This window comes from Sus scrofa, chromosome 3 (genome assembly GCF_054392235.1).
Source record: "Sus scrofa isolate SSC_HxYL_T2T_F1_AM1 chromosome 3, Sscrofa_HxYL_maternal_Yorkshire_Landrace_v2.0, whole genome shotgun sequence".
Lineage (NCBI taxonomy): Eukaryota > Metazoa > Chordata > Mammalia > Artiodactyla > Suidae > Sus > Sus scrofa.
The window spans coordinates 124,935,660-125,870,000 of NC_139385.1; the positions used below are offsets into that span (position 1 = coordinate 124,935,660).

At 45.3% G+C, this 934,341-nt stretch overlaps 9 protein-coding genes, 9 long non-coding RNA genes, 1 other non-coding gene and 2 pseudogenes across 99 annotated transcripts; 14 read left to right on the forward strand and 7 right to left on the reverse strand.

Annotated features, from left to right (window-relative positions):
• Positions 1 to 1,541: 1,541 nt before the first annotated feature.
• On the reverse strand, positions 1,542 to 604,338 carry HADHB (hydroxyacyl-CoA dehydrogenase trifunctional multienzyme complex subunit beta). 4 transcript variants are annotated; one of them, XM_085015831.1, is made up of 16 exons: positions 604,301 to 604,338; positions 33,524 to 35,183; positions 33,371 to 33,415; positions 27,470 to 27,569; positions 22,123 to 22,167; positions 18,375 to 18,474; positions 13,986 to 14,073; positions 11,328 to 11,515; positions 10,822 to 11,002; positions 8,895 to 9,016; positions 7,679 to 7,758; positions 7,559 to 7,606; positions 6,371 to 6,458; positions 5,837 to 5,911; positions 4,968 to 5,132; positions 1,542 to 2,406 (listed from the first exon to the last, which is right to left on the reverse strand). In XM_085015831.1, the coding sequence occupies exons 2-16, from the start codon at positions 33,588 to 33,590 to the stop codon at positions 2,371 to 2,373; spliced, it is 1,428 nt and encodes a 475-aa protein (XP_084871957.1). In that variant the 5' UTR covers positions 33,591 to 35,183; positions 604,301 to 604,338; the 3' UTR covers positions 1,542 to 2,370. The 4 variants fall into 4 exon arrangements, with proteins under 4 accessions (XP_084871957.1, XP_084871958.1, XP_084871959.1 ...); XM_085015832.1 differs by lacking the exon at positions 604,301 to 604,338 and adding an exon at positions 41,678 to 41,728 and having other exon boundaries at positions 22,123 to 23,759; positions 26,487 to 27,569; positions 33,524 to 33,598; NM_001348972.1 differs by lacking the exon at positions 604,301 to 604,338 and adding an exon at positions 41,678 to 41,806 and having other exon boundaries at positions 1,551 to 2,406; positions 33,524 to 33,598.
• On the forward strand, positions 9,442 to 9,746 carry LOC146404918 (non-histone chromosomal protein HMG-14 pseudogene; annotated as a pseudogene).
• HADHA (hydroxyacyl-CoA dehydrogenase trifunctional multienzyme complex subunit alpha) lies at positions 42,028 to 86,296 on the forward strand. 4 transcript variants are annotated; one of them, NM_213962.2, is given in 20 exon segments: positions 42,028 to 42,149; positions 47,199 to 47,240; positions 47,334 to 47,404; positions 48,621 to 48,754; positions 51,327 to 51,465; positions 52,712 to 52,831; positions 55,920 to 56,022; positions 66,474 to 66,596; positions 67,497 to 67,615; positions 69,323 to 69,379; positions 71,063 to 71,172; positions 74,635 to 74,769; positions 76,766 to 76,937; positions 79,260 to 79,346; positions 82,847 to 82,987; positions 83,395 to 83,463; positions 84,210 to 84,405; positions 84,986 to 85,100; positions 85,545 to 85,690; positions 85,786 to 86,296. In NM_213962.2, coding segments are annotated over 20 exon segments (2,292 nt in total). In that variant the 5' UTR covers positions 42,028 to 42,082; the 3' UTR covers positions 85,932 to 86,296.
• Positions 88,032 to 106,228, reverse strand: GAREM2 (GRB2 associated regulator of MAPK1 subtype 2). Of its 3 annotated transcripts, XM_003125325.6 has the most exons (6): positions 105,988 to 106,228; positions 102,780 to 102,920; positions 93,829 to 93,959; positions 92,037 to 93,101; positions 90,890 to 91,059; positions 88,032 to 90,418 (listed from the first exon to the last, which is right to left on the reverse strand). In XM_003125325.6, the coding sequence occupies exons 1-6, from the start codon at positions 106,097 to 106,099 to the stop codon at positions 89,386 to 89,388; spliced, it is 2,652 nt and encodes an 883-aa protein (XP_003125373.3). In that variant the 5' UTR covers positions 106,100 to 106,228; the 3' UTR covers positions 88,032 to 89,385. The 3 variants fall into 3 exon arrangements, with proteins under 3 accessions (XP_003125373.3, XP_084875918.1, XP_020943393.2); XM_085019792.1 differs by lacking the exon at positions 105,988 to 106,228 and having other exon boundaries at positions 102,778 to 102,912; XM_021087734.2 differs by lacking the exons at positions 102,780 to 102,920; positions 105,988 to 106,228 and adding an exon at positions 94,747 to 94,927.
• Positions 130,882 to 212,589, reverse strand: RAB10 (RAB10, member RAS oncogene family). 4 transcript variants are annotated; one of them, XR_014839455.1, is made up of 7 exons: positions 211,922 to 212,589; positions 159,788 to 159,848; positions 142,415 to 143,450; positions 141,732 to 142,026; positions 137,215 to 137,909; positions 136,765 to 136,866; positions 130,882 to 133,400 (listed from the first exon to the last, which is right to left on the reverse strand). XR_014839455.1 is itself a non-coding variant. In NM_001243060.1 (6 exon segments), coding segments are annotated over 6 exon segments (603 nt in total). In that variant the 5' UTR covers positions 212,049 to 212,579; the 3' UTR covers positions 130,882 to 133,316.
• Positions 155,830 to 155,936, forward strand: LOC146404919 (U6 spliceosomal RNA). Its single transcript, XR_014842662.1, has one exon. It is a non-coding gene; the product is annotated as a U6 spliceosomal RNA (small nuclear RNA).
• On the forward strand, positions 245,938 to 250,484 carry LOC106509872 (uncharacterized). Its single transcript, XR_014842515.1, has 3 exons — positions 245,938 to 246,131; positions 248,597 to 248,753; positions 249,908 to 250,484. It is a non-coding gene; the product is annotated as an uncharacterized LOC106509872 (long non-coding RNA).
• Positions 251,541 to 258,283, forward strand: LOC146404920 (uncharacterized). The gene is made up of 3 exons (XR_014842481.1): positions 251,541 to 251,792; positions 257,148 to 257,391; positions 258,153 to 258,283. It is a non-coding gene; the product is annotated as an uncharacterized LOC146404920 (long non-coding RNA).
• On the forward strand, positions 263,880 to 302,731 carry KIF3C (kinesin family member 3C). Its single transcript, XM_021087738.2, has 8 exons — positions 263,880 to 266,010; positions 284,273 to 284,374; positions 285,017 to 285,139; positions 286,251 to 286,369; positions 286,826 to 286,942; positions 299,561 to 299,669; positions 299,843 to 300,015; positions 300,250 to 302,731. The coding sequence occupies exons 1-8, from the start codon at positions 264,475 to 264,477 to the stop codon at positions 300,341 to 300,343; spliced, it is 2,373 nt and encodes a 790-aa protein (XP_020943397.1). The 5' UTR covers positions 263,880 to 264,474; the 3' UTR covers positions 300,344 to 302,731.
• On the forward strand, positions 314,097 to 314,522 carry LOC102158845 (large ribosomal subunit protein eL42-like; annotated as a pseudogene).
• Positions 333,006 to 469,177, forward strand: ASXL2 (ASXL transcriptional regulator 2). The gene is made up of 12 exons (XM_003125333.7): positions 333,006 to 333,343; positions 380,157 to 380,239; positions 416,259 to 416,367; positions 419,940 to 420,090; positions 431,054 to 431,169; positions 435,070 to 435,199; positions 436,755 to 436,898; positions 446,908 to 447,071; positions 451,010 to 451,106; positions 454,212 to 454,317; positions 457,180 to 457,894; positions 462,397 to 469,177. Exons 1-12 carry the CDS (start codon positions 333,008 to 333,010, stop codon positions 464,875 to 464,877), a joined length of 4,632 nt encoding a protein of 1,543 aa, XP_003125381.6. The 5' UTR covers positions 333,006 to 333,007; the 3' UTR covers positions 464,878 to 469,177.
• Positions 398,214 to 403,982, forward strand: LOC146404921 (uncharacterized). Its single transcript, XR_014842525.1, has 2 exons — positions 398,214 to 400,874; positions 401,631 to 403,982. It is a non-coding gene; the product is annotated as an uncharacterized LOC146404921 (long non-coding RNA).
• DTNB (dystrobrevin beta) lies at positions 517,305 to 765,296 on the forward strand. Of its 50 annotated transcripts, none has more exons than XR_014842418.1 (21): positions 517,305 to 517,495; positions 547,100 to 547,167; positions 560,799 to 560,879; positions 564,852 to 565,065; positions 587,664 to 587,749; positions 597,479 to 597,633; positions 607,997 to 608,102; positions 612,168 to 612,334; positions 651,152 to 651,276; positions 685,837 to 685,914; positions 702,374 to 702,463; positions 706,284 to 706,371; positions 718,082 to 718,167; positions 719,241 to 719,354; positions 725,518 to 725,614; positions 731,394 to 731,414; positions 755,131 to 755,290; positions 756,108 to 756,197; positions 759,293 to 762,417; positions 763,108 to 763,141; positions 764,931 to 765,296. XR_014842418.1 is itself a non-coding variant. In XM_085019802.1 (21 exons), exons 3-20 carry the CDS (start codon positions 556,214 to 556,216, stop codon positions 763,110 to 763,112), a joined length of 1,794 nt encoding a protein of 597 aa, XP_084875928.1. In that variant the 5' UTR covers positions 517,305 to 517,495; positions 547,100 to 547,167; positions 556,174 to 556,213; the 3' UTR covers positions 763,113 to 763,141; positions 764,931 to 765,296. The 50 variants fall into 50 exon arrangements, 44 of the variants coding, with proteins under 44 accessions (XP_084875928.1, XP_084875923.1, XP_084875924.1 ...); XR_014842419.1 differs by having other exon boundaries at positions 764,999 to 765,296; XR_014842422.1 differs by having other exon boundaries at positions 759,293 to 759,346; positions 763,108 to 764,566.
• LOC146404922 (uncharacterized) lies at positions 617,185 to 623,272 on the forward strand. Of its 2 annotated transcripts, none has more exons than XR_014842524.1 (2): positions 617,185 to 620,260; positions 622,255 to 623,272. It is a non-coding gene; the product is annotated as an uncharacterized LOC146404922 (long non-coding RNA). The 2 variants fall into 2 exon arrangements; XR_014842523.1 differs by having other exon boundaries at positions 617,499 to 620,260; positions 622,250 to 623,272.
• Positions 625,381 to 628,439, reverse strand: LOC146404923 (uncharacterized). Its single transcript, XR_014842526.1, has 2 exons — positions 628,079 to 628,439; positions 625,381 to 627,838 (listed from the first exon to the last, which is right to left on the reverse strand). It is a non-coding gene; the product is annotated as an uncharacterized LOC146404923 (long non-coding RNA).
• Positions 688,649 to 699,072, reverse strand: LOC146404924 (uncharacterized). The gene is made up of 2 exons (XR_014842522.1): positions 696,988 to 699,072; positions 688,649 to 691,216 (listed from the first exon to the last, which is right to left on the reverse strand). It is a non-coding gene; the product is annotated as an uncharacterized LOC146404924 (long non-coding RNA).
• On the reverse strand, positions 741,539 to 748,932 carry LOC146404925 (uncharacterized). Its single transcript, XR_014842516.1, has 3 exons — positions 748,592 to 748,932; positions 742,868 to 745,782; positions 741,539 to 742,821 (listed from the first exon to the last, which is right to left on the reverse strand). It is a non-coding gene; the product is annotated as an uncharacterized LOC146404925 (long non-coding RNA).
• A 25,387-nt stretch (positions 765,297 to 790,683) lies between the features above and the next one.
• Positions 790,684 to 897,934, forward strand: DNMT3A (DNA methyltransferase 3 alpha). 16 transcript variants are annotated; one of them, XM_085015306.1, is made up of 24 exons: positions 792,855 to 793,006; positions 794,414 to 794,892; positions 818,188 to 818,444; positions 831,826 to 831,930; positions 846,724 to 846,994; positions 852,930 to 852,973; positions 853,397 to 853,543; positions 879,008 to 879,223; positions 879,433 to 879,591; positions 880,014 to 880,121; positions 880,347 to 880,503; positions 880,782 to 880,931; positions 881,036 to 881,080; positions 881,805 to 881,884; positions 882,403 to 882,515; positions 882,854 to 883,037; positions 883,220 to 883,304; positions 885,404 to 885,549; positions 886,255 to 886,345; positions 886,534 to 886,682; positions 887,743 to 887,828; positions 889,831 to 889,900; positions 890,613 to 890,731; positions 891,354 to 891,975. In XM_085015306.1, the coding sequence occupies exons 3-24, from the start codon at positions 818,382 to 818,384 to the stop codon at positions 891,493 to 891,495; spliced, it is 2,730 nt and encodes a 909-aa protein (XP_084871432.1). In that variant the 5' UTR covers positions 792,855 to 793,006; positions 794,414 to 794,892; positions 818,188 to 818,381; the 3' UTR covers positions 891,496 to 891,975.
• LOC146404926 (uncharacterized) lies at positions 865,955 to 875,652 on the reverse strand. Of its 5 annotated transcripts, none has more exons than XR_014842491.1 (3): positions 874,697 to 875,652; positions 869,727 to 871,372; positions 865,955 to 869,403 (listed from the first exon to the last, which is right to left on the reverse strand). It is a non-coding gene; the product is annotated as an uncharacterized LOC146404926 (long non-coding RNA). The 5 variants fall into 5 exon arrangements; XR_014842495.1 differs by lacking the exon at positions 865,955 to 869,403 and adding an exon at positions 874,142 to 874,242 and having other exon boundaries at positions 870,347 to 872,992; XR_014842493.1 differs by lacking the exon at positions 865,955 to 869,403 and having other exon boundaries at positions 870,347 to 872,992.
• Positions 873,974 to 874,236, forward strand: LOC146404927 (uncharacterized). The gene is made up of 2 exons (XR_014842518.1): positions 873,974 to 874,082; positions 874,171 to 874,236. It is a non-coding gene; the product is annotated as an uncharacterized LOC146404927 (long non-coding RNA).
• Positions 892,464 to 897,934, forward strand: LOC146404928 (uncharacterized). The gene is made up of 5 exons (XM_085020129.1): positions 892,464 to 892,488; positions 893,107 to 893,506; positions 895,710 to 895,838; positions 896,161 to 896,303; positions 897,367 to 897,934. Exons 1-4 carry the CDS (start codon positions 892,464 to 892,466, stop codon positions 896,207 to 896,209), a joined length of 603 nt encoding a protein of 200 aa, XP_084876255.1. The 3' UTR covers positions 896,210 to 896,303; positions 897,367 to 897,934.
• Positions 897,935 to 934,341: the final 36,407 nt, after the last annotated feature.

Sequence of the window (934,341 nt, forward strand, 5' to 3'; positions counted from 1 at the left end):
TGAGTTTTTCTTGATCTTAAAACTTGGCTATGGACGAAGATTCATTATTGACCATATTCTGCTATTAAAGAGCAATGGTGCTATCAACATCCTGGTACACGTCTCCTGGTACTCATGAGCAAGTTTCTTCAGGAAAAATATCTAAGAGTGGAAATGCTGGATAACAGACCATGTCATATTCAAATACACAAGATAATGCCAGACTGTTTTCCAAGTGGTTGTATCAATTTGTATTCTCACCAGCAGTGTATAATAAAGTTCCTACTGCTCCACATGCCTCACCACAGCCTCGGCATACGGAAGTTCCCAGGCTAGGAGTTGAGTCAGAGCTGCAGCTGCCGGCCTACACCACAGCCACAGCAACACCAGATCCCTGACCCACTGAGCGAGGCCAGGGATCGGATGCGCATCCTCATGGACACTAGTTGGATTCGTTTCTGCTGCACAAAGGTGGGAACTCCCCTCATTATAATCTTAATTTGGTTTTTCTTAATTACTAATGGGCATCTTTTCATGTTTATTTTCCATGTGTATATTATTTTTTAAAAATACCTGTTAATATCTTTTCCATTTTTTACTGAGTTATCATTCTTCTTATTCATTTATAGGAATTCTGTATATAACCTGGATCCTTTGTAAAATATATCTATATCATATACATCTTGTAAGATGTATCTCTAACATATACACGACTGATATGATAGATATACCTTTGTAAGATACACACACACACACACACACACACACACACATCCTTTGTAAGTTATACCTGTATCTTTGCCCTATTTGTGGCTTGTCTTTCTGTTACATGAAAAACAAATGCTCTTAATTCAACATAGGTCAATTTATAGATCTTTTCTTTTATGGTAACATTTTAAATGTCTTATTTAAGAAATCCTCCCTGCCCCAACCTATGGTCACAGTGGTATTTTTTTTCTAAATTTTAAAAAGATTTTTACCTTTACATTTAACTTATCTAGAGTTGATTTTTGTGATATGTAAATATAATGGCTCACAGTATTAAAAACTCACATGATGGTGAAATTCCCAAAGAAATGATGCTGGAACCCTCAAATAACCTCTTAAGAGGTTAGCACTTGCTCTCTTGCCCACTCTGTCCCTGGACTAGAGCATTCTTTTTTGGGCCATGCCTGCAGCATATAGAGGTTCCCAGTTTGAACCTAGGGTTCAACCCTTTGATTCCTAGGGTTTGAATCAGAGCTGCAGCTGCTGGCCTATATGATAGATATGCAACGCCAGATCCAAGCTGCATCTGCAACCTACACCAAGCCCACAGCAATGCCTGATCCTTTGACCCACTGAGCAGGGCTAAGGATTGAACTCGAGTCCTCATGGATATTAGTTGGGTTTGTTACTGCTGAGCCACAACGGGAACTCCTATAGGATGATTCTGAATGCCAGTAGCTCTCACAGACCTAAACAATATTCACATAAATGGTTGTAACTTGAGACTTTTGCTTCTTTAAAGTACCAGCATACATGCTATTTGATGCAGTCAGGTTGTCAAAAAACTGAGAGGGTTTCTACTGTGTTGATCGAATTTTTAATATTTCTTTACACTTCATTAAACCTGGTAAATAGAAGCATCTCCAGACAGTGAAATAAATGTAGGTCACTTGGACAATGGGTTGGCAGGGACCGGAGGCACAGCGGTATTCTAAAGCAGGAGCTTCTTTATGTTCTTAGCAGCCTCATGGTTGACTCAGACGGTTAGAAGTTACAAATGAGTAATCAAAGGCAAAAGTCCGTTCCTAAGCCCATCTCTTTAGCTTTAACCTCTGAAAAACAACCACCTTTAACCTCTAACAAAACATAAGGCAAACAGTTCTCTAATACTTCTCCACTTTATTAAGGTTAACCAGTATGGTGTGTATATATCTAAACATTTACCGTAAGTTTTCAGTGATGTTTAGATTCTGAATTCTTTCCATAACGAAGTTAATTTAGGCACATTGGTTTGTATTTTATAGAAAACATTTATCTTTAGGTCACAAATAGGAATGAGTTATATCATTTGCAAATGCTACAAAGATGACTCCAAATTTCAGCTCACCTCTTTCCCAGATTCCATCCACCCATTCAGTCTTTAAAGAAAATAGAGACAACTGTTTAAACTTCTCACTGTGAGAGATTCTAGTAACTAAGAAACTCCTGAAAGAGTAGTAAGCCATGATTACTGGAAAGCTCAGAACACCAGCAAGGCATAATTGCAAAGTATTTAACAGAAGGCCACAAATTTTGTTTTCCCAAGAGGAGCTAGAAACTAGACATGTCACTGAATGGTGCATTGAAATGGCATTGCCTGGGTGAGTGTTGCACAGAAACTCCAGGTCACCTCTCCTTGATCTATCACTTTGGATAGGCTTCCACAATCATAGCATGGCCCTGTAAAGGAAAAAAAAGTTCATTAGAGCAATGAAAGGCAATGCATCCTGCCAGTATGGAGGCAGCAGAGGACAATGGGGCAAGCACAGGGTTGGGAATTTAATTCTGGCTGTCATTCATTCCAACACTGTGTGATCTCGGTAAAGTTATTAGCCACACTGAACCTCAACCTGCTCTAGAAAATGGGACTCATGGTGCCACTGCATAGTGTTTTCTGAGCATTAAGTTAGAGAGCACACAATGTGCACATGTATATACATTCACTCATGTATATATGTGTACACGTATGTATCAGAGTCTGTCTAGCAGAGTCTGATTCCTAGTAGATGCTCCTTAAGTGGCTGCTATTAAAATAAGCCACGGGGGCATTTTTAGCTGTATAAAAATATACATGTTACAGTGAATGCCAACATCAGTTTTTTCTCTCTTTTGGATGAGAAAACTGAGGCTTTGAAAGGTTCAGTTATTCATCCAAATCCACAAAGCTCTTAAGCAGCAGGACCAGGATTTGGAACCTGTTCTCCTCTTTACTACTCCGTACAGGTAAAGAAGATGACCTCAAGTCCCAGAAAAGAAAAAGGCAGAAAATCCCTCCCCAGCACTACACACAGTGCCACGTACTAATCATCTCCCTCGTTTAGACCTAGTACAGACATGAACAATTCCACGAGTCTCAATCCCATCCGATAATCATAGTCATTCTAACTTTTGGACTGCTATCAAACTAGTTAATAGCCTAACTAATCTCCCTGCTTCTAGATTCAATTCAACCCCCACAAATATTTACTAAGCAGCTATTATTTACAAGGCACCAAGATGAACATGGTGTGAGCACAAAGATTTGCTACCTGGTCTCCATCCTCAATCTAGTACACACTGTAGTTGAGAACAAACTGTTCAGGATCTTGAAACCGGCACAAGAAAACAAAACGACAGGGATGGGAAGGTTTGCCTGACTTGGGGTTGTCCTAGAAGGACCCCTAAAAAGGTAGAACATTTTTTTCTCCTGTTTTATTTAAACTTGTTGTTTTCATGTTCCAAATCCTTTATACTGCTCGAGATCTGTGGCCCTCTACGGGGGGTGATTTTGCTCCCGACCCTCACCACAGGACGTTTAGCAATTTCTGGGTGTCCCAAATGGGGGTATATGGCAAGAGGGGGTGGGGGGGAGTGGTCTGCTACTTGTATCTAGTGGGTAGAGACCCTGTTAAATATCCTACAACACACGGCACAACCTCTCCCCCACCGAGAAAGAATCATCCGGCCCAAAATGTTACTAGTGCCAAAGCTGAGAAATACTGCTCCAGGTCCACGAAGAGGGATTCCTCCTCTGATCTAATCTTGTTTGTGGCACTCATTTGGCCCTGGATGAGACAATGCCAAGTTTAATCTAGTCTCGAGGATGCATCAGCTCCCTCCTCATGAGACTGTAAACTTCTGGAAGAAAGCAGTGATACTGGGTCTCATTCTTTGTTCATCCACAAAAGCATCTAGTATTATGTTATTTATACTCTCTGTGCTAGATTTAAAAAAAAAATTAGGGAACAAGCAGTCAAAATCCAAGGACAGTAACCTCTGAGGACTATGCACGAGGCCCAGTGCTGCACCCCAGGCATCTCCTTCATTTAAGCTTGTCACAGAAGGGGGAGCAGTGCTCAGGTCTTGATTGACCACAGTCTTCTGTAAACAAAACTACACAGAGTACGAAATGCTTTTCATCGTGCAGTCTAAAATGTTCCAACCTAAAAATAAGTGACCCCTTGCTTCTTCAAAGTCTCTGAGGAAAAGCCTAAATAAAGGCTTTTAAATGGAAGATGTTTATACTTTTACTTATCTTACTTATTCATCTTGATTAGCAACAGAAAAGTCTCTGTAATCTGGAGAAAAATCAAAATCTGTTTCCATTAGGGTTAAAAAAAAAAAAAAAAAAAAGACTACAGCCAGCTTTCCTTTTGGATTTTATTCCCACAATAAACTGTAATGCAAGTAGAGCTGACAGAAGAACAAAATCTGTAGGAAAACAATTTCCCCTAGCTAAATAGCAATAAGTTATCCAGAGGTAAATTAATTCTCTGCTAAGGTACAGTTCATTTCTCAAGAAAGACAGTTTACCTCTTGGAGGGATTTTATAGCTAAGATTTCATGGTGACTAGATAAATGAACGAAATTTTGTTAGTAATGAAGAAAATATATCCAGGTGCAAATCAGGACAGTGTCTGATGAGGGGATTACAGACGATTCTAATTTTTTACTACATATTTTTTGTATTTTTCATAACTTTCATCATAAATATGTATTACTTTTATAAACAAATTATGAACACATTATTTTAGGGGAAAAAATAGCTTGGGTTTAAATAGCACCTTCCTTTCAAAGTACTATCAGAATTAAAGCTGTACTCGCCTCCCAAAAATGGGCTGCTTTTTTTCCGCCTGTCTGCCATCAGAAAGACTGCTCTAAGACTGTTTCAAACTAAGGGAAATCAAACATTCTTGGATAAGTTTGTTTTGTTTCCAAGAAAATGCTTTTCTGGAAGCTCCTGTGCAGTGTCTGTGACATACCTGCCCTCCAGCTGCACAGGCAGCAACTAAACCATACTGGCCTCCTTCTTTCCGTAACCTGTTGGCAGCTGTCATGACCAACCGACAGCCAGTGGCTCCGAACGGGTGTCCCAGGGACAGTGATCCACCCCAGTTGTTAAACTTCTCCAAAGGAGGTGATCCAACCTGGCTCCCACAAAAAAAGACACAAAAATAAAGACCGGTTGACTTAAGATAAGAACCAGGGGTTCCGGGCGTGCCTCAGTGGAAACAAATCTGACTAGCATCCATGAGGACTCAGGTTTGAGCCCCGGCCTCACTCAGTGGGTTAAGCTTCAGACGTTGCCATGAGCTGTGGTGTAGGTCGCAGGTGTGGTTTGTATCTGGTGTTGCCACGGCTGTGGTGTAGGCCGGCGGCTACAGCTCTGATTAGACCCCTAGCATAGGAACCTCCATATACCTCGGGTGCAGCCCTAAAAAGACCCAAAAAAAAAAAAAAAAAAAAAAAAAAAGAATCAGACCAGGCTCTTAGGAACAGGAATTAACAACAATAGAGGGAAATAACTAAGTTAAGATACATCACAAGTTATTTTACTGCAAAAGAAAGAAATTCTACATCAATTCTAAAGGTAAGAGGTCCATTTACTTTTTACCCACTGTCAGAGTGGATAAACAAAAGACAACTTTATTGAAAATCTTGCTTTTATTTTTTCTAAAGAATTTCCAGGAGCTATTTTTCAACAAAGAAATATATATTTATTTATATGTAATGAAACACAACATTCTTCATAAGAACAAGCTTTCTATTCATATTTTTTATTAGCAGGTGACAAAGCTCCAAATATTAAAGTGCTTTGAAAATTCAAGCAAATTTGTAATCAGAAACTTACCTTGGCCTTTCTACCCATGTAGTTTTGGGCAAACCAGTCAGAATCCATGGCTTTCAAATTAGCCAAAATCTGACCCTAGAAGGGAAAATAACTCAATAAGCATCTTGTGAGGAATGCCCCTTGAGGCTTTCTTTGACACATGAATTTGTCTAATTCTAAAGCTAGGCAAATCTTTAAGTCAGTTTTGAGTGAAAATTTCCTAATGAAACAATCCAGCCAGTACTTTTGAAAGGCCTCTAGGAGACAGCTTCAAAAGATGTTTTTCCACAGAGGCCTTAGAGCCCTGCCATCATGCCCTTCCCGGCTGTGCAAGTCCATACTTCAAAGACAGAGCTCCACACTCAGGTTGCCTTATATGACCACAGTCCTTTGACAGTTGCCCTTTTTTGGCCACACCTGCAGCATATCGGAGTTCCTGGGCCAAGGATTTAACCCATACCACAGCAACGACCAAAGCTGCTGCGGTGAAGATGCTGGGTCCTTGAACCACTGAGCCACAGAGGAACTCTGATATGGGCCTTTAAAGTGACTTACTGAGAAAGCTTCGTGAAATTCAAAAGCATCAATATCATTCATCGTTAATCCTGCCTTTTCTAGAACTTTTGGTGTAGCATATGTCGGTCTGAAAAGAAAACACAAGTGATATAATGTTAAAACTTTAATTTTTAACCTAAGAGCTCCTTCATATTCCCCAAGTTGAATTTTACATAATTATTAGAATGTCCTTCACTCATCCACTGATTCTACTGTGCAAATATTAAATGTTGGTGATAACAACAGTGAATTGAACAGATATGGCCTCTGCCCTTGGCAGTTAATATTCCGGACTCAGAGAAGCAGATAATAAGCAAGTAAACAATAAAAGAAAAGGACAAATTAATAATGTGAAGAGCTAGAAGAACACAGAGGTCAAAGGGCAGAACCTAAGAAGGGGCGTGCCTCGTAATGGGATATAATGGAGGCTAGGGAGGTTAGTCTTATGAGGGAGGGAGAGGAGTCTAAATATAAGGAGGCTTTTACAAAAAGCTATTCTGAAGATTGTGTAGCAGAGTATGCAGCAATATGAAAAAATGCTTATGACATCTAGATGTAAAAAAAATTCAAAGTTGTATATATATTTTAAGTAGGAAAGTATACGGAAAAGTAGAAAATAATCCCAAACTATAAAATGATAAACCAACATAAAGGATTACTATTATTTAAAAAATTCCAACTCACAAACCAGTTATGAACTCAGAGCTTAACATACTTCTTTTTTCTCTGTGGCCACACCTGTAGCATGCATAAGCTCCCAAGCTGGGGATCGAACCTGCGCCACAGCAGTGGTCATGCCAGATCCTTAAGTGCTAGGCCACCAGGGAACTCCTTAACGTACTTTAAAATCCATTTAATAGGAGTTCCATTGTGGCGCAGAGGAAATGAACCAAACTAATATCCATGAGGATGTGGGTTTGAACCCTGGCCTCGCTCAGTGGGTTGGGGATCCAGTGTTGCTGTGAGCTGTGGTGTAGGTTGCAGACACGGCTCGGATCCTGAGTTGTTGTGGCTCTGGCATAGGCTGGCAGCGTAGCTTTGACTTGACCCCTAGCCTGGAAACTTCCATATGCCATGAGTGAGGCCCTAAAAAGCAAAATAAATAAATAAAATAAAATAAAATTCATTTAATAAATGTGGATATCTGCATTTTAAAATTATAATACACAGATATACATTGCTACCTACCCGAGTAAAAGCTGATCTTTCGGATCCTGAGACACGTATGTGAAATCCCTAGGTAAAAAATAGAGAGGGGTTAGTTCTAGCACTAAAATAAACCAGAAGGTAGGTGAACATTTACCTTACCTCAGATATGCCTTCGGCTTGTAACCCATGGCCAGAGCTTTTTCCTCTGCCATAATTAGCACTGCGGATGCACCATCGGTCTGAAATGTTAACCAGAACAAAAATGTTAAATTCTGCAGCCTATCTAGCAGTCTTTCTATAGCCACCTAAATTTATCAACTAATGATACTTATACAGTGATTCTATATAATAAAACCTTTTCGTTTTGTCCACCAAGTTATAATTTTCTCACACACACACACACACACACACACACACACACACACACACACTCACCCATTTGGGGGAGGATGAGGATAAAATAGACTATTCAAAAAGTACCAAAATTTTTAAAAAAAGTACCAAAATTATCAAAATAGATGAGAGTAGGTAATTCTAGAAATATGTACTCATAATAAACTAAGTCTTTTGCTTTCAGTACAGAATAGGAGGAATTTTATCTATAAAACAATCTCAAGAAATATCTTATGTACTAATTTAATTTTACATTTTCTGGAGTGTTTCTCAGCTATTTCCTGCCTATGGCTTCTAGGTGATTTTCTTCTATTTATAGACTATAACAAGCAAAACCTTGACAGGAGAAGAAATAATGGACAGCTGAGAACAGAAGCACCATGGTCTTCCTGGGTTCACTATATTACAACCAACCGTTTTTACTTAATTCCAGCGCCGAGCACAGGCAGTTTTTTTAAGGTGAAGAGCCTGAAGAGGACACCTTTTCTATCAGAGTGGTGACTGAATCAGGTGACTTCTAGGACTTTAAAAACTATGATTCTGGAGTTCCCATTGTGGTGCAGTGGTTAACGAATCCGACTAGGAGCCATGAGGTTGCAGGTTCGATCCCTAGCCCTGCTCAGTGGGTTAAGGATCCGGCGTTGTCGTGAGCTGTGGTTGTAGGTTGCGGACGTGGCTCGGATCTGATGTTGCTGTGGCTCTGGCGTAGGCCGGTGGCTACAGCTCTGATTCGACCCGTAGCCTGGGAATCTCCATGTGCAGCAGAAGCAGCCCTAAAAAAGGCAAAAAGACAAAAACAAAAAACAAAAAAAAAACCAAAAACAAAAACCTATGATTCTATTTTAACATTATCTTTGCAATGAGTAACTATACTTTTTTAAGCATCTATTCATAATATACACAAATACCATTTTAAGCTTTTCTACTGGGACTATCCAAATCTTTAAGTCACTAGTAAACACATATAGTATACAATAGTTACCAGGAATGAAGAATTTGCAGCTGTTACTGTGCCATAGGGCTTGATGAATGCAGGTTTTAGTTTGGCCATCTGCTCCAGGGAGGAAGGACGAATGCCATTATCTTGAGTAACTGTATCTTTTCCTATAAGAACATGAACTTTTTAACTCTAAGGAAAAGCAAGCATTATATATCTTCTCTAGAGAAATATGATTTAAAACCTAAAGAACAAGTAAAACGGAAACCATACCTATTCACTAAAAAGAAAGCCTTTTATTAATATCAAGATATTATCAAATTGGAAAGTAAACTCTTAAAACATTTGGGAAATAATCTAAATGACTTAGCATAAAAAGGACACCCTATTTTCTTAAGATATTCACATTCGGCTCTTCTATACAGAAGACATATGAATGAAGAATTTTAAAAATAGGCATGCCGGTCCTCCCACCGCCCCCGCGCGGGTCCCAGCAGTTCCGGCGGCGGGAGGGGCGGCAGCGGCCAGGCAGCCCAGTTCTGAGAAGGCTCTGGGCGCGCCTAGGACCGCAGGCACCCGCCCCGCCACCACGATGCCCAAGAGGAAGGTCAGCTCCGCAGAGGGGCAGCAGCAGAGGAGCCCAAGAGGAGACTGGCGAGGTTGTCAGCTAAACCTGCTCCTGCAAAAGTGGGAACGAAGCCACAAAAGGATAGGATAGGAAAGGATAACGCTTCAGACAAAAAAGTACAAACTAAAGGGAAAAGGGGAGCAAAGAGAAAACAGGCCAAAGTGACCAAGCAAGAGATGAAAGATCTGCCTGCAGAAAACGGAGAAGCTAAAAACGAGGAGAGCCCAGCCTCTGATGAAGCAGGAGAGAAAGAAGCCAAGTCTGATTAACACCTCACGGCCAGTCCTGTCACTGGTTCCTGTGTCCCTTCTTGTACAATCCAGAGGAATAGTTTTATCAACTATTTTGTAAATGCAAGTTTTTTAGTAGCTCCAGAAACATTTTTAAGAAGGAGGGAATCCCACCTCATCCCATTTTTTTAAGTGTAAATGCTTTTTTTTTTAAGAGGTGAAATCATTTGCTGGCTGTTTATTTTTTGGTACAAACAGAAAATAGTGGGATATTGAATGTGGGAGGCTTTGATTGTCTTGGGTGTCAGCTTAACATTCCATAGATGGGGAAGCTTTTATAGCCTATAATACAAAGCGTACCAAATGGCAATTTGGAGTCAGTTGTGCATTTAACGTCTTGAACACTTGAAATTACTTCTCTTCCCATGTTGTCTTTAGTAGAACTGCTTCCTAAAGCAGACCAACCGTGACCTTGGCTCTCCTTGTCAGAATTGTGTGCACTCTGTAACACCTTTGGTCGTGGTAGTCCAGTTTTCCTAGTAATTTTGTTAATGTGCTATGAAAGACTGAACATTTGAGTATGTAGTGTATATATTAAATTGTGAATTAGTCGGACTTATAATAGCATATCAACATTTGAAGATATTGGTACTTGATATCCTGGTAAGGAAAATTTGCCTCCAGATGTTAAGCTGCAAAGTCACTGGAATAACTGTTGAGAAAAGAATCATATGATTTTTTTTAGATTTTTGGTACATATGTTAAGATTGTGTACAAATTGAAATGTCTGTGTACTGACCCTCAAAACAACCAATGAAATCTCAGGTATGAAAGAAAAAAGAGAAAAATAGGCATGCACATAAGAACTAAAATGCATTTGTAAGATCTAAAGGAGGCCTATAAAGATTTCTCTTTTTAAAATGTTTACCTATTGTTACAACATAAATTGAAACTTGAGTCCATGTTTAAGAATAAAGGCTGAGTATTTTGCAACAAGAACTAGCATGTTTACTGAAAAGTCTTGTGAGGTTTCTGGAGTTTTAGGAGAAATTCAGAATTCCCTAACGAACATCATGGAGCATTTCCCTTTACAAAGCTGAGCGAACTGTTTTACCTGGGACTTTGAAAGGCACAACATCAGAAAGAAGTCCTTCATCCTGTGCCTTCTTGGCCAGGCTGTGTGAGCGCAGCGCGTACTCATCCTGCTCCGACCGAGAAACAGCAAAGGCAGCAGCCAGTCGGTCTGCAGAGTGGCCCATGGTCTCACTGGTGGAGAACTCGGCCACTGCAGGGAGCTAGGAAAGGAGACATTCGGGACCAGGGACACTGTTAACAGGTAATATACCACACCTAGGGCTACTATCAATCAAGGCCAAGACAAGGGAAGCTCTTTGTGAATGGGGCATCTCGAAAAAGGGCTTACACATTCAAATCTTCTAACCACTATTCCTGTTTTTCCCCCCATCTTGACCAAATAATTAACCTCTCCCTGGAACTAACCGAATCTGCAACTATTAGAGCATAACAGAACCCAGGCTGTTTTAACCTAATTCTAAGCCTCTGCAGTGAGATGCTTTGGAAACAATGAGTCTTTACGTAATAAGCATTCACAAGTCTTACCTCAGGTGATAGGAAATTCAATCTGAATTTAGAGATTAAAGACAGTCGCTGACCCAGAGTCTTGGCCTTATTGAGATCAAGCATCATTTTCCTCATTTTCCTTGAATGGCGAATAGGGATATCGGACATTAACTCTACACCACCTGCCACAACCACATCAAACTGGCCGGAAGCAATCAGGCTGACACCTAGAGGGCACAGGTCACACGTACATGAGTATCTTCTGGAGAAATTAATAGGCCATTGGTAATTTAAGCGGTTTGGTTTTTTTTTTTAATTGAAGCTTCCTTATTTAAAAACTTACTTGGTTTTGTTTTTGTTTTTTGTTTTTTTGGTCTTTTTAGGGCTGCACCCACAGCATATGGAGGCTAGGGTCAAATCGGAGCTGTAGCCGCCGACACACACCACAGTCACAGCCACACAGGATCCAAGCCACGTCTGTGACCTACACCACAGCTCATGGCAATGCCAGATCCTTAACCCACTGAGTGAGGTCAGGGAAGAACCTAAGTCCTCATGGATCCTAGTCAGGTTCGTTAACCACTGAGCCACAAGGGGAGTGCCTAAAAACTGTATGATTGTTATTAGCACTGTATATCTGTCATTAAAGTTTTTATCTTTTTAGAGGGATTAGGATAATTTTTTTAAAGTATAATTCATTTACAATGTTGTGCCAATTTCTGCTGTATAGCAAACTGACCCAATCACATGTATATATATGTATATATATATATACATTCCTTTTCTTTTCTTTTTTTATCTTTTTGCCATTTCTTGGGCCGCTCCCGCAGCATATGGAGGCTCCCAGGCTAGGGGTCGAATTGGAGCTGCAGCCACCGGCCTACGCCAGAGCCACAGCAACTCGGGATCCCAGCTGTGTCTGCAACCTACACCACAGCTCACGGCAACGCCGGATCGTTAACCCACTGAGCAAAGGCAGGGATCGAACCCGCAACCACGTGGTTCCTAGTCGGATTCGTTAATCACTGCGCCACGACAGGAACTCCAATATATGCCTTTTTTTATATTATCTTCCATCATGGTCTATCCCAAGAGACGGATACAGTCCCCTGTGCTATGCAGTAGGACCTTGCTGCTTAGCCATTCTAAATGTAGTAGTTTGTATCTACTAACCCCGAACTCCTGGTCCACCCCACCCCCTCCCTCTTTCCCCTTGGCAAACACAAATCTAGGATAAATTTTTTTTGGGGGGTCTTTTGAGGGCCGCATCTGCGGCATTTGGAGGTTCCCAGGCTCGGGGTCGAATCAGAGTTGTAGCTGGCAGCCTACACCTCAGCCACAGCAACGCCGGATCCTTAACCCACTGAGCAAGGCCAGGGTTCGAACCTGCATCTTCATGGATACTAGTCAGATTTGTTTCTGCTGAGCCACGACAAGAACTCTGGACAAATTTTTTACATGGCTAAAAATACATTCAATGCATTAGAAAAAATCAAGTTTCTTTCAGGCTATACGGACATCAACTTCTAGAAGTATCCACTGAACCAACTCTCAAATCAGTTTCTAAACTGGAACTTTGGGCATATTTTATAGGCTCCCAGCTTTGGCTTCCATAGTGATTTTTTTCACATAAAAAGAGAATTTCAATTTCTAGCATAAGCTAGAGAAATTCTAGCTTTCAGATGTGAGGCAGCCCCCTTCCCTCTTCCTGGCCACTGGCAGGTATGTGTCACTCTAACTGAAAGTGTTCACAAGCTGCGGGGGGTGGAGGATGCCCCCGTTACTGCCTCTGGCTTCATTCCCTGCCACGTCTGAGGTGGGCTGGCCAACCTGGCCTTGATGTTACGAAGATACCATGTGATTATGATGTATTTCAGGTTTCCTGTCTTTTCACAATAAGAGCTAATACTGCACAATGTCCCACAGATTTGCTAAGTTTGTTAGGAGAATTTGTAACTAACTGGAAGAATGTCAAGATGTAGGGAGAAAGCAGAGGAAAGAGTTGCACCATCTAAAGCAGTGATTCAGGGAATTCCTGTCGTGGCTCAGTGGTTAATGAATCCGACTAGGAACCATGAGGTTGCGGGTTCGATCCCTGGCCTTGCTCAGTGGGTTGAGGATCCAGCATTGCCGTGAGCTGTGGTGTAGGTCACAAAGGCGGCTCAGATCCCGTGTTGCTGTGTCTCTGATTAGACACAGCTGGCGGCTACAGCTCTGATTAGACCCCTAGCCTGGGAACCTCCATATGCCACGGGAGCAGCCCTAGAAAAGGCAAAAAGACAAAACAAACAAAATAAATAAATAAAGCAGTGATTCAACATTGTGGCGATGGCGGAAGGAGGAAGGTCACAACCTCCGCAGGGAGGATCATATCAGAATCACCTAACTTTAAAACCTAGCAAGTTACAAATTTCTTTGTGCCTCAAATCCAGAAGCACCCCTCCAGTTGATAATCCCTGCCACAGCCAGCCACATTACTGCCAGAGAAACTGTAGGAATAGTTGCATTCCTCAAGTAGGGAGAACAAGAAAAAGGTTGAGAACTACTGTCAAAAAAAAAATTTTTTTTTAATGTTACTTTATTTTTTTGAAACACACAAATTCAGAGATCATTTATTTCTGTGAAGAGCTGTCTTTAATGATCACATAAAAGACAAAAGAGAGCCAACATGTATCTTCTGTTTTCAGAAAAACATACCTGTGGTCATGGCTTGGTTGGAAGAGATGCAAGCCATGGTGACAGTGTGGGCAGGAGTCTTGTCAGAGAAGCCAGCTCCAAGGGCAGCCTTCAGGAAACACAGTGAATGAAATGATCACTTATAAAGGAAGGGCTACATGGAGGTCCCGTCGTGGTGCAGTGGTTAACAAATCCGACTAGGAACCATGAGGTTGCAGGTTCGGTCCCTGCCCTTGCTCAGTGGGTTAAGGATCCGGCGTTGCCGTGAGCTGTGGTGTAGGTTGCAGACGCGGCTCGGATCCCAAGTTGCTGCGGCTCTGGCCTAGGCCAGTGGCTACAGCTCCGATTGGACCCCTAGCCTGGGAACCTCCATATGCCACGGGAGCAGCCCAAGAAAAGGCAAAAAGACAAAAAAATAAAAAAATAAAGGAAGGGCTACACGTAAGTGATGCTTTAAGCAGTACTTCACTCTATGATAAAAAAGGAAAGGATTCGAGTTTAACATTCCACAGAATAATATTTAAAATAAAATTAAGCCCATAATAGAAATGGTTTACTAATTTTTCATCTAGCCATTAACTGATAAGCACTCTGCCAAAGTCCTTGCGGCCGTTTTCTTGTTTCTTTTTTTTTTTTTTTTTTTTTTTTTTTTTGTCTTTTTGCCATTTCTTGGGCCGCTCCTGAGGCACATGGAGGTTCCCAGGCTAGGGGTCCAATCGGAGCTGTAGCCACCAGCCTACGCCAGAGCCACAGCAACGCGGGATCCGAGCCGTGTCTGCAACCTACACCACAGCTCACAGCAACGCCAGATCCTTTAACCCACTGAGCAAGGCCAGGGACCGAACCCGCAACCTCATGGTTCTTAGTCAGATTCGTTAACCACTGCGCCACGACGGGAACTCCCTTGCGGCCGTTTTCTATGTGCTATATGCAAGCCTAGGAGACTCTTGTATCCCGCCTCATTTCTTAGCAATGCTTTTCTCAGAGCCTTCAAGGATATAATTTGATATTAACTTGTTTACATTTTCAAATTAACTTAAAGGAGGCCTGTTAAATACAGTTGATGGAAATACATCATGGGGTGGGTTCCTCATACCTATGTTCCTACAGTTAAAAGGCTCAGTAGTAAAGCAAAACTCATCAAACACGAAAATAATTTCTAAAGAATTGCCCACTCACGATGAGATTCCCACACAGGTCCCTGCCTGCTCTACATTTGGCTCTTCATTCATCGCTACCCTGACTGCCTGATACTTTAACGGCACTAAGCAGACTCAGAGCAAATATAAAGTGGAGAACATGCCAAATATGGAGGGGTTCAAGTCAATGAAAGAAAATCTGGAAAACCACCTGGACCACAGGTGAGTGCACCAGTTAACAACAGGAAAAGAGGAAACCGGTCAGGATGAATGACACACCAGGTGCTCAAAAGAGAATAATGTGATGAGTCTTGAGAAAAACTAAGGCCCTTCATTAATCTTGCAAATACGGCCCCTATTACCATGGCACAGCAAAAGTCAAAAATGAAATGAGAGGGAGTTTCCATTGTGGCTCAGCAGTAACAAACCTGACTACTATCCATGAGGATTTGGGTTTGATCCCTGGCCTCGATCAGTGGGTTAAGGACCTGCTATTGCCATGGGCTGTGGTGTAGGTCTCAGACACAGCTCGGATCTGGCATTGCTGTGGCTGTGGTATAGGCCAGCAGCTGTAGCTCCAATTCGACCCCTAGCCCTGGACTTCCATATGCTGGGGGTGGGGCCCTAAAAAGACAAAAAAAGAAAGAAAAATGAAATGAGAACATTATTATACTTTTAATGAGGAAATTATGCTGCCAAAAAAATAAATGCCTGATTCCATTTTTGCATGTGTAAAGAATTCATGCATCGGTTAAAAAAAATACTTTCATTAAAACAAAGTTTCACTTTAAAACAAAGCTCTCCGCACAGCAGGTTAAGGATCCAGGGTTGTCACTGCAGCGGCTCAGGCTGCTGCTGTAGTGTGGATTCGATACCTGGCCCAGGAGCGCTCTGGTGCCACAGGTGCAGCCAAATAAATAAATAAAAACAGAGCTGTCAATACTCCATGACCCCTCTACCACCATTCACTGGGAAATTCTGGTTCTCTTCAGGGGAATTTATTTTCCGTGGCTTTTTTCTGAAACTATTTAACTACCCTCAGAATATAAGATCTACTATAAACGTTTCCAAAGCTGAGATGAAAGGGATTCAATGCTTCTTAATTGATTTTTAGCTTCATACGTACACGACTTGTACTATTTACCACATTTACCACTATGTGCCACAATCTATAAAAACAGAAATGTGTTACAAGTGTTCCTGCAACACGGCCCTACTGGCCTTTCTAGGTAGGCCTGATACAAAATGTTCAACACACTTTGCTGAAAACTGTCCCCCGGCAATTGCACATCAGCCTCTCAGTGTAAACCAACCCAAAAGGAAAATAGAGGCAAGTCTCGGGGGCTGGGGAGAACTTCCCAGTGGGGCAGGTGTAAAGGGCACTCAGGTCATAATAGCCTGATCCTCACGAGGCCCTTGGTAGCGTGTGCCACATCCTTGGCCCCAGCTGACTCTCAGGCCTGAAGGAACTTTAAATAGAAGTGGCTGCTAGTGAACCTTGTCCACATGCTTCTATTTAAAGTCTAAGTGGCTCTCCCGGCAAAGCTTATGCTCCTGGAAGTACAAAGAGGAGAAAGGAGGAAGATGCCTCTTAGTGAAGCTGGAGAGCAGGGAAATATGCTGAGGCCTTTCAGTAAAGTCAGGTTCCTGGGAATTCAGCACCAGAAGCCTTTCAGGATTCCATCATTATGTTATCAACACAGACAACAAATTCTTAAAAAATTCTCTAGCTCCAAGTAATGATAGCTTTTAGGTTACAGACAACTTTAGAGAAACATTCTTATAGCACAGCTCCTCAATTAAAATTTAGTATTAGTATTTGTCTCTGCCCTGATGCCTGGTACTTTAGATGGGACACTGCAGATTCACTGCAAAACTGAGTTGGAAAACATGCCAAATATAAGGAGTGCAAGTCGATGACATTCTGGAAAACTGCCTGAACCACAAGTGAGTCATGTCAATCAAAAACTAAGATTTTTTTCCAAAAAAAAAAGAAAAAAATCAGAAAAAAAAAAAACCCATCATGGCTTTAAGTGTTGGGATAGAATAGAAATGGAAAATTTAAACAGATTTAATATTTATTTTTTAAGTGCTCATCTAAGAGTCACTTTTTTTCAGATAATGAAAGTTAAAAAATGTATTACGAATAACTGATATACTCCTAAAATTGCCGTATTCAATACATTTAGAAGTGTAAAGGCTCAAGATAAAACCAAAAAAACAGGAGGGGTAAAAGCCTTCTTGTTCTTCTTTCCTGCCTAACAACACACAGTGGTTGATTTTTGTGAACTCCTGTAACACCTGTAACACTAGGGCTTCAGCAGTTTTAACGTTTACTGATAAGTGAAAAAACACGGGGCAAAACAAATACTTTCAATCCTGCTCATTTTCCCTTCTCTTAGCTGAAGTTATGGACGTTACTGCTCTTCCAACTATACTGAACACCATAACATGACAAGCACAAACTTGTCTCTGTGCTCTGGAGCTAACTTTATCCAGTCACTTTCAAAATGAAATAAAGCCCAGAAAATGTATTTGGACTATTTATTATGAAATGCCTGGAGGACATGCCACAGAAGTTTCCGAGGCCTGTGATTATCTCGTTTGTCCAATAAACACTACATGGAGCTTTGCCAAGTAGGGTAAAAGTAAACTCCTGTGAAATAGCTTTTAAAAAAAACCCGCCCTATGTGTCATCTAGTCAATGGAAACAAATGAATAAGCACAGCTACCTCTAACAAAAACCATACTATGAAATAAGTTCTTTGCAAAGTGTTGAAATTTTAAGTTAATTAAGAGGCCATGATACCTAACATCACTAAAAGTCACATTAGCCATGCTTTGCCATAATATCTATTTTCCTAAAAGAAAAACAAATGAACATAACCCAAACCAGCTCAAATAATTGATGTGATTTAGTGTATAGTATAAATACAGTATAAATACAGTGTATGTCATTTGATTTACAGTATAATTCTTTTATTTTTAAAATTTATTTGATTTATTTTGGCTGCACCCACAGCATGCAGAAATTCCCAAATCAGGGACCAAACCCACGGCACTGACATAGCCAGACTGCTAACCTGCTGAGCCATTAAGGGACTCCTATAGTTCTTTTAAATACAAAATAATTCAAGTAATAAAATCACATTTTAAGTCAAATGTAACTTCAACAAATTTTAACAGATTTAAAGAACAAATTTTATTAATTAAAATTTAAGTAGATCCTCCTATAAATCTCTTTAAACAATGTACGGTTTCTTTAACTCACCTCTCTAGCCACATTGCTTGTTTTCACTTCCTGTATAACTGTGCCAAAGACAAGATAATCAACAACGTCCTTTGGGACACTGGTCCGATGCAACAAACCCCTGAGAGCGGAAATCCAAAGCAAAGAAACATTTTACACATTCAAAATAATGTCACAGATCATCACATAAAACAATACAGTTCTTTAAAAAGGTTAACCTTGAATTTAAAGGAGTAAAGACTGTATCTTTTCCTTAATTTGATAAACATGCAGCACCATGTCAAAGAAATGACAAATGATTTACAAAGTCAAAAGGTGATGCTCTATTGGCAATGAGAAGTTAAATAGGAATAATTAAAAATAATTAGAATATATTCTATAAAAATTTTGAAACAAACAACAACAACAACAACAAAAAAAAGACAAAAAGACAAAAAAAAAAAAAAAAAAAAGAAAGGAGTTCCAGTCGTGGCGCAGTGGTTAACGAATCCGACTAGGAACCATGAGGTTGCGGGTTCGGTCCCTGCCCTTGCTCAGTGGGTTAACGATCCGGCGTTGCCGTGAGCTGTGGTGTAGGTTGCAGACGCGGCTCAGATCCGGCGTTGCTGTGGCTCTGGCGTAGGCTGGTGGCTACAGCTCCAATTAGACCCTTGGCCTGGGAATCTCCATATGCCGCCGGAGTGGCCCAAGAAATAGCAACAAAAAAGACAAAAAAAAAAAAAAAATTTTGAATCACCATGTTGTACACCTGAAACTAATATAATATTGTAACTATATCCCAATAAAAAACAAAAGAAAAAATAATTTGGAATATGATAAAACAGATGCGTAAACCAATGTTTTCAGTAAAAAAAAAAAAAAAAGACAAACAAATAGAAAATTAAAGAGAGGAAATAAAATCCCACTTATGATTAAATCTTAAATATCAATATAAACACATAATTTTTTTTGGTCTTTTTTTTTTTTGCCTTTTCTATGGCCACAACTGTGGCATATGGAGGTTCCAGGCTAGGGGTCTAATCGGAGCTGTGGCTGCTGGCCTACACCAGAGCCACAGCAACGCGGGATCCGAGCCGCGTCTGCAAACTACACCACAGCTCACAGCAATGCCGGATCCTTAATCCACTGAGTGAGACCAGGGATTGAACCCGCAACCTCATGGTTCCTAGTTGAATTCGTTAACCACTGCACCACGACGGGAACTCCTAAACACATAATTGAAATAATATAATTTTTCTAATCCTGCTCACTGATAGAGACTAGCAGTAACACTCCCGTAGAAATGAGCACATCTGGAACTCAGACTTGGGTTTCTAAATGCCATTTACTAGTAAAAGAATTAGCTCTTTTTGTTTCTTTTTCGGACACACCCATAACATATGTAAGATCCCAGGCCAGTGACTGAATCCAAGCTGCAACTCACGCCACAGCTGCAGCAAAGCTGTATCCTTAATCCACTGTGCCCAGCTGGGGATCGACTGGCACCTCCACAGAGACAAGCCAGATCATTAACCCACTGTGCCACAACGGGAACTTCAGGAATTAGCATTTTTAAAAATGGCTGACACCAGGTCAGGCAAAGTAAAAAGTGAACCTCACTGATATTTTTTGTGCCAAAAATAAGAAAGCACTCAAAGCATATCAAAAGTAGGAACAAGGAACACACTTATCAAAAATTCATCAAACTATATACTAAAAATCTGTGCATTTTACTGTACACAAATTACACTCAAAAAACAATATTATGCTAACAAACCAATGCGACATGGGAGCCAACTTGAAGGAGCTCCCACAAATTATATATGGGACAATCTGAACTTCAAAAAGAATCATGACCATACTGGCTAGAACAGAATAAATAACTAAAAATCCGTGTCTACATCATCTTAAAAAGAAAAAAAAAGAGGAGTTCCCGTCGTGGCTCAGTGGAAACAAATCTGACTGACATCCATGAGGACGCAGGTTGCTCAGTGGGTTAGGGATCCGGTGTTGCCGTGAGCTGTGGTGTAGGCTGTGGACGAGGCTTGGATCCCACGTTGCTGTGGCTGTGGTGTAGGCCGGCAGCTACAGCTCCGATTCGACCCCTAGCCTGGGAACCTCCATATGCCATGGGGTGCAGCCCTAAAAAGACAAAAAAAAAAAAAAAGTATGAATAAACATCTGCATACTGAAATATAGAAAAATGCAAAGCTTCTAAGGACAGAAACTTATAAAATACCTTTAAAAAAGAGAAAGAGGAAGAGATTCAGTTTTTAAAAAGAAGAGGATAATCAGTCAGAAGATGGAAGGAAAATTATAAAGGCATAACATTAAGAAGTCAAAGGAAGATAGTTTCAAGTACAGCATCAGTGTCAAGTGCTATAGAAGACAGACCGTGAGGCCTGAGAAAAGATCGGTGCATTTTGTGATGACAAAATCATTATTAAGAGAAGTTTCCAGGAGTTCCCACCCGTGGTGCAGTGGAAAAGAATCTGACTAGGAACCATGAGGTTGCGGGTCCAATCCCTGGCCTCGCTCAGTGGGTCAAGGATATGGCGTTGTCATGAGCTGTGTGGTGTAGGTCGCAGATGCAGCTCGGATCCTGCGTTGCTGTGGCTGTGGTGTAGGCCGGCAGCTGTAACTCTGACTGGACCCTTAGCCTGGGAACCTCCATATGCGGCAGGAGTGGCCCTAAAAAGCAAAATAAATAAATAAATAAATAAATAAATAAATAAATAAATAAATAAAAGGTTTCCAAACTATAGCTACTCTGGAGCAATGGGAATGGAAGCAATCATTTCAGGATTAAGGAGAATACATGAATAGCAGGGAAAGAGAAGCAACTGCTGCTTTCATTCATTAATTTTATTTTTTTCTTTTTACAGTTCCCAGGCTAGGGGTCAAATCAGAGCTGGAGCTTCCGGCCTACACCACTGTCACCGAGGTAGGTGCATCTGTGACCAGATCCTTAGCCCACCGAGCAAGGCCAGGGATCCACCCCGCAACCTCATGTTTAATAGCTGGGTTTTTAACCTGCTGAGCCACAATAGGAAATCCTTTCATTCATTTTTAAAGTCTGGTAGGAAGAGAAACAGAACAAGATGGAAAGAAAGGTCCACTCAAAGTATTTTCAAACTAGGAAAGACCTGTGGCAGGTTGAAGACACAAAGGCAAAGCATCAGTGGAAAATGAATGACCGCACCTTACATGCTGACTCTCAGCACATTATTCTTCCATCTCAAGTGCATGTAACCACATCTAATTTTATATTTTTATTGGTTTGCACATGAATCTTAAGGTCTCATTCTAAGCTTCTTTCTAGATAAACACACGGTGCCCCTACCCCATCAGGAGTACCAAATCCAAGGATACTCATGTCCCTTAAATAAAATGGCATAATACAGCTGATCCTCTGTATACACAGGTTCTGCACCTGTATTTGGATAATTTGTTCAGCTATCCTTGTACAGTAATAAAGTTTCTAAGATAATCATCAAATATATGTATTGTATTTAGCCTGATGGATCTAATCCTACATTGTTTACACCTGCAGCTAGCTACAGTACTCATTAAAGAATACTGTCACACCAAGAGATTGTCAAGACCGCATATATGGCTAAAATGAAGAAAAAATGAATCTTTTAAAATCTAATATGTGCTCTTGATCACCATGTAAAAGTTAACATATCCAAGACACGGAAATTCTATTAAACATGCTATTTCAAGGCTAAAAACGGGAAAAAAGTGCTTTTAATGAAATAAGAACTAAAATAAAATTATATATACTTACAGAAGCGCTGCTCTAGCCAAATCATGTGGCATCAGCTCTTTATATCTGGGGAAAGAAAATAAGTAATTTAAACCAAAGCCTAGAGCTTTAATAAAAAGTGTTTTTCACTCCATTTGAAATACAGAAAGAAATCAACATACGCTGCTGTAAATGCACTTATCATTTCAAACAAAGAAAAAGTATGACTTTGCTATTTGTCATCCTTAAAAATCTGGCAAGGCTTGACTCCTATTGAGCTAGCTAAGAATCTAACAAAAATCTGGCCCATTATCTTACTGTTCAGCATGACATATGTTAAATAAATATTCTTTTTTATCCTTTATTTTTTGGCCATTCCCACAGCATGCAAAAATCCCAGGCCAGGGATCAAACTCACGCCACAGCAGTGACAATGCTGAATCCTTAACAGGGAACGCCAGTTAAATACTCTTTAAACTAAATCCCCAACTTTTCATTTCTCCTTTATTTTTTTTAATTCATTATTTATTTTGTGATGTTTAAAGTGACATGAGGGATATACCAGGACTTTTAAAGAAAATTTTGTTTTGAAGTAATTTGAGGTTTACAAAGACCTGGACGGACAGAACAAAGTTGCCAATATCTTACATAACCATGGTGCACTTGTCAAAAGTAAGAAATACTGGCACAATACCATTCACTAAGCTACTAACTTTACCTGATCTCATCAATTTTTCCACTAATGCCCTTTTACTGGTCTGTCCCAGGATCCAATCCATGCATTTAATAGTCATGCCTCCTTAATCTCCAATCTGTGACAGTTTGTCAGTCTTTCCCTGTCTTCTCGACTTTGATACTTGGGACACTGAGGTTATGAATTTGGGGAAAGAGTATAACAGCGATGAAATGCCCTTCCCATTGTTTCTCATCAGAGTACATGAGAGCAACACAACTTATTACTGGTGATGTCGGTTCAAGTGGTACTTGCCAGTTTTCTCCACTATTTTACCCTTTCTGAACTCGATTTGTCACAAGTGAGTCACTATTCTGGCCCTTACTCAAGGGAAGATGAATTACGCTCCATATCCTAGAGGAAAAAGTAACAAATAACTTGCGGACACATGTTAAAATCATCACAGTAATTAATAAATATTTGGAGGGAGAGAGTTTGAGGCTATGCAAATATCTTGTTTCTTCTCAACACTTCTCACCATTAACTTCAGCATTCATTCACAGATCCTGGTTGCGGCAATTATTCCTATGGTGTCCTAATGGTGATATATTTATTTTCCTCATTCCTTCTACATTAACTCATGCAAATTCTTCAGTAAGAAAGATCTGTCCTTTCTCATTTCTTTATTCAATCATTTATTTAGATTAGATTACACTCAGAGATATCTAATGTATTCTTTTGGTTATGGTATAATACTTTTATAATTTATTTATCAAATTGTTCTAGGGTTGGTCACTGGAAGTTATTTTAGGTTTATCCTGAGTCCTACTGATATGCCCCATTATTTTTTTTTCCTTTGGCTTTTTTTTTTTAGGGCCACACCCATGGCATACGAAAGTTCCCAGGCTAGGGTCAAATCAGAGCTGTAGCTGCAGGCCTACACCACAACCATAGCAACAAAGGATCTGATCCCCATCTGCGAGCTATACCACAGCTCAGGGCAACGCTGGATCCTTAACCCACTGAGTGAGACCAGTGATCAAACCCACATCCTCATGGATCCTAGTCGGGTTCATTAACTGCTGAGCCATGAAGGGAACTCCTGATGTGCCCCATTTTTAAAAGCACTTCTTTACTTTCTGGTACTACGAAATGCTCCAGGCTCATCTTGTATTTCCTTTGGGCCAGCTCTAGTCATTCTTCTAGGAAGCCTGGTTTTTTCTATTGAAGAATAAATATTTAGGAACCAAGAGCTAGATGTGAACTCTGTTTAAATGTAAAAATTAATAAAATTAATTCTCTTTATTTATTTTTGGCCAGCCATCAGCACATAGAGTTCCAGGCCAGGGATCATATCTGAGCCACAGTTGCGATCAAAGTTCCGCAGCTGTAGCAACACTGTGGCTGGGGATCAAACCTGCATCCCAGGGCTCCCACGATGCACCACAGTAGGAACTCCAAAATTCCCTTTATTTTTGTCAAAGATTTAACCAAGAGGAGTTCCTGCTATGGCACAGTGGGTTAAAAATCCCACTGCAGCAGCTCAGGTCACAGCTGCGGTTTGGATTTAATCCCTAGCCCAAGAAACTTCCATACACTATGTGTGCAGCCATTAAAAAAAACTAACCATTGGCTTAAATAAGAATATTCATTCTTGAAATTCCTGCAAACCAAAACCTAAAAATCAAAAAATGCTTTTATTTTCACTCTGAATCACAGAAGAATCATTAGTAATTTTAAAAATCTGTAATAGGTAAAACCAGTTCCCTCAAATTTAAAGCAGAATAATTTGGGAGAAAGCTGTGTGTCAAGTTTAAAATGTCCAAACCATAAATTCCTTATCATTTTATAATCTTTATTCTCCTGCTCCTACACCCCTCTCTTCCAGGATGACTACCAAATCCCACCGCTGGCGGGTGTTCCTAGGAGTGCTTCCAAAACACTTTTTACCTCTTAAGAAGGGCCTGGTTTTTCAAATATCATAAGTTGAAAGCAAAGCTTCTTCCAATTAAACAGAAAAAGATCTCCTTTTCCACCTAGAAAATGATGATCTTCTATTACAGAAGACTCACTGGTCACCTCAACCATAAGCTTAGTAATATAACTAAACAATTTTTCTTCTTTATAAATTTCTCCCTCTATATTATTTTCAGTCACTTTTTCTTTTTTCTTTTTTTTTTTTTTTTCCTTTTCAGGATCGCACTCATGGCATAGGGAAGTTCCCAGGCTTAGGGTCAAATCAGAGCTGCAGCTGCCAGCCTACACCACAGCCATAGCAACACCGGATTCTTAACCCGAACCTGCGTTCTCACGGATACTAGTCAGGTTCGTTACCACTAAGCCACAGCAGGAACTCACTAGTCACTTTTTTCTTTACGTGAATATTGCCTTAAAATTTTTGGAGTTCCTGTCGTGGCTCAGTGGATACGACTCTTGACTACTATTCATAAGGATGCAGGTTCAATCCCTGGCCTCGCTCAGTGGGTTAAAGATTCGGTGTTGCCGTGAGCTGTGCTGTAGGTCTCAGATGCAGCTCAGATCTGGCATTGCTGTGGCTGTGGCGTAGGCCAGAGGCTGTAGCTCCAATTTGACCCCTACCCTGGGACCTCCATGGGTGCCATGGGTGCAGCCCTAAAAAGACAAAAAAATTTATTCTTTCTCCTCTACTAACTATAATTTCTTACATTACTCAACTAAATTACTCATGAGCTCTGTCTTCTTTCTCTATTAGGATCCTAAATTAAACTAAAACATAACAAAAAACAACAAAAGGAATAAACCCTATATCAATGTATTGAATATCTCAAATCAAACTTCATGCAAATACCAATTATCAAAGCAAAGGTTTAAATAATATACGCAAATGATATAGTTGAGCATGTTTATGTTTTTTAACAGCTAGTAAAAAAGCTGGAATCAAACATATACACAATATACAAACAGCCCTTACAAAAAAATAGTTTTCCCAGCCAAGAACTTTCTTCTCTGGATGCAAGTGTCTTTTCCCACCCTGCTATTGCTGAGTAAAGGGAGGATCCTCTCGCCTCACTTTCCTGCTGCTAAAGCTTCAGATGCTTACTCTTACTGCTGTTGTGTCAGTATACGAAAAATATTACAGGGAGAAATATGCTACTATATTTAGAAAAAAGGCTGAATAAAGAAACTTCGTGACCATTTACTTACATAAGAAAATACTCCCTAGGTCCTAAATTATTGTTTAAAAATGAACATTTATTGTTTGTGACTGTATGTGCACACACACAAATTTGTATCTTCCACAAACGGTGGAAATATACACACTGCTCTGCACCTTGTGTTTTACACCTAACATATCTTCATGATCTTCCCATAGAATGATAGGTCTCATTATTTTTAGCACAGAAGGCTAGGTCTCATTATTTTTAGCAGATGCCTGACATTCCCTAGCATGTTTTGTTTTATTTAGGCCACGCTCGCAGCATGTGGAAGTTCATAGGCCAGGGAGCAAACCCATGTCATAGCAGCAACCTGAGCCACAACTGACAATGCTGGATCCTTAACCTGCTGCACCATAAGAGAACTCTCCTAGCATGCTTTTAAGTAAGTGACTGCTTGTTCAAAATACAAACATCCACGGAGTTTCCACTGTGGCTCAGTGGGTTAAGAACCTGACAAAGTCTCCAGGAGGCTGTGGGTTCAATCCCTGGCCTCAGTCAGTGGGTAAAGGATCCAGCATTGCCCCAGACTGTGGCACAGGTTGCAGATGTGGGCTTGATCTGGGGTTGTAGCTGTGGCTGTGGCGCAGGCCTGCAGCTGGAGCTCTGATTCAGTCCCTAAACTGGGAACTTCCACATGTCATAGGTGCAGCCCTGAAAAGAAAAAATATGAATATCAAAACAATCTAAACTGAATAGAATTAATGTTTCATTTAGTTTGAACCTAGTTACCAAAGTCCATCATCAACTTTTAAGACAGACTGGGCTTCACCTGGGGACAAAAAAGCAGGAGGAAAGTCTAGGAAGAAGAGCAGCTGGGTTCTGGGGAGCTTGGGGACTCATCTAGAACCATTCTCGTTCCATATATTTGGGGCTGTGCTATACCAGGGTTTGGATCAGTACATCAGTTCCAATTCTTATGATTTGCAGGAGGCCAAAGCAGCAGATTAGAGCCCCTTCAGAATGCTCATGGGCCTGCATCCTCAGTTTTCAAACCCCTGAAGAGGCACAGAAACAAGGTACTTATCTTCAGACCAAGAAAGGATACTGCTGTTGGAAGGAAGCTATCTGGTCCCGCACTAGGTTTTCAAAATAGAACTTATTCAATATAACACTACACTAGCTTGCTCATGAGAAAGGATCAAAGACAAATTTTGCAATATTATTTCATCACTGACTTGAATTATTCTGTGTTAAATTTGTGGAAGAGTTATTTATATATTAGTCCCCTGGCAATAGGATTATCTACTGGGTTACATTTACAAAGATCACTTTTGGAAGTGCCTAAAAAAAAGGAATAAATACACTACACGGGGTGATGGATGTGTTAGTTAACTTGATTGTGGCAACCCTTTCACAATGTACATAGACATTAAAACATCACCTTGTATACCTTTAAAGATTCATGTACAACTTAAATGTATACAGTTTTTATTTGTTAGTTATACCTCACTAAAGCTGGGAAGAAAAAAGAGATACAAAGAAAGAAAACGCAAGTAACACACAATCACTTCATACTCACGAAGTGCCTGACTGCAAGAATGGAATGCGAACACCATCCACCACCACAATATTCCTTATATTGGGTTTGGCTAAGGTTTTCTTCGATTTGGTCTGGACGGCTTTAAGATAAGGTTCAGAGAACAATTAATTAAAATATATGAAGTCGGATGATTTTTTATTTTTAAAGACTGACATTCTAAGAATTATATATAATTATATCATTCAATGCCAAGTTGCATTTGCCATTTACCAAACTACTTCAACTTAAAAAAAAGGGTTAAGAAATTAACTAGCATTTACATTTGTTTATACCATTAACAAATTGTTTCTTTTATCAAGTGCTTGACAATCTATCCCACTGAAAGCAACCAATTAAACCTGACCTTAATATTAGAAGTTACAATAAGTGATATCATTTACTCTTCACACGGCTTAACATTCTTGCCTTTCTATGAAGAAATAAAGGCCATTTGGTTGGTGACTACCGCTATTCCACAAAAACCCAGAATGTTTCCTGAATCTGACTCAATTTGTCTAGTTATTTTCTAAAAACAAAAGAGCAACCTTTCTGTAATTTTTTAATTAAAAAAGATTAATATATGCTGGTGATTTTTAAAAAAGAAAAATAAACAATACTAAAATACGGAGAGTCGGGGAGTTCCTGTCGTGGCGCAGTGATTAACGAATCCAACTAGGAACCCTGGGGTTGCGGGTTTGATCCCTGGCCTCTCTCAGTGGGTTAAGGATCCGGCGTTGCCGTGAGCTGTAGTATAGGTTGCAGGTGCGGCTAGGATCCCACGTTGCTTTGGCTGTGGTGTAGGCTGGCATCTACAGCTCCAATTCGACCCCTAGCCTGGGAACCTCCATACGCTGAGGGAGCAGCCCTAAAAAGACAAAAAAGTAAAATATAATAAAATATGGAGAGTCGGAGCTCTCTTGTGGTGCAGCAGGTTAAGGATCTGGTGTTGTCACTGCAGTGGCTTGGGTCACTGCTGTGGTGCGGGTTCGATCCTGGCCCAGGAACTTCCATATGCCGCAGGCACTGCCAATAAAATAAAACACAGGGATAAAACCAGAATTCCCTTTTTATGCCCTCTGCTGCCATATAATTTCCCTCCCAGAGGCAGATATTGCTAATTTGGTGTATATTACTTTCACATTTTTTTTTCCTTTAATGCATGTACATGCACATACTTGGGTATTATGTTTACTCATCTGACAATATAGCTTGGTATATTTCTATGTCTAAATGTATTTCATTCTTTTGTTATTGTTGTTAATGTTGAAATTTAACTGCCATCATCACTCTTTTATTAATAGAGACAGAGAAAAATCCTAAAGCATAAAATTTTAACAATCACTTGCCACTTACGTCACAGAGAACTATTCATGACAAATATCTATAACTAACTTCAAGGAAATAGTAGTCAAAGCTGAGAGTCATGATGAAATGGGATACAGATATTCCCTCGGTAGCTCAGTTGGTGAAGGAGATAAAGGCACAAGGAGATTAGCAAGGAGACTGTAGCAAAATCAAGCATGTGATGCTAAAAGCCGATGAAGGCAGCATCACTGTGAACGGAAAGGAAGGGACGGAAAAAGAGATTTTATAAAGGAGGATATGGAAAGAAAAGATTATAAAGGAAGCTTAGAGGCTATGAACATCTAGCTACTCTATATAAACAGTAAGACCTGGTTTGGGAAGAAAAATGACTTAAATTTTAAGTCATAGTAACTTTGAGGTGATGGAAGACACTCAGGTGGATATGTCCATTTAACAGATAGCTAGAAATGCAAAACTGAAGCTCTGAAGTGAGGTGTTGCTGAGAGAACAATGAGATATACACATTTTAGAAGACAGAAGAAAAGCAGAGACATATATGACAGTGCCTGCTCACCCACAGCCCCCTCTAAACAGAACTGCCCTATTTAGTCTCTGCAAAGAGGCAACCACAGACATCATGTCCCTAAGCCCCCAGGCAAAGCTGATTAGATTCAGACTGGGCACCAAACCATCAAAAGTCAATTCACAGAGAGGCCAACCAGTAACCTATGTCATCTACCTACCAGCGATAAGCTGCACCAGTCAGATTCTCTCTCTTAGGAACCCAAGCAAAGCATGGAGAGAAATACCAATGAGTGGAAGCCAAAAAGATGCAATGACGAAGAACCAGTGTGATAGTAAAGTGAAGTCTTTGTAAGTCAGAGTTATGGAGCAGCAAAAACCCAGAGTGAGCAAAGAAGCCAGCAAGAAGAGTGAAGAAGAATATTAAAAAGAGAAGCAGAAAGGCCAGGAGAGCACTGGAGTGTGGGGCCATGAGCAAAGTAGCTGCTTGGTTCCTAATGCCTCCCCAGCTGCAGTACTCAAAGCCTTCTCATCCTGAACCTGAGTGGGTCCCTTACTCACGATAACAGACACTTGGCTTTGTGATCTCCCCACATTCAGAGGGCAGGGAGACGATGTGTGACAGAAGGTAAACTTGAGAGGCAGTAGGAGAATCAGGAGAGACTGGTGCATGAGAGCAAAGATAGCAGAGTATTGAGGAGCAGATGATGGTCAAACGCGTCAACACTTGAGAATAGGAATGAAAAAGCCACCATGTTTCAAGATTTGCAGATTACTTGTGACTGACTTTGGAGAGAATAAAGTGATGAGAAGAAAAGTCAGATGACATATCATCATGTCATTCTACTTTTTAAGAACTGGCCACATGTTCCTTTTATACACTTTCAGATAAAATTCAAATTCCTAATGAATTCCTGGCTTTACTTAGTTCCAAATGAATGACTCAAAAGAGTTTCCCACTACTTCTCACCATGCAGTGAGATAAGCAACCCCCCAGTTCCCCGGAGCCTTGCTCATTTCACCTCCCTGGCCTCATTTATGTACCCTCCCATCTGAGTGGCTCCTTTCTGTCCATCTAATTCTTATCCACCCGCAAGGCCTAGTTCACATTCCACCTCCTAGTAAAGCCTTCATTGATAACTACAACTACCTGTAATTCCTGCCTCCAAACTTGCATTGCAACTTCTAGAGCAAAAATTAGCTATTCCAAACAATTTAGCATATTATAAAATAATTAAAGTAATGCTACAAGCCACATTAAAGATAATATTTACTATATATTGAACTGTCACCCAAAGGACTCTCATTCTATTTCATGTGCACACTGGCTCCTAACCACATCAGAATTTTCTCAGGGTCTCCTTTATCTATTCCACAGTGCTGTGGGCACTCAGGAGCAATGTGTTATAAAAAATTGAATGGAAGGTTAAAATATCTGGGTTCTAGTCCCTACCATGGACAAAAATTTCTTATTTGCAAATATGGGAGCTAGACTAAATGACCTACAAGGCTCCTCCCAACACCAAACTTAGTTTTCTAATGGCTGACTGATAAACATTCTGTATTTCATAAATACGATTAAAATCAAAGCAGATAAGAGATGTGTACTATACCACTGCTATATACATACATATATGTGTGGATATAGATCTATAAATATAGATATACAGATGGTCCTCAACTTTCCATGGTTCAACTTATTAATTTTTAACTTTAGGAAGATGCAAAAGCAACATGCATTCAGTAGAAACCGTACTTTGAATTCTGAATTTTCATTTTTTTCCCAGGTTAGCAATATGCGATATGATACTCTCCCATGATGCTAGGCAGCAGTGAGCAGCCACTCCCAGTCAGCCACACAATCACAGGGTAAACAACTAATATACTTTTGACCATTCCATTTTTCCCTTTTAATACAATATTCAGTAAATTACATGATATTCAACACTTTATCATAAAATAGGCCTTGTGTTAGAGGATTTTGCCCAATGTGTTCTGAGCATGTTTAAGGTAAGTTAGGCTAAACTACAAATTTTGGTAGATTAGGTGTATTAAATGCATTTTCTTTTTTTTTTTTTTTTTTTTTTTTGTCTTTTTTTTGCCATTTCATGGGCCACTTTCGTGGCATATGGAGGTTCCCAGGCTAGGGGTCTAATCGGAGCCATAGCCACCAGCCTACGCCATAGCCACCAGCCTACACCAGAGGCACAGCAACGCAGGATCCGAGCCGCGTCTGCGACCTACACCACAGCTCACGGCAACGCCGGATCGTTAACCCACTGAGCAAGGGCAGGGATCGAACCCGCAACCTCATGGTTCCTAGTCGGATTCGTTAACCACTGCGCCACGACGGGAACTCCTTAAATGCATTTTCGACTTACAATATTTTCAACTTAGGATGGGTTTATCAGAATGAAAGTCAAGTAAGATGCAAAGTATATACAGACATAACTACTGAACAAGTCATAATTTCTCTCACTTACATTTCCAATCTGATGACTAAAAACATCAATAAAATTAGTACCACTCTAATTCCTTCATCCTAAGAGTGCCATCAAGTATAGTAGTCACATGAGCTTGAAGAGAAATTAGCTATAAAATTACTGCAACCTAAACCTCTTCAGCATGGGCACATGCCCGCTCCTGCTCCCTCCCCTCAAATCAGCTGGTCACATTCCTCTGTCTTATCACACATCTTCTTGCACCACTATCATCATCAACATGAACACAAATCACTTGAGGGCAGTGTTAGACCCCAGAGCTTGTGTCTTACGAAGGCTTACAATATAGTTGAGGAGACAGAAACACAAAAATAGTTTAAAAGCAATATAAAGAAGAATATTCCAAAAGCCAGCAAAAATGCCTTCCCTCTGTTGCTATTCAATGTGACCATCTCCCAGCTGACAAGAATCAGATCTCTCTGTGTGATCTCAAAGCAAAAGATCTGAATAAACATCAAAATTAGGAAAAAGGTGAAATGAGAAGGGAATAATTGGTTGTAAGGTTAATACTAATCTACGTTCTAGTTAGAATTGAGAGAATTCAGAAAATATATTTGTTATATGACAACATGAAACTTTTCTAGGTGTGATTAGGCAACAGACCCCTGAAAATATACTATATGTAAAACAATATAAAAATACCATCTTTTACTTATATTGGGTTTATAGTTTTCAAACTTCTTTGAAATATATTCATACTTACTTGAGGTTAACAAGGCTAAAATTGTAATTCTCTTTTAGACAAAGAAACTAAAGCACAGGGAAGTATCCCTTGAAGGCCAAACAGCCCCACAAGAAGTAGAACTGGAACAGCGTAGTATCTTCCGAATCCTGGTAAGGCACTTTCTCTATTAAGTTATTATCCAAGTAGAAATACCATAATGACACCAAACTCAAAAATCATAGGTCAATATAGGACCCAGGCAAGGAGAATAATGGTATGAACCTGTCAGGGTGTTTAGCACTGGCCATTGAAGACACATACCCACAACAAGTTCTGCAAAAGTATGTACTCAATAGTGAAGAAGTCTAACTCATTGGGTTTACCAAGGTCTAAAAGACCATACAAAATCAACAAATTTCCATCCTTTTTTCATTTCATATTGACTAAACCTTCTTTCATTAACTAGTTTCAAGGTCACATCTACTTCAGGTACAGGTCCTTCTGCACATGGACCTCATTAACAGAGAAACCTGTCACTGGAAGTTGAGTAAGTTAACTCTGGGCTCCACAATAGTCTCCAGAGGGTTTGTGAGCTAATCATCTCCAGGGCTGACAGCCAGTAGCTGAGAAAACTGACCAGCAAGGTTCATGGAACCTCTGTGACTCCATCAGGTTCCAAGTCCCAGAAAGCAAAGTCCTGCCAACATCCTTGAGCCCAACCCTACACCATAATCTATTATTATTGATTGGTCCTATACTGTTTTAATTTGAAGGCAATAGTGATGTTCAGGTTGCTTATAGAAAGGGGAGAGTTAGCAAATTAGTTTTGGTGTTTATTCAAAATTCACAAATCTAGATTCCAGAATTTAACATTTAAATAGAAAATGTTTCTTTTACAAATTACTATACCTGCGGCAGCTTGCAGCTGGGAGGAAGAGCTCAGAGGTCTTAAAGCTGGAAGACAAAATAAAGTGCTTACAAAAAGCAGTACAATACCATGTCTATGCAAGACGCTTACATATCCAAAGCTAATCTTAAAAAGAAAGAACAAATACAACTTACAAAATCTGAGGGCCCATTTTGATGTACTGGGAAGACTTTTAAAAGTGTAAGTCAAGAGGGACGTCATTGTGAAATCTAAAAAGAGAAGAACAATAAATAAATAAGAGTAAAATACATTCTGGGTTATTTGAACAATCCGTAGTTTATTCTGTAGTCTATGATCGCTGATATCTCGTCCATGGCTACTACAAAATACTCTAAAACTCACTCTACTGCCAGCTACCTTTTCTCTAATATTAATACTATTATAGCTACACTGACATAGCTTTCATGGCATGCAAACCACTAATCTAAGCATCAACCCCTCTAATCCTCACAATGACCTGTGGAGTAGGCAAGGGTGATTCTCATACCCTTTGTAATAGATGAGAAAGAAACTGAGGCATTCAGGGATTGAGTGACAACTAAGACACAGAGCTGAGATCTAAAGCCAGGCAATCTGCTCCAGAGTTTATGCTCTTCTCTAGGGTCAAAGGGGAAGAGAAATTGCTGGACAGGTCCATGAAGCCACCAACATGAACTTCCTGATTCTGATGGTTGTACTGTGACTGTGTAGTATGCCTTGTGGAAAGTTTCTAGGGAACATTTGTAGGGAATACATACTAAGGTATTCAGGGGAGATATCACCTCATACTAGTCAGAATGGCCATCATTAATAAGTCCACAAATAACAAATGCTGGAGAGGGTGTGGAGAAAAGGGAACCCTCCTGCACTAGTGGTGGGAATGTAAGCTGGTACAACCACTATAGAGAACAGTATGGAAGTACCTTAGAAAACTATACATAGAACTACTACATGACCCAGCAATCCCACTCTTGGGCATATATCCGGACAAAATTTTCCTTAAAAAAGACGCATGCACCCACATGTTCACTGCAGCACTATTCACAATAGCCAAGACACAGAATCCATCCAAATGTCCACTGATAGATGACTGGATTAGGAAAATGTGGTATATATACATAGTGGAATACTACTCAGCGGTAAAAAAGAACAAAATAATCCCATTTGCAGCAACATGGATGGAATCAGAGACTCTCATACTGTGAAGTAAGTCAGAAAGAGAAAGAGAAAGACAAATACCATATGATATCACTTTTATCTGGAATCTAATATATGGCACAAATGAACCTTTCCACAGAAAAGAAAATAATGGACTTGGCGAACAGACTTGTGGTTGCCAAGGGGGAAGGGGAGGGAGTGAGAGGGATTGGGAGCTTGGGATTAATGGATGCAGACTATTGCCTTTGGAAGGGACTGGCTATGAGAACCTGCTGTGCAGCACTGGGAACTATATCTAGTCACTTATGATGGAACATGATAACATGAGAAAAAAGAATGTATACATGTATGTGTAACTGGGTCACCATGCTGTATAGTGGCAGGGGGGAAAGGTAAAAAAATAAAAAATAAAAATAAAATTGAGAAGTAGCATTAAAAAAATATTCAGGGGGAGTTCCCGTCGTGGCGCAGTGGTTAACGAATCCGACTAGGAACCACGAGGTTGCGGGTTCGATCCCTGCCCTTGCTCAGTGGGTTAACGATCCGGCGTTGCTGTGAGCTGTGGTGTAGGTTGCAGACGCGGCTCGGATCCCGCGTTGCTGTGGCTCTGGCGTAGGCCGGTGGCTACAGTTCCGATTCAACCCCTAGCCTGGGAACCTCCATATGCCGCGGGAGCGGCCCAAGAAATAGCAACAATAACAACAACAATAACAACAAAAAAGACAAAAGACAAAAAAAAAAAAAAATTCAGGGAAAGTGCAGTATCACGTCGTAACTGCTAAAAGAAAAAAAAAGTTCTATATGATGGAAGATAGTTTAAAAAAAATAATGTATATATATATGTACAACTGGGTCGTTCTGCTGTACAGAAATTGGCACAACACTGTAAATCAACTGTTCTTGAATTTAAAAAAAGAAAAAGAAAAAAGTTATATACTATGCTAGCTACTTTTTTTTTTAGGGCCACACCCACAGCATATTGAAGTTCCCAGAGCTAGGGGTCATATCAGAGCGGCAGCCGACTGTCTACAGCCTAGGACCTGAGCTGCATCTGTGACCTACGCCACAGCTTGCTGCAACACTGTATGAGGCCAGGGATCAAATCCATGGCCTCAAGGATAATAGCTGTGTTCTTTAACCCATTGAGCCACAAGGGGAACTCAACATACTTGCTACTTTTTTATAAACTCGATATTGTTTCAAAATAATAAAACTGTAAAATAAAAACCCTTACATATTAAAAATATTTAAAACATATTATACACCTCCCTAAACTCCCAAAATTGAGTTCATACAAATCAGTAAGAGAAAAATGGGCAAAGGATACGAGAAAACCGTTCACAGAAATGGAAATACAAATGGCTTTAGAGACATGAAAAGATGTCCAATCTCATTCATAAGAGACATACAAATTAAAAGCACACAGAGATATAATATTCGCCTCAAAGGTCCGATAGTCATTGTGTGGTAGAGTCTACACAAACAGGCACTCTCACATATTGCTGTTAGGGGTGCAACCTGAAGCACCTCCACTGCTGTATCCCTCTGGAGGGCAATTTGGCAACTGACTGTCAAAAAAACCACAACTGCATCTAACTTCTGATCAGCGATTCCACTTCCATGAATTTAATTTACACAGTTGGTCTGGGTAAACAAAAGGATACGTCAGAAGTAACAAGATGTTACTTTGAGATTAGGCTATAAAAGAGTGCAGCTTCCGTTGTGGTCTGTCTCTCAGATCACTCGGTCTGAGGGAAGCCAGAGGGCACATCAGGAACTGCCCCATGAAGAGGCTCACGAGGCAAGGAATTGACACCTCTTACCAACAGCCATGTGTGTGAGCTTGGCAGTGGATCCTCTAGCACAGACAAGCTTTCAGATGACTACAGCCCCGGCCAACATTCTGACGTCAACCTCATGAGAAACTCTAAGCCACAACAACCCAGCTAAGTAGCCCCAGATTCCTGACCCTCAGAAACTGTATGAGACAATAAATTTTTATTGTTTTAAGGTGCTACATTTTGGAGTAATTCATTACACAGCAATAACTAATATAAAAGCCTTGTTTAACCTCTCTTAGGTCTTCACAGACTAAAGAGAGATGCCCTGTGGTTTCCAAAAAGAAAAAAAAAACATCGCATTGGCCAAATATGTCCACTGGAAAAAGATGGAGAAGTCCAACCTCCAGGCTCATCAGATTAGAATATTCAAGGGACTCTAGCCAAGGAGTCACAAATTGGCCCATGAGATGGACACCACTTTTCCAGAAGCTACATTTGATGCCACTTGAGTCTGGAACATAAATCCCCATAAGTAAAGTTCACCTTGAAATGAAATTCATGAAAATAGTCAAGAAATCAGGGAAATGGCTAATCACTTGGGGAAAAATTAGATCCATACCTCACACTGTAAGTACAAATTACTGATGAATTAATCTAAATATATATTTTTTTTTAACTTACTACAAGAGGAGTTCCCGTCATGGCTCAGTGGTTAATGAACCCAACTATTATCCATGAGGACATGGGTTCGATCTCTGGCCTTCCTCAGTGGGTTAAGGATCCAGCATTGCCGTGAGCTGTGGTGTAGGTCACAGACATGACTCAGATCCTGTGTTGCTGTGGCTGTGGTGTAGGCTGGCAGCTGTAGCTCCAATTCAACCCCTCGCCTAGGAATCTCCATACGCCACAGGTGCGGCCCTAAAAAGACAAAATAAAGGGAAAAAAAAAGATCTGATTAAGTAAACATTTAAAGTATCTTCACAGGAGTTCCAGTCATGGCTCAACAATTTAAGAACCCGAATAGTATTCATGAGGATGTGGGTTTGATCCCTGGCCTCCCTTATTGGGTTAAGGATATGGCATTGCCATGATCTGTGGTGTAGGTTGCAGACGCAGCTCAGATCCCACGTTGCTGTGGCTGTGGCGTAGGCTGGCAGCTGCAACTCTGATTCGACCTCTAGTCTGGGAACCTCCATATACCACACGTGGGGACTTAAAAAGAAAATAAATAAATAAATAATAAATAAATAAAGTATCTTCACAGCAAAACATAATAAAATAAAGTTAAAAGGCAAACAACGGATTCAGAAAAAATACTTAACAACACGAAAAACGAAGGGTTAATACCATAATCCATAAAGATTTTATACAAATTACAGGAAAAAGAGGAACAATCTGTAATGGAATCTGTGGTTTTTCAGCCCCATTATCCATTTCACCCCATTACGTAGCTGCCACATGTGGTCTACACGGGATTGAATCTAGCTCAACTCTGGGGTTTAAATCAATCAGAATAATCTCATTCTCCTTGCTAAGATTATTGGTTCAGGAAACCAAGGCCTCAAATACTCATATATGGTATTGCCTTGCCCACTAGTATCAATTCAGGGATAGTCTAGTCAGTACGACATTCAAGTCTTCTGCCTGGAATTCTGAAACACAAATCTTCTCTCCTTCTGAAACTTGGCATGGCTACAAGTTGCAAACATGATAAAAACTAGTTTTAAGGCAAGAGCTGGTCTCAAAGGAGGACAGAGCTGAGAATTCAGAAAAAGAATCCAGAGCCCTGATTGAATCATATCTGAAACCCACTCTCCCATTATGCATTTCTGTTCCATAAGAAAATAAATCCCCTTTATTAAACCAATTTCAGTTGCAGTTTCTGTTATTTGCGACTGAAAGGCTCCTTCCTGAAACAGGACCAAAAGGAAAAATGAGCAAATGAGCAATTCACAGAAGAAATAAAAATGTCCAATAAACAAAAATTTAAATGTTCAACCTCACTAACAAAAGATTTTTAATTAAAATAAAGCATCAGGAGTTCCCGTCGTAGTGCAGTGGTTAACGAATCCGACTTGGAACCATGAGGTTGCGGGTTCGGTCCCTGCCCTTGCTCAGTGGGTTAATGATCCGACGTTGCCGTGAGCTGTGGTGTAGGTTGCAGACGCGGCTCGGATCCCGCGTTGCTGTAGCTCTGGCATAGGCTGGCAGCTACAGCTCCGATTCGACCCCTAGCCTGGGAAACTCCACATGCCATGGGAGCGGCCCAAGAAATGGCAAAAAGACAAAAAAATAAATAAATAAATAAATAAAGTATCATTTGGGGGTTATCAGATTGGCAAGAATTAAAAATTGGTTAATATATAATTCTAGCAAGAGTAGATCTATTTAGGCCCTTCCACATAGAGGTGTAATTGCTAAGGCCTTTTCAGAAGGCAATTTTTAGTTATCTCTCAGATTTTGATTTGTGAATTTATTTCTTTTTTTATGGCCACACCTACGGCACATGGAAGTTCCTGGGCCAGGGATTGAACCCGAGCCTCTGCAGCAACCCAAGCCACTGCAGTCAGATTCCTAACGTACTGTGCTACAGTGAGAACTCCTGAACTGTAATTTTTGAGCCTAGTAATTCTTCTTATTGGTCTTTAAGCAATAGAAACATTCAAGGTGTATATACAGCAATCATAGATCTCTAGCCAATACAAATATTAAGGATGTAAACACACATAGTAGAAAACAGCAAACATTCCATCCATGTTCAGTAATTTGTAAAGAAAATTGAAACGTAATGATACATGTATATACGGAATGGAAAGATGTCCACAACATATATTAAATGAAAAAGCAAGCTGCAGAACAATACATATAGTAAAACTCCATTTTATGACAGAAAGAGAGATGAAAATCCATGAAGCTGAGATAAAGAGGGGCTTTCACTTTATATTCTTTTGGGGGAGGGTCACACTCCTGGCACATGGAAGTTTCTGGGCCAGGGATTGAACCCATGCTTCAGCAGTGACCCAAGCAGCTGCAGTGACAACACTGGATCCTCAACCCACTGTGCCACAAGAGAACTCTAGTATTTTATATTCTTCTGTCTTCTTAAATTTTTTACAATGAACATTTTCTTTTTAATGTATGGTATAAATCTAGCTTTAGGAAAATTTGCATGTAATATCTTACAGGTAAAAGTATACAAATGCCTAAAAAATGTCCAGAAAAATACACAGCAAATGTTAATAGCAGTTAGCTCTGGGTGGTGGAGTTATTGGTGTATTTATTTTCTTTAGATTTATCTGAAGTTTTTGAAAAAAATTAAATAGAATATATATTCCCTCAATAATTAATAAAAAGTAGAGCGAGGTTTCAAAAGAAAGAACTAAGCAAAATAGCCTGCGGGAGAGTTGACTTAGTTACTGCCATTTGCTTTAAGCTTTAGGAAATATATTTTGACTCAAGTATTTGGAGAGCATGCCAGGCTTGAGTAGGTTGTGAAACTATGGAAAGATCCATGAGGTAAACAAGTAATGAAAGCAAGATGGACTGGCTCTAACAGCTCATTAAGACACAATCTACCATGTCCTTAAGAGCACACACACTAAAGGCAGACCATCTAATCCAAATCCTGGCTCTACCCTAGTTGTTATGACCTTAAACAAGTAACTCAACTTGCAAAAAGGATTCTTGATGACCTCCAAAGGCCATTTTCTTTCTCGGTTTTAAGAGTAAAATGTAGATAATTCATCGGTAAGATACACCTATAAACTGTAGATAATTAAAGTGCCTACAACTCATAGGGTTGTCATGAAGAATAACTAAATCAATAAATACATAAAGCACTCGGTACAGTGCCTGATGCACAGTACGGGTTATACACGCGTTTGCTATTAACATTAGTGGGCGATGGTATAAACACACTGAGTTCCTCTTTCTGTAAACCACAGTGAGAAGGAGCTGTTTCTGCCCTTGATGGAGCTTAGGCTCTTGTTGAGAATACAGGGAACCAAAATTCAAGAGCCAAAAGAGTGATCTAAATCAGGCGCTGGCAAACTACAACCCCAGGGCCTCTAGCTAATAACCGTTTCTACAATTTTAAAGAGTTGGCGAGCAAAACAAATGAAAGAATATATGACAGAGATGGATGTGGATTGTAAAGCCTAAACTATTTACTCTCTGGCCCTTTACAGAAAAAAGTTTGCCACTGCTGATCTAAACAATAAATGCTACACTAAATTAGAGGCCGCAAGAGCATTATGAGGGAGGAGGCAGCTTTGAACTGTAAAAGCCTTATGAGTTGGAGGGCTTTGGGAGGTCATCAAGAATTCCTTTTACTAATTAAGAGATCACTGGTCATCCAGTTTCTGCTTAACATGATCACAGTGATGGAGGACTCACTATATGACTTGAGCTTTAAACAGAAACCTTTTCTTCTTTCTTTCCATACTCCTCATTTCAGTCTCAACTTCCTTGCCATTTCCCCCGGCCTCTTCTCTGCCTCTTGAACAGTCAATCTGGTGAGCGGTGAGACTCAAATTTATGTCTCATTCTTGGCTTTGCCAGCTACCAGAAAGTTGACATAATCTCTGAGCCCCTAAACTCCACTTACAAAATGCAAACTACAATTTTGGGATATGAAGATTCAATGAGATGGCAGCGAAAGGGCCTACGAGGTCCCCTTTTTTGGAATCAATCGCCGGATTCCAGGACTCCAGACTATTTTTCCAGCACAAAAACAGCAATCATGCACTGCAGAGTTCTTGACTAGAAGTTAGTAAATGTAGGCTCTAGTCCTATTTCTACCAACTGTAGCCACTCTGATTCATGGGCTTCACCGATAGAGTGAAGGGGATAAATGACTAGATGATCTTCAGGTCCCTTCTGGATGAGAAAATAATCTTGAGCACTGGATCTCAGAGCAGGGCACGGCAATGTCTCAGCTCCTCCCAACTTGAGTCCCCAAAAGCCATGAGACAGAGTCCCACTCCCAGCAGCATAAAAGAGGTATCCTCTGGCTCCAGCCGAATCTCTGTAGTCGACCTGACTACAGGCAAAGCGCATGAAACAACAGTGGAACACGGGCCAGCGTTTTAAACTAACACGCACACAAATCAACAGTTTGTTAACTTGTGATGACAAATTAAACGAGCCAGGGGACACCGCTGCTCAGAGCTACGACAACGCGAAGCCAAATTACTGACGAAACTGCACCGGTACGGGAGACTCCACTGAGACGCTTCCTTCCGTCCCCTCGAACTCCACTCCCCCATGGAGGAGGCGGCCGCGGGCCCTGGGGTAGAAGGTGGGAAAGGAAGCGCGGACGGAGCCGGGGGGCAAGGCCAGGCGGAGAGCCGAGCGCACGCTCCTTCTCACCTTAGTTCGCGTCGCTCAGGCACCTGCTTCGGGAAAGCTTCGGACTCAAGTGACAGGACCCGTCGGGGACCAAAAGACAGGTCCTGCCTAGGAAGGACCCCTCACCCGGCCCGCTGGCTCCGCGAGCCACGCCGGCCTCCCGGGCTGCCCTCCGGCTGCCTGACTGAAAAAAATGTAACTCTGCCCCCTCCTCCCAGGGTCTTCTTCCTTCCGGCGGAGAAAGTGTCCTTTTCGTCCCGTTAGCCGGAAGCCAAGGGCAAGGTTAAGGGGCCAGCGGCAATTCGTCACCGGGGTTTCAGTCAGGCAGTACGTCGGACGCCTGGCCAGGGGCAGCCGGCGGGAAGAAAAGTCCTCTGGCTGCCACCAGCTCCAGCAACTTTCCAGTTTCGTCCTCTCCTGCTCAAGATGGTCGCCTCCCGGGCAATAGGCAGCCTCCGTCGCTTCACTGCCTCCCAGACGCTCCGCTGCCCAGGTGAGGCCTGCTTGAGGGCAACCTACGGTCCTGGCCAGAGACCTGGACTTTATCGCCGCAGCGCTGCCTGCATCTCCTGGCTCAGGAAGCCAGCGTTGGATGAGGGAGAGGGTTGCTGCTGTGGGACCCAGTGTCTTGTTGTTTACTGGCGCAGGGACTGATATTTTCTCTCAAGTCCTGCGGCGATTTCAGACTCCGTAACCGCTGACGTTTCTGAGTTCCATCCACTGGGTCTGGCATCTTCCGCAGGTCTCCCCGTATTTCCCTTCATGATGGCCTTGAACCTGTCCCTACTAGATGGAGAGGTCCAGGACGACTAGGACAGCCTAGTCTGTCACATCTTTGTGGCTCCACAGCACCTTGCCTGTAAAAGGAGGTATCTTAAAACCTTCTTGTATGAAATTAACCAGCCTTTCAAATTACTGCCACTTCCACACCCTTTCCCTCAAAACCTTTTTTTGTACCTATTACCACACTTTAATAGGAAACTCACCTGTTGCAGTTCCATAATCCCAGTAGGAACCCAGTATAATGCGTTGACTTTCTCAGGGGAGGTCCTGCAACTTGCAAGGAGAAAACTTTTTTTTTTTTTTAAACATGAAGATACTTAAGGAACAAAATGTTAGATAATTTTAACAACTATTTCTACCCTAGTTTCTAACAATACCCAGGTAGCTTTCATTAGCTATATTGTCTTTTTCTCTTCAAACTGGCAAGAGAAAGAATTAAAGTGGATGATTGTGGAAAATCAAGCATTTTCCTTCCACCTCAAATCTTTAAGGTGAAATGTGATTTTTTTTATTGCATGTTGTATTTAACTCTGCTTACTTAACTAGTAATTTCATTTATAATATGCCTTCCTCCTTCTGAACCACTAGGGTAGTACTGTATGCTGTTTTAGTGCCTGGAATCTCCCTTTACTGTAAGGGATTGATTAAATGATTGACTCTTTTCTGCTTTCTTATTTCAACCACTGTTTTTAGGCTCCACAGGACTCTGTGTGTGTGTGTGTGTGTGTGTGTGACTCCCACTCATAATATTACAAGAAGGTGAAATGTTAAGAGTGGGGAAAGGGATTAAGGAAAAAGAATCACCCATTCTCTTACTACTCACATACCTACTGTTAGCATTTGGTCATGTTACCTGACAGTTTGATTTGTCTGTTTTCCACATTTTTGATTTAACATTTTAAAAATATCAAATATATATTTTTGAACTTTCCCATCCATTGCTCTTAAGGTAATTCAGTTAAAAGCATTAAATTTGGAGTTTGACTTGTGGGTTTGAATCTGGCTTTGTCTTTTACCCTCTCTGGTGACCTTACCCCTGATGACCTTGGACAATTAATGTATATTTCTGTTTTCTCCTTTGTGAAATGAGGAATAATACCACCTTTTGAGCTTTAAAAGAATTGTTTTAAGTGTAAAACAGCTTTTCTATGAAGTAAGTGCTATTATTAATGTTAATAAGCATTAGCTATTATTAACACTTTTTTGCCCTGAAGAACTGTGATTTATGTATATCTGATAATTTTTAAAGTAATGTTTGTTTTACATGTGTAGTAAAAAGTTACAAGCTTGGTTCTTCTATATTTTTTTTGTGTAGAAGTATATATACATACACATGTGTATATATTTTGCATTGGTCTTTCCCCAATAAAGAAAATATGGCTTATTATAGTTATTGCCTCTTTTAGTAGCAATTTATAGATTTTTGAAAAAAGTCCAGGGAGTTCCAGTTGTGACTCAGTGGACACTAGTATCCATGAGGATTCGGTTTCAATCCCTGGCCTCGTTCAGTGGGTTAAGGATCCAGAAATTCCCAGGCTAGGGGCTGAATCAGAGCTGTAGCTGCCCGCCTGCACCACAGCCACAGAAATGCCATATCTGAGCCGTGTCTGCAAACTACACCACAGCTCACAGCAACGCTTGATCCGTAACCCACTGAGCGAGGCCAGGGATCAAACCTGTGTCCTCAAGAATGCTACCACTGGGAGTTCCCGTCGTGGCGAAGTGGTTAACGAATCCGACTAGGAAACATGAGGTTGCAGGTTCGGTCCCTGCCCTTGCTCAGTGGGTTAACGATCCGGCGTTGCTGTGAGCTGTGGTGTAGGTTGCAGACGCGGCTCGGATCCTGCGTTGCTGTGGCTCTGGCGTAGGCCGGTGGCTACAGCTCCGATTAGACCCCTAGCCTGGGAACCTCCACATGCCACGGAAGCGGCCCAAAGAAATAGCAAAAAGACCAAAAAAAAAAAAAAAAAAAAAAAAAAAAAAAAAAAAAAAAGAATGGCCTCGATCAGTTAGTGGTGTCGCTGTGAGCTGTGGTGTAGGTTGAAGACTCAGCTTGGATCTGGTCTTGCTCTGGTGTAGGCCAGTAGCTATAGCTCTGATTTGACCCCTGGCCTGGGAACTTCCATATGCCAAGGGGTGGGGCCCTAAAAAAAAGCAAAAATAAATTAATCAACGAGTTAAATAAATTTGACTCTCACTTCCTTAATTCTGTCCCTTCCTCTGGGATTAAATATTGAGAAAAACATGATTGTTACAACCAAGGTAACATTTTCATATTTGACACTTGCGTCAGCAGAATACAGCTCTCTCCACTGCTATAATCTTAGGTCTTGTAGGTATCTTCTTGAGTTAAATTATTTAAACAATCAGAAAGTAGGACAAAGGTTTCCATCTGTTTTGCTGCCTCAGTAAATATAGGCTAAAGTTCACCCAGCCGCTCTAAAGCAAGCTCTCCTAATTAGGTAGTGAGTAAGGCTGAAATCCAAAAGTAAAGCTGTCTTGTACTTCATCTTGATTTGGTTGACTGGTTTGAAATTGTTTTCCAGATATGTTTGTACATTTACTGATTTTCTGTTTGTTTTCTGCCTCTCTTGATGTAGAGGAGGTTTTGCGTATGGATGTGGGCCAAAGGTAGCTTAGTGGGTAAGAGTTTATAAGCTGATGAACACAAACCTGTTGTCTCAAATATTTGGTCTTTAGAATTGTAGCTCCCACCCAAACCCTTTCACCTGCTTTGTTCTCTTTTTGTTAGGCACTTATCTTCTAACATATCTATTTCCGTATTTATGTTTCTTGTTTAATCTGTCTTTCCACTTCCTCCCTCCCACTCTGCATTCCAGATCAGTGCATTCTCACTGATGCAGTTTACACTGTTCTAGCTAGACTTGTCTATTACCTGGCTCCTCTCCCCCTGCAATTTCTACTTTTCAGACAAACTCCTTTTTATGCCAGGCCTGTTTTCACCTCCTCCACAAAGATAGGGATTTTTGTCTTTCTGTTCGCTCCAGGTGCCTGGAACAGCACATAGTAGGACATACTAGATTTTGGTTGTGGAATGAATGACGATGAGATGATGTTGGAGGAGCTTACAGTTTAGTTGGGGGCAACACATGCTGCAAATGCACTAGAGACCAGAACAGTGAATAATAAAGATAAAAATTCAGACAGGGAAGGGAAAGATCATTGTACTCGGATTCTCCAGATAGAGCTTTGTGGAGCAATTATACAGATGTAAAGAGGGAAGAGGAATAAATACAGATGATGCAGATTTCCAGTGGGGGAAAAGCAAAGAAGGAAAGTGTGTCACTAGTGAGGTGGAGGTAGTGGGGTTTGAGGAGATGGCTGGCTTCTATCTTAATTTACTTTGGTGCTTTGACATACAGGTATTTTTATAATCGTTATATCACTTTGACTTCTATCTTTATAAGAACACTGAAATGCTTTAAGATCCTTATACACTGTCATACAGCTAGTAAATGATAAACTTGATGGTTGACCCCGAGTCTTTGGCTCTCAAGGCCTTTGCACTTTGAGAGCTGACTTGGATTGCAGAAAGAAATGCAGACAGAACCAGAGATCACCCCACTTTGGTCCTGGTGCCATCTATATAGTTTTTGTTTGTTTGTCTGTTTGTTTTTTGCTTTTTAGGGCCACACCCGTGGCGTATGGAGGTTCCCAGGCTAGGGGTCGAATCAGAGCTGTAGCCGCCAGCCTACACCACAGCCACAGCAACGCCAGATCCCTAATCCACTGAGTGAGGCTAGGGATCGAACCCGCAACCTCATGGCTCCTAGTTGGGTTCGGTGACTGCTGAGCCACGACAGGAACTCCAAGTTTTCTTTTTGTAATACTATGTTGTTTTGCATTTGGAAGCAATATTAAGCTGCTCTTTTCTGTGCTTTCCTCTCCCTCTTCCTTTGAGAACTGCAGGATAGAGAGAAACATGGAGCCTCTAGTGCCCTTTGATTTTACTTTTTGTGATACTGGAAGGTTTATCTCTCCATAAAAAATGCAAGAGGACCTGCCTGGAGAACATGGTTGAAATATATTTGGAGCTAACAGTACGGATTGCTTTGTAGATTCCTTGTTTTTTAATGTATTTGTTTCCTATTGCTGCCCTAAATTTCCACAAACTTGTTGTCTGAAACAGTACGAATTTATTATCTTGCACTTCCAGATGTCAGAAATGAGTCTCACTGGGCTAAAATGAAAAGTGTTGGCAGGGCTGTGTTCATTTTGGATCCTCTAAAGAAGAATCCATTTCCTTGCTTTTTCTGGCTTCCAGAGGCTGCGTGCATTCCTTGACTTCTCCAAAGCCATGGGTTCTCATGCTGCATTGCTGGTTCTCTTTGCCTTTTTCCTCCCCGTGTAATTACATTGGGCAGACCTCAGTAACCCAGCCTGATCTCCCTGTGGTAAGGTCAGCCAGTGAGCCACCCTAATTCCATTTGCCCCCTTTATTTCCCTTTGCCATATAACCTAACATACTCAGTTTCTGGGGACACATGGACATCCTTGAGAGGCCATTTGTCTACCTGCCACATTTAGTATCCAAATAGTCACATGACCTGATAATTAAAATAAAAAAGATAGGGTAGTAGTCACAATAATGGTCTAGAACACATTGTTTTAACATTTTTTTATAGTTTTTGTTATAGTTCTTTGTTTTGTTATAAACTCCAGCTTTGTTATAAAAAGCAAGTACTGTAGAAATTCTGTTTTGTGTAATAATTAGTTTTGAAATACCTTTTTCTTACAGGGTACATTTGCCGCAACTTTACAAGGTCTTCTGCTTTGCTGAGTAAGTTTAATTTCTCATTGACATGCTTACATTGCTTTTTATACTTATTTAGCAATAAATGTATTTACAAGTAAATTTTCCTTCTCTTTTTAGCCAGAACCCATATTAACTATGGAGTCAAAGGGGATGTGGCAGTTATCCGAATTAACTCACCCAATTCAAAGGTACCTAATTTAACTTGCTGCAGTTTCTTTCTGCTCACTACATTCATTAATCCAGTCTCAAATGGCAAAGAAATGAATCCACTGATTTGGCAGTAATTCTATCTTACGAACTTAGAGTTTTTCATAGAGTTGGAGCATTTTGCTCAAGCAGAGGTCCTTGGTTAAGAATTGCTTCTACTTGACCTGAGGTGTCAGATTAACGTCAAGGATTGATAAAACTAGCCTTCTGCTACGCTGTAGAATGACATGGCGGTTTATTAGATAAGAACTAAAGCGCAAGCTTTATTTATAAAAACTAAAGCTGACCTACCCATCTTAGCTATGCGATTATTAAGTCAGTTTTCTTTAGTACTTGCCTGTCATGAGTCACTATTGATAATAAGTTGGCTGGATTATGCATCATTGTCCTTATGTGTCCTAAGGAACTCGAATGACTCAGTGAAGCTCACATATTGGAAATCAGTTTCTGTTAAAAGTGGAGCTTCATTTGTTTTTGGCACCTTCAACAAAGCATGCAGCATTAATCCAGTCTTTTGCCAAAAAGAGCTTTATTGCAGGAGCTCATCCTTTCGTCCCACCTAAAGTTGGTGGAAAGATTTCATATTTCCGAAATTTTGTTACCAGCAGCCTAATTGAAGTAGGAAGACCTACCTAGAAGCAGTTAACAACTGTCACAAATTAAGGAAACTAAGAGCCAGTTCCCCTCACTAAAGTGAATCTTGGCATTTACTGAGCAATGATTCAAACTTAAGGTATTTTATTAGAATTTTCTAAGTTGAACATCATTCATACTCTAAACCTAAAGATAAGTGCTTTTAATATACAATCCAGTTTCAACAAATATTTTAAAAATTAAGATTCCTATGTCTAATTTCATTACTTTTTTTCCTTAACATTATACAAATTTTTTCCAAGCTGATAAATGTTTGTAGACTTATGTGTAGCCTGCATATGATTCAAACTCTTAGGAATATGACCTTCCTTAGGAATATGAGGTCCTCCTTGGAGTAGAACTATATTTAAAGGGAGAGGTGCTTACTCTTGGCCCAAGCACCTAATAAGACAGCTACTGTTTCTTCCCCGTCTCTCTTTCTTTTAGCAATATATTTCTCCTGAGTAAGCATATTTGCTTAAATCAAAATAGCATTTGATGGTGATTTGCACATCTGTTACTTTAAATTTAAATTCTTAGTTTATATGTATGTCCCTTTGGCAGGTAAATACTCTGGGTCAGGAACTGCATTCAGAGTTCATAGAAGTGATGAATGAAGTCTGGTCTAGCAGTCAGATCAGAAGCGCTGTCCTTATCTCATCAAAGCCAGGCTGCTTCATTGCAGGTGCTGATATCAAGTAAGTTTTGGGAAAGTTGAAGTCACCTTTTATCTTGGCTAATAGTATGATTTTTAGGCCTAATCACTTCTCATTTTAAAATAAGGTAGAAGTAAATTTTCTCTAAAAGTTTTTTTTTATTTTCATGAGTATAATAAAAAGTTGATAAAAATGAAGGGCTTGTTGCTTAAAACTTATAAGACCAAATATACCCTTTCTTTAAAGAGGTTGAAAGCAGTTCAAGGAGCAATATTTGAATATAATTTAAAACACTATAAAACTGGAGTTGCCATTGTGGCTCAGCAGTAACGAATCCAACTAGTATCAAGAAGGACTCAAGTTTGATCCCTGGCCTTGCTCAGTGGTCTAAGGCTCTGGTGTTGCCATGAACTGTGGTGTAGGTCACAGACATGGCTCAGATCCCACATTGCTATAGCTATGGCATTGGCTGGCAGCTGCAGCTCCAATTCAACCCCTCACCTGGGAATTTCCATATGCCATGGGTGCAGCCCTAAAAAGACAAAAAAAAAAAAATACCGTAAAACTAACAATGAGAAGCCCCTTTTTTTTTAATCCATCAGCCCAGCAAACATTTAAAAAGTTTGAAAATATCATGTTAGCAAGGACTTGGGAAATGAGAAAGTTAAATATTAGTAGGAATGCAAATTGCTATAGCTACTTTGGAGAGAAATCTGTTAACATTTAGGAAAACTGAAAATACATGTATCATATAATGAAGTGATACCTCTTCTAGGTATATATGCTAGAGAAATCCCACCCTCTGTTTTTAAGGACCCATCCATGAAGATGTTCAGTCCTATGTAATTTAAAAATAATGAAGAATTCGAATCAAGCTGAATGTTATTCATTAGGAAAATAGATAAGTATACATGGAATACTCACAAGATAAAATACTTAAAGCTGTTTAGAGGACCCAAGTAGATCTACAGCATAATGTCAGAACTCAAAAACATAATGTTAAGGAGTTCCCTGGTGGCTCAGTAGGTTGAGGATCCAGCATTGTCACTGCTGTGGCAGAGGTTTTGATCCGTGGCCCATGAATTTCTGTATGCTGCAGTTGCAGCCAAAAACAAACAAGCAAACAAACATAATGTTAAGTTTAAAAAAAAGCAAGTTGCAGAATTTTGATATAGTATAGAGTTTATGTAAGCTTTTTTTTTTAAGGGCTGCACCTGTAGCATATGGATGTTCTCAGGTTAGGGGTCCAGTTGGAGCTGCACCTGCTGGCCAGCGCCACAACCACAACACCAGATCTAAGCTTCGTCTGTGACCTATGCTGCAGCTCACAGCAATACCAGATCCTTAACCCATTGAGCCAGGCCAGGGATGGAACCCACATCCTCATGGATACTGGTCGGGTTCATTACCATTGAGCCACAATTCGAACCCTATAAACATTTTTAAACCGTGCATGAGTACTTCTCTGTGTTATTTATGGATACAAATAAAATGTAGTTGATCTGAAGAATACAGTACAAACATGAAAAGGTTGTTTCAGGGTAAATGAAGTGGCTGGTAGAACTTGAGGAGGTCAAAGGGAACTTTACCAATACAACTAATATTTTCTTTTTTTCTTCAATGATGTATATATGTGTATATAACTTGTTTACAATTTGTTACAAAAATGAGAAATGATGTCTTAGGGTTTAGTTTAATGGGTTAAAAGGTTAATAGTTGTTAATTCTGTCAAAGTATGGGTATTTGTTATATTATTCTTTGCATTTTAGGCATTGATAGCCAGCATTATCAGTTTAGTAATTTGTACTTAAGGTGTGTGTATATTTTTAAGCTTTGTTCACTATTGTGTTTCCTTCTTTGTTTATGTATAGTAATTAGAAATTTATGTTCTGTTTGTTTAATGTTTATTTTTTAGAAAAAGCAGAATTATCTCTATCAAGTGCTTTTTCCTCTAGTTCTGGTATTTAAGCCTAGCCAGACACTAGTGTACCTGGCAATAGCTAGCTAAATCCCCAGGTGAATACTTGCAGCTTCTGTGAGGCTAGCTGAGCAACTCCAAGCATATAAAATGCTTGGTGAAAAGTACAAAATCCGCAGCTTAAATGTGTTCAGAAACAAAATAAGTAGCAAGTAAAACAAAATGAAATTAAAGGTATTGAGGACAACAATATTGTAATAGATCTTTTTTAATCATTAGGAGATCTGTTCAAAGGTTTTAGATCCGTCTAAATAATGTGAAGCTTTTCCATTCTGTCACTTCGATTGATATTTAATCTGAAAGCTACCTGATAGTGAAAATGTTTGATCATGAAAATATTTACCAGAAGATGATTTTCTCATGCACAGAGCTTTGTAATCTAGTGATTTGTTGACAAAACAAAAATATGCAGCCTATTTTGCTCCATGTTCTCTGAATCCAGAAATTTAACACTCTTTATAGAGAGAGGATGTCATTGATATTAGTGCTATCTGAGGCAAAGTCATTCTTAAACATCTGAATATTAGAAGATTCACTACCAAATATTGATATATGATAGGATAAGGATATGGTGGATGAAGTATTACACAAAGTAGGTTGTAGTTTCATTTTTTTTTTTTTTTCTGTTCTCTACAGCATGTTATCAGCTTGCACGACCTCTCAAGAGGTAACGCAAATATCACAGGAAGCACAGAGAACATTTGAGAAACTTGAGAAGTCCACAAAGCCTATTGTGGCTGCCATCAATGGAACCTGCTTAGGAGGAGGACTTGAGGTACACGTTTATTCTAAAGCCATTGTGATACAGTCCAGACTACTGTTGGATTCACCAGCTGCAAACCTTTAGGCTACTATTTTGCCTTAGAGAAGTTGTTGAGGAAGAATCAGCTTTTTTTTAATTATCAAACTTCTAGATAGGTTTTAATCCTTACTCTCATGACACCAAGCACGTGAATCAAAGTGTCATGTTTTCATTTATAAATTGAGAAGGTTTGAACTAGATCTCTAAGGTCTCTTTCAGTTCTAGAAAAGCTTCTTCAAGTTTGCAGGGCAAAGATTCAGAAGTGTGATTCATGCTCTTGAGCTGCTCAAGTCTAGTTGAGACACATGATGCATGATATACGTCGAGCGTTTTGTGAGTAGTAAAGATGGAAAGACAAGGTTTGAGAGAAGAGAGGCCTACCAGATTGGAGCATGTAGGAAAGAAGGGGAAAAGAAAATAACTTTTAGGAGTTCCCGTCATGGCGTAGTGGTTAACAAATCCGACTAGGAACCATGAGGTTGCAGGTTCGGTCCCTGCCCTTGCTCGGTGGGTTAACGATCCGGCGTTGCCATGAGCTGTGGTGTAGGTCGCAGACATGGCTCGGATCCTGCGTTGCTGTGGCTCTGGCGTAGGCTGGTGGCTACAGCTCCGATTCGACCCCTAGCCTGGGAACCTCCATATGCTGCGGGAGCAGCCCAAGAAAAGGCAAAAAAAAAAAAGAAAAAGAAAATAACTTTTATTGAACATTTGTCACACACTGCGTTCTATACCAGACACATTCGTGTGTATTAATTAAGGAAACCAGTGTTTGGTCCTAAAAGAGAGCAGAATTTGATTAACCAGAGAGTAGTGGAAAGGCATTCCACATGTGCCCTGGTGCGAGCAAAGACAAGGATAAACAGAGCCTAATTAGGACACCATAAATAGGCCTGCTAAATTGAAGAGTCTCTATAGGGTACAGGGCTTCTTAACCTGGAGTGCATATATAATTATGTATACATTTTTCTATTGAGCATATTCCATAGCTTTCTGCAGATTTTCAAGGGAATCTGCAACCTAAAAAGAGGTCAGTAAATTAGGGGGAAAGTATGAAGTAAGGCCAGAAAAGTAAATCGTAGAATGCATCAAATACCAGCCTAAGGAATTTCAGTTTATTCTGTGAGCACATTCCACTTTGTAATCTTTAGACCCTCACATATCCTAAGATACTATAAAGTTACATTTTCTAACATTCTAATTTTCTTTCATTTGTTTGAAGCTTGCCATTTCGTGCCAGTACAGAATAGCAACAAAAGATAAGAAAACAGTATTAGGGGCCCCTGAAGTCTTGCTGGGAATCTTACCAGGAGCAGGAGGCACACAAAGGCTACCCAAAATGGTGAGTTTATGAACCCCATGTGACCTCGAGAACCTTGGTACTGTATGCCCCTTCAGATCTGCTTCCTCCTGTACAAAAGGCGTCATGTGGGTATTTACTGTAAAATTTAGAAACCAAGTAACATATGAATATATAGGATCAATAACATTTTACTCCTGTTAATTTTTTATTTTTTTCAATTGTACTTTTTATTTATTTTTTTCAACTCCTTGATCAAAATTATTGATCAAAGTCCTTTGTTAAGTCCCTAAAGAAGGAAGGAGATAAATAAAATACATCTTGCTTTTTGGGACCTATATTTAAATTTGTTCTTCTCTGCACAGTGTGATCTTTTCAGTTTTTCAAATTCCTGGATCTTATTTCCTGATAACTGTTAAGAGGCAAACTGTTGCCCTGATTTGGATGACCTCGCTGTATTCTGTACAACCAAAAGAGACTGACTCATCAGGCCTTTGCTTTTTTTTTTTTGGCCTCCCCTTGGCAGCATATGGAGTTCCCAGGCTAGAGATCAGATCCAAGCAGCAGCTGTGACCTAAGCTGTAGCTGCAGCAACACCAAATTCTTAACCCACTGTGCCAGACCAGGCCGGGGATTGAACTTGTGTCCCAGCGCTCTCAAGTCACCGCCGATCCCATTGTGTCCAGGCTTTTAAAAAAAATTTTTTTTTTTTTTTTTTGTCTTTTTGCCCTTTCTAGAGCCACTCCTGCGGCATATGGAGGTTCCCAGGCTAGGGGTCTAATTGGAACTGAAGCTGCCAATCTACACCACAGCCACAGCAGTGCCAGATCTGAGCCGCATCTGCAGCCTTCACCACAGCTCATGGTAATGCCAGATCCTTAACCCACTGAGTGAGGCCAGGGATTGAACCCGCAACCTCAGGGTTCCTAGCAGATTTGTTAACCACTGAGCCACAATGGGAACCCCTGAATTCTTAAAGAGAATGGAAGGACAGTGGGACCTGGAGGCTGCAGAGCAATCTTAATATCAAACTTGAGGGTCCACTGAACCTCATGGCCTTTGGCACAATAGATTCTTCAGTGAAAACAACACTCAGCAGAAATACCCTTTGGAGAGAAGTTGATATGAGCTGGACACAGAAATGGGGAAGTTTATGTTATTTGTTTTCTGATAATAGTGTCCATTTCTTCATAGGAATGGTCAAGGGGATTTATCAAAAGTATGAATAAGCCTATACATGTGTAGAAAATATTGCTGAGTTTCTTTTGTTTTGTTATATTTGGTTCTTAAGTGGTGCTAGAAGCCATTCTTACAAAGCCCTAGCTGAGTTTTCTTTTTGTTTTTTGTTTTTTTTGCCTTTTGTCTTTTCTAGGGCCACACCCACAGCATATGGAGGTTCCCAGGCTAGGGGTCGAATCGGAGCTGTAGCCGCCTGGCCTATACTACAGCCACATCAGTGCAGGATCCGATCTGAGTCTGCAACCTATACCACAGCTCATGGCAATGCCGGATCCTTAACCCACTAAGCAAGGCCAGGGATCGAATCCCCAACCTCATGGTTCCTACTTAGATTCGTTAACCACTGAGCCACAATGGGATGAGTTCTCTTTTTGTCAAGTTTAAAATCCTCTCTAAAGACATTGTCAGGGAGCTCCCTGGTAGCTCAGTGGGTTAAAGATCAAGCATTGTCACTGCTGTGGCTAGGGTACTACTGTGGCGCAGGTTCGATCCCTCGCCCAAGAACTTTGACATGCCATGGGCAAGGCCAAAAAAAAAAAAAAAAAAAAGATGCATTGTTAAGAATATCAGGTTTCTGGAGTTCCCATTATGGCACAGTGGTTAACGAATCCGACTAGGAACCATGAGGTTGCGAGTTCGGTCCCTGCCCTTGCTCAGTGGGTTAACGATCCGGCGTTGCCGTGAGCTGTGATGTAGGTCGCAGACGCGGCTCGGATCCCGAGTTGCTGTGGCTCTGGCGTAGGCCGGTGGCTACAGCTCCTATTCGACCCCTAGCCTGGGAACCTCCATGTGCCACGAGAGCGGCCCAAGAAATACCAAAAAAAAGACAAAAAAAAAAAAAGAATATCAGGTTTCTCAGAGTCTTTACTAATTCCAGTATAGGAATTTTAAATATTTTACAAATGATAGAGAAGAAACTTGGAATGACATAAATGTGCAACTTTAAGAAACGTGAATTTTTTTCCGACTTATCAATCTATGTACAGAAATCCTATATATTGAATTAGAAGAGATATAAAGATATTTTTACTTCAGCAGGAGGTTTCTAATCTAAAATTTACCTAAATGTCAGAGTTCCCATCGTGGCTCAGTGGGAAAAAACCTGACCAGAGTCCATGAGGTTGCAGGTTCGACCCCTGGCCTCACTCAGTGGGTTAAGGATCTGATCTGGGCATTGCTGTGAGCTGTGGTGTAGGTCGCAAATGTGGCTTGGATCTGGTGGTGTTGTGGCTCTGGTGTAGGCTGGCGGCTACAGCTCCAGTTAGACCCCTAGCATGGGAATCTCTAAATGCTGCAAAAAATAACATAAAATAAAATGAAATGTGTGTTAGTGTGTAAAATTTCACAGATTTGAAGTTCCCATCATGGCTCAGTGGTTAACAAATCTAACTAGTATCCATGAGGACCGCAGGTTCAATCCCTGGCCTTGCCCAGTGGGCTAAGGATCTGGCATTGCCGTGAGCTGTGGTGTAGGTTGCAGACACAGCTCAGATCCTGCATTGCTGTGGCTGTGGCACAGGCCAGCGGCTACAGCTCTGATTTGACCCCTAGCCTGGAAACCTCCATATGCTGTAGGTGCGGCCCTAAAAAAAAGCAAAAAACAAACAAAAATTTCACTGATTGATATATAGTATAAAAATCTGGTTTGACTTATCTCATTTTAACATTTATTTTGCTCAGTTGGATGATTTGTAAATATTTTTGGCCACACCCATGGCGTGTTCCCAGGCCAGGGGTTAAACCCATGCCACAGTAGCGACTCAAGCCACTACAGTGACAATGCTGGATCCTTAACCCAGTGCACCACAAGGGAACACCCGGATGATTTGTAAACTTTAATTGTCACTCTGATATTTTTCTCCCTCTGCTCTAATCCTTGCCTGCCTGTTAGGTGGGTGTGCCTGCTGCTTTTGACATGATGCTGACTGGTAGAGGCATTCGGGCAGACAAAGCAAAGAAAATGGGGCTGGTTGACCAACTGGTGGAACCGCTGGGTAAGTGTTTATAGACCTCAGAGTTGAGCCTTATGAAGTTACTTATTTTCTTAAAGAATTAATAATATCTTGAATATTGGTTAGAGTGAAACTCAAACACTTAAGAAATGAGTCATTATTCTGAAGAGTGAAGTTTTCTAAAAATAGCTAATACTAAATCATTTTCAACATCACCCCAATTTCCATTTTATGTTATTTATAATTAGTTGTTTCCAATTTGGGGCTATTGTGAATAAAGCTGGTCTGAGCATTCATCCACAAGTCTTTATGTGGACAAATATTTATGTGGGCAAATATTTAATTTCTATTGAGCAAATACTGAAGAATAGATTGGCTGGACCATGTAATAGATATTTAGCTTTTAAGAACCTATCAAACTGTTTTTCCAAAGTGGTTATACCACATTGTGGTTTTTGTGGGTTTTTTGGTCTTTTTGTCTTTTTAGGGCCACATCCACGGCATGTGGAGGTTCCCAGCCTAGGGGTCTAATTGGAGTTGTAGCTGCCGGCCTATACCATAGCCACAGCCAAGCGGGATCCAAGCCATGTCTGCGACCTACACCACAGCTCACAGCAACACTAGATCCTCAACCCACTGAGCAAGGCCAGAGATCGAACCCGCAACCTTATGGTTCCTAGTTGGATTCGTTTCCGCTTCGACATGACGGGAAGTCTGCCACTTTGTGTTTTTACCAGCAGTTTATGAGAGTTCTAGTTAAAAACCACTTTGGAGTTCTCCTGTGGCACCGCAGGCTAAGGATCCAGCACTGTTGCTGCAGTGGCTCGGGTTGTTGGTGTGGCACAGATTCAGTCCCTGGCCCAGGAATTTCCACATGCCACAGATGCAGCCAAAAAATAATAAATAAATAAAACCACTTCGCACATTCAGTCTTTTTTTTTTTTTTTTCATTTTTTCAAGTTTTATTGAAGCATAGTTGATTTATAATTTGTGATAATTTCTAATCTACAGTCTTTTTAATTTTAAATATCCCAATGGGAGTGTAGTAATATCTTATTGGAGTTTAATTTGTATCTCACTAAAGACCGAAAATATTGAACTTATTTCATGTGTTTCTTTGCCTTCTATATATCTTCTGATGAAGTGTCTGTTCAAACGTTTTGCCAACTTTGTTTGAGTTGTTTTTCTTACTATTGAGGTTTCAGAGTTTATATATCAGGAGATATATGAGATTTGTGATTTGCAAGTATTTTCTCTCTCTCTCTCTGTGGATTGTCTTCTCATCATCTAAGGGTAGAAACTCTTAATTTTGATGAAGTGCAGTGTACCAAAGCCCTCTTCTATGGATCATGCTATTGGTGTTTTAGAAATTTTTTCCTGACAAGATCACAAAGATTTTCTCCTGTTTTCTTCCAAAAGTTTTGCAGGTTAGCTCCTACATTTTGATCTGTCTACTTCAGGTTAATGTTTATATATGGAGTGCTGTAAAGACTGATTCATTGTTGTTGTTTTTGTGTATGTGCTTATGAGTATCCAAATATCCTGGCACTATTTCCTGAGAAGACTCTTCTGTCTCCATTGAACTACCTTGATACCTTGGCAGGAACTCAGTCGACTTTCTATGTTTGGGTCTATATCTAGATTTTCTATTTCCAGTTGTTTATGTGTATTTACTTAAGATGGTATCACACTGTCCTGATTATTATGTTTTGTAGTAAACCTTGATATCAGATAGTGTAACCCTCCCCACCTTGCTTCTCTTTTTTCAGTGTTATCTTGCCTTATCCTAGTTTCTTTGCACTAACATAAATTTTAAATCATCTCATCCATATCTACAAAAACATCTGCTAGGATCTTGATTGGAATTGCATTAAATCAGGGAATCAATTTGGGGAGAATTGATATTTTAAAAATACTGAATCTTTTCATCGTGCACGTATTATAACTTTCTATTTACTAGGTCATCTTTAACTTCTCTCAGCAGTTTTAAACTGTTCATTGAACATATCTTACACACATTTTGTTAAATTTATACCTAAGTATTTTGTGTGAGGCAAGGGATCAAACCTACATCCTCATGGATGCTAACTGGGTTCATTATCACTGAGCCACAATAGGAATTCCCTCCTTTTTCTAATTTCTTAAGGCAGAGGCTTAGATCATTGATTTTAGGCCTTCTTTTCGAACATTAACGTTTAAAGCTGTACATTTCCTTCTTGGCATTGCTTTATCTGCAGTTTTAATTTTGTTTTCAATTCCATGAAGGTCAAAATATTTTTCAGATTTCTCTTGCGATTTCTTCTTTGACCCATGTATAATTTAGAAGCATGCTATTAAATTTCCAAATACCTGAGGATGTTTCAGATATCTTTCTGTCTTTGAGTTCTAGACTAATTCTGTTGTGATCAGAGTACAGTTGATCCTTATTATTCGTTGTTGCAAATTTGTTGATTCACTACAATTTGTCATAACTCCCAAAATAACACTGATTCTTTTGCAGTCATTCTTAGACATGCACAGAGTGGCAAAAGATTCATATCTCCTAGAGTTCCTGCATTGGTACAGTGGTTTAGGAGTCCAACTACAGTGGCTCAGGTTGCTGCAGAGGCCCAGAGACAGTGTGTTAAAGGATCTGGCATTGCCCATGGCGTAGGTTGCAGCTGCAGCTCAGATTTCATCCCTGGCCTGGGAATTTCCATATGCTGCAGGTGCAGCCATAAAATGAAAAAAAAAAAAAAAGATTCAAGTCTCCCAATGTACATGTTCCCAGCTGAAGTCAAGGCAGCATCTGCCTTCTTATTTCAGCTTTTATAAAGCCAGTAAGGACACTGTGTTCTTTTTACAGTCTACTTACTGCCATGTTTTTCTCATTTTTGTTTGTGACTTTGCTGTTTAAAATAGTAAAAGCTAAGAATGGAAAGGAATTGAGTCAGTAAGGGAAAATGTCTTTAGGGTTTCTCTTTTCTCTCCCAGTAAGGAGGCATTAGCAGAGGCACCTGAAGAAGACCTCGGTTTAAGGTCACATATAAAGAGACTTAGGAATGAAGGCATTTGGGCTCGGAATGAAAATGTGTTTAGGAGGATAGCCAGTCAGGGAGACCTGAGTCACTGACTGCAGTTCCTATTAAAGACTGCAGTGTGTTGGCTGTGCACCAAGTCTCGTGTGGAAGGACAGCTTTCTCCACGAGGCCTGAGAGGTAAAAGCCCTTATAATTGCCTCTGCTTGGGCGGAAATTCCCCAGCTGGCTGTGGTTCTTGGCCTAGTGAGTGACCTTCATTCTGAAAAGGCCTGGTCCACTAGGAGTCCTGCATGAATGGGTTGTTGTAATTTTCCATTAACTAATTAGGTCCCAGTAGCGCCGAGAGACACCCAAAGAGATCCCCTATTGGAGACACACTCTCCCTTGCCTCCATTGTAGTACTAACCCAACTTCCTCTGGTAATCGGGATTAACCACCCTAGCCAGAATGGTAATCCCTTCTCTGCCTGTATCGTCAGAGGCATGAGGAGCCCAGAGTGGCCAGATGGCAGTCTCATCTTCCAATTCAGTAGAATCCTTGTTATGTCACCTAGTGGAAGCATTACCTCCTTTGAAACTAAATCCTCTAGACCAGCAGAGCCTAAGGTTATAGGGACAGAAGCATGGTTTTTTGCTGATAGATCACTAGGGGTAGTAGCAGAGCCATTTCTATTTGTACTCGATTCTCAGCCCCTTGAATTCTTTCTATGGAAGAAACAGCACATATTGGAGGTTAATTGAGGGCATTTACAGGGTCCTGGATGACATTGCCCCAACCTCACGGAGTACTACCACCTCCCTAGCACTGTAACTGAGTCTTGAAAAATCTATCCCACATTCTGTTCCACCGTGTGCTTCACAGTGATGGGGCACCGGGGGAGATCAGTGCATTTCTTGAGCATGGCCTGTTGCCACTCTTCATTTACCATGAAGTGAGTTCCTTGATCAGAAGCAGGGTGGTATGGGATACAACGATGGTGGGTAAGGCATTCCGTAAGTCCACGAATGGTAGTTTGGGCAGATGCATTGCCTGCCAGGCAGGCAAATTAATGCCCACAATAACTTTCTATTCTAGTAAGAAAAAGCTGCCACCCTTTCCATGATGAAAGCCATGCAGTGTAATCAGCCTTCCAGGAGGTAGTGCCTGATCACCTTGGGAGAGTCCTGGTAAGAGGCAGCCAGCGTTGGTCTCCTCTGCTGTTGGACACTGAGCAGTGACTGTAGCCAAGTTGGCCTTGCTGAGTAGGTGTTGCTAAGCCCATGCTCAACCTCTGTCTCCACCATCATGGCCACTTTGTTCATGAGCCCACTGGGCAGTGACAGGAGTGACTGGGGAAAGAGGCTGGCTGGTGTCCACAGCATGGGCTTCTGCACTCAAACATTAAAGTCTCCTAGGAGATCACCCTTTGCTGACCGTTCGCATGAATCACAATATGTTCACATTCTTCGCCTACTCATACAGGTCTACCCACATACACATTCCCCAGATGTCCTTGTGTGTTAGTCAGTTAGGGCTGCCATAACGAAATTCCACACAGTGGGTGGCTTAAACAATAGAATTGGATTTTCTCAGAGTGCCCTGGTGACCAAGCGGTTAAGGATCCAGCATCGTCAATGCTCGGGCGTGGGTTTAATCCCTGGCCCAGGAACTTTTGCGTGCCGTGAGCATGGTGAAAGAAAGGAAGGAAAAGAAAAGAAAGAAATTAATTTTCTGATACTTGTGGAGGCTAAAAGTCGAAGATCAAGGTGTTCTCAGATTTGGCGTCTTCTGAGGCCTTTCTTCTTTGTGTTCAGATGGCTGCTTTCTCTCTGTGTCCTCACTTGCTCTCTCCTCCACATGCGTCCCTCATGTCTCTTCTGTGTGTCCCAATTTCCTCTTCTGAGGCCACCTGTCAGATTGGATAGAGTCCACCCTGACAGCGCCATTTTAACTTAATCACCTCTCTAAATAATCACCTCCAAATACAGTCACATTCTGACGTACTGGGGCTTTGAGCTTTAACATAAGAATTTTGAGGGGATACAATCCAGCCCTTAATACCTTGTCACCAGTTTTCCTTTCATGTTCTTGCTAAGTTTTTGACCATCTAACTAAACTGTGGATCAGTATACACTCTTATCTCTGGCCTGTGGATCAATATGCACTCATCTCTGGCCAATTTTCCTTCCAAGTAAAACGAACAATCAAGTACACTGCCCAAAGTTCTGCCCACTGGGAGGAAACCCCTTTACCACTGTCCCTCAGGGCTGTCCAAGGAGGAAACTGTCGGGCCTCAGTAGTCCACTTTCAGGTGGTGCCTAGGTAGCCCACAAAGCATCTCGAAACCAGAGCTGGGTTTTCTCTTTTGCAGTCAGCTGGCCATAGGGAAACCCTGCGGCCCTAGTGCAGGCTAAGAGAGAGGAAGGGTACTTTGGCTGCTTCCTCATGCAGCTTGTTCCTTTAGGGTCTGCTTGAGGCCAGTCTCAGGTATACCACTTCCATCTGATAACGGAGTGCTATTGTGCACACCCAATTTTATGGCTTAGTGGGTCGGACAACATCCATGTCATGATGGGCAGCTCAGGTCACCTGGTAACTTGGTGGCCCTTGGTTAAGCTTTGAGTCTCTACTAAGGCCCACTAAGAAGCCAAATGCTGTTTCTCAGTAGGAGAGTAATTATTCACAGGGGATGGTAGGGCTTTGCTCCAGATTCCTAAGAATATGTACTGCGATTTGCCTATTAGAGAGGCCTGCCAAAGACTCCAGACAGCATCTCTATCATCACTGGTGCTTCAGGCACCTTCAGGCAGGTCTGAATCGTATGGCCTAAAGAGCAGAACAGCTATTTCTTGTCCTGAGCCCAACTCAAAACTAGCAGCCTTTAAGTTTCTCAGTAAAAGGGCTAGAGTAGCACATCTAGATAAGATGTCACCTCCAAAATCCAAAGAGGCCCACTAGGTGCTGTAGTAGGAGGGGCCAGATGCAGCAACTTATCCTTCACCTTAGAAGGAATGCCCCATACCACTGGACCCCTAGAAATTTCACTAAGATGGATATGTCTAAAGTGGTTGGCCCTTCCAGCTCACCGGGTCCATTCAGTGCAGCATCAGCAGTGTCATGAACCAGCATGGTGGCTTGTGGAGGAAAAGGCATCAAGGTCCCTGTGGACTAAAGTATGATTTATGGCTGCAGAGTTGATCACCCCTGAAATAAGGTATGTTACAGGCCTTTCCAGCGGACAGCAAACTGCTTCTGGCAGTCTTTTCTACCCGCTCTCAAGGAAAAAAGCGCCTTCCAGATCATTCAGTGCACAGCGAGCAAAATGAGATGTGTTGATAACTTGCTGGAGCAGTGAAACCACATCTGGGTCACCAGCTGCAGTTGCAGTTACCGCTGGATTAAGTTTGCCGTAGTCCTCTGTCATTCTGTAGGAACCATCTGTTTTCTGCACAGGCCAAAACACGCAAGGTGAGTGAGGATGCAGTGGGACTCACCACCTCTGCATCTTTTCAAGTCCTTAAAGGTGGCACCAGGCTCTGCAGCCCCTCCAGGAGTGCAGTATTACTTTCCATTTACTCTTTTTCTGGGTAGAGGCGGTTTTAGTGGCTTTCACTTGGCCTTTCCCATTGTAATAGTCCTTATTCCGCATGTCAAGAAGCTAATAAGGGGATACTGCTAGTTGCTGAGGGTGTCTGTTCCAATTATGCATTCTGGAAATAACAGAACAAGTTCAGGGACCCACTAGGCCCACTGTGAGATAGAACTAAGCTAACAATCCTTTGATCACATGACCTTATAAATCCCCACTCTGACTGGTGGACCACAGTGCTGTTTGGGGTCTTTTGAAATTAGTGTCAGTTCAGAGCCAGTGTCCATTAATCTCCCAAAAGTCTGATTATTTTCCTTTCCTCAAAGGAAATGACTGTAGAGTCCCTTTGAGGAAGATTAACGGTATAATCCCTTCAAGGAGGTACGCCTCCCCTTTATTCAGGAGGTTCTGGCTCTTTAAACAGGCTCATTTCTGGGAATTGACAAGGGTGATGACTCTCTTTGGTAATTCAAGTTATGTTTACTAGACCTAGAATTTTTTTGAATTCAGTGGGCTACTCATCTGATTCTTTTCTAGAAATGATCAACTAGCCAACGCCATAGGTCTCCTCAAATCAAAGTATTCTGATTACTGCTTTAGTTCCGCTGTCCATTTTGGTAACCATGCCCAGCTTGCTTTGGGCTGTAAAGTGTTGCTCCTTGGCCCCTGCTACCCCAGAATCCCATTATCCCCACCGCATTTAGGGGTCCTAGTTGATGGTAGCAGTTCCCACTGTGGGTTCTGACCTAGAGAGAAGAGCAGCCACAGAGCTCTTCAAGGATGCTCCCTCCTAAATGGATTCTCACAGTCATGGTGCAAAGTGTGTCCTCTAACCCTCCTGGGGTAGCTGAGCAGGTCCAGCATGATCAATCCACGCTTGCATTCCAGTTTCTTACGCCTTTCATACTCTGTCCCCTATACTATACCAACACAGTGCTGGCATTTCAGTTTCATTTAATGCTGTTTGTTTTCTATATGTTCCATCTGTTCTTTTTTCCTTTTTTCTTCTTTCTGCTTCCCTTTGGATTAATCATTTCTTATCTTCACTTTTGGACTTTGACTTTGTTTTACCCTTTTAATGGTTGCTGTAGGATTTACAGTATGCATCTTTAACATACAATCTGTCTTGAAATCATACATGATTTCACAATATGGGGTAAGAACCTTAAAGCGTATACTTTCATTTTCTCCGTCCTTTTACTGTTGTTATACTTCTGCATGTATTGTACATTCCTTAGCATATTGCTATTTTTGTTTCAAACAATTATTTTTTAAAGAGTTTTTTGTTTTTTGTTTTTGTCTTTTTAGGGCCGCACTCAGAGCATATGGAGGTTCCCAGGCTAGGGGTCGAATCGGAGCTGTAGCCACCGGCCTACGCCAGAGCCACAGCAACTCGGGATTCAACCATGTCTGCAACCTACACAACAGTTCACGGCAATTCACGGCAATGCTGGATCCTCGACCCACTGAGCAAGGCCAAGGATCGAACCTGCAACCTCATGGTTCCTAGTCAGATTTGTTAACCACTGAGCCATGACGGGACCTCCTAAAGAGATTTTTGAAATGAGAGAAGATTCTTTTCTGTTTGCCCACATTTTAATATCACTTTGGTGCTCTTTATCCTTTGTGTAGATTCAAGTTCCTCTCTGGTTTAACTTTCCTCCAACCTGAAGAACTTTCTTTAACATGCCCTATAGTGTATGTCTGCTGGTAGTTAATTCCCTCACTTTTTGCTTTGTTTTAAAAAGTATGTCTTTGCTTGTTTGTTTGTTTATTTTTGGCCACATTTGCAGCATGCAGAAGTTCCCCAGCCAGGGGTCAAACCCACCCCACAGCAGTGACAACACCAGCAACTCTAAAAAGTCTTTATTTTTTGCTTCATTTTTCCAAGGTAATTTTGATGGGTATGGAATTCCAGATTTCCACTGTTTCCCTTTTGGTACTTTATGGATGTCTGCTTTGTGTTATCACTTGCATAATTTCTGATAAAAAGTCCATTGTCATTTTTATCTTTGTTCTCTTCTCCACCCCTACTCCAGCCATCCCCAAACTGCTCTCAGGTTTTCCCTCTGTCACTGATATTAGGAATTTTTTTATGATGTGCCTTGGTTTTAGGTGTGTGTGTGTTTAGTATTTGTTTTGCATGGGATTCATCAAGTTTCTTAGATAGTGGGTTTGGAGTTTTCCTCAAAATTAGAAGCTTTTTGACTATTTTTTCAAATATTTTTCCACCTTCCCTACCCCTTTTCTGAGATTTTAGTCTTACGTATGTTAGATCACTTAGTATTGTCCCAAAATCAAGCTGTTTTTCAGCCTGTATAGTTTCTATTGCCATGTATTCAAGTTTCTTGATCTTTTCTTCTTCACTGTATAATTTACTATTGAATTAAAAGATCCCCTGTATCTTTTGTTTTAGGTATTTTTTTCTACTGTATTAGAAGTAACATCTGGTTCACTGTTATGTCTTCAATTTCTCCTGATTATGTTTCTGCTTTCTCCTACCTTCTTGAACATTTGGCATGAATTTAAAATAGCTTTCTAACATTGTGTCTCCTTGTTCTGTCTTCTTATTTCTGCACCTGTTTCTATCAGTCAGTTGGTCTCCTAGCTATAGGCCATTTTTTTTTTTTGCTTCTTTTTATGCCTTTATGATGGTTCTTGCCCTGGCCTCAGGTCGTTTTCTGTCATGCGTGTGTAGAATGATACTTGGCCAGAGTTTCAAGAGGCCCCTCTATAGATCTCTGGAGCTCTCTTTTGTGTAGCAACTGTTACCCAGTATTCTTCACAAATTCCAGGTGCCTTAGCCTCCCTACAGGCCACACCATGACTTTCATGGACCCTGTGCACTTTTGTCATTCAGAAGTTTGGGGCTTAGTTCTTTTTCTTCCTCCCAGACCACAGGGGCTGAAAATAGGTCACATGTCCGAAGGAAAAGATTGCCTGCATGTTTGCTGTAGGCCTCTCCCTCTACCGGGATTTCATTTCCTATATGCCATAAATTGCACAGGATTGTCTTTTCAACCCCAGCCACCTCTTTCTCCAGTGCGGCTCTTACAAGCTTTTAATTGAGAGCCTGGTTGGTATCAGTTTTCATAGCCCTGTAAGAACAGCTTTTGGGTTTTTCGAGTCTTGCTCTTTACCCTCCCGTAAGTTTAACATCAGGCAAACGCCTCCAGTGAAAAACCAGTTTTTGGCATGTCCCTCTCTCCATAGATGTACTGCATGTGCTCAACATTATGACACTGTGAGAGATTCATTCCAGCTTCCAGCCTCTTGTACCACTTTAGAGCTTCACAGACGTTCCATGGGGAGAACGAGCGTGGTGTTTGGTTTCCTCTAGCCCTGACCTCTTACATGTGATCACCAAAAACTCTGATCATTTCACTTTCCCTCAGTAGCATCCTCTGCTTGAGCCAAGTCCAGTGTTCAGCCCAGGCCCAAAAGCATCATGTACTCCCAGAAAAGAGAATGTCCAGCAAGCATCAGCTCACCTCCGATAGGCTCTTCCCACTCTGCAATTCTGTTCATGTAATCCTTGTTGCTTCCAAGCTCCTCAGTGTCTTTACAAATATGTTTTTGCAGTTGATTCATTTTTTTTTTTTCCAGTTTTGCAGCAAGGATATAGGCCTTATGAGACGTCCTACATCCAACTCAGAAGTGGAAGCCAGACGGATAGGGCTTAAGACTTGTTTTCTACCTGGAGTAGGTTGTTGTACCTTCACTCAACGTGCCTTTTCTTTGAGTCCCTAGTTCTTGACTCTGCTGCCTACCAGCTCTGGTCTGACTTAGAAAGCTGCGCTGAAAGTGTGTGCCAGAGCCTATGGCTTTGGCCTGCCTGGGTTTTCGCCCACCTGGGACTGATCCAAGCCTGACTTAATTCCTGTCTGTTGTGCTCATTTTTGCAGGACCAGGATTAAAACCTCCAGAGGAACGGACAATTGAATACCTAGAAGAAGTTGCAGTTACTTTTGCCAAAGGACTAGCTGATAAAAAGATCTCTCCAAAGAGAGACAAGGGACTGGTGGAAAGTAAGTGTCATTATTAAAGAACAAAAGCGAAGCTTCTTTCCACGGAGTTTAATTTTAGTTGCTGTAAATTGGAAATGAGGAAGAGATCAGTGCATTATTTACTCTTAAGTGTAGAATCAGCCTTAAAGGGTGCTGGAACTCTGCCCTAGGCACGGGTCCTGGACCTTACACTGGGTAAAGACACTGGCCGCCCCTCAGCATGTGGAGTCCTCGGGCCAGGGATCAGATCCAAGCCACAGCTGTGACATAAGCCACAGCTTCGGCAACAGAGGAGCCTTAACCCACCGTGCCGGGCCAGGGATGGAACCTGTGTCCCAGCACTCTCAAGATACCACTGATCCAATTGCACCACAGTGGTGGCTCCAAAGACATCTTTTTAAAACTTTATTTTGGAAATGTTAAAGCAATACCCAGATAGTATAATATGATAGTGTAATAAGTGCCCATGTACCCAACACCCAGCTTTAACATCTATTGAGTAATGCTTAAAGAGGTGCTGAGGTTGGAGTTCCCGTCGTGGCGCAGCGGAAAACGAATCCAACTAGGAACCATGAGGTTGCGGGTTTGATCCCTGGCCTCCCTCAGTGGGTTAAGGATCCGGTGTTGCCGTGAGCTGTGGTGTAGGTCACAGACGCAGCTCGGATCTGGTGTTGCTGTGGCTGCGGTGTAGGCCTGCAGCTGTAGCTCTGATTAGACCCCTAGTCTGGGAACCTCCACATGCTGTGAGTGGGGCCCCAAAAAGCAAAAGAAAAAAAGAAGTGCTGATGTTGAAATTTAGATTGGGTGTATCAGAGTAAAGAGCACTTCGTTCAGGTCACTAGGTTCCCTCCATTTTTATGGAGTTTACAGACCAAACTAACCAGGAAGGCCGGGCTCTCTCTAAATCATTTTACTTTACAGAACTGACATCGTACGCCATGAGTATTCCATTTGTCAGACAACAGATTTACAAAAAGGTGGAAGAAAAAGTACGAAAGCAGACCAAAGGCCTTTATCCTGCGCCTCTGAAAATTATCGATGTGAGTCTTGCCCCCGTACTCGCACATTTCTCAGCTTTCTTCCTTCTGTCCAAGCAGTGTTCTGTTGCCATGGTGAACCAGGTATCCCGTAGGAAGGTTCTTCATGTTGCTGTCAACCAAAAATAACAGGAGAGCAGAGCAAGCTGTGGGGATTTCTGTAAATGAGTATTTGGGGAAATCAGTGCCAGGCATGCTTCTTAGTTGACGAGCTTGAAACTTAGCGAGGTTGTGAGATAAGTTTTAGAAGTGTTGAGATTAGATACAGCAGAAAATTCAAGCAACGGTAATTTAGACAAAGAAGTCAATAGGAATATAGATTTATGTATTTGTTTTTAATGTCATTCCCAGCAAATGCTGGTGATTGAATACAGGGTTATTTCTTTTTTTTTCTTTTTCTTTTTTTTGTCTTTTTGCCATTTCTGGGCCGCTCCCGCGGCATATGGAGGTTCCCAGGCTAGGGGTCGAATCGGAGCTGTAGCCGCCGGCCTACACCAGAGCCACAGCAACACTGGATCCGAGCCATGTCTGCGACCTACACCACAGCTCACGGCAACGCCGGATCATTAACCCACTGAGCAAGGGCAGGGACCGAACCCGCAACCTCATGGTTCCTAGTCGGACTCGTTAACCACTGCGCCACAACGGGAACTCCGGGTTATTTCTTTTATACTTGCCACTGTACTTAGGATAGTACTTACCCCAAATGTTAAATTGAATTTCACAGAGTTCATGGTTAATGTGATCAACTAAATTATGTTCCTGAGGAAGAGTGAATGGGGGAAAAGGTGCTGAAAGTAGAACTTTGGGAATTTGCCCACATTTGAAGAACAGGAGAGGAGCTGGATGAGTAGTTTAAGCAGGTGGAACAGGAGTTAAGGGGAAAAGGTAAACCTATTACTGGACTTGGAAAGGGAGGATGACAGCCTTTCTCCAACAAAATGACAGGATTCAGAGGTAGATAAGGAGGTGGAGTTTGAGCTGTGGAACCTCTGTGGTCTTTTCCTAGTCCGACTTTTTTTTTTTTTTTTGTCTTCTTAGGGCCGCACCCATGGTATGTGGAGGTTCCCAGGCTAGTGGTGAAATCGGAGCTGTTGCTGCCAGCCTACACCACAGCCACAGCAACGCGGGATCCCTCATGGATACTAGTCCGGTTCGTTAACCACTGAGCCATGACCCCTATTCTGACTTTTTAATTCTCTTTGCCTTCTATTTTATTTCCTTCCATTTTAATGCTAGGTTTAGCAATAGCCTCAGAGATAGAGAATTAAGTCAGTCTTAAGCAACCAGGCCTTGCTCTTTTTCTTTTTTTCTTTCTATTTTTTTTTTTGTTTGTTTGTTTTAATGGCCACTCCCAGCATATGGAAGTTCCTGGGCCAGGAATTGAATCCCAGCCGCAGCTGCAACAGTGCCAGATCCTTAACTCACTGTGCTGAGCCAGGAATTGAACCTGCACCTCCATAGTGACCTGAGCCACTTCAGTCAGATTTTTAACCCACTGCACCACAGCAGGAACTCTTTTTTTGGGGGGGGGGAAAGCTCAGCCTGTAGCAGCAAAAACGCCCAGTCCTAACCAGGAGACTACCAGAGAACTCCCCCCTTGATTTACTCTTTGAAGACTGACGGCACTGGCAGTTTTTTTCAGCATTGTTGTGCATCTCACCAATCCAGTCCGACAAAGAACAAGCAAGCGCTCTCTCTGTTTTTCAGGTAGTAAAGACTGGGATCGAGCAAGGGAGTGACGCCGGCTATCTCTCTGAATCTCAGGTAGAGTTATCTCCTTTCCGTGTTTTATTAGACGCGGGAAAAACAAGATCCAAAACACCGTGTATAAGTGAAAAAAAAAATATTCAAAGCCTAGTGAAAAATGTTTTCTTCCAGTGGTTTTCATTCTTATGATTAATCTCAGTGATTAAGTAGATGTTAAGAAAACCCTGTCGGTCCCCAGCTATTTGAACTTGACCTCAGTAATGAGGATATGACCAGAAAGAGCAGGGGCAGACTTAGAATCCTTTCAGAAGGAACCATTTGGAAGTTTTTTGTTCTGTGCTTCGGCTGGTTTTGTTGTGAAAAAATGAATACACTGATAGAAAATATGGTTCTTACTTGCTGGGGCCTAGAAGAAAACTGTGAAGCCCAGCCTCCCTTTGGCGAATTAGGAAATGAAGGGAAATGGTTTGCAGCCACTAAAACTAGAAGACAGAGCCACACACGAACCAGCCTCAGCCCTTCCACTTTCCTAACAAGTTGGTGGTAAGGTAGATTTTAGTGGTTTACATGGCTTTGAAGTTTTAAGCAATCATTGAAGGATGATTGCTCTTCAATAATAGGACGAAAGATATCTGAAGAGCTCAGGACAAGTTCCAGAGAGAACATTTCTAGTCCTGGGTTGCTTACTGCAGTGCACCCTGATTTATTCTTTTTTATTATAACTAGGTACACATATACATATGTACAGAAAGAGTGAAGCACATTGGACAAATTAATAATTAGCCCGTACATACAGTATTTTCGATCCTACTTATCACATCCTGCTAAATTCATGACCACTGATGAATATCTACCCATGGTTTGAAAATCACTGGTTTATTGAATAGAACCTATTAAATAATAGAACCTACTCTTTAATGTTCTTTTCGGACATGAAGGCAACACTATTAGAGGGATTCCTTCCTTGAAATGCCATTTGTAACCATGTAATCATAGCAGTAAATTCTAATAATATTGATGATGGTAATAGTTAACCTGGAGACCCAAGTCATTTTACTGGTATTCTTATTTACTTCCCACAACAATATTGCAAAATACATATTATTGTCCCCATTTTGAGGATGAAGTAAGCTCCACAACTGGGAAATGGCAGAGCCAGGATTCAAACCCAGTTCAGTCAAATCCAGGCTCAAAAGCCCATGCTTTTAAGCACTCAGTTGAGACTCACTCTCTGTAAGTGTTAAGGTACTTTTCAAGTGGTGGGTAGCATGTGGGGCAGCCTGCTACCCTGGCAAGAGACCTGGAGTTGGGAGCCATACTACCTGGGTTCAGGTTCTGTTTCTGCCCCTTTGAGACAGTGTGGTGTTGAGCAAAGTCGCTTAATCTCTCTCGACCTCCTCTGCCCAATCTTTAAGTGGGAGAGGTGGTTGAGATGATTGGTCATTTTGGCTCTGACGCTCTGATTCCATGGAAGGGTTGTCACAACCTCTGGTGTAGGGAATCTGAGAGCTCACTTAGATCCAAAACCTTTTCAAAGCAGTAGTTGGAAGTGGTACCAATGAGAGTGAAAGAAGGACCATCAGCAGGAGACAGATGTCTCCAGCTTAGGCCCCACTAAGACCCCAGGGGAACTGAGGCTTTGCGTGTGTTACCTCTGCTCTGCAGAGAGACCAACCCAAAGGAATTCACGTCCCCAAGACTGGGAAGCTCTACCTTTTCTTGTTCCCCTTTACTTTCTAGAAATTTGGAGAGCTTGCAATGACCAAAGAATCAAAAGCCTTGATGGGACTTTACCGTGGTCAGACCCTATGCAAGAAGAATAAATTTGGAGCTCCGCAGAAGGAGGTTAAGTAAGTTCAACTCTACCTAGGAAGCCCTTGTGGATCTCAGTACATGCTAAGTTTGTAGACGTCTTGGAGATCTACAGAGCTGCATTTATACCTTCCGTCTTGCCCTAAATCTCTTCTGCCCTGAGCACTCTAGATCCTATTCCTGCCAAGGACTTTTTGGCTTTCAGAGTTCTGTCTGCTGAGTTTCTCCAGAGTCCTGTGGTTCCTATAGAGGTGTTGTTGTCTCACTGTTGCTGTCCCCCCGAAGTCTGGTTTAGGTTCCCCCTTCCTAAACCAGATCCGCACACTGTGTCCTCCTTAATACCTTATCTCTCCCTGTGACTTGACATAACCATCTCCAGGAACTCTGGCTTCTCCCTCATTAAAAAAACATAAAGCCTGATTCTAGGCCTTAAAGGCCTGTCCTTTTTAGCCTAAGCATTTGAGAGTCTCCTTGCCTGTTTCATATCTCTTCTCTTCAGCGAGCTTGTCAATGTTATGCTGCCTAAGCAGCTCTTCAGCATCTTATATTTAGTATCAACCCTCAACTCACCTTGCTCAGTGGTTCTCAGCCTGGGCAGTGTTGCCACCAGGGGACATTCAACAATGTCTGGAAACCTTTTTGGTTGTCATGACTGGGGACAGAGGGATGCTACTGGTGGCTGGAGGCCAGGAATGCTGCTGCACATCCTGCAGTGCACAGGATGGCTCCACCACAACGAAGTATCCAGTCCAAAATGCCCGTGATGCCAAGGCTGAGAAACATTGTTCTGGCTGAGTTTGGGGAGTGGGATTTATGAAAGCAGCTGGAGATTACAGTCCATACCAGAAGAGGAGATGGATAAGAAGTCCAGGTGAGGAGTTCCCGTCATGACTCAGTGGTTAACGAATCCGACTAGGAACCACGAGGTTGCGGGTTCGATCCCTGGCCTTGCTCAGTGGGTTAAGGATCCGGCATTGCCATGAGCTGTGGTGTAGGTTGCGGACTCGGCTCGGATCCCGAGTTGCTGTGGCTCTGGCGTAGGCCGGTGGCTACCACTCCCATTAGACCCCTAGCCTGGGAATCTCCATATGCCACCAGAGTGGCTCTAGAAAAAGCAAAAAGACAAAAAAAAAGGGGGGGGGGAGTTCCTGTCGTGGCGCAGTGGTTAACGAATCCGACTAGGAACCATGAGGTTGCGGGTTCGGTCCCTGCCCTTGCTCAGTGGGTTAACGATCCGGCGTTGCCGTGAGCTGTGGTGTAGGTTGCAGACGCGGCTCAGATCGTGCCTTGCTGTGGCTCTGGCGTAGGCTGGCGGCTACAGCTCCGATTCGACCTCTAGCCTGGGAACCTCCATATGCCACAGAAGCGGCCCAAATAAATAAATAAAGAAAGAAAGAAGTCCAGGTGAGAGAGAGAAGATTCTAGCCAAGAGGGCTGATTTCCAAATAGAATATGAAGTACAACCCGTAACTGCTGCTTCAGCTCAGGGGTGATCTCTGTCAGTCAGTTGCCTGTTTTCCACCCAGTATTGACAGTCTCGCGTTCAGTAGGTGATATAAAGTACTTCCATGTTGCAGTGGAATGATGGTGGCCACTTAAATCTGCCTCTCTTCATCTATCCTACAAAAATTACTCTTAAATTTAAAATTTTAAATTGTAAGATGCTTACTCTTAAGAAACCTGATTAGCCACTCCAGATTCTTACTCCTACCTGCATATAACTCTTATTGTTATATGCAGATAGTATATGATATCACTTGGAAAAGCTGTTTTGTGTACCAGATACAAAAAAGGCAACATGCATATGAAACTCATGTAAGATAAAATAAGAAAATGAGAATCAAGATACTTAAGCTTATGAAAATTTTGCCCCCAAAATGACCACAATGCAGAAGAAAACCATAGAATGCCTCCAACTTGAATTATATATCCTTAAACTAAATAAGTGGTTACAGATAAGAAGAAATCACTTTGAATCAAAAATTCGAAAACTCTGGAGTTCCTCCTGTGGCACAGTGGGTTAAGAGTCCAACTGCAGCTGCTCCAGTTGTTGTGGAAGTGCAGGTTCTATCCCCAGCCTGGCACAATGGGGTAAAGAAGCCAGTGTTGCTGCAGCTGTGGCATAGGTCACAGCTGCAACTCAGATTCAATCCCTGGCCCAGGGACTTCCATATGCCTCAGGAGCAGCCATAAAATGGGGGGCGGGGGGGGGGGAGTTCAAAAACTCAGAACTAAATGGACAGAAAAACATGAGATGTTGACCTAATTTTTTTGTTTCTTTGTTTTGGTTTGGTTTTTGGTTTTGGTTTTTTTTTGGGGGGGGTTGTTTTTGCTTTTTAGGGCCACAACCATGGCATATGGAAATTCCTAGGCTAGGGGTTGAATCTGAGCTGCAGCTGCTGGCCTGCGCCACAGCAATGCTGGATCCGAGCTGAGTCTTCGACCTACATGGACGCTTATATCAACGCCAGATCCTTAACCCACCGAACAGGGCCAGGGATCAAACCCACATCCACATGGATACTAGACAGGTTCTTAACTCACTGAGCCAAAGCAGGAACTCCAAAGTTGACCTAATTTGGAAAATAAATTGAAGAAATATGTAACATTTTAGAAATGAAGAATAGGAGTTCCCGTCATGGCACAGTGGAAATGAATCCAACTAGGAACCATGAGGTTGCAGGTTTGATCCCTGGCCTCGTTCAGTGGGTTAAGGATCTGGCGTTGCCATGAGCTGTGGTGTAGGTTGCAGACGCGGCTGGGATCCGGCGTTGCTGTGGCTCTGGTGTAGGCCGGCAGCTGTATCTCTGATTGGACCCCTAGGCTGGGAAGCTCCATATGCCATGGGTATGGCCCTAAAAAGCACAAAAAAAAAAAAAGAAAAGAAAAAAGAATAAATTATTATAAAGTGTGTGCAAGTCAGGACAGATTGAAAATTTAATAAAGAGCGTTTATGAAAGGGCATTCCGCTTCCTGCTTTCCCAGTTGTCAGTAATATTTCCACTTTTGTCTCATTAGGCCTTTTCCCCCTTACCTTGGGTAATAATTTAAATTCTTTATCTGTTTTCTCTATTTATAAATTAATTTTTTGTACAAAAAATGCATTCTTATTTTCCTTTTTATTTATTTATTTGCTTTTTAGGGCCTCACCTGTGGCATATGGAGGTTCCCAGGCTAGGGGTTGAATCAGATTATGGCTACCAGCCAACCCCACAGCCACAGCAACGTGGGATCTGAGCCAAGTCTGCGACCTACACCACAGCTTGGAGCAGTAGTGGATCCTTAACCCACTGAGCGAGGCCAGGGATCAAACCTGGAACCTCATGGTTCCTAGTCAGATTCATTAACCACTGAGCCATGACAGGAACTCCTAAAAATTACCTTAAATGCTTTATTGTTGTCCCTGCTTTTGTTGGTCTATTGGATGATAACCCAGGCAACCTCCCACTTTTACTGAATGAAGGGTTTTTACCAAAAGTTACTTCATCCTCTCCTTCCAGGCACCTTGCCATTCTTGGCGCAGGGCTGATGGGAGCCGGCATTGCCCAGGTCTCCGTGGATAAGCACCTAAAGACTATACTTAAGGATGCTTCACTGCCGGCGCTGGGCCGAGGACAGCAACAAGTGTTCAAAGGGTAAGCCTGCTCTCTGCCTTTGCCAGGAGAGAACACGCTCCGTTTTTGGCCTTCGTCATTTCCTTTTTCCTACTGCATCCTCTCATTTCCTTTGATTTTTAGAAACGGTAATTCCTTCTTTCACTTTTTTTGTCGTTGTTGTTACAGATACTATAAATCATTGGCATCATTAGTCTACAGTCTTTGAGAACAGAACATGTGTTAGACCTCTTTAAATGCCAAATAGTTTATATTTGGCTAGACCAGAAATTCTCATGTTTGTGAATTTTAACTACTACGTGGTTATGGAACACTGAAACAGCATGACTCTGTGTCCGCGTCTGTGATTGGGATGGGAGGAATTGTGTGTGATTGCACGTTGAAGGCAGGGCTGCGATCAGAACTCCTGAACCTCGTATTTCCTGACTGGCGTTACCTTAGAGAAGCAGTTAACTGATTTGGCTCCACAGGTCTAGATCTTCATGGAACACACACACACAGAGACACACCCACACACACAGTCACACACCACCCATACCCACACATACACAGACACACACCCATTTTTCAGAGGAGAAAAATAGAGCAGCAACTTGACCAAGCTGGGGATTGGTTTCAGTTCATTTCTCTGGTCCTGCACTTTGACTGTCTTACATGTAACTTTTAGCCAAGTGAGCTTTTTTTGTTTCTGAAATGGACTTATGTAGCTTAAGCATGTCTTTATGGCTTTTCTGCAGAGAAGCTCATATGCTGCGATTGTGGTGGTAGTGCTACCGTAATGCTATGCAGGACCTGGCAGGCAGATGGCAACTGACTTCCTGTAAGATAGCCAGGCGGAGTAGTCAAAGATTCTGACCCCCAGAATGGCACGTGCTCACCAACAGCACTGCCCTGAGACGAGCAGGCAGGCGTTCCCAAACAGCATCTCACACAGTCCCCAAAGTGACACATTGCTGCTCTAGAACAGCTTCCCCCTCTGCGTCGCTTTTGGACCCAGTCCTGGGTTTCCTTTTTTGCCTTAGAAACATCGGGCTCCGTCCAGTGAGTGCCGCTCAACGTACTGCTGACTCAGGACACGTATTTCTTGTCCTCTCTTGGGAATAGTTTCATTAGGCATCAGAATTAGGGCAGCTAGTAATGTTTTGGACTCTCAAGTGTGTTGTTGGCGGACTGCTGACATGGTTGTCAGAAACCAGGTTATTTGGATCCACTCTTTTAGGACTTTAACTGACTACTCCTTTGAACTTACGCTGTGGCTTTAATTTTTCTTTTGGTTAAGGAAACTAGTGAATGGGGTGTAGCTTCATTCTGCATTCATAGGAAAACCCCAGGTCATTTATTCTCAAAGTGCGGTTAGATTAAAACCTAAGAGGGTCTGTTTCCCTTGGCAGTAACAACTAATCAGTTAAGTGACTGAGAAGCAGGAACCCTTTTTAGCTCTCTCTTGGAAAGAAGAAACCTTGCGTTAACAGTTTCTGTGATCAGTGTGATGTGCGACTAGAAGCTGCCTGGGAGGTGGATTCAGAGTATAAGCAACACCGCGCGGTCTCCGTCCTCCAGTAGATCACAATTGAAGGATAACAGAACGAGATGTAAGCAAGTGGAAACTCACGCAGGCTAGGACCTGAGTTGACCATTTCCCATGTTGTAGGTGGAGAGTTACTAGAGCTGCTCTTCTGTTTGGCCATTCTGGGTTCATGGTTACTCCCCTTGACCAGTTTAACTGTTTTATTAATGATAACATCATTTTTGCAGATGAGGCGTTTGGAGGCATCTCGTAGTAGAAAGAATGTGATGTGGGTTCAAGTTGTCTGGAATCCTAGTCCCCTCCCTTCACTAGCTCTTGGACCATGAGTCCCTCTGAGCCCTTTGAGCAGCTCAGCCCCCTCAAAATGGGAGGAACACGACGACCCCACTGAGTGCGTGAAAGGCACGTAACACACTCTGACCCACAGACACTCAATGAATGTTAGTTTCCTTTTCGGCCCCCCCCTGACTAGAAATGTCTTTTTTCCAGACTGAATGATAAAGTGAGGAAGAAAGCACTAACATCATTTGAAAGGGACTCCCTTTTCAGCAACTTGACCGGGCAGCTCGATTACCAGGGTTTTGAAAAGGCCGACATGGTGATTGAAGCTGTTTTCGAAGAGCTGAGTCTTAAGCACAAAGTGCTCAAAGAGGTAGAGGCGGTAAGTGAGGGGCCTGCCGCACTGAGTCCTGGTGCAGCGGGTGGAGAACACAGACGGGGGTTGCTTAAGGAGGTGGAGGGAACTCGTTGTTCTGGGGCCATTCATTCCCAAACATAAGTTTTTATGTGAACCTGTGCACACTGTATGTTACAAAGGTCAAGTCAAAGTCCTCAGAGAAGACAAGTAGGAGTTCCCATGCGGCTCAGCTGGTTAAGGTGCCAGCGTTGTCACTGCAGCAGCTTGGGTTCAATTCCTGGCCAGGGAACTTCCATATTCTACGAGTGTGGCCAAAAGCAAACAAACCTAAAAGAGAAGGAAGAGGATTCCGGTCAAGTGATATGCGGACTATGAACAAATGAACACAGTAGTTCCCGTTGAAACATAAGTGTTGAGAAGCAATGGGACAGAACCTGTTAGGGAAAGAGAATGAAAAGCGGAGGCGTTTGATGTGCTGGCGTTGTCACTGCTTAGAGGCAGGCACCGGGGAGAGGGAGCAGACGGAGATGGGAAGGGGAGGTATTCAGCAGATAAGTGAGAAAAGAGCAGGCAGGTTATTGCTGAAGGCAAAACCCAGAATGTCGCATTTGGGAGTTCCCGTCTTGGCTCAGTGGTCAGCAAACCCGACTAGCATCCATGAAGACGATCCTTGGCCTTGCTCAGTGGCTTAAGGATCCGGCATTTCTGTGGCTGCGGTGTAGGCCGGCAGCTGCAGCTCTGAATCGACCCCTAGCCTGGGAACCTCCATATGCCGCGGGCACCACCCTAAAATGACAAAAGCCAAAACAAAGGCACATTTGTTGTGGTCATCTGTGTAACATGTCAGGGGGCCTTTACCTCTTTAGTGAAGCGAGTGAAATCATCTAAGGTGGGAGATACTCCAAGTTACTCAGAGAAGAGTGAGGTCCAGAGCAGACCCCTCTTTAGAAAACCAAAGAATGTCAGGCGAAAGACCCTTAGGAGGGCATCGAGTCCACCCCCCCCCCGCCCCCGGCCCCGCTTTCCTTAGAGGAAAACGTTAAAGCGGAGTCCGCACGGCGCTCCTCACGGATTTACAGCTTCTCCTCCTCGTCACAGAACTGAAGAGACCCACGGCTTCGAGACCTTCCCAGACCTCGTCTCCAGCCCCCTCTGCCTTGGTGTCTCCTTTGCTGTCTGCACTGTGTCTCAGTGTTCTCTGGGCATGTGACGGGCCCCCGCAGAGACAGCTACCTTTCCGCAGTTGTGCAGGTCGGGCAGGGCGCTGCCCAGGCGGCTGGCCCTTAGCTCCGTGCGCCCTCCCAGCAGGGGCACTCCTGGGACCGCCCTGGGCGGAAAGATTGCTGAGGCGCCTGCCCTCCATCAGGGTTCCAGCCAGAACTCCCCTGCAGCAGGGCCGCCGGCTTCCAGGAGGGCCAAAGCAGAAGCCAGCGGGCTTCACAAGGCTGGGGCCGAACTGGCAGAGTCACTTCGGCTGCTTTCTGTTGGCAAAAGCAAGTCACAGGGCAGCCTGGATCTAAGGGGAAGGGAGAGACTCTGCCTCTGGATGGGAGGAGAGAGACACCTGGGTGAGGAGGGGGCATCGCTGCCAGCCATCTTTGGGGACATTGGTCCGCTCTTCACAGAGAGCTCTGCCAACGCCACTGGACCCCACACCGCTAATGATGCAGCCTGAGACTGTGGTAGCTTTCTGACTGTCAGGCCCCCCTTTGGACTCGCATTATACTTTTGATGAAATAAGGTCATGGGCTCTTTAACACAAGGCTACTGCCAAGCCAGGTCTTGTGCCTTAGGTGCCTCTCCAGGTCTTTTTTCTCTTCTTTTTTACAAAATCTTAATGTAGTGCTTTACCTTCACCCTCCCTATAATTGATCTGATCTTATACTCACCTTTTCAGGGTGTCGAATATTTCTGGACCCTTGATTCTCATGTCTGGTGTCAGGCTTCTGCCTGTCACAGATTTGCACACATTTGACAGGTGTGCCTTGCATGTTTTTCACTCAAGCATCTGAATAAAAACATGAATATGTTTGGGCAGTGGGCAGAAGGCTGAGACAGTCTACACTAGAGACTTCTCGGGGTTGATAAAGCTAACAGTTAATGGCGTTCATGCACTGTGGGTATAATCAGAGTGGTGTACCAGTTCTTGGTAACACATGGTAAAGTATCAACTAGGCGGGCACATCGTGGCTTGTTCTTAGAAAAGTGAAGGACGGGGTGTCTTCTGTCTGATCAGTTCTGGGTGAGCGGGTGGGCAGCGGCCGGGTGTCACTCATTGGCTTTGCTTTGGACGCTCGTCGTCTCCCAGGCCCTCATGACACGTTCCTAAATGCTTTCCTCCTGCAGGTGATTCCAGATCACTGTGTCTTTGCCAGCAACACGTCTGCTCTCCCGATCAGTGAAATTGCTGCTGTCAGTAAAAGACCTGAGAAGGTAAATTCTGAACAGAGGAAAACCCTGAAATGTTTTACTGCACCAGCCTCATTGATGAAGGCTTAGAACATGAGAAGGGACTGGTATGGACTCTGAAGTGGACGAGGGTGCTGATGTAGTCCCCAAAACTGGGCGCAGAAAAGACCAGTGTGAGATGCAGGAACAAGTGAAGTCCCACTCAGGTAGATCTTTGTGGTGATCTGCGCCCCTAATAGGGGTTATTATTCAGCTTCAGGCTATAAACCCTTCCTTTATTCCAGGTGGCCCTGGTGATAGGCCCTAAAATAAGACGAGATGCTCCAAACGGGCACCTTCCTGTGGAGCAGACTCTGGTGACTGCCTGGGTTGGGTTTGGTTCCAACTCCAGAGCCAGGTGTGGAAGATCAGGGGGTGTGGTGGGATGGGCCCACCCACGGCTTTGCTGAGACCTCCTTCCCCGGGACCGAGGGGCAGCTGTCGAAGCACCTTCAGCGAGTATTTGGAATGATGCTTCGACACTTAGCTTTGGGCTTCTGCGCTCTACCAGGAAATAAGGTGAAATCATTCAGGTCGAAATAAAGCAGTTCACCTCTACGGAGGACACCAGTTAGCTGCAGCGAACCAGAACCAGGCAAAAGCAGACAGGAAATATAAAAGGCCTCTAAGCAGCTGAAACTGTTAATGCAAAGTCCATGTACTAAAAGTCTGGGGTTCCCATTGTGGCTCAGTGGTAATGAACTGGACTGGTATCCATGAGGACACCGGTTCGATCCCTGGCCCCACCCGGTAGGTTAAGGATCCGGCATTGCCGTGAGCTGTGGTGTAGGTCGAAGACATGGCTCAGTTCCCACGTTCGCTATGGCTGTGGTGTAGGCCGGCAGCTACAGCTCTGATTCAGCCCCTAGCCTGGGAACTTCCATATGCTATGGTTGCAGCCCTAAAAAGACCAAAATAAATAAATACCAGAGTCTGTTTATACCTATTCCAATAGCTTGCTATCGCAGGGTAATCTCATTTCCTGGCACACGGTAGATTAGAAGTGATGTGGGCCTGATAGAGGAAGGCTCAGTGATGGCAGGAATAGGTCCGGGGAGAAGGGGCAGCAGATGGTGTGGCACAGGGGGAGGACTCAAACACGGTGTAAAGGCAGGTGGACGGTCTGGCCCTGTTACATCACTCAGAGCGCCTCCTCAGCATTAAGGTCAGCAAGGAAGGCCTGTTGGGCCTTTGATGCTAGCCTCTCATTCTCCCCAGTGGAGAGGAACAGGCATCACTTTGCAGGCCTCGCCCTCAGGGAGCTTGAACAGCTTTTATCACCTGCTTGCCTATGTCGTTCCTATAAGAGTAAGGGGTGGGGGGCTCCCCATCAGCTGGGTTTGCCCGGCACTGACAGCTTTTGCAGGACACAGGCCCTTCAGTACTGCAACTGGGAAAGTTCTAGTAATCCAGGACAACGTTGGTCACCTTTTGGCACACTTTTTTGGGTGATGTAAATAGATTTTGCGTGGGGTACTGATTACGTGGGTATTTATACAGTTGTCAGGACTCATCAAACTGAATACTCTTAAGATCTGTGCATTTTATTGTACATAAATTATACATGGTAAAGACGAATTCCTTTTGCTCAGGAGTGCAGTCAGGATCAGGTCCTTTCTTTTAAGTATTTTAGACATAAGTAGAAGAATAATTTAAATGTTAGAAGCAACTTTTGGATTGCTAAGTTGGTATAACATGTAAGTGACTGTGCGTTACACAGTAGCAATAGCAAGTGGGCGGGCTATAGAGACGGGCCGACCTTGACGGAATCCCACTCTGCCATTTACGAACTGACCCTCAGCTGCTAATTTTAATCTTATTTTTATTTATTTATTTTTGTCTTTTTAGGGCCACACTCATGGCATATGAAGGTTCCTAGGCTAGGGGTCGAGTCAGGGAGCTGTAGCCACCGGCCTACACCACAGCCACAGCAATGTCAGATACGAGCCGCGTCTTCCACCTACACCACAGCTCACAGCAATGCCGGATCCTTAACCCACCAAGCCAGGGCAGGGACCAAACCCGTGTCCTCGTGGATACTAGTCAGATTTGTTTCTGCTGAGCCACGAGGGGAACTCCAGAGCTACTAATTTTAACATCCTGATAGCTCTCTTCCTCAAATAGGTAATTAGACTGACTAGTTCACAGAGTTGTATTGGATTAAATGATAAATATATTAGTGAATAATGGATAGGAGGCAGGCAGTAAATGGTAGATATTAGTTTTACCTTATAGCTAAAGTGGGGGCAGGGAGGAAGCAAAACTATAAAGTGGTGGTAGACTTCTTTCACAATTCAGCTGTGAAAACTATCTAATTGTTAGCATCATGAGGCTGTTCTCAAGTTTACTATGTATCAGAACCACCTGGAAGGCTTCTTAAACACAGATCTGGGGAGTTCCCGCTCTGATGCAGTGGGTTAAGAATCCGACTGCATCAAGATCCAGCATTGCTAAAAGCTGTGGCATAGGTCACACATGTGGCTTGGATCCAGTGTTGCTGTGGCAGTGGTGGAGGCCCCAGGCTATTATGTGGCCATTAAAAAAAAAAAAAAAAGGATCTGACTGCAGTGACGACTTGGGTCGCTGCAGAGGCGTGGGTTCAGTCCCTGGCCCAGGAACTTCCATATGCCGAGGGTGCAGCCAAAAAAAAAAAACCAACACTGATCTGGGCCTTTCCCCTGGAGTTCCTTATTCAGTGGGTCTGGGGAGGACATAAGAATTTGCAGCTCTGTCATTCCCAGGTGATGCTAACGCTGCTGGTCAGGGTACTTGAGTTTGAGAATCACTGGTTTTATGAGCCTTAAGGGAATTTGAGTGTAAAGAAATGTTATTTAAGCCCAGCATGGTCATCCCTCAGTATCCGTGGGGGATTAGTTCCAGGAACCCCAGCAGATACCAAAATCCACAGAAGCTCAACATGCTGAATAGTACAGTGAATACAGCTGACCCTCTTTATCCTCAGATTCAACCAAATGGATCTGTGGTTGGTTGAACCTGTGTATGCAAAATCCGTGGATACGAAGAGCTCATTGTATCCTGATGGTGAGACCCATCTCTGTAAAACCCAAGCACATCTCTGAGAGTCCAGCCTATTAACTGATTCTTCTGCCTGTCTTTCCCCCCATAAAAAATCGACCTCTCACTCAAACCATCAGCATGATCAGTATGAATGGAACCCTCCTTTGTTCTTCCCCAGTAAATCTAATTTGGCCTTTAGCGGAGATTTTGGCATTAATTGTTGGTAGGACCCATTGCCCTTAATGAAAAGCCCTAGAAGCAGGTGGAAGAGAATTCCAGTCAACTGTCCCTTGAACTTACGGACTTTTCATCAGAGAACCATGGATCCAAACCCCTTGACTGTATCAAGCCGTGTTTCTGTATTGCAACCACCTTTCTCTGCAGTGCTTTCCCAGCAGGAAAGAGGGCTGTCCGTTTCCCCTCCGAGGCCTTGAACCTGTCTTTGGTCTCCTTTGTCCCCTTGCCAGGTGATTGGCATGCACTACTTCTCTCCTGTGGACAAGATGCAGCTGCTGGAGATTATCACCACTGAAAAAACCTCTAAGGACTCAACTGCTTCGGCCATAGAAGTTGGTCTCAAACAGGGGAAGGTCATCATTGTGGTTAAGGTAAGGAGCTGAGTTTCAGAAAAGTTCTGTGAAGCCTCCTTCTATTTCCAGGCTTATCTGTAACTCTTCAGGTCACGTATGCCAGCTTTTGATGTGATTTCCCCTTGTTTGTCTGCAGGGTGGGCAGGGGTGTGATTGTACCTGTGAGTCAAGCTCTGGGATGTGGCGAGTTCTCCCCACCATTCCAGACCTTTCAGGGGGCACTGAGATGATCTCCTGTGCTCTTGGATTCAAGCCCGACTGCCCCTGGCTATGGCTCCCCCTGCAGTTTAATTTTTAAAGTGTATAATTGAGATTAGACACCACCTTGAATTTTGCAATGACTTCTGGGCGAGAGAGACCGCTTTCAGACTCGGGCAGTGCCCGCAGCTGAGGGGCCCGGGAGCTCATGTTCTCTCCCTTGGCAGGATGGACCCGGCTTCTACACCACCAGGTGCCTCGCACCCATGATGTCTGAAGTCCTCAGAATTCTCCAGGTCAGTATGGGTCTCAGGATGGTCGCAGCGTCTTCCACTCCTTAAACTAGTTTTCCAAACTGGCAACGCCAAGATGAGGAGCAGGCTTCCTCCTTCTAATACACCAACTCCTGGCTCTTCTCCAAGAAGGCCCTTTGGGGCCCTCCCTTTGCACACAGTGCTGGCGAGTCACGGGCTGATGCTGCACTCAGCGGGCAGAACAAGCTCTGCTCCCTGAGCGTCCTCCCTGCTCCGGTCAGCCGCAGGCCTCCCGCCGTGCTCTCGGTGCTGTTTCCACAACCCCATCCAGAGCGGGCTCCATTTGGTCTGATTGAGGCTGCATCTGCATCTGCCGCCCTCGGACCCCCTGGTGGCCTTTAAGGTGGCTCACCACAGGGCAGGGCCTGGCCGGGCTCTTGCAGACCAGGGGCCCCGGCTCTGCAGCCCTGCTCCTTGGTGACGCCTCTCCCCTCGGCACCAGGAAACAGCCCTGTCTGGCCTGGAATCTGTTATTCTTGAGATTCAGGATTGCAAACAAGAAGGGAAGGAATGCTTTGTTCATCTCGAGACTTCCTTCAAATGCTGTAGGTTAGGGAAGGCTCAGACTTCCCCCTGCGGCTCCTCAACTGTGCTTCCCTGAGCCAAACAGTCCCGGCACCTGGGAGTAAGTGGGTGCTGCACACGGCCGCCTCCGAGGGGCGCACAGGGAGCCCTTAGGGGAATCTGGGCCGGCCTTCCCTGAGGCCCCAGCCTTACTTCCCATCCAGGAAGGAGTTGGCCCTAAGAAGCTGGACTCCCTGACCACGAGCTTTGGCTTTCCTGTGGGCGCTGCGACGCTGATGGATGAAGTTGGCATGGATGTAGCGAAACACGTAGCGGAAAATCTAGGCAAAATCTTTGGGGAGCGGTTTGCAGGTGGAAACCTGGACGTGCTGAAGCAGATGATATCCAAGGGCTTCCTGGGTGAGTCGCCTCAAAGAAGCATAACGAGCGCCAGTAGTGACAGAGCTCCTGAGCCCAGCAGTCACCCAAGGCCCGTGTGAAGAGTGTGTTTCCTATGGAGCCCCCTGTCACAGGGAGTTTTCGAATGATTTCCTGACCCTCTTCTCAGGCTGGGCCTGTGGCAAAAGGTAGAACCCTGGCCACCTGAGGCTCTGCCATTGCCCGAGCGGTGTGCCATCAGCTGAGATGCTGCAGGAGCATCGCACCCAGGTCTCCGGGCTGTCTGGCCACCCGTGTGGAGGGAGTCAACCTCTAGGTGCAGGAGCGTGTAGCTGAGGCTCACCAGAGAGGGGCTTTCGCTCTCGGCAGAGTCGCAGCAAAATCAGCACGAGGCCTGGTGAGGCACAGCTGGACATTCCACCTCACCCACATGGCCTTTCCCGCTGAGTCACACAGATTTCCAAGCTCCAGGAAATGCAGGCTCTTTTTCCTTCTCCACCAGCTCTTCTGACAAATGCTAATTTCTCGGGTAGGCCAGATACACAGGTTCCGGGCCTGGGATCTGAGAGCTGGTAACGCTCCCTTTCCCTGCGTCTTTCAGGTCGCAAATCTGGGAAGGGCTTTTACATCTACCAGGAGGGAGTGAAGAATCGGAATGTGAATTCTGACACGGAGAGCATTTTGGCAAGTCTGAAGATACCCTCTCGGCCTGACATGTAAGTTCATTGGAGGGACTCTTGCTACGGAAGCTTATTTCCCATCAGCCCGAAGCTTCTCCAACCCCCTGTGGTCGGTTTTGTTATGATGATACCTGACCAGAGAGAACATTCTGAGGCTTGGCACTCTTTGCCCTTCTATACTCCACCTCGTTCTCTTCCAGGCACCAGGGTAAGGACTGCACCCGAGCCTTGGGAAGCCCCCTTGGGAAGCCTTCCCTCGGAGGGTCCCGGAAAGCACCTAGAAAGATGGTTTTCCTAGGCCCCTTGCAGTCAACAGCTGCTTGGTGCCGGTTTCAGGCTAATTAGGGCAAGTTAACTGGGTTTCAGGTTAATTGCTTGGAGTTTGACCAGGGCCAGCCCTCACTCCCAGTGTGCACCGGGGCTCCCACCTCCTCCCCCCTTTGCCCCCTCTTCTACCTGAGTGTCTCTCCCTGTCGGCAGCTCTTCAGACGAAGACATCCAGTACCGCCTGGTGACCAGATTCGTGAACGAGGCTGTCCTGTGCCTGCAGGAAGGGATCTTGGCCACGCCTGCCGAGGGCGACATCGGGGCCGTCTTTGGGCTCGGCTTCCCCCCCTGTCTTGGAGGTCAGTCGGTTGGTCTTGCCCGTTGGGGAGGTGGCTCGCTTTATCCTAGGGCTTGGTTCGCTTCTCCTTCAACTGAGCCCCCTTCCTCCACTTAGGGCCCTTCCGGTTTGTGGATCTGTACGGGGCTCAGAAGGTCGTGGACCGGCTCCGGAAGTACGAGGCCATCTATGGGAAACAGTTCACGCCGTGCCAGCTGCTGATTGACCATGCCAGCAGCCCAAATAAGAAGTTCTTCCAGTGAGCGAGCCTCCTCTCTGCTCACTCGCCCCCTGACACCGACAGCGGCAGCGCTGGCTCTGCCCAGAGCAGCATCTGGACTCATCACAGGAACCGGGAGGAAGACAAACTCGGGCATTGGGCGTGTGCGATTAAAGTGCCTTCGGCCATGACCAGCTCTCCCTGCGGGGAAGTCTGGCTGTAAAGTAGTTTCTGCTTCATGTTGGCAGGTGGAACCCCTGTGCTCAGGAATTTACAGGCCCGATGCCCAGAGAGGCAGTGACTCTGGGCCATCCTTGCTGCCTCTCCCTCCTGGGAGCCCAGTGCTGGTGAGGGCCCTTCTGCACCCGGCCATACACTTAACAACAAAGACCCAGCTCTTTAGCAGCCTCTCTGCCTGCCTTTGTCTTGCTTTGTCTTTTGTCTTTGTCCTTCTGGTTTAACCCCCTTTCCTTCAAGGAGTGAACTGGAATAAAGCCCTGTGCTTTGGAGGTGGGAATGTATTGGAAGAGTTTGGGGTGGCACCTTAAGAAAGAAACTGTGAGGATGGAAATGGGATTTTTTTTTTTTTTTTTTTTTTTTTTTTCTTTTTAGGGCTGCGCTTGTGGCACATGCAAGTTTCCAGGCTAGGAGTTGAATCAGAGCGCAGTGGCTGCCGGCCACAGCCACAGCCGATCTGAGCCACATCTGCAACCTCTGCCACAGCTCACAGCAACGCTGGATCCTTAGCCCATTGAGTGAGGCCAGGGATTGAGCCCACATCCTCATGGATACCAGTCAGGTTCTTAACCCACTGAGCCACTATGGGAACTCTGGAAAGTGGGATTTGAGGAGACTAAAGCCTTTTAAACTGACTGTACATAAACGCCCACGGGGGAAGAGGCTCTTGCTAACCTGAGCAGACTAAGAGGTCCAGAGGACCAGCACCTAAAGGAGACTCCGCTCCCAAACTGCATGTCCTCCTTGCAGTTTTACCTTTTTTTTTTTTTTTTTTTGTCTTTTTGCTATTTCTTGGGCCGTTCCCATGGCATATGGAGGTTCCCAGGCTAGGGGTCAAATCGGAGCTGTAGCTGCCAGCCTACACCACAGCCACAGCAATGCTGGATCCTTAACCCACTGAGCAAGGCCAGGGATTGAACCCGCAACCTCACGTTTCCTAGTCGGATTCATTAACCACTGCGCCATGACGGGAACTCCAGTTTTACTGTTTTCTTGGTGTGACTTGTTCACGTGTGTGTCTCAGGATGTCAGGTGAGCGGTAAGCAGTAGCGGTGACATTTTCCTGGTCAGTGTGTCCTGCCCCGAAGCAATGGAAAGTGGACGGTGCCCACATGGTGATCATGGGCAGCCCGTGGGAGCCACCGCCACCCCCACCCTGCTAGAGCCTCCACTGCTCCCCTGCCCTGCCCTCTGGTGTGGAAAGCTCCTGCCCCTGTGTTCTGGCAGCAGCAGTAGCCAATCTGAGCAAAGAGCTTCGGGGCTCCTCACTGGGTCTGGCAGGAGGATCCACACTTGAGTGTGGGCAGAATCCTAACTCCGGTCCCATCACACTGTGCAATCTCAACTTTGAGATGCCACCCAGTCCCCCTGCCTCTCCTCCAGTTGCGAGTACTTCAAATAGCCCCCTGGTGCCAGCTCTGCTGTGGGGACTGGCAGGCAGGGAGCTTACCCCAGCTCAACACTCAGAGTCTGGTTGCTAGGAAGCCAGACCAAAACCAAGGCGTCTCTGAGTCAGGGCTTTCGGTGACTCAGAAGGTAGGGAATTGATCCTCTACACCAAGGCCGTGAACAGGCTTCTGGGGGTGAGGGGTCTGGGCAGCCTCAAGGCAGGCGTTTAGACAGACAGGAAGTTAAACCTGGGTGGTGACTTGAACTTTGAAGTGTGACCTTTCCAGCAGCAGCAGCACTAGGCAGGTGTGAAAGGTTAGTGAGAACTGAAGGTTCTTAGTAGTTTAGGGGCCCATGGGGGGGGGTTCAGAAGGGAACGAGGGCAGCTCTACCAGCTGTCTCTGAGGAACGAGTGGGCCCAAGCACACACCATGTCCTCGCCTGCCCTCGGGCACGGCACCACTCGGCCCGGTGGCCTTCTGAAAGCACGCAATTGACACCAGGATTCCACCTGCGCTGCTCTTCAGTGGTCTAGCATTTATTTCACTTGAGGATTCATTCAGTGATTGGCAAGGAAACCAAATGTCACAGCATCCCAGTTTCTGTGCTCTCCCTCCTGACTCCCCTGACCTCGGCGCCGAGGCAGCCCACTTGGGCGTGAGCACTGGCACAGCTTTGTTACTCTTTAGGCAGAAATAGGAAATAAATATCTTGTAAGGCAGACGAGAAGGCGGGTACCCTGGCCCAGACACTAGGGATTAGAGTGGTTCTGGTAGGTGAGGACAGCCCTGAGTGCTGCCAGGTCGCTGTGCTTGAGATCCAGGCCACCAAGACCTGCTCTTGGTGAAGCAGGTGCACAAGTGCAGAAGGATGACCTCCAGGAGGGAAAAAGCAGGTTTTCCCGAAGCTACTATGCTTTTTCCTTCCTCCCCATCCCACTTGTGCCAGGGACAGAAAACCAGGGCAGGACACCGTGTGTTCACCAGAGTTAAGTGATGGGACAGAAGATGGGTGGGAATGACCGAAGGCCACCTGCCTCGAGAACCAGGGAGCAGTCACCCTCAATCCACCTGCTCTTCCACGGAGTCTTCCTGGACTGGACCCAACAGGCAGGATGCGGGCCAGCTGCAGTGAGCTCAGGGCAGAAGCCAGGGGGCGGCAGACGTGGGGGCGCATCTGGCTCCCTAAGTAGGTCCAGAGCAGAGCTGTGCTCTTCCAAAGCCGTCGCCCACCAACCGGAACCCAGAGGTGGAGCCCCAGGTGCGGCGGCACAGGCTGGTACTCCGTGCACCTGTGTGCAGGGCCAGGGCCGCAGCACACGGTGGCGCGGAGGGAAAAGGAGGGCATCTCAGAGATAGAGGAATCGGCACCCTGATGCCGGGGCAGCTTAGGCCAAGAGCCCACAGAGCACAGAGAAGAGAGGGCACTTGAGGAATCTGTGCTTAAATGACGGCCCGTGCCTTCCCTTGTCTCCAGCCCGCACCTACGTACGAGTCGTGAAGTGCACAGTGTCAGCGCAGCACTGCAGCAGGACAGAGGGAGCTGTGAGGTCACCACGAAGGCCAGCTTTTGCCCTCCCCTGGGAACCGCAGCAGGGTGTCACCAGGCCCACGTGTGCACTGGTGCCTCCAGCCCCTTTCCCGCGTGCTCTGCCAAGGCAGGACGCAGGCAGGGGTCTGGCCCAGAGCACCCTGTTTCCGGGCGTGTCTCCCCTGGATGCACTCCGCGCGGCTGCTGAGCAGCCTCAGTCTTGGCCCAGGTTCTCCCTGCAGGCAGGCCCCGCCTCTGGGCGCGCTGGCCCCCTGCAGACCCAGGGCTGGCCCCCGGGACCTCCGTGCTGAAATCCAGCTGAGCAGCTCCGAGCTGGGACGTCAGATTTTGGGCCGCCAGCCTTTGATGAACTGCATGATCTTCTTGACCTGCAGCTTGGTGAGGTGGAAGTCGTCGGCCAGGATGTCCTCACTGAGCTGCACGAAGATGCTGCCGTCAATACGCTCTCGGGCAAAGCAGCTCACCACGTCCTCCGAGAGCCCGATGAAACGCAGGCTTCGGGAGACCTCCTCCAGGGACAGTGCAGACAGGTCCGCGGGGGGCTGCCAGGAGGAGGCATCCCGGCCTCCCCAGCCTGGGGTCCCATCCCGGGGACTGGCGGGAGGCCCTTCGAGGCGCCCCTGGGTCAGGAGGAGTCGTGCTCCACCGGCCTCAGGTCCCTGCAAGGCCGCTGGGGACAGCGGGGCAGGGACCTGCCGCAGCCCCAAACCTTCGGGCTCAAAGGTCTTGGAGGGTCCAAGGGGTGGAAGGCCAGGCCCAGGCCCAGGTGCCCCCACAGCTCTGGGCTCCTGACAGCGCAGCAGCTCTGGTTCTGGAGAACTGCCCCGGCCCAGCTCAAAGGGATCGAAGGGCTCCGGGGCCGGGTCCTGCCACTCGGAGGACGAGGAGGAGGAGGTGGGACAGGAGGAAGTGGGAGCAGCTGAATAGGCCTGGCCTGGCGAGCCTGGGCCTGGGGAATAAGCGGGGCTGGAGGTAGCCAGGGGGCCCGAGGTGGCCGGGGGCCCCGAAGAGGAGGCCGCTGAAGGGCCTGTGGGGTAAGCAGGCCCGGAAAAGGGGTTGAGAGCTCCGAACGGAGCAAAGCGTTTTTGGGGGTGGGAGGGCTTGAACAGAGCAGGCGGGCAGCTGTGATAGGTCTTGACGGGGGTGTCGCTCCCCAAGAGGGAGGCAGCTCGACTGCTCAGGGGCTCTCCGAGGGCTCGGGAGGCCTGGCTGGGCTGCGTGGTCGAGGGCAGGGGTCCTGGAGCTGGGCGGCTGGAGGACTCGCCCACCTTGCAGTCCCCCCAGGTGCAGGGGTAGCAGTAGAGGGAGTAGGCATCCGGTGATGGGGAGCCACTGCCACTGCGGGAGCCCGCCCTGTGGGCAGAGAGACAGACACGGACAGGAGGGTGAGCAGAGCAAGAGGGAAACTGGACAGGGTCTCGCACACCACACGGCATGCCACTGCTCGGCCAGGTCCCAGAGGCCACCGCTCTGATCCCAGCAACCCTGGCCCGGCCCCCAGTGGCCATCTGGGATGGCCCTAGTCTTCCTTCTGCACCCCCCCCGCCCCCACCAAGCAAAGTTAAACTAAACCGAACTGCGGAGAAAATGTGAAATAGCAAGGAGCACTCCATCCTCTGGCGGATCCCAGTCCGGAGGCAACCAGAGCCCTGCTCCCAGCCCATCGGCATCAGCAAGGAAAGGAGCGAACTGAAGCAGGGAGTCCCAGCCCTCAGCACCCGCTCCCTAGGTACCGCTCAGCAGCCCGCGCCCTCGGAAACGCCCCACCCTTCCTGCCTCCATCCAGCAGAGGAGGACCAGGACCAAGAGAAGGAAGGGGCTCACCCATCCTGGAGGCCAGAGGAGTAGTAGGAGAGGCTGGAGCTGGGGGAGTGGACAGGCTGCAGCTTGGGGAAGCGAGGGGGCACCGGGGGGCTGCCCGAGAGCCGGCCGCTGCCGCTGCCACCCCGGGGAGGCACAGGTGGGGCGTTGAGCAGGCGGCACTCCTCCTTCACCTGCAAGCACAGGGTCCTGACTCTACCCTCTGTCCCCAAGCAGCTGAGGGGGGCGAGGGGGGAGGTGTCTGGGACTGACACTGGCCCACTTTGCCAAGAGGCTGCCTTGCCTTACGCCCCAGCTGCTCACCCACCCACCCGGCTCCTCCTAGTCTCTCCAGCCCATTTCATTCATCGAGAGCCCACAACATATACACTGTCTCCCTTGGCCTTGAAAATCCACCACGAATGTATAAAAAAAAAGAAAAAAAATAGATGTAGATCAAAACCAATCAGTTAAACAGACATATTCCCTCCTCAAGGAAAGGGAGAGAAAAAAGAAATGAGGAACAGAAAGAGAAGCACAAGTATCTGCCACCTAGATCCCTTCCTTATAGGTCAACAGTCAAAGTGGACCCCACGCGACGTTCAGTCCGTAGTCTGTGGACGAGCTTGGGTGGAAAATTCTGTCTTAAACAGATAACTGGGTTTTCTTAGTGCAGGACTTCTCAGAGCCTTTATTACATAAACAGTCTGTGGCACCAAAGTGAGGAGGGGGAGGGCTGGGAATCCCAGACTACATTTGCTAAACTTATTTCACTATAGAACCTTCTTTTCACTGTACGATGTGAGGGACTTCTGTTCTGTGGAACCTTCTGGGTAATGCTGTTGTGGGCTCATCCCCCATTCGCTAAGGCTGGGGACCTGCTGGCATCCTTGTCCCCACAACTCCCAAAGCCACCCGTCCCCGGTATCCTTTCCTGCAAATGCTCCTGCATCTCTTTCCTCCTTTGCTTCTCCCCTTTCCCCACCTCGGCCTCCCTCGGTCACACCCTCCAGGGGCTGGAGGCTGAGATGTCCAGGCTGGGGCCCAGGAGAACTAGCTTTTCCAGCCCAATCCCCGCCTCCTGGATGGGCAGTCACCTTCCTGGAGGATGGTGCCCACAGAGCTCAGCGTCCCGCCTCCCACCCTCCTGGCCTCCACCGCGTCCACTCACCGCCTCGGATTTGGGAGGCACGGGAGGCGGCGCCGCCTCGGGCTCCAGGCGGGGCGGCCCGGTGGCCCCGAAGGAGATGAGGTCGGGCCCGGGCAGCGGCCGGGCCCTGCCCTCGGAGAGGCCCTCGGCCGCCTGGTGCGTCCACAGCTCCTCGTAGGGGATCTCGACTGGCGGCGCGGCGGGCTCGGGCGCGCCGGCCCAGTCGGGGCTCATGTACTCCTGGTCGCCGTCGCCGGTGGGGCCGGGCGCGGGGGCGCGGGCGGGCGCGGGGGCGCGCGGGGGCGCGGGCAGGCAGAGGCGCGCGCGGCGCGGGCTGGCGCAGTCGTCCGCCAGCTCGGCGGGAGCCTCGCGCACGGCGGTCGAGTACTCGTCGGGGTCGAAGCGCTCGCGGCAGTAGGAGGCGCTGTCGCGCACCAGGCGCTCCACGCGCGGGTCCCCGGCCAGCAGGCCCTGCGGCAGCGCGAAGCGCGGCGTGTCGGTGAGCAGCAGAAAGTGCAGCGGCGCCGGGCCCTCGCGGCGCAGCGCCAGCCCCAGCACCACGGTCTTGGAGATGATGCTGACCAGCTTGTAGCAGTGGCCCTCCCGCACCGGGTGCAGGTCGTAGGGGTTGCGCGGCGGCCGGCTGGGCACCAGTACGTTCACCGGGAGCCGCACGCGCTCGATGATGGCGCGCACCGTGTGCTCGCCCTCCTGCATCTGCAGCTCCAGCGGGCTGCGCGTGCTGAAGCGGCCCTGGCACTGGAAGGGCAGGCTCAGGCTCTCGTTGGTGCGGTGGTTCATACAGATGAGGCAGGGCATCTTGCCTTTGATGGGCCTGGCGCCGCCGCCGCCGCCGCCCGCGGCCCCCGCGCCCCCTGGACCCCCGCCGCCGCCGCCGCCGCCGCCGCCCACCCCGGCCAGCGCCCCGGCCCGGCCCAGCTTGCGCAGCAGGGTGGTGAAGCGCGAGCGCTCCTTGGTGGTCTTGGCGCACAGGATCTCCGCCTGGCCCATGAGAGTGAGCTCGTCGCCCGCGTGCAGCGTGAAGTTGTACACCTCGCTGTCCTCACTGAACTCCCCCGAGACCACCTGGGGATCCCAGAAACGGGACAAGGCCTTAGCCAGCGCCCCGGTTAGGCCAGTCCCAAGAAACCCTTCGCAAACCAGGAGGACTGCCCTCCTCTTGGGTCCTTCCCAGGTCTGAGACCAGATCAAGAGCGCTGGACTGGGGACCGTCCATCCTGGAGAGGCCACGTGGTGGCTGTGCCGCCTTCAATGAGTTACCTCCTGGGACCTTAGTTACTCTTACTTGGAAGAATTGCTGTAAGAATTAAATAGACTATATGTACAGTGAAATACTTAGAAAATATTCACTATATGGCAACTTTTGTTAGCGATTTCTCACAATTAGGGCAGTAATAATCCTCCACCTAGTCAACAAGACAACTCTGAAGAAAAATGAACTGAGGGATAAGGAAAGAGTCTGTAAGCAATAAAGAACTAGCTGCACATGAGTAGGGCACCGCGCCACGTGTCCGCCACAACCACCAGCCCTACCAGCGGATGCTAGGCCGGCTGCCCTGAAAGGTGCCCAAGGCAGGGCGTGACCCTCCACACACTGCTGCTTCCCCGCCTTTTGCAGGAAGTTCCTGGGCCCAGTTCCAGGAAGTTCATACGCCCACCCAAAGGCTTTCGAGGGGCCGCCACAAGCCACACGGTGACACTTCTACCTCCCAGAACCCTCCAACCAGGGTCAGGCTTGCCTCCCAGGATAGCGGAAACCCAGAGGCACCGTGCCTGTGCGGGAAGGACTGACCTTGACACTGAAGGTGATGGCTTCCATCACAAAGATACGGTCGGGGAAGACGCTGGCCACCTCCTCCACGCTGCTAAAGTACCTCACCGGCTCCCGCACATCCCGGGCCTGCTCCAGCAGCTTGAACTTGCCTGCACGGGCGGGAAAGCCGGCTGTTAAGGTGGGCCTGCTTGCATCCCAAGAGGCCTCACGGTCCGCACTTCTTGCCCAGCCAGCCCCTCTGGAACTCAGGTGGGCAGAAGGGCAGGTTTGCACTAGTGGAAGGAGCTGGGCAGCTGGTTCAAGCCTCAGCAGGGTGGTGAGCACAGATCCCCGGCAACTCAAGCCCAGCACTCACCCAGGGGAGAGCTTATGCGTGTGTGATAGGCCCACTCAGAGAAACCCAAGTGCAAACTGGCACCCACACACTTGGATGCAGAGCTGTCCTCCGGCCAAGCGTGAGTGTGGCACTGCGGATGCTGAGTTCCTAGCTTGGTCTCAGCCCCACTCTGCTTTGCTGTGACCTTAGACAAATCCCTTCCCCTCTCTGGGGCTCTAAGTCCTCAACTGAGGAGGCTGGAGCAGATGATCGTGGGCCTGCCCGGATCTGTCATCCTGCGCCTCGCCCTTGCGTGGCTAACCTACACTGACGCAAGGCTCTGGAGGCCCCTGAGAGCCACTCTGATCTCTGCCCTGTTCCCAAGCCCTTCCCTGGTCCAACGGCCAGCCCCACTGTCCCTGAGGCCTCTGATCTGAGCCGAGCAAAGCCTCCCTCACACGAGGCCCTCCGAAACCTGAAGTCCAGGGCTGTTGCGGCTGGCTCAGCAGCTGCCCTTCACACACGCAGACTTTAAAGAACGATGAGAATCCACAAAGCTGACACCACTCTGGGTAACTGTCTGACCTCGCTGGCTGCACACCTTTTATGTGCCCGCCTACCTGAGCACAAAGAGGCTGTGAACCACCCCGGCATCTGGACAGATGGCCTCTTCCCGGGCCTCACAAAAGGCAGAGAGTCTTGTATAGGCCAAGAGAAGACAAGGTGACTCCTTCGCTTCTGCTGTCATCCTGGTGGTTGCCGCCGTCAGAGTCCCATTGATTCATCATCCCACAAGCATTTCTGGAGCACCCACTACAAGCCAGACACTGGTCCAGGCCCAACTGGGCATGCCAATCTGGGTAAGTTACAGTCTGCCCTCGAGAAAATTCAGATAGAGTGTGTGATGGCAGGATGTGACAGATGCTACAACAGAGCCATGACAAAAGAACCAGAGGACCACTGCGAGGGGGGAGACCTGCCTGAGGGTCTGAGGGGGTCTGAAGAGTGAAGAGTTTTACACAACGGACATTCCACGTGGAAGACACAGCACATGCAAGACTCGCGGAAACAGACTGCCTGCCCCAGATGGCGAGGGCTGATGCGGACAACGACTGAGTCATGAGAGGCTCTGGGTGCCAAAGGGTAGGACTTTGCTCCCTAAGAAGGAAGCCCACGGGAGTGTTATGTGCAAGGAGAGACCAATATCCAAGCTGAACGCCATCAAGACAACAGGGACAAGGAATTCCTGCTGTGGCGCAGCAGGCGGATGATTCAGCTTGTCTCTGGCATTGCCGGTTTGATTCCCAGCCCCTGGAGTTGTGGCAGCTGTGGCACAGACTGCAGATGCAGCTTGGGTTCAATCCCTGGTCTGGGAACCTTCACAGCTGCAGGTACAACCATAAAATGAGAAAAAAGAAAAAAAAAAAAAACTTTATTTTGGAGTTCCTGCTGTGGCTCAGTGGGTTAAGAACCCAGCATAGTCTGTGTAAAGATGCGGGTTCAATCCCTGGCCTCACTCAGTGGATTAAAGATCCATAAAGTATACCATAAATAATATGGAAGAGGAAGAGGAAATGAACAAACATCCAAAGACAAATCACGAGAGGGGAAGGAGAGGAAATTTCGGGAAGGGGAGCAGGGGGAGGGGGTTTTGGGGGAGCTGATGGGGAGGGTACTTGCAAGGGCGGAGGCGACCTTGGGGAAGGTGGTTCTGGAAAGTGGCCTGGGGCTCTTGCAAGAGCCAGCGCAGGACCTAGTGTGGGGGGCTGGAGCAGTCAGTGAAGGCTGTCCCTGCGGGGCTGCTGAATTCTCCCCCCGGCCCTCAGTCTCCTGCAGGAGCCGGTGCGACGTTTCCCTCCAGCGGAGGGAGACACACATCAGTGTCTGGGGCTGCTGCCAGAGCAGCTGCAGCTTCTCCCTGCAGGCCTGGTGAGTCCCCATGTGGACCTGGGCCTGCTGCAAGAGCAGCTGCAAGTTCTCCCTGCCCGGGTTGTGTCTTGGCCTCTGGCTCCATGTCTCCTGTTGGAGCTTCAGGCTGGGCCTCGGGGCGGGGGGGGGGGCGGGGGGGGCAGGCAGGCCATCCCATAGACTCAGGCATAGGTGGACTCTGTCCTCTGTGCCAGAGCCAGATGTGCTGAGCTCCCCATGAGCTCAGCAGAGGACCCCGGGGAGCAGCCTGTGTGGAGTTTCATCTGGAGGCCTTCTGCCTTCCTCGCCCAGCTCCTGGCGGGTCTCGGGCAGGGGCTCTGCAATGACAGCGAGCGGCAGAGGGCCTGGCCCCGAGGCGTCAGAGCTCTTCAGGGCCATTATCTTCTCGCAGCTTCTTCTGCTCCCTTGACCTTCTGCTCCCAGATCAGATGAGGCCTTGTCTGCTCAGACACTCCCTCCCTGGGAGGAATGAGACTGGAGGGCTGGGGGTACAGCTCGTGCCCAGGGCTCATCCCTGACTCTCAACACCCACCTTCTCCCCAGCCAGCTTTGTCCTGGGGTGTGGACGGGACCCGCCCAGCAGGCATCCAACCCCTCGTCAGCCTGCTCTTGCTTGAGGCAGACCCACTCACCCCTCCCAAACCCCTCTACACACAATCATCCAGGGAGGGGACACAGGGCTATGGTGTGGGATCAGAGAAGTCCCTGCGCTGGGCTGGAGCGCCCCCTCCCTGTGCGACCTCTGGGTCCCTGCGGGCAAAGGCCCAGAGGCATCTGCCCTGAGTTCTGATCCATTTTCTGCTGGTTTCGCAGATGTTGTCTCTGCTGCGCCATCGGCCTCAGGAGAGTGGGACACAGCAGAGCAACTCCACCCCTCCTCTGTCCTCTCTGAGAGAAGTGGGTGCCTGGCTCCCCAGGTTCCAAGTCCTGTTGGACTCTATTGCCAGGGGAGTGAGGTCGCTTCCTGGGGTCCGCTTAGCTGGTCTTCCTCCTTCCACAAAACTCCCCAAGGGTACCTCTGGGCTGCTACAGCTCACCCCCCGAACCCCACGTTCTAGTTCTGTGAAAAATGTCCTTGGTATTTGGATAGGGATTGCACCGAATCTGTAGATTGCCTTGGGTAGTACAGTCACTTTGATAATATTGACTCTTCCAGTCCAAGAGCATGGTGTATCTTTCCATCTGTTTGTGTCCTCTTTGATTTCTTTCATCTGCATCTTATAGTTCTCAGAGTACAAGTCTTTTGTCTCTTTGGGTAGGTTTATTCCCAGGTTTTTTGTTTTGTTTTGTTTTGTTTTTGGATGCGATGGTAAACAGGATTGCTTCCCTAATTTCTCTTTCTGCTCTTTCATTGTTAGTGTATAGAAATGCCATTGATTTCTGTGTATTAATTTTGTGTCCTGCGACTTTGCCAAATTCATGGATGAGCTCTAACAGTTTTCTGGGAGCGTCTTTAGGATTCTCTAGGTATAGTATCATGTCATCTGCAGATAGTGATAGTTTTACTTCTTCCTTTCCAATTTGGATTCCTTTTGTCTCTTTTGCTTCTCTGATTGCTGTGCTAGGACTTCCAAAACTATGTTGCAGAGTAGTGGCGAGAGCGGACATCCTTGTCTTGTTCCTGATCTCAGCGGGAATTCTTTCGGCTTTTCACCCTTGAGAATGATGTTGGCTGTGGGTTTGTCATATCTGGCCTTTGTTATGTTGAGGTAGGTTCCCTCTCTGCCCACTTTCTGAAGGGTTTTTATCAGAAACGGGTGTTGGATTTTGTCGAAGGCTTTTTCCGCGTCTACTGAGAGGACCATATGGTTTTTATTCTTCAGTTTGTTAATGTGGTGTATCGCACTGATGGATTTGTGGATATTGAAGAATCCTTGCATCCCTGGGATAAATCCCACTTGATTATGATGCGCAATCCTTTTAATGTATTGTTGGATGCAGTTTGCTAGTATTTTGTTGAGGATTTTTGCATCGATGTTCATCAGTGAAATTGGCTGTAATTTTCTCTTTTTGTGGTATCTTTGTCTGGATTTGGTATCAGGGTGATGGTGGCCTCATAGAATGAGTTTGGAAGTATCCCTTCCTCTGCAATTTTTTGGACTAGTTTCAGAAGGATAGGTGTTAGCTCTTCCCTGGATGTTTGATAGAATTCTCCTATGAAGCCATCTGGTCCTGTTTGTTGGAAGTCTGGGGTGGTTTTTTTTTGGGGGGGGGTTGTTTTTTTTGATCTTTTTGTCTTTTCTAAGGCCGCCCCTGTGGCATATGGAGGTTCCCAGGCTAGGGGTCTAATTGGAGCTATAGCCACCAGCCTATGCCAAAGCCACTGCAACGTGGGATCTGAGCCACGTCTGCAACCTACACCACAGCTCACAGCAACACTGGATCCTTAACCCACTGAGCAAGGCCAGGAATAGAACCTGAAACCTCAGGATTCCTAGTCGGATTCGCTAACCACTGAGCCACAATGGAAAGTTTTTTAATCACAGTTTCAATTTCAGTACTTGTGATTGGTCCATTCAACTTTTCTATTTCATCTTGGTTTAGTTGTGGAAGATTGTACTTTTCTAAGAATTTGTCCATTCTTCTAGGTTTTCCATATTATTGGCATATAGTTGCATGTAGTAGTATCTTATGATCCTTTGTATTTCTGTGATGTCTGTCTCACTTTTAATTTTTTTTTAATTTTTTTCTCCTTTTCATTTCTAATTTTATTGATTTGAGTTCTCTTTTTTTCTTGATGAGTCTGGCTAAGGGTTTGTCAATTTTGTTGATCTTTTCAAAGAACCAGCTTTTCGTTTCATTGATCTTTTCTATGGTTTTCTTCGCTTCTATTTTCGTTGATTTCTGCTCTGATCTTTATGATTTCTTTCCTTCTGTTAACTTTAGGTCTTATCCATTCTACTCTCTCTAGCTGCTTTAGATGTAAAGTTAGGCTGTTTATTTGAGCTTTTTCTTGTCTCCTAAGGTAGGCTTGTATTGCTATAAACTTCCCTCTTAGAACCGCTTTTGCTGCATCTCACAGGTTTTGGAGTGTCTTATCTTTGTTGTCATTTGCTTCTAGGTATTTTTTTATTTCCTCTTTGATTTCTTCAGTAATCCACTGGTTGTTTAGTAGCATGTTGTTTAATCTCCATGTGTTTGTGGTTTTTGTAGTTTTTTTCTTGTCATTGAGTAATGAGTTCTTGAAAAGAACTGAGTGAAGAATAAAAATGAGCAGACCAAGAGGTATGCTGAAGAGAGCCTCGCAGACTGTGCTGCCTGATGATGAGTGGGGTGGGGAGGAAGGGACTCAGACCATCAGCCTGGTCAGAAGTGGAGACAGCAGAACTGTTAACGAGAACTCAGACCCTGAGAGCTCCCGCTGTGGCACAGTGGAAACGAATCTGACTAGTGTCCAGGAAGATGCAGGTTCAATCCCTGGCCTCACTTAGTGGGTTAAGGATCCGGTGTTGCTGTGAGCTGCTGCTCCCTAGCCTGAGAACTTGCATATCCATAGGTGCAGCCCTAAAAAGCAAAAAAAAAAAAAAAAAAAAAAAAAACCAAAAAACAGAAAAACAAAAAAAACCTGGGACCCTGGAAAGAAGGGAGTTGTGCGGCATGGGCCAAGCCGAGGGAGCCAAGTGAAGTCCTTCAGGAGGTGCTCCCAGCGCAGCTGAGCGAGTGAGTGCCGAGCTTGAGGGCCCCCAGTCAGAAGGTCACCAGCCCACAGGAGGCAGCGGCGGCTGTGGGGCAGGCAGGATAGCTCAGGGAAGAGGACGAACAGAAGATCTCGACCCTTTGGAGACCCTCTTTCCAGAATATTCTCACAGTATACTCCTAGCTGGCACACACACACCATTTTGTATACAGTATGGGAGTTCTTGGAGCCCCACCCCATGCAGAGTATGAAGAGCAAAGGGCTGGGGCAGAGCCTGCAGCATCATCTAGGAGCTGGAAGAGTGAGAATAAAGAAAAAGAGGGGGAAATGCCCAGGAGAAAGCTGGAGGGAACATATCCCACCCCCACCCCATGCCGTCCACCCCACCCACTCTGAGATCCTGGTGGGAAGAGGCCTCAGATGTGTCAGGGCCCCAGAGGGCAGCAGGGAGACACTTGAGAGGGAACCTGGCACAGAACAGGGGTCTGCGGGGGCGGGGGGGGGGGGGGGACCCTGAGTCACAGGTCAGCGACCATCCAGCAAGAATAGCCCCCTTCTCTTACCCGCAGCCTCCCCCATATCCACACACAACCCCCCAGACCCAAGCAGCCAGTCAGGGAGAAATGCCCCCTGCCCCCTGTGGGGAGAGCTGGAGCCAAGTCAGGGCCGGAGCCGGGAGGATGTGGCCGCGAAGAAGATCGATGTAACCATGGTAGCCAGCACCACCCCCTCCGCCACCGCCTGAGCCCAGCCCCGGTCCTCACTGCCCGGAGGAAGGAAGGGAGTCCTCCCGGGAGCCATGTTCTGGCCTCTGGAAGCCGTTTCCTCCTTCTGCAGCCCCACTGGGGGCAGCTTCCTCTCCTGCCTCCCCCATGAGAGACCCTGAGGTCCCCGGCGGCTCTCGGGACCTGCCCTATTCTGGCCTGCCCCCTCCTCTCTGCCCTTGACTCCCAGAGCACGCTGGTGCGGCCCTAACCACCCTGCCAGCCTGAAACGGGGTCTTGTTTGTCACCCCTCCCGGCCAGCACCTGACCCAGGGCAGAGGCTCTGTAAAAAAAAAATGGTAGGTAAATACACAGACTACGGAGTCGGACGGACCTGGCTGAATCCCGGCTCTGCCACCTGCCACCTGGGTGGCCTTGAGCAAACGGTTTCACCTCTATGGGCTTGGGTTTTCCCGTCTGTAAAAGAGAAGCACACTGCTTGGCTCACGGGGGCTGCCCAGTGCTCCGCAGGGCGGGCGGGGGCTGAGAGCAGCGCCGCGCGGAGGACTGGACTGGACGGGGCGGGGCGGGGGCGGGTTGTCCCCGAGGAGCCAGGGGTCCCCGCCTCCTCGCGCAGGGTGCCTTGGTCTCGAGGCCCAGGCGGCGGGCGTTGGCTCAGCCCTACTTGGTGCAGGGGCGCCGGCCTGCGTCCCCCTCCACGGTCCTCAGCCGCCGCTGCCGCCCGCGCTATTATTAATTCATTAGGAGGAGCCGGCGGCCAGGAGCTCTGCGCTTACAGCTACCTCGTTACCCGCCGCCTCCGAGGGGGCCTCGGCCCCCCTGCCCCCACCCAGGAAGCTGGGGCTGGGGATGAGAACCCCCGTAGGCCAGCTGTCACCCCAGGAGCACCGTCCTACCCAGGCATTCAGGAGGCACCAAAAGAGATGGGGGGCGGGGGGGGGGGGCAGGAGTCCCATGGACAACTTCAGAGTCCCTTGGGAGGCTTTGCGCCTTGGCTTCCCGGATTTTAAAGACACATCCGAAATGGCACTGTTCCTGAAGTCACATTACTGTCAGCGAGGGCTTTGTCCACTCTTTGCTTTTTTTTTTTTTTAATCCTAAGAGAAAGACCTGGGACCTCTCCCTGGACCAATGCCAGATAGCGAGGCTGGGCGGTTTCTAGCTTGGGTAGGCCTCTCCAAGGGCTCCAGGCCCAGAACAGAAGCCTGGCTGGGAAAGATACTGGAAAGAGTTTCCACATCTTTTAAATGGGCTGTGGGGGCTACAGGAATAGCAAGTTCACAGGGTCCTGTCAAGAGCAGAAGCCCTGTAAAATGCTTGGTCCTGTCCCACCGGCTCAGGAGAAACCCAGGCCGGGCCAGAGGGCAAATGACCTACCAGTGAGAAAGGGACTGAGAGCAAAGGAGTCCAGCCTTTGCTGAGGGTGAACAGCAGGTGCACACAGAACTGGGCTAACTAACCCCAGGAGCTTGGTGAGACTTTCTCACAGCATTGCTGTGAGGATGCAACGATGCAAACGCTCAGCCCAGCCACTGGAGCGCAGCTCGTGCTCAGTGTACAGGACCGGCTCACATGGAGGCATTTCCGGAATGTGGCCACCAGACTTGGCATCCCTCCCCCATAGTGGACAACAACCCTGCATCCCTCATGCAGGGAAGCACCAGTCTAGGAGTCAAGATACCTGCCTTCCAGCCCTGGCTCTGCTGCTCACTAGCTGTGTGACCCTGGGCACGTCACTTCCCTGCTCAGGCCCCTTTTTTTAGCAGCAGAATCCTTTCCCTTCAAACAAAACCTTAGGACATCAGCAGCATATATAAAACAGATAAAAGTCAAAAGTCATTAGCATCATCTTAAAAGTCTAAAAACTCAACATTTGGGAGTTCCCGTCGTGGCTCAGTGGTTAACAAATCCGACTAGGAACCATGAGGTGGCGGGTTTGATTCCTGGCCTTGCTCAGTGGGTTAAGGATCCGGCGTTGCTGTGAGATGTGGTGTAGGTCGCAGACACAGCTCGGATCCTGTGTTGCTGTGGCTCTGGTGTAGGCTGGCAGCTACAGCTCAGACTGGACCCCTAGCCTGGGAATTTCCATATGCTGCAGGTGCGGCCCTAAAAAGCAAAATATAAAATAAAATGAAATGATTCAAACCAGAAACCCAGGGCTCTAGAAAGCAGTGTGAAAACCACTGGGCCCTAACTCTAACCTTAATCCTAATTACCTCTCTGCCAGCCAGGACCTCGCTCGTCCCTTCTGCTCCAAGGAAAGGCAACAGCTTCTGCCAAGACTCCCTCTGACTCCCATGCCCAGCCCCCACCCTTCACCCCTCCCACCAGCTCTAGGACATCTGTCCCTGGCTGGGCACACCTGGGTACTGCAGGGGGATGTCAATCTTGGGCCCGATGACGTAGTGGCCCTCCTCCAGGGTGTGGGCTGTCACTGTTGTCCACTGGCGGCAGGAGTGAATGAGCAGGATGTCTCGCTCGCTGACGCCCTCGGCATACTCCCCTGGGAGGGGAACGGAGGCGAGAGGAGGAAGGACAGACAGAAAGAGACAACATTAGGAGGGGCAGAAAGAATAGGCGGGGCGACCTCCTCGCCTCCTCACCCAGACCCTGCCTGGGGACAGCTCCCCATGATCCCTGTCCAGGCCAGCAATGCTCATGGGACAGGCGGGCTGCCAGCTGTGACCTTGGAGCTGAATCAAGCTCCATCTCCCGGGCCTCAGGCTCCCAAAGGGGCCCCAGCAACCAGCCCAGCCGCCGTCCCGCATTCATCATCCGCCTGCACTGCGCTGCCTGCTGTCCCGGCCCCTGCCCTCCAGGAGCCCTGAAGGGGAGGTGGGAATGGATGTGAACAGAGAAGACAGGCCAAGTTGGAGGCGCTGAGTGGAGGCCGTCTGAGCGCTCAGGTGGGGGCAGCAAACTAGCAGGGGTGGGGCCTCAGAATCACCTGAGCTCACACCAGCAGTATTCCCAGCCCCTAAATCAATGCCGAGGGCAGGGAAAGAGGGCCTTGCTGGGGGCAAAGAGAGGACCAAGAAGGCCCCGTGCCTTGTGGGTCCCAGCTGGGAGGGGCCCCCCAGAGCCATGGGGGTCAGGAGAACGGCAGGGCTTAGAGGAGCTGATCCCGCGCTCTCTGGGCAGCCCCTTCCTTCCCAGTCACTCTCCAGGCAGCCTCCGGCATCCCGGAGACCTCAAAGGAGAAGGGAGAGAACCTGATAGCCCCCGCCCCATCTCAGAGAAGCTGCTTCTCGGTACTCCCTCCTTCAGCCCTGCATCCTCCCAGTCTTTGGAAGACAGTGACGATGGTGGGGGGGGGGTGGCTTTTAAAGCGGAGGGGGAAGCTGCACTGGGGCAAAGGTGTTAGGAGGGGCCTGGGCCCCAGAGGCTCCAACCCCAGCAACGGTTTCCAGGAGAGCAGGCTGGCCTAGCTTCCAGGAGGCCTGCGAGCCGTCTCCTGGATGCAGCTGGTGGGGAGGGTGGGGGTGGGGAACGCCTCCTTCCCAGCCCCCGTCGACCAAACTTACTCAATTTTTGCCACCCAACCAAATGGGAAATGGTTTACTCGGCTGGCTGGGGACTCCCTGAAGTGTGTTCATTTGGTGGCAGAGAGCAGGGTGGGGGTGTTTGGGACCTTGGAGGAGGGCCTGGCTCCCACTCTGTGTAGTATATGGATGTGGGGGGAGGGGGTCTGAATCTTCCCCCTAAATTCCTCACCTCCCACTCTGCAACCGCCTTTCAGAGCTCTCGTAAGCCCCTTCCGCAGGGATGCAGGCCACAGCCACACAGGACACATACCCACAGCCACGGCTCATGGTCACCAGGGTTGAGCCAGCAGAGCACAGCCACATGGCCCACAGTGAAAGGGGCTTGTCACCCCAATGACCCAATTCGGTCCCATGGTCCCACCAAGGGGCGGCTCGCAAATGCACAGGCACGTAGGGAACTTCACGACTTCAAGACATGCTTTTCTTTCCTTTTTTTGCCACACTCTCAGCATATGGAAGCTTCAAGGCCAGGGGCTGTATCCGAGCCACAGCTGAGACCAACGCTGCAGCTGCAGCCACAGATCCTTTTAACCCACTTCGAAGGGTGGGGATCAAACCCATGCTTCCACAGAGACTCAAGCCACTGCAGTCGGATTCTTAACCCACCGCACCACAGCAGGAACTCCTCCAAAACGCACTTTTGATCACATATTCACACCCGCAATTTTGATCACAGAAGCTGACCACAGCCATAGCCACCAGGGTCACAGACAGACCGCTGGGCCATCACACCCCAGCCCTCCTTCAAGAAGCCTGCAGCCCAGCAGCAAGACAATAAACTGACCATTATAACAGATGCACAAGAGCAGACAAGACAAGAGTGCCAGAGGTGTCAGGGGAGACCAAAGGAGGCGTGCCAGACGGGGGAACTCAAAAAGGACGCCCTAGGCGGGGGAGATGCCAAAGAGGATGTGTGGGAAGTGGCGGGGCAGAATCTAGGGCCAGCCTATTCCATTCACACGAAGACACACACAGCCTGGCTGTTGACATGGGCAGTCTCAGCATCACACGCTGACCATCCGGACAGCAAGACACTGCAGGGCCGGGCACCCCTGCCCGACGGCCCAGGCCTGGACGCTCTCACGGAGCCCTCGCCTGGGACCCGCTGACGCTCACTGTGCCGGCTCCTCGCCGCCGCAGGTCGGCGGAAGGGCTGCCCGGCTTCACTCGCGGTGAGGCGAGGAGCCTGTGGCCGCGCGCCCCATTAGCATTCAGGGAAGCGAGTGTGCCAGCGCGGGCCAAACCCCTATTCTTCTCACACACAAAACCCCCGGCCTGGCTGCCAGCCCCGACTCCTTCCCCTCCCCCAGCCAAGCAGCCCCCCTTCCCTCCAACAGTCCCCTCGCTCCGCACTGCCTCTCGGGGGCCCACAAGCATCAGCAGAGCCGCCCTGGCCCCCGGGCCCCAAAGAGAAGTGGGGCGAGATGTGGGGAGAGCCGGGGGCTTGGGGGGCACGCCCGGCGGGAAGCCTTGCTCAGTCTAGCCCAGAGGTGGCTTGCCGTCCCCGAGGACCGGAGGCTGCTCCTCCGGCCGCGAAAGGAGGGTGCGAGAAGCGCCTCAAGAGGGACCCAGCGGGGCTGGGGGGCGGTAGCGGTGGGAAGACGGAGTTCGGGACCCAAGGGATGCGGGAGGATCGAGGTGAGAGGCCGGAGACAAAGGCCTGCAGGGGGGCGCCGCCCGGGCGGGGGTCTGAGGCTAGCGGGGGGGAAGAGGGTGCACCGACGGGGCGGGCTCGGTGGCTCCGCCGCGCTCCGGGCGCCAGCTGGGCCGGAGAACTCTGTCCCGGGCCCAGCCCCAGTCCCTGTCTCAGGTTTCTGTCCCTGTGCCTCTCCGCGGGACCGGGGAGGAGGCGGCCCCTGGCTGGTGAGCCCCGGGTCTCCGGGGAGGGGCGCCAGGAGCGGCACTGGGCCCGCGTCGGGGAGCAGGAGGGCAGGGGCCGCATCCCCTCGGCGCCGCTAGCACCTGCCGGGAGGGTCCCCGATGGCCCCGCGGTCGCCCAGTCGCCCTTCCCCTCACCCTCGGTACCTGGCCCGAGGCAGGCGAGCGTGGGCAGGCGGCAGCGGCTGACGATGAGGTCGAGCGGGAAGGCGCCCATGCTCCAGCGCAGGCCGGCCAGCCCAGCCGCCAGCTTCTCCATGGCATGGGCGCCTCCGGGGCCGCCGTCCTGGGGCCCCGACGGCCAGTCCCTCGCGGCCCGGGCTTCCGCGCCCGCCGCCACCTCCTGGGGCCGCCGCGGCGCTCGCTGCCTGGCTGCCGGGCAGGGGCTGCGGGCGTCACGTGGCCGGCCTCCCGGCCCGGCGCCGGCCCCCGCCTCCCGCCCCCCGCCCCCCGCCCCCTGCCCCACCCCCAGCCCCCGCCGCCGCCGCCAAGGCCCGCCTCCCGCCCGCCCCGCTCGCCCGCCCCCTCCTCGAAAGTCCAGGTGACAGCCGGGGACCAGGCACCCCAGGCCGGCGCCTGGAGGGAAAAGGAAGGCTCGAAGCGGCATCCGAGGGGTCGGGGGTGGGCGTCGGCCTCCTCTTCCCGGTGGAGTGTGTTCGGATCCGCTTCCCGGCTAAGAGGTGCGCCTCTCCGGGCCTCCGTCCCACGCCAGGTCCTGCTTGGCTTCCTAAAGCTTCTGCCTGGCATTCAGCCGCTGCGATCCTAGCAGCCGTTGCTGCCTCTAGGACATCTTTCACCTCCAGCCTCAGCCGGCGTGGAGAGGCTGTCTCATTAACCCCATTTTACTGAGGAGCAAACTGAGGCTCAGAGAGGTCAGGGGCAGCTCGACTTGAAGCTACGTTTCACTACAAATCCCACTGCCTTGCTGGGTTGTGGGAAGACTAATAGCGCCCCCTCCACCCCCGCTGTATAGTGCACCTCCCAGGTTACCAGCGACTTCTTACTGACCGTCACCAATAGCTCCAGCATAGACACAGGCTGGTGTTTCTGGAGGCTCCATGGACTCTAGTCCTCAGCCTTGGTACCCCAGGTAGGCCCCCATCCACACATACACACAAACCTTCTCTTCCGAGGTGACTGACATCCCACATCCCATTACCTGAACCCCAAGAGAAGATGAACACAACTTAGCAGGAAGAGACAATTCAGATCGCTTGATCGAGCTCCACCTTGTGCAGAGGAAAGAGAGACTCCAATAGCAGAAATGCTTTGCTCCAAGGTCACACGGCAGAAAGGAAGCAGAGCTGTGGCTGGAAGGCAGGCCTCCCACCTCCCAGCCAATGCTAACTCCATGACCTGGCCTAGCCAGCACCCAAGAAGGCTGAGCAGCTGGCCCTCAGCTTTTTCTTCCTTCAGCCACCACAAGGCTGTGACTTGGGGTAACCTGATTGAAAGAACTTACTTGAGTCTATGCAGCTGGGGTGGGCTCTTCTCTAAGGAGGTGGGAAAGGGAAACGAGCCAGAGGGAAGAAGAAAATAGAGAAAGGTGAAAATACCGGGAGTTCCTGTTGTGGCTCAGTGGCTAACAAATCCAGCTAGGAACCATGAGGTTGCGGGTTTGATCCCTGGCCTTGCTCAGTGGGTTAAGGATCCGGCGTTGCTGTGAGCTGTGGTGTAGGTCACAGATGCGGCTCCGGATCCGGTGTTGCTGTGGCTCTGGCATAGGCCAGCATCTACAACTCCAATTAGACCCCTATAGCCTGGGACCCTCCATATGCCACCAGAGCAGCCCCAGGAAAGCCAAAAAAAAAAAAAAAAAAAAAAAAAGAAAAAGAAAAAGAAAATACTGGAATCCAGGAAGGGAAAGGAGGTCCAGGGAGAAGAGTCACGGGAGTAAAAAGGGGCCTGACTTCGAGTCACTTGCCTTTCCCTCCCCTGCAGTCTCTCAAGTTTCGATACAATTTGTCATCTAAGCTAGGACAGTTTGAGAGTGAAGGAGGTGCTAACAGAGACAATAGGCACAAACCAGGACAGTGGATGTAAACCAGGACCAAGCCATATGGTCACTGTATGTCTGAAAGAGGCCTCTGAGGCCCGATTGGTTTTTTTGTTTTTGGGGGGGTTGGATTTTAAGGCCACACCCACAGCATAGGAAGGTTCCCAGGCTAGGTGTCGAATCGGAGCTGTAGCTGCCAGCCTATACTACAGCCACAGCAACTCGGGATCCAAGCCTCATCTGTGACCTTCACCCACAGCTCATGGCAACGCCAGATCCTTAACTCCCTGAGCCAGGCCAGGGATCGAACCTGCGTCCTCATGGATGCTAGTCAGATTCCTTTCCACTGAGCCACAACAGGAACTCCCTGAAGCCTGATTTAGAGGCTACATCTGCAGTGGCTTCTCGTGCTCAGCGTCACTGATTCACCTCTGCTCTTGATTTCAGTTTCCAGCTAAGCCCTTCCACCCCCGCAGAGGCATTCACGGGCATTCTATTTGAACAATCACACTTGAACTCTGTATTTCTGTCCCAGCTGAGGACATCACCTTTCACCTGGTTCCTCTACCTGGAACTCTCCTTAATCCTTCGATTCCACTGTCCACCAAGTCCTGGCGAGGTTACTTCTGTCACGTGTTGTGTGGCCCTTCCTTCTCCAACACTGCTGTCCTAGCCTGACTGCAGCTCCCCCTCTGATCTTTCCTCCAGGCTGTCCTTCAGATTTCATACCCAAACCCCTGTAATTCTGGATTTGGGCTGAGTCAGGGACCACAGAGGTGTGAGACATCCATCAGAGCTACCTAACGGGTTGGCCCCACCTCCTAAGTGTTGTAGAATGTTCCAGAGCCTTTCCAGGGCTTTTTAACTATTGGCAAATCTCCAGGGACCTCTTCAAGCCCAGACACATATATCCCTTGATTTGTTTAGGGCTTAGTGGTCATGTAGGAAGGAACTCAGCTTCACTTAGAGTCAGAACCATTTAGATCTTTCCTTGGGCTGAGACTGCTGGGAGACAGCTGGCAGGACTAAGAGCCAGAAAGCACCCTGAGGGATGAACACAGTGGCCAGGCCTCAACAGAGAGGCCAGACGGAGTGGCTGGGGCTGGACATAAGAGAGCGGGGGGCTGAGGTGAGGTGTGAGGCAGATCCTGAGGTTTTGGCCTCTGGGGGGGTCTGTGTGGGGGACAGAGAGGGCTGAGGGGCAGACGCAGGCCTGGGTCGCTGGGATCCCAGCTGCTCTCCCATGTGGTCCACCTCTGACAGGGTTGGTGGTGACAAATAGAAGGTGACGACAAGCAGAAGGGAGGACAGACAAGAGGTCAGTGGTCTGGAAGAGGAGGCAGGGAGGGAGTCATGGCCCTGGCAGACCCTCGTTGTTGGCCTAGATGCCAGGCTGTGGTGGAGGCTGACCAAGCTGCCTATGCGTGGCCAGAGTGGTCAGTGGAAGAGAAAGATGATGAAAGCAGCTGGCAGTGGCTTGGGTTCTGGGTAAAACAACCCCACCCGCTCCAGCTAGAGATCTGAAGGACCGATGATGGCCTTCTCTGAGCCCATGAACTAGGGGAGGCCAGAGAACATTTGGGTAGCAACTCTGAGAGTTCTAGGAAAGACGGTATCCAATTTTACTTTCAGAAAATTCTAAATGCAGGGGGTTCCCGTTGTGGCTCAGAGGGTTAAGAACCTGGCTGATATCCATGAGGACATGGGTTCGATCCCTGACCTCGCTCAGTGGGTTAAGGATCTGGCATTGCTGTGGCTGTGGTGTAGGCTGGCAACTGCAGCTCCAATTCAACCCCTAGCCTGGGGACTTCACATATGCTGCAGGAGCAGCCCTAAAAAGAAAAAAAAAGAAATAGAATTCTAAATGTGGAGATAATAATATTATGAATCCCCCTGTACTCACCTCCCACCTTCAGCACGTATCAGCCCACAGCTGATCTTATTTCTGTTTGTTTCCTTTTCTCATAGAATTTTTCTTAGAAAAAGCTTTATTGAGATATAATTCACAGACTATACAATTCATCCATTTTAGGTGTACAATTCAGTTTGTTTTTTGTGGTTTTTTTCTTTTTTGGCCACCCACCCAAAGACATAATGGCGCTCCCGGTCCTGGGACAGGCAATGCTGCATCTTTTAACCCACTGCACGGGGCCAGGAATGGGTCAGGGATCGGACCTGCATCTTAGTGCTACAGAGATGCCGCCGATCCTGTTATATCACAGTGGGAACTCCTAAGAGTCATTGTTTCTAGTATATTCACCACGTTTTTGTTTGTTTGTTTTGTTGTCTTTTTAGGGCCACACCCTCGGCATATGGAGGTTCCCAGGCTAGGGGTCGAATCAGAGCTGTAGTCGCTGGCCTACGCCAGAGCCACAGCAACGCAGGATCCGAGCCAAGTCTGTGACCTACACCACAGCTCACGGCAACATCTGATCCTCAACCCACTGAGCAAGGCCAGGGATTGAACCCACAACCTCATGGTTCCTGGTCGGATTCGTTAACCACTGCGCCACGGGGGGAAATCTGTTCCTACATTTTCATACAAATAGACTAATAAAATACACGGTCTGGCTTCTTCCACTTAGCATAAATCTTGAGATTCACCTATGTTGTCACATATCAGTACTTCATTACTTTTATGGCTGAATAATATTCCAGTCTATGGATATATTACATTTTATCTATTCATTAATGAGTTGATGGACATTTTGGTTGTTTCCACTATTTTGGCATCATGAATAATGCCGCTGTGTCACGCTGTGTCGTGCTGTGACATGTTTCCACTCCTACCTTGGGGTGGAATTGCTGAGTCATATGGTAACTCTATGTTTGACTTTTTTTTTTTTTTTTTTTGGTCTTTTTGCCTTTTCTAGGGCCACTTCCCGCAGCATATGGAGGTTCCCAGGCTAGGGGTCCAGTCGCAGCTATAGCCACTGGCCTACACCACAGCCACAGCAATGCGGGATCCAAGCCGCATCTGCAATCTACACCACAGCTCACGGCAACGCCGGATCCTCAACCCACTGAGCAAGGCCAGGGATCAAACCGGCAACCTCATGGTTCCTAGTCGGATTCGTTAACCACTGCGCCACGACGGGAACTCCTATGTTTGACATTTTGAGGAACTGCCAAACTGTTTCCAAAGTGACAAAACCATTTAACATATTCCCATCAACAATACACAATGGTTCCAAACGCTCTGCATCCTTCCCAACATGTATTGTGTTTTTAGTTATATCTGTCCTAGTGGATATAAAGTGGTATCTCACTGTGGTTTTGATTTATATTCTTCTTAATTAATGAATAATGATGCTGGGTATCTTTTCATATGATTGGTGGGTATTTTGTATATTTATTTATTTATTTTGCCTTTTAGGGCCACACCTGTGGCATATAGAAGTTCCCAGGCCAAGAGTTGAATCAGAGCTACAGCTGCCGGCCTACGCCACAGCCACAGCAATGCAGGATCTGAGTCACGTCTGTGACCTACAGCACAGCTCACAGCAAGGCTGATTCTTAATCCACTGAGCAGTGACAGGTGTGGAACCCGCATCCTCATGGACTTGTCGGGTTCATTACCACTGAGCCACAATGGGAACTCCTTATATATTTTCTTTGGAGAAATTACTATTCAAATCCTCAGCCTATATTGAATTCGGTTATTCGTCTTTTTTATTGGCTGCACCCACAGCATGTAGAAGTTCTTGGGGCAGGGATTGAAACTGTGCCATAGCAGGGACCCAAGCCACTGCAGTGACAACACTGGATCCTTAACTCCCCACATCACAGAAAACTCCAATTATTTGCCTGTTGTTGTTGAGTTGCAAACTTTCTATATTCTGGATACAATCCTTTATCAGAGATATGATTGGCAAATATTTTCTCCCTTTTGGGGGGCTGTCTTTTCACTTTATGGTATTGTGTGCAACACAAAAGTTTTTTATTGTGATGAAGTCCAGTTTATCCATTTTTATTTCCTTTGGTTGCTTGTGCTTTTGCCATCATATGTAAGAGAACATTGTCTAACTCGAAGCTATGGAGATTTACTTCTATGTTTTCTTCTAAGAATTTTACAGGAGTTCCCGTTGTGGCGCAGTGGTTAAACGAATCTGACTAGGAACCATGAGGTTGCGGGTTCGGTCCCTGCCCTTGCTCAGTGGGTTACCGATCCAGCGTTGCCGTGAGCTGTGGTGTAGTTTGCAGAAGCGGCTCGGATCCCATGTTGCCGTGGTTCTGGTGTAGGCCGGCAGCTACAGCTCCGATTCGACCCCTAGCCTGGGAACCTCCATATGCCGCGGGGAGCGGCCCAAAGAAATAGCAAAAAAAAGACAAAAAAAAAAAAAAGAATTTTACAGTTTTAGCTCTTACATTTAGGTCTGTGATCTACTTGGACTTAATTCTTGTGTATGGTGTGAAGTAGGGGGCCCAACCTCATTTTTTGCATGTGGATATCCAGTTGTCTCAACACCATTTGTTGAAAAGCTATTATGTTCTCTCCCATTTAGTTGTCTTGGCACCTTTGTCAACAATCAATTTTTTTAATTACTCAATGAATTTATTACATTTATACTTGTACAATGATCATCACAATCCAATTTTATAGGATTTCCATCCCACAACCGCAGCATATCCCCCCACCCCCAAAACTGTCTTCTTTGGAAATCCTAAGTTTTTCAAAGTCTGTGAGTCAGTATCTGTTCTGCAAAGAAGTTCTGTCTGTCCTTTTTTCAGATTCCACATGTCCGTGAAAGCATTTGATGTTGGTGTCTCATGGTATGGCTGACTTCACTCAGCATGATAATTTCGAGGTCCATCCATGTTGCTAAAAATGCCCAGTATTTCATTCATTTTAATGGCTGAGTAATATTCCATTGTGTATATATATGTACCACATCTTCTTGATCCATTCTTCTGTCGATGGACATTTAGGTTGTTTGTATGTCTTGGCTATTTAAAATAGTGCTGCAATGAACACTGAAGTACATGTGTCTTTTCCAGTCATGGTTTTCTCTGGATAGATGCCCAGGAGTGGGATTGCTGGATCAAATGGTAATTCTATTTTTAGTTTTCTGGGGACTCTCCATACTGTTTTCCACAGTGGTTGCACCAATTTACAATCCCACCAATAGTGTACCAGGGTTCCTTTTTCTCCACACCCTTTCCAGCACTTACTGTTTGTAGACTTTTGGATGATGGCCATTCTGGCTGGTGTAAGGTGGTACCTCAGAGTGGTTTTGATTTGCATTTCTCTAATGATGAGTGATGTTGAACATCTTCTCTTGTGTTTTTTGGGCATCTGTGTGTCTTCTTTGGAGAACTGTCTGTTTAGATCTTCTGCCCATTTTTTGATGGGTTCGTTTGGGTTTTTTTGGTATGGAGCTGCAGAAGGTGTTTATAAATTTTGGAGATGAATCCCTTGTCAGTCACTTCATTTGCAAGTATTTTCTCCCATCCTGTGGGTTGTCTTTTTGTGTTGTTTAGGGTTTCCTTTGCTGTGCAGAAACTTTGAAGTTTGCTTAAGTCCCATTTGTTTATTTTTGTTTTTATTGTCATTACTCTCAGAGGTGGATCTGGGAAGATGTTGCTGTGGTTTATGTCAGAGAGTGTTTGGCCTGTGTTTTCCTCTAAGAGTTTGATAGTGTCTGGTCTTATATCTAGGTCTTGAGTCCATTTGGAGTTTATTTTTGTGTATGGTGTTAGGGAGTGTTCTAATTGCATTCTTTTGCATGTGGCTGTCCAGTTTTCCCAGCAGCGCTTATTGAAGAGGCTGTCTTTTCTCCATTGTATATTCTTGCCTCCTTTGTCATAGATTAGTTGTCTGTAGGTGTGTGGGTTTAATTCTGGGCTTTCTGTCCTGTTCCATTGGTCTCTATTTCTGTCTTTGTGCCAGTACCGTATGGTTTTGATTGTCAACAATCAATCGAATATAAAGGTCCTCATAGAAATTTGAAAATATCTTATGTTATCTTATCATTTCATCTATAAATATTTCAATACGTATCTGTAAAGACAGGAACTTTTTTATGAAATTTAACTGCAAAGCAATTATTACAACTAACAAACTAACAATATTTTCGTAGTATCATAAAGTTTTAGTCGATGTTCATATTTTCCCAAAGGTCTTATTGGAAAATTTATTTACAGTCTGTTGGAATCAAGTTCCCAATAAGATCCATAAATTCGGTGCAAATTTATTTGTAGAAGAAATTGTAGTCTTTGTCCTGTGGTGTTTCTCACAATTTAGATTTTGTTGATTCAGTCCCATAGGGTAGTTTCGCACATTGCTTTGTCTTCTGATTTTCTCTAAATTGGTAGTAGAATGTACAAAAGAAATCAAATTCCAGTTGTTGGAATTCCCATCGTGGCACAGCGGAAACAAATCCGACTAGGAACCATGAGGTTGTGGGTTCGATCCCTGGCCTCACTCAGTGGGTTAAAGATCCGGCGTTACCGTGAGCTGTGGTGTAGGTCCAAGACATGGCTTGGATCCTGTGTTGCTGTGGCTGTGGTGTAGGCCGGCAGTTACAGCTCCAGCTCCAATTCAATCCCTAGTCTGGGAACCTCCATATGCCATGAGTGTGGCCATAAAAAGAAAAAAAAAGAAATTCCGATCGTTTGGGTTTTGCTTTTTTGGCATAACTATGTTATAGAAGGTGGGGGTCCCTCCAGCAAGTCACATAATGTCAGATTGTCTCCATTTCATAATGTCAGCAGCCACTGTTGATTGTTACCTAAGTGTCATCTTCCCTTTAAAACATGTAATTTCCCAAGATAGGACTGACTCATCTTTTCTCAGTGTGCACACGACACCACGGAATTGATTGTGTTGCATTATTAGCCACACCTCCCCCATTGTCTCTATTCACGTGGGATTCTCCACCGGAACTCACATGTACTTGGCTTAAGGCAGACATCAGCAGATAAGGCACAGTGGCGTGGTGCTGAGAGGATGACATCTGAAGTTCCTTGGCTATGCAAAGTGACCATCTCTTTCTCGTGGTGGCAAGAGCCAGGTGTCAACATTTCAGGAATTTCACAAGTAGGGTATTAAACACAACTATTATAAAAAATTAAAGTATAAAAAGTTATAAATAGGAGTTCCTGTTGTGGCTCAGCAGGTTAAGAACTTGACATAGTCACTGTGAGGATGAGGGTTCAATCCCTGCCCTCACTACGTGGGTTAGGAATCTTGAGTTGCCACGAGCTACAGTGTAGGTTGACAATGTGGCTCAGATGTGGTGTTGCTGTGGCTGTGGTGTAGGTCAGCAGCTGCAGCTCCAATTCAACCCCTAGCCTGGGAACTTCCATATCTGCAGGTGCGGCCCTAAAAAGGAAAAAAAAATCATAAATAAGCAGATTATATTAAACAACCATAATAAATACTTAAAACATTACTTTCTCATTATTTTATCACATTTACATTTTTAATGCGGTTTTTTTTTTTTTTTTTGTCTTTTTCTCCTTTTAGGGCCGCACTGACGGCACGTGGAGGTTCCCAGGCTAGGGGTCGAATTGGAGCTACAGCTGCCAGCTTACACCACAGCCACAGCAACGTCAGATCCGAGCTGCATCAGTGACCTACACCACAGCTCACGGCAACGCCGGATCCTTAACCCACTGAGCAAGGCCAGAGATCAAACCCACAACCTCATGGTTCCTCATGTTTCCGCTGCGCCACGATGGGAACTCCTTAATGCTCTTTGTCTATTGTTTCTACTGCTCATTGCTTCCCAACTTTGTTCAGTGATGCCATGTTGATGGCTTGAAACAGGCCATAGTAGGAATATTTATACCATGGAAATTGGCAAACACTATGAATTAGGATTTTTTTTCTAGAGAGTGGTTATAAAACATTAACTAGTATACCATTGTCTCTCGTTAAATGGGGATAAAAATAGTACCCACTTCGTGTAGGATGTACATAAAGCACTGGGCACGGTTTCAGATACACATTTTAATAAATGCTTGTCATAAATTTTATTACTTATATCTCATCTCATCTGTGGGCTGGGGAGCTGAAGGCAGCTGTTATTAGACATTACTAAGGCAAATGTACCATGGAGGGCTACACATGCATTAGAAATTGTGCTGGGAAAGTTAATAAATAGAAACCTCATTTAAAATGGAGTCAGGGAGTTCCTGCTGTGGCTCAGTGGTAACGAACCCAACAAGTATCCATGAGGACATGGGTTCCATCCCTGGCCTCGTTCAGTGGGTTAAGGAACTGGCGTTGCCATGAGCTGCAGCGTAGGTTGCAGTTGCGGCTCATATCCTGTGTTGCTGTGGCTGTGGTGTAGACCAGCAGCTGTAGCTCTGATTTGACCCCTAGCCTGGGAACTTCGCATATGCTGCAGGTGTGGTGGTAAAAAGAAAAAAAAAAAAAAGAAAAAAGAAGAAAAAAGGATTTAAAAAAAAGAAAGTCAAAATAGAAATACCACATGATCCAATAATTCTGAGTGTATAGCTAAAGGCAGGGGCAGTGGGGGGTGGGGGAGATGGAGTCAGGAGGCCGGAAGGGGAAGCTCTCCCACCCTACTGTCAATTACAGACCCAACAGGAAGAGACTGTACCTTTGCATTGCTAACTGGGAGAAGGTTACTACTCTACTAGGCATCGGAAAAGAAAAGAAGCATTTCTCCCTGCCCGTTAACAGCCTAGCGAATAAGAAACTGTCACAATTCAGCCAATGAAAAGGCACTATACTTTGAATTCCCACCTTCGTCCAATGGAGACTTTGTTTATAACAGCCCTTCCCCATTATCCCTTCCCCGCTATAAAAGTTTGCTCTCCTTTGCTCTCCAGACTTGCATGTGGTTCCCTGTAGATTGCATGTCCCAAATTGCAGTTCTTTCGCAGTTCCTGAACAAACCCATTTTGCGGATAAAAACAGCTAGCTGTTTTATTATTTTAGGTCAACAATGCTTACAAAAGAATTTAATTATTGGGGAAATTTTCACAGGATAGTGTTATGTGGAAAAGTCACAATATAACCTTTCATGAATGAATGAAAGAACTACAAGAAAAGGAAAATTAAAGGAAACATGCTGTAATTTTCAAAGTGTTTGGGTCATGAATGAATGATGTTGTCTCTCTGCTTTCTAAATATTTTCTAAAGTTTGACATGGCAAGGAGGCACTTGTTTGATAATTAGAAGCCAGTTTCAAACTTATAAACGAGGGAATGGGATTGATGGCATTTGGGTCCCTGCCTACCTTCAACGTTCTGATAGTTGAATATTCATCAAGCAGGCATTTCACTACTCAGCAAAGCTTGTCCCCTCTGGGGTGAAGGCCTGCTGGGCTCTGGGAGAAAGGAGGTCCAGATGAGTGTCCATGGGAGAGCAGGTCCCCCACGGTGGGGCAAAGCCACATCACCGCCTCATAGGCACCCAGGGAGAGGACCACTCTGTGCCCTCATTCCATCTGTTTCTTTGATAAAAGAAATTCTCTTACTCCCTCTTTAGTTCAATGTTAGGCACTTATTACTTGCACGAAATATCCAAGGCCCTTTGATTTATGTCGTTTCAACATTTTGTTCAAAGTGTTTTCAATTCTCCTTCAGATTGTCTTCTGCAATATTAAAGACTGTATGTTTTTTTTTGTTTTTTGGGGGGTTTTTTTGGTTTTTTCTAGGGCCTCAACCGAGGCATATGGAAGTTCCCAGGCCGGGGGTCTAATCAGAACTGTAGCCGCTGGCCTTCACCAGAGCCACAGCAACGCCAGTTCCAAGCCAAGTCTTCGACCTACACCACAGCTTATGGTAACGCCGGATCCCTAACCCACTGAGCGAGGCCAGGGATCGAACCCGAAACCTCATGATTCCTAATCGGATTCATTAACCACTAAGCCATGACGGAAACTCCAAGACTACATGATTTTTTTTTTTTAATTTTATGGCCACACTGGTGGCATATAGAAGCTCCCAGGTCAGGGATCAGGCCCATGTCACGGCAGTGACCTGAGCCACAGCAGTGACAATGCCAGATCCTTAACTACTAGGCCACCAGGGAACTCCTGGAGTATACAATTTAAATAGTATTAAAGCTGACCCAATGAGTGACTCCAGCTATGTATTACACAGACTTGGGATTGTGACTTGTCCTCAGGTATCTGTCAGCTGAATGCTCACATGGTTGGCGGCAGGGCTGTGGTCACATCATTCTTACAGCAGCTGCCTGCAATGTGCAACAGAAATAGGAAGCTAGAATTTTAAGTTTTGGTCAATAGTGCTGAACACAGTAAATCAAACTCTGCCTCTAATAAGTTGGGTATTTTTTTAGTGGATATGCTTTGTTTTTGAGTAAACAGTGCATGTTTATCCAAAACAAAACATTTTGACTCTAAATACTACTTTAAGCTTAAGAGAAATCACAAGTGATCATTTCATTATTTTCATTATTCCATATTTTTTATTTGTAAAATTTCTTCTACTTAAGCTTCATAGTCACTAAGTTTGTTTTGTTTTGTTTTGGTTTTGGTTTTTTGTCTTTTTAGGTCACCCAAGACATATGGAGGTTCCCAGGCTAGGGGTCAAATTGGAACTGTAGCTGCTGGCCTACGCTACAGCCACAGCAAGGCCAGATCCGAGACACATCTGTGACCTACACCACAGCTCATGGCAATGCCGGATCCTTAACCCACTGAGCAAAGTCAGGGATTAAAACTGCGTCCTCGTGGATACTAGTCAGATTCATTTCTGCCAAGCAGCAACGGGAACTCCTAAGATTTTTTTAAAAGATGTTTTTAAACTGAAGCTTCACTATCCTTTTCATATTTTGCTTTTAAATGGTGGGGTTTATCTTCATGATATAAATTTCAGAACCCTTTAAAAATGCATTTATTCGTAAACTTCCTTTGTGGTACAAAGGAAGGATCCAGCACTGCTGCAGCTATGGCGCAGGTTTGATCCCTTGCCCAGAAACTTCCACAGGCTGTGGGTGTGGCCAAAAAAACAAGCAAATAAACAAACCAATCAAAAATGACTTTATCCAGGAGTTCCTGTTGTGGCACATCAGAAACGAATCCGACTGGGAACCATGAGGTTACGGCTTCAATCCCTGGCTTCGCTCAGTGGGTTGAGGATCCGGTGTTGCCGTGAGCTGTGGTGTAGGTTGAAGATGCGGCTCAGATCTGGTGTTGCTGTGGCTGAGGCATGGGCTGGCAACTACAGCTCCTATTAGACCCCTTAGCCTGGGAATCTCCATATGCCATGGGTGCGGCCTACCAAAGACAAAAAAAAAAAAAAAAAAAAAAAAAAGGACTTTATTTAAATAATTTTTCACAAGTGAGATTTTTGTGCTACTTGTCTTTCATACCATTCAGAAGCACACTTGTCTGAATAAACATTTCAAATGGCCTTGGTATCATCTGGGTCCAAATGACAGCAAATACTGAGCCAGAACTGTAGAAATTGTCCAGCCTCTTCTGGGTAAATCAAGTCAACGAACTAGCTCAGGCTCTGACAGCTTCGCCTTTGTCTGCTGAGACAGATTGTCCGAAAATTCCACTGAAATTCCAATCCAAGCAATAAGACAAATAGATCAATGGAAGAGAATACAGAGCCCAGAAATAGACACAGGCAAATACAGTCAGCTGATCTTTGACAAATGAGCAAGGTAATCAAATGGTGAAAGAAATAATAGTTTCTTCAACAAATGGGACTGGAACAAGAGGACATCCACGGGCAGAGAGAGGGAATAGCTAGACCCACAGCTTACACCCTTCCCCAAACTTAATTCAAAGTGGCCCATTGACCTAAATGTAAAAACAAGACTACGGAACTTGCAGAAGATAACATAGGAGAAAAATCTAAGTAAGCATGACTCATGAAAGAAAAAAACTGCTAAGTTGGACTTTGCTAAAATTAAACATTCTTCTCTGCTCGTCTGGGCAACAGATAGAGCCTGGACAATTTTCATGTTCCATTGGTCTCTGTGTCTAACTTTACCCCACGACCATGTTGCCTGGGTTTTGGTTTTGCTTTTTTATTGAGGTGTAATTGACACATAACATTATTAGTTTCAGGTGTACAACACAATGATTTAATATTTGTATACACTGAGGCATGATCAGCCCAATAATTCTAGTTACCATTCATCACCATACGGAGTTACTGATGTTTTCTTTGTGACGAAGATGTTTAAAGTCTATTCTCGTAGCAACTTCAAATATACCATAGGATATGCACTATATTCTCTATGCTGTACATTGTATCTTCATGTCTTATTTTATAATTGAAAGTTTGTAGGAGGGGAGGGAATGGGAGGGATCGGGAGCTTGGGGTCAATGGATGCAAACTCTTGCTCATGGAATGGATTTACCATGAGATCCTACTGTGTAGCACTGAGAACCGTGTCTAGATACTTACAACGCAGCATGACAATGCGAGAAAAAATTATGTATACATATAAGTGTAACTGGATCCCCAAGCTGTACAGTGGGAGGAAAAAAAGTGTGTTGGGGAAATAACAATAAAAAATAAATTTAAAAAAGGAAGAAAGAAAGTGTGTATCTTTTGACCACTTTTACCCATTTCACCCATGCTCCACCCTCTGCCTCTGGCAAACACCGCTGTGTTCTCTGTATCTATGAGCCTGGCTTTTTGGAGTTTTTCGTTTTGTTTTGCCTTGCTTTGTTTTTAGATTCTACATGTAAATGAGAATATCACTTTTTTTTTTCTTTTTTCTTGGAGAAGGAAAAAAACAGCTTCATTGTTTTGCCAGGCAAAGGGGGCCACAGCAGGCTAATGCCTTAAAGACTGTGCCCCAATATCACACTTTTGATTCCTGTAGCTTTGTAATATGTTTGAAATCAAGGAGTGTGAGGCGTCCAGCTTTGTTCTTGCTCAAGATTTTTTTGGCTATTCAGAATCCTTTGATTCCATATGAGTTTTAGGATTTTTTTTTCCTTCTCTATGAAAAAATGTCATTGAAATGCTGATAGGGATTGCATCTTACCTGTCGACTGCTTTGGATACTACTGCTGTTTTAACAGTATTTGGTCTTTCAATCCATGATTGCAGGATGTCTTTCCATTTATTTGTATCTCCTGTAATTTCTTTCAGCAATATTTTGTAGTTTTCATTGTACAAGTCTTTTCACCATCCTGGTTAGGTTTATTCCTAGGTGTTTTATTCTTTTTGATGCTATTGTAAGTGGGATTGTTTTCCTAATTTCCGTTTCTTTCTTTCTTTCTTTTTTGGCTGCACCCATAGCATCTGGAAGCTTCTGGGCCAGGGAATGAACATGTGCCACAGCTGTGGCAATGCCAAAGCCTTAACCCACTGTGCCACACAGGAACTTCCTTAATTTCTTTTTTCAAATGTTCGTTTTTAGTGTATAGGAAAGCAGCTGATTTGGGGGTGTCGATTTTATATCTTTGCTGCACTTGTTTATACTGTTTTTGTGTGTATGGAATCTTTAGTGTTTTCCACATAAAAGATCATGTCATCTGCGAACAGAGATAATTTTACTTCTTCCTTCCTAATATGTGTGGCTTTTATTTCTTTTTCTCGCCTAATTGTTCTGACTAGAATTTCCAATACTATGTTGAATAGAAGTGGCAAGAGGAGTTCCTGTCGTGGTGCAGCAGAAATGAATCCGACTAGGAACCATGAGGTTGTGGGTTTGATCCCTGGCCTCACTCAGTGGGTTAAGGATCTGGCGTTGCCGTGAGCTGTGGTCTAGATCGCAGATGCGGTTCGGATCTGGCGTTGCTGTGGCTGTCATGTAGGCTGGCAGCTGTAGCTTCGATTAGACACCTAGACTGGGAACCTCCATATGCCACGACTGTGGCCCTAAAAAGCAAAAAAAAAGGGGGGGGGAAGAAATGGGCATCTTTGCCTTGTTCCTCATTCTAAAGGAAAATTTTCAATTGTTCACCATTGAATATGATGTCATCTATGAGTTGACATGGTTTCCTTCTATTCCTAGTTCACTGAGTGTTGTTACCATGGACGTGTGTTAAATTTTGTCAAATGCTTTTTCTCTATCAATGAAATGATCATGTGATTTTTGTCCTTCATTCTGTTAATGTGATGTATTACATTTATTGATTTTTGTATACTGAATCATTCTTGTATCCCAGGTTCTCGTAGCATAGAATGTTTTTGTTCTTTCTCAAGATTTTTTTTGGCTATTCCGAATCCTTTGATTCCATACGAGTTTTAGGACTTTTTTCCTTCTCTATGAAAAAAATGTCATTGAAATGTTAATAGGGATTGCATCTTACCTGTAGACTGCTTTGTCTAAAGTCCCACCTTGTCATAGTGTAGAATGTTTTTGACATGCTGTTGAATTTGGTTTGTTATTATTATTTTTTTTTTTAGGGCTTCACCCACGGCATATGGAGGTTCCCAGGCTAGGGAACAAATAGGAGCTGCACCTGCCGGCCTATGCAACACCACAGCAATGCCTGGTCCGAGCCATGTCTGCAACCTACACCACAGCTCATGGCAAGGCCAGATCCTTAACCCACTGAATGAGGCCAGCGATCCAAGCCGGTTCCTCTTGGATACTAGTCGGGCTCTTTACCACTGAGCCACAGTGGAAACTCCCTAAATTCTTGATGATGATCTCAAAGTGATGGGCCTGGGGAAGTTTCTTTTTCTTTTTTTACAGCAGCACCTGTAGCATATGGAAGTTTCCAGGTCAGGGGTCAAATCGGAGCTGCAGCAGCAAGCCTAGGCCACAGCCACAGCCACACTGGATCTCAGCTGCATATTTGACTTACACGGCCACTTGCTGAAACACCAGATCTTTAACCCACTGAGCCACAGTGGGTTCCCGGGGAAGTTTCTCGTGCCTCAGTGGAGAAATGCAGTTCCCAGGAATGGTCACAAGATGGCTCAGTGACTCTATATTTAATTTATAGTTTTTCCATGCCCACTGCTGCCAACCCACAAATTAAGAGTATTGTGAGTAATCCAGCAGAAGGGAACCACAGAATCACAGAATATTTACATTGGACTGAGTCTCTGAGGGCTTCCTAGCTCACCTCCTTTTAGAGACAAGGCAACAGAGATTCACGGGAGCAACCAGCTGATACTCTATCTGGAGGTAGTCATAGGAAGAGACTGGGCTTGAATTTTAACATTCTCTTAAAGTTCTATTTGAAGTTGTTTTTAAAGTGCAATACAAATGTGAATGCATGAAAGCGGGGGCGGGAACCGGGAGGCCAGTGCAGTGGGAGAAAGACCAGAAGGAATTCACTGGTTTTTGGACCACAGGTCCTGCGCTCCAGCTGCGTGAGCCATGTGCACAAAGGACTGTGAAGTCGTAAAGGCGACGAGACAGGCTGCCTGCCCACCAGAGCTTAGAATCTGGTAGGGAGATGAGCCAACAGAAGACAATTAACCACAACAAAGAAAGTCTGCAATAAATGCCCAGTGAAAATGAAGCTCAGGGAGTTCCCATTGTGGCAGAGTGGAAATGAATCTGACTAGTATCCATGAGGATGCAGGTTCGATCCCTGGCTTCGCTCAGTGGGTTGGGGATCCAGCATTGCCGTGAGCTGTGGTGTAGGTCGCAGACACAGCTCCTGAGTTGCTGTGGCTGTGGTGTAGGCTGGTGGCTGTAGCTCTGATTCAAGCCCTAGCCTGGGAACTTCCATATACCTCAAGCGTGGCCCTAAAAAGCAAAAGAAAAAGAAAAGAAAAGAAAAGAATATGTAGCTCAGAAATGCTCTCCTCAGAATGGAGAAGAGAGAAGTCACTTCCCTGACCTCGGAAAAACAGATGGCAATGTTACAGGTTCGATCCCTGGCCTTGCTCAGTGGGTTAAGGATCTGACATTGCCGTGAGCTGTGGTGTAGGTCACAGACGTGGCTTGGATCCCCTGTTGCTGTGGCTGTGGTATAGGTCGGCAGCTACGGCTCCGATTCGACCCCTAGCCTGGGAACCTCCATATGCTGTGGGTGCAGCCCTAGAAAAGGCAAAAACACACACACAAAAAAAAAATCACCTATGGCTTTTGTTTCAAGGAGAGGCTGAGTAGAGCCTGGGGTGGGGTGCAGAGGGGGAGAGTATGCACTTGTTCATTAGCTGTGCATGGGGATCACATAGGAAGGTAAATTTAAACACCTGTAAGACCCTAGAGACCCCGTGTTAATTGGGCTGGGGTGCAGCCTTGGCATTGGTATTTTTATTTTTTAACGTAATTTTATTTTTTTGCTGTACGCACGGCATGGGCCAGGGATCGAACCGTGCCACAGCAGTGACCCAAGCCATGGCAGTGACAACACCAGATCCTTCACCTGCTACACCACAAGGGAACTCCAGCATTGGTATTGATCAAAGTGCCTCACAGGTGTTCTAATATCCAATAAAGTTTTAGCATCACCGACACAGGGGACATTTGTCATGCTTTTTGTCCATCTACCACTTGAATCTTGTGCCTTGGAGTCAGAGCCCAGCCCCCACTTCTGAAGCTGAAAACAGAGGTACTCCCTTTCCACCCCTCCCCTGGAATCTGGACACCCTCCACCAACCAACTCAGACTTTGCAGCAAAAGCTGCATGAAATGAAGACATGGAGGCTGCACCATACTGATTTAGCAAAGATTTTGCCTCAGTGGCAGCTACGTTATTTCAGTGACAAATTCTTGTGGCGTGATATTGAGCAGTGGGCACTATAGAGCCTTGGCCAGCCAATTCTTTTTTTTTTTTTTTAATTTTATTTTATTTTTGTCTTTTTGCCTTTTGAGGGCCGCTCCCTCGGCATATGGAGGTTCCCAGGCTAGGGGTCGAATCGGAGCTGTAGCTGCCAGCCTACACCACAGCCACAGCAACGTGGGATCCTCGCCGCGCCTGCAACCTACACCACAGCTCACAGCAACATTGGATCCTTAACCCACTGAGCAAGGCCAGGGATCGAACCTGCAACCTCATGGTTCCTAGTCGGATTCGTTAACCACTGAGCCATGACCGGAACTCCTGACCAGCCAATTCTGAATCTGATTCTGAGGGCGGGTCTTGGCGGCACAGCCTTTGAAACTGGTCCTAAATATTGTGATATCATTTTAAACACCCATCCCCACATGCTCACATTCAGCATCCTTTGTGGTTAAATACAAGTTTTAAAACCCACATCAAACAATTGCGTAGGTTAATGTATTGCTATAAGGCAAACACCCTTGTAAACAACATCCATGTCAGATAGGATTTGCTATCCCCAAAACCTTCCGTGTCCCCACCACTTATAGCTCCTCTATCCCTGCTAAGAATATCCCTCCCTGATTTTGGAGTAATTGTTTCCTTAATAGTCTTTGTAGTATATTACTTCGGTACTTTCCTAAATACATTATGATTTAGTTTTGCCTGCTTTTTTCCCCCTTTCCTTTCTGTGTTTTGTTAATTTACAACCTCTCTCTGCCCTCTGAAATTTAATTATGGAAGAGACTGGATCAATTGTCCTGTCAAATTTACTAGTCTGGATTTCGTTGGTGGATCTAGTTTAATATATTCCTCTGTCTTCAGATTTCCTATCAATTGGTAGTTGGATCTAGCTAGATCAGAGGTTTAATCTGACTGTGGTCATATTATATATATATATATATATATATATATATATATAAAATCTTCCTGGTCAGAAGATACATCAATGTCTGGAATTCTCTATTTTGCTGAATCTCTTTGTGACGTTACTATCCATTCCTAGACCCATTAATTTGCCAGAGGTTGCAAAATAGGAAAATTCTGTCATTTTTTTCCTTGTTGAAATACTTCTCTATAGAGAAATTTCACCTCATTTACTATTGCTGGGGAGAAAAATTTTCTTTAACCGCTTAGATTTCATATTTGGGGCTTGCAAATTAAACTGACAAAAGACAGATTAGTAAAAGAAAGGCGGATTTTTGGAGTTCTTTTCTGGTGCAACGGGTTAAGGATCCAGCATTGTCACTGCAGCGGCTTGGGTTGCTGCTGTGCCATGGGTTCAATCTCTGGTCCAGGAAATTTTATGTGACGCGGGCGTAGCCAAAAAAAAAAAAAAAAAAAAAAAAAAAAAGTTAAAAAGAAAAGGTAACCTCACATATGAGGGGCCTAGAGTTTGAACTGGAAAAATGATCCCTATTCTAGGAATTTATTCTTCAACGATTTATTTCCTAGGTAATACTTAAGTGGCCTGTTAGGAGGAAAAACAGTGTAGCCTATGTTTGCGTTTTTTTGGGGGGGCTGCGCCTGCAGCATGTGGAAGTTCCTGGGCTAGGGATCGAACGTGCACCAGATCAGTGACCCAAGCCACTGCTGTAACACACCAGATCCCTAACCCACTGTACCATGAGAATTCCTAGTTTGTGTAAAGGGGGATGAGGGAAGAGCCGTGCTGGGTTCACAGTTGCGGACTGTGGACACCACACAGGAAGGCACACATAGCAGCCCTGTGTCCTACCCTTTACTCTAGGTCTGTCTCCCTCGCCCCAGGAAGCTCACCTGGAGGAAGCACTGCTCAGTTAGTATCTTCTTCACAGAGATGTTTCACTCTGCAGCATCTGCCTTCGAAATCCTTGGGACCCAAATACTTTGGGTGACTGACAATGCGCAGCTTCAGAGGCTACAATGCAATAGTACTTGGGTGTCTCAGATAAGGCACAGGTGAAATGGCCTCTCCTTGGCCTTTTACCATTTTTAAAGCAGTATCAATCAACTCTGCTACCTACACATCTGGTGTCTAAAGCAAATGGACCATTTTCATTTAATCCGAAATACCTGCACTTCAAGCACTCACAATAGCTTAATCCTGGATCAGCCACTCTCTAGCACCAGTCAAAAGACCAACTGAGAGAGTTCCCTGGTGAGGCAGTGGGTTAATCAGGCGTTATCAATACTGTGGTTCTGCTCACTCCTAAGGAGCAAGTTCAATCCCTGGCCTGGGAATTTCTGCATGCCATGGGTGCGGCCAAAATAGAAAAGATCAATTGAGTCCATCTCAGTGTAATAAGAATGGTTAGTTACTTTGTAAGAAGCAATAAACTGGAGTTCCCTGGTGGCTCAGCAGGTTAAGGATCTGGTGTTGTCATGCTGTGACACAGGTTCGATTCCTGGCCCAGGAACTTCCAAATGCCATAGGCGTGCCCCCCTCCCCCCGAGAAGCAATAAACTGTCCACAGCAAGTCAAGTCATAAAGCTACAAACCTAGACTCTATTACTTAAGCTCCCTGTAGAAATGTCATCAACTTACGATACACTCTTGTTTTACTGAAATTTAAAAAAAAAAAAAATAGAAGCAAATCTATGCACTGGAGACATTTCACTTTGTAGTTCAATGATGATTAATGGTTTCTGAAATTTGGGCTAGACTCCCTTTCCTTTGCAACTTTTTTTTTTTTTTGGTCTTTCTGCCTTTTCCAGGGCCGCTCTCACGGTATATGGAGATTCCCAGGCTAGGGGTCCAATCGGAGCTGTAGCCATTGGCCTATGACAGAGCCACAGCAACGCGGGATCCGAGCCGCGTCTGCAACCTACACCACAGCTCACGGTAACGCCGGATGTTAACCCACTGAGCAAGGCCAGGGATCGAACCCGCCACTTTATGGTTCCCAGTCGGATTCGTTAACCACTGCGCCACCTCGGGAACTCCTCCTTTGCAACTATCATGCTTTCTTTGACTACATACAACAGGAAGACACTATTTCCTTTTATCTTGGTCCTGGAAATTTCAGACCTAAATTCAGTGTCCCGGCAAAACCCGTTGACTTGGAGCACTCGGCCCTACTTGGCTCTTTTTTTTTTTTTTTTTTTTTTTTTTTTTGGCTTTTTGCTATTTCTTGGGCTGCTCCCGCGGCATATGGAGGTTCCCAGGCTAGGGGTCGAATCGGAGCTGCAGGCACCGGCCTATACCAGAGCCACAGCAACTCAGGATCCGATCCGAGTCTGCAAACTACACCACAGCTCATGACAATGCCTGATCCTTAACCCACTGAGCAAGGCCAGGGATCGAACCCACAACCTCATGGTTCCTAGTTGGATTCGTTAACCACTGCGCCACGACGGGAACTCCCATTGGCTCTTGATCTCAGGAAGTCACACTGATCTCAACTCCTTCTGGGAAGTTAGCATAAACTATATCTAGCTGCCCTTTTCCCCCATGAATTATTTCACTATTACTCATTGCTATTAATTTCACCATTAATAAGTAGCCAAAGTCCCCCTCAAAGGACATGGCCTTGGAAAGCCAGTTAAGAGGACTGTGAAAAACAACGGCATCATCTACTTCCAGCCAAAAGATGGCTTGAAATAGAAGAAAACAAAATTAACAAGGTGGCGAGGGTAATACAGGTTTGAAAAAAGGGGAAAAAAATGTAGTAAATTAAGCTAAGTACTGTTTTCAAGTGATTGCTCTTCATCAGAGATAGCAAGGTTAGCTATTTAACTTAGTAAAGGAAGGCTTCATTGCGGCATTCCATCTTCCTGTTGGCTCTGGCACCTGGTTATTACCTCCATTATACTCAGTATAACCAGACCTTAGGACCTTATCCAGAGAAAATGTGATATGGTGAAAGTGAAAGTAGAATGGCACTGGCATCAGGGCTGGTTCAAAAATCCAGCTGCAGGAGTTCCCGTTGCGGCTCAGCGGGTTAAGAATCCAACTAGTATCCATGAGGACATGGGTTCGACCCTGGCTTTGCTCAGTGAGTTAAAGGATCCGGTGTTGCTGCGAGCTGCAGTGTAGGTTGAAGACACGGCTCAGAATGCAGTGGTTGTGGTGTAGGTGGGCAGCTGCAGCTCTGATTTGACCCCTACCCTGGGAACTTCCATATGCCCAGGGTGTGGCCCTAAAAAGACCAAACCCAACCCAACCCAACCAAACCAAACCAAAAGGCAAAACAAAAACCCAATCCAACTCCAACTGGCTGTGCAACTTTAAGAAAATTACTTTGCCCATGGTATGTGGAAGTTCCTAGCCTAGGCATCAAACCCCCACCATGGCAGTAACTAGAGCCACAGCTGTGACAATGCTGGATACTTAACTGGCTGAACCACCCGGGGAAATCTGTTACTTAATCTGAGTAATCCAAGACCGTTTTTTTTTTGGGGGGGGGGTATGCCCAAGCATGTGGAAGTTCCTGGGCCAGAGATTGAATCCCGCCACACCAGTGACCTAAACCCCAGCAGTGACAATGCAGGATCCTTATCTGCTAGGCCACTAGAGTATTGCCTGTTTCTTTTGTAAAAAGTGTTCTATTTCACCAGATTGTTGATAACATCACCCAAAGAACCCAGAGAAGTACTATAAGTACTTAGGTGGTTTCCTAGTAGGCAAGAAATATTCTCTGCCACTCACAGTCTCCTGTGCATTAACTCTGCCCTTTGTTATCATTTTCTGGGTCTTTTTCATATCTCAATTAATGCAGCAACTTCCTGTCTCTAGGACAGCTTCTCCTCTTCCAGCCCATCTAGACTTTTCTTCACTCAGGCCTCACCACTCTCCAGGTCTCACCAGGACTCTCCATCCTCTACCACACTGTCCAGCTGGACTTCCGGTTTCCCACACAGGCAAAGTTTGTTTTTAATTTGCTCACTGTCCCTTCTCACCCTCCATTTAGCCCTAGCCATTCGATCTACACATCTAAAAACCTATTCATGCCCCTGCCCCTCAAAGACCACCCCAACTATGCTCACCAACTAAACTAGTTCTTCTTATATATTCTTTACAGCACTTTATATTCTTTATAGAATTTAAAGCCTGGGTCACAACTTTTGGCTCCTGTATGTTTAGCTGATTATTGCTTCTGCTTCCTAATCTAGATTTTAAGTATAAAGGGAGAAGCCATGGTTTGTTTTCCCATACCAATCTCAAAAGCAGAATTGGGAGTTCCCGTCGTGGCGCAGTGATTAACGAATCGGACTAGGAACCATGAGGTTGCGGGTTTGGTCCCTGCCCTTGCTCAATGGGTTACCGATCTGGCGTTGCCATGAGCTGTGGTGTGGGTTGCAGACGCGGCTCGGATCCCACGTTGCCGTGGCTCTGGTGTAGGCCGGCAGCTACAGCTCCAATTTGACCCCTAGCCTGGGAACCTCCATATGCCACGGGAGCAGCCCAAGAAATAGCAAAAAAAAAAAAAAAAGAAAAAAGGCAGAATAACAGGCCCCACCCTAGATTCACAAAGTATGTTGATGGAAGTATACAGGGAAGCATTAAAAATTAGGTTTCGCGATTCCATTGTGGCTGAGTGGTAATGAATCTGACTAGTATGCACAAGGACATGGGTTCAATCCCTGGCCTTGCTCAGTGGGTTAAGGATCTGACATTGCCGTGAGCTGTGGCGTAGGCCGCAGATGAGGCTTCGATCTGGCATTTGGCCCTTAGCCTGGGAACGTCCATGTGCTGTAGGTACCACCCTAAAAAGCCAAAAACCAAACAAAAAGCCCCTCCAGGTTTATAAGAACTGCAGTGTTGGAATTCCCTGATGGCCTAGTGGTTAAGGATCTGGTGGTATCATTGCTGTAGTGTGGGTTCGATCCCTGGCCTGGAAACTTCCCTAAATCTCGGTTGTGGCCCAAATAGAAACCCCTGCAGTATAAGAAAACCTCTATATATCCTTCCAGCAGAGATGATTTTGCAAACAAATATTTACCTTATTTATTAATAAGTCCTTAATACAGAATCAAACATTTCTTGCACCAGCAATGCACATTAAAAGAGCCAAAGTTGTTGCTCATGGCTCACAAAAAAGGAAACACTCCATTTGTCAGGTGAGAGGACAGTCACTGCTCCAACAAGGATTCATCCGCCAGCAATGGCTGCCTTACCCGGTGTCTCACCCGGGTAAGGAGCTGACCTCAGCTGCAGTTGGCCTTCGGGCATGTTCTATACTGTTGGCTGTGGAGTGACTGTGGTTGTGCTCTCTGACCCCAGGATGATTCTGCTTTTTAAAGGCAGTTTCTTCCAAAGACAGCTCTTGAAATTGCCTTCTCAGCTTTCCCTAGGTTGAAAAAAATTATTCCCCTTCTATTTCTGCCCCTCGAATATCCAGTATGCTATTCTGCACTATTTTCAGAAGGAATCCTTCATTTTAAACTCCGTAAACAAATGAAAACCAAGCCACACAGTTGGAAATCAAGTTTTGTTTTTATATGAACAGAAGTAGACCATCTAGAAATATTTCAGTTTATTTAAATTGTTAAGTAGAATATGAAACCGAATTTGTAGCTAGTACCAGAGAATGGACTTAACTGTTTGGTGTTTAATGAGAACAGCTTCTACACAGGATCCCAAGAGACTTACAGAAAAAGGGGCAAAGCCCTAATATTAAGCAAATAAAATTCATGTTTCAAACAGGTTATACAAAAATTGATTTTTACTCCATTTCCCTTTTTTTGATATTTAGAAAGTGCAGATTTAACAAAAGGTAGCCATATCCTTTCTATGTACAATGCCGATTATAATTACGCAAACAACAAAACTGTCAGTCTGTTACCCAAAAATCCCAGTGTTTAGCTCTCAAACCTTAAGTCACTGAATTGAATAAGGATTAAGGAGGGTTAAAAATAAAAAAGCTACTGCCACATTCCAGATACAGGAAAGCAACACATTAAAACTGATCTAACCAACAGCAGATTTAACCTAAAACGTTTTGCTGAGAAGCTTAACATCATTTGTTATTTTTAGTGGAAAATTAAGGATTATTTGGCAATGCTGCTTTTACTAGTAGTAAACAATGATAAAGTCAAGTGAGGGGGAAACCTAACAACAACAATAACCAGTGAGGCATATAAAATTGTTTTTAGGGCACTATCTGAAAAATTCATGGTTGTTCAGAGCAGATATGTCCCTATGTTGTTTCTGTGAGCCAGAGGGCATTAAAATGCTACCCACGATACAGAAAGACTTTTCAATGGAAGCTGCTGTCCTAAACTCAGCCTCTGCTAGAAATGAATCATGCTATTCACAATTATTTCAACAAAGGTATCATCTTAGGATGCTAGCAGCAGAGCAAACGTAACTTACCCTATCCTAATGATAAGCAATGAAGCAAAACTAGAGAAATGAAGTGAAAAAAGGACAGGATGAGAGAGAGCTAGAGTATCTTATCTTTACATGAAAAGCCTTTGTTGTCCTTTTCCCAAATCCATGGTAATACAAGTTTTTCAAAGGGATGTGAAGATAGGACTTAAAATTAATAATAATCTAAAGTACTTCTAAATCTTAAGGTAAAGACAACTTAACACTGAAAAAGTGTTCTTCAAAGGCCAAATCTCAAGATATTTGGCAAACATGTTAATGAATTTCACTCCTCCTTCCCACCTTATTTAAACAACCTTTACCGGGCTACCAAACTGCTAGAGGAGTTGCCAAAATGGAGACTACTCAAATTTAGGTTAAGAGATTTATTCTAGGAAAGTGAATAGGCGATACACCTAATTAGAAAGACAAACCACAACACCCTCCAAACACTAGTGCATGCAATTAACTCTTCCATTTCATAAACTCAATGGAGAGACAGGAAGGAAACAAAAAAGGGAAGGAGAAGAGGAACATGAAGTCGAACAGCATATGAAGGAATCTGGGACAGAAGCATTAGGGGAGAGAGAAAATGAGGAGGGGACATAGTTAACTGACATTTGAGAGGAGGCAGTTAGAATTTATCTTTCAGTTTACTTAGCAATTTAAATCAGTGCTTTATGTTAAACTTGACAAACCTACTAGTTTGACTCTTTCATTTTTAAATAACCCATACCACAGAGTGGTGGGGGAGAAGCAAATAAAGCAGCATGCAGGAAGAGACACAAGGAAGACGTGGCCAAGGAAAAGAACTGGTGGCAGGAATAGTTTTAAATATCAAGGCCACTGAAAATGAGACTCAGCAAACCAAAGCTATCATTTCTGCATTACCCTTTGTCCTCAATTAACTACTTTGAAAATTACAGCCAAGCAAACCACAAACATTTTAATGCTTTATGTTTCGATGATATGTCTCCTGCACATGCTTCCACCAAAACAGAAAGAGGAAAAACCAAAGAACTTCCTTTCCACATAAGGCACAGGACAAAATTAACCCCATTTACATATTCAAGGCAAAAAATGAGTGTTTTCCTGGCTTTTGTTTCTTTTGCTATCACATGTCTATAGATTATAGGGACTCAAGCACATTATCCATGACAGAAAATTCCACTGTTGTACAAAATAAAATTGTTAATTCTAACTTTTATTCTTATACAATTTGCAGAATAGAGTTGAAATGATTGCTATCGTTTTTAATGTTGATAAGAACTGGACTATAATACAACTGAAATGCAGTGGTGAGCTGAGCAAGTACATTTAAAAATGAACTCACAGACATGATTTTTCTATACATTTTTTTGTTTGAAGAAAATTATAAAGTCAGCAAGCAGTCACGGATGAAAGAACAAATAAAATAGGTGGATTGGAGTTAAGATGAGGAACAAAAATATCTATTTAGAGTTAAAAATGGACAGAGTGGTTTATTTTGCAGCAAGAAGAGAACACAGGGTGGTGGATGGCGACTGATGGAACAGGAGAGCGCTCAGCAGCATTTGCTCTTCCAGCCTGTCACGCCTCCTCCACTGCTGATATCTACGTTCTCACTGTTGGGCTCTTTTACAGGGGTCTGGAACAAACAAGGAAAGCAACCCATGAAAAAACACTGCCATGGATCAATCAAGATTCAACAGAAATACTTTCATAAATGTTAGCTTACGTAACAAAATGCAATTACAGTCACAGGAGATAGGTTTTTTCCCCCATGCAAAGTAAAGAAATAGAAGCTTTGTTTTCGATCTTCATTTTCCCCCTTTCTTCCCAGATGTGAAATGTCCAGAAGCCTCCTGGCTTCCCTCTGCAGAACTTTTTTTTGTCTTTTTAACACCCACGGCATATGGAGGTTCCCAGGCTAGGGAATGAACAGGAGCTGTAGCCACTTGGCTACCCCATAGCCACAGCGAGGCCAGATCAGAGCCTCACCTGTGACCTACACACAGCTCACAGCAATGCAGGATCCTAAACCCACCAAGTGAGGCCAGGGATCAAACCTGGGTCCTCATGGATATTAGTCAGATTCGTTTCCGCTGAGCCACAATGGGAACTCCCCTCTGCAGAACTTCTGAAATCTTCTCTGCTCTAACTCTTGGTTAGAGAGGTATGTCATCTTCCACCCCTGACCCCAGGTACTCAGGGGTAGAAGTACTTAGTACTTAAAAAGTACATCAGCAAGCTTATGTGTAAAACCAATGTTGGATCATGTCTAACTTCAGAGAAGTAAAACAGCCCTCTTTTGTTTAGTTTCACTTGTCTTTTGAGACTGTGGAGCTTGTATTACTGGAGCATTGCTTTAAAAAGTCAATATTAACTATGGTGTACTAACTTTAAGTGGAGGAAACTGGGTGGGACAGAATGCAAAGCCGTATAATTCGTGTTAAAAATGGATATGGGAAAAAAATAAAAATGAGAGACACCAAAATGTTAACAGAAGTAACCTTAGGTAACAGGTTTATGAATGATTTTTTACTTTCCTCTTTGTACAATCCTGTATTTCCCCCAACATCCTAAACATTACTTATACAGTCAAAAGAATATACTATTTTCAGTGGACAGTCTATACTATACATGTGAAAGCAAAATTTACTTTAGGGATAGTGTATCTATGGTAAAGTGTATAAATCTTAACTGCACTTGAAAGATTTCCAGTATATGCTGTGAAACCACCAGGTCAAAATATAGAACATAATATGCCCCTAAAAAGCTCCCTCGTGTCCCTTTCCGGTCAGTACTACCCCTCCTGGAGGTAACTGATACTCTGATTTCTATCACCATAGATGAGCTTTTTTCTGTTCTTGTTCTTTTTTTTTTTTGTCTTTTGTCTTTTTGTTGTTGCTGTTGTTGCTATTTCTTGGGCCGCTCCCTCGGCATATGGAGGTTCCCAGGCTAGGGGTTGAATCGGAGCTGTAGCCACTGGCCTACGCCAGAGCCACAGCAACGCGGGATCCAAGCCGCGTCTGCAACCTACACCACAGCTCACGGCAACGCCAGATCCTTAACCCACTGAGCAAGGGCAGGGACCGAACCCACAACCTCATGGTTCCTAGTCGGATTCGTTAACCACTGCGCCACGACGGGAACTCCTAGAAACTTATTCTATACACTAACAACAAAAGATCAGAAAGAGAAATTAGGGAAACAATCGCATTTACCATCACATCAAAAAGAATAAAATACTTAGGAATAAACCTACCTAAAGAGATAAAAGACCTGGACTCTGAAAACTGTAAGATGATGATGAAAGAAATCAAAGATGACACAAATAGGTGGAAAGATACACCATGCTCTTGGATTGGAAGAATCAATATTATCAAAATGATTGTACTACCCAAGGCAATCTACAGATTCAATGCAATCCCTATCAAATTACCAAGAACGTTCTTCACAGAACTCAAACAAAATATTTTAAAGTTTGTTTGGAAGCACAAAAGACCCAGAACAGCCAAAGCCATCCTGAGAAAGAAAAATGGAGCTGGAGGAATCAGGCTCCCTGACTTCAGATTATACTACAAAGATACAGTCATCAAAACCATATGGTACTGGCACAAAGACAGAAATAGAGACCAGTGGAACAGGACAGAAAGCCCAGAATTAAACCCACACACCTACAGACAACTAATCTATGACAAAGGAGGCAAGAATATACAATGGAGAAAAGACAGCCTCTTCAATAAGCACTGCTGGGAAAACTGGACAGCCACATGCAAAAGAATGCAATTAGAACACTCCCTAACACCATACACAAAAATAAACTCCAAATGGACTCAAGACCTAGATATAAGACCAGACACTATCAAACTCTTAGAGGAAAACACAGGCCAAACACTCTCTGACATAAACCACAGCAACATCTTCCCAGATCCACCTCTTAGAGTAATGACAATAAAAACAAAAATAAACAAATGGGACTTAAGCAAACTTCAAAGTTTCTGCACAGCAAAGGAAACCCTAAACAACACAAAAAGACAACCCACAGAACGGGAGAAAATACTTGCAAATGAAGTGACTGACAAGGGATTCATCTCCAAAATTTATAAACACCTTCTGCAGCTCCATACCAAAAAAACCCAAACGAACCCATCAAAAAATGGACAGAAGATCTAAACAGACAGTTCTCCAAAGAAGACACACACATGCCCAAAAAACACAAGAGAAGATGTTCAACATCACTCATCATTAGAGAAATGCAAATCAAAACCCGTATGAGGTACCACCTTACACCAGCCAGAATGGCCATCATCCAAAAGTCTATAAAACAGTAAGTGCTGGAAAGGGTGTGGAAAAAAAGGAACCCTGGTACACTGTTGGTGGGACTGTAAATTGGTGCAACCACTGTAGAAAATGGTATGAAAATGGTATGAAGAGTCCCCAGAAAACTAAAAATAGAATTACCATTTGATCCAGCAATCCCACTCTTGGGCATCTACCCAGAGAAAACTATGATTCGAAAAGACACATGTACTCCAATGTTCACTGCAAGCCAAGACATGCAAACAACCTAAACGTCCATCCACAGAGGAGTGGATAAAGAAGATGTGTACATACACACAATGGAATATTACTCAGCCACTACAAGGAAAGAAATAACAGCATTTTTAGCAACATGGATGGGCCTAGGAATTATCATGCTAAGTGAAGTTAGTCAGTGAGACACCAACATTGTATACTATCACTTACATGTGGAATCTAAAAAAAGGACACAATGAACAGACACTGACTCACAGACTTTGAAAAACTTATGGTTTCCAAATGAGACAGGTTAGGGGTGAGGGAATATGCTGGAGGTTTGGGATGGAAAGGCTGTAAAACTGGGTTGTGATGATCGTTGTACAACTATAAATGTAATAAAATTCATTAAAAAAAAAAAGTTCAAAGATGTTCAACTGTGACACCAAGCACTTTAGTGTAAAAAAAAAAAAGAAAAAAAGGAAACTTACCTTTCGAAGGATATCTTCAGCTAATGTGAGAAACGCCTTTTCAATGTTTATATTTGCTTTTGCACTAGTCTCAAAAAATCTAATACCATGCTCTCTTGCAATCTAAAACAGAAGCAAAATATCATCATAAAATTATCAAGCATATGTTGCCAAGTGATGACTTTTGCATCCTAAAGGAAATAATAATACTATTCTAAAGATAGCGGTCTCAACCAGGTTATCTAAAACCAACAGGTTATTCCATTGGGTCAAGACCCAAATAGTCAAGGTCCTTCAAAAAAATAAATAAACAAAAAATTCAAACAATAAGCTATCATTTCCAACATCATTTTTTAAAAGGATGTAAACAGCTCAAGTGCACTCCATTACCACTACTTGTAAAAAACATCAAATGCAACACCATCTTTACAGAGAAAGGGCAGCATATTAGTTTCATTCAGAGCTTTTTACCTGTTCTCCTTTTCCTTTAGGAACAACTCTTTTATCATCCATATCACACTTGTTTCCTAGTAACATTCTTTCCACATCTTCGTTGGCATGCTAAAATAAAACAAAAATTTAATTTATACACTACCATGAATTATGACTTAATAAAAATGACTCTATTTTTCTCAATTTATGGTGTCATTCCTACGATCTGAAAGTTTTAAAGAAGTCATCCTGAAACAACATGCTAAAGCTAAAAGCCTACATAAGTTCTTTTTTTGGAGGGTGTGGGGGGGAATGCCCATGGCATGCATAAGTTCTAGAGCCAGTCATCAAACCCTCACCACAGCAGGGACCCTAGCAACAGCAGTGATGATTGATAATGCCAGATCCTTAAAACACTGTGCCACCAGGGAACTCCACAAATTTTTAAATTACCTAGAAATATAAATATAATTCCTAAGATATATTGAATTTTATTTTCCCCCTATAGGAGGCTGGCTAGTTTCTAAATACAATCTCAAGAAGAAAGGATTTACACAAGAGGCCTGAAATTACAATTTTTATTTACATATAATCTATATCAGAGCTGGATCATGATTTTAGATAATGTAAGAAGCCTTACTTTAAAATTCTTTTTTTTTTTTTTTTGGCGGAGGGTCTTTTTAGGGCCACACTTGCAGCATATGGAAGTTCCCAGGCCAGGGGGTGAAGTGGAGCTGTAGCCACTGGTCTACACCACAGCCACAGTAACACCAGATCTGAGGTGCGTCTGCAACCTACATCACAGCTCATGGCAATGTTGGATCCTTAACTAACTGAGTGAGGCCAGGGACTGAGCCCGCATCTTCATGGTTCCTAGTCAGGTTTGTTAACCAGTGAGCCACCAAGGGAACTCGTGGGAAATGTTTTATATTAGATTTGGCAATGATTTCTCAGATGGCAAAAGCACAGGCAACAAAAGAAAAAAATAAATCCATTAAAATTAAAACCTTTTGTGTGTGTGCAAGAGACACGGGCCTAATCTCCAAAATACACAAACAACTCACACAACTTAACAACAAAAAAACAAATAACCCAATCAAAAAATGGGCAAAGACCTAAATAGACATTTCTCCAAAGAAGACATATGGTTAGCCAGCAGACACACAAAAAAATACTCAACATCACTAATTATTAGATAAATACAAATCAAAACTACAAAGAGATACCATCTCACACTAGTCAGAAAGGCCATCACTAACAAGTCAATAAATAACAAATGCTGGAGATGGTGTGGAGTAAAGGAACCCTCCCACACTCTGGGTGGGAATGTAAAGTGGTACGATCACTATGGAAGTTCCTCAGAACACTAAATACAAAACTACCATATGATTCAGCAATCCCACAAATGGGCATATATCCAAATAAAACATTCATTCAAAAGATACATGCACCCATATGTTCATCACTGCCCTAATCACAATAGCCAAGGCATGGAAACAACCTAAACGTCCGTCAACAGATGAATGGATTAAGATACAGTACATATACACAATGGAATAGTACTCAGCCATAAAAATGGACAAAATAATGCCATCTGCAGCAACATGGATGCAACTAGAGATTCTCCTATAAGCGAAGTAAGTCAAAAGAGAAAGACAAATACCATATGATATCATATGTGGAATCTAAAATACAGCACAAATGATCTTGTCTACGGTATAGAGACAGATCAAGGCCATGGAGAACAGACTTGCAGCCAGCGGAAGGAGGGAGGAAGTAGGATGGATGGGGAGTTTGGGGTTGGTGGATATAAACACTTATATTTGGAATGGATGGGCAATGGGGTCCTACTGTACATCACAGGGAACTGTGTATGACTGGGTCACTTTGCTGTACAACAGAAACATTTTTAAAAAATTAAAAAAAACTTCTGTGTGTCAAAGGTCACTATCAACAGAATGAAAGGGCAACCCATAAGATGGGAAAAATATCTGCCAATCATCTATCTTTGGCCCAACGTACCCTTCTTTGAATATCCCTACAGCCAATATAGTTATGCTCTCTGGACACCAAAAGTAACTTATGAGACTTGACTTGCCTTAAATATTGAATCTATCATACTCTTTCCACCAGCCCCATCCTTATCTGGATAACTTATACTCATCTCCTCAGGTCTCAGCTTAAATGTCACTACTGCCCATTTCAAGGCTGTTGTTTGGCTATTGTGGATTCCTTGAATTTCCATATGAATTTTAGCATCAGTATCTCAACCCCTACCCTCTACCCAAAAGTGGCAGCTGAGATTTTGATACGGATGTCACTGAATCTGCAGAACACTTGGGGTAGTACTGCTGTTTCAACAATGTGAAGTTTTCTAAGTCATGGGATGTCTTTCCAGTATTTAGATCTTCTTCAATTTCTTTTACCAACATTTTAAGGTTTTCAAAGTGTATTAAGTCTTACACTTCTTCAGTTAAAATTTTCATTTTTTTGGATGCTATTATAAATGAAATTATATTCTTATTCTTGGATTATTCACTGCTATAGAAACATAATGATTTTTGTTGGATGCTATTATAAATGAAATTATATTCTTATTCTTGGATTATTCACTGCTATAGAAACATAATGATTTTTGTATATTAATCTTGTTTCCTGTAACCTTATTGAACTTGTTCATTAGTTTTTAGGTTTATTTTTTGCTAGATGGGTATAGATTCCTCAGGAATTATATACAAGATCCCATCATTTACAAGTAACAGTTTTACTTTCCAATCCAGATGCTCTTTTTTGCCCTGTATCTAAATGCCCTGGCTAGGAGTTCCCGTCGTGGTGCAGTAGTTAAGGAATCTGACTAGGAACCATGAGGTTGCTCAGTGGGTTAAGGATCTGGTGTTGCCGTGAGCTGTGGTGTAGGTTGCAGACGCAGCTCAGATTCCGTGTTGCTGTGGCTCTGGCGTAGGCTGGCGGCTACAGCTCAGATTCGACCCCTAGCCTAGGAATCTCCATGTGCCGCGGGAGTGGCCCTAGAAAAGGCAAAAAGACAATAAATAAATAAATAAATAAATGAACGAATGAATGAATGCCCTGGCTAGAACCTCCAGTATAAGGTTAAATAATAGTAACCAGAGCCAGCATCTTGACTGAAGGGGGCAGATATGTTGTTGTCTCTGTGGGATTTTCAGATACGTCTTTTAGATTTTGTCAAATGGGTTTATGTCTACTGACATGATCACATGGTTTCTGTCTTTTACTAATGTAGTATATTATATTGATTGATATCACATGCTGCATTCTTAGATTTTCTAAGACACGGCTAAGTTTTATGTATCTTAGTTCTCATGCTGGGAAACTTAAGCCATCCAGCCTACTGAGTTAAATATATAAGCCTGTGGTATAGTAAAAAAACATATTTTTGGTTTTTGTCCCCATTCCTGGCACAATGCTACTAACTTCCTGAGTGACAGGAATGTCTTTTATTATTCATTACAAGCCCCAAATTTATGCTAGTAAAAGACTCCTGGGTAACAAAAACAAAAAAACAAAAAGGAGTTCCTGTCGTGGCTCAGTGGTTAATGAATCCGACTAGGAACCATGAGGTTGCGGGTTCGATCCCTAGCCTTGCTCAGTGGGTTAACGATCTGGCATTGCCATGAGCTGTGGTGTAGGTCACAGACACGGCTCGAATCTGGCATTGCTGTGGCTATGGCATAGGCCAGTGGCTACAGCTCCAATTAGACCCCTGACCTGGGAACCTCCCTCCATATGCTGCGGGAGCGGCCCTAGAAAAGGTAAAAAGACACAAAAACAAACAAACAAACAAACTTGGAAACAATGAGGTTAGGGTATCTTCCAGGTTAGCGAATATATCAAGTGCCAAGAGGGTGGTGACATGTCCAGAGATAGCCTGGAAGTTCTGCATTTTCCAACTCCTGTTCATTGTCTATGCATTTCTTCTATGCATTTAACTATCCAGAACTGTATCCTTTATAATAAAATCCTAAGCACCCTGCTTTCCTGAGTTCTACGAGTCATTCTAGCAAACTACTAAATCCAAAAATGGGTCATGGGAACCCCCAAATTTTCAGACAAGTCAGAGAGAGGTGCAGGTAGCCTGGGGACCCAGAACTTACATTTGAAGGAAGGACAGTCTTATGGGACTGAGTCCTTAAACCTGTGGAGTCGGACGCTAAGACTGGGTAGTTAGTGTCAGAACAGGACTGAATTACAAGACATCCAGCTGATGTCACAGAATTGGAAAATTGATTGTTGTTGGAACACTGCATAGTCTCTCTATAGAAACTGCTCATTACACGTACTACATAAAGACTAAGGAAATTAAAAACTGGAGGATATTTTTGTTTTAAAATCCGTGTGTCATTAACTGATTAATATTGGCTTAAGACTTGGTTTCCAGCCAAAATTTGCTTTAATGAGTTAGTCTTTAAAAAAAAAGTTCCCACTGTGGTGGAGTGGGTTAAGGTTCAGACACTGACTCTGTAGCAGCTCGGGTCACCACTGAGGCACAGAGCAGTGTGTTAAGGATCCAGTGTTGCTGTAGCTGTGACATATGTCCCAGCTGTGGCTCGGATTCAATCCCTGGCCCAGGAACTTCTATATGCTGTGGGTGTGGCTAAAAAAGGGAAAAAAGGGGAGTTCCCGTCGTGGCTCAGTGGTTAACGAATCCGACTAGGAACCATGAGGTTGCAGGTTTGACCCCTGACCTTGCTCAGTGGGTTAAGGATCTGGCGTTGCCGTGAGCTGTGGTGTAGGTTGCAGATGCAGCTCGGATCCCATGTTGCTGTGGCCCTGGCGTAGGCTGGCAGCTACAGCTCCAATTAGACCCCTAGCCTGGGAACCTCCATGTGCCGTGGGAGCGGCCCAAGAAACAGCAAAAAGACAAAAAGACAAAAAAAAAAAAAAAAAAAAAAAAAAAGGAAAAAAGGATTAGTCTAAAAAGAAGAGTTACTCTTAATAAAATTCAAAGCACAGGAGGCAGCAGTAAGACATGAAAAATAATTTCCAACAAGAAGCTATTTAGGAGTTCCCGTCGTGGTGCAGTGGTTAACGAATCCGGCTAGGAACCATGAGGTTGCGGGTTCGGTCCCTGCCCTTGCTCAGTGCATTAAGAATCCGGCATTGCCGTGAGCTGTGGTGTAGGTTGCAGACGTGGCTCGGATCCCGCGTTGCTGTGGCTCTGGCGTAGGCCGGTGGCTACAGCTCCTATTGGACCCCTAGCCTGGGAACCTCCATATGCCGCGGGAGCGGCCCAAGAAATAGCAACAACAACAACAACAAAAAAGACAAAAGACAAATAAATAAATAAAGGGGAAAAAAAAAAGATTAAAAAAAAAAAAAAGAAGCTATTTATACTGTAGCACAGAAACAGACATGCTTTGACACACAACTTTATAAAAAGTGACATCTTCACATGCAATGACATGGCACTCTTTTTTGAGTTAGGTTTTTACCATATTATACTCTGTATCTTTCAAAATGTCTAGAAGTAATATGACATTTCCATAACTTAACAAAAAATTACTATTGAAAATGTAATTCATTCATTAAATAAAAACTCATCAAGAAAGAATTTACTTAGGAGTTCCTTTTGCGGCTCAGCGGAAACTAATCTGACTAGTATCCATGAGGATGCAGGTCTGATCCCTGGCCTTGCTCAGTGGGTTAAGGATCCACCATTGCCATTAGTTGTGGTGTAGGTCACAGAGGTGGCTCGGATCCCAGGTTGCTGTGGCTGTGGTGTAGGCCGGCAGCTGCAGCTCTGATTGTACCCTTAGCCTGGGAACCTCCATACGCCTTGGGTGCAACCCTAAAAAGACAAAAACAAAACAAAAAGAGAAAGAGAGAGAATTCACGTAGGTGTGTAAAGCCATTGGTAGCTTCTATTTTTAAGATGGCTATATAGTTTTTGGATAATTTGGTAGGTGATTACCTTGGATGTGGTTTAAGAGCTGCTCAAAATTTTAAGAAAAGGGTAGGCAAAAAATAGCAATACCCTGTAAGAGGTGGAAATACTCAATATGCCATATCCTAAAGAGCAATTACAATACTTATTCTATTCTAATTAACCAAGTACACAAATGCATTATGTAAGATTTATGCAATTTCTAGGTCTTACCTCATCTATGTTTCTAAGCCATTTGCTGATGTTTTCAAAACTTTTACCATTGGTGATGTCATATACTAGCATGATACCCATTGCTCCTCTGTAGTAGGAGGTTGTGATCGTGTGAAATCGCTCCTGGCCTGCTGTGTCCCTGAAATAAACAGCCAAAAATTTGTACTGAGCATTTTAATATTACTATATTAAAGGGAAAAACAGTAAAATAATTTGGTAAAATAGAGACTAAAACCCACCACATGACACAAAGCAAAACAGAACCACCATTCACTTAATTCTTAAATTGCAAACAATTAAGTTTATTCATAAACATATATATATGTATAAACTTTTTAGCCTAAGGAAATTAACAACATGATACTGGATGAAAATCTGAAAGGGAAAACAGTATAAAGTGACATATAAAACTCTTGAAATTCCATTTAATTAGTGATCTAGTTCCACAATGTAATACAGAAGCATGTGGAATTCAGGACTATATCATAGTATAACCACATTTATCTTTAGAATCATTCACCAAAAAAGTCATAAAGATAACTTCATTTATAAATAATAAGATAGAAATACGTAAATAGTAGTATTTTTCAATGTCTTCAAGCTAAAGATTTAAGATACATATATTGCTTCTGTAATTTTTCCCTCCTTTGCATCAGCAATTTCTTTTCTTCACTTTATCTGTTTTAACAGCCACAACTGAGGGTTAGAGAAGTGCCCAGGCCAAGGATTAAATCTGAGCTGTACCTCTGAACTACACTGCAGGTGCGACAACACCAGATCCTTAACACATGTGCCAGACCGGGGATCGAACCTGCACCTCCATGGCAAACTGAGTGGCTGCAGTTGGATTCTTAATCCACTATGCCCCAGCAGGAACTCCTGTTTATCAATATAATTAGCACATGTACATGTTTTAGTTCTCTTCTGTCTTTTTTCTTTTTTTGCCACCCCTTGGCATGTGGAGTTCCCAAGCCAGAAATCAGATCCAACTCAGGGTTGTGACCTAAGCCGCATCTGTGGCAATGCTGGATCCTTAACCCACTGTGCCTGGCTGTGGACTGAACCTGCGTCTCAGTGCTCCCAGGACGCCGCCAATCCCACAGCAGACACTCCTAGTCTCCCCTATTTAAAAAAAGCGAAAGTCAAACAAAAAAATCCCACTCTCAAGCCCAAATCCTTCCAACCACCACTGCATTTCTCTCTTCCCCTTCCCAGTAAATTTTTTTTTTTTTTCACAATTTTTCAAAGAAAAAAAAATAACTGGAGTTCCCGTTGTGGCTCAGCAGGTTAAGAAACTGACTAGTATCCATGAGAATTTGGGTTTAATCATTGGTCTCGCTCAGAGGGTTAAGGATCTGGCATTGCCAAAAGCTGCGCTGTAGGTTGCAGATGTGGCTTGGATCTGGTGTTGCTGTGGCTGTGGTATAAGCCAGCAGCTGAGGCTCTGGCCTGGGAACTTCCATATGCTGCAGGTGCAGCCCTAAAAAGAAAAAAAAAAAATTAACAATAAAATAAAATTAACTATACAAGTCCTCTTGCAGAGCAATGGGTTAAGATCTGACATTGTCACTGCGGTGGCTTGGGTTGCTGATGTGGCACAGGTTCAAATCCTGGCCTGGAAACTTCCACATGCCATGAGTATGGGGGAAAAAAACTAACTATAGCCTCACAGGAAATTTCAAAAACAGTACAAAGAAATCCTTCACCCAGCTTTCCCAACAGTAACATCTTACATCATAGTATAAAGGCAAAACCAGAAAAGTGACATTGGTACAATCCACAGCCCTCATTTAGAGTTCACTTCTTTTACATGTACTTATACACATGCACACATGTATAGTTCTCTGCAATTTTATCACATGTATAGATTTGTATAGTCACAAACAAGGCAGAAAACAAACTGTTGCATCACTTCTCCACCACTTATAGTCCCTAGACCCTGCTGGCTAATAATGTTTTCCACTTCCATAATTTTGCCATTTCCAGAATGTTATACAAATGGAATCATGCATAATGCAATCTTTTGAAATGGTCATTTTCACTTTTTCCAGCAAAATGCCCTTGAAATCTATTCAAGTTGTTGCACATAACACTAGTCTGTTTCATTTTATTGCCAAGTAGTATTCTACGGTATGAATGTATCACATTTTTTTAATCACTCACCCAAGGAAAGACATATGGGTTGTTTCCAGTTTGGGGCTATCATAAAGTTGTTATGAGGAGTCCCCATCATGGCTCAGTGATTAACGAATCCGACTAGGAACCATGAGGTTGCAGGTTCGATCCCTGGCCTCACTCAGTGGGTTAAGGATCCAGCGTTGCCGTGAGCTGTGGTGTAGGCGGCTTGGATCTGACGTTGCTGTGGCTCTGGTGTAGGCTGGAGGCTACAACTCCGATTAGACCCCTAGCCTGGGAACCTCCATATGCTTCAGGTGCAGCCCTAAAAAGGCAAAAAGACAAAACAAATAAAGTTGCTATGTATACTCATGCACAAGTTACTGTATATACAGACATTTTCATTTCTTTGGGATAAATACCCAGGAATATCATTGCTGAGTTATATATGTTTAACTTTATAAGAAACTGTCGAACTTTTCTAGAGTGGCTATACTACTTTCCATTCCCACTAGCAGTGTGTAAGAGATATAGTTTCTTTGCATCATCATCAGCATTTGGTGTTCTCAGTATATTTTATTTTAGTTGTTCTCTAATAGGTCATGTAGTGATTATCTCATCCTTTTCAGTTGTATTTCTCCATGGCTAATGATGAACATTTTTCAGGTAATTATTTGTCCATATATCCATATATCCTGTATGGCGAAATGTCTATTCATGTCTCTTGCCTATTTTCTAATTGGATAGTTTGACTTTTTATTTTTTATTTACTTTTTTAAAATTTTATTTAATTTTTTTTTGTCTTTTTTTTTTTTTTTTTGCCATTTCTTGGGCCACTCCCGCGGCACATGGAGGTTCCTAGGCTAGGTCGAATCGGAGCTGTAGCCTCCAGCCTACGCCAGAGGCACAGCAACGTGGGATCCGAGCCGCATCTGTGACCTACACCACAGCTCACGGCAACGCCGGATCCTTAACCCACTGAGCAAGGGCGGGGACCGAACCGGAAACCTCATGGTTCCTAGTCGGATTCGTTAACCACTGTGCCACTACGGGAACTCCTAGTTTGCCTTTTTAAAGTATTAGTGTTGAGAGTTCCTTTTACATACAAGTCTTATGTCAGGTATGTGGTTTAGAAATATTTTCTCTAAGTCTGTAGAATTTAACTAGTTTTTTTCATTCTTTTGACAGGTTTTTTTTTTTTTTTTTTTTAATTTTTTGGCTGCACGTGAGACATGTGGAAGTTCCTGGGCCAGGGACTGAACCTGCACCACAGCAGCAACCCAGGCCACCGCGGTGACAATGCCATATCCTTAACTCAATGCGCCAAAAGAGAACTCCCTGACAGGGCCTTTGTAGAGCAAAAATGTTCAAATTTTGTTGAAGTCCAATTTACTGATTTTTTATCTTTTATGGGTTGTGGTTTAATGTTATGGCTACTCTTCATCTAATCTTAGGCTCCAAAGATTTTCTCCACTGTTTTTTCCTCAAAATCTTATGGTTTTACTTTTTTATTTTTGTCTTTTTAGAGCTGCATCCACGGCATATGGAGGTTCCCAGGCTAGGGGTCTAATCAGAGCTGTTGCTGCCCGCCTACGCCAGAGCCACAGCAACACGGGATCCGAACCACGACTGTGACCTACACCACAGCTCACGGCAACACCGGATCCTTAACCCACTGAGCAAGGCCAGGGACCAAACCCCCGACCCTCATGGTTCCTAGTCCGATTCGTTTCTGCCGCGCCACGACGGGAACTCCCTGCATTTTATATTTAAATTCATGATACAGGTTGAATTAATTTCGGTGCTATGTGAATTCTAAGTAGAGTTTCATCTTTTTGCTCATGGATGCCCAATTGCTCTAGCACTGTTTATTGAAAATGTAAAGGAAATAGCCTTTCTTCATTGAATTGCTTTTACACCTTTGGCAAAAAACAGGAGGCCATGGTTCAATCTATTTCTGGCTTTTTTATGACCTGTGTATCTATGCCTCCCTCAATACTACACTACCTTGACTACTGTAGCTAAATAAAATCTTAAAATCAGTAGACTGATTCCTCTCACTTATTTTTCTGTCAGAGTTGTCTTAGCTATTCCAGCCTTTTCATGTACATTTTAGAACAAGCATGGCTACCCCTACCGGAAAAGCCAAATCTTCCTGGCAATCTTTTTTTTTTTTTTTGTCCTATTAGGGCCACACCCACGGCATATGGAGGTTCCCAGGCTAGGGGTTGAATCAGAGCTACAGCTGCCAGCCTATGCCACAGCAACAGCAACTCAGGATCCGAGCTGCATCTGCGACCTACACCACAGCTCATGGCAATGCCAGATCCTTAATCCACTGAGCAAGGCCAGGGACCGAACCCACAACCTCATGGTTTTTAGTTGGATTTGTTTCCGCTGTACCACAATGGGAACTCCTGACCACTTTCTCTTAAAATTTTTTATTCTGGAGTTCCCAGGTGGCACAGCAGGTTAAGGACCTGGCATTGTCGTTGCTGTGGCTCAGGGTTGCAGCTGTGGCTATGGTTTGGATCCCCAGCCTTGGAGCTTCCATATGCCTGGACCACAGCCAATAAACTAACAAACAGAAAAAAGAAAGATTTCATTCTTATGATTTTTTAGATATAATGTTTCTGCTCATTCTCAGTTTATTTTGTTTGTTTGTTTTTGTCTTTTTAGGGCCTTGCTGGCAGCATATGGAGGTTCCCAGACTAGGGGTCGAATCAGAGCTACAGCTGCTGGCCTATGCCCACAGCCACAGCAAGAGCAGATCCAAGCCACATCTGTGACCTACACCACAGCTCACCACCACGTGGGATCCTTAACCCACTGAGCAGGCCAGGGATTGAACCCACATCCTTATAGATGCTAGTTGGGTTCGTTACTTCTGAGCTACAACGGCAATTCCCATTCTCAGTATCTTTTGTTGGCATTCTAACATTTAAAGATTTAAGAACTGACATTCTCTACACAGTAGCCAGAGTGATCTTTAAACACATGTTTGATAATATAATTTTTCTACTTAGTTTCCAGTAGCTTCAGTGAGGAAAGAATGGAGCTCAAACAACTGGCTATCTTTACACACACGAAAAATGAAATTGGACCCCTTCTCACACCTGACATAAAAATTAATTTAAAACAGATCTAAGACCTGTACATAAGAGCTAAAACTACTAAACTCTTAGAAGAAAACAGAGAGGAACATCTTCGTGATCTTAAATTTGGCAACTTACTAGATATGCTCCATGAAGAGCAAAAGCAACTGAAAAAAATAAACTGGATTTCATCAAAATTGAAAAGTTTTGGGGGTTCCCGCTGTGGTACAATGGGATCGAAGGTATTTCTGCAGTGGCGGGAACATGGGTTCAATCCCTGACCTGGCACAGTGGGTTAAAGGATCTGGCACTGCAGTTGTAGGTTGCAGCTGTGGCTTGGATTCAATCCCTTGCCTGGGAACTTCCATATGCTGCAGGTGTGGCCACAAAATAAAAAGGATTTTGAAAAATTATTTCAAAAAAAATTTTTTTAAATAAAAAAGAAAGTGGAAAGAAAATCCACAAAATGGAAGAAAATATTTGCAGATCCATATATTTATAAGGAACATGTATATGCAGAATATATAAAGAACTCCTACAACTCAACAATATAGGATACACAATTTTTTTTTTTTTTGTCCCCAGGCTAGGGGTCAAATCAGAGCTGTTGCTGCTGGCCTACGCCACAGTCACAGCAACACCAGATCTGAGCTGCGTCTTCGACCTACACCACAGCTCATGGCAACGCTGGATCCTAACCCACTGAGCGAGGCCAGGGATCAAACCTGCAATTTCATGGTTCCTAGTTGGATTCATTTCTGCTGTGCCTCGACAGGAACTCCAGATACACGATTTTTATCCAAAGAAGATACACGTGGCCAATAAGCACAAGAGGATGTTCAACATGGTTGTTAGGGAGTTGCAAATTTAAAACCACTTCACAGGCTTCAGGATGGGTATAATCAAAATACCAAATAATAACATATGTTGGTGAGCACTAAGATAAATTGGAACCCTCTAACTTTGTTGATGGGAATGTAAAACTGGAAAACGGTCTGGCAGTTCCTCAGAATGTTAAACATACAGTTACTAAATGACCCAGAAATCCCACTTCCGGTACATAACCATGAAAAATGAAAGCATAGGCCCACATAAATAAGAATGTTCAGGAGTTCCCACTACGGTCAAAGGCACTGGTGGCATTTCTGCAGCACCAGGACAGCACAGCCCAGCACAGTGGGTAAAGGATCCATCATTGCCACACCTGTGGCATGGGTCACAACTGTAGCTCAGATCTGATTCCTGGCCCAAGAACTCCATATGCTTTGCAGTGGCCAAAAGTGGGAGGGGGGGGAGAATGTCATTAACATTATTCATAATAGCCAAAAAGTTCAAACAACCTAAGTATCCATCAATTGTTGAATGGATAAGAAATATATCCATACAATGGAATGTTATTCAGCCATAAAAAGGAAAGAAGTACTGACATAAGCCACAACATGGGTGAGTCCTGACAACATTAGAAAGAAATCAGACATAAAAGATCACTTATTATATAATTCCACTGACATGAAATGTCTAGAATAGGAAAATCTAGAGACAGAAAGCAGATTAGCGGTTGCCGTGGCTGAAATGTTCATGCAGGATGAGCAGAGGCTGCTAAAGCGCACAGGGTTTCTTTCCAGGAGTATAAAAATGCTCTAAAATTGTGATGTTGGTGAATATACCTTATAAATTTACTAAAAACTATTTAGTTATACACTTTATATTCTGACCACACCCACATCATGTGGATGTTCACCGGCTAGGGATCAAACCCACACCACAGCTGTAACCAGAGCCACAGCAGTGATGCCAGGTCCTTAACCCACTAAGCCACAAGGGAACTTCTAATTGTACACTTTAAATGGGTGAATTATAAGGTATGCAAATTACATCTCAAAGAAGTCATTACAAAACAAAAAGGAAGTTCTCATTGTGGCTCAGTGGAAACGAATCCTGACTAGTATCCATGAGGACACAGGTTCAACTGGGTTAAGGATTTGGCATTGTCGTGAGCTGTGGTGTAGGTCACAGACACAGCTTGGATCCTGAGTTGCTGTGGCTGTGGCATAGGCTGGCAGCTGCAGTTCTGATTTAACCCCTAGCCTGGGAACCTCCATATGCCGTGGGTGCAGCCCTTAAAAGAAAAACAAAAACCAAAAAGACAAAACAAACAAATAAATGGAAAACATTACTAGGCTTAAAAAATAAACCAAGGAATTCTCTTGTGGTGTAGCGGGCTGAGGGTCTGGTGTTGTCACTGCAGTGCCTCAGGTTGCTATGGCGTGGATTCGATCCCTGGCCTGAGAACTTCCATGTGCTGCAAATGTAATAAAAACCAATTCCAAAATTCTATTATGAAGTGTTACAGGATTTGCACTTTTCATCATCTCCCCAAATTTTGAGGCGCTCTTTCCCTGACAGCTAGAACCACATTTTTTTCCCATGTCTCCCAATTCACAAGCTTCGTGCCACCTGAGAGCTTCTATATTAGTTGTGCCCACAGCCTGTACATAGTTGGCACTCATCTTTGCATTTTAACCATCACCTTATCAATGAAGCCTTTTCTGCCCATCCAATTTAAACAGTCATCTAGCCTCTTTCCATTGCATTTCCTTACTTTACTTCTCTACAAAGCACTTACTATAGATTTATTTACTGTTCTCTCATGCCCTCTAAAATGTAGGTTCCATTAAGAGATTTGTCTGTATTGTTCACTGTAGAATCCATGTATCTACATGATGATAAGCACTCAAATGTTTGTTAATGAGTCAGTATTTCAGAATCTTACCTCGCAGGTTCTTTATTAAACTTAAGAATCAGGGCATTCCAAGTTAGATGACTCTTAAAAACATATATATATATATATATATACACACACACACACACACACACACATATATATATAAATAATCCTTTTATGCCTAAATGTATGAGCAGCAAGGAATATAACAGGACTACCAATACATTCATATTCCTTACATTTAATAGGGGTGTGCAATACATGTTCATATGTCTGCCACCTATCTATCCATCAATTCAAATGTGCACCAGGTGTTCACTGTGTGCTAGGCATTATGCAAGAGTAGTACATAAAGAACATGGTCTGCAGTCAGATCCAAGTTTATCCTTAGGTTCTATTCCTTCCAGCTGGGTGACCTTGAAGAGATTTAACCTCTCTGGATCTTTGGGGGTTTTCGTTATGTTTCCCTTTTTTGGACACCCCACAGCATACAGAGCTGTGGGGCAGGCACTGAATCGAGCCAGAGTGTTATGCCACAGCTAAGGCAACACCAGATCCTTAACTCTCCATTCTGGACTGGGGATTGAACCCGTGTCCCTGCCACTGCAGGGATCTCACTGTGCCACAGTGGGATAACCCCCAAAAATCTATAGTATAAAAATATCCAAAAGATCCAATAATATCATTATATGTGACTCAAAATTTGTTCTTAAGATGTCCTAAGTCAAAGCCATCTCTGCAGATGCTCTATATGTCTATGGTATTCAGAGCCATCTCAAATTACTATCTGTCTATGCTTAAAGCTGTAATTAAATTACTTCACAAGGAAAACTCTGGGTTTGCCCGAAGCCTATTTCTGCATAAAGGTAAAATAAAATGCTTTTTCTTTACAAGTTAAAGATTTGGCTGGACTTTTCAATTTTTTAAAAAGAATTGCAACTCTGTCACATTAATTTCTGGAATTAGACTTCTTCAGAGGGTGAAAAGTGCCAAGAAGAGAAAAATTAGGTAAGGAGACCAGGGCTAATGTTGAGAATGGTGCAAGCAAGTGAATTTTTTTTCTTTCTTTTTACAGCTGAACCTGTGGCATATGGAAGTGCCTGGGCCAAGGGCTGAATCAGAGCTGCAGCCTATGCCACAGCCACAGCAATGAAGATCCAAGCCACATCTGTGACCTACGCCACAGCCTGAAACACCAGATCCTTAATCCACTGAGCCAGGCCAGGGACTGAACCCGCATCTTCACAGAGGATGACTGAGCCACACTGATGACTGAGCTTAATCTTCTGAGCCACAAAGGAACTCCAAGAGGAAAGCGGTTTTTTTTTTTTTTAACAGTGAGAGGGTGAGGGTGGGGTTAATGGTTTTTTTTTTGGGGGGGGGGGTTGTTTGTTTTTGTTTTTAATGGCCGCGCCACTTTTTTTTTAATGGTGGCATATGAAAGTTTCATGCCAAGGATTGAATTCGCAAGCAAGTGTAATTTTAAACAGGGTAGAGGAGGTGAAACGAATGAGGAGGTGAGCCATATAAATACCTTGGAGTGACAGTGTTCCAAGAAGGAGGAAGAACAAGTGCAAGTGTCCCGAGGCACAGGTGAAGAACAGAAAGGAGAGCAATGTGACTGGACTAGGAGTGAAGCCAGACTAGGAGATCACAGAGGTGGGGGGAGGGAGTGCGGATGGTGTAGGATGTTCTAGGCCTCAGCAAGGAAGGACCTTGGCATTTCCTCTGAGCGAGACGGGGAGTCTAGTGCAGGGTTTTACAAAAAGAAATAATGTAGCTTGGGTTTAAAAAATTATTCTGCCTACTGCGTTAAAAATAGGTGTGTGTGCAAAAGCAGAGTTAGGAGGTAATGTAACACCTATCCAAAAAACTGCCAAAAGACACACACACACACATTTGTGTTTATATAATTATAAACATTCTTAAACCACAATTTTTATAGTGCCTTAATATTAAGCCAACAAATCAGAATCATTATAAATAGCTTTATGAAAACTTACAGTGTATTAGTTATGATCTGTTCCTTCTTGCTCTGCCACTTTTTTTTTTTTTTTTTTTTGCCACATTTGTGGCATGCAGAAGTTCCAGGGTCAGGGATCGAATCCCTGGCCACAGCTGCAACCCAAGTCACAGCAATGACAACAACACTGGATCCTTAACCTCCTCCCGATTTCTTTACATTATTTTTTTAAAAGAAAAACAATTTTTTGTTGGTAGCCAGCCCTCCCTGCCCCTCTTTTTTGTCAGCCACCAAGAAGTTTAAGTAAATTTTACAAATTAAGCGTGGCAAATAAGTTGTCCTTTAGAAACAGTATATTTATGTCTTACATTTTATCTTTTATTAATCTTACCCATTTAGTTACAAGATGCTTTAAAACAGGTGTTGTTTTAAACGCTTTCATAAAAGAAAAAGATTTGTCTAATAGCTGAAGCAGTTCATTTCTTAACTGACAAAAAGAAGTATAAACTAACTAATAATTCTATCCTATTAGAGAGGGGTTGAAGTCTCCTACTAAAATCAGGCTAGAAATGTACTTCTCCAAGACAAAGAATGCACAAGACCTGGGCTTCCTGCAGTGTCTAACAGCTATAACGTAGGAGGGATAGAAAAACCGTACTTCAGTTTTTGTCCTAAGTAATAACAAATGAGGGAGGAGATCTTCCACAGCATTCCACTGTGAATACCACCCTCGACACTGTCTAACACTCCTGGAACACTGTTACCTCCAAGTATCAACAGGGCTCACATCCCCATCCATTCACATTACACAATTGGCAAATTACATCACTCTTCAGTGTCAAATCCACGACTGAATTCTCCACCAAGAAAGAACACAGTGCAAAAAAAACTACTTAGCTAAATCCAAATCAACGACACCTGGAGAGGAAAATTTATAATAATGCTGCTTAGTCTATTATGTAACATATTAAAATATTAATGGCCCCTCCAAAAAGAAAGATAATCATTGTTTAGGTTCAGAGTTTTTGCTTCGATTGATGGCATACTACTCCACCTGTTCCTTGATTTTTGTCCTTTCCAAAATCTCTTACAATCTATCTCTCTTCTTTTTATACACTCTCCTTGCTAAGTCTTTTAAAATTATCCCCTTCTTAGATTGTCATAATACCAGCCCCTACCCATTATTAAGCCAATCAACAATTTATTTCAAATCAGCAAGTTCCTGCCTCAACACCTCTAGACTAATTGGTGACCCTTTACCCAAGGCTAAAAATAGCCATAGCTGCTAATTCATGGTCAAGTTATTTTTAGGTCTGCATATACACATACACCCAGGACAAAAGACAGTGGGGTTGACTCCAATCAGCAAAAGTAGGTCTTTATTATCTGAAGAGCAATTAAACATTGTATATGTTCACATTATCTTTTCATGACACTAAATCACAGGTTTTTGAGCCTGTTTTTAAAACCACTCACTTGGTTTTCCTCTATTAATTTTTTTTTTTTTTCAAAATCTCACCACACACAGTACAGGTTTCTGAAATTATAAACCAATTAGCAAGAGAATTTTCCTTACATAAACTGAAGGAATGTTGTAAAATCCTATTTTTTCCCACTGACATATAATGAAAGGGGTGATATATTCTTAGGAACTAAAATAGCATTATTTCCTTAATTGTTAGTCCTACACACAGGGGTAGGGAGCTGTGTACTGTGGCTAATATGACGCTTATTTTTAAACTGGGCACTGACAGCACTAGAACAGGCCAGAGACAACACTAACCTGCCATGCAAGGCAGAAAGCCCAAATTTCCTAACATCGTGCTTTTGTAACATAATGAAGTTACTCCTTACTTTATAAATTAGGATGTTAAACTTCTCACATTGAGAAATCCTATTTTAACAAGATCTGGATTTCCTCACAGATAGACAATTTCTCTACACCCAAAATACCATGAGTTTCAATTATGCTCATCTTCATCCCCCAAAAGGATCCAAAGTCAAAAGCCTGATGCTAGCTCTTGCAGAGCTTACATTCCAGTGAGGACAGGAAAAAACAAGTAAATAAATATATAATCCCAAATTGTGATAAATGCTAACAAAGCAAACAGGGTAGAGGGATGAAGAATGCCCCAAGGGGGAGGGAGAAAGAAATCTAATTAGAATGATCAGGTGGCCCTCTCTACAGAGGTGATGCTTAAGGTGAGTGAGGAGTGAAGCATCAACAGAAATCATCTAAGTCATTCAGTCAACAAATATTTATTCAGCATCTACATCTGCCAGGCTCTCTGGCTTGGATCTGATCTCTGGCCTGGGAATTCCAAAAAAGAAAAGGGGAAAAGAAAAAAAAAAAAAAAAACCCACAAACAGCAATTTGAAAAAACAAAAACAAAAGGCAGACTTGAAGCAACTCAATGACTGTTTTCCTGGCAGGACCCATACACTACTTAATCTATGGAAAATATAGACAGCAAAAGATACTGTGGTAGAATCTTTCTAGAGATCTGGGATTTAAAAAGTCACAGCTGCTTCTCTATCAGCCAAAGTTTAATTTCAGGCCTACACACATGTGCCTTGGACAGGTCAGACCCTTATGCAACTAAACTAAAAGATTCCTGGAGTGCTCGTTTCAGCAGCACATATACTAAAACTGGAACGTTACAGAGAAGATTAGCATGGCCCCTGCACAAGGATGACATGCAGATTTGTGAGCATTCCATAAATTTTTTTTTTTTGGAGTTCCTGTCGTGGTGCAGTGGAAACGAATCCGACTAGAAACCATGAGGTTGTGGGTTTGATCCCTGGCCTCACTCAGTGGGTTAAGGACCCAGTGTCGCTGTGAGCTGTGGTGTAGGTTGCAGACTCGCTCGGATCCCGCGTTGCTGTGGCTCTGGTGTAGGCCGGTGGCTACAGCTCCGATTTGACCCCTAGCCTGGGAACCTCCATATGCCACAGTAGCGGCCCAAAGAAATAGCAAAAAAAAAGACAAAAAAAAAAAAAAAAAGATTCCTGGAAAGTAAGCAAGTGAAGATTGTTCAGGTAAAGAAAAATAAAACAAAGCTTTAGCACAGACTAAAGAGAGTTTCTAAAACTAATACTCAATCACAGAATAATTTTTTCCTGCTGAAACAAGAATCTGAATATATTCATTCAAACTAAAGAGACATAAAAATCACTGTGCTTTTTAACAGCAATTGAAAGCAATGCACTAAAGTTGAGAATAGCATTTGAACTTTGGTATTATCCTAAGTTATGAGTAATAGGGTTTTTCATGCTTTAAAAAAGCCTTCTCGAATTACTGTGGCATATCCCAAGATCCCCTAACCTGAAGCTATGTGACTTTTTTTTTCCTACCTGGATATTAGCATGCATGTCAACTTAAGCAAAGAAATAAAATTAGCTGGCATAATGCTAACATCTTAAAAACAATTAATCACTAATTTTAACCACTCATTCCTTATCTTTTAAGAAAATGGATATTTCACATTATTTTATTTTTTTGATCTTTTTGCCATTTCTTGGGCTGCTCCTATGGCATATGGAGGTTCCCAGGCAAGGGGTCTAATCGGAGCTGTAGCCACTGGCCTACGCCAGAGCTAAAGCAACTCAGGATCCGATCTGAGTCTGCAACCTACACCACAGCTCACGACAACGCCAGATCCTTAACCCACTGAGCAAGGGCAGGGATCGAACCTGCAACCTCATGGTTCCTAGTCGGATTCGTTAACCACTGAGCCATGACGGGAACTCCTGGATATTTCACATTAAAAGCAATCAGTTATATGAAAATCCATACTAAATCAAACTTTCCTTCTGAAGTGTTTTGCTTAAGAGAGTTTCTACTAAAAATGTCTACAAATCAAAACAACTCTAAATTAGAAATATTGCCATTTCTGTGCAATACTTGAGTTTTACAGGTACAGTGTAAATATTTTCTAGGTTAATCTTAAAGGCCACACTGGAGGACTTACTATTTCAAAAGAGCATCTTCTGAGGAACGCTCTCTTTTTAAAAACAAGTATTAGTTATTTGTTACTGTTTACTTCTAAAAACTCTAGACTAAAATGTTAAGTGGAGGGGAAAAAAATGTTTAAAGTCATAAGGTCAAGAAACAGAAGGCAAAGTTTGTGGAAGACAGTATAGGAGGAGGAATAGAATATATTTAGTAGCACAAAGGTTTTATATAGTCTATAAAGAAAAAAATCTGAAAAAGTATTGTTTTATATGATTCTGCTTCTGTTACAAACACACAGATACATGTACACTAAGTCACAATGTAAAGTGTAACTTACCTACTGTCAAAAAGTTAGAAAATTATATGGCTTCAATTGTGTACAGAGGGGCTACAATTGAAAAGAGAACCAATCAGTGTAGCAGAGTCTAGGAGAGGGCTTGAAATACAGATGTTATGCAGGGACAAAGTCATAATAAGATGTGAGGCTAAAAATAAGAGGGAGAGGGGCTGGCTGAAATTCAGAAAAAGTAACTGACATCCTATCCCTTGCGATCACTTTAATTATAATGAAACGATATGAGGCATGTGTCATTTGCTAAGTTTTTCCCAGTTAAGGAAAAGTCCAAATTTCATTCAAATTTGTTTTAAATTTTAAAGATTTTATAATGATTGTACTTCTATTATATGGTCAGGTAATGAAGACATTCTGGTTAGACATACCCTATTCTTCTAATTATATCTAGTTTTCTGGGACATTATTCTCCCCCAAGTGTCCCCCTAAGTCTCCTACTATGGCTTTGCAATTCCTTTTGCTAACTAACTCCTCTTTTGCTTGAAACTGTTACTATTTTTAAGGTTACAAGCCTCATAATGGGAGATTCCCAAATAATAACAGCTATGATTTCTTGAATGTTCATTGTGCACTGGAGACTGCTTTACGTGTACCACTTATTTTTCATAACTACTGTGACAGGTTCTATTACAATAAAGCCCAAGATGACATGAATTCAAATTTAAGATTCCTACTGACTGGCAATGAAGAAAGAAAAATGATGGTACCTATTAAGAGCAGCAAAATCAACTGAGAAACTATAGTATTTACAGGAGGCAGTATAGTAATGCCACTCTCAACCCTATATTCTGATCATGGAAATGCAGCATCCCGGCTCTGCTACTTACATGCTGTAAGACCTTGGTTAAATTATTTCAAAATGCCTCCATTTATCTATAAAACAGGAATAACCCCACAGAAAAGAAAGCATTGCCTATACAAGGACTTATAGCAGCTTTATGGTGAATAAACAGTAACAATGGAATACTACTTAACAATAAAAAGTAATGAACCTATTATTATTATTTTTTCTTTGGCCATTTCTAGGGCTGCTCCCTCGGCAGGTGGAGGTTCCCAGGCTAGGGGTCGAATCCGAGCTGCAGCCGCCAGCCTACGCCAGAGCCACAGCAACGCAGGATCCGAGCCATGTCTACGACCTACACCACAGCTCACAGCAACGCTGGATCCTTAACCCACTGAGCAAGGGCAGGGATCGAACCCGGAACCTCATGGTTCCTAGTTGGATTCGTTAACCACTGAGCCACGAAGGGAACTCCAGTAATGAACTTATTGATACACATAAAATCATTGATAGTTTTCAAAATAATTATGTTCTGTAAAGCCAGACACCTCCCCCGCCAAAAAAAGACACAAAACATATTATATGATTGTATTTGTATATAGTACCAGAAAATGGAAACAAGTTTATAGTGACGGCAGAAGAGTGGTTGCCTAATGACCAGGCATAGGGAGGAAGGAGAGATTACAAGGCTTGAAGAAACTTGTGAGGTGATGGGTATGTTCATTATACCCATGAACATGGGTGAGAAGTTCACAGATTTATACATATGTCAAAGCTTACCAAACTGCACACTTTATAAACATGTGTGGTTTACTGTATGTCAGCTACACCTCAATATGGCTGTTTAGGGAAATAAAAAAGGAATAACGTACTTCACAGGGTCACTGTGATCAATGATCACTAATATTCACTGAAAAAATACTACCATTATAATTTTAAAGCCTATGATTCATTCTTGAAAACAAATTTAAAGAATTTTATTGTACTTCTGTGGGGCAAACCCTATACAAACTAATGAAAATAATAATGCCTATAAAAAGTTACACATTAAAGATAAGTATTTTAGCTTAAGACTCTCAAAGCAACAAAAAGATTGTATTAACTTTCAATACTGAGTGCTACTGAGCCAAATATTGGCCTAACAGCACTACCTACATTATTTCATGTAATCCTTGTAACAATTTTTGTAGATAGGTGATATTATCTCCAGTTTACATATTAAGATACAAGGGCCTCACAGTGGTATGTATGTAACTTATCCAAGTTCATACAGTAAGTGGAAAAGGGGTTTTACTCAGCCAGATCTCATGGACTCCAAAGTCCATGGCAACAATTTTTTTTTTTTACTTCACTGAAAGAAGGTCATCTGATGGATGGCTTAGAAAGCGGAGTCCTATAGAATCTAAAGAGTTGACAAGGAAGGATTTCACTGCCTAACCTTTAGAACTTGACATTCTACTACATAAAGTAAGTAAATTAGCATCACTTACCATATCTGTAGCTTGATCTTCTTTCCTTGTAATTCAACTGTTTTGATCTTAAAGTCTATTCCTACAACATAGAAAAAAAAGGTAAATTGTATCTATGGCTCTGAATTTGGCTATACTAAAATTAACTGGTGTAGAAACACACTTTCAAAATTCGTTTGGTTCTGGAAATTCACCATGGATGCAATTCTGAGCAAAAGTGTCCAATTTTAAACCTGAGTAATATAAGAGCCAAAACAGTAGAAGAAATAGTTATACAGAGAGTTTTTAACAATTAGGAAATTTAGGATTTTTTAAAATATCTAATACTGGAGTTCCCTTGTGGCCCAGCAGGTTAAGGATCTGACGTTAATCACTGCCACAGCACAGGTTAAATCCCTGGCCCTGGAACTTTTGCATGGCTCAGGTGAAGCCAAAAACAAAACAAAACAAAACAAAAAACCTTAATAGCTTAATGCAAAAGAATATAAAGATGTTTCCTATTAGAAAAAATACATATAGCCTTCACTAGCCTGCAGAGTGATACTACCAGGGGAGTTCCTGTTAAGGCGGGGCGGAAATGAATCAGACTAGGAATCATGAGGTGGCAGGTTCAATCCCTGGCCTCGCTCAGTGGGTTAAGGATCCAGTATTGCATGAGCTGTGGTGTAGGTCGAAGACGAGGCTTGGATCTGCCATTGCTGTGGCACAGGCCGGTGGCCACAGATCCAATTAGACCCCTAGGCTGGGAATCTCCATATACCATGAGTGTGATCCTAAAAAGCAAAAAAAAAAAAAAAAGAAAAAGAAAAAGAAGGAAAAACTACTACCAGGGATAAAGAGGATCAGTTCACAATTATAAACAGGTATATTAATTAGAAAGCAAAAAACACTAGATGTTGGAGTTCCCGTCGTGGCGCAGTGGTTAACGAATCCAACTAGGAACCATGAGGTTGCGGGTTCGGTCCCTGCCCTTGCTCAGTGGGTTAAGGATCCAGCGTTGCTGTGAGCTGTGGTGTAGGTTGCAGATGCGGCTCGGATCCTGCATTGCTGTGGCTCTGGCGTAGGCTGGTGGCTACAGCTCCGATTCGACCCCTAGCCTGGGAACCTCCATAAGCCGCAGGAGCGGCCCAAAGAAATAGCAAAAAGACAAAACAAACAAACAAAAAAACAAAAAAACACACTAGATGTTTATGTATCTAGTAGCACAGAGCTTCAAAGTACATGAAGCAAAAGTACTGTAGTTCCCCTAGGATCTGGTGCTCTTTAACCAACTCAATCTTCAGCTTGACCCTTTTAGCTTGTTTCCCATACCAAATCAAAAGGAAAAAAGGGCCATTTGTCTGATATTTATAAACCACAGACCATGTCTAGAGTCCATATTTTTGTTTCTCCAGGAATTACTGGGAAAAACATCCTAAAACAACCTGGTTGTCAAGACCAACTCTGAATAGGACTGAATAACCACAGTTAGGCATAAAATTTGTTAATTAACCTTAATGACAAACCTGAAAACCAATACTATTTCAGAAAACTTTCCTGAATAGAAATGAAGTTAGGATAGTCTAAGAACTGTAAACCCTTTGGGATGGAAACCAGGTATGACTGAAAACTTTGAAGAATTAAGGCTGTTTTAAGCCATCTACCTAACTGTTAAAGACAGAAACCTCATCCAAGACTCCTTGAGTTTCCCTCTTGATCTCATGTTGTCTGTCCTCAAACTAATTAGCAGCAGTGGAAGCAGTTTTTCATTCTCTTCTGTACAAAAACTCTGCTGGTGTTCCTACTTCTCTGGTCACTCTTTGATCTTCATTACTGATTTCTCCTCATCTCTCTGATCTTTTGTAAAACTTGGGGTACCTTCTCTTTTCCTTAATTTCATGGCTTTAAATTCCACATACACACTGATAACTCTGAAATTATCAGAGCCAAACTGTTTCCCTGAACTCTGAACTTAAGATATCAAGTGCTTATTGGTTATCTCCAAATACTATCTTTCACACAAAGACTAAAAGTCCTTAAAACAGGAGTTCCCGTCATGGCACAGTGGAAACAAATCCGACTAGGAACCATGAGGTTTCGGGTTCAATTCCTGGCCTCCCTCAGTGGGTTAAGGATCCGGCATTGCTGTGAGCTGTGATATCGATCGCAGACATGGCTCCAGATCCAGCATTGCTGTGGCCGCCAGCTGTAGCTCTGATTAGACCCCTAGTCTGGGAACCTCCATATGCTGCAAGTGCGGCCCTAAAAAAGCAAAAGAAAAACAAAAACCAAAAACAAACACAAACAAAAAAGTCCTTAAAACAGTCTATAAGGCCCTATACATTCTGCCCTTCTGCCCCTGTCCACTCTTGACCTCAGCATTTTCTGTATTCTCTTACTGGGATCTAGCTAAAGGCATTGGCTCCCTTGTTCCACACACAGCTATGAGGCAGATTCCCACCTCAAGGCCTCTGTATATGTTGTTCTCTCCAACCTGGTAAACTCCTCCTTCCCCAGGCTACCATATTCTAGCTGCAACTTTTCCTCATGCAACTTTTCTTACCTTTTAATACTTCTTAAATATACAGCATATATTTATTTATTCCTATTTTTTGTCTCCCCTTTGCCAAAATATAAGATCCAAGAAGGGCAGGGATTTTTATCTGTTTAATCCTATTAAATTCCCAGTACCTAGAGCTATACCTGACATATAAGCAGGCATTCAAGAAATAGTTGTTGAATAAAAAAATTCTAAAGATAGTAAAAGGGTCCCTGAGAAAAGACATAGATACTCCACTTTAGGGTGAAACACACTACTTGACAAGCTCCACACTTGTCCACCTGGCTTCCAATCAGCTTTTCAGAGCCTCAGGCCAAAACATGAAGGACAAAGATTCCACTGAGATATCAAAATAAACAAGCAAAACCAAAAAAGGAAATCTGGAGGAAACAGGGACAAGGCAGAGGAAAATATATAGTTCTTTTTATCATCTCAAAACCTGATGGACAGAGTTGGCTCAGCGGTCAACGAACCCAACTAGGACCATGAGGATGTGGGTTCAATCCCTGGCCTTGCTCAGCAGGTTAAAGATCTGCATTGCCGTGAACTGTGGTGTAGGTCACAGATGTGACTCGGATCCCACGGTGCTGTGGCTGTGGCACAGGCCAGCAGCTGTAGCTCCATTTTGACCTCTAGCCTAGGAACTTCCATATGCCTCAGGTGTGGCCAAACAAACAAAAAACAAACTCATGACGGAAGGGAAAGGAGAGAAAGGAAAAGAATCTGAACTATAAAAATCTTGGAAATTAAAAAGGTAGGAATAATATATTCAGCAGAAAGGCTATAATAGAAAACTGAGATCTCCTAGAAAATACAACAAAATGACAAAGAATGGAATATACACGAGATAATGACACGTTATAAGCCCAAACCAGGAGGTCTGACATCTAACTCATAGAAGTTAAAGAACAGAGAAAATAACATATAGAAAACAGTAATTTAAAAATTATGCAAAACAACTTAATAGAGTCAAAGGAATTTATTTTAGACTGAAATACCCACCAAGTGCCTAGAGTAATGAACAAAAGAGCTATATCAAGTTATATCATCATGAAATTGCAGGGCTAAAGATAATTTCAAGAATAAGTATAACATTATAAAAGCTTACAAGAGAAAAAAACTAAGGCATATTAAAGAGTTAAGAATAACAATTCTGAATTACTCAACGGCAATGTGAGACTCCAGAATACAAAGACAATGTGTTTAAAAAGTATTTTCAACCTATATACAGCCAAAATCAAATGAGAGCATAATAAAAGCTTTTCCAGACACGAAAGTTCTCAAATATTTAGCTTCCATGCATCTTTTCTAAGACAACTACTAGGAGACGTTGCTTTACCAAGAATAGGAAGGAAAGAAATCCAGTAAAGACTCATGTAGGAGTTCCTGTCGTGGCGCAGTGGTTAACGAATCCGACTAGGAACCATGAGGTTGTGGGTTCGATTCCTGCCCTTGCTCAGTGGGTTAGGGATCCGGCGTTGCCGTGAGCTGTGGTGTAGGTTGCAGACACGGCTCGGATCCCGCGTTGCTGTGGCTCTGGTGTAGGCTGGCAGCTACAGCTCCAATTGGACCCCTAGCCTGGGAACCTCCATATGCCGCGGGAGCAGCCCAAGAAATAGCAAAAAGACAAAAAAAAAAAAAAAAAAGACTCATGTAAAGGGCAGTTCAAACTGACCTAGAGAAGCAACCAGTAGAAGAGAATGAAGACAGAAAACAAAAGGACAGAATAAAATGCTAAGGAAGGTACCCCAAGAGGGTTTGTCTCCTAAGAGGGAGAGGGAATAAAACTGTATTAATAGAATGTGTATGAAAAGAAGAATTCAGAGGGGTCTGTCAATTATGTTGTAGAGTTTGAGACAAAGTATAAATAATACCTTGAAATCTAAGCATATGTAACAATGAAGGGACTGTAAACGACAGTAAAAACAGAAAGCTGTCTGAGAAAGGAAATGCAATTGTAGTATATTACTTGGTTTAGCAGTTAACAAAAACATGTGTTATAACTATTTGAGAAGATGAAGGGAGAGGCACCAAGAATGCCTGGTGGTATTAGCGTATTCAATTCTCATCTTCGGTAACAGTAACAAGAGAAAAGGTCTCAAATTAGCTTTTTTAAAAAGTCAAAAACATGTGACATGGGGATATGGGGTTGAATATAGAATAGGGCAAAAAAATGTCTGTGAAAGATAACATACAGATGAGGATGGGGCAAGGATTTATTGTTGCTGCTGCTCTTGTCATAAACCTTAAAAGTACTAACATCTAAAATTCTATAGCTGTTTTTTTAATAGAGACAAAAATTAGATTAATAGAGGAGGTATTACCAATGTCCTCTCCACTTACTCAAACACTCCAATTTGGTCACCAAATTTCTAGCATGGCCCCAAGCCACCCCTGCAGTTTCCTTCTATAGTCTCTCTCAAACATAACTTTTACAACTGTGCACTTCTTCCAAGTATATACCTTTGTCACTCCAGCATGTACATTCCAAACCCCAAACATTAATACTTAAGAGTAGAAAAGGTTTTGATATAATTTAGGGATTAGAGCAAAATCAACAGCTCAGCTACCAAGAGAAGCTAGGAAAATCTATTACCCTCTAAGATTGTGCCAGGAAGAATCAGATTCTCCTGTAACACTATCATTTGTTAAATTACCACAGACTAGAGCAAAATCACAGGATTTGATCCAACCAGTGATTCTTTTCCAGGTTTTGCTTATGTAAAAACATACCACAGGAAATCCGGAAATCCCCACTTTTTATAGATTCCTGGGACCCAGTTCAAACGAGTATTTCAATTTACCACTGTCTAAATCATTTATCAATTTTCAGCTACTCAGGAAAGTGAGAAACAATATCAGCCAAAACATTTTTTTAATTTTTTTTTAATGATGTTGCAGAAGCACCACCCAGTGGCAAGAAAAGCAACTGCAAATTTTTATCTTGTCTTTCGTCCTTTTTAGGGCCGCACCCTTGGCATACGGAGCTTCCCAGGCTAGGGGTCAAATCGGAGCTGTAGCTGCCAGTCTACGCTACAGACACAGCAATGCCAGATCCAAGCTGTGTCTTCAATCTACACCACAGCTCACAGCAACTCTGGATCTTTAACCCACTGTGCAAGGCCAGGGATTGAACCTGCATCCTCATGGATCCTAGGTGGGCTCCTTAACCACCTAGCCAAAACAGCAACTTCAGTAACTGCAATTTCTAATCACCATACAAATATGTTCTCCAAAGCTTGGCTTCTCACGACATATAAATACATAGTAATTAATGCAGGTAGAAACAAATTATATAATAAACTCCAGACAACCAAAGTTTAACAACTTATAGCTAAATGATCAATACCTATAGGGTTTTGTTTTGGTTTTTTTTTTTTTTTTTTTTTGTATTTTCTAGGGCTGCACCCGTGGCATATGGAGGTTCCCAAGCTTGTTTAATCGAAGCTGTAGCCGCCAGCCTACGCCACAGCCACAGCAACATGGGATCCCAGCGGTGTCTTCGACCTACACCACAACTCACAGCAATGCCGGATCCTCAACCCACTGAGCAAGGCCAGGGATCGAACCTGCAACCTCATGGCTCCTAGTTGGATTCATTAACCACTGAGCCATGATGGGAACTCCAATACCTATAGTTTTTAACAAGTTAAAAATCAAGTGTTTTCATGACAATAGAACAGAAGAATGACACACCTACAATCCTTTGAATGTAGCTTAGTCCACAATTTGAAGACCTAAGTCTAGTCCTAGCTCTGTCATTAACAGTACAAATTTTTAAAAGGAACTCTTCCCAATATGGATATTAGCTTCTTTATCAGAATGCAAATGCGAAATGCAGAATGCAAAAAAAAAAAGTTCCCTCTAAAGATCCTTCCATACAATAGCCATTTTGAGAATTTACAATGTACCAGGCACTGTTTTAAGCTTTTGCATAGATAAACTCATTAAGTCAGCAGAAAAATCCTAGTCCATATTATTTCCACTCTACAAGTAAAGAATAACATAAGAACCATAGCAGCAGCAAAAAAAAATTCACTGACATTAACAGTCACTGGATATTATTCTAAGCACTTCACATATACTATCTCATTTAGTAGTCACAAAAATCCTCTGAAAAAATATGAATATGCCTATTGTACAGAAAAGAAAATTTACAGTAATTTACTTAAGGTTACAGAATTAATGGGTGGCAGAACCAAGACTCAATTCTATGTCTATCTGATTTCTGACCACACATAACCTTAACCTATCTTCTACTAAAGTAAAATTCACATAATAGAAAATTTACCACTTTAAAATGCACAATTCAGTTTATTCACAATCCTGTGCAACACCTCTATCTAGTTGCAAAACATTTTCATCGCCTCAAAAGGCAACTCCATAGCTTTCCATTATTTATCCCTCCCATCACTTCCCTGGAAACCACCAGTCTCTATTCTGCCTCTATAGCTTTACCTATTCTGGACGTCTCATATAAATGAGAGCACGTAACACGTGATAGTTTGTGTCTACCTTCTTCCACTCAGCATATTTTCAAGGCCCATCCACACTGTATTACGTATCAGGATCTCATCACATTTTATGACTAAATAATATTCCAACATATATATAAACACCATAATTTGTTTATCCACTCATCTGCTGATGGATACTGGGGCTGTTTCCACCTCTTATAGCAACAGTGTTGCTATAAACATGTATGTATGTGTTTTTTTGAGTACCTGTTTTGAATTCTTTGGGGTATTCATACGGAGTAGAAATGCTGGGTCGTATGGTAATTTGACGTTTAACTTTTTGAGGAGCCGATGTTTTCCACATGTGGACAGTAACATAATGTCTTTTCTATCAAAGGAAATCTTGGTTACTCTATTTTGCTCTGTTTTGGCTGAAACACCCCCTGCGACCCCCTTCCTTTCTACCTCTTCCCAGCAACAATTTGTTTCAATGAGCCAACCGGGAAGAATGTGCACCCTGACCTGACCAAAGGGAAGGGGACAGGTACCTCACCTGCATTAGGCATAAATAGGGGACGGTCCTTTGTTTGGTGCGCACGCTTTTTGGAGCACCTGAGTCCTTCTGCAGAAGTAAAGAGCCCTGTCCAGATTTCTCCTTGTCCACGTGTCTCACTTTCCGACACTGACGACCCGAGCCAGAGTTATCTTAATTTCCAACACACAGCAGCTGCACCATTCTACATCTCCAGTAGCAACGTATGAGGGTTCAATTTTTCTACCTCCGAAATAATCATTTTTTTAGGTCATCCTAGGGGGTGCATATGAAGTGGCGCTAGATTGTAGTTTTGATTTGCATTTCCCTAATGACTAATGGTGCTGAACAGCAGTTCATGTGCTTGTCGGCCATTTGATATCTTACCTGGAGAAACATCTATTCAAGTCCTTTGCCTCCACAGCTTTTATCTTTTTTGGTCCCACTGCATCAGGCCAGGAATTGAACTCAAGCCATCACACAGACAATGCCTATCATTAACCCACTGAGCTACAACAGGAACTCAAATTTTTAAATCAAGTTGTCTTCTTATTAAGCCATAAGAGTTCTTTACAGCTTCTGGATACTAGATCTGTATCAGATACATAATTTGCAAATATTTCCTCCATTCTGTAAGCTTTCTTTGCTTTCTTAATTTCCTTTGGTGCATAAAAGTTTTCAATTTTGACAAAGTCCAATTAAATTATATATTTTTCTTTTGCTGTATGCTTTTAAGTCCACTGATAATTTTTGAAATTTATGAGGTGGAGTAATAAGTTCCTGGGAATCGAGAAATCATTGACAAAACCAAAGCTAAATTCAACTTTTTGCAACCACATGTTTGAGTTCTTTTTATCGCTGAATAGTATTCCGTTCTGTATATACACCACATCTTAATCCATTCATCTGTTGATGGATATTAGGTTGTTTCCATGTCTTGGCTCTTGTGCCAATATTTATCATTTATCCTCTTCATTTCTTTGTGTAGATGTGAGTTTCCTAGTGGAATGCTTTCTTTGCCCTGAAAAACTTTAACATTTTCAATAGCACAAGACTTCAGGTAAGAAAATCTCTCAGCTTTTGTCTGGAAAATGTCTTTCTTTTGGTTTTTGGGTTTTTTTTTTGTTTGTTTGTTTGTTTTTTTGTGTGGCCTCTTTAGGGCTGCACCACGGCACATGGAGGTTCCCAGGCTAGGGGTCAAAATGAAGCTGTAGCTGCTGGCCTACACTACAGCCACAGCAATGCCAGATCTGAGCCACATCTGTAACCTACACCACAGCTCACAGCAATGCTAGAACCTTAACCCACTGAGTTAGGCCATGGACCGAACTTGTGTCCTCATGGATGCTAATCAGGTTCATTTCCGCTGAACCACCACAGGAACTCCTTGGCTTCATTTTTGCTTTTTTGTTAGGACTGAATTCTAACAACACATTTTTCCTTTCAGAGTTTTAATATGTAATTCAATTGTCTTCCAGCTTCCATTGTTTCTTTCTCCACCCCACCCCCCGCCCCACTTTGGGAGAAATGTAGATTTAAGAAACTTTTTTTTACTTCGAAATTATTTTATAGAAAAGTTGCAAAATAGCTCAGAGTTCATGCATACTATGCATCCAACTTCTGCTAATATTAACGCTAACATCACCACAGTACTTTTATCAGAAACAATAAAGTGACACCAGGGAGTTCCCACTGTTGCAAAGGTTTGATCCCCAACCCAGCACAGTGGGTTAAAGATCTGGCATTGCCACAGCTATGGCACCATTCAGTTTCAGTCCCTAGCCACAGAACTTCCATACCAGGGTGTGTGGGAGGAAGACACTGGTACCATGCAAGTGATTTAACTACAGACCTAATCCACCAATTTTTTCATGAACGTTGTATCCAATTCAGGTTCCCACTTTGTATTTAGCTGTCATGTGTCGTTACTCTTGTTTGATCTGTGAGTTCCTCCATCTTTTCTTGTCTTTCAGGACTTTGATACTTTCAAAGCATATCAGTCAGGTATCTTATTGAATTCTCCCTCAATTTGGGTTTATCTGCTGTCTTCTCATAATTGGAGTAAGGTTTTGCATTTTTTGGTAAGAATACCACAAAATACCACAAAGGTACTGTTTTGCTTTCTCAGTTCATTTTATCAAGGAGTATATTATGTGAATGTCTTTCTATGGTATTAACCTTGATGACTTAAGATGTTGTCTGGAGAGTTTCTCTCTCCACTGTAAATTTATTATTTTTATTTATTTATTTATTTATTGGTCTTTTCTAGGGCCGCTCCCACAGCATATGGAGATTCCCAGGCTAGGGGTCTAATCTGAGCTGTGGCTGCCAGCCTATGCCAGAGCCACAGCAACATGGGATCCAAGCCGTGTCTGCAACCTTTACCACAGCTCATGGCAACGCTGGATCCTTAACCCACTAAGCAAGGCCAGGGATCGAATCCACAACCTCATGGTTCCTAGTCGGATTCGTTAACCTCTGCACCACGACGGGAACTCCTCCACAGTAAATTTATTGTTTTTCCCTTTGCTATCAATAAATTTCTTGGACAAAATACTTTGGGACTATGCAGCTCTTTCTCACCACACCTTCATCCTCTGATTTTACCTCCTATCACAACCTGTGACAATTATTACTGTAGTATTTAACTAATAGTGATTTTGTGTTTCAGTCATTGCTTCACACTTACTAATTGTAATTTTTCATTTACAATTTGTCCCTTTCACCTACTACCTACCCTGCTTGTTTGTTTATACATACCAATATGGACTAATGGCTATTTTAATTTATTGGTAATAATGCAATACTATAATTATTTCATTCCAGCTCTGGGCAGTAGAAAAGCTCTTTCAGGTTAGTTCATACATCCTTTTGACATATCCCATTCATTTGGGAGCACTTCTTTGTCTTCTGGCACCAAAGATGCTCCAGGATCATCTCATATTTCCTATACCCCAGTTCTAGAATCAAGCCGTTCTTTAAAGAGCCCCAGTTCCCTTTACTGAAAAATTGTATGTAAAGTCCGAGATCTGGGCACCAGGCAGGCTCACTGCTACTGAAGTGTCACTGTTTCTTCCAGGCCTTTCCAGAGGACAGAGTGAGAAAATACATTTGTGCATACTGATCCAGCATATATACACATCTCTATTTCCATAACCATCTGCACATATAATACATAAAACCAGGAGTTCATACTAATAATTCTGATTCCAATTGAACTAATCTTCTTTTCCTTACCTGTAACCTCTTTCTTCAACAATTAGAAACCTGGCTCTCATTACCTAAAATGTATTTACTTATTTGTTTAATCCTAGTATATACATAAAATAGTTTCCCTCACCTCTGTGAAAAATCAGATTAACTAAAATATATGTTTACATTTCTTTTTATCTTTAGTCTTACAATAACCAGTTAAAATACTGTTTTCTAAAGTTACTTTTATTATTCTTTTCTTCCTCCTCAGTGTGGTTATGCTGCTCATTTGCTGGCTTATGCTGTTTAATGAAAAGTCAACAGTTGTTCATACCTTTGTCCCTCTGTGCTTTTTTTGCTCTGGCTTCTTTTAAGATTTCTCTTTGTGACTGACTTTTAGCCACTGGATTAAGATGTGTCTTGGAGTTCCTGTTGTGGCTCAGTGGTTAATGAATCCAACTAGGAACTATGAGGTTGCAGGTTTGATCCCAGGCCTCGCTTCAGTGGGTTAAGGATTTGGCACTGCTGTGAGCTGAGGTGTAGGTCACAGACACGGCTCGGATCCCGGGTTGCTGTGGCTCTGGTGTAGGCCGGTGGCTGCAGCTCAGATTAGACACCTAGCCTGGGAACCTCCATATGCCACGGGTGCAACCCTAGAAAAGACTGGGGAGGAAGAAAAAAAAAAAAAAAAAAAAAAAAGGATGTGTCTTATGTGATTTTCTGTTTATCCTACCTAGGTCCATAAATCTATAGGATTATAGTTTTTGTCATTATTTGGATAATTTTCAACCATTATTTCCTCAAATACTTCTTCTGCAACCATGGCACCCCCACTTCCCACCCTGAATTCCAAATACACATGAAACAACTTGATAATGTCCCACACATCACTGAGGCTTTTTCCCTTTTTCCCCCGACTTGTTTCCCAGACTTTTCCCCATGCTTCATTTTGCATAGTGTCTATTACCTTACACTGATCTTTCTTTCTGCAGTTTCTAATTTGCTCTTAAGCCCATCAGCTCAATTTTTCATTTCAGATATTGTGATTCCCCAGTTCTAGGAACTCCAACAGTCTTTTTTACACCTTACATTTCTCTCATGTTCATGCTGTCCTTTAAAAGCTTCAATGTATCTGTCTTCTAAATTCCATTACCTCTGTCACTTCTGGGTCTGTTTCCATCCACTTATCTTTCTCTTAGTTAAGGGTCACGGTTTCCTATTTCTTCATAGGCCTAGTAATTTTGGATGAGATGCTCAACATTTTATATTTTTATCAATGTGTGGGGTTTTTGGCCACACCCACAGAATCTTTGGGTTAGGGATCGAATCTGAGCCACAGCAGTGATCTGAGAGCCACGGCAGTGACAACGCCAGATACGTAACTCACTGAGAGACAAGGGAATTCCAATGTATAATTTTTTTTTTTTTTTTTGGTCTTTTTAGAGCTGTACACGAGGCATGTGGAAGTTTCCAAGCTAGGGGTCGAACTGGAGCTGCAGCTGCCAGCCTAGGCCACAGCCATGGCAACACCAGATCTGAGTCTGCAACCTACGCTGCAGTTTGCAGCAACGCCCAATCCTTAACCCACTGAGCAGGGCCAGGGATCAAACCCACATCCTCATGGATACTAACCTGCTGAGCCACAATGGAAACTCCTTTTTAAAAAAAATTAATTTATTGAGGGAGATGGGATTAAGATGGCGGAATAGAAGGACTGGAGCTCAGCTTCTCTCCTGAAAACAACATTTACAATCAAATGCTGAGCAATCTTCAACCAAATAGACCAGAAACCTTAAAAAAGATATCCTACTCCAGAAGACAAAGAGAAGGCCACATCAAGAGGTAGGAGGGGTGATTTCACAATATAAACAACCCCATACCTCCCGGGTGGGAAGCCCCACAGACTGGAAACTCACTGGTTCACAGAGACTCACCTACAGGAGTGAGAGTTCTGAGCCCCACATCAAACTCCCACATGTGGGGATCTGGCACTGGGAGAAAGAGCCCCTGGAGCATCTGGCAATGAAGGCCAGTGGGGCTTGTGCACAGGAGCTCCACGGGACTGGGGGAAACGGAGACCCCAGTCTTAAAAGGTGCACAGACTTTCATGTGCACTGGGTCCCAGGGCAAAGCAAAGTCGCCATAGGAATCTCAGTCCAACCTCACTGCAGTTCTTGGAGGACCTCCTAGGAAAAAGGGGTGAATGTGGCTTGTTGTTGTAGGGGAAGGACATTGGAAGCAGAGCTCTCAGGAATATTCAGCAGCATGCCTTTCTCTGGAGGTGGCCACTTTGGGAAAACCTATCCAGTGCTCTCTTCTCAGGGCTGAGAAGCCCCAAGGCAAACAACAATCCAGGTGGGATCATAGCCCCGCCCCTCAGGAAACAGGTGAAGGCACACAGCCACCTCTAATCTCACCCAGAGACAAAGCCCCACCCACCAGAGGGATAGGAATCAGCCCCACCTACCAGTGGGCAGGCATCAGTCCTGCCCCCTTACCAACTTCAGCCACAAGGGGGGCAGACACCAGAAGTAAGAGAGGATACAACTCTATCATCTGTAAAAAGAACACGACACCAAAAACCTATAAAAAAGAAAAGACAGAGAACTATAACTCAGATGAGGGAGAAAGAAAAACCCCAGAAAATCAGCTAAGTGATGAGGAGAGTCTCAGCCTCCAGGAAAAAGACTTTAGACTGTTGATGCTGAAGATGATGCAAGACACTGGAAGTAAACTGGAGGCAAAGATGGATAATTTACAGGAAACACTGAGCAAAGAGATACAAGATATAAAACTTAAACAAGAAGAGATGCAAAATACAATAACAAAACATTCACTAGAAGCAGCCAACAGCAGAATACAGGAGGCAGATGAACGAATAGCGAGGTGGAAGACAGATTAGTGGAAATTACAGATGTGGAACAAAAAAGAGAAAAAAGACTGAAAAGAAACGAAGAGAGTCTCAGAGAACTCTGGGACAACGTTAAACGCACCAACATCTGTATTATGGGGTGCCAAAAGGAGAAGAGAGAGAGAAGGGGACAGAAAAACTATTCCAAGAGATAATAGCTGAAAAATTCCCCAACATGGGAAAGGAACCACTCACTCAAATCCAGGAAGCACAACAAGTACCATATAAAATATACCCAAGGAGGAATACCCCGAGACACATATGAATCAAACTGGCCAAAATTACAGACAAAGAGAAAATACTGAAAGCAGCTAGGGAAAAGAAACAAATAACACACAAGGGAACTCCAATAAGGTTATCCGCAGATTTTTCAGCAGAAACTCTGCAGGCCAGAAGGGAGTGGCATGATATACTTCATGTGATGAAAGGAAAAAACCTCCAAGATTACTTTACCCAGCAGGGCTCTCGTTCACATTTGAAGGAGAAATCAAAAGCTTCACAGATAAGCAAAAGCTAAGAGAATTCTGCAAAACTAAACCAGCTTTACAACAGATACTAAAAGAACTTCTCTAGACAGAAAAGAAAAGGCCACAACCAGAAACGAAAATACCACAAATGACAAGGCTCACCAGAAAAGGTATATATATAGTAAAGATATGAAATCATCCACACACAATTATACCACCAAAATCAGAAATCGTGAGAAGAGGAGGGTACGAATGCAGGACACTGGAGATGCACTTCCAGTTAAGAGACCAACAACTTAAAACAATCTCATATACATATAGACTCTTATATCAAAACTTTAGAATAACTGCAAACCAAAAGTTTACAATTGATACACAAACAAATAAGAAAAATTAACTCAAATACTACGCTAAAGATAGTCATCAAACCATAAGAGGAGAGAACAAGAGAAGAAGGGAAGAAAAAAGAGCAACGAAAACAAATTCAAAGCAATTAATAAAGGGAGTTCCCATCGTGGCGCAGTGGTTGATGAATCCAACTAGGAACCATGAGGTTGTAGGTTCAATCCCTGGCCTTGCTCAGTGAGTTAAGGATACAGCATTGCTATGAGCTCTGGTGTCGGTGGCAGACGCGGCTCAGAGCCCGTGTTGCTGTGGCTCTGGAGTAGGCTGGCGGCTACAGCTCCAATTAGACCCCTAGCCTGGAAACCTCCATATGCCACAAGAGCAGCCCAAGAAATGGCAAAAAGACCAAAAAAAACAAAAACAAAACAAAACAAAAAAGGCAATTAATAAAATGGCAATAAGAACATACACGTCAATAATGACCTTAAATGTTAATGGACTAAACTCCCCAAACAAAAGACACAGACTGGCTGAATGGATACAAAACAAGACCCATACATATGCTGCCTTCAAAAGACCCACTTCACTTCTAGGGACACATACAAATTAAAAGTGAGAGGATGGAAGAAAATATTCCACGCAAATGGGAATCACAAGAAAGCTGGAGTAGCAGTACTCATGTCAGACAAAGTAGACTTTAAAATGAAGACTATTTTAAGAGATAAGGAAGGTCACTACCTAATGATCAAAGGATCAATCCAAGAAGAAGATAAAACAATTTTAAATATCTAAACATCCAACATAGATTCACCACAATATATAAGGCAATGAATGGCTAACAACCTTAAAAGGACAAATCGACAATAACACAATAATAGTGGGGGACTTTAACAGCTCACTTACAGCAATGGACAGATCATCCAGACAAAAAATTAATAAGGAAACACGGGCCCTGAATGAAGCATTAAACCAGATGGACTTAATAGATATTTATAGGACATTCCTTCTAAAAGCAACAAAATACACATTTTTCTCAAGTGCACATGGAACATTCTCTAAGATTGATCACATCCTGGGCTAAAAATCCAACCTTGGTAACTTTAAGAAAATTGAAATCATATCAAGCATCTTTTCCAACCACAACGCTATATGACTGGAAATCAACAACAAGAAAAAAACACTAACACGTGGAGACTAAACAACATGCTACTAAACAACCAATGGATCAATGAAGAAATCAAAGAGGAAATTAAAAAATACCTAGATCCAAATGACAACAAAGATACGACACTCCAAAACCTACGGATACAGCAAAAGCCATTCTAAGAGGGAAGTTTATAGCAATACAAGTCCACCTCAGGAAACAAGAAAAAGCTCAAGTAAACAACCTAACTTTACATCTAAAGCAGCTAGAGAAAGAATAGACAAGACCTAAATTTAGCAGAAGAAATCATAAAGATCAGAGCAGAAATCAATGAAATAGAAACGAAGAAAACCACAGAAAAGATCAATGAAACGCAAAGCTGGTTCTTTGAAAAGATCAACAAAATTGATAAACCCTTAGCCAGACTTATCAAGAAAAAGAGAGAGGACTCAAATCAATAAAATTAGAAATGAAAAAGGAAAAGTAACAACGGACATCACAGAAATACAAAGGATCATAAGAGACTACTACATGCAGCTATATGCCAATAAAATGGAAAACCTAGAAGAAATGGACAAATTCTTAGAAAAGTACAATCTTCCAAGACTAAACCAAGATGAAATAGAAAAGATGAATGGACCCATCACAAGTACTGAAATTCAAACTGTGATTAAAAAACTTCCAACAAACAAAAGTCCAGGACCAGATGGCTTCACAGGCGAATTCTATCAAACATCCAGAGGAGAGCTAACACCTCTCCTTCTGAAACTAGTCCAAAAAATTGCAGAGGAACGGATACTTCCAAACTCATTCTATGAGGCCACCATCACCCTGATACCAAAACCAGACAAAGATACCACAAAAAGAGAAAATTACAGCCAATTTCACTGATGAACACAGATGCAAAAATCCTCAACAAAATACTAGCAAACTGCATTCAACAATACATCAAAAGGACTGCACATCATAATCAAGTGGGATTTATCCCAGGGATGCAAGGAATCTTCAATATCCGCAAACCCATCAGTGCAATACACCACATTAACAAACTGAAGAATAAAAACCATAAGATCCTCCCAATAGATGCAGAAAATGCCTTTGACAAAATCCAACACCCATTTCTGATAAAAACCCTTCAGAAAGTGGGCAGAGAGGGAACCTACCTCAACATAATGAAGGCCAGATATGATAAACCCACAGCTAACATCATTCTCAACAGTGAAAAGCTGAAAGAATTCCCGCTGAGATCAGGAACAAGACAAGGATATCCGCTCTTGCCACTATTATTCAACATCATTTTGGAAGTCCTAGCCACAGCAATCAGAGAAATAATGGAGACAAAAGGAATCCAAATTGGAAAGGAAGAAGTAAAACTATCACTATCTGCAGATGACATGATACTATACCTAGAGAATCCTAAACACACTCTCAGAAAACTGTTACAGCTCATCCATGAATTTGGCAAAGTCACAGGATACAAAATTAATAGAGAAATCAACTGCATTTCTATATACTAACAATCAAAGATCAGAAAGAGAAATTAGCGAAACAATCCTGTTTACCATTGCATCCAAAAGAATAAAATACCTAGTAATAAACCTACCTAGGAGTTCCTGTCATGGCGCAGTGGTTAACGAATCCGACTAGGAACCATGAGGTTGCAGGTTCGATCCCTGGCCTTGCTCAGTGGGTCAAGGTTCCAGCGTTGCCGTGAGCTGTGGTGTAGGTCGCAGACTCGGCTCAGATCCCGTGTTGCTGTGGCTCTGGCGTAGGCCAGTGGCTACAGCTCCGATTCGAGCCCTAGCCTGGGAACCTCCATATGCCGCAGGAGTGGCCCAAGAAATGGCAAAAAGACAAAAAAAAAAAAAAAAAAAAAAAAAAACCTACCTAAAGAGACAAAAGACCTGTACTCTGAAAACTGTAAGACAATGAAAGAAATCAAAGATGACACAAATAGATGGAAAGACATACCATGCTCTTGGATTGGAAGAATCAATATTATCAAAGTGACTGTACTACCCAAGGCAATCTACAGATTCAATGCAATCCCTATCAAATTACCAAGAACATTCCTCACAGAACTCAAACAAAATATTTTAAAGTTTGTTTGGAAGCACAAAAGACTCACAACAGCCAAAGCCATCCTGAGAAAGAAAAATGGAGCTGGAGGAATCAGGCTCCTGGACTTCAGGCTATACTACAAAGCTACAGTCATCAAAACCATATGGTACTGGGGGGAGTTCCTGTCGTGGCTCAGTGATTTAACAAATCCGACTAGGAACCATGAGATTGCAGATTCGATCCCTGGCCTCGCTCAGCGGGTTAAGGATCCAGCATTGCCATGAGCTGTGGTGTAGGTCAGAGATGAGGCTGAGATCCCGCATTGCTGTGGCTCTGGCGTAGGCCAGTGGCTACAGCTCCAATTGGACCCCTAGCCTGGGAACCTCCATATGCCACGGGTGTAGCCTAAAAAGACAAAAACAAAAACAAAAACAAAAAAAAAACCCTCTGCCTCAAATAATGATCATGATCCCTACAAAGCTACTCCAATTATACTTCAATGATCTATTAGGTTATACACTACACATCAAGAGCATTGATTGAATTCGCTCTAGGAATTAAGAAAGGCAGTATGAGTTATACTTATGCAGAGTAACATGGTCTCTGACTCTGCCACATACTAGCCATGTTGCACTGGATAAAACTCTATCCTCTCTAGACTTGTTTCCCTCATCCACAGCAGGAATTACAGTTTCCATCACCAATATATTGTGAGGACTAAAGAAGGATTAAATGTGAAAAATGCCTACAATGGCACACAAAAAGCCCTCAACTGGAGTTCCCGTCGTGGCTCAGTGGTTAACGAATCCAACAAGGAACCATGAGGTTGTGGGTTCAATCTCTGGCCTCACTCAGTGGGTTAAGGATCCAGCATTGCCATGAGCTATGATGTAGGTCACAGACATGGCTCGGATCTGATGTTGCTCTGGCTGTGGCGTAGGCCAGCAGCTGTAGTTCTGATTTGACCCCTAGCCTGGGAACCTCCACACATCTCAGGTACAGTCCTAAAAAGGAAAAAACAAGCAAACAAAAAAGAATGTTTGATCTGTAGAAAGGTGAGGTACTAATAAAATTTAAGCATAATGTTCTCTGATTTCTTGCAATGTTCCACTTTCAGTTATCTCATCTTGGCATCTTTTTTCTTCTACTTTCTAGGAAGCATATATTCCCATACTGCTGTATGTAGCTCTTTCAAAATTTAGAACCAGGCCTGTCTCTTCAAGATCTCCAAATTAATCTGTTTCCACTCCCAACAAATATGGAAGAAGAATCTCTGCCTTTTTCCCCAATTTCTTATCCCCCCCAGAGGTCCCTGGCTTTTGTTACCATTTTTGTTTTATCTAACACATATTTATATTCTGCTTACTATGTGCCAGACAAGTTCCAGGCACTTTCCAAACACATTAACTCATTTACATCTCATAGTGGCTTAGGGTTTTGTGGATGATCAAACTAAGGCACAAAAAGGACAGGTAATTTATCTAAGGCTAATTTACACATGGCTACTAAGTCTCAGGACTGGTTCCCCCCCTCCACCCGCATTATGGTTGGTTTACAGTGTTCTGTCAGTTTCTACAGGACTAGCATTTTAACTTCAATGGTTTAACTCCAATGCCCAGGCACTTCACTATGAATGCCATCGCTTCCATTTTCGATCTTTAAAAAAAAAAAAATCTACACTTACAGAATGCCTGTACAAGAAAGAACAATGGTTCTCCCTCCTTTATAGGACCAATCTTAGGCTGCACCCAGGTGAAGGAAGACAAACATGGAAAGATTTAAGAGTCCTCAGGATCCAAATATAAACTACCAATGATAAAACAGCTTTTCACTTCACTGTTCCCTTTTAAAGGCTCAGAGTAGTATATAAACTATTTTGCCTATCAGTTAAGTCACTTTTCTTCAAATCTCTTAAAGAAATGTTGCTTTATTCTCCAATAGAGGCATTACAGCTGGTTAACACTACATTTCTCTAAGTGCAAGACTCTACAAAGCATCTCTCAGGCCATGCTAATATAGGAAGCGCAAAGACAATCCATATCAACTCCTTAGTACAGCTCTTAACACATTAGTTGGCCTAAATGTTACAGACAGGAAATGAAGGCCAAGAGATTAAGTCACATGCCTTTTTTAAAAATTGTTAACAAAGCTAATTTTCTGTCTCTAGTACAAGGTTCTGTCTACTACTACACTACCAAAAGATTATTACAGAACAGAACAACGAATAAAGTATTTCAGTGTACAGTGGTTTAAAAATTGAAGGATTCAGTCAACTCAACTCTCAATTTCTCCATTCCATAACTTCCATTAACTGCTCTTTCTTCTACTCTTTGTGCTACAGGATGATGACAACAGGCAAAAATATAACAAGTTCAAGTCCATTCTTTTTTTTTTTTTTTTTTTTTTTTTTTTGCCTTTTCTAGGGCCGCTCCCGCAGCACATGGAGGTTTCCAGGCTAGGGGTCTAATTGGAGCTGTAGCTGTCGGCCTATGCCAGAGCCACAGCAACTCGGGATCCAAGCCAAGCCGCGTCTGCGACCCACACCACAGCTCACGGCAATGCCAGATCCTTAACCCACTGAGCGAGGCCAGGAACCGAAGCCGCAACCTCATGATTTCAAGCCCATTCTTTACTCAGTTTTTATCGACCTCCCATTAATTGGTTATCTTGATTATCTTTCATTGGCAGGTATAGAATAAGAAACTGTTTTTCCATTTGAGGGTTCCTAGACTGCTAAAAACAAAGCATTCTACTTATAAACCATTAAAATTCTAATTTTACAGAAATTAACAACTGTAATAATAATATAGAAAGCATTAATTCCAAACTACCTAAAAGGAATATCTTCATTTGCTCCTATTTCCTGAAACATCCCATATGCCACACTGTGATAAATGACTCTGTTCAGTGACTCCGTAACACGCCTACAGGAAGGTCTTCGTTATCTGGATTCCAAGTCACAATGTTGCAAAAAGAACCTAAAGTTCTAACAACATGAAAATATTAATAAATTGGCAACTTACTAGCATCTATCCCTCAGCCACCACATTGATATTGTTGGTATGTCTCTCACCAGATATTCCAATAACACAGTAAAACTTAACTATAAATAGAGATTGGAAATCCAGTAAAAGATGCACTGAAAAATGACTGGAAAGAACCAAGTCACTGACAGAACAATGGATCATTAACAAATAAACAGAAATAGGTACGGATGATAGCATATGTGAGCCTAAAATTAAAATTATATGAACAAAGGATTAAGAGAGTCCCTTGAAGAAACGAATAAGACATTTTTTAAAAAATGTCAGAGGCTGCTTCATTTATTTTTTTAATTTTTAAAAATTTTGGCTGTGCCTGTGGCATGTAGAAGTTCATAGGCCTGGGACTGAATCCAAGCCACAGTAAAGACCAGAGCCCCAACAGTGACAACGCTGGATCCTTAACTTGCTGCACCACAAGAACTTCACAAATAAAACTTTTAAACTTTTTGTGTGTGTGTGTCTTTTAAGGGCCACATCACTGGCATATGGAGGTTCCCAAGCTAGGGGTGCAATCGGAGCCACAGCTTCTGGCCTACGCCACAACCACAGCCAAGCCAGATCTGAGCCACATCTGCAACCTACACTACAGCTCAAGGCAACACTAGATCCTTAACCCACTGAGCGAGGCCAGGGATTGAACCTGTGTGCTCACGGATACTAGTCAGATTCGTTTGGTTGAGCAAAGATGGGATCTCCCTAAATATTTTTTTGTTTGTTTGTTTGTTTGTTTTTGGTCTTTTTGCCTTTCCGAGGGCTGCTCCCACAGCATATGGAGGTTCCCAGGCTAGGGCTCGAATTGGAGCTGTAGCTGCTGGCCTACACCACAGCCACAGCAACGCGGGATCCGAGCCGCGTCTGCAACCTACACCACAGCTGACGGCAACGCCAGATCCTTAACCCACTGAGCAAGGCCAGGGATCGAACCTGCAACCTCGTGGTTCCTAGTCAGATTTGTCAACCACTGCACCACAACCACTGCACTCCTCCCTAAACATGTTTTTAATGACTCTTTATGTTCATACTATAAAAGTCAAAAATAAAATTCAAGAATTCCATTTTATAATTTTGTCAGAAAAAGTACACCAACCTTTTCAACACTAGATTCTAAGTGCTAAACAGTAATCAAGAATTTAAATTATAATCTAAATTTTGTCAAATACAAAACAAACTTGATTTCGTAAGATCAAATTTCATTTCTCAACAATTTCCCAACATTTTTGTTTTCCATTACGTGCTAGGAAATTTCCTTTTATGTTTTAAATGGATTCCCTTTAAGTGACTTTTCTCAGTTCCATTATTTCCTATATTATTCTATCACTTGACTTTTCATTTTGTGTTAGTCTATATTACTAGACCATAAACTGAATTAGAACGGACCATATAAAAAATAAAAGACTGAGAGTTCCTGTTGTGGCTCAGCAGTAACGAACCCAACTAGTAACTGTGAGGATACGAGTTCGATCCCTGGTCTCCCTCAGTGGGTTATGGATCTGGCGTTGCCATGAGCTGTGGTGTAGGTCACAGACGCAGCTCCAATTTAACCCCTAGCCTGGAAACTTCCATATGCCACAAGTGTGGCTCTAAAAAGCAATAAAAAAAATAAATAAAATAAAGGAGATATACCACCAGTTCGCAAATATTTTGTTCTGAGGACCCCTTTACCATTTCTTCTTTTTTTTTTTGTCTTTTGTTGTTGTTATTGTTGTTGCTATTTCTTGGGCCGCTCCCGCGGCATATGGAGGTTCCCAGGCTAGGGGTCCAATCAGAGCTGTAGCCACTGGCCTACGCCAGAGCCACAGCAACGTGGGATCCGAGCCGCGTCTGCAACCTACACAGCACCACAGCTCACAGCAACGCCGGATCGTTAACCCACTGAGCAAGGGCAGGGACCGAACCCGCAACCTCATGGTTCCTAGTCGGATTCGTTAACCACTGCGCCACGACGGGAACTCCCCCTTTACCATTTCTAATATTACTAAAGAGCCTGCTTTTGTTTATGTAGATTATGTCCATTTATATGTACCATAGCAGAAATTAAAACTAAGGAAATTAAATATTTACTAATGTATTTTAAAATAACAATAAACCATAATAACATTTATGAAAAATAACTGTATTCTCCAAAACAAAAATAAACTGTGATAAGAGTGGCCTGATTTTATAGTGCTGTAACCTTAACGTCCAACTTAACAGACCACAACTGAATTTTCTGCTTCAGGATTCAGTCTATTGCAGTACGTTGTTTCTGATTGAAATATATGAAGAATATGAAGTACAAAAAAGAAAGTCTAGTTACATACAGCTATGTGGTTGGAAAAAGGAGGACTGTTTTTTTTGTTTTTTGTTTTTTTTTGTCTTTTTGCCTTTTCCAGGGCTGCTTCCGAAGGCATGTGGAGGTTCCCAGGTTAGGGGTCTAATCAGAGCTGTAGCCACCGGCCTACGCCACAGCCACATCAATGCAGGATCTGAGCCAGGTCGGTGACCTATACCACAGCTCACGGCAACGCCGGATCCTTAACCCACTGAGCAAGGGCAGGGACCGAACCCGCAACCTCATGGTTCCTAGTCGGATTCGTTAACCACTGCGCCACGACAGGAACTCCTCGTATTCTATTAAATCTATCAGTTACTTTACACTTGGAGTGAATCTTTTTATCCATGAATGATTTTATAACATCATTGGGAAAACATTGGTTAAAAAGCTACATAGCTCTTCCAAATTTTTTTTTTTTTTTTTTTTTGTCTTTTTGCCTTTTCAGGGCCACACCTGCGGCATATGGAGGTTCCCAGGCTAGAGGTCTAATCGGAGCTGTTGTCACCAGCCTACGCCACAACCACAGTAACGGGGGATCCTTAACCCACTGAGCGAGGCCAGGGATTGAACCTGAAACCTCATGGTTCCTAGTCAGATTCGTTTCTGCTGCGCCACGACGGGAACTCCCCCAAATGTTGACATGTCTCATTACATCATATGAAAAAAATTACATCCGTTAATATCACCATGTACTTCATCAAGAGAATCTCTTAAGAACTGGAAAGCTGTCAAGCTCATGGAGGCAGACCCAAGTTTTCCAAAATTCTAACTTTAATTTAAAAGCATGAGTTTATCTCGCAGACGCGGCTCGGATCCAGTGTTGCTGTGGTGTAGACTGGCGGCTACGGCTCCGATTAGACCCCTAGCCTGGGAACATCCATATGCCGCAGGAGCAGCCCTAGAAAAGGCAAAAAAAAAAAAAAAAAAAAAAAAAAAAAAAGCATGAGTTTATCACTGGCAACAAATACTATCATTTCACTGATCTGAGAAAGTGTCTGCCAAATATTCACGTTTGAATAACATAGAATATCAACTGTTCTTTGAAGGATAAATGCTTTCCATGAAAAAGGTGGCCAATTCAAACAACTGTAAGTGTCCTTCCTTAAGACCACCCTCACTGTCACAGAATAAGGTAGAAGTGTTTTACATTTACTTCCCATTTTGTCACAGAAAAAGACGTGTGTTCATGGGTCAAGATTTAATAAGATTGAAAACTTTTTGCTTCATCAAGGACACTCTTAAGTGAAATACTGTTTTTCTCCTCTAAATCCAGTGGTGAAGAACGCAATGACTAGTTCAACTTGGTGCCACTGTCTTGACTCACACTAAGAACAGTAATTTTACACATCATTGTTTTTTGTTCCATGGTGAAAAATGGCAAATAACATCTCAGAATTAATATGAAAATAGTTTTGACTTTCTGGTCAAAAATGATGCCCAGGTAGGGTCTGGGGCGATCCAAATTTTAAGAACCCCAGAGGTACACTAACATTTGTTGAGAATATATGTGCTATACGATGTTTTGGATGCTTCCATTATATATTTCATTTGCTCCTTCCAAGAGTCTTGGAAGATTTTTTTAAAAATAGATAAGGATATTTAGGTGGAGCCGAAAAACAAATCCAAATGTTTTTAATTGCAAAGCTTTCCACTTTCATGTTTGAGACCTGGCTCTGATATATCTCACATATTATTTTCAAGTGCAGGTCATTAAACTTTGCTTTATTACATGTGAAATGATAACAACTACCTACCTACCTTGCCCTCTTCACAGCACTTCACAAGGCTCATAAGAAGGAAAGTAGTACTCTGGGAGTTCTCGGCGTAGTGCAGTGGAAACGAATCTGACTAGGAACCATGAGGTTACAGGTTCGATCCCTGGCCCTGCTCGCTGTGTTAAGGATCCGGCATTGCTGTGAGCTGTGGTGTAGGTCGCAGACACAGCTTGGATCTGGCGTGGCTGTGGCTGTGGTGTAGGCCAGCAACTACAGCTCCCATTAGACCCCTAGCCTGGGAACCTCCATATGCAGTGGGTACAGCCCTAAAAAGACAGAAAAAAATAAAGAAGGAAAGCAGTACTCTAAAAATTTAATACTGTTTTGCTCAAATCACAATCTCATGATTTAATCTATAACCTAGACTTCCCCACTACTTCCCACTGAGCTCTCTACCCTATTCTCTGAAAAAAGCAGATTTTCTGAACTTTCCGGAAGAGCCAAAAGCAATTCCTTCTTACTTTGTGAAAAGGTCAAGAATATACAGATTCAAGTTCAAAGAGTCCAATCACTAAAATCAAAGAGCTCTCATAGAATACATGTAGCTATACAACCATTATAGCTCAATATAATAGGCAGTGAAAAGAAAAGATAAATCTAAGACTAATACACACATAAGTACAATGCTCCAAAGCTAAGACAATTACCAACAAAGCTATCTGACCAAAGTTTTTTAAACTTTTTCCTATCTACATTAATATCTTCAAGATATGCCTCAAAAGTTTAAATTACGGGGAGTTCCTGTTGTGGCTCAGCAGGTTAAGAACCCTACACAATGTCCATGAGGATGCAAGTTCATTTCTGGCCTTGCTCAGTGGGTTAAGGATCCAGTGTTGCCACAAGCTGTGGGCCTAAGTCGCAGTTGCAGCACAGCCATTGCTATAGCTGTGCAGTAGACTGGCAACTGCAGCTCCGATTCGACCCCAGCATGTAAATTTCCATATACCATAGGCGCTGCAATTGAAAAATAAAGTCTAAATTATGGAAAAACATAAATCTGTAAATGCTGGAACACTACAATTGAACAGTTCCAGGGACAATTAAAATCCTTTTTAATTACAGAAGCAAAGATGCAGTTTTACTGATGCAACTAGGTAGGTGCTTGCTACTGGTGACAGAACCATAGATTCAACACCGTTCTGCTGCAGAAAATTAGGACCAACTTTATTAAAGCCAACTGTTAGGCATAAAAATGCCAAAGCATCTCAGTGCTGTTCTGAGGGAAAAGAGGCTGTAATAGACACTAAGAATATACTAACAGCTGAAATATTAAAAAGTATATGAGATTATAGACAGGTATAAGGCAAATCAGAAATTCTTAAATTTAAAGTTAACAACAAATCTGCATGAACTGATACACTAACTGCTCTGCAAAAAACCTTTTCATAAAAAAACAATTAAAAAACTAAAAATAATAAATCATGCAAATAACAACTGTTTCCTCTGATTTCTACAGAAGAGGCATAAGATGTCATTAAGTTTGCTTAACTGGCTTTAATTAAGCCTTGCCCACAGCCTGAGAAAATGACTCAGCAAGACTCAGCCTGTATGTTAAATGGAGTTAAGAGATTAACACTATTAAGTTAAACACACATTTCTCTAACACGCCCAATTTATAAAGAAAGAGGCTCAGAGGTTAAAACACCTGCTCAAGCTCACAAAGCAAATTAACCATGATTAGAACTCTGTCCCCTGGCCCAATATTCTGGCTAATATATTGGGCACTAAAAGATCCTTTCCAAAAAAAAATTAAAGGGTCACTGTCATGGATACCAACAGGCACTTTCACATATTCTTTCTCATGACTCTTAAAAACAGCAGGGTAAGAATCTGGCATTGTCACTGCAGCAGCTTGGGTTACCATTGTGGCACAGGCTTGATCCCTGGCCCGGGAACTTTGGCATGCTGCAGGTACTTCCAGAAATAAATAAATTAATTAAATAATTAAATCAAATAAGTTTAAATTCACCTTTGATAAGTCTTTCACAAGAAAATTCCAAGTCCAATCCATTCTACATATTGTCTGGGCCAACCATCCTTTTTAAAATTTAAATCTAACTATCACATCCCTGCTTAGATCTTGAATGGAACTCAAACTGTTAGCACAGACTACCAGGCTCTGGATGATCTGGCCAACAGCTACCTCTTCAACATCTACTGCTTCTGCTTACCAGAAAGACCTCACCTACAACACAGAATTTCGGTTCTTGAACTAGAAAACCTCCTTTACTCACCAAGGACCTTTTCCTATTTCCTCTGTCTGGAATGTTCTTCCTTCACTCCTCAATCTTCTCTAACTTCTAGTATCTCATATATCAATATAAATATCAATCTTGACACAACTTAGAATAGATTTACAAGGAGATCCTGCTGAATAGCATTGAGAACTTTGTCTAGATACTCATGTTGCAACAGAAGAAAGGGTGGGGGAAAAAATGTAATTGTAATGTATACATGTAAGGATAACCTGACCCCCTTGCTGTACAGTGGGAAAATAAAAAAAAATTATAAAAAAAAAAAAAAGAAAATTGAAAGACCACTGCAAACCAGCTATACTGGAAAAAATAAAAATCATTATACAAACTAAAAATAAGTAAATAAATAAATATCAATCCTCAGGACCAAATTCCATGACCCATTCCCTGAAACAGATTAAGAACCTGTTGGGAGTTCCTGTCGTGGCGCAGTGGAAACAAATCTGACTAGGAACCATGAGGTTGCAGGTATGATCCCTGGCCTTGCTCGGTGGATTAAAAATCCAGCGTTGCTGTGAGCTGTGGTGTAGGATGCAGACACAGTTCAGATCTGGCATTGCTGTGGCTGTAGTGTACATAGGCAGCTGTAGCTCTGATTAGACCCCTAGCTGGGAACATCCATATGCCACTGGTGTGGCCCCAAGAAGCTAAACAAACAAACAAACAAACAAGAACCTTTTTTTTTTTTCTGATTTCACAATGCAATTTATATTCATAGCAATTATCTAATTAGAAAGTTATTCTGGTTTGGTGTTTTTGTTTGTTGAGTATCTATCACCCCCATATCTAAATGCTGCAAGGACAGTGATCATTATGTCTTTATGACCATAATAGTCTTCATTTGTGATGTTTCCCAACGGCCTATCCTATTTTACTATCAGTCTCAGATTTCACATTTTTAACAAAGTCGCAGTAAAGTAAGTGGAGAGGGTTTGACAGACCTTAAATTGGTACTAACTTCTGCCAAGATCTTACCAAGTAGTTATGTGAGATAACTGTTCAGTGTAAACAGTTATCACTTTTTAACATGGGTTACATCTAAAAAGATGACCAGTGATAACCTGTTGCTCTTTCCCAACGCTTTACAAATGTAAAATAAGCTGACATTTCCCTTTCCAGCATGGCAAGCTGATAGCAAGTGTAGTAGAAAGAAGCCAACTCCTTCTGGTTTTAACAGATGTTGGGAGAAGAATGTTTGAAGTTGCTGCCTCAACAAGATGCAAGAAGCCATCAGGCCACCAGTAAGTGGGTTCACAGAGTATAGAAAAGAGAGTAAAAGTGCTTTTGCTATAATAATTTTATCATTTATTATATAGTATGACTCTACACTAATCTATAGATTTTGCAGTAAGTCCTTTAAGAAACAAATCACTCAGAAACAGTTTAAAGTGATAACACTGACAAGATGAAACAAATCTGAAGCAGTATCAGCATTTACTTCAAAAGGCAGTAGTTACTGGAGTTCCCGTCGTGGCGCAGTGGTTAATGAATCAGACTAGGAACCATGAGGTTGCGGGTTCGACCCCTGGCCTTGCTCAGTGGGTTAAGGATCCAGCGTTGCCGTGAGCTGTGGTGTAGGTTGCAGACGCGGCTTGGATCCCACATTGCTATGGCTCTGGTGCAGGCTGGTGGCTACAGCTCTGATTAGACCCCCAGCCTGGGAACCTCCATGTGCCGTGGGAGCGACCCTAGAAAAGGCAAAAAGACAAAAAAAAAGTAGTAGTTACTGTAAGACTGTGCCTAAAGATGACAGTAATATATGCGGCTTCAAAAGATGCCTTAACAAAACATTCTGTGAAGTTTAATTTAGGTCAACTAAGTGTTCAAAATTAATTTTTCGTTTTTCAATTCCAAGTTTTCTTGTCACTCAAAAAACTTAAAAATGAATCAGTAATTATTAATCTATTGGCTTCATCAGCAGAACAACTTGACAAAAAGATAACCATGTTTAAAACAGAAAAATTATCTCATTAAGAGCATGGTTTTCTTCATCTAATTTATGAAATCAAAGCAAAACTTTTGCGAGTTCCCTGGTGCTCTAGTGGTTAAGGACTCAGCATTGTCCCTGCTGTGACTCAGGCTCAATCTCTGACCTGGGAAGTTCTATATGCCATGGGCACAGCCCAAAAAAAAAAAACCAAAACCAAAAAAAAAAAAAGCTTTTGGCACTGAAAACAAAACACTGTAATTTGAAAACTACATGTAAGAGGATAGTTATATATGAACACTATGGCCAAAAAAAAAAAATATATATATATATATATATATACACATACACACACACACACACATACATTTCGGCCATGCCTGCAGCATGTTTAAGCTCCTGGGCCAGGGATCAAACCCGTGCCACAGCAGTAACTGCTGCAGTGACAACAACAGATAACCTGCTGCGCCATGAGGGAATACCATGCTTTTTAAATTTTTTGAAAATATATTTTCAAAGTCAGTCCCAAGGTCATTATAGGTGCTCTGTAAAAACACCAAATAAGCCTTCATGTGAGCAATAAACACGAACAGAAATCACTTTAAGGCATACAGTAAAAGACTGGGGACTTTCTAGCAAGGCTTTGTTTCACAACTGGACTTACCATGCAAACCATAGAGATATTGGAACTTGAGTGGCTACTAGTTTTGTCATACCCCCATTATACTAGGCACATCCTGCCCCATAAAGTTTTGTGGATAAATAATAACAAAAATAAAGCTTTTCTAAGTTCATTCTGAAGGTGAAACATCTAATACCATGTGAATGCTTCTGTGAACTGGGTTAAAAATATATATAAGACTGAAGCTACATTTTTTCTTTTTTTGTTTTTTGTCGTTTTAGGGCCGTACTCGAGGAGGCTCCCAGGCCGTACTCGAGGAGCTTCCCAGGCCAGGGGTCTAATGGGAGCTGTAGCTGCTGGCCTACACCACAGCCACAGCCACTTGGGATCAGAGCTGCGTCTGTGACCTACACTACAGCTCATAGCAATGCTAGATCCCTAATCTACTGAGTGAGGCCAGGGATCGAACCCACATCCTCATGGATACTAGTCAGGTTCGTTAACCACTGAGCCAAGATGGGAATGCCCTATATTTTTTTCTTTTAGTGATTATAAGGATATAAATTCCGGTGGAACACAGTGTCATGGTAAACAATATTTCTACTAAGCTTAAAAAAAAAAAAAACCTTTAGAACAGAAAATATACTTGGAATGACTGTGGGATACATTATTCATAACTGCATATCAAAAGGCTACAAGTCTACCAAGCGAAAAATATGCTTAAGATGTTAAACTTTAGAAATACAAAGTGACTCAACTAGAAAACTTATGATCAAGCTGCTAATGACATATATGAATAGGCAGCATGTGATTTCTGTTTTACATGTCACCAATCACATTTTAGAAATGTTTGCGCCTTTAAAAAATTATTTCATAAATCTACCTAAGTTTCCTACAATGGTATTTTTTTTTTTAAATAAGTGAGTCTTCTAAATTTTGCTTTATTTTTAAAAAATCAGCTACAAGTACTTAATGAAACTATTCAATGAAGTAGAATGCCAAAAACATCTTCAGGCTTTGAAATCTTTGGCAAGTTGCAGTTATTGAAAATAAAAACGTGCAAACAGGGAAGTGCCAAATGAAATTTCCAATTATATAGTTCCAATATATAAACCTTTAAACACGACTTAGAGGACTACAGAAAATTCTGTTTAAAAAACACATCCAGGGAGTTCCCATCGTGGCGCAGTGGTTAGAGAATCCGACTAGGAACCATGAGGTTGCGGGTTCGGTCCCTGCCCTTGCTCAGTGCGTTAACGATCCGGCGTTGCCGTGAGCTGCGGTGTAGGTCGCAGACGCGGCTCGGATCCCGAGTTGCTGTGGCTCTGGTGTAGGCTGGCGGCTACAGCTCCGATTCAACCCCTAGCCTGGGAACCTCCATATGCCGTGGGATCGGCCCAAAGAAATAGCCAAAAGACCAAAAAAAAAAAAAAAAAAAAAAAACAAAACACATCCAGGAGTTCCTGTTGTGGCACAGCAGAACTGAATCCAACTAGTATCCGTGAGGATGTGGGTTCAATCCTTGGCCTTGCTCAGTGAGTCAGGAATCCAGCAGTGCCGTAAGTAGCGGTGTAGGTCGCAGATGCAGCTCGGATCCCAAGTTGCTGTGGCTGTGGTAGGGGCAGGCAGCTATAGCTGTGATTCAACCCCTAGCCTGGGAACTTCTATGTGCCTTGGGTATGGCCCTAGGAAAAAAACAAAAAGCAAAAAAACAACCACATCCTTCAGAGAAGTACAAGGATATGGCACTAGAGGTACAGCTAATAAAGGTACATGACTACAACACAAAGAATATTCTGCAGGGATCATGTTTTTAATAATCACATACTTGATACTAAAAAAATAGTTTTACTTTAATGAATATTCATTCAAGAATTAAAAATTCTTATTTTTAAAAAATTTTGGAATAGATTAATAAAAAGTTACTAAATATTTCAACGAATTATGTAACCATTTTTAGCACCCCTTTCACTCTCAAAAACTGTTCATTCTGGATGATAAATTACATGGTCACTACAGCCATCAAGCATACTCAGTTTTGATTACTCTCTCTCCAAGCCCTAGTAGAGTGCCTATAGTGAGTATGTTTGCTGACTGAAAAGCCATCCCTTCAATCTTTCCAGTAGAGTTTATATGGATTAGTATAGACTTCACATAAATAAATTCACAAATAAAGGGGAGAAACCCCCATCCCCATCCTACCATTAACTACTTCAGTTAAAGATATCAATTGGGGAGTTCCCGTTGTGGTGCAATGGAAATGGATCCAACTATTATCCATGATGATGCAGGTTCGATCCCTGGCCTCACTCAGGGGGTTAAGGATCCAGTGTTGTCATGAGCTGTGGTGTAGGTTGCAGACATGGCTCAGATCCTACATTGCTGTGGCTGTGGTGTAGGCTGGCAGCTGCAGTTCCAATTTGACCCCTAGCCTGGGAATATCCGTATGCGGTGGGTGTGGCCCTAAAAAGGAAAAAAAAAAAAATATATATATATATATATATATCATCAGTTACTAGTTGCTTAGCTAAAAACCTAACTGGTCCCTTGATCTCACCAATCTTGTGCCCACCATCTAACCACAGAAAATCTTTAATATCCTAATTCTCACATTCCCAGCTCAGACCCTCATCAGCTCTTTCTCAGATTCTACCCATTATTTTGCAAATCTGTCTCTCTGCCTCCACTAACTCCCACGTTTGGTTTGGCCAGCACTGTTTTGTTGAGTTTTTTAGTTTTTTAATAATTTCACTTTTTAAAAAATCTGTATTTCTAGCTTCTCTGGTAAAATATACTGAAAAGAAGATGGGCTTTAGAGTCTGAGGGATTTGGATGAACAATTCTGGTTTCACCATGTACTAGCTGTGTGATCTTCTTGGCTCATCTACCTAATGTTTCCAATCCTCAATTTTCTTATTAGCAAAATGGGGATATACAAATTTCCCCAGGAGTTCCCGTCGTGGCACAGTGGTTAACGAATCCGACTAGGAACCATGAGGTTGCGGGTTCGAACCCTGGCCTTGCTCAGTGGGTTACAGGATCCGGCATTGTTGCGAGCTGTGGTGTAGGTTGCAGATGCGGCTCAGATCCTGTGTTGCTAAGGCTTTGGCGTAGTCCGGCAGCTACAGCTTTGATTCGACCCCTACACCTTGGGAGCCTCCATATGCCGAGGGAGCGGCCCTAGAAAAGGCAAAAAAAAGACCAAAAAAAATTTCCCCAGAGGATTACTATGAGAATGAACTGAAATAATGTACAGGCATACCTTGTTTTACTGCATTTCACTTTACTGTGCTTCAAAGACACTGCACATTTTTACAAACTGAAGCGTTTGTGGCAACCCTGGGTCAAGCAATTCTACTGGCACCATTTTTCCAACAGCACTGCTCACTTCCTTTATCTACATCACATTTTGGTGATTCTTACAGTATTTCAAAGTACTGTGTGTTTTTCCAGAAAGCCACAATAAGGCAAGTATCACCATAAAGTGAGTCACAAGAATGTTTTGGTTTCCAAGTACATGTAAGTTTTGTTTATTCCATGCTGTGGTCTACTCAGTGTATAATAGCATTACGTCTTTTAAAAAAAAAAAAGTACATACCTTAATTAAGATACTTTAATGCTCAGAAATACTAACCATCATCTGAGCCTTCAACAAGTCATAGTAGTAACATCAAAGATAAAGGATCCCAGATCACTATAGCAAATATAACAATAATGAGAAAGTTTCTGAGATATTGTGAGAATTACCAAAATATGACAGAGACACAAAGTGAACAATGCTGTTGGATAAATAGACTTTGCTCAATACAGAGTTGATACAAAACCTTCAATTTGTAACAAGTGAAGAATCTGTAAGGAACAATAAAGCAAAGTGCAATAAAAGGTATGCCTGTAATGAGTGAACTTAGGACATGACCATGGTGGTGTGGCCTGAACTATGTACTCCATGCAATTCCAAACCAGTAGAGGTGTGTATTTTTTTTTTTAATTGTGGTAAAAACACATATCATAAAATTTACCATCTTAACCATTTGTATGTATACTGTTCAGTAGTGCTACGCATATTCACGCTGCAGTGCAAGAGATCTCCAGAACTTTTTCATCTTGCAGCTGAAACTATATACATTAAACAATAACTCTCCTTTGTCCCTTTCCCCCAGCCGCTGATAAGCAACAATGGACATTGGGTTCCTTCCACTTCCTGGCTATTTTTACTGGTGCTGCTACGAACATGGGTGTACAAATATCTCTTCCAGATCCTGTTTCAATTCTTTAGGATATATACCCAGAAGTGATATTGCTGGATCATACGGTAGTTTAATTTTTTTTAATTATTCAACTAGTTAGGATAATCAAAATCCCAAAGTATTCACAGTATTTGCCCCAACAAACTCTTGGAAATATTTACAAGGTACTTCTCAAATTTTGCACTATGGTTTTTTTAAAAAAAAAAAATCCTTGGAGTTCCCGTCGTGGCCAGTGGTTAATGAATCCGATTAGGAACCATGAGGTTGTGGGTTCGATCCCTGGCCTTGCTCAGTGAGTTACAGGATCCGGCGTTGTCGTGAGCTGTGGTGTAGGCTGCAGACTGGCTAGGATCCTGTGGTGCTGTGGCTCTGGTGTAGTCTGGTGGCTACAGCTCCGATTGGACCCCTAGCCTGGGAACCTCCATATGGCATGGGAGCAGCCCTAGAAAAAGCAAAAAGACAAAAAAAAAAAAAAAAAAAAAAATCCCTAAAACAAAGGGATATTTAAGGCATATTTCTTTATGCCACTAAATGTCAGAAGTGAATACAACTCTAGTATGTTGTGTATGCTTATGTATATTTGTTTACTTGATATGTCCACCTCCCGGAGTTCCTTTGTGGCTCAGCAGTAACGAACCCAACTAGTATCCATGAGGACGGAGGTTCAATCCCTGGCCTCGCTCAGTGGGTTAAGGATCCAGTGTTGACGTGAGCTGCGATGTAGGTGGCAGATGCTGCTAGGATCTGCCATGGCTGTGGCTGTGGTGCAGTTGCAGCTCCAATTTCCCTAGCCTGGGAACTTCCATATGCCGCAGGTGTGGCCCTAAAAAAAAGAAAAAAAAAAAAAAAAAACATGTCCACCTCCCCCACTAGAATATAAATTCCATGTGGAAAGAATTTCATTTAGTTCACCACCACATTCTAGTATCTAGCACAGAGTGGGCACTCAAATATTTGTTGAGTGCAAAATGAATGCATTAATAAAACCACCAGAAATATATTACAACTCTAACTTCAAGTCTGTTGAGGCTCCTAATAAGTAGTATATTGTTAAAGTTCAGAAAGTACAAGCTTCCAAACTGGCTGGTTAAGAGTGAGCAATTGGTGCTTCATGTTATAACATCAACAAACTTTTATAAGGCATTTATTATGTCCAGGGAGCTACACTAGATACATACAAAACTGTGTTAGATGTGATCTATGATTTCAATTTACAGTACATAAAAATGGTAAATAATATGGAGAGGTCAGGTAAGCAGATACAGTGAACAGGAAAGACTTCACTGATAAAATATTTGAGGAGGCACTTGGAAGAAATGAGGGCATAAGCCACGCATCTACCTAAGGAAAGTGGTTGAAGACAGAACAAGTGCAAATGTCCCGCAGGAGGAGTACGCCTGGCAAGTTCAAAGAAGTGCCAAGGCAGCTGAAATATTGCAGATTGGACAAAGCAATGAGTTAGGAAAAGAAAATGAGAGCAAAGAGAGAGTAGGAAAACCAAATGACACTGAGTCCTATATTCTCACTGAGTGAGATGGATAGCCACTGGAAAGTTCTGAGCAGAGGAGTGACATGACATCAATTAAATGTTAAATGAGTTATTGTAGGTGTCTCATCAATAAGAGACTGTAAAAGAAAAGAGGAAGCAGAGACACCAGTTAAGAACCCCCAATCGTGGGGAGTTCCTGCTATGGTGCAGCAGGAACGAATCAACTAGTACCCATAAGGATATGGGTTCGATCCCTGGCCTCGCTCAGTGGGTCAGAGATCTGGTATTGCCATAAATGTGGTGTAGGTTGCCAATGTGGCTTGGATCCCACGTTGCTGTGGCTGTGGCACAGGCGGGCAGCTGTAGTTCCAATTCGACCTCTAGTCTGGGAACTTACATATGCCTCAGGTGCAGCCCTAAAAAAAAAAGGGGAGGGGGGGTGAAATACAAAGAAGGACCCCAGATGGTTCAGCAGGTTAAGGATCCGGTGTTGTCACTATTGTGGCATTGGTTCAATCCCTGGTCCAGGAACTTCCTCATGCCATGGGCAAGGCCAAAAAAAAGTTGATTTGTAATAATCCAGGCAACATGATGATATCTCAGACCAGGACGGTAGCAACAGAGACAGTAAGAAAGTGGGGAAATTCAGAAAGGAGAGCCAAAAAAAGCAACTTGCTAATGTGGGAGAGAGAGGGGCATCAAAGCTAACTCCAAGGTTGCTGGTCTTAACAAATATCTGAATGAATGCCCTGTGGTCCAGGCCCTGCGCTGGTTGTCACACTATTCTATTTAAGCCAATCAATTTTGCAAGGTAGACATTATTAGTCTCTATCTAAAGAGGTTCAGAACGATTTTAAAACTGGCCTGAAGTCAAACATTTGTAACACATATTAATTAATCCTTTCATTTCTTTTCACTACACTATCCTCTCCTTACCACAATGGCCATTACTTAATTTCCTTTCTAGATTCCTATCCTATCCACACGTAAATACTGGCATTCCTCACAGTTTTTGAAGGTCATCTCTTCTCACTTCATACTCACTGAAGCTACTATGACTTCAACTACTATAATTTCTCCAGACTAGATTCCACTCCTTACCTTCTAAACATGACACCGGAATGTCCAATGGACATACTGACCTAGAAATCCTGTACGCATACGTCCCAACTCAAAAACTTATTATTATGCCTGTGAAATCTACTCCTAGTTTGCATATTCCCTAGATCAGTGGCACCAATTCACCCAGCCAGTGAAAGCATCAGGAATATGTGACATGGCTCTAATCCTGGCACTCACTATTCTAGCTATAGGATGAAGTACAAAAGCTTACTGCCAGATCATTCAAGGCCCTTCACAGTTGGCACCATGTAATTTATAAACACTTTATGCCCCAGACCCAAAATGCTCAGGTAATTGATGAAATCGTTATATACCTAATGGAACACTATGCAGCAGGTTTTTTTAAAAAATGAAGAAACTATTTAATACCCATGAGGAATGATCTCCAAGATACACGGTGGGGGAAGGGGGGAAAAAGAGTAAAATAAAACTATTTCTGTAATGTATTTAATAGTATAACTTTAGTTCTCAAACTTCAGCTTGTCTGGAAATCATCCAGAGAGCTCTGTCAAAATATAAATGGCTGTCCCACTCAAGGAGTTTCCGATTCAACAGATTAAAAGTAAAACATGAGAATTTGCATTTCAGCAGGTTTCCTGTTAAGAGATCCACACTTTGGAACCACTATCTTCCCAGTCACTGCACATTTCAAAAAATGGACCAGTCTTTATCATCTTTAATGAAAATCAACCCATCAGAGGTTGTTTAAATTTTGTTGAGAAAAGCCAAATACTGTCTTAAAAGTAAATCATCCGGGAGTTCCTGTCGTGGTGCAATCGTTAATGAATCCAACTAGGAACCATGAGGTTGTGGATTCGATCCCTGGCCTTGCTCAGTGGGTTAAGGATCTGGTGTTGCCGTGAGCTGTGGTGTAGGTTGCAGATGTGGTTGGACCCCGCATTGCTGTGGCTCTGGCATAGGCCATCAGATACAGCTCCAATTAGACCCCCAGCCTGGGAACCTCCATATGCTGTGGGAGCGGCTCAAGAAAAAGACCAAAAAAAGAAAAAAAAAAGCTAATCATCCGCTAAAGCAGATCATGGCAGTTATGTTAAAAAAATTAACAGACAAAACAGAAGGAGGATGAACTAAGTTGTAATAGTACTCCATGGTACACTTCAAAATCTACAAAACAACATATGCACAGTTGTACTGCATATATCATGCAATACCAACGAGGCACACTGACACCGTTACTTTCAAAAAGATGTGTTTTACAGAAGAGTCAATAATAAATCTTTTAAATTTTTAAATTATTTACTCTTGAAATTAAGTTAGCTATAATGCTTTCCTTAATGTTTAAGACCGTCACTTTTTTCTTTCCAGCCTCTGACTTCCATCAACCAACAAATTCACCTGACAATAGATGACAAAACAAACTGTATATGAAAATTAGTTCCCTAAAAAGTTCCCACTGAGGGAGTCCCCATCGTGGCTCAGTGGTTAACGAATCCGACTAGGAACCATGAGGTTGCTGGTTTGATCCCTGGCCTTGCTCAGTGGGTTAAGGATCTGGCGCTGCCGTGAGCTGTGGTGTAGGTCGCAGACGTGGTTGGATCCCGAGTTGCTGTGGCTCTGGCATAGGCCGGTGGCTACAGCTCTGATTAGACTCCTAGCCTGGGAACCTCCATATGCCGAGGGAGCGGCCCTAGAAAAGGCAAAAGGACAAAAAGAAAAAAAGTTCCCACTGAACTGAGCAATTTTAAACTCAGCAAATTTGTTAAAATTCAATAGAAGATGAGGAAAAATGGCAAAATGTTTGAAGAAACAGCCCATTAAGGGGGAACATTTTTATAGGGCTAAATTTTTTAATTTTTTACTACAGTTGATTTACAATGCTCTGTCAATTTCTGCTGTATAGCAAAGTGACCCAGCCATACATCCATACACATTCTTTTTTTTTTCACATTATCCTCCATCATGTTCCATCACAAGTGAACAGATATACTTCCCTGTGCTATACAATAGAATCTCATTGCTTATCCACTCTAAATGCAATAGTTTGCATCTACTAACCCCAAACTCCCAGGCCCTTCCACTCCTTCTCTCTCCCTCTTGGCAACCACAAGTCTGTTCTCTATGTCCATGAGTTTGCTTTTTTCTGTAGATAGGTTCATTTGTGCCGCATATTAGATCCCAGATATAAGTGATATCAGCCCCACTATTTTCTCAATGGAGGCATAGTACATTAAGCTCATAGATGACTTTTTGGAAGTCCATCTTAGAGGTTAGGTGAAAAGCCAGTTAGGTATAAGCCACTAAGGCGCTATTTATGGTTCTGACATTCACACAACTGTGCTAACCTTCTTTGAATCCATTCAAGATAGAGAAATTATTCTGTAAATGTTTCATTCAATATGAAAAATAAAAATCCCTATGTTTATCCCCCAAACTGGTTCACTTATATTTTGAAGGATAAACCTCCAACAATCCTAGTACTTGAGAACTAGTGAATAAATCTACAATTTACCTTACCCATGCTCATCATTTTGTTTGAATTATATTCACCCTCGGTCTTTACATTTCCATCAATGTATCCTAACTTCCTTTTTTTTTTTTTTTTTTTTTGCTTTTTAGGGCTGCACCCGTGGCATATAGCAGAAATTCTGAAGCTAGAGTTTCTAGGGGTCAACTCAGAGCTAGAGCTGCAGTCCTACACCTACTAGGAGGTTTCAAACTAGCAAAAAATCAAGAGCAAGATACCTTATTCAATGCCAAATGCTATAATATATGGCACACAGTGCTATCCTCCGACAGAGATGAGTTTGCAGAATCATTTGGTGCTCAGTATTCTATAAAATAGTAGAGTTCAAGAGCAAAAGACTGAAATTTAAGACTACAGTCATACTTTGTTCAAAAAGCAAAAAATATTTTTCCTCCCCAAGTAAATCAGCCAGGAATTATACATCTAAAATTAAAGCTGTTTCCTTTAAATGACACTGTCTTGTTTATTTTTTCTTTCTGGCCGAGCCGGGACGCATGCACAAGTTCCCAAGCCAGGGATACAACCTGTGCAACAACAGCAATCCAAGCTGCTGCAATGACAATGCCTACTCCTTACCCTGCTGCACCACCAGAGAACTCCTAAATGGCACTGTCTGAATAGTAGTGGAACTACTCTGATTCCCTACTACGTTCATTTGACTATCCTAAATAACATATATATCAGTATTTTGAGGACAGAATGGATATTTACAAAAACAGTAGCATAGTGTTGTTCATCCTTAATTATACTGGATGTTATTAGTTGTTTTGTTTTTTTGTTTATTTGTTTTTTGGGGCCGTACCTATGGCATATGGAAGTTCCTGGAGCTAGGGGTTGAATCAGAGCCACATCTGCAACAGTTTGTGGCAACACCCGGATCCTTAACCCACTGAGCAAGGCCAGGGATCCAACCCTCATCCTCACTGATACTAGTCAGGTTCCCACTGAGCCACAACAGGAACTCCTGGATGTTATGAGTTAAAAAGTGAATCAAAAATCATTTGGAATGAAAACTTTCTTTAAATTCCAGTTAAACTAGCGGAGAAAGATCTTTCTAACCCCTTCTCTCTAAAGTCACACCAAACACTAAGGAAAACAAGAAATACAAATAAAGTATACCTTCACTTCAATGAATAGACATTCTAACTAACCAGAACAGATAATGATAAATAAGTTTATGACTTCAGAATCCACTGATGATGCCAGTGAGCAGCAAGCCAAGACTCAGAAATCTAGAAAGGTCTAGCAATAGGAGGTATAAGGTACCAGTAAGAAAGTGAAGGCCTGATTAAAGATTTATATAAGGACATCCCAAGACCTAGCCTCTGTTTCACCCCACCAGATATTATCACACTTCAAGACCAAGAAGGGGTCTAAAGATTTATTCTCTAGGAAATCTGAAACAGATATACTGAACTCAGGAACAAGAAGCTTAATGGAATGTGAAGAGGAAACTAAAAACTGAGAGACTAAAAGGCCCACCCATGTTTACAAAGATCTTTTTTTTTTAGGGCCGCACCGGAGGCATATGGAGGTTCCCAAGCTAGGGGTGGAATCAGAGCTGTAGCTGCCTGCCTACGCCGAGCAAAGCCAGGGATCGAACCTGCAATCTCATGGTTCCTAGTAGGATTCGTTTCCACTGCACCACAATGGGAAGTCCCTGCAAACATCTTTTCAAAGACCTATTCTTTTTTTTTTTTTTTTTTTTTTTTTGTCTTTTTGTCTTTTTAGAGCCATACCAAGGCATATGGAGGGTCCCAGGACAGGGGTCAAATTGGAGCTACAGCTGCCGGCCTACACCACAGCCAAAGCCACACCAGATCCAAGCTGCGTCGGCGACCTATACCACAGCTCACCGCAATGCCGGATCCTTAACCCACTGAGCAAGGCCAGGGATCGAACCAGCAAACTCATGGTTCCTAGTCAGATTCGTTTCCACTGTGCCATGAAGGGAACTCCAAAAAGACCTATTCTTAATTATAAATGTATACCCTGAAATCACCAATCATCTGAGGAAGGCCTCTAAAATATATAATAAAACAAACATGGGGTAGGGGTTGAAGATGGGTATGGAAAACGTGAAGGAAAAAGACAGCCAAGGGAGTTCCCGTCATGGCTCAACGGTTAGCAAACTTGACTAGCATCCATGAGGAGGCGGGTTCAATCCCTAGTCTTGCTCAGTGGGTTGAGGATCTGGCATTGCTGTCAGCTGTGGTACAGGTCACAGATGCGGCTCACATTCCGTGTTGCTGTGGCTGTGGTGTAGGCTAGCGGCTACAGTTCCGACTGGACCCCTAGCCTGGGAACCTCTATATATAGTCATGGGTTCAGGCCTGAAAAACAAAAAGATCAAAAAAAAAAAAAAAAAAAAAAAAAAAGACAGCCAAGAAAAAGAAGAAAATGTCAAATAATGTATCTTCCAAGAAAAGATACTGTATTCATAAAATAAGAATAGAATGCTTGAAAAACAAATTTTAAAAAAGAAAAAGCACTAGAACTTAAACATATTCAACAGAAAAGTTAGAAAATAAAGTCAAAGAACTTTCCCAGAAAATAGAACAAATTAGCAAAACTGGAAAATAAGAAATTATACAATCAATCCAGGAAGTCCAATATCCAACTAAAAACAGAAAATAAAGGAAGAAAATCATAGGAGGGAAAACTTGAAGGACCTGGATAAGGCCCTCCAAGTATTGGGAACATGGGTTTATTTTTTAAAAAGACCCCCCCACTGAAGTACATAATTCTTTATGAGGAATTCAGCAAACTTAAAAATCTAAAAACTTCCAGAGACAAACTAGGCCATAAACAATGGATAAAGAATTGAAATAGTATTGGACTGGCCAGCAACATCAGAAGCTAGAAGACAAAAGGAAGCTTAACTGTAACCTGTCAAACTTTTAATCAAATGAAAGGAAAGAATTTAGACATTGTCAAATTAGAAAGTCTCAAAAAACTTCCTTTGCCATGCACCCTTTTTGCAAGAAGCTACTAGAGGATTTTATGATTCAAGCCAATAAACCAACAACAATATTTCACAAAAGAGAGAGGCTAAAGGAAGAAGAAAGACCTAGAAGAGAGGTCCAGGAAAAAAATATACATTATCTCTGATGGTTTGTGCAGAAATTCATTTTGAAAGGCTGTTGGAGGATGGAGTAAGACTTGATAATGGGTAAAAGAAATTAATCAAATATAGAGATCTTTTAATTTCAGAGAAAAAGAAAGAGTCATAATAGATTATTTAGCTTGATAAAGAATATTCACATGGGCATATTAATGCAAGCGCTGGGTATCAATTTAACAAAAAACTGGAATAAAGAGTGGGATGAGATTATAAAAGGTTAAAATTTTCATCTAATATTAATGACTCAAGAAATGGCTGTATAGCCTATTATTTGAACATACAGAGACATATAATAGAAAAGCTAGAAGATGCTTCTTAAGAACAGAACTGGAAAAAAAGGAACAGGACTGGAGATGGAGAGAAGGGACAGGAGATTGCTTTTTTTTGTTACTATAAATCTTTTAGCAATTTATTTATCTTCAGATATGTGTACATATCACTGATAAAAATTAATTTTAAAAATCTTTCAGAAAGCATAGAATAAATTATTAACAGAGTCAATCACTAAGTCAACTTTCAATCCTATAGAGTCATACAGGATCTCTGAAGGCTTCAGAATATCTGTATCAACAGAGTGAATATATGAGACTTTCTAAAAAACCTGTTCATTCAGTAATGGTACTGGAGCAACTAGATATCAAACCAAGGGCAAAAAATAAAACGTGACCTAAACCTCATGCCCTATATAAAAATTAACTCTCAAAATATATTAGAGGCTCACATGTAAAACATTAGACCACAGAACTCTTACAAAAAAAAACTGAAAAAAAAAACCCTCTGTGACCTAGAACTAGACAGTTCTTAGACACCAGAAGCATGATCCATAAAAAGAAAAAAAAATAATTCAATTCCATCCAAATTGAAATTTTTGTGTGCGAAAGCCCTTGTGGAGAAGAAAATAGAAGCTATAGACCAGAAGAAAATATTTGCAAACCACATTTCCAACAAGGGGCTAGTATCTAAAATGTATAAAGAACTCTTGAAACTCAATAGTAAAAAAGAAAAACAATCCAATTAGAAAATAGGCAACTGAGAGAACATTGTAAATCAACTATAACAGAAAAAATAAAATCTTAAAAAAAAACAAAAAGAAGAAAGAAAACAGGCAACTGGAGTTCCTGTTGTGGCTCAGCAGGTTAAGAATCCGATTAGTATCCATGAGGATGCGGTTTGATCCCTGGCCTTCCTCAGTGGGTTAAGTGCCACAATCTGTCGGTAGGTGCAGTTCAGATCTGGCATTGCTCTGGCTGTGGCACGGGCTGCCAGCAGCTACAGCTCCTGTTCCACCCCTAGCCTTCAAACTTCCATATGCTGTGGGCGGGCCCCAAAAAGGCAAAAAAAGAAAACGAAAACAGGCAACTGACCTGAACAGATATTTCACCACAAAACATAAAGATGGCAAACAGAACATAAAAAGATTTTGAACATCTCTGGCCACCAGGGAGATACAAATTAAAACCACAATGAGATTATCACTACACACTTCCAAAATAGCTAAAACACACCACTACCAAATGCTGGTGAGGATGTAGAAAAACTGAATCACTCATTTGCTACCGGCTGAAATATAAAATAGTATAGTCACTCTAGAAAGAGTCTGGTAGCTTCTTATAAAACTAAACATGCGACAAAAAAAAGAAAAAAAAAAAGACAAGCAGACAAAAAAACTAAACATGCAATTACCATATGACCCAGTAATTGCACTATTAGGCATTTATCCCAGAGAAATGAGTTTATGATCATACAAAAATCTATACACAAAAATTCACTGAAGCTTTATTTATAACAGCCAAAACTTGAAAGAGCCCAAACGTTCAATGGGAGAATGGTTGAACAAACTGTGGGGAATGCATACCATGAAATACTACTCAACGATAAAAAAAAAAAATATTGATGAACACAACTTGGGTGAATCTCCAGGGAATTGTGCTGAATGAATAAAAGCAAATCCCAAAAGGTTACATCCTATTATGATTCCACTTATATTTGTGAGTGACAAAATACTATACATACAGGATAAATTTTTGGAGGGGAGAGTGGGGGTGGGGGAGAAAAGGGGGGAGTTGCCTGGCAGCCTAGAGGCTTAAGTATCTGGCCTTGTCACTACTGCAGCTGGGCTGCAGGGGATGGGGGGGGTGTCTACTATAGTGCAGTTTTGAACCCTGATCCAGTAACTTCTGCATGCTGTGGGACACAGCCAGAAAAAAAAATGAATACAAGGGATCCTTGTCCCTTGGAACTGTTCCATTCTTGAGTATGGTGGTGGCTACATGAACCTACACAAATGACAAAACTGTAGAGAATTTAATACACACACACAAATGAGTACGTAAAACTAAAGAAATATGAATAAGATTGATGTGCTGTGCCAGATGACAATATCCTGGTTGTGAATTATACTATAGTTTCACAAAATGTTACCACTGGGAGAAACTGGGCAAAGTGTACAAGGGATCCCTCTGTAACTTTTTTTTTTTCTTTACAACTGCATGTGAATCTACAATTGCCTTAATAAAAATGTCAGTTTAAAGAAGTCTGCATAATCATTGCTATTGATATGAAGAAAACAAATCAGCACTGTCCTCTGTTCTGATTTTGATACGTTGTACTTTTTGGGTCTCCAGAACAATGGTTTTTTTCCATTTTTGAATGTTTTATAACCTTGGATGCTCTGTTTCTGGATCATACTAGAAACTTAGTGTTCCATCACCAGTTGCTGTTTTCCTCAAAAACATGATTTTTCATCTCTGGAAAGAAGGATAAATATCAAGCAATCACTTTTGCTTGTAACCCAAAATATATGGCACTATCTTCAAAGAAAATATTTTCTTCATTTGAGATCTCCCTTAAGATGAGTTTTCTTCTCCAAAATTTCTCTAGTCATCTTTTCAAATTCTTTTTCTTGGGAGTTCCCTTGTGGCACAGCCAGTTAAGGACCCAGTGTTGCCATGGCAGTGCCTGGGGTGGCTTCTGTGGCTCAGGTTTGATCCCTAGACTGAAAACTTCCACATGCCACAGGGCACAGCAAAAACAAAAACAAAAAAAAAGAAGAAAGAAAGAAAAAAATCCTTTTCTTATGGTCCAATTTTAAAAACTTATTCCAGGAGTTCCCGTCGTAGCGCAGCGGTTAACAAATCTGACTAGGAACCGTGAGATTGCGGGTTCCATCCCTGGCCTTACTCAGTGGGTTAAGGATCCAGCGTTGCCGTGAACTGTGGTGTAGGTTGCAGACTCGGCTCGGATCCTGCATTGCTGTGGCTCTGGTGTAGGCCAGTGGCTACAGCTCTGATTAGACCCCTAGCCTGGGAATCTCCACGTGCCAAGGGAGCGGCCCCAGAAAAGGCAAAAAGACAAAAACAAGACAATAAGAAAAAAATAAATAAATAAATACTCATTCCATTAACCCCCAATATTCATTTATTTGAAGGAAGCAAATCCCTAACCTTTACAATACTTTTTTCAGTCTTACGGGTTCAAATGTTCTCAACACTCACTAACGCTCCTTTACATTCTTCCTTTATGACTGAAACATCTCCATAAGCAGTTTTCTCATGTAGCTCTCTTTAGTTAATCACACAATTCATATTCTGTGCTAAATAACAGTCTCTTATTTGTAAATCAACACTCAACTTGCCCCTATTTCTCTGTTAATCCTAGCTGCACCAACTACCTCACTACGTGGGCAACCCTGTACTGTTAAATAGATGTCCAGTATTTCTCCTACCATTCTTTACCTTTTATAAACCAAACAGGAATATCAGTATTTCCTTTGCCACATCTTGAACACCGCTATACACCATAATTCTTGAAAAGAAAATAATTACTTCTAACATTGTAAGCTCAGATCTGCTGTGTTGCACTGTGTTTGCGAAGAACAGGTAACCTGAACAGACCCCTTGATATCTGGTGCTGATACCTGTTATTTCCCCACTTCTGTCAAATCAAACACAAAACAGCAACAACAAACTACTGTAACTCCACTCTTCAAATTCAAATTAATGAATCAAAACATTTTCACTAATTAGCTATATAATCTCTTGCAAGTTACTTCAACTCACCCTTGTCAGTGTCCCAACTCTTAATATTCACTGAAGGTTTTGTCCCTATCTTAATATTCCTTGATTCTAACATTCCAAATAGTTCTATGTAGATACAAAAACAAAAAATACGAACCCGCCTCCAGCATCGCAAGTACAGACCAGTGATAATAAAGTATGGCCAAGTACCTTAAAGGATCCTCTTGACTTAAAAGACCACACTGGTTAACAGCAGTTATCACATGAAACAGTAAGGAGCTGTCTGTGATTAAATGCTCTTTTAGAGAGCTGTGTCAAGGGTCAAAGAGTTTTTGTTTGTTTGGGGGGCTTCTTTTAATAGTTTATACATAAGAAAATTTACCATTTAAACCATTTTTTTAATTGCGGTAAAAAAAAAAAACATGTAATGGAAAGTGTACCAACTTAACCAGTTTTAAATGCGTAATGCAGTAGTGTTAAGTATATTCACAACCTCCAAAACTTTTTCTTCTCACAAAACTAAAACTATATCCATTTAACAGCTTCCCACTCCCCCCTCCTCCCAGTTCCTGGGAGACTATCCTTCTACTTTCTAACACTCTACTTTCTGTTTCTATGAATCTGACAACTTTAAATACCTCCTATAAGTGGCATTATGCAGTATCTGTCTTTTTGTGCACTGTAACCATTTTTAGGTATACAATTCAGTGGTATTAAGTACATTCACATTGTTGTGCAATCATCACCACTATCCATCTCCGCAACATTTTCATCTTCTCAAACTGAAACTCTGTACCCTTTAAGCAATAATTTTCCCCATTAACTGAAATTCTGTACCCATTAAGCAATAACTTCCCATTACCAAGTCCCCAGGCCCTGGTAACTACTATTCTACCTTCTCTACGAATTGACCCATTCTAGGTACCTCATATAAGTGATTTAGACAGTAACATTTGTCATTCTGTGGCAAGCTTGATTCACTGAGCACAGCGCTTTCAAGATTTATCCATCTTGTAAAATCTATCAGAATTTCATTCTTTCTAAGGCTGAATAAATACTCAAATGTGTGTACATGCAACATTTCGTACATCTGTTCATTTGTCTATAGACATTTGGGTTGTTTCCACCTTTTGGTTGTTATATAGTACATGCTGCTAAACAGATAATAAGTGTCAATGAGGATGTGGAGAAATAGAACCCTGGTGCAATGCTAGTGGGAATGTAAAATAGTGCTGCCACCATGGAAAACAATATGGTGATTTCTCAAAAAATTAAAAATAGAAATATCATAAGATTCAGCAATTCCACTTGTCGGTATATACCCAAAAGAAATGAAAGCAGGGACCCAAATAGATAACTGCATGACAAAGTTCATTTCTGATGTCAGTCATCCTAATGGGTGTGAAGTAACAGTGGTTTTGATTTGCCATTTCCCTAATGATTAGTGATGTTGAACATCTCTTCATGTGCTTACTAGCCATCTGTGTATCTTCTTCAGAAAAATGGGCAGTTTTTAATGAATCCTAAAACTATGCAAATGAAATTCTTTAGGCAGCATAAGCCACTGCCACAATGTCACAGCCAAGTCCAGATATGTTTAATATGAATAAGATTTTGCTCATTTCTCTAAAAAGCAGTCTATCCAAATAAAATGGGTTCAGTTCGATTTAATCAACAAATTCTTAAATGCAAGTTAGAAGAGCCATCCTGCTCTTCCAAAGCTTACCAAAAACACTCAGGACAACAAAAAGGGTGCATTCATTCGTTATACCTATCCCAGGGACTTTACCAATTTAATTTTTACACGGAACCAAGAGACTCCATTTCTCAATGAAAGATATTTCCTACAGGAAAAGTAACATGAGTCTAAGGGTAAAGAGAGGATTAATAATACCAAAAGGTAGCATTTTCAGTAAACAGCCCACTAAAAATTTATGCTTTGGGGCAGGTCCAGGTAACAATAAAATCACTAAAAAGGGTAATGCTGGAGTTCCGTGGTGGCTCAGGGGATTAAGGATCTAGTGTTATCACTGCTGTGGCTCAGGTCACTGCTATGGTGTGGGTTCAATCCCTGGCCTTCTGTGTGCTGCAGGTACGGCCAAAAACAACAAAAAAGGGGTATGCTTTCCTGACGGCCAAAAACAACAAAAAAGGGGTATGCTTTCCTGACGGCCAAAAACAACAAAAAAGGGGTATGCTTTCCTGAGCTCATACTGTCAAGAGGGTGACAGCCAAATCAACCTATGAAATTTGCTCATTCGAAACTAGTAACTCTTCGCAAATACTTCTCAAACAATCTGAATTTCCGAGACCGGTTTTACACTAAAATTACTCTGTTAGCCAAACAGCTAACATTCTTAATAAAATCTGATCCCAATCTACCACACATATTTAATGCTCAGAAAGTAGGTAGAAAGGACAGTATTAAAATAAAACTAGCCAATTCTAGAGGATCCTGATTATACTTGCTACCTGCCTGCTTGCATTATTTAACATGCCCCCATTAAATGCAGGGATTCTTCTAGTTGCTTAGCATCTATCAATCTATCAGTTAAAAAACAAAACAAAAAAAAAAAAAAAAAAACAAAAAAAAAAAACAAGCAAGCAAAACTCTCTGCCTTAGTGCAGCTTATATTCTAGTGCCCTTGGATTCGCTTTGAGATTTCTGAGTGTGGAACATACCAGTAATTTGTTGTCACAACTCTGCAGTAAGTCTGACCATAAGCAACAAACACAACTTCTGGTATAGATGCACAGGAATTGAAAGTATACAGAAAAATTTAAATACAGTAGTCTTTGTAAGCACCATAAGCCTATAAAAATTATTTTAAGAATCAATAATCAACAGGTAACTAAAATGACTGTGCCTAAAATAATGAGGGCCAGTCTTCATTCAGCAGGCTGGCTCTATTGAACACCTGCAAGGTAACTACTTCTCTGCAAACCTCAAGAGGTTTTAACAATCAAATGACAATTCAAATTCATTATCATTCATAATTAGAGAATGCTCTAGGTTTTTCAAAAAAGCAAAAGCAGGAGTTTCCATAGTGGCTCAGTGGTAATGAACCCAACTAGTATCCATGAGGACTCAGGTTCAATCCCTTGCCCTGCTCAGGGGGTTGAGGATCCAGCATTGCTGTAAGCTGTGGTGTAGGTCGCAGATACAGCTCGGATACAGCACTGCTGTGGTGTAGGATGGAAGCTACAGCTCCAACTCAAACCCCAGTCTGGGATGTTCCATAAACCACAGGTGCAGATCTAAAAAGACCAAAACAAAAAAAAAAAAAAAAAGGCAAAAGTAAAGCAAAACAAAAAAAATCCTAGTCAACTGCCTAAATTTACAATGTCCTAAAAGTATCACACATTTAATCATCTGCACATTAGCCAAGTGGTGAGTTTGGCGAGTTTATACTCTTTACACATGCATTGTCCAATGCGGCAGCCACGTGTGACTACTGACCACCTGAAATGTGCCTAATCTAAACTGAAATGATCTATAAATATAACAGACACACACTGAAGAAAAAGAATGTAAAATGTCTCAACTATTTTTTAATCTTGGCTACATAATGGTAAAACTTTGAATAAAATGAGTAAAATATACTATTAAATACTTCTTTTGGAGTTCGAGGCTCAGTGGTTAACGAATCCGACAAGGAACCATGAGGTTTTGGGTTCGATCTCTGGCCTCGCTCAGTGGGTTAAGGATCCAGCTTTGCCGTGAGCTGTGGTGTAGGTTACAGACACGGCTCGGATCCCGCATTGCTATGGCTCTGGCATAGGCTGCTGGCTACAGCTCTGATTAGAACCCTAGCCTGGGAACCTCCATATGCCGTGGGTGTGGCCCTAGCAAAGGCAAAAAGACAAAGACAAAAACAAAAAAACTTCTTTTACCTTTTAAATGTGGCTACTAGAAATATTATCAATGAGATTTACGTTATATTTCTTCTGGATGGCACTGGTATAAGACACCAGTAGACTTTAAACCTGTACACAGAGCTAACACGTGCAATGTGCTGGAGCAGTACTCAGAATGTTACACTGATGTATTTATTAATTTCTCAGTCTACAATGTTCAACATATCTTATATATCAAAATTCAATCATATCAAGCATTTTTATATCCTATAAGATGACATAATGCACCCATTACATAAAGACGAGAGTAGAGAGTTCCCTGGTGGCCTAGCAGTTAAGGGCTAGGCGTTGTCACTGCTATATCTGTTCAATCCCTGGCCCAGGAACTTCCGCATGTCCGGGCGTGGCCAAAAATAAAATAAATTAAAAAAATAAAAATAAAAAGACGAGTGGACAGAGTTAATGTTTTGCTTCCTACTCTCCGCCTCTACTTCTACATAGGTTAAAGCTGACCATATGAATTAAATCCTTGATCATACTATAGGTTTATTCTATGTTCCCTTTTCCAGGAAGGCCCTATATCACCACTCTGATCCAATTCCTACTTACCCTTCAGACTTTATTTTAGACATCATCTCCATGCAAGCCTAATTTAGGCTAGTCACCCCTCCTCCCTATGCTTACCCCTACTATAGCACTTTCCACTCTACAGTCATTGTCCTCACTAGACTGCTCCTTAGGAGGTCTATTGTGTTCACCACTTATCTATTCCCAGTGCCTAAAACACCACCTAGCATTAGGTGCTCAATAAATATTTGCTGAACTATCTAACCACCTGACCCACCCAGCTACAGCTAAAAGTGTAACATTAAAAGCAAACCTAGTGGTAGGAAGTGCTACCCACAAGTAGAGAACAAGTTTTAAGTTTCATCAAATTTATAACAGGTCTAGAGAACAGTATGACACTCAGGAAATAATGATTACAATGACCTTTCACCCCCCTCCAAAAAGGGAGTAAAATGAAAATCCATTTACAATGATCCCTCGCCCAACTTTAGCATAATTTGCTTTGAGAATTAACTGACAAATATTTCTCACAAGAAATCCAAATCAATGATTCAAAATGCTATATACACTGTTTGAAATCAGTTTAGTTTTGACAATTCCCAGAGTTCAAAGAGGACTGCAGCTGCTTTTTAAAAATCGTTTCAACATAAAACCAATTACACTTAAACATGGTTTTCATTGCACTGACCCACGGCTGCGTGCAGGGCCCCAACTGACAGAGACAACTACGTGCCCTTTAAGGTATTGGGGGGGGTTCACATACAACTCTTTTAACAAAATTGATTTTAATGCCACTAAATTTTCTTAGCAAAATCAAAAGGGACTTTCCTACAGGCTTCTCTCTTCTCAAAGGGGAAACCGACTTAAAAGGTCAATCTTTAGCTCTTACTTTCACAATAAATAATTCTGAAACATGAGGTGGAAGTACATTAGAAGTCCTAAAGCTATGACTGGCAAACAATTCCCTGTAAATTCCAGTGTAAAAAAGAAGGGAGAACTTCATTCTTTCAGAATCGAGGACAGAAACTGATCAGCTTCCATTTGCTTACCGCTTCTGTTGATGTCTCAAAAAGCACTGTGAGCCAACATACCAATAGAGTCCCACCCCAAGCACGAAGAGCCTCCGATTGTTTGACACATCAATGGATTAGTCAACGCGGGGCAACTCGCTTTTCCTTTCTAATTTGCTTTAATTATTCCTCACACAAACCCTTAAGTTTACTCTAAGTTATGACCATATGGAATCTTCTCTTTGCCCTCAAGTATATGAATTAAGGCCTTTGCCAAATGACTCCTACTGCTTCACTCCCAGCCATCAAAATAAATCCCTTACAAATATCGTACATCTAGTAACGCCACACAAACATGGAAAAAGCCAACCCAGTCGTTTAAAGAAACAGGGTTCTGGAACGTTGTTAATGCTGCATATTTTGTAACAGCAGTCACTGAGCAGAGTGGGAGACCTGAAAGGAAAAGAACCGATGGAGAGCATGGGAAGACCCCGCCCCAGAAAGCTCGAGGCTTTCAAACAGTAACTTGGGTCTGTCGCTTGGAATCGGAATCACTGAAACAAAGGCGTATATTACGCGAAGCAAGATGTCTGGAGTTAAAGAAACGGTTTGCAGCTGCAGAGACCGTACGCCATCCTCCCACAGGTCTTACCTATGGTGGAAATAAAGGTGGTGTTGAAGGCATCATCCGAAAAACGAAAAAGGACGCAGGTCTTCCCCACTCCCGAGTCCCCGATCAGGAGCAGCTTGAAAAGCAGGTCGTACGTCTTCTTCGCCATTGGGAGGAGCGGCTCAGGCTCTCGCCGCCGGCGGCCCCAAGGGATCAGTCCCTCTCACTACGGACAACTCCTCGCTCAGGCGTTCTCAGGCCGGAGGACCGGGGAGGCGTGGGAAAAAGGAGGGCTCGAGAGGGCGCGGGCGACCTAGGAACGGCTTCGTCGAGGAAGCCTCGACGGTGGCGGCGTCCGGTGCCTTCGAGGGCGGCGACCACGGCTCCGCAGCCTCTCCCAGCCGCTCCGCCCGGTTCCGGGGAGTCGGTCGGGACAAAATGGCCTCCCCTCCCCCCTCAGGGCTGCTCGGCCGGGACGCTCCCACGGGCTAGAGAGCAAGCTCGGCCGTCGAGGGAGCGCGGCGGGCGTGAGGACAGTCTGTCTGTCTCTCTCTCTCTCTCTCTCGAGCAGCAGCAGCAGCTCCGCGCTAGGGCGCGGCGACGGCAGCGAAGGAGGACCCGGAGCCGACAAGCTCAGCTACATAGCCACAGGAAGCCGAGCCGCCCCGGCCAGAGCCACCTTTTCCCCGTGCCCTCTCACGCCGGCGTGCGCGCTGCCTGAGACGCACGCAAGGACGTACGCCCGCCCTCTCCTCGCGCCCTCACTCTGCGGCCCGCCTCTGCGCACGCGCGCCAGGGGGTATGGGGGCACGCGGGGGCGGAGAGTGAAGCTCCAGCTCTCTGGGCCTCGGTCTAAGGCCGGGCGGAGACGAGAGAGAGGAGGGGCGAGAGAGGGCGAGGCCGCGGGCGCGCTCCCTGTGGCCGCCTGATAGGGTGCGCGGCGTTGTGAGCACGCCCCGCGGGGAGGCGCTGCCTAGTGACTGCGCAGGCGCGGCACGCTGGAGTAGCCCCTTGACTTCCCCCCGTTTTCCTCCCGGGATCGCCCTCCCGGCTGAGCGGAGGATGCTTTTCGCCGCGCTTGACGCGTGTGTTGAGCTGAGAGTCTTGGGGCAGCCACCGGCTTGGGTGGCCATGTGTTCCTGTGTAGCCATAGCCCGTATATGCTAGAAAAAGCAGCGCCCTGGGTCATTTAATAGCCTCTAAGCTAAAATGAGGCGCATTCAGGAGTGCCGTCCCTCGTGGCTAGTCATGGCCTGGGAAACATTACGGCTCCATCCCGGTTTGCTTAAGGAGCAAGAGTTGGCGTTCAAGATACCAGGAGTTTGAAATGGAAAAAACTGGCCGCGCTGCTCAAGCTGGGATGATGTAATCTGCCTTCTAGGGCGAGGAACAGAGGGCCGAGGATCACCTGGGCGTTGGGAGCACCTCCCGCCAAGTGGAAGCCTCGGTGCTGTGCTCTACATGGAGAACCAGCTCCAGAACTTTAGCCACCTTTCGGAGTAAGGACGGCCCAAGAGCACTATACGGAAGCGGGACCCTTCCCTTCGGCCGGAATTGAACCACCAGCGTCCCAAACTGAAGGATAGTGAAGCCAACCCCAACCCCAAGCTGCCTCTTCCTTGACTATCATTTCTTATGGCTAACACCCTTTCTTCCCTCTCCTCAGCCTCAGGTAGTTTAAATATTACTTTCTGTAGTTTAAATATTCATACTCCTGCCCTACCTTTTTTCTGGGTGCTTTGTGGCTCTAAAACACACCTAGGGTGTGATGGCAGAGTAGTCGAACTTGGTGGGCTGGTTCAGCCTGCTGCAGGAGAAAACCCTGAGACATCTTGAAAGCAAGAAACAGAGATAGAGAGAAGTAAAAACTGCATTTTTACAACCCACCCCCCACCAGCAAAATGTGTATTTATTAATCTTTTTAGGGCTGCATCTGCAGCATATGGCAGTTCCCAGGCAAGGGGGTGAATTGGAGCTGCAGCTGTCAGCCTAGGCCATAGTCACAGCAACACGAGATCGGAGCTCTCCTGGTGACTTACACTGAAAGCTTGCAGCAATGCCTGAGCGAAGCCTAGGATCAAACCTGTATCCTCGTCTATACTATTTGGGTTCATAAACCGCTGAACCACAACGGGGATTCCTGTTCATTTAATATGTAATTAAAATTAGTTTTTTGGGCAGTTAGGGTAATCGTGTTTCAGTCTCCCATTCTTTTTTTTTTTTTTTTTTTTTTTGGCCCACACCTGTGGCACTTGCACCGCAGCAGTAACCCCAGAACCACAGCAGTGACAACACCAGATCCGTAACCTGCTGAGCCACCAGGGAATCTCAGTCTCCCATTTTTGAAGACTTGTCTTATACTCTTCCTCCCCAGCTACCTCTAAAGCTTCATTTCTGAAGCTGCCTGTCTTCTCTAATAATCTTACTCTCCAGTTTGTTTCTGTGATTGCTCTTGTCACTTAAACCGTATACTCTATGAGTCATTCTTTCTCCAGTTTGGAATGTCTTATGAGGATAATACCAACAATTCTAAAATAGCCTAGCCATGCAAATCACAAATTGAGCTATGATCGGTGCTTCCCAGGTTTGTCATCATTTCAGTCATAACATTCAGCATGTCAGGAACATCTTCAGTGTTAGCTTCATTCTTCCTTTCAAAATAAGCTCGATTAACTCAAACCCCAATGTTGTGAGGCATTTTAGAAATGTTATGATTTTTAAATGTAGGAAGCCTAATTAATTCTACTACATAAACATTGGTGATAGTGGGCAGCTAAAAATGAAAATATTTTTTTTAAATTTATTCTTAGAATTCCCACTATGGCACAGGGGTTAAGAGTCCAACTGCAGCAGCTTGGGTGGCTGCGAAGGCAAGGGTTCGATGCCTGATCTGCCATAGTGGGTGAAGGATCCAGTATTGCTGCAGCTGCAGCATGGATTCAGTCCCTGGCTGGGAACTTCCATATGCAATGGGCACGGCCATTAAAAAAATAATAATTATTCTTTATCCCAATTGTTTCCAATGGTTTTATCAGCTAGAGTGCCTTTTCTCAGTGGACTCAGTATTCTGGAACTTTGGGAATTAATTATATTTATTAACAAATTTTATTTATTCTTGGGTCAGGATCCTAAAAGTTTAGAGCTGTCATAGCCTTTTTCTTTTTCTTTTTCTTTTTTTGGCCACAGTGTTCAGGGCCTTGATGTGGGATCTCCATTCCCAGACCAGGGATTGAACCTGAGCTATAGCAGTGAAAGTGCTGAGTCCTAACCACTAGACCACCAAGGAACTCCCTGTTGTAGCTTTTTGTTGTTGTTGTTGTTGTTGTTGTCTTTTTGCCTTTCCTAGGGCCGCTCTTGCAGCATTTGGAGGTTCCCAGGCTAGGGATCTAATCAGAATTGTAGCTGCTGCCCTACGCCACAGTAACATGGGATCCGAGCCACGTCTGCAATCTACACCACAGCTCACGGCAATGCCAGATCCTTAGCCTACTGAGCAAGGCCAGGAACCGAACCCGCAACCTCATGGTTCCTAGTCGGATTCGTTAACCACTGAGCCACGACGGGAACTCCTGTTGTAGCTTTTAAATCATAATTCAACTCCTGCACATAATTTACAGCTGAGTCTAAGGCTCAGAGAGGTTAGGGACTTGCCAGAAGTCATGCTGATAGTGGCAGAGCCAGCACTATATGCACAAGGGAAAAGGGAAGAAAGCCTCTCCAGGACATCATATTGCATGAAGGTGAGAAGTGGGAGGCTCAGCCAGTACCGAATATTTGGCTTCCCTAAAGTTAATTAAAGGTTTTGCTAGAGTAAGGCCTAAGCCTCAAGCCCTATCTGCCACTGAAGGCCACAGAGTGATCAAAGCATGAACTCTGCCTCTAGAAAAAAAAGAATAAAATGACAGTCTACGCAGACCTAAAAGGTAAACCCAAAGTTGCGAAGTAATATAATAGTTGAAACTTGGTGAAAGAAAATGCCAATTCACTACTAGCTTAGGGTTTATACCTTTTTAAACAATTGCTCCATGCAGGATCTGGTCCAAATATTGGCAAAACCAAGCGAGAAAATAGGTATATTTATATGCTCACACTAGAAATTAAGGTATTATTTCATGGTTCCAATCTTCAGCTTCAACTTCCAGAACCTGCCTCTACTGCATGTAAGAAACCCTTGCCTGAAAAGACATTGACTCAGGAAGGTGTCTGTCATTCTTCCCACATATATTTTTGAGTCTCTGTCTCTACCACTTTAATGCCACTTGCTCTCTCTCTTCTTAAGAATGCAGTCTTCCCTTGAATGGCAGCTGCACGGCTTGTCATCACCTTGAGGTCTCTGGACTTTGCCTGTTTACTGCCACCTAGTTCCTGTGTTCACACTCCCATTTTCCCCTTTGGGCCTTCCTTGAGGAAGGTCTTTGTTTGACCTTCCTGATGCTAAGTACTGATTGCCCAGAGGCAACCACTGTTCTTATCGCCACAGCTTGCCAATGTTCTCTGCTTGGTATCTTGATTTAGTCCTGCCTCCTGTTAGAGAATTATTGCCCCTTGAGCCTTCCCCAGCTGTGTTTGTCCTAGTCTCCTCCAGGAAAATCTCAGTTCAGTTAAAAAAATCACACATTTGGGGGAGTTCCCATTGTGGCTCAGTGGGTTAAGAACCTGACTAGTATCCATGAGGATGCGGGTTCGCTCCCTGGCCTCGTTCAGTGGGTTAAGGATCTGGCCTTGTCATGAGTTGTGGTGTAGATTGTAGATGCAGATCTCGTGTTGCTATGACTGGTGTCATAGGCTGGCAGCTGCAGCTCTGATTTGACCCTGAGCCTGGAAACTTCCATATGCTGCAAGTGCGGCCCTAAAAAGAAAAAAAAAAAAATCACATATATTTGAGACATAAAACACATCCTATTAACCCCTGGGGATCTCTTAGACGGGAAAAGTTTTCCCCTAAATCCATCTTTGCAACTTTATACCTTTTCTAAAAGTGATTATCAACCAAGCAAGACCCCTAGCCAGGCTAGAGACTGTATTTACATTGACATATTAAAACGTAAATATGTAAGTTAACCTCTTTTTTTAACATCTAACGGAAAAAGAATCATCCAAGGCAAAGGGTGAACTATATATTAAAGTAGTAACTGCTCATTCATTTTTAGAAAACAGAGAGCACCAGGAAATGAACAAACGTAGTGGTTCTCTGTGAAGAGGTGCATAGTAAACCCCTAGATGGATCAATAGAAAACAAGGCTATAAGGCACACGTCCTCTGTCAGAGGAAAATTGGGATATTTATGGCAGCAGGGTCAGAGCTCTAAAGAGAAAAAAAGGCTTTAGATAACTGAGAGTAAGTGCAGAGAGCACAGGGTTTGGCAACTTGACTTGCATGAGATGATTGGAAAAAATCCTAGACATCACTGAAAGGACAGAATAGAGTTGGAGATAAAAGGCATTTCCTAAAGGCAAAACCCAGGGGAGCATTGGCAAAGTGAAGAAAGAGGTCTGCTCACAAAAGACCTGGAACCCAAGTGGACCAGAAACTTAGATCTCTCCAGAAAACTGTATCCCAAGTGTCAAGACCTAGAGACAGGAGTTCCCGTCGTGGCGCAGTGGTTAACAAATCCGACTAGGAACCATGAGGTTGCGGGTTTGATCCCTGGCCTCGCTCAGTGGGTTAAGGATCCCGCGTTGCTGTGGCTCTGGCATAGGCCGGTGGCTACAGCTCCGATTGGACCCCTAGCCTGGGAACCTCCATATGCCGTGGGAGCGGCCCAAGAAATGGCAAAAAGACCAAAAAAAAAAAAAAAAAAAAAGACCTAGAGACAGATTCATCAGACTTAAAAAGACAATGACAGGAGTGGCTCATCAGGTTAAGAATCCAGCATGGTCACTGCTGTGGCTCTGGTCACCACTGTAGTGTGGGTTCTATCCCTGGCCCAGGAACTTCTGTGTGCCATGGGTTCAGCCAAAAAATAAATAAATGAGACAATGACAAGAGGGAAATGCTTTAACCCTCTGCTAAGCCAAGAAATACGAAGCTACACTTACAACTTAGAAATTCATAGGCTTGTGGCATGGTATAATGGAGTCACAGTGATCTGATCTTGAGTCCTTGCTCTGTCTTACTTTAGTTGGGTCATCTTAGACCATTACTTATCATTCTTTTTTTGTTTTTTTAGGGCCGCAGGTGCAGCGTATGGAAGTTCCCAGGCTAGGGGTTGAATTGGAGCTGCAGCTGCCGGCCTACACCACAGCCACAGCAACGCAGGATCTGCACCACATCTGCAACAGACACCACAGCTCATGGCAAGACCTTAACCCACTGAGCGAGGCCAAAGACCAAATTCACATCCTCATGGATCCTAGTCAGGTTCGCTATAGCTGAGCTATGACGGGAACTCCTACTTATTCTAAACTTCAGTTCCTCATCTGGAAAGTGAGGTTATCAGTAGCTACCCAATTCAAGCTATTGTAAAGACTTAAGGAATCGATGTAAAGAACTGGGCAGGAGGACAAGCAGTTTATTAAACATTGATTCACTTCCCCCTGCAAGATGTAAATCATCTAAGGAAGCACTGCTGTATCTCCTATAATACCCAACCCAGTATCTTGCATATGATAAGGGCTCAATAAATATTTGGATTGAATTCCATCTGCATTAGAAGAAAGCTTGGAAGTCATCTATACTAATTTCCTGCTCCATGGAGAAATGCGCTAAACAACCTCTGGCCCATTCAGCCTCTGAGTGAACCCGGCCAGTGAGCTTGCTGATGCCAAGAGGGCTGACTGCAGGGCTGGATATTTCTGACAGGAGAGTGTTCCACATACTGAGTCTAAGTGTGCTTCCCTCTAATACCAACCACTTGTTTTAATTCTGTCCGCTGGAGCACCGCAGAGTAAACCTTTCCCTACCTTCACATGACAGCTCTTCAGCTATTGAAAGATAGCATTGGCATTTTCCTTTATGCTGCTCCAAGCTAACTCTCTTCATATAAGGTGACCCTCAGATAACTTTGAGTGCCATCACTCTGATTTGCATATGTCCCTTTTAGAACATGACCTCCGTAATTAATCACTCCACTGGGTTGAGAAAGTAAGCCCGTGAAAATGCCCAGATCAGACTACCACCAGGCTTACCATAGCAGTAAGGGATACTGTCTAAGGCTGAGGTCGGTCATTTGGTGCCTGATTGTGAAGAAACTGCCTTTATCAACCAGTAACCATTAAGTTACTAAAGCCATTCCATCAGTTATCATATAAATTACACTTTACAAATATAAACCTAAAATAGACAAAGGAGAGGAACGGGCAATTCACAGAAGTAAGAGAATACATGAAAAAAATGTTCACATTTACTTGTCATCAGAAATTCAAATTAGAACAACAAGATAAGTTTTTTTGCTCATCGAATGGCAAAAATTAGAAAGATGGATAATATCAAGTGTTGGTGAGAATATGGAGCATCAGGAACTCTCATGCATAGCTGATGGGAGTTCAATTTGGTCCAGCCATTCTGGAAAGCAGTCAGGCAATATTTAATAGATGAAGTGCATGCCTGTGATGCAACAATACTACTCTTGGGTGTGTCTCGGAGAAATTCTCACATAGATTCATCACAGCTTTCTTTGCAGCAGCTAGATGTTGAAATCAATCTAAGTGTCTGTTGCTAGGGGAATGAGTAAATAAAATGTGGTGGCTGCACATTGAGTTAGTCTAGATCATTAAGAGTAGACTTGGGTTTGAAAATTGGCTAATTTGAAAACTCAGACCCAAATCAAGATTTTTATCACTTCAGGAGTTCCCATCATGGCTCAGTGGTTAACGAATCTGACTAGGAACTTCAAGGTTGAAGGTTTGATCCCTGGCCTTGCTAAGTGGGTTAAGGATCCGAGCTATAGCTCAGATTCAACCCCTGGCCCAGGAACTTCCATAGCACGTACAGCCATAAAAAGAAGAGGAAAAAAAAAAAAGGAGTTCCCATCGTGGCTCAGCGAAAACAAATCTGACTAGTATCCAGAGGACACAGGTTCAGTCTCTGGCCTTGCTCAGTGGGTTAAGGATCCAGCGTTGCCTTGAGCTGTGGTGTAGGTTGCAGACGAGGCTCAGATCCCACGTTGCTATGGCTCTGGCGTAGGCCGGTGGCTACAGCTCCAGTTAGACCCCTAGCCTGGGAAAGTCCATATGCCACAAGAGCAGCCCCAGAAATGGCAAAAAGACAAAAAAAAAAAAAAAAAGATTGTTATCACTTCAATTTATTAATAAATTAGCAAGTACATGAAGAATAATGCCTTCCTAGTTCCTCACAGACACGTGCCCAAATTCTAGTGATCAGTTTAGGCCATTCAGGGGGAGAAAATTGGTCTAATGAGTTCAAAGTCAGGACTAAGTTTTTGTAAGATTAGGCTTTGGGAGGGGCTAGGAGAGCATTCATGGGTCTAACATCTACCATGTAGGAAAATTGCTGTTATAAACCATTGGGTCTATAGGCAGACCTGCCCGTGCCACAGAATACTGTATAGCAATGTGAAACCACCAGCTAGCTACACAGTCAGCAACTAGGGAACCGAAACAAAGGAAACACAAACTGATTTATAGTACAGTGCCATTCATGTAAATTAAAAACATAAAGCTATACTATTTAATAAGGATTCATACATATTTAATAACATCCATCAAACCCGTTAGAGGAGGGACCTGTGGAGAGTGAGGGCAATGAAAGAGGAAGCAGGGGAAAATAGAAAATGAAATAAAAGAAGATGAACATTGTCCAAACTACAGATGTCAGTAGTCAATGTGCTAAGAAATAAGGAAGATGATTAATTCTGCCTCCAAAATCTAAATTTAATTTTTTTTTTTTTTGCTTTTCAGATCTGCGCTTGAGGCACATGGAGATTCCCAGGCCCGGGATCGAATCAGAGCTACAGCCTCCAGCCCATGCCATCACCACAGCAACACCAGACCCTTAACCCACCAAGCGAGACCAGGAATCGAACCCGTATCCTCATGGATACTAGTCAGATTCGTTTCCGCTGGGCCACGAAGGGAACTCCCAAGATCTAAAATTTTAAACAAAGTTCAGGTGAGGAAGGGATTAAAATTGTACATGGAAGAGTTCCCTTCGTGGCTCAGTGGTTAACAAACCTGACTAGTATCCATGAGGACTCGGGTTCAATCCCTGGCCTTATTAAGTGGGTTAAGGATCTGGCATTGCTGTGAGCTGTGGTGTAGGTCAGTGGCTACAGCTACATTTCAGCCTCTAACCTGGGAACCTCCATATGCCATGAGTGAGGCCCTAAAAAGACCAAAAAAAAAAAAATTTTGATAAATAAATTAAATTAAATAGTACGTGGAAATAGAGGAAATTGGTATTAATACTCCTTGTAGATATCAGAATAATAGCCAAGTGAGAAAAAGAAACCTAAATATTTGGTTTAGTTTGATAAAAAGACTACAGATTCTGGCTGTTTGCTTTCACGCCTAATTGCCACATAGCATAACAATAGACAGATTTTACATTTGTGACAAATTTATTTGACCACGTTGATTTGATCACGGAAGCCTAGACTTCATGGAATTGTCTGTTCACAAATTTTGTACTCTGCTTTCAGCTGTCACCCGTCAGCCCTTGCCCAGCCCTGTCTGGTTCCAGCTTTTCGAACTAAGCACCCAGTTATTTGCAGGCTGCCCCACCTCTTTCCTGGAGGCAGAGAGAGGGTAGAAGCACAGGGTATCAGAAGCTCTCATGCTACATACCAGTTGAGTGAGACACTGCCAAGATAATATCTGAGCTCAGACATCTCTTTTGTCCAAAATACCCCTAGGAGGAAGCCGGGCTCTCTCCCATGTAGCTTGCGCATCCAGCGTTCCACTGTCTTTTGCCCTACCTCAGGGCTGGGGTATCCCTGACAGCCAAGTGGAGATTCGGTTTCGTTGCCTTGTTCCAAACAGTGCTTACCAGTCCCTACCCCTCACCCACGTTCACACTCACTTCCTTGTGTATTGAACAAGGTCTTTGGCTGTGCAGCACTGAACTCCCTTCATTCTATTACAAAAATCTCTACCATGAGTTTTCAGTATGCAGAACCCTCCTCCCACTATTTTCCCTTCCCCAGCCCCACCTCTATCACACCCCCAAACACACATCCAGGCTGTGGAGACAAGAGCAGGGCTCTTAGTCTGAAGCACCAGCCCCAAACCTTGACACAGGGGCCAAGGACACAAAGGAGCAGACACAGTGGGACATGTACTGAGAAGGCAGTGGGGTACAACAGCAGCACCTGGCTTCCAGAGCATCTGTGGACCCCAGAACTAGGTGGTATCCTCTGTCCACTGCGGGCCACAGGCTGCAGAATCTATTGGTGTCCAGAGAGGGCAGTGAGGGCCTCCTGGTCTGGCCTCAGCGTGCATGTGTGGCCTGCTTCTGCACCCCAATTCCTTAGTCTAGTTCTCCAGCCTCCCCAGTAATTCTGAGCGCGTCCTAATAGCCTTTCAGTAATTTTATTTTCTGTTTCTATTTGCCAGAGTCTGTCTGTGTCGCAACCAAGATTCCTGACTGACACATTTGTTTCTGGTAGAACTCCTACGGTGACCCCAACTTTGCCTGACATTCCCACCACGTCCATTTTTCCTGTCCCATCTCACGCTGGCGTTGCCACTTGGAGCTGCCATACCTCTGCTCAAACCTGGCCCCTGTCTGCCAGTCTCTCTCCCAAGGCCACTGTAATTTTGAGCCCTCTTCCCCGTGTCCCCACTGCCTCCCTCTAGCCCCGGTCCTAAGGCTCAGGCACCCTGGGCTCCCACCCATCCAGAGGCCTGAGCAGCTGGGCAGTCATCCTAACCCTGTTACGATGTCAGCACTAGACTTAGTGCCGACAAGGGAGAGACTCCTCAGGTGCTAGAAGGGAGGGTCACTGGGAGGAAAGAGGGGCACAGGCAGAGATGGGACAGTAGCAGAGACATTGCCAATTTTTATATTTTATCTAGTAACACAGTTGTCATTTACTGAGTTCCTGCATTGTTCTGGCCCTATATATGCATGACCTTACACTAATACTTTGAAGTTGAGACTATCGTAATCCCCACTTTCAGAGGAGGAAACAAGAGCTTTGGGATTTGTTTTTTTCCCCCCCTTTTCTTTTTTTTCTGAAACAAGTGTTTAAAGAAGTGAAGAGGTAGCGATCTCTTATGACTCCGTGGATTGGTTGGTGTTGTCACTTGTCACTGCAGTGGCTCAGGTCACAGCTATGGTGCAGGTTCAGTCTCTGGCCTGGGAACTTCCACAAGCCACAGTTGTGCCGCCTTTCCGCCACCCCCCCCCCAAAAAAAAGGAAGAAGCAGTAAAGGCGGATAGAATGAGATGATGCCTGGGATCTCTTTTCAAATAATTGGAGGAATGGGAGATGAGTAGGATGTCGATGAGACAAGATTGCCTGTGGGCTGTTTAAGCTGGATAACAAATATATGGAAATTCATGATACTGTTACATCTAATTGGTTTGTATTTGGATTTTTCCATAATTCAAAGTATGTTTTTTCTTTTAAGTTAAGAAACTCAATCAAACTCATACCAATAGTATGTGATAAAGTTAGGTTTTGACTGCAGGCCCTGCTTACTTCAGCACCTACTCACTTAACCTCTACACTGCATTGCTGGCAAGGTACCTAAAAAGATCTAAGGGGCAACGATCGCTATTTAGAGGATTCAAAGGGAATTCAGAAGACCCTTGACTAATTTCTGCTCCTGTTTTCTAGGTACATTAAGGCAAGAACCAACAGGGCATGGCCAGGCTATTAATTCCGTGTGCCTACAGCTTATTATGAAGAAGATGCATTCGTTTTCTCTGCCTGCTTCTGAGTAGGTGCAGAAGCAGCCCATGAGAGAGCCGTTGGCAGCCAAAGTTTTCTAAAAACACCCAGGCAACAGCTGTCCTTGGCTGTCACCTGACTTGCCAGGCCCTGAGTCAGCACCACTCCCCCACCCGGCCTCCCCTGCTGAGCCAGATCTGACTTGCCCTTTCCTGGCTGGGCCAAACCGGTTGGGCCAGCCCTGCCCCATCCCAGCATCCTCCTCAGGAGGTGACTTCTTGCTCCCTTACTGTCACCTGGGGTCCCACCCTTGCACTGTGCTTGTCATCCAGAGCAGCACCCTCATGCCTGAAAGTTTAGCCCTCCCTGAGGGGAGTTGAGAGACCACCCCTGAGCTGCTGGAGACAACGGGGAGGCTCTGGAATTGGTCCCTGGGCCCTAACATCTCCTTCTATTTACCGAAGAGCATCATCCTTCTCTTGGTGACTCTGGGATTTGCTTTAGGAGAAAAGCAGAAGAAAATACAAAGACTCTAGAGGAGGATTCCACACCCAGGTTCAAGCCCAGAAGAGAACAGGGCTGGGGCAATCCGAAGACCAAAGTCTTGGCCTGGGTTTTTATGGAGAATGTTCCTTGTCCTCTTCTCATACCCTTTTCTCCGCCTAGTCCTGAAGCTTCTGTGAGCGCTGACACAATACATCCCCCAGGTGTTGGTGCCCTGTGTCTAGAGGATACAGACACTGACCCCTTTGCTAAGTCACTAAGGTTGGCCTTCTCCCTGACACCAGCTCCCTCCATCAGGCATCCTGGACAACCTGCTCTGAATCCTGGCCCCAGACACTTAGGTATGTGTGACTTTGGGCTGATAACTGACTTCCATGAGCTTCAGTTTTTATATCTGTAAAGTAGGAAGGAAATATCTACCTCGTAGGTTTATTGTACGGATCAGAGAAAGTTGTGTGTCTGTAGCACTCAGTAGGTGCATGGCACCCATCAGTCTCCTTTGCTCTGCCTGGGGATTGGCTTCTGCTCAAATTGGACTGACTGCGAAGCTTTCAGGCCTGAGACCAAGTGCTGCCCCAGCTCTTAGGACTTGACGCTGGGCATTCAGACCTACTTTCCCTTGATTTCCACGTGGGCCAATCATTTTCTGATCATCTGCCAGCACAGACCACACTACACCACTGTCCTGACTCTGCGATTCTACACATTTTTTTTCTTTTTAGGGCAGCACCTGTGGCATATGGAAGTTCCCAGGCTAAGGGTCAAATTGGAGCTGCAGCTGCCAGCCTACACCACAGCCACAGCAACTTGGGATCCGAGGAGCATCTGAGATCTACACTACAGCTCATGGTGACGCCAGATCCCCAACCTACTGATTAAAGCTGGGGATCGAACCCACATCCTCATGGATGCTGGTTTCCACTGAGCCACAAGAGCTCTACTTCTTCCCTTTCTTTAGCTTCCAAACTCTTTTTTTTCGGGGGGGGGGGTTGTCTTTTTGCCTTTACCAAGGCCGCTCCCTTGGCATATGGAGGTTCCCAGGCTAGGGGTCGAATTGGAGCTGTAGCCACCGGCCTACGCCACAGCCACAGCAACACCGGATCTGAGTCGCGTCTGGGACCTACACCACAGCTCACGGCAACACTGGATCCTTCACCCACTGAGCAAGGCCAGGGATCAAACCTGCAACCTCATGGTTCCTAGTCGGATTCATTAACCACTGTGCCACGACAGGAACTCCTAGCTTCCAAACTCTTGAACGTGAATGTTCCAGCACCCATTCTCCCAGCATCATCTTGTGCATATCCCCAGTTTCTAAAGACCCGCTGCCTTGAGTCTCCCTCACCCAAATAGATAGCTAGCTCCCCCCTCTCCCTTCTCCCTTGCCCCTTTTCTGGCCAAGGGGAAGGTGTTACAGCTTTCTGACCAGGATCAGGGCTTTGTCTAAGCACACCAGTGTTTAGTCCCTCTGAAAATGGACTAGGAGCCACGATCGGCCCAATATTCCAGGTCTGGTTTGATCTGGTATGGTAGAAAGCCTACCACACCTCATGGTGTTCATAGTACTGGGGTTAATGTAGGCTAAGTATATAATAGGACTTAGGTAACTGCATCATGGTGTTGACTGTTTTAGGTTTGTGGCCAACTAAAAATCCTAGACTTTTATCTATGAGCTACAGGTGTATCCAACATTTTATACTGTTACTGCTGATTTTATAAGATCTGATTTAGTGTTATGTCTATTCATCTCTACTAACATTTTGTTGTCAAGATTATTTTGGTGTGTTAACAAATAGTTGCAAAGAAAAAAGTGGCAGGGGGGCAACTTGTAGAATAAAGGAGACTTAACATATGAACCAGTCACAGTGTATGGGCTTTGGATCCCAATTTAAACAAACTGAAAAAAATTTTTTCTTAAATATTCATGAGACAATTGGAAATTTGAAAAATGGATATTTTATGATATTAAGTAAGGAACTGCTGGGTTTTCTTTTTAGGTGTGATAGTGTTAGAGTTTTGTTCTTTTTTTTTTTTTTTGCTTTTTAGGTCCACACACCCGGCGTATGGAGGTTCCCAGGCTAGGGGTCAAATCGGAGCTACAGCTGCCAGCCTATGCCACAGCCACAGCAATGCAGAATTCGTGTCCACTGCATCATGACACGAACTCCTAGAGTTTGGTTCTTAAAAATAGGATAGGAGTTCCTTCTGTGGCGCAATAGGTTAAGAATCTGACCGCAGGAGTTCCGTCATGGCGCAGTGGTTAACGAATCCGACTAGTAACCATGAGGACACAGGTTCGATCCCTGCCCTTGCTCAGTGGGTTAACGATCCGGCGTTGCTGTGAGCTGTGGTGTAGGTTGCAGACACGGCTCGGATCCCGAGTTGCTGTGGCTCTGGCGTAGGCCAGTGGCTACAGCTCCGATTCGACCCCTAGCCTGGGAACCTCCATATGCCACAGGAACAGCCCAAGAAATGGCAAAAAAAAAAAACAATATGACCACAGTGGCTCAGGTCTCTGCCGAGGCACAGGTTCAATCTCCACCTGGCAGAATGGGTTAAGGATCTGGCGTTGCTACAACTGTGGCTGGTGTGGGTCATAGTTCTGGCTCAGATACAATCCCTGGCCCAGGAATTTCCATATGCCTGGGGTGTAGCCAAAAAAACAAAAACAAAAACAAAAACAGGTGTCTGGAATTTGCTTCAAAATGAAAGAAGGGAAGTTTGCATGGGGGAATAGGAGAATCAAGATTAGGCATGAGTTGAGGAGTTCCTGTTGTGGCTCAGAGGAAACAAATCTGATTAGTAACCATGAGGTTGCAGGTTCGATCCCTGGCCTCACTCAGTGGGTTAAGGATCTGACATTGCCATGAGCTGTGGTGAAGGTCACAGGTGCGGCTTGGATGCTGTGCTGCTGCGGCTGTGGGATAGGCCAGCAGCTACAGCTCCAATTCAACCCCTAGCATGGGAACCTTGATATGTCTCAGGTGCAGCCCTAAAAAGAAAAAAAAAAAAAAAAAAAGATTGGGCATGAGTTGAAAAGTGTCAAAGTTGATTGACTGGTAGATGGGATTTATTATACTGTAATGTCTACATTTGTGAATGTTTGAAATTATCCGAAAGAAAAATTAAAAGAAAATTATTTCGGAAGTTCTCTTGCAGTGAAGCCAGATAAGGATCTGGCATTGTAATGGCAGTGGCTTGGGTAACTATGGCATAGGTTTGATCCCTGGCTCAGGAACTTCCACATGCCACAGACATGGCCAAAAAAAAGAAAATTATTTTGAATCTTGCTTCTGTTATCCAGTATGTAAACTACTCTTAGTCCTGTAACCTCCTCCATCTAATGAGTGTGATTTCTGTATCTGTATATAAGTAGTTAATAAACAGTTCGACCAGGTCAAGACTAAGAGCAGACCTTTGTGACCCACCAAGAACCGCTAGATTGACCTATTTGGGGTCCTTTTTGGAAACAGCCAATGAATGAACCATGACTCCACCTTAGCTCAGTTATCCAGTCATTGTTTACAAACATATCATGAAAGACTTGTCTAGTGCTTTGCAAAAATCAAAATGCAAAATGCCCAGGAAATGCCCCTCGTGGCTCAGTGGTTAACAAATCTGACCAGCATCGATGAGGACACAGATTCAATCCCTGGCCTTACTCAGTGGGTTAAGGATCCAGCGTTGCCGTGAGCTGTGGTGTAGGTTGCAGACACGGCTGGGATGCTGCGTTGCTGTGGCTGTGGTGTAGACTGGCAGCTACAGCTCTAATTTGACCCCTAGCCTGGGAACCTCCATATGCCATGGGTGCAGCCCTAAAAAGCAAAAACAAAAAAACCCAAAAAACAAAAAAAGCAAAATGCCAAGCATTACTCTTATCTGCCACTTTTGCTATCTATTTTTTTAAAATAGGTGTTTTGATCCATTTGTTTAAGTGAATTAATGTTGGTTCCAACTATCCATCTTTCTTTTCTAAAACACTCAATTGTTGGAGTTTCCTGGTGGCTCAGCAGGTTAAGGATCTGGTGTTGTCACTGCAATGGCTCAGGTCACTGCTGTGGTGCAGGTTTGATCCCTGGCTCAAAAACTTCTACATGCCATGGGCGCAGCAAAACAAATCAAAAATAAAAGCAAAACACCCAAAGACAGCTTGTTTTAAATAGCCCAGTTTTGACATTTATAGTATTAACAGTAACGTCCTATATCTTGTCCCCTACCCTAATGGTGGGCCCATATCCTCCCTGGCCACACATATAACCCAGGCCACAACAGTCAAAGTCTAATCCTGGATTTTTGTAGGGAAGCACAATCCTTCCCCACTAAATTAGTTTGTAATCCCATAGATACTTGTGGCCATCTCACCATCACTCGGGGAGAGACTGCCAAAAAATGAAGCTAACACAGAGGAAAGCAAAGCCGAAGGATAGAAAGAAAGGATTCTTGGATTACATCATTCGAGCCTCACGACTTAGCTATGCCTAAAGCCAACAACCCCTGTAATTTTCAACTTTGTGAGCCAATATATTCTATTCTTTTCTCGAACCAGTTTAAGCTGGATTTCTGTCACTTACAAAAGAAGTCCTGACTAATACAGTGTGTGTGTGTGTGTGTGTGTGTGTGTGTGTGTGTGTCAGTTGAGCAATGAAATGCATAATATAAAATGTTTCCTTTTGTGTAAGAATTGTTTATATGTTCATGTTGCATATGCAACACTTTAAAATAAACCTTTTTTTTTTTTATCTTTTTGTCTTTTAGGGCCGCACTGGCGGCATATGGAGGTTCCCAGGCTAAGGGTCAAATAGGACCTGTAGCCGCTGGCCTACGCCACAGCCACAGCAACGCAGGATCTGAGCCTCACCTGTGACCTACACCACAGCTCACGGCAACACCAGATCCTTAAGCCAATGAGCAAGGCCAGGGATCGAACCCAAGCCCTCATGGAGGCTAGTCGGGTTTGTTAACCACTGAGCCATGACGGGAACACCTAAAAAAAATTTTATTGCGTATCATTCATATACCACAAAATTTGCCCTTTGAAGTATATAATTAAGTGGTTTTTAGTAAAGTCACAGAGTTGTACAACTATTACCACCACCTTAATTTTAGAACTTTTTCATCACCCTCAAAAGAAACTATCCATTAGCCATCTCGTCCCAATGCCGATGCCCCCCACAACCTTCCTTTAACCCCTACTTTCTTTTTTCTTTTTTTTTTTTTTTTTTTGTCTTTTTGTTATTTCTTGGGCCGCTTCCGCAGCATATGGAGATTCCCAGGCTAGGGGTCGAATTGGAGCTGTAGCCGCCGGCCTACGCCAGAGCCACAGCAACGCGGGATCCGAGCCGCATCTGTGACCTACACCACAGCTCATGGCAACGCCGGATCCTTAACCCACTGAGCAAGGGCGGGGACCGAACCCGCAACCTCATGGTTCCTAGTCGGATTCGTTAACCACTGTGCCACGACGGGAACTCCTAACCCCTACTTTCTGTCTCTGAATTTGCCTATTCTGGACGTTTCATATAAATAGAATCATATAACATGTGGCCTTTTGTGACTGGCTTCTTTCACTTAACATAACGTTTTAAAGGTTCTTGCCTGTTGTAAAGTAGATCAGTACTTCATTTCTCCTATAGATGAATAATATTTCATTCTGCGGATAGACTGCATTTTGTTTACAGTTCATTATTGATGCATATTTGTGTTGCTTCCACGTTTTGGTTATTGCAAGTTATACTGCCATGGACATTTATGTGCAAATTTTTATGTGAAGGTATGTTTCGGTTACCTTGGGTCCATACCTGGGAATAGAATGCCTGAGCCATATGGTGACTTCCTGTTTAACTTCTTAAAGATTGTCGAACTATTTTCCAATGTAGCTATACCATTAAATTCCTACTAGTGGTATATGAGGGTTCTAGTTTCTCCATATCCTCAGCAACACAAGTTATGGTATGTCTTTTTTATTTTAGCGATCCTAATGAGTTGCTGGTGAGCTGTGGTGTAGGTCGCAGATACGGCTCAGATTCCGTGTTGCTGTGGCTGTGGTGAAGGCCAGCAGCTGTATCTCCGATTCGACCCCTAGCCTGAGAACCTCCATATGCCGTGGGTGCCGCCCTGAAAAGACAAAAAGACCAAAACAAATAAATTAAAAGAAAACCAAAACACCATCACCTAATACAACATCAACAAGATTTACTTCTATTTTGTCTTTGAAGCATTTTATAGCTTCTACATGTAGGTCTATGATCCATTTTAAGAGGGTTTTTTTGATATGGTATGAAGTAGGGTGGTCCAACTTTATTATTTTGCATTTGGCTGTCCTATTGTCCCAGCACTTTTGTTATATCCTTTCCTCAGTGATACAGCATTGTTTTTGTAACCTTTTTTTTTTTTTTTTTGCTTTTTTTAAGGGCCCCACCTGCGGCATATGGGAGTTCCGAGGTTAGAGATGGAATGGGAGCTACAGCTGCCGGCCTACGCCACAGGGGCAGCAACTCAGGATCCAAGCCACATCTGCGACTGACACCACAGCTCATGGCAACACCAGATCCTTAACCCACTGAGCGAGGCCAGGGATCAGTCCTGAAACCTCACGGTCACTAGTTGGATTCGTTTCTGCTGCACCACAACCAGAAGTCCTTTTTTTTTTTTTTTTTTTTTTTTTTTTTTGTAAAAGCGTTTTACTTAGAATGATATTAATATGAGTTTATATTTTCAGAACACACCCAGTTGCTTCTGTGAGCGATGTGGCATGCTAGAAATGGGTGAGGAGGGTGATTTTTCCTGTGGGTAATTAAACATTTGACTATAGGACATGATGAGCATGTGTACCATGCTGCCCAAATGTACCTACGCATCATAATCATCTGGGGAAATTTTTTAAAATGGGAATTCCCAAGCCCCGCCCCAACCTACAGCATCTGAATTTCTTGGCAACATTCTGTATTTTATATATATATAACATCATAGAACATTAGGGCTGGAAGAGCCCATAGAGTCATAAAGTCACCTCATTTTCTTTATTTTTATTATTATTATTATTATTATTATTATTATTATTTTGGTCTTTTTGCCTTTTCTAGGGCCGCTCCCGCAGCATGTGGAAGCTCCCAGGCTAGGGGTCGAATCAGAGCTGTAGCCACCGGCCTATGCCAGAGCCACAGCAACGCGGGATCCGAGCCGCGTCTGCGACCTACACCACAGCTCATGGCAACGCCAGATCCTTAACCCACTGAGTAAGGCCAGGGATCAAACCTGCATCCTCACAGATACTAGCTGGGTTCGTTAACCACTGAGCCACAATGGGAACTCCCTTCCAGTACATTCTTATTCAACAATATATATGACTAATGAGATTTTACTGAAAGCTTCATGGGAAGATAGAGAAGAGGATTACATCACAGACCATGATGCGAAACTACGTTAGATCCCTCCATTTGACTAGCTAGACCTGTTCTTCCTCCCAAAGTTTCCTCTCTTGGTACCATACTGTCGGGTCTCTCCTCTTCATCCCTCCTTCCAAATAGCTTCAGAAGTTCCTTCTTTTTTCCAAACCATTCAGCGATGGTCTCAAGTTAATACACACCCAACAAAGCAAAATTACCATAGCTTCCCAAAAACTAGCCAGCTGTTTTTCCTCGAGCATGCTCCTTGGGAAAATGAGAGGTGTCTCTGTTGATCCCATGGTCATAGAGCAACATCATATGATTTATCATATCACAGATATCTCCTGAAAGCTGCTTAAGAACTAGACACTGGAGGGAGTTCCCACTGTGGCTCAGTGGGTTATGAACCCAACTAGTATCCAGGAGGATGTGGGTTCGATCCCTGGCCTTGCTCAGTGGGTTAAGGATCCAGCATTGCCGTGAGCTGTGGTGTAGGTTGCAGACACGGCTGGGATCCTGCGTTGCTGTGGCTGTGGGGTAGGCCAGTGGCTACAGCTCCAATTTCAACCCCTAGCCTGGGAATCTCCATATGCTATGACTACGGCCCTAAAAAGCAAAAAAAAAAAAAAGATCTTTAATTGTAGAGGTCAAAGCACAACTCCTGAGGCACTCAACTTCATAGTCTTCAGTGTCTGTGTTTCAAAGCTCCGTAGGACACATGAAAAAGGTCCCTTATTTCATTTTTTAAAGATAAGGAAACTGAGGTCCAGTAACAATGAGTGACTTTGCAACTCAGTGGAAGGTTTTGAACTGGGATCTAGGGTGGTTTATTTTAGCAGGATATGTGAAATTATGGCTGAAATCTCACTGGGAAGCCACAGTGGAAAATGTAACCAATAAGGGACACTCTGTAATCCCGGACACTGTAACGTGAGGTCCAGCCTAAAGGACTGAGGCGTTAGGACTGATAAGGAGCACGGAGAAGGGGGTGTGGGAGGGGACGGACCATCAGTGTTTCTCCCACAAGGACAGGAAATGGATGGCAGTGTTGGGCAAGGCAGGATCCTGTTTGGCAAGGACCGCTGTCCCCATGTGGGAAGGCATGACTCATGGGGTGCCACGGTTCAGGGACACAGTCTCTTAAGATCTTCCAAGTCCCCTTAGTCCGACTCTGTATTTACCAAGCAACTCTCAGATTTACTTTCGGCTTCTAAAGTACGCCTTCCCACAGAGTAAAAATGTGCTGACTAGGGTTTCTTCAGGCCTATTGTCAATTATATTTTATAGGATGAATGAATAATGCTGTATCTCGTCACTCCCTCATGAGTTCAGTTTAGAGAAAGTTTATTCATTCAATATCAATTCCACAAGGGAATTCCTGTTGTGGCTCAGAGGTAACGAACCCCACTAGGATCCAGGAGGACTCCAGTTCAATCCCTGGGTTAAGGGTCCGCCGTTGCCATGAGTTGTGCTGTAGGTCGCAGATGAGGCCCAGATCCTGTGTTGCTGTCTGTGGCTGTGGTGTAGGCCAGAAGCTGCAGGTCTGATTCAGCCCCTAGCCTGGAAAGCTCCATATGCCCTAACAAGACCAAAAAAAAAAAAAAAAGTAGCAAGATGTAATGGAAAGATGAGCAACCTTTGAATATCAAAGCACAGGAATGCAATTCCTTCTCTGAGTCCTCAGCATAGGCCAGATGGAAAAGGAGGGGCCTGGGAAGGAGCCATGCTAGGCTGCAGTCTCCTGCCGTTTGTTAGCACCAGTGTGAACTAAAAGACTGACATCTGTGCTGACCCGGGAGAGAGAGTGCCAGAAGGAAGAAGGAGGCCTCGGGTGGTCCAGTATAAGGGACCAGGGGAAGCTCTATCTGCTGTATGAGGTGGGCTGGCCCCAGGGATGGAAGCAGCCAATATGGGGCACTTACCTAACCCCCAAACTCCTCCCGGCACTGTGTGGAAAAGTTGACGTGGAGACTTGGTACACTATAACCAGCATTTGGGAGAGTCGGGGAAGAAAAGAGATTTTCTGCCTCTACTTATTATTTCTCAGGTGCCTGGAAGGGGTTTCTCCTCAGGAAGTAGGAGATGTTTTCGGGATCTTTACCCAGGGCCACCAGGTACAGTTGTTCAGAGAGTGCACTGCACAAAGGCATTGCCTTGAGGGAGGCAGCATTCACGGCCAGATAGACATATACCAACCCGACTGAGAATGGGCAAGCAGTTGTAGACGTTCTAGGCCATTGCTTAGGCCTCCTGCCTGGAGCAGCCCTGTGTGTGTAAACCCCCACTTGTACACACAGCCATCACAGACTTGACAGCAAAGGCTTGCACACATAGCCAGTGCACAGCCACGTCTGTTTCAAAGGCACTGTGGGTGGGCCTGAGGTCTCTTTTCTCACCACCTGTTGCTCCAGAGGCCCAATTTCTAACACTCTGCCCCCCCCCCACTCTAAACTTGACATAGTTCACCTAGGAAGTTGGGGGAAGGGTGAAGTTGTGGTGGGTTCACAACTTGACAAGGGAAAAGAAGTGGCATTAGGCTATGTGTGAATGAGCAAGGGTATAAATAGGCTGGAAACCAGCCATAGGTGCTTCACCCTAAGACCCTGACAGGCTGCCAGGAGTCTGGAGTTGAGTCAACACATGCTACTGCACAGCTTGTGCCAACAAAGTACTGACTTAAAATGTTTCTGTTTTGGGTGGGGTTTTTTGCTTTTTTTTTCTTTTATTGAGGGCTGCACTCACAGCAAAGCCGGATCCAAGCTTCACAGCTCACAGCAACGCCAGATCCTTAACCCACTGAGCGAGGCCAGGGATTGAACCCAAGTCCTCATGGATACTAGTCAGGTTTGTTACCACTGAGCCATGACGGGAACTCCTTAACATATTTTTAACTCGAGGAAGGGAACATTTTTCCTAATTTGCAGAACCTAGTGGCAGCCCTGGCCTTGCCCTATATATTTCCTCCCTTCTTTTTACATCTTAAAAAGTTGTATAACTTCTTCTTCCTCTTGGGTTCCAAGAAGACAAGTTCTGAAAGGCAAGTTTTCCTGTTTCCAAAATCTCAGCGAGCATAACACATTAAATAAAGCATATGAAAGACCTTTGAAAACAGAAAATACTAGTCAGTGATTGCAAACTTTTAAGCACACTGAAGGTGGACAGGAAGCCAGAAGTTAATCTACATGTGTAAAGTGAGCCTTTATTTATTTACTTTTTTCTGTAAGCTTCAGTGAGGTATAATTTGCATACAGTAAAATGTACCAATTTAGTGACCTTTTTTTTTTTTTTTGGCCACACCCAAGGCATGTGGAAGTTCCTTCTGCCAGGGATTGAACTTGCACCACAGCAGTGACAGTGCCGGATCTTTAACTGGTAGGCCACCAGGGAACTTCCTAGTTCAATGACTTTTGACAAGAGTGTATAGATGTACAGCCACTGCCACGATCGTGATATAGAACATTTCTATGCCACCAGAATGTTCTGGAGTTCCCGTTGTGGTGCAGCGGCAACGAACCCGACTAGGATCCATGAAGATGTGAGTTCCATCCCTGGCCTGGCTCAGTGGGTTAAGGATCTGTCATTGCCATGAGCTGTGGTGTAGGTCACAGACGCAGCTCGATCCCAAGTTGCTGGGGCTGTGGTGTATGTGGCGGCTGCAACTCCAACTCCACTCCTAGCCTGGGAACTTCCACCTGCTGAAAGTGTGGCCCTAAAAAGCAAAAAAAAAAAAAAAAAAATTCCCTCGAGGCCCTTAGCAGTCAACCCTTTCCCTCTAATCTCCAGCCCTTGGCAACTACTTATCTACTTTCCATCACTATTATTTTGCCTTTTCTGGAATTTCATGTAAATGGAAACATACAGTCTATAGTTTCTTGCGTCTGGCTTCTCCCTCTTGGCATATGCTTGTAAGAGTCATTCCTTATGCATGTATCAGTAGTATTTTTTAAATTGCTGTAGTATTTTTTTAATTCCATCAAATGAGCATATCACTGATTGTTCATCTATCCATTAATCATGGACTTTTTGTGGTGTTTCTGGTTTTTGGCTATTTAAAAAAAAAAATTGGGGGAGTTCCCGTCGTGGCTCAGTAGTTAACGAATCCAACTAGGAACCATGAGGTTGCCAGTTTGATCCCTGGCCTTGCTCAGTGGATTAAGGATCCGGCATTGCTGTGAGCTGTGGTGTGGGTGCTGCCCTAAAAAGACCAAAAAACCCCCAATATCTTTGTTGAATATATGTGTTATAAAATTTTTCTCATAGTCTCCATGGCTTGCTTTATTCTTTTCTTTTCTTTTTTTTGTTTTTTTTTCCTCTTTTTAGGGCTGCACCGGAAGCATATGGAAGTTCCCAGGCTAAGGGTTGAATTGGAGGTACAGCTGTCAGCCCATCCCACAGCCACAGCAACACAGTATCCAAGCCGCATCTATGACCTACACCACAGCTCATGGCAACGCTGGATCCTAACCCACTGAATGAGGCCAGGGACGGAACCCACATCCTCATGAATACCAGTCAGGTTCATTTCCGCTGTACCACAAGGGAACTCCTCTTTTCTTTCTTTCTATTCTTTTTTTATGGCTGTACTGCACCATATGGAAACTCCCAGGCCAGAGATTAAATCCAAGTTACAGCTGTGGCCAGATCCTTTAACCCACTGCATTGGGCCAGCATCAAAACTCCACCTCCACAGTGACCAGAGCCACTGCATTTGAATCCTTAACCCACTGTGCCACAGGGGGAACTCCAACTTTTTTATCTTCTTACCCATGTCTTTGGAAGAATAAAAATTTTAATTTCTGTGGAGTCCATTTATCAATTTTTTTTTTTCTTTTTAGGGCCACACTCGCAGCTATGGAAGTTCCCAGGCTAGGGGTTGATTTGGAGCCTCAGCCTACAGCCTATACCACAGCACAGCAATGCCAGACCCAGGCCAAATCTGTGATCTATGATGCAGCTTGCTGCAACCCCAGATCCTTAACCCACTGACTGAGGCCAGAGATGGAACCCACATCCTCATAGATACTAGTCGGGTTCTTTTTTTCTTTTCTTTCTTTTTTTTTTTTTTTTTTTTTTTTTTGGCTTTTTGCTTTTTCTAGGACTGCTCCCTGGGTATAAGGAGGTTCCCAGGCTAGGGGTCTAATTGGAGCTGTAGCCGCTGGCCTACACCACAGCCACAGTAACACTGGATCCCAGCCGCATCTTTGACCTACAGTACAGCTCATGGCAACGCTGGATCCTTAACCCACTGAGCAAGGCCAGGGATTGAACTGGCAACCTCATGGTTCCTAGTCGGATTCATTAACCACTGAGCCATGACGGGAACTCTAGGGTTCTTTTTTCTTTTCTTTTTCTTTTTTGGCTGCCTCACAGCATATGGAGTTCCTGCCCAACTCGTCGGGTTCTTAACTCCTTGAGCCACAGCAGGAACTCCCACTTACCAAATTTCTAATTTATAATTTGTTATTTTGGTGTCATCATCTTTGCCTAATTGAATGTTACAAAAATTTTCTTCTGTATGTTTTCTAGAAGTTTAAAATAGTTTTAGGCTGGAGTTCCCATCATGGCACAGTGGAAACGAATCCAACTACGAAACTTGAGGTTTTAGGGTGGATCCCTGGCCTTGCTCAGTGGGTTAAGGACCTGGCATTGCCATGAGCTGTGGTGTAGATTGCAGATACAGCTCGGATCCTGAGTTGCTGTGGCTGTGGTGTAGGCTGGCAGCTGTAGCTCTGATTGGACCCCTAGCCTGGAAACCTCTATATGCCGCAGATGTGGCCCTAAAAAGCAAATTAAATTAAATAAATAAAAATAAAATAGTTTTAGGTCTTTGATACATTTTGAGTTAAGTCTTATTACTCTGTGAGTTATGTGTCAAGGTTATTTTTTCCTGTAAAGCTATCCTGTTGTTACAGCATCATTTGTTGTGAAGGCTCTCATTTCTCTATTGAATTACACTTGCACTTTTATCAAAAAAATCCGCCGATCCCTTCCTGTTGTACAGCACAGGGAATTATGTCCAATCTCTTGGGATAGAATGTGATGGAAGATAACATGAGAAAAATAATGTATATAGATGTATGACTGGGTCACTTTGCTGTACAGTATATATTGACACAGCACTGTAGATCATCTCTAATTAAAAATTCTTAAAAAATCAACTGATCTTGGGTGAGAGTCTTCTCCTTGGTGTGTTCTGTTTCCTTAATCTATATCAGGGGCTGGTAAGTCCTGCCACTACCCGTTTTTGTAAATAAAGTTTTATTTGAACTTCATTTGAGATTATATATGAGGTATAGCCATACTTACCCATTTTTGCATTGTCTATGGCTACTTCCATACTACAATGGCAGAGTTAAATAGTTGTGAGAGATACCTCATGGCTGCAAAACTTAAAATATTTATTATCTGACTTTAAATAATAACTTTGCTGGAGTTCCCATCGTGGCGCAGTGGTTAACGAATCTGACAAGGAACTATGAGGTTGCAGGTTTGGTCCCTGCCCTTGCTCAGTGGGTTACAGGATCCGGCGTTGCCGTGAGCTGTGGTGTAGGTCGCAGACACAGATCAGATCCTGCATTGATGTGGCTCTGGCGTAGGCCGGGGGCTACAGCTCCAATTCGACCCCTAGCATGGGAACCTCCATATGCCGCGGGAGCAGCCCAAAGAAATAGCAAAAAGACAAAAAGACAAAAAAAAAAAAAAAGAATGACTTTGCTGATCCCTGAGCTATATGTCTATCCTTATGGGAATACTACGCTCTTGTTGCTTTCAAGATTTACTCTCGATCTTTGGCTTTGAGTAGTTTGATTGCAACATACCTTGGCATAGGCTTCTTTGAGCTTATTCTGCTTGGTATTTGTCATTTTATCTAAATTTTCTCTTTTCTATCAAAATTGGGAAATTTTCTTTTTTTTTTTTTTTTTGTCTTTTTGTCATTTCTTGGGCCGCTCCCGCGGCATATGGAGGTTCCCAGGCTAGGGGTCGAATCAAAGCTGTAGCTGCCAGCCTACGCCAGGGCCATAGCAACACAGGATCCGAGCTGTGTCTGCAACCTACACCACAGCTCACAACAACGCCGGATCCTGTAACCCACTGAGCAAGGGCAGGGATCGAACCCGCAACCTCATGGTTCCTAGTCGGATTCATTAACCACTGAGTCATGATGGGAACTCCAAAATTGGGAAATTTTCAATCATTATTTCCTCTGTTTTTCTTTCCCACTCTCTCCTGTCTCCTGGTATTCCAATTATATGTATATTTGGCCATGAGATATTATCTGAGAGTTTCTTCAAACTTTTTTTTTCCCTCAGTATTTTTGTCTTTGTAATTCACCTTGGATAATTTTTTTTAGGTTTTTATTTTTTCTGTTATAGTTGATTTACATTGTTCTGTCAATTTCTGCTATACAGCAAAGTGACCCAGTCATATATATATATATATATACTCTTTTTCTCACATTATCCTCCGTCATGTTCCATCACGAGTGACTAGATATAGGAGTTCCCATCGTGGCTCAGTGGTTAACTAATCCAACTAGGAACCATGAGATTGTGGGTTTGATCCCTGGCCTCACTCGGTGGGTTAAGGATCCGGTGTTGCCGTGAGATGTGGTGTAGGTTGCAGATACATCGCGGATCCTACATTGCCGTGTCTCTGGCGTGGGCTAGGGTCTACAGCTCTGATTAGACCTCTAGCCTGGGAACCTCCATATGCCACGGGTGTGGACCTAGAAAAGACAAAAAGACAAAAAAAAATTGACTAGATATAGTTCCCTGTGTTATACAGCAGTGTCTCATTGCTTATCCACTCCAAATACAATAGTTTGCATCTACTAACCCCAAACTCCCAGTCCATCTCACTCCCTCCCCCACTGCCTCGACAACCACAAATCTGTTTCACCTTGGATAATTTTAATTGATCTATCTTCGAGTTCACGGAGTCTTACTCTCTCATGTCTGTTTAGCTATTGAGTCCATCCAGTGAAGACTTTATTTCAGGAATTGTATTATTTAGGAGTTCCCTTTGTGGCTCAGTGCTTAACAAACACAACTAGGATCCAGGAGGATGCAGGTCCAATCCCTGACTTTGCTCAGTGGGTGAAGGATCCGGCATTGCCAGGTCCTGTGGTATAGGTTGCAGGTGCAGCTCAGATCCTGTGTTTCTGTGTCTGGGCTGTGGCTGTGGCAGCAGCTGTGGCTGTAATTCGATCCCTAGCCTGGGGACCTCCATATGCTGAGGGTGGGGACCTAAAAAGCAAAAAAAAAAAAAAAAAAAAAAAATTATATTATTTAGCTTCAGGTTTCCTATTTGGTTCCTTTTTATTGTTTTTGTTTCTTTGAGGAGAATTCCAATTTCTCTGCTGAAGTTTGCATGCCTTCAAACAAATTTTGTTTTATTTTATTGAGGATAACTAATAGCTGCTTTAACATTGTTGTCTGTTGGACTTCCCATTGTGGCTCAGCGGAAAACGAATCTGATTAGCATCCATGAGGACGCTGGTCCAATCCCTGGCCTTGATCAGTGGGTTAAGATCCAGCATTGCTGTGGCTGTGGTGTAGGCCAGTGGCTACAGCTCCAATTCAACCCCTAGCCTGGTACTCTCCATATGCCGTTGGTGCAGCCCCCAAAAGACAAAAATAAAATAAAATAAAATTATTGTCTGTTAATCCCACTATCTGTTCATCTCTGGGTTATACTTGATTGATTTTTCTCTTGAGAGTAGGTTTTATTTTCTTTTTCAAATCAAAGTATAGTTGATTTATAATGTTGTGCCAATTTCTCTTGTATATTTTCGTGGTCCTTCATTTGCAGATAATTTCAGATTGTTAATTTTGCAAGTGTTATGAATGTTAATTTGTGGAGCTTCTGGATGCTGTTATTGTGGTGGTTAATTTTATGTGTCCAGCTTGGGTGGGTTGCAGTGCCTATGTATTTGCCCAAACATTATTTTGAGTGTTTCTACAAAGGTGGTTTTTGGATAAGATTAATATTTAAATTGGTGGGCTTTGAGTAAAGAAGATTACCTCCATAATGTATGTGGGCCTTATCCAGGAGACCGACCTCTCCTGAATAAGAGAAATTCTGCCACATACTATCTTAGAGTCAAACTACAACTCTTGCCTGCATCTCCAGCCTGCCATGATAGCCTGCAGATTTTGGATTTATCAAACCTCCATAATTAAGTGAGCTAATTCCTTAAAATAAATCTCTCAGTTTCTCTCTCTAAACAGACATGCATCCACATAGACCGTTGGTTCTGTTTCTCTGGAGAACCCTGGCTGGTACAGTTATGTTTCTCCAATGAGCATTATTTCCTTTGTTTTAGCAGGTAATTTTCTTGGGCAGGTTGGAATGGCAACCTATGTCTTTCTTTTTTTCTTTTCCTTTCTTTTTCTTTTTTTTTTTTTTTTTTTTTTTTTTTTTTTTTTTGCTTTTTAGGGCCACACCTGCAGCATTTGGAAGTTCCCTGCGGTTGAATCTGATCGACAGCTGCCAGCCTATGCCACAGCAACGCAGGATCCAAGCCACAGCTCACAGTAAAGCTGGATCCTCAACCCACTGAACGAGGCCAGGGATTGAACCTGCATCCTTATGGTTCGTTACTGCTAAGCCACAATGGGAACTCTGGCAAATCCTATTTCTTTATTTTTCTTTTTTTTTTTTTTGCTTTTTAGGTCCGTACACACGGCATGTGGAAGTTCCCAGACTAGGGCTTGAATCGGAGCTACAGGTGCCAAACTATACCACAGCCACAGCAAGGCGGGATCTGTGCTGTGTCTGCAACCAACACCACAGCTTACGGCAACACCGGATACTTAACCCGCTGAGCGAGGCCAGGGATTGAACTCGCATCCTCATGGAGTTCATTAACCACTGAGCCACGAAGGGAACTCCCTCAAATCCTATTTCTTATGCAGCATCTTCATCCTTTGTTTCTATCATTCGTCTTTAGCTCAGGTATTTTGAGTCTGTTCTATGCCTGTGTGGTTCAAGTGTAAGTTAGAAATATGAGTAGACAGAATTCAGAGATCTCCTCTCTGGTTCTTTCCTTTCTTGGGTTCTACTCTCTTCAGTCTTTACTATTTTCCTGAATTCTTTTTTTTCCTGTATTGTCTTTTTTTATTTTATTTATTTATTTTTTTATCCCATCTGTAGTTGTATAATGATCATCACAATCCAGTTTCACCGGATTTCCATCCCACAACCCAAGCACATCCCCCCACCCCCCAAACTGTCTCCTCTAGAGACCAGAAGTTTTTCAATGTCTGTGAGTCAGCATCTGTTCTGCAAAGAAGTTCCGTCTGTCCTTTTTTCAGATTCCACATGTCAGTGAAAGCATTTGATGTTGATGTCTCATGGTATGGCTGACTTCACTCAGCATGATAGTTTCTAGGTCCATCCATGTTGCTAAAAATGCTGGCATTTCGTTTTTTTAATGGCTGAGTAATATTCCATTGTGTATATGTACCACATCTTCTTGATCCACTCCTCTGTCGATGGACATTTAGGTTGTTTCCACGACTTGGCTATTGAAAATGGTGGTGCAATGAACATCGGAGTACATGTGACTTTTCGAGTCATGGTTTTCTCTGGATAGATGCCCAGGAGTGGGATTGCTGGATCAAATGGTAGTTCTATGTTTAGTTTTCTGAGGAATCTCCATACTGCTTTCCACAGTGGTTGTACCAATTTACAATCCCACCAACAGTGTAATAGGGTTCCTTTTTCTCCACACCCTTTCTAGCACTTACTGTTTGTAGACTTTTTGATGATGGCTATTCTGGCTGGTGTAAGGTGGTACCTCAAATAATGGTTTTGATTTGCATGTCTGTCATAATGAGTGATGTTGAACATCTTTTCATGTGTGTTTTGGCCTTTCCTGACTTATTTTTTCTGGTTTCCCAGGCCATAAGGACTGTGTTTTTTCTAGTTTGTTTATGGCATGTGGAAGTTCCCAGGCCAGGGATGGAAGCCATGACACAGCAATAACCTGAGCTACTGCAGTGATGATGCTGGATCCTTAACCCACTGTGCCCCAAGAGAACTCCAGTTTTACTTGGCCTTGGGCTCAGTCTTTCTGCTTCTGTTCACTTTCCACTAACTGCGTGGTACCAGCTCCAGTTCAGTTTGCTTCTGGCTGGGCTGCTTTGTGTCCTCCATTCAGTCGGCAAGGTGGGTCAGAGCGCTAAGTAGAAAGTCTGTCTGATTCTGTTCCCTCTCTGGTATCTTCAGGTAGTCCCTTCTTGCTTTGACCCTAGATTTTATCATTATTTTCCGAAGGGAAGAGTCATGTGGCAGAGTCTTAATCACAGCCAGAAGCAGAGTCACAGCTTTCGTGTTTCTGAAAAGGTCTATTTCACCTTCATATTTTTTGGGGGGGGCCACGCCCGAGGCATAGGGAGGTTCCCAGGTTAGGGGTCCAATCAGAGCTACAGCTGCCAGCCTACACCCCAGCCACAGCAACGCAGGATCTCAGCTGTGTTGCGACCTACATTACAGCTCATGGCAATGTGGATCCTTAACCCACTGAGCGAGGCCAGGGGTCGAACCCACAACCTCATGGTTCCTAGTCAGATTATTTTCTGCTGAACCACGACAGGAACTCCGGGATATTTTTGTTCTTGATTGGTATTTGTTTCTCCCAGATCTTGCTTTTTTGGCGGAGGGCTACATTTGCAGCATATGGAAGTTCCCAGGCTAGGAGTCTAATCGGAGCTGTTGTTGCCAGCCCATACCACAGTCACGACAATTCCAGATCCAAGCCTCGTCTGCGACCTACACCACAGCTCACAGCAACGCCGGATCCTTAACCCGCTGAACAAGGCCAGGGATCAAACCCGCATCCTCATGGACTAGTCAGGCTCTTAACCCACTGAGCTGCAACTGGAAACTCCTCAACAAAGGTCTCAAACTCCTGTAATAGCTGTTTTAATGTCCTTGTCTACTATTAGCGGTATAATTTTTAGATCTGATTATACCTTTTTTTTTGGCCATGCCTGTGGCGTGTGGAAGTTCCTGGGCCAAGGATTGATCCTGCACCATAGCAGTGACCCAAGCCACTGCAGTGACAACATTGGATCCTTAACCCGTTGTGCCACAGGAGAATTTCTCACCTCCCATATAAATAAATAGAATGTCACAGCACCCCAGAAACGTCATGTTCCTTTCCAGTCATTACCTCTTCTCGCAGAATAACCACTATTCTAATTTCTAGCACCATAGTTCCTATTTTTAAACTTCATATAAATGGAGTCATGTAGTATGTACTCTTTTATTTATGTCTGGCTTCTTTCACTCAACATTGTTTGTCAGCTTCATCCATGTTGTTATATGAAGCAATAATTAATCCATTTTCATTGCTGTATAATATTTCATTTTATGAACATACCACATGATTTAATTCTACTGTTGACTGGCATTTATTTCCAATTTGGGGGCTCTTGTGAATAGTGCTGCTATGATTGTGCTTGCATTTTTTTTTTTTTTTGTATACATACGTATGTATTTTTAGGACTAGAAGTGCTGAGTCATAGGCTAGGCATCTTTTCTGCTTGAGTGGACACCATGAAATAGCTTTCCAAAGTATTTATCTCAATACTGGTAGGGTTGTATGAGAGTTCTGGTTGCTCCGTCGTCGTCTCACCAGTACTTGCAGTTATTTCTTTTTCATTTTAGTCATTGTGATGGATTTTACTTACATTGCCCTGTGGAACACCCTACAGGCGTAATAAAACTACCAGGAGAAAAGAGCTAACAGTGCACTAATTTGAGACTCCTATATATGAGGGCTTTATTCCCACTGGCTTTGAGCATTCCTAAAAGCATTCTGTTGTACATTTGTGTTTCTCAACATTATTTGAGAAGAATTTGAAAGCTACGTGTTTGGTGATTCACCAGGTGAAGATATGGTAGAAGGTAAGGCAAACAAGGGTATTCTTGGCAGAGGAAGCAATATATGGAAAGGAAATTGTAAACAACCAGGCTCAGGGCCGCCTGGCCTAACTGTGCAAGGTTCTCAGAACTGCTTTTCCTTTCTTTATCTATGCAAATGGCACCTCCAGGAGTTACACAGTGCTCAACCCATGCCTCTGTACATATGCTTGTCATGGTCAGGGATGATAAGAAATTTGCTGTGACTGGAGGGCAGGGTGGGTAGGGTAGAGAAACAGGAGAAGCCAGATCCAGAATTGGGGCAATATAACTGACTCAGAGTTTGACAGCAGCTTACTTTAAGACTCCACCCCACCCCCACCCCTACAAAATGAGGGATTGTACAAGCTTCCTCCTCTTGGATCCCTCAGCCCTCTGAGCCCACAAGGCTGCCACTGAACTGGGGCCGAGGTGAAACCCAGGCCAGGAAGGAGAAATGCTGAGCATGTTCCATCTTGTCTTGCTACACGACTCTGGTCTCAGCAAGTTGAGGAACCAACGCCCTGTCCTTCCTCTCTCTTGGGCTTCCTCTCTTGTCTGCAGCCTCAGCATGCGCCTCTGCCTGGGAAAATTGGATAAACCTGGATGGGAAGCCATGTCCACCTACCATCTAAGTTGGTATTACTGAGTCACTGAAGGTGGTTTCTGAAGGCACAAGAAAGTGAAAGGAAAATCCCAGGTCCTCCTACACATGGCCTGCCAGAGTGAGGGGTGTCCCTCTGAAAGAGAGACACTTTTTGGGTTATCACTCTCTGTAAGCCTTCATCGCAGTGTGTGGGGGGGACAGGGGGGGAATGCTTATTAAGGGTATTAAATGGTTGAAGTAGGGCCTCCCCGTTGGGCTAGAAGGAACAATCCATTGTCTGTCAGAGAGGGCATAGTCTCTTCTGGAAGGTGAGGTTCATCTTCAAGCTCTTTCTTTCCAAAGTGTATTTCCTAAAGTAGAAACTGGGACTAAGTAGAAGGATTCCCAGGAATAGCCAAGCCAGACTCTCTCTTGGCTCCAGCAAAATCGGAGTAGTTCTAGAGAGAGAAGTGGTGAGACGGCACCTCCCAAGGAGGAGACCAAAGCCAGGACAAGGAACCCGAAAGGTGCCACAGTTGCATCAGAACCCTGGGCCTAGAGTATGTGTGACAATTCCAGATGTCAACCGGAGATTTCGTCCTGGGACTAAGTTAACTTACACTATGAGTATATAGCTTTTCAACCTATCTTTTGGGCTTATTTTTCTCCTTCACAAGGTCAAGATGAACTTAAATCAACCATCAGGGATACACAGCACACTTAAAATGGGTTCCCTATGGCTTAGGGCTTACGAGGAGCGGAGGAGAAGAGACACAGGGCCTCCCCTCAAGGGGGCTACAGAGTAACTGGAGAGAGAACAAGGTGTGTGAAGGGCCTGAGGAAGTGTACAACTGATATGATTTGTTGTTTCTATTTTAAGCCCAAATGAAAATTAGCATGAACTCCCCGAGCAGACGCCAGCTGGGCAACAGTGAGAGTGTGAAGCATCGCGGGAGGAGGGGAGGAGCTGTCCTGATCCTGGGACTCAGTACTGTTTCCAGTGCATCCACAAGTGTTGATCCACGCGTGAACTGTCCGATAAACCACAATACCCCTAAAAAGTGAATCAATAAGGTAATGAAAGCCCTTACCTAATTAAATGCTAAACTGCATGGGCTGAGGGGATCCACAGGTACCCAAGCAGCTCCAGGTGCTAGGAGAGGTCCAATTCTCACTAGACAGGGCCTGAAGGGAAGGTAGGCTTGGGATAAACAAACAACATTCCGGACAGGTGAACAGTGTGGGGAAAAGGCAAAGAAATAAACACCTTCCAAATCACTCTCATTTCCACTGAATCTTATGGGTTTGTTTATTTGTTTGTTTTTCATTTTGGCCACCCCATAGCATATGAACCACAGTTTTGACCTAAGCCGCAGCTGCAGCAACACTGGATCCTTAGCCCACTGTACTAGCTGGGGATCCTACCTGCATCCCAGAGATCCCAAGGGGCTGCAGATCCCATTGCACCATGGTCAGAGTTCCATTTTAAAGTTTTCAAAGAATCTCTATAGCCCTGATCTTTTTTTTTTTTTTTTTTTTTTTCTCTCTCTTTTTAGGGCCACACCTGTGGCATATAGAGGTTCCCAGGCTAGGAGTCGAATTGGAGCTGTAGCCACCGGCCTACGCCACAGGTACAGCAACATAGGATCCAAGCCCCATCTTCCACATACACCACAGCTCAGGCCAACACTGGATCCTTAACCCACTGAGCAAGGCCCGGGATCGAACCTGTGTCCTCATGGTTACTAGTCAGATTCGTTTCTGCTGAGCCACGATGGGAACTCCACCTGATCTTCTTCTGATCTTCCCAGCAGCCTCAAGCAGTTGGCAGAACAGAGATTCCCACTCACAAGGAAAGAGAACTGAGAGTATCTGTTGAGTTTGTTCGCTCAGCCTCCCTCTCTCCCATCTTCTGCATCTAGCATCCTAGTTTTCCTTGAGAATCTCTCTCTCTCCACTCTCAGACCAACCAGGGTTCTGACTGTACCCCTGAATCCAGGGTAGACCTACCCAGACCTAATCTACCCCTGGCCACAGTAGTTCAGGGATGGGCATGTGACCCAAGAAGGCCAATGAGACTCATATCCAGAACCTTTGCTGGAACAACTGAGGAAGAGAATAAAGCCAATGGACAGGAAAGCAGAGCCAGGAGGCCATTTCCTAGTGACATTGTTTGGGTGCTTAGATCCAGCTGTTCCTGAAGCTGTATTTATCCTTGGATTTTTCTGAGAGGTAGGCCATTACATTTCCTTCTTGATTTAAGCCAGCTTGAATTTGGTTTCTGTTACTTGCTACTGACAGAGTCCTCGTTGATTCAGAAAGCTTACACAAGTATTTAAATTCTGAACTTGTCTTCTTAGACTAAGTATAATAACTGGCATGATGGGAGGGTTGGAAAAGGGTTATTAAACACAGGGGGGCCAGTCTGGTGGGCCCTGACGCAACAACAGGCTGGGGACTTAGACAAGGAATAGGGAGTCGCAAAAGGTTCTTGAACAATTTAAAAAGAGACATCTAGGAGTTCTTTCATGGCTCAGTGGGCTAAGGATCTGGCATTGTCACCGATGTGGCTCTGGTTACAGCAGTGGCATGGGTTAGATCCCTGGCCCAGGAACTTCCACATGCCATGGGCATGACCAAAAAAAATTTTTTTTAAAGAGAGAGACAGTCAAAGAAAATACCCATACAGGCAACATTCTGTTTCTTTTCTTTCTTTCTTTCTTTCTTTTTTTTGTCTTTTTGCCTTTTCTAGGGCCGCTCCCGCAGCAGTATGGAGGTTCCCAGGCTAGGGGTCTAATTGGAGCCATAGCCGCTGGCCTACACCAAAGTCACAGCAACGCGGGATCCAAGCTGCATCTGCAACCTACACTACAGCTCACGGCAACGCTGGATCCTTAACCCACTGAGCAAGGTCAGGGACCGAACCCGCAACCTCATGATTCCTAGTCAGATTCATTAACCACTGAGCCACGACAGGAACTCCCAACATTCTGTTTCTTAACAGAGGGAATAGTTATAGCCCACATGCACTCACTCTAAATTATGCATATATGTTTTGTACTCTTCTGAATACATACATGATATAATTCTCAAAATGAAAAAGAAAATAATGTGGACGTGGTAGTCTACAGAATGGGATGGAGAAGAGACACTTTGGAATCAAAGACGCAGGAAGGAAGCTGGTGCTGAGATGGAGGCTGAGGGTGAGGAAGGTGTGGAGTAGACCATTGAGAGTAGGGATGCAGGGGGAGGAGAGATGAGAGATGCTTCCTGCGTGAACGGGGCCATGAGCAAAATATAGCTCCAGATATTGATAATGATGACAGAGGGTAGTTGAGAGGGAAGGACCTGGCTGGGGTGCGTGGTTACATTTTGAACCTGTTCAGCTGGGACCATCCAAACTGTGGGTCTATAATATCATTGGGTGGAAGGAGCAGAAGCCTGGTTGAGTTAACTCAAGTGGGGATCTAGAAACTCAGAAGCAGACGCCCTGGAGCGCACGTGGTTTTTGTTCTGCTCTTCTCACATCTGCCGACTAGGTTCTTCTGCTTCCTCGGAGGGAGGGCCCACCTAGCAGAAGCTGGAGAGCCCTGGGAACCCCGCAGGGAGGCAAGGCCACTTCAGAGCAGCCTGATGGAGGCATCCTTGGAAAGTCTGTCACAGCTGTCTAGCAGTGACCTGCTGGGTGATGAACAGGTAGGTCCTGGTGGGGACAAGGTATAAAGTCTGTGTTCAAGGAAAGCCACAGAAAAGAGGGCCTGGTTTTCGTCTGGGCAAGGGAAGCAGCAAGACCACGATCTAAGATGGGAGGATGCTGATGTGGACGAGGGTGCGGAAAGGCCTTGTAACCAGTGACATTCTCTGCAGGACCCTCTTTCTCAGCCCCCCTCCAACTGCCCTACGCCTCCATTCCTTCACTTCAAACTCCTTAAAAGCTGCCCACGCTCCCTGGCTCACCGTCTCCGCACTCCTCCACCCTCAGCAGCAGGCCTGCCCAGCTGGCCCCCCTTAGAAGCACGCTGCAAGGTCTCCAAGGACTTTCTGGTCACCATATCTAGGCAACAGATACTCCCAGCTCTAATCTTGTTTCGGTCATTCATTGTTCATTCATTCAAAGAATATTTGTTAAGCACCAACTTTTTGTCTGGGGCCGAGGATATGATATTGAACAAGATCCACTAGGCAGAACTTCCCTACAGAGACACTGTCTATTTATTCCTCTTAAGATGCCACACACTCATGTGCACACGTACTTGCTCTTTCTGTTCACATCTTCCCCAAAGCCTCTGACTAGGGACTCAGCTGCCAGGCATGCGATCTACATGCAACACAGACAAATGGGAAGGAAGTTAGGTCAGTAGCCTAAGGAAGCTGGGGAGGAAGGGGGCCAGACAGCCTGGAGGGGCACCCCAGGATGTACACATCAGTCACCTGGCCATTTGCTAGTGGCCTGGGGAGTGTGTAACTCGGAATGGCAGGCACCCAGCAGAGAAGGGCACGCTGCCAGAATCTCAGGTTCTGGCGACTTCAGGCAGTTCTCGAGGCAAGGCCCTTCCCAGAGGGCCAGGGAGGGACCAGGGGACCGGTTGCAGCCTTTGGGGAGGCCAGCAGCCTGGGCACAAGACCGCTACATCATACTCCTTCGCTGAATCCTGGCCTTCCTCCTGGAGCATGAAGCTCCCAGAACTGTCCCGTGAAGCAGGGAGTCTCTGAGCCAGACCCTGAGTTCTGGGCCAGATGCCGGCATCCTATAAATCCAAGGAGCCAGCCCGTCAGGGCTCCAGCTGGCTGACCACCCAAGGGCCCAGGTGATGGAAGGGCTCAGAATTTTCCTTTCTTTCTCTTCCTAGGGAATTATATAAAGTAAATGAACAATATAGAAGAAAAGGAGGAAGAAGATGGGGGAAAGAGAAGAGGAGTAGAAGGAGGAGGTGGAGAAGAAAGCATTGTTTTTTAAAAGCCCAGCCCTGAACGTAAAACCTTTGAATAACTTCCCATTGCTCGTTGGATAATCACTCCCCCCTTCACACCTCTCCCCGTCTCTCCCCACCCCTTCCAGTTATAGGAGGTTTCTGGGGCCTGCTAGGATGTGTTCACACAGCCCTGTGGGAAATTGCCCCATGGGGTTGCAGCAACTGAATCAGGGGGAGGGGGTGGGGGGTACCATAATGGGCTCTTCGTAAGGAGCATAGAGCACTGCACGAAGCGGGGTTTGGTCCCCGGTCTGTGACTCTAGGACCATGGGAAAATGACCGTCTAAGCCTCCTGTTCTTGGCCTGGGCAGTGAATGGGGAGAATGCGCCCTGTCCTGCCTGCCTTACTGGGAGGCTCAGGTGAGATAAAGAGCCTAGAAACCTTTGTGAATTATCCAGTGCTGAACAAGTAAGGGATTGCTCCTACTACTGAGTAAACTACCTTGAGAAGTGTCAGAAGCCCGCCTCCTTCATCTCTCAGTGCTTTTCTTTCTAATAATCCTTTATGTCATTATAACACTTGATGCCTTTCAAAGCACTTTTACATGTATATTGTTATTTGTGGTGCCACATCTCGGTGCAGTGGCCAGGCAGGGCTACCCCTTGCTGGGCATATAAGGACACAGGCTCCGAAGGGTGAAGTCACCAGAAGGCCCAGTATCACGGGGCGCGTGGTGGCAGAGCCAGGCCTGAGCTCAGGTTTCCTGACTGCAGCCTGGGGCCTGCTCCCAGCTGCTGGAGCCGCTCTGCCCCCAGCATGTACCAGCTGTTGTTCTTTTAGATTCTAAACCTCTCAGAGGGTACAGGCAGGGTCTTCTTAGGGGATTAACTTCCTCATGGGAGTTAGCATGGGCTCTGGGTGGCGCTATTTCAGGGTACACTTGAGCTTTTGACAGCGAGAGAAGCTTGGGTTTGGAAAATCTACGCACCCAGGCCCACAGGAGGTTGCCCAGGTTCCTTTGTCCCTCCTCTGTGACAGTGGTCAGCCAAGAGTCAGGCCAGAGCTGGGCCTCCAGGGCTGAGTCTGGCTACAAAGTGTGCCAGTGCCTTGCGCTGCTCAGATGACATGGGATGGCTCCCTCCACGCCATCCAGCCGCTGGGGCAGCGCAAGCACAGAAACACAGGCCTGCTCCCTGACCTGGAGCTGCTCACAGCTGCAGGGACAGCAGCCCATGGGAAAAGAACAGCGCAGCGGATGGGCGGGGCGAGCACCCTCTCAAGGAGGGGGCGGGGGCGCAGGCCGGGGGTGGGGGTGGGGGGCGCCCAGTTAAGAGACGAAATGAACTCCGAAAGTCCAGATCTCTGGGGGCTGGGAGGCTCTGAGGAAGCCTCCAGGCTGAGGACACCCGCCTCCCCCTCCTCTAAGTCGGTCTCCGGTCAGACTTGCAGTTAGTGAATCACACCAGGAAACCGCCTCTGCAACATTCCAGGATGCACAAGCCAGGCCCTGGGTCTGACTGCTGATTGGTGGTGGTGGAGTCAGGGGAAAGGGCACCAGACCGGCTGTCTGGAGATGTGGGCCGCTGCGCCCCACTCCACACACGAGCCAGACAAGGCCGAGAGATTGGGGCGCGTTTGCTGTCAAGGTCAAAGCCTCGGTGGCCCGAGTTTGGCTTCAACTCAGGTCTCCTGAATTTCTGCTGTAGGAACCTCCACTCTCGTCCATCCATAATGATGACAAGCATTCCAGAGAGAAGGCCCGGGGCGGCAGAGACGATCTGGAGTTGAAGAGAGAGCAAGGCGGCAGTGAGAGCACGCCAGGTCAGCAATACCTCGGTCCCACCACGACCTCCACTTCCCTTCCCTGAGTCCCAGAGGGGCTGAATGAGGCTGAGAAGAGTGATGGGAATTGTTCCCATGACATTTATAATAGTTAAAAAAAAACCCCAAAAAACAAAAAACAGAGACAGCCTAACTGTGCAATAGGGGGTGTGATAGAAAATAAATCATAGGAGTTCCCGTCGTGGTGCAGTGGTTAACGAATCCGACTAGGAACCATGAGGTTGCGGGTTCGGTCCCTGCCCTTGCTCGGTGGGTTAAGGATCCAGCTTTGCTGTGAGCTGTGGTGTAGGTTGCAGACGCGGCTCGGATCCCGCGTTGCTGTGGCTCTGGCATAGGCCGGAGGCTACAGCTCCGATTCGACCCCTAGCCTGGGAACCTCCATATGCCGCTGGAGCGGCCCAAGAAATGGCAAAAAGACCAAAAAAATTAAAAATTAAAAAAATATAAATAAATAAATCATAAATGTAAGTACCTGTTCACAACAATATAGCTTCTAGAAAGTAATATAGAGTGTCTTTATGACCTTGGGGTAGAAGAAAGATTTTTAAGCAAAACATAACAAGTGCTAGTCACAGAAAAAGACGGATAAATGTGTCTATAGGACCATTAAGGAATTGGGTTATGAAAAGGTACCACGAGCAGAATGAAATGTCAAACCACAGTGAAAATGCTTGCATCGCATATAAGCAGCAAAAGGCTCAAAGCCAAAATACAAAAGAACTAAAAAAAAAAAACTCTTAAAAAGCAGCAAGGAAAAGACAGGCAATGCAGTAGAAAAGTGACCAAGAGACTTGAAGGGGCAATTCACAAAAGAAGACGCAGAAAGGTCGTGTCCTAACGTAAAAGTTGCTCAATTGTATTTGTTGTCAGGAAAGTCCAAGTTAAAACCTCGGTGAGGAGTTCGCTTGTTGCACAACAGGTTAAGGATCCGGTGTTGTTACTCCAGCGGCTTGGGTCAAGGGTTCGATCCCCGGCCTGGGAACTTCTACATGCCACGGATGTCGCAAAAACAAAAGCAAAAAATCTTATAATGAGATACCAAATATCTAAAAGTAAGAATGCCAATATTAAGTGTTTGTTCTGACCTGAGCTGGTCCTGGAACTGTCATACACTGCTGGCAGTGCATCTTGTTATTCCCACTTTGGAACACTCTTAGACATTTTTAACTGATGTTGAAAATTTGCATTCCCTATGACCTGGCAATCACACCCCCGGGTATATGGGCAACGGAAATGTGGCTAGTGGGCATAGGCGGTATGAACAAGAATGTTCATAGTGACATACCTTATAAAAACCCCAAACTGGAGTTCCCATTGTGGCTCAGCAGTAACAAACGCAACTAGTATCCATGAGGATGCGAGTTCCATCCCTGGCCTCTGTCAGTGGATTAAGGATCCTGCGTTGCCGTGAGCTGTGGTGTAGGTTGCAGACATGGCTTGGATCCTGAGTTGCTGTGGCTGTGGTGTAGGCCAGCAGCTATAGCTCAGATAACGACCCCTAGCCTAGGAACCTCCTTATGCTGTGGGTACAGCCCTAAAAAGACAAAAAAAAAAAACAAAAAAACAAAAAAAACCCCCAAACTGGATACAACCCACACGTCCATCAAGAAAAAATGACAGGTGGTACATTCACACAGTGACATATTACACTGTAGTAATGGATGAACAACAGCCTGACACAGTATTTTGGATGGCTCTCTCAGATAAAAGAGACCGGAAAAAAGTCAGACACGAAAAAATACACACTGTATGAGTTTGTGAAAAGCTCAAAAATGGACAAAATAAAATAATAATCTTTAGATGGTAAAAGAAACAAGTGATTACCATGAAAGCCAGGAGAGAGGTTCCCTTAGAGAGGAAGGAAGGGATTGTGACCACAGAGGGTCCTGCAGAGTCTCTGGGATGCTGGAAATATTCTATTTTTGACCTTGGGTGGCGGGTACTCAGATGTGGTTTTAGGCTAATTCTTTTTGTTGTTATTGCCTTTTTTTTTTTTTTTTTTTTTTTTTTTTTAGGGCCAAGACTGAAGCATATTGAAGTTCCCAGGCTATGGGCTGAACTGGAACTGTAGCTGCCAGCCACAGTCACAGCCACAGCAGCATGGAATCTGATCTGCTTCTTCCACCTATACCACAGCTCTAGGCCAGATCTTTAACCCACTGAGTGAGGCCAGGGATGGAACTCTCATCCTCTTGGACACTATTTGTTACTGCTAAGCCACAACAGGAACTTCCTAGGCTAATTCTTTAAGTGGTATATTTATGTAATGCGACTTTCCGAGTATGTATTTTATTCCACTGAACTATGTGAAATTGGCAATATTCAACCATTTTAACCTAATAATTAAACCTAATGGTGATTTCATATGGTTCGACCTGAAACAATAAAAAATAACTTAGGAGTTCCCATAGTGGCTGAGCAGTAACGAATCCAACTATGTCCATGAGGACGTGGGTTCGATCCCTGGCCTCGCTCAGTGGATTAAGGATCCAGCATTGCTGTGAGCTGTGGTGTAGGTCGCAGATTCCATGCTGCTATGGCTGTGGTGTAGGCCGGCAGCTGCAGCTCTGATTTGACCCTTAGCCTGGGAACATCCATAGGCCACAGGTGCAGCCTTTAAAACCAACCAACCAAACAAAACGATGGTCCTGAAGGCTTTTGATAACTTCATTCACTCATTATCCATCAAACAAATGTCTGCTGGGGGCTTGTAGTGAACCAGGTATATTTCTAGGCACTGGGCTACAGAATAAAATTCTGTCCTGGGGCCCACCTTCTAATGGGAAGCTAATGTAAATCAGACATTGACCCATGTAGAATGGCATATTGTGGTAAGTGCTATGAAGAAAAACTAAGGCTATAGAAGGTGATGAAAAGAGACTTAGGTGGCACAGTCAAAAAGGCCTGTCTGAGGAGATGACATTTGGAAATGCATCTGAATGGAGTGAGAGAGAGAAACCATGTGCAGCCATGGGAGAAAAAGCCTGCAGCCGAGGCAAGAGCAAGGGCACAGGCCCTCCGGCTGGAATGTGCCCCGCAGGACTGAAGAACAAGGAGGCCAGTGTTACGGGGTCAGAGCGAGGGGAGGGGAGAGGATGAAGACATGAAGCGGCAGAAGGAACCAGGGACCCATCGCAGAAGGCCTGTGTGGCTTGGCAAGGGACCTCAGCCTTTATTCCAAGAGTGATGGGGGGGCCATTGGAAGGTTGAGAGCCGGAGGTGGTATGATTTGATTTTTAGTTTGGAAGGAAGACTGGCTGTTCTGTGGAGGAGGGTGTGAAAGGGGGCGTGGGGGGCATGTGGAAGCAGAGATTCCTGTTAAAATGCTACCGTAGTGTCTGGGCAAGAGATGAAGGTGGCATGGACTAGGGTGGCTGTGGTGGTGACACAGTATTTTGGAGTCAGGACGGTAGATTTTATAGGTAGAGTCTAGGTAGAATTTTTTTTAAGTCTTATTCGAGTATAGTTGATTTACAAGGTTGTGGTAATTTCTGCTGTACAACAAAGTGATTGGGTTATACATGTACACATATCCATTCTCTTTCAGATTCTTTCCCCACATACAGATAGAATTTTTTGATGGATGGCGTGCAGGGAAAGAGGAGTCAGTAAAAACTATAATATTTTCCTTTTTTTTTTTTTTTTTTTTGTCTTTTTGCCTTTTCTAGGGCTGCTTCCCGTGGCATATGGAGGTTCCCAGACTAGGGGTCTAATCAGAGCTGTAGCCACCAGCCTACACCAGAGCCGTACTTCGACCTACACCACAGCTCACAGCAACCCCGGATCCTTAACCCACTGAGCAAGGCCAGGGATCGAACCCGCCACTTCATGGTTCCTAGTCGGATTCATTAACCACTGCACCACGACGGGAACTCCAATATTTTTCTTATTAATAGGATACACAATTCTGTATATAGTATGGTCAAAGCTCTTCAAAACGTGTCCTTAAATTACTTCCATAATGAGAAACTTAAATATAGCAGAGCCTAAGAAATGCAATTGGGGAGATGCGATATTTTCATAGATGAATGGATAAGACCATAAAAAAGCAGAAGGTAATTGCCACTGGAAGTAAGGAAAGAAGAAAGAGACCCCAGCAGCCTGGAGGAAGCAGGAAAATCTTTACTGAGGAGGCTGGAGTTGAAATGGGTGTTGAAAGAAGATGGAGTTAGTTCAGGTGGAGAGCAGGTTGAGAGCTAGGTTCCCAGTACAGGCTGGCAGAAAGAGCACTGGCTTTGGAGTTAGAAAAATTAGGCTCAAGTCCCAATATAGACACTTAACACTTGGGTTAGTCTGAAGGTTAGAGAAAATATCTGTACCCCATCTGTTAGGTGCTTAGTAGGGGATAGCTACTAAGGACAGCTCTTTTTTTTTTTTTTTTTGCATTTTCTAGGGCCGCTCGCTCGGCATATGGAGGTTCCCAGGCTAGGGGTCTAATCGGAGCTGTAGCTGCCAGCCTACGCCAGAGCCACAGCAACTCAGATTCCGAGCTGCATCTGCGACCTACACCACAGCTCAGGGCAACGCCGGATCCTTAACCCACTGGGCGAGGCCAGGGATCGAACCCGCAACCTCATGGTTCCTAGTCGGATTCGCTAACCACTGTGCCATAATGGGAACTCTGACAGCTCTTTTTTAATATTCAGATTTTTTATTTTAAAAAAATTTTTATTATAGTTGATTTACAATGTTCTGTCAATTTCTGCTGTACAGCAAGGTGACCCAGTTATACATTTATATACATTCTTTTTCTCCCATTGGCCTCCATCATGTTCCATGACAAGCAATTAGATATAGTTTCCTGTTCTATACAGAAGGGCCTCATTGCTTATCCTCTCCAAATGCAATAGTTTCCAGCTACTAACCCCAAACTCCCAGTCCGTCCCACTCCATCCCTGTCCGCTTGGGCAACCACAAATCTGTTCTTCATGTCCATGCGTTTGTTTCTTTTCTGTAGATAGGTTCATGTGCACCACATATTAGATTCCACATATAAGTGATGTCATATAGTATTTAATACTCAGATTTTTAAAAATTTTTCAAGTTTTTCTATTCTTTATTTTGGGCCTTGGGGTTGGGAAGTCGACTCAAATTCCATTCACCCCAAATTATAGTAGAGACAGGAGAAAGTAAACTGTTGGGAAAAGAGGAGCCATTAGTAATCTGGACTTGAATGCAACGTTCTTAAATTAGATAATCTCATAGTGATTGAGAGCCAGAAACTTGGCGCTCATCCAGTGATGTTGTCACATTGTCATGTCCCCCTCTGCTGGTAGAATTTCATTTTGCAAGATAAACCCAAATCTTGAATTATTTGCCTCTGAAAAATTGCAGGCCCCAGGATTACTGAAGAGCTAACTCTCCTTCTTGGGAGAGTTATTGTCTTACCCTAACTGTTGCTGAGACCATACTGGAAGAAGATGCTGGTGTGGGAATCCCCTGGGAAAAAAAGAATTTTCATTGTCAAAGGAAATGCAGCAAAGAGAGCTTCTTCCTACCAAGCCAACAATGAGTTTGGACTCCTAGGAAACCATCATTCAAACCAGGATTGAGAAGCAACCGTTCCTCCATCTTCATGGTGAGCTCTCCCTACGGCCTGAGGGAAAGACCCCTAGGGTTGCAGGTTTGGTGCCACTTGGTGACTGAATTTCCTTCCTTAGTCTCTTAGTTCAGCCTGAAGCTGAGTCCTCACAATATGGAAATATTAATATTTTCCCCTTTTTGGGGGTTGATGTGAGGCTAAAGCAAGTAACATATATTAATTATACTCTGTTAACTGTGAATCACTCTACAAATCCCGGAGTTTATTACAGTCACTTCTTTGTTTTGCCTCCCCATTTTCTTGCCCTGAAGGTCATAGACCATTCATTCATTAGCTTAGCAACCGATATTGATAACCTAAAATATAAAGAGTACTGTGCTAGATATGGGGAAAGGAGACACGAAGACAGAAATCACAGCTCCCATCTTCAAGGGGGCACACAGATGGTGAGGAAGATGGATTCAGTTAACCAGAGTACTAGTCAGACTCTGCCTACTGTGATTAGTTAAACAGCGAGCTATAGAGTCATGAGGAAAGGACAGATTAGTCAGGAGGCAGAATCAGGAGAGTCAGAGGTATCCCAGAAGAGGTGATACTCATACGAAGCATGAATTCATATTCATTCATTCATCTTTCTTTTAATTATTTACAAACAAGATTTATTGAGCATATACTTTGTGTCAGGAGTTAGACTCCAGATGGTCCCCAACTTACGATGTTTCAAATAATGATTTTTGACTTTCCAATGGTGAGGAGGCAATATGTACTCAATAGAAATGATACTTCGCATTTTGAAGGTTGATCTTCTCTGGGCCAGCGATATGCACCATGATCCTCTCTTGCGGTGGCCAGTGGCAGCAAGACACAGCTCCTGGTCAGCCCTGCAGACATGAAGGTAAACCACTGATTCACTTACAACCAGTCTGGTTTTTTGTTTTGTTTTGTCTTTGTTTTTCTTTTCCTTTTTAGGGCCCTGCCCGCAGCATATGGAAGTTCCCAGACCAGGGATGGAATCGGAGCTGTGCTGCTGGCCTATACCACAGCCACAGCAACAAGGGGATCCAAGCCGCGTCTTCGACCTACACCATAGCTCACAGCAACACCAGATCCTTAACCTACTGATTGAGGCCAGGAATCGAACCCTCATACTAGTGGGGTTCGTTACTGCTGAGCCGCGATGGGAACTTCACAACCATTCTGTTTTTTATTTTGTACATCATTGAATAAATCCCATGAGATATTCAACACTATTTTACGAGAGGCTTTGTGTTAAATGGTTTTGCCCAACTGTGAGTGATGTGTCAGAGCATGTTTAGGGGAGTCCAGGCTAAGTGATGATGTTCAGTAGGTTAAGTGTATTAAATGCATTTTCTGGTTTTTTTGAAAGATTTTTATTTTTTCTATTATAGTTGATTTACAATGTTGTCAATTTCTGCTGTACAGCAAAGTGACCCAGTCACATACATATATATAAACATTCTTTTTTTGTTAAGATTTTTATTAAATGCATTTTCTTTTTCTTTTTTTTTTTTTTTTTTTTTTTTGCTTTTTAGGGCTGCACCCACAGCATATGGAGGTCCCCAGGCTAAGGGTCAAATGTGGCCGGCCTACACAACAGCCAAAGCAACTCAGGATCCGAGCCGTGTCTGCAACCTTCACCACAGCTCAGGGCAATGCTGGATCCTTAACCCACTGAGAGAGGCCAGGGATCAAACCCACAACCTCATGGTTCCTAGTTTGTTTCGTTCCACGACAGGAACTCTCTATTAAATGCATTCTCAACTTAAGATATTTTCAATTTACGGTGGGTTTATCAGGTTGTAACCCCATCATAAGCTAAGAAAGATCTGTAGGGATGAAGTTCCCTGGTGGCATAGTAGGTTAAAGATTTGGCGTTGTCACTGCAATGGCTCTGGTTGCTGCTCTGGCACATGTTTGATCTTGGGCCTGGAACATCCATGTGCTGCAGGTACGGCCAAGAAAAAAAAAGAGCAGGTATCCAGACAAAGATGGTGAGGATGCAGCAGAGACAAGAGTGTGTGAGGGCCCTCTGGTAGGAAGTGGGAAGGGAACTGGAGAAGACCATTGGAAATCGAGTACAGAAAGCAAGGTGGGAGTTCCCGTTGTGGCGCAGTGGTTAACGAATCCGACTAGGAACCATGAGGTTGAGGGTTTGATCCCTGCCCTTGCTCAGTGGGTTAATGATCGGGCGTTGCCGTGAGCTGTGGTGTAGGTTGCAGACGCGGCTCGGATCCCGAGTTGCTGTGGCTCTGGCGTAGGCTGGTGGCTATGGCTCTGATTGGACCCCTAGCCTGGGAATCTCCATATGCCGCGGAAGCGGCCCAAGAAATAGCAAAAAAAAAAAAAAAAAAAAAGAAAGAAAGCAAGGTGGAAAGTGGCCTGAGATGAGACAGGAGATATGAGCAGGTCCCAGGTCAAGTAGGGCCTTGGGGATTGCATTAATGATTTGGACTTAAAGAGCAGTGAGAAACATCGGATGTTTTAAAGGAATGTTCTTATTTTTATATTTATTTTGGCCATGCCTGAAGCATGCTGATGTTACCAGGCCAGGGATGGAACCCACACCACTGCAGCAACCAGAGCCACTGCAGTGATGACGTCAGATCTCAGTGCCACAAGAGAGTTCCCAGACAAGTTTTTTGTTTGTTTGTTTTTTAGATCACTTTATTTTTTTAAAAAAATTTTATTGTAGTTGATTTACAATGTTCTGTCAATTTCTGTTGTACAGCAAAGTGACCCAGTTATACATATATACATTTTTTTCTCATGTTGTCTTCTATCATGTTCTATCACAAGTACTTTTGAAGGAATACTTTATAGAGAATGGATGGATGGAGATAAGAGCAAACCTAAGGTGACCAGATTGGAGGCTATCATGGGAGGCCAGGCCAGAGAGTATGATGGCTTGGATCATGATATTGGGTGTGGAACTGGAGAAGAAGACATTGATAAGTCTGGGAAATATTTAAGAAGTTGAGTTGATAGGATTTGGTGTTTGAATAGACATGTTGAGGGGTGGGGAAGAGCTGTTTACAGAGCTAGGGACCATTCTTGGAGGAGCAAGTTTGGAGGAGAGAATGATGAGTTTGGTGTGAACACGTAGAATTTCAGGTACTTGAGAGCCCTCCAAGTGGCTAGTCCATTAGAGAATAGGATCTATAGAACTAGAGTACAGAGGAGAAGTCCCGACTGGAAATACAAATTTAGGAATCATTTAGCCACTAAGTGAAGCCATAAGCTGTAGTGATCACTAGAGGGTGGCATTGGAAGAAAAAAAGACTTAGGACAAAGCTTTGGTGAACTCCAAAATTAAATGTTGGAGATGAAAGAGATCAGTTGGTTAAGGATGGCTGAAAAGGGAGACGCAAAATGTAAACAACCTTAAATGTAAAGTACAAAAGGGGTGTTACCATCGAGGCTTAGCACAAACCAACCCCCATGAAGACGTAGGTTTGATCCCTGGCCCTGCTCAGTGGGTTAAAGGATCTGGCATTGCCATGAGCCGTTGTGTGTGTTGTAGATGGGGCTCAGATCTGGCGTTGCTGTCGCTGTGGCAGAGGCCACGAGCTATAGCTCCAATTTTATCCCTAGCCTGGGAACTTCCATATGACAGAGGTGTGGCCCTAAAAAGCAAAAAAATAAAAAATAAAGTACAAAGGGAATGCAAACCACTATTTCTTCTTCTGTTTTTAGGACTGCACCCTCGGCATATGGAGATTCCCAGGCTAGGGGTCGAATCGCCAGCCTATGCCACAGCCACAGCAACGCGGAATCCAGGCTGTGTAAGTGACCTACACCACAGCTCACTGGCAACGCCAGATCCTTAACCCACTGAGAGAGGCCAGGGATCGAACCTGCGTCCTCATGGATGCTAGTCAGATTAACAGCTGTGCCATGACTGGAATTCCGAAAAGTACTATTTCTTTTTCTTTTTCTTTCTTTTTTTTTTTTTTTTTTTTTTTTTTTTTTGCCTTTTCCAGGGCCACACACGTGGCATATGGAGGTTCCCAGGCTAGGGGTCTAATCGGAGCTGTAGCCGCCGGCCTATACCACAGCCACAGCAACTCGGGATCCGAGCCACGTCTGCGACCTACACCACAGCTCACGGCAACGCTGGATCGTTAACCCACTGATCAAGGTCAGAGATCAAACCCGAAACCTCATGGTTCCTAGTCGGATTTGTTAACCATTGCGCCACGACGGGAACTCCTGAAAACTACTGTTTCTTGAATGGCTTCTATGTCCCAGGAGTTTTCACATACATTATCTCACTTAATCCTTATGTTCACCCTGTAAGCCTTCCTATCCTCACTTTTCCCACTGAGAAAATAGCTGTTCGGAGAAGTCGAATAATTTACTTATGGTCATGCATCTTGTAAACAGTGGGATTCCAGTCACCCTCCTGTGTTGGAGGATTTGGTCAAGTGCAATGCCAGGTGGTGACATCGGGTGTGGAGAACAGGGCCGGGATCCCCCATATCCATTGCTGTAGTGCCAAGCGGCTAAGCCAAAGCAGAAAAAGGGTAGTCCAAAAACCAAGGCCAAGAGCAACAAGAAAACAGTTCAAGAGCCAAATGGTCCATTCAGAAGCCAGGTCGCCAGAGCCAAGAGAGGTTAGTCTACAAAGCCAAAACCTCACCCAGTAATTGGTCCAAAAGCCAAGTCCATCACAAACAGTAGAACTTGATCAGAGAGAGGGCTGGGGAAGGCTGAGAAACTTCGGAAGAGGAGAAGCCACCCGCTAAGTATCAAGCTTCCAGTTGAGCTGGCCTTTGGGTCCTGGGGATTTGAACATGGGGAAGACGTAAAGAGACAGATTTTATAGAGTTGAAGAACTAAACAAATAGGCCCTCTAGAGAATAACATGCCTGGAAATATTTTGTGGAAAGATTCTTCTGGTGCCTCATTGAAGAAGAGCCTCGGGTTCAGATAATGGCAGGTCCTCTCTCTTAATCTTATTTGGAGAGTAAGGACAACTCAGACCCTGTGCAGATTCGGTTACCCTCTGCAGAGTGGCACATGGGTAGGAAACTAGCTGGGTCCCTGGACTTGAGGAATGATACCTGATTTGTATCCTAGAGGGAAAAATATGAAGACCCCATAGTGGAACACCAAACACAGAGCTGGTCTGTCCAGGATACTCGGGAAAGCCGGAGCTGCCAAGGAAGCCAAGCCAAGTCACGTGCATGTATGAAGGGCTTGCTTGAAAATGAGTCTTCTCCTTGGTACAATATGTTTTGATCCATGGTTTCATTTGAGCCTCACAACCACTTCCTGAAGTATTATTTCTCTCCCCTTCTCCAGGTGTTTTAAAAAGATGAGGAAACTAAGGCTAGAGCAAGTTAAGTGACTGCCCGAATCACATAGCTGGATGGAGATCAGAACTGCAGCTTGAGTCCAAGTTTTGCTTCATGCAAATTCTGCGTCTCTTTCTGTTAAGGAAAAGAGACAGATCAGGGAAGGCTTCACAGAGGAGGAGGTGCTAGAACGACCCAAGTGGCAGGGCACCAAGTACAGAAGAGTAAACAGGGTCCTCTTGGCAAAGGCACAAAGATGCAACGCAGCCCAGCCAGAAGGAAACACACGTTGTAGGAAACAAAAAATGGTTGCTAGAATTGTGAACTCTTTGGGGACAAGAAGGTCCGGTTCCTAGAATGTGGCCTGGGGTTTAGCAGGCTCTGGATAACTGTTTGAAGGACGGAATGTCTGGGACAGAGATTCTCTGTAGGACGGTAACCAGAAGTGTGGCTGAGAAGTGGCTGGAGTCAGAAGAAGGAGATGCCTTTATACAATATGGAAGGCTGGTGCTGGAGGAGGGGAGGGGGATCAGGGTGCAGGTGAGGAGCGGATCTGAGGAGAGAATCAGCTGGAAGGTGGTTCCAGGAGAGAGAGAAAAGGAAGAGCATAAGTCAACCAGGGTGGGGAGAGGAAAGACAGAGTCAAGAAACATTTAGGAGTTAAGAGTGCCTAGCAACACTCTGACGGGAGTGTAGGGATGGCATGTAGGCATCCACAGGCAGAAAGGCAGGAGCAGGGGACAGAGGATGCTGGCTGTGGAGGAAACAGGAGTGAGTAGTGGATACCAGGATTCTCCCCCAGGTAGGCTGCAACCTCCGCAGTCACTCCTGGGGTTGCTCGCCTGAGAGGGCGGGGCCTCCCAGACTGGAAAAGTCATTAGCAACCTGCCAGAACCGGGTTAACAAAGGCAGGACTACAACTCCCAGCATCCTCCGGCACAGTGGGGTGACGGCGGGCGGTGGCTGCGCTGCACCCGCCCGGTGGGCGCTGGACCTGGGACGGCACCCGAGCCTGTCATTCCGAAGGGGTCTGCGGGGGTGCGGGCGGGCGATGCACCCGGGTCCCCAGCGCACTGGCCGCGCCGGGCTCGCGTCTCCCGCCCTACGTCCCCGCCCCTTGCCCCACCCCAGCCGGGCGGCTTAGCTGGGGCCGCAGCGCGGCGGCAACATCACTCTCGCCGCCGCTGCTCCGCCCCATCCCCTTCTGTTTTTCTCTCTCATTCTCCGGTGGCGACGGCGGGGAAGGCGGAGGCAGAGGCAGCAGCAGCCGCGCAGGCTGCAATGAATGATCCCCCAGCTGGGGGGGAGGACTCCAGGTGAGCCTCTGCCCTCGGGAGGGCCGGGACCCCCGGCCGCCCAGGACCTGCAGCCCCCGCCATGGATCCCTAGAGGAGGAGGAGGACGAGGAGGAGAAGACAGTTCTGCCGCCCACCCCCATCCTATTTTCCTCTTCCTTTATCTCATTGTTGCCGTAGCTGTTTACGGCAGCGTTCCCTCTGCCCCAGCATGGGGCGGGCTCCGGGCACTGCCATTCGGCAGGCGCTGCTCCTGCGGCTGCCCGGGGATTCTGCCTAATTCTCCCTCCCCAGCCCGTGCAGCGAGGACCGGAGAGCAGTGGAGGCCCGGACTGCAGCAGCGGCAGGGCCACCTCCCAGCATCCCCACCCTAGGAGGCTGCATGCGGATTGAAGAACGGCGCCTGGGGGTTGGGCTGGCCCCGCGGATCCGGACCTAGGGAGGACAGCAGGACCGCCCAGGCTGCGGAGGGGGCCGAGGGGAGGCAGGAAGGACCGAGCGGCAAGATGGCCAGTAAAACCAAGGCCAGCGAGGCCCTGAAGGTGGTGGCCCGGTGCCGCCCCCTCAGCCGGAAGGAAGAGGCTGCTGGTCACGAGCAGATCCTGACCATGGACGTGAAACTGGGCCAGGTGACCCTGCGGAACCCCCGCGCTGCCCTAGGGGAGCTGCCCAAAACCTTCACCTTTGATGCCGTGTATGATGCCAGCTCCAAGCAGGCAGACTTGTATGATGAAACCGTGAGGCCCCTGGTAGACTCGGTGCTTCAAGGTTTTAATGGCACCGTGTTTGCCTATGGACAGACGGGCACAGGCAAGACCTATACCATGCAGGGGACCTGGGTGGAGCCTGAACTGCGCGGGGTCATCCCCAATGCCTTTGAGCATATCTTCACCCACATCTCCCGCTCCCAGAACCAGCAGTACTTGGTTCGGGCCTCCTACCTGGAGATCTACCAGGAGGAGATTCGAGACCTGCTCTCCAAGGAGCCTGGCAAGAGGCTAGAGCTGAAGGAGAACCCCGAGACGGGTGTCTACATCAAGGACCTCTCCTCCTTCGTCACCAAGAATGTCAAGGAGATCGAGCACGTGATGAACCTGGGGAACCAGACTCGGGCGGTGGGTAGCACGCACATGAACGAGGTCAGCTCTCGCTCCCATGCCATCTTCGTCATCACCGTGGAGTGCAGTGAGCGTGGCTCAGATGGCCAGGACCACATCCGTGTGGGCAAGCTCAACCTGGTGGACCTGGCGGGCAGCGAGAGGCAGAACAAGGCAGGCCCCAACACAGCTGGAGGGACAGCCACACAGTCCACAGGGAGTAGCGGTGGTGGGGGAGGTGGCGGTGGTGGAGAGAGGCCTAAGGAAGCCTCCAAAATCAACCTCTCACTGTCTGCCCTGGGCAACGTGATCGCGGCTCTGGCAGGCAACAGGAGCACCCACATCCCCTACCGGGACTCCAAGCTAACCCGGCTGCTCCAGGACTCTCTGGGGGGGAACGCCAAGACCATCATGGTGGCCACCCTGGGCCCAGCGTCTCACAGCTACGATGAGAGCCTGTCCACCCTGCGCTTTGCCAACCGGGCCAAGAACATCAAGAACAAGCCCCGGGTGAACGAGGACCCCAAGGACACACTGCTACGGGAATTCCAGGAGGAGATTGCGCGCCTGAAGGCCCAGCTGGAGAAGAAGGGGATGCTAGGAAAGCGGCTCCGGAGGAAGAGCAGCCGCAGGAAGAAGGCCGTGTCAGCCCCAGCCGGGTACCCGGAGGGGCCGGTGATTGAGGCCTGGGTGGCGGAAGAGGAGGATGACAATAACAACAACCACCGCCCGCCGCAGCCCATCCTGGAGTCAGCCTTGGACAAGAACATGGAGAATTACCTGCAGGAGCAGAAGGAGCGGCTGGAGGAGGAGAAGGCGGCCATCCAGGATGACCGTAGCCTGGTGAGCGAGGAGAAGCAGAAGCTGCTGGAGGAGAAGGAGAAGATGCTGGAAGACCTGCGGCGGGAGCAGCAGGCCACCGAGCTGCTCGCAGCCAAGTACAAGGTAAGGGCTCCAGGGGTCCCAGAGGGATCTGGGCTGACAGGCTCTTCTTTGAGGGACTGTGATGTGGCCTGAAGCAAAGTGTCCTGCCCTCCTGCCAAATGCTCCCCTGGAGAAGCCAGGCAAATTCCTGCAATTCTGGGCTACTGGCAGAGCCTCCAAGGAGCACCTAGGAGAACACACACACACACACACACACACACCCCAAAGCAGGCAGGCGGTCTCTCAAGCCAGTGAGCTTGGGCTGGCCTGACTTGCCGCCTGTCAGTCTCTGCCGGTGGCCCCCGTATTGGTCAGGTCGGTGGCCAGTCAGGCAGGCCCTCAGCCTCATTTGAGTGTGAGCTCCCACTCTTGCATCGCCTCCTCCCTTGGGACATCCTCCCTTCGAGGCACCATCAGCCCTCACCCCACTTTAATACCTGACATTTACATCTCGCGTCACAGTTTGTAAAATGCCCCTCACACATGATCTCATTGATCCTTACAGTAGCCATCTGGGGTACTGGTTCTTAAACCCCCATTTTACAGGTGAGAGTCTAAGGCTCAGAAAAGTGGCGTGACTGAGGGTCCATCCCACAAGGTGGCAGAGCCACACTGACATCCGTGGCCCTGGTGCTTTCTCAGTTCTTAGATGGCGAGGTGGGACTCTGAGGGGATCGGGCTCCCAGTGGAGGCAGTCAGCTTGGCCCACGTGGTGCAGGGCCGTTGCTTGGAGTCCTAGGAAGGAGGTCATGCAGAGGGTCGGAAAGAACCCAGCTCTGCACCGGAGACCTGGAATCAAGGCCAAGCTGGACTGCAGTGACCTCGAAGTTGCTTCTTCCTTTCTCCTAGTCTCAGTTTCCCTTTTTGTAAATTAGAAGCTTGGTCCTGGTCATCTCTGAGGTTCTAATCTGAGAAGCCAACCAACTGACCCCCACCTCCAGGCCTCATCCCAGTAAGATCCAGTTCTCCCATTGCCCTGGGAGACATCAGGGCCTCAGCATCCTTCCTGAGCTTAGCTCCCTCCAGGCCCCGGTGGAGCTAAGCTACAGAGGGACCCCCACCCCCATCGCCTGGCCAACCACAGAACTGTTCACTTTCAGTGCTGCAGATGCCACAACTCAGGTTCCAGGCATTTCCAGGTCCCTGGAGCCCTTAACACTGAGAGTTGGAGGAAAGACACATAGAACCAGACCATGACCTGGTGGGGAGAGCAAAACCTCACCATCTCTTATTCCCTCTCAGGAGCACAGGCTGGGGTGCAGGGGAGCCCCACCTGGAGATGGAGAGTGGCAGCCGCTGGAAGAGAGACTGATGGGCTGCGTGCCATTGTCTGTGTTATGAGAACGTGCTGCTGCACCAGGGCCTCTGGCCTTGCGTATTTAATATTTAATTCACCTCCAGGAGCTCCTCGGAGAAGGGATCAGGAGCCTGGCACATTGGGAGCCATCCTGCGAGAGGCAGGATGTAAAGGCAGGACAGTTAGGACTCAGCTGTCCCGAGGAGGAAGGGAATCCAGGCAGCTTGTGCTTTCCATGGGAATCTGACATGGGGACTCTGTCGTCAGTTTCATTACAAGAGCCCCCGCATCACCCCTTGCTCCCCTTCCCCACCCACCCTTAAAGCTGGGAGGCAGCAGATGCTGAGAGAGTGCACTTCAGCCCCGAGGAAATGGGTGGGAGGGATGGAGCGAGGGATCCAACGGATCCTTCCCATTGGGAACAAGGTGATCTCCCATTGTTGGCCACTCGCTGGTAAGAGTCTTGGATCCAAGGCCATGTAGGGCGTAGATAGCAGGGCAGTCAAGAGATCAGGGCGGCCAGCACCAGAATTCTTACATCAGAGGCATAAGCCACAGACACGTCCATCTTACAGCTGCCCGGGGCCTTGGAAAACTGAGGCCCAGGCTTGCTCAGGGCTGCACAGGTGAGTGAGGGAGAGCCGGACTCTTTACAGTGGGTCCAGCTTCTTTCCGTTTCACCCGGGTCCTGGTATTGTTGTCACCTGTGCTCCTTGATAATCAGAATAATTGGTTTTATTGCAAGTGTTTATATTTTATTCTCATGGAGTCCTCCCAGCAACCTCAAGAGATGGGTATTACTATTCCATTTCCGTGATGGAAACCAAGGCAGGGGAGGGTGAGTGACAGTGTCGGTGACCCGGGCTGATAGGTGACAGAACCAGGACTGGAACCCAGGTCTTCTGAGGCCCCCAGACCCAAGTCTGTTCTTCCCAAGTATTCTCGGATCCCTCCATGTTTGCTGTCTGTGTGACTCAGGGCGAAGGCCTTGGCCTCTCCAGGCCTCAGGTTTCCAGTCGCCTAATGAGAAGTCTGACACAGCTCCCTGTGGACCAGGTGAAATTGTCATCATGTGCCCGGCTTTCAGATATGACCGAAGCAGGAGGGATGCCTGGGACATTCCAGGGAAATGATTCCACATCCTGGAACTTCTTTTCACACCCAGCTCAGGACACACAGCAGCCAGCAAGCCCAGGATGAACCTAGCCAGAGGACCCCAGCCTCCCTAGAGTCCCTCAGGCACCGCTGGCTGAGCGTTGGGTGTTTCTAGGATGGAGGAAGCAATTTGAGGGCTCCCAAGAGATCCTCAGGGTAAAGAGGGGCGGAGCTTGTTAGAGAGAATCCCAGACCTGCCTGTTTCACGCAGGGTTGTGCTGAAGATTGAATGAGCTCATTAGCATGCGGACGTTCAAAATAAGTGGAAAGTCCTAAATAAATGGAGGGCATTGGCTGCCCCTGGGTGGCTTCTCCAGGGGTCCAGTGATCTCCAGGACTGACGTCTTTGCTGTTGGCTTCACGCTTTCCTTCCCCTGCCATCCCAGCTGCCTTGCCCTAACCTTGTAGCCCTGGGAGCAGAGCCAGGAGAGAAAGATCTAGGAGCCCTCAGGAGGTGGGAGCTCTGGTCCCTCCTGGAAATTCACTGAGCTTCTGCTCCCCATCCGTAGCACCCTCAGCTCCCACTTTGTGAGTTATGACGTCAACGCCCCTTCTCGCCTCCCCGCCTTCCTTCTTCCAGTTCACACCACCCCCCGGGGGGCGGCTGAGCGGTAGCTGGTGCGACCCAGTGCCCTCATTCACTCTCTCTGACTCATCTTAGAGTCTGTGTCGCCTGCTGTCCTTGCCCGCCACCTCTAGGCTCCCCGTTCCCTTTGTTCTCCCCTCGCTGTGTACAAACACCACGCCTGTCTCCGTGGAGTCTCCTTTCATCTCCACCTCGGGCCTCAGGGGTTGGGAGGGTGGGCACATGTGTGCGGGTCTGTGAGCGTCATCAGTGCCTTGTGTATCAGTAGCCGTCAGCCTTCCATGCTTATGGGCATCTGGAGCGCGGGCTCGACCAGAGAGGTAGGGGGAGTGGGTAAAAGTCACAGACAGACCCACAACTGAGCTTGTGACTCCGCACAGTGACGGCTGCAGTGTTTGTGCACAAAGCACGGATGGCGGTGAGGACTGGGGTGCAAGTAGACCGATGGACAGGAGGCCCCCCTTAATTGTGCAAGAAACATTTTTTTTTTTTTTTTTGGCTGTGCTTGTGGCTTGTGGACGTTCCTGGGCCAGGGATCAAACCTGCACCACAGCAGTGACAACTGAGCCACAAGGGAACCCCAAGAAACATTTTTTAATGACTGTTTTAATCTTGAGCTTAATTTTTTGAAGGCTCGGATTAGATGATTCCTAAAGCTTTGATTCCAGATACTTAGAGGGAAAGAAGAGTATTTTCAGGAGTTCCTGTTGTGGCTCAGAGGTAACGAACCCAACTAGTGTCCATGAGGATGATGTGGGTTCAATCCCTGGCCTCGCTCAGTGGGTTAAGGATCCGGCATTGCCACAAGCAGCAGCATAGGTTGCAGATGTGGCTCCGATCTGGCATTACTGTAGCTGTGGCATAGGCCAGCAGCTACTGCTCCGATTCTACCCCTGGCCTGGGAGCTTCCATATGCCACAGTTGCTGCCATAAAATTTTCTTTTTTTAAAAAAGTGTATTTCGTGGAGGCAAGGGCTGCAGATGACACAAAATGCAGGCTGGAACTGGAGAGAGGTCAGGAAGAGGTAAAACACTGCTTGTTGATCCCCAAGTAAGCAGGTTTGGGGATTGAGGAGCAGGGGGTGCTTGGCTAGAGCTCAGCTCCCTCTATGAACCCTCTGTGGTCCCTGCAAGAGGGCTTGCAGAAGCAGCCCCAGAAGTCGGGGGGGTGAGGTCGCCACAGAGAGGACGGTCTGCTTTGCATCTTTACTATACACTTTGTGGGTCCCTCTCCCTCCTCCTGTTTATCAGCATTGGGATTAACCATAAAGGGTTATGCAGGAGACGAGTTTCAAGCCTGAGAAACAGCGGCAATAGCAAGAATGATGCCATTTATTTAACACCTGCCATGTGCCAAGCATTATGCTATATATTGTATACAAATCCGTTCATGTAATCCCCACAAGCACCTTCCAAGAAAGGTGTTATTACTGTTCCCATTTTATACATGAGAAAACTGAGGTTTTGTGACTTGTTCAAGGCCTCATGGTTTGTCTCTGGCAAATCTAGTTGAGCCCAGGTTGGCCTGATACCAACTTTGATCCTCTTTCATGCTTAAAGAATTAGGAATATCAGGTTGGGAACTAGTTGATTGGGAGATGGTAAAATTGACAGGAGTTGGTGAAAGTGTGTTGAATTTGAGGCGACAGGGTCCAGTGGGCAGCTGGAGGCAGAACAGGGGAGTTTAGAAGCAAACACAGGGCTAAAAATTGAGTCTGGAGGTCATTTTTATTTTATTTTTTGTCTTTTGTCTTTTTATGGCTGCACCCGCAGCATATGGAAGTTCCCAGGCTAGAGGTCTAATTGGAGCTATAGCTGCCGGCCTTCGCCAGAGCCACAGCAATGCCAGGTCCAAGCCGCATCTGTGACCTACACCACAGCTCAGGGCAACGCCCAATCCTTAACCCACTGAGCGAGGCCAGGGATCGAACCCGCAACCTCATGGTTCCTAGTCGGATTCGTTTCTGCTGTGCCACAACGGGAACTCCCTGGGGGTCATCTTTAGAAGAAGGCTCAAATGAGACCCCGGACCCCTGGTCTTGATCCTCTCCCTTTATGTAAGTGAGTTCTAAGTCAAGCTCTCCTCTCCTGGTCTTTGCTGACCTTATTTTGTGGAGTGCTCTGTTCAGAGCACGGATTTCAGGTCAGGCAGGCCTGGGTTTAGTGATTTACTAGCTTTGGGACTTCAGTTTCCTCATCTATAAAATAGGATAATAATAGTACTGATGTTATAGTGCTATTGAGAGGATGAAATGAGATAATCAACATTAAAGCACTTTGCACAGTTCCTGGCATGGAAGTGTTCGGTAAATAATGATGGTTTATTACTGTTATCTTTGACGGCCTAACGGGTATTGTCACATGACTGTCTTCCTGATATGTTAAACACATCCCATTTTAGTCTCGCGTTCGAGGCCTACCAGCATCTGGTTTTAATATATCTCTTCCATCTTGCCTGCTTAAGTGAGCCATAGGAGAACCTAACAGCCAACTGGTCTACCCCATACTTTGGACGTCGGCTGGACCTCACTGCCCTTCTGCTCGTGGCACAGTTTTTGTCTTCTAGATTGTCCTGGGAACCAGGGGAACCCTGGGAGCTGGTTAAGCTCAATGTAAAGAACTTCTTAGTAATTAGAATTGGTCCATTTCAAGAGATATTGGGCTCTGATCCCTGGAAGTGTCAAAGGAGAAACTGAGTATCAGAGTTGCTCTAAAGAGATTCATGTGCCAGAAAAGCCATTGAGCGAGATGATCTTTGAGTCCCCTCCTCTTAAAGGTCCTTAATTGTTAGAAATAGTATTTTTGAAGCAAAATATAAAATGTTCAAGGCACCTTGAAAATTAAGATGTAAGGATTTAAATGATAGTTTATGAATTCAATCAACAGTAGGATATATTTCCCGGTTTCCATCTCTATGTCTTATTAGAGGAAGACAATGAGAAGAAGAAGAAAAGAGAGAGAAGAAGATGGGAGGAAAGCTAGGAAAGAAAAAGAGGGGGACAGTGAAGAGGAGGAAGAGAAGTGGAGTCCCAGAGCCGGGGAGAAGGAGGGGAGAGTGTGTAAAGGGATGGACAGCAGGGTTTGGGGGAGAAGAAACCCCGTTTGGGAGAGCGAGTGCTCTGGAAGAGAGCCTGAAACACTCAGTATCATCCCACAGCCCTGATCTCGAGCTTAGTCTCCAAATAGGGCTGTATCCAGGCTCTCGAGGCTCCCCAGTAATTCAGGGGGTGTCTCTGTTCCTAAAGCTGGTCTGGTTCCTTCTTCAGGTCCCCAAGGACACCAGCCCCATGCCAGACACCCCCATTCCCGCCCCCGCTTACCCACTATAGCGAGTGACCAGAGCACCAAGCTGGGTCTGGCATCTAGGTCAGAGTCCACGGCTTCTTGGCACCGAAGGGAGCAGTGACTTACACTCCTTCCTGCCCCTGGCCGCTGTGATCGGTTAATAGAATTTCCATAAGCGGGTGCATTTTGTAATATAAAGGTTTGACCAGCAGGAAGTATATAAGACTAATACACTTCTGTTCAGAGGTGCTAGGATTCAAGTTATGTCGGGGCTCAGCAGCCTTTCGGTCCCGTGTTGGGTTTCTCTTGATGTGTGCTGGCTGCAGAAGCGTATCATCATTTCGCCCTTAGTCATTTCCAGCCCCCGGATAGTGCAAGATTGGATGAAGTGGCTGTGAGAATGTTCTCATTGTGCTCTGAGGACTAGGGGAAGGGCCTGGAATCCAGCTGGAGAGGGGCACTCCCTCCCATCTGTGCCCTGCCAGCCTGCTGTCCCTGGCCAGCCTGGGGCACTTCTGGGGCTGCCTGGGCCTGAGAGCTGCTGAATCAGGTGTCCTGGGTAGATAAGAAAATGGCCTCTCTTCCCACTATTCCATGCATGGGGAAGGATTCCTTCAGCCACGGGGGTGCACAAGGCAGACCCCTGTGCTCAGAGCTTATGGGGCACCTGTACCTGCACTGGTGGTTCCGTGTATCTAGAACTTTTAATATCCGAGAAATTCTTGGGCATTAACTCCTGGTCAGACTGAAGAGTTACTTTCTAGTTGTCTCCCTTTCCTTCCAGACGTACTCAACAGAGGGGGACCAGGCCCTGGGTTGAACTGTTTCTGCAGTGGTTGGTAATGGATCTGTAGTCTTTCTCCTTTTTTCAGATGAGCCCGCAGAATAATAATAACAATTGTAGGAGTTCCTGTCATGGCTCAGTGGTTAACAAATCTGACTAGGAACCATGAGGTTGCAGGTTCGGTCCCTGGCCTTGCTCAGTGGGTTAAGGATCCGGCATTGCCGTGGGCTGTGGTGTAGATCGCAGACGTGGCTCGGATCCTGCGTTGCTGTGGCTGTGGTGTAGGCCAGTGGCTACAGCTCCAATTCCACTCCTTGCCTGGGAACCTGCATATGCTGTGGGAGCGGCCCTAGAAAAGGCAAAAAGACCAAAAAAAAAAATTGTAATAATAATAATTGTAAGAAATAGCTACCATTTCTTTCTTTCTTTTTCGTTATTTTTGGCCACATCAGCAGCATGTGGAAGTTCCTGGGCCGGGGATCAAACCTGAGCCCCAGCCCCAGCAGCGACCAGAGCCACCACAATGACAACACCAGATCATTAACCTGCTGCACCACCAGGGAACTCCACTGTCATCTCTTTAGTGCATGTTTAATGCCAAGGACTTGCTGTATTCTTCAGGTGATTGTTTTGTTCAGTCTTCAATGGCACCATGAAGTAGCAGGTTTGAATCTCCATGTGACAAATGGGATACTGAGGCACCTTAAAGAAGGAACAACCCAAGGCCGCGTGCCTGTAGGGCATTAGTGCCAGAATATGAGCCTCTGCCTGCCTGACTCCTCGGCCCATGATCTTCACCGCCACACTGTAGCACCAGCCCGGAAAGAACGGCTTTATGCCAAGGCCCTGGCTAATAGGCCGCACTGGGATCTCTGGTCTGCTGAGATGCTTAAGTCATCCCTGTCCTTCCACGTGATGCAAACCCCCAGCCTCTGACCTCAGCCTAGAGCCATTCATTTATCAACACATCTTTTTGAACACCCCGGCCAAGAATGCAAAGCAGTATAGATGGTCAACTTTGCCTTTAAATTATTTAAGTTTCTGGAATGAATCATGAAAACTCTCGTGGTTATCTCTAGGGATTGTATAGGAAGGATTTTTATTTTTCACTTTATACTTATTATTTTTTACAACATGCATATTTTGCTTTGTTAATTAAACAAAAACAACTCTAAATTTTTTGGAGAGAAAAATATTTTTAAAAATGCATGAACACATGGTTGGAAGAGTGGCTTAAAGGTAATGGACAATTGAGAGAAATCCGCGGTTGAAAATAATTCTCAGTGATACCCAGTTATTGATAATCCCGTGACCTTGGACAAGTCCCTTCCCCTCCCAGGGACTGTAAGAAAGGATCAATAGATGCTTCCTTGCTTTCTGCACCACTTGCTGATTCACCTTGGAAGCAGCGGACCAGGAGCTGCTAGAGCTCAGCCTGGATGAAAGGCAAGGAGGGCTGGAGAGGAATGACCAAGCATTGCCTGGAAGCTGAGCCCGAATGACCCAGGATCTGTGAAATACCGAGTCTGCACTTTGCACCTCTTTAATTCTTATCCAGATCTGACCTTGCAGCCTTCTGTTGCCTGGCTGGGTTTGCATCCCTATGCTGGAGAGAGAAACCCTCTAGCCCACCACAAACAAGGGAGGGAAACAGGGGAGAAAGATGAAAGTAAGCATCAGCTCCAAGGTGCTTGTGGTTTTCTCACTCAAGTAGATAGGCTGATTTTTTTTTTTTCTTCCTCCTTCTATTCTCCAAGGTGGACTGAAGAATTTCTAGACATCCACATCCTGTCTACAAAGCTGGGAGGAGAGTCCAGCGCACCTCATTCCCCAGATATGTTTCCTGATCTCTTAATTGTTCCTTCTTGATGAGAAAAGTACTAGCATTTGAAAGACCATGTGTGTTGTGGGTTTTGCCATCCAAGGAGACCTAAGGCAGGAACCTCAGACTCAGTCTCCCGATTTATGTCCCCCAGGGGCAGAGGCCCACTGAAAATGACACTCTTTTTCCCATTGCCATTGTCTCTTTCATGTCTCTTTCCCTTACTGCTGGTTCCTCGAGATCTACGGTCAGGGCGCACAGAAGGAGAAACAGGTCTGGGATGGTAGGAATGGCTGTGTTTCCCAAGAGGTGGGAGCAAGGAGTGCTGCACTAGTTGTTTTGTTTTGCTCTCTGTGGTGAGCGGTGGGTGAATGTCAACCAGGCACTGAAACAGCCAGTGACCCCTGCCGGTTGATTGTATGTTACCATTTACCAAGTGTTTTCACATCTGTTATCCAATTCACCATTCTGACCCCAAATCTGCATGGTTAGTGGATATTTGCCCCTTTTTGCAGATGAGAAAACTGAAGTCCAGGAGCTGATGCCCTAGATTCCTTAGCAAGTGGGATGGTAGGTAGAGTGTGTTCCAGGGTTCAAGTTCTTGCCTGACATGCTCACTGCTCTTTATATCATCCACCAAGGAGCTGTGAGGGGGCCCTTCCCGTGAGAGTATCTCTGGGGGACCCTAGTGATACTGACCGCCGCCCCTGAAGCACTCACTAAAGAGCTCCATCCTGCTCATCTCAGGCCCCCCTGAGAGCTTCACACAGAGTCTTCAGCAGACTCCTGTCTATTTCACCGGCAAGAGAATGAAATGCTACCCTGAGCTTTCCTGATGGTTCCTGGGTTAGCAAAGGTGCAGATGCCAAGTGCTGCTTTCCTCCAAGGTACCTTCCTGCCTGAATCCAGGAGAGGCTGTGGAGCAGGAAAAAGGACACTGGGCTTGGAGTTAGGAGACAGGTGTTTAAGTATCACTTCTGCCATTTACTGGCTCCATCACCTCTAGCAAGTCACTTCACCAGTCTGAGCCTTAGTTTCCTTCTATGTCCGAGGGGGGGAGGGGTGGCGGGCGATCATATCCATTATCTCATAAAGTTGCTGTGATGATGAAATAGGAGGATTAATGCAAAAAGGACCCAGCCCAGCCACAGACACATGGCAAGTCGCGTCTGAGACTCCCGTCTCCTGCAGAATGTCATAGATTAGCTGGCAGTGGCAGGGCAGAGCCTGTTTGGCTTCTTTGTAAGATCATAATTGATGATATCGCCTCAGAAGGATGGCTGGCTGGGCCTGGCTGTCTCCGATCTGGCTTTCCAGATCAGCACTTAACGCTGAGTGCTGGGCCTCCTTTCTCCTCCTAGTTTTTTGCACTTCAGTTGCTTCTGGAAGAGGAAGAGGTGAGCAGCCTCTGAGTATCCCAAGCCATGTCTGCAAGTTGACCTGGCCCCTGCGGTGGTCTTGGCTGTTAATTGTCACAGCAGCTAACCTGCCTCTAATATCTGGAATAAAGACCCTAAGGAGAAAAAGCAAAGGGGTTAAGAACCCAACTAGTATCCAAGAGGATGTGAGTTCAATCCCTGGATTCACTCAGTGGGTTAAGGAACCGGCACTGACACAAGCAGCCGCATAGGTTGCAGATGTGGCTCGGATCCAGTGTGGCTGTGGTGTAGGCTGGCAGCTGCAGCTGCAATTTGACCCCTAGCCTGTGAACTTCCATATGCCTCAGTGTGGCCCTAAAAAGGAGAAAAGAAAAAAAAAAGTCCCTAATCAAATTGGGAAATTATTTGCCAAGTACAGAGTCAATATAGGAGCAGATATATCTACAGATTGCTTAATTATGAGACTGCAGGCTTAGAATACGCCATCTCTGGGCCTTGGTGAGAGCAGAGGGGGTTGGGGGTTGCTGATTCTCTTAGCTATCCTGGGATTTGTATCCCTCTTGCAAGAGTCAGACCATGTCCCTGGAGCTCCCAGGCCTGTCTTTTCTGGCCTGTGCAGCCTCTGCTGGCCTTTTAGTTACACTGAGCTTATTTAGAAGCTGTAGAACCAAACCCAGTCCTGTTCACAGGCCCCTCCACCCGGACTTGCCCTGAGGAATCACTAAGGTGACATTGACCAGGGCAGCCAAGCGCTCTAGGGAATTCTCCCCGGGGACTAGGACCCCCGCATTCCCCTCCCCTCTGCTTAGAACCCCCTTGTCGGAAGTGGGCCTAGGGATTTGAGGCAGCTCTGTGAGAGTGCTAAAGACAGAGCTTTCTGAGGGAAAGGAGGAGATGGCCACTGGGATCCTCAGAGAAATGGGGAAAATAAAAAGCAAAAGCAGGAGTTCCCGTCGTGGCTCAGTGGTTAACGAATCCGACTAGGAACCATGAGGTTGCGAGTTCGGTCCCTGCCCTTGCTCAGTGGGTTAACGATGCAGCGTTGCCGTGAGCTGTGGTGTAGGTCGCAGATGCGGCTTAGATCCCGAGTTGCTGTGGCTCTGGCGTAGGCTGGTGGCTACAGCTCCGATTCAACCCCTAGCCTGGGAACCTCCATATGCCGTGGGTGAGGCCATAGAAAAGACCAAAAAAAAAAAAAAAAAAAACAAAAGCAAAACTAAGCTTGTTTCTAAGCAAATAATTGAAGTCGTGCATGACCTATTTCAGAGCATGGGGGCGGAGTAGGCAGCAGTGGCTTGAGACTGGGGAGAAGAGGAGCTGAGAACCTGCATCTGGATGGGGCCCCACCCCCCGGATTTCGGGCCAGGACCACCCCCCTCTTCTAGCACAAGCCAGGTTCTGTCAGGCAGGCTTGGCCGACAGTGTGGGCTGGGCCCGTGGGCAAGACCTGGCAAGAAACCAGTGAGGCACATTCGGTTGTCACTCAGGCCACGTCTGCGCTGGGTCCCAGCAGGGCAGACGGAGAGGCAGTGGGGCAGTGGACAAATGGAAGGGGGTGATAGGGGCAGTCAGACATTGTCCAGAAACGTTCTTCATGGAGCTCAGGCCCCAGCCGGAAGGAGAGATGCTGAAACAGAATTCTAGGTCCGGGGAGGAGGCCTAACATGAAGGCTGATAGAAGCAGCATAGAAACCAGTCCTGGGAATCATATCATGGGGGTGGCGGTGGCGGAGGGTTGGGACTTGGAGGCCCTGGTAGTCTTGGCTGATGCATCAGATTCCAGGCCTGACTGGCAGCTCAAACACTGCCTGACAATGTCAGTTTCTTGAACTAGGTATGGGGAACTGGAGAAGGTGGGGGCTGAAGAGACAAAGAATTGTTTTGAGTCAGGTCCATTTCCTCACTTTACAATCAATGCCCCCACCCTCCTCCCCACCAAAGTGTGACAGAGCATGTCGTAGGAGTTCCCCCTTGGCTCAGTGGGATCAGCAGTGTCTCGGCAGCACCAGGATACAGATTCAATCCCTGGACCGACACAGGGGATTAAAAGGATCTGGCGTTGCTGCAGGTGCTGTGTAGGTTGCAACTGCGGCTCAGATCTGATCCCTGGCCTGGGAACTCCATATGCCATGGGGCGGCCCAAATAAATAAATAAAAATTAAAAAATAAGGAGTTCCCGTCATGGCGCAGTGGTTAACGAATCCGACTAGGAACCATGAGGTTGTGGGTTCGGTCCCTGCCCTTGCTCAGTGGGTTAACGATCCGGCGTTGCCCTTGCTCAGTGGTGTAGGTTGCAGACGCGGCTCGGATCCCGCGTTGCTGTGGCTCTGGCGTAGGCTGGTGGCTACAGCTCCGATTGGACCCCTAGCCTGGGAACCTCCATATGCCGTAGGAGCGGCCCAAGAAATAGCAACAACAACAAAAAAGACAAAAAAAAAAAAAAAAAAAAAAAAAAAAGAGCATGTTGTAAAAACAGATCAGATTTTACAAGCCTACTGCAAAAGTAGAGAGAATATAAAATAAACGGGAAGCTCAATTTTATACATATTATTATAGCATCAGTTAAAAATCATGAGAGGAGGGAGTTCCTGCTGTGGCATGGTAGGTTAAGAATCAGACCGCAGCGGCTAGGGTCACTGTGGAGGTGAGGGACTGATCCTTGGTCCAGCACAGTGGCCTGGCATTGCTGCAGTTGCAGCTCAGATTCAATCCCTGGCCCAGGAACTTCCATATTCCTCAGGAGTGGCCATACAATTTAAAAATTAATTAATCAATGATAGGAGTTCCTGCTGTGGCACAGTGGGTTAAGGATCTGGCATTGTCTCTGCAGCAGTGCAGGTTTGATCCCCAGCCCAGGGTAGTGGGTTAAGGATCCCATGTTGCTGCAGCTGTGGTGTAGGTCACAGCTGTGGCTCAGATTCGATCCCTGGACCAGGAACTTCCATATGCTGTGGGTGTGGCCAAAATAATAATAATGATGATGATGCTAATACTTCATTATCATGATACTGTAATAAAAGTGGTTCCATTATTTATTGTTGGCAGTAGTTTAAGTGGTATAAGCTGTAACCTGACAGTATATTCCAAGATATGCAAAATGTCCATGACCCTTTGTTCACTTTTGAAATTTCCTTTTAAGTCATTTAAAAAACAAAAAAAAATGTATGAGTGTTTATTGTAAATATTAAACAAACAACTAAATATCTTATAATAGGGTTAACTAAATATATTATAAATTATTCAATCTAAATATTATGCAATCATTAAACTTATCATAAACCTTACGGAAGTAACAGAAAATTCTTGAGGTATTTGATACTGGAAATAGCAGGACATAAACTTATATTTATACCATGTATGTAAATGTGAAAAGATGAGGCGTTCCCATCATGGCGCAGTGGTTAACGAATCCGACTAGGAACCATGAGGTTGCGGGTTCGGTCCCTGCCCTTGCTCGGTGGGTTAACGATGCAGCGTTGCCGTGAGCTGTGGTGTACGTTGCAGAAGCGGCGGCTCGGATCCCGCGTTGCTGTGGCTCTGGCGTAGGCCGGTGGGTGGCTACAGCTCCGATTCGACCCCTAGCCTGGGAACCTCCATATGCCGCGGGAGCGGCCCAAAGAAATAGCAAAAAGACAAAAAAAAAAAAAAAAAAAAAGATGAGAGTATGTGGAAAAATCTGGAAAAAAGGTAATTAGTGACGAGGAATATGTGAAGGTTTTTTTCATTTTATTTCTGTGATTATGTCAATGTTAGTGCAATTTTTTTTTCTGAAAGTAAAGACAAAAGGTTGAAAATGTGTCCCCAGAATCCCTTAATGAACTGTGAAGTATTTAATCCAGTTCTCCTGAGATATCACATTCCATAAATGTATTACTTTCTGTAAACCGAACTTCGCTGTGTCCTAAAAACTCAAGGTATAAGCTCTTACTCTGTACCAGGGATTGATTGGAAAAGTCTGGATCTTTCCTTTTCACACCTGTTTTTTTTTTTCTTTCTTTTTTTTTTTTTTTTTTTTTAGGGCTGCATCTGCAGCTGCCGCATATGGAAGTTCCCAGGCCAGGGGTCAAATCAGAGCATCAGAGAGCAGCTGCTGCCGGCCACACAGCCACAGCCCCAGCCCCAGCCACACGGGTCTGAGCCGTGTCTGCGACCTACGTACGCCAAAGCTCACAGCAACTCCAGATCCTTAATCCACTGAGTGAGAAGGCCAGGGCTGGAACCCATATCCTCATGGGTACTAGTCGGGTTCGTTACCACTGAGCCACAACAGGGAACTCCTCCATACCTGTTTTGATGCTGTTGTTTCCAGGTCTATTCTCTTAACCTTTCTTTGTCTTTGCAGACTAAAGAGACCTATTTTTTTTTTTTTTTTAAGTCTCTTATAATAGCCCTTGGATGGTTTTAGCCGCCCTTCCCTGGATCTTTCTTTTCTCTCCTTCAAGTCCCTGGAGATGCAGTGAGGGAACTATACCCGGTACTCCAGATTCAGCTGCATCATAGTTTTATATTAGGGTAGAATGATTTTTGTCTTCTTTCCAAAAAGCCCTCATGATGGTGCCTGGCCAGATGCTATTGGCTTTTTCAGCTGTGGCAGCATATTAAGTCAGTGTCTTCTGGGAACAATAGAGAATTACTCGCCCCTTTCCCCTCCTTTTTGGGGTTTATAACTGATTGCATTTAATGAGTAGCACTAGGATTACTTTTCCCCAAAACGGAAAACTGTAATGGAAGATCACTTGCCATTTTTTTGTCAGCTCACACAGCCTAGAAGATTCTCTTGCTCTCTATCACCTGCAAGGATTTTGGGGCATCTGAGAAGTTGGTACTTCACCTGTGCACTCTTTCTTTTCTTTTTCTTCTCTTTTTTTTTTTTTTTTTTGTCTTTTTGTTTTGTGTTGTTTTCTTTTTTTTAGGGCCGCACTCACAACATATGGAGGTTCCCAGGCTGGAGGTCGAATCAGAGCTGTAACCACCGGCCTACACCATAGCTATAGCAACCCCAGATCCGAGCCACATCTTCGACCTACACCACAGTTCACGGCAACGCCAGGTCCGTAACCCACTGAGCGAGGCCAGGGATTGAACCCACATCCTGATGACTGTTAGTGGGGTTCATTACCACCAAGTCACAACAGGAACTCCCTGTGCACCCTTTCTTGCAGGTTTCTACAGAGATCAGTCCCACCATTTAACCCTTGAACATTTTTCTGTCTAGAGAGATGCCTGTTTGTTTCCTTTCCCTAATCCACCTTCCTCTTCTGAGCTGTACTCCCCTTTCTCTGTCTCCCCCCCGCCACTTAACTTTGAATAACCTCTGATGTAGAACCTTGCCAGGAGCATTTTAACCTCTAAAGTTCTGGCCACTGGCTTCCCCAGAATAATCTACCTTGTCCCTAAAAGAACCCTTGGAGAGCGGAGTTCCCGTTGTGGCGCAGTGTTAACGAATCTGACTAGGAACCATGAGGTTGCAGGTTCGGTCCCTGCCCTTGCTCAGTGGGTTAAGGATCCGGCGTTGCCGTGAGCTGTGGTGTAGGTTGCAGACGCGGCTCGGATCCCGCGTTGCTGTGGCTGTGGGGTAGGCCGGTGGCTACAGTTCCGATTCGACCCCTAGCCTGGGAACCTCCATATGCCGTGGGAGCGGCCCTAGGAAAGGCAAAAAGACTGGAAAAAAAAAAAAAAGAAGAACCCTTGGAGATTAGTCCAACATGATTTCCTCTTGTGGGAAACGTGTTGCTTTTCTTTCAGCGGTTCTGCTTCCTAAAGCACACGACACAGTGTCTGCGGGAAGAAGAGCTTGGGCTTTAGATCAGGCTGACGCAGTCTGGATTCTCCGTTTAATTTTAATAGCCTTGACATGACTTTGGCTGGATTATTTAATGTCTCTGAGCTTTCATCGGAAAAATGATGATGCTAACAGTATGCCCCTTAAAGCAAGTCACGTAAGTCACCTGGGGATCTCAGATGCTGGTTCACTAGCCTTGTGTGGGGCCTGAGATTCTGCATTTCTAACAAGTTCTCAGATAATGCTGATTCTGGGCACCACTAAAAGCCGTAATTCTCAAATTTGACAGTGCACCCAAATCCCCTGGGAACCTTTAAGTCCCACGGATGCCCGGACCTCACTACCTGCCCCGCAGTTCCCATGTAACTGGCAGGGGGGTGTAGCCTGGGCACTGAGCCTTTTAAAAGCTCCCCGGGTGATTCTAATGTACCTCAAAGCCTGCGCCCCACTGCTGCAAGGGTTCTTGGTGGGAGTAGATGTGAGACACCTGGCACATAGCGGGTGCAGAGAAAGGAATGGTGTTCTTCCCCTTGGCTCCTTGCCCTGTGCTTCTCTCTCCACCCTCATCCCCAGTTTGCCATCAGGCAGAAAAAGGCAGCCCAGCGACCATCACCCTGTGCCTTCCTTAGTGGCATCTTCTCTAGAGAATCTGGCTTGGGAGTTCTCACAGCCCGTCATGAGGGGAGGGGACCAAGGTTATCCTGCTGTGGGGCCTGCCACTGGGAGGTTCAAAAGGTCCCCACGTGATTCTCATATGCAACTAATTTAGAGAACTAGTGTCTTTCTATTAGGTGACAAAGCGTGAAGAACACTAAGGCCACATGAAATGCCCAGGGAAGTGCAAGGACTCGGGGCTGGAGTGGGCACATCTGTCCTAGAATGGGGGACCAGGCTAGACACCAGGTCCCCCACAGTGCCATTGCACGGTGAGTTAGAGGGATCCCTTTTCCATGGCCTACAGCAGCAAGGGGCTTCCTCCGTGTGCAGGCAGAGATGCTGCCTTTCCTCTGCTTCCTCCCTCTTCATGCTCAGCCCGTCCGTCCTGCCAGGCTTCCCAGATGCCCAGACCTTGCTACTCTGCCCCTTAGCCCGTGCGTGTGGGTTGACCGATTGAAGGAGGAGAAGCTGGCAGGATAAAGACCCAGCTCCGCCCTGGAGCAGAGAGGCCAGAGAAGGGACCCAGAAGCCCCCTCTGAGACTACCCCAAGGATTCCTTTCTGTTCATCAAACGTGTATTGAGCACTTACTTTGTGCCAGGCACTGTGCTCAGCCCCAGGACTCTGAGATCCGAGTCAGACATGATTCCTGACCCGAAGGAGCACACAGTCTGGGAAGAGAGTAGAAAAATGTCCTGGTTATTGAGGCTCAAGGGAGGAGCTGTGCAGAGTTGAAGGAATCAGAGAATCTTCCCCAGATGCTCAAGCTGTGTCTGGCAGAAGTGGCCCCTTTCCAGGGGGACGTGGAATAGGGAGAGGAGCCGGGTGTTGTGAAAAGGCACAGCCTGTTCAGGGGGCTGGGATTCTTTCAGCGAAGCCAGATACAGAACATGATGTGTAGGGAGCAAGCGAGGCCAGCGGTCATTGGGCCGAGACCCCGCACTGAGGGGCTAGAGCCCAAGCTGCCTGGATCATCTCCAAGCTCATGCTGCTTCTGGCTCCGTTAAGCCCCAGAGTGCTGCTGAGTCTTCTTGCTTTGGCTTCTCTTCCACTTTCCAGCTGCAGGTCAGAGCCCTTCCTGCTGCCCGTGTGAGAGCCCTCTTCCTGAGTCAGGAGCCAGTTAGCTAAATGGCTGGGCTGCCCAGGGACTGGATCCCTGCCTCACCGCCCTCTGAACACCAGCCGGGGCTGGTTGCCAGGATTAGATTGCCACCCGCACTCCCTTCTCAGGCATGATGGACCAGCCTTCCTTCCGTATCCAAAGCCGAGGGACCAGGTGCCCTGTATCCCCTGAGGGGTTCCCTCCCTTTGTCTCACCTGATGGTCCTGCCAACAGTGGGAGCCTTGTGCTGGGGCCCAGGAGGCCAGAGGGGGAAACCTCATGCTCTATGAGCATCACGAAGCTCCATCTGGGACACCTCTTGTGTCCCCTCCTGGAAGGACCACAGAGCAGGGAAACCAGACCTCTCAAGCTGGGGCTGCTGTGGCCCTTGGAAAAGCCCCAAAGGCCATCTCCTCACCCCTCTTGTGTCCCCAGGCCATGGAGAGCAAGCTGCTCATCGGGGGCAGGAACATCATGGATCACACCAACGAGCAGCAGAAGATGCTGGAACTGAAGAGGCAGGAGATTGCAGAACAGGTAGGTCTGGGGGCTTCAGGTTCCTGAGGGGTGGGGGGCAACTGGCCTTGGGGTCACATCCGGGGAGCTTAGGGCAAAGAGCCTTCATGGCCTCAGGATCCCTGGAATTGCAGTGCTGAGAATCCAGACCTGCCACCCTGTGTCCGCGGGTCCACCCTCCCGGGGGCCTGGCAAGTGAGAAGTGGTGGCTCTCTGTGATGTCTGCCTCCACGGGGCACCTGGTACTGAGGCCTGGGCCTTCCACAGGGTGTAGTTCTTTGCCACCTGAACGACTGTGTCCTAAATCATCAAGAACCACCGTTTGTTGGTCTTGTCAATTAACTGTGATGCTACACAGGAAAGGCTGAGGCAGCTCGAGAGCCAGTATGCTGGCCTCAGTCAAGGTGGTTGACACCCCAGCTGTGAAGGCCAGGGTCTCCTGGCAAAAGGATGGTCATACGAGCTGAGCAGGTTCAGATAGACTCCCTGAGGATGGGTGGGCACAGTGAATGTGGGCCTGGGACGGCCCCGGCTCCCTTCTGGCACCTGTAGCCGTGACACAGCCGGGGTCTGTGATGGGCACAGCGAGCCTGTCCCCCAGGCTCCCTTGAGCCACCCCAGAACATGCTGCTCCACTGAGCCCCATGCCCTGCCTTGGCCTAGAAACGCCGTGAGCGGGAAATGCAGCAGGAGATGATGCTCCGAGACGAGGAGACCATGGAGCTCCGGGGCACCTACACGTCCCTGCAGCAGGAGGTGGAGGTCAAAACCAAGAAACTCAAGAAGGTGAGATGCCACAGCAGGACAGGGTCAAGGTGTGTGTGCGGCCCAGCAGCCTCTGCCCGAGACAGTCACCTGCCCAGGGGGAGTGTGGTTTAGCGACCCTTCCCCATTTGGCTTGAACTGCTGATCCCCTGGGGTGCACCACCTGGTGCTGGGGCGAGGAGCCGAGGGAGGGGGTGCTGGTTGGGGCGGGATGGAGCCTTTTCTCCTGTGCCAGGCGGGACCTGATAGGCGGGGAATGCTTTCACTTCTGCTTCCCGGGATTGCCATCCTCACGGTCCTGGGTAACGTTCCCCCTTTACTGTGTGTCACCAGTGAGTCACAGTTGGGCTCACCAGGCATAGAGCAGGCCAAGGGAGTGGCGAGGGGGACCGAGGAGACTCGAGCCCAGGAGAGCTCCGAGAGGGAGCACCGGACTCTCCAGCATGAGAATATCAGCCACCAGGACCCTACAAAGTCCTTGGCTGGGGACAGGCGCCTACCTGAGCTGAGGTTCTAGGGCAGGAAGCAGCAAATTCCAGCCTGGATTCTGGAAAGGACGTGAAGAGTCCTTGGGATCGCTGAGGTGGCTGCCCCAGAGCAGGCGGGGCAGTTTCCAGGGACACACCTTCCAGCAGGTTAGGAGTGGGACAGCCAGGTCACCCACACCCCTCCCTTCTGAGGGCTGCTGGAGAGGCGGGCATGGGGTTGTGTCACCTTCCAAACTGGCTGAGGCCCCCTTCCTTCCCGGAGCCCTGGACCAGCAGTCCTGATTCTTGGGGCCTGATCCTGGCTCTTGTGTTACCTGGTCATGTGACCTTGAGCAAGTCTGGGCCTGAGCGTGCTCACCTGTCAAGAGGGTGTTGGACCAAAAGGTCCCATGGGTCCCTTCAGATCTGAACGTTGCACGAGGTGGACAGCACCTGAGAGAGATAGCCAGCCGGTTAACAGGCATAAGAGGGACAGGGCTGCCTTCTGAATAACCCGCTCCCAGTGATGGTGGGGCGGCGGGGAGCTCCAGGCGTGGGCCCTGGCCTCATGCTGGGAGGAGCTGGTGGACTCTGAGCCCGCAGCCTCTGGGGCCCAGGCTGTCTGCGCTGGCCGGAGCCTCCGAGCTGCCCCTGTCCCCACGCAGCTCTACGCCAAGCTGCAGGCGGTGAAGGCGGAGATCCAGGATCAGCACGACGAGTACATCCGCGTGCGGCAGGACCTGGAGGAGGCGCAGAACGAGCAGACCCGGGAGCTCAAGCTCAAGTAGGGCCCCTCCTCTTCCGGTTCGGGGTCCTCGCAGCGCCCCGCAGGCGGTACCGCTCCCCGCCGGGCTCCTCTCCTTCCCGAAGGCTTCATTCTGTCTACTCACCCTTGAGTCCCGGCCCCTTAGGAACAGAATGTGTCTGAGGGATGCAGGAGGGGCCCATCTGGGGTCTCTTCGACCCCCTGTTTCCTCCTTCCTTCCTCCACCTGCATGTGATGACCCGCAAGGTGCATGTTGGGTGCTGCCCAGAAGTAGCGCCTAAGGCCCCGAGCTCTGCATTAGAAACGTGATTTTCAAGCGCTAGTACGTCTCCAGGGATCCCCTCCCCCACCTTTTTGGTTTTGCCACCTGTTTCCTCTGCCTCTTTGCTTTTCGCTTTCTCATCCTTCGACCTTCCCATACAGCGGGTGGTCTCACCCCCCCAACCCCCCTCTCTACCTCATCCCTGCTCCCAGGTACCTCATCATCGAGAACTTCATCCCCCCAGAGGAGAAGAACAAGATCATGAACCGGCTTTTCCTGGACTGTGAGGAGGAGCAGTGGAAGTTCCAGCCCCTTGTGCCCGGCGGAGCGTGAGTCTCTCACCCTGTTGTCTGGGCCTGGGGACTCGCCCCAGCTTGGGAGCGGTCGGGGGCCTGTGCGGAGAGGAAGGTTTGGGTGGATTGCGGAGGGCTGGGAAGGATGCCGTCGGAGGACGGGGTGCTCAGGCCCTCGTTCCGGGTCTCCACGGAGGAAGGGCGTTCTGATAAACGCAGTGGTGCTTTGGCCTGGGATACAGAAAATACCCAGGGAGGGACCTAAGGAGGGCAGGAAGAGCATTCCAGCCTCTTGGCAATCCCAGGGAGTGCCCACATTTGGCCAGTCTGGTGAATATTCACTTATCTGAGGCCCAAAATAGCCACAGTCGGTCATATTGCTGAGCACTCTGTGTGCGTCGGGGTTGTGTGAGACTTTGCAGGCAGAAGGTAAATCAGGCACAGTCAGAGCTCACAGTCCAGTGGAGAATACAGAGAAGTAATCAGATCAGGAAGTGATAGAGCCCCACTCAGCTGGGTGATTCAGCATTTCCACCTGTTTCCACAACCTCGCCTTGAGGCGCCATTTGCGTGCGTTGGCTGGGTATGGAGCTCCCTCTGCTGGTGGCCATGAAGAACGAGACTGGATGTTCAAACCCAGCGGAGGGACTGTTGCACCCAGCTGGCCCACTGTCCCTTAATTGAAAATCTGTGTACAGAGGTGCTCAGCAGGCCGGACACCAGTGCACTTCCTTGGAGATTCTTTGCTTTATCTATCCCAGGAGTATTAATGCCAGGAGAGGTCAGGAGTCTCTCCAAAGCTCGGGTGGGAGGCTAACTGAGTGGTCTGCAGCTTCTCACTGGAGCATCAGATGCCTGCTTAATCTGTCTACCTTCTGAGGGGCTCATCCTCCTGCAGGCAACACGACCCAAGTTTGTAAATGTCAAGGTCATAAGTCAAGGGCTTTTCAGTGGCATCACTTTGTGGGGGTTTTGGTGTGTTTCGTTGTTGGTTTTTTCTTTTTTCTTTTTCTTTTTTTTTTGGCCGAGGCCATGGCATATGGAAGTTCCCAGGCCAGGGATCAAACCTGTACGAAGTTGCAGCCTGTGCCACAACTGTGGCAATGCTGTCTCCGTAACCCTCTGTGCCACAAGGGAATGTCCTCAATGGCGTCACTTTGGATTTAAAATAAACCTTCAGGAGTTCCTGTCGTGGCTCAGTGGTTAACGAATCCAACTAGGAACCATGAGGTTGTGGGTTCGAGCCCTGGCCTTGCTCAGTGGGTTAACGATCCGGCGTTGCTGTGAGCTGTGGTGTAGGTCGCAGACACAGCTCGGATCCCAAGTTGCTGTGGCTCTGACAAAGGCCGGCAGCTACAGCTCATATTAGACCCCTAGCCTGGGAACCTGCATATGCTGCAGGTGTGGCCCTAAAAAAAAAAGACAAAAGACAAAATAAAATAAAATACACCTGCAGTAATACCTCATCTAACACAGAAGTTCTCCATCCTGGTTGCAACTAGAATCACCTGTGAGTTGGTCTCCAGAGAATCTGATTTTAAAGGATCTTGGGCGGATCCCTGGACTTAAAATTTTTTTTCGAAGCTTCCAGCTGATTCTACAGGGAAGCCAGGCTGAAAAACTACTACTCCAGTGCCATCTGCTGGAGGAGGATGCTGGTCTGTAGGGTTATTTTGTGTTTTCAGAGTTCTTGAGTTGAAGGTTGTAGGTGGAGGAATTTCTTTACATTGAATAGTGACTGGATGAAAGAGGCTCTGAGAAGACATGTAGCTTTTTTTGTTTAATTTTTTTTTGGGGGGGGTGCTGTGCTGGTGGCATACAGAAGTTCCTGAACCAGGGATCAAACCCAAGCCACAGCAGTGCCAATGTGGGATCCTTAACCACTAGGCCATCAGGGAACTCTCTAGTTTTTAACTTTGAAAAATAAGGACTGAGAGACCAGTACCAAAAATTCCAATAAACCCTTCACCAAAGCTCACCAATTGTTAGCATTTTGCCACTTCTTGCTTTATTCACACACACACACCCAACCATTTGAGATTAAGTTGCAGTCAACCCTTTCCCCATATTTCCTAAGAATGAGGACATTTCTCTTACATAATCACGGTACAGTGATCAAATTCAGGAAATTCTGTATTGACACAAGACTATTACATAAACAATTTTCAATTTTAGCCGGTTATCTTAATAGTGTCCTTTATGGCAATTTCCCATCCCCTGCCCATACCCCACTGGCCCACCTTTGGAGATGCATTGCACTTAATTGTCCTGCCTCTTATGTCTCCTTTAATCTCAAACCAAGAAGGGATCTTGCGTTTTGAAAGTTTCATGCTTTGGAGGAGTTTTATTCATTTCTCAAAACATTGTCCCTGCCATTTTTACTTGACCGCCTAAGCACACAATCCAAACTTCAAAGCATGGTAAGTGCTTTGCCTGAAGCTAAGATAAGCTTTCTGCTTAATGTTTATGAATTTCCATTCTTTTTTTATAATGATTTTTATTTTCTCAGTTATAGTTGGTTTACAGTGTTCTGTCAATTTTCTACTGTACAGCAAAGGAACTCAGTCACACACACACACACACACACACACACACACACACACACACATTCTCTTTCTCACATTATCCTCCACCATGCTCCATCACAAGTGACTGGATATAGTTCCCAGTGCTCTACCGCAGGATCTCATTGCTTATCCACTCCAAAGGCAATAGTTTGCATCTATTAACCCCAGATTCCCAGCCCATCCCACTCCCCGACCATGGCAACCACAAGTCTATTCTCCAAGTCCATGATTTTCTTTTCTGTGGAAAGGTTCATTTGTGCCATAGATCAGATTCTAGCTATAAGTGATACCATATGGTATTTGTCTTTCTCTTTCTGCCCGACTTCACTTAATATGAGAGTCTCTGGTTCCATCCATGTTGCTACAAGTGGCATTATTTTGCCTTTTTTTTATAATGATTTTTATTTTTTCCATCATAGCTGCTTTACAGTATATTTTGTTCTTTTTTATGGCCCAATAGTATTCCTGAATTTCCATTCTTTATTTATTTTTTCTAAGTTTACTTTCTGCCTTTTACATAACTTTTAAATTAAAAAACTTTTTAGAGGAGTTCCTTAGTAGCTCAATGGGTTAAGGATCCAGTGTTGTCACTGCTATGACTTGAGTTCAGTCTCTGGCTCCTGAATTTCCACATGGCACAGGCATGGCCAAAAAAAAAGCTTTTAAAAAGCTTCTCTCTCTCTCTTTTTCCCTCTTCACAAAAATAAAATAGTTTGCATATACTGAGAAACCATTTACAGATTTTAAAAATTAAAACTGCTATCTTAAAAGAACTTAAAAATTTGGGGGGGGGGGAGTTCCCATCGTGGCACAGCAGAAACAAATCCCAGTAGGAACCATACCATGAGGTTGTGGGTTCGATCCATGGCCTTGCTTATTGGGTTAAGGATCCTGGGCATTGCCATGAGCTGTCGTGTAAGTCGAAGACACGGCTTGGATCCCAGGTTGCTGTGGCTGTGGTGTAGGCCGGCAGCTACAGCTCTGATTGGACCCCTAGCCTGGGAACCTCTATATGCTGCCAGTGTGGCCCTAGAAAAGACAAAAAAAAAAAAAAAAGAAAAAGAAAAAGAATCCATGCTACACTGGTGAAGACGCCAAATCTTAACCACTGGACCACCAGGGAACTCCTCTTAATAACTTTTAGAAAGAAAGAAGTCCTCCAGAATACATCTTTGCTTATTGCTGAACTATTTATTGCCTTTCCTAGCCTCTTATTCCTCTTTTTGTTTTAAAGGTGAATTTATGCTCTTTACATGCTCTGTTGTGGGCCGCAGAAAGCCCCCTGTTCTGGGTGGGGCACCGTGGAGGTAGTTGCCTGTAATGTTATTTTCCCACCTTTGCTTTTTCTTCCGATTTCCATCCGAATCCCTCTTGCTCTGGGAAGGTAATGCGAAGTGAGAAAGAGGCCGTGTTTTCTTTGCCATTAGGAAGCCTGAAAATTGAGATCATTCCTCAAAAGCTGCCTTCTTTACTTACTTACTCTGCAGTGTTTTCCACACTCTGGTGAGAACCGGTCTCAACACACATACCCATGTGATGAAAATTGACCTAAGTTGCATATGGTTGCTCCCCAGCCTGTGTTTGTGCATCTACATCAGCAGCATTTCTAACTGGAACCCAAAGGGACTGTGTTGAGGCATTGGTGGTTTAATGGTAGAATTCTTGCCTCCCAAATGGACTGGGTTCCCTTAAAATGGTACATTATACATATAAAGATATAATCCATTCTCAAGATTTTTCAAAATTATGGTTAAGTGTATTTACAACTTAACCATGCTGTTTTATGCAGAATATGTATGTATTTCCTTGGTATACATACAGAGTGTATATTTTGTGTAGAAAATATCAAGCTATATCTGTGTCAAGATAAAAAGTATTAGGAGTTCCCTTCGTGGCTCAGTGGTTAACAAACCCCACTAGGATCCACGAGGTTGGATGCAGGTTCGCTCAGTGGGTTAAGGATCCAGCGTTGCCGTGAGCTGTGGTGGAGGTCACAGTCGAGGCTCGAATCCGACGTTACTGTGGCTGTGGCTTCCGTGTAGGCCAGTGGCTACAGCTCCAATTCAACCCCTAGCCTGGGAACCACCATATGCCATGTATCTGGCCCTAAAATAGCAAAAAAAAAAAAAAGTATTAAGGCAATTGTGACATCACAGTGTTTTCCACTGTATTTAAATACAATCGATATAAACAAGTGATATAAATTTCTTTAAGAACAAATTCCAGGAGTTCTCTTGTGGCTCAGCAGGTGGAGGATCTGGTGTTATCACTACAGTGCCTCAGGTTGCTGCTGTGGCATGGGTTCGGTCCCTGGCCCGGGAACTTCTGCATGCTGCAGGTGCAACTAAAAAAGGAAAAAAAGAAAAAGAGTCCAATAAATAAGTTACTTCAAAAAGACTTATTTTAAAAACACCAGGTAATGGAGCTCCCGTCGTGGCTCAGTGGAAACGAATCTGACTGGTATCCATGAGGATGCAAGTTCGATCCCTGGCCTTGCTTAGTGGGTTAAGGATCCAGTGTTGCCCTGCGCTGTGGTGTAGGTCGAAGACGCAGTTCTGATCTGGCGTTGCTCTGGCTGTGGCGTAGGCCGGAGGCTACAGATCCGATTAGACCCCTAGCCTGGGAACCTCCTTATGCCACGGGTGTGGCCCTAAAAAGACAAAAAAAAAAAAAAAAAAAAAGCAGGTAATCAACTCTATGCTATTCTGAATTACTACTACAAATTATTTTCTTTTTTTCAATGTCACTGTCCATTGTCTGATAACTGCAATAAATAATATTTATCTAGGAGATCCTGCTGAGTAGCATTGAGAACTTTGTCTAGATACTCATGTTGCAACAGAACAAAGGGTGGGGAAAAAAATGTAATTGTAATGTGTACATGTAAGGATAACTTGATCCCCTTGCTGTACAGTGGGAAAATTAAAAAAAAATAATAATAATAATATTTATCTTAGGACCTTTAAAGAATCACGAAAATACAAAAGAAAAGGCATAATATGAAACAAATTTTTTTAAAATTTTATTTTTGTGTTTTTAGGGCCACGCCCATGGCATATGGAGGTTCCCAGGCTAGGGGTCGAATTGAAGCTGCAGCCATCGGCCTACACCAGAACCACAGCAACTCAGGATCTGAGCCTCGTCTGCAACCTACACCACAGCTTACAGCAATGCTGGATCTTAACCCACTGAGCGAGGCCAGGGATCGAACCCACGTCCTCATGGACACTAGTCAGGTTCATCACCACTGAGCCACAGCAGGAACCCCCTGAAACAAATTTTTTTAATTAAATTTTTTTTTAGCAGCAGTTGGTGGTCAAAATGAAGTCAGAACACTTCCCTCCTAATTGAAACTCCCAAGGGTGATTGTGACTCAGCACAGAGAGCCCCAGGGTAGCACTGCAGTGTAAGAGTCACTGGCCTGGACCTCCTGGATCATCTGCCCCCAGCCCCTCCTTTCAACAGGGGAAGGCTTGGGGTGGGCGGGGGGCAGTGCTTGGATGCAGCTTCACCCATTTTGAGGAGCCCTGAGGTCTGAGGCTATAGAACAAAATGCGTCTCTGGGAGGAATCGGGTCCCACTGTTTGCAGCAGAGCTTAATCAGGGCTGAAAACCTCTTTCTTCCCAAAGCATATTTAACTAATCAAGCCATTGTCCCACATGCTCAAGTCAAGTGTGGAATATTTTGTTTCACTTGAGCCTGTGGTATTCTGGGGATGAGAACACTGATGGCTGCTCAAAGGGAGAAGAAGACAGCATTGTCAGAAAGAAATTACCTAATGTCATGCTGTCCCTTTTGGTGGAAAACACCCCCCGGCCCACCACCAAGCATTTACCCCACATGCTCTTCCCGGCAGCTCTGTTGGGGAGTTCTTGAAACACACTCTGCTCTGCTCCTGTCAACTTATTTTGGAGGTCTGTCCCATTTTCTTTTTTCTCCACTATCTCTGTGCCATGGCTTGTTGATACCCAGTAACTTCAGGTGCGGTGCCTTCCACAACCACAATTTTGTGTTAGAGTTTCTTTGGGGGACAAAAAAAAGAAAATTTCTGCAGCCATCTGCAGCAACCACTATTTTACAAGTATGACCTTTTATTTTTGCTTTTTCATAATAGACTTCATTTTTTAATTGCGTTTGTTCAAAACTGCCTTCTAAGGGTTGTGTATTTGGCAACGTCTGTAGCCCATGGTTTACAAAGTTCTGTTTGTAACTTTAGCCCTTTGGCCTTTGCAATCTCTGCCACCCTGCATTCTTTTCAGAGGCTTCATGGTGCAGTAGAGACTGCGTTTGGGACTTAGAGCATTCTGAATTCTAGCCCCTGCTCTGCCTTGGGAAGGTTGTTTAACCTCTCTGAACCCAGGTTTCTTCACTTGCAAAGTCAGGACGATAAAGTAAAATAAAAATCCCTGCAGGGTGGTCGAGATTGAAATGAGATGATGTGTGGGAGGCTGTAGGTCAATACTTGGCACAGAGGAGATGATCCAGAAATGGTTCCACTCCTACCAGTAAGCCAGTAGGATGATTGTGGGGGCTCTGGGGAAACCGGCTTGCCGTCATCCCTTAGAAGTGCCATAGAAGGACAATGCAGTGTGTTGCTTTTGTTCCAGATGTTGATTTATTTATTTATTTTATTTTATTTTTTTACTTTAGCACCACACCCACGGCATATGGAGGTTCCCAGGATAGGGGTCAAATCAGAGCTACAGCTGACCGCCTACACCACAGCCACAGCCACAGCAACACAGGATCCTTAACCCACTGAGTGAGGCCAGGGATCAAACCCGTATCCTCAAAGATACTAGTTGGATTCGTTTCCGCTGATCCATGACAGGAATTCCAGATTTTGATTTTTTTTATACAGGCTGCCTCCAAATTGAGAGAGGGAGAGAGAGGGAGAGGGAGCGAGGGAGAAGCCGGGGCGGGGGGGGGCGGGGGGGGGAGAGGGAGAACGCCAGCGCATTCCTGGCTCTAAATAGAATCGGGATAGAAAGTTACACTGGTTTCATTACAGAGGCAACGTTTACCTCAGTCAGAACATTCTCAGCTCTGGGTTGAGTCCCTAGATTCATTCACAGGCCCAGGACAGCTGCAGAAGAATCTGCAACAGGGCACAGTGTCTGCCTTCCCAGGCAGGTTGTGGGCCGTGTGAAGGGCCCCTGGGAGAGGAGCGGGATCTTATTCGCGCAGGGGATGCTGCGAGGTGGACAGCTGACCTGCAGGGCCGAAGGGGCCCGATCATGCAGAAAAGTCGGATTTGCTGCGGCAGGTGCTTGTAAAGGACTTGGAAAATACATCCTGTGAGGCTGGCTGCTGGTTCTCAGGGCAGGAGAGGGAAGGCGGCGAGCTGACCGAGCTGGTAGTGAGATTGGGGTCAGCCTCTGCCGTGAGGCTGAGAGAGGGCTTTTTAACAGTAAGGGAAGAAAGAAGACTGTGATAGCAGCTGTGTCGAGGGAGGGTCCTAAGAGAACGCTGAAGGATCTGCTAAGCACAGGATAACTGGGTTTCTTTCGGCGGGGGTGGGGTGGGGGGATGAATACATGCAGAGCCAGGCCTCCACTCAGGGGCTGTCAGCCACAACTCGCTTACTACAAAGGGATCAATCAGGGCAAGAAGGCCTGGAGCAGAAGAGAGGACATGGGAAGTTCGGTGTCCCAGTTACAGACTCCCCTCCCCCACCCCCTTCTGCCTGCCCGCCACCCAGAATAGCCCTGGCATCTTTATTGGGTCAGGCTGCCAATTCACGCTCATCCACTGCTTTGCTCGCCCAGCCCTGTCCCCCTGTCCTGTTCCCAGAGCTTGCAGCCTGCAAGGGACATGCAGGCCCAGACTGTTCTGTGGGTGCTCCCTCAAAGACAGCCCAGCATCAGAAGAAGAGTATTTGGGAAGGTTCAGTTCTGAGCCTCTTCCCAGTTGTAGGACTTTGGACCCTAAAGGCACTTTGCTTTCTGAGCCTCTTGATCTGCCCTGTCTACACCTCAGGAGGTTGCTGTAAAGCTCCAGTGGGCATAGATGCTCCTTGCAATTGCCAAGTTGTTCTGTGACGGGTGTTCCTGCTCCCTCCCTCAGCGCTGCCGCTGTTCCTGGGCACAGCCCTCCCACCTCTCAGAGGGTGCGCAGCAGCAGAACAAACCGGGGCCTCTACAGCCTCATCCTTCCTTGTTTTCAGCTGTGAAGAGGGGTCAGCAGGGGCCCGACGTGGGATCCAGTGCTTTTGTATGTGCCCTTGGTTAAAAACCCCGAGAGTGTTGCTTCTCATTCCTCTGTGCTGCAGAAGGCAGGCGTTGCTCTGTCGGCTCCTGTACGGCTTGTTCTACTATTCAAGGACAGAATGTCCTATCTCTGAATTACCCAGCCTGTTTCTTCTCTTCTGTCTTCTAACTGTCTGCCTTTTGGCTTTTTTCATTGCTCATTTGTATCCCTGCTTGAAATTAGCACATGGAATTGAGAATAAATAGTCATCGCAGCTGCCATGTGTGGAGCCCTTCTGTGGGGTACTGTGCTGAGTGATTTTCTGGATTAATCTCAGCCATTCTGTTTGATAAGAATGAGATAGCTAGGCTCAGAGATCATAAGCCACTTCCCAAGGTAACAGAGCTCTAAGGGGTAGAGCCAAGTTCAAACGCAGATCTGTCTGACTCCAAATCCTGTACTTTTTTTTTTTTTTTTAACAAGAGAAATAAAAGCAAGTTTATTGACATGCATACCTTGTGTACACATGGAAGCTGCCCAGGGTAAAATGACAAACTCAGGAAATTCCTGTTGTGGCTCAGCGAGTTAAGAACTTGACATAGTGTCGGTGAGGATGCAGGCCTCACTTCGTGGATTAAGCATCCACTGAGTCACAGATGCGGTCACAGATGTGGCTCAGATGTGGCATTTCTGTGGCTGTGGCATAGGCCAGCAGCTGCAGCTCTGATTCAACCCCTAGCCTGAGAACTTCCATATAACACAGGTGCAAAATCCTGTATTTTTTTTTTAATGTAAATAACTCTCTTGTTTTCTGTCTTTTTTGTGTGTTTGCTTTGAGTAGTAAAATTCCTCACACTCCTTAAGTTGCTGAAAGTAAAATGTCTAACATACCATGAGTCGGCCAGGAATATAGAGCAATGGAAACGTCTTCATAGATACAGCCACTTTATTTTATTTTATTTTATTTTTTGTCTTTTTGCTATTTCTTTGGGCCGCTCCCGTGGCATATGGAGGTTCCCAGGCTAGGGGTCGAATCGGAGCTGTAGCCACTGGCCTATGCCAGAGCTACAGCAATGCAGGATCCCCTAGCCTGGGAACCTCCATATGCCGCGGGAGCGGCCCTAGAAAAGACAAAAAGACAAAAAAACAAAAAAAAAAAGTAATTTGGAGAGTTCCGTGGTGGGTCATCAGGTTAAGAATCTAGCACTGTCACTGCTGTAGCTCTGGTCATTGCTGTGGTGCAGGTTCGATCCCTGGCTTGGGAATTTCTGTGTGCTGCAAACACAGCTCCCCCCACCAAAAAAAGCAATTAGGCAATATCTAGTAAAGCTGAAAATGCCCATCGGAAACATTCCATTCCTGGGTATATACCCCAGGGGAATTGTTGACTATGTACTTGAAGATACCTGTGCAGAAATGCCCACAACAGCACTGTGTTAAATAGAAAAGGGGGAGAAAGGAATTGACCTAGATGTCCATCAACAAAAGGACATAAATAAAACACACGCAAATAACACACACATACACACACACACTCATATACATATAAAGTGCTGTACTGAAACCTTCAGATAGTCAGTAGAGCTAAAGTTCAATAATCAAATCTAGCGCAGCATGGATAAATATAAAAAATATGTTTGTCGAGCACCCAAAAAATGCAGTACAGGAGTTCCCGCTGTGGTTCAAAGTTTAAAAACCCTACTAGTATCCATGAAGATGTGGGTTCAATCTCTGGCCTTGCTCAGTGGGTTATGGATCCAGCATTGCCACAGGTTGTGGTGTAGGTTACAGATGTGGCTCAAGTCCCATGTGGCTGTGGCTGTGGCGTAGGCCGACCAGCCATAGCTCCAATTTGACCCCTAGCCTGGGAACTTATATATGCTTCAGGTGTGGCCCTTAAGAAAAAAAAAGCCAAGCCTGAGTTTTGTTTGTTTTATAGTAATAGCTTTATTAAGATGTAATTTACATATCATGAAATTCACCATTTAAAAATTTTTTGTTTGTTTTTTTGGATTTTTTTTTTTTTTTTTTTTTTTTTTTTTGCTTTTTACAGCTGTACCCACAACATATGGAGGTTCCCAGCTAGGGGTCTAATCGGAGCTACAGCTGCCGGCCTACACCACAGCTCATGGCAATGCCAGATCCTTAACCCACTGAGTGAGGCCAGGGATCAAACCTGCAACCTCATGATCCTAGTTGGATTCCGCTGCACCACGATGGGAACTCCTTAAAATGTATAATTTTGAGGACTCCCATGTATTCACAGATTTGTACAACATCACCACTATCTAATTCCGGAATATTTTCCTCACTCCAGAAAGAAACCCGAAAAACCTGTTCGCAGTCACTCATTCCCCAGTGTCCCATCCTTAGGAAAACCCCTGCCTACTTTCTGTCTCCATGGACTTGCCCATTTCAGATGTTTCATAGAAATGGAATCATACAATGTGTGGTCTTTTGCATCTACTTTCTTTCACTTGACACAAGGCTCTCAAGGTTCGTCCATGTTACAGCCCCTGTGAGTTCTTCATTCCTTTTTGTGGCCAAGTTCTGCTCTGTTCTACGGGTATACCACATTTTGTTTATTCATCAGTTGATGGCCATGTGGGTTATTTCTACTTTTTGGCTATTATGAATAATGCTTCTATGAGTATTCATGTACAGGTTTACGATTCTCTTGACCATATATCTAGGAGTGGAAGTACTAAGTCACATGGTAACTCTATGTTTAACTTTCTTAAGAACTGCCAGACTGTTTCCAAAATAGCTGCAGCATTTTATAGTCCCACCAACAATGTACGAATCTTCACCAACATGTGTTATTGTCTGTCTTTGATTGTAGTCATCTTAGTGGCATCTCACTGTGGTTTTGACTTGCATTTCCATAACGAATAATGTTGAGCATCTTTTCATGTGCTTATTGGCCATTTGTACGTTTTCTTTGGAGAGATGACTCTCCAGATCTTTTGTCCATTTTTAAATTGGGTTATTGTCTTTTTGATTTGTAAGGGTTATTTATATATTCTGGCTACAAGTCCTTTATCACCTATACGATTTGATAATTTCTCCTATTTTGGTTATTTCACTTTCTTTGTAATTGTGTTTATTTTTAATTTTTTTATTTTTTTGCTTTTTAAGTCTGCACTCGCGGCATATGGAGGTTCCCAGGCTAGGTGTCCAGTCGGAGCTACAGCTGCAGATTTGTGCCACAGCCACAGCAACACAGGATCTGAGCCTGCACCACAGCTCACGGCAATGTCAGATCCCTAAACCCACTGAGCAAGGGCAGGGATCGAACCCTCAACCTCATGGTTCCTAGTCGGATTTGTTTCTCCTGCGCTATGACGGGAACTCCTGTGAAGTTCTTTAAAGCACAAAAATTTTTCATTTCATTGAAGTCCTATTTTTTTTTTTCCTTTGGTTGCTTGAGCTTTTGATGTCCTAAGAAACCAACGCCTGGAGTTCCTGTTGTGGCTCAGTGGGTTATGAATCTGACTAGTATCCATGAGGATGCGGTTCAGTCCCTGGCTTTGCTCAGTGAGTTAAAGATCCAGCATTGCTGCAAGCTGGGACATAGGTCAGCTCGGATCTGGTATTGCTGTGGCTGTGGCATAGACTGGCAGCTGCAGCTCCGATTGGACCCCTAACCTGGAAATTTCCATAAGCCACAGATGTAGTCCTAAAAAGAAAAAAAAAAAAAAAAAAGGTTTTTTAAAAGTGTATGTCTCCTTGCGTTATACTACTTTGAGTTGTCAGGTTGTATTAGTACAAAGAGAAGGAAATTCTAGCACCTGCATCCTGCAAGGCCTCCTGACTACCCGAATGATACTTAATGCATCATATCATTTCCCTTTGTGTTCGGCGGAAGTCCATTTTAATGTGGCCTCTTCCCTACAGCAATAACAGCCAAATGAAGAAGCGGCCAACGTCAGCAGTGGGCTACAAGAGGCCTATCAGCCAGTACGCCAGGGTTGCCATGGCAATGGGGTCCCACCCCAGGTACAGGGTAAGACGATGGGCTGGAGAAGGGGGAGGGGAGAGGGCATCCGGGGAGATAAGGCTCGAGCCTCGGCCTCCTCCGCCTGCCTCATCACCCTTGCTTCTCCCGCTGCTTACCAAGTGCCTGAAGATAGAGTCATGGGGCCTCTGCTCAAGTCTGGCCTGATGTTCCCCCCACAGGCTGAAAACATCATGTTTCTGGAATTGGATGTGTCCCCTCCAGCGGTCTTTGAGATGGAATTCTCTCATGACCAAGACCAAGACCCCCGTGCGCTCCACATGGAGCGGCTCATGCGGTTGGACAGCTTTCTGGAAAGACCTTCCACGTCCAAAGTCCGAAAGTCCAGATCCTGGTCAGTACCATCCCGGTCAGCGTGGACAGGGGCCGGAGAGGGGGCGGAAGCCACAGGGGCTGCTGAGGCTGGTGGCGGGGGTGGGGGGGATGGGGGTTGGCTGTACCCAAAGGGCCTGAGGGAGGGTGATAACCCGGGCCGAGTTCCCATAGGGACAAGATACTGTAGGCTGCTCCCTTTGCTACTTCCTGCACACCCCTGACCCCCCCCCCCCCGCTTCATCCCCACCCACAGGTGCCAGAGTCCTCAGCGGCCTGCGCCCTCCACCACACCTGCCTCGCTGGCCCCCGCTGCTCTGCGCCCCACGACAGTGCTAGACCATGAGTGACAGCCTTCCGTCAGGCCGCCCGTCCCGCAGACGCCAGGGGCGGGCCGCCAGCCCTGGATCATCTCGCCTGCCGCTCGGTGTGCGTGTATGTGCGTGTGCGTGCCTGTGTGTGTGTGTGTGTGTGTGTGTGTGCGCGTGCGCGCATATGTGTGAGGGGGTGAGCATCCGGCAGGCCGTGCCTCTGCCAGCTCTTAGCCTCCTTTATTTAATTCATGTTATTTATTCGTGGAGCTCGGTTCCCGCAGGAGAGGCGCCCTCGCCCGGGCCTGCCCTGGTCACTGCAGCCTCCTTTCCTCCCGACCGTAGACCCCCGCCCCAGTCACACCGCCAGCTCCTCCCCGTCAGTTGCCCCCAGGAGGGAAGGGACCGGGGCCTGAGAAGAGGGTCCTTGTTCCTCCTGGCTCCCTCGGTCACCCCCATCTCCTCCGGCACTGACCGTGAGCAGCCCCTGAGCACTTCCCGGGACTAGAAAAATGCGAGGTGTCCTCTGAGGATATTCGACGTCCGTCCACAGTGTTGAGCTTGGGCTTCCGGCGGAGAGAGCCCTGCTCTCCACTTTCTGGGCCTCAAGTGACCTCTTTCGGCTTCTCGGGCTCCTCCTTCTCAAGGACTTGAGGGACCTCGCCGACACAGCCTATGCGCGTCAGCTTTGATGGGAACTCGCGGCTTCCCCAACCCTGCTTCTCGTCCACCTGCCCAAGCCGTCGATGGGAACTGTGAGCCAACCCCTTGCGGCCTCCTCAGGACCTGCAGGAAATGGAACAGTAATGGAGACAGTGTGGATAATCATCAGGAGACGTCCCTCCTCTAGGACCCTTTGTTTCTGTCCCCTTAAGAAGTAACTGTGGCCAACAAAGCCACCAGGCCAACTCCCCACCTTAGACATGCTGCTCCTTCCTGCTTCCGTCCTTTTCCCTGCAGCTGCCTGGATCCCCGGTGGTAATGGGAGGGATCCATGTCCTTCTCCCCTGGCTAAACAGAGGTATCAGTCTGTTGCTTTTCCTTCTCATGAGCGCAGGATATGGAGACCCAGGCGCAGCCTGCCAGCTCTGCCCTTTACCCTGTTTCTGATTCACCTTCTGTTGGGCACTGCTCTGTTCACCAGACTGACCTTTCCTTCAGCATTGTGGTCCCTAGGGAAGTACTCCTCACTGTCCTTTGCGACATCCCAGGATGTCTCCGGGTCTCTAAAGTAAAGTTCTACCAAAAAAAAAGAGAGGGAGATTAATTTTCATTGACTTGCCTTTTAAGGGTATATTTCAGTGGAAGGGGAAGAGGCAGTCATGAATCAGAGCAAGTGGGTTAGGCTCTCAGAACGCCCTAATAGTGGCATCTCCAGGTCCTAGAACATGATGAGTTTAGCTCTTGGGGTAGAGGCACGAAACGGACAGATCTGCCTGCAGTTTGGTGTGTGGGAGGTGGCAGTGGGGGCTGATTACCTGGTTATTCTCTTTCCAGCAGGACATGAACCCTTTTGCACAGTTCAGGTTCTGCCGTGTAAGGACCCAGCAATGGTTTGGTTTGGTTTCATTCAATGATGCTGTCACTGCTTCTGCAACTGCTGGACCGCATGGTTGGGCAACTCAATTGCCACTTGCTCCTGTCCTTCAAGGAAATAACCTTTTTTCATCAGAACCCAAGAGATTATTTGAGACCCAGGATTCAGATCAGAGGTTCGGTTGTGGCTGGGACAGGAGTGGTATGTAGAAGGGTCCCAAGTGGGAGAGGCATTGAGCAGCCTCTCCCACGGACCTCTCGTTGGTGGATGAAGCCGCACGCGTTACCCCCATTCATCACCAGGACGCATCGACTCTGCACTGTCTGATCACTTGACCCTCATAGTCTTATAGCACAATATACCCAACTTCACCCCACCCCAGCCTCAGGGCTGGGCCCAAGGTGTGCTCAGAGGAGGAGCTCCTGCCTGCAGTTTTGTGTACGTGTGTATGTGTGTGCGTGTTTGTGTGTGTTTACCTCCACAGGGGACACTCTGCACTTGGTGTGAGATATGCTGGGAACAGGGCCACCGGGGTGGCTGGATCTCGGTCCCTCTGTCTCTCTCTTCTCTTCCTTTTGATGTATCACACATTTGGTTGACAAAGTGAGGGCCTTGATTTGGACCAAATTTCCATGTCTGTTGCTGTGGTCTTCATTTAGGACAATGATTAACAAAGCCGTGGCCCCTTCTCGTCACTCTATACATATGACTATACGGGACATATGTAATATATAAATATATATATAAAATATTACCCTCTGTCTCCTTGGCTTAGGATGAGATCTCTCTGTTGAGCTGAAATGCACCTGCAGCTCAGTGCTGCCAGCAGCCTGCAGGCCCCAGCCCTGTTCAGATTAACACAGTCCGAAATAAAGGAATGAGTATCGTTACATAGTTGGTTGCCTGCCTTCTCTTCCCTTTGATTCTTCCTACTTGTCTTTTTTATGTCCTCCTCTCTCTCTCTTCCATGTTTCTTCCAAAAAGGGTTCAAGAGGATAGGGAGTCCGGCTGCAGGTATCAGCACCCTGGGGAAGAACCAGCTGCTTAATGGACGGGGATCTGGCCGACCAGCGGGGGGGGAGAGCTGGAGCTCAGGCTCCGGTCTGAAGTCTGTGTCTGCACTATAGCAGCGGCTGTTCGGGTTCTAGGCTAGTGGTCCCCTCCCAGTTAATTCTGAGCTAGAGTAGATTTCAGAGCTGCCTAGATGCTGTCCAGATTAGCTGTCAGTATCATGTGATGGCTCTGCCTGCTTGCTCCTCCATTTATCAGCCAAGAGAGATTAAAACCAGCAATCCTGTGTGTAAAGCCCATGGATATGCCTGGCACATGGTGGGTGCTGAATTAAAACAAAGGAAGTTCCCATGTGGTGCAGTGGGTTCAAGATCCAGCTGTGGCGCAGGTTCGATCCCTGGCCCGGGGAACGTCCCCATGCCATGAGTCCTGCCAAAACCAACCAGCCAAAAAAACCAAAGACTCTCCTTTCTTCAAAGGGCCGCTTTCCCTCCCTCTGGGTTCTAGCTGTGGGCTCTCTGTAGCGTAGAAGCCTTACAGGAGATGAGAAGTAGTTGCTGCTAAAAAACAAAACACAAGGCTCCGACTCCTGGGAGAGCACCAAGGTAAGCCTGGTGCTCAAGGCACAGCCTTGCGCCCAGGGTGGCACTGATAGTTCTCCCAGGGTTGAGGGGGTTGGAGGCCCTGCCTCTGTACCATGCTGCAGCCGTGAGAGCTAAAGGGGCTTCTGGGCTTCGCTGCTTGAGAGGGGTTTGCCAGTTGTTGGGTTCTTTACACAGTGTAGCCATTTCATCCTTGCAGGGGGGATTATTGTCACCGGTTTATAGATGAGATTTAGGGACATTAACTTGACTGAAGATGTACAGTTAGTGATGAAGCTGGACTTTCAGACTCTAAAGCTTGTATTTTTTGATTCTGTGCCTCCTCTCTCTAGCCCATCAGCACCTCAGTTCCGATAGGTCCTCTGCATGTTTTACAAGGAGTGCAAGCCAGACAGAAGGGCAGAGTGATGGGAATAAAACAAATCTCCAGACCCTTAACCTTGAGGTCCTATTTTTTTTTTCGGCCACAGCTATGGCATATAGAATTTCCCCTGGCCAGGGATTGAACCCTCTCCACACCGAGAACCAGCCAGATCCTTAACCCAGTGAGCCACCAGGGGACTCCTTGAGGTCTTATTTTAAAACCACTCATTCCTCCCAGTAGCCATGGCCTCACTTGTTTTTATTTGTTTTGTTTTGGTTTTTTTATTTGTTTTGTTTTGGGTTTTTTTGCCTTTTCTAGGGCCACTCCCTCGGCATATGGAGGTTCCCAGGCTAGGGGTTGAATCGGAGCTGTAGCTGCCGGCCTACACCACAGCCACAGCAACGTGGGATCCGAGCCGCGTCTGCAACCTACACCACAGCTCACGGCAACGCCGGATCATCAACCCACTGAGCAAGGCCAGGACTCGAACCCGAAACCTCATGGTTCCTAGTCGGATTCATTAACCACTGAGGCATGATGGGAACTCCAGCCATGGGCTCACTTGTATGGCTGAGGTAGATGGTTCTAGAGCTCCACAGAACAGCCAGAAGGCAATTACTCACGCTTGGCCAGGGTCTTGTGGACAGCTTGCTTGTTGATAAGGCAACTGTCACGTTTCTCTTCTTCCTGGGCACCTATCTCCGTAGAGTAACTTATTTCTGTCTTCACATGCCTAGGGCTGGGCTGTGTGTTGGTTAGAACTTTTAGCCACTGCTAAAGATGCACCTCCTGAAGCACATTCTCTCACTGAACAAATATTTATTGAGCACCTGTTACCCATGTGTTCCAAGTACTGTTCTAAGTGCTGGGAATACAGCAGAGACTAGAACTGACAGAAGCCCCCGTCTTCACAGGGCTTAAATCTAGGGTGGGGAGAAAGACACTAAACAAGAAAAACCTACTTCAAGGAGTTCCGTGGTGGCCTAGCAGTTAAGGATCCAGTGTTGTCACTGCTGCGGCTTGGGTTCGATCCCTGGCCCTCAAACTTCTGTATGCCACATGCACAGCCCAAAAAAGAAAAAGAAAAAAAAAAAAAAAAGACAAGGAAGAAAGGAAGAAAAACCCACTGCATGTCACATGACCCAGCATGTGGGGCCAAGCAAAATAAAGCCGAGAAGGGAGATGAGGATTTCCGGGTCCTGAGGGTGGTGGTGATGGAGGTGGGGGAGGGGGGCAGCGTTTTTAAAGCCCTTTCTAAGAAGGTGACAGGATGCAAAATCCTGTGGGAGCTAAGGAAATGGACTCCAGGAGAGAGAAGCAAATGCAGAGGTTGGGGGCGAGAGTGTAACAGGCATATTCAAGGAGTAGCCACGATGTTGCAACCCTGAGGCAACAAGCAGACCATGTACGGGTTGATGGAGTGGGGAGACCCAGAGACCCAAGTCCCCAGTGGGGTTTGTGCTGCTGCACCCGTTTGGGTCTGTCTACTTCTAGACCTCCCCTAGTGCCAGACAAACCCCCAGGGGGTTAAGTGAGTGTCAGGGCGACTTGCCAGGAGTCTGCATGGGAAATGAGCACCTCCGCGTGATTCGCTCACGTCTGAGGATCTGGGTTGCAGCCATTTGTGACTCTGAGTCCCGCTCATGATGGGCCTGCCCTTCAAGCATTGGCACTGAGGCCACCCGCCTGTGTAAACACTAGGACTGCCCTCAAGGGGGGTAGAGGCAGAGGGCACAGACCCACTGAAAGGCGGGCACCTCTGGACTCTTAAAGGCCCCAGATGCCATGGCCGCAAGGGTTCGATCCCTGGTCCAGCACAGGGGGTTCAGGATCCGTCAGTGCCGCAGTTGTGGCGCAGGGCTCAGGTGCAGCTCAGGTGCCAGTCCCAGCTCTCGGGAACGTCCACGTGCCACAGGTGCAGCCATTAAAAAACAAACAAACAACTTTTTGAACACCTGCTTCCTCACACATCCCCCTGTTTGGAATCCCTACAGAGGACATGAAGATTTTCTAGATTCTGCATATTCACAAAGACGTTCATTTCTTTTATTACTGAAGTACAGCTGATTTACAATGTTGTGTTAGTTTCTGTTGTACATTCACCAGAAATTGTTTTACATATATATGTTTACATATATATGTACGTTCTTTTTATTTTTATTTACTTATTCATTTTTTGTCTTTTTGCCTTTTCTGGGCCATTCCCGAGGCATATGGAGATTCCCAGGCTAGGGGTCTAATCGGAGCTGTAGCCACCAGCCTACGCCAGATCCACAGCAACACGGGATCCGAGCCTCGTCTGCAACCTACACCACAGCTCACGGCAACGCCGGATCGTTAACCCACTGAGCAAGGGCAGGGACCGAACCCGCAACCTCATGGTTCCTAGTCGGATTCGTTAACCACTGCACCACGACGGGAACTCCTAATGTTCTTTTTTATTATAAGTTATTACAAGATATTGAGTCTAGTTCCCTGTGGTACACAGTAGGACCTCATTGTTTATCTCAGACCTTTTTTTTTTTAATCAAAGTATAGCTGATTTACAATGTTGTGTTAGTTTCAGGTGTACAGCAAAGTGATTCTGTTATAAAAACATATATAGCTATTTTTTTAGCTTCTTTTCCCATATAGGTTATTACAAAATATTGAATAGAGTTCCCTGTGCTATACAGCAGGTCCCTGTTGGTTATCTATTTTATATATAGTAGTGTGTATATGTTAATCCCAGCTTCTAATTTATCAGACATTCTTTGTGTGTGTGTGTGTGTGTGTGTGTGTGTGTGTGTGTGTGTGTGTGTGTGTGTGTGTGTGTTTAGGGCCACACTCATAGCACATGTAGATGCCCAGGCTAGAGTTTGAATCAAAGCTATAGCTGCCTGCCTACACCACAATGACAGCAACACCAGATCCAAGCTGCATTCTCCACCTGTGCCCAGTTTGCAGCAACGCTGGATCCTTAACCCACTGATTGAGGCCAAGGATTGAACCTGCACCCTCATGGATACTAGTCGGGTTCTTAACCTGATGAGTCACAACGGGAACTCCCAGACATTCATTTTTGATGCCCCATCTGTGCAACCTCCCTTTCTCAAGCCAGTGCCAACCCTGCAATGTAGCTGATTAAAGAACATCTTGGAGTTCCCGTCGTGGCTCAGTGGTTAATGAATCCAACTAGGAACCATGAGGTTGCGGGTTCAATCCCTGGCCTTGCTCAGTGGGTTCAGGATCTGGCATTGCCGTGAGCTGTGGTGTAGGTCGCAGACACGGCTCGGACCCCACGTTGCTGTGGCTGTGGTATAGATGGGTGGCTACAGCTCCAGTGAGACCCCTAGCCTGGGAACCTCCGTGAATGCGGCCCTAGAAAATGCAAAAAAAAAAAAAAGAACGTCTTTCTTTAAGAATAAGCATAAAGTCTGATGACACAAATAGGCTGCTCCTACAGGAGGGGATTTGAGTATGTGGAGCCTTCCTTCCTCCCTCCTCCCTCCCTCCTCTCCACACCTCTCTGCCTCTGGAGCCAGTGGCCCACAGAGGGGGAAATTAGGATTTTTAAAAGAAAACATATAATATTTTTTTATTTTTTGAGAAAGAAATGATAATATGTTTTATCTGTCTACATTTTTAATGAAGACTGATGAACTAATAGTTTATTACTATTATTTTTTTGTTTTTATTTATTTATTTATTTTGCTCTTTAGGGCCGCACCCACAGCATATGGAGGTTCCCAGGCTAGGGGTCCAATCAGAGCTACAGCTGCCGGCCTCCACCACAGTCACAGCAACACAGGATCAGAGCCGCATCTGCAATCCACACCACAGCTCATGGCAAAGCCGGATCCTTAACCCACTGAGCAAGGCCGGGGATTGAACCCGATTCCTCACAGTTCCTAGTTGAATTCGTTTCCGCTGCACCACAATGGGAACTCTTGAAGAATTAATAGTTTATATGTTTACATGTAAAACATATAGCTTTTTTATGTAAAACTAATAGTTAAACATATAAAAAAGAACTGACTTCAGCTCTGCAATTTGGCTGGCTTTGCATGTGGCCGGTTAAGTTACTCTTAGGGAAAGAGAAGAAATGGGTTTGCAGGAAAGAAAGAAAGATGTGAGAGAGCTATCCAGGGCTGTCATCTAGAAAATGGAAAAAAAGAAAAAAGAAAAAAAAAAAAAGAAAATGCAGTACTGGGAAAGGACGCACCCAGGAGCCTTGACGGGATGGGAGCTGAACGGGAACCAGTAGAAAGCGCTTTGTGCGCAAGCACCAGACTGGGATCTAAAGCAAGTGAAAGCTGACATTTGAATCCTTTTGACTCCTGCAAGAATTTCACTGTCATCTCTGCAAAGAAAAACAGGTTTTCTGCTTTTATTATTACGTATTTAACTTTTGAAGCTTCATGCTAAAATAATGGTTTATTTCCCCAGGGAATTCTAAAAGTTTAGCTGGCAGTGGAAGGCACGGCTTGTGTTTCAGATACTCTCTTCCACACCCAGCAAGCCTGTCAGTGGAGGAGTGTGACAGCTCCCTTTGATCTGCAGAAGCTGCCTGGCTCCTCTTTGTTTTTGCCGAGATCAGGGCTGTCATATGCCATGGTATTCCCGTGGCTTGTGGCCCTTTCCCCTTGTCGAACTCAGTCCACATTCTGATTGCATTTCATTCTAGCTGCAAGACATGTAGTGGCAAGGATAATAAAAACAGTTCAGTGAAAACGACCCAAAGGAATAAATTGATTTTTGCCCTCAGTGCATCAGGGAGGAAGGCACTTGTCATTCCCAGCCTCTCCCAGCAACAAGAGCCGGGACCAACTCCTTACACCTCCCAGGGGAACTGCCGAGCTCCCAAGCCGCCCCCACTTGATTTGCTTTCTGAAGAGAAAATAATTTTTCTGGAGTTGTGATCTAGCTGAAATAATGGGGAAGAGTCGCAGTGATATATTTAAGAAGAGAGCTAGAGAGTGGAGGGAGAGATGATATTGCCAAATACTCGACTGACAGGCATTTACATACACCCCCACACATGGAGAGAAACCCCCTTTCCCAACCAGAAAATGGAATCCAGGTTAGGAAAGACGATCTACGGTATTTTTCAGTTGTCAGTGAAGTGAGGGATTATATTCCATCTTTCGGAAAGGAAGGGAACTTCATTCATTCATTCATTCATTCATTCATTCATTCAGTGACTACCTGCCCAGTACCTGAAGGAGCAAAGCCTTGTTATTCGAAGTCTGAGACTCCCTTGGGCCCGTCCTCACCGCTGCCTGGTTACCACTTCTCCCCATTTCCGCCGCTGCGTCCCTCCCCCATCAAGTCTCCCTCCTAACTGATCTGTCAGCTTCTGTCTTTGCTTTTCACCTTCTCACCTGCCCTCCGTGGCACATTCTTCGCACGAGAGCCAAAAAGATATTTCATCGCAAAGAGTTTATATTTAAAATGCAGGCGTTCCCTTGAGGCGCTGTGGGTTAAGGATCTGGCATTGTCATTGCCACAGTTCAGGTCACTGCTGTGGCCTGGGTTGGATCCCTGGCTGGGGAACTTCCACATGCTGTGAGTGTGGCCAGAAAATAAACAAATGAAATGTAAAATAAGATCATACAAGTCCCCTGCTTCGACCCCCACCCTCCTTGGCTTTATGTTACCCTTTAAAACCTGGACTTTTTACAACCACCTCAAGGTCCTACGTGATTGTCCTACCTTTACGACAATCTTGTGTCACTCTCCCCACTTCAAAATATTCTGCAGCTAGACCGGCTTTTTTTTTTTTTTTTTTTTTTTTTTGGCTTTTTAAGGCTGCATCCGCAGCAGATGGAGGTTCCCAGGCTAGAGGTCTAATCAGAGCTGTTGCTGCTGGCCACAGCCACAGCCACAGCCATGCAGGATCCGAGCTGCGTCTGCGACCTACACCACAGCTCACGGCAACGCCAGGTCCTTAACCTACTGAGCAAGGCCAGGAAATGGAACCCACAACCTCATGGTTCCTAGTCAGATCTGGTTCCACTGTGCCACGAGGGGAACTCCTACACTGGCATTTTTAATGTTTTATTTTGTTCCTCAGATCTGCTATGCTTATTCCCTGCTCAGGGCTTTTGCCCTTGCTATGTCTTTGCGTTAATTCACCCTTCCCTTAGATATGTAGATGGGCTCTATTGTGTTTATTATCTTCTAAAAGCATAGCACAGTGCCCCCCTTTGTGGCTCAGCACTCAAGAACCTGACCAGAATGCAGGAAGATGTGGGTTCCATCCCTGGCTTTGCTCAGTGGGTTAAGAATCTGGTGTTGCAAATAACAAGTGCTGGAGGGGGTGTGGAGAAAAGGGAACCCTCCTGCACTGCTGGTGGGAATGGAAACTGGTACAGCCACTATGGAGAACAGTTTGGAGATACCTTAGAAATCTATACATAGAACTTCCATATGACCCCGCAATCCCACTCTTGGGCATCTATCTGGACAAAACTCTACTTAAAAGAGACACATCACCCGCATGTTCATGGCAGCACTATTCACAATAGCCAGGACATGGAAACAACCCAAATGTCCATCGACAGATGATTGGATTTGGAAGATGTGGTATATATACACAATGGAATACTACTCAGCCATAAAAAAGAATGACATAATGCCATTTGCAGCAACATGGATGGAACTAGAGACTCTCATACTGAGTGAAATGAGCCAGAAAGACAAAGGCAAATACCATATGATATCACTTATAACTGGAATCTAATACCCAGCACAAATGAACATCTCCTCAGAAAAGAAAATCATGGACTTGGAGAAGAGACTTGTGGCTGCCTGATGGGAGGGGGAGGGAGTGGGAGGGATCGGGAGCTTGGGTTTATCAGACACAACCTAGAATAGATTTACAAGGAGATCCCGCTGAATAGCATTGAGAACTATGTCTAGATACTCATGTTGCAACAAAGGGTGGGGGAAAAAACGTAATTGTAATGTATACATGTAAGGATAACCTGACCCCCTTGCTGTACAGTGGGAAAAAAAAAAAAAAAAAAAAAGATTAAATAATACTATTTCGTCTTCCAAAAAAAAAAAAAATTTGAATTCAAGCCCCAGTTGCTGTAAGATCTGGGAGAAAATGAAAAGAATATTACTGGCTAATGTAAAGGTCCTTCATGAGACGTGGACGAGATAAAGCAAATAAAAATCTTATGGAAACTTCAAAATACCACATGAATTTAAGACATTATTAGTAGAGAATTATGAATAATAATTATAACTGATAGATAAGTGCACAAGGTATTTTCACTCCGGTGAATTTTAATGTCAAAGAAATATTCTCTAATGGTGATATTTGTAGTCTGTGGGGTGTTTAAGGAAGTTGTTTTCAGAGAGAGAGTCTATTCTGAGGTCTCTCAAATCAGGCAAGAGAGGGTCAGCTATTTTACCTCTAACGCAGTTCAGCTCCCGCTTAGGTGTTCTGATTTTCCTCTGAGACTTCTTTTGGAAAGAAGCAATGGGTGTATTCCATATCCACCTCCCACGATCCTTTGTTTGTTTTTAATTTTTTAAAATTATAATTGATTTACAATGTTGCAGCAACTTCCACTGTACAGCAGCGAGCCAGTCGAGCCAGTCGTGTATATATATGTGTATACTTTTTCTCCTATCATTCCTTCATTGTGTCAATCTTCTTTTCTCTTTTTTTTTTTAGTTTTGCCTAAATGGTACTCAAAGTCCTGAGAGTCAAGGATAAGGCGCTTCCCCTCTGGCTGTACTCCACCGAAATTCCCTAAGGCCTCTTTCCTCCCTCAGGGCCTGTGTCCTGGGAGCTACATTCAAGATTCCCCAGGCGAGCCTGCCTGAGCTTGGTCCTTGTAAAAGAGAAAAGCGGACCCTGAGAAGGCGCGGACCCTGAGAAGGCGGTCTTTCCTGACCCTCTGTGAGTCCAGGAGCTGAAGCTCCAGCCAAGCCCTCTTCCAAGTATGTTTTGGAGTCCCCTCTGTGGCACAGGGGGTTAAGGATCCAGCATTGCCACAGCTGTGTTGCCACAGCTGCCACTCAGATTTGATCCCTGGCCCAAGAACTTCCATATGCCATGGGTGTGGCCAAAAAAAAGTATAATCCATTAATATCATCTGGTTTCAACAAGAATTTGGGGCTAACTTCATCTTTATTCCTACCCTCCCCTGCCCTTCCCCATATTATTTTGAAGCAAATTCCAGACACTATATCCTATTTGCTAGAAATGATATTTCAATATGTATCTCCAAAAGATACGAATTCTTTTATAACATAACCGCAAATCATTAACATGTTTAAAAATTAGCAGTAATCCTTAATATCAATACTTAGCTAATCAGTATTTCAGTTTTTCTAAATATCTATAACTACCTTGTGACCAATTCAGTCAGCCATTTCTCTTAATCTTTCTTTCTTTTTTTTTTTTTTTTGCCTTTTTAGGGCTGCACCTATAGCATATGGAAGTTCCCAGGCTAGGGGTCCTTTAGGAGCTACAGCCGCTGGCCTACGCCAGAGCCACTGCAACATGGGATCCGAGCCGCATCTGTGACCTACACCTACAGCTCATGGCAATGCTGGATCCTTAACCCACTGAGCGAGGCCAGGGATCGAACCCATAACCTCACAGTTCCTAGTCGGATTTGTTTCCGCTGAGCCACAACAGGAACTCCTCTTAATCATTTTTGAAGCCTGCTCTGCCCTTTTCCATCTCTGTGGTTCGCATTTGTTGTGCCCTCTGCCTGAATTGCCCTTTCCTGCCTCCCGAGTGAGACACCGCTTTCCAGACCTATTGAAATATCACCTCCTCCCAGAATCTTCCCCCTGGGAAGCCAGGCAGTTAGTCGTGACCTCAGCACTAACACTCAGCGCTCTCTGTGTACGTGCCTGTCTCTCCTCCACACTGTGAGCTCCTTGAAGACGTGAACCCTATTCTCCTGGCCTTTGGAACCCCACTACCTTGCATGGGGCTCAGCCCCGAGTATTTGCAGAGGACAATTTCTAAAGAGAGGCTCCCAAGGCCTTTCCATTGTTCTCTGTGTTGATCTAACCTTTTCTAAAGTTCAATGTCTTTTGCAAAGATGGTGTTTTTCCTCCCTGATCTGGGCGGGGGGTTGACCTTATGTTTCCATCTGAAAGCTTCTAGCAACCACTGGAGGCAGGATGAATTGGTTTAGAACTTTTTCCCCCTTTTTCGTAAAGATCCCAGGATGGATAGGAAGCAGAAAGATTGAAGGAAGAGAAAGCCTTTGTCAGTCAGCAGCCTGCTTTGGGATTCATGTAGTAAGAGTTATGCAGAATTGAAGAGAAAAGGGGAGTTCCTGTTGTGGCTCAGCAGTAATGAACCCAACTAGTATCTATGAGGCTGCGGGTTCAATCCCTGGCCTTGCTCAGTGGGTTAAGGATCCGGGGTTGCCGTGAGCTGTGGTATAGGTTGCAGAGGTGGCTTGGATCTGGAGTTGCTGTACCTGTGGGGTAGGCCAGCAGCTGTGGCTCCAATTTGACCCTTAGGCTGTAACTTCCATATGCCATGGGTGTGGCCATAACAAAAAAAGAAAAAAGAAAAGGATATTATCCTTGCCGTCGAATTGAATACAATCTACAAAACTTCTGGTTCCTTGAGGAGGATCTTGGAGCGTGCTCCTAGTTTCCAAACTGTAATTAATAACAGCTTGAACCGTAGTTTTCTCAAGCATTTCTTTAATCTCAGAACTCCTTGTTCATGTTTATTCAGCCTGCAAGATCAATGTGTCATACAGATAAAAGCTCTTGTGGAAGGTGATGAGCTGATCCCTGGGACCTTGTGGCTCCGAGACACAGACTCAGGGCACCAGATCAATCATTCATTCAATCTGTCACCATTCAGCAATGATTTATTGAGGGCCTGCTATGTGTTTGGTGCTGGTAGTTCTGTGCTGAACAAGACAGATGGGCTTCCATTCTCTTGGATTTACGTTCAGGCCAGGGGCCAAGGGGTGGGGGTGGGAGGACAAGGGAGAGAAGCAATGATCATTATAAACCGGTATTTCTCAAGCTTTCATTTTCATCAGAATCACCTAGAAGCTCTGTAAAAATACAGATACCTGGGCCCCACACCCCGAATGTCCAGTTCAGTAGGTCTAAAGTAGGGCCCAAGAATATGCACTTTTACTAATTTCCCAGGTGATGCCATACCTGCTGGTGGTGCAGGGACCTCACTGAGAACTACTACTTCAACAGTCAAATAAATAAAACAGAGAGCGAGACCAGGAACGTGGTCACCGATTTTCCCGTTTTCATCGTGAATACACCTCTGTTGCCAAGATGGTCCACGTACCTAAAACCTGAAGGCCTTTCTGTAAGAGGTGTGGAGAGCAGCAGCCTCACCAAGTGACCCAGTATAAGAAGGGCAAGGATTCCCTGTATGGCCAGGGAAAGAGGCGCTATGAGCAGAAGCAGAGTGGCTCTGGTGGGCGAACACAGCCAATTTTCCGGAAGCAGAAAGAAGATTGTGCTGAGGCTTCAATGTGTTGAGCCCAACTGCAGATCCAAGAGGATGGTGGCTATTAAGAGATGCAAGCATTTTTTTTTTTTCCCCACTGTACAGCAAGGGGGTCAGGTTATCCTTACATGTATACATTACAATTACATTTTTCCCCCAGCTTTTCTTCTGTTGCAACATGAAGGAGATGCAAGAATTTTGAATTTGGAGGAGATAAGAAGAGAAAGGGCCAAGTGATCCAGTTCTAAGCTTTGAGGGTCTTTTTTATTATTCTATTTTTGAGAGGAAAATGTTGACGCCATAGGGGGGAAAAATGCCTGTAGGAGAATAAATACAGTGACATCCTTAAAAAAAAAACAAAAAAAACAAAAAAAAAACACCTTCAGAAATGGTGAGTGCTATGCTTTTTGTTTTTTTGTTTTTTTTCTTTTTGGGGCCATACCCGTAGCATATGGAGGTTCCCAGGCTAGGGGTTGAACTAAAGCTGCAGCTGCCCACCTACACCACAGCCACAGCCACGCCAGATCTGAACTGCATCCAAGACCTACACTGCAGCTTGGGGCAACACCAGATTCTTTTTTTTTTTTTCCCACTGTACAGCAAGGGGATCAAGTTATCCTTACATGTATACATTACAATTACATTTTTTCCCCCACCCTTTGTTCTGTTGCAATATGAGTATCTAGACAAAGTTCTCAATGCTATTCAGCAGGATCTCCTTGTAAATCTATTCTAAGTTGTGTCTGATAAACCCAAGCTCCCGATCCCTCCCACTCCCTCCCCCTCCCATCAGGCAGCCACAAGTCTCTTCTCCAAGTCCATGATTTTCTTTTCTGAGGAGATGTTCATTTGTGCTGGGTATTAGATTCCAGTTATAAGTGATATCATATGCTATTTGTCTTTGTCTTTCTGGCTCATTTCACTCAGTATGAGAGTCTCTAGTTCCATCCATGTTGCTGCAAATGGCATTATGTCATTCTTTTTTATGGCTGAGTAGTATTCCATTGTGTATATATACCACATCTTCCAAATCCAATCATCTGTCGATGGACATTTGGGTTGTTTCCATGTCCTGGCTATTGTGAATAGTGCTGCCATGAACATGTGGGTGATGTGTCTCTTTTAAGTAGAGTTTTGTCCAGATAGATGCCCAAGAGTGGGATTGCAGGGTCATATGGAAGTTCTATGTATAGCTTTCTAAGGTATCTCCAAACTGTTCTCCATAGTGGCTGTACCAGTTTCCATTCCCACCAGCAGTGCAGGAGGGTTCCCTTTTCTCCACACCCCCTCCAGCACTTGTTATTTGTCGATTTATTAATGATGGCCATTCTGACTGGTGTGAGGTGATATCTCATGGTAGTTTTGATTTGCATTTCTCTTATAATCAGCGATGTTGAGCATTTTTTCATGTGTTTGTTGGCCATCTGTACATCTTCTTTGGAGAAATGTCTATTTAGGTCTTTTGCCCATTTTTCCATTGATTGATTGGTTTTTTTGCTGTTGAGTTGTATAAGTTGCTTATATGTTCTAGAGATTAAGCCCTTGTCAGTTGCATCGTTTGAAACTATTTTCTCCCATTCTGTAAGTTGTCTTTTTGTTTTCTTTTTGATTTCCTTTGCTGTGCAGAAGCTTTTCAGTTTGATGAGGTCCCATGGGTTTATTTTTGCTCTTATTTCGATTGCTTTGGGAGACTGACCTGAGAAAATATTCATGATGTTGATGTCAGAGAGTGTTTTGCCTATGTTTTCTTCTAGGCGTTTGATGGTGTCCTGTCGTATATTTAAGTCTTTCAGCCATTTGGAGTTTATTTTTGTGCATGGTGTGAGGGTGTGTTCTAGTTTCATTGCTTTGCATGCAGCTGTCCAGGTTTCCCAGCAATGCTTGCTGAATAGACTTTCTTTTTCCCATTTTATGTTCTTGCCTCCCTTGTCAAAGATTAATTGACCATAGGTGTCAGGGTTTATTTCCGGATTCTCTATTCTGTTCCATTGGTCTGTCTGTCTGTTTTGGTACCAGTACCACACTGTTTTGATGACTGTGGCTTTGTAGTATTTCTTGAAGTCTGGGAGAGTTATGCCTCCTGCTTGGTTTTTGTTTCTCAGGAGAATTCAAATTTTTTAACTCTCAGGAGTTCCTGCTGTGGGTCAACCGTCACGAACCTGATTCGTAACTTAAGGACCCCTAGCCTGGGAACTTCTATATGCTACAGGTGCAGCCCTAAAAAGGCAAAAAAAAAAAAAAAAAAAAAAGAGAAATGGCTGACTAGTAACCGTGAGGACACAGGTTCGATCCCTGGCCTCACTCAGTGGGTTAAAGGATCCAGTGTTGCCATGAGCTGTGGTGTAGGTTAGGTTGCAGGAGTGACTGGGATCCTGCATTGCTGTGGCTGCGGCATAGGCTGGTGGTTGCAGCTCCAATTCAACCCCTCGCCTGGGAACTTCCATATGCTGCAGGTACGGCCCTAATAAATAAATTAATTAATTAAATAATTAACCTTAAGGAATGCCCTGGTGGCCCAGCAGTTAAGGATTTGGTGTTGTCACTGCTGTGGCTCATTGTTACTGCTATGGCTTATTGTCACTGCTGCAGCTCAAGTCCCACCCCTGGCCTGAGACTTTCCACGTGCTGCAGGGGTGGCCAAAAAATAAGTAAACCTTATTTTTTGGAAGAGTTTTATTTTATTTTATTTTATTTTATTTTATTTTATTTTATTTTTTTGGGGGGAAGGGTTTGAGATTACAGAAAAACTGTTAAGATAATTCAGAGAGTTCCCATATATTCTATACTACTATTAACATCTTACATTAATATCATATATTCATTGGAATTTATGAAGAAATAACAATATGTTATTATTAGTTAGAGCCTGTACTTTATTCAGATATCCTTAGATTTTGCCTAATGCCCTTCTGCTCCAGGATCCCATCCAGAATACCACATAGCGTTTGTCAGTGCATCTCCTCAGATTCCCTTTGGCTGCCATAGTTTCTCAGACTTACCTTGTTTTCGACGATATTGACAGGATGACTGGTCGGGTGTTTTGTAGAATGGTACCTCCACTGGGCTTTGCTTGGTGGTGTCCTCATGTCATTTTCATCACATCGTATTAAGGTACCTACTATTAGCATGACTTATTACTGTTTATTTGACCTTGAAAACGTGGCTAAAGTAGCGCTTATCCACTGTGAAGTTATTCTTTTTTCTTTTCTTTTCTTTTCTTTTGGCTGCCCTGAGGCACATGGAGTTCCTGGGCCAGGGGTCAGATCTGAGCTGCCGTTGTCACCTTCGAAGACATCAGATCCTTTCATCCACTGTGCCAGGCAGGGATTAAACCTGCATGCTGGTGCTGCAGAGATGCCACCGATCCTGTTGCACCACAGCGGGAACTCCTGAAGTTACTCTTTTTTTATCTTCTTTCCACTGTGCTCTTCGGAAGGAATTCTCTATATGCCTCCCTCTTAAGGTGGAGAGTTCCCTCTCCTTGAGGGTAGACTATCACCTACGTATATTATTTGAAATTCTTCTGCATGGGAAATTTGTCTCTTCTCCCCCATTTATTTCTTTTTTTAATCATTTATCTATGTCAGTATAGACTCATGAAATTTATTTTATACTTTGGGCTATTTTGTAGATAAAATTATTAGAAGCCATTTTTAACCATCTATATTACAGAAATAGAATAGGATTTTTTTGTTTTTTTGTTTTTTTGGCAGCACCCACAGCAGTGGAATTGAACCTGTGCCATAGCAGTGACCCAAGCCACAGCAAGCCTCCTTAACTGCTGAGTCACCAGGGAACTCCAGGATTTTTTTCAGGTCGATTTTTTTTTTTTGGTCAAAAGTTGATATAGCAGAGTTCTCTTGTGGTGCAGAGGCTCAAGGATCTGGTGTTGTCACTGCAGGGGCTCAAATAGCGGCTGTGGCATGGAGTCCATTCCTGGACCGGGAACTTTCATATGCCGAGGATATGACCCAAAAAAATGGATATAGCATATTTCGCAAATATATTAGTGCTCAAACATTCCATCTGCTTCCCCCACATAGGACTGCCCTTTGCAGCTCAACAGAGACATTTGCTAGTTCTAGACAATAGACTTTGGGAAGAATCGATGTGTCATTTCTTGGGAGGTTGAAGTACGTGTACGACACTGCAGTTGTCCTTTCTTTTGCCAAGGAGACCAAGGAGGCTTAATTGTCCCAGCAGGTGCAGCTATGGATGGTGAAGCTTTCATTAACCAGCATCTTTCAGCGACCCCCTTGAGAGGGCCCTCTTCTTCCCAAGGCAAAATGCAGGTCTTGGAGGGTCCCCTAGGAAGGTGGGGATCGGTTGTGACTCACTGTGGGGGCCAGGACACAGGTGGCAGAGGCCCTAGGAAATACAAGCAAGCTCTCCTGGAGGGCACCACTTTGGTGCTGAGACCTGGCTCACCTCGGATTTCTTTTTTTCCTTTTTAGGGCTACACTGAGGCATATGGAAGTTCCCAGGCTAGGGGCTGCCTTGGGAGCCACAGTTGCTGGCCTACGACACAACCACAGCAACGCCAGATCTGAGCTGTGTCTGCACTCTATGCTGCAGCTTGCAGCACCGCCCCAGATCCTTAACCCACTGAGTGGGGCCAGGGATCAAACCCACATCCTCATGGATACTAGTCGGGTTCTTTACCCATTCCCACAACGGGAACTCCTCAGATTTTTTTTTTTTTTTTTAATTAAAGTACATTTGGAGTTCCCATCGTGGCTCAGTGGATAACGAATCTGACTAGGAACCATGAGGTTGCAGGTTCCATCCCTGGCCTTGCTCAGTGGGTTAAGGATCCGGCATTGCCGTGAGCTGTGGTGCAGGTTGCAGATGAGGCTCGGATCCTGAGTTGCTGTGGCTCTGGTGTAGGCCTGCAGCTACAACTCCGATTCGACTCCTAGCCTGGGAACCTCCACATGCCACGGGAGCAGCCCAAGAAATGGCAAAAAGACCAAAAAATAAATAAATAAATAAATAAATAAATAAAGTATATTTGATTTAGACCTTGGATTTTTCAAAACCTTTTAAAAAATTACATACAGAGAGAAACTAATAAAAACCTCGAGCATGCTTCCTGATGAATTTCCACAAGACATGCCTGAGGAACAAATGATTCCAGATCTCCAGAAACCCTCCCCCACCACCCCTGCCTCATCCTGCCTGCCAGTCACTCCCCACCCCCCAAGGATAACCACTATCCTGATCCCTGATAGCATCAGCTCCTGTAGTGTGCTGTGGCACATTTAGAGATGGAATTAGACAGTATGTACTCTTCTGGGCCTGGTTTCTTTCACTTAGCATTATGTTTATGAGATGGGCGCGTGTTGTCATGCTTTGCTGCGGAGCAGGCATTCTCACTGCGCAGAGTTTTCAGCTTTAGGCGTCCCCCTCCCAAGATTCTGAAACGGGCCATGTTTCCCAAACCTGTCTTAGGGTGAGGCTTTCAAAAACCGACTCTGAGACTAGAACAGAAGTGTGATAGTCTCTCGAGAGTTGATCTCAGGAAGCGCCAGTCAGGGAGTGAGGAAGGAAATAGAGGAGAGAGGAAGCCAGGAAATAGAGGCAGAGGAGTTAAGCTCTCAGCTGAGCTCAGTCCCATGGGGGCCTCGAAAGGGTCCTCCAAGGAAGTCCTCCAGGTGATTGCGCAGAACTCAATTCAGAGCTGTCCCCCAGGGAAGCAAAGAAGCTGGGGTATTCATACACCAACTCCTTTCCAGTTATTGCTTGAGAGCTGAGTACATTCACACCCCTGGCAGTCACAGTCTGCCTCCTATGGGACTTCCCATTATGGCTCAGCGGTAACAAATGCGACTAGTTTCCATGAGGATGCGGATTCGATCCCTGGCCTTGCTCAATGGGTTAAGGATCCGGCGTTGCGGTGAACTGTGGGGTGGAACGCAGATTCCGCTTGGATCCCGCATTGCTGTGGCTGTGGTATATGCCGGCAGCTCCAGGTTGGATTTGACCTATACACACCTATGCCCAGAGGAAGCCCTTGGGCACAGGCTTGCAGGTACCAGCAAGAAAAAGCCATCAGATTGAGGGGAGGTCTAGGTCAAGGGAATAGGCCAAGGAGAAAGGCAGGCATCACACCTTTTTCCAGCCTGGTCTACTTGTATCCCAAGTTAAGTCGATTTTGTTCTTGGCACTTTAAAGTGGTGGTCAGCAGCAATATCTAAAATGAAATTAATTGACAGATGTGAGCCATCTATCAAAATGATACAACATTTTAAAAAAATGCCAGCCACAAAGGGTGATTTAGGGATATGGAATGAGTATTTTCAGATTATGATGCTAGAAATCTAAATTGTTTTGGGAGTTCCCATTGTGGCACAGCAGTTAACGAATCGGACTAGGAACCGTGAGGTTGCGGGTTCGATCCCTGGCCTTGCTCAGTGGGCTGAGGATCCGGCATTGCCGTGGGCTGTGGTGTAGGTTGCAGACATGGCTCGGATCCCACATTGCTATGGCTCTGGCGTAGGCCAGTGGCCACAGCTCTGATTCGACCTCGAACCTGGGAACCTCCATATGCCTCGGGAGCAGCCCTAGAAAAGGCAAAAAAGAAAAAAAAAAAAAAAAAAGAAATCTAAATTGTTTAGATTTTGTGGAATGAAATCTGGAACTATCTGTGCAAACAGGTATTTCAGAGATGAGGATGTTCATTAAACCTATTGTAATCATTTCGTGATGAATGTAAGGCAGCTCACGATGTTGCACACCTTAAACTTCCAGTGTGCTAGGTCAGTTATATCTCAATAAAACTGGGTAAAACAGCTATTCCATTGCAACTAGTGGATAAATACGTTCTGCCCAACATAGTGATTATAGTTGTTGGAAATTACGATAACTCTGGCTCGGGTCGTCAGTGTCGGAAAGTGAGACACGTGGACAAGGAGAAATCTCGACAAGGCTCTTTACTTCTGCAGAAGGGCTCAGGTGCTCCAAAAAGCGTGCGCACCAAACAAAGGACCCTCCCCTATTTATGCCTAACGCAGGTGATGTACCTGTCCCCTTCCCGTTGGTCAGGGCAGGGCGCACATTCTTCCCGGTTGGCTCATTGAAACAAATTGTTGCTGGGAAGAGGTAGAGAGGAAGGGGGTCATAGGGTTGATTCAGCAGAAGCCGGAGCTGGAGCTGGAGCAAAATGGAGTCACCAAGATTTCCTTTGATAGAAAAGACCTATGTTACTTTCCACATAGTCAACAATACTGTATTATAAACTCCAAACTTACTAACAGACTAGATCTTAATTGTTCTTATTACAAAAAAGAAGTAGAGTTCCTGTTGGGGCTCAGCAGTAAAGACCCTGACAATGATCCATGAGGATGCGGGTTCCCTCCCTGGCCTCGATCAGTGGGTTAAGGATCTGGTGGTACCATGAGCTGTGGTGTGGGTCGCAGATGCGGCTCAGATCTGGTGTTGCTGTGGCTGTGGTGTAGGCTGGCAGCGTCATCTCTGATTTGACCCCTAGCCTGGGAACCTCCACATGCTGCAGGTGCAGCCCTAAAAAGACCAAAAAAAAAAAAGAAGTGATAATTATATGACACGATGAAGGTGTTGAAGAAGGTGTTACCTGACACTACTGCAGTAGGCGTAGTGTAAAATACAAATATATTGACCCAACACGTTGTACACCTCAAACAGTACACAATGTGATATGCCAAGTATAGCTCAATAAGAAAAATTATTTAATGAAGCCTCAGTTCCTATACTGAACTGATCCTGTGGCTGTCCTGTTCTTCCATTTCCGGATCCTCCTCACCCACAGTCAACATTTTTGCTGGTCTCAGGTACTTGCCTCCATCCCTGAGAACCAAGTGTTCCAATCCAGTAGCTGCTCCAATAGGGAGCCAGGCAGGTGTATCAGCAACTCAGAGCTCTTGAAAGATCTGGATATTCCCTTTGCCCCATTGCTCAGTCATTCTGGTAAATGACCCTAGGTTCCAGGTGTGAGAGCTGGCCTCGATCACAGCGGTCTGGATCATAGCAGCTGACCTCAGCTTTCCACTCACTCGCATTAGTTTTATATCGCTGCGTGACAAACCACCACAAACTCCGAGGCTTGAAACAAGCTTATGTTTTTATCTTACCATTTTCCTGGGTCAGAAGTCAATGCATGGCTTAGCTAGATCCTCCACTTAATCCGAGCCTCGTCTGCCACCTACACCGCAGCTCACCACAATGCTAGATCCTTTAGGCCACTGATTAAGGCCAGGAATTGAACCCACACCCTCATGGATCCTAGTCTGGTTGGTTACCTGTTGAGCCAGGAAAACACTCACCTGGTTACCTGTTGAGCCAGGAAAAGTTCACCTTTTTGCAGCTTGCTTCTTCAAGGCCAGCAAGAGGATCTCAGTCCACTTGGCTAAGTCTTTTACAATGTAACCTAATTAAGGAAGTGACTATCCCATCACTTTTGCCACACTCTATTGGCTAGAAGCAGACCATAGGTTCTCAAGGACAAGGGATTAAGCAGAAGTATGACTCATGGTGGGAGGTGGCTCACCCAAGGGTGTTGTCTGTGCATCTGCCACCTTCATGCTTGGTCTTTTTTTGATTATATAAGTTAAGCAATAGCCTCATTGTTTACCCAGCTATCTTGTTCCTGGGAACACCATGGTCTATTCAGCCATTGCCCTTTGAATCTGGGATGATCTTGTGACTTGCTGTGACCAATAAAACGGCCAAAGTGATACTGTGCTGGCTTCAGAGCCTAGGCCTTGAGATGCCTTATGGCTTTTGTTTTTGCCCTCTTGATATACAGAGAGCGCCACTGGACCAGGAGGGTAGTCTAGCCTAGGAAAAGAAAAGAAGCCAGGTGCAGGAATAACAAAGTGTCCCAGACTGCCAATGCCAACTGCAAGGCATGTAAGTAACATCAACTTGGACCTTTCAGCCCAGCTAAGTCTGCAGTTGAATGCAGCTACATGAGTGAGCCCAGGTAAGATCAGAAGAGGAACCACTCAGCCTAAGCAGAGAATCATGAGAAATAACAAACCAGGAGTTCCCATCGTGGCGCAGTGGTTAACGAATCCGACTAGGAACCATGAGGTTGCGGGTTCGGTCCCTGCCCTTGCTCAGTGGGTTAAGGATCCGGCGTTGCCGTGAGCTGTGGTGTAGGTTGCAGACGCGGCTCGGATCCCGCGTTGCTGTGGCTCTGGCGTAGGCCGGTGGCTACAGCTCCGTTCAACTCCTAGCCTGGGAACCTCCATATGCCGTGGGAGCGGCCCAAGAAATAGCAACAACAACAACAACAAAAGGCAAAAAGACAAAAAAAAAAAAAAAAAAAAAAAAAAAGAAATAACAAACCATTGTTGTCTTAAACCACTGGTTTTGGGGAGGTTTATTACATAGCAATAGGTAACTGAAATATGTATTTCTTTCTTTCTTTTTTTTTTTTTTTTTTTTGGCTTTTCAGGGCTACACTTATGGCATATGGAGGTTCCCAGGCTAGGGGTTGAATCGGAACTACAGCTGCCAGCCTACCACAGCCATAGCAACACCGGATCCAAACCGCATCTGTGACCCCTACCACAGCTCATGGCAATGCCAGATGCTTAACCCACTGAGCCAGGTCAGGGATCGAACCTACAACTTCATGATTCCTAGTTGGATTCATTTCCGCTAAGCCACGACTGGAACTCTCTGAAATATGTATTTCTACACCAACTCTAGTCGCTCATTTTTTTTTTTTTTTTTGTCTTTTGTCTTTTTGTTGTTGTTGTTGTTGCTATTTCTTGGGCCGCTCCTGCGGCATATGGAGGTTCCCAGGCTAGGGGGGTCGAATCAGAGCTGTAGCCACCAGCCTATGCCAGAGCCACAGCAACGCGGGATCCGAGCCGCGTCTGCAACCTACACCACAGCTCACGGCAACGCCGGATCCTTAACCCACTGAGCAAGGGCAGGGACCGAACCCGCCACTTCATGGTTCCTAGTCGGATTCGTTAACCACTGCGCCACGACGGGAACTCCAGGTCGCTCATTTTTTGATGGTCGCTCCCAGGGGCATTAAGACCCTGGCTTTTGGGAGTTCCCATGGTGGTGTGGTGGAAACAAATCTGACTGGGAACCGTGAGGTTTCGGATTCGATCTCTGGCCTCGCTCAGTGGGTTGAGGATCCAGTGTTGCCGTGAGCTGTGGTGTAGGCCGCAGACACAGACGCAGATACAACGCAGGCTGTGGCTCTGGCGTAGGCCGGAGGCTGTAGCTCTGATTCGATCCCCAGCCTGGGAACCTTCATACACTGGGGGTGCGGCCCTAAAAAGCAAAAAAAAAAAAAAAAAAAAAGACCCTGGCTTTTCTGGTCTTGCCTGCTTCTGAGTCAAGTATGCTCCAGGAATGGGGGAAAACTCTCACATATGTGCGGGAAGGAAGGGTCAGCAGCTATAGGAACACTGAGTGTTGGGTGGTTATGACGGAAACCAGCATGTTTATCACAACCTCAGAATCTCTTCTCTCCCCAACTTGTAGCCATTATGTGGAGTGGGGGTGTCGGGTGGAGAGAAGGAGGGTTCTTTGAGGAACCGAGAACATGAGAGGGTATGGTGCCTCTGGGAGACACCAGCAGCTAGGGGAAGAATTTGCCAAATGTACAGCTGGAGCTTCTCAAAGCCTGAGATTGGGGGCCCACCTTGTTCTTTTCAACTTCTCTGACTCTGTGTAAGAGCTGGAGCTCCCACAGCCTGCTGCAGACCCCATGCCTGCAGTCCCACCTTGTGCTTGCTCTCAGAGGCCTCTCCCGGGCTCTCTAAGTGAGCTCACTTAATAACCCCCTGCTGGGCTGCTCACTTCCTCCTACCATCCAAATGTCATTCTTCCCATGCAACACCTACCTGTTTTCCAGCTGCTGCCTCTGAGGTTCCCAGCAACTCCAGGTCCTGTCCTGTTCCAGCTGAGTTCATTCAGCATTTCTGCTTTGTCCCATATCAGTATTGGTGCTTTCCTGTATCAGGACCTCTAAACCTTAGGAAGTTTGTTTCTTTGTTTTTTGTTTTGTCTTTTGTATTTTTAAGGCCACACCCACGGACATGGAGGTTCCTAGGCTAGGGGTCTAATTGGAGCTGTTGCCGCTGCCTTACGCCAGAGTTATGGCAACAGCCTACACCAGATCCAAGCTGCATCTGCGACCTACACCACAGCTCAGGGCAACGCTGGATCCTTAACCCACTGAGCGAGGCCAGGGATCGAACCCGCAACCTCATGGTTCCTAGTTGGATTCCTTTCTGCTGCACCACAACAGGAACTCAAGTTTTTTGGTTTTTTTGTTTTTAAGGATTTTTCAAACAAGATCTTGGCAAAATGAAATTATAGGAGGAAATCTCAGGAGTTATTTCCACCATTTTTGCATTGCAATAGAGATGATATTCTTATATTTAACTATATATATAGTTGTGATAGATGTGATATCCTAGACTACAGAGTACCAGATGTGGGTGTGTTAATACTTCAAAGCATTTTTGGAAAGTCACCAGAAGAAATCTTTTGGGTGTGTCTGAACACTTAAAAAGATAGAAGCAAATTTTCTGTATAGACTAAGACAAGCTATCTTCCTGTATTTGAAATTTAAGGAAGTGCTTCTACAAGAGACTGACCAAAGAAATTTACTTCCAGCTTATTAGGACCACAAGAGCAAAACATACAGCATTTTCTACTAGGTATTCAAAAACATACAGGTTTAGCAGTTCCCGTCGGAGTCAGGAATGAATTCGACTGGGAATCATGAGGTTATGGGTTTGATCCCTGGCCTCGATAAGTGGTTTAAGGATCCAGTGTTGCTGTGAGCTGTGGTGTGGGTCGCAGACACGGCTCAGATCCCACGTTGCTGTGGCTGTGGCATAGACCGGCAGCTGTAGCTCGATTCGACCCCTAGCCTGGGAACCTCTATATGCCTCAGGTGCGGCCCTGAAAAGCAAAAAGCAAAATAAATAAATAAATAAAAATAAAAAATCATCACAGTTGTCAGTTTAAAAAATATATATATGTGTGTGTATAGATTTAAACTATACCGGTGCAATAAAACTCATTTTAGAAGAAAACCTTAGGAGTTCCCGTCGTGGCTCAGTGGTTAGAGAACCTGATTAGCATCCATGAGAACTCGAGTTCGATCCCTGGCCCCGCTCAGTGGGTGTAGGATCCAGCGTTGCTGGAAGCTGTGGTGTAGGTCACAGATGCAGCTCAGATTCTGCATTGCTGTGGCTGTGGTACAGCTCTGATTTGGCCCATAGCCTAGGAACCTCCATATGCTGCCAGTGTGGCCCTAACAAGCACACACACAAAAAAAAAAGAGAGAGAGAAAGGAAGAAAACCTTAGTCTTAAACCAAAGATCAGAATGCATGGTGTATTACTGCTGCTCCTTTGAATTGCAAATGGTGGCAAAAATAAATGAACTTGGAGTTCCCATTATGGCTCAGCAGTAACAAACCTGACTAGTCTCCATGAGGTTGAAGGTTCGATCCCTGGCCCCGTTCAGTGGGTTAACGATCCGGCGTTGTGGTGAGCTGTGGTGTAGGTCGCAGATGCGGCTCGGATCCTGAGTTGCTGCGGCTGTGGTATAGGCCGGCAGCTGCAGCTCAGATTTGACCCCTAGCCTGGGAACCTCCACCTGTCGAGGGTGCGGCCCTAAAAAGCAAATCAATTAATTAATGAATGAACTTGTTTCATTTTCTTCTTCTTTTCCCTGCCGATAGCTAGTTCACATTTTTGAATGTCTGCCATGTCTCCGAAACCGCCATTCATTTTACCTAATCCTCGGAACAACATCACTATGCCAACTGGTTGTCGTTTAAATTCATGACCACGCAGCCCAACGCTGCCAAGCAACCCTACTCCATTTCCCCAGCATGTTCACCCGCGGATTCTCCAAATCAACTATTCCACACTTTCTCTGCTCTCCTCAAATCTCCCACATCCTCTTCTGCCTGCCTCTGTCCTGCCTACCTCTCCCGCCTCTTTTCACTTCCCTTTCCACCTCATTCCCTTCTAGAACTTCGTTATATTCCACCGACATACCCAACGCTTTCCTCTGCCTTCGGGCCTTTGAAATTCCCCTTCCCTGTAATTGAAATGCTCCACACCCTCAGCTTTGCTGGGCCAGTTCCTTCTTGTCTTTCTCATCTCCCTCTCAGCTCCAATAAATTCTCAGAGAGGCTCTCCTTGTAATGTAAAGATGCTCCCATTCTCTTGCACATCCATTTGTTTTCTTGCCTTCCAGGCACTTATCAACATCTGCTATTGTCTTGTCTATTTCCTTCTCCCCTGTCCCCACTGGAGCAAAGTTCCCTGACAGGAGAGCCTTACCCATCTGGTTTACTTCTGTATTCTGGACATCCAGATCTGAGCCTGCCACATAATAGGCTCGAAATGAATTTTCTTTTCTTTTTTGCTTTTTTAGGGCCACACCCACAGCATATAGAAGTTCCCAGGCTAGCGGTCAAATCTGAGCTGCAGCCGCTGGCCTATGCCACAGCCACAGCAACACGGCATCTGAGCCGCATCTGCGACCCACACCACAGCTCACAGCAATGCTGGATCCTTAATTCACTAAGCAAGGCCAGGGATTGAGCCCACATCCTCATGGGTACTAGTTGGAGTCGTTTCCACTGAGCCAGCACGGGAACTCCAACATGAATTTTCATTGGGTGATCGATCCCCATTTTTGGTAGATGAGGAAACAGAAGATGAAACAATGTAAATAAGTTGCTTATGTTCACTCAGATACTAAATAATAACGTTGGGACTCGAACCTACATTTTTTGAAGTCCAGACTGTATCCCAAGCTATGGAAAAAATAAAAATAAAAAAAATAAAAAAATCTCTCTTGCTAGGATGAACATTGAAACATGTATTTGGCCTCTGAGGAGTACTTGTGAATGTGGATAGAATTTAAGAAAACGGCAGAATGAATAGTCAAATTCTGCAGGCAGAAAACCAAAGAGATGCTGAGGACATCTGGCTGGACAAAGCCCATGGTAACTAAGGAGCAGCACAGCCTGGCTATTCCCAGCTTGCTCCTGGCGAGCCTCCAATTCCTCCGCCTTCCTTCCTGCTTCCTGCATCTCTGAGTCTCTGACCACCTGCAGTTCAGCACAGTTCAGTACAGGCTCTGGTTTTCCCTTCATGCCCATGAAGTGAGCTAGTTCACGTCTGTCAATAGCATCCAGATTTTTGCTTTAGAGAAATCGGAACAGGATATTTTCTATGGGGGTCTATCAACAAAATCTGTGTTTATACATCAGCCTTAATTCTCTGGAAGTTGCCTGTTTAGGTTCTTTTTTTTTCCGCAGAAAATGAAAACCTTGTGTTGACTCTTCATTGATCCTTAAATTGACTTATAAACAAAAGGGAAGAAGAGAAAATGAGGACTCTTTTGGTGGCTGTTGCCTTCATCAGCACTCAGGGAAATTGTCATGAATAAGCTAGGGTCTCGAGGAATGCTGGATTTAAAGGATTGTTGGCTTTTCTACAGATCCAACCAACCAAGATTTGGACGGGTTATAATATCATCAGTGAATGAATGTTTATACACTGGCATTATTCTAAGCTCTTCATGTGTATTTTATCTTTGCAATAAACGTATGCAATACTATCAATATTATATGTATATTCCACATGAGAAACCTGAAGCCAAGAAAGATTATTTTTTCATTTGCCTGAAGTTACACAGTTATGTGATGAAATCAGGATTTCATTCATTTGCTCTGACTCTGGAATAGAGGTTCCTAACCACCCTTCTGCCGGTTTTTGCATTTGTGTTTTTGTTCATCTACCATGGATTCTTTTGGCAACTTGTTGAAGGCTATGGACCCCTTCTCAGAATCTCTTTCAATGTGTAAATAAAGAAAATACATACGATTACAAAAAAGACATTTATATAGAAATAAGAGTTATCAGCTTATTAGAGAGACAAACTTGTGATATAGTGATATAGGTGCTTCATTGATTTTTTTCTTTTAAAGGCCACAGCCTCAGCACATGGAAGTTCCCAGGCTAGGGGTTGAATCGGAGTTAACAGCTGCCGGCTACAGCAATGTGGGAGCTGAGCTGACCCAGGATGGGAACTCCTAGGTGGTTCATTGCTAATGCCTCAAGTAACATGATCTAGTGGCAGGTTTAGTAATATTGACGCTGTGAAGTTATGATAAATATAAACTTATTTCCGTAGTATAATATGAAAAATATCTGCGGTTTCTGTTGGTGACAAAGTCATAGGTGACAAATTAAAGTTAGTGAGGGAGTTCCCATAGTGACTCAGTGGTAACAAACCAGACTAGTATCCACGAGGACTCGGGTTTAGTCCCTGGCCTTGCTCAGTGGGTTAAGGATCTGGCCTAGCTGTGAGCTGTGGTGTAGGTTGCAGATGTGGCTTGGATCTGGCGTTGCTGTGGCTCTGGCGTAGGCCAGCAACTGTAGCTCTGATTCAACCCCTAGCCTGGGAACTTCCATATGCCGTGGGTGCAGCCCTAAAAAGCAAAATAAAATAAAATAAAGTTCTCCTCCTCAGAGTCTTGCTGGACATCCTCCCCAGCTCTAGTCCCCATGGAATTTATTACCTTTTGGTCTCTGTCACTTTAGGATAGTGCATATATGTTTATGATGGCATGTATGACAATATGTGGTATTTAATTTGTTTATAAGGTTTTTTTTACTTTAACATGAGCTACTTGGGAGTAGGGGCTCTGTCGTGCTCATTTATTCATTCATCTGCTTTTTCACTTAATAAAATTATATTGAGATCTCCTATTACAAGGTGACACTCTAGACACTGAAAATATACTAATGAGCATGACAGCTGCCGTCCTTGTCCTCCCTGTTTTGCTGTCTTGCACTCATTTCTGGTCCTTAGTGTTTGGCTCATGGTTGAAAGATACGAAAGTCATATGTTTAATTGAATTGGACTGAGCATTTCAAGGTCATATTAGTAGTTGGCAGAAATTGTCCCTCAAAGCATTATTTCTTGAAAAGTTTCTCAATCATCATATCCTCATATAAATTGCCAGGTATGTAGCAGACATTCAACAGTCAATTCCTTTGCTGTCTTTTCCTCTTCCTGGCCCAGTCACCAAGTAAGCTAAATCTTGTTGCATAGTAGAGAAATGGAAACAGCTATTTATAAGTTTTGCAGGCGGGAAGAAGAGTTCAGATGTTTTACTTTTGTCCTCTTTTCTGGTCAGAATTTATTATAATAACATAATAAATTTATAATAATAATAAATTTATAAATTAAAATATTATATATTTATTACATAATAAATATAATAATATATAAACTACAATAGTTAACATTAATTGATGGCTTACACTCTACCAGGTGCTATTCTAAGCACTTGACATCTATTACTTCACGCAGACCTCATAATAACCCCTAGTAGAGAGAACTGAGGCTTAAAAAGTTTAAGTGGCCCACCCAACCTCTGAGAGGCAAAATGATCACAGATCAGTCAGTCTGAGTCTCCACAGTGAGAAAAATAATGGGGGGAGTTCTCTTGGGGTGCAGCAGGTTGAAAAAAAAAGGAAGAGGGGAAAAAAAAGGAAAAATAATTTGGTAGGGTAAGGTGGTAGGGAAAAGAGGTTTCTTTATTTTACCCTGGAAAGATTATATATTTCATTTTTTTTTTCTTTTTTGGCACGTGGATGTTTTCAGGCCAGGGATTAAATTTGTACCATGGGAGTTCCCTTCCTGGCACAGTGGAAACGAATCCGACTAGAATCCATGAGGATGCAGGTTTGATCCCTGGCTTTGCTGGGAGGGCATGGATCCTGCCCTTGGGAGATTGGTTGGCATTACTACACTTTTTGCAAAGTATAAAGACACCTGGTGGCCAATGATTTTTATATGATATGCGAATCAGTAGTATCAATGAAATGAAGAGGCAAAAGTAGAAGCAGGGCTAAGAAATTTGGCCTGATTAGGAATTATGGAGAGTGTCGCTGTGGGGGAGGATGGGTTTTTAAGAAGTAAGATCTGGCATCCTTTGAAGGATGGGTTTGAGTAGGGTGGGAGTAGAGGTAGAACATTTAGGGAAATCCAGAACTGAATGAAAATGATGTGAGAGAGGCAAATAGGCATAACAAATTGAATCAATACACACTAGAACAAACATAGTCTCTGGGGAATTATAATTCATTATTATTAATAATAATAACAACAAAATTATCCAGATCTGTTGAAGTTTAACAAGTAGGAACTGCATTACCACAACCCCTACCCTTGAAATTAAAATCTGGGAATGGAGCTCCAGAAAAGCAAAGTAAGGACAGCGGGAAAATCTGTCCTAGCAAGATCTGAAAACAAGCTGAGGTAAAATTCTCAGGCAACAGGGCTAGATGACAAGTCCCAGGCAATGGCTAGGAATGGAGAGCTGCTTCTTGAACAGACTATAGACCTAGGCTTTAGAGGGAGACGGTACATCCCTTGAGTGTTACGGATCATGCTATCACTAAAGAAATTGGTGAAAACATGACCGTATCAATTGCTGATATGGGGCTGTTTGACTGTCAATGGTTGAAGGGGAAAGATAAAGAAGTTTCCAGAAGCCCTCTCAGACGCCCTCTTAAGACTTGTGTACGTGTGTAAAAGACTCCTTTAAAAAAATGACGAAATGTTATGAATCCTCTTCTCAAAAAATACACAACTAACACATACAAAATACTTTCCATAATTTTAGAGGGGCCATGAGCTTCTGAAACGCATCCTTGGACTCCAAGATAAGTATTGTTCTCAACTGTCTTTTCTCCCAAGAGGCAGCCCAACTCTCAGTCTTATTTTAGAACATAGTAAATTTAGTAGACCGGAAGCAGCTTCTGGAAGCAGGTGGACTTGGGAGATTAGTAGGCATTACTGCCCTTTTTGCAAAGTATCAAGACAAGGACATTTCGATGGAAGATGCCACATTCTGTATCTTTCAGGAGGCAGTTAAGGTCATTACAAATAATGGTTTCTGACTACAGCTACAGCTGAATCATTCAGCAAATATTTACTGGGCGCCTGATATGTACAGGCACTGTGCCAGGGACTGAACTCACCCAGATAAAAAAGACACCATTTGTGTCCTTGATGAGACATTCACAAGTAAAAGTGTGAATGTAGTTATTGGTGGCCTTAAAATAAAGGTCACCTAAGTTTGAGAGGCACTCTGGGGAGACAGAAAGGACTCTGAGGCGGTAATTTGATTTTTGGTTTCACCGCATTCCAGACTCGTGAGTTTAGCAAGTCACTCAAACTCAAATTGCTTCATCTATCAGATGGCATAAACAGATAGGCTAGAATTACTGCAAACCTTCAAAAAGAGAGCCTTTATGAAAATGAACATAGACAAAAAAACGCAACTTCGAGGCTCATTGAAAGTGATACTTGGGAGGGTTGCTCCTAGAAGGAAGAGCACGGTTCTCCCCAGGATTATGTCTATAAAGTCACCGTAACGCCCTCCCAACGCGGTCAGAATCCGCTCAATAAACCTTCCGGGACGGATCAAGTTCCGCTTCCGCAGGTTTTTGCTGTAGGCGTAAGCGCAGGACGCCCGACGCAGCGCAGCGTCGGTCCTTCCCTTTGCGCAAGCTCGCGAGGAGAGGCGGAGAGCGGAAGGGCGGGGGCGTGGCTAGGCGCCGGGCACTGCTGGCTCGCTCTCTCCGCAGCCCGGCGCAGGTGGCGGGAGCGCGCGCGCGCTCGCTCGCGCGGCCGGCTGCGTACAGTAGTGACGGCCGCGCGGGAGCGGTCACATGACCGTAGCGGCTGCCTGTACAGTAAGGACCCAATATGGCAGCGGCGGTAGCAGTGGCAACGGCAGCAGGAGGACCGGCCGCTTCATAGATTTCCCCCCCCCACCCCCACCCCGCGCACCACCGCCGCCGCTTCCTCTGCTTGGGTGCTCCTCTGGCCTGACTTCCCCTTTCTCCCACCTTTCCCGGCACCGCGGGAAAAACAGCGCAGGGCAGAGCAGGCAGGGAGGGCGGCTGGAGCCCGGACACGGGAGCCTCCCAGTCAGTTCAAGACCCGACATGAGGGAAAAGGGCCGTAGGAAGAAGGGCAGGACCTGGGCGGAGGCCGCCAAGACGGTAAGGAGGAGGGAGCGGAGTGGAAAGCCAGGAGGTTTTCGTTCCTTCTCCGCCCACCGGTCGCAGGGGAAGCGGCGCGGGGTGGGGGGGTCAATGGTCCTGCCACTCGACTGAGGGGGCAAAAAACCGCGCGGCGAGGGCGGCGGTTAGTGTCGGGTTTGTGGTCCCTGTGGGAATGGAGGCGCCAGCGGAAGAGGGTCGCCACGGGGCTGTGGCTTCTCCCTGCTCTGCGACGAATCCTCTTGGTGTTTTGAAGCTGCTCTCTGGGTCGCGACGCTCTCACCCCGACTCCGTGGTAGCCCCCGCCCCGGCATGGGGAAGTCTGTTGTGCTTGCACAGTAACCGGTTCTTCTCCCTTTTGCGGCTGAAGAGCCCCCATTGGATGCAGATAGGAGAAGGCTTGTGCGTGCACCCAGCCCCGGAAAGAAGAGGGGAGCGCTGGCGCTGGGTAGAACCCACCCGCTGTAGCAGATCTGCCGCCTGACCCCGGGCCCCTTGCTTGTCTGGGCTCCCGGATCCGGCCGGAGGTCACGAGGCTCTTGTTTTATGTTTGCTGTTGCAGCTGAAAGTGCTGGAGGTGTTTAGAAACGAAGTAACAGGTGGGACTTGTAGAATTTTTTTTTTTTTTTTTTTTCTGTTTCCGTAGAGACCTACTCTGAACAAGGCAGCAAAGCATGGTGGGACGTGTAGTTTACTGAGCCTTGACTTTTCCGTAGCTAAAGCGATGGCCTCACGAAGTTGTAGTGGATAAAACCATCCTTCTTTCCCCCTTTTCTAAATTTATTATTGTGAAGTTTAGAAGTAGGTTTTAAAAAATAGAATATTGAGGATGAGTGAGAAGTTTTGTTTCATGAAAAAATTTAAAAGCGTGCATGTATGTAGAAATGAAACGTTTAGAGAAAGTCAGGTTCATTCCATCTTTGAGAGTGCAGCAGAGAAGTTGTGGGACACAAAACAGCATTTAGAGTTGGAAGTGAGAATGAGTGGAAGCATAATCTTAATGGTGAATGATGTCAATACTTGTACAACGTGGAGCACTCTTCTAAGTGAAGAGTTGTGTGGTTTATTTTTTAAAGGGGAGTTTAAATAAAAGTAATATATGTTAATTGTGGGAAAATATATGTTAAAGCTCTAGGATTTTAGTATCAAGAAGGAAATAAATCGTGTGTTTCATCCGTCAGAGCCCTGAATTTGAATTTATTTCCCGAAATCTGGGTCCTACTTGTGCTTTTTTTTTTTTTTTTTTGTCTTTTTGTCTTTTTGCTATTTCTTGGGCCACTCCCGAGGCATATGGAGGTTCCCAGGCTAGGGGTCTAATCGGAGCTGTAGCCACCGACCTACGCCAGAGCCACAGCAACGCAGGATCCGAGCCGAGTCTGGAACCTACACCACAGCTCACAGCAACGCCGTATCCTTAACCCACTGAGCAAGGGCAGGGATCGAACCAGCAGCCTCATGATTCCTAGTAGGATTCGTTAACAACTGCACCAGGACGGGAACCCCTGTGCATTTGTTTTGTAAACGTTATGCCTTAGAGGGTTGATGAGTCTTACACTTGTATGTCTATTTTAGTTGGAAAGGTACAAAAGTTGATGAATAAATAAAAAGCACATTTATTTGTTAAGTGTTTTCACCTACAATATATCTTGATAATTGTGACCATTGGCCATTTCCCTCTAAACCGACTTAAAGAAAAAACTCTAGAAATAATTTTTTTTTTTGATAGTGGGGAAATTGCTCCTTCACAAAAGACTGTTCTACTGTTGTACCTGGTCAATACTACTTTACAATCTCTTTTATGAAACGAGAGGGTAGGAGTTCCTGTAATGGCCCAGTGGTTAATGAATCTGACTAGGAACCATGAGGTTGCAGGTTTGATCCCTGGCCTTGCTCAGTGGGTTAAGGATCTGGCGTTGCCGTGAGCTGTGGTGTAGGTTGCAGATGCAGCTCGGATCCCGAGTTGCTGTGGCTCTGACGTAAGTTGGCCGCTACAGCTCCTGCTAACCTGGGAACCTCCATATGCCTTGCGAAGCTGCCCTAGAAAAGGCAAAAAAAGACATAAATAAATAAAAAATAAAAGAGAGGGTAAACTTTATTATTATATGTAAGCAAATCCTACTCCTAATTAATTATGTTAATTAACTTTAAGTCTAGAAGCTTAAGAGTACTTTTTGAATTATCTCTGGATAAAATAATCTAGTCATTGGGAGATTGTGACAGGACAAATTTGCATCTACTGTTTAGATTTTCCTATAATAAATGAGAATATCCGCTCATTTTTAATAAGCATTTCATGCCATAGCTAGCTCTGTGAAAGTAGTATTTCAAAGATGGAATTCTAGCTTAATCAGTAGAGCTCTGAGTGAGTTCTTGACGGGGTTAGTGTATTAGTAGCTTGGTGTTTTTATTTAATTCTGGCACATGCATAAGACTTCAGTCTAAATAAAAATGAATTTTAGGAAGAGACTAGGGACACTGAAATTTATTTTTTTCTTGTAGCCAAAATCTAGAAAACACTACTCTTTTTTTGTTTTATCATTTCTATAGTGAGGAATTACACTAAACCTCAGTGTTAAAAAGGATTCTGTTTGTAGGGGGACTGTGTAGAAGTAAATGTGAGAGGAATAGACAGGAGTAAATCTTTCATGTTTTCAGACTGCAGAATAATGAGATTGGAAAATGAGTGGTTTGACAAATGGGAGTAACTTTGACCTAAATTAGAAAACCCTGTGAGTATTGATAAGATCGAGAGGACCAGGAGAAGTAAGTCTTAAACTTATTTCATAGGCATTAAGGTCAAATGTTTTAGGAACCAGAGTTTCAGAAAGGAAGTATCTGCCTCTTGTTGTGTTCTTGGTACCTGTGTTGTAGAGCTGTCCAGTTTTAGCGAGTGTTATTAGAATGGGTTCATATTCTTGACCAATAATACAGCAACAGATATATTTAATCAATTACTAATGTATATATACATATGTGTTTTGGAGTGTGTGTATGTGAGAGTTGCAAATTGATATTAAGATTGCTATGTGAGTTGCCATTGTGGCTCAGTGGGTTAAGAGCCAGATGTTATCTCTGTGAGGATGTGAGTTTGATCCCTGGCCTTGCTCAGTGGTTTAAGAATACAGTGTTGCCACAGCTGCAGTGTACGTATATCACAGAAGTGGCTTGGGTCCAGGGTTGCTGTTGCTGTGATGTAGGCCCCAGCTGCAACTCTGATTTGACCCCTGGCCCAGGAACTTACATATGCCACAGGTGTGGCCATAAAAAGAAAAAGATTTCTATGAACAATCTGAAAAGGCAAAATAAATAAGATTCATAATTATTATATAATTATAAAATTACTCGGAAAGGCTGATTAAAAATAGGCTATAGACTGGTTCCAATAAGTAAGGACAGAGAAATAATGGAGCTGAGATTCAGCTGAACTTGAATGCTCATTGTGTTCCCACTGATCTTATATTTTATATAAATATACTAGTTATAAAAAGATTATTCTGGAATTCCCATCATGGCTCAGTGGTTAACGAATCCGACTAGGAACCATGAGGTTGCGGGTTCAATCCCTGGCCTCGCTCAATGGGTTAAGGATCTGGCCTTGCTGTGAGTTGTGGTGTAGGTTGCAGACGCGGCTCGGATCCCTCGTTGCTGTGGCTGTGGTGGTAGGCCGGCAGCAACAGCTCCAATTAGACCCCTAGCCTGGGAACCTCCATATGCCTCTGGAGTGGCCCTAGAAAAGGCAAAAGACCAAAAAAAAAAAAAAAAAGTATTATTCAAGTATTTAGTTAACAGTCTTATATGTTTTAAATTTTAAAGGTGACAATAATAGTGGTGATGAAATGATTTGGATGAGAGATCTGTGGAGGCATGTTTGATGCAATTTAAATAGAAAAATTTGTAATAAGCCAGAGACACTAAGAACCATTGCACTGACTTTAGAACTATATTCAAAGTTAATGCTCATTCCTTAAAAAAAAAAATAGAAGACATTGTATTATGTAAATATTTGGTAACATCCCTGCAGAATTTAGCTTTTTTTGCAAAACAGAGCTTTCGAAATAGTATAATCTTATTGATACTGTTTTCTTTTTGATTTTTCCCCTTGTTACCCACTACATCAAGGGGAGTATTAAAAGGGAAAAAAAAGTTCCTTTTAGGACGGATTTGTTGTGATTATAGATGGACGGACAGAGAGGTAGACCTTAGAGATTGCACGAGAGGTGCTTTTGGGTATCTTTGGGGAGTTAAGAGGTCAGATACAGGAAGTGAAGCATGGGTGTTAGAGGTGAGAAGCATAGCAGAGTAGTGTAAATCTTTAGAATTTTATTTGTAAGAAAAAGTGGGCTTTTTTTTTGTTTGTATTTCACTTAGTGGTTAATACTGTTTTGAAAGTACTTTTTTTTTTTTTTTTTTTTTTTTTTTTTTTTTTGTCTTTTTGCCTTTTCTAGGGCATATGGAGGTTCCCAGGCTAGGGGTCCAATCGGAGCTGTAGCCACTGACCTACACCACAGCCACAGCAACGTGGGATCTGAGCCGTGTCTGCAACCTACACCACAGCTCATGGCAATGCTGGATCCTTAACCCACTGAGCAAGGCCAGGGATCGAACCCGCAACCTCATGGTTCCTAGTCAGATTTGTTAACTACTGAGCCACGCCGGGAACTTCTGAAAGTACATTTTTTATTTACGTCATTTACCTGAAGTTATTTAACTTGAGGGAATAAGATGGAAGATGGAAAATTTCTTTTTTTTTTTTTTTTTTTTTGACCACAGTGTGCTAGCGGGCTTGGTGTGGGATCTAAGTTCCCAGACCAGGAATTAAACCCAGGCCACAGTGGTGAGATCTCCAAATTTGAACCACTAGACCACCAGGGAACTCCTAGAAAATTTCTGTTAAAATGAGTAACACTCTCAGGCTAATTACTTTTATGTGAAAGTATTGAAAATGAGTTACTAAAAAATAAAATGGTAAAATATATGTAATGATTAGAAAAAAATAATAAAATACACACTAGGAAAAACATACCTGTTAGAAATGTTCATTACTTTTTTCCCCCCTTTTTAAGGCTGCACCTGTGACATATAGCACTTCCCCGGGTAGGGGTCATATTGGAGCTGCAGCTGCCAGCCTGCACCACAGCTACAGCTGGATCTGAACCGCATCTGAGACCTCACTGCAGCAACATTGGATCTTTAACCCACTGAGTGAGGCCAGGGATTGAACCCGAATCCTCATGGACACTATGTCAGGTTCTTGACCCTCTGAGCCACAGTGGGAACTCCTGTATTCTTAAACTCTACCATGGATAATTTTCTTCATAAAAAAATAAGGCTAGGAGTATGGCCAAGCCTGTGATGTCTCTTTGGATCTCTGTTGACCAGGCCAGATTTCTTTTTTCTTTTTTTTTTTTTTTATTATTATTTTCCCACTGTACAGAGGCCAGATTTCTTTAACTGTATTTGTAATGTATTTGTGGTTGTATTAGAATTTCCGGGAGAGAGTGTGCATCTTGGAAAAACATTCAGGAATCTTGTTTTTGTAATATTGTTTTTCTGTTGTTTTTTGGTTTTTTTTTTTTTTTTTGTCTTTTGTCTTTGTTGTTGTTGTTGTTATTGTTGCTATTTCTTGGGCCGCTCCCGCAGCATATGGAGGTTCCCAGGCTAGGGGTCGAATCAGAGCTGTAGCCACTGGCCTACACCAGAGCCATAGCAAGGCGGGATCCGAGCCGCGTCTGCAACCTACACCACAGCTCACGGCAACGCCGGATCGTTAACCCACTGAGCAAGGGCAGGGACTGAACCTGCAACCTCATGGTTCCTAGTTGGATTCGTTAACCACTGCGCCACGATGGGAACTCCGTGTTTTTGTTTTTGCTCCACCGGGGGCATGCAGAGGTTCCCAGGCTAGGGGTCGAAATGGAGCTGCAGCCTATGCCACAGCCATATATAGCTATGCCAGATCTAAGCCACACCTATGGAATTCCTGTTGTGGCTCAGCTGTAACGAACCCGGCTAGCATCCATGAGGACTCAGATCTGATCCCTGGCCACACTCAGTGGGTTAAAGGATCAAGTGTTGCCGTGAGCTGTGGTGTAGGTTGTAGACTTGCTCGGATCCTGTGTTGCCTTGGCTATGGCGTAGGCCAGTGGCTACAGCTCTGATTTGACCCCTAGCCTGGGAACTTCCATATGGTACAGGTGCAGCCCTAAAAAGACAAACAAAAAAACAAGCCTCATCTGTGACCCACGCTGCACCTTGTGGCAACGCCGGATCCTTAACCCGTTAAGCAAGGCCAGGGATCAAATCCTGTCTCGTGGATACTAGTCAGATTTTTAACTTGCTGAGCCACAGTGAGAACTCCATTTTTAATTTCAGCTTTATTGAGGTGTAATTGACATAAAATTGTAAGATATTTGATACATTTATGACATTGCCACCTGCAGGTCTCTACTAGGTGATTTGATTTAACATTCTTTGCTTGAGAGATCTTCATTCTTGTGGCAATGGTGAACTAAAGTTCCCCAGTGCTTTGTTCTTGAATCTTGTATTATTTTTCTCACTTCATCCTTCCTTCTGTCCTGATCTTATGTTCCTGATCTTATGTTTCCTTATGTCTTGAAAGCCCACAAACTAAGGGGGGAAAAAGTCTTTTTGAACACGTAAGTTAAAATTTTCTGTGGAAGGTGCTGCTGCTGCATCTCTTAGAATTATGACAGGAGCTAAGAAAATGATGTCACATTTGCAGAAGTCCTTAACGTTTCCTTACCTACGGCATCTATCTACTCTTAAAAAGCTGTGCAGCTTTGCTGTCTGTGAAAGGGCATTATGTTTTCTTTATAAAATCTGTCTGGAAGGGGGCCAGTGTGGAAGATGTAACTACAGGGAACTGATCAGTAAGATTTGTTAAAACCTGCTGTCTTTGTCCTTTTTACAAAAGTCTCTGAATACCCCACTAGTTCTGTTTTCTTTCTTTTCCTGTCTCATAGAGGTCATCCTCATTGGTTGTACTTGTGTGGAATTTAGTGTTTTCTTCTTCTTCTTCTTTTTTTTTTTTTTTTGCTTTTTTTAGGGCAGCACCCACAGCCTATGGAATTTCCCAGGCTAGGGGTCCAGTTGGAGCTGTAGCTGCTGGCCTGCACCACAGCCACAGCAACCTGGGATTCAGGCTGCATCTGTAGCCTACACCACAGCTTACAGCCATGCTGGATCCTTAACCCACTGAGCAATGTCAGGGATCGAACCTGTGTCCTCATGGATATTAGTCAGGTTCGTTACTGCCAAGTCACAATGAGAACTCCCCAGTATTACTTTAAATTGAGTTACTATTACATTTATATAGGCTCATTATTATCAATACTATTATTATTTTTTAAGGCCATTTCCAAGGCATATGGAAGTTAATGGGCTGGGGATCCAGTCAGCCTCAGCTGCAGCCTACACTGCAGCTATGGCAATGCCTGATCCTTTAACCTGACTGTACCGGGCCAGGGATCGACTGAACTACACGTTGCTACAGTTGGGTTCTTAATCCACTGTGCCACAGCAGGGAACTCCTAGCCTCATTATTTATTTATTTATTTATTTATTTATTTATTTATTTGTCTTTTTGCCTTTTCTTGGGCTGCTTCCATGGCATATGGAGTTCCCAGGCTAGGGGTCTAATTGGAGCTGTAGCCACCAGCCTATGCCAGAGCCACAGCAATTCGGGATCCGAGCTGTGTCTGCGATCTACACCACAGCTCATGGCATCGCCAGATCCTTAAGCCACCGAGCAAGGCCAGGGATTGAACCCGCAACCTCATGGTTCCTAGTCGGATTCGTTAACCACTGCGCCAAGATGGGAGCTCCCCTAGCCTCATTTAAAAAAAAAAAAGAGGCAGGAGTTCCTGTCGAGGCTCAGTGGAAACGAATCTGACTAGGAACCATGAGATTGCAGATTCAATCCCTGGCCTCACTTGGTGGGTTGAGGATCCAGCGTTGCTGTGAGCTGCGGTGTAGGTTGCAGATGTGGCTTAGATCCCGAGTTACCGTGGCTGTGGTGTGGCTGCAGTTCCGATTCGACGCCTAGCCTGGGAACCTCCATATGCCGCAAGGGCGACTCTAAAAAGACAAAGACAAAAAAATGAAAGAACAGAAATATGTAGAGTTAATCTTGGACGTGTTACTATACTGAAAATCTAGATTAACTGGAAGTCTGCATACGCAAATATTGAGAATTGTTTAGTTACCATATTGAAAGCAGCTGTAGTTGATAGTTCGAATATAGCTTTCTGGACTTTTTAACCTTGTATGTGGAAATACGCATAAACATGTATACTTATCTATATTTTATTTATAGTTCCTCATTTTTTGCATTCTTTAAGAATGTCATGGATGCCTTTTAATGCCATTACTTATGTATCTACTTTCTTCTTAATGATTTGTTAATATTACATAGCTTTGAGGTGTAACATCATTTAAAATAGTCACTTTTTTTTTTTTTTTTCCTCTTGTAACAGATACTTTAGTGTATACATCTGGGCATATAGTTGTATAGTGTGTGTTTATGTGCATTTGTGTAAATGGAATAGTTAAGAGAGAGTTTGTGAACTTGAGTTTGTGTCAGTTTATTTTCCCTTCCAAAATTTTAAAGGTTCGTGTTTTTTCCACTTTCCTGTGTAATCCAAGAAATAGATCAGTCTTTACTCTTTGCTATTTTGATATACTGACAAAGCATTTCTTTTGTTGTTTTGTTCAGTGAAACTTAATGGAAATGTTCTATATCTGTGCTGTCCAGTACACTAGCCACTGGTCACATGTGGTCTTTAAGCACTTGTGGTTAGTGTGACTAAGACATTGAATTTTGAATTTTATTTAATTTTAATGAATTTAAACGGCTGCATTTGTTTAGTGACTCCTATTATTGGACAATGCAGGTGTAGTCGATGTCACAGGTGTCACAGCTCTCTTTCCTGTTTTTGGCTTTTGACTTGATTTATGCAGGGTTTTTGTGTGTGTTACCCAGGCTTTTTTTTTATGTTAATGTAAGTAAATTTATCAATCTTTGCCTTGTGTGCTTTTCTGGGTTTTGAGTCCTAGTAAGAAAAAGGTTTTTTCACTTAAAGATGATAAATTGAGTGTTTTTAAAAAATATTTAGCCCTGAAGGCATATCTTCCCTAAATAAATACATATTTTATTGTAGACAAATAAGTTAAGACTGTGCTCCTTGAAGGCAGGGCTTTTTTTAAAAAAAATGTTTCTACTTGTAGAGCTTAACTCACTTTTTTGCACATGAATGCAACATTTTTTTGTTTTATTTTGTTTTTCATCTTTCTTTATTGGAGATAAAAGAGAAGACGCTGTTCTCACTTTCTTTTCTTTCTTTCTTTTTTTTTTTTTTTGGTCTTTTGTCCTTTTAGGGCTGCACCCTCAGCACATGAAGGTTCCCAGGCTAGGAGTCTAATTGGAGCTTACACCACAGCCACAGCAATGTGGGATCCAAGCCGAGTCTGCAACTTACACCACAGCGCACGGCATCGCCAGATCCTTAACCCACTGAGCAAGGCCAGGGATTGAACTCGCAACCTCATGTTTCCTAGTTGGATTGTTTACCGCTTCGCCACAGTGGGAACTACTAGATCACTTTCAAGAGAGCACAATTTGAGTAAAGTTAGTTAACTGTATTAAGTATTGTTTCTGAGGAAAACTGGTTGAATAGCTCTCTTGTTAGCGAAAGAAAGTTATTTCAAGACACATCAAGGTTTTTAACCTCCCAACACCCTTTTGAATTACATTTGGACATAGAGAAGTTTCTGTGATAGTTCTTATTTCTGACCTGGCTTGAAAACTAAAACTAGTTAATGGCATATACACATGTATTTAGCTGGGCATGAAGGACATTGTAAACCTTATTAAGTATAGTATCTTCTCAGTAATTTGATTCGTCTTTTAGTAGAAATTATGTTGTGAAAGACTTGTCATATGAAAATTCTTTGGCTGTTGACATTTACCAGTTTATACTATGTTTAGACTGGACTTTCATTGGAGTTCACGGCTTGGAATGGCCCAAGTCATCTTGAATTTTTAACCCACTGATGTCTGAATTATTCAGTAGCTGGTTTAGCCATATTCAGTTTCAAATAAAGTGCTTAATGGTGTTAGTGACTTATTCTAAATAGTAACTTAAAAATTTTAATGTATTGGTTTTAGTTTATAGTGATTAGTTTCCTCTCTGATTCGAGTGGTTCTGACAAATTTTGTAAGTTTAAATGGATGATACTTGTAAAGTAGATTGATTTTTAGGAAGGTTTTTCTTTTACATTGTTTGCGTGTGTGGGGGGGGAGGGAAGGGTGGGGGGGGAGAGAGAGGGAGAGAGAAGATGTGAAAAAAAGAGGAATTACAAGAAAGATGTAGAAAAACACTTTTCATATATACTGTTAATTATCTATGAAAGATATAATGAGGAAAATAGGACTATTTAATAGCATCTTGGGAATAACCTTAACAATCTAGATCGGATTTTTTTTTTTCCTTTTTTAGGGCTGCACTTGCCGCCTATGGAGGTTCCCAGGCTAAGGGTCCAATCAGAGCTACAGCTGCCGGCCTACACCACAGCAGCAGATCCAAGCTGCGTCTGCGACCTACACCACAGCTCATGGCAACGCCAGATCCTCAGTCTACTGAGTGAGGCCAGGGATTGAACCCAAAACCTCATGGTTCCTAGTTGGATTTGTTTCCGCTGCACCATGACCAGAATTCCATTGGTTCTTTAATTTATTGAATTTATTGTGTCAGCATGGACAAATTACTTAAACCATTGCTCAAACATTAATATGTATGAGAATCACTCGGGGAGCTTATTATAATGTATGTTATTATTCAGTAGGTCTGTAGTGTAGCCAGAGATTCTGCATTTTTAACAGGTTCGCAGGTGATACTGGTGCTTTGGTCTAAGGACCACATTTGGAGTTTGGGGATTTTACGCTCTTTAAATGTTCTCGATTTCCCCCAACTTTGTTTGTTTGTTTATTTGCCTTTTTAGGGCCAACCTGCAGCATATGGAGGTTCCCAGGCTACTGGTCATGTTGGAGCTGTAGCTGCTGGCCTACACCACAGCCACAGCAATGCCAGATCTGAGCCGTGTCTGTGACCTACACCACAGCTCATGGCAATACCGGATTCTTAACCCACTAAGTGAGGCCAGGGATTGAACCCTTAACCTGTGTCCTTATGGATACTAGTCAGATTCCTTTCCACTGAGGCAGGACAGGAACTCCCCCCACCCCCAACTTTAAAATATAGAGATAATGATAGAATGTATCACTTGAAGTGTTAGGTAATTAGGCTAGAATGTGTGAAAAGTTCTTTGTATAATGCTTCCTGTGTTGTAAGCACTGTTTGCTAATATTATTGAAAAGTTAATGTGGATCATTTTATGTTTCTGAATGGGAAAACTAAATGTCATAAAGATGTATTTCCTAGCAAGTAGGTGCAAAGGTTTGAAACAGTTCTAATGAAAAGCCTTCTACTCTCAGGGACCCCATTTGCACTTGTTTCCCCAAGGTCATTATGGACACACGCCCAGATCTAAAGTAGCTGTGGACAAGTTTGGGAGCTCACTGAAAGATCTGTCTCTTGCTTTGGGAGATTCTGCCCCAAACACCACTCTTTTGATTTACACTTTGTGAACGGCTGCGGAGGAGGCCATGTGGCAAGGATGGCAGGCAGCCTCTAATTGCTGAGTGACTCTTAGCCACAAAAAAGCAAGAAAACAGAAAAGGACTGAAACCTGCTAACAAGTAAGCTTAATGTAATCCTAAGCAGAAGACCCTTTAAACTCATGCCCAGAATCTTGACGCAGAAAACTGAGACAACTTTGTATTGTTTTCACCTAAGTTTCATAATGAATCATAATGACACAATAGATTTATGTTGTTGAGGTTATATAATAGCAAACTAACAGTAATACTAAAATTTGGTGGAAGGTTGGTCTCAGAGAGGGTTTGTCCTGGGTATTCAGAAGTGAGTATGTGTAAGGGTATTCCAGCAGAGAGAAGGATGAAAAATACAGCATATGTTTGATGCACGCCACATCCTTAACCCACTGAGCAAGGCCAGGGATCGAACCCGCAACCTCATGGTTCCTAGTTGGATTTGTTTCCACTGTGCCACTACAGGAACTCCTGAAAAATGTTTTTATTCTAGGAGCTGTAGACAGTTTTTAATGAAAGCGATAACATCATTATCTCTGTTTTGGGCCGTTTGTGGGATTTATTGTAGAGACCTGAAGGGTCTCGCTGTAGCGAGGTTATAAGAGTTAGAGTAGGGCTCTCTTGAATGAAAAGGATGGGAGTGGGGAGCTTTTTTTTTTTTTGCATATTGTTCACATTTTTCTCATTTCATACCTATTCTACATAAACTTATCTCACTTCCAGGTCTCCAGCAGAAGCCTTTACTTAAGTTCTGCTTTTAGTTCCCTGAAGTTTTCACATGTTTAGGAGATCCTAGAATGCTCCTAAACACAACAGAAGTGTATGTTTCTTTTTCTTTTTTCTTTTTTTCCTTTTTTCTTTTTGGTCTTTTTAGGGGCACACCTGTGGCATGTGGAAATTCCCAGGCTAGGGGTCAAATTGGAGCTATAGCTGCCGGCCTACGCTCCAGCCATGGCAACATGGGATCTGAGCCACGTTTGCGACCTACACGCCACAGCTCACGGCAACCCCAGATCTATAACCCACTGAGCAAGATACTGGATACTAGTCAAATTTGTTTTCGCTGAGCCATGATGGGAACTTCTTTTTTTTTTTCTTTTCTTTTTATGGCTATATGTGTTCTGGAAGTTCCCGGGCCAAGGGTTGAATCTGAGCTGTAGCTTCAACCTACACAGCAGCTGCTTAGCACTGGATCTTTTGACCCACTGCGTTGGGCTGGTGATCAAACCTGTGTCTCCGAAGTGACCTGAGCTGCTGCAGTTGGATTCTTAACCCACTGCGGCACTGTGGGAGTTCCCTCAAATGCTTTTCCTGAATCAATTAAAAATGATCATTTGCTTTACTTTTCTTACTGCTTTCTTAATATGGTAGATTATGTTGATTTTCAAATTTTGAATTGGCCTTGATTCCTTGGAAAAGAAATCTCACTTGGTTGTGGTATGTTATACTTTTTATATATTGCTGACTTTGTTTGGGACATTTACAGGAGGGATATTAATCTGTAGTTTTCTTGTAGTGTCTGTCTGGCTTTGGTGTCAGGATAGTGCTGACCTCATAAAAAAGAAGTCTTCTTTCCTATTCTTTTTCCTGAAAGAGATTACAGTTCATCCTCACAATTCATGGATTCAAGACACTTAACCCTTGAACAGCTTGAGCATCAGGAGCACCAACCCGCTTCGTAGTCAAAATAGCAGTTCCTCTGTATCTGTGGTTGGTTTCTCATCCACAGGCTTAGCCAACCCTGAATTGTGTAGTACTGTAGTATTTACTGTTGAAAAAAATTCACGTATAAGTGGACCTGTGAAGTTACACCCGTGTTGTTCAAAGGTCGGCTGTATTCGTGAATTCACCTGCTTGCTAAAACATACCCCTACCTCAGAATCAAAACATCTATCACCTAATGCTGAGGGCTCTCTGCTGAAGTTGAACAAGGTGGTGCTCTGCCTTGTTTCAGCTCTCATAGTGAAATGTGTCTTTTTTGTGGTCTATTTAGTACTATATTGTTTGCATTTTTGTGCTTTTTGTTGGTGCTCTCACTGTTTAGAATGGCTCTCAAGTATAGTACTGAAGTGCTGTTTAGTATTAAGTGCAAGAAAGCTGTGATGTGCCTTATGGAGAAAATATCATGTTGATAAACTTTGTTTAGGCATGAGTACAGTGGTGTTGGACATGAGTTCAATGTTAATGAGTCAATAAATGTATAAAATAAGATATTTTACTTTATTTTATTTTATCTTGTATTTATTTATTTATTTTTTGTCTTTTGTCCTTTTTAGGTCTGCACCCGTGGCATATGGAGGTCCCCAGGCTAGGGGGTCTAATCTGGCCTACACCACAGCTACAGCAATGCCAAAACCAAGCCTCAACTGCAACCTACACCACAGCTCAGGGCAACGCCGGGTCCTTAACCCACTGAGCGAGGCCAGGGATCGAACCCACAATCTCATGGTTCCTAGTCGGATTCATTTCTGCTGCGCCACAATGGGAGCTTCTCAAGTAAGATATTTTAAAATGGAAACACAGATTAGGAGTTCCCGTCATGGCTCAGTGGTTAGCGACCCCAACTAGCATCCATGAGGACATGGGTTCGATCCCTGGCCTTGCTCAGTGGGTCAGAGGTCTGGCATTGCTGTGAGCTGTGGTGTAGGTTGCAGACACGTCTCAGATCCTGCTTTGCTGTGGCTCTGGTGTAGGCTGGTGGTTATAGCTCTGATTCGACCCTGAGCCTGGGTACCTCCATATGCCTCTGGTGTGGCTCTAGAAAAGACAAAAAACAAAAAACAAAAACAGAAACACAGATTAAAAACAAGGTTATGTGGAAGGTCTTTTGTGGCTCAGTGGGTTAAGGATCTGGCATTGTCACTGGGGCAGCTGGGGACACTGCTGTGGCACGGGTTTGATTCCTGGCCTCAGAACTTATGTATGCCATGGCTGCAACCAAGACAAAAACAAAAACACCCCCAAAAAACCAAGGTTATCTAGTGGTCAGTTGACAAAAATATGACCAGAGGTTTACAGGAACTTAACCCTGTATTTCACCTAAGAGTAGTATTTCCTAATTTAGCATTAGTGGTGGTTTTACAGTACATAACTACTGTGAATAATGAGAATGAACTCATTATGTAGAACTAGTGCTAGTTCTTCCTTAGATGTTTGATAGAATTCACCAGTAAAACATTCTGGACCTGGAGATTTCTTTTGTGGAAGCCTTTTAACTATGAATTTAATTTCTAGTGTAATTATACAGCTGTTCAGAATATCTGTGTCTTCTTGGGTAAGTTTTACTAAACCTGTGGTTTTCCAGGAATTGGTACATGTCATTTAAGTTGTTGAGTTGTTTTTAAGTATTCCCTGTTGTTTGCAGAGTCTGTAGAGATACATCCCCTTTTTATCTTTGATATTGCTAATTTGTCTTTTCCATTTTTTTCCGCTATAGGTTTATCAATTTTTTTTTGATAGGCGAGAAGTAGATTTATTAGGATAGGACACTTGTGAGAGGTGCAAGCAGGCAGGCAAGGAGGCTCTTGGTTTATCAATTTTTTGATCAATCGAAAGAGCAGCTTTCGGTTTCATTAATTTTTTACTTTTTCTACTTTCTTTTCTTTTTTTTTTTTTTTTTTGGCCTTTCTGTCTTTTCTATGGCCTCACCTGAGGCATACGGAGGTTCTCAGGCTAGAGTCTGCAACCTACACCACAGCTCACAGCAACACCAGATCCTTAATCCACTGAGCGAGGCCAGGAATGGAACCTGCAACCTCATGGTTCCTAGTCAGGCTCGTTAACCACTGAGCCATGATGGGAACTCCGCTTTTTCTATTTTCAGTATCATTGATATTTACTATCATCTTTATTATTAGTAGTAAGTAGTCACTTTTCATGTCCCCCCTCTCACCAGCCTCTGGTAACCACCAATCTACTTTGTGTATTTATCAGTTTGCCTTTTCTGGACATTTCATATAAATGGACTCATTCAACCTGTGGCCTTTTGTGTCTGGCTTCTTCACTTACTGAATGTTTTCAAAGTTCATCTGTATTGTATCATATATCTTTTTTATGGCCAAATAATATGCCATCATATGAAAATACTATCTTTTACTTACCTCTTCATCAGTTAATGGATATTTGGATTTTTTTCACCTTTGGCCATTGTGAGTAATGCTGCCGTGAACATTTTGTGTGCAATTTTTTGTGTCAACATGTGTTTAATTCTTTTTGGTATATACCTAGGACTGGAATTTATAGGTCGTATGTTAACTCTATGTTTAACTTTTTGAGGAAGTACCAAACTCTTTGCCATATCAGCTGAACAGTTCTGCAATACTCCCAGCAATATGTGAAGGTTCCATTTTCTCTTTGCCAACACTTGTTGTCCCCCCCTTTTTTTTTTGGCTACACCTGTGGCATACAGATGTTCCTGGGCCAGGGATTAAACCTGAACCACAGCAGCGACAATGCTGGGTCCTTAACCTACTGAGTCACCAGACTGTTCTTTTTTTTTTTTTTTTTTTTTTTTTTTTTTTTTTTTTTTTTTTTTTTTTTTTTTTTTTTGTCTTTTTGCTATTTCTTGGGCCGCTCCCGCGGCATATGGAGATTCCCCGGCTAGGGGTCCAATCGGAGCTGTAGCCACCGGCCTACGCCAGAGCCACAGCAACGTGGGATCCGAGCCGTGTCTGCAACCTACACCACAGCTGACGGCAATGCCAGATCGTTAACCCACTGAGCAAGGGCAGGGACCGAACCCGCAACCTCATGGTTCCTAGTCGGATTCGTTAACCACTGCGCCACGACGGGAACTCCTGTTCTTTTTATTTTATTTTTGTTTTTTGTCTTTTGTCTTTTTGAAGCCTGCACCTGTGGCATATGGAGGTTCCCAGGCTAGGGGTCTAATCGGAGCTGTAGCTGCTGGTCTTATGCCACAGCAACAGATCTGAGCTGCATCTGCAACCTACACCACAGCTCACGGCATCGCTGGATCCTTAACCCACTGAGCGAGGCCAGGGTTCGAACCCGCAGCCTCATGGTTCCTAGTCGAATTTGTTTCCTCTGTGCCGTGACAGAAACTCCTGTTGTCTGTTTTATTAAAAATAAAAAAAAATTAAAAAATCATAGCCATTCTAGGGCATGTGAAACGGTTTCAATTTGTATTTTCCCAAGGAAAAATGGTATTGAGCATCTTTTCATGTGCTTACTGGACACATGAAAAGTTTCAAATTTCGAGTGAGGGTTTATTTTTTATTTAATCATTAGATAATTTCCGTTTCTCTATTTTCATGTTTAATCACTTCTTTTACTGATTCATTCAATAATTTTTTTTTTTTTTTTTTTTTTTGGTTTTGTTTCTTTTCATTTCTAAAATTTCCATTTGGCTTTTCTCCTTATTTGCTGAGTTTTTTTCATTGTTTTGCTGAGGTTTTTTGTGTCTTTCCATTCATTTCAAGAGTATTTGCCCTTAGTGCATTTTTATAACAGCTGCTGTCTTTGTTGTTGTTGTCTTTTTTGCTTTTTTAGGGCCAAACCCGTGGCATATGGAAGTTCCCAGGTTAGGGGTCGAGTTGGAGTTACAGTGCCGGCCTACACAAGATCCGAGCTGCATCTGAAACCTACACCACAGCTTACAGCATCACCTGATCCTTAACCCACTGAGAGAGGCCAGGAATCGAACCCATATCCTCATGGATACTAGTCGGATTTGTTTCCGCTGCACCACAATGAGAACTCCAACTGTTTTTTTTTAATAAATTGACATGTGGTTGATTTACAGTGTTGTATTGGTTTTTGGTCTGTAGCACAATAATTGAGTTATATATGTGTATGTGTGTGTATATACTTTTTCATATTCTTTCCTATGAGGGTTTATTACAGGATATTGAATGTAGTTCCCTGTTCCATACAGTAGGACCTTATTCTTTATCCCTTTAGGTATAGTAGTTTGTATCTGCTAATACCAAACTCTTCATTTATCCCTCCCTACTCCCTTTCTTCTTTGGTAACCATAAGTTTGTTCTCTATGTCTGTGACCTTGTTTCTCTTTTTGTAAACAAGTTCATTTGTGACGTATATAATAGCTGCTTTAAAGTCTTTGTGAAACACTTCCAGTATTAGTGTTCCTCTTTTTTTTTTTCTTTTTCTTTTTTAAAGGCCGCAGCTGCGGCATATGGCCGTCCCCAGGCCAGGGATTGAATCCCTGCCCCTGGGATTGAACCCATGCCTCTGCAGCAACCTGAGCTGCTGCATTTGGATTCTTAACCCACTACATCACAACGAGAATTCCTTAGTGTTCATTTTGTATGGGTTTTTATTTTCTTTTCCTAAGCAAGTTGAGATTTTCCTACGTTTTTGTATACCAAGTAAATTTAGATTGTGTCCTGGCCATTTTGAATGTTAATAATTTTGTTTTAGCAAACAGTTGACTGAGTTGGGTTCAGGCCTCAGGTTCTGACCCACAGTTCTGTGGATTGTCGTTTCAATATCAATTAATTTTTCAAAGCCTTTTTATTGCTTTGGATTTGTCTCTTTGTGTACCATCAGTGAACTGTGTGGGATTTAGGTGGTAGTCTTGCTCATGGCCTGTGGGCTAAATTCAGCCCATTGCTTATTTTTACAAATAAAATTTTACTGGAGCACAGCCTTGCCTGTTTGCGTATGTATTTTTTGTTACTGCTTTCATAGTATAATGGTCATAGTTAAGCAGTTGAAACAGAGACTGCCCATAAAACCTAAAATTTTACTCTTTTGCCCTTTAGAGAAAAAGTCTGCTGATCCCTGATTTCTCCAAAAGTCAGTACTCAAAACCTTTCTGTTCTCTTTAGGGTTCAATCCATGTATGCACAGCTCAGGTGTCAGCCAAGGAGTTCATAAGCAACTTCAAGGGATCACTTTCCTGAGTTTTTTGTCTCCAGTCTTTCCATTACTTTTTGATTCCCTGAGGACACCCCTTTTTCATTTATTTGGCCACAATTTGGGACTTTCTTTATCCTGTTTCCCTGTGTACTTCCTACAGCTATGCCTCCCTTGGGCCTGGCAGCAGATGTGAGAGGGAAAAATAACAGAGCTCCTCTGATGGAAGCGGAGGGTTTCCTTCCTTCAGAGTTTTGGCCTCCTGCTTTCTCTGTTGCTGTTGTTGCCTACACGATTACTTGGGGTTTGACGGGTGAGAGAACAAGGAAAATTAAAAATAAAGGACATGGGGAAATTTTTGCTCTTCTTTTGAGCATTACGAGACATCTGTCCTGATGGAATACTCTCCGCCCACACTGATGCCCCTGTCCAGGTTTTGGACTGTGTTGAGTTCAGATTGAGAGATAGTGGATGGGAAAAATTGCTAAACTCACTGTCGGTTTGGAGGTACTTTACATTCAGGTCTCCTCAATCTGCCTGCTACCATTTACTTTGTTGGATATGATTTGCTAATAGGTATTTTGTTGAGGATTTTTGCATCTGTGTTAATAAAATATTTTGGTCTCTACTTTTCTTCTTACATCTTTTTCTGGTTTTGATATTAGGGTGTTGTTGGCCTCAGTATGAGTTAGAAAGTATTCCCCCTAGTTCTGGCTTCTGGAAAAAGTTTTAGAGAATTGGTATAATTTTTTTTTTTTTTGTCTTTTTGCCATTTCTTAGGCCGCTTCTGCCAACCTACACCACAGCTCATGGCAACACCGAATACTTAACCCACTGAGCAAGGCCAGGGATCGAACCCACAACCTCATGGTTCCTAGTTGGATTTATTAACCACTGAGCCACCACAGGAACTCCGAGAATTGGTTTAATTTTTGCCTTATAAATGTTTGGTAGAATACACCGGTGAATCTTATCTCAGCCTGGTGCTTTCTGTATTGGAGGGTTATTAATTACTGATTTAATTTTTTAGATTGTCTATTTCTTCTTATTGAGTTTTGACAGATTATGGCTTTCAAGGATTTGGTCCCTTTTATCTAGGTTGTCAGAATTTGCCAGCATAGAGTTGTTCACAATACTCCTTTATTATCTTTAATGTACATGCCTGTAGTGATGTCTTCTCTTTCTCTTCTGATAGTAGTGTCCTTTTGTTTTGTTTTGTTTTTGCCTTAGGCTTACTGATCATATATATCTTTTCAAAGAACCAGCTTTTAGTTTGATTGACTTATGGTTTCCTGTTTTCAGTTTCACTGATTTCTGCTCTAATTTTTTTTGTGTGTGTGTGTGTCTTTTGTCTTTTTAGGGCCCCACCTGCAGTATATGGAGGTTCCCAGGCTAGGGGTCTAATCGGAGCTGTAGCCACTGGCCTACACCACAGCCACAGCAATGCCAGATCCAAGCCGCATCTGTGACCTACACCACAGCTCACGGCAACACCGGATCCTTAACCCACTGAGAGAGGCCAGGGATCGAACCTGCATCCTCATGGATGCTGGTCACGTTCGTTTCCACTGAGTCATGATGGGAACTCCTGCTCTAATTTTTATCATTTCTTCTTAATTTGGATTTAATTTGCCCTTCTTTTTCCTAATTTCCTGAGATGGAAGCTTATATTATTATTATTGTTTTTTCTTTTTTGGTTGCCCTGCAGTGTATGGAGTTTCTGGGCCAGGAATCAGATCTGAGCCATGGTTATGACCTAAGGTCCAGCTGTGGCAATGCAGGATCCTTAACTCCCTGTGCCAGGCTGGGGACTGAACCTGTGTCCCAGCGCTCCCAGGATGCTGCCAATCCCTTTGTGGCATAGGGCGAACTCTGGAAGTTTAGATTATTGATTTTAGGTCTTTTTTTCTTTTCTGATATATGCATTCAATACATAAATCTCTTTTTACGTCCTGCTTTTCCTGCATCTCACAAATTTTGATAAGTTGTATTTTCATTTAGTTCGTGTTTTTTAATCATTTATTTTTTTAGGCCATAACACCCGCAGTATGTGAAACTTCCTGGGCCAGGGATTGAACCTGTGCCACAGCAGTGACTCAAGCCACAGCAGTGATGATACCAGATCCTTAAACCCATTAAGCCACCAGGGAACTCCATTTAATATAGTATTTAAATTGATACTAAACAATTTCTCTTGAGATTTCTTCTTTGAGTCTTGTGTTGTTTAGAAGTGTGTTGTTTAATCTCTATGTATCTTGGAATTTTCCAGATATCTTTGTTATTGATTTCTAGTTTAATTCCATTGTGACCTGGGAGCAGACACAGCATGATTTCTAGTCTTTTAAATTTATTAAATTTATTAAGATTAAGCTCAGCAGGATGGGGCTGAAGAATGGGTGCTATGAAACTTAAGGAAAAAAGTTAATATGAAACAAGACACAGAGACATTTATCTTAAGTAAAGGTGGCAGCCTGGGGGACTCAAGGTCTCAGAGACCAAGAGCACCGCCTCAAGAAACCACACTGCTTTTATTGTGCTCTTCAGGATGACATCAAGTGAGGAGGGGGCTGTAGTTGGCGGATATAGGGTTTGTTTATTATTTTGTAAGTTCTTTTATTATTTTAAAAGTCACTTAGCTGGTAGAAGGTTAAGCTTTTACTCTGACCTTTAGGCACATAACAGTCATTAGCATTTGAGTTAGCTATATATGCATAGCATTCCAGAGAATCCTCACTGTGCTTCCGCATGCCTATTTGCAGCAACCCGGTGTCCCTAGGTTTGCACTTTGGTTCTCTTTGCTAATGCATATTCTGCTAATGACCGCTCATAAGCCACTTGGCCATGAGGTTCCTCTTTCTCTATTCCTTAGAGGACATATCATGCTTGTGCAAACGGCGTGCCAGTCTGCACAGGTCCTGCGTGCCTAGACCAACGCGTTATTATGTCCTCATTCAGCTGGCCCTATGAATAACTTATGCCTTCAGGTCTTTGTTCTTAAGCTTAAGTCATTTACCAGCACTGTGACTGTTTTTCAAGCAGGAAGGTGAGATAAAGTAAAGCAGGACAAGATAGAGTTTTAAGCAAAGAGGCTAAGAAAATATTGTAGAAACATGTCTTGCTACATTTTATGACCCAGAATTTCTTGTTCTTGGTGAATACTTTATGTGAGCTTGAGATGCATCCTTAGCTACTCCATTCAAGTTTTATAGCTACATTCTGTAGGAGTGACAGGTGAAATATGCTTACCCCATCTTACCTGGAACTGGAACCCATCCTATGTTTTGTATTTCCTTTGGAAAGATTAGAAATATAGTTACTTGTAATTTGTTATGTAGTGTGTTGTTTTATTTAAGCATTGTACCAATTTATCATGCTACCAGCAGTGTATGAAATCACTGCTGGTTTTGCCACATGGTGGATACATTTTAAGGCTAACATTTTTTGTTTAGAAGTTGTAGTGAGATAGTTGGGAGGTTCATCTATAATTAAATAATACTGCCTTACATCGCTAGAAAAGTTTATAGGTAATTTTTTTGCTTGTTTGTTTTTGATTTTCTAAGGCTGCATCCATGGCATATGGAGGTTCCTAGGCTAGGGGTCTAATTGGAGCTATAGCTGCCGGCCTTCACCAGAGCCACAGCAATGTGGGATCTGAGCCTCATCTGCAACCTACACCACAGCTCACGGCAACGCCAGATCTTTAACCCACTGAGCAAGGCCAGGGACCGAACCTGCAACTTCATGGTTCCTAGTCAGATTTGTTAACCACTGAGCCACGACGGGAACTCCTTTTTGCTTGTTTTTGGCTGCACCTGCAGCATGTGGAAGTTCCTGGGCCAGGGCTAGAACCCATACCACAGCTGTGATCTGAGCCACATCAATGACAGCACTAGGTCCTTAACCCACTGAGCCACCAGGGAACTCCTAAAATATAAGTAAGTAAATAGGTAGATAATGCCTGAAGTTTTCCCTCTAAAATTTGTGTTTCTGCTTGTGTTCGTTTTGTCACCACACTCTTCCTTTACCAACTCCTTTCTTTAACATTAGATTTTTTTTTTTTTTTTAGTTTTCCTTTGGGAGATAGACAAAATGGAGTTAGGCATGGCTGCTATAAAGTGAAGGTGAAGGTGGGGTGGAGGAAAACCTTTTCTAGCTTTCTCCATAGAGAGACTAAGGGATATAGTATCATTATAAATATTGTCAACTTAAATCAGGTTCTTAGATCCATCTGTAAGCTGTTGGAGAGAGAGTTTCTTTGGTGAATATCTTAGGTTGGCTTAAGATAGGATCAATTTGCAAACACCAAATCTCTGTCATATTATTGGGGATTTAATTTATGGAACACTTAATTTAGTTAAATATTGAGGACTTATCACATGTCAGGCATGTGGATGTAGCAGTGAATAAATTGGGAGAAAAAAGATCCCTGTCTGCATGGAACTTAATATGTGAATGGAGGTAGAAGACAGACAACATGGTAAATAAATACATTACACATTATATTAGAGCTAAGTTCTGTGGGAAACAATTAAGCAAGATGACTGGGGAATGCTGAGTTTGGAGTAGTTTGCAATTTTAATTGGGTCTTCAGGAAAGGCCTCATTGAGAAGCTGACTTTTGACCAAACAGTTGAAAGAGGTGAAGGAACAAGCTTTGCCAGATTCGCAGGGAAAGAGCATTCTACACAAGGGAGCATTCAGTGCTAAGACTCTGAGGCAGGCATGTGCCAGTCTTGGTCTAGGAACTGTGAGGAAGTAGCTGAAATAAAGTGATTGAAGAAGGGAGATGTGGGAGATGAAGGCAGTGAGGCAGTGTGTTCATTCTTGGGCTAAACACTGTGGTCTAGAATTCTTTTTTTTTTTTTTTGTCTTTTTTTTTGCTGTTTCTTGGGCCGCTCCCGTGGCATATGGAGGTTCCCAGGCTAGGGGTCTAATCGGAGCTGTAGCCACTGGCCTACACCAGAGCCATAGCAAGGCGGGATCCGAGCCGCGTCTGCAACCTACACTACAGCTCATGGCAATGCCGGATCATCAACCCACTGAGCAAGGGCAGGGACCGAACCCTCAACCTCATGGTTCCTAGTCGGATTCGTTAACCATTGCACCACGACGGGAACTCCTGGTCTAAAATTCTTGATGTATTTTCCTATCTTCCTGTTATAATTTACTTTCCAGTTCCTCTCCTACTGCATGTCCTGCTTAGAAAACTCAAGGTCTTCTGGAGTGATTTTGGATTGACATTGGCCTGTGGAAGGTAGTTTCCATGAGGTATCATCCTTCTTCCTGTGGCAGGGAATGGCCAACAACATTTCAACAGCAACAAAAATGTATGAAGTCCTTCAGGGGCTTTGGGAAAATTATGACATTTTTATTTTAAGTTTTAATATAGCCATTATTCAGAATATATCAGCTTCTGGCTTGTTCCTGTTTTTTTTTTTTTTTTTTTTTTTAAATTAATTAATTAGTTTATTTTTTTTTTTATTCCTGTTTTTTATGCTGTATTCCTTTTTTTTGCTTTTTAGGGCCAAACCTGCGGCATATGGAGGTACCCTCGCTACGGGTCAAATCCAAGCTACACCCACTGGCCTACGCCACGGCCGTAGCAATGCTGCATCTGCAACCTACACCACAGCTCAGGCAATGCCAGATCCTTAACCCTCTGAGCGAGTCCATGGATCCAACCCGCAACCTCATGGTTACTAGTCGGATTCGTTTCCTCTGCACTACAATGGGAACTCCCTATGCTGTATTTTTACAGTAAATTACTTCTGTTTGTATTATGGCAACTAGGATTTATGTATCTGTTGGATCAAGTATTGTTGAACTTGTGTCTCACTTTTCTTCTGACAGGATGGCAGTTTTACTGTTTTACAGTTTAACAGTTTTACTGTTAAAGCATTGAACACTTGTGACATAGAGCAGAAGTAATGCTAGCTAATTCAAAGCCCAACAAAGAATAGGACAAAAGGAGTTTGCAGCAGGATTGGCGTCATCTTGGGAGCACCTGGACACAGGTTCGATCCCCAGCCCGGCACAGTGGGTTAAGGCTCTGGTGTTGGTGCACCTGTGGCTCAGATCTGATCGCTGGCCCATGAACTCCATATGCTGCAGGGCAGCCAAAAAAAGAGGGAAAAAAAAAAAAAGAATAGAACAAAAAAGGGAAAACAGGGTAATTTTACTAAGCATGTGTGTATGTAAATTGCAAATACAGCAATATTATAAAACAACACACCATGATTAATCAGAGTTTATTCCAGAAATGCAGTTCCTTTGTTATTAGGAAATTATTAATTCATTAAATTATTAGATGGAAAATGAAAAACTATATGTAGAGATGGGTACTTGTCCCAGCTACTTAGGCAAGGATTTTATCTTCTAGACCTCCTTGAATCTACAAGTTGCCAAGTGACTATTTTTGCAGTGAAATTTGAGCAGAAGTAATGTCACTTCTGGGTCAAGGTATTTAAGAACAAGGTGTGCCCACTGATTAGGAATCAGCTGCACTGAACTGTTATAATCTGTTCATAGCTGAATAATTGTTATGAATCCTAACTTGTAGTGTGTTAAACTGACACTTTGAGATTTGGTTATAGCACCTAGTATTATCTAGTAGATGTGAACCATATGATTATCTTACATGTCAAAAACAGTTATTTAAATTCAATATCTGTTTAAAAACTTTCAGTTAAAAGAAGGTATTAAACACATTTATTACAGGAAAACTTAAGTAGAATATCGTTCTCAGTATGGGTGGCTTAGATATAATTGACTGTATGTTTGATTTAAGTTTATTTTCCTCCTACAACAACGGTCTTGGGAATAGTGGAAATAAAAGTAGGTACGTTGCCTTTTTTTTTTTTTTTAATAAGACACAACAAAATTCCATTATCTGGCCACTTTTGTGTGTGTGTGTGTTTGGGCAGAAAGGTACTTCTATAACATTCTATTGAAAAAAGAATATTTTAGTCTAACAGCCAGCATCACGATGGTGAAAAACTAGAGACAAATATATGGAAAAATTAGAAATATAGGAAGAAACCTTACTATGACCACTTTAATTTAGCATTGTTTTAGAAGTTTGTGGCCAGTGTAGTTTGGCCTGAAACATAAAATGAGGTATAAATATTAAGAGAAGAAAAAAAATACTGATTTTGCAGATATTGTGATTGCTTATTTAGAAATTCCAAAAGAATCAACAAAAACCAATTAGAGACTTAGGTAAGAATTCAGAAAGTTGATAGTTAAAGTAAATATATAAATGTTAATAAATAGAATTCCTAAATACTAATAATTAACAAAAATATTAAAAATATAAAAATATTTAGGAATAAGTTGAATAAGACATGTACAGGATCTAGGGGGAAGAAGACCCTAAAATACTAGGAAAGGATGGAAGAAAGACATGAAAAATTGAAGAGAGCCAATTTGTACCTGGATGGGAAGAATCAATACGATAAAGATTTCAATTCTTGTCATGTAAATTTATAAATGTAAAGCAGTTCCACTTTGGCAAAACAAGTCAAAAGTTCATCTGGGTTAGACTAAGAGTATTTTTTTAAAAAAGAAGTATAGTGAGGCATAAATTATGTTACTAGATATTTACATTTTTTACAAAGATGCAGTGATTGAAATGGCAGTGGTGTGAAACTAGACAAGACTGGTGAACAGTATAGAAAAAGCCCAGGGATAGTCAGGTATATCTAAGAATTCAGTAAACAGTGTTGAAACTAATCACTTGGAGAAAAAAATTACATCCCTGTCTCATACTGTATACCAAAACAAAGTATAGAAGGGTTGACATTTATTGGCTGTATAAATCTATATATGTACAAGCAATAGATGCTTGTAGCAAAACCCCCCCAGTACTTAAGGATAAAAAGACTTATATTCCTAATTCTCTTTCCAGTGGAAAATACTGATAATTGTTTCTAAGGTAAATGGCTAGAAACATTCTTTGTATACATATATACTACCACTACCCCCATGGGTAGTTAAATGATATATATAGTTCTGCAGCTTGCATTTTTCACTTAGTAATATGTGAATGGCTTTGCATATCTCATAGTATGACATTTTTTTCTCACAGTATTTTATTATGAAAAATTTAAAACACATGGCAAAGTTGAATGAATTTGACAGAGAATACCTACTGTATACCCACCACCTAGATTCCTCCACTATTTATTATCTATCCATCTATCAACATTACTCCTTTAAAAAATTATGGTAAAATGTATATAATGTAATTTATCATTTTGATCATTTAAAAGTATACAGTTTAAGTGTATGCACATTATTGTGTATCTGAACTCTAGAACTTTTTGTCTTGCATAACTGATACTCTGTACCCATTAAACAACTCCCCAATTCCTCTCCCCACACGGTTCCTGACAGCTACCATTCTATTTTCGATTTTGATATTCTGGATTCTTTATATGAGTGAAATCATGCAGTGTTTATCTTTTCACGACAGGCTTATTTTATTTAGCACAGTGACCTCAAGGTTTACCTGTGTGTCATAATTCCATTTTAAGACTAAATAATTTCACCGTATGTGTGTACCGCATTTTAAAAATGCATTCATCCGCCAATGGACAGTTGGTTTGTTTCTGCCTTTGGCTATTTGATAACGCTGCTATGAACATGAACGTACACATATCCCTTTGAGATCCTGCTTTTGATTCTTTTGGGTGTATAACCACAGGTGATATTGCTGGATCATATAGTAATTCTGGTTTTTACTTTTTGAGAGGAACGGGCCATACTGTTTTCCATAGCGGCTGCACCGTTTTACATTCCCATACAGCTCACAAGGGTTCCATTTTCTCCATATCCTTGCCAGCAGTTGTTATTTCCTATTTTGTGTGTTTTTTTTTGTTTTTTTTTTTTAATAGCAGACATCTTAGTGGGTCTGATGATATCTAATTGTGGTGTTGATTTGCATTTCCCTAGTGATTAGCGATTATTTTTATATGGTTGTTGGCTATTAGTGTATCTATTTTGGAGAAATGTCTTATTCAAGTCCTTTGCCTATTTAAAATTTTTTTTCCATTGAGTTATAGGAGTTCTTTATATGTTAGACAGTAACCCCTTTCTGTTTTCCATATATTTTCTCATGTTCTGTAGGATGCCTTTTACTGAGTTGGGTGTGTTTCTGGATGCAGAAAAGTTTATTTTATTTTTTTTATTTTTTATTTTTTTGTCTTTTTAGCTATTTCTTGGGCCTCTCCCTCGGCATATGGAGGTTCCCAGGCTAGGGGTTGAATCGGAGCTGTAGCCACCGGCCTACGCCAGAACCACAGCAACTCGGGATCCGAGCTGCGTCTGCAACCTACACCACAGCTCACGGCAACGCTGAATCGTTAACCCACTGAGCAAGGGCAGGGACCGAACCCGCAACCTCATGGTTCCTAGTCGGATTTGTTAACCACTGAGCCACGACGGGAACTCCTGGATGCAGAAAAGTTTAAATTTTAATATAGTTTAACTTACCTCTTTAAAAAAAATTTTTTTATGTTTTAAGATTTTTTTTCTTTATTATAGTTGATTTACACCTCTTTTAAAATTTTTATTCTTCTTTTTGGCTACACCAAAGGCATGCGGAAGTTCCTGGGCTAGGGATCGAACCTGTTCCATGGCAATGACAATGCAGGATCTTTAACCCACTGAGCCACCAGGGAACTTCAGTCTATTTTTATTTTTGTTGCCTGTGCTTTTGGTGTCCACATTGCTTTTTTTGATGGTGGCATATTCTTCTGTTACTTGATTATTCAGCAGTCTATTTTATTAATTACTTACTGGAATTTAGTTAATTTCTGTTTCATGATAATTACAAACATGGCTTAATAGTAAATATACATATTTGTGTACTTGTAAGAATATAGTCATCAAATTAATTTTTATATTGGAATTGTTGGAACAAAGGTGTATCCATCCAAGCAGAATTGTGCTTTGAAAGAGCTGTTCCATTTTATAGTGGTTGGTAACAGTATCTACTCCCTACATCCTGTCAAATGCTGGACTTTCCGTCCTTTTCGTCTTTGCCAATTTAGTAGGTGAAAAAAAAATCAGGTTTTGATTTCTGTGTTTAGGGTTGTATGGCTGTGGTTGAGCATCTTTTTAGGTATTTACTAACCACTTGTATTTCTGTTTCTCTAAAATATCTCTGTATCCTTTGCCAGTTTTTTTTTGAATTGGTGTTTTTGTCATTGATTTATAATACCTTTCTCTGTATATGATATGTTTCTTAATTTTTTTCGACTAGTTTTTCTTTAGACTTTGTGGGTTTGTGTGTATGCTTTTGTGTGCATGTGCATACATGCAGTACCAGGTTTCGTTTTGTTTTTGCCTTTTTGTTTTTTCTAGGGTTGCTCCCGCGGCATATGGAGGTTCCCAGGCTAGGGGTCTAATTGGAGTTGTTGCTGCCGGCCTACGCCACAGCCACAGCCACGCCAGATCCTTAACCCATTAAGCGAGGCCAGGGATTGAACCTGCAGCCTCATGGTTCCTGGTTGGATTCATTTCTGCTGCGCCACGATGGGAACTCCTAGCTTAATTTTTTAGCTTAACTTTTTTTCCCCCCAATTTTTCCCCCTACTTAACCTTGTTTTTGTTTGTGAAGAATCATTAGTTTGTTTGTTTTTTGTGTTTTGTCTTTTTAGGGCTGCACCCGTGGCATATGGAGGTTCCCAGGCTAGGGGTCCAATGGGAGCTGTTGCTGCTGGCCTACACCACAGCCACAGCAACACCAGATCTGAGCTGTGTCTTTGACCTACACCACAGCGCACGGCAACGCTGGATCCTTAACCCACTGAGCAAGTCCAGGGACCAAACCCGCAACCTCATGGTTTCTAGTCGCATTCGTTTCTGTTGCGCCGAGACGGGAACTCAGAGAATCATTGGTTTGTAACACGGTCACTGGCTGACTTTAGGGAGATCACAGTAACATTTTTGGAGAAATGGATATCCATCTTGTCATGCTTGAACTCCAGTGCAGTTCACTAGACCTCCTTTTGGCTAATAAAGGAGTTAGGAAGCAGGAAAAAAAAAAGGAAGGGCAGAGGCTAGAGCAGGGAGTGTTGATATTAGAAGGTCATCATGGTGAGAGTTAGAAATCTGTTCCAGTAAAAGTGACTGCAAGCTGCATTTTTCCCCCCTTCCTTCTGTTCTGCAACTTTATTTAGTAAAGTTCTCTTTTCCTAGCGCCTGCAGGTTTTCTTTTTTTCTTTTTTTGGTCTTTTTAGGGCTGTACCTGATGCATATGGAGGTTCCCAGGTTAGGGGTCAAATCAGAGCTGCAGCTGCCAGCCTACACCACAGCCACAGCCACATGGGATCCAAGCCTTGTCTGTGACCTACACTACAGCTCACAGCAATGCTGGGTCTTTAACCCACTGAGCAAGGCCAGGGATTGAATCTATGTCCTCATGGATACTAGTCTGTCTGTTACCTCTGAGCTACCTCTCAGCCACCTCTGAGCCACTGTGGGGATTCCTGTCTTCAGGGTATTTTTTTCCTTCCCTTTTTATACTATGCAAGGGCAGTATTTTAATCTTCTGAACTGGAGCTTTAAATAGAAATCTTTGTGCCTCTAGGGGGCTATTGTGGTGGCATTATTAATCACAGTAACACTGAGTTTTCTCCTAAAAAAAAAAAAAAGTGAAATTAGGAAATCTAGGTTGGAATTACTGGGTTGTGTGTTCTCTTCAGGAGGCTTCCTTCTGTCTGGTTCTCTTTTAATTAAAACCTTGACTATTTTGTCTCAGTTAATAAAGTGCATTTCACCATGAAAAGGTAAGAGTAAGAGATTAAAATAACTAGGGATATATATATCTCTCATACAATTAATACCTATATATATAATCAGTTGCTGAAATAACCCATTGTAAGTGTCTAAGGTATTTGAGAAGAAAGCGTGTCATTGAATGCTAACAGACTTCATGGATGAGGTGAGACTTTTTTGAGCTTGGTACTTTTGAGCAAGGATGTAGAAATTCAGATTCTGTTTGACATTTGGGAAACTCTGCAGTCCTAAGACAATGGCCTTGGTAGCTTCAAGGTGATGCTTTGGCTGGTTTCTGGGAATATTTTGTCATATAGTCTCATGGTTTACTAAGCTTAAGTGGAAAATCATGTGAAGTGTTTATTTTGTTTTGCTATAGTATAGTTAAAATCTTTTTGTGAGTAGTAGGCTAAGTATTGCCAGTGTTCATCATATTAGCTTTTTTGGGGGGCTGGGTGTTAACCCCTCATCATTTGGGAGTTCCTAGGCTAGGGGTCAAATCAGAGCTACAGCTGCCGGCCTACACCACAGCCACAGCAACTCCGGGATCTGAGCCGCATCGGTGACCTACACCACAGCTCATGGCAACCCCGGATCCTTAACCCAGGGAGTTCCTAGTCTTAATCTCAGAATGGGCTGTATCTCAGGACTGTTTTGAAAGTGGTAGAAAGAAGAAAAAGGGAAATTTATTAGTTTATTGCTGAAAATTATGGAGGAAGAGCTTCGGGTATGTTGGATTCAGTCTTTAAATAATTGCATTATCAAGGCTTTGTTTTTCTTTTCGTTTGTCTTTGGAGTGTTAAGAAGCTGTTAGCTTCTGTCTCACACTAATCAGTCTAGTAGTTGCTGGGCAAAAAAATGTCTTTTACCTGTTATTCTGCCCCTTAAAAGCTTTAGGTGTTTGAATGTTCTGCTCACTTCTAAACCATTACTGTGGCCAAAAGGTTGGTTTCATGCTTTATTGCTAATGTTGTTTCCCACCGTATGGATTGAGAATGGAGAGGGAGTGAATCTCCAAAAGAAAACCAGGAATCCTTTATGCTGCGCCACAGCAGTAACTCCACCCTGGCTGGCTTTATTATGCATATACTCCTATTTCTGTCTTGTAATCATAAATGAGAATTGTGGTAGATAAAAGATTGGGATAAGAAATGCACCCTAGGAGTTCTGTTGTGGCTCAGCAGTTAACAAACCCGACTAGCATCTGTGAAGACGCAGGTTCCATCTTTGGCCTCATTCAGTGGGTTAAGGATCTGGTGTTGCCGTGAGCTGTGATGCAGCTTGCAGATGCAGCTCAGATCTCACGTTTCTGTGGCTGTGGTATAGGCCAGAGGCTACAGCTCCGATTGGACCCCTAGCCTGTGAACTTCCATATGCTGCACGTGCGGCTCTAAAAAGACAAAAAAAGTGGGGGGGCACCCTAACTTTAATTAGGAACTGTGATTGCTATACCAGTAGCATTTTTTAATGTATAGTTTAGCCCGTTTCATTTTATTGGAAAATTATTTCAGGCCTGGCTTTCAAACAACTCTACAATTTGAAACCAACTTTTTAGCTTAGACATACAATCCTTTTATCAAAATTCTATTGTGATAGTAACACGTTGTCTGTGTAGAGTGGTACTAGCAGCACTGGTCTCCTATACCTGTTTCTTCTCCTTTGTTGGCTGGACCCTGGACCCTGTTTGGAATCTTGATCCTTCAGTGTGGACCAGAGTTGGGCAAATTTAGAAAAAAAAATTTTTTTTTTGTCTTTTTGCTATTTCTTTGGGCCGCTCCCGCGGCATATGGAGGTTCCCAGGCTAGGGGTCGAATTGGAGCTGTAGCCACAGGCCTGCGCCAGAGCCACAGCAATGCAGGATCCGAGCCGCGTCTGCAACCTACACCATAGCTCACGGCAACGCCGGATCGTTAACCCACCGAGCAAGGGCAGGGACCGAACCCGCAACCTCATGGTTCCTAGTCGGATTCGTTAACCACTGCGCTAGGACGGGAACTCCAGAAATGTTTTATAGAAAAAGGACAGTTAGATGTTTTGAGCTGATAGAAATGTTTTAAGGAAATGTCCCCATGTGCAGGTTCTTTAATTTTTTGATTAGGGATTAATTATTTGTTTTTGCGAAATATGGACACTTAACTGTTTTCCTCTCTCCTTGATTATCTGGCTAATAATGTGCCTTGTGGAAAGTTTAAAAACTAAAGTGTAACTAAGGAGTTCCTGTCGTGGCGCAGTGGAAATGAATCCGACTAGGAACCTTGAGGTTGCGGCTTTGATCCCTGGCTTCGCTCAGTGGGTTAAGGATCCGGCGATGATGCCGTGAGCTGAGGTGTAGGTTGCAGCAGTGATTCGGATCTAGTGTTTCTGTGGCTGTGGTGTAGGCCGGCAGCTGTAGCTCCGATTGGACCCCTAGCCTGGGAACCTCCATATACCATGGGTGTGGCCCTAAAAAGCAAAAAAAAAAAACCCTCAAAACTGAGGTGTAAAGAAGCAGAAAAAAATTCCTAATTCTACTGCATAGAGGCAATATATATTCTTAGTTATTTTGGGGTCATAGTTCCCTTTTGAAATTTTTTTCTTTTTTCTTTTCAGGGCCACATCCCCAGCATATAGAGATTCCCAGGTTAGGGGTCGAATTGGAGCTACAGCTGCCAGCCTGGGAATCAGCTCATGGCATCGCCAGATCCTTAACCCACTGAGCGAGGCCGGGGATCAAACCCACAACCTCATGGTTCCTAGTCGGATTTGTTCCTGCTGAGCCACGATGGGAACTCCCCCTTTTGGAATTTAATGAAAGTTCTGGATGAATCTTTTCTCCCAAAAAAGATATGCTAAATACTGTATGTAACTCCAAAGGAGTTCAAGGCATCTTGAAGCCAACTGTGTGTATCCAGTGGCCCTAGATCATAAATTAATAACTCTGATCTAAGGTAATACCATTAATATTTTATCATTCATTTCTAACTCATTTTTTTTCTCTACTTAATTAAAATCTTTTTTTTTTTTTTTTAATGTCTTTTTGCCTTTTCTAGGGCCACTTTCGCGGCATATGAAAGTTGCCAGGCTAGGGGTCTAATCGGAGCTGTAGCCACCGGCCTACGCCACAGCCACAGCAATGCCGGATTTGAGCCATGTCTGCAACCTACACCACAGCTCATTGCAACGCTGGATCATCAACCCACTGAGCAAGGTGAGGGATTGAACCCGCAACCTCACAGTTCCTAGTCGGATTCGTTAACCACTGATCCACGACGGGAACTCCGAAAAATCTTATTATGTATTCAGTTTTGCTTGTTGTTTTTGTATATCATAAGCATTTCCTCATCGAAAACTCTACTTAAAGATATCTTTTTTTTTTTTTTTTTGCCTTTTCTAGGGCCGCTCCCTTGGCATGTGGAGGTTTCCTGGCTAGGGGTCTAATCGGACCTGTAGCTGCGGACCTATACCACAGCCACAGAAATGTGGGATCCAAGCCGCGTCTTCGACCTACGCCACAGCTCATGGCAATGCTGGATCCCCAACCCACTGAGTAAGGCCAGGGATCGAACCTGCAACCTCATCATTCCTAGTTGGATTCGCTAACCACTGAGCCATGATGGGAACTCCAAAGATATCTTTAATGACAATGTAATATATCATTATTTTCAATTTAGAAATAATTTTTTGGGTTTCTGCTATGTTTCAAGTATTGTCTAACCGGAGGACCATAGAGATAAAAAGGCTTATAGTTTCTTCTTTGCTCTTGAATTGCAGATTAAAAGATCTCTTTTTGAGGGGAGTTAAATTGATTTACTTTGTTATATTGGGAATTTAGGTTGTTTATTTTTACAGCTGTTATAAATAGTGCTGCAGTGAACACCTAGCGAACATATTGTGGGTCTAGATCTCCTGTGTATTTCTGTTTTTTGTAGATCGCTAGAAGTTAAGTGCTGGGTAAGAGGATATCAGTCTTTGAAAGATCCTTTTTTTATAATTCTTTTTTTTTTTTTTTTTTTTTTTTTGGTCTTTTTGCTATTTCTTTGGGCCGCTCCTGCGGCATATGGAGGTTCCCAGGCTAGGGGTCGAATCGGAGCTGTAGCCACTGGCCTACGCCACAGCCACAGCAACATGGGATCCGAGCCGCGTCTGCAACCTACACCACAGCTCACGGCAACGCCGGATCGTTAACCCACTGAGCAAGGGCAGAGAATGAACCCGCAACCTCATGGTTCCTAGTCGGATTCGTTAACCACTGCGCCACGATGGGAACTCCCTGTTTGTAGACTTTTTGATGATGGAGATATGAGTAAGTTGAGTTTAGTACAAATCACAACTTCCATCCTAACCCATCTTCAGACTTCTTTTTTCCCTTAACTTGTGCTTCTTTTGTATTTCAGGGAATGTGGCGGCTCTTTCACTATTCCTACATTTTGTTTTAATTTCTTTAAATATCAGATATATGCCAGTTTTCTCGAGGTATAATTTCCATGTAGTACAATACATGCATTTTAAGTATATAGCTGAGTTTGTTCTGACAAATGTATACACCCATATAACCACCACACTAGTCAAGGTATATCTTTTCAGTATTTCTTCTCTCCTATTATACCTGTCTGTCTTTCCTTTCCCATATTCTCTGCCCTAGTTGTAAACTTCAGGGCTTGTTTCTTATTCATCTTTGTATCTTAGCACTGTATTTGTTTTCAGCACTCTAAAGCACTTAGTAAGTGTTTGTGACGGTAACAATTAGTTTTAGGAGTGGTGTGGATGTGTAACTGATTTAGAGACAGTATAGCTTAATGCTTAGGAGCAAAGAAGCTTGTCTTCCAACACTTATTAGCTGATGTGACCTTGGGTAAGTTACTTATTTTCACTGTGCCAAAGTTTTCACATCTGAAAAATGCCATAATGGTTACCGACTTCATAGATTTATTGTAAAGGTTAAATGAGCTAATATATGTAAAGTATAGAATAGTACCTGGCATTTCAATGCTAGATCAGTAGTAACTTACTATTAATTCTTCAGAGTTTTGGGGAGAATTAGGTATTGAGAACTTTTTTCTTTGAGTTGGGAAATGTACATTCTTGGATAATGAAGTAAAAAGAATCTAAGCTAGCAGATGAGAATGACTCGATAGAGCTATTCAGTATTGAGAGACCTTTAGGTAAAGCTGTACCCATGAGTTTACAGAGCTAGCTTCTGAAATTTCTGGATATCTGTAGCTGCCTTTCCACATAGATTTGTATTTAAATATTCTCAGCCTTTTCTCACATTCAGGTTTCTGCTCCTGAATCTGCAACATATTTGCATTTGTACTCATCTTTTATCCTTCTTTCTTGTTTGTTTTTTCTTTGAAAAGGCGTTTTTAGGAGTTCCCTTTGTGGCTCAGTGGTTAATGAACCTGGCTAATATCCACTGGTTCGATCTCTAGCTTTGCTCAGTGGGTTAAGGATCTGGTGTTTCTGTGAGCTGTGGTGTAGGCTGCAGATGTGGCTCGGATCTGGTGTGGCTGTGGCATAGGCCAGCTGCTGCTGCTCCGATTTGACCCCCAGACTGGGAACCTCCATGTGCCACAGGTGTAACACTAAAAAGACAAAAAAATCAGGGCATTTTTACTGTTGTCCATGGCCGGTGTTGCCACCTGTGTTCCTAATTCCACCAGTCAGAAGTCACATATCTTAGATCTATCCTGTGATAGCTGCTAGAGGATACTAGGTGAAGACAGGTGGTCCCAGTCCTCATGCAGCTTGTGTACTGGTGGGCAAGACAGGTGGTTTAAGATGCAGTTATAATACATACACTGTGATAAGCACTACTGGAGTGTATGGAATTCTGCTGTAGGAGCATAATTATTTTTGAAACCACAGGAGAATGAAAATGCCCAAGGAGAGTAGAGAGTGAGACAGGAGAATCTTGAGAAAGATCAACATTCAAAGATTGTGGAGAATGAGAAGTTGCTGGTGGAAAGGTAGGAGGGAAACAGGGAGAGTCTGGTATCACAGAAGCTGAACAGAAGAGTGCATCTTAGGACAGAGGCAGTTAGTGATCAACAGATACTACTCAGCAACCAGGTAAGGTCCTTTTCCTACTTTCCTTTTCAGATATTTGGCTCTGTTGGTTGGTTATTCCTTCTGTTTGAATTCCGTGTTTCCTTATTATCTTTTCAGCTCTTGAATTCATAGTGAGTACATGTATAGTGAGTTTTGTAGAGGAAGGATACTGCATTCTCTGAATTCATTTGTTTTCAAGTGTCAAATTTTAAACAGCCAAATTTGGATAAAGAGAGATTTGTCAAACTATCTGAATCTGTTTGCCTCTCATTTTGGGATGGGGAGAGTTAATATAGTGAGGGATACTTGTGGTTCTTTTTACCTGGGATCAGTGAAACTTCAGATCCATTTGACAAAACAATTGTTGATTGATTCCATGTTTTCTTTCTTTCTTTCTTTTTTTTTGTCGTTTTGCCTTTTCTGGGGCCGCTCCCTCGGCATATGGAGGTTCCCAGGCCAGGGGTCGCATCGGAGCTGTAGCTGCTGGCCTATGCCAGAGCCACAACATCACCGGATCCGGAGCCACATCTGTGACCTACACCACAGCTCACGGCAACGCTGGATCCTTAACCTACTGAGCGAGGCCAGGGATTGAACCCGCACCCTCATGGTTCCTAGTCGGATTTTTGCTAACCACTGAGCCACAATGGGAACTCCCTTATCTGTACATTTTAAATGTAAAATAAAATTTCCTAGACTGAACAAAATTCAGGTTCTACATATCTGTAATGAACTCATAAGTGTAGCAGTAATTGAAATACTGCTGTTATTTAGGCTAGACTCAAACTCACATCTTTGGAGATGTTTATATTATTCTTGAATATCCAACATATAAATTTTATATCCTTTTTTTAATCTGGATGTAAGAATCTACAAGTAAGAAAGTAGATGTATTAAGTACACTCTAAGAAGGCATTTATTTTATCATATTTTAATTCTGTGTAGTGTTAATTTTAATTCTTCTGAACAGTTAATTCAGTTTGTCAAAATAGTTTCTAAAAATTGTTTTGTAGTTTCATGAACAGTTCTAATAGAATGATTTTGTGTTTGATAAACACTGCCCTCCTGTGGTTTAAAGTAAACTAAATGTTTTGTGAAACTACTTTAGTCTTTCCACTTAAATTGTGGTAAAATAATGTAGTAGTAATAGCTATACAATAATAGTATTGCAGTGGTAGTGTAATGGAGTATGGTATTTTTGCTCAAAAATATGTGGCCATTTTGTTTTCCTTGACATTGCTCGGTGGGTTTCTCTAGTGTGTCTCTCTACACATTTTTCTCACTGTTAATGTACATTTTCTTTTTAAAAATTAAGTGAATTTAAAGAGTTAAATGTACATGGAAAGGTGAAAAAATACTAAGCCATTGAAGGAAGGTAAACTACACTTAAATATAGACATGCTAAAATAAATCAAAAGACCAATAGGTTATAATACATTAAATTAATAAAAACCTCCATGGAGGAGTTCCCGTTGTGGCGCAGTGGTTAATGAATCCGACTGGGAACCATGAGGTTGCGGGTTCGATCCCTGCCCTTGCTCAGTGGATTAAGGATCATGAGCTGTGGTGTAGGTTGCAGACGCGGCTAGGATCCCGCGTTGCTGTGGCTGTGGTGTAGGCCAGCGGTTACAGCTCCGATTGGACGCCTAGCCTGGGAACCTCCATATGCCGCAGAAGCGGCCCAAGAAATGGCAAAAAGACACACACATGCAAAAAATAAATTAAAAAAAAAAAAAAAACCTCCACGGAAAAGCAACAGTAATGAAAAGAAGAATAAACTAGAAAAAGTGCTTGCAGTAAGTGTGATGGTAAAAGTTTTAATATATTTAATATGAAAACTAGTCTCATATAAGTAGACAGTGGTTATGAATAACCAGTTTACAAGTAATTAAAACACAAAGTATATTAAAATTCATAATAGTATTTCACAAAATGATATTCATAATATACTAGAACTTCAAACAACTAAGCTGTCTTCACCAGTCCCCTTTGGAGTATTCTAGAAAACCCAGCTAATTATTCTGAGAATTAGTAAATAGAAGGACAGAATCAAGCACTTAATCCTGCCTTTTTCTGTGTCAGTTGTGTGTACTTCAGATAACCAAGTGGTAGGTGAAGGAAAGCATTTATCTTTAGAAGGAGTCTAGCTTATAAATTAAGAAAAGATAGGAGTTCCCTTCGTGGCTCGGTGGCTAATGAATCCGACTGGGATCCATGAGGATGCAGGTTTGATCCCTGGCCTTCATCCCTGGCCTGGCGTGCAGCCCTAAAAAAAAAAAGAGAGAGAGAGACCACAGGTAAAACTAAAGCCCAGAGATTAACTTTCCAGGATCACAGAGCTTTAAATATTAGTCAGGTATAAAATTAAGGTCCATCTCACTCTAAACATATGTTGGTAACCATCAGGATATAGTGCCTCTTTAAGCAATATAAATGTGCCACTATAGGACATGGACTAAGTGATTTAGTGTGTATACTTATGTGTGTATGTATGTATATGTGTGTATACATGTCATTTAGTGGAGTATTAAGTTGCTATGAAACATATCAATAGTAAATGTCATAAGATTTGCAGAAAAGGGCTTATAATATTAAAAAACAAAGTATAGACTAATATATAAAGAAGAATGTCAACTGCAAAATGTTATAGAACACTCTCTGGAAGGGAATATGCCAAGATGTTAAATTCTTTTTTCTCATGGAGGAATCCCCCTATACATAGAATTAAACAAAACCTTTTTTGTGGCGGGGGGGTGTGGTCTAAATTTTCTAGAATGAATATTATTATCATGGGGGGGGCTTGTTGCTTTATATATGGTATATATGACTATATAGGTTTAACTCAGCACCTGAATCAGTTTCTTTGTGGAATTCTAGAAAATATCATTGGAAGTTGCTGGAACACCCTTGTCTAGCCTGATAAACGTTTGCGTTTGAGAAATACTCAGAATCTTCCTAGGCCCCACTTGAGTATTTCTCAAATGTTGAGTTTGAGAAATATTCAGAATCTTCCTAGGCCCCACTAGAGTTTTGTTTAAAGATCTGTGGTAAGAGGGTCTTTATCTGATCATTATACTTGATGGTCATAATCCCCATCATAATAAAAGATATATATATATATCTCTGAAGGAAATGAAATTACTGTCTTATAGAGATATCTGCACCCTTGGTTCATAGCTGAGACATGGACAAAATGTAAGTGTCTGACAACAAATAAATAGGTAAAGAAAATTTATATTTATATATATATATTTAAAAATAATATATATTTTAAATTTATATATATTTAAATATATACAAACATAATATATATACACATATATATAAACAATATTATTAAACCATAAAAAAGAAGGAAAATGTGCTATGTGTGACAACTTGGATGAACTTTGAAGGTATTTTGCTAAGTGAAGTAAGAGAAAGACAAATACTGCAGCATCTTCTTTATATATGAAGTCCAAAGAATCTGACTCGAAACAGTGTAGATTGATGGTTACCAAGGGTTGAGTGGTAAGGGAAATTGAGAGATGTTGGTCAAAGGATACAAATTAGCAGTTAAAAGATGAATGTGTTGTGGGCATCTACTGTATAGCTTGGTGGCTATAGTTAACAATATTCTATTGTATACTTGAAATCTGCTTAGAGAGTAGATATGGGTACCTGTGTAAGACAATGGTGTTACTTAACCTTAATTTGGTAATCATTTTGACAATATTTGTGTGTATCAGATCATCACTTTGTACACCTTAAACAGGGTTATTTGTCAATTATATCTCAATAAAGCTAAGGGGGAAAAACTTGACTAAAGTAATGAAATGTGTGTGTGTAGGGGTGGTGGTGCTTGTGAGTGTCAGTGTATCTTAGAGTGGTCGGGTATAGCTCTGAAGAAGTGAGGCAGAGAGTCCCTGAATTTCTGGGAAAAAGCATTGCAGGAGGAGGGAGCCAAGTTCAAAGGCTCTGAGTGAGGAATGAATTGGTTATGTTTGAGAAAGGGCAAGAAGGTAATGTGAGAAAAATGAGAGGTAGTGTTTCATGTAGAATCTTCTAAGCCGTATTAAGGAATTCAGATTTTATTTTAATTTTACTTATTAAAAAAAAGTGACAAGGAGGATGGAGTTCCTGTTGTGGCTCAGCGGAAATGAATCTGATTAGCATTCTTGAGGACCCAGGTTTGATCCCTAGTTTCGCTCAGTGGGTTAAGGGTCTGGCGTTGCCATGAGCTGTGGTGGTGTAGGTCACAGACGTGGCTCAGATCTGGCATTGCTGTGACTGTGGTGTAGGCCGTCGGCTACAGCTCCAAATCCACTCCTAGCCTGGCAACCTCCAACTTCTAGCCTGGCAACCTCCGTATGCCGTGGGTGTGGCCCTAAAAAGACTTAAAAAAAAAAAGTGACAAGGAGTTTAAAAATCAGAGGAATATGTAATTTAAGTTTCAGAAAGGCTACCTAACTGCTAGGTGAACAGACTGGTGAGTTATATTAGTTACATATAGCTTTGGCTATGTATGACAGTTCCTTAAATGATTTGAAAGTTTATTTCTCCTTCATGCAACAGTCTGGAGGTGTAGTCTTTCCTCCATTCCTAGGGTGTGTCCTTATCTGTTTGGTTCAGAATGGCTTGTCACCTCCTTCCTTTTCAAAACAACAGGGTAGAGGGAGGGCCAAAGAGAGATGTGCTCCAGCCTCTTGAAAATCTGGGTTGTTGCAGTTATCACTGCCCCTCATGTTCTGCTGGCCAGAGCTTGAGAGGTTTGAGGGAGTCTGAGAGAAGACCCCTTCACCCCACCCTGGCATGTTCTCTTTTCATTTATAGCTATATAATATTCAATTGTGTGGATAGACCAGTTTTCTTAATATTTTATTATTAGATAAGCCTTTAATGTTTTATTAACACAGTGAATATTTTCTTGTATTATCTGTAGTTTACTAGATTATGTGTACATATCCATTCCATGGTGTTAATTTATTATTGCTGTTTTTGCTATCCAAAATAGCAAGAAAAAAAGCATTAAAATGTGATTTTTATTTTTATTTTTATTTTTATTTTATTTTTTGCTATTTCTTGGGCCGCTCCTGCGGCATATGGAGGTTCCCAGGCTAGGGGTCTAATCGGAGCTGTAGCCACCAGCCTACGCCAGAGCCACAGCAACGCGGGATCCGAGCCGCGTCTGCAACCTACATCACAGCTCACGGCAACGCCGGATCGTTAACCCACTGAGCAAGGGCAGGGATCGAACCTGCAACCTCATGGTTCCTAGTCGGATTCGTTAACCACTGCGCCACGACGGGAACTCCCCTAAAATGTGATTTTTAAAATTTGATTGTTAGTGAAGTCAAACATTCTGTACCATTTTTCCCCCATAAATTCTTATTAGGGGATATTGAATGCATATGCAAAAGTCAGCAGTAGTATAAATGAACACCTTCGTACCCACCATGTTGCTCTATAACTATCCACTTAGAGCCAGTCTTGCTGTACTTAAGCTCCTATCCAGATTTCCTCTTGTATTATTTTCAAGCAAATCCCTGACATGTAATTTCATCTGTATTTCAGTATGCAGGTGTTTATTCATACGTTTTTGTTTTTTTTTTTTTCCGTCTTTTTGAGGCTCATGCCCTAGGCACACGGAGGTTCCCAGGCTAGGGGTGGAATCAGAGCTACAGCTGCCGGCCTACGCCACAGCCACAGCAACACAGGATCTAAGCTGCATCTTCGACCTACATCATAGCTCACAGCAATGCTGGATCCTTAACCCACTGAGCGAGGCCAGGGATCGAACTTGAAACCTCATGATTCCTAGTCGGATTTGTTTCTGCTGCACCACGCCGGGAACTCCTCATATGTTTTTTTATCCAGTCATATTAACTCTTTTATGAGCTATCTGTCCATGCCCATGGTGTATTTGTCTTCATTTTCAGTAATTTTGCACTATTTTAGAATATAGACAATAAGTAAAGGCCCAGTTTTCTGTGTGGGGCTTAATTTGGATAAAAGTAGTAAGATCAGGAGTTCCCATTGTGGCGCAGTGGTTAACGAATCCGACTGGGAACCATGAGGTTGCAGGTTCAGTCCCTGCCCTTGCTTGGTGGGTTAACGATCCAGCGTTGCCGTGAGCTGTGCTGTAGGTTGCAGACGCGGCTCGGATCCTGCGTTGCTGTGGCTCTGGCGTAGGCTGGTGGCTACAGCTCCGATTAGACCCCTAGCCTGGGAACCTCCATATGCCGTGGGAGCGGCCCAAGAAAATGGCAAAAAGACCAAAAAAAAAAAAAAAAATAGTAAGTTCAGTTTTGGACATGTTAAGTTTGAGATGGAACATCCAAGGTTGATGTTTAAAAGGCGATTATAAACAGATTGGGCTGCTTCTTTTCATTTATCTAGATAGGGGTGATTGGTGAAGTCTTGGTAGTTGATGTTATTCAGGGAAAGTTGGAGTGAAAAGCAAAAGCTGCAAAATGATGCTTGTAAAATATTTAAGAGCTGGCCATAGAAAAAAAGAAGAAACATTTTGGAAAAAAAAGTCTGGAGAGAGCAGTGTCTATGGAGGAAAAGGTTAATAACATCTTTTGTAGCATAGAGATCAAGGATGATGAGAAACAGAAATATGTTTGCTAGATTTTATGATTAAGCAAATGAGAAAATAGATGCAGATGCAGGACACTGTGTGCTATAGGGTGCAAAGTAGACCTGAGCTTGAATTTTTTTTTTTTTCTTTTTTTCCCCTGGCCTTGCCCAAAGCATGGAAGGTTCTGGGCCAGAGATGGAACAAAAGCCACTGCAGTGATGTGCTGGATCCTTAACCCACTGAGCTACCAGGAAACTTGCTAAGTTTGAATTCTGGCTGCCACGTATCTTGCTATATTATGTTTGGAAATTTGCTTATTGAGTTACCCCACTTTTTAAGGTTGCTGACACATCTAACTGAGAGAATGAGTAACACTTGTTTGTGTCTTCTTCATAAATGGTAGTTACTGGTATCACATTGTGATACCTTAATGGCTGGTCTAGGATATCTGACTTTTATTACACAAGTCTTGTATCTGTTGTTATTGATTTGCAGTGCTAATGAACAGTCTTTTGGTAGGCTAGTATAGATTCTTAAGAATTGGTTCAATTTTAGTTTTCATTCACATCTATTAATTGCCAAGAGTTCTTTGTTTTTTAAATGATAAAACGGAAAGCAATTCAGGTATAAGAGTTTCTGCCTAACATTTGGATTAAAAAAGAGAAACCAGAATTGACTTATATGAAGTCAATCCCCTCCCCCGCTTTTTTGGCTGCACCTCTGGCATGTTCCAAGGCCAGTTATTGAACCCGCACTGCAATTGCAACCTGTGCCATAACTGCAGCAATGCTGGATCCTTAACCTGCTGTGCCACATGGGAACTTCCTAAGAAATCAGGGTTTTTTGTTTTTTTTCTTCTTTTTAGGGCCACATCTGCTGCATAGGGAGGTTACCAGGTCAGGGGTTGAATCAGAGCTGCAGCTCCTGGCCACAGCCACAGCCACAGCCACGTGGGATCCAAGCTGTGTCTTCAACCTACACCACAGCTCATGGCAATGCCAAATCCTTGATTCTTAACCCACTGGTCAAGGCTTCATTGTTTCTGCTTCGCCACAATGGGAACTTCCAAGAAGTCAGTTTTAAAGCAAGTCTCTTAGTGGTAAACATTCTTTGTTTTCCTTTATCTAAGAATGTTTTGATTTGCCCTTTGTTCTTGGAGGGTTTTTTTTCCCCTTAGATAGGAATTTTGGGATTACAGTCCTTTTCTTTCAGCCCTTTAAAATATTCTTCCCTGTTTCTGCCTTCCATGGTGTCTGATGAGAAACCCACATTACTTGAATTGCTCTTCTCCTAAATGGAATGTTGTTTTTCCTTGGCTGCTTTCAAGATTTTGAAACTTTGTTTTTAGTCACTTAATTGTGAGATATCTGGGTATAGATTTCTTTGAATTTATGTTGATTGAGATTAATTGATTTTCCTGAAATTGTAAGTGTGTATCTTTCACCAAATTTGGAAAGTTTTATGTTTTCTGCATGCTATTCTTTATCCTCACCTTTTGGGACTCTGATAACATGAATATTAGACCTTTTGATATTGTCTCATTAGCTCTTTTCATTTATTTTTTATATCATTTTTATTTTTGTTTTGCCCCTTCCCCCCCGCATGTGGAGTCCACACTACAGCAGCAGCCTGAGCTGCTGCAGTGAGAAGGATGGCTTCTTAACCTGCTGTGACCCAAGGGAATTCCTTTATCATTTTTCTCTTTATTCATTAGAATGGATAGTTTCTATTCCTCTGTCTTCCAGTTCACTGATTCTTTTCCTTTGTTATCTCCTTTCTGCACTTGAGCACCCCCTGGGAATTTTGCGTTTCACTTTGGGGTCTTTTTTTTTTTTTCAGTCTTAAATTTTTATATACCACATAGGCTTACACACAATAATATAATCTTACTTGTCTGCTGAGACTTTTTTTCCTTCTTTGGCCGTCCTGTGTCATATGGAGTTCCTAGGCCAGGGATTGAATCTGAGCTGGAGTTGTAACCTGCACCACAGCTGCAGCAATGCTGGATCCTTAACCCACTGTGCTGGGCTGGGGATTGAACCTGCATTTTTGCTGTGGCAGACACATTGTTGATCCCCGTGTGCCACAGTAGGAACTCCAGCCGAGACTTTGGTGTATTTTTTTCCCAAGAATATTCTTTCCTGGCACTCCTGTGGCATATGGAGGTTCCCAGGCCAGGGACTGAATTCACACCACAACAGCACCCAAGCCACAGCCGTCACAGCACTGGATCCTTAACCCACTAGGCCATCAGGGAACTCCTTCCTGGCTTCTTGAGGCATGGTTTTGATAGCTGCCTTAAAGTCTTTGTCTGAAAATTCCAGTGTCTATGTCATCTTGGTTTGTTGTATGTAAGTTGTCTCGTCTCTTGTGAGTTTTTAAGGTTTTCTTGGTTCTTCATATGTCAGGTGGTTTTGGATTGTATATTGGACATTTTGATGTCACTTTATGTTTCTCTATGTCTTATTTAATTCTTGTGGAAAATGTTTTATTTTGAGAGATGGGAGGTTTTTTGGAGGGTGGATTTCAAGCAGGCCTTTGGCCTTGTTAGGTTCAGATCACAAGTTTCTACCTACTTGGTGTGCACTAAAATGCCAGTGTGTAATTTTCAGACCCTTTGTTTCTGTCTGTTCTGCATGTGTACCACCAAGTGGCAAATTTGGGAACCTGATAGTATATGCATAGTTCTTGGGTGACCCTAGGAGTGATTTTTTTTTTTTTTTTGGCCAAGCCTGTAGCACGTGGAAGTTCCCTTGCCAGGGATTAAACCTATACCAAAGCAGTGACCCAAGCCGCTGCAGTGACAGTGCTGGCTCCTTAACATGCTATGCCATAAGAGAACTCTGACCCTAGGAATGTTTGTAGACTTAGTGGTATCACTTTCCTTAGTTCCTTTCTCTTTGCAAGTTCCCTGATGGTTTCTGGCTCCTGGGGACCTTTCTTCCTTGTCCTATGGCTAGATAACTAGGGTTTCCATTTTGGTGTTTTGCTATACACTTGCACAATTGCATCTGCCTTTAACGCCAAGCAACAGGATGGGGGGCGAGAGAATATAAGCCATGGGAATTCCCTCCGCACTCATGGTTTTGGAAGTGATCTGCTTTCTTGAAGTTTTGGGTTCCTGTCCATCACTGCCACAGGGAAAAAAACCCCCAAAGGATCTTCCTCCCCCTTATGGATCTCTTTTACCTCTCAAAAAAAGTCAAAAAAAGAGAAGACTTCTCTTGGAGCCATTTCTTTCTGTACTTACTATGCGGTTCTGAATTTTGAGTCTAGGCTGAGTGATCCTGGGGGAAACAAAACCAGGAAACTCACTGCTCAGTTAATAATCCTAAGTTTGGTTTTCTCCCCAAAGCCAACTGCTACCATTTTCAGAGTCATCAGTTTTTAGTTGTATTCAGTGGGAGAGACAGGATAAACTATGCTTATATCATCTTTACCAGAACTGGAACACAGATGCCATTTCAATTTCATTATAACTGTATTGTTCATTTGTTTTGGTTAAGAAATTACTGAACATCCAAGATGTAGACTTTGCTTGGGATTGTAAAGATGGATAATCTTTAAAGTGCTTCCAGTAAGTCCATAGGTAGGCTTGTGATGTGGGGGTGGAGGCAGAAAGTAAACATAATTTCACATTATGCATTAATAATAATTACATTGTTAATCTTTTTTGATCCATTTCTGCTTCAGAATTTGAGTTACTGCTTAAATTCAAGGAGAGAAGATCCTATTTATATTTCATTAATTTCCCACTTATTAACCCCAAATATGAAAAAGATGAAAAGTCTCTGGATTTGTATGTGCTGGATGAAATTAATACATAGTTATAATAAGAATAAGAAATGTATTTGTAATACATATAATAATATGAACTTAAAATAGGAAATAATTTATTATTATATACTTGTTTCTCAGGTCTTAGAAAAATATCCCAATACACCCATGAGTCATAAAGAAATTCTTCAAGTTATCCAGAGAGAAGGACTCAAAGAAATCAGGTGAGTTACTTAAATATTATTAGTAATAATTATAATTCTTAATTAGAGTATTCATAGCATATAGCAATATGCTTTAGTCCTGAAGATTGATTCTTTAGTTAAAACTGCTTTGTTACCTTATGATCTACTCAGTTCATATCTTTGGAGTTTTCAGTCATAGAAAGTTAAAAAACCAAAAGTAAGTTAAAAATTTTTTCCTTAGATGTTAGCTATCTCTACACCCATGCACTTTAATTCTTAGGAAGGCCTGGAGCCATCTTCAAGCCTTCATCTATCAGTTACAGCTTTTGATTTAATAAGCTTGGTCATTAGCAAATAAAAAGTACTCTATTTCAGGGAGAATAATAGATGTAGACAGTCGAGAAAGAAATAACCTTGGCCAAAAAGAATTAACCAGAAAAGATATATAAAGCAGTATGTATTTCAAGTAATAGTCTTATGTTCAAATAAAATAGCCTGGGGTCAATTAATATAGAACCGAAGATAAAATGCCCTTTAATTTCTAAGAGCTTGATTATGTTACAATAGCATAGAATAGTCACTGTTCATAGTTAAGACCCTCTGTCATCAAGAAATGTTAAAATTATGTTCAATAAACTTGGTATGTTAAGGCAGAAATCTGGGTGTCTACATTAGAGATATTTTTATTTTTATTTTTTGTCTTTTTGCCATTTCTTGGGCCGCTCTCGTGGCATATGGAAGGTTCCCAGGCTAGGGGTCTAATCGGAACTGCAGCTGCCAGTCTACGCCAGAGCCACAGCAACGCAGGATCCGAGCCGCGTCTGTAACCTACATCACAGCTCACGGCAACGCTGGATCGTTAACCCACCGAGCAAGGGCAGGGACTGAACGCGCAACCTCATGGTTCCTAGTCGGATTCGTTAACCACTGCGCCACGACGGGAACTCCTTAGGGGGCTATTTTTGATGGTTCCAGAAAGGGGTGAGCACTCTGGCATTAATGGTTGCAGAACAGGGATGCTAAGGGTCTTTCTTGCATTATGCTGGGCAATCCTTCACATTGAAGAATTGTTCAGCCCAGATGCCAGTAGTGTTCCTGTTGAGAAATAGTTATATTGAAATATTAGTAGGAGGACAACAATATATTTTTTGATGAATAGATATTATATGTTCTAGATTTTAATTATTTTTTTCTTTAACATTAAATTCAGTTTGAGATTTTTCAGTTTGCCCTTTTTGGCTAATGCAGTTAAAAAATTTCTGTTCTCATTTGTGGCCAAATGTCAGTAGGTTGGGAAGAAATTAGATTTGCTTTGTTAATATGAAAAATATGAAGTATAAATTAGCACATCTCTGAATAATTACTTTGTCCCTGAAAAATTATGTGCACATTTGTAAATTAATATTTAAAAATGCATTTGAAGAGTGAATTGTTAAATGTATTTCTTGTAAATTATTTTAAAAATTAATCTCTAAATATATTGATGATATTCATAATTTTTACTTGAGTTTGATTAGATTTATTAGATTAAGATTAAATCATAATACTCATTTAGTCACAAATCAATTTGCACAAGGCTGCAGTAGAAAATGATAGTGATTTTAGTTATTCTGAGGAACAAGTTCTGCTAAAGTATTCTAATCTTTTTTATAACACTATTGGGTTTTATAGAATAGGAATGAGTGGGATATTTCATTTCTTTTCATAAAATTAGTCTTTAGATACACACTGGAAAATAGACTAGGATATGTGGTATAAAGAAATCAGACCCCATCAGTGCCCCTAGGTCTAAATGTCAATCATAGGGTCATCCATCTCTAACACAGTAAGGCTCTGTGACTTTAAACTTGTCAATATTATTTCTAGGGTGTAGGCAAGAACAGTAAATAAGAACGAATACTATAAGTAAAGAACAGAAGAAAAAAAAGAACTTTAAAAAAGGCAGCAAGATGGTGGAGTCATCAAAAATAGCTTCTGGCTTCGCTTAGTGACAACTTACAAGTAGCTGTTCTTGATTAAACTATATTGTGGTGATACAGCTATGTGACCACAAAGCAATACTTTTAACATCACTAGTGACTTCCATTTTGTCACCTGCATGGGACTTTAGTTTTTGCTTCTCTTACTTCTCAGCATTATTTGGCACAGATGACTACTGCTTCCTTCCTGAAACTCTGTCTTGTTACCTGAAGTGAGCACAAACATTCCAAACTTCCTTTCTTCCTAAACTCGCCTTTTCTTGGTTTTTTTTGCTCATTATCTTCTCTCCAACTTAGGTGCAATTTTATCCGTTCCCTTTGCTTTTTTGGGGGTCACTTTTGTCAGTTCCCAAATATGTAGGGAAGCTGTATCCCACCTCAGCCTTTGAACATGCTGACTCCTTTACTCAGTTAACTTTTTTTTTTCCCCAGGTGTCAGCTTGAATATGTGTTTTTCTGAGAACTTTGGCTGACTTCTCAATCTAGGGCACATTTTCCATTTTCAGTTTATTGTAGTGTTTTGTGTTCTTTCGTCATAGCATTAGGATTTGAAATTATATATTGCTTTGATCTTAAAAGAAGAAATCCTGTTGCTTCCTCTATAGCTTACATTAAGTAGCTCCCTGGAGGGCAGTGATATTATCTTCCCCCCATTCTCCTAACCTCCCTAGGCTTAGCACATAGCAGGTACTGAAAACCTATTTGTTAATGAATATATGAAGTATCAGTGATTGGAAGATCACATTCAAATGTAGCTACAGCTTATCCTCTTGCTGTGTGCTATGTTAGATGGTAATCTTAGAATCTTTAGAGTTTTCAGATAGATTAAAAAAAATTTTTTTTTTTTAATTTTTTGGCTATGCCCAGGGCATGTGGAAGTTCTCAGACCAGTTTTGCCAGGATTGAACCTTTGCCACAGCAGTGACCACACTGGATCCTTAACCCACTGAGCCACTACGGAACTCTAGAGTTTTCAGAGAGATTATAGAATGAAAGAGATACCCTGCTTATTGAAGATGTGCTCCTTCTTACAGTTTTATTTTCATTCTTTAATCTTCAATACAGCACTCTCAACTTTTTTTCCCTTTGTGGTTTTCCCTCTGCTCCCTGGGACATTTTGAAGAATCTTTTTTTTTTTTTTTTTTGGCCTTTTTAGGGCCTTACCTGTGACATATGGAAGTTCCCAGGCTAGGGGTCAAATCAGAGCTGCAGCTGCCAGCCTGTGCATAGCCACAGCAACAGTAATGCCAGATCCAAGCTATGTCTGCCGCCTACACCACAGCTCGAGGCAATGCCATATCCTTAACCCACTGAGCAGGGTCAGGGATCAAACCCATATCCTCATGGATACTAGTTGGGTTTGTTACTGCTGAGCCACAATGGGAACTCCCTGAAGAATCTTGCTTAATTTTGATTATTTCATACTGTATTGTTTTATTTTAAAATATATTAAAATGGAAGTAGCTCAGATGTCCATCAGCAGATGAAAGGATAAATAAAATGTGGAATATGCATTCAATGGAATATTATTCAGCCTTAAGGAATGAAATTCTGGTACATGCTACATAGATGAATCCTAAAAACATGCTAAGTAAAATAAGCCAGACATCAAAGGACAGATATTGTACAATTCTGCTTATATCATAATCAAACTCAAAGAAGGATAAAGTGGAATAGAGGTTACCAGGGGCTAAGAGTAGGGGAGAATAGGGAGTTATTGTTTAATTGGTACAGAGTTTCTTTCTGGGATAATAAAAAAGTTCTAGAAATGAATAGTGGTAATTGCACAACATTGTAAATGTACTTAATGCCACTAAATTGTACATTTAAAGTGGGTAACATGGTAACTTACATATTATGTATATTTTGCCGCAACCAACCAACAAAAAGGAATATTAAAAATGAAGTGATTGACTCCTAGCCAAGAAAGATCGAGGTACTGACTAGTCCCTTAACAAGTCAGGTGATAAGATCAAAAATCATTTACCCAAAGTATGGAATTTTGAATGAATTAATTAGAAACATGGACACTATTCTTAAAATATAACATTTAAATTAAATGCTCTTTGGGAGTTCCCTTCGTGGCTCAGCAGTTAATGAACCTGTCTAGGATCCATGAGGATGCAGGTTCGATCCCTGACCTCTCTCAGTGGGTAAAGGATCTGGTGTTGCCATGAGCTGTGATGTAGGTCGCAGATGCGGCTCAGAACCTGCGTGGCTGTGACTGTAGTGTAGGCTAGCAGCTGCAGCTCTTGATTCGACCCCTCTCCTGGGAGCTTCCATATGCTGCAGGTGCAGCCCTAAAAAGACAGAAGAAAGAAGAAGAAAAAAAAAAAGTCAGTATTGTTCACTGAGTAGAGATTTTGTTCATTGAGTTTACTTGGTTGAAAAGCACCCATTCTCATTATAACTGATGTGTTATTGATTCTAGATCATGTGTATATTTATGTGAATCTAAATATTGAAGGAATACTTAATTGTTTTTGTTGCCCTCTCAGGACACTAGAAATGAAATCAAGAATTCCAGAGACAGATTTATCTACCTGATACATTTTGTGCACATCATTTTCTTGCTAAGGGAAATTACTCAGAGTTTTATTTTACTTTGGATTAATGTAACATGTATAGCAAATGGCTGTCATTAGCCATTAACATTTAAAATAGTCTTTCAGAAACTTGAGATTTTCCTTTTTGTCTGAGAATGTGGATGTTACAGTTTACAGGAAAATTAACTCAGTGCCCCCCTTTATTCCTTCTTCCTCCTGACTTGAGTCCTTACTTCTTCCTGTGATTATAGACTATCACGTTGATCATGAATTTAAACCCCAGAGGCACTTCAAACCTCAGCCTCCCAAATACACTCACACAGCTTCATGGAGCTGTTTCTGGGCTCTGCAGCATTCTTTCATTCTTTTTTTTTTTTTTTAATCTTTTATTTTTATTGTTTTTATCATGTTTTGTTGGCTGCACCTGCGGGTATGTGGAAGTTCCCAGGCTTGGGATAGAACTCACGCTGGGGTTGTGGCCTGCTTCACAGCCGTGGCAGTACTGGATCCTTAACCCACTGTGCCACAAGGAAACATCCTTTAATCTTTTAAAATTAAATTTGTAAAAGATCTTCTTTGCATGTTTGAGCTATATAGTTCTTTAGTTTTCAGGATCCAGTCAGCAGACAGAGCTCATGGTTCGAACAGGGACGTTATTAAGTTAACTGGTTAAGTTATTAACTGGAATCTATTAACTGGTAATCAACAATTAACTATTAAAAGGTAAAGATAACAAAAAAGAATACAGTAATTATAGAAGTTCCCTTGTGCAGTTGGTTAAGGATCTGATGTTGCCACAGGTGTGGCACAGGTCACAACTGTGGCACTGGTTTGATCCCTGGCCTGGGAACTTCCACATGCTGCAGGTGCAGCCCAAAAGAAAAAAGGATACAGTAATAACAGATGCAGGGAGCAACAGCTACTTGTTGGGCTGAGACATGTGCCCCAGGAAAGAATAACTTTCAAGGAGGCCCCCCTGTGTTCATGGGTTGTGAGTCACTTCTCCCTTGAGAATGTGGGGCTCTGATCCAGTGGATGACAGAGTTCACTGGTGCGTGTTCTCGGGCGGCACATAGGATACCACCTTCTGGATACTAGAAGAACTTGCTGGAAATACTCTTACTGGGGTACTTGTCCAACTCACTGGGGAGCCAGCTGAGGCACCAGCAGAATTTTCTTGGAAGCCACCCGTAGGCATTCTGCTGAATGTTGTTAAAGGGTGAGTGCCATTGAGAATTGCTGGGTGCTGCATGCCATGAGCGCAAGCAGGCAAGAGCAAACCAGAACCAGAAAGAAAGGCCCTCCCTTATTTCCTTCTGCAGTGTTTTCCTGGCACACTACTAGCAAAACTTAACATTGAGCCAGCTAGCAGAGGAGAAATGTTTACAGGGTCCAACTCCATTAAACCAGAGAAGGGCAAAGACAATTGGATTTGGAGGTAAAAGTCAATAAATTGCTAACTGGCACAGAAGGCTTCAGTAATTTTTCTATAGAATAGCTAGGATCATTGGCTGGGTCCATGTACTATTGTTTACTTGATTTCTTTACATTTGCACCCCAGCTAAACTGATACAGTGCTGTTAACTATATAGGACGTAAGATTTTTTTTTGTTTTTAACTTTACTCAGGACATTTAAGTCATTTTTTTAAATCTTCATCTCTCTTTTTTTTTTTGGCCACACTATGGCATATGGAGTTCCTGGACCTGGGGTCAGATCCAAGCCAAAATTGTGACCTATGCCACAGCTGTGGCAATGCCAGATCCTTTAACCTACTGTATAGGGCTGGGGATCGAACTTGTATCCCAGTACTCCTGAGATATCACTGATGGTGTTGCACCACAGCAGGAACTCCTAATCTTCATCTCTTTGTGAAAACATCTTGAGTCTTTAAAAATCAACTCTGATATTACTTCCACAGAACTGGTGAGCTTTTCCTCTTCAGTTCAACGTATCTTCCCCCTCTCAGTATTTTTTCTTTTTTAAAGGAGAATCATCACCTTCTATTTTAATATTATACTTAGTAATATATCTTCATTTCTCTTACTAGATCACCTTTTTTAAATTAAGGTTTATGACCAAGTTCCATCAGAAGAATGGGCACTCAGTACCAAAAACAACTGTTTTATGTATTTGTAGAAATACAGAGAAAATAGGAAATACAGCCCTGCTTTTAAATGGAAAATTTAATTTCTTTATACTTAGGATTTAAAAAACTAAGTGATAAATTTGAACATGGGAGATTGAATAAGGAAATTTTAAAACTGAGATGACTTTAGAGATTATCTGATTCCAAGTAAGTTTGCATAAATGGGCCCCACCCCTTCCCAAAGCCAGTGGAATTTGTTTTTTCTTGGAATCCTCTCCTATTCTTGGTTTGGTTTGGGTTAAGCTAAAATTTTATAATTTCAAACTTAGGATATATGTAACAAGTATATAAATTATGAAACATAATAAAAACACTCAGGAGTTCCCTTGTGGCTCATCAGATTAAGGATCTGGCATTGTCACTACTGTCCCTCTGGTTGTAGCTATGGTGCAACTTCAATCCCTGGCCTAGGAACTTCTGCATGTGTCAGGAGCTTCCAAAAAAAAAAAAAAAAAAAAAAAAAAAAAAAAAAAAAAAAACCCAAAGCAAACCAAAACAAAAAAACAACAAAAACACTTGTGAAATGTCCTTATCACTAAATGTGGTTGGAGCTGCTCCTGTGTTGCACACTATCCCGTTGCGTGCCCTTATTTTGCAGTTTTGAACTCCCAGTATTATGTTGAGTAAGAATGGTGAGCACGCACTTCCTTGCTTGCTTGTTCACAAGGGAAAACATTCAGTCATTCACCGTTAAGTATGGTGTCAGCCATGAAGTTTTTGTAGCTGCTCTTTATCAAGGTGAGGAAGTTTCCCTCCATTCATTTCCTAGAGCTTCTGTAACAAAGTACTTCAGATTGGGCTGACTTAAACAACAGAAATTCATCTCCCACGTTCTGGAGGCTAGAAATGTGAAATCAAATTGTTGTCAGAGTTGGTTCCTTCTGGAGGCTCTGAGGGAGAGTCTGTTCCATCCCTTTCTTCTTGCTTCTGGTGGTTGCCTGGAGACCTTAGAGCTCTAAGGCTTGTGGACTCACCACCCCAATCTCTGCCTATCTTCATAGCATTTCCGCTGTGTCCAAATTTTCATCGAATGAGGACACAGTCATTGGGTTAGGGCTACAAAATGATGTCATCTTAATTAATCTGCAAAGACCCTGTTTTGAAAAGGGATATATCTTTTGGGGCAGAGGGACACAGTTCAACCCCACATACCCTCTAAAACAAGTTAAGAGTTTTTACCATGAATAGGTGTTGGTTTTGTCTAGTGCTTCTTATTTGATCAGTTGATAATGATCATATGATTTTTCTTGTAAATTCTTGGATAGCCTATTTATTGATTTTTGAATACTGAACCATCCTTGTCCACCTGTAATAAATCCTACTTGGTTGTGGAGTAGTAAATAATTTTTAAAATAGGAGGCTCTGTTTGGTTTGCTAACATACTTTTGAGGGTTTCGTTTTTAAGTTCATGAGAGATACTAGTTTGTAATTTTCTGACTTCTGTACTGCTCTTGTCTGGTTTTGGTATCAGAGTAACACTGGCCTCTAAAAATTAATTGAGAAGCATTCCCTCCTTTGTTTTCTGGAAGATATTGTGTAAAATTGATGTACTGTAAGCATTTGGTAGAATTCTGAATTAAAACCATCTGGACTTAGAAGTGTCTTTTTTAGGAGCTTTTAAGTAACAGATTTGATTTCTTTAATGGTTATCGCCTTTGCAAATTATCTGATTCATATTGGTTGAGTTTTAGTAGGTTGTGTTTTCTTTTTTCTTTTTTTCTTTTGGCATGCCGAAATCTAGAAGTTCCCAGGCCAGGGATCAAACCTGGGTTGCTGGGGTGACAACACCTATAACTGATACAGTTTTCTCTGATTACTTTTAAGATAATTTCTCTATGCTTAGTTTTCAGCACTTTGATTTTTGCTGTGTGTGTGTAGATTTCTTTGTGATTAAACTCTAGCATTCACTGACCTTGAATCTGTAGCTTTACGTCTTTTGCCAAATTTGGCAAATTTTCAGCCATTCTTCAGTATTTTTTCTTCACCATATAGTTTCTATTTCTCTGGTGAAAACGTCTCTTTCCATTAATTTAAAGTTTATCTTTACCTCATAGATATAGTAATAATGAATACTTTAAAGTTTTTGTCTGATAAGCCCAACATCTGGGTAATATCAGGGTTGGCAGCTGTTGATTGTCTTTTCCCTTGAGAATTTGTCACATTTTCCTGGATATTTGGTTATTGAGAAATATATGGTAGTATTCTGGACAACAAATATTACGTTGTTTTAGGCTCTGTTTTTCTGTTCATTTCTTGAGAATGGCGATTTATTTTTTTCAAGTAGGTAATCCAGCTGTTCTCAGACCACATGTTCTCTCTTACCTTCTGTAAGTGGTAGTTTAATAATCAGTTCAGTTCTCAAAGCCTTTACTCTGCTGTTTTGGATCTGTTCCATGCACTTGCCACTTAGAATCAGTCTGAGAGGTGAACAGTGGTTTGTTTCTAAAGCCTTTGCTGTAACCAATCGGCACTGTAACCACCAGCCTACATCACAGCAATAGCAACACGGGATCCGAGCTGAGTGTTTGACCTACACCACAGCTCACGGCAACGCTGGATCCTTAAAACACTGAGCGAGGCCAGGAAGCGAGCCCGAGTTCTCATGGATGCTAGTTAGTTTCGCTAACCTCTGAACCACAGTGGGAACTCCTAAGGCTTGCTTTTTCGTCAAGTGGTGAGGAAAAAAAACAAACTCAGAAAACTCACTCTGTAAGAGTTTAGCCAACTGTGAAGTTAGAGGGTACAGTCCACATGACTGCCCTCACTTATTTGACCAACGGCATAGTTCACAGGTTTCCAGGACTACTCTCAAGGCTTGATGATTTGCTGGATGTACTTGTTTAACTCACTAGTAACTGTTAAACGCTTGGTTTGGGGAAGGATATAGATGAAGATTTGTCGAGGGAAAAGGCACATAGGGTAGAGTCAAGTGCAGCACCCAACATAGCACTTCTAGTCACTCTCTCCCCTTGACTTAGGACACTGTTAGGTGGACATCGGTTGTGCTAATAAGTAGCAGAGTATTGCTAACCTGGAAGCTCAGTTGAGCCTTGGCATGTTTTTTGTGGGTTCATCATGTAGGCATGATACAGTTTCTAGCGTAGCTCCTCTGGTGATCAGCCAATTCCATGACCGAAGCCCTCACCCTAAATCACATTGTTGGTGTGTCTCAAAGCCCCCACTCCAAATTACAGTGTTATTATCTCGCTGGCCCAAGGCCCTCAGAGGGCCTGGCCATTATCTCTTTAACAGCCAAGGGCAAGGCTAGACTTACCTATGGATGAGGGTAAATTCTTTACTATATTACTCCCATATGAAACAGGTTTTGACTTCCCACTGTGCCAGCTTTCTTCTCTTTTGGCTGCTCCCCAAACATGCATAAGTTCCCAGGCTAGGGATTGAACCCATGCCACAGCAGTGACCGAGCCAGAGCAGTGACACATCACCAGATCCTTAACCCCCTGAGCCACCAGGGAATTCATGTGCCAGCTTTCTTAATTTCCAGTGTTTTAAGTAGCTAGGTTTAAAAAATTGAGAAGTAATTCCCATAGCATATGGAAGTTCCCAGGCTAGGGTTTGAATTGGAGCTATAGCTGCTGGCCTAGCCACAGCCACAGTAACACAGGGTCAGAGCCGTATCTGTGACCTACACCGCAGCTTGTGGCAACGCCACATCCCTAATGCACTGAGCGAGGCCAGGGATTGAACCCACATCCTCATGGACACTATTTGGGTTCTTAACCCACTGAGCCACAGTGGGAACTCTCAAAGTCACCATTTAAAAGGATACAGCTCAGTAGCTTTTTTATTTTTTAAGTATATTCAAACATTTTCATCACTCAAAAAGAAACCCTGTACTCATTAGCTACCATTCCCCTTCCTTGTCCCCTGCAACTCTACCTATGCCCCAGCCCTAGGCAACCACTAATGCACTTTCTGTCTCCATGGACTTGCCTGTTTTGGGTATTTCATGTAATAAAATCGTATAATATGTCAATCTTTTGTGACTGGCTTCTTTAACATATTATAATGATTTGAAGGCTCATTGCTGTTGTAGCATTTATCAAGACCTCATTCCTTTATTGCCAAGTAATATTCCATGGCATACATAGGCCGCATTTTGTTTACCCATTCATCTGTTGATAGACATTTGGTTGTTTCCACTTTTTGGCGATTATGAATGATGTTATCATGAACTTTTTTTTTTTTTTTTTTTGCTTCTGGGTCCGTGCCCAAGGCATATGGAGATTCCCAGGCTAAGGGGTTGAATCAGAGCTGTCACTGCCAGCCACAGCCACAGCAATCAGTGCCAGATAGATCCAAGCCGCGTCTGCAACCTACACCACAGCTCACGGCAATGCCAGATCCCAACCCATTGAGCGAGGCCACAGACCGAACTCACAGCCTCATGGTTCCTAGTCGGATCCGTTTCCATTGCGCCATGACAGGGACTCCATTGTGTTTTTCTTTGACTTGGAATAGAATTCTAGATTTTGGTGTAGCCCCCCCCACCCCATTTTTAAATTGCAATAAGAAGGTCAGGTATCACAAATAGTTTGGTGCAGGCCATTCATCACAGGTGTCGACTAGTTCTATAGTTGGAGCCTGGTTTTCTACCAGGTAAGTAAGTAAGTTGATGTTAGAACACAGCAAACCAGTGTGAATCCATTGACATGGTTAAAGGTTTAATTGCTGCTCTGTCTGAATATGTAGTCAGTCCTCAAATGGAAATAATAAACCTACCCTAAACATGCACATCTGATAATTACAAGATGATATGTAGTCTGATATATTTTTAGTTAAATACAATGTATGAAGAATAGACTATAGTTACAAGTTGAGGGGATTAAGGAGACTACTAAAGAGGCTGTTTTACTAGATTACGCCAGATGTGGTGGTGGTTTGGATTAAGCTGAAGGTAAGTAGGACTGGAGAGAATAGATAAACTTGAGATAATGTTTCAGTGATTGGATGTGGGAGGTATAAGGAAGGAGAAAATAAAAAATCATTTCTAGACTTCCTGATTGAACAGCCGCCATTTACCATAGAGAGAAGGAACTGAGGAGTGAAGAGGGTTGGTTAAGTAAAGAATTCATTGAGTATGTTTTGTGGATTCAGAAAAAGTTTTGAACTTCATGAGGGGTGAGGGTAGGTGTTCAAATGTGGGGAGTGGTTTTGTTATACATGTCAAGACAGCATAAAAGGTAGCAGTGATTGGAGCTTTAGAGCAGGTATCTATTTTCAGAGACCAGTATCTAATACCTGTTTTGGACATTGATGATTAAATAGTTCCAGGTATTTTATAGAATCTAAAAATACATTCTTCTGTGATCATATTTAACTTATGTTACATATCTAGGTTTATAAGCTAAGAACTGAGGACAGTTTTTTTTAATATAAAGTTTTACTTTAGGAGTTCCTGTTGTGCGCAGTGGAAATGAATCTGTCTAGGAACCATAAGGTTGCGAGTTCGATCCCTGGCCTTGCTCGGTGGGTTGAGGATCCGGCATTGCCGTGAGCTGTGGTGTAGGTCCCAGACATGGCTTGGATCTGGTGTTGCTGTGGCTGTGGCGGAGGTCGGCAACAATAGCTCCAGTTGGACCCCTCGCCTGGGAACCTCTGTATGCCTCAGGTGCAGCCCTGAAAAGACAAAAAAAGTTTTACTTTAGAAAATTCCAAACTCAAACAAAAGTATGTTTTCTCCAGCATAAATTATAAATAGTCCTCTGATCCCAGACTGTTTGAGGGTAAATTTCAGGCATTTTATTACTTCAGCATTCCGGTATGTATCCATAGATAAGGGACTGTTTGTGTACAATTTGGATATTCTGCTTTATTTTTAAAAATAGAGAAGCTAAACATAGACATGAGGCATACGTGCTGTTGGTAAAACATAGGAAATCAAGTGTTTCTGTACTTTGAGACCATTACTGCTAATCCTTAGAACTGTTAGCACCTGTTACTACTTCTTTCTTTCTTACTACAACAAATTTTCCCCTCCATCAGCTGTGGCTGCCGTTATTGTTCACAAATGTACTTTCACAGCATTAAGTTGAGGACTTCACACTTTCCTTCTAAAGTAGCCATTGCTTTTAATACTCCCCCCACCCCAGTTTTGCTCATCCTATTAGCTGTGTCATCTTGACTCTTCTTATATCAGCTAATGGAGAACAAATTTTTAGGAAAGAAGAAAATAGTACTCATTTCCTAAGACCCTATTTTTTTATTAGGTTTTTGCTTTTTTTTTTAAAGTAAGTATTTATTTATTTATTTATTTGTCTTTTTGCCATTTCTTGGGCCGCTCCCACGGCACATGGAGGTTCCCAGGTTAGGGGTCTAATCAGAGCTGTAGCTGCCCGCCTACGCCAGAGCCACAGCAACTTGGGATCCGAGCTGCGTCTGCAACCTACACCACAGCTCACGGCAACGCTGGATCATTAACCCACCGAGCAAGGGCAGGAATCAAACCCGCAACCTCATGGTTCCTAGTCGGATTTGTTAACCACTGCGCCATGACAGGAACTCCTTACTAGGTTTTTTGTTTTTGTTTTTCCCTCTTTCCACTGATGAGCAGAGGAGGAAAGAGAAATTAGAAAGATTCTGGCTGGTCATGAATTTATCACTCACAGATTCAGTATTTACTGAATTAGACCATTCATGAATGCTCCCAAGAGTTCATGATATGTAATAATTAGTAATTTTGGTCAGATTCAGATGTGTGAATTTGAATCTCTTATACCATAAAATTGGTTTGGGTGAATAAGGCCTGCAGCTAATAAATGTGCATAGCCAACTGCCTAGCATTTAAGTTAGGTTGATCATTATTTATTTGTCAACTTTGAAACAAGTCAGGAAGTATTTCAAAGCATTGGTTCTTTATGGAAAAAGACTTGGAATCCTCTTAAGTGCTAGTTGTACAGTGGTATCGGTAGGTTTGGGGACAAGCAGATGACTTGGATGTGCATTCCTTACAAGTGAAGTATCTAGTTCTGCTGCAGCCTCTGATTAATAATACCCCCAAATGGGTAGTCTTTTCTGCATTCCTCATCCTCCTCTCCCTCCCTAACCTCTTTTTCCAAACCAGTCATAGAATGATATACCTGGAAAAGATAACTAAGATATCATAGTTATATGTCATTTTATTAGTGAAGAATTAAGGCCCCTGGAGACTGAGAATTGGCCAGGGTAGTACAATGAGCTCAGTGAGACTGGAAACTCAGGCTTACTGTTTACTTTTGTTCTTTTCAGTATGTACTCCCTCTACATCTAGAATTCTCCCTACCCTTCTGACCAGTATATTTGCTGTTTTGTTTTTCAAGTAAAACTGACACCATGTGCTAACATAACATTAGGTTAGTTGTTAGCTAACTGTAAATTGCTCTTTGGAAGAATTTGAAGTAAAAACCCCAGCCATTACAATAACTTGGCTTATGAAAGGACTAGTACATTTGTAAAGAACTTAACCTAACTGAACATTTAAATAGATCTTTACATTGTTGTCTTGCAGAGCTCAAAATTATCTAGCAGGGAGTTCTTATGTTTCAGTCTTGTATCCCAGGCAAGCTCCTTTAGAGTTGGAATTGTAAAGATCTCTGGGAACCATCTAGCAAAAATCATGCTCAGTAAACATTTGCCAGATGAAACCTTTACTTCTTTGGAGGAGTCCAAATGATTAGTATTAGACTCATTTACTTCTGAACAAATATTCTCCTTCACATGGTAGTTAAGTATATTTTAGCTCACCTCACACCAAAACTAATCCAATTATTGAATTTTTTCTCACCTCACCTTATATAAATTATATAGCAAGGGAAATGAAGTCAACATTCTCCACTACTTTTCAGCAGAAATCATCATTGTCCCTACAGAGCAGGTATTTTGACTCGTTGTCAGACCAAATTGCTTTGAGGTGATTTCACTAGAAAGAGCTCAGTTTAAGAGTAAAGAATATTGGGAGTTCCCTTCGTGGCTCAGTGGTTAACGCACCTGACTAGGCTCCATGAGGATGTGGTTCTATCCCTGACCTCACTTAGTGGGTTAAGGATCTGGCATTGCCCTGAACTGTGGTGTAGGTCACAGATTCAGCTCGGATCCTGGGTTGCTATGGCTGTAGTGTAGGCTGGCAGCTGTAGCTCTTATTCAACCCCCAGCCTGGGAACCTCCATATGCCACGAGTACAGCTCTAAAAAGACCAAAAGAAAAAAAGAAGAAGAAAGAACTTTATGAATTAAATTGATACCATATTTTATCTAAGGTTTGCTGATACCTTTTAGTTGGACCTGTGTTTTTTCTCTGCTAATTGCAGTCTGCTTTTAAGCCCAGAAACCTTGGAGGGATGTCAAAAGGATTAATTATGAAAAAATAAACACACACAAAATGCTTGGATATTAACAGAAAGAAGTATTCTAATTTGTTGTTATTCAGCTTCATAATGAGTTCCATTATGGACCAAAGGGACGCTAATAAACCTTTAGAGTTTATAGCTGATGGCTTTATGATGGCTCCTTGAAATTGAAATGCATGGGAAGAATATTAAAGAATGGGAAATATTCATGGTATCCACATTTAATTCTAGGCTGCTATAATAGTTTTACTCTGCCCACAATTAAGGCACTACAATTGTTACCTGAAATGGTTTAGACTGTTTAGTTGATGTGTTTTTAGACACTGATGTTTGGGGGTAACGTATAAACTCTAAAGACGAAATTAATGTTTTATGTAGCTAAGGAGGGAAGGGTACTAATTTGAAGAATTGTGGATATTGTTGGGAGGAGAAGGGAGAGTTTATTCTTGGGCTTTATTGTTGCTTTGTAAAGAAAAATTAAAAGCTCTTTTTTTTCCTCTTTTCATTTTCTTGGGGTGCATTCCAACTCCAGAAGGTAAGAATTACTTTATTCTAAAGAACTATTATACAATTATAAAGTACTCTTTTAGAATTTTAATTAAAATTTCTTTGGATGCATGATTGTTACTTTATAAAATGAAATAATTAGTCTGGAAACTAAATAAGAGTGATATTACTATGTAAATATTGGTAATACATGATTTTTTTTTTTTTTGGTATTGGTTATATGTGGGGTTTTTTTATTTCAGTTTGTAATAATCATTGTTTGGTCATACTTTTAGAAACCAAGTCTACATTTAGTTTTATTAAAATCATCATTTGACTTTCTAGCATTGGGATACCTAGTATTCTACAGATGAATAATGAAAGTATCTAAGAGATTGGAAATGTGTGAGCTAACACTTGCTTTTTTGGCTGTAAGATTGAAAATGTATGTTTGTGCCCTTACCGAGTGAGAGAGAATATTGGTAAATCCTTTAAGGGAATGACATTTATTTAAAACCAGACCCAGAACAGGTTGAAATTCATAGTCTGGATCTTTACTGAATTGGCTTTTTGTCTGTGTTGACATAACATTTTAGACACACCTCTTTTATAGCAGTTCCCATGTTATATTATAGATAATTATTATAATTTTCTCACTTGTCTGTGAGATTTGACAGTAGGAACCATATTCATGTGTTTTCATTTCACTTGGACATGATGTACTTGGCTTTTAGTTAGAGCTTAGTAAATGTTTTTAACTCCAGTTAAATTTGCATTCCATTAAGTTTGTTTGCAAGAACCTATTCATTTTTGAGTATTAGTTTATGGAGGACACCTTAATCCAGGTCATACAAAGATTAAAAATTATAATTAATTTTTTAAATTAGGTAAGAACTTTTTTTTGGTTATTTTTTGAGGTAGGGACTTATATTTGATTAGATTCTTTAGGTACAAACAATAGGAACTAAATGTGAATAACTTAAGCAAAATGGGATTTATTTGAAGAATGTAGGGTAGGTCACAGGCTCAAAGGAAAAAAGGCTCTGAAATTAAGAGAATGAAGGCAACTGCAGAGATCAGGTAGCTCCAACTGACTGATGGGCTCATCAAGGCACTCCAGCTGGGATGCATTAGTCTGTCTGCTCTGCTCAAGGTCAAAAATTCAAGGAAGAGTGAACCTGGCTGGCCCTGTGTCCAGGGGTAGTGAGACATCTTGATGGACAGTCCTACAAAGACTGTTTCCAGTGGGTTAAGGCATAGTTCCCCAAAGCAAGATTGCACATTCTCTCTAGAAGAGAGAATATATAGGTAGAAAATAAGAGTGCAAAGTATAAAAACTTTATAAAAGAGTATAAAGTTAGAAGATAGAGAATACTGTTAGAAGATAAGGATACAAAGAAAAATATAATTGACAAGCAGTTTTAAGAACTAACCCTTTTAACAGATTCTCTCAATGGTAACAGTATGCAGTACCACAATACAGTATGACAACCAGAATACTGCTTTTGATACAATTCATTTGCTTTTATTTGTATTCGTGGGAGGGCGGGGGCATGCATATGTGTGAAGCTCTCTTTGACTTTATGCAGTTTTAGCACACATAAAGATTCATGTATCTACCACCACAGTCAAAGTAAAGAAGTTTGATCGGCAAGAGAATCCCTGTCATGGTTCCACCTAACTCCCCAGTGCTACCTCATCCCTGGAAACCACTAATCTGTTCTTCCTGTCTCTAAGGATGTCATTTCAGGAATTCATAGTAATGGAATCATATATAATATGTAACCATTTGGGATTGGCTTTTTTTTTTTTTTTGGCATAGTTCCCTGTAGATTCACCTAAGTTGTTGTATGTGTCAGTATTTCATTCCTTTTTATTGCTGAGTAGTCATACAGCATGGATCTGCCACAGTTTGCTTAACAGTTCACCTGTTGAATGACCACTGGATTGTTTCCAGTTTTTCACTATTACAAATGGCGTTTCTATGAAAATTTGTTTACATGGTTTTGTGTAGACATACATTTTCCTTTCTTTTTTTTTTTTGCCATTTATTGGGCCGCTCCTGCGGCATATGGAGGTTCCCGGGCTAGGGGTCTAATCGGAGCTGTAGCCGCCAGCCTATGCCAGAGCCACAGCAATGCAGGATCCGAGCCTCGTCTGCGACCTACACCACAGCTCATGGCAATGCCGGATCCTTAACCCACTGAGCAAGGGCAGGGATCGAACCCGCAACCTCATGGTTCCTAGTCGGATTTGTTAACCACTACGCCACAACAGGAACTCCCCATTTTCCTTTCTATGAGATAAATGCCTAAAAGTGTGATTGCTGAGTTCTGTGGTAGGTACATGTTTGGTTTTAAAGAAACTTCCACACTGCTTTCTGGTAGATTGAACCATTTTACATTCCTACCAGTAATATATCATTGATGTAGTCTCTCTGCATTTGAAATTAATTTCTTGTAAACATAGTTTTTTGTGTGTTTGTATGTGTGTGTGCTTTGCCTTTTTTTTTTTTTTTTTTTTTTTTTTTTTAAGGCAGCAGGCTTGTGGAAGTTCCCAGGCTAGGAGTGATATTGGAGCCGCTGCAGCTGCTGGCCTGCACTACAGACACAGCAATATGGTATCCAAGTCTTTTCTGTGACCTGCACCACAGAGCTCATGGCAATACCAGATCCTTAACCCACTGAGCAAGGCCAGGGATCGAACCCGCATCCTCATGGATACTAGTTGGGTTGGTAACCTGATGAGCCACAGGATATCTCTGAATCTTTGTTACTATCCCACAACTCTTTGAAGTTCTGTTAAATTTTTTTCAGTCTTTATTTTTTCTTGTTCACATCAGGTAAATTTTATTGATCTGGCATTAAGGTCATTGATTCTATTCTCTGTCATCTTCACTCTATTATAAAGTTTTTAACTTCTTACTGTGCTTTTCAGTTTTGTAACTTTTTCTTTTTGGCCTCACCTTATGCACGTGGAAGTTCCCAGACCAGGGATCAAACCTGTACCCACAGCAGCAAGTGGATCCACCACAGTGACAGTGCTGGATCCTTAACCCACTGAACCACAAGGAAACTCTTCAGTGCTGTAACTTCTATTCACTTATTTTTCTAACTTCTGTTTCTTTTCTAATATTTGCTCTGTTTTCATTTGTTTCCAGAGAATTTATGTTTATTGAACTTTTTATGATAGCTGTTTTAAATTCTCAAGATTGCAATGTCTGTCTCAATGTTGGCATCAGTTGATTGTCTTCTCTCATTCAGCTCGTGATTTTCCTGGTATTTTTGATATGACAGGTGATTTTTCTGTTGAATTTTGGATATTTTAGCTGTTAGGTTAGAGAAGTTGGGTGCTATTAAATTTAAATATTTTATTTTAACAGGCATTCACACTGCTTGGTTTACTGTGTGAGTCCTGGACATCTTTGGTGGACTGCGGTTCGATAATTTAATTTTTAAAGCCTTTGCTATGTTATTTTGGTCTTGTTTTATTTGGTTGTACAGAAGCTCTCACTGATCTCTGTTGCTTCTTTCTGAGAGAGTGGGAGGAGTTCCCACAGACCAGGCTATCTGATGCCTCTTGATGTAGGGAAAAGGTAGTCTCCAGCCTGTGAGGACAGATCTGGCCCCACCTTCCTGGGCCAGATGCTTGAGATGGGGGATTCTCCCATTCCCACTGCTAGCACCACTGGGCTGCTCCGCATCTTACGCAGAGCGGAGCTCTAGTAGTCCCAGGCCCAGGAGGACAAAGAGGCTTCCTGGGCTGGGCCGCTTCTTGTGGTCTGATCCTGGGCCGCTTCTTGTGGTCTGATCCCACTTGCTGGTGCTAACTTGCCTTTCCTATTTTAGTCGTTATTTTGAGGCTTAGGGGAAGATACTCGCAGTCAAAGCCGTTTAACTGTATGAGCTTTACTGTAACTCCTAAGTTATTTCCGTGAGTTGGAAAAATGCTAGTAATGGGTAAAATTCTTGAATCAGTTGACTACTTAAAAACTGAATCTTTCAACCAAACTGGCTGTGTCAAGCCTGGCAGCTCTTGTTCAAAAGCAAAAACAATTGTAATCAGTAGCATGGGTTTTTAGATGTATAAACTGTATTGCTAAATGAACAGTAAATACCAAATAGGGCAAAGATAGAGAATTACAGCCAATTCTTATTTTTTGGTGTACTTAATCAAATCCATTAAATTTTTTGCCTTCTCCAGCTCTTTTCTTTTAGGACTCTTTCCATAGCTTTTATATGGACAAATATTTTATTTTCAGTTTCTGTTTTCCTCACTAATTCTTTTACCTCAAATAACATGTCCTCACATGCAACCCTCTACACCTCTTTCGTTCAGAGACATACGTTGTTTAGGAATTTGGCCCAGCCAGTTATGAAATGTTAGCATCCTGATCAGCTGAAATAAAGGTAGTTGTTATTTCTTTATTTGCAGTAGTTACAGTGACCTTTCTAAGAAGTGCTGTGTTTGTCTTATTTCTTAGAAGATTGAAAAGCAGTATGCTGTGGTGAACTGATAGTGGAGATGGCGGTGGACTAAGATAAGAGTCAAGTACTTTATGTTCCATGCATTTACTTTAAAATAAAGCATGGAAACACTGGATGCTTTTCTTCCCCCTCCCCTTTTAAAGCAGTTTTGCTCACATCTTACTGGTAATGGACAAACCATGCTTTTTAAAAAACAATAATGGGGAAAAAAGACTACAATTGGAAGTTAAAGAGAATGAAGATTTATGGTGAAATGTTAAAAGGATAGAGAATATAAGCATAATTTGTCAAGGATCTTTTTTTTTTTTTCCCTTTGACCTTTTTCTCCATGGTATTCCTGGATTACTCTTATTTATTTATTTTGTGCCCTTTCACTACTCCATTCATCCAGACTTCTCATTTTGTGGTCCCAACTGGGCCTCCTTCCCCAAAAATGCCTGTTTAAAAGTTTTCCTGCATACCTTTTTATCCTCTCTTCAGTGGTTTTATTTCCACTTGTTTCTTGGCATGTTTTGGGGTGAGGGAGGTAGTTTAAAGAAACTGATTCACTAAAGTATAGATGAGTCAGATGCTGCTTTTTATTGTATTTAAACATAACGGTTGTCATTTCCTCTCCTGCTGTCTTCATTTTTGTGGGTTGTTGTTGGTTTGTTTTTTTTTTTTTTTTTTTTTTTTTGGCTACATGTGTGACATATGGAAGTTCTCAGGCTGGGGCTCAAATCGGAGCTGCAGCTGCCAGCCTGCGCCACAGCCATAGCAACACAGGATCCTTAACCCACTGAGCAGGGCCAGCGATCCAACCTGCAACCTCATGGTTCCTAGTCGGATTCGTTAACCACTGTGCCACGATGGGAACTCCCAGGTGTTATTTTTTAAAAACTACATTTATTTCTTTTTTATTTTTTTATTATTTTTTGGTCTTATTTCTTTTTTAAAAGTTAAAATAGTTGTTAAGCAAAATGAACTTCTCATTGGAAGAACTGGTTGTATATGACCAAGAGAAAGCAAGCAAAAGATTTTAATGAGTTTTGTAAGAATACAAAAATTTTTAGTGAATATAAAACCTATCAAGACTACTAATGTAATGATTTCTAAACTCACTGTTTTTCATTCTAAGGGTGCTGTTGAGTTCAGTTTTGTTTTGTATGGTCTGTAAAGTAAGCATGCCACAAAATCAGTTTTTGGTTTTAAAATTATATGGTGCTGCTAATTATTTTTTTTTTAGTTTGCGAATAATGATTACAGTGTGTGTAGATATATGTCTATCATGTGAGTGAGAGATTCTCGGAGTTCCCATTGTGGCTCAGTGGTTTAAGAACCCAGCATAGTGTCTGTGAGGATGTAGGTTGTAGATGCAGCATGGATTCTGTGTTGCTATGGCTGTGGCATAGGCTGGCAGCTGCAGCTCCAATTTGACCCCTAGCCTGGGAACTTCCATAGATTGCATGTGTGGCTGTAAAAAGGAAAAAAAAAAAAGATTCTTTTAAGTTTATTATCTTTTTACGTTTAAAATTGATCTGAAAAAGGGCCTGTTTGGGGAACTAGATAACTTTACATTTCTTTTAGCCTTGAAAGTCTGAGTCTGTTATTTAATCCTATGAAATTCCCGGAGTGAGCTTTGAAGGATAAATATAGAATGCATAATGGTTGAGTCAGGAATAGGGAAGCTGATTATGGCCTAGTTTTGACAAGGCTATTCTGTAGGAGGGAGTACAGAAAAATGAACAAGAGATTGGAATTAAACTAGAGATAAATCAGGGTACTCTAATGCAAGGTGAGATATCTCTAGGATTAAATAAATTAAAGTGCTGCAGTCCCTTAAAGCTTTTTTGGGGATAATAAATGTTGTAGGACTCTGGTGAATTTTGAAGATGGATTGTAAAAGTTTACTGTATTAAATTTCTTTAGCTTTGTTGCAGGAGGGGACGCCAGTGAGGAGAAGAGAGACCAAAAATCTGAAAAAGTAGACTTCACTGTTTCATGAAGAGTTTTAAAGTACTTGAAGAGTTTGAAGTACTGTTATATGAATTACTGAAGAAATGTTACCCCCCCCACCAAAGTAGTTTATTGCAAGGTCATTTTGGCAAATTCAGGCAGTAGAGAAAATCACAGAGAGGGAAGAAAAGATCCTCTCAGGTTTTTCCACCGTGATAACCACTGATTTATAGCATAAAATCAAGACTAATAGTTGGAGCTAGAAGAAGATGTATTTGGCCTAAAGAAGAATTTATGAATCATTGGAAGTGTTTGAGGACATAATGAGTCTTTACTACATTATATGTTTGTGTGAAAGACTGGATGATTACCGCTTTATGTTTTTAGGAGGAGATATAAGCATCTGTAGGTAAATGGACTAGATAATCTACGAAGCTCTCTGTCAGCCTGTGGATTTTATCTGATTCTGGTTTGTAGATGTTTGTACCTGAGAGATGGCTACATAAAGTGAGAGTAAGGTAAAGAATGATTAAAAGTTGTAGGATTTTCCCTGGACTCGCTCAGTGGGTTAAGGATCCAATGTTGCCGTGCGCAGTGGTATAGGTCAAAGATGTGGCTCAGATCTGGCATTGCTGTGGCTGTGGCATAGGCAGGCCTCTGTAGCTCTGATTTGACCCCTGGCCTGGGAACCTCCATGTGCCATGGGTGCAGCCCTAAAAAGCAAAAAAAAACAAAAAAAAGTTGTAGGATTTTATTTGATCCGGGAGTTCTACTTCTGGGTATCTACACAAAAGAATAGAAAGCAAAGACCTGAATACATGGTTTTACACCGGTGTTTATAGCAACATTATTCACAATAGACAAAAATGGAAACAACTCAAATGCTAATTGACAATGAATGGATAAACAGAATGTGGCATATATATTCAGTGGAACATTTTCAGCCTTAAGGGAATTCTAATATATACTACAACATGGCTGATCTTCCAAGACATAGTCTATGAAATAAACCTGACACAAGAGGACAAATATTACACGATTTCACTTACACGAGGGGCCTGGAGTAAGTGTAAGTCATATTTATAGAGACAGAGAGTAGAAGGGTGGTTGCCAGGGACTGGCGTGGGGGGGAAATGGGGAGTCTGATGGATGTAGTTTCAGTTTTGCAAGGTGAGGATGGTTCTGGAGCTTAGTTGCATAACAGTGTGAATGTGTTCAAGTGGAAGTGAACTGTTCACTTAGGAGTGGTGGAGGTGGTAATTTTTATGTTATCCATACTGCAGTAAAGTTGTAGGACTTTTTTGCTACTTTTGCGTAGGGTACATTTTTATCTAATGTGAAAGAAACAACCGCCGTATTTTATTAGTAGGAAATAATAGAACATTTGCCTGAGGTAGGAGGGATGACAAGATAGTTCTTAAATTTTTGTAAGAGGTAGTATTTATTTTGTCCTCTTAAATTTTAAATCTAGGCAGTGATAGAAGGTTGTAGAAGAATATGAGTATGCATTTTTAAAATTTCTGCCTATTTATTATGTGATGATGTAGAGTTGGTGTAACAAGTGAGTAAATTCTTTAAGAATGCCAGTAGAGTCCTTTAGAATTAGGAGAGCTGTAGACGAGATAAAGCAAGCTAAAGGTCTTTACTGAGAGTTGATGGGCCTTGTGTATTTGTTAACACTTTTGCAGACTCCACTTACAATTTTATTAAGCTCCAGAAAGAAACTAAAAATGAAAGAAAACGGTGAAAATGTTCAGACTTTCAGTGAAGAAATTGGCATGATTATGGGAAGGGTTATCAGTTAATTTTTAGAAGAGATCTCTTAGTTTTTAAAAAAAAGTGCAAAAAAAAGAAAAAGAGTTCTCATCGTGGTGAAGCGGAAACGAAAACGAATCTGACTGGGAACCATGAGGTTGATCCCTGGCCTCGCTCCATGGGTTAAGGAGCTGTCGTTGCGGTGAACTATGGCATCGGTTGCAGGCGCGGCTCGAATCTGGCGTTGTGGCTGTGGCTGTGGCTGTAGCTGTGGAGTAGGCTGGTGACTACAGCTCCGATTCGACCCCTAGCCTGGGAACGTCCATATGTCGAAGTGCGGCCCTAAAAAGACAAAATAAATAAATAAAAATCTAAAAATTGTGCAAAAATCATAAAACATTTAGAATAAATATTTTGCTTCAAGTGCTACTGCATTTTTGAGTATATTCTTGTAATCCAGGAGGATTGTTCACTGACAAATTAGGAAGTGTAAGTTCTAAACCTGAGTTTTTAATTTTGTTTCTGAATTGAGAGCAAGCACACTTGAAATGTGGCTAAGTTTTTTACATTACTGCACATTTAAAAATTGTGCCAACTTGCCTCATCTCTCTGGTGGGAGGAAACGTTAATTTTACGTTCAATGATATTATAGTGTATGTGCGCTAGGAAATGAGAGACCATATCATTTAGCTGTACTCGGTGCTGGTTCACTTATTTTTACTTTAAATGTAAGAATTGTGTACTTGCAGAAACTTCCACTTTCTTTTTTTATATCACCAGGAAAAATTGTAGACATGATGCCCCATTCACATTTAAACACTGAAGTATAATTTCTAAAGGCAGGTGTGTTCTTTTACATAACCACAGTGCAACTCTCAAAGTCAGGATATTAACATAACATTACTTTGTATTCAGCAGACTTTATTTAAATTTGGTAATTCTTCTGATGTTTGAATCCAGGATCACATTGCACTTGCATTTAGTTGTCATGTGTCTTTATGGCCTTCTTTAATGTGGGAACATTCTTTTAGCCTTTGTCTTTCATGACCTTGACACTTTTAGCAAGTTCAGAGTATTTTGTAATCTGTCCCTCAATTTTGAAGTGCCTGACGTTTACTCATGATTAGATTCAGGTTGTGCCTTTTTGGCAGGAATGGCACAGAAGTGGTGTGTCATTTTCACCACATTATATCAAGAGGCATGTGATTTCAGTTTATCCCATTATTGGTATTGATTATTCTGATCCCTTAGTCCTTAGTTTGTGTGATGTCTGCCAAGTTTCTACACTATAAGGGTATAATTTTCCCCCTTTGTAATTAATATGTATCTTGTGGGAGGGGAGATGCTTTGAGACTACGTAAATATCTTGTTTCTCATTGTATCTTTGCCCACTAGTCTTAGCCTCTCATTGTTAGTTATCTGTTGCTGCTTACCATTATCATAGATTTTGGAGTTTAAAACAACCCACATTTATTATCTCAATTTCTGTGTGTAAGGAGTCTGGGCATGGCTTTACTGGGTTCTCTGCAAGGCTGTAGCCAAGGTGTTGACCAGGACTGGGTTCTTATCTGACGGCTTAATTGGAGAAGGAGCCACTTCTAAACTATATGGTTGTTGGCAGGATTCAGATCTTTGGGGTTATTCAGAATGAGGTGCCTCAGTTTCCAGCTGGCAGTTGGCTAGAGGCTGCCCTGAGTTCTTTGCCACTTGGGCCTCCCCAACCTTTGTGCTTCCTCAAAGCCAGCAGGGAAGAGGCACCCTGCAAGAATAAAGCCAGCAAGGGAGAGTCAACCTTGTAAAGATATGTCAGTCTTTTGTACTGTAGTCACTTTCCATCCCCTCTGCTGTATTTTATTGGTTAGAAGCAAGTTACAGGTCCTACCTACATCAGGGGGAAGGTGGAGAGGGTATGAGTTCCAGGAAGTGGCAGGGGAGTATTTGGGGGTCATTTTAGAGTATGTCCACTACAGCCTCCACTGATAATAGCCTGCAGTGTGGCGGCCACATGTGATTTTCTAATTCCATCATTTCTTCTTTACCCATTAGTTGGAATTATGCTGCAAGGAATTCTCCCCCATTCATTGATTTGTTCACTATTCATATCAGTATGATGAGAGTCTTCTTATTCTAATTAGTATTTTCTACTATAATCATTTATTCTATTTCTTAAGTAGAAAGTAGCACTTTGCTTTCTGTTAACAGGGTTAAGAGAAGTCTTAACCATGGATGCCTAAACAGATTTGAGATATAAAGAATCATTTACCAAATACACTTTAAAGGTAAATTTTAATATGTAACTTCTATCATAGGCTTATAAAGCCTTTGTTAATTCTACTGGAAAATATACTTACATGTAACAAGCTTTTCAGGTTACCATCAAAACATCATGATTGCTTTTTTTTTTTTTTTTTGTCTTTTTGCTATTTCTTGGGCCGCTCCCGTGGCATATGGAGGTTCCCAGGCTAGGGGTCCAATTGGAGCTGTAGCCACTGGCCTCACCAGAGCCACAGCAACGCAGGATCCGAGCCGCGTCTGCAACCTACACCACAGCTCACGGCAACGCCGGATCGTTAACCCACTGAGCAAGGGCAGGGACCGAACCCGCAACCTCATGGTTCCTAGTCGGATTCGTTAACCACTGCGCCATGACGGAAACTCCATGATTGCTTTTATATTAATATTCTTCAAGCAAAAAGCTAATTTTCCCCCTATTTCAGTACTCTATTGAATAACTGAAAGTTTTGGTGATATGAGCTAAACATACTCATTCTAAAACCACCAGATCCTCCTAGCTTCTTCATCTTTGGCTTTCCTCTTGATCTTTAAATGTTGCATGTAAGTGTCCCCATTTTTTGCTTTCATGGACATCTGTGACTCACTCTTCTTGAGTAGGTCTCTTCTTTTTTTTTTTTTTTTTTTTTTTTTTTTTTTTTTTTGTATTTTGCCTTTTCTAGGGCCACTTCCCATGGCATATGGAGGTTCCCAGGCCAGGGGTCCAATCAGAGCTGTAGCCACCAGCCCACGCCAGAGCCACAGCAATGACAGATCCGAGCCGCGTCTGCAACCTACACCACAGCTTATGGCAATGCCAGATCCTCAACCCATTGAGCAAGGCCAGGGATCGAACCCGCAACCTCATGGTTCCCAGTCGGAACTGTTAACCACTGCGCCACGATGGGAACTCCCTTGAGTAGGTCTCTTCTTATACTTGATCAACAAACACCTTGATATTCCATGTGTCTTTTCTCTTTGGAAATCTTTCACTTCAGTCTGTGTACAGTCCCCCTTCTCCCTACCTGCTGTTGTCTTTTTGCTTTTAATTGCATGCCTCGTGACAAAGGAAGTGATTTTGAAAAAGAGGCTTACTTACTCTCAGAAGCTATGTTGTTTTAATAATTTATTTGTATATTTTGGACTGTTTAATATTTTTTTAAAAATGATTCCTGATAATCAAAAAAGTCAGTCAGTAATGACAAAAATGTATGCTGGAAAAACACCCTGAATTCACTAACTAGGAATACATTGTTTATTGCGTTAATTGAAGAAACTAAGAAAATTGTTATACTATTTTTTTTCGCTGAAGATTATTAATATATTTCATTTAGGATATTAGTTCCTAAATAAAGTTGAGAGAAAAGAAAATAGAAAAATTCTGAAGATGTGTTGTCATTTTTTAAATGAAAGTTAAAAAAAAAAGAAGGTATTTGCATTTCTCTTATAGTACCATAATTGCAACTGTTCACTTTTTTTTTCCCCCCCTCCCCTTGAAACCATTTTCTCCATTCCTGAACTTTTTTTATTTTGGAGCATTTCTTTGTGGGCTGGATTTAAGTTTATGGGGGATCTTTCCCTTAGTTCCCATGGGCTTAATAATATCTATTGCTTCTTTGAATGACATCTTGGCTCAATATAAATTTTTTTGCTAACTTTTCTTAAGAACTTTATTGTCTTTGGTATTGAGTATTGCTAAGAAAGCAGATGTTAGGGCTTATTGGTCAGTCTTTGTTGCTTAACAGTTGTAATTTCAGTGGTTTATAACAACAAATAGTTCCTTTTCTTCCTTATGTCTTTAGATGAGCTGGGGTTCAGTTTTTGTTGCCCAGGCTTGGCTCTAAGCTGTGGGTTGTTCTCTGTTCCTTTGGAATCAGTGGCTGCTCTCATAGCAGTTAGGAGTAAGCCAAACTATCCAAGCATGTGTTAGCCTCTGTTTCTGTCCTTTGTTATCATTTCATTGACAAAATCAAGCCTTATGGCCAAATGCAATGTCAATGGGACAGGGAAATATATTTTATTTCCTGTAAGGTGGCATGGCATGATAGAGGGAGTGAATGATGAAATAAAAATAGTAATTCATTCTGCCACTTTTACTTTTCATGCCTAAATCTCAGCTTGATTCTTTCTAATCCTTGAAATTCAAGATTTAGAAAAAAATTTAGATAAATATTTCTGATTATCTTGGCTACTTGAGTTAGTCTGTACAGGTTTAGTAGGATGTTACCTCTTCTTACATCATTCGGTATACCTTATTGATTCATAAACAAAATATTTTCTGATTGGTAGGTGAGAGTTGTTACCTCTGAATATTTTCCTATACTTTTCTTCTGTATCCATTTCATTTCTCTGTCAGTATGAATGCTTTTGACCTAGGCGTTTTGTCAGTTGAGGTATTTTCAGTTGTAAACAACAGGATATGCAATGTAAACTGGCTTAAACATTAAAGGAATTTAATCATGTGATATAAGTGAAAAAACTTGATCCAGGTGCTCTGGTAATTTGATCAGTATCTCAGCTCTGCTTCCTTCATTTTTGTTCCATTTTCTCAGGCTCATCCATCATAGTTGCAGAATGACTGTTTGTAGGACCTAGGGTCTGTGTGCTGTTGGATTTGGATGTAGGAAAGAAGAGGATCTGCCTCCTAGAGCTTAAATGAAGTCACCCACCATTGAATCCGGCTGGCCCACAGTGGAGTCACGTGTTAAATGAAAACTTTTTCGTTACAGTATACAGTTATAAATGATAAGTATTTGGAAGTATTGGATTCTATACAACCTTGGTGTGGCTTCCTTAAACAAGGTGGATTAAGGCTGAAATCTGAAGAGCACATTGGAGTTTGCTAGGAGAAAAGGTGAGGGTTATGATTGCAAGCAGAAGTATTAGCTAGTACAAAAGCCAAAAAGTCAGGAGAATTATAAGTTAATTATAAGAATTATAAGCTGAGCAGAGGTGGCCTGATCGTACTTGTTTTTAAAATGTCACTCTGGCTTCGGAATGGAGATCTGATGGGGTGAGTGAAATTACTGTCACTTGAGAGAGGGAACACTGGAACATAATGGAACTGGAGTGGAAGAGCAAGTTATTCTGCACAGTCAAGTTACAAAGTAGATGGTATTTCCTCTGTTTTACAGAAGAGAAAGTTAAGGGTGTTTACGGTCACGAGCCCATGGCCACACTCAGATCTGAATTCAGCTTGGTATGAATACATAAATCTGGCTCTTTGGCCACACAGTGTTGTCTCCTTTCATGAGTTAACTATGTTGGTTTCATCTGAGCAGTGTGTTACAGGCCTCAGATCTTTCAGCCCTACTGGCTACTGCTAAGGAACAACTTTTACTGCAGAGAGAGTTAAATAAGGCTGATGGCAATATGACTGAAGTTATTTCTGTTCTTGGGCCTTGTGTCTGAAATATCTTAATATGTTTCCTTCATGAACTAGATTCAGCATAAGATTATAGCACTGCACTTGTTCCTGTCCTTAGGAGAATTGCCTCCCACCCCTGAACTCCTCTCTCTTGAGCACTGACAAGAAAAATTAGAAGTTACATTGTCTTATGATAGTTAGGCCATCTTTTAGGTGTGCTTCATGTGTCAGAACTTAACCCCATATCATATTTACTTGACTTTATATCAGTGTTGATTTCCTCAGTGCCAGAGTTGGATCACTCATACAGGTGATACCTGTTCTTTCAAGTTATTCAGTTATTTTTATTTCATCGTATCATTCTGGAGTTACTTGTCTTGAAAGTATATTCCTGCCATCATGGGCAGGGTAGCCTATTTTTCTTCTCTGCAGTTGCCTCATTATTCATAGAAATAAAACTTTGAGTATTCTCTGACTTGTTATATTTTCCTAAAATCAAATCTAAATATTTGTTTCAGACAGTATAGTGTTCTGTATATCTTGTGGGGTTTTTGAAATTTTCTTATTTCTTTCAAAGGAAAATTGCATCAGATTTGGAAGGGATATATGGTGTCTCTATCTCTGTTATCACATCTTTTCTCCAGATGTGTGTGCCATTTACTTTCATTAGTATTACTTTTAGGAGTTTTTTTGTTTTGGTTCGGTTGAGTTTGGGTTGGGGTATTGTTTTGGTTTGGTTCTAGGTACTAAGCTTTAATCGAGATTATTTGTTTCTTTCTCTCTGACCTAAAGCACTTTGTAGATACAAGCCTGTGATCTCTCTTCCATAATTCCAAAATCCAAAATGCTTGAAAAAGTTTTTTCAGACTTTTTGGATCAAACCTCATTTGTCAGCAACACTTCTCTTGAACTGACATGAAACTTTCTGTGGTCTTTGTTTATCCCACTTAGAGTAAATACTCATGTATTTCACTGTGTTTGGTTATGGGATTGCTGCCCCTAATCTCTCTGGTGATGGTATATAGAATATGGTATAATGTTGCCTTTCTAAAATCCAAACAGGTTGGTTTTTTTTTGTTGTTGTTGTTTGTTTGTTTGTTTTTTTTTTTTTTGGTCTCTTGTCTTTTTAGGGCTGCACCCACAGCATGTGGAGGTTCCCAGGCTAGGAATTGAATCAGAGCTATCGCTGCCAGCCTACACCACAGCTCATGGCAGCGCTGGATCCTCAACCCACTAAGTGAGGTCAGGGATCGAACCTGCGTCCTCATGGATGCCCGTCAGGTTTGTTAACTGCTGAGCCATGATGGGAACTCCTATATGTTCTTTTTAAGCAGTCTCTTTCCTGTTCTTCTTCTGTTTTCTTCCTACTGGAATCTTGGCTTCGTCACTTTTCATTAATAACGGTGTGATCTTTGAACAGCTTGGTTGACACCTCAATACATTCATTTGTTCATTTGTAAAAATGGTGTAATAATTTTGCTCACCTCAGAGGATTGTTATGAGGGCTAACTAGAATGCTACCTGGAATTTAGTGCTCCTTTTGCTGTTAATGTACCTGTTATTGATTCATATCCTGTTGTTTACCTCCCTAACATATGGTCAACCATTCTCTTACTTTGAGGTCATTTTCAGTCCTTTGACACTTAATAATTAATGCTGGAGTTAATCCTTGCATACATGTTCTTAAGTCTTTGTGGACTTATTTCTGTAGGATAATTGAAGTAGGATTGTTGGATCAGTAGCCCCTGATATTTGTAATTTTAATTGTAACTTCCACATTCCTTTCCTAAGGCAGAATTGAGAGATGGGTTGGTGGGGTGGGGTCGCAGTAAGCAGTTTTCAGTCCTACCAGCAGTCTATACGAGGGCTAACTTGCCCATAACCTTACTAACAGTGGATTTTATCAATTCATTTTTTAAAAAATAATTGTAAACTCCCAGGAAAATATAAAAATTATTCCATGTGCACTTCCCCCAACTTCTTACATTGGTAACATTTTATATAACTGTAGTATAATATCAAAACCAAGAAACTGACATTATTACTGTATTGCTGAGGAAGATTTTAATCCATTTGACTTATCTGAGTCTGACCAGTGGTGTCTCAATTTGACTTCTTTTCCTTTAACCACTATTAAGTTTGGAGAGCTTTTCATATATTCTACTGGCCATTTACATTACATGTTCATATCCTTTATCCATTTTTTCTAATTGGTTTTTTGTGTTTTTCTAAAAGAAGCTCTCTCAGGAATATTCATTTTTTGTCTGCCATTTGTTTTGCAGTTATTTATTCCAGCTTTGTATACTTTGCATAGTTTGGTTGATCGTATTTTTTTTTCCTGTACAGAAATTATTTTTACTTAGTCATTAAGGTTTTTGGGTTTTCTCTCTAATGTAGAAAGCTTTCTCTATCCTATAGGTTAGAGAAACCTCCTATTTTTTCTATTTTGGCTTTTAGACCATTTGGAATATAAACTGAAGAAATTATTATTGTTATTATTATTTGGGGGGGGGTCTTTTCTAGGGCCCCTCCCGCGGCATATGGAGTTCCCAGGCCAAGGGTCTAATCAGAGCTGTAGCCACCGGTCTACACCAGAGCCACAGCAACACAGGATCTGAGCCGCGTCTGCAGCCTACACCACAGCTCACAGCAACACCGGATTGTTAACCCACTGAGCAAGGCCAGGGATCAAACCCGCAATCTCATGGTTGGTTCCTCGTCGGATTTGTTTACTATTGTGCCATGAGAGGAACTCCTAAACTGAAGAAATTATTATTCCTAATGTATAATATGCTCTGCCAGCACTACTTTTCTTATTTATTGCCACACCCACAGCATATGGAAGTTTCTGGGCCAAGGACCTGTGCCACAACTGTGGCAATGCCGGATCCTTAACCCACTGTGCTAGGCTGGGGATCAAACCTGTGCCACCTCAGAGACAATGCCAGATCCTTAACCCACTGTACTGGGCTGGAGATCACACCTGTGCCTCCTCAGAGACAGTACCAGATCCGTAACCTGTTGTGCTACAGCAGAAACTCCAGCACTAGTTATTAAGTAAACTGTTTTATTTAGGACTCTTGATTGCTTGTGACTTAAAACCTAAACAAAATTCCAGAGGTAGAACTGGCTGAAGGCAAGGCTTGATATAGTGGCATAAGTAACATTGCTGGAAAAAAACACTGTCAGCTCTGCCTTTTGGGGTTTTGAATTTTTCCCTCTGGTTCTTATCTAGTCCTTCCAATGTGTTGTTCCACCTCAATTTCAGATACTTCCTACATGGTCATATGATTGAAAGTTTACGGTTTTTTAAATTTTTAATTAATTATTTATTTTTATGCCTGCACCTGTGATACATGGAAGTTCCCAGGGGTCAGGTCAGAGCTGCAGCTGGTGTCCTATGCCATGGTCATGTGGGATCTGAGTCACTTCTGTGACCTGCACCACAGCTCATGGCAACACCTGATCCTTTTTTTTGTCTTTTTTGTGTGTGTTTGTGTGTGTGCCTTTTTTTTTTTTTTTTTTTTTTTTTTTTGCCTTTTCTAGGGCCTCTCCTGAGGCATATGGAGGTTCCCAGGCTAGGAGTCTAACAGGAGCTGTAGCTGCCGGCCTACATCAGAGCGACAGCAGTGCAGAATCGGAGCTGCGTCTGTGACCTACACTACAGCTCATGGCAACACAGGATCCTTAACCCACTGAGTGAGGCCATGGATCAAACCAGCAACCTCATGGTTCCTAGTCGGGTTCGTAAACTACTGAGCCATGACGGGAACTCCAACAATGCCTCATCCTTAACCCACTGAGTGAGGCCAGGGATCATACCTGCATCCTCATGGATACTAGTCGGGTTCATGACCTGCTGAGCCACATGGGAACTCCAGGTGTTATTTTTTTATGCTGCTCAGATAAAGAGAAAAATTCTCTTCAGAAGGAAGCTTTCCTGGAGAGCAAGTTTCTTTCCTAAGTGCCTAAGTAAATAGCTCTTTAGGTTGTTGCCCATGATTCAGTCATGTATCTCTTCCTGAATCTATCAGTGTAGGAGTTGGGAGTGGGGAGCACAGAAATTAGAAATGCAAGTTTAACAGCTTGGACTTGCACTTCTGATGAGCATGGCTTTAAGTCTGTCTCAACCTCATGAGAGTGGGAGAGGGATAATATTTCACAGGAAATTTTAGGTTCTGTCTCCAGAAGAGGGAACAGATGCCAGGTAACTAAAACCATAGGTGACCAAGATCCAGTCTATATATATTTATTTGATACAAAGTTTGGAAGTTTGACTATAATTGGGTTATGTGTGGGGTTTGTTGTTGTCGTTGTTGTTTTTTTAGGGCTGCATCCGAGGCATATGGAGGTTCCCAGGCTAGTGGTGGAATAGGAGCTGTATTGCCAGCCTATACCACAGCCACAGCAACACAGGATCTGAGCCGTGTCTGCGACCTAACCACAGCTCACAGCAACGCTGGATCTTTAACCTACTGAGCGAGGCCAGACATTGAACCTGAGTCCTTGTGGATACTAGTTGGGTTTGGTACTGCTGAGCCACAACGGGAACTCCATACTTTTTTTATGTGTGTGTTTCTTTTATTAAAGATTTTTTTGGTTACATTTTGGATCTTTTTTTTTTTTTTTTTGTCTTTTTGCTATTTCTCTGGGCCGCTCCCACGGCATATGGAGGTTCCCGGGCTAGGGGTCTAATCAGAGCTATAGCCACCGGCCTACGCCAGAGCCACAGCACCTTGGGATCCGAGCCGCGTCTGCAACCTATACCACAGCTCATGGCAACGCTGGATCTTTAACCCACTGAGCAAGGGCAGGGACCGAACCCGCAACCTCATGGTTCCTAGTCGGATTCGTTAACCACTGCACCACGACGGGAACTCCTGTGTGTGTTTCTTTTTAGAGCTGCACCCACAGCATATGGAGGTTCCCAGGCTAGGGGTTGAATGGGAGCTGCAGCTGCCGGCCTACATCACAGCCAGAGCAATGCGAGATCTTTAACCCACTAAATGACATTTTATATATTTTTAGCATGGAAATACCTAAATTAGATAAATATATTTGAAAATCAACCGGAAGATATTCACCATTTTCTTTAGCAAAAAATTTTCCTTTTTTTTTCTTTTGTCCTTCACCTTCTGAGTTTTTGACCCCCAGCACCTTCACATCACTAACAGAGGCTCATGACCATTCTCTCCCCCTCCCCGCCAAGAATTGCTCTCTTTGGTTACCCAAGATACCTGGTAGCCTCTTCTACTAGGCCTCTTTGGGTTATTTAGTAGTACCAGCAGAGGACTTAGGGGGAGAAGATCTGGAAATGTGTAAGTAGATTGCCTTATCCCTCAGGTATTGTGAGATTTAAAAAAAAAAAATTTTAATTTGAGGATACCACACATCTTCATTTCTGTAACTATAGGAAAATGAAATTGATTGCAATTAGAAAGGAAAATTATATAGTATTTTTTTGCAGATAATTTATCATATACCTAAAAGTTTAGAAAATACGGAGTTCCTGTTGTGGCTCAGCAGTCAGTGCACCCGACTGGCATCCATGAGGATGCGGGTTTGATCCCTAGCTTCACTCAGTGTGTTAAGGATCCAGCATTGCTGTGAGCTGTGATGTAGGTCACAGATGCGGCTCAGATCCTGTGTTGCTGTGGTGTAGAGAGACCAAACAAAAAGTTTAGAAAATACAAATTAGAATTAATAAACATTTAACCAAGTTTCTACATAGAAGATGAATATTCCAAGGCCTACTTTATGCGTGTTTTTTTGTTGGTTTTTTGTTTTGTTTTTTGTTGTTTGTTTTTTGTCTTCTTGCCTTTTTAGGGCAGTACCCGTGGCATGTGGAGGTTCCCAGGCTAGGGGTGTAATCGGAGGTATTGCCACTGGCCTACCCCACAGCCACAGCAACGCCAGATCTGAGCTGTGTCTGCGACCTACACCACCCATTGAGTGAGGCTAGGAATTGAACCCACAACCTCATGGTTCCTAGTTGGATTTGTTTCTGCTGCGCCATGAGGGGAACTCCCTTTATGCCTTTTTAAGTGATCTCATGATGGGTCTAAATACAATCATAATTATACAGATATGGACTCATTTTGGTGTATAGCTAATACGTAATAACATAATGTTCTATGTCAATTATATCTCCATTTAAAAAAATAAATACAGGAGACCATGGAAATGTCTTCATTTCATAACTCAGATTCAGCCTGTGGCAGCAGTATGCAAGGAGATTAATGTCATTTATTTCTCTGTGTGTGTTTTCTTTTTCCTCCTTGTTTTACTTCTGCAGTCAAATGCTCTGCCCCAACCTATATATACCCCCCTTATTTATTGTTTTACTTTTGGATATTTAAAGCTTGTGCTAGATGAAATAGGTTTTTTTAAAATTCAACTTCATTGAGAGGTATTAATAAATGAAATTTTGGAGTCTGCTATGGCACAGTGGGTTAAGGATCTGGTGTTGTCTCTGCAGTGGCACAGGTTTGATCCCCAGCCTGGCACAGTGGGTTAAGAATCCAGCATTGCCATTGCTGTGCCATGGGCTACAGCTGCAGTTTGGATTTTATCCCTAGCCCTGGAACTTCCACATGCCATGAGTGTGGCTGAAAAAGAAGAAAAAAATAAAGTATATTTATGTCAAATAAGTATTGATCAGTTAATTTTATCTTAGTTCAGTGCTACATAGGATATTCAGAGGCAGAAACTAACCTTTTTTTTTTTTTTCTTTTTGGCAGTGGCACTTCCCCTCTTGCATGCCTAAATGCAATGCTGCACACAAACTCCCGAGGTGAAGAGGGCATCTTCTATAAGGTTCCAGGTAGAATGGGAGTATATACTTTGAAGGTAAATATTTTTGTTAGGGGGTCATTTAAAAGTAAAAACAGGAAGTAACTACTATAAATAATACTTGGGTCATAGAATTTTGTAAGAGCTTACTTAAAGGAAGAGGTAAAATTTTCAAGCCTGTATCCAATACATTTTTTTAAATTAATCTGTAACCATCTCTGGGTATATCAGAGAAAGAACTTCATTTTTCATTCTTTGCCATAGCATTATTTTGAGAAGATGAAGTTAAAATGACATCCAGTGACTTTTTAAAGGGCCTCACATCATTTGAATAATAATGAGTGTTACTATGGAGCATACAGCCTTTATGCTTTATATTACTTTCTCATTTAATTCTCCATTACAGAGTTGTGGTTATTATTCCTGTGTTATTAGGTGAAAGCCACAGTTCAGAAGATTGGATTTTCTTGTCCAATGTTGGCCAGGTAGTACCAGAACCAGAATGTGAACCCAGATCTGACTGAATTCCCATGTTCTTTTACCCTAACAGACTTCTTAATTTCTAATTTCTGCACTGAAAAGGGACCTTGGCTTATCACTGTCTTTTCAGTTACAAGCAGAAAAATCAACTCAAATGAGCTTGAGTAAGACAAAGAATTTATTAGTTTCATATAACCGAAAATTCTATGGAAACTCAGCCGGAAATCAAAAACTCAAATGATTGTCATCAAGGGTGGATCTCTGCTTTCTTTTGGCTTCATTCTCAGGCAGGCTGTCTCACTGTATTTGACTTCATTCCCCACTCCTTACTCCGCAAGCTGTAAGTCTGGAGAGAAGGAGTCTCAGGAACTGAAGCCAGAGCCCTTTAGTTAGTTCTGAAGTGGCTTAATTGGTTGGGCTTGGCCCATGTGTCTATACCTGCATGATCATCCTTGCTAGATGTATTGATCTTCGGACTGGCCACTTGTAGGTTCATGATCACCCTTGATGTGTGGGTGTGGTTAAGCCCTCCCGAGCTGGATGAATTGAGGAAACAGTTGTTTCCCAAGGAAGTTTATCAGCAGAAGGGGCATTAATGTTTGGCATGCAATGACTGTCCATGTGTGTGTGGGACTCTGTCCTCTCTTACCTGTTAGCTTTGACTGTGGTCCTCACTGGGCTCAGTGATTGTATGTAGCCTACTAACATTAAAAAGATCTGACTGACTTACAGTACTACCTTTTAAAACACTTTGTTGAACGTCATGGAGGCACAGTGGAGCTTTCTACGTTTCAGTTTAGCTGTTCTAGACCTTACATGTTGTTAATATCATTTATTAATTGCCCACTCTGTGCTGCACACTATAGGGGCTATAAAGAAGGATAAACTATAGTCCCTCATCTCTTGAAGCTCACATAGTTACTGAAATAATTGCATACTGACAAAACATACTGTGCTGTAAAGTGGTCTGATAGTGTAGAGAAATAAAGATTAATCTTGAATAAGGCTATCTAGAAGTTTTTGCTTGTTTTTGTTGTTGTTGTTTTAAACTTGTAAGATTTCTGTTGAGCGTTGGCAGTTAAGTGACATGGGAATAGCTTAAGCAGAGGCATTCAGAATGGATTTGAAAGTAAATTGGAGTGATTAAATCCTTACCTGTGTGTGGGCTGGTGGGTAAGGAGTCAGGATGGGATAAATGTTAGGTGAAGAGCAAACTCTTAGGGGCTTTTGAAAACCTGACTGAGCAGTTAGAAAAGGAGGGAGGGTGGGTGCATGTGGCAGAAATGGCAGAGGTTTTTCTGGAGAATAGAGTGAACAAACCTATGTTTAGGAAGGTAGTTCAAGTAGGATACACTTAGGAGGAAAGCAGACAGTAGAAAAGTGGCAGAACACTGTAAACCAGCTGTAAGGGAAAAAATAAAAATCATTGTAAAAAAGAAAAAGAAAAAAAGGATGATAGCAAGAAAACTTGTCCAAAAGAGTATTATTGCTTGAAAGAAACAATAATAAGCTCTCATAGTTTGAACTGTGAGAGTGGTAAAAGAGGTGGAGGCAAGGAGCATTCAAGAGATAAAATGGAAACTATTTGGAGTGGGTAAAAGAAGGGGTGCAGTGATTCAAGATTTGGGGCCTGAGTTCATCCTGGAGGGATCATAAGTTTAAGAAGATACTGGAATTTGTATTTAAATTATTCATTGAATTTACAGGTCAAGAGGTCTGGTTGGCAACTAACTATGTGTTCTGCATTTTGAAGGAAAAGATAGAAGAATAAGGGATATGTATTTTTTAAAAGTGTATAACGTGCGAAATAATTCAGAGCAAAATGACACTAGAGTGTAAACATAAGTGGGAAAAAAAAGTTTCTTATTAGATCAGAAGTTACTGTCTTGGTCTTATGTCATGAATGCCAATTATAGGTAGGAAGGTCACATGTCAGACTTATTTTTTATCTGATTATAAAAATAAATTATGTGGGTAAAACTATATTGAGGAGAAAAGAATCATGCATAGTTTATAACTTAGGCATAACATTCAGTGGAGTTCCCGTCATGGCTCAGCGGTAATGAATCCAACTAGTATCCATGAGGATGTGGGTTTGATCCCTAGCTCAATGGGTTGGAGATCCAGTGTTGCCATGAGTTGTAGTGTAGGTTGCACATGAGGCTCTGGTCCTATGTTGGTGTGGCTGTGGCCTTAGGCCAGCAGCTCCAGCTCCAGTCGGACCCCTAGGCTGGGAACTTCCGTGTGCCGCAGGTATGGCCGTAAAAAGACAAAAACCCCAAAAATTCACTAATATGTTTATTATATATGTATATTTTATATACTACACAAATACATTTATTGAGGTCTTATGCTAGGTACTGTTCTAAGCATTTTACGTTTATTAACTTATTTAATTTCAGAGTAATCTTTTAAGGTAGGTACTATTACCCCATCTTAAAGACAAGGCTACATAATTAGGAGATGATAAAGCCAGAATTCAATCCCAAAAAGTCTTAATTTCCTAGTTTTTGACCTTGCAACTACCCTTTTATATCTCTCACACACTGTGGCTGACATAGGTATCCTTTCTGATTAGCATTCTCACTATCCAATGCGGAAACCAAAGATTCATGTAGTTTTTTTTTTTTTTTAATGATTCCTTTTGTAATGACTCCTTTTATTTACTAACCAATTTTCAGGAACCAGTTCGTTTTAAATAATGCACTATCTTTTGTTATCCAGACTCCTAACTGAAATCACAATACATAATGGTATTTACATACACACAAATACATATATTATTACATGGATGATGGCTATACATACATTTTTTAGAAATGTTATGTAGATTTTTCCTGAACATTTTATCATTTATCTGGACTAATATATACCAAGTTTTTTGTCTAATTTAAGCCTTTATGTTGTGTCTGTATAAGATCATCATGTATAATTTTTTTCTTTGGGTATAGATGGAAACATGAGCTAATTTGACAGGAAGAAGAGAAATGACAGTAATTCAGAAATTATTGCTGGTTCTGCTTCTGAATCTTATAATACTAAAAATTAAAAATCAGCCCAATTAAAAGTCACACAACGCATATCAGAAACTTAATTCCTGTTTGCTGAAATGGTCATGATTAATCCTAATTGGATGCCTACGTTTTCAGAAAGATGTGCCGGATGGGGTGAAAGAGCTATCAGAAGGTTCAGAAGAAAGCAGTGATGGTCAGTCAGATTCCCAGAGTTCTGAGAACAGCAGCAGCAGCAGTGATGGTGGCAGCAACAAGGAGGGAAAAAAGAGCAGGTGGAAAAGGAAAGGTAAATCCACCTGATCCCTCAATAAAGGTCTGAATGCTGTAGGACAAATGCCCTTGTTCATAGCTCTTCTTTTTCTAGACCACACGTCAGTTAGTCTCTTTCCCCTTAGCAGTTAGGTCAGTGTTGTCCAGCGGAATTCCCTGCGGGGATGGAGATGTTCTGCACCTGTGCGGCCCAGCTCAACACACCAGCCACTGGCTTCATGGGTCTGTTGAGCACTGGAAAGAGCTGGTGACTGAGAAACTGCATTTTAAATTTTATTTTATTTATTTTATTTTTATTCTTTTTGTCTTTTTGCCATTTCTTGGGCCGCTCCCACGGCACATGGAGGTTCCCGGGCTTGGGGTCTAATCGGAGCTGTAGCCACCGGCCTACACCAGAGCCATAGCAACGCGGGATCCGAGCCGCGTCTGCAACCTACACCACAGCTCACGGCAACGCTGGATCCTTTAACCCACTGAGCAAGGCCAGGGACCAAACCTGCAACCTCATGGTTCCTAGTCGGATTCATTAACCACTGTGCCACGATGGGAACTCCTAAATTTTATTTTAAATTTTAATAACCACATGGGGCCAGTGGTCATCATATTGGAAAACATGGGTCTAGGTTTTACCTGGGTTTCTATTTTCAGCTGTTGGCCACCCCTAGCCTTTTTTATGCTCTTGTTTTATTTACCTCTTTAATCCTATCTTCTAAAAATTTGAGAACTTAATTGCTCTAACAGCTCTCTGCTTGCTAGGAAAAGAATGCTTTTCATTTCTTCTAGAAAAGACTAAATTTAGTCTTTTGGTCTTTGCTCTCATGTCTACTTGGTTTCTGCTTCATAGCTTAAAACTTTGTTTAGGGAATAACATCTTTGTTGCTGCAGCTTTCCCTGGGATGAATTTCCATTTAAAGATGTGTTTTTATTACCTATTCTTGCTAATTAATTTTAGCTTCTTGTCAAGAGTCTCTCCAAAAAGGGAAAATCATTTTTATCCCAATATTGATCGATTCAGCCATACATAGCAAGGCAAATTTTTAAGACCGCTCATGCTGGTTCCCTATAAGGACTGATACAGTGACATTCCAGAGCAAAGTAGACATTCAAGAGTTTCCTGGAGTTCCCATTGAGGTGTAGAGGAGACAAATTCCAACTAGTAGTTGCAGGTCCGATCCCTGGCTTTGCTTAGCAGGTTAAGGATCTGGTGTTGGAGTGAGCCGTGGTATAGGTCGAAGATATGGCTTAGATCCCACATTGCTGTGGCTGTGGTGTCAACTGGCAGCTGTAGCTCCAATTTATCCTAGCTTGGATAACCTCTTAGGTTGAAGTGAGCTCTCTTTGAATCTAGAAGCTAGTTACTCTTGTTGGGTATTTGACTCATTAATTTTAAGTGCATCTTAGAACTTGTGATTTTTAACTGAAATATCAAATAAATCACGGAGTTCCCATCAAGGTGCAGTGGAAATGAATCCGACTAAGAATCATGAGGTTTCGGATTCAATCCCTGGCCTTCCCCTTGCTCAGTGGGTTAAGGATCTGGCATTGCTGTGAGCTGTGGTGTAGGTCACAGGCACAGCTCCGATCTGGCATTGCTGTGGCTGTGGTGTAGGCCAGTAGCTACAGCTCCAATTAGATCTCCTAGCCTGGGAACCTCCATATGCCAAGGGTGCGGGCCTGAAAATACAAAACGACAAAAATAATAAATAAATAAATCAGATGCAAAATCATCTGATTTATTACCACTTCTCTGTTAACGTGTGTACTACTCCTGTAGAAAATTTAGATAGTTGGTGATATTATCTGTGTTCTCTGATATAGCAATTATACACACTTGGGCAAATTTCATAGCCAGAGGATTTTAGCTTTAAGATCACAACTGCTTAGAGAGCAACCCAGACCTCATGTGTTGGTTACAAATGGAATAAAGGCAAGACAGGTTGGGACCTGTGACCAGTGTTCTTGGTAAGTGTTTTTTAAAGTAGTCCCTGTCAATGTGAAAAGAGATGTGTCCAAGAACTTAAATTTCTCAGAGTCCATAAAAGACCTTTTTTTACGGGGAGGGATGAAGCTGAAAGTATTAAGGGCTCTGTCTCTCCTCTGCTTCTCCCCACTTAAAAAAAATTTTTTTTATGTTTGGAAATTGTTGATCAAGGATTGGGAACCAAGCCAAGTCATCAGGCAGGAGAAACAGCTAGGTTCATAATTCCTTCATGTGCCCGGATACAGGGAAATCAATATGAAAGGAGATCAGATTAGTAAACTGGAACAAAATCATGGTCTTAGAGGTCTTTGCTTTGCAGTAGCTCATATGCAGCTGTAGCTGTTTTAAGTAGTGGTTGTTACATAGTTATGAGACTCTGTCTCTAAGAATTTAAGGTACATGTATTGTGATACAGGAGGGTCTAAGAAATAACAATAGAACCCATTGTTAGTAGCTTAGTGGGTAGATTAAAACTTTGCCCCACACTCAGCATAATATTAGAAGATATTAACAGCAAGGTAATAGCAAATTCAGAACTGTGGTCCACATAAATTATTTTTGAACTGCCTCTGCTTCTTTCCTCTTCTAGAAATTGTCACAGTGTTAAATACTTACCCTCAGTTTACATTAAGATGAGATGTTCAGTAAAGATGTTTTCTGAATGTAGCCTATTATACTGAGTACAAAATGGGATTTTTGTGATGTTTGGAAGGTGGCGGTGAGAGGGGCAGGTAATGTCATGTGGAATTCATATTTTCTCTGGCAGCTTTGATGCTCTTCAGAAATGAAAAAATGCTGACATAGCAATAATGAAGAATGTTTTTGTCTCTCATAGGGTGTACTTCTCTTGCTCGTGGGTCATACATGTGGCATAAGCAGAGAAATGTAAATTTTTAGGTTTATATTTATGGATGTTTTTGTAGTCCAGTGCAAATTAAAGTGGAAAACTTATAGTTAGCAGTGATAGTGGCAGCATACTGCAAAACAGTTCTAAGTCAGTTGTAGATATTAATAAAGTTAAAACAAACGAAATGTGCCTATTCTTTTTTCTTACTTAGGGCTTTTACTCTCAATCTGACATCACTTTATTTCAAATGCATTGTAAGACAGGAAGAACACTGAGATAGTATCAAAACCCACTTCCTTTTATGTGCAAAAATAAAGAGCTCTGACAGCAAAACTGATACTTCAAGTTGGAAATCTATAGAAACTCTCTTGGTATAGGTATGCCTTTTAGCTAGATAAGGACAGAGAACAGAGCTTTGAAATTCTATCCAATATTAAAACTAGTTTATTGATTTGTTTGGAAGGTGGAAGAACTTAGAAGTTTGTAGTTTGGGTTCCTAATTTTCAGACAGGAAACAATGTTCAGAGAAGAGCTTTATGAAATTTCAAGCAAAGGTAAGATGGATAAACACCAGAGAAATGATTAAAATCAAGTAGAATTTTCTGCTGCCTTTTTTTTTTTTTTTTTTTGGCGGGATCATAGATAGCTAAGTGAAATTTCTGCCTCTTCCCTAAAATACAAATAATGCAACATGAAGCAACTGCAGAAATATTATTTTTATCTTGTGATAAAGTTTTGTTAAATTTTGGTCTGTTTTTAAAATGTCTTAAGAAAAAAATTAAATGAAATACACTTTTTCACCTAATTCTTTCCAGGAACATGATCTAATGTTACTATTTACTCTTTGTTCAGAACTACTTTGAATCAGGCGTTTGATGCATAGTGTGTTACTTAAAATACCACAGACCTGTCTGACCTCTAACATCATTTATATACATGTGAAATTACTGAATAGTGAAGATTATGTATAGAAATGTCTCCTTTAAAAAGTCTACCGGATAGATGTGAACTCCTTTGGGCAAGGTTAACTGACGTGGTGAGAGACCTTTGGGAGAGATGTTCTCTTCTCTTGTGGGGTGATTGATATCTGAGTTGGAGGTTTTGGTTCTGTCATGTATTAAAGACAGCTATACTATTAGGGCTTGAATAGTTAGGTACCCAGAAGCAGGGAAGGTGTTCCGGTATGGCCTCTTCATCTTTGGTTAAGGGACTGAAGATAATCAGGAGCCACGGGCTGCCCAGTTCGGAGTAGCCTGCACTTGGTGTGAGAGGAAGGGACTTAAACTAAAACAATCTGTTACTTCTGGTAATGAAATTCCTCTAAAGAAAGACTGTCGTGAAAATAAAAACTCTCCCTTAAGAGATGGATTGCTAGTTTTGACAATTAAAATCTCAAACTTCATTGTTATTTCGTCTTTCAACTATTACTCCTTCAACTATGTAAAGCTCAGTTTTGATTTTGATACTACTGTTCCATTATTCCTGATAGTCTAATACTTCAGAGGGGCCTATTGAATATCTTCAGGAGAAAATAAAATATTGAAATTATTTACTTTCAATTCAAAAGCGTCTAATATGAATAGTGCATACCCTTATGACCTTGTTCAATATAATAATTTGTTGAAATGGAAAATCCTCAATGCTGTAATATATCTGAAAAGTGATGTCTTTTGAATTTGTATCAGTCAGTGGTACATCGGTATCCACAACAACCTGAAATTACTTCAGTGAACTATGTAAAAGTGCCTTTAATGAGCCTCACGTTCTAAAATTCGTTTAAATTTTTCTCTGAAAACACAGTTTAGAAAGGTTTCTCTGCCGGCTTGCTTTTTGGTTCTTGTGTGTGACTGTTTTGGTTTTTTAATCAAATAATGAGTGCTGATCTTTTGATCAGAAGTTGTTAATCTTTTATGTCTGTATGTTTATTTGAAAGCTAGCATTTTTGTTTCTAATCAGATACTAAGTAAGTTCTTTTGACTCTGTTGAGCAACCCACACTGGAGGACTAGTAGTTCTAAGAAGTGTTGTTTAGGCCATTAGTTTATTTGTAAAATCAAAGAGTTGTAAACTCTTGTTTCTCAAGATTTTTTTTGCTCTTTTGGCTCATCTCATTTCAGTCATCTAGTCAGTTTTCACATGTCCCCTCTGCCATTAACCTGTGGGATTTTGGTTGGGATTGCATTAAAACTGTACATCGGTTTGGGTTCTATTGCATGTTTACATTATTAAGCCTTTCAATCTATGAAGGTGATGTTATTGTATCTTTTTCAGTTTTCCATAATTTATTTCACTAATGTCTTAAAATTTTCTTTGTAGAGATTCTTGCACATCTTTTATTAGATTTATTCCTTGATATTTTTATCCTATTATAAGTGGATTACATTTTTCATCTCATAATTGTTTATTGCCGATATATAAAAATTCATGTAGTTTGTTTTTGTAAGTTGATTGTCAGTATCTATGAAGAATCTAGATTCTATCCTATTTGTAAGCTAACAAGTTAGCCTTGTATTGGTTTATGCATTCTGACAGAAGATACAAGACTCCAGGGTCAGAGAAAAAAGGACTTTATTATTTATTACTCACAGCATAGCAAGTAGTGTGAACATAGCATTTTTGTTGTGTTGGTTCCTCTTTTTTTTTTTTTTTGCTATTTCTTGGGCCGCTCCCGCGGCATATGGAGGTTCCCAGGCTAGGGGTCCAATCGGAGCCGCAGCCACCGGCCTATGTCAGAGCCACAGCAACGCAGGATCCAAGCCTCGTCTGCAACCTACACCACAGCTCACGGCAACGCCGGATTGTTAACCCACTGAGCAAGGGCAGGGACCGAACGCGCAACCTCATGGTTCCTAGTCAGATTCGTTAACCACTGCGCCACGACGGGAACTCCTGTTGGTTCCTCTTTATCCCCAAGTCTCCCAGGGTTGATGGGCTAACGGGCCCAGGTGCATCTGCTCATGCACTGAAGTTGAGAAATTCAGTCCCTTCCTTCCATTTTTATTGAAGTATAATTGACATACAGCACCGTACAAGTTTACTGTATACTGCAGAATGTTTTGACTTACATATGTCACACAGTCATTACCATAATGAGTTTAGTGAACATCCATCATCTCATATAAATACAAAATGAAAGAAATAGAAAAAAATTTTTTTCCTTGTGATGAGAACTTTTAGGGTGAACTCCCTTAACAACCCTCGCATGCAGCATTCGGCAGTCTATATGTATCGTGTCGTACATCACATCCCTAGTATTTATTTATAACTAGAAGTCTGTATGTTTTGATTGCCTTCACCTAATTCCTCCCCTCCCCCACCCGCCACCTCTGATAATCACGAATCTTACTGTTTTTTTCTATTAAGTATAATTGACCTACAACACTGTCGGTTCCTGTACACACCTGTACACACGATTCAGTGTTTCTGTATGTTTCAAAATGATAATCATGATAAATCTAGTAGTTTTCTGTCACTGGACAAAGATACTACACCATTGTTGACTGTATTCCCCATACTGTACGGGAAATACCTGTGACTTATTTATTTTGTAACAAACTTTATACCTCTTAATATGCCTTTCCCATTTCTCTCTTCCACTTACCACCCTCCCTTGTAGCAAATACCTGTTTGTTCTCTGTATCTATGATTCTGTTCCTATTTAGTTATATTTGTTCATTTGTTTTGTTTCTTAGGCTTCACATATAAGTGAAATCATAACAGTATTTGTCTTTCTTCTATTGACTGACTTTCTTTAGCATAATGCCCTCTGGGTCCATCACTGCTGCCACATATGGCAAGATTTCATTCTTTTTTTTATAACTAATATCTCATTGTGTGTGTGTGTGTGTGTGTGTGTGTGAGCGCATGTGTGTACATATGAATATACATACATACCACACAGTCTTGATCCATTTGTCCGTTGATGAGCCCTTAGGTTGCCTCCATATCTTGTTTGTTGTAAATAATACTGCAATGAACAAAGGTATACATATATCTTTTCTAATTAGTGTTTTTGTTTTCTTCAGATACATACCCAGAAGTGGAATTACTGGATCATATGGTAGTTCTGTCTTTAATTTTTTGTTTTTCCATAGCAGCTGTACCAATTTACATTCCACCAACAGTACATAAGAGTTCCCTTTTCTTCACATTCTTGCTAGCACTTGTTATTTGTTGTCTTTTTGATGATAGCTGTTATGACATGTTTGAAGTGATATCCCATTATGGTTTTGATTTGCATTTCTCTGATGATTAGTGATGTTGAGTATCTTTCCATTTTCCATGTGCCTGTTGGTCACCTCCATGTCTTCTTTTAGTCCTTTTAAATGGTAAGTGGAAGGAAGCCTACTTAGGGAAGCTGCCTTCTCTCAAGGTTGCTTACTGTAAATACAGCCCAGGTGAAGAGCATTCAGAGACTTAAATTCTTGGCGTAAAGTACTTGGAGCAGCTCTGAGGACCCACGGTGGATTGCCTCTCCCATTGTATTGGTATTGTATTGGTATTGTATTGTATTGGTATTGTATCTAGAGACATTGGTATTGTATCTAGAGACATTGCTAAATTATTTAATCTACTGGCTTATATGTAGATTTATTCTTAGGATTATCCACATAAACAAACATGAGTGGCAATCTTTTTTTTTTTTTTTTTAAAGAACCCAACACAGTGTCTGTGAGAATGTGGATTCGATCCCCGGCCTCACTCAGTGGGTTAAGGATCCGGTGTTGCTGCAAGCTACAGCTTAGGTTACAGATGCAGCTCGGATCCAGCATTGCTGTGGCTGTGGTGTAGGCCTGCAGCCGCAGCTCTAATTCAACCCCTAGCCCCAGGGCTTCCATATGCCACAGGTGCAGCCGTAACAATTTTTTTTAATTAAATTTTAAAAAATTGGTAACATCAGTCATCCTTTTCATTCTCTGTAAGGTGAAGTTTTGAATATTGTGCTATTTTATGAACGATGTTGACTGTAATAGGTTGCTGTAGACATTCTTTATTAGATGAAGGTAGTTTCCTTCTATTTGTAGTCTGCTAAGAGGTGTCTTGAATGAACAGATGTAAAATTTATCAGTTGCTTTTCCTCCATCTACTAGTTCAATAGATACGTTTTTCCTTTATTCTGTTGATATGGTGGATTAAATTGGAACTTTCAAATATTGCTGGTATGAGTATACATCCATACTATACATTATAGTATGGTATAGTAGTATATATGTGTGTACACACACACACACTATAGTTAGACATGCCTCAGAATCACTTGGAGAGATTATTATGGCAGATTTCTGGGCCCCACCTTCAGAGTTTCTGGTTCAGTAGTTCTGGGCTAGGATCCAGTAATTTGCATTTCTAACAGATTTTTAGATAGTCATGGTGTTGTTCTTGGTACACCACCTTAGGGAACACTGGGTAAGACATTGTAGTAATAAGAGCAAAAGACTAGAAATTACCAAAATATTTATCAGAGTCCAGTTGAAGAAATTATGGTATATCTGCTCAATGGAATTTTATGCATCTATTAAAAAGAATGGAAGATCTCAACATTCTGTTCTGTTCTCCAGGATATATTATATTAATTATATTTTAAAAAGCAAAGCGTGGGACAGCTTATAGTACATGATTTTTTTTTTTTTTTTTTTTTTTTTTTTGCTTAAATGCATTAGGGAGTTCCCATCCTGGCTCGGTGGTTAATGAATCCGACTAGGAACCGTGAGGTTGCGGGTTCGATCCCTGGCCTTGCTCAGTAGGTTAAGGATCCAGTGTTGCCATGAGCTGTGGTGTAGGTTGCAAACACGCCTCGGATCCCGTGTTACTGTGGCTGTGGCGTAGGCAGGCGGCTACAGCTCCGACTAGACTCCTAGCCTGGAAACCCCCATATGCTGAGGGTGCAGGCCTAGAAAAAGACCAAAAAAAAAAAAAAAAGAAAGAAAGAAAGAAATGCATTAATGTATTAAAATATATATACTATGTTTTCACCAAAACAAAAATACAGATTTAGACAATATCACCATATACAGGTGTGTATATTTAATATTTGTTTATGTATAAATGTATAATATCCTTGAATTTTTTTTCATATTTTTATTTCTGTAGAAAAATGTCAGGATGCCACACCAACAGTATTATTTAGTTATCTGAGAGGACAGAATTGGAGAAGATTGAGTGGGGGTAGGAAGAGAAGCTGTACTCTTCTTAGAGGGTAGTTATAAGAGTTCAGTGGAATTCTGTTCAGATGAACAGCATCAGGCACATAGGTGTTTAATTCTTTGTTGCTCTAATAAAGTTACGTGTCTTGGAAACAACGTAGACACTAAAAGGAATTGCAAGAGATGAGTTTCTCAGCATGTGTTTAAATCTTGTTTGCTTTTTGTAATTCTGAACCTTTAATATTTAAAAGTTTAAGTTTCATTGAAGTTATGAGACCAGTTCTTGGCATTAAGTCAACTCTAGGAGATGTTCCTCTCTGGTGGGTCCTGGAATTGTCTTGATTATTTCAGTTGGCTATGAGATACGTTTATAGAGTCATTTGTTAGAAAGAGCTAGTGCCTTAAAGGGAAACATTCTAAACAGTTTGCCCTGGTAGTTTCAGATAGCTTTATTGTCTCTTTTCCAGGCTACAAAGTAGAATTCTTATATCCTCTAATGGAGTAATTTTGGTTTGTTTGTTTGTTTATGTTCCTTTTCAGACAGTAGTTGGGACAGGTGACGAAATATATATTCTCAGATTTCCGCAGACCATTAGAAAGTAAACATAGTTAAATATTTTTAACTTTTATTTTCATAACCTCCTTTTAAAAACATTGGTGAAATCAAAAAGGCAGCAATAGCAAATGTTGACAAGGATATGGAGAAATTTGGAACTCTTATACATATTGGGTAGATTTGTAAAAATGGTGCAGCCACCTTGGAAATCAGTTTAGCAATTGCTAAAAAAGTTTAAACATAGAGTTACCAAAAAACTCATATGAGGATACTTCATATTGGTTCTTAAAGCTCATTGGCTATACCATACAATGCCATTTCGTTATCCAGGCCTTTTCTTTCCAACTGCTATGAAAAGAAAAGGCATTAGTAAACATGGACTCCTCCAAAGTCATCGCTAGCAGTCATGATTATTTTATTATTAAGGGATCTGAATCAGCAATTTCTTTATCTCTTATAAATAATACACTGTCAAACTTTACAGAACATAAAGCTGTAATTGCCATTTATTACAAGAGATACAGGCTCTTGAAGGGAAAATCCTCATTCACACAAGACTAAGATTTGGCTACGCTCTGATGAGTATGATACCGTTAGTGATGAAGTAGAGAGTGGTTACATCCTGTGCAAACCCGTACTGATTCCATCAGAGAAACCCTAAATCACCCTTTCACATGGGTAGACTTAAAACTGTTGATGAAAAAGATAAGGAATATAAGAATTAAAGCTGTGGTAGAACAAGGTGGAATGGCCTTATTGCCTTCATTTTAAAGATAGGTAAAACTGGAACCCAGTCTATTAATCCAAACTCTTCCACAGTATCATGTTGTTACTAGATTTACCTTAAGAATACACATACTGTCCTGGAGTTCCCGTTGTGGCTCAGTGGTTAACGAATCCGACTAGGAACCATGAGGTTGCAGGTTCGATCCCTGACCTCGCTCAGTGGGAGAAGGGTCTGGCGTTGCCGTGAGCTGTGGTGTAGGTCGCAGACGTGGCTCGGATCCCTGCGTTGCTGTGGCTGTGGCACAGGCCGGCGGCTACAGCTCCGATTGGACCCCTAGCCTGGGAACCTCCATATGCTGCGGGAGAGGCCCAAGAAATGGCAAAAAGACAAAAAAGAATATACGTACTGTCCAACGGGCTCTAGAGTCTTGACTCACAATTAATATTCTGCTTCCTGCTTCTTCAAGCAATTCTATTGAATGACAAGTAATGAATACTAACACCCATCCCTTCCCATCCTCTCATCCTCTCATCCTTCATTAGAGCTTTCTGAGGAAATATTCTGAAAAGGGAGGCTGTTCACAGTAGAACTCCAAAAATGAAGATTCTTCCCAAAAGTGTTGGGTCACAGTTCTTAATACAGGTAGCAGCATATGATTGGGGAATGAATGGTGCTTGATGTCAACTCTGATAACTAAAGTTTTCACTGTCATTTTCCTCCCCCTAGTATCGTCTAGACTGTCACAGCCGTCTTCTCCCCAGTCAGGGTGCCCATCACCCACCATTCCAGCAGGTAAAGTCATTTCTCCGTCACAGAAGCACAGCAAGAAGGCACTAAAGCAGGTAATCATGCCATCCTGTTTATCAGAAGTATTATCTCCTGCATTAAAAATGCAGGATTCTGGCAGTCAGGGAACATTTCTAAAAGGACATTAAGTAGAAATTTTGTGCGGTTTCCCAATTTGTATTTAATAATTTATGCACCTCTGTGTTACAGGTTTGTAGTAGATATTCTTTTTATCACATATGTAAAGTTCCTCATTAGTTTGCAGTTTAGTGTGAGGTGTGTGTGTGTGTTTAATTATGAATAAGTATTGAGTTTTCAGGTTGATTTCTTCAGAATTTATTGAGATGATTAGATGGCTTTTTAAATCAATCAATACACAGAATTCCATGGATAGACGTTCTAATGTTAATGTTAATCTGTGGTTAGTTCTCTGAAATAATCTCTATATGTTTGTTACTTTCTTTTTTGCTTTTTTGCTTTTTAGGACCACACTTGTGAGATTTGGACGTTTCCAGGCCAGGGGTCAAATTGGAGCTGTAGCCGCTGGCCACAGCCACAGCAACTCTGGATCTGAACCCTGTCTGTGACCTATACCACAGCTCACAGCAACACTGGATCCTTAACCCACTGAGTGAGGCCAGGGATTGAACCAGCATCCTTGTGAATATTAGTTGGATTGATTTCTGCTGAGCCACAATAGAAACTCCCTGTTACATATATTTAATATGTTCCAGAATTTTCTTTTTTTAAATTTTAGCTTGAATTTTGTTATTTTTGTGTACTATCCTTGTACAATTTTGGAATCAGGATTGTTCTTAGCATCGTAAAATAAGATGTGTAGTTCCCCATATTTTTCTATGATAGATAATTTCTATCATAAAAGTGATTTTTTTCCTCTGAAAGTTCTGCAAATCTCACCTTTTAAAATTGTTTTCCTAGCATTTCAGTTTCATCTACTAGTTCTGGTCTCTTGATTTTCTGTTTTGTGACAATTTTAGAAATTTCTTTCTTAGAAAATGATCCATTTCACTTGATTTTTTTCAAATATTGGTATAAAGTTGTGCATGGTATTTTTTATGTTTCTCTTTTGTTAGTGTTGTTCCTTTCTACCGTATCTTCTTTCTCAGTATTACTTGGCTTTTCAAATAGCTAGCTTTTGATTTTTTGAAATGCACATTATCAGTAAATTTAAATTCACCTAATAATTTCGGACACATAATATTTAATCCTCAGATTGCAGCATATAACAAGAGCTTAATTATAAAATCAAGCATTGGCAAATATATGGGGAAATGGCTGCTTGTAGTTTGCTGGTGGAATAGGAATTATTATAGCCACTTTAGAGACAAATTTTATAATTTAAAAATTTTTAAATACACATGCCCCATGACTAAGAAGTTAAATATTTAGGGATTTATCTTAGAAAAGGCATGTATTCATACATCTGTACATATGTACATACACAGAAAAATGTCTGCATTAAAGTTTGTAATAGCAAAAAATGGCAAGTAGCCATATATATGGGAATTCCTTTTTTTTTTTTGCTTTTTAGGGTTACACCTGCAGCATATGGAGGTTCCCAGGCTAGGGGTCAAATCAGAGATACAGCTGCCAGCCTACGCCACAGCCACAGCAATGCGGGATCTGAGCCTCGTCTGCGACCTACACCACAGCTCACAGCAACACGGGATCGTTAACCCACTGAGCAAGGCCAGGTATCAAACCTGCAACCTCATGGTTCCTAGTCGGATTCGTTAACCACTGAGCCACGGCAGGAACTCCAGAATTCCTTAATAAATAGTGACATATCCATATGCTAGACAGTTACACAAGTGTTTACTTTGTAATGAAGTTGTTCTTTATGTATAGAGATGGAAACATCACTACACTGTAATGTTTAATCATTAAAATTAATTGTGTTAAAACAGGACAAGACACCATTCGTAAAAACATATATACCCAGAAAAGTAGTATATTTTTAATAGAAACATGAATACGTATATACACACAAACACATACATATAAGTGTGGAAATCAAAGCTCAGTAAGAAAAAGTGAATTGATGACTGTAGTTATCTCTGAGGATTGGGGAACAACACTGAGTATAGTCAAAAAGGGAGTTTAGAGTTCCCATCAGGATTCAGTGGTAATGAAGCTCACTAGTATTCATGAGGATGGTCGCAGGTCTGATTCCTGGCCTCACTCAGTGGGTTAAGGATTCTTTGTTGCTGTGGCTCTGTTATAGTAAAGGCCAGCAACTACAGCTCCGATCTGACCCCTAGCCTGGGAACTTCCATGTGTGGAGGGTGTGGCCCTAAAAAGACCAAAAAAAAAAGAATTTAGCTTTATGTTTGAATTAAATGGTAAAAATGTATTCATGTCATAACTATATAATTAAAATTTTAGTAATTATGTAGGTCTTAAAGTGTTTAAACCAGAAGTGCTTTTATTAAAAGATGTCAGAAAATTGATAAGATTAATTACTGCCTGCCTGGGTTTTCTGCAGTGCTTGTATTTTTATACATTCTTTGCAAGAGTTTAAGAAGTAAAAAATGCTTCTTTTCCACAGGAAAAAGACAAGTATTTTCTTAATACTTGTTTGCTAATTTCATGGCATATATACCACTTGTATTTTATAAATTAGATTGTTGGTATGTAAAGTAAGGCCTTGCCTCCAATATGATTTTCATAGTATTAGGTCAGAAAATGTACCTCAATATAAATCATCCTTTACCACACCGAGGGGTCTTTGTTATTTGTTTGTGTTTTTGGCCTTGTGCCTTTTTTGCCTAGTGCCTGTTATTATGTCTATCATGAAGTAATCTATACTTCATATATAGATAGGTATAATACACCTCTCTAAGGGGGCTGGTGGTAAATGTCTATCCTGGAGCCCAGCTGTTTCCTGCCTCAGTTTCTTTGTCTTTTTTTTCTTTTTCTTTTCTTCCTTTTTTTTTTTTTTTTTTTTTTTTGCTTTTTAGGGCCCCACTCAAACACATATGGAGGTTCCTAGGCTAGGGGTCGAATCAGAGCTATAGCTTCTGGCCCACACCAGAGCCACAGCAATGCAGGATCCGAGCTGTGTCTGCAACCTACACCATAGCTCACGGCAACACCAGATCTTTAACCCACTGAGCTAGGTCAGGGATCGAACCCGAAACCTCGAGGTTACTAGTCGCATTTGTTTCCACTGTGCCACGATGGGAACCCCCCCCTTTTTTTAACTCTTGAGTTAAAAAAAGAAGTTGCCTTTATATATCTTTATGATTGAAATCTAGGAAGCTGTCTGTCTTTCTGCTCATTCTAAGTAGTTTAGTATATTCTATAAACTAAGAACATCATAGAAGTTAAAATATTCTGAAATAGCCAGAAGGAACCATACTGTTCTTGGAACCAGTGTTTTCTGATCTTCCTTCCCTTCAGTTTACTGCATTACTATGCATTGCTGAGATTTCTTTGGTCATTGGGCCAAATCTTACTGCTTTTACACAAGATCAGCCTCAGGTAGTTATTTACAACTCTTTGTTCAAATGGAGCAACCCTGAAACATACATAAGCTAAATATTTACATATCTACATAAAGTTGATACAAATGGAACTGTTCCTGGTATTGGGCTTAGAAATCTGTTTTCAAAATGTTTGAAAACATCTAATTCTTTGTTATTGCAAGTATGAGAAGACCATTGTGTGTTGGTGATTTCTAAAAAATGTTAATGATGATTTCTCACATTTACATAAAGGAGAACATTGGTTTTTAAAAAAATATATCCAAACTCCTAGGGGGATCATTTAGACCTGTATTTAATTAGTTTAATTTAGGTTTTTGTTTACTTTGATAGATTTCGAAGAAATTGGATAATCAGCAAGCTCCTTACCACTTAAAAAGAAGTCATTTATTTTTTGTTATTAGCTAAAAACTGATTTGTTTTATTTCTCAGTCAGTTTTCTCTTTATAGGCTCTAAAACAGCAGCAACAGAAAAAGCAGCAGCAGCAGCAATGCAGGCCAAGCATGTCCATCTCCTCCAACCAGCACCTCTCTCTGAAGACTGTCAAAGCAGCCAGTGACTCCATACCGGCCAAGCCTGGTAGGCATATTCATTATCTTTTCTGTGGAAGTTTCCGTTTCCAGTATTTTGTATATACCAACTTTGCGTGTGTGTAGTTTATTTTTAAATCACAGTATTTACATGATCCTTGTACTCTCAGATCATCAATATAAATACATCTAGGATAAATGGGAAAACTTATATAAAGAAATCATGTGGTTATTAAAAAAGAAATCATTGGGATTTGCATTTAGAATAAGATGAATGACTAACTTCCAATATGTCTAACGTAATAGTATTTGGAAACCTCTAATAGTAGTCTTATAAATCAGATGTTTCCAAGATGTTCAAACTGAATTCTTCACCAGGTCCCTCCTTTAAGAATAATAGGTTTTCCTAAGTATATATGCTACCTTTTGAGTTTCCAGTGGACATATCTATGGGCTTTTGGCTTTTTTTTTTTTTTTGTCTTTTGTCCTTTCAGAGCCGCCCCTGTGGCATATGGAGGTTCCCAGGCCTAGGGGTCTAATCGGAGCTGTTGCTGCCGGCCTACGCCAGAGACACGGCAATGCCAGATCCTCAGCCCACTGAGTGAGGCCAGGGATCAAACCCGAAACCTCACAGTTCCTAGTCAGATTGATTCGTTTCCGCTGCGCCATGACAGAAACTCCCGGCCTTTGGATTTTTTATTGTTGTTGCTTGTTTTGTTTTGAATCTAAACTGGTCTAGATACAGACTTTGTATTTCATTACACAGTTCTTTTTGATGCCAGCTGATTATATGGGTTTGCTGGATTTAAACTGTTTTTGCAGAACCTTGCATATTTGTTAGGAAGGAGATTTACCACCAGAAGCAAATAATGTGCTGGGAGGAGGAAAGAGATTTATTTTTCAACTCCTTTTTTTTTTTTTTTTTTTTTCCCCCTCTTAGGACCATCCCCCACAGCATATGGAAGTTCCCAGGCTAGGGGTCAAATTGGAGCTATAGCTACAGGCCTACACCACAGCCACAGCAATGCGGGATCCGGCTGCCTCTGCAATGTCTGCTGCAGCTTGTGGCAACACCAGATTCTTAACCCACTGAGTGAGACCAGGGCTTGAACCTACATCCTCATGGATACTAATTGGGTTCTTAACCTGCCGAGCCACAATGGGAACTCCTATTTATTGATTGATTGGTTGGTTGATTGATTGCTTTTTTTTTTTAGGGCTGCACCCACAGCACATGGAGGTTCCCAGGCTAGGGGTCTAATTCTGGCCTGCATCACAGCCACAGCCACGCAGAATCCAAGCTGCATCTGCAACCTACACCACAGCTCGCGGCAATGCCAATCCTTAACCCACTGAGCAAGGCCAGGGATCGAATCCTTGAACTCATGTTTCCTAGTCAGATTCGTTTCCTCTGCACCACGACGGGAACTCTGGAACTCATATTTTTTGGCACCTAATTTAAAACACATTTGCAGGGTCACGTTGCTTCATACATAACTCCCTTGGGTTAGCGTTGGCTGATTTAATTGTTTGTCTGATTGATTGATTGATTTCTATCTATAACCTCAGGCTCACCCTTTTTTTATATATTTTTTTTCCTCTAGCAATATGGGAAGGAAAGCAGTCTGACGGACAGTCAAGCAGCCCTCAGAACTCAAACTCTAGCTTTTCTTCTTCAGTTAAAGTGGATAATCCTTTGCTAGGCCTGGGGAAGAAGTCATTCCCAAGGTCTGACAGGCTCCATACAAGTAAGTTACCTTACAAAGGTCTCACACCTTAAATTGTCAACTGTGTTTGAAATTCATCAACTGCTTGGCTTAATTGCTACTTCCTGTTCACTACCCTGACTCTCTTCATTTCTTCGTATCCTGTCTTTCAAACTTCATTTCAGAATAAGATCTGTTATCAACCCTTTTGTGGTTTATTTCTCTTTCTGACAGAGGGTTTTTTCCAGTATTATTTACATTTTATCTCTTATGTGTACAGAAAGATAGAAGGACTTAGAATTAATTAAACATGGCAAACTAAACCCTCTTTCCTGCTCCCTCTAAAATCCCACAAAAGTGAGAATATGGAAATAAGATTAAACCCATAAGGATCAAGAAAACAAGGAGAAAACAGATGGTCAGCAGTATCAACAGATTTTGAAAGATGAAAACTGGATGGAGTTTTTCACAGAGCTGAGAAGCAGATGCTAGTAAGAAGCAAGCCAGCTAAGGCTGTAGAACACCGCAACAGTTTCAGAATTGGAGATGCTGATCTCGGGGAGACAGCTGTGAGTTTTGTCTTGAAGTGAGATCTTAATTCCCTGCTCAGGAATTAAACCTGGGCAGACTAGATGAAAACCAGGAATCCTAGCCACTAGACCAGCTGGAGGCTAAAAGCAGAATTGCCCTGATTCTTGCCTTTGTTGAAAATAAGAATGTTTCAAGGAGGCAAAGACTATAAAAACAAAGTTTGTTAGAGACACAGTGCAACATTTGGGAGAGCACACAGGGCAGTTACCTGTTCAGATAGAAGGAGGACAGTAATACGCACTCAGAAGGGGAGTGCAGGTGTGGGAGTCCCCTTGAATGAGGAGCGTGCCAGAGAAGTGATTTGACACTTATATAGGTTCCTGGTCTTTGTTCTCCTTTGGCAATTATTTGTTTTATTTCTCACACCTGACCAGACTCAGGGCCCTCCCTGATATGCCTGTGCATCTTTTGGCCAAGAGGGATTCCAGGGCAGAGGGTTATGGGATGGCTAACTGGATTTATCATGGCCTGGCCTACCCTCCCTTTTTGAATCTTCAGAGCCTTTCTGTACATGTATAGTTGGGGAGGTCTCCTTAACCCCAGGAGAGATTGATGTGGCCATGTTATCTTTTTACTGCAGCAGAGCTGAACTCCTGCCATTAACTTTCTCCCTGAGATGTCAAAGAGAACCAAGGCCCAGCTCTTCTCGGCCCAGAGGCCCGTATACCTCCTACTTCAATATCATGTATCATAGTAGAGAAAGATGAAGCATAGGGTTGAAAAGAAGAACCTTCTTTGAAAGTTAATTAGAAGCAGCTTGTTGCCTCACCCTAGACAAGAGGTTTATTTCGAGGTGAGATTAAACCATATGGACTTCACATTCAGAGAGGACACAGATAGCAGAGGACAGATAGTGAGGAAGTGTCCTGGAATCAGGGAAATCAAGTAAAATACAATTACTGAATAGTGATCCTCCTGCTAGAATGTTAGTAGCGAGGCATATTTCTACCTCCACTACTTTGTTCCTCCTCCCCACCTATATTCCAACAAGAGTTTGGGGGATTGATACCTAAAGAAGTTGAATGGCTTCAGAAACAATCTACATGCAGATTTATAGATTGCCAGATAAACAGATGATCTTGATTACACTTCTGTAGAGGTCGTAATCTACAAGATGAACCCCAAATTTTCAGTCAGCCTTTTTAGTGCCTTTCTCTTACTTGTGATCACTAAGAATCACCTTTGAAGAAAACTTGAATCATGAGAGACAGAAGCTGTAATACAGACGCAGGGAAAAAAAAAAAAAATTCAAGAAAGACAAAACTTTAAACAAAAAACTTTTTATTTATTTATTTATTTATTTATTTATTGTCTTTTGTCCTTTTAGGGCTGCCCCCTGCGGCATATGGAGGTTCCCATGCTAGGGGTCTAATTGGAACTGTAGCCGCCAGCCTACGTCAGAGCCACAGTGATGCCAGGTCCGAACTGCGTCTTCGACCTACACCACAGCTCACAGCAACACCAGATCCTTAACCCACTGAGCAAGGGCAGGGATGGAACCCGCAACCTCATGGTTCCTAGTCAGATTCATTTCCACTGCACCACGACAGGAGCCTCCTAACTTTAAAAACTATAAACTTGCAGAAAGAAAGAAAAGACGATATTGCAATAATGAAAGAATAGAATACTGTTTTTAAAATTAAAATAGAATTTCCACTCTAGCTCATTGAGTTAATGATCTGGCTTGTTTCTCTGGAGTCCGGATTCGATCCCCAGCCCAGTGTAGTGGATTAAGGATCTGGTGTTGGTGCAGCTGTGGTGCAGATCAAAGCTCCAGTTTGGATTTAATCCCTGGCTTGGGAATTCCATATGCTGTGGTGGCGGCCAAAATAGAAAAAAATTAAAAATCTGAAAATTGGTATTCCCTGGTAACCTAGTGGGTTAAGGATCCACATTGTCACTGCTGTGGCTGAAGTCATTGCTGTAGCATGGGTTTGATCCCTGACCTGGGAAGTTCTTTGTGACACAGGTGCGGTCAAAAAAAAAAAAAAAAAATCAGAAAATTAAAGCGTTCAAGGCTGTTAAATTATGTGATAGACGAAATAAAAAATTATAATGGAAATCCTTAAAGTTGAAGAAATTTACCAGAACAGCTTCTCCCAGGTCAAAGGAGAGATTCAAAAGAAGAGAGGAGATAAGAAGGTAGAAACACCAATCCAGGCTGTACAGTGTCTTAAATAGTAGGAGTATCAGAAAGAAAGACCAGTAATTGAAAGGGAGGTAAATGATGAGAGAATACACATCATTTCATTTCTGCTGCTTTCAGTTCTGTAGAATTGAAAGCAGTAGATTATACTCAAAGTACATAACTGATATCAAGAAACATGAACATAAAGAAACCTATTCCAAGGCAGATTCTTTTGAAATTTCAAAATATCTAGGATAATGAGAAAATTCTAAAAAAAGCCTCCAAAGAGAAAAGAGTGCTGTACATGTAAAGATTCAAGTACGGCAGACATTACAGCAGCCGTAGAAGGTAAAATGATAGTGCAGCAATGCCAATAAAATTGTAAAGGAGTGTTCTTTTATATTCCTTTATATAATCCATATCCTTCTAAATTATTAAGAGTAAGAATATTTTCAGATAAGTTCTTTGTAAAAATCTGGTTTGAGTCTAGGTTTATAAATTGCTGCATTTTTCTTAGAGACAATATCTGTCATAAGCTGAACATGTCCTCTGATCATTACTTCCACTGCCAAGAGAATAAAAATACTGATTTGTATAAATAAATACTTAAGATAAACTAATATGCCAAACACAGGTTTAGGGCCCAAGAGATATGATGGGGAACAAAACAAAATTTCTTCCTTATGGAACTAATATTCTACTAAATTCAGTTAGTCACAACTTATCTTCATTCAGTTGCAGTTGACATGTGGAGTTACAAAATTAAGAAGTTATTGGCGGAGTTCCCGTCGTGGCGCAGTGGTTAACGAATCCGACTAGGAACCATGAGGTTGCGGGTTCAGTCCCTGCCCTTGCTCGGTGGGTTAACGATCCGGCGTTGCCGTGAGCTATAGTGTAGGTTGCAGACGCGGCTGGGATCTCGCGTTGCTGTGGCTCTGGCATAGGCCAGTGGCTATAGCTCCAATTCAACCCCTAGTCTGGAAACCTCCATATGCCACGGGAGCGGCCCAAAGAAATAGCAAAAAAAGACAAAAAAAAAAAAAAAAAAAAAAAGAAGTTATATATGGCCAAGAATTTCTTTCATAACACAGCTAGGAAAAATTAACTATCAAAAAAGAAGGTATAGTATGTTAAAGTTTGACTTAATGGCCGAGAAGTAAATGAAAGTTCATTTTCTTTTGTGCAAAAGACAACCCACAGATTGGGAGAAAATATTTGCAAATAAAACGCCTGACAAGGGATTAATCTCCAAAATATGTAAACACCTCCTGCACCTCAATACCAAAAAACAAACAGCCCCATCCGAAAATGGGCAGACGAGCTAAAGAGACAAAAAACTTACAGATGGCCAAAAAAAACACCTTAAAACATGTTCAACATCACTCATTATTAGAGAAGTGCAAACCAAAACCACTATGCGGTACCACCTTATACCAGCCAGAATGGCCAACATCAAAAAGTGTGCGAACAATAAATTCTGGAGAAAGTATGGAGAAAAAGGGAGCCCTGTTACACTGTTGGTGGGAATGTAAATTGGAACCACTTTGGAAAACAGTATGGAGATTCCTCAAAAAACTAAAAATGGAATTACCATTTGATCCAGTAATCCCACTCCTGGGCATCTATCCAGAAAAAACCATGACTTGAAAAGATACATGTATTCAGTGGTCTTTGCAGCACTATGTGCAGTAGCCAAGCCATGGAAGCAACTTAAATGCCCCATCAGCAAAGGAGTGGATAAAGAAAATGTGGTACATGTACACAATGGAGTATTGCTCAGCCATAAAAAGGAATGAAATAATGGCATTTGCAGTAGCATGGATGGACCTAGAAGTTATTCTAAGTGAAATTAGTCAGACAGACACCAGCATCATATGCTATCACTTATGTGTGGAATCTAAAAAAAGGATACAGTGAACTTCTTAACAGAACAGATACTGACTCTCAGACTTTGAAAAACTTATGATTTCCAAAGGAGATAGGTTGGGGTGGGGGAGGAATGGGCTGGGGGTTAGGCATGAAAATGCTGTAAAATTGGGTTGTAGTGATTGTTGTACAACTATAAATATAATAAAATTCATTCCATTTTTTAAAAAAGAAAAATAATATAGGCATTTAAAAAAATATGCTCAAATAAGTATTTTCATAACATATGGAAGAAGTTGCACATTTATAATAAAAGATAAAACTAAATTAGATAATTCACAAGATTTTTTGTTACCTTCGGTTTAATTATTTTAACTTGAATAAAATTAATAGTGTATCATATATTTTTACATCCCAGATTCAGTCAGAAGAATACATATAGCTCAGATTTCAAGTAAAATATAAAATAGGATAACCTAAACTAAAAGAAAAAAATAGAAAAGGTAAGATCCCAGACTAGGGGACAGTCAGAGCAATAGCTGCCAGCCTCCACCACAGCCATAGCAATGACAGGTCCAGGCTATGTCTGACCTACACCACAGCTCACGGCCAGGGATTGAACCCTCATCCTCATGGATACTAATCAGTCAGTTTCCAGTGAGCCACAGCAGGAACTCCATGATGGGGCTTTTTTAAAAGAAAGAGGTGGATTTGTTGGTGTAGTTTGGAAAGATGCTCGAGATATTCAGTGAAGGAAAAAACAAAATATGATAATGTATATTGTGATTTCATTTTTTCAAATTAAAATCTTATTTTGGGCAGGAAGCCAAGATTTGAATGTAGAAACCTTTACTTTTCATGTTATATATTGGCACTATTTCATTTTTTTGGACAGCATTTACCTATATGTCTTATGTACTGTTTTTATTATCATTTGGTTTGAATTTTTTTTTTCCAGGGCCAAAACCTGTGGCATATGAAGTTCCCAGGCTAGGGGTTGAATTGGAGCTGCAGCTGCTGCCCTACACCACAGCCACAACTACATGGGATCCAAGCTACGTCTGACCTACACCACAGTTCACAGCAACTCCTGAGCGAGGCCAGGGATTGATTGAACCTGCATCCTTATGGATCCCAGTCTGGTTCATTACCACTGAGCATGATGGGAACTCCTGAAATTTTTTATTTTTATTGTGATTTCTCCTTTGTCCTAGAAGGTTTTTTTGAAGCTTTTTTTTTTTTTTTTTTTAATTTTGAGTATGTAGGGGTTTCATATTTTTGTTATGAATTTTTAATACCATGTTATCAGAGGCATGCTATGTGATATGTGTGCCTGCTATGTATTATAATGATAATATGATACCTGTACCTATATATAATAATGATGATACCTGTGTCATCAGGTATAGAATATATATTATATTACATATAATGATGTCCGTTGTTGCAGACAGTGAAGCCCCAATATTGGGGTTCAAATTCCTGCACTGTAACTTAATAGTAAAAAATAATGCCCGGCAATTAGGAAGCCCTATATAAATGTACTTAATTGCTGCTGTTATTGGTTATTGGTATAATTACTACTAACATTTCAAATTTACTGAGACCTGCTTTTTTGAAATAATGATAATGAATTGTAAGTGTACTGTCTACTCAACACAGAATTTGGTGTTGATTGGATCGACTTGTTGATCTGAAAAATAGTTCCGCCTTTTCCCCCTCTGCTTTTTTTGGCTGCTTTTGGTATGCTTGATTTATTGAGCTCTCCTATCCTCATGGTGGCTTTGTCCACTTCTCTGATTGTTCAGTTAGTTTATTTCACATATTTTGAAGCTACCTTATTATATTAGATGTTTTTTCATGTTTAAAATCTTCCTGGTGGGTTGAACTCCCCCCCCCACCCCCCGCTGTACAACATGGGGATCAAGTTATTCTTACATGTATACATTTTTTTCCCCCACTGAACTCTATTTTTTTATCCAATCAATTGCAAATTAAGTTTTTTATACTTCAGGTATCTTTCATTTGATATTAATAGAGGTATATCAGATTTTCTTTGGGTAGTTTTTGCCTGGCATATTTTTACTTTGTTCATTTCTGTGTATTTGTACTTTAGGTATATCTTAAACAACATATAGCTAACTGAAATTTCTTTATTTTTTAATCTAATACGTAGATCTCTTCTTTGGTGAATTTTATCCATTTACATTTATTGTGATCTTTAATCTATTTGGACTTGTTTCTATGGTCTTATTTTTTTGTTGATGTTTGTCCTCATTTTATTTATTTATTTTTTTTAATGAATAAACTATTTTTTTGACTTGGCTGAAGTTTTTTTAACTGCTGTCTATTTTCTTTCTTTCTTTGGCCATGCCTGCAGCATGAAGAAGTTCCTGGGCCGGGGGTCAAACCTGTGCTATAGCAGCGACCTGAGCCACAGCAGTGACAACACCAAATCCTTAACCCCTTACGCCACCAGGGAACTCCTGTTGTCCATTTTAATTCCTTCATAATTCTTTTCGCTCCTCTCCTGAGTTGTTTTCTGTTTGTTTGGGTGGGTTTTGGGGGAGGGTTGGTTTTTTGGGGTTTTTTGTGTGTTTTTTTGGTTTTTTTTTTTTTGCTTTCTAGGGCCACATTTGCGGCATATGGACGTTCCCAGCCTAGGGGTTGAATCAGAGCTACAGCTGCTGGCCTATGCCATAGCCATAGCAATGCAGGATCCGAGCCATGTCTGCGACTTACGCTATAGCTCATAGCAATGCCGGATCCCCGAACCACTGAGCAAGGCCAGAGATCGAACCCACATCGTCATGGATACTAGTCAGATTCATTTCTGCTGAGCCACAACAGGAACTTCTCTACTGAGTTTTATATACATTCTGTTTTTTGTTCTATTAGTTTTACAGATACAACCTGTTGGCTTGATATATGTATATAGTGGGAAATGATTACCACAGTAAGTTAATATTCACTGCTTCACATTGATAGTTTTATTCTCTTAGCAAAAAAAGTAACCATCTTGATTTTATTCTAGGACAGTGGAAGTGCTTTATAACAACTTAACACTCATCTTTTTTTTTTTTTTTTTTTTTTGTCTTTTTGCCATTTCTTGGGCCACTCCCACGGCATGTGGAGGTTCCCAGGCTAGGAGTTGAATCAGAGCTGTAGCCACTGGCCTACACCAGGGCCACAGCAATGCGGGATCCGAGCCATTTCTGCGACCTACACCTCAGCTCACGGCAACGTCGGATCCTTAACCCGCTGAGCAAGGCCAGGGATCGAACCCACAACCTCATGGTTCCTAGTCGGATTCGTTAACCACTGTGCCACAACGGGAACTCCAACACCCATCTTTTCTGTCTGGACATAAATACTATTATCTGACATTTCTGTTAATAATCTCACAAATTAAGCACTAGAATACTGTTGTTTTATGCAAACATGTCTATCTTGCTCCATTGTATTTCAGCCCTTCCTTCTGCAGTGATTTTCCTTCCTAAGTACTGTCTTTTGAGAACTTTATTTAGAGCATTTGTCTTGGTAGAAAAAGCCTTTAATTTTATTTCTGTAAATGTCTCATTTCATTTTCGTTCTGGAAGGAGAGTTTAATATACCAACATTAGGTACCGTTGGGTATATCAGTGACGGTCGATAGGTATACCATTGACAGTTACGTTCGCTCAACATTTTAGAGTGATCCATTTGTTATGGATTGCTTTATTGTTAAGCTTGCTGTTATTCTGTACTTTTTAAGGAAGTCTTTCCTTCCTTATGGATGTTTCCAAGCTATTTCTTGGTCTTTGATGAGCAGTTTTATTAAGCTGGGCCTAAGCATGGGTTTTGTCTCATCCTGCTTTGAATATGTTATGCTTCTAAATCTTTCAGTTTGTGGTTTCACCAGTTCTCATAAATGTTCTGCTGCACATTATTCAAAACCAGGCAACAGCTTTTTTCCGTTTTCTCAATTTCTTCTTTCTGGGTCTCCAGTCAAGCACATATTAGACCTTCTCATTCTGTCATTCATCTTTGTGCTAAAGCCCTTAAGAGTAATTTCTCTGTCTTTCCTATATTCTGGGTGAATTGTGTGGCTGTAATTCCCTCCTCTTTAGTCCACTCGGTATCTGATTTCAGAAGTTTTTATTTTAAATGCATACATAAATCCTATTTATTTATTTTCCTTTTCCCCATTTTTTAAAGTCTTTGTGTTCGTTTCTTTACAATTTGCTCATCTTTACAATTCTGTTCTTCATTTCTTTAATCATTTTACACATAGCTGTATATTTGACAGTTTTAGTGATATCAGTCCTATGTCTAAATCTTTTATTTCTGGTTTGCTGGCTCTGTCATAGTAGCATAACTTTTGGTTTGTCAGGGTAAATGTTTGTTAGATAGTGCTGGATTTTCATCTCCAGAAATCCTATGGGCCTAAGTTAAGGGAAACTCTTTACTATTAAAGAAGATTACTTTTGCTTTTGCCAGGAGGCAGGGGTTACCCAGGATTATGTAGCTGTTTGCAAGTATTCCTAATTGTATAATTTATGGGTCCTCAATTCCTATGCACTTAAAAATTTTACTGTATATTCTCAAGATTTCTTCTGTTACTGATTTCAGCCCCAGCAGCAGTATTAGAAATGGATTTTGCTTTTTCCCTCAATAGTCCTATCACTATATTGCAATGTTTTCCATTTGATATATAAAAAATGTTCAATAGTTTAACTGGCATTTCTTTAATATTAAAACCTTAGCATCTGTTTATAGTTAGTTAGCCATGAATTGCCTGCTAATTCCTTTTTTGCTCATTTTTTCTTGGCGATATTTGTCTTTTTCATATTGATTTATAAATGCACGTTTGATATTAAGAATAGTAACTTTTTGCTGTGGTTTGCAGATATATTTTCAAGTTAGTCTTTCGTTTATATATGTATTTGCCATTTATGTTTTAAAACTTTGTGTACTCAAATCCATCAGTGTTGACTGAAACCTTCTGATTGTGAACAGATTTCCTGTAACTGCTAAGCTATTCAGTCATAACAGTTTTAGCTAATGCAAATTAAAATTGATGAAAATAATTATCATTGGAAAGGGAAGAGGAGCCTCAGAATGATTTGTATATAGATCTGAATTTTTCCGTTTTTTAGTCACTCTGTGTATGTGTTGATTATTATAAACATTTCCATTTGGGAAATGATGAAGTCTCAAACCTAGAATGCATTTTTTTATATGGCAAAAGGTTCACTTTTACAGACTTATTGCATTTTTGCAGAGAAGATAACTTAGATTCTTTTATCCTTCATGAGTGGACAAAACTTGCTTTATTTCTGAGAACCCTAAGTATTACCTTCTTCACAGTGTGCTCTTTTAAAGTACTAAGAACTGCGGTTGTTTTGCACTGCAGAGCAAGGTATTGTTCAGATAGAAACAGGAATGTGAAGGAAGCCCAAGTGATTATTTCCCTTATTTTTATAGGGCAGATGAAGAGGACTAAATGTGCTGAAATTGATGTTGAGACACCTGACTCCATTCTGGTTAATACAAACCTTCGAGCACTAATTAACAAACACACCTTTTCCGTCCTCCCTGGAGATTGCCAGCAGCGACTGCTTTTGCTGCTGCCAGAGGTGGATCGACAGGTATGTTACTTCCTGCACGTAAGTGGCTTTATAACCTATCTGGGGCTTCGTCACCTTTAGAACTCCTTGAGACTTTTAAGTGGCTTTTTGTGTGTATCAAAGGTATTCAATAAGAAATAACACTTTTTTGTAAGCATTCTTAATAGGTTGGCCCTATAAGTCTTTATAAAGGAAAAGATGCCTCTTATCAGAATGTCAGAATTATGGAGTAAAATTTGCCTAGCTATCATATTAGGATCTAGGCATATATAGAATACATTCAGGGACAAAAGTTGTCTTAAGATATTAAACAGGGGTTTCTGAGTTTTTCATGGGATTAAGAATGTTAATTTTCAATCTCAGGTTAAATTTGGAAGAGTTTAAGCACGGACCAGAGAGATCTAGGTCTATCAGAAATAAGGCAAAGGTCTAAGACTTACACTTTTATCAAGGAAAGAGTGGCTGGTGAGTCACTCCTCATTTTGATCTTCTGTTTCCTCCTCTGCAGAAGGATCATTATGGTTTTATAAGGTTTGTTCAATTCTGAGACTTTTTCTTATAATTATGATTATTTCCAGATACCTGCTGTATTGTAAATAATCTATTAGGCACTCCACTTTTTTCTAATCATTATGAAAAAACAAGATGATAAAGTTGTTTTCCCTGGTTTACAGTAAGAGAACAAGATACATTCCATAGTTTATAGTAAGAGATTAATGGAGAGTAAGTAAGCTACACACATCATCATAGCTAATTGACTATGAAGTCAAAACTAAATCTCTCATTCTGAAAATCATCTTTTACTAGACTATATTGATATCAGTGTCATAGTGCTATGAATTAGCACATGCGAAAGGTCAGAGTCCATTTCGGAGGAGTCCAAATAAGTCAGATAAACCACCAGCAGACAAGACAAAGACTGTTCTCCCCACCTTAATACTTCTTAGAGAAATTAGAACTTTTAGGATGCCCAGTTCTTGGCTAGAACAAGTTAGAAGACAAGAGTTTTGGCAGTGTTTGGACAACGTCTCTTCCTGTTAGGGAATGTGCTTGTCTTCTTTTCTTTTCTTTTTTTTGTGGGGGCGGGGGCTGCCCTGTGGCATATGGAGGTCCCAGGCCAGGAATCGTATCCAAGCCACAGTTGTGACCTATATCACAGGCAACACCAGATCCCTAACCCAGTGTGCCAGGTCAGGGATTGAACCTGGGTCCCAGTGCTCCAGAGACACTGGCAGTCTCATTGTGCCACAGCAGGAATGCCTGCACTTCTCAGGTGTTGTTTTTAGGCATGTCTTTTTAGGGCCATACCCGCAGCATATGTAGGTTCCCAGGCTAGGGGTTGAATCAGAGCTGCAACTGCGGGCCTGCACCACAGGATCCAAGCTGCTTCTGCAACCTACACCACAGCTCACGGCAACACTGGATCCTTAACCCCCATGTGAGGCCAGGGATCAAACCTGCGTCCTCATGGATACTAGTCAGATTCGTTTCCGCTGAGCCATGATGGGAACACCCAGTGTGCTGGTCTTTTTTAAACACTCGATTGGACAAGGACTGATATAGGTAATTGAATAAAGCCAATGGGAGAAAACCACATCTTTCTGAACCCTATTTTGGTGCTTCTCCCCACCTTTAAGAGATAAGAACCTCTATAGGACAATAGAGAAGGGGGGGGTCTTCTTCCCTCTCCCAGCAGCCCTGGGAGTTTCCTTTAGTAAAAACTTTGCTTGCTAAGAAAATAAACACTTGAGTTGTTCAGTTGGGAATACACCTAAACACAGGACCTAACGGAAGGGTCTATCTATAGAACTCTAGTGTGAGTTCCTCAGAACTGTCTTTATTTTTTATTTTTTTTATTTTTATTTTTTTCCCACTGTACAGCAAGGGGATCAAGTTATCCTTACATGTATACATTTTTTCCCCCACCCTTTGTTCTGTTGCAATATGAGTATCTAGACATAGTTCTCAGTGCTATTCAGCAGGATCTCCTTGTAAATCTATTCTAAGTTGTGTCTGATAAGCCCAAGTTCCCGATACCTCCCACTCCCTCTCTCAGAACTGTCTTTTTGGATCGTGGCCCTGTCCTCTCTTAGGAGAAAGATTGTCACATGTAATTTTGGAATTTAAAGGTCTCAGTGATTGCAGTCCTATGGGGTTTTCTAAATAGGAGGTTACTTGGGTTTTTCAGTGACTGTGGTGGGAGCACACAATAATCTGAGAAATATTGTCCTTATGAATAAGGAATATGGAGTTTATTAGATTTTGCTTCACTGTCAGATGAAGTTTGGAATTCATCAAAAATTCTGATTATTACTAGCATGAAACATTGGAAACTGTATTTCAGTGTATGGAGTTCCTAATAGTGAACAGTAGAAAAATGTTATTTAGACCAGAGAAAGGAGTAAGGAAGGGGCATGGATTAAAATCCTCCCTTCACATATATTTGAAGGTATTTCTGTGGAAGAGGTAAACTTTTTTGTTTCTCCAGAAAGCAAATTATGTTTTTTAAACAGTTGGAACTGTAAAATTATAGAATGGCTTAACTTGTTTTGAAGTACCTCGCACAACACTGAAATATTCAGTGCGATGCTGGATGACCTGTTCTCATAGTGAAGCCTGTTACTCCTCCACCAAATCTATGGAGTACAAGTCAGCAGTCAGCAAACTAGCTTGCAGGCCAATTTCAGCCCCACTGCCTGTTTCTGTAAAGTTTTTTTGGCATTCAGCCACTCCTTTTAGTTTTTGCACATTATCTATAGCTACTTTGTGCTACAATGGCAGAGTTGAGTTGTTGCAGCAGAGGTCACATGGTCTACTTGCAGTCTATCCCTTAACAGAAGAAGTTAGAGCCAGGGGAAAATAATATTGGCCCAGATAGATTTAGAAAGTAAAGTGGGGGTGTTCCGTTGTGGCGCAGTGGTTCACGAATCCGACTAGGAACCATGAGGTTGCGGGTTCGGTCCCTGCCCTTGCTCAGTGGGTTAACGATCTGGCGTTGCCGTGAGCTGTGGTGTAGGTTGCAGACGCGGCTCGGATCCCGCGTTGCTGTGGCTCTGGTGTAGGCCAGTGGCTCCAGCTCCGATTCGACCCCTAGCCTGGGAACCTCCATATGCCGCAGGAGCGGCCCAAAGAAATAGCAAAAGACAAAAAAAAAAAAAAAAAAAAGAAAGTAAAGTGAGTCGGGTTCTTTAATCCCTAGGATGTCCAAACAGATACTAGATTTTCTTCAAAAACTTGTGACTTTAAACTTAAATTTAGGTTTTAGGTTTTTGATCCATCTGGGGTTTTTTGGTTTTGGGGGTTTTTTTTGGCTGTGCCTTTGTCATGTGGAAGTTGCCAGGCCAGGGATTGAACCCATGCCACAGCAGTGACCCAGGCTGTTGTGATGACAACACTGCACCACAAGGGACTTCCTGGAGTATTTTTTATATTGCTCTGAAATTGTGGTTCAGCTTCATTTTCTTTTCTTTCTTTCTTTTTTAAAATAATGGTTGTATAATTTTTTATAATTTTTTGTTGGTGGTGGTGGTGGTCTTTTTAGGGCCACACGCACAGTATACGGAAGTTCCCAGAATAGGGGTCACATTGGAGCTGCAGCTGCTGGCCTACATCACACAGCCACAGCAACTCTGGATCCAAGCTGTCTTTATGTGACCTACACCACAGCTTGTGGCAACACTGAATTCTTTAACCCACTGAACAAGGCCTGGGATAGAACCCACCTCCTCATGGATACTACTATTCAGATTCTTAAACCACTGAGCCACAACGGGAACTCCAGAGATTTCACTTGCATTAGAAAATGGAAGTGTCCCTGATAAGCAGCATGGTATGATACAGGCGTGTTTCTATAAAATTTAATATACATACATTCTTTTCTAAAAAGACAAGAACCTTTAATTCCACATGATATGTTTGGCTTTCTTTGTAAGCTTTTTGTGGCTTATTCTTTGACCTAGGTTGGTCCAGATGGTCTGATGAAGTTAAATGGCTCAGCCCTTAACAATGAGTTCTTTACCTCAGCAGCCCAAGGCTGGAAGGAAAGACTTTCAGAAGGTAAGTGTCTGACATTATGTGTCTCCTAGGACATGTATGTACTCGGAGGGCATATTGGCCCCTCTGAACGTCCATGGGTATTTGCCCAGTTTTGGGATATTTCATAGGGTAGGACTAGCTGTTCTGTGGGACACACATTGCTAGACTTTTATCAAGGGCAGCTACCCAGGTTTGGCTCTACAGTCCGGAAACATGTTCCTTCAAGGGTTGAGAGTCACCTGGGAAATTAAAAAAAAAAAAAAAAAAAACAAACCACATTTTTAGGCCCTATTCCTTAAGGTTCTGATTCATTAATTCTAGCTTAATGCTTAGGAATTGACATTTTAATAAGCAGAGTATAAAATTGGAGTTATTTTATGGTCCTGTGAATCATGGCTTGGTAAACAGTGAGAAACCTCTTTCTTACTGCCCAATCTCAATGAAATTAACAGTAAAAAGAATCACTAAGAACTCTTTTTTTTTGTCTTTTTGCCATTTTCTTGGGCTGCTCCCCAGGCATATGGAGGTTCCCAGGCTAGGGGGTGAATCGGAGCTGTAGCCACCGGCCTACGCCAGAGCCACAGCAACGCTGGATCCGAGCCGCGTCTGCAACCTACACCACAGCTCACGGCAACGCCGGATCGTTAACCCACTGAGCAAGGGCAAGGATCGAACGCGCAATCTCATGGTTCCTAGTCGGGTTCATGAACCACTGCGCCACGACGGGAACTCCAAGAACTCTTTTTTATTTTTTTTAATTTGTATTTATTTATTTTTGTCTACCTGCTATTTCTTGGGCCTCTCCCGTGGCATATGGAGGTTCCCAGGCTAGGGGCCCAATCGGAGCTGTAGCCACTGGCCTACGCCAGAGCCGCAGCAACTCGGGAGACGAGCCACATCTGCAACGTACACTACAACTCACGGCAATACCGGATCCTTAACCCGCTGAGCAAGGCTAGGGATCGAATCCGCAACCTCTGGTTCCTAGTCGGATTTGTTAACCACTGAGCCATGACAGGAACTCCAAGAACTCTTTTAAAAAATGCTTTATTGGGAAATGTTTCACACAGTATGAAATGAAGCCATTTGAAGTGTACAGTTCAGTGGCAGTCAGCATTTTAGTAAATACAGGTCATGAGTGAGAATTGCTAACATGGTGACTGGTTTGCTATGTATGCCCTGTTTCTAATTCTAATCTAACAAATTATTGGAGGGTAAATTATAAAGCACTAAAAAGAGATTGATTGCACTTAGCATATAGTATCGGTCACTATTGGCAGTTCTCAACCCTGAGTGCTCATTATAATCACTTATGGTATGTTTTTAAAATACTGACATCTGAGTCCCACTCTCAATGATTTTGTTTTGCCTGAGCTTCAGTGTTTGCTTTAATTTCCCCTAAGTGATTCGAATATTCAGTCATTATTAAAACCACTGGCTAGATATATATATATTTTTTTTCTCCAATGGCTCCACCTGTGACATAAAGAAGTTCCTGGGCCATGGATTGAATCTGAGCTGCAGTTGTGACCTACACTGCAGCGATAGCAGTGTTGGATCCTTTAACCCCAGGCCGGGTATCAAACCCATGCCTCTGCAATAACCCAAGCCACTGCAGTCGGATTTTTAACCCACTGTGTCACAGCAGGAACTCCTGTGTTATTTTTATTTCAAACATTTTGTTTGTCATTGTGTCAGTATACATGGAATACAGACTAATACTTGAAAAGTCATATGAAGTTATGCCAAGAAATTACTTATGAAAATAAGAATGAGAAACTTTATTTATAAGGGAGCGCTAGGAATGCTGTTCATTGCTTACCTTTTGTCAGATCACTCACAATTAGAGTTAATTGACCAACTAATTAATAGATTCTTCATGTAGTTGTTGACGTTTTTCTTCCTATTTTTTCTTTTTACGGCAAATTCTATGTAGAAGCGGTCTCTTGCTGATTACTTTCAACCTTTCTCTTAAAGATTTCCTTGAGTAGAGACCCCTTTTTTCTGAAAGAATCGAAGTCACATAAGCTCTTAAAGACATACCGGTTGGAGTTCCCTGGTGGCTTAACGATTAAGGATCCAGCATTGTCACTACTGTGGCACAGGTTCAATCCCTGGCCCAGGAACTTTTGCAGGCAGTGGACATTGCCCCCCACCCCAAAAAAAATATGACTATATATACCTGTTACCAGTACCTTTCTTTAATATATGACTATATATACCTATTACCAGTACCTTTCTTTAAAAGGTCTTAAACTTCAAATCTGACATTCCTGCTTTTTATTCTCTGATGTCCTCAGTATTAGAGAATAAAAGGGAACAGCCTATCTGAGCCACAGGTTTGAAGATGACCTACCAAGCATGTTCATCCGCTGATGGTATAGGGAGGAATGAGAGGTGGTTGGTAGTATAAGAAAGGAAGTGGCATATTCAGAGCAGCGGAGTCTTTGGCTTATTGAGTGTCATATGGCTAGCGCACTAGGACAATTTCAGGAACAATTAGAAAACTGAACACTCCAAAATACCTCCCCACCTTTTTACTGGAACCTCAGATGCCACAGCTGTTCATTATGTAGTTAGAGCTAAAGGCCTTGGAGAAGTTGAACTTGGAGAAACGGAACTTTTAAATACTAAATAAATACAAGTTGCCTTGGAGAAACAGAACTTTTAAATAATAAAATGTCCAGTGGCAGAGTTCTCTTATGGTTCAGTGGGTTAGCATCTGGTATTGTCACTTTAGTGGCTCAGGTCACTGCTGTGGCACGGGTTTGTTCTCTGGCCCTGGAAATTCCACATGCTACAGGCACCGTCAAAAAAAGAAAGAAATCTATAGGGAATATGGTATTTGGAGCAGGAAGCCGGTGCTACAAGGCAAGCCCAGAGGAAAGGTCCCATCAACTTCGACTAAGTATTGAAAACTACATGGAGGGGTATTGTAAGCATTTTTGTTTCACCTGATGACACTTAGGTAGTTCTCTTTTGTGGTGAGGAATGTTCTCTTACTTTCACGTGATAGCATTCTGACTTCCATGAGTCTTTCATGATTTATAAATAGTGAAAAGTTGCAAATAGCATATTTCTATTGAATATCCTTTTTTTTTTTTCATTTTCTTTTGTACATTACAGGAGAATTTACACCTGAGATGCAGGTGAGGATTCGACAAGAGCTTGAGAAGGAGAAAAAAGTAGAACCATGGAAAGAACAATTCTTCGAAAGCTATTATGGTCAAAGGTAATATCAAGACAGATTCTGTAAACCAGATGTTAATTCCTACACATATGTCATGTGGTGCTTCATCTTACTACCTTTCAGAAAATCTAGTCTTCCATTTCCTTCAATTTTTTTTAACCAATTCTTTTTTACTAAGAAAATTATTTCTTCTCCAAATCTTAGTACACAGAATTAGATTATTCGTAATCTTTGACTCATTACCAATGTGGATGGTATAGTTTCTTTCAAAAAAGGATTTTGTTGTCTTGAATTAGAGTCTCTTTCTTTAACTAGATTGGCTTTTCTTCCAGTAACTTTTTTTTTTTTCTTTTGGTCTTTTTGTTTCTTTAGGGCCGTACCCACGGCAAATGAGTTTCCCAGACCTAGGGGTCGAATCAGAGCTACACCACAGCCACAGCAACGTACGATCCAAGCCATGTCTCACAGCAACGCCAGATCCTTAACCCACTGAGTAAGGCCAGGGATTGAACCTGCGTCCTCATAGATGCTGGTCAGGTTCATTAACCACTGAGCCACAATGGGATCTCCATCTTCCAGAAACTTTATAAGAATACTTGGAGTTTCTTTGTAGCTCAGCTGGTTAAGGAGCTGGCATTGTCACTGCTGTGGCTTGGGTTTGATCCCTGGCCTAGGAACTACTTCTGCATGCTGCAGAGTACAGCCAGAAAAAGAGAATATTGAAGTTCTGTACTTTTTTGGCTGCCATAAGCAGAAGTTCCTGGGCCAGGAATCAGACATGTACCACAGCTATAACCAGAGCCACTGCAGTGACAATGCCAGATCGTTAACCTACTGAGCCCCCAGGGAACTCCTATACTTTTTTTTAACAGTAGTGCATTACCCCACAATAGAATGACTTCTTCAGAATCACTAAGGAATCCTGTAATATGGACCATTACATCAACTTGTAGTTGAACAACCTTTCCTCCATAGTAGGCACTCTGGGAGATACACATAGTTGAATCAAGGTACAAACCCTTTTCTCAAGGGGCTGTGGTCGGATTCGGTTTGGTTGTTTGTTTTTTTTATTTTAACAAAACTAATGGTAACACTTAAATAGATGACAGTGGATCTGTATTGTTGGAAATAGAATTGAACACCCAGAATCTTAGTTATTTGTTAGTCTCCCTTCCTTCCTTATGTGTACCTAAGGGCAGCCATTAAGGATGCTCCATACTCATAGTTTGAGAACTAATGGCCCTTTTCCTTATCTCTAAGTAGTGTTCATTGATCCCTTTCATGATCATTTCAGATATGACCCATACACCACACCCATACAGATTAAGAGCCCCATACACTGATTTTTCTACGTTTTTTGGTATGAACCTTGAGCTCTTCTATAGAAATGATAGTGAATGACCATTATTACAGGTAGCAGTTATTCCATAAATATAGCTCACTCCCTCCTTATTAGGCAGATGGAACATTACAACAGTTCTTCAGACTTTCTATTTTTAGCTATTTCTTTTTGCCCACTTTTTTGTCTTTTGTTTTGCCTTTTCTAGGGCCGCACCTGCGGCATATGGAGGTTCCCAGGTTAGGAACCTGAAGCTGCCGTCCTACACCAGAGCCACAGCAACACAGGATCCGAGCCGCGTCTGCGACCTACACCACAGCTCACAGCAACGCCGGATTCGTAACCCACTGACCGAGGCCAGGGATCGAACTTGCAACCTCATGGTTTCTAGTCAGATTCGTCAACCACTGAGCCATGATGGGAACTCCTGCCCACTTTTTTGAAGGACTGTATTTGATTACTATCCAGTTTTGTCCATAGCCATTCCATCTCAGGAGTAGAGTATTGATTATTTGAAATCACCAAAGAGGGATGCCTTGTTTTTGCTTACTGTACAATACTCTTTAAGACAGGTGGAGTCTCTAGTGACCCATGCAAGGTAGCCTGGCTCTTCCACTCTGTGGAAGTCCCACAGGGCCTTCACTCCCAGGATAGCCCAGAGGCAGTCGAGCTCAGAATGTCAGAGCTATACCAAATGAAATTTTTTTATTTTTGATTTTTTTTATGGCTGCCCCTGTGGCATATGGAAGTTCCCAGGCCAGGAGTCAAATTGGAGCTGCAGCTGCAGGCCTATGCCTCAGCCCCAGCAAGGCCAGATCCGAACCGTATCTATGACCTCTTGTGGCATTGCTGGACCCTTAAGCTACGAAGTGAGGCCAGGATCAAATCCACATCCTCCACTAGACAACATCAGGTCCTTAACCTGCTGAGCCACAATGGGAACTCTGCCAAGTGAAATTTGAACAGGCTTTCCAAAAACTCAGAGTTCTGGTTTTTAACCTCTAGAGAATAGCCAGCTCCTACTGTCTCCTCGGGGTCCCTTAGATTTCTTGGTCCCGTCTTACTGCAGGTACTGCAGAGCATAGTTGATCACAGTTGAAACCCACAGTCTCCAGGTACATGGGTCTTTGTCTTCTCTCACTTCTCTGTAGGTAGTCTGTGATGCATGCCTCTAGACAGTGTAGCCCTTTTATAAGCAGAAGTATGATAATAATTAACATTCTATTGGCACATTCATTATGTACTGGGTACTATTCTGAGTACTTTACATCCATTAACTTAGTTACTCATCATAGCAACACCATGAAATAATTAGCCTCAGTGTATAATTAAAGAAACAGGTCCAGAAGGCTAGTCACTTAATCTCACATGGGTAGTAGGTATCAGAGCCAGGATTTGAATCCAGGCACTCTGGCTCTAGACCCTTCACTGATAGTAGTAATATTGAAGATTCTATGTGAAGACTACCTGCTAAGTGTCAGGGGTTCTTCTAGGCATTGCCTCATAATGCCTTCAGTAATATGGGCCATTTCTAAACTACAGTATTTCTTTCTTCCACCTTTTAGTTCTGGCCTGAGCCTTGAAGATTCAAAGAAATTGACAGCTTCACCTAGTGATCCCGAAATAAAGAACACCTCAGCCGAGCAACCAAAACCTGTGCTTCCTTCCGAGGCCTCTCCTGTCAGTACCGTCCCAGTAATTCCCCATTACGAGGCTAAAGAAGTCCTGCAAATGCCATCACCAGGCAGGAAAGAAGAGCAGGAAGGCCAAGATAAGGTGCAGCCAGGCTCCCAGTCCATAGAGCCCCTGCTTTCCTTAGCTACCAGTACAAATGAGCTTAGCAGCGTTCCTGTCATCAAGGGCCCGAAGGATGAGGCTCTCTTGGAGCAAAAGCCGGTTGCCTCTCCTGAACAGGAGTCTGAGAAAGAGAATCATCTCACTACAACTTCATGTTGTAACAGAAACGAAAGCCAAGAAGCTGCAGTTACATCCCTGAGCAAACCCAGGAGTCCTGGGGTGGAAGCAACAGTAATGAAGCCCACAGTGGAAGCAGGTCCACAGGAGACCACGATGAAAGAGCCTCCATCAGCTCTGGCCGATCACAGCCCAGAAAGCCTCAAGAGGAAGTCTTCTCTCACCCACGAAGAGGCCCCTACGAGCTGGGAAAAAAGGCCACGTGTCATTGAGAATCGCCAGCACCAGCAGCCATTTCAAGTCTCCCCACAGCCCTTTCTCTGTAGAGGGGACAGGGTCCCGGTGCGGAAAGTACCACCTCTCAAGGTAAGAGAGTGGGAGGAATGGAGAAAGAGAGATGGTCTGAACACTGAGTTTTCAGTTGTACTTACTGAATTTCAAGTATTTGTGTCATTTCTTAATGCAGAAACAGTCATACGTATTGGATATACTTGTAAGTATGGTCATATATGAATAAACTTATTCATAAATAGGCGTTTAGAACTGCATTCTTTATTGGGGCTTGAATAACTAAGGTAGCCGGATACCTAATATTATCCACCCCCTCCCGCCCCCCACTGCTCTCTTGTATGAAGAGCCGTAATATTTAAGTGTACTTTTGCCGTTTTCTTAACTGCTGTTAGCGATTTAATGTTCCGAGGGTCCAGAACTACCTTTTAGTAAATGTGTGTGGCTGCCACTGAGTCACCGCTGGTTACTTGAGGGATGTCACTGAGATAGAATAGCCATGCTAAGCTCTACTGCTTAGAATATGTGATTAACTTAGGTTTTAGCCTTATGTTGCTGCATATCGAATCTTTTAGATTTCTGTTGCAGTGTCACTATATTAGTGTATTCTAGGGCTTGTGCCTAATAGCAATTTCAGTTCATTCTTTTAATAAATCATATTTATTAATAAACTTTATTGGTAGTAGTTATTAATACTGTTATGTCTACTTTGAGCCCAGGCACTGGGTATTATTCATTCATGTAATAAGTAGAAAAATAAGCCAAACGGTGATGCATTTGTTCCCTTTTTTATTTAACTTAAAAGTTCTGCCTGTCTCTTGGAAACATTCACTTTACTAGTACCTGACCTGTTTCATGTGCTTGCAACTCTTCTTTCTCATTTTACTTCTAATTACTAATAGTATGATATTCTTCATTACTTTTTTGGGGCCACACCTTCAGCATATGGAAACTTCCAGGGGTTGAATTGGAGTTGCAGCTTTCGGCCTACACCACAGCCACAGCAATACGGGGATCCAAGCCGTGTCTGCAGCCTACACCACAGCTCATGGCAATGCTGGATCCTTAAGCCACTGGGCGAGGCCGAGGATCGAACCCCCATCCTCATGGATGCTAGTCGGGTTCGTAACCACTGAGCTGCTACAACAAGAGCTCTTCTTCATTACTTTTAAATTTTAAGATCTCTGGTTTCAGCAATTAGGAATCTCTCCTTTTTTTAAAATGTATTTTTCTATCATTAATGTACACTATCATACTTTGCCAGAGATTCCGATTTTTATGATAATGACTTTTATTATAAAAATAGTTAGAAACCTTTAATACATGTCAGAACTTACATCTGCAACTGTGAGCTGAGTTACAGTTGAGGTTTTACTTTCTATAAGTGACCCTGAGTAAGAACCATCGTTTCTGTTTCCTCATCTAGTCTGCTTTCTGCTAATCCAAAAAGGCTCTACACTGAAAACTTAAAACCATTGTAAAGCAAGTTCATGTAATTTAACTTTTTTCCTTTCTTTTGCTTCTTCATTTCCCCAAAAACTTTTCTTTTTTTTTTTTTTGTTGTTGTTGTTGTTGTTGTTGTTGTTGCTATTTCTTGGGCCGCTCCCGCGGCATATGGAGGTTCCCAGGCTAGGGGTCGAATCGGAGCTGTAGCCACCGGCCTACGCCAGAGCCACAGCAACGCGGGATCCGAGCCGCGTCTGCAACCTACACCACAGCTCACGGCAACGCCGGATCGTTAACCCACTGAGCAAGGGCAGGGACCGAACCCGCTACCTCATGGTTCCTAGTCGGATTCGTTAACCACTGCGCCACGACGGGAACTCCCCAAAAACTTTTCTGCCAGAGGTTGCTTTAGTAACTCTCTTAGGTGAGACCCTATCTCAAACCCTGCTTTCTTAGACAAAGCTTAAGGTAATTTATAGCAGGGAAAAATCTTATTTAACTTAAGTAGATAAATAAATTTGGAGTTTTATTACAAATGTGCATGTGTATAAAATGTGTGCATGTGCACATATATCTGTTTTGTATATCCATATCTATAATATATAAAATGTGTGCATGTGTATGTATAGAGAGAGGTGGAAAACTCACACACTGTGTATTTTCCATTCAAAGAATCTAATTCCTTTGCTATACCACAGTAGGGCTTCTCAGTAAGTTAAACTGTTGTTTTCAGTTTCTAGAAAACCCTGTGTGTTTTTGTTTGTTTGTTTGTTTTTGTTTTTGTTTTTGTCTTTTTGCCTTTTCTAAAGGCCGCTCCCGTGGCGTATAGAGGTTCCCAGGCTAGGAGTCTAATCGGAGCTGCAGCCTCCGGCCTATGCCAGAGCCACAACAACGCAAGGATCCGAGCCACGTCTGCAACCTACACCACAGCTCATGGCAACACCGGATCCTTAACTCAATGAGCAAGGCCAGGGATTGAACCCGCAACCTCATGGTTCCTAGTTGGATTCATGAACCACTTCACCATGACGGGAACTCCTTGTATGATTTTTATACTTTAAAAAAAAGTATAACATCTCATTTATTCCATGAAAACAGGTAATAGGACTTTTTACCTAAGTAACTGAAAATTACTTTTAAGCATTAAAGCTTTTTATTTATTTATTTATTTTTGTCTTTCTTTTTTTTTTTTTCCCCCTTTTCTAGGGCCACTTCCCGCAGCATATGGAGGTTCCCAGGCTAGGGGTCTAATCAGAGCTGTAGACCCCAGCCTATGCCAGAGCCACAGCAAAGCAGGATCCAAGCCAGGTCTGCAGCCTACACCACAGCTCACAGCAATGCTGGATCCTTAACCCACTGAGCAAGACCAGGGATCGAACCCGCAACCTCATGGTTCCTACTCAGATTCATGAACCACTGTACCACTATGGGAACTCCAGAGGTTTTTATTTTACACACATTTAAGGATTGTCCTTATTTAATCAACAATGTTATTAATGATTTGTAGTCATGATGGTAGATATTTATTGTGCTCAAGATGTTTCTGATTAAGGTTGTTTGTTCTCTGTATATGATTTCCTATAAGGTGTGCTTTTTCCTTCCTTGTTTTTAGTTTTCTAGTTTGATCTGTTTTCTTTCCCCTTATTAGTGGTCTCTTCTAGATGGTATTACCGAAGGGCAGTAATGGCTTCTTTCTTGCTCTGCTGTGCAGTTGGACATAAAATAGATTCAGCTTTAAGAGAGAGAGATTGAGTCTGTCTCATGATGTGAAAAATGTGGCAAGTGTTACACAGTCCCACAGCTCTAACTTATGAGTGACAGAATTTTTCTGGACTGCTGAACTTCGTAAATAATGAAAACTCTTAAGTGACTTTATTATCAGTTTAAGGAGTTTCAGAAGGATAACATGCAAGAGCTAAATGGCTTAATTTTTTTTTTTAATTAAATGCCCTAGAATATCTGTAATGGTTACTTGCTCTCTCAGCTCTACCAGAAGGGTCCAGATATTGATGCATTCTAATTAATTCCAGTAAGTTTCAAAGTATTAGTTTGAACAGGAGTCAGATTCCTTTCAAATATAATATTTTATGATATGAAAACGAGTAGTTTCAAGCCTAATGATGTATCAGAATCTCATAAGAAGCTTTGTAAAAATGCATTTTTTTTTCTCTAGGAGTTTTGATTTGTACTTTTAGGGACAGGACTTAGAGCATGTGGGTGGGTTTTTTTGTTTGTTTTGTTTTGCCTTTTTAGGGCTGCACCCGTGGCATATGGAAGTTCCCAGGCTTGGGGTCGCCACGGTCATAGCAACACCGGATCTGAGCCGCATCTACAACCTACATCACAGGTCACGGCACCACCGGATCCTGAACCCACTGAGTGAGGCCAGGGATCGGACCTGTGACCTCATGGGAACTAGTCAGATTAGTTTCCACTGAGCCACAATGGGAGCTGCAGAGCATGTATATTTTAAAAGCTCCACCAATAAGTGTAATGCCAGCTGGGGGTGAGAATGACTTTGGTAAACATTATAGACGTTAGATACATACTCCCTCATGTGGGTGAGCAGAGTGGATCACACACTGTCTTCCTTCCAGTGCTGTCTAGAACCCTCTGTAATTTAAGATCATTCAGCCTGTATGCTTAGCTGTGTGTGTGTGAGTGTGTAAAAGAGAAGAGAACAGGAATTTTCCCCTGGACCTTAGTAGAAAATAAAGCCAAGAAGTAAAAGTAATGGTGTGCTGATTCTTTTGTTTTTTGTTTTTCTCTTCTCTCTTTTACACACATTTTAAAATACAGATACCATAGAAAGGTCTATGTCTTGAATGATCAGCAGTTGTGAGTAGTGACAGTAGGAGAGAGTCGTGTTGAGAAAAGAGGTTTAGGGCTTTGGGGCGGGGGTGGTTTTTGAGGGAAAGGAGTCTTGGTCACCAGTAGAAGAGGTGCAGGACCCTGCAGACAAGCCTTTGTTCCTCTTTCCATGGTTTGGTCTCTTAGGCACAGATCTCCCATCGCATCCTTGTCACAGGTGTCATAGTGTTCACCCTGCTCTAAGAATTTACATGTTAATGAAACTTTGTGACTCTTATAAATGAAAACTAAGCTCTGTTGTTTTCTCCCCCTAATTCTTTCAGATCCCGGTCTCCAGAATCTCCCCAATGCCGTTTCCTACATCGCAGGTCTCTCCCAGGGCTCGTTTTCCAGTCTCCATCACTAGTCCTAACAGAACAGGAGCCAGAACTCTTGCAGACATCAAAGCAAAAGCCCAGCTGGTCAAAGCACAGAGGGCAGCAGCTGCTGCTGCAGCCGCAGCTGCTGCAGCCGCCTCAGTTGGAGGGACCATTCCAGGACCTGGCCCAGGGGGTGGACAGGGCCCAGGAGAGGGGGGTGAGAGGAAAGCTGCTAGAGGAGAGAGTCCAGACTCAAACAGAGTCAGTGAAACTGGAAAGGGCCCCACACTGGAACTGGCAGGAACTGGAAGCAGGGGAGATACGAGAGAGCTTTTATCCTGTGGTCCAGAGACTCAGCCCCAATCTGAGAGCAAGACCCCAGGCCAGGCACAGTCTCATAGTGTCTCTGGAGCACAACTACAGCAAACCCCCCCAGTGGCTCCAACATCTGCCATCAGTGGAGCCTGCGCAAGAGTCTCACCACCAGCCCACACTCACACACCCCCACCAGCTTTAGGGAAGTTGAGTAATGAAAAACTGAATTCCACCAGGGCAACGGCCACAGTGGCCTCTCCTAGCCACCCACCAGGGCCCAGTAATTGTAGGCAGGAGAAAGCACCTCCTCCAGCAAATCCTGCTCCGGTCTCAGGTGCCTCACCTGTTCATTTTATAGCCGATGGCATAGTTGAGCCCAAAGCAGGTTCTAGTAAGAATACATCAAACCCTTCAGCCTCAGCAGAGAGAAGTGCTAGTGCTTCAGTGGATATGACTCCCTTCCCTTTAACATCTCTATTGACAACAGCCACTTTAGAAAAGCTTCCTGTACCCCAGGTCACTGTAACGAGAGCACCTACTGGATCAGCTCCATCCTCTTTGAGCACATTGCCAGCAGCTCCTAGCCTTAAAACTCCAGGAACTTCAAATATGAATGGACCCATTGCAAGGCCAAGCTCTAGTATCCCTGCGAATAATCCTTTGGTAACTCAGCTGTTGCAGGGCAAAGATGTTCCCATGGAGCAGATTCTGCCTAAACCTCTCACCAAAGTTGAAATGAAAACTGTTCCACTAACTACAAAAGACGAGAAGGGGATGGGAGCACCCACAGGTACCAACATAACAGAGAATAGCACCAGAGAGGAAGTTAATGAGAGACAGTCCCATCCAGCCACGCAGCAGCTGGGCAAAACTTTGCAAAGTAAGCCGCTCCCCCAGGTTCCAAGACCCCCTCAGCTCTTTTCAGGTAAGGATCTAAGGGACTCCGGCATTGACACACACCAGTACCAGGAAGGACTTAGTAAAGCAACTCAAGATCAGATCCTTCAGACTCTCATCCAGAGGGTTCGGAGGCAGAATGTTTTCTCATTTGCGCAACCCTCCCAGTTCAACTTTACCCACTCAGGTTTCCAGTTAGAGGACATCTCCACAAGCCAGAGGTTCATGCTGGGTTTTGCTGGCAGAAGGACATCCAAGCCTGCAATGGCGGGTCACTACTTACTGAACATTTCCACCTATGGCCGGGGTTCGGAGAGCTTTAGGAGGACCCATTCTGTAAACGCCGAAGACCGGTTTTGTCTAAGCAGCCCCACGGAGACCTTGAAAACGGGATGTACAGACTGTAAGGATGCAGCAGGAGACAGCAGCAGCAGCAGCAGCAGCAGCAAAGATACTGACGAGGAAAGTACTGGTGACGAGCAAGACTCGGTCATGGTGAAGGAGGAGCCACAGGCTTCCGAGGGTTCTGCCAAGTGTGAAGCCAGTTCAGGACCCCACAGTAGAGAAACCCTCTCCATCAATGATTGTTCCGCTAAAAAGAATGTGAAGGCAGAGACACCAGTGCCTGAGCAAACCACTTTAAACAAGGAGAATTACCTGTTCACTAGAGGCCAAACGTTTGATGAGAAGACCCTAGCCAGAGATTTTATTCAGGCAGCACAGAAGCAGATGGCTCATGCAGTGAGAGGTAAGACCCTGCGGAGCAGCCCTGAGCTTTTCAATCCTGCTGCCCTTCGTCTGCCTGCAGACAGTCCTACCCATCAGCCTCTACTCCTCCCACCACTGCAAACCCCAAAGCTGTATGGAAGCCCGACACAGCTCGGGCCAAGCTACAAAGGCATGATCAATGTCGCCACATCATCCGACATGGACCATAACTCAGCTGTACCGGGGATGCCTGACTGTAGCCAGGTATCCAGCAATGTCAGTGATGTCATGTCCTTCTCCGTGACTGTCACAACCATCCCTGCCAGCCAAGCTATGAATCCCAGCAGCCATGGCCAGACCATTCCCGTTCAGGCCTTTCCTGAAGAGAACAGCATAGAAGACACGCCTTCAAAATGCTACTGCCGATTGAAAGCCATGATCATGTGCAAGGGGTGTGGAGCTTTCTGCCACGATGATTGCATTGGCCCCTCCAAACTGTGTGTCTCCTGCCTCGTCGTTCGGTAAAGACTAGCGAGAGAACACACTGTGAAGGAGACAGGAAGGGGGAAGGGTTGGCGGATGTGGGTTTTGCGTCCTTTTGGAATCACAGAAATAAACAAGTAGGTTTCAGTTGTCTTAAGAGACAAACGTTAATCAGGAATACAGAGTACAGGTCTTACATTTTAGAGGAAGAGCACCTTGTATAGTAAGTCCAAGTCAAGCAAGACTTTGTGAATTTGTGACAAGTTTGCACTTAGAAAATCATGTAAATATGTCACATCTTGTTTTAACATTTTCCCAGGTGTTTAGGTAATAATGCATTACTTTGACTTCAGATTGATGTTCCACGTCACGTGACTCTGAGAAGTTGACTGCCGTACGTGGTGAAAGGAAGCGATTTCCCTTCTGCCCTTTCCTAAGAGGCTAGGAGAAGGAAGGAGCAGAGGATGGTCTGAAGAAATGACCGTTCATGCTGATTACGTCTTGACAGTCTGACCGCAGGCTTTACATAGATTATTCAGCCTTCGCAGGATTTGCATTCAGGGTTTATTTTACTCAGTCCCTTTACCTTAGATGGAACCTTCTTAAGTTCAGATTTTTGATATAAGGTCGTGTTTCAGACTCTGAAAGTTCTGGCTTGGTTCTTGGCTTCCGTAAACAAGTGCTATTGCCAGGCACTCTGATTGCAATTTGTGGATCCCTGCTGTTCCCTCATCCCACACCCCTGCCTTGCAGCAAGGAATGTGGTCCATGAAAGGTATGCCTTGCTGTGGGCCCCTTGTGTGACCGTCACCTGTTCAGGACAGCAGTTCCAGCAATAATGTCCAAGGATGTAGTCCTTCATGGGAGCTTACAAACAAGTTTAAAATATTAGTAGAAAATGAACAGAAAAGTGTTGGTGATGGGGTGATTTGAACTATATGTTTTGTTGGGTAAGTGGAGTAAAGTTGCAGAAACTTTTGAAATGAACATAACTTTGGAAAATGATCTTAACACTAGAAACAAGGTAAACCTCTCTTTTCCTCTTCTCTCCCAACCCGTTACCTAGTGTTCTGCAGTCAGCTATTGCTACAGGTAGAAACACTCATTAAGGCCACATTTGTCCATTCTCTTTTTTGACCTCCAAAGCATCTGAGAGTATGGGAATGATCTTATGTATTACTTTGAACATACTTACGTGTGCACATATGCATGGTAAAAGTCAGACGCTTCTTATTTTAGAAAACATGTCCCCTGTTTTGGATTACTGCTGTCTGTGCACTAGAAATTTCTAATGTAAAGGGGCTTTAGTGAATGGCTAAGGGAACATCTAGAAAGGAAGAGAAATCAGCTCCAAATTTTTGTTGTTGTTTGGTTATTTACTTTGTCGTTGGTGTTTCAATCCTGCCTCTAGTGACTGAAGAATTTTTGAGCACATACATTTAGGTTGTGATTAAAGAACATTAAAATAAATTTACTGTTTACCAGAATTTGGTATGAAGTTGGGGATTGTCAATGTGCATCATTTGCATATTGGTTGCAAATCTCCTAATTTCACGTGTGTAAAGGACATGTGTTAGTAGTGCAAACTAGTACAGTTGTACTGAATATTCAGGATGTGATATTTACAAAATGCAGAACAAGTTCAACTCATTGATGAAGTCACATTCCAGACTAGGGTAAAGTAGGTAGTAATAATCTTTGCTTTGCCCCCATTCTGTTTACCCACCCTCCCTACCTCACCTGCATTTTTCACACACACTTTAAGCTTTGAAACCCAAGAAGACGCTATTTACTATTTTTTATGTTTTGCTTTTGAGGTTTTTGTGGCCCAAGGAGAATATAGGATTAATATTTGTGTTCCGTTTTCAGCCAAGACAATTTACTGTCCTTCTAACTTCGATTTTTCTTCCAGCATACACACAGTAAGAGATACGAAGTCCGTAAGGAGCATGTTCTCTGGCCAATAACCAGTAGGAAACAGAAACCATGGTCCTGTTTCCAGTCTCTCAGCGCCCTAGGTAATCCAAGGGGGTGTTAAAAAGACCTCTTGCAGCTGAAAACTCTCAATGCCCAGCTTCTTCACTTCCCACTTCGGTGGCGGGACTGAGGGTGGTCTGCCTGCCAGAAGTGGGTGGCCTGGTCAGAACTGACCCCCTGCTGAACACGAATTCTCAGTGTGGATTTTCAAAATGGTTTTTCTTCTTCACACCTTTCCTACCATAGAAAGTCTCTCCTCTCTGGTTCTCTTCATCTGAAAATGGACAGACTAACCAGGAAAGGAGGAAAGGCATCAGGGATTTTCAAGTTCATTTAGAGAGCAAACCATATCGTGCCTATTCATCTTGACCGAGGCTCTTGCAGATAGGTCCTGAGCGTTAGGATTCACCAGATCCTCTTAACGAATGAGAGCCAGCTGATAGAAGATTCACATTCGTGAATACGCCCCTGAAATAAACTAGATACACTGCCTCAATCTTGACTAAATGAGAGAATAGATTCTCTTAGGTTGGTGGGAAATTGGATACAATCCATTTACCAGTTGGTTTCAAAACAGTGGTTTCTGGCAGAAGGTTATTCCATCTTAGGTGCTGACTTGAGCTGAATAGAAAAAAGGAAAAACTACACTCTGGCCCTTTTGAAAATGGAGCAGTAGGAACAGGAAAATCTTTAAATTATTAAAATGTGGTATTCTAGTACCTTTAAAGCAGTTTTTATCTTAGGTTTTCAGTTACCTTACCATTCAATTCAATCTGAAATGTTTCGACTAAGTGCTAAGCTTATTTTTGTGGTATTAAGTTGCACTGTTTCCAGTGACTAGTCAGGCATCATGCCTGATGCTTATGCCTCCAGCAGGGTGTGCTGCTCAAGCCTTCGGGTACCTTCCATTGCGCGTCACCTTGGGGAGATGGCATTGACAGTATATCATCTCAGTCTTGCTTATGAATGTCCCAAGTTGTCTGGTAGAGAACACTCCTGAATCTTAAAGAATTTTTGAAATTCTCCATCCTGTAAGCAGAAAGTAAAGCCAAATAACCTGGAGTTGATTGTCCTGCTTTAGCCTTGTGTTGAAGAGGCTGAAACTGTCTGTGGCACCCCATGCAACGATTTTAAGAATAAGGTCTGGCAGATGGGCACCTTTTCTTGGGGGTAATGGAAGCATACTTACATGGGCTGGGAAGGCACACAGTGTAGATATTTTAGGAGTTACCACGGATTTAAATAAATAGCCAAAGGAAGACCTCATTGCCTTCCAAGTGAAGGTATAAATTCATACATATTAATAATCTGACAGTTTACCATCCTAATCGCTTTTGTTGCCTTTCTTCACCTAAGGGTCCTTAAAGAACTCTCGGGTGAAATTACTTGTTACAGTGAGGGGGTCTTTGGTCATTACACTGCTGTTTGTTTCTGGGACTCGCTGTCAGTGAGCAGTACCAGGGTTGTTTTCTCTGTAACCTAGAGGTTTCACTTCACCGCAAGGAGAGAAAAGTCTCCCTATTGCACTACAACAGTGTACTAAGTAAAAAAAAAAAAAAAAAAAAAAAAAAAAAAAAAAAAACTTGGCCAAGGGTAGGTTTCAGCTCAATGTATAGAATAGTCCAAAGAGACTCTGAGAAACATGATGATAGGCAGGGATCTTTCCTTCCATGTTTCAATACCTACATAACCTATTGAAAGAGAGCAATAGGTAAAACAGTTCCTAAAGTTGAAATAAGAGCTTCATAGATTCTTGGTTACTTTATTTTTTTTAATGCTTTACATTTGATACAACTATTAAAGATCAATTTAAAAATAGCTTTCCAGTAATATATTTTAAGTAATATATATTTTAATATCTATGTAAAAAGACGACAGTGGAAGACTTTGAATTTCTCATATATGGTATGTTTAATGTAGGACCTCACTGTTAAGGCACAAATTATTTCAAAGGAAGTTACTCTAAAGACACTCAGATTATTTCCAAAACAACAACAAAAAAAATGCAATAAGGGGGATAGTTTTGGAGTTTATTTTTTATTTTAAGAGAAAATTGACTTATTTACTGCAAGCTATTTTCTTCCCTTCTGGCTGTAAGGTTTGTACAGACGGGTTTGGTAAATGCTAAACTTTTGTGTCTTTGCCTTTTTAAAGGAATTGTTAACATTGGGATTGAGGGTATGTACAGAGAAGTTGGTGTCAACACCATTTAAAAAGTCATATTTTTTCACAAATATAGAAAATCATTTTACATAAGAATTTTAAGTATTTGCAATAAATATATGTATATAGATTGTATGTATTCATATATTCTTATTTTTCATTTTATTATTAAGTAAAAGATAATTAAAGTGAAAATAAAAAACCTTGGAGTTTTTGGTGCATCTCGAGGTGTGACATCCATGTGAGTGGGGTGGGTAGGGGCCCTCAGTTGTTGCCTTATATGCAGCAGAGAGTGCGTACATGATAGTAAAATGAAGGCTTTGGTGATAAACAGATCAGGGTAGCGTGTCTCTTTCAAAACTCTAGTAAAAATATTAAATTCTCTTCATCTGTCTGTGCTTTCACCCCTGAACTGTTCTGTCTCCTAACTACTTAATGTTACTGGGAGGGTAAAAAACAAAGGAAACACGGTGTGTTCTCTTTTCTGCTGTGCCCATTGTTTGCTTCTAAAATAAAATGGTAAGAAAATATCGGGGGGAGGGGTTCTTTCTCCACAGTGGTTAATGACTCACTAGCAAACCTTCCACTGCCACCACCTCTCTTTATGTGAAGAGATAATGTCACGAAGATAATAGCCTTTTTTCTGTGTCCCTTCTCCAAGAAATGAGGTTCGTAGCCAGGTTTATGTCCTTTCTGATTGATCTGAAGAGGAGGTAGGAGAACTCGAATGTTCATTTCCCCTCCTGTCGGGGCATTTATGGGAATGAGAGGTTAACCAGTCCTGTTGCCCGAGAGAAGTCCTTTTGTGGTGGTAAACACTTGATTTTAGGGTGTGACTGAGGGAGCAGAAGGCTACCTAGATAATCTTTGGAAAGGAAAATATATAGCTCATTCTTTAAAAATGGATCCTATATTGGGGGACCCGAAAGGAAGGTCAGATTTTGAAGAATGTATCTTAGTGACCCACGCAACACCTAGTTCACTAGTTCTCCCCATAATTGCTCAGCTGTGGTTATTTTCACTGATAAAAATAGCAATTTGGGGGCATTAGGGTAGTAGAAGGCTTTTTTTAAAATATTCATTCTTCAAAAATTAAAAATTCAAACATACGAGTTGCCCAAAGCCATTGAAGATAGTTTAGGTGTCTAAGAGAACAGCACTAGATCTGCTGAAATACACTATTTCTAAAGGAAAATGTTAAGTCGCAGGGAACATCTGCATCCTGGTAATTCATTCTCATATATGGTAGATGTGCATGAAGGTGAATTATTTAAATGTGTATGGACCCGTTACAAAGACACCCTCCCCCCCAACTTCTAGAACGTACTTAACTATTTGCTCCTACCTCACGGGAAGTGAAATTTATGTTCAGGTAATGACAGGGCTCTATAGTTGGGCTGCAGTTGAGTAGGAAAGCAATACACCAGAAAACAGCTTCAACTTGGATCCCCAGCTTTCCTTTATTTTTATCACAGAGTCTTAGAAACCTGTGTTCACTGCTTTTAACACTAGTTGACCAAGAATGGTCTTCACAAATCAAATTTCACATAATGTTTCTAGTTGTTTTTGTACATTGATTGAAGTTACTCACTAAATCAGATACTGTTTTGAACTCGTGTGCTAGGCACGGTGCTGAAATTCTGGATGAGCAAGGGCAAAGACAGGCAGTCTAGGAAACGGTAAAAGGTCTTCCTAGAGCAGTACCCATTCAGCACGTGTCTAGTTCTGAGCTCGAGGAGTAACTTATGCTGTGTTGTTTCCCAAGACAAGATTTTAAGAAATGAGCTATGAAATAGAAGCACTTGAGGTGCTGGGCAAAACATGAAGGAAGAAAAGAAAGTGAGCCAGGTTAATAAAATTTACCTTTTTTGAGACCTATCATTAGAAGGTCTAGAGTTGATAGAAATTTCAAGAAATCGAAATGGAGAAAATGAGGCTGAAAGCAAACCTTTTCAATTAATTCCATTCAGTGCCCAGTAAAGATGCTACTACATCTTAGCTTCGACTAACCCTTTCAAATGACAGTTTGGTAAATAACAGCTCTCCTATCAGGCCCAAAATAAGCTAAAGGGAACTTAAACAAAAACCACTTTGATTATAGAGTAGTGAGGAAGAAATGTGGTTATTTAAAATTGTTGAGAGGAGTTCGTGTCATGGCTCAGTGGTTAACGAACCCAACTAGTATCCATGAGTACGTGGGTTCATTCCCTGGCCTCGCTCAGTGGGTTAAGGATCTGGCGTTGCCATGAGCTGTGGTGTAGGTCACAGATGCAGCTCAGATCCTGCATGGCTGTGGCTGTGGTGTAGGCCGGCAGCTGTAGCTCCAATTCAACCCCTAGCCTAGGAACCTCCGTATGCCGAGGGTGCGGCCCTAAAAAGACATAAATAAACAAAATTGTTAAAAGAGATTTCATTCCCTGTTTTTTTGTTGTTGTTTTTTGTTTGTAGAATTTGCTTTTTTTTTTTTCTCTCCCTATTTCTGAGTCACAGAACTTGAATTAAAAGAGGCCTCACCAGGACACTAGCTCTTATAAAGTGACTTAAATCCTAATTCTTTTAGGACTTTCTGGAAGGTTTTAAAAGAATAAATTATATTTTGTCACTGCTTATTGAAATTGCCGTACCAGGATTATTGGGCTTTCAACTTGAATTCTATATTGCAAAATATGCGTGTTTGCTTTTGGGTCAAAAAGGTTTTAGGTGTATTCCATCTCGTAATATAGTCTGTCCAGGAAGTAGAAGAGTAGAATCCTGTATTTTCCTTATACTTAGCAATCTTAAACAGGAGATTAGGTTTCTTACATCAGGACTGCGTAAGGAATCTCTGTACCTCTGTGTAGCTTGCTTTCTTAACATGAAAAGGGAATCCCTACAAAATGTCCTTATGACAGGAAGGACAGGCTAAACCTGGAAGCAAGAGGTCACCACCTCTCTGTGGAGATGGTCTCTGACTCGATAGCAGCCTATCCCGAAGAATAACTGCAAACTCAGCTTCCCTGGTTCTTAAAGCTCAATCTAAAGGGAATTTTTAAAATCCTGATTTTCATCTGGACTGCAAAACCTAGTGAATGCCCAGGGGAGAAGAAAAGTAAATCCAACATTGGATTAAGATTTAAGTAAACTTGGAATTGTGCTTTTACTGAAATTTTTTTTTAAGATTTGGCGTTCCTGTAACATGAATTGCCATGAGTGGAACATGGAATTTGATTTGAGGCATTTTGTGCACTAAGTAATGGTTTTCTGTTGAAATCTCTAGTGGCAGCTTCTGCCACTGATCAGGATTTAGGGCTGTGCACTCGTGTTTTAAGTGATGCAGACACTGGCTCATAAATACCACATTAAACCAACCTGACTCACATGCTTCATTTTATTAATTTTAATCATGGATCTTCTTTTAAAGTACTTAATATCTAAATTTCAGATTAGCCTAATCAGAAAGCAGTGCATTAAATGTTATCAAAATATCTGAAGATACTTTAGAACTGTTTTACACATGGTCTGTATCCTTCCTATGGAAAGTGTGATAACATAAAATTTTATATTTCTTGGATCAGTTCTTCTCAAAAGCCAGTGTCTAATGTTTTCAGATACCTAGAGCTTGGAAATGATGGAGTTGAAGTTCAAGCACAAGTCAGTAGTTCTGTTCATTTTAGGTTTTCAGGCACAGCAATTTGAAGACTTCAGTAGTGACCCCATTTGAACCTATATATATATATATATAATCATTTTAATGAAACTTTCAGATTCTCAAATTTGGTCTCCTGTTTGTTGCATAAGGAGATAAATTCTGGGCTGGGAAGGACCTGCTAGTTCTCTGATAATAAACTGATTGAAGAACAATTTGTTCTTACAGATTTCATGAAATTTCTAAAACTCATTAAAGATCTAGAGTACATGACAAATGAAACTATAGAAATTAAACTTTTCCTTTAGCTGTAAGTGCTATGACCTTTTTTTTTTTTTTTAACCCCCTCTTGATTCTGCAGCTCATTGCATCACACCTTAAGACTCTCACCAGCACCAAGAGAAATCAGAATGGAAAAAATGACCTTATGTTGGTCTTACTCACTTTAAAATCTTTGTGCACATAGGTCTTAGCACTTTGACAGATAAAGCTCTGCCTTTTAGCTCCTTCTCTTGTCTTTATTCCTCCCACTTTTAGACTGTTCCTTTGATGGTCATATAAAACTACCTTCAGAATTGAATGTATAGTAATGTTTCTGCACATGGACAAACTGTATTTTAATGACTCGTGTTGAATAAAGGCATACAGTTTTACTCTAGCGACTGTGCCCTTTCTTTTCCTAAGAAACCAGCCACCATATTGAATGACTTCCCCTTCCCCTGTGCCTCTTTGACCAATTGTCCCTGGTTGGTCCTGGCTAAGTTTGGGTACTGCAGAGTGCCAGTTTCTTCAGGCAACTCTCAACAGGCAGTCAACTCAACAGGAGCCGAAAGAGGGAATGTATTACAAAAATCAAAAGGAGGCCCATAATACAAAGCTACATTTATCAAAACAGTGTGGTAATGGTATAAAGACAGGCATAAAGGCAAATGGAATAGAATAGCCCAGAAATGAACACTTAAGTATGTGGTCAAATGATTTTTGGCAGCAGTGCGAAGACAAGTAGCTAAGGAAAGGCAGTCTTTTCAATAAATGATGGAAAATTTTGATAAGCATGCAAGGGAATGAAATTGGACTCTTTCTCTACACCAAATATATATGTTTAAAAAATTAACTCAAAATGGCTCAAAGACCTAAACATTAAGAGCTTAAACTATAAAACTCTCAGAAGAAAACAAGGGGAAAATCTTCATAGTTGGATTTGACAGTGATTTCTTGAATATGCCAAAAGCACAGACAACAAAAGAAAAACTGAATTTCATTTTAAAATTGATATGCAGCACAAAGCATTATCAACAGTGAAGAAGCAACCCACAGAGTGGGAGAAAATATTTGCAAATCATATATTTGATAAGAAATCAACACTCAGTATATAAGGAGCTCCTACAACCCAGCCGATTTAAAACGTGGTTGAATAAAGGACTTCAGTAAAGAACCTGGAATTGATCGCCAAAGAAGATAGGTACAAGTGGCCAATAAGCATGTGAAAAGGTTTTCAGCATCCCTAATGACTAGGGAAATGCAAGTCAAAACCACAATGAGATACTACTTCACACATTAGGATAGTTATATTATCAAAAATCAGGAAGATAACAATGTTGACAAGAATGTAGAGAAATTTGAATCCTTGTGCCCTGCTGGTGGGAATGTACATAGGTGCAACTGCTGTGGAAAACAGTAGATTGTGTCTCCAAAATATTAAATAGAAGTACCTGTGATCCAGCAGTTTCACTTCTGGATACGTACCTAAAAGAAATGAAAGCAGGAACTTGAGCAGATGTTTGTACACCAGTGTTGGTGGTAACATTATTTGCAGTAGCTAAAAGGTGAAACTACTCGAATGGATAGACAACGTGGTGTATACATATGTATATATGTGTATACATACATGTATATGATGGAATATTATTCAACCCTAAAAAGGAATGGAATCCTGACACACACTACATCATGGATGAACCTTGAGGACATTGAGCTAAGTGAAATAAGCCAGACATAAAGAACAAATACTGCATGATTCTTACATGAGCCACCTGGAATAGTCAAATTCCTGGAGACAGGAAGTATAATGGTGGGAGTTCCCATGGTGGCTCAGTGGTAATGAAGTTGACTGGTATACATGAGGACACAGGTTGATTCCCGGCCCTTCTCAGTGGGTCAGGGAGCCAGCATTGCTGTGAGCTGTGGTGTAGGTCACAGACACAGCTTGGATCCCACGTTGCTGTGGTGTAGGCCAGCAGCAGCAGCTTCCATTTGACCCCTAGCCTGGGAACTTCCAGGTCCTGTGGTTGCAGACCTTAAAAAAAAAAAGTTGGCTGCCAGGGAATAGGGGTAGAGCGGGATGGAGAGTTAGTATTTAAAGTTCTGGAGATGGTTGGTGGTGATGGTTGCACAATAATGTGAATGTACTTAATGCCACCGTACACTTGTAAGTGATGAAAATGGTAAATTTTATGCGTATTTTACCACAATGCAAAACAGTAACACAAACTCAAAATGGATAGAGAAATAAAACTTGTATGACATTCTCTTTTCTGAGCAATCCGAGAAGGTTAAATTAGAAGAGGGTTTAAGGAAATAACCTAAGCTCCATAGGTGGAGTTAAGAAAAACCCAGTAGCACTGGAGAAACTAGCGAGGATCTTAGAAGAAGTCATGTCTCTCTGAAGGAAGCAAAGCGACTGGAGACCACCCTGTGAAGTGACTCAGAAAACTGTCCTTGGACCTAAGAAGTTACAGCTGAGAATAGAACCAAGCACAACCAAGATCCCAGACTTAATACAACCAGTACAGCCAGTAACCCAGAAGGTAGTAGCATCAGAGCTGAAGTCGACTGGTATTGATGGCAACAAGAAGCCAGCACCTTTTAAAAATAAGCAAAACCAGGAGTTTCCATCATGGGCAGGGGAAATGAATCCAACTAGGAACCATGAGGTTGTGGGTTCAATCCCTGGCCTCGATCAGTGGGTTACAGATCCGACATTGCTGTGAGCTGTGGTGTAGTTCGCAGACTCAGCTTGGATCCTGTGTTGCTGTGGCTGTGGTGTAGGCCAGCGGCTGTAGCTCCAATTTGACCCCTAGCCTGTGAACTTCCATATGCCGCGGGGTGCAGTCCTAAAAAGCAAAAAACATACACATATTCAAAGCGTACAATGTGATGTTTTGGTATATTTTACTATCACGAGGAGCGTAATGAACACAGCCATCATCTTTACAATTTCCCTGTGCCTCCCTGTGGTTCCCCTGGCCCTCCTTGACCCCATCCCCAGGCAACCACTGGTCATTCTGTCACTACAAACCAGTTTGCACTTTGAAGAATTTTATCCAAATGGCACCATACAGTATGTGTTTTTATGGGGTTTTTTTGTCGTTTTTTTTTTTTTGCTATTTCTTGGGCCGCTCCCTCGGCATATGGAGGTTCCCAGGCTAGGGGTCGAATCGGAGCTGTAGCCACCAGCCTACGCCAGAGCCACAGCAACGCGGGATCCGAGCCGAGTCTGCGACCTACACCACAGCTCACGGCAACACCAGATCGTTAACCCCCTGAGCAAGGGCAGGGACCGAACCTGCAACCTCATGGTTCCTAGTCGGATTCGTTAGCCACTGCGCCACGATGGGAACTCCTTGTGGTATTTTTAAAATTAAAGTATCGTTGATTTACAATGCTATACCACTTTCTGCTGAACAGAAAAGTGACCCAGTCACACACATACATACATACCTTTTTTAAAATTTTTTTCATTTTTTAATTTTACTTTATTTTTTCTTTTTACAGCCACACCTGCGGCATGCGGAAGTTCCTAGGCTAGGGGTCGAATTGGAGCTGCAGGCCTATGCCATAGCCACAGCAACGCTGGATCTGAGCCACATCTGCAACCTACGCTGCAAGCTTGTAGCAGGCAATGCTGGATCCTTAACCCACTGAGCGGGCCAGGTATCAAACCCACATCCTCATGGATACTAGTCAGGTTCATAACCTGCTAAGCCACAGCAGGAGCATTCCCTTTCTTACAGTTTCTTCCATCATGGTCCATCCCAAGAGATGGGATATATTCTCTGTGCTACACAGTAGGACCTCATTGCTCATCCATTCTAAACCTAATAGTTTGCGTTTACTAACCCCAAACTCCCAGTCCATCCCACTCCCTTTCCTCTCCCCCTGGGCAACACAGTATACATATATTTTATTGTCTGGCTTCACTCAGCACAGTTATTTTGACATTCATCCTGTTGTCACCTGTATGAGTAGTTCATTCTTGTTTATTGCTGAGTACTATTCTGTGGTGTCGATACACTGCAGTTTGTTTATCTGTTCACTTAACTATGGACAAGTGAGATGACTCTAGTCTTTGGCTATTACAAATAGCTATTATGAACATTTGTGTGCAACTCCTGGTATAGACACATGGTTCCATTTCTCTTGGGCAAATACCTGGAGTGGAATGGCAGGATAGTAAGGGTAGGTATAAGTTTAGCTTTTTAAGAAACAGTAAAACTCTTTTCCAAAGTGACTGTAGTAGTTTTTTCTTCATTTTCAGAGTTGGTTAGTCTATTTTTAGGTCCTTTGATTTCCATATGAATTATGGAATCCATTGTCAGTTTCTATAAGAAGAGTATTTTGATTGGGATTGTGTTTAAGGTATACATCGATTGGAGAGAATTGCTATCTTAACAGCATTTTTCCATCAATCCGTTCGTTCCACTTATTTATATATCCTTAAGCTTCTCTCAGCAATGTCTTATAGGTGTTAGTAAATAAGTCTTTAACATCTTTTGTCAGATTTAAGCCCACGTTAATTTTTTTCAAGATACAATTGAATTTTAAATTTTTTCAATTTAAAAGTTCAGCACTCGATTACTGAGTGTCAATTGATATATATGATGAAGTGATAATTGATGGAAAGCATTATATATATATATATATATATATATATATTTTTTTTTTTGCTTTTTAGGGTCGCACCTGTGGCATATGGAAGTTCCCAGACTAGGGGTCAAATAAGAGCTGCAGCTGCTGGCCCAGGCCATAGCCACAGCAACGCAGGTTCCAAGCTGCGTCTGTGACCCATACCACAGCTCACGGCAATGCCGGATCCTTAAACGACTGAGCAAGGCCAGGAATTGAACCTGCATCTCATGGATACTAGTCGAGTTCGTTGCCACTGAGCCACAACAGGAACTCCTCAATTTATATTTTCGTACTGATTTTGTATTCTACCTTGTTAAACCAACTTACTAGTTTAGTGGCTAATTTGTACAATCCATCAGATTATAGGTGACATATCTCCAGAGACAAAAAGTTTTATTCTGGAAAACTTTTCTTTGTCTTACCTGACTGCACTTGCTAGAACCTCTACTACAGTGTGGAACAGAGATAGTGAGAGTGGAAATACTCTTACAAAGAAGTACTTAGTATTTCATATAAAGTATGAAGTTAGCGGAAGGTTTTTCCTAGATGCCTCCATCAGGCTAAGGATGTTCCCTTCTATTATCTGCTAAGAGGTGAGTTTCTTGTTTTTTAAAATCAGGAATGGATGTTGGATTTTGTGAAAAGCATTTTCCGCGTCTATTGATTTGTATGTGTTTTCTTTTTTAGTTTGCTAATATGGTGAATTACATTGATTAGCTCCAGAATATTAAACCAGCTTTGGATTCATTGATTTTCTCTATTGATTTTCTGTTTTCTATTTCATTGATTTCTACTCTGATCATTATCATTGTTTCATTTCTCTTGCCGATTTAAGGTTTAATTTGTTCTTCTTTGTCTAATGTGTTCATCCTAGCAGCTGATGTCATTAATTTGAGAATTTTTTGGGGGCCATGTCCACGGATTGAACTTGCATCACAGTTACGACCAGCACCACAGCTGTGGCAACGCCAGATCCTTAACCCACTGCACCATCAGAGAACGTCCAATGCTTTGCAAAATTTATTCCATTTCCTCTTCTTGACTCTCCTGTGAGAAAGAGATTATCTTTTTATGTAAAATTTAGGTAATTGATTTTTTAATGTACTTTTGCATTTATTTATTTTTTTTAACATTTTATTGGAGTATGGTTGACATCCAATGTTGTAGTAGTTTCAGGTGTACAGCAAAGTCAATCCGTTATATGTATACTTATATCCATTCCTTTTCAGATTTTTTTCCCATTATATAGTGTTGACTAGATTTCCCTCTGCTATACAGTAGGTCCTTGTTACTTATCTATTTTATATGCAGTAGTGCATATATGTAAATCCCAACCTCCTAATTTATCCCTCCCCCCAACGTTTCCCTTTGGTAACCATAAGTTTTGTTTTGAAACATTTGAGTCTGTTTCTGTTTTGTGAATAAGTTCTTTTGTGTTATTTTTTATTGGATTCCACATATTAGTGATCTCATATGATATTTGTCTTCCTATCACTTACTTCACTCAGTATGATAATTTTTTTTTTTTTTTTTGTCTTTTGTCTTTTTGTCTTTTGTTGTTGTTGTTGTTGCTATTTCTTGGGCCGCTCCCTCGGCATATGGAGATTCCCAGGCTAGGGGTCTAATCAGAGCTGTAGCCACCGGCCTACACCAGAGCCACAGCAACGCCGGATCGTTAACCCACTGAGCAAGGCCAGGGACCGAACCCGCAACCCCATGGTTCCTAGTCGGATTCGTTAACCACTGCGCCATGACGGGAACTCCGGTATGATAATTTCTAAGTCCATCCATGTTGCTGCAAATGGCATTATTTCATTCTTTTTTATGAGTGCATACTATTCCGTCATTTATTTGTATCACACCTTCTTAGTCCACTCCTCTGTTGATGGACATTTAGGCTGCTTCTATGTCTTGGCAATTGTAGCGTGTATGAACATTGGGATGCATGTGTCTTTTCAAATTACGGTTTCCTATAGATACATGCCCAGCTGTGGGATTGCTGGATCATATGGTAATTCTATATTTATTTTTTAAGGAGCCTCCATACTGTTCTCCATAATGGTTGTACCAATTTACATTCCCACCAACAGCGTAAGAGGGTTCCCTTTTCTCCACACTCTCTCTAGCATTTATTGTTTGTAGACTTTTTGATGACAGCCATTCTGACTGGTGTGAGAAGATAACTCATTGTAGTTTTAATTTGCATTTCTCTGATAATTAGCAAAGTTGAGCATCATTTCATCCTCTGTCCTCTTTGGAGAAATGTCTATTTCTTCTGACCTTTTTTTGTTTGTTTGTTTGTTTTAGGGCCACACCTGTGACATATGGAGGTTCCCAGGCTAGGGGTCTAATCAGAGCTACAGCCGCCGGCCTACACCATAGCCACAGCAACGCAGGATCCAAGCCGTATCTGTGACTTACACCACAGCTCATGGCAACACCGGATCCTTAATCCACTGAGCGAGGCCAGGGATCAAACCCGCATCCTCATGACTGTTAGTCGGGTTCATTTCCACTGTGCCACAAGAACTCCTCTTCTGACCATTTTTTAATTGGTTATTTGGTTTTTTGATATAAAACTGGATAAGGTGTTTGCATATTTTGGAGATTAATCCTTTGGTTGCTTTGTTTGCAAAGATTTCTCTCCCATTCTGAGGGCTGCCTCCTTGTTTTTTGTTAATGGTTTCCTTTGCTGTGCAAAAGCTTTTAAGTTTAATTAGGTCCCATTTGTTTTTATTTTCATTGCTCTAGGAGATGGATCCAAAAAGATATTGCTGCAATTTATGTCAAAGAGCCTTCTGCCTCTGTTATCCTCTAAGAGTTTCACAGTATCCGGCCTCACATTTAGGTCCTTAATCCATTTTGAGTTTACTTTTGTGTGTGGTGTGAGAGAATGTTGTAGTTTCATTCTTTTACAGGTAGCTGTCCACGTTTCTCAACACCGTTTATTGAAGAGACTGTCTTTTGTCCATTGTATAATATTCTTGCCTCTTTTGTCGTAGATTAACTGACCATATGTAAATGGGTTTATTTCCTGGCGTTCTATCCTGTTCCACTGATCTGTATTTCTGTTTTTGCGCCAGTACCATACTATTTTAATTACTGTAGGTTTGTGATATAGTGTGGAGTCAGGGAGCCTGATTTCTCCAGCTCTGTTTTCCTTTCTCAGGATTGCTTTGGCTGTTCAGGGTCTTTTGTGTTTCCAGACAAATTTAAATTAATTAATTAATTTATTTATTTATTTATTTATTTATTTTGTCTTTCTGTCTTTTTCTATGGATGCACCTGCAGCACATGGAGGTTCCCAGGCTAGGGGCCTAATCAGAGCTGTAGCTGCCTGCCACAGTCACAGCCACAGCAATGCCAGATCTGAGCTGTGTCTGCCACCTACACCAGAGCTCACGGCAACACCAGATCCTTAACCTACTGAGCAAGGCCAGGGATCAAACTTGCAACCTCACGGTTCCTAGTCAGATTCGTTAACCACTGGGCCATGACGGGAACTCCTAAAATTATTTTGTTCTGGGAGTTCCCTAGTGGCCTGGCAGTTAAAGATTTGTCTTTGTCACTGATGTGGCTTATTGTCGCTGCTGTGGCTCAGGTTCAATTCCTGACCCAGGAACTTCCACGTGCCATGTGCGTGACTGAAAAAAAAAAATTTTTTTTTTTTTGTTCTAGTTCTGTGAAAAATACCATTGGTAATTTTTTTTTTTTTTTTTTTTTTTGTCTTTTTAGGGCCACACCCGCCACATACGGAGATTCCCAGGCTAGGGGGTCCAATCAGAGCTGTAGCTGCCGGCCTACGCCACAGCTACAGCAATGCCAGATCCGAGCCGCATCTGCCACCTACACCGCAGCTCACAGCAACACCAGATCCTTAACCTGCTGAGCGAGGCCAGGGATCAAACCCGCAACCTCATGGTTCCTAGTCAGATTTGTTTCAGCTGTGCCACGACAGGAACTCCATCCCCATTGGTAATTTAATAGGGATTGCACTGAATCTATAGATGGCCTTGGGTAGAATAGTCATTTTGACAATACTGTTTCTTCCAATCCAAGGTATACCATGGTATATATTTCCATCTGTTCGTGTCATCCTCAATTTCCTTCATCAAAGTCTTGCAGTTTTCAGAGTACAGGCCTTTTGTCTCTTTAGGTAGATTTATTCCTAGGTATTTTATTCTATTTGATGTAATGGTAAATGGGGTTGTTTTCTTAACTTCTCTTTCTGATCTTTTGTTGTTAGTGTACAGGAATGCAAGAGATTTCCATATATTAATTTTGTATCCTGCAACTTTACCAAAATCATTGGTGAGCTGTAGTAGTTTTCTGGTAGCATCTTTGGGATTTTCTCTACAGAGTATCATGTCATCTGCAAAAGGTGACAGTTTTACTTCTCCTTTTACAATTTGGATTCCTCTTATTTCTTTTTCTTCTCTGACTGCTGTGGCTAGGACTTCCAAAATGATGTTGAATAAACACAGCGAGTATGAACATCCTTGTCTTGTTCCTGATCTTAGCAGAAATGCTTTCAGCTTTTTACCACTGAGAATGACCTTAGCTGTGGGTTTGTCATATGTGGACTTTATTATGTTGATGTAAATTCCCTCTATGCCCACTTTCTGGAGAGTTTTTTTTTAATCATAAATTGGTGTTGAATTTTGTCAAAAGATTTTTCTGTATCTGTTGCGATGATCATGTGGTTTTTATTCTTCAGTTTGTTAATGTGGTGTGTCAGATTGATTGATTTACAAATCTTTCTTTCTTTTTTCTTTTCTTTTTTTTTGGTCTTTTTAGGGCCATGGCATAGGGAGGTTCCCAGGCTAGGGGTCGAATCAGAGCTACAGCTGCTGGCCTATGCCACAGCCACAGCAATGCAGGATCTGAACCGTGTCTGCAAACTACACTGCACCGAATGGCAACGCCAGATCCTTAACCCACTGGGCAAGGCCAAGGATGGAACCCACATCCTCATGGATACTAGTCAGATTCATTAACCCCTGAGCCATGATGTGAATCCTGATTTACAGATATTAAAGAACCCCTTGCATCCCTAGAATAAATCTCACTTGATCAGGGTGTATGATCCTTTTACTGTATTGTTGGGTTTGGTTTGTTAATATTTTTGGGGGGGATTTTTGTGTCTGTGTTCATCAATGACATGGGCCTGTAATTTTCTTTTTTTTTGGAATGTCTCTGTCTGATTTTGGTATCAGGGTGATGGTGGCCTCATAGAATGAGCTTGAGAGTGTTCCTTCCTCTGTAATTTTTTGGAAGAGCTTCAGAATGATAGGTATTAAAGCTTCTCTAAATGTTTGCTAGAATTTGCCCATGGGAGTTCCCTTGTGGCACAGTGGGTTAAGTATCTGGTGTTGTCACTGTAGCAGCTCAGGTCACTGCTATTGTGTGGGTTTGATCCCTGTCCTGGGAACTTCCCCCTGTTGTGGGTATGGCCAAAAAAAAAAAAATTAGCCTGTGAAGCCATCTGGTCCTGGACTTTTGTTTTTTGAACTTTTTTATTTATTCATTTATTTGTTTGTTTGTTTTTGCTTTTTTTAGGGCTGCACCCATAGCACGTGGAGATTTCCAGGCTAGGGGTCAAATCAGAGCTACAGCTGCTGACCTACGCCACAGCCACAGCAACGCTAGATCCAAGCCACATCTTCGACCTACACCACAGCTCACGGCAACACTGGATCCTTAACCCACTGAGCGAGGCCAGGGATCGAACCTGTAACCAAATGGTTCCCAGTCGGATTTATTAACCACTGCGCCACCACAGGAACTCCGTTTTTTGAAAGTTTTTAAATCACAGTTGCAGTTTCAATATTTGTGACTGGTCTATTCCTATTTTATACTGAGGAAGAGAAAAATCTGAGAGTAAGAGGGGTTAAAGGTCCTTGATTACACAGGTAGTCAGTGGCCTCGTTGGGGGCAGAACCCCAATTCCTGGATGCCGGACACAAGCTACACCAGCACCCTGCTTCTGTGAAGGGGCGAGCACGTCCTGCTGTGGCTGTGGCCAGCCTGCCTGGTTTCCTTCCCCTTCTGGTGCCGCCATCCCCCAGGGAGGAGTCCCAGGCTCTTCCAGGGGAAAGAAAGCTCTACTATTAGCCTCAATATAGTCTGGGAGAGGCTGCACCTCCTTTGGACTCATTATCCTGCCACCCATCAGGAGAACAAAGAGTGAAGGATTTTCAGGTCACATCATCCCTGCTCCTCTCACTAGCTCAGGCTTCCACGTAGACGGCCCGACTTCTGGCCTGGAGACAGTGTTAACAGAGCAGCCATGCTAGGTGACCGAGGACTGTGTGGGTTGCCCCAAGGAAGACCATCGCAATGACAAGATACTTCCATCTCCAGCACAACGACTCTATTTAGAGCTGGAGGCAGGCTGGCCTGTTGCGAGCTCCCTCGGTCCTGGAAATGCCTAGAGGAGGGACAGAGAGCAAGGAGAGGCCCTCCGTGGGCCGTGCAGCCAGACAGGCAGCTGAGTCATCTATTGATTACCCACAAAGCCCTCCTTGTTCTTCCATCTAACCAACACTCACATGCTGTGGCAAAGCATGGGGAGTTTATCAAATACCAGGCTAGAAGGAAGCCAGAAGCGACTCTCACTGAATCCCTAAGAGGTGACTCGAAAACTCAAGCTAGAGAAATTCAAGAGAAGGAAAGTCTTTGATCAAGACTTGTCCTTATACCATTAAGATCTGGGGTCAAAGAGAGTTTCATTCTTGAAGGCCAATATGCCAGGGGCAAGTTTAAGCAATGAAACATGGTCCCAGGGAGCTTTTATTAAAACCTGATTTGTATCCGGGAAGTACTACAGAAGGCTTGGCATCAGCCCAGTAACAAATTTTTTTTAAGTGAAGAATGATGCTTAGTAGAACACAAAATTCTGTGAACCACACGTCCCACAAATGATTTTGGTTCGGTTCTCTCCTGCTGCGGATGACTTCATGAGACGAATACCATCGGCAGGTGGGCTCAGACCAACTGTTATCTGGAAGAATCTGCACCAGCGCCTCTAACATCTGAAACACGTTCCAAGTAAAACACTGGATGGGGGGAAAAAAAGGTTCGGCACATTTCAGATCAGATGTTTCCACGTTTTAGAATCACATTTCATTTCTAAGAAAAGGCATGTAGCTCATTCAGCCAATGGCACGTCAAATACAGAGTTCAAAGGGTTCTCGTTCTTGGAATCATTCTCTGACCCCTATGCGCAGGGACGTGAGCCACACATCCTGTGGCTGCTACTGACTAGTGGATAGTCAGGCTTCAGCCGCAGCAGAGTTTACTGACAATCCCCTGTGATGTGGCGAATGAGAAGGAAAACAGTGTTGAATTTCACACACACATCCTAGATTCTTTTCAGAGGGGTGTGCTGCTGCAACCAGGATGCTGCTCAGTGCCCAGCGAAGAGACAGGAGCTCCCGCCTCTACCCAGAAGCTGGAGGACAGAGAAGCCGGCTAGACTCCAATACAGTGCTTCTGGAAAGCAGCGCAGAAGGCGAAGAAGTAAAGGCAAGTGGGGAACCAGGGCTCCTGAAGCCTTTCCCTTCCTTCTGTGCCTGTTGCCCCCTCAAGCCCTCCCCCACCCCTTGGTTCTCTTCCTTCCATCTCCTTCTGGCTTCATTTTAGTTGTATTTTGCCTCATCCTTCCTCATCCCTTGCTTCATCCTCAAATTTTTTTTGGGGGGGGGGCTCTTTTTAGGGCCGCACCCACAGCATATGGAGGTTGCCAGACTGGGGGTCGAATCAGAGCTACAGCCACCGGCCTGCACCACAGCCACAGCAACGCCAGGTCCTTAACCCACTGAGTGAGGCCAGGGATCGAACCTGCGTCCTCATGGATGCTAGTCAGATTCGTTTCCACTGAGCCATGACGGGAACTCCTGTCCACAATTTTATTGCTGCACGTATGTGAGAAAACCATCAGATCAAAAAGCAGTCCCTCTGGAAGCCTGGACTACCCTTAAGACCAAATTAGATTAATTATGCCCAGACAAGCTTTTAAAATACTTTGAAAAGAAAGAAGGAAAATCGAATGAACTAAAAACTCGAGTTCAGTGGCCTTGAGATCATGTGGCTCATTGGCATATTTGGATAAGGTTTTTGTTGGAAAACTTACTTCTGTAAGAGAATCAGTCAAATAGAAGTTCACCAAATGCAGTTATAGCGCCAAATACTCTTGAAACAGACTCCCAGGTCAACTCTCCCTGCCCCCGAGAGACATGGGTTTCTGGAGAGGCATGCTTTTCTGGATGGAGAATTTGGAAGAGACTCCTCCCCTCTGCCTACTCTGTCGTGGGCAGGTGGCCTGGAGCATAGGACAGAAAGGATGGTTTTTCTAAGTCTTGTAAGGGTGACATGTTTCTTTCCTTCTGTAGCCAAAAATAAAGGGTGTGGATCAAGCAGGCCCCCTCTCAACCATGGCATTTCGGACTTGGCATTTTGAAATTTGGGGCCAGGTGAGACTGTGGGGGGTTGTCTGTGCACTGAAGGTTGTTCAGCACCATCCCTGGCCTCACCCACTAGATGCCAGTAGCATGCCCACTGCCCCCAGGTCGTGACAACAACAAAATATCTTCATACGTTGCCAAATGTCTCCTGGGCAACCGGATCGACCCTTTGAGAACCACTGGGTCGATTGAGTGGTTGAGAACCACTTCTTGAGAGAAAGGAATGGAATATCCTGTACAAAGATCGTAAGTGTTTCTAAATGTTTATGGAAAGATGATAGTTTAGAAAAAAATATGATGATAGCTTAATTTTCAGAGCTTCTAAGCTGCTCCAAGCTGTTATTCCTGCTAAACTATAAGCTTCATAAGGGCAGGAACAATAGAGGTCTTATTTACTGCCATAGTCCTAGGATGCGGTATAATGTCCAGGACATAGTAGGTGCTTATAAACACTTGTGGGCCGCCCCATTTAATAAGCAAATACTACATGCTACACACCAAGGCACCTTCATATATGAACCCTAATCCTCTCAACAACGCTAAAACATTAAAAAAGTAAAACTCTTCAGAAGTTTCTGTTGTGGCTAGACGATTTACAAACCTGGCTGGTATCCCTGAAGATGAGGGTTCAATCCCTGGCTTCTCTTGGTGGGTTGAGGATCTGGTATTGCCTTAGGCTGTGGTGGAGATGGCAGATGGGCTCAACCGATTCAACCCCTAGCCTGGGAACTTCTGTATGCCACGGATGCCGCCCTAAAAGAAAGCAAAAAAAAGAAAGAAAGAAAGAAAGAAAAGTGAAACTCTTCAATAAAGCAGATTCAGATATCACATAACTGCTATTTGACGCCCAATTCCTGCCCTTCTCCCAGCCTCTGTTCTCAAATGGGATGAGCTGAAGTTCTTAGCAACCAGAGTGGCCGCAAGCTTCTCTGGGGAGATGGGGAGGCAGAGAGTGAGTCCCTGTGTCTTTAGTATTATTCCAGCCAAACTTTCTTGGAGCCAAAAGACACAATGGGTGCCAGGGAACTAGGAGATTCCTGGGATTAAGGCTGCTGTCCTGGGAGCTTTAGCCAGTCACGGAGCCCATGCTCGTCCCCATCAATATTTAAACCAGAGTAAACAATGCCCACAGCAGAGGCAGAAAAGATTTGGTGCAAATAGCCAGAGCCCAAACCCAAGTCCCTTCATTAACTTCTCAAAGGAGGAAAGTGAGGCTTTACACCTTTGCATGACTTGTTCAAAAACACAAAACTGCTCTGTGGTAACTTAAGATTTGAACCTGGCAAGGCTGGGCTGTCTCCATCCTCTTCCCACATATGCTCTTCCCGAGTGGAGCTGGTGAAAACCACTCCTGCATTCCATGTGTTATAATCCCCTGAATGGTTTGGAGCAGGGGGGCACATTCTCTATTGTGTTGGCTGAGGCGGGGCAGGTGACCAGGACCTGGTGTGGAGCCAACAGCCTGGAAGTTACGCCATGCTGGAGTGCGGCGGGCATACCAGGATGAAGAGCAGGCAGGACTGGACTGGCCTGGAAAGAACCAGCAGAGGCAAAAAACTGTGCTATTGTGGAGTTGAACAAGGTGAGGCAGACCCCGGATCAGCTGCTGGCTGGTCACCCCTGCAGTAGACAAGACCGCTTCGTGGATCTCTGACCTTTAAAGAAGCCGGATCCCATATCCCCAGTCCGTCCCCACCCCCACCTGTCCCCTTTGGTAACCCTAAGTTTGTTTTCAAAGTCTGTGAGTCTGTTTTCTGTTCTGCAAATAAGTTCATTTGCATCCTTTTTTTTAGATTCACGTGTAAGTGATGTCCCGTGGTGTTTGGGGCTGGCATATGGTATATGGAATCACTGGCCAGTGAGGACCTGCTGTACGGCATGGGGAACTCTACCTAATATGCTGTGATAATCTCTATGGGAAAAGAATCTGAAAAACAATGGATGTATATACATGTATAACAGAATCATTTTGCTGTACAACAGAAATTATCACAACATTGTAAATCAACTCTACTTCAACAAACTTTAAAAAATGAAAAAAAAAAAGGAGTTCCCGTCATGGCTCAGTGTTAACAAATCCGACTAGGAACCATGAGGTTGGGGTTCGATCCCTGGCCTTGCTCAGCGGGTTAAGGATCCAGCATTGCCATGATCTGTGGTGTAGGTCGCAGATGCGGCTCGGATCCCGCGTTGCTGTGGCTCTGGCGTAGGCCTGGTGGCTGTAGCTCCGATTGGACCCCTAGCCTGGGACCCTCCATATGCTGAGGGAGAGGCCAAGAAATGGCAAAAAGACAAAAAGACAAAAAAAAAAAAAAAAAAAAAAAAAAAGAGGCCTAAGCAGGATGTGTGGCATCGGATAAACCAGGGGTCTTGGCAAGTCACTAAGACTTTCTCTCCCACCCTCTGGGGGAAGGCGTGCAGTGTCGGGAGCATGAATATTAAATTATGTGCATGTACAAATGTTTGCAGGGAAGAAAGCTAGCTGGGGTAAGCTAGTGTTCCTTATGTCTTTTTTTTTTATTTTTTAGAAAACGCTCATTCTTTAAAAAGATGTTATGCTTTGGGCAGTTGTGTGGTCACCATTCCTGTCAACTGCATCCATGAGGGGTGCCAGAGAGCACAGAGAGCACAGAAAGGCCAGGCACATAACCATTTCTAGAACACACGGTTGAAGCTCAGGTGCAAGGCCAGCGACTCCATCTTCCTTAACTGGGGGTCCCACCACCAGTTAAGACGTAAATTCAGCCAAAGGAAATAAAACAGAAACAGTGCAAATGAGTGGGTGGTGTCAGGGCCCCCAGATGTGAGCCTCAAGGATGGGTTCCTCCCGGATGAGTGGGCTTTAACCCTTACTTCTCTGTACAGAATTGTGAAGCCCATTGTAAATGATAACTCCTTCCATTCCTCTGGGTTCTTGAGAGACGGCAAGCGTGTGCAGTCCTCTCTTCAGCAGCGGCACTTAGCTCTTAAGCTATCACGTTTTCACGTGAGTTTGGGCCATATCACTTTTTCCCCAGCAATGCTGAGTTCCCAGCAATGTTCAGTTATATACACGATCAATGAGTCGGTTGTGTCATTGATTTGCTGCCATCGTTAAAGACACAAGAAAGCCTAGGTAAGAGCTTTTTGAATAAGCAGGTTTTTCTGTTCACATTCAGCACTTGGTAATAGGCTGACTAATGCCCCCCACCCCCACCCCACCGAGATGTCCACATCCCAATCCTTGGAACCTGTGAAAATTACCTTTTGTGACAAAACCGAAAGGGGAGTTTGTGGGTGTGATTAAGTTAAGGATTTTGATCCTGGATTCTCTGGATGGGCCCAGTGTAATCCTAAACAGTCCTGACCTTGAGGAAAGACAGAGGAAAGACAGAGGTGCCCACAGCTAATTACAAAAAATAAGTAAAAGTCATTAATAGACGGATCCAATATGCCACAGGCATGCAGAGCAGGGATTCATTCCAACCAGCAGATTAGAGGTGGCTCCATACAGGAAATGTCGTCTGATGGAGACTTTGACGGAGGCACAGGAATTTCATCGAAAAGCGGGAATACAAGCAGGAATACAAGCTCCGGGCAGAGGAGAGACGCCAGGGAAGTGCATTGTTTAGTAGCCTGCAGTCCTGCCTCCACCCCCACCCCCACCATTTACCTTATTTGGCTTCATTACCAAAATAATACTAAGGCTCTCGGAGAAAGAGTGTGGGTATGAGTCATACGCAAAGGACCGTGGGACGCAGAAATTGGCAATGCACAAAAAGGGACAATGGCCTTCTAAGTAGAGAATTACTGGCCTCAAAGTAATGGCCGCTCAGCTTGCTTTAAGTTCTTCTGACTCTTCTAGATCCACCTTTTACGTCTCATTCCCCATCAACATACAAACCAATGGGATCGAACATTTCTCCCTCTATATGTTTGTGGAAACCGCTCTATGACTATTCAGAAATGTACTTTTAAAATAATGAGTACAAGAGGGAGTTCCCGAGTGGTCCAGTGGTTAGGACTTAATGTTTTTACTGCTGCGACCTGGGTTCAACCCCTGGTCTGGGAACTGAGATCCCACATCAAGCTGCTGCATGCTACAGCCAAAATATATATATATACGAGTACAAGAAACTACAGGGAAAAAAAAGGAATTTGATAAATACCTATCTTGGATGTATCATTTAAACTGCTCTGGCTTTTTTCAGAAAACTTAGCAAAGTTAAAAACGAGTGTATCCAAGTGAGGCTCCCACCCTCCCCCAGAGACCAGCAGAAGGGGCTCTGTCCTCAGATGTTGCTGGAATGACCTGTAAATTCCTTTGGCAGCCTTGAGTTTTCTCAGGAAGGCACTTTGAGCAGGGCCTGGGGTCAGCCTAAGGCAGTGGCCTTGAGCTCTTAGAAACGATGTTAGTGTTTGTTCAAGTCTTTTTTTTTTTTTTTTTTTCCTTTGGCTTTTTAGGGCCATACTGCAGCATATGGAAGTTCCCAATTGGAGCTGCAGCTGCTGGCCTACACCACAGCTCACGGCAACGCTGAATCCTTGACCAGATCGAAAGTGTATCCTTATGGATACTAGCCAGGTTTGTTTCCACCGAGCCACAGGGGGAACCCCAGATGCGTTGTCTTGTCTCTGATGACTTTCCAGGTTCAGGTCCAGGTCCCCGTCCTTTAAGGGACCCACATCTATTGTGTTGTTCTTGGGATCCCTGAGATGCCTCTGTCTCCTTCTTTAAGCAAATTGTCTGGAATTCTGTCCTCAAAAGAATCCAATCCCTAACTAGGACAACAAAATCACATTACCTGCACCAACACAGGCCACATACTTGTCGTTCTTACTGGTTCAGTGGCCATTCCTTCATGTTAATATCTCATACGCTCTTTTGCAATGACTTGGGTCATTTCCAGTTGTTAATGCTTATGGATAGACCTACAAGGAACATATGAAAGAGTTATTTTTCCTCCTTAAATAAGGTCAAAAGGTGTGCTGAGTTTAGAGCTCTCGTTAGATTGCTGCCGGATTCCTCTCTGGCTGAAGTGCCACCAGCCACATTTCAGGGCTTCAGCTTTCCCACAGCCCCCTCTAAACAGTTTCATTTTTATTTATTTTGGTTTGTGTAAAGATGCCTTGGAATGGTTTCATTGTTATTTTAAAATTGCTGATGTGGTTTGATGAGAACTAATTTAGATAACATGTACCCAGACCCTAACACAGAGCCTGGCATATAGTAAGCTATTATTATTGTTGTTGTTCTCATCCTCACCTACTTGAGATTTTCTTTATGTGTTTGTGGCAAGGGTTGTTTCTCCTTTTAGCTACAAAACAGGTCCTTCCCAGTCTGCGTGCTGCCTCCTGGCTCCAGCCTCTGGTCTCGTCTCTTTTCTCACACTGGCAGTGAGTTCATCAAGGCTCATGTCTTTTCTCTTCTCTGTCCTTTTCTTTTTTATGCCCACGCCTACAGCACATGGAGGTTTCCAGGCTAGGGGTTGAATTGGAGCTGCAGCCAGTCTACACCACAGCCACTCAGTGTTGGAATCCGAGCCACATCTGCGACCTATAGCGCAGCTCACAAAAAGCTGGATCCTCAACCCACTGAGTGTGCGAGGCCAGGGATGGAACCTGCATCTTCATGGATACTAGTCAGGCTCCTAACCCACTGAGCCACAACGGGAGCTCCTGGGCTCATGTCTTTAATACCACCTCTATGCTGGCAGCTCACGTCCATACCTGGAGTCTAGTCCTCTCTCCTCTACTCCACGCATGTCTCACTGCCTATTCAACAGCTCCACTCGGATGTGGCATCTCAAATCCAGCCCCTACACCTGACTTCCTGCTCCCACATCTCATCGAATGGCAACACCATCCTCCCAGGTGCTCAAGTTAAAACCTTTGCATCTTCCTTGACTCCAATTTTTCTCTCACACTCCACATCCAGTCTCTAAATCCCCTGAGCACTATCTTCAAAATATACCCAGAACTGGCCCTAGAAGAGGCAAAAAGACAAAAAAAAAAAAAAAATATATATATATATATATACACACGCACACCCAGAACTGAGCGATTTCTCACTACATCCACAGGCGCTGCCCCCACCAAGACACCGTCATCTCACACGTGTAATCTTTCACCTCTCGCCTAACTGAGCTTCCTACTTGTGCCCCTGTCCATCCTCAGCATTTCAGCCTTGACCTTGGCCTTCCTCCTACTCATGGGAAGTCTGCTATTGTCCCAGCTCCATGGTGAGTTATGACAACGTTCAGTGGAAGAAGAGGGCATCTCATTAAAGGTGAGAAAACCATTTGCGGAAGCTCTCCAGTAGGGCTCCCCTCACTTGCTTGTCCCTAAACCCGTCACTGGCAGGGGGAGTGGGATCACTGGACTGACTTAGGCTAATCAGGATAACCCTTGAGCTGGGGACAGGGTTCTCTTTGGTGACAGGTGGACCGCCAAGCAGTCCTAAGGCTCTGTTTGTTGTAAAGTGAGGGACAGATATTGAGTAAATACCCAGATAGAGTCTGTTGCAATGTGGGACATCAGAGAGTCAGCAGGAGAGTCCAATTACTTTTCTGAGCTGCTCAGTGTCAGTGGCCCCGGGGCCCACAGGCCTTGGCCATGTACAAAGGAGCAGAGGTTGCTTGTGGACCACACATGCTGTGGGATGGGGCAGGTCACGTGGGTGTCTTTCTGCCTCCCAGGAGATTCCTTCTTTTCCTTCTTCCTTCCTCTTCCCACCCTCCCTCTTCCACCTTCCTTCCTTTCTTTCTTTTCCCTTTCTGGCTGCATCCATGGCGTATAGAATTTCCCTGGCTAGGGATCAAATCGGAGCCACGTCTGCAAACTATGCCACAGCTACAGCAATGCCAGATGTTTAACCCCCCGTGCTGCAGTGGGAACTCTAAGATTCCTACTTTTCTCTCTCTTTTTTAATTAGAGTATAGTTGGTCTACAGTGTGGTGTCAATTTCTGCTGTATAGCACAGTGACCCAGGCACACATACATACACGTTCTTTTTCTCATACGATCTTCCGTCATGTTCTACCCCAAGAGACTGGATACAGTTCCCGGTGCTCTACAGTAAGATCTCATTGCTTATCCATTCCAAAAGTAATCGTTTGCATCTACCAATCTCAAAATCCCCCCTGGCAACCACAAGTCTGCTTTCCCTGTCTGTGATCTGTTTCTGTTTTGTAGGTAGGATCATTTGTGCTATATTTGATTTTGTTTTATTTTATTTTTTTGTCTTTTTGCCATTTCTTGGGCCACTCCCACAGCATATGGAGGTTCCTAGGCTAGGGGTCAAATTGGAGCTGTAGCCGCCAGCCTACGCCAGAGCCACAGCAACGCGGGATCCGAGCCTCGTCTTTGACCTACACCACAGCTCATGGCAACACCAGATCCTTAACCCACTGAGCAAGGGCAGGGATGGAACCCGCAACCTTATGGATCCTAGTCGGATTCGTTAACCACTGAGCCACAACACGAACTCCCTGTGCTATATTTTAGATTCCACATATCAATGTTATCATATGGTGTCTGTCTTTCTCTTTCTGGCTTACTTCACTCAGTATGATAATCTCCAGTTGCATCCATGTTGCTGCAGATGACACTATTTTTTCCTTTTTATGGCTGAGTAGTATTCCTTTGTATATATGTACTTTTCTTGCCTTTTTTTTTTTTTTTTTTTTGGTCTTTTTAGGGGTCTAACCCGCAAATATGGAAGTTCCCAGGTTAGGGGTCTAATCGGAGCTACAGTGCCGGCCTACGCCACAGCCATAGCAATGCCAGATCTGAGCCGCGTCTTTGACCTACATCACAGCTCACGGCAATGCCGGATCCCTAACACACTGATTGAAGCCAGGGATCAAACCTGCAACCTCATGGTTCCTAGTCGGATTCATTTCTGCTGCACCACAGTGGGAACTCCTATTGTATATATGTACTTTTCTTTTCTTTCTTTCGTTCTTTTTTTTTTTTTTTTTTTTTTTTGTCTTTTTGCCATTTCTTGGGCTGCTCCTGCGGCATATGGAGGTTCCTAGGCTAGGGGTCAAATTGGAGCTGTAGCCGCCAGCCTATGCCAGAGCCACAGCAACTCAGGATCTGAGCCTCGACTTTGACCTACACCACAGCTCATGGCAACACCAGATCCTTAACCCACTGAGCAAGGGCAGGGATCGAACCTGTAACCTCATGGTTCCTGGTCGGATTCGTTAACCACTGAGCCACAATGGGAACTCCCTATACCTACTTTTCTTTTTTTTTTTTTTTTTTGGTCTTTTTTGTTGTTGTTGTTGTTGTTATTGCTATTTCTTGGGCCATTCCTGCGGCATAAGGAGGTTCCCAGGCTAGGGGTCGAATTGGAGCTGTAGCCACTGGCCTAAGCCGGAGCCACAGCAACGCGGGATCCGAGCCGCGTCTGCAACCTACACCACAGCTCATGGCAACGCCGGATCGTTAACCCACTGAGCAAGGGCAGGGACTGAACCCGCAACCTCATGGTTCCTAGTCGGATTCGTTAACCACTGCGCCATGATGGGAACTCCCCTATACGTACTTTTCTTAATGGAAGAAATTATTTGCTTATAGTATTGGTTTCCTAGGGCAATTGTAACAAAGCACCACAAACTGGGTGTCTTAAAACACAGAAATGTATTCTCTTATGGTTCTAGAGCCTAGAAATCTGAAATCAAGGTGCCAGCAGCGCCATGCTCTCCCAAGGCTCTAGGGGAGAACCTATCCCACACTTTCCTCCAGGCTTCTGGTGTCACCAGCAATTCCTGGCTGCCAGCTACATCACTCCCTCTCAGTCTCTGCTGTCACATGGCCTTCGCCCTGTGTCTCTGGTTTCTCTTCTAAGGACGTAGTCATATTGGATTAAGGACCTACCGTACTACAGTAGGCCCTCATCTCAACTAATGACCTCTGTACCAACCCTATTTTCCTATAAGGTCACAGTCTTAGGTCTGGGGGGGTGGGGGTAGGACTTCAACATAGATTTTCTGGGGGGACGCAATTCAGCCCATAACATTTATATTTAGAATATTAATTAAAATTTCACATTTCTTTTTCTTTCTTTCTTTCTTTCTTTCTTTCTATCTTTCTTTTTTTTTTTGTCTTTTTAGGGCCGCACTCGTGGCATATGGAGGGCCCCAGGCTAGGAGTCAAATTGGAGCTATAGCCCCTGGCCTACACCACAGCCACAGCAACACAGGATCTGAACCGCATCTGTGACCTACACCACAGCTCACGGTAACCCCGGATCCTTAATCCACTGTGTGAGGCCCGGGATCGCAGCGGCATCCTCACAGGTACTAGTCGGGTTCATTACCGCTGAGCTGCAATGGGAACTCCCAAAACTTAACAGAAATAAAGAAACTTAACTTTCTTTATTTCTTCCTTTCCAACCTGAACATCTTTTCTTTCATTATCTTGCTTAATTGTAGGGCTTGACCTCCCCAGGCATTTATGGCTAAGGGTCCCTCTAAGCACGGCCCTAGCCGCATCCTATGAGGTTTGGTGTGCTATGCTAAATTTTCTTTTTCTTTTCTTTTCTTTTTTTTTTTTTTTTTTTTTTTTTTTTTTTTTTTTTTTTGTCTTTTGTCATTTTAGGGCATACGGAGGTTTCCAGGCTAGGGGTCGAATCAGATCTTCAGCTGCCAGCCTACAACACAGCCACAGCAATGACAGATCCGAGCCGCTTCTGCAACCTACACCACAGCTCAAGGCAATGCCGGATCGTTAACCCACTGAGCGAGGACAGAGATTGAACCCGCAACCTCATGGTTCTTAGTCGGATTTGTTTCCGCTACACCACGGTGGGAAGTCCTAAATTTTCTTTATAAACTATTGTATGTTGAGGCTTGACTTGAATTTGTTATGAAGGTAACTAACATTTTGATGATAAAAATGCACAAAACATGTTTCTTGCTTTTAAAGAGTGAAGCAAATTACTGACTGGTTTAAACAACCAGTAGCCGTGAATTAAGGGTTACAGTGTTTACAGAGCCAGTATAAAGATGTTGTATATTAAATTCCTTTTTTTTCCTTTTAGTTGTTCATGCCCAGGTTATGACTCCCTAGGGGACTAACGGGGCAAAGCTTAATCCCACTGCGCGCCCCTCATTAGATACCCAAATTCCAGACTGTGCTTAGGAGGAGGCGCCTCCGTAGACCTATTCTCATCAAAAGACTGCAGGTGAAGTTTGCATTTTTCATTTCAGTGCATCGCTGTTTCAAGTTTTATCTGTAAGTTTTTATTTCGTTCATCGCTTCCATTTAACAGAACCATTTTTAAGACCCGTGGGTGGAATTAACTTGATGCTAGAGCATTTCTAGCCTTGGGATTCCTGGGGATTGGAAGAGCCAAAGGCAGAACAAGGAAGCATCACAATGAGATGGAAGCTCCCATTGTTTTCCTCTGAAAAAGACCTTCTCATCACCTTCTCCCAGTGCTCTTGCCCACACACCCACATCACCCTGGTACTAAGGCGCTTCCAGTTCACAAGCGTTTCCCCTGCGGATCCCGCAGGGGTGGGCGGGGGTCCCCTCTCCACCAAAGTCTGCTGCAGCCCTCCTGATGCCTCAGCAGCTGGTACTTCTTCCTCTGGGCCTCTTCCCCCAGGGGAAGAGGATTGGCCGTCTCACTGAGTTCACTGGAGGCAAACTTGACATTCAGGCTAATATTTCTCTGACTGCATGTCTTGTTTACGCAATGCCACCGCGGAGGGGCCAGCCCCTGGCATTTCCATCCTGCGGTATTTATGGGCTGTCATCACAGGAAGTCGGCACTTCCAAGCTCTCCCTCCATCCCCACACAGGCAGGCCGGAAATCCGTCGCTCTGGAGCCCAGCACGGGAGGCGGCTTGAACCAACTCAGAGTCTAGTTCACTCGGAAGTCGTCCAAGTAAAAGGTCAGCGTTTGAGCGCTTCACACCTCTAAGCCCAGACACCCTCCCTCCTGTGTTGTCCTAGAGCCTCGCCCAGCCTGCTGCCCGGGCAGCTGCTACGGGCTGCTCACCTGTGCTGCATCAGGCAATTTCCAAGCTGCTGGAACAGGTAGCTCAGGCTCTGGCTGCTGAGAACAGGCCTGGCGGGGAGCTACCCACCAGCTCCTCTCTTGCGGACCTCACTTCACCTGGGATGGTTTTTGACCTTTCAAGGTTAGTGACTCCTGAGCAGTTATAGACAGCTCTGTTATTGTGGGTTCAGGCCTGAGGATGGTTTATCATCTTGTAATTCTGAGAAGAAAAGGGACAGGAGAAAGGTAGCTTTGAATTAACTGTTTTGCCATAACACACTTTTCAAAATTATTTAAGAAACAGATTGTCACAACTCTCACAAGTTTTATGTTTTGCATGTTGTTTTGTTTCAAATTTTTTTTAAAGCTGTAACGATGTAGATGTTTTCTATGCTTGAAAATACACGTTATGGGGTCCCTGATGGCTTAGCAGTTTAAGGATCCGGCCTTGTCACTGCTGTGGCATGGTTTCGATCCCTGGCCCTGGAACTTCGCAAGCAGGGCCAAAATAATACTAATAATCATACTACTAATAATAACAATAATAATACATGTTACTTAATAACATTTTATAAATATATCCCTAACTTTCTATACAATCTTTATAACAATTTTAATGTCTACCTAATTCACCGAGTTGCCATGTATCACAGATGACATAACGTGTACTTGTTGCATTTTTAGATTTTTGCTGAAGTGTTTAGTTAAGAAGATGTCAGAGAATGCAATAAATACTCTGCAGAGGGGGTGTGAGGGGTGACACAGAGAGGGGTTCTCGTTTCCACTGCCATGTAAGGGCAACGGGCACCTTGGGGATGGTTGAAGCGGCTGCCACCAATCTGCAAGCTCACCCAACTCCCAGGACCCTGTCCTTCCCAGCACAATGCAGTCGCGTGTGCACCCACACAGACGCGCACACAGACACCCACCGAACACCAGAGGGGCCTTCCCCCCTCTCTGCCCGGCTCCTGGGTCCACTCCGTGGACCACCTGCATGCCACCCCCCAGGCATGTCTGATCTCTGGGTCCCAGGTCCTCTCATGGGCCCATCCTGCCTCTGAAAGAATCGCTCTCCCGTCGGAACTCAGAACAGACATGCAGGGAGCTGTTGTGAATGACGCGTTTGGCAGCTGCCATTTTACAGCCTGTCTGAAAAGTGGCACGGGCGTCCCACTCTCAGTCATTTGGGTCCTCCATGGATCACCTCCAAAGTCACACCTCTCCAGGTCTCCACGGTGCCCGTGCCTGTACTCAGGTCTAGGATGTAATGATGTCTCTGGGTTTGAGACGTCAGGACTGCACGAGCCAGGAGCCTCTTGCTGTTCTCAGCCATCAGCTCTTGAACATTTCTAAGCGGATGAACAGGAGGTGAAACGTACATGGTGTTCTCATCCGTCTGCAAACCGAACGAATGTGATACAATTAATGATTGTTCTGCTGTATAGTATTCAGCCATGAAGAGTAAGCAGTAAAGTCTAGTTACAGTGATATACTGCTGATGACTCAGATATATATTTGTAAATGAGACCTGACCTCTGATTCATAAAACAAAAAAACAGTTGGAACATGTATTTTATTGTTTGCACACGCGATGGTCTTGTTTCACCACTAGGAGGCGAAGGTGCAGTTTTTCTGGCTCTCTTTTTGGAGGGGGCAGCTGAGAGCTTCTGGGAAGGTGCCAGAGAGCAGAGGGGTTCTAGGCTCCCCAAATCCAAAAGAAGGTGGGGGGCAGTCAAGGAAGCCACTGAAATGGGAAAAGAAGGAAACCGATATTTACTGATAGTCTGCCGTGGGTTAGATTCTGTTTGAAGCACTTAGACATAGGTACCTCATTAATCCTTTTAGCTACCCACTTTCTAGATGAGAAAACTGAGAATCAGGGAGGTAACATGACCTGCCCAACAGAGCTAAGACTGGTGAGCACAGATTTGAACAGAAGCCTGTCTTGACTTCAAAGTCTGTGCTTTGACCTACCAATAATACCAGAAAGGAAAGTCTAGGGGGTCTCACTCAAATGTGACCTTTTTTTTTTTTTTTTAAACCAATGGCCAGCTCTGTTCTTATCATCTAGGTTCAAGCCATAGCTGTCTATCTATTTTATGCTTCCCACAGCTTGGTGTGTGCATTTGCCTACCAGGAACGGTGCTTCTGAAACTTGGCCTGGCTCCTTTTCCCCCCCAAAGTGTTCCAGAGTCAGGCCTTGAATCCTAAAACTCTGACCAGATATCTCAGCCTAGGGCTCCAGAAATGGGTGGGAGTGGCTGTCGTGCCCAGGCAGGGGCATTGGTGCCAACATCTCCTCTTCCCAGGCTCTCACAGGTCTGGCACCATGCATTTTGGTCAAAGTTGCATTGATCTATTTTTATTCAATTATGTATATCATCTAAAAGTATATTATGGACAACTCCACTCGTTGGTATATGCCCAAAACCATTTAAAACAGGAACTGAATAGATATTTTACACCAATATTTATATTATTTATTGATAAGAATCAATAGGTGGAAATAATGCAAGTATCCATTCACCGATGAATGGATAGATAAAATGTGCATATATTTGATGGAATATTATTCATCTTAAAAAGAAGGAAATCCTGATACATGCTACAACACGGATGAACCTCAAAGACATCATGTTAGGTGAAATAAGCCAGACACAAAAAGAAAAATACTGTATAGTTTCACTTGTATGAGATACCTAGTGTGGTCAAATTCATGGCGACAGAAAGTAGTACAGCGGTTACTGGGGCTGGCGGGGGGGAGAAACGGGGCGTTAAGTGTCTAATGGCTTCAGAGTTTCAGTTGGGGATGATGGGACATTTTCGGAGAGGGACGGCTGTGATGCTTGTGCAACCGCGTGCATGTACTTATCACCGCAGGACTACACACTTACCATGAAATGGTCAAGTTCATGTTAAGTTCAGTTTACTAGAATTTTTGAAAAGTAAAGAAACACCTCGCTAAAAATCTCAGTTTAAAATTGGTAGTGTCCTGTCCTTTAAAGCACTTGTGGTTTTCTTATGTCCACCGATAGCAGCCAAGGGAAAACATCTGTGGACGTAGGAAAAAACCCTATTGTCTGGCTTGGCAAATAGAGACCCCAGACAAGGCTGCCTCTCCTGAGCATGTCCCTGAAAGCCCCGAAGAGTCCCCTCCCGTCCCAACCTTCCATTAGGCTTGTGCCAGCCCCCAGCCTGGACAACCACGGTCAAGGGCTGCTTCTGTGGAGGCTGCCAGCCTTGCCCGGGGCGGGAGAGGGGTGGGGGGAAGCTGTGTGCCAGCTGGCCGCCCCTCTGAGTCATGCTCTCCAACTCAGCAGGAACTTCTGGGCTGCTTGGAAATCCATGCTTCCCAGCTCAAATGCAATCCATAGCTCATTTTTCACTGTGACTTCTAAATTCTTTCTGCTTTCTTTAAGCTTGCCAGTTTTCAGCATCCCCCTTCATGCCCACGGCAAAACAGCTCCCTTTCTTCCTACTGACTTCACAATGTTCTTCTCCATCTGGTCTCCACCCACCCTTTTCGTTTTGCTTGGAGCTGATGCCCCGGGGCAAAGAGCAATTTCTCTGACCCCCTCCATCCTGTTTCCTTTCGACCCAGTGTCAGTGACATATTTTGGGTCCTGAATAAAATCTGCCTGAAGGGAAGGTTCTGTTAAGAGAAGAATTTTATTTATACTTTTTTTTTCTTTTTGGCCACGCCCTCTGCAGGTGAAAGTTCCTGGGCCAGGGATCAAACCCATGCCACAGCAGCGACCAGAGCCACTTCAGTGACAATGCCAGATCCTTAAACCCCCTGGGCCACAAGCAACCCCCTAGCATGATCTCTTCTGATGGAGCTGACCTCACCAGTGCCCCGGTGCCCTCGTCTCCAGGGCATTGATGCTGCATTGTCTTTATCCACTATCTTCTTATCTAGAGAATGTGCCTAAGGGTCACCCTAAAAAAACACTGTCCCTTGACCCTGCTAATCATTCAGGTTCCCAAACATCTCTCTTCTCCCTGCCACTAAAGTTAATGAAAAGTGTCCAAGTTTGTCCCCCACCTTGTGACTGTGCTCTCTGCTCCCCACAGTCTGGCTTCGGCACCATCCTGAATTCTCATTTTGAGACCCCCATCCCCCACCCCAGCTGCCAGACCCTGCACCGTCGCAGGGCTTCCCCATCTGTGCCTTTTGGCCTCCACGGGCTCCTCAGACTGAAATGCCTTCCCCAGTCAGCATCGCCCACAAAACTCATCCTTTAAGACCTGCACAAGTGGTCCTTCCTGTTGGACCCGATCCCTTCCTCTTCTGACTTCGGTAGCCTTGGTTTCCTGGCTTTTAAATGTTCTGCTCGCGGCATAATCCTCTCTGTCCCTCAATTCCTCCTGCTCCCATCCTGGGATGCAAGTGCTTTGCGGCAACAAGCCTATCTTGGTCATCTTTATATCCCCTTCAGTGTCTTCCCTAAAGCAGATGCTCAAGGGAGTTCCCGTCGTGCCTCAGTGGTTAACGAATCCGACTAGGAACCATGAGGTTGCGGGTTCGATCCCTGCCCTTGCTCAGTGGGTTAAGGATCCGGCGTTGTCCTGAGCTGTGGTGTAGGTTGCAGACGTGGCTTGGATCCCGCGTTGCCGTGGCTCTGGTGTAGGCCGGTGGCTACAGCTCCGATTCGACCCCTAGCCTGGGAACCTCCATATGCCGCAAGAGCAGCCCTAGAAAAGACAAAAAGACAAATAATAATAATAATAATAAAGCAGATGCTCAAAAACGCTGGTTGATTTGAACGGAGAAGACGACCTTAACTTCAGATGGCAGATGAGGTGCTGTCTCTTCTCTCGATACCTCACTCGGGTTTCCAGAAACAAAAATGCCTTGGTCAGGCCACCTCTCAGGCAATGCACATTCCTTGTTTTCAGGTCTCCGGCCAGAATCATCTCTGACAGAAGGCGGGGTGCCTCAGTGTTTCTCAGAATTGCCTCAGCGCTCTCTTCCTGAGTCACCCTCTTGGTGGAGTCACGGGCGGCCTGAATCACCCTCTCCTAGTTTAGGAGCCGCTTGTCAGCCCTGGGGTCCTTGGTGGGTTTGCTGGACGCTGCCAGGAGATGCTTGTTTTCCGTGTCAGGCGTGGAGGTCTCCGGGCCACCCCCAGTCTGAGTGTGGTGGGCTTTCCTGCTCTGCTCCCGCAGAAACAAGAGTGAAGGGCAGGGGTAGAGACCCAGAATGGGGTGAAACAAAATTGATGACAAGGACAATCTGGAAGAAATAAGGAAAGTCTTCAGAAGGTCAGGAGGTTTATAGCTATTTTTGTATTTGCATGTTTTCTTTCTCGCCTTGTCCATATGCGTAGTCTATTTTTACGTAGTTACAGTAATGGTATATGTACACATATATTGCCCTTTTCACTAACTGTGAAATCATGACCTCTTTCCTAGGATTCTACAGCTTTCCTAGTAATTCCTGTAGTGGCGCCACAATATTGCCCAGGCAGTAATTTGTTTATCCTTTTTATTAGACATTTATATTATTTCCGATTTTTTTTTTACATTAGCAATGATGCATATAGTTTTATCTTATGTTCAATTATTTCCTTGGGAGAAATACCTAAGAATGGGATTACAAAGTCAAAGGATAAACCTTTTTCTGACTCTTAATTCTTTTTTTTTTTTTATTTATTTTTTCCCACTGTACAGCAAGGGGATCAAGTTATCCTTACATGTATACATTTTTTTCCCCCACTCTTTGTTCTGTTGCAATATAAGTATCTAGACATAGTTCTCAGTGCTGCTCAGCGGGATCTCCTTGTAAATCTATTCTAAGTTGTGTCTGATAAGCCCAAGCTCCCGATCCCTCCCACTCCCTCCCTCTCCCATCAGGCAGCCACAAGTCTCTTCTCCAAGTCCATGATTTTCTTTTCTGTGGAGATGTTCATTTGTGCTGGATATTAGATTCCAGTTATAAGTGATATCATATGCTATTTGTCTTTGTCTTTCTGGCTCATTTCACTCAGGATGAGATTCTCTAGTTCCATCCATGTTGCTGCAAATGGCATTATGTCATTCTTTTTTATGGCTGAGTAGTATTCCATTGTGTATATATACCACATCTTCCGAATCCAATCATCTGTCGATGGACATTTGGGTTGTTTCCATGTCCTGGCTATTGTGAATAGTGCTGCCATGAACATGTGGGTGCATGTGTCTCTTTTAAGTAGAGTTTTGTCTGGATATCTGCCCAAGAGTGGGATTGTGGGGTCATATGGAAGTTCTAGGTATAGATTTCTAAGGTATCTCCAAACTGTTCTCCATAGTGGCTGTACCAGTTTCCATTCCCACCAACAGTGCAGGAGGGTTCCCTTTTCTCCATAGCCCCTCCAGCACCTGTTATCTGTGGACTTATTAATGATGGCCATTCTGACTGGTGTGAGGTGGTATCTCATGGTAGTTTTGATTTGCATTTCTCTTATAATCAGTGATGTTGGGCATTTTTTCATGTGTTTGCTGGACTGACTCTTAATTCTTATTCCCATTTTGCTTTACAAAAAGTTGTACTGATTTATATATATATATATATATATATTTGTTTGTTTGTTTATTTGTTAGTTTTACGGCCACACCTGAGGCATATGGAAATTCCTGGGCTTGGGGTCTAATTGGAGCTTCAGATGCCAGACTATGACATAGCAACATGCGATCTGAGCCAGATCCTTAACTCACTGAGCAAGGCTAGGGACTGAACCTGCCGAGCCACAATGGAAACTCCCTATGCTGATTTATAGATCATAGTATTTCAGTGCTACTGTGGTCCATTTGCTTGCTAATGCCTACTCAGATCAACCCATATTTGACTGTTTATTATGTGGGAGGCACTTACATATTTATTTATGCACTAAAATCTCATGCTAGAACCTTAGACTTTCAGAGTTGGAGGACATCTGCTCCTTTTACAAATGAAGACATGAGACCCAGAGAAATGTGCCGCGCAGTGTGAAAACCACGGCACATTGTATACAGTAAACTTGAATCTGGGGGCCTGGCGTCCCCTGCACGTCCTACCCTGCCCAGCTGGTGCAGTGTGAGTGTTTATTTCCTGTTAACACACAGCTGAGACGTGACAGCGCTTATTTGTCCCCCGGCCACCGCCATCCTGGCGTCTCTTCAGTGTTTGGGCAGCAGACATGGGGAAGCGCTGGACCTTTGAGACCTCACAGCTAAGCCACGACCTCCGTGGAGGAAGGAAAGACTGAAAGGTGCTGTTTTCTTTTTTTTTTTTTCGTCTTTTTGTCTTTCCCGGGCCCGCACCCTCGGCATACAGAGGTTCCCAGGCTAGGGGTCTAATTGGAGCTTAGATGCCAGCCTACACCAGAGCCACAGCAATTCGGGATCCGAGCCGCGTCTGCAACGCCGGATCCTTAACCCACTGAGCAAGGCCAGGGATCGAACCCACAACCTCATGGTTCCTAGTCGGATTCATTAATCACTGAGCCACGATGGGAACTCCCTGAAAGGTGCTCTTTTCTAAAACAGGCTCCTTCGCGCCCCCTCGGAGTCGTTCCTGCAGACTGTGGTGTATTAAGCAAGGAGCACCTGTGACGCCCTGGCCTTCGCCCTCCCTCCGTGCCTTTGTGTGGTCTCCCACCTTCCTCTTGTGGCCAGAAGAACCCTGCCCTGGCTCGCTGTGTGCTCACCCTCCCTGTTAAGAACCGGCTCCTCCAAGAAGGCTTTTTTCATCTCCCTGCGTATCCGTTATCTATCGCTGCCTAATAAGATCACCCTGAGACGGTTTACTGTAACAGGGATTTATCGTTTCCGTGACTCTGTGAGTTGCTGAGTGGCTCCTCTGCTGGTCTGGTCTGCAGACCCTCCATCAGTGTGGGGTCGGCTGGGCCGATGGGCCCATGGGCTGACACGTGGGCACTTTGGTTTGCCTCCATGGGGCCTCTCCTCCTCGGTGGCCCAGCTGCATTTCCTTTCATGGAGGTCTCAGGGTGACATTCCGGTGTGCAAGTGCTTGTCTGGCCTCTGGCTGCACCATGTGTGCTGTTGTCGCCTTGGCCAAAACCAATCACAAGGCCAAGCGCAGGGCCCACGGGGAGGGGGAGCTGCACATGGTACATGTGACGCACCGACTTGTCGCCCTAACAGCCACTTCAGTTCTCCCTCCAGGACGGTGGGTCCCAGCCCTCCCTCATGCACAATGCCCTCACCCTTCACCACCCCCCCGCAAGGGCCCTCGAGTCTCATCCGTCGTGACCCCAGGCTCAAAGTGCAGGGTCGCACGATCTGAATCTGATCCAGGTGTACGCGGGGCTCCTCTTGGCCCGAGGGCTGGTGAGATGAAAAAGCAAACCAGGAGGTCCCGTTAGGGCTCAGCACAAAAGAATCTAACTAGTATCCATGAGGACGCAGGCTCGATCCCTGGCCTTGCTCAGTAAAGATCCAGTGATGCCGTGGGAGCTGTGGTGTAGGCTGCAGGTGCAGCCTGAATCCCGAGTTGCTGTGGCTGTGGTGTAGGCCGGCAGCTACAGCTCCGATTCGACCCCTAGCCTGGGAACCTCCATATGCTGTGTGTGCAGCCTTAAAAAGACAAAAAGACAAAAGAAAAGACAAACCATCTCCTCCTCTCTATACCCGGCACACGATGGCGAGGCAGGGCCAGGACAACCGCAGAAAACTCTCATGTCCAAAAGGGAGAGGAAAGGGAGATCCAGAGCCACTCTGCAACTCTACCGTAAGCGGGGCGCAGGTTGGCGTGGGCCTCCGCTTTGGAGGTGGGGGGTGCTCCTGCCTGAGGCCCTGTTGGCTCCATGGCAGTGATTCCTCAGTTGACCCTTCTCGTTGGCAGTTGGCTTTGCTCTCTGGGTGTTTTTGTTTTTGTTTTTGTTTTTCCTTTTTGACTGTGCCCACAGCATGAGGATGTTCCTGGGCCAGGGATCAAACCTGCACCAATGCAGTGACCCACACCACAGCAGAGATAATGCCAGATCATCAACCCACTGAGCCACTGGGGAACTCCCTCTCTGGGCTTTTGAATCCACCTGAGAAACATTTCTTTTTTATTTTTATTTTTTTTTGTCTTTTTGCTATTTCTTGGGCTGCTCCTGTGGCACATGGAGGTTCCCAGGCCAGAGGTCGAATCGGAGCTGTAGCCGCCAGCCTACACCAGAGCCATAGCAACGCGGGATCCGAGCCGCGTCTGCAACCTACACCACAGCTCATGATCCTTAACCCACTGAGCAAGGCCAGGGATAGAACCCACAACCTCATCGTTCCTAGTCAGATTCGCTAACCACTGAGCCACGACGGGAACTCCCTGAGTTTCTGTGTCAGTAAAAACTAGGCTGTCTATGGCTGAGGTGCTTTCTCAGCCTGCTTTCTCCCTTTCAAAAGTTTTGGAACCCAAGGCCTTTTTTCATTCTGAACTCTCTGTCCTACAATTTCCTTAAAACGTTGTCAGATTTTTAGGTATCAGAAAAGAGTGTAACTGGAGTTCCCGTCCTGGCTCAGTGGTTAACGAATCCGCCTAGGAACCTTGAGGTTTGGGGTTGGATCCCTGGCCTCTCTCAGTGGGTTAAGAATCCAGCGTTGCCATGAACTGTGGTGTTGGTTGCAGATGCGACTCAAATCTGGTGTGGCTGTGGCTCTGGCACAGGCCAGCAGCTGTAGCTCCGATTAGACCCCTAGCCTGGGAACCTCCATATGCCGTGGGTGCAGCCCTAGGAGAGATAGATAGATAGATAAATAAATAAATAAATAAAAATAAAAGTCTAACTGATGAGAGCCCTTCCTGCAGTTGCTTTAGAGGTGGTCTTCCCTCCCCGTGGGCAATGTGTTCAGAGATGTGTAGGACAATGACCTTGAGATCCTTTTTTTTTTTTTTTTGCCTTTTTTAGGGCTGTACCCGTGGCAAATGGATGTTCCCAGGTTAGGGGTCAAATTGGAGCTGCAGGTGCCAGCCTACAACACAGCCACAGCAACACGGGACCGAGAGCATGGGACCATACCACAGCTCACGGCAACGCCGGATCCTTAACCCACTGAGCGAGGCCAGGGATTGAACTCTTGTCCTCATGAACAGGAGTCAGATTCGGTTCCACTATGCCACAGCTCTGACCTTGAGATTCTTAAAAGCCCCTTTTTCTAAGTAAGAGGGCCCACTAGGCACCACTTAAATTTTTCTGAGGTCTTAAGAATCACAGCCTCGAGCTTAATTTATCTTTACCCTGAAACCATGTCTTACTTTGAGGCTCTTTCATGGGGCAGAGAGACTGGCAATAGGAAATGTTTCCTTTGGGAACACAGCACACATGAGGGCACCATCGAGCTGGCAGCGTTGCCTTCTTTCTTCCATCCTGGCTTGGTGGCCAGTGCCCTTTGCACTCTTCCTACCACCAGGACCTCTTTAAATAATTAACTTTAACAAGTGGAGAAGCTCAGTGACTCTCCACTTTGACGACATGATATTATCACTTGGGGACACTTTAAAAAAATTCAGTTCATCCAGGATCGGTCCCAAATGTAGGTATTTTTTCAAAAGCATACCAGGTGATTTTTATGCAGCCAGATGGAGAACAGCTAGAATTACTAACCATGAGCAAGTTTAGAAAGTTTAGTCAATGCAGAATTTGTTGATCTTTGGGGTGTCTGAAAACACCACGTGCATAATTAGCCTTTGGTGAACTAGCAAAACGTAGGAGATTTTGGATACTGTGGGTGGGTTGCCCTCTTGGGGTGATTCTTGAGGATGTTTTGGGGTGGGTGTCCTTGAGCCTCTGGTCTCCTGAGCTTTCCACAAGAAGGCAGAATGGATCACACCTGTGATCCTCGGTGCCCAGAAGATGCATGGACTCTCCAGTCCAATGCAATCGTCATCATGGCACCGAAGGACCGTTTTGTTGAACAAACAGTACCGCTGTCCACGACGTCAATCTTGGGCAGTTTCATTCATAAAGTTTTCCAGGCAATTGGTCGCCGACTTGCAGACTCCACCAAGACACTGTGGGGAGGAAGGACAGCCCTCGTCCTGGTCATCCGACCCCCCGCCACAGCCTTCCAGCTTGTCTTCTGCCTCATCTTGCTTCTCTGTGTGGACAAGACTGAGACCCAGTGATTCTCTGTCTGGGGAAGGGTTTCCATATGCTACTCGCTGCGCAAACTAGCCGTTCCCCTTTCTTTCTTCCAAATCTGCCTCTTTGAATCACCAGCAACCACCTTTTGCTGCTGGTCTTCCAAGGTTTGGGGATGGCATGTGGATTCCAACTCTGCACATCCTAGGCAGATCATCTTCCTCTAAAGGCCAAAGTTTGGATTTTGCTTGCCATTTTGACTCTCGGCTTTTTTTTTTCTTTTTCTTTTTCTTTTTTGTCTTTTAGGGCCGCACCCACGGCACATGGAGGTTCCCAGGCTAGGGGTCGAATCAGAGCTGTTGCTGCTGGCCTATGCCAGAGCCACAGCAATGCCAGATCTGAGCTGCATCTTCGACCTACACCACAGCTCACAACAACGCCAGATCCTTAACCCACTGAGCGAGGCCAGGGATTGAACCTGCAACCTCATGGTTCCTAGTGGGATTGTTTCCGCTGCACCACAAGGGGAACTCCTCAGCTTGTCATTTTAACTACTTCCTATTGGACCATTTCCAGTCCTGTTATGACATCTGTAAGTGCCAGAACAAAATGACACACATTCTGGTGTCAATTTACTATAATTTGATACAGGGATGGAATTGTGATATTGTTTCCATTATTCTCATTTGCATGTTATTGGGGGTTTGGGGAGGGGATGGCGACAGGACAGTAGACTCATGACTTCAAGGAATGGTTTTATGTTCATGAAATTATTTTCTTTGAACTATTATTACCTTCCTGTTGCCCACACTGATGCTCAGCGGGTAGCTGTCTCCCCTCCTACGCGGCTCTGTACATCCTTCTGCAGCTTTATTTCTGCCATTGGCAGCTCACTACCTGGCCAAATTTGGTGTCACACAGGACCTTCGAGATTCGGCTGTGTATCTCTTTCCTGGATCATTTATAATCATGGAAATTAAAACTAGGATGCTCAGACTGCAAAATGAAAATAAGGCAGGTCTTAGCATAGATTTTTAAAAATATTTTTTCCTGCTTTCAAAGAAGTGCATATGTGGAGTTCTCTTGTGGTGCAGCAGGTTAAGGATCCAGCACTATCACTGGAGTGCGGCGAGTTTGATCCCTGGCCTGGGAACTTTCATATGCTGCAGGAGGAGTCAAGAAGGAAAAGGGGAAAAAAGTAAATGTTCATTTAAGACACTTTGAAATATAAGCAAAGAAAATGAAAATCACTCCTAATCCTATTGCCCAGAGACCAGCTCTGCTAATATTTTGGTTTATAGTCTTCCATTCTTTTATTTAGGGAACACAACACCCCCCCCAAACTCTTTCCCTTTGTCTTTTGAAAATATGATATCTGATACACACAAAAATATATGTAACATTATATGCACACACACCAAAAACAAAATATCACAAATAATTAGCAATCAAGTTGTATAAGTGCTCTCTCAGCAACCCCCTTTCCTCTGGCAGGGCAACTATTTTCTCAAAGTTTGAGTTTAATATTTCCTTGCTTTTTAAAGGTAGTTTTACAAAGTGTTTGACTTTGACTTTAAGCTTTATAAAAGTGGTGTCATATTATAATCATACGTCTTGATGTCTTGCTTTTTTCATTCAAAAACTACATTGGTTCACTTTACCCACGTTATTTATGTAGATACAGTTATTTCCTTCTTGCTGCTGTTTAATGTTTCCATTGCGGAAATATACACAATTTATTCATTCTTCTCTTCCTGGACGTTTGACGAATTCTTAGTATTTTGCCATGATGAGAAGTGCTTGTACATGCCTCTGGTTTTTATTTTGGTTTTTTTTTTTTTTTTTTTCTTTTTTTTTTGCTTTTTGCTTTTTTAGGGCCGCACCCGCGGCATATGGAGGTTCCCAGGCTAGGGGTCTAATCACAGCTACAGCTGCTGGCCTACACCACAGCGACAGCAATGTGAGATCTGAGCCACGTCTGCAACCTATGCCACAGCTCATGGCAAAGCCGGATCCTTAACCCACTGAGCAAGGCCAGGGATCGAACCTGCAACCTCATGGTTCCTAGTCGGATTCGTTTCTGCTGCACCACGACGGGAACTCCTATACATGCCTCTTAATGCACATGTTGAGAAGGTCTTTGGGGTGAAATTGTTGGATATAAAGCACGCAAAATTTCACTGCTGTATAGCACAGGGAACTATATCTGGTCACTTATAATGGAACATGATGGAGAATAATGTGAGAAATAGAATGTATATACATGTGTGCCTGGGTCACTTTGCTGTACAGTAGAAATTGATGGAGCACTGTAAACCAACTGTAATGGAAAAAATAAAAATCATTAAAAAAAAATATGCAAAATTTCACCTTTATGCCGCATTGCCAAAAAGGTTGCACCAATTTATATTCCCGGCATTGGTACATAAGAATTCCCAACTGATTGACCTCCTGCCTGACATTTGGAATTGTCAGATTGTAACACATTTGCCTTTCTACTAGGTGTATAACAGTGAGTATTCATTTGCATTTTCCTGAATGCTAATGAAATTGAGGATATTTTCATACGTTTACTTGCCATATGGGTTTGCTCTTTTATAAAATGTCTGCTTATATTTTTGCCCCTTTTTCTATTGGGTTGTCTCTCACAGATATTTTTAAACAAATTTAATTCATATCACAGATTCTATTTTACATTTCTTTTCCGTGAAATGAAACACATTCTTTTATACCGTAATTTTAACAGCTAAGGCATCTTCTTTCCATGGATAGCTCATAGTTTGATCAAAGCCTTATACTATTTCTTTTTCCAATTTTTGTTTTCAGAATTAACTCGGGTAAGATATCCCAATGCATAAATGTAGTTACACACCCACTAAGTGTTTTCATAAAATAAGTTGCAAGAATTTGGATTTCCGGGTCCAGAGATTTTGATGTGTATTTCCAAATCACCTTCCAGAAAGGTTGTATAATTTACATTTCTTCAAAAAACTTTCACAGTTAATTAAATTTCAAATATTTTGTTAATTTAATTGATAAATATTAGCAACAAAGATAATCAATATTTTAAAATATGTTTACTGGCCCCTGGCCATTTGTTTCTTCTTTTCCTGGTATTGATTCCTCCCCCACCCCCACCCCCTGCCAGTTTATGGTTTGCATGAGAATAAAGTTACATCTTTACCAGGCTTAGTTTTTACTTCTCTCTCCCTCTTTATTGTGGTATATCATTCATTTGATGTACAACTGCAGTCATTGTTTCTATTTGCATTTAGTTTCAGGTTTTAATTTTTCCCTATGCTCGTTGATTTAATTTTGTGACTATATGTAACGTTAGCATGCTTCCAAAAGCAAAACTATACCAAATGACATATTCAAAATTGTCTCTCTCTCCCCTATTTTTTTCCACCCTGTCCCCTCACCCAGTTCCTTACTGGCAACCAATTTTCTGGTTTATTGTTCTCATAATACTTTTTACTAAAATATCCAAATCTACTTTGTTTTCTTTTTTTATTTGTTTTTTGTTTTTTAGGGCCGCACCCACAGCATATGAAAGTTCCCAGGCTAGGGGTCGAATTGGAGTTGTAGCTGCTGGCCTACACCACAGCCACAGCAACGCCAGATCCTTAACCCACTCAGCGAGCCCAAGGATCCAACCCACAACCTCATGGATCCTAGCTGGATTCATTTTTGCTGTGCCACAGTGGGAACTCCTAAATCTACCGCATTTTCTTATTTTGTCTTTATTACACAAAGGGTAACATACACTATATTTGCTTTTATACTTTGCTTTTATAACTTAATAATTTACCCTGGTGATTACTTCATATCAGTTCACAAAGATATCCCCCATTACTTCCCAGTAGCTGACTGGAAGTATCCCAGTTTACTCAACCAGCCTTCTGTGTTTGGGCATTTAGGTCATTTCCATTATCTTGCAATTAATGATACAATGAAGAAGCTTACCTATGTAAGAGTACATATTATTTTTGGAGATATCTTTAGAGTAAATTCCTAGAATGTGTGTCTATATGTTTTCACGTGGCCATATATATTCAAGTTTCTGGGTGCACAGCTAGACGTGGAATTGCCGGGTCATAGGACAACTTCGTGTTTAACATTTTGAGGACCTGCCAAGTTGTTTTCTGGAGCAATGGCACCATTTACATTCCCACCAGCAGTGCATCAAGGTTCCAGTTTCTGCACATCCTCAGCAAAACTTGTTCCTGCCTGTGATTTTTGAGTACAGCCCTCCTAGTGGGGGTGAAGTAGTATTTCGTTGGGTCTTCGACTTATTCCAATAAGAGTGAATCATGTCAAGCATCCTTACATGTGTTTTTGGCCACCTATAGATTTTCTTTGAAGAAATGTCTGGTGAAATCCTCTTCCCATTTTTCTTTCTTTTTTTTCTTCCTCTTTCGTCTTTTTAGGGCCACACCCACAGCGAATGGAAGTTTCCAGGCTAGGGGTCAAATTGGAGCTACATCTGCCGGCCTGCACCACAGCCACAGCCACGCCAGATCAGAGCCGCGTCTGCAACCTATGCTGAAGCTCGTGGCAACGGGGATCCTTAACCCGCTGAGTGAGGCCAGGGATCAAATTCGCATCCTCATAGATATTATGTCAGGTTCTTAACCCACTGAGCCACCGTGGGAACTCCCTTTCCTCATTTTTCGATTGGGTTGTTTTGTAGCTGTTGGGTTGCTTGTATATCCTGGTACTAAGTCTCATCCATTTTTATTAGTTACACATATTTTCTCCCATTCCGTAGGCTGTCTCTGCACTTTTTTATGGCATCCTTTGCCACACGCAAGTTTTTAATTTGGAGAAAATCCTATTTATCTGTTTTACCTTTTGTCATTTGCGCTCACGGTGGTGTATGCAGGAAGGGTTTGCCCAACCCAAGGTGATGTGTGTATGTTTTCTTCTAAGCGTTTGAGCCTTGACATTTAGGTTGCTGAAGTCCTCACCAGGACCACACAATGTGACTGCATTTGGAGAGAAAGTCTTTAGAGAAAGAATTCAGTTAAAATGAAATCCCTGGGGTGGGCCCTGCTCTACGATGATCGGTGTCTTTATAAGAAGAGGAGATTGGGACACAGACGCTGACATTACAAAGGGAAAGCCCTGTGAAGACACAGGGAGAAGACGGCCGTCTGCAAGCCAAGGAGGGAGGCTGCAGAGGAGACGAACCCTGCAGACACTGTGATCTCAGACTTTTAGCCTCCAGAGCTCAGAGGAAGTAAGTTTCTGTTCTTTAGACCAGCCTGTGGTACTTGGTTATGGTTGTTACAGCAAATTAATACATGAATCCCACTTGGTCATGGTATATTATTTTCTTAAATCACGTAGCCCTTGTGCCTTTTTTTGAGAGCAATACTTTTTTGTATTTTTTTTTTTTTTGGTCTTTTTGCCTTTTTCTAGGGCTGCTCCCGCGGCATATGGAGGTTCCCAGGCTAGGAGTCTAATGCGAGCTGTAGCCACCAGCCTACACCACAGCCACAGCAACGGAGGATCTGAGCCTCGACTTTGACCTACACCACAACTCATGCAACGCCAGATTCTTAACCCACTGAGCAAGGCCAGGGATCGAACCCGCAACCTCATGGTTCCTGGTCGGATTTGTTAACCCCTGAGCCACGACGGGAACTCCTTGAGAGCAATAAGTTTATCTCTGTTCCTGTAAGAAGTGGCAAACCACAGCCCGTGGGCCAAATCTAGTCTGCTGCCTATTTTTCAAACAGGTTTCTTTGGGACATAGCCACACCCACTTGTTTGCATATTATTTCGGACTGCTTTTGTGGTACAATGGCAGAGTTGAAAAGCTAAGCTTGCAAAACTCAAAATATTTATTATCTGGTGCCTTGGAAAAAATTTGCTGACCCCTGCTCTAGTAGCTACTTGGGATGGACTTACGTGCATAGTCTTCTTTGAGTTCTTGCTTTTTAAAGCATTTTTGTTTCTCTCTAGCCTTTGATGTTGGGAAAACAACATGGGTGGATGTATATAAAATCCTTAGCTTGCATCTTCTTTCCTTGAGCTTTTAGAAAATGCTGAAAATGCAGCATCATTATTGCCTCGCTTTGCTCTTGAGAAATCTGATGCCAAATATTTTGGTTACCAGACTCCACAACAAGCTACCTACCCTAAAGGGAATGGCTTAAAGAAGGACCATTTTGATTATAATTTCACAATCTCTGGGGTAGGAATTTGGGTAGGATTTGGCTGGGTGATTCTTCTGTTCCACGTGGCCTTAATTGGGGCCACTCAGGGGTATTCAGCTGATGGCAAGGCTGATACAGAGAATTTGTGATGACTTCACTAGTGTTAGCTAGGACCAGGGGGGCTCCTCACCCTCTCCATGTAGTCTCAGAACTTCTCCACTATATTTTATTTTATTTATTTTATTTTATTTGTCTTCTTGCCATTTCTTGTGCTACTCCTGTGGCATATGGAGGTTCCCAGGCTAGGGGTCCAATCGGAGCTGTGGCCACCGGCCTATGCCAGAGCCACAGCAACGCAGGATCTGAGCTGCGTCTGCAACCTACACCACAGCTCACAGCAACGCCGGATCCTTAACCCACTGAGCGAGGCCAGGGATCGAACCTGTAACCTCATAGTTCCTAGTCAGATTCGTTAACCACTGAGCCACAACAGGAACTCCCCCACTATATTTTACATAGTGGCTCAGGGCTTCAAGAGCAAGTGTTTCCAAAGACCTGGGTGGACTCCTCAAGACTCCATATGATTTAGGCATGGAAGTCCCATAATACCACACATTCCATTGGTCAAGCAATTCACTTAGGCCAGCCTGGATTAAAAGTGATAAAGAATTTACAGGGAGTTCCCATTGTGGCTCAGCGGGTTAAGAGCCCAACATAGTGTCTGTGAGGATGCAAGTTCATCCCTGGCTTTGCTAGGTGGGTCGGGGATCCAGCATTGCTGTGAGCTGTGGTGTAGGATGCAGATGCTGCTCAGATCCTGCCTTGCTATACGGCTGTGGCATAGGCTGGCAGCTGCAGCTCCGATTCGACTCTTAGCCTGGGAACTTCCATATGCTGTAGCTGTGGCCCTCAAAAAAAAAAAAAAAAAAAAAAAAAAAAGTGACATGCTCTGTGTTCTTAAATGCCTCCAAGGGCCCTAGCAATAGACTCAAAAATGGCCTGGAGCATTTAGGATGAAGCCTGAGAGCAGTGCAGTGAAATCGTGGGGACAGGAGCCACACAGCTATGGGTTGGGGATTGAGAGGGTGCTGAGTTGGCAGAGATTTGTGAATAAAAAGGCAGGAGTAGTAACCAGAGCATGATCTAGAGTGACAGAGGTGTCCTCCTTTTTCTTTAGAGCAGGAAAAGCTCAAACATGAATAGATGGTGACAGCAAAGGACAAGTAGGTAAAAGAAGTCGGCAATTTGGGGAATGAGAGTGAGGACTGAAATGCTTGAAAGAAGTTTTCTGAGAATGTGAGAGGTGCAGAAATACAGAACTGAGGTGGCGAGATGCTAATATGAATATATTAAAAGTGGTTAATTCCCAGAATGGCTAAACCACATACTGAAATTACTGTGGTTTCAATCAATAGGGCAAACAGAGCAAGCCACATTTACATGTTTATTTTACATTATTTACACATCTTTCCTCCAAAGGGCAGGATCGATGTTTCACCTTTTCAATGCCTTCCACACAATTGGTGCTCCGTAAGTAGTGAGTAAACAAGAGCTCCCTTACCTGTATTCTGTGTTTCTTAACACATTCAAAACATAGCTAAGACCCTGCACACAAGTGAAAAATTCTTCTATGTATGCAAAACAGTCACAAAATTTATGTGTGATAGACGATGCCAACTTTTTTTGAGGAACCTGTTTACTCGAATTTAACAAACTTGGTTTCCAGCATCTCCTTCACCATAGAGGTTTAAAAATAGGAGATGAGAGGAGGAAGAGGATGCTGTAAAGGCAGGCAGGCAGGCAGACAGCAGCAGGAGGTGGCACGATGTACCATAAGTTGCCAAAAAACAGTGAAAAACCAGACTCAAAACATACTGGCCTGGGCTCTCCTGGTTTAGAGATTCACATCCTTCACTAACATATCAAGAGTCTTTAAAGTGTTTGGAGCCTCAAAAAATGTTGAGAAAATGATCCTTTGAACTGTTAAAAGAAGCATTGCTGTTCCTCATTCGGCACCACCTTCTGTTTCTCACACAGTTTGGACAGGATTTGATCAAAAATGGATATTAGGAGTTCCCGTCGTGGCGCAGTGGTTAACGAATCCGACTAGGAACCATGAGGTTTCGGGTTCGGTCCCTGCCCTGGCTCAGGGGGTTAACGATCCGGCGTTGCCGTGAGCTGTGGTGTAGGTTGCAGACGCGGCTCGGATCCCGCGTTGCTGTGGCTCTGGCGTAGGCCGGTGGCTACAGCTCCGATTAGACGCCTAGCCTGGGAACCTCCACATGCCGCGGGAGCGGCCCAAAGAAATAGCAAAAAGACAAAAAAAAAAAAAAAAAAAAAAAAAAAAAGGATATTAAAGCAAAAAAGCTGATGCTGAGATGGTAACCTTTATTTACTCTCCGTTCCTTTGTCCAAGCTGTTTACCTAGCTTTTAATGTCCCCTCCCCCTTTTTTCCTCCTAGTACGTCCTTTTCTTCCCTGCATGGTGAACACAAATGCCACCTCTTCCAAGAACCCCCGAGCATTGTCCAAGCGGAAGTAATCTCTTCCTCTGTTCTCCCACAACATCTCACTGTGGCTTGGCTTTGCACGGGTCACCAGACCTGGTTGTTTACATGGCTGCTTTTCCACTAAGTTATGCGCTTCTTGTGATCGGGGACCGTGACGATGACGATGTAACCACACAGCACCTGGTACAGCGCTACAGCGCTAGGCACGGAGTCGGTGCTCAGTAACTGCTCGCTGGGTTGAATCAATCTGGAAAAATCACTCGGGGCAGGGTCTCGTGCTCCAGGCACGGATGAATGATTCGGGGTGGAGGTGGTTCTTTGCATTTTTTACCTCGTAGTTACGTCGGGGCGAGCATCCAGGTGGCGGGGCCCATACCTACGGAGTAGAAATGCACCTCCGCGGCCCGCTTCAGACACCCGGGCGAAGTCGGTAGGGGGCAAGTTTCCTCCGCCCTCCCGGAACCCGGCCGTAGGGGGCGGGGCTCGAGGGGAATGAGGCCCGCTGGCCCGCCCCCTCCTCCGCGCGGCGGAAGCCCCGCCCCCAGCCGCGCGTTCGCGCAGGCGGCTCGTGCCCGCCCCCAGCCCTGCGCCCTCGCGCCCTCGCGCCCTCGCGCCGGGGGCGGGCTCGCTGCGCGTGCCGGGCGGGGAAGCGGCGCGAGCCGGGCGCCTGAGAACGTTCGCCGCGGGGGCGGCTCCGGGGCCTGAGCGGACGCCGCCGCCGCCTGAGCCGCGGGGGCCGGGCCGGAGGAGACGGAGGAGGCTGCGGCCCCCGAAGACCTTCTCGACGCCCCCAGCTCCGGCCGAGAAGTAAGTACGGTGGGGGTTGGCGGCGGCGGCGGCCGCTGGCTGCGGGAGAGGAGCGCGGTGCTGGAGCCTCGCGCTCGCGAGGGACGAGAAGGAGCCCGCGCAGCGCCCGCACCTGGGGAGCCTGCGGGGGTGCAGGGCCGGGAGCGGCGGAGACTGAGCCTGGGAGCCGGGGCCGCAGCACCGCGCGCGCTGTGAGAGGAGACGGCGCCGCGCGAGCGGTCTCCGCCGCTCCCGGCCCCCGCCGCTCCCGGCCCTGGAGGGGCGATCCGAGGGGATGGAGCGCAGCCCCCGGCTGGCGTCGCCGAGCTGTGATCCCCGGGGCCGGGGAGGGGACTCCCGGGTCCCGAGCTTGCTGTGGCCACCGGGCGCGGAGCTGGGGTGCGGGCGCTGGACTGATGCTGCCGGAGGCCGGCTGGCTGGGAGGAGGCTCTGCGTTAGGTGTTGAAGGGGGCGAAGGAGGCAGGTCCTGGCAGAGGGCAGGTGAGGCAGGCAGGCCCTGGCAGAGGGAAGGGAATTTATTTCACATCGCCCTAAAGCACTATTTCCCGAGGCGCCTAACAGTGAACCTGTCCCCCGAGGTCACCCTTTAAAGGAAAGTGCCCTGAGAGGAGGGAGGATGCAGCTATGGAATGCTTGCTGTTAAATTCCTGTGCCAGGCCTTGGGATTAGGAAGACCTTCCAGCCTTCTCAGCAAATGTTTATTGATTAGCTCTTTTCGGTCGAGAACCGTGATCCACAAAATTGTGTAAAACACAGCCATCGTTTGCTGTTTGGGTGCGGACAATCCGATTGTGAAGGTATGCGTATAAAATACAAAGCAGATTTGAGTTTTACCTCATACCGTATTCATTTTAGGTCTCTTTTTTCACAGTATTGGGAGGTTCGAGTCATAAAACTGCTTGGTTTGGGGATTCAAGTAGGAGGGTCCGAGAAGCTTGTGGGAAGAATTTGGGAGTTTTTGAAGGTGCTTTTAACATTTAAAGGGGGAGAAGGGAAAAGAGAATTGGAAATAGGTAAGAGAAGGGAAAAGGGAATTGGAAATAGATAAGAAGTTCCCTTCCTTCCTAAGTAGAATGAAACTCCATGACTGTTAACTGAATCCTCAGTGACAGGAACAGAGCCTGAGCCACAGCAGGCACTAAATGCCTGCCTCTTGCAAAAATGAATGAACCCAGCAAGGTTTTGCTCTATTTTACACGGAACCCTGTTGATCAATTTGGTGGTAGGGATAGCTGATGAACTTTACTTGTTCTTCAGGCTCGATCTCTCCTTTTTTTTTGGCCGAGTAACCCAGGTTCTTAGATCTTCGTGGCTATAGTGACGGAGGTGTGATTTTTTTTTTTTTTTGGCCTTGCTGCCACTTTCACGTCTTTATTGCATGTTGGCTGCCAGGAGCTTACTCTTTGGGCCATTGCTTCAAGTCATCCCATTTCTGGCCCTCCTCTTTTCCATCACTTGGGGAAGGAGAATACTTTTGTCTAGAGAACACTTTTTCATTTTTATTCGTGTTCTTGGATCTTAGGTCTATAGTGAGAGGATATATCTCTGTTTTTTGAGGGCTGAGATTCTGCCTTTTCTCTGCCTTGGTTGGATTTCGGGACTCAGGCTCCAGGCTGCTGTTTCAATTGCCTGTGCTGCAGTGCCTGTTAGGTTACTTTGACTGCCAAATTAAAACTTGACCTTTTATGAGTTCTCTGAGGATTTTTATCACACATAAATGGAATTACCTTTGAAGGGGGTAATGTAGTCAAGGCAGTGCTGGCAGGGTTTTGAGTGTCCACTCTGTGTGAGAAACAAAATTTCTACTTAGAAAATCAGACTTAAAGTCAATAGAATGCCAGGTAACCATTTATTTTATGTCTTTAATATAAAATATCTCAGGACCTATGTTACCTCATGAAAATAAAGTATTAATTCAAATTTGGCATTCTGTAGTAAGCCTTGAAGAACTAAGTTAGTTTCAGGGCTGTGTACTTAAGAGTACAACCAGCAGGTGTCTACTGGTTCTTATTTATTTATTTATTTATTTTTAATTTAGGGCCGTGTCTACTAATATGGTGGTTTCCAGGCTAGGGGTCAAATCAGTTTCTGCTGCCAGCCTATACCACAGCCACAGCAACACCAGATCAAGCCACAATGGGAACTCCTACAGTTCTTGTTTTGGGATACCTAGGTCCTGTAATTTTGGATGCCTTGTTTCAGGTTTTCTCAATGATACTGTATTTTATTTATTTATTTATTTAATTTATATTTCTTTCTAAATCGCCTTTATTGATGTATGGTTTTCATATAATAAACTGGATAGCTGTTCCATGCAGAATTGGACGAGTTTGAAAAAAAAATATATATATATATACAGATCTTCCTTCTTATTTATTTCTTCTTTTTTTTTTGGCCTATGCCGCAGCCACAGTGTTGTGGGATCCCAGCCACATCTGCGACCTACACCACAGCTCACAGCTGTGGCTGATCCTTAACCCACTGAGTGAGGCCAGAGATTGAACCCTCATCCTCATGGATCCTAGTCGGCTTTGTTAACCACTGAGCCCTGAAGGGAACTCCCCTCTTATTTATTTCTAATTATGCAAACATGAGGGCTGTGGCATCTAGTTGTGCAGGATGTATACTGCTAACTGTAGGGGTGCCATTCACATCCGGGTCCCTGAGCATGGTCCCTCCTGGGGTTATATGGTGCAGCCTGTGGCTGTGTACTGCAGCCCTGCAAGTGGCTCGTGAATGCATGCTCTCTTAGAAAATGCTCGAACAGTACAGACAGACTAAAGGCCCCCTTGACCCACTCCCTTCTCCACCAAAACTGCGATTACCAGTTTGTTGTGATCCTGTCAGACCCTTCTCTCTAGGTTTTCATCTGTATGTAGGTAACGCAGACAAAAGTAGGATTTCCTGCCAGGCCCCCATTAATGACATGATACTGTACACCTTGGTCTGCAGCTTTTCTCTGACAGAATGTCTAAGGTCTTTCCATGATGGAACATAAAGATCTACCTGATTCTTGACGACTGCCCAATCCCTTATGTAGTATGCACTGGACTGCGGTTTATTAATCCTCTCATTAAGGGTCATTAAAGCTGTTTGCCGTTTCACACGTTGCTGCAGCGAGTGAAAAGTACAGCTGCTAGGTCTAAGGGGTGCCCGATTGAAATTAGTCAGTGAAGACTTAACCATGTTGCCCTTTGTGGATCTGGTTCATTTATTTTTAAATGCTGAGTACTGTTCAGTTGTGGACTTCAATCACTCTTTATGTATCTTTCACTCACTGAGTATGACCAAAATGCGTAGGTAGTACAGGAAGTTCCTATAACCCCTCTTCTTCATAGAGACTCTCCCACTGTTAACATCTTACATTAGTGCAGTACATTTGTTATAACTGATGAAGATATAGTGACACTTTTTTTTTTTGGCTTTTTAGGGCCCACCTTCAGCACATGGAGGTTCCCAGGCTAGGGGATGAATCAGAGCTGCAGCTGCCAGCCTGTACCACAGCCACAGCAATTCTGGATCCAAGCCGTATCTGTGTCCTACACTGCAGCTCATGGCAATACCGAATGCTTAACTCATTCAGTGAGGCCTGGGATCGAACCAGCATCCTCATGGAGAGGATGTGGGGTTCTTAACCAGCTGAGCCACAGTGGGAAGTCCTGCATTTTGTATATCATCCTTACCCCTGATTTCATCTTTTTCCTACTCTCATTTTCCTTTGGTCCTAATTTGTTTTTCTTACTTGAATTTTGTTTTAATGTATATATTTCTGTAGGCCTCCTCAACCCTCTCTTTAATATAATGGGATATAAAAATCCCTCCCCCCCTTTTTTTTTTTTTTTGACTTTTATCTTTTTAGGGCCGTACCCTTGGCATATGGAGGTTGCCAGGCTAGGGGTCTAGTTGAAGCTGTAGCCACTGGCCTGCGCCACAGCCATAGCAATGCCAGATCTGAGCCACGTCTGCGGCTTATACCACAGCTCACCGCAATGCCGGATCCTTAACCCACTGAGAGAGGCCAGGGATCGAACCCGCAACCTCATGGTTCCTAGTCGGATTTGTTTCCACTGTGCTACAATGGGAACTTCATACCCCTAAAATCCCTTAATGCTGTGGTTACTCATCATCCAAGTCCCCACAGTTGCAAGATTGTAAATGAAAGCAACACATTTCACAGTAACAGTCTAGAAAATCGTTCTTAAGTGGTTTAGAGCAGACTCAATGTAGAGTCTATGATATAAGCAGAAATATATGTAACTACTCAAAGGACTCCAGACCCAGCCCGTTTCTCTCTTGACTAGCGATTTCTGAAATTCATTTTTCTGGTAAAAATGAATTTTATGCTTATTTATTTATGGGAATGAAAAATCCCAAGAAACAAATAAAAGTTGTTTGTGCTGCAGCTCATGGCAATGCCATATCCTTAACCCACTGAGAGAGGCCAGGGAGTGAACCTGCATCCTCGTGGATACTAATTGCGCTCATAACCACTGAGCTAAAGCAGGAACTCCTTGATACATTATTATTAATTTAAGTTCATAGTTTATGTTAGGCTTCACTCTTTGTGTTGTAAGTGGGTGTTGTGTTCTATGGGGTTTGACAAATGCAAAATGTTACTACATGACATTTCATGTAATGTCATTGCAGTGTAATACAGAATAATTTCATAGCCCTAAAATCCCCTGTATTCTACACATTCATTTCTCTCTCCTACTGAGCTCCTGGTGACCACTGATCATTTTACTGTGTCTATAGTTTTGCCTTTTTCAGAATGTCATATAGTTTGGATCATACAGTATTGTAGCCTTTCAGACTGGTCTCTTTCACTTAGCATTATGCTTTTAAGTATCCTCTGTGTCTTTTCTTGGCTTGATCACTCATTTCTTTTTATTGCTGAAAAATATTTCATTGTTGGAGTTCCTGTCGTGGCGTAGTGGTTAACGAATCTGACTAGGAACCATGAGGTTGCAGGTTCGATCCCTGGCTTTGCTCAGTCGGTTAAGGATCTGGCGTTGCTGTGAGCTGTGGTGTAGGTTGCAGACGCGGCTCAGATCCTGAGTTGCTGTGGCTCTGGCTAGGCTGGTGGCTACAGCTCCAATTAGACCCCTAGCCTGGGAATCTCCACATGCCGAAGGAGCGGCCCTAGAAAAGGCAAAAAGAAAAAAAAAAAAAATTTCATTGTATGAAAGTACCACAGTTTGTTTATCCATTCATCTGTTGAGGGACATCTTGGTTACTTCTAGGTTTGGGTAGTTATGCATAAAGTTTCTATAAATATTCATGTAGGTAAATATTCTTGTAGATAAGCACCTAGGAGCAGGATTGCTGGATCATATGGTACGAGTATGTTTAGCTTTGTAAGGAACTGCCTGTCTTCCAGAGTGGCTATCCAATTTTGCATTCCCAGTAATTAAAAAAATCTATATCCTAGCTCCCTAAATGTACTTAAAAATAAGCCTTTGTCAGAGTTTCCGTTGTGACGCAGTGGTTAACGAATCTGACTAGGAACCATGAGGTTGTGGGTTCGGTCCCTGCCCTTGCTCAGTGGATTAAGGATCTGGTGTTGCCGGGAGCTGTGGTGTAGGTCGCAGATGAGGCTTGGATCCCCCATTGCTGTGGCTGTGGCGTAGGCCGGTGGCTACAGCTCCGATTGGACCCCTAGCCTGGGAACCTCCATATGCGGAGGGAACGGCCCAAGAAATGGCAAAAAGACAAAAAAAAAAAAAAAAAAAAAAAAAAAGCCTTTGTCTGGCTGTTTTGTAAAATTATACTTCATCTGGTATGAGTTTATATTCTAATTGTTGCTTTCGTTGGCTCTTTTTCTTGGCGTTGTATTTCTTTATATGCTTTGAGGTTTTGATTTACAGACTCACTCGAGGGTTAGTACTTTTGATTTTGTTTCTCTCGTGTCTGTGCTTTACCTTTCTCTGGGTGGTGATGTTTCAGGTGCTTCCATTGAGCTACCGGACTACTGTCATATCAAATCAGATGTGATAATGGTCAGGGTCCTGCTCTTTGAAGTAATTGGGGCTATCTTAGATCCACTCACAGAGTGTGTGAATGTTTTGGTTCAGTTCTTGGATATGCATCTGTGTTTTTATCGTGTCAGTTTTCTAAGCCTAGAGCACCATCGTTCTAGGCAGACTGGCAGGGTATTTTTTAGCTTCCTTTGAGGTCTGGCCTCGTCCTTGGCTTTAAGCAGTGAGTCTGGCTCAGAGGTCTCCTGTTTCTCCACTGCCTTCCTTCCCCCTGTGTCACCGTTGCCCTGCAGGAAGTATACACCTGCTTCTAGACTCAGAGTCCAACAAGCCTGTAGCTTCAGCCCTGCTCACAGCTTTGTGTATCCGTTCTTTTATTGATCCAAGTGGAGGTTGATCTTGTTTTTGAGCCTTCGTAGAGCTTAAAAAAAAATATGTTTAAAATGTCTACTACTGTGTATTTGGAGCCGAGGGGCTGCATCAAAGTGCTTACTTACTGGGCTACTTTGACTAGAAGATTTAATTGACCAGGCTTCTTTCTAAACTTTATACCACTTATCTTGTTTTTTTCTGTTTTTGCAATGCCTAGACCCTCCAGTGCAAAAGTTGAATAGCAGTGACTATACAGGCATTTCAGTCTTTTTCCTGAATGGGAATGCTTCCAATGTTTTGCTATTAGATGTGATACTTACCAAAGGTTTCTAGTAGATGTCTTTTGTCAATTTAAGGAAGTCTTCTTCTACTCTTGGTTAGTATTTTTATTGGGTGTTGAATTTGATGAAGGAGGTCTTTTTGACTTTTGTTGAAATTATCATTATTTTCTCTTTAACATGTTAAGAGTAGAACAGGGAGTTCCCGTCGTGGCACAGTGGTTAACGAATCCGACTAGGAACCATGAGGTTGCGGGTTCGATCCCTGCCCTTGCTCAGTGGGTCAAGGTTTCGGCGTTGCCGTGAGCTGTGGTGTAGGCCGCAGATGCAGCTCGGATCCTGCGCCGCTGTGGCTCTGGCGTAGGCTGGCAGCTGCAGCTCCGATTAGACCCCTAGCCTGGGAACCTCCATATGCCGCGGGAGCGGCCCAAGAAATGGCAAAAAGACAAAAAGACAAAAAAAAAAAAAAAAAAAAAAGAGTAGAACAGACCTTTCTGAGTTGCAGATAACTGAGAAAAACAGATATACTGTCTATGATTTACTTGTTAATGCATTTTAACAACCAAAAAATGAACTTTTAAAGAAAATACGGTTTGATCTTGAATTTTTGTATGCTGACAACATTGTATATAAGCTGTCTATTACAGCATTTCAGCAATAATCAGGTTTGGACTAAATATTCTTATAACTAAGCCTCATTATAATTGAATAGTATGCAGCAAAAAAAAAATTTTTTTTTGCTCACTTTTGGGCCTCTTTAAGGACTTTAGAGTCCCAAAGAGAGCTGGCTTTTTTTTTTTTTTTTTTTTTTTTTTTTTAATTTGAAAGGAAAGAGAGAAGAAGTGTTAGGAAAGGAGAGTTGAGACTTCTCCTGAAATAAGCAAGGAAGTTGGTTCTCTTTCAGGGAAGTTTGATTAGTTCCAGCTAAGTACTTATTAGCGACACACTTAGTCATCTCTGACTTAGTTAAAGGAGCATCCAGAGAAAAACTGCCAAGAGTTTTGCTGGGAGACCGTGAACATGCACAAGAAGTTTTGATACCGAGATTCTTTGAGGTAACTGAGAGCTAGAAGTTAAGACATTAACAAGAAGACTCAAGGGAAACGAAGGATACTTAACACTTAGGTGCAGTACCGAGACTCTCTGGAAGCATTTCCAGAGCCTCCTCTCTTTCCTTTAGATTTTACTGTGGGGTTTACTTAACTTCTGCCTGCAGACTTATTCTAGCTCTGGAACACACTGCTTCCCTGACAGATGAATGAGGGTCCAGACACTGCGTTGCACTCTCCTCCAGACCCCGTTTCACTGTGACCTAAGTTGTTGCTCAGTCCTGGAGTCCTCGTGTTTGCCCTGGAGGGGGCGATGTGGCACAGCTGAGAGAGCGTAAGCTTTATGGTTGTCAAATCGGTTGCCTGACGCCAGACACTGCTCGCTTTGTAACCCTAGGCCAAATTAACTGACCACGAAGGTTCTAGATTTCCTCATCGGAGTCTACCATTCACACTCCTCATGTGCTCCTCTGGCCTAGCACGGTCTCATTTCCTCATTCTAGTGTTCTTTTTTTTTTTTTTCTGAGTATTGGTTTCCAAAGTGGGAGGCATGCAATTGAGCTTCGAGGCAGGTTATGACAAGAAGGAAAAAAGGGGGCTGTTAATTTTACTAACATTTAATCCATAGGTTGACACTTTACCCCGTCTGTATGTCTGAGGATGTACATCAGGTGTGGGAAGCCAGGTCCCCTGAGATGAGGATCTCGGAGCACTGCAGTCTGGCTGTGAACCTCCTTGTTTGTTTGCTTACGTTCTGTTTGACCATATTGCAGCCGTCCTTTGCCTGGTTCACTGGGCTTTCAGATGATATTATCGGATTTGCATGAAATGAACCTTGCTGAATGAATAGAGAAAGAGCTTAAAAAGATTCCTGCAAAGAAACTGCCACTTAAAGTTTCAGATTCAACCGAAGATTGAAGTGATAATGGCGGAACACATGAACAGCAGGAAACAGAGCTGATGCTTCTTTTGATATTATGAGCTCGTTGCCAGTCAAATGCAAAGTACAAAACAATAATGATCTCAGCAGATTGAAGAGGCAATCAGTAAAAAACAAAGCAAAACAACACTCTTAAAATTGTGAAAAATACTGTTTGATATATGAGTTTCTATATACTGTTGCATATATCGTGCCTTAAGATGTTTGCTTACTGGTAGTATGAGGCTAACATGATCAGTTAAGATATTTTAAAACTGAGCATCCAGAATATAAAGACAAACTTACTGAGCTTTTTCCAGTGATGATTCTCGTCATGTGCTAATGAATTTTTTTTTTTTTTTTTTTTTTTTTTTGTCTTTTTAGAGCCGCACTTGCAGCATATGGAGGTTCCTAGGCTAGGGGTTGAATCTGGGCTACAGCTGCTGACCTACACCAGAGCCACAGCAACGCCAGATCCAAGCTGCATCTGGGACCTACACCACAGCTCATGCAACGCCAGATCCTTAACCCACTGAGTGAGGCCAGGGATCGAACCTGCAACCTCATGGTTCCCAGTTGGATTCATGAACCTCTGAGCCAGGACAGGAACTCCTTTTTTTTTTTAAATCTTAAAATTTCATTAACTTAATGATACATTTTTAGAGGTTTCTTTGGAGATTTCTTGCTTTAGGAGTTAAAGACAAAAAGCCATAAACTTGTCTTCCTCCTGTTTTAGTAAGACTGGCTGAAATAATACATAGATTAAAAAAAAAATTTAGTTTGGAGACATTTATTTTTTCAATTTTTTTTGTCTTTTGTCTTTTTAGTGCTGCACCTGAGGCCTGTGGAGGTTCCAGGTTAGGGGTCTAATTGGAGCTGTTGCTGCCGGCCTACACCACAGCATGGCAACACTGGGTCCTTAATCCACTGAGCGAGGCTAGGGATTGAATCCACAACCTCATGGTTACTAGTTGGATTCGTTTCCGCTGCGCCACAGCGGGAACTCCGGTTTGGAGACAAATTTAAAATGCATCTTTTGTTGGCAGATACTGTTGGGATACCCATAGAAGACATTGCCGAGGATTCGAAGTAATAAATATTATACTAAATTACGGAGTTTGTAAACATTCCTCTACTTTGGGATAAAAGTTCAGAACTTATGGTTTTTGGTATAGCCCATTTTAATGACAAAATGTCTGGAGCCTTGCCTCTTTAAGCCCCCAAACCACACCAAAGGAAAGGTTTGCCAAAGAATATACTCTAATGAATTAAAATTTCGTTATGAAATAGGACATATGAAGCATAAAGAACAGTATAGAGTACCCAGAACCCAGCCTAATAAATACATCATAGCTAATAGCGTTGCTGTCCCTCTACAGTCGCATGATTCTGCTTCCATCTCCAGAGGAATCCCCTTTTCTGAATGTGGTGCGTGTTTTATGTGCACCTGTGAGGAATTTGTATTTTGTGGTTGTTGGACGGGTTGTTCCACAAATGTCAGGTAGATCTTGTTGGCTGATGGTGTTGTTTAGTCCTTCCCCATGCATGGTGACTTTCTGCTTGTACCATTCATTGAGGAGTGTTGACGTTTGTAAGTGTAAGTGTGGATTTGTCTCTTTCTCCTTTCAGGTCTCTCATTTTTTACTTAGTGTATTTTGAGGCGCCATGGTTAGGTATGTAGACATTTAAGATTGTTGTGTCTTCTTAGGGAATTTTATATATTACAGGTTCAACAATATAATTTTATAGATAGTGTTTTATCTGTATTGTATTAAAAGTCAATTGCTTTTAAAATCAGGAGAATAAACAAAAGGAAATATGTAACTGTATTGTCTTTTTTGTTTTTTGTTTTTTTAGGGTGGCACCAGTGGCATATGGAGGTTCCCAGGCTAGGGGTCTAATCGGAGCTGTAGCTGCCTGCCTATGCCACAGCCACAGCAATGAAGGATCTGAGCCACATCTTCGACTTACACCACAGCCCACGGCAATGCTGGATCCTTAACCCACTGAGCGAGGCCAGGTATTGAACCTGAAACCTTGTGGTTCCTAGTCAGATTCATTTCTGCTTCGCCATGCCGGGAACTCCATGTCTTTTTTTCTTTGTTTTCCTTTTTTTGGCTGTACTTTTGGCATGTGGAAGTTCTTGGGCCAGGGATCAAACCTGAGCTGCTGCAAATCCTTAATTGGCTATGCACAAGAGAACTCTAAGAATTGTCTTTAAAAAAAATACCCTTTAGTTTTTAGGACAGTTTTAGATTTACTGAAAAATTGAACAATAACAGGGAGTTCCCACATGCTTGCTGTACCTCGTTCCTTCTGTTATTAACATCTTACATTCGTATGGTTCATTGGCTGCAGTTAATGAACTAATGATGGTATATTATTAGTAACTAAAATCCATACTTGGATTTCTTCAGTCTTTACTTAATGGCCTTTTTCTGTTCCAGAATCCACTCAGGATAGCACTTTTTTTTTTTTTTTTTGCTTTTTAGGGCCGCACCCGAGGTATATGGAGGTTCCCAGGCTAGGGGTCTAATTGGAGCTGCAGCTGCCAGCCTACACCTCAGCCACAGCAATGTGGGATCCAAGCCTCGCCTGCGACCTACACCACAGCTCACAGCAATGCCGGATCCTTAACCACTGAGCGAGGCCAGGGATTGAACCCTTGTCCTTATGGATCCTAGTTGGGTTTGTTACTGCTGAGCCACAATGGGAACTCCCATAATTTTTTTTTTTTAACCACGTTTTTGATGAAGCATTACAGTTTTGAGGAGTATTGGTCAGGTATTTTGTAGATTTTCCCTTACTGAGATTTGCGTGATGTTTTCCTGATGATAAGACTGGGTTTATGGGCTTAGGGGAGAAGACCAGAGGTAGAATGCCATTTTCATCACATCATGTCACAGATGCCTCCTGTCAGCATGATTTATCACTGTGGATGCTGAATTTGATCACCTGGTTGAGCTTGTGTTTTAGCAGCTTTCTCCCCCTCTCCTTTACTTCTTAGGAAGGGGGTCACTGTGTGCAGCTCACACTGAAAGAGTGGGGAGTTATTTTCCACCTTCTTCAGGGCAGAGTATCTATATAAATTACTTGGAATTTTTCTGCACAGGATATTTGTTGACCCTTCATTTATTAACTAATTCACTCATTTGTATCAGTATCAACTTAAGGATATTGAATACTACTTAATTTCTTTCTTTCTTTTTTTTTTTTTTTGTCTTTTTGCCATTTCTAGGGCTGTTCCCACAGCATATGAAGGTTCCCAGGCTAGCGGTCTAATCGGAGCTGTAGCTGCCAGCCTACGCCAGAGCCACAGCAACGAGGGATCTGAGCTGAGTCTGCGACCCACACCACAGCTCACGGCAATGCCAGATCCTTGACCCACTGAGCAAGGGCAGGGACCGAACCCACAACCTCATGGTTCCTAGTCGGATTCGTTAACCACTGAGCCACGACGGGAACTCCAAATACTACTTAATTTCTATTGTTGCTGAAATTTTTCCAACTTTGACCATTGGGAGTGTTTTTAAGGTGCTCTTACAAGGTGCTCCAGGCTCATTATATTTCCTGCCTCAGGCATTTCTCCAAGGAGCCCTGGTTCCCTTTATTGGAGAACGGTATTGTAAACAAAAGTTTGAGCACTAAATGTGCTCATTGCTTTGGGATAGTGTTGTTTCCAGACCCTCTCAGTTGGCAGAGCAAGGACATGCATGTGTGTATGCTGATGCATGTGCGTACACATACCTACAAACGCCTTCATGTGTGACTATCCGTGTATGCGTATTACGGTAACCATGAACTTATACTGATGTCTCCGATTGTAATCCATTCCATTACCACCTGGATCCTTCTAGCTTCTTACCTTGCTTATCTGTAACCTCACACTCCACCATCTGCCATCTGTTTACTTGGTTGTTCAGTTATGCGGGCATGCAGAGCAGTATCAGAATGGTCCACCCATTACCTGTGGGAAACTAGAGCACAGTACTTATGCATATTTTATTTTGTCTTTAGTCTTACAGACTCCGTTCGCTTTCACAGTTGCTTAGGTCACCCTCCTGCCCCCACACCCCCGTCAGTGAGGTGGCTTCATATATTTGTAATGCAGTTAAGATTGTTCTGTCATATTCTGCATTTTATCCTGGGATCCTCTGATCTCCTAAGGGATTTTTTAAAAAATTTACATACATTAAGGTCCACTCCATGTTGTAAATTTGTTTTGTTTTTCACAGATGCTAGTGTCAGTGTCCACCACTACGGTAGCATACCAAGTTTTATCCCCCTAAAGTTTCTCCTGTGCTCCGCCTCTCCATTCCGCTTCCCTTCTTCCCAAATCTCTGGCAACCACGGATTATTTTACTATTCGTATATGTATATATTTTTCTAGCAGTTCATAAAATTGGAATCATATGGTAGGTAGCTTTTTCAGACTGTTTTTTTTTTTTTTTCCACTTAGCAATATGCATTTAAGCTTCATGTCTTTTCATGGCTTGATAGCTTATTTATTATTACTAAACAATATTCCATTTATGAAAGTGGCAGTTTATCCATTCACTTATTGAAGGGCATCTTGGTTGCCTTTTTTTTTAATGAAAAAAATTCTTTAAAAATGTATTCTTTTTTAATTGAAGGATAGTTGATTTACAAATTATGTTAGTTTCAGGTGTATAACATAGTGATTCAATTAAAATGAAAAAATTCTTATAACTTCTCTAGTGTGTAAAAAATTTTTTTCAAGATGATTTTTATTTTTTCCATTATAGCTGGTTTACAGTGTTCTGTCAATTTTCTACTGTATAGCAAGATGACCCAGTCACACATACATGTATACATTCTTTTTTCTCACGTTATCATGCTGCATCATAAGCGACTAGGTATAGTTCCCAGTGCTATATGGCAGGATCTCATTGCTTATCCATTCCATTGGTTGCTTTCATTATTTGGCAGTTGTGAATAAAGCTGGTATAAACATTTGGGTGTAGGTTTTTTTTTTAATATATATATATTTTTATTACTCAATGAGTTTATCACATCTGTAGTTGTATAATGATCATCATGGGTGCAGGTTTTATGTGAATATACATTTTCCACTCAGTTGGGTAAATACCTAGTGCAGTTGCTGAACCATATGGTAAAGCTGTGCTTGGTTTTATAAGAGACTGCAAAACTGTTTTCCAACAAGGCTGTTTGTGCATTTCCACTAGCAATGGATGAGAGTCCCTGTTGCCCTACCTTCTTGTCAGCATTTGTTATTGACAATTTTTTGGATTTTACCATTCTAGTAGGTATATAGAGGTATCTCATTGTTGTTTTACTTTGTAGTTTCGTAATGACAAATGGTGATGAACATCTTTTCATAGGCGAGGTATCCGTTCAGATCTTCTGATCATTTTTTTTTCGGTCTTTTTTTTTTTTTTTTTTTTAGGGCTACACCCACAGCACGTGGAAGTTCCCAGGCTACAGGTTGAATTTGAGCTGCAGCTGCCAGCCTACACCATAGCCACAGCAATGCAATAGTCTGACCCACGTCTGCAACCTACACCACAGCTCACAGCAACACCGGATCCTTAACTCACTGATCGAGGCCAGGGATTGAACCTGCATCCTCAGGAATACTAATCAGGTTGGTTACCGCTGAGCCATAATGGGAACTCCTTGCTCATTTTTATTTGAGCTGTTTTCCTTTTTCTTTTCTTTCCTTTTTTTTTTTTTTTTTTTTTTTTGTGTGTGTGTGTTTTTAGGGCCTCACCCATGGGATATGGAGGTTTCCAGGCTAGGGGTTGAATTGGAGCTACAGCTGCTGGTCTACGCTACAGCCACAGCAACGCAGGATCTGAGCTGTGTCTGCTACTTATACCACACTTCACCTCAACGCCAGATCCTTAACTCACTGAGCAAGGCCGGGGATTGGACCCGCATCCTCATGGTTCTTAGTCCGGTTCGTTAACCACCAAGCCACAATGGGAACTGCCACTCCTTTTTATTTTTTAAGGTCAGTTAATTTTATTATATTCATAGTTGCACAACTGTCATCACGACCCAGTTTTACAACATTTCCACCCCAAACTCCCAGCCCATCTCTCCCTGATCTCCTTTTCTATTGAAGAAACTTTGCTTACGTTCTCATAATTAGGACTCTGGTCTTTCATTTTGTAGGCTAAAGCTATATTCTGGTTCTTCTTCTTTTTTGTTTATACTTTTGTTTTTATTTTTTTTTTAGGGCCACACTTGTGGCATATGGAAGTTCCCAGGCTAGGGATCGAAGCACACCTACAGCTGCCTGCCCATGCCACAGCCACAGCCACGCCAGATGCTTGCTGCTTCTGCAGCCTGCACTGCAGTTTGCGGCAATGCTGGGTCCTTAATCCATCGAGGGCAGGGATCGATCCTTCATCCTCATGGATGCTAGTGAGGTCCTTAATCCACTGAGCCACAATGGGAATTCCTTGGTTCTTCTTCTTTTTTACAGTTTTGCTTTAAACGTGTTTATTGTTGTATTGTTCATGGTAGAGATAGTTGGAAATAATTGCCAAGTCAAGGCTTAAATAGATGATTGTGATAAAATTTCATTCTGTGATTCAGAGTTATGGTTTCAAAGAGTACTCCACACGAAAAGATACACAAATGTAGTGGTAAAGTGTGCAACATGATGATTTGATAAACATATACATTGTGAAATGATTACTAAAGTTAGCTCATCTATCCCCTCACATAGTTACCTTTTTTTTTTTTTTGAAATTGGTGGTGGTGGTTTAAGATCTACTCTCTTAGCAAATTTCAAGTACACAGTAGAGTATAATTAACTGTAGTCACCACGCCTAGGTTTGATATTCATCTTGTAGCTGAAAGTTTGTATCCTTTGACCACTTCCCCCCCCCATTTCCCTCACCCTCTGCACCTGGCAACTACCAACCTGCTCTGCTTCTATCTTGAGTTTGACTTTTTTTGGTGTTAGATTCCACATAGGAGCGAGAGTGTATAGTATTTATCTCTCTCTTCCTGGATTATTTCACTTTGTGCTCTGATTTTTTTTTTTTTTTAATTGGGAGCAATGAAGCTTCTGAGTGATTAGAATCCACCATAAAGTCAGAGATGTTTGAATAAATGTGCTTAGTGGATTTCTCTGAATGTTCATAGATGAACTACAGGAAGAAGGGGTTGCAGAGCCCTGGGCGCACGGTGTCATAGAATTTAACTTGTGCATTCATGTGGACAAGAATTTTGGCGGTTACAGTGGGAAAAAAGGGTGGGTGTGAGCGTGATTATGAGGAAGGAAATGGCCGTATTTCGGATCAGAGTTCGTATGTGAGGTGAACGATAAGGAGCAGTTGGTTACCTCTAGGTTATGACGCAAGGAAAGGCAGAGTGCCAGGAGCCCACGTGGAAGGAAGAAGAGCGATGTGTTTACACTCACGTCAGTGTTGCTCTTTAAAGCGACTTCAGGAAGACAAGGACATACAATCAGGTGTGGTAGTGGGATTTGATCTTTGTGTGGACGGTTAAGTCATAATTACTGACTTAATTGGAGTATGGAGGTATCACTGTACATAGAACACCGGGATGGAGTCACACTAAGGCCTGGGGAAGTCATGTAGAGTGATCTGAATTTATGTGTAGCCCATCCATTTGGATTTTATGAAATACGAGCTATGCGCTTGGTTGAAATGGAAAGACTTAATATTTTATCTTGAGTTCCACCAGAAGCTAACTCTGAGACAAGGATTTGAGCGCAGTATTTGGTTTTGGAGGTTATCCCAGCAGATCCCAGCAGGGGACAGGGAAGGAAGATAGGGAAGGAAGGGGATTTAGCAAATAAAGGGCTTGTTGTCAGGCAGCTTCCCCCTGGGAGGAACTGAAGCTTATTCCCACTGGGGAACTCTAGGAGCCAGTGTGAAACTGTCCTTAAACTCCTTGAGGGGCAAGGTAGATAGAGGTTTATATACCAACTCTGTCAGGCGTTGCTTAAGACCGTTTCCAGGGAGGGGTAAGTCTGGGGTATTTCACGCCTGTCATACAGGGAACAAAATGGACTTCTAAGCTCAGAGAAAGCCTGGTTTCTCTGTTTTTAATTTTTTAATTTTTTTGTCTTTTGTCTGTTCAGGGCCACACCCACAGCATATGGAGGTTCCCAGGCTAAGGGTCAAATCAGAGCTGCAGTTGCCACCTACGCCACAGCCACAGCAGTGCCAGATCCGAGCTGCGACTGCAACCTTTACCACAGCTCACGGCAATGCCAGATCCTTAACCCACTGAGCGAGGCCGGGATCGAACCCGAAACCTCATGGTTCCTAGTCGGATTCTTTACCACTGCGCCATGACAGGAACTCCTGGTTTCTCTGTTTAAAAAAAAAAAAAAAAGCCAATGCTGTCAGTCCAGTGTAGAAGGATTCAGTAAAGGTGAGGAGATATGGGGAAGGGAAGCAGCCTCTAACTCCTTCTTTAATGCCCTGCCATGCAGTTCCAGCATCTCCAGTTTATTTTCTTTCTTTTTGTTCTGTCTTTTTAGGGCATATGGAGGTTCTCAGGCTAGGGGTCGAATTGGAGCTGTAGCCACTGGCCTACACCAGAGCCACAGCAACGTGGGATCCGAGCCGCATCTGCGACCTACACCACATCTCACAGCAACACTGATCCATAACCCACTGAGTGAGGCCAGGGGTCGAACCCACAACCTCGTGGTTCCTAGTCGGATTTCTTTCTGCTGTGCTATGATGGGAACTCCTCCAATTTATTTTCTATAGGCTACCAAACCCCCTAAGCCTGGCTTGAATGAGCCAGTCTGGCAGCATGTTAGGACTGGCACCAGGCATCCTTTTTAGAACATTAAATCCTGGGTCATGGGGTGAGTGCTGCCATATCAACAGACTTTCCTACCAGCCTTACACTTGGCTCCCAAGTTCAGCTCTCTCAGGATCCATATGCCGGTATGTTCTCCTGGTTCCTGTCAGTGTGTATGATCAGGTCCAGCAGCTGTTTGGATGCACCGTCCAAAGCAGGCTCAGTACCTTCCTGGTTGATGGTGCCAAGACTCGACTCTGGTTATTAGCCTAGAAGCAGTGAGGGAGGTAGGGACAGATCCTGAGGAGGGTTAGCCTCTCTTGAGGCAGGCATCTCAGATGAGGCTTTGCATAGTCTTTGGGCAGAAGAGATGGCCCTTGATGTAAGTGCACGAGAGCCACTTCTTCTGGCCGGCCCATAGGGTTAAGGAGAATCTTGGTGGACTGTAAATTTCATCTTTTTTGTAAATTGCCTACTTTCATAATCAGAATTTGAGCCTGACTTTTAGCACAATCTGCTTTTAAGTTGTGGGAGCTGAGGGTTCCTTAAAATGCTGCCATGGGGGTCTTCTGGCTCTCATACCGTGCTCTGAGTTGGTACTTGGCTGATCTAAGTCTTGACATTTTCTTTCTTCTCTGTAGCAATCCTGCTTAGCCAAAGGTCAACCATTTAATTGTCTTTAAAATTCCCGATGCTTCTCTCTCTTGCAAATGCTAAAGCTGTTGCATAAGCCAGTCATCTTCTTCTACCTGTATCCCTTACTAGCTCCCCCACATCAAGAGTCTTAGTACGATTGATGCAGCAGCACACCAGGGGTTCTTACCAAGCCACTTACTACCAGCACTGAGATCTTGTCATCTGGTTGGTGAGTGATCGACTTAGAGAATTCATCCTGTCTGTTTTATAGGATCAAATCTGTCTTTTCGGAGGTTACCCTAGAAGGAAATGGTCTATAAGGACTCATGTGCAAGTTAAAAAGAAATTATTATTATTATTTTTTAATTCTAGAAGATACTAGTAAAGGACTGGAGAGCTGGGACGGAGAAGAGAAAGTAGCCAGTCAAGGGTTTCTTATCAGGCACCGTGGGTCAGCAAAGCTAACTCCAACAGGGAGCTGCGGACGTCGGTGGAAACATTGCCTCAGAGTTCTTCCCTCTGCTGGGTAAAGGAGCCGGAATGTTTGTACAGTAATATCCATCAGTGCGAGAACCCCTGTCCGGGGATGTTAATTCCCTGGTACTTCTGGGCTATGCTGTAGGTGTCAAAGCAGTTGTCAGTGTCTGGAAAACGCCCTCAGGTGTAGGAATGAGGTGCCGGCAGCTGGCCGCTGATCGGTTATGCATCAAAGTAGTAGTATGGGTAACAAAAATGACAGGGTATTGACAGGTTCTGCTATACCTGCCAAGCCAACAAATAATGTTGTGGCCTCTATTGAGTAACGAGCTTTTTCATCTATGCTGGTTTGTATTTGAGTGTTTTAAAAATGTATATATTTATTTATATATTTTTTCTGATCCATGTCTTGCATCAGATAAGTGATTTGCAAATAGTTTTCTCCCAGTGTGTGGCTGATCTTTTCATTTCTTACTGGTTTCTTTTATAGAACCAAAGTATTCACTTTTGGTGATATCCAGTGTATTATTATTGTTTTCTTTTGTGGTTTGTGCTTTAAGTGTGAGGTATCAGACCATGAAGATTTTCTCCTAAAACATTTATACTTTCATATTTTACATTTACATCTGTCTTCCGTTTTGAATTATTATTATTATTATTTTTGTCTTGTTAGGGCCACACCCGAGGCATATGGAGGTTCCCAGGCTAGGGGTCTAATGGGAGCTGTAGCCCCCGGCCTATGCCACAGTCACAGCAACACCGGATCTGAGCCATGTCTGTGACCTACAGCCACAGCCCATGGCAACGCCAGATCTTTAACCCATTGATCAAGGCCAGGGATTGAACCTGTCCTCATGGTTAATAGATTCATTTCCACTGAGCCACGACAGGAACTCCTTGAATTAATTTTTGTAAATGGTATGAGGTATGGGTCAAGATTCATCTTTTTGGCATGAGAGTAACGATTTTTTCCATCATCTGCACTATCCTTTCTTCATTAAATTTCTTTTGCACCTTAAAAAAATCAGATGGCCATATTTGTGTGACTCAGTACCTGGACAGTTTCATTGATCTGTGTATTTGTCCCTTCGCCAATATCATGCTACCTCGATTATTGTAGCTGTGTAATAATTCTTAAAATTGAATAGCATGTGCCTCCAACTTTATTCTTTTCAAAATTGTCTTATCATCCTTTAGGCTATCCATATAAAATTTAGAATTGTCTGTGTTGACAAAAAAACCTATTGGGATTTTGATTAGATCATCTGATTAGATGGTATGTCTTCCTGTTTGTTTAGGTCTTTTAAGAATTTTTTTACTCAGTGTTTCATAGTTCCAGTATATAGAGCCTATACATATTTTGTTGGCATATACCTGAGCATCTTATTTTTATTAGAAGTATTGTAAATGCTGTTTTTAAAATATTAGATTTCTTTCTCTTCTCTTCTCTTCTTTTCTTTTCTTTTGCTTTTTAGGGCCGCACCCGTGGCATATGGAGATTCCTAGGCTAGGGTCCAATCAGAGCTCAGCTGCCGACCTACACCACATCCACATTAATGCAGGATCCAAGCTGTGTCTGCAGCCTACGGCAATACTGGATCCTTAACCCACTGTGTGAGGCCAGGAATCGAACCTGCCATTTCATAGTTCCTAGTTGGATTCATTTCTGCTGTGCCATGATGGGAACTCCAAAATGTTTGATTTCTAATTGTGCAATGCTAGTATATGGAACTGTGGTAAATTTTTGTGCTTTCAGATTGTGTCCTGTAATATTGTTAAACCTACTTTTTAGTTCTAGGAGCTTTTTTGTGTAGTCCTTGGGATTTTCTACATGGGTGATCATGTTATCTACAGAGATAAATTTAAATCTTCCTTTCCAATGTTTGCCTTTTGTTTCTTTTTCTTTTCATATTTCACTGGGTAAGACATTCCATATCATATTGAATACAAGTGGTGAGAATGGATATTCTTGCCTTATTCTCAATCTTAGGGGGAAAGCATTCAGTCTTTCACCATTAAGTGTGACCCTAGCTCTAGGCTATTTTAGCAGATGCCTTTATCAGGTGGAAAAAGTTTTCATTTCTAGTTTATTGAGCTTATCATCATGAATGGACGTTGTTTTTTGTCACATGCTCTTTCTGCGTCTGATAATGATCCCGTGTTTTTTTCTGTAGATTGTTAATATGTTGGGTTATATTGATTAATTTTCAAAGGTTGAATTGGCCTCGCATTCCTGGAATAAACCTCTTGCTTCTGGGGTTTTTATATATTGCTGGATTCAATTTATAATATTTTGTTGAAGGTTTTTGTGTCTGTGTTCATGATGGATATTGTTTGTTTTTGTATTGTCTTTGTCTAGTTTTAGTAACAGGAATTACTCAATTTTAAAATGAATTGAGAGATGTTCTTTTGTGTTATCTGGCACAGACTATGTGGAATTGGTGTTTTTTCTTCTAACATCTTTTCTGTTGCTGTTCCTTCATTTGTAATTTAAGTTTCCTTCTGGAACTGTTTCCCTTCTTTCTGAAGAATTTCATTTAGCAGTTCTTGCAAAGCATGTCTGCTGGTTACAAATTCTTATTCTCCCAACATAGAATTATAGGTTGGGCCTTTTCCTTCAGTATATATATTTTTTTGGCCACACCCATGGCATGTGGAAGTTCCTAGGCCAGGGAGCGAACCCATGCTGCTGTTGCGACCTGTGCCACAGCCGTGGCAAAGCCAGGTCCTTAACCTGCTGCACCACAGTATTGTCTTGTATTGTATTTTATTTTATTTATTTATTTATTTTTGTCTTTTTGCTATTTCTTGGGCCGCTCCTGGCGGCATATGGAGGTTCCCAGGCTAGGGGTCCAATCGGAGCCGTAGCCACCAGCCTACGCCAGAGCCACAGCAACACGGGATCCGAGCCGCGTCTGCAACCTACACCACAGCTCACGGCAACACCGGATCCTCAACCCACTGAGCAAGGCCAGGGACGGAACCCGCAACCTCATGGTTCCTAGTCAGATTCGTTAACCACTGCGCCACAACGGGAACTCCCAGTATTTTATTTTAAATATAATGAATACTGCACTTCATATTTAAAAGATGTTGTTCCGGAGTTCCCGTTGTGGCGCAGTGGTTAACGAATCCGACTAGGAACCATGAGGTTGCAGGTTCGGTCCCTGGCCTTGCTCAGTGGGTTAATGATCCAGCGTTGCCTTGAGCTGTGGTGTAGGTTGCAGACGCGGCTTGGATCCTGCGTTGCTGTGGCTCTGGCATAGGCTGGTGGCTACGGCTCCGATTGGACCCCTAGCCTGGGAACCTCCATATGCCGCAGGATCGGCCCAAGAAATAGCAAAAAAAAAAAAAAAAAAAAGATGTTGTTCCGTGAGTTCCCCCTGTGGCACAACAGGTTAAGAATCTAGCATGTCTATGTGGTATTGGTGGTTTGATCCCTGGCCTGGTGCAGTGGGTTAATGATCCATCGTTGCTGCAGCTGCGGTGTATGTCGCAGCTCCAGTTTGAATTTGATCCCTGGCCCTGGGAACTTCCATATGCTGCAAGTGCAGCTGAAAAGAAAAAAAAAAAAAAAAAAAGAATGTTGTTTTACTATTTTCTGACCTCTATAGATTCTGATGATAAATCCAAAGAAATTAATATCATATTCCCCTCTAACAAGTGCTGGCGCACTGTAATGTGTGGACTGATTGCCTGTTTTCTAAATAAAAATTTACCAAGGCCGCACATACTTACTGTCTAAGGCTGCTTTCATGTTACAATGGCACTGTTGAGATGATTTGGCCTGCAAACCTAAAATAGAGAGAGTAAGGTTGGTGTATGCTTACTACACCTTACTAAGATCTAGAACTTCCTGGGGTGGGCTTTTCTACCTTATATTGGCCAGTCATCAGCTGCAGCTGCCTGTCGCTCTCTGTGGAGGGTGAGTTACTTCCTAGGCATTGCTTGGTTAGGGAGTGTTCCGTCAGCTGAAAGCCGATTTCCAAGGAAGAGTGCGTCTTTGACAAGTTAGCTGCCAGCGCTCAGAGCACCTGGGGGTCTGTGAAGCTGGGCAGGGCACAGACAGCATCTCCTGTGTTACAGTACTGCTTCTTTACTTGCCTTTTGACTTACACGCCTTGAGCATCTTTTCATAAGTTGGACATACCTGCCTTATTCTTTTCAGTACCTGTGAACTGTGCTCTTTCATCGCTCGGCTGTACCATAAGTTTTTAAGACAGTTTCATATTGAATTTCTCCTCCTCTTCATTCCCCTCTCCACCACTCCCCTCCATCTCCTTCTTTTTTCTTCTCTGCTTTCCCCTGCCCTTTCTTCTTTTTCTTCTTCCTCTCCTTCCCTTCTTTCTCTTTTCCCTTGTTAACAAATAAACATATTTACTGGGCCAAAGGTAGTGTACATTTAAAACTTTGGTAGATATTGCCAAATTGCCCTCCAAAATGCTGTGTCCGCATACATTCACTAATCGTCTATGAGAGTGTCTGCTCTTGCCCCCAAGGAACTATATTTAAATGTTGTAAAATTCTTTTAAGTATAGTTGACCCTTGTACTATATGGGGGTTAGGGATGCACAGTCAATAATTCATGTATAACTTTTGACTCCCCCCAAACTTTACTAATAGCTCACTGTTGACTGGAAGCCTTATTGATGACATAAATAGTCAATTAACATATATTTCGTATGTTATATGTATTTATATTGTATTCTTACAAGAAAGTAAGCTAGAGGAAAATTTTTATTAAGAAAATCATAAGACCAAAAAAAAAAGTCATAAGGCAACAAGGACCTACGGTATAGCACAGGGAACTCTCTACTCAGTATTCTGTAATAACCCATATGGGAAAAGAGTCAAAAAAGAATGGATATATGTGTATTATGGAACTAATACAAGTTTATAAATCAGCTGAACTGCAATAAAAAGGAATGATTAAAAAAAGAAAATGATAAGGAAGAGAAAATATATTTACAATACGGTATATATTGATACTGAAAGTTTGGCATCTGTTCACAAGATGTAAACTTTAGTCTATATGAATTGTCTGTCAGTACCTATATCAGTATTCTCTTGTATGATACAAAACATTGTAGATACTATACATAACACTAGGACAAACCATCAGAAATGAAAAGATAATGTGAAAAAGAAATTCGTATTTATTTACAAGTGTAACGGTTCATGTACTGGTAATGAAGGAGCAGCAGTATAATTGCTTTATTAGTCTAGTGTAATCAATAGGACCACTTCACGGTAGCCTCGCCTACACACTAGTGAATGAAGCATTATAAGATTTTCATGGCATACAGGGTTACAGTCATATTCGTTATGCAGTATTGAAAACATTGTTGCAGTAGAAACAAAAACACTTAACCTATGATGATAGGCTGATGGGAAGGTTCTCCAGTTAGAAAAGGGAAAGCTATGCAGTTGGTCTGTGAGTTTTTTCAAATAGTCACAAATCTCCAAAAATGTTTCAGTGTATTATTTATTTATTTACTTATATATTTATTTTGGCCACATCCGTGGCAGGTGGAAGTTCCTGGGCCTGGGATAGAACCCGTGCCACTGCAGAACCAGAGCCACTGCAGTGACAGTGCCGGATCCTTAACCTGCTGAGTCACAAGGGAACTTCTTCAGTGTGTTTATTGAAAAAACTCCCATGTAAGTGGACAGACACAGTTCAAACTCATGTTGTTCAAGGGCCAACTGTACAAACATCAAATATATTAAATGTTCTAAAATTTGCTGGAGTTCCCGCTGTGCTTTTCAGAAATGAACCTGACTGGTATCCATGAGGAGGTGGGTTCCATCCCTGGCCTCACTCAGTGGGTTAACCATCTGGCCTAGCTGTAGCTGTGGTGTAGGCTGGCAGCTATAGCTCTGATTCAGCCCCTAGCCTGGGAACTTCCATATGCTGCACCTGCGGCCCTAAAAAGCAAAGAAAAAGAAAAAAAAATTGCCAAACCACAGTGATAAATCAAAACTTGAGGGATAAAAAACTCCACACCTTACTAGAAATTTATTTTTAGTCTTTTTTCATATACATACATGATGGTTAAAAAATTGTTATTGCAACATAAATACAGTTTGTTTAAATTTTGTCAGTATGTCGTGAGCAAGTTGGTGTGTTGCCTTTTTTTTTTTTTTGTCTTTTTTTGCCGTTTCTTGGGCTGCTCCCGAGGCATATGGAGGTTCCCAGCCTAGGGGTCAATCGGAGCTGTAGCCGCTGGCCTACACCACAGCTCACGGCAACGCTGGATCCTTAACGCACTGAGCAAGGCCAGGGATCGAACCTGCAACCTCATGGTTCCTAGTCGGATTCGCTAACCACTGAGCCACGACGGGAACTCCTGGTGTGTAGTTTATATTTCATAATTATTTTTAAAAGAACTGATTATGCTTAGCCTTATACCATGGCTCTGAATTTTCTGAGTTTTCCTTTGCTATGAACAGTCTTACCAACTTTTAAGAAACTGACTGTACATTTATAATTTCCTAAAGCAGTTGACACATCGGGAGCCTTGTTTCTGAAGTGTCACTGCCAGATCCTTATAGCTGTGCATATCTTAATTATCTTTCATACACTGGAGTCAAATCTTTGCTGGAAGTTGGTTTCTCAAACGAAGGAATAACATACAGGGGAAATCTAATACAGTTACGAATTCCTTTTGAAATGTCCTCAGAACTTATACCCCAGTGGTGAGCCCAAGGACTTGCCAGTAAGTCTGGCGTGGCCCTTTTTTCCTTCATGTTGGAACTGGTTACTTTTCCTTTAGTTGAACACCAGATAGCAGCTGGCTTGTGTTTAGGGCTTATGTTTTTGAAAACAGAGAAGAGAAAGGAAGAAAAGGGGGTGCTTCCTCCTCTGTCAGAGTCCAGAGGGAGCAGAGACCGAGCAGGGGCTGCAGATTCACGTTCTCCCTTCTGCACGTTCCCCTGGGACAGGTGCTGCAGCGGGGAGTTGCCCATCCACTTAAATACTTCTCTCCCTCCCTCCCTCCCTCTCTCTGTCTTTCATGTAATTGAATTTGTAGTAAGTGTGAGTATAGTACAAGTTTTAACAATAACGCAAAATTCAAACCCAGTCTGTGAAACAGATTTCTTAAAAAGTTTTGTGCATTGTTGGTTTGTTGATGGGATGACCATTTATTTCATGGTATCTTACTCTGTTCTCATGTATGTTTTATTCTCAGGTTTGTAGAAATTGTCTGCATGACTTAAAGATATCAACATTTTTGTCAGATCATGACATTTCTGAAGTGTTTACTTTGTACTTTATTAGTTTCAAAAAAGTTCAAGAACTTTCTTAAAGTAACATCGAATTGATGTCTGTCATAGTATCATTAATTACAAATGTGACTTTCCTCAGTAGATTACTATAAATTACCATTGTAGTGGTTGTAAGAATAGTAACTACCATTTGTCGTGTGCTTACCTTAGGCCAAGCAATGTCTAAATGAATTACTGGTAGTTCCCAACGTGGCTCAGTGGAAACGAATCTGACTAGTATCCATGAGGACACAGGTTCAATCCCTGGCCTTGCTCATTGAGTTAAGGATCCGGCGTTGCCATGAGCTATGGTGTAGGTCGAAGACATGGCTCAGATCCTGCGTTGCTGTGGCTTTGGCTTAGGCCGGCCGTTATAGCTCTGATTCGACCCCTAGCCTGGGAACCTCCATGTGCCTCTGGTGTGGCCCTAAAAAGAAAGAAAGAGAGAGAGAAAGAAAGAAAATAAGTGAATTACTGCTTTTAATCCCCTCATGAGAATATAAGCTACATACAGGTGAGGACTCTAGTATTTCCAGTACCTCTAGATGTGCCTGCCACAAGAGGCACATAAGAGTGGCTCAGTAAATATTTGTCAGCTGAAGGGTAGTGAAGTACATATACTTTGTATGCCATTTCAGTAATGAGAAAAGAATTGTAGAGTGATTGAAGCAATTGCCAAAGATAAACTTCTAGTAACGGAACTGCAACTCAAACCCTTGTGGGATGATATTTATCTTTTTGACAGCGGGGACATGCAAATCTAATTGCAGCCAGACTTGTGTCGTAATGCAATATTAATTACTGTTGCTTTGTGTTGGGTTGGCCTGCGTTTTCTTACAGGACCAGATAGTAAATATTTTAGGCTTTGCATGCCAGATGCTCTCTGTTGCAACTGTTCAACTCTGCCATTGTAGCACGAAAGCATCCATAGACAATACAAAAATGAGTAGGTGTGGCTGTGTTCCAGTAAAACGTTATTTGCATAAGCAGGTAGCAGGTCAGCTCTGGTCCAGGGCCGTATAGTTTCTCTAATTTGCTTTAGGAGTGCCCCTGCTTCCAGTACCAAGTAATCACATGTGCAGATGTGGGCTGTGAAGTGACATTGGCAGTACTTGTAGTTTGGTGATCATCCAGATGATCCAGAATATGTTTATATTAATTTTTTCAAGATTAATCTGGAAATAGAGACAAAATTTAGAAAACTGTCACAAAGAACTTAAGGATCTCTAGAAATTCTAGATCCTACATTGAGAAAAAGTGATGTAAAGAAATAGCAAAAGCAGGAATTCCCTTCGTGGCTCAGTGGTTAAGGAACCCAGCTAGTGTCCATGAGGACATGGGTTCAATCCCCAACCTTGCTCAGTGGGCTGGGGATCCGGTGTTGCTGTGAGCTGTGGTGTAGGGCACAGATGAGGCTTGGATCCCACGTTGCTGTGGCTCTGGCGTAGGCCGGTGGTTACGGTGGTTACAGCTCAGATTGGACCCCTAGCCTGGGAACCTCCATATGCCACAGGTGTGACCCTAAAAAGACACACACACACACACACACACACACACACACACAAAGAACAAAAAAGGACATTATGATTCTCTGTTTCAATCTGTATTCAGCATTTAAATTTTGTATTACTCAGTGAAAGATCAGCACTGGGGGGAGGGAGTGGGCTTTTGAATATCTTTTTTTCTTTGTAGTTATAGGCTACTGGTACCAACTCCTTTTTTTTGACTCCGGGACCTAGATTTCATTATATTTTTGCTGTTGCTGACTGCTTTTTCTTTGGCTTACTTTCTCCATGTTTAAATCTTTCCTCTAGGAGGGCAGATTGTTTAGGAACCATTATGTGTACTGAAGCCTCTTTGGTACATTTCAGTGATCTAGGAAAGGGCTGGTTTTAATGATCAAAATATGAATTACAGAATGTTGAGAAATATATTTACATTTTAAATTTTCTTAGACACCTCCTGAAGTATTATATCAGTTCATCTGTGACTTTTCTTCTGTGAGGACTTTTTTTTTTTCTTTTTTAGGGCAGCACCCTCGGCACATGGAGTTTCCTAGGCTAGGGGTCCAATTGGAGCTCTAGCTGCTCTCCTACACCACGGCTCACGGCAACGCCGGATCCTTAACCCACTGAACAAGGCCAGGGATCGAACGCATGTCCTCATGAATGCTAGTCAGATTCGTTAACCACTGAGCCACGATGAGAACTCCCAACTTTTTTTAAATTTTTTAATTTTATTTTGTCTTTTTGCCATTTCTTGGGCCGCTCCCGCGGCATATGGAGGTTCCCAGGCTAGGGGTTGAATCGGAGCTGGAGCTACCGGCCTACGCCAGAGCCACAGCAACGCGGGATCCGAGCCGAGTCTGCAACCTACACCACAGCTCATGGCAACGCCGGATCGTTAACCCCCTGAGCAAGGGCAGGGACCGAACCCGCAACCTCATGGTTCCTAGTCAGATTCGTTAACCACTGCGCCACGACAGGAACTCCGGGAACTCCAACATTTTAAATTTTCTTTAGGATATATATTTAACTAAACTACTTCCCTTTAATGGATATAGAATTTGTGTAGTCATCATTTAATTTGTAATTCTAACATATATGAGAATATGTTATGTAAATTACTCCATGATTTACAGCAGTTTAATCTGCTTAGGGAAATTATTTAGCTTATGCTATTTGTCTAGATATTTTTTCTTCATAGAGTAAGGTAGAATTAGGCTGAAATTGTCATAAATTTTGCAACAGTAGGGTCCATGCAGTGGGCTTTTTGTGTTCTAGTATTTTAGGCGTAGAGATTTGAAAATATGCTTCTAAGAGGCAACAATTATGAAAGAAGTTGAATTAAAGAGTTGGGATTCCACTTCACTGTTTCTGAGTTGTGTGCCCTTGAGCAAGTTAGTTTTCTTTTCTCGGCATCTGTTTTCTAATCTGTAAGACGAGGATAATAATAGTAATACCAGCACCTAGGATTGTTGGCAGGATTAATGAGATAATGCATGGACAGAGTTTTAGCAAGGTAGAGTGGAATAGCCTAAGTCTATAAATGTAAACTACTATTACCATGTGATAAAAAAAGTTGTGTTTAGGAGTTCTTTGACTTTGGGGATGAATACCTTTTTTGTTTAGTATTGTTTAGTATTTAAAATAGAATATTGTATTTATATCTTTTATATGTAAGCTGATTATCCTTATGTTCTTTGTTATAGCCTTTCATTATAATTATTTTCTAAATTATATTTAGTAACATGTTTATCTGTAAAACGAAAGGTGTCTAGGAAACTGACTTACCTAATTCAGGACTCTGCGGAAAAAATAAATTTAGAAATAAGACATAGCCCCATATTTTCAGCACAGCAAGTGTATGAGCTCATTTAAAAATTGCCTTTGTAGGGAGTTCCCGTTGTGGTGCAGCAGAAATGAATCTCACTAGTGTCCATGAAGATGTGGGTTCCACCCCTGGCCTTGTTCAGTGGGTTTAGGATCCAGCGTTGCCTTGATCTGTGGTGTAGGTCACAGACTCAGCTCGGATCCCGAGTTGCTGTGGCTGTGGTGTAGGCCAGAAGCTGTAGCTCTGATTTGACCCCTACTCTGGGAACTTCCATATGCCTTGGGTGCGACCCTAAAAAAAAAAAAAGAATTGCCTTTATAATATTTAGAAGTTATCAAATAAAGGACCAGTAGTTTGTCTTCTGTTTCTGGCTTCTACTTTCTTTTTACCGGAACTCTCTTTAATGTGTGCAAACACAACTTGGTTTCCTGTCCCTCTTCACCATAGAATGATAAGCGATGGTGGAGTTGTCCAATTGCGCATTGGCTTATTGTGTCCTTCTCTGTCTCTAGGATGATTGAGGAAAGTGGGAACAAGCGGAAGACCATGGCGGAGAAGAGGCAGCTGTTCATAGAAATGCGTGAGTCTGGCGTGCTCCTGGAACCCTTGGCTTTTTCCGCCCCCTCATCAGCTTTAATCAGTTAGAAGTTTTCTATTAACAAGCTTTAGGAAAGAAGAATGGGAGTTAAAGTATCACGGAGTTGGAGCCCGAGCCAGAGCATACGTTTTAATTGAAATGACTTGCTTTTTTAAGCAAGCTCATAAATAATAAGCAGAAATGTTAACCTGGAGTATCTGTGAGTTGAAGACGCGCCAGTCAGTTCAGACTTCGCGCTGTGACTCCATTACCATGAGCTTGCCTGTGGTGATAAATAATTAATACATTATCTAAGGACCCTACACTAGATACAGATTCTAAGGTGGAGAGGACTGTTAGGACAACACTTAGTGCTGTAAGAAAAATTAAAAGCATGAATGTTTCCTTTGGTATATTTAACTATATACACTTTAAAATCTTCTGTTAAAAAGTTCTTATGTATTTCTTATTTAGTCTTTTTTTTGTGCACTGTATTATTTTTTTAGAATAATAATTTTATTTTATTATTATTATTTTAATTATTTCCCCAGTCTTATTTATTCTTACACATTCCTATATGCTATGTGTATATATATATATATATTTTTTTTTTTTTTTGTCTTTTTGCTATTTCTTGGGCCACTCCTGCAGCATATGGAGGTTCCCAGGCTAGGGGTCCAATCGGAGCTGCAGCCCCCGGCCTACGCCAGAGCCACAGCAACATGGGATCCGAGCTGCGTCTGCAACCTACACCACAGCTCACGGCAACACCGGATCGTTAACCCACTGAGCAAGGGCAGGGACCGAACCCGCAACCTCATGGTTCCTAGGCGGATTCGTTAACCACTGTGCCACGACGGGAACTCCTGTATATATTTCTTATATAAAACTCCAAGAAAAAGATGGCCGGGAGGAGGGGGGCAGTTCTCAGTATTTGAAGTATTGTTTTTCTCTGTGATTACTTGTCTATGTGACCTTGACTGTGTGACCTTGATGAGTGTGCTCACACTTGATGAACCTCAAATTCCTGGGCCATGCAATAAGCTTATTTGCCTATATCAGTGGTTGTGACACCTTCTGTTTTTTAAATTTTTTTTTTTAATTTTTTTGTCTTTTTTGTTGTTGTTGTTGTTGCTATTTCTTTGTTTTTTAAATTTTATTTATTTTTTGCCAAGTGGGACAAAGACTTTATTTGAGGCATAAAAGCACATGTGTTTCTGTCACATAGGATGAGGATGACTTGAGGGTCCTGGTTTCTAAGCAAAGACTTTGTTTATCTTAGACACAGCTTCTAGCTCAGCTTCCTGGGAAATGAATTAGAAAGGGAGCAAGTCACGACCTAGGAAGGAAATCACTGCTGTTGCTAGGAAGTTGTAAGGAGAGGGGAGCTCTTATTCAAATCAGTGCCCATGCAGGAGTCCCAAGGAGGGAGAGAGTGATGTGGGGAAAAACGGTCTAAGTTCCAGGTATTGACAGCAATGCTGGCCTTTCCTTCCATGGCAAGGACTTGCCCCTGTATGGAGGCAGCACAGTCCATTTGGCAGTTTTGACTGCAGCAACACCTTGGGGCTCCCCAGTTCCCTCTCTGGCTCCCCAGTTCAGCCCCTGCTTCCCCCTGAAGAACTCAGAGAGGAAGGGCAGGGTCCATGTCCCTGCTTGATGAAGCGGCCAGGGTTAGTCCCATTCCGAAAGGCCCACACACTCGAGGCTGCTCAGGGTGTGGTGGACCTTGCACAGGTTAAACCATTCAGAGTGTGGCCCAGTGTCTCAGCCTGCAGAGCCCCTCTCGTCGTAAAGCCAAAAGCCCCATTGAAGTCTTTGAAATGAAACTGCTTGAAGATGGCATCCAGCCTTCCAGCTCGTTCCACCCTACTGCCCGCGGGTTTGGCTGCAGCTGGTCCCTCTCCTCAGCACTTAGCCTGTGTGCTTTGCCAGCCATGCTGGGTGGTGCGGATGTGGCTGAGCAGCAGGTGGCAGTGGAGCGGGCCAGCATGACGCTGGGTGCACTGGGGTGGAACGTTTTAAAAGCGTTGTGCTCCTTGCTCGGACCTTCAGCCTGAGTGTCATAAAATTGGTTCTGCTTGGTTGAGGCCAGGGTGGAGAAGCAGGAGTCAGCCTGAGATGCCCCGGGGGGTGAGTGCAGAATCCTAGAATTCTGTATATCATACAGTGAAAATCAGCCGAGGAAGTCTCAGAAGACCCTTTCAACTCTCAAGATGTTTTAAATCTTTGGAGTCGTAGTAATAGGAGGCAGTGTTTGACTCAGCTCAGACCTGTGTTGTCCTGTTAGGCATAGCCTAGATAACTGTTAGTCCGGGGTGGCAGAGAAGAAACTTTTGGCATTGGTCAGGCAGTTGGTCTGGGTGACCTTTGAGGACTTTTTCGTTGTTTTGAGTCTCTAACTGCTAGTCATCTAAGCCAGACACCTTGGAGTCTCTTCTCTCTACCCCACCCTCTATCTCTAAAGTACAGCTGAATTTTCCCTCAGAGGTGAGTCTTGACTCCGTCTCTTCCTCCTGCCGTAATGGCTTTGCATCCAGGCTCTGCAGTCTGACTGCCCGGGTGTGGATCTTGGCTCTCTCACTTCCTGGCTGTATCACCTTTGACGACTTACCTTTTCTTTCTGTGCTACACTTTCCTTATCTGTAAAATGGGAATTGTACCTGCTTCATAGAATTATCGTGAAGATCGGAGGAGATAAACATGACGAAAGCACTTAGCACTGTGCTCGTCCCAGAACAGTAGGTATTTATTTAATGTGGTTAGCCATGTTTCTTATCAATATTTTTGTTATTGTCACTCTTCTGAACTAAAACAGTTGGTTTCTGATCCCTTCCTTGAGTCTTGACATGCTCAACTTGAGGATCCCTGCTGCTGCCAGACTGAACTATATATAAATTGAAGTTACTCTTTCTGAAATCCCTCTGCGCTCCTTAGCACGGAACTGAGGAAGCCCAAACTCCTCGACGTGCCGAATGAGGCCCTTCTGGACTCTTCCTTGGCTCCCGAGTTCCCGGTTTCCATCACATGCTGTGTCATTACCCAGCAACACGGAACTGGCTCTCCCCCAGAGAGACGGTGGTTTTAAGGTCCCTTTGCTGTCGCTTAATGGGGTCGCCTCCTCCTTCAGCAGGCTTGTTGCTCTGGCCTCCCTTCCAGACTCAGCATAGGGGCCATCTTTTCATTTAGTTTGTAACACGTTTACTGAGTATCTTACATTCATAGCCTTACCATTCTAGGTGCTGGGATTATAGGGGAGCACAAACAGTCCCTGACTGCTCTCATACAGCTTACATTTTAAAGGGAAACCGAAAAAAATGGAAGCCAAATAATAATTCTTAATGCTAAGAATTATCTGGGGTGTGCTCACATGGGCACGTGAGAGATCTTGACTAGGGTAGATATTTGCAGTAGAAGTTGGGTATTCTGCCAGGAATTGGGTTTATTGCTTAGTGCATGTTACCACCCTGACACATAACTTGTATAAATTACCATTCTTTGTAACAAAGTCAAGGCCGTGGACAGTCTGGGAGATGTTTGATGGGTGTGGCTTCTTGAGTCTCCTCAATTATTTTACAGAAGGAATTGCATTGGTAGCAATGGTATCTGTTGGTGGAAGTCCCACTTATTTCCAGCATCACCCCAAATCTCCAGCCTTCTAAGGAGACAGAAATCACCTTTAGCCAGCCTTCTGACTCGGTCCTATCATCAAGGTGCTGAGTTGATTTTATTGTGTCAATTTTGAATCCCTCCCCCCCATTTGAATCCAATTGTCTTTCTCCATTCTTATTTATTTATTTATTTGTCTTTTTCTTTTTTTGAGGGCTGCAGGTTTCCAGGCAAGGGGTCAAATTGGAGCTACAGCTGCCGGCCTACACAACAGCCACAACAACACCAGATTCGAGCTGCGTCTGCAACCTACACCACAGCTCATGGCAATGCCAGATCCTGAACCCACTGAGCGAGGCCAGGGATCGAATCTCCATTCTTTTATTACTTTTTTTTTTTTTTTTTGTCTTTTGTCTTTTTAGGGCTGAACCTGTGGCATATGGAGGTTCCCAGGCTAGGGGTCCAGTCGGAGCTGGAGCCGCCATCCTACACCAGAGCCACAGCAATGTGGGGTCCAAGCCAAGTCTGAGACCTTACACCACAGCTCACGGCAACACCAGATCCTTAACCCACTGAGCAAGGCCAGGGATCGAACCTGTGTCCTCATGGGTTCTAGTCAGTTTCATTAACCACTGAGCCATGACTGGAACTCCATCCATTCTTTTATTACTTATAATGGTTAGTTTATAGATTTTTGCTTGGGTAGGTAACTACACGTATATCATTTTTTAAAAAGACTTAATTTTTTTAGAGCAGTCTTAGGTTCATAGTAAATGAAATTAAGAGGAGGGTACAGAGCTATCTCATAGATACCCCCTGCCCTGACACTTGCATAGCTTCCCTTACTGTCGACACCCCCACCGGACTGAGCATCCATTAAATTGATGGACCTACGCTGACAACATCGTTATCACTCGGTCTTTGGTTTACATTAGAGGTCGTTCTTGGTGGTGTACGTTCTATGGATTATATCATTGTTAAAGAAAGGCAGTTTTGACTCTTATTTTTGCAATCCTTATACCTTTTTTTCGTGACCTACTGTACTGGTCAGGACCTCAGATATTATATTTAAGAGTTGATGGAATGGCAGATAGTGTATTTAAGAGTGGCCCTATTTTTTACTTGAATGGGAATGGATGTAATATTTCACTGTTAAAATGATATTTTTTGTAGGTTGTATACCCTTTGATTAAGAAACTACTTTTCTGTTCTAACATACTCAGAGTTATTACTATTATTTTCTTTAAATCATGAATGAGTATTGAATTTTATTGGTGGTTTTTCTGTTTCTCTGGAGATGAATATATTTCTCCTTTTTAAAATATTTGAGATGTAGTGATATATATTTATCCTTTACTCTCTTAACATACATCATGTTGGGTCCAGCAGTCTTTTTCTTAAAGGGCCGGAAGGTAAATATTTTAGATTGGCTGGCCATATGATGAGTTTCTGTCATGGCTACTCAACTCTGCTGTTGTAGTATGAAAGCAGTCATAATAATTTAACAATTTAGATAGGTTGTATTTTTTTATCTTGTGTTAGCTTTATTATTATGCCTTCCAATAATATTCTTAAGCCTTTCTGTTTTTTTAGAGTGTCTGCCAGTTTTGAATAGTGATAAAATTATTTTTTCTTTACTTAATATTTTATCTTTTAGACTCTAAGCATCATGAGAGTGAATCACATGTGTTTATCATGGTAGCCTCAATAAATATTCAAGGAGGAGAGAAATAACTTCTATAGAAATAATTTGATAGTTTATAATTTTTGCATGATACAGAATTACTAAGAAAAATGAAAGGTAATAATTTCTCAACTCTGGTGCCAAAATAAAAGCTTTCTAGATGAGTTTACAAAATACTTGATACTAGCTTCCTGCTCAGAGGTTCTGATTTTATTTTTCCTTTTCCAAAATTTCGTCACTTTTATTGGTCTTTGCAAGGGACTTTTGGCTTTTATTGATCCTCTCTGTGTATCTTTGTTTTCTGCCTCATTATTTCATGCTATTACCTAGTTTATTGTTTTCATTTTTCTACTTTAGGGAGTTCTATTGTTTTTCTGACTTAGGTCATTTATTTTCAGACTTTTTTTCTTTCTTATATAAGCAATGAAGAATAAACTTTCCTATGATTTTCTATTTTTGTATCACATGTTTCCATATATATTATTTTCATCATCAGATCTGTTTTCTAATTTCTGCTATGAATTATTTAGAAGTATCCTTTTTTATTTGTAAATGAATGACTGTTTTAATTATAAAAAATATTTTATCTTAATTGGGTTGTGGGTAAGGGAATGAGAGATATTCCAGAATCTTATATGTTTTTCTAAATATTCCATGAATGCTTGAAAAAATAATGTGTATAATTTTTGTATTATCTAGATCAAGTTTGTTATGTTTTATTAAAATCTTTTTGTCCTTACTGATTTGACTGCTTGATCTTAATTACTGGTTTATTCTTTAAATTTTTTTCTGTATCCTTACTTTTTTTGTGTGTCTCCTATAGATTGCATAAGTTAGAATATCAGAAAAAAAACAACAGCCAACCATTGTGACAATTTTGACTCTTTCACTGAAGAATTTATTGTTTATCCTTTTTGGTGGGGGGGCAGGTAATGGCTGTGCACATGTGCCGTATGCAAGTTCCTGGGCCAGGTATTGAATCTGAGCCACAGCTGCGATCTACGCTGGCAATACCAGAACCTTTAACCCACTGCTCTGGACTGGGGATCGAATCCCAAACTCCACAGTGACCCAGTCCACTGTGGTTGGATTCTTTTTTTTCTTTTTAGGGCTGCACCTGTGGCACATAGAAGTTCCCAGGCTGGGAGTTGAATTGGAGCTGCAGCTTCAGGCCTATACCACAGCCACAGCAGTGCTGGATCTGTGACACAGCTTGTGGCAAAGCCGGATCCTTAACCCACTGAGTGAAGCTAGAGATTGAACCTGCATCCTCATGGATACCATGTTGGGTTCTTAACCCACTTATCCACAAAGGGAGCTCCCTGCAGTTGGATTCTTACCATTGTGCCATTTCAGGAACTCCTTCTGTTTAATTTTTTTTTAATGAGTATTGATAAATTTCATTTTTCTTCCATTTTATTTTGTGCTTCGATTTTGTTCTTTCTCTGTTTTTTTTTTCCTCCGTCCATGCATGAGCTTCCTTCCTTCCATTCTACTTTTTCCCTCTGCTTTGTTGTGAGTTGTATGTTCTTTTTCTGTTTTTTTTTTTTTTTGTGCTTATCCTCAAAATTTTAACATCAATTAAAATGAAGTCTAAGTCCTATCAATATTTATAACTTTATGCAAAATAATACAAGACTAGTAGATTGTTTTTGAGAACCTCCTTTATAAAATGTATACTATTTTAATTATCTTTTGAACTCCACAAATCAGACAGTATTTTTATGTAATAAATTTTTGTTTGATCCAGCCTATTTTATTATCGGTTTCTTTGCCATGATTTTTAAAAATTTAAATCTAAATCTTGGTGGAGCTAGTCATGTGTTTCTAGCATTTCCTTTTGTGGGATTTTTTAAGCTTTTTTTCCTAGTTCACCCACTGAGAAAGTCACCCTTCAGTGATCTTGGTTTTATTTGTACCTTCCTCTCTCCTGGGACCTCTGGCTTCATTTCTGGTCCCTAGGGCTTCTAATTGTACTGCCAAGAAAAAAATGAGGAAGTCATTCATGTTCATATTTGTTGCTTATTCAGACTAATTTAAAAAAAAATTTTTTTCCTAAATACAAGTGCTTGTACAAGTTTCCAGACAATTCAGAAATGTTACTATACTTAGATTTATTAGATCTATAATCTCTTCTCCCCTTTCTCCTTCCCTCCTCCTCATCTCTTTGGTTCAATTCTTTTTTAGCAAGGTTACTTAGGCGTCCCATTGTTCTGCCAAGCACCTCCACCAAATCCTGTGTCTTCCTGCGACACAATTTGGAACGCTCTGCCCTACTTGAAGAAGGCTTAAAGCACCAACAGGTTTACACAGGAACAGGGACCTGGCTTTCCCACTGCTTTTATCATCTCCCTCTGTTAGTGTCCACAGTTAGATAGTTTGTCTAACCTTTTGACTTTACATATTTTGGTGGGAAAAGCCAATCAGAGTCCTTTTAATGTCCTAATTTTCAATTATTTATTCATTCAGTAAATATCTAGGTGCCAGTTTTATGACATCCCACTTTGGGGCATATAGTAATGACTAATACAGCAGTAAAATGGTATCTGTCTTCATGGATCTTGGTTTCCTGGAAATGGGGACAAGGAATGATAGGGCAGTAGGAGCCCTGATGGCGGAAGAAGGAGGGGGTGTCCAGGAAGGAATCTGGGAGGAAGTGATGTCTGGGCTGAGTCAGCCCAGTGATGTGGAGAAGGAGGGGCTGGGGCAGTCTCACCTAGAGAGGTCCAGAGGCAAAAGGGCTCAGCATGTTTGGGTAATTATGTGTAGTCCAGACTGAGTGGCGTGGGGGGTGAGGTAAAATTTGAGAGGTATGGGAGCCAGACCTTTAAGTTGAGTTGGGTAGTCCTGTGTTTCCCAAAACTAGCTTGATTATCAGACTCTCTCCAGGCCTTTGTAAAGAATGGTGATTCCCGCTTCCTCCCCTGGAGATCTTGATCAGAGTCTTCAGAAACAGATACAGTAAAAACCCTTCCATTTGACTCTGCTTTCCCTGAGGTTTGGTTCTACTGTAGAATTTTCATATCCCATTCTCATGAATAAGGAGAGCTGTAATGGGCAAAGAAGGGTTAATCCTTTCTTATCCATTCCCTCTCTTTCTTCTGTACCTCTTGGGTGGCCAGTGTCTCATATTGTCTCCTATCTGTTCAGAAATTTCTCTGGGCTTTCTAACTGGGACCAGAGTTCTGATTATTTAGTAAGGACTCTGTACCATTTCTTGATGAGCCACATCCTTACATTGTTTGACATTAGTATTAAAATGACATTTTACTGTATTTCTTGTAATGAAATATTCTTGAAATGAAGGAAAATGAAGAATAAGCGTTTCTGGAGTTCCCTTCGTGGCTCAGCGGTTAATGAATCTTACTAGCATCCATGAGGACGCAGGTTCGATCCCTGGCCTCGCTCAGTGTAAAGGATCCGGCATTGCCATGAGCTGTGGTGTAGGTCGCAGACATGGCTTGGTTCCTGTGTTGCTGCGGCTGTGGTGTAGGCTGGCAGCTGCAACTCTGATTTGACCCCTAGCCTGGGAACCTCTATATGCCGTGGGTGTGGCCCTAAAAAGCAAAAAAAAAAAAAAAAAAAAGAATAATCATTTCTAGTTCAGAATTCCCAAAGGGATAATGCAGTCATTTCAGTTTCTTCACTGGGGGCTTTTCTGTTTTGTGTGTGTCAGACCACCATATTTTCTGATTGGAAATCAATGTGACACACAGGGGAAGTATTTAAAAAGTGAAAGCTGTACTTGAGCAGTGGATGAGGATTCTCATTATGGACATCAGGGAATACGGTTGCTCCGGAAGAAAGGAAACGTATGGGAAGTGTGAGTACCTGATTGGTGGAATGTTGATACTTTAATCAAGTGGGGGGGGGTCTTGATTATATCTTAACTTTTAGACATTATTTTTGGATGTAGATTGCTGTTAGATTTTTAAAAATGATATTATGGCCAAGACTTCTTAGAATTTCTGAACTCTGTATCATGCTCTCTGCTTTTTTGTCACTGGGTTCAGAGTGATGTATCTTCATAAGGATCACTGGCAAAGGAAATCTGACTGATGCTTGATTCTTGACTGGTTCCTGAAATTTCAGTGTAGAGATTTCTAGCAGATTTGGCTGAAGCACATAGAGTTTCCTGTTTTCCTAAACTAGTTAGCTGTGGACTTGTATGCTCTCTGCTCTGTTTCATTTTTTTGTGGTACCAAAGCTGACTCTAACTGCACTGGAGAAAGTGAGTTACACCAGGTTCACTGACTTTTTCTTCACTAGCAAACATGGCCTAAAAAATACCTTGCCATCAGATCAATTAGATTAGCAGTCTTTCTCTTTGGTCGGGGGAGGGTGTGTGTGTGTGTAACTTTCATTTCCTAGCTCTTCACACTCATTTTCTCACTCAGTGTTTCTCATAAAAATATTTCATAAAAATAAATGTGTAGACATTAAAATTATCCACAGTGATTTACCAACCGGTTATTTATTAAATGCCCTTGGACATTTGCTAGCATTCTTTCTTAAAATCTTTGGTTTGGTCTTTGAATAATTAATATTTAATGGTTCCAATTTATTTATTTATTTTGTCTTTTTGCATTTCTTGGGCTGCTCCCGCGGCATATGGAGGTTCCCAGGCTAGGGGTCCAGTCGGAGCTGTAGCTGCCAGCCTACACCAGAGCCCCAGCAACATGGGGTCCGAGCCGCGTCTGCAACCTACACCACAGCTCACAGCAACTCCAGATCGCCAACCCACTGAGCAAGGGCAGGGATCGAACCCACAACCTCATGGTTCCTAGTCGGATTCGTCAACCACTACACCACGATGGGAACTCTTATTTATTTATTTATTTTTTAATGGTTCCAATTTAAAATATTTAGGCTGAGATAGTGATATATTAAGAAATGAGTAAAAGAAAATCAGACAATAAATTCAACAAAAGAAGTGTAAAAATTATACTCTGAGGATAACAAAACATTGCTTTTTTTTTGTCTTTTTAGGGCTGTGCCCAGGGCATATGGAAGTTCCCAGGCTAGGGGTCAGATCGGAGCTACAGTTGCTGGCCTACCCCACAGCCACAGCCACACCAGATCCGATCCATATCTGTGACCTATACTGTAGCTCACAGCAGTGTCGGATCCTTAACCCACTGAGTGGGGCCAGGATCAACCTGTATCCTCATGCTAGTTGGGTTTGTTACCGCTGAGCCACAATAGGATCTCCTGAAAGACTATAAAACATTGTTGAAAGAAAGAAATTAAGGAAGACCTAAATAAATGAAAAGATAATTTGTATTAAAGGATCAGAAGGTTTATCATTAAGATGGCAGTATTCTCTAAATTGACACACAAACTCAAAAGCTGGCTTCTTTGCAGGAATGAATGGACTGTTCCTAAAATTCATATGGAAATTTAAGGGACCCAGAATAGCCAAAACAATCTCAAAACAGAAAAACAAAGTTGGAAGACTCATACTTCCAAATTTGAGAATGACAAAGCCACAATAATTCCTATTGTGTGATATTAGCATAAGGCTAGACATATAATCAATGGATAGAATCGAAAGTTCAGAATTAAACCCATAAATCCTTGGTCACTTGATTTTTCACAAGGATGCCAAGACCATTTAATGAAGAAAGAATAGTCTTTTGAACAAATAGTGCTAGGACAAGTGGATATCTGTATGTGAAAGAACGGATTTGAACCCCTGGCTCACACCACATAATGAATTAACTAAAAATATATCATAGACCTAAATGTAAGAGCTAAAACTATGAAACTCATAGAAGAAGATGTGGGTGTCAATCTCATGAACTTAGATTAGGCAAAGCCTTCCTGGGTATGTCACCAAAAACACAAGTGACAAAAGAACAAATAGATATGTTGGACTTAGAAAAATTAAAAGCTTTTGTGCTCTAGTAGGTGTGGCCAAGAAAGTGAAATGACTACGCATAGAGTGAGAGAAAGCATTTGCAAATCATATATCTCATAAAGGATTTGTATCTACAACATGTAAATAACTCTTAAAACTCAATAATGAGAAGACAAGACAACCCATTAAAAAAATGGGCAAAATAGGAGTTCCCATCGTGGCTCAGCGGTTAACGAATCTGATTAGCATCCATGAAGACGCAGGTTCAATCCCTGGCCTTGCTCAGTGGGTTAAGGATCTGGCGTTGCCGTGAGCTGTGGTGTAGGTCATAGACGCAGCTCGTATCCTGCGTTGCTGTGGCTGTGGTGTAGGCAGGCAGCTACAGCTCCAATTTAATCCCTAGCCTGGGAACCTCCATATGCTGCCTGTGTGACCCTTTAAAAAAGAAAAAAAGAAAAAAAAAGAAAAAAATGGGCAAAATATATATCCAACAGGACCTACTGTATATCACAGGGAACTATACCTAATATTTTATAATAACTGACAAGGGAAAAGAATCTGAAAAAAATAGATATACATGTATGTATAACTGAGTCACTTTTCTGTACACCTGAAATGAATACAACATAAATGAAATGTACTTCAATAAAAAATAAAATTTTAAAACATGAGCAGAATGACTCATAAGGGGAAGAAGTTTCTTTTTGCTATAATGAATATTTTCTAAATTGATTGTGGTGATGGTTGCACAACTAAATCGAATACTTGAAAAGCAAATTTTATGTGAGTTATACTTCTATAAAGCCGTTATATTAAAAAAATAGGACTGTATAGTTTTATGTATAAAGGATAGATATTTTGTGAGAATCAGGTGATGGAGGAAATAATTTTAATTGTGACATCATGATAAAGGTTGACTGAAGTGAGGTCAAGAGAAACCCTTGCTTCACATTTTGGTCAGTAAATATTACTTTCACCAAAAATCCTTCCTTTTTCTTCCTTTACTGTGAAATGAGCAGAAATAAGAGATAACTGTAAATATTGGTAGAAGATAATCTGTGCCAGTTTACTTTCCTTTTATTGAGTCAAAAGTTGCTGCCAGATCTTATAAAGGCAGCACAGATGAAATAAAAAACTCATGTTGGATGCCAAAGTTCCCTGAATTGGCTTTAAAATTCAAGGAGACTTTTACAGCAGATTTTGAAATGAAAACAAAGTTTGATTTATGGTCTCATGCAATTTAGGCTTTGTTCTAGTTACTATGGCTATGTATCACTTATCCCCAAACATTTATTTTGTTTATACCTTTTTGGGGTCTAAAATTAGAAGATCATCCAGAGCTGATGTGTTGACTTCGCTGCGTGGTGTCTGAGGCCTCACTCGGGAGGCTGGAAGGCTCAGGGCTGGATCACTTACATGTTTGGCAGTTGCTGCTGTCTTTGAGCTGATGGATTCAGTTCCTCGGGGGATCCGCATCTCTGTGAGGTCTCTCCACGCCAGCTAGTTTGGGCTTCTTCACAGCAGTGGTGTCTAGGCTCCCAGGGCATGCATCCTGAGAGAGTGAGAGCAAGGGCAAATGGTGCCACCTCTTATCGCCTGTCATCGGAAGGCATGCGGTGTCACTTCTGCCACACTGTTCACTAAGGCAGTCACAGTGTCCTCAGATGCAAATGGAGGGTAACAATCTTTAGTTCTTGATGGGGAGGGGCCGTGTGCTAGAAGCACATAAAATACAGGCCTAACCCGTTGTGGCTCAGTGGGTTAAGAACCCAACTAGTATCCATGAGGGTGTGCATTTGATCCCTGGCCTCACTCGGTGGGTTAAGGATCTGGCGTTGCTGTGGTGTAGGTTGCAGATGCGACTTGGATCTGGTGTTGCTGTGGCTGTGACATAGGCCAGCAGCTGTGGCTCCGTTTCGACCTCTGGCCATATGCCGCAGGTGCGGCACTAAAAAGAAAAAAAAGGACTGGCTTGGAAATACTGTTGTGGTTCCTTTTAAAAACATACAGGTTGTCGCAGATGTGGAAGGGGACCTTAGAGATCAGCTGGTCCCGGGCCCTCCTTTTACAGGTGAGGCCATAGGCTGAGAAGAGGTATGCGATGGGGCCATGGTCATGGTCTATGGTTGGTATCAGACAACCTGGAATTTAGCTTTCCTGACTCTAGGCTGGCAACTTTCCTACAATACCACATTGCTTCACTTTGCTGAGTATATTGTTCATTCACTCAGGCCTTGAATGGTCCTCCTAGGCTAGCAGACCGTATGGTGTAGGCAGAACTACTGGGATAGTGGTTGGTGTGGGGTGGGCATGCAGAAAGGCTTTCTAACCCTTCCTCCCCACTTTGCGTTTTGACCAAAGAAGACCTACCCTGATATATTGTATATAGACTGTGCCAACCCAATGGCACCAGTCACTCCCCTAGCAGGTAGAAGTGAAATGATAAATCTAGTTGAAGATTTTTTATTTGCCCTTTTTCAGGTGCTCAAAATTTTGATGTCATACGACTATCAACTTACAGAACAGCTTGCAAATTACGATTTGTACAAAAACGATGCAACCGTAAGTCATTTCTACTCATTTCTGTGATTGTTGGATAGAGCTCGATCACGTAGAAGATTGTATACCTTTTAGTCATATTGTAATGTTATTTGAATTATTTTTGTCTTAAGTATTTATCAGAATATGAGCTTCATAATGGAAAGAACTTGGTATTTTATTCTGAGTGTCCCTCAAAATATTTAAGGAACTCAGTGCAACCATTTTTTGAGATTGGCATAGTGTTAATTCTTTAAGTGGGAGAATTGATTTCTCCTGGTCCCTGTTTTTAAGGAAAAGTTTTATGTAAAATGAATACAGTTTATCAGCTTCTGGAGGAGAAGAAAAACTAATACTTTGACAGAAGTATAATAAAAATTAAATTATTGATTAAACTTAATATAAGCCAGTATATAAAATCTTTCTTAATTTATGCGCAGATGAACTAACTTAGAATTACTGTACTTTCCTCATGTATGTGTGTTGTGTGTAATAATGAAAAACTGTTTTGTGTATGGGAAGAACATTAGCCTTAGAATGCGAAAACCTGTTTTGCTTCTCATTTTGCCATTTATTATAAACATGTGACCTTGAGCAAGTCACTTTAGATCTAAATACTTCTATACTACTTTCAGCTCTACTCAAAAATCCTAGCTGAAAATTCTCTCTGAAGAGTTTACCATGCCACCCTAGACTGAAGTCATATTTCTTCTCTGGTTCCCCAAAGCATTGTTTTTCAAATTAAGGGTTATGACCTATTAATAGTTGCTGAAATCATTTTGGTGGGCTGTAGCCAGAATTTAAAGCATGTAGTGGAGAAAAAAAAAAAAAGAAAAAGAAAAAAGTCAGAATGTGGCTTATGTGGTAAGGTATTTTGTGAAACATTTTTTAATATATATCTGGATGGGTGTGTGTGTTGATTTAAATATATTTCTGTGGTTTGTGGTTAAAAAGTTTGAAAACCACTGTCCTGGAACCGCTACCATTCTTATAGTTCTCTCCATAATTATTCTTGGAACACGGTAGTCCATGTGTGGCCTGAGCCAGACTAGTGGCTTCAGTAATATCAAGTAAAAGATGTGTGGTTTTAGAAGTTTCATTTTGTCACACATAATTCTTCAATCCACCTGAAATTTTGTGCGGATGTAGAGTTTAAGTCAGAGTCATATTTCAGTTTTCTCCATATGTATGTTTACTTGACCCTATTTATTGAAAAGACCATCCCTTTTTTTATTACTAAAAAATCTTTTCCTCACATTCATTAGGAGAAATGTACAAGAATGTTCATAGCTGTGTCCATATATGAGAAGGCCTGCTTTTGGACTCTAGTGTTCCACTGGTCTGTTTGTCTATCCTTGTACCAGTGATCACTCTTACAGCTTTATTCTAAGTTCTGGGTGTCAGGTAGAGCAAGTCTTCCTACTTTGTTCTGTTTTTCTTTGTAAGAGTGTCTGGGACATTCTTGCCTTTTCATTTTTTTATTATTTTTTATTTTTATTTTTATTTTTGTCTTTTTGCCATTTCTTGGGCTGCTCCCGCAGCATATGGAGGTTCCCAGGCTAGGGGTCGAATCGGAGCTGTAGCCACCGGCCTACACCAGAGCCACAGCAACTCAGGATCTGAGCCACGTCTGCAACCCTCACCACAGCTCACGGCAACGCCGGATCCTCGACCCACTGAGCAAGGCCAGGGATTGGACCCGCAACCTCATGGTTCCTAGGCGGATTCGTTAACCACTGAGCCACGACAGGAACTCCTGTTGGCCTTTTTATATTTATCTTCATACAAATTTTAGAATTTGCTTGTTAATTTCTACTAAAAACAAAACAAAGAACTGTGTGCGTTTTTTTTTTTTTTTCATTCTTCATTTCTTAAGTATACCTTACATATAGTAAAATTCATCCGTTTTGTTGGGACTTTACTGAATCTATAGATCAAGTTGGGAAGAATTGATGTATTTTCAATATTGAGATTTCCTCCTGTGAACATGGTCTATATCTCTCCAATAATTTAGGTCTTTAATTTCTGCTAATTATATTTATAGATTTTTCGGTAGAGATGTTGCACATCTTTTATTGGATTTATTCCTGTATTCCTAAGTCCCTGATGATTTATGATACTATTATAAATAGTATTTTAAATCATATAGAAATTTAAATATAATGACGTTCATAGCTTGGTTTGTTTCTAGCATTCTAGACTCATATTAATTTTAGTTATATTCATGTAGAATCTATATGATTTTCAATGTGTATAATTTTGTCACTTCTGAATAATGACAGTTACATTTTTTCTGTCCAATACCTGTACTGATGATTACTGCAAATTTATATAGGTAAGGATCTGAAATACAATAGGACTGATGATGGTGGGTATTTCTTATCTCATTCCCAATATCAGAGGAACAGCTTTCAACATTTTATGGTTAAGTAATATGTTTGCTGCAGTTTTTGTTGTAGATACCCTTAATCAGATTAAGGAAGTTCCCTAGTAGTATGTTTCTTCATTTCTAAAGATAGGTTTATTTTAAAAGTTTTCTTTTTGGAGTTGCCATTGTGGCTCAGTGTGTTAAGAACCCAACTAATATTCATGAGGTTGCAGGTTTGATCCCTGGCCTCACCCAGTGGGTTAAGGATCCGGTGTTGCCACAAGCTGCAGCATAGGTTGCAGATGCGGCTTGGCTCTGGCATTGCTCTGGTTGTGACGCACGCCAGCAGCTGCAGCTCTGATTCGACCCCTAGCCTGGGAACTTCCATATGCCATGGGTGCGGCCGTAAAAAGAAGAAAAGAAAAAAATTTTCATTTGGATAATGACTTCTGACTTAGTTTCATTTTGATCAAAGAGCGTGGTTTATATGATTTTAATCCCTTAAAATATGTTGAGATTAGTTTTATGATTCAGGATGAAGTCATTTTTTATACATGTTCTTTGTGTTCTTGAAAATAAAGCATATTTTCTAATCATTAGGGGTGGGACTTCATATGGCATCCATTATGCCTGTGTTAGTTGTGAAATTTGTCTGTACTTATTTTGTATGTTTTGCTCTGTCACTTGCTGGGAGAGATGTGTTAATATCTCTCACAAAGCTTGTCAATTTTTCTCTTTGAGAGTCTGTGAAAGTTTGCATTGTGTGTATGTATATTTTTTTGGTCTTTTTTAGGGTCGCACCCATGGCATTTGGAAGTTCCCAGGCTAGGGGTCAAATGGGAGCTGCAGCTGCCAGCCTACACCACAGGGACAGCAATGCCAGATCTGAGCCTCATCTGTGACCTGCACCACAGCTCCCGGCAACACCAGATCCTTTAACCCACTGAGTGAGGCCAGGGATCGAGCCTGCATCCTCACGGATACTGGTTGGGTTCTTAACCTGCTGAGCCACAATGGGAACTCCTGGATTGTGTATTTTTGAAGCTATATTGTAGGGGAGGGAAAACTTTGCCCTACCCTCTCAGGGTCTCCAGCTGGGCCTGAGAATTAAATCAATATAAAACAGAGTAACAGGAGAAAAGCATACAGATTTTTATATGTACATGGGAGTCCCCACAGGAAAGTAAAGATCCAAAGAAGTGAGTCGGCCTGTAAACTAAGTTGAACACGGAGTAGCAGTTGTGGAGAAATAGCTAAAATATATCAAGAGGCTAAAGTAAGCATTATTTTACTGAAGTCTATAGAGATGTCTCTGAGACTCAATTCACTGTCTTTGGTGATGAGGATGTTTCTTTCCTCTTGGGATAGGAGGGCATTTTTTTTTACAAGGGACTTGTATTTCCTGCTTTGGGGAAGAAAAGGGAAAATCAGAGTGCCCTTCCTGGCACCTGCTGTTTTTCAAGTGTCTTTAGCTCAAACTACTCTTTATGCCAAATAGGCGTATCTTGGGGTGACATGTGCTGCTCCCCTTCACTGTGCTGTCAGATGTAAATAAATCTGAAGTTCTTAGATCTTTCTGATGAATTAAAACTTTTCAGTTGTTGACGTTTACTCTCTTTGTGTTCTAGTCCATCTCGTTGATATCTGGAACATGATTGAAGCCTTTCGAGACAATGGCCTTAATACACTGGACCACACCACTGAGATCAGTGTGTCCCGCCTCGAGACTGTCATCTCATCCATCTACTACCAGCTGAACAAGCGCCTTCCTTCCACTCACCAAATCAGCGTGGAACAGTCCATCAGCCTCCTCCTCAACTTCATGATTGCTGCATACGACAGGCTAGTACCTACCTTATTACTCCATTTTAAGTGCTCATCTCTTAATCATCCTTCTTCTGTACTGCCTTACCAAGGGTTGTCAGCTTAGAACCACAGTTAAAAGGAAAATGAATCAGTGTAAGTCCCTTCTAAAGACTGGTTAAATGCCAGGGGGTCTTACTCTGTCAGGGAGTGTCACATATTAACCTCTGTAATGTTAGGGACATCCACCATACTTGAGACATATTGTTTGGTAAAATTGTGAGTACCTTAATATAGCTGTTCTCTATCCAGTGATGTACAGCCAAGTTGTACGTTTGATTGCAAGGCTTTCTCTTTAACATTTAAACTAACTTTTCTTTATTCTGTAACAGCAGTTGCCCCTGGACTACAGTATCTCTTTTTTCTATTTATGTTTAGGATTCTATTTTATTGTATTTAAATTTTTTTTTTTTTTTTAACTTTTTAGGGCCACACTAGTGGCATATGGAGATTCCCAGGCTAGGGATAGAACCAGAGCTACAGCTGCTGGCCTACGCTGGAGCCACAGCAAAACCAGATCCAAGCCACGTCTGTGACCTACACCACAGTTTGCAGCAATGCTTGATCCTTAACCCACTGAGCGAGGCCAGGGATCGAACCCACAACCTCATGGTTCCTAGTTGGATTCATTTCTGTTGGGAACTCCTATTTTAATTTTTTTCTGATACAGAACATTGTTTTCTAAACCTTACAATAGAGGAAAACTAATGTAATCCAAATTTAAACAGAAATGAGTTGCTGTATTTATATTTATGGAGAGTTAAGTTGGTATGATAAAAAACAGAAATCATAAATGATGCAAGCACAAAGGTGAAGGGTTATGTTCCAGGAACCTAGAGTTTCTGATCCCTGCTGTACTATCAGCCATTTGAATGGGTTAATTCTCTCTGCTTCATGTTTCTCTCTGTAGAAAGTGAGTTCATACATTTGTAGAATTCTGTTATTTATATTTTATAATATGGAGGATTCTCTGAATTAATGGTAAAACCATACAAGTGTCAAGGCCAAGTCTTTAAATTCATGACATTTTTATAAGATGTTATCACTTAGATGTTCCGTACACTTAATAAAAAATTCTTTTGGAGTTCCCTTGTGGTGCAGCAGGTTAAGGATCCAGTGTTGTCACTGTAGTAGCCCAGGTCACTGCTATGACACGGGTTTGATCCCTGGCCTGGGAAATTCCACATGCTGTGGACACTGCCAAAAAAAAAAAAAAATTACAGAAATTTGAATTTTTAAAACAAGAGTGTACATGAGGCATTAGTCCCAGAATTCTCATGCCATTTTTTTTAGCAGTTGAGATTAGTGAATCCAGAAGGTTTGCTTACTGTCCAAGGAATGACTCTACTGATCCAGAAGCCTTAGTAAAAACTGTTATTCTCTGTTGAGTAAACAGCATCTTATCATGACACTGACTCACTTGAGTAAGTCAATTCAGGGCTGCACAACACAAATGACTTTTAAGAACAATATTTTTAAAGTCAGAAATAAAAATCATCAAATAGCATAAAAATGATAAAATAGAGATTATAAGCTTTGATTCCATAATTATATCAAATACCTTAAGTACTAAGGCTAGAGGGAGGAGGAACCAGAGAGTGAAGAGAAGGGGAAGGGGAAGACCAGACTTGAGGGCAGAAGACACAGAGGGCTCCCGGGACAGAGAAGCCAGACACACAGAGAGAGAGACAAAGGAGGAGAAGAAACAGACTGTAAATTGATGAAGACAGATCAGTAAGAGGGCACACTAAAGAGAACTGGGAAAAACGGAGAGATGAATGAATCAAGAAGAGTGAGCAATATAGGATGACAGTGGTCAGTTGGGTAATTCTCACATCATATCCTGTGAAAATGTGGACCAGAGTTCCCATCATGGCACAGCAGATGAATCTGATTAGTATCCATGAGGACGCAGGTTCGATCCCAGGCCTTACCCAGTGGGTTAAGGATCTGGCGTTGCCCTGAGCTGTGGTGTAGGTCAGCAGTTATAGCTCCAATTCGACTCCGGCCTGGGAGAGAACCTCCATATGCTGTGGGTACGGCCCTAAAAGACAAAAAAAAAAAAAAAAGAAAAAAAAAAAGAAAAGAAAAGAAAATGCTGACCGTAGGCATCAGAATAAATCACCACATCTTTACTAACCTTGAAGTGTTTATAGGAAAAGAGTTTAGCTTTCTGGAAATTTGAAATTGGCTTTCATGTACAGGAAAGAAGAAAGAATTTACTTGTAGGAAATTTATTTTTGAAAATCAAGGCATTGTGTCGTTAAATACATCCCAAAGTGGTAGTCTCTGTCTAGATTGGCCACTTTGTCACTTAGGCTAGAGAGTCTCTTTGATATGTAGAATTCCTGCTATATCAATTGATCTTTCAGGCTTCTGCATTTCATAATTTTTCAAAGTTAAAATGTGAATATAGGAGCTCCTGTTACAGCTTAGCAGGTTAAGAACCCAACTACATGAGGATGCGGGTTTGATCCCTGGCCTCGCTCAGTGGATTAAGGAGCTGGCATCGCTGCAAGCTGAGGCAGAGACTGCGGATGCGGCTCGGATCTGGTGTTGCTGTGGCTGCACTGTAGGTCTCAGCCTACATCTCTGATTCCACTCCTTGCCTGGGAACTTCCATATGCTGCAGGTGTGGCCCTAAAAAGACCAAAAAATTTTTTTTGTTTTGAATACAGCAATTACTCAATTATTAAATTCCCCCACCTCCAAATTCGTAGTCAAATTTTTGGCCAGGTTGTTCTGATTATTATAATAGATTATAAGACCCTAAAACAACAATCAGGAATAAATAGGATCTGACTTTTTCCCTTAAGTGTTTATTTTCTTAGGAATTATTATTTTTTTAATACTTAGGATTTAAAATATTTCCCATTTGACAATTAAAAACATTGAAAAGTACAAAGAGTAATATTGTAAACATTTGTGTGTAGGACTTTAGTGAAAGCTGTGAGGAATAGCCAAAACATCCTGACAGTCCGGTTTTTAACTCTTTCAGATCCTCAGTACTACAGTGTTGGTAGTTAGATGGTCTGGTCCAAAGGTACCACAGGTGATGCTGCACCCAGCATCTTTTTTTTTTTTTGGATAAAAAGGATATCAAAATCCCCAGCATCAGGAACAGGAATCTTCCTTACTCTTCATCAGAGCTGATTTAGTAATTGAGAACTTGTGGGTTAGAAACCTCCTTCCTGTGTCTAACCTCCGTATTCTTTCCACATCTTCAGCTGTGAGCGGTAGAAAGCCTGTGCAGATGGGCTTTTACAGTAACAGGAGCCCAGGCTCACACCGCGGAGGAGCCAGAGACAGGCTAGCCCTGGATCGAAGGTTGTGTCAGGGCCTGGCTTGCTTTCTTTATCGTGGTCTTGGCTTAGGTCTCCTCTTCTATCAGCTCATCCTTAAGCTGACTTCAAACTGTGCCTGCTAGCAGCTACTATATGCTTCCTCTTTCAAGTCTAGGTTGGGGGTAGAGTGGGTAGAGAGCCAGTTTTCTTTCAACATTGAACAAAAGTACTTGAGTCTTCTGCCAGAAACATGCATTTGTTCCATGTATGTGGAGGAATTATGCTTTTTAGCGGAAAGAAAGGATTCGTGCCTTTGGGGCAGAGGGTAGTTTAATTCTCACCCCCGCCATGGTGGGGTTGCCTCTTGGTGGGGATGGTTGGACTGGATATGAAAGTGATGACCACGGTGTTTACCACTCAACTCCTCGCAGGGCATCAGAAACTTGTGGAGCCCTTTCTTGTTAAATGGCCCTACTCTCCAGCCAGTTCCTTAAACCTGAAACCCAAGGATTGTAATTCTTCCTCCTGTCAGCCTCCGCAGTAGTCAGTTACCAGCTCCTTTCATTTCTGCCTCTTGAATATCCACTCCTCTCCATCCGTCCCAGACCACCAATATCATCTTTTGCCTGGCCCACTGCTACAGCGTCTAATAAAATTTTTCTTTTTTCTTTTTGGCCCTTTTTAGGGCTGCACTGTGGCATATGGAAGTTCCTGGGCGAGGGGTGCAATCGGAGCTGTAGCTGCTGGCCTGCACCACAGCCACGCAACGACAGATCAGAGCCTCATCTGCAACCTACATTACACCACAGCTCGCAGCAATGGCAGATCCTTAATCCACTGAGTGAGGCCAGGGATCGAACCTGTGTCCTCATGGATGCTAGTCAGATTCCTTTCCACTGAGCCATGATGGGAACTCCTAGAATATTCTCATATGTGTGTCCTGGTACATGTTTCCAAGTGTTTTTCTTGATTCTAAACAGGGATAGGGTTTCTGAGCTGTGGGGTACATGAAAGTTCAGGTTTAACCTGAAGTGATATTTAGAAAATATCAAATTATTTTACCAAATTGTACCAGTGCATGAGATCCTTTTTACCAAATTGTACCAGTGCATGAGATCCTTTTGACTCACATTCTGTAAGCCTTAGAATTGTCAGATTTCTTCGTTTTTGCTAAATGACATCTTACTGTTGTCGTGATTTGCATTTTCTTGATTACTTAGCATGTTCTTGTGTTCTTTGGCCATATTTATTTATTACTTCTGTGAAATGCCTCCTTATGTCTTTTACCCATTGTTCTAGAGTGTTATTTTCTCTTTTTGTATTGATTTGTAGGAATTCTTCATATAATCTAGATAACAAATCCTTTGTTGATTATGTGTGTTGCACATATATTCTCCCAATTTGTAGCTTGATTTTTTTTTTTTTTTTACTTTTCTTAAAATATCTTTTTCTTTTTCTCTCTCTCTCTTTTTTTGTTTTTGTTTTTGTTTTTGCCTTTTTAGGACTGTACCCGAGGGATATTTAGGTTTCCAGGCTAGGGGTCGAATCAGAGTTGTAGCCGCTGGCCTGCACCACAGCCACAGCAACTCCAGATCAGAGCCTCGTCTGTGACCTACCCCACAGCTCACAGCAATGCTGGATCCTTAACCCACTGAGTGAGGCCAGGGGTTGGATTGTGTCCTCATGGATATTAGTGATTCATTTCTGCTGAGCCACTACGGGAACTCCTTAAAATATCTTTTTCTTAAAAATTTTAAAAAATAGTGTTGTAGGGAGTTCCTGTTGTGGCTCAGTGGTTAACGAATCCACCTAGGAACCATGAGGTTGCAGGTTCGATCCCTGGCCTTGCTTAGTGGGTCAAGGATTCGGCGTTGCCGTGAGCTGTGGTGTAGATTGCAGACGTGGCTCGGATCTGGTATTGCTGTGGCTCTGGCGTAGGCTGGCGGTTACAGCTCCGATTAGACCCCTAGCCTAGGAACCTCCATATGCTGCAGGAGTGGCCCTAGAAAAGGCAAAAAGACAAAAAACGAAAAAACAAAACAAAAAAAACAGTGTTTTAATGTACATTCTTAAAAATTTTTTTTCTTGTTTTTTACGGCCACACCCTTGGCATATGGAAGTTCCCAGCTGGAAGCCCATCCCACATTCACAGCAACATAGGATCTGGGCTGCATCTGTGACCTACACCATGCTCACAGCAATACCACATCCTTTAACCCACTGAGTGAGGCCAGGGATCGAACCTGCATCTTCATGGATAATATTTGGACTCATTTCTGCTGTGCCACAACAGGAACTCCCAAATGTTGGTTTTTTTTTTCTTTTTTCAACTGAGGTATAGTTGATTTACAGTGTTGTGCAAATTTCTGCTGTATAGCAAAGTGACCAGGGCATACACACACACATATATATATTCTTTTTCTTATATTATCGTCCATTGTGTTCTATCCCAAGAGCTTGGAAATAGTTCCCTGTGCTATAAATTAGGCTTTCATTGCTTATCCATTCTAAAAGCAGTAGTTTGCATTTGCTCTCCCCACACTTGCAGTCCATCCCACTTTCCTTTCGTCTCCCCCTTGGCAACCACGAGTCTGTTCTCTATGTCTGTGAAGCTGTTTCTTTTTGTAGATAGGTTCGTTTGTGCCATATTTTAGATTTCACACATAAGTGATATCATATGGTGTTTGTCTTTCTCATTCTGACTTAACTTAGAATGAGAATCTCTAGTCATATCCATGTTGCCTCAAATGGTATTTTTTTTGTTACTCAATTGAATTTATTACATTTGTAGTTGTACAATGATCATCACAATCTCAAATGGTATTAATTTGTACTTTTTAATGGCTAAGTAGTATTCCATTGTATATATGTACCATATCTTCTTAATCCATTCATCTCTTGATGGACATTTATGGTATTTCCATGCTTTGGCTCTTGTGAATCGTGCTGCAGTGAACATAGGGGTGCATGAATCTTTTTGAATTACATTTTTTAAAAAAGTTTTTTTAATGAAAAATTTCAGATGTATACAAACTTAGGAAGAATATTATAGTAACACTCAGTGTGCCTGTTGTTTAGCTTCAATAATTATCAGTAAATGGCCATTCTTATTTCATCTAAAACCCCAGGCTCCCTGCCTACCTCCTCCCCACTTTCTTAGCTTATTTTGAAGCAAATTTCACAAATCATTATCGTTTTATGTATAAATATTCCAATGTAAAAGGTAGGACTCCTTTAAAAAGTTATTACCTAATGCCATCATCTTAACTAAAAATTAATAGTCATTAATATCTTAAAATACCCATTTCACTAATGCCTTTATAATTTTTTAATGTTTTATTTAATTGAGATCCACATAAGGTCTATGCACTGCACTTGATTGATATTCTCTTAAAATCCTTTTATCCGTAGGCCCTCTTCATCTCTCTTTTTACCTTAGAGATCGCAAATTCTTGGTTTTTCAGAGTCTGATATTAATTGGTTCCATTCTGGGTTTTTCAAAGTCTGATATTAATTGCTTCCATTCTCCCTTTCTAGGCAATGTGAAGACTATTGTGTTTCTCTACCATTTTGGTTTTAGGCCCCTTTAATTTCATTTACCCATTCTTCTATGTCATTGACATTGTGTATTTTTCTTTCATATATATTTAAAATCAAGCAGACCTTATTAATTTTTTATAGAGCGAACATCGTTTAATTTGTAGGTAAACTAAATGATGTTGACTGTATAGTTAATAATATCTGCTTGATTACAGATATACCAGTTTTGTTGTTTTTCGTCCTCTCCTGCATTTTCAAGCTTCCCTCAGCAATGACTTTGTTTCTGCCTGAAGAACACGCTTTGGCATTTCCTTACTGCAAGTCAGATTGTGACACATTGTCTTAGTTTTTGTTTGAAACTTTCATTTTCATACTTTAAGAATATTTTCATTTGGCATATGATTTTTGGTTGACAGTGGTTTTCTTTCAACAGTTTAAGAATACTTCTCCTGTAATTTTTTTAGCTTCCATTATTTCCATGATTTGTTGTGAAATCAACAGTGAATGTAGTATTAGCTTCTTTGATGGTCATCTGTCAATTTCCTCTGGCAACTCTTAAGATTTTCCTTTTCTCCCCCCTTTTTTTCCTGGTTTTCAACAATATTGCCATGGTGCCAAATATCATCCTTATCTCATATTCCTTAAATATAATCCGTGGAGTTATTATAAGATCTGTGCTTATAATCCAATATCTGGATTCCCTGTGGATCTTTTTGTACTCTTTGCTGTTTCTGTTTTTCCTTCATGTCATCTTAGTTCCTTTATGGTTAGTTATTTTTTATTATGCGAGAAACATACTGCAAAGTTATTTTTTATTTTTATTATATACCAGATGTTATGTTGCAAAACTATTTGTAGAAGTACTGTGGGTCCTAGGTAATGTTTTAACAGAGAGGATTTAATTTGCTTCTTCTAGATGCAAATTAAATTAGAGTTCAATTTCCAACTTAGCCCATGTGAATCCCTGTTACTTTTGCACACTAGTGTTTTTAGTGCTTGAGAGCCTTTGAGCTCTCAACCCACAGTTATGGGAGCTAGAGTAGGCACTTTCATCAGGATTCAACATTCCACATCTCTCTTCTAGTCCCTTAAAACTATGGAAGAGTTACTGTGTACATCAGCCTTTCTGGAAATCAGAAAAATCACTTGCATGAAAAAAGTGGTTTCAGCCATTCCTCTCACGTCCCTGGGCATCTGGCTCCCCTGCATTAGGTAACTCAATTGTTAGTCCTTTTGGCATCCAGGAAGATAAGCTAGTATTCCAACATTATCTATTATTTCTCCAAATAGCTTCCCTGTTTTTGTTTTTTCTCTATTTTGGAATGTTGTTGTATTTACTTATTAATTTTTTCTGTGTCTGGAGCCATTCTACCATTTGTCCCATCTATTATATATATTTTTTGCTGTTGTATTTTTCATACCTAGTATATGATTCATTCTTTTTCATGATTTGTGATTCTTATTTCGTATTGCTAATATCTCTCTTTTTTTAGTTTGGCTTTTATTTTTTAATTTTTAAAAATTGAAGTATAATCAAAATTTATAACATATCACTTGCAGGTGTATGGTATTTGTATGTATTGTGAAGTGAGCACCACAGTAAGTCTTGTTAACATCCATCACCATACATGGCTATAAAAATTCTTTTTTCCTGTGACGAAAACTTTTAAGATGTCTCTTAGCAACTTTCGCATATACACTATAGTATTTTAAAGTGTGCTTACCATGTTGTCGTTATATCCCCAAGACTTGATAACTGGTAATTGTACCTTTTGACCCCCTTAACCCATTTTTCCCAAACACATCCCGTTTCTGGCAACCACCAGTCTGTTCTCTGTATCTCTAAACTGGGGATTTTTCTCTCTCTCTTTGTTTATGATTACGTGTATAAGTGAGATCACATGGTATTTGTCTTTTTGTTTCTGACTTATTTCATTTAGCTTACCACCCTCAGAGTCCATCCATGTGGTTACAAATGGCAAGATTCCTTTCTTTTTCTATGGCTGAATAATATTTCATCATCTATATCTATCTATATATATACATATGTCTATATACACGTATTTTCTTTCTTCCTATCGATAGACATTTCAATTGTCTCTGTGTCTTGGCTGTTGCAAATAATGGCACAGTGGACATGGGTGCGTGTATCTTTTTGAGAAAGCATTTTCATTTTCTTCGGGCAAACACTCCGAAGTGGAATTTCTGGATCATTTGGTAGTTCTATTTTTAAATTTTGGAGGAACTTCCGTACTGTTTTCCAGAGTGGCTGCCCCAGTTTACATTCCCACCAGCAGTGCACAGGGTTCCCTTTTCCCACATCCTCACCAACACATGTTTATTGTGTTTCTGGTAATAGCCATTCTGACAGGTGTGAGGTGATATCCCATTGTGGGTTTGCTGTGCCTTTCCCTGAAAATGTCTTTTCATATGTGTCTTTAATGTATTTATTATGTTTAGGAGTTCCTGTCGTGGTGCAGTGGAAACAAATCCAACTAGAAATCAGGAGGTTTCGGGCTCAATCCCTGGCCTTGTTCATTGGGTTAAGGATCTGGTGTTGCCGTGAGCTCTGGTGCAGGCCAGCAGCTACAGCTCCAATTAGACCCCTAGCCTGGGAACATCCATATGCCACAGGTGCAGCCCTAAAAAGACTAAAAGACCAAAAAAAAAAAAAAAAAGTGTTTATTATGTTTAAGTTCCTAGTCCATTTGTTTTACTTATGCTTTTGATACTGGTGTAAGTTGTCCTGTTTGTTAATTTTTTTTTTTAAGGTAGTCTTACCCCTGGGTCTGAGGAGTGGTGTTGGGTTAGATGTTTGCAGTGGATGTGGGCAAAATGTGGACACATTGGTTGGAGTGTCCACATGCATATTGGTTTTTGAGATATGAGGCGTGTTGGAGGTGGGAGGAAAAGGAGGCCAGGCTTTCTCCCCATGTAGAAGCACGGAGTGTCTTTGAGTCCTAGATTTGAATTCGACTTTCCTGACGCTGATCAATTTGACTTTCCAGACTCTGTATATTAGTCATTGTACAGAGGTAGAATATATTTTAATTAAAAATCTGTTAACTTGATTGATAACTTTAATATTTAGATGTATGTATGTATGTGGGCCCCTTTTTGTAATTTAGCTGGTGTAGGGGCAGGCCTGGTGCCAGCTACTGATTGGGCCATTGTGATTTCTGACAAAAGATTTATTCTCTAGAAGACTTATCTCATTTGGAATTGCTGGCCCAAACTGTATATTTGAAGCCTGATGGAACATTCTTCTTGGATAGTTACTATTTTCTGTGTTTTCCACTCCTTGTGTAAGAAAGAAAAATGGTTTCTAATGGCTTATTGAGAAATTCCTTTTACACTTTCTCTGACTATTGACCCTTATTTTCTCTCTTTATTTTTTTCATCAGGATTTGTTTTGTAAATGAGTCTGTGGTCTTCACCAAAAATACTGATTCCAAGATATAATGAAATTCCACCTCAAATGGGACAAACCTATTAAAATATCATATATCTAATTAAACTAGGCTTGAATAAAATCTTCAAAATAGATCATTGTTGACCATATCAGTGAAAGGCCCAGGGTTATTTTTTACCATCTAAAATAACAGTAGAAAATACTCTTTCTAGGAGTTCCCGTCGTGGCTCAGTGGTTAATGAATCCAACTAGGAACCATGAGGTTTCGGGTTCCATCCCTGGCCTTGCTCAGTGGGTTAAGGATCCGGCGTTGCCGTGAGCTGTGGTGTAGGTTGCAGACGCGGCTTGGATCCCGCATTACTGTGGCTCTGGCGTAGGTCGGCAGCTACAGCTCCAATTAGACCCCTAGCCTGGGAACCTCCATATGCCGCGGGAGCAGCCCAAGAAATGGCCAAAAAAAAAAAGAAAACACTCTAATTTGAACAATCTAAAGATTCTGTTGGGTAAAGACTTTTATATATCTAACTTTTGATAATTTTATGTGAAAAAAATTCCTGGGTAGTTTGGAAATATGGCTGAGAACTATTTTTAAATCTTGTTTTCACAGTTTAATTTGAGTATATTAAAAGTTTCCATTGTTCCCTTTTAATACTGGATGTGAAAAATGAAGCAATATTAAAAAAAAAAGCAAAACCAAATTAGTACACTTTAAATAAAAGCAAATGTATTCCTTAAATTCTGAATGTGCCCAGCTAGCATATTATGGCATGGACATTGCTTAAAAAAAAAAGATAATATCAGGTTACAGTCTTCCTCATTAGTGATTTTTAAATAAAACTATAATTTCCTAGGAGGCACAAACATTTCATGTATTTATGTACAGTATTTACTAATATCCCTACTTGTTCTTTAATGGTTTCAAGACAACAGGAAAAAGCTAAATAAAAACAGAAGAGAATTAGTGCTGAATGGGAAGTATTCGATGCCCTGGAGAATAGCACATTTAACTCCTAGAAGGATCCGATCATAGCTTTTTTTTTAAGGGCCACATCTGCAGCATATGGAGCTTCCCAGGCTAGGGGTCCAATCAGAGCTGCTGCTGCCAGCCTACACCACAGCTCATGGCAACACCGGATCCCTACACCTCTGAGTGAGGTCAGGGATAGAACCCGCGCGTCCTCATGGATGCTAGTAGGGTTCTTTAACCGCTGAGCCACAACGGGAACTCCCGATCATAGCTTTTTATGGAAATTTCCAGGGGATGGTGGAGAAAGTCTATAGGTTTTAAATGTAAAACCTAAGTGCAGAACTGTTGCAAAATGGAGAAAAACAGTGGTGGAAGAGGAGTGGAGCCCAAGTGCCTGCCTGGCAGGGTGCTGCTGTCACATGGATTGTGTGATGTGACATATGATGTGACCCCCCCCCCCAAAACCCATTCACTGAGCCCCTGTCTAAGTGCTTGGTGGCAGAATTACTTCAAAGTTCACTTTTTACTCTTCCAACACTTACTCTTTATCTTGTAGCTTTTTTTTTCCTCCCAAGAGAATTCATGTATTTGTACTAATTTTCAAAGAGGAATCTGTTTAATTTCAGGATATGTAGACTTACACAGGGTTTGATCATTAACTATTTCAGAAGACATTTTTTTTGGATTATTGTTTTGGTCTTATTTTATTGTTTCCTTTTTATAATTTGTTTTAAAGGAAGGGTAAGAGGGATGCTTTTTTTTTTTTTTTGGCCATAACTTCAACATATGGAAGTTGCCAGGCCAGGGATTGAACCCAAGCCTCATCAGCGACCTGAGCTGCTGCAGAGACAACACAGATCCTTAACGCACTGCACCACAGCAGGAGCTCCAAGAGGAATATTTTGAGTGTGCTTTTTCCTTACCTTTGTCATTCTCTGAAAGTGAGGCAAGAGGAAGTAACAGAGAGACTTCTCCATTCGTTCCGTGCTCACCTCCAGAGTAATCTGATCAAGACACTACTTTCATCATGCAACTTCCCACCTCGGAAACCCTCAAAGATTTCCTGTGGTTTTTGAAAGAAGTTCCTACTCCTCAGGTCTGATGCTATCAGCCCTTAGTTCCCTGCTCACAACAAGCTCCAATTAAGCTACTGAAGGCACTTTTCATTTTTTTCCACTGTGACGTGCTCATTTCTTCTCTCTGTGCATTATCTCCTGTCACCCCACCACCACTGCGTTTTTACTCGCCCTGCAGCCAGCTTTATTGTCACCAGCCCGTTTTCATCCCTGTGATGACCCATGGTACTTGTCTGTATTATTCCTTTGACTTTCAATTTTATGCTGCTCTGAACTGCTTCATAATTACACAAACAAGATTGAAAGTCCTTGAGAGCAGAGAGTCTACCTTATATTTATTTGATTCCTCAGTAAATACAATGCTGGATTCTTAATGTTTGTGAGATGGAAATGAAAATTAGCAGGCATTCCGATGGTGATAAATTTGAGTAATGTTCTGTGTTGATTTTGCTTGATGAAGCTATTTGACATTTGCTAAATGGATTCTTGATTTGCCAGTGATGATTGTATAATCCATTCACTGTGAAGTTTTGTAAATTAAGATTAATTGGGAAAATATGAGTTTTTGAAAGACAATCAGAGAGAAATGCTCTTATTACTTTTAGTTACATGCGGTAATTGGACCGGTAATAGTGTTTCGGAAGCAGAAGTCTGTTTTTATGAGAGAAGTCCTCATTTACGGTTGGCAACATTTACAGTTGTTTGCCCGAGATGTAGAACAGCTTGCTTTCTTAAGTGAAACGTGCTCCCCGTAGTCTTGTTTTCAAAAGTATTAATTTGAATAGCAGGCTGTGGTTAGATAGTGCAAAGCTATAAGCACCATCCAGATTGGGTTAGTTTAAATATATTAAAAGAAATAGGCAGAATTTGAGACTTGGCTAAACTGAAACGTGCAAATTTCCATCCAGAGGGCAGAGGTGAGGATTGCAGAGACTTCTGAAGGTACCTGCATGTTACAACCTACCAGTGTTTATTCAGGGTGACTCACCGTCTGCTTAGCTTGGCCCAGAGCTAATCACGGTGTTTTCTCAGTGCTGGATAATAAGAACTCTTTTTCGAGACCTCACGCGCATGGTTTATTGTCAGACTGTAAAACGGTAGGTCGGCGGGGATGAATCATGCAGAGACGTCTGAGACAGAATCATCTTGGTCCGGTTGAGGGAGGGTGCTCCCTGGAGAGAGTCTGCGTGGGTGAGGTTAAAAGAACAAGTTTCCTCTCGCCTGTCGTCCCCAGCGGGTATCACCTGCTTATTACGCTTTCCGTTTAGTATCTTTCTGTAAGGGTTAATAGTCACTGTTCCTGGTGTTACATCTTAAATATTGACCTGTAACTCTCCAGCTTGGCCAGATTTTAAGTGAGTCAGAGGTTTTTTTGGTAATGAAATCAGGTTAAAGATCTTTCCAAATCTTGTTTGAAGAGAGCTGGTTCTGTTATGAATGTCGATTTGACTTTGGGTGCTGGTGAGGTTATATATGCCATGGCCAGGGGCAGCTGACTGTTCATTTTTAAATGTAATTTGTCTAGGGTATGTAGATTAAATTCAGATGTCTGGGGGGAAGGATCAAGAATGAGTTTTTCCAAGAAGAAATCAGTTAGGTAAAGGACAGAATCATAGGGTATTAGGCTACTAAGTGCCTGTAGTTTCTCTCTACTGCCTCTGATTGCAGAGGAAGAATGCAGAGCTCTGATGAAACATTAGAGAAGTAAAAGCAGCGCTTTCCCCTTGCTTTGGTTGTAGGAAATTGTGCTTAGGCTTAAGGTAGACTGAGGGATTTCAAAGCCAAAAAAGCACTGAAAGCAAAGGAGTAATGCTGAAGTTTGACCCACAAAGCAAATAGCTGGGAGGAGGGAGTAACTTTTTTCTTTTTCTTTTTTCTTGTCTTTTTAGGGCCGCATGTGCAGCATATGGAAGTTCCCAGGCTAGGGGTCAAATCAGAGCAGCAGTCAGTGGCTTATGCCACAGCCACAGCAACGCCAGAACTCCTCTTTTTCTATTTCTTTAAAAATAACATCATTTGGGAGTTCCCATTGTGGCACAGCAGAAACAAATCCAACTAGGAACCATGAGGTTGCTGGTTCTATCCCTGACCTTGCTCAGTGGGTTAAGGATCTGGCGTTGTTGTGAGCTGCGCTGTAGGTCGCAGATGTGGCTCAGATTCCAGCATTGCTGTGGCTGTGATGTAGGCTGGCAGCTGTGGCTCCTATTGACCCCTAGCCTGGGAACCGCCATGTGCCACAGGTGCAGCCCTAAAAGGACAAAAAGACAAAAAAAAAAAAAAAAATCATTTGAAGAATTGTGAGAATGCCCCTGCACTAATTTTATTGGATGATTATTTCTTCTTGCTGTTGTATTTATATTGTTATGTAAGTATCTTTAATAAATATTTACAAGTATCTTTAAGTGTATCATTTATTAACTTTTTTATAGTAGTATTTCCTAAATTATTATAAGGCAGAGAGGAGAGAAGATCCCCTGTTGGCTGGGTGGAGATTGGGTGTGGAGATTGCCCTGTGGCTGTTGTGAAATGGAACGTGGTTGGGAAGTAGATACGGGAGATGACGAATTAAGAGGCCATATGTTACTGATGGTACTTGGTTGAAGAGTTGAGTTAATGTGCTGTTCTGTTAATGTACCCTATGGACGGCTTGACCTGAGATCAGCCATTGAGACCAGTAATAATCCTAACCAGTGGAAAAGGATACAGTTGTTTAGTGCTGATCCTGACAGTGGAGAACTTTAACTGCTGTTCTGTATTTGAATGTAACACTTTCTGAATCTAGGACCACTCTTTGCAACAGAGTTGCGTTAAAGACTAATTGAGTAAGAGATACAGAGTGTTGTGAATACTAGTGTTTCTAAAGCATTTTGAAGATGAGGAAAAAGTGCTGTTCAAGTGCTGTCGTAATAATTTTTAGAAGTAAAGATGCCATAGAAGTTCCCGTCGTGGCTCATCGGTTAACAAACCTGACTGGCATCCATGAGGACAGGGGTTTGATCCCTGGCCTTGATCAATGGGTTAAGGATCTGGCGTTGCCCTGAGCTGTGGTATAGGTCACAGACATGGCTCGGATCCCAAGTTGCTGTGGCTGTGGCATAGGCTGGAGGCTACAGCTCCGATTGGACCCCTAGCCTGGGAACCTCCATGTGCTGTAGGTGCGGCCCTAAAAAGACAAAAAAAAAAAAAAAAAAAAAAAAGGAAAGATGCCATAGACCCATAAAACCTATGGCATGGCATTTATTGATGAGTACTTTCTTCAGTAACAGAGTTAATTTTCTCCTGGGTCTCTTGCCAGAATGCTGGGCCCTGCCACACTCTCCTGTCTGTCTGCATAGATGGTATTAGTTGTTTTTGTTTTTTGGTTTTTTTTGCAGCAAGAAATAGATATTGGAGTTCTCGTCGTGGTGCAGTGGTTAACGAATCCGACTAGGAACCATGAGGTTGCGGGTTCGGTCCCTGCCCTTGCTCAGTGGGTTAACGATCTGGCGTTGCCGTGAGCTGTGGTGTAGGTTGCAGACGCGGCTCGGATCCCACGTTGCTGTGGCTCTGGTGTAGGCCGGTGGCTACAGCTCCGATTCGACCCCTAGCCTGGGAATCTCCATATGCCGCGGGAGCGGCCCAAGAAATAGCAACAACAACAACAACAAAAGACAAAAAGACAAAAGGACAAAAAAAAAAAAAAAAAAAAGAAATAGATATTATTTTGTCTCTTTGAAGAAAGAACATGCAATTTGGAGCCAGAAAGAGTTATACAAACACAATATTATTAATTTTCTTAATTTTCTTTCATTATGTCCTTTGATTTTATCATTGCCTATGAAATAAAAGCTAAAGTCTTAGTATTGCACTCAAACCTCTGTGTGGTAGTTGGTAGCTCTGGATGCATATTAAAATAACACAAGGAACTTTCCAAGGTGGGGTTTAGGTATACTCTTTAGGTATCTTTATTTTATTCTCATACTGTATTGAGATTTGTATGGGTTTAGAACTCTAAGGAAATACAAAGAATTATCTTGTTGATCTTTACAAAAACATCCTATTGTGAATTTGGGTTTGCATTGAATCAGAACAGGATTCTGATCGGTTTTGGGAGAATTGACATTCTAACAGTTTTGCGTCATTCATTTCATGAATGTGGTGTATCTCTCTATTTACATTTTCTTTGACTTCTTTCATCAGTATTTTGTAGTTTTCAGCATACAAATCTTGAACATACTTTTTAAAAAAATTATTCATGTTTTTCATATTTTGGTGCTACTGTATTTCCAGTTATCTTTTGCTAATTACAGAAATATGAATTTTGTGTGTCGACTTTGTATTCTGCAAGCCTGCCAGACTCCTTTATTATAGTGTGTTTTTGGGTTCTGCAGAGTTTTTTCCTAGGTTCTTTGGGATTTTCTACACAGTAGGTCATATTGCCTGGAGTATATATAGCTTTATTTTTTAAACTTTTCATTTGTATGTGTTTTTATATTTTTTTTCTTGCTTGCTTTATTGCACTAGCTGGTTCTCCAGTGCGGGGTCGAGTTGTAGTGGTGAGAGCTGTCATCCTTGACTTGTTCTAGGTCTCACGGGAGAAGCACTTACTTGGTCTTTCATCATGAAGTGTGATTTTTTTTTTTTTTTTTTTTTTTTTTGCTATTTCTTGGGCCGCTCCCACGGCATATGGAGGTTCCCAGGCTAGGGGTCCAATTGGAGCTGTAGTCACCGGCCCAGGCCAGAGCCACAGCAACACGGGATCCGAGCCTCGTCTGCGAGACCTACACCAAAGCTCACGGCAACGCCAGATCGTTAACCCACTGAGCAAGGCCAGGGACCGAACCCGCAACCTCATGGTTCCTAGTCGGATTCGTTAACCACTGCGCCACGACGGGAACTCCATGAAGTGTGATGTTAACTGTGGTTACTTTTTTTGAAGACGCCTGTTATCAGACTGAGGAAATTCCTTTATTTTCCTGGTATCCTGAGAGTATTTATCAGGAATGGGTGTTGAGTGTTGTCATCTGCATCTATTTGCATGATCGCACAGTTTTTCTCTATATATTGATTGATTTTTCAAATGTCAAACTAGTGTTACATTACTGGGATAAAGCTCCCTGGGTTATCATTTTTTAAAATCATTCTTTTGTTAATCTTTTCTTTTTATATGGCTACATTTTGTGTGTGTGTGTGTGTGTGTGTGTGTCTTTTGTCTTTTGTTGTTGTTGTTCCTATTTCTTGGGCCACTCCCACGGCATATGGAAGTTCCCAGGCTAGGGGTCGAATCGGAGCTGTAGCCACCAGCCTACGCCAGAGCCACAGCAACGCGGGATCCGAGCCGCGTCTGCAACCTACACCACAGCTCACGGCAACGCCGGATCGTTAACCCACCAAGCAAGGGCAGGGACCGAACCCGCAACCTCATGGTTCCCAGTCAGATTCGTCAACCACTGTGCCACGACGGGAACTCCTATATGGCTACATTTGATTTGCTCACATTTTGTTGCAGGGTCTGTGCCTGTGTTCATGAAAGATACCAACTCATTATTTTTTTTATCGTAATGTTATTTATGTAGTTTTGGTATCAGAATAATGCTGGACTCATAAAAAAATTGGGAAGTATTCCCACCTTTTTTATTCCCTAGAAGAAAGTAGAAATGCAGTTATTTTTCTCCTTAAATGTTTAGTATCTTCCAGAATAGCTCTCTGAATGAGGAGCTTTCTTTTATGGAGTGCTTAAAAATACCAAATTTGGGTTACCTATTTCTTCTTGAGGCAGCCATAATAGTTTGTGTTTTTCAAGGAGTAGCTTGTGTCTGTCCAGTTCACCCAAGTTGTTGAATTTATGGATGTAAAGTATTTGTTATATTTTCTTATTATTTATGTCGTGTTTAGAGAACCTGTGGTGATATCCCCTCTTTCATTCTTGATATTGATAATTTGGGTCATCTCTCTTTTTTTCTTAGTCAGTCTGGCTAGAGATTTATCAATGTTATTGGCTTATTCAAAGAAGCAGCTTTTGGTTTCATTAATTTTCTGTATTTCTCTGTTTTCAATTTCATTCACTTTTACTCTTACTCATTATTTTTTTCCTTTTGCTTGTTTTGGGTTTAGCGTGCTCTTCTTTTTCTAGTGTCTTCATTTGGGAGCTTTAGGTTATTGGCTTAAGAACCTGCTCTTCTAGTATAAACATTTCATATTTATAAAGTGAAAAGTGCCCACTTGCTCATTGCTTTCCTTTGGATGCCTGCTTTTCACCCTGAATGCAGCCAATGGTATTTTTTCATTATCCTTTCTGACCTTTATACACAGACAAATATATGAGAATATTAGAATATTATTTTTACTCTTTCCTTTTTTTTTTTTTTTTTTGTCTTTTGTCTTTTTAGGACCATACCCGCGGCATATGGAGGTTCTCAGGCTCGGGGTCTTAATCAGATCTGTTGGTGCCAGCCTACACCACAGCCACAGCCACAGCAACGCTGGATTTGAGCCGTGTCTGCGACGTACACCACAGCTCACTTAACCTATTGAGCAAGCCCAGGGATTTTATTCAGAAATAGAAAACACCTACTGAAAAATACCTAAAACAAGGTACACTATAACGAGTTGTTATAAAGCATATGTCTATATACATACTCCAGAGGCCCAGGAATAGAATGGTGTCGGCACCCGGAAGCCCCATGTGTTGCCCTTTCTGTGTTGCTGCTCCTGCACCCTCTTCTCCTAAAGGAAATCAGTATCCCAGTTTCTATGGAAATCTCTTCTAAGATTAATTTTTACTTATCTTCTGTGGAATTTTCTTGGTATTCTTGCATCATGAAATCTATATCTGCAAAAAGTGTTTTGAGCACGTTTACCTTAAAAAAAAATGTTAGCTGTGCAGCAAGGCTTGGCTTGTGTTGGCGAACACTCCTGTTCATTCTTGCTCTGCTGGTCAGCAGGCTTGCTTGCTCTCACTTTGAGCTTCAGGAACGTTTTCTTTTGTGGCTTTATATTTCTAGGCCACTTTACTTCAGGATGGAAGCTACCTCCATCAGGGTTCTTTAGTTGTAAACAATAGGAACCACCTGTGGCTAATTTATTCCAAGGATGTGGGTGACCCATTGGCTTTCCGAGAAGGTTGGGAAAGTAGGCTTGAAGACCACACCAGCAAGAACAAAGCTCAAAATCATACCACAAAACTAGTCTCAGGAAGCACCTCTGCCACCAAGCTGAGCATAGGTATTGCTTCTTGTGCTTCAAACACCACTGATGCTGGGCTGTGGGCTGCCACCAGAATCTCTGTCTCAGCTCCTTCTGTTGCCATCTTCGTCAGGTGGATTCTTTAGAGTTCTCACTTCTACAAGTTAATCGTTTTCTATTTGAAGTCTAGAGTGTGTGCATGTTATTGGTGGAGCTTGTGTTATATGCCCTGTCTTAGACTCTGAGAAAGATGGAAAAGCAAACATCTAGGTTTTTTTTCTTGCTTTATACTGGTAGTGGAAAGTGCACTTGTTGCAGAAGGTAGGGTGTGCATAAACATAGACTCAGCGTTTGGATGGCGGTGACCAAAAAGAAATGTCCATTGTAACAGTTCTCTGTTGGTTTTAGAAATCTGTCATTTTTAATGTAGTCGATGCTCTCTATAGCCACTCACATTGCTAATATAATACAATAAATATTTGACATAGGAATATTCCTTATCATTTCCAGGTGCTGTATTGCTGGTACTGTTTAAGACATGGAGCAGAATCTCTATTTCTTTTTTAAAAAAATCATAGTTGATTTGTAATGTGTTGATTTCTGCTGTACAGCAAAGTGATCCACTTATATATGCATTCTTTTAAGTTTTCTTTGCCATTCTGATTTATCTCAGAGGATTGAATAGTTACTGGTGCTGCACAGTAGGACCTTGTTGTTTATCCCTTCCATGTGAAATAGTCTGCACCTGCTAACCCCAACCTCCCCCTCCTCCTCCCCCTCCCACTTGGCAACCACAAATCTGTCCTGCGTATCTGAGTTTGTTTCTGTTCATAGGTAAGTTCATTTGTGTCATATTTTAGATTCCACGTGGAAGTGATATCATAGGATATTTGGTTTTTTTTTTTTTTTTTTTTTTTGTCCTTTTGCCTTTTCTTTGGCCGCTCCCATGGCGTATGGAGGTTCCCAGGCTAGGGGTCAGATTGGAGCTGTAGCCACTGGCAATTTACACCGCAGCTGACGGCAACGCTGGATCCTTAACCCACCGAGCAAGGCCAGGGATTGAACCTGCAACCTCATGGTTCCTAGTTAGATTCATTAACTGCTGAGCCACGACGGGAACTCCATGTCATATGATATTTGTATTTCTCTGTCTGGCTTGCTTTACTTAAAATGTTAATCTCTGGTTGCATCCACATTGCTACAAATGGCATTATTTTTTTGATTTTTAAGACTGAGCAGTATTCCATTGTATATATGGATCACATCTTCTTTATTCAGTCCTCTGTTGATGGACATTTAGGTTGCTTCCATGTCTTGGCTATTGTGAATAGTGCTGCTGAGAACATAGGTGTGCATATATCTTTTTGAATTATTGTGTTGTCCAGATATGTGCCCAGGAATGCAATTGCTGAGTCATATGGTAATTCTATTTTTAGTTTTTTTAGGATCTTCCATAGTGTTTTCTCTAGTGGCTCTGCCAACTTACTTTTCCACCAATAGTGTGGGAGGGTTCCCTTTTCTCTACACTCTCTCCAGCATTTGTTATTTGTAGAGTTTTAATTTTTATTTATTTATTTTTGTCTTTTTAGGGCTGGACCTGTGGCATATGGAGGTTCCCAGGTTAGGGGTTGAATCGGAGCTGTAGACTTTTAAATAATGGCTACAGAATCTGTATTTCTGAAGAACTATGTTTTAAAAAAACCTCATTTAAATTTCAGCTAGTTTGGGGGATTCCTGTTTTATTTTATGAATAAACTTAATGAGATGTAATAGTTAAAAATCAGATGATAACAAAACCTTAGTATCTCCTGGCACTATTTTCACTCAGAATTTTCTGGCTTGTCGCCTTTTTTCAGGTATGATCTTATTGTATACAAAAAAGAAGCTTTGGAAAATAAATGGGAGATACTCTATTAGGACCATTGGTAAATGTAAATAGGATGACACTTGCTTTTCAAAACCCAGATGATATAGTTCTCATTATTGCAATGGCATCTCCAAGTCACTATGAAACTTTGTAAGCACAAGCTTTATAAAATTAACACAAAAACCCATTGTTAATTTACATATATGACTTATAAAACTGGCTGGTGAAATTTTCATCTTCTCTGGAACCAGGGCATAGTTGAATGGAGCAGTGGCCACATTGGGTCAGGGTGTTTTTTGGCTCTGTAGGTGGTATACAGCGTTATTTTGGGTAGTTCCTTTTTTTTTTTTTTTTTTTTTTTTTGTCTTTTTAGGGCCGCACCCGTAGCATATGGAAGTTCCCATGATAGGGGTTGAAGTGGAGTTGCAGCTGCTAGCCTACCCCACAGCCACCGCCACACCAGGTTGAGCTGTTTCTATGACATATACCACAGCTTGAGGCAATGCCAGATCCTTAACCGACTGAGCAAGGTCAGGGATCGAACCCGAGTCCTCCTGAATACTGACAGGTTCGTTACCACTGAGCCGCAACAGGAAATCCTGGGTTCATATATGTTCTGCATTTCATCTTTCTAGTTCCCAAAGAAGAATTAATATCACTCTCCCTTCCCCTTCACTTTTCTCACAGTGGTGGTAGGAGACGATCTGACACAGATGTCTCATGAGACAGATGAGCTTCTTAGAATAAACACATGGTAACAGGTTGTTACGGTCAAAACAAAGATGAATGTGCTATAAAATCTTTATAGCAATATGCATCCTGCTGCTTTAGAACATAAGAATAAACTGTTGTTATAATATCCTGATGGAAGGACAGGTTTCTGAATTGCTGTTCAAACCCAGTGGTGCCTCAGATTTGAATTCTTAACACCTCAGCTGTGGATCTAACGGGGTAAGTTGGTGGGATGTTTCCTTCACATCCATCCATTTGGCCTTAGCCTACAAAGCCAGGAGAAGTTGTTATGTTATAGGGTGTTTCTAAGCTCGTTTCCAAATAAACCAGGTTCTTATTATTTTAAATCTATTCATGTAGCATAGGTGAAGCCTTAGTTCCACAAAGGAAAAAAAAAAAGCAAGGTTTCTAAATGTGGTAATATTATAACATAAGCGGCAGAAATCAATTTACTGGTTGCTCAATCTTTAGTGATACATTTGATTGCTTTCATGGTTCCAGATAGCAATTATTTCTAATATAATTTATTTTGCAGTGAGGGCCGAGGCAAGTTGACGGTATTTTCAGTTAAAGCTATGTTAGCAACCATGTGTGGTGGAAAAATGCTGGACAAATTGAGATGTAAGTATTTTCATATTATTTGAAAGATTTTATTTTCAAATTAGGACTTTTAAACCCTTTTAAATAAATGTTTTCAGAATTTCAAATGGTGGTCAGTAGCACCCTTTTGTTACTCCCACGGCACTCGCGTTGCAGCCACTGGCTTAAAGTACGCACGTTATGCCACCTACTGTTCAGATGGAAAACTTGGTTGAATGGCTTTGTTAGGTTTTTGGTTTTTTAGTTTAAACCAAGAAAACTCTGAAAAGACTCAGAATAGTCATATTGATATTTTTAAAATTCTTTTAAAAATATTTTCCATATTATTAAAAAATTATGCTTAAAGATGATTATGTTGATCATTTTTAGCTAGAAAATAAATTTCATTACTTTTGCCAGGTTCGTCAGGTTTAGCCTGTTTTGTAATTACTCCATGCTTTATCAGTGCTATTTCATGTGATTAAACTGGTTGTTTTAGTACCTTAGAATCAAGTGTAGTTACTTTGAAATTGATAGAGTATTCAGTTATCGTCCCTTAATTTTTTTTTTAACTATTTACCATTTTGGCATTTTCTTGTTCAGTAGATACTAGTGGTTAGATGAAGTCTAAGGTGATAAAAGTCACAGTAATTTTTCTGCTTTTCTTTTTTTTTTCTTTTTTTTTTTTTTTTTCGGTCTTTTTGCCTTTTCTGGGGCCGCTTCCCACAGCACATGGAGGTTCCCAGGCTAAGGGTCCAATCGGAGCTGGAGCCACCGGCCTCCGCCAGAGCCACAGCAACGGGGGATCCGAGCCGCATCTGCAACCTACACCACAGCTCATGGCAAGGCTGGATCGTTTAACCCACTGAGCAAGGCCAGGGATCGAACTCGCAACCTCATGGTTCCTCGTCGGATTCGTTAACCACTGAGCCACGACGGGAGCTCCTCTGCTTTTCATTTTTATTTATTCACTCATTACGTAGTTTCTCACTTCCAAAGATATGCCAAGCATTGTGCTAGGTGCTTTAAGATATTTCCTCACTGAATCCTTAAAATTTCTTTAAGCGGTAGGCAGTATTTTCTTGTTTTGTAGGTGAGTTAACTGAGGGGGCGAGGCGGGGATTTCACCCCTGGCTGTAGCGTCGTCAGGGCCCTGTTCTAAGCTACGGGGAGCTCATCCTGTAACGGGAGACACCCATGTGATTCAGGTGCCCTAATACACGTGCCTACAGAGTAAGAAACTCTGGCAGGTTTCAGGGAGGTGAGATGGCAAGTGTGGGTTTTAATGTTGTGTTGAGATACTCTGTGCGTGGATTTGTGGAAGAAACTGGGGCATCTGTCCTGTAGCATTTCCCGGGGGCTGGATTTTGATGACTGCCTCCCCTGATGTTCCTCTGAGCCCTACATTTGCTGTTTGAATTGAAAGCTCTTGAGGCTTCATCAGCTTCAAGTACAAGCTTTTGGGTACAATTACATCATAGGTGCATTTGTTTTCTCTCTTTTTCTTAATGTGTTAACATGACATTAAGAATTGGAAAACTGGATGGCTCACTAGATGTAGATTTAGATATCTAAAAAAAGGTCTTAGGTAATATGTTTAGTCCATGTTATCTGGTTATCTCATTTCAAAATCAGCTGCAGTGTAAAACAGATTTTGGGTAGAAAAAAATTATGGTTTTACTTAAATGCTTTTCTTAGTTTTTTCCCCCACATAGTATGTCCAAATATTACTCTTTGGGGCTAAAATTTCGTAATTTTTTCTTAATTCTACCATGGTGTTTTTCTGAGAAAGATATAATTCAGATGAAATTATATTTCGTTTAAACACAGAGAAAAGGTTGGGATTTTTGTCTTTTTTTTTTTTAATAATAATGATGCCAGATTAAAAAAAATACATGGCCATTTTTATTAGTATTGGAGAAACTGGTTCAAAATAGAAAAATGATTATTTAACCACATGTTCAAGATGACTCTGGACTCTTTAAGTTTCTATGATTAAATTACTACATTTACATAGAACTGGGACCTGGCACGTAGTAAGTACCAAAAGTTTGCCAAATATAAATTGTTATTTAACTAAAATTACTATAGTTATCTGCTGTAGCTCTGAGTGAAAAAGTGCAAATTCTAGTTCTGTGTGAGGTATGGAAAGGATCCAGGTAATAGCAGGATTTTTTTGGGTTTTTTTTGGGGTTTTTTTAATATGGCTTTTGAACTTCTTAGAGGAACACAAGTGACCAATAATTTGCTTGTGAACAGGACATATCAGTGTGCTCTCGACACCAGATCATTGCACATCGCAGGTGGATTCGTGACATACAAGCCACGCTAGATTACTACTTACCATTTAATGTTATTCAGATAGATTTGTTTCTTTATCTTCTTCATGTTCAAAATTATGGTTTCTTTACCATCTGTAGCTCTGTTTCTTCTTCTTTTTTTTTTTTTTGGTCTTTTTGTTTTTTCTGGGGCCACTCCCGCCCCGTACTGAGGTTCCCAGGCTAGGGGTCTAATCGGAGCTGTAGCTGCAGGCCTACGCCACAGCCACAGCAACACGGATTCCGAGCCGAGTCTGCGATCTATCCCACAGCTCACGGCAACGCCGGATCGTTAACCCACTGAGCAAGGCCAGGGACCGAACCCGCAACCTCATGGTTCCTAGTTGGATTTGTTAACCACTGCGCCACGACGGGAACTCCCCTGTTTCATTATTTTTATTGTACCCGTAATTATCTTGGCCAGAGAATGAGATGTTTAACATAAGCAAAAATTTCAGGTATTGAAGCCTGTCTCTACTTTTTAACTTTAACCATCCAGGGTGGAAACGGCTCTAAGTGGGGTCTCTGCCCTCTGTTTTAAACCGAGCTCACTGATCTTAATTTAAACATTTTTCATTTCTTAGGGATGTCATTCTCTGATGCATTTAGAGCCGATTGGGAGGCCCTGTGTTGTTTGTCCCTCCTCATGTTTCCAGACTGCTGTGCTTTTTTCAGCTCTTGAATTTTTTGTTGGTGGTGGCGGCAGCCGCCATGGTGATGGTGATGGTGTGTGTGTGTTTCCTGTATTGCTGGTAAATATGATGGTATTATCAGTGTACCAGTTTCTAGACGTCTCTTTATTTCTGATTCACTTTTGATATGCTGCTGACAGAGAATCTATAACCAGCTTTCTTAGTATTCTACTAAAGTATGGATGGAAGTGATTGTTCAAGAGAGAAGCACTCGCTTTTGTAGCATGATTGTCAGTTTCGGCTATAGTGAGAATCCTGTTTTCCCTTGCTTTGCGGTTCATAGCTGTGTCCTGCTTGGTTGAGGTGGCCGAGTAATAGAGTGTAAGAGGTTGGCTGTAGCACTCACTCTGTTGTAACTTCAAATGATATTTGGCCGTTTATTCCCTTCTCTCTGCCTACTTACTCCCTTGTCTTTGTTCTTAGTTTCTGCGGCCTCTTGCTGCTGACTGCACTGCTACTGTTGCCTCTGTTAATGTTGCCATTGTGTTGTTTTTCTAATTCATGGAATATGCCTTAGCATTTTTACTTCTGTTTTTACCTTTCTGCTTTTTACCTTTTATTTTAGATTTTTTTTTTCCCTTTACTTTTCTCCCTCCCTTGATCTGTTCTTGTTTATTTGCTTGTTTAAATGTCAGGATATCATTTAAAATGCCTATTTGTGTTTGAGTTTGAAACATTTCTTAATTAGACTTTTCAGGTCTCTCTTCTTTGGAATAGCTTTATTGTCCAAAAGTGGGAGCTCAGTTAAACTTTAGAATACTGGCACAGTTGAATATACTGCCTTTAAAAATCTGCTTCAGGAGTTCCTGCTGTGGCCCAAAGGGATTGTCAGTGTCTCTGCAGCACCAGGACACAGGTTCAACCCCACCAGCCCAGCAGTGGTTAAAGGATTTGGCATTGCTGTAACTGTGGTGTAGGTCGAAACTGCAGCTCAGATCCGATCCCTGGCCCAAGAACTCCACATGCTGCAGGGCAGCCAAAAAAGAAAAAAAAAAAAAATGCGTAAATGTAATAATGCAGTTTTTAACAAAAATTTATTATTCACATAGAAAAAGAAATATACCCAAATAATACCATTAGGTGTTTTCTCTGGGTTGTAGCATAAAGATGGTTTTATCATAATTTACATTACTTATTGTTTTTGCATGTTTTTGATAGACCACACTTTGAGTAGATGGAGAAAGACTTGAGGTGTTTTTTTGCTTAGAACTGGCAGTTCTGACAGTTCACTTGTTTGCTCCCTTGATGTTTCATTAACAGCTTGTAGGGGGTCAACCTTTGAAGTTATAATTAAGCAGTTTCACTTGTTCAGAATTTAGCATCCTCTGCTATAGTCCTTTAACCACCTGTCACTGCATATTTATCCCAGCTGGTTTCTGTTAATCATCCGTTTGCTTCATTAGCCGGAAGTGACTCTTTAATCTGAATATTTGCCCATATTTACATTTCTCATGTAACCAGAATGTTTTAGAACTGGAAGCAAGTAAGAGATAAGTCCTACATCTGCATTTTATGAAAAAGAAAAAGATGAACGAAAGCCAGGGGAGGCCTGGAGACTTGGCTGAAGTATTTCCTTGACTGAGACAACAGTAGAAGCCCAAGGCATGGCTGATTCCCATACTCCAGCCTCACTCTGGCTTAATGAATGCTGTAGGAATATTCATGAGTATGGGAATAAAATATGCACTTGGGTTTAGTTATATATAGGTATTTATAAACATGCAGTTGTTTATACATGCTTTTGTGGGTTCGATTGCTCAGCTGGTAGAAAGATGAAAAGAGAAGATGAGAGTCATTTGCCAGGAAAGCTAATACGTGAAAGACAATGGCTTTCTCTTCTATAGACTTGAGTCTTTATTGTTAACAGATCTATCATCTTGCAAAAGCGTGTGTTTGGTCATACGCGGCCGGGGGTGGGGAATAGCTGGATAGATGGAATGAGTAAAACCAGAGTCATTATCACCAGGTCAAAAATGGAAACATACGTGAAAGTGGTAGAGTAGTAGCATTATTTTGCCACTACACAAAGGACAGTATTTTAAAAAGTATGTACGCATGTGTATTAAAGGGCTTGATTGTGGGTTTTTCACAAGGGAGAAAGCCTATATTTTGATCTGGAAGCAGCTAATGGGAAATTAGATACCTTTTTTCAGAGGTTTATAAATAGAATTACTGGAGAAATGAACCAGTGATCTGGGAAATAATTTATTCCCTTAATGCCAGAAGGGTTTAGGGCTTTAATTAGAGGACTAGTTTAATTTGGGGGATATTTTTATTAAATTTTATTGTCTCATATATTTCTTTGTTAAGATATTTTTACATGTATATAGTAAATCACATTAACTTAGATTTGTTGTAGTTCATTTACAGTTTAAAAATTAGCAATTATTTTTGTTTTTGTTTCTTCCCCTGCACCTGCAGCATATATGGAAGTTTCTGGGCCAGGGATTCACTCTGAACCACAGCTGTGACCCACACCACAGCAGCAGCAACAGCAGATCCTTAACCTGCTGCTTCACAGCAGGAATTCCCCAAACACTCCTTTATGGCTCTGAATCAGATAGGTGTAGATTTGTTGATGTGGTTGTAAACACATATGTTTTTGTGAGTGGAACGTATGTGTATTTATATACTTGTTAGCTGAAGTCCCTGGTCCTAAATATTTCTACCATTGGTGGCTACAGGTTAATAACTTGCTAGTTTTTCAGTTATGAATATCTGGTGGTAGCAGAAAACTTGACTAACAGTGGCTTAAAACCATTGGGATTTATTTTTCTCATGTAAAAGTGAGTCCAGAGGTTGGTAAGTTCAAGTTTGGTGCCATGACTGGCTTAAGGATGTCATCCAAGACTCGAGTTCCTCCTGTCTTCCTGCTCTGCTGTGTGTGGCTTTCCTCCTGGGATCATCAGTGACTGCTCTAGGCCAGGGCGCGTACTCACTTCAAGCAGAAAGAAGAAAGAGATGCCTCTATCAGGAACGCAAAAGCTTTACCATAGATTCACTCCAGAATTAGAACATGCACAAGAGGCTAGAAGGTCATTTTTTAAGGGGAGCGTGTTGCCATTCTGATCAGGGTTCAGTTAGGGAGTGAGAATGGGACAGTAGGTATTGAGTGGTAGCACCTTGCAGTGTCTGCCTCATCCCATATTGACCCTTAGTTTTTATTCAGATTTAATGGATGATTATATTCCTCGTTATAAAAATAGCAGCCAGCTATTTGAAAACTAAGTCACATGCTCTTCCCTCCTTCAGAGGGCATCCGTTATTCACATAATTGCTAACATCTCCAAAGCTCTCTATCTGCTCTCTTGACCTGTGGCCTAATACTCTGTTTCTACAAGATGGTTCCACTTGGAAATTTGCTGATTGGTTCAAATCCAGTTATATGCAAAACTAAGTATTTTTATCTTCAATGTGGTGATTTCATTCAGAATTGTCAGCATTTTTCTGAGTTAGCAACTTAAAATAACTCTTTTTAGAAATTCCTTTATTTCCTAATCCATTTTGCCATCAGCTTCAGTTTCCTGCATTGAAATGTCTTGCAGTTGACCGCCCCTCCCCCACACTGTCTCTCCTGTAATTCTGACTCTCACTTCCTTACTTTTGCATTTGCAAGATTTTCTAGCTGATGTCTCCAACTCTAGTCTTCCTCTTTTATTCCTTCTCCCAGTCATTAACAGTCTAATTTTCTTGAAACCTTTCTGAATATTTCTTCCCTACTTTAGAGTTTTTAAGCCAAGTCCAAATTGTTTCCTCTTTCAAAATTTTCATTTATAACATCATTTTCTTATTCAGTGTTTATATTTACCTTTACTTCTCCATATAAATTATTGTCATCAGACTGTTCTCGTCAATGCACTGTTTCCTGCCTATCACGGCTCATAGATATACCCTAAAATTCCTGCCACAGAGACCTTTATCCTCGTCTTCTTTTTATTTTTCTAAATTGAAATATGGTGGATTTACAATATTATATTAGTTGCAAGTGTACAACAGAGTGACTCAGTATTTTTATAGATTGCACTCGATGTAAAGTTATTATGAAATATTGGCTATGTTTCCTGTGCTGTATAGTATATCCTTGTGGCTTATTTTATGTGTAGTAGTTTGTATTTCTTAATTCCCCCCCCCCCCCGCGGTCTTGGCCCTCCCCCACCACTGGTAACCACTGTATCTGTAGCTCTCTATATCTATGAGTGTGTTTCTGTTTTATGATATTCATTCTTTTGTTTTATTTATCATACTCTTTTCTAGTCGTCCCCCCCAAAGCCCCACTCCCAGTCTGTTTTGACCTCATCATTCCAAATCCTATTTTTCAAGGCCTAGCTTTCTAAATTTTTCTTGACAGTTCCTGCCCATATGTTCCTGTATCTGTTCTGCACAGTATTTTGAAGAAGTACGGTGTAATGGAATTTCTTTGGAGTCAGATAAATGTGAGTTTAAATCTTGATTTAGCCACTAACTTTTCGATCTTAAGCAAGTTAACTTTTCTAAGCTGATTTGCTTATCTGTAACATTTAAAAAATTATGTGCATCCCCCCGTGCACACATATTTACCTTTTTGTGACAGTAAAATGAGGTAATATTTAGTGAAGTATAGTGGTACTTAATATTGGGGATTGCTACATGAAAATGAAAGCCCAGGATAGTAGTGTTTGAAACAAAGTTGAAGTTTATTTTTCTCTCACATAAAAGAAGTCCAGGAGTATGGTTAATATGTTCATCTGGGACCCAGGCTTCCTGTATCTTTCTTTCATACCATGCCAGTGCACGGTGTCTACATGAACGTTGAGATGACCGCATAGTCCACGGTGGCTGATGGAGCCTCAGCTGTGATAGCTGCATTCCAGATAACAAAAGGAGAAAAGAAAAAAGAGTCTATTTCCAGTGTAGTCAGCTTCCTTTAACTTCCTGGAAGTCTCTCACAACTCTTTTGATTGGCCAAACTTCTAGTCACATAACCACAACTTACTAAGAGACGGCGCAAAGTTTAATCTTTTAGTTGGCTGCACAAATAAAATTAATGTTCTGTTACTGAGGAAGAGATAAGAGTATTGTGGTGGTTATAGGCAGAAATGGTGAGGTTTAACAAATGTGCCTATTTAGAATCAGCTTAATGCTTAAATTTTTCTTTGCTTCATCTGTATCTTATTTTTGTAGTTACACTGAAAGTTTCTCAGGGTATTAGGACCATATACAATCCTTCTTTGCTGTGTTTCAATCTGCCTAGCAGAGTGCTTGGCCCTTGGACCACTTAGTATGTGTTTGTTAAGTAATTGATTTTACTTTCCACAAGGACCACACTTCTTAGAGTCTCCTGTCGGATTTTTCTCACTTAATGGGTATTTAATACTTTTCCTTCAGCTACAGACTAGCAGCTTTCATGAGAGGAGTGTATTGAACATTTTCATTCCTTTGATAATTTCCTTTTTCCTAATGCCTTCAAAGTTACCCTGTGGGGTTGGTTATCTAAATTTTATCTTTCTTCCATTAATGTATTTTAAATGTTTTTTTCCCTATACCTAGTGCTTTGGGATAAAAACCACTGATTGAATCTGAAGAGTGATGCATATATGTTCATTACATACATTTTTTTTCAAACATATCTCTAATCTACTTGTTCATTGTGAATATATAGAATATGATTTTTCAAAATGTCATGTTTAAAAAGGGCTCAGGAAATTTTTTTTATACAAGTTTAACTCATTAAATTTGATTTGTTTGTAAAAAAACTGAATAGTTTGAAATGAAAGCTTAGGTTGCAGTTGTCAAGTTGTTTTGAGCTCCTGGTTCTTTTTCTCCCCCACTATGGGTGAGAAGAGGGGACTAACTAACTGGAGGCAGGAGACTCTCTACAGGAAGATAAAGAAGTAATAGTATTACTGGAAACATCTTTCCCATGTGCTTGGGTCAGATTTTATGTAAAAATAGGATCTTATACTGTCAAAGTGTCTTGTGATAGAAGAGTTTATATGAGTTCTTTTTATTCTACTCTGTACCTTACCAAGTGGAATATTTTTTTTTTCTTTTGTCTTTTTTTTTTTGTTGTTGTTGTTGTTGTTGTTATTGTTGCTATTTCCTGGGCCGCTCCCGCGGCATATGGAGGTTCCCCAGGCTAGGGGTTGAATCGGAGCTGTAGCCACCGGCCTACACCAGAGCCACAGCAACGCGGGATCCGAGCCTCGTCTGCAACCTACACCACAGCTCACAGCAACCGCCGGATCGTTAACCCAAGTGGAATATTTTAAAGAAACATACTGCCTAGGAATACATTACATCATTAATATATGAATATATAAATATAATTTCTTTCATACCCTGTCACCATTATGTGTATATATTCATTCATGTATGTTCAAATGTGTATGTGTCTTATATAAATACATGCATAAATGTAAGAGATAAAGAGATGCTGCTGTAAATTCTTCTTGGAATAAAGGGAGGTATAAATAGACAAAATAAAAAGGTATGTATTATCCAGTTATGTATGCTCTAAAAGAGTAGGTCTATAGACATACTTGAATGATGATTTGATGTCTAGGAAGAAAGAATAGTAAGTGGGTAAGAGAGAAGGGAGGGCCTCATCAGCAAAGTAAGCACATCGTGTTAATGAGAATGAGACTACTTGTTAACTAAAAATCATAGTAAGTGTATGATACTTTGTAATGATACTTTTGGGCTGGTGTACAGATGACATAGAGCCGTTTATAAAAAGTTGATGTTTCCTTATAGTTTGACTTTATTTGGTTTTGTTCTCATAGATGTTTTCTCCCAGATGTCAGATTCCAATGGCTTAATGATATTTAGCAAGTTTGACCAGTTTCTGAAGGAAGTTCTGAAGCTCCCAACAGCGGTCTTTGAAGGGCCATCTTTCGGTTACACAGAGCACTCAGTCCGCACCTGTTTTCCACAGCAGGTAAGGACAGTTTGATAGAATCTAGGACTAGCAGAGCTCCTCGCCACCCTCCACTTTGTCAGATTTCACCACGCTGCCTTAGTCTAGAGAGGAAAAAGAGCTTTAAATCAGGGGAGTGGGCTGTGGAAAAGGGGGGAGTTAAAAATTCACTTGAGAGCTCTTTATTTTGTCTGGGGGAGGGAAGTCTTTTCTGAAAAAAAAAAAGACAATAGTTGATATATTTTAAATTACTAAAAGTTTCGAGAAAAATGTTGAAGATGAAGTATTTATATTATTGCTATTGGACATACATTATTCTCTCTAATGAGGTTTTTAACCCTGACATAATAGGAATTTTGATAGAAAACTTAATGTGGTACTGGATCACTTCTTCCTGAGCACTGAACTTAATGTGCTACTGGAATATTTCTTCCTGATCATTTCTTCCTTCGACAAGGAATGCTCTCCAGCTCTCAACTGCCAGTTCAAAATCTCTCAAGGGTACACTGTCATTTTCTTTCTTTTTTTTTTTTTTGTCTTTTTGCTATTTCTTTGGGCGGCTCCCATGGCATATGGAGGTTCCCAGGCTAGGGGTCGAATTGGAGCTGTAGCCACTGGCCTACGCCAGGGCCACAGCAACGCAGGTTCCGAGCCGCGTCTGCAACCTACACCACAGCTCACGGCAACGCCAGATCGTTAACCCATTGAGCAAGGGCAGGGACCGAACCCGCAACCTCATGGTTCCTAGTCGGATTCGTCAACCACTGCACCATGACGGGAACTCCTACACTGCCATTTTCATATGAGAGAAAGCTAGGTTTGGTTTCCTCTCTCTGTGGGTGTTATTTTGTAGTCCTGCTCTAGAACTGGTATGAGTGTATTCCTGAGATCGTAACTATGCCTCAGAAGACTCATAGCAGAGTGGATGCTGGCTATAGTATCCTTTTTTTTGTTGTTTGTTTTTTTGTTTTGTTTTTTTTTTTCAGGTAGAGATGAGATAAAAGAGCATGCTAAACTTAGAAAGTTTAGGAACGCAGGGAATTAAGAAAAAAAAACTGTTAAAACTAATGGGTAAAAGATGAATGGAAATAGGATATTGACATAGTCTAAAAATATCTCCCCATAAGATATGTATTAATTACAAAGGAAATATAGTAACTTTACAGTGGAGAAACCTTCAGATACCACTTTAACCAGGTGATCAAATCCATATCACCAAAGGGAGAGGCTGTTATTGCTGCCTCCTGATAGAAACAAGACAAGGGTGCCTGCTCTTGCCACTTTTCTCTAACGTTAATATTGCAGGATACAAAATTAATATGCAAAAATCTGTTGCATGTCTGTACACTAATAATGAACTATCAGAAAGAAATAAAACAATTCTGTTTATAATTGTGTCAAAAGAGTAAAATACCTAGGTGGGTAGAGATGGGATTACTGATTATTGCTGACCTTCAGAATAGCAAGAATATGTCCTGCCTGGAGATGTCCTCTCATGACACTTTGATGAGCATAGCCTCTTCTGCTATATGCCAAAATGAGTTTTCTTCCCACTCCGTCTTTGAAATGAGACATTTTCAGGATATTATGACCTTGTTTTCCTGAAAATCGAACAAAGTTTGGCAAGAACTGCCTGGCATGTGAATGTGTGTGTATTTCATAGGTGCTCTAATTAAGCCAATCGATTGTACTTGCTCCATTGGCAGCCCCTCACTACCATCATAGTCTAAAGTAGGCTATTACCATGTTTCACTGACATTTTTCTTTTTTTGTTGTTTTTTTTCATTGTCTTTTGTCTTTTTTTAGGGCCGCACCCACAGACGTTCCTAGGCTAGGGGTCTAATGGGAGCTGTTGTCGCCACCCTACGCCAGAGCCACAGCAATGCGGGATCCGAGCCGCGTCTGCAACCTACACCACAGCTCACGGCAACGGCAACGCCGGATCTTAAGCCACTGAGTGAGGCCAGGGATCGAACCCGCAACCTCATGGTTCCTAGTCAGATTCATTTCTGCTGCGCCATGACAGGAACTCCCTCAATGACATTTTTCACCCTTTACTGTCTCAAAAGACCTCATATAGCCCATGACATCTGATAGTTGCAGTTATCCAGGCAGTGGTTATGATGGGTTGTCATTCCCTGCACATGTATGAACTTGGTCTTAGCTGTTCCTGTTGTCACTTCATCTGATTTATGTCCCCAATTGGTACTACTTGTGTTGTCATTCCCAGTGTCCTTGAAGAGAGTATACTCTGGTTTGACATTAAAGAAAAAGTTCTTGTAAACACAGAATGCCAGGGACATAACAGGGGAATAAATTTGATATTAGTGAGATAAATATTTATCCTTGAGGAAATTCCATGTTTTCTTAACAAAGCAACACCAGGTGCTTTACAGAACTTTTTCTTTTTTTCAAAGGAAGATATCCACAGAGAGATGAAGCTGTATTTTTTTTATTACTGAGATATGACCAAAATAATATCTTGTCACTTGAAGCAGTGCCACTGAACCTTGACAAAATTGCCAAATCCTTCTGAATAGATGAAAGGAATTTCAGTTCATCTAGAGGCTGGTGTGACCGATTCACATGTCACGAAGGATTACAGTTAATTAAGTCATTGAGTTCATTTAATTGGCAGAGTGTTTTTCTTTCTTAGTGGTAGGAAAAAAAAATAATGGTGTATCTTACAAGTAATGGTGTCTTAGATTGGATGAAATACAGCGTATAAAATGGATTTTGTTATGAACAAGTCTATGGTAATGAGGCCTGTATCACTGGCATTCACGAGATTGAACAAAATTGTAGAGAGCTGGAAGTGAGATTTTGTTCTAGCTGGGCTTATGAAGCAGAGTGTCTTACTAAATGATTCCTTAGATAGAAATGACAAGTGACTCCAAGACTGTTTTCTTTTTTAAAAAATGTTTTGTTAGCTTACTGTGTACATGCTATGGGAAAGAGGCTCCCCTCTGTGATTGCTCATGAGCTGAAAACAGGTTCTGATGTGTTCAGTCATGGTTCCCATGGTCTGTGGGGGGGGTGAAGGCTGCTGAGCCTGTGGGGGTGGGGGGGAGGGCACTGGCCCAGCTGGGATTCACTGGTGGCACAGTCTAGCATGCACTCCCTTCCCTAGAGCCCTGTGGCTCGCTAGTCTTCAGGTAAGCAGGAACATTTTTGCCAAAAAGATACTGAGGACCCTGGTCTGAGTCATTTTACTTACTGGCCTAAAGGCAGCCTCTTTAGAAGACGCCTGCTCAGATACTGCTTGTGTTTTATTATTGCCTTTAGTCATAAGGAAATTTGAGTGTGAGTCATCATTTTAAAAACAGTTCTGTGGTGGTTCCTATTTTGCTTTTAAAAAACTTCCTAACTCCTCCTTGCCTACTGGATAAGGTTCTTACTGATCCCACCCCCAGCCTATCTTCTCACTCTCATTCCTGAGCGCTCCCCCAACCCCATCCCCTCCCCTCCCTCTGCTTGCCTGGGGCTCTTTTCCGATCTGCCCCAGGGGTTATACCATTGACTTCCCGCCAGCAACAGCAACGTATCAGCGTATCAGCGTCTGTTTCTCCACAGGCTTGCCAACAGCGCATGCTCTCACATTTGGGAATGTTTGCCAATCTGATAGATGAGAAATGTTATCTTGGTATCATTTTGCTTTGCATTTCTCTAGTTTGAGTAATGTACGTTTTGAGGGGGCAGAGTGGTACCCTTCTTGTCTTTGTGCTATTAGTTCTCCCTGGAACGTCAATAGCCTTTGACCTTCTCTCTCTCTTCCAACAAAGCCCTCCTATTTCAAATCGCAGCTAAAATAGCTCCTTGACTTTGATGCTCTGAATCTTTCAGTGTAGGATTAATTGTTTCTTCTCCTGCATTCCCTGGCATGTTACATCTAGTCCCTTCTGCACTGAAGGGAAGAGATGTACCTTGGTCTATTTCAAATTTTATCTCCATGACTAACAGTGCCTGGAAGGTTGTCGATGCTTACTAGGGATTTGTTGGATTAACTGAGTAATGATTTTAAATCAGATATGGCATGAGAAGGTATCTTGGCTTAAATTCTAATTGCAGGCTTAAAGCTCATGGGTGTACTTGCAACCTGGCTGTTTTCATTGATGATATTATAACATGATTTTCTCAAATGAGACAGTCTTCACCAAAAGGACAATGCCGAGTTTCAGAATTTTTGTAGTTTTCCAATCTTTTTTTAAAAAAGTTATAATAAATAAAAGTATCTCTGATAAAAAGCACAGCAACACTATATTATTGTGTCATTACGAAGTGCTCTCATTTTCAAAGTCCAAAGCAAATCTGTGATATGGACAAATTCAGTGTCTAATAATAATTGAAAGGCTGACCCCATAGCACTGGTCTTATAACCAATTGATATATGTTTGCCTTTGTCAGGCAAAATATTTCTGTACATAAAAGTTTGTATAAAAATTTTTTAATCTGAAAGATTTTTAAAATGTTATTTTCAAGTCTGTTAGCTAAGTGTCATACATTGAGTGATAGGACAATGGATAAGAAATATTTACCTGTTGCCGATAAAGAAATAGGAGTGCTTAATGGAAATGATAAGATTGGAAATTGCGGCTATGATGATCTGATGCTAAATTATTTTCTTTTTTCTTGTGTTATTGTAGTGATACTGGATTTCTCATTTTTGAGAGATGGTTCCTCCCTTCTTTTAAAACAGGGAAGCTGTAGCCAAGAGTGGAGGGAGGGAAGTGAGAGTGACATCTAGTATTGTCAGTATTGAGGATTAGAATAACAAAGGGCAGGGAGGTAGATGACAATCAGAAACACTGGTTTCTGAGAAAAATATGAGAGTGCATCCAAAGATAAAAACAGCCTCAGTGTTTGATTGAGCAAGGCGTAAATAAATCATAGTGTTTTTGCTCAGTGGATCAGGCAGCTGTTAAAGTGATTAGAAGAGAAGACCTTGGCGCAAAACAATAAAATATTTAATAAAACGTAAGTGAAAAAACAGATCATATATTTTTATCTACCCTATGTATGTAATTACGTATATAGAAATATATGCATTTAGAGGAGAATACATAAAAGTGAGAATTGTGGTGAGAATGTACCTAATTTGCAATTTTATTATAGTTTTTGTTATAAATGTTGTACTATGAAAAACAAAGAGAAATGCAAAGAATGTGTTCAACTCAGGAGCAAAACCAAAATAAAACAAAAAAGTAGAAAAAAAGGCCAGTCTGTCTTTCACACAGTTATTTACTGAGTCTCAGAATTTTAGAGCTGGGAATTCTGCCCCACCAGTTCTCAAACTTCCCCTTATCAGGACCTTTTTATACCACTGCCCCCCCCCCAAATGTTTGAGGACCCCAGAGAGCTTTTGTTTATGTGGGTTAGCTCAATCAGTATTTCCATAATAGAAATTAAAATTGATAAATTTTAAAATGTTAAGTCAGTTAAAAAGAACAATGATAAACCTGTTGCACACTAACATAAATAATATATTTTTATGAAAATATGTATTCCAAAGCAAAAAATTTAATGGGAAGAATGCCATTGTTTTATATTTTTTTGTAAATTTCTTTAATATTTGGCTCAATTGAAGACAGCTGGATTTTCTTATCTGCTTATCCATTCAGTCTGTTGTGATATATTGTTTTGGTTAAAGTATGGGAAGAAAATCTGGTCTCACACAGCTGTGTAGTTGGAAAAGGGAGGAATATTTTTAATAGTTTTTGCAGATCGTTGTGGATATGCCACGTTGCCTCCAGAGCACCCCACTGTACACTTATGAGAGAATGAGACTGAAAGAGGAAAGAATGTCTTGGTGTTATTATGAAAATAATTTTGACCTCATGGGTTCCCTGGAAGTGTTTGAGGAACCTCCCAGGGGAGCCTCTGACTATACATTGAGAACCACAGCTCTAGCCCGTGAGGATGAGATAACTGAAACCAGAATGTTAAGTGGCTGCTCCCAGATCACATAGCTAATGGAAGACAGAGCAGTGGGACCTCGTTCTTCTGCTTTTAGTCCTCATGCTTCGGGAGTACTTCACATTATAGTGTGAGCTTAGGACAACTTTTTATCATTGACAGCTGATGTTTGTATACTATTTGATTAGAGTCTATTTATTTTACAAAAATTTTTATTACCATTTATTTACAATATTCTGTCAATTTCTGCTGTATAGCAAAGTGACCCCAGTCATACATATGTATACCTATCTATCTATCTATCTACATATATATATCTCGCAAGTGACTGGATATGGTTCCCTGTGCTGTACAGCAGGACCTCATTGCCTACCAATTCTAAATGTAATAATTTGCATCTACTAACCCTAAACTTCCAGTCCATCCCACCCCTTCCCCCCAACCCCTTGGCAACCACAAGTCTGTTCTCCATGTCTGTGAGTCTGTTTCTGTCATGTAGATAGGTGCATCTGTGCCATATTTTAGATTCCACATGTAAGTGATATATGGTATTTGTCTTTCTCTTTCTGACTTATTTCATTTAGCATGAAAATCTCTGGTTCTATCCATGTTACTGCAAATGGCTGTAAATAATTTTTGTTCCTTTTCATGGCTGGCTATTATTTCATTGTGCATGTATACCACATTTTCTTAATCCGTTCATCTGTTGATGGACATTTAGGTTGTTTCCATGTCTTAACTATTGCGAATAGTGCTGCTATGGACATAGGGGTACATGCATCTTTTTGTTGTGAGCCACACGGGAAGTCCGACATGCATCTTTTTGAATGAAAGTTTTGTCTGGATATATGCCCAGGAGTGGGATTGCTGGGTCATATGGTAGTTCTATATGTAGTTTTCTGAAGAACCTCCATGCTGTCCTCCATAGTGGTCATACCAGTTTACATTCTCACCAACAGTGTAGGAGGGTTCCCTTTTCTCCACACCCTCTGCAGCATTCATTATTTGTAGGCTTATTAATAATAGCCATTCTGGATGGCGTGAGGTGCTACCTCATTGTAGTTACTTTCATCTTGAAGATTAAAAAACTCTATAGGGAGTTCCCATCATGGCTCAGTGGTAATGAGCCCAACTATTATCCATGAGGACATGGGTTCAATTCCTTGCTTCGCTCAGTGGGTTAAGGATCTGGAGTTGCCTGAGTTGTGGTGTAGGTCCCAAATGTGGCTCGAATCCTGCGTTGCTATGGCTGTGATGTAGGTCGGCATCTGTAGCTCCGATTTGACCCCTATTCTGGGAACTTCCATATGCTGTGGGGGTAGTAGCCCAGAAAAGACAAAAACAAAAAACAAAAAAACAAAAAAAACTTTATAAAATTCTGTGATAGGTGAATCAGACTTTTTAGGGAAAATAGCATTAGAATTATAAGTGGATTTTTAAAAATGTAATTTTTTTTTGGGTCTTTTTTGCTATTTCTTGGGCCGCTCCCGTGGCATTTGGAGGTTCCCAGGCTAGGGGTCGAATCGGAGCTGTAGCCACCAGCCTGCGCCAGAGCCACAGCAATGCGGTATCCGAGCCGCGTCTGCAACCTACACCACAACCACAGCTCATGGCAACGCCGGATCGTTAACCCACTGAGCAAGGCCAGGGACCGAACCGCAACCTCATGGTTCCTAGTCGGATTCGTTAACCACTGTGCCACTACAGGAACTCCCTAAAAATGTAATTTTTAATAAACAGAGGAAGATATAGGAATATAAAGTTATAATAAAGGATAGATAGATTTAATGTTTGTTAACCACCTCTGGCTAGCAAAAAAACTTCCTAGCATCTTCTGTCTTAATAATTTTAAGTAGAGACTTTTGAATTTCATTTTGGTTTATTGCAGTTATTTGCATATCCATAAGAAGAGGCATTTTCTGTGTCTGGACCTCCACTCAAATGTTGCGTGACTTTCTGGCTTTATTTTTAATGTTCACCCATTCCTCCCAGATTCCACTGAAATCTCAGAAACGTCAGTAACTTGGATGCCTGAGATGGAAAATATTTTGGAAAACTTTAGTCTATTTGAGTAGTCATTTCTTTTTTCTTTTTTGCTTTTTTGCTTTTTAGGGCTGCATCTGCGGCATATGAAGGTTCCCAGGCTCGGGGTCTAATCGGAGCTGTAGCTGCCCGGCCACAGCCATAGCCACTCGGGATCTGAGCCGAGCCTGTGACCTACACCACAGCTCAGGGCAACACCAGATCCTTAACCCATTGAGTGAGGCCAGGGATTGAACCCGCATCTTCATGGATACTAGGTGGATTCGTTTCTGCTGTGCCACAACAGGGACTCCTGAGTAGGCATTTCTTAAATAAACCACTGTCAATGCATGGCTATGTATAGAGGGCCTTTGTATGGTGACTTCCTACTGTTATCACTCTCTTTCAGGCTTCTGGCGTTTTTGTCAGAACCTTTCCCTCCTTCCGTTCCAAACCTGCTTATAGTCTCTGTCTTGGATGTGAGACTTTCCTTCAGATTTCTTCATTTTTAAAGTTAAAATTGCAAGTGCCTCTCTCTTGCTCTTTCTTGCTCTCCCATCCACTTTATTCTCCCTTTTCTGTTCCCTACTTAGCAGTGTTTCTTTTTTTAAAGATTATTCTCAATAAGAATGACTTCCAGTTTATATACATGGGAACGAGACTCTAACAGTTGCCCGGAAGACAGCCAGACATGAACCTGTGTGGTCTCCTGCTTGCGTGATGGGAACCGTCGTTGGGACGGTATCCTGCAGGCTCAGAGGGAAATCCTGGAGGCCGCTCTCTTCCCGACTCAACGGCACCACACCTTCTCTCCTTGCTTCCAGTTTGCGTTGACCGTTTTAGTGGTGAAAATCAATGTTCTTTTGTAATCAGCTGGCAAAGCCTTTCAGTCAGTTCTCAGCAATTTTATCTTTTCTCCCTTTTCTTTATTTCCTGAAATAAAGTTTTATGATGAAACACTACGTTTTTTTATACTCTGTTTTTCACTTCACGACAAGTGGTGGGACAGAGAAAGCAGTTACTTAGGAGAGAGGGCGATGGAAACTGCGTGCCTTTTGGCTTCACCCTGCCCCCGATCCTACATCACCCCCTCCTCACGTCGAGTGGGGCCCCAGGCCTTGGGAAAGGCCTACGGACTGGGCTGAGTCTCCTGGTCCCCTGCATTTACCCTACGTGTCCCCTCTTCTTTTGGAATACAGTTTGAAGTGAGGGCCTTGAGATCTAGGTTTCCGTTCTAGAACTCTCTCCCTGGGTTGTATGGCACTACTTTGTTCTCCTTTTTCCTTTTAGAGCTGGAAAGGTATTTTGCAGGTTAGGAGAAATAAAAAGAAAATTCATTCACTTGAAATATTAAGGATCTGTTCTACCTACATCATATGACTATTTTTCTCCTAGACATTTCTAATTTTCTTTGTCCATGTGGGACTTAATTATATCAATGTTTCACATACAGTGGAAGCTTACTGTATGTTTCTTTAAAAGAGAGAAATGAAGATGGAACAGAAAAATGCAGTCTAGCCAGGAGATGGTACACTGAAGGGAGTACTGTGATGGGCATTTGGATATTTAAGTTGTAATCTCATCCTTATGACTTGGTCTAAGTACTGCTCTGAGCTTCAGTTTTCTCTTCTATTAATGGGAAAGTTGTTAAGTGATATCTGAGCATTTGTTCCTAACACATTTTTTTTGTTTATCTTTACTTTTTTTTTTTTAGGGCCGCACCCACAGCATATGGAGATTTCCGGGCTAGGGGTTGAGTTGGAGCTACAGCTGCCCTCTTACACCTCAGCTATAGCAATGCCAGATCTAAGCTGCACCTGTGAACTCCGCCACAGCTGATGGCAACTCACTGAGCCAGGCCAAGGATCTAACCCGCGTCCTTATGGATACTATGTCAGGGTCTTAACGCACTGAGCCACAGTGGAAACTTCTAGTATTTATTCGTCATTTACGTCCTAGGGCCTGGCACTGTTATGAATGCTGGAAATGTAGTAGACAACCAGATGCTCTTAATTCCTGCCCCCACTGATGTTGTACTATAATCAGGTGTGTGACATTGGTCCCCCCCCCCCCCACTGGATAACAGAAATAGTATTTGAAGGACACTTGAGTTGTCCTGATTTGGGTGAGACCTTTACAAGTCATTTAAATGTGTTATTTCTTTATTATCTCATCTGTAAAATGAAGATGGTAATACTTAGCCTATTTATCTTACATAGTTGTTCTAAGACTCAAAATAATGTATATGGAAGTATATTTGAATATAGCAATAGTGGTTATAGCATGGGAGAGTGTGTAGTAATCTGTAGGAATGCAAAATATTTATTTTGCTATAAGATTTCCAGTGTAATTCATTACAGCTTTGTTGGGAGAATCCTAAGTAATGTAATCGTGGAGTTTAAAGATACTTAGAAAATAAAAAGTGCATTTGTTTTTCTTCTCTTCACAGAAAAAGATAATGCTAAATATGTTTTTAGACACAATGATGGCCGATCCTCCTCCCCAGTGCCTTGTCTGGCTACCTCTCATGCATAGGCTTGCTCATGTTGAGAATGGTAAGCGCAGTTTTTATCATTCGGTTTCTCATGCATTATGAAGTATATGAACTGACAGTATTTGTAATGTCCATAGCTGTTATCATTGAAAATTATAGTGGAGGAGTTCCCGTCGTGGCGCAGCGGTTAACGAATCCGACTAGGAACCATGAGGTTGCAGGTTCGGTCCCTGCCCTTCCTCAGTGGGTTAACAATCCGGCGTTGCCGTGAGCTGTGGTGTAGGTTGCAGACGCGGCTCGGATCCCAAGTTGCTGTGGCTCTGGTGTAGGCCGGAGACTACAGCTCCGATTCAACCCCTAGCCTGGGAACCTCCGTATGCCGTGGGAGCAGCCCAAGAAATAGCAAAAAGACAAAAAAAAAAAAAAGAAAAAAAAAAGAAAATTATAGTGGATATTTGCTGGCCCTCCATCATTTGAATTTGTGGTTTTAGCTTTCAAAAGAGGAATATTTATTTCTCAAAAAAAAAAAAAAAAAAAGAGAAAAGAGTTATTACTTGGATAGGATACCAAAAGGTAGTAATATCAGGTCATAAAACTTTGTGGTTCAAACTCTCGGCTTTCCCCTCAAGATTCCAGATGGGTGTTTTCTTCTTGAACCCACCTGACTTAGCCATGCTTCCTTTTTCCCTTCAATTTATGAAAAACATGGCTCCAAAAAATTGGATATGTTCAATATCAACCACTAAAACTAAAATTATTTTGGAATAATTTAAAGGAAAATAGCTAAGATAGAATTTGGTACGACTGGGTTTCACCCGTATTCAGTTTTTTCCTTTACTGTTGAATTACTCTCAGTGTCCTTCCCAGTAACTTGACTTAAATCTTTGTTTTGCTTGGGATCGAAATGATACTTATCTCTTAGGGATTTCTTACATTTTTCTGTTGTTGCTATCAGTTTATCTCCTTGTTTAGGTTGTTCGAGTTCATTAAAGAAAAGGCCCTCATCTTTCTCTGGAACCTCCCTTCTCACAAGGCTCTTGCCTGTCTTCATTCCACAAAAGGAGTGATAGCCAAGAGGCACTGAAAGGCAGAGTCCTCTTTCTTTATTTTGTAAGAATGAGAGAACCCTGGCGTTCTCTTGTGGTACCCTGGGTTAAGGATGCAGCATTGTCACTGCGGAGGCTCAGGTCACTGCTCTGCCATGGGTTCCGTCCCTGGCCCAGGAACTTCCACATGCCAAGGGCAAGGACACACACACACACACACACAAACATACACACACACACACAAGAACTTCCACATGCCAAGGGCAAGGACACACACACACACACACACACACACCAATTTACAAGAATGAGAGAACTCTAACATGGTCTTTTTATTTTCTCCCCTTCCTTTTCATGCCATTAAAACAAAACAAAACACAACAACAAACCTCTCAGCCTTTTGTCCACTTACGGCTTGAGTTCACAAGTCCTTAGATTCAGGATTATTTTCCTAAAGTTCTGGAATCTCTCGAGAAGATTAAAACAGCTAAATTTTTTAACAGAATTTTTGGATAGAGATTTATACTGTCAAATGATTACAGTATTATTGGGAGTTCCTGTCGTGGCTCCGCAGAAACGAATCTGATTAGTATCCATGAGGACACAGGTTCATCCCTGGCCTCCCCCAGTGGGTTGAGGATCCAGCGTTGCCGTGAGCTGTGGTGTAGGCCGGCAGTTACAGCTCTGATTTGACCCCTAGCCTGGGAACTTCCGTATGCCGTGGGTGCAGCCCTAAAAAAGACCCCAAAAAAATTATTACAGTATTATTGGTTCTTTGGGATGGGCAGGACTTTTATAGCCATGAATGTTTTAGTAGTTTCATATCTAGTTCATTTTCATAAAGGGATCATTTCGTATCTGCTATACCAAGTAGAGAATCTCATTTGTTAAGATGCATTGTTATCCATGTGAACATTTCATTGCGACTTTGTATGTGGTATATTATTTACCAATTCCTTGCTTATGTGGTTAGTGATACCATTTTTCTCAGAAACAGAAATATTATGAAATCATTGAAATATCTGGAAATAAAACATATTAACTGTCACAGTAACATCTGTCTGCAGATCTACATTTTTTTAGTGGGAAACACATTCTAAAGTTAGGGTATTTCTAGAGGTTTTTTTTGTTTGAGCCCTTTACTTCCTATGAAGTGTGTCATCTTGAATTGTATTAAAGTTACTATTCATGAGGACAAATATTTGCCTAAGTAAAAGCGGTACGTTTTATATTGGTTTCCTAATCCAAGTCTATTCTATATAAGAAGATAACCACCACATGAAGCAGTCTTCCGAAAAGAATACTTTTACCAAAACCTGGCCTTATTTAGCACACTTGTTGATCCTGTCCCCGTTCTGCTTCTCTGCTCTTCCACCTGGTCGCCCATCCCACTGACCGGTGTGAGCACTGACTCTCGACTGGTTTAGAAGAGAAGAAAAATCATGTGAACATACACATTCAACTAAAATTACCAGAATATATTTAATATTACTATTGCTATGCATATATCAATATTATCCCAGATTATTGCACAAAATCATAAATATTGGCTGCACGGGTGTTCACTGCATTGATGTTGGGAGTATATCCTCTGGCAGAACTCTGCTAGATTGTATAGTTTTAACGTCAAGCACAGACTCTTTTTAGCATGTTCATTATTCCTTAGAAATATTTGATGACAAATTTAAATTTCTTATAGGAAGTATAGCCTTTGCATTTCTCATTCTAGATTTTACTTTTCTGTTATTCTTTAGTGATCTTGTTATATTATTTTACTCACCAGTTCTCAGGTTTTGCTGTTGTTATTGTTTGTTTTGAATCTTTTTTGGGGGGGGCCATACCTGGAGCGTGTGGAAGTTCCCAGTCCAGGGATGGAACCCGTGCTGCAGTTGTGGCAACACCAGATCCTCAACTGGCTGTGCCACAAGGGAGTTTCCTGTTTTGAGGAAATCTTGATTCTGCAGTTAATATGCATTTTTGGAAGCAGGACTAAAAGTCTTTATCATTGAGATAAGATTGCCTTTGTATACATAGTGCAGAAAGAGTTGTTCTGTGAAGATTTGATTATTATATCCTTCTTTCCTGTTGACTTTTATTTCTTGTGTTCAGAATTGAATTGCCAGAGGGAACCATTATGCTAACAACATTTAGAAGTATAAATAATCTGTAATGTACAGTTGTGATTTATTGGTGATTTATTGTTCATGTTCCAGTCAGTGAACTGGACTTTCAGGCTATAAGAGAACCCCAGTAACCCCTATAAACCCTGACTGCCACTTGCCAGCTTTTCATGAGGTCAGATGCTGTGTGGAGAAGAGAGCTTTCCTTCCTCCAAATCACTGCCCCTTCGGTAGTTAGAGTATTTTATGCTGATACTTAAGAGTTCTTACCTAAAACTAATGCCTTTTTTTTTTTTTTTTTTTGGCCACACCTGCAGCAGGGATCAGACCTGCACAATAGCAGTGACCTGTGCCACTGCAGTGACAATACTGCATCCTTAACCAGCTGTGCCACAAGGGAACTCTCTAAAACTAGTATTTTGATATGACTAGCCTTACTTTTTTACTAGTTACCATTTCTGCCAGGTATTTAGTAGTGTTTAATTCAGCCAACATTTGAAGGCTTCAGTCCAAGGTACTGTGTAAAATACCATTTGACAGGTAACAGAGACACATAGCATGTCGTCTTGGTTCTCACGGATTTGATGTTAGTGACGGAAACAAAAAAGTACACCCATCTACATCTCTTAATAGGTTTGCAGAGAAACTGTGGAGTGAAAGTGTCTCTCCTCCTTACTTGTATGTTAACCTAAACCTTGAGACATGAATGTTATTTTAAAGAAGGAAATTCCTTGTCTTCTAAGGTGGATTGTAATCTTTTCTAAATTGAAAATTTTGTTCTCATTTATTGTCTTTTTGTTCTGGCAAGTGGCTGTTCTAGCTAAATAGAGGAGTTCAGATTCCGCAGTTCTAGTTTTGTTTTCACCTTTGCTTTTACGTTATATTTGGTTTTCCACTGTATTGACTTTATCTCCAAATGAAAATGACCTCTTTCTCCCTCTGACCCCCCGACCTCGCAAGTCTTCCATCCCGTGGAGTGCTCCTATTGCCGCTGCGAGAGTATGATGGGTTTCCGGTACCGATGCCAGCAGTGCCACAACTACCAGCTCTGCCAAAATTGCTTTTGGCGTGGTCATGCCAGTGGCCCGCACAGCAACCAACACCAGATGAAGGAGCATTCCTCCTGGGTAACTGCTTTGTGTCTCAGTCTCTGTCCCCAACGCTTATCTTTTTCATCAATAGTCGCTTGAGGGTCACTTTCCTAATAGACGCCTACCAGATAAGAAAGTGGCGTAAGAAAATGCTAACACTTACATTTAGGACAAAGGTTGCTGCTGTGTTGTGCTTCCTCTCTTAATTTGAAAATCAGAGTTTTTAAAGTTCTGGGAGACGAAGGTATTATTACATCTGACACAGTCCCTTTTATTCAGTAAAATGGAATGTGAAGTGCTCCCTTTCCAAGTGTCGTCTTCTTGTAAAATTATACTGGAGATACTATTCCCCACCTCAAAAGACTTACTCTCTGAGCTTTAAGGAAACTTCAAAGTTGTTTTTTTCAAGCAAATTTTCTTGATGCTTATAGGTTTAGATGTTGCAAAGAAAGCTGCATGAAATGAAGGATATAATTGTTTAATCTCTAAAGAGGGGAAATAACTGTGTTGTACAATTGCCACATTGATGTCCTTACTTTCAGAAGTCGTCTTTTAAATAACAATATTTGAATGAAGGGCGACATCTAATTTTTCTGCGGTGTTTATAAATCATGTAACAAGTTTAGCATCATTCATTTTTTTCTTCCCTTCTCTCAGTTTATTTCCAGAGTTGTATTTATTTATTTATTTATATAGTCTTTTTGCTTTTTTCTGGGACCGTAGCATATGGAGTTTCCCAGGCTAGGGGTTGGGTCGAATCGGAGCTGTAGCCTCCAGCCTACACCACAGCCACAGCAGCGCGGGATCCGAGCCCTGTCTGTGACCTACACCACAGCTCACGGCAATGCCGGATCCTTAACCCACTGAGCAAGGCCAGGGATCGAACCTGCAACTTCATGGTTCCTAGTCGGATTCTTTAACCACTGTGCCATGACGGGGAACTCCTATTTCCAGAGTTTTAGAAATGCCATACTTTTATTTCCAAACGGTTGTTTTAGCCTTGTTTTTAAAACCTTTTCCTCTAGTGTTGGCTGGTTGGTTGGTTTGCTAAAAGGTAGAAAAATACTCAGGGTAATAGGTATAATTCAGGATCTAAATTCTTAAGCCTGGCCATCCTACTGGATTTTAAGTATTAGAGAACTTCGAAGCAAGGGTTTTTTCCTTTTTTCTTCTAGTTAACCTTCTTAAACTCAACCAAGAAAAAAAAGCAAGTAAGTTCATATCAGAGATTAGTTAAAAACAAAAAATGAACTTTAATCAAGTGTATACTTCCTACAATCTCTGACAATGTGTTAGAGATACTTTTTTTTTTTATTAAATAGGTTTTCAGTTGCAATTAAACCATAAAATTGTATTAAACTGAACATTTTATCCTGGGTCTTATTATTTTGTAAATTCCAATATTTTTTGGTTGAGGAGTCATTATTTTAAATTTTTTAAACAAACAAACAAAAAAAAAACCAGTATTAACTTTTTTTGACTTTTTAGGGCTGCACCTGCATTATATGGAGGTTCCCAGGCTAGGGGTCCAATCGGAGCTACAGCTCCTGGCCTACACGCCAGAATCCCTGCCGCGTCTGTGACCTACACCATAGCTCCTGGCAAAGCTGGATTCTTAACCAACTGAGCAAGGCCAGGGATTGAGCCCGCCACCTCATGGCTCCTAGTTGGATTTGTTAACCGCTGAGCCACAACGGGAACTCCAAACACCAGTATTTTCTTCTCTTTTTCATTGACTGGAGAGAATTTACAGATTTTCAAATTTTGACTTTTTCTTAAGTGTCCCACTTTGTTAACTGACACTATGTTAATATTTTCAACTGTTTTTTTGCTTAGTCTGACTCTGTACACTGAGATAGATAGCTCTTTGCGTTGTTTCCTTTCATAATGATCGAATTCTCTGGAACGTACCCACTGAAAATTCTTATTCTAGATGTTGGAGCTAGGAGAATGAGGAACTTCTTTTTCACTTTAGTTTGAACTTGCTCATTTAGCTAATTTAAAACCTGTATAGAAATGGGAATTTTGGAGTTCCCGTCATGGCTCAGTGGTTAACAAACCCAACTACCATCCATGAGGATGCGGGTTCGATCCCTGGTCTCGTTCAGTGGGCTAAGCATCTGGCATTGCCATGAGCTGTAGTGTAGGTCGTAGACGCGGCTCAGATTCCACATTGCTCTGGCTATGGCTGTGGTCCATACCTCCGATTGGACTGGGAACCTCCATATGCCACAGGTGTGGCCCTAAAAAGACAAAAAAAAAAAAGAAAGAAAAAAATGGGAATTTTACATTTATTTAAAGGTAAGTGACTGTTTGAATATTGCTTTATGATATACAAAGCAGTTTTTCATATAGTCTGTTGAACTTTTTCATTAATCTATAGCATACATAAAGTATAAAAATCATAGGTGAATTGTTTCTTTTTTATCCTTGCAGCGCTGTTGTGAACTATGTCTTATCCCCATCTATTGTTATTTTTATTTCAGCTTTTTTTTTTTAGTTTGTTAATTCATTTTTATTATAATGACTTAAGAATTCAGGAAAAATTGGGTATTATTAGCATGCATAATTTTGAAGCTGGTATCTTAAATGTATTAGTTCTGAATTTTGATGCATTATGTATGGTGGATGCATACTGGTAAGGTTTTTTAGCAGTGTGTGTGTGTGTGTGTGTGTGTGTGTGTGTGTGTGTGTGTGTGTGTGTGTGTGTGTAAGACTAGGGCTCTATGTGCAGTGCCCCTGTTCTTTGAGGATGATGTGAGTAAAAAGCTTCCACTGAACAAAAAGAAGTCTGATCAGTTTAATAGTAATTTCTTTGAAGATCATCCACAGTGTTTATACTAATATATAATATATATGTACACACATATATGTATTTAATTCTGTTTATACTAATATAATTGTGCTTATACTTAAATATATATATATATGATTCTGACTTCAGTTTAATTGTAGAAATAGAAATTACAGAATTTAGCACAGAGAACAATATCACAACACTAATGATTGTAATAATCATACCACTAACCATAACAAATAATATTTGAGTAATGAGCTAGTTATATCCTTCCATGCTTTGAGGACATTACTTTTTTAAAAAAATATTTTTTGTGCTAATATTTTGAATGAATGTTTCTCTGTGTTCATGAAAGATGAATTTAGTGTGCATTTAACCAGTTTATATATGAATTTGCATTGTAGATTTGATACATGTAGTATTGGTGCTTGGAAGTTTATATGATTTTTTGAAAAGTTTCTGTTTAGTGTTTTATCTAAGTAACTATGCAGTATAATTCATTATTGTTTTAGTCATCTATCCATTCATATGCCTTTATTATAGGAAAAATTTCCATATGGTACCATACCTGTAATTCATTCTGTCCGTTTGTTATTTATTCAGGAGATATTTTTTGAGCACCTGCTATGTCCCAGGCACTATACAAGCATGTGAGATACATTTTTTAACAAACCAAAGATTCCTACCCTGGTGGAGCTTAAATTTTAAGCGCTATTAAAAGAGGCCACTGGGGCTCATCAAACATCACTCTTTTCCTGTGCTTGCTGGGCATACATCTAGACTAACTTTCTCAGCCCCATTGGATCCAAAAGGACCACGTGACTAGCTCTTACCAGTGGAATGTGATCAGAGTGATGTGTGTCTTCCCAGAACAAGAGTGTTAATAGCTGGGTGCCTTTTCTGTCCTCTCTATCAGCTTGGTGGAGAGAATGTCATCAGGACCCCGAGAGGGTGAAACCACAACAGGAGAGGAGTCTGGGTCCTTAAGCAACGAGTGGAGAAGAATATCTTGCCAACCCGGGTGACTGCTGGGAGCAAGGGAGAAACTTTGTGTTAAGCTAACTGAGGTTCTAGTTTTTGCTACAGTTGTTGGTACTGGAAGTGGAGTGCTGTTAAAACAAAATCTTAAAATTTGTTTCATTGGCTTAGAAGTCAGCGCACTGATATTGGAGATGAGAAGGAAGCCCAGGCTCTGCAGTGGTGACCAGTTTGGTAAATTTGTCATCCATGATAGGTTAGAAGAACTGCTTCGTGCCAAGTGAACTCTAGGTCAGATGTTGGAAAAGATCAGACTGCGGGTTGGCTGTTGTGGTAGGGTATTACCAGAAGGGGATGAGCTTAAGAAGGAATTGGCTAATTTTCAAGGAAAAAAAATGAAAGGGAATAGAGAAAGTTCTGACAGTTGGGACAGTGAAAGGAAAAATAGATGCTTCTAAAGAGCAAGAGATAAGAGCCAGAAAGGCTTTTGAGAACAATCAAAAAAAAAGTGACTCAGTCCCATGGCAAAGATCAGATGAAGGGTGTGGGTTCTTACTGGCTGTTCATCAGAATCTCCTTGCTCCTGTCTACACAGCTTCTGATTTAATGGGCCCAGTACATGACACCTGGACCCAGGCAGGTTTTGAAAGTTCCCCCAAGTGATTCCCTTTTGCAGCCAGAGTGGGAAACCCCTGACCTGTTGTTTCATATGGCCTCCAGGTGGTCTCTGTTAGTTGAAAGCAAAAGACATGGAGGCAAACACATAAATCAGGATTGAGAATTATGTCTGGGAAAGAACTTTGTGTGTGGTTATTGGCACATGGAACTGCCTGGAACAAATAGATCAAAGGCCTACTAAGTTTTTGAGGGAATTATATTAGCAATGAAACCATGAGCCTGACTGAGCTGTAAAACCATTTTTTAAGGATCCAGAACTTGCTCTGAAAAGAGGAGGGTTGTGAAGGTTTTATAGCCCCTACTGGGGGCATGCCAGAGCCCCTCTGGCCAAGGAGGGCATTGGATGATGAAGAACCTTCTGCTCCTGTTCTGCTGTTGTCTACTGGGGCTCGGGAGAGCGGGTGCAGGTAACTTGCCTTTTAGTTCATAGGCTGTGTCATAAGGAGCCGCATGTGGCCTTGATGAAGGGGACTGTGCCAGAGCCAGAGGTCCTGCACTAGTAGTTACATGACTGAATGGGGCTTCAGATTTGCTTTTGGAGGGGTGGGGAGGGAGAGGTTTGAGTGTGTTCTATGCATAGGTAAGGGGAGCACTTAGTGATTAGAAGTACTTTCCAATATCCATGTTTTCCTTTTCTTCCTGGACACATCCCTGGATTATATAGCCCATCCTCCTTGCAGCCACATGGGCCATATGACTAGCTCTCAGCAGTGGTGTTTGTTTGGAAGTGATCTGTGTTACTTCGGGGTCAAGGTCATTTAAAGCGGGTGTGTCTTCTCCATCCTCTATCTTTGCGCTTCCCACTCCTGCATACATTGGCCAAACGAAAGGGTCTCCAGGGAAACCATCAGAGGCAGAGTCCTTAGATGAAAGGAGGCTGAGTATCTGAATGCATGGGTCAGAACCCCTCCGCCAATTTACAGTGGACTCTCACAGGAACAAAAAATCCAGAAGAGGAATCAAGAGCAAGAATGGGGAGTGTCTTATAGGCCTTGCTGAAAAGGTGAGATTCGCATAGTCTTAGATGTCGCTCTGCAGACGTCTGGAGAAGGGCAGGCGTTCTCAGGGTTGAGGTCCTAGCGCAAGAATGTGCCTGTGAATTCAGGGAACAGCAAAAGGGCCAGAGTAGCCAGTGTGGGGTGAGCAGCGGGAAAGTCGGAGGAGAGAGAGTCAAAGAGGTACTAACAAGGGCCGTTGGACGGACTTTGGCTTTTACTCTGAGTGAAGTGAGTCTGTATAGGGTTTTGAGTAGGAAAATGGCTTGAATTGATTTGTATTTTATTTTCTTGATTTGTTTATTTTTGGTCACGCCCCATGCCATGTGGAAGTTCCCAGGCCAGGGATCAAACCCGAGACACAGCTGTAACCAGAGACACAGCAGTGACAATGCCAGATCCTTAACCTGCTGAGCCACGAGGGAACTCCTTGATTTATATTTTAAAATGATCAGTTTGAATGCCATGTAAAGAGTAAACAGTGGAAGGAAGAGAGAGAAGCAGGCCATTTCGGAAATGATTGCAGTAATTAATGTGGTAGGATGTTAGCAGCAGAGGTGGTAAAAGGGTTGAATTAGGATGTATTTTATAAACCTGCCTCATGGGTTGGATGTGGCTTGTGAGAGGAAAGGATTCAAAGGAAACCCTATGATTTTTTCCTAAGCAGCCGGAAGATGGGATTGCCATCAGCTGAGATGGGAAAGGTTAGGGTTAAAGATCATTTATCAGTGATTTTCAAAACCCAACAACAATACTGTATCTAAAGTACTTTGAAAGGATCTTCCTCCAAATCAGAAACACTTAAATATGGTAATAGAAATCCTGATAAATATTATGCGTAGTTGTTTGAATGAAGTATTCTTTTAAAAATTATAATCCAGTAGAAAACACTGTCTCTGTGACTGAATCAACCACGTTAGCGGAAATGCTTGTTCACATTGCAAGGCTGGACTGGTCAACGGGAACCACCTCTATGTGGCCTCTGAACGTGGCTCAGGCTTTTCACAGCGTGGCGGCTGGGCTTTAGGAGAGAGCAGTCCTGGAGGGAACACATGGACGACCAGCATCCCTGGAGAGCTGGGGGAGAGCGGCACGGCCTTGCCTGACCTCGCGGTCATGTGATGCAGGGACACTCTGCCCCACTCTGTTGGTTGCAGTCGGGAGAAGGAACGTCACTGGGTGATGCTGGAGTGGCGGTCCTGTCCCACGGCAGTGGAGCTTGTGCCGTGAGAGCGATCACTGCAGTTCTGCTGGGAGAATACAGTCTGCCACCCAGAGGAGAAAGCCTTACATCTGAGCAAGGATTTCTGTTCAGCCACAGAGACGATCGTGTTTTTCTCCTAAACCAGTACAGCTCTCGGGCATTAAGTACAATCACATTGTTGTGCAACTATCACCGCCATCCATGTCTGGGACTTTTTCATCTTCCCAAACTGGAACTCTTAACCGTTTCTAAACATGCAGGGAAGGCTGGAAGTCAACAAGCCTGCTTCCGTTCCTTGCCCTCCCTCCCCCATGCCTTATCTTCAGATATCTGCTTATGCTGGCCTTCACTTTACCAAGAGAAATCTGACCGATTCCCACATGGTTACTCCATGGCAGGAAGTGGATGTGTGTACAGACTGCACTCGCACCGCAGGCCAGTTTGTTGGTAGAAGCCCTCAGTAGAGGTAGTTATGTAACTTCGTTGGTGGTATGGAAATTTCGCCTTTCTTCCCAGCAGATGGCAGGCTTCACCTCTGGACGGAGTTAGTCTGTTCTTCAAAACCTATAAATGACAGTCTTTGAATTGTTTAGCAATCTATTAATATTACTGCTTTTTAAAAATATTAATGGGCCATGTGCATATATCCAGTGTAGCTGTTTGAGCATTAATGACATTAAACCATTTAAGGAGTCAGAGAAAATTATCTTTCTATAGACTTGGAACAATTGAGACGGTTGCCTTTGTTGGAAGCAGTATAACTTTCATGTGGTCAGCTTACCTCGCTTCACCTCTCTCCAATGCTAGAAGTTCCCTGAGGAAGAGGTATGCTTCTTGGCCTTGCTCTGGTTCAGTTCTAAATAGTTACATGTTATAATTAAACAATTACTTTGTACCTAGTGCTGAACTAGGCAGGAAGACTGTTTTTTGTTTTTTTGTTTTTTTTTTAAGTCGTAAGACAGTATCCTCACTTGTAGCAAGTTATACACCAGGAGTAAAGATACACACATAAAGAAAATCGAAACAAAATCTGCAAAATCTAGTCCTAAGGCCAGTGCCTCTTGATTCTCAGAGAAACTGCTGAGACTTGTCCACTGTGGCTCCGACCTGTTGTTATCAGTCAGTGTCACAGTTGAAGGTGACCGGCCACTCGTCTTGCATGGCACCCTTATTCCCCCTGTGGTCTGTTTGTGCTTCCTGGCCCCACCCCAGCCTTCTAATGGTCCTCACATCTCCGGTCCTTTGAGAACTGCTCCTCCTGGAGTTCCCGTAGTGGCACAGCAGAAATGAATCCGACTAGGAACCATGAGGTTGCAGGTTCGATCCCTGGCCTCGCTCAGTGGGTTAAGGATCCGGCATTGCCGTGAGCTGTGGTGTAGGCCGGCAGCTGTTGCTCCAATTGGACCCCTAGTCTGGGAACCTCCATATGACACGGGGTGCAGCCCTAAAAAAAAATAAACAAAATAAAATAAGAGAACTGCTGCTCTTTCATCAGTAGACTCCCTTCGCTTCCCCTGCTTCTCTAAGCACTTCTTTTACCCCCTCGTCCTAATAGAAATTCAGCTTTCCTCTAGGTGCTCCACCTCCCCCACAGCCCTTCCTGGCGGTGCCTGTCTCTTTTCCCACATCCCCCTGACTTTGTAGGAGTTGGGAGGTGAAATTATTCTTTAGGGTGACCGTATAATCCAGGCTCACTTGAGAGTGGAAGGGGGCACTATTAATTATGCAGAGATAGCATGCGTAAACTTGGATTCTCCTGGGTAAGCTGTTTATGGTCACAGTTTTAGTTTCTGTTCCTCTATAATAAATAACCACACACTTAGCAGCTTAAAAGACAGAAATGTGTTATTTGATCAGAAGTCCAGGCAATGACTTTGCTAGAGTCTCTGCTCTGGGTCTCACTGGGCTGAAATCAAGGTGTCACCTGAGGCTGTAGTTACCATCTACAGCCCTCTTGCCATCTTGTTTGTTGTTAGCAGAATTCATTTCATTGCAGCTATGGTGGTAAGACCCCCATTTTCCTGCTAGTTTCCAGCTAGGGGTGACTCTCAGCTGCCAGGAGCCACCTGTAGTCCTCGGCCATGTGGCCCTCTTAGGCAGTTAACAACATGGACATTTGCTTTCTTCCAGGCCAGCTGGAGTGCATCTCTCTGACATCCTCTTCTGCAACCAGCCAGAAAAAAAATGCTACTTTTAGAGGGCTCACCTGATTAGACCAGGCCCACCCAGGGTGCTCTCCCTTTGGCCATATAATATTGTCAAAGGAGTGATCGCTTATATTCATAGGTTCCACCTAGATTCAAAGAGGAAAGGATGCTACAAGGATGAGGATTCCAGAGGGTCAGCTGAGATTCTGCATATGCTGGTCGCCCTGTTTATTTCCCTCTTTGCTTTCCTTCATGCCACCTCTAGATCTTTACACCCTGAATCTCTTAGTTAAAAAAAAAAAAAAAATGCAAGCAAGATGCCACTCTGAGCATCATGTCATTTTAGCTCTGTCAGCCTTCTTTTTTACTGGTTGTAGTTATCTCCTGACTTTCGAGTCATATTCCTTCACTCTTGGATGGATTAATGCCAGGTTCATGGTCACCTCATGGTGATTTCAGCATCTGTGCAGCCAAATTTTTTAAGACCTTGGCCACATGGTTTCTTGACTTCTTCAGCACTGAAATTTTCCTCCTCCACTGAACCACAGACATTTGTTCCCTCAGTTGTAACCTGGACCTTTTCACCACTTCCAACTGCCCTGGTTCCTAAATCACTGATTTAGACATCCAATTTTCTGTTGGTATCCCATTAGCATGCCAACTTTTCAACTGCTCTCACTAGGATAGTTCTTTAATCTCTTTCCAACTATTAATCCACCGACCTGTCTCCTATCTCTCTTTTTTTTCTTCTCTCGTCATTTTAGATGTGGCTGTTTATTCCTATACCATCAACTCTATTTTTTTGTGACTTTTCCCTAAATTTTATTAAAGCATAATTGATGTACAATGGGGTGATAATTTCTTCTGTACAGTTAAGTAATTCAGCATCCACATGTCCATGCTTCTTCAGATTCTTTTCCCATATAGAGTAACACAGAATATTAGGTAAACACCAGGTCCCCCTTGACCATCCTTTTTTTTTTTTTTTTTTTTTTTTCATGGCCACACCCTTAGCATATAGAAGTTCCTAGGCTAGGGGTCAAATTGGAGCTGTATCTGTCAGCCACAGCCACAGCAACGCCAGATCTGAGCCACATCTGTGACCTGCACCACAGCTCATGGCGACGCTGGATCCTTCACCCACTGAGCGAGGCCAGGGATTGAACCGGCAGCTTCATGGATACTAGTCGGATTCTTAACCTGCTGAGCCACAGGGGGAACTACTGACCATCCATTTTTTTTTATCCATATCTCTGTCACTTATTTCATGGATGAACTAATTTGTCTGCTTTCTCTAGTGCTTCTGGAGAAATCCATACTATAGGACAGCTTACCAGTACCTTAAGATTCATGATCACTGACTTCATATTGACCCTCAGCATTGCAATCCTGTTACGGTTCTCTGATCGCTTTGCTTTTCCATTCTTTGCAATGGTCAGTAAAGTCATATAAAGTTGCCATTCTTTCTCAATAATCCCCTCCCGCTGTGCCCTCTCTTGCGGAAGATAACCTCTTTTCTTGCTACGCAGAGAAAATAAAAGCCTTAAGAGAGGAACTCCCTTAACTTTCTGCTGTCAGTTTCATTAACTCATTTACATGTTTAAGAAATTCTGTAGGCAGTAAGATCCTGCTGTATAGCACAAGGAACTCTACTTAATCATTTGTGATGGAGCATGATGGAGGACAATGTGAAAAAAAAGAGCGTATATAAGTGTATAACTAGGTCGTTTTGCTGTATAGCAGAAATTGACAGAACATTGTAAATCAACTATAATAAAAATTTTCTTTAAATTAATTGCCTGCTACATCATAGAATCTGTTCTAGGTATGTGAGGCTACTTAGAAGCTAGAACAGAGTCTGCTTGTGGAGACTTTGTGGAGCTTTAGTTTAAAAAAAATGCAAGGCCTTTGTGAAGCTTATATTCCAAGGGGGATAGGTAGATTAAAAAAATAATTTTTTTTAAACAAAAGCCCCAAAATAAATGAACAAGGAATATATCAAATGATGATAAGTTCTGTACAGAAAAGTAAAATGTCATGATAGGATAGAAAGATGACAGAATGGGTCTTAAGATAATGGTGGTCAACAACCTGCTGAAACTGACTCAAGTGGAGATAGAAATGAATAGATCTGTAAAAAGTAAAGACATTAAGCTAGTGATAAAAAAAAAAAAATCTTCTCAAAAGGTGAAGATGGCTTCACTTGTAAATTCTAAACATTTAAAGAGTTAATACTGAGCCTTCACACATTTGCCAGAATAGCCAAGGATGAACACGTCCCGACTCATGCTGTCAGGACAGTGTTACCTGATACCAAAACAAAACTTAACAAAAGGATATCAAAAGAAGAGAAATTGTAGACCAGTATCCTCTAGGAATAATATAGACTCAAAAATCCTCAATGAAGTATTAGCAGACCAGGAGTTCCCCCTGTGGTGCAATGGGATTGGCAGTATCTCTGGAGCGCCGGGGTGTAGGTTTGATCCCTGGCCTGGCAAAGTGGGTGAAGGATCTGGTGGTGTTGCAGCTGCAGTGTAGGTTATAGCTGTGGCTTGGATCTGATCCCTTGCCTGGGAACTCCATGTGCCAGGGGAGGAAGGAGGAAGGGAAGGAGGGGAGGGAGGGAGGAGGAAAGGGAAGGGAGGGGGAAAAGGAAGGAGAAGGAGGAAAGAAATACTATCAGAACAAATCCAACAACATAGAGGATTAGGAGTTCCTGTCATGGCTCAGCAGAAACAAATCTGACTAGAATACATGAGGACGCAGGTTTGATCCCTGGCCTTGCTCAGTGGGTTAAGGATCCAGCATTGCTGTGAGCTGTGGTGCAGGTTGCAAATGTGTCTCGGATCTGGCATTGCTGTGGCTGTGGTGTAGGCTGGCAGCTAGAGCTCTGATGCAACTCCAGCGTGGGACCCTCCATATGCTGCGAGTGCGGCCCTCAAAAGACAAAAATAAAAAGAGGATCATACACCAGTATATGACCAAGTGTATATTATCCCAGAAGTGCAATATAAACCGTACGATTAGAATAAAGGACAAAAATACGTGATCATCACAATAAATGTGTAAAAGGAATTTGACAAAATGCAACCTTCTTTCATGCCACAAAGTAGAAATAGAAGGTAACTGCCTCAATGTGATAAACTTCTTCAACCTCTATGAAAAACCCATAGCTAATATTACATTTAATGGTGAAAGACTGAAAGCTTTCCCTGTAAAATCATGAACAAGACAAGGATGTCTGCTCTTGTCATGTATATTTAACATTATATTGGCTGTCCTAGCCAGGGCAATTAGGCAATAAAAAGAAATAAAATCACCCAGAGTAGAAATGAGGAAGTAAAACTAGTTGTAGACCATGAGATCGTGTATATAGAGAAGCTAAGGATACACACACACGCACACACACAACTATTAGAGGTAATAAACAGGTTCAGCAAGGTGCCAGGATATGAGATCCATATACAAAACTTAGTTTTATTTCTATTCTATGAAAAATCCAAAAATGTACTAAGAAATTTTTTTCATTTACAGTAGCATCTGAAAGAAGAAAATAGGAATATATTTAACCAAAGAGGTGTAAGACTTGTACATTGAAAACTACAAAAATCATTGAAAGAAATTTTAAAAGACCCAAAAGTTAATAAAAAGACATACACATTCATGGCTTGGAAGACTTAATATTTCTTAAGATGGCTGCGCTCCACAAATTTATCTATACATTCAATGTGATTCTTAAGAAAATCTCAGCTGAATTTTTGTATAACACTATAAGCTGATCCTAAAATTTGTATGGAAATGCAAGGGACCCAAAATAGCTAAAGTAGTCTTGAAAAAGAAGAGCACAGTTGGAGGACTCATCCTTCTGATTTGAAAATGTATGTCAAAGCAGCAGTGATTCAGACAGTGTAGTATTTGCATGAAGATAAACCTATAGATTAATGGAGTAGAATTGAATCTGAAGATAAGATTTATTCATTTACTGTCAATAGATTTTCAGCAAGAGTGATAAGACAATTCAGTAGGGAAAAAGTGTTCTTTTCAAAATATGGCGCATTAGTTCAAAATGGATTGTAGGCCTAAAGAGCTGAAATTTGAAAACTTTATTATAAAACAGGATAAATCTTCATGACCTTGGTATATGTGGTATCTTAGGATAGTAAAAGCACAAGCAACAGAAGGAAAAATTGAACTTCATTGAAACAAAAATTTCAGTGCTTCGAAGGATAGCACCAAGAAAGTAAGACAGGAAGGAGTCTGATTTGACCCAAGAACGTCCATATGCTGCAGGTGCAACTGTAAAAAGAAAGAAAAAAAAAAAAGCAGAAAGACAAACCACTTGTTGACTTTAAAAACGCAAAGTGTGAGAGTTGTGAGTTAAGTTTTATTTGGGCCAAAATGACTATAGCTTGGGAGGCAGCATTTCAGATTGCTCTGAAAAACCACTCCAAAGAGGTGGGGGTGGGGGGAATATCAGTTTATATGTGATTTTGGTGAAGGGGGAGGTCATGCAATCAAGCACACATTCTGCAGAAGGTCGCTGCTAGTCTTGTGAAGGTTACTGCTAGTCACGAGGAGCAGACGTCACCATGAGGGACTTTGGTGCTTTTCTAGATAGGAGGAGGTGCAAGAATTGGGCTCATCAGCTCTTCTCCTGAAAACTTCTGACGACCTGTTCTGCCAGTTTTCCCATAGCTCAGAGTTCCTTCCTCCTGATCTCCTCTGTCAGTGCTTTCAGGGAGTGTTAAGGGTCAGCAATTGCAGCAGCTCAAGATTCAGTCTTTGTAGAGGTTGGTGGCAAGTGCCATCTCTAGTTTACACACTGAAAAAGAGAAAATAGTTGTAAATCGTATACCTGATAAGGGATTTGTATCCAGAATTGCAAGGAACTCTTACGACTCAGCAATAACAAAAAACACCAAATAACCACATTTAAACATGGGTAAAGGGAAAGTGGTAGTAGTCACCAGCAGCTGGAGTGAGGGGACAAGAAAGGGAGTTGTCGTTTAATCGGTACTGCAGTACCGTGGGGAGATCTGCCTCACAGCAATGTGAGTACACTCGACACTACTGAGTTGTACACCGAAACTGCTTAAGATGGTAAATTTTATATCGGGTGTTTTTTGCCACAATTTTTTAAAATTTAACTTTAGAGGAGAATGGACAAAACGATTTGAATAGACATTTCAGGAGATACATAAATGGCCAATGAGCATGTGAAAAGATGCTCAGCATTAACTGGTCGTTAGGGAAATGGCTAACCAAAACTGCAGGGGGTGCCACTTCACACCCAGGAGGTCGGCTAACATAAAAACTGACACTGAGAAGGGGTGTTGAGGATGTGAACAGGTAGGAACCCTCATACACTGCTGGTGGGAATGGAAAATGGTGCACTTTGAAAAAGTAGTTTAGCAGCTCCTCAGACCTGCCTTTGGGTTGGGGGGCGATCAGGCCTGTGGGAGGTCAGGGAGCCCAGCCCTTCTCCACCACACTTCTGCCCTCTCACTTCGGCCTGGACACCGCCCTGCGCCATGCCGCTGTCCACCCACCATGGCCATTGGCAGACCACGGCCGTGCATACACATGTGCTCCATGGCTCTGGGGGAGGTGGGAACCCCCAAAATTAAAATAAGTTAAACAAGTTACCATGTGATCCAGCAATTCCACTCCTAGATGAGAACTGAGAATTCTCCTTTGAGAATTGAAAATATATGTCCACACAAAAGGTTGTACATGCATGAAAGTTCATAGCAGTAGGGTTCAGAGTACCTAAGAAGTGGACCCAAGTGTTTGTCAACTGATGAACAGATAATCAAAATTGTGTCAGGTCCATATGATGGAACATCATTAGGCAACAAGAAGAAAAGCAGTACAGATACTTGCTAAGGCCTGGATGAACCTTGAAAATATGCCAAGTGAACAACGCCCAGTACAAAATGGTACATGTTGTATGATTCTATTTCTGCGACATGTTCACAGCAGGCAAATGCATAGAGAAAGAGAGTGAACTAGTGGGGCGGGGAAAGGAAGGAATGGGAAGTGACTGCTAATGAGTATTGGGTTTCTTTGGGGGATGAAAAAAATGTTCTGAAATGAGATAGGAGTTATGGTTGCACAGCTTTTGAAGATTTAAAAAAATACTGAATTATAACTTTAATAGGGAGAAAATTATGATATGTGAAATCTCAATAAAGCTGTTAAAAACTGCTCAGGGAAAGTTTTTCAAAAAGAAGTGACATTTGAACTGAGATTGGAATGACTAACTTGAGGTTGGTGGTTATGAATTCAAAGTCAGACCAGTCAGCACAGTTGTGTATTTTATTTCCGCCCAGTGTGTGGGTAGAAGAGCAGACTGGATGGAGTTGGGTTTTGAGAAGAATATGCAAAGGAGGAGAGTTGGCAAGAGAGGTTGGAGAGTGTGCAGAGAAATGAATGTAATAATGGGTCATGAAGTGTATGCTGGGTAAACAAGAGCCATGAGGCCATACAGGAGATAAGGAATTGTGAAGCCTGTAGGCTCAGTGAAGTGTGTTCCATTTGTTAAGTTGGTCTGTGAGTCAGGTGCTTGAAATGGTGTTTTTTGGTTTTTGGTTTTTGTTTGTTTGTTTTTTGCTTTTTATGGCCGCACACGCAGCATATGGAAGTTCCCAGGCTAGGGCTGGCATCGGAGCTGCAGCTGCAGGCTTACACCACAGCCACAACATTGCAGGATCTGAGCCACGTCTGCGACCTACACCACAGCTCATGGAAGCACCAGATACTTAACCCACTGAGCGAGGCCAGGGATCAAACCCACATCCGCATGGATACTAGTTGGGTTTGTTACTGTTGGGCCATAGCAGGAACTCCTGAAATCGAGATTTTTAAGTGCTGTACAGTAATTGGCAATAAAATGTTCTGGGGGAAGTTCCTGTTGTGGCCCAGGGGGTTAAGGACCCAGTGTTGTCTCTGTGCGGTTGCAGGTTCAACCCCTGGCCTCACTCATTGGGTTAAGGATCCAGCATTGCTGCAAGCCTGCAGCATAGGTCACAGATGTGGCTCAGATCCGGTGTTTCCATGGCTGTGGTGTAGGCCCCAGCTGCAGCTCCAATTCAGTCTCTGGCTTGGGAACTTGCACTTAAAAAAAAAAAAAGAAAAGAGGAGCTCCTGCTGTGGCACAATGGCATTGACCAAGTCTTGGGAGCATTGGGATGTGGGTTCGATCCCTGGACTGGCACAGTGGGTTAAGGATCCGGCATTGCCACAGCTTCAGCTTAGATCAGGACTGTAGCTCAGATCTGATCCCTGGCCTAGAAGCTCCATGTGCTGTGGGGCAGCCAAAAATGAAAAAAAGAAGAACAAATGTTCTAGGATATGACTTGGAACTGGTAACTGATGCAGAGGAGGGGAAAGGTGGTTGTAGGAGAGTTCAGATGAGACCAGTGGGTAAGTTTCTTAAAGCTGCTTTAACAAATTATCACAAACTTGGGGGCTCTAAAATAGAAATTTATTCTCTCACAGTTCTGGATGCTTCAATTTAAAATACAGATATCAGCAGTGCCACACTCTCTTTGTAGGCTCCAGAGAAGAATCTCTTTGTCTTAGTCTGGGTTCTCCAGAGAAGCAGAACCAACAGGGTTTATATTTATATAGGAAGAGATTTATTACAAGGAGTTGGCTCATGCAGTGATGGAGGTGGACGAGGCCCAAGATCTGCAGGCTGAGTCAGCAAGCTGGAGACCCAGGAGAGCCAATGGTGTCGTTCCAGTTTGAGTCTGGAGGCCTGAGAACCAGAACTGATAATGCAGTTCCATTTGGGTCTGAAGGCCTGCAGGCTTGAGATCCAGGAAGAGCAGATGTTTCCGTTCAGGTCCAAAAGTGGGAATATCCAGTGTCCCAGTTCAAAGGCATTCAGGCGGAAGAATTCTCTCTTACTTGAGGGAGCCTTTTTAATCTCTTCACGTCACCTGATTGGACAAGGCCCACCCACACCAGGAAGGGAAATCTGCTTAGCTGGGTCCCCCAATTTGTATGTGACTCTCATCCAAAAGCACCTTCACTGGAGTACTCAAAGTAATGTTTGGTTGAATATCTGGGCACACCGTAGCCCAGGTAAGTCGGCTCAGGAAATTAACCATCACACCGAGCTTTGCATCTTCTGGCTGCCAGCGCTGTTGGCCTTCCTTGACTTGTGGCTGCCTCCCTCCAGCCTCTGCCTTCCTCTTCTCTCTCTCCTCCATGTGTCTGTCTTATAAGGATACATGCAATTGTATTTTGGGTCCACCCAGATAATCCAGGATAAACTTTTCCTCTCAAAGTCTTTAACTTGATCACATATTCTGCCATAGAGGGTAATAGTCAGTCTTTTGACATATAGGGTACTGTTCTCAGGTTCCAGAAATTAGGATGTGGGCGTATCTTTTGGAGTCCACCACTCAGCTGACCACAAACAGTGTGTGGGAAAGGTCAGCTCTGTGGATGATGAAATCAGTAAGAATTAGGACAGTAGTATTGGACCCCGCTATAGAGGGATATTTAGGGTCTGGATCTGATGGCATAAAATTCAAAACTGGGGCTTTAGGGAAAGGGGGAGAAAATGCAAGAGTGGCAGTGAGGTTCTAGGCGGGCGGCCCCGCCACTTGGAGATGGGCCGTTTGGGGGAAAGGAGAGAGAAGGCGGCTGCCGCTTCAGCTCAGGGAGAGCCGGGTTTCCTCGGAGAGCGAGAAGGCGAAAGGAGCACCTGGAAGGGAGGAGCCGCAGCCAGAGCAGGGATTTTGCCCACGAGAGACTATGAGGCCGAGTGGAGGGTCGAGAGTGGAGGACTGGTCGGAGATGGGTCCTGTGAGGCTACGCGCAGACCCTATGGGAATGAGAATCAGGGCATCTCGGATTGCTCAGGAAACAGGCATACCCTGTGGTAAAGGTTGTGCTGGAATTAGCCCCAGAGAGTCTCCCAGGCGGATCGTTGTGCTGCCGCTGTTACTGGGAGAGGGCCTTGCTAGGAGCAGGCAGAGCTCTGGGCGCCCATCTGTTATTGGTGGTCTGAAGGCCAAGAGAGAGGTGCCCCTAAGTTCTCCTGATGACAGGCTGAGCTGACTGCCTCTGTGCCCCAGGCCCTCCCTCTGAAATTAGGACTTTCTTGGGCCATCCACGAGGTGAAAGGCAGAGGCTGGAGGTATCCTGACTGCGTTTATCAGCATTTTCACTAGGTTGACTGGGATGGTTTTGGGTTTTTTTGGGTTTTTTGCTTTTTAGGGCGCACCACGGCAAATGGAGGTTCCCAGGCTAGGGGTCGAATTAGAGCTACAGCTGCCGGCCTTCACCACAGCCACAGCAACACAGGATCCGAGCCGCATCTGTGACCTATACCACAGCTCACGGCAATGCCGGATCCTTAATGAGTGAGATGTTTTAAATATTGTTCTTTGCAGCATCTGAACATTGCCCCCGTTCTGCCGTGGTATTTGGATGCACTGTTTATTCTTAAACCCATTTACAGCTGCAGAAGTGCTGAGTTTAGAAGCAGAACATTTGAAATGGACTCAGCTATTTAGAAGGATGGATGCTAATCAAAGGAAGTATTGGTGTAAAGTTTATAAAACAATAAGGCCCTTTCTTCAACTAGCCTGATTATTTTTAGAGCAAAGAGATGACAGAGAGGTTTTCCATTACAGAGAAATGTGTGACTTAACCGAAACCCAGCAGTTCTTCAAGTGAGCGGTTTCCTCTGACAGGCATCTTACCCGCAGCCCTTTCTCCAGCGTTAGATCTTTTTTGATGCTTACAGGTGGCCACCAGAGCTGAGCTGGAGCATGTATATCCTGCTTCCATGTGTAGAGAGGGCTAGAGGGGTCTGTAGGACCCAGCAGTGTGAATTGCCTGTCTGTTTCTCCACTAACTCCATAGATCAGTGGTTATTGCCTCTATATCAAGTACATTCTAAGATAGAGATTTCCTGTAGAACTGTTTCTCTAAATAAATGTAATACACGTGTCTCTTATAGTCATTACCTTTAATCTCCATCTAGTGACTACAAAATGTCCATTTATGAAACCGGATTATCTGTCACAAACCAGATATTGTGTTCCCTGTCATTCTCTCCTGGGCTGCTTTTCTTCTTTTTTTTTTTTTTTTTTTTTTTTTTTTCAGTTGACGTATGGTTGATTTACAATATTATATTAGTTTCAGAGCATAACACTGATTCCCTGAGCTGTCTTTTCTCGCAGCGCCCTCCCTCTGAGTGTTTCCACATAGTTCCAGGTTTTAGATGACCTCCCGCCCCACCCCCCAACCCAACACTGACGGATTTTTGCAGCTCTTAGTTCCAGCCCAAGCTTCTAGTGCAGCTAAGACTGCTATATTCACTGCTGTATTCACTGGGCCCATAGACATCTCCATCTTGAAGTCTCACTAGCTTTTCTGTCAATACATGGTGCTAATAATTTTTTCAGTTTTTTTTTTTTTTTTTTTTTTTTTTTTTTTTGGCTTTTTGCCATTTCTTGGGCCGCTCCTGTGGCACATGGAGGTTCCCAGGCTAGGAGTCCAGTCGGAGTCCACCGGCCTACGCCAGAGCCACAGCAACGCGGATCCGAGCCGTGTCTGCAACCTACACCACAGCTCACGGCAACGCTGGATCGTTAACTCACTGAGCAAGGGCAGGGATCGAACTCGCAACCTAATGGTTCCTAGTCGGATTCGTTAACCACTGCGCCATGACAGGAACTCCCAGTTTGTTTTCTTAGACTTCTAAATAACTATATCACCTGTGGGAAACAGTAATCTAATCATTTCCAATAGTTATACCTTTTTTTTTTTAACCTTTTTGTCTTGGTAAGAACTTCTAAATCAGCACTTTACAAATTGAGAAGAATCAGCTGGGCAGCTTGTTAAATGTAGAGAGTACCCAGTCTCTGTCCTTGGGAATTCTAACTTAGCAGGTCTGAGTTGAGGCAGAGGAATCTGTTTTTTTATTTTTATTTCAAAATTTTTATTTATTTTTTTAATTTTAATTTTCTGGGGGGCCGCACCCACAATATATGGAAGTTCCCCTAGGGGTCAGATGGAAACTGCAGCTGCTGGCCTACGTCACAGCCTCAGCAACGCAGCAGGATCCAAGCTTCACTAGTGACCTGCACCACAGCTCACGGCAATACCGGATCCTTAACCTGCTGAGTGAGGCCCAGGATCAAACCCACATCCTCATGGATAGTAGTCAGGTTTGTTACTGCTGAGCCACAGTGGGAAATCCTGTTTTGTTTTATTTTTAAACAAATACCCCAGGAGTTTTTTGTCAGACAATTTGGGAAAACACTCTTTCAGAGCTGGGTAATAGTGTTGCTTGTCTTTGGTTCCTGGTGTGTCCGTATCGTGTATGACGTTGACTGCTGGCTCCTTTCCTGCCTGGACCTGTGCAGTGTTTGTGACAACCTCTGGAGGTACCTTGTGCCCAGGTGTAGTCATGCAGTGGGCGGTCTCAGCCAGACAAAGAGCTTCTGCTTTGGTAGTTGTTCAATAAACATTTCTAGGCCCTGTTAGGCTTTGGGTCCCAGAGAGTGCTTCCGTACAAAGAAGCACGTGGGTGATCTTCTCGGTTTTCCAACCTTCACGCTCTCTGACCTCCATCCAGCCTCCCTTTCCTGGGACTCTGGCTGCCCGTGGATCTCTTTCCGTAGTACTCTTGTTCTCTGCTCCTTTTTGTTTGAGTGGAGTAGACCCTTTGTTTGCCCAAACCTGAAGTGTTGGTCATGCTTCTCCTTCCTCAGTCTATCCTGCCACGCAATCTGTTCCTGCATTTGAGCCAGAGAACTATCTGTTCCATGTATGCTAGAAGCCGCTTCTAAATCAGAGATGATTTGTAGCACACTGAGGTTTTATCTTATGGAGTAATGTTTTGAAAGCTTCTACAGTTATGTCTTTGGTTTGGGACTTTTATTTATAGCTTTCACTCACAGACAGCACGACGGCAGAACTGAACCATTTCCAGTTGCTTGTTCTACCATATTTTCCTAAGACTTTTCTGTCTCTGAGTCTGTTCTTCTAGCTGCCTTTGTCTCCTCTCCTCCTCATCCTCCCCAGTTTCCCTTGCCACCTTCTCTACAGCCTCTGAGATTCAGCTCAGCCAGTGCCTCTTTTCCTGTTCCCCAGGCTGATGTACATGTCCCTTCATGCTCTCCTGTGGCACTGAACGTCTCTTTTAAGACACTCATCATGCTATTGTAATTATCCGTTCATTTGTCTATTAGCTCAGAAGTCATTAGTATGTTATTAGCCTATGCACTCCCATGTTTGTTAAAGAACTTTATAAAGTTCTCATCTCCCACTTGTTCCAGTTTTTAAACTACTTTCGATCATGGAAATGTTCATTTTATGTCTACCCAACTTGCAAAAAAAAAAATGTGAGAGATTGATGATATTCAGTTATGGCAAGAGTGTGGAGAAGAGGACTCTAGAAGATTCTTGGAGTGTGAATTGATACAGCATTTGAAAAATAAAATTTTAAATGCCCATGACCTTTGAGCCAGCAATTCTTCATATAGGAATTCTCCCACAAAGACTTGTATCAAATATATGAGAATTTTTGTATGAGAACATGGCCAAAATCTCCAACAGAAGCAAAGTGGTTAAATTTATTATGGTCTATATGTCATGATAACTATGGAATTGGAATTTCTTTTCTTTTTTTTTTGTGTGTGTGTGTCTTTTTGACTTTTCTGCAGCATATGGAGGGTCCCAGGCTAGGAGTCTAATCAGAGCTGTAGCTGCCGGCCTACACCAGAGCCACAGCAACTCAGATTCCGAGCTGCATCTGCGACCTATACTACAGCTCACAGCAACGCTGGATCCTTAACCCACTGAGCAAGGTCAGGGATTGAACCTGCAACCTCATGGTTCCTAGTCAGATTCGTTAACCACTGCGCCACAGCGAGAACTCCAATAGCTATGGAATTTCTGCATAGAAGTCAAAATAAGTAAAATAGATCTATATGTACAGATGTGGAAAGAGGCCCATAGTATATACCCACTTCCACTCTGCTCCATCCTCAGAGATAACCTGTATATTATCTTTTTTTGGGGGGTCTTTTTTAGGGCCACACCCGTGGCATATGGAGGTTCCAAGGCTAGGGACTGAATCAGAGCTGTAGCTGCTGACCTAAGCCACCGCTACAGCAACGCCAGATCTGAGCTGCGTCTACGACCTATACCACAGCTCATAGCAACACTGGATCCTTAACCCACTGAGCGAGGCCAGGGATCGAACCTGCGTCCTCATAGTTATTAGATTCATTTCTGCTGAGCTATGATAGGAACTCCAACCTCTATTTTAAATTTAGTGCTTAATATTCCCATTCATGTTTTTGTATTTTTTACTTTACATATGTATATGACCATTAAAATGTATAGCATCGTTTCTCATATTTTTAACCTTCATCAAAATAGCACCATAGTGCACATATCTTCATGCAGCTTCCTTTGTTCACCTACATTGTGTGTAAAATGATCTTCATGTTGATATGATTATTTTCAATGCCATATGAAATTCAGTTCTATTAATATGCTACATTTTACTTATACTCTTATTGATTGATATTCAACTTGTTTCTAATTTTCTACTTTTCCAAACAAAACTTTAGAGGATTTTTTTTGGTGTAGGTCATCTCGTGCAGCCTGGAGAGTTTCTAGGGTATATTTCTAGGAGTGGACTTCCTGAGCCCAGAGGAATGTACATCTTTTACCAGATTTTGCTAAATTGCTCTCCCAGGTGGCTTTACTACTTCACAGTCCCACCAGCAGTGTCTGAGCTCTACCATGTATTCAGGTCTTCATTTATAAGAAAAATGTTACTTTTAATTCTCTTATGGAGGAAAAAAACTCTTAACAAATTGTTTGAAGAAGTTGGGAATGTGAACTGCCAGTTAAAGCTGCAGAGAAAGGAAATTCTGTCCATATCATCAGTCTGATGTTTTATAGGGAAATCCAGTACTCAGGGCAACACTTTCCCCTGCTGTGTATACTGGTAAGCATGCCAGCCCCACACAAAACAGGATGCTTTCCACCCGGGCTAGGTTGATGTCACAGCTCAATTAGGAACAGAGCTTGGCCTTGCACTTTATTTTCGTCTCTACATACTCCCAGCCTTTTCAGTTATAACTTGTTTATGCTTAATGTTTATACTTCAAGGGCGCTCCTCCCACCCCCAGGGTTGGTATGTTTGTAGCCATAACTACTGCAGTGCCTCTTGTCGCACACCTAGGAACGTCAGTCTGCTGATAGTGAATTCCACCAAATGTATATTCTTTTTCATCCCTGAAAAGGAAGCTGAAACTATTTGCTGATCAATCCATGATACTGCTGTTCTTTTTGTTTTTTTTTTTTTCTTACTTAGGGCCATAAGTGCGGCATTTGAAAGTCCCTGGGTCAGGCGTTGAGTCAGAGCTACAGCTGCCGACCTACACCACAGCCACAGCAACGTGGGATCCAAGCCACGTTTGCGACCTGACCACAGCTCATGGCAACATGGGATCCTTAATCCACTAAGTGTGGCCAGGAATCAAACCGCATCTTAATGGATACTAGTTGGGTTTGTTACCGCTGAGCCACAAAGGAACTTCCAATATTGCTGTTCTTTAGACAGCTCCTGCCTCAGCTAGTATTGAACCAGTTGAGATAACAATGGTTCCTTTTTTGTGGGTTAAGAGGTTATAATTTATAAGCATTCATATGTGAACTAATTACATTTTGTTTTACCTAGCTATATTTTCATAACTGTCAGCTCTTACTCTTAAATCTTGCAAGAGTAACAAAATTTACATGGATTATATTTCTCTCATGTAGTAATCAATCAAAATTACAGCTTTACGGAGTTCCCGTCGTGGCTCAGTGGTTAATGAATCCAACTAGGAACCATGAGGTTGCGGGTTCGATCCCTAGCCTTGCTCAGTGGGTTGAGGATCCAGCGTTGCCCTGAGTTGTGGTGTAGGTCCCAGACGCGGCTCAGATCCCGAGTTGCTGTGGCTGTGGTGTAGGCCGGCGGCTATAGCTCCGATTCGACCCCTGGCCTGGGAACCTCCGTATGCCATGGTGTGGCCCTAGAAAAGGCAAAAAGATCAAAAAAAAAAAAAAATTACAGCTTTGCAAATTAAGATAAACTGGAGCTTAGCAATTGTAATTTTTTTATTAATAAAGCAGTTATTCTGAAGCCATTTAAAATAATATGAGATATTACAAAAATTTTAAAATATATTTTTAATAAACAAAAGCAAAGAACTGGGAATTCCATTTCAGGGTGTGGTTTGAGGACATGCTGTCATCTTCCCATCTTGCCCCAAATACTTAGAAATGATAGATTAGAATTTTAAAAATAATCTGCAAGTACCCTAGAGGGGGAAAAAAAGCAGCAGGTCCCAGATGTGAAGAACCCCTGAAAAGTGGATGGGGTCAGTTTGCAGAAGAAAACCTTGGTTCAAAACAGGGGCGGGAAAACACTGCTCCTCAGGATAGAAATAGCATCTAGAATCCAACTAGGAACCATGAGGTTGCGGGTTCGGTCCCTGCCCTTGCTCAGTGGGTTAACGATCCGGCGTTGCCGTGAGCTGTGGTGTAGGTTGCAGACGCAGCTCGGATCCCGCGTTGCTGTGGCTCTGGCGTAGGCCGGTGGCTACAGCTCCGATTCGACCCCTAGCCTGGGAACCTCCATATGCCGCAGAAGCGGCCCAAAGAAATAGCAAAAAAAAAAAAAAAAAAAGGAATAGTATCTAGAGTGTCCACACTTAAAAGGTTGATAGGAGTAACTAGGAGAGACTTTGGGCAAGTGACACAGTGACTGCGGTTCTGTAGCACGGCGTGAAGGTGTCTCAGGCAGATGTAGTGTATATAGGACCTTGAGCTGAAGAGACGGGGCTGGGGTCCAGGTGCTTGGCAAATTGCAGGAGAATAGGGATCATAAGACTGTGTTCATAAGACTAGTTACAAAGCTCCTCCATGAGGTGGCACCTTCTGTCCCTCCTTCACTCTCACCAAAACCGAGTCCCACTTCCCCCCTCCAACAGTCAGTGCGCATAGAGTAGACTGTCTCAGCAGGGATCTCAACTACAAAGATGAGCACTTCATGAAAAATCACCACCACAGCCATGCAGAGGAGATGACACAAGAGTTTATTTCAGATGCAGAGTTAGTAGAATAAGCAGAATGAGATCTTAAAATACATATATTTGAACTCTTGGAGAGAAATGAGGAGTTATTTTATCTATCAAAATAACTAAGTGTTGATCTTGGAAATTAAAGCTTTGTTAAAATAAGTAATTCATTAGACAAGCCAGTTAACAGTGTCTGTAGCTTAACAGCAGATTTGTGCTGGATCCTAGAGCAGAGAATTGTTCCTAGGCACAGCACAGAAGGAGAAAGTAATAGGAAAAAATTCTGACACGGAGGATAGGTTGAGGAGTGCCATCTAATAAGAGTTCCAGAACGAGCCTAAAGATAATGCAGGGAAATGATATTTAAAGAAGTAATAGATCCAGTTTCAAGATGGTTGACCAAACACACACTCCCTCTTCCCCCCTTCTGCAGCAAACCATAGAAATGATAAAGCATTAAGTCTGATGAATAAATTCCCTTTCAAAATTGTGAAGGAATGTTGCAGAGCTAAAGCCATAACACGTCTTGAAGCGAAAGAGTTCTATATTAAAGGAGAAGTTGAAGAAAGGACCTCCTTACACTGCCTCTTTGAGGCCCTCACTACTGCCAGGACCCTGAAGCTACTCTGCTGATTTTGTCAGAGCAGATTCAGCATGAGGCCCCCACCCAGGAGGCCACCATTGGTTAAGATGGCAAGTGAACAGTCTTGTGAGAGATGTTTGCATGAAAACCCAGAGGAAGCCTAGCACAGTGAAATATAAACAGCAGAACTACACCCCATGGGGTAGAACAGTCAGAAAGAAACTTTAAAAATAGGTCAATCTAATTTCCTTAGAGGACCAAGAAGAGACTTTCATGCTTAGTACAAGAAGTGGAAGTTATGAAAGTATAAATAATAATGAAAATGAAAAATACAGTTGTTGAACTAACTCACTGGATGGGCTGCATAGCAAGCTGGGTTTAGATAAAAAAGAGATTATTGAACTGAAAGGTTACGGCAAGAAATTCTCCGAAAACTCAGCGTCAGGAGATGAGGGACTGTGAAACAAAGGTTGAAGCATTTAGACTATTTGGAAGTTCCAATATTTATCTAATAGAAGTTGCAAGTAAAGAAAATTGACGAGACAATGTTTGATGAAATAGTGCATTAAAAATTTCCGAAACTTAAAAAGTATGAGCCCTTCAGTAGGCAGCCTACTAACTGTGGAGAAGAATAGATTTTCAAAAGAAGCAACACAAGTCAGCACCTGCGTACATCCTGGTGATAATGAGGAAGAGAAGTTCTTAGGAGACATTAGAAAGAAAAGACTGACGGGCTACAAAACAGTAAGAATCCAGGTGGTATTAGACAAACCACTGGTTTTAAGAAACAACAGAATGTCTTCAAGGTGCTGAGAGAAAATAGATTTGAACTTAAAATTCTGTTCTCACCTAACTCTTTCAGCAGCAAGGACACTACAGTAACATTTTCAGAATTTAAGGACTTTTGAAAGCCCTTTGCTAAAAGAACCCTTAGAAGATACACTGCAGTGGTGGAAAAAATGAACTAAGAAGGTAGTAAAGGGATTTAAGACAAAAAAAAAGAAGCAGAGAAATCAAAAACTATTGAATCTAAATAAATATTGATTGTAAAATATATGGTGATTTTTAGTAAGTTGTAACTTAACAAAAATAGCAACATGGGGAGTTCCCTGGTGGCTCAGTGGGTTAAGGATCTGACATTGTCATTGCCTTGGCTTGGGTCACTGTTGTGGCACAAGTTCAGTCCCTGGCCCAAAACTCCATGTGCCGTGGCATAGCCAAAAACAAAAAACAAACAAACAAAAAAACAGCGTGAATCTGTAGTTGGGGGTGAAAAAAAGAATTAAGAGAATGCTAAAGATTTCCAGAGAAGAATAATAGGATATCATTATCTCTAGCTTGTAAGAAAATAAAATTTTAAATATACATTGAAATATAAGGGTTAAAAAAAATTAAAGGTATCTATTAGAAGAATTAGATTATGAAACTTTAAAACTATTAGAAGAGGAGTTCCCATCATGGTGAAGTGGAAACAAATCTGATTAGGAACCATGAGGTTGCGGGTTTGATTCCTGGCCTTTCTCAGTGGGTTACCGATCCATGAGCTGTGGTGTAGGTCGCAGACGTGGCTTGGATCTGGCATGGCTGTGGCTGTGGCTGTGGCTAGGCCGGTAGCTGCAGCTCTGATTAGACCTCTAGCCTGGGAACCTCCATATGCCATGGGTGCAGCCCTAAAAAGATAAAAACTACAACAATTAGAAGACCTTAGGAAAAAACAACCTTGACCCATACAATAGAAGATAGGAAAATAGAAAAAGAAAAAATCATAGTGGAGTTCCTGTTGTGGCTCAATGGTAATGAACCCGACTAATATCCATGAGGATGCAGGTTTGATCCCTGGCCCTGCTCAGCAGGTTAAGGATCTGGTATTGCTGTGAACTGCAGTGTAGGCTGCAGATGCAGCTCAGATCTGGAGTGGCTGTGGCTGTGGCTGTGGCATAGACGGGTGGCTACAGCTCTGATTTGACCCCTAGCCTGGGAACTTCCATATTGCCATGGGTGTGGCCCTAAAAATATCGAGAAAAAAATCATAGTAAAACAGACAATGCAAAATAAGTTGTTAGAAATACATTTAAACAGATAGAAGTAATTAAAATAAATGAAGATGATTTAAACTCACCTACTAAAAAGATAAGAACTCTCACATAACACAGTAACAAAAACCACATGCTATTTTGGAGAAGAATACAAACCATTGATAATAATGGGATGAAAAAGTAGTATAAAATATAAATCTGAAACAAAACAAGGCAAACAATATTGGGAAGGGCACAGGTGCAGAATTTAAAATGCTAAAAAGTATAACTTGTGAGAGTTGATATCAGTTGTGAGCCTCTTTGTCCTGTTCTTGATAGCCACTGCAGTTTATATATGTTTGCGTGTATATATGTGTGTAAACATATACATTTCTAAATTACTACAGAGGCTTTCTCAGTGGTGTTCCTAATTCTTCCCTCTTACCTTCGGGGTATTCTCAGTATAGCAGCCAGAATGGTTCTGTTAATAATCAGATCCTTGCCAGATCGTTAGCACATTCTAACACCTTCCCATCTTCTTCAGGGCGAAGGCTCTATACCACTCTTGAGTCTCAGCACCTCTCTCACCTCACCTCTTCTCAGCTCCCATCACTCTACTCCAAGCACACTGCACTTCTTACTGTTCCTTTACCACAATAGGCAAGCTCACATCAAGGCCTTTGCACCTGCTCTTCCCTCTGCTTGCAAAGCTCATTCCCCAGATGTCCACAGGCCTCGTTCCTTTACCTCCTTCTGGCCTTTGCCTTTACGCAGAATGGAGCCTTCCCTGACCACATGCGGTAAGATTAGAAACCAACAACAGAAAAAGGAATTCCTATCATGGCTCAGTGGAAACTAATCTGACGAGCATCCATCCGGACGCAGGTTTGATCCCTGGTCTCTCTCAGTGGGTTAAAGAATCCAGTGTTGTCATGAGCTGTGGTGTAGGTCGAAGATTGGCTTGGATTTGGCGTTGCTGTGGCTGTGGTGTAGGCAGGCTGGCAGCTACAGCTCCAATTAGACTCCTAGCTGGGGAACCTCCATATGCCATGGATCGTCCCTAAAAAACAAAACAGAAAAAACAACCAAAAAATAAATAAATAAAATTATACCATGAAGATGAGTGATGATCAAAATGATCAAAATTAAATGATTAGAAAAGCACAACATATCTAAATCTATGTCTTATATCTCAAATGAATACACAAAAGAAAAATTATAACCTTAAAAGTATCTCCTAGGAGTTTCCATTGTGGCTCAGTGGGTCAAGAGCCTGACTAGTATCCATGAGGTTTTGGGTTCAATCCCTGGCCTCACTCAGTGGGTTAAGTATCCACTGTTGCTGCAAGCTGCAGCTTAGGTCACAGATGCAGCTCCGAACCTGCATTGCTGTGGCTGTGCTTTAGGCTGGCAGCTGCAGCCCTGATTCCATCCCTAGTCCAGGAACTTTCATATGCCACAGGTGCATTTCTAAAAGGGGGGGGGGGTATTTCCTAGGAAAGAATGTTTGAAAATAAACCTAGGTTTCAACTCAAACTGAAAAAGAACTACAGATGAACACAGCAGTTATTGAAATATAAATCACAAATATATCAAAAGGGCGATTGGTTGAAAAAATTAGTAAAATGGATCTAATCTATTGACCAGCATAATTTTTTTTTTTTTTTTTTTGCCTGCTCCCACAACATATGAAAGTCCGTGGGCCAGGAATCAAACCCACACCACAGCAACAACCCAAGCCACAGCAGTGACAATGCCAGATCCTTAACCTCCTGAGCAACCAGGAAATGCCACCAGGTGTAATATTTTTAAGTAAAACAAATATCAGCAATAAAAATAGGGATTTGGATATAGTCTAGTTATGCTTCTTTTATAATTGTGAGAGAATACTCAGAACGACTTTATGCTGATGAATTGGAAGACCTAAATGAATATGGACAGTTTTCTAGGAAAACAAATACTGCCAAGAATGATAGACAAAGTTAAAATACTGGAATGAGAATCAAAGGTCTACATGCAGCCCAATCTTCCTAGGCACGCATAACTTCCATCTGCAAATAGACAAAGATAGCACCAGAAAAGAAAACTATAAACCATCCTTATAATATAGATGCCAAAATTCTACATTTAAAACATTAGTAAATTAATTTGGGCATTTCTATTGTGGCACAGCAGAAACGGAACCATGGGATTGCGGGTTTGATCCCTGGGCTCACTCAGTGGGCTAAGGATCTGGTGTTCCATGAGCTGTGGTGTGAATGTCAGATGCGTCTTGGATCTGGCATTGCTATGGCTCTGGCGTAGGCCAGCGGCTATAGCTCTGATGCGACCCCCAGCCTGGGAACCTCCATATGCCACAGGTGCGGTCCTGAAAAGGACAAAAGACAAAAAAAATTAGTAAATTAATTTGAGCCTGGTAAGTAGCATTTATCCTGGAAGTGCAAAAATAATTCAACTTTAAAAGGTCTGTCCAGGACTTCTCATCACGGCTCAGTGGAAATGAATCTGACTAGCATCCATGAGGGTGTAGGTTCGATCCCTGGCCTTGCTCAGTGGGTTAAGGATCTGGCATTGCATGAGCTGAGGTGTAGGTCACAGATGCAGCTCGTTGCTGTGGTGTAGGCCAGCAGCTACAGCTCCGATTGGACTCCTAGCATGGGAACCTCCATATGCCAAAGGTGTGGCCTTAAAAATACAAAAAATTAAAATTAAAAAAAAAAAAGGTCTGTCCATCACACTGGCCTAATGCTAGCTCCAATGGGATGATAGACTAAGCTAATTGTAGCCTCCCATTCCCTGTGGCAATCATGCATGTAGGATTAAATATAATAAAACTGAAATGCAGAATTGAACTTGAATAAAAGTCAGAGAAAATCCTAGCCATCAAAAAATAAACCCAGGAGTTCCCGTCGTGACGCAGTGGTTAACAAATCTGACTAGGAACCACGAGGTTGCAGGTTCGGTCCCTGGCCTTGCTCAGTGGGTTGAGGATCCGATGTTGCCATGAGCTGTGCTGTAAGTTGCAGACTCGGCGCGGATCCCACGTTGCTGTGGCTCTGGCGAAGGCCAGTGGCTGCAGCTCTGATTAGACCCCTAGCCTGGGAACCTCCATATGCCATGAGAGTGGCCCAAGTAATGGCAAAAAGACCAAAAAAAAAAAAAAAATTAAACCCAAAATTGTCATTTCCCCAGGGTTTATCATATTGGATGCCGAATTTAGGCCAGTGAAGGGGGTTAGTGCCTCCGTGGCATAGGAAATGGGTCTACTCAAGGTGAGTAGAACCGATATTTTTTAAAGGCTGGAATTTTGGAAGGGCTGTCTCCTGAGGAAAAGGGACTAAAAATACTCCACGGGCTCAGAGAAGGTACAGATAGGAATCCCATACAAAAAAATGTTTCTGCTAAAGCTGAGCTCATTATCAATTACTGCAAACTCAACTTAGAAACATTCTTCTATGAGGGAGAATCAGCAAACACAACAGTAGCTTTATATGCCAAGAACTTTAGAAAATGATACATTTTAAAAGCCAAAGAACTAAGCTTAGGAATAATGACATTTTAAAAAGGAACAAGTCAACATGAAAAAGGACCAAATTGAACTTCTAGAAATAAAAAAATAAGGTTAAGCTTAATGGAAGGGTTAAATAGCAGATTAGAGACAGCTATAGCAAAACTTAGGGAATGGAAAATAAGCGTGAGAAAATTGACTAGGAAACAGAATATTGAACACAGATATAGGGAAATGGAAAAAGTGAGGCAATTAAAGGATTTGAAGGATAGAATGAAAAGATCAACCTAGAATTCCATACCTAGCTAATCTACTTAAGAGCAAAGAAGGAATATATATTTTCAGAAAAAGTCTCAGTGGGTTTGCCACCAATAAATAAACCATTGTTGAAGGAACTAATAAAGGACATGCTTTGGGAAAAACAGAAACTGAAGCAATAAGAAAGAAATGGGAGGAGTCGTGGCTCAGTGGTTAACAAACCCAATGAGTATCCTTGAGGACGTGAGTTCCATCCGTTGCCTCACTCATTGGGTTAAGGATCCCTCATTGCTGTGGCTGTGATGCAGGCCGGCAGTTGCAACTCCCACTCGACCCCTAGCCTGGGAACCTCCACATGCCTCGGGTATGGCCCTAAAAAGACAAAAAGACGGGGAGTTCCCGTCGTGGCGCAGTGGTTAACGAATCCGACTAGGAACCATGAGGTTGCGGTTCGGTCCCTGCCCCTTGCTCAGTGGGTTAACGATCCGGCGTTGCTGTGAGCTGTGGTGTAGGTTGCAGACGCGGCTCGGATCCCGCGTTGCTGTGGCTCTGGCGTAGGCCGGTGGCTACAGCTCCGATTCAACCCCTAGCTTGGGAACCTCCATATGCCGCGGGAGCGGCCCAAGAAATAGCAACAACAACAACAACAAAAAGACAAAAAGACAAAAAAAAAAAAAAAAGATAGAAGAAGAGATTGTACACAGTGGAAATTTACCTTATTTAAATTTACCCACATTACTAAATGTGGGTAAATTTAAATAGATACCATGTGTAAAACAATCATGACCAATTTCGTTGGTCTTAAAATAAGATGCAGCTGAAGTACTAATCAGCTTTGACGTGAATATAGTTGAGGCGTGGTTAAAGGATTTTAAGTTACAGGATGAGAGTATGGATGCTGATGAAGATTGTGGTAAAGGTTCATGTTAAAATAGAGGAGGTTCTGGAGTTCCTGTCGTGGTGCAATGGAAATGAATCCGACTAGGAACCATGAGGTTGAGGGTTCAATCCCTGGCCTTGTTCAGTGGGTTAAGGATCTGGCATTGCCTTGTACTGCGGTATAGGTCGCAGACGTGGCTTGGATCCTGTGTTGCTGTGGCTGTGGTGAAGGCCGGCAGCTGGGGCTCTGATTAGACCCCTAGCCTGGGAACTTCCATATAGCGAGAGTGTGGCCCTAAAAAGCCAAAAAAAAAAAAAAAAAAGAGGAGGTTCCTGGCTTCTCTAAGGATTTAATAAGCTTATGTTTCTGCTCAGATCCCCTCCAAGGGTGGCTTTGTGCTCAGGATGATGTACTCAGAGTAATTTGAAGTGAATGGACAGGAATGGCCTCCGAGGCCCCAATCCTGAGCTTGTTTCATTAGGTTGAAGTGCTCCCAAGTGTCAGGGCCCATGAGCATGAAGGTGAAGACTGTGCGGTGCAAGGAATGAGCTTGAGGCGGATGGAAAATACAGTCATCTGAGCTCAGAGACATTTTAGAATATCTTAGTGCCTGGTCCGCAGTTACCTGAGAAGACCTTAGAGCCACCCTCAGTGGGAGATGTCCCTACCCCCATGCAGCCGAGCTTCCTCCCATGACCCCCAGTGTGGTACCTGCATCTCCAGTCTGTTTCTGACTCCTCGAAAGGATGTCTCGCTGTCCTGGGCTGTCTCCACGATCCCTTGTCCGTTCTCTCTCCGAGTTAGCTTACCCGATGAGGAGCTCTGGGGCACTGTGAAGGGGGTGAGATGGGGCTGCTCATATGAGCTATAGTTTCTACACCTATAAAGTTGAGACTATTGACATCTAATTCATAAGACATTGTGAGGGTTAAAGGAGCCTCTGTATGTGTGTAAAGCACCTCTCAGATGCCTGACATTAAATTCTCAGTAAACATCACTTCCGTTTCAGGGAGGGAAAAAACCCACAACTGCCAGCGAAGTGCACTCAAAGAGTATAATTGCCAAAAAAGGGAAAACAAAATGAAATTATAAAAATAAAACTTAAAAAGGAAAAAAATAAAAGAAAAAATGATGTACAAGGCTATAGAAATAAATCCAAATATGTTAGTAATCAGTGAATTAACTAAATTTCTGGATGAGGAGTTTCCATTGTGCTGCAGCAGAAACAAATCTGACTAGGAACTATGAGGTTACTGGTTCAGTGAGTTAAGGATTCGGCGTTGCTGTGAGCTGTGGTGTAGGTTGCAGATACAGCTCGGATCTGGTGTTGCTGTGGCTCTAGCATAGGCCTGTGGCTACAGCTCCGATTCAACCCCTAGCCTGGGAACCTCCATGTGCCTCGAGTGCAGCCCTAGAAAAGACAAAAAGACCGAAAAATAAATAAATAAATAAAATTTCTAGATAAAAAGAAATAGTTGTCAAATGGATATAAAAAAAAAAAAAGTGGGCTGTGTGCTATTTATAGGAAATAGGAAAAAAAAACCCATAAAACAGATACACACAAAAAAAGTTGAATGTTAAGGATAAAAAAGGCATAAGCTTAATACTGCTATGTTATATACAAAAATTATTAAGAGTAAATCCTATGAGCTCTCATCATAAGGAAAAAAATTTTTTCTTTTGTATTTTGAATCTGTACGAGATGATAAATTTTCACTTATTGTGGTCATCAGTTCATGATGTAAGTCACATCATTATGCCATACATCTTAAACTTATACAATGCTATGTATCCATTATAGCTCAATAAGAAAGAAGAAAAAATACACGCCAGGCCAAGAACTAACCAAAAGTAACCTAGTGAAGTTATATTAATCTCAGAAAATAGATTTCAAGGCAAAAATCTGTATGGGAGAGGTTAAAATGTTATATTTTATATTATGTACATATTACAATAAAAAAATCTTTACCAGAGTTAAAGTTTACAAAAAGTCAAAAGATGAACATAGCAGTTCTACACAGATATACAAGTAATAGCATAGTCGTTATTAGTTTCCAGTTTTAATTTTCAAGAAATTGAAAAATTTGTTATTGAATTAGGTAATTTTAACCCTTTTCCCAACAATTCTTAGAATTGCCATACAGAAAACAAAGAATGTAAGAGTTCCCTGGTGGCTCAGTGGGTTAAGGATCTGGCATTGTCACTGCTGTGGCATGGGTTCGATCCCTGGCCCAGGAATTTCCAAATACCACCAATGTGGCCAAAAAAGAAAAAAGAAAAAAAAGATAATAAATAGTAAAATTTAAGTGGAAGTATGAAGGGTCAAGAATAACAAAGACTCTGCTAATTAAGAATGAAGTTTCAGGAGTTCCCTTTGTGGTTCAGCAGTTAAAGAACCCGACTAGGATCCATGAGGATGAGGGTTCAATCCCTGGCTCTTGCTCATTGAGCTAAGGATCTGGCGTTGCCATGAGCTGTGGTGTAGGTTGCAGACGCAGCTCAGATCTGGTGTTGCTATGGCTGTGGCGTAGGCCAGCGGCTGTAGCTCCTAGCTTGGGAACTTCCATGTGCCATGGGATCGGCTCTAAGAAGCAGGAAAAAAAAAAAAAAAATTAAAGTTTGGAGCACTGGTACTGCCTGAAATTATAAGAGGAAGCTACAACAATTAAATCATCACTGGCTCAGAGATAGAAATAGATGAAATGTCTAGTTTGTAGGAGAAGGATGGATTATTTACCAAGTGATCCTGAGGCAATTGTTATCCTTATTGGATACAATTGGATTATTTCCTTATGCCTATCAAAAAAATCAGTCCTAAGTAGATTCAAACTTCAACATGAAAGATTAAAAACTATAAAATAATGAAGTCAACCTGGGAGAATAGCTTTATGACCTCAGGGAGGGGAGTATTTCTTAAAATACAAAAGGCACAAAATATGAAAGAAAAGATTAATAAGTGAGGACTACTGTACACTTAAAGATGACCATTCTCCAAAAACAAACGTTAAAGGGAAAGTTGTTTGTAAGATATAACTTCTGTAGGGTTAAAATTGAAAAAATATGAAGAACTCTTAAGAATCCGTTAAGAGGAAGACAAACCGAAGGAAACACTCTGCCAAAGACAGGAGCAGGCATTTCACAGATGAAGAAACCCAAATGGCCCATAAACACTGGAAAAGATGCTCAGTCTTTCTAGTAATAAGGGAATTGCACATTAAAACCACAATAACATTCATCCCCTACCAGATCGCAAATGTTAGAATGTCTGACCGTAGCGAGGCCTCGCCAGAATGGAGAGAGGCAGGAAGCCTCTCACACAGCTGATGGGAGTGGAAATTCGCGTAACCACGTTGTAAAAACAGGTTGGCAGTGCCTCGTAAAACTGAATATGTATAACGTATGACCCAATGATTCTACTCTTAGGAAATTCTTTCACGTGGCCAAGAAAGTTTTATAGCGTCATTGTGACCGAGAGGGAAAAAATGGAAACAAACCAAATGCTCATCAGCCCTGGAAAGGCTAATAAATGATAATCTCATTAAGCAGTGAAGTACAATCAGGCCGTGAAAGACTGAATGAATGACAGTTATGTGCTCCAACATCGACACATTGTAACATAATTTTGTGTAAAAGAAGCAAGTTGCAGGGAAAAAAAAAAGTAAGTCTATATAGGTTTGAAGCGTGTATTAAGTCGTGTCGTTTATAGTACATAGTTGCTAAAATAGTAAAGTCAAGGAAATGATTAATACAAAAGCCAGGATTCTGGTTACTAGGAGAGAAACAGGTGTGGTGGGAAGGGGCCCACAGCAAAGCTTTAAAGTGTTGATAGTGGTCTGTTTCAGACAGAATAGTGGCTAGATGGGTGTTTTATCACTTTTCAGACTATACATGTACATTTTATACACTTCGATGTATTTTTAAGCACAACCTGTAATATTTTTGAAAGATGGTAGGAAATATTTTGAAATTGGGTAAAGTGGATTGAGGTATTGAAAATGCTCAAAGAGAAGTTCCCATGATGGCTCAGCAGAAATGAATCTGACTACTATCCATGAAGATGTGGGTTCGGTCCCCGACCTTAATCAGTGGGTCCAGTGGGTCGGGGACCCAGCGTTACCATGAGCTGTGGTGTAGGTCGCAGACTCGGCTCGGATCTGGCATTGCTGTGGCTGGGCTGTGGCGTAGGCTGGCAGCTGCAGCTCTGATTCGACCCCCTAGCCTGTGAACTTCCATATGCTGCACTTGCGGTCCTAAAAGGCAAAATAAATAATTAAGTAAATAAAAGAAAATGCACAAAAATTGAAAATCATTGCCTAAGACAGTCTGGAGGAGATTTAATTTTCTAGGTTAAGGACTCCCCATCTTGGGGTTCTTGGGAGAGGAAAAGTACAAAGACCTGTTGGAGTGCCTCTAGCCTTGGCGCTTAGATGGTGTGGGAGGCAGCAGTCCCTACCCTTGGATCGGATTGCTTTTCTTCCTCCCTCACTCCCTGCACGTCTGTAAATATTTTTTTAGTGACTACCTACCAAGTCCTGGGCACTGTCCTAGGAGCCAAGTAGGCAGGAGAAGTAGTATCTCTGTCTTTCAAGCTCTTTCTCACAGGCTTTGTTAATCTTAGTTTCCTAACCTAGCTCCGCAAAGAAATTCACTTCAGGCCTATATCATCATTCACTCTTTGAGATCTTCTTAAGGAAATCATGTATTTACCTATTTAGACAACCTAATCGTATGCGTTATCTTTAAATTTTTCAGGGTAATACTCTTGTTGGTTTGATCCTGACCCTTAGGTAATTCCTATGTATATTTACTTCCAATCTCTTTCTCCTTCTCATACCTATCAGGCATCTCTTGATGTATCCTAACTATGTGGAATTGGCTTTGATGAATTCATTTTACCTTTCTATCTATATTTTTGAGATTTGGCATGGGATTTGATCTTAAATCTTGTCTTAGGGCAGTATTTTCGAAAGTACAACAAGCATACTGCTAGAGAATATTAGGCAATAGGAAGGGAAACATCTTTTAACAGTCTTATTTTAATGTTTATTGTAAAATATACACATGAAACCTGGGATTTCATGGCTGTTATTACTCAGGATGCAGTTCAAGTAGTCTGTGTGATAATCTACTTCACATAGACTGCATGAATTAATGACCCAGCTGGTCGTTAATGTAGCAAAAAATCGTGAAATGAATGCATGGACTCTTGAGGTAGTGTTTAGTTGTAAAGGTTCTCTTGTGTCCTCTGATTATCGCCTCCCCAAATCATAACTCTCAAAAAATTAAGCTTATGTTGTTTAGTAAGGAAAAAGCAATCTAGAAAATTCGTCTAGGTGAATCATTTATTCAAATAATGCATTCTGTCGTACATCAGTTTCTGGAAATACACAGAAGAATAAAATTTAGATCCTGCCCTTCAAGAGCACTGGTCTAACAGAAATAGGCACATAAATGAGAAAGTGTAACATAGTATTGGGAGGTTGCAGCAGGGGAAATATGTACTTGGCAAGTGGGTAGCTTGGAAAGGTGAGTGCCAACTTGGGGATCAGTGAGGAAGATCTTCAGAGAGGAAGGGAGACATGCAAACAAGTGGTCTTGAGAGATGAGCCAAAAATTTACCGAGAAATAGTTTGGGAAAGGGCGGTCTCACAAAGGCACGGGCTGAGGTGCATTGGGTTACATGAGCAGTTGTTATTTATGCTGAGGTGGGGTGAAGGGAGGAGGAGAGAGGCGGGGGAGCCAGATGCAGAAGCTCCTGAGTAGACCTTAGTCTGTGAATGACGATCGACCATGAAGCAGAAGACTGAGTGATGTCTGGGGCAGTGTAGAGGATGGAGCAGAGAAGGATCAGGGTCGCCCTCCAGCTAGATGTTGGGCAAGGAGAGGATGGGCAATTGTGGGGAGGTTTAGAATTTCTGGGTTCCCCCCCCATTTTTAAAAATTGTGGTTGATTTACAACGTTGTGCCAATTTCTGCTGTACGGCAAAGTGACCCAGTTATACTAATATGTACATTGCCTTTCTTACGTTATCTTCCATCCTGGTCTGTCCCAAGAGACTGGATATGGTTCCCTGTGCTATAGAGTAGGATCTCATTGCTTATCCATTCTAAATGTTAATAGTAGAATTTTTCTACTTGACTTAGCTTCATATAATTTTCAGGAAATTAGATTACATGGAGATTTTCCCCAGAATTTAATGTGTTGAAAGAGACAGTGGTAGGTGATGTGGGGCCGATATATGAAGTTTCTGAAGAAATTGGTACTATTCATCCTGTTATCAACAAGGTATTACTTATCTTTCCCCATATAGTCATAAAGGTAAACAGATTTTGGCTTATTTTGTGTTAAAATATAGACAGGCAGCATATAAAAGTTAAGTAGAGATGTGCTATTGATGAGACACACAGCTACAAGCAAGTTCCATTTTCCACAGCTGTGAGCTGTGTAGGTCATAGATGCAGCTTGGATCTGGCATTGCTGTGGCTGTGGTGTAGGCTGGCAGCAACAGCTCCAATTTGACCCCTAGCCTGGAAACCTCCATGTGTCGTGGGTGAGGCCCTAAAAAAAAAGAAAAAGAAAGAAAACACTGATAAGTATACTCATAAGCAAAGGAGACTGAAATGAAAAATAAATAAAATTCTTTTTCATTCTTTTGAAAATTCAATTCCTTATTTCCTTGTTTTCTACCTTGACACAGAAATCCCCTGCAAAGAAGCTGAGCCATGCAATTAGTAAATCCTTGGGGTGTGTACCCACCAGAGAACCCCCGCATCCTGTTTTTCCTGAGCAACCAGAGAAACCACTGGACCTTGCAAATATAGTGTAAGTATATACCTGGAGATAGATATGGCTTATACTGAAATGGAAACCTTGCTGAATTCTTTTGGATCAAAACCAAATATCACTTAACATGAACACTTAACCTTCGGTTTTTACTTTACTTTGGGGGAATTTAGGACTTCAGGCATTCAGCTCTTTAAATCACCATGGAATGTCATCAGTATCTACGTGGAAGCCCAGCTCCTGAGTTAGCTCCTGAAGCCTAAGTACAGAGCAGTCTCCATCAGAAAATTAATACATTGAGTAATTATTGTGCTGGGTCTGGCAAGGTTGCCTTTTACTGTTTGTGTGTTCTTCCCTTAACTCGGCAGTAAAGATCTTTTATTCTCTGCAACAATTAATGCCCATAGAGCTTTTAAAAGTAGTTTAAAACAACCTGCAATTGAAAATCAATCCAACTTGCTCTTTTTGTATTGAGAGAAAATTAGGAAACAGAAAACTATACTCTATAAATAAAACTAGTGGGTTTTTATTTTTATTTTTAGTTAAATGTTCTTGTTAAAGAAAAAAAAAGCTGGAAGAAAACAAAAAAGCTAGAGAAATAAAGTGGAACAGTAAGGAGGAGGAGAAACAGCGAAGGATAAGATTCAGCCTCTAGCCTGATTTCTTCCCTCAATTAAATAATGATATTGAGTGTACTCTGCTGGTGGTAGGTTTTTGAACATTATTCTTTATCGGATGTTTACAAGTTTCCCTACTGGAATAGATATCCATTTTCTTTTACCTACTTCAGTGAGCTCAGCTCATTAGGTTCTTGATCCTTTCTTTCATTTAGAAATTTTTTGAACTTTCATATTTATTAAAATAGTACATATAGATTAAGATTTCCTAATGCAGAAAAAATACAATAATACATATAATGAAACACAGCCTGTCCTCCCTGCTTTATCGTGCTTTGTCTGGGTTATAGATCAGCTAGCGGATACCTCCATGTCTCTAAATAATATATTTAAAGCACCTTTTCTTGGCTTTATACGTTTTGGAAAGTATTGAATTTGTTTTGTGGTGTAAGGGACCAGCCTCATTTATAACTCCACGTATTAACCCATCTCAGCTTTTGGTAATTATACCATCATTTAAGAAATGAGGGTGTTGGAGTTCCCGTCGTGGTGCAGTGATTAACGAATCCGACTAGGAACCATGAGGTTGTGGGTTCGATCCCTGCCCTTTTGCTCAGTGGGTTAACGATCCGGCGTTGCCGTGAGCTGTGGTGTAGGTCTCAGACGAGGCTCAGATCCCGAGGCTCGGATCCCGCGTTGCTGTGGCTCTGGCGTAGGCTGGTGGCCACAGCTCCGATTCGACCCCTAGCCTGGGAACCTCCATATGCCGCAGGAGCAGCCCAAGAAAAGGCAAAAAGACAAAAAAAATGAAGAAAGAAATGAAGGAGTTCCCATCATGGCTCAGCGGTGAGGAACCTGACTACTATCCATGAGGATGTGAGTTTGATCCCTGGCCTCGCTCAGTGGATTAGGGATTTGACGTTGCCCCAAGCAGTGGTGTAGGTTACAGACATAGTTTGGATCCTGTGTTGCTGTGGCTGTGGCGTAGGCTGGCAGCTGCAGCTCCAATTTGACCCATAGTCTGAGAACCTCCATATGCTGTGGGTGTGGCCCTAAAAAGCCAAAAAAAAAAAAAAAATTAGATACCTTGACTTCCATTACATAAACAGGAGGAAATAATTACCTTCCGTCTACTTCTCAATTCTCCTCTTGCCTCCTAACTTCCATCATCTATGCCGTTGCTTTTTTTTTTTTTTTTTTTTTTTGCTTTTTAGGGCCGCACCTGCGGCATATGGAGGTTCCCAGGCCAGGGGTCAAATAGGAGCTACAGCCACTGCCACAGCAATATCAGATCTGAGCCATGTCTGCCACCTACACCACAGGTCACGGCAACGCTGGATCCGTAACCCACTGAGCAAGGCCAGAGATCGAACCTGTAACCTCATGGTTCCTAGTTGGATTTGTTTCCGCTGCACCACAACGGGAACTCCTGCCATTGCTTTTCTATTGTCAAAACCGACTCCTTTGCTCATAAGAAGTCTTCTGAGATTTATGAAGGATTCAGTCTAAAAGTTGAAAACCAAGTAACAGCATTTTCAGTGAATACCATTCATTACGAAGTTGAACAGTGTGCTGTGATTCTGTGTATCCCTTTGTTTAGTTCCCGCGTCATGATCCCTGGCCAGTAGTTCTCAGTGTTCAGTGGGATCTTCCTTCTTACACACCGCGGATTGTTCAGAGGCATTCCTGGGCTGGCTTTCTTGTTCTGTTTTGGTCGTGTTTTTTCCTTTGGTTTTCCCATTGCTGTCTTCATACTGAGGGAAAAAATAGGCTTCCTCTCCCCTCCCAACTATGTTTCATAGTGGACTTTACCTATTGTGTATGATCCAGCTTTTGGTTAAATTTGTTAATTTATCCCTTTTTTGGTTACTGTTTTTAATTTGAATTAAAAAACAAAAACAAAAACCTTGCCTGCTTGAACATTGTAGTGATTTATTTATTTTTTCTCTCTCGAGTTTTGAGGGTATCCCTTTTACATACGTCTTTAATTCATCTGGAATGGATTTGGTGTGTGATGTGATGTGAAATGTCCAATTCTCTTTCTCGCTTTCTCTCTGCATTTGAATAATAACTGTCTCAGGACCATTTATTGGATAATCCATTATTTCCCCACTTAACCACAGTGCCACCATTGTCATAAATGAAGTTTTCAAATATGTGTGGTCTTGTTTCTGGGCTCTTTATTCTATTCCTTTGGTCAAAATGTCTATCACTGTGCCAATATCATACTATCTTAATTACTATAAGGGATTAAGTAATCTTTTTTAGGAGTGTCTTGTCTATTCTTTGCCTTTCTCTTTTTCATATAAATTTTAGAATCAGCTTATTGAGTCCCTCATAAAATTTTGTTGGAGTTTTGATCAGAGATTTATTGAATCTAAAGATCAAATTGGGGAGAGCAGACATCTTTACAATATTAAGTCTTCTGTTCCATGAATGTGTTATGTCTTTCCATTATTTAAATATCCTTTTGTACCTTTTAGTAAAGCTTTATCATTTCTCCTCAGAAAGGTCTTATATATGTTAAATTAATTCTTGTGTACTTTGCATTTATTGTTGCTGTTGCAAATGGTGCCTTTTTCCTACAGTTATTTTGAGATATAATTTACATGCAATGAAATGCTCCCACTTTAAGTGTACAATTCAGAGAGTTTTGGCAAATGTATACAGTCATGCAAATGGTATCTTTTTTGAATTATGTTTCTTAACAGTTTGTTTCTGGTGTATGGAAATGCACATTGTTTTTTGTATTTTAATCCACTCTGCAGTCATCTTGCATCACTTGTTCATAATTCTAGCAATTTGTATTCAGATTCTTTTGGATTTTCTGTAAATATTATATCACTGCAAATGATTGCCTTTTTCCCCTCCCATTCCTTATACTTTTATATATTAATCATAATTTTGTATGATTGGTTTTATTATCCTGGCTAGAACCTACAGTGCAATATTGCATAGAAATAGTTTCCTAGGCATCCTTGTGTTAGTACTAATCCCAAAGAGAGCGCTTTCAGCATTCATTTCAGTATGTTGTTATTATTATTATTATTGTTATTATTATTGTCTTTTGACCTTTTAGGGCCGCACCCCGAGGCATATGGAGGTTCCCAGGCTAGGGGTCTAATCGGAGCTGTTGCTGCCGGCCTATGCCACAGCCACAGCAACGCCAGATCCGAGCCGCGTCTGCAACCTACACCACAGCTCACGGCAATGCCAGATCCTCAAGCACTGAGCGAGGCCAGGGATCGAACCCACAACCTCATGGTTCCTGGTTGGAACTCCTCAGTATGTTATTTGATGTAGGTTTTTTGTACAAACTGTTTATCAGGTAAAAGAGGTTTTCTTTTATTCCTTGTTTGCTAAGAGTGTTTTCTTTTTGTCAAAAAGGAATGCCAGATTTGATAGAGATGATAGCGTGAGTTTATTCTGTTAATGTATGGCATCACATTGATTGTTTTTTAAACAACCCTTTATTCTTGGAATAAACATAAGTGAACTCTCCTTTTAACACACGGCTATGTTTCATTTGCTTTTTTTCTATGTTTATGAGTTAAATTGTCCTGTAATTTCCTTTGTTTTTGTTTTTTTTCCGGGGGGGGTTGTTTTTAGGACAAAGTTTGCCCAGTTTGCTATCTTCAAAATGCTGAGGAGCATTCTCTCTTTTTATATTTTTTGGAAGAGCTTGCTTAAGATTAGAATTATTTGCTCCTTATATTCTTGGTAAAACTTACCAATGAAGCTATGTGTGCCTAACACCTTCGTTGTGGGAAGATTTTTAACTGTTAATTCCATTTCTTTTTATTAAAGTATAGTGTAGTTGATTTACAGTGTTGGGCCAATTTCCGCCGTTGAGCAAAGTGACTTAGTCATATGCATATATACATTCTTTTTAAATATTCTTTTACATCACGATCTACCCCAGGAGACCATGTGTGGTTCCCTGCGCTGTATAGTAGGATGTCCTTACTTATCCACTCTAAATGTAATAGTTTGCACCTGCTAACACCAAACTCTCAGTCCATCCTACTCCCTTCCCCCTCCCTCGTGGTAACCACAAGTCTGTTCTCTATGCCTGTGAGTCTTTCTCTGTTCTGTGGATAGGTTCATCTGTCCCGTATTTTAGATTCCACATATAAGTGATATCATATGGTATTTGTCTTTCTCTTTCTGGGGTATATATATACCACCTGTCAGTGGTTATCAAACCTGGCTGATATTAAGGTCATTTTACATCATTAAGCTTTTAAAAGTATGAATTACTAGATTACTTCTCTTCTAGGTCATCTGAATCATTATTCTGGAGTTGGCCTGGAATCTCCCTTTTGAAAAAGTTTCCTAGTGAATCTGATCAGGTTATGGAACCACCTCATGAGAACATTAATTGTTTTAGCTATATGAATTACAAGCTAAGATTCAATATCAAGCATCCAAAAATGTTTATAGAATACAAGTATATGACTAACAATTCTTCACTGCTTGCTGAGGTTTAAATTTTCCATTCCAGCAAATATTTATTGAGGACCTTCCAGGTACTATGCAACGTGCAAATAGTATTCACACAGTTCTTTGCTTATATGCAGATAGGTTTGAGTGACAGTGAAGAAGCCAGTTTTATAAAATGCGGTGTTTTCAGCTGATTTCCATAGGAAAAAGAAGTTTGGATCAAAAGATTGAGAAAATTGAGGAGTGGGCTGCTATGCATTTCTAATCATGATTGGGGGGTAAAAAATGGTTGCTGTTTTGCACTTGGAGATGAAGTTAACTCAGACATAAAATTAAAACTCCAGGAGTTCCTGATGTGATACAACAGGATCAGTGGCATCCTGCAGCACCAGGAAACAGGTTTGATCCCCAGTCCAGCACAGTGGGTTAAAGGCTTGGATCTGATCCCTGGCCTGGGAACTGTATGCCACAAACAGCCAAAAAAACTCCAGAAAACAAACAAACAAAAAAACTCCAGTGGAAATTTGGTACAGGAATTTAAACTGAGTTTGAGATAAAGCGTATTTTAATGGTAATTGCTAACATTTCATTGTTGGCATAGGATAGAGACGTACTCAGATCCTCACAAATTTGAGATTCAAGTGTTGTTGATATTTATTGAGCACATACAGTGTTATGAGCCCTTTGTTCACCTCTTTCATGTCTGTTATTTCATTTAACCCTCAGCATTATGCAAAGCATTAACCTGTAACAGATCAGGAAACAGTATCAGGAAGATTGAATGACCTGCAGATCACGCAGCTACAAAGTGCTAACGTTAGGACTAGAGTGTGGGGTTTCTGACTCCATGCCTAGCCTTCTTTCCCAGTTTCCTGACATGCTGAACCTCTAAAAAATTGTTATTGTAGGGAGTTCCTGTTGTGGCTCAGTGGTTAATGAATCCGACTAGGAACCGTGAGGTTGCGGGTTCGATCCCTGACCTTGCTCAGTGGGTTAAGGATCCAGTGTTTCCATGAGCTGTGGTGTATGCATTTCTAATCATGATTGGGGGGTAAAAAATGGTTGCTGTTTTGCACTTGGAGATGAAGTTAACTCAGACATAAAATTAAAATCAGACGTGGCTCGGATCCCTCGTTGCTGTGGCTCTGGTGTAGGCTGGTGGCTACAGCTCCGATTAGACCCCTAGCCTGGGAACCTCCATATGCTGTGGGAGTGGCCCCAGAAAAAGGCAAAAAGACAAAAAAAAAAAAAAAAAAAAAGAAATTGTTATTGTAGAAGCATGCAGTATTTGAATCATTGTTTAAACCCTGTGGTTAGGTTTAGAATTGAGGGAGAACACTGAATGGCCATATCTTGGTTGGTTGAAAAATAAAAGGGAGCAGTGTGATATGACAAGAAAAACTAGATTAAAAATTGAGACATCAGTTTGCTTTTCTGTAAAATAGTGATAATAAAATTCATTTTAATTACCTCAAGATATTGTTTAAGGATAATTTGTCTAAAAAGTCCTCCTTAGAGGTTAGGATGCTACAGATTTTGTATTCTAAACTCGTAAATTCTTTTCCTCAGAATAAAGTAAACCCCGTTATAAAAATACACATTCCACAAAGGCTGGGAGTTGTTCTTCACTGAGTTTTCAGTACCTAAAATAGTTCCTGGGACATGATGAGCACTTAAAATGTATTGAATTAATGAATGGCACTAAACATAATTTATATATATAGACATCTACCCATCCCCCTTATGTTTGTTTGTTTTAGTGTAGATCATGTACCTACAGTACCTAAGGCCTCCACTAGATGTCAGGCATATTTCCTTCATTGGGTCATTGTGTTTTTCCTGGTGCGTTGAGAATATTGTCAACAATGTTTTTCACATAAATCTCAAAAAAACTCAATTTACTCATCATTGACATGGTAGCAGGTTTTCTTCTCAGTCTTGAGAGAAATTAGTTGTTTCTTTTGGTCAAAACATTTTTGTTAAGACTTCTAGCCCCTGGTGTCTCTGATAAACTTCCTGCTAGCCTAGTTCAAGCAATTTGCTGGTGCTTAGGATCTAATTATCTAACCACATAGTTCTTATGTCTAATTTCTTTAATTAGCATTTCATCACTATTACAATTCAGTTTTTGATTATTGATTTCTGCAAGAAAGCGAAGCTTCCTGATGTCGGCCTAGTCTGTTTCTCTGAATTCCGGCAAGGAAGAGCATGACCAGGGCCCCACGCGATACACCTGTGGTTCATCTAGTCTCTTAAACAGGGGTTGGCAGACTACAGCCCACAGTTTAAATCCAGCTTGTCACCTGTTTTTTTATGGTCCGTGATCTGAGTGATTTTTTTATATTTCTGAATATTGAGAAGTAAAAAAAGCATATTATTTTGTGAAAATTATATGAAATTCAAATATTAGGGTCCATAAATAAGCTTTTATTAGGACATAGCCATACAAATTCCTTTACATGTTATCTGTGGCTGCTTTCAGGCTACAGCAGCAAAATTGAGTCTTTGTGACTGAAATCATATGACCCTCAAATCCTAAAATATTTATTATCGGGGTCTGTAGAGAAAAGTTTGTCAACCCCTGCTCTTAAGGAAGGGTTGCTAAAAACTGCTGATTTAGGGCACTCTGTGCTTCTGAATAGTCTCTTTTCTGAATGCTCATCATCCTCTTTGATTTGATGATCGAGGGTGTTTTTTCCTACCCAAGGTTGAAGGTTAATTTGGTAACTTCTTCTGTTAAAGCATTTGGATAGTTTGTTACCTAGAAACGGACTACCCTCCTACTGTTTCTTGCTGCCTATGCATATGTAAATAGGTAGCATGTTTAAACAGCCAAACCAACCAGTGTTCTCCACACATTGTATCAAAACAATGAACCTAGACAACAAAGAACTGTTCGATTATACTGTATTATAAAATTTTATAATTAAAATAACACTTTAAGGAGTTCCCATCGTGGCTCAGTGGTTAACGAATCCAACTAGGAACCATGAAGTTGAGGGTTCGATCCCTGGCCTTGCTCGGTTAAGGATCCAGCCTTGCCATGAGCTGTGGTGTAGGTTGCAGACGCGGCTCAGATCCAGCTTTGCTTTGGGTCTGGTGCAGGCCAGCAGCTACAGCTCCAATTAGATCCCTAGCCTGGGAACCTCCATATGCCGCACGTGTGGCCCCAGAAAAGGCAAAGAGACAAAAAAACAAAAACAAAACACACACACACACACTTTAAGATGGCCCTTAATTGTCCTGTTTTAACTACTTTTCTGTTTAATACTGACTTAGATGCTGTATGTGAATTTGTCTTGATTTAATCAAGCCATGTCTGTCTACTTTGTTTCCTTCCTATACCAAGTCACAGATTTTTTTTTTTTTTTTTTTTTTGAACTTCAGACAACAATGCTCTAAACATCTGGTGCTTTCAGTGTTTGTGAACTTTTTAGTATAACATGAAAATTCTGCCTGTTTTGTTCTTACTCATAATGACTTCAAGTAGATCTGTAGAAATTCACCAGACCAGGAATAATTTATTTGTGGCCATTTGTGACCCTACGAAAAAACAGGTATAACTTCTTGTTTTTGTTGTTTACTTACTAAGGCACATATTTCTGACACTTCTTTTAAAATGATGGATGAATCTGGAATTTGAAATGGCTTTTGTGACAAAGGTGCTTCAGGCTGGTTGTCCTCTGCCAAACCAAATGCCTCATTTGTCACCTCACTGCCACTTTCTTATGAGCCAAATTTTGTTTTTCTCAATGAGAGCTATTAGCTGGCTTTACTGTATTCCCAAATATATTGATATAGAATTTATGTTATTGGTAAGTTGATCTAGATTGAAATCACAATCTCCCACAGGTACGTACTGAGTGTGAATTGTGAGCGGGGCTCTATGCTGAGGAGAGTCTTATTGGAGCAAACTTACAAGATGATACGATGCTCTTAGATTGTTAGGTAAATCTGATGTTCTGGTCACTTGAAAAGAGTATCAGAATCATTCTCGGTATCTTGGTCTCCTGAGGCTGAACCTATTTGGGAAGTTATAATTTTGAGCTATTTTGAACAGGCAAGTCTTATACTTTGACTCTTAGATCATAGTTCATCTGGCGTTAATTCTGTCTTGCATTTTGCTATAATGATTTTGAAGAAAATCTAGCCATGGTGACATAATCTGCTCACTAGTGGGCCATCAGTCACCTAAAATTTCAGGTCTGTCTGTTTTGACCTTTTGAGAAAAGAAAAGCTGCTTTCTTTTCTATTCAAATAGCCTAAAGTGTGAAGGCGTTTAGAGTTCTCAGGTCACAGCTCATCTGATACTAATTGTCTTACATTTTGCTGGGATGATTTTGGAAACCTGGCAGCTGAGGAACACAGGTTTCTCTTGGAGCCTTGAGCTTCACTCAGTTCTGGTTTGAGTGTCGTTGGCTCCATTTCAGGCTGAAGGTCCCAGATAATTATTTTCTTCTGAGCTTTGGGCTTCTGGCCCTGGAAGTGTATCTCTCCAAAAAAGGAGGAGGGCGCACAGAGAGCACTGGCACCAAGGGTCGTGTGTCATGTAATGTCCCAGAGATGGGGTAAGATTTTGCCTGAACTCTGTGTGTGTGTGTGTGTGTGTGTGTGTGTGAGTGTTAGAGAGGGGCATGGGAGGACTTGAGTGCACTCACAAACCCACACACGTGAATGTATCCGTGTGGTTCCTATATGTGTGTGATAGAGAGGAGTGGTCACATAGACAGCAGATGCAGTGACGGATTCTGACACCCAAGGAGAAACAGCGTCAACAACACTCAAGGTTTAATCCTAGGAGGATAATTACTTACAGGTATTTGTGACTGTGGTCTGCTCAGTTTCACCCTCCTCTTGGGATTTTTCTCACTCTTTTTTACCAGTGTTCCGCCATAAAACACTCTGCTTCTCAGCTCTAAATCTGGCAAGGCCCAAACACTGTCCTTGGGTTTTCTTCTGTTTCTATTGTGGTAAAGTACACATAACATAAAAGTTACTGTCCTAACCATTTTTAAGGGTGCAGTTCAATAGTGTTAAGTGTATTTACATTGTTGAGAAGCAGGTCTCCAGAACTTTTTCACCCGGCAAGTCTGAAACAACACATCCATGTAAACATCAACTCCTCTTTCACCGTGAGCCTCTGGGAACCACCATTCTACTTCCCATTTCTATGAATTTGAGTACTCTGTATACTTCATGTAGGTAGAATCATCTACTGTTTGTCTTTAGGCGACAAAACACATCTTATTTCACTGAATGTATATTGTCTTCAAGGTTCTTCCATTGTCCTAATATGTGTCAGGATTTCCCTCCTTTTAAGGTTGGATAGTGTTCTATTGTGTGCATCTACTACATTTTGTTCGTTCATTCTTTTGCCAGCAGGCATTTGGGTTGCTTCCACCTTTTGGCTGTTCTGATGATGAGGGTACAAATATCTCTTTGAGATCCTGCTTTCAGTTCTTTAGGTTATATACCAGAAGTGTGAGCGCCAGATGGTAGTTCTATTTTTAGTTTTTGAGGAATCTCCATACTGTTTTCCATAGTGATTGCACCATTTTAAAATCTCAGAAATGATATATAAGGGTTCCAATTTCCCTCCATCCTTACCAACACTTGTTATTTTCTGGGTTTTTGTTTTTTTTTTTAAGTTACCCTAATGGGTATTGAACATTGTGATTTTGACTTTTTTTTAACAGTTGTATTGAGGTATAATTTTCATGCCATAAAATTCACCCTCTGTGACAGTTAAATGATTTTTAGTAAACTTATATAGTTTTGCAACCTCACCACCATCCAGTTTTAGAACATTTTCATCATTCAGAAAGTTCCCTCGTACCCATTTGTGGTCAATCTCAGCTCCACTGGTAGCCCCAAGGCAACTACTGATAGACTTCTTGTTTCTATAGTGTTGCCTTTTCTAGAAATTTTATATGAACAGAATCATACATAGTTTTTTGTTTCTGATTTCTTTGACTTAGCATACTGTTTTCGAGGTGTATCCATGTTGTAGCGAGTATGAGTAGTTATACGTTTTCAACGCTGAAAATACCCCATTATATGAATACACCACATTGGGTTATCCCTGCACCAGTTGGTTGATGGACACTTGGCTCATGTATAGTTTTTGATTGTTGTGAATAATCCTTCTATGAACATCTGTGTCTTTGTGTGGACTTGTTTCCACATGTCTTGTGGATGGATACCTAGGGGTAGAATTGCTGGGTCATGCAGAGTAAGTGCATGTTTCACATTTTAAGAAACTGCCAAACTATTTTTGAAAACGACTATAGGAGTTACCGTCGTGGCGCAGTGGTTAACGAATCTGACTAGGAACCATGAGGTTGCGGGTTCGATCCCTGCCCTTGCTCAGTGGGTTAACGATCCGGTGTTGCCGTGAGCTGTGGTGTAGGTTGCAGACACGGCTCAGATCCTGCGTTGCTGTGGCTCTGGCGTAGGCCGGTGGCTACAGCTCTGATTAGACCCCCAGCCTGGGAACCTCCATATGCCTCGAGAGTGGCCCTAGAAAAGGCAAAAAAGACCAAAAAAGAAAAAAAGAAAAAAGAAAGAAAGAAAATGACTGTACCTGTTACATTCCCACTGGCGATACATGGGAGCTCCAGTTTCTCCATATTCTCACCAGTGCCTGGGGCATGTTGTCCGCCTTCTGTATGCATAGCCATCCTAGGTGGTGAGTAGTGGTACCTGACTCTGGTTTTAATTTGTGTTTCCCCTGTGACAATGATGTGGAGCTCTTTTCATGTACTAATACGCTGTTTATGTATCTTTCTGTAATTGTCTATTTAGATCTTTTGCCATTTAAAAGAATTATTTAGGGAGTTCCCTTTGTGGCTCAGCGGAAATGAGCCCAACTAGTATCCATGAGGACACAGGTTCAATCCTTGGCCTTGCTCAGTGGGTTAAGGATTCGGTGTTGCTGTGAGCTGCCATGTAGGTGGAAGACACGGCTCAGATCTGGCATTGCTGTGGCTGTCGTGTACACCCGCAACTGCAGCTCCAATTCAGTCCCTGGCCTGGGAACTTCCATTTGCCACAGCTGAGGCCCTTTAAAAAAAAAAAAAGGCCTGAAAAGTAATCGTTCTTATTAATTTTGGAGAAATCTGCTTTTCTTTATATTTTTCTTCCCTAGGTAAACTAGGGTATACCTGTAATGTAATTTCATGCAAATATTGAGCCTTTGAATTATATTTCATTGAGCTGATTTTTTTTTTTTTTTCTTTTTTAGGGCCACACTCACAACATATGGAAGTTCCCAGGCTAGGAATCAAATCGGAGCTACAGCTTCTGGCATATACCACAGTCACAGCAATGCCAGATCCAAGCCTTGTCCACAACCTACCCTGCAGCTCACAGCAACAGCGGATCCTTAACCCACTGAGCAGGGTCAGGGATCAAACCTGCATCCTCATGGATACTGTGAGGATTCATTCGTTACTGCTGAACCACAAGGGGAACTCCTGGATTTCTTAATAGAATGTATATACTTTGATCTGGTTGCAATTTAGAATAACCTGAATATTTCTTACACCTTTACAGGTCTTATCCCCTTTTGACTATTGCCTGAGCATAGCACCTACTAAATTAACCCTTTTTCATTCTTCTTAAACATCAACTCTGTGTACATATTTCTGACAACTTAATCTTCTTAAATCACTGCCTTTGTCATATTACTTCCTTATTTAAAAATTTGCAAAACTCCACTGCCTGTAGAATTAAGGAGGCACTCCTCAGGCTGGAATTCAAGGCCCTGTGTAATCGGGACCCACCTTACTTTTTGAATCTTATCTTCTACTACTAAATTATGCCAGAAAAAGCTTTGGCCAGACCTGCCTCCTTCCTGCCCTTGAAAATTTTATCTCTTCCCACACCTCTGGTCCGGCTCGTGATGTCCCAGCCCAAATACCCCCTTTCCTGAATGCCCTTCTTGCCTCCTCCAGACTTTCCACTCTTTGTAAATGCTTGAACCAAGCTTAAATTCTTCTCCATTCATGAAACCTCCAAACCCTAGAGGCAGCGAACTCACAGGAGCTCTTCTTTCCTCACCTCGATTCCTTTAGCTCTTGTTTTATTAGCCATTTTGATACCCAGTAAATGCGTTCTCCCTTCTCGAAGGATTTCTTACATTTGTCTTGGACTTCTTCAAGACTGTAAGCACCTCTTTTGCAACATCAACTTCTTAAGGTCCAGGATTGTATATCTTTATTTCCTGGCACACTCCAGTGCTGGGGGGACTAAACTCTACTAACTTGTGCTTCTGGCTTGTGGAGCCCAATTATAAATTCTAGTTAAATCAGGTTAAATCTGGCAAGTTTCTTGTCCCTCTATTCAAGCTCACGTTGTAGGACCTTACTTGTTTATTTGATATGAATTTGATATGATCCTACCAAAGCTTTGGAAGGCAGTTGAAGAAAGATTACTTAAGTTATAAGAATCTGTAATTTTTTTTTTTTTTTTTTTTTTTTTTGTCTTGTTGTTGTTGTTGCTATTTCTTGGGCCGCTCCCGTGGCATATGGAGGTTCCCAGGCTAGGGGTCCAATCGGAGCTGTAGCCACCCACCGGCCTACGCCAGAGCCACAGCAACGCGGGATCCAAGCCGTGTCTGCAACCTACACCACAGCTCACGGCAACCCCGGATCGTTAACCCACTGAGCAAGGGCAGGGACTGAACCCGCAACCTCATGGTTCCTAGTCGGATTCGTTAACCACTGCGCCACGACGGGAACTCCAGAATCTGTAATTTTTTAATGAGCTTTTGGAGAGAGGTTGTTATTTTACTACTTGAAATAATCCTAGAAGTCAAGATAAGGTCAGAGTAAGGCATAGTCTCCTTGTCTCCTTTGAGAAAAGGACCTTTCTCTTTGTCTCACTTATTTTTTCCCTTTTGGATAATTTAATGGGATCATTTTTAGGGTAAAATCGGATACATCGCCTCTAAGCATGAATTTAAGAAAATATTCTGTTAATTGATATTGAATAATCTTCCTTGGGTTTGTTTTGTTTTGTTTTTGCCTTTTTAGTAGAATTCTTTTTGGGATCTAAGTGACTTCTTTATTCTCTTTAGCCATTTCTTCCAAGCTGTCACCACCTCATGTGTAATTCTGTATAAACCCAGCTGTTATTTTTCACTTATTTCCTGTGTCCAGTTTATTACAAGAAAAACATTCTTGTTCAGAGCTTCTCCTTAGAGTTCCTTAAGATGAATACTTAACGTCTTCATTTTGAGAAATTGATTAAACTCCCTATCAGCCTTTTGAGATCTTAAAAATCTAGCTGGTATAATATGGAGAGAAAAATTTTGTCAACAGATTGGATGTGGAGTGTGAGAGGAAGAGAAAGGTTGGTTCTGCCTGAACAATTGGAGGAATTACTATAGGTGAACGAGTTTGGGTAGAATGAAAGCTCTATTTTGGACCTGATGAGGTGTTTTTTTTTTTGTTTTTTTGTTTTTTTTTCTTTGATGCCCAAATAGAGATGTCAAGTAGGCAGTTTATATAAGTCTTGAGGACATTCATGGGGCGTGTGTAGTTTGGAAATATAAATTTGGAAACTGATGACTAAGAGATGATGTTTAGATAGGAGAAAACATGTAAGGATCAAACAGTGTTACTATTTTCTTACTTCTTTAGATGATTATTCAGTTAATTGATTTTTAAAATTCTTTTTTGTCTAATATTCACAGTTAAGGTGTTTTTGAAAATCTCTGAACACTTTAGGGGATATTTTTTGGTGCTTTTTGATATTCCTAAGTTTTGGTTGAAGGTGGTATTCTGAATGATACTGGTTCTTTGGTAGAATTGAGATTTCTTTTAGAGTCAAGTATCTGAACAGTTTTCTAAACATCCTCTATATGCTTAAAAAGATTCTCAGCTGAGTGTTGAGTACAGTGTTGCCCCATATCCCCCTTGGATCAAACTTATTAATCATGTGTATAGAAAAGGTTAAATTTAATTTTACAAATAAAAATGCATTAAGTGGAATTCCCATTGTGGCTCAGTGGGTTCAGAGCCCGAATAGTGTCTGCGAGGTAGCAGGTTCAATCCCTGGCCTCACTCAGTGGGTTAAGGATCCAGTGTTGCCGCATCATAGGTCGCAGATGCTGCTTGGATCTGTTGTTGTTGTGGCTGTAGCATAGGCCGGCAGCTGCAGCTCCAATTTGATCCCTAACCAGACAGCTTCCATATGCCATAGGTGTGGCCATAGAAAATAAAAATAATAATAAAAATGCACTGACTATGAATGAAAATGTCAACCGGCTTAATATTATGGAGCAGCTTGTGGCACATTTTCCATTGAGAGCGTTAGATACAGAGGAGTGGAGTTCCCGTCGTGGCGCAGTGGTTAACGAATCCAACTAGGAACCATGAGGTTGCGGGTTCGATCCCTGCCCTTGCTCAGTGGGTTAACGATCCGGGGTTGCCGTGAGCTGTGGTGTAGGTTGCAGACGCGGCTCGGATCCCGCGTTGCTGTGGCTCTGGCGTAGGCCGGTGGCTACAGCTCTGATTGGACCCCTAGCCTGGGAACCTCCATATGCCGCGGGAGCGGCCCAAGAAATAGCAACAACAACAACAAAAAAGACAAAAGATACAGAGGAGTTATTGCTAAATAATTTGGACAGAAATGACCATGATGTTCTCAGGGGAACTGTGTGATGACTCAGAGAATCTTTAGTGACGAAGACACAGATGTCAAAGATGCATTTAAAGAATTTGGATGAAATTGAGTCATCAAAGTGAAACACAGTTATATTTCTAATTTGTTGTGATCTTAAATGTTATAAGTAGCAGCGGAAGGAAGGAGAGAAACAGGGTAAGTAGAAGTATAAGTGGTAGCAAGCTTTTGATACATTTTTTTTTCCTTTTTAAAAACAGAGAAAGCAATCCCAGATAAGAGGCAATCTTTCCTTAGAAAGGATCTCCAAAACTGACTTGAGCATGTAAACCTTTAGATGGATCAAGTCAAACATCTTATTGCTGTGGATGCCCTGGAATAAATTATGAATGAGGAAGTACTGATGGATCCAACAGCTTAACATCTTTGAAAAGAAAACTACTCTTGACCCCTCCTAATACATCATCAGAGTCACTTTGATGATGAGCTTCCCGTCTACAGAAGCATTCTTTAGCTTCCTGTGACTGCATCCATTTGACATTTTCCCCAAACCTTTATATGGGGACAGAGGAGCTGTAGTGAAGATGTTGAGCAGAGAAGCTGTAAAAGTGCCATTATCAGCCATACTTCTACTCTGGGCATTCCAACAAACCGTGGAAACAGAGGGGCGGGGTGTGAAGTGAAGCTCCTGGCATCGACAGGGACATCGTTAGCTATTTATTTCTTTGTTTTGGCTGTGGCATGTGGAAGGGAGCAAACCCACACCACAGCAGTAACCAGAGCCACAGCAGTGACAACCCTGGATCCGTAATGCACTGAGCCACCAGGGATCTCCAAGTTAGGCTACTTAAAAGACTTCATGATCTATTGTTTAATTTGTCCACAGTTTTTAGACTTAGAAACTTTTTCAAATAATTTCAGATGTTAACTGGAGATTTCTATCTAATTGGAAAGAATAACGGATAATTTATGAATAGCTCTGAACCTTCAAACATAAAGCAAATTAATCTGCTTTGAAATAGGTAAAAGCAAGTTTGAAATCAGGAAGTATGTGTCCTGCAACTTTTTTGTTCTTTTGGAGGGTTATTGTGGCTATTCCATTTTGCTTGTATTTCTGTATGAAGTTCTAAAAAAAAGGCAGCTGTGTTGGAGTTCCCTTGTGGTGCAGGGGGTTAAGGATCCGGCATTGTCACTGAAGCAGCTCAGGTCACTGATGTGGTCCTGGTTTAATCCCTGGCCTGGGAACTTCCACATGCCACAGGTGCAGCTAAAAAAGAAGGAGAAAAAAAAAGCAGCTGTGGTTTTGATAGGGATTGCATTGAATCTATAGATCAATTTGAGGAATATTGCTGTCTTCACGACATTAAGTCTTCCAGCCATGTACGTGGAATGGAATGTGTTTCCATTTATTTAGATTTTCTTTAATTTCTTTTCTTTCTTTGTTTTTTGTTTTGTGGGTTTTTTTTTGTTTGTTTGTTTTGTTTTTTTTTTTTTTTTTGGGCTGTGCCCACAGCACATGGAAACTTCTCAACTTCTCAGGCCAGGGATCAAACTCATGCCACAACAATGACTCAAGCCACAACAGTGACAACACCAGATCCTTGACCCACTGAGCAAGGCCAGGGATCAGACCCACAACCTCATGGTTCCTAGTTGGATTCATTAACCACTGAGCCACGATGGGAACTCCTTATGGTTTTCTTTATAGCATTTGTTATCTGAAGTTTTAATATAATTTGCCCAGATACAAACTTTTTTTAAAGTTTATTTCTATTTAATTTTTTTTTTTTACTACTCAGAGAATTCCTGCTCTCCAAAGGCTCATGTCCATTCACCATTCTGAACAATTCTTAGCCATTTTCTGTGTTAGGTACTATTGCCTCTCCTCCATTCCCTCTGGTCCCTCTGGAACTCTGAGTTATGAACTTTAAAACTGGGTTTAGCTCTCATGTTTCTTAAAAAAAAAAGTACCATCTATCTTTAGCTGTATTCAGGCTTATATTCAGCCTAAAAAAAAAACTGTGGCTGTGGCCGGCAGCTACAGCCCCAATTCAACTCCTAGCCTGGGAACCTCCATGTGCCATGCCCCCAAAAGACACACACACACACAAAATCTCAATAATTATGATTTTCATTTTTAAAGTCTCTAGTTGGTTATTTTTCAGAACATTTTATGGATGCCAGTCTATCCTTTAGGTGCCTGAGCGTATTAAATATACTCCTTTTGGGGGGCTGTGCCCACAGCATGTGCAAGTTCCCTGGCCAGGGATTGAACCCATGCCACAGTAGTGACCAGAGCCACTTGATGACAACACCAGATCCTTAACCCACTGTGCCACAAGAGAACTCCTAAATATGCCTATTTTAAAGACTTTTTTTTTTTTTTTTGCTTTTTAGGGCCGCACTCGGGGCATATAGAGGTTTCCAGGCTAGGGGTCCAATCGGACCTACAGCTGCCGGCCTACACCACATCCACAGCTATGCAGGATCCAAGCCACATCTGAGACTTACACCGCAGCTTGCAGCAGCGACAGATCCTTAACCCACTGAGCGAGGCCAGGGATCAGACCCGCACCCTCATGGTTCCTAGTTGGATTCGTTTCTGCTGCATCACGACGGGAACTCCTTAAAGACCTTTTCAGATGCTCTGTTTTCTCTGGGATTTTAGGGGCTTGGGACGGATTTGGTTCAGTTCTTTCATCGTGGTGAGCAAGGTCTGTGCTGAGCTGCCATCAGCCCTGAGTCCTGTGTGTGGCTGACAGCAGCTCAGCACAGACCTTGCTCACCATGATGGCTTCTTGTTTATTTTCTTCCTTGGGGGATACTTCATTTTTTTAGGCTTAAAGAGAGTTTCCTTTAAAAAAAAAAAAAAATTGCTTCTAGCTATGCATGCATGCATCAGTTTATTTTTACATCTTTAAATCATTTTTCTTTGGTATGGGAGGGTGAGCTCTCAGCCTGTGCTCAGTCTGCCAGCTTGAACCAGAAGGCCCTAGTCTACGGCTTCAGCTGGTTTATAATTCACTGCCATAGCGCTGTCTCCAAGGTCTCTTTGTGGCCTTTTCAGCAGAGACTTTGATACACATTTAATGAGTGGCGTGTGGGTCTTTATTCCCCTGGCAAACTCCCTAATGTATGAGGGCATTAAAAATCACTGTTAGATCCTTTCGGCCCAGAAATTAAATACCAAGGCTGATTTAACAGGCGTCGTTGGCCTGATGCATTTAGTACGAATGAGAAGTACTGCTGTTTTCCTGTGTCCAGGTAACCTCCAGAGAACATCACTTGGTCATCATTAGTCATCCCGGATGCTGCGCCTCTTAGCTGTCCTCCTCTGATCTCCTTATCTGGATATCTTTTTCATTCAAATTCAGGTCAGGTGAGCTCTTCACCAATTCACACTTTTAGGTTTAGCCAATACATTGTTTCAAGTAGGTTGGAAAGGAAAGTAGAATCTTGAAATTTCATTATTGAAAACTATTTGTTACGCACCCACTATGTGCCAGTCACAGTGGTAGGTATGCAGTGTGAACTCGCTGGTGGAAGGAAGCCTACGGGTCTTGCTGTCATGAAGCCTATACCCTCTTGAGTGAGACCAGTCAGAAAGTAAATGCATATGAAATTATAGGTCCTTGTAAACTATAAGGACTGTAAAATGAGTGAGAATAGCAGAGACCTCTATTTTAAATTTTATAGTAAGGGCTTTGCAAGCTTTTAAAAGCAGCAGTAGAACCTTTTGTTTATATGACCTGGAATAGAAATGGAGCTGCTCTTATTGAAATGAGGTTGGGACCTAGTCCCTTGATGTCCTCCATGGTTACTGAAGCATCCCGTGGAATCCTTTGATGCCCGGGGAACACGTGTAAAAACCACAGTTCTAGAACCAGGCGCCTTCATTTCCCAGACCTGTTAGCTGGGGCACAGAGGGCTCCATTGTGCAGACACATGGGTCGCTCCGTCTGCTTAGTACCAGGACTGGAAGCCGAGCCCGATTTTCCCACGCTTGTGTTCTTTCCGCTCCCCGCTGCCTCTTCTCCCCCATTTGACGTGTTTTTATTACAAAATGAAGGCATTTCAATCTCTGCTATTTGGTGGTTCTTCTTTTCCCTCGAAAATAATTTTATCCATCGTTCACGTTGCCCTTCACCTTCTGTGCTCCCCTCCCTCTCCTATGTCCTGACAGTTATAACCTTGAAAGATGTTCTCCCACCACTATTTCATTTTTGCATTTCTGCCCTGTCATATGAATCTACTCTTTAATTTTCTGCCAGGCGTTTGAACACATGCATCCATTTGTTTTGTCTTCCTCTTGCTTTACTGTGGCAGAAAAGTTCAGAGCCTGCATTTGACTAGAGTAGCATATTTGCTGAGAACGCTTAGGAAATGTGAGGACAATGTGAAAGTCAGGGTGGACTGGAGACTCGCGCTGTGGTGTCTGGGTAGTAACTGTAGAAGCAAAGCTCTTGTCCTGACTTGGGAGACTAGTAGAGAACTGACGATGTGGGCAGCGTGGTCGCATGCAGGCTGTGCTCAGGAAGGGAATGTTCACCGTGAGAAAGCAGATGAGCAGCAGCTGAAAGATTCCCTGGATCCCAGTGGCCTAGAAGAAAAAGCTTTGCAGGTTTTTAAGTTGCACAGACCAAAAGCATGCTGCCGGGTGAGGAGGCAGTGGAGGTGGTGGAGACCAGGAGCCAATGGATGTAAGAGATGCGGGAGAGAAGAGACCACAGGATGACTCTGAGTGTCAGGGACATTCCTGTCATGTGACTGCCCTGCCGGAGGTGCCTCTTGAAGCCCACTCCCTCCGCAGCTCACACGTCCAGCCCTTCCCTTGCAGCTGCCGTCTTTATTACTTCGTACAGGAGCTCTGTGCATCTCAGGGTAGGGAGCCACCATTGTGCTATTTTTTCCTTCTGCTTGTGTTCCCATTAACTCCTCTTCAACAAAACAAAACAAAACAACAACAAAACACCAAGCCTCGCTCGTTCTTCCTGCTTTCCAGTTGCTGCCTCGCTGGGTTGCTTGGCAGACACAGTGCTGCAAGCTGCTTTCTTGTCAAGCGGCTGGCAATTAGGAGAAGCCCGAGGAGAAGAGGTGGGGGTGCTCCTTAACTTCCCCATCAGGGTGGAATTGCCGACTGAGTTAATTAGGTCACCGATTTGCAGCAGATCTTGGATTCTGTTGCCGGAGGACGCGCGTCAGGTTTAAGCTTCTAAGGAGTGGTGCCTGCTCTGTGTGCGGCGCCTGCGTCCCGTCATGGGCTGCATTCGCCTGCTGGATGGACTTGCAGACAGAGTGCAGACATGTGCTTGCCTTCTGACCAGTGGTTCTCCTGTACCCACTTTTCCCCAAAATGTCCTGTGGGATAAACTACCTTGTAGAGAAGATTCTCCGTCCTGTGATGGTTCTGTTTCCTTAGAGACAAGAGCAAAATAATGCATTAGATGCCAGATCCATAGAGAAAGAAGAAGTGCGGTTGGCTACAGAATGTAAAGGTTTGATATTTTTTCTGGCCTGTGTGTTTTTGCTGCTTGAGCTACTGAGCTGATGATAATTGTGTTTATTTTTGGCAGAATGCTAGAGCCTCTGGAACTTTAAGGCAGTTATAAAGAAGGGAAGCCCACTGTATCTTTTCCTGTCCTGTTATTTGAAAAAATACATGAGTCAGCCTGTTTTCTATAATCATGTATATTTCCATTTTTGAAAATAGGTTTCAATAATGACGTTGTGAACAGGTCAGGGAAGGACATCGCTTCTTGCATTTTATTGACCTCTCTGTGAGCAGTAACTTGAAGTATTTAAGATGTCCTCTTTTCTCATCTTTCTGGAAATACAAGGGTTGATGTCTGTATAAAGTATTGACAACTTCCTCCCTAAGTTTAATAAACAGGAGAACAGAAGCAAGGATTCAGATATTCACGGTGAAAGTTTTTTAAAATAAAATAGTACATTTCTGTTGATTTCATTACCTCTTTTGTAAGGCTCTTTGCCTACTTTTTCAGTAGAATCATGTTAAATTGAGCAATACTGCTAAATAATTTGCTAATTATTCCTCACTTTACAATTCTGTCCTTTTCCAACCCAGCGTGAGATACCTGGGTCTCTCTGGGTGTCTCCAGATGTTGTCTAGAGGTGACAATTCTGTATAAGAATGTTTGCGGGGCGTTCTGCTGTGGTGCAGCAGGTTAAGGATGCAATGTTGTCACTCGTGTCTCTGGTCGCTGCTATGGCGCCGGTTCAGTCCCTGGCCTGGGAATTTCTACATGCTGTGGGCTCAGCCAAAAAAAGAAGAAAAGAAAAAGAATGTGTTTGTGGTAAACCTTTCCTTCCCAAGAAATATTTCTTTCTAAGTCTTATACCACAAATGGCTATGTTGAACTGCTAGAAATAGGAACTGAGACATATGGGTCAATTGATAGGTCTTTTTTACATTAATGAATTACTTGCAAAGTGTTTTAGGTGGATGTTGGAAATTTTAAATCTTTTTCTTTTGGTTAATTAATTGTCAGCAACCAATCAAGAAAAACATACTTCCATAGAAGTCAGAGAAGCCTCACTGTAAATATGTAACATCATTATACCACATTTACAGTCCCATATCATTAATTTTTTTAATGGTTTTTCTGAAAGGCACTTTCGTTGGTTTGTTTAACCTCTTTGCTTTGGCGGATAACCATAGTAAGAGGAGATGGTTGGTCTGGGGCATAAAACTAAATAAAGTAAAACAAAATAAACCTACATAAAACGCGAACTATCTCATTACTCAAGGAGGGTAAAAATGATCTGCAGTTGTCATAACTGTTGCCGAGAGGCAGAGTGCTGTTTGAGAGAGGAATACAGTCCTGGAGATTAAGGAGATCTTAGAATCTGCCCTTCTTAATGGCTCACCAGGACGACAGTGTGCCCTTGCTACAGATCAGTGGATCCCGTATCTCCTCTTCATCGTAATGCCGTCAGGAAATAAACTAACTGCCTTTCTCGTTAGAGTATATATTGTTCCAAAGTGAGTGTGTGTGTGAATAGGACCATAGGCCACTCAATTTCGGAGGGGAATAACTAAGAAGAGAGAAACCCAGTGTCACCTTCATCCCAAAGCAGTGTCACCAGGGCTGATCACCCCACGTAAAGTCAGAAGTGCCTGGATCCCAGGCATGGTTATTTCATACTTTTCTTTCAGTCCTTCAGGAAGTGAATCGTTTTCATTGATTTGCTCTTCAGCCTCTTTTCTGGGAGTATCACCCACTTCTCTGGCGAAGGGGTCCTCTCTCAATCCTAATCGTGTTCTACGAGGACAACCAACCAAAGTATTGATTACCTGAGGAGGCAGATGACTCAAAGCGGGTCATCTTGAGTCTTTTCTGGGACTTTCCAATTGGAATGAGGGAAGAGGTTCTGTTCTCCAAGGGCGAAGCTACCGAAAGTTAGGCAGAAGTTGTTTCTTGTTAAGAATAGAGACTTGTATGCTCTGTATAGACTCTGACTCAAAATGAGACCTCAGCAAAGATGACAGCGAGTTTGCTAGTGACACTCTAGTGTTCTGGAAGCGCCCCCTCCCCCCCGCCCTCCGTGAAGTTTAGTTATGAACTTAGTTATTATTTAGTTATGATACTTAGTAAATTCATAAATTCATCTTTTCCCCCCTAAGGTTCTTCTAGTTGGACTTGAAGCCAGTGGTCCTGAGGGAGGGAGGGCCCTGTTTCTCAGAGACGAGGACTTATTCTTCCCGGAGAACGCCAGTCTGAGAGATTCATCAGGACAACAGAGGCGCCCGGGTTAGGGTGATGAATCTAGAGGTCGGATCTATTCAGGGGCGTTAGAACCGGAGAAAAGCGGGTTCCACTGCTGATCCTGCCACTTCACAGTTTTGTGATCTTGAGCATGTTAATTATCCTCTCTAACCTTTATTTATTTGTAAAATAAGAAGATTGGAGTTCCTGTTGTGACTTAGCAGGTTAAGGACCCGATATAGTCTCTGTGAGAACGGGGGTTCCATCCCTGGCCTTGCTTTAAGAATCCGGTGTTGCAGACATTGAAAAACTTACGGTCTCCGGAGGAGACAGTTTAGGGGGTGGGGGGATGTGCCTGGGCTGTGGGATGGAAATCCTGTGAAATCAGATTGTTATGATCATTATGCAACTACAGATGTGATAAATTCATTTGAGTAATAAATAGAAAAAAAATTAAAAAAAAATAAAAATAAATAAAAAATAAATTTAAAAAAAGAATCCGGTGTTGGAGTTCCCGTTGTGGCGCAGTGGTTAACAAATCCGACTAGGAACCATGAGGTTGCAGGTTCGATCCCTGCCCTTGCTCAGTGGGTTACCAATCCGGCGTTGCTGGGAGCTGTGGTGTAGGTTGCAGATGCGGCTCGGATCCCTCATTGCTGTGGCTCTGGCGTAGGCCGGGGGCTACAGCTCCGATTCGACCCCTGGCCCGGGAACCTCCATATGCCACGGGAGTGGCCCAAGTAATGGCAAAAAGACAAAAAAAAAAAGAATCCGGTGTTGTCACAAGCTGCAGCATGAGTCACAAATGCAACTCTGATTTGACTGCTAGCCTGGGAACTTCATATGCCACAGGGGCAGGCGTAAAAAGGAAAAAAAAAAGAATACCATTGTGAGTAAAGCAAGAATTCTGATAATGCATCTGAGGACCTACCTCACTGCTACTGAAGCGCTTGCACTTAGCAGATGTCAGTAGTGCCTCCCCCTTCCTTCCCAGCCTTCTCCAGTGTTCTCAAAGTTCATACAGGCAGATCTTGTAGCTGTTAACCTGATGGGATTTTTTTAATGTTTTTTGTTTTTGTTTGTTTGGCTAAGCTTGTGGCATATGAAAGTTCCCAGGCCAGACCAGGGATCAAACCCACACCACAGCAGCAGTCTGAGCTGCTGCAGTGACAGCACTGGATCCTTAACCTATTGGGCCACCAGGGAACTCCAGCTCATGGGATTTTTCATGTTCTTTTGCCATACTGGGCTGTGGTTAATTATTTGAGAAGATTAAGTTGTAGTCTTTGTAACAAATGATTTTACACATTTTTAAATTGTGAATAATAATTATCAATTTACACTTAACTTAGAAGTTGTAATATGTTGGGAGTTCCCGTTGTGGCGCAGCGGAAACAAATCTAACTAGTATGGATGAGGATGTGGGTTCGATCCCTGGTCTTGCTCAGTGGGTTGAGGATCCTGTGTTGCCATGAGCTGTAGTGTGGGTTGCAGACACAGCTCCGATCCTGTGTCGCTGGGGCTTTGATGTAGGCCAGCAGCTGCAGCTCCAAATCAGCCCCTAGCCTGGGAACTTCCATATGCCTGAAAAATATTCTGGGAGGAAGAGCAAGATAAATGCTCTAAAAGTATAGGGTCGGGGTAAGTATCTTGGCCAAAGGACAGAGTGACAGGTACACAAGATCCACTCATCCTGTCAGGCTTCAGGCTTGGCTTTGTTCATGTGCCTCTTTATAGACTCACAATCTTTAAGTAGAAATTTGCTTAAACAGCAATATTATACTTTCACGTCCTTGGTTGGAGAGTCTTATTCAGAAAGTGTTCACCCCTGGATCTAAGTCAACTTCAAAAGTCAAAACAAGTAATTACCCTCAGGGTTGGTCCTGAGCCCAGTGTTAAAACCCTTTTTTTAAAAAATCAACAGTCTGATATAATAAATAATTTCCTCATCAAACATATGTATTCTCTTAGACTGAGATGAGAAGTCCAAAAGATCTTTGAAATTAAGATGAGATTTTAAAGTCATTCTTGTAATTTGGAGATATGTTTCTGAGGAAAACAGTTCATGCTAGCTTACCTAGTTTTCCTTGAGACAGTCTAAAGGTGGTTAAGAATACAACCAGGAGTTCCCCTTGTGGCTCAGTGGTAATGAGCCTGGCTGGTATCCATGAGGATGCAGATTTAATCCCTGGCCTCACTCGGTGGGTTAAGGATCCGGCGTTGCTGTGAGCTGTGAGGTAGATCGCAGACGTGGCTTGGATCTGGTGTTGCTGTGGCTCTGGCATAGGCCAGTGGCTACAGCTTCTATTCCACCCCTAGCCTGGGAACCTCCATATGCCATGGGTGCAGCCCTAGAAAGACAAAAGTCAAAAAAAGAAAGGAAGGAAGGAAAGAAAGAAAGAGAGAAAGAAAGAAAAGAAAAAAAAAAGGGAGAAAGAATGCAACCAATTGATTTGAGGTCAGAGAGGCTTTTGTAATACAAAGTTCTAATGATGTGATGGGGAAAAAAGAAATCGCCCAAATCCATACCCTTGGGGTTACTGTTGTTTTATCTTCCTATGGAAACAACATCCCAAGAGCTATATCATCTAACAGCAGGCTGTTGGTTTTAATTTAGAGAGCGAACAGTCTAAAGTAAGTTTTTCTAAAAGTACAGCAGTTACAGGTGGCAGAGACACCATAATGATTAAGAACACAGACCCGAGAGTCATACAGCCTCGGTTCAAATTCTCCTTCTGCAGGATTTGGCTGTGACCACAGGTACATTACTTCTCTCTGTGCCTCACTGTCTCCATCTGTAAAATAAAATTAATAATAGTGTCTGCCTCCTTGGCGATTGTGAAGTTTAAATGAGTGACTCCGCAGGGACTGTTAGAGCTGAGTCTGGCACATACGAAGCGCTCAGTAAGTATTACTGTCATTCTGAAAGACACTCTGCACTCTGTTGATCCCATTACTAGGTCACAGATGGAAACTTGCTATGGCTGCAAACACCACAGACATACCTACCAACTCTAACAACTAATAATGTCATTATTCCGTTCTCAGAGAAGAGTCCCAGTAAAGCTAAATATCCTCAGATGTATTCTACAGTGCGCTGCCGACTCGTGATCAGATGTTGCCTAAAAAACCTAATCCTTGTCTCGTACTGTGCCAGGTACTCAGAAAACGACGGTAAAAGTCACACACATTTCCTACAGACTATAATGTGGACAGACCCAAAGTGTTTTCTCTTCTTTCTTTTTTGGGGATGTGATGGTAGGGAGGTTGGGGGTTGTGGAACTTTGGATCTAATTCAACCATTTAATGGATATTTCTTCTACTAGCACAAAGTTTTCTCTCGGATTGTGAAAACACTTTCCTTCTCAGTTTGCTGTCTTAATGATAACAGAAGCAGTACAGGCTCACTTCAGAACATTTGACTCAGGGGTATTATAAGGGTTTTTTCCCTTTATATGTATATATTTAAAAAAATATTAAGCATACTTTCCTCTGAACATCAGGAAAAAATTAAACTGGAAAAATTAGAGGAATATAGGGAAATATAAACAGGCAAGAAAAATAATTCCCGTAATTCTACTTTTCTTAACACTTTGACATATTTCCTTCAGATATTTTATTATATTATTATAACAAAATAAAACATAAAACTATTGGAGTTCCCGTTGTGGCACAGTGATAACGAACCTGACTAGCGTCCATGAGGATGCGAGTTCAATCCCTGGCCTCACTCGCTCGTTCGGTGGCTTAAGGATCCGGCATTGCCATGAGCTGTGGTATAGGTCGCAGACTTGGCTAGATCCCATGTTGCTGGGGCTGTGGTGTAGACCGGCAGCTGTAGCTCTGATTAGACCTCTAGCCTGGGAACTTCCATATGCCCCAGGTGCAGCCATAAAAAACAAAAATAAAATAAAATTTAAAAATTTAAATATTAAATATATTAGCTGAGATCGTCATGCTGTGTATATGTATGGTCTCACACATTTATTTGATAGGGTTATCATGAAGATAAATAATATATTTAAAGCTAAATACTGTGTCTGATAGATATGTGTCAGATATTCCATAATTGTTAGGTAGTATGCTAGTGATTTTGCCCTCCTCTTTTACCTCTTATGTGATAGCTGTTTCTCATGTTAATTGGAAAACTCTTCATAAATATTATTTTTTAATGACAGCAAAATATGCTGTATTTATGAATATACCATGGTTTACTTTTCCTTGACCTCATATTTGAACATGTAGGTTTCTTCCCACATTATTCTATTGTAAATAATGTTTCCCTAAATATTTTAAAATATAAAATTATCTTTGCATTTCTGATTAATTCCTTGAAATACATTCCTAGAAAAGGAATTAGTGAGTCTGAATGTTTGCACTTTTTTCGGAGTTCCCGTCATGGCTCAGTGGTTAACTAATCCGACTAGGAACCGTGAGGATGCAGGTTCCATCCCTGGCCTTGCTCAGTGGGTTAATGATCCGGTATTGCCGTGAGCTGTGGTGTAGGTTGCAGACACGGCTCATATCCCACGATGCTGTGGCTCTGGTGTAGACCCCTGGCCCGGAAACCTCCATATGCCACAGGTGTGGCCTTAGAAAAGACAAAAAAAAATAAAAATAAATAAATAAATTTTGCACTTTTTCAGAGACCTTTGATGGACAGATTGCCAAATTGCCTTCTAGAAATTTTGCTTTACTTTGTATTTTCCATCTTGTCTAGTAGTCACTTAAAGGCCGGGGTCATAAAACCATCTCCAGCCTTAAAGATTACCTTAAATTTTGAAAGTCATTATTTTGAAAGTCATTACAGAAAGTGGTCTGTAATTTTTTTTTTTTTTGGTCTTTTGTCTTTTTTGTTGTTGTTGTTGTTGTTATTGTTGCTATTTCTTGGGCCGCTCCCGCGGCATATGGAGGTTCCCAGGCTAGGGGTTGAATCAGAGCTGTAGCCACCGGCCTACGCCAGAGCCACAGCAACTCGGGATCCGATCCGAGTCTGCAACCTACACCACAGCTCACGGCAACGCCGGACCGTTAACCCACTGAGCAAGGGCAGGGACCGAACCCGCAACCTCATGGTTCCTAGTCGGATTCGTTAACCACTACTCCACGACGGGAACTCCTTAAGGGTTTTCTTATAAATGTATCTGAATGCCTTGTATATTAAGGCTGTTAATTCTTGCTTTGTCACATTTGCTGAAATAGTTCCTCAAATTTGTATTTTTCTTTCTTTTCTGATTTTTAAAAGTCATTAGTATTAATTAGTCTCTTTCTTCCTAATTTTTTCATTGCCTTTGAACTTACAGAAAATCTTCTCTATCAATAGACCCATATGTTTTCAACTGGTTTCTTTTTGTCTTTTTTAGGGCCGCACCCACGGCATATGGAGGTTCCCAGGCAAGGGGTCGAATCGGAGCTGTAGCTGCTGGCCTACACCATAGCCACACCAGATCCAAGTGTCGTCTTCGACCTACACCACAGCTCACGGCAGCGCCAGATCTTTAACCCACTGGTTGAGGCCAGGGATCGAACTGCAACCTCATGGTTTCTAATCGGATTCATTTCCACTGCACCACGACGGGAAGTCCTCAACTGGTTCCTGTAATTAAACATTCACATTTAGTTCTTTAACACACTAGAAGTATATTTTTTTTTATGGGGTGAAGTAATTTCAGTATTTCCCCATAGGACACAGCAGTTTTTCCTACTTTTATTAAATACTTATTGCATTATATTGTATTTATTTTTCCTGAATTGTTTTTTTCTAAGACTCATTTTCATCCTTTCAGTTTTTTTTTTTTTGTTCTTTTAATTTTTTTTTTTTTTCTTCTGTCTTTTTGCCACTTCTTGGGCCGATCTCGCGGCATATGGAGGTTCCCAGGCTAGGGGTCTAATCGGAGCTGTAGCCGCTGTCCTACACCACAGCTCACGGCAATGCCGGATCCTTAACCCACTGAGCAAGGCCAGGGATTGAACCTGCAACCTCATGGTTCCTAGTCGGATTCGTTAACCACTGAGCCACAATGGGAACTCCTCCTACATTTTTTTATTATAGTTGACTTATAGTGTTCTGTCAATTTCTGCCATACAGCAAGGTAACCCAGTTATACACACACACACACACACACTCTCTCTCTCTCTCTCTTTTTTTCACATTATCATCCTTTCAGTTTTTATTCCCAGCAGCTAGCACAGTACCTACCACTTTGTAGACACACAGCAAATATTTGATAAATGAAAGAAAGAAATACACAGTTATATGTAATATGTCCTGAAAGATTTTAAAGACAGGATGAATTATTCTTCATCTACTTCTAGTTTGAAAAACCCTAAGAGAGATTCTGTAGCAGCCCTAATTTCAAGTCAGTCCACATTCTGGAGCGTCCACCACTATGCGTTGAAATGGTCTGGTGATGAGAGAGAAGTAATGGGAAAATGGCTTGTGCAGTAAGTTAAATTTTTACTTTCTAGTAGAAGTTTTGTCTAACCAGCAACCTGAAGCTCTGTACCTCATTACTGGATATCTCCCCAAACTTGTCCTGCTCCACCTGAAAAAAATAAATGAAAATGCACCTTTATAATGATCAGAGTACTCAGCTATGATTTAAATGACGACACTCAAATATTTTCAAACTCGACCCTCTCACCGGGGTCCTGTTTGCAGCTGCTTTCTAGATAGCACTTATCAGTGCCACTCCAGCTTGAGCAGCTTCACAGCTGAAGTCTGTGCACCCGGACCTTCCTGCTCATTCTCTCTGCCCCCACCCGTCCAGCACCAAATCCTCCTTCCTACTCTTACGCCCCTAGTTTGGACATGTTACCACTCTCCACCCAGTAGTCAAGGTAATAATCTCAGTTATTCTTTATTCACCAAACTTAATGCCTTAATCTGTCACCGCATCTCACCTACTTTAGCTCCACAGTGATTTCTCTTTTGTGTCTTCCCCGTCGTAACTACCACTGTCCGCCCTCAGAATCACTGACCTGGACGACTGCCGTAAACTCTTCACTGAAGTCCCAGTTCCCGTTCCCTCCTCCTTCCAAACCTTTTCCACACGACTGATTTCTAAACAGGGATGTGCATGAGGAAGCATCCTCTTGCCCCTGGAGATTCAGATTCACGAAATTGAGGGGAAAGCTTGGGCATCTTAACAAAAGCTTCCCAGATGATTCCTGTGCACACTCGGATTTAAAACCGGTGTTTTACAAGCTTCTGGAGTGATCATTTCAAAAGCCAGCGATAGTCAACATCATCCTATGGCTTAAAAACTTTTACTGCTTCCCTCACTGCCCACCGTATAAAGTCCAAACTTCCTAGCTTGCCAGATGGAACAGGTGTCATTCACATTCTCGCCCTCATCTCCCTTTCCAGATGCATTTTCAGCAACTCCCCTTAGAATGCCTTTGAGTCTAGCCAAATACGTTAGAGCAAATATGCCGTCTGGAAAACTCTCTCCTCAATGTTACTTCACCCTGAGCGCTCTTCACCCTGTAAGCACTCAACACTTTGTATTGCTGCTCTCACTTGCATCGTGAGGATTTGTTTATATAAATAGTGGTCCTTGGGATAAAGACCGTCTTACTTGTATGAGTAGGCATTTAGTGAGAATGCCTCTTTCCTTTTGATTAAGAATTAACAAATTCTTGAGTTCCTGTTGTGACTCAGCAGGTTAAGAACCCAACTAGTATCCATGAAGGATGCAGGTTTGATCCCTGGCCTCACTCATAGATTGCAGATGCAGCTTTGGATCTGGCGTTGCTTGGTGTAGGCCAGCAGCTGCAGCTCCTGGGAACTTGCACATGCCACAGCTTGCAGCCATAAAAGAGAAGAAAAAAATAAAGAATTAATGAATTCTAAGTCTCCCTTTATACCCACCTCTTCCGACTAGCACATTACCTTCTATCCGTGCCATTCATCTGTTTCTATCATCACAAAAGTCGGCCTGTCTTATTAACAAAGGAGGGAACTCCCAAATCTCTGTGCCAAGTGATGGTCAGTGGTCGCTTGGGTATCGGGGAACTCATTAGTGTCTAAAAACACCTTGCTGAGGTCGTCACCAAAGGAAGATATAGAATTTTTAGGGACCTGTTCAAGGTATTCAACAGGTTTTGATGTTAAAGCTCAACAAAACTGGTCGTCGGAGTTCCCGTCGTGGCGCAGTGGTTAACGAATCCGACTAGGAACCATGAGGTTGCGGGTTCGATCCCTGGCCTTGCTCAGTGGGTTAAGGATCCGGTGTTGCCGTGAGCTGTGGTGTAGGTTGCACACGGGGCTCGGATCCCACGTTGCTGTGGCTCTGGTGTAGGCCGGTGGCTACAGCTCCGATTCAACCCCTAGCCTGGGAACCTCCATATGCCGCGGGAGCGGCCCAAGAAATAGCAACAATAACAACAACAACAACAACAAAAAAGACAAAAGACAAAAAAAAAAAAACAAAACAAAAAACTGGTCGCATGAGTTGTGTCAATTTTATTGCTCTGTAAGCTTCTGTAACTGGTACCGTCCGTGTCTACCTCACACCTGGAAGCAGTCTTTTCAGTTTCTGTCTTACAGGAACTTCGAAGATTTTTTTTTTTTTTTTTTTTTTTTTTTTTGGTCTTTTTGCCGCTCCCGCAGAATATGGAAGTTCTCAAGCTAGGGGTCTAATTGGAGCTGTAGCCGCCGGCCTACACCACAGCCACAGCAACGCGGGATCCAAGTCGTGTCTGCGACCTACACCACAGCTCACAGCAACGCCGGATCGCTAACCCACTGAGCAAGGCCAGGGATGGAACCCACAACCTCATGGTTCCTAGTCAGATTCGTTAACCACTGCGCCACGACGGGGACTTCCTGAAGATTTTTTTTTTTAAGCCAGAAGTCATTTTTTGGTGTATGACATCTGAGACCACAGCTAAGCTCTTTGTTGGCTTTCACAGTGAATGATGAGTCTAGTAGTAGATCCTATAGTAAAGGCCCCCTTTAAGTTTTCAGATGGCTCTTTCATCTTAGACGTAAACACATACCTATTTCCCTATCAAAACGTGAGGAATTCAGAAAGGGTGTGACGTTTAGGGGCAGTTATGATTCATTTACAACGTACAATGTAATCGTTATGTCTGGTTTTGAATATTAGAGAAGAGGCTTTGATATGTGTGCGACAACATAATAATTGATCGTGATGTCTGCCAGGAGATAGAGATGATTATCAAAGACTTGTGGCATCAGACCAGACAGAATGGTACAAAACATGAACTTTTATCACATGGATCCATGTTTAGGGAATTTAAAGAAATTTTTTTTCTATTGTCATTTTTTCCTCTGAGAATGTCGGAAAGGAAATTGAATACAGTAGTGTCTTCAATATTGAAATATCCTGGGTAACTGCATTAGTTCTGAAAGCAACATGAACATGTCCTCATCTTATTTTGGAAACGGGTTGTTCGTATTAGTATATTAAAGCAAAGCCCATTGTATTTGCAGGACCAGAATGTCTCTAGTGCCTTTGCGTATGAACACTATGATGCTGCGTTTGTTTCTTTCACGGCAGTTGTCTCCTTGTTCCCTTTAGAAATAGATTTTAAAAGGAACAGAAACAAAAAATATAAATTTAGGGTTAAAATGAAGCTCATGTCTATGTTTATTTCTGTTCTTAGTCAACCTAAAACAACTGATTGATTGTAACAGCACAAGACTGCCATTAATAGGTTTGAAAGTTGGGGCAAAATTGGGTATCTGTCTGAAAAGTAGGTAGTGAGATAAATAAGGTAGAGTTGAATCCTAGCCTAGAAAGGCACGTTTCAGTTCGGAATGTCTTACTTTGTCACACAATGGGAGGAATATCTAACAATAAGCATAGTGCTGTGGAGTTCCCTTGGGGCACAGCAGGTTAAGGATACAGTGTTGTCACTGAAGCAGCTCGGGTCGCTGTGGTGGCATGGGTTTGATCCTTGGCCCAGGAACTTTCATAGGCCATGGGTGTCCCCCCCCACCAAAAAAAATTGTAGTGCTATTGCTTAAAAATCAAGATACCCAAAATCTATTCCCTGCAAATACTTTCCATCTTCGATCATCTCCATTAAGTGAGAAATCATTAAAAATATTTCTTTACCCAGAAATTAAGTTAGTTTTTTTTTTTTTGAAAAAAAAAAGGAGTGTAGAGATAGATAGATGTAGAGGTACAGGATCCAAGCTTCCATCCATTCCTCCCCACCTCTTAAACTTTTCTCTGAGTACATTGGCTCTACCTGAACATTTTCCCTTGAGTCTGTGTTTGAATGTACTATGAAATCTGCAAAAGCAATATTCACCCAGACTTGCTAAGTATAACCTCTAAAAAACTTCACAATGAACTCAGCTCGTAAAGATAAGGAGGAACCAGGAGGTAGTTTCCAAACACCTAAATATGAGAGAAGGACTTTTCTGCTTCACTTCTCTGCTTTTGATGAACAAATTTCTCTGAAAAGTACTTCTTTCACTTTAGGAGAGGAAGTAAGAGATTTCCCAGGAGGAATATTTAGCAGTAGTCATGTGGTTCCATGTGCAAGACGGAAGCCCTTTGTAGCGGAACTGGTGGGGAAGGAGGGGTGCTGAAGAATGGCTAAAAGACAGAATCACAGATTCCCTTTGGTAAATCTGGAGTCATTCATTCAAGACTCTCACAAAAGGAAGAAGAGGGCTTGAGTCCACAACACCAGCAGCTAAAGGCAAGTTCCCAGAAATGCTTGTCATCAAATTTAGATTTGGGTTAGTTTATGAAAGAAAGCCTTCGAACTAGAGTGTAGGTATAAAACATGGACTTGCTGTGATTCTAGTGAAGGCTTAATTTTAACAGAACTTGGTATTTAACAATCGTTTCGGTAAAAAGCATACAAGCTAAAAGTGGGACGGGACAGTGAGTTCTCACCAAATCTCAGGAAATACGTGGACGTGGCTATTGCGAGCTTTAAACAAGAGCCACCAGAGTTCTGCCCCGTTACCGTCTCTCCTCCTGTCCTGGGAGCACACGGCTCTGGGGTCCTGCGACTTCGAGGAATGTTTTCATTGACCTGACCTCCGCTGGAAGTCTCCATTTCTGCCCCCACCCGCCCCGGGTCCCACTGTGCTTATCAGAAGTGATGGTTGGTCCTTTTCCCCTTAGCACTTTTTCATTTGTCTCCCCTCGTGTCACGGGTAATTATTAATATAATGTACGTGCCTTTTCTTTCAGTCCTCCTCGCCCTCTGGCCAACATGAATGACACCATGGTGAGCCACATGTCCTCGGGGGCGCCCACTCCCACCAAGAGGTATGTGTGCCTCGTGCCTCAGTCGGCCCTCTCAGAGTCGGGTACTGGCCTCTGGCCTGGGGAGCAGAAGGTTCCATGGGGCAGAAAGGACTTGCTTTCTTCGCCTTTCACTGTCTTTTTAATAGTATTTTCTGGGTTTTGTCTTCCTTTTTTTCCCTCTACTAACTTATAAATATAGCAACTGGAGGAGTCTGCTTTTGAATGGTGCCTGGGGTGGAAACTCTCCATTTGTGACAAGCGGTGAACGTAGTGTCAGAGCTGATTAGGCGGCTTCGAGATCCTTCTTAACATTAAACAATATTTTGATGAGCACGAATTTCAACTTTTGCATTAGAGTTCTTTGGCCGCATCAGAGATTGTTTCTGCTTCCTGATTAGACTGTGTAAATTGAGCTAATTCCTTATAGTCTTCTAAATCCTCCTGCATAGGATTCATAAACATCTAAGCGGAAAGGCTGGAGTCCCTCTCTTAGTTATACAAGGAGTTTCCTTAGGGTCCCTCAAGGAACTAAAACAGTGTACTCCTTTTTCCTCTTTATTTAGTTTACTCTTCTCCAAAATTCTCTTAGGCAGGACTTAAAAAGAACTGTATGAAATGGGTTTACTTTTTATCTGATTTAAGCTGTTCCGTCACTAGAGCGATGCGGAACTCCCTCAGGGGCACAGCCATTACAGAATTCTTTCTAACAGTCATCGCTCAAAAAAAAAAAGACATTCCAACCCACTCGTCTTTCCTGAAGAAAAGCACTTTGTACAGATCTGAAGAAAACCACATGCACTGATTGCTTTGGATTCATTGGGCTATGGGAACCTCATCTACTTAATAACACTTTGACTCAGTGTATATAATATGTAACACTTAAGCTCCGCTGTGTTTGTTCTCATTAGCTGAGTCTCCTAGAGGGGTGTTTCCCCAACTTGGGTGATGAGAAGAGTCACCTGGATCACTTGTTAGACACACACAGTTCTGAGACCGCTTCAGAGTCTGTGGATCCTGCGATCCTGAGAAGCTACACGTGTAACAAGTATTCCAGGTGATTCTTAGCAAGGCAGTTTGGGAACTAGCCTTGGAAAGAAGCTGAGGAGTAAATCAGAGGGACCCACTGCACTGGACTAGAGGGTTTCGGGCCTTAATAAATCAGAGTAACTTGATAATGCAGTGTTATCCACATGGAGACTCGAGATCCTGCCCAGGTAAGAGTCCTTGTCTGCAGCCTCATTAGGACCCCATACTAGCAGGAGAGTAGCCAAGCCGCTTCTTTGGGGCAGAATTGAGTGGTATCATGTACTGGAGCTTAGACTTTTGGGCCACACTGTCTGCATTTGAATCCTGGCTCTCACCTGACCTGAAACAAGATTCTTATCTTTACGGATTTTTCTATAAAACAGGAACAATAATAGTATCTCTGTTTCGGGGTTTATGTAAGAATGTAAGTTATTGTTGTCCTTGTTTAGGAATTAAACCGTGATGAGAGAACAAGTGGGGAAGAGAGAATAATTTACGGACAATGCCCTCTTAAGGAGAAACAGAAGGCTTATGGAAGAATATAAAGCAATTAAACCTCTCCCACCTGCCTAGATATTATAAACGTCCTTGCTAGCCTTAGCTTTTTATGGTAAACACCCATAGCCTTCAGACCCAGACCCAGACCCTAAATATCAACTCAGGAATGTTTCTGTTTAAACTAGGAAGACAAGGTAGATTATTGAAAGAAGTCAGCTTGTAGGTTTTATGTTAGGTTTGTTTTTTTTTGGCCGCGACCGAGGCATGTGGAAGTTCCCAGGTCAGGGATCAAACCTGTATCATAGCAGCAACCTGAGTTGCTGCAATGACAGCACTGGATCCTCAACCCACTGCACCTCAAGGGAACTCCTTGTGTTAGTTTTAGCAATGCCACCTGTTAGCGTTTCACCTCACCTGAGTTCTCTTTGTTTACTGGTTTGGTCACTCTGAGTCACCAGCATCCCTGTGGGCCCTAAGTGTATGGTGACCGTGCATTCAGTGACCGCCACCAAATGTACCTGCTGGAGGCTGTTAGAGGGAGCGCATAGTTCTTCCCAGAGTTTTATTGCTTGAGAAGGTTGCAGGAAGTGACTCGGGAGCGGTAAGCATCATCACCGCTTCCGGGAGGACCGCTGATCTTCGGGCTTGAGGTCACTGTAGGAAGCCCCAGCTCAGTCACCAATGGCCAGCTGCCACTGTCAGTCACAAAAGTCTGCCATTTCTTTTTTTGTCTTTTTTTTTTTTTTTTTTTTGTCTTTTTGCCTTTTTTAGGGCCGCTCCCACGGCATATGGAGGTTCCCAGGCTAGGGGTCTAATCAGAGCTGTAGCCACCGACCTACACCAGAGCCACAGCAACGTGGGATCCGAGCCACGTCTGCAACCTACACCAAAGCTCACGGCAACACTGGATCGTTAACCCACTGAGCAAGGGCAGGGACTGAACCCGCAACCTCATGGTTCCTAGTCGGATTCGTTAACCACTGCACCATGACGGGAACTCCAAGTCTACCATTTCTGAATGTTGTTTCGGTTAATATAGTATAGCTTGGGTTAAGATTTTAAGACAGCATTTCAGCTAGCATCTCTCTGTAGGTAGGCCTAGTCCTTGCTAGAGGGGTTATCACAGACTCCGTAGGGCTAACCAGCAGACCATGCTTAGCCAAAGCCCTTAGCAAGAAGCATAGCTGCCAGACTAGAGGCTGCATGGGAACAAGCTGCCGGGTCTTAACAGTGTTGTCCGAAAAATTTTAGATTTAATTTACATTCAGGATGAGATTAAGATAGAACGTATGGACATTCATTGCATAATTCATAGATTGAGCTCTTCATGGCCCCGGTTACTAACAGTGTAAATTTCAAATAGGATCCTATGTACTTCCTCGAGGACTCATCAGTTTTTATTTTCAACTCTGAATATCGTCAGACCTGTGTCTCCAGAGTCCAGTGAAAGCCAGGAACTTAGCACGTCATCCCAGTCATAGATCCTTCTCTGCTGGGGCAGGGAATCCTCCAAGGGCTTAAAGCTGCTCTCCAGAAACAAGAGGTTTCCTTTAGAAGGAACCCTGCATAAGACATCAACCACTGAATCAGACGAAAACATCCCTTTAAAAAATGCAGGAAAAATTAAGGGAGCTCCAGCTTCTGCCTTTTCAATAGGCCGTAGATAAAAAAATAATGATAACCCCAGTGGTCAAAAACAGTGCTTGGGAGTTCCTGTTGTGGGTGCAGCAGAAACTAATCCAACTGGTATCCTTGAGAATGTGGGTTCAATCCCTGGCCTTGCTCAGTGGGTCGGGGATCTGGCGTTGTTGTGAGCTGTGGTATAGGTCACAGATGAGGCTTGGGTCCCACGTTGCCATGGCTGTGGCATAGGCCAGCAGCTATAGCTCTGATTTGACCCCTAGCCTGTGAACCTCCACATTGCTGCGGGTATGGCCCTTTAAAAAAAAAAAAAAAAAAAAAAAAGGCAAACCCTCCAAAAAACAAAACGAACAAATAAAAAAAACACAATACTTGGTTAATCCAAATAAAGGTGATCTCAGAGTCCCTCTGTGGTTCCGCGGGTTAAGGATCTGGCATTGTTACTGCTGTCACTCCGGTCCATGCTGCGGCGTGGGTTTGACCCCTGGCCCAGGAACTTTGTGGGAGAGGCCAGAAAGAAAGGGGAAAAAAAAGGGATCTCAAATGTAATGTTTACTTTTTCAGAAGAAAACCTTATAAATGGCAAAAATGCTGGCTCTCGTGTGAGACTGTAAATTATGTTCCTGTAAGGTTCCACTCCGTAATATTTTTCTAATATGCCCATATTGACATTTCTGTAATTGAAAAGAAGTTTCATCTTTGCTTTCCTGAATGGTTCCTGGAAGTTTGCTTTCTCAGAACAGTACACTTACAGACAAACTTTGAAACGGAGACTTACAATGCGCCTGTGCTGTCTGATTTCCTCTGAGACTGCCTCTGTCCCTGCTCTTCCTCAGGGGTCCGCATGTGATTATGTTGGTATGCTCTGCACGGTTGCCCTCTTCTAAGTCTTACCTTATATTCAGATCGGTATGAAAAATAATGCTAATGTTTATGTCTTCTAAAGCTTTAGTTTTAATTATTTATACACATATAAACATGTACAATTCTGTGGGCATCTCACATAACTTTGGCAGTAACAGAAACCTCCAGTGCACAAGCTTTGGCTGTGTGCATTTGGTTGGTATAGGAGTTTTAACTTTTTTAACCTCAGGTATTAAAACCTAACTTTAGCACAAACCCAGAGTTCCCGTCTTGGCGCAGCAGAAATGAATCCAACTAGGAACCATGAGGTTGCAGGTTTGATCCCTGGCCTTGCTTAGTGGGTTGAGGATCTGGCATTGCCATGAGCTGTGGTGTAGGCTGGCAGCAACAGCTCTGATTAGACCCCTAGCCTGGGAACCTCCATATGCTGAGGCTGCAGCCCTAAAAAAGACAAAAAAAAAACGAAAATAAATAAATAAATAAAAATAAAAGGCACAAACCCAAGTTAAGCAAGATGAAAACGTTCTAAAGACCTGTTGCACAATCTTGTGCTTGTACTTAACAGTACTGTACTGTACACTTAAAAAATTTTTAAGAGTGGATTGTATGTGTTCTTATCAAAGCTAAAAAAAGAAGAAAATAAGAGGCACAAACAGAAAAGAAGGAGCAGAAAGGAAGGGCAGGAACTCCTGTTGGGGCTCAGCAGTAACAAATCTGACTAGGATCCATGAGGATGTGGGTTCGATCCCTGGCCTCGCTCAGTGGGTTAAGGATCCGGCGTTGCCGTGAGCCGTGGTGTAGGTCGCAGACAAGGCTCAGATCCCTTGTTGCTCTGGCTGTGATGTAGGCCAGTAGCTGGAGCTCCAGTTCAGCCCCTAGCCTGGGAACTTCCATATGACACAGTGAGGCCCTAAAAAGACAAAAAAAAAAAAAAAAGGGCAGGGGCAGAAGTGTCCATAGATCTCAGAGGTAACTGAACTGCCTGTAGGATGTCCATCCGTGGCCTCTGCATCTCTTAGCTTCTCTCCGTGGGCTCTTTTCATTCCTTTCTCCTGCAGAACAGCCACTTCTCAAGATACTGATGCCTTCAAACTCATATCCACAGACTTGTCACTCAAGAGGCTGTGCTTTTCCTCCCTAGGATTAGGAAGCTCCAAGAGAGGATTGTCATTGTCCTGGATGGCGTTACCGTCCAGCCTTGTGTGAATGTGACAGGCCACACTCCTTAGACCTATGTCTAGAGGGAGGAGTAGTTCCCCAAAAGGAGGTTGTACCGTCAAGAACAGGGGGGATCCTGTGAAAGGAAGATAACAGAGGCTGTTGGCAGACCACCAATTTGCTACCCAGCACACAGATGTGTGCTGAAGTGTGTACACACAAACACACACACACCCATCCCCATGCACGTTGCCACTTCTAGACCTTTCCTTGCTCACACAGTGCAACAGTTCAGCTGCAAATGCACACTCGCCTTTCCCTCTCCTGCAGACAGCACTGGGTCCCAGATATCAAGGTCATGTCCATTCGTCTGGATCAGTCTGGGTACAACTTTGTGATTCACGAAGCTGCTCTACCATGGACTGAATTATAACTTTAAAGAACTCACACATCCCTACAGCTCACAACTATAACTGTAACTCACAACTCCATAAAGATAGAGATCTGAAAATAGGATAATTGCAATTCAGAGAAGAGGGGAAAAGGAAGTAACAGGAAACATGGCATATTAAGCCACACTTGCCTGCTTTCTCCTGAAACACCATGAAAATGACAGACAGTCGGGACGGTGGTTTTTTTTTTAAACAACAACAGAGAAAACTGGACAAAGAGACAATAGCAACAACATTTTAGAAGCAGCAAAACAGATGGATGAGTGATAACTGATTTTCCAGACTGGAAAGAAGTAAAACCTAAGCCGGCAGAAAAACCCAGAAGAAAGCCCACTCGGGAATGAGAAGCTCTAAGAGGGGAAACAGGATGACTGGCTGATACTCTAAGAAGCAGCTGGAGCCTCATATTGTCTCCATAACTGGGCACCTGCCCTTACCCACCCTGCCAAAGAGCTGAGATTTATGTTTGTGGTTTCTGGAATAATACAGCCCCCATAAAAACCCTGGGTGTCTTGATTCTCTCACCTCGGTGGGCCGTCTCTTTCCCTTGCAGCCTCACATTAAAGACTTCAAGAAGTCCTTGCTGCATCCAGTTCTTCCTCTCAAAGTGACTGGAACTCCAGCCAGAAGGGGCACAATTTCTAAGTCCCAGGGTCCCAGAGACTACCGTTTAACCAGTGGCTTTGCTCTGTAGCCGCATAGCAAAGGGTGATGAGTTCCCTCCCTGGGATGGAGAGTTTTCTGCCATCGACCCCTCAGCTTGATTCAGCTAGTTCCAGTCAGGGTTACACCCCACTCCTAGTGTTAGTATCTTAGTCAGAACTCTTGGCTGTAACAGAAGCTCAGTTTGAATTGGCTTAAGGAAAACAAGATCTTTTGTTTGTTTGTTTTTGTAACCAGACTGTGGTCGGAGCAGGGGATATGTGGCTGGGCCTCCAGGATGACAAAACAAGGAGAACTCTAACTCACATAGGTGTGTCCCCGCCTCCCCCACCCCCACCCGAGCTCCGGGCTCCTCTACTCCAGGCCTGCGCCTTCTTCCCTGATGTAAGTGCCTTTGACACAGCAGGGAACAAAGCCAAGAGGCCTGTGAGTTCACATTGTGTAACCACATTACCCTACTTGGATCCAGCTTGAAAACTTGCCATGAAAGTTCCTTTTGATCCATCTTGGGTCATATTACCCACCCTGGGGTTTTCTGTTTGGTGGCCCTAGTAGAATAATATGGTTGAATGGGTAGGGTTCAGTTCTCAAAAATGTGGGGGGGGTGTCCTAAAAAAATGGAGGGTCTGCTGGCCCTGGAGAAGATAGAGGTGCTGAGGAGACATGTAGCTATAAGCTTCTTTTTTAGGTGGTTTCTGAAAAACAGTGCCTGTGGAGGTATATGACATTGCAGCTCCATTTGCATAGATTCGTTTTAGGAGAACTTTTCCCCCCACCGCCTCATTTTAGTTTTTCTCAAGGGTTAAGTCATTCTTTCTGAGTTTATGAAGATGATTATGTTATGACAGAACATCCTCTTTGGGTGGTGACAGGTAGATACGAGAGCCGCTCATTCTGAGTAAGTCCCCAGTTACGAGGAATCTTAAAGGGAAGATTTTACCAGCTAGAACTTTTTTTACTTGGATACATACTTCACAAGAAGGAAAAGCACTTTCTAAAGGCCAGAAGATGCCCCAGTATAAATATTATTTCTGAACTGTAAAAACAGGACCAAGTTAAGAGATGAGTTGCATTATAATGGTCTTAAAATGATTTTCTGACCGGGTGCCAAGGGAAAGAATTTATCTTGTTATCTACAGAAAACAATAGATTGACAAAAGCTGCGGGATGCTATTTTTTCAGACTGGCAACAACAGAGATGTTGGGGAAACTGAGAAAGGAGGCAAAATGAAATTGATCAAGTCAGGAGCTATTCATATGTGGACTCAGGCTGCTGATTCTTTCTTCTGTCAAAAGAGAAAAGTGGAGTTTGGTTGAAAAGCAAGAGCTAATGAGGTTTTCAGTGTAGCCATGAAGCAACTACCTTGTGTGAATTCTTCGTGAGAACTTCTCTAAGACAACTCAGGAATTCCCCCCCCCCTTTTTTTTTTGGGAGACAAGAAAAGCAGAGTAATTGAAAATTAACACATAATCTTATGGAACTGCAGGGGCTCAGTGTTGGCAGATTTCCAAAGTCCATCTGATGGCCTGGGCAGCCTGCCAATTTTCAGCTGCTTTGGGGTTAAGATTAAATTCCATTTCCTTTCAAGCATTTAAGGTAAATCCTTCAGCCGTTCTAACTCAGGTTGGTACAGACTAAAAGCTTGAGTATTTCCGAAGTTAGTCCGAACTTAAAAAGCTTCAGTTGAATAGTTTCCTCCTCTGACTGGACTGAGGCTTGAGGTCCTGAAGGTGAGCAAGAATCACATCCATTGCCGGCCGTCAGCAGCGCAGAGGGGAGGAAGGAACAGGCCTGGGGAGACAGACCGGGAGTTCAGGGCTGTCATGTTTGGATTGAGATGCCCGAAGGGACCCTGGGAGTGACGACAGGCTCTGTAGATTTTGGAGATGGGGGGCGGGGCGGGGGGGACACGGGGTGGTTGGTTTTCTTTCTGCCTTGAGTTAAGTGCCTTTGGTCAAGACACAGGAGGAAGATTTTGGCAAGAAGAGAGCAAGGTTCTTTTGAGTTGGAGGTGCCTGTGGGACACTGGGGACCAGACTATAGCTTGAGTTCTTGTCATCCAGATTTTTCCAGCTACCTTGGATTCATGTTAGCAAGGGGCAGAGTAGTCCTGAGATCCAACAAATGGCCAGTAGAACTGACACACACACACACCCACACATACCCACACATTCTCTCGCTCTCATTTTACACATGCTTTAGAGGCTGTTAACTTGCACACCCGTGGCCGTCCCTCCTAAGTAGCTGACTGGTTGCAGCCCACTGCTTTCTGGTGGTGGGGTGTGCCACCGGCTTGCATACACGAGAGAAATTCCTGTAGCGATGCTCAAATTTCTCTGCAGATCTGGCTTAGACCTACTATATTGAACTATAGTTTTTCATTCCTCTTAATATCAAACTATTAAAATATTGCAGCTTCCTTTAGTAAAGCAGACATTTAAAACGAATCAGTACTGTAGTACAAGTTCTTACCCCTTTCCTGGGTCTTATTAGGAACCCTCCAGTCTACTCCCCACCAATCCTGTCTTGTCTTTGCAACCAGAGGGATTTTTCCCAAGTGCAGAGGTCTGAGTACAAGTTACTCCCCTGGATAAAACTCTCCAGTGGCTCTTTCTGCGGTGCTAAGAGCATAGACATGCTTTGTCCTAGCCGGTATCGCAGCCGTTAGCCGCTGTGGCTGTTGAACACTTCAGATGTGGCTGGAGTGATGAAGGGAGTGAGTTTTTAATATCATTTGATTTGGATTCATTTGAATGTGAACAGCCACACATGGCTAGTGGCAGTGCAGTTCTGCAGGATAAAGCCCACGTTTTTTTTTTATTTCTGAGATGAACGTTGCGGGCATCTCTAGCAGTACCTATTCCACGCTTTCTACTTGGCATTTACACTCAGAATTACTCGAATCACCCCAAGCCAGTTTCTGCGCATACTATTTCAGCCTTGGTGCCATCCCTCCTTTTTCTGTTAGCCCCCTGTCTTTGTCATCTACTTCTTCCTTTTCTCCAAACCTTGCTGCTGCTTGCCTCTTAATAAGCCCTTCTGCTTGGAAAGAGATTTTCTTCTTCAGTTATTTCAAGCACAGCATCTTATAAATTGCCTGCTTGTTTCGTATGACTTATTCTGGAGTATTGGCTTCTAATGCGTTACCTCCTGATTCACTCCAGCTGTCCCCTCTTGGTTACCTGTAACCTCCCTCTCCACCAGTGAGAAACCTAGTTTCCGTCATTCACCCTCCATTTACTTATTTGGTCCTTTCTAGTAGCACGTACAATAGTATCAGAATCGTTATTTTTTGAACACATTGCTGAGATATAGTTCATACATCATACAACTCATCCATTTAAACTATGAGTTAGGAGTTCCTGCTGTGGTGCCATGGGTTAAGGATCTGGTGCTGTCTCTGCGGCGGCTCAGGTCCCTGCTGAGGCAGGGGTTTGATCCCCGTCCCAGTGGGTTAGGGATCTGACGTTGCAGCACAGGCCTCTGACCCAGGAACTTCTGTATGCCATGGGTGTGGCCAAAAAATGAAAAACTAAAAAATGTGTGATTTCATGGGTTTTAGCGTATTCACAGAGTTGTGCAACCATCACCAAATCAACTTCAGAACATTTTCATCACCCCCCTCCCCCAAATTGATTTGTTACTAAACCATCTCCAGAGTGTGGAGAATTGACTATACAGAACAGAGAGGAAGAAGAGAGACCAGTCAGGAGGTTCTTAGACCAATGGCCTGGGTGAGAAATTCCAGGTGAGAAGTTATGGCGGCACTGGAGGTGGCGAGAGCGGCTGCTCTGGGCTCTGTTTTGAAAGCAGAGCCCCAGGACTAAGGGGTTAGATGTGGAGCATGAGAAGAGGAGAGAAACTAGAAAGGCTCCTGAGCTTTTGGCTGGATGACTGAGTGAATAGGGATGCTGCTTATTATTAACTGGACGACCTGGGGGAGTAGCAAGTGAGGAAGGAGGCAGGCGGGATCAAGAGTTCTGTTTGAGGAGTACCCACTGTGCCCTTGTGGGCTAATGATCTGGCTTGTCTCTGTGGAGACTCCAGTTCGATCCCCACCCCCGTGCAGTGGGTTAAAGATCCAGCCTTGCTGCAGCTGTGGTCAAGGTTGCAGCTCTGGCTCGGAATCAGTCCCTCCCTGGCCTGGGAACTTCCCTATGCGGCAGGTGTGGCCAAAAAAAAATAGTTCTGTTTTGAGCATGTCGGGTCCCCTGTTAGGCAGGCAAGGGGAGGAGTTGAACAGGCATCAAATACATGATTTGGGTGCTGCAGGTACAGGTCAGGGCTGGAATATAAAGTTGTGAGGATTATAGTAATAGCTTTTAGGATGATTGTTCTGAGAATAAATAAAAGAAGACCTATAAAGGTATCTGATAGGTCACAAGTACTCTGTTGACAATGACTCCTACCTTATTTAATCTTCCCAACACTCTAAAGATTCCACGTGGTCGATTTTATATTATGATTATTTTACACATGAGAGGACTGAGACAGAGAGAGGTTAATGTCCAAGCTCACACAGCTAGTAAAGATGAGAGTTTGGATTAAACCCAAGACTGCCTGACTCCAAAGCCCGTGCCCTCAGTTGCCAGGCTCTGTTGCCTCCTACTTAGTAATTCCAAATCCCACTGCCAGGGGCTGCACGCTGCCACGCCAGAGCCAGCCTGCCTCTAGCATGCTTGACCTGCTTCCCACCTTGTCCCACCACCGCTTACCCTTGATCCTGACCTCCTCCCCCCACCCGCTCGAACCCCTCCCCCCACTCCCTGCCCCAGCGGGTGTGATCTTAACCTCGGCCAAAGGCGGCCTCTCTTGCTGGAGATTCTGCTGAAGCTGTGAGACATCACCTGGGCTCCGAAGCCCCCAGCGTCTTGGAGAGCAGTTCTCACACTGCAGTGTGCATCTGGGACACTGCGAAGCTCACTTCAAATGCAGATTCTTGGGCCAGATTATTGGATTCAGTAGAAGCTTGAAAGCTCTGAAGGAAGATGTCTAGGGAAACACGTTTTTAGAAATGCTGCCTTTGACCCTACCAGTCCCATCAGGACTCTCTGTCCCCAGCTATGCTCAGCATAACCTCTGGTGTAGAGCTGGGGGTGCCGAGCGAGGGAAAAGAACTCTCTTTAGGGTACCGGGGGGGGGGGTGTTCATTTCACTGTCACTCCTTTTTTAACTCTGGTTCATTCTACTCAGCCTTGCTTTTGTTGATCTTCCTAATTGGGTAAAGTTCTATTATGATAGCCTCTCATAGGGGAACAGTGCCCTTCTCGTCTCAACACTTACAGCATTTGCCATTTTCCACTTATTGGTGTGATCATCTCTTTTCTACTTGACTCTTCGCACCAACAGAGCAGAAACCACATCTGGGTTTTGCTTGCTGTGTTGTCCTCATCTCCTGACACCTAGTAGGTCCTCCAAACATTGGCTCAGCTTCCCAATTTCCACTAGAAATATAATTACTGTGTAATCAAGCATGAACATTACCTACTTTTATGGGTTGGAGTAACATCTAACAGCTTAGAAGTGAACAGTTATTATTTTTATAATTTTTTATAGGTTCCAAACTACTGATTTGCTTTAGAAAAACAAATTTCTAAAGTGAAACCTATCTGTAAGTTGGCAGGGGTTGTATATGTGTTGCATATGCACATTTTATGCACATACACAATTAAAAAGGAAAAGAGTTTAAATTCAAAAAGTAAATCTGGGAGAATAGTGCAGTCTTGAATGAGAGCAGAACAACCTAACACCCAGACCCCAAACAAAATTATGGAAACTTCATGGACATCTGCATTCCTTCCTTACCAGAGACAGCTGCTGTTAACGCTTTTCATTGTGGTTTAGCTGCCTAGTTTTTATCTGGCAAACAACACTGGTTCTGAAGAGCAGTGCTCGGGTCACGCTGGAATGGAGTTTAATGGACTGTCGCTGCTGGGGTAAACGTCTCCAGTCTGGGTTCTGCCTTTTCCTTTGGAACCCCCCGTCGGATGCTCGGCAGAACCCCTTCGGTACAGGAGCCAGGGGACCTCCACGGGCCACACCCACGGGTCACTTCTCAAGACTGGCTTGACCTCTCTGTGGCGTTTGACGTAGGCAATTGCTCCCTTCCCCCGAAACCCTTTCTGCACTTGCCTCCAGATACTCCGCTCTTCTGATTTTCCTCCTGTTCCTTCTCGGCCTCCTCTCTGACCTCTGAATGTTAGTGCACCCGAGGGACCACTCTCTGTCTGTCTCGACGCGCTCACGCTCGTCACTTACGGGTCCCGTCCAGACTCGGGGCTTTCAGGGAGCGCTGCATACTGGCGCCTTCCCCGCTGCTTCTTCTGGCCCAGACGTTTCCCTTTTCCCCCACGTATCTTCCTCCTAATCTGTCTTTTTGTGTGGATGTTTCATACACGTTTCCCAATGAGCATGTTGTAAACTGAGGTCTGTCCTCTCCCAGGTCTTTCCCAGCTCGGCGAGCGGCGGTCCCATTCTCCGAGGTGCTTGGTCAGAACCCGTGCTGCTTCTCCCGTCTAAACCGCCAGCTTATTAGATCAGCTCTATCCGAAAACACTGTCAGAATCTATCCAAGGTCTTCTTGCTATTTCTTATCACTTTGACTGCTGCTACTCTTTCCTCGCCACGCATATCTCTCATCTGGAAAGTTCAGGAAGTAGCCTTTAAATTGGCCGCTTCTTTCCCCCACTCTCTGGCGCTTTATCTTTCATAGAGCAGATGATCCTATTAAAATGTAAGTTATATGGTACCTCACTTCTACTCATATCCTTCCAGCGACTTCTACCATCAGAGTAAAAGCTGAAGCCGTTGTACCGGTATGCAGGTTACATAGCACTACTTCTCAGTCTCTCTGCCACAAAGGAGCAGTTTTGTTTTAAATTCTAGTTTGAAGTGAGCGGATACTCTACAAAAGCATGATTAATGAATTACTACCAGGAGAACTTTCCACTCTGATTGTGGCAAGCTAACCATTATCAGATTAGCTCCCCAACTGTAAACTCCTAGAAAACGGGTCTGAATATAAGAAACACCTGTCTTCAGGAATAAGCCAGTAAATAGCATGGAACTGATCCCTGAGGGAAGGGAAACAATGGGAGCGCCCTGTGGTTGCCCAGCCTTTCCGCTGGGAGGCTTTTGCCAAGTCCCAGTGCACGAAACAGGCAGAGCAGGGCAGTCTTGCTGAGAGTAGGAGGTGGAGATTGGAGTTTGGGGAGGCTGGAATTTGCTGAGCAGAACACCAGACAGGAGGAAGTGTGCGGAGAAAGAGCTCCATAAATGTGAAGAGAGGTCCCTTGAGTCTTTGGCTGAAAACTAAGCTGTATTTGCATAGAAGAAGGTTTCACAACACCAGTAAAAGAACAACTACCTGGGAAAGAACAACTCCTGGGGATTTCAACGTGGATCAGCAGTCTGAGCTCACACAGTTGTCTGGGTTTCAGCCAACCAGAGCAGAGACATCACTGGACATTTGAAGCATTGGGGAAAGACCCCAGAAAAACCACGTCTTAGAAGCAGGATGAAAATAGCCCTAAATAAAGGCTCTCTAGATCAACACTAATGAAGCTTAACACACGCCTCAAAAGGATTGATGTGTCCACAGTAAATTAACTGATGGCCAGACTCTTTAGAGGAAGACATCAAAATCCAGAATTCAGTGATGTAATATGCAGAATTTGCACCATCCAGGGGGAAAAAAAAATTAGAAGACAGAGAAAAAAGTTGGCTCAGTGAATTCAGGATCCAGTGTTGTCAGTGCTGTGGCGCAGCCAAAAAAAAAAAAAAAAAAAAGGAGCAGCTAGAGAAAAAAGGCATGTTACATACATGGGAAAAAGGATACGAATTCCCAGTGAATTCTCAGTAAAAACAGTGCAAGCTAGAAAATGGTATGACATCTGAAAGTGCTGAGAGAACTTAGTTTTATTCTCTCAAAAATATAGAAATATCCTATTCTTATTCACTGAAAAGGCCTAGAAGCAGTGGCAACCCCAAAACAGTGAGCACCCCAGCTCCCTGATTTGGCCTCCGAATACCCTTTCTCCGTAAAGGGAACCTGGGAGTCTTGAAAAAATGGTTGATTCCAAATATGGGGCAGGGTATATATACAACATGAGACTGGAGCATCTTATTGTGCAAATACAGAAGCTGATAAGCTCTACAGGTCAGAAGAACACAGGAGCCTGCTTCCAGGGGCTCCCACTGGTCAAAGTTAGGACAATTTGCACACCAAAAAGATGATTGCAGTGAACTGAAGCACATCAAATACATAAAAATCCGAGTTCATAATGATACTAAAAAACCAGACTCCTAGGGCACTAACTCGTTCTTCTGTTGATATTTTTAAATAGTAAGAAATAGCAACCTTTTTTTTTTTAACTTTCCTGAATGAGCTGTATTTCACAGTAAGCAAATAGATGAAATTAACAAATGCACAGAAGATGATAAATCATCATTTTGAACCCCCTCATGAAATAACGTATCTAGGCAAGAATCATCAGTAAATGCTAAAATTATTAGGTAAGAAGTTGATGGAGGAGTTTGCAATAGAGAGATGTAACCAGTAACATCTGAAGCCACTGATCAGTACTTACATGCCATTCCATTATGGGCCTCCTATTTGATTTATAAGTACCTCGTATTACATATGATGGATTCTAGCCCCTTCTTAAAAACAAAACAGAAGCAAAAACTTTCCGTCACGCATCTAGATCTGACCCCACAGTGGCTAGAGAAATAAATTAAATGACACCACAGGAAATAGTCATATCCAAAGTGTAGGATATGCTGTAAGCTAACCCGTTTTCTTCACAAAAGATAACATGGAAGAAACAGGGAAAATAAAGTACTGTTGTAGTTTAAAGACAGAAACAGGGAGTTCCTTTTGTGGCTCAGCAGGTTACTAACCTGACTAGTATCCATGAAGATGCGGGTTCGATCCTCAGCCTCGCTCAGTGGATTAAGGACCCAGCGTTGCCACAAGGTGTGGTCTAGGTCCCTGATGCAGCTGCGATTCTGCGTTGCTGGGGCTGTCACCTTGGCTGGCAACTGCAGCTCCAATTCAACCCCTAGCCTGCGAACTTCCATGTGCCGCATGTGCGGCCCTAAAAAAAGAAAAGCAAGAAGGAAAAAAAAACAAACCAGAAACATTTAATCAAATACAAACATAAAAGAAACCTATCAATCAAATGCAAAGTGTGGACTCGGTATCTTGTCTTTAATTGTAAAAGGATATTTTTTAAGATTTGAGGAAACTTTTAGGTGGACTAAGATATTAAAGAATTGTTGTTAATTTTTCTAGGTGTGGTAATGGTGTTGAGGTTATAATTTTCCCCTATCTGATATCTGTACAGGCTGAAGCAATCCCAGTGAAATAATAATCTGGGATTGCTCTGGCCACCCACTCCTGCACAAGAAGTTGGGAAAACAAAGAATAAATTAAACAAGTTGACAAAGTGTTGATTTTTGTTGAACTTTGGCAGCAGGTACTTGAAGAGTAGTCATTAAACTGCTCTTTCTATTTTGTGCGTATTTTAATGTTTCTATAGTAAAAACTTTTTTTAAAAATCGTGTGCTTAAGGACCCCCATATATCTGTGAGAGAGCCTCACTCAAATTGTATGCAACACTGTCCTACAGTTGGATATGATTCTAAGAGGTTTGGTTTAAATACCAGTTTTGTGGGAGAAAATAGAATGATGCAGAATCCTTATGGAAACAAAATGGTTTAACTGGTATCATGAGGTGACACTGGAAGCTCTTACATGTAGACAAAAGCTGTAGAAGCATTAGGGGGCCGCTTAGTGATGACACAGACCCGCTCTGCCCCAGTTTTCCTGCCAGAGGGCATTTCCTAAAAGGTGCATCCATCACAGAGCCCAGAACCTGGCCAAGACTGGTGGGCAGGGCTCCCTGGCGAGCCGCTCCTTGGTTTCTCCTTCTCAAGGGTTGTAGTGTCGGTCAGCCAAAGCCGTCTCCTAAGGGACTGCTTTTGTTGAAAGCATTTGGGAGATGTATTCCCCATGGTCTAACACTGTGTTCCATTATGCATTGTGGTTTTTTATTGTTTTCCTTATCATGATTTATTATTTTTTCTATTTTTCTTTGACGTTTGCCCATTTTAATCCGTGTTCATTTCTCGCTCTGTGTTTGTGTGATGCTGTCTTTGCCTCCGTTGTTCCTAGGTTACAGTATAGCCAGCATATACCCAGTCACTTGGCTGATGAGCATGCGCTGATAGCCTCCTATGTGGCCCGACTGCAGCACTGTGCACGGTCAGTGGTAGAGCAGCAGCGGGCGGGTGGCCCGGGGCTGATCAGAGGGAGGGAGAGCTGTGTTACCCGGGGTTACCAGCTGGAGAAAGCTCTGCATGTGGGGTTTTTCTTGAGAAGCTACCAGCTATGTTTGGCAGAGTTTAAATAATTGCTAAAGCATTAGCTTCTGAAAGAGAAGGAGCCTTGCCAAGCCTGGGCACTTACCTAAACATCCAGTCAGAGATTCTCCTTTAAAGTGGAGTTCCCTTCCTTCAGATGACACTTAAAGAGTGTGTAAACCTCAGAGAGACGTGTGGTCCCAAACATGTGTATTCACAGAGGTATTTGATGCAGTCTCCTACTGTTCATTCTTGCCTAAATAATGAAATCTTTCTGTCGACATTCAGAGTTTCACATTGATCAGTGCACCGTGGCTAATCTGGGGGCTTTGACACCATCACCTTGTTACATCTTTACATGTTGCATCTTCATCTGTTCCCCCAAATGTATCATTGTTGATTATTTAAGCCAGTGATTTTCAACTATGGTATTGGGTCACTGTCACCTGAGGGACTTTTTCCAAACTATATGTATAATACTCTTCATATTACAATAATTATATGTATTTTAATAGCCCACATACCTCTTTCCCTGGGAACTACTGTAATAGTGATTCACTATTGATATGGGAATATGACTGATTCCTCAGTGGGTTATGGTGGAAAAACACTTGATAACCCCTAACTCTAGCGGAGTTAACCCTTTAAAAGAGTTAATACCACAGCAGAAATTATCACAACGTTGTAAATCAACTGCTTCAATAAATTTTTTTTAAATGGTAAAAAAAAAAAAAAAAAAAAAAGAATTAATACAAAACAAAGTGCCGTTACATTCAGGCAGACCCAAAGCCACCCACCTAGTCCAGGCCCACACCTGCCACCATTCTGCAAGGAGAATGGCAGGTAAATTTAAATAACCTAAGGCCTCCCTCCCATTTGCATAGCAGCAGTCTCTTTGCCAAACAACCTGAGATTCTTGTTCTTAGAAAACTATAATTTATAAACTTAAACACATGAGAGAGTCTATAGCCTTCAATTTCGATCTTAGTTTTGCTCTTAACATGCCACGACTCCATAGGAAGCACTTATTCCCCATGATAATAGAAAAATAAATTAATAATCAACTTAAAATATATGTACCCGAAAAGGACTGTTTTAAGTATTATACTTCATAGCATTTCCCATGGTTTCCTCAGTATGACTGGGAGGTGTTATTATTTTTAGGCATTTACTTGTCTCTAAGGCCTTAGAGAGACTGTAGGGTTCTCCTACCTCCCGACTCTGTTTTATTGGCTTCTTCTGTAGGAAGGACGCCTGCTAACTGTGCATTGTATCACAGAGTGTCTCCTCACCCAGCAGATAATTTCTGAGCACTCTGTCCCAGCCCTTTGCTCTCTAGGGAGAGGGCTGTCTCACCCCTGGCAGGACAGTTCATTTATTATCAGTAGGTGCAGTTGTCCACATGATTAGAAGTTCCCCTGGTGAATATAGCAGCAGAGTGTTGGATGGAGACTACTGCCTGATATTTCTGCCCAGGAAGATTTGTGCTAGGTTTAGCTGAGGTCCTCAAGTTTCAAGGCTTAGGGATTAGGCTCCCTGAGCAAGCTCTGGCGGCCAGGAGCTCTGGAAGAACCTGAGGATGGCGTGAGCCCTGCATCTCTTCTTGATTTGCAGTCTAAGGAACTGGGCGTCATACCTCCTCAGAGAAGTCAGAAATTTCCTGACAGTGAAAATCAGCTCAAGCAGAAGACTAAGGAACCTTTCTAATTTCCCTCATAGTTTTCATTGACCTTAAAACATCCCATCAACATAAAGTTCTAGTTTCTGGCTGGAAAGCAGAGCCAGTTAAAGCAACCCTGTCGTCCATCCTGGGGTCTGAATGACAAACAGGATCAGCCCTCCTAAGGAGATGGAATGTGCTGGAGGAGGAGGCGCTCTTTTGCACAGAGGAACCTCTTGTGTCCCTTGCCAAAAAGCAGAGGTCAGCCAGTCTAAGTCCCACTTCTTAGGCTGCCATCATCTCCATAATAGTATCCACTCCTATTGTTAAATGTTCATTTTGTTGTTATTTTTAAAATAAAAATAGCCCTCTTATTTTAGATAAACATCTTTAAGGCACAAATATCATAATTCAGCCCTGACTTTGGGCCCTTGACCCTGAAGTATTAAAGCCGGCTGATGGTACCAGGTTCTTATTACAAGATCGTCTTTGGAGAAAATGATTACCCATGCTAGAGGCTGACACCTAAACTTACATAGCATTGAGAAGTGTCATTGACAGAAGACAGTGACAATGGCAGCATATTTTAAAAAAACCCATCCTAGAGGAAAGACCAAGTTAAGCATAAAGAGCTAGCCACAGAGATAGAAATAAAGGAAGGTAAAAAGAAAAAAAAAATCCAAGAAAGATACAGTTGGTACTGTACATGAAACGTCCCATAAATCTCTATTGATTTAACTCCATCCTTCCTGGATTCCCCTTGGTTATTATAACAAGATTTTATGAATGTTGAATTCATGTCCTTCCATTTTTTCATATTTTTTCGCATTTCGTATTTTGTCATATTGTTAAATTCCAGTCAGGGGATTTTGGAACCCCGAGAACCCGAGCCAGAGTGGAAGCAAGCCACAACAGCCATCGCCAGTCAGTTAGGCACCATCATTAGTGTTCCCTTCGAGCATCTGCCAGACTTAAACAAAGAATTAGCTAGCCCTGGTCCCGATAAATCTAGGAGTGCCCTGATACAGATAAGTAAGATGCTAAATTACAGGAGTCAGTCATAATGAGCAGAAAAATTCCAAATGAGCAGCACATAATACACAGAACTAGCCTACTGCCCAAGAACCCTTTTTCATCCAGCTACAGCACTGATATCTCACCTTTAAATTTTTGGAGTGCTGGAACTCTTATTAAGACTAATGGACTTGGAGTTCCCATCTTGGCACAGTGGAAACGAATCCGACTAGGAATCCTGAGGTTGCGGGTTCGATCCCTGGCCTCAGTGGGTTGAGGATCTGGCGTTGCCATGAGCTGTGGTGTAGGTTGCAGACACGGCTCGGATCTGGTATTGCTGTGGCTCTGGCGTAGGCCGGCAGCTGGAGCTCCGATTGGAGCTCCAGTTGGAGCCTGGTAACCTCCATATGCCGCAAGTGCGGCCCTAAAAGGCAAAAACAAAACAAAACAAAAGAGTAGCAGACTTGATTCATTCACTCTAAGATGGGGCTACGGTTGTAGAACAAGCATGCGAAAAGAAGAGGAAGAGGCCTTGAAGGAGGATGTTCACCCCCCTGGAATCCTCCAGCCTTGCCGTGTTGTGAGGCTGCCCGACCCTGGGTCCCTCGGGGTCGTTCAGCCAGTGTTAAACGTACTCTTCCTCAGCCCTCTGTGTTCAAGAATGCCTTGCTTTTTCTTGGTCTTTTTGCATCTAAGACCTCTATGTAAATGTCGTGAGGTTTTTTTTAAAAAAACAATTGATTAGAAATTGACCTCTCAGATTTGTAGATGCCCAGGCTTTTCTCAGCCCTTGCCTTCAAAAAGAAGTGCCCCCTCTGAAGGGGTGGGAGCAGTGGGGATATGCCACTGAAGAGAAGTGATATGCGTGGCCTCATCCTTTCTCCAAATCTCCTTTGTCTCAGAAGACCTTGGGATCTATGACTCGGGTCTCCGTTGCTTCTGTTACCATTGTTTTTCACAGGCGTTTCTCTCATCTGTTCTTTCTGAGAAAGAAGCGAGGGTAGGGAATGTTTCATAGATACCTGTTGAATGTTTATCTCCTTGGCAGTGTCCTGGACAGTCCTAGCCGGCTGGACGAGGAACACCGGCTTATAGCTCGCTATGCTGCCCGGCTGGCTGCAGAGGCAGGAAACGTGGTGAGTAAATAGGGGTTCTAATAGAGTCGCAGAAATCTGCATTACTTGAACATACAGATGGTAGGGCGATGGTAAACATGAAACTCGGAAGACTGGATACCCCAGTGACAGGAGGAGGGGAATGGGTTTAGGGGAGGGATTAAAGTGGCCTTTAATATTACAGTATTCTCTCTCTCTCTTTTTTTGTTTTGTTTTGTTTTGCTTTTTAGGGCTGAAGCCTCGGCATATGGAGGTTCCCAGGCTAGGAGTCGAATCAGAGCTGTAGCCGCCAGCTTACATCAGAGCCACAGCAACACGGTATCCGAGCCACATCTGCAACCTACACCACAGCTCATGGCAATGCCGGATCCTTAACCCACTGAGTAAGGCCAGGGATGGAACCTGCATCCTCATGGATGCTAGTCAGATTCATTAACCGCTGAGCCATAAGGGGAACTCCTACAGTATCCTCTTTCTTGTTAAAAAAGAAAATGAGTCAATGAAAGAAAATCAAAGAACCAGAATTGGGTTATTTAAAAAGATCACTAAAATTTATAAGACCTTAGGGAGTTCCCGTTGTGGCTCAGGGGGTTAAGAACCCAACTAGTATCCATGAAGATATGGATTTGATCCCTGGCCTAACTCAGTGAGTTAAGAATCCAGGGTTGCTGCAAGTTGCATTGTAGGTCGTGGATGTGGCTCAGATCTGGTGTTGCTGTGACTGTGGTGTAAGCCAGAGGCAATGACTCCAATTCATCCCCTAGCCTGGGAACTTCCATATGCCACAGGTACAGCCCTAAAAAGACAAAAAAAAAAAAAAAATTAATAAGCCCCCAGAAATCCTGATCAAGAAAAAAGGAAAGGGGATGTGGAGAAAAGGGAACCCTCATACACTGTTGGTGGGAATGTAAATTTCACTGTGGAAAACAGTGTAGAGCTTCCTTAAAAAACTAAAAATAGGAGTTCCTGTCGTGGCGCAGTGGTTAACGAATCTGACTAGGAACCATAAGGCTGCGAGTTCGGTCCCTGCCCTTGCTCAATGAGTTAACGATCCGGCGTTGCTGTGAGCTGTGGTGTAGGTTGCAGACCCGGCTTGGATCCCGCGTTGCTGTGGCTCTGGTGTAGGCCAGTGGCTACAGCTCTGATTCGACCCCTAGCCTGGGAACCTCCATATGCCGCGGGAGCGGCCCAAGGAATAGCAAAAAGACAAAAAAAAAAAAGAAATATCATGTGATCCAGTGGTTCCACTCCTGGGTATATAACCAGAAAAATATGAAAACACTAATTCAAAAAGATACATACACCCTAGTGTTCATAGCAGCACTGTTTATAATAGCCAAGACATGGCAGCAACCTAAGTGCCCACCAACAGAAGACTGGATTAAGAAGATGTGAGATGTGTGTGTGTGTGTATGAAATGTTGTTTGCAACAATATGGATGGACCTAGAGAATATCATGAACAATTTTTTTTGCCAATAAATTTGATAACCTAGATGAAATAGATTTCTTGAAAGACGCAAATTAGCAAAACTGACATAAGAACAAATAGAAAATCTAAATAGTCCTAAATCTGTTAAATTGAATTCATCAACTTCAAAAACTCTAAGCTCAGATGGCTTAACTGGTGAATACTGTCATGTGTTTAAGGAAGGGTAATAACAGTCTGGCACAAACTTTCAGAAAATAGAGAAAGAAGGAATGCTTTCCAAGTCATTTTATCAGACCATTATATCCCAACACCAAAACAGTACAGGGACATTACGGGAGAAGAAAGTCGATGACGTTCTGCCATGAACACAGATGCGAAAATCCCAAAGAAAATAATGAGGAAATTGAATCCAGCAATATGTGAAAAGGATAGCACTCCATCATCAAATGAGATTTATCCTTGGAATGCAAATTTATTTAACACATGAAAGTCAGCCAATGTAATTCACCATATTATCAATTTACTTACGAAAACTATACTATTTCAATAGATGCAGAAAAGAATTTGGCAAAATACCATGCCCATTTTTAATAAAACTTCTTAATACTATAGGAACAGAAGAAATTTCTTTAACCTGATAAAGACACCTATAAAAACCCTGAAGCTAATATGACACTTAGAGTTTAAATTTTGGAATATTTCCCCATGTCTCCTCCTACCACCTGTATTCACAATTGTACTGGAGAAAAGGGGTATAAAATGGCAAATTTTCCCAAATTGCTCTTTTTTTTTTTTTTGGTCTTTTTAGGGCTATACCCTCGGCATATGGAGGTTCCCAGGCTAGGGATCAAATCGGAGCTGTAGCCGCTGGCCTACACCACAGCCACAGCAACGCGGGATCCAAGCCGCGTCTGCAGCCTACACCACAGCTCATGGCAACACCGGATCCTTAACCCACTGAGCAAGGGCAGGGACCGAACCCGCAACCTCATGGTTCCTAGTCGGATTCGCTAACCACTGAGCCCAAATTGTTCTTTAAATTCAATACCAATCAAAATTTCAAAAAAAATTTTTTTTGCAGAAATTGGCCAACTAATTTTCAGATATATTTAGAAAACCAAAACAGTCTTGGAAAAGGGCAGAGTTGGAGGATTCAACCCTACTTGACATCAAGACCTACTCTGAAGTCACAATAATCAAGAAGGTGTGGTATTGGTGAAAGGATAAGCAAATCATCCGTAACATAGACACACATATAGTCAAGCAACTTTCAACAAGACACAAAAGCAATTCAGTTGGGAAAGGAAAATGTTTTTAACAAATGCTGCTGGAACAACTCTTTATCTCTATATGAAAAGAAAGAACCTCTACCCCCACCTCACACCATACATAGAGACCAATCTAAGCATTAACACTAAACCCTAAAACTATTAAAAGAAAACACAGGGAGTTCCCGTCATGGCGCAGTGGTTAACGAATCCGACTAGGAACCATGAGGTTGCGGGTTCGATCCCTGCCCTTGCTCAGTGGGTTAACGATCCGGTGTTGCTGTGAGCTGTGGTGTAGGTTGCAGACGCGGCTCGGATCCCCCATTGCTATGGCTCTGGCGGAGGCCGGTGGCTACAGCCCCGATTAGACCCCTAGCCTGGGAACCTCCATATGCCGTGGGAGCGGCCCTAGAAAAGGCAAAAAGACAAAAAAAAAAGAAAGCACAGGAGTTCACACTGTGGCTCACTGGTAGCGAACCCAACTAGTATCCAGGAGGATAAAGCTTTGATCCCTGGCCTCACTCAGTGGGTTAAGGATCCAGCGTTGCCCTGAACTGCGGTGTAGGTCACAGATGCAGCTCGAATCTGGTGGTGTTGTGGCTGTGACATAGGACAGACAACAGCTGCAGCTCCAGTTTGACCTCTAGCCCGAGAACTTTCAATGCCGCAGGTGCAGCCCTAAAAAAGAAAAAGAAAACGTAGAAAAATATCTTCATGACCTCAGAGCAGGCAAAGATTTCTCAGAGAGGTTATGGAGATCACAAACCATTAGGTCCAGTGTTGTTCTGGAGTGAAATTAGACTGGACAGGCAGGCCAGATCTTGCAGGACAGTATTCTATAGTGTATTGGTTTTAGAAATGTATACTAATTGATGTTTACTTCATCATAGAGAAATAAAGAATTTTGCTTTGTTTCTCTCTCAAAAAGTAATCTATCCCTTTGGATTTGTTTAGATCCAAAGACTAATATTAAGTCATACATCTGATTCTAACATTACAACTCTAAAGGTTAGTGAAATGGAACAGAATAGGGTGGGGGGGAGTCTAAGAAAAAGGCTAGTTTAATTAGTTAAACCTAAACATGCTCTCAATCTGTCATAGATATTCAAGTTATTTTAGAAATTAAAATTTTATAAATGAAATTAAACTTTTTGAGATAGGATAGCATCGTGGTTGAATTTTTTAAATTAGGTGTACTTATTGTCATTATATAGTCTTACTGACTTTTCAGAGTATTTTTTAAATTTTGTAAATAAAAGCTCCAAAGCCATTCGACCCTGAAAAGGAGCTCCTAGTACCCCTTCACTGCAAACAAGATAAATCTATTTACACCTGATAATTTCTGATGCCAGTTCTCTAATTCATGTGAAAATGATAATTGTTAGAAGAGTCTTAAGGCTAAATACTGATATGATCCCTTTCATCTTCAGTTTATTTTCCAAAGTGTAGTTTCTTATAAATATTGGGTCTCTCAGGAAGGATTCTTCTTGACTAGATTTCTGTTAAACAGAAGACTTGTAATCTGCTAATCTCCTACTGATACAAGTGCTTTGCATAAAGTGGGTGTAGTGCTCAAAAGAATGTATTTATAGCCTGCTAGATAGGCTTTGTATTGATTTAAAAAAAAAAAAAAAAAAAAAAACCTTCCACAAAGACCATTAAATCATTTTAACAGCCAGCATTATACCCTATAGAATGCTGCAGCTTCAGATTCTCACACCTTCCCTGGGTTCAGACAGGGCCAGTGAAACCTCTTCAGGCTGACCCTCAAATAAAGAAATTGTAGGTGCTTTGATGCTAGTTTGTTTTCCTGAAGTGCCAAATTCCTTTTTTAAAAAACAAAAACCAAAACTACAGTGTGTGACGAATCATAGTAATAATAGCAAATCGTCACATTTCATCAGAAACATCACTAGCATTAGATGCAATTGGATTTTTTTTTGGTATATTTTTAAAGTTTTTTTTTTCTTTATGAAAAAATTAAAAACTCATTATGGACAACACCGAAAAAGGTGTAAAGAAAGGGAACCCATTGTTCATTGTGATACTACCTAACATTTACACACTTTGTGAGATTTTCTCACATAGCCCAGACCTAGACGTCACAGCCCATCCAGTCAACTGTTCCACCCATGCACCATTTCAGAAATAGCCTTTTGGCTTCCTGGAATTAAAGATCAACAGTATTTTCATGTGGTGTTTTGAACACATTTAGTGACTTAAAATGCCTGTGAAACAGTCATTGTCAAACCTGGCTGCATATTATAATCTGGTGTGCAGCATGTAAAGAATATATAGAATCTTGGCTTTGCCTCAGACCTACTGAGTCAGAGCCTCTGGGTTTAGTAGGGTCCATTGGTTTTAATTTAAAAAAGAAAAGGGAAAAAAACCTTTTCAATCTTGTGATTTACAGCTAGCTTGGGAACCAGTGCCCTAAAATACATGCCTGGGTTTTTGAGCGAGAGGAGAGAGATATTAATAACCCATAGCCCTCTAGTTAGTCTAAGCAGCTTGAGCTGTTGGGAAGACTGCCCCTAGGATACAGCGGAAGTCTAGCTGATATCAAGCACGTCTCTGTGGAAATCATCCTGCCAAGTTCATACCGAAGGGAAACTTCCAGTCTCTTTTTAAGAGGTTCCAGAAATGTATGGTTCCGGTTACGGTTTGCCAACTGTGTTGGCTTTCCTTGGTTTATAATATTTGCCCACTTTTATTCAGTGGGGTCTTCACTTACATTTTTTAAATGAGTTTTATTTTTTTCCATTAGAGTTGGTTTACAGTGTTCTGTTAGTTTTCTACCGTATAGCATAGTGACCCAGTCACTCATACATATATATACTTTCTTTTTCTCACATTATCCTCCATCACATGCCATCCTAAGTGACTGGCTACAGTTCCCAGGGCTGTACAGCAGGGCTCGGTGGAGTCTTATTTCTTGTGTTTTTCAGATGTGTCTCCATCTCATTAAAGGTGATGGGGCTCAGTGGGATGACCTAAACCCGAGAGAATACTAGTGTGACAGAGGAAGGGATGCTCTTCCCATCTCTTTCCATAAATACTCCCATTTTATAGACAAGAAAAGAAAAGTACATAGTAATATGAAGTGTTTCAAGGTTTACACAGCAAGTAAATAGCAAACCCTAGGATTCCTAACGGGTCTACCTACTTCCATTCTTACCGCACTATGAGAAATCCTCCATTCAGTAGCCCAAGTAGTGTTTGTGTTTAACAAACTTTACATTATATGTTTTAGATCTGCAGAAGAATTATGAAGCTAGTACAGAGAGTTTCCATACAGCTCATGTTCCGTTTCCCGTGTTATTAGCATCTTCTTAGTCTAGCGTGTTTCTTGCAATAAATGAGCCAATACCAATACATTATTATTAACTAAAATCCATACTTTATTCAGATTTCATTCGTGTTTACCTAATATCTTTTTTCTGTTTGGGGGTTCCAGCCAAGATACCACATTACATTTACTTGTTGTGTCTCCTGAGGCTCCTCTGGTCCATGACAGTTTCTCGACTTTCCTTGGGTTTTTTGTTTGTTTGTTTGTTTTTAATTCATTGAAATATAGTCGATTTAGGAGTTCCCATCATGGCTCGGTGGGTTAAGAACCCAACATAGTGTTCATGAGTATGCGGGTTTAATCCCTGGCCCAGCTCAGTGGATTAAGGACCCAGCATTGCCACAAGCTGCGGCAAAAGTCACAGATGCGGCCTGGATTCCACATTGCTATCGCTGTGGTGTAGGCCGGCAGCCGTTGCTCTGATTCGACCCCGAGCCTGAGAACTTCCATATGCCGCAGGTGCAGCCCTAAAAAACAAGAAAGAAAGAGAGAGAGGGAGGGAGAAAGGAAGTCAATTTATAATTTTGTGTTGGTGTCAGGTGAAAGGCAAGGTGATTGTATGTTTTTAAGATTATTTTCCATTAGAGGTTATTACTGACTTTGTTTTTGAGGACCTTGCGGTTTTGAGGAATGTCCCTTCATTGGGAATTAGGATTTGTCATCCTCATGATTAGACTGGGGTTATGGGTTTGGGGGAGGAAGAAATGAGTGCCCTTTGCCTCCGGTCACATCACACGCACATCACTTATCACCGTCTGCCGACCTTGATCACCTGGCTGAGGAAGCACTTGTCAGGTTTCTCCGACGCAAAGTTACTCTTTTGTCCTTTTGCTACACTCTCCTCTTTGGAAGGAAGTCACTGTGGACGGACCACACTTAAGGAAAGGGGAGCTGGGCTCCACCTCCTCAAGGGCAGAGTATGTACGTATGTTATTTGTGATTGATTCCTTGTTTCCCTGTTCAGAATCCTGCAGTGGCTTCACACCACGTTCATAATGATGTGAAAACCCCTTTCTATGACTAAAAGGTCCTTTATGCTCTGAGTTTTCCCAATTTATCACCCACCCCTGGCCCACAGCTCGCCTCCCTCCGTCAGTACTGACCAGAACACACCAACCTGGAGTACCTGTGGGCCTTTGCCCATCTTTCTGCCCAGCAGGTCCAACCTCCAAACCTTCACCTGGTTTGTTTTCTCAGTTCACTGAATCTTTCATAACCACCTCATTAAAAAAGTCTTCTAAGTTTATTCTGTTTCATTACCCTATATTTCTTCATCAAATTTATCACTACTGATATTGTTGTTGTTTCTTTTTTTATCTTTCTTTCCCAATGTAATGTAAGCTACGTCAGGATGGGGGCTGTATCTATGCACTAATGCCTCCCTAGTTTCTGGAACAGTGTTTTAGCACATAGTAAGTACTCAGGAAATATTTGCTTGGCCTAATGAAAGAAGCACCTCTTGAAAGAAATCATCTTTTAGGTCTCTTCTGGAAAAGGTATTCTATGTCTGGAGTTCCCATTGTGGCTCAGCAGATTAAGGATCCGACTAGCATCCATGAGGATGTGAGTTCGATCCCTGGCTTTGCTCAGTGGGCTAAGGTTCCGGTATTGCTGTAAGCTGCTGTGTAGGTCGCAGATGCGACTCAGATCTGGCGTTGCCGTGGCTGCAGCTCCAATTTACCCCCTAGCCTGAGAACTCCCCTATGCTGTGGGTTCAGCCCTAAAAAAAAATAAAAATAAAAAGTGTTCAGTGTCTTTATAGACTAATCATTCCCTCTGTCTTCAGTGTCCTGGAGGCATGTTAGTAATGAATATCTTTTTTTTTTTTTTTTTTCTTGAGGGATACTGTGGTATCTAAGATAATCAATAAATAAAATCCTCCATTCCTCTGTTATTTAAGGTACACATGACTGTGTTTGAAGTGTGTCTGGGTGAAATAAGCTGCTATTCAGCTCTCCGTACGGGGGGCTCCCCTGTTGTTGCATCTGGGTGTAGGAGCTAGGACGCAGGCTGCTCCAGGTAGAAGCACCGACTAAGACTTTGACTCTTCTTCCACCTCTGCTTCTTTGTGTTTGAATAACAGTGCTTCTTGGTGGCAAAAAATCTAGCCTGCTTAGGAGTCACTATGGATAATAATTATTGATTCCTGTATTAACCTCCTCTTTGAAGGATGCTTCAGCATTGCCGTCAGACACGCAAACTAAAAAGACGCTTTAGAAATTTCCAGTGAAATACTACAGGGTTTTCCTTTGTTCGCTTATCATCATAAGAAGCAAATTCCTTTCAGAGTTGCTTTCCTCGTCCATAATTTTCCCTGGTCCCACTCTCCTAAGGAGTCATTCGTTTTAACTCCAGTTTTCAGGAATTGTAAATCTGTATTCACAGCCGTTTCGGTCTCAGGCAAGCTCTGAGGTTCAACTCAGGCTTTCACAAGACTCTGAGTAGAATATAGAAAATTTACTCAACTAGCTGCTGGTCTTCTCTTCTCTGGAGAAAGAAAAATCACTTCTTTTTCTTTTAAAAAAGAGAAATATAAATAACCTTACAGGGACCTGCTGTGTAGCACAGGGAATTATACTGTATAACTGAGACTAACATAACATTGTAATCAACTGTATTGCAATAAAAATCTTTTTTAAAGAAAAATGTTTAAGAGTTCCCGTCATGGCGCAGCAGAAATGGATCTGACTAGGAACGATGAGGTTGTGGGTTCCATCCCCAGTGTCGTTCAGTGGGTTAAGGATCCGGCGTTGCCGTGAGCTGTGGTGCAGGTTGCAGGTGTGGCTTGGATCTGGTGTTGCTGTGGCTGGGGTGTAGGCTGGCAGCGATAGCTCCAATTAGATCCCCTAGCCTGGGAACCTCCATATGCCACAGGTGCGGCCCTAAAAAGCAAAAAATAAAAAAATAAAAAATAAAGAAAAATATTTCATAATTGGTAAAAAGTCTCCCATCCAGATTTGCTGTGCCGATCTGCACCTGTTTATTTAGGAAATTCCACGTGAGAAGAATCATGTATTGCATCGTTAAGCTCTAGGTAGGAAACAAGGTTTCTGCCTCATCATAAATCATGTTTTGAACAGAACCAAAGATACATGAAGTGAAACCTAACCAGCCAAGAGCCTTCATTAAGGCTCCACTTAACCAGCTTCCATTCTGGTTAATCAATAAAAGGGAAAATGCCACCTAGTCATCCATTTTCCTATCTTGTGTTGATTGGCTTCCATATTCTCAAAGGAGGGAACAGGGGTCAGAAACATCAGTGGATATGCAAATCAAAATCACAATAATTTTTCCATTTTTCCAGAGAAGATGTGTAGACAGCCAATAAGCACATGAAAATATGCTCAACGTGTTAGTCATTGGGGAAACACAAGTCAAATTCACAATGAAATGCCATTTGCCTACTCACAAGGATCACTGTGATCAAAAACAGGGGCAGTACCGACTGTTGGCAAGAATGTGGGGGAAAATGGACCCCCTTTATGTAGCTAGTGGGAATGTAAAATAGTACAGCCTCATGGGAACACCGATTTGCAGATCCTCAAAAGGCAGTTACTCTATGACCCAGCGATTCCACTCTTAGATAAATATATCCAAGGAGTTCCCGTCGTGGCGCAGTGGTTAACGAATCCGACTGGGAACCATGAGGTTGCGGGTTCGGTCCCTGCCCTTGCTCAGTGGGTTGACGATCCGGCGTTGCCGTGAGCTGTGGTGTAGGTGGCAGACGCGGCTCGGATCCTGCGTTGCTGTGGCTCTGGCGTAGGCCGGTGGCTACAGCTCCGATTGGACCCCTAGCCTGGGAACCCCCATATGCCGAGGGAGCAGCCCAAGAAATGGCAACAACAACAACAACAAAAGACAAAAGACAAAAAAAAAAAAAAAATATATATATATATATATATATATATATATATCTCCAAGAAAAATGCAAGCATGTCTAGATACAGAAACGTGTCCAGAAATGCTCATTAGCAGCATTATTCAAAATAGTGCCCCCCCCCCGCAAATGGGAGCAACTCTGATGTCCATCACCTGTTGGATGGATGAACAAAACACGGTATATCCATATGGTGGACTGTCATTCAGCCCTAAAAGCGAGTGGAGTGCTGGCACACATGCCACAACATGAATGAACCTTGAAAACATTTACTAAGTGAAAGAAGCCGTACATAAAAGACCTGATCGCATAGTGCCTGATTCCATGTGTCTGAACTGTCCAGAACAGGCAAACCCATAGATACAGGAGGTAGGTTAGTAGTTGTCAGGAGGTAGAGAAGGGGGAAATGGGGGGTTACGGTGGGTTTCTTTTTGAAGTGTTAAAAATGCCCTGGAATTAGATAGTGATGAAGCAGCCTCATAAATATAGTTTAAAACCACTGAATTGTATACTTTAAAAGGATAGATTTATGGCATGTAAATTATATCTAAATTTAAAAAAGTAATAAAACCCCACAATTAGGTACTTCACACTACTAGAATGGTGAAAACCAAAAGGACAGTGGCAGTTATTGGCAAGGATGTGGAGAAATTGGAACCCTCATTCGTTGTTGGTGGGATTGTAACATGGTTCAGCCACTTTGGAAAACAGTTTGATACTTTCCCCAAATGTTAAATACAAAGTTACCATATAACTCAGAAATTCTACTCTTAGTTTCCATCGTGGCGTGGCGTGGCAGAAACGAATCCGACTGGGAACCATGAGGTTTCGGGTTCGATCCCTGGCCTTGCTCAGTGGGTTGAGGATCCGGCATTGCCTGTGTAGGTCGCAGATGCGGCTCGGATCTGGCGTTGCTGTGGCTCTGGTGCAGGCTGGCAGCTGTAGCTCCAACTAGCCCCCTAGCCTGAGAACCTTCATATGCCACAGGTGCGGCCCTAAAAAGACCTAAATAAATAAATAAATAAAAAGGAAAGAAATTCCACTCTTAGGTATTTATCCAAGAGAGATGAAAATACACATCAGTGCGAAGACTTGTAAATGAGAGTTCAGAGAAGCTTCATTTGTAATAACCAAAAGCTGGAAACAGTGGCATACTCTTCAGCAGTAAATGAGAAGAAACTCCTACTAGTTAAACAGCAAGGTCCTACAGCATAGCACAGGGAACTATATTCAATATTCTGTAACATACCATAATGGAAAAGAATATATATATATATATATATATATATATATATATTCATAACTGAATCACTTTGCTGTACAGCAGGATTTCACACAACATTGTAAAGCAACTATATTTCAATAAAAAATAAATTAGTAAAAGGAAGAAACTCCTGATTCATGAAACAACATGGATGAACCCCAGAAACATCATGCTAAGTAGAAGCCAGGAACTAAAGACTGCGTGTTGTATGATCCATTTATATGAAGTTTCTAGAAAAGGCAAAACTGTAGACAGCAGATCAGTGGTTGCCTGCGGTTGGGGATGGGAGTGGTAGTTGATTACAAACTGGCATGAGGGAATTTCTGTGGTGATCAAAAATGTTCTAAAACTGGACTGTGGTGATTGGTTTGCACAACTGTTTAAATTTACTAAGATTCATTGAATTGTACCCTTAAAATGGGTGGATTTTATGGTATGTAAATTATACCTCAAAAATCTGTTTTTAAAAAATCAGCAGACCATCTGGGGCTCTGGTTATATTTGAATCAGAAAGAAAAAAAACTTTCTTCTTCCTCACTCTAGACCCGTCCTCCCACTGACTTGAGCTTTAACTTTGATGCCAACAAACAACAAAGGCAGCTTATTGCAGAGCTGGAAAATAAAAACAGGTAAGAACGCAGAGGTCAGCCAGTTTCTGAGACCCAAGGGTATCACGTGAGTATCTGATTCTCATTCCTTGCGGACCGGATGGGGGTTGACCGCAAAGGAAGAGCCCACCTCAGTGAAAATAGGGCAGCTCAAGTCTGGTACGTGCCCTGGGCACTGAAGTGTATCTGCGTCCGGCTCCCTCTGGCCAACCGCACCCTGCTCCCGTGCCCGCAGGTGGATTCTTTCCCCACCCACGGGTATGGTCCCTCTCAAGGTTCCCTTCTCCACTCTACTCCCAGGAGCCTTTGCTCCATCCTGTCGTCTTGTCCTGGCTCATGATGCTGCCCGCCACTGTCTGGTCTCTCACTGAGAAGCTCTTTACAGGCGTGGAGACCGGTCAGCACACTGTCATGCACTGGACAGGCAGAAGCCAGGATAAGGAGATTGGATGTAACATATAACAGGCATGGTCCCCGGGGGGGAGGGCTGGGGCAAGGCCCTGAGGGGTCAGGAACAGAAGGGAGACGGAGGAGGAAGCACAAGACCTGCCTTAGAATATTGTGAGGGTTGTTTTTTTTTTTTTTTTCCATTCCCCTGGAGAGGAACAGAGTATTCTAGTTGTCATTTTTCTTCTGTGGAGATTTTTTTAAGTTTTTAAGAGGATTTGTGGAGTTCCCGTCATGGCTCAGCAGAAAGGAATCTATCTGCCTGGCATCCATGAGGACGCAGGTTTGATCCCTGACCTTGCTCCATGGGTTAAGGATCCTGCATTGCTGTGGCTGTGGTGTAAGCCGGCAGCTACAGCTCTGATTCAGCCCCTACCCTGGGAACCTCCACATGCTGCAGGTGCGGTCCTAAAAAGACCAAAAAAAAAAAAAGAGGATTTGTATGATTTTCTCACCCACAAAGGATTGCATCCAGTGCAGCAGTTTTAAGAAGGTGTCCATTTCGCATCTTGGTTATGCAGAAGCAGTCAGAACAAGATTGACAGAGGCAGCTCTACTAGAACAAAAACTTCCAGCGGGGGGGGGGCGGGGGAGGGGGGAGATGGGAAGCGCCACACAGCCACCTCTTTCCCATCCGTCCTCTCTAGAGAGATCCTGCAGGAGATTCAGCGTCTTCGTCTGGAGCACGAGCAGGCCTCCCAGCCCACCCCCGAGAAGGCCCAGCAGAACCCCACGCTGCTGGCAGAGCTGCGGCTGCTGAGGTGAGTAGGGCTACTGCACCCCTGTGCCCAGATTCTTATCTGCTGTGGTAGGAATTGGTCCCTTGGAAACCGACCTAGTGGTCTGTTTATCAGTACAGCTGATCACGTTAGAACAAACAGCTGAAGCATCCCACTCGCTCTGTTCCTGCTTCCGATGCTTGGGTTCCTTTATTAATCACTCTGGGAGCTCCTGCCTTCGTTCCAGCACCAGATAAACAGCAGCCTCCAGCTCCACGGCAGGCCAGGCAGTGTTTATACGTCCATGCTTGCTTTTAAAAGACCATTGTGCTGCACTCAATCTTCTTATCTTGCAAGTTAGACTGACTTTAGAGACTCTGGGCCAGAATAATGTTCTCCGCGTCCTTCGAGTGTCTTCTCCCTTCACAGGGAAAGGGTGCATCCTGCACACGTCCTCTGAGATGTGAAATCAAGGAGGACCCCGCTGCCTCGTGGCTGTGGTACCTTCCCACTTCACCGTAAATATAAACTGTCTCAAGGATCCAGAGGCTAAGGACGCGGGAGCTGGATGAGAGCTGAGAGCAGCCTCCGCTCCCACTCGGTGGGTGCCGTTTCGAGGGCACGAGGAGCTCTTGCAGCAGGCCGGAACACGAGCCTGATCCGAGCAGAGTTATGAGGGTCTGATTTCCTGTCAGTCTTAGCAAGAGGTGTGTATGCTCTTCTGTAAGGGAGGACACTATGGAAACAAAGTGAGCCCCTTGATTCTCAGCAGGCCTCTTAATTTCCCAACAGTGGGTTCTGTTTGGGTTTGATGTCCCATCGTTGATTTTTAGTGTGCGTGCATCTGGGATTCTGCACGGCTGAATATCCATCCGTTCTTCGTTCTTCCTTTGGTTTAGGTCATTTAGCTTCCCAACCATGAGTTCTTCTCGTAGAGAATGGAGATTATTGTTTTTCTGTAACTATCCTTTTGTTTAGATCTGTGTCATAAAGAATTTAAACTGGGCAGATGAAAATCATTAGAGATACAGAGAGTCTCATTCTCCTAAAAGTTCATTTTAGTTTCTAAATTTACTTGGGCTAAGGTTTTGCTTTCTCCGGGTCCACGGTCCCATCTCTGGGGTATCAGCACCCTGGTGTCACCCTCGGAAGGACAAAACCTGCTGACTCAGGTGGAGCAGACTCGGAGCTGTCAGCGTAAGATGCAGCTCAGGCCGAGTGATTATTTTGTATCTAGAAAAGCAAAAAACTCATCCTTGAGTTTTAACTGTCGCTGGACCTGGGATTGCTAACAGTGCTTCTTTATGCTACAGGGATTGTAGGTTTAGTAGGCAAAGGGCTGAATCCAGCGATATGACATAAGGCAGTTAGAAACAGGAATATACAAGTCCAAGAAGGGGCTAAATCCTGAGAAATCAGAAAGTAGTTAATCTCAAAAGCAGCTTCTATATCACTGAAAAAAAAAAGGGACTGTTTAATAAGTGTGCTCGATCAACAGGTCATGCATAAGGACAAACATATTCACTTTCTTCCTCACACTATATACCAAAAACACTACCAGATGGATTAAACATGGAGACAGAACCATAAAAACTCCTAGAAGAAAACATAGAATTTCTTTAGGATTTCGGAATCAAAAATCATTTTTCAGAATTACCGGTCATGAAAGAAGCTGATAAATTCATCGATATTAATATTAGGAACTTTTGTTTATCACAGACATGTAAAGGGCAAGATTTGTGTATGGGTTCTGACCTCCTTCTGGTTTTGATCAATAGACATGAATCCAGGAACTGCCACTTCCCATCTAGTGAAATAAAACAAGATAGAGAACTTGTCCGTAGGGTTAGTGGTTAGGCATCCTGGTCACTAAGATTGTCTTTTCTCCCTTTACTGTTTGTTTGTTTGGTTGGTTGTGTTTTGGGGTTTTTTTTGTTTGTTTGTTTGTTTTTTGGTCTTTTTAGGGCCGCACCCACAGCACATGGAGGTTACCGGGCTAGGGGTCTAATCAGAGCTGTAACTGCTGGCCTACACCAGAGCCATAGCAAAGCCAGATCCGAGCCTCATCTTCGACCTACACCACAGCTCACAGCAACGCTAGATCCTTAACCCACTGAGCACGGCCAGGGATCGAACCCACAACCTCATGATTCCTAGTCGGATTCGTTAACCACTGAGCCACGACGGGAACTGCCCCTTTACTGTTTTTAAATGGTGTATTTGTTACAATAATAATAATATGTATGGCAAACATGTAAGATATGAAGCATAATGTTAAAATGAATACCCAGGAACCCACATCCTACCTGAGAATTCATCTATTGCTAAAATCCTGTCATCTGTAGAAGTGCCCCCCTCCAACCCCACTTCCCCCCAGAGCCAACCTCTATCTAGAATTTGGTTTATCATTCCCTTGCTTTTTAAACAGTATTGTCAAATATGTGTGTATACCTACATAATAAAGTGTCTAGTTTTCTTTTGGTTGTGTTTTGGGGCTTTATAGAAATGGTATTAGATGCAGTCTTCTGGGACACTTTCCCCCTTAATATTACTCTTCAGGATGCTTCCAGGTTGCTGCATGTAGCTGCACTGCATTCATTTTTGCCATGTATTAAATTATTTGATCATGCACAACACAGAGAAAGAGTCCTGCCTCAAGTCTCAGGAGTTCAGAGAAGAAAGACTATCTAGAAAATTGAATAAATCAACTCCTCCTCATTGCGTTTATACCTCTGCTGGAACTTTAGAGAGTATGAAGACTGGAAGACAATTATTCTATCTTAAAAGTGTACCATCTAGTTTTGGAAACAAAACATAAAATAATTTGCTAGTCAGTTAAATAATATCGTACATTGCTAATTAGTAGTGTGGATATTAAAAGAAATTTGAGTAGGGAGAGATAAACACACACACGCACACACATGCACACACACATACACACACATACCCACAGTCTAGAAGTAATTAGACCCTTGGAGGTGGTAGGATTTGGGCTAAATCATGAAAGAGAGGTCTGGTTTGAATGGAGTATGGAACAAAACATTTGAGTTTAGAAGCAGAGTTGGGGATTCAGCAAGATTCTCCAATAAGTGTGACACATTTCAGAGAGAGGAAGGAGTCTTGGAGCTAAGAATTTGTTTTCAGTCATCCAGTGAATTAATCTTCAGAGTGCCAAGGATGAGAGATAAAATTAGTTAGATACTTGAGACCAGATTCTGAGAGCCTTAAGTGACAGGCCATTGGAGATTCTTGGAGGGCTTCAAATAATCATTTTGTTAAGTTCACTAGATGTTAATTGAGTCCACAGTAGATGTGAGATAGTCTCTTAATCATTCAATATATGCAAAGATGGGTGAGGTTCATCCCCTGACCTCAAGGATTTTGCATCATGGTGTGAATGACTGCAATGCAAGGTAAAATAAATTAAGCGCCATAGAGACGCATCAGTTGCTATGGTGTTTAATTAAGCAGGATCTGATACCTGCTGAGGGAATCGGGAATAGCTTCCTGGAAAGAGTGACATTTGGGATGGACACTGAGGAATGAATAACATTTGGAGGAAAGTGGGGAATAGCTGTGAGTCATAATAAAATGATGCGTTCTTCTTAGGGAAAAGTTCTAAAATATTATCATGCCACAGGCATGGTCAAAAATAAATAATAAAATCATTTCAACATTTAATCAACATTAAACAATTATCGAGACATTTTACTTTTTTATTCACACTAAGTTTTTTGGTTTGTGTTTTTTTTTTTTTTTTTTGGCTGTGCCTATTGCATGCAGAAGTTCCCGGGCCAAGGATTCAACCTGCACCATAGCAGCAACCTGAGCCACAGCAATGGCAATGCCAGATCCTTAACCTACTAGGCCGCCAGAGAACTCCCTTCCACTAAGTTTTTAAACTACAGTATGTATGTTACAGCGCATCTACATTTGGACTAGTGCTCAGCAGTGACCTGTGACTAGTGGCTAACGTACTGGACGGCAGAGGTCTACACCATGCAGGCCAAGAGTCAGTGATGCTGGCAAGTCTGCTATTGAGATTATTACATGGAATGATGAAATGGACCCAGCTTTCCGTTGAGCTGCTCTAGGAGCATTCTATGAAGAACCTTACTTGATCTTCAAAGTAGTGCTGTTATTTGTTACTAGTCCCATTTCAGAGATGAGAAAGTTGAGGCTCAGACAGGTGGAGTAACTTGTCCAAGGCAGCATATTGAGTAAAATGGTAGGCCTCCATCTCTTGATTTCCATCCCACTGCTTTTGCCTGACCATAGCAGATGAAATCAGGATTCATCAAGCTAGGAGACCGTTGCATGTGTGAGGCGAGGATCATTTGGATCAAGTCAGAGAAGCCGGAATGAAGAGGTAAACGTGTGAATTTCCACAAATCGTTTGAATTGGGTGACTGATTGAATATAGGAAATGAACAGGGCAAGTATCAAAGAGGACTGAGCTGTTCAGCCATGACAACTAGAAGGGAAAGTGAGAGAGAAAGGGAATTTGAGAAAGAGCCCCATTTGGGAAGGCAAGTCTTAGGTTTGCTTTCGGACAGATTGAGCTAGATTCGATGACATGAGATCTGCCCTCAAGGAAACTGAGTTCTCTGAGACACAGAGTCGTCCTGATATCTGTCACACTTTTTGAACCTGATGTGTGGATCTGGAAGCACTGACTCCTGAACCCTGTTTTCCCTGAGCAGTTTTCATACATTTCCTCCGCTATTAATACAAATGTGGACCAATTTTCTCTGTATAAATGAGGTATTTGACTTTGCTGAGGAATTTGTTAATAATTTTAACAGTGCTTTTTCTCTGCGTGGCCATGTATCCTTCCCAAAGCGTTGTTGCATACTGTTCTCACAGCAGTAAAGAAAACTGGGCTAAACAGATATTATCACCACTTTGGAGTGTTTTTTTTTTTCTTTTTATTTTATTAAAGTATAGTTGGTTTACAATGATGTGCCTATTTCTGCTGTACAGCAAAGGGACTCTTATACATATATACATTCTTCTTTTGTGTTCTTTTCCATCATGGTCTATCCCAGGAGGTTGGGTATAGTTCCCTCTACTACATAGTAGGACCTTATTGTTTATCCATTCTAAATGTAATAGTGAGAGTTCCCAGAGTTCCCGTCGTGGCTCAGTGGTTAACGAATCCAACTAGGAACCATGAGGTTGCGGGTTCAATCCCTGGCCTTGCTCAGTGGGTTAACGATCCGGCGTTGCCGTGAGCTGTGGTGTAGGGTTCAGACGCGGCTCAGATCCTCAGTTGCTGTGGCTCTGGCGTAGGCCGGCGGCTACAGCTCCGATTAGACCCCTAGCCTGGGAACTTCCATATGCCACGGGAGCGGCCCTAGAAAAGACAAAAAAAAAAAAAAAAAAAAAGAGTTCCCTTTGTGGCTAAATGGGAACAGGCCCAACTAGTATCCATGAGGATGTGGGTTTGATCCCTGGCTTTGCTCACTTGGTTAAGGATCTAGCATTGCCATGAGCTGTGTGTAGGTCACAAATGTGGCTTGGATCCCGTGCTGCTGTGACTGTGGTGTAGGCCAGCAGTTGCAGCTCCGATTTGACCCCTAGCCTGGGAACTTCCATATGCAACGGTGTGGCCCTGAAAAGCAAGAAATAAAAAAAATTTTTTTTAAATGTAATAATTTGTATCTCCTAACTCCAAACTCCCAGTCTCATACCACTCCCACCTCCTCATACCTTGGTACCACAAGTCTGTTCTCTATATCTGTATCGCCATGTTATCTACCCAGCGTGAGAGCTTAAGGGACTTGCTCAGCATCTTCTACACTGGTAAGTAGCAAAATCAGGTCTAAAACCCATTTCACTGGCCTTCAACTCGGAAGACCCCTTTATCTTCATTTACTTCTCTTTTTTTAATATTAAATAGACACGTTACATACAATTTTTAATTTTTTTTTCTTTTGAGGGCCACACCCAAGGCATATGGAAGTTCCCAGGCCAGGGGTTGAATCGGAGCTGCAGCTGCCGACCCACACCACAGCCACAGCAATACCAGATCCTTAACCCACTGATTGAGGCCAGGAATCAAACCCGCATCCTCATGGATACTAGTCGAGTTTGTTTCCACTGAGCCATAATGGGAACTCCCAATTTTTCATATTTCTAATTTACAGTGTCTTTTTGTGGCCTACTGTTCCTCCATCATTGATGAGCCTTTCCTTTCTGGCAGGCAGCGGAAGGATGAGCTGGAGCAGAGGATGTCGGCGCTGCAGGAGAGCAGGCGGGAGCTGATGGTCCAGCTGGAAGGGCTGATGAAGCTACTGAAGGTAAGAGCCAGCGCCGCCCAGGTCTCCTCCTCCTCCCTCTCAGCTCTTCTCGTCCATCCATGTTCACCCCCAGTTCAGCTCCTGCCTCCTCTGTGACGTCAGAACAGGATGGGGCTAAAGGGTTAAATATTGCTGCTGAGACTCAGTTTTCTGGTAAACCTCCATAAAGTTAGCCTAATTCAGGACAAAAGTCATCTAATTTAGATGTCTAATTAGTGTAAAGCCTCATTACAAAAAATTAGTAACTGCAGCTAGAGTAACGGGCTTGAATAGTTGCTTTTATGAATAAATGAGAATGTTTATAAATAGGATATTAGCTATATATGTATAATGAATATTTCTCAAGTATGTGAAGTTCCTTTTAAGATAAGTTTTCAAATATTCTACCTCAATACTTAACAAATATTATGTCCTATTTTAATAAGTATTACAGAGACAAACCAACCTAATCGAACCAATTCTAATCAATAAATTTATCTATGAGGAGGAATACAAGGTTTAATATGTTGGGACTTGAATCAATCTGGAATAATTCAGGTGTCCCTTTCTATTTTTATTGAAAAATCTATTAGAGCCCCTACATCCTAGAGCAGAGAAAGGCACGCTTGGCATTTCAGTGTCCTCACTTGAAGAATTTGATTGGCACTGAACAGAACTATTCGCCCAGCTCTGTAGCAGCAGTGCCAGGGCACATACGTTCACGCTGTCGAGTCCTGAGTCCTGTGTCTATACTGTGAAACCACTGTAGTTCGTGGTGTGACACAGAGTTGGAGGCCAGTGTAGAAATCACAAGGTGTGGGGTACCCCAAAAGCCAACTGAGCAGGTGGATTTAATCCTGTGACAAAGTGGCTTCCTTAAAGGTTTTGAAAACAATCGTTTTGGAGTTCTTGCTGTGGTTCAGTGGTAATGAACCCAATTAGTATCCACAAGGACACGGGTTAGATCCCTGGCCCCACTCAGTGGGTTCAGGATCCAGTGTTGCCATGAGCTATGGTGTAGGTCACAGACATGGTTCGGATCTGGGGTTGCTGTGGCTGTGGCATAGGCTGGTGGCTACAGCTCCAATTCGACCCCTAGCCTGGGAACCTCCATATGCCGAGAGTGCCACCTTAAAAACAAAAACAAAAAACACCCAATCATTTAGGACGAGGAGAAGCTAAAGGATAATGAGTGATAGGAGGCTAAGGAAATCACCTAGGCCCAAAGTGACAAGGCTCTAGAGCAGGAAGGTATCACCTTGAAGACTTTTCTTCACCTTTCTCCTTCTAAACCAGTCCTTTAGTAATGAAGCTAGTGGGTAGATGGAGTGTGTGTGTTTTAAAGTGACTTTTGGCTTCCAGTAGACAATCCCGTACTTTAGTCTTGAGCTGAGTTTTTTCTAGCTTTGGTCCTAGGTATTCGGGTTGTTTTGTATGGGCATGTTTCTATATTATTAACCCTCTTAGCAGGTTTTCTCCTAAGAAATATGTCATATCTAAATGGGTCTTGCTTAAAGAAAACCTGGCCCAAATCCCTCTAATAGCTGTCAAGTAGCCCGCTAAGCAACCTACTCACCCACTCAAGATAGCAGAGATGTACTTAAACACATGTGGCCTGTGTAACATCTGGAGCCATGCGGGGCTTTGAAAGCCCTGCCTTTGGGCTAGTCCACCTGTAGGACAGAAGGTCATGGGGGATTCACTTCCCTTTCAGCAAGATGCTCTCAAGTATTACCCAGACGTAGTTGGGAAGGTACCCGGGGTGATTTTTGTAAAAGGCAAAAAGGTTTATGCAAACTGAAGGGAAGTCAGAATGCATTTCCCCTAAGTGTCACGTCAGCTTTCCCGTCAGCTGGTTGCCCTCAGCGTTCCTTAGAGTTCCTGGCTCGGAGCCCCACGTGCAATGCTGTGACCTTGTCTTGTACTTCTGATACTTGCATTCAAGGGCCAGCAGAATGAACTGATGCCTGGCACTCTGTTCCCAAACCCTGAGTTTCTTTGTACTTCCAGCCGTTGTCTTACAATTATAATTTCAGTAAAATAAGCAGGTCCCCACTGCTCTGTTTTGTAGGATCCCCTACCAAGTCCTTAAATGCCTTTTCATTTGCCCACCTGACAGTCTGAGGTCATTCAGAAAGGTCAGAAGAACTTGCAGACGGAAACCGGGAATGTTGTCCTCTTATGCATTGATTAAGAATTCACAGTTGAAAGCCTCAGACCTTTATTAATGTCCAGCTTCCTAAAATGATTACCACGTAATCTTAGTTTGTATATTATATGCATTCCTAAAAGGTCATACCTAGGAATTGCTGACTTCTATTAAAATCTCAAAGGTGTTTTCCTCCTATTTAAAATATCTTCACCACCCATAATAAAAGTACCCCTTAGAATCCTAATTTTAATTTCAAAGGAGAGCTCTGCGTTCATTGACGTTCAGTTCACTAGCATTTAATTCTCTCATAAAACAGCTGTAAGCAGTTAGTCAAATGGACAGTTGAGCCACGTGGTCTGGGATACTCATGACTTAAAATTTCCATTTCACAGGGAGTACTTTCATTTCATTGCTGCCGTGAAATATTATTTACTTTGTCTATTTATTTGAAAATTGATAAGTTAGAGAAGCATATATGTGAAGTATCACCATTGATTATTTATTCAACAAAAAATCTAAAACCTTTTTGAGGGGACAAGGTAGGGTTAAAAATTAATCATACGTTTATTTAACAAAAAAAAAGTATTGCATTCCTCAGAGTCATGTTCAGATATGTGGTGTCTAATGGTGACTAAGACTCAATCCCTGTCACCAAGGAATATCAGGAAGCTTCTTATTGCTATTTTTCCTAATGGTAGAACGTAGTCTGCCAGTCAGATACCCATGTTTCAGAATGTATCTTTACATTTCTACCCCTGATTAATGAGTGTATAGATAGCCTCTGCCTTCAACTTCCTGTTTAATCTAGAAGTAGTTATGTGTTGGTATTTTAGTTTCTAAATCATGTTCTAATATTTTTCTGCCTCATTTTCCCTTTTTCCAGTATTGCTTTTGAAATGCGTTTACCAGATGAATTCTGTAGTTTGGAATTTTAACCTCATTCACAAATGAGATTTTGAATGTATATTTTTTACTATAGGTAACTATGGCGACCATGGCATTACTTTGGCCACCCAACCAGATACCCCCCAAGTGGATGAGTCTCTCGTGTTTTTAGGTGACTTGAACAGCCCTAGATTTGTACGTTATGATTAAGGTATTATTACCCCCTTTAAATCAAGTTGGGTTGCCATCAGTCACTGTTTACCGACCCCAACTAACTAGTTGATAACAACAGCGTTCTAAGACCTTATGTCTGTCCCATTTGCTGTGTTGACAGAGCTTTCAAGGCTTTATAGGGTTGACTTTTGTGAGTTTGGCTTACACAGCACCATCCTAAGTAAGAGTTTTGTCAGAGTCCACCGTCTTGCAATCCCAGTGCACACAAGGGGCCTCCAAGTCCTGAAAGCGCCGCCCTGTCCACGCTCCCATCCTAACCTGATATGTGTCTGTCGCACCGTATAACGATTTTATGTCATTGGCTAAACTGTGTACAGCAGAGTCACCACGTGTGCAAACATGAAACGTCCCTTTCTCAATTTCCCTCTTCCACTCAAACAGAGCAATGTCGTCTCCAACGCCAGACCTGGAGAGAACAGTGAAAATACAGAGGTGTCTTAGAAAACTGTCCTAAGAAATGACATTCTACCGACTAGGAACCATGAGGTTGCGGGTTCGGTCCCTGCCCTTGCTCAGTGGGTTAAGGGTCCGGCGTTGCTGTGAGCTGTGGTGTAGGTCGCAGACGCGGCTCGGATCCCTCGTTGCTGTGGGTCTGGCGTAGGCCGGTGGCTACAGCTCCGATTCGACCCCTAGCCTGGGAACCTCCATATGCCGCGGGAGCGGCCCAAGAAATAGCAAAAAGACAAAAAATAAAATAAAATAAAATAAAATAAAATAAAATAAAATGAAATAAAAAAAGAAATGACATTCTAGTCTTCTGATCTCAAATGCAGTTCCAGCTTGTCAGGATTGCCCTGCCCCCCCACCCTCACCCCATCTCAATTTCCATTTCAACATGTAATGCCAGCAATAGAAACATTTTAATTGTTTGATAACTCTTCTGTGGCTGTTTGCCTGGCCTAGTGAATGGAAGAAAAGCGTTCTGCCCCACTGGGAAACCTGGCTAGGCAGGGAGATTACCTCCCAACTGTAAAATTCGGATCCCTCGAACTGGAGCCATGTATGCCTGATGTAAAAACCACAAGATGCTAACTTTCTCAAGGTAACTCAGCTAAAGTGTAGGGCCCTCTTTGCCTGGGTGCCTGTGCTTTTAGGTTTGGTCAGGCATCTAGCAGTGGCCTTTATAATGAAGAACATCTGCAGGTGCTGAGTTGGAGGCCCCTCAAGCGACATCTTGGTACCCACTTAATTCCTGGTGCATGTGTCTCCCTTGCAGGAGTAAAATTACTTTCTCCAAGTTCTTACTTCCCCTCTCCCTTTAGTAATCCCCTGCCTTTGCCGAAATCATTCTCGCCGATGCACCCAGGATCTGCAGACCGAGAAGCCCTCATCCATTCCCAAGACTTCCTCCACACATGTTCTGGAAAGACAGTCTGCACAGATGGATCCAATTTAAATAGAACCATTGCAGCAGCTTTGAGATTTGTGTATTTGGGGCAAAGAGCAGAGGCTTCCTGACCACCGTTACCCATGATGAGGCACAGAAAAAGGAAGCCAAGAGACCCGTTAAAAGAGTAGCTGAGAAGCATAGGACTGGCAGAGAGGAACTCAGAAGTGTTTATCTCATCTTCACTGTGCTTCGTACTCCATGTCTAAGGTGCATGCTGAGAGCCAAGAGTTAGCAAGGGCCTGCTCTGAGCACCGTGTCTGTGAGGCTCTGAAAGCCAGACTCCTTATCTTACCTGCATGTTTCCAGTGCTTTACGCATCAGGAATACCGAATGAACCTGTGTGCAACCCATGAGACACTGACTGAGGGGGAAAATTCTTTTTGAAAAGCCTCTTAGGGCCTTGAGGCAGTGTCCAGTTTATTGGGGGGTGGGGATCCATGTGCGTCCTTGACACGAACCGCAAAGCAGCCCCAATGCTCCAAAAGTGGAAGAGAAGGAACTACACAAGAGAATCTGGGTCCACCGGAATTGCCAGTTTCCAGGAAGTTCTTAAGAGCAGTGGTTCTCAGACCAGGAGGATTCAGCATCAGCTGAAAGTCTCGTGAAACAGCCCTGCCGCCACCCCAGGAGTTTTGATGACATGGGCAGGGGGCAAAGTTTGCATCTCTGACAAGTTTCCAGCTGATGCTGCTGGTCTGTGTTCCACACGTTGAGAACCACTGGCGTAGAGAAGTGTACCTAGACGCACGTGGTGGTTGTGAATGATGAAGTGGAATGGTCATTGGACTTTTGAGTCATGGTTGAGCTGCTTCTTTCAGTTCACCCTAAATAGTGATGTGACCTTGGGCAAGTCAAGCTCTCGGCCTTTTTCATGTGTAAAAGGGGAAGTTGGTCTAGATGGTTTATAAGGTTCTTTCCTTCTAACTCTCGAGGTTAGCGTTTAAAGAACTGGATGGGGCAGAGGCTGTTCATTTTCTGTCCAACTGATGATGCTCTGACGGTCAGGCCCTTAGCTCTCTGGACCTGTGGGCCTGGCCTGGTTTGCCTTTTTCTATCGCTTTTTTCCAAATGTTTGTGGTGATGGGCATTAATTTCTCTCCTTTTTCCCTCTGCCTTTTTTTCGTCTTCAACACCTCTAGGAGGAAGAGCAAAAGCAGGCAGTAAGTGAACTTCAGAATCCTCCACCTGACTCGTGCTCCTTTTGCATGTTCTTCTGTCCCTCATTTAACTGTTCCATACCTTCTCCTCTCCTCCCTGCACCAGCATCATCTCTGCAGCATTGGTTATGTGTAAAATCCTCGGCAGTTCTCGCCATGGTGGTGTAAAATGGCCTAAAAAGCCACATCATGTTCACCTAGTAGAGCATGTTCTTATTTGAAATCAGAGCTTGTTGAATTTGTTTTCGCAGTACACATCACTTGTGTTTCCTTAAATGTGCATGACGAGCCAGGCTACAGTTGCATTTTCTGCACTTACCTTTTGTGCTGCTTCAGGATTACAGCAACTTTAATTGCTTGAAACAACTTGCATTGTGGTCACGGGAACCTCATGGCTAAATACTGTGTCATAAAAGACTGTGCATAAAAATGAGTAGTTCTTTTGAGAACTTTAGATGTTCTTTTAGCCTTGAACGGGCTTCTGGATGCTCCAGCTCCAGGAGCCTTCTTAACAGAGTTACCGGTGAAAACTAAGGGACTCGTTAGGCTGTAAGTGATTTCCTGTCCAGAACCTACTCCAGAGGGAGCTCTGGTTTTTCTGAGCTGCATGGTATTTAGGAACAGTTTGTTTGTTTTTATTTTTCCTGATAGCCACTAACCCACACAGGAAAATCAGTTGAGGGCCTACCCACAATAGTAACACCATATGTTTACATAACATAATAAGGTTTTCAAAGCATGCATTTTTTTTTTTTAATACACGCTAAAGCTGATTTTTACCTCAGGGCTTTTTTCTTAAAGAGAGAAATAAGAAATGCGTCATTTCTTGTTCAAAAAACAAATTAAGAAGAGGACTATGAGACATCCTATTTACTGTTATTTCCAGTTAGGAGAGCAGTGGAATCAGAGGGTAAAGGGAGAAGAAAGGAAGAGATGGGTAATGAGGGAGGAGGCAAGGCAAGACAGAGAGGCTGTCAGAAAGAGGGAAGAAGGAGTTCCTTTCATGGCTCAGTGGTTAACGAATCCAACTAGGAACCATGAGGTTGCGGGTTCGATCCCTGGCCTTGCTCAGTGGGTTAAGGATCTGGCGTTGCCGTGAGCTGTGGTGTGGGTCGCAGACGTGGCTCAGATCCTGTGTTGCTGTGGTTCTGGCGTAGGCCGGCGGCTACAGCTCCTATTAGACTCCTAGCCTGGGACCCTCCATATGCCGAGGATGCAGCCCTAGAAATGGCCAAAAAAAAAAAAAAAAAAAGAGGGAAGAAGAGAGAGTGTGAAGTCAGGGTAGGAGAGTGACCCAGAGGTCTCATTGGCCTTAATGTAAACAAAGTGTGTTTATTTTTGTCTTTCTTTGGTTTTGTTTTTTCCTCACTCATGCATAATTTATCACTCTGCTCTTATGGCACTTTCACATCAAGGGACATTCGCATGGGCAAAGCAGGAGAAGACCTGGATAGAAAGTCAAGCCCGGCCGTTAAATGCTTCTGCAAGGAAGTGACACACATCACTTCCACTCCATTTCTTTGGCGAAAGCAAGTCACATGACCACACCTAACTTGAGGTGGGGGCAGGAAAGCACAGTCCTCCAGGTTGCTTAGACATAGAGAGGCAGGTGCCTACCACAAGTAGGAGGATGAGCGAGATGGTGTTGGAGGGAGGGAAATAAAACATCTGTTCTTCCTTCTCCCACTCTTTTCCTTGACAGTCTCATCCTCTTGCTGTGACCACACCCTTCCGACAGCTCAGGGCATCACCTCACCTGTAGTTGCTGGCACCAGGGCTCCCCCTCCTTTTTGTCATCCCTCTGCACCCCAGAGGTGTGCTTTACAGCTAAAACCACTTGCTGGGAACCTCCCCCAGTAGTCCAGCCAGAGTAGCCTCTCCTGATCCTTCTCTAAATGTGCCAGCTCAGAGCAAATCATGTCATCGGGAGCATCCCACACCTCACCCGAGCACACCTTCCAGAATAGGGCAGACATTAAAGATATTTCTTTATGGCAGCAGTAGGGCTGCCAATAGATACTTTGGGGGGGGTGCTGCTCCTGTGGCATACAGAATTCTAGGGATTGATCAAACCTATGCCACAGCTGTAATCAGAGCCACAGCAGTGACAATATCAGGTCCTTAACTCGCTGAGCCACCAGGGAACTCCAGTACTTAATTTTTAAAAAATTTTATAGATTACAGTGTAATCCAAGAACCAGAAATTGTCACTGCTGGTCTATTATTTCTCAGGTCAATTTAAAGCTGGTCTTGAGCAGACAGGGATTAAATTACAAGTTCATTCTAGGGGCCTCTGATTGTGTGTGAGACCATCCTCCCCTCGAAGCTGGCAAAATGAGAAGCTAGGCCCAGATCGCCGGCCACTCATGAGCCACTTGTGTGCGTGTTGGGAGTTCTCCGTAGCCAAGGCCTTGAGCTCAGGTTCTAGTCCTCACTGTCCAGGGGACCATCCATAGCGCAAACTGGTCCAAATTATGTTTTCCTCGTCTTTCCCCCCATAGTATGAGGCGGGACGTCCTGCCGTGTGGATACAGGGAGGAAGCTCTTCTGTCCACATCACAGGTTTCATTTGGACCCACCTAAGGCTCAGCAGTGAGGCTCAAATTTGGGCTTTCTGTAGTTCAGCAACATTTTGAATGTGTACAAGGGGAAAGACCATGAAGCTCCAGACCTCAAGCTTCTGCCTTAATCTGTATCATTACTGGGCGAGGCACCAAGAGGTACTTAACACAGAGCTAAGTCGTAACCCTTTCCTCCTCCTGGGTTCTGGCTGGGGTAGTTTAATTTCTTCCCTATCAGAATGTATTACCCTATATGGGGCATAAAATAATTATAAAAGATTTTTTAAAAGAAGAATTTACCAGTCTTGCTTCCCCACACGGACTCCATACATCCATTACACCCATTACAGGGGACTTTTTATGCAGTCTGCCTTCTTCATTCCCTTTCAGGGATTATTTTGGCTTTAGGGGAATTTGAGAGAAATGCGTAATAAGTGTGACTTTGAGGCTGCAGTTCTACCGTCGGCCTCAGCCACCTTTCCAGAGCTTCACTGCCATTGGTACCTCCGCTGATAACTCCTCTGTCTTTCCTCGCTGCCTCCCCCCATCCTTCCCCCTCGCTTTTCTCAGATCCAAGGGTTATAATTAAGGGCACAACTGCCTGGCTATTTCAGATAAGACTTCATTGAGTGACTGTTCGACCCACGCTGTACCCTGCAGTTTAACAGGCTCAGGAATTAGATTGTGTCGATTGAGTCAGGTTAATCAGGCCCATGATAATCGTCAGACTGTAATTAAAGGCCCTAGTCTGCCTTTTTAACTACTCCATCCCCTAGCACTAGCCCAGTGGCCACTGCATGACAGACGGTCAATAAGTAGTTGCTGAATGAAAACTGGTGTTAACCAAATTTATAAGATTTTGACTTAAAAGCAGTATGAATTCATAAGTTTATTCATTGTAAGGGACATAGCAGTAATTTTGCTTGAGGTACTCCCATATAATAGGTAGATCTGTTCAAGAGACTACATGATGGTTCAGAAATATCCTTTATAAAAAAGAATCAGAAAAGCAAATTTCTAGAGCTCCCTGGTGGCTCAGTGGGTTAAGGATCCGGCATTGTCACTGCTGTGGCTCTGATTATGGTTATGACTCAAGTTCGATCCCTGATCCAGGAATTTCCACATGCTGTAGGCATGACCAAAAGAAAGAAAAACAATATTATCCAAAAAATAGGAAGACCAAACTAATATATTAGTATTAACTCTATTTTTATTTCCATCTAAAGAACAGATACTGATTATGTAGAGTAAATCGTCCTCTTTTGTTTTAGTACAGATCATATATAAAATACAGGATTATCCATAGTTATTTATACCATTTGAAAATATCTCGAGGGAGTTCCCTGGTGGCTCAGAAGGTTAAGGATCCAGGGTTGTCACTGCTGTGGCATCAGTTCACTCCCTGGCCCAGAAACTGCCACATGCTACAGGCATGAAAACAAAAAACACAAGGAAAAAAGAAAGTATTTTGAATATTGTGGAGTAAGAACCCAGTGCCCAGAAGCAGAAATGTGGTTATGGGATTTATCAGCGTGTTACACAGGGGTACAAAGGGTTACAGAGGGGTGCATTAAAGTAACAGCAGATGGATGAGGTCTTGCTGCTGAGGGTGTTTACTGTTGAACTGCGGGCCAGTCCCTCAAGGTCACAGTCCTAGGCTGGGGGGATTTCAATGTACAAATTTATTCTAGGAACACCTTAGGGTTTTATTTTTTTTCCCAGAGACTCAACATGCCATAAAATTTCACTGCTGGATTGCTAACACCAAATAAAGTGAGCTACCCAAGGCAAGGGTTCAGTTTATTCATGAGGATGTATTCCCTTAGACATTTCGCCTGTTAGAATATCATCAAGTTTGAAACTTGGAGTTTCCGTTGTGGCTCAGCAGATTAAGAACCTAACTAGTGGCATTCCCCTTGTGGCTCAGCGGAAACAAATCTGAGTAGTATCCATGAGGATGCAGGTTTGATCCCTGGCCTCACTTATCGGGTTAAGGATCCAGCGTTGCTGTGAGCTGTGGTGTAGGTTGCAGACACAGCTCAGATCTGACTTTGCTGTGGCTGTGGTGTAGACTGGTGGCTATAGCTCCGATTCAACCCCCAGCCTGGGAACCTCCATATGCCACAGGTGTGGCTCTAAAAAGACAGGGATTAAAAAAAAGATCGCAACTACTATCCATGAGGATGTGGGTTCAGTGCTCAGTGGTTAAGGATCCAGCATTGCCACAAGCTATGGCATAGGTCACAGAAGCAGCTTGGAGTTAAAGACTGTAGACAGTGATGTATAAGGATGGGGGGCTCCCACAGGGGTGGCCTTGACCCGGGGAGTAGGGTGGTGGTCCAGGGGTTACATAGGTGGTTCTCTGAGGATTATGTGATTAGAGGAGCCTTGGTGAGTCCACCGAGAGACCATGGCCACACTCGGGACCTCGTGTTCTACTTCAGTCAGTTAGGATGTCAGATGGGACTCGGCCCTTGCCATTTTTGATTTCCAGAACCAAATAGCCCACCACAACTACACCAAGGAAAGCATGGTGTGGGCTGGCTGTCAGAAGCCCCCATCTCTGACCACACCTTCACCAAATATGCCCCAGAGGAAGGGCCCTCAGTATTTAGTCAGCCATGGCTGACCCATGACAGACCTCCTGAATGTTAACTTCGTAAGTCTAAGAGAAAGTATTTAAAAGAAAAAAAAGTACGCAACAAATAAAAAGCTCCTCTTTGTCCATTAAAGAGACTACTGGTGAACCCCTTGCTGTGTTCAGGGGTCAGTTCCCTCTTGGTTCACTTAGGCCTTGGACACAGTCTCTTTGCAAAGTGATCCGCATGCCTTGCTGAAGTTTTCTGAGCTCCCATCATACTCTGAAATAGAAGTCTTGAGTCTACTTCCTGCAAGGTAGGAGAGGACTGCCATTTATTTTTGTCTTCAGCCCTGTCTTCCTATGTTCAAGTGAGCAGTGAAGAAGCTTGGCCTTTTGGAGGACAGAAAGAGAGCTGCACAAATCCCACCCTCAAGGAGCATGACACTTATTTCATGATTGACGCAATGCTTTGTATACAGAACACAAGCCAGGTCAGTAACAGCTAGAGCCATAGGCACCACTGCCGCCCTCCCAAGTTTGCAGGCTGCTCTGGCTGTGCCCTTAGCCTTTAGCCTGGGTCCCAGTCCTGGTCCGTGTACACAGACTCTCTGCCAGAGCTGGCTGCCCACGGATGGCCTTGCGAAAATCCACAAAGTGTGCTCATTCAGCAGTTTCGCCTCCTGAACTCGCCATAGGGACCTGGTACCTTGTTGGGGGGTTTTGTTTGTTTGTTTGTTTGTTTGTTTCCTCCAAAAGAGGAAATGTCATTGCAATATTGAAAAATAGGTACTCGGAGTTCCCTTTGTGGCTCAGTGGTTAATGAACCTGACTAGGAACCATGAGGTTGCAGGTTCAATCCCTGGCCTCGCTCAGTGGGTTAAGGATCTGGCGTTGATCTGAGCTGTGGTGTAGGTCACAGACGCGGCTCAGATCCTGAATTGCTGTGGCCGTGGTGTTGGCTGGCAGCAACAGCTCTGATTCCACCCCTAGCCTGGAAACCTCCATATACCATGGGTGTGGCCCTAGAAAAAGACAAAACAAAACAAAAAAAAAAGTAGGTACTTGCATTTTATTCCCCCAACTCTGTAAACACTCTAGGGAGTTTATAGTCTGAGGATATGTGGGGTGGGGGTAGCTTTTGGGTCTTTGCAGCACCCCCAGTATTTTAAATCATTCTGAGTCACAACCTGAGGGATTTCCTCACCTGCTTGGTTTTTTTCTCCTCCTGTACTGTATTTCTCTGTTTTCCTCTCTTGACCAGAGTGCATGTGACATATGAGATCTAGGCACCAGGGTCTCTAGGGAAAGTCGCTATACCTCAAGCTGGAGAAATTCACCTTCCCCTGGACGAAGACGAATTCCTAGGACACCGTATCTACCCCCAGAATACTGCAGTCTGAGTCCCAGCAAAAGCATCAACAGAAAGGAACATGACTTCTAGGTTAGGAGCCCAAGAACCTGGGAAATTGACTGAAAAAGTGAAACTGGGGAGATGATATGGGATACAGGAAAGGGACTTTAGTCTGGTTTTGGACATACTGTGTTACAAAGAATAGGCAGGCTGTCAAGCTTTTTGTCTAGTTTATTAGCTATTTGGGGATAGGCAGCTGGAAATTTAGTTGGAAAACTAGATTAGCAGTGTCACTTGTGGAAGTCTTCAATTTAAGGATGAAACCATAAACATGGGCCTTAGAGAAAACCCACAATAGACAACAGAAGAAAGAGGAGTGGAGGGCTCGGATTGTGGGTTCTCATAAAAAAAGCAGTTTCAAGGAGAGCGTTAATAAGACAATAAGGCAAAGATCTAACAGTAAGGAAGTTAGCAGCAACCTGGGAAAGGGGATTTGCAGTACGGTAGCGTGTAGACAGCTCTGAAAAACAGATTCTGTCTTGTCCAACCTCCCCACCTTCCCCTGCATTGGTTTCCCCTCAAAGGAAGGAGGCGTTAAATCTTTAATCTCCCTCATTGAGTTACATGCGAATGAATTGTTCCTCTCACTCATCCAACCGTGTTGACAAAAGCTCATTTCTTTTCTATCTCAACATGTATATAACCTTTACAAACCTCAGTTTTCTCATCTATAAACTTCCAATCCACAATTCTTTGATCCTTTCATCACTGATACCAGTCAGTATATTGGGAAAAGCCTCTGAACCAAGAAAGTTCTTAAGAAATCCACCTGGCTTCGTGAGACTGGTGTCTCCTTTTGTGACTTTGAAACCCTCTGGCCCTCACTTCATTGTCTGGATTTTCTAACCAGCTCCTTCCCCAGGGTTTATTCATGCCGACCTCCTACCTCCCACTTTTCCAAACAACAGAGCGCATCCTAAGGACAACATCAACTACTTCCTGAAGCCCTCTGTTTTGGCTTATCTCTGGGATTCTGAGCCACACCTCCCGTGGGAAGAGAAGATTCTCTACCGTCTCTTTCTGTTAGACCGCATTCAGTATCCTCGCTTGGCATGTAGTTGGACCTGTGAGCCTCCACTTGGAGAGCATCTGTGGGCATTTCCTCGAATCCTGATGCTGTACCAATCTCTACGGGTTTATATAGCTGACCTCAGGCGGGTTCTGATGTTCCAAATTAACAGCAGTGCCAAGGTAGGGAACTTCCTGGCCTAGAGTCCTTCACCGAAATGAACATCTGCTTAGTTTCAGCCAAAGAAACATATTACGGAAGGATATGATAGACTCCTTTGCACTCATCTCCATTTGCTGCTAATCATAATTTGGCAAGTAGAATTATTCCCATTTGGAGCTGTAGTATAGATGCCCAGTGCTTTAAAAAAAGAAAGAGAGAGGAGAAAAAGGAAATACAGAGGCACGTTTTACAAAATTAGAGGCGATGCAGAAAGACAGTTAACTCCAGCTACAGCGGTACCTTTACTAAGACCCATGCCAGCTCACTGCTGCTCTGCAAAGCTGGCTAGCCATAAATCCTGCAGTGCTTTCATAAGTGTGCATTCTGATTGACTTAAATACGTGTAACATTCACTATTCATTCACTGCTTTCACATCTCACGTTTCAAGGATGTATAATCACATCAGACCTCAGGAAATCAAGAGAGTGTCTAGGAGACTCTCAGGCCTGTAGCTGCCCCCAGAACATCCCCCAAGTGTTCAGACGATTATCAGAGTTTATTCTTGGGCCCCTTGAAATTTCTAACCTCATCTGAGGCTCCTGGTGGGTGGCCTGCCCTTCCTGCCACAGCAGCTCACCACCTGGGAAAAGAAGCCCTGGAGAGGCCACCCTCTTGAGGGCCTTGTAGCTCTGTCACATTAGAGTAATGTCAGGTCTTCATCCTTGGCAGTGGCGGTGGTTGGGTGCGGGGTGTTATGTGCATTGTGGGATGTTCACAGGTCCCTTGACCTCCATCTGCTAAATTCCAGTGATGCCCACACCACCCTACCCCCCACCAGGGCCCTAGCAGGTAAAATTATTCCCAGGTAAGAAGCACAGCCCTGGGCCCAGAGAACCTTTCCCTGTGATTCCAGTCTGAGTCCTGGAGGCATTCTCAGTATCCCCTATTCTGAGGTTTAGACGTGGAATGGACGGTCAAAGATTTCCAGTCACCTTCCCCCACCAATCACCCCTTGTCCACATGTCCTGCTTCTGTTCACGTCGTTGCCAGCACTCCCTCCACGCATGCGCTGTGCCCACTCTCTGCCCTGCCCACACTGTTGTCAGGGTCTGGTCCGTTTTTTTCTCCAAAAGCTTGCTTGCATCTCTCTCTTCTCTGTTCCTGTCACCATTCTTCAAACCAGCCTCTGTCATCTGTCACCGAGTCTATTGGAAAAGCCTCCACATAGGTCTCATCTCCTGTCTCCTGCTTCTCAGTCCCTCATTCACTTTGCCCCAGGGCCAGGTTCCTAAGTCAGACCAGACCCACCGCCGGAAGCCTTCGCTGGCTCCCTCTCCCGTGGCCAGTGGCAGGGGTCGGCAAGCTTTTTCTTGAAAGGGTTGGGTAGTAAACATTTTAGGCTTTGTGAACCAAATCAAAGATATTATATAAAGACTTATATAACCATTTAAAATAAAACCGCTTAAAAATGTAAAAGCCAGTCTTAGCTCACTGACTATAAAAAAGCAGGTGGCGAGCTGGATTTGGCCATGGGCTGCAGTTTGCCCGTCTGTGGCCTCGTCGATAAACGATGACCATTTATTCAGGCTGGTTGTGGCCCCTACTCCTCCTTGCCACCTTGTATCTTCTGTGCTTCCTGCGTGCCCTCACACGCAGCCTCTCCTCTCCTGGCGCCTCTGCCGAGCCCTTTCCTCACCTGGACGGCCCTTCCCGAGCCTCTTCTGCCTTTTGAAATCATACCCTCAAGACAAGCTCAGATGCCACCTCTTCTCTGAAACCACCCTGTTCCAAAAGGTCAGAGTTCAACCCTCTCGCCTCTGGGCTCCTTTTCCTTTGTCCCTCTGCTCTGGCACAGATTTCATCCTCTTTGCTTGCTAGCTACGTTCATGCTGAACTGCCTAGGAGGCTGTGAGCCTGCTGACAGTGGAGACCTTGCCCCTTCGTACCCCGGCTTTGCACCTTCCAAAGTGGAAGCACGGCAGGTAATGGCCCCTTGAGCCGGTATGTGAGCGTTTTATGTACATCTTCACCGACCTGTGAAGATATTATCATCTCCTCTTTGCATAGGAAGAATCTGAGCCCAGGAGACACTAAGTTCCCCAAGTTCACGCAGCTGCTAAATGGCAAAGCTGGAATCCAAACCAGGTCCCTCCGACGACAGAGCCTAGAGTCTAACCCTATCACAGGGAGTGGACAAAGGGCGGGGGTGCTGGATTGGGTGCCACCCCTCACCATGCACGTTTTACTTACTTACCTACAAGTAGCATTTAAATGTGACTCATTGAATTTTAGAATAACGTTGATCGGGTTCTGGCTGCCTGCCTGATCATGGAATAAAGACCACGTCTGAATTAATGACCGTCCGCTCCTGGGCTCCTGGAATCCTGTGCTCTTTGGGCCACTAACGGCAGTCTGAGTGTTCAGTATCTATTTTATAGGGATTTTTCCCTCGCGGAGACCCCTGATCATTTTGCTGGGAACTAGCTTTGAAATCCTGCAGTGAGAACTACTGGGATACCATTTTCAAACAGAGCTGGGCAAACCAGGAGAAACAAACAGAAAGAGGGTAATTCTAGTCTTGGAATTTATGAGCTTCCCTATCTAAGTTTAAATTTCAACTTTCTTTTGATCTTTGGGTTTATGGTGAGTTTTAATAGACTGTTCTTTTGAGACAGTCTCAGGAACTTAATATCTCTTTTCTCCTGCCACTAAGAAAGATAGTTAGACACCTTGTCCCCCACCTCTTCCGGCCGTGGGTAAGCTTTGTCTTCTATATAATTTAACTTAAATAGGGGCCGAAAGACGAAGACTGAGAACCATGACCTTCTACCCATTGCCAACAGTGTGGTCACAAAACACCCAGCAGTGCTGCCATCCATGTGTCACGTCTAAAGCAGCTAACCCGGAGTTCCCGAGTTCCCGTCGTGGCGCAGTGGAAACAAACCTGACTAGGAACTATGAGGTTGCGAGTTCGATCCCAGGCCTCGCTGAGTGGGTTAAGGATCCAGCATTGCCGTGAGCTGTGGTGTAGGTCGCAGACACAGCTCAGATCTGATGTTGCTGTGGCTGTAGCTCCGATTTGACCCCCTAGACTGGGAACCTCCATATGCTGCGGGTGTGGCCATAAAAAGCAAAAAATTAAAGCAGCTAATTCTACAAGCCACTGCAGGGAGTGACAGGTCATGGGTAAGCCCCGAGTTTCCTGAAGTGATGTGGGAACAGACAGGTGTCAGCCCCCTGTGGAGGAACCTCGGGGCAGACTTTTGGGCGGCCCCCCTCCTTCCCAGCTGACACACACAGTAGATAAATGTGCTAACAGTGGTGAGAGAAGAGAGACACTGTGAAGCTCTCTAGCCCTTCACCCCAGTGTTTAGAAGCCAAGTTCATCCTTAAAAGCGAACTTGCACTTAAGCTTGCAGGACACTTTGCGGGGCAAGGGAGGTCTCCAGGCACAGTCTTTACCTGTTTCTAACTCACCCCAGATGGAACCACAGCTGCTGCCATGCACAGTCCTGTGCCACATGGCTGGCTTTCTCTCTCCTCCACCTCTTCTCCTTGTGTGTTCGCCTCCACCCCTGGGCCTGACTCCCAGCAGTCTTTTTTTTTTTTTTAACCTTTCTAGGGCCGTACCGCAACATATGGAAGTTCCCAGGCTAGGGGTCTAATCAGAGCTGCACCTGCCAGCCTACACCACAGCCACAGCATCACAGGTTCCGAACCATGTCTGCAACTTACACCACAGCTCACAGCAACGCCAGATCCTTAACCCACTGAGCGAGACCAGGGATCAAACCCACGTCCTCATGGATACTAGTCGGGTTTTTGACTGCTGCACCACAACAGGAACTCCCCCAGCAGCCTTGCCTCTTGTTGTGTGGGGCAATTACTTCCAAACCTTGCAGCAGGAAAGACTGTGCAGCATCAGGTAATCCTCTCCCTCTCCTTTTCCTTCCACGTGTGATGGGAGCTATGTTTGCCAGCAGAGCCACTACCAGTGCCGGCTCAAAATAGTCTGTGGGTTTTTGTTGTGCTTTTTTTTTTTTAATTTCAGACCACAGTTTCTTTCTCCCAATATTGTTTTCTTGGGGTTTTGTTGTTGTTGTTGTTGTTGTTTCTGAGTGAGCTCTGAAAATCGACAGCAAAGAGGCCAGTTTGTTTAATTTAAATACACAGCAGCAAAATGAAGGTAATTGTCCACACAGGCCATCTGCTACCTGGCAGGTGTCCATGAGTCAGAGAGAGAGAAATGGAGACTAAAGTGTCTCCTTCTGTTGCCATGATAACCACTTAGCTCTGAGTTTTCGTTGGGGGTGGGGGTGGAGGGGATGCAGTGGACAGAGCTCCGGAAAGGGCATTGACTCTCAAAATCAGGCTTTTTGCCATAAACCTCTCTGGGCTTGATTACTTGCGTATCAAGGAGATTTTTAAAATTCATACCTGTTCCGTAAGGGAAAAAAAGGGAAGGAAATGGTTTTTATGGAGCCTGTACTGTGTGCCGGGCACCTGCTGAGGATGGCTGAGTGGCCAAGAACAGTGTCTATCGTTTTCTCCCTGCCAGAGTCCCCGCCTCTGCTCGCAGTGTCCTCAAGTCACCTTCTCTGGCACACTCGGTACCTGTGTTGGCTCCAGTATTAGATTTGTACTCTAGACAAAAGACTAAGTCGGAATCGCCGTTTTCTCCTTTTCCACGTTTCTCGCTCGCGTTGGAAATGATTGTATGTTCCTATCGAAGACCTCAGTTGACCTCGGCAGTGACAGTCCCGACGGATCCGTGTTCCTTCCGACGTCAGGAACGTGGTGCTGGGATCCCAGCGTGCTCAGGGCTCTCGCAGCAGGTTAAGGCAATGAGAAGACTCAGGTACCCATCTGAGCCTCGCTGCTCATTTATTTGCAACCTTGTGATGTCTCTAGGCCTCCGTCTCCTCAGATACAAATGAATGTCAGAGGGAAACACAGGCTGTTTTCCTGGAGTCACAAACCCTCTGAAACTATCAGCATAACTTCCAAGCTGTTTCTTGGAACAGGATACATGGATTTCTCAGGTTCTAAGTCTTTGATGATGTAGAAGAAGCGGAAGCGCCAGCAGACGAGAGAGCTTCTCAGACTGTGACATTTCTCTAGTTCTGTCTTTTGAGCAGAATTGTTTCCAACTACAAGAGACCTCTGTATTCAGAGAACCTGAGTTACAGGGCAATTATTGTGCTTAGTTGCTGGTGAGACACGTGACTGGCCTGTGCTGTGTTCAGGCCTTTGTTGTAGGCTGTAGGACAGCAAGGTCCCTCTGTCCTTGCACCAGGAAACCTTAAAACACCGAGGGGCGCGTGGTGACGCTTCCCCTGCCCTCTCCCGGCATCTGAGAGCCCAGAGGCGTGCGATTGCTTCTCCCCTCAGTGGACGGCTTATCCCCCCTTCCCAGAGCCACCTGACTGTCCTCCCACCCCTGCTGATTCCCGCGTGAGTCTCAGGTTCCCGTCAACCCTAGGTTCCAAGGGCAGTGCTCCCCCAGCCCCCTCCTGCGCGACTGAATCTAGGCGGTTGCTCTGAGGGCTGTGCTCACCTCTGCACGGGGAGGGCCTGCCTCAGCCCACAGCCCCTCTGGGCCTTGAGACGAGGTGCAGTCACTCAGTGCAGTGCCCCCGACTGCACTGACTTCAGCACGACTGTCCGGCGCAGACTCATCACACCTATCGGGGGCCAGGGGACGAGCAGGCCGCAGCAGCCGGGTTCAAGTGCCAGAAGTGCACTGTGTGCAGGGCTCTCCCCCAGCAGGGTGAGCGCCCCACGCTCCCGTCTGGACTTGGGTAATTAGAGGACAGCCCCACCCTCTGCCTCAGCAGCCTGTTCCCTGCGCCTCCTTCCAGGCAGCATCGCTGGGGTTGACTCCACTCGTGCCAAAGCTAAGTTAGGAGCAGAACGTGCCTTCTGGGACCCTGAGCTGGCTGCCGAGAGCCCTCGGAGGAGGACCCTCGGCTGACAGTGTGGTGAGACCAAAGCAGAGCCTTGATGACCTGGCGTTTCTGAGATGAGGTCACCTGGCAAAGGTCATAGATGGGTGAAGGTCACAGAATCAAGGGATTTTACAACTGAAAAATACTTGGCACGTCTTCTAGTTGATGCTGCTGCTCAGTTTGTAAATGAGACCGAACCCCAGGAAAAAAAATTTTTTTTTGTCTTTGTAGGGCTACAGCCAAAGCATATGGAGGTTCCCAGGCTAGGGGTCAACTCAGAGCTGTAGCTGCTAGCCTGCGCCACAGCCACAGCAACTCCATATCTGAGCCACGTCTGTGACCTACACCACAGCTCAGGCAACGCCGGATCCTTAACCCACTGAGCAAGGCCAGGGATCGATACTAGTCAGATTTGTTTCCGCTGAGCCACTACGGGAACTCCCGAACCCCAGCAAAATTAAAATCTGTGTGCCTCATGGTTGAAAGAAAAACCCAGGAGTTCCCACTGTGGCCCAGTGGGTTAGGAACCTGACATAGTGTCTGTGATTATCTGGGTTTAATCCCTGGCCTTGCTTAGTGGGCTGAGGATCTGCTACGTAACAACTTGCCCCAAACCTTAATGGCTTAGAAGAACAAACTTAATTTAAATTACTTTTTTATTGTTTTTATATTTTTTTTGCTTTTTAGAGCCACACCTGCTGCATATGGAAGTTCCCAGGCCAGGGGTGGAATCAGAGCTACAGCCACAGCAACTTGGGATCCAAGCCTCGTCTGCAGCCTACACCACAGATCACGGCCACACTGGATCCTTAACCCACTGAGTAAGGCCAGGGATCGAACCCACATCCTCATGGATACTAGTTGGGTTCGTAACCTGCTGAACCACAATGGGAACTCCCTAGAAGAACACATTTTACCTCATAGCGTCTGTGGGTCAGGAATCCAGGCGCTGTTGAGCTGGCTCCTCACAAGCCGAGGCTCAGGGCTCCTTACAAGCTTACAGTCACCTCAGGGCTCAACAGATCACATCGTTGTTGACAGGACTCCTCGTGAGTTGTTGGACTGAGAGGCCTCCGCTCGGTGCCGGCTGGGACCCCGCAAGCCACCCTCAGCTTCTTGCCTCGTGGGCCTCTCCGCGGGGCGGCTCTCAAGGTGGCAGCCGGCTTCGTTAGCGTGACCAGGGGAGAGAGCGAGAGGGCGTGTGTGGACGAGACAGACGTCACGGTCTTTTATGAACTGATCTCCGAAGGGGCGGCCCATTGGCCTGGTCCCCAGAAGCAGTCACCACGCCCGCCCCACATTCGGGGGAGGGGATTCCACACGAGGGCGGCTCCAGGGAGGGAGGGTGTCCCTGGAGGCCTCCTCAGTCGGCCGCCACATTTGGTGGCCTGGTGAAAGGATCTCACATAAAGCTTTATTGACGACAGTAGACTTCGTCCTCCCCGGAGAGCGCCGCCCACTCTGGCCGTGTTCCCACCTTCCGTTACACAGGGAAAGGGTCAGAAACTCGATCCCCCTCATTGTCACTTAACAGATACTTCTTAAGCCTTTGCACGTGGGAAGATACACTTGAGAGGCGCCACCACTGCCGTCCAGGGTTCCGAGGAGGTGACAGTGAGGCTGACAGCGGGAAGGCTGGTGGGAGCGGGTCAGACCACTCAGAGGCGGCAGCGCCCCTTTCAGGGCATTGAAAGGACTGCTGCCAGGCCTTCTGTTGGTGTCTGAACCGCCCAGGAGCAGTGCCAGTTGACCGTCCTTGCACCAGTGTATACTTCAGCCCAGGTCGGCCTGGCTCCAGGCCTTCCCGGCCCCTCCGCCCAGCCTGGCTGGTGTACACGCGTACAGGCTGCCTGTGACCTTCGCCTCTTCTCAGGGCCCTGGTGGGATTCACTGACCCACCAGGATGCCAAAGCAGCCTTGCTCCGAGGGACCCAGAATTCTCCCAGGGCTCCTGACAGCTCTGCCCTAGCATTGTTTTAATCCAACATGATCCTAAAGCCAAGGGCTAACGTTTGCGATCGCTGGGGAAATTGAGATCCCTTCGCAGTGGTCTGAGCTCTTCTCTCTCTACTGCTCTGAACAAAAAACAGCGTCAGCAGTCTGGTTTGTGTCTTCCTCTGAAGGCATGTCCTGGGCAGGGATCCCAGGACGGGGGTCTGATTATTTTCAAGCTGCTGGTGGGCAGTCGGTTTCATTTCCTCATCCTGGAGTTTTAGCCACATGTGCTGTCCACCCCTGTCCATTCCTCTTGCCTCCTCGCCCAGCGTCATTTTCCTGTTAAAATATTTGCATTTTCCTATTACAATAAAAAGGTTCAGTCTTGTGTTCCTAAAAAGCAACCTATTTGTTCATCTCCGCTCTCACCACTCAGGTGTTCAGTCTTCAGGCATCAGTGCCTGGCCTCAGTCTCACCGAGGAGATTTATTGAGTATTTGCCACGTGCTTAATGCTGGGTTGGCCCTCTGAGGCGATGACAAATAACTGTCATACAGTGAAGTGAATTTGAATTTCACAGGCCACATACTGAGGCAAAAAAAAAAAAAAAATCTTTAGCTGGCCTTAACTTCCCTCCTGAGCACTCCCTGCCCGAACCGGGCGTTTCTAGGCAAACTCTGAAGCCAGTTACCTCAGAGATTCTTCTTCCCCTTCCTGCAGCCCAAACGAGTGCAACACCTTGGGGACTAGGCTGGGTGCTTGTAGCATCAGTGAAGAGCGTCCACAGCTCCAAGTCAATCTGTGCTGAGGTCATCATGTCCTTCGCCTGTGGCCAGGGCTGATTCTCGCAGGTGGCACTCCCATTCCATGGCTGAGGCATCTGGGCTCCTGACTCCCCCAGCAGCCAAGGTCCACCCCGACTTCCCCGAGTCTTCAGCTCCTCTGTGATTGACAGACGCCTTTGGGCCTGTGGTATCAGACTGTGGTGAGTCATTGGCTGCTGGGGGTCCTCCCTTGAGGCTGCCCAGGCAACCCAAGAGGCAGCCTTTATTCGGTTCCCCTCAGCCCTGGGAAGGCCCAGGAAAGGCCCCTTCTGTTATCTCCTGCATCCCAAACCGCTGGCTCACGACTTCCCTGCAGAGCCAGGCGTCTGCATCAGACTTTCCTGCCTTCTCTGCACATTCTCTCACCTCTTTCCCAGCTTCCTTATCTAGTTTGGATTGGGGCTGAAACTGCAATAAGCACCTTCCTTACTGGCCGCCTGCTCATAAGCCTTTCCAAACTGGAATGAATTTTATGCTTTATTATTCACCCCTTCTCCCATAAAAATGGCCAAAAACCAGAGGGTGGTAATAATGATAGAGTAAAAGGTGAAGCTTGGGAATTTCCATCGTGGCTCAGCGGTCAGCGAACTCGACTAGCATCCATGAGGATGCGGGTTTGATCCCTGGCCTCACTCGCTGGGTCAAGGATCTGGCGTTGCGGTGAGCTGTGGTGTAGGTTGCAGATGTGGCTTGGATCCCACGTTGCTGTGGCTGTGGTGTTGCCCAGCGGCTACGATTCCGATTGGACCCCTGGCCTGGGAACCTCCATAGGCCACGGTTGCGACCCTAAAAAGACCAAAAAAAAAAAAAGTGAAGGTTTGCTTAAATACAATGATTAATATGTAATCATTTTATTTAGCCAAAACAGGACTTCCTGAGTTGTTTATAAACTAGTTGGGAAGAAAAGATATACCCTGAAAGAGTAAATAATAATAAAAGTTTTACAAGTTCCCTTGTGGTAGAGTGGGTTAAGGATCCGCGTTGACACAGCAGAGGCTCAGGTCACTGCTGTGGCGTAGGTTCAGTCCCCTGCCCAGGAATTTCCACATGCCACAGACACAGCTAAAAAGAAAAAAAAAAAAAAAAAAAGTTTTAAAGCCACTGACAAACACAGAATGTTTCACGAGATAGAACATGTTGAATTATCAATGGAAAACGGTTATAAAAGTTAGTAGTAAAAACAGCAAAAGGGGAGTTCCCGTCGTGGCGCAGTGGTTAACGAATCCGACTAGGAACCATGAGGTTGCAGGTTCGGTCCCTGCCCTTGCTCAGTGGGTTAACGATCCGGCGTTGCCGTGAGCTGTGGTGTAGGTTGCAGACGCGGCTCGGATCCCGCGTTGCTGTGGCTCTGGCATAGGCTGGCAGCTACAGCTCCAACTGGACCCCTAGCCTGGGAACTTCCATATGCCCCGGGAGCGGCCCAAGAAATAGCAACAACAACAACAACAACAAAAAAAAAAAGACAAAAATAAATAAATAAATAAATAAAAACAGCAAAAAGATTTTGTAGTCTTCAGAATAACCGCATTTTGTTAATTTATTCACCAGTCAATTGACTTTAGGGTTATTTCTACTTTCAACTATTGGGGGCATTCCCGTCGTGGCTCAGTGGTAAGGAACCCAGCTAGTATCTATGAGGACATGGGTTCGATCTCTGGCTCTACTCATCGGGTTGAGGATCTGGTGTGGAGGTGAGCTGTGGTGAAGGTCGCAGATGCGGCTTTGATCTGGCGTTGCTCTGGCTGTGGTGTAGGCTGGCAGCTGCAGCTCCAATTTGACCCCTAGCCTGGGAACTTCTAGGTGCTGTGGGTGGGGCCCTAAAAAGCAAAAAAAAAAAAAAAAAAAAGTAAATAAACTGTTGCTAATAAATATTTGTGTACAAGTTTTAGATGGGCATATGTTTGTATTTCTCTTGGGTACATACTTAGGAATGAAATTGTGGGTCATGTGGTAAGTTTACACTTAATATTTTAAGAAACTGCTAAAACTGTTTTCCAAAGTAGTTGTACCATTTTACAGTCCCATCAGCAATGTACAAGGGTTTCTGTTTCCACATCCTTGTTAGGTTTTTTTTTCTTCTTTTTTTGGTCTTTTTAGGGCAACACCCATGGCATATGGACATTCCCAGGCTAGGGGTCAAATACACCACAGCCACAGCCACAGCAACACGGGATCCAAGCCACATCTGCAACCTACACCACAGATCATGGCAACACCGGATCCTTAACCCACTGATCGAGGCCAGGGATAGAACCTGCACCCTCAAGGATGCCAGTCAGATTCATTTCCACTGACCCATGACAGGAACTCCCCCTTGTTAGCATTTTTGATTGTAGCTAATTCAGTGGGTGAGTGGCATCTCTTTGTGATTTCAGTTTTCATTTCCCTAATGAGTACATAAGTTGAGCATTTTTCATGTGATTTTTAGCCCGTTGGTACATCTTATTTCATTTGAGTCTTTGCCTGTTTTGTAAGTGGGTTGTCTGTTTTCTTATTCAGTTACAAGAACTCTTTCTAGGTTCTAGACACAGGTTTTGTTTATAGTTTGTTCTGGTTGTATTTCAGCTTAACTGAAGTATAATTGACATATAAAGTGGTAAGATATTTCAGGTATTCATTGTAGTGCTTTTACGACAGTGTGTTGCCAACTCTAGTCACCAGGTCACATTAGATCCTCAGACCTCATCTTATTGCTGAAAGTTTACACTTTTCCCAGCTCTCCCTGTTTCCCCCACCCTTCAGCCCCCGGCAACTGCTTTTTCTACTCTCAGTTTCTGAGTTTGGCTCTTTTTTTTTTAATTCCATATATAGATGATACTGTGCAGTATTTGTCTTTGTTTATAAATAACACAGCAGGATCTTCCTCTTTCCCATGGCTGAATAATATTCCTCTGTGCATATGTACCACGTCTTCTTCATCCATTCGTCTCTCGACGGGCACTTGGGGTATTTCCGTATCCTCGCTATTGTGACTAGCGCCACAGTGAACCAGGGGACACGGGAGTTCAGATGGCTCTTGAAGATTCTGTTTCCGCTGTCTTGGGATTCGTACCGAGAAGTGGGCTTGCTGGATCACGTGGTAGTTCTCTTTTTCGTTTTCCGAGGACCCTCCCTACTGTTTTGCCTGCGGGCTGCTCCAGTTTCCATTTCCACCGGCAGTGCCCACATGTTCCCGCTTCTCCGTGTCTCCGCCAGCACTTGTTACCCTTTGTCTTTTTGATGACGACCGTCTGAGCAGATGTGAGGTGGTGGCTCATGTGGGTTTGGTTTCCCTGGCGGCTCGTGCTGTTGAGCACCTCTTCATGTATACCTGTGGGCCGCTTGGGTGTCTTCCTTGGGAGAATGTCTATTCAGTTTGCCCATTTTTTAACCAGGCTGCTTTTTTTCACGACGGAGTTGTGTGAGTTCTTCAGATAGTGTAGCCATTAACTCCTTATCACACACATGACCTGCACATAGTCTCTCCTACTCGCTCGCTCGGTCGCCTTTGCATTCTATTGATAGTTTCTTTTGCTGGACAGAAGCTTTTTAGTTTTTAGGGGTCCCACATTATTTTGCTTTTGTCGCCTTTGCTTTTGGTGTCAAATCAAAAAGATCCTGCTGGAGATCCACAATTTCTTTATCAGAAATAAGTGGCAAGTATTTTTGCTCAGTCTGTGGCTTATTTTATTTTTCTTAGTGGTGTCTTTTTTATAGTCGTTCTATGGAGATATAATTCATATACCATACAATTCACCCTTTTAAAGTGCGGGTCGATGATTTTTAATACAGTTACAGAGCTGTGCAACCATCACCCTAATCAGTTGTAGAGCATTTCATCAACCCCAAAAAGAACCCCATACCCATTAGCCCTCAGTCCTCCTTCCCCCCAAGCCCTGCAGCCCCAGACACCACTAATTGACTTTCTGTCTGTATGGATTTACTTGTTCTGAATATTTCATATAAATGGAGTCAAACAGTAGGCAGTTGTTTGTATCTGGCTTCTTCTTTCGTTCAGCATAATATTTTCAGGATTCATCCATGTTGTAACATGTATCAGTACTTCATTCCTTTTTATTGCTTAATCACATTCCATTATTATAAATAAGAATGAAATATATACATAAATATATTGAGGTTGTGGGGGTTTGTTGTCGTTTGTTTGGGTTTTTGTTTTGGTTTTTTTTTTTTGTTTTTTTGGGGTTTTTTTTTTTGCTTTTTAGGGCCGCACTCACAGGATATGGAGGTTCCCAGGCTAGGGGTCCCATCAGAGCTGTAGCCGCCAGCCTACACCACTGCCACAGCAGTGCTGGATCCTTAACCCACTGAACGACGCCAGGGATGAGACCTGCATCCTCACGGATGCTAGTCAGACTCGTTAACCGCTGAGCTGCAACGGGAGCTCCATATATATGAATATATTTAAATCATTCATCAGTTGGACATTTGGATTTGTTTTCACTTTTTGGCTATTATATATAATGCTGCAGTGAACACTTGTATACAAGTTTTTGTGTGTACGTATGTTTTCATTTATCTCAGGTATATACATGTAGGAGTGGAATTGTGTTATATGTTACTCAGTGTTTAACCTTTTGATAAGTGCCAGACTATTTTTTAAAGCAGCTGCACTTTTTGCATTATATACCATCTACTTACGAGGGTTCCAATTTCTCCCCATCCTTGGCAGTACTTGTTATATTATCTGTCTTTTTTATCGTAGCCATCCTGATGGGTATGAAGTTGTGTAGCGTTGCAGTTTGGATCTGCCTTTCCCTAATGGCTGATAATATCAAGCATCTGTTCATGTGCTTATTGGACACTGGTTTATCTTCTTTGGAGAAATGTCTATTCAGATCCTTTTCCTATTTTTAAATTAGGTTGCCTGTCCTTCACTTGCTGAGTGTAATAGCTCTTTATATATTCTAGATATAAGGACCTTATCAAATAGATGATTTGCAAAAAATTTTCCCATCCACTAAGTTTTTTGCACTTTCTTAAAGGTGACCTTTGAAGAAAGTTTTTAATTTTGATGAAGTTCAATTTATATGTTTTGCTTTTGTAGTATATACTTTCCAGCTGTACTGCTTTTTAGAGAAAGGGCAGCAGAGGGTGGCATAGAGACTGGGGTTTTACTTGGAAGCAAAATGGGGAAGATATAAACCAAAGTGCAAATAAGCTCAAAGGAAGATAATTATCTTGTGGGCTATTATCTAAAAAGTCATTGTCTAAGTTTCTCAGTTTGTAGTTTTGTTCTTATATTTGATATAATCCACTTTACGTTGTTTTTTGTATACAATGTGAGGTAAGGATCTAAGTTCATATTTATCTGCATCATGGAAGGATCTCAAAAAGTATGTCAGGTGATGAAAGCAAATCGCAAGATGATATGTGCAGTATGATACCCCAGTCATGTAAAATTTGAAAGCATGAAATGTCATATATTACTCATAATTTCATATAAACTCATAGGTAAAAAGTTTCACATCCAAATCTTTGATAAAACTGGTAGTCCGAGTGGTCTTCAGACTTATCTGCAGTGTTTTCAGGTTGAGATAAATTCGACACAATGGTAACAGTTACCAGTGTGAGTGGTCTATTATGTTCAACTTTTTTTTTTTTTTTTTTTTGGCTTGTTAGGGCCCCATCTGTGGCACATGGAAGTTCCCAGGCTAGGGGTTGAATCAGAGCTGCAGCTGCTGGCCTACACCACAGCCACAGCCATGCCAGATCCAAGCCAAGTCTGTGACCCCACACCACAGCTCACCATAACACTGGATCCTTAACCCACTGAGCAAGGCCAGGGATTGAACTGGCATCTTCATGGATACTAGTCGAGTTCATAACCTGCTGAGCCACAACGGGAACTCCCAATTATGTTCTATTTTAAAGTTTTCTCTATTTTTTAAATTTCTCAAATTACAACACACACATACACACATGCACATCATACAAATCAATCAAGAACGATGGAGAATAGGAGTTCCTGTCGTGGTGCAACAGAAACAAATCCGACTACGAACCATGAGGTTGCGAATTCCATCCCTGACCTCGCTCAATGGGTTAAGGATCTGGCGTTGCCATGAGCTGTGGTGTAGGTCGCAGACGCAGTTCAGATCCTGCGTTACTGTAGCTGTGGTGTAGGCCGGCAGCTGTAGCTCTGATTTGACCCCTAGACTGGGAACGTCCATATGCTGTAGGTGCGGCCCTAAAAAGCAAAAAAAAAAAACAAGACTGATGGAGAACAGACCATTTCCATTTGGCCCAGCACTCACCCTGGGTGAAGCTGTGAGCTGAGGCTTTTACACACAGCCTGTCAGCCTGTTGGGGGAGGATTCTGTTGGTGTATGGAAGTTCTGAGCCAGAGCCCACAAGATAATTATCTTCCTTTGAGCTTATTTGCACTTTGGTTTATATTTTCCCCATTTTGCTTCCAAATAAAACCCCAGACTCTATGCCACCCTCTGCTGCCCTTTCTCTAAAAAGCAGCAGAGCCCAAATCTCAGCAAGCGTCTTTCTCTGGAGGGCTTAAATTTTACCCCATTGCTCCAAGCTTTCTCCAAAACTACAGCAGAGCCTTCACAAGGGAAGTTCAGTTTCTCCTAAACGTGTGTCCATTCTCACCTACGGGGTGGCCACAAAAGACCTCCCTGTGTGTGCTTGACAAGGGCAGTGGAACGGGCCAGATGACCCGGCTCCTGGAACAGCCCGCAGCTAGGTGCCTGCCACGCCAACTCGGACGCGGGTTCCCTGCGGCCTGGCAGCTGCAGAGGTGCAGAGCGCGAGCCATCGCCCCCGGAGGAGAAGGGCTTGTGCCGGCATCTCCCACGCATGCGCTGTGCCGCCCGACACAGAGCCCATACTCTCAAAATCCTTATTTTCCTTCTGTAAAGTGGAGGCAAAAACATGTGCCCTTTCTACTCACAGGTTCTCATGAGGATCAAATGAGATAAGGCACATGGATGTGTTTGCAAACAAAAATGAAAGATGTTTGTGTACAATTTCCCAGCGGTGTGATGCGCAGCCCTTCCCAGATCCTCGCCCAGCTAGTCGCTCGTCTGTGCACCAGGAAGGCCCCATCTCCTCTTTGTTCTCTCCCCTTCGTTTCTGCTTTTGTTTTCCTTTTCTTCCTCCCTCCGGTCCTGGAGGCAGCCTGACCCTTCCTTCCAATTGGTGATGGTTCTGCGCTTTCACCGCTGAACTGAAGGCCAGGGCTGGCTCAGGTTGCCTGAGAAAAAGGACTGAGCTCCCCCTTCCTCAAGGAGGTAAAGTGCCTGAGATGACACGTTTTATCTCTGATTCTCCCAGGCTCAGGCCACGGCATCGCCGCACACATCGCCCACGCATGGAGGTGGCCGCCCGCTGCCGATGCCTGTGCGCTCCGCCTCCGCTGGCTCCACCCCCACCCACTGCCCGCAGGACCCCCTGAGCGGCGTCGGCGGGGACATGCAGGAGGCCTTCGCCCAAGGTGAGCTCGGGGGCAGAGTGTGCTGGAGAGCTGGAGGGGTTGGAATCATGGACAGGATTCCTACTGAGGGCTTCCCGTCTCTTTCCTTTTGTGTGCTTAGCTCTCAGTGACTGCATTTTCACTATGGTAAAAAATAAGTCAGGCGCTGGCCCTTTCTCATCGCATGGGCGGCGCCCGTCGGGAGGGCTGCAGGCTGTGTGTGTGTGTGTGTGTGTGTGTGTGTGTGTGTGTGTGAGAGAGAGAGAGAGAGAGAGAGAGAGAGTGTGTGAAGTACAGGCTGCCTGGGCTTCTGTGCTCTTTTTGCCAAGTTGTGGGAAATGCCTTGTCTTTTTTGCCTCGCCTGGAGGAACTGGATGGAGGAATTCCCAAAGTCACGTGCTCGGCCTGGAAGGTTTCGAGCAAGCAGGAGGTGGAAGAGTGGAACTGCAGACAGGCCCTTGCTCAAGGCTTCTGGTCCGCGGAGCCAACAGCCAGCCGTGTCTGTAGCTGGGGGAAGACGAGGCCGCTCAGGAGGCCTTGTTGGGGTGGAGACGAGAGCAGGGAGGTGGTTCTGGGGAGGAAGTCCTGCCCCAGGGTTTGTTCTGGAATCCACCTCTTTTGACTGTGGCTGAGATGCGCGGAGCTGGCAGGGCCCTGCTCTTCGGCGGAGGAGAGCGAGGAGGGCCATGGGCCTGGGTGCCTGTGCACCTGCCGTGCCCGGGGGCCCGCTGAGCTGCTCCGCCCACCTCCCCTTACGCATTCCGTGTCCCAAGGCCCGGCCCTCAGCTCGCTCCCCCACCCACCACCTGGCACTGCCATCTGCTCTGACTCCCCCCAGGTACGAGGAGAAACCTCCGCAATGACCTGCTGGTGGCTGCCGACTCCATCACCAACACCATGTCATCCCTGGTGAAGGAGCTCCACTCAGGTGACGCCCAGAGCTCCCGCCCGGCCTCCCGCCGCCCCCTCCGTGCCCTCCTCACTGCCCCGGCCCACGGTCCTCTTGCCTTCCAGGAGCGCTGGAGGTCTTCTCCCCGAGAACCTGGCTCCCACCCGGGGTCACCCAGAGCTGATCACACACGTGGGTCTCTCCTAAGAGCGCGCCTTGCGGAGCAAACACATCTCAGCCTCCAAAGCAGCGCCGTCTGGGCGCAGTTAGGCCCGGCCTCGCTTAACCTGTCTTCCGTCTGTGCTTCCTCCACAGCTGCTCTTTCCTTAGGCCTGCTCGGCTGGCTCCCTCGGGCGCTCTCCTGGATGACTGGAACCGAATCAGCCACAAAAGCTTCTGGACTTTCTCCCGGCTGCCTTTCTGCTCTCTCCTATTTGATTTGGTTTTGAAACCCTATTCTCTCCTTTTGTCCATGGCGAGGCTCTGATTTCACTCCAAGTTCATGACCTGAGTCCCTTGCTTCCTTCATTCCTGGTGTTCAGTCTTATCTATGACTCTCTCTCTATCACTGAGCTGTTTCGGTGATTTTCCAGAGACCCTTACCTTGTGGCAAATTTCCCCATCCATAAAACCCAGGAAGGAGAGAAAAGGCTAGAAGAGAAGGCCATTCCCATATCATCGTATCTTTAAGAATCCCCATGATTCCATCAATTTCATAGCTGCCAGATATTTTACTAATGTTTTTTACAGCGGTCTGATTTCCGTGTCATATTTTAAATAAACAGGCTCCCTTCCTAAGTGCTGTGGGTCGCTCATACCGATGGCCCGCTTTTGTTGCTTTTCACCTAATGCGGAGCTTTTAAATACCTTGAACTGGCTCACCAAGATTATTAAATAAAGACATAGAGCAGGGTTTTTTCCGTGGGCCTTGCAGACACATATCCTTATTCAGACACATACGTTGTAATCATCCGTCCATGCGCTTAAGGAAGGCCAGCTTTGGGTGTTTCCTCAGACCTTTGTAAGAGAATCACGTGCCTTTAGTATTGTCATGGGCCCAGGCCAAGGTCTGACCCACAGCTTCACTCTTAAATCTGCTGTTTTGGTTTGGAGGAGAGTAAGTGTGTGGCCTAGGTTGGTTTTCCAGGGCAGTTAAGGTGCCAGTTCCCCTGTGCAGGGAGTGTTATGATAACACTGTCTCCGCTCCAGTACCATTTCTCAGTTCCCTTTAGAAGCACTGCCCCTACACACACACACACACACACACACACACACACACACAGAAACAGGAGCGGTGACCGCAAGGAGTGTTATGATAATGCTATCTCCCCTCCAGTACCATTTCTCAGTTCCCTTTAGAAGCACTGCCCCTCCACACACACACACACACACACACACACACACACACACACAGAGGCACACACGAGAGGTGACCGCCTTTGAGATGACCTCATAGGTGATTAGAAAGTCCCTTCCCTTAAATAGCTCCCCACAGACGCCAGAAATCCCACTTTTGGAGGGAATTTCTTAGGGAATTTCAGGCCTCGGAAATGAAGCACACGTGCCTCATGGCCACCTATTAGGGTTTGTGCAAAATAAGTGGTTCATGAGCTTGTCACACTGGTTCGCGAAGTAACTAGACATCCTTAAATGCGAAGTACGTAGAGCCCAAACAGCTTCGGAGAAAGTGAGTGTGAGGGTGCCCAGCCATCTCTCCGGTAGAAAGGACCGTTTTACGCATCCTGCTGTCCCCTCCCCTTGCTGTGGAAAGGTGGTGCTTGGCCTAAGGGTGTGCAGCTTGAAGGGGCAGAGCTGGTCCTGGAGCTGAGGTCTGAACGTGACGCTGAAGCACAGGATGAGGTGTCAGGTCTGCCGTCCCGCGAGGGCCCCTCTCGGATGCCCCGCTTCCCGAGCCCCAGAGTCCATAGGCGGCCGTGGACTAGGGCCGCAGCCAGTGTCCCTGTCAGACAGATGTGAACTCCTTTCATTCAGGTGCCAGGCGGCCAGGTTCTGAGCGAGGGCAAGAGCCTTGCCTGACACCAGCCCAGTGTCCCTGTCACTGTCGAGGCTGCTGTGAGGTGGGATGAGACACCCACACTGCCTGTGCATGCATTCTCTACAGCATGGACATGCTGTTTCTACCCACCCTCCTCATCTTTTTTGAATTTTTGTCACAAATAATGGGCTCTTAGATGTGCAAAGGACCTCCGAAGTCATTTCATCCAGCTTGCTGCCCAGTATAAAAGTCCTCTGTTTGAATATTTCCAGTGAGCTCATTCATGACCAGCTCCCATCCCTGGGAAGTTCTTTCTAATCCTGGAGACAGAACTCTGACTTGCCATGACGAAGTGACCCTCACTCCACCCCCCAGATCCCCAGAGTGAGTTCGGCCCGTCCTCTTCAGGTTGGCCCTTCAGGTAGCTGATGGATGTCACGTGGCTCCCCCGCAGGCCTCCTGCTCAGGCAGCTGTTTGGTCCCTTTGGCCCGTCTTCATGTGACGTGGGTTTCACTCGAGCATCCCGTGTGCCCACCGGGATGTGGCCAAGTGTTTCCAGGCCCCGGTTCAAGGGAGGTCCTGGGGCTCCAGCCGACGGCTCCACCTTGGGGGGTGGGGTCTGTCCCCGCCCCCACCCTGGGCAGGTCCCTGGAAAGCAGCCTTAGATGGCATTCGCTTTTTTCCACAGAGCCACTTCAGTGTGACACTCTTCAGTCATTTGAAGTTCGTTGTCAGCTAAGACCTCTAAGTGTGTGGTGGTGGTGGTTTTTAATGGGAGCCAGTGTGCATCTAGAGACTCCTTGCCGTGCACGTTTATGTTGTCTTCTTGAACCTGAATGCAAGATACTAGCTGTATCCCTACTGCGTGTCATCACCTTAGGGAAGCCAGTGACAGAGCCAGCAGCCGGGCAGGTGACATCAGGCTGCACGGCTGCTCTGGGCTCAGGGCTCCTGGGGACGTGATGCTGAGGCACCAGACCGCACAGCAGGCAGAGCAGGCAATTTAAGCCCCGAGGCCTGCAGCCGGGAGCCTGCAGCTCGGGTTTCGTCCCGGCCTCCCAAGTTACTCCCTTCTCCCTCCTCCTGAGCTTCTCCTGTGCTGAAGGGTCACTGGCCTCCTTGGACTTGTTTTCACAGCAGAGGAAGGTGCAGAGGAAGAAGAAGAGAAGATGCAGAATGGGAAAGACAGAGGTAAAGGCAGCTCGCCAGGACCCCTAGTCCGAGTGGGAGCCAGAGCTCTGGCCCTTGAACGAACTCCCCCTCTCCCTTCGTTTCTGCCTGCCCTCCTGCTGCCGCCCTTCCCCAGAGCTTTCAGACCCCCGTGGATCCTTCTCCCTACTTTTCCCGACAGATGGTCAAGGTGGTCGTGTCAGTGGGTCAACAGAAGCGTCCTGATTTCCTGACACGTAAGACGTCAGATACAGGACACAGATACGAAGGAAGCACCAAACATGACCCCTTGCCTCAAGGCGTTTATGGTATAGCTAGGAAAGCAAAATTAAGATATGCAAAATAAGTAGGAGATAAAAGGAAGTGGCAGGAAAAGTAAGTCCTCAGACTTTGAGTATATGGATGATTATAAATGCAGAAGCGTTTCTGAAAAGGAGAAGATTACTGTCGACAAAATAGCCAAATGGTTTTGTGGCTTCTCGGAGGATTTCAAAGCAGTAGAGAAAGGTATTAGCAAAGGACATAATGCCTTCCTCATTTTAGTGTGTGTAAAACCTTCTTAATAACTTGTTATGTTCAAAGAGCTGCACTAAATGATTTCCACGGATAATCTCACTCAGGCCTCAACAACCCGGTGAGATATGTAATACCGTGTTCTTCCCATTTTACCGATGAGGACATAGGCTCAGGGAAATTTAGATCGAGCAGCTATTAAGAGGGAAAGATTGGATTTGAACTGGGTCGTTCTGCCTCCAAACTTCATGCTCTGAACCTTCGTGTTTCTACACCACCCTGGACCCATAACACACTTCTCTGTGCACATTGGCAGGTTAGCTATTATATCTTTGACACATTAACCTGTCTGTTGCTGGATTCCTTCAAAATGGCAGCTCCACAAGGCAGAGATTTTGGTCTTCTTTGCTCAGGTTTTGTCCCCTAAAACAGTGCCTGACTAGTGGCTGTCAGTAGATTCCCAGCCGTCAGGGCGTAGACGGGGCACGGTGCAGGAGAGCACCGCGTCGGGGAGGAGGCTGAGGGCTGCGGTGTGAGAGGCAGCTGGCCCAGCTCTCAGGTCCCCCCAGGATGCTCTGCACTTAACACACCTGTCCTGTGTGACCCCCACGCCCCGTGACAGGGCTCTGGACGGTTAAAGACCTCGCCCAGGTAGCCAGAGGCAGAACCTGGTCTCAGCCCAGGTGTCTCGAGGCCCAGTGGCCATGCTTCGTCTGAGCAGCCCGGGAGACCAAGGGGCCTGAAAGAAGCCTTAGGAAGGTGGAAAGAAGTGGATACAGGAAAGGAAGCTGTGATGGGAAAGGGGGCGCGCCTGAGAGGGGGCGCCCACAGTGGCTAGCGTGGACAAGAGAGAGAGAGAGGTCTTTGGAGTCTGTCAGCAAGGATGCTGGAGTTGCCAGGGGAGAAGGAAAACACACCCCAGGTGCTGAAATCATCGTGTGAGTCAGAGCAGGGCCTGGAAGAGAGTGGACAATAGCTGTGATGAATTGATGAGAATGATGTATCTGGCGTGGCCGTCAAAAGGGCAGCAGCAAAGGGCAGCAGTGTTTGACACATCCAGAAATGCTGCCGAGAAATGGACAGAAGATTGACTTCCTCATGCAGACAGGGGACCGGGAAGAAGGCAGGAGGGTTGTGATGCAAGAGATGAAGAGAAGAGGAGACACAGAGATAGATTTACGCTGATGTAAACACATGCTGCAAACACATGCATGCACGCACTCACAGTCCAGCCAGACCCCGGCATTCCTGTGGAATGTTCTTGGCTGAAGACATAACAGCTGCTTCCTTGGCCCCTCTTCTCTATACCCTCCCTTCCCCAATAGCTTTTCCCATGGCCTCTCCTCAGGCTCCCCCACTCCCCCGAAGCACACCGAGGACTCTGCCCTGACGGCGACTGCAGCCCCTAGTCCTGGTTCAAGGCTGGGTGTAGGCTGTGTCTCACACATGGACTGTGTATGGTTTCTCTTGTCTGGTGCCTGCTGGCCTCAGAGGCTGTCTGTCTTTGCACCTGTGTTGTCACCATCTCCCCTTTCTGTCCCTCTTGCTTTGTATGTCTCTCTGAAATCTTTCTGTGCAAATGCTTGAATTTCTATTTCTGTGGCTTTTAAGCATCATCCCAAGAGGAAGAGTGTTAAGAGGTGGGGTGAGAGATGGGTACGGGTTTTTAAAAAATGACTCTCAACATTGTATAGGTCCTAGGATATGTCCCTGAAGCTAACATGTAGCTGTTATGTGAGTATAGTTATAAAATCAAGTGTTTTCATGGATGGACCTTCTGATTCCCCACTGTGATCTAGGCTTAAGATTGTACTGTTGGGAGTTCCCGTTGTAGCTCAGTGGTTAACGAATCCAACTAGGAACTGTGAGGTTGCGGTTCAATCCCTGACCTCGCTCAGTGGGTTAAGGATCTGGCATTGCTGTGAGCTGTGGTGTAGGTCGCAGAAACGGCTCGGATCCCGTGTTGCTATGGCTGTGGTGTAGGCCAGAAGCTGTAGCTCCGATTAGACCCCTAGCCTGGGAACCTCCATGTGCCCCAGGTACGGCCCTAAAAAGGCAAAAAGACCAAAAAAAACAGATTGTATCATAGACTGAGGTAGCATTAACTACTGTCACCAAGGCATTAGAGAGCACTAACTAGCAACCACAAAGAGAGAGAAGATTTGCGTCTTTGGAGTTGAAACCATACTGACATAATACAAACACCACTTGGTCAGCACCTCGTCAGGCATAGTCTGCTCAATGGGAAAACCATGAGAGCTAAATGGGCACTTTTTGTTTTTTTTTTTTTGGCCATGCCTGCCACATGAGAAGTCCCCAAGCCAAGGATCAAACCAAGCCACAGCCATGACCCAAGCCACAGCACTGACAATGCTGAATCCTTAACCTGCCTAGCCACCAGGGAACTCCCAGGTGGGCACTTGTGAAGAATTCATGACCGAGCTGACCTGGCAGCCACATTCACCTCTCCCTCGAGCTGCTCCCTGCCCTCCCCAGCTGTCTGTCCGGCTGCATCCTGACCAATGCTTCTGCTCCACTGGGCACCCTTCCTGCTTTGCATCTGCTCCCTCGCGTGGTCGGTACGGATAACCAAGACTCCGTAGATGAAACATGGGCTAGCCTGCCTTCCCCCCCAGATTACTCCAGAGCCCTAAATTCATCTCAGCTACTCCAGAGCCTCATGTTGTATGCCTGTGTCCTTCAAAATCACCTCCCCCACAGCCTGCCACCACAGTGTCAGGAGCTGTAAATCCGCTTGGCACGCTTCAGGCTGGTGCGTGTCTGGTAGACTGACAGCAGCGGTCCTTGGTGAAAAGAGAGCAGGCTTTGGAGGGTCCAGGCAGTGGTTCAGGATTCCAGGGTGAGCCCGACTATGATTTAGTATCCCAAGCAGATAGGGAAATTGTGCTCTTATCAAAGTTTAAATCATTTTCACCTTGTTCGTGTGCAGAACCCGATGGGCGGAGCCCCCAATAGAACTGCTCCCTAGATTTAAGGTGGATTCCTTTCCATGTTAGTCTTATTTTTTTCCTCTTCCTGAGAGCCACTTGTCTCCAAGGCTGTTTTATGTCAGTTGCAGCTGCTGGTTGTAGGAAGTCTGACTCCCCTGTTTCATACCTGGTCGGGGAAAAGTGGACCAATGAGGAACAAAGGGGAGAGGCCAGGCCAGGCCAGGAGCCCCCAGGGCAGGGAACCCCTAGGAGAAGAGGCGGGGGGTGAGGAGACCCCGGCTGTGACCTCGGTGTGTTGTTTGTGTCTGTTGCACACAGGTTAGCGGAGGAGCCGGGACAGAGAGGAAGCGAGGTGAGTAGTGTCTCTGCCGGCCCCCAGAGCCCCTTCCCCACCCGCCTTTCCTCGGTCATGCTTCTTAAGCCAGAGCCACCCCAGCACATGAGATGCAAGTTGGGGTTTCCTCTAGGAGCCCCGCTGCACCTCTTCTCTTGTACGGCCCTGCTGGTGTACCTGCTTGCCCCAGTTTCCCGGCCGGATCTGTCTTGCACTGCCCTGGGCCTGGGCCGCAGGCAGGCCCTCGTGTCCCCTGTGTCTGCATACAGGCGGCAGACCAGACACTGCTGGCTGGAACAGGCCCTGGGAGCAGGCGCCAGAGCTCACCTCCCAGGACGGCTCTGCCTCCTTGCTCCTGATTTCCCACCGCCACTGTCATGTCATTTCTCTCTGGGGTTCCAAACCACAGCCAGCAAGCACACCCCTGAGGTTCTGTCACCCAGAGTTGGAACCCACCACGTGTTTCTGTCACACAGGATTCATAAAGCTGACCAAGCCATTTCCCATGACGCCTGGCCAAGCTGCACTGTTTCTTCACCTCCTAAAAAATTTTAATAACAGTACAGATTTCCCCGCAGGCCAATGCCCATTGCCATTAGGAATTAATCTTTCGCGTTTTTCCATCTCAGGACCTTAACTCTTAACGGGTCCCAGTTCCAAGGCAGTGCAGCTTTGGCACAGGCGCCCCGGAAGGATGGGAATGGATGGGAATAAGGGGACAGCGCGTCCGTTCAGGAGGAGTTCTTTCCAGGCTAGATGCCTTGATGCGGCCATAAGAGTCTTCCCTCCCTCCCCCATCTCCTGTGTTTAAAGTTAGGCCTCGGTTACAGATCTTACAGGCAGAAAAGCCAGGGCTGCAGCCCATGATCCAGAAAAGGAACTTTCTCAGGCCCTTCTGAGGCGTCTCCCCCTGGAGCAGCCTCCCGCCTTTTCCTGACACCCCCGCCCCCCGGCTGCACCAGGCCCTGGGTTCTGTCCTGCTCGCTCTCTGGGGCCTGCTGTCTCTGAGCCCCCACTGACTCCGGGATCGTGCAGGCTAAGGATGGGCAGCCCCGAGCTGCAGGAATCCCCTCCCTGCCCTGGGAATCCCGGAGCCCCCGAGGCCCCAGGGCAGGCTTTTGCCTGAGCTCACTGCGCATGCGGACAAGGCCCTTCCTGACAGCAGGCCTGGCTGCCTCTGCCAGCAAGCGAGTCCGTAGCTGACTTGCGCTGGGGGAGCCTGCCAGAGCCCCTCTTCCCGGGGCACAGAGGTCCTGGGGGACAAGGAAGCCATCAGGCCCGCCCCCACTTCATGCACACAAGGAAGCTAAGGCCCACTACCCAGGAGCTTGGAGCCAGAACTGGCATCGGAGCTGGAGCTTCTGCTCCTAGTGCTGTCCTCGGACCCCTCAGGAGTTATGAGAAACTCTGCAGCAGCGGAGAATGAAAAGCATAAACGCTCAGGTGGGGCAGTTTCACGGACCCTTGCCTTCTGCTCCTCTGAGGCCGTGAGGCTCAGGCTTTCCCTCCCTCTACGCAGCGCTTTGCGGCACATCCCCGACCTCTTCGCCCTTCTCAGTCACAGTTCTTCCCCTGAGCCTCCCGCATTCCAAAACCTTGCACTGTGAACACCCTTCTTTCTTCCCTGGAAACGCTTCCTGACCCTGTGACCTAAGCAAGCACTCCAAAGACTCGAGGTACCCCCAGAAAAAGGAAGCCCCCTTTCCCTAAAAGGGGGTGTGAGTATTGTCAGCCCTTTGCATGTTGAAAGTTGAAAGGTGCGCATTCCAGCAGCACCAACGTTGCACGTTTGTCTTGTTCCCGGCAGATGTTAGCAGCCTTTGCTCGGAGACCCTCAGCAGTGCCTGTGAGTCACAGTGCGTCTGTCCTGCACAGGCACGGGGGACGTGGAGCGAGCTGGCACCAACACAAGGAAGGCGAGGTCCTCCCCCAGAGGCGAATTCCTGTCCATCTTTCCACGGCACACCTGGACCAGGCCTGCGGGCTGCCAGACGTCACCACCCGCCAGGCAGAGGGGAGCCCGAGCCCCTGGGAAGTGGGAGGGGCGCGCCCCCCTCCTGGCACAGCCCTGCATGAACTAGCATCTTCATCACTCCCTTCCGGGCATGGTCTCATCTCTGCAACAGGGAATTTACTGGAGATTGAAAAGAGAAAAGAAACAGCACGACTCTCCTGTGTGTGTGACCTGATGGAGTTCTTGCTGGCATCTCGCCAGCATGCGCGTTGTCCCCCAGGGTGAGGGCACAAGTTTTCTCCCGACCTTTGACCTTTAAAAGCCAACAGGTTTTCTTCCCTCTGTCGTGCAAAGACAGCTTCAGGCCCTGCTCAGTTCAACAAACGTTCACACCCTGGCCACAGTGCTAAAAATAGCCTCCTTCCTTTCTCTCTCACTGCTTAGGCTTCCGCCCCGGTCGGTGCCGCCGCTCAGCAGCCCAGGCGGGAAGCGGGAGCAGAGAGAGCTCTGCCCTGCAGCCCCTGCTACGGCCTCCTCCCGCCGCGGCTGGAGAGGGGATCCTGGGCCGCAGAGCCCGGCGGGCCGGCGGGGCGCGCGGACCCGTGACCGCCAGGGGGCGCGCTGCCCGGCCTCTCCCCTCTCGGGTCCATTCGGCTCCGGCGCACTTGGTAATCAATCCCAATTCCCGGTGATTTTCATTTATTTTTTTCTCCTCCCTGGGCTCCAGGATGTTATTTTTAGTAGAAGAACTGCTATAAATATTTATAAAGGGCAGCGACTGGAATGAAGCGAGAGGCCCCACAGCTGGCTCTCCTACGGGCCCCAACGCACACGCCTCTGCAGACCCCTGCCCGCTGCCGGAGGAGGTCTGTGCAGAGCCCGCGGGCTCGAGCCACGGCCGCCCACGGAGCGTCACGTGGAAGCCTCGTTGGGGTGCAGCGGCAGGGCCCTTCTCCCCGAGGGAGGCCAGGCTCGCGTGGGGCGCTGTGCCCAGCTGCTCAGGGGCCAGCAATGAAGCAGGAGGGGCAGGTGCAGTCTGGGGCGCTCCAGGGGTGTGGGGGCCAGGAGGTTGGTCCCCCAAGTATGAAGAAGACAGACAGACACACACCCACACACACCTACACCCACACACACCCCGAGCCTCAGGAGACGCCCCCGGCCCAGGCTAGCGCCCCCACACACACCCCCGCAGCAGCGCCAGTGAAAACATCAGCGAGGCGCGCCCACCAACTCAGGGGCAGGGGTGAGAGTGACCAAATGGAAAGTTCTGGGGGACGTTCGGTGCCGACCAACGGCGAGACGCAGTGTGGAAGGGCTAGGCCAAGGCTTCACAGATGACACTGTTAGGTGATGGTGCCTCCCCCACAAGCCTGACTTCTCAGGCTTTGTGTCCCCGGCTCTGAGGACAGGGCAGAATCCCGCCTCCCGGGTCCTCACGTGAACTGCCTGCTTCTTCCAGAGCAAAAAGATTGAAAGGGACAGGCAGATTAAAAGCACCAGGGGGCTTCAAAACAGCCAAGTGCTTTGGGCAGCGGAGGTGCACGTGTGAATAGCAGTGTCACCTGGGCCCTGCCGCATGCGCGAGGCTGACCACCTTCCGGCAGGTGCTCACTCTCTGCTTGCCTTTGTCGAGAAGTAGCGTCGGGGTCTTCAGACACGAGAGAGGGTCCAAACTCCTAGCCACCTACCTTACCAGCACCCAGGGTGTGGTCAGGGGACCGAAGTGACCCTGGGTGGTCCATTTCTGTATAAATTCATGACAGTTGAGTTCCTTTCCCACTAGAATATCTACCATTTTCTAAGGCCCCTGAAGTGCCTGCTGACTGCTTGGCATCTGCCTTAGCGGGCAGACCCGTCACAGAAGCTTGAAGCTGGGGCCCCTTCCTCAACCCTAACCTGGAAGACAGACAATCGTCCCATAGTGGACACTTCCTTTTTAATTGTTCTGTGACCGTTTAGGAGCTGAATTTCACCTGGGGGATAATGTTTTGAGAGCACTGACACGGGCTCGCTGGGCTGGTGTGGATTTGTAGCTGCAAAGACCCTGGAGAAGTCCCCAAACCCGCCCTGGGTCTTGTGAAAGTCAAGGCCCCACCAAACCTCAGGCTCATAAATCCCAGCCTTGATGAGGTTCTGTTTGTTGTCACAGCCCCCCCCTCTGCTAGGCGTGCTTTTTCCACCGGCGGTCTCCCCCTCTTCTGCATTGCTTACGCCCTGCTCCTGTAGTCCGTGACAGCTTCGAAAAGGTACAGTTGCTATGGCAATGCCTAGAGCCATCTGAATTCCTGCTACACCTTCTGGAAGAAAAGGGCCTGTGAGGAGCCCTGCAGTAGATTCCAAACCTCGCCTTCCCTGGCCTCCTCTGTCAGAGGTCAGGTGACTGCTCGGGTGGCACGTGGGAGGTACATAGCCCAGCATCCTTCGGCACCTTCTCCATCACCACATGTCGCGTGCCCCTGGACAGGTTCTCCATGGGTGGATCAGAAAACCAAGGGAGTTTCCTACCAGGGGCTCTTAGGTATAAGACAATGCCAGTGGGTCTCAAACCTGGAATCAGAATCCCCTGGGGTGCTTGTTAAAACACGGATCGCTGGGTCCCACCCCCCAGCGTGTCTGACGCGGTAGCTCTGGGGCGGAGCTGGAGAGCTTGAGGTGCGGTTCTAACCGGCTCCTGGGTGGTGGGGGGCTGCTGTCCAAAGACCACACTGTGAGGCCCACTGCCTGCACTTTGATGAGGAGGAGCAAGACATCCACAGCGGTCCAAAAAGCCATGGCCAGTCAGATGCAGAAAAGCCAGCATCAGTTATCTAGTCTAGAGGAAGAAGGGGGAGACTTGGGGGTAGGGAGGGCTCTGCAGTCGAATTTCCTGGCCAGGATCACGGGGAGAGGGGCCTTAGTGATCCTAGACTGTTTCTGTTTGGTCCCCACTGATCAATAAACAAAGATCTTCCTCCAGACATGAGGATGGGGGCAGCATCAGAGGTGAGCTTTTGAAGGAGAGCAACCTCCCGGGTGCCTGGTGGCGGAGTGGGTTCTGCACAGTCTCGTCTTAGTGGCGGGAAGACCGCTGGCCTTCCTGGCTGGGGAGGGAGAAGGGGTGTTGTCAGCGCGTAGCCCCCTCGTTGGAGATTTTACGCCGAGATGCCTTCCCGGAACGCAGAAGCCATACTCCGCCGCTCAGGGGCCAGGGCCCAGCCGGGCGGCTGGCCCGAAGCTCCCGCCCCCACGGGTGTTATTCCAGGAAAGAAAAGGACGTGGAGAGAACGTGGTGGGTGTTGGAGGCCTCTCAGGTACAAGCAGCAGATGCCAAGGATTCTGACGCTTTCCCTGCACCCTTAACCCGCTTGGAAACCAGGTCCCTAGGTGGCGGGCTTGGTGACTCTCCCTTCCGGGTGTCTGAAAACAGGCAGGGCCTGCTGGCACCGTCTCCCCCGCCGCCTCGCCCACGGGGGACAGCTGGGGTAGGGCCAGGCGTGGAAGAAATGGCCATCACGTCGGTTTCCAGGTGCAACTGGTCTCATTCAGGAAATGCGGCATCGCTAAGGGAGACCATGAGGCCCAGGTCACTTCCTCTCTTTCTGTCGCCATCCTTGCCCATCGGGCACTCACCTCCTCACTGAGGAGGAAGAAGTCAGTCTGTGTCTTGAGCTCAAAACCTCTAGAAGCCTCCCCACAGCTCCTCAGAATCCCAGGCCTGAGGTCAGGCCCCTTCCGCTCTTCCTCTGAGAGCAGGGCCCCCGGCTCCTCCCACCTCGGCCAAGCCGGATGGCCTCCGGGTGGCAGTGGGTGGTGTGGCATTTCTTCACCTCATCACCTGCCTGAGGAACCGGGGCTCCCCGTCAGGGCTGCTGGGAAGTGTGGGAGCAGCTGTGGGACCAGGCAGGAGGCGGGCACAGGTGTTGCCTAGTGTGGGGCCCCGCAGACAGCCCGAGCTCCCTCTGGACCGGTTTCTTGGAATGGGAGACGGGCTGGTCAGAGGTGAGGAGGAAGAAGGAAGAGTCCACCCTTGGGACCCCCCATAGGTTCCCCCTGGTCCCTTGACTCTGGGTCAGTGTTTGCCTACGCTCCTCATTGCCTCGGGGACCGTCCCAGGCTCAGCCTCTGCTGCCAGCCCATCCTGGGAGCCCAGAACCTGGCTCTCCCCACCAAGGGTGGGAACAGAGGACGGGACAGACCAGGACAGCGGGACAGATGGGGGGCAGCAGGCTGACGTGGGGGCTGAAGGGCTGGGGAGCGTGGAAGGAGGGGGACCAAGGGAGGCAGAGCCCGCGGTGAGGGGGTACGTCTCACACCGGGATTCGGGGAACCGGCCTGCGGGCCGAGGCAGGAAAAACCAGGACGGAGAAAGTGGGGGCGCTGGGGGCTCCAGCCCCTGAGCCCCAGTCCTGGCTGTCACAGCTCACTCGCCCCACAGTTCACCCTGGCTATCCCCACTGGCTTCCCACCCCATCCGGCTGAGCTGGGCCCGGGGCTGCTGAGCCCCAGGCCTTGGCCCCAAAGGCAGAGGCTTTATCTCCCCGCCCCTCCCTCCTCTCCACACCCCACCCCACACCCCACCCCGACCCCAGCCGGGTTTATGGAGCCGAGGGGGCCGATGGAAGGAATTCCCCTGGGGGGGTGTCTGGTTCAAGGAGGCGCTTATCTTCCTGCCTTCAGCCTTCACCGAAGAGTGGAGGGGAGTTAGACTGGGGTCACCGGGAGGCCTCTGGAGCCAAACTTTGCAAACTTGGGGTTTAATGCAAGGGTGGAGCTGGGAGAGGCCCTGGTTAACGTTTCTGTTTACCGAGGCCGACCGTGACCTGCCCGGGGCCCACCCTCACCCGCTCCTAACTGGTCCTCCTGCCCCCACTTTATGATGGAGCTCGAGTCTTTCTCCCCTGCGTGTTCTCTCCAGGGAGACAGCTCCCTGGACAAGGTCACTCTTCAGATATGTTATACACACAGAGCTGCCCTCACAAAGGCCTCTTGACTCGGCACACCCGGGCACGCCCAAGACAGGAACTCGCTCCAGCAGAGCCCAGAAGGAACTCAGGAGCCCGCCAGCCCCAGGCCCCACGTCTGGAGAGCACTGTCCGCACTGTGGAGACGGCCGAATGAAGGAAAAGAGCCTCTGCCTTGAGAAACCAGCCAACAGAGGGGCTTAAAGACATCTGGGAGGGTGGTGAAGGAATATACTAGAACAGAGCCAACAGGGAGATAGCTACACCTAATCGGCTGCAGCCGGTGTGTTAGGTCATGTCCAGCTTACTGATGCTGGGCGGCGGGAACCAGCAGGGCTTCAGCAAGAGGGCTTTGCTCTACAAGGAAGGCAGTGAGCATATCTGAAGTGCCCACTGTATGCCAGGTGTGTTCACACATGGGATCTTTAGTGTCAGCGCCCAACAGAACTGTGATGTTAAGTCCATCAGTTCAGAGAAGCAGGGCTCCGAGAGGTCAAGAAACTTGCTTGAGGTCACACAGCTGGGAAGGGACAAGCCCACCCGTCTGCGGGGCTGTGAGGCAACTCCGCCTCCCACTATCTCCGACTGCCGAGATGGCAGGAGTTTAGCAAAGTTTCAAGGAAGAGGAACAGGGAGATGGCTCGGAAGGTGAAGCGGAGTTTTGAGTCAGTTGTCTTAAGAGATTTGCTGATTTTTTTTTTTTTTTTTTAATTCTAAACCAAGATCGTGGCTTTGCCACCGCCCCCTCTGGGCCCACCCTTCTATTGCTCCCTGCTCAGTGCAAAGCTGACCTATACCTTTGAGGATGTAACAGGCAGTTCCTTTTGTTTTCCCCCAAACATAGGCTCTGTGAGACCAAATCCTGCAGGAAAAGAAGGTAGAGACGACAGCACACACACCGTTCTGGTCACTTTGGCGACTTTCCCTAAAAGGTCTGGCACCGTCCTCCCGTGTCCACAGATGAGACAACTGGAACAAGAGAAGCGTCTCTCCAGGGACGCAGGGGTGGCAAGCGGCAGGGACTAGAATCCAGGCAGGCTGTCTGCCGGCCCCTCCTAACCCCCACGTTCCGCCTCCGAGGCTGGCAGACACCGAGCCAGAGTTCGGTGCCTTGCGCTTTGCATGTGTTATCTCAGGCCACAGGGAAGGAAGAGGCGGAGTCCCGGCCTCCGGTTCAGCCCAGTGGCCTTTCACGAGGCCCACTCTGCTCTTTGGACGCCTGGCTTCCGTGAACCAGCATTGTCTGGGGCTCCTCCGTTTCCACCCTAACTTTGCAGGACAAGATTGGGCGGTCCCCCACCCACCTGTCACGTTCCGTCCTCACCAGCCTCCCACTGGGGGACTTAGAAGCGGCTCCAGCCACAGCCTCGGGAGACAGAAACATGACGTGTGGGGGCATCGACAGGAACTTACTTGTTAGCCCACAGAGACACTGTGATGCTGCCGCTGCTCTTCAAAGTTAGGGCAAGTTGGAAAGCTTCAGAGTGTGAACAAAGCATCCTGCTGACCCAGGAAGCTGATGCCAAGGAAATAAAACAGTCCAGGGCCACCCAGGGCAGTGATGGAGAAGCTCTTAGGAGGATGTGCTGGTCCTTCCAGGCTCCCTTCCATTAATGTGCATCAGGGAGCTGGCCCCGCTGCCTAGGACGATCCTGAGGGCTGGGGCAGCCTGTCGGAGGACGCTCCTCCGTGGGAAGGTACCCATCATTCCACGCTGCCCTTTCTATCCTGACCTTAGGCTAAATGAGCAGTCACCTCCCACCCCCTGCTAAGCCGTGTCGCAAAGCATCCTCATTAACTGACAACGATGCCTCCTTTTGCTTCTGTCTGGTCACCAGGCTTTCCCAGCCACAGCACAGAAGGGCCCCTCTGCCCATGAGACCCACCTTTCCAGAGGAAGGTCTGCCTGGAGCCATGTCATCCAGGGACTGACCTGAACTAACTTGGCCAAACAGAGAGGATCCCGCTTTTCTTGACTTCTTTCCAGAATCTCAGAGTTCTCGGGATCCTCAGGGGCTCTGCAGCGCCAGGACGGAGGTTTGATCCCCGGCCTGGCACAGTGGGTTCAAGGATCTGGCGTTGCCTCGGGTGTGGCGTAGATCACAACTGCAGCTCGGATCTGATCCCTGGCCCGAGAAATCCATATGCAGCAGGGCGGCCAAAAAAGAAAGGGAAAAAAATTAAAAAGAATCTTGAAAGACTAGAGAGGTAAGAAGGTACATATTGCATGAAAATAGAGTCTGTGATACGCTGTCCACACTTGATCCTGTGTGTAAGATATTGTCTCTGCCTTCAAGAGGCTACAGTCCAAGGTGAGAGGGTGCATATGGGAAAAAAGCCTTAATGTAAAGTGATGCTTGTGAATTACCAAACACAGGCAGAGAAAAGTGCTTTGGAATCAGAGAAGGAAGAAGAGTTCAACCATAAGTAAATGAAACAAAACCCAAATATAAAATAACAGAAATAACATATGGTCTCCTGTTACATGAATTCATTCCTTCACTGGCTCACACACAGCCTGTCCAAGGCTGCTTTTAGATCGAGTTCCAGTGAGTTTACTATTTCCTATGCTTGTAAGGGCTTAACTATGCCTGGTCTGCTCTTCTAGCATCTTTGCTGTTTGGGTTTTTTTTTTTTTTTTTCCAAAAAAAAAAAAAAATTCTAGAAACTATTTTTGAAGCAAACCCTTCCTCCTGGGATACACCTTTCCTTCGGGCCCTTGCTTTTGAAGTCGCGCCCCCTTCTCTGAGCCGGTGGCCTCTTCCGAGGTCTCTTTCAGGCCGGAGGCCTGTGGGGTGTCACCGTGCGCCACCTGTTTTCAATTAAACCCCTCGAGCTGAAGCGGAGTAAATGTCTTTAGCAAGTGGGTTTTCCAAAGGGTCAATCTTATTTTGAACCAACGTGTCAAAACAAAACCAACTCAACTTACGACACACATAAAGCAAATAAATACATCTCTTTGAGGATTTACCTTAAAAATTACCAGGTCAAAGCAAGATGCAGAGCACCCACAAGGCTTCCGGAGTGGGGGGGATTTTTTTTCAGTTTCCCCCGTAAAGGGTGAAGAAATGGCATCAGTGTCTTGGCCACAGCATGGTTAAGACTGGACTCAGGAGTTCCCGTCATGGCTCAGCAGTTAACGAACCCGACTAGCATCCATGAGGCCGAACGTTCAATCCCTGGCCTCGCTCTGTGGGTTAAGGATCTAGCGTTGCCGTGGGCTGTGGTGTAGGTCGCAGACTCGGCCCGGATCTGGCGTTGATCTGGCTGTGCGGTAGACCGGCGGCTACAGCTCCAATTCAACCCCGAGCCTGGGAACCTCCATATGCCGCCGGGGGCAGCCCCCAAAAGACAAACACACATGCACACACACACAAAAGACTGGACTCAGACCTGGGATGGTTCCTGCCTCCTCCCCTGCTCGTGCCCAGGATTAGGGTGGGCTAATGAGAGAGCCCCCTTCACCTGCTGTCGCCTCCTCGTCCTCGCCCAGTACAGACTGGGGAAGGGTGTCGGGCCCAGAGGGACCTGGGCATCGGAGGCTGGGAAGGGCGATGCTCCCTCTTCCCTCCGCCCCGCAGCAGGCGGACCCCTGGGGGGGCGGGGCCTAGCAGGTGACCCCCCAAGGACCCTGGCACTTGGCCTGCCCCCGTCTCATCTGCCCGCTTCGCCCTCTGGGGCGGGAGCGCTATGAGGGGCACATCACCCCAGGGGCTGCGTCCTTATCATTTGGACTAAAGAGGCAAACACCCTGCTCGCCGTTCGGGACACCATTGGAGGGTGTAACAGAAGGTGCCTTACGGTCATTTTCTTTGGCCCAGAAGGTATTTTGAAAACAATTTATTGGTTTGCAAATGGTGAAATATAAGAAAATTTCTTAGAAAAATCCAGAATTACAGCTTCTCTGGAAAAGTTAGAATAGCTGGCTGTACTGGTCCCACAATTCCCCGTGGCAACAACGAGCCTGCTAAGTGCCCTCCGCAAACTCTCAGACCCCACCCCCTTGGGCCTGTGTGTCCGGGCACTGCTCCCGAGGCGGGCACCAAGGGCAGGGAACTGTCGGGCTCTATCTTGCTCAAGGGGGCGTCCCTGCCTCCTCCGAAGCCCCAGCCAGAGGATGCTCCCTGCCCCCACCCGGTCTCTGCAGAGCAGCAGCCCACAGGGGCCTCTCTCTGATGCTGAGGAACCCTTTTTTGGTTTTGTTTTGTTTTCTGTTTTTTTGCTTTTTCTTTAGGGCGGCATGTGGAGGTTCCCAGGCTAGGGGTCAAATTGGAGCTTCAGCCACCGGCCCACGCCACGGCCATAGGCATGCCAGATCCGAGCTGTGTCTGTGACCTACACCACAGCTCACGGCCACACTGGATCCTTAACCCGCTGAGCGAGGCCAGGGATCAAACCTGCGTCCTCATGGATACCAGTCAGATTTGTTTCCGCTGAGCCATGGGAGCACAGACTTGTGGGAAAGCATCCGTACTCACAGTTATTCCACCCTCTTTACTGTGCTTCTGGGCAGGGTCTGGGACAGCAGGGTCAGAGAGGGGCCTCGCTGCTGAGCTGGAGACAGTCCCCTTGGCCCTGGTCAGCTGCTCCTGTGCCTCTGCCGCCATCACTCAATGCAAGGGAAACTCCAGGGGCACCCACCCTCCACACCCCTAATCTATATGCAGATCACACTGTTTTGCTCATCAGCCAGCGGGCAAGGGAGACTTTGCATAGGCAAATGCCGGAACAGTGGTTTTCCTGGCAGACCTGACCTTGGACCACCCCCTAGTGATGGCAGGCCTGCCCTGGGCTATAAGCAGGAAAGGAGAGGGAGTTTTAGAGAAACAACCAACCGAGGAGGCCTCAGAGGAGAGACCCTTCTGTGCTCTCACTGTCGGGAGGTGGCATCTACCCCGCCCAGACGTGCGCCTTCCTGGAAACAGGTGCGCTTCACGTCTCCCATCCTTAAACGCACTCGTTCAGCACCACGACATGGGGAAGCTCGGCGCTTCTCGGCATAGGTTCCCCCTGTCCTCCTGGATGAACTGTAAGCTCCTTGAGGGCAGGGAGGGTGACTTCAGGTCTCCATACAATATGTCACACAATGTTCTCCAGCATGCCTGGTGACAAAAAGGAGTGTTTATGGAGAGTTACCTAAAGTGCAAATGATTTAATAAATATAGACGGATACCATGAAGATTATGAAATCGCTGCCCATCCATCAGCCCTCATGAAATTCTAGGATGTGTCTGAACAAAGTTTACAAGTAATGTTGCTATTTTATGGCTTAAAAAAAAGAAAAAGAAAAATCCACCTACCATCACCTGTCTTCCTCACCCACCCTCCATCCTCAGCCAAAGCGAAAGCATCGCACTATACGCTCTCTTCCAAAGGGAGGAGTTTCCGTTGTGGCTCAGCGGGTTAAGAATCCAACTAGTATCCATGAAGATGCTGGTTTGATCCATGGCCTCATACAGTGGGTTAAGGATCCGGTGTTGCCTTGAGCTGTGGTCTGGGTCGCAGGCGCAGCTCAGATCTGGCATTGCTGCGGCTGTGGCATAAGCTGGCAGCCGCAGCTCTGATTCAACCCCTAGCCTGGAAACCTCCATATGCCTCGGTTGCTGGCCTTAAAAAAAAAAAAGAGTCAGCTCCTGCCAGGAGGCATTTACCAGGTAGGTGGCAGACAGTCCCATCACTTTGGCTCACATAAGCCGTTTTCCACTCTGTGTCAGTGACCACTGAGGGCGGTCCCACTTGGGACACCAGAAGGAGTATAAGCCTTTCCAGACACACCCACCAACTGGAAACACAGGAGAAGGCTCGCAGAAACCAGAGTGCTGGGTGCAGAGCGGGTGCCACCTCGGAGCGCACAAATGGCTGATGTATGGTGACCCAGAGGGGGCACCAGCCTGGAAACACAGCTTAGAGTAGAACCTCATTCTTGTGCAGCCCCTTCCTAACTAATGCAGATAAAAGGCTGCTTTTTGGTGCAGTTAATGAATAGGTTTAAAATGATACAGGAATGGGATCCTCTGCAGAAAAATCTCAGAGAGGCTGAAAGAGAGGGGGAGCCAAACTTTTTTTTTAAAATTGAAGTTCAGTTGATTTACAATGTGTGTTCATTTCTGCTGTACAACAAAGTGATTCAGTTATACGTATGTATATACTTTTTTTTTTTTGCTTTGCTTTTTTGGGCCACACCTGCAGCAAAGGGAGGTTCCCAGGCTAGGGGTCAAATTGGAGCTACAGCTGCCTACCTACACCACGGCTCCTGGCAATGCCGGATCCTTAACCCACTGAGCAGCGAGGCCACAGATCGAACCCACGTCCTCATGGATACTAGTCGGATTCGTTTCTGCTGTGCCACAACGGGAACTCCTATATACTCTTTTTTAATATTCTTCTCCGTTATGGTTTATCATAGGACACTGAATAGAGTTCTCTGTGCTATACAGCAGGATCGTGTTGTTTCCCCCTCCATGTATAAAAGCTTACATCTGTTAACCCCAAACTCCCACGCCGTCCTTCCTTCAACCCTCTCCCCCTTGGCAACCACATGTCTGTTCTCCTTGTCCGTGAGTCCATTTGTTTCATAGATAGGTTCATTTGAGTCATATTTTAGATGACACATATAAGTGATGTCACATGGTGTTTGTCTTTCTCTTTATGGCTTACTTCACTTAGTATGAGAATCTCTAGTTGCAGCCATATTGCTGAGAGTGGCATTATTTTGTTCCTTTTCGTGGCTGAGTAGTATTCCATTATGTATATATATACCACATCTTCTTTATCCATTCATCTGTTGATGGACATTTGTGTTGTTTCCATGTGTTGGCTATTATGAATTGTGCTGCAATGAACATAGAGGTACATGTATCTTTTTGAATTATAGTTTTGTTCAGATATATGCCCAGGAGTGGGATTGCTGGATCATATGGTAACTCTATTCTTAGTTTTCTAAGGAAACTCTGTACTTGAGCTAACTTTTTTTCTGGCATGCAGCAGAGGGGAGCCAACTCTTGAGCTCAGGTCCCGCAGCCCCATCCGACCCATCCTTCCACTGCCTGGAAAACAGGCTGCCTGTAGAACTGAGCCTCAAACGCATTGTCTGGGGCTCCCGCACCCTGGCTCTAACTCTCTCAGTTCTAGCATCCTCCATGCCTCAGCTTTTGCTCCATCTGTTCACTGCCCTCTAGCTTACCTGCCCAAGGATGTGAGCGGTCCAGCTCCAGGAGGTATTCACACCGGTGACTCTTGCTCTCTGCTCCAACCTGGTCCCAAGTCCTCCCGTCCTGCTGGGGTGCCTCGGGCTGCCCTGGGCTTCCCGGATGCCCTTCCCAGACCTGGCCTAGACCTGCCACCTCATGCCTCTGCTTATCCTTCTGGGTTGTGTCTCTCTCTCCCTGTGAGCCTGCCCCCTGCCCGTCCCTCACTAAGGCGCCCCTTCTGCTTCTGTCTCTGCTCCCGAGCACGCTCCCCAACAAGCCCCCCCCCCGGTTCTCTGCAATCATCCCATCCTCTGTCCCTCTCAGGGGCCTCGGGTCCTACTCCTGGGCAGCTCCTTGGGCAGCTGTGGGATACAGTGGAACGAGCATGGGCTCTGGGGGGCACATGTGCCTGCATTTGAATCCCGATGCTGCTGCTTTCCAGAGCATGACCTCAGACAGGTCTCGCCTTAGTCTCTGCATCTATAAAATGAGACGATAGGAGTTCCCATCATGGCGCAGCAGAAACGAATCCAACTAGGAACCATGAGGTTGTGAGTTCGATCCCTGGCCTTGCTCAGTGGGTTAAAGATCTGGCGTTGCTGTGAGCTGTGGTGTAGGTTGCAGACACGGCTCAGACCCTGCATTGCTGTGGCTATGGCGGAGGCTGGCAGCTACAGCTCCGATTAGACCCCTAGCCTGGAAACTTCCATATGCTGCAGGTGCGGCCCTAAAAAGACACGCATACACACACACACACACACACACACACACACACACGAAAAGACAATAATTCCAAACTGCTTGGTTGTTTATTAGGATTATGCTGAAACGCCTGAAACAGTACTCAGCACAGAGCAAATGGTCAACAGCCACCACTCACCTTCGTTCCTCTGACCCTGCAGGCGCTGCCGCTTCAGGCCCCTCAGCCCGAAAAGGGCTGCACAGGCCAGGCCTTTCCTGGACGCACAGGCCACAGGCTGCGGTGCTGGGGATGTGGGACCTGGTGCTGCCAGAGCCTGAGCCCATGCCTGGTGCCAGGTGGCTCACAGTCCCCCAGGGAGTCTCCCAGGGCTGGCGAGGGCTGCTCACGCTTGGGGCACTGATTCCGCTCCCAGCACAGACGGGCACGGAAGCCACTTCAGCGCTCAGAGGGTGGCTCCGAAGCATGGAGACAACCTCCCGATGCGGCCTTCACGTCACAGAAAAAAACCACTTGGGGTGGCGGCTGGGGGCTGATCCGGGAGTGCCAGGTGAGGACCAGGACAGGCTGGGGAGGGCCACTTCACAGGCTTCGCCCCACCACCAAGTACACGCACCCCCCCACCCCACCCCCACCCGGGAACTAACTGCCCCTCAGTGGGTGAGGCTGTTTCTTCAAGCCTCTGAAATACCAAGATCCCGTCCGGTCTTTGGTCCCGGGGCAAAGAGGCTGGTTTGTCCTGGACGGAAGCTCACCCTCTCTGAATGACTGCCCCTTGGCCGGAGATGCTGGGCACACACCACTCCGAGACTGCGGGAGGGTTCTCTACAGACCAAGCAGGATCTGCTTCATTCCCACACTGAACAAATATTTGTTGAGCACCTACTATGTGCCAGGCGTATTCCAGGCCCTGGGGATACAGGAAAGAAGGAGCCAGTGCAAGCGCCCCGGGAAGCTTGCCTTCTGGGGCAGGAGACAGACAACGAACAATCATGTAACAGCAGGAGGTGGTAAATGCTCAGGGAAAACCGAGGTGACATTTAGAGAGTGAGTCATGGGGCTGGGCAAGTGCGTGAGCCCTTCCGGGGGCCCGGTCTCTGCCCCTACTTTTTGGGTGAGCGAGGAGAAAATATGCTTATACTTGGCAGGGGGTTCCCCTGGTAAGTCTCCAAGTGAGAGCGAACTCTCTTGCCCTGGCTTTTTATGACTCTCTGGGTCGTGTCCCACTGCTGCCAGCCGCCTGGGCCAGACCCTCAGAGCAACTAATCCAGCCTCAGACTAACACCGCCGGCTTCTTTTTGCCTTCCTCCCTCCGCAGAACACTCCTGGCTCCTGGACTCCAGGGCTTTGTTGCACACACCGGTGGGGTTTTAAACATTTGGCCAGTCCTTCTTTGGCTGCCTTCTGCGGGGACAAGGTTTACAGTGCCCCCAGCACATCCAGTCCCAGGAGATGGCTTTCTATCTGCAGCAAGAAAAGAATATGCTGGAAGTTACAGACTTTCCAGTGCTTTCCTCCACACTGACCAGACAGTAGGGCAGGCCGGCTGCTCTAGGGTATCCCCAAACCACCTAAAAACTCCTTCTCCTCCTCCCCTGTTTCCCCGCCTTCACAAGGGGGCCCACCAGGTCTTCTGAAATGAGGTCAATTTAACTTCCGTCTTTGGGGGAGTGGTTCTGCTGCCCCTGCACTCAGGACTGCACTGCCTCAAACTCCTGCTCCTTGCACAAAGCACCAGCCGCTTCTCATTGATTGCCGCAAGGGAGTTTTTAAATTTGACATGTGTGTGTAATTGGTGATGCTTGTCTGTGAGCTACTTGAGGTCAGGGCCCAGGTCTGTCTTGTTCACCAGTGATGGCACGACCCTGCCCAAGGTCTGGCAGAAAGGGGACGCTTAACAGTCAGGTGTGCAAATAAAATATACCCCCAAGTACAATCCATTAGGTTGATGATATACGCATACAGCAGCCAAAGACTAAGGAAATAGGTAAAAAGAAGTGGTTTTGGCTGAGTGGTAGACCCTAAACCTTAGCTCCTTTATAGATATATCTGTTATAAATAGGTCCGACCAAGAATTTTTCCTGGTGTGTAAATTTGAGATGTCTTATAAAAGTATGAAAAATGGAAACTCAATAGTAAAGAAAAAAATCACATCACACAAACCCTGAGTTAATTGTAAAAACAAACATCACACCATTCTCTCCCCCCCACCCTCGCTCTCGCTCTGTATGTCTCTCGATCTCGCTCTCGCTCTCTCTTGCGCTCGCTCTCGCTCTTTCTCTGCCTCTCTACCTCCGTCTCCCAAGAAGCTCCGGCGCTTTGACTGAGGGCTGACCTGCTCTGGACACGGAAGGAAAGCAAGACGGCACCCAACCAATCAGAAGTCAGCACCGCCAAAGCCACGCCCCTCCACAGGGATGACGGACAGCAGGCTCCGCCCCAGCTCAGCGCCACCTGGAGGTCGAGGCGGACGAACGCGGCGCCTGCCCGGAGGCCTCTCTGCCAGGAACGCGCTGAGCCTCCGCGGGTCTCCTTGGCCCGTGCGGCGGAGTGACTGGTGTGGCCTCCGTCCGCACGAGTCAGGCCGCTTACGGGACTGCGGTGGGGTCCCCGAGGGCGGAGCCGCTGAGGAGCCGTCGACAGGTGTTCACCGTTTCACCCAAGTGACTTTTCCCACACTTTCCGCTACTTCCTGTTGTAAGTGACCCTCCTTGACCAGAAGAATGGGTTGGATGAAGAAAAGTGGCTCTGAAAAGCGGCACAATAGTGGTTGTAAATGCTTCATTAGCATCTCTTTGGGGCCCAACCTCCCTAGAGCGGAGCGCACACGGAGAGGGGGTGGCGCCCTCTTCCTGGTCCCCAGTCGGTGGGGTGAAGGTGCCCAGCCCACCCGCTTCCAGCTGGTGGCTCACAAGTCCCTGGAGGGGCCCAGACCTCAAGACAGCCAGCGTGTCTCCCGCTGCCCCCGCGCTGGCCGGCCCGACCGGGTGGCGATCAGCCCCTGCTCTCCCTCCTTTTCAGGGCGCAGAACTGAAAAAGCCCTGTTCCTGTCAAGTTCCTTGTTCCTAATTTGAAAGTAGGCCTGAAGTCACAGTCAAGTAGCCTGTGCTGGGGGTAAATTGGGGCAGACACTGCTGGCGCCCCTGAGAAAGGCCTCTATTTCCCCCCATTGTTCTGATTTCCTCCTAGTTCCCTTGTCCCCAGAAGCCTGCAAAGCCCAGTGCTGGTCAGAAGCATTAATTCCCCGTGGCCCAGGTCCTTCCCCCCCCAGGCCTCTTCTTTCTCTCTCCTCTGCTCTCCTGCCCTATTTCTGACCCACAAACCCCCGGGAGGGCAGGTCACATTCAGCCCCTGGAAATTCAGTAATTGCAGAATAAAAGGCTTGGTCTTCAGTGAAGAGCTTTCTGGGGTAGGGCGGGCAGGTGGGTGTTCTGAATACTCTTTGGAGGCTGGGAACCTAGGATGCTGTGGGGGAGGATGCTGCAAGGGGAGGGCCTCCCTCAGTGGGTGAAGGATCAGGTGTTGCCATGAGCTGTGGTGTGGGTCGCAGATGCAGCTTGGATCCTGTGTTGCTGTGGCTGAGGCGTAGGCCGGCAGCTACAGCTCCAATTCGACCCCTAGCCTGGGAACCCCCATATGCCATGGGTGCGGCGCTAAAAAGCAAAAAAATAATTAATTAATTACATTAATAAATAAAACAGCTTCCTGGTGTTCAGACCTCTTGAGCATGGGCTGGTCCCAGGGACTTGTTTTTCACCAAGAGGTAGGGCCAAAGCTTCGCAGAAGCTTCGATTACTTCGGAATGGAAGTCTGGCTCCTCCATCCCACCCCCCCCCCCCCAGCCCTCCTGCTCTCTCTCCTGCTCACTCTGAGGAAGCCAGCTGCCAGCTTGGGAGCTGCCTGGCGGAGAGGCCTGAGAGGCGAGGAACTGGAGGCTGATGGCCAGCGCTGAATTGAAGCCCTCAGTGGAGCAACACACGAGAAACTGAATCCTGTCAGCGACCCCGTGAGTGAGCTTGCAACGGGACCCTTCCCCACTGCCTCTCGGGGTGACTGCAGTCAGACCCCTTGATTGCAGCCTGTGAGAGGCCCTGAGCCCGAGGACCCCACCAAGGCACCCACAGATTCCCGACACACAGAAACTGTGAGATAATTGATGTTTAACAAGCCACCAAGATTTGGGTTCATTTGTTATGCAGCGTAGATAACAAATACACTCCTTTCTCCTCATCCCCTGTCACCTTGTCCCTGCTAAGCCTCTTTGTCCTTGGCCTCCATGCACGCCTCTGGTTCGCCCCTCGCCTCCCTGGGCCCCCCTCCTTGGCCGTCATCTCTCCCACCCCTAATCGTGGTCTCTCTCCGCATCTCTGCCTCCACGCTCCCCGGGGAGCCCCTCGTTCATGCCTTCGGTAAGGAGTAAGTACTGTGTCTATGGAGATATTCTCCCAGGCGGTTCCCTCCTTCCGCCCACTCAACTGTGTTCAGTTCCATTTCTCCTCTGGCCCCTGAATATATACTTTATCCGGATGTTACTATAACAACCTACATCGGTGAATATGTCTCTCCTCGTCATCTCCGTGTTCCGTCAGCGATAGCTGTTCCCTTCAGAAGGCACCTCAGAGCATCCCCTTAACCCCCCGCCCGAGCCGAGCACACATCTGCTTCCCCGTTGCCTCTCTCCAGTTGAGACTCACCTCCCTTACACACGACTTCCAAATGTCAGATTATCACTCACTCCTGAGTCTCCACGTTTCCCACTGAACCTGCCTGGTGTTTCCCACCAGTAGCCTTCTGTGGCTCATGCACACGGACCAGGGTTCACACCACCTGCCGGTCCTCCCATATTCTGCCTCTGGGCCCTGGGGCAACTTGATGCACCTCCTTGGTTTTCTGACCTGTAGCTAAAAACTACAGGTGTCCTTTAGCAGGTGACTGGTATATCTGTGCCATGAACTACTACTCAGCGATAAAAATCAAGGCACTCTTGGACTTACTGCTGTGGCGCAGTGGGTTAATGATCCAGTTTGTCGCTATGGAGGCCCTGGTTCCATCCCCAGCCTGGTGCAGTGGCTTGAGGATCCCGCATTGCTGCAGCTGTGGAGTAGGTTGCAGCTCCAGCTTGGATGTATCCCTCACCTGGGAACGTCCATATGCCTTGGGTGTGGCCAAAAGAGAGAGAGAGAGAAAAAAAATGAAGGCACTCTTTTTTTTTTTTTTTGTCTTTTTAGGGGCTGCACCCCGGCACGTGGAGGTTCCCAGGCTAGGGGTCAAATTGGAGCTGTAGCCACCGGGCCTACACTATAGCCACAGCAACACAAGATCTGAGCCGTATCTGAGACCTACACCACAGCCCATGGCAACACCAGATCTTTAACCCACTGAGCAAGGCCAGGGATCAAACCCGAATCTTCACGGATCCTAGTTAGATTCGTTTCCACTGCGCCATGATGGGAACTCCTGAAGACACTCTTGATACACACAGACAACCAGGATGAATCTCCAGAGACTTATGTTGTGTGAAAAAAAAGCCAAGCTTCAGAGGTTATGCACTGTATGACTCCATTTAGAAGCACTGTTGAAATATGAAAACTACAGCAATGGGGAACGGATGCGTGGTTGTTGCCCAGATGAGCAGTTGCGGGGGTCGGGGCTGGAGGGGCGAAGTGGGTGTGCCGTGAAAAGGCAACTGAGGAATCTTGGGCTCATGGAAATGCTCTGTACCATGATCACATCAGTGTCAACACCTGGCTGTGGACGTCTCTGCTGGCTCGGGGCTTGAGCATCACAGCTGTGGCTTGGGTTTGATCTCCGGCCTGGGAACTTCCGCATGCTGATAGCACGCCCCCAAATAAGTAAATAAATAAGCTGTCGTGATATTACATTTAGGTTTTGAGAGATGTTATCCTTGGGGGAAACTGGTAAAGGGTATAGGGGATTTCCCTATAGTAGTTCCTACAATTGCATGTGAATCTAAATTGATCTGGAAAGAAAGAGTTTAGTTAGGAAAAGAAACCCCCTTTATTGAGGTACGTGGAACTCAACTCATGACCCAGAAGGTACATCACTTCAAAAAAGGGAATGAATGAAAAAACCAAAAATCACTGCTTTTTACCCACTAAAGTGTTTGAATGTGAAGAGTAGTGACACAACCACAGGTTTCCCATCTTTGACGCTGACCTTGAGTTGCATCCCCGTAGACGTGGGGTGGACTGTGGGGTTGCCCACCGTGCTGAGACCATGAGATCCAGTTCAGTAGGGGCAGCTCTTCTCCTCTTCCCTCGGGAGGAGCAGTGAAAAGCAGGGAGAACCTGCTGGGGAAGGGAGGCTGCGGCAGGCTCGGGGAAGCTCTTTAAGGCAGGATAACTGAGTCTAAGGGTGTCCAGGGACAGAGGCGGGGAGATCAGGGCATTTCACGATGGGCAGAACAAGTCCTCACCCTCCTGGAAGCCCAGGATGCACGGGCTGATCAAAACCCAACCATCCTCCAGGCCCCCGCTCGGATCCCATTTCCTCAGAGACACCATCGCTCCAGCCCAGAGCCCTTCCTGTTGAGCCCCACAGATCAGCTCATGATTAACTGGATAGTGCTGGTCTGGACTGGGTTGTGTGTAAACTCCTCACGGGCAGAGACCATCTCACCAGGGCCCTCGGCGCAGTGCTAGGCACAGAAGCCACAGTATAAAAAGACCTGTTGGCCTTTTTGTACTGTCAAAGGGATAACCCGCCCAATTCATGAAGAGGCCTTTGAAATCAAGAAGAAAGACCCACAACCTGATAGAAAAGTGGTCAAGAGATTAACTGAGAAGTCTCTGTTTATAAATGCAAATCGTCCTTAAACATAGGAGAAGATGTTTAGTCTCCTTGCAAAACAAAATGAATAGTGAGACACCACGGCTGACCTAACGGATGGGGGAACAAAGCCAAGATTTTAGCAATTCCTCAATTGGCAGCATTCTCTTATATATTCCTAGTGAGAAGGCAAAACATTACAACCCCTGGGGGTAATTTAAAAAAATTTTTTTTTTTTCCTTTTTGGTAGTGCCCACAGCACGTGGAAGTTCCTGGGCCAGGGATCAAACCCAAGCCCCAGCAGTGACAACACCAGATCCTCAACCCACTGAGCCACCAGGGAACTCCTACAATTGTTTTCTTAAAAAAAAATTCAAACTTACAGAAAAGATGCAAATACAGCAAAAGAATTTTTTTCCCAAACCATTTGTGGAGAAGTGTCAACACTTCCTCAACCTTTTCCTGACTTTCAGAACCTTGACACTTGGAAAAATACAAGTTGGCTATTTTGTAGAACATCCCTCACTTTGTGTTTGCAATGGTCTGATGTTTGTCTTCTCTCAAAATTCATCTGTTGAAACCCACCCCTGCAAGGCGATGGTAGGATGGAGAGGGGATTAGGTCATCAGGCCAGAACCCTCCTGATTGGGATTAGTGTCCTTGTAACAGAACCCCAGAGGGCTAGTTTGTTCCTCCTACCACGTGAGGACACAGAAAAAGAGACGGCTGTCTGTGAACCAGCAGGTATCACCGCTCATCCGTCTGCTGGCATCTGCATCTTGAACTTTTCAGCCACTGCAACTGTGAGATATTGAGTGTTTGCTGTTTATAAACCACCCAGTCTATGGTACTTCGTTACAGTGGCCCAAATGGCCTAAGACAGGGCTTGTCTGATGTCTTCTTAAGACTAGATTCAGGTGATGCATCTTTGGCTGGAACACGTATCACAGAAACAGTATGCACGGCTTCCTGTCAGGTGGTGAATCATTTCCATTTGGTCCATTGCTGATGATGTTCTCTTTGATCCTTTGATTCAAGGGCTTTTCCACTGTAAAGATACTCTTTCCCCTTTTGTAATTAGTAAGGGTTTTGCCAGGAAGTACTTTGAGACCATGTACATATCCCATTGCTCATTACATTTGCAATTTATTCATTTATTTATTTCTAGCACTGCGGACTCACAGATTCTTATTTTATGCAGTGGGTTTATAATCTGTTGATATCATTATTTTGGTGCTGAAATTTTCCCATATTTTGCCAGTGGGAGCCCCTTCTGTATGCCATCATTCTTTGGACACTTCCTTAACTTTTGAAGTATGAAATATTCTTGCTCCTTGCTTGACTGAACTCTGGAATCTGTCATTTCTCCAAAAAGCTCCACTTCCTTTTCGTGAAGAATGGTGTTTAGAAACCAAGATCAGAGCACAAGGTGTGCTCATTGCTGTTGAGGTTTCATTGCCTCTATGTGCTCTCAGTGAACAGAAGAGGAGACATGTATGTGTGTACATAAGACATGTAAATATACACACATACACTTTACATCTGTGTTTATTTTTATATCTGTCAATATACAGGTGAGGCGCAGGCCTCAGGTGAGAGGCAGAGGCTGAGGTGTCTCCTGGAGGAAGGGACTGAATGGGCCTCTAGAAACAGGGGAGGGTAGTTCATGGCAGTTGCTGTGGGAATCCAATAAGAGGGTTAAAAGAATTGAATAAAAGGACTGTGTTCTGGCACAGGCAAAACCATACAGAATAAATTTGTATCTTTATGATTTTCTCTGTGAATGAGGATAATGACGTTTTATGAGTTACAAAGCATTTTTATTTCTCCTCTTTGTCATAATGCTCACAACTTCTGTGGTGGCACATGCAGAGCCATCCACTCAGTAGCTTTGGGTCTTTAGGGGGGCTAGTTACTGGCCCAAGGAATTCCCAGGAAATGTGCTGACTGGCAGCTGGCTGAGATTTTAAGGAAGTGATATCACCATCCTTATGCCCAGGAATTGTCCAACCTCTGAAGGAATCTCCAGGAAGCCTTGACCATCCCGATAGGGAGCTGGCCTTCTCCAAAGGGGACTTTTTCCCTGCCAGGACCTCAGGCACAGCCATGGAGGACAATGAACTAGGGAGCTTCTCCCAGGAAGTCAGACCATGAGCTGGCTCCATTGTGGAGTGAGCCCTGGCTGCCCCACCAGCAGGGTGGGTAGGCCACCCCTGTGTGCTCTTTCTTGTCTCCTCTCTTCCAAGCTTGGTCTTCACTGTGGATAATCTCTTTTATCTCCACATCGTATATTTGGTGTTTGGGGGGGGGTGGCTCAATTTATAATCTAGCCTCTCTTGCAGATAATAAGAAGCCACATGTAGGAGTTCCCTTCGTGGCTCAGTGATTAACGAACCCAACTAGGAACCATGAGGATGCAGGTTGGATCCCTGGCCTCACTCAGTGGGTTAAGGATCCTGCGTTGCCATGAGCTGTGGTGTAGGTCGCAGACGCAGCTCGGATCTGGTGTTGCTGTGGCTGTGGTGTAGGCCGGTGGCTACAGCTTTGATGCAACCCCTAGCCTGGGAACCTCCACATGCTGAGTGAGGGTGTGGCCCTAAAGGGAAAAAAAAGAAGCCTCATGTAGGCTATTGAAGGAATGCACATTACTCAGGTCCTGATTATCTTCCTTTGGGAAGGAGAGTAAGTGGATTTTTAATTGTAGACGGTAACGATTCTTTATTTTAATAGGAGCATTTAAAAATATCTTTTTATGGAGGTGAAATTCACATAGCATTCCATTAACCATCGGAAGATGTCCAGTCCAGTGGCATTTAGTCCATCCACAATGTGCAACCACCACCTCTATCAAGTAGCAAGAATTTTTAAAAAACACACGCATGGGGAAAAGAAGGCATACCTGGGTGCTGGGTGGTCACTGGGTGGCGTGCAGGGTGTTTGCCCAGTGCCCCTGGCTTTGGAGAACAACCCTGCCCCTTCTCCACGGGGTGCTGGCTGGATCTGTCCTCCCCAGACCACCTCCTGCACCCACTTAAGGGCTGGGCATGTGAGCCGCACTATCTCACAGGCTGCAGAACATGGTTCAGAGTGGGCTTGTGACAAAGTCAGAACAATGGAAGTAATCCTCGGGGCGTTTTTTTATGGCCACCCCCGTGGCATATGGGAGTTCCCGGGCCAGGGCTTGAATCTGAGTCTCAGCTTTGACTAATGCCACAGCTATGGTAATGCTGGATCCTTTAACCCCCTGAGCTGGGCCAGGGATTGAACCTGTGCCTCTGTAGTGACATGAGCCGCTGCAATCAGATTCTTCACCCACTGGGCCATCACGGGAACTCCACCCTTAGGACTTTTCTGCTATGGGTGGTACCAGGCGTGAGGGCAGTACTGAAAAAGGACAACAGGACAGTTGTGTCTCAGACCTTGAGGCTGGGCTGGCGTGTTGTTAAAAGACATGGAAGCCTCACGTCCTGGAAGCAAGGGGGCCTTCCTGAAGGACAGGAAATTACGTTCTTCCACTGGGATTCTAAGTTGGGAGAGTGTGAACGTGAGACTGCTGCCCATCACCTTGGAGTCTGTTTAAAGTAGGGAAAAGCGGCGACACAGCGGGGAGCGCACAGGAGTGATGGCGAGAGTGCTCCCTCTGGAGCTGGTATTTGAGTCCCTGGACTTGTCTATTCCTGAATCCCCAGTCCTGGGCTTCCCAATGGTCTAAACTCTGAACGACTTAATCCTTTTGTTTGTTTAGGTGCTTTAGGCAGGATCTGTCACTTGTTTGTTACTGCAGATGGCTGAAGCCACCCTAGCATGTTCTGACTATTACTGCTCCTCAACCCAGATGATTTAGGGTCAACCAGGACACTGGTCGGGCAGCAGTAGGGCAGACACAAGTGAGGGGGCAGTAGGAGCCCCAAGGCTAAATCAGCCTGAGCTGGACCCTGTGTGATGTGTGGGGAGGAGGGCCCAGGAGGGTTAGCTGGCACGGCTGTGTCCCTTCTTGGGGCAGCCTGGAGGGGCCTCCTCATGCCAAAGATGTCAGGGCCAGGCTCTGGAACCAACCCTGTAGCCACATGGCTGCTTCTTACTGCGCACAAACAAACCTCCCAACATGATCCCCTTGGGCCTCTTGACGCCAGCCACACAGACGTCCAAGGTCACACACATCATAGGCTCCCAATGATTTCATCATAACAAGTTCTACTGGATGGCTATATTTTTTTGTCTTTTTAGGGCCGCACCCGCAGCACATGGAAGTCGCCAGGCTAGGGGTCAAATCGGAGCTGAAGCCGCCAGCCTAAGCCACAGCAATGCAGGATCCGAGTCTTATCTGCGACCTGCACCACAGCTCACGGCAACGCCGGATCCTTAACCCACTGAGTGAGGCCAGGGATCAAAGCTTTATCCTCCTGGATACTAGTTGGGTTCGCTACCAGTGAGCCATGACGGGAACTCCTACTGTATAGAAACTTGCCCATCTTGACCCTAAGAATTTCAGCTTAAGAGTAACTATGATGTTTTAAAGTAACTATAGTGATTTCAGAGTCAGATGAAACAGCTTTGAATCCTGACTCTGCTCTTTCCAACTTGTGTGGCTTTGACTGAACCTCAGTTTCCTCACCTGTAGAGTGAGCCTGACACATGCTACCTCATAGGATTGGTAAGGACTAAGGGAAAAGTGCCTTAACCTGGTGCCTGGCACTGGGGACAGTCAGTAAACTGTCACTGCTCTTTGGAGGCAGTCTCATATAAGCCCTTAAGGAATGGAGAAGTATGGCAGCTTTTCTAAAGGCATTTTCCTAAACATGGTCCTCCCCTTAGCCAAGCTTAGCGTGTCTGTGGATGCCCATCTTGATGGTGAGAGCAAAGTGGCAAGGAGCCTGCGATTCATTCAACCTTTATTGAGAACCCACTATGTGCCAAGTGCTGGGCTATAGAGATGACAGAGGCTGTCTCTGTCCTCTTGGAAAGAATATCGCAAGTGTCTGTAACTGGCAAGGGGGAGACCATGGATAGCAGGGTCTGACATTAGTGGCATGGGGTGGCCACTTGACTGAGGTTGACACTGAAAAAGGCCAGACAACTGTGTGGAGAGTGGCCTGTGACCTTGAGGCATGGGGAGTGGCAGACTGACGGACCCAGAAGCATTGGAGGGCTTCCGAAAGGAGAATCTCTTAGATGAAAGGTCAGCTCCGTGTTCCAAAGAGTTAGGTAACTTAGTTCCTGCGACCCTTGAAGGGTTGACATTGCTGGGGGCAGAGGGGAAAGTAGGACTGGTTTCAGCAGTGAGGGCCTGGGTGCCCACAAGTGGGATGGGGGGGTGCCTGGAGAAGGAAGCACACCATGTCCTGGGCAGGGAGCTCAGGGCACTGCCACATAGTTGAGGCACTAGGTGGAATGGGGGTACACAGTGGGGGATGACTGGTAGACACAAAGGCAGAAGGGGGAGCCAGACTGGGGAGTCAGGAGTGGGGGGGGGCAGCGCCAAGCCCCTAGAGGTAGCAGTTGGGAGAGTGATGAGCAGAGGATGACTGTGCTGATGGAAGGAGACAGAGATGCCCCAAGTCAGAAACCTGGAGCCCTGGAAACTCTATGGGAAATGAGAACAACCCCCACGGTAAAGGGGTGAGTAAGCACGAGGGTGGAGTGTAGGTGTGCACAGAATCTTAGAGCTGGAAGGGATTTTCAATGTCATTTAGTTCCACCTCCCACTCCTGAAGTCTTTCAGTCTTCCACTGACCAACTGAGGGCACTCAACTCCACTTGGACACCTCAAGGTACGGGGAACTCACTACCTTAAAGGGGGCTCATCCCATAGGGGTGCTTGGGTCTCCAAGACGCCTGAATGGGCCTGGCGCCCCGACCTTGGCCCTCTTGAGTGGGCTGGCCTCCACTCGGCGGCGGCACCTGGAGGGGGTGGCGGGTGGCGTGGGGTTGCAGCGAGGATGGGCCGGCGCTGCTGTCCCCAGCCCCAGTGCTGAGGCAGGCAGAGTGCAGTGGGCTCTGGTGGAGGTCGGGAGAACTGCAGGGCGAAGGCCGCCGGGGGCTCCGCGGGCTGCCAGGGGGGAGGCACTTGACACCGGCCGGGGGAGAGGAGGGGCCGCTGTCCCTGCGGCCAGTGCTGGATGCGGGGACCCAGCGCAGAGGCAGCGCCAGGTAGCGGGGAGCCCCGCGGGGAGATGGTTGCCGCAGGCCCCCGGTGGAGTGGCAGAGAGCGCGGCCAAGGCGGGGTGCCGGGGCCCAGCGCAGAGTCGGGGCGCTGCGGGGTCCGGCCCTCCGTCCCATAGCGTGAGGGGACCCCCAGCGGGTCCGCAGGGGCCGGGAAGTCGGGCCGAGGGCGCTAGGACCGGCCGCGCGCCCAGGCCGCTCCCGCCGCGGCGCCCCGGGGCCCCCCAGCCGGCGCTGCCTCCCGGGCCGGCTCCGCAGCGCCGGGGCCCGGGCCAGCGCGGCCGCGGGGGGCGAGCAGCGGGCGGAGGCCTGGGCCCGCGGGCGGCCGTAGGGAGGGAAGGAGGAAGGCGGAGAGAAGGGGTGGGAGGGGGGGACCGGGCGGAGGAGGCGGAGAGAGGGAGCGCGACAGCGAGCGGAGGGAGGGAGCGAGCGAGCGAGGCAGGCAGGCGGGCCGGGAGGGAGGGAGGGCGCGCGGGCGGCGGCGGCGGCGGCGGCGGCGGCGGCGGCGGCGGCGAGAGCAGAGGACGAGCCGGGACGCGGCGCCGCGGCACTAGGGCGCGCAGCCGGGCCGGCCCGACCCCACCGGCCACACGGTAATGAGCGCCGCTGCTGGCGGCCCGGGAGGCCGGCCCGGAGGCGGGCGGGGAGGAGGGGAGCCGGGCGGGGGGCACGGCGGCGGGCAGTGCCCGGCTCGGGGCACGCTCCCGGACCCTCGCAACTCGGCGCCGGGCGCTCGCGGGGCCAGGGCTGCGGGCTGCGACGGCGGGCCAGGCTGGCCGGGGCGGCGCGGGGGATTTGAGGGTTTGTTTATGTCCCCGCGGGCTCGGCAGGCGCCCCCTCCCGTCCCGCCCGCTCACGGCGCGGAGCCCCCTCCGCGCCCCCGCCCGGCTCCGGGCTCAAGTTCAAGTCTATACAATGCCGCGGGGGGCCCCTCCGCCGCCGGCCTCAGCGGCGGTGCCCGGCTCGGCGCTGCCGCAGGGGCCCCGGCCTGGCCGCCCCCGCCTTCCGGGCCCTGCCCCCGCCCCGGGGCCGCGCCTGGGGCCTGCGGCCGGGACGCCGGAGGGCGCGGACCCCGACCCGGAATAATCGGCTCCCGCCGCGGCCCGCAGGGAGCGGGGGAGGGGGGCGGGGGCCGGGCCCCGCGCAGGCTCCGCGGCGGCGGCAGAAAATGGCAGCCTGGCACGACCCGGCCCCCCGCCCCTCCCCCCGGCTCCCGGCCCTCCTCGGCCCGGCCGGGCGGGGGACCCGGGAGGCCCCCGGGGGCGGACCGAGGGGTGATCGGGGGGCCGGGCCGGGGAGCGCTGCGCTGCGATCTTCCTCCGGCCACCTGTGGCTGGGGGTGCGGGGTGCGAGCGGATCTGGGAGGGGCGGCGGGGGTGGGGAGAGTGCCACTTGGGGGGCACACCTCTCCGCCTAGAGCCGGGCCGCGCGCTGGGGGGACGTCGTGCCTGGCTCCTCCCTGCCCCCGCCTCGGGCCGTGGGAGCCGGGGCGGCGGCGGCGGCGGCGGCTGTGGCGGTGGTGGCGGCGCCGCAGTGTGGGGGCGGGGCGGGGGCGGGCGAAGATCCCGGGCCGGGGCCGCGGGGGCCGGAAAACGCAGGGGTGGGAGCTGCGGGGCTGCGGCCCCGAGCGTTGCGGGTGGGGGCGCCTGGGGTCGCCCCCTGCAGCAGCACCCACCCTCCGGCACACACTCACACGCACGCGGACACACTCACGCACACGCACCCCCGCTGGGCCGGTGCAGACGTGTCCTTGAAAGCTTCGCATCTGCACGGTGAAGGACGAGGCCTCGCCGAGCCTGTGGATCGGGGTGCTCGGCCCCAAGTCCCTGCGCCCCCAGTGACCCCAAGCTTCGGAGCCGCAGGCGGCCTCGGTCCGTGTCCCGCCCTCACCCCGGCTCCCCTCCCCCAGGCCGCCCTGCCCTCCCTCCCCCTCTGCTCGGACCGAGCTGGCAAGGGTCCAGGGCCCGCCCCCGGCCTCCCCCAGCCCCCCATCGCTGGGGCCCGCGGCCCTCCGGCTGCCAAACTGCATTTCGCTTTCCTGGAGCCTCCCTTCTTGGGGGCACCCACTCCCTTCCCTCCCCCTCGACTGTTATTTCCCCCTTTCTCCCCATCCTCTCCGTCCTCCCTCCTCACTTTACTGCAAAGCCAGTTGAGTAGGTGTTGGCGCCCGCCCGGGGTGGGCAGTGAGGGGCTCTCCAAGCCGGCTCCGGGGGGAGCCCCCCGCGGCTGCACCTTGACCCAAGATGGCGTCGTGCACCCAGCTGGGCAGCACCGGCCTGCGGCAGGCGCGGGAGGAAGGGCCCGGGCCCCAGGCGCCCCGCTCGCCCCCTCCCAGACCAGCAGGGACAGGAGCCTGCAGGAGAAGAGCCGGCCGCCCTGTGACCCAGCGTGCCCCTCGCTGCCGTGCCCAGAGACTGCCATCAGCATCCCTGGGGGACTGGTCAGTCTTCATGTTTCACCCAGGGCTGCCAGCGGCTGAAGCGGCCTCCTGGGCTGGCGGGCTGCGAAGGGATCCTGGGATCAGGTGCTGCTCGGCTGTGCCTCCTCCCTCCCAGGCAGATGTGACAGCTGCAGCCAGGGAAGCTTTCCTCCTTAGGCGTTGCTGGAGTGTTGGGACTGGCCTGTGGGATCTGGGGAGCCCAGCTGTCAGGCAGACCCTCCTTGGGCTGTCCCCTCTGCTGGCAGGGGCCGTCTCCTGAGCTGCCTGGGTTTGGAGGCTTGGGTTGTCAGTTGTTCTGGGAGCAAGGTGGTCCCCCTCTGCCTCCAGGTCCCCTCGAGGCCCTGGTGGGGCTGTTGGACAGGCACCTCGGAGAAAGTGTGAGTCTTTGTGCGTGTGTGTGCATGTGTGCACATGTGCCGCACGCAGGCAGGGGCCCAGGCAAACTTGCGCAGCGGGTCTGGCACCTGCCCGCCTCCCTTCACGGGCCCCACGTCTCTGGGCCCAGGCTCCCTCTCCAGCCTCTTGTCCAGCTCCTTGTTGTGCTCGTCTTCAGCTACTCATCAGATGCACGGTTCCGGGCTCAGGCAGACCCTGGTGCTCCGTGTTCTCCTTCCCAGGCATGTGGGCCTGGAATAGGAAGCCGACCTGAGGAAAGGTGAATTCCTTCTAGAGTGAATTCCTTCAAGGAGCGACAGTTGCACAGGTCAAGGGCTGCCCCCCTACCAGGCCCTGGAGAAGCCGAGGGGAGGACAGCCATGGCCGTGTGTCAGGGTGTCTGCGGACAGGATTCCTCTGTGGGGTGGGGGTTGGACTGCAGCTTGAAGGTCCAGTCCAGCTTTTAAATTCTATGGCTCTGATTCGAGCTGTGGAATTTCAGATCCAGGAATGGGGGCGGGGTGGTCTTTTTTCACCACAGAGCGAGCATCAGGAATGGCCTCCGCAGAGAGCAGGTCTGGGGGAGAAGAGCAGGGCCTCTTGGCGGGGGGGCCCTGGAAAGAGAAGGTGGTGTGAGGGCTGGGGGCCCTTCAGGAGACAGGTTTGTCACCTCTGACGCCACAGTGCGTGTAAAAGTACGGCCTGCGACTGAGCCTTCACATGTGTGTGTCCTTCTGTAGGTTTACTAGTGAATTTGTGTGCGCGCGCACTTCCCGAGTGTCCTCCCTGAGTCCAGTTCACAGGAAGCTCCTGAGTCCCCTATGGATCTTTTACTATCGCAGTCACACATCACTGCCATTGGTCCTCTGAAAAAGCCTGCAAGGAAGACAGGACGCGCCATAAAATCCTTGCCTTGGGTGACCTGGCTGGAAGGACATGGGGCCAGGCCTGCCCTCCCGGGAACTTAGACTGTCACTTGCTGCAGCTCTCCTGGGCTCCTGCACTGCATGTCGGTCTGTCTGGTCTCCACGGGACAGGGACCTTGCCCTGGCCGCCTCTGGGTCCCCCATCAGACATTTGGCATCTGCTGAATGGCGGGGGAGCTTGCTGCATCTATGTTTCCCACCCCTGTCGTCGTCCTGGTGGCCTGGCGGATGGCCTGGCTCTCTTCTGCTTGCTGCTCTTCTGCCTTCCCCGAATGGCCATCGCCTACTTACAGGTCAGTTCCTTAGGTGCAGGCCCCCCTGAGAGACCCACATTCTTTCCGAGCATGAGCCCAGACTCCATCAAGGCTCCTTTTTTTGGGAACCAGATAGAAAGGGGACTCTGAGAGCAATCTTGCCAGCTCTCTAATGGGCGAGTTAAAAATAGATCCCCCTCTCCCCATCCTTGGGCCTGAAATGTTACCATTAGAATCCAAGCTGGGGAATTTAGGGTTGACAGAGAACTTGAAGCTCCGGGAAGACTTGGAGCTTAGGCTGGGGGCTGTTTTCGTATGGGGCCAGGCCCCGTGTCTTCCAGGGTTGGAAGTGCTACCGGGAGCCCGAGGCCAGCAGGGTGAGTCCACACGCTCCCCTCCCTTGGCCCTTCCTGCTGCTGCCTCTTGAGCCTGGGGGTCCTTAACTTGGTGCTGTGTCCCCTTCCCCCATCCCATGCCCCACCGATAGTTGTGTCTCTGGCCTCCGGCTTGGGAGCAGGCAACAGGACCAAGGAATGGCCGGTGGGAATTGTTTCTGCTTCCATTTCGGTGTCTAATGGATAGGAGAGCCGGGCAGGGGCCCGCCCGCCCTTTGAGGCTGCGCGGCTCTGGGGACCTGTGTGCTTTGCTGCTCCTGAGCGGGGCTTTCGTGGTAAACAAAGGTACCAGATTCCTTTCCACTCAGATCCTGAAGGCTCGTTTTCAGGCATTTCTCTCGTTAACTCTTTTTCCTTAAAAGACCCCTACCAAGTCTGAGATCCATGCCGTGTCACAGGTGTGTGTGTCTGTCCAAGCCTGCCTCCCCTTGGCTAAGTGTGTGGGCAGGACACGGTGTGGTGCACGTGTGTCTGCATATTTCTGTTGTACTCGGTGTGCAGCCGCGTGGGGACAGGGACTTGCTTGGACAAGAGCCTGTCCTGAGGCACCGAAGGAGGAGCGGCCTTCTGACAGGTCCCAGCCGGGGGATCTGGGGCAGCGATTTCTCTGAGCCTCCCTTTCCTCCCCTGTGATGGGGAAATAAGACCAGCCTCGGCTCAGGTGGTTGGAAGGATGACCCGAGATGATGCTTGGGGGAGGGGGGGTCTCGGCGTCGGCGTGATTACTGCCACGGTTGGGGCTGCCTGCGTGGGCCGGCACCGCAGGAGGTGCTCTGGGAGGGCTTGTCCACCTTCCCGCCTCTTTTGGAAAATCTTGGCCAGATGACGAAAGTGCTGATTCTGATTGAAAAATCCTTGGAAGTGGGAGGCTCCTGCGCCCCCTTAGCCGGCTCTTTCCAGAGTTTAACAGATCGCATTGTCAACAGGTTGCCTTTGCAGCCACCTTAAATCCCTCACGCTCTAGTTTCAGCCCTTTATTGCCGTTCTGTGCCGGGTGCAGCCTGTTTGCTTCCGTTTACCAGAGACTGGCAGAGCATTTCCTGTGGGCAAGGCCCTGTGCTGGGCTTTGAGGGGACGCAGGGTGAGTTTAGGACGGGCCCAGCTAATGGATGACCACGGACCAAGGTCACCGGAAAGGGGGCAATAAAGTGCTCCAAGTGAGGTCACAGCCAGGTGGGGGGATTGGGGAAGGCTTCTTGGAGGAGGTGGCATCTGTGATGAGCCTCAAAACACAGAGATGGGGCTTCCAGAAAAGGAGAGGAAGCCAAGCCGTCGGGCATGGGGTGGCTGGAGTGTGACGGACACTCTGGGGAGGTGAACAGGGCCTCGGTGCGCGGGAGGCCAGCCTGCGGCCTGTGCTGATATGCGGGGAGTGGGCCCCTGCGCTCTGTAACTCCTGTATGGCCCGTGGAGAATCGCCCAGAACTTTCCTGCTTGCGGTGGCTGGAGGGTGGGTGGGTGGGTGGGGAGAAGACCGAGGGACGAAAGGGACGAGGGGAAGGGGCCAGCCCAGCCCAGCCCTTTTGGTTTAGCGTCTTGATTGCTTTCTCTTCCATAGACCAGAGCTTAAGAGCTCAGACTTGGAGGGAAACAGAGCAGGGTTTAAATTACACCAACCCCGGGGGGTCGTGGCGATTAAGGGGAGCACCCGCGAGCAAGGTCTCTGGCAGTGATGGCAATGGTGGTGTGAACGGGGCGGCAGGAGGGTCCCTGGCCTGCCCTTCCAGAGGTCTCCTTTTGCATCCCCTCCCCCAGGCTGAGCCCCCCGCCCCCACAGCATCCAGATCTGGGAAACGGATGGGGGTGGGGCAGGGTGGGTCTCAGACCCTGCCCCTGCCCTGCTCTCTGCCCTCCCTCCTCCACCTGCCGCAGAACTGAGCCCCCCAACTTGGAGGGGAGGTGCCCCAGGCTGGCGGCTGTGCCCCCGGGTGTGGCTGTGGATGCCTGGCGGCCCCCCACAAGGACAGCCAGTGGGCAGGGCCCGCCAGGCTACATCTTCCTTGCTGAGCACATCGCAGGCCTGTCTGGAGGACAGCGACAGGGGGAGGAGGTGTGGACGCCTGAGGCTTTCCTCCCCGAATCCAGCAGGGAGGAGAATTTTTTGTTTTTCAGCCGTGGCTCGGCCTTGCCCACTTCCGTCCTGCCCTGGTCCCCTCTGACCCCCCAGGTTTCCCAGCCTAATTTCCGTCTATAACCAGGTTCCTATTTTCTCTTTCCTGCGGTCACGGCCCTGCTCACTGTCATCCCTATTGATCTTCCCTCTCTGTTTCTGTTTCAAATGTCAAGGTCATTTTTAATTCTGAGCCAGTCGTTAGCTGCCCCGTCTGGGTGCACAGAGAGGACGGAGGACCAGCTCTCATAGCAAGTAACTGAGCGCTGGAAGTTGGGTGTCCTGGCTCCTAAGCTAGTGCTGTGCCCGCGGTGCTGCTGCGTAGATGGATCTAGGGGTCAGTGCAGAAGATGTTCCAGACCTAAGAGATCGGCTAGATCCGGGTGTGCCAGGGGTCCTCACTTGGAAAGGTTAAGAGATGCTCAGAGGGCACATTATGGGATGGTGAGGTCAGATCTGTGCTTTACTGAGCCATAGGTTGGACATGGGCCCTATCATGGTGAATGTCCAGTAATGCCTGGACGGGGAGGCTGGCGGCGCTGGGAGCCTGCCTCCCATCCGAGTGTCTCCAGAGGACCCTGGGAGGGGCCGGCGAGGGTGCCTGGGCCCATGCCAGGGATCCTCCAGCTCTCCAGCCGTCAGAGAACCTGTTGACAAGGGGCTTGTCGAAGGAGGGGTCCTGCGCGATTAACTTTATAGATTCCGAGAGGATACCTCACTTGATGAATAAAGGGGAATCTAACGGGATTCCCCCGAAGCCTTTGACATGAGGTCGTAAGCGCGTCTGTCCTGACGTGGTAGGTGTCCATGACAGGGTGTGCGGTTCCCTCAATAAGCAGGTACAGAGTGTGGTCTTCTTTTTGTCAAATTCCTTTAAAATATACGCCAGTATGTGTATCGGTGGGCTTGCACGTGCTCAGACACCGTCGTTCTGGAAGAATAACTTGGCAAACGGGTCTGCAGCCTCCTTGCCATTTTACTTTACACGCTTTTGTAACCTTTGCAAAAATGTAAAGGCACATGCATTCCTTTCTTAATGACGACAACAACGGAAATACAACCACACTTTCAAAGCTTCTGGATAAGAACTTGAAAAAAAATTTGCATCGCCCTTGGGCTGGAAGGGTAGGCTCTTTTATAATAGATACGGAACTGGGGAACTGGCGTAAGAGACTGCCGGCCGAGGGTGGGGCCGATCAGGTACTCAGCTTTTCTGGAAAGGTTGCAGGGGGATTTATTGCAGACCCTGTGGTCTCCAGGCGAAGGCCTGGGCTGGTAGGGCTCGGGTGAGAGTGGAGAACCGGCAGCTGGCTGCACCTGGAACGTGGTCTGGCTGCGGCAGAACACGTTAGCTTCCAAAGCTATAGGGATGGTGATGGAGACTGAGTTCTGACCCAGGATGGGGAACAAATCCTCGAGGATCTTCCCTGAAGGCTTTGGTCTGGTCGCCGCTGGCACCCAAACGGCTCCTGGGACCTGGAGATACATCCAGGGCCTCGGGCCTGGTCGGGAGTGCAAGTGACCCAACCCTGGCGTATCCTGGGGAGCCACGTGCAGGGAGGACAAGACGGGGCTTCAGGAGGCCCTGCTGGGGGTGGAAGGGATGCCTGGGAAACTCATCTGGCATGTGGGCTCAAGCTGTGCCTGACTCTGATCTGGAGGCCTGGGAGCAGGTGGCAGTGACCCAGGTGACAGGGTGGAAAGGTGAGGAGGGGCAGATACAAATTCCTCTGCCTGTCACTGGGCAACAGCACCGACCTCCCCCTTCCACGGCCCAGTCCCCCCAGCCCCCCACCCATGGGTGCTATCTGGGAGCTTGATTTGCCCTCTGAGGCTGCCCCTGTTAAAAGTGACACGAGGAGTTCCCTAGTGGCTCAGTGGGTTAAGGATCAATGCTGTGGCATGGGTTTGATCCCTGGCCCAGGAACTTCTGCCAGCTGCAGGCTCATCCAAAAAAAAAAGAAAGATGACATGAGAAAGGGTATGCGGACCTCTCTGGCCCCGCCCCACCCCTGGAGTAAGGCAGGAAAATAAATAAAAGGACAGGAGCATGGAAGCAAGCCCAGAGCTGGTCCCTCTGTAGCCCGCCCCTGGCCCCAGGCTGCCTGGGGACGGATGGGCAGGGCAAAGAAGTGACGATGGGAGGCGGGCAGGCCTTGATTTGCATCTTGGCCCTACGACTGCTACTACAGTGACTGCACGACCTCCAAGACTCCGAGCTGCAGGGTTTTATATCCGTGAGTCAGGGATATAAGAATAGCGTCCACGTCTTATTGGTGTTGCTCGAATCAAATGAAATAATTGTACGAAAACGGCCGGCACTGTGCCTGGCACAGGGTAGGCGCTCAGGAGGTGTGAGTTCCTTTTCTCCGAGTGGGGTCAGGACAGGGCTGCATGAGGGTGACTCAGGGGACCAGGCAAGATGACGCCCTGAGGGGAGGCAGGGCCTGTTTCCTCCTCTGAAAAGCCAGGATTTGGCGGGTTGGTTTCTGAGCCCTTCAGGCCCGGTCTGCTGAACTTGGCCTTTCATCTGGATGCACTTCCATCCATCTCTGGAGTCCATGCGCACCGGGGACCCAGCGCGTCCCCCAGGCCCTGGGCCCTCTCCCTCCCTGCCCTTTGGCCTCTTTGGGTCCAGAGCAGGCAGTGGCCTCTCCCCGAGTTGTTGGGCCTGCTGGCAGGGCTGGCTCTGCCCCCTGGCCCACAGACAGGCATGGGAGGGTCTAGACCACAGCTGGGGCGCAGCGACGGTTCCTAATGGTTTTCTTACCAGCAACAATGTGGTGCTTGTTGCCACTCTGTCACTGGCCTGTGGTTCCCAGCTCAACCAGCAGTGGCCTGAGGGCCTGCCTGGTACAGGGAGCTCAGCTGGGAGGCCCGGTGGGCAGGCAGTTGCTTCTGCACTTTCTTTTGTCAGCATCCTCCGTGCAGCCTGGACTCCGAGAGACGGCACGGGTGAGATGCCGGGGCCCCAGGTGGGCAGGCCGGGCAGCTCTCGAGGGTCCTCTCTGGGGGCCCTTGCTTCAGAGCCACAAATAACACTTATCTGTTCATTGATTAAAGACCTACTACGTGTCAGGCACAGGTTACAAAGATAAAGGAGACTGAGCTGCCCCTCAAGGAGCCCGCAGCGGAGGCGCGGGTCTGGCGGGGTGACCGTCGCGTCCGCGGTGGATGGAGGGAGCTCGGTAGCCAGTGCCTGGGGTGTTACAGGGGTTCTGGGCAGGGGTGTCTCACTTGAGCGGGGAGGGACGGTCCAGAGAGGGTTTCTGATGGAGCTGAGGCTGGAGCTGGGTCTCCAGGGCCGAGTGGTCAAGGGTATTTTCTCCCCGATGGGGGGGTGGAGGGGTGTGCTGGGAGGCCGGAGGGCTGGGCTGAGCAGGACCGTGAGGGCTGGGATGTTACCCGCTGATAGGCTTGGGGCTTGGAGATGCATGCCCTTGCCCTTGCGAGTATCTGAGACAGACCACCTGCAGGCATTGAGGTGCCAAGGTCGGACAGGTGAGGCGGGGGGCAGGGAGCCCAGGCGGAAGGCTGGGGCTGAAATGCGGGGGAGCCGCGGTGTAGGCATGGAGGGGGGCTGCTCTGTGAGGCATTCACCTGGGAGTGGCTGGGTGATGGAGCGGGTAGGGAAGCCGGGGTGACTCTGCTTTCTGGCTCAGCCAGCTGCATGGGTGGAGGTGCCATCCACTGGGAGGGAGTCTGGCGGGGGGATCTGGGAGTGCTTCCCGTGGGAGGCAGGACTGGAGCTGGGACTCCAGGGCCGTTGGGATTTGCACAAGTGCTGGGCCGGGTTTGTCGGAGAGAGAGCCCAGGGAGGGGCAGGGTCCAGGTGACGGATTAGAGAGGCTGTGCGTTTTATTCCATAGCTGGTAGCAATCCCTGTAGGTTTTTTTTTTTTTTTTTTTTTTTTCCCTTGGTCTTTTTAGGGCTGCACTCACGGCATATGGAAGTTCTGAGGCTAGGGGTCAAATTGGAGTTGCAGCTGCCGGTCTGTGCCACAGCCACTGCAGCACAGGATCCGAGCCGCATTGTCAACTTACGGCAATGCCGAATCCTTAACCCACTGAGCGAGGCCAGGGATTGAACCTGTGTCCTCATGGTTACTAGCTGGGTTCATTACCACTGAGCCATGACGGGAACTCCTGATCCCTGTAGATTTTTAAGGAGGGAAGTGATTTGACCAGGCGTTTGTACCTCATGCGTTGGGGATACTGATGTTTGAGGGCCTGAGCAGGGGCTTCTGCTTCTCAGGAGCTTACCCCAGAGAAGCGCTGCAAGGCTTAGACCCTGGCCTTTAACTCCCCCTGCAGGACCTGGGTAGGTCTCCTCACCCGCTGCCTGGTGCATGAGCTGCAGACTTGACCTTCAGAGGCAGGTCTGCCAAGGTAGGAGGGGATGAGAGGGGAGAGCAGTCTTGGAAAGCAAACAGAAAAGAAACAAAAAGTGTTTCTCTAAAATAGAAACATGAGCCTCTTGGGTATCACAGGAAGGGCTGTTTCCAAAGAATTTCTAGAAAAATGACATGAGCCAGGTCGGCATCACTGAACCCTGGGCAGAGGCAAGAGGTAGCATGGCACCGTGCCAGGGACACCACACTCGGCACTGGGCAGCAGTGGTTTCACCTTGGCTCTGCCATCTCCTGGGTCCTCCGCAGAGCACCCTCGCAGCCTCAATTTTGCCATCTGCAAAGTGGAGACAACCTCACAGGCTTGCGTTGTGGTTTGTTTGTTTCAAACGCTGCTTTAAACTTGGATATCTTATGTCACTGTCTTCCAAAAGGATCCCTCTGCAGGTGGCCTTGCAGGTGTTTGAGGATTAAAATTCAGGCGTGCCTGGTCCCTGTCTGGCACTGAGGAGGCCCGGGCCCGCCCGCCTTGCCCCTTGCTCAGCCTCCTCTTGCTCTTTGACTCCCAGGAGGCCCGTCCTGCCTGACCCCTGTCCCTTCTGAATTCCTTGATCCTGGGAAGCTCCGTTTATCATGTTCCATGGACTCTCTGTTCCCCAAGCCTGAGTCACCCCAGTGTATTTGAAGAGCACCTGCTGAGCTCAATGGGAATGAGGGGAGAGGGTGTGTTCCTTTTCTCTTTTTAATGAAGAGGAGGTGGGGGTTGGTGGAGAGCAGAGGACGAGGGAGGGAGAGGCTGACCCATCCAGGGCCTGGGCAGGGCAGGGCTGGGACCTTGCCCTGGTAGCTGGCTCTCCGCGCCAGGGAAAGGGGTGCAGTGCTCTAGTGGAGCCTCGAGGTGCCCTTGGTCTGGACAGCGAGGCCAGCTCTCTCTGTGCGCAGGCCCCTGTCATGGCCATTGGGCTGTTTCGTGGCCCCTGTGACAAGCGGCCGCACCCACCGGGAGAGCTTTGCAGCTTCTCTGCCTTCCTGAGAAGGCTCTGGTGGGAAGGTGGCGTCTCAGCAGGGGCTCCCGTGGTGGGACGTTGGCAGGAAGGTATGGGCCAGGGTCAGGCTGTCTCGGGCTGGGGGGCTGGGGCACCACTGTCAACTTGAGCGTGGAAACCAGCGTTTCTTTGGTTGGTACAGACCTGCGCGTGTGCCCCTGTCCCAGGGTCAGCGCTCTGGAAGCCGGGCGTGTGTGGACGGAGGTGGTGGTGTAATCCCCTGAAACGTATAGCATCATTCATCTGGCAGGCCCGTAATGGTATGCGTAATTGTGCTGCATGGTAATTAAGTGTAAATGGTAAGCAGTTCACATAAATGTTTTTGTAATTGGTATTAATTTTGCAGCGGTGAACTAAGTTTATGTGGTTTCTCTCTTCTTGCTCTGTTCGTTTTCTAGCACAGGCAATCCCTAGCTCTTGGAGGAATTCTACTGCAAATGTTTGTTTATAGGGCAATGTTTTGTATTTTCTCTCAGAACAATGTTATGAATGGTTATGAGGTTCCCAAGCTGGTTTCCAAATGCCTCTTTGGCCCACACTTTAGGTGAAATGTGCAAGGCATGTGCAGGGAGGCCTCGCCGGGGATCCTCCTGCTCCAGGTTCCGGGAGCCTGGAGTGAGTGAGTGTGTGTGTGTCTGTGTGTGTGTATGTACGCGTGCATACAGGCATGTCTTTCCACATGTGCCTGGGTCTGTCTATGTGAGTGCGTCTGTGTGTGTCCCTGTCTCTGTGTGTGCTTGTGACCCCCAGAGGCCGCAGTGGCCAGTTAAGGGGGCTGGTGATGAGGCTGTTTATTCTGGTTGCAGAGGCTCTTGGGCAGGGGGACCGGGGGAGCCCCGCGGCATCAGCTGGGAGAGAGGCCTCTGGGTCAGGCCGCAGCAGCCGGTCCGAGGCGCCAGTGAGAGCCATTCCTGGGTGTGGTCTGAGGCGACACTCTAGGTTTCCTAAGGACACTTTGCAGGCCTTTTGCCCTGATTAATCACAGAATACTTTTAAAAAAATAATAATAATATTTATTGAGTGCCTACCATGTGCCAGGCCCTGTGCCAAGTACTCAGATGCTCTCGTATCCTTAGATAGACCCAGGTGAGGGGCCCTCTCCTCCCTCACCCCACTGTACGGAGTGGTGCAGGGAAGCCCGCCTCTGCCTGGCAGAGCCAGGGTTCGAGGTGGCGGAACCCACCTAGGGCTGCAGGGGCGGCTGCTGGGCCAGGGCTGGAGGTTCTGGGATGTGCTGCCCAGAAACCTGGGCTCTTCTTTCTCCCCGCACGACCCCCTGCATCCCCCCCACCACGAATGGCTTGGTTTGGGCTGGGGTAGAGCGTGAGGAGAGAGCAAACCAGGGACCAGTTCTGACCGCGTCCGTGAGGGGGCACTGTGCCCTAGCAGCAGCTCCCAGACCCTCGAGACCCTTTGGGGGACCTCCTGGTTGGGGCCCGGGAGGGGGTCAGCTGGCTGGTCAACCCACCCCGCACCCCCGTGGCTCACGGGCACCCTGACCTAGGTCCCTCCCGACTCCCTGCACCCGGGGCATCTGGGGGCTGGTGGAGGCCACAGACCCCATAGTGGGCATACGTCCTGGCCTGGGGCAGGCGGATCAGGGGCCTTCCCGTTAGTGTGGTGCCTTGGGGAGCCCTGCCGAGCGACCCCTAGAACGGGGGCTGGGGGCCTCACCCTGTGCCGGGGATGGTGCGGCTGCTGGGGCTGGCTTCACACAGTCTTCTCTGCCTCAGGGGTCGCCTGGGACAGGGGGGCCCGGGAGGGACGAGTGGAAGAAGAGCGGAGCGCAGGGCATGAGCTCCGACCTCACCTGTTTAGGAGAACAGACGTATGCACGTGACAAGCTAAATGACCGCACAGCAGAAACTGATGGAAGATCCCTGGGAGGGGATGCTGAGGGATGGGGGAGGGAGGGCTGGGGCCCTCTGGGAGGAGCCCCCCTCTCGGAAGAGCCAACGATGTGGGTGTGGACACGTGCGCAAACAGGGGCCGGGAGCTGGGCGCCGGGGACTGGCCCTGGAGTGGCGCCGTCGCTGGGAGAGGTGGGGGGCAGGTCAGAGCAATAGGCTGAGGCCGCGCCGTGCAGCCCTCAGTGCAGCACCAGACTGGAGTTTAGATTTTACGGAGTGTGAAAATCACCGGCATCAGAGGGTTTTTAAAAATAACAGCCGTATTGAGATATAATTCACATACCATACAGTTCACCCATTTAAAGTGTGCAATTGGATGGTTTTTAGTACATTCATGGAGTTGTGCAACTATTACCACAATCAGTTTCAGAACATTTTCATCAGGCATCCTGGGTTTTGATTGAGGAAGCCATGTGTGGAAAATCTTTGCTGAGAGGCTGGGGTGGGAGGTAGAGACACCAGATGTGTTGAGACGCGTTACAGGATAACTGCCAAGGTCCAGAGCTGTGGTCCCCGGGATCGGGCGCCTGGTGCCGTGTGGGGGACTGACGGCGGAGGTGGGACTTCGGTCCTCTCTGGGGTTTGGGGCTTTGGCAGCTGAGGGAAGGGGCTGCCACTTCCCCATAGAGGAGCCAGAGGCAGCATGAAGCATCTGGTTCTAAAGGGGAGGACCTCAGGTAACTGCACGTGAGGATAAAGGTGGGGGCCTTGCCGTCGGAAGTCTGCAGTCACTTAAGCCCAGGCATCTCGGCGGAGGAGGATTTAGAGAGCAGCTGAAGCAGGGTGTGTGTGACTCGAGAGGGGTGCCCACTGCGCAGTTTTGGGAGCAAGACCCTGGGCCAGCCCAGGAGGCTGAGCGGAGGAGCCCGAGGACCAGCGAGGCCCAAGAGCACGGAGCCGAGTGGGGAGAGAGAGCCCGAGGATCCCCTTGCCCGTGAACTTGCCGAAGCAGGGGCCTCTGGTTCACCCTCGGCCACGGCACTCGGTAAGCGATTGCTGAGTGAGTGCTTGAAGCAGGAATGATTCGCCAGCAAGGAGGCGGAATTGACCTCAAGGACGGGGAGAATGGAAAAAGGCCCTTTGAGGCCATGGGTGACTCTCGGTCAGGGTCGATTCAGGAGACAGAAACACATCGTGATTTGAAGAGGAGAAGTTTAAAGGCTTATTCATGATACCAGGGGACTGGAGTATCGAGAGACTGGCGGGTAAGAAGAAAAACGAACTGCAAAGAAGACGGAATAGCCTCTGTGAGAACGGCCACGACACCTAGGGTTGCCGTGGAGTCCCGAGGAAGAGGCCCCCCCGGGGCTGAGATCCTGACCTTGGTGGAGAGGCCATGGCCATGGCTCCATGGATGGTGACGTCACTGTGGTGCCAGAACTTGCTGGAAAACTGCCCCCTGGAACTCACTGGAAATCCCTCTTTTTGGGTCCCAAGGAGAGTTGTTGATGAGGAAGGTCTTGCTGGAGGGCACGGTGCTCCTGGGCTGCCCAAGGGGAGGACGGGGTGAAGCTGCTGGCTGCTGTTGCCCGTCACTCACAGCTAGAGCCAGGTGCTGGAGAAGCACCCTTGCTGCAGGAGCCCGGCACTGGAGAAGCTGTGACAGGACAGGACTGGGTTCAAGGGAAGCCACAGGGGCAGCAGGATCTGGCCGCTAGAGAAGTTGTCTAAATGCAGGAACCCTCCACACTGGTTCTGGGAAAGAAAACTCCTCCTTCAGTGTCTCTGCAGTGCCCTCTACTGGCAGGAGGTTGATGTCTCTCCTGCTGGCACAGGGGAACTCTTTAAAGGGCCCAGCTGCATCTTCACAGAGCGGGCAATGCAGGGCGAGTGAATTACTGGCACAGTCTGCTACTTGGGCCGCACAGCGCACATCTGCCCCCTGTTACACATGTGCAAGCTCCCCTACCGACCAGAAAAGGGTTGTTTTTCTCTTCTTGCTCACTGTATCCATCACTGTCTCCACGAATAACACCTCATATTCAGTCACCATCCCGCTGACTCTGCTGCTACCCAGACTGTAAAGTTAACTTCCATCAACTTGTACTTAAAATAATGGGAAGAAAGAGGAAAAGGAAGAATGTGGCTACCGTGTCAGAGGAACACACCTGCATACCAAGTAAATAGAAGATATGCAAAACTACTACAGCTCTCATTTCTGTATTTGTCCCCAAGGCCGCCATCGGGCTTCTCTCTCCCTTTCCCCATCCGTAAATCCTCTGTGCGCAGCCAGAACTGCAGCAGGGCAGGCTTCTTTTACCTGATGGGGAGACCCAGACCTTGGTTTCTGAGGGCTCTGCACCCTTGGTTTTCCTGCCGTTTGTTTGGTTTTGTTACAGCAGGTTTTCACCAACCCTTCCTTTTGGTCCCGGAAGCTCTAAGAGGTACCCGAGGAATCCCCTGCGTAATCTTCCTGGCCTCTAAGTGCCAGCAACCCAATGTCTCCTTGGTAACTAGAATCAATCCCTCCAGCTCATGGAGTAGGTCCTTTTTTTGTGTGTTGGTCAGTGGTCCATGCAGGGGTCCCCCAAAGCCAGGTAGACGACGTGTCCTCCTGGGGAACCACTGTAGTGTCCCCCTTGTGGGATTACAACCTTCAGCACCCCTGGGGGCTTTCGGAGATATTGGGTGGGGTGCGGACCAGCTGCTGGGATCAGAGGAAGCGTCTAGTAAGAGGCTCTGGAGCTGGCAGGTGTGGACCGTTCTTTAGAAAAGTCTGGAAAAGAATCACAGGGGTGGACCATGCACCCCCTCGAGGGGAGGACGGAATCAGAGCTGTGCTTGTGGCCGCAGGCCCGCCAGGGTCCGCAGGGCCGATTCTCACAGGGCCTTTCAGCTTGAGCACCCGCGCCCTGCCTCCCAGGGCGCGGGGAGCCCCCCGCCTGGCACGGCGCACACCATCCCGGGCCCCCGTAGGGCTGCTCCTGACTCCCCACGTTCATTTGGAAACCGTGCTCCTGTGCGGAACTCTCTCGGCTCATTTTGGCTCCGCAGAACAATTTCGGCTCCTTACCAGCGTCTATTTTGGGTACAACCCTTTGTTCCCCCGTCCCTGCCTTGGGGGCTGTGTCATGGTAACCATGAGTGTGAGCAGACGAGTCTCATCCACCCCATCTCTGCCAGTGTGGCCGCCACAACGGCAGCATTTGGTGTGACTATAAATGCTCCTGCTGGTGATGCCCCGGCCTCGCGGGTGGCGTGAGAGCCACAAGTCGTCTTGTTGTGACTCCAGAGCCAGACAGATGGGCTTTGAAGTGGGGAACAGGATGGCAGGATCGTTGGCCTGTTGCCAGTGGCTTTTGGTATTCTCTGGGCAGCTGGTGGTTTTGGGTGGGAAGGACGTTTCTGGAAGTCAGAGTGATGGTGTGACGACACGCACCTCCCTCCCGCTGCGAGAGAGTGAGCAATCAGAGAGTGGTACTGGGACCTCCCCCTCCTCCTTATCCAGCCCGTATTGGGGCGGGTGGGGGAAGACTTGGCAGATAAGCATCTCTGTCTAGGAGGCCCTTCTGTCTCCCCTCAGCTTCCTGCTGCCCCCAGCTCACCAAGCTTATCATCACCCAGCAGAGGATTGGGTGGCGTGGGACACGAGATACTCTCTGGGCTTCCGTCACCCACAGGACGTATTCGCGCCCCCTCCTAAGCTCAAATAGGAAATTCAGCCACGAGGCTGTTATCTGTGGGCCGGCGTCCCACTGCGGGCACGGAGAGCTGATGTGGGGTCTGTGCTTCTCCTGCTCATCCGTGACTCAGTGTTGCCTTGTTTGTAAGGACTTGGGAGATGCATCTGGGACTTTCTACCTGTGCCGCCCTGGAGAGATCATTAAACTCTCCAAGCCTCAGTTTCTCCTTTTAAAAAATGGGAATAATAACAGAACCGACTTCATAGGGTGGTTAGGAGGATGGGATGGGACAATGCACGTCCCTGAGCACAGCGCCGGACCCATGGGAATAAATGAATGAATGACTCCTGCATTGGGCGGGGCACTGGCTGCTAAGCTTAGAAGGGTGCATTTCCTGCTGCCACCCCTCTCTTGCCCTCACAGCAGGCAGGCCTCACCAGGAAAGGGAGACTAAGGGAGTTCCCCTTGTGGCTCAGCGGTAACCCCACTAGTTTCCATGAGGACATGTGTTCGATCCCTGGCCTGGCTCAGCGGGTGGGGGAACCAGCATTGCCATGAGCTGTGGTGTTGGTCTTTCAGACATTGGATCCAGCATTGCTGTGGCGGTGCTGTAGGCCGGCAGCTGCAACTCTGATTCGACCCCAGCCTGGGAACCTCCATATGCCACTGGTGTGGCCCTAAAACACAAATTAAAAAAGGGGGGCGGGACACGGACTGGGAACTTTGTTTTGTGCCCAAAGTTAATAAGTCTGCAGTGGTCACATGCTAATTGTGCGAGGCGGTGGTGGAGCGGGAAACAGCTTCAGCAGGGGACCTTCTTGGATTTGGATCCAGCCTCGCCAGCTCTGTGGCTGTGGGCAGCTTTGCTCACCTCTCTGTACCTCATTCTTCTCATCTAGAAAATGGGGATAAAAATAGTCCCCATTGCAAAGGGGTGGAGTGAGGCAGGTGTGCGGATGAACAGGATGCCGACATTGTAAAGCTCTGTGCACAGCCCCCCCCCCCCCCCCCGCTTGTAAGAACATAATCAGTACAAGCTCCTGTTCGAGTGAAGTACACTCTCAGGCACTCCAGGGATTTCAAGAAAGGAGAGAAAACTGTGGGCTGGATTAGTCAGGGACTCATAATTGTTGAGAGTTCAGAGTACTTTCTTTGTGTAGGCGCTCTCGGAAGCATGTGTAACGCATCTCATTTTGATTCCCACAGAAGGCCTGTGAAGTGGCTCCTGTTATTTTCCCCATTTTGCAGCTGAGAAAACCGAGGCCCCGTGATGCCTCCAGTCACACGGCTGATGCTAATAAGGCCAGGATCTGAACCCAGGCAACCAGGCCTCCCAGGGAAAACTTCAGGAGGTTGAGGTTACCTACGGATTAAGACTGTCAATCGCAAGGCACAGACTCACTCGCACCAGAGTAGGGAAAGTCTCACATTACGGAGAGGTTCAGAGGTGTCCTTGCTCAGGTACAGCTGGATCCAGGGACCCAGGACTTCAGTGTTTCTTCCCTTGGTCCTCAGGCAAGCTCTCCCCACCACAGCCAGCAGGTCCTGACTCACATCCTATCAGGTTAGCATCTTTCCACTGGGGCAAAATGTTCCTGGGAGGCTTCTGATTGGCTCGCCTGGTCACGTGCTCATTCTGCGACTTGGGTGAGGAGTGGGATCAGTGCAAACACCGCAGAAACCCCACTGGGAAGGAGGGGAAGGCACCAAGATAGACCCAAAACAGCAAAGTCCGCTAGGAGAAAAGTAGACTTCCGATAGAGGGTAAAGAAGGACCTGGCGCCCAGGTGGTCACATGTTTTTCAGCAGTTCAAATAGAGGACCCGTGATGGAGCCGGAGAGGCTCTTGTGGCGAACACATTGGGATCGTTTTGATGGAGCAAGGATCGGAGTTTTGGGGTAACTATGGTTTTGTTTCTGGACGAGGATAATTCCTCTTGTTGAGGCGAGACTGTGGGGTGACAGTCAGGTTGGTGCTGGTTGGAGCAGGCTTAGAGGTGAGACTTTGGGGGGATTAGCTCGGGGCGGGGGGTTGCTGATGGGGTTGGGGTTGGTGAGCAAGGTGGGAATGGCGCCGGGGACGGGGTGGTGGCGGAGGTGGCAGTTGACACAGCGGGGACTGTCTGGCAGCCCCAGGCGATGGTTGCATGGTGGGTCTTGGGGCTGAGTTGGGCTCACGAGTGAGCCGGGATTGTGGTTAGGGGTGTGGGCAGCAGAGTACAGTTTGGGAGGAATGTCGGGGGGGGTGTGCCAGGCTGTGCCTGGGCTGGACTGGGTGGAAATGATGTGTTGGGAGAAGAATTAAGCATTTCGTGAGGGGCAGAGTGGGGGCGCGGGGAGGGAGGTACCACTTTTAGAGCTGGTGATGGAACTCCGTGTGGGTGTGAGGAGCCGATGATGGTTATTCTGTGGGATGTGATGGTTTCATAGAGTAACAGAGGTGGAAGGACTTAGCTGCACTCTTGCCGAGGAGGCCAAACCCCTCCTTCAGTGGTTGCAGCTGGAATGCAAGCCCTTATTCCCAGACCCATTCTCTCTTTTTAAAAATTATTTTTTTAGTTCTTCACAGTAGTACATGCATATAATTTAAGATGTCAAATGGGATGAGCGTGTCTTCAGCAAGTGCAGTTGTTCCTTGCCTTCTCCTCGAGGCAACCCCGTTTAGCTGCTGCTTCTAGCGATGTTTCATCTCGTGGATCTGAGTAATGTGCATATTTTTGACTCTTCCACTTTCCATTGATTTCCTCTTTAGTAAATAAGAATTTAGCTCTCTTAATCGGCCAACGATGGATTTCTATCCAGCCATTCTCCTAAAAGTTCTGGTGGTTGGCATGCTATATTAATGGTACCTTACCAGTGTTCTTTCAACGAGGTTTTATGCACCTAAGAATATACATACAGGAGTTCTCCTCCTGGCTCAGTGGTTAACAAATCCGTACTAGGAACCCTGAGGTTCTGGGTTCGATCCCTGGCCTTGCTCAGTGGGTTAAGGATCTGCAGTGGCCGTGAGCTGCAGTGTAGGTCACAGACGCTGCTCGGATCCTGCGTTGCTATGGCTCTGGTGTAGGCCGGCAGCAATAGCTCCGATTAGACCCCTAGCCTGGGAACCTCCACATGCCACAGGAGCAGCCCTAGAAAAGGCAAAAAGACAGCCAAAAAAAAAAAAAAAAAGAGTATACATACATGTATACATGCAGCAGGCAGGACGATGGCCCCCCCAAAGACAGCCACATCCTAACCGCCTAAACCTGTGAATGCGTTACCTTAGGTGGCAAAAGAGCCTTTGCGGATGTGACTACGGTAAGGATTGTGAGCTGGGGCGATTTCCTGTGGGTCATCTGAGTGGTCCCCATGTCATTGCGAGGGGTCCTTGGCAGTGAAAGAGGCAGGAGAGTCCGAGGAACACAGACGGGCCATTGCTGGCTTTGACGATGCAAGGGGGCCAGGAGCCAAGGGATATGGGCAGCCTCTCGAAGCTGAAAAAGTCAGGAAAGCGGGTTCTCCCCAGGGCGTCCGGAAGAGAATGCAGCCTGCCAGCACCTTGATTTCAGCCCAGTGACGAGACCCACTTTGGACTTCTACCTTCCAGAACTGCAGGAAACAAATCCGTGTTATTTTAAGCCATTAATTTTGCGGCAATTTGTAATAGAAGCCTAGGAAATTAATACACCATGTTTTATACACACACACACACACACACACACACATGTAGTCTCTCTCTAGACATATATATTTATACATACAGCTACATACATGCATATATATGTCCACATGCATACATATGTTACACATACATGTATGAACTTGTGAACTCAACCGAGCCTTATATGGTACTGCAATAGTTTCCTTCCCCCCGAAATTAATCATTACCTTATTTCTTTATCTGCCTTCTTTTCTTTATACTTGTCACTCATGCCTGCGCCCCTCTGATCAGCTGTCTGTGTGGCTTTCGTAACGGCAGCCCCATCAGGTCGAACGGTTCCGTTCCGTTTTTGAGTTATCCACTCCCTTGCTCTCTGGGCCTGAGGCACGTTTTGTGTGGCTGCCATTCTGGGACTTCGCTTTGTGGTTGTCCGTGGCATCCTTCTGCCCTCCTTCTGGTTGGAATCCCTGTTCCCCGGAGCTGACTTCCTCTCCCTGCTCAGTCCACTCCCCCGTCGGGAGCACATAGCCCGGGAAGCCCTCCGTCTTCATCCAGATCCATTTAGTCCACAGGTTCAGACCACAGACTTAGTTCAGTGAGTGACACCTGTAGTTTGGTCAGGTTGAAAAGACGGTTCAGGAGGTTCCATTGTGGCTCAGTGAAAATGAATCCAACTAGCATCCATGAGGATGCGGGTTCAATCCCTGGCCCCGCTCTGTGGGTTAAGGATCCGGTATTGTCATGAGCTGTAGCATAGGGCCCAGATGCGGCTTGGATCTGGTGTGGATGTGGCTGGCTGTGGTGTAGGCAGGCAGCTCCGATTCATCTGCTAGCCTGGGAACCTCCATATGCCACAGGGGCAGCTAAAAAGCAAAAAGAAAAGAAAAAAGACGGTTCAGTGGTAGAGGGTAGAGAGCAGGCTGAGTCTCGGGCCCACCGCGTAGACCTGGTCCCGGGCCTCCTGCATCTTCGAGGACATCTTCCCACTTCTCGAGGAAGGAGTGTCTGCAAATATCTTTATTCTCCTTTCACACTTAAATGGTAATTAGTCTGGGTAGAGAATTCTAATTGGAGAATCATTTTAAACTTTTCAGGGGTACCAGTCCTTTGTCTTCTTGCTTTCGGTACGAACACTGATCAGTCTGAAGCCATCCTGATTCCTGAAATTTTATGTCACTTCTTCTCCCTCTAGAAACTTGTAGGGTCTTCTCTTTGTCTCGGGGTCCTGAAGTTTTGCAGTGATGTGTCTTGGTGTGGGTCTGTTTCGTCTGTTGTGTGGGATAGTCACTGGGCCTTTTCAATTAGGCAACTCATGTCTTTCAGTTCCAGGACATTCTCTTGGATTATTTCATTGGTAACTTTCTCCCCTCTTGTTGTTTCTTTCTTCCTTTCTTTCTTCCTTCCTTCCTTCCTTCCTTCCTTCCTTCCTTCCTTCCTTTCTTTCTTTCTTTCTTTCTTTCTTTCTTTCTTTCTTTCTTTCTTTCTTTCTTTCTTTTTCAGATATGAAAACTTCTGGACCAATTCTCTTTTCTTATTTTTTTCTTTCTTTCTTTTTTGGCTATGGAAGTTCCCAGACCAGGGGTTGAACCCAAGCCACAGCAGCGGTAATGCTAGGTCCTTAACCCACTGCACCATCAGGGAACTCTTATTTTTTTTCCTTTTTAATATACCACTTCTGTTGACTTTTATATTTCAACTAGCATGATTTTTATTTCTACAAATTCCTTTTTGTGCTCTGAATGCTCTTTTTTTAAAATAACATCACATTCTTGTTTCATGAATGTAGTATCTTCTCTGCATAAAGTCTGTTTCCTGCAAATTGTGTTTGGTTTTGGTGGATTTGTTCTGATTTTTATCTTCCGAGTTAGAGGCTTCCCCAGATGTCTAGTAGTCCTTGGTTGTCCTTTCAGGATTAAGAACAGGGAACCGAAGGAGTTCCCTTCGTGGCTCAGTGGTTAACAGATCCGACTAGGAACCATGAGGTTTCGGGTTCGATCCCTGGCCTTGCTCCGTGGGTTAAGGATCCGGCGTTGCCGTGAGCTGTGGTGTAGGTCGAAGACATGGCTCGGATCTGGCGTTGCTGTGGCCCTGGCATAGGCCGGCAGCAACAGCTCTGATTAGACCCCTAGCTTGGGAACTTCCATATGCCAAGAGTGTAGCCCTGGAAAAGACAAAAACAAACCCCCCCCCAAAGAACAAAAACAAACTAGGGAACTGAAGAGCTAACTGGAAGCTCTGAACGTGATGGCGGGGCTGGTTGAGTTGCAAATCCCACATTGGTTGACCTAAACAAGCTGCTTGGACACCATTGGGGTTCTGGTGTCAGTATCTGTATCCTCAGGCCTTTGCTCTTGCAATGATGAGCTTCCCCAGAGAAGGAGGTAAAGGTCGGCCGAGCCGGTGATCTAGGAGCCCAGTGGGGGTGGGGACGGGGAGGCAGCATCAGCCTTTAAAATAACTTCATCTCCTTGGTTTTGGTTTATTACTCTTACTCTCAACTGTGCTAGTTGACTCTCTGAGCAAAGACCCCCTCTATCATGCTCTCCAGAGTAAACCTTCGGACTTCTGGGGGTGCTGGGTCTAGGGATTTTACTGATTTCATTCACCTTTTGTTTATTTTCAAACATGCATCCTCTTTACCTGTGGTCCTAGAGGGACGAGGTGCTATCTGCCAAGTGTCTTGAAAGGACTCTGCTCTAAATCGCTTTTCACGTGCTGTCTGAAATGTGCCTACTCGGAGTCTGCTCTCCAGAACCCCACCTTTTGTTGGTGGTGTCTTTCTCTGTTCAGCCCAATATTATGACTTGATGTCTTCTTTTTTTTTTCGGTCTTTTTAGGGCTGCACTCGGGACATATGGAGGTTCCCAGGCCAGGGGTTGAATCGGAGCTGTAGTCGCCGGCCTACGCCACAGCCACAGCAACGCGGGATCCGAGCCGCCTCGTCTTCGACCTGCACCACAGCTCACAACAACGCTGGATCCTTAACCCACTGAGCGAGGCCAGGGACAGAACCTGCGTCCTCATGGATGCTGGTCGGATTCATTTCCGCTGAGCCACGGCAGGAACTCCTGACTTGATGTCTTCTTAAAAAAATCTTTCTACTACATTGAATTTAGAAGGAAGCACAACTAGATGTGTATATTCAAGATTCCAGTCCTGCTCCACGGCAGTGTTGTAACTGAAGCAGGAGAGATGGTCACCGCATCAGACATTTTCAGGATGGGGTTCCTCAAAACAGTGTTTTAAAGTGGTTATAAACGTTTTTCATGGCGACTGTGGACCTTAGCCGCGTACAGGAGAAAATGAAAGCTGCCTGTCACTGCGGTAGGGTTCTTGGCGAGGTTTGTTTTTTCTTTTCTGGTTTTTTTTTTTTTTTGCCTCTTAGGGCCACACCCACAGCATATGGAAGTTCACAGGCTAGGGGTCCAATCGGAGCTAGAGCTACCCACCTACACCACAGCCACAGCAACTCAGGATCCGAGCCACCTCTGCAATCTACACCGCAGCTCCCAGCAATGCCGGATCCTTAATCCACTGAGCAAGGCCGGGGATCGAACCCAAGTCCTCATGGATGCTAGTCGGTTTTGTTACCATGGAGCCACAACGGGAACTCCCTTGGCGAGGGTTTGCATTCGCTGGTGGTCCCCTTGGCTTGGGAGAGCAAGGCCGTGCCTGACAGGGACCGTTGTCGTAGTAGTAGACACACGCTGCCATGTTGGGCCCTGGGCCCAGGAGCAGGTCTCTCCCCCCAGCAGGGCTGCTTGGGAGAAGAAGGAAGCTTCCAAGCGCAGGCGGGAAGTGCCGTATCCAGGCCTGGGCCCTGGCCACCACAGTGGACCCTGGCGCTGGGCAGACCCTGGTGTGCCGGATGGCTTTGATGGGGCTAGGTGACTCCCGGGGACACCGACTGACAAGTCTGTTCCATCGAGTTACACAAAGGAGCCTGAAGACTGACCCAGGTCAGCCGTATTGCTGTGTGGACAGCGTGTGCAGCCCGTAGCGGGGCTGAGCAGAGGCAGGCGGGGAGGAAAGGGTACTTCCTCTCCTTTCGGGGTGTCTGCCTCGGGGTCAGCGCCCCGCGATGTTCTGCTTTTCCCCCCGCTCCTTCCTCTTCTCACTGGCCACCGCAAGTTCTCTCGAAGTGTGTTTTCTTACCGAAGCCCCTGGGTGCTTCTAGACCTCTGGGCAGCCCTGAGACAAATGCATTGAGAGGGTCGCCTGCCCTGACCCACGTTGTGCCTGGTTCTGCACGGACCCCGTGCTAGGCCTCTTCCGCTCCTGCCCTTTGCCCTTGGGGCCTCCAGCAGCTTGGCAAGGAGGGGCTAGAAGACATCCCGGAAGACTGTCCAGCCCAACTCTTCCATTTTATGGGGGAGAAAACCGAGGCCCAGAGAAGCCCAGGCAGAATTAGAACCACATCTGCTGACTCTGGGTTCGGTGGGTTCAGCTGTCCTCCCGGCCGGACTGCCTCTCGGCTTCCGCATCCTCCTGAAGGTTTGATGTGGGGGTGATTGCGGATGACGGTGCTGACACACGCGCAGTGGGCCGGAGCGGGACTCGCTGGCCCACGGGGAGCTGAAGCCTCGCCGAGGTCTGGGTCCGACGGGTTCTCTGATGTGCTCTCGAGGTTGCCTCTGCCGGGTGCTGCAAGTCGGGGGTGGGAGCTTCACAGAGACCCCGCAGAGCTTGAGAGTCAGCGGTCTGGATTGAAGCCTCTGCTCTGACCCTGGAACATGGACAGACTGTAGCCTTTCTCAGCCTTAGAATCAGCAGTCGATGGCAGTGATACTGGTTGCGCCCAAAGAGGAAGGGCCGTGCGGTGCTTCGCCTGGCGTCAGGCACCCTGAGCTGCTCTCGCTGCTCTCCCTCAGTTCACCAGCCCAAGCACTGTGCTGAGCCCAGCAGGGCAGGTGACTTGCACCTGTGGTGGCTTAGGGCTCACCTGGGGCCCCGGCGCACCTTCTTCTGTCTGGATTTCAACCTAGGGCCCTAAGGAGGCCCCTCCCAGCGCCAGCTTCCCCCTCCACACCGGGAGCAGAGCTGGGACTGGGGACCCCACCTCCCAGCCCAGCGCCCTTCCCGGGGGGAGGGACCCGTGCCCGAAAGAGACCCAAGCCCGAGCCTGGTCCTCCGGTTCCTGGTTTTCCAGGGAGCCCTGGCTGGAGGGGGCTGGGAGATGAAGCCCCGGAGGGAGGGAGGGGGGGGGGCGAGCGGGGGAAGCAGAACCGGGAACTAGAAGGGGAAGGGTGTGGGTGGGCCCAGGTCCAGCCTGCCTCCCACTTTCCTCCTCCTGCCAGGCCCCTCCCGGTCCTGGCTGGCTCACCGGAGGCAGGGGCTTGGCCCAGGCTCCTCCTGGGGGGTGGGGAGCCGAACTCAGTGTCTCGGAGCAAAGGGGTTGAAGCCGCAACGCCCCCACCCCCCACCCCCGGCCGAGGCCTGCAGCACGGGCTTTGTTAGTTCACTGGCTTGAGGCCCACACCTGAAGTAGGGAGGCTGAAAAGCCCCTAAAATTCAGCCCTGTGCCTTTGCAGGGCCCCCTGGAGCCACCAGTTTCTGAGGGCAGATGGGGCCGTTTCATGGGGTGGGGGGAGGCCTGGCACACATCCCTTGGTGTGGCCACCGCAGCCTCTCCCCCGCACCTTCCGAGGGCGTCCCCTCGACAGCCCTGCACACCTAGGCCTTCGGAGTCCGACCTCAGCTTTCTCCGGGCCCAGGCGCTGGTCCTAAAGTGAGGTGACATTCATTTCACTACATCCTGTGACTACCGCTCACTTCCTCCACGTGGTGGGAGCGGCGTGGGGGTGGAGGTGCGGGGAGGACAGATGAGAAGGAAAATGTGCCTGGGCCGGGACCTCTGGGATTTCCCAGGGGGCGGTTGGGGTGGGAGGGCGGGTGCGGGGAGCTTTCAAAGGAAAGAGCAGACGTGAATGAAGAGACAGGAGGAGGCGGGAGGCAGCTGGAAGTCCCAGAAGTGGCACCCACTGTGCCACAGCCACGCGGAGGCCCTGAGGGAAGCCAGGCGGGGCCCTGCCGCCCAGCCCGCCTCGGTTTCCCCGCTTGCTCGCTGGGGTGCTGGGTGCCGGGTGCCGGGCTGGCCGGAGCCGAAAGGGGAGTCAGGTCAGAGGAGCAGGCCTCACAGGCCAGCGAGGCCCTGGGGCTGAGGGTTTGGTCAGGAGGGGTGGGGGTCAGGTGGGACCCGGGTTGGGCAGGCCCTGCCCTGCTGACCCCTCTTCTCTCCCCCCCCCCCCCCACCCCGCAGGTGGAGCCACTGGAAGGCCAAACCACAGGCAGCCTGAGGCCGAGGCCGGTTCAGCAGAATTTCACTCCGCACCAGGATCTATGTCTAAGTTTTAACTCTTGCTTACCAAGACCACGATAATTCCTTCCCCAAAGCCCAGCAGCCCCCCAGCCCCGCGCAGCCCCAGCCTGCCTCCCACCGCCCAGCTGCCCGCGATGCCCGCCAGCGGCCCCGGGGACACCAGCGGCTCCGCTCCGGAGCGGGAAGAGGACCGCAAGGTGAGCAGCTGGCTCCCGCTGAGCCCGGGGAGGGCAGGGCAGGGTGCGTCCGCAGGCAGCGGAGCCCAGGGGGTGCTGGGCGCTGGACCGCGCCGTTCAGCCTTCAAGGGCCGTAGGGAGGACTGACCGCTCTGGTTTGGTGCTGAGCACACTGAGGCCTGGAGAGGTCACACCCTGGTGGTCAGGCTCCGGGACTCAGTCTTTCGAGCCCTGTGATGGTCCGTGCGAGCAGAGCTTCAGTCCCCGGGTCTATACAGTTGTTAGGGGTCCGCCTTGAAGAGGCTTCCTTTCTGGACTGGCCTCTTGCTAGCCGTGTGTCTGCAGGTGAGTCACCTTACCTGGTTTAGCCGCCTCTGTTTCCCCAGGGGGTTCCGTGGCTTTGGGGAGGCCAAAGGCAAGTTCGGGGGGCTGTGGACGCAAGGCCCTGTGAGGGCTCCCCTCGCCGCACAGACAGCCAGGCGCCCCTCGGTGTGCTGAGGGCGCGGGCGGCCCCTGTCAGGGTGGAGACAGTGATTTCCCGCCCCATCCCCACCCCTGGCTCCGAGCAGTGTCACTCCATGCTCGTGACCTCCCTGTTTTCAGAGCCCCGTGAGGGGTGACGTCTTCATCCTTCTGCCGAATTGCAGGAGGGGCTTCAGTCAGTTAGAGCCGATCACAGTAGACGGGTGGGCGTCCTTGCTGGGCCCTGACGGGTACTTGGGGACCTCACCAAGCTGTGAGGTAAAGCCGCTCAAACCCCCGGCATCCAGACTCTCTCTTCCCAACCCTCTGTCAGTGGCATGGTAGACCCAGCCACGGCCTCCCTGGGTGCCCCATCTGCCATGCCCCGGACCCCGCAGTCAGGTCCCTCGCCTGCTCTCCCTTCCCTGGGCAGGGGTCGGGGTGGTGATGCCGGGTGGTTTCCGGGAGTGGCAGGGCACACTCGTGGGGCCAGAGTGGACACCCGATGCCAGGTGTGGGGCCCCTGAGCACTCTGGGGAGACTCGGCTCTGCTGACCCACCATGGGGACAGTTCTGAGACCTGCTCCCTGCCCACCCTCCCCTCACGTGTGCTCAGCTCCTTCGGGGCTCCCTCATTCTTAGAGCCAGTTTCTCTTCTCTGGGTGGTTTCCATCCATTTGGACCTGGAGGACAGTCCTTGAAACAAGCGGGGCAAGGTCAGATGGCCCCGGTTTGCAGACAAGGAAGCCAAGGCCGGCTGCTTGGTGGGGGGTCTGGATGAGAGCCTGGTCTCCTGCATTGGAGCCCTTCCCACAGCCCCACCTGCCTGGGTCCTGCTGTGGGACACATGTGTACACGTGCACACACAACATGCGCGCACGTGTGTGTGTGTGTGTGTGTGTGTGTGTGTGTGTGTGTGTGTGTGTAGGAGCCCAGACACCTGCCTTCCCAGCTCAGAATCTTGCAGAGTGCTGCGGGACAGGGTTGGGGGAGAGGGGCTGTAAACCCACAAGCTGGGGAGAAAGTGCATGTGCTGTGGCCCACTGGGCGAGGCTCCTAGGGGGTCACAGGTCAGTCCCCTTCTTCCTGATCCCATGGGCCTTTAGAGCTACCTCTGCCCAGAACTCAGGCAGCAGCGGACCCAGACCCTGCCACCATCGTGTTGGGGCCCCCTGTGGCCACCTGGGCTCTCGAGTGGCAGCTGCGGCCATGACCCTTTTTCTGCCCTCCTTGGGCCTGGCTTTGCTCCTCTGTTAGGTTAGGTGGCCCTGACCCTCCTCCCCGAGCGTGATGGCCTGCCCTTGCAGTTGGTGGTCTGCTGCCCCCCCACCCAAGGGGGAGGAGGAGAGAGCTGGGCCACATTCCTCCTGTTACCGGACAGGGCTTCCGGGACCATCCAGAGCCCCCGGCCCCTCCCATGGAGAGCAGCTGACGGGCTCCCTACCATGACAGTTCAGGACAGGGAAAAAGCACTGGGCAGACAGTCACAAGTCCGGGGCCCCAGGCCTGAGAGATGCGACTTCAGGCCCGCTGGGCTTGCATTTGCTCAGCTGTAAAGTGGGGATAGTAACTCTAGCTGTGCGTGTTTTATGGGGTGGTTGTGGAAGTCAGATGAGGTCACGGGCATGGAGTGCCCTGCAAACAGCAAAGTCTGGTCCAATTATGAGGGATTACGACTGCTATTATTATCCACCCATAGTAACTGCTCTGGCTCAAGAGGCAACAAACACACACACAGGCCCAGAGCCTGGTGCTGATAGAGGGAGCGGATAGATGGGGGCTGGGGCACGGCGGGTGCTCCTCCCTGGCGTGCGGGCTGGCTCACCGGGCACGCCTCCCCGCACCTCTGGACCAGCTCCCGCAGCTCCAGGGAGCCACCCTGGGAGGGCAGGCAGAGATGCTGACTGTCGCCCGCGGCCGCCTGTGAAAGCCAGGCCTGGGGCAGGGGGGCCGTGTGGCTGCAGAGGGGAAGATGGGCCTGGCCACAGCCCAAGGAGCCTGGCAGAGTTTCCAGGGGCACCTGGCACAAAAGAACTGTTTGGAGAGCCAGAGGGAAGGGGTGTGGCTGCCCACTGGCCCCTTCACCGCCTGGCCCCACGTGCCCTCCCGCCTCCTCCCTGCCCCCCTCGCACCTTTCCCTCCGGTACTTCCTGGAGCTGCCGGGCCTTTGTTTGTGCTGCTTCCTCTGCCTGGTGTGCCCTTTCCCTAATTCTCTCTCCTCTCTGATCAAAGCCCTGGCTTCAGCCTGTCCTGAATTACAGAGAGAACCAGTGCTTCTTGAAATGCCATCCCTAAACCCGAAGTACCAGCAGCACCTGGAAGGGTTAGAACTGCAAAAGCTCGGGCCCCACCCCAGACCTGCGGAATCAGAACCTCTGGGGACGGGCCCCAGCAGTCCCTGTTTGAACCAGCCCTCTGGGGGTTCGAGAAGTACGGGCGTGGATAATATCCAGCCCCACGGCTGCCCCTGGGGGGCGGGGCCCCAGCCACTGTTGCCTGGGTGGACCCTCGGGGCCTGAGTATAGCACAGAGTGTGGACTCAGGAAAGATTTTGTGGGCAGGATAGAGAGGAAAATGAGAGTGGATGAGACCCCCTCACAGGAGAACCATCCCCGAGCCCGGCTCAAGCAGGCGGGGTGCAGAGCTGGGGGGGGTGGTGACAGACAGAGGCGGCTGTGGTCTCTTCCTGGCCCCTGCCCAGCATCCCTTCTCCCTGCAGCCTCCCCCACCCTGCCATCCATATGCTTGGGGAGGGTGGGAGGAGGCAGGCCTGGGGGTGGAGGCCGAGCTCAGGGGCGGGATGTGTGGGGGGGTGTCAGCTGGGTAAAGGGAGGGGGAGCTGGCCTTAGGGGAATGGGCCGGGAGGTGAGCAGCAGGAAGACCGGGCGCCTTGGTCCTGGCTCAGAGGGGATTGTGGAGACGGGTGCCAGGCCCCGCGTGGAGTGGGGAGAAAGGGGCAGAAGGAGCAGGAAAGGGGACCGAGAGCATTCCAAGCCTTGGGGCTGGAAGGGCCTCCTCAGATCCCCAGTGTGAATCAGTGCCTGGCTAGCAGTCCAGTCCCTATGCTGGGCCTCCAGTCCTGCCGCTCCCCTCTCTCCTCTGGCCTCAGAAACATAACAAATGCATTGAGTGCTGACTATCTGCCAGGTGCTCTTTTAAGCTCTGTACTTGCATTATCTGATTTCATTCCTGCAATTGTTCCATGAGGTAGGCTCCATTATTTCCATCAGCCTGTCTTATTAAAGACTATGCTGATGCTCAGAGAGGTTAGGTCACTTGTCTAAGGCCACACAGCTGGTAAGTGGTGGTGCTGGGGTTAGAACCCAGGCTTCTGTGCCTTTCTGGCTGCCTCTGGTGTGAGGGGGACAGAGTGGGCGGTGCCTCCCAGCCGTTCAGTGCCGTAGCCTCGTCTCTTCTGCTGCTGGTGCAAAAGCGCTGATTTACATGGAAGGTCAGGGTGGTCAGAGAGTGCTTTTCTCTGGGTGGCAGTGCTCTTGCCCTGGGGTAGAGTGAGGGCACCGCGTCTCCAGCAGGAGCTCACCTACACAGGCTGGTGTGCATGACTCTGGGTACACGTGTGTGCACTAGTGCACGCGCACATACATCAGATATACGCTCTTCTGTGCAGACAGTGCTGTGGACACGCTGCTTCCTTCCCTTTCTCCCTGCCCACTTCCCTCTGTCCACGTAGTGTCTCTGTCCTTCTCCTCAGACTTAGGTACCTTTCTGTACCTGGCACGTGGTAGGGCTCCAGGAGTCCACAGAGTCCGAGGACGAACTGAATGAACATTGTTGGAAGCCCTAGTAAAGGGAAGGGGGTAGGCAGGCACGAGGATGGGTTAGCCACGCCTGCGCCTCCAGGCCCCTCCTCCAGGATGGCTCCTCCTGAGCTCGCCCAGCCCTGCTGGGTGGAAGCGGCATTGGGGGTACTTATTTGTGTTGGGCAGGGGCACGCCACGTGTGTGCCCCGGTGCGTGTGCACACGTATGTACCGATGTACGGCCAGCACTGTGACCAGGCGCTTCCCTCCTCAGTTCAGTCCAACCTAGGGGCCTGGCAGGTACCGATGTCACTCGGGCACCAAGCGCTTCCTGCGCTCTGGTTCGCAAGCTCAGGGGCCTCCTCGAGCGGGGGGGCTCTCCCCGGCTGACTCCTGGCTGTGCTGCTGGCCCCGCAGGTCTGGCACCTGCTCCGGGGCGCGCTCCGCCTTCAGTGCACTCGGAAGCCCACGTGTGGTCCTCACTCAGGACCTGCTCTCTGCTTTGTCACGGTCCCTCGGGGGTCCCTGAAACAGCACCCCTCTCGTGCATTTGCCCTCACCTCCTCAGGAGCACAGCCGCTAAGAATGGCGGATCTGCTTTTAGCCCCAGTGGCGCCCATTAGATGCTCGGCCACGGAGAGCAGATAAATAATGTAAACGAGGCCCACCCCAGAGCTGACCAGGACCTCCCTTCTAGGATTCGGAGACTCTGGAATCCCCTGAGTTAGATGCTGTTACGTGTCAAGTTCCACTTTGCAGTCAGTACCGTCTTGGGCAGGGGGCAGCTGGCCTCTGGAGACAGACCCGGGTTGGAGTATGGCCGGACTCGGGCCGTGACTGCTGAGCTGTGAAGTGGGAGGTTTACGTGAGCCAGTGGGAGTGGGGAAGGCCGGGACCCGGCACAGACGACGTTCACCTTGTAATGTACTGTGGATGGCTACCTAGCTGCCTGTCTCTCCACCTACCTAGCTTCCTCCCCATCCACCTGTCTACCACCAACCTGTCTGCACCTTTGCGGCGAAGAGCTGCTGCAGCCGAGGGACTGAGGGGTGTGGGAGAGGAGCGGGGCAATGCAGAGGAGGGCGTGAACGGTGGGAGTTGAAAGTCCCCCGAGAGCCCGGCTGTGGGAGAAGCTCTCTTCTCTTGGGTTCACAGGCACAGGCAGGCCTACGGCCCCCTCGTCCCTTCACCCATCAAACAGAAGCAAAACTGAGGCAAGTTGCAGGATGACCTAACTCCCCATGGCAGGGGCTGCGCTCCCTGCAGAGCCCCGAGTGAGGGGCCCTGGCTGGGACCAAGGTCTCTCAGGTCCCTTGCGCCCAGGCTGAGGATAGAGCCATTCCTGCCAAGAAGCACACAGCCTGGGTGGGGAGCTGCGCTCAGCTCTGCAGAGGGAAGCGGGCAGGCGGGGAGCTGAGCTGGAAGGGTGCCCTCGGATGGTTGAGAAATGGGGGGGATGTCCTTCTTTCTGGCCCCGGGGCTTGGCACAGAGCCTGGTCATGCCCTCCGCTGCCTCTGCGGAGAGCCACAGGCAATCACAATCACCGCACTGAAGGCGTGCGCAGTGTAGAAGGGCGTCTAAAGGAGTTTCCTCTACCTGGCAATTGACTCACTCGATCCTTACAATAACCTGAGGCGCCCACTGTCGTTATCCCCATTTTACAGATGAGGAGTTGAGGCTTAGAGAGGTTGAGCAACTGGGTAATGGTCACAAGACTACAACGTCGTTTTATGCAGAGTCTGTCCCTCCGTAAAGTGAGGGCGCTTGGTGGGCTGGGGATGAGAAGGTGGGCTGTGCAGAGCCGGGGTGGGATGCTGAAGAGCACAAGGGGGCTTAGGGGCGGCCAAGAGGGCGCGCTCCATCCCAGCCTCAGCACAGCAGCAGGCACTTGTGTGTTTCCGTGGGGAATGAGTTCCCCTATTTGCTTGTCTTTACATCCAGTACACAGTAGGTGCTCAGTAAATGTTTTGGAGCACACCCACGGGCCTGGCCTCATGGCAGCGCTAGGACCACAGGGGTGGGCACGGCTGGGCTCAGGGGGCTGGGAGTAAGCTTGGGGGAGTCTCGTTTCTGGAGGCCCCAGCACGGTGCAGGGGTGTGGAGGGCCTGGGAGCACCCCCAATGTGCGGCCCGGGAGAAGTGGGGGGCTTGGAGGGGCCGACAGAACACTGCTGCTGCCCCCAGGAGTGCCGCCTTTTGGGAGGGATGGAAAACCCCCATCAGGAATTATAATATGGAGCCCACTGAGCAGTTGTTGACTGATGTTGAATAGTTGTTGACTGATGTTGAGGGAGTTGTTGACTGATGTTGAATAGTTGAAACAAAGGATTGATGCGCTTTGGGAGGTGACCGCTTTGGGGGGTGACCGAGAGCAGAAAAGGCAGGGGGCTGCGGAGGGCCAAGTGGAAGTGTGAGCGTTACAGCAGCTCCCACCGCCCTGCCCCTGCTGCATGGTAGCCGGAGGTGCCCCGCTCTGCCGGCCTGGCCGGGGCGGGCTGTGCCTGTGCGCCTGCGCGCGCGTGCGTGGGCTGGTCCACGGGGTTCTGTGCCTGCAGCCGCAGGCCCGGTGCTGCAGCACCCAGAACCGGGCTTCGCCTGCCAGAGAAGCCAATTCGTTTCACTGAATTCCACGACCACAGACAGGCCCTGGGAGGCGGGCCAGCCAGCTGGCACAGGCTGGACATGCTTCTTGTCCCAGGGGGCCCGGGCAAGTGGCTGGCTAGATCCGGCAAGTTCATCCCCTGGACTCAAACACCAACTCGAGACATCTGCTCAACGGATGCTGGGTCAGTAGCATCCGGTGTGTGTTCTGAAGGGAGCACGTATGTCTGGCTGGCTGTCTCTGGGTGAGGGCCTCGTGGGACGTGTCTCTCTTAGGGGGAGGGGTCCCTGCCTAGACCCGAGGCCCCTGTGACAGCTGTGTGTGGATGTGTGCCGGTGACTGTCAGCGTGTGCCTGTCCCTTGGCTCACGGCTCACTGTGTGTGTGTCTGCATGTGCACACAGGTCAGTAGCACACGGCATAGTGGGGGTATAGTGGCATGTTGCCGTGTAAAGACCCGCGGGCTGGGAATCAAAAGATTGAAATTTTGGTCCTAGAGTCTTCCCTTCGTATTAGATAGGGAAGTTAGATAACTGCTCTGAGCTTCAGAGTTCCCGCCTGTGTAATGGAAAAAAAAAGAAGACCGGCTCTACTTTCTGTGAAGTGCAAGAATAAAATGAAATAACGTATGTGAAAATGCTTTGTTAATTACCGTGTACTGTACAAAGGCGAGAGATTATTATCGTCATGGCCCAGCTTATCAGAAGGAGAAGTTGTATGTGGCTTAAAATAATCCACCCAGTGAGCTGTGTTAAAATGTAGGTCAAATCATAGCCTCACAAGTTGAGAGAGGCTGATGGTAACCACCTAATCTAACAGGCCACCAAATGTGAAGGGGCTTTGAGAGCTGTCAAGAGTTACATAGATGTAAAGTGACTTGATGATGTTTCAGACTAGAAAATACATTTTGGTCGTCGTATTTCCCGACTTGGAGTCACAAAGAACGGGACGGCCCTGGTGCCTCCTGTCTGCTTGTATCTGTGCAGGTTTGCAGATTTGTGCGTGTGCCTCTCTCTGCGTGTATGGACTTGTCTGTTGAGCACCCACTGTGTGACAGTCACCCCTCAAGTATTTTGGGTGCCTGCCCTGTGCCAGGTGTATCGCTCTGAGCGTTGGGGACGGACGCCAAGGTGAATAAGACAGAGTCCCTTCCCTTGAGAGGCTAGCGGCCTGGCCAGGGCCGTAGCCGGCAGCTGCCGGGCTGGAGCGTGGGTGCTATAGGAGAGAAGGGACCTGGAGGCTTAGTCAAGGTGGGGTTGGGAGGAGGGGCCCAGGGGAGAGGAATCTAGGCCCAGTGTTTGCTGGTCAGCCTGAGGGGAAGGTAGTCGGGGCAGAAGGAAGGGTCTGTGCTCAGATCCCAGGGAGAGAAGCAGCCCGAATTTGCACCTGGTGTGGTCAGTTTGCGGTGGGTGGGAGGCAGCTGGCCAGATCCTAGGGCCTTCCTTCACCGGAGCTAAGGAGCTTGGCTTGATCCTGCGGGGCCCCGGGAGCCCCCTCAGTGAGGGCTTAAGCTCCGCAGAGTGACATAATCAGCTTTGTATTTTGGAAAGATCACGGAGCCCCAGTGTTCCTCAGTATCTCCCTGCTGCGGTACCAGCCAGATGTTGGGTTTGTCTGCAGCCGTGAGTGATGGCTGCACATGTGGGGCAGGGAGCTGGGATTTGCACGGGGGGGGGGGGGCAGGAAGGCGGGATGCACTTTTGGGAGTAGTTCTGGTCAGGATGTGCGGGGCGGAGGACGTTAGCAATTCTTGAGTGATGCTCACGTGTCCACTTGCCATATACTGCCTCCATTAATTGCTCCGCCGCTGCTGTCAAGTAGATATTATTATCCCCATTTGGTAGGTGAGGGAAGCGAGACTCAGAAGTTAAAGAGCTTGAAGGGACCCGTGAGTAGGGAGCAGAGCAAAAAGTCCAGCCCCACACCCCGCCACAGCCCCCACCCTGCTCTCTCCAAAGCCCAGCTCACTGGAATTTCTGCCGTGCTCCTGCCTCTTCTCACTGGAAGGGTTGACTAATTCAGTCCCATCACTTGACAGATGAGGAAACCAACCTGCGCTCAAATCTGTTCCTGCTAATTGTGTTACTGTTTTCCAGCTGCTCCAAGTCACTGCGGATCAGATTCTTCCCTCTCAGAGTATTAGTGCCGCCTCCTAACTCGGCTGTGCTGCTTGCAGATTTGATAAGCATATTTTACATTCCTTTGCTCAGCCCATCAGCGAAGACAGTGAATGAAACAGGCCCCCTGACTGATGGCGAGAACGAGCCCCTTGCCATGCCTCCTTGAGGGGCCCAGCCCCGAGCCATCTGCTCATCCTCCTCAGCGTGTTATCACTCTCCCTCGTGGGTGTGCACGCGGGCAGGCCCGGAGCAGAAGGTAGGGCCGCCTTCCTCTGCCTCTGGCATGGGGGCCGGGGTCGTGCAAACCTGGGCGTGAGTTCCCCCCTGGGCCCTCCTGGAGACTTGGTTTCCTAAGCGCAGCCCTGGGGTCCCCGAGGCCTGAGCACTGGACTGGGCATGGAGTGCTGGGCCCTGCTTGGGCCCGAGGGACAGGCTCAGGACATGGCCCTGGAGGCTTCTGGTTCTCAACATGCCAGGACCTGGACAGGTGGCGTGGCGTCAGGGAGCTCCACCCCTTCCTCGCAGGGGGTGTTGCCCTGAAGTGACTTCAGCAGGGAAAGACGAATCAGGCAGGGCACATGTGTGGCCCAAAGAGAGGAATGACTGCAAGCTTCCAGATGGCATGGGGCTGCCATCAGGGGTCCCCAAAGGCTTTCTCCATATGCTAATGAAGCCGGGGCCTGCTGTCCTGAAACTCCAGGTATCTTTGTTTTCAGTCCATGCAGGCAGCCTGGTGACTTGTTCCTAGTGCTGATCAGAGGCTCTGATTGGCTCAGAGCAAAAGTTAGAAAATCAAATGAATCCCTTTTAAGAAATGCAGTTTGGGAGTTCCCTGGTGGCACAGCAGGTTAAGGATTTGGCATTATCACTGCTTTGGCTCAGATTTGATTCCTCGCCCAGGAGTTTCCTCATGCCCCGCCAAAAAAAAAAAAAAAAGCGGTTTGTTTAAGAAATAGTTCAGAACCCAGAATTTCTTTCTTTTTTCTTTTTTTTTTGCTTTTTAGGGCCACACCCGCAGCATATGGAAGTTCCCAGGCTAGGGGTCAAATAGGAGCTACAGCTGCCGGCCTACACCACAGAAATGTGGGATCCCCGAGCCACTGATTGAGGCCAGGAATCAAACCCGCATCCTCATGGATACTAATCAGAATCATTTCCACTGAGCCACAACGGGAACTCCAGAGCCCAGAATTTCTTTCCTAAGTGCTGCGCCTGTTCTAGACTCTGGGAATCCAGCAGTGGAAAACAGGCGACGGGGTGAACCATTGATGCATCTGTCTTCTTAAAAACCAGAGAAGTGGGAGTTCCCATTGTGGCTCAGTGGGTTAAGAATCCGACTAGTATCCATGAGGTCACAGGTTCGATCCCTGGCCTTGCTCAGCAGGTTAAGGGTCTGGTGCTGATGCAAGCTGTGGCGTAAGTTGCAGGTGTAGCTCAGATGTGGCATGGCTGTGGCCGTGGGGTAGGCCAGCTGCTGCAGCTCCAATTGGACACCTAGCCTGGGAACTTCCATATGCCGCAGGTGCGGAGACCTAAAAGGGAAAACAAAAAAAAGACAAAAACCTGAGAAGCAGGCAGCATGGACCCTTTCATATGCCTATTTGACGGATGAGAAAACAGAGGCTCAGAGAGAACAGTCCTGGAACCAGCACAGGACCAGCCGGGCTCACCCCCATTTGGGTTTGCTCTAAGCCCTCTGCCTTTCCACAGCCTCGTGCGGCCTCTGTTTCGTCCATGCTGAGTTCCCTGGTCAGCACAATCGAGATGAAGATGTGTCCTTTTAGCGGAGGTGGAATCAGACCGAGCGCGCCATCTCAGCGTGACATTCCCTATACTTGTGTAGATCAGTTGGAACCTTCACAAACATTAAGCTGCACTGGTAACACTTCCTCACCGTGTGATCCAAGTGATTGTTTCTTTTGTTCTTTCTGACTGTGCTTGAGACATGTCGAAGTTCCCGGGCCAGGGGCTGAACCCACGCCACAGCAGTGACCCGAGCCATAGCAGTGACAGTGCTGGGTCCTTAACCATCAGACCACCAGTGAACTCCCAAGTGATTTTGTTTCTTAAATAAGGGTGCCTGTGGGCTCTCAGAAGACCCTTCCGTGGGACACGTGGCCCTGGGCAGCCCTCGGCTCAGGCTCCCCCGGGGCGCCTGCGCGGGCCTTCCTCCACTCAGCCGTCTCTTATCTTGCCCTTTGTGCCTCGAAGCTTCTCTGTTGTGTTTTCCTGAAAAAGAGCCTCTCAGGGTCTCTGGTCCAGGGCAGCCTTTCTGTCCACTCTGGACCCTCCCTGCCCGTCCAGAGCCAGCATTGGGCTCCGTGTCCTTGGCTTCTCTTCCAGACCTTTCTCAGCTGGGTCCCTTCAGTTATCTCTCCAGCCCCGCTCCGGCCCCTTGGCCCTCACTGCCGTGTCACCCTACACCGCTTATCGCTAAGGCTGACCATTTCCACCCCTAACCAACTCGCTTTGTCTTCTGCCTCTTTGCATCTGTCAGCTCTGCCTCTTGAGATGGCAGCTCCCTTTTTTCTTACAGTCACAATACACTGGCGTCCCCTTCCTGCTTCTCTGAACACTCCATCTCCTCCACCTTGACCGTGGCCTCCCCTTGGTGCCAAGGCCTGGCCCTGCCATCCCCTTCCACTTGCATGTGTTCGGAACTCAACTAAACCCTCACTCTCCCTCCTGGGCAGGTGTGTCCCAGACAGGCCTCCAGTGGATAGGGGACCAGCCTGCGGGTCCTCTGCTGGATCAGGGTCCCTTTCTCTCTCCTTCCCCAACACAGTTTTTGCTCGTGGATACCAGTGGGTAGAGGGATGGACAGAGGGGGCCTGCGCTGCTCTAATGTCTACGATGGGTCACAGTAGGTTTCCATTTGCATGTCCCACCATCACCTGAAAATTAATGTGGCAAACCACAATCTATTTTGAAATCATAAACAAATGAAAGTTGCATGGGACGTTGAGAGCCATCTCGAGTAAATCCCCTGGGAATCTGTGCACCGCCTCTTTTCCGTGGCACGTGCACAGCTCTGGGCTGGCCCCCTCCCCTGTGAGCTCCGTGAAGCCATCTGTGGCTCCTGATATGCAGGGCATGGATGGCAGCCTGCGGGTCCTTTGCTGGATCAGGGTCCCTTTCTCTCTCCTTCCCCAACACGATTTTTGCTCGTGATTAGTCATGCTGGAGTCGGCTGAGTCAGAAGCGACTTGTGGGTGGTTTGTGGCCAGGCTGGAGCAGTGAGGCAGAAGGACTTTCTAGGTTTATGCGTCTGCCCCATGAGACAAGCCTTGCAGGGCATGGCCATGGCAGGTGCCAGGTGAAGGGTGGTAGCAGAACCAAACCTCTGGTCCAAAATTCCGTGAAGGAAGGGCATCAAGATGAACCCAGTGGAGTTCCCCCTGTGGCGCAACAGAAACGAATCCGACTAGTATCCATGAGGATGCAGATTCGATCCCTGGCTGCACACATTGGGTTAAGGATCCGTGTTGCTGTAAGTTGTGGTGTAGGTTGCAGACGCGACTCAGATGAGGTGTTGCCGTGGCTGTGGTGTAGGCCAGCAGCTGCAGCTCTGATTCGACACCCTGGCCTGGGAACTTCCATATGCCTTGGGTGCAGCCCTAAATTGTGAAAAAACAAAAAATATAGATGAGCCAAGCCATGGTCCCTGAGATGCTCCCGTGAGGTGACAGGCGTGTGCAACACCAGTGCCACACGGCAGATGCTTCAGGGCAGGTGTACGTCCAGCAACTGTAATGCCCTCCATGTCTGTGGTTGGCTTCCTTCCAAGGTGGCCTGTGTGTCCAATATCCATCGCTCAATTTCCTATTCCTTTCATATGCTCCTATTCTTTTCAATAAAGGTGATTCACTAAATATAGAACTAGGAGTTCCCGTCGTGGCGCTTGTGGTTAATGAATCTGACTAGGAACCATGAAGTTGCGGGTTCGATCCCTAGCCTTGCTCAGTGGGTTGGCGATCTGGCGTTGCCATGAGCTGTGGTGTAGGTCGCAGACACAGCTCGGATCTGGCGTTGCTGTGGCTCTGGCGTAGGCCGGTGGCTACTGCTCCGATTTGACCCCTAGCCTGGGAATCTCCATATGCCGCGGGAGCGGCCCTAGAAAAGGCAAATAAAGAAAGAAAGAAAGAACTAATTTCAGTTTTGTACTTTGTGTTAGGGTTTTTTTTTCCCCCTATAAATAAACTCATACCCAGAAACAGATTCTTTGTCAGAGCGTGTGTTTGGTTCTGTGGTTCAAAAAACGTGCCCCCTCAGAGGGAGAGCACGTCCTTCTGGGGTTGCGGGCTGGCCCTGAGTCCCTCAAGGGTAGATTTAAGTGCGGCTCTCACGGGTGACCCAGCGACACCAGGGGAACCGGTGTGGCACAGCCCAGGGGGTGGGACAGTGGGGAGGGCTTTGGGGGTCCAGCCCTGGCTTCACAGGCTGTGTCTGTGCCCACAGGAGGGAGAGGAGCAGGAGGAGGCTCGCGGCAAGGAGGAGCGGCAGGAGCCCAGCACAACTACGCGGAAGGTGGGGCGGCCTGGCAGGAAGCGCAAGCACCCCCCGGTGAGTGTGGCGGCGGCCCCCCAGCGCGCATGCGCACACAGGGGCGCGCGCCGAACCCCCATGACGTGTGTCCTGCGGAGACCGGCGATGGGGCGCCCCCCTCTAGCCGCAGAGCCTGCTGCCATTCCCCGTTCTCTGGACCCCACAACCACACCCCTAACTTGTCAATTTTCTGTGTGGAACTGGAGGCCCCTAGAGGCCAGGGACTTGTGCTATGGGTCTTGTGGGACTTGAACCAGGCCCGGACTCCTGGCATCTTTCTGGAAGGGCAGAAAGAAGCTAGTTTCTCCCTAGCCTGCCTGCAAGGCGTCCCACCTCCCCATCCAGACACCCACCCTGGGCCTCAGCCCCACCTGGAGAACTTGGAGGAGGTGAACTGAGGTCTGGGAGTCTGATCGAAGTGGAAAGGGAAGAGCAGTTCCCTAGAGACTAGCAGTTATAGGATCAGGCGTGGTCACTGCTGTGGCTTGGGTCACTGCTGTGGTGCAGGTTCGATTCCCATCCCAGGAGCTTCCATACGCTGGGGGCCTGGAAAGAAAAAAAAAAAAATGCGAATAGAGAAGAACTACAGGCTGATGAGTCCCTTTCTAACAGAGGAGGAGGGCTGGCAACTGTTTGTCTAGTCGAAGTGTAGGCCTCTGGCTTCTGGATGCCATTGCCTCTGAATCTGCAGGGACCCGATGGTGGCCCAAGAGGAAGAGTGCTCCAGAGGGCAAGGCCCTCGGGCTGCAGGAGCCTGCCTTCCTTAGGCCTTAAACTCAGGCAGAACAATAATTATTCGCCAGCACCAAACACAGCTGGTTCCTTTCTTTTAGCCCCTTTCCAGCTGAGAATGGGAAACTTGGAGCACGAAGGTAAGGAGGAGCCAGGAGCCCCGTATTTGTAACTCAGCCTTTCTAGGATGCGGTGAGAGGGGGCAGCAGAGGGAGGGAGGCTGCGCCAGCTGGAGGCCAGGGCGGGTCTTAGAGCCAGGAGATGTGGGAATCTGTAGGGTGCAAAAGTGCACCACTGCCAATTCTGCTTGGTGATGGGAGGGGGGGGAGTTAAGTCATTTAACTGGTGATTTTAAACATTTTAATATTAAGGCAAACATGGATATTTTATGGCCTGGAATGAAAAATTTACATGCAGTTGGAAGATAAAACAGGGAACTTCAAAGGAATTTCCAGCTGGCAGCAGATTCTAGGCTGCGCTCCTGGATTCCCTGGTGCCCCTCCCCTCTCCTCCCGCATAGGGCACCTTGTGGGAGAAAGTAGACGAGCACCGTGCAGGCCGCTGGGGATGGGGAGCCAGGCTGAGGCCCAGGTTGAGCCCGCCGGTAATTCCGTATCTGATCTGCACACGTGTCTGCAGATCAAACCCTGCCTCCCTGCCTTTCCCTGGTTTGGGTGCTGGAGATGGGAGCCACCACCTGCAGCACATGAGACCTGGCGACCCTTTGACTCTTCTTTGAGAGTCCCTGCAACCTGAGGGGGGGGCACATCACTGAGAGGCTGGGTGAGGCCCCAGGGTCAGAGGGGCAGGTGCACAGAAGTGTGTCCAGAGACGACCAATGAGAGGGAAGAGGGGCACGGCCCAGGGGATGAAGGGTCAGTGGCTCATACGCCCCTGGCCTAGAACAGGGCCCCATGTGGAAGCACAAGTGCAGTCTTTAGAATCCAGCAGACCTGGGTTTAAATCCCAACTCCAAACAAACAAATCAAAGAGCTAGCAGTCGGCAAAGGTCTGTCCTACTCTTAATCAAAACAGAAGCAGGGGTTCACCTCGTGGCTCAAATCCAACCAATATCCATGGGTTTGATCCCTGGCCCCACTCAGTCAGTTAAGGATCCAGCATTGCCATGAGCTGTGGTGTAGGTTGCAGATGCAGCTCAGATCTGGCGTGGCTGTGGTGTAGGCCAGCAGCTGCAGCTCCAATTCAGCCCCTAGCCCGGGAGCTTCCATATTGCTGCAGATGAGGCCCTAAAAAGCAAAAACAAAAACAAAACCCTGCAGAGGCAGCGGCACTGGATTAACTGCTTCCCAGCTGTGTGACCTCAGCACCTTACTGAACCTCCCTGAACCTTTGCTTCCCCACTGATAAAAGAAGGCTGTCTCGTCTGCCTCCGAGGTGCTTTACAAACAGTGAGGTGGAGCCCAAATGCACAGGGCCAACAGTGTCATAAACCTGTCCCCCTGCTCCCCCTGAAGGGGCCACTGGGGCGGTGTCTACAAGGCCTTTCGGGTGAGAGCCTGGCATCTGCCTCAGCAGCTCCCGTGGGAGGCGGGGCACACACTGTGCAGGTCGCTCAGGATGCAGTCCAGCCCATGTCCTAAGTGACACCTGAAGCCACCTGGACTCAGGCTGCAGGGTTGGGAGAGAGCTTGGGAGGCAATGCTGACCAGGAGGCAGGGGGCCAGGGCATGTTGGGGGGAAGAGAAAAAACAGCCAGTAGGTCTTCCCTGGCCCCTAAGGGAGCCCACGTGGGGGAAGCTGGTGCTGCAGCTCGGGGCCAGCCCACGGTTCCCTGGGTCCTGGACCACCTGGCTGCGGAGCAGGTACTTGCCCCTGCCCCCCCTCCCCAGCAGAAGAGCAAGGCAGTGAGGGCTTCTGGGGACCTGGCACAGCCATGGCCTTGGGAGCGGATTGACCAGGGAGCTTTAAAGCAGCCGAGTGTGTGTCATTCAGCTAAGCCTGGCAAGGGGAGGGAGCTTGGCTCAGATTCTGGCAGGTGGAACAGAAGGGGAGGTGCTGGGAAGTGAAAGAGGAAAACCTGGCTGCAGATCTGTGCAAACATTGCACATAGAGCACTGGACCGGGAGGGGCAAGGGACCTCCAGGGATGTCCTCACCGTCCCCCTGCCTAAGGCTATGAAATCATCTCCAACGTGCGCCCCCAAGGCCTTTCTGTCCTTTTCTTCCACTTGCTCCTGCATCAGCCTCCTGGCTGTACCTTACCCAGACCAGATACCACCTGCCCTCAGCATCTCTCTCAACCCCCAGCCCTTCTTTATTCAATGACAAACACATTATACCTACTGAGCACCTACCAAATAGATGACTTATTTCGACAAAGTATGCTAGAGAGGAAGCCACACATAAGTCCACTAAACATGGCGCATGTCTCTGCTCGAGAATCTCCAGGGGTTCCATTTCTCATGGGACAGGACCTGGCTTCTCACCACGGGGTCTCTCCTGCCTCTGCACTGGTGCTCAGAGTCCACGTCTTTTGTCAAAGAAATCATCTCATTGCTTCCTGAACACCCCAAGCAAGTCTGTCCCGCTGCCTTGTAAGCAGTGACCCATACTGGCTCTCCCTTTTGAACCATTTGAAAAATTAAAGTGAATACTAAGAAGTAAGACAAGGAATTCCCGCTGTGGCCTAACGAGTTAAGAATCGGATATAGTGTCCGTGAGGATGCGGGTTCTATCCCTGGCTTCGCTCACTGGGTTAAGGATCCAGCATTGCCACAAACTGCAGCATAGGTCACAGATGTGACTTGGATCCGTGATGGCGTAGGCTGGCAACTGGCAACTGTGGCTCTGATTTGACCCCAGCCTGGGAACTTCCATATGCTGAGGGTGCGACCCTAAAGAGACAAAAATTAAAAAAAAAAAAAAGACGGGTGATGGGCCCACCCATCCCAGGCTTGGGTCTGCACACCTGACCTTGAGAATCACCGGTCTGTGAAAGGTTTGTTACCAGTCTGTACAGAACTTGAGAATAAGCATCAGAAATGTTTATATCAATTTGAGACGGTCGCCACAACCACAGGCGTGATTTTGTATTTTACAGAAGTATCACTTTCTGGTGGATTGGGAATTTAAAAAACCCAAACCAAAGTCTGGCTTTTCAAGCAAGTAGTTGGGAAGGTTGGTGGAGAGAGCTTGTCTCTTCCGCCAGGTCCGCCACTTGGTACCACCCCACGTCAGGCTGTCCACCTGCTCCGAGAAGGGAAGGGCTTAGAGAGGGGCAGCGATTTACTGCCTTCAGAGGCTTTCTGCGCTGTGACCTCATTTGACCCTGACAACAAACCTGTGGGGGTAGATGGGGGCTGCTGTCATCACTGCCCCCACATTCAGATGAAGAGACTGAGGTTCAGAGAGGAGGGGCTGGACTTTGACTCCCCACGCCCGGACTGCACAGCCCCCTGTACCCCTTCCTCCTCGCCATCCAGCCATGGCCTCTGGAGTATCCACGGTTCCCTTTAAGCTAATATATGGACGCAGGGCTCTTTGAAAAAAGTGTGTAGGCCTGCTCCAAAAAGCATCCAGAGACCATAGAACCGAGCAGGGCGATTGACCCAAATGCCAGGGAGCCTGTGGGGCCGTGGGAAAGGCTGCGGCCGGCTGAGGGGGGAGAGGTGGGCCTCGCGAAACCGGGCCGCAGCGCTGGTCGGTGGCGCTGGCCGCACAGCCAGGATGCTCGCAGCTGGAGCGGCAACAGGAAACAGGAAGCCGCCCCGGGGCTGGGCGGGGCCTAGGAGGGGAGCTGGCACCTGGGCTCGGGGCCTGCGCGCTGGCCAGTGCCCGGGAGCGGAGGAGGGGGCAGCGGCGTGCGGGGCTGGCCTCCGCTGGCCGGAGAGTGGGGGCCTGCGCGTGGGTGCGAGCGTCAGGCTGGGCGGAAGAGGCATCTTCCTGTTCCCCAGCTCCGAGGCCGCTGCAGCGTAACGAGGGAGGGTGTCTGAAGCCGGCTCCTGCCTGGTCACAGGCCCGGGCAGCCCTGCGACCGCCTCTGTTGCTCGTGCTGCTTACAGCTAGGGCTCTAGCAGGGCCCGTTTGTAACCTCGCCCACCAGACCCTGGGGGGAAGCGGTCCTTTGGGGCTCCCTGCCCTGTTTACTAGGTATATGGACTTATTCATTGAAGATTTATGCTCATCAACTTCCTCCAGGGTTATTTTTTGCTCAGTGGGAGCACTCTGAGGTCACCTCTTGCTAAGAATAACCCAGAAAGGGGGGAGGGGAGGGGGTGCTGGGAGCAGGCGCCGAGCTCAGCCAGACCGGCCCAAAGCCAGAGTTACTCCTCGTTAGAGGCTGAACCTCCAACACAACGCTCGGAGTGAGCGAGTTCAGGAGGGCAGAACCGCTCCAACTCGGAGCAGAAGACCTGGGCTGTGAGCTCTGAAGCCCGGGGACCACTCCTCGGCAGCCTCAATCAGCTGGGTACCGTTTACCTCAGCTGTTGGGAGTTACCCAGTAGTATTGGCTCATTGGCCCACCTAATAGGACCTTTTGATGCTTAAGACAGAGCTCAGGGGCCGTTTTGGTGTCCAGGTTAGAAGGGCCCCGTCGCTAACCCCCGGAACCTCGACTCAGTGACTTGGTGTCTCCTTGTTTTTATGCACCGAACTTCCTGGAAGGGTCTCTCCCGTTCCTGGGCCCCAGCCCCTCAGGGGGCTTCCTGCCTGTGAGTCTGCTGTCAGCACCTGCTGCCCGCTCCCCTGCCTTCTCGTGCTTTAGAAGGTGTGTGGAAAACAGGGCTGTCGTTCACCTCACAGGGTTAGAGACGTTTCTTGTAACTGTGCCCAGCAGCCTCGTCTGCTCATTCCCCAAGCTGTTCAGTCAAATCAGTGCTCGCCGTGGCATCCAGCACCCAAGAGCCCGGCCTGCAGTCTGGACAAGAGCCAAAGACTTGTTGAGGGGCGGGGCTGGGCTTGAGCCTTGGGGCTCGTATTTGGAGGAGGAAAGCAGGAGGTTTTCCTACCTGGGACCTTCCGGAGCATCGGGGTGCGGGGCGGTGGGCCCCAGCCCCAGACTGTGAGCCGACTGGCTCGGCTGAGCAGATGAGGGTTTTCTTTAAGGATGCCTTCTTCTTGGTTGGTTGCACACGGCCTGAGGGTTTATAGTTTATCCTCTCAAAAGCATGCTGTTTGTCTGGAAGGTTTCTGGAAGTGGTGGGAGTCACGTTGGGGAAGCTCACTCTGGCGTCCGTGAGCAGGACAGGTTGAGGATCCGAGGATACAGGGAGTCAGGGTGGGGCGGTGGCCAGAAAACGCCCCTAGGGCCCGCTGTGGACAGCTGTGGCGGGACAGAGCTGGCGGGGCCTGCACCGCAGGGCTGTGGACCAGGGAGAGGAAGGAAGACGCGCAGGCCCCCAGGGACAGCAGCAGTGTTTTCATCAGAAAGCAAAGCTTCTGGAAGGAGCAGGTTTGCCAGGGGCCCTTGGGGAGGCTGCTCTTACTGGGGGAGCATCTGAGTGAAATATCAGAATCTGCATCCCGTTTTTCCCCCGAATCCCTGTTTGTTTTCATCCCTCCGTGGCCCCCGCCCCAGAGCCACACGTCCCAGGCCACCTCCAGCGAGAGGCGTTCGTTCCCTCGGGTCCCGGCCCCCGTGGGCTTCCTAGGATGCCCAGGGGCTGCTTCAGAGCCCGGGCTGCACCTGCATCACCCCTGCTGCTCGCACCTGGGCCGAGGTGTTGACCTTGCTCTTCTTTCATCATCCTCACCTGGAGGGTTTGGCGCGTTTGGCTTCTGCCACCTCAAGGAGGGCATAAGGGAGCTGGGAAGGCTCCAGAGAAGGGCAGCTGAATGGATCGGGGGAGGCAAGGCTGCCGAGTGAGGACAGGCTGGAGAGATGAGGGCTCTCAGGCTGGAGAGACCATGGCCCAGCCGCGAGGTCGACGTGCTTAAAGCTCTGAAGTCGCGTTGCAGGGTGGGGCAGGATGAGCACGCCCCGGCGGGGGTGGGCGGGGGTGGGGGACACCCATCAGAAACTTTAGAAAGACACATGAAGCGCAGAAAAGAAAGCCTCATTTTCCATGGTGGGTTCCCTTCTCACCAAACCTGTCACCCTAGGCCTGGATGGTAGAGGCCGAAAAGAGACGTAACTTCAGAAGAGGTTTACTTAAATGCGTCGTGGATCTTCGCTACATAATGGCCTTTTCAAGGGAGCCTCCAGCTCACCCTGAAATCCTTTGAGGTTGACTTCAAAGCGCACAGCCAGGCCCTCTTCCAGGTGGACAGGTGTCCCTGTTGGAAGCAGAACCTGGTGTGTGTGTGTGTTGGGGGGTGCCACCCACCAGGCGTGTTCGTTCTTGCATCCATTTGCCATGGCCAGTAGGGCCCCGGATGAGTGACCTCTAATTCTCCCTGAAGTTCGATCCTCCATCTGGAGAGAGAGAGAGAGACACACACACACACACACACACACACACACGAGATCTCTGGGGAGGAGGGTGGGAAGGCAGGTCCCTGCCTCAGTGGTGGAGGGAAATGGTGGGACCTAGGAGTTGTACCCAAGCTGGGGTCAGACTTTCCAGAGTTGGCCCTTCTGTCCCTTGCCCCCCCCGTGGCCCTTTTAGCCACTCCACCAGGGAAAAGAAATTGGAAGGTCCAGGTTCTGTCCCAAGTCTTGGGGCCTGACTCCACTTGGCCCTGGAAGGCTGAGCAGGGAGGCGTGGGGGCCCCTCTCGGGCCTGGGACCTCTCTGGCTCTGCCGGGCTCAAGGCCACTTCCGGCCCTCCGATCAGAGGGCTGCCGGGGCAGGGGCCGCAGGAAGGCCTGGAGCGGAGGAGACCAGGGAGTCCAGGCCCCCTGCCAAGGCTTAGGGGACAGGGCTGCCCTGCTTTATGTGGACGGTTGGGCTGTTTCCTGAAACTAGAGTCAACCTGGGAAAATCCAGGGCCTGACGGGGAGCAGCTGGGCCCGCAGGAGCCGGGGGGCTGGAGTGGACGTGGGTGTGGGGGAGCGGGGAGCATGTGCGAGTTTTTGTTGACATTGCTCTGGGGCATCTGAGCACATCCCTGTCCTGGGGCCGGTGAGTGGATGTCCTTGGTGCTCTGCTTGTGTGTCTGTGCATGTGATTGTGTGTCTGTGTGTCTTTAATCATGAGGCTCTAGCTGGCCGGCCGCCAGGGTTCCCGCCTGGCACAGAGCTGAGTGCTGCCAAGGGCCTTAAGGGTGCAATGGCCGTAAGGGGGCAGAGGGGCCGGAAGGCTGGGGAGGGCGAGGTGAGGCCGCCTCCACGTCTACCTGCCTCTGGGCCTCCCTCCCCAGAGCTGCCCTGGGGTCTAGGCGCCAAGGCCCTTTGAAGTGGCAGCTCCTGGCTCAGGCGGAGAGGGTGTGTCAGGGGCCCAGAGCCAGGCCAGGACTGGTGGGAGGGGCAGGGTCCCCAGGTCCCCTTTCCACACTTGGGCCCAGGTAAGCCTGTGCAGGGCTGAGCTGGGCCCTGGGCCCTGGGCCCTTTCTCCCTGTACCATTGCCCTCATCTCTTACTTGCTGGGTTTTTATTTTGTATGTGTAAATATCATAACTATTAAAAAGGCCTCAAAAATCACTTCCCCATTTGGAGCCTCAGCCCTCTGCCCCTCCTTGGGAAACAGTCCCCCCTTCCTGAGGGAGGGGGGCTTCTGGAGCCTGGTCAGAAAGGGGAAAGGGGATGGTGGAAGGGGGTGGTGGTGCTGAGGCCTTGGCTTTGGCCTGGGCAGGTTCACTGCAGAAGGTTCCTTCTTGCTTTGCCTCTGGCTTTTCGTCGTGGTGGCTGCTGCCAAGGAAACAGCCGGCAGCCTTTCCCTGGCCCTGCTTAGACACATCAAAGCCTCCTTTTCCTCCCTGGAACCCTTGGGATTTGAGGTTGGGCTTTTCCCGAGACTCAGCCCAGAGGGGGAGCCAGCTTTCAAATGCCTCTCCTGTACCTGGGTCATTCTGGAAGCTTTTCCACTTAGAAGGTATGTGACCTGAGGCAAACCTTGGAGACTTTTTCCTTGGCAAAGTGAGAGGAACATGACCCATCAGGATAATTGTATAATTACGTTTATTAATTGGATAAGCGGATCGATGCTCGGTCCTGTGCTTAGTGCTGAGGAGCAGTCGGGGGTGGTTGGAAGGAAGAGAAATAAAAAGATAAATAAGGCAAAGTTCATAGACTAGGTGGGAGACACAGAGTAAACAAATAATTAGGGACCACGTGAGGCGTGCTCTAATGAGATGGGGTGTGAAAGCCCTTTGAAAACAAGGGGGGGGGTGCGGTGGGCTGGTGGGGGTGCGTCAACACTGGAGTGGCCTTCACCCGTCTCCTTCAGGGCCAGGCTGGGACCAGCCACCTGCCAACTCCCCAGGGCCTTTGTGGCAGGGGCGCGGGTGATGGGGCCAAAGCTGAGGGCTTCCAGGACCGGGGCCTGGCACAGATACCTTCCAAGGATGTGTGTGTGTGAAAGAGACAGACAGACAGACTTGAAAATGTTCCTTAGAAGACAGAAAATAGAGGCGTTCTCTTGTGGTGCAGTGGGTTAAGGATTTGCTTAAGGCTTAGGTCGCTGCTGTGGTGCAGGTTCAGTTCCTGGCCCGGGAACTCCCATGTGCTGGAGGCACGGCCAAGGGAAAAAAAAAAAAAAAAAAGACAGTAGAATAGTGGTCACCAGGGGTGGTGGGGAGAGTGAATGGGGGTTTTTATTTAATGGGTACAGAGTTTCAGTTTGGGATGATGAAGAAGTTTTGAAGATGGATAGTGGTAATGGGTGTACAGCCATGTGAATGTACGTACTGTCACTACCTTGTCCATTTGAAAATGGTTCAGGTGGTAGATTTTATGTGCATTTTACCACAATTTAAAAAATTAAAAAAAAAAAAAAAAAAGATCCTGGAGCTCCTGTCTTGGCTCAGCAGAAACAAATCTGACTAGTAGTATCCATGAGGACTCAGGTTCGATCCCTGGCCTCGCTCAGTGGGTTAAGGGTCCAGTGTTGTTGTGAGCTGTGGTGCAGGTCGAAGACATGGCTCAGATCTGGCATTGCTGTGGCTGTGGTGAAGGCCAGCAGCTGCTGCTCCAATTCAACCCCTAGCCTTGGAACCTCCATATGCCTTGTGTGCAGCCCTAAAAAGCCAAAAAAAGTACTACTAATACATAAAAAACGGTCCTTAGGAAAAGCCCCTCGTCAGTGCCCCTGTCCTCAGCCCAGGGCTGCTCAGCAGCAGCACCATTGGCATTTGGGCTGCGTGAGTCTTTGTTGTGGGCGCCGTCCTGTATCGTGTGAGGTATTCAGCAGCATCCTGGGCTCCTACCCACTAGAAGCCAGCAGTCTGTCTCCCCCACAATGTGGTGACCAAAAGTGTCTCAGACATCTTGCCAAATGTTGGGGGGCAAAATGGCCCCCAGTTGGGAGCCACCGCCTTCACTGCTTGGATAACTGAAGAGGAGATGAACCACAGAGAGTGGGAGGCGTTCTCCTGGGTGGAGGGGTCTTGCCTGGAAGGAAGGCACAGGTCCCCAAACTCTGAGGGACCCCAGGAGGTGGCAGGCAGGGTTTGAAGACCCAGCATGAGGCATACTGGGCGGAGGTGGGCACACAGTGGGTGAGGGGTCAAGCTTTACTCAAATCTGTCGGGCCCACCCACCCAAGGGAGCAGTGAGGCGGTTCAAGGCTGCCCTTCCCACTCTGTCCCCACTCCCGCCCTCCCCTCACCCCTGCAGGTGAGCAGCAAAGGAAGTGGATGGGTAACCTCCAGCTGCTGGCGTGCCTTCTAAAAGGGCCGGGGGCTTCTGTGGCTGCCTCTCCCCGCCATGGAGGAAAAAAAAAAAAAAAAAATGGGTGTCTTAGGGTGTGCCCTGTCTCCTTTCAAGGCAACTGTAAAGAATAAAAGCAAACAAAACCAGAGTTTGTAACAGTTACATGTGACATGCAACAAAATTGAAACTCCCCCAGGCGTGTGATTGGGACGCTCTCACTGGTAACTAGGCCTTTGGCATAAAAGAGTCAATTATGAATATGGAGCACTGCCACGTGCCTACGCGGACCCAGTAAGGCAAAGCCCCTCTTCCAGGAGGTGACAAGCTGGTGGTGACAGGGGTGTGGGGAGGAGGGCACAGGCCTGCCTGGGGAGGGGCCCCCAGGTGTGGACCACAACTGTTCTCACCTGAGCTGCCCCAGCTCCTCCCTGGAGACCGAGTCACTTCAGTCCATTTGCCTGTGGATCCCCAGCCACTCCTAGCTGGGGTGGGGTGGGGGTTCTTGATGGGTAAGATGGACCACGGGTTGACGGTGCCAGAGTTGCCATCGTGGCTCAGCGGGTTGAGAACCCAACACAGTGTCCGCGAGGATGCAGGTTCACTCTCTGGCCTCATGCAGTGGGTTAAGGATCCGACATCGCAGGCATCAGGTGTAGGTCGCAGATGTGGCTCGGATCCGGCATTGCCGGGGCTGTGGTGTAGCTCTGATTTGACCCCTAGCCTGGAAACTAGTCCATATGCTGCGGGCGCGGCCCCCCCGCCCCCCCGAAAAAGGGTTGACCGAGGCTAGTCAGAGCTCCCCTAAGCCCAGAGCTCTGGTTGACTCAGACTCGTGCAGGACCTGAGAGGATGGGCAGCGGGGGCGGCCTGGTCAGGAAGAGAGGAGGGTGCGGAATGGGGAGATCGGGGCGGAGTTCAGGCCGGGAGCGAAGCCTGGGGCTGGAGCTGGCAGATTGCTCACCGCCCCGCATCCGCCCGCCTCTGGAAGGATGGCGTGTCTCACGCTGCTGCGGCCAGGGGTCCCCGGGGCAGGCCGGGGGGGGGGGCCTGCCTGGTCAGGGTGGCTCAGGCCTTGGAGCAGGTCCTCCCGGGTCTCGGTGCCGGGGAGCTGGCAGTCAACAGGAAGTGAGTCCCGGGGTGAGAAGGGGCCGTGTGGGCCCCGGCAGGAAGTGAGTGACAGCAGAGTTGTCTGAGCAGCTTTGTGGGGCCCCCACCTGGGGTGTCTGTGGGGAAGCAAGTGGCTAGAGAAAAGGAGGACACGGCCGTGGTAAGAGACCGGCGCTGACCTTCGCCTCTCAGCCCGAGTCGGCCAGCGGGAGCCCCAGGCCCACCTCCCTGGAAGTGCCAAGGCTGGGGCTCTGGGGCTCCTGGCACAGCTGGCCCTGAGGGTGGCAGTGGGGGCCCAGGCGTGCCCCGTTCTCCGGCTGCCTGGGCCATCCGACTCTCACACGGGAGCCCTGAGGATTGACAGGATGCCCACGGGATGGGCATCCCGGGCCAGGGAGCCTGCCGGCTTGAGCAGGGGGCCGGGCAGGACCTGCCGCGTCCTGGATGGAGCATGTAGGTCGTCCGCCGAGGAGGGAGACGGGCCCTGCTGGCTCCGCGGGCCATCCCGTGTTTGGCCTTCTGGCTCTGCTGGCTGCAGCCCCGGGTCCCGAGCCTGGCGGAGGACTTCACCCTTCCGCCAGAGGCCTCCTCTTCCTCTCGCAGTGGCCCCCCCACCCCCGGCGCTGGGGAGCTCACTCGTTTGCAGCTTTCCGTGGGAGGTTTTCTTCCTGGAAGTGGGCCTGCCCCGAGCCGCCCCACGTGGCCCCAGAAAGCGGCTTGGCCAGGCGAGGCCTCCGGAGTTCCCTCTGCTCACCCTCAGGCTGCTCTGGGTAGGGCGCCTCCTCCAAGGAGGACTCTGGTTTCTCTTTTCATTGCGTTTTCCCCCCAAGCCCTCATCCCCGTTTGCTGCCTCGGGGTTTGCTCACATAAGCGGTGGGCTCAGCGTTGAGGTCCTAGATCCTTGGAGCAGAAGCAGCCTCGGAGGCTGTTGGAGGGCCTCGCCGGCCGTGCGTGCGGGCAGGGTCTGGGGAAACCAGCGCCCTCTCAGGCGTGGGGAGGCGCTTCGGGGCTGCAGCTCTCTGGAGGGAATTCGGCAGGATCTCCTCCCAGGGAGCCGCGCAGGCCCTCTCTCCTCGCCAGTCCGCTGCTGGGACTCCGGCCCCCAGACATCCACAGGGGCGCGAAGCTGTACGCGCAAGGGGTTGGCTGCCGCAGAAAGCAAATCGGCCCAAAGGCCCACCATTAGGAGAGCGTCTGAATAAATTAGGGAGCATCCACTCAATAGAATGTCCAGCAGCTAAGACACAGAAGGAGCCAGAGCCGTACACACTGGTGTGGAGAGATGCCCGCTGCACTTGCTGTGTGAAAGAGCAAGTTACAGCACAGATGAATATGACCCCCCTTAGGAAAAAAAAGCCTGGATCTAGATGTGTGTGTGTGAAGACATACGTGTAATCCTGTAACTTACCCCTGATTGTAGATGCTTAGAGAAAAAGTCTAGATAAGATACTTGCCAAACTTAGTAATGGTTCCCTGTGGGGAGTGATTTCGGAGGTAGAGATTGAAGGAGGAGCTTTAGTTCCCATTGTGGCTCAGCAGTAACCCAACTAGTATCCCTGAGGACATGGGTTCAATCCCTGGCCTCGTTCAGGGGGTTAAGGATCTGGCGTTGCTGTGAGCTGTGGTGTAGGTCACAGATGCTGCTCGGATCTCTCTCTCTCTTTTTTTTTTTTTTTTTTTTTTTTTTGCTTTTTAGGGCTTCACCCGAGGCATATGGAGGTTCCCAGGCTAGGGGGTTGAATTGGAGCTACAGCTGCCAGCCAGCCCAGGCCACAGGCACAGCAACGCAGGATCCAAGCCGTGTCTGTGACCTACACCACAGCTCACGGCAATGACAGATCCTTAACCCACTGAGCGAGGCCAGGGATTGAACCCGGGCAACCTCATGGTTTTTAGTCAGATTTGTTTCAGCTGCGCCACAGTAGGAACTCCTCAGATCGTGTTTTGCTGTGGCTGTGGTGTAGGGCAGCAGCCACAGCTTCAATTTAACCCCTAGCCTGGGAACTTCTGTATGCCATAGGTGCAGCCCTAAAAAAGAAAAGAAAAGGAAAGAAAAGAAAAGTAACATGAGCTTTAGCCTTTTAACACAACTCATTTTTATGGTTTGAATTTTTATAATATGTATCTGACTTTTATAAATAGGAAAAAAAAAAAAAAACTTAAAAAGAAGGAAGCGCTTCATTGGTCTAGCCCAGCCATCTCACCTTGCAGGTGGGGAAGCTGAGGCGCCATCTGGAGCCTTTGGGCAGGCGGTCTGCAGGGAGTCGGTGAGAAGAGTGCTGGGGCTCATTTGGTGCCCGCAGGTGTGGCAGAGTGCCAAGCACAGGGGACTCTTGCCGCTTCTGCCCCCAGCAGATCCCCTCATTTATTCTGAGATGTCCTGGCCTACCTGCCCCCAGATGGCCAAGGACCAAGTGTTTGCCAGGCGCTGTCCTTACAGAGTGTGGGACCTCGAGTAAATCACAAAATTCTCTGCCAGCCTCCCCAGTGAGCTCGAGCGGCTCTGGAGGGGTGATGAGTGAAAAGGAGCTTTGCCCACCGGGCACAGACCCTGGTGGACGGTTATGACAACTCCTAATGCGACTCTGGTAGCGAGCTCAGCTCTGAGACTCGTGGGGTCAAAGCAGTGCACTTCCTCTTGGAAGGGGACCACAGCATGGCGTGTGAGGGAGGCCTCGCTGCAGAGACTGCGGGTGGCTGGCCGGGGCCTTGGCTCTCCTGGGGCAAGGCCGGGGGGCGGAAGCGGAGGGAACCAACTGCGCCAGGCTTTGGGGCCCAGAGGAGGTCCCCTCTCACGTTACCCTCCACTCGGCCAGGCAGCCGGCCAGGCAGCCGCTCGAGAGACCAAGAGGAGAGCCAGGAGGGCTCTGACACAGCAGTCACGTCAGCCGGGGTTACTAGAATCTTCTAAGGAGGAGGCGGTTCTGGTTTGAAGTAGGGATGCGTGAGAAGCATCTGTTTTCAGTGGGGACCACAGAGAGGCCTTGGGGACCCATGTTGCCTCAGCGAGCGAGGGTGGGGCCTGGGGTGGGGTGCGGCTTGCAGTGGCACAGGGCTGGCAAAGCCTCTTGACTTCAGGGGGTCGGGCCCACGCACCCCTTGAATCTGAGAGAAAAATCCCATTTACCCGCGTAGACGTTTACATGAGCACAATTTGCTAGACAGAGGGGTTGTAACCTGCACCCGCATCTCAGCCGGGTCAGGGACGCAAAAGGGCTAAGACCGCTGGTCTGACGCGCCCGTCGTGTTCCTTTCCTTCCAGGTGGAAAGCAGCGACACGCCGAAAGACCCCGCGGTGACCTCCAAGTCCCCGTCCATGGCCCAGGACTCAGGCCCCTCAGAGCTGTTACCCAACGGGGACTTGGAGAAGCGGAGTGAGCCTCAGCCGGAGGAGGGGAGCCCCGCCGGGGGGCAGAAGGGCGGGGCCCCAGCGGAGGGAGAGGGCGCGGCCGAGACCCCGTCCGAAGCCTCCAGAGCCGTGGAGAATGGCTGCTGCACCCCCAAGGATGGCCGGGGAGCCCCTGCGGAGGAGGGTGAGTCCCATGCGGGTCCGGAGCTTGGGGGCCCGGCAGGTGCCCGGAGGCCCCGGCTGGGCGTGGAAGCCGAAGGTCTACCTGCCAAGGCCGTGCCCTAGAGCCTGCCCACAGGTTTTATTTGGCCCGCGTAGTGTTTTAAACATTTAAAAAAATTAAGTTTCCAGTATTTAAAAAATGAAATTTCACATAAAAATCTGGAGTTTTGGCTTCTCACGGGAAAAAAAAAAAAAAAAAAAAAACCAACCCACCACCCAAAAGCTAGATCTGGCAACAGTGAGTTTGCAGAATGCCAGAGGCTGCTCTGCTGGGGTGGTGGCTGTCCCCACGTCGGCTGCTTGTACGCCTCGGTTCCCTCGGCCTTTGCCCGGCCTGCTCGCTTACTTCCACAGGAGCTGCGGCTCTTAGGGTTCCATGTGTTGGTGGCCGCGGCCTGGGCGCTTGAGGGCAGCAGATGGCCTTCTGGGCCTTAAAGGCTGGCTGGCCTTGCCCAGTGCTGTTGTCCTGAGCTCACCGGAGTTCAGCGGACTCGACCGAAGCTTGATGGTGACAGAGTGGGGGAGGGGAGGGACAGGTGGGGCGGGTGGTGTGAGCTGCCCAGCCCAGGCCTCTTCCTCTGGGGACTTTGTGGCCTAGCCCTGGAGTCCTGGAAAGTTGCCCACTTTTCTCTTTCAGGTTAAGCCAGCGATTTCAGGGCCAGCCGAGCTGTAAACATGTTAGTAATGAGGACAACTAGCAGTTGTACAGGGCTTCACAGTTTACGAAGCACTTTCTCATACATTATCACGTTTGATCCTCCCCGGGCCCTGCCAGGTTGTTTTGCATATGTGCATTTGAAATTCACAGAGTCTTCCTTCCAAGCGTACATGATGGAATGAGTCAATTGATTAATTGGCATAACTTAATTGCACATGCATCCAAGCCTAATACTCATGCAGGGTAGAGAGCATCTCCAGAAAAGAGATTTCCAGGTTTATTTATCATTCAACTAATGTTTATGATGCCCCCACCGTGTGCAAAGCGCTTTCTGAGCTCCTTTGCATTCATTGCTTTATTTACGCTTCCAAACAATCTTCTTCAAGAGGCATTAGTATCCCTCTTTTAAGGTGAAAAAAAAAATGGAGGCTTCACGAGATAAAGCGTCTTGCTCAGGGACCCCCCCCCAGCCTGGTCGTGGCACATCCAGGGTTCATTCCGTCTTGGTCTCTAGCTTCAGAGTCGGTGTACCCATCCAGTAGCCCCCGCTGTTCTGGGACGGGGCTTGCAGTGGGCTGGTCCTGAACTGAGCGCCTCCTGGGATGTGTTTTGACACTTGGTGGGAGTGGCCGAGGGCCCTGAGAGGAGTGGCACAGGAGGCGAGGGAGAAGATGCCACTGTCCCGTTACCAAGGCCACATGTGCCAGAGCAGAATCAGGGCATCATGGGCCCTTCCCACCAAATGGGCAGCTCCTGGGACCTCACCATGGCTGGGGCCCCGCTGCCGCCCAGGGCCGGGGCAACCTCTCCTGCCTGGGGGGATGGAGCCAGGGTTCCAAGGGTGCTCTTAACCCGCACGGGTTTGCTTTGGGTTTGGGCTTGTCCTGCCTCCTCCACTTCTGTTCCTTCTCAGGAGCAACTCCTTCAGTCAGTCAGTGGCGGGTTTTTAAACGCCCGTTTGGTGGGTACCACGAGCTGGGGAGACCATCACTAACCAAAACCTGGCTCTTGCCCTGGAGGACCATACGGTCTGCTGGACAGACAGATATTCATGAGAAATGCGTGATTATACACAGAGACCAGTTCTCTGAGGGAAAATATACATGGTTCTCTGAGGAACTATGACAGAGGGACCCCAGTAAGCCTGGGCCGGGACACCTAAGCTGAAGGGCTCACTGGGGAGGGGCACCCAGGGAGGGGGTGAGGACAGGTGTAACAGCTCCCAGGTGGGAGGGAGCAGGGTATCCAGGGGCCTGACAGAAGGACGGAAGTCTGGAATGGGAGGAGGAAGGGCGAAGGGTGTGAGATAGGGGACAGCAGCCCGGGCCAGCGCAGCTTCGAGGCTGCCCTCTCAGGGGCTGACATGATCCGCTTTGCATTTGCAAAGATCCCTTTGCCATCTGGATCCTGGAATGGAACAGAGGGGCTGGGAAGCAGGATGAGCAGTCAGGAGGCTGCTGCAGGCGCCGAGGGAGGGCACGAGGGTGGTTACCTGGAGAGCTGTGGGTGAATGCCAGGGACACAGCGGGAATGGGAGAGATGGTACACGAGTGACTCTTGGGTTGGGGGCCTTCGCACATTGAGTGGATCCTTCTCAGAAGCTCAGGGCAGAGTGCAGTGGGCAAAAACATTCCGGGTGTCCTTGATCTCCCACATTTGGCCTTGGAAGACTCCTGCGTTGCCCCAGCTTTCCAGGCAGTGGGGATGCTGGCAGGGACCCGCGCTGGGAGCCCTGAAGGTCACTGTGAATTGTCCGGATGCTGAGACTGGTGAGCTGTTACCTGGAGTGGTGGGCAGTGGCCCACTGGCGGCTTGGCCCGCTGGGCCCGCCTTCAGCCACACAGAATGCATACTCAGCTGCTGGTTCCAAGGAGGAAGGAGACCGGGGGCCCCAGGGAGGAAGTGACTTGGCTGTGGTCTCCTTTCGGTTCCCCTCATGCCTCTCTGCAGGGGCCCCATCCATCTTTCCTGGAACACCTCTCATTAGTTCCTATACGGGAAAAACGGAGGACTTGAAGGCAGTCTTGGCCTGGGTGTCCTCCTGTGAACACGAAGGAGCACCACATCCTGACGGTACAGCCAGGAGAAAGGAGGAGCGGGAGAGATGATGACTAATAGGACAAGAGCCACCTGGACAGGCAGGTGGTGGCCTTGGAACTGCTCCTGCACGCCTAGCATTAAGGCCATCGGGATGGTGGAGTGGGATGGTAATGTGGCTTTCTGTCTTGCCGAATCCTGACCGCGTGTTGAGTCTTCTGTGTCCTCACCACTCAAAGTGGTCCATGGACCAGCAGCGTCTCTTGGCCTCACCTGGGATGTTAGAAATGCAGAATCTCAGGTCCCACCCTAGACCTGTTTCATCAGAACCTACATTTGAAAGCGATCCTCCTGATTTCAATGCATATTAAACTTGGAGAAGCCCTGCTCTTTATATAATTCTCTTATGTAATCCTCGCGATCATCTGTGGAAGACTTCTGTTAGCCCCATTTTTCAGATGGGGAGACGGAGCGTTCAGAGGTTGGGTTACTTACCTGAGATTATACAACTAGGAAGGGACCAGATTAGGGCAGCACAAAGCTCCTGTCTGAATAACTGAACGCAGTACTGGCCTAGCGACTGCCCTCTGAGGCCGACCGGCCTCAATCCTGTCACGGAGACTTGGGTTCACTTAAAGGGAATTTGGGGATGGCCCCTGGCAGAGCAGAGCTCAGACCAACAGGTATGTGTTAGAAGCACCCTGGCCTCCCCTGCCCCCAGGACCTAGGATGCCCTAAGGTCATGTGTAAGCCTGCCAGGACCACCCTGGAAGGCACACAGCCACCTGGCCCAGCCCGTGGCTCTGGGTCTGGGCCAGGAGCAGATGGACTGCAGAGGGAGTGTCGAGAGAACAGCTGACCCTCCTTGACTCAGGACAAGTGCTGCATTCTGAGGCAGCCCAGTTTGTTGTTTTGCTGGGCCAGGCTGGAAAGTGTGTGTGTGTGTGTGTCTGTGTGTGTGTGTGTGTGTGAGTGAGATATCACTCAAGTGGGCATGCGCAGAGTCTGTCAGGGAGAAAATTCCAGAAGGAAGCCAGTTGGAAACCGCATGAGGAAAAGCAATTCTGTTTGGGGGAGCATGGGGGCCAGGGAATGAGGAAGTGCGGGAACACGCATCGAGGCGGTGCGGTGTGAAAATGAAAATGAGCAAGCCGGCTGGGGAGTCAGGGGCGCTGAACCCTGGTCTCGGTTCTGGCGTGAGTCGCTCCGCTCCCTGGGCCTCAGTTTCCCCATCGACGGGCTGCACAGGTACCCCATCACCTCTCCAAGTCCCTTCAGCCCCGATTTTCTTTCATTCTGAGGAGCTGATTCCCCATAAATCAAACGCCCCGGAGGGTCCGGGCAGGAAAGTCCCAGGGGCCACCGGGCGCTGTGCTCCGAGGGCGGGCGCCCCCTCCTGGCCGCCCAAAACCTCGCGGGTGCAGCGTGCGGGGACCCCAGGAAGGAGGGAGGCGAGGCGCGGCGCGGGTGGGAGGGGGAGCCCCGCTCCGGGAGGCCGAGAAAAAGTTGGGGAGCTGGCTCTGGTGGGACAAGAGGGCCTCAAGGAAGCTCGAGGAATAGACAGAGAAAGTCTGGGGAGACATACCTTAAAAGGCCTGCTGCCTACACGGCGCCCCCGCTTCCTCCCCGCGCCCCAGGGCCCGGCTGGCCCTGCGGGGGTCCCCTCTTCCCGGCAGCACCCCCCCCCCCCGCCCCCGCTGCTGGCCCTGCCTTCCCCGTCCCCGAGCTTCAGGTCGCCGAGGCCCAGAGCAGAGCCCCAGGTCTCCCGCGGTGAAAGGGGGCAAAGAAACAGCCTCTCTAGGGGCTGAGGATTCAGACTTTCAGTGCTGTGGCTGGTTTCCGCCTCAGAGCCAGGAGATGCAGGAGGGGCTGTTTTTTCCGTTTGTGGCCCTTTGTCCCCCCTTCACAGCCCCCACCCCGCCCCCAAAGCTACCATGAGCCAGCCTCAGTGACCTTGCGCTCTGGGCCCAAGCTCAGTACTCTTGGCTTCAGACAAAGGGGTTCTGGGTCCCAGGTAAGAGGAGGCTCACACCCTCCCCTGTTCTCCAGCAGGAAGCTGGAAGGCAGAACCAGCGCCACCCCTGCCAGGCCAGGGCTGCAGGCTGCAGACTGCAGGGCGTACTGGGCCTGGGAAGGGCATTCGAGAGGCTGGACCCTGCGAGGAGGGGGGCAGCAGGGACCAGGGTGGCCATCAGACATTCTGGAGTGTGGCTGCCCTCTTGCTTGGAGCCCAGAGGACAGGGAGAGGATAAGGTCCCCCTTAAAGAAAATACTGCTGGGGCTCAGCAACCCCCCCCCTCGGGGCGGGGGGGGGGGTTCCCTTTCAGGAACTGGAGTCAGGGCCCTTTGAGGAACTGTGGGCAAGAGGAGCAGGGAAGTGCTGCCTTAGGGAAGGGAGCAAAACTCCTGTTGATTGAGCACCTGCTATATGCCAAGCCCTACTCTAGGCACGGAATGTTCCTAATCCCCTGAAGCCTTTAGAAGGGTTATAAACCTTGATTCAGTGAGGAAAAGGCTGGGAGAAGTTAGAGAGTCACACCAAGACAGCTGGAGTCCAAGTCTTCTAAAATAAAGCTAAACTTAGGGACCTGAGAACGGGGTGGGAATGGGGTACAGAGGCAGATGTTCCTCACAGGAAGAGAAGATTGAGAATTGCAGGAGCACCTTAGAAACCATCTCCAGCATCTTGATTTTCTGGATGAGGGAACCGAGCCTCATAGAGACAAAGCTGTTTCCGCAGAGCCTTGGTCCAGTCGCCCTGTGCCCCGCCGTCCCCAGCACATCACCGCCTTACCCCACATAGGAGCAAGTGGTCCCTTCCAGGGCCAGGGAGGGCTGTGCAGTCGGGCCCGTCTGCTGGGAGGCGGCTCTGTGGACTGGGAGCAGCCGAGGGGGGCTATTTCTAGACCCCTTCCGTGCACCCGAGGCGCTCAGTGGGCCAGAAACCACAGCCCTGGCTTTTCTGTTGTTGCTTCCGATCTGGGCCTCCAGGCCTGCTCCAGTCCTTTCTCTGCCCTGGCTGTGCTCCGAGTCCTCGGGGCCAGCATGCCGCCTGGCGCCTGGTGGGCCCTTAGGCTTGACGTAGGAACACCTAGATGGTTGGAGAAGCCCTGTCCCCTGGCAGGGACCTCAGGCACAAGGGAGGCCTCTGAGCCGCTCCTGTAACTCCGCCGACAGTCCCTTTGTTCTTCCCTTTCCACAGGCAAAGAACAGAAGGAGACCAACATCGAATCCATGAAAATGGAGGCAAGTGTTTTCCTCACCCCCCAGGGGCTCTGTGGATCCTGATTCTAGAAGAAAGCCACCGCTCTGACCGACTGTGGCGAGAGTGTGTGAGGGGAGCCCGAGGTGGCCCCTGGCCCCTTCTTTACATGTCCCTCTGTGAGGAGCCGAGGAAGGGGTGTGGAGGTTGGAAGGTCCCCCTCGGAGACCGAGCCCCGCCCGCCCCTCCCAGTTTATGTCCTGCCCCCCACCCCGCCCCCGCCCCCACGGTCCCCAGCCCAGGCAGGGGCTTGGCCCGCACTCGCGGGGCTGGCATCTCTGGCCAGGAGTCAGAGCTCCTGTGTTCTGTTCGAGGTGAGTGCCTCCTCGGGGTCCCCTCCAGGAGGAAGAAGCCCTGCAGCGGGCCGTCCGTGCCCACCTTAATGCCGCTCTGTCTCTCTGTCCTAGGGCTCCCGGGGCCGGCTGCGGGGTGGCTTGGGCTGGGAGTCCAGCCTCCGCCAGCGGCCCATGCCGCGGCTCACCTTCCAGGCGGGGGACCCCTACTACATCAGCAAGCGCAAGCGGGACGAGTGGCTGGCACGCTGGAAAAGGGAGGTGAGGTGCCTTCTGGCCTGGGCCCCAGCCGGTCCCCCAGAACTGGACAACCAGGAGTTAGCTTCAGCCACCGTCTGCGGCTGTTGTCAGGCCCTGGCTGAGCCTCAGGTTCCCCTTCAGGTTAACCTCGCGCCCTTGCAGGGACCTGCTGGACCCCTAGGCAGGGACTGGTTCCTTTGTTCTTTCAACAAATGTTTATTGGACACAAGGCACGTAACCACGCGGTGTCCCAGGCTCTGTGCACGTGTAATTCCTGCCCTCATGGAGCTGCCGTTCTGGCGGGGGAGACGGACAGAACACACGTAAACAAGGGGCTGAAAGCGAGGCTAACAGAGGCCTGCTTTCTGTGGGCTGGTCAGGAGAGGCTTCTGGGAGGAGGTGGCATTTCAGCTGAGCCCCAGAGGAAGAGACGAGCTGGCTCTGTGAATCGGGGGGCGTTGTGGAGAGTATTCTAGGCACAGGTAATTACGGCCCAAGCGAGGCCCTGACTTGATTGGCAGAGTGAAAGGCGAGTGTGGCCAGAACGAAGTGAGCAGGGGATAAAGGGGCCAGACGAGGCTGGGAGGGAAGCAGGGTCCAGTCACACAGGGCCTTGAGATCCTGGCCAAGGGCTGGGTTAACGCCCAGTGTCCTGGGAGGCGTGAAAGTTGCGGTGCAGAGGAATGATTGAGTGTGGAGTAAGGGGCAGCGGTGGCGACGGAGAGGAAGGCAGAGCCGGGGTGGGTTTTGGAGACAGAATCAGCAGGGCTTGCTGATGCCTGGGGGAGGGGGGCTGGGTGGCAGGGCTCAAGGCCGACCCCCGTGGGTCTGGCCTGAACGCCAGGTGATGGGGGTGCTACTTCCTCAGGTAGGAATGCGTTTGGGACGGGAGGGGATCAAGAGTTCATGCGAGATGCTGAGGTGCCTGGAGCCCGGGGCGCAGGGAGGTCTGTCCAGGCTGCAGGTGCGCAGGCGTCAGGAGCAGAGCCTGGCCTTTAAGTCCATGGTCACTGATGGCCTCACCTAGGAGCCAGGAGGGGAGAGCAGAGACAGAGTCCCAGGATTCCATCCACACGAACCCAACCCTTACGGCCACATGGAGAGGGAGAGTGGCAGGCCGGGGACTGAGCTGCCCGGGAGGAAGAGCGGGCGTCTTAGAAAGGAGGTGGTTTTCCGGAGACAGTGGCCGCCCGGCCCTTCGGGGGTGGGATTGAGACTGGCTACCGCTCCGGCCGACCTGGAGGTAGCTGGTGATGTTTCTAAGAGAGGCTGGGGGGCGGGCGGGTGGAAGGCAGCCCAGGGAAGGCCTCAGTGGCCAGAGGAGGGGACGGAGTGGAGACAGAGGGGCGAAACCTGGGCACCAAGCTCCGTGCTCTGCTGGATGTTTGATGAGAGGAGAGAGAAGGCTGTAGACCCGGAAAGGAGGGGGGACCCCGGGAACTGCCACCACCTGGGGCAGTTGTCTTTACCGCAGGCCTGCAAAGAAGGGAGTTATCCCAGTTCGCATCGCGTGAGAGTGGGCTCTGGAGAAAGTTTCAAACTTTCTCTAGAAAGTTTCTCTAGGGGAGGAGGGCGGATGTTGGCTACTCGATTGTTTCCAGTGCCTTTGGGATCCAGGAAGGCAGAAATTTCTCTCCTGGAAGAGCCCGGAAAAGGGATAGACTGTCCAAGGTCTGAGAGAAGAGAGGCACCTGACTCTGAGCCTGAAGTGTGGTCTTTGGGATGGAAATTCCTTCGCGCGGCCTGAAGCTCTGGGCTCCCTCAGGCCCCCTGTAGCCTGTGGGAGGGGCTTTTCTTTTTAACCCCTTGTTGTGCGTGGTCCGTGCTTCTGCCCTCCCTTAGCCCTAAGGTCAGAGGCTGGGTATAAGGACTTTTAGACTTGGAAAACTTCTAGAAATTTGGTGATCTTCAAACCGTGCACCCCTGAAGGAGCCAGTACGGCGGCCTACCTTCCGCTGCAATGCAAAAGGCAGACTCTTCTCAGCTCACAGGGAAAAGTAACATAATAGAGAATAGATTTTTTTCAATTTAACGTTTTCCACTAAAATTTAAAAAGATTTGAAATTACAAACCTGTTCTGACATAGAGGTAGAGAGCCTAAGATAATGAACTCCCAGGAGCTATCACCAAACTTTAACAATCATTGAAAGCTTTTCTGGAAGAAAAAAAAAAAAAAAGAAAGAAACCTCAAGCATCTGCTTAGTGATGACTCAAAAGTCGTCCTTAAGTGCAACAGAAAAATTGAAAGTTGATTGAATATTTTAGGGATGTGACTTGAAGTGTAGAGACCTGCACCCCAAGTACATTTTCTGCTGGTGAGCTTGTTGAACTTACTCATTCGATGATACAACTCAAGAATTCCTTGCCTTTCAGTACAAACGCTAGAACCTTTGAGCCCCTTGTGTCAGACAAGGGGGCTGGGGCTCCAGGGTCACCTGCTGGCCACAAGCTCACTCAGGGGACAGGGAAGGGGGCTGGAATGGGATTCCAGTTCGGGCTCCCCGGACCAGCCTCAAAGACCGCACTCCCTGCCCTGGGCTCTGCTGGGGCGCCAGGGGACGGCCAGCTGCAGGTAACACTGGGGAAACCAGATAGCTCCCGGGATTCCCAAATCCCCCAAGTCCCCCTCGGGCTAAGGGGCAGTAATTGTTGCCTTCTGCGCCTGTTTTCCAAGTGGCTTTCTTTTAGGAACAGGGAAGAAATCCTCCCTCCTCTGCTGTCTCCTCTTAGTTGTCTGGCATTTGGCCCATTTTTTCTGAAGCTGCTGCCCTGACCTTGTGTCTAGGATTCTTCCCCTTCTCCTCCTGCATCTTCTTAGCATCCTCCTCTGTCCCTTAACTGTGGCACCCCCAAATCCCTGCCCCCGCCGACCTCAGCCAGTCTTGATCCCCTTACCACTTACGCGCTCTCATAGATCTCCTGCCCACCCCCCTCCCCCAGAAGACGCATCCCCTCCTGCCGAATCCACGCTGTTTCCCAGGCAGTGCCACGGGGAGGTCCCCCCAGCACTTCCAAACCTCTGAATGTGATACCTGCCCTTTAAAGTTTCTGGAGGGCACCATCGTTGAGATGATGCCAGAACCCGCCCTGTCTGAGCATCATCTAAGATGCTGGAGCTCCCAGCAGCCCAGGGTATTCCTGGCTCTCCTCTGATAGGGTGAGGGATCGGCGCCTCAGGAAGAGCAGAGCCGAGGGCTTAGACTACTTCTGCATTAGCGAGAGGTAGCTTTTGGCTTTTAAAAGATGAACTTTGGAGTTCCGTGGTGGTGCAGCAGAGATGAATCTGACTAGGAACCATGAGGTTGCGGGTTTGATTCCTGGCCTCGCTCAGTGGGTTAAGGATCCGCCGTTGCTGCGGCTGTGGCGTAGGCCAGCAGCTCCAGCTCCGGTTAGACCCCCTAGCCTGGGAACTTCCGTATGCCATGGGCACTGCCCTAAAAAGACATTGAATAAATGAATGAATGAATAAACACATAAATAAATAAATAAAGCACGAGCTTGAATTTAGGGAAGAGGGGAAGGGTCTTGCAAAAAGAGATATAGCGCACGTGCAAAGGTTTGCAGGCAGAAGCCGGCTTGGCCTTTTCAGGAACGGGAAGGTCATGGTGGGTGACCCATGCCGTGTGGGGCTCAGCGCAGCAGGAGTGGGGCCGGGAGGTGGGCAGGGCCAGGCCAGGGCCTGAGGGCTTGTGTTCCTTGCTGCAGAGCTTCCCCAGACCCCACCTGCGCCTGCCCCTTCCCCGGTCCGCATGGCCCGCCTGTAGGGCCTTCTTCCCTCAAAACCCCCGTCTCGGCTTAATTTCCTTTTCCCATGCCCCCCCCCTCCCCGCTCCGGTCAGTCAGTCCGCAGCGAGGTCTGCTCTTCCCCGGCCTGTCCACCTGCCTCTCCCGGCCTTTCAAAACAGTGGGGAAAAAGAATTAAGACTTAAACTATCATAAAATGAATGAAATTCAAAATAAGTAGATGAGGAAAATGAGGGCATTTCCTCCTTCCCTCCTCGGCCCAGGTGGGAATTCCTGCTGGGGCTGCGACGTCTGTCCCTGTTCTCTGTGCCTCTTCACAAGCCCTTTTCAGGGTTAAACGCTGCTTCAGTCCTAACCAGGCCCTGCTGTGGAAGCGGTCATTATGTCAGAAATCCTCTGGCTGTTTCTCAAGGCTCTGACCCCCACCGTGGCTGCCACAGTGGCTCCGCCCCACTGGACCACCATGCTGGCCCCTGCGAGGGACCAGTCTCCCTTTTTATCCTTCTTTCCTCCCTCCCTGCCTTTGTCCCTGCTATGGTTTCCCGTATCCATTCTTCAGGGTTGAGGCCAAGCTCTGCTGCTTCCTCCAGGGAGTCCTCCGGGATTTCTCCAGCCCCCTCTGACCTCTTCCTTCCCTGCACCCCTGTAGTCCTTACTGTCAGGAGTGTTGGGTTTAGCACTCAATTACGTCGCATAGAGTATTTTCACTAACTCTTTCTTACCTGTTATGTCTTCACCCATCATGCCCGACCTGATGCTGGGCAGAGAGAACAGGCTCAATGAATACCTGCTGGTTGGCTAAGCTGTTGGGAAGTGGGGGAGTATGGGACTCCCTCTCAGGGAGCTTGGGCCCAAGCCACTGGTTTCCAGGGGTGCTGATAGGTGTACTTGGAGAATGGTGTGGGGCCAGGGGACTGTGTAGACAGGCTCCCCGGGGTAAGGCGTGCCCAGGTCTTCTGCACCCTGCACTCTTGCTGTTCCCTCTGAGCCTCTGCTTGCTTGAGCCGAGAACTTTCCTTGGCCTGGCCTGGGCTCCTGCCCAGGCGGCAGGGAGGGCAGAGGCAAGGCATCCTTCCTCCCAAAGGAGGGCAGTTCCAGGTCCTCTTTCTAACTATTTTCCGAACCAGATGCCCCCGAGGGAGTGCTTGAGGCTTAGGAAGGGCCTCCCACAGGTGTTCTCTGCTAACCCTGGTTGCTGGGAGTCTGAGGCAGGAGACGTGCAGAGGCCTGGCCCAGCAGCTGGAACAGCCACAGAGCCAGAGGGCCCGGGACGCCCTCTGCTTATGCTTTTAGGGTGTAGTTACGGCCACGTGATGTTAGGATTCTCATTAATCTCTTCACCCAACCAATTCTAAATTACATCAGGGCAAGGGTGCCATGGCCTCTAGGATCTGGTCTCTTTCCTGGCTCCTGGTCTGAAGGGAGGGGCTCGTGCAGCCTTAGACTCGTTAGATGCTTAATACATGTTACATACTGACAACGAAGAATCTAGGCCCAAATATCACAGTCTTTCCTCCCTCCCTCCCCTCTCCATCCTGTACTCAGAGCACCCCCCCGCCCCCAGCAGGCAGTGCAGACATTACTTTTCCTGGAGGTGGGTCCAAATGTTGACTCGGCCACTTACTGGATTTGAAGGGAGCCTTCGGAGTCACTTAACCTCCCTGAGCTGAGGTCCTTGCGCTGTGGCTAGACCTGGCTGTACCCTGCTCTCCTGGGTATGTTTCATCTTCAGGAGAGCTGCACTTAACAGTTTGCTTTCTGCTTCTGCCCAACCCATGCTTGATCAGAGCAGGTCCTCTGGGCACCTCTGCCCTCAGGGCTGCCATTCAGGAGGTACTGGATAAAGGTTTGCTGAATGAATGAATGAATAATTCTCATCTCAGGGTTGTGTGGGTTAATGAGGTATTCATAACATTTATAGCACAGGGGTAAAAGGTAATGGATTTTTTTTTTTTTTAAAGGGCCACACCCGCAGCATATGGAAGTTCTCAGGCTAGGAGTCGAATCAGGCTATAGCTGCCAGCCTACACCACAGCCACAGCCATGCCAGATCCGAGCCATGTCTATGACCTACACCACGGCTTGCGGCAACACCGGATCCCGATCCACTGAGTGAGGCCAGGGATTGAACCCACATCCTCATGGATATTAGTCAGGTTCATTACTGCTGAGCCTTTTTTTTTTTGGTCCAAGCCTGTGGCATGCGGAAGTTCCTGGGCTAGGATCAAACCTATGCCACAGCATCCACTCCAGAGGCTGCAATGACGATGTCGGATCCTTAACCCCCTGAGCCACAAGGCAACTCTGGAAATGAATAATTTTAAAAAATTGATTTTAGGAGTTCCCACTGTGGCGCACGGGGATTGGTGGTGTCTCTAGAGTGCTAGGACAGAGGCTCCGTCCCTGGCCGGGCCCAGGGGGTTAAGGATCTGGCATCACCGTGGCTGCAGCATAGGTTACAAGTGTGGCTCAGACCTGGCCCAGGACCTCCTTATGCTACAGGGCGGCCAAAAAAAGAAAAGAAAAGAAAACCCTTGACTTTACATCAGTATTACACAAATACACGCTTGTAAAAAACAAAACACATCCCTCCCCGGTGATTTGAATTCCTCCACCAGAGGTGCTTGATACTGTCAGTTTGGGGTAGGGATGACATGATTTTTTTCTATCTATCTATGTATGTGTGTGGATATAAATTCTGCTTCACAGTTGCTTTTTTTTCTTTTCCTTTTTTATATAAATAGAACCACACTGTAGTTTCACTTTACAGTTTGGTGTTTCACTTACAATAAGCCTGGGCCATCAAGCCACGTAATTACTGTTCTAGTCCACCATATGGATTACCATGGTTTTATTTCACCATTCACTTATTGGTGGACATTGGCGTGGTTTACAGTGTTTTTACTGCATAAGCACTGCAGCAGCAAACATCCTCAGTCATGCCTCTTTGCGCTTCTGTTTCTCGAAGAGAGACACCTAGAAAGAGACATGCTGGGTTGGAGGGAGTGTGTGTTTTGCATTTTATGCAGTCTGCCAAATTACCCTCCAAAAAGGGCAATGCCAATTTATGCCCCATAAACAGGGTATGAGAAGATTTTCACCTTTGCCAACATCAATATTTTGCTAATCTAATGGGTGGGAAAACGGTATCTTGTTATGATTTTAATTGGCATTTCCCAGATAATAAGTGAGGTTGGATGTCTTTTCATATGTTTATTGGCCATTTGTGCTGCTGCTTCTGTGAGCTGAGCAAATGTTGCTTCCTCTTGCTTTATAACCCTGCAGTCTCAACAGACTGTGCTTCCTGTCGGGCCTGGGAAGAACAGCCCGTGAGTGTCCAGAGGGCCACCTCCTGCTGTGTTAGATTCCATTTAATGAGCAGTCCCTAAGCACCTCCTGTGCTGGGGGCAGTGGGCTGGGGGCTTTGGGAATAAGGAGATGAATTAAGTGTGATCTCGTGGGCCTTCGTATAGAGGATGTGAGAAATGGCAACGCAGGATAGACCGTCAAGGAGCCACATTAGATCGTTAGCAATGTATGTGGGTAGAAGTTTTAGGGGATTCCACCTGGCAGATACTCCGTGCTTATTCACTGTATATAAACTCATGGGAACCTGAACTCTTGCAGGGTGAGCTCAAAGATAGCATCACCCTTGGAGTTCCCATCGTGGCGCAGTAGAAACAAATCTGAGTAGGAACCATGAGGGTGCGGGCTCGATCCCTGGCCTTCCTCAGTGGGTTAAGGATCCGGCGTTGCCGTGAGCTGTGGTGTAGGTCATAGATGCAGCTCAGATCCCAAACTGCTGTGTCTGTGGTGTAGGCTGGCAGCTGCAGCTTCGATTCAACCCCTAGCCTGGGAACCTCTGTATGCTGCGAGCGTGGCCCTAAAAAGCAAACTAATAATAATAATAATAACATCAGCCTTAAAGGAGAGGATGCCATTTGGAGCAAGTGTGACAAGTATACTCTACCAAAAGGCTGAACACATTTTAAAGGGACTCCTGCGACAGTCCATAATCAGTAGTGACCTCCAGGGATGGCCATTAGGACAGGCTGGGAAACTGTCAACCGAAAAGCGCCCCACTGTCTCTTCCGTGGACTGGCTGTGTGTGTGTGTGCACTGCAGTATTCACCGCATATGGGGGGGGGGGCGCAGAGAGACAGCTCTTAGCGCATCCCCCCTTTTTAGTGGGGAGGAAGCAGTAGCGATGTGGAGCCCTGATATCTTGCGCCAGGTCCGGCGGTGGCCATGGCCAAGCCTGAACTAGGTCAAAGTTGCTGGGACTTTGCTGAGCGCCTGCTTCATGCCAGGGACTTTGCCAAGAGCACTGACTTTCCTAAGAGATGCTCAAGTTCATTTGCATATCAGGATTCGTAAAATGGAAGTCACCCCAGCGGTCTGGCCCAGGTCACACCTCTGAACCTAGGTCAGGAGTTCCCACTGTGGCTCAGCAGAAACAAACCCAACTAGGATCCATGAGGACGTAGGTTCGATCCCAGGCCTCCCTCAGTGGATTAAGGATCTGGTGTTGCTGTGCGCTGTGGTGTAGGTCGCAGACTTGGCTTGGATCCTGTGTTGCTGTGGCGTGGCTGTGGCTGGCAGCTGCAGCTCCGATTTGACCTCTAGCCTGGGAACTTCCATATGCCGGGGGTACAGCCCTAAAAAAGACACACACACACACACACAAACCCAAAACCTCCCAATAAGTCTAGGTCAGTGTGCAGTGACAGGGAACTCCTGTCAGGGAGTGCTATCGTCCACCAGTCAGCATCCCCCAGCTCAGGTCAGTGAGCTTACCTTCCCCTAGGAAGCAGGACTTGCTGGCGTAGAAGGAAGCGCATCTCTCCCGGCCATCATGCCCTGTTTCTGCGGTGCCTCTTCTGACGGTCTGTGGCTCGCTCTTGCCCAGCAACCCTGAGAAGGGTGCGTCACTGCTCTGAAGCACTGCACACCCCCAGCCCCTGGGTCAGGCTCTCTGGAGTCAGGGACATCAAACTTGTTGCAAAGTTGTACTGTTTTTGTCATTTGCCAGGTATATTATCTGCAATTACTAGAAGCACTATTTTTTTTTTTAATCCCTGTTTTAAGATTAGGAAGCTAAGACTCTGCAGGGTAAGCAGTGAAGAGCCACTTGGATATCCGTGTAGAGAGGCCGGGGGGTAACACCAGACTCCAGATCACATGCTTCGCTTCTGTTTTGCCTCCAAATGACTCCATTAGAACCGGGCCTTCCTGGTTTTTAGTCTTGGCTTCCCCTGAAACTGCAGTTTGGGCTGGGGGGGGGAGCCAGGCGACCCAGCCCTCTGGCCAGTGCCTTCGCACCACTGTGGCTGCATGTGTTCCAGCCCCCGGGTCTTGCCAGGTTTGTGTCCTTTTCACCCCGGGCCCCCTCTCCCGCTTCCTGCTCCACTCATTTGGTCCTGAGCCCCTGCCCTGGCTTTGCTGTTTTCTCGCGATTGTGTGTTTGATGTCGTGGAATCAGATTATAAGTGAATGGATTGAGGTTCGGGAGGCCTGGGTTCTGGGCCCAGCCTCTGTCCTGATCAGTGTGAGGAGGCCTTTCTCCTCCTGTGCTTTAGTTTTCTCTTCTGTAAAGTGACGCAAAGAGCCTGGACAACCCCCGAGATTCTCAAACTGTGTAATTTCGGGGGAGGAACACTGATATGATCAGGAGCTCTCTCTGTCTCCCACATGACCTTGGACATACATCCGAAATTAATTATTTGAGTGAATTCTCAGACCTCACAGATGTGCCTTTCCTGGAGGCACATATGTAAAGCATCCTGATAGAGAGGCTTAAAAAAAGACTTTCGGGAGTTCTTGTCGTGGCTCAGCGGAAATGAATTTGACTAGTATCCATGAGGACACAGGTTCAATCCCTGGCCTCGCTCAGTGGGCTAAGGATCCGGTGTTGCCATGAGCTGTGGTGTAGGTCACAGACACTTCTTGGATCTGGTGTTGCTGTGGCTGTGGTGCCGGCCGGCAGCTGCAGCTCCAATTTGACCCGTAGCCTGGAAACCTCCATGTGCCACAAATGTGGCCCTAAAGGAGAAAAAAAACTTCCATAAAATTCACATCCTGTGCCAGAGCGTAGCTTTCCTTTTCTTTTCACTGTGGTCCCCTTTTCTTTCTCTGTCCTTTCTGCCAGCATCAGAAAGGTGAGATATGAAGCTCCTCTTAACCTGGGATGCTCAGGCATGGGGTGATTGTCTGGACTGTGGAGGAGGAGCCCGTCCTCCAGAGGAAGGAGGTAATGGACTTGAGTTAGGATTTACTGAGTACACACAGCACCGCGCTGGCGCTGGAGGAGACAGTTGGACAAGGTTGCTGAGCCAGAGGCACGCGCGGTCTGGGCGAGGAGGCAGGCGTGTTCAGTGTGAGCCCCCGTGTCAGATGGAACACGGGGCTCATTCCGTGCTCCTGGCACCAAGAGTCTGACAGGCACAAAGGAGGGCGAGAGAACTGGGGCAACTCCTGGAAAGTTTCCTGGAGGAGGTGTCCTTTGAGAATTCCAATAGGGATGCGCAAGGGAGGCCTTTCTGGGGAAGGAGCCTCTAAGGGCAAGGAAAAGAAGGCCTGAAGCTTCTGGGTTGTTCAGGGAACAGCAAGAATCTGATAACTAGGGGTGGGAGTTGGTGAGGAAGTCTAAGAAGAGATAAAGCTACAAAAAGATGGTCAGATTGTCAGAGGCCTTCCTGTGTAGTGAGAAACGTTGGTGTCACTGCAGTGGGGAGCTGGAGCGCGGGAGAACTGGCTGTGTGCTGGGGGGAAGAGCACCCCGGGCGACGGCAAGGGGGCCCAGTCCGGGGAAGGCTAGAGGAAGGACCAGTTAGGAGGGCACTGCATCTGGTTTTGACGCAGGGTCCAGGTAGTAGGAGGCAGGCTTGATAGGACTGATACTGCTTGCTTCTGGTTGGAGGGAAGGGAGGAACCCGCCTGGGGTGGGTGCAGGGGTGAGGGGTCACCATCTGAGCTTGGGAATCCTAGAGGAAGAGCAGGTTGGAGGCAGGAAGGTGTAATGGACTTTTCATTTCCATAAGGATGTGTTGTGATGAGCAGAAGCTTTTCATTTTAATAAAGTCCAGTTTAACCACATTTTTCTTTTATTGGTCAGTGTGTGTGTGTGCGTGTGTGTGTGTGTGTGTGTGTGTGTGTGAGAGAGAGAGAGAGAGAGATCTCTAATAAGAGTTCTAATAAAGACCTACCCTAAGGTCATGAAAATATTTTCCTGAGGAGGAGTGGACTTGGAAGTTAGATTTTGGACAAGCTGCTTTTTTTTTTTTTTTTTTTTTTTTTGTCTTTTTGCCATTTCTTGGGCCACTCCAGCAGCATATGGAGGTTCCCAGGCTAGGGGTCCAATCGGAGCTGTAGCTGCCGGCCTATGCCTGAGCCACAGCAATGCAGGATCCGAGCCGCATCTGTGACCTATACCACAGCTCCTGGCAACGCCGGATCCTTAACCCACTGAGCAAGGCCAGGGATCGAACCCGCAACCTCATGGTTCCTAGTTGGATTCGTTAACCACGACGGGAACTCCAGACAAGCTGCTTTTAAGAAGCCGTCAGGGTGGCTATCCGTGGGGAGAGGTTTAGCAGAGAGCTCTGGCACCGCCCACAGGACTCATCCACCTGGCGGGCAGGTGTGGACTGGAGAGCCAGCAGGGAAGAGCCCAAAGCACGGAGAGGAGAGCAGCTGGAAAGCAGCCTCGCGTGGAGAGGACCTGGGTAGGGAGGGCCAGGCGCCTGGGGCCTCCGGGAGCATCTGGTCAGAAGGAGTTCCAGAACCAACTGGAGGACCACTAAAGGCCGCCTTTTTCACCTCTCTGTGGAGTTCCTTCTCTCTCTTTCTCCCTCTATCCTTCCTTCTTCCTTCTCCTTTCCTTTTTTTTTTTTTTTTGCTTTTTTAGGGCCACACCTGTGGCATATGGAAGTTCCCAGGCTGGGGGTCGAATAGGAGCTGCAGCTGTCATCCTACGCCACAGCCACACAATGCAGGGTCCGAGCCGCACTTGTGATCTGCAGCTCATGGCAACGCCAGATCCTTAACCCAGTGAGCAAAGCCAGGGATCAAACCCGCTGAGCCACAGCTGGAACTCCATGTGGAGCCCTTTCTAATCCTTGTCAAGTCTCTGTTACACTTTCCCACACCAATTGTAAGTCGTGTGTATGTGTGTGTGTGTGTGTGTGTGTGAATGTTCCCATTTTTCCGATTTGCCATATTCTTTAATAACAACTCTTCAAAGACGCCATACGGCTTTTTCGTCAATGAATGATGGGGAGTATATTAAAAATTTTTCATTTCCAACTCGGATGGATTAAGCAAAAATAGGGATAAAACAGTGCAGTCTCCTGGATAGTTGAACCTAGATACTGTTTAAAAGATGCCTTTATAAACAAAAACCAGAAACTGAGTTGGACTTGCTTTATAAATACCAAAGATGCCATCAGACATCTGTTTCTTAAAGGGTAGGTTTGTGTATTCCTCCAGCAGCATCACCTGGGCAGCGCATGAAAATGGTACATTCAGGGCTGGGGGGTGCCCATCTGAAACTAGGAAGCAGAAATTCTGGGGGCTTCCTGAGAAACCTGATTTTCTAGTCAAGTCCTCAGAGGCTCTGGGGCTTGTGAAAGTTGGAGAACCACCAAACTTCAGATGATTCCAAATACACCAAATCTGGCAGAGAAGAGATTCCCCGAAAGATGCATTTATTAGTATCACCTACAACCCTGTCACCCCCATGTGGGGGCCTCTGTGCCCATTCCATCACCCGGGAGTCTGTTTTGTTTTAAGCACCTCTGCCTGGGCCCCTGGCTCTGGATACAGTACATCTGGAATTGAGTGATAACGGGCCCCGGCCCAGATCGCTTCAAAAGCTCTCCCCGTGATTCTAATGTACAGCGAGCGGGGTTGAGACTTGAACACCAAGCCGAGGAAGAAGTACGGGTTCTAAGGCGGCCGAGCTAGAGAACCCTTCCCAAACATGGGCGGGGGAAGGCCGGAAAGGACCTGGTACAGGAATTCAAATTTTTCCTTTGGGATGGAGATGGTAGGCGTTCCTGCTGTTTTCAGCCACGGTTTACCGCCAGGCTTGTCTGCTGGACACCTCCTGGGTCTTCTCTTTGGACCTTGAAACTTGAGAGGGTCTGCATGCCTGAATCTGAATGGTGGTCCCTGAGGCCCCTCCCTTTGACCCCTGGAGCCTGGAGATGGGGTGGGGGAAGGGAGGAGAAGGCAGCCCCGCCGGTCAGGTTTATCGGGCTCCTTTTGACCCACACCCCCCCAGGTGTAAAATGAACATTTTTCTCCCTAGTCTAGTTTCTAAAGCAAAGTGACAATATCGACACGTGCTCCAGCAAACTAGTCAGAAGGTTCTTTCCACCTCTCAAATGATACGCCCTCCTGACTTCCTCTGATCGTATCTGTAATATTCAGCAGATCTGTGTGGTCCCATTAGACTAAGCAACTAAGATCCAGAGAAGCTAGGCGCTTACTCAGAGTCTTGTCATCAGCTGTGATCCTTTGCTCACATCCTGCTCCTTCTGTCCTTTTTCCTGGCAAGGGGCAGGTGAGGTCTGGGAACCTGCAGCACTGCCACCGCCACCCCTGCTTCCTGCCCAGACCCCCGCTCTCTGCTCTCAGGTGGAGCAGCGCATGCCCGGCAGCTCGGGGTTGGGGAATCAAAGTGATGGGGGTGGGAGACTTGGGTTCCTGGAGAAGCCTTCCCCTGATGGAGCCGACCCAGAGCTCTGGGGAAAGAGAAGGCAGATGGGCACAGTGAGGAAGGAGGTAGCAGCCGAGGCTCCAGGAGCCTAATGGCGCGTCTGGCTTCCAAGCACACCCCATCAGGGAAGGGTCGTGGTGACCGGGAGGGAATGGGGGAGCCAAGGAGGAATGGGGGGCTGCCGGGGACAGAGGCGCAAGAGAGGTGGAGAAATGAAGGGTCAGCGAGGAGGGGGCTCCGGACCCTGCATTTTACTCTCTGGATCAGGAGAATTGGTGAGAGAGTGGCTGGTAGAACGGGCCCAGGCTGTTAGCTGGCCTCCCTATAGCCAGTGTGCACACGGCCGTGCTTGGGCTTCTCGTGACGCTAATGCAATTGCACCTGCCCCCAAAGGTCTGGGAAAGCTGGAGGTTCACCCCCTCTCATCCTCCCTTCATTCTTCCTGCCTTTACTGGTCCTGGGCGCTTCAGATTTGCTTCAACACATGAGAAAGCACCTCTGCCACATCATTTGCCATCTAATTGCATGCTGTCTTGAATGAGGGCTGCGGTTGCCTGTGCGGCGGGTCTCGGGCACACACTTAGGCTGTGAGGAACAGGGCGGCAGAGGCCACGTCCTCCGCCTCCTTGGTGTCCCGTTTCCCCCCCCCCCCCCGCACCCCCGGCCTCGCTGTGGCAGGTGCCCAGGACGCCTGGGGCTCCTGAATCCTAGTGTTGAGGTGTTTCAGGCAGGCCCAGAGGCTGGCTTTAGGGTAAAGCACAGCCTCCCAGCAGTTCTAAAACGAGACTGGCAGCGGGGGTGGCCCTGCCCCATGGCCTGTGCCTGAAGCCGCGCCCCTCTTGGGTCCAGGTTTGGGGATGGCACAGAGCCCAACCAGGACGGCACGCTGCAGTTGCCATGGTGACCCTCTGGCTTGCCTTCCAACGGAGGATGGATTTCTTTTTCAGCCCAGATCATCTGCCTGGGCTGCCACCATTCTGAATGCTCTGGGAACCAGCCTCCCAGCCCCGCTACCTTCTACTTTCTGCCACAGGCATCGGTTTGCTGAAATGCTCAATTTTAAATCATGGTCCAGTAGCAGACAACAGTATGTTCTGGTTTGCGGAGTGGGAGAGGTGAGCCCGGGAGAGGGGGCAGCTCACCTCAGAAACATGTGCCAAGGATCGCCCTCTGCCAAGGGTCCCTTGAGCTCTCCCTCTTCTCTCCAGGCCGCTTCCTCTTTATAATGGCTCTGCCCCTTTGGGTGAGTTCAGCCCCCTAGGACCTCAGTTTCCTCATTTGTAACAGGGACAGCCAGGGCCATTGGTCGTCCCCACACCTGGCTGGTATCAGAATTACCTAGGGAGGTTTTAATAGATTCCTGGGCCCTACCCCAAGCCAGCTGATCGCCACAGGTGAGGCCCAAGAATCTGTATTTCTTAGTTTCTAGGGCCACACCTGCGGCATATGGACGTTCCCAGGCTGGGGATCGAATCAGAGCTGCAACTGTTGGCCTACACCACGGCCACAGCAATGCCAGATCTGAGCCACAACTGCAACATACACTACAGCTCACGGCAATGCCGAACCCTTAACCCACTGAGCGAGGCCAGGGATCGAACCTGCATCCTCATGAATGCTAATCGAGTTCATTACTGCTGAGCCATGACGGGAACTCCAAGAATCTGTATTTTTTAAAAACCTCCTTGTGTGATCCTGGTTCAGAGAAACTCAAGTGAGTTTGGGATTCTCCTGGCGAGGTGATCTGTGAAGCCCTCACAGGAAGGAAAGGAAAGCTCTGCCCTTTGCTGAGGACTGACTGGCCTTCTGGGGTCCTGGGAGCCTCCGAAGAGCCCCTTGTAGGTCACTCTTGTCAGGAAGCCGGTGTTTCCTGGTCATCCTGGCTAAGCCAAGACGGGGCCCCCACCTTTTCCCCACAGGAGAAGCCAGGAGAGAGAGAATGACAGGAAGAGGGGGGGTTGCCATAACAACCAGCTCCAGGCAGAGGCCTCCCTTCCAGGGGCTGGTACTTCACCCCAGCAGTGGTGGTTTCCATGGAGATGGGTTACTGAGGGACGGGGGAACATTTGCCCCACTTAGAGCATGAGTCAGAAGCTGCCAGAAGGCAGAACATCTCTAGGTGGGAGCCCTGGACCCCTGTCAACTTTGAGTCCCCCCACCGTGGCCTCTGCTCTCCGGGTGCAGGTCTGACGCGTTCTCCCTGCTTGGTTGCTCTCTCTCTGGCTGTCTCCTTAGCAACAAGTCCTGCTAACTCCTTGCTGTTGGCTCTGTGGCTATTTTTAGCTCCCTGCCAGCAGCCCAGTCCTGGTCATTTGCTTGCAACCTCCATATGGATTGCGGGGGAATAGGAAAACCAAGATTCCTGGCCTCTTTGGGAGCCTCAGACCCAGACCCCTAAGCGCCTATTAGAACTTTGCTGTGGGAGTTCCCGTCGTGGCGCAGTGGTTAACGAATCCGACTAGGAACCATGAGGTTGCGGGTTCGGTCCCTGCCCTTGCTCAGTGGGTTAACGATCTGGCGTTGCCGTGAGCTGTGGTGTAGGTTGCAGACGCGGCTCGGATCCCACGTTGCTGTGGCTCTGGCGTAGGCCGGTGGCTACAGCTCCGATTCAACCCCTAGCCTGGGAACCTCCATATGCCGAGGGAGCAGCCCAAGAAATAGCAACAACAACAACGACAACGAAAAGACAAAAAGACAAAAAAAAAAAAAAAAAAAAAAAAAAAAAAAAAAAAAAAGAACTTTGCTGTGGAAAGCATCTGTCCCCATCCGGCAACCTGGTCAGCTGACTCTGGATGAGGCTCCTGAGACAATGTTGAATTCAATTCAGCAAATGCGGTTTTACGCCTCTACTACATGCAAAGGGCTATGGTCCACACTGCTTCCATGTGAACCTGAGTAGGATCCAGGCCCTGCCCTCTAGAGATTTTTCATCTTGCTCAGGAGAGATGAGTACCCAGTCACTTTGTACAGGCTAAGACCGGCAGGTGCTAGGAGAGGATTACAAAGCGCTAGGGGAGTGTGGGGGAGGGACAGGGCTGTTTTTCAGTGGGGGGAGATATGGGTGAGGAAGCAGAGCAGCACTGGCCATGGAACATTCTGCAGTGACAGAGATATTCTCAAACCTGTGCCAGCCGCGACACCAGCCCCTAATCTGCATGGGCTGGAGGACACGTGCAGTGTGGCTAGTGCAACCAAGGAGCTGAATTTTAATTTGCAGGGGGCGGAGGGAGAGGGGGCGGCGAATGCAGCGTGTGCAAGTTCCCCTACCAGGGCTTGACCCTGTGCCACAGCAGCAATCCAAGCTGTTGCAGTGACAATGCTGGATCCTTAACCCAGAGCCACCAGGGGACTCCTAAAGCTTCATTTTTATTTAATTTTAATGAATTTAAATGGCACCTGTGGCTAGTGGCCATGTTATTGGCCAGTTCAGGTCTAGAGACCTTCACAGTGGAGGGAATGGCTGAATTGGGCCTGGAAGGATAGGCAGGATTTTGGCCGATGGAAGTTGAGCAAGCCGATGGGGCAAGGAACAGCATGAGCAGAGGCACAGAGGCAGAGAAAAGGTATACTGGGAAACAGCAAGCTGCTCAGTGGGGTGTGGGCTGTGCCATGTAAGTGTTCCTGACTGGGAGGCCTCGAATGCCACGCAGGGAGCATAGGTTGGAATCAGCAGGCAGTCAGGGGTCCACTGCGTGGCACTGAGGCTTTTGAGCTGTAGGTGGAAGGGCAGGATCAGAAGAGACATCCATCTGGATCTTGCAGCCTTTGTCTGGATAAGGGCTTGTCGGTCTCGGGGTCAGTGCGATGTTTGTGTGGCAGAAAATAGGCAGTGTCCTCCCAGTATGTGGCTTTGCAGATGGCTTCCTAGGCTTCCCTGATTTTGTGTAAAGGGGCTCAGGCAGTAAATGTCCTGTTTGATGGAAGCAACATAACCTTCCCACATCCCAGCAGTCCTGGATTCTGTGACAAAGCACGCCACAGGGATGCTGAACTCTGAGTTACAGCCAGTCAGGCAGGCGTGGCTGTCCCACCTGGACCTGTGCATGTTACTGCTCCTGGGTGGAGCATCACCGCTGTGGCTCATCTCAGTTCCGCTGGATGAGATCTAGAAAGTCAGAGTCACGGCACTTCTGATCATGCACTTCAGAGACACGGGAGTGTGATGTATCCCAAGATGTTCAATTTTCAGATTTATCACAGGACTTGTAATTTCCACACAGATCTTAGTGACTGTCCTGATGTTTTCTGACACTTACTGGCGTCAGAGTCCATGGAAGATGTAATTAGCGTTAGAAGTTTGCTTGATGAGCCCAGGGCCTGTGCTGAGAGAGTCAGGTGTCCTTAAGAGGTGTTTTCAAAGGGCCTGTTGGATCACTGCGGTGCACCTGCCAGACAAGAAAGGTACCCTCTGCTTCAGCTTAGCGGCTTTTTGGGACCATGCTGGACACTTCCTCTCCAGCGCTTCTTTTAGGCTCTTGGCCTCCACCAGATCTTCTTTTCATCCGGGGCTCCCTCCTTTCAACATACTTTCAGAATTTTTCCAAGACCTGGGTTCATTTTACACGTCCCCGCTGTTTTAGGTTGCCTGTCTTTCTCTTATATCAAAAGACCTATGCCAGGAACCACCCAGGAGGGTTACCTGGGAAGGTGGAGGACACACGTGACCTGAGGATCCTCGAAGGCTGCCCTGGTTTTTCCCTGGCCTGTTGCTAAAGTCACCTCCCATCCTGGACTCTGCTCTGAGGTCTCTCTCTGCCCCCGAGCATGAAGAAGACACGAATCTGAGTGCTCGGTATAGAAAAGGGTGATCTTTCCCGTCTATGGAGCTGCAGGACGGTGCCCTGCATATTAAGGGGACACTTGTGAATTTGGGCTTTCTTTCGCTTAAGTTGGGAGCTGTATGGAAGAAGGAAGATTTGAGCTTAATTTTATTCAAAACAATGTCTGAGGTATTATAACTGACTTACCATAGCACGTAAGTTTCAGGTGTACAACATAGTGAGTTGCAGTGTTTAAAGGTTAGACTCCATTTATCGCTATGTTCAACTATTGACTGACCTGAGCTGTGCAACTCTAACCTTGTAGCTTATTTATGTTACACATAGTAGGTAGGTTGTACCTCTTAATCCCCTCCTCCTATCTTGACCTTTCCTCCAATTGGAGTTAAAATTTGAAGCATGAGAATACATAAGTTTGGCACCTGCGAGGGAGGCGCCTTGATAAGTGGTCCAAGAGAAAGTGACACTGATGGCCCTGGTCCATTCTGTTCTGACACTTCGGTCCTGGCTGCATGGACAGGCATCGTTACTTAACTGAAGCAGTCCCAAGACCATGGAGGGCAGAGGCTAAGGCGTTTCGCCACATAATAATGGAAAAGGAGATGTCATAGCTGAGATAGTGTTTTCAAAAAAGAGCTGGCCAGGCGCGATCAGAAGCTTCATTTTGCGAGGCGGCCTGGGGTGAGGTCCAAAGTGGCCTGTGAACAGGGCCTGGAAGCCGGGGAGGCTTCGGTGAAAGAAGCCAAGCAAGTCATATTACATTCCTTAAAGGGTGGGAGAGGCAAGAGGTATAAACTCGGGGCTTCTCGTCTCTGCTTAGTGATCTCCTAAGACATTGTACCAGCAGGTACCTCAGGTTGAAAGATGGGTTGGAGCAGACCATGGTCCGGGCTTGGTGGAGCGGCTCCTCCTTGCGGTATGGATTCTGGGTCTCGGTCGGGGGTGGGGGAGAACGGCTGTACTCCCAGAGTGTTATGTGGAGAAGGCTCTCTGATTTGGAATCCACTTCCCTTTTCAGGGCCTGCTCGTTCTGCTGGCCCCCAGAAGGGTGCGGCCCCCAGGAGGGATGGTGGGCTTGCCTTCACAGCACATCTTTTGACCTCCTTATACCGGCACCTGTTCTAGCTGGTTTGTTCCCACTGCCTGTGGCTGGAAGCCAGGCACCTGGGGCATTATCTCCTGAAGAGATGCTGGTATTCGGGCCTAGGAGGGCAGATGTCATCACTCCTGTTTTGCAAGTGAAAAGACAGACTTCTAGGAGTTAAGTGGCTTGTTCAAGGTCACAGTGAGAACCAGAACCCCACTCCAGATCTTCTGATGAGTGCTGTCAGCCAAACAGCCCTCTCCTGCTAGGAGCATTCACCCCCAGTTCCTCTGCTCTTCCTTCTAATCCATTTTGTAAGCTGAAACCAGGATAATCTTTCCTAAATACCCATTCACCTTGTCAAAAAACCTGCAGTTACTCTTCACTGTGATAGGATATATCCATTGACATCTTTCTCTGTGCCCTCTGGCTTTAGTTGTACTGGCGGGTGGGAGATGGAGGTGGGCAAGGGTCTTCCTTTCCCCAGCTTAACATCTCTTATTTCCTCTCTCTCCAGCCTCACTCCAACTCTGATTCATCCCCCAAGTCCAGTCTCTGCTCCACATTTACGCATTTATCAATTCACACCTCCTGTTTCGGGTTGGTTTCTTAGCTGTCCTGGCCCTCTGGGCTTGGTTATTTGTGGTGTAGTTATCTTCAGAAAGGACCTTTTCCAGTCTCCCCAAGTCTAGCTGAATTTGTAAGCTCCCTGAGGGCAGGGCCAACAGTGTCTGCCTGTCTGATGGAGGTAGAGCGCCCGCGCGCGCGTGCGTGCGTGTGTGCGTGCGGGTGCGTCCCTGGGGGGAGGGGCTTCTGCTCCGGAAGAGGGAGCTTGGAACGGTGGAAGCTGCACCTGGAGGCTCCACCTGGAGGCCCCAGCGGAGGCATGTAGACCTTAAGCTGCAGATGTTTGTGCCTGGGAGCGAAGGAACTGCTATACTTTTTAACCCCCGCCCCCCGCCTTTGCAAACAGGAAAATGAGACATCCAAGGCAGACCCAGAGTGAACTAGGGGACCCAGGGACTTGGCCAGCAAGAGGTTTTCAAACCCTGAACTCCTCAAGCCACGCTGTGTAAGGCTCCGCTCTCTATCCACCTGCAGTGTGAAGAGGAGCGCCCACCCCCCGCCCCAGTTCCCGCTCTGGAGCGCTCCCAGTTCTGTGCGAGCGCCTTTTCTGTCCATCCCTGTGCGCTTTGAGTTTTCCTACAGCCTCCTAGGCTTCTTTGCTCATCTGTAAGTTTTTTTCCTTTTTTTTTTTTTTTTTTTTTGGGTTGTGCTGCCGAGAGACTCACTTTTAACAACTTTCTCCTGGCTCTCCCAGGCGGTCCGAAAACTCCTCTCTCCCTTGGCCGGCGCTCCCGCTTCTCCGGCCGCTCGCAGCTCACCTCCGCAGCTGGAGGGCACGAAAGCCCCTGCCCTCTCGGCTCCCGCAGCCCGCGGGCTCCCCACCTCGCCCCCCGGCTCCGCGAGGGGCTCCGGCCGAGTTGGGGGAGAGGGGGCGGGGCAGGCTGTCCGGTGGGAGGGGGCGGGCACCGCCCCCAGCCTGGCCGGGGCGGGGCCCTGGGAACGGGCGGAGGCCCAGCCGCGCCCCCAGGCCCCAGCGCCGGCCCGCGCCCCTCGGACGGGAGGAGAGGGGCTGGCCCACTGCCAGCGTCTGAGAGCCGGCCCCCTCCCCCGGCCCGCTCCCAGCCAACCAGGCACTCCAGCGGGGCCCACGTGACCTGGAGTTCTAGACAAAGAAAATGTTCAATCCCTCCCCCCCACCTCCCCCTCCCCCTCTCTCTGGCCCCCTCCGCCCCCCAGCCCCATCGCCCCCTTCCCCTCCCCCCAGTCGGGCAGCTACTTACAGAGCTTCAGGGCCGGGGCTCACACCTGAGCCGGACCACAGAGGGGCTGCACCTGGCCTTATGGGTAGGTTCCTGGACGGAGCCCTGGGGGAACTGGGGGCGGGGAGGCGGCAGGGGCCGGTGGGAGGGTCTCTGGGCCTGCAGCCCACTGGGTCTGAGCAGAGTCAGGTCTGCCTCCCCGGCCCGCAGGAGCTGGCTCTTCTGCCTGGCCTGAGTTCTGGAGATGCTGAGTTACTGCCGTCCCACCACTCTCTCCTCAGGAAGCCCAAGCCCCACTCCAGTCTCTGGGCTCAGGTGGGACCTGCTGGCTCAGGGGCCTGGAAGAGCAGCCCTGGTGCAAGCCTGGGGCCGTGGTCAATGAAGGCTGGTGGGCAGGCCCGTGGAGTTGGGCTGGAAGCAGAGGTTTTGCTGAGCTGGCGGACAGATGGGTTGTTGGCATTTCCTTGCTGACCTGTGTTCCTGGCTGGTGGAGGACCACGCTGTCCTCGGGCCGCACCAAGCTTGTGGCCTCTTGAGAGGGACAGTTTCCTCTCCTGTGTGTTCCTAGGAGCCACCGTCAGGCCGCCCAAAAGACGTGGTGTCGGGGTGGGAGGGAGCAGTGCGGCCCTGACAGGGGGCTGTGGCACTTGAGCGGGTGCTGTGGGGGGAGCCCGACGTCCACCTGAGATGGGAGAGGCGCCTGGGGCCGCCGGGACCTACTGCACCAGCGGGAGTCCGCGTGGGTCCCTGGACCTCTGACCTTTGGAATGGGAAGCAGCCTGTGTCGCAGAGGGAGGAGGAGGCGGGACAGCTGCTGGGAGTGATGGGACTGGACAGGGAGGCCTGGCCTCGGCCAGAGCGGAGTTACCAGTGGCTTTCCAGGCTGAACAAACTCCAGACGAAGTGGCCTCCCTGAGCCGCCGTAGTGGGGGCTGCTGTACAGTCTTCCTGATCCTGCCCAGTCTCTTGGCTGCTCTGGGTGGGACCTTCTGAACTGAGGGAGTGGCGGGTAGGAGCCTTGCGCCCAAAAGCCAAGCCCTGAGTTAACCCTTGTTTCTCCTATTGTCTGCCCGGGGAGAAGGGGTGGTGTGAACTTGGAAAAAGGCCTTCCCGTGCTGCCCTAGGCGAGTCTATTCTAATGAGCCCCTCCCCCACCAGCCACCCCCTCTGCCCCTTCTTCCCCTTTCCTCTTGCCTCCTGCTGCTAACCCACCCCCCCCTTCTTCCTTCCCCCACCCCTCCTGGCCTGGTCCCTATGGAGGCCCCTTCCTCCTCCTCTGCCTGCCAGATCGTGCCGGGTGCCTGCTCTGCACCTACTGGGTTGGGGGCGCTTAACAGCCGTCAGCAGCATCATCTGACAAGCTGGGGGAAGTTGTGGGGGAAGAAGAATGTTCAGGAACTCTCTGTGGAGTGGAGGGGCTGAGGGGGAGTAAGGAGGGTGCTTGTCAGCACGACTCCCTTCTAGACTGGGGGAGGTGGGGTGGGGAGCCGGGCGCCCACCGGATCCGCTGACTGTGGGTCCTCCCCCCCCCCCCCCCCCCGCCCCCTGCATCTGCCCGGCTTGCTCCGGCCGAGGGGGCCAGGCACTCCTGGAAGCTGGGTCCTTGGGTCGTCCCAGGCAGCACCCTTGTCTGGATCAGTATCTGGGCCTGAAGTTCACGGAGGCCCACAGCGCGACGGGAGCAAATGTGGCACTGGGGGTAGCGCTGCTGCAGCTGACAGTTCTACAAGAGAATCCCTGTCCCCCATAGGGTTGAGTATTCTACACCTAGGAGGACCTTCTCGTGGAGGAGGAGGCGGTGGATAATTGCTTTTAGGAAGGGCTGGGGCAGAGTCCCACAGGTGAAAGTGCACTTGGGAGGGAGGAACAATTACCCTGCATCCATCCATCCATCCATCCATCCATCCGCTGCCCGTGGTCTCCTGGAGCTCATTCTCCCAGCTGTTGGTGAGCCGGGGCCAAGGATGTTTTACCCCATTTTAGAATTTGTTGAGTCAGAGAAAAAAACTGGGGCTTCCAGCCTCACATTTTAGGAATTGCCACTAGAAGCAGATTTGGTCTGTGGGTAGGCGGCAAAGCAGATTGAACAAAATAAAATGAATCTTTGAGACCATCGAGCTTTAAGATTTTTAGCCTGCGACCTAAGGGTCCACTGACAGGCTTTGGAGGGTCCTTGGAACTCTTGATACATATGTATGTCAGATTCTTTTTTTTTTTTTTTAGTGCCGTACATTCGACATATGGAGGTTCCCAGGCTAGGGGTCCAATTGGAGCTACAGCCGCCGGCCTACACTACAGCCACAGCAACTTGGGATCTGAGCCGCGTCTGCGACCTACCCCACAGCTCACGGCAACGCCGGATCCTTAACCCACTGAGCGAGGCCAGGGATCCAACCCATAACCGCATAGTTCCTAGTGGGATTCATTTACGCTGCGCCACGACAGGAACCTCCTGTAGGTCGGATTCTTAAACCAGTCAGAAAAGGTTAACAGAAATCCTTCAGTTCAAACCCCTTTTTAGATGGAGCAATTCAGGAGACTGCTTTCCAAAGTCAGCTATTAATTAGTTTTAAGACTGAGATAGGAATATAAATGCTGTGATTTCCAGCTTAGAGGTCTTACACTCTAAGTTGCTTTTCTGGTGTTTTTTAAACTTGAGGATGGGTTTGTCTTCACAGCTCTAAGCTCACAGGGAAAGCTTGATGTTGAGAGATGGGCATTTTTTCCTTCTGAATCAGGGGGGGTGAAATGGGTGCAGAGCCTTGACATTTGAGGGCCACGTGTCCTCGATTTAGTAACCGGGGTGAGATTAGGTTGAATGGTCCTCCGAGCTAAGTCTCCAGGATTTCGTTCTCCTCTGTAGGGTGAAGGGAATCCTAGAGCAGGTTTTGAGAGGGAATGGGCATGCGAGTCATAGCCCAAAAGATGAGTGTGCGACGGTGAAAGGGTGGAGGCTTTTCCCGTTGGGAGAATACTTGGGTTTGGATGAATTTGTCAGCGGGATGGCAGAGAAGATCCCTGGCTGTACTGTGGAGTCAGTAAGTAATTGTTCAAAGAATAAGTGTATTTGTGGGTCTGAAAGGTGCTGGTAGAAAGAACGCATAGAATCAGGAAACACCGGATGTTAGTTGTGGTCTTAACGCCACCATTTGCAGCAACATGGATGGAACTAGAGACTCTCATACTAAGTGAAGTAAGTCAGAAAGAGAAAGACATGATATCACTTATACCTGGAATCGAATATACAGCACAAGCGAACGTTTCTACAGAAAAGAAACAAACTCATGAACCTGGAGAACAGGCTGGTGGTTGCTGAGGGGGGGAGGGAGTGGGATGGACTGGGAGTTTGGGGTCCATAGGTGCAAACTATTGCTTTTGGAGTGGATAAGCACTGAGACCCTGCTGTATAGCCCAGGGAACTATATCCAGTCCCTTGTGATGGAACATGATGGAGGATGATGTGAGAAAAAGAATGTGTTTATATTGATGTATGCCTGGGTCACTTTGCTAAATTGACAAAACAATGTAAATCAACTATAATAGAAAAATAAAAACCTTAAAATAAAAATTACTGTTTATCAAAAGAAAAAAAAAAAAAAAGAACTCTGGGATGGCCTGGGAGCCTGGGAGCTCTTCTGGGGCTTTTTGTGGTGATTGAGCAGATGGGGAAGGAACCAAGCTCTTTGAACACAAAGCCGTGATTTCCTCCTTAGGCATCACAGCAAAACTAGAATCGTGCTCTGGAATTCAAGGCCAGAAATAAAAGGGGTCAATTGCCCAGGAAAACTGGAGAAAAGCACAGGGCTCCATTTCGAGGTTGGGGGATAAGATAGGCGAGGATGGAGCCCAGGTCTGGGCCTCATCTGCGGTGCATGATTGGTGTCTGAATAGACTCCATCTTCCTCTGCCCGAGGCGGGGCAGCTGATGCTGCTGATAGTTGAGGAAGATTAGACCAGGGAGGGAGTTTCTGCTGCAGTGCAGCTGTGGCCTAGGTCTCAGCTGCGGCTCGGATTCGAGCCCTGGCGTGGGAACTGCTGTATGCCCTGGGGGACAGCTGAGAAAAAGGATTTAAAAAAAAAAAAAAAAAAAGATTGAATGAGGGAGGAAGATTTCCTAAGAGGCAGAGGAGAAGGCTGCCGTGGAGCCAAGGGCTGAGCGTTCACCTCCCAACTTCCAGTTTTTGTTTTCCTTGGCTAGCCAGTTGAGTCGATGAGGGAAGAAGTCCTCTCTCCAGCCCTTGTGGTCTGTCGCCACCGTCTGCAGGCCACAGAGAGACTGAGAAGTGTCCCTGAGTGTCAGGTCAAGGTAACTTCTGCTCCTTGTCTCCTCAGGCTGAGAAGAAAGCCAAGGTGATCGCAGTCATGAACGCCATGGAAGAAAACCAGGGGTCCACCGAGTCTCAGAAGGTGGAGGAGGCCAGTCCGCCCGCCGTGCAGCAGCCCACAGACCCCGCCTCCCCCACCGTGGCTACCACACCTGAGCCCGTGGGGGCCGATGCCGGGGACAAGAATGCCACCAAATCAGCCGATGATGAACCGGAGTATGAGGTGAGTGGCTGGCTTCCTCACCTGCCCGTCCCGCTCTCCCCACCCGACCCCGGGCCTCTTTTTCTCCCCGGTCCTGCTCCGTCCATTCAGATGGGGCTCCCTCCCGGCTGACTTGACCCTCAGATGCCCAGGGCCCGGCTTGCTGGGGCGGGAATCGGGGTGGCAGGGCCTCATGACCTCCGTGTAATGACTTTTCCTTGGGGCTCCAGGACGGCCGGGGCTTTGGCATTGGGGAGCTGGTGTGGGGGAAACTGCGGGGCTTCTCCTGGTGGCCAGGCCGCATTGTGTCTTGGTGGATGACCGGCCGGAGCCGAGCAGCGGAAGGCACCCGTTGGGTCATGTGGTTCGGAGACGGCAAGTTCTCGGTGGTGAGTTCCGGGTTTTGGTGGCATCCTGGGGCGGGGGTTCCGGGAGGGGCCGGAAGGGGTCTTGGTCCCAGGGCCTCTGGTTTTTTGGCTGGGGGCTTGGTTCGGAATTGGGGTGGTGGAAGGGGGCTCTGCTCGCCCCCACGCGTGTATATGTGATTGGAAGAAGTCCGGGAGATAATTAGGTGGCCCTTCCAGGCATCCCTTACCCGGAATTCCCTTCCCACCTGCGTTCATCCCCGCCCCCCCGCCCCCCGCACTTGGGTTGGACGCCTCCTTTTCGGCACGTCATTAATTACTGGTACACCCCGTCCTTTCAAGGGCAGAGGCCAGGTCTTGGTGCCCCCGGCTGCGACCTTGCCAGGCATGTGGTGGGCACTCGATGAGTGGGAGGAGGAGCAAATGAGGGCGGGTTGTGCCTCTAGGTGTGTGTGGAGAAGCTGATGCCGCTGAGCTCCTTCTGCAGCGCCTTCCACCAGGCCACCTACAACAAGCAGCCCATGTACCGCAAAGCCATCTATGAAGTCCTGCAGGTCAGTACCTCTCCGAGGGACTCAGCAGGGGGAACTTAGGTGGCGGGAACCCCTGTTGGTCTGGAAGCTGGAACGCGGGCTTAGGTCTGGACGGGGCTCTGCCTGTGAGGTCCTCTGGCCTCCTTCTCCTCTCACGGGCCCCCTTTCTGCACCCTCTCTCGCATCTGGCCTGAGCCCACCTTGGCTGGTCTCTTGACAGCCTCCCCTACATGTGCTGCCCTCTAGGTGGCCAGCAGCCGTGCGGGGAAGCTCTTCCCGGTGTGCCATGACAACGACGAGAGCGACACTGCCAAGGCTGTGGAGGTGCAGAACAAGCAGATGATCGAATGGGCCCTGGGAGGGTTCCAGCCCTCTGGCCCCAAGGGTCTGGAGCCACCAGAAGGTAAATGCAGGTGGACCAGCCGCTCCACGCCTGAGCTGGGAAAGCCGTGCTTGAGGAGAGCCACCAAGGCCTCCATCGAGATGCCCAGTGGGAATGGCCAGGGTCTCCCTCTCTTTGGGGTCAGGGTAGGGGCACTGCCTCTCTAGGAGAGTTGGGAGCCAGGAACAAGCTGGGCACTGGGCTGCACCCCACTGTAGGGGGTAGATGGGGTGGAGGAGGGAGCTGGAATTCCTTCTTGGCCAGTAACTATCACCTCATCATCTGCTTTCCTGGTCCAGAGGAGAAGAACCCTTACAAAGAAGTTTACACAGACATGTGGGTTGAACCCGAGGCAGCTGCCTATGCACCACCCCCACCAGCCAAAAAGCCCCGAAAGAGCACAACTGAGAAGCCCAAGGTCAAGGAGATAATTGATGAACGCACAAGAGGTAGTTGACCTGGCTCTGGAGAGTGGCAGGGCGAGGCCAGCATTCAGAGGAGTGGGTGTGACCCGAGAGGCCTCCTCTGATGCTGGGCCCTCCTCCCTCCGCAGAGCGGCTGGTGTATGAGGTGCGGCAGAAGTGCCGGAACATCGAGGGTGAGTCTAGGGGACAGCTGGGCGTTGACTCTGGAAGTCACTTGTCTGGTGCCGGTGGGGTGGGCGTGAGGGCTTGGCCGTAACGTGGCGGCTGGCATGGCGTAGTGTAGGTACTGAGGGGGTGTGATGGCGTGGGACATTGTTACCTGGTGCTGGGGTCTGTCCCACATGTCCCAGAACTTCCAGCCTGCTCAGCAGGCATTTGTCTTTCTGGTGCCGCCATCTTTCCTGTCAATGGTGTGGGCTGGTCCTTAGGCTTTAGACCACTCACTCCCGTGGGTCAGAGAAAGTCGGCCCCTCTTGGACTTGATTGAACTTGGCCTTTAACTTTCTCCCACCTGGTGGTAATGAGTGCCTCCCATGGCTGTCTCCTTGGCCTAGTGATGGTGTGTCCAGCTTGGGGTCGTCAGGGCCAGCAAGGATGAGATGAGGGACCCAAGGACATCTCCAGAGTAACTCAGGGCCAGGGCCCCCTTCTTGCAGGCGGGTTCTTATCCTCGTGAAAGCCTTTCTGGGAACCCAGTGGCAGTGCTGCTGGGAGATGAGTGGGCTGAGGTCGGAGCCACACTGCCTCCCTGTTCCACGGGGCGCCTCCTGACCGCTTCCTGCTTTCTTTCTGGCCCCATGCTCCAGCATGCCCCTTTTTATAACTTTTCTGGAACCAGGCTTTGGCCCGAGGTGGGAGGGGGCCCTTCGGTGACACCCTGCTTCTGCCGCTTTCCAGACATTTGCATCTCCTGTGGAAGCCTCAACGTCACCCTGGAACACCCTCTCTTCATCGGAGGAATGTGCCAAAACTGCAAGGTAGGGGCACGTCCGCTGGCGGAGAAGCCGGCTGGCTGACCTGGCCCCTGGGCTGTAGGCATCTGGGGCGGCTGTGAGCTTGGCTCCGAGGTCTGCTCTTGCAGCAGAATCCTGATAAGATGGACCCTTGGGTTTCAAGCGTTTGTCCTCCTGTGGTTTTTCCTCTGAGAGATCCTTTCGGCCCCCCGCCCACCCCCCCAAAGCCCCATTCTCATCCCTAGATGTGTGCTCCCAGTACTCCCAGCAGCACAGCCGTTCAGTGTGAAGTGGGGGGGAGGTGAGACGGGCTGACGGCTGGGTTGCTGCACCCTGGCAGGGCGAGCCTTCTTTCCCAGGCCTTCCTGCCTGCCTCTCCTCGCTTCTGTCCTCTTGGGCGGGAAACGGCATTCCCATCCCAGGTCTGCGGTCCAGGCCAGACTCTGGTTGGAGGGGGTGGGGTCACGTCTCAGGGCCTTGTCACAGTTCCAAGGCAAGAGCCAGAGGCTGGGTTTACAGCCCGCCTTCGCCCCGCTCCCTAGAACTGCTTCCTGGAGTGCGCGTATCAGTACGACGATGACGGCTACCAGTCCTACTGCACCATCTGCTGCGGGGGCCGCGAGGTGCTCATGTGCGGGAACAACAATTGCTGCAGGTGAGGGGCCTCCCTCCTCGCCTGTCGCCCTGCTGTCGCTGCCCGCCCCCTCCCTCCCGGACTGGCCTGGGGCTGAGTCCCCCTCTGTTCCCTTGGGCTCCTTTGCAGATGCTTTTCTTCCCCCTTTCTTCTTTGGCCACCCCAAAGCGCACGGAGTTCCCGGGCCTGGGATTAGAGTTGAGCCGCAGCTGCCGCCTAGGCCGCAGCTGCAGCAAGGCCTGATCTTTAACCTGCCGGGCGGAGCCGGGCTGGGCCGGCCCTGGGATGAAATCTGCCTCCTGGCTCTGCGGAGATGCCGCCGATGCCACTGCGCCACAGTGAGAACTCCTGCCTTCCAGGTGCTTTTGCGTGGAGTGCGTGGATCTCTTGGTGGGGCCGGGGGCCGCGCAGGCAGCCATTAAGGAAGACCCCTGGAACTGCTACATGTGCGGGCACAAGGGCACCTACGGGCTGCTCCGGAGGCGGGACGACTGGCCCTCTCGGCTCCAGATGTTCTTCGCCAATAACCACGACCAGGAATTTGTAAGTGCTGGGTGCTGGGTGCAGGGCAGAGGGCATCTCTTGTTGCCCCCCACCTGCCGGAGCCAGAGGGCAGACTCCGCCCGAGCGAGAGAGCCCTTCAGTTGGCCAGGGGCCTGGGCGACGGGCAGCGGGTCTGTTGGTCCCTCCTGGACGCTCACCTGGCTTTTGTGCTCGCTGCCTAGGACCCTCCGAAGGTCTACCCACCTGTCCCAGCCGAGAAGAGGAAGCCCATCCGGGTGCTGTCTCTATTTGATGGAATCGCTACAGGTAAGAGTCTTGGCATCTTCGTCCTGGGATGTGGGAGCTCTGCTGGGACTGTGTGTGTGAGTGTGCGTCTGGTAAAACACAATGACAGCTCACATCACAGCTGCTGAAATGCATTATCCTGAAGAGAAGACTTTGGTGTTCAGTGAAAAGTAAACGCAGTGATAAACCAGCACGTCCGGTGGGCACTTTCCTTAATGGAGGTGCTCAGGGGGTCAGGGGGCGGGGGGGGGGAGACTTTCCAGCAGAGGATGCAGATTTGTGAAGACTTTCACAAACCCTCAAAGGACAGGCTTGGCGATCAAAGCAAAACAGAGGCAGTTCTATTGTGCTTTGATTATAAGTCTCGGTGAAAAACAAACTATAAACAAGAGAGTCTAAAGAATATTTAAATCGCCCGTGATCCTGTAATTAGTGTTTGGGTGTGTGTCCTTTTACATTTTTTTCCTGTGCGTGTGTGTTTCTATAATCCTGTGTAGACAGATAAATACAATGAAAGGGTAGTGAATGCACACCGTGTAACCTGCCTTTGCATTTATGTTGTTTTGACCACTTTTTCATGTCAACCAGTATAGAGTACGTTATTTATAAATGCTGCAGAGGATTCCAAGGAGTGAAAGTAGCGTCACTTATTTAAGGGACCCCCTATCGGGCTGTTTACTTTTTTTTGTCTTTTTGCCTTTTCTGGGGCCACTCCCGCGGCATATGGAGGTTCCCAGGCTAGGGGTTGAATCGGAGCTGTAGCTGCCGGCCTACACCACAGCCACAGCAATGCAGGATCCAAGCCGCGTCTACGACCTACACCACAGCTCACAGCAACCCTGGATCCTTAACCCACTGAGCAAGGCCAGGGACTGAACTCACAACCTCATGGTTCCTAGTCGGATTCATTAACCACTGAGCCACGACGGGAACTCCGGTTGTTGGCTTTTGTTCCCGCTCTTAGGAGGTTTGTGGCAAGCATCCTTATACATGCATCTTTATATATTTAAACTATTGACTTTTAGGAAATACTGGGTCACCGCGTAGCTACTGTTTCTCATTTCATGTGGTTCCTGACCTGAATACTGACATGTCCACCCCTCTGCCCTGCCCCCGGTCCGCAGCGTCTCAGTCCTTAGGAAAGGAACAGCCCTCCTGAGAAATGGCCTTCATGGCACCAGAGGGAGATGGGGAGGCTGGGCACGGAGACCTCGGCCAGGGGGCCGGGGCGGGGATGACCCCCAGGCCAGACGTCTGTCTTCTGTTCCAGCTCAGGGCTGATGTTGCGTGAGCCTGGAGAGTTAACGCACAGCTTTGGTTTCCCAGGCGAGGACCGTGATGCCTTCTTAATTAAGCCACGTCACCCCCCTCCCCCGCCCTGGTGCCCCAGGAGGCCGTGCCAGCTCCTTGTGAGCAGGGGGAGTGGTGCTGTTTCTCCCGACGCTCTCAGGGGCTGTTCTGTTTCCTCGCCTCAGTTCAGCAGCAGGCGCTCGTCCGTGGTCAGGAAGTGCGAGTAGTTAGCTGGGGAGGAAACTCATTGAGTGAGACCGCCCACTCGGCCTTGAAAACACTCGCACCCCAGAGGAGGGCTGCCTGAGGCATGTGTGCTACCCCTGGATGGAGAGGGTGCCAAGTGCCGGGGCTCCCAGGGGATGGGAGGCCATCCCGGCGGCTGGGGGCCGGGGGTCGGGGGGTGGGGGTGCGTGGACATCAGCGAAGCCTTTCTAGAGCAGGCAGCATTTAGGTTGAGTCTTGACAGATGGTTGAAGTGCAGCAGGAAGTGATAGAAGCGCTGAGGAAGGACCAGCGCGTGCACGATGTAGAAAGAGCAGAGAAAAGGCCACCCAGCGTCCGCTGTTGTTCTCCCTGCTTCTGGAAACCCCCTGCTGTCTGTCTGGACCGCCTTCTGAGTCAATCAGACCAGGCACGAGATGTAACAGCCTCGCCGTCCTTGTTATTGATATTCCAGTTTGATCCAGAAGTTTCCTGCAGCTCTGTGGGCAGAGTAGGGCTGGGGCCTGTCGCTGACCCCTGGGTCCAGCTGGCCTGAGGCCCCTTCTGCAGAGACCGGGGTGCCGGGGAGGCGCCCCTGTGACCGTGCTTTTTGCTGGCTGGCACAGGGCTTCTGGTGCTGAAGGACTTGGGCATCCAGGTGGATCGCTACATCGCCTCCGAGGTGTGCGAGGACTCCATCACCGTGGGCATGGTGCGGCACCAGGGCAAGATCATGTACGTCGGGGACGTCCGCAGCGTCACGCAGAAGCATGTATGTCACTCTCTACGTCCGTAGCTCCGGAGGCGGCGCCTGCCCCTCTTGTCCTCCCCCGCTTCTCCCTCGAACTCTGCCTCCTTTTCCGTTTCCCTCCTCCTCCCAAGAGGGTTGGGGCCAAGTGCAGGGGGAATTGGGGAGCCAGCTTCCCTGGGCCTGGGCTGCCCCCCGGCCGGCTCCCGGGCCCTCTCTGGTGGAGCACTGGGGGTTGCCGCCTGGTTCCCGTCCTCCCGTTTTTGGGGTGGAGGCTCTGGTGGGGTGCTGCTTCCGTGGCCCCTTGTCCTTCCAGTCATCCATGCCGACCTCGAACTGCAGGCCCTCGGGGCTCCTGAAGGGCCCTTGGAGGGGATCAGGTGGCCCAGCCACCCTGCCTGGGGTGCACAGAGCCCAGAGTGCCCTCCGTCCAGCCGCCAGCCTGGACCCGGGCCCCCTGCATGGCTGCTTTTCCTGCTGGCCTCAGACTGGCCAGTTCAGTCCTTTCACTTTATTGTTTAGGAAACTGAGCCCAGAGAGCCTCAGTGACTTGCCTGTGGCTGCAGTGTGTGTGTGTGGCAGCCAGCAGTGTGTTGGTGAGGGTGTGGCAGCCAGGTCTCTTCTCTCCCGCGCCAAAGTACTTTTTTGCCAAATTCACAGATCGTTTCTCTCTTCCTTTCTGCCTCTGTCCCCGGACATCAGCCCATCACATTACCTTTATCCTCCCAGATCCAGGAGTGGGGCCCATTCGATCTGGTGATTGGGGGCAGTCCCTGCAATGACCTCTCCATCGTCAACCCCGCCCGCAAGGGACTCTACGGTAGGTGCTGCGCTCCCCCTGCGCCTTCTGAGCTGGTGCTTCCGCACGTAGGTTTCCTCCTTGGATGTTTCTGCCCTGGGACGGCTACTCCCGGCGACCCCGCCCTCCCTTGCCCTCCCTGTGCCCGAGCCCCACCACGACCTCGTGCAGACAGCCCCAGCTGACGGCTTTCTCTTCCGACCTCTCAGAGGGCACGGGCCGGCTCTTCTTTGAGTTCTACCGCCTCCTGCATGATGCGCGGCCCAAGGAGGGAGATGATCGCCCCTTCTTCTGGCTCTTTGAGAATGTGGTGGCCATGGGCGTTAGTGACAAGAGGGACATCTCGCGATTTCTCGAGGTATAGCCAGCAACCTTGGTTTGGCCAGCTCACTAATGGCTTCTACCTTGGACTGCTGCTTTATCCCTGTCTCATCTGCCTTGTGGAGCTGGGGACTGGTGAATTCCGCTTGGCAAGGGGCCCATTTGGGAAGCTCTGCACTTCCCAAGTAAACAGGGAGGAAGCCCACCCAGGAAAGAACATGTGGTCTCACTTTGAGAGGTCGTATGTGGGTGTGGGCCTCGGCGCTTGCAGGACCTGACTGTTGTAAACAGGGTGGCGTGCCAGCCTCTCGGGCTCGGGATTCTCTGTGATGTCCGCTGGGTGAAGCTTTGAGACGCCAGAATCGATTTTCCCCAATCGGCGTGGCCTGTCCTCGCTCCCTGGCACCGTGGCGGATGCTTTATGGCACCTGGGAAGGAAACACAGCTTATCCCAGTTTTTATTTCCCACGACGTGGGTCCCCACTTGGCTGTGAGCCTGGTTGGGCCGTGCACAGGGGGTTCTACGGCCAGAGACGCCCTCGGGGTGGGCACTCTGGGAGCCTGGGCCCATGCTTCTGGGCCTTGGGGTCAGTGACACCTCGGGCTGATGTTCTGACTCTGAATTTGAGCAGGTGTCTGTGTGGCTCGTCATCTGCACGCACAGCGAATACATGACACGCGTTGGCACTTTGTTTCTCAAAGCCTCCGGGGGTGGGGGCGCTAGAGCTGTGTGGTCCAGTGCGGTGGGCGTCTGCCATGTGTCGTGTTTAAATCAACATTAGAGTTCCTCGGTCGCCCCAGCCTCCTTTCTAGTGCTCAGCCATCTACAGCTGGTGGGCTCATGGCAGATAGAACGTTTCCCATCATTGCACAAGGTTCACTTGGACTGTGCTGGTCTAGAATGTTCCAGTGCCAGCACATGGAACATAGCTGGGCTTAATTTCAGCTTTTCCTGGGGGCTTCAGGCTGTCCCAGTGTGTGGCCTCCAGAGAGAGACGTAAGAGCCTTGAAGGCTTTAAGGCTCTAAACGAGCAGATGTCCTGACATCTTTGAAGCTTCCTCTCTGGCTCATCTCTAATCTCTCTCCTGTTTTATAGTCCAACCCTGTGATGATCGACGCCAAAGAAGTGTCCGCTGCACACAGGGCCCGCTACTTCTGGGGAAACCTTCCTGGTATGAACAGGTTGGTGAGAGCTCCGTGCCCGGGGTGGCGGCGGCTTGGTGTCTGTTGGTGGGATGGCGGCAGGATGGCCAGCCTCCCCCGCTGACCGGCGTGCTGCTCTGCCGTGCCCCCTGTTTCCGCCTCCTCGGGGAAGAAGGGGAGTCAGGGTGTAGAAAACACTTGCCTGAGAAACCAAGAACCAGGGCTCCCGACTAGGACCTTTGGAAGCACGCTCTCCATAGGCGACGCCGCCGCGCGCTGCTGCGTGAAAGGGTTGGCTTTCCCACATTGGCGATGTCGCTAGAGGCAGCTGGTCCTTAGTCTCCTGAGGTACATCTGCAGAGGGCGTGCTCGGGGATGGAAGGGAGAGTGGCACCCGCCGCCGGGCCACCTCCGGCCCCGGGAGAGAGACTCGAAGCCGCAGGCACCAACCGTGCAGCCTAGAGGGTCCTGCGCCCCCCGCCCCCTCACGGTGCACATTCGTTGCTGGCCTCGGGTCCCTTTTTGGAAGGATACCCTTTGTTTGGGTCACACTGAGATTTCGATGCCCAAGAAGGAGGAAAATGGCATTTCTTCACTAAGAATCGTACTCTTCAGACGCCTGTGAGGAGAGAGGAATTCTGGTTGAGAGTTAGTCGTTCGGAAGCAGCGGGAGATGCACCCAATCTAGGTGTCTCTTACGGAGAGAAGTATTTTCCAGAACATTTTAAGTGCGATTTTAAACCTCCTCGGTGTGCCTGTGAGATGGGAATATCAGTGAATCTGGCCTCGAGGATCTAATCTCTGCCATTAGCGTGACGGTTTAGGAACCTCCCAGTCTCTACCCATTTGCTAAGCTGCTGTTCTTTGCGAGGGCTTGTTGATGGGGAGGAGATGGGTCGGGGGGCAGCTGACCTGAAAACTGTCTCAGGGTCCACCTGACACTCCTAAGATGTCTGTGGATTAGAAAAATGGGCTGGCTTGTGGAGTCCAGTATTTTTATGGAGCCGCTAACCTAGTTCTTGGCCGTCTGGGGTGGTTCTTACCTGCTTCTTCCAACTCTAAAACTCCAGAAGGAGAGAGGTACTGCGGGGGACCAAGCAGACTGTGTGTGTGTGTGTGTGTGTCCGCGCGCGTGTGCGCGCATGCCCCCACATGTGCACATGTGCAAACAGGAACCTGGAGGCACAATTTAACCATAGGTCCTGGATGGCTCCCCACAGATGGTGGACCACTGTGTGAGGTCTTGGTTAAATAATTGGAGACGTCAGAAAAGGCGTGCCCCGAAGGTGATGGTTCCTGATCTGGTCTGCCTTCTGAGAAGTGACAGGTTCAGTGTCACAAAGTTTTAGTCTTCTGAGGACTGTGTCGAATTTGTCTTAACTGTACATTTAAGGCGGATAGTTGGATGAATTTCTTCTGGCAGGTAACCATCGCCATAGTCAAAATACAGAGTGAGAGTTCCCGTCTGCGGCTCAGTGGTTAACGAACCCGACTAGTATCCATGAGGACGTGGGTTCGATCCCTGGCCTCACTCAGTGGGTTAAGGATCTGGCGTTGCCGTGAGCGTTGCCGCGAGACACAGCTCAGATCTGGCGTTGCTGTGGCTCTGGTGTAGGCCGGCAGCTACCGCTCCGACTGGACCCCTAGCCTGGGAACTTCTACATGCCATGAGTGCAGCCCTAAAAAGACAAAAAAGAAAAAAGAAGACAGAACGTTCTGTCATGCCAAAACTTGCTTTATGATGGATACACTTAAAACTCTTTTTATGGAACAGCTATACAAGTAATTGGCTGTTTCCCCTCCTGGGCAGGTGTTATCTGTTTACTTGTGGTTTGAGACCACTTTTGAATTTACCCTTAAGGACTAATGCTTGGTGTCTGAGTGGCTTCAGGGTATGTGCACGTGTTTTGGGGAGTTTGAAAGGGGTTACGGCGTGTCCCGTGTCGTGGTGACAGGGGTTCTCTTTTACTTCCTGGGTGGGTCCACGCCCTGGCTGCGTCCCTGCTGTTTCTCTTGTTACCCTCTCTCTCCTGCCTCCTAGGCCGTTGGCATCCACTGTGAATGATAAGCTGGAGCTGCAGGAGTGTCTGGAGCACGGCAGAATAGCCAAGGTTAGCCCCAGCGTCGAAGCCCTCTGCTGGGGGTAAGGAGAAGGGCAGAGGCAGGATGAGCTGGAGCAGCGCCAGGGCTGTGTCCCGCCTGCCCTCGAGGGCCCCCTCTAAGTTGCCAAGGGGTTGTGCATCCGGTTGGCCAGAGGGAGGGTCCGGGGGAAAGCCTGGAGGGCAGGGAGAGAGGTCTGGAACCCTCGCTGGCCTAAGGCCTTCCTTGTTGAGCGTTGCTCACCGGTCCTGTGGGAGGTGGATGCCAAGAAGTCTTTGCCAGGGATCTGCTGGGGCTTTTGAATTGTTTGGCCAGGACCTATTGCACAGGCCTTCAGAGCAGAGATTCTCCTGTGATGTGGAAGCGCCACTCCTTTCCAGAGAACTCTCCCAGGACTGCTGGCACCCCAGAGGTGTCTTTGTGCCCCTGAATAATTTGGCCTCCTTCTGCCTGCAAGTCACTACCCCTGGGAACAAAGCTGTTCTGCGAAGACTTAGACAGACAGTGACTCCAGCTGCTGTCTCAAGTCCTTGGCCGGTGGGATTGAACTGAGGCTGGCCGAGTGACCTCGGGCCGGTGGGGTCTGTGGAGGCTCACCACGAGAGCCTGACCCCGGCCCCCGGCTGGACCGGGCCTCGTCGGCTTCCGACACAGCCGTCTGCGGCAGGTGCCGGGCAGCAGCGGACGGCGGCTCATTTCCTCTTTGCTCTCCTTCTCTTCTAGTTCAGCAAAGTGAGGACCATTACTACGAGGTCGAACTCCATAAAGCAGGGCAAAGACCAGCATTTCCCCGTCTTCATGAACGAGAAAGAGGACATCCTGTGGTGCACTGAGATGGAAAGGTACCCGGAGGTCCCCGGGGAGCCGTGCGGTTTCCCAAGCGTCTCCCAACACAGCAGGTTCCTGGGCGGGGCCCTGCCTGTTGCAAGGCTGGGGGTTGTCTCGGGCCCAGGCCCTGCCGCCTGGGCTCCCTCCCTCCAGTCCTGCTGGCCCCTGGGGAGGCCTTGCAGCTGCCGGCGCTTCCTGGCTTCTCCCTGCTCGTTTTCGCAGGACCGTGTGGGACCAGGCCGGCCTCAGGGCCCCTGGACTCGCAGGCCAGACTCCTCGGCCCCGGGTTAACTGCAGCCTGGCCGAACAAAGAGCCCATTGACCCAAACATCCAGAGCAAGCAGGCTGACGCCGGGCGCCAGTTTGGCTCCCTCGCAGGTTTCACTCCTCGCGGGGCTGCCGCCGCCGCTGGCTGCCTGTGACATGCAGACCCGGGAGCCCCGCTGCGGGTGCCCGGCTCGGGTGGGCCGTGGGCTCTGGGCGGAATTGGCAAGCGCGCCTTTCTGCTGTCTGGTGACTCGCCAGTCGGTGGTCGTGGTCACCTGCCTGTAACCCCCCAGGACGCCCGCATCTCCAACCACTTCTCCAGGACGCCGCAGGCGCGCTCACCCCGCCCGCCCTGCCCTCTCTCCGCAGGGTGTTCGGCTTCCCCGTCCACTATACCGACGTCTCCAACATGAGCCGCTTGGCGAGGCAGAGACTGCTGGGCCGGTCGTGGAGCGTGCCGGTCATCCGCCACCTCTTCGCTCCGCTGAAGGAATATTTTGCTTGTGTGTAAGGGACGTGAGGGCAAACCGAGGTAGTGACACAAAGTTGTTAAGCAAACAAACAAAAAACAAAAAACACAACAAAACACCAAGAACATGAAGATGGAGAGAAGTATCAGCACCCAGAAGAGAAAAAGGAATTTAAAACAAACAAAACGCAGGCGGAAATTCCGGAGGGCTTTGCCTTGGACAAAGGGTTGGACATCATCTCCTGATTTTTCAATGTTACTCTTCAGTCCTATTTAAAAACAAAACCAAGCTCCCTCCCCAGCCCACCCCCCCCTTTTTGGGTGAAACCTTTTGTTTTCTACTCTTTTCAGAGGGGTTTTCTGTTTGTTTGGGTTTTTGTTTCTTGCTGTGACTGAAACAAGAGGGTTTATTGCAGCAAAAAAAAAAAAAAAAAAAAAAAAAATTGGTAACAAAAAATAGTAACCATACCTTGCAGAAGAAAGATGGAAGAGAAAGAAAAAAGGAAATTCTATAGAAATTTATATATTGGATTTTGTTCTTTCGGTTTTTTTTTTTTTTGGTTGTTTTTTTGTTTGTTTTTTTTTTTACTATATATCTTTTGTTGTTGTCTCTAGCCTGATCAGATAGGAGCACAAGCAGGAGACAGAAAACAGACACTCAGGCGGCAGAGTTCCCTCCCAGCCACTGAGCTGTCTTGCCAGCACCATTCCTGGTCATGCAAAACACAACCCAACTAGCAGCAGAGAGACGAGAACACCATACAAGACCCTTTTATACAGTATTCAGGTGCCTACCACACAGGAAACCTTGAAGAAAATCAGTTTCTAGAAGCCACTGTTACCTCTTGTTTACAGTTTATATATATATGATAGATATGAGATATATATATATAAAAGGTACTGTTAACTACTGTACAACCCGACTTCATAATGGTGCTTTACAACAGTGAGATGAGTAAAAACATCAGCTTCCACGTTGCCTTATGTGCAAAGGGTTTTCCCCACGGAGGATGGAGAAAGGGAGACAGCTGGGAGGTGAGCCGTTACCGAGGTGGGGTTTGGCCCCCCCGCCCCTTGGTGCTTCACCAAAGGCGAAGGAGGAGAATCTGGGAACAGCATTCTCCCGCTTCTCCCTGCCAAACGAAGGGGGTGAGATTCGGTGGTCGGGACCGTGGAAAGCTGCGAGTGGGATCCATCCAGGCTCACGCAATAACAACCTTTCGAATTTTTTCTTTTTTTTTTTTTTTTTTTTTTTTTTTTTTTTTTTTAAAAGGAGACTCCCTCGGCAAGATGGCAGGATGAGGGGTCTTCACTCCCAATTTCTCACATTAGCCGATTCGAGGGCTCCTTGCAGTGGGATCAGAAAAAAATCCAGAGTGCGGGCAGGTGACAGTTCAAACCCCACCTGGAGCAAATAAAAAAACATACAAAACGTACTGGTGCTTTCCTGTCTAAGTCGCTTTTTGTGTGTTCTTTTATGAGGCCCCCACCATCCACCCTCTGTGCACAAGGCGGCTTCCAGCCCCTGGAACGTGATGTTTTTGGTCATCTCCAAAGGCTGCAGTTTTATACTGGGAGGCTGATGACACCTTTTGTTATAATTATTCTTATGGTTCTGGTTATAATTATGTTTGTTTTCGGATTTTCTTTAAGAAAACAAAAACCCAACCCCTCCTCCCTTTAGGTTTCAAAACAAGGTGCGGGGAGCAGGGTGCTTCTACGCTAGTGGTGGCCCTGGTGCCCTGGCTCCCCACCCCTCGGGCCAGGTGGGCCACTGGGCGCAGCGACAGCTGGGCGGCCAGGGGGTCCCCGAGGCTGGCCTTCCGGGCGCGGCCCTCTTCTCTTCTGCTTCCCTCCTCTCTAGTTGTGTGTCAGGGCTGGAGGGAGGACGGGGCGTCTCTCCCCCCGTGTGTGATTGGAGTGCTGTGTCTTTCTTTTCTAGTACTTGGTCTGATGATAGCTGTGCTCTTACCTCGAGTCAGCAGCACCTGGAGCCCCAAGTGCGCGACACTTGGTCCCGCTTCCCACCGAGGCAGGCGGCCTGGCGTTGGCGGTAGGCAGGGACAGCAGGGGTGGCTCCAGGGTGAGGGCCCAATGGGCAGATGCCTGCCTGGATAGATGGGGTGTAGATATGTGGCATATAGAGATTTATATTTTATAAGGGGAGGGGGGAATGGCACCTCCTGGGACTGGCAGGGCTGGGAGGTGTGCTGTCAAGCACATGGGCCCACGTTCGCATCCCTTGAAAGATAGGGCCTACGGTGATAGGCGCTGTATAAATACATAGATAGGGTCACGTATAAGAAATATTATGTCGTGGGGAGCGGGGGAAGGAGGCTCAGTGCTGAGCCTCGGGCCCCACTGCAGACAAGCCCCACACCAATCAATCCATCCCAGACGCACACACAGGAACATGTTTCTATACTGATGTATAACGAATGTGCGTGTGTGCCCGTGCGTGTGTGTGTGTGGGCGCACACACACGCACAGACACACACGCAGCCAGGGAGCTCCCAGCGCGCTTCTCCCCTGGATTCAGGACTTGGCGGAGTCGGCCCTGCAGCTCTTTACCTCTGTTGCCCTGATTGCAGGTGGACTGTCAATCCCAGAAGTTGCTAGGTGCTGAAAGCAGGAAAAGGAGGAGGTTTTCTTTTAGCAGGTGCTCTCCTCTAGCAGGTAGCGTTTCTCTCTCTTTTGCCCCTGGTGATGTCAAAAGATTCTTCAGTTAGCAACCTGTGACACTGACCTGCAACCCTAGGCACCAGTCAAGTCAGCCCTCAGCTCCCCCTACCTATTCTACCGATTTCCAAAACGAAACTGACATCCAGGGCTGTCTTGGCCAGGGGGCTTCCATTCGGAAAAAAAATGGGACCTCGAACCTCATCTTGTGAATAAAGCAAATCAGTAGTTGGTGACAAAACTTCAACCAAGCTTTGAATCCCTTGCTCATTGCTCAGGAGGAAGCTCACGGCTGGCGGCCCCGGCCTCCTCCTTTTAGGGGTGCTTAGTCTGGACTCCACGATACTCACTTCCTGCTCAGATTGGTTTTTCGGATCATCCCCAGTTGCTCCCTGCCAGCTCCGCACTGTGACGGCAGGTGGTGACGATGGGCTCCCGCGAGGGCCTGGAGCAGCTGGGGGGGATCCCTGTGCCCCTCCCTCGTTGGAGTCTGTACCTAACTGTGGTGCTCACCCCGCCCCCTCCTTCTCCGGCCAGGCTCCATCTTCCTGGCCTGGAGCCCACCAGCACCACTCCAGGAGGCTGGGGGAGGAGGGCTGCCGCAGGCAGTCCAAGGTGCTCCCTCCCCCGCCGGCCCGGCCAAGGTCTTCCCAGCCCCAGGGTCGGGATGGTCTCGTCCTCTGCGCACAGACTTGCCAGCCCTTTGGGCTCTCCAGGGCCTCTTGTCTGCAGCTTGTGTGCAGGAGTTTGCCCTTCCCAGTGGTCCAAGCTCCACCCAAGGGGTCCATGTGGTAGCCGAGGATGTGGCTGAGCCTGTGGGGTCCGCGTGGGCCGGGCAGCTTGCTCCGTGGGGGCCTGGTGGTTGTGTCTGACACCTGTTCCTCCCAGTGTAGCGACCCGACTAGGCCCGAGGGGGCTAGATGCGCCCTTGCAGGCGTGAGAGTTAATCACCAGCTTTCCTTGCAGCCACACCCGTGGGCTCGGCCCCACAGCAGAACTTGGTAGGGTACAGGGACCTTGGGACTGTGCCATCTTGGCCAAGCCCGGGCACTCTTCACAGTCTGCTTCCAACCCTGGGGGTGCTTCTGGGGACAGAAATCGGGCCACCTTCGGAAGGGGATTTGTGCCTGGACAGGCTGGGGCGAGGCTGTGTGGGGATGAAGACGGGGGATGGTTATCCTTGCTGTGCGCCAGGCTGAGGGTAGAGGCAGGAGAGACCAAGCTAGGGAAAGTTCTGGAGCCTGTTCCCTGGAGGGAGGGGCTTCTTTCTGAAGAACAGGCCCATTTAACAAATCCCTAGAACCTGAGGATGCTGTCCCCTACGTCCCGCAGGTGCCAAGTGGAGTGTGGTGCCAAAGACACCTGTGGCTCTGGCCCCGGGGGAGGTAGCCGGGGCTCCGGCCAGGGTCACAGAGCCCTGGGTCGCCTGCCCCAGGAGGAAGCTTGTCTCCAGCAGGTGGCTGCTGAGCCCCTTCCCTGGGGACTGACCAAAGGCTGGGGTGCAGCGGGTGAGGACTGGGGGGTCTTGCAGTCAGTGGGTGACAGCCCCGTGTACCACTGTCCGTTTTTCTTTCTAGACCCCAGACCCTTCCTGCTATCGAACCTTCTGCTAGGAAGCAAATTTCCCAAAAGAGCATGCAGGACCGCTTAGCTTTTGAGACGGGCCAGGAGTGGTTGGCTGGCGAAGATGCCTGTGTGGGTTTTTGGTGAGTCGCTAGGCTTTGGGGCAGGCAGACCCGGCAGGGAGGGAAGCTGGTGGCAGTGGGCTGCTGAGGGCCGGCTCCCCTGACTTTTCCCGGGGCGGCAAGGTGGGAAGAGCCCACCGGCTCCAGCACAGGCAGGGCTGTGACCGCAGCGAGGGAAGGACCACTTCAGTGGAGCCGTTCGGGGACTGGTCTCGGTCTTGGTCTCTGGGATGACATCAGTAGAGAGAACGTGGATCTGGGAGGCGGTTCTGAATTCCTGTGGCTGTTCTGCTCGGTGCAGAGACGCCCTGGCACTGGTGTCTTTCAGAGGTGTCATTTTCAGGAGACTCGCAGGCTTCGAGCGGTGGGGCCTGCCTGGCACCGTGATCTGACGAGGGCTGGTCGTTTCTGTGGTCAGGGCAGCAGCAGAGCAGAGAGGCTGGTGAGAGCTGGGTTTCTAGCCAGACCCCGTTTGGACCCCAGGAGGTGAGGACTCTGAATTTGTCATTGGGCATGGTCCAGGCTGGATGCTCCCAGCGCTTGTGGTTAGAGGTGACACTGGAGTTGTCCTGCCCTCTTTCCTCCACCTTGGGAGGGATGGTGTAGAGCTGGAGTGGCCCTCCTGGCCGTTCCCTGCCCAGGCAGGGATTAGCCACAAGTGTTCGGAGGATCCAAGAGGAAAGAGAATAGATTTCTGTCAAGGGTGGATGCCACTGTTCTAGCAGGAGCTCGCAAATCTTTACGTTTTGGTAAAGGAAGGCTGAGGTCTTTAGGAGGCGAGGGCGCCCTTGTACTTCAGAGTCCCGGCCGAGCGTGGCTTTGGTTGGTGACCTGCTGTTCACCACTGACCCTCGGCAGCAGAGTTCGGGGAGAGGGAGAAACAAGCAGGTCGCAGGCAGGAAGGACGAGGAGGGAGGGGGGGCCCTTGGCCCTTTGCGACTGACTAAGTTGCCCAAACCGAGGCCCGCAGTCTCCTGTGACTCCAGTAACTGGAACCCCCCCTCCCCCCAGGGGCGTGGGAGGGCGGCTCTCTCACCCTCCCATCCCCCCACCCCCCATTCCCCCCACCCCCACTTCCTCCGGGGGGGGGGGGGGGCCTCCAGCCCTGGGCCTGAGGACATGAGCAGGGATCAGAGAGCATCACCTGAGTCCCATTTCACTTCACAGACTGATTTGGTTGCACAGCCCTAGAATCCAACCAACCCCCCAAATGCTGAAATTCCTTAGAATACGCAGAGGGAGGAGGTGACTCAACAAGGTGCTAAAACATTTTATTAAAAATATATATTGTTAAATTAAGTCTGCTGTCTGGACAATGACTGTTTGTTTTGTTTTCTTGTAGTGGAGTTTAAAAGAGACTATTATTTTACTCTGATATATTATTATTAAAAAGGCATTTTAACTTTGTACTTGAAAACTAAATGAGCGATTTCATGTGTTTTAGCTGAGGCATTGAAGTAGCGGGTGCTTACCTATTTGTGGGAAATCATGTATTCATACTGAAGAATAAAATCCGTAGCTGATTTGGTAATAACTTTTACTGTTACAGACGATTTCGCTTTGACCCCCGGCGGGAGAGCACTTTTACTGCACATTCCACGCAGCTAAATGCAGGACTTACTCCCCGGACCCTTCCCCTCCCAGCCCTGTTTCCTTTCTCTTCAGTTCCTCTTCTGACTCTCTGTCGTTGTTGTTTTTTTCTTTTCTTTTTTTTTCTTCCTTCCTGGTTCCAGCATCCTTTCACCACTGTATTTTTTTTTTTTTTTTTTTTTAGGGTTGCTTCTCTATTTATTGACAATAATAATGTACATTTCACAGTCTGGTTCTGGAACGCTGGGGAGGGGCGCGAGTGAGAGGGCCCTGGTGGGTCCCCACTCCCGCCTCCCGGGGTTCCCGTTGTATCTCTGTGTAAGTGATGCTCGTGACATAGCTGTTTATGAAATAATTATAAAGAGGTCAGTGCGTACAGCAGATGTAGAAAGTCTGTCAGTTCCGCCTTCATCACATATTTTTTTTTTTTTGTGCCCAAAATATAATAAAGCTCCTTTCTAATGTACTTGTGCTGGAGAACACTTGAATAAATGGACTGTTTTTGTGCAAAAAGAAAAACAGAAAAAGCACCGTAATAATGTCCTTTTGTCTTGCGTCTCCTTTCCCCTGACATGACTGTTCGCAGCCTTCTTCGGAGGGGCGAAGTGCCCCAACCACGAGCCTCTAGCTTTGGGTCTAGACTCTGCGGTTCCTCCCTTTAAAACGTCACCTTCGCGAACATTCCATAGTGACTGTAAACTGGGTGGGAAAAAAAAAGGGTGGTTTGGTTGACTGGAGACTCAAAGATAAGTTATAGTGAGGCGGGTTTGCTAGAAAAGCACATTCTGACCAGGGCTGAGCCACAGAAGTGCCCAGCGTGGAGTGGAGAGAGGAGGGAGCCTCGTGCCAGTGGCAGACAGGCCAGGGGGCTTTGCTTATGGGCACCATCCCCCTCTCGGCCCGGGGTGGGGGGGCGGTGGTCTCCAAAACACAAGGGCACCCAGAGGAGAGCAGGGGGCCGGTGGGCAGCCTGGGCTGTGCAGAGGACCCTGGAGACCCAGGTGTTTGGCCTGAAAAAGGGAGCCTTGGGAGATGTTTGCGGTCCCGGACAGGGCGAGCCCCGGGGCTGGAGTGGTTCCGGGTGGCTGGGCCCATGGGGCGGGCGGAAGAGGGGCCCGGCGGCAGAAGTCAGCCTATTTCGGCTGGGCGTGAAGAAGCTCCTTTCCCGCGCCCGGCCCGCAGTGCCAGGGCCGCCCTGAGTGCAGTCAGCTCGGGCAGGGTCAGTTCAGAGGCACCTGACAGCCCCTGGGGCGCTGCCAGGGGTCCTGGAGCCCCCCGGTCTGCTTTCTTCTGGCTGCCCACTCCTCCCTGGCACTGTCTTGCCAGTGGCCGGTGCCTTGTGGTCGGAAGAGCCTGTTCACACGCGACGACCCCTTTGCCCTCCCGATTGTTTGCCTGACCGTCCCGAGCTCCTTGTCCTCCCATCCAAGAGACTGATCGGAACACACAGCTCATCTCCCCTCCGAGACCCCCGCACTCCACGCGGCTGTGTTCCCGGCCCCGCGGTGCCCCGCAGATCTGGCCAGTGGTTCCTTCGCTTCAGGGAGGGTTATTCGAGGTTTCTTTTCTACATTCGACTCCGGGGGAGGTTTGGGACTACACCACTTTGCTGGCAGCTTCGAAAGAAATTATAAGGGGAAATCTGAGAAAAAGAAGGAAATGACAGCGCCCCCCCCCCGCCCCCCCCATGGGCACTTTTAATTTTCTTTACAAAGTTGTAAATGTATATTTAACTTTTATCCTACTCTTCTCAATATTTTCCAGTGTCAATGTGGAATTCTTTTTTAAAAAATGGCTGCATGGCGTTTTCTTGTTGGATGTTTGTTTCTATATATATGCATTTTATTTTAGCTATAAATAGAGCTGCAATAAATATCTTTATGTGTTGGCTTTTCCCCCCTACATTTTGTATTTTTTCCTTAAGATACATTCCCAGAAATGAGACTTCCTGGGGCAGAGGAGATGAACATTTTGGGTGGCTCCTGGCGTACTGGCCTGATTCCCTCCCAGAGGTCAGCAGACAGTGTGTCTTCAGCTCTGAGGCTCTTGGTCCTTAATGTGACCAGTGCAGAAACGTGTTCATTTCCGTGGGAAAGGAAAGACTCTAGACATTTTGGAGTTCCTGTCATGGTGCAGCGGAAACGAATCCAACTAGGAACCATGAGGTTGCGGCTTCCATCCCTGGCCTTGCTCAGTGGGTTAAGGATCCTGTGTCGCTGTGGCTGTGGTGTAGGCCGGCAGCTACAGCTCCGATTCGACCCCTAGCCTGGGAACCTCCATATACCACAGGCGTGGCTCTAAATAGCAAAAACAAAACAAAACAATTAAAAAAAAAAAGACTAGACATTTTATGTGAGAGAGAAGCTAAAAATGTGAGATGAGAAGCCAGAGGTGGAAAGCACACTATGTGATAGCTCAATGTTGCAACTTAGCTCACCTGGAGCGCCCTCCTGGAGGAAGCCTGGCGGGGATGGAATTCAGACCGAATCTCTGAGACTCCAGGTCCAAGGTTAAGGAGAAAGGTGAGGGCGCCTTTGCTGCCCTCTGGCTCTGACAGCCAAAGCTGAGCACCCCAGTATCCTCTGAGCTGGGGGTGGGAGGTCCCACAGCTTATGGGAGGGAGCTGCTGGGCTTATTTTGCTGATAAAAAACCATCCTGTGAAGTTCTTTCCCAGACTAAAAGGTGTCATTGGAGGGGACAGGGTCACTGCCCAGGTATGTCTGCCCCGGGTGGGGAGATGTCACACTCCGCCAGACCCAGGCTTGCTGGTCCAAGAGAACCTTCCTTGGGCAGGTCTGGAGTGTAATAGAGGAAGGAGGGAAAGCCGGGGCTGGCTGGGTGGGGGAGCCAAAGCCATACGAGCAGGGCCAGAGGTGCAGCTGTGGGCAGCAGGTGTAATTCCCGAGATGTGGGGGTTAGGGGAGGGCTGTGGCAAGGCAAGAAAGTGTCTCTGGAAGATGGGGGCACAGACATCACGGCCGAGGGCTGGGGCTCCCCTTGCGCAGTCTCCTGACATCACCCCAAAGCTCCCTTTCTCTTTAACTCCAGCACGCTTTAGACAGTCGCGGCCCACTCACCTCAGTGGAAGCTTCTCCCCTCAGCTAGGATCCTATGTGGGGGTGCAGCTGGGTTGGGAGGAAGCACCTGGGGGTTTGGGGCTAAAGGCCTCTGAGAGGTGGGCAACTGAAACAGCAATTTTCAGAGTTGGATTCTTATCTCAGAGAGCAACGCTGCCAGCCCCTCACTTTCCATCCCAAAGTCCCAGGTGCCCTGAACTGTGTCAGAAGAATGACCGCCATTTAGAACCCACGGATCTGGATCCTGTGTGGCCTGACAGGTCAGCTACCCTTCTTTTTTTTCTTTTTTTCTTTCTGGCCACCCCGAGGCATGTGGAGTTCCTGGGCCAGGTATCCGATCCAAGCCCCAGTCATGACCCAAGCTGCAGCTGGTGCAAGGCCGGGTCCTTAACCCACAGGGCCGGCCAGGCACTGAACCTGTCCCAGCACTTCCGAGATGCCCGCCGATCCCGTTGCGCCACAGCAGCAACTCCATCAGCCACCCACCTTGAGCTGGGACCTTCACATTAGAAACTGGATTTTGTCTTCTGGTCAAGCATGTGGGCTCTGGTGCTCCCACCCCCAGCCCTGCTATGTGGACAGCTTGGGCACTGGGACAGCGAGGGGCCCTGCCTGTAAGAAATGCCATCACCCAGCCCCCTGAGCCCAGGGCTTCAGCTGAAGCCTGTGAACTTGAGGAAGGAAGCCCAGAGCCTCGGGGAAGCTCTGGCCCTGGCGGAAGCACAGACTCCCCACTCTGCTGAAGGAAAGAACTACCAGCAGAGGGAAGGCTGGTCCAGCCCTTGCCTGGCTCCCACTCTCACATAAGCCTTGTCCACCACCAAGGTCCTGCCTGGCTCTGGGTCAGGACTCCCTCCCCCAACCCACCTCTCTGGCCCATCTCTGCACCCCCCCACACACCGCCATCCCGCCACCCAGCTCTGAATCCCACTCTGTCTGGCCGTGGCTCCCTCTGCCTCCCGTGTTTCCCACGGATCATTTCCCTAGTGGCACCCACCCATCTCACACACGCCAACTGTCCCAACTCCTATTCAGATGCCCTGCTTCTCTGTTCCCAGCCTTTGCCAGCTCTGCCTTCTCGCTTCCTGTTCCCCGCCCCAGGGCAGCGCTTTCACCCTCCCATCCCCCCCAGCCCGTGACCTCTCAGAACCTGGGCCCCGGGTGACTTCCTTCCTCCACGAAACCCCTTTCTCCCTGGGCTCCTGACATCACACCCCTGGGTCCCTTCCTCTTCCTGTTCCCCGCGCGAGGGAGGGTCCAGGGCTTCCACATTCGCCTCCACGCCCACCTTGACCCCGCCCAGAAGCCCACCTCCATGTATCCAAGTGTCCGCTTAGCCCCACTTGGAGGTTAAACAGGTACCTCCGACCTGGCCTGTCAAAACCCAATTCCTGGTCTCCTCCCAGCTGGCTCCTAGCCTTCTCCATCTTAGTAACTGGTGCTTAATCGGTGTCAGAACCCTGGGGCTCTCCCTTGATTTCCCCTCTGTCACTTCCTACATCCGCTCACCAGCTTGTTCTAACAGCCCTCGCCTCTAAATGTATCCTCCATTCGCCCATCTTTCCCTATCTTACTTCTGCAGCTTTAGCCCAAATCCCCATCATCTGTCCCCCAGCTGGTCTCCGTCCCATGAGACCACGACAGATCTCTTTGCTTCTCTTCCTGTCCCTTCCAGCCCATTTAATACATAGAATAAGCTCATAAAAAAAATCGAACCCTTTAAAACAAACAAACAAACAAACAACAGTTATGCGCTAGTGCAACAAGAACCCTGGCCTCCAAAGCCCCACCGGCTTCAGACAGCACTCCAGCCACACCGGCCTTCTTTCCTGTGAACATGCCAAGCTCCTTCCTGCCTCAGGGCCTTTGCAAAAGCTGCACCCTCCACCTGGAAAGCTTGCTCGTCTCCCTCCTCTGCCTGTTTCCCCTCATGCAGGTCTCAGGGCAGAGAAACGCTCCCTGACCACTATTTCCAGAAGCCTCGTTTCTACTCCTTCCAATCTTACTCCTTATCTTAGTAGCTATCACCCTCTGACATTCTGACTTATTTTGTGCTGCCTATTTATCGTCTATCTTTCTCACTAAAATGAAAGCTCCACAGGAGCAGGGACTCTTCCTTCCTGCAGTCTCCCTAGGGCCCAGACCAGGTCAGGTACATAGTCTTTATGTAGTTATGACAATCATTGCTGTCACGAACATGTACTGAGTGCTCAGAATGTTCCCCACATCATTGTGTACTAACCCCTTCACAACCCTCTGCGTCAGCGCTGTTGTCCTATTTTACGGGAGGAATGTATACGATGTCGTGGTGGCAGGGTGCACAGGGCGAACACCCAAGTTTCAAAACCCATCTTCACACTTCAAGGTGGTAGGGTGCAGCCCCAGTTACCTGCCCCCACTTTGCCTCACATGTCTTGGGGTGGTCCCTTCGGGTCTCTGTGCCAGCTCCCCGATCCCTCCTCGGGCCCCGTACCCTTCCCCACTGAGCGCTGGCTCCTTCTTCACCAGGGGGCTGTCTCTTCAGAGATGGGGCAGGGGTGCGTACAGGAGTTGGAAGCCCAGGCCTAGCGGAACCTCAATGAGAAATTTCCTAGCTTGCAGCTCCTCCGGGGTGCAGATGCTCCCACCGGTACCACCTCCCCAGGAGAGGCTACCCTGGCTCAGATTTCCTAATTTGCTGTTCCTGTCCCTTGTTTGTTTCTACGGTGGTTCTTATCACAGTGGGTGATGGTTTTGTTTACCCATTTGCTGTGTCTCCCTCACTAAAACGGAAATCCAGGAGGGTAGAAACAGACTGTCTTGTCCTCTATTGCATCCCGAAGTGCATTACACGTTTGTAGAATGAATGCGCAACCGCACCCAGCCCGGCACCTGTAGGGATCTCACAGTCTCAGAAGACTCCTGCTGGGCTGGGCAGAGTTCCAGGAGTAGTTTCCAGCGTCTGCGGCCTCTGTTAGTTCCAACTCAGCAACCTAAATGCCTGCGTTAGGTCCACCAGGTACAAAGGGGAAGGGAATCAAAGTTCGTTGTTGAGTTTCCTCTGTGTACAAGGAATGCTGCCCTGCAGCTGCCAAGAGTGACCAAGCGTCCTATGGGTCCAGTCTTGTGCCAAGTCCTTTACAGGCATTATCTCATTTACTTTCCATGCAAAGACTTGGTACCTGGGTAATGGTGCCCACTTTACAGATGGGAAAATTGAGGCTTATGAAGATTATGTCACTTCCCAGGTAGAAGATGGACAGAGGTGCTGTCTGACATTCCAGCCCTCATTCTGTTTCTCCCTCCCAGGCTTCCTCAGAGACAGCATCTGCCCAATGGGAGGGTCCTCTGTGCTCTCAGGGAAACCTCTGCCTCTACCTTCAGGGAGTGGGCTATAGGCTTTTTAAAAAATTAATGTAATATGACCCCTTTCCTCCTTCAGCCTAAAATTATACTAATTATGCCAAAATTTAAAAATAACCAAAAAAGGGAAAAAGCAAAAAAATCATTCACGATTCCACCTCCCAGAGATAACTGCTCTTGGAATTTCTCTTTTTTTTTTGTATCCAATACATATACACTTTACTCGTTTAAAATTGTATTATTCATTAGTATACTGTTTTATAGTAATTACTAACATTTTTTGAGAACTCACCGTGTGCCAGATACTATCTTTCTGTTAACGTGTCATTGTGAACATTTTCCCACATCATTAAATATTCTTTGAAAACATCATTTTAAAAGGCTGCATACTATTCCACTCCATAGATGTACCATAATTTATTTAAGCCAGCCTCTGTTTGGGGACATTTAGATTTTTTTTCTTTTATTTGGAAGGTGCTATTATCAAACTTTGTTGGAGTGAGCATTCCATTGTGTTCCTTCTCTAATGAGCATACCTTTACATATATTTTTGTCAAACAAGAAAAACGGCATAATTTGGAGAAAATCCGCAAAGTTGGTGGGAGGGGTGCGGGCACTCAGGTAGCTGCAGCTTGGCTGGGTGGGAGGTCCTCGGGGTCGCACGACCAATGAGGACAAGCCAGCAGCTTTTCCTCCAGCAGGTTCCAGCCGCTAACCGCCGCCGCCCCGTCTGAAAACTGCAGTGAGGGGTGGGCCTCTGCCCTGAACGCATGCGCGCACCGCCCTCCTTCCCGGGGCGCCGGGGCAACGGCGTCCTTTCCTCGCTGGGGTTTCCTTGAGCTCTGGGAGGTCCCTCCCTACCTGGGCGGGGCCTGCGTGGGGGCGGGGCGGAGTAGGGGGCGGGGCGGAGTAGGGGGCGGAGCTGGCTTCCTCTCCTGCTTTGAGGACCCGGATCCCGAATGACAGTGAGGTCCTCCTGCCTCCAAGGGGCACACAGTCTAGTGGGATCGTGTTCAACCTGGTGCCCACATCTGGCCATTTTCTAGCATAAATGTTTAAAGTGTGATTTCAGGGGAAAGGGCTCGGCACCTGCATGGGTAAACGGCCCCAGTAAGGATCTTCCTCGTGCATCTGGGGCGAGTGAGGGTGCGGAGGGCGGGCCCTCCGAGTTTGAGTGACAAGCGGAGCAAGAGCTGGTGAACAAGAGGCGTTAGGGGCTTACCTTCCCTTGGGGGATCGTGGGGGTGTCTCCACGCAGTTCTTCGAGGAAACACTCTTGGACGAGACGACGGCGCATGCGGTGGTGGGGACGGGAACTGTGGGTGGCAGCCAGCGGCAGGAGTGTAGGGGTGAGGGGCCTGGAGAGTCTGGGTTGCATTCCTGGCCCTAGGAAGGTTCTCCGACGCTCTGACGCTCTGAGCCTGAGTCCTCGCTTAAGAAAAAGGGGGCAATAATGAGGCTATTGTGAGACTTACAGGTGATACTATTATGTAAATTATCAGCACAGGGCCAGGCTCCTCTCCAGGAGCACAGTAAATGCTGTATTTCCAATCGTGTGTGTGTGTGTGTGTGTTAGAGTGCAGGAATGCACACGGGACAAGTGGGAAGTGCACGAGCTCGCCCTGGCCAGCAGCCTCCACCCAGGGGAGACTGATGCTGTGAATCCTTAGTTCGAGATGCACGTCCATCCAATGTTAATCAGCAACACCTGGGTTTCTAAGTTAAAGGAGGCAGAGGAGGGGGCCCTCAGTCCTGGGTGTGCAGCCCCAGAGGACTCAGCTGTGGTGGAGGACTCAGGTGTGGAGAGGACTTGTGTGTGTGTTGCGGGGGGGGGGGGTGCTGCTCCCTCCCCAGCTTGAGGTGGAGCAGAGTTTCCACCATGCCAGGGAGCAGAGCAGGAGGTGGGTCCTGCTGGCAGGTGCTCACCCTTTGTGAGTGTGGAGGAAGCGTCACTAGCGTCCCAGGAGAAGCAGGCCTCAGGGTAGCTTTCACCCTCCCCTTCCTGAAGCAAACTGGTGACTAAAGGGAGGGGGCTGTTGTCCTAGCCGGGCTGCTTGGTCTCATTCCCCGTAGCTCTGAGGAGCCAGGGACCCCTGAGCCTGGAGAGAGTGCCGTATGCTCCCCATAGCTGGCTGAGTGTGGCGTATGGAAAGAGGGCTGGACTCGGGGTCCAAGACCATCTCTTGTTGGTTCTGACCCTCCACTTAGGGGGCAGGTTACTTGATGGTCTGAGCTGCAGTTTATTCATCCAAAAAATGGGTTAATGCTCTGCTTTAACCGGGTCCTCAGAGAGTGGCTGTGGGGAGCCCTCGGGGGTGATGCTTATTGAAACCGCAGTCAGCCTGCCCTGTGGAAGGACTGGCTTCCACTAGAGTGCAAGTTCAGAGACCCAGGATCTCTCTGTCTCTCTGTCTCTCTCCCTCACTCTTTCCCGCAGTACAGGTTTGTATCCAATTCCCCAAATCACACTTGTCCACTGAATGAAAAACATTAGGAAAAAACCTTAGACATTAAAGGCACAAAGGAGAAAATAAAAATATCATGTGGCAGGGAGTTTCCAACGTTGCTGCGAGCTGTGGTGTAGGCCGGCTGCTGTAGCTCCTATTCGACCCCTAGCCTGGGAACTTCCATGTGCTGCAGGCGTGGCCCTAAAAAGAAAAAAAAAAAAAATCTTGTGGCATTTTACATGGGTGTATATTTTTGTCAAATTCATTTAACTGTACCCTTAAATACAGTGCAGTTTACTGTATGTAAATTACACATCAATAAAGTTTTTTTAAAAAACTCCCATCATTCTTGACATTTTAGTATATTTACATCTACAGTTTTATTTATATAGTATATATTCTATTATATATACTATGTAAATGTGTGTATATGTATAAATATGTGTACACAAACTCTAAACTCTCAAGCTCTAAATGTATGTATATATGTGTGTGTATATATATGTTTTTTTAAATAAAAATGGGCCATGCTGTGTTTACCCTTCATGCATAGAGGCTTTCTGCAGATGTGGCCTGCAGGTGGCGCTCTCCACCTGCAGGAGGTCTGACCTCACTGTGGATCACTGGGCCCTTGGGCTGCATGAACCGGCCACTCAGGGTGGGGGGCCAGCCTGCCCAGTAAGAGCAGCACACCCTGGACTCAGCCAGCCCTCTCTCGTCCACATTTCTGGAAGGGCCTCTCAGAGCCCGGGGGCAGAAGAGGTACTGGGCCTGTGGAGGAGCCTGGGGAAGGAGGCAACACTAACCTAGGGACTTTGAAGTGACACTGTCCAGAACCTGGGCGTGGCCTGGGCAGGGAGGGAAGTCCACCTGAGGGGGCCAAGGATGGCGATGGTGCGGGTTAGGTCACCAAAGGTGTCAGAAGGAACACAGGGTCCTTCTCCGGCCGAGGATGGAGGGGCCTTGGCAGAGCTTGGAACAGGTGTGAAGGGTTGGGAAGGGAAACGCATGGATTGGTGTGGGGTTTGTGAGGGAGGCAGGGTCGCAAGAACTGCCATCCGGGTTTCTGTATGGCAGGAGCCCACCCTGGGAAGGTCTGAGAGGTGTCCTGGGTCTCAAGTTCAGCTGTGCAGAACATAGCATTTCGCCCAAAGGGCAGAGAGTGAACAGACCAAACAGTGGGGCGGGGGTGGGGGTGGCTACTGGGGTCGCTTTACTTCCAACAGGAAGATGGGGGCCGGCTGCCACCCCAAGGGAAACTTTCTGATTGGCCCGTCCTCCAGCCCTTGCACCCGATGTGAGGAATCGGGCTGTCTCTGTCGTGGTGACATATTACAGAGCCATGTGCTTAGCAAAAAGGAAACAGACATCTCTGGGTTAGGAAGGATGCTGGGTTGATTATTCTGAGCCTTGAACAGACCGCGGGCCCTGGCCCCAAGGCTTCGTGCCTCTGTTCTCTCGCCCTCTTTCTCCCTCTTTCGCCTTCCCTCTCCTTATCACTGGAGCTCTCTCAACTTCTGTCTCTTGTTTTAGTTTGCCTTCCTTCTGTACACAGGCTGGTTCCAGATGAGGGGAAAGATGGCCACTGGCAGCCCCAGGGAAATTCTCCCCGCAGCCTTATATCTGCTCGGGGGAGATTTCTGATTGGTCCCGCTTAATCCTGTACCGGGTGACAGTCACTGTATCCAAGGAAGCTGGGGAGCCTGATTGGCCAGCCCAGGGTGATATGGCTGAAGGGGGGTGTGTGTGGGGGGGTAGCCTCTGCTTCCAGCAGGACAAGGAGTTGAAAGGGGCTGGTCACCCCAACAATCACAACCAGATGCCATCACACATGGTTTCCAGGAAGAAGAAGGCAGAGGGCCTACAACACAGAACACACAGGCTATTCAGGGAGACAGGAACACAACAGAGATCAATACAAAACATCCACGGCCGGCTGTCCTCACACCACTGCAGACTGCTCGGCTTGTGGAACAATTAACATAGAGCTGTTGGGACCCTATCCTGCACCTGACTGACTCCCATTTCCAAGGCCACAGCAACTTGAGGAATCCAGGCTAGACAGATGGATCTTGATGGTAAGAATGCAGTGTGGCAGAGCAGGAAAAGCAGACAGGAGTTTCCCTCATGGCTCAGTGGAAATGAATCTGACTAGTATCCATAAGGATGCAGGTTCGATCCCTGGCCTCGCTCACTGGCTTAAGGATCCAGGGTTGCCGTGAGCTGTGGTATGGGCCACAGATGTGGCTTGGATCTGGCATTGCTGTGGCTGTGGTGCAGGCCAGCAGCTGCAGTTCTGATTCAACCCTTCGCCTGGGAACCTCCAGATGTTGCGGATGTGGCCCTAAAAAGAAAAAGAAAAAAGAAAAGCAGACAGACGCAGTTTGAACCCTAGCTCTCTGCTAGCTGTGTGATAATCAACTCCACCTCTTCAAAGGCTCCGTGTTCTCACCTGTAACGTGGGAACACTTGCTAGCCTCCTTCCCAGGGTTGCTGTGAGCATTAAGGCTTGCAGGTCATGTGTTCAACAGAGCACATGTATGCACACTCAGTCAACAAGATCTAACACTACGACATCAGACTTTGACCCATGCTGCCACCAGTGAAATTGCTGGAATCCCAGCTCCCTCCTTCTTTTCTGGGGGATCCTTGCTTCCCAGAAGTCCTTGGGCAGAAGTCAGGCATCCCAGGAGTGTCCGTTGTGGCTCAGTGGTAATGAACTGTCGACTAAAAGCTACAACCTGAAAGTTGAGAGGTAATTTTTTTTTTTTGGTCTTTTTTTTTTTTTTGTCTTTTGTTGTTGTTGCTATTTCTTGGGCCGCTCCCGCGGCATATGGAGGTTCCCAGGCTAGGGGTCCAATCGGAGCTGTAGCCACCGGCCTACGCCAGAGCCACAGCAACGCAGGATCTGAGCCGCGTCTGCAACCTACACCACAGCTCACGGCAACGCCGGATCGTTAACCCGCTGAGCAAGGGCAGGGACCGAACCCGCAACCTCATGGTTCCTAGTCGGATGCGTTAACCACTGCACCACGACGGGAACTCCCCGAGAGTTAATTTTTATTTGAAATGAAATTAGGACTTAAGCCCAGGAGACAGCATCTCAGGTAGCCCTGAGACACGGCTCCAAGAAGGCGAGGGGGGAAGCTAGGATGTAGGAGTTTTTGCAACAGTGGGAAGGTAGTAGGATTGACAGATAACCAGATTTACAGAAACCCCGTTTCTACGGGAAGACGTAAGGTCTGGGCTGCCCGGAATCGCTCCTTTGATTTGCACCTCAGCTGTAGGCCAGGCATCTTTCCATCCCGAGTTCCCTCAAGGCTCACTGGTCATCCTTGGGAGTGGCGGGTCTTTTGTTTTGCCCACTAACTACAGCCCAGGAAGCTGTAGCTCTGAAACACCGCCCCCCAGAGGAGAGGGGACATATCAAGACCTAAGTCATAAGGGTGAAGGGGAGGTGCCTGTAGCCACTCGCACAGTTTACAGAGGTTTGCGGCTGCGCTCGTGAAGGTTGCTGCTAGTCCCAGACATGAGTCATCATGGACCGATTTTAGTGTTTTTCTACATATGAAGACATGCAAGAATTGGGCTCATAAAATCTTCTCCTAAAAATAACTCTCTGAAGACCTGTTCTTCCAGCTTTCCCAGAGCAAGGGCCTCACTCCTGGTCTCCGCCCTGAGCTCCACTCAGGGGGGCGCTGAGGTCGGCAGCTGCAGTAGCTCATGTTTTACTCCACAGAGAGGCTGATGGCAAGGGCCAAACTTCAGTTCACAGAACCCAACTAGTATCCATGAAGATGTGGGTTCGATCCCTGGTCTGGCTCGGTGGGTTTAGGATCTGGCATGGCTGTGGCTGTGTCATAGGCTGACAGCACAGCTCTGATTCAGCCCCTAGCCTGGGAACTTCCATATGCTGCTGCAGGTTTGGCCCTAAAAAGACACACACACACACACACACACACACACACACACACACACAGAAGGTAGGCATCCCAGCCTAGGGGCAGGTAGGACCTCCTTCGATGGGGGACCTGCTTTGGGCTCCTCCATCCTGCCTTCCCTGCGAGCCTGCCCCAGGGCAGCTGGTTTGGCTGCAAGGCCCAGAAACCCCCCTAAGCTATTTATATCAAGGGAGGTTTGGGATCAGCAGGCCAGCGGTTTAAGATGACCAGCTCCAGGGGGAGTTCCCGTCATGGCTCAGTGGTTAACGAATCCGACCAGGAACCATGAGGTTGTGGGTTCGATCTCTGGCCTTGCTCAGTGGGTTAAGGATCTGGCGTTGCTGTGAGCTGTGGTATAGGTTGCAGACGAGGCTCAGATCCCACATTGCTGTGGCTCTGGTGTTGGCCGGCAGCAACAGCTCCGATTCGACCCCTGGCCTGGGAACCCCCATATGCTGCAGGAGCAGACCTAGAAAAGGCAAAAAGACAAAAAAATAAAATATTAAAAAAAAAAAAAAAAAAGACGCCCAGCTCCAGGAGCCCGAGCAGGTGTCACAGTGAGAAGGGACACCCAGGCGGCCGCTCTCTCCAGCACTCCTCCTCTGGGGCCACGTGCATGTTGACTGCGGCCCTTCTTGCTTGTCTGTCCCCTTCCCTGGCCCCTGCCAAGGCCCCCCCTAAAGGGGGCTCACGTCCCAGCTTTCCTAACCTTCTGCCCAGTCACCAGCCCCGCTGGCTCAGTCTCTCACGCAAACCAGGTTCCAGGGACAGAATCTGATGGCCCAGCTTGGATGGGGTCACCACTAGCCCAGCGAGAGGGATGGAGAACTGCTCAGGTGGTGCTGCAGCCTCTTTTTAAAAGTTTTTATTTTTAGCAAGGGGCGTGGTGGGCTCTCAGAGGTGCTGGCAGTAGGGAGGCCGGTCCCTGGGAGAAAGGCCAGGCAGGGCTCGGCCCAGGCTCCTTGGCTGTCTGCTTGTGTCTGTGCCAAGTCTGTGTCTGAGGCTGCCTCCTGTTCGAGCTTGACCAGTGCTATCTGGAGAGGAAGTATTTGGGGACGTATACACACGAAATGAAATTCAAAGTTCAGCCTTGTAGCAGTTTTCTGGGGCTGCCATAGGAAAAGACCACCAACTCAGTGGCTTAAAACCACAGAATCTTACTTTCTCGCAGCTCAGGAGGCTTAGACGTTCAAAATCAAGGTGATGGTGGCGCCGCGCTCCCTCTGAAGCCTTTAGAGAGGGTCCTTCCTGGCCTCTTCCATTCTGGTGGCCCCGGGTGCTCCTTGGCTGTGACAGTTTCTGCCACCATCTTCACATGATCATCTTCTTTTTCTTCTTTTGTCTTGTTAGGGCTGCTTCCACGGCTTATGGAAGTTCCCAGGCCAGGGATCGAATCAGAGCTACAGATGCCAGCCTACACCACAGCGACGTGGGATCCAAGCCCTGTCTGCGACCTACACCACAGCTCACGGCAATGCTGTATCCTTAACCCACTGAGCAGGGCCAGGGATCGAACCTGAGTCCTCAAGGATGTTAGATGCGTTACTGCTGAGCCACAGCAGGACCTCTGGTCATCTTCTCTGTCTTCAAAGGGTGTCCCCTCTGTATGTGTCCATGTCCAAACATCCTGCTTCTGATAAGAACCCTGGTCATATAGGATTAGGGACCATTCTAATGGCTTCATCTTAACTTGGTATCTTCAAAGGCCCCCAGGTCTAAACAAGGCCCTCTTCACAGGTACCGGAGAGTTGGGACTTCAGCTTATCTTTCGAGGAACACGATGCAACCCGTAACAAGTGTCCATCAATACACTGTAACGGGTTCAGCACCGCACTCGTTCTGTGGCTAGCTGTAGCAGACCGTGTGCCATGTGCCATGTGTAACAGACCATGTGTGAAATACTTACTATCTGGCCCTTGACAGATACTATTTGCTGTCCCCTGCCTTAAAGGATCGGGCAGGAGTCCACGGGAGGAGAAGGGGGATGGGGCCTCCTGGGCTGAGGGGACAGCAAGGCTAACCACAGGGACCCTCAGGATGTGTCAGAGGAGCCGTGAGCCTGGCACCGTCACAAACAAGGCCTGTCAGGAGATGGAATTAGAACATAAAGTGTCTTGTGCTGAAACACCTGCAGGAAGGCGCCTTCAGTTTTGCTCCCTGGTGGAGGGGGCGTGGGCGTCCTTTCAGCACGAGCAGACAGGGCACGTCTGGAAGCAGACGCCTGGGAGGGGTCCCACTGGGGACAAAGCCCAAGACAGCCGACTTTCTCCGGGGGCAGCGGAGGAGGCCAGCAGCGCTGTTTCGTGAGCTTCTTTCCTATCAGACCCCGTCTTCCTCCAGCTGCCCCTACGGAGCTGCTTCGAGCCCCACAGTCCAATTCTAGAAACAGGGCCTCTTGGGCTAGAAATGTTTGGGAAGCCCTTTGTGATGGTGCCAGCCTGGTGGGAGGTGGAGGGTGGCGAGGTCTCCCTTTCTGGTAGCAGCTGGGCTGTAAGTGATAAGAAGACCCTGGGGATGGGCATCACCTGGTGAACTGACTGCCAGGGCCTGGATGACACCAGCCAAAATGACCTCAGAGCAGCCCTGTTAGAGAGGCAGGATTGGGGGGCGAGCCTCACTGTGCCGCTGAAAACTGCAGCTCAAGAGAGGTTCCTTGATTTGCCCAAAGATTTGGTCCAGGCCTCTCTTCTGTCTTCAGCTGCCTCTGTTATCCACGCCTTCTTCCTCTTTTAATTGATAACATAGCAACATTAAAGAGCAACGTTTAAAGGCAAATCAAATCCCACTTCACACATTTCTATACACACACACACACATTCTTTGGAAACCATTCCAATGTGCTAAAATTGTACTGAACCCTACACACACACACACACACAGTACAGTAAAATTGGAGAAATCTGCATGAGGTCAGTGGATTATATCACCGTCAATACTCTTATTTTGCAAGATGTTACCACTGAGGGAAACTGTAAAAGTGGGAGCTCTCTGTATTATTTCTTGCAGCTGTATGTGAACCTATAATTACCTAAATAAAATGTCAGCTAAAAAAAAAAAAGGCAATTCTGGAGTTCCTGTTGTGGCTCAGTGGTAATGAACCTGACTAGTCTCCATGAGGATGCAGGTTCGATCCCTGGTCTTTTTTTTTTTTTTTTTTTTTTTTTTTGTCTTTTCGCCATTTCTTGGGCCGCTCCCGCGGCATATGGAGGTTCCCAGGCTAGAGGTCTAATCGGAGCTATAGCTGCCAGTCTACGCCAGAGCCACAGCAACGGGGGATCTGAGCCGCATCTGTGACCTACACCACAGCTCATGGCAATACTGGATCATTAACCCATGATCAAGACCAGGGATCGAACCCTCAACCTCATGGTTCCTAGTCGGATTCATTAACCACTGCGCCATGATGGGAACTCCCGATCCCTAGTCTTTTTTTTTTTTTAATTTATTTTTATTTATTTTTTAGGTCTTTTTGCTATTTCTTGGGCCGCTCCCGCAGCATATGGAGGTTCCCAGGCTAGGGGTCCAATCGGAGCTGTAGCCACCGGCCTACGCCAGAGCCACAGCAACGCAGGATCTGAGCCGCGTCTGCAACCTACACCACAGCTCACGGCAACGCCGGATCATTAACCCACTGAGCAAGGGCAGGGACCGAACCCGCAACCTCATGGTTCCTAGTCGGATGCGTTAACCACTGCGCCATGACGGGCACTCCCCGATCCCTAGTCTTGATCAGGGGGTTAAGGATCCCATGTTGCCACAAGCTGCAGCCTAGGTCGAAGCTGAGATTTGGTGTTGCTGTGGCAGTGGCGCAGGCCGGCAGCTGCAGCTCCGATTCCACCCCTAGTCTGGGAACTTCCATATGTCCTGGGTGCGGCCCTAAAAAAAAAAAAAAAGCAGTTCTAAGGACCCGTGATCCATGAGTATGTATCATTTCATGTTAAACCATTTTACCCTAAGATGATATTTGTAGGCATCTCCTGTGACTACGGCCCTGGCAATAATCATAATAAGGCTACACAGCCTTCTCTCTTGAGGGTGTAAAATCGTTTACTTAACCATTCTTCTTACTAGATCTTAAACTGTTTCCGATTTTTAGACACTGCCGATAACGCCCCAATGAACATTGCTATGCCTGAAGCCCTTTTATTCCTTTGAGCGATTTCATTAGAATCAATTCCCAGGGAGAGGGCGCACCGGGCATGCGGTCGGAGCTTCGTGGCTGCATTGTGTACCATTAATTGAATGTTACGATAGCCGTATTACTGCCTTTCCCAACCTGCAGACTGGCTTTTTCCCAAGCCAGTGAAAATTCTCTGCTCTGCCTTTCGTAGCAAAAAACCAAGGGCACCCCCACCTGTTTCTACCTACACACCGTCACCTGGGATTTGAGTGGCAGAATGCAGGGGCAGCAAAGTTCAGCCAGAGGAGCTGTCACCCGCATCACCCGCCCACGGAGCCTTGGCGGGCCGGGGACCTCACCGACTCCGGTGGCGCCCACGACCTTCTCCCCAGCGAGACGAAGCAGGGGAGGCGAGGAGGGACGAATGGCATCCGGCAGGCGGCGGTGGGGCGTTGGCCCCCTCTTGGGGCGCTCCTTTCCCAGGGGCAGAGAGACCTTTCTAGAACACACTGGCTTGGGTTAAAAAGCGGTTGAGCAGCTGCTGCGTCTCTCGGGTGCCAGGTGGGGAGAGCCCTGGGTGACAAGCCCCCACTGCTCAGGGAGGGGCAGCGGCGAGAGGCCTGAGCAGGGGCTCTTCCAGCCTTTTCTCCTGGGCTGAGCGGAGGCCGCAGGGAAGCGCTTCAAGGGGACGCCACCGCCATGCACTAGACAGCCCGCTGGGGTGTGTTTTAAAAATATTCATATTATTTTATTTTTTATCTTCTTTGATTATCCAAAACTTGTTTATGTTTGACTTGAAATTGTTATATTTTATTTTATATTATGAAAAATAATTGTACCTTTTAAAACTTTTTTATATTATTTTATTTTAATCCGATTTTAATTTTTATTAATTTAATGTGATTTGGGGGGAATGGAACAGTTGAGATGGCCAGATAAAATATAGAATGCCTGTTAAATCTGAATTTCGGATTAGCAACAGATAATTTTTCAGTGTAAGTATGTCTTATTTAATATGCTCTATTTAATATATGTGTGTCCCAAATAGTCTGTCTTGTATTTCTAATTTTTTCTTCTTTTTAGGGCCACACCTGTGGCATATGGAAGTTCCCAGACTAGGGGTTGAATCGGAGCTGAGGCCATTGGCCTACGCCAGAGCCACAGCAACGCCAGATCCAAGTTGCACCTGTGACCTACACCACAGCTCATGGCAACCTGGGATCCTTAACCCACTGAGCGAGGCCAGGGATCGAACATGCATCCTCATGGATGCTACTTGGGTTCATTACCACTGAGCCACATTGGGAACTCCTCGTATTTCTATTTAAATCTGGCAACCCTATTTGCCTTTCCTGGGAGGGAATCTGACTGAGAGCCCCCTATACCTAACACTGAAAAAGCAAGGCAGTTCAAGTGAACCGGGCCGGGGTGGGCAGGGGGCCGGAATGTGTGTCACCCAGAGTCTCCCAGGCTGACCTGAGGAGCCCCACTGGGCAGAACCAATGGCCCAGCCTCTCCTGCAGTAGCCAGGAAGTCACAGAGTAACCCGGCACCAGCCTCTGTGGACACATTTTAGAAGGGGACCAAGTGGCACTGCAGACGGAGCCATGACCTGTGAATATTGGATTTTTCCAAGCACGAGTGGCCCACGGCCTCTGAAAATGCCCCTCAGGCTCATCTCCTGTGGGCCTCAAGCTCTGAGGGTGGGACCCTGGGTGGTGACCATGGAATCTGGGCAAGAGACTGACCCCTCAGTTTTTCCACCTGTGAAATGGGGCCATTGCTGGGGTTATACAGGATGAGAGATGGGAGAGTGCCTGGTGAACTGCAAAGCGCAGATCCTCTGCCGTGTGCATGCATATACCTTCTCCTGTTGACTTTCCTGTGATGGGACGCACGAATGGTTATGTTCACCAATCAAAGCCACGAGGTTTTGACCTATGTTTACACTTGTGTAATCACCACAATTGCAAATATCCCTTTGTTTTAGGGTCAATAAATATTTGTTGGGCAACTATGCCCTAGGGCATGCCAGGCACTCCGGACAGAGGTGACAGTCCTTTCTTGAGGAACTCAGAGGCTGGAAGAGAAGATGGAACACAGTATCTGTGTGTGAAGCAGCCTGTGAGGGGAGCACATGGGAGGGTGGGGGGACCAGCGAGGGTACGAGGTTACTATCGTGACTCTAACCCCCCAGAGCCTCCTCCAACCTGGTTGCCTCTCACCAGCCCCTTTAAGTCCTCGATCCCACCCTTGAAGAAGCCTGCTGGGTTTTGAACAACTTGTGCACACCCACATCTACTTTTATCCTTTTTTTTTTTTTTTTTTTTTTTTTGAAGTCTGCCAGAAGCTCATTCCTCTTCATGCTTCAAAGCCCAACTCAGATGTTGCCTCCTCGGAGAAGCCATCCGGACTTTTCTTGGTAGTTCTAGGGCACATCTGGGACTCCCTGCTCCATGGATTTGGGGCCGACCGGTGTTGAAGGTTGGAGGAGGGCCCCATGCTGGTGGTGGGGCGGGCAGCAGGGCACACCAGAGGATTATTTCCTGTAAGCAGCAGGTGCAGAGGGCAGGGCAAAGAGTATGGGACCAGGGCTCAGGGATGTGATGGCGAAGGCTGAGGAGCCTTAGTAGCCTTCCTCCCGGACCATGTCCACCTGGCCAGAAGAGTCGTGCTTCCTGCTGGGCCGGAAGCAGGGTTCAGGCAGCAGCGGGAAGTGAGTGGTGGAAGAGGTCGGTGCTCCACCTGCCAGGAAGGGCCCCTGTTACACATCCTTCTGGATCTGGGGTAGGTGATACCCATTCAAATACTTGTTTGGCGGATGCCAAGCAGGGTCCTTCAAAGTGTTGAAGCTTATACCTGTGAGGGTTGTCCTGGGGGCGGGTGGGCAGAGCCGGTTCAGACTGGCTGTTGTCCCCAAGGTTCCGCCAGGCTCTGTGTGTCTTCCTGCATTGGCCCCTTGGGGCGTCTCCCGCCCAAAGGCTCTGAGCCCTTAGAGCAGATTCAGCTTTAAGGCACAGCAGGTTCTTGGGATCCTCCAGCCTCTCCTTCCAGAGCTGATGGTCTAGTGGCACGTGGGATGATGTTTGCCATAGGGCTGAAAGATGGGGTTGGAGGGTGGCTCTAGGAGGGCAGAGCGGTTCAGTTCTGGCCTTCGTTCTGGTCAGTCTCACCTTTTAAGTAAATCTGGAATCCATCTCTTTCCAGCTGCACTACCTCCACCCCAGCCACCATCTTTTGGTACCTGAACAGCAAGATACCTCTCCACCTACAGCCCCAGTGGCCACGGCAGCCTGAGTGATCTTAAAACAACAGCAGCAATGACATAATTTGGTACTATTACAAAAGTGAATACACACTTATGATAAACTTTCAAATAGTAAAGGCGAGTATAAGGTGAAATACCCTAGAGAGAACCCCTTCTCCCTCAGGGGCTTACCTCCTGGAGGCAGGCGGTTTCTGTGTACCCTTCCAATTGTCTTCAAAGCATATGAATGCTTTTCTATATGTGTGTATATGTAATTGCCTATATATGTTTACGTGTGTATGTAGGCAACCTTAAAAAACAAGCCATGCTGACTTCTGCACCTTGCATTTCACTTGCAAGTGTGTGCTGGGGCTCTTTGCCTCCTGCCATAGCCAAAGACTGACGCCCTGTTGTTCCCAGAGATTTGCTCTTATAAATAATGCTGCAATGCAATCAATTCCTACAGTGGAGTTGCTGGCTTAATGGGGCTGTGCAATTAAAATGTTGATAGCTATTGTCCAACACCACTCAGAATGGCCTTCTGATTTCCATTGCCACAGCCTGCTATTTTTCCTCACCAACACTTCCCCATGTCTCTGTCACTCTGCTAGATAGAAACTGGCAACTTGTTTTAATTTGTGTTTTTTTTTTTTTTTTTTTGGTCTTTGTCCTTTTAGGGCTGCACCCACGGCATGTGGAGGTTCCCAGGCTAGGGGTCCAATCGGAGCTGTTGCTGCTGGCCTACACCAGAGCCACAGCAATGCCAGATCCAAGCTGCATCTACGACCTACGCCACAGCTCAGGGCAACGCCGGATCCTTAACCCACTGAGTGAGGCCAGGGATTGAACCCACAACCTCACGGTTCCTAGTTGGATTCGTTTCCACTGTGCCACGACGGGAACTCCTTAATTTGTGTTTTTAAAATTATGAGTTAGGCTGAGCTTTTAAAATATCTGTTACTGACACAAATCTCTCTTTCTGCTTAGCTGACTTGCCATTTTTATAGTATTCTAAATTTCTGGACCCTACTGTGTTCCATTTTTTTTGAATATGTGGGATCCAAGCCACATCTTTAACTTATGCTGCAGCTTGCGGCAATGCTGGATCCTTCACCCACTGAGCAAGGTCAGGAATCGAACCGGCGTCCTCATGGATACTAGTCAGATTCTTAATCTGCTGAGCCACAATGGGAACTACCTGCCTGAAATTCTTGCATGTGTGCCACATTGCTTTATTTACTCCAACTTTATAATACATATATATGTACTTAACTAGTGAGGATATTATTTCTTTTTAGAAATTTACTGGCTATTTTCATTCTTATGTTTTTCCAGATGAATTTTAGTGTTATTTTATCAATGTAGTCAGTAGGCAGCCTGAAATATGTAATTACAGAAATAATGTAACCACGCTGTTGTATGTGGTATGGAGGGAAGGTATTTGGCGTTGAGAAAGTGTAAAATCACGGCCTTATCATTTGGTGGGTTATATTATACGTATGTGGCAAATATTGGGATAAACGGAAGGAAACTTCGCATTTTCACAATAATGTCTTTCGTTCAAGACAGAACGTGTCTTTCCATTTATTCAATCATCTTTTCTGTTTCTCAGTAAAGTTTACAGCTTTCCTTTGGACACATGTGTACTTTTCTTTTTAGGGCTGCCCCTGTGAATTGTGGAAGTTCCTAGGCCAAGGGTCGAATCAGAACTACAGCCACAGCAGCGCCAGATCCGAGCTGTGTCTGCAACCTACACCACAGCTCACAGCAACACCCTTAACCCAGTGAGTAAGGCCAGGGATAGAACCCGCATGCTCATGGATACTAGTCAGGTTCTTAACTGGCTGAGCCATATGGGAACTCTAATATTACATAATTCCTTCTTTCTTTCCTTCCTTCTTTCTTTCTTTCTTTCTTTCTTTCTTTCTTTCTTTCTTTCTTTCTTTCTTTCTTTCTTTCTCCTTCCTTCCTTCCTTCCTTCCTTCCTTCCTTCCTTCCTTCCTTCCTTCCTTCCTTCCTTCCTTCCTTCTTTCTTTCTTTCTTTCTTATGAGGCAAATAGGAGTTCCTGTCTTGGCGCAGCAGAATCAAATCTGATGAGGAACCATGAAGTTGCAGGTTTGATCCCTGACCTCGCTCAGTGGGTTAAGGATCCGGTGTTGCTGTGAGCTGTGGTGTAGGTCGAAGACATGGCTTGGATCCCCCGTTGCTGTGGCTCTGGTATAGACTGGCAGCTACAGCTCCGATTAGACCCCTAGCCTGGCAACCTCCATATGCCTCAGGTGCAGCCCTAAAAAGACAAAAGACAAAAGACAAAAAGAAAAAAAAAAGTGAGGCAAATGAAATGTTTCTTAAGAGAGAAGACGTGTGTGGAGGAAGCGCAGGCCGGCGTGGGGCGGGGGCGGTAGAGGCAGAGGCAGAGACAGGGCGCCAAGTGCTCTGGGGTGGTTTCCATGTTTCTTTTTTTTTTTTTTTTTTGTCTTTTGTCTTTTTTGTTGTTGTTGTTGTTGTTGTTGCTATTTCTTGGGCCGCTCCCGCGGCATATGGAGGTTCCCAGGCTAGGGGTTGAATCGGAGCTGTAGCCACCGGCCTACGCCAGAGCCACAGCAACGCGGGATCCGAGCCACGTCTGCAACCTACACCACAGCTCACGGCAACGCCGGATCGTTAACCCACTGAGCAAGGGCAGGGACCGAACCCGCAACCTCATGGTTCCTAGTCGGATTCGCTAACCACTGCGCCACGACGGGAACTCCATCCATGTTTCTTGATAAATGACTTTCTAAACAGTTTGTTCTTTGTCCAACACTTACGAGTAGACCCTTTTGTCCAGTATATTTTCTAACTCGTTATGTTTGTTTCACAGAATCTTTCCAAAAGGCCAGTCTTGCTCAAAACGCTCGAAAACCCTGCAGTGGATTCCTGCTGCCTCGAGGAAAAGCCACCCCCTTCCTAATGTCCCCCAGAGACCCCAGGGCCCTGGCTGCCCACCCTCTTTCCTCCCTCCGTGGTCCGGGCCACAGGTGCTGCACCTGCCCTCCCTCTGCCCGGCCCCGCCTGGTGACTCCTTCCTGATAATCCTTGAGTTCTGAGCTGCAAGGAGGCCTCAGAGGAAGTCAGATTAAGTTGGGGCACCTGTTTTACGTTTTCATCTTTGACAGTAGAATTAGAATTAGTTTCGTGATGATGGGTTTCAAGCCGCCTTCTTGCAGGAGGCGTGGGGTCCTGCCTGCCTTCTTCTCGCCTGGGTCCCCAGCCCCTAGCATAACGCCAGCAGATGGTGGTAGTTGAGTGGAGACCTGGTGTTGAGATGGATGTTGTGTGCCCTGGCTTGGGGTCCGGAGCCCCCAGACATCCAGGACGGAGGACCGGGGGCAGTGAGAAGCCCACGCGGGCTTCTCACGTGTGTGGCCGCAGCTCTGCCAGCCTTGCTCTTGCACAAAAGGAGACGTATCTGTCTCGTTCTAATTTGAAGAAAGCACCTGTATATTGGACAAATGGCTGAGGACCTTCACTCAGGGGGGCTGGCAGAGATTTTTATGAAGTGTGCGTGGCAACTGAGTAATGATACAAGCAAAGATACCAGGATCAGTTGCAGTGACTGATTTTTTTTTTTTTTTTTTTTTACTTGTTTTGTTCACAGCCATTGCCTGGAACAGTGCGTGGGTCGTAGTGGGCCCTCGGTCAATCCTTGGTTGAATGGGTAAACTAGGCATAAAACTGACATAAGATTGGAAGTTCCAGCAGCATCAAGTGTATTAAGGTGATGGGATTACTTTTGATTCCCTTATTTTAGGTCTTCCCCGTTGTCTGTAATGGAAAAAAAATGTTCTGCTAAATTCTCGGTCAAAGCTTTTGGGCGATGGCACTGCAGGAGGCGGCCACCAGAGGGCAGGGCTGCCCTACTGTCGGGGATTGTGGCTGTTTGGTTCCATCCCTGGGGGCCTTCCTGGTGACAGGCATCAGCCCATTTCTCCCTCACTCAGATCTCAGCTCCCCAGACTGGCGGCAACAGCTTTTGTGTGGGGAACACAACCTGTCGTGTTGGGCCCTGCACCTTCTCTGAACCAACTTCTTATTTACTGAGGGCGAAGTCCCTTCCGAATGGCTCCTCTGGGATCGGCAGTGAGCGGGGCTTGGTTCCTCCCCTCACCAAGCTTGTCCCAGGACTGCTGAGCTTCAGGCCTTGAAAGAGGCCGAGCTTGGCCCAAAAATAGAAAGTCAAGAGTCTAATTAGGAGCCTATCTCATTTATCTGTGTGTCACTCAAAAAGCGAGTGGTACAGGTCTGTGTGGCTGGGGTTGCTGGGAGGACCCATTCATTCTCTTCAAATATGCACCAAATCCTTCTTCTGCACAGGCACTGCTCCAGGCACTGGGGAGGCAGCACACCCTACCCTTGTGTCGCTCACAGTTTGGGGGCGGTGGTGCAGGGGGAGGGGACAGACAAATAACTGCAGAGTATGAAGGTGCCTATGAGTGAGCGCCATGAAGGGAAACAGGCCGGGGAAGGGTGTCGAGAGGGATGAGCCAGTGGTGCTGTTTTGTATAAAGAGGTCAAGGAAATTTCCGATGGGATAAACTTGGAGCAGACTTTGGTGAAGTGAAGGTGCAAAACTCGTGGTCATCTGGGAGAAAGCAGCGGGGAGAGGATGTGCAAAGGCCCTGAGGCAGGAATTTGCTCCGATGAGAATGTGCCTGAGGGGGTAGGGGTGCAGGTCCCACAGGGGATGCATGACCCCACAGACCCTGTGGGCTGCTATAGATTTGTCTTTTGTTCTGAGTTGCTGTGTTGAGAAGAGTCTGTAGAGGCACAAGGTGGCAGCAGGGAGACTGGTCAGCCCAGTGAGTGGATGGTGGCCTTACCCCTGGGACCCTCAGTAATCACTTTGCTGAATTGAACTAAGCCTTTCCGGTTGGAGCTTGCTTGAAATCACGACCTCCCGGCCCGCTACAGAGACAGGACGGGAACCACAGGAACAGACCCTCCGAAGCAAGATCTGCCCCCATTCTGGCGGATGGGATAGAAAGGAAGATAGATTCCTTTCCGTAGTCAGGAACCAGAGTTATAAAGGGGAAAGGCTCCTGGCCAGACAAGCCCGGCCAGACCTGGAATCTGGCAGATGAGCTACCGGAAGCCCACAGTGGTGGAGTGACCCGTCCACGGTCACACAGCAGCTTAGTGGCCACCTGGGATTCCAGCATAAGGACCCCGCCCTGCACTGTGTATCTCTTGCTGCTTTCATCCTTCTCTCAGGCCCCCACACGGCCCTGCTGTGTTCCCACGGTCTCACACCGAGCCCCCCAGCAACGCCAACCTTGTCGTGTTCCCCAGGCCCGAGCCGGCTCTGGTCCTCTCCCCACTCGGCAGGCTCCTTGTTTCTCTCACGCTCAATCCGGAACAGAAGTGAGTTTGATCCGTGCCTGATGCGTTCATGCAAGTGTTGATGAGGGGGAGAAACTGCAGAATCGAAAGGACAAGTGGCCTCAGACCTAGCATTCCACCCCTAGGATCCAGCGTCTGGAAACACACAGAGCCTCACGCCCAGGAGTCACTGCCAAGGGTACCATGTTATGAAACAGCCCGACCCGAAGTGACCCTTGCAGTCTGTTCCTTGACACTGTCCTGCCCCCCCATCCCCACCCCTCCTCTGCCGCCTAAGCTCTGCCTGTGGCCGATTGTGCAGGCACCTGGCCCCCACGGCCTCTCCCCTCTGGGTGCGCTCTGGTGTGACTCTGTGTTCCTTTGGCTTCAATTGTCACCTCTTTGCTGACTCTCGCTCTGCTAAGTCTCCAGCTCTGACCTCTCAGTGGCTCCAGTCTCCTTTGGCCAACTGCCTTTTTCTGTTTTTCTTTTTGAGACATAATGCACATACCATAAAACGTGCCATTTTGAAGTGGTTTTTTATTTTATTTTTTGTTTTTTAGGGCTGCACCTGAGGCATATGGAGGTTCCCAGGCTAGGGGTCTAATCAGAGTTTTAGCCGCAAACCTACACCACAGTTCATGGCAACATCGATCCTTCACCCACTAAGCGAGGCCAGGGATCGAACCCGCAACCTCATGGTTCCTAGTCGGATTCGTTTCTGCTGCACCACGACGGAAACTCCCATTTTGAAGAGTGTACTGTGGTGGCTTTTAGCATATTCACCAGGTTTTCAACCGTCACCACTGTAGGCTGACAGAACATTTTCGTCACCCCAAAAGGTCCCAGCCGTCACCCACCGTTACCCTCTCCCCTCATGTAGTAAAATCATTAGGACTCTGGAAATGTATTGTTTACTGCAAAGACAAATTTGTACCCTGAAACAGACTCACAGACACAGCGAACAGACTTGTGGTTGCCAAGGGGGTGGGGGGAGGGAGTAGGATGGACTGGGAGTTTGGGGTTAGTGGATGCAAACCATTACATGCAGAATGAACGGAGCAGTGAGGTCCTGCTGTGCAGCACAGGGAGCTCTATCCAGTCTCTTGGGAGAGAACATGATGGAAGATAATAAAAGAAAGGGAATGGAGAGTCCCTGTCGTGGCTCGGTGGAAATGAATTCATCTGGTATCCATGAGGATGTGGGTTCAGTCCCTGGTCTTGCTCAGCCAGTCAGGGATCCAGCATTGCCGTGAGCTATGGTATGTGTCAAAGACACGGCTCGGATCCCGGGTTGCTATGGCTGCGGTGTAGGCTGGCATCTGTGGCTCTGATTCGACCCCTAGCCTGGGAACCTCCAGACGCCACAAGTGTGGCCCTAAAAAAGCAAAAAATAAAAAGTATTTCCTTCATTGATTTAAAAAAAAAGAAAAAGGAGTTCACGTTGTATCTCAGTGGAAACGAATCTGACTAGCATCCATGAGGACACAGGTTCGATCCCTGGCCTTGCTCAGTGGGTTAAGGATCAGGCATTTCCGTGAGCTGGGGTGTAGGTCACAGAGGCGGCTCGGATTCCGAGTTGCTGTGGCTCTGGTGTAGGCTGGTGGCTACAGCTCCGATTCAACCCCTAGCCTGGAAACCTCCATATGCTGCAGGTGCGGCCCTAAAAAGACCAAAAGAAAAAAAAAAGGGGAATTTATATGTATGTATGACTGGGTTGCTTTGCTGAACAGCAGAAATTGGCACAACATTGTAAATCAACTATACATTAATGAAAAAATAAATTAAAAAAATTTGTGCTCTGATTATATCTCCTTCAAACAGCTTTTTGCTTTTCCTAGAGTTTTGTCTGTGTTATTTCCTGCAATGTTGTTATCATCATAACCCTGCTAATTTTTTTAATGTTGCACCATATTAGAGATTCTTAGGGTTTTTTTCCCCCTCTGTGGTACTTATCACAAATTGTAATTATGCATTTACTTAATTGTCTGCTTTCTAAAATATCTGTCTCTCATTGGAACATAAGCTGCTAGAACAAATCCCACTCCGTTTACCAGAGCATTCCCAACACCCAGCGCATAATAGATCCTAAATACATATTTATTGAATAAATGAACAGTAAAAACTGGCAACACACAGGGTCATCCGTGGCTGGTTGGTACAGCAAATTGTGGCCAATCTCTGGACTGGAACAGTGTTCGGCATTTAGAAACAATGAGCTCTAGATCATCAGGGTTTGGGGTCTGATTACTGCTGATTCTCCCCAATTTTACAGCTTCGCAGGAACCACTTTATGATGCTCGAGGATTCTGGGGTCAGGAATTTACCTCCACGTTATTTTCTTTTTTTCCTCTTTTTTCTTTTTTTAGGGCTGCACTCGAGGCATATGGAGGTTCCCAGCCTAGGGGTCCAATCAGAGCTGCAGCTGCCAGCCTTCGCCAGAGCCACAGCAACGTGGGATCTGAGCCACGTTTGTGACCTACACCCCAACTCACGGCAGCGCTGGATCCCCGACCCACTGAGCAAGGCCAGGGATCGAACCGGCATCCTTATGGGATCCTAGCTGGATTTGTTTCCGCTCTGCCACAGCAGGAACTCCCTACCTCCACATTCTTGTTTTTAAATGTGTGTTTTGTCTTATGAGAACGAAACCTGGGTCTTACAGAAAATATAAACAAAAGCATCAAATAGAAAAGACCCCGTTGGAGTTCCCATCATGGCGCAGTGGTTAACGAATCCGACTAGGAACCATGAGGTTGCGGGTTCGGTCCCTGCCCTTGCTTAGTGGGTTAACGATCTGGCGTTGCCGTGAGTTGTGGTGTAGGTTGCAGACTTGGCTCGGATCCCGCGTTGCTGTGGCTCTGGCGTAGGCCGGTGGCTACAGCTCCAATTTGACCCCTAGCCTGGGAACCTCCATATGCCGCGGGAGCGGCCCAAAGAAATAGCAAAAAGCCAAAAAAAAAAAAAAAAAGAAAAAGACCCCATAATCGAACTCATTTATCCATAAGCACCGTTAATATCTCCAGCGTGTCCTTTCCAGACCATTTGTGTTTTGTTTTCATGTAAATCCTTCCAGGCGTAAAAAAATGCACATACAAATCCATCGTGCTGGGTTATAACCTGTATTTTCTATTCAGCAACACATGGTGGCTGTGGCTTTATATCGGGAGTATCAGACCTCAACTTCTTTCCTATCATACTTTATAACATCCCTTCAAGTTTTTCATTTGTTCTTTTCCTCAAAAAACAAATGCCTGCCATGTACCAGACACCGTCCTACGTGTTAGGTGTATAGCGTTGATGGAGCGTATATTCCCTCTGCCTTCGTGGGGCTTGCAGTCACTCTAGACTTTGGAAGCACCATGACTCACCAAGCCAATCCCCATTCCGCCAAGTTGCTTCCATTGACACCCCCACCCCCTGCAGCCGTACACCCCACAGCCAGGAAGGAGAGAGCCCATTTCTTGGCCTCGGCACTAGCCCCGGATATTAGCACCCTTAAAGGTCTTTGTGGGTCTGAGAGGCGGGAGATGGTTACTGTCCACTCACTGTCCCATGGTGTCCCGCGTGGGGTGCGATGGCCAGGACGCCTGAGGCATTTTGGAGGCGCTGGGTATGCCTGGTTCTGTTTTTTGTTTCTGGTGCCCTTCTCGTTGGTGCCCACCCGTGCCTGGGTCTTAAGACAGGAGATAGATGGGTCTCAGGCTGAGCCACTGGAACCTGTCCCCTGTGGGCAAAGTTTACGGCAAGAGCGAGGAGGAGCTGCGTCCTGCCTGGATACCAGATAAAGAGACCACATATCTCTCATTCTTAGGAGGCCTCGGGTACCCCTGGGTGGAAAGCCTCCTCGGGGGGTCAGAGAAGGGAGGGGGCGCCCGACCGCAGCACATCCTGTCAACTCCCCAGAAAACCTCATGCCAGAATCCCTAATGGCTAAAAGACATGCAGGCACACAGGAGCCGCCCTGAGTCAGGCCCAATGCGGGCTCAAGGCAACACAAGCAGGATGGTTGGTCAGGGGAAGCCTGGAAGGACTGCCCCATGCAGGTAATTTAAACCACCCCCCAAGCACCCGGCCCTCTCGTTCCCTCTGTCCGTCCGTCTGTCTCCCCACCGTCCACTTCCTTAGCCTGCCTGTGCTTTCAATGCATGTATCTTCTCTCTTCCTAATTCCTTTGCCTCACTACTCTTAGTCTCTTGGCCAAATTTTTTCTCCAAGGGGACAGGGATTGGGGACCTACATCGAGTGTGCTGGCCCTCGAGGTCTAGTGGTTATAGGGTTCAATGCTCTCGCCCCAAAGCCATCAGGGAACAGTCTCTCTGGACACACCAACCATCACGCCCGTTGGGGAATGGACTGTCTTTCTGACCCCTTTCCTGGTCTCTACAGAGAGCCCAACCATGTTAAACACACAGCTCCTGCTTTTTTCTTTCTTTCTTTTTTGTCTTGCATTTTCTAGGGCCCCTCCAACGGCACATGGAGGTTCCCAGGCTAGAGGTCTAATCGGAGCTGTAGCCGCCGGCCTACACCACAGCCACAGCAACGCCAAATCCTTAACCCACTGAGCAAGGGCAGGGACCGAACCCGCAACCTCATGGTTCCTAGTCAGATTCGTTAACCACTGCGCCACAATGGGAACTCCACACAGCTCCTGCTTTGCTCTGGACTCCCCGCCACCCCTCTATCCTCCCTGCTCTGCATCTGTCCCCAGCAACTCAGAATTCCCCTCTTTGTAGGGCTTCGTGTCGTCTCTAGCCTTGAAGGGCTGCCATCATGCGGCGCTCTCTGTTCAAGGTCATGGATGAGCGTGTTTCCAAAGGCCACTCCTTTTGCAAATCCCCTGAGCCTGACCACTGAAGCCGACCCCGTCCGTTTGTCACCTCAGGTTCCTGTCCATGACCACCACACTCCTTTTCACGTGGGACACATTTTTACCAGGGCGCCTTCGGTGGAGAAGCCACACGTCAAAGTCCAAAGAATCACGAGATGGCACTCAACTGCACTGACCCGGTCCCCTCGAGGCCCCGTCCTTTTCTCCTTAAGACCAGGCTTTGACCTACAGGATTGTTCTGGGATGTGGGGGTTTCAGATGCCGAGGCAGGAAGTGAAAGAGGGAGCTTTGTTCTTATCTTGCGTATCATTCATTGAAAATGATTCATAAAATTGTTTTCCTACAAAAGGACTATGTGCTTATTTTAGAGAATTTGGAGGATTTAGAGACGAGTGAAAAGAAGAAAACAAAAATTCCCAGCAATCCCTGAATACACACTGGTAGCGTGTGGTGTGCGTCCCCGGGGGCTTCTCATTCTCCCCCGTGTCCTTGGTGAGACTGGATCATACCGTCGATATTGATTTGCCACTTGCTGATACACTTAATAACAGTAGGAACATCTTTCCATGTCATTACACATTTTTCTACTTAACTCCATCCATCTAGGGGAGTGACTTCAGGGAGCTCAGGTGAGCAGGCACCTTCTCAGCCACTGGGGCGCGCTGGCCCTGCTCTGCCCCCTGGGGTGGTGGAAGAGAACCCCCTGGACCCCAGGCTATGGCCAGTCTCGGGAGTGGGGGATGGTGAGCATCCTCGTCCCTCCCCGCCCCCACCCGGGAGCCTTGGGGTTTTGAATCTGTGGTTTCACATGGTCAAGCAGACCCCTGAGTGGGCAGCACGGGAAGTCAGGTGTGGGGGAGAGACCCCAGGGCTTCTGAGAACTTCTGAGAGAGCGCTCCGCCCCCACCCCCCCCCGCGTCTCCTCCCTTCCTCCAGCCCCCCCACCAACCACCACTGCCTCCACCCGGCTCCACTTCATATCCCATTACCCTGGTCTGGCCATCATTAGCCTCTAAAACATACGGTGGGGCCGGGAGTCTGGGCTGGGGCCTTTGTCATCCGCCCACTTCAGCGGAGGCGGGGGTGGGGGGGGTGCGGGTGCCTGAAGGCCATGGGCACAAAGGCAAACCGCTCCGCCTGCGCTGATGCAGCCCCTCGCTCTTCTGAAAGCCTCTGCCCTCCCCCAGCTCATCTCCCCTCCCGCTCCATCTGGGAAATCTACCTCTTCAACTCTGTGCCCGGCAAACCACTTCCCTGCTCAGCTCCCAAGCTTTTTAGAAGAAGATGGAGACGTGACTACCCCGTTTGTCTCCCCCCCTCCCCGCCCCGCTCCCCATCTAGGCCTGTGGAATGGAGGAGGCAGCGGCTGCTCAACCCAGAGGCCAGCGGCTTTGTTGGAGAAAGACAGCCTGGTGGAGCTCCTCTCGCCCACTGGCTTCGGTTGAAAAGCCAGCTCCTTGACTACATTTGTTTCTTCTTAATGACTGTCCCAGGGCCACTTCTCAAGGCCAGGCCACCAGCAGCCCTGGGATGCAGTCACCACGGATGCAGGTGGAGGGAGCGCTGGTAGGATGGGGGAGGGGAGCTGACCTGCTCTGTGGAGGCTGCTGAAGAATTCAGAGACTCTTTGAGGGCACATATAGCCACCAGTCGCTTCTCTTTTAAACTGGGGTATAGGAGTTCCCATTGTGGCTCAGTGGTAATGGACTAGTATCCATGAGGATGCAGGTTTGATCCCTGGTCTTGCTCAGTGGGTTAAGGATCCAGTGTGGCCAAGAGCTGTGGTGCAGGTTGTAGATTTGGCTTGGATCCTGAGTTGCTGTGGCTGTGGCGTAGGTCGGCAGCTGTAGCTCCGATTCAGCCCCTAGTCTGGGAACCTCCATGGGCTGCAGATGGGGCTCTAAAAAGCAAAAACAAGCAAACAAACTGGGGTAAAATTCACCTAGATTGAATTGTGCCCGTGGTTTGTACACCTTTTGTTCACTTCCAACAAATGCATACAGCTGGATATTCCACATCCCACCAAGATATAGAGCATTTTCCTGACCCCAGGAGGTTCGCTCATGTCTCTTCCTAGTCAACCCTCTGCCCGTGCCCAGGGGCGACCTCTCGTCCTGATTTCTGAGAGGCAGCAGTGGGTGATGGCTTGAAGCGAGATCCTAATTCTCTGCTCAGGAATAGAATTTGGGCAGCCTGGGTGAAAACCAGGAATCCTAGCTGCTAGACCAGCTAGAGGCTAGAAGTAGAATTGCCCTGATTCTTGCCCCTGTTGAAAGCAAGAATGTTTCAAGGGGGCAAAGACTGTAAAAACAGGTCTAAATTTTATTGTCGGAAACACAGTACAGTAAGTGGGAGAGCAGAGAAATACAGTGTGTGTCTATTTATCTAAGGCAGAAGTACAACAGTAATTCACACCCAAAGGAGAGGGGAGGGTACGGGCATCCCCCTGAATGTGGATGGCGCCAGAGAGCTGATTTAAATTGCTTATGTAGAACAGTTCTTCCGGGTCTTTGTCTGCCTTTGGCCAATTCACTTGTTCTATTGTTCACACCTGGCCAGATCTAGGGCCCTCCCCTGATCTGCATGCGCATCTTTGGGCCACTATGGATTCCAAAGGCGAGCATGGCAGGAAGGTTATCCAGACTTATTATAGCCTGGCACCCCTGCCCTCTTTGACCCAGAGGGGTCTCTTTGTGCATGTGGAGTTGGGGCGTCCCTGCTCCTGAAGATGGGGCATACAAAACCTCTTTGTTCTGCCCAAGCAGGGCTCAGCCCCTCTTCTGATCCTATCATCACATGATAGGATCAGAAGGTCACAGAAGACAAGTACCAGTTATTTGCCTTGTGCCTGTTGTTATTTCTGTCTTGTAGCATAGACAGCTGGTTGTATATGTCCATCCTGGAGTCCATCTGTCTCCTGCCTCCATCTCATTTCTTTCACCCTAGAGGAACTTCATTCATCTAAGGTCTTGATATAAATGGAACCACACAGACTGTGTAAACGCTTCTGACGTCTCTCCTTTAATTCATGTTTTTGAGATTCATCCATATTGTTGCATTTATCCATAATGTTTTTTATTGCCGAGTAGTATTCCATTCTATGAATACACCACAAGTTTTTGTTTTGTTTTGACTGCACCCATAGCATGTGAAACCTCCCAGGCCGGGGATAGAACTCATGCTGCAGTAGTGACCTGAGCCACAGTAATGACAACACCGGATCCTTAACTCACTAGGCCACCAGGGAACTCCCAAATATACCACAAGTTTTAATCAGTTTTCCTCTGAAATCTTACCCCTTCCTTTCTTTTGGTTTAATATATACATATATATATTTTCAAATTTAAAAGTAAGTATTAAAAATGAGCAAAGAAATCATAACCATGAACAAACATTTTAAAGCTTGCAGATGCCACAAATATTTTCTCTCACTTCTCTGGTTTTATCCCCTCATATTCTTCCCCTCATATTTGAATTTTAGTGTGAACCATTTTTATAAATTTTCTTTACTTTTTTTTAGGTTTTATTGGAGTATACTTGACCTTCAATGATGTATATTTCTTTATATAGCATTGAATTATCTTTTTTTTTGGTCTTTTTGTCTTTTTAGGGCTGCACCCACAGCGCATGGAGGTTCCCAGGCTAGGGGTCGTATTGGAGCTACAACTGCCAGCCTATGCCACAGCCACAGTAATGCCAGGTCTGAGCCGCCTCTTCAACCTACACCACAGCTCGAGGCAACACCAGATCCTTAACCCACTGAGCAAGACCAGCGATCGAACCTGCATCTTCTTGGATGCTAGTTGGGTTTGTTAACCACTGAGACACAGACGGGAACTCCCAAGTTATCTTTTTAAACCTAAAACTTGTTTTTTTTTTTTTTTTTTTTTTGTCTTTTCAGGGCTGCACCGGCGACATATGGAAGTTTCCAGGCTAGGGGTCGAATTGGAGCTACAGCTGCCAGCCACAGCCACAGCCACAGCAACTTGGGATCTGAGCCGCATCTGCAAACTACACCACAGCTCACAGCAACGCCAGATCCTTAACCCACCGAGCAAGGCCAGGGATCGAACCTAAGTCTTCACGGATACTAGTCCGGTTTATTAACCTCTGAGCCATGATGGAAACTCCCCAAAATGTTCTTTCTTTATAGATGATTCAATTCCACTTACATATATGAAGATTTGTCATATTGCTTTTTATTTCATACATTACATGAATATGTATACTATACGTTGTATATACCCAATACATTTTTTTTACTAGGTGGATTTTTTTTTTTTCTTTCTTATTCTCTGGTATTTAGGAGGAAGCTTATTGTGGTTGTAGTGATTATCGTTAATGAATATTTTTACTCTAGAGCACCTCTAGTTATCTCTTTATTTAAATATTTAGATATTGTCTCTTGATTTCCTAATATGATCCATACGGACATTAGTGATGAATTGCTTCTCCTCTCTCTCTCCTTTGCCCACAGATTTGTTGCTCAGGGTTTTATCTCTGTAATCTGAAATAAGCATCATTTAATTTTTCTTTTTCCTTTTTTTTTTTTTTTAACACCTACAGCATATGGAAGTTTCCAGACTAGGGGGTCAAATCGGAGCTACAGCTGCCAGCCTACCCCACAGCCACAGCAGTGTAGGATCCGAGCCGTGTCTGCGACCTACACCACAGCTCACGGCAACACCAGATCCTTAACCGACTGAGCGAGGCCAGGGATCGAACCCAAGCCCTTGTGGATACTAGTTGGGTTCGTTTCTGCTGAGCCACGATGGGAACTCCTGATTTCCCAACTTGAAGGTTTTATTTTCACTTAATAACCAGAGGCAGTCAGAGACCTTGTTCTATTTTGTATTTATTGCCTTTTTGATTCTCCCCTTTTTAATTTTTTTTTCTTTTTGTCTTTTTAGGGCCATACCTGGGGCATAGGGAAAGTTTCAAGGCTAGGGCTCAAAATTGGAGCTGTAGGCACCAGCCTATACCACAGCCACAGCAATGCAGGATCCGAGCCAAGTCTTCAGCCTGCACCAGAGCTCACAGCTGGATCCTTAACCCACTGAGCAAGGCCAGAGATCAAACCTGCATCCTCATGAATGCAAGTCAGATTGGTTTCCGCTGAGCCACGATGGAACTCCCAACATTTTTTTTTAATTTAAATTTTTAAAAAATGGAAGTTCCCAGTCTAAGGGTTGAATTGGAGCTGAAGCTGCTGGCTTACACCACAGCCACAGCAACACTAGATCTGAGCTGCATCAGCAATCGATGCGCAGCTTGCAGAACACCTGATCCTTAATCCACTGAGTGAGGCGGGGAAGGGACCTGCATCCTCAGGTGTACGAGTCAGGTTCTTAACCTGCCGAGCCATAGCAGGAACTCCGGTTCTCCCACTTTTATTTAGTTGAATTATTTCTACATTGTCAAAGCATTAGACATTTACCTCACCTGTAATTTCATCTCTCTTTGCTCATCTTTTGATTTTGGTTCTTGAGTTACTTACTTACTTTTTTTTTTTTCTTTCTTTTTAGGGCCACACCCACGGCATATGGAGGTTCCCAGGCTAGGGGTTGAATCGAAGCTATAGCTGCCAGCCTACACCACAGCCACAGCAATGCAGGATCCAAACTCATCTGTGACCTACACCATAGCTCACAGCAACTCTGGATCCTTAACCCACTGAGCAAGGCCGGGGATCGAACCTGCAACCTCACGGTTTCTAGTCGGATTCACCTCCACTGCACAAAAACAGGAATTCCACTTACTTACATTTAAGTCAACCTCCCTACCTGCAGACTTATGCGGAAGCTTCAAAACAATTTTGTAGTTTCCTTAAATTTGGTCTGTGTTATTTGTGGCCTGTTCATCCCTGGTTGTTTGTGGCCTCTGTACTTGAAGAGGAGTTTAGCTAAAGATTAAATCCTTGGTTCCCACTGTTCCATGAGGATGCTGCTTCGATTAAATATTCCTGTCGGGAGTTCCCTGGTGGTCGAACAGTTAGGATGTGGCGCTTTCACCACCTCGGCCCAGGTTCAATCCCTAGCTCGGAACTGAGATCCCACATCAAGCGGCTACACACCACTGCCAAAAGAAAAAATTACTGCCAAAAAGTCCGATGCCAATCTGATTTTCTTTTGCTTTTCTTTGATTCATCCTGGATTTGGACTATTTGCTTGATGCTCAAAGAGTGTTTTCCTCATAATTCTAGTTCAATGATTGCATTGGAATATTTGTCAGTGTTGAACATGTTCAGTCAACTTTTCGAGTTATGGAATGCCATTTTATTTCATTTCATTTCATTTTTTATTTTTCTCTTTTTGGCTTCACCTGCACTATCTGGAAGTTGCCAGACCAGGGGTCAAATTCAAGCCACATTGGTGACCTATGCCACAGCTTCGGAAATGCCAGAAGTAACCTACTGTGCCCCGCCAGAAATCAAACCGGCAACACAACAGAGATGAGCCAGATCATTAACCCACTGTGCCTCAGTGGGAACTCTGGGAATGCCCTTTTAATGTACGCATTACATTATATGTATGTCTATGTATTTAAGTCTTTTATTACAACAGTGT

What these genes read in the sequence shown, in the direction of transcription:
- HADHB (XM_085015831.1), bottom strand. Translation starts at nt 33,590, where the DNA reads ATGACGTCCCTCTTGACTTACACTTTTAAAAGTCTTCCCAGTACATCA. An exon ending in TTGGCTAGAGCAGCGCTTCT is followed by an intron (nt 18,475 to 22,122) that starts GTAAGTATATAT and finishes TTCCGCTCTCAG; the next exon opens with GGGTTTGTTGCATCGGACCA. An exon ending in AAAGATCAGCTTTTACTCGG is followed by an intron (nt 6,459 to 7,558) that starts GTAGGTAGCAAT and finishes TTTTCTTTTCAG; the next exon opens with ACCGACATATGCTACACCAA.
- GAREM2 (XM_003125325.6), bottom strand. Translation starts at nt 106,099, where the DNA reads ATGGAGAAGCTGGCGGCTGGGCTGGCCGGCCTGCGCTGGAGCATGGGC. An exon ending in TGCCTCCCAAATCCGAGGCG is followed by an intron (nt 91,060 to 92,036) that starts GTGAGTGGACGC and finishes CTGTGCTTGCAG; the next exon opens with GTGAAGGAGGAGTGCCGCCT. An exon ending in TCCTCTGGCCTCCAGGATGG is followed by an intron (nt 90,419 to 90,889) that starts GTGAGCCCCTTC and finishes CTCTGCCCACAG; the next exon opens with GGCGGGCTCCCGCAGTGGCA.
- KIF3C (XM_021087738.2), top strand. Translation starts at nt 264,475, where the DNA reads ATGGCCAGTAAAACCAAGGCCAGCGAGGCCCTGAAGGTGGTGGCCCGG. An exon ending in TGCTCGCAGCCAAGTACAAG is followed by an intron (nt 266,011 to 284,272) that starts GTAAGGGCTCCA and finishes TTGTGTCCCCAG; the next exon opens with GCCATGGAGAGCAAGCTGCT. An exon ending in GGTCCCACCCCAGGTACAGG is followed by an intron (nt 299,670 to 299,842) that starts GTAAGACGATGG and finishes TTCCCCCCACAG; the next exon opens with GCTGAAAACATCATGTTTCT.
- ASXL2 (XM_003125333.7), top strand. Translation starts at nt 333,008, where the DNA reads ATGACCGTAGCGGCTGCCTGTACAGTAAGGACCCAATATGGCAGCGGC. An exon ending in GAAGGACTCAAAGAAATCAG is followed by an intron (nt 380,240 to 416,258) that starts GTGAGTTACTTA and finishes TCTTTTTGGCAG; the next exon opens with TGGCACTTCCCCTCTTGCAT. An exon ending in GCAAGAAGGCACTAAAGCAG is followed by an intron (nt 431,170 to 435,069) that starts GTAATCATGCCA and finishes TTCTCTTTATAG; the next exon opens with GCTCTAAAACAGCAGCAACA.
- DTNB (XM_021087746.2), top strand. Translation starts at nt 547,101, where the DNA reads ATGATTGAGGAAAGTGGGAACAAGCGGAAGACCATGGCGGAGAAGAGG. An exon ending in AATGCTGGACAAATTGAGAT is followed by an intron (nt 587,750 to 597,478) that starts GTAAGTATTTTC and finishes TTGTTCTCATAG; the next exon opens with ATGTTTTCTCCCAGATGTCA. An exon ending in GAGCTGGAAAATAAAAACAG is followed by an intron (nt 718,168 to 719,240) that starts GTAAGAACGCAG and finishes CGTCCTCTCTAG; the next exon opens with AGAGATCCTGCAGGAGATTC.
- DNMT3A (XM_085015306.1), top strand. Translation starts at nt 818,382, where the DNA reads ATGCCCGCCAGCGGCCCCGGGGACACCAGCGGCTCCGCTCCGGAGCGG. An exon ending in ATTTGATGGAATCGCTACAG is followed by an intron (nt 883,305 to 885,403) that starts GTAAGAGTCTTG and finishes TGGCTGGCACAG; the next exon opens with GGCTTCTGGTGCTGAAGGAC. An exon ending in CGCCCGCAAGGGACTCTACG is followed by an intron (nt 886,346 to 886,533) that starts GTAGGTGCTGCG and finishes CCGACCTCTCAG; the next exon opens with AGGGCACGGGCCGGCTCTTC.
- LOC146404928 (XM_085020129.1), top strand. Translation starts at nt 892,464, where the DNA reads ATGGAGAAAGGGAGACAGCTGGGAG. An exon ending in CAGGCGGCCTGGCGTTGGCG is followed by an intron (nt 893,507 to 895,709) that starts GTAGGCAGGGAC and finishes TTTTCTTTCTAG; the next exon opens with ACCCCAGACCCTTCCTGCTA. An exon ending in GATGCCTGTGTGGGTTTTTG is followed by an intron (nt 895,839 to 896,160) that starts GTGAGTCGCTAG and finishes TGTCATTTTCAG; the next exon opens with GAGACTCGCAGGCTTCGAGC.